This window comes from Adelges cooleyi, unplaced genomic scaffold (assembly GCF_023614345.1).
Source record: "Adelges cooleyi isolate 19-005CV unplaced genomic scaffold, UGA_ACOO_1.1 ACOO_flye_CR_arks_rails_tigmint_CR_PRNA_381, whole genome shotgun sequence".
Lineage (NCBI taxonomy): Eukaryota > Metazoa > Arthropoda > Insecta > Hemiptera > Adelgidae > Adelges > Adelges cooleyi.
The window spans coordinates 414,364-1,437,544 of record NW_026096058.1 but is presented as its reverse complement, the minus strand read 5'-3'; the positions used below and the strand labels follow the sequence as shown (position 1 = coordinate 1,437,544).

At 32.7% G+C, this 1,023,181-nt stretch overlaps 53 protein-coding genes, 1 long non-coding RNA gene, 2 other non-coding genes and 2 pseudogenes across 98 annotated transcripts; 30 read left to right on the top strand and 28 right to left on the bottom strand.

Annotated features, from left to right (window-relative positions):
* The first annotated feature begins 20,299 nt into the window (after positions 1-20,299).
* LOC126841403 (uncharacterized) lies at positions 20,300-43,951 on the top strand. The gene is made up of 3 exons (XM_050577866.1): positions 20,300-21,845; positions 33,844-33,957; positions 42,816-43,951. Exons 1-3 carry the CDS (start codon positions 20,371-20,373, stop codon positions 42,898-42,900), a joined length of 1,674 nt encoding a protein of 557 aa, XP_050433823.1. The 5' UTR covers positions 20,300-20,370; the 3' UTR covers positions 42,901-43,951.
* Positions 43,952-50,064: 6,113 nt separating this feature from the next.
* LOC126841460 (Kv channel-interacting protein 4-like) lies at positions 50,065-317,883 on the top strand. 5 transcript variants are annotated; one of them, XM_050577959.1, is made up of 9 exons: positions 50,065-50,238; positions 100,579-100,641; positions 182,084-182,141; positions 238,364-238,681; positions 310,512-310,636; positions 311,570-311,639; positions 312,802-312,872; positions 316,886-317,098; positions 317,669-317,883. In XM_050577959.1, the coding sequence occupies exons 4-9, from the start codon at positions 238,402-238,404 to the stop codon at positions 317,777-317,779; spliced, it is 870 nt and encodes a 289-aa protein (XP_050433916.1). In that variant the 5' UTR covers positions 50,065-50,238; positions 100,579-100,641; positions 182,084-182,141; positions 238,364-238,401; the 3' UTR covers positions 317,780-317,883. The 5 variants fall into 5 exon arrangements, with proteins under 5 accessions (XP_050433916.1, XP_050433913.1, XP_050433914.1 ...); XM_050577956.1 differs by having other exon boundaries at positions 50,065-50,242; XM_050577958.1 differs by lacking the exon at positions 50,065-50,238 and adding an exon at positions 50,279-50,397.
* On the top strand, positions 81,733-83,305 carry LOC126841471 (cuticle protein 7-like). Its single transcript, XM_050577972.1, has 2 exons — positions 81,733-81,872; positions 82,692-83,305. Exons 1-2 carry the CDS (start codon positions 81,861-81,863, stop codon positions 83,118-83,120), a joined length of 441 nt encoding a protein of 146 aa, XP_050433929.1. The 5' UTR covers positions 81,733-81,860; the 3' UTR covers positions 83,121-83,305.
* LOC126841444 (adhesive plaque matrix protein-like) lies at positions 87,534-94,138 on the bottom strand. Its single transcript, XM_050577932.1, has 4 exons — positions 94,016-94,138; positions 93,213-93,710; positions 88,555-88,644; positions 87,534-88,236 (listed from the first exon to the last, which is right to left on the bottom strand). The coding sequence occupies exons 1-4, from the start codon at positions 94,025-94,027 to the stop codon at positions 87,769-87,771; spliced, it is 1,068 nt and encodes a 355-aa protein (XP_050433889.1). The 5' UTR covers positions 94,028-94,138; the 3' UTR covers positions 87,534-87,768.
* Positions 97,584-99,977, bottom strand: LOC126841473 (cuticle protein 19-like). The gene is made up of 2 exons (XM_050577974.1): positions 99,883-99,977; positions 97,584-98,728 (listed from the first exon to the last, which is right to left on the bottom strand). The coding sequence occupies exons 1-2, from the start codon at positions 99,892-99,894 to the stop codon at positions 98,351-98,353; spliced, it is 390 nt and encodes a 129-aa protein (XP_050433931.1). The 5' UTR covers positions 99,895-99,977; the 3' UTR covers positions 97,584-98,350.
* Positions 102,776-104,336, bottom strand: LOC126841443 (uncharacterized). The gene is made up of 3 exons (XM_050577931.1): positions 103,854-104,336; positions 103,088-103,187; positions 102,776-102,862 (listed from the first exon to the last, which is right to left on the bottom strand). The coding sequence occupies exons 1-3, from the start codon at positions 104,144-104,146 to the stop codon at positions 102,776-102,778; spliced, it is 480 nt and encodes a 159-aa protein (XP_050433888.1). The 5' UTR covers positions 104,147-104,336.
* On the bottom strand, positions 105,975-107,689 carry LOC126841442 (EF-hand domain-containing family member C2-like). The gene is made up of 4 exons (XM_050577930.1): positions 107,567-107,689; positions 107,338-107,485; positions 107,052-107,272; positions 105,975-106,281 (listed from the first exon to the last, which is right to left on the bottom strand). Exons 1-4 carry the CDS (start codon positions 107,687-107,689, stop codon positions 105,991-105,993), a joined length of 783 nt encoding a protein of 260 aa, XP_050433887.1. The 3' UTR covers positions 105,975-105,990.
* Positions 108,881-110,861, bottom strand: LOC126841469 (cuticle protein 8-like). Its single transcript, XM_050577971.1, has 2 exons — positions 110,740-110,861; positions 108,881-109,874 (listed from the first exon to the last, which is right to left on the bottom strand). Exons 1-2 carry the CDS (start codon positions 110,749-110,751, stop codon positions 109,443-109,445), a joined length of 444 nt encoding a protein of 147 aa, XP_050433928.1. The 5' UTR covers positions 110,752-110,861; the 3' UTR covers positions 108,881-109,442.
* Positions 113,707-116,327, bottom strand: LOC126841466 (cuticle protein 7-like). The gene is made up of 2 exons (XM_050577968.1): positions 116,235-116,327; positions 113,707-114,640 (listed from the first exon to the last, which is right to left on the bottom strand). The coding sequence occupies exons 1-2, from the start codon at positions 116,253-116,255 to the stop codon at positions 114,188-114,190; spliced, it is 474 nt and encodes a 157-aa protein (XP_050433925.1). The 5' UTR covers positions 116,256-116,327; the 3' UTR covers positions 113,707-114,187.
* On the top strand, positions 117,798-126,620 carry LOC126841462 (cuticle protein 7-like). Of its 4 annotated transcripts, XM_050577963.1 has the most exons (3): positions 117,798-117,928; positions 118,010-118,179; positions 126,019-126,620. In XM_050577963.1, exons 1-3 carry the CDS (start codon positions 117,917-117,919, stop codon positions 126,311-126,313), a joined length of 477 nt encoding a protein of 158 aa, XP_050433920.1. In that variant the 5' UTR covers positions 117,798-117,916; the 3' UTR covers positions 126,314-126,620. The 4 variants fall into 4 exon arrangements, with proteins under 4 accessions (XP_050433920.1, XP_050433919.1, XP_050433922.1 ...); XM_050577962.1 differs by lacking the exon at positions 126,019-126,620 and having other exon boundaries at positions 118,010-118,690; XM_050577965.1 differs by lacking the exons at positions 117,798-117,928; positions 118,010-118,179 and adding an exon at positions 122,758-122,888 and having other exon boundaries at positions 125,879-126,620.
* Positions 120,307-121,656, bottom strand: LOC126841465 (cuticle protein 7-like). Its single transcript, XM_050577967.1, has 2 exons — positions 121,535-121,656; positions 120,307-120,991 (listed from the first exon to the last, which is right to left on the bottom strand). Exons 1-2 carry the CDS (start codon positions 121,544-121,546, stop codon positions 120,479-120,481), a joined length of 525 nt encoding a protein of 174 aa, XP_050433924.1. The 5' UTR covers positions 121,547-121,656; the 3' UTR covers positions 120,307-120,478.
* Positions 128,971-129,855, bottom strand: LOC126841468 (cuticle protein 19-like). Its single transcript, XM_050577970.1, has 2 exons — positions 129,716-129,855; positions 128,971-129,579 (listed from the first exon to the last, which is right to left on the bottom strand). Exons 1-2 carry the CDS (start codon positions 129,725-129,727, stop codon positions 129,145-129,147), a joined length of 447 nt encoding a protein of 148 aa, XP_050433927.1. The 5' UTR covers positions 129,728-129,855; the 3' UTR covers positions 128,971-129,144.
* LOC126841472 (cuticle protein 19-like) lies at positions 132,227-132,957 on the bottom strand. Its single transcript, XM_050577973.1, has 2 exons — positions 132,825-132,957; positions 132,227-132,738 (listed from the first exon to the last, which is right to left on the bottom strand). The coding sequence occupies exons 1-2, from the start codon at positions 132,834-132,836 to the stop codon at positions 132,358-132,360; spliced, it is 393 nt and encodes a 130-aa protein (XP_050433930.1). The 5' UTR covers positions 132,837-132,957; the 3' UTR covers positions 132,227-132,357.
* On the top strand, positions 139,751-141,109 carry LOC126841464 (cuticle protein 7-like). The gene is made up of 2 exons (XM_050577966.1): positions 139,751-139,880; positions 140,429-141,109. The coding sequence occupies exons 1-2, from the start codon at positions 139,869-139,871 to the stop codon at positions 140,939-140,941; spliced, it is 525 nt and encodes a 174-aa protein (XP_050433923.1). The 5' UTR covers positions 139,751-139,868; the 3' UTR covers positions 140,942-141,109.
* LOC126841441 (cuticle protein 21-like) lies at positions 142,590-150,086 on the bottom strand. Its single transcript, XM_050577929.1, has 4 exons — positions 149,948-150,086; positions 148,471-148,842; positions 143,967-143,978; positions 142,590-143,274 (listed from the first exon to the last, which is right to left on the bottom strand). The coding sequence occupies exons 1-4, from the start codon at positions 149,957-149,959 to the stop codon at positions 142,762-142,764; spliced, it is 909 nt and encodes a 302-aa protein (XP_050433886.1). The 5' UTR covers positions 149,960-150,086; the 3' UTR covers positions 142,590-142,761.
* Positions 153,560-154,740, bottom strand: LOC126841467 (cuticle protein 7-like). Its single transcript, XM_050577969.1, has 2 exons — positions 154,598-154,740; positions 153,560-154,314 (listed from the first exon to the last, which is right to left on the bottom strand). The coding sequence occupies exons 1-2, from the start codon at positions 154,607-154,609 to the stop codon at positions 153,856-153,858; spliced, it is 471 nt and encodes a 156-aa protein (XP_050433926.1). The 5' UTR covers positions 154,610-154,740; the 3' UTR covers positions 153,560-153,855.
* LOC126841461 (cuticle protein 7-like) lies at positions 160,985-165,102 on the bottom strand. The gene is made up of 2 exons (XM_050577961.1): positions 164,949-165,102; positions 160,985-162,332 (listed from the first exon to the last, which is right to left on the bottom strand). Exons 1-2 carry the CDS (start codon positions 164,958-164,960, stop codon positions 161,694-161,696), a joined length of 651 nt encoding a protein of 216 aa, XP_050433918.1. The 5' UTR covers positions 164,961-165,102; the 3' UTR covers positions 160,985-161,693.
* Positions 170,349-175,241, bottom strand: LOC126841459 (adhesive plaque matrix protein-like). Its single transcript, XM_050577954.1, has 2 exons — positions 175,126-175,241; positions 170,349-171,884 (listed from the first exon to the last, which is right to left on the bottom strand). Exons 1-2 carry the CDS (start codon positions 175,135-175,137, stop codon positions 170,556-170,558), a joined length of 1,341 nt encoding a protein of 446 aa, XP_050433911.1. The 5' UTR covers positions 175,138-175,241; the 3' UTR covers positions 170,349-170,555.
* On the bottom strand, positions 186,949-196,608 carry LOC126841440 (adhesive plaque matrix protein-like; annotated as a pseudogene).
* LOC126841439 (adhesive plaque matrix protein-like) lies at positions 211,212-222,521 on the bottom strand. Its single transcript, XM_050577928.1, is given in 5 exon segments — positions 211,212-211,817; positions 213,538-213,651; positions 218,593-218,762; positions 218,765-219,434; positions 222,407-222,521. Coding segments are annotated over 5 exon segments (1,422 nt in total). The 5' UTR covers positions 222,419-222,521; the 3' UTR covers positions 211,212-211,361.
* LOC126841475 (U12 minor spliceosomal RNA) lies at positions 241,734-241,889 on the top strand. The gene has a single exon (XR_007686179.1). It is a non-coding gene; the product is annotated as a U12 minor spliceosomal RNA (small nuclear RNA).
* Positions 317,884-321,933: 4,050 nt separating the features above from the next.
* Positions 321,934-324,281, top strand: LOC126841382 (nucleolysin TIAR). 2 transcript variants are annotated; one of them, XM_050577831.1, is made up of 2 exons: positions 321,934-322,073; positions 322,205-324,281. In XM_050577831.1, the coding sequence occupies exon 2, from the start codon at positions 322,452-322,454 to the stop codon at positions 323,619-323,621; it is 1,170 nt and encodes a 389-aa protein (XP_050433788.1). In that variant the 5' UTR covers positions 321,934-322,073; positions 322,205-322,451; the 3' UTR covers positions 323,622-324,281. The 2 variants fall into 2 exon arrangements, with proteins under 2 accessions (XP_050433788.1, XP_050433789.1); XM_050577832.1 differs by having other exon boundaries at positions 321,984-322,117.
* Positions 324,282-329,837: 5,556 nt separating this feature from the next.
* LOC126841375 (GTP-binding protein 2) lies at positions 329,838-334,543 on the top strand. The gene is made up of 8 exons (XM_050577819.1): positions 329,838-330,827; positions 330,921-331,133; positions 331,865-332,074; positions 332,557-332,898; positions 332,963-333,145; positions 333,218-333,329; positions 333,417-333,604; positions 333,688-334,543. Exons 1-8 carry the CDS (start codon positions 330,648-330,650, stop codon positions 333,961-333,963), a joined length of 1,704 nt encoding a protein of 567 aa, XP_050433776.1. The 5' UTR covers positions 329,838-330,647; the 3' UTR covers positions 333,964-334,543.
* An 8,543-nt stretch (positions 334,544-343,086) lies between these two features.
* Positions 343,087-350,830, bottom strand: LOC126841405 (uncharacterized). The gene is made up of 7 exons (XM_050577868.1): positions 350,711-350,830; positions 350,304-350,600; positions 345,429-345,680; positions 344,789-345,118; positions 344,356-344,682; positions 343,767-344,102; positions 343,087-343,449 (listed from the first exon to the last, which is right to left on the bottom strand). Exons 1-7 carry the CDS (start codon positions 350,763-350,765, stop codon positions 343,196-343,198), a joined length of 1,851 nt encoding a protein of 616 aa, XP_050433825.1. The 5' UTR covers positions 350,766-350,830; the 3' UTR covers positions 343,087-343,195.
* Positions 350,831-351,178: 348 nt separating this feature from the next.
* LOC126841396 (leishmanolysin-like peptidase) lies at positions 351,179-416,284 on the bottom strand. Its single transcript, XM_050577858.1, has 11 exons — positions 415,905-416,284; positions 395,379-395,479; positions 379,658-379,688; positions 365,811-365,893; positions 364,360-364,477; positions 363,786-364,165; positions 361,487-361,712; positions 358,390-358,710; positions 355,447-355,606; positions 354,778-354,944; positions 351,179-353,412 (listed from the first exon to the last, which is right to left on the bottom strand). The coding sequence occupies exons 1-11, from the start codon at positions 416,022-416,024 to the stop codon at positions 353,101-353,103; spliced, it is 2,019 nt and encodes a 672-aa protein (XP_050433815.1). The 5' UTR covers positions 416,025-416,284; the 3' UTR covers positions 351,179-353,100.
* A 163-nt stretch (positions 416,285-416,447) lies between these two features.
* LOC126841330 (ralA-binding protein 1) lies at positions 416,448-421,276 on the top strand. The gene is made up of 10 exons (XM_050577740.1): positions 416,448-416,660; positions 416,738-416,816; positions 417,515-417,735; positions 417,811-417,927; positions 418,326-418,470; positions 418,550-418,715; positions 418,784-419,330; positions 420,057-420,207; positions 420,671-420,746; positions 420,821-421,276. Exons 1-10 carry the CDS (start codon positions 416,579-416,581, stop codon positions 420,926-420,928), a joined length of 1,692 nt encoding a protein of 563 aa, XP_050433697.1. The 5' UTR covers positions 416,448-416,578; the 3' UTR covers positions 420,929-421,276.
* Positions 421,277-422,652: 1,376 nt separating this feature from the next.
* LOC126841331 (uncharacterized) lies at positions 422,653-429,492 on the bottom strand. The gene is made up of 7 exons (XM_050577741.1): positions 429,226-429,492; positions 428,643-428,784; positions 426,530-426,696; positions 425,342-425,450; positions 425,142-425,279; positions 424,465-424,580; positions 422,653-423,620 (listed from the first exon to the last, which is right to left on the bottom strand). Exons 1-7 carry the CDS (start codon positions 429,415-429,417, stop codon positions 423,402-423,404), a joined length of 1,083 nt encoding a protein of 360 aa, XP_050433698.1. The 5' UTR covers positions 429,418-429,492; the 3' UTR covers positions 422,653-423,401.
* A 1,145-nt stretch (positions 429,493-430,637) lies between these two features.
* Positions 430,638-439,014, top strand: LOC126841400 (WD repeat-containing protein 19). Its single transcript, XM_050577863.1, has 24 exons — positions 430,638-430,873; positions 430,942-431,096; positions 431,163-431,387; positions 431,641-431,851; positions 431,913-432,199; positions 432,264-432,507; positions 432,580-432,825; positions 433,654-433,773; positions 433,863-434,012; positions 434,083-434,230; positions 434,308-434,625; positions 434,693-434,823; positions 434,887-435,038; positions 435,116-435,317; positions 435,382-435,528; positions 435,583-435,749; positions 436,020-436,263; positions 436,342-436,494; positions 436,705-436,801; positions 437,017-437,223; positions 437,314-437,423; positions 437,523-437,702; positions 437,832-437,908; positions 438,692-439,014. Exons 1-24 carry the CDS (start codon positions 430,868-430,870, stop codon positions 438,801-438,803), a joined length of 4,089 nt encoding a protein of 1,362 aa, XP_050433820.1. The 5' UTR covers positions 430,638-430,867; the 3' UTR covers positions 438,804-439,014.
* A 1,523-nt stretch (positions 439,015-440,537) lies between these two features.
* Positions 440,538-442,698, bottom strand: LOC126841348 (uncharacterized). The gene is made up of 2 exons (XM_050577764.1): positions 441,879-442,698; positions 440,538-441,632 (listed from the first exon to the last, which is right to left on the bottom strand). Exons 1-2 carry the CDS (start codon positions 442,389-442,391, stop codon positions 440,877-440,879), a joined length of 1,269 nt encoding a protein of 422 aa, XP_050433721.1. The 5' UTR covers positions 442,392-442,698; the 3' UTR covers positions 440,538-440,876.
* A 1,908-nt stretch (positions 442,699-444,606) lies between these two features.
* LOC126841419 (uncharacterized) lies at positions 444,607-451,178 on the top strand. Of its 3 annotated transcripts, none has more exons than XM_050577892.1 (8): positions 444,607-444,783; positions 446,736-446,899; positions 447,619-447,782; positions 448,154-448,243; positions 448,420-448,548; positions 448,609-448,675; positions 449,017-449,094; positions 449,205-451,178. In XM_050577892.1, exons 2-8 carry the CDS (start codon positions 446,794-446,796, stop codon positions 449,324-449,326), a joined length of 756 nt encoding a protein of 251 aa, XP_050433849.1. In that variant the 5' UTR covers positions 444,607-444,783; positions 446,736-446,793; the 3' UTR covers positions 449,327-451,178. The 3 variants fall into 3 exon arrangements, with proteins under 3 accessions (XP_050433849.1, XP_050433850.1, XP_050433851.1); XM_050577893.1 differs by having other exon boundaries at positions 444,607-444,787; XM_050577894.1 differs by lacking the exon at positions 444,607-444,783 and adding an exon at positions 446,547-446,630.
* Positions 451,179-458,923: 7,745 nt separating this feature from the next.
* LOC126841395 (programmed cell death protein 4) lies at positions 458,924-463,152 on the top strand. Its single transcript, XM_050577857.1, has 8 exons — positions 458,924-459,549; positions 460,376-460,536; positions 460,602-460,703; positions 460,784-461,061; positions 461,126-461,348; positions 461,471-461,581; positions 461,812-461,951; positions 462,177-463,152. The coding sequence occupies exons 1-8, from the start codon at positions 459,264-459,266 to the stop codon at positions 462,232-462,234; spliced, it is 1,359 nt and encodes a 452-aa protein (XP_050433814.1). The 5' UTR covers positions 458,924-459,263; the 3' UTR covers positions 462,235-463,152.
* Positions 463,153-464,614: 1,462 nt separating this feature from the next.
* Positions 464,615-467,295, top strand: LOC126841308 (ribonucleoside-diphosphate reductase subunit M2 B-like). The gene is made up of 7 exons (XM_050577696.1): positions 464,615-464,916; positions 465,190-465,291; positions 465,368-465,550; positions 465,704-465,939; positions 466,013-466,241; positions 466,325-466,543; positions 466,623-467,295. Exons 1-7 carry the CDS (start codon positions 464,866-464,868, stop codon positions 466,782-466,784), a joined length of 1,182 nt encoding a protein of 393 aa, XP_050433653.1. The 5' UTR covers positions 464,615-464,865; the 3' UTR covers positions 466,785-467,295.
* Positions 467,296-468,341: 1,046 nt separating this feature from the next.
* On the top strand, positions 468,342-475,935 carry LOC126841353 (putative uncharacterized protein DDB_G0277255). Of its 12 annotated transcripts, XM_050577782.1 has the most exons (6): positions 468,342-468,513; positions 468,657-468,718; positions 469,536-469,691; positions 470,006-473,282; positions 473,703-473,741; positions 474,165-475,935. In XM_050577782.1, the coding sequence occupies exons 4-6, from the start codon at positions 470,132-470,134 to the stop codon at positions 475,796-475,798; spliced, it is 4,824 nt and encodes a 1,607-aa protein (XP_050433739.1). In that variant the 5' UTR covers positions 468,342-468,513; positions 468,657-468,718; positions 469,536-469,691; positions 470,006-470,131; the 3' UTR covers positions 475,799-475,935. The 12 variants fall into 12 exon arrangements, with proteins under 12 accessions (XP_050433739.1, XP_050433737.1, XP_050433732.1 ...); XM_050577780.1 differs by having other exon boundaries at positions 470,006-473,084; positions 473,703-475,935; XM_050577775.1 differs by having other exon boundaries at positions 470,006-473,084; positions 473,493-475,935.
* Positions 475,936-476,871: 936 nt separating this feature from the next.
* LOC126841355 (protein AF-10-like) lies at positions 476,872-480,878 on the bottom strand. Its single transcript, XM_050577784.1, has 2 exons — positions 480,428-480,878; positions 476,872-479,480 (listed from the first exon to the last, which is right to left on the bottom strand). Exon 2 carries the CDS (start codon positions 479,466-479,468, stop codon positions 477,579-477,581), a length of 1,890 nt encoding a protein of 629 aa, XP_050433741.1. The 5' UTR covers positions 479,469-479,480; positions 480,428-480,878; the 3' UTR covers positions 476,872-477,578.
* Positions 480,879-481,079: 201 nt separating this feature from the next.
* LOC126841356 (E3 ubiquitin-protein ligase KCMF1-like) lies at positions 481,080-487,648 on the top strand. 5 transcript variants are annotated; one of them, XM_050577789.1, is made up of 8 exons: positions 481,080-481,365; positions 483,500-483,807; positions 483,932-484,057; positions 484,627-484,736; positions 485,036-485,228; positions 485,358-485,572; positions 485,866-486,043; positions 486,804-487,648. In XM_050577789.1, exons 1-8 carry the CDS (start codon positions 481,350-481,352, stop codon positions 486,846-486,848), a joined length of 1,191 nt encoding a protein of 396 aa, XP_050433746.1. In that variant the 5' UTR covers positions 481,080-481,349; the 3' UTR covers positions 486,849-487,648. The 5 variants fall into 5 exon arrangements, with proteins under 5 accessions (XP_050433746.1, XP_050433745.1, XP_050433743.1 ...); XM_050577790.1 differs by lacking the exon at positions 486,804-487,648 and adding an exon at positions 486,106-486,225 and having other exon boundaries at positions 481,081-481,365; XM_050577788.1 differs by lacking the exon at positions 486,804-487,648 and having other exon boundaries at positions 484,627-484,721; positions 485,866-486,701.
* A 3,355-nt stretch (positions 487,649-491,003) lies between these two features.
* Positions 491,004-492,239, bottom strand: LOC126841360 (uncharacterized). 2 transcript variants are annotated; one of them, XR_007686165.1, is made up of 4 exons: positions 491,936-492,239; positions 491,590-491,607; positions 491,192-491,279; positions 491,025-491,102 (listed from the first exon to the last, which is right to left on the bottom strand). It is a non-coding gene; the product is annotated as an uncharacterized LOC126841360 (long non-coding RNA). The 2 variants fall into 2 exon arrangements; XR_007686164.1 differs by having other exon boundaries at positions 491,004-491,279.
* Positions 492,240-496,130: 3,891 nt separating this feature from the next.
* On the bottom strand, positions 496,131-498,767 carry LOC126841359 (isopentenyl-diphosphate Delta-isomerase 1). Its single transcript, XM_050577793.1, has 3 exons — positions 498,565-498,767; positions 496,588-497,040; positions 496,131-496,507 (listed from the first exon to the last, which is right to left on the bottom strand). Exons 2-3 carry the CDS (start codon positions 497,028-497,030, stop codon positions 496,234-496,236), a joined length of 717 nt encoding a protein of 238 aa, XP_050433750.1. The 5' UTR covers positions 497,031-497,040; positions 498,565-498,767; the 3' UTR covers positions 496,131-496,233.
* A 2,398-nt stretch (positions 498,768-501,165) lies between these two features.
* On the bottom strand, positions 501,166-508,745 carry LOC126841438 (cilia- and flagella-associated protein 43). Its single transcript, XM_050577926.1, has 23 exons — positions 508,497-508,745; positions 508,039-508,313; positions 507,798-507,963; positions 507,192-507,546; positions 506,987-507,100; positions 506,757-506,915; positions 506,155-506,400; positions 505,727-506,044; positions 505,391-505,659; positions 505,221-505,321; positions 505,012-505,130; positions 504,715-504,945; positions 504,509-504,654; positions 504,224-504,440; positions 503,786-503,927; positions 503,422-503,702; positions 503,049-503,350; positions 502,794-502,982; positions 502,316-502,721; positions 501,938-502,057; positions 501,614-501,865; positions 501,372-501,559; positions 501,166-501,301 (listed from the first exon to the last, which is right to left on the bottom strand). Exons 1-23 carry the CDS (start codon positions 508,619-508,621, stop codon positions 501,166-501,168), a joined length of 4,857 nt encoding a protein of 1,618 aa, XP_050433883.1. The 5' UTR covers positions 508,622-508,745.
* A 4,621-nt stretch (positions 508,746-513,366) lies between these two features.
* On the top strand, positions 513,367-536,691 carry LOC126841354 (protein unc-13 homolog 4B). The gene is made up of 18 exons (XM_050577783.1): positions 513,367-513,679; positions 527,398-527,596; positions 530,549-530,710; positions 531,359-531,537; positions 531,611-531,818; positions 531,887-532,066; positions 532,149-532,373; positions 532,446-532,567; positions 532,640-532,786; positions 532,859-532,996; positions 533,069-533,275; positions 533,356-533,743; positions 533,817-534,032; positions 534,107-534,316; positions 534,380-534,683; positions 534,762-534,885; positions 535,162-535,361; positions 535,999-536,691. Exons 1-18 carry the CDS (start codon positions 513,513-513,515, stop codon positions 536,106-536,108), a joined length of 3,486 nt encoding a protein of 1,161 aa, XP_050433740.1. The 5' UTR covers positions 513,367-513,512; the 3' UTR covers positions 536,109-536,691.
* Positions 536,692-536,698: 7 nt separating this feature from the next.
* On the bottom strand, positions 536,699-538,759 carry LOC126841358 (GDP-fucose protein O-fucosyltransferase 1). Its single transcript, XM_050577792.1, has one exon. It carries the CDS (start codon positions 538,552-538,554, stop codon positions 537,415-537,417), a length of 1,140 nt encoding a protein of 379 aa, XP_050433749.1. The 5' UTR covers positions 538,555-538,759; the 3' UTR covers positions 536,699-537,414.
* Positions 538,760-538,951: 192 nt separating this feature from the next.
* On the top strand, positions 538,952-542,457 carry LOC126841357 (stromal membrane-associated protein 1). Its single transcript, XM_050577791.1, has 9 exons — positions 538,952-539,280; positions 539,349-539,482; positions 539,556-539,723; positions 539,970-540,174; positions 540,251-540,544; positions 540,613-540,713; positions 540,791-540,925; positions 541,545-541,607; positions 541,701-542,457. Exons 1-9 carry the CDS (start codon positions 539,163-539,165, stop codon positions 541,827-541,829), a joined length of 1,347 nt encoding a protein of 448 aa, XP_050433748.1. The 5' UTR covers positions 538,952-539,162; the 3' UTR covers positions 541,830-542,457.
* A 1,539-nt stretch (positions 542,458-543,996) lies between these two features.
* LOC126841450 (RNA-binding protein fusilli) lies at positions 543,997-612,140 on the bottom strand. Of its 3 annotated transcripts, none has more exons than XM_050577940.1 (15): positions 611,573-612,138; positions 603,663-603,927; positions 585,405-585,551; positions 572,356-572,584; positions 560,497-560,586; positions 559,196-559,250; positions 552,515-552,625; positions 552,269-552,444; positions 551,944-552,038; positions 551,543-551,758; positions 550,987-551,277; positions 550,627-550,849; positions 546,353-546,615; positions 546,229-546,276; positions 543,997-546,058 (listed from the first exon to the last, which is right to left on the bottom strand). In XM_050577940.1, exons 2-15 carry the CDS (start codon positions 603,915-603,917, stop codon positions 545,957-545,959), a joined length of 2,301 nt encoding a protein of 766 aa, XP_050433897.1. In that variant the 5' UTR covers positions 603,918-603,927; positions 611,573-612,138; the 3' UTR covers positions 543,997-545,956. The 3 variants fall into 3 exon arrangements, with proteins under 3 accessions (XP_050433897.1, XP_050433898.1, XP_050433895.1); XM_050577941.1 differs by having other exon boundaries at positions 546,225-546,276; positions 611,573-612,137; XM_050577938.1 differs by lacking the exons at positions 543,997-546,058; positions 546,229-546,276; positions 546,353-546,615 and having other exon boundaries at positions 548,067-550,849; positions 611,573-612,140.
* A 14,072-nt stretch (positions 612,141-626,212) lies between these two features.
* Positions 626,213-628,822, top strand: LOC126841343 (flap endonuclease 1). The gene is made up of 8 exons (XM_050577758.1): positions 626,213-626,451; positions 626,520-626,622; positions 626,893-627,059; positions 627,373-627,482; positions 627,672-627,875; positions 627,951-628,169; positions 628,256-628,432; positions 628,604-628,822. The coding sequence occupies exons 1-8, from the start codon at positions 626,370-626,372 to the stop codon at positions 628,682-628,684; spliced, it is 1,143 nt and encodes a 380-aa protein (XP_050433715.1). The 5' UTR covers positions 626,213-626,369; the 3' UTR covers positions 628,685-628,822.
* A 1,097-nt stretch (positions 628,823-629,919) lies between these two features.
* Positions 629,920-638,537, top strand: LOC126841300 (anoctamin-1). 4 transcript variants are annotated; one of them, XM_050577675.1, is made up of 18 exons: positions 629,920-630,266; positions 630,433-630,546; positions 630,808-630,948; positions 631,014-631,268; positions 631,930-632,093; positions 632,169-632,337; positions 632,548-632,780; positions 632,846-633,003; positions 633,194-633,423; positions 633,498-633,665; positions 635,631-635,834; positions 635,916-636,013; positions 636,119-636,291; positions 636,367-636,572; positions 636,686-636,861; positions 636,987-637,092; positions 637,151-637,286; positions 637,860-638,537. In XM_050577675.1, exons 3-18 carry the CDS (start codon positions 630,808-630,810, stop codon positions 637,913-637,915), a joined length of 2,673 nt encoding a protein of 890 aa, XP_050433632.1. In that variant the 5' UTR covers positions 629,920-630,266; positions 630,433-630,546; the 3' UTR covers positions 637,916-638,537. The 4 variants fall into 4 exon arrangements, with proteins under 4 accessions (XP_050433632.1, XP_050433633.1, XP_050433634.1 ...); XM_050577676.1 differs by lacking the exon at positions 630,433-630,546 and having other exon boundaries at positions 637,860-638,536; XM_050577677.1 differs by lacking the exon at positions 629,920-630,266 and having other exon boundaries at positions 630,532-630,644.
* On the top strand, positions 634,934-635,125 carry LOC126841474 (U2 spliceosomal RNA). Its single transcript, XR_007686178.1, has one exon. It is a non-coding gene; the product is annotated as a U2 spliceosomal RNA (small nuclear RNA).
* Positions 638,538-639,148: 611 nt separating the features above from the next.
* LOC126841301 (P protein-like) lies at positions 639,149-644,420 on the top strand. 3 transcript variants are annotated; one of them, XM_050577680.1, is made up of 20 exons: positions 639,149-639,330; positions 639,554-639,615; positions 639,732-639,848; positions 639,920-640,024; positions 640,292-640,388; positions 640,606-640,681; positions 640,757-640,947; positions 641,136-641,242; positions 641,329-641,488; positions 641,557-641,628; positions 641,694-641,825; positions 641,908-642,023; positions 642,104-642,242; positions 642,323-642,458; positions 642,521-642,692; positions 642,899-642,941; positions 643,045-643,278; positions 643,347-643,605; positions 643,713-643,806; positions 643,951-644,420. In XM_050577680.1, exons 2-20 carry the CDS (start codon positions 639,578-639,580, stop codon positions 644,033-644,035), a joined length of 2,373 nt encoding a protein of 790 aa, XP_050433637.1. In that variant the 5' UTR covers positions 639,149-639,330; positions 639,554-639,577; the 3' UTR covers positions 644,036-644,420. The 3 variants fall into 3 exon arrangements, with proteins under 3 accessions (XP_050433637.1, XP_050433638.1, XP_050433636.1); XM_050577681.1 differs by lacking the exon at positions 639,149-639,330 and having other exon boundaries at positions 639,409-639,615; positions 639,732-639,842; XM_050577679.1 differs by lacking the exon at positions 639,149-639,330 and having other exon boundaries at positions 639,409-639,615.
* Positions 644,421-646,294: 1,874 nt separating this feature from the next.
* On the top strand, positions 646,295-655,172 carry LOC126841380 (F-box/LRR-repeat protein 20). 4 transcript variants are annotated; one of them, XM_050577829.1, is made up of 11 exons: positions 646,295-646,374; positions 650,356-650,481; positions 650,550-650,617; positions 650,705-650,834; positions 650,912-651,075; positions 651,163-651,320; positions 651,446-651,585; positions 651,726-651,917; positions 651,982-652,083; positions 652,158-652,370; positions 653,411-655,172. In XM_050577829.1, the coding sequence occupies exons 2-11, from the start codon at positions 650,395-650,397 to the stop codon at positions 653,516-653,518; spliced, it is 1,362 nt and encodes a 453-aa protein (XP_050433786.1). In that variant the 5' UTR covers positions 646,295-646,374; positions 650,356-650,394; the 3' UTR covers positions 653,519-655,172. The 4 variants fall into 4 exon arrangements, with proteins under 4 accessions (XP_050433786.1, XP_050433784.1, XP_050433783.1 ...); XM_050577827.1 differs by lacking the exon at positions 646,295-646,374 and adding an exon at positions 648,728-649,156; XM_050577826.1 differs by lacking the exon at positions 646,295-646,374 and adding an exon at positions 648,728-649,234.
* A 108-nt stretch (positions 655,173-655,280) lies between these two features.
* LOC126841346 (tubulin beta chain-like) lies at positions 655,281-657,402 on the top strand. The gene is made up of 4 exons (XM_050577762.1): positions 655,281-655,456; positions 655,518-655,626; positions 655,692-655,887; positions 656,144-657,402. The coding sequence occupies exons 1-4, from the start codon at positions 655,400-655,402 to the stop codon at positions 657,144-657,146; spliced, it is 1,365 nt and encodes a 454-aa protein (XP_050433719.1). The 5' UTR covers positions 655,281-655,399; the 3' UTR covers positions 657,147-657,402.
* Positions 657,403-657,766: 364 nt separating this feature from the next.
* Positions 657,767-660,275, bottom strand: LOC126841378 (zinc finger protein 813-like). 3 transcript variants are annotated; one of them, XM_050577822.1, is made up of 4 exons: positions 660,114-660,273; positions 659,759-660,035; positions 659,139-659,327; positions 657,770-659,075 (listed from the first exon to the last, which is right to left on the bottom strand). In XM_050577822.1, exons 2-4 carry the CDS (start codon positions 659,845-659,847, stop codon positions 658,142-658,144), a joined length of 1,212 nt encoding a protein of 403 aa, XP_050433779.1. In that variant the 5' UTR covers positions 659,848-660,035; positions 660,114-660,273; the 3' UTR covers positions 657,770-658,141. The 3 variants fall into 3 exon arrangements, with proteins under 3 accessions (XP_050433781.1, XP_050433779.1, XP_050433778.1); XM_050577824.1 differs by having other exon boundaries at positions 657,767-659,063; positions 659,759-660,275; XM_050577821.1 differs by having other exon boundaries at positions 659,759-660,273.
* Positions 660,237-669,301, top strand: LOC126841379 (GMP reductase 2-like). The gene is made up of 7 exons (XM_050577825.1): positions 660,237-660,366; positions 661,676-661,872; positions 662,007-662,126; positions 667,429-667,686; positions 667,777-667,965; positions 668,679-668,884; positions 668,959-669,301. Exons 2-7 carry the CDS (start codon positions 661,786-661,788, stop codon positions 669,158-669,160), a joined length of 1,062 nt encoding a protein of 353 aa, XP_050433782.1. The 5' UTR covers positions 660,237-660,366; positions 661,676-661,785; the 3' UTR covers positions 669,161-669,301.
* Positions 669,302-674,959: 5,658 nt separating this feature from the next.
* LOC126841309 (cationic amino acid transporter 2-like) lies at positions 674,960-680,388 on the top strand. The gene is made up of 14 exons (XM_050577697.1): positions 674,960-675,088; positions 675,232-675,463; positions 675,893-676,021; positions 676,097-676,252; positions 677,439-677,543; positions 677,623-677,778; positions 677,841-677,965; positions 678,042-678,139; positions 678,202-678,341; positions 678,406-678,508; positions 679,322-679,461; positions 679,646-679,809; positions 679,997-680,105; positions 680,226-680,388. The coding sequence occupies exons 1-14, from the start codon at positions 675,074-675,076 to the stop codon at positions 680,315-680,317; spliced, it is 1,764 nt and encodes a 587-aa protein (XP_050433654.1). The 5' UTR covers positions 674,960-675,073; the 3' UTR covers positions 680,318-680,388.
* A 3,723-nt stretch (positions 680,389-684,111) lies between these two features.
* On the top strand, positions 684,112-691,562 carry LOC126841296 (high affinity cationic amino acid transporter 1-like). 2 transcript variants are annotated; one of them, XM_050577667.1, is made up of 15 exons: positions 684,112-684,376; positions 688,101-688,326; positions 688,395-688,523; positions 688,762-688,917; positions 689,148-689,252; positions 689,319-689,474; positions 689,552-689,676; positions 689,744-689,841; positions 689,910-690,049; positions 690,124-690,226; positions 690,332-690,474; positions 690,591-690,757; positions 690,821-690,929; positions 691,012-691,157; positions 691,466-691,562. In XM_050577667.1, the coding sequence occupies exons 1-14, from the start codon at positions 684,353-684,355 to the stop codon at positions 691,131-691,133; spliced, it is 1,803 nt and encodes a 600-aa protein (XP_050433624.1). In that variant the 5' UTR covers positions 684,112-684,352; the 3' UTR covers positions 691,134-691,157; positions 691,466-691,562. The 2 variants fall into 2 exon arrangements, with proteins under 2 accessions (XP_050433624.1, XP_050433622.1); XM_050577665.1 differs by lacking the exon at positions 691,466-691,562 and having other exon boundaries at positions 684,113-684,376; positions 691,012-691,428.
* A 1,414-nt stretch (positions 691,563-692,976) lies between these two features.
* Positions 692,977-712,826, top strand: LOC126841295 (cationic amino acid transporter 3). Of its 2 annotated transcripts, none has more exons than XM_050577664.1 (12): positions 692,977-693,691; positions 706,512-706,746; positions 706,830-706,958; positions 707,925-708,080; positions 709,747-709,851; positions 709,931-710,086; positions 710,179-710,303; positions 710,470-710,567; positions 710,643-710,782; positions 710,880-711,155; positions 711,825-711,988; positions 712,068-712,825. In XM_050577664.1, the coding sequence occupies exons 1-12, from the start codon at positions 693,668-693,670 to the stop codon at positions 712,302-712,304; spliced, it is 1,845 nt and encodes a 614-aa protein (XP_050433621.1). In that variant the 5' UTR covers positions 692,977-693,667; the 3' UTR covers positions 712,305-712,825. The 2 variants fall into 2 exon arrangements, with proteins under 2 accessions (XP_050433621.1, XP_050433620.1); XM_050577663.1 differs by lacking the exon at positions 692,977-693,691 and adding an exon at positions 704,181-704,484 and having other exon boundaries at positions 712,068-712,826.
* Positions 712,827-755,243: 42,417 nt separating this feature from the next.
* LOC126841458 (uncharacterized) lies at positions 755,244-761,923 on the bottom strand. Its single transcript, XM_050577953.1, has 3 exons — positions 761,795-761,923; positions 755,557-755,785; positions 755,244-755,462 (listed from the first exon to the last, which is right to left on the bottom strand). Exons 1-3 carry the CDS (start codon positions 761,866-761,868, stop codon positions 755,244-755,246), a joined length of 522 nt encoding a protein of 173 aa, XP_050433910.1. The 5' UTR covers positions 761,869-761,923.
* A 106,187-nt stretch (positions 761,924-868,110) lies between these two features.
* Positions 868,111-874,743, top strand: LOC126841457 (uncharacterized; annotated as a pseudogene).
* Positions 874,744-914,459: 39,716 nt separating this feature from the next.
* On the top strand, positions 914,460-988,096 carry LOC126841456 (tRNA dimethylallyltransferase). 3 transcript variants are annotated; one of them, XM_050577952.1, is made up of 8 exons: positions 914,460-914,618; positions 955,986-956,123; positions 958,995-959,770; positions 962,586-962,727; positions 985,749-985,861; positions 986,711-986,924; positions 987,014-987,218; positions 987,347-988,096. In XM_050577952.1, exons 2-8 carry the CDS (start codon positions 956,055-956,057, stop codon positions 987,460-987,462), a joined length of 1,635 nt encoding a protein of 544 aa, XP_050433909.1. In that variant the 5' UTR covers positions 914,460-914,618; positions 955,986-956,054; the 3' UTR covers positions 987,463-988,096. The 3 variants fall into 3 exon arrangements, with proteins under 3 accessions (XP_050433909.1, XP_050433908.1, XP_050433907.1); XM_050577950.1 differs by lacking the exon at positions 914,460-914,618 and adding an exon at positions 915,569-916,560; XM_050577951.1 differs by lacking the exons at positions 914,460-914,618; positions 987,347-988,096 and adding an exon at positions 915,557-916,560 and having other exon boundaries at positions 986,711-986,928; positions 987,014-987,168.
* Positions 988,097-989,845: 1,749 nt separating this feature from the next.
* On the bottom strand, positions 989,846-995,651 carry LOC126841398 (noggin-2-like). The gene is made up of 4 exons (XM_050577860.1): positions 995,623-995,651; positions 993,913-994,199; positions 991,952-992,256; positions 989,846-990,122 (listed from the first exon to the last, which is right to left on the bottom strand). Exons 2-4 carry the CDS (start codon positions 994,153-994,155, stop codon positions 989,912-989,914), a joined length of 759 nt encoding a protein of 252 aa, XP_050433817.1. The 5' UTR covers positions 994,156-994,199; positions 995,623-995,651; the 3' UTR covers positions 989,846-989,911.
* A 5,168-nt stretch (positions 995,652-1,000,819) lies between these two features.
* LOC126841361 (noggin-2-like) lies at positions 1,000,820-1,020,112 on the top strand. Its single transcript, XM_050577794.1, has 3 exons — positions 1,000,820-1,001,208; positions 1,017,604-1,017,887; positions 1,018,741-1,020,112. Exons 2-3 carry the CDS (start codon positions 1,017,604-1,017,606, stop codon positions 1,019,222-1,019,224), a joined length of 768 nt encoding a protein of 255 aa, XP_050433751.1. The 5' UTR covers positions 1,000,820-1,001,208; the 3' UTR covers positions 1,019,225-1,020,112.
* Positions 1,020,113-1,023,181: the final 3,069 nt, after the last annotated feature.

Below are 1,023,181 nucleotides of genomic sequence, written 5' to 3'. Positions count from 1 at the left end.
TGTAATAAATAATTTATAATTTAATGGGTTTTTCATGTTTTTTATTAGTTGCAATTAATTTAAATTTATATTAATCCATCTTGTTTAAACAACAAGCAGCGTCTCAAATAGACAACTGATAGAAATTTGCCGAATTTCAGGATTTCATTGTGTCAACATTTTGATGAAATCCAATAAAAGGAGCATCAAAATTAATCGACGGTAACCTTTGTATAATGTATCGATGTATTTAAAAAAGGCTATATTATATTATTGAATCTGCAATTTTACTTTATACTACACACAAGGTAGTTTTCATAAAACATGTTGTTTCCTATCAGTCATCAAATATGTTACAGCGTGCATTGTGTTTTATTCGATTAAATTATAAAATATTTATAATATCCTATTAATATATTATGCTCTACTGGTGTAAACTTTGAGCTGTTCATAAATAGAGGTCAACAAAATACATAATATTGTATGTCTGTGCTGTGTGTGTAGTGTAAATGCCTGAAAAAAAACAACTTAAATTATAATTATATATTTGTTTTATATTTAGGAAAATTGCAATTGAATTATCGCTGTTCAAGCTTAAAATAAATGTTAATATTTTTAATTTAACAGATAATACTGCAAAACTGCTTATCGACTTATGGTCATTATTTTTGATAATTAAAAAAGGTTTGTAAAAAAAATAAGTATTAATATTCATAAGATAAGTAAGTAAATTAATAAACATTACCTAAGTATAACCAAACTTGTAAACATATAATGAATTTTAAAAATAATTTCGCTGAACTTATTACCGAATGTGTTATTTGTTAGATAGGTAATGTATAATTGGATGGTAAACAAAAATAATCAGAAATACTTAGCTGTCGGTTGTTATGTTCTTACAAAACGTGTAATAAGCCTATAAACAAATACAACACATATACATTGGAAAATTGTACATGAAAGATCAAACTTCAAAGTATTATTTATGTTTTTTGTTAGTCTGTTGATTTATTCGCATTTATTATCTCATGGTTTATAAATATCACCATCAAAGTCTAATTACAAAAATACACATACACAATGACTATAAATATAAAATTAGAAATACAAATTTTTCCTTATTTTTATGTTTTTGAAACTGTATTGACACAATGTTGATATTGGGCGATTTTTACTTATTTTACCAATTGTTTAAATAACAGCCAATTCAAAAAAAAAAAAATTATGTCAGTATTAAAGTTATGTCAAGGTAATATTAAACAATTATTTTTATAACCTTTCAGAACCCCACGAGCAAAAGTTACAATGAAAAAAATAATAGGTAGATAACATTTAATTGTGTATTATGTCAACTTAAGTCTTGGTTTTATTTGTATCAGCTAAAGTCATCATTTTTAGCAACTAATTGAAATCATAAATAAGTAACACAACATAACATTGTCGTTGATACGTTTTTAACAAAACCGATCAAGTCCTCTACTTCTTAAAAAATGTAATATATCTGAATTTTTAATAAAATTTTGCTCAATTGTAAAGAAAATGGAACGTTAAAAAAAAAAAAACTTCACCAATGAAGGCGTTAATAGTATGATAACATAATCAAAAAAATTATTTTCATTGCTATTTAAAGAATAAACAATAGCTTTAAATCGAAATTCGGCAAAAAATTGTTTGTACTGAACTTTTTAACATTTACTCGACAAAGTCCAATCTTTAAATACATATTAATAACCTATTGGGTATTAAACACCACAGTATTGGACATTTAATTTAAGCTAAAACAAATAAGATCACAGAAACTAATAATAACTATATAATAATACAGAATACTACATACCTGGCATAGTGTTCTTGGTTGACACATTGGTGATGTGAATTTGTAGGCATATACAGCATACTAAGTTTTCAATACATCAGTTTTTAAACAAATTATTTCCTCCAACGACCAATGGTATACTTGTAATGGTAACCAAGGTATGTTAGTTAATCGGACAGTAACTGTACAAAAAATAACGAAATTTATAATGTAATACCAATAAAATATAACACAGTAGTTTTTGTTTATGTCGATTTTTCACGATTAAAATTAAATTATCAACGATTCGGTCAACGACGATAAAATTATATAAATGTTATTTAATATACAAATGAAGTATATATTTTGTACATAAACCGAGTTTACTTTGGGTTTCTGACCGCTGGGCAATCATAATGTCAAAAAAGTAGGTATACGAAATCGTGATTTTTTATTTTAAATTACATTTTTCTGATCTATTGTAGAAGTAATGTGTTATGTAAGTATATCAGACTAGTTCGAAATTAAGCGAGGAATATGTTAAAACTATTTTCAACCCTTAAACATAATATTTTAGGGCACTATTAAGGGTTAATTTATCAATGTTTTCATACATTTTACTTTCTAAGCAACAGAGACTTGCTCCATACTGCACCGAAAAAAAGGACACTAGATTTTAATTAAATTTAAGATTCTATAATTAATTGCCTATACCGAAACCCTTAAGACTTAAGAAACAAAGATGGCTCTCTTTAATGTTCTTCTCGTTAGTTAACGGCTTTTGTTTTGCGACTTAGGTATTTATTATTTCCTTTAATGGTCTGTTTATACGGCAGTCATTTGCGGTTTATCAGTTTGGCATTGGAGTCTTAATAGGTATAAGGAAAACCGAAAAAGCATCAGCTACTTTTTATTCCCCCTTTGACGTTAGCCGGCAAGACGGATGTGCTTAATTCTGGTCCCATTCACATGAAAATCTTACTAAATACCTGCGGTAAAGTAAAACAGGATCTCACTTTGGGACGATGTTGTTATAACATTTAAAATTTGAATCAGTAGGTGTGTAAATGATATGAATTCAAATTGATGTAATTTTATAAGTATTACAATAACTGTACATCACAACCAGACCTACTTAAGTAGTCACATTATACCAAATTTTTAAGAGAGCATAATAACGTTAATGGACAGTTTTTAAGAAGTTTAATAAAGACAATATTTCAAAAAAATGTAGTTTTAATAAAGACAAGGGTTTGTTGACCAAAAGAGGTTTTGTTAACTACCTATTTTTATTTAAAAATGATCCGTTTTTTTTTTTTTTTGTAATTAAATACATAAAGTTTATAAAACAATTTTTTAATATTAAAACGTACTTTTTTTACATAAAAAAGGGGGAAAATCCGTTTTCGACATAATCTATGTAGTAAAGCAATCAAAGAACTCCAAGATCCTAAATCAATTCGGACCATCCTAAGTAGTCAAAAACGTATAAGGCTTTTTGATTAAAAACAAACGACAGCTTCCAACCCCAATTGTACTTACCTTTGTAAGTAGTTCTATTTTATAAAAGGATAATGTTTAACGGAATTCCGATTGTAAGGCTTGAAGCAAAATCAGATTATACATGCGGAACTGAAATAACCTGAATTGTTCAAAACTAAACGCTAGTTTAGAGGTACAAATATAATACCCTGTGTTTAAATAATATTATCATAAAAACGTTGAAAATTAAAAAAATTATTTTATTTATAAAAACTTGAAAATTTACAATTGTCAATTACATTAATTGTTATTTATTACCATCATTATTATGGCCATAAATGATCAATCGATGACAAACAAACAACCACTTATTTGATGTTTTTTTTTTTATAAGCGAGTCATATCCAGGGTTGAAACACTTTTTCGCTAAAGTTGGTCACACTGTTTTATTTCAATTTGCGCGGGAATCGACCGACGGGTTTAGATTTATGATAAAGTCAATAACACTATAATCGAATTGGTTATAACCATGATTGAAATATACAAGGTAATTGCACATATCCCCCTCGGCCCTCCTTCATCAAATATTCGAATTTCGATGATAAAAACAAATATGTCAACGCACCGGACAGCCAATAAAAATCAAATATACAAGTACACGGTTAAATATTTATAGATAGTAAAGCCACAGAGTAAAAAGAAAAGAAACTATACATTTTTTACAAGGGCTCTTATGGGACGAGATAAATGTATCATGTCCGACATCTTGAAAATTATCGAGAAATGGAGTGCTGGTAGTTGTAGGGAAATTCTCATTTTTCGGTCTTTCCGGTTAAACAGTTCACTCGACAAACGGAGAAAATGGCGACGACATTTAATAAATTAACAGTGTAGCCACGAGTCACAGAAAAATTAAAAAAAAGGAAATATCTGAGTTCTGGCATCACTGGCTTAAACTCAATATGTTTGATCCGTTTTTTTAGATAAACCCTAAGATTCCCTTCTTTTTATTCTGTGGTTAAGTATAATAAATATTAAAGTAAAATTGATATCCCATTACGCTTTCATTTTGTTTCTGAAGATATGTCAACCATAATTATTCTAATATTGTATTAAATGCGGGTAGTTGAAGCCGATTTTTTTCGTCTCCTGTAAAATTGAGAAAGATGAGATACGATTTAAGATGACAAAAAATATTAAATCGTGGTTGCTTCTTGAGCGACGTTTTCTTTTGGCAGACCCGCTGGCGCCTGGCCCGGATTGCTAAGCCGCATTTCAATAATAGTTATAATACAATGGTAAACCTGTAACCATATTTTAACGACACTCGATGCCCCAAACAATATCCTTTAATCATAATAACAATATTTGGAGCGTATAATTTTCTCGGTAACTAAAATATAATAGTGCGTGTGAGAACTTGCTGTCCGTAAGCGCGTGTGACCGTAAGAACAATAATCATGTCGAAAAATAGGAGGAAAAAGAAATGTTTTAATAATAACACCTGTGTGTGTGTGTGTAATAATATAATAAAACGACACATTATTATTGTATTGTTATGCCGAGTGATCACACCCGAACACGACGATAAATCGTTTTATTTTTTCCCCGTTTACGTATTATATCCGTTTATATTATTTTGATGTGCGGTTATAATAAAAAATATGTGTGTCAGAATTCGCCATATAAATGTATAATATGATATTACTATCTTCTGGGGCGCACAATAAGGTGACAACGTTATCACGTAGACTAGTCCGGTAGACCGTGGGAAACCGACTTGCGGTTTACCAGAGGACACAGCAATATTGTAATAATTTGTATATTCTGGTCTAAAGCAGCAATAAAACTATTCCTGTCTCTATAGATTCGTTCACATCTTGAAAACTGCTCAATAAAAACGTACCTGAATCAGTAAAATCAAAGTTATGAATTAGCCGCCATTTTACTATCCTTCTACAGTTCTACTAATTTCTCCAAGAAAAAAAAAATTAATCACATACACCGTTACAATCTTTTAATTAACATTCATGTATACTTAAAATTAGTAAACTGTTCAAGTTTGAAATACTTCAACTAAATATAAAAAATACTTGATATGAGTGATTCAAATTTAGAGCTCTTTAATAATATGTCATCTTAATCAGTACCAGGCCCGGGACACTGATAAAAATGAACATGGGGAAGATACTTATCCACAGATATATATTACAACTAGTTAGCCGACTTCCTATAATAACAGGATCGAACATTGAAGTCGGGAAAATGGCCGACTTTTCTTATCAAAGAGCCCCTTGTTTACATATTTCTAGTGTATAAAATTGAAATAACGTATTGGAAATTGAAATTTGGATATCGGAAGGCGATAATTTATTCATACATTTTATATTTTAATGTTAATGATTTCAATTTATTATACTTAAATACATTATTTGTAGTATTCATATGTTTTAATTACCAAAGTTTCTATTGTTATGTTATTTCAAATTGTATTTTTAATCGCTAAATAAATTAAAAGTTTTTTTTTTAATTTTTAATATTTTAGTTTAAAAAAAAAAATTATTCAGAAGTAAAAATTTTGGTAAATAGGTACCTAATATGCACGAGCGAAACTTTTATGAGTTTTTTACATTAAGAACCTACCTATTATATCATTATAGTAAGTCAAATGTACTGAATTAAAATTTCTTAAAACTAATTTTACTATGATAATTTCGGTGCAACCCAAATGGCTCCGGTATTCGGTACTACGCGTATATTATCAAGTCTCTTTAACTTTTCAAAAAAACTTAAATTTAAATTTAAACCTGTAACCTCCTCCTAGACTGTAGCCTACAAACCTAGGATATTTTTAGTTAGCGGAGCGAAGCGACGGCGCCGAGCGAGCGTAGCGAGCGAGTGCCAAAACACTCGGAGACCTTCCGTCCTTATCAGTTATCAATACGAATTCCGAATTTGGTAAAAGTGGTAGCAACCCCTATTAAATCTATTAAAATGTTTGAAAAAATGATGGACAATTTTTCGTTTTTATTCCATTAAAAACTCGCTGACGAGAAGGAATTTGTGTTGTAAAAAACCGGAGCCGTTTGGGAATTTACCTTTTTGTAAAACGGGAGCCGAATGGGCTACGTCCGATAATTTATAATGAAACTCTTCATTATCATTACTCATAATGTAAACAATGGGCTCTTTGATAAGAAAAGTCGGCCATTTACCTGACTTCAACATTATTTCTTAGTCGGCTATCTAGTTGTAATATATATCTGTGTACTTATCACACAAAAACGCGGCGGCCATGGTCTTAACGACGTCGCAGTGTGGAAAAACTAAAAGCAGAATATAATTTTTCATCCGATAGTCAAACGGTTATTAATTTAATGGCTAAAAATAACTGCTTTCAAAGGTTTTTTTAAAATAACTATTTTATAATTTTTAGTGATAGAGTGTCACGGTAAAGGTTCACCGTTTAGGTGTATAATTTGTGGATACTGTGCAATTGTATTTATTAACACACGCTCATAAACCGTATAATAATTAGCAATTAGTAAACTTAAAAGTTAAAACTAATTTTAACAAATATACACATAATAATAATATCATATATATAGATATACTACAAAATACAAACCGTATTATCAATATTTTGAACTAATAGTACTAAATAGATAAGAAAAGGTAAGGTAAGGTAAGGTCGTTGCAACATGGCCGTCACTTTTTTGTTTGCATTAAAAAAATATTGTACATTAAAAAAACCATAAAACTTTGGTTGACCTATAATAATATTTTGGTGTATATTGTGCTATGACTGTATTATTCTATGAAAAAACCTCCCAAATTGTTTTTACATTTTCTCATAACGTTATATTGTATGTTAATACCGTATTATAATAATATCACTTACAAACATTCATATAAGTCTCAAATCTGTTCGTGAGAAAATTTCCTTACACATTTTTGCCTACTTGGTAGTATATTTTATATTCATATTTCTGATAGTTAATATTGTATTCGGCACACTGTTCTCGGTGTGATTATGAGTTAGATAATATTTTATTACAGTGTGCTTAGAACGTGATTCGTTATATTGTGATCACATTGATCTACAACTGATATCTCTATACAACACGAAGATGTCTCATTTTAACATTATGTTTTAATGTATTTAATTAAAACATAATGTTAAAATAATTACATAACTTTATCATAATTAAAACTTATTTATAGTAGATTGTGTAACAAAAAACCTGCTGTGTAAGTACATCGTTGCTGTGTATACATTAATATTTTTGAAGATCCATTACTTTTTTTTTTATGTTTCAGTTATGTTTTTTTTAAATTTAGTATACTTAATTAGAAAAATAAAATAAGCAACGCGGTGTTTTTATTTGTTTTTCATTTATTCTCGTTGTTGTGCTGCTATTTGTGAACATAAATATCTACATATTATGTTATCTCATCCCTCAAGCACTATGTTTATAGATGAGAGTAAAAAAATAGGTACTCTTGGCCCTTGGGGCATAATATATTGCTTAGACCATCACGAGAATAAACATAGAGAAATAAATTGTAAATAATATGCAGGATTTCAAGAATTAAGTATGAAAACAAGTAATAAAATAAAAACTAATTCTTGGTAGCGACTATTTTCTTCCAATTTACAAAATTAAACGCATTTCGTATTGATAATATTCCAGAATAACGGTTAGCTTGTTTTATACGTTAAGTGGAATTTTTTAATTATAAGTAGTTTTAGCGTAAAACGTGAATTTCCATTTTATGTGAATAGCTAAAAATGATTATAAAAACTCGCAAACGGGTTATGTTTTGGTAATAATTATCTTAAGAATTACTCGCATTTCGTGATAATTTATACTGCAATGTAGTAGATATTATTTTTTTTACTGTGTAGTCTATGTATTAACGAGGGCTAAATACTATTAATAGTTTTTACAATAGTTATAATTTTAGACAGATGCAGTTTTCCGTACATTTTAATGGACATTCCGGTAACTGTAGGTCTGCTTATAAAATACTCACTCATCTATACTTTTTTAATTATATTTCATTTTTATGAGTTTAATACACATATAATATAGGTATATTATTTTATACATTAAATAATTACACCTCGTCCGGAATGTATTACATAAATCCTTAATTACTTACTTTAATCTTAATTAGCTACGGGATTTTATAACATATATATTCTAAATTGACTCCCAAACTCATAAAATGATACAAAACTGACACAATATCAATAAAAAATTGAAAATTATTTCCAGTTAATATTATAATTTTTAATATTGTTTTATTATAATAACAGCTCAGTTAAGAAAAGATAACATTGTATGCAGCTGTTAAATTCCGTGTGAATTTTTTTTGTTCATTACAAACGTGTATAATGTATATACAGGGTGCTAACAACTAATTTTTCGATGGTATACTAAAATTTTGAGAAATTGAATTATTTGAAAAATTTTTTTAAACAATAATAAATTAGTTTTTTTTTTAGTCAAAGGCTAGATTGGAAGGTTTTTGAAATTTAAACGGTAATGTATTTATTTAATTTTTTTTTTTAAATTAAGGATAATTTGCCGATTATTTTGACTGGTCGACAAGTGATAACCCGTTTTGGTTCATTACTTTTTAAGTTATTAAAGTTAAAAATATAAGATGGGAGGTGAAGTGCAGCTGAGTAATGCGTGCAAATAATAACATACCACACTCCACCCTTACTCTTGTCCTTAATGGTAAACTCTTTAAACTCGGTCAGTTTTAAAGTTAGAAAACCATTTTTTAGATAAATGTTGTTTGAAAATAACAGGCCTTTCCTTATCCAAAAAGGGGGATTTCCATTAATACAACTTTATATTTATGCGCATGCTCCAAAAATCAAAATAAAGTAGATAAAAACAAATTTTCTTTGTAATTATGTGTATATTTTTGATTCAATAAAAAAAGAAATTAAATTAAAATTGAAGTTCATCCGTTTATTCGGATTACCCGTTACCATTAACTTAACTCAACCACTTAAAAATCTTAAATACAATATAAACCTGTGTACCTGAGTAAAATGTTCTGATGAAAATTAAAAAAAAAAAAAACTCTTGACTTTGACTATAATTAACTTCAACAAACCAAAAGCAATTTAACTTTTCGTTGTTGTGTTTTATTTTTACATTTTCATCAAAAATATTTCACTTAGGTACACAGCTTTATGTTGTAATAATATTTAACGCTCATACGGTTTTTATGTGGCTTAAATAGGGGTTTTTTTTTTTGTTGTTGTTGAGAAAATCTGGATTTTCGGATTCCCATCGCCACTCCCAATACACTCCCAATATTATATGTTATTAAACCAAATGCGTTTTAATTAGTTGCGGTGATCACGAGTAGGTCGAAACATTAATCAGAACATCAGCTATCAGGTGTATGGACCTGCCATTAGATCTGTCAGACATAACGACCGCAAATTTGTTTATACCGGAGAAAGTATAATTGATTCCCGTTTGAAATATTATTCAAATTAGTCGTGTGACACTTTACCCGCGGTGTCTGGGTTGCACCCATAAGTACCGCGTTTACACGTTAAACTTTTAACATGATTTTGTATTTTGGTGATATTATTATTATCAGAGCATATCGACATTGAGCTGCTCGATTTGTGGTATAATTAGTTGGTTTACAGTGAATTTATTTACAAAAAACGCCTATATATGTATAGTTTTGTCTAGTCTATTGTTAGTGCATAGTTTTTATGTTTTTAAACATTTTCCTCCTCGAAAACTCTATAATTTAATGGGGCAATAGGGGCACGTGTACCTCCCCCCCAACTTTTTTTTTTTTTACAATTATATAATATGTGGATCGGCTCTCCTTCCTCTCACAATTCATTTTTGGATACGGTACTGCGTTCACTAATGGCTGAACAACATGCAATATTTAATTTTTTTATTATCTTATTATTACTCTATATATTATAGAGTTTAGTGTATGTGTAATTACGATTTGCGAATCTGTTGCATTTATATAGTATTTTTATTTAGTTTAAACCGACTAAAACAAATTATGCTAAACAATACATATTTAAGGTGTACCATAAAATAACTAGACGTTTAGATGTAGTAGTTGTTTATACTTAATCGTTGAAAATGAATATTAATATCCGAATAAAATATGCGTTTGTATGCACAAAATACATTTTTGTAAATCAAGTACATTTTGATAAAACACTTTTTTTTTTACAGCAAAAACATACAAATTTATGAAATAAATAGTTTATTTTTATTTAAATAGAAATTAAATTCAAAATTGGCTAACACATTATTGAAATAATATAACATTTAAATAAAAACGTCCCATTAAGGTTGAAATAAAAATAAATCATTACAACTGGATCCTAAGTGTCCATTGCCTTAAGTTGACTGGCAGACAAGCGTCGTCGATAACTGCCTTAAATAGTACTGATTTGTAGATGTAGATGCACAGTGCATTAGAATAATGTTTAACAAAAATGCTTAAAATCAATGACTCGTATAATATTTCAACTTACACATATAGTATTATAACATTTCCCAATAATAATAATTTATGTTTAATTTGACGTAAACTAGTATTATTTCAATTTCAGTGACAAACTTTGAAAGGCTATTTTTTAAGTTCAAAATTCAGAACAGTACAAATCTGCCAAAACTATGTCAATAACCTAAACGAATTAAAATATACAATGTGAACGCACAAGTCCATTTTAAAATTGCATTTCACAGAATATGGTTGTGTACAATTTATAATAATGCAAGTGTAATTTTCTATAAATGCTAAAATAACGGAAAGCAAATATTATTCGAGTCCAAAAACTATATTGCTATGGAAATGGTGTACAAAAAGGGTTTATGTCGGACTTAAAACTATGATAATAATTTTTTTTTTCTTATACAATTTAATATGTTTTTTATGACTTTGTAGAAAGTAGTGTTGATGACCTTGGCGTTAATAAATTGCGTTTAATGCTGATTTGTAACCAGCAGTACTTTGAACGATACGATAAGATTAATTTTTCTCTGATGACCCATAAATAGAAATGAGATTGATAATTTATTCAAATTATAATATTATGCTAAGGCAGAGCTTAACGTGCACTGTTTTCTTTTTACGATATCCAAAAGGAAATTGGCAGAGGTCACACGTTTGTCCTTGATTGACTAGACTTATCAATAAGTACAATAATATCCTTTAGAAAACCATTGGCGACAGCAGCTGAAGTGACCACTCTGTGAAATACTAGAGAGCAATAATAATAATAATTGATAATTCTGACAACCGCATCGATTATATATTCTCAAAATCGAAAACGTTTTAATGTAAAACACAAAAGTGAAAAAAAAAAAAAATAAAAGAACTGCTGCTGTAACGTAATGAGTTATTTATCGCTTTAATCTTATTTCTCAAATATTATAATACGAATGGCGAAAGCTGTTTTTTTAGGCATTATTTTCGCCATTCATATTATTATCTTGTACAGCTGTTGTCAACGCTTAGTGCTATTATAATTTGTGTTATAGCTGCTAGAGTCCTATAGTATCTTCAACAGCTACAAAAACGGTGATAATAGATGTACATCTTGTTTTTAAATCTTATATTTTCACTTGTATTTCCTATTATTGCTATGCGCCGAGGTCAACAGCCACATATCCACATAATGTGAATGTAAAATTTTTATATAATTTTTTGAAAAATCCACTTTGTCCAGTTTTCAGCTATTATACAATTTTTTTACTTTAGATCAGATATAACGAGCGGATCTAAAGTCAACTAGCTAGGCTGGAGTTTTCCAACACCTTTTACTTGTTTCGTGTTATAACAGTTAACCAAGTACCAGGTGCCACTGTGACTTTTATAATATTATTTCAACCCTTCATATTTGCGACACATAAATCAATATAATATGATGAATCTTTAATATCATATACCCCGTGTATTAAAGGATAATTATTAACAACATTACAATGAGAAAGTAGTGCCCAACTTTTGCTTATGTTCATATCATTCGCTGTATTGCTGGTGCGCCTATCTTGTGCACGGCCATATAATTGTATATACATTTAAACCAATATTTTCTAACTTAAACGAATTGGACAAAGCAATTTTAAATGTGTGTGTTTTTTCTGATGTCTAAGTCGTCAATGAATATAACCGTTTAACAATGGTGTGTGGTGTGTGATACAAACCATATATAATATCTATACAGCTGTACATATGTATTGCAACAAATCTAGTATGTCATCACAGGGTCAGTGAAAACCTATGTGTGTTTTTGTTAATTACTTAATAATTTTTTCTCACAATGCTAGTGACACGCCCCAACTCTTGTTGACTTTAACGCACGTTTCGTTGTACGACCAGTTCAATAACAGTCTTGGATCCGGTTCTTTTATAATTATTGTTATTGTAGAAACCTAGCGCAGACCGTAGTGTTCACCTTAAAAAAAAAAAAATAAGCATTGTACTCTAAATAATAAACCATTTTCATTTTAGTACAAAACAATTTGTAGTAGTTTTTTTTTTAGTTTTTGACAAGACACAAGAAGTGGTCATCGTCGTCAAGTGTAAGATAATTGTCACTGTCGTTGGTACAATAATTAATGCGTCACTTGGCCGTCTTGCAAATAGTAGAAACGACTGTTTTCGCCGATATTAACGACCGTCTTATCACTATTTTTGTACTTAACCGTGGTTTGACATTTATACTTACATCAATTACCGGAAGAAAGCGATTGCCATGCAAAACGAAATCAATTCAACAGTCTGGTCAAGCGGAATTCTTCAGGTAGCCGAGTTACTATACCTACTATCGGGGTCAAGTCTATACAATAATATATTATTTCCTCTCGGTCTTGGTTAAACCCTACCGTTTATAATGAAATTGTCCGAGCAATATAATAGTTATACGATGATGGTCTTTGCCAAATTTCAAGAACCGTTACGTTTTAGTACTTTTTTTTCCTGCTTAAAAAGAGTAATACATTTTATAGAATACAATATATACATAAAAAAAAGAAAAAAAAGAATGCGGATTTAAAATGTAGTTAATTCCAATTAAAAACTGTTTTTTTTTTAAATGTCGATAGGAACCTATTTATGGGTCAAAATGTCAAATACGAATCAACGTTTGGAGCGACCCCCCGCGGATTTTTTTTTGAAAATTTCACTGCATATCTGTTACTATGAATATGTAAAATAATGTTCTAACATATTTTCAGATTATTTTGGCCATGGTCATTAATAGTATTTTTTTTTACACTTCTATTTATAGAATCTACGGCCATAAAAAACCAAAATCAGTTTCTTATGTAAAATAATCTCGGCTTTCTGAAAAAAAAAAAATGCAAATACAAGAACTTCCGGGCCATGTTTTGAATATATTTTTGGTTATTTTTTCATCAATAGCCAAAATGGCATCGTCGTTTTTAAAAATTACTATCACTGTGATAAACCGGTCGCCAAACTCGCGTACCTGATAATATTATTATTATTACATTTTACTATAATTACTATTGTATTATTATCGGTAGCGATTTATTGTGCGTTGTCGTTCACGGTCAAGTGGCCAGAACCGATGCCACTGTATATTTTACATAAATGGAAAATAATAATAATAATATGTAAAACAAACAAATAAGAAAGTCTCCTCCGACATTATTTTCACGGTTTGTTTGCGCCGTATCGGCGCTCGCGCTTACCAATTTGTTTTGTACTTAATATATTGTGTATTTACATATTATATATATGTTCAAAACACACAGTGATAACAATAAAATAATATATGTAATGTAATATAATAAATATAGATATATATAATATAGTGTTCTCACCGCGGTCTTTGTGTGTGTGTGTGTGTGATTCGAACGATCGCACGTGGATATTTACATTTATATTATGTGTATACCTATACAGGTATAAAGGTATGGACAAGTATACTATATACAGCGGTTGTTAATGTATTATACTTAACGCGTGTCGGCACAGTAGAGAGAAAGTGTTTTTTTTTTTTAAATTTTTTATTTCCTTTCCATTCGTTCGCTGTGGGGCAGAAGACCATGATATTTGATTCTGTCGACTCATCCGCGACCGCCCGCACAAACCGAAGACGCCGTGCAAACTGATGATTTTAAGAAAACAATATAAATATATGTATAAATACCCACATATTTATGCCTAAATAGTAGTAAAATATGACCTGTCATATTATACTATTCATAATTAATAATATGGGCAACACATCGTGTTTTGTTTTTTGGCCAAATCAAGTTGGCCACACTGTTTTGTTTCGATTTGCGAGAAGAATCGACCGGCGGGCTCGGATTTATGATAAAGTATAAATAAGATAACGCTATAATCGAATAATTTACAATTTGGCTATAACGTTATTGAATGGTAAAGGAAACTAATTTTTTTCCTCTCCTTTAAGATTGATGTAGACAATATATTTATAATATTTCCAATGCTTACAGCGTAAGTTTTACATTTTTTTTTATATGTAAAAGTACCAAAAAAAAATAAATAATGAAACAAATTGTTTTTTTAGAAGAATAGACAATCATAGTAAAATATAAATTATAAACTGATATTATCAGATGAAAAAGAAAAAAAGTTCTATAGTAATTTTGTTTGAATAATTTATTTCAACTGTGTATTTTTTTTTTAAGGAAGTTGTAATTTTTTTTTTTTAATTTATTATTAAATAAAAATTGTGTATAAATGTTTTTTATGTAGACATTGTGGTTACAAATTAGACATTAGTCTTCACGTAATACAAACTTTAAAACTAAAAAATAATATTTAAAAATTAAATTAAAAAACGTTTTACGTGCTTATTAGGGGTTCTTACCAGTGAATATTCTAATAGAATATGAATATTGCAGAGTGATTCATCAAGGAGATAAGATACTCATTTTCTTTTAACATAATTGCTATTTTGTACATTCTCTTTTGGGAAATACTTTAGTCTATTTTGTTTTTAAAATTACTAAATACTTACCTTTCTTAGTATTTTTTAGAGCTCTATCAACGTTTAAAACTTAAATGGTATAGTATACAAAGCTTGTAATCGACCAGTCAATTTTTGTAATAAATTATTTTTAACTTAAATTGTATACGTTACCATTTTTTAAAATCAAAAGATCATAGACATTTAACGCAAATGGGAGTATAAGGAAAAAAATGATATCTAGTTGAAAATCATATTAATATATCTAGTTATTATAAGTTGGGCAAACTAATAACTGTAAAAGTATAGAAAAACAAAATTCTTATACCTTTAAAGATATCCTTGTGGTTTATAGCTAGTGAATCACTCTGTAAACTGTTTGTGTAAACTTATTTTTTTTTATCGATACATTTCTATGAATTTTTAAGATCTATGCGAAGCCTATAAACATATTAGTCAGAAAGTCCCAGTGAATATATTAGAGCGGTAAAATAGTTGGATGTAGACTATTACTATGCAAATAATAGTGATAACATCAATCGCAGGATCATAAGCGCAGCCAGAGGTCGTGCCCAAAGCTCCATTTCCAAACCGGTTATTTTGTTAAATAAATATAATAATCGTCTTGCAAACGTTCTTTTTTTTCCAAGTAAGAAATACCTTCATACTAATATGAGATGTCGGAAACCAACTTTACACGGTTAAGTGTATGTCGGCCGCATCACAGCAATAGTGTTACTAATTTATTGATCGTTAAAAGTGTTACAATTAGTCGTTCCACCGAGTAGGTTTGCAATGAACACGCGAAATCGTTTCGGTCCATTTTGCCTATTTTTTTTTCTCCGCCAATTATTCGGATAAATATAATCATCGTGTTCACCATCAGTCGGTATTTTTCACAGGTTTCGGAAAAAATATTTAATATCTTACACAAACGGTGACTTAACTCGGACATCTAGGAGTGTTAGCTTGTATGCGACGGTGAAGTAGTAAACAGTAGGACTAAAACCAGTGTGGCCACACAAGACAAAAATATAAGTCCTTATCGTTAAGCGGTTGGTACCTACTGTATAATATGATAAAATAATTTTTTAACTCTTAGCTTTAAATATTATCATTGTTTACAAAAAAATGTCATCATTGATATCTTATCACCACCACCATAATATGTTGAAAGATATTTTTTTTCTCTTCTAACTGGGCAGACTGACTTAAGTGTTTCTGCTAACATTAAAACTACTATAGCCACCCCCAAACGTACAGTACTCAATAAATATACATATATTATCATGACACCACTAATAAAATATAAATAGAATATCCGTTAAACATCTGTCCTTATCGTTTTCGTTTTCACCAGTCATTATAATATCTATAATCATAATAAATTTATAATATCCCCTATTATTTTATACAGGCATTTCATTAACTTGACGTGCCTAGTAGTAAAAGTCCTGGCTTTCAACTTTTGTACACTGACTGTAGAAAGCTATCAATGTATAATAATATGTAAATTTAATATCGAATTTCTCTAATCAACACGCACTACGTCGTCGATATTTATCATAAACTGAAATTCGATATTATTGCAACAAAGTAAAAGCAATTCCTAGCCGTCGTAGGACTCTCCCTCGCATTTGCTTATTGTGTTTCATCACAGAATGTAAACGTCCAAATAAAATAATTCTCATGTTAAACCCTACACACAGCCTTCATCGTCATAACAAGACTGTATACTAGTCCAATGAGCGTTCATGATAATTATTATTATTACTATTATTCGGTTAAACGTGTACTGTACCGGTCGTGTGTCATTTTATTTGAAGTCGGTGACTTTAATATAACATTATTATTATTATGTTTTGTCATAAAATTCCTTTCTCTTTCCATCGTACGCTTCCATATTACATTGCGTTACCTCACTACGGATCGTGCATTGAATATTATGCTCGTTATTGTTTTATCATTATCGCCTTTATTATAAAATCGCGTTACTATATATTATTATATATTTAGTGTACGGGTAATACCCCCCATACGATTAATTTCAGTTCAATCGCCGCGCCGTGTCTGTATAATAGTAATATCGTGTATTGTGTATACTGCAGAAAGACAATAAATAAAAAAATGTGAATTCTCGCAGCTCTCTTGGTTGTTCGCGTGTGCTTCGGCATTCTTCGTCTTATTATCAATATTAATTACATTACATACACGTGTTTGTGTTAAAGATTCACGTTTATTGTCTTACGAAATTCACCGGAGTTAAGTAACTTGTTATGCGTTATAATATGTTGTTTGCATATTATGTGTGATTGTTGTTTGAGTGGCAACACTGTAAAATATGTATATATATATCTGTGGTTAACGGCTCATAGTAGTGACTTATGTCAGTGTGCCCGGTAAGAAGAAAAAAAAATACCGTTCAAAATATTATGGTGGTGATAAGATATGAATGATAACATTTGTTTGTAAACAACAATAATATTTAAAGATAAGAGATAATAACTTATTTTATCCGAAGACTGTTTTCTTTTGTATGGTCGTACTAGTTTTAGCCCTTCTGTTTACTTCACCACCATTAAGCAAGTATACTATGTTAGTTTATCTGTTTGTGAGAGAGTGCGTTTAAAAATATGTATTTTGATTGTTTAATAAGAGACATAATTAGTTATAAATATAATTTATAAATTATTTTGAATTGCTCAATATTACAACGGTAGGCCTCAAATAATATTATAGGCAACTACATTATTTGAACATAAGCTTATATAATTAGATAGTTTCACGCATTAATTGATCTATACAATATAATAATATGTCAGCAATATAAACATTGTATTAGACCAGAACTACAATACACGCAATTCCTGGTTGATATTGCCAGGAAGAAGTGATTGATAATACTATAAGTCCGTATTAAGGTAGGCGGTCGTATTAAGGTTTTCACGTGGTAAGAATTATGAATGTTGCTATGGTTACAAGCATATTTCTTATATAGCACACAGAGAACAGTTTTTAACCATAAAAGAGGTAATAATTTGTACTTAGAGTCGGGCCAAGTACAGGCAGTGCATATATATATATATATATACTCTGTTATCAAGATCTTATTTATGGGATACAGCCCATAAGAAAGTCGGTTTGTGACGTTGTTTTGCTCATGAGTTGTACCGTTAAATATTACTTATAATGGCATATTAAGAAAACATTTAACATTATGAGTCCACGTGCTTTGTATATATTCATTAGTATTAGTATATCATGTTTGCCATGTTATTTTCTCATAAATATTCAAACATATATATGTATAATTTGGTCTTGTAATTATAATTACAGACGAAAGTGTATAGTTTGAATAGAAAGTAGTTTTAAAAAAGGTTTCAAGATGTAAATCTGTTTTTTTGTTTTTGTCAATGTAAATCGTTTACGATAAGACTTATATTATATATACATTTTTTTCATTACTACAAAATATTGCAATCGTTTCAAACTGTTCAAGAGATATAATAGAACATGAACAAAAAAAAATTTACAAAACTTGTTAAATAATCTGTTAATTCGGTAGCAACTCGTTTAGTTTTATAATTTATCTACAATAACCAATATAATATGCATAAGGCATTTAGTTTTTTCGATGTAATTAATGTAATCAACGATATTGTACTTACACGATAAAACATGGATGGGAACATGTTAAATTGGTATTTTTCTATTTTATAACATGTGTTTAATTTAGTTTGGAAACAGGTTTTTTTGTAGTATTGAAACGTGTAAAGTTTCTTAACCTAACCCAACTTAACTTGCTCCATGTGCAACAGGATATTGTTGAAATCCGCTAAACCGAGTCACCGGTTTTTCAACTTGAAATTTTATTTCAATACTCGAATGCTATTATTATAATAATTGTGTATTATATAAAAAAATTAATTTAATAATAGAATAATATATTGTATAAAATAATTTCTCAACGTTTTCATACTCTTATAGTGCATGGACAACGACGTGCATGGAATTTAATACGTTTATTATTTTCAATAATGTATTATGTTAAATAACATTATTATGATATAGTAAACAAAATATAGTGGCAGGAGATCAAAAAAAAAAACTTGATAAATGTAAGTTATAATTTTGTTAAACTTGTAAAAACAGAAAAGAAATTTGGTGAATAATTTTAGTTTCAACGTTCTGACTTTCGTTTGTTGTTACCAAGTGGATTACATATTATGGAGTTTGATTGATTAAGAATAAGACATTCATTTGCTCTTAAGATAATTGCAATTTTATAGTTTCTTTTTCTTTTTGGAGACACTTTAGTTTATGTTATCTTAAAGTATTTACCATTTTATCCTTTCTATTTTTTTTTTCAAAAGCTCTATCGGCTTTTCAAACTTAAACGGTTAGGTATGAACTTGTTAAATTAGGAATAATTTTCTTACAATTTTGACTGGTCGATAAACCAGTTTTAGAATAACTACATTTAAATGTATTTAAGTCAAAAATTAAGAAGAAAAACAACAACATTTGCACTGTCTTGAGAGATAATTGGGTGTGTTGTCCTTGACGAAATACCCTGTACTGTACAAATAGTGCTCAACGTTGTTGAACCTTGAACGCTAAAATAAAATCACTAAGCGTGTTTTTCGGTCGTGCGTCTCGACAGGAAAGTTGTTCATGTTATTATGGTCAACACGGGACAGTATGGTCAGCGGCGTTCGGTATTATCTTAGGCCCGCGCATTATTCTACGTCCGACTTTCCCTATCCGGCGGTCCACGCGAATCAGGTCGAGGAAAACTGTGGCCGAGGGTTTTCCGGCGTTCTCTCTTTTCTGATATTTATCAAAAACAATTGACGTCGTACGACAACCGCTCTCGCGATGATCTACTTCGCGACGGAAGAGCACGGTGACCATCGCGTCTCGCTGCCGCCACCGCCGCCGCCGCCGCCGCGGTCGCGGTAACCGCGCAGTGGCGTTTCCCCCGCCATCCGGACGGAGGCGGCACGTCTCGTTCCGGTGTGCCATCCGTCGTGTGCACCGTCGTCGCTGCATTCCGTCATCCGTCGTCGACCGGACCGGTAACAATTGTGCAGTTTTTTATAGTCTTTTTACACGCGTTCGCGACGTCATGTTCTACGAGATGCGCGACAAGAGATACGAGTCCGGGTCTTCCGGGTGTCTGGGCCGGTGTTGGGTGCTGGTGGCCATGTGCGGCCTGCTCATCACCGTGTCGTTTATCGGCATGACCCTGTGGCTGGGCATGAACAGCCGTCCGGACGTGCCGCCGGTGGCGCCTCACTACCACCAGCCGCCGCAGCCGCAGCCGCCGCCGGTGCACGCGGTGCCCAACGTCCGCCGGCACCACTACGAGACGACCACCGCCGGCACGGCCAAGGCGACGTTCCCGACGGTCGACTACGAGGCGATGCCCACGACCAGCATTAAGAACAAGAAGGGCAGGATCGAGATCGTGGAGCACGAGAAAACCGCCAAGATCGAGCCGACCACCCCCGTGGCCGCCGTCAGGACGCCGGAGCCCAAACTCGGCGACGGCGTCAATCCGATGGAAGAAGAGTCGCCGGAACCGTCGCGGAACACCAACGGCGTGCGGAAGAAGAGCGAAGTGGTCTACCCCAACTGGTCGGACCTGGAGGTCAAGGCCGAAGAGGAAATCGAAGCGCCCCAGGAGTTCCAACCGTACTACGCGAGCGAACAACCCGCGGAAGTGCACAAGTACAACAATCCGCCCATACCCGCTTTTTCGTACCTCAAAGAACACCCCGTCCGGTTGACGAGCAAGGACATCAGACCGCCGGGCACGGTCGAGGGCGAAGAGTATCCGTATTTCTACCCGCAGTTCGAAGACGTCATCACCGACGACAAGGCGGTCAACCCCGTGTTTAATTTCTTGCGGAAGAGACTGCAAGACGTGCACGACTGGTTGGCTCAGTCCGGCGGCAACCGCAGGAACCAGAGCAACCAGTGGATTCAAGTGGTGGACGCGGTCAACCAGTCGCTGTACACCAAGAACGCGACCGCGGTGCTGTCCAAGCTGCGCGAGATGTACTCCAACAACAGCGAATTGGCGGCCGACACGCCGGTGGCCAGTCTCATTTACCCGACGGCGGCCAACGACTCGGCGGCAAGCCTCGTGTCTTTCGGCCTTTTGGCCATCGACCTGTTCCTGTTGCACAACGTCCAGCAGATAGCCGTCAACGAGGACGCCGAGGCCGGACAACAGATGCTCAACGACCCCGACGTGGTGGCGTTGAACGCGCTGTTCCTGCCGCCCGACCGCGTCAAGCAGCTGCGCTCGGCCAACTCGCGCGTGCTGTCCGACGACCGTCGCGACCGCGGCAACAAAGGGTTCGTGTCCGAGCTCATGGAGTTCGTCAACGGCGGCTTGAGAGCGGTGCTGAACTTGAGCCGGGCGTACAGGAGCAGCTCGCGCGCCGCGACGGCGGCGGCGGAGGGCAAGAGCGTGGGCGACGGGCCGTCCACGAGCGGATCTTCGTTGGACTGCATTTGGACGCTCTACTGTAGAAATCTTGACAAAACCGCCAAGTTGGACGGGCCTTACGGATTTTTAGCCAAGATGAACAGGTAAGATTCAATAATCTAACTTAACCGAAGCTAATAGGGTTGTTCTATATTATGACATATGCCAGAGAAGTATTAGAAAAATGTTCGCCCCTAAGATAATAATGATATTTGCCTCATCATAAATAATGTTAAGAAAATAAAATGGTTTTTGCAGCCCTGGCAAAAAAATGACCGCCCTAAGAAAGTGCCTACGTTGTTGCTTGTCCTTATATTAGCCATAGTGTATTTTGAGACACAAAAATGTGTTTTTTTTGCCTTGTAAATTCTACTTATTGATTACAAAGAAAAACTACTTTTCCTTTTAAAAAAATCAGTTTTATGTGTTTTTTTATAGATAACTTTTCATTTTTAAGTAATTATAATTGCCGCGCAGTTGCACTGTAATAATATTACAACAGCATCTACGGCTGTAAACGAATGATGATAATAATTCAGCAATAGAAAGTACATGGAAATTAAAATATTTTTTAATGGCGTGTAAAAGTTGTCGGTGAACACTAGCGGCTATATTGGAAATACAATATTTACAAAAACACATTTCTCTAGTTATTAACATAATATATATTAAAGAATAATAATTATTAACGGTTCGATCAGCCATATATTATTTAATTAATTATTTATATTTTAATCACCGGACTGGTTTAATTTATTCTCAAAAATAAATCCGTTTTTTACGTCCAATATAAATGACTGTTTAATTGCAATGTTGTTTTTTTTCCCATTATCCGATGGCCGTGCATAACACTATAAAGCTATACTGGACATATTGTCATATCAAATATTATGTAAATAGAAATTCGATACCGCGTCGTACTTAGGCCGGCAGTCGATGAAACAAATGATGATTATAATAATTACAATGCGCCTAACGGTTTTAGGTTAGGTTTTTTTTCGCATATTCTACTTAATACGTTCTGTACAACTAGCGGTTTTCTCACGACCGATTCAACACAAACGAAGGTTATGATAACTGAAGGCGTTCAGATGTGCGCTACATCTGCTCATGAATATTTAAAAGAAATTCTCAGGTCAACGAGACACTTTCACGGAGTGTCTTGTACACAATATACAGTATTTTATACACATCAAATGTATATAATTTCATAGTTTCTCAAAACGCAACGTCTAGTCCTGGTCCGGATGATCTATACATGTCCCAACCCACCTCTGCCAAGATGTTGACCGCGCCTGTAAACATTTCTCTATTGCCCGTCTATGACAGTTTGACCGAATAATAGCGCAAAGCGACCTTTAATGGCTGCTGAAGTCCTTAGGTTGTGCACCGTTCGAGCGAATCGTGTGTGTCCTAAACCTACTGGTCTAAGAAACAATGGATTGTTGAGAAAATAACCGAATAGACAATAAGACGAACACCGGATTTGTCGGTTTTCGACGTGGAAATTATCCACGTTCATTAGTGCTGTGTGTTTTTTATCGAGTGGATTTAAAAGGTTTTGTAATAACATGTTATTGTGTTTGTTTTCGGCGTATTACCGGGGAGCTGAGGTCTTCTTATCTCTTTCTTACATAGTGTCAACGCGGTTTTCTTATTTATATTCTCGGATTCGGTCACACTCGCGGTTCGAGGGATAAGGTCGAGCCGGTTTCGATGAATGAAATTAAAATTAAAAAAAAAAAAAACCGGCTAATTAAAATCTTCCGCCATAACAACAATACAGTGACAAAATGGCTCTAAATTTGAATAATTCCACACAGCCTTAAAAACAATGGCCGTACAGTTGTTATTGAAGAGTTCGCACTTGTAGCCGAGTATGGTAATTATTTTTTAATTTGTTCAATGGCGTTCAGAGGCGATCTGAACGGGTTTCCATTTAGCCAGATAACCGGCGCAGCGTTAGTGTAATATAATATAACTGTGAGAACTAGAGTACACCATGTACATTTTTTGGTCTTCCAGAAAAATTCTGATTAAGCCCAGGAGTCGTTTGGGTATATATTCGCTTGATCAATTATGTCCGCCTCTGTTGTGTGTGTTTCATACTTGGACCTGTAGAAATGCAGGTATTTAACCGTTGAATGTACTTAATTTTCAATTGATTTGGCTCACAACGCTTTCGTCGAGTGCTGTACAAATAACAATAGCCTCGTACAAGCGTGTAACGATAATATTATATTATTGTAGTTAATGCGTTTATCCGGACCGATCATTATTATTATTTGACTAAATAACCTATTTATTTATTTATCGGTCATAATCGTTTAGTCCATTAAATCAGTAGTTCATATCAGCACACGTCCATTCATCTTTACCTACTTGCTGTTCGTCAGAGATTTATGGTAAAAGTCGACTGTGACGAATAGCTGTATAATTGCGATCGATTTAAAATAGAAGTAAAAAGTGGAAACATCAAAAACATAATATACATAATTTTCCAGTGATTTTTAATTTTTAATAGTAAACCAGTGAATCACCCCGTTAGAGGTATATAATAGGCATTCGTTTAATTGGTTTTCAATGAATTTTCCGAGTTGCCGGACTTGGGGCTGCTATTGTTTTTTTTTTTTTTTTGGAGTGGAGCTTTCGCTTGGTCAGAATGTGTGTTGATTGTTATCGAAGAGACAGCTGTACAAGACAAAAGGGTTAAACACCACCGTGTATTGTTAAGTGAATGATTACGGTCATTGGGCGGACTTCGATTTGTATAATAGTTGGCCGGAAATCCGAATGGGTCGCCGATTTTTCGTCGATTATTTTCTCATTGATTTTCCGGTTAGCAGAGTTCTACAGCAGAGCTGTTATCGGATTCACGCCGTTGCATTATAATATCCGACGTCGATAAAAGAGCATTTTTTATTCATAGACAATATACCATAGTCAACGGTAACCACCTGTAAACGCACGATGTAAACATTGCATTGATTTTGGACATTTAACAACCGATTGTCAACAAGGAATAGAAAAAAAAAAGGATTTATGCAATTATATGTACCATCTTTATTTTGGCCTTAACCTTCCAACTAACTATTATATATATATATATATATATAATTTTATTAGAATAAACCCTCGGCAGCAAAGTCATTAAATGTACATTTTACAAGAGCCATAAAAGACTGGAGATTTAGTCTACCTTCGGTCGTATTTCATTTTAATAAAATATATCTGACAAAAATGTGTTTTTCGCGAGGAATAAAAATGTATCATTAAAAAATAAGAACAAAAAATTACAAATTTTATAGGCAACACTTATTTTTTTTTAAATTTAATTATTAATAAAGCTAGTAAGTAGACAGCCGGCGTCTTATACTTGAAGGGTTTATATAATACATAGGCAGTTTTGTACATTTTAGACAATAAAATGATAAAATTATTGAACATACATAGTTAAGCTTGATGATGACGAAAACAATGCCTTCTCGCGGTACCGTATCGAAGTAGAAAAACAGTGTTTCAACATAATCGTCCGGACAGGCATCTACGTTTAAAAAAAAATTGTTAAAAGAAAATATGCACACACTACATGTACAAACATGTGGTGTGCACTTATCTAACAAGGTAATGTGATGTTACGAATCGAATGATTATCCGTGTTACATTTATGTTATGATAACCACAAACAGAGCAAATCGATTTTCAGACAACAACGGTATTGAAATACTTGTTTACAGGAACAGTTAGATTTTTTTTTTTTAGGCGTACAAGCCACTTATTAGAAAGCAACAATTTTTGCAAAGAGGATGAGTTAATTTTTGCAGTCTTGACAGTCTTGTCATTGGAAACCAATTTCAGTGTGTGCCAATGTAGTGGACAATATCATTCATTATTAGGCAGTAGGTAGTAGACATGAAAATGTTTTTAGCACTAATTACACTATCGCAATGTGGGCCTACGATTCAACGCGAACGTTTTATGAGTATTAAAAAAAAATAATAGGTATAAAACTAAATAACTGCGTTGGTCGGCATGACGTCCATGATGTCCGTTACACGCGAATATTATAATAACATCTGGAAAAAAAATAGAACAATTATTTTTTTTTTGTGTTTTTTCTTGCACGAGTGTCAATAATGAAAAAACGTGCCGCTTTTCCTAGATCTAATGATACGGTCGTGTGTGGGTCATTTTGTCTGCCGGTGATTTCTTGTGGTTATTCACCTTGCCCCATTGAACTGTCGAATCGGATGACATATTCTACACTATGCCTGTATGTTGATCATTAACGGCGAAAAGTATCAGTCTTGTCAATCGTGGAATAACTTCAAAGAAAGAAAGAAAAAATATATATATGCAATATATAAAAAAATATATAGCTTCTTTCTTTTTTTTTTTACATATATTTTTATAGCTACACAAAAAGATATACTATTCTAGTCCACGATAAGCGGCAGTATAGTCTACAGAATTAAGTCAGTGTGCGCCCAGTTAGAAGAAAAACAAAATACCGTTTAATAAATACAGTAGTGATAAGATATCAGTGATAACAATTTTTTGAAAAAACCCACATATTAACCTAGATAGCCAACCTATGCATTTAAACGTACATTCATAGAACGGCGGCCATATGCAGTGCGGGCAATGTTTACATTGTGTTATAATTGATCAGTATGCCATTGTGGTATAAGGTACACTTAGTTTAAGGCACAGACTATACGTAATCATACGATGTAAATGATAATTGACCGAATATTATCACAGATAAGAACTTTTTTATTTTTATTTAAATTTAATCTGTGATGTTATTATAAAAAATTTACCCTGGACTCTGCGGTCACACTGATTTCATTGAGTTATCTGTAGTAGCTGTGTATAAGGTCTGTTACTGTAAAGTGCGCTACTATTATTGTATTATCACAACGCAATATTTATAACATAATGTAAACATTGTCCACACTGCGTGTCTGCATATGGCCGCCAAGCTTCAGTGAAAATATTTAAATCAGCTTTCTAGGGTAATATTTATATAATTTAAAAACATATCTATGAAAAAACGGTAATATTTCAAGATAAGAGTTAAAGACTTATTTTATCATATACAACCGTACGTATAGTACCAACCGTTCAACGACGAAGACTTTTTTTTCTTTTGCACGGTCACACTGGTTTTAGTCCTTCTGTTTTCTTCATTGTCGCATCCAAGCATACTTTAACCTTTTTTTTTTTCGTTTGGAGTATTGAAAATGTTATTATTTCCAACGCGAACGCGGTCACCGTGTGAGCTGTTGTGGCAAAAAAAACGAACAATTTGATTTTCTTAGAATTTTCTTCTGGTTTTTTTATCAAACGTTTTCCCGTTTACACAGTAAATGTTTTTTTTTTTTTCTAACAAATGTTTCTCTAACGAATAATAATATTATTAGCATACCGAACGCGACGTGGCGTTTTTTTTTTTTATGATAATATATTATTTACACACGTGAGTTTTGACCGTTATGCAGCGATGGCGACGATGATGGTTAACCGGTTCGTCCTGGTGCGTTGGCGGTGATGACAGCTAGTCGTCGTTTGAATAACGAAAAAAAAAAGAAGCCTCTTCATAATATTATAAATAAGAAAACAAAAAAAAAAAAAAATAAAACAGTACATAATAACACTACACAGACAGTAACGCATTGTCAGTGGCTGCTGCTGCTGTTGTCAGTTGTTGCATGATGTTTTAAACAGAGTTACGGTGTAGGGGTTTTTGGTGTGTGTCTTTTTTTTTACTATTTGCCCAATTTGCTTGTAGCGGATCCAAATTGGATCATTATATCCACTAGCGCAAGCTATGCGTTGGGTTTGGGCGTTTAGATAACGGTACAGTCAACGAGCGAGCTCGCATATAAAATAAAAAGATTTTGGAAAAAAAATTATAATGTTAATAGACAGCCGGGTCCGTTTTGTACCTAAACATCTTGGGCATCGATTTAAATATAAAAGTCGATTCGCCCTAGTCAGAAAGAACCTAAAATATGTATTCTTATCTTTCCACTTAAATAAACTTATTCTTATCAGTTCTGTCGCCCGTGTCAAGCGTTAAACGCCCTTTTAATTTTTTTTACCTCGTTAGTGTGGTACCACTACTCAAGAGGTTGTTAGTTGGTAAGCCTGTGACAGCTAACCTAAATATATACTTAATGTTGTTAATATTCACTAGTCATATTTTGTGTATCGAGTCGTCCAGTGTATTATATATTATATTATAATTTTGGTCTAAAATAATCGACAGTTTAATGCATTATATAGGTGTTAAAATGATAAATTAAATATCAACTATTGTATAATATTATCTGTTGGCAAAGAACCACATTAGCGTTAAACGTAATCAAATTGAAAACGTAAACCAATTATTTCGCAGTTAAGGAACTTTCTTCAGATAAAAATTGTGCAATAATTATTAATAAATGGGGCTTAAGGGACTAAGGTCTGCACAAAATATGACCTAACAACATTTTTATAATTCATATATTTTCAATTGATATATGCGTTCATGTCGATATACAGGGTGAATTGACTCACTAATTATGAACCAGTCAATATTTCGCATAAAATTCAATCATATATTAAGTATTTAATTGTATAATAGTTTTGGGCACTTTGTACTAGTTCATCTATGAATACATTTATTTAACATATTTTTTTCTTACTCTTAAACTGTCTACTTTTGATATTTAAATGATAACCCTTTAATTTTTATTTGATATTTATGTTTGTCAAAAATATAATATTTCATCTTAAATACTTTTTGTATACTTGACGAGTTTTACAGGGTTTTGATGTTTATTTTTAACGGATAAGAAGTAAAATATTTTGGATTTTTTTTTAAATTTAACAACTTATTACGTTTATGGATTTGGCAAAAAAAAAATATTTGGTTATCAGTTGAAAATCAAAAATGGCCGATATTAATAAAGGGCGAGAAAAATATATGTTTAATAACAATCACAGATGCGGTAAAAGTGTTCAAAATTGTTATCAATAATTTTATTTTCAATGTACGATTGAGTCAAGAGTGTTTGTGAATCGGTTTGACGCGGTTAGTGCATGAGTATGACCCTGTCATAGATTGTTTTCAACTTAACCCGGCTCGCACACCTTATTAGGGGGGTTTTGTTTTTTTTTGCAACTCGACAAAGCAATAATTAAGCATTATATGATAATAGAGCAGGCTGTGTTGTTGTTAACTCCAAGGCCCGGCGTGTGGTGAACTCGACAACGACACCGTGTAAACTTGGTGGTCGAGGTAAGCCGAGGGGTGGCCGGAATGATTTATGGTCGTTTAAAAGACCCGTCGTGCGCAAAATAATCATATTTCCTAAAAAACGCTCACCTAACCGAACCGGACGAAAAAAAAAACCGAATGAAAAATAAACATTAAGCCGTCGTCGCCGCCGCCTTTGGACCGACTCGGTTTTCGGGAAAACACAACGCTGGCAAGTAGCCCGAGGCGTGCGATTAACAGCCATAGTGGGCAGGCGAGACCCGATGGCGGTGATCAATTTTCCCGGGGCACGGCTTAGCCAATAAAGGGGATCAACAACCGGCCAGTAATTCTATACTCACACGTATTTATAAATTAAAGGATGTTCGATAAGAGTGGTATTTTTGCTTGCTTGACTTTTCAAAAAAAAAAAAAATCCATAAGAGTTGAAATAAGATTGAAAGTCGATTCCGAGATCACCGGAAAGAGCTTGTCAAGGAGATAGAAATAGATATGAATTTAAAAGATTATTTTGAGTTTTTTTTACAATTAGAAACATTGTCAGAGTTACTCAGTTAAAACAAAAAAAAAATATGTTCAATATCTAGCAGTGATAAGATAACAATGATAACAATTTTTTTTTAAAAAAAAACGATAACATTTCAAGATAAGAGTTTTTTATATTATCAAAACAATCTGTACAATATTTATTTTACAATAAGTTTTTTTTTTTGACAAGGATATGTACATAGCTTGAATAATTAGCATGCGAGGAAGTTACCCACTGATAACACCTCAGCAGATAGAAGAGGTACAAAATTATTTTATCACATACAACCGTACGTATAGTACCAACCGCTCAACAATGAAGACTTTTTTTTTCGTTTATGTGGCCATACTGGTTATAGTCGTTTTGTTTACTTCACTACCGCAATTAGCATGCAAGTTAGCTGTTGTAGTATGTTTGTTCATCTCTTTATGTTATTACATTTAAATCAAAGTATTTCTATTAAAATTGTCTGATATCGACTACATAATAATATTAATATTAATCGCAATGGTTATAACGTCGGTTATTTTTTATTTTGTGTGGATATTTGTTTTTATAGTGTTGAATGTTAATTTTAGTTTAGATGTTCAGTGTTGATAATAATTTTTCATTTTCTCACCCGGACAAACCGGTTTTTTACAATATTGTGTTTACTGTTTCACTTGCCACCTCGAGAAAACTCATTTAAATGTATGATTATATAGTAGTATGCGCCTAGCACAAGTATACATTGGCGATTTTTATGAATATTTTTTTTTTTTTTTTTTGATAAATCATTACCACAGGCTGTGTTCTAGTTTTTAATGTTCTCACAGGTGGGATGCTTTTGCTAATGGATTAGTTAGGCCAAAAACTAATAGTGAACGTAATTCCAGCAAAAAATGTAAGAATCTATGAAAGTAGCAAATATTCGACGAATGCCTTTCTCTTAACAATAGTATGTTCAGGTACTTTAACTATTATTGGTTTAATTTGTGTCAATACAAGTAATGGAGGTATTTGATTCTCACTAAAAAAAAATTTTACGTTTACAACTGTTTGTTTAAAAAAAAAAAATAATAAACGGTGCAAAAGATTTATAGACAAATGTGTATAATGCATATTAATATCAAAATAATAATAATATTTTCTCTCTTTTATTAGAAACAATATTTTTTAAAATTTTATTGCATTTCACATGTAAGGTAAACAAATAAAATAATCGTTTTTCTCTCCAAAATGCTCACGTTAACGTTCAAACTTATTAGAACCAATTAAATGTGATTATATACAAGTGATTATAGTTTATACACTACGTCCACTAGGATATAAAATGCATATTAGGGTAATTACTCACAAATTATGCATTCCTCGAACAAGTTTGTTATTCATTCGTTAAATTTAAATACGATTATCAACTATAACTGTACTAATAATTGCTGTTGTAGTATTATTTCCAAATGGAAATTTTCCATATTATGCATGTTGATATTACGAAGAAAATTTTTTACATCAATAAATAGTTGTATTAATTATTATTAAAATAAAGATATGTATTAACGTGGAATTGCAAGTTCTGCTTACTCGAGGGGAAATTATTTTATTAATCGGATCTGTAAGACACATGCACAGCGTGTGTCTCTTAGAAAATACTGGAACTATTTCTTTGATCAATGTCTCAAACCAATTAGGTATAACTAACAATATTATAGTATTATGATAATAGAGTTCATAGACACACGCCGAAGGGGTTTTCTTGAAATAGATGTAATTAATGCATTAATATAATTTATTATCGCATTTAAAACCAACAGCCATCTTGACAGCATTACGGTGACTTGAACTTAACGACGTTGTATTTATTTCCAAGAACCTAAGTGTTAAAACGCATGTTTTAAGCGTAGGACAAATAAAAATACTCATAAACTTCATGTTAAATAATTTATTAAAATGAAAAACGATTTGACACATGGTCGTCTGTAATAAAACGTCAGGAACGCTGAATTTTGTTTGGCAGATTAAGTTCCTGTAGAGCTTTCTTAGTTTTCGCTCGATTTATTTATTATTGTAAGGTTTTCTCGTGTCGATAGTTAATTTATAAAAAAAAAAAAAACAACACAATTTTTATATCTTGTTTGAAATTTGTGTGACTTTTTAATATCTTTTTGAGAATATAATTTTGATAAATTGTACTTGTATTTTCAAAACGTTTGCCTGGCCAAATCTAGCTGACTGGCTGTCTTGTCTACAATGTTTTTTTTTTTTTTTTGTGAATATTTGAATTTTAAATATTTGACACTATAATATGATTGTTTATCGAGACTACTTTAGACCCAACGCAACAGTTATACAACTATGCCTTAGAATGTCTGTGGCAGAGAGTAAATGGGGTCAGAAAAATTTGAATTTTACCAAATTTGAGCGGTGAAATCAATGCAATCTTTATATTGTACGTTATTCTGGGCCGTACTGCATATTGTATTGATCCATTTTGATAGATGACTTGGTCCATTGTGCAAGTATATGCTGAGTGGCTAAGGTGTTGTGCATTATGTGTATGATAAAAGATTCTGTCGTTGCTGCAGGACTAATGGACCTTAGCCAAACAATGGGCAAGCGATTTTTCCAATTAGCAATATTCGTTGTCGGTTTTATCGAGAAGCAATTATTATATTTAAACATCCGATGGGTTTTGTACCTCTAATGGTGTTCTCTTATAGCATTTACACTTTGAGCATGAATGTTGGAAGCCAGAGACGTTGCTAGAATACAAGTCGATAAAAGATGTTAGATAAAAATAAACGTATATTGTATTAAATATATAATATATGTTAAAGATTTGCCATTATGTATTTCCAGACATTGTTGCTGTAAAATAAAAAATTAAATATAATATGACACCCGTGCATTGTGTGCCATCGACATAATAACATGTTTGGGTACTTAATGATTTCAACACACAGTTTTGACATGCTAAAAAAAAAATATTAATAGCTATAATAAATTATAGATAGTAGGATATAATAATTTTTTTTTTTTTTTGGCGCGTTGTCCAGTGTTGCCTTAAGTTGTATGGTATTTACATATTATTATTATTATTACTATATATTATTAGGTATAATAGTGAAGCGATATTAGAGTGTATCCGTCCGACTACTTTGTCGCCAAACCAATTGAACGTGAACACCAATTATACGGTCCTCGATCAATTATTACCCGTAGTAGGTCAATGTTATACTCACTTAGTCGGGTTGATTATGTTGATTTTTGCAATTACCCATAATTTTTAATTTCGACCCTATTATATGTTAATATACGGCCAATTGCTGCACTGAACTTGTCGGTTCACGTCATTGAACAAACAGAAAATGTTGTACTAACTCACTGGAGCCCATTAAAGCTAAGCTTAAATATTTTACATGTTTTTTGATATCCAGTCTTTAGTTTTCGCAATGTACACTTGCACTTGAGTTCTAAAGAATCTTGAGTGACGAATGATACTTAGGGAAATTAACTGTAAGAAAATTCCACGTTCCAGCTTTGGCCTTTGCCATTGCAATCTGTTGTGTTTCTCTCAAAGGGCGAACCTGCGTTGTTTGTGCAAATGGCAACGAGATTTGTTGCCATTTAACTGCAGGTTATTTTTTAAATTACCTATTCTGTTTTTTATTAGCTGTGTTTGAAAAAAAAGACCCTCAGACAATTTTCAAACACATGATTAATCCATTTATATGTTTTAATTATTTTGTCAACTAAACTAATTCAAGTCGGGTTGGTGTTTTTTTAATTTTTATTAACTTTATTTTTTTTTTTAAATAAAGAGCGCGCATATTTAATTTTTGTTTTTTTTTTGTTCTGCTCAATGCTATAGATAATTTTCGATCGACCCTATCTAGGTTAACCGTGGTAAACTTGTTGGATGGTTAATTCACATGATAACTCGTGTGCATATATTTTGTGAATTATTTTCACCGATTACCCATTTTCGGTCTGCTAGTTTTTTTTTGCGTTTCAACGTTATTCCCAATTGCGTCCGTAAAATAAAAAACCGATAAGATCCTGAAAATAAGTTTATACACACACTATATATATATGTCTAAATAGGTGGGTCGGTCATTGTAAAAGTGGTGTGAATGTTTAAAATACATACATATAATGGAGTCACATTTAGTAGAACCAATTGCAAGGAGATGATTCACTTAATATTAAATATAATAAATTATGTATTATATTGTGTTTGCTAAGACGCACTGTGCTTTTATGTTGTTTTATTAGGAGTTGCTGTGTGTGGATTTTTTTTTAATATTTTTTATTTGTTTTATTACAGCTTGGGCTTAAGACTCATGATGGGCGAGTTTCCCGTGGAACGAGCTCTGGACCATTTAATCAAAGAATCGACACAGGGATGGCGGAGATTAAACTGTGACCGTCTTTTCCCCAGGTACGTTTTTTTCATATTAAAATGTCTTCACTGTCAATATCAAATGATATGTCTTTCTCAATATGGATCACGGATAAATTTATTGATAACCGTTCTTGTAACATTGTTGACCGTTTTAACTCGTCACATAGCAGAAAAAGATCTTTCACAAGGGGCACTACTTATTGGCAAAGTATAAATTCAACACCGAGGAGCTTGTATAAATGTTTTCATTTTCGATACTGGTCATTTGCTTTGGATCTTCTAATTCCTGTTATTTGTCTTGGGATCAACACCAAAGTCTTTTTCGTGTGGAAATTGCCACAGTTAATCATTTACTTTGTTTTATTTTTTTTGCCTATGGGTCGGTGTCGCTTTGGCGCTAACCAAAACCGCGAGTAGAACGAGGTAATAGATTAAGATTACATTAAACCAGCCACTGATGCTTGTTAGTTGAGTCATTAGCTTCGAATTCGATTAACCGAGATGGGCTTTGAAAAAGTACCAAAAGTGCAAAGTACTATGCAGGTGGTGTATTTTGACAGTCGTGGGAGTAAACGAGGCAAACGGAGCTCGACTTAAGTAAATGCGATGGCGATTCACACTTTCTCTCTGCTGGTTATCGATGACCAACCGTGTTCTTGTTAGCACGGGCTCATCTATTATTATTAACCGACCCAATTCCGATGGTCACGGGGTTTGTGCACGAGTATTGTGTTTGGCCGATTTATCGTATTCGGTACACTGCGATATTGGATAATGAACCGGAATTAACGAGGCGGCTTATGATAAATAAATAAAAAATAATAATAATAATATCGCTAAAAAGGTAAACTCCGACGATACTGATGTGGTATATAATATCATAGATTGAAAAAAAAATCCAGATAGTATACACTTCATAGATTTTTGATCGGTTTAAACTCAATGCAGTTGGGCCAAATTATAGTGCAGTTTAATTACACAATAGTAAAGTAAACTGATAAGAAACACTGATAACAAGTGACCGATTGACTATGGTTAATGGTGATAACATCGGTCGCCGGACGCTGATAAGAATTAACACGGGGAAGATGCTTATCACACTAAAACGCGGCGGCCATCTTCTTAGGGCTACACCTATATCTGTAAACATAACACATAATACCAAATAGGGCGTCACTTTTTTATGACCCCATCGAAAGTGACCCTTCTGCTTTTATCTATTCTGTGATAACATTACAGGCGTTTGATAACATTTCTTTGACTTTGTATAACAGAAGGATTCATTTTTTTTAATTTGTTGGTCGCACTGACCTGAGATTATTTAAAGTTTGTTTACATTTTTCAATTTTTTTTTTTAGAGTGCACTTGTCTGGTTTTATTTAATCTTTTTGTTTTTATGATCACTTTGTCTTGGCTAGGATCTTGTAGCATGTAGTGTTCAATATTGTTCTATTCTCACAACGCAGAGAAAGCGGTTAGTAACAAGTATTATGGCGATAAGTCCATTCTTGCCAAGCACAACGCCGGATAATTATTGTTTGGCACTATAATAATATAACGATGATAATAACGATAATACTATGCTTAGTCGATTATGTCCGAAATGTGCATAATACAGAGGCAGTTGTTGCTGGTGGAATTTCCCCTAAAGAATCTTTAACCGTAACCGATCACGTTGAAAAAATAACTAGTCTAACTATTTTTCCACCGTGTACTTAATCTTTTGGAAATATAGTATTCAAAACACACATCCTACGTACTACTAACTGTAGTCAATGGGACACGTGAAAAATATATACAATATAATACAATAAATGTGTGTGTGTGTGTGTTTTATTTTTTAGCATAACACCAAACGTTTGATCAGTGTACCGTAATACAATAAAGACATACAGTTATCCGTCTTTATAATATTTAATAGCCTGTACACGACACATAAATTGTTATTTGTTATACCGGCTCGTATCAAAGAAGCAGAAATAATATTATTCAAATAATAAAAAAAATTTCAATCTAAAAACATTTTATGAAAATTGTTTATAATACAATATACATAACGCCAAATATAACCGAACGTTTGGACTGACCCCCTCCCCCATATTTTTTAAAAATTACACTGAATGTCTATGAAAAGAATGTTTTTTTCGCCATGGTCGCAAAAAGTATTTTGAGGTTCTGTATTGATACCTATTTTTAATCGTTTTTATAGTATTTTCTACTATCAAAAAAAAAATATTGGTTTTTTCGCGTAACAGAAAGTCATTAAAATTCAGTTTATAACATAAAAAATTGTTTATATCGTGTTGCCGAAAATTTGAGAATTTTTTCAGAAACCTGAAAAAAATGTTACATTTAATGTGTACCTACATTTCAAAATGGTATCTCCATAAAAACGATTAGTGAAACAATAAAAAAAGAAGTAAAAATTCATAGAAAATGCGAAAAAAAACATCACAGTATTTAAAATAGTTTAAATAATTAATAATAATACATTTTCGGTTTTTTCACCTGAATAATTTTCACCTCTTTTTTAAAAAATTTCTAAGCGTTTTTATGGAAATCCCAATTTTCAAATTTACACGCTTTATGTAAAATTTCTTCAGCTTTCTGAAAAACAACTTTTTTGATTAAAAAAGAGGGGGTTTGTCATAGTATGTTTAGTTTAGTTTTCTTTTTATTAATTGCTTTTGTAATTACTCATTATAGCACTCTTCAAATATATAAATGGCAATTTCAGTATTAGGGTTTAAAATGATCTTTAAAAAATTAATCATCAACAATTTCTTCCCGAAATCTGACTGGAAACGGTACGACGGTTTTGTGTTTCCTTTTTTTTTTTTTTAATGGATCATCGTTACTGTGTTGTCATTAAACGAACGTTGCGTGAAAAATGACTTTAAAAAAAAAAATACAAACTATGAATAATAAACTTTTGAGTTGTTTTAATATTATGTTCACGTCCAACCGACCATCACTTGAAACGCTTCCGGATTGAAAGTGAAATTACATGTTACTGTTAAATGCATTATTTTTACTGCGCTGCAATTAGAATTGCATCGTTGTGTAAAATATGTTAATTATTATTTATTAATCGACAAAATACAACTCTAGAACTTTTCCTATCCTTTCTTCCAAACTGGACGTTAAATGTTTTGTAGGCCTTTGTGGTTTATTTTCATTTCTATATATTTTTAAGTCTTCGATAAACGGTCACAAAAACACAGCTGACGCTGCAAATAAAAATTGCATATTAAAAAAAGTATTAGACATTTTTATAAATATATTTTGCCGGTCCGTCCTCGAACTTGAATACACATCAGACACAACCGTGTCGGCCGTGAGAACTGTCAGTGTTTAAACGATGGTTTTTACAACACACGGTTGTTTTTTTTTATAAATTAATAATATATACAAATAAATGGTATTCGTACGCGACAATAAAAAAATATGACACACATTCGAGTGGAAATGAATGGCATTTTTTTTTGTGAGTTTTTTAGTTGTGCGAATTTCGAGAAGATGACAAAAATATAAACAAACGGCCAAATTGTGATAATTATTATTTAAACGCGATGACTGACGAATATAGTCTTATATTGTATGTTATACTCAGAACTGGGACTAATGTGCTATTGCTATATCTCCCACACGGAATAATTATATGCATGCCGGTACACTTTCTTGGGTCATCACTTTCTTGTGCACAAATTATTGTTCAATGAATTCCGCAAGACGTTTTCAAACAAGTTTAGAATAATAGCAAAATTTCATATAAAAAAAAACCGAGTAGGTACACTGATCAAACGGGCAACGCCTACATAATATCATAAAGGCTCTCCAATTCAAAATTGCAACAACTCTTAATAAAAAGTAAAAAGAAATTTGTGACATCAACCAGTCAACATTTTTAGTAAAATATTCCAATTTTAAAATTTATTAAAATACATTTACGTTTTAGTTGATATAAAAACAATTACTTTGGAAGTGTGTTTAAAACATATTAACAACTTGTGAGTTATTGAGATCATAATAATATTAAATCCTATATGAGATATTGACTATTGATAGTGGTTCGCAGTTTTTTAATTTCGAAATCAGTATTGTGTACAGAGGATGTAAAAAATATATTATTTAAATAAATCCGGAATTTCGGACTCGAGCAAACCGAATGTAAGGAATATGTGAAGACAGTGAATTTGCCGGCAATACAAATAATGATAACCGAACACACACATTTTGTAGGTCGTCTACAGATGTGAAAAATCATGCAAACACACCGGACCAAAGGGGCAAAACTCGTTTGGGTTTATCTAGGCGACATATTATTATTATTATGTTTGTTCAATAGAAATTTATTACCGCCTTGTTCCAGTTCTGAGTGCGTCCACGGTCAAGACCACGCCGAAAGGGTATCACGTGGTTTGAACTAACTTCCAAGTAGTGGGAAACCATCTCAAGACAAACACACACACACAGATACACACAGGTCATCATATTTTATTGTCCCACACACACACATGACTAGGTGTAGGTTAGCCGCTGCTAGAAACGTTTGAAATTTTAGCACACAACACCGTTTTGGTCGAATATACTGCCAAAACAATACACGTTTACAACAGTACTGATATAATACATATACTATAGTGTATTTCCATTGTGCGTACAATTGTGTAAAATGTCAGTTTCTTGAAATAACAATAAGCCGACCGATATTGCACGCGGCCAAAAGGGGAAAGAGAAGATGTGTGTGTTTCTTGACATGGCCGAAGACACGTCATGACGATGTGGTCAAGAACAATGCGGGAGAAATGACACATTATTATTGTTATTTCTTACTTCTATAGACCGTGACTTTATATAGAAAACCGGAAAAACGTTTCCGGAAAAGCACAAAACGACGTATAATGATAATATACCGCACACACACTCGGATAGTATACTTGCACGGTGTAACCGCATTCGACCGAACTGCACAGCGATCCATGATCCATATCGTTTTAATATAATCTATTTTAAAGTGTTTTTTTAAAATTTATTATTGTTTGTAAAATTGGCTTCTTCCGTCCAATATTGAGTCCTTCTAGTTGTAGTATTTTTACAGCCAGTTTCATCAACTATTATGAACATAATGTTAGTTAACAATTCATTTAAATTTAACATCTGGTTAAATTAAGTAAGTTTTATCATAACAATATTATTATTAAATTATTCTATTTGTTAAGTTAACAAAATGTTAGTTGGGTTACCAAAGCGGTTACCTTGATTCCAACGTTCTCATTGGTTATCACGAAATAACTGATAAGTGATAAGTGATAATATTATCATTTTATAATCAAAACTCAAAAAGTAATGAATAATTCGATCTATGGCACTTTAACATGCCAATTAACTTTTTAACAAACTGATTTCGGCTGATTAACTTAACAACGTGTTAAGGTTAAAAAATCTCGACGAAACCCAATTTTCACTGACTAATATTGTTAAATACAATTAACAATAAGTTAAATCCTTAATAAATGTTGGTGAAATCGGCTGATTAAATGATTTTTTCCCAGTTAAGGCGAAAGTTTAATAATGAAATTGTTCACGAATAATCGTTAATGAATAATTTGTGAACAGCCAAACAAATTTCGATTAAAGTACATATTATATTACTCGGTAGTCATTATTTGTTGATATTCACTGTAATTGTTTATCTAGTCAATGATAAAAACGAACGAGCCTATGTTGACTTTAGAAGGTATAATTTTTATTTAAATGTATTAATTGCATTAAATTACATGATTTAGATCTTAACGTGATTAGTTTTACCCTTGATAATGCAGCAAATATTTTTAGAGCCTCTTAGATGTTTGATTTTTTTTTTTTATATATAAACCTAAGCATTATGTGCTTTAATATGATATACTAATTGAACTAGATTAAAAAAAAAATAATGCTGGATTGTCCCAAAATATACAAAAATAAAAAAGTTGCTTAAGATCAAAATCATAGTCGTTTGATAACGTTTACCCGTTGGCAGTCTGTTTGGCGTTTTTTTTTGGCGGTTCGACGAACCAGAAATAATAGCCCACCCATTATGATGATTGTATGCTTTTTTTTTATGGTAGGCATGGCAAACGTGTTTCAATCAGAGCGTTTCCTAAAAAAATCCATATGCACCGATGATCGATGGTTTACATTAGAATATACAAATTGATATATACACTTAAAACGGCGAGTTTGTCATCGGGGTCATGTTCATGTTTGGACGGATCAAGGTTATTATTTGCTGCCGGATTGAACCGCGTGTAGGACAAGTAAAAACCGAAAGGAAATAGAGCAAATCGTTTTTTACTTTCTCCACGACCGATTGATGATCATTAACGTTAGCGATGGGCTTGAGACGATTGAAAATCTTCTCCATTGTCAAGTGCACGTTACTTTATTATTTTGTCGGCCAACGCTGATGAAAGGGAACAATATTATACATACCGATTAATCTTATAGGCTGGCAAAAATCAATACACAATAATTATTCTATGCGGTCATACTCATCAGTCATTACCGTGAAACCAGTTTGGACAGATGAAAAAAACTCAATTACACACAATGTTATGTAATTACTATTGCATTATTAATTGTAATAGTTATAATTGTTATTATACTCGTCGAAGCGAATGACGTAGATTTAAAGCGGTTAATGTAGATTGTTTGAAAAAAAAACAAATTTCTCTTGCAACGTGGAAAGTAAAAGATTATTAAGTGTCCCATTGTGAACAATATCGAATTTAGATCATACCGAAGAAGAGATTACACTTTTTTTTGGAAACATTGGATAGAAGAAATTAAGTTTCTAAATATTGTGTCGCCAATATTATAATTTATAGCGTAAAGACAGTTTATGATTTCTTTAATTCAATGCTATCTTTTTTTTTAATCTTATTATATTTATCGCCTAGATGTGAAGGTACCGTTTTGAACACTATTTTGGCGGTAAAAAAATATGCTTTCGCTGTGACGGTAACTGTCAGACTTTGGCTGGTCCGATTTCAACCTAACCTAAAACAGGAATTAGACAAAAATTGAAACCGAATTTCATTTGAACGGGTATACCTTTATAAAATTCAAATCGGACCATCATCCTGAGTAGAGGAAAATATCGTCAGGCTTTTTGGGTTTAGAATGGTTTTTCCACTATCGAGACCAGAACAAAAAGCTTGTACGCTGTGCTTAAGCACTTTTTTTATTGGGTCAATAATAGAAGAAAAAAAAACAATGCAATGACCGATTGGGTAAACATCGTATCCGGAAAACCGACCAGCATAGCCCGTGGACCGGAAAGACCTGTGCTTAAAGGCCAATGTTATTAAATGCGCTATGTAATGCGTTTTGGTTTCTGCGCACTACCGTTCTCTCGTGAGACAGAATGTGTTATATGGTCGGATAAAAAGCGTTAAATTTCGGCAAATTGGTCGAGTTCGACCGTCGAGATTTATGGCGGCGGTTAAATTTCAAATCCCGTTCGAATCTGAGTTCTGTGTGATGACCCCAACTCAACAGCAAGTGTGTACAGCGTGTACCTACGATTAATAGCTTTCCTAAATTAATAACAATATTCATACCCGGTGTCACATACTTTCATTGTGCTTGTGTGTGAGGTATACGTGGCCGACATTTAAAGCTATTGCCGGGTACGATGACTTTTGACCGGTGTTTGGGCATTTCCCGTGTGGAGTTAGCCGTATATTGTTTGCCATCGGGTGTCACATCACGTGCCAATGTAGCAGTTTGTTATTTATTTATTTTTTTGTTGGAAAAGCTACTGTAAAATCCCATTTCCACCGTGTCCGAACAGCAAGTCCCAACGCTACAGTAGACACGGTGCACTTTCTGCCGCATAAACAGCAACGGTTTACGCTTTTTTAATCACCCAAACCGTTTGTTGTTTAACTATGTGACAAATTCGCGTTTGACTATATTCCAATGGTTTTGGTCACGGCCGTTTCTCGCGCTTTACATAATATTTTTTAATACATATATAACTGTTTTTTTTTTTTTTGTTGAAAAAAAATTACTATCACAAACGTCATCGCCAAAACGTTACAATTTTATAACCGTATCCATACAAGACGTTAATTGGGATATGATGCTTTGTTTGTGTTCACGAGAACCGCACGACAGACGCACTTAACATCAATGTTTTACACGTGGATGATTTAGCGGTTAATTACATTTTTCTAGACTATTTGAAGCCACCGTATTTTGTCCTAAAACGGTTCACGGAACAACACTTTAACGGAGTAATTTTATAAACTGCTAAGATATTGTCTTAGCTTATGTAGAGGGAAAGATGGGCGTTGGTATATAAATTATATTCGAGACAATCGCATTTCGGTGGTGGTCTAATGAGCTATTTACACAGTCACTGAATGTATTGATTGTTATCACCGATATACTGTGAAATGTTATTTGATAACATATTATAGTAAGACTTTCGGTACAATAATTTAATTTCAACAATGTGGTCACACTGAGTCGCGGAGGGTTGTTTGTTATCAGTAAATGTCAGAGTACACCACAGAGCAAACCGTAGAGAAACTGTGATATTTTTACATGCGCTTTTATGGGAAATCTTGAGAAACTGACAGTGCTTGTGTAGGGAATTCTTATTTTTCGTTCATTCCGGCTAATCTGTATGCTCGTCGAACGCGAAAAATGGCGACGACATTGTTGATGGCGCAGGATATTTAATAAACGAACAGTGTAGCCATGACAGAAAAAAAAAATTGAAATATCTGCGTTCTGGCATCACTGCAAAGTACACCCCATTTGGTTTTGTGATGTTTTCATACATAATGTATTTATATTAATAATATTAATTGTATTTTTTTTTTTTTTACTGTTTTCCACAGGTGTAAGGGCGAACAAGCCAAAGAAGTGGTCATCGAGACGGCGCTGGGTAACAACGCGGTCGGCGGCGACGCTGAGTCTTCGTAAGAGACTTAAGACAAGAAAAAAAAAATCACTCGACGATATTCACTTCATTCTGTTTGCATTTCATTTGGTGTGTTTTTGCCCGGCAGACGACCGGGTCGAGTCGACTTTTTTTTTTTTTAGTTAAATTATTAAAAAACACAAAAAACTCCTAGGCTCGACCCGTTGTTCCAACGGCAATACTGTTTCCGCTTATATCATTTTAAACACACACACACACACACACGGTCTGTGATAAGACAATATCGCGACGTTAACATTAAAACAACAACGCCCATCATATTATTATTATTATAACGTTATCATTTTTTTTTAGTGTCCGTCGTTGTTGGTAAATATTAGTTCCTCTAAATGAAAATTACTTGTATAAAAAATAATGTAGATAATTTTTTTTTTTTTTTTGCTAGCGACATTAAATCGTTTTTTTTTATTTTTTATTTATTTATTCTCGAGTTGCACCGAATTAGTACGGTACGACTACTAATATGATATATAGTTTTTATTTTTTTTTTTTCATCGCAAACCGTAAATTGCTTACCGTTATTGTGTTTTTGGCCGAACGACAGGGGTTTTGCTTTGCCTACACCACCGTGAAAGAACACCCGTTGATAACTTATCGAACGTGACGAGTCGATCATCCGTAATTACTCAAATTATTTACAAATAGACGGAAATTAAATTAAAAAAAAAAAACAATACAAATTATTAAATCAAACAATTCGATATATTTTATTTTTGACAATATATATCACATTTTCAACTCCAGTCCGATTCGACCGTCGGTTTTCCAACGGATTTTGTTCGGTATTTATTATTTATCTCATCAGTGCATGCAACCTTTGAAACATCTATTCAATCAGCTTAAAATCGCATTAAAACTAATAATTTGTTTACACATTTGAACCGTACGTTCTCCAATATAAAAGTATATTATTATTATTATTATTATTATTAATTGTTGTTAATGTATTTATGTGTATGTCGTAAACTATAACTCAAGATACATTTTGATATTAATTTATATGCAATATACAATATTGCCAACATTTTTATGTATCGATTGATATTTATATTAAGTATTATTATTTATTTTATCCTACAATATACAATTATTGTAACGAACCGTTTTGTTTTATTTCATTATAACGCCTAACATTTGGAAAATAACACAAGTTGATAAAATTGTATGATGTTTTTAGTAATATTATCTTTGTCGTTAAGAAAACCATCGAGATATCCAGAGAATCGTGTAAAATAACTCTAGCGGTTTTGTCGAAAAATTAGTAGCATTGTAAATAGGATTTTTCTTCAAATTATTTTCCGTTAACATTTTATCACAGATTATAAAAAACCAAAAGGTACATTCTAAAAAAAAAGTCGAAAAATGTAAACAGACTAACAATATCAGTGTGACCAAAAAAAAAATAATCCTCTATAATACAGCGTGGTCAAAGAAACTTTATCAAACATAATATGTAATACTACTAGTTATCAGTAATTCTTATCAGTTTACGTTGTTATTGTAATAAGTATGCACAAATATATATATATATATAATAAACTAGTTTGCTAACTATAGTGATAAGAACTGAAGTCGACGTCCGCCATTTTTGTGGGATTTGTGTGTGTATAAAATAATATATATATATGTGGTTCTGTGTTATCTACTTAACTTAAAATAGTTATTAACATATTTTCATGCGATAAGGTTCTAATTTCCACAAAGATGGCGTAAATAGCTTAAAATCAGATGAAAATTTACCAAGTACCCGACTAGTAGGTTTATATTATTATTCAACAATGTCCGATTCACCTCTAGATGTTAGATGGCCGATGTACTTAGCTGTTTGGAAATTTTCAGGTCATTGTACCTCATCTCGGGTCGATCATCAGCTGAATAATTTAACTGGTTCAACCGCTTTGATATGGTAACTAATTGCAATTTGTTTGCGTATAATTGACATTTTTTCCGTTGCTTTGCTATAAAAAAAAGTAGATGCCTATCAAATCCTACTGAATTCGTACGACATTGTTCATTGTTGTGTCTTAAGCGTGATACAATCATGCAATTTATATGCAAACGAAATTGAAATTGTTAATTATTTTAAAGACAATGGTTTATGCTATCGAAAGTAAAAAAATCAGTCCAGCAAAATCATAATTACATTTTTTATTAGTTATAATTCGAATTATTTAAATTCAGACAGAATCATTTTTTGTGTACCTTCTTCGTATTCGTTAAAATAACGCGGAATATGTAAAATGGAAATTTTAAAAGTATTTTTTTAGCAAATTTCCAATGTAAATTTCATGTAAAGCAGTCATTAAACAGCAATGTAATACAATTATTAATTACTACTACCGTTGTTCACTGTAACGCGTTATCATAGTAACGTTATCATATAACTCGTTATCACGTTTTCATAATAACGCGTTATCACAACGTTATCATAATAACGCGTTATCAATAATCCAGGAAATTACATTTTTAATAGCTTAATTATGCGCTACAATATTATAGCAAGTGAAACCTTCGTTAAATTAACCGTGAAACTATACTTCTATTCGATATACATAGTATACACAAATTACACTATAAAACTGTACTAGTACAGATTAGGTATTTTACGATTGTACGGATTCAAAATGAATAAGGCAAAATATAAGCCGCAAGAATAATATTTCTTAACAACTCATAAAAGTCACCAACGAGGGAAATAGAATTGATGTTCTGGCAGAGGGAATCTGAAACGCTTAGGCTTAATATCAGTAATGTTCAGGAATAAATGATGAGCGTTTAATACAGACTTACTACACATTTACCCAACCACCGCGTACAGGTGAACATGCGAACAAAGTACAAACTACAAAACCGTGAGTATAAATTATGTCGATATGTGTTACACACATATTATATAGAAATATATATATTTCTCTGGAGATATGTTAGAGGTACGAAAGGCGATATTTATTGGCTACAAGCCGGTATAGCGGTGGTTGCTAACGAGCAAACGCATTCCGGACATTTGCTAGTGTGGAAAATTCATAGCCCGAATTAACTTTACAGAAAATTTGCAGCGCATACATTACTGTTTGGCAGAGTTTAGTTACATGAACTAGTATCGAATTGACAAACGAATATTATTATGTACTTGTGTTGTGTTAAATACTACTTATAACGCATTGCGAGAATGAATGTAAATTGTCATGTTCATTCTGCTGTTATAATGTTTGTACATCTTAGTGTTGCAATTTAATACACGCAAGGTGTTAAATTGCATAACCGGTACGCCGTCAAATGTATTTTGGATATTGCCGTTTTTGACAGTGTAGACACATTTTTAAAAATTTTTGTGTTTATTTCAATTTTTGCATTTCCCTAGAAGCAAATAAAAATAACGTCCAAACAATCGTGCCGGAGCGGTTTTTTAGCCTTCAGGTTTCCTCGGCTAATTTAAAATGAGCAAAAACAATGTACATTGTGTTTTGTTTACAACTTGCGTCACTACCATTATTATACGCTGTAAGTTATGACGAATGACTTGGTTTATGTTTTCTTCGAGGGAAACGGTAATTAATTGAATAATAATAAAATAATATCCGCCGGTAAAGTGTATATAACGAACAAACTGTACAAAAATGTGTACTGTGTTAAAACCGTACAATTATACTCACAAAGGTAACACAATAAAAAGCATTTTTTCTCTGTCAATGGTAGTATAAATCACTTTTATTATGTTTCAGTCTTCTCACCGACCGTTGTAGTTAAACTAAGCTATCTTAATGTCGTTTCCTATGATGCATTACACCTTTTTTATTGTCATTATTACTTACTATAAACTACTATAAGTCTGCGTCGACAATGCGAATTCTCTTTGAGTTTGGAAGGCGTTTTCGACAGTCGTTTTTGTTTGTGTTTCTTATTTGTAGTTTGCAATTGTTTTTCTGCTCTTGTTTCATACATTGTATTTAAAACGTCAAGCTATCTTTACCATATAATATATAATATTCTATATTTTGTATATTGTTTAGGTGAACACAACATATTTTACCCGACCCTCAGAATTAGGTTTGTTTTGTTGTATTATAGTGTAATAAATCGATATCTGTTTTACAGTTTTGGGTGTTTTTTTTGTTTTATTTCAACTTCCTTTCTTATGTCAAAATCGCACTAATATTGCTTACAATATTATTTTGTTTTTGACGTTCGAAAGAGCTTATATAACAATTTGCTCCGTCTTTCGCGCTGGTAGTACACAAAACAATAATATTGGAAAAATCGAATAACTGTATAGGAATAAATGGTGGAAATACACGCCATGGAAAATATCTTAATGTTTTAGGAGAATACAGTTTTTCTTATTATTATATCAGAACCACATAGACGGCATTGTGTTTCGAAAATCCTTATAATACAAATCCACATTGTCAAATTACAATAAGGTCAGTGCGGCAAGATCAATAAAAGTATGCATATTAGACTAATTCAAAAAAAAAAAAACTTGTTCTTGTTTACCCAAAATATCTTCAATTTGGCTAAAGAAAAAAGGTCAAAATATGAACTTGATTGGATATATTCATCAAAGGTGGCTTTAAGCTATTTTGTCCATTTCATTAAAACGTTTAAAGTATCTTTTGGCTAATTTTGAAGTTACAATATTTGAAGTGGGCTAGTTGGAACAGCGGCAAAAAAACTTTCAAAAAATTATATGAGAAAAATATGTATTTTATTATTATTGGCTTGTAGACTAAATTATTTATTAACTTAAAACAACAGAATTTATTTTTAAATGCACTTTCAAGTAATCATCAATTTACCTGGTATTTTTTTTGGGTTTTTTACATGCAAATGTTGGGCTGGTTATAAGAAATTTCATGTTGCGGCCATTTTCGCGTTACATTTACTTTCATGTGATAAGAGATATGTGATAAATGAAAAGTGATAAGAGATTTATATAAGTGATAAGCGATAAGAAATAAATTATAAAGATAAGTGATAAGAGATAACATTTCCATGTTCAATGTTATACAGTGGAGTGAAAAAATAACTAGATTTTATTTTTTGCATAACATTTGATCGTTTACACATTATATTATATACTATGCGTGCATCGGAGCCCTGACGGTATAAATTTAAAACATTTTTGTTTTTATGATTGTGTCGTTAGCTATATAAGATGTATATATATGCACTTGGAATACGCTTATAATATGTAACAATTTGTAATGGCTTTTTACGTCGATACAGTTGAGTTTTTTTTTTTTTTACGGTGGTAATAATATTATTGTCGTTTGCTGTACGTTTCACATAAATCATCGAAACAACATGTTATAAAAGTTCCAACGAAACGCAAAGCTATATCCAGCCCAAGCCAAATCGGACTGCAGTTTACACGTCATTTGACGCATACACGAAACGGTTATAATAATATTATTTAGGTTATGATGTTACTTTTTTATTAACCGGCCAATATTATATAATATTGGCGAAAACACATTATTTTTCTATGGACTGAACCGAAAACGACCGGATAACATATTATCTTGATACTACAACATCCCAATTGCAAAACTAGAAAGCAATCAAACTGTTATTTGTTTTGTAAATTTGGTTAAAACGAATACGATCCAAACCTAATGTCTGAATATCCTTATTAGATTTATTAATTTATACTTTTTTAATAGATGCGAGTTTAAACCAAGTTAAATAAATTTAAGATAAAGTAATTAAATAAATATTAGTTAAATTGTAGACAAAACTGATCAAGGAATTTATTTGAGTTACTTAAGCGGTTCAATAAGGGTTATCGCTGCGCTACATTCGCATCTTATTGTATGGATGACAGATATTGTAACAAAAATATGTGTTAAAACACATATTTTTAACACAAGAATAACTTTGCCGTTTCTTAGCGACAACTGTCGAATATTCAAAGAGGACACCCAATTGAAGTGTTTCAATGGTTTGCAATCTCCAACCCTTAGCTGCTGACGGCAATCGGGTATAAATATTCATTTGGAAAAAATAATATTTTCTGTCGTTGGTAGAACTTTTGTCTGTACATCGGTTTACATATTTTATTTAAATGAAATATATTTTCTTTACCTCCGTGCATGATCATAACGTACAATCTTATACAAACCTTATTCGTAACGCCGTTGTACGCTTTAAACTTTTGAAAGGATTTTTGTTTTGAAATTACTGTAGTGCACAATGTTGTTTCTGTAGTAGGATTTATCAACATATACCATAGACCGTGGCTATTATTAAATAAACACAATTATAATATTATTTTCAATAAACCCGTTGACATAGCAACTATAAGTATTGGGTTAGTTAATCTTACATTATGTAGATATAGAATTAATATTGTACATTAGATCTAGCGTCGGTCTAATTTCCAACCCTTAATTCCTGAAACTAAAAATATTCCACCCCTTCTAGGGCAAAGGGTTTGTGATACTTATTTATGGTTTGGCAACTTTACTAGGAAACGGATTTTTGTTTTTTTTTTTTTAAAAACTTTTTTATGTAAAAAAAAAAATGGGTTTAGTATGGAAAAAATTGCAAATTTAACAAGAAACTGGCATTTTTAAATGAAATTCGGCTTCCTACACAACATAGCCAAAGAACAAAAAATATGGATTGCAAACGGCTTCTTCGGTATGAAGATAGGTACAGAGAGGAGAATCGTCAAAGGGATATGTACGGTTTTTGTTTTTTTTTTTTTTGGGTGTTTTTCACGATTAAGAAGGATAAGGGGGGATGGGGCGAACGAGTAACCGAAGTCCGTGTCAGTAAAGAGCAATAAGGGGGGGGGGGTAGGTTTTTTTTAAAACATTTTTTATATCGTGCGATCACTAAACAAAAACGATATAATATGCGGATCGAGGGATTTTCGTGCGAATTACTTACACCTACTTACGAGTGCACTTGGATTTCGCCGACGGTGTTTTTTTTTTTTTTCACGATAACACATCTGGCCCGACCGAAGCAGATACAAAGATGATGAACTTTTACATGGGAAACGTGTGGCCACACGCGCTTCGGTCCCTGTCCGCCGAGAAGAGAGAATAATAGTGCGTGGGCGATGATGGCGTGGTCGCCAGTAGCGTCACGGCGCACCACCGGGCCGGATGTTGTTGTGAATCGCGCGCGCGCTCGTCCCTTTCGTCGGTGTAGGTACGGTCAAGTGTGGCGATAGGCGTTTGTTTTTTCTGCTTGTTCGCCGGACCTTTGTTTGAATAATAATAAAAAAAAAAAAAAAAAAATTCACAATCCGCCGTTTTCTGCTTCGTTCGCGGGAAAAACCCGCTCCGGTCACGACGTCAACATAAGGAGTGGGTAAGTTTTTCGGAAAAGAAAATTAATCACCGACACGTTAGATTTGGACGTACCTAGATTTCCCGCCAAAAAAACCGCGGTCGAGCCGGCGGGACCAATGACAGCAATTACACTACCGACGAGAAGACAATAATAATAATAACGACAACAATACGGTTATTATAATTTAAAAAAAAATTTTAATAATTTTCTTAACGCTTTTATATACTTTTATGTTGGTCTCCTCGACGATACGATTTCATCCGTTTCGACGACAAACACAATTAAGACACGATTTCTAATTAGTAAATCTTAATTTTAATTACTTTACACGGTGAATTTGTTTTATAAAAAAAAAAAAAAAAATGTTCAATTGTACCGCGGGGGCCGCCGAGATTAAGATGATACCACAGGGAAAACCCATCTTTCCCTACGGGCCTATCCGCCCCTGACATAATATACTGTCGAGCTTGCACGGTGTGCATGTATTAATACAATGTAATCCGCTTAGTTTTAAATTAACTTCACTTATATTGAAAAATCCACTGGAGTGACTCGAAAGTCTTTTATAAAGTACATAATATCAGGAAGTTATCGAAAGTTATCAGCGTTTGACTTCACCTAGTTCTCAAAATGAACTTGATACCAATATAATATAACAAGTATATATTATATTGGAAAATAAGTAAAAAATTTAATTTGTTTTAAAATGTAGACATAATAAAGTGAAAGTTAAATTGTAATAATTTATGTTTTAAAACAAATTGTTTGTTCGGAAAAGGAAAGTCAGTTAGGTTAAGTTGTAGATTGAGACGGTCAAGTTTGTACATCAAAAGTTATACAAGTAAACGCCTATTAAACAATATGCTTTCGACAATCTCGTTTTCATTTATGCGAATGAATAAGTGTAATTAAATTTTATATTAGTTATTTTAGATTTGAATGGCTGTACATGCATTCCATTTTAGTTGTGTCGTGTAAGGTGTTATCGTTTGATCATAACTGATAATAACTATTGATTTTGATTTCGAAAATGTCATTTATTAAAGTAGTTCTAGTTATTTTTAATATAACAAGTTTATACAGTTTTTTTTTACAAGGAACTAGTCCAAGATATTCGACCAAAAAACCGAACTCGATATTTTTACTTAAATGTTCACATGCCTAAATGTTTTATTAATTTATAAGGACACTGCGAAGTAACCTATGTGAACTAACCGACCGAAGTAAATCTTAATGGCCGCAGACAAAACAAGTACCGCCAATTAAATTATGTATAATAATCCAGTTTTATTTATAAGATACCTATTAAAATATAATATAACGATACCTATTTAAAAATAACGATTATTAAAAAACTGTTATAAGCTAAAAATACTCCTAAAAAAATCTAAGTATAGATTTTTTTTGCATTTATTTTTAATAAAACTAAATATAACCACACAGCGACCTATACAGTTGCTTTACATTTTGCACAATAATGTAAAGCTAGTACAGCATTTTTTACACTAAAAAATTATACATTGCATCCAATGTACCAGACTGTGTAAACCCAGACTGTATACAAATCATTTTTTCCCCTCCACTGTTTAAGAAAGAATATTAATTTACAGGCCCGTTTGCGAATAATTGATCAAACAGTGCATTAATTATAACAATACGGTTCTTGCAGTGTAATTGAATTTATTTTATGTAATTAACAGTGATTGAACGGTCGGACAATATTATAATTAACAAGTGTTTGTTAAAAAAATGGAATACATTATAAATAGCGCATAGTTCTCGATTCATAAAAAGTGTTTGCACAAATTTGAGAATATTTTGTTTGATTAGAAAGGTTCGAGTATAAAAATCGTTTAAAAACCTAATTATGATTAGTTGATAATTATTGTACAACTAATGGGCCGTAACAATAATGATAATTCAAGTATAATACCTACTCAATTTAATTATTAAAGAGGTTAAACTGATTAGGTTAACATAATATATTGAGCGATAAGTTCAGGTCGCTAACATCAATAATATTTTCTACAAAAGAGATTTTTCAGTTGACAATTGAGGCGTTCAGAGACAAATTTTGTTTCCACGGCTCAGTTAAATACAGAGGTGGTCGTTAGGTAGTCATACATTTATTTTTACCGTATATTGAAATTATTTGAAAATATACCGTATATATTTTATTCAAAGTTTATTAATTTATGCTTTTAATTAAAATTCGCATTTGTCGAGTAGGTACTTTTTACACATAGACTCTGTTATTATTAATTTTTTTTATCATTTACCGGTAGGTTGGCATTAAGTGCGATATTATATAGACAAACATTATAAAAAATCATTCTCAACCGAAAAATTCTTTGTTGTGTGGCTTTTCCCTTCTATTAAATTCGATAGTTAATATTTTATCAGAAGGACTTCAGGATGTCAATGTGTCCTCATATTGACGGTAACAATTTTGGCAGATTTTCCCAAAGTTTAAGAAAAAAAAAAAAAAACAATAACCAATGAGACCTTCTCAGGGGACAACAAGAGTAAAACGGAGAGCGGTAACCGGCATAACATAAATAACAGATGGCTTGGATCAGAGGGGGTGGGGGGGGGGTCGAAACAAGTAAAATATTAAGAAGTAGCGAATAAGTATAACGAAAAGGCGAGCTGCAGTGTGACCAGAATGCCGAAATTACATTTCTCCGGTACATATTTGTAATTTGTTTCACTGCTGCAACACTGTTAAATTTACTAGTGTTGCTCGATCGTTGTTTTATATTCCGGTTATTACCAGTATACTGGTTATCGAATAAATGGTATCGGCAGTAGAAGTTAATATTATTATCATACAGGGTCTAATCAATGATAAGCTGATAACGCACATTTCTATTATCATTAAATTGAACTATTTATACATTTTTACACAGCGATAAATGACCCTGTAATTTAACTCGTGATAAAGTACCTACAAATTTAACAACAGATACAATTTAAAACATGGTTTGTGCAACAGAATTTATTTTAACTCCAGTTAAACGAGTTTATCTCTGTGCAAATATTTGGTGCAACCCGGCATTGAGTTATTACATTTGGTCCTAAACTTTAATAACTTTAAAAGTAAATGTCCAAATGTTGTTATTGACAAGTGAAAAAGTTTGGCAAATAATTTTACTTTAAGAAAGCAATTAAGTTTCAAATGTTGATAGACCTCTACAAAAATACTAAAAAAAGGTAAACATTCAGTATAATTTTATAGTATTCTAAAAATAACCGAAACAAAAATGTTTTCGCAAAAAAAAAACTATAAAATTATTATTTAATAAAAAGGAAACGAGTGTCTATATGCTGTGCACAGCGTTTAACGAGTTATATAAAAAAAAATTGTACAGAGCTCTATATGTTATTTTTACTCTATCATAGGCACTTGAGGTATACTACCACGGTGGGCTTGCAAACCGGAAGCGGAAGTTAGTTTTTATGATTTACACACCACTGTTTGGGAGTAGAGTCAAAGTCGAAAATTGTGTCTTTTTTTATTTTTGCTCCGCAAATATTATGATATAATAGTATTTGCTGTGTTCTTGTGTTGTATTTACCGGCCGGCCCTTTTGTCCAGAGAGCCCGATAAAAACTTAAAGGCGCCCTCCTGCCCCCTTGGGGGGTTGTTGTACTACCGAGTGTCGTTATTACCATTATTATTATTATTATTATTATGACCGTTTACATACGACGGCAAGGGGTCGTTTACTGTGTCGGGTTATCTTGTAATGTACGTTTTTACAGGTAGGTATTTGCAACAATGATAAAAGCACTCGGGCCAAGGCGCACTAACGACGACATCACTGAGATGTTGGCCTAAAGGCTGTCGTTTTGTTTGTTTCGCAGTAAAGTGAAAAAAAAAATTACACTTGAGCTAAGTAAGTTTTCCCCCGTTGTTTAGCGCCAAAGGTCGTTGAGATAACACAGACACAGGTATTTCATTGAACGTTCCCATTTTTCTAAATCGCTTACACCTATTTATAACATTATGAGCCGCACTTAAATTTCAAAAGAAAACATTCTCTCCAATATTGCAACCGATGATATAACTTTGTTATAAAGTAAAAAAAAAACAGCAAAATATTCTACCCGGCGCTATTGAAAGATGAAATTGTAAATCATAATTAGGTATTTTATTTCCAAAAAAAATTACCCATTGTGTTTGACTTTTATGTGTTAAAGTTTTACCAACAACATATTATTATATTCGTCTAATTAATTGCAGCGGGTCCTTAATATAATACAGTTGTGTAAGTTAATTAAAAAGTAAGCGGATCGAGTTTCTCGACTGGCGCAAATTATTATTTATTATTTATTATGTCTTTGACATTTTCTCGAGCTTTTTAACTCGAAATATTCCCAACCAACACTCATAACGAGAATCCGGGCCAAATCTTTGTGAAGTTTTCCACTTAAGTTTGTTGTCAAACTTCATTGTGTTCACACTGCTTGAAAACAACTGTCATTCTTTCACAAAGCTGAACTAAGTACTCCGGTTTTGGTATTTATTATTATTATAAAAAAAAAAACATTTTATAGGTAAGGAAGAATTTTGTTTTGTTTTTTAAATTATAATAGAAAATAAACAATCTGCACAAATAAGCACAAAATAGTGACACTTCCCAAATAGTAAATTTGAAATAATAATGTTTCGAATTAACGCTTTTTCGGTTTTGATACCGAATTTATATTAATTTTGCATTTTTTTCGGATTATCATTGGACAATAAAATATAATAAGTTAAATTACATTATATAGCTCTAATACATTATTGGTGTATAGTAGGATAAATAATTATTAAGTTGTTACACTTTGAGGCCAGTTAAAATAATAAAACCAATATTTGTATTTTACTCAACTAATTGTACGAAAATGACAGCTATTAATGAAGGGACAGAGGAAATGTTTTTTTTATTTAATGATGAGTTTTATAAAATTATTTTTATCTCGTCAACCTTTAGTGACGGATTTATTTTTTAATTAAACTGAATGAATCTGAAACAGAATGTCAAGCAAACCATATTAATTCACCGTGGCATGGCAGTTTCATTATACTAATTTACTTAACTATTAAATATATACATGGCTCGTTAATTAAAAAAGATATATTACAATGGTTTTAATCTATAATCTATATCAACTACATGGAGACTAGCGTTTTTTAAATTAAGTCTTTCATTATAATTATGTATGTTTCAATACATATACTTACAACACAAGACTTTTTGAAAACTGAAATTATTAAGACTGCAATGTATGCAAAAGGAACCCAAGAGAAAAATCAGCTGAGAGTGTCTTGAAAGTAGTCCATTGACTTTATATTTTTGCAATATTATTCTTGTCAATAACTTTGATTTTAAAATGCACCGCTATTAATATAGAAACAAAGCGGTCATATATGCAATTAAAAACGTTATACATATATCCTACACGAAAAATAGTTACTAGTAAATATTAATTAAAAACTTTATCAGGATATTATACATGATAACTTCATGCGATGGAAGCCAGTCATTTGGTTGTATATATATTTATATCTATTTTTTGAATAGTTTTTAACAATTCCGAGTAACAATCAATGACACATGGATAAACAAAAATGGACATGTTTACTGTGTTTGGCATTAAACTGATATGTTATATATATATATTAATGAAATGTCAGCTCAAGCTTTATTATTTAATGTCAGTTATGTATTATTATGTTATATCGAGAGCCCAGTATTTCTTCTAATGAAGAAACCAAAACAGCGTTAACATTTCATCTGATTGGTCACTGCAATTATTGCGGTGGTGGTCGTTAACAGCGTCAACAGTATGGTAATAAAATATTGGCAAGTCTACTGATTCGTGTACAAACGTCGAGGGGGTAATAAATAATAATATTAAAATATAGCATAACGCTGAAACATGTGCTATTATTAGCGATATTGCTGGTGTGCTGTTGTTGGCAACACTGTCAGAAACCGTTGTTTGAATGTGTGTACAAGCGTTTGTGGGAAATAAAATGATAAAAATGTCCGTTTAATTTAGGCCCAAAGAGTGGATATGGTAGTATTAACGTGGCGCAAACAGAAGGGCTAAAGTCAGTCTGCCTAGTTAAAAGAAAAAACAAATATACCCTTCAATATATCGTGATGATAACTTATCAATGATAACAGTATCTCGAAGAGAAAAACAATACTATGTCAAGATAAGGGGTAAAACCTAATGTTATCACATAGAGTACCAACCGCTCAACAATGAAGACATTTGTTTCCCCTTTCTGTGGTCATACTGGTTTTAATCCTTCTGTTTACTTCACTGTCGCGTACAAGCTGCTATCAGTTCATCACTTTATACTTTATTACTGTATGTTTAGGCCGGTTTAAGTAGTGGACGGCTAAACTAAAACCGACCAGTTATGTTATAAATACATTACACAATGTTTATATTGATAATGTTAATTACCCAATTGATATTACCCATCTAAGACGATACTGCTTGTTTACAGTGTATAAAATGTCAAATATAATATTAAAAAAAAAACTGTTTCACATTTAATGAACGTTGAAAATATTAATTCATAAAATATATTATAACAAAGATTACCAAATATGCCGGTCGAAGCCGGTTGGACTCAGAACAGCTAATATACATAATTATATATTCAGTGTGTATCATCATAAGTTTTACATGCAAATATTCTGGCTTTTAACCGCAACGCACAGGGCAATTGTGTCTTTATTAAAGGTTAACCCTTAATATATACATGGTTCCACTTGAGTCTTAACCGTTCTACACTTTGGCCATTGCAGGTAAAAATATGTGTCGGTTACAGTCTGCTTAAGTTTACTAAAATACAGCAGTTCCGGTTAAGTGCGGCCGGATTGTAAGTATTGGGGTATTTTATACATAGGTGGTTATAATTTTTAATTTATGGGTTTTCGACATTCGACGTGCACAGAGGACAAAAAATAAAACTATTCGGAATCAAGTGGACCGAAAATTTAATTTATGCCAAGCCAATGGGGTTATTTTTTTAAGTGCCATTGTCGGTTTCGTGGACAAGCGCCGTTTTAATTTTGTCAAGTATTTCCTTGTATGCAAAATCGAATTAGGATGATACGACGAGGTACTCTTGCTTAAGTCTGAATGGGAATTTTTTTATTTTATTATATTATTTAAAGGGAAATTAGGTAGGCAACATAAATTGCTCGGCCGTGTTTCGAATGTGATGTTATTACATTTTTCCTGCTGTCGAATTACCGGTGCGATCCAATGCCGACACTATAGAGTGTGTGTTTTTATTGGCTGCCAAAACTTTTTTTTTTTAAGTTGTCAAGTGTTTGTTTTCAATCAACAACTATAATATCGTACTCGATCTAGAACGATCCCACTTGGCCGGACGTTTCAGCGTTAATAGAAAATGCCCATAGACCATAATATGCTGGATTGTTGGAAGGCATAGCGCATACCTAGAATGACAGTTTGATGTAATTACAACCGCAGAGAGAAAATAAACAGTTTTATGCACTTGTGGTGGTTCATACAGAAAAACAAGTGGTTACCTTCGTGGGAAGTCTAATTTAAGGTAGGACTGCAGCCATTAGGGTAACTAGAAGGGGGGTGGGGGTTTGAGTAAGTTAAGGGGTTTGACTCCATCAACATTCTTAGTAAAACGTATAAACCTTACTCTTGGGGACTGCGCCTAAACAAGTTAAGAAGGATTTGGCACCAACCCCTCAGCACCTCAGTCCATTCGACGGAATTCATTGATGAAATATCGTTTTAAGTTTGTCAATAATTGTTGTTTTCGGTACCACCGAAACCTATAACCCCGGTAGGGTGTATTCCAGCTGTGTGTGGAGCTATAACCAAAGCTAGTATATTTTATTTTAGAACGTTGAAAAACACAAAAAAATAATCACGTCCACAATAAAAAAAAAAAAAAAAGGCCAACCGAGTGACCCGTGTTAGACCCGTATAGAGTTTATTTATTTTTGTTTTTTCGACCGCATAATTATTTTTTCGCAGATAAAAAACAGCAATTTGTTGGAACCTCCCCTCAACCCCCCCCCCCCTCCATCGCCATAAACCACCGCGGATTAATTAGAGACATACACATTCAAACGTCTGCGGACCGCGTTAAATCATTTTGCCGGTGCTTTGGTCTGGTGTAAACGTGACGGCGGCGATCAAGCCGTCAAATACCGACCTTTTTTTTTTTTTTTGGTAGCTTTCAGTAAAGTGCCTTTCGGATTGGATTTAGAGATAAAAACACTAATAATAAAAAAAATAGAGGACAAGATTTCCCAGGGAACCTCGGATGCGGTTTTGAAAATATCAACCAGAAAACATGTCTCAATTTTCAAAAAAAAAAATGTTTTTTTTTTGGAATTTTGTGTTAACAATTTATCTTAACGGTACTTACTTGTACGCAATAGAAGAGTGATAGCAAACGAATATTATCAGAGCATGACGGAGAACTGTAACTATGTTTTATCCCTATACTCGTTTTGAAAGGTATTGTTTAAATCCCTACCAAGGTATGCTGTGATAGTCCAGCATCACAGTATGACCTTTAAATTAACACTTTGCGTAAACGTCCTATGCCTAACTCCTTAATAAATTGTTGCATTGTTGTTCATTAAGAAAACAAATTGTACTGTGATTATTATAATACCATGTGAGTAATTAGTAATTACACGTTGTGTAGTGTCCAAGTCAATTGAAACGATTGTCTGGGACGGCGTTCCGAGTGGGCAACACAAGCACCATTTGACAAGGTGAAAACATAAAATCAGACTTATCACGGCGCACAATAATATGCACAATATTAATTTTACAATAATTTATAACATATGATTCGCATCAACTGCTTTGATTAGAATTTGTTTTTTGTTATTACTAGCTCAGCTCGAGCAGTTAAAAAAATTGAAATCAGAAGATACCGGATTTGTGGCTTCAAACAATCCAACCGGTGTTTATGACTAAAACACTACAAAGAGCTAACAAAATACCCATTTAGTTGAGTAAAACTAATGATAACAATTAAAGACACATTATACCGCACAGTGGGTTTTTTTTATATATATAGTGATTTCGGGTAATTAAATGCCATTAGAATTGTTTAATTTATATACAATCGGTTTCCAGAAATATGTAATTTAAAATGTCATTTTTATAATGTAATTTCGCTCTGATAACATTGAACTTCTCTACTTACATCAAGAATGGCTTACCGGGAAGCTTAAAATATATAAAGTCTCTACTTCGTGACAATTTAAGAGTTTATATTATTGATATAAAACGTTTAAATGACTTGTCTCGACATACTTGTGTGTGTAATATTTACAATATGTCTGCTGCACACTTTCAAGACAGAAAAGAGAAATTGTTCAAAACGAACTTTGTTTTTTTTTTTTTGACATTTCCAATTCTAGTTTTACCGAGAAAGTATAAGAAAAAGACACTACAAGTAATTTATAAGTTTCTGGAATTTCGTATAAAATTCAACTGCTCATTTCGGAAAAAGGTATTTCATATTTAAAAAAAAAAAAAACCACTTTGTTTTACTCCACACAACACCTGTTCGTATTTTTGACAGTTGTTTTTCTTAGTTTATATTAAAACTTTTAAAGGGAAATTATTACTTACACTACTTTCGGTTATTGTCTTTTAACGTTATTGATGTAATTGTCCCTGTTGGTTGTATTTGTTGTACAATTTGTATTTTTTTTTGATTTGTAAGTATTAAACGTTGTTCCAGTTTTAGCTGTTTGTCTGAACGTTACTATATACGAGGCAGGACAAGGCACAAGGTACCCCGGAGGTTGTTTAATGATAATTTGAAATGAAAAATCATGTAGGTTGGGTTAATGCCAACAGCACAAAATGTACAACTTGAGGTATTTCAAAAATTTCACCGAACCGAAACTTTTCTGTCTACTACTTAGACTAGTTTTATGACCATGATAATTACTGTAACATGCACTCAGCAACTGGACCATACGACTATAGTTGGTTTGTTATGTGACCTACTCTAGAGTTATGCAAATCACATGACTTCTAAGCGGCTGCGGATAGATGTTGTATTTAATCCCTTGATTTTTATCTGAAGTCTACCTTTATTTAATCAGAACGTTATCCGTACTATGGTTTTAATGCTGTTATAAGATATAATATCGTACTTATATGTTGGATATTGCGTTCTTTGATCAGTATCGAAACACAAACTGGTTTTTTATAACATTGTTGTTATTATTTTTAATTATTAATACGTATTGCTTTTTTAATTCGATCGTGGAAACAGGTTTTAACAACAATTCAGACGGCGTTGTAATGATATTTAGTACTTAAGTCACAAATTTGTAGAAAATTAATTTTTTTTTAAATAAATAATATGTTCTGTGGCTAAAGATCGTTTACTTTCGATAGGACTGAAATTCATATTGATAGTTCATATTTTGTTATAGCGATTCAAACGTTTAGTTACATTAAATTAAATTGTAAAGTCGGCAAAAAAGTTCCCATTAATGATTTTTATATATTTATTAAAGTCACAATAAAATTTATTGGTAGAGTAGTGCTGTTGGTTTTACATCAATATTGCACATAAACCCGTTTATGATTTGGTAATTGTATTTACGAAAGTAATGAAGTAACTCATTTGTTTACGAAAAGGGACAAATTCGTTCAATCAAAACTCTTACTGTTGAATCAGACTATGGTATAAAAAAAAAATACTATATTTTAGACATTTCCGGAGAACGCAAGTCAAACTATAATTTTTTTTGTTGGTTTTTTACAATAAAAAATAGACGACTTAGAGGTCGCACGAGCACAATGTTAATTGTGTAACGTCCAGCTGATAATATTATTATTATGAAGGCAGCGGATGTTGGTAGTTTTCCTGCGATAAATCCTGAATACATGAACGGGCTCGTGACCAGACATTGGCCCTTCCGTCCGGCCGACTTCCTCTGTGCAGTTTCACTACAATGCGAACTTTGTGTGTGCCATAACGCAGAACACAGAGTGTATCCAAAAATGTAAAAAAAAATGTGTAGTTTTAGGACTTGTTGTTTGGAAATTAGATTGTCGAGCAGCCTCGAGCTTTTACATTTTTCTAAACATTTTGTAGTCAAAATTGTTTTTTATTAAGTTGGCCAAATTTTCAGTATAAGAGAGGATACTATATTCACCCTTATCGCTTCTAGGTAGGAAAGTGATTTTTTTGTTTTATCAACGTTTATCGATACAAATCTTAGGGCAGTAAGAAACTAGCTCGGTTCAATCCATGTACAGTCTAAACCAGCAACAGAACAGTAAGAAAGTACCAAAGTGTGGCGAAGCGTTATGACTTATATCACAATATTATTGTACAAACTCCTTATCAATCGTGAGATTTAAATGCTAACCGACTATATAATATCATCACCGATTAGATAATTATTTATCATAGATATGTATATAATAAACTAGATTGATAAGTGTACTCGTACATGCCGCCAATAGAGACAATTGAAGCTACCATTTTCCGCCATCTTTGTGGGAATTAGAACCTTATCACATGAAAATATGTTTGTTATAAGTTAAGCTGATAACACTGAATCACAGTTATATATATCAATTATTCTGTACACACACAAATCCCACAAAAATAACGACTTCGACTTCAGTTCTTATCACTATAGTTAGCAATCTAGTTTAATATATATAATAAATATATATCTATATATCTGTGCATATTAATTACAATAAGTAAGGTAAACTGATAAGAATTACTGATAACTAGTAGTCGATAAATGATGGTTGATGGTGACTATATTACATAATATTATGTTTGACAACATTTCTTTGACCACCTGTATACCCAACAGAAGGATTAACTGACCTGAGATTATGAAAGTTTGTTTACATTTTTTGATTTTTTTTTTAAATGCACTATCTGGTTTGTTTAAATTTTAATATGTGGCAATATAGCAACGGAAATAATTTGAAGAAAAGTCTTATTTACAATGCTACTAATGTACGTATGTCTTATCACTATTATAGTTAGCACCATAGTCCCCGGGCTCTTCGGGCTTTGATATCCGCCCCCGTCGACGGCCGAGTGTAAGTATGCGTTTTTGCATATTATATTATTACTATTACACGAACAACCGTGTGTGTGTGTGTATTCATTACAAGGATAAAATATAATACCTATATTATGTGTGTGTGACGAAACGTTTTGTTAAAAAAATAAATAAATAATTTAAAAGCTCCGAGCCGAGCATAATATTATAAGGGTTTCGACATTGCAGTTTGAACACACATAACAGCCTCGGGTACAATTAGCGTATATGCCGTTAAATAATATGATATATATTACACACACACACACACACGTTCTGTACACAGGAATATCGGGTGTATTTATTTTTTCTTCATATTAACCGCACTGCCGAAACGATACGGGATTGTGACAATAATAATAATAATAATATATAAAATAGCCGCCGGCCATTGAAATATGGAGCGATACCGAGTCGGACCGGTTTTGGTTCGCGTGTGTCTTACTATCGGCGAGCGCACACGGCCGAGGTCGATGCAATATCCCATGAAAATTGCGTTACCCGTATTAAATAATAACCAGAGCGATGAAAAAAATGTATAAAAAAAAAATACCAATACAAATAAAAAATGCCCGCATTAGAACATGAATTATTATAGCGGTGTAATCTTGAAAAGATGGCTGCCGCGCTTTTGTGTGATAAGTATCTTACCCGTGTTAATTGTTATCAGCGTCCGGTGACTGATGTTATCACTATTAACCAAAGTTAATCAGCCACTTGTTATCAGTGTTTGTTATCAGTTTACATAATTATTGTGTAATTAAACTGCACTACAATTTGGCCCTACTGCATTGAGTTTTTTTTTTTTAACGGCTTCCCATATTAGTTTACTGTCAAAATAATATTGCAATTTTCTGGTTTTTATTTTCGAAAACGTTTTTCTTAAATTTTATATTACACGGTATTTTTTTTTTAAATTTTGTTTTTAGTATTTTCTAGAGCTTTATCGACTTTTAAATCTTATAAACTGTAATATATATTATATTTAATTTAATTTAGAAAAATTTACTTTTGAATAATTATTGTTAAAGTCATTTTAGTTCAACATTTAGGACAGCAGGTGGAGTACGGTTGATAAAAATAACTCCATCCTTCCTTTCATAATAAATTTCAAACTTGAATAACTTTAAAACTATTTATGGTTATCGATCAGACAAAATGCTTAACAAATTATTCTTGAATTAAAAAGTTAATATATATATATATATATATATATACGTTACCAATTGAGTTTTAAAAGTTAATTAAGCTCTAGAAAATACTTGAAAAGAAAAATTTGAATATTACAATGTAGCATAAATATACAATTTAATGTTTTCAAAAAGAAAAACTACAAAATTTCATTAATTTTAAGAGAAAACTGAACGTGTAGGTCGTTAAAAGAGTCACCTGATATAGCAGAAGGCAATCGTTTTAGTATACCTTGCCTTGTCAAAGAGACATGCAGTATCTCCAAAAATTAAGTTGTTGGGAAAATGAGTGTTTAGGTTTCTTTGTTTTTCACCTTGAAATAATAATTGTTTTCCCTAGCTTTTTTTTTCCATTCATTATTAGTCATAAATATCTTTAATATTTATGAAAGTTTTGTACTTGTCTATTCGTTAGCTGTTAATTTTGCACTTACTGTCCGTAAGAACTGATAAAAAAAATGATAACGGTTTTAGTTTGTACCTAAATATCTGATTTCTCAATAAATATTTCGGTACATGTGTACATACTGCAAAGCGGTTTTAGCTAAGATTACCAGAGGTAAGTACGCAGTATTGAATTGGCAATTCAGTTTAGGCTAAGAAAGTATACAGTATCTGAATCTCTATTGTACATTGTACCGCTTTATTCTCTAGAGCATGCTACATACTGTGTTTTTCTCTAGTATTATACAAATAATTTGGTCGATACTACATTTTATAATCACTTTTAAATGCATTCCTAAATTTAAAAAAACACTGACTCGCAGAACTCTTTCTCACAGACCATTCTAGCCAAATACACAGACCAATATAGCAATATTTATTCTTAAACAGCAATACAAATAGTAATTTTCCACCCACTCGCCTTAACCAACTGTTTGGATACTTTTGTGTAGGCGCAATCGACTCGACCGGAAATTGTGATAATTTCAAACAGTTTTTTCAGCCGATTGACAATCTTAAAGACATAATATATATATATATATAAGACCTTAATACATATATTTTATGACAGTTAAAACTATAATGAACTATTCGATTTAGTTGTAAAAAAACAAATATGACACTTTCACCGAGTTCCAAAATCGAATCTCGAGTGGAACATAATAATTATTATGTATAATTTTTAAGTTGTTACAATACCGTGTCGCAGTTTTTGGAACGTTTTATAATATATCATAGAGTAGATTTATAACATTGCCCCTAAAATATTATGATTAAAACAGCGTTGAATGTTTATATTCTAAACCAAATGGGAGGATCGCATAATATATTAACACTGAACAGTATTTAATGTGTACATTACAAAAGTGTAATTAGCGATTTTATTACTCCGAAAATGTACACGCAAGGGGTAAAATGGTGTTTTGCCAAATAACGTACACACATTTGAAACGGTTCCAAAAATATGTTCCAACGAAAAGCGAGTCCATGTGTACTTTATTTATATTATAATATATATATATATATACCGTTTTAAATATGCGACTTTTTCGCGAAATACATTTTTTTGTGGGTATATATTATATTGTAATATTATTATGTTTAACCGCACACAACCGTCACTAAGTATAGATTATTTATTGAAAACAAATCTGAGCCTTCATCGCTGAATTTTATGGACGCGGTTGTAAAAATAAAAATAACTAAAAAATACCACGACCAATTAAGTATAGAACTTTGACGAATTTGAGCGATAAAAATGCTGTATTTTTCGTGGCCACTCTTCGACGACAGTTTAAATCAAACGATCAATGTGTATCGATAATATACCTTCAGCCGATTTCACCAACATTTGAATTAGTTAGTGAAATTTAGGTTTCATCGAGATTTGTTAACCTTAACACGTTGTTAAGTTAATTAGCCGAAATCAGCTTGTTACAAAATTAATAGATCGTATTATACATTACTAGTTGAGTCTTGATTGTAAAATTATAATATTATCACTTATCAGTTATCACATTTCGTGATCAGTGATAACCAATGAGAACGTTGGAGTCGAGGTAACCGCTTTGGTAACCCAAGTAACATTTCGTCAACACAACAAATAGAATTTAATAATAATAATGTTATGGTGAAACTTACTTAATTTAACCAGATGTAAAATTTAAATGAATTGTTAACTAACATTAAGAGTGTATTTAATAATAGTCGGTGAAACCGGCTGCTTGTGTTTGAAATTGAAACGTGTCTTAGAGCCACAGTCTTAGAGCGCGTTGAATTTTTTACAGTTATAAACGCGCTCGACGGGCAGAAATACAAATTGAAAATTACACAACCGAGTAAATTATAATAACTATATTACAGTATATACTCGGTTATATTATACGGTCATGGTGTTTAATAATAATATGATACTAATAATATACGAACGAGCAGAGTACCTAGACGTTGCAGTTTTCAGTGCGAAATAGGATTTATTCGGTTCCACGACGGACAAAATAGATATAATATTATGATGAAACGGTTCGCGAGGTCGTTCATATTTTTACTGTGGTACGTCAGTCCACTGTGTGGGAGGCGCAGATAAGAGCAGTTGACCCGCACTAGACGGTTTTAATTATTTGTAAACTACCAGTAGAATTAATATTTATACGCCCGTACATGAGACGACTTTTGGTAAAATGGTTTTTTGAAAAATATCAAGAGGAGTGCAGCAGCAGCTGTTGTTGAAAACGAGTCTTTTTTTTTATATACATACAAATTTCCCCGAGTTACATTTTGAGTAGGTACTTGTACTAAACATGTATAAATATATATATATATATGTTTACAAGTCATCGTCTTAATGTTATGTTTTAATGACAAATTGCCTATACAATGCGCCTTAATAATTGCTAGTGCAAAGGCCGCTTAATGTGTAATAAATAGACAGTTTTTGATTTTTTTCTTAATGATCCACTTGATAAAATATGTCAATCTTATTTCGTGCAATTACTTATTAATGTGGTGAATTATTTCACGCTTAATCTTATTTTTGGTCAACTTATAGTTCTATTGTTTATAAACAATAAAAATTACCCCTCCCTCTTAAAAAAACGCCCAAAAAGAGTACATATTTTTCAACGAATAAGTTGCATATTTTTAGGCGATACTCTTTGGATAAAGTACCATATGCTTTGGAAAAATATATCAAAAACCCTTTTCCCCAGAATGGGTAGAAATGAATAATATTCCATGTCGCCATTTTCGCGTTACACTTTCAGATAAGAGATAAGAGAAAAAGATGAGTGATAATATATCCGCGGTTAAATGTTTTTCCAACCAACCCTACTTTTCTTTAACCTTCTGTATGCCTTTTTTGTCTTTGTTTTTTTTTCCTTTTTCCGGCAAACTCTTAGACCTGAAAACCTATACCGCGGATAAAGACCAGCTAGCGTTTTTTTTTTAAATTATTATTATAATATCATTGTCATTATGCACGGTTTGGCCGGTGTAATTATTTTCTTCTGCCAGCGGCGACCGGAGCTCGGGGCTATAGGCGACTGTCGCGGCGATGTGCTCGCTCGGCCGGTATACACGCGGTTTGCAATAATATAGACACAGTAAAGGACACAAGTGTGTGTGTGTGTGTGTGTGCACTTGTAAACGACTTTATGGACGGTAATTTTACATTTTATTTATTTATATATAAAATATATACACATATGTTTTTTTTTTGTCGGCCAACCACCAGAAGCTGGCGGGTGCGACTGCAGTGACAGAATTGGAACACCGTGTGTGTGTGTGTGTGTGTACATGTGAGTTTGTGACTTGAAAATCCGCGGATGTGTTGGACCGTGTGGGTTGTGCAATAAGTGTGTGTTTCGTAACATGCAATAACGTTATATTCATATTCATATTCATATTATTATTACTATTATTATAGGGCAAACGCGGTCTTTCGCCTTACACCTACTGCCCGACAAGGCGCGATCAGACTGCTCGGCGGCGGCGGTGGCTCCCGTCTCGGCCGCACAGCTGTATTGTATCTCCTCCTTATGTCCTGCGCCGGAAGTGAGAATCTCAAGAAATAATTGAAATAACCTTTTTTTTTTTTTTATTGACAATTATACGCACAGGGCCGGAAAACGGCATAACAACACTGGCCAAAGTAGGTGTATTTTACCGCAAATGGCTACGGATTGGGTACCTTGCAAAGCCGGAACTTTTTGGAATTCTCAAAATATGTAAATGTTCAAAATTGATATTTTTACCACTTCAAATCCCGTAGGCATTATCTATTATTATCTAATAAATACGTTCCTAGTTTTGTGTTTTTAAACCGTTATACAAGTACCTGTACAGGTAAGACAAATTCCACATTTATTGTTTTATATATAAATTATGCACTGAATTTACATAAATTCAAATTATACCTATTCAATATTTTAGAACGTAGGTACAGTTTTAACAGTGGTTAAGTAGACAACCAAAAAATTCTAGTTTTATAAAATAAATGCTCAGGCTCGACTAAAATAAATGGTTAGAAAAATATTTTGAGAAAATACATTTGTGGCCTCTTTATTAAATAAATATAAACTTTCAATTTTAAAAGTTTTCATTGGCACAAAGGCCCAATTTTACAACTTTTAAAAAACTGCTTAGGCTAAATAAAAATAAAAAATCAATATTTTATAAACTAAATCAACCCATTAAATGGTAAAAAATAAGGAAAAATGATAAAGCTTTCGTTGGAAAAAAAAAAATGTACATAGAAAAATATATTTTTTTTAATAACCGTCTCAGTTGTATATACACATACCTTTGGGTGGTCCGTTGTACACTTGTTAAAATATTATTATCGCAGACCAGTGTTAATTGGGGTTACCGGCGAAAATGAGAATAATATATTAAACGCCCACTCTAATCCGGCAATTTTCCAGTTAAAGAATAATTAGATTTTAATTTTAATTCAGCGCCTAAGTAGACAATTTACTAGACTGCATGCGTTATTATTTTTAAATGAATTTTTAAAGCGTTCCGCCTTTCGTCGTTCCGCAATAAGTGCCTTGGCGTTTTCCTCGTGCCGTCGCTGTAATTGGTTTTCAAGAACAAACTTTTTCCCCCTTCGAAAACGAAAGCTTATCACCAGACGGAACGTGATGAGAGTGACAACCGACAGCGACCTTTCAACTTGTTTCCCCGGGGATTCCCTTTTGACGGCGATGAAACAAAATATTTGCCCCGGTAGTCAAACTGTTCGGGTACTACTTAAAATTACAAATTAACCAACCAAATGGTATTCCCCTTCCGCAGTACCTTCGGATAAAAAAAAAAAATTATGTTTATTTTCTGGCAATAAAATAAATTACACATTCTGTGTGTGTAATTTGAGGAAAATTTAATGTTTACTGCAAGCGGGGTCGATTAACAAACCCTAGAAACCCACAGTATCATTACAGCTGTTGTAGGCGCATAGCACTAAACTAGTCAATCAATATATCGTTATTAATTATTATTTAAAGACAAGGAAAAAAAAAACTCCATCTATAGAGTTTCATATTATTACACCTCTGATCGGTTTAATCGTAATTTTACTAATTAATAATATGTATGAATTAATTGATTACTTATTATGGGAAAATTAAACTTTTACTACAATAATTTCATTTCTAAAACGTGGTCACACCGAGTTGAGGAGGTCTTTTGTTATCAGTAAATATAGGAAGTGCACCGTCTGGTTTTATCTGATTCGTGCTAATGATAAGATGGTCACTTGTACCCGACGTCTGCCATTTTTGTGGGATTTATGTGTTAACAAAATAATATATATATATATATATATAAATTTGTGATTCTGTGTTATCAACTTAACTTTGTAATTATTGTTATAATTATATTTTCATGTGATAAGGGGTTCTAACTCCCAAAGAAAGATGGCGGAAAATGGTAACTTCAAAATTATCTCTATTTCTACACTCAACAATCTAGCTTATTCTATTATAATATATGTATATCTTTGCTTGTACCCTTTTTGGTTTGTTGCCTTTGCCTGTCTGCGGCTGTTCACTATTAATTGACGATATCTTCTATTGGGTTACAAAAAAACTAAAAAAAAAACTGACGCGCACGTAAACACGTTTGCAGGAATCCAACGTGCGCAAAATCCATTACTATCAATAGAACAAAAAGAAAAGAAAAGAAGAAGACATTTTCAAATGGTGCGTAGCGCATAGAAATTTCACTGGAAAACAAACGTTGGCAAACGCATTTCCCCGGAGGCCGTGTGAACGTCAGCGCCCGTCCTTGTGGTACAAAACATAGGTACAACGGCTAATGTTAGTAAAAACAAGCACAACTTATATACACACAGATAGATAGAAAGTATAGGTAGGTATGCCGAATTTCTCGGTGTGGCAAATGCGGTATTTTTTTTTTGGGTGATTGATCGAGTCCCAGATACTAGTGCGCAGTACACCAGAAACTAGTTCACTAGTCAAATCTATGGAGAATTTTAATTTTTTTTTTTGGGGGGGGGGCGACATTGTACAGTTTTTTTTGTTTGTTTTGACATAATATATAATATGAGATGGCACTATGACTAATGATCTAATCCCGAGGAGATGACGGCAACGGTATTATATATTATGCTTGCAACAAACGCACGATATTATTATTGCGGTGTCGGTTGAGTGTGTTTTAAACCTTTTGAGATTTGGTAAATGGCATTGATCGACAAACCGACGATCATAAATCATCAAAATATTATTATCCGGACTCGTCGTGGTTGTAATACTAATAGGTAACACTAATATGTATAATAATATATTGATAGTACGGCAATGCACTCATCTGAGAGTTTACCTTTACACCGACTTTCGCTGTGTGTATCGATAATTGCATAACGTTGTTTTAAATGAACCAAAATTGCGCATGCCTGACCGCAACGACTCGCCTGTGTGTGTGTAGACTAGCTTTTAGATGAAAATGTCTCCTGGCTATCCAGCCAGTGTATTTCGAAACATTTATTTTATCTATATACACTAGTAATCTCGTTTGTATTAAAGTTTTACAGTAATACAGGTCAACCGAGCCTCTCGATGCATCTCGTCCATGGCTGTTTTAAATATTATATTAATTTACTTATATTATACTATTGTATTTGTCTACCATTTACCAGCGCCATCCACGTACTTGGAGTGCTGCAGTATTTCTATCGGCATCTTAAAACTGAATTAATACTATGGATGATTGTTTCAATGTAGTTGAATTCTGCACTTCGTCCATTGGTTTATCTTTCAATGTACATAAATGTGGTTCTAGGTTTTTTTCCTTCAAATATCGTGCCCCTCCCCATTGTTTTTGACTATGATATCGGCCAAACTCGACTCAAACGCGCAGTAAAAAACAACGTCTAGTGACCTAGGAATTGTTTTTGACACAAAATTAACCTTCCATTCTCATATCCATGGAAGCATTGTGTTGCAAAGCACTTAAAGTCCTTGGTTATGTTAGACGTGTTTGTGCACCTATAAAGTCTCTATGCTGTGCCTTAGTACGCTCTGATTTAAAATATGCATTGGTATTATGAGACCCACATACTATTACGTTCTTACTATTTGTTTCTTCTCAAAAATTGTCCTCGATAGCTGCCAGAAGAATTCGATCCTTGGTTTTCCTAGCAAGTCACTACTAGGTAAAATAGATTGGTAAAATAAATTGGCCGTCTCACCTAGATTATAGCAATTCTAAAGTCCCTTCTTACTTTTCACGTAAGTCTTGCCCATTCTCTGTCAGTCCCTAACAAAGATGATGCGGATTGCCAATGTTGAACCATCCTTCAAGTATCCTTAACAGTGTTTCTATATTTTATGCTTAAACTTATAATCCCATACAGTGTGACGGTGTACATGCAATGGATTCAGACAAAAATGAACGGGTATGGAGGAGTGGTGTACTAGAGTAGTGTACACGACTTTGCCATTTTCTCCATTGGGATGATGGCATTACCGGTTGTCAGTATGTTAGTAAGATGGGATGAGGGGGAGGGGTGCGGTAGAAATGGTATCGCTTGGAGCTAACGACGAGCCGTTAGAGTAGAACAAGCCGTATGGGGCCTATTGTCCACTGACAAAAAAATAAAAAAAAATGATATTAACTTATATGCGGATGAGCAAGACCCTCGCTGTACTGGCACGTACTCGGTGATGGTCGGATGGTTTATCGAGTCAAATTAATATCGCAACGCCGCCACCTTTTTTGCCTGCTACAGCCACTCTGTAGTAACGTGCAGGAACGCCTGGAAGGGCCGGGATACTTGATGAGAGCACATAAATTATGAGAAAAAGCTGCGCGAACATCCGTCGCAGACCATATTGTCCGGTTCGCAGGACCATAATATAGTCGTTTTAATTAATAAAAAAAAAAAAACGCTACGGTTTTACGCCGTGTCATCAACACCTTAGGGCCAGTGAACGCATCAAAACGGCGCTACTATAAAATCTTGGCCGCGTTGTATCATACCTAAGTATTGCGTTCATTAATTACAGATCGTGATCGAGCGATGAACGGGTAGTATAAATGAAAATTAAACGAAATAAATCTACAACGTACACGTTCTATTTGCCGGTCTCTTGTGCCTATTCAGATGTAGACATATTGTGTTTACACATCTCTAATGACTAGTGTTTATGATCAGGTCGGCCTCGGTACTCAAATCAGGACACCTGGAAATCTGCCGATGCTGGATAGCACCACCTAACCTAACATAATCTAACTCTTTTTTTATTTTTATCTAGTTACCAAAAGGGGACCGTTGATCACTTTGCTTCCCATCCAGCTAACCAGCCTAAATCCTATTAATTATGCTTTATTCTTAAGGTGCGGCATCACTTGCCGTAGGTCCTGCAACTACTTCTCTCCTGTTTTTTCTTCTGACCCCCCACAAACTCCACAAATTCCATAATTAACCTCCAGTTCTCCTTACATTCCAACATCTTGAGGCGAGGTTAACCTAACCTAACAGAGTAGGTATGCGGACAGGAGGGGAGGGAGTCTAGAAAAACGTCTCATCCCCCTCCCATTTCACCCCGGGTATTATCTTCTTCAATATAATACCACAGCAATTTTCGTTTACAACATTAATGCCAAGAATTGAAATGAATCAAGTGGTGCTTTTTATAGTTTGTGAACATTTCGATAGTGGGGTGACGAAATCCAGACGTTGTCGTGGCATATAAATTGGTATTAGTGGAAAAAAACCAAACATGAACGCCATACCGACAACGATAACAACTCAAAAATAATATGATCTTTTATAAGCCGGGTTCAAGTAAGCCGCTGGGGCTATCGGACCAATCTCGGCGGGGCAGTTTATTTTAGAGATCGGTGTCTTATTCATAGCTTCGATGCCAAACTGAGAATATATTATTTTTTTATTCAAGTTGAAATACGCAAGCGTAGTTTAAGGTTTCGCTTTGAAACAAGCCAAATGTTAAAAATTACCCTATTAGGCTAATAAAAAAAAAAAAACCCTGGACTGGCCGGAATACCTCGGTTCAACCTTGCTCTTAAGTTAAGTCTACACCGGACAGGACCAAAGTCGACTCGTGTACTTGGATATCCGTGGTGTGGTCAGTCGTGCTTCGACAAGAAACCTACACATGTGCACGTGGCACGGTTAATAGGCCAAGGAGATAAAATGTATATTATATTCTAGTGACTGATATACGATCACCCACGTCGTTGTGGAATTTTTATTTCGCGTACAATATATTATATTTTTAATAGTTCTCGTTACGTTTTTATAACTGATAATAATAACACCGCGACTGAGTTATGTTGTCGGACAAACCCATAAAACGCCATGTGTGTGTGTGTGTGTACACATTATACAATAATTATGTACACATAAATTCGTTTTAATGATAGAGCTTTTGATGATCTCGGTCGCAAAATTGTTTAGTACTTACCGACGTGCATGCAAGTTAAAAAGTTCTATAATTTTCCCATATTAAACTATTGAGCAACAATTATTACACACAACCAAACAGTTGTGCTTAATCTGTGAAAATAAACAACTGTTTAAAAAAACTGTCACTTTGTAGAGTAATATAGAGGAGCCATTTCATCAAAATATTCGACAAGGGTGGACATTTTCAGTGTAGCCACTTAAGAAGAAAAAATGTCTATGCGGTAAGGTTGTGGCGACACTACAGTTGTGTTATCATTTAATGTTACCCATCACAACGGTTTACAGATACATATATATAATAAACTAGATTGCTAAATATACATGCCGTCAATAGAGATAATTGAAGTTACCATTTTTCGCCATCTTTGGGAAATTAAGAACCTTATTACATGTTTATTACTGTTATCACTACTTATAAGTTAAGCTGATAACGCAGAATTACAAATATTTATATATATTATTTTATACACACATACATCCCACAAAAACGGCCGAACATTCTTATATATCTGTGCAACGTTTTAAGATGATATTATCTGAAATTGTACTTAACACGAGTAAATTATGGGAGCAGGTTGTCAAACAAATATTGATACGTTCAATTATTTTTTTTATGGTCAAACTTAATATTGCAATACCTTTCTTCGATTAAATGTGGAATGCAAGCGATATAGGGAAAGGTTTTTCTATAGTGTTACTCTCTAAGATAATAATATAATGCGGCTAAAAATATTATACACTATAATTGGGCCGCTATAAGTGTCTGTCTGTCTGTGGTTTTACGTGGAGCTGTGGATTTTTTTTTTTTTTTAACCCGACAATAATATTATTAATGATACAAAAAACGCACAAGAGTCACTGGTCGACTGAAAAACTGCAGTAAAACCGGATTGGTGTAATAATTTATAGTCGATGAAATGCATAAACAGTAACACAATATCGTTGCGGTGCAAGTATGAATTTTATAAAAGTAAAATAAAAACCATTACCGTTCATGTTGTTGAACTCGAGTCGTTTGTTCTGGCGTCCTTAGAGAGATACCATTGCCCGTGTTGGGCTAGGTTAGGTTTTTAAATGATCCAAAAACTCGTTTGCAGTTACAATTTGATTTTTACCTCGTATATATATATATATATATATATTATTCTTCGCTTTTGTACCTCGTGGGTGTATAATATCGTCTGGACTGATGTTAAGTGCCAAAGCGGAGAGCTACCTATGTCAGTCTTTTTTTTTCTCTTTTTTTTTTTGTCTCGTTTCGGCGTCCCGATACACTTTTGTAGCACTGCTGTAAGGCTGTAATATAACTCTCCATAAGACGTCCAATTAGATGTGTTCAAATCGAACGTTTCGCAAGGTCTTATTATATATATTGTAAAATAATAATAAAAACAAATCATTGTTACATCACTGGTGCGCCAACAACGCAGCACATTCGGGTTGGTCTACTAATTACTTTTTTTTTTTTTTTATGCCGACGATTCGGTATAAGATAAGATAAAGCCGACATTTTTTCCTCGTTATTTTTTCACATGCAACCGTCCGCCCGATTTGGTTACACCCAAAAATCGACCGCGAATCTCTTTTTTTAATTAATTGCGACCAAATACAGTAGTCGTGCAAAGCTTTCAATTCAGCCAAATTGGGTATTTCGTACAACGCTGGCCCGTAAGCCATCTTTGGAACAACAGAGATAAATTAGCTAATTTTTTTTCTATTAGTCCGTTCAATTCAAATGGATCACGTTTAGTAGATTTTTGCCATTTTATGTCCTTTACTTTGGCACACAGCCGGAAAAAACCTAACGAAAATGATTTATCTGATAAGACAAGAGAGATAAGAAATACTCGCTGTTTAACTTTGTTTTGAACTGTAGATGTTTTTTTATTGAATTCCAATAATCGTTTTTTAAAATAATTATGAATCTTAGCTAAGCCAGTGATACTCAACTCATAACTTTATTGATATTTATGGTTTTTTCTTATGAACTAGGTTGTGTATAATAATATTATGTTCGCATAACACGATATGTGGATATTATAGGAGATTGTATATTGTACAATGTGTACGCATTATCTCTAGCATTAACTTATAGTCTTCTCACGCATCATACTCACAATAAATAATAACACTAATTACCGTGTCTTCATCAACTGAAAAATGATAAATGAATAGATTCGCCATTAGGTAATACCTACAAAGTAACGTAACAACATAGTATATTGTATACATATATAGATATTACCGACCGTGTCTTGTGTAGGTGAACATGTAAGCCAAAGATTAATTGATGAGAACCATAATGATAGGAGAGATAGTTTTTTTTTTTTCAAAACCGATTTTTTCATTATAAAATATTATCCTAACAATTGTTTTTTTTTGTCTTTGACATCTTTAATGACAACACCGACTGACACATTACAATATGTTTATGTGATCAATGGCACTTCTTAATACTGTATACTTGTTTGCTTCTCTGACCATTATTGTATACAAGCGAAAAACTTCTGTAAATCGGAGCAATCATAATATTTTTTGTCTAATATAATTGCATGCGCTTATTTTTGCTAATACAAAAACAATGGTAGGTATTGAACACAAGTAGTCGACAATGGTCAAGTCCAGTCAAGTCGAGCCGTCTGCATATTATGTTATACTGTTATATAACAATCTCTTATAGGACAGTTTTATTATTATTATTATTTTTTTTTGGGCAACTGAAGTACGTGGTTGTGTTCACCCACAGCTTACAATTTATGGCGAGGGCGTTTCCCACGTCGACTTGCGAAATTTCGGGCGAAATAAAAAATTATAATAATATCGACGAAACGTGCAATCGGCCAATTGGAGTAAAAATAAAATTGGCTATAAGCAGTATACATATTTTTTTGTCCGAGTATCGTATTACTCGTGTATAAATCACATTATACTGTATATACTCCTTAAAGTATTAGAATATTGAAAGAAAAAAAAAATAATAATCGCCGGGGTTCGTTACCGTCGGCACATTATATAACATACAGGGTGATCAATCTGATTCAAACCTTCACTGAACCCTAACAGCTCTGTAGCCGTTTAATAACCAATGCCAAACGTGTGAAACAGGGTTGTCATAAAAAAGCCCGGGCTAAACCCACTCGGTGTTTTAAAAATAGATACTCGGAAAATGATCTTAATTCTGTATTAAATCAAAAAACAACATCTCTTTGGTAAGCTTTAAAAAATAAAAGTGAAATAACAAAACGTATCTGTCAAGCCAAAATAGCATTTAACAACAAGACAACTATATTTACATCAAGAAACATTAGTCTAAAAACAAGAAAAAATCTATTGAAGACATATGCATGGAGCATTGCCCTATAATAGGTGTGAGACCTGGACAATAACAATGGAATAACGAAGAATACTGGAAGCGTTTGAAATGTGGTGTTACAGGACACTAAGTTGGATAAGTTGGATGGAAAGAGTAACCAATGTAGAAGTACTGGAAAGAATATCAGAAGGAAAATTACTATGGAAAAATATAGTTAGAAAACGATACGAAAGGATAGGCCATATAATGAGACACGAAGGATTGTTAAAACTGATTATAGAAGGAAGAGTGGAAGGACAGAACCACAGGGGAAGACCAAGATTAGAATACATTCAACAGATAATAAAGGACCAAGGATGTGACTCATATGTAGAAATGAAAAGGAAAGCAGATAATAGAGAAGAATGGAAGATGGCTGCAAACCAATCTATGGATTGAAACCATAGAGAGAGAGGTAAGCTTTTATAAGTAATATTACATACTAATAATAATAATAATAATAATAATAACTATACAAGTACACAACATAAATCACTAAACTATACTGGTGACTTTTTAGTAAAAATTATAGAAAATCCATCGGGGTTTCGGGGTGTTTTGGGATTTTATTACTAAAACACACCTAAAAAAAAAAACCAGAGTGGGTTGGGTTTTTATCATTTTTGAGAACCGTTGTTGAGTAATGGTCCTTACCCGTGTGCAAAGTGTATTTTTCGATACCGGTCGGGGCGAATTATATGATAATAAAAGTAACAATTTTAAAATTTTTTTTTTTTTAACAAAAAGGGGGATAATAAAAAAACAAATAATAATAATAACATTAGACGGCCAAGTCTATGAGCGGTTTTCGTCGGGACGGTGTGCTAAGGACTGTGGCGTGCCCAAAAAAAAATGATTAATGTCCTTATATCCACCAGTGCGGTGGTACGCGAGGCTTTTACTCTGTTGGCAAAGGCTTTTTGGGGATTATCATTTTGACGTTGGCGGGTACTTAAAGCCGTCAGCGACGGTTCATTCGTTTGTGCGCGCTGTACATAACCGATTTTGACTTATGACCATCGTGGTGTTATACAGGGTGATTTTTTATTTGTATCAACATTTTGAAACTCAAATAACAACGCAAACATTTGGAAAAGGGGGTTTTTGATTACATCAAAATTTTGTGAGATTTTGAGATCACATTGTTTAAAAACACTATCAGCCGGTTTCACCGACTATTATTAAATACACTCTTTGTTAGTTAACAATTCATTTGAATTTAACATCTGGTTAATTCAAGCAAGTTTCACCATAACATTGTTATTATTAAATTATATTTGTTGAGTTATCAAAATGTTAATTGGGTTACCAAAGTGGTTACCTCGATTCCAACGTTCTCATTGGTTGTCACTAAAATGTGACTGATAAGTGATAATATTAAAGTTTTATAACTATTATATAGTATTCATTCGGTGTTTTCTATTTTTTATTGTTTATTACAATTCAAAGGTTGTGAAAAAAATTTGTAATAACTTAGAAAAAGAAACCAAAACTAGTGTAGTAAAAATGAACTTAAATTATTTTTGTTTTTTCGGAGTTACTTCACTTTTACAATGAACGAGGAGTAATATGTTATTTCTGTTTTTATTTATGGCTTATCCCGTGTATTACGGCCATTTAAACGGTTGTCAGGACTAACTTCAAGCACTCATACAATATTTAAGTCGCCGGTTGCAAAACCTTAGTATCTGTTTATTTTTCCAACATCGATGTACACTATGTACTCTGATAATAATTTTTATTAGGAATATACTGGATTTAGTAATAATAATGTCGTGTACACCATATTTGATGTGAATACGATTGAATTGAACTGTTGCGCCACTTGACATCAATCGAATCGAGTATTAGACATTATAATAATGATAACAATGTGTGTTTATACTTTTCGGCCGCTTATAGAGCTACCTACATGCAAAAGTCACAATATAATAATAATTACTATAAAAATACAACATGACACGTCGTTTCGCAAGCGGTATTCACTGCTGGCGGACAAAACGATTCCGGTCATTGTTGTGGGCCAATATAATTTATCAGCTGTTGCGGACTCGGTTATTGAGTGGTTTCGTATTGGCGGAAAAGTATAGAATCCGGTCAAAAGAGAGGATAAATCGCTTTTCCGCGTGTCGGCCAATTTACAGGGTTGCTGAGAGCCACGAACGACCGGAAAAAGATTTTCTAGATTTACAACCGTGTGCATGTTGTCAATATCACCAGGACTAGGTGTTTGTGGTCTCTCCACCAAAGTCGGAGTATTGTGTGACTCAATTGCCATGTAGCCTGGTTTCAGCTATCAGACTAAATGACCAAGTGCACATAAATAATGTGTTCATCTTATCAGACCCATTCGCGTTTGGTTTATTGTGTTTTCTTTTGATTTTTCGACGTGACGGACCTTCGGCAATAACATTAGGATCAAGGTATCCGAAACACACGTGTACATGGATTGTGTGTTTGCATTGTCGCCCTGTCAATTTTTTGGCGGCCGGTTTAGAGGTGCAGTACCTTGAGCGAGCCGGGCGTGTGTCCGCAGGACCCTCGGGGCGTACATAATAAAATACTATTGCCTGTGCTTATTTATTATCATAATTTCAGTATCCAAAAGCATGCACACGGTGTACGACGTGACGCAAACAACCTGCTGATAATGAATCGACCGTCGATATTGATAAAGATCTGACAGACCGTTTGGCAGAAACATTATTACCTGAAGGTATACGGCAGCTGCTATTGGCCGTATAACGTTACAAAATACAATATAATGTACAAACCGAGAATCTATAAACCGATATTATTGAACGCCTCCAAATACATGTGACACGTGTGGGTGACCATGCGATGTGTGGGCCAGATTCAATGGGACCGGGAATTTGTCGCCTAAAGTTCAAAAGTTCTCCTACGAGCCTTTGATTCGCTTTGGGCGCTTCAGTCCCCTTTTGTGTACCGCCGAGCACACTTACGGTAAATTAATTCTGCAAACTATATGCGTCTGTCTTGTTACTTGTTATAACGCGGTTTAGCATCGAGATTATACTCCCACGTGTATAGTGCACGTTATATATGAAATATTACACAGTCTACCGTCGGTGTGGAAGATGTTGAAATTGTGATTTATTCCAAATTTGATTTTCGGGCGGCTCGAAAAGTATTAATGAAGCCGTATTATCGCGTCGACACCGTTCCAGGCGATCCAAGTTAATCCTGCTCTGCGATTTATAATATTTAATTAATCAAACAAATTTTACACGGTCCGTTATGTATATGTGTTCATAATAAATCATACATTTCCATAGCCAATAAATTCAGCAAACAAGCCGGTATCATCACACTGTGTAGGAAGTCACTGCCGCCGCCGAGTTGGCTAAACCGGTTTGCGTTTGGACGTTTGTTTTCTTGCAAGATGTTTTATTAGTATATTTGACAATTGTCTTACAAAAAGACATAATTCAGAACTTCATCGATTCAAGTGGAACGGCTAATGTATAGTTTGGGTTTGGGGTTGGTTACCATGTGCTTAGGTTTATTTAATAAACGTACTGCTCGGTCTGGGTTAAAATAAAATTATTAACATAACATATAAAATCTCAGGTATCTTATTCTTGTTTCTTTCACTCGGGTATTGCTCGTGGGGATGAAGGATTAAAAGAATAACAACGAAAAATACACCTTATCGCAATACGGTTTTAATTTTTTTTCTTTTTTTTTATGATTATGCGCATAATAAATCGTTTATTTGACGTGCACATCACACGTGTTGTCTTATCATATTATCATGGTAGAGCTCTGAATTAGATTAAAGAACTTATAAATAATATATCTCTTAAATGTCTAAAACGTTTTCGTTTAAAAGCTTAGTGTAGCGTTTGCACTTTTAGAAATGTTTCTATGCTCAGGCTAAACCTATAAATTCATTTTAGCTTATTCATAGCTTCGTTTTAGATATATATATAATCATTGTCGGTAAATCACTTTAAGACTCTTGTTGGTAACTGGTTTTCTCGGTGTGCTTTTATATACATGCAAACCGTTTAATATCTTAATTTGTCGTCATTCGATTAGTTGCTGAGTCGGTGGTTGGAATTTTTTTTTGGAAATAACACTTGAACCATAAAAATATAAGACTGTATTCCCCTCTGGAGATGTATCAACTTCTTGATGATATTTTTAGTAGGGCGAATAAGAAAAATAGCCACAGAAAACTCGACGGGCCGTCAAAGAAAGTTAATCGTTTCATTAATCTGACTGCTTGTCTACTTATATTACAAAGTAAACTGCTGGGGTCTCTTTTGAAATGAATCAAGTAGAGAATATACCGGTGACTAAATTGAGTTTTTCGTTGGCTAATGTACTTTTAGAACAGTCACTTTACACAGCAACTAATAACCATTGGACCTAACCTCACATTATAGAGCTGTAATTGTGTTTTTGTTGTTGATAGGATTCCAGACTTTTCTCAAATGTCAACGTTTGAATTGCTTACAAAATAAAGACATATAAGTGGCTGTTTTTGTTTTGTGGGGGTAGGAGCACAAGCTGAATCGCCTTTAAACGGCCATTTCTCAAGACAATAGCGTGTGTAATCATTATGGTATTAATGGCAAACCAATTAAAAAAAAAATAAATAAACCCATACTGCTTTCTGTATGCAACACAAAACTAAAAAGAAATGTGTAACGCACAGGGTGTGGTGCGACAAGACCGAACAAGGCGTGGGATAAAAACGTTTATCCCCAGACGAGATAACAACACTATATTATTGTGTTACCACATTTGTTACAGAAACGAAACAGAAATAATCATAATAATAGTAAATATGCGCACTTCTCCTGCCCCTCAGTAACCGGTTACCAGATACCAGATACCGCAGTTGACGTCGGCGGCGATTGTTCGAAATCCTACAATAATCCTATACAATATCGTTGCCGCTGTTGTTGTTCTGGAAGGGATGATATTATTACGGTTAAACTTTTAGCCTACCTATAAATACCGTGTCGGCCACAACCGTTTTCATCAGTTCATTATTGTGCATTTTACACATCTACCACATCCATTCCAATCCAAACACACACACACAATGGCCGCCAAGGTGAGTTCAAATTATTGTTGTACTATTTTTTGCTTTTGTTTTTTCAATAACAGCTGTCGTTTTGTGTCGATTGGCTCCATAGAACGGTATCTCCCTAGTTTATAATATGTCTTATCGCTCACTTTGTTCTTCGGTTCAACTATATCGTGGCATTTGACATAAAACACAAATGGGCCTTTGCATACATATAGTTTGATCAACTAAAATATTATCAACTGTCATTATATAGGGGCACGATAAATGTCACATTCGGTCGGTTGAACTATTAGCTTAGTTATTCCAACTATGACTTTATTGTATCCGTCCTATGTAATTAATAATTATTATTTTGGTCGATCCAACTTCTTTAAACTTTCGCCATAACTCGGAAAAAGTAACTTTAGGAGTTTATCTAGAAACCCTTAATACATTTTTTCACTTGAAACTCATTCGGCATATCCAAAATTAGATACATTTTTGTCAAATATTACCTAACGTTTGCCTCGTTAATAATTAGCCCTTTCCGTCCCGTTTAACCTATCTACCGTTCTCGTTCTAAAAAAATGGCGTAGATTAGAGAGAGGGAGGGGGGCTCGAGATTCTAAAAGCCATAAAACAATCTTAAAACTTAAAATTATTCGTACATAATTTATTTGTATGTCAACAAATCTCACTAAAAATACATCTACTAAAACATGAATGTAGATATTTTGAAAAGCGCTAATTAAAAGGTTTTCAATACCTCAAGACCCTCCCCGTAATCTTGGCTAATGTTTCTTTTAAGAAAAAAAGGCGCTCTGAAGATCGACTAACTCACTGTTTGTTTTTTTTTTCTTACAGTTGATCGTGTTCGCCGCTTGCGTGGCTTCAGCGCTCGCCCAGTACCCTTACGCCGCCCCGGCTTACCCGGCCCCGGCTTACCCCAAGGCGTACGCCCCCGAACCGGCTTACCCGCCGAAACCGTACAGCTTCGAGTACAGCGTCAACGACCCGTACACTTACGACGTGAAGAGCCAGTCCGAGTACGCCGACGGCAACGGCTACGTCAAGGGCTCGTACAGCCTGGTCGAGCCCGACGGTTCCACCCGCGTGGTCGAGTACACCGCCGACGACTACAACGGATTCAACGCCGAGGTGAAGAAAATCGACGGAGGCTACAAGGCCCCGTACAGCGCCCCGGCCTACAAGCCAGCGCCGTACTCCGCCCCGGCCTACCCGGCCGCCTACCCCGCACCGGCCTACAAGCCCAGCCCGTACAAGCCATACTAAGCCGCATGACGCGTGGGTGCCATATTTTCTTCAATCTCTTTGATCTGATATTACACCGACAACAGCTGTCATCGTACGGATGTGCCTTCGTTAATATTACTGTTTTAATATATTATTTTCTATTGTATAAAAATGACTGTGCACTGTACATTACATCGTGTAAATAAAACACTCATCGTACCTTATCAACAGTGTTTTTCATTTGGTTTGTGTTATTTACCATTTATCGTTGATTTTTTAGTTTTTCCTTACCTTTTTGATCAATAGAGTGGTCCACTCAAATTAAGTGCTTCCTGGTACTTGATTTGATTTCGAGGGTTCAAAAAAATATGACTGTCTGTTTATACTTTTCAAATAATTTATACATAATCTAATGTCAAATTCTCAAAAACATTTATGATGAAACGTCTTTGTAATTTATTTATTATACTTAGCCGATTGAGGTTCAAGAGTGGGTAGCTAGTTAAGTGTATGGACATCAAATAACAATGTGAATTATTTGTGACAATTGCATGGTAATTGTATCATAAATTTTGGATTTCGGTTTCTATTCAAACGACAAATTAATACGCTGTCATTAGTTTAGTAGTGTTTAGAGTTTGTCACTTGTTTATCATGATTATATTATGTATGTTGTACCTACACAGACCAGAGCGGCCGATCGTTTTAGCTTTATTATTATTATATGGTACCAAACATAGTATTATAATAATATTACTTTATTACTATTCAGTTAAAATACTAAACGCGGAACGTGGTCAAGTATAACACCCCTACCGAACTGTCCGCAATAATAGTATTTATTTATGTTCGACATGAACGATCATGGGCTGTAATATCATAGCGCCATCGTGTATAGGCAAAAGTCTAATAAGTCGGCTCGTGAAGTTTCTGCGATAACAATACATAATATTTTATATCTACCGGACAACAATCTGTTTGCCGGCTGTACCGTTTTAGCAAATGGTAACTTTTCGCCGGTTACACTACACTGCACCCAACGGGCAACAATGATCATTAATCACTTAGTTCGACCAGTACCAGGGGTGTAGGATTTGCAATTGGACGGCACCTATAACACGGCAGCTATAAAAGCGTTCGAGAAGACCGTAGGTATATAATATGGGAATGGAAGAAAGCAAAAAAAAAAAAATAAGCTAAAACTTCCATTTATCTCTCTCGCCGGCTATTGATTAATCGACTGCCAGGTAATATTATATACCCGCCGAATCACAACGATCGTCAACCCTTTGGACTTTTCCCATTAAAAGGTCCCTGACGATATTCAAACAAGACTGTCTGGGTGTGTGTGTACTGTATTAAACGGTCGGGTGCTTCTCAATTAGCACAGCTACATTGCTTTGTTCTGTCGACTCACTGTGCCACATGAACACGGTTGTCAAAAATATAACTATGAGCACTGAGAAACAATATTGGTCTTGAGACAGGTTTCACACACATGCACCGTACAGCGTTATGCACATTTGTTTGAACGCCAAAGGCCTACAAAGTAAGGGTTAAGTATAGCTTGTCATCATATCATTATAATAAGATAGCACACAACGCGTTAATTATTATTGCTGTTATACATAATACTGTTGTGTAGCAATCGAGTGCCGCGTTTTAATTATCGAACATCTCATAAAAATATAACTTCAGGCTGTCTTGTTAAAACTAATTGCGGTTTCCAATGGGTTTTCTATGCTAATTTTTTAATTAACTTTTACTAAACACAAGAGGTCATTGCAAAACTATATGAAACGTATATAGACGCTGACGGGGGGGTCAACAGATTTTAACAGATCCCGGGATTTCCAGGTTAGTAGGTATTCCTGAACGAACTTCGGGTTAATTCTTATGGAATTATATTTGTGATTAAAAGTGTACATTTGCAAACTGATGTGGACTGATTATTGGATTTTCAAAGACTGTACATAAACATTCGGTGCACGCTCTAATGCATATTTTTTATTACATCATTCGCGATAAACACATTATATCTATCTATTATTGATCCTCCTCGAGTCGTGGGAGTCGTGATGGCCGGTTAACCGAAATGACCCGGCCGTCAAAAACAGCACATCAGCCGTAGGCACGGCGAATGGACCTTCTGACCTGTTGCTCGTCCCGTTCAAATAGACAACTCACTGATCGTTCAGTATAATATAAATACATTGTCGACAATGATTTAGGGGAAACCAAAGAATATTACAATATAGGTCATCGTTGGACTGCAATACTCGGCCACTGTCTATCTATCGAGTCGATTAAGACATTTTAATTCAATCGCACAGTGCAAATAAAATACTAATAACGTCAAAAGGCTTGCTGTCAATTAAGACGTTATCCGTGTGTGTTTACCAGAGACTAGAAGCGAGAACCGTCAATACCGCCTTAGGCCTTCGAACGGTTGTCAAATGCGGTTTACCTTTTGTCTTTTTATTATTGAAAAAATATATATATATATATTTTTGGTACTACTCTGCAGCTGTTGTTTTATAGACACGACTTCTTATTAATAGTAAAGAGACGTTTTCTAGACACTTTTCTTTTTCTCAAACAATCGTGTCAGCTGTAGTGATGCGACGACTAGATTTCAGAAGGAATAATTATTATTATAATCCCATTTATCCCATTCTGCGTGTTACCATATTTGACTGGGGAAGTTCAAATGCTTCTGAGCACGTGTACCTACATCAGAACCTAAACCGGTATAATGGCCGAAGATGGCGGCCAGCGGGGCGAACGGTCGTGCCGACATTGACCTATAATATGATACAGCGACCGTAATACAGTTTTTACTTTTTTTTTTTTTTTTATTCAATCTCTCTCTATCCACATTCCTTTTCATTAAGTGTATACACTTGTACTTTTTATTATTATTATTATTGTTTTTTACCACCCGTTTGTGGCGGGCGTTACTAACGCAGCACGCGCCAGCCGCTAAGTCTGCAGTTTTTTTTTTTATAAGGATTTCTTTGATATATGACGTTTTGATAATAGCGCTATAATACATGTGCGCTGGACGGTGAAAGAGATAATGATAATAATAGTAATATTATAATATATAGGTATATCATATAGTGAATACTGAATAGACTCGGATAGACGTTATCATAGCTGTTGACTTACGGCAAAGTTTCAACGTGATTTTATACATAAAGCGCGCGGTTAAGGTGTGCGCATGAATTGGTTCCATTATATTATTATAGTTATAATCTGATAAACTTTTGATCTAGTAGGTACAAACTAGTTGTGTTGGTTTTCATGTAGTTCTGTTAGAAAGAAAAAAAAATGTTTGTAGAGTTACATAAGGACAGATTTCTTTGGCCATTGTTACTAATTACTTTTGTTATTGGCTAGAGCTTTTGTTTTAAATATCATATTTAATACAAACTTATTGGTTGCCTATTACAAGTTTTTTTCTTTCAAGGGATTTCTCAGAATATTTGTCGTCAAATAGTGTTATGTCTAATCAATTTATATTCTTTTATCAGTTTTGCCTTTCAGTAAAATGATAAATTATAATTTTTTTTAAAACGTTATTTTTGTAATATTTTGTCAAAAAAAAACAATATCGTTTTAATAATCTACCGGAAAGTAAAATTTAAAAAATTAATATAAAAAAAAATCAATGAAAATTCTGTAAATCTATTTGTTAATTTAAAAATTAAAAAAAAACCGCATCATACACTAGTTTAATAAAACATTAACTTACACATCTGAAGTAGTGTCAATGGACGCCCCCTTCAATCAAGTCGTCCAGCGTTGTAAATAAATTAGCCCTACATTTTTCTTATTGTATATACTAATACAGATTGTAAATATTTTCAAAAAAAAAATCTATTTGTCTATATTATAAATATTTTTACTATAATAAGTATATTTTTTGTGCTTCATATATATAATTATGTACCATTTATTATTATTAAATATTATTTAAATGGGCGTTATTTTGTTGATGCTGATGTTTTTTTAAGATTAATTTTGAAAAAGACTCTGTTAGTTGTTAGGTCAGCCCAAATCATTCTATTAGTAGCACTAGATGACTTTTCCAACGTGGGTGCTGCTTACCGACTGTGTTAAAAAAGCACATTTCGTAGAAATGTTAAAAAAAACTTTAATTTTTACAAAACGTGTATCATTTTTCAACTTTGGCGGCTAAATACATACTTATCACACTGCGGCCATCTTCTTAAGGCTCTACACCACTGTAGTTTTTACCACATAATTTTTAGCTGTGTATAGATATAATACACATACCATTAAATAGGTCTTTACAAAATGGACTAGACGAATCGTCTAATTGATTATAAAATACATAAAGAGTTGATATATGTATATTAAACAGCTGTTGTCAGACTGCTAAACAGAGACTGAGGTGTGGGTTAACAAATGATTGAAGACAAAATCTGGTGTTTGGCAAATGCGTCGAGACGTTTATTTACAAAAATAAATACATGCGTTTGTGTTTCAGCTGTACAGCATCTGCAGCGGTTCAATTTGAACGGCCACGGCCTAACGATTCGAGACAATACAATATATTATAGTATTATTTAAATAACATAATACTAATATAATATATTGCAGTATAATAATAATTTAGTTTAATCATTCATAAACGGAATTGAGAGATGTCAATGTGAAATCAGTACGGTTTGTACGGGCTGGGCTTGTAGGCCGGTGCGGGGTAAGCTGGTGCCGGGTAAGCGGGTTTGTACGCCGGGGCGGCCTTGTAAGCGGGTGGTGCGCTGTACGGGGCCTTGTAGCCTCCGTCGATTTTCTTCACCTCGGCGTTGAATCCGTTGTAGTCGTCGGCGGTGTACTCGACCACGCGGGTGGAACCGTCGGGCTCGACCAGGCTGTACGAGCCCTTGACGTAGCCGTTGCCGTCGGCGTACTCGGACTGGCTCTTGACGTCGTACGTGGACGGGTCGTTGACGCTGTACTCGAAGTTGTACGGTTTCGGCGGGTAAGCCGGTTCGGGGGCGTACGCCTTGGGCGCAGGGTAAGCCGCCGGTGCAGGGTAAGCCGGGGCGGCGGCGTACGCTGGCTTGTAGGCGGGGGCGGCGTATTGGCCGAGAGCCGAAGCCACGCAAGCGGCGAAGATGATCAACTGTAATAGACATGAGTTATTTTTTATTAGACATATTGAAAAATATTATCTATTGAACTTGTGCTCTTGTTACGGCCATTTCCCTCCTTCCCCTCCCCCATGGACTAGTGTCTCTTTAAAACAAAAAATTACTGAAACGTAAGAACGCGAAATTTAACCGTCCGTAATTGGGTTTGGTGTGTTAAATTTTTTACTGCTGTTAAACGCCAACAAAAAAAAAAAACAGACAGTCGACGTTTTACATTTTAGACCACGCGAAAAACTAAAACTAGACTCGAGCCAACGAAATAATATTAAGTCATAAACGGTGTCTCTTACCTTAGCGGCCATTGCGATGGGTTTTGTTTTGCTAATGTCGTGGTACTGAACGGACTGAGACGAGTGACTGGTGATCGAGCCGACCGTCGCCTAGGTATTTATATATGCTAAAAAGTTCACAGTTCCCTGAACCCTTCCAGGCCACGCACACTCCACGGACACTTTCAAACGGTCCAAACCGGTTGTGTGATGAACATGTGTGTGTGTGTGTTAAAAAGGTACTATACGCCAATGGCCGTATCCACGGTAATGTATGGTAGCGTATCAAGGCTACGCCTTTCGGGTTAGAACTATATTCGATTTGGAACAGTGGTGTGTACGTTTACCTTGTCTTGTTCCGAGTTTGCACGTGTAAGCTGATTATTGCCGTTTAAAGTTTAAACGGTATCCGCCGACAAGTGTTCATGGCAACTTGTGTTTCTTCACATATTATTATATTTGAATACCGCCGACCAACAGCCTAGCCGGTCAACAACAGCCGCCTTTGTTGATCCTATATTTTGTTTGGTCAGCTAATCATTTTTGGCAGCCAACAGAATATTGTATAGTATTTTTTATATATGCCTTCATATATATATACATATATATATATTGTTTTGCATTCGACCTGTCGGTTAGGTTCAACGACAACAGTGTAAGGTACTTTTTAAATTTTGTTTCAAGGTAAGCTTTTCAATTTGATTTTCACGCAGTACCGTTTTATCTAATTGAAATTGGTATGATATCATAATTATTATTTAACTATGTAGGTTATACAGCGGTTTATAATAATATATTATCTTGTAGTTTAAAGGCCAGGGTGATCTGTCAGGTGCGGTAGCCAAGATCCCGTTGTACCGGCTGTATGTTATTTATTCAATTAAATTGATCATGATTAATTGCTATCGTTGCCGGACCGAATATTATTTTCTAGGCCGATGTACCATAAGACCAGTATTCAAACATAAGCTTGGAAAAAAAATAGTTTCTATATTTGTTAAATCAATTAATATTGTTTATAGACAATATTATCGTGCAAACATGTGTGTGTACAGCTTTGAGTAGAATGTATACAATCACTGTTTTAGTGTATTGGAAATTGTATGCTGTAGAAAATATAATATCCCAAAGCTAATAACATTTTTTTTTTTTAAAGTTGACTCGTAAGAAATGTAAACTTTTTAAATATTTATTTTGTTTTGTCCAATTTGCTTGTATTTTTTTCTTTAACATAAAACATACGTGTATAGAAGTATTACACGCCAAACACTAATCGGTGAAAGAGTAACAATTATTGAACGCCAAATGCCGAAACGGGCGAAGGGGCTATCAAACATTATGTAAGACTAATATGTTGCTGTACACACACACCTGTTCGAAAATTCTGCTGTTTGGTAACAGCCGAGAGCTGCAGCTGTCTTATGTTATCGTTTGTTGTCTTATCTATAAACTTCATCTCGGTTGTTATGTGTACAATATTTTCATAATACTCAACTGTTCGTGGGAATACTCGAAAATCGCGGATCGATTATTGGAAGACAACACCCCTTAGGGCACGGTGTTATGCTAAGTATAAGGCCGCTGTTTTGCCACACCGACTGTGATCTTGGACGTCCAACCTCGTCAAGTTCATGTGTGTTGTATACACGTCATTTTTCGGACCTCGGGTTGCGTTATACAATATCATATAATTACAATAATTATTAACATTAGGTGTATATGATGATTATTTCACCTAATGCCACACGTCTAGTCCTACGCCGATGGGCGGTGAACGTCCGCCTTGACCCTAAAAATCTTCTGGACAACCGATTTGTGATTTACAAGCCATCGATTAATAAAAATCAACGATTGTTATTAAATCGTGCGCAGCGCTTGAGTGTGTACAATACAGTAATATTAGTAGGCGCGAATAGCCTTAAACTGTTCATTTACATGGAGGTTACAACGATCGGGTGATTATATTATTATTAATCTTTTGTCGGTTGGTCGAAAACTACCCGCCCCCTCCCCCCACAGCCTATAAGAAATCTGTAAAATTTCAGATCCACCTAGATTAACTCTAAATACATCCTATTGTTTGCATTTGACTAATTAAAATTAAAAAAAAAGAAGGCGTTTGAAGCTGAAATATGACACTTCAAATGACACTCCTTGGATATTTTGAAGATGCTAATTTTTGAAACCGATAACTCGCTAAAATAAAATTTGATCATGAATATCTAAAAAAAAATGATTTGCAGAGTGTCTTATTTTAGCTTTAAGAATTTATCGAATTTTTAATTTAGTTTTAAATTAGAATTCGTTTAACAAAATGTTAAAAATTGTCCCATGTTGATCGAATGCAAAAACAAAGAAAAACACAAGGCTGTACTTAGAGTTAAGGACATGCCGTCTTAGAGTTTTCTTATTCCAATAGACTACCATAAATAATTGTGATTTTACTATCAATAAAATCGCGATAAGACCAAAAGAAAACAGGTTTCCGGGGTAACACGACCAAACAAAAATAAGCTACATCTTTAAGCTTCTGCCGTGCATACCTACCAAATTCGAATAGGTTCATCTAGACAACCGAACAAACATAACGAGTACAATTTAGGGGAAAATTAGATATCTCGCTATCGGAGGGCAGAATGCCAATTTGTTCTATTTTCAATTGCAGTACATAATATGACGCTGATATAAGATATGTATCATAGTGTTACAGCTTACTATTGGAATTGCAGTGGTCCAAGTCAGAGATTATAGAGAGGGTTTCGGTTAGCATTTTCAACGATTACATTGCTACAGGAATAACAGGCCATCTGGTAATGCATCTGATGTGTGTCCTATCGTCGAGTGTGCACAAATTTCAGCCCATACGGATGCGGCTATTGTAAAATCGCAAATTCTTGTTATAATATTCTCAAACACACAAATTAGGTGGGCGACGTTGCAATATGCGTTCATGTGCGTTTAGGCGGCCACACGGCTTGTGAGCTTACGCTCGGCCGAGGGACATTCATTATACCTGTTATGTGCGTTGTTATTATTACCTTTATGTTATTATACATTATGGTGGACGATAAATGCCTATCCGGTTGGGTTTTCAAGGAGGAATGCGCTCGGCGATTGGCGAATTGCATTGCACATTATTCGGTTATTTATGTGTGGTTGGAAAGTTGGACGTGAACTGATTAAGCGACACGGAGGTCATTCCGTCAAACGTACAACAACAATATAATAATAATAATATTCGATTAGACCGTGTACACTTAGGCACACGATCACGATATTTCCCTTTTTCGTCTTTGGCTATAACAATATGTATACACATAACAATATTATACTATGTTGAGCACTATCCGCCTATAATAATAATAATAATAATAATGCACGGTCGTGTCTGCAAAGTCGACAATCCGTTTTGTACCGCTTAAATGATTGTCAACGTTTTGAAAATGAAAAAAAAAAGATCATAGAAAAGCCTAAAATCTGCCCGCAACACTGGCGCCATTTTTTTGACAACCCAACTTGTACAAGGACACAAGTTGGAGACAGTTGACAAGAAGAAAAATCTAAATTGTTATTTTAAAGCAATTACATTGTTTCTCTTTTTAAATATGCATAACGCAATACATTTTAGTATGTACACAAGTACATTAGTCATTCACTTGTTTATATTTAAAAAAATACAAAAAAAAAATGATCAATTTATATAATTTTTTTTTATACCAGCATTTCTATTGAATAAAAAAATATTTTTTCTTTGCACAAAACGTGCGATTGCATTAACAACACAATCTGTTGTAACATCTGCTTTAGTAGTCACCACGTTATTTTTAATTAACATCCAAATATTCGTCTTGACTGTTAAATATTATAATATGAACTAAGGTTCGTTGAATGGTATTAGCAATAAAAAAAAAACTTAACATTAATTGTGCGCCGCAGTGAATATTTTTTTAATTATAAAACGCGAATACACTGTACGTTAAAACGATATTTCATTTCGAGTGTTGTCAAGTTGAACTAATTAAAAATCAGCTAGTGCCGTTTCAGGGTAATTTACAAACATATAAATACTTGTTAATTAACAGTATTGACCTCTTTATTGCAGCTGTTGCAACGTCTGATGCATTTCTTGTCACGACGTTCACCTCTGACAGAGTTCATATGTATTGTTTTGTACAAATATAATGTAACGCGGTTAAATTAAATAAAAAGCCGTAATCATGGAAAAAAAACTATGTTAATTGAGAAACTAAAATGGTTTATGTCAGGCTTTTTTTTTTTTACCTTTATGCCTAAGCTAAGTTTGCGATAAGCATTGACAGTGTCATGTTATTAGAAAAATAACAATAATATACATGTTATAATATTAATAATTGTACACCATTAACCGTTCCGTGTAGCCAAACGTCTTACAAGACGTGTAATCTACACGATGGCTTGAGGCACGAGGACGAGGTAAGTCAGACAGAAACAAACAAACAAAACAAATTATGATTGTGATTCGTAAAATACGTCGAGCTATATATTTACACACGTTTGACAATAATGTTGTTGGCAAAACGTACAGAACGAGATGAGGAAGAGAAATGACTTGACGGCCTGAATGCCTGGCGCGGCTGCTCGGCCAAGATACACAAGAAGGAGAAGATCACCGGCTCAAGACGTTAGACGCCTTAGTAGGCCTTGTACGGGGCTGGTTTGTAGGCCGGTGCTGGGTAAGCTGGTGCCGGGTAAGCAGCTGGTGCTGGGTAGGCTGGTGCTGGGTAAGCAGCCGGTGCTGGGTACGCGGGTTTGTACGCCGGGGCGGCCTTGTAAGCGGGTGCTGCGCTGTACGGGGCTTTGTATTCGCCGCCGACTTTCTTCACCTCGGCGTTGAATCCGTAGTTGTCGGCGGTGTACTCGACCACGCGGGTGGAACCGTCGGGCTCGACCAGGCTGTACGATCCCTTGACGTAGCCGTTGGCGTCGGCGTACTCGGACTGGCTCTTGACGTCGTACGTGGACGGGTCGTTGACGCTGTACTCGAAGCTGTACGGTTTCGGCGGGTAAGCCGGTTCGGGGGCGTACGCCTTGGGCGCAGGGTAAGCGCCGGGGAAGCGGGCGGCGGCGTACGCTGGCTTGTAGGCGGGGGCGGCGTATTGGCTGAGAGCCGAAGCCACGCAAGCGGCGAAGATGATCAACTGTAATAGACATGAGTTATTTTTTATTAGACATATTCTATTTGAAAAATATTATCTATTTGAACTTGTACTCTTATTACGCCCATTTCCCTCCTTCCCCTCCCCCATGGACTAGTGTCTCTTTAAAACAAAAAATTACTGAAACGCAAGAACGCGAAATTGGTTTAATCAACGGTTTGTTGATTGGGTTTGGTGTATTTAATTGTTTACTGCTGTTAAACGCCAAAAAAAAAAAAAAAATAGACAGTCGACGGTTAACGGCGAAATAGCACTGGAGTTGTTAAACTAAGTATCAAAAGACTTACTTTAGCGGCCATTTTTTTAAATTTTTGGTTGTTTCTGGTAGTGTATGTATGAAATGCGATAGAGCGACTGGTGATTGTAAACGATGCGTTAGCGGTATTTATATGCTGAGAACTTTGCGCCAATATTTTCTATCCATTCCAGACGATCGGCCCTACTCTCCCTCCAGACACTTTCGACAAGACTACCGAACCGGTTACAATATGTTATAATATTAATAATAATAATGCACCGCAATCGGTTTTATTCGACGGTGTAATTACCGCACAATGCAATTGAACGTATTTGACCGGCGGCGGCTAATGGGTTGGATAAAAAAAAAAAGGGGGCAACCTCGAATTTCCAGTGTCCATTTATTGTGTAAAGATCAAATTCTGTCAACGTTTTGGATAAATTAAAATTTCAATTTTTTTTTTGTTGTTGCATAACTACACGTTGCAACTTGCTTTGGGCTGTCTTCAACACTACATTGAAAAATACAAAATAAATATTGTTTCTCATATAACCGTCTTTTCTGTTTTTGTTTGGTTGATCTAAAAATGAAATACACTTAATATTGTACACGATATTACAACACTCTTGACAAAAAACGGCTGTACGAAATAAACGTTTGCCCAATCCAAAGTTATTGAATCTGTTTGTACTACTTTGTTTTACAAGCGAAGGCAAGAGTTGTGTTTTGGCTTACATTGTTTATAATAAAATATGCTTAACTACTTTTAAGGGTATTTATCTCGAGTATATTTAACAACCCTCCAATTATTAAGATAAACGCGTTTTACACAATTCAAACAAAACCGAATAAATTATTTTGCCCAAGACAATAATATTAATTAACGCATTTACATTTCTTCTCGGCTGTTTGATATCAGATGGGAAAAGTTAATTATTTTCGACGACTTAGGCTAATTGCCTAAGTACTATTGTTATGTGCTATAACCTTGCTTGTTTTAAATTAATGTATAAAAACCATGTTGCACTAAACCGTTGTTAGTATCGTTTCTTTTATTCTTTACCAATATTGGCCTTTTTATTATATTTGTTTTTTTTCCTTAAAAACCGTTTTGTTTTATCTTGTTTGTAGTTGTAAATAAAACAAATTCCCGATGCATATTATGTCACGACGGTGAACTCTGACAGATTTGTCGTATTATGGTACTTTAATAGGTTGTAAAAACACAAACATTTTAATTTAAAACAAAAACTGCGTTAACGTTAAGCAACTACTTTGGTTGGTCCAATTACAATAATCCGGTATAATATTAATTATGGGTATAGTTTTAGTATATTTTTTCAAACTGTGTTCGAAACAAATTTGATTAAAAAATATTTGTTATTTTTACATAATCGTTTTGAAAATACCGAACCGGTATTGGTGCTGTAGTTTTGTTAATATGGTCGAGCCAGGCTACGATTATTATTATATAAAACTTGCATCCCGAAGCCAAGTCCGGGTCGATTTTATTAGATAATTGCACAGCGCTGACCGTGACCTTTTATTATGCGAACAGTCACTGCAACTGCTGCATTCGTTGCGGTTCTAATGTGCTAATAGTTAAAATATTATATTGATTGTGTCTGTTTAACAGTTGTCTTATTTTAAAAATGTATGATTTTCTAAAAAAAAAAAAAATAAACGATTGTTGGCACTCGTTGGTGTAGTAAAAAAATCTCTATATTTATTGTAACCTGTTGGAATTGTGCGATAAATCATACAAGCCGCGTTATTTATGTTTATTGAAACTGACTTGAACCAAATAAACGTATAACAATAAGTAATCATTCCAACAATGAGTGTAAATAATAATAATATTATCCACTTTCATCGCAATATAAACCATAGAAAATGTGACCTTCCGTTCACTCGACCACTTGAACGGTTGCACTTAATTACTTAAAGGCGCCTAACCGAAGGAACATTGTAATTTTTTTTTGGATATTATTCCATTTACAAACTTTCATGTGCGTTTGAAAACAGCGAAATAAAGCTGACAATAATAATATTATTGTGTCATAAATATAGAATGACACAAAAGATATGGTTTGAAATTTGTGACTCGACATTATTGTTATGTCATTTGGATTAATAGGTATGTATATCATTTTTGCACTAATGGGCTACACAAGCACGGTTTGTATCCGTTGACCGTTATTGTAACATTGAGGAGATCCACATTTTATTGGAATTGAAATCAATGCCGCGCTAGGAAACGTTAATGTGTTATACTTATTATTATTATTATTTTTTTAATTGTATCAAGGACTGTCTACAACCATTTTGGAAGAACATTAACACAATTACTCTGGTAGAACCGGTTTCGACACAGCATTGCAGACTACTTGCATAAAATATATATTACACGATATTTACCGTTACAGACACACACATATATTATACACTATTATTGTAGTAAAAGTGAGACATGATATTTTCCTTTTTATGGAATTGTCCACCGTTTGTATCGGTAAATAATAATGTATTATTTATACTAGACTAGATACAGGGGTTTTATTATTTTTTTATAGATTCCTATTAATTGCTCTACCGTTTTTTATCCTAAGCAATTATTGACTGTAACATAAAAAAAATGTATTTTTGAGCTATTGGGCAAGCGACTCTTTGATAAAATTCATATTTGCCGGTTTTCAAACGTATAATATATATTATAATACCGTGTATGTAACTTCCTTAAGTCAAACGTCGTTACAACCTAGAAAAAAAGCGATAATTTGTTTAAAAAATCAGGGCAGAGAAAGTAATCTTAACAATTTGTGCTAGGTAGATGCCAATTCGGGCACCGCTCGTTTGCACTTTCGCAGATCTTAAAAACGATAACACGCATATTGCCGACGAATTTATGGGCTTAATTAAACATTTTCAAAGATCTCCAATAGTTACTTAGATGATTATATAACCGACTGAAAAATGCTACTACCACTTCTTAGTATGGATCAAAATCTTCACACTTAATAGTGTACGATACTCTATACATATATATATATATATATATATAACACAGAAACATGTACACAATAATCAATTTAAAATCAAACCGATTCAACGTGCTGTTGAAAACTATAATTACCTACCTTTCAACACCTATTACATACCTTTAATTATAGACATATCGATGCCATATTTAGGACACGGATTAAAATGTACTAAAAAATACTCCATATTGCAATTATTTTTGAAAAATGTTTTTATCATCTTAAAAAGATAAATAATGTTTTGAAATAATTTGTCTGCATAAAATAACGACAAATAGTATTATTACAGTTCCTAAAAAGTATAGGTAAGTGTGTAATTGATATTACAAAAATACAACGTTAGGTATACGAATATAGGTAGACTTATTTGCTTGTTTACATTTTTTTGTGAAAAATATAATTATACAAATATATAATATGTAAAGTAATACGTTACTGGATCTTGTTTTTAAAATAATAAATAGCAGTAATTTTAACCGAAAAAATATGTTTTTTTACCGATTCGTAAATAAGAATTAGGCATACGAGTTTTATTTTATGTTTAAAATTTAAGCAGAATTGGGTATAAAAAGCGTTTTAAAAATATTAAAACTACATTGGTACTTTCTATTTTCAAATACTGCCTACTAACATTAAACATTGATAATAACATTATTGGCTTACTTAATTATTTTGTTTGAAAAATCGATAAAAAAAATTGTCATACACTCGTTATGGATAACTAATAAAATACAATATCTTATAATTCATATATATATATATCTTACCGATATAGTTGTGTATTTTCTCTTTTCATGTAAAACGATATAACCCTATGCGGCGTTGACAAGGTTACATATACTGCTTGCGTGTATTGTAAACTAACTAATTAAAGAATCACTGTAAAAGTACTACTAGGTTATATACAACAGCTGTAATAAGTTGTACTTTGTGTATGTATTTCGGTATAATATTTGTTGCTGGCAAATATCGCTCGTAAAACCGTCACCGTTAGGTTTTTCACAAGAACGGTTTGCTTTGAAATTGTATGTATAAATTCCACCGGTAATCCGTACGGCCAATGTAATCATAATAAAACCCACAAATTTCACTATCGTTTCACTACAAGTTATCTGTGGTATTTTTTTTTAAAAATAAATTTAAGAAAACAGCCCGAAAACATATCCGTGTTACAAGTACAAGTACAAGCTATGTTAGCCGAACACGTTGAAATTACATTTAATAACGAGAAAACACATTAATTTTATTTTGTACAATATTGTATCATCGGTGTAGTAAGACCGCCGCGTTCGAGAAGGCATAGCCGACGAAAACGGCGCCAAGCCCGTCAACGAGTTGGCCTGAAATCAGTAGAACTTGTGAGGGGACGACGGCTTGGGGTACGGTTGTATGATTGGCTCGTGGCGGTATGTGGGGCCGATTTTCTTGACCTTAGCTTGGAAACCGTGGACCGGATCCGCAGTGTACTCGACCAACCGGGTGGAGCCGTCGGCTTCCACAAGACTGTACGAACCCTTGACGTTGCCGTGACCGTCGCTGGTCTCGTATTGGTTTTTGATGTCTTGGGTGTGAACGTCTTTGACGCCGTATTCGAAATGGTAGGGTTTCGGCGAGTGGTGTTCGCGGTCCTCGTGGTAGTTGTGGTTAACGCCGTCGTAGTCCGGTGGGAAAGCCGTCGAGATCCGAGTGAAAACCGCCATCAAACCGACGGCCAAAACGATCATCTGCAAAACGAATCACAAGAGTTTACCTAAGTCAGTAGTACGGTTTAGCTAAGTCAGTCTCTGCATTAGTCGGAACAAACAAAAAAAAGTATCGTTCAATTTATCTCGGAGATAGATAATACACACGAACGGTAACATAATATTGAAAAAAAAACAATAATACAATAATATTTTAAGACAAGAAGTAAATAGAAAACGTTTTATCCTATCGTCGCTTGATCAAGTTGGCCACACTGTTTGATTAAAATTTTCGCGAGGAATCGAAATGTCCAGCACAGATTATGATAAAGTAAATAAATATAACGTTATTAATGTTTATAATGTTATTGAATAGTAATTGAAAACGATTTTATTGCTCTACTTGGAAATGACAATGACATAATATGAGGTGTTGCATCTTAAGCGATGAGTACCAACCGCCAGCACAGAAGCCATTTTTTCTTTGTGTGGTCACACTGGTTTTAGTCTTTTTAGCTATTTTACTATAGCACACGGGCTATTATTTTATGTTGGTTAGTTTATATTTTTATACTATTACTCTGTATAGGAGGTACAAAATCGCCATGCCAACCTATGTATATATATATTAGATATTGTATTGATATATCTTGAATTTTGATGGTGCACACTGTTTAAAAAAAGGTTATTAAATAAAACAACAATATTTTGAAGACTGCTTTAATCAACTCACAGTTAACATAGCTGTAAAACATAGCTCTGGAACTAGAGCCGATTCGAAATGAAGTGACATGCTTTTTGAAATTTCAGCGCACTAAAATAGGAGTAGTTTTTATAGGCTGTACAGATTTTTTAAAAATTTGATTTTATTGCTTTAATATTTTCTTGAAGTCTTATTTTTTTTTTTAATTTCAAAATTGTATTTATTTTATTTAAAAAAACTCTGCGTGCATTTAGCGAAACTTAAAATGCGTTTTTATCAAATCTATGTGTACAAAAACGGCGAGACCACTGTATCTAAAAAACCACTTGGCGGATCCCAATGCTAAATACGTTTAAAGCATATTGTAGGCATGCAAATCTAGTGCTTAATCGAAGGTAGCAATATAAAGAAGAAGCATTTGAGTCATTGGAATCCATTGAGTTGTTTTTAAGGTATAGTGAAACATTATCGTTATAACCATTGCGGTACTCACCTTAGCGGCCATTGTACGTGGAATGACTTATTATATTGTACTTGATATTATGACTTGAGATTACTTTGGAATATGTTCACGAGCCGACACAAAACTGATGGCTGGAACTGACCGAATGTCAGTATTTATGTGCGGTGCTGATGGTCGGCGATCCCTCCTAAAGAGCAGCAATTGTTCACCTAGGCTTTGGGTGACCTGAAGAATATCTGATTCCGTCTGCTAATTAAATAACGAAATGTTACGAAAACCAACAATTATTACTCGTATTAATAATATACGTCTTACATGTACGTATGGCGTCACGCCGACTTGATTTGGGTTTCGCCAAGAATACACACAAAACAGTGTATAATATTGCTATTTGTGCGTTAATTTAAAAACACTACAACACTGCGTTATACTTAACACGCTCGGGTCATAATAATTGTGGCTGTTATTATTACTTAATTGATAAAGATATTCACCGATATTTCGTAGAGCTCTCGAGATAATAATAGGTACTATACACCACAACTATACTATTAGCTAACCCGATGTTGACATGGCGGTCGGTCGGCGCACATAATAATACATATAAAATTCATAATGGAATCCGTTCGGTTCCGTTTGCTAAATAAATAATAATATATACTTCTTGACGTAGGCTGTAAAAATGTAATAATATTTTTTAAACGTTTATTGTATTGCTTGTTTCAGTAATCCAGTGTATCCAGTAATCGCTTCCTTACACTGGTAATCAAATGACGTGACCTGATGTAGGTAAGTTCAACGTTTTTCTTCTACTGCGGTTTAACAACTAAGGGGTTTTTTCCCTGGCTACACTATAGTGTACACTATGGCGGTTAAACATGTTACTTTGCATGTGCCATTATTGAGCTCTTAAATTTATAGCTGGCTACAGTTAAAACAAGTGTGTTCCAAACGTTAAATTTGTCATACCTCAGCCTAGCGGCACTTGTATATCCTTCTTGTGGTACACAGAAAAAATACATAGTTAGAGCAACTAAAAGTATGCCTGACATAGAGGAACATTACATATTTTATAGTTTGAATAACTAAGTACATAGTTTGGCCAACTAGATGTTTAGTTAAAGCGACAACTTATTTAGTTGGTCCAGCTTAATATTTTTTCCATGTATCCTCTATAGTATATTAATTCGAAATGGTATTTTTGTTGTCCTGTAAAGAGAGGAAAACTGAAAAATACTGCTTCTCTCTCCTTTAACTCGGGAAATCCTCAAAACAAACAACTTTTCTAGTGCAGGCACATTTTTTTTTCGAGAAAACAGTAGGTACACATCTATCAGAGGACAACACATTTTGATGAAATGGCTTGAAAGTAACAAAGAAAATGTTTTAGTGTTTGAAAAAAATTGATAGTTAAATGCACGTGATTTCAAATTTACTTGGAAACAAAAAAACAGTAATTAAATAAATAAACATTTTCTTTTTTGTCGAACAAACGACAGACTTACTTTGCGATACCAATTTTGTTGGGTGATGAATAGTAGCTAGTAATAGCTATTATTAGTAATAGCTAGTAATAGTTTTGATAACAAAACATGTCAATAGTAAATTGATAACGAATGAAAGTGGTATCCATTAAATGGCATTTAATCAATTTTGCATAAATAGAAATTTGTATTTTGCATTTTATTTGAAATTTCCAAAATCTTCGTTTTTATTTTTACTATTAGATCATCTTTGAGTCAGAAAACTGAATACTTACAGTCTACACCAACTACATAGAACATACGTTATACAGCTCCATATAAAGGGAAAAAATGATACTTAAAAGATAACATGCGTTGAGAACCAAAATGGTATAAGCAATTTTTGTACAATTTTAATAAAGGAGCAAAATAAAAATTATATTTTCAATGACATGTCTTTTTTTCTATTGGGCGACATTTACTAGTTTTTTAAATGTTTTCTTTCAAAAATCTATATCATATTATAATAAAAACATAGAAAGTAAAAGTGTTCATTAACAAAAATATATCTTGATCTTTTCTCGTTGTTGACAAAATATTTAAAACTAGTCACTTGTATGATTATTTTGGTTCTGAAACTTGCGGATAAAACTTAAATTAATTACAGAAATATCCATTGTCCGATTTAGAAAAACAATATTATGATGTGATATTAATTTTCGTTAGAATTTTATTAACTAAAATAAGTATTTTCATGTGCACGGGGAGGATATTTTAAGCTTTTATAAAACCAATTTATTACAAGAAGACTTTGGGAAAAAAAACTGCAGCCAAAAAAAAAAAAAACCAAATAAAATCGCATCTAATTAAAAATAATAATACCTACCGTGGAAACGAGCCTACAATATTTCGACCTAGATGTTTACTGCAAGAAACATGTAAGTATAGGCCATTTTTTCAAAAAACCCATTATTTCGCCCACTGCCATAACAGATCACGGTATAGCTGTATATTAATTAGAACAAAAGTTATGTCTCAATATATCAGATGTGTTAAATTAATTACATATAATATGTACCTAAGTATAATTATGAATTAATGATAGAATTTAATGCGTTCAGGAAGCGAATGATTTAATTTGTATTCTCGCGGTTCTGATTATTATATAATAATTCGGTTATACTTACTTGAGAATGTAATATAAGAGTAGAAATTACGCATAATGAAGGAACTAAATTAGGATTTTATCGATAATTTTATCTTTAGTAGTTTTATACTTGTTTCAATGCTAATTAATTAACTATACATTTGTATTTAATTTAGGTTGTGCTTTGTGAATTGATACTGCAGTCCCAAATGTTAGTCGAGAAAAAAAATTGTGTTAGATTTTAATTTTGATATAATTTTATTTCATAAAAGATGGTAAATACAACATAATAGTAATATATATTTTGTCAGTATTAGTATGCCGGCTGAAATGAACGCATAAACTCCACCAATTCTCCGACCTTGATGTAAACTACTTCCGGTTTGACCATCAATATTTCCTGTAACGGTTTTTAGAATATTACACTTGTTTAATGTGATTGCATAAGCTAATAATTTAGTTAAATAAGAAATCGTTAAATATACATTGTAATGATATCTAGGTCAAACAAAATGTCCCTCATTAAATATGAGCCCATATTTTGATATAGAAAAAATTTTCCAAAAATATGAACTACACATTGTGTGTAAATGGTCCCACGTTAAAAAAAAAAGAAAGTTAATACTTTTGCAACTCCATGTGGCACTTCAGTTGGATATTTCATGTAGTCTATGAAGTCCAACAGTTCTTCAATTCTTACTCTCCCGTCTTCCATATTGATAAATCTGAAATAAATACAGTTTAGGCTTTTGTAAAAAATAATTTTGAAGTATCAGTGCTAGAATTTTGGGTTTTTTTGTTAACAAACATGTTTGAAAGATCTTGACAGACATAAAGATTGGAAAACACTGAATCTAGTGGCTGTTGTTTGACTACTTATTTGAGTGTCATTAATTCGTACAAAACGCAAGACGTTTGTTATTTCGGTAAAACGATCAATAACATTGTTTATTTATCTACATGACTTAGATCTAGGTACACAGAGTGCATAATATAAAACTAAATAGTGATTACTCTAACTATAGATAACATCGCCAAATCAAGTTGGTCACACTGTTTTATTTAAATTTTCGCAGGGAATCGACTAGCGGACACTATTTACAATAATAACGTAAACTGATAACATTTGCTAATTAACGATTATTGACGGTGATAACATTACAAATGATTGATAATAAGATTGATAACAGGAGGATAATTTTTTTAATTTTTTTGGTCACACTGACGCGAGAGTATGAAAGTTTTGTTGACATTTTTCGATTTGATCAGAATGCACTATCTGGTTTTATCTAATCCGTGGTTATAATAATATGCTATTGAATGGTAGGTAATTGAAAATGATTTTTTTGCTCTCCTGTCAAGTTGAGAATACAAGTTTTAGGCATAGGTACTTTTTAACGAGCGGGTTTCTGAGTTCTGGCGCCAACGGAACTCTGTTGGTTTTAAAAATGTCCAACGTTTCTGGTGCACTCAACGTGTTGCCGCCGCCGGAGTGCATGAGTCTCGTTTTCACAGAAATTTCCAATCCGTCAAAATTCCTAAAAGAAGCCCGTCGCAATTCGTTTTGGATGACACTCCGGTACAGTTGCTCCGACACTGTTTGATAGGGTTCGAATTTCTTGTACACAAACGCCAACACCACCACCGCGTGTTGGCCCAGCTCTCTCTTGAACTGGTCGTACATGAGCCGTCGAAACTCTTCTCTGGGCACGAGCGGTCGGTTTTGGAAACAATTCTCGTAGAAGGTGTCTACGTTGGACCCGTCCGAGTTGATCAAGTCGTGCAATTGGTTGTACAGCAGCGACAAGTTGCTGTGATAGAACTAGACCGGTATATTTTAGTACAGGGAGTCCCAAAAAGAATGGTGGGGTTTCAAACGGCTGTAGGATGTGAAGCATAGGACCTACAGCGCTCTGGTAGGGCTTGAATGACGCTTCGCGAACTCGATCACTTCTCCTGTGAACACGCCATCTTAACAAACTGAACAATGAAGGCTGGCGACACAAACGGAAACGCGGAGAGACATTTGTGTGGCAATCATTCAAAACTTGACAACTTCATGCAAGCCCTACCTGAGCACTGTAGGTCTAATACTTCACAACCTACAGCCGTTCGAAACCCCACCATTGTTAACCCTGCCATTATTTTTGGGACACCCTGTATATCATGCCGTCTGACACTCGCGGTCGGTCTCTTTCTCTTACCTCTTTGGGATGGCCAATCATGAACTTTAAAGTTTTCTCGCAGATGTCGGTGAGAACAAACTGGAAGTGGTCGATAAACACCGTGGCGCCTACTACAAGCTCGTTGTACGTAAACGACTTTCCGCTATCGTCAGTCGGCGAAATTGACCGTTTGGAACGGAATTCTCCTCCTGGCACGCCTGTGGGTACACAAAAGCTATACTTACAGCTTATAAAGTCCCCCACCAAGAGTTAAAATACAATCAGCAGCTGTATCATCATCCCTGTACTCAGCGACGAAGTACAGCTGCACAACGTCACAACACAGTATCAGGCCGCCAACTTAACTTCATTCTTATCACTTGAAATTTTGAATAGTTGTCAAGGAATGCATAGAGTTCAATTTGAATTACTAAAATGGTATTTTTTAAGCTTTTATTCGGCTGAAATTGTCGATACTGTACATCCGAATGTCGGTCGCTGTGTTTTGACGTTGTGCAGTTGAGTAAACAAGAAGGCGACCGACAGTGTGGCCACTTTAAATAAAAATTATTATTACGATAATGTGATAATATTACAACTGATAAGTCATATGTTTTTGTATCGAGTCGTCATGGCGGGATTATACGGGTTTAGGGTAAACATGAAGGTAAACTGCTGCTGTTGTTGTTTACCTGAATTGCGTTGTGTTATTTCGTAAATTCCGAACGTATCGTCGTAGAAAAAGTATTTAATAAGAAAATCTCTCGACTCGTTCACCGGATTGCTGGAAATCATTTTCGCTTTGAACATGAACACGAAATTGGTAGCTTCGCTTCTGAGTTTTTTCAGTATGTTTTCTCCGCGGCTCTTGATCACCGTTTCGTTTCGAATTCTTCGCAAATCGTCCTCGGCCTTTTGCTTTTGAGTTCTCGGCGGTATGATCGAAGCAAAAGATTCTGAAACGGGGAATAGCAACAATCAGCGGGGGAGTGTTGTGTGTTTGGGCGACCCAGATGTTAACTAACATCAATCGGTCCGAAAAAAATGCCACCGCTGCCAAACGCTGCATATTTATTGAACCTTTTCAAAAACGTACCCAGCCCGTAGACCGATTTATAGTATTCCTTTGTGAATTCGTCGCAGTCCGTCAACACCATAATGCGATTATAAACGTGTATCCGAGCTCCAATATAAAGGTCCGAATCGTTGTAATAGGTGGCTGCAACGTTACTGCCGCTGTGCAAAGGGTCCAGGGCAAACCATTGGTTGGTGAGGTCCGTACCCGTGCCCATAACTTTAAGTATTTGGTTTTGTTCGTCGTAACCGATGGGTTTCAGAAAAGGTCCTTGCTGCAACATACATATTACGCAACCGAATGAAAAGGGCGGTCAATGTTATACGAGTACATTGAAAATACTTTGGGTATTCGCTGTCTTTGCAGGAACATCGTCATCTTGTCGTCTTCGCCCATCTCCATTATAGCCATTGTGTCGTCCAACAAAAAGTAGTGCACTTCCATAAAGTGCAGTAGACCTTCCGCACTTTGTCTGTCGTCCCAATAGGCTTTAAACGACAACACTTTCCCTTCGAGATCGACGTCTTTGTATTTTTTCGACTTGCCAGAAGTCGTTTCTGCGTTTGATTCCAAACCGGTCTGGAAACGAAAAAAAATGATTTACATTACACAGCCGGTGTTCTGCGGTCACTGCGTTACTTGTCAAAGCTAAACTCAACATAATAGTATTGAGGAATTCGCATACGGATTGTATGATATGTCAGCCGACACAATTTCAATGCTACGTTACTTTTCCATGATAAATATATTAAAAATAACACTATAGTGCTGCACTTCAAGGTAAAACAACAGATTTTTAAATAACGATTTTTGACTGGTTTAAAGTTAATGCAGTAGGGTCAAATTACAATGCCTAAAATATTGTACACACTATTTGCAATTATTAGCGTATTATCACGGTGATACCGAAAGCAAACATGTTTACTTATTGTTTACTGATATTGTTTGCTTACCGCAAAAATGATTTTGCATTATTATAGGTACCGACATTACAAACTGCAGCTGGAAAAGCTGTTTGCTGATAAGAGCAAACATTGTATGAAACAGTATGTAAACAGTACCTTCGCGAAAATACGATTAAAAATAACGCAAACTGATAAGAAATACTGATAACAAGTAATACTTGATTGTCGATGGTGATAACATTATATATGTTTGATAAAATTATTTATTTTCATTTCTTTGGTCACACTGACCTGAGATTATTAAAGTTTGTTTATATTTTTCGATTTTTTTTTTAGAGTGCACTATTTGGTTTTATTTAATCTGCGTTATTATACTGAGTTTTGCGCTCATCAATGGTAATAATTGATTTCAATAATATTTATACGTATAAGGTGGATTTCTACTTTTGCTCTGTATTCGAAATACGGATCTCTGGGTTGGGTCTGATTTTCCGGCACGTCCAAACCCATTTTTCGCAAAACGTCTCTGGTGTAACAATCGACGCCGGTAATTCTAAACACCTTGCCGTAGAATTCTACTGTTTTTCCAATGTTGAAATCTAGCAGCTCGTAAAACCCGTTCGCTCGTCCAGGATGGGGTATCCTGTGTCTCCTTATGAGGCATCCTGCGGTCAACCACACTGTGTAATAGCTGGTGACATAACTGTCAAACTCTATAGTCTATACATACCTTGGGTCATGCCGCTGTTGGGTATGGCCGGTTCCATCACCGTGATGGTATTGTCTTCGGGGAAATAAACTATTTTGCATTTTCTGACGTTATAGTTGTATTGGCTTTCGTTGGCCGACACTTTAAAATACCCGTCAAACGTTAAGGTCTGAGCAATACACCAATTGTTAGTATACAATAATTATTATCTGTCTAAACAATTATTTTTTTATTGTAAATCGTTGTTCACCTCTTTGCCGAACACCATCCAAGCCGGTTTATTCGTCACGTCCCGACCGTTTGTCAACATCACCTGAACCATGTCCGGGTTGACGGTTCGGTCTTCTTTCTTCTCATCCAGCGGTGTGACCATAAATACATTGTTGTACACATAAAGTTTACTACCGATCCCGTATCTTTCTTTGGGCTCCTGTGTCAATAATTAACAAGGCGTAAGGTCGATTTGGACGTTTTTATCGGATTTTCACATAAACTTTTTAGGAACCTTTGTTAGCTCAATATTATCAGATGCGTTTAATGGTTCCGATATTAAAATTCAGATACATGTAATTACTGACAATTCTAATAGATAACAATAATAAATACCTTGAAATTGGAATGATAACCAGGAAGCATGGGCAATTTATAAGACATACTCGAATAGTATTATATTAATCAAAATGTTAAACGTTTAAAACATGTATTTTTTTATTGAAAATAGTGTAATGGCACTAACAGTAACGGTTTAGTAGTATATTTGATTAAGAAATACAGTTGTAAAATTAAAATAACAATATATTTTATTTATTAGTAACTGCGCAAAACATATGTTTAAAAAATATATATTTGACATAATAATGATTGTTTATGTGTATTATATTATATTGAAAATATAATAAAAAAATATAAAAATAGGAATAGTATTTGTCCGTGTTTTTGGGAGCTTTAAAGGTCTAATATTCAATTATATTTGTGTTAAAAAGATACTAAATATTTGTATTTCATTAAAAGTTTTTATGTTTCATTGTAATTATTGCAATTTACATACATTTTACAGACGTACCAAGTGGAAAAACATTACTATAGTATACTATTATACAAAACAGTAGGTTCTCTCTTTGTTTATTGCATAATAGGTCATGCGTTAATTTATTCATTAGTGCATGTGTGCACATTTAACGGACTAATAATCACTTATAAAAAAATATTTTTTTAAATAATAGTATCTTATTCGTCTCGTTTATTTATTTTTAATAATGGTTGTTCGGTCGAGAGTGATTAAAAGATAATATAGTTATTAATATTTTGCTACATTTTCACAGTCGACTGCTTTATGGTTATTATTCACCGCTTTGTGTATTATTTCATTTTTTTTTCGTAGAATATCTTATTATGATTTAATTTCTTCTGTATTACGGTTCGCTTGAGCTTAACACAAAACGACAGGAACATTTTATAAATACCATATTATTAAAAATAAATCGGCATTCGAGTTAATGTTACTGTTTTATATATATATATATTTTTTTTTTACATAATCATATTTTAAAAACGTACAAAAAAAATATATCTACTATTTGTTTAACGATGAAAAACGCGCATCATAATAATATATACAGGATGATTCATTAAAGATAAGACACTAATTTTTTCTTAGAAAAAAAAAATAATAGCAATCTTATAGTTTGTCTTTTTAAAAAAACATTTATGTTATGTACACCTTTTTTTTTCTCCTGAGCTCTATCGACTTTTAAAACCTAAACGGTAACTATAAATGGCATTTTGTTGACTATTAAAATTAAGAATAATTTGCTGAACATGTCGACTGGCTGTTAACCTGTTTTGGATAATCGCTTTTAATGTTACCAAAGTAACGTACACGTTACCGTTTGACTGTTAAAAGTCGATAGAGCTAAAATTGGCATATCGTAAAAAAAAGGTAATCTTAAGTGTCCGCAAGAAGAAAAACAACTATAAAATTGCAATTATTTTTAGAGAAAACTAGTGTGTTATTCTTGATACACTCTGTATAGTCGGAAAGAAACAAACAAAAAATACAAAAATTAAAACAAAAAACAAACATTTACACACACAACTTGAAAACATCTTAGCGAAACAAACAATGCTCAGTAATAACCGCTGTAGTACTCGGGTTTGCCGTACGGGTAAGCGGCGGTTGCGGGTTCGTGGTAAACGGCCGGTTCCTCGTGCCGGTAAGTGGGCGGCGGGATTTTCTTGACTTTGGCCTGGAACCCGTGCACGTGGTCGGCCGTGTACTCGACCAGGCGCGTGGAACCGTCCGGTTCGACCAGGCTGTACGAACCCTTGACCGTGCCGTGCCCGTCGCTGGTCTCCTGGTGGCTTTTGATGTCTTGGGTGTGCGTGTCCTTTACGGCGTACCCGAAGTGATAAGCGGCCGGCGCTTCGTCGTGATGGTCGTCGGCGTGGTGGTAAGCAACGTCTTCGGCCTGGTGGAAATCTTGGTAACTATAAGTCGGGGGATAAGCGGCGGCCAGTCTGGCGCACACGGCCAAAGCGCAGGTGGCGAAAAAAATCATCTGAAAATATCGAAAATTTCAATCATAAAGTTTAAAACGATTTTCATAAAAAAAAAAATTCAGTAATTTTGTAATAAAACTAATTTAATTTTAAACGTTTTTCAATATTAAAACGGATTTTTTTGTTTACATCAAAAAAGCAAAAGAATAATTAATCCGTTCCCAACACAAATCAGTAAAGTAGCCAAAGTAACTCTTAAGTAGTCGAAATTGTTCAGACTTTTTAGTCTTAAGACGTCAAAAAAAAACAGACCGCTTTCAATCCACTTGATAAATAAATAAGTTTTTTTATTCTCAAATTCATTAACGTCGAATCCCGGTTATCAACTCTACATTTTATATGGTAATTTTTAATGTTAAAATATGTTAAGTATTAGATTAAAAATGGACTAATATCTAACGTGTATAGTGTATACCCTGACAATTTGATTTTAAAAAGTTTCGTTTTTACTTTACATACTCAGTAATATTGAAAAAAAAATTCTAAAACAAGAGAAATTAGATAAAAATATACTTAAAATGTTATTAGGGAAGGATATGAAGAACAGTTAAAACAGTAATAAATACATTTTCTTAAGAACACTTAAAATACAGATTTTCACAAAAACTGAACATTAAAATATTATGTGTAGTATAATATGTAAATGAGATGAAAATAAATTATGTTTTAATTATACATATTAAACTGACTAAAAAAAGAAGCGATTAAATAATATGAATGCAATTTAAAGGCATTTTATAAAATGTACTGTGTTATTAATACTATGCGTTGATTTATTTTTAAGGAAAAAAAAACTATTTGTTATGTGTACAGCGAGTGGCGTCGAAATTATTAATATTAACAGTATTGTTGTTATCGACTTACCTTAGCTGCCATTTTTTCAACGTTGTTGTCTTGTACGACGGTGTCACTGTGAATCACAACAAATGCACAACTAATGCTTGTCTAAAACCTGGAAAGCTGTATTTATATCGACGCCTTACACCCTTCCAACCTATTGTTTGGTCGAGAAATTTTTCGTGAAGAAGTGGACTGCGGTTACATGAGCTAATTAATAATAAAAAAAAACACACACACACACACACAATTGCCTACCAACATAATTAACTGAACCATCGCTTTCTGTGCATATTACATCAGATGTGTTGTACACACACACACACACCGACCGTGTATTCCTCTGATTTGGTTTTACTATGGAAACTGTTCGGCGTGGACGCAATTGAGTATTGTTAATGGATTGTAACGTTTCACCAGGACTTATGATTCGGTAAAAAAAAAAAAAATAGGGCTATAATATTATTGTAGAGGTGTCCACAAAACTCATCATCATGATATATCATTCTGCCTTACCCGTTAAACACATTAATATATTGTATCTACTGTAGGTATCTTATAAGTGAACCACGTGGTGGTCTCAATCGTACAAGCGTGCACGCGTCCAACCTATTACATGTTAATGATATTAACGGATTTTTGTTAAAAGCAAGAAAAAAACTTTAAAAAAAAATCTGTAACTGTACTATAGTGTCGGTTAGAGACTGTGATTGCACAACATTTGAATACTGGATCTGGTGGCATAAGGGCCGACTGCTCGTCTCGCAAGTATAATAATATATTCAACTATTTTAAAAACACAATCTAACAGGACGATAGCTGAACGGACGTTTTCTAAAATACCTAACCGACCAAATAAAACACTCTGCCGCGTCGACTTGCGCAGTGACCGGCCTAATCAATAGCTGGACATAAAATAATTAATAGAAATCGGAAAACAAAAGTAAAAACTCGTTTCTTACAAGACAATAATAGTCCAGTAGAGTTTTAACGTGCTAGAAAAAACCTAAGCAAAACTTGCTGTTATATATATAGTTCAATAAAAAGAGTACCCTTCGCCTCAAAAAAATGTCCACATTTATTAGTAGTAGCGTATACTAGACGTTGTTGTAGGTGTAGAAACGAGGGTGAAAATATTAATTTTCAAGATCAAAACATATCCAGGGGACAGTGTATATGAACTTTCTACACGAGGGTTGCATTTAGATGATAACAGAAAACGTTCACGACATCAATTGGTTTATCGACATTTTTTGAATTTTTATGAGTAAGTTTAGAATAAATATTGAAAGTAGAATTTGGTTTAGATATGTAAATGGCACTATAATTATAGTGGATAGATAATTCAATATTGAATATATCATTCTTCAAGATATAAATTATCTTTGTCCTTCAATTTTGAAATATGGTCACATGAAATACCAGCATATTAGTATAGTATGTTTTTTCAGATTAGCCATAATACGCCTGTGTTGAGAAGTGGTTTCTAAGTTAGAAAACGATTGGTGTATTTTTCAGGTACATCATGATGGGTTTAATTCGAATAAAAAATTAAGAAGTGCACAAATCCGCCGTTGTAGAAGACCGGATAATAATATAAATACATCAAAATCACTAAAGATGCATTAAAAATGGGACAAAAGAGACAAAGTGGCACTTGTAGTTGTGCGGTGTGAGATTGGACTTAGATGTGTACGGGGAGAAGTTTAAATTGTCTTGAAGCGCAAATAACTCTCAAATGAGTCACTGTGTTGTTTCCATCGAAACACTGTAAAAATATTATACTAAACTATTGTTAAGCTTGATTATAAAACTACTTGACACACTTTTTAAATATTTTTTGTTATTATTATTATTAAAACATTTCAAGATCTAGTTTTTTCAGTGCAACAACGATAATATAATGACCATTCTTCATGAACGAACGCGGTCTTCACCGCATACACTAAATACGGAGCACGGTCACTTTCCTTTGATATAATATAATCCTTGTGTTCTCACACGCTGGCCCAAGACTACACACAACGTAACTGGCACAGATACGTACGTCTTTAATTAAATTACCTATATCTTATACACACACTCGCACATAATATGTATACATAGAAATAAAAGTTACGAATACACGAGAGTGTTGGGTAATATTTTTTTCTTAATAATATTTGTTTTGCGTTCAAGTTCAAGTGCTGTCAAACAGCTGCTGTTGTTTATGATTCATTACACAGTTGTATAATAATAATAATGCTTGTGCTTAAAAAAAACAACCGGATGGTTTCTATATTGAACGTATAGAACAAATATAGTTTAACTGTTTTTTTTTTTTTTTTACTATGTTTCTCTACTCAGAGAGTATGTTCATGCCCAATATTTCAATTATCAAAAAAACAATTCAAATTTATTTTTAAAAAAAGGCTTTTCAGTATGACAACTTGTCTAATATCGAGTTAAATTTTCAATTTGTGGATTGCTTGCTCCTACTAATATTAATCGTGCTTTGTGTAACTTTTTTAGTTGTAATTTTCACTAGCGCGAAATCATAGTACAACATAAATGTCTTGCATATGTTTTTCTTACTTTTTACTCCTGAACAACAATGTTTTTTAGACGTTAGAATCAAAATAATACGGTAATTTATTTTATCAGTTGTTTGCTCATCGCCAAAGCTCCCAATATGTTCCGATCATAATTTGTTTGAGCTTTGATGCAAAAGTCTACTTATCCGAAAACTCAGTACTGAAGCGAGTAAATAATGTGGTTTTTATAGAATACAATCGGATAGTATCTTTAAGCGTTTCTAATTTTGTCCAGCTTGTGTTGGACTAAAAATACGCTGAGAGTAACAAAATTGGTAGTGGTAGGTGGTTTTTTACTATATTCTAATACACACCATAGTATCAATTAGAAAATTTTTTTTAAAGCCTGCAAATTCTTCAAATGCAAAAAATTGTAATTATTCAAACAAATATACTTATTTAGTAATATCAACGTAGGTTTTATAATATTTTTATTAACAACGAGTTTAAAAGATTTATTAATAACAATAATTATATATATATTTATAACAACAAAATCCATGTTAAAAAAACACATAGTATTAGGCTACATAACACCAAAACAAACACCAATATGGGAGACTGCGGTCGCGGAGAGGAGTAAGAAGTGGATACGACATCTCACGAGAAATAATAAAATGTAATAGTCGGGGGAAAAACCGACGGGAAGCCAGGAAGAGTAGGACCTAGGACCTGTTGTATATAAAACAAATTATGTTAGATAATATAGGTATGGGATCATATTATAGACAATCGAAAGAAGTAGTTTTGGATAGAGAATAATGGAGAAATATTTCATCATTAGACCAATCTACGGACCGAAAAACACCAAAACAAAAGACAACCGCCGTTGGGGTGGACGAAGGGGGGACATTTTTTCATCAGATTTTCTTAATTAATTCGTTATTTTTCAAAAAGACGGTTCAGTGCGACGATCCAGGTTGGGTCTCGTATTGTCCGGGCTCGTATTGATCTTCGACCTGTCCACGGGCATCGTGAACGGGTGCAGGTTGTTCGGCAACGTCGTAGGTGGCGGGCAACCGGTGTTCGGGCGGTGCATAGGACTTGCTGACGCCCTGGATATGCTTAACTTCAGCCCGGAAACCGTGCACGTCGTCGGCCGTGTACTCGACCACTCGGGTCGAACCGTCCGCTTCCAGCAGGCTGTAAGTCCCCTTGACCGTGCCGCGTCCGTCGCTCACTTCGTTCTGGCTCTTCACGTCGCCCGTGACCGGATCGTTGACGGCGTACTCGAAGTGATAACTGTTCATCGATCCATGATCGTAGCCGCCGCCATCGTGTTCCAGGGACAGAGGGAAAGCCACGGCGAGTTTGACCAAACAAACCACGGCCGCGACCAATGTGCACTTGGATAACTGTAGAAAGAAAAAAAAAAACCAGCTGTTTTAGCCCAAAATTGTAATACGTCTTATGTGGGGTCGGTTTGCCGAAAAAACCAGTAGCCCATAAAATTCATATCTATGTTCGCGTTGTCCGGTAGACGATGATAACACTGATAATCCAGACCACGGCTGTAGCTGACGTTGAGCCACGAAAAAGCGGCTACAAGAGGCGTTACCTAGAAATATGTAAAAGTGAGATAATGCTAGCGCTCCTCGTGGAATTTATTATTTTTCACTGAGGATCCTTTTTATAATACAGCAGGTTTACCAGTGAAACATAAAAAGTTCTACGATTTATCCACAAAGGAACGCTAGCAGTGTATCGCTTTTTCACATCTTTAGATAATAATTCTTGTAGCCGCCCATCGAACATTGCGAGGTATAGGCCGGTGTGCAACTATTTATCTATAGCTGTGATCCAGAGGCAATAAAATGTTTTGAGATAGTGATAGACAAGCGATTCTTATCTACACCTATTCAAAAACATTGACGGCTATTGGTTTTTGGAAAACAACGACTTGCGGCATTTTAGGAGAAAAAGTGATATCACCTTTACAAAGTCATATCGATCGAACAGATTGAAAATTAAAAATTGAAACGCTTACATTTTTTCAAGACTTTTTGACTACGCGTATACGGCATAAAAAACATATGTCCCACTTGATTAAAAAAACAATGTCCAAACTTGTTTACTTATAAGCGATGAAGATAAAAATGTTCAGAGTATTGGAAAAATATAGTAAAAAGAAATCGTATAACCCTTTTCGAAATTTTAACACATGTCTATTTTTAACTTTGGAAAAATTTGTTTTGTTACAAATAAAATAGTTGTGAATTAACCTTTTAAAAAGTAGATCTACGGGAAAGAAATATGTCATATTATATTTCATTAAAAAAAAAAACATTACTAAAATATACAACATCTAAAATATTTACTGACTTTTATTTCATTGAGATATACATATGTGTGTACTGTATAGTATAAAGTATTTCAGAGTACAGATTTAATGATGCTATCGAAAATAATCTTATTAAAGCTTTTTTTTTTATTATTAAAACTATTTTTTAATTATTTAAAACAGGAAGAACTAATTAATCAAGAATGCTATTTCACTCGATCGTGTATCGGTGTGTATTCATAAGTAAAAGGTATATGCGAGTAGAATTTGCAGTTCCCTATTGTTCTTTTATACTTTAAGAGAAAATTAATACTTACAAATGTTTAAATATAAAAGCTGAGGTTGACAACAAGTAAAATTAATACATTTTATCACTACATCATTAATCTTTAACCAAGAGTTAATCGACTATTGGCTTAAGCTAATTAATGAGTGTTTCAATATCGCCTAAATACCTATACATAATAATTAATTAAATACGGACTTTTAACACTATTAATTATTATTATTATTTATAAATACAAAATATAATGTCTCGAAGCATTTTTAAATCATAAAAGATGATGGTTTTTTTTGGGTTGTGAAAATATATTTCAAGAAAAGATAATATTTGGCCGGGTATTAAATCGAAAAAAAAAGAAAAAAACTAAGTTGTTTATTTGACTTACCTTAAAATCCATTGTAAACATGTAAGTTATAGACCGGACGAAAAGAAAAATATTATGTGTAGCAATTTGTGTCTATGCCTAAACACGAATAAATGATGACTTCTGCAATGGAAGTTTTGATATTTATGATGTTTTTTTAAGAATCCCTACCTGAGCGATTTGCCTTCTTTTTCTTACCAAAAGAAAGGAAACCCGACCGTACACATAATTAAATAAAAAGCGAACGTGTTATCAGACGCGGAAACTGCGTCCGCAAATCCGTTCGTTTTCCATGCAACTTAATGGTCGGCTTGTCTTAGCCAGGAAACAATAGCAGATCTCAGAGTTTGATAACTCCGGTCATTTACTCGCCAACATTATACATATATGTATGCGTAGTATAATTTGTTCGAGACATTTATTGTTCTCATAACAGCTGTTGGGATTGAAGCGTGTTTTAAAATAATTATACTAATATACAAACCGACCTCATGCGGAGATTCAAAAGTTACAGTGAAACGGACCAACGGTCATGGAACATCAACTTTTTTTATGTAAAATGTTATCAAGATTTAATTTACTTCTATTAATTAACAAAGCTCATCTATTAGGTTTGCAGTCAACAAGTTACTTAATGGTTTTTTTTTAAATTAAAAAAAAATAATACCTATTCAAAGATAATCCACCAATAGCAGACAGAAAAATAAACGGTCAATAGCTAGCTAAATAGAATTATCATATGAATTTGTTTAATGATATTTACCTAAATGTGCCTATAAGACTTAAGACGTAGGTACTGATTTTAACTAAATTAAACATTTTCTGTAGTGTAAAAATAAAACTATTTAAATACGTAAGCGTCATTAAAAAAACTAATACCACATTTGTACTTGTTTTTATATTATATTTTACTAGACAGCTTAAGATTTAATAGTAGGTATTCAATCTTTATTATAACTATACATAATGACTTGTGAATTATAAGCTATATAGGGATATAGGAAAATTGCCATGTGAATATTATCATACATCACACCTCGATGCGTGTTCCAGCGGTGTATAATTAATATACAGCGTTGTATTACTAATGTATAGCATAATCAACACGAGTGCATCTTACGACTAACCTCACCACGGAAACGGTAAAAGATTATGATCTATATTAAGATAATGTTGAAAAAAAAAAATCTGCACTCCAAACAGTAATTAATTGGATGTAAGTGAGAAATCAAGTCGCTTTTTATTATGTCAATGTCATCTTCGTATAAACAGATATTACGAATGATTTATTTTTATCAATTTTTACAATATGTATATTATAACATATAAAACTTGTCAAACAATTAAAAAATCCGCATAGTGTGTACAACATGCCGTTTATATTTAATACATTGACTCATATTCGACGTGGCATTGACCGTTGCGTTGGGACGGGCGTAACTATTACAACTGCAGTACTATTATGATACATATTAAGAATTCTTTTGACCAACGTACAAACGTCAATTATTCAACATCATACCGGTTTTATTCGAGACCTAAGACACAGGGCGTGCGGGAACGCTAACGCGAGAAGGGATAAACGTATACCGCCGTCGTTGACCATAAATACAGACATTCTCTGACGAATTAGTATCAGTCTTCGATACACCAATCAAGCAACTACAACTACCAGTACGAAACTAAAGAACACATTAAAAAAAATGGCCGCTAAGGTAAACCTATACATATATTTTTTTTAAAGTTTCTTCGATAACACGTCATTATTAATCGTTGGTATTTTTTTTAAACTTTAGTTGATCATCTTCGCCGCTTGCGTGGCTTCTGCTCTCTCTCAATACGGCGCTCCCGCCTACAAGCCAGCCTACTCCGCCCCGGCTTACCCTGCACCCAAGGCTTACGCACCGGAACCCGAATACGCACCAGCACCGTACAGCTTCGAATACAGCGTAAACGACCCAAGCACCTACGACGTCAAGAGCCAATCCGAATACAGCGACGGCAAAACCGTCAAGGGATACTACAGCTTGGTCGAAGCCGACGGCACCAAGAGGATCGTCGAGTACACCGCCGACGACTACGGTTTCAACGCCGAAGTCAAGAAGGAAGGAACCCCGTCTTACAGCTCTGCCCCGGCCTACAGCAAGCCATCTTACTCCGCTCCGTCTTACTCTGCCCCGGCTTACAAAGCCGCCTACCCCGCACCAGCCCCGGCTTACCCAGCGCCGTCCGCCTACCCAGCACCGTCTTACCCATCACCCTCGTACGCCGCCCCGGCTTACAAACCAGCCCCATACAAGGCATACTAAGTGACATAATAATTCATTCACTTTCGTAAGGAAGACATTGTAAATTGTTGTGTTTGACTTCTTGTTATCTGACAAACAACAGTCAACTATGTATCATAAATTAAAAATATATTATTTAATTTAATATGTATATATTATATTGAATAAAGTTGTATTTATTTGCTCAAATTTACTCTTTTTTTATTTTTTCTAAGCAACTATCATTTATATATTTCTGTCATCAATGTGTTCCTTACAGTATATTATTGATGTTTACATATGTCATCCATATTTACTACTTATGCGACACCACGAACTCTAAACAGTAATTGTGGTGAAGTATATTAATAATATTCGGCATTCGACTTTAATAATAAGGTAGATACAAGTATACAATGGTAACGAAATTTATTGATTATTTATTATAATTATAAGTGATGACAAAACATTATTTTATTAAGTAGGTAGGTAATCTTTTTTTAAATATCATATAATGTTTAAAAACAGGTTGAAACAATCATAACACAACATATGGAAACAACCTAACATAATATTGATGTGCGTTATGATACAGGTGCAGTTTATTAATTATACATATAATCCACTAATCAACTAGAAACTATTTAATAGCAACGATTTAATAAATATGGTGGTTTATAACGCTTACTAAGGAATTGTTATATGTTATAGTGAAAGGATTATAAATCAATAATACGACAGTCAATAATGTGACAGTTAATACAATACATATTTTTAATGATATTTATTATAATATTGTCTACTTAAGATGACAAATTATATTTAACGATACTCATTTTTAGTTGTTTATGAACTTAAAATAATTTAAAGCCGTTAGATTACTAAACTTGTTAATTACGTTGTCAATTTTCAGTCGATAGTATAGAATAAAGAAGAAACACATTAGAGTAGACATTTTTGATCACACAGATAGTCAATTCATACATGACTAATAGTATTAAGACACACTTAATTATTTTAAAAGAAAAACTGTAAACTTTAAATAAGGTTTTTTAATAATTCAGATTTTAAGTAGCATTCCTATAATCTAGTTAAAGGTTACAAGCTAATACAAGCTTACAAATTTTTAAGGTCCAGTATTTTTTTAAATATAAAACAACGAATGCTAAAATGTCATCAAAATAATCTTTAATATTCTAAATAAAAATAATAAAAAAATGTAGTTAAAAATACCATAAGTAAAGTTTTAGATGGTGACTTCATTAAGCAGTGACCTACATATTTTTTTTATAAAAATACACTTATTTAAACAATAATTATACAATGCACTAAAAATAATGGCAGGTCGATAACAAGTTTTGAATAAATACTTTATAAACCATAAGCATGAAAAATTTATAGTTTTTAAATGAGCGTGGTTAAGTCGTGCAAGCGCAGTACAGCTTTAAATACCTTAACCTTTTCCACAGAGCTCTTTATTGCTTATACTTTTAAATGCTAAAAACGCAATGAGTGTAAAATTAAAACTGGATATCGACTACTGACTATAGCAAATAGTTATTAACTGCAACACACCTTTTTGCTATTAAATAATTCGAATGAGTTTGCTTAATCACAGCAATGATAGGTGGTATAATTGTCACCCACAAAATTGCCTACAGGCTTCTTATTAATAACTCCTATGATTATAACCAAGTTAAGTAATTTTTCAACTTTCTTATCGTTACTATAACTAAGAATATTTTAGTATACATCAATTATTTAAAAAAAAAATCATAAATAATTAAGAATGGGTTCCAATTTAAAAAAAAAAACAATAGCGTAAATGAGTTGTACAAATAAATAAAACTTTATTCAATATAATACAAACATATTAAATTAAATAAATATATTTATATTTTATGATACATAGTTGACTGTTGTTTGTCAGATAACAAGAAGTCAAACACAACAATTTACAATGTCTTCCTTACGAAAGTGAATGAATGATTATGTCACTTAGTATGCCTTGTATGGGGCTGGTTTGTAAGCCGGGGCGGCGTACGAGGGTGATGGGTAAGACGGTGCTGGGTAGGCGGACGGCGCTGGGTAAGCCGGGGCTGGTGCGGGGTAGGCGGCTTTGTAAGCCGGGGCAGAGTAAGACGGAGCGGAGTAAGATGGCTTGCTGTAAGCCGGGGCAGAGCTGTAAGACGGGGTACCTTCCTTCTTGACTTCAGCGTTGAAACCGTAGTCGTCGGCGGTGTATTCGACGATCCTCTTGGTGCCGTCGGCTTCGACCAAGCTGTAGTATCCCTTGACGGTTTTGCCGTCGCTGTATTCGGATTGGCTCTTGACGTCGTAGGTGCTTGGGTCGTTTACGCTGTATTCGAAGCTGTACGGGGCTGGTGCGTATTCGGGTTCCGGTGCGTAAGCCTTTGGTGCTGGGTAAGCCGGGGCGGAGTAGGCTGGCTTGTAGGCGGGAGCGCCGTATTGAGAGAGAGCAGAAGCCACGCAAGCGGCGAAGATGATCAACTGAAATAAGAAACATAATATAGGTAAAATACATTATTATTGTACGGTCTTCAATTAAGCATATGTTGTGTTAATATCCTATTTGTAATATGTGTTAGTTTTCTTGAACTTGTATGTTTTTTATGCGTATTACCCATTCGCGCCCCTCAACTAGTATCTCTTAAAAAAAAAACTCTGGCATGTAATAATGGAGAGTTATAATGCAGAAGGCATTACAGCCTTTTAAAAAAAATAAAGAAAAAAATGAGTAATTTATGCAGCAATTTTTTGGAAAATCAATATTTGTTTAGTGAAAAGCAATAGCTATATTTTGTTGAGTAGAGTGAACGTACAAGAGCATAGTGATTGAGTGTTAAGTATTTAATGACGAAAACTTAGGCCAATTTTTAATAATATAGAAATTCGTTTAAGATAAAACTTGCTTTTTCACTGGACTAATATTCTTTTACTCATTATTATTAACTATATTATAAACAATTCATATAATATTAGTTTTACACTTAACAAAATCAAAAATTTAAAAATTAACAATTTTGTTATTACCTTAGCAGCCATTTTTTTGAGTTTTGTGTTGTATATTCACCGATTGAAATGTTCACTTGGTCGTTGTATGAGATACTGATGTCCATTGAGCAGCTTGTCACCGTATTTATGGGAACTAAAGTGATTGTGATGTTATCCCTTCTTGTGCAGTAAGTAGGTGTTCCCTGTTCACGCCCTGTATGCTATACTCTCGAATTGAACCGGTAAATGTTTATTTACTTAATGGATTTAGACAATATTCAAAAAGAAATTTTACGCCCCTTTACGTCCAATGACACGCCAAATATTATGTTGAGTTAATTATATTAGTGTTATGTAAAATGACCCGCGGTGTCTATAGTATTTTGATATTGACACACTGTTTGATAATGAATTATTTAGGCAATGTATCTTAATTTTTATATTAATGTAAACGTAGGTAATATAAACGCAAAAAGGAAATAATGTAAAATCCCATCTGTGCTTATTGAGCAATAATTATTATTGCGGTTTATAAAATACAAGAAAAGTATTAACACAGGTAACAGTATATTTAATACTTTGGTTATAAAACGGAACACTATTTTATATTTATATACTATCGTAACGTCAAAGCAATCATAGTAAAAAATATGAAAAACATATTTCGGAAAACGGAATAGTTTTATTTTTGAGTAAAATTAGTTGTACAAAATGTAGTCTCCATATAACGCTTGAGATTATAAATTTGCTTTTAAGCTTTTACATATTCACCTGAATATAAATAATATGTACAATATCGGCATAAATTAAACCTGAGAAATAATTTTAAAAAAATAGATGTTGAGAATTATTTCGAATGTTTTGGTTAAAATATAAATTGATTAAATAACAAAATGAACGAATACAAAAATAAAAAAACCTTTGTAAATAATTACTTATATATACATTTTTTTTTAGAAGATAGCTTTTACTTGAAGCGAATTATCTGAATTGAAGTTTGTAATCATTTGTATACTTTTAAGTTTCTAGTTGATTAAAACCCATAATTAACATTGGTGTAACGTCCTCAGTTAAGCGTTAAAATTAGTTATAAAATGTATTGCTTCATTAGGAGAACGTCACAATTAATACATATTATGGAGTAAATTGTATACCAATACGTCATCTTAAATATTTGCTTAGTACCGGTTTTATTCAGCACCTAAAGCAACTTAAGGGCGTTAACACATATTTGCTGAGTAGATGGATTTTGCAGTCGCTATCGTGACATTTCACATAAATACAGACACTCTTTGCAGAATTTTCAACAGTCTTCGACACTCCAATCAAGAGAGTACAGCTACTAATTCAACAGTACTATCGTTTCATTATAATTAATAAAATGGCCGCTAAGGTACAGTACACAACAAATTATTACATTTCCATATAACTAAGATTTTTTTTTCAAATCGAAAAACTATACTAAATTTGCTTAAGTAAAAATGTAAAATAATGATGTACCTATCTTGTTTCTTTTCAGTTGTTCATCTTCGCCGCTTGCGTGGCTTCTGCTCTCTCTCAATACGCCGCCCCAGCCTACAAGCCAGCCCACTATGCACCGGAACAATGACAAAAGTCATTGATTTTTAAATCCAAAAAATTACATGTTTGTTATTTCTAGAGTTGCGTTTAAATTCATAAGACTCGCTTTGTAATTTGTTTCTGTGTCAGCTCGACACTAACGTTAATTAAACGAACGTTGTTCGGTAAACGTAATATAATTGGTGTAATAGTATATATCAAATATGCTATGCAAAAAACTATGATTGAATTCAGTTTTAGTTTTTTTAGTTTGCAACTGCTACTTGGATTAGAAATTTATAGGTTATATGTTTGTTGGGATCACTTGAATATGAAATATTTTATAATGTAATAATTAACGGAAACCAAAAATTACTGCTATATCTGCTCATTTTGTATAAATACAATTTGTAAAATTTAACACTAATACACGTCATTTGTTGACAAAATAAAAATATTATTAAAGCTTTTTTTTGTTGAGAAGTCTAGGTCACTTTATATCAAAAAGCTTAAATTGCACTGGTAACCTTCTTAAACACTGTGGATAAACGGACTTTTTACAAACTGACTCATAAAATAATGACAGTATTTTACCAAAATAACAATGTTTTGGCTTTAAAAAACAGGTGCTCTGAAACTAAACATAAATTGTGCAAAATTATTTCATATAGATAATTTTATGGAAACCGGTTGCAATCACTTACAAATTTATCATAATAAAGTTATAAAATTATGTTTTTATTACACTAAATTTTTGCAAAACATTTCATAATTATATTAATCGTGCAAGTCATCCGATATATGACCTATGTTGTTTTACAAAAGTTTGGATCGTACTAATCTCTATAGTCACTAAATTAGAGATAATAACACAATTTGTATTAGTATATTTAGTTAGAAAATTAACGTCCGTATAGGTGCAGAGTACAGTTTACAGCTTAGAACAGTTGAAGGCAAATAAACATAGTTAATAACAATGTGTTTTATTAAAAACACACAATAATAAAAATGAAACATTACAATTATAACCATATAATTTATACTAATTTAAAAATTAAGATATATTATATAAATAAATTTACGAACTGTTTTTAAACATAAATATCAATTTAATTATACATTTCACAAACAATTCATATAATTTTAGTTTTAGCTAGAGAAATTATATTTTTGCTTATGTTTCGACTTGAATGTGAAAAAATGTATTTTAAAATAATGAAAATAATTTAAAATAAGACGGTGTGACCATCAATTGAGGTGATCATGTGCAAGAAAACAGTCACCGGTATAACTCTTGGTCATTGAACAGTCTAGATAATGAAATAGTCAAACTATTTCTGACTTATTCCTAATAATTTAGCAAACGTTAAGTTATTATTTAGCTCTAATCTCAACCCACCAAATCATAAATCCGCTTAGTTGTTAAACTCAAAGAAAAGTGATTATAGCTTAAATCAAATGAACATTAAGAGAGTTCGAATTGATTGAATAAATTTATGTGATAGAATCACATCTGTTAATACGGGTTTTACAAGGCTCCAATTGTCTGTAGAAATATTTTCGTAAAAGGAGTTGAAGGACTCGAATAACAATTAACGAGATTAAAATACTTATCACAAGAAATTGCTTCAGCTATGTTCTTATTGTGCGTATTGTCCAAAATGTTTTTTTTTCGTACATAAATGTATTATAATAAATAGTATTTGTTGGCTGTGTATAGACATAATTCTTAAAATTTTCATATGAAATGAGAAGATGCAGCCACCACGTTGTTGTTTATACTAAAAGTGCCCTACTAAGTATGGATTTAACTATTTAAGAAAATCCTTCTGTAGTTTAACATTAAAAAATATTTTTATAGAAAATAACGGATTTCATTTAAACAGTAAAAGTGTACATGTTTTAGTATCAAAAGTTTAAAACTATAATATACTACACCAAAATATAGTGCTTGAGGTATTATGAAAACCGGCAAAGGACAATTTTATAATTTCAAATACTATATTATATTTTTGTTTATAAAATTCAGGACTTATTTAAAAAAATATTGGGTAAACAAATTAATTTGGGTCTGAAGACCTGTTAAATTGTATATGCCTCGTATTAAGTATACTCGAGGCTGTACGGTAAAATGGAACTCAAAAAAATATAATGTAGATATACAGCAGTTTTACGTTTGACTCGTGCGGGTAATACTGTATGTGTGGGTATATCTTGTGAAATCTAAATGATAAAGTGGTAGCCCGAATGAATTATTGTTTATTAATGAGTTGTCTGTCAACATACAAATATATATGTACAAACATATGCACGTTTAGGTACACAAATAGAACAAAATTAAATTTACATACACGTTTAATTATATAACAAACTGTAGCTCTAAATTTAAATACATTAATTATTATATTCGGCAGACAGCGTGACATTGACCGTAAAGGTGGATACCGTTTTAAATGTTCACAATTTCTTTGATTACATTTGCTTAGTACCGGTTTTGTTCGACTCCTAAAGCAATTAAAGGGCGTCAACACATATTGGCCCGGTAGAGGGACTATACGGTCGCTATCACATGGTTTCGCATAAATACAGACACTCTCTACGCTATTGTCATCAGTCTTTGACACTCCAATCAAGAGAGTACAACTACAAGTACAATAATACTACATTTTCATCACAACCAATAAAATGGCCGCTAAGGTACAGTACACAACAAATTATTACATTTCAATATAACTAAGATTTTTTTTTCAAATCGAAAAACTATACTAAATTTGCTTCAGTAAAAATGTAAAATAAAGATGTACCTATCTTGTTTCTTTTCAGTTGTTCATCTTCGCCGCTTGCGTGGCTTCTGCTCTCTCTCAATACGCCGCCCCAGCCTACAAGCCAGCCCACTATGCACCGGAACCCCAATACGCACCTGCACCGTACAGCTTCGAATACAGCGTAAACGACCCAAGCACATACGACGTCAAGAGCCAAGCCGAATACAGCGACGGCAAAACCGTCAAGGGATACTACAGCTTGGTCGAAGCCGACGGCACCAAGAGGATCGTCGAGTACACCGCCGACGACTACGGTTTCAACGCCGAAGTCAAGAAGGAAGGAACCCCGTCTTACAGCTCTGCCCCGGCCTACAGCAAGCCATCTTACTCTGCCCCCGCATACAAACCCGCCTACTCTGCACCAGCTCCGGCTTACCCATCACCCTCGTACGCCGCCCCGGCTTACAAACCAGCCCCATACAAACCATACTAAGTGACATAACAATTCATTCGCCTTTGCATGGAAGGTGTTGTAAACTGTTGTGTTTGACGTCTTGCTATCTGACAGACTGTAAACTTTTATGCACCCGATTCCGTTTCTCTTCATCTTACTCCACACCGACATACAAACCCGCCTACTCCGCACCAGCACCGTCGTACTAAACGCACATACTAATTGTCGTTTACTTAGTACAATCAATATATATACATTATATACTTTGTAACAGCTGTGGACGTAAATCAGTTTTGTAAATAACATCATGCTCTTGTAAATACAGTCATTTAATTCTTAAACGAAACTATATTTATTATTTGATGAGAGTGCCGTACCTACTTATTTGCAGAACCTATTAAGAATTTTATTATACTAACAGTTGTATCTCATGTACGTCTGTAAATAGGTTTCTTTAATTTGAGTCTTTCGCGAATTAGGATTTCATGAAAAGCCATACAAAAAAATAAAATTAATGATGTCTATTTTGCATAAACTAAAAAAAGAAATTAGGGTTCACTAATGTTTTTGCTAGTTGAACTACAGTACACTTTATCTGTTATTTAAATGTATATTTCAAGAATACTAATGCAAGGTCAATGTAGCCTTGTTTGATTGTATTATAATATGTTTCATTGATAAAATCACACGGTAAATATTACGACACAAAAATGCAGAGACCATCTTTTCGTTGTTACATTTGTGTTGTTGTTATTATATTTGATTTGTGTACAGATATTATAATTTATTACGAATATGGCAAACCAAAAGATGGCGGCCAAATTTTGTTTACATTGGAAGCGACTCTATTAATTACAATTTTGTCAGTTTTTAATATATTTTTACGTCTGCTATTAGGTTGTCGCTTTAAGCGAGCGCTTCTGTCTTCCGTGTGTGAATGAAATAAGAATATTCATCATATTATCATATTTGAATTTCTTTTTATTACTTTTGATTTCCATCTGACACGATATTATTGCTGCAAGGCCTGTCACACTAACAAGTATACGCTGCGCACCGAGAATAACCGCTTTATTTGACTAAACATAAGTGTGTGAATTACGTGTCATACCTACTTACACTATAACAGTGAAGATATACATAATTGTATTGTAATTTAAAAGATAGACCGCTCGAAAATCCGCCATATTATAACGGGAACATTATCAAATCATTGATATAAGTTCTATTACATCTTTAAACTTATAACAGTATACTACCATTGTATTATTACTCTTTTAATAAACTGTTTTTCAATTAATTTGTCTTATTTCCTATTAAGTAAAATAAAACCGTCATTCTATATATTTTGTAACGTTCACGTAATATGTGTTCAGTTATGATTATAGGTATTATGGATTCAGTTCAGTAAATCAAGACAAACCTCTAAATAAATAAACAAAATTGACTTTTTATTTTAGAATTAAATTATTGTATGTACAACAACGTTATATTATTAACATAAATGATTTACACCATTCATAGCTATTACAAGTGTATTATAATACATTTTTTTTATCGGTTTAAAAAAAAATATTTTTATTGATCCACGTGTACTGTATTTAGGCTTCATAAAAAGATAACCAGCGTGAATTAGCCTTATCATAGTCGTTCAATCTCTATGTTTATGTATGTACACCCATATTAAATTGATCAAATTGTGTTGGAATTTATTAATATATTAGTAATAATAGTTGATTTCAGTGAATTGTTGTGTTATTAATATTTTACATTCGAGTAATCCTGAATAAATGTATAATAAATGTATAATTTTTTCTACCAAATAACAGTTGAAAACTGATTAAATAAAACTGTATTTAACCATAGTTTTTGACACAGCATGACTACTATTATACCAATCATATTCTCGCATTTACAAAACAGATATCAATGCTAGTGTCGATCTGACATAAACAAATTAAACAACGAGTCTTGTAAATTCAAACGAAACTCTAGAAATAAAAAATATGTAGTTTTGTGGTTTTAAAAATGGAATTGCTTTATTTACAATATGTAAATGTCTAAGAAATTATTGACAATAAAGGTTGTTCATAGCTGTTATAAATGATTTATTATTTACATTAGGTAAATGACATTTGGTATGTTGGCTTGTACGCTTGGTGCGACGGGTGGGTTTGAAGTAGCCGATTAGGTTAGGTAAGTACTAATAATTACTATTAGTAAGACAGTGCGAATTAAGATGCGACTTGCTGTAGGCCGCCCCAGAGCTGTGTTATAAAAGCTTATTAGTTAAGTGGTTGGTATTAAATAGCTTCATTTGTGTATCATGTGTATAAACTTATTAAAAAATAAACTGCATTTGTATCATAACGCACAACAATATTATGTTATCTCGATATGTTTTTTTTATGTTTATTTCAATATTTTTGTAAACATTATATGTATAATTAAAAAAAAAAAATATTGGACAACGGTTAAAAAAATATTTTGTTCAATATCTTGCTACTAAACTGGGTTAGCATTGTATCTACTTCATTATTAAAATCTTACGTCAATTTGATGTACTTCACCATTATTGCTGTTGATTGTGCATGGTGTCGCATAAATGGTCCATATGGATAGCATATGCTAACATATTATCGAAATAAATATATAAATAATAGATTCTTAGAAAAATAAAAAATGAGTAGAGTAAATATGAGCAAATAAATAAAACTTTATTCAATATAATACATAAATATTAAATTAAATAAATAATTCAATTTGGTTTATAATACATATTTGACTGCAGTTGTTCGTCAGGAAACGGAGTCGGGTGCATAACAGTTTACAATACCTTCCATGCAAAGGCGAATGAATTGTTATGTCACTTAGTATGGTTTGTATGGGGCTGGTTTGTAAGCCGGGGCGGCGTACGAGGGTGATGGGTAAGCCGGAGCTGGTGCAGAGTAGGCGGGTTTGTATGCGGGGGCAGAGTAAGATGGCTTGCTGTAGGCCGGGGCAGAGCTGTAAGACGGGGTTCCTTCCTTCTTGACTTCGGCGTTGAAACCGTAGTCGTCGGCGGTGTACTCGACGATCCTCTTGGTGCCGTCGGCTTCGACCAAGCTGTAGTATCCCTTGACGGTTTTGCCGTCGCTGTATTCGGCTTGGCTCTTGACGTCGTATGTGCTTGGGTCGTTTACGCTGTATTCGAAGCTGTACGGTGCAGGTGCGTATTGGGGTTCCGGTGCATAGTGGGCTGGCTTGTAGGCGGGAGCGGCGTATTGAGAGAGAGCAGAAGCCACGCAAGCGGCGAAGATGATCAACTGAAAAAATAAAAAAACAAAAATAAATACACTATTTCTATTAGACTTTGACTGGAGCAAATTTAGTGTTATTGTTTTATTTGAAAAAAAAAAACCTTAGTTTTATTGAGCTGTAATAATTCGTTGTGCACTGTACCTTAGCGGCCATTTTATTGGTTGTGATAAATATGTAGTATTGTTGTACTTGTAGCTGTACTCTCTTGATTGGAGTGTCGAAGACTGATGATAATTCCTCAGAGATTGTCCGTATTTATGCGATAGCGACTGTATAATCCCTCTACACGGCCAATGTGTGTTAACGCCCTTTAATTGCTGCAGGAGTCCAATAAAACCGGTACTAAGCAAATGCACTCAAAGAAATAGTACACATTTTAAACGATATCCGCCTACTCGGTCAATGTCACGCTCAATGTCTACCGAATGTAACAATTAATATATCCGATATTATATTTCAAATGTCGTCAAATTTTTATATGAGTATGTAATTTACTAAAATAGATAGATGTATATTTTAAGCTAATACAGTCAAACGTAGTGAAATATTAACACGTGCAGAATTGGTTGATTATAGTTTAAAAATCACTAGCTAAGCTATGGCAATAGAAATTTCAATAAATTAACATTACATTTAATAAATAAACATTTATTTATTAAAAACAATAAATCCGTCATGAAAAAAAATATGTCTTTTCGTTTCAAATTTGATGATATTTTAAGTATACATAATTACAGTAGGCACAATTTTGTATCTTGTTAAGTATAGTTAAGAAAAGTGAAAACACTGATTTAAATGTACTCAAAATTATAACGTAGATTTAATGTAAATTCCACCTAAAGAAATAATAATTATTAATCCAAGTATTTTTTTTTTTGTAACCGGTTGGACGTTGTACTTACTTATGAAATTGACCTTGTACGTCATATGTAATAATACAAAGTCTTTTGAAATGCAATTAAAAGTAAATATATGTAGAACTCAGTCTGTATTAGTTGTCAAAAATAATTTTTAAATTTACCAATTATTGATAATAGCATTGAGACAATATATACTCAATGATAATAGTTTATTAATTCAAGTTTTAATTTTTAGCGTTGGGTAACCTTTAATAGTAATTAGTTAATTAGTTTCTATTTTGCAATAATTATCGACTATTATAATATTATACTTATAATCAGAATTTATACAATTTTAACACTTGGTCAGTTAAAGTATACTTTATTTATTCAATTATTAAAATTTTAAATGTTTTATTCTTGTTTAGCGCAACTGGAATAATACTTAAAACAAGTGCTTTTTAAGTTTTATTGCTTTTTAAAGGCACTGCAATTTATGCTTTTAATTGCTCAATCCGTTACTTAAACCACAGAATATAATTAATCTATGTATTCTGTGCTTAAACACTCATATCAATAGTAGCACTTAATTAGCACGTTGCTATTATTTTTATAATCTGCTAATTAGCTGTTTACATTTATTGTATTGAATGATAGATTCTATTAACATAATATCATATAATGACGATAACTGATGGTAGGTAATATCACTTACAGGTATCATTTAACATTTCTTATCATAATTATATATTTTCTCCTTCTGAATTAAAGAAACAAAGTCGATTAAAGAAATTATATAATCTATTCTACCTACAACCTAATATTCTACACTTTAACAGTTAACGCAGAGTTTATAGTTATAATTTTTCCAAAATATCAATGGTGCTGTTTAAATGCATATCACTGTACTTAATCTATGTGTTCTGTTAAAAATAGACATAGCAATACTGCGAGCGAGCCAGTGCTTTATTTTAATTTTGCTACATTTCGCGTTACATAATGTATTATTAATTGAGTTACAAAATCAAGTTGGTTTCTAGTTTTTAATTAGTTTACTTAAGTTATGTGCTAACACCAACCGAGCTAGTTATCTAAGTAAATTAGAACTAAGATTAATACCGAAATTCAATATGATTTGATACAATATCTTAAGAATATACCAGACAAAGTTTATTTCGTGTTTAACTATTATTAATTGACATGCATTCGCCAGTTGACTATATAATTATATATATATATATATATATAATATTATTACAATTAAAACTTCTGTAATATTTTTTCAGCAGTTTGATTTGTGAAATTTACTATTATTGACACAACATTTGTATTGCTTTCCAATATTTATGAATTTATTCAAGTATTCAGCCCTTATGATCATGTCGACCAAATTGATGTTCAGTCGTAAAGGATATAAAAGTGGATGTAGGAACATTCACGTTTTAAAATATTTACATTATTTTTTGATGTTTCAACAGTTGTAAACCCAATGGCTACGTACGCTTATCAATCGTTGCGTTATTCATATTTTAGTAAGCATATTATACTTATGTATACATAATATACCTTTTGTAAGTTGCTCTCTTTATGGTGCGCGCTGGATGACAATAAAATAAAGATACCGGGTTTTTTTTGCGGTCCACAGCTTATACAAATGCTATAAACCCACTGTGGGTAAACGACGCACTTGCCTTAGTAGTCCGGTAGTTTTACCGGCATAGTAAAAACTAACGTATCCAAACACAACGCGCATCACCTGCGGAAGTGCCCGCCGAAGATTTCCTACGGATAAACTTTTGCACTAAGAACAAGAATTTTGTTATACAAACGTGAAATGATGTGTATTTAACGTGAAATGAACATTACGATTTACAACACAGTAACATTGACAAGTAACAATTGTAATCGTGGCGTGGGTGTGGGAGGGGTGATGATATTATAATTTCAATAAGGCGAGTAGGGATCGTAAGACGGTTCTTGGTACGTGGACGGTGCCGGATAGGCCGATTTGTAAGACGGGCCGGGGCTGCTGTACAGAGGGACGCCTTCCTTCTTGACTTTGGCGTGGAAACCGCTGTGGTCGGCCGTGTACTCGACGATCCTCTTGGTGCCGTCCGGTTCGACCAAGCTGTACGAGCCTTTGACGTTGCCGTGCCCGTCGCTGTGTTCGTATTGGCTTTTGATGTCGTGGGTGTGCAGGTCGTGTACGCTGTAGTCGAAGTGGTACGGTTTCGGGCCGTGGTGTTCGGGCTCTGGCCAGTAGTCCTGCGGCGGTCCGTAGTACTCGGACAGAGCAGAAGCCACGCAAACGGCTAGCAGGATCAACTGAAATCCAATTAGGGGGAAAAAAATCATTGTATCATTTACCACCGAAGACGTTGTTGCGTTGGAAATCGTTCGAGTTAGCTTACCTTGGCGGCCATTTTCGTTTGTTGTTGCACTCGAACCACCGACAGCTGTGTGTGTATATGGATAGCTGTCCGTACGAGAGACTGATGACTGTCCGGTGGAAATTATCCGTATTTATGCGAAATTGTAGTTGTAAAACAAATTTAACTATTCTCCTACCTTATGCGTATGTGTTTGTGTGTGTAATTAAAACGTTTGTTTCTACGATTTAGTGAACTAATAAAAACCGGTCATTATACGCAATTTTTATCATCAAATGTCATGTGTTTTTTTTTTTTTTTTTTTTACATTAGGCGGACACCAATACCCCCTTATTGCGCCTTATGATGCTGAGTTTTCTCGAAAGTAGATTAATGTGTATTCGTAATTTATTTTGTAACCGTTTTTTATTGCACTACAAGTCCACTTCACTTCCCCGTGAAAATATAATTAACACCGTTAATTACGTGCACGCTGTAATTATATACAGCTACCCAGCACACTTGTTAGTCGTTCCTCATCCGATAATCACGTCCAATTTACTATAATATTCACTCTTACTTATTTGGTTAAACTCGACAAGTATATATTTAGGTAGGTAAATACGTTTATAAGATTTTTATTCGATTTTGATCTCAAAATGTATACACCGCGTGTAGTTGTTTTGAAGTTAATAAATTGTTTCCAAATACTGTTTTATTGTCAATTGATATAATATTATGTAGATCGGTTTGTACACTACAAATTATTTAAAAATTCTGAGACTAGCTCCGAGTTGGGAAGATGAAAACCCTATTAAACGGTTGTCTTTTGGTTCTTGTTCGAAAATCGCGTTGTACCGTGTTATGATCTGGCCAATTTTACTTTTAATAATTACACAATTTTGGCTTATGGTATTGTTGGTGTCCCATTAGTCATTGGTTTTATTGTAGCTAAATAATACAAGGTGATCATATTTTTATCGTTAACCACTCAATATCTCATTGGGTTTAATTAATAATGGAATTTGTTTTTTTTCATAGTGTTTTCATAATATAATGTGATCTCAATTTGTTTTTACACCACTCCCAAACTAATTATTTTTATATCAACTTTTTAAACTTAAATGGTAACGCATACGAACCCATTAACTTTTCAAATCGAGAATAATGTACTAAAAATTTTGGCTGGTCGATAACCAGTTTTGGATAACTATTTTTGAAGTTATTGAAGTTTCAAGATTAGGGCAAGAGGAAAGCACGTGGAGTGTAGTGTTATTTTTATCTATATTTAAACTCTTATAACTTTAAAAATAGTTTTTAAAAGCTGGTATCAACCAGTCAACATTTTAAGTAAAATATTCTTAATTTAAAAAGTTAATAAAATACCTATATGCGTTACCTACCGTTTAAGTTTCAAAAGTTAATATAAAAATAATTAGTTTAGAAGGGGGGTAAAAACAAAATGAGATCACATTGTATAGAAACATTATGAAGAAAAAAAATGCAGCTTCTTATTAAACCCTATGATACATTGAGTGGTGAAATTATCACCCTGTAACAGGTGAACTTGAATATTGTGTTAATTATGTTTTGGATAGCACTCGCCTCCGGTCAGGTCATCTATTAATTATAATATGTAATAGACAGTCGAATGAAGCCACCGCTGGCTATCGAGTGGCATCTGTTCTATGTGCTATATAATATTATCACGTGTAAGTAACAGTAACAAAATGATTTCGGTGTGTATACGTTCTAACTAGTGAGAACTATTTTAACAGGTTATGCCTTATGGTCAATCTATATAATGATAATATTACTATTGCTATATGTTAGAATAAAATGTTTTATTTCAATTTAAACGATACACTCGACAATATTTACATTTGACCCTAATAGGTATTACATTGCTTTGAATTTGAATTTTCAATTCTAACCGAGTACAAATAAACAAACTCTTTATAGTTTATGCGGTGTATTTAGATAATATCAAACGCAATCTAATGCAATCGCTTAGGTATTATTTTTGTCGTCAAGTTGTATGCCGTTTTCTCGATTTACATGCAAACCTCGGTTATGAATTCATAATTCATATTTTTTTAATATAAATCTGGGTCAAAATTACTTACATGCATTATAATCATACACGACTAATTAGCCTCTGCTAAATGTGTAACACTTGTCCGTATTGTGGGCAGCTGTGTTATGTAAGTGAACTTGTCATGTGCCGCGAGTACACTGTATATTATGCTTTACACTGGGTTGTTGCAAAAATTATATGGGCGTTTAAACCTATAAATCTTTTATCGATTTCTGAGGTTATTATGGTATGTATATAGATCTTTTCGAAAGTGTCTGAAACAGCACTTTGCCCGGACACTGCTAGTCACTGGTGCGTTCTCGCGTACACATATATAATAATATGTACATTGGAGTGTTTTTATTGACTTTAAATATTTCGTCGTTAATGATTTTAAAGACTACCGCAAAGCTAATCAGATTTGTTATTCAACTCGCCGGATTTGATGCGGTAAACGCGTAGAAAACAGTATAAAATTGAATGTAAATTTGTTTACTTTTGTAAACGGGTTTTTTTTCTTAAACAGTTCAATCAATTTCCTATACAATAAAATATAACATTCCGGTTGAACTTACTGCCTATAATAAAATAAACGTGGAAATAATTTAAAACCAGCTATAAAGAGTAAACCTATCTACTGCAAACCGGTTAAATGAGCAAAAAACAAAAATTTATTTTGTATTTTTTTAAAATATTTTTTTTTTAAATTAACATACATACATAATCTATATATATATATATAAATATATATATTTATTTACATTTTAAATAGACCATAAGTTAGTTATTACAACGTTTTAATAACATACCTCAAGACAAGTTAAGCAATGCGCATGGGAATTATTCAAATTCACATGCATAGTAAAGATTACACTAAACGTATTGTGTTTTAATAAATTCGCATAGGTAACTTATAATACATATTTGTATTGAATAAAAAGATAATTATAAAATACATGAAAGTTAATAATATTTCACAACGTGACATAATATGTAACAATATATATTTTACCCTAATGAATTGTCATATCGATAAATTAACATTAACATGTTATGTTAATCTTATTAACACTATATTAACTTGTTTTTTTTCTTGAATTTCGATGATTATAATGTTTTATAATTAGTTATAAAGTTATAAGTTTATAAGAGTTATGTGCAAACTTTTTATACAACCGACTGATTTGTATGTTTTGTATTTAAGTATTAATTATATTTTTTATTTTTATTTAGTATATTATACTAATTATTGTTAAAATTCTGACTGATAATATATTTTAAGATATAATAATAATTTTTAAGAAAACGGTTTAGTAACAGCTATTTTTGAATAAATATTTTTAAACGTGCTTTTAATCACTACTATATTTCTCTTGGGTGATTATATTTAAGGTAAGAAAGTCACTTGGTCACTTGCGGTTGGCGTTGGCCAACTTAATTGTAGTTATCATTCACCGTAAATTATAATCTAAATATTAAATAAACATGAATTTAATTATTATGTGTACGGTGTACCTACTAATACCTAATATAATATATGCAGTTTTTTTTTGGAAAAATTATCCTTTACAAATAATTATTGCCGTATAGAACCACGTGGTCTAGTAATAATTTAAGCATAACATTATAATGTTATATACACATACATACAAGAATTATAAAATATATAAGTGCATATAATAGCTATTTGGTAATACTGCGGAGTTATACGATACAGGTAGAAGTGAAAATCTAACCTCAAATGTAATTATATATAAAAACCAATTATAAAAAAAAAACCATAACATTCTTTTTGTAATGCCTATAAGATGAAATTATACACCGCATTCATTTTTAAAGACTTGTAACAAGATGTCGTTTGCATTAGACTTAAAGGCTTCTTAATTATTATAATAATATGTCATTTTACCTAAGTAAAAACAAATTTTATTTATCAACCACTTTGTTCTAAATCGAAATGATTTTATATTTTTGAAAAATTGCATAAAATTATTGGCTTTATAATAATTGTACAAAACAAGAGTTGTTGAAACTAAAAAAAAATAAATAAAATAATTGTATCAAATATTAACACATAAATATACATATCAAACATCAATATAACATATTTATTACAAACAAACTGGTGGCAGCACATGATGTTTTAATGACCGGCGCCACCGTGTTAATATTATATGGAAACTGACCAGCGATTTTTATTGAACCAGGTCTCATAAACGAACGAAAGAATAAAAAATAGTAAGGTTAGAATTCGAAGGAGTATATTATAAAGAGATTATATTTATATTTTGCGGGCCAATAAATCAATAGAAGTTTACATTGGCTGATAAGGCGAGGTGGCAACAAATTGGAACATATTATTATTAATTAACATAACCATCACAATGCAGAAGCTAGACTTTCGACTGTAGTTTTGCAATAATCGCCATTAAATAACCAATAAAAGCGTTTATTAATTATTATTGAAACGCAGACTGAATGAATTACTTTGACGTGAACTGCATTTATTGTGATTTATCGTACAGCCGTTTAGTGATGTCGGAACGTCTCTGTATAATATACAGGTAAAGTCGTATGCATCTAATTTATAATAATTGTCCGCACTAACATGAATATGTAATTATTTAGTGTTTACGCCCTTATTGTATCGAGTTGCAAATAAAAACCGGTCGTGGCCAAATAACACATTTCGTTTCATACTACTAGTTCATTAATTATTAGCCCCGCCTTCATACATACACACACACACGTGTATACTATTCTGCCGATAAAGAACACATTTTAAACACAATCCTATTATAGTCATGGAAATGAAATCGAATGTTACAATATTTTATAATGTCCAAAAGCCTAATAAAAAATAATATTTAAACGAATGTCAAGTAGTCGGACCGTCTGGATTTTTGAACAAATTGACCTGTCTTTGTTGATATAGCTAAATAAAAAAATTATGTATGTATAACATATGCATAAAAAGTTTGATACTTAAATAGTTTATACTCAATTCATTATAAGCTATGAATATTCGTATCTTGATACATCAACATCAATCAAACATGACATTTTCTAATTGTTTGTAAATCGCCCAATGATATTTTAACCCTTACTGTTTAGTATTGATTAATAATAAAGCATTATTAAACTTAATGTCATTCAAAACATCATACCAATTTATATATATACATAAATAAATATATATATTATATATTATGTTTTATAATACATATATATATATATGTATTATACAGTTAAATGTCCATGGTCGCTGACCAGTCTTGACTCGTTTGTTGTAAAATAGATCATTAAATCCAATTAAAAAATAACTTAAGATCAGTATACTACTACTCTTAAGTTAGCTATTAACGTCAACACCGCAAAGGCTAATGTAATCGTAAATTAACATTTTTTCAATGTCCAAATTCTGTGAAATTACCATACCTATAAGCAACTACATTTCTCAAAATGCAAATTCGCCAATACAACTTTATTCACGCTCGAGTGAACGTATATACTTTAATTTCTTCGGAAGCCGTTTAATTATTTCGGTTGGAATCCAGTTAAGTTTTCAGGCTACTGTATTCAGAGCTTATATTTATATGTTACACGTCCTGGGGCTAAAACTCGTATCTAAGTATAATCTCCCGAAACCCTTGACACGTCTGAAATGGCTTATTTTTACATTATTAGCCGTCTTATATTTCCACTTGGATCAACAGCAATCATAGCAAGTATACAAGGCATTGATATGGAAAAATTTATGTCCAAATCGATTTGCAAACCTGGACGCCTTCGTTTATGTGCTTGACTCAACAAAATATCGTTTCTTGACAAGTCGTTCATAAATCATTATTAAAATAAATGATTTTCTTTGAAAATTGTAATTTAATTGATGAATATTACTATATTGCATTTGGTATGAAGTTAGCCTTTTTCGTGTTTATAATAATTATTTATGGCTTGAAAATATTCAGCTACTTAATCGCATTCTGATATACATAACTGAAAATCAGATTTCCTTAGAACTGTTAATTATGGTTTTTAATCAATTAGAAACTTAAGAGTACACAAATGATTACAAACTCCAATTCAGATAATTTGCTTCAAGTAAAAGCAATCTTCTAAAAAAAAATGTATATATAAGTAATTATATACAAAGGTTTTTTTATTTTTGTATTCCTTCATTTGGTTATTTAATCAATTTATATTTTAACCAAAATATTCGAAATAATTCTCAACATCTATTTTTTTAAAGTTATTTCTCAGGTTTAATTTATGCCGATAAGTGACTTGTACATATTAATTATATTCAGGTGAATATGTAAAAGCTTAAAAGCAAATTTATAATCTTAAGCGTTATATGGAGACTACATTTTGTATAACTAATTTTACTCAAAAATAAAACTATTCCGTTTTTCGGAATATGTTTTTAATATTTTTTACTATGATTGCTTTGACGTTACGATAGTATATAAGATAAATATAAGATAGTGTTCCGTTTTATAACCAAAGTATTAAATATACTGTTTTATAAACCGCAATAATAATTATTGCTCAATTAGCACAGATGGGATATTACATTATTTCCTTTTTGAGTTTATATTACCTACGTTTACATTAATATAAAAATTAAGATACATTGCCTTAATAATTCATTATCAAACAGTGTGTCAATATCAAAATACTATAGACACCGCGGGTCATTTTACATAACACTAATATATTTAACTCAACATAATATTTGGCGTGGCATTGGACGTAAAGGGGCGTAAAATTAGTTTTTGAACATTGTCTAAATCCATTAGGCAAATAAACATTTACCAGTTCAATTCGAGAGCATAGCATACAGGGCGTGAACAGGGAACACCTACTTACTGCACAAGAAGGGATAACCTCACAATCACTTTAGTTCCCATAAATACGGTGACTAGCTGCTCAATGGATATCAGTATCTCATACAACGACCAAGTGAACATTTCAATCGGTGAACATACAACACAAAACTCAAAAAAATGGCCGCTAAGGTAATGGCTTATAACAATATTGTTAATATTTTAATTTTTGATTTTTTTAAGTGTTACACTAATATTATATATTTTGATTATAATATAGTTAATAATAATGAGTAAAATAATATTAGTCCAGTGAAACAGCAAGTTATATCTCAAACGAATTTCTATATTATTAAAAATTGGCTCAAGTTTTCGTCTTAAAATACTTAACACTCAATCACTACGCTCTTGTACGTTCACTCTACTCAACAAAATATAGCTATTGCTTTTCACTAAACAAATATTGATTTTCCAAAAAACTGCTGCATAAATTACTCATTTTTTCTTTATTTTTTTTAAAGGGTGTAAGACCTTCTGTATTATAACTCTCCATTATTACATGCCAGAGTTTTTTTTTTTTGAGAGATACTAGTTAAGGGGCGCGAATGGGTAATAAGCATAATAAAAAGTACAAGTTCAAAAAAACTAACACATTTTACAAATAGGATATAAACACGACATTTGCTTAATTAATTAACCGTACAAAAACAATCTATTTTATATTATATTTCCTATTTCAGTTGATCATCTTCGCCGCTTGCGTGGCTTCTGCTCTCTCTCAATACGGCGCTCCCGCCTACAAGCCAGCCTACTCCGCCCCGGCTTACCCAGCACCAAAGGCTTACGCACCGGAACCCGAATACGCACCAGCCCCGTACAGCTTCGAATACAGCGTAAACGACCCAAGCACCTACGACGTCAAGAGCCAAGCCGAATACAGCGACGGCAAAACCGTCAAGGGATACTACAGCTTGGTCGAAGCCGACGGCACCAAGAGGATCGTCGAATACACCGCTGACGACTACGGTTTCAACGCCGAAGTCAAGAAGGAAGGAACCCCGTCTTACAGCTCTGCCCCGGCTTACAGCAAGCCATCTTACTCCGCTCCGTCTTACTCTGCCCCGGCTTACAAAGCCGCCTACCCCGCACCAGCCCCGGCTTACCCAGCGCCGTCCGCCTACCCAGCACCGTCTTACCCATCACCCTCGTACGCCGCCCCGGCTTACAAACCAGCCCCATACAAGGCATACTAAGTGACATAATAATTCATTCACTTTCGTAAGGAAGACATTGTAAATTGTTGTGTTTGACTTCTTGTTATCTGACAAACAACAGTCAACTATGTATCATAAATTAAAAATATATTATTTAATTTAATATGTATATATTATATTGAATAAAGTTGTATTTATTTGCTCAAATTTACTCTTTTTTTATTTTCTCTAAGCAACTATTATTTATATATTTCTGTCATCAATGTGTTCCTTACAATATATTATTGATGTTTACATATGTCATCCATATTTACTACTTATGCGACACCACGAACTCTAAACAGTAATTGTGGTGAAGTATATTAATAATATTCGGCATTCGACTTTAATAATAAGGTAGATACAAGTATACAATGGTAACGAAATTTATTGATTATTTATTATAATGATAAGTGAAGACAAAACATTATTTTATTAAGTAGGTAGGTAATCTTTTTTTAAATATCATATAATGTTTAAAATAAAGTTGAAACAATCATAACACAAATATGGAAACAACCGTAACATAATCCACTAATCATCTAGAAACTATTTAATACCAACCATGTGACATTTAACATGATAGATATTTTATAATTAATAATATTTGTATTTAGTTGTTTAAAAATCGTTATAAACTTAAAGTAATTTAAAGTCGTTAGATTATTAAACTTGTTAACTACGTTGTCAATATTCAGTCGATAGTATAGAATAAGACACATTAAAGTATATATTTTTGATCACTCAGGTAGTCAATTCATATATGACTATTAGTATTGAAAGACACTTAATTATTTTTAAAGAGAAACTTTAAACTTTAAACCAGGCTTTTTAATAATTCAGATTTTGAGATGCATTCCTATTTTCTAGTTAAAGGTCATACAATGCGAGTTTTCAAATGTTGTATAGCCCAGTATTTTTTTTATATAAAACAATGAATGCTAAAAAAGTATCAAAAAAAATGTTAATACTCTAAATAATAATAGAAAAATTTAGTTAAAAATACCATAGAGGAAGTTTTAGATGGTTACTTCATTAAGCAGTGACCTACATATTTTTATAAAATTCACTTATTCCAACAATAATTATACAATGCACTGAAAATAATAGCAGGTCGATAACCAGTTTTCAATGAATAATTTATAAACCATAAGCATAAAAAATATATATTTTTTAAATGAGCGTGGTTAAGTCGTGCAAGTACACGACAGATTTAAATAACTTAACCTTTTCCACTACAACTCTCTGCTTATACTTTTAAATGCTAAAATCGCAATGAGTGTGGAATCAAAACTGGATATCGACTACTGACTATAGCAAATATCTATTAACTACAACGCACCTTTTTGCTATTAAATAATTCGAATGAGTTTATATCTTGTCCTACCTCAACACTGTATTATTTCAGGGTCGATCATTAAAATCTTGTCCTTAATCACAGTAATGATAGGTGGTATAATTGTCATCCACAAAATTGCCTACAGACTTCTTATTAATAACTCCTATGATTATAACCAAGTTAAGTAATTTTTCAACTTTCTTATCGTTACTATAACTAAGAATATTTTAGTATACATCAATTATTTAAAAAAAAAATCATAAATAATTAAGAATGGGTTCCAATTAAAAAAAAAAACAATAGCGTAAATGAATTGTACAAATAAATAAAACTTTATTCAATATAATACAAACATATTAAATTAAATAAATATATTTATATTTTATGATACATAGTTGACTGTTGTTTGTCAGATAACAAGAAGTCAAACACAACAATTTACAATGTCTTCCTTACGAAAGTGAATGAATTATTATGTCACTTAGTATGCCTTGTATGGGGCTGGTTTGTAAGCCGGGGCGGCGTACGAGGGTGATGGGTAAGACGGTGCTGGGTAGGCGGACGGCGCTGGGTAAGCCGGGGCTGGTGCGGGGTAGGCGGCTTTGTAAGCCGGGGCAGAGTAAGACGGAGCGGAGTAAGATGGCTTGCTGTAAGCCGGGGCAGAGCTGTAAGACGGGGTTCCTTCCTTCTTGACTTCAGCGTTGAAACCGTAGTCGTCAGCGGTGTATTCGACGATCCTCTTGGTGCCGTCGGCTTCGACCAAGCTGTAGTATCCCTTGACGGTTTTGCCGTCGCTGTATTCGGCTTGGCTCTTGACGTCGTATGTGCTTGGGTCGTTTACGCTGTATTCGAAGCTGTACGGTGCTGGTGCGTATTCGGGTTCCGGTGCGTAAGCCTTGGGTGCAGGGTAAGCCGGGGCGGAGTAGGCTGGCTTGTAGGCGGGAGCGCCGTATTGAGAGAGAGCAGAAGCCACGCAAGCGGCGAAGATGATCAACTGAAATAAGAAACATAATATAAAATAGATTGTTTTTGTACGGTTAATTAATTAATAAAAAAAACTCTGGCATGTATTAATGGAGAGTTATAATACAGAAGGTCTTACACCTTTTAAAAAAAATAAAGAAAAAATGAGTAATTTATGCAGCAATTTTTTGGAAAATAAATATTTGTTTAGTGAAAAGCAATAGCTATATTTTGTTGAGTAGAGCGAACGTACACGGGGGAAATTAGCAGTTACTGATTTATTTATATTTTTTTTTTATTTTTGTTTTATTTAGTATGTTAAGAATGAAAATTTGAACTAATTCTAATAACTATTAAAGTTTGTTTTTGATAAAAGAGTTTTTTTGGAATTACAATTTAGTTTTTGGCATATTTAGTACTATATTGTATTACGTTTTTTAACTGATAAACTACTATAGTTTTCTTTTCTCGATTTAAAATTATTTTCGGTAGAGATTACTGACTGCACTTTTGTGCTGGCCAACATTTAGAACAATACATTATAATATCAAAAAATTAACCAAGCACAAAAATTACATGAGATTAGATTTATTTATTTATGTTTACTTAGAATTTATTTGCTCATAAAAACCAGTGTTTTCTTCGCTTATTTAAAGTTAAATAACATCAATGTTAACGTATGCGCGTTGTACTAATAATAATAATGATAATATAATATCTTACCTTAGCTGCCATTTTTTATGTGAAGGTAATGAATTTTCGATTCGATCTGATGAAAACGAGAACGGTAACTGGTAACTGTTCACGGTCTCGTGATATTTATATTGAAAGCTTAGAAGGCAATTCTTTCCTCTCCAAATTATAACACGCCCTGGCATTTATTGATTGTACATGGTCCATGGACCGGTTGTATGCGCTGGACTCAGTTTTTGCAATTAAACAATTACTCCAGATAGACCTCGAGGTATTTCAAAACGCACTGAAGAATACATATTTTAACCGACCGAATAATTTTGTAAATTCGTATTTAGTCATCGTGTGTTGTCACTTTTTTTTTTTACATATTATGCGGTTTGCTACCAGACCCTATTTTTATATCGTTAAAAACTCTCTAATGATTATTATTCATTTTAAACTTACAAAACACTACACGTCTTACGAAGCTCATTATTTACCGTGTAAACATCATTTATTACGGGTTGATCAATAAACATACATGAGCAACATTATGGCTATTGATATAATTAAACGGCCCATTAACAGCATACAATAAACTCTTGAGTATAACATTGTGCAATATATTTGAATCAACATATCTATTTTTTTTTTATGTGTAGCAAGTGTTTATGTTTTATGGTGTAAAAAAAAATGTAAACAAGCTCGATCAAATGAAATTGTACATTACTCGTATAATTTGAAATTAATAGTAGTTATTTTCGTTGGCAATGGAAAAAGTATTACATATTATATATAGTACAGAACTATTAAAATAATTACCGTAAACTATATTATTATAAATATAAAATAACATTAATAACACAAACTTTAGTAATAGATACTAATTGATATTACGGAACAAAATATGTACACCATTGACTTAATTCCGATGCGAAGCTAAGGAGATATATTTTTTAGGACAATAATTGTATCTATATTATATTTGCATTGACCTTTTTATAAAAAATCTAGCATAAAATATACTTATGGCTGTAATTTATCTGTGGTTAATTATAGGCAAGACACGTGCATTCCTCATAGTATAAATTGTGTTATGTCAAGTAGATAGTAACACAACGCAAGTTATATTTATATGAAAGAAAACTTGTATGAAATACAATAACTTGTGATTCCGAAAGAGTTATAGATAATATAAACACGTCATAATCAATTATGTCAATTACAGTCTAATCGTTTTTTATTTATTATGAGATTGCATTTTCAGTATTTGGCAACGTTTTGTAACAGTTACCTTTACTATATTATAATATCAAAATTGATATAATAACCGAATTAAGTACATTTTTCATTCTGCGGTACCTGTAGATTTTCCTTTTAAGGTTTAACCCCCATTACATAACATGTATATGGACATTTAAACCTGGAAGCAACTAAGTAGAACTACACAGCCATCGGCTCCTTTTATTGCACATAATCAGTGGCGAGCTAGATTTCATTTATCTGTAACCTTCGAATACCACTTAAGGACTTATATATTATATTTAAAGACAATTTAATAGTCATCATGCTTAAAATTGTACAACCATAGGGTTTCAAAGTAGATTAAATTATAACTGTTATCCTAATCGCTTTCAAATGTGTATATCAACCGAATTCGCGGGAAGGGCTTTTTTGTAATCATATATTATGAATAATATTATTAAAAAAACATTGAAATTAATAAGAATGGTAAATTTGAAAATACCATTTCAAAAGTATGTCAATCCAACTGGAAAGCTTTATGGTGATTATTGGCATAACAATGTCAATGTGTAATTTTCCCCTTTTTGGGGGGTTTTCCCCAAAAAAATACAGATTTTTGAGAAAATTATATACTATGTTATAGCCCCAATCTAGTTCTAGCATTGTCTCTAATTTTCAAACCTTAAGCTCTAAGACTACCCTTAGAAATATAATATGTTGTCACGTCGACGGGATGGCAAGCAACAACAATGATCTGCAAGTGTATGAATTGCAGAGCCTAATGCCTTAAGAGTTATGTCATACAAACTATATGATGAAACAAATAATATCGTGATAAAAAAATTGAAATATTTTTAACAAACTTAATACGTTTCTACTTAATTAACAGTTAATTGTTAACATATATCTAATTAATCAAATTACCGGCATACATTTCCTTGTAGAGTTTGTCTACTATAGTCTATATGTATTGCATGACCATCTCGATAGTTATAATATTATTATTTGAACTAACTAACTAAGAGAAGTTATAACTTCTCTTCGTCTTATTTGAAGTGTTGTACGGAATAACTTATCTCTTTGACATAAACTCTGAATAAAACGTTTTGCAAATGCTCGTATCATCCCTTATACACTGGAAAAGAAACACATTCAAACATTTTTTTTTGTCTTTTAATAATTAATAATTAATTTTATGTTTCAGGTAAGCATAAACCGAAGTGTTATTCAAATATTTGACCGAACAATGGTATATGCGGTAACGTAAGCAAAATTTATCGTTATTTCATCGGTTTAGTAGTGCTGACAATTTTTTTTATAAAAATGTGGTCAGTCATTTTCATAACTTAGCTGCACCTGCCTTAATATTATAGGCTTAGACATATAACAAGTTGAAAATACATAATCGTCGTGTGACCTCCAGTCACTTACTTTGTAAAAAAAAAAAAAAACGTTTTTTTACATGTCGGTCTGACGCTGACCTTAGCGTGAAATTTGGCGCACCATTAAGAAAGTAATAATTATATCATATAATTCGAATTAATTGATTAAAAAAACTTGCACGCCGAGTGTATTAAGATTTACATACATGTTATGTATGACTATTTCTATATGTCTACATAGATCATTTTTTCCCAGAGTCTTTATTTTAAAGGACACAGTACACGATACACATTATTACTGAATACCAGAATTGCTAAAAGTGGACTCGACCAATCTAACCCTGGATCTAAAACCCTCCTGAATACTTCGAAACATAAAAAAAAAATATACATATATGAAATATAAATTACATTTTATGATTGAAAAATAAAAAGGTTATCTTTATACGTATATAGGTACATATTAACATGAATAATATGTTATTGGGCTGGATACAATGAATTTCGTGTCACCATTTTCGCGTTACAATATTATAAGAGATAACATAATATTCATGATTCAATGTTTTTTCGTGGAGCGTAGAAAATAACAAGGTTTTTTTATGAAATGATCTTTATCATATTAATCTTTTTTTATGTTATCTGGGCTCAACACTGTCAAAAAAACTTAGGTAAAACCTAAACAATTTGGACAGGATCTCAAGTAAATTTAGTTAACATTAACAGCCACTGTAGCTCTGTACTTTACACCACTCTTGGGTATTGCGGGAAAAAAGAGGAATGACCTCTAATAAAAAATATATAATAATAGTGTGAAGGCCGTAATGCATGCATAGCGAGTTACACTGACAAGATGATAAACGATGACGAGTACAAAACAGCTTTTCGTGCGAAAGCGTAATAATATTATTATATGTATATATATATATATATATTTGTTTTTTACCAACTTTTCTCTTATTATAATAGTAAAAATAACCAAAAAAATTACATTTATTTCATGTTTGCCAACTAACACACGAGTGTAATAATTAATTTGTATTGTTAACACAAAACTATAGTTCTGACCGACACATGCTGGAACATAACACGGTAATATAATAATACATTATAATTATTTTAGGTCAAGACGAAACTCTTATTACGCTTTAACGGCCATAAAAATAATATACCTAATTATTAGGATTTTTACTGATCGATATGATTTTTTTTTGATAGGAAAAACGTGCGTCCGTTTGGTCCGGCAAAATCAACAATGATAATAAATAATAATATTGTATATTTTACACCTCACCGGTAATTCAAGGCCGGCGAACACAATATAAAAAAAATTGTCGGGCTGGTGGATAGTGTTTTTTTTTTTGCCATCGTCACAATACAAAATAAACACACGGTCAAGTATATATTATTCGTGTAATAATAAACGTATAATGTTTTATTTAAATACGAGCAACAGATACAAAAATATTATAGAAATACAAACGACAGTAATAGTAAAATAAGCCTAAAATAATAACACAATTAATATATAGTTATTAGTTTTGAGGAGACGGGTGATCGGTTTGGTTATACCGTGTGAATACCGTGCAGCAATAGCGAGAACGCGGTGAAAATGAAACGAGGGAATTAAGATATTTTATTTTTAAGGCTACCCCAAGTGAGTGTAGAAAATCGGTGTTTCACCCCATCCAGTTTTGAATCGGTCAAACATTATTAGGTTTTTTTACCTTTTGCCATGTAACGAGTGAAGTCTAAACCTGAAAACTAATTAGATAGTGTGTGTTTCTATCCGAACTGTCATGCTAGAGTATTTCGCTATATGTTCCACAATGAGTAATTTTTTTGTTTAAATATTTTTTTTTTCTCGAATCGACTGGTATATTACATATAAAATGATCAATGAGCCTGCACGGACACAGTAATTAATAAGGCACGTACGGTTTGTAAGCAACGGGCTTGTACGCCACCGGGGCCGGGGCTGAGTAGTACGAGGGGGTGCCTTCCTTTTTGACTTCGGCGTTGAAACCGTAATCGTCGGCGGTGTATTCGACCGTCCTCTTGGTGCCGTCCGACTCCAACAGGCTGTAGTATCCCTTGACGGTCTTGCCGTCGCTGTATTCGGCCTGGCTCTTGACGTCGTAGGTGCTCGGGTCGTTCACGCTGTACTCGAAGCTGTAGGGGATCGGCGGATAGGCCGGTTCGTAAGCCTTCGGCACCGCCACTGCCACCGGTTTGTACGCCAACGGGTAGTATTGGGCGAGAGCAGAAGCCGCACAAGCGGCGAAGATGATAAAACTCTGAAAAATCAAAAAATGAAAATTATTCACACGAACAATCGTCGTTTCATCGATGAATTTCAATGGTAAAAAAAAGTTTACAGAGTGCTTTCAAAGCAACGTTTATAACAATTACGAGTCAAGCTGATAACGCAGAATCACAGATATATGTATTATATTATTTTATACCCACATATATTCTACAAGCAATCTAGTTCATTATATATTTATATATATAGCTGTGTTTCCGAGTGTTTTTAGAGATAAAACACATATAACAAAAAAAAAAAGCTGTTATAATTTAAAGTATAGGACAAGATTTCCTATGAGGGAACTTTAGATGAGCGTTTATGAAAATATGAATCAGAAAAAAAATTCCAAAGATTTAAAAAAATGTATTTTCACATTCATGTGTGGTTCCAACAAAAATCTTTCCTTTTTTAAGTATTTTATCTCTAAAATCACTTGGAAGAGTACCTTTTTCTGATTTGCGCAAACATGTCAAGATGAAGGTTTCGTTTTTAATCGCCGTCAAGGATGCTGTGAACTTACTGAACTAATAGTTCAGTCACATCACAGTTTAACCTTGAAAATTAAAATTTTTTGCAAAAAATTGTCAGCAACTAGCATTTAAATTCCGTCCCAGGCAAAACCGAACCCAACCCTGGACCAATGATTAATATGATTTTGACCTAATGAAAATAACAAGGTTTTTTTCTTTCCGGACAATGGCGTTAAATTCTGATACTTATAAGCGACCTTTGCGTTTTATACACTACACATAATAAGTGTATTGTTGGAAAAAAAACAATTATTCAATCTAGAATATCGTAACAGACTATTTATACTTCATATATGACACGCGTAAAGTGCGCTTTCCCTTTAGCCTTCAGACACACTGGATAGTAATTATTAGAAAGAATCGATACTTTTAATATGAACTACAGAAGAAAATTTAGCTGCCCAAAATCGTCTAAAGAAATTGGTTTAATATTATTGTATTGTTTGCAAATACAATTGGTTAGGTTTTTTTTAATTAAAAATCAATCAATCAAATAATATTTTATTTACAATTTAAAATCAATACAGATGTACTTTGTTGTTAGTTTAACAAAACCGTACTTACCTTAATGGACATGTTGTTCTGTTTGAAGTTTTCACTGTGTAAGTAAGTTTAAATCAAACCGTAGTGGTACTGGAACAGCAACTGACGCTTGTTGTTTCCGATACCGCTGATTTTATATCCAACGTTTAAATGTTGTTTTACCCTTTCGGACATTTATTTCTCCACAGACACAGACCGGTTATTCCATATAGAGCATTTTTGCCTCAGATACATAATAATTGTAGAAAACAAAAATAATTAAGTAATCCAATGTGTTGGTTTTTATAAGAAAAAATTCTAAAGGCGTTTACTGTTAGATTGGATTTTCTACTCGGTATTATTCAATCTTTTTTTTTTTTTTACAACCATAATAGAACTCAAAACGTGTTCTCCAGTTATTTATATTTGATATTACCCTTTCAAAACTAACTTTAAGTCACATAAAGTCTGTCATGTTTCACTGTTTTACGCAAAACAAATAGCCAAAAAAAAAAAAACTATTAACCTACCCGTTTTGTATTAGGATGATAGAAAAAGCCAATCATCCGGTCTATACACATTGAACAAAAGTTGTTGACTATTATATTTCAGTGATGTAGTAAAATTCATCCAGTTACTAGTAACTTTTATTATAAATTAGTACCAGACAACATTCTAACTACCTAAATATCTTGTAATAAAGTCTTGGTAATAGTAATAGTCTTGGCAATAAAACTAATACTATATTGATGATAAGTTATTCAAACATTTATCTTATATATATATTTTAAATTAAATAAATATTTAGACGGTTGCCATAAATTAGTAACGAAAAATTACTGATTGTTGTTTGAGTAATAATTGTGTCTGGATATTTTTCACTACTACATAGTTTGTATTATAATCTCACAGTGCTAAAGCAATTTCAACATATTTTAATTGTAATTATTATCCGATTTTAGTACGGTTTAACGTTTCGTTAACATCCAGTTACATCACCAACGACTTGTACAGTATAAATTAATCGTATTTTGCGCGTTGCAGCTTGCCAACTACAATATATAGGGTGCGATATAATTATACAGGCCTACACGTAGGTATATAATATGGTGCACCGCATTCGCCGTGCAGCACTCCCCTTAAAACGCATAACACATTCACCTAAGAAAGCAACAGCGCCCATTGACGACCGAGTTAACTTAAAACCCGCGCATATAAAGAAGGTGTACGTTGTGAAAACGGAAGTTTGATTATAGTCGACTGCATTAAGTAAACAGAACGTTACCCGATGCAAACGACATAATATTATGTTTACACCGAATTATGGTTTTTTAAAGGCATTCCCGTGTTCAGTTGCCAAAAAGAAACAAGTCAGGTACACTATAACGTATAGTGAATGGAGCAAATATGAACACGGGGCAAAATAAATACATGAGGTAAGACGGGGCAACTGGATTCCTCCATAGCCAGTGATAATTATTTAAATATAAATATTTTTGGAATATTTTATGAATTCAAGTTGATAAGCAATTAGTGATAACTGATTGATATAACATTTTTCAATTTTAGTTTCCCGACGAATTAATTTTTCAAAACTTCTACGTTGTTTTAAGGCAAGAATAATTATTAATGAACACCTTACCAACATATATATATATATATATATATATGGACTTCTGTAGTTTAATTTTGTGTAATATTTTTAATAATTGATAAATTATTCAATTGTATTGATTCAGACAATTATTAGTCTACGAGTGGCGTTATGGGACTATTGTCATGTGAGGTATAACGGGGGACTGTTCCATTTTGCCCCTTATAAATTTGATTTATTAAAATATTCTTAACGCAATTAAATTAACAGCTGTTTGTTATAATTAAATAAATATTTAATATGTAAGTTGAGAATTTTGTTGAAAAATTCAACTTGACATAAGGAGGTAAACATTAGGTGTCTCGTCTTAGCCTAAGGTTCCTCAATCTTGAGAAGTCTGCAGTGACCTCTGACCCGCGGTCGAATGAATATACTACAGCTACGATAAACGGTCTGCTGTGATAATAATAATAATTGTCCATTGTGTAAGTAGATGGCAAATGATAATACAGATATGGAGATAATATCTGTACGGTAGAGTATATGGAGATGAATGGGAATCGAACGAGCGTTATACATATACCTACTGTCGCATAGCGGCTATTAAGTAATAACGTTATACTGATATATTATAGTGATTTGTCATCGCGGTGCCGTTCACTGTTCACATTAATCCACACCTGCACTAATAAGGAAACGCGCACGCGTTACAGATTTTGGGATCGGTTGCTAAATACACACTTTGCTAATACCGAAGTGGAACGGTTTTGAATTAATTAAACACACAACATCGTTAAACTAGGTAAATGCGTTTCGTCCATCCAAACCCGATCTAATGACCCGATTAAACTAAATAGCCCGCCTATATGTTTATAAATTATAATATATTATTACATCAAATTACATACACCAGACACAAATTAATATAACAAAGCGTGAAAGATATTTGAATAATAATTATTTCATTATGATAATGCTTTAAAATAAATCAGACATATAATACAACATATCTGAATATGTAAGTGTGTTCGTATAAATCGTGCCAATACAAACTTTAAACAATTCTGATTCGGAAAAACAATCGTTTTATTTATGCGAACTATTATTTTTAGTTAATTCATAAATTGTGTACGTTAATCGCTATGGTATTTTAACAAGTTGGTTGCTAGTATTCGATTACTTATGATAACTACATACAGCTGTACGGCAGGTGATTTGAGGCAATTAAAGAGAGTCCAGCGTAAGTTTTTGCGCTTTGCTAGTTACCTACTTAAAATTCCTCGTCCACCGCACGATTATAGACCTGTAGCTAATTTACTTGGCCTACCTTCCTTGGCCGAGCGGAGACGCACTGCTGGTATTAGGTTTATTGATGGGCTGTTGAAGGGTAAAGTGGAATCGTCTGCACTTCTCACACTACTTTGCTTTAAAGTGCCTCAACGTTCATCGCGAACTAATGCTCTTTTTCACATCCCACGTGCCACCACAAATTATTTGGCAAATGATCCATTACGGCGGCTAATGTCAAATGCCAATGTGGAACCTAATTTTAATTTTAATTTTTAAGCCTAATTGTTTTTATGTAAATATGTTTAGTTTTGTTTATAGTTTATAAGTTGCTGTTCAGTTGTGTGTTTAATGTTTTCTTCATTGTACAAATATGCATGTATATATATATATATATAAAAAGGGCCCAGCCCGTATACAATAATAATATTAAATAACTGTATCACCCAAGCAGGTGAGTAGTTTTATTTAAACGAATTAAATACAAATATTAGTAACATAAAACATGTTTGGTCAAATTTGTCACCTATTTAACAGCTATTGATAAGATTCAATTTTACTTTTAATAGTACTTATCTTTTTATTGTAACACCACACGTTACACGTACTGTGTTTACCGTTTTACTATTGCAGCTTGAATATATGTATAATAGGTAATTACGCTCGGTTTACCGTCATAGTTTGTTGCATATTTTTTAAACAAGTTATATTAAAAGTCATAACATTTTTATCAACATAAAACGGGTGCATAAAATAATCATAAATCGTCCAAATTCAGTTCGGTAAATACAAAAAATTCGTATATTTACATATAGTAAATGCATACATTTGTTTTGTACAAATATATATTATGTAAAATACAAATTATGGCAACGCAGACACAAATAGCAACATTCCCACTGCGGTTCAATATGAACGCGTCGGATGCCAGAGGATGTAAACAGAAAATAGGAGAAGAGACAGACGATAGAGAGAGAGAGAGAGAGAGTAAGAGAGGGAAGAAGAAGTGAAGTTTGAGCAAAGGCGTTAGTAAACGCGCTATGGCGGCACTGTATTGACGGCTGGCCATCTAGTAAGCTGGGGCCGGGTAGGCGGACGGCGCTGGGTAAGCCGGGGCCGGTGCGGGGTAGGCGGCTTTGTATGCCGGGGCAGAGTAAGACGGAGCGGAGTAAGACGGCTTGCTGTAAGCCGGGGCAGCGCTGTAAGACGGGGTACCTTCCTTCTTGACTTCAGCGTTGAAACCGTAGTCGTCGGCGGTGTACTCGACGATCCTCTTGGTGCCGTCGGCTTCGACCAAGCTGTAGTATCCCTTGACGGTCTTGCCGTCGCTGTATTCGGCTTGGCTCTTGACGTCGTAGGTGCTTGGGTCGTTTACGCTGTATTCGAAGCTGTACGGTGCTGGTGCGTATTCGGGTTCCGGTGCGTAAGCCTTGGGTGCCGGGTAAGCCGGGGCGGAGTAGGCTGGCTTGTAGGCGGGGGCGCCGTATTGGGAGAGAGCAGAAGCCACGCAAGCGGCGAAGATGATCAACTGTAAAAAGGAACATAATATTATATAAAGTACATTGTGTTTTGATAAGATTGCCGTCGAAGCAAATTTAGCATTATAACTTTTAGTCTATTGGTTTTAGTGAACTTTTACACGTCGTGCAGAATGCATTTTAAAATGTTCAAAAAAAAAAAAATCAAACAAAACGGTAGACCACTAAATATTAGTTTAGAAGACCGTCAACGATGTAAACTAACTATAATATTTAAAACGATTTTTTCGTATTTGTCGGTAAACAAATTCAACATCGTTGTAGGTACCGTACCTTAGCGGCCATTGTCGTTGGACGTATTGATGGATGTTGTTGTGTGATAAGACGAAACACAAGAGACTGATGATCGGATGGACGGCGGCCGGTATATTTATACACACACACCTCTCGGGCTCGGGGTGTTCGACCCCTCCACCAACGGCCTTAACCGTGTGGGTGTGCAAAAAATACGAATAAGGTGTAAAAGAATACGGTCTATGGAAAAATACAATATATATATATATATATGTATTAATAAAACGTACACACACACATATGTGGAAGAAACCTTCACCCGGCAAACTGGTCCGACGCAACCACTCCCAAACAACAGGTTTGACATACGATATTCACTTTGATAAATAGGTCGAGTTGTTGCACTAAATACCCATATTATATAGGTATAATAGATATTATATTATACGACGACATGACTTGTGACTGACGGTTTTCGTCATTGACGACCGCGGCGACGATTTTTTTTTTTTGTAATCGTTTTTTAACCCCAATTATAGTTTTTTTACACAACGGGCGACGGCCGTACGGCGGTGGCTAATAGGCGCGCGCCAGAACCTCAGGCCTCGGGGGGAATAATTTTATGCTACCGATTTTTGTTTTTGAGCGGTGTAAGGTCATATCGACAACATGTCATTATTAACATAATAGTAACGTCGTATTATACGGTACATGTATATAAATATATATATATATCATAAAGAGCGAATTAGTTTATAAATTAATTAGACGGCCGTGTAGACCGAAAAATACACACTCGGCGACAGTTTGCCCGCGATGGTAATGCCGTTGGGTTTTTATCACACTAATCTAAAGTCTAGTTCTCTAAGACCGTTCAGTATTTTTTTGTCTTTTCGATAATTAAAAAAATCCATACCGTTACTTACGGTTTAACCCGAGAGAAAGTATAATATTAGTTCATAGTAATAATATTATGAATCATCGTTAATAATTGTTCGCACATCGCGATAGCATCATAATAATGATAATAGATGTTATTATCATAACAATATGCTCAAACGGGTTGACTTACATAACGGACGTGGACGTATTGTTATGGAAATTTAGCCTGACAATATTATATTCTAATTCCGCAATATCGAAATCCGTAATGCGATCAAAGAAACCTACATGGGACGCCTACTTTATTTGCTGTAATTATGTGCAATTATTTCATGCGGAAAATACATACACACGTTTAAAATACGAATGTCCGGTCCTCGTTCGGTCATTGGTACGGTTTTCGGTTAAAATGCACTGTTGTGTTGTTATAAGACAATAATATTATCCGTGCAAGTTTATTGTAGAATTTTTCGTTTTTTGACATTATTCTAATTTATTAAATTAATAAATCAAATTTGAAACCGACACTTGCCATTAGTTGCTTAAAGTTGTTTCTTGAAACCAATTACCCGCGCAAACTGTATTAAACAATTCATATCCAAATAAAAGTCAATTACTTTTGTAAATTGCAATTATTGTAAGAGATATTCAGCGTTTTATCCCTAACGAATCACCCTGTATTATATGTAAAATATAATACGTTATCTACAGTCTGCTGAGCCGTTTTTTTTCTATTCTTTTACACTGCAGTTGCCGTATTTAAATTGGTAAACACGTTTTTCAGCATCGTTCGTGTGGGATGCGACTGCAGTCTTTGACGAACGCGTTACACGCTTCAGATAAAACACATAAAAATATTATACAAAACCAAACGAGTTGCACTTAAAAAGTATAAATTTATATTCCACACCCGACTCGAGTGTAATATCAATTTGACAGAATATGTATGTACAAGAACTACAAACGAAGAAAGAATATATATATAAAAACAAAGGAAATACCCCTTTATACATTTTTGTTCTTTATTATGATCGACTATGACCGACTTTATCCTTATTATAATCTACGAATGCTAAACTAACGGGTACTAACGGGTAGTTTTAATGATTAATAATTTATGTTTAAACCGGTGTAATTATGGTTGGTAATGTGCACAAAGCGGTATTATATCATAAAATATAAACAACAAAAAACATTTTTTAACTATTCATTTATTCATTATTCACAGCATTGATTAATAATACATTATACTAATCAATGTTCATAGAGTAGCTATAATTTTTTTACAGGCTACAATTTCACATTCAATTTGTGCCCATAAAAAAAAACCTGCAATTTATCACAATTGTATGCATATATATATATATATATATATATATATTTTAATTGGTTATTATTTGTAATTAAATTCCAAAAAAACGATAATATGTACCTACTTCCCTCGTGTAGATTTTTAATGATCGAAGCGATGGCATTTGACATCAATCGTTGCCATGTATATGGTTAGTTTAAAGGGCTATATTGATATTATCTTAAAATAACAATATAACCGCAGCCTTCCTAACAGAGACGGGCAATCGTATTAAAATATTAACTATCAAAGAGTCACACAATCTGATATGTTGATATTTATCCAAATAGTAATACGCATTGCATTAATTTAATTTATGACGACATCAAAATATATCAAGATGGTGCATATACTTAGTGTTTTACATTAACGCAAGATCATTTTAGCCAATAAGGCAAAACAGTGCCGTCTTGTATTAGTGTTTTCTTTAGTCTACCATCTAGGAATTTATAAAAAGAAACTAAATAAATAGACAAACTGTTGGCTTTTAGCCGTAGAAAAACTAATAAAATCAGTTGTTGATGCGTTACAATCGTTTTCTTTTTATCTAGCACATAAGTCCAATATTGTAAGTTCTAAAAGCAAGACTGGTGGTGATTTGTGCCTGTATACAATGTTGTGAGAACAGTTTGTCGATTTCCTTGCTTGGCCATTATGCGTCCATTTTATAGACGTTATCTTTATTGTTTTTATTTGATTTTTTTTTTTATTATTCAACGAATCGTTTTATATTGCTGTTTTGTTTTATACCGTCTCTTTAACACGTGCAAATAAAAAACCTATAATCGCTCGTTTAACGAGAAATAAAAAACGGCTCCCATATAGATTTATTGAAACGCGCGTTTGCCAAGAAATACAACCGCAGAAACCGTCTAATAAAATTAGCACAGATTATACAAAACCAGGCAAACTTTAATAATCTCATATCAGTGTGACCGACAAATTCAAAAAATAATCCTTCCGTTATACAGTGTTGTCAAAGAAATTTTATCAAAACAACTGTAATGTTATCAGTTATCACTATCAACCATCGTTAAACGGCTACTTGTTATCAGTGTTTCTTATCAGTTTACGTTATTATTGTGTACAATATTTTTGGCACTATAAATTGGCCCCACTGCGTTAGGTGTAAGCCGATCAAAAATCTTAATTAATTATTTGAAAGTCTATTGTTTTACTATGAACTGGTACTATAACTGGTTTTGTTTAATCTGGGAAATTATATACTATTTTTTTCAAATTTATCATTTCCTTCGGGCCAAATGGCAATACCCACGTTTTAGCTGTTCAATTATTTCCACACTCGGACACGATCATTCGCAATGATGACTTAATCGTCACGTCTGGCAAATGTTATCGTTTAAACGGTTTCCCGGGAAACGTTAATGTGATCTTTACCTGATCTTCTCGGTATAGCGATTAACAGCAAAGCTGTTGGTCGAACGCCAATTTTTGTTCCTGTCGTCCTAATGGTAACTGGCTGTCCGTCAAACGTCATGTAGGTCTTGATCGACGCAAACCCCATTTTTTTAAAACGTTTTTCTACCAATTTCAGCAACGATTAATATTTCCTTTTGTACCTTTTATCTACCTTACGCGGTAGATGTATTTGATTTTGCCTTTGGTCCTTAATGTTCTCCTAATGCCCCAAGAGCTTTGCCAATGGCGCTTACTGGTTTGATTACATTATGTAACACTTATTCGCTTGTTCCATTTGCTGATTTCACATTTTACGGACAAACGAATGCTCTCGATTTTTTTCAACCCATCGGTTTTGCAAACACACTCTGTTTTGACAACTATTAATATTTATGTAGCGATTGCAAATAATATGAACCGCGTAGTGCAATGTATTACCTATATGAGGTACAATATTCTAATGTAGGTTTTACAAAATGAGAGAGTGGAAAAAAAATTATATAGATACATATCATTAATTTAACAGAATACATTTGTTTGAAATATTTCTAAGGAGGGCCATTACCACATTACTCTACTTCATAAAAAAAATATAGGTACTAATGTCTAATGTTAAGTGGTAGTTATACCTATATCTATTGCAAAATAGCTACTGATTATAAATATAACTTGTTTTAAAGTGACTATTATGGAAAAATATTCTCTCTTAAAAATATGTTCAATGACAGTTATTCGGTAATCATGTATATATATTCGTATACCTATTAGTAATGGGAATTAAAAAATGCGGATTTTCAAAACAAACAAAAAATGCTACTTCAGCCATTTAAAAGTATCATAAATGCAATAATATATGAAACTTAGTTATTTAAATTTATTATGTATTCAAGTAAAACGTTTTTGATGTAAACACAACGCCAAAAATATTGATTTTGAATTTATTGTCAAAGTTGAGCTTTTTTTTAATTAAATTTTCATTAAAACATTTTACTCGTGTACATAGCACTAATAATATTTAGTATTTATACGATTTTCAAGTGTCTTAAATATAGTTTTTTTTTTTTGTGAAAATCCGGATTTTCGGATTCCCGTCACTAATGCAATTGATTATAAATAATTATTTTTAGTCAACGCTAATGCCTAAATTCCAAAAAAAAACTAAATAATAAGATGTGGAAATTCGGTTTGAAGCGGGCAAAAGAGAAAAGGAGGATGCATAACATCATTACATTAACACCGTATATGTGCCCGTCTCATCCGTTCTGTGATTAAGCGATTCAACATAATATATTATAGTCGTTTATTATTGGTTATTTTATATAAATATTTACTTACACTAGAAGAATGTTGCACTCTAAGCTGATGTGCTCTCGTTGAACGTCACACAGCTCTGGAGATAAACAGATTAACGCGTCCCGTCTTTCTCTCTGTCTATAATATATTATCTATAGGTATGTAAATACACACTCGTATACCGTCCAAGTTATGTAAAACTGATTTGATTTGTACACATACCGCAAACGACGATAATAATAATAATTACATTATAATATTATCTAGTCTTAGGGCCTACGCTCTTTAAACACAATCGGACGTATTTAATATAGACCTCCATCGGGTCGAAATCTATTTATTGTATATTATATATATATATATATTTCTCTTGTCGACTTAACGTGACGGCCGCGTTCCCGCCTTAAGTAATAATAATAATATATTAATTAACCGGCCCGTCGATCATGTTGCGGGCGTAGCTGTTTTGCCAAGTTTGATAAAGTACTATATAATAGAGAAAAATATCGAACCGACCCGTTTTTCTTGTAGTGTGAATGTAATATTTGACATAATAATTAATATATAACTGCCAACAGAAATATCGAATCTGAGTCGGTCACGAAGAGTACAATATTTGTATACGTCATGTTACTATACCGGATCGGACACCTATTGTATTAATGACTGGTCGTGATTGCAAACACAAGAAATAGTTTCAACAGGTTGTCTGGTAAGCTACACGAGAGCTTTGAGCTTTTGAGAGTTGAATATGATAATACACAAGCTAGCAAATTTGGTCACCACGCCTAGTCGTCTTGGCTAAAATCTGAGTTGCTTTAATAGTATTACAAAATAAATGTACAGGGGTTACCTACAGCTACTCTGTCTGTACATTTGCTAATAAAGCATATTTCAATACCCGTTTAGGACAAGAGTAAATATTAAACATGGTAATTTTGTCGTATTTTTATTTAATGCTTTCCATTTTTTTTTTTATGAACGTCGTTATGAAAATAAGAAATGATGAATGGAAATGCGTTTACTTTTTAAAAGTAAGAATTTTCCCAACACTGTCAAGACACGTTATAATAGTATAATATTGTAACATTACCCAAATGGGTTTATCCCCGTTGGTTGTGTCGCTTCTAGGTGCGTTATGCTACACATATTATTGTTATAGTGACATAATTATTGTGATAATTATTTTTACCATTGAACCGGGCAGACCTGGCCGACGGTTAACCTTTCCCGAACAAAACGAGCACAGCACACAATGAACCGCGTTTCGTAAACGTCGCTCCAAGATGTTATTGTTATTATCTCAAGAGTTTCTTTTCAGCGAGCCCGCCCACGCTGACGGGCCTAGCTAGTGCGGTCTTGCCCAAGGTATGTGCGCCTCGACTGTTCAAGTCTTGGCCACGGTACGCTGAAATCGATCAAAAGCATTTTTGTTTTTTGCATATAAATATATACACACGTTTATTGTAAAAGCGAAAAAGTAACGAAAAAGCTATAACAATATATTATTGTAGTAATATTATGTTACAGTAATTATTAAATTTTGTACAGGATGTCCTATGAATATTATGTTAAGGCTACATTGAAAGCGGCCGGTTTCAAACCAAAAAGCCTGACAAACGATTTTAATTCTGTAAAAATATAAGAGTTCTTCGGCTACTTTACAATAGGCCATGTTGGAAACGAATTTATCTTTTTTCACTTATGCGATGTACAAAATGTAATGTCGACAAAATTGTCAAACATTAATTATAATTAATTACAAAAAAAAAAACATGATCGCCAGTAAAGAGGCCAATAAATTCTTATTTTTTTTAAGAAAATTTAAATTGGACCATCCGAAATTTCACATTTAGTTAGGTCACAAACACATAGAAAAAATTGGACAAGTCAAGGTAAATATTATGACCTCGAAACTAGTACAAATTATACAAACAAAATTTATATAAGACTTTTTACAGCTTGAAATATCGTATATATATATATTATATCATAACAACAACATTGATACGCCGTTTTAGTACTCAGATGGGCAAAAAAAAAAAAAATCTACATTTATAGAAAACAAACGATGACAGAAAATGACAAGAACAATATTATGGTAATAATAATACAATATAACTAATTAGTGTTTGGTTTTGTTTTTACACGCGGCCCGAAAGGCGCTTGGGGAGAACCTCGTGGCCTTTTCTAGTAAGCCGGGGCCGACGGGTAAGCCGGTGCCGGGGCGTAAGAAGGAGCTGGCTTGTAGGCCGGCGCGGGTTTGCTGTAAGCCGGGGCGGGCGCGTACGTGGGCGTGCCTTCCTTCTTGACGACGGCGTTGAAACCGTACTCGTCGGCGGTGTACTCGACGATCCTCTTGGTGCCGTCCGGCTCGATCAGGCTGTAGTAGCCCTTGACGTTCTTGCCGTCGCTGTACTCAGCCTGGCTCTTGACGTCGCCGGTGTGGTAGTCGTTGACGGCGTACTCGAAGCTGTACGGCTTGGCCGGGTACTCGGGTTCGTACGACTTGTACGCCGGTGCTGAGTAAGACGGTGCCGAGTACGACGGAGCCGAGTAGGCCGGAGCCGAGTACGACGGAGCCGAGTACGACGGAGCCGAGTACGACGGAGCCGAGTAGGCCGGAGCCGAGTACGACGGCGTCGAGTAGGCCGGAGCCGGGGCGTAAGACGGTGCCGGGGCGTAAGATGGCGCCGGCTTGTAGGCTGGCTTGTACGACGGCGAGTACGAGGGCGCGGCCGACGGGTAAGCGGGCGCTGATGGGTAAGACGGCACGGAGATCGGCGCGGCGTTGGCGGCTACCAACAGGCAAGCCGATACGGCGAAAAGCTGCAAACAAAGACAACATAATAATCATAATATTGAACGTGAAATATTCCTAACACAATTCGTTGTAATTGTACACATAATAATAATTATTACCGCGTTACCACCGTGCAGTCGTTAATTGAAAATTCCATATTATTAACCCGTGTGTTAATGCGAATTAATGACTGCACGTAAACGCGGGGCGGTGATGGTTAAACACAAGAAAGTGTAGTAAAGAGTGAGCGAATAATCTTGGGGAGTATTTGCATTGCGCGAGTAAATCTTACACCGTGTTGTGAATAACAACAGTAATACACGGTTTTAATTAATTATTGTTTTCACACATCTTAAAGACTAAACTTACAGCGATTCGCTTCAAGTCCAGTTAAATACCTACGCTGCGCTAAGTGTTTAATGGACTTAACATATTTTTTTTTATAATCTGCAGTCTTCAATAAAAAAGCCAATAAAAAAAAGTATGTTTAGTCGCTGACCCGAGAACGAATCCTAGTCGTTTAATGGGAATGGCAACCCGTTTTTGTCTTTTAAAACAAAACAAAAGCACTGTGTAAGACTGGATTTCTGTTTATAATCAGTTGCCGGTGAAGATCAAACACCAGTTGTTAAGATAATGTCAGTGTGTGTACAGTCTTACATAATAGACGAGGTGCGTTCACATCAGCCGGCGTCCATAATACACCTTCTGATTAACGCTTAACTGCGATTAAACGTGTTACCTTAATTTTATTTCAGGACCGTTTTTGGTCCAAGTGCAACAATCTGTAAACGCACAGTTGATTATGCTCGGACGTGGGAGAGGGACGACCTACCGGAATTATTGTTTTCGACTTAGGCGATTGTCTGTGCGGTAATACACTGTTTGGGAGGAAAATTTCTGCCATTTCTGTGCGATGTACACAATGCTAAATTCGAAATTTCGGTGGGCGACAAACGAGCAACACAAAACAGCGCACACCCGTTTTTTGATGTCATAATCGGACAAATTAATTATTTTCAAATACAAAACTAGAAATCCACTAAAGTAGTTGTACAAAATATAATATCATATACGTTTATCTATCCGAAACATAGCAATGCCATCCAAAGGAACCGAACTCATCGTGTACTATGTATATATATATATATATTATATATAATGTGAACGCATTCGGTTTGACGTTTATTAAATCCCTACAGGGTTTCCGCCGTACAAGAAACTCATCGGATCGAAAAAGACAAGACATATTATTATATACACTGTACGTTATTAAATACTTTTGCGGTTTGTTGGTTTTTTAAATGTCCGACGCCGCCAATATAATATTGTCAATAATAATAATGTGCTCGGGACAAGTTTTTTAATAAAATGTTTCTTTTTATGACAAATCCGAAGGCAATATTGCACCATCGAGTGTTAATTATATTATGTGTCAGTCGATCGAAATCTAGTTTATCGTTTTTATATCTTTAAAATAACGTCGCACGTTCGTTTTTATAAGCAACATCAAAATATATTTCCTATACCAACTCTCTCAAGTGCAAATACCGCTTGATCGCATTGAAAATATGTGCCCGACTAACGAAACGAGTTTGTGCGCTCTGTCGACCGTAAACGTTTTTAAGAGTTTAATCTAATAACATAATATAATATAATTTTGTCGGACGAACCGAGCGGAAAAAAATGAAAATTCGGATAGACAATCAATTAAAATGTGTATTTACAAACAAGAAAAAAAATACTAGCATAATTCCACTTGGATATTAATCAATAATCATTATTATTACTGAAGTATAGTTACTTAAGTATAAGTGCACAGAATAAATGTAAATACATTTATATTTTTTATACAAAAAATCGTTCAATACAAATTCACTGCTCCAACGACTTTTCTTTTGGTAAGCAAATAATTGAAGTAATGAAAACCGAAAGAGTACAAGTAACTTAATATACTTACACAATTCTACAAGAGAAGAATATATATGAAAATTGTGTTTTCAATTGTATTTGTGATGGGAATTACAAACCCAAATAGAAGAAAACTGCCACTTATTATATCCTATTGGTCGCCATTACTTCGAATAGGTGTATACAACTATTAGTGTCTAAATTATAATTTAGTTTATATCAACTAATATTAAACATAACTATATGAATTACATAATATGTCCAATATACTTGGTCAACGTTCAGTAATAAATTTAATTAATAGTTAAACTCAGCAAATATTTAATAAATGGAATTGAAAAAAATTCAAATTTTTTTTTTAATTTTACTATGTATAAGCTACAATAGTTCAACAGACGACTGTTGAATGAAGCTACTTTTGTGTTTTTTAATTCAAAATTGGGACCCTCGATTGGCCCTATCGCCGAATAAAGTTGGTTTTAAAGTACCTTAGTAGCACTCAAATTTGTTTAATTGTTCTATTAAGTAAGTGAATTCTTAGCTGTTAGTAATTCTTTATATTTATATTTTTTTATGTCACTAAATCACAGAGAAAAATGATAATTTATAAATTGTTTTAAAATTCAACATGTACTACTGTTATTATAGTTTTTTTTTTTAATTGTCTGCACCCACTTGTTGCCTTTCGGGGTGTCACTTTTCATAGGTAAAAAATAATTTCTTATACTCACTGCGAATGCCATGGTGTTATATAATGTATGTATAATATTGTGTGTTCCTCTGTTGGTTTTTTTATTGGACCGAATGAGTGCAGTACTAGATAAGTGCAGATGACAAACCGGTCCGCTGGTGTGTGCTTCGGATGGGACGTTTGTGTGTACACGATCGACGGGCACGCGGTTTTCGGTTTATATACGTTCAAAGTTGGAATGCCGGGAGGCCGCGTGGGGGGACACGGTCAACTCCCCCTCGGGGTCCGCAACACCCTTAAGGTGTGTGGAGCAAAATACAAACAACAAATGTCAATAAAAATACACACACACACACATAATTAACCCTACTCCAACGACAGCGGTGTACGTGTTTGAGAAAATGTAAACAAAAAAGTCAACGCGTCAATGGGCTTGTACAACAATAAAAAACAAAAATAATAATCATTATATATATATATGTGTAACATTATATATGTATGACTCTAGCGGTAGTATTGTTATTAATATTTTGACAACCGGGTCAAGACCGTTGGCTTGCTAAAATCGTGAGCTTTAGGGCGCACACACACATTGTAGGTCTAAGGGCAATCACTGTGTGTATTGTACTGGACATGTGATTATTGTCGTAACGGCTTGAGCACGAGACGGCCGTTATGGACACCAGTACGGTTTAGGTCTGTGATCTATATAAGATAGTTGACGATAATAATATTAAAGCGTTTAGGTTTTTGTGGACACTTTGTATGAGCCTAAAACCGTTTTTTCACCGTTAGACCAAGTGTATTACTATCAAACACTCGGCATTGTGTCATTTGTCTAAAAAATTGTTTATCTTAATAGAGGGAACAACTTTTATTCAAAAAAAAAAGAAAGAAAGAAAAAAGCGGACTGCTCGTTTACCAGGTTGTCTGTATATAGTGACACAGTTTACACCATTAGGACGTCAACGTTACAGGTTGTAAAGTTCAATTCGTGGAGATTAAAATCATAATATACTAATAAATAATAAATAGTAATAATGAAATATTAATGGTTTTGGACTTTGGGACACGTCAAATAATTGGATAAACGGTATAAAATGTATAGGAATTAAATAATAATAATTTAAAAAAAAAAAAGAGTTATGAAATACATAATAACATAATAATAAGTAACTTGACACTAATTGATAATCGCACAGAATACAAATGTATCCTTCGTTGTTTCCAAAATCATTATTCTTGAGGTTTATTAGTTCTTAAGTTTTATCATAAAAAACCTTTTATTATATCGTCACACTATTCGGATTTCGGCAAGAAATCACAAATTTATTAATTAACAAATAATTATCACTTTTTTGTGGGAAATTGTTGTCATCCTTTAAATTCTATTTATTTACTTTTTAATTTGTATGAAGCATTTTAAATACATTTTCTTCATAGAAAATGTACAAATACAAAAATTACCTGAGATAAAAAACATTGTTTAAAATTATAATTTATCATTATTATTATTATATAAAGTTACAAGAATTCGGTTCAGTAAACTCCTATAGATCTCGGGTTTAAATCATAATTTAATAATTGTAAGTATCTGTATCGCTAACATTCAATCTAGGCTAGTATATACATATTTATCAAAAGACTTAAGAGTAAAACTCTAAGACGATTGACGAATATAGTATAGTTATAACAAACTGAAAATAAAACAATTATTAAAACTTGAGTGGGGTATTGTATTTACAGACTCCGCAAGTTGTGTGAATAGTGTAAATTTAAAATTATTACCCATTTTTTTATTGTTTTTTTTTTTGGAAAGAGAATGTAATTACAACAAATTAAAAAAAAAAAAGTGTTTGACAGATTTTTTTTCATAAGCTCTCCGTTCAAACTTATTGCGGTCAGTCTGTTACTATGTCACTGACGGTCGCCTAAGAACGTTTATAGATTGAATAAATTTAATTGAATTTAATCTCTATGAATTGGTCTCGTGAACTGCCTACTTGGTCGGTTTAAATATGTGAAAAATTATCGGTCGCCGAAAGAGGTACCAGGTGAATTGTATGTTGATTTCTAACCTATTACACAATTTTTTTTTCTGGTATTATAAACTCACATACATATACTATTTTTTTTTTTTTGATACTCTAATATTGTGAACTACATAGAACCATAGAGCTGCTAGTCAATTAACACGCGGTTCCAATTAATCACACTATAGTTATGGGAAAAGTGTAATATATAAGTAAAAAGTAGACCTACAAAGGTATCATATGTGCTATTAACATTGTGTAATAGGTTATATTTTATATATAGTATAACATGGGTATGTTCTGTGCAGCTCAACCGGTAGCCCGGTCTTTCATGCGTAGTACGATGTCGATATTATTACTGTGACGAATGTGAGTCATCGGCCGCAGATCTAATCCTAAGTGGGTTAGCATAACATATTATGTTATAAATATTGCAAGTCCGTATCCCAAGCTCGTTAAATGTAAAACAAAAGATAAATTTCATTTATAAACTATTTGTAGCGTAATATACCGCTAGTATAGGTATATCTATATATGAATAATCGGCTTTCGCAGGGTTTAGCTGTTCCTTATATTGTTGTGGGTATTTTGAATAAGTAATATTATACGGTATTGTCGTTTGAATTTGACATAAACAAAAGTTTTTCCGTATCGGCTCGGTCCAAACGCATATTTCAAATATAGAATTGTTTCTTAACCTATTACATTTACATAAGCCCCGTGACTTTTTACTGTGATGTGTTTTGCGTTCAGACAAAACTACTTCTGCATTAGGACAGTCATATTCGGTACCTACACATTCTACATAATTATTTCACCTGGCTAATACATAATATAATATACATATATCATGTAGATAAGAGGAATGTTTGTAATTTAATAAATTACTGTTATCCGAGCATGATAATATGATCTCGTTAGTGGAACATGTGCCTACAGAGTGGCTGTGTTGCTAATTTAGCAATTCCCCATACACGGTTTGTATGTAAAAAAAATAATAGTGTGATGTACCCTGTTGACGTCGGCTGTTCGGTTTTAATCACAAAAAACTGTAACTGGCTCTTTTCTGGTTTACTGGTTTTTCGCCTAAACAGCCGACGATATTATTATGCTGAAATAACGATTTACGTATATTTAAATATATATTACCATGTCGACTGTTGAGAAATTGTGTGTAGGTATATTTTAAGTTCTTAGAAATTAGACTAGTCCCTCCCCCCCCGTCAAGTATAACTGTTTTAAAAGACCTAATAAACGCTCATATGGGATATGACCGACCGCGTTTGATTTGGGACTTTTTACAAATTATACTCAGACTACTTATTTGTCCATTCTTAGCCTTTAAAAAAAAAAAAAAAAATGTCAATGTTCGACGATTATTTTTAACCGATTACTATCCGACGTTTGACGCCTTCCCCTCCTCTCTCCCTCGTAATTATTTCTACCCTCTGGCTTAGCAATAACAAGTATGTAGAATACTATATTTTACATTATATATGTATATATATAGGATTTTCCCATCGCTTAAGCTGACATTGCATATCAGTGCGGTGCACAAGTATTTCATTTTTCTATTCAAATGCGTATATTTTATTTTTTGTGTGAGGGGTTTCCAAAAACCGCTGATGAAATAGTTGACCCAATTGGGTAATGTTTATACCATTAGAGGCACCTATAGTACATTTTGCCCATATCTCGTATAGTTTGTTGTCGGCTTATTGTGATGTGTCACACTCATTTGTTAAAATTTCAAACGGTTTTTTAGGAGTCGTCCGGTGGTGCACTCGACGTTATGGGAAAATATTATAATTCGATACTTGATGTTACTTGGCATTGCAATTTGCAAGTATAGGTAAGCAAAGTACAGACACATATAGATTACGGTTGTAGGTTATATGGAACTCGTTATAAATACAAGTCTGGTGCCGTTTCGTTGGCATTTTTGCACATAATTATATTATCTAAACGACTATTAACATTATTTCGAAGCAACCCGAAACGTAGATTAAATCAAAATCATAACTGAACTTAATGACGATGTGCCGAATACAGATTTGATACATATTAAATTTTTATTTCAAACAAATTCGTTTGAGTTTTAGTTTATAGTTGCAATATAAATTACTCGAGCCATGGCTTGGACATAAAATCACATTCAAGGTGAAAAAAACGCATAAAATAATCGTATATAACTATTTTTTTATGATACAAGTAATTTGGTCTTGAAATCATAGCTGTATTAGTCTCGTATAACACTTCAAGAGGAAATTGGAGTGTCATATAATTTTCACACACAAATCGACTCGGATTGAAGGAAAATAAAATTAGTCAACCTAATTCTCAGCCTTGAAAATAAAGGCGTTCACGACGTCACCGCTTGCACAATATTTATTTTTTAATATCATTAATCTAACGCAGTCGTGGTTTCGATTTACCGGTAAACGAGATTTAGGGTCAGCCAGGGTTAACGATAATGATATATACATATTTTACTAGTAAAACATATTATGTATACAAATAAGTTTAATTAATTGTTACTACTGCTCTATCATAACTATACTTTTAACCAAAATACACTAAACGTATTTTTGTACTATAACCAAATACAGATCAAGCAAAAGGTTGCCTTTGAACTGTTAAATACTAATACGGTGATGCTATTTTATGGAAAGTAATTACTATTAACCGATGTGGATTTTTGACAATAATAATAAGACTAAATACCGGTTTAGTATACTCAGTGCAATTGACTCGTAATGTTTTGTTTAAAAGCTTGTCAGTACAGAAGTCTTTTAGGTTTTTTTTTTTTTTTGTATAGTAATCACCCTACAGCGTGAGTATTACTACTTCATAAATCATACACGCATGGTCGAAACAATTGCAGAATAATATTATTATTACTATACGACTGACACAAAAACCGAGAAATTGTTATGTTATTTGAATAACAAAGCGACAAAAACCCCAATACGGATGGCCAAAAAAAAAAAAAAATATCATCATTCATCATTGCATTACATTAACTTTTAACGATCGGAAACACAATTTGTAAGCATTTTTCTGTGCTGCGGTTATTTAATACAAAAATATAATATACATATTAATGTGATAAATTATTATTTTGTGAGCACCGTATGACGTGTTAAATGTCCTCTATATTGGTTATAATTAGATATTTGTCATTATTTACCACACCCCTAATTACATTTGCTTACAATTATTATTGTTAATAAGGAAAAGTACAACCGGTTGGTCAAATATCGATTCAGTATATGTATCTTATAAAGTCCGGCGCCAATTAATAATACAAGTTTTGTACTACACGTTTGTTGCAAAATTCAGTGGTTTATTTTGAACTTGAAGATAATTACTATTTAACACGAGCAACTGAAAATTTTAAATAAATAATCTGTCTTATGAAAACTTATTAACAGGAGCTCTATTCGGTTCATAAGTATTTTTTATTTAAATATTACATTATATTTTGTACTAGTAGACGACACAAATTATTATCGTAATACAATGATTTAACAACGGCAACGTCGACATCTAACAGTTATTTGTTTTGCAATATTATCAATAAATAATAAAGTTAATAATTTATCATTACAAGATTAGTACGATGGGGTGTCGTATTCTTTCTGTGGTGGTGCACTGTAAGCAGACGCCGGTTTGCTGTAAGACGGTGCAGGTGCGCTGTATGAGGCGGCAGCTGCTGGTTTGTACGCTGATGTTTCCTTGTTGTAAGCGGGGGCTGTTTTGTAGCCACTTCCTTCTTCTTTCTTAACGTCGGCGTTGAATCCGCTCTCGTCGGCGGTGTATTCGACGGTTCTGCGGGAACCGTCGGGCTCGACCAGGGAGTAGTATCCTTTTACGTTGTAGCCGTCGCTTTCTTCCTTTTGGCTCTTGATGTCGTAAGTCTGTTCGTCGTTCACGTGGTATTCGAAGCTGTACGGTTTTGGCGGGTAAGATTCCTCGACGTAAGATTTCTGTGCTCGTTGACCCGGGTAAGACGGCTGTGCAGAGTATTGGGAAGGCGACGGGTATTTAGGTTGTTCGTAAGAAGACGACGGAGCAGCAGAGTACGATTGAGGTTTACCGTAGGCAGGGGTAGTGTACGATGGTGCTGAGTATGACGGAGTAGTGTAAGAAGGAGAAGAATAAGATTGTGGTTTGCTATAGGCAGGGGCGGAGTATGAGGATGGAGCTGAGTAGGATTGGGACTTGCCGTAAGCCGGAGCTGAGTATGATTGGGGTTTGCCGTAAGCCGGGGCGGAGTAAGAAGATGGAGCAGAGTATGAGGATGGAGCTGAGTAGGATTGCGACTTTCCGTAAGCCGGGGCGGAGTAAGAAGACGGAGCAGAGTAGGAGGAGGGAGCTGAGTAGGATTGTTGTTGTCCGTAAGCCGGAGCAGAGTATGATTGGGGCTTGCCGTAAGCCGGGGCGGAATAAGAAGACGGAGCAGAGTAAGGGGATGGAGCTGAGTAGGATTGCGACTTGCCGTAAGCCGGAGCAGAGTAAGGGGACGGAGCTGAGTAGGATTGTTGTTTTCCGTAAGCCGGAGCAGAGTATGATTGGGGCTTGCCGTAAGCCGGGGTGGAGTAAGAAGACGGAGCAGTGTAAGGGGACGGGGTGGAGTATGCAGAAGGAGCGGAGTAAGTCTGCTGTTGGCCGTAAGCCGGCGCGGAGTAGGACGGTGAAGAATAAGACGGAGCTGAGTAAGATTGAGGTTTGGGTCCGTATGACGGGGTGGAGTACGACGGAGCCGAGTACACGGCTACTGGGTACTTGGGCTGTTCGTAAGAAGGTTGAGCGGCGTAAGACGGAGACGAATACGACGGCGGTGGGTATTCCTTCTGTCCGTACGCTGGCGGTTGTGAGTCAGAGCATTCAGTTGCGGCGACGATGCTGCATTGAATGGCCAAGAAGGCGACGATCAAGAACTATAAATTAAAACAAACAACTGCGATTAGAATAATTGAAATCACGCGTTTATCGGTTGGAGCTCTTAAACGGCAAAAGCATTGCGAAACTCGACTTGACAACGTCCTGCCGACTTATAACACATATGGGTGTATAATATGGTAATTAGAATACAAATGAACGCCAAACGTACAGTGTGTGTGTGTGTATGAGAGAGAGAGACGTATGTATGTTACATTAATCTATGTATATGCACGGGCGTGTAACCAGTGTGACACAATTCACTTCTAATCATACTGTCCTAAGCTTGGAAGATGCAACCTACGGCGGAATCTTTTTTCGTCATTGCAAAGCTCGTGGAGCGACCTACTGTTATAATAATGTTGTGTACAAGAATAAAAATAAAAATATTGGAAAATGTACGCGTGTTGCACTATTAGTCGCGCTAATAACGACTTTTAATAAAAATTCAATTACAATAATAATGAGAGAGATACAATATATGGGTAATAATAAAAACGAAAGCGTTCACAGTGCATGTGCGTAGTTGACAGATGTGTATCAACCCGAACCGGTTTAAGACGTGCCGTTAGTGCGTATATCTGTCCGAGAAAAAAAAACTGTATACTTGTGTCGACTCGACGCGCGTTCTTACTTCCATAGAGGTGGTTATACAACAGCAGGCTGTGCTCTTACAGAATATATATATTATCCGTACTTAAAATTAAAAGCGGACGGTATCCTGCGTCAGACATGATGATGTGCGCCAAAAGATAAGAGTAGCGTAGAGAGCTTAGCAACTTTTCTCAGTTCTCGGTTAAGTCACTTAGAATACTTTAAGAGTTTAGAGTGTATAGGTTATAAGCTGCCTACGTCGATCGCCATGCGGTCAATCGGGTTGTGTGGTAATATTTTGTTTTGATTTTAAAACATTTAATAATAAATCAAACGCCGTATAAAATGGTGTATTAGTTTTTTTTTACGTATAGTGCCCATACATATTATGACTGTACCGCAGCTATTGTGAAAGTAGAATTATTAATACCTGAAATCGATAATAATAATTATCGTTTTGGCCTTGTTATACATGTTATACATATATATTTTTAAATTTTAATTTTCTTACAAATATTGTCCTTACATCTTAAAAGGGCTTATCGTTCGGTCACGTATTAAAATATATCCTTATATTATTAATATTATTATTTAATATTGTTATTATTTATTATTTCTATTATTATTATTGTTGTTAACACGGGTACGCTAAACGCGCATGTTTGTATTGTTAAATAAATAGGCCGTGCCCTTAACATTTTAATGTTTACTTTATTGGTGTCGTTTAATCAAATTTTATGAAAAGATTCCAATTAAACTATTATGGTCTCAGCATTGCACTATATTTGATCGCGTACCGTGTAACTATTTATATTATGTACTTGAAACGAGATCAATATGGATATTTTCTTTTAACGAGTCGAATTGGCCGTGAAGACGAACAATGGAGAAGTTAAAAATTATTGCATTTCGAGATTGTTACATCAAATTTTGTATTGTAAATAATAATTCAATAGATGTACATTTTTCTTATGTATTAATCTAAAGAGTTAATAATTTGAAAAACTTTAAATTTTACATTCTTTAGTATTGTTTAAATGTTTATTAATGATTTACGTTCTCATCAGTTGGCTTTCCGTCAACTATAGCTTAGTCTTTAGATTTAATACTGTTAAACTATGGTTAATTTTTAAGGTCAACTGCTAAGAACGACCACTAATAAAAAAGTAGTAAGCCAGCTGATACGCCAAAGAGATACCGCAGGAAAGATCAAATCAATAGCGACACATCTAATGTAAACGAAGACATCTTATCATTTAGTATATTCTTATAAATAATTATATTTATACATAACTTATGTATGGATATAACAATACACCATAATGATATGCTAAATAACATGACAGCAGCGTTTTTTTGAGTTAAGTATCTTTTCCGGGTTAATTTTAATTAGTAATGATTATTTAGGTATTATTACTTTTTCAATATATTATAATAGTATACAATATAATATATACGATATAATAACAAATTATCTAGATGTTTATTTTGTGTTCTATAGAATAAATTATCTTAAATTAAAATATATATATTTATATATTGAAGCCTTGTCTAAATTTATTATGAAAGCTGATATAGGTTGACTAACTAACATAGCATATTTTAATGTATCATACTTGTAAATATTTATACTTAAAATGATTATTAATTTAAGTAACGATTAAAAACAGGCAGGTGTGTTGTTGTTTAAAATTAGAATTTTTTTTAAAAATTGTATTCTTGTACTTAACAATGTATGAAGTATGTAAACATTTTTTTTTTCTAATTTGTGTAGTCATACTAGAGACTATATAAAATTATATTTAAACTGTGTTTGAATTAATGTTGATGGGAAAAACATTTTAACTAACTATTAATTTCATAGTTTTCAATTTAAAAAATTTCATTAATTTGGGATTTTTTGTTGTACATTTTATTATAATGCAGTATAATTTTTTTTTTAGTTTGGTTTTTTTACGACTTGTAATTCTGTAGACTTTAATTTCTTATAAAATCGTTGTGAAGAAAGAAAAATACATTTTTAAAACTAAAAACGATTAAATAAATAGTTAATTATGTTTGGCCACCACCGCCAGACTATTCTGATAAATGTTAAATTGTCAAAAGAATTTCTACAAACATTTTGAAGAAAATAACTGATTACATACTTATGTAAAAAACACAAAAAATATCTAAAAACAAAAATTTTAAATTTTAAACGATTAATTAGACATTTAAACGAATATTTTGAACGCCTCGGTTATTATGATTGGCTAATGTAATTCGCCATTGAAAAAAAGTACTAGTTACCTTTATTTTCAAAAATGTACGTCCTACGATTAATTCGAGATTTAGAACAAAGGGGTGGGGGGGGGGTGATGAAAGTCGGGCTCTAAGTGTAAATAATAATGGCTCTTACTCATTGAAAAAATTATTTAAATTAAATATAACACCTACCTAACACCTTAAGGCTTATACAAATTAACCGGTAAATTAATTGACATGGTCGAAATGTATTAAAACCCTCTTGTTTTCTTAAATATCACCTTTGCAAAACTCCCTAAGAACAGACAGCATGCAATCCCCTTGACCAACGATGGTCAAGACAACAAGAGTACAATAAAAAATAACAATCTATATGATAACGTACGAATAGGAATCACTTACTTTGGCCGCCATCGCCGACAACGATAAAATATAAATGAAAATAATAAAATTTAATAACAAAATATAAACAAATACGGATGATCTCCGATCGAACTGTCAGATTACAATAATCCGTCGGACCGCGATGCCGGTAAATTTATATGGTCAACTTAAACGCCGTGGACCCTACTCATGTAATTATTATTATTGTGATTTTGCCGCTTATGGCTAAGGTATTTTCTAAATATAATACCTACACGACACCTCTTGATACCGGTCACCCTTATAGCTGGATTGGTCGCGTAATGTGTGTAATTATCAAATGTTTGCCTCGTAAACAACGTTATGTTGTTATTATAGAGTATAGAAGCCGACTTCCATATTATAATTATAATATATTATTATCATGTGGGACCATCGTAGAGTGGCTGCTATGTGGCGCCTGGACAGGATACCGTATAGCCACCGCGCGTAACCGGAGCTCGGGGCCAGGAATTGGCCGGCCGATCGGGTTAATCGATTAGTAATAATGCTAAAATAACAGCTATCGCATAAGTAGTAGGCAATACAGTAGTAGGTAAAATATATACAAAAACAAACCGCCCAGTGTGTAATATTTTGTCAAAAAGAAATCGACGACTTTCGCCGCCCCGTATAAGCCACGGGGCTTAAATTTGCGCTTGAACCGGCCCTCCGTATAATATTATTGAAACACATGGCACTATAATACGTCTATATGTATACATATAATGATATTATGTTGTATACGGTCGTTAATAAGTTATTATATCACAATATGTTAAATTGGATTTGATATGTATTTTTTTGGACACGGCCGATTTACTCATCGCCCCCCCCCCAATCTCCCCCCCGTTCAATGTCATACGGCAAGGTTCGAAGATAATTATATAGTATATTATAGTATATATATACTATCCACTTTGGGTTCAGCTACTGTCTGTGGCGGAACACGGATAACACATTATCCCTGACAGCATAGCATTATAATATGTGTATATGTAACATTTCATTCGACGGTAAAACGTCTAGACAGCATATTATTATATATTGGAATTGCAGTTTCTTTTATTTACTGCCATTTTTTCCATTTTCAATTTTCACCATATTTTATTTATATATATATATATATATCATTATAGCTCTATGATTGATCGATATAGTTGCGGAAAATTCAGTTTAAGTTTTTTACACCTACGCGAGGGACCAAAGTTTAAATACAAACAATATATTTAATATCACCGTCCGTCGACATAATAAAATATGATCCGACGGTATTATTTTTAATAAATTACAAACAAAAATATAGTGCCAAATTTTGTTTTGAGTCGCTCAAAACTAAAACCTAGTAAGGATTAAATCATTATTTGACAACCGTATTTTGTAGTGGGTTAGTTATATACTTAATTATTATTAATTATAATTGTATACAAGTCTAGTTTACAACAAGTATTTATAAAGTTCAGTGCAGAATTTTAATAAGGTTAAGATTTAATTGGAGTTTAGGTCTTATTAAATCTTACTCGATATTTTAAATTGTAAGACATATTATTCGGAATGTATTTATAAAATAATAATCATGTACTTACACGTGTATATAATTATTACTATTATAAATTATTTAAAATCAGCATTCGGTAAATTTGATTTTAAATGTATCATTAACAATTAATGTTTGTTTGTAGTAATCTAAAATCCATAGACATAACGGTTAATACAGGTTATAGTCCACAAATAAAGACCCAATACAGCAGCATTTAGTAAATATGAGTTGTCTTCGACCAAACAAATAAGATGTAAACGTTGAAGCTCTTTAAAAATATCTCACCTGCTCTACCGGATCCTCTAAACCACCTTTTGTCCTCTCTTAACGCTTCACGACTTTAGGCGTTACCTTTACAACGTTACTACATTTACTACCTTTGGATTGACCGAAACGGGGCGTATGTTTTCTTATTTAAGTATTTTATTTTTTGTTTTTGAAAGCCCCGCAGTCTGCCACACAGAGCTGTTAAGCAACGTGGTGTTACGCTGTAATATATTATAACACACACCGTACTCGACTTCGTTGAGCAACATTATTATCGTGCCTTTGGGACATGTCTTCTGCAAGGCGGCGCCTAATGTAAAACGGGGGCGCTTAACAAGTTTTTCGCCCGAGGTTCGATACAACGTCTCGGCCGGGTCGAGTTACGCCGACGGTTTTTTGCGACAGATTTAAAAAAAGTAGAAGGCAATTTCGGTAAAAAAAAAATGAATAAATATAATTTATACTATATAATTAATCGGTGTTTCTTATTGGGAATGACCAATTTAAATTGCATTAAAAAAACATTTTCAAGGATTCCGGCGATGGCTGTAATTATCGCCCAAGTATATATTGTTCTCCCGGGAATTCGACCGTGATCTAGTTAAAATTTTAAATCATTTTTTTTTTTACTAATATATTGTAAACACATAGTTATCATACTACGCGGCAGCCGCGTACCCAAGATTTGATAGATTTATTTCATTCATATATGTATATCTTGGTATCATATTGTCACATAAAATCTAAGATTCGCTAGAACAATATATTATCATATTATTGTACAATTGCAATGGTAAATAACAATTATTGAAGGGATGAGTGGATAATGTTGTTAAGTGACATTTTTTTGTAAAATAGTTTGAATGAATAAAAGTGCAAAATATTATAACAGTTGAATGTGTGTTGAGCATACACATGAAAAACAAATGTCAAGCATTTGAATTTGTATTGACTAAAATGTTGCATAATAATAAATCACATAAAACCGTTATTGTCGATTGACGGTCATGTCTAATAAATCTGTACAGTGCAGTTGTATTATAACGTGTGAAAACTGCGTTTACGGTAAAACGCACTAATTAAATTAGAATGATTGCTGTTCGTTGAACGCTTAAGTGTTATTTATCATCACGATCACGATAGGTATAGGTTTACAGTCCATTATGTATTACATATACATTGTTCATGCCTATTAAGGTACACCTGTTCGTGTACGTGATACTTTAAAAAATAACGTTAGTTTTTTTTTAATAAAGTCATAATAGCCGATTAAGAAATTAAAAAAATTGTATTGTACGTTTTTTCTATTCCAGGTGTTTTTACCGACATAATTGTTGACAACACAAAATCATTGTCAATCTATTTTGTCCATTTTTTAAAGCCTCTGAAAAAATCTAAATAGTACCATCCAGTTGATTATGCGCTGGTCAGCTCTTGTAAAGGCAAATTGTAAAAAAACATTATTTTGGAATAATCAAAATTTGGCAAATCGCAGCGCACAAATGTAAAATGCCATCTTTTTTTTATGAGCAAAACACTATACAATTACCTAAACATTTTTTTTTAGGTAGGAAGGGGTAACGTGGAGAAGTTTAAACTTCTGTATACAAATTTAGCAATTACACCAAATTAATCCAGCCTTAAGTTTTTCTTTTTTTTAATTTAAAATTCTGAGTAGGTGAAAGAGTCTTATATAGAAGATATTTCTACGAAACCGACCAAGGCCAAGTTGTCCAATATTGGTGTACATAGTTTCAGAGTATACCTATAGATATTTATTATTAACAATAATTTTAAGTAGTTATTTATAAAATGATGAGTTATATTAGTGTTAGTTCGCTTTATGTTTGAATGGAATTTTAATTAAATTGATTAACTTGTAAGCTGTTTGATAACTTATACATCATACCAGCGCAGTGTAGAGCGGACAAACAAGTTTATATAAAAAAAATGAAACTAGTGAAGTCTATTTTTTGTTTAGTACAGAGACGAAAACTTGTTTGATACGCCGTGACAGTATGTGGTAATAATAATGTATTATATAATTATTTATTTATAGTAATTCAATTTATATATTTTTTTTTCTGGCATAATAACAAGCCAGTATTTTTTTAGCCAGAAAACATAATTTTTGTATTCTATCTATTACTTTATTTTCATAGATATTTTATGTGTATATAAATCACATTACCAGCTAAATACACAATATAAAGTAAGTATGAGGAGGCATCCGTTACCCATACCGTGGGTCTCCTGTTACTATAAGACTCCTGTTGGACGATTGAACACTTGGAAACTATAATATAATAACATATTGTTTTTGCTACGAAAAATGATTTAATACCTCCCGGTTCGGTTGTCAACGCAGAATATATTATTATTTAAAATACGGTAAAGGCGGAAAAGGCCTGATAAATATTATAAAACAACTGGGAACGGCTTACGGGCATTCTGTCTTGGTCCCTCGGGATAGACGACCAACGTCACCTCTTGGTCGTAAACAATACAAAAAAAAAAACCTTTTCCCATTTGTATTTTTACTCTCTTCCTCTCTGCGATCTGACATTTTTGAAAACGTGCAAAATTAAGTTTTCATACCGCACGTGAAATGTATTTTTAATTTTAGAGTATCGAAGTCTGTTCGATTTTTTTATTATTTTAATTTTATTTTCCTGACATTGGAAGTAGCTACTCGAGATAAAAGGGAAAATATGGCCAATATTCAATTAAAACAAAATATAGTCTCAATTAGATTTTCATCGTACTACACGTGTTATCTTCGTGCAACTTTCATCAGGGTAATTTATACTAGCTCGAAAATAGAAATCAAACATAACCTCATATTATATGCAGATAGTTGTAATTTTTATCTGAATTTCTAATTAAATATTAATCGAATATGTTTTTTTTTTAAAATTAATTCGAACAAAACGTTATTAGAATAATTTGTCTCCAGTTTGTTCAAATAAGAAAATTATTCGAATAAACAATAATAGTGTGCAAACAACAAGGAAACCGACAGAGGGATGAGCGAATCAAAACCGTCGAGGGATCTAAAAGTTCTGACTTCTGTTTGTAGTTTATACACAAAAGTTCTTACTTCAGTAGGTGCATCGACAGTGGAAAGTAACTCAAGTTAGGTAATAAAATGTAAATAAAATTTCGTACAAACTATTATATTATATTGATTAATTTTCTGTCAGGCTAAACGAAGGGACATACATAATTTACATTCAACAAGTATTATTCTTATCAAAACACAAGCCAATAGTGTCGGCTATTATAGATCTAGACTAGTCTTCTCATCAGCTAAGACATTTTTTTTTCGAGATAGTTATTTATCCAAATAATCTTTGGTCGTTAAAGTGTAACACGTAACAACTACAATATTTTAGGACACCGATAGAAAATCACGACCTTTCTATAGTTTGATCTAGAGATAACAATAAGATTCGGCCCACGGTTACAAATAATTAACGTTTATGTAACATCTGTTGTTCTTCCTCCGCAAAAAAATACATCCTATCAAATGCTGTATATATGGTTATGTGTGCACCTTATGAAAATTTCGTATTCCGATAAGAATCGTCTGTGGCCGATTACGGTAACCGCATTGTTGTTCAAATATAATACACATATTATAGTGTCGGCCGCCGTCGATGATGATACTATTTGAAAACATATTATAAAAAATATATATTATACACAGTCGATGGCGTTGAGATCAGTTTTTTTGTTCTGATCACTCCGCGTGCAGTCGTTTTTTTATTATTATATACATACATACACATCCTAACTCGGATCCCAATACACAACGCGTCCAACTCTCGATTGTTCGGTGAAAATGCATACCTATATAATATAGTTCTAACTAATCTAACCGTATTAAGATAACAATAAACCCAAGACAAATATTAAATTGCACCTTTGACACGGTTGACAAAAAGTTCTGTCCGGCGCTGTTGACTTTCACTAAACGTCTCGCGTTGGGCGTTCTATCAAAAAAAAAAAAAAAAACTTATAAATAATATAGCGTTAAATTTCAATAATAATTATTATAATATGGATGTATACATATATTGTATTGTGCACGCCATCGCGCCTCTCTGTATAATAAAGCTATCTATGGTTTCTTGTAAAGCGCGTATGGGCGATCTTGTTTTAATATAATAACACGGTAATAATTATTATAATATTTCAACGTTATACCTACATAGGTACTACTACGTGCCTATTATATATTTATAACGATAGTCGATCACTGCGGTTGTTGCCCCCCGTGTCAACCGATGCGTTATATAACGTACCCACAATTATTATTATTGCATCCGAACCGTGTAGATTTGATTTCCATAATAATATAATATTAAACCTTCGCACCACACTTGCTCCGCCCGGACCGGAATATAGTTCTGAATGGACAGGACACTCGATACTTGATGCAAACGAGCACACACACACGCCAAGACACTACTATTCTACTTATTACTTCCCAGACGCCTTATCATTATAATTTTGCAACGGGTTCTCGAGTGTCTTCGACGCCCCGGGGCTGAGATGTGCACCGGTAGGTACCTACTTGAATTACAATGTCCTCTATGCTCTGAAACTGTATCGTTGTTGTTATTACAAAACTATGGATAATAATGCAAAATTATGATAATTTTTTATTTAGCTAACAATGTGTTCAAATGTTATGGCTTAAAAACTCTGTGTATTATACAGTATAAAAACTGAAATCTGGCTTGGCCGTTGAGATATTTACTAAAACCAAAACTAATATCAACGAACCGTGTAAGACAACTCGAGTGTGCCTGAAAACGTGCTCAAGGTGTGATAAAGAAATATACACTGAATTTTAATAATCAAATAATAATTTGTATTGTTTTCTGTGTATCATACTTTGTACGTTGTCTGTTAATTGGCAAAAAAAATCAACTCAGGCGAGCCTTGGAACCAGTGGAGTCTAAGTATAATATTAGCCGGAATAATTATTGGTCTATGAGTAAAAAAGAAAACGGTGATTATTTCAATAACAGTCGTAGAAGCTATATGTATATTTATTCTCCAACGCCGAGTGCATGCTTAAGGGATTATAATATTTTATACTTGTAAAAGATTAACCAATTCAGTGTTGTACTTATTTTTCAGAGTATCAAGACTCGCCGAAGAAGTGGAAATGAGATGAACGCGGTTTTTAAGATTCCATGTAAGTGCACACTCACACACATTAATCATAGCACAAGCGTGCACATTGTGTATAATAAAATATAACATAAAGTAATAAAATACCATTATTTTTAATTCAAGTAAAACATTGCATGTTTAATATTTTACGCGTTAAAAAAAAAACCCCAGCTGCATATTTTTCCAAGTTTAATTAAACAAAGTAACAAACGAAAACTTTTCAGACTGCGCACTATTAATAATAAGCCATATTTATTCGTCCGGTTCCACCGAGTGTCGTCAAGTATTATTATAATATAAAGCCTCGAGGCAGCTGTGGAAGTTACAAACGGTCATGTGAATGTGGCTACCCAGTTAATATAGGGACATCAGTCATTGGTAGACATTGGTAACTTTAAATTGTTCTATCTCAATCTACATATGAAGGGTATAGCGAAAAAACTAGGAAAATCCTTTTTTTTTTTTTTAAATCTAAGCAACACGCGGTTAAATATAATGCTATAAAATGCTATAAAGATGTTTAAAAATGTTAAAAAATTAAAAAGTGACTTTCCCTGTACCCTTCATATTATTATATTATATTAAAAAAATGTCAAACGTACACCTAGTAGAGGCGTCTAGTTTAAGTTCACACGGTTTTTATTGTCAAAGACCGAGTCCACATTCTTACGATATGATTTTTGATCAACTAGATTTTTACCGAAATACTTTAAAATAAACTAAAATCCAAAGTGTACTAAAAGGAACCCCTCTAGTGGGATAAAAGTTGGGTCTTTAAAAGTTTGCACATCGATAAGGAAAAAAATGCACATACCATAAACCGGAAACGAGACTTCAAATTTCTCACACCGAGTTATGTCTTAAACAGATGTTCCGGTCCATTAAGGTGCCCGCAGAAATTAAACGTCACGGTCTTACATAAAAACTTGCGGATAAAAGTTTTTCAGATTGTTGTGAGGGGAGGGGGGAGATTTATTTATTTTTTCTTATGTATTTTTCATTTGTAATCTAAAGAAGTAATGCTAGCCTTCGGTTTTTTTTCTTTTGAAAGAAAGTATGAAGCAGGCGTAGTTGTATAAAATTTCTATGATAAATCAAAGTTGATTCCAACCTTCCTTCCAAAGTTGGAAAAAATGTTTATTTTTCAGTTCTGAGTGTAAGCATACATAATAATAATGTACACAGTCTTCTTAAAAAAAATACATGTATATCACCTAATGGAATAGCTCATCATAAATTATAAAAAGTACCTCTTTAGTGAGTATTTTTTTTTTTTAATCTGTTTTTTATACATATCCAATTAAATTGTTGCGGTCTCAACCCTTAAACACCGTTATACAGTACCGAGAAAAATATGATTAGAGTATTTACAACATCACGGAGTACTTTAATTAAATATTTCTGTGAATAACATTGAAAATGATATGCATAGTTTTGAAATACTGACCCAAAATCCCCCGAGCAGGATATTAAAGATTATAATAATTTATTCCAATACATATAATATTTAATGATGTAATGTTATGCGAAACCTGTAAGCGAAATGCGAATAAAAATCAAACAAGACTCGCAGTCAATTTATTATAAAGTATAACACGGTACCTCATTATTGTTATTATTATTTGTGTTATGAAAGTCAACAGAAGAACATAAATTATTTTAATAATAGTCATGACGAGAATCATCTTAAATAAATCAAGAGTAATAATTATCGCTCGCCTTAACGGGACCAATTAGGCAAACAGCATAAACTTCACACTAATGCAGTGAAATTGCCTATTTGATTCGCCGTTTGTTTGTAACTTTTGGATAAGCAAATCTTTTCTGCTTTAAAATCGAATTGATTAATTTCATTTTAAAAAATGTTTAAGAATGTTGAAATTTCAAAAATTAAAATATGCTAATGCTAAGTAATTTTCTGTTTAACGGTTTTTTTATAATATAATATATGATTTAGCATCTTACAAAAAATAAATTCCACCTTGTCTTTTTCGACTAGATTATTTGTACATAATCAAAATCGAATATATTAAAGTTACAGATGTACAGAGGGACATAAATTAATATTAAAAAAATATATATTAACATAGCCCTAAATAAGTTAGCATGATTAAACATGAGTACCATTATACAATTTGTTTAATATTGCTTACCTATATATTTTCAACAGCGCTTTAATCCAAATAGAGAAAACAATCAAAACAAGACTGATTATACATAATTATGAAAAATTTACCAGTAAGTCCAAACCGTGACAGGTTAAGAACTTGATGAGTTTATTTAAGATATGTAAACGTTGTTAAATATTCTTAAGCAATTATTCAACAATTTAATACAAGGCGATCAACTGGTCATGTTACAGTAGTTTATTTTCTTAACAAAAAACTAAAATCTATATTATTGTTATTATTATAAATTCAATTTTAATCAGAGTTAATTTTGAACGTGCTTTTTAAAAACATTATTTTATGGCCAATTAAAATCAGAACAACGCAATGCAAATAAAGTCTGGTCGTTAACCTGTTTGAATAAATACTTAAAGGTACGTTATGTTATGTTACTTTTCCCAATTCACTCCGGTAAATATTAACTCACAACCAAAGAAAATTACTTATTTTACCCCACTAAAACCTCACTTTAAAGTAACAATTTGAACTGAACACACATCTTTTGTACTTGTACAACATACTATTATGTAATAAGAATGGGTAACGTTTATTTGATGATAATAAGTATTGTTTAATATATAATTGGGAGACGGGCACAACCTAACCCTACTCTACCTTATCACATAATATATTAGCTCTTTTTCTGGGGAGATTGTTTCATCGCTTTAAATTGTTATTTATGTATCGAGATCAGTAACCGTTTACCGTGCGTTATATAACCACAACAACACATATTATAATTGTATTTGCATAAACCGTCTGTTTTAAAATGTAACTAGAACGCGTAGGCACACACACACTCGTGTTAAGCTCAAGCTATATACTATAATATAATATATCGTGTACACTAATGGAAACCTATGGTAGAATCTATTAACGCTAAGCCACCTATATAATATATGATGACCATCGAGAAAATGTTTTTTTTTTTTTAATAACAACTTAAACGCAACGACCACATTAATTTGCATTTAGTTCACATAGCGATTATATAAGTATAGTTTGATGTGTTATAATAAAAAAATTATTTTTTTGAAACATTGACATTGAGTTGGTATAAAAATGTAATGAAATGTATAATAGAATTTTGAATTTGTTTTTCAATTTTCAGCTACTCAACAATTGTACAATGATAGTATTTGAAAAGAAAACATTTAAATTACAATTGTTCGACGTCTTAATAATTAATTCATAATAACGTGGTCGTGAACTTGAGGTGTTTTTACAACAAATTTACCGAATATAGCATCGCCTAAGTCCATCCTAAGTCTAAATATTTGATATGGATTTTGTTAAATCATTCTCTTTCTCAGTCCACAGTGTACTGCTTGCTGCTTATTTACTTAATCAAAAATCCCCTCTTGAGTATTGCTTAACGACTGTATTATATTTTTTTATTTTAACGGTCATGTTACTAAATTTGATTTTGAAATAAAAAAATAAATATAATACTACTTGTCATTTATTTATTTTTAGAGTTATTTGTTTAAGTATGACCGTGACACACCTATTTTTAGTTTTTCTTTTAAAGCAATCAAATCGCAGTTGCGTGCATTAACTTTTTTTTTATTATTATTATTATTATTATTATTATTAAAACTCGGCTCGTCCCTTAACGGCACATGTCATTGAGGTTAAAACCATAACACATGCTATTACAAAAGCGTCGTTAAATAATTTCGGTCCGATATAAGACGATTGTGCAACGTCTTGTCATGTCTGAACGCATTAGGTTAATGCACTTTAATACGTTACATTATGTACACAGCTCTGTTTTCGTTTTTGAAATGATGTCATATTATTTTAATCTAACGCTCGAGTTTGGTAAATTAATATAACTATCTTCGATTAACTTAAAAAATATTTAATATCAGAATAAAAAGTTCAAAAAAAATTACAAAAATTAATTAGATGCGGGTAAGACAGTAATAATTAGTGTCGTAGTCAACAGTGGCATACAATAATATATATATAACTGTTATTGAAAGTATGTACACGCTTCAGTTCCCAAAAATATTTGAAAATATAACATCTTAATATTTAATAGTCATCCACTTACCGACTACATTAAAACATGGAATTGTGTAATAACAATTTTTGGGATATATCATTATGTACCATTTCAACAATCACTTTAAGACTACAATTTAATTCCACGATTTTATTATTCTAATCTTAGTGAGTATGAACTCTCTCTCTCTCTGTGATTTTGAAACTGCTTTCGTCGAGTGGCCTTCGTTGTGATAACAACGAGTACCTCTTGACTTGTAAGAAGTGTGTAAGGCGCTCTAATGTTAACGACCATTGACAATCTATTTTGAATTTCTTTTTCATATAAGACTGTTGTTATAAGATATGCCTACCGTAAATTCATTACTCCGTATAATTAGGTACTCTCTAGAATATGATATCTTACTAATAACTAGTACTTTAAGTGACACTCGAGGTAGGTTAAAACATAGTTAGGTTGGTCTGGTCGTGTATTGCTCAGCTTAAGTATTTATTTAAGCGGTTGAAAGTGAACATTTTCTTTTTCAGATCATAAGACTGTTGACTAATGTTACACACCGGAGAAGAGTAGGTATTTTACTTAAGATATCTGGTGGTTTTAAAAAAACAGCCGTTGGGGTTACCTTTTACAATAACGCAATACACAATATATAAGTGGTTTTGATGTTCTATGACATTTATTTACAAATGTGACGCAAACGATGACAATACAATAAGTGGTGTAGTTATTAAAAATAATATATAACAGCAATACATATATTATATTAGTATTATAAAATAAGATGTCGAGTGTACCTAAGACTTAAAACAGTCTTTGCGCGATTCAACGGTCAGCGTTGGGTCGAAGGTGTTGTTTTTTTTTTGTGTGTGTTTTTGAGATACAACATGTGATGGTTTTGTTGATTAGTACGCTGGCTTGTACGGGGCCGGGGCGGGCTTGTAGGCCGGGGCCGGGGCGGAGTAGGCGGGTGCGGGGTAACCGCCCTCCTTCTTGACCTCGGCGTTGAAACCGTTGTAGTCGTCGGCGGTGTACTCGACGGTGCGCTTGCTGCCGTCTGGTTCGACAAGGCTGTACGATCCCTTGACGTAGCCGTTGGCGTCGGCGTACTCGTTCTGGCTCTTGATGTCACCGGTGTAAGTGTCGTGGACGGCGTAGTCGAACGTGTATGGGGACGGGGCGTACGCCGGCTCGGGTGCGTACGGTTTGGGCGCCGAGTACGAAGCGGGTTTGTAGGCCGGGGCGGGCGCTGGGTAAGCTGGAGCGGACGGGTAAGCCGGTGCGGGGTACGCCGAGTACGATGGCGCCGGGTAGGCTGGTGCCGCCGGGTAAGCGGGTGCCGCCGGGTAGGCGGGTGCCGCTGGGTAAGCCGGGGCCGCCGGGTAAGACGGTTCCTTGTAGACGGCCAACGCGGTGGCCACGGCGCAAGCGAATACCATCAACTGTAACAAACACATAAATGAATTAATTGTTACTATTTTGTCTGCAAAGCGTCTTAGCTTTAAAAGCTATCGAGATAAGAATACTACATGGAGATCGACCCTTTACAAGTGTTCTCGCCCAATGTAATGTCGGTTGTCGGTGTCGTGGGCGCCGTGTACAGGTGAATAAACCGTGCACACGACCGGGATCGAATAATAAATGATTGTGTCTGTCCGAGTAAAAGTAAAACGGCTCGTAAACCGGTCCGGAGCACCCAGCAGCTTGCACCGTTGCGTGCACACACATGACAGTGTGTGCGTGCATTGAGTAATAACACCGTGCGATATAGGAACCAGTAGCGCGACACTATTGCCTGTCCGTCCGTTTCTCTCCGCCTCAACGTCACTGATAAATTGCCGCACAGCGATTCCAGACCTAAAACGGGTTCCTTGACCGGCCAGCTGTGATATCTACTGAACGCTCCATGTGTATGCAAGAGTATAAGAATATATGACAGGGGCGGTGGATACAATCTGGGGGAGGGGGTGCTGAATCTACTCCCTCGTGTGTGCATTGAAAGTGCAATGAAATACAATAGAATATTATAAAAACTTGAATTTTGTATTTTTCCAGTCCCTCCCTCTATTTTCCCGATTCCTAGATCCGCCCCCGGGCTCGGAGACTTTAACGCGAATAACATATGTTATCATTGGCGATTTATTCAGCAAACGATGTTATTTATTATATAGGTATGTACGTTTCAAATGGCAAACGTAGCTGTGTTATTTTTTTTATAATAATAATATATTAGACGACGTGTATTACTCACTTTTGCGGACATGTTGAGTGTGTTGTACTGTCTGAATGTGCTGTCTTGCGAATTGCTAAGGCTGACTGTGGTCGACTGTGGTTGAACGGATGGTCTGCCCGGGTATATATACCGCGAGGCGGCAGATCGTTGCGAGACTTGCCCCGGCCCGGGGGGGACGGCACGTAGGTATAGTGGGCAAACACAAGCGAGGGCGTGCACCCAAAGGGGTCACCGGGTCGGTAGGTTTCCCCACGGGGACCGGGGGAATCGTGTCTACCGGCCGTGTGTTCCTCTCTCTTTCGAGTCGCCATCCACCGTCTTGTGCCACCGTCAGAAATGACCGGAGTCGGCTGCAGCAGCGGCAGCTGCTGTTTGGCTGTCGCCATCTTCGCGCCGTCGGTCCGAATCTGGCCCAAGTGTCGGTTTTTTTGTGTTTGCCACGAGAAGTGTGTGTGCGGGTAGTTAGTATTGTCCGAAGGGACCGCACTGAAGGAAATAGGCAAAGAGCTAGTTAAAAAAAAAAACACAAAAAATGTCTAAATCTATTATTGTATCGTTATTATTATAGCCGACTTAAATGAACAGTTATTCTTTAATTGTCTGCAATAGTGTTTTGTTTTAATTATTTCAATAAAAAAAGGATTGAAAAAAATGAACGAAAAACGCTTAATATTATTATTGTCAGACGGTTAATAGCACAGCTGTTAATAACTGACAAATAATATTGGGGGGAAACAAATAGTTGTAAGAAGCGCTATGCTAATCTTATGAAAATACTACTACCATCATGTTAACGAATTTGAATTTATATTCTAGCAAACTTGCCTTAATTGTTATGAGTTTAGCTTTTAATAAAACTAAAAATATAGCAGGTTCTCTTATTTTTGCACGTTGTTGTTTCTAACATTTTGTAAAATTACCATATAAGCTTCTCTAAATGTTACTTTTGAAGTAATGACTTTTCACATTTTTTTAAAAAAAATGTAGTTTTACATTTTATTAAATGTAATTTCATATTTTGTAGGTATCTAATATTTGTTGATTGAATAAAAATTAAACAGTTTTATCATATGTTGTCCTATGAGTTCTTTCACTATTTATTTATTGCAATTTTACATAAAATACATAAGTATTAAATATTATTAAAGTCAAATATAAATTTACGGGTATGATTTACGCTTTTTTATTTAGAAATAACTTATTTTATTTGCACTACCAGACTCAACATTTACATAAGTATGTACTTTGAAATTTGGTACTCTTGACAAATAACAAAGTTATATTTTTTTATTAATTTTAGTTAATTTATATAGTATTCTGCTTGCGGAAGTACATAGATACAAATTAAATATATATTTACTTGTATACCCTTGTGACTTATCATAACTATATTATTATAATATTTACAAAGTATTTAAGCGTTTGGATAAAAAGAAATTACAATATCAAATCGATACAACATCAACCTACTGTTAAGAATATTATTTTTGACACGTTATATAATCAGTATGTATGTATGTATGTATTATCAGCTATTATAGCACACCTCGACAATTTTTACACAGACAGAACGATCACTTAAAGACGTATTCAAATATTTAAAATCATGACTTGTTAAGTGTTGTTTGATTTTTAATTGCAAGTTTGCGTTCAGTTACATAATAATAATATTATACATTATGTTAAACGAAGACAATTTTATATTTTGCTGTACACTCTCGACGTATGTATCCTGTATAGGTTTTCTATGGAACATTATTATAATGTACAATATATACATTATACATGTTGTGGTACAGAAAGAAATATTACTTTACAGTTGCGTGACACGCCCAGTCGGGCTGAGGTCTGTCTGACTTTTATAACATTTTAAACGGGTTGAATATTATTATATATAACTATTATTATTATTATTATAATGAAATCACGATGTGCATCACATTTACGAAAATTGCATTTAAAGTGGAATAAAACATGATTTTTTTAAAAATAATAATATACTTATTTAATTTTAAAAAACAGCCTAGTTCAATCACAAAAGAGAAATTTAACATCAAAATTCAAAAGGGCATAAGAGATTGCGATACATGATAGAAAAATTTAAATAACTCTACTTCAATGTGTTCTTATGGTGGCCGTCTTTAATATAGTTTTCAAAAATTATTAGACTTAATTTATGGATAATATTATGTTCCATTATTAAATACACAGTGCATGTTTAAAAGCTCATTTTTTAATAACACTAATATTGGCACTTGTACCATTTGGATTCTCAAAGACTAGTTCTATAATATGAGTAATTATTATTAAACAAAATTAGTATCTTTATTTTAAGAAATGTAATACAGTGATATAATCCAATGTGATTAAAATAATATATTAGGTTTCTATACCAGCTTAACAATATTTATGTGTTATAGATACCTCCTAGAAGTCATCGTATACTGGTCCATAAATTGTCACGGTCACCCCAATAATATTTTTGATAATATATAAATACGTTAAATAATTGGTATTTATTTTGTATAAAAATAATTTCTTTGATTTTGTAAATATAGAAACATAGTTATTTTAGCTAAGAGTTAGGGTTTCCTTGTATGTAAATTGGTTTTATTAAAAGTTGAAATAAAATAGTTGTTTGCATTGATATCTATTTATTGTCTAAGAAACTAAAATTTAAATAAAGTATAATAATAATAACGCTATCTAAGTATATTAATGTGTGACAAAAAATATATATCGAAGCACCTACGATAACTTTAACTATGTCATTTTTATTATTCAAACCAAACGACATTATAGACCTTGTGCAACATTGATCCAAATTTTATAAGTACCGAAATAACATTCAACAGGATAATATAAATCATATTAGTAGTTTAAGTGGAGATAATAAAATGGTTGTAATTCGAAAAACTCGATGATAATAATTATTATGTATTCTAGTTTGTTTTAGCTTCGATGCTAATTATATATATATATATATAAATACTAAAGTGCTTGAATGGAATGGCAATAGGTCGTCCATTAGGGATGTGCCCGAACCTAATTTCCCATCTATAGTAATAGTTTTATGTAGTCTTAGAGCATGTATCTTAAATAGCCAGCACGATTAAATAGATAGCATATAAAATATTAATTTTTTTAACATTAAATTATAACAAATTTAGTTTTTTAAAAGGTTGCGATTGAGTGGCCTTGAACAATATATTTCTCCTTATTGACCATCGAGGTAACCCAGCAAGATGCGATCACTGTGACTTGAGTGGTTCAAAGTTCGCCAACAGGGCGTGATTTCTTGGCAGTGGATTTTACAGCTTGACCTTGACAGGTTAACTGTTGATCTTGTGAATCATTTTACTCTCTTAAATGTCGTCGTGACTTAACATATAGGTTCATTGAAATTCGTTTGAAACTATTTAATTAGATAGAAGTTTCAAAAACATTCCACTGTGAAGTGACGACGGTAATATCATTAGACAATATTAAGCAAACGTTGTATGAAGCAATTAATTATAATTGGCTATAATATAAAATAATTTTTTTAACATACATTTTTTTTTCACACAATTTTTGTAAAGCTATACTTGTATTTTATACTGCCAAAAATCGTTACATTATGCTATACATATATATATATATATATATATATATATATAGTGAATTAGGTGTGTGTGCATAGGAGAGGCCAAGAGATCAATGAAATTGTGTAACCACGTGGGCAAGGACAAATATATAATGAATCGAAATCGATGGGAAGCGAGTATTGTGAAGCTTTTAGCCAAAGAGCTTGTCATACACCAATTAGAGTCAGCAATAGTAAAAGTGTATGGCGAGCAACGGTTAAGTTGAATGCGAGGCGTTTGGAATACTATTAAGTATATTTAAACGGGTATAATTGCAAAAAAGGAACAGTGAAAAATTCAAGATCATTAATCAAAGTCGTACCTAGTACCTACAATAATTATAATATATAATATCATATTTCAGCAATAGCAAACGTCCTGGCGAATAGCGATTAAGAAACGATTAAAAAGGTATATAATATACTAAAGAATAAAATGTATGAAGAGGGTACACAAAAAATGTATTTTATATTAAATAACAGCCAAGTAGTAGACGCACGGTAACAAAAAAAATATATATATATTATCCTATAATAGAAATGATAAAAAAAAATATGTTTAACAATAAATTATTTTCGAAATGCTTTCAGTATTGACAAAATATTTTTACACATAATAATATTCAAACATGTACATATTTAAATTTATTTATTTATAAGTTTTTATATGTTATTTTCAAAACGTCAAACAAATATTAATATGTATTATATATTTTAAAATTTCTGTTTTAAAACCGCTTAAATTTCTTATTCTATGAAATATTGTTCTTTCATTTTTTGTTTCACTATTAAAATATGATAAACACAATAAAATCATACACCTTACCACATTCTCCGTGACCTTAATGTGCCCACAACAGCTGTTAAGCCAGTGATTAAATCCTTATTTGGCAAAACAATCATTAAATGACCACGTACAATATATTATATGTAATACGGTATACATTTTATGACGGTCAATTAAATAACACTTTTTATAGCAACACCATAATACATATTTTAATAACTTGTAAATTTATCAAAAAAAAAAAACAAATTGTTTCACCAAGTCCGACTACATATATTGAATATTATACAACAACATTTGTATAAATTAACTGAAAACCAAATTTTAAGTTAACCTAACCTAATCGGACTCGAGTTGTGTTATATTGTATTATCTTATACAGCATTGCGTTACACTTTCATCCAACGCTCGGTTATTAAAATATTAAAATAAATCACCACCGCTAAACGTTTCTCTATTAAACCGTATGATCGCTAAGTATAATATATAATATGTACTGCGCGTATCTACAAACTTAGATGTATATAAAATAAAAATCACTTTAGATTTAATTCATATTCTAGAAAAACAAAAAATTAATTTAATTTTTATACTAGCCTTGCAGAATCTTTATACTGTCAATGCAGTAACGTTTGGAATAGTCATGTTTGTATGCTCAGGAAAATACATTGCTATAACTGTACCTTATAAAATATGCCTTTATCAAATTACTGGTCATTATCTCTGTGTACAAATAATAAACGTGCAAAAAAAAAAACAGTAGTCGACAATGGTTAAACGGCTACCGAATGATTTTTTGAACAATTCCAACCGTATAGTGCTGGCCAAGACCAGTTTGAAAAAAATGAGCCTCGAGGCATATAATATATTATAGTCGCCATTCTGGTTGTTCGGTCGTGTAGAAGTCGCCAAGTTAAATAACACAAACATAATACACAGCCTCCTTGAGTATTCGACATGGATTGGACCAACTACCAAAACACACCACTTAGGCATTATGCTAATACTCCAAGATCGTGTCGATAACAAAATATTATACACATGTAATAATTTAGGACGGCAAATATCGAGTGTGGTCGGTTGACAAATATCGTTTAAATTAATTGTAATCACTTGTGTAAATTAAAAAAAAAAATACAAAATATACCACAGAAAAGCTGAATACACTTTTACAAGGCGCCTCTCGATATGTTCTTAAACGGTTAAGTAAATATTTAATTACATTTTTAAATTAAGCATAATTTTCTGGCAATTTTTTTTTTTTTTAACATTATTCTACCACACTCCACCAAAGTTTACAAGATGTATTTCTGTAATTGATAAAATATGTAACCGTTAAAACATGCAATCGTTCAACCGTAGGTATGTTATTATAAGTTATTACATTTTAAATTACTTTCAAAAAGTGTACCTAATACTATCGGTGCCTTATTTATTACATCAATATAATTGAGTATAATTAGACACACCATATCGGACCAATTTTAATTATTCAACTTTACAAGTATTCGGTTCGCGTAACACGTTACTCAACACTACCGGGTGATCCACTAACATTAACAACTTGTTTTTAATTATTTCATAATAATATTTTGTCCATTTATATTATAAGTGTGCCAATTAGAGGTACCTACCTACAACGTTGCGGATATACCTATAATAGCGTCTAAAACGCGTAGTCTATAGGTACAAATTATGTGTAGGATACAAATTTAATTTTTTTAGTAGAATGTGACGTTATAAACATTATAAATTATAATTTCGAAACGATTGAAACCATTATATGCATTGGTATTTTCTACTATTAACCTGAAAACAATAAAACGATTTCATTACAATTGTACGGTTAATTTAGAAACAACTTTTTTAATATGCTTATGTTTTTGGAATGGGATTTTTTTTATCAAAACATACACAAAAGCAATATACGTCGCTGTGAACACTCCACATATTGAGTTAACTACACTCAATGTCAGTTCTACATTAGTAATAAACGTAAGAAGAACATGCAAAATAAATAAAAAACTATTTGATTTGGTCGACAAACAGAAATTTTATTTACATAAAATACAATAATTTATTTGTTTTCTAGAATTGGTTTAAATTAGTATTGTTTGTATGGCGATGGCTTGTAGGCCGGGGCGGCGTAAGAAGGCTTGTAGGCCGGGGCCGGGGTGGAGTATCCGTAGGCCGGAGCCGGGGTGGAGTATCCGTAGGCCGGAGACGACGGGTAAGCCTCAGCCGGGTAGGCTGGGGTGGTGGGGTAGGCTGGGGCGGCGGGGTAGGCCGGGGCAGCTGGGTAAGCCGGGGCGGAGTACGCTGGCTTGTAGGCGGGCTTGTAGGCCGGAGCGGAGTAAGACGGAGCCGGGTAGGCAGCCGGTGCTGGGTAAGACGGAGCCGGGTAGGCAGCCGGTGCTGGGTAAGACGGAGCCGGGTAGGCGGCCGGTGCTGGGTAAGACGGAGCCGAGTAGGCGGCCGGTGCTGGGTAAGCGGCAGGGGCCTTGTACGCTGGCTTGCTGTAGGCCGGGGCAGAGCTGTAGGATGGGGTTCCTTCCTTTTTCACTTCGGCGTTGAAACCGTTGTAGTCGTCGGCGGTGTATTCGACGATCCTCTTGGTGCCGTCGGGTTCGACCAGGCTGTAGGAGCCCTTGACGTAACCGTTACCGTCGCTGTATTCGGATTGGCTTTTCACATCGTAGGTGTATTGGTCGTTGACGCTGTATTCGAAGTTGTACGGGGCCGGTGCGCTGTATTCGGGTTCTGGCGAGTAAGATTTCGGTGCGGAGTACGATGGTTTGTAGGCGGACGGCGCGGGGTAAGCCGATGGTGCGGGGTAAGCCGATGGTGTGGGGTAAGCCGACGGCGCTGGGTAGGCCGAAGGTGCTGGGTACGCGGACGGTGCCGGGTAGGCTGGGGCTACTGGACCGGCAAGTGCGGATCCCAGCACACAGGCGAAGATGGCGATAGCCTGGAAAAACAAACAAGCGGTGTTACAAACAAACACGGTGCACAAGTTTTGAACACGTTCAAAACTTTGAAAATGTATAATATTGTTGTAATATAATGTATGTTTTGCAATGATATAAAAATGCCGGATCGACTCGATAAGACGAGGCAAGTAAAATTAATATAATTAAACGTCTTATTTTTTTTTTTTTTTTATAGCTACTCCAAGACGTTTTCCGTGCAAAAATGTATTGGTATTAAATCAAGTTCGACCGTCAGACTTCAACGCGAAATTCGAACTTATACGACTGTAAACGACCCGTTAATAAATAATGTTATCGAATAAATCGGTATTAACGCATCGGTATTAGATGTCATTTTTTTTTTTTTTTAATTTCGCACCATTATTATTATTATTTCACACACTTGAAAAAAATAAAAATTCTAAAAGTAAACGTCGCGATTATATATTTTGTTTTAACACTCAAAAACCGATATCGGAGAAAAACGCACGATGAAAGTGGTGAAGTAGGAACTCCTACTATACCAGTGAAATAGGTAATATTATATATTATATACTCATGATGGTGTACTTACTTTGAATGCCATTATAAATAAATAAATATGTTTTTTTTGGTTGTTAAGTGTGTTAAAACCGAACGTTGACTGGTGCCGTTGATTGACAACGGTCCGGTTTATATATGATTCCCAACGTCCCGTTTGCCCCCTCTCGGGGGGGCACATTGTGCGCGCATAAGCGACCGTGGCGAGGGCGTACCCACCGCCGTTTTGTATACTTAACAGAGATCGGCGGCCGATTGCGTGATCCCCGCTCGTTTGGGGGTCCCTCGAGCGAAATTTAACCGAAATGACACCACCTTGTACATTATATTATTATTAATATTATTACTATACCGTGATATTATCAGGGGCATTACATATACACACTGTTACGTCCGTGCGAACGCTTTTTCTTATTTGCACAATGGACCACCACATGAATCACAAACTGGTCTTTGGGTGTTTTTGAAACGCCGCCGCCGACGTTATGATATCGTTATTATAATTTATGATATATTTTATAACGGTTACGTTTGTAAATATATATATATATATATATATATACATATAATATATAATAAATTTAACAAAAAAAAAAAAATAGAAACCGAACCAGATCTGTGCTTGAGGTTATAGGCGAAAACATAACGATTCTAGGCCCCGGGGGGATTGGAAGGAGAGGGCACTAGCCGGTGGTTTAAGGGCGTCGAAAACGATGCTGTACACAACCCACTCGGCCGGAGACACGCGCCGGAAGAACACCGGTTTGGTTTGTTTTTCAAAAAATGTTATAACTTTTAAACAGTCTGTGTTAATGACAAATTAGATCAAACTTTGAACAAAAGTGTGTATTTTGTATAATGTGTTTAACTCTAGTTATACGACTATTTTGTACGGATTTATCTTCATAGTAAAACGTAAAAATATGTATGTAGAACACAGAATTAGGGTTGACTCGATAAACATAATCCAATAAAATCTAAATGATTTAATTTGTTTCATGTCGCTTTCGTCGCTAAAATTCGTTTGACTTACCGTTAAAGGTTAATCGGTTTACATATTAAGTTTTGTATGGTTCATATTAAGTTCAAGAAAACATTGTGTATAGTCTATGAATACGCTTAGTAAACATAATAATTAAATTTACTATCCTCGGTAAAATGTATATCGGTTGGTCTCTGCACCAATATCGTTTGACCGTCATAGTGCTTGTCTGTAATGAAAATTAAAAAACCTTTTTACGTATTATATATATATTTTAAACATCTAAGACATAATAGCAATATTTTCTACTTATATTATTGTCCACCAGCCGTCGAAAAAAGGTAAAAAAAAAATCGCTATTTTGCTAATGTTAATTTTGCGTTTCTGTCATGGCTTTGAAAACTTGTTTTCGGACGTCTACTTTGCATCCAAATACCGTATAGAAATTGATAATATGCAGAAAACACTTAAGCAACACTTGCGGTGTTATATATTATAAAATAATTAAACCACGAAAATAATTCAGAATAATAAGTACAGAGAAAAAAAATACATAGTTGGTTCAACTAATATTATGGTTAATATAGGGACACAATAAATTTATAATTGTAATTACTAAATAAATAGTTGTCCCGACTAGATATTTTTAGTTAAAGCAAACATACATTTAATGCGGTCAACTAAATATCAACCATACTTTTAGTCGGACCGATTAAGTATTTTTTCCCGTGTAATAGTTTATAATAATTATTATTTTTGTGGTTATAAGTTAATTTAAATATTTAATTATTTATTTTTATGACAAAAATATGCACATGCATAAGTGTTTATTATACTGGAATGTTAACCGGTCCAAAACAGCTTTTTTTTTTTAGGACCGTCGGTTAAACATACCGCATTATATTTTGCCTAATAAAATTATCGCATATTTTCAACATAGTAATAAATAATTTAAAAAAAAAATATTGTAACTCTGTCGAGTCACGTTCAATCAACGAGTTCGGCCGAGATGATGTACTTGCGGTTTTCTCCAGACGAATCAAACAACCATATTCCGGTCACGTTTGCCGGCCAATATAGTATTTAATATAAGAACTTGCTCGGCGTTTGTACAGGCCTATCGTTAACCTTGATAAATGATAAGTTAGACAACATTAAGAAGGGAAAAAAACGTGTATCCGTCGAAATGACCGTAAAATCATATTTTCTACACCGTGTAAATTAATAATTGCACATTGTATAATAATAATTAATACGAGAAAAACGCGGTTGTGTGTAGAAAACCCATCGACAGTACACATCATATAGTGTACATTTACAAATCGGTATTTGATCGTTTCTCGCTTAAGTAAAACAATCCACGGCGATAATTATTATTATTGCTTGTTAATGTTTCAATCGCACACCTATACGTTCTATGAGTGTATAATAATAATCAATGGCCATAATTCTGTGTTTCTACAAATGATTAATTAGCTATGAGACGAGACGTGACGACCAGGTTGACTGTAGAAAACACACTTGACCGATGTTTTACTAATTATAAGAGCACCGGTTTTTTATTTGTACTAACATTATAAAAAAAAAAAACTGACAGTAATTAAGAGTCGAGTGACGACGATATTTTAGTATTAAAAACAATGTTGTCGTTTTCAGACAAATTGTCGGACAACAATAATTCAATAAGGTGCACCGAAAACAAGCACACTAATAATGGCATCATGATGAAGCGTTTTAATCGAGTGTATAATAAAGATGTTGTGTAAGGGGGAAAAAAACACAAAACAGTCAATTACTTTTCAAGGTAGATTATCAATATTGTATAGGAAAATGGAACACATTATCAATCAGAAACTTTTTTAAGAATAATACACATTCATTTTTAGTATTACCGACTGTATTAATAATCATTTCCAAGTAAAAATATTTGTGTGGGTAAAGGTAAGCGCAGTGAATATGTATTTAACAAATAAACTTTAAAAAAATAGTTTTACTCCATCTTACACACCACGAACTTGTCTTTGAATAATTACATCATTTATTTTCTAACAGCAAAAATTACTTTGATGTTTAAGTCAGTCCAAAAACAAAAAAAAGTAATTAAACAACAATATTATTATTCAGCGTTGAAAGGAAACATATTGAAATAAATATAAATACAGAACGGGAGAACGAAATCATTCATTATATAATTTTAGTATTTGACTTTTACCAAAGGATGCATATTAAATATTATAGATTTTTAATATTATACTTTCTAATGGTTATTTATAGTACAACACATAGTATTAAAAAACAACCATAATTACTGCGTTAATTCCGTTACAATAATAACAATAATTAGTACACGACACAAATTAGCCAACAAAAGGAAGAGTGAATATACTTTGCGTATAATATTATTATAACGAACTCGTCTAATTAGTCAAACCGTTTTTATCAAAATAAATCGCTTAAATTCGGAAACAATAAATTACCTCTGTTTTTCCGACTTTTTATATTATAATATTATTATATTATCATGTCGGATATAAATTATTATCTTAATTTTACGCTCTCTTCGGTCTTCCTCTCCTCGGCACCATTACAACGTCTTACCTGACGTCAACAATATTGTTTGTTGGTAATTTATAGCAGTGAGATTTTTTTTTTTTTTGTTTAGTTAGTTTTCATACTTAAATTTGTACATTTCAATTCATTGAACGCAACGGTTTCGTAGATGATAAATTATTATTTACCAAGTTTTTAAGCATAAACATTGAAACGGTTAAAATCAATCGTCACAACGAATGTGAAAAGAAAAAAAAATAATGGAAGAAAGTAAACGCGTCTTGACTTTTTAGGTGAGGGTTCTATTTTGACGGTGTGTTTTTTTTTCTCCGTCTTAGCCATATATATATATATATGAGTGTTTTAAATTATTGAGTGGACGCACGTACTTTTTTCACGACTCGACATAACGGCAAAGGTCTTTTGACCATTCGAGTGTGTGTGTGTGTGCATATATATATATAATGTTTAGTTAGAGCAAACACATGCACGTGTATAGACAACGGTCGATTGGGGGGGGGGCGGAGTCAAAAGGCGGAAGCTCGACAAAAATAGTAAACTTGAAACTCTAGAACTACCGGTAATTCGATGTTGTTTAATCGGCCGTACGTTTGCACGATGTCGCCAAAAAACTTCCAATGTGCTTCGTTAAACTTACTGCTGTGCGTCGACCTGATGTTATTATTATTAGAATTGTTATTATTCACTTAACCGACTTGCTCGTTAGAAACGTCTCTCGAATCGTTTACTCCTCTTGGAAAACGGATGATTAATATAATATATGTGTGTCATTAGCCGATTATTTCAACGCAATAACGCCGACTTAGATAGACCGGATGTGGATAATCGAATAACGTTAACTTCAGACCATGTCAATAGGTTAAGTCCAGTCGTCGGCTACGGCTTCAAATGTTCTTGTTGCAAAAACTTTGCAGGATCATTTTCCGAATCCATCTAGTTTAATAGTTGAATATGTTTTTGTGTGCATGATTTCAATGGTGATTACTAATCACTGATCATAAGTACTCTATTAAGACTTACCGTAACGTTTGATCTCTGCGAAAATGTACATTTGAGTATCTCTTAACTGCTATGACTGTATAGGCTAGGCTGGATGGGATTAAAAATAATAGTGAAATTTTCACAATAACTGATATACTAGCTATACACAAAATCGGTAGATATGTAAAAAAATTTTAAATGCTTGCTGAAAAATAAGCTAAAAATCCAAATTTGAATGATTGGGATTTCATCGGTTTTCTCGTTTCAATATTGGTTTTAAACACATCTCGTTTGTACTACATTGTGTTTGGACATATTTTAATTAGAGTCCCACCCCTATAATCTATAGCTACTAGGCGTTTAACTTATCCCCATCCCCAAACATATCATATCCACTTGCTTATCCAAGTATCCACGAAGACAGGCCACGGCCGACCAAAAACGCAGATCACGGGCGTTTTGCAACATAACATTATTACCTATACATTGTATTGTACACCCATCGATCATAATATACGACCACTGTTAGATTGACCGGTCTAGTCTACAAATGACACAGCCGTTTTCCGTTAAGACCTCAACGCGCACTGAGGTCAGGAGTAATTAAATACGGTCAAAGCAATATCGACGGGTCAATATAGGTCCTACAATGAGTCATAAGTACACAATCATTTTCATAAGACCTATATACACAGTGCAATATATATTATATTATATTAACGCACACGGCGTTTGTCTACGGCCGCGACCATAATGACAAATAACAATTATTATTATATTACCATTGTAAGCGTTCGACGGGTTTGCCTTATCCCGCAAATCGACCGAGTCCTTGATCCTTTTATTTATTTTTTCATTAGTATTATCATTGTTATCTGAACGGTCCTTTTTAGGTATCACGATCATTGGGGCAAGTGCGACAGATTAGACGTTTTATAATAATATATTAATCGAGTCGATGCGGGTTTTTAAACAACGTTCCGCAAAGCTCTTTTTGGTATTTTATACACTATATATTATTATTATTAAGTGCCAACACGCGTTACTAAATATAAGGTTAAATAGTGTACATGCGATGTACGGCCGTGTAACAAATAAAGTATATCATCGACATACAAACCATAAACCAACAATTGTAGGTTTATTTCAATAACGACATTATTGTAAAAATATGTTGTCAATTCATTTATGTAGTATTTGTATCACTCTCGAATGATAACATGTACACCATCTCAAGTCGCATGTCTATAATAATATTGTATTATTATTTTTGTACCACATATAAGTGTATTCCACTTTTGTGTGTGATCTAATTACATTAAGTTATCAATTTGACCGAGTCAGCCGTGAAGTTAACCGGTACTCGAGCGTGTATAGGTACGTGCTTCTTATAACTACAGTAAACTTAATTATTTTATTTTATTATATTTATTATTATACGCTTGTAACCCAGAAGGAGACTACAATGTTGCCACTCAACGTTTGTATTGTATTCTAAACGAGTTATTATTATACTTTGAAATCTTCGGTTAAATAATGAATTGTAACTCTGATATAAAAGCTACTTAGCTACCGTTGGTTTTTTTACTTTTATTCGATTATAATTTATTAGACTGTAGAGCTGTATAAATATATATATCTACGGAAAGATGTTAATTCCTGGTGAAAAAATAAGTGCTAGTGATTTGCATATTTTTTTCAACCCAAGGTTTGCCGAACTATCACACTGTACACGGAACTGATGTCGACAATTATTATTATTATTATTATTGCTAATCATTGCGATAACGCGTTAAAGGAAAACTCAAAGGGTAACAATTTTATACAATGATCGGTTGTTGTTGCACGAGCCATACGGCGTAAAATCCGGGCGCGTTTCCGGTAGGTCGGTCCTTGAACTTTCCAAGACATTATAATGGTACCTAATATAATAATAATAATAATAACAGACATAAGTGATCCGGAATTGAAAAAAAAAAATGATATATAACAATAATACATTGTTCACCTACTTATGGTTACATACTTGTAGTATATATATATATATATTAATATGTATATAATAATATTTGTATCGCCATCCGTTCGCCCATTGTGCGAGCGCAACGTCCTCGGACCGGCGTATTCGATATTTTTCACTATCGCCCGATTGTCTGGGATAAAAAAATTGAATAAAAAAATGTGAACTTAGCCGGTACTGCGATTAAGGCCTACCGTGTATATTATTATAATATTATAGCTGTTATCGGCTCGTTATTTAATTAAACAATGGTCCGGTCCAGACCGAAATCCATTGTCGGTGCACCGCCGATGGTTATTGTATTTTATTGTACTTTTTTTTTTCTCCTGAACGGTCAAACACATAATATATTTTTTCCGGTGGACGAGCGAGTGTGACCGTACAGCACAAACTGTTAATGCAGCGACCGGCGAAGGACATTGACATTCTACACACACAACAGCACAGCTTTACCCTTGCTTTTCGTGGTAGGCGGCTACAAAGTCCTTATCCTCGATTCGGTAATCGCCAATTAATCGCAAAGTCCATTATCGTTACTCGTGTGGTACGCAGCCTGGGATTATAGGAATCGTTAAAATTGTCTTTTTCGGTTTTATCCAATACACATCATCCGTCGGTCGGCTGTCGTTTTCGTTTTTATTTATTATTACTAAATTTCGCACCCCCCCCCCCCACCCCGCCCCACGATGACTCCACGGCTAAACGACCTCGACCCTGACATTAGTGCACTTTTACTCTCTGACGACCACGCACGGTTACCGCACAACCGTCTACGCCTTGGCCAACCGCGGGCGCGTTTACCGGCGTACGGATCGCTTTGAAGAAAAAAAAGAACACCAAATATTAAGACTAGCAAATAATCATTATACTATTAGTAACGCGCAGAAACGGTATCATAATATTACCTGGCCTAGCAAAAAGATTGCAAAACTCATAGCGAATCGCTTTTCGCCGCTCTTACTTTTGCCCGCGAGCGATCATAAAAACAAAAACAAAAAAATTCCAAAATCACGACTTGATGTTCACGATTTTGGCCGTTTTGCCCTCGACCGGTTTGGGTTGTGTTGGCGATAAATTTTCTGTAATTGTTCCGTGCGGCAATATAAAAAATGTTTTTGCAAATTAGGTATGTTCATTGGGCCGTTTCGCAAACGCGGTTGTGACCAAAAACGTGTAAAATGATAGTATTACAAAATTTAAAATCGCTACAAACTGTGTTCGTAAAATTGAAAATAATCCGCGATCATATAGTTAAGACGTACACTGTATATGTTATATTATGTATTTCAATCAATGTTCAACCAAAAAATATTTTGATTTTTTTTCATTTAACTTGTCGACGCCGAGACAATATGAAGTAGGTAATGTATTCTGTTTAACATATTGCAATAAATTAACAATAGTAATGATTAAAAAATTCTGCGCAAAATCATCATGTTAGTCGGCTATGTTGTGTACATAAAATTTGCATTGTTATTATTATGGCAATCGACATCAGCTGTAAATATTATAATTGAGCACCCAATCGGTCTTAACGAACTTCCCCGTTGCCGGTTAAGCGATTGCGTTTGTTTAGGTTATATTATAATGTTCACAAAAATTAGGTTACTGTTACTACTAAATTGTACACACAATACAGGGTGCTGATAACTTACAGATTGCACAAATGCAATGTCTGATGTATCATGGTGATGAATAATTGCAGTTTGCTCCCAAGCTGTTTTTTTTTATATAATTGAACACATTTACCTTCCCCCCTTTGTCTTTGTTTTTGACCATAAACCAATAATTAAACATTTTTGTTTAATCAAGTTGTGTACAAAATTCACCGAGACCGCAACTTTTGTAAATAGTTGCATCTGACCGACGCGACGGGTCGGCTAAGTCTGTTTTTTGTTGTTGCTATCTAAAGTTTGAACCCTATATATATATATATATTGTATCAGAAGCCGCATTGCAGCAGTTGAACTATTACACGGTATATACACGTGTGTTCCATACATTGTTTTGCTGTTGTACGAAATAGGTTTCGTAAGTACACGGTTAACGTACTGCGCGAGCAATGAGCTAATAAAAATAAAAATAAAACAATTAATGGTGGGTCATTATGTTACATTATTAATAGTTTAATTTTACGGCCAAGTTTGTTTGCCATACGCCCTTCGTACTAAATCTGAGTTTGCGGACTGCCCAGCTTCTAAGTTATTGACTGTGCCTTAGTTAACCAATCATCAGGTATTGAACAAAAGTATTTAGAACATAATTAATGCAATTTTATGTTAGTAGTCTTGACGAGGTCGACGTGCAGCTTTCGACCGAGTGAAAAGTTCAAGATCTTTTTTTTTTTGAAAACCTATATAGTAGTGACATCCAACAAGATAATATTGTGCGCGTTGCCAAACCAAAATATAGGCGACCACGATTAATGATATTAATACATTTTGTCAGATGTGAAACACATCTGTACGCGGTTTGATATCGGGGTGGAGCAACGCTATTTAAAAAAAAAATATGTATTAATATAAATCTTCGCCATTAATCGTCCGGATCAAGAAGGTCGCACTTGTTGCGCTGCGGTGCGACCTTTATTTATCCGCAAATCGTTTTTGAACTGGAAATTGTATACATTAAAATACATACATACATTATACATATATATATATATATATATATAAGTACGATATTATATTCGGAGCTGCGATTTCGAAATAAAAAAAAAAATAAAAAATGGTTTGACCTAATCGACACGCGCAGCATGGCTCTCCATTATAATATGTTATATATTATTGTCAGTATTGCTCTTAGAAATATTTCACTCTTTTCTTTTTATAATTATTATTTTATATATGTATAATACCGTTATTATTATCGTTTTCATTAAACTTGTACTTGTAAGGCGCGACGTTCGTCCGAAGGCCGCCGGCGGTAATCGATAGGACCTATCGTGGGTGCTGAGATAGTAAAAACTTGGATCGTTGTGTAAATCATAATATTTTTACTATCGCAGCAAAGTTGGTTTACCGAAACTATAAACTTTAAACTTTGTTTTTCACAACAATTCTATGCCCACCGACCGTGTGCTGTAAAATACTATAATATGCTCGGATCGAACCGCTCTGTTAAGTTTAACGTTTTTCTGCCATTAAGACTTGTTCCTAATAATTTACTTCCGTTTTTTCCATGCACAAACTTTCTACATTGTATTTTCTTCGTATCATAACACAATTAATAACAACGTGCTCGTGTGCAAGACTCGTATCGGTTATAGTTTATTTACTCTGTATACCGTGTTAATAACATATTGCAACTACCTACAATTTTTGTATTATATATTATATTAAAGCCCCAAGCGCGAGCTACTAAATTGTGTTCAACAATAAATAGCATATTATAATTGGCTACATTCCCAACGAACGTTTATAAAGAGTGATTGGTTAACTGGTGATACAGTGACCATCTTAAAAGACGGTTAGATTTCATTAAAATTACTTTTTTCAATACTTTCATAGCTATTAGTTAGCCCAAATTTGATATTATATGGTTCAACATGGTCTTACGGTGTATATAAGGTATATATATAGACAAAGTTGAAGAAGGAGATATGTTTTTAAAAAATAAAAAAAAAGTATTACCAAATTTGATGTAGACTATTAATTTGGACTCCTAAGATTTAAAACGAGGTGAAAAGTTGCACGTAATAGGTTGCATAATATAAAATCAGAATTGTAAATTGTAAACTACATATATTATAATAAGTTGTAGATTAATAATATATTCTATAACCTAAAATAATTATTATTAGTACTGTCAAATAATTTATACATATTTGTAACTTTTGGCTTGTTTATTTTGAAACTAAACTATATATTTAATATGTATGCTATAAAACTAGATCACAGCACTACAAAAATTGATCATAATAGATTGCATAACATTGTTTTTGAATGTTTGCTTTAGAAGGTCGATATATTATTATCTAAACATAATAATATTGTGTGTAACATTTTTATAACGTTGCTGAATTATTTTTAATTCATAGTTTGTAGCTTCGTTAAGTAAACGAATGACGAACCAGTTTTTTTAATTTAAAAACAGGACTATTTTATGTGTTTTTTTATGTTCTCAGTGGGTTTTTTTTTTGGAAATTGTAAGAACGCCTAATAATTATGCAAATGCAAAAACGAGAAGTTACAATATGTAGACACATGTGACATTTCCATAGCTTTATTATGTCACTTAACTTATGTTATACTTAAAATCAAACACATCGTATTTACTTACTAATTTCGGGGTGAATGTGAATGTAAGTATGCTTTTGTGCAACTAATCAGAAATCTCAAAAATCTCCGAGATGTGTATTAATATTCCAACAATGAATTACCTCACTACTGTGCCTAAATCTATTTTTAATGCGTTTTTTTTCTATGATTAAGAATTTAACGTGCATCGTGTTAAGTAATAGTTTATAATTTGTACTAATCACCCGATTATTCTTACAATAATCACCAAAGTTTTTATTGTGAATTTGTCAGAGTAGTATTGTAAATCATTTGCAGTATACAAGCAAATGTTATATATATTGATAGAAAATAGTATGAATCCATTTTTTATATTTTGTAATTCCATACTTACCTAATTTTCTAGTTGTGGTGTCAAACATAATACATATATGACGTGTGTTTAAATAGATTTCTTATGAAAACAACTTAGTAGAATTTCGGTTGCTTTCAACATTTGTCTACTTATAATGATAACATGTCGGCGATTAAGTTGAATTTTAATTATATATAATGTTATAGAGTGTTTAAACTTTGTTATAATATTTACTTTTACATTATACACAACTAAGTACTACGGTATAAAATGCCGATTACAACATCTGTAATAGGCGATTAAAAGGTACATACAGATTTGACTTTAAAAACTATGTACCTAATATAATTCACTTTACACAACATGATGACAATTATTGCTTTCCACCGTCGGCGTTAAGGAAAATATGTGTATAAGACGTGTAAAGTTGTTGATAACGTTGATCGGTTGTCGGCTCTTGACTTGTGAAAACCTCAGTTGTGATCGCATACTAGAAATTGAAAATACACGAGGTCGCCTACAATTTCATTCACTTTGATAAATATAATATTAAGAAAACATCAATAACGTCGTTTATTAGCATATCGATAATAATATTGTACGGTCAAAAGTAGCCCAAGGTTACACAAAATGTTGTATTAACAGATGAGATATACTACCATTTGAAATCGTTAATTAACCGGCATAATAATGTAGTAATAAATCTTACACGCAGATAAAAATCTAAATACAAAAATGATTGCTTTTTTCGTTTAGGAAAATCTGCGGTGTTAATTTTTTTTTTTTTTTTCCAATTAACTTGTTAAACAAATATAAATATTTAATTTTCTTAAGTTGTTATTAATGTAAATCATTACTACAGCAAGTATATAACGCAATATCACGTTTTTTTTTATGCAACCGTTTTGTAATGTTTTTTAACTATGATACCGTTAAGTTAACAGTAAGAATAATAATCGAAGTTTTCTACAATTCACCAGACACACATCATATTTAAATCTAATAAAGAATTTTCAAGAAATTATTACCCGAAGAGTGGATAAATTGCCATCACCGTCAAGAAACAAGCGCATCTTTGCTAAAAAAAAAAAAAAGCTTTTGTTAAACTTTTACTACTTGCACTTGTTCCAAAGGATAGTTGCCGAAGAATACGGTTTATCGAATATTTTAAAGGAAATCTTTTGTTCATTAGACTAAACAAACGAATTTAATTTCTAAGAACAAAACAAGTATTATCATTATTATAATTATTCGAACGATTCGAAGACAATTGACAATTATTATATTTATAGTTTTATAAAAGTTTATAAAATATTTTAAATCAATAAATTCTATTGTTCGGTCGATATGAAATACTTTGGTATAATTGACTTTGGAATTTTCAAATTAAGTCTTATTTTTTTGTAGAACCACAATAGAGCGCTGCGTTATTTTAAACATTTTTCTGACCGGTAATTATCGAAAATAAGAATAAAAAATACCAACTTCTTTTGCCATTTCAAAAACTGTATACCTACTCAGTTATTGAACACAATGGGGGTTAGATTTTTAGTCCTTGCGTTAAACCGAACGATTTGTTGCCATTTCCGCGGTTCCTGCAAGTGTTTCTTCGCACCGACAAGGGCCTAGGATCACGGTTAGAACCTATCTAATATTATGATGTGTCATACAACAGCTTTAAGGCCGTACTTACCTTTACAACGCACTTAACACCACGTTGAGACCTGATTTTCCAGCAGCGTCTTTCGCATAGGTCATTCTGCGTAATTGGGCGTCTTTTTGTCTACCGGACGACGTACAACAATCATAATATAATATTTATCATTATCATTATTATTATCATTATTATTATTATTATCACAGCTAGCATAGGTACTCATCGGGCAGCTTACGTCAGCCAACATAATAACAATATTATTATCGCGTTCATTACAGCAGCTGTTGGACAAGATAGCGCACAAGTATATTAATTTTGTTGGCCTAATTATTTACACCGTACCAGCGCAGCTGTCTCACGTTGTTCATATGCTCGTCGTTAAGTCTGACACCCATTAAAAGTGATTATGAATTAAGTAAGCACATGTCCGAGAACAGTGTCAGAGCTTCCAGACATTTTGCGTGAAGGGGGGGGGGGAAAGGGTCAGCAAAAACATATTATATTAATTCTATTAAGCAATGACACCGTCGTTTTTTTATTAAATCGTTTCGGTATAGTAATGATCCAATGTATATTTTGTAATATTATATTACAACCGGAGTATCTTTTTTAAAGGTGAACCGAAAGTAGAACAATTATTGTTATTATTATTTTAAGACGCCGCCGGAGTCTGTCTCCTCATCGTTTTCCCATTAACTCCATTAGCTCAATAATCGCCTAGGTGGACCAGACGCTGTGCACTTAAAATTAATCACTTTATCGTCTGTGCATTTTTTACACCGATAAAAACTTAGGCCTACACTCGACCGGTTAGCTGAATCACACCAATCAAATATTTTCCATTCTAATATAAGCAACTATCGCCGGTCCCACTTCCTGATAATGCACCCGGAAGACTATGAACAAGAAAATGGCCTAGAGACATTTTACAATAATTTATTTCCAAAAAAAAAAAACAATTATCGATTTCCTAGAAACGCTATTTTCACTGTCACGTTACAATTATAATAAAACAATCGTCACACATTATGTGCATCCTAAATCCTCTTCGCCCCTTTGCAAAAACAACATATAACTATGATTTTCTCTTGTATACAATATCAACAGCCTTTACCTCCTGGGGGAGGGGGTAGGTCTGCCCAAGCAAATTTCAGTATATTTTTATAATTATTTGCTCACCGTGTAACCGTGACCCGCCATCAATCATTATTTATTAACGCCCGGCCAGGTTGTCGCAGTGATTAATATTGCACAGGACGGCAGCGGCTACAATGACATAATCCGGGCATAATTGCTGCTATGCTGTAAAGTGACCAGTGGACTGATAGGCCTCACTGTAGAGTGTGTATAATTTTGACCGTATGCAGAGCACAAGTTTATGTTGATCCCATCCCGTGTTGACTGGCAAGGTATATATTAAAGCTTTGGCATAGTTGCACATGATACTAAAGTCAGTCAATTTGTTAAATACTTATACGTTTGGTCAACGATTTTAGATGCAAACCAATGAAACCTATAGCTGTGATACGGCCAATAGTTAAAAAATTAATCAGACACACAAAAAAAGCCAGTAACGTGGGGACGTGGCAGAGGTCACGGGTCTACAGGAATCATTTATAACTGATAAAATCACTTTCAAATAAACGCTTCCATGCGCCAATCTGTAAACTGTAGAAAAACACAAAAATCGACAAAAGCATTTAAACGAAAAAATGTGCTTAAAATTCTAGTCTATAAATATTTAGTTGCCGTCGTTAGCCATGTAAGTAGAATCTAAAGAAATTATTTTTCAGATATCCACCTGTTTACTGTTGACTCACTCACACATAGCATCTTGAAAATTTAAGCAATCCACACAATATACTCAGTCCAGACACTCTTATAACTGCAGATGAGGGCGGTGTAAAGGTATATTGTATACAATGATAATATGGTATAACAAACAATATGCACACTGGTTTTATGATGATTCAATGAGATTGATTTATTTGTTTTAAAATAAATAATAAGACGGAACAATAAATTAAAAACGAAGGAGCTGCAAGAAGTGTGAAATGAACACATTATAGTTGTATAAATGTATACATATATACACCGTTGGGGACTTCTCAGTAAGCCGGTTTGTAGGCCGGTTTGTAAGCTGGCTTGTAAGCGGGCTTGTACGACGGGGCGGCGTATCCGCCTTCCTTCTTGACGACGGCGTTGAAACCGTTGTAGTCGTCGGCCGTGTACTCGACCACTCGGGTGGAACCGTCGGGCTCGACCAGGCTGTACGAGCCCTTGACGTAGCCGTTGCCGTCGCTGTACTCGGACTGGCTCTTGACGTCGTACGTGTACGGGTCGTTGACGCTGTACTCGAAGCTGTACGGGGCCGGGGCGTACGCCGGTTCCGGTGCGTACGGTTTGGGGTAGTAAGCTGGCTTGGGCGCCGAGTACGCCGGAGCTGGGTACGCCGGAGCTGGGTACGCTGGAGCTGGGTACGCCGGAGCTGGGTACGATGGGTACGCTGGGTACACCGGGGCGGCGGATACGGCGGCCAGCATGGCCGAAGCCAATACGATAACCTGTTGAAAACGACATTATCATTATTTGATATTATTTGTACATAATTATTAATACGGTATTAGTTTTTTACATTTAATACAAATTTAACAAGTAAAAACTGTTAAAACACAAAAAGAAAAACCTGATGGAGGAGAAAGAGCGCATTGGGACGGGGAGAACAAGGGGGTCTACAAGAATATTGATATGACTGAAAGTCATGAAATCACTTTGGAATAAACGTTTAGATGGCAATCTGTAGATGGGTAGTAATACAAAAATCCATAAAAACATGACAATAACGCGCTTAAATTATATTTTCAGCATTAGGGTGGATACGAGGAGGGTTACAATGCAATGAAAATATGTTTCACTTAACCGTTGACCGTCGAATCATTCATGCACAGCATTAGGCAGAAACCTAATACGGTAAAAGTATATTTTCCCCTTTTTTTTGGTTATTTGCCAACATATATCGGTAGTATTGTGTCTAAAGAATATTGTTCTATACACATTTTGAACTAATTTGACTATTTTTACAAAAGTTATATAGTGCTCCATAATTTTAAGAAGAAAACTAAGTAAATTTTTGTGGCGTTATTCGCGATTTTGAGGGGAAAATTTTTCATTTTTGGCCCACTTAAAGTACTTTTTAAGTACGATTTTGGATCTATAAAATTGCTGTACGAAGAAATCGGTTCTGCGGTTTAAACGATATCATCGAACACATCTTTATAAAAATAATACCTTCGCAGCTCCTCATCGATTTTAAAAACAAAATATCCATTTTAAAGAGTAGATTTTACTGAAAATGTTGACTGGACGATAACGGATTTTGAAAAAAAAAATACATTGAGATTTATGAACGGTGGTGAGGCGCAGGCAAATATTTTTATATTAAAACGCTACTTGCTCGAAAAGTATGTTATTTTCGAAGGGTTTAAAAAAAAAAAAAAATCTACCGAGCAAAAATGTTACAATGTCAATGCGCCAATATGTAACCCAGATTCTTGTTAATGCTGATAGTCAAGTAATAAACAAAGGGTTCACATAACTAAATATTCAATATTTATACAAATACATAACCTTCTAATAAAAAAATTAAAAAAAAATTATAATTTAAAAAACTGCAATGCCCCTGCCCAGTCCTTTGACGTAGCTTTAAAAATAATACGATTATATTGTTTTTGATTTAGAGTTGAGTAATAGATGTCGACCACTGTAGTAACCATCAGGGTTAATTTATATTCTATAAACTTAACAATAAAAGTAGGTTGAACAATTTAGTATATTTAACATTTTAAACTATTTAGTATTTATGTACACCATTATACTAATGGGAATATTAGTTAATACAAAGTTTGTCAAATTGCCCATATTCTGCTCCTCGATCAAATATAGTCACTTTTACCCTTAGATATAATTATTATTGTTCTACCAAAATGTTAAAAATTATTATGAAAAAAAAAACACTTTCTTTTTTAAACCGTATACCGAGCAGAATATATGTATATATATTTTTTTTTTTAAAGATGTTCTAAAACGACAAATAAAATATACATCTTGAAGTCGCGTATCGCTTGATAAGATTTTAAAATGAAACCACGTTTTGAAAATAATTAACGGTTAAGTCTAGTTTGACTGTATTAGTGTTATGGATTTTAAAAAAAAAAACAGCAATTTTTTTGGACAAAACCATTATATTAGTTAGTTTTCGAAGAAAAAAAAACTGTTAACACTCACTTTGGAGACCATTTTCTCGTCGTGGATTTCTGTATTTTGTGTGCAGCTGTCGTACTTAAGCGATTTACACCGGATCGGACACGATATTATAATGTATTGATCCGAATTCCGCACCTACTCGAGTATTTATACATAGTGTGATCTAGTTCTGTCCGAGATTGCGGCATTTTTCTCCCTGTTTTGCTTTGCTCGTGCACACAACATAATGTACTGCATTTCGACGTCCTGCCCGTGTGACCTACCCCGAGGCGTAACGTTTTTTTTTTTTTATAAAAAATGTTTTAGAAAAAAAAAAATGACCACTCCCTAAGGGGAGAGCCCGCCGAGTCCACAGCTGCTGCTGTCGCTGCCGGGTTAGAGTGCCAAAGTCGGCCAACGATTTTATGTAAAACACAAATATAACAATATTAACAATCGTGCACCGAGCCCGTTTGTTTTCCTCTATAGTGTTTTTTTTTTTTTTTTTTAATAATAACACGCCCTTGTTTGGTCGTTATCAAAACGATGCAGGACGCGTTGCACAACACACACACACACATATGTATATATATATATATATATATATATATAGACCTGCTATGGGCTTTAAGGTCCATGGCTGCTAAACGAACACAGTGAGTTATATGAATCTCTAAATACAGAAAGGGCACACGTCCAGATTTGAACATTTTCAAGACAAAAACCTTAATATTTCTGGAAAAAAAATGTAATTAAAAATTTCATGTTATTAATTAATAATACAGCGTTAGACATCATATACATGTTTCAACAATTATTTAATGAAAATGTATAGTGATTTGATTCATAAACGGCATAATAATATTATGTCCATGACCCTTAAGGTGCCTAGAGTCTTATAATAATTATTTAAATAATCGTAGAAATATTTCTGTAATAGGTAGATTGTACAGGGTGATTCGTTTATGATAGGACACTATTTAGTTAGTTGCAATTTTTGTAGTTTTTCTTCTTGAAAACATTTTTTTTTGTCTAAATTTACAATATTATTGTATAATTACTAAATATCTACCTTTTTTTTTAGTATTTTTCGGAGCCCTATCGAATTTTGATACCCAAAAGGTAATGTATATGTTTAACTGACTTATTCATATAAGAATAATTTACTCAAAATGGTGACTGGTGACAACCAGTTTTTAATAGTTATTAAAGTTTGGTATGTGGTATGGTTTTTATCTGCAGTTATCTCATTCTTAAAATCAAAACTTTAGTAACTTTAAAAGTACAATTTTACAAAACTGGTTATCGACCAGCCAATATTTTCAGTAAATAATCCTTATTTTAAAAAGTTATTTACATAAATACGGTGCCACATTTTTATGTTTTAAAAGTTGATTGATCTCTAGAAGAAATAAAAAAGATAACAATTTTAATACTGTGAAACAACAAAAATTAAAGTGTCTTGAAATTTCGTTCAAGAGAAATTGAGTGTCTTAACCTAAAGGATGAATCACTCTACACAATACTGTGTGGTAATAAAATACATTGTATAAGCACCAACTTTGCTTTAGTGCCGCCGATAAAATATTATGCTATTAAGCCTTACAAAAAAAATGTCGACTTTTCAATCGACTAATCAATGAAAACCCGGGTAAAAATGTATTTCAAAGCTAAACAATATCAAAGTAGTACATTACGAATATTTTATAGCAAAATATTATAGTCGGTAGACGCTTCCTCCTAGCGTTCTATACACAATGATTTAATTTAATTTTTCCAAAGCAAAAACTATACACAAAGCACGAGTTTTCTTTTGGTTTTAATAACATTTTTCACATAAATATATGTTTAACTAAACTAAGTCTTACACAACTTTTCCTCTTATTCATTATTAAAAACTTCAGAGATTCGGGCATTAAAGTTTGTCGAAAAATAAATAATAATAACGATAAACGATGTACGCGTTTATTAGTGAACAAGATGCATAATAAATTATATTATTTGGTAAATAATTTTATGGTAATGAAACTCAATAGTTATTTATCATAATAAAATAAAATAAATTTCAAAATTTAAATACACCTCTTTACACTATGCTAAGTGTTAAGCCAAACTGGTGAGAACGACCACAAGTGGAGACGCTTAGCCCAAGGTCAAAGAAAGTGAAATATTATTTTATCCATATAAAACAATTTAAAACTTGGTAAAGTTTGGCTAACACTGAAGCCATGAGATACTATTATGGAAGGAAATAGTGGTCTTAGAGTGACCACCGGTTTATTCTTCAAAGGTTGTACAACATTTGTAAAATATTTTTTATGAAAGACAAGCGCTTCGGTACAAATCTTTTTACGGTGAAAAGAATCATCAAATACCTTACATATTTTGTTTATGCCTTTGATTTTAAGTGGTGTTTTATTAACGCTTTATCAAAATATTATGTAAAATTTGCTTTCACTTTGTTTAATTATTTACTATTCGTCACTTATCGACAGACTAAATTTAGGCAAACCTTTAAATGCATTTTTGCACTAGTTTAGGAGAGACTTAAGTTTCAAAACTGCTTCCAGGAAAAGATATGAATAATTAATTTTGAATATAAAAACTAATATTTTATTAAATCATAACCATTTTTTTTAGCATTATAATATTTGATTTTTAATGTTTATAATACAAAACGGTTATAACTTATTCTTAAATTTAGCGTTTCCATTTTAACAAAATTTGTAGAGTTGCAAGTCACACAATTTAAAATATATCACTTATACCTACATATATATTAGGACAAAGGCTTCGACTGCAAGTCCTCTATTATTACAATATTATTATAAATCATATAGGACTATTATGGCGAACTTGGCCTATTTTTTATGATATAATATTTGGAGAAATTGGACGTTAATAATATTTTTATTAATCATCGTTGGTTTACTATTCGAAACTACACGAGTGGGTTGGCATTATTCGTGTGTAATGATAGAGAACGCAATAAACACTATACTAATAATTCATTTGGAATGTTCTAGCAGAGATTTTAATTAAACGTGTAGAGTATTATTCCAACGGCTGTACGTTATGTTTTGTTACGCAATCGGTTTCCATGCGAAAATTATTCAGACTTGTTCACATATATATATATATATAATTTTTTATCTCGTGAGTCGCGATGACAGACTTGTCAATAGGTTCTCCATAATATTACATATCCATTCAAGTACAGTACTGTAATAATAATAATATGTTAACTAACGCCGGTTCGGAGAGCGAGCGTGATTTATCATTAAACAAATATTAAATCTTAACCCGAGCCGAGTGCAACGCAGTTTTAATAGTAATAATAATAATAGGTACTTACTGCACGGCCATAACCGATTATTGGTTTTCGTCGCTTGCATAAAAGCGCAAAAAACCAACGAGTACCGCCAACATGGCATTACATTATAATAACGGTAATAATATAGCTGACTAGGCACAATATACGTTCAATTATGTGTGCTCGTGACCTTTGCGGGTAATTCGATTTTTTTTAACTGACCAAGATATAGCTAGTGACTAATGAATTGGTAAGGTGAGATCCCCCCAAAAAAATAAAAATAATCCTCATTACTGTGTATTAATTAGTATACACAATAGTTTAAGCTTTAAATTAAGATTTTGCCAAAAATGTCCTCTTAACAGTCTGGTAAGAAGGAAGAGAAGGGTTATAAGAGACAATTTGTTTTCCTACACACATTCTGGGTCTTTAGTAGACTCCTATGCCCCGGACGACCTTAGGACTGCCCTGACTAGTTAATAAGTTTAAGTATAAATAATCTAAGTAATTCGACCCCCCCATTTCGATAGAAAATACAACCCCTCCTCTACCCAGAATAATTGCATTTTAATGGGCATTTTGTTATGTTTGCGGACTGGACCTTGTGACCGTCCAGCATCTTTTACCGTCTTAAATAGAATACAAGCCGTGTCCGCGGATAATAACGTTATAATCTCACATCATATTATTATATAGGGATTCGCTAAGATGGTCCGTACATAAGTACATTACGAATACACCGTCTCGGATCAAGGCCGGCCGCGTTTCTCAACTATTATTGTAATGATCGAATATGCGATTACCCGCGCATTTACTAGTCGCACACTAGTTGTACCTACATATTATAATAATATATTTTATTCGTCCTCGCTCCGACTTGTCAGACGACGACGAACCGGTGACTTTCCTCGCCAAAGATGTGCACAATATTTACCCGCTATAGGTATAATACAATGTAGTATTTCACTCTGTGTTATTCTTGTTATCTACACATAAAATATTACTATACTTGTGTGCTGCGCAACAATATGCTTCCATATATTTCATTTCGTTAAAAACCGCCAGCGATCGATTTCAATTATATTTTATACCGTTGATTTATAGCCATCCGCAACGATGGTAATGACTCCATGGTGGTAGGTACACGAATGAAATACACATTATTTATTCAATTACATTGTGTTTACTCACACATTGTAATGTTTGTACGCATACATGTTATATACACAATTGTGTCATGTGAATGTTATATATATAACTCCATGATTATAGACCTGTTATACACATGCTAGACCTGAACGATTTAGTAGGAAGGCGCAAGAAATTTGGTACACGCTTTATTTGGACAAAATAAATGGCCGTCTAGGCGCTCCGAGTCTTTTAGAACGACTCAGTATCCAGGCAACGTCTAAATCCTGGTTACATGCATTTTGTTACTTGCCATTAGATAGAACTTATTTTATGAGAAATGCACCCTTGGCCAAAATCATGTGTGATTGCAATAATTATCCTGGTACTTTGCCTGTATGTGTTGATCATGTTTAATTAGATACATTTCTGTTAAATTAAAAACTTAAATATATATTTTATAAAAGTCGTTTGGCGTGTAAAAATAAGCACAACGCACGAAGTCGATTTGCAAAATATATTTTTGTATATTACATTTAAATAAATAAATAAATAACAATAATAATAAATTAGAACTGACGGTTTTGATTTTGAGCAGTCGGGGGAGAGGGGGAAGGTGGTTTGTATTGATGTGTATAATAGACGACTTAGTAAGCCGGGGCTGGGTAGGCCGGGGCGGAGTAAGACGGGGCAGAGTAAGACGGGGCGGAGTAGGACGGGGCGGGGGAGTAAGACGGGGCGGAGTGAGATTTGTACGCTGGAGCGGGGTAAGACGGGGCAGAGTATGACGGGGCCTTGTAAGACGGGGCCGAGTACGACGGGCGGAGTACGACGGAGCCTTGTAAGACGGGGCCGAGTACGACGGGGCGGAGTACGACGGAGCCTTGTAAGACGGGGCAGAGTATGACGGGGCCGAGTAGGACGGGGCAGAGTAGGACGGGGCAGAGTAGGACGGGGCCTTGTAGGCCGGTGCGGAGTAAGCCGGGGCCTTGTAGGCAGGGGCGGAGTAGGCAGGGGAGGAGTAAGACGGTGCGTATCCGGCTTCCTTCTTGACGACGGCGTTGAAACCGTAGTCGTCGGCGGTGTATTCTACGACGCGCTTGCTGCCGTCGGGTTCGACCAGGCTGTAGTAGCCCTTGACGTTCTGTCCGTCGCTGTATTCAGCCTGGCTCTTGACGTCGTAGGTGCTCGGGTCGTTGACGCTGTACTCGAAGTCGTACGGCTTGGGTGACTCGTACGATTCGTGTCCGTACGCCGCCGGTTTGTAGGCGGGTTTGTAAGACGGAGAGGCGTAAGAAGGTGCAGAGTAAGCCGGGGCAGCCGGGTAAGCGGGAGCCGCCGAGTAAGCTGGGGCAGCCGGGTAAGCGGGAGCCGCCGGGTAAGCTGGGGCAGCCGGGTAAGCGGGAGCCGCCGAGTAAGCTGGGGCAGCCGGGTAGATTGGTGCCGCTACGGGTGATCCGTAGGCGGTGGCCAAGATGGATGCGGCGACGACGACAAACTGTAAACAGAGAAAATCGCATTGTATTACACTGTTGAACACGTTTAATTTTTGTTTTTACTTAGTTTTTATTTTCTTTCGCTTAATCGATAGTAGCATTTTCAAATATAAATCTCTAAAATTAACCTCGCATTTAATTAACACGGAAAATCTTAATTCTTCATTTGGAAAATATCTTACTCGAGAACCAATTAAAATTGTTTACAATTTGAAATGTGTGACCCTTGAAAATCACTATGTTGATACTACAAAAAAAAAATTATTTTCATCAAGTCACACAGAAAAAAATACATAGTCGGTCCAACTAAACATTTGGTTAGCTCAACTAAATGCACAGTTGCTTTAAATCAAAATTTTCTTGATGACTTGCCAAAAAAAAACCCGTAACTCGAAGTATCAAAATAAAGATTTTCAAGCGTCATATTTAGCTTGAAGAATCGTTTTTCAAGTTTAAAAAATGTTATTAGTTTTCAGTTAACAATACGTATTATTAAAAATTCTCATGTAAATTCATGAGAAAGTACTTTAGGTTGAACTAGGGATCTGAAATTTTAGAAATATCTTATTTAAATAGGCTGCTATTGGATAAAAGAGTAAGCCACAGGAAAAATGAAAAAAATAATCTAATACACATAAATTTTAAACATACCAACAGTAATAGAAAGAAATTATAATAATATTACAGTTGATACGTATTAAACAACATGTTAAGCCAATGTATTTCTTGACATGGGTAAATTAATAGAAATTCGTTCACAAACTAAACAAATTAAGTTAAACAATGTCTTAAAATAAATCAAAAAGCCACAACGAAAGTTATAAGACTTTACCAATTTAGTCAATTTCAATAGAAATATTTGGTTATTGACCCAACCGAATATTTATACACTTGTGTTGTATACTAAATGTTGTTCAACTTTTTTTTTTATAAGCCACATTTGTTTTCTTTAAGCGATAAAACAGATATTTTAAAATCGGTTTGATAATTAAGGCCAAATAAGTGTTTATCGTAGAATTTTCCTTTTTTTTATTTTTTGTAGGTGTTTCAAAGTTATTACACAATATCCAATTACTAGAATTTTTGCAGGTTGTTATTGTATTTAAAAACAAACTGTCGAATGAAAGTAGACTATGTAAAACATTTAAATCTTATCTGATGTATAATTTAGGTCATTGTACTCTAGTTTTACAACCGGTAACCGGTTAGTATATTGTGGACAAGACATCTTGTCTTGTGATCAAACAAATCTTCGTACGCGCCTAAGCGAAACGGAAAAGCACATAAACCCTCCAAAGTATTATTTCAAAATGAATAACTCAAAATGAATAAGGCTAGTTTTATTTACCAAGACTCTTACATTATGTACATCAAAATCATAATTATTTAATTGAAAAATTTTAATTTTCGATCGTTTTTGTCGAGTAATTGAATGAATAACAAGAAAATACAATTACCCTGTTACCTTATGCAATATGTATTGCATAAGGTAACAGGATAATTTATGAAAAAGCGAAAACCTTTTTTTTCCCCAGAGTTAAGCATTTATAAAGTGTAATTTGAAAAGTCACTTACTTATATATTATTATATTTATATTTCAAGGTATTTTTTAGGGAAAATCGTATTAAATTTGCAACGAACCGAAAAAAAGTTAAGAGAAAAGCAAAATCAGAAATAAATTCAAAAGAAAAAATATGAAATAAAAACATTAAACTGCTCCAAATAGATTTGGACGCGGTTTAAATATATATATATATTATGTACTAAACTTTAATGGCATTGTGCTCTGAACGGGGGCGTTAAATTTCGGTGGTTGCCAAGACACAAGTGTATGGAAGCAATAAAGTAATTTGACGGTATAAATATTTAACGAGAATTCTTTTAAAAAAATGTATTATTAAAATACATATAAATAAATCTATACCAAGTTAATGCAAACAAAAAAAAAACTTATAAACTTTTAGAACCATATAGCCGACTTAAAATTTAGTTAGATTTTTCACGATTAAAAGGTTTAAAAATTATCGTTTGACTTTTTCCCCATTTAAGTTTCCCGGAGTAATATTTACCAAGAGGTGAACATTACTTGGTGAACGTCTTTAAAAGTTCAAAACTATTACAATGTCGCGTTACCTAAACAACTGTTATTATAAGAAGACGCGAGAGTAATAAATCACTGCCGGTTAAAACGCATTTTGGGACTTTCAGTGTTACTTGGACTATAATGGACCTAGAACAATAGTTCTTTGTCTTTCTCCAAATCTAAGACAACAGAGTTTACCGTGTTAACACTATTAAGATGATGTTTTTACGTCGGTGAATAGCTAACACGTTTATAGTTAATACGCAGGTTAATAAACTTTCTATTTTGTAATTCAAAAACTTTGTTTAAAAATAAAAAAATAATATATTCTAAGTACTTAGCAGTTAACACTTTGGTAGGTCTATATTTATTTTAATTCAAATATAATTAGTAAAATTTAATTACAATTTTTTTTTTATATTAGGTATTGTAAAGCCAAATTTAAGGGTTGGGGGGTGTGACATTTAACACTTAAACGGTAACGTGAGAATTTAATTTGGTCTTATTGAGTTGAGAATAATTTGCCGAAAATGTTGACCAATCAACCGGTATGGAGTCATTACTTTTGGTAGTAAGTTATTAGAGTTTGAGATTTAGGACGGTAAGTGAAGAGCGGTTGTGTAATGGGCCCAGACAAAAACAATACAACACTCCACCCTTCCTCTGGGCTTAAATTTTAAACTTTAATAAGTAACGTCCAGTTCGTTATTGTGTAAGCAATAGAGGTTTTCGTTTATGGGTGGAGAAGACGGCGGGGTTAAGACCCACCGGAACGTGGCAACCCTCCTGTATGAAAATAATTAGCGTTAGGGACTTTTTTCGTGTTTCGATTTATATGCACAGTGTTCGGCGTAATGTGTGTATAAAAAAAATAACAATTGTGTACTCACCGTGTATGCCATGTTGATTTCGGTGAACGTATGTATGAGCTTGACAATTGCAGATCAAACGTCCGTGATTGATAGTAGGGCAAAACGCGGGTGAACACATTTATATATAGCGACCGCGTCCGTTGCCCAAAGGGGGGGCTCTCTCGCTTTGGCGGTTTTTCGGCTGACCCAAGGACAAATGCCAATCGCACACGCCTCCGACTCCCCCTCGGTTTTGTATCTCCTCGGGCCGTGCAACGCGCTGGATTTTCCGTACCTATACAGTATAATGTAATATCTGACCCTGCGGTTGAGGTCGAACCGGATGCGCCAATACACAGCGAGAGAGAGAGAGAGAGATTAGATCATTTATCATTTTAGCGCTGTTTAAAACCATTTTTTTCCCCCATTTTTTTTTCTCCTCGATTTTTGTCTTTTCATGGCCAAAACACGAGAGACACACACACACACACAACGTCTACGGGGTGGATGCGCGGCTTAGGCGCTCCAGTTTCTTATAATTCTTATAGTTTCTATATATATATATTTATACCTACGTTTACTCGGCCTTGTCCGTCCCAAACGACAGACGTCTTACCCGGAGCGACACACTATCGTCAAGTACACGTACGTTTATGCGTTATACATATTATTATTATCATATTTTTTACACCGATGGTTTAAATAGTATACGGAATATACCGGTCGAAACGCCCACCCGGCAAGGTGATGCCCGGAAGATATTATTATACCTACCTAAACGGCTATCTTATGCATATTCCTTGGCTCCTTGATAATTACACCACACGTGTTATCGGCAAAATATTATTGTTTATTGGACAAACGCATTAATAATAATTAAACTCTTCATACAAAACTAAGGCCAAGTAGTTGTACAATATGCATATATCAAATCGCCATGAGTCTATTGCATGTACGGTTTTTTTTTACAATTATGTAAAGTTATTTTTAATACACAAATGCCTCCTTCGTCTCATCCCGACTATTTAGGGTTGTCCTAAACCTCAACTCGACTTGACGTAATCCTCCACATCGTCTGTTAAATATTCAACAGTGTTTTTAGTTTTAAACATAATCTATTTATAACAAACATAACCCATCGCAGACAAAAGGTCGTTCCAAAAAAAGTCGGTCAATAGTAGTTTTTCATTGACAAGAGTTATGATTTTGAAATAAATTACATAGCTCGCAGTAGTCACTGTGTTTATATAATTTTAACTTTTGGAGTGTATTATCATTAGTCCCTGTAGCAGTATTTCAGGAAAACCTAATGTAGAAACTTGTCGACTGTCAGTGTTTGGTCATCAAAAGTTCACCGAGTCAAATTAATATTGGATAAACTAGATTAGCGCTTTCTGCTGAATGCAAATTGCATTACCAGAGCCTTGAACTTTCATATTTAATTCTGTCAGCGTTCAGAGATAAATTTCCTCAGCTCAACGAAATCCAAAATCAAGTGCGTCAGACGTACATCAATCATAATGACGGTGAGTTTCAAACAAAACTGTTGAACGTTTCAAAAATATAACAGCTCAATGAACATTTATGTTTTAAAAAACATTTCATGTCTCATCTTCAATCAATAGGACGGACTAAATGTACCTACATTTGAAATACACTTTTTCAAAATGATTCGAAATTGTTTTATAAAGGAAATTAATTTTAAAGACATCTTAACGAGCCAAGCTCTTGGAACAATCGAATATGACATCAAATCGTAATAGCTGCGCGAGTAGTCAGTGTAAGTTATTTTTTATTTGATTATATTTTCACCGTAAATATCACTGCCAATTGAATTGATATTATATGCTTGCAACCATACGTGTGCCTCTTTACAACACTATATTATATGGTATAGTACGATTCAGCATTAGTATCTATCCAGAGGCTATAGCACAACATTGTTCGGTGTAACTCATTATTGTCATTTTTTTTTTTTTTTTTGTTACATAACTTAATATTAATATATATTGGAACGTTACCGCGACGGATTGATTACAACGATAATCGTTCTGACACATAAGCAGGTCTATAGTACTTTACAAAAAGTTCACACATTATGGGGTTTTAATGGTGCCCAAGTGAGTATAATACTCGACATGTAGAAAATCAACGAAAGGCGCATTAACCTGGCCCAAAACCTGTGTGCTATGTAACATTATTGTGTTATAATATGCTGTTCGGTAAAGCTAAAATGCTTGTCGGTTTATTCTTGCGGAAATTCCCAAACACAATACCGGATGAAAATTAGCAGACTACACGACCTTAAACGCATCGTGTAAAAGTGTTTTGGCTATTAAGCAAATTATAACCGACGCCAATTATTCGATTAATAATTGTCACGCAAGTAAGGCTAATAAGCGATAAGAGTATTTTGGAAACGAGACATGCTCACGCCCGGCCCAAATAAGACCCCAAGGTACGACTACAGGATTATCATTTAAAATGAGATGAGAAAAATCAACCAAACACAATTTCAATATATATATATTTCATATATCTTACTTTATTTAAATCAAACTAACAAGAACAACAAAGACAGTGGCCGCTGAACGCAGTCGCATGAATTACCCTAAAAGAATATAAAGATTATTTCTTAGCAATCTATTCTATTTGTTTTTGATAAAACACTGATCTCCGTAAAATGTGCTGAGACATATAAGAAGCGGTTGATTATAGTGAATTTCAATCGGTTACAAAAATCATACTAATTTAACTGCATTATTAAAAGAAAATATGTTCCATCATTATACGGTCGGGTTAACGAACCTATTCGTTATAGAATCGGTACTGAACTTGTTCCAAATACCAACTAGGAAACCCATTACAAAATCAGTGCACAAAGATTAACAAAAAAATATATATATTGTTCGGTTATATAAGTTTATTAACAAGTAGCAGTTTGTACATAATCCTACGTTGATTTCTTCACAAAAACACACGAACCAATTTTTTTATTGCACAAATAGTCAGAATTTCTTAAACATCCAAAAAGTTTATAACGTTATCCAATATATTTGTGCCCTAAAAATAATATTGAAGAAATAAGGTCTAAACAACAGCTGTTAAAGGTATTGTGGAAACGATCATACCTTTTTTTCTTTAAGACTTAAACGATATAATATGTATTTTCATTCAAACTTACCTATCGGTTTACTAATTAATTAATTTGTTTTAAAATTGTATTAGCATTATACATCATTTTCAATTGCATAAATTCCAATAATTATTATTAAAGGTTTTTTATACAACTTTTATTTTTTTATTTTTTTTTAAACCGTTCAGTTAATTTGAGCGTGACCATGTTTATTATAATGACATTGATTTCGAGCAACATTTTTAAAAGTTGTTATAAATCATAGCGGAAAGGTTAAACTGGAAAACAAATTAATATTTAATTGACGCGTGTGGCCACATTTTTAACGAGCTGTTATCGTCGCGTATACCTACCAAGTAGGACTTCCAATAAAATATGTAATTTAAGTCCAAATGTGTTGTATAATACGTTATAACTGAATTTCAAATAACGACCGTCGTGTTTATTTCTTAGCTCGAAGGTTGACTGTATTTGGCGATTTATGTCCATAAAATATTGCCATTGGAGTCAGCTTTGTGATATTTTTCTATTACACGAGCAAAACCGTGATTGCACGCGCATATAGCTATTGTGTGCAGCATGTCCTTCTCTTCGGCAAGATCATTGAGGGCACAAGAGTTTCCTAGTTCTTAAAGACAGCTGCCGGTTTGACCGCTGACCGCCATACTTGCCTGGCATATTTTATAATTCCACACTATATAATATTGTACACTAACAGTACGGCCGTAGGTACTTCCCGAACAACCGAGAAAAACATTGCTAATTTGTTTACACACCGGTTTAGAAGTCAATTCCGCCATTGTATTTATCAGTGAACGTTATTAGGTACATATAAACACCATTGCAATCTATACTTGGACGTATGTACACAAGAACATTGCACGAGTTGGCAATGATAAGGAAACAATTAGAAATTATATCTAAAAAAAAATAATAACAATTAAGTTATCGTGTAATGCTGTCAGCATTCACTTCACTGTAACAGTATTTTTGTATGTTTTCTTAAAATATTGTCGGTGTCAATATAATGTATTGACCACAGGCCTTCAATTGATCACCTAGGGCGGAAGGGGGAAGGCAGGTTCTCCTGTTGCAATAATTACTCACAGAAAATCTCAGGTGGTAGAAATGTACTACAAGCTGCCTTAACCACTCTGAAGGGATTCACTTGATAAACCGAAACCTAGTGATCAATATTATAATAGATCAATAAAAGTCGAATTATAGACACTAGTGTTCGGTTAAGTGAACGCGTATAGGGTCTTAAACGATTTGTTCTATTAAGTATAGTTCTATTTACTCACCGGTTCCATAACATAACATTATGCCCTTCTAATTCGGTCGTATGATCTAATATCGAAATTACAATAATTTTTGTTCGACTTAAATTATGCACAGTCATGTATGTACATAAACGTAAACTTGTCAGTCGACTTTTATTTACATATTTGTATATTAAATTAGGCAGCATAAAAAATAAAAAATACTTAAATTTACTTTCCTCGGACTACCGCAATTATTTATCTAGTTCACCTTAAATCTAATACTATGGCAATGCAAATATTAGGTAAACTTTACAAGATCATAAAAAATATAAATTATATAATAGGTACATAAAATACATATTATTATGTTTGTTTTTTGTGAATACATTTAGAACGCTTTCGTAGTAACCAGTAAATTGCGCTATGTAAAAGTGTCTGTATGAGTCATCAGCGTTATTCATTCCTAATTATTAAGCTCTAAACAAACAAGTGTACTGTCTTAGTTAAAATAAACACACATGAAATAGTTCCCCAATAATCGAATTTATCAATTACATAATATTATCTTGTTAGCTTATTATTATTACCAACTGAACCCCACTGTATGTGAATAGTATGAATTGGAGCAATAATATACTACAATATGTCTTACTCAAGTCAGTACACATAACTTTTATAAATTATAATTATATTTATTAACTGAGCTTTATAACGCTGTATAGTTTAAAAACTTAAGAAAATATTTGTTAATATTTCCTTTTTTCTTTCTTTTAGATAATAGTTTTTAAATATATTAAGAATAATAAGTTATCTCATTGATAGTTATTGATTGTATTTTTTTAATTTAACATGTTCGGGCCAGGTTTAGTGAAGTACCAGACTATTTTAGGAAAGATAATTGCATCGGTATGCGGACAAATAAATCACTGATTTTAATGTTAAAAATATATGCGTTAGTAAGTAAATCTAAAAAATGCACTATATGAATAATAGTTATGCTTGAAAAGAACTATGTATTCGATTAATCATCACGACGTGTCACTTAGACAAAATATACAAATGTACTAAATGAAATTAATCAAAGCGATATTGATAGTAATTATGCGATATTATTGACCCGAGTACATATAATATTGTGTCGGTAGAAAAACGACAAAGGTCCGGGAGACAGGGACCTCGATTAAGGATGACGCCCTATCCGAACACTGCTGTATATTATTATTATTATGTGTATACACAGGACCGAGGCAATTTCCATTCGGAAAATATAACTAATTATTTACACAAGCCTCGGTCGTTTGTCCGGGAGAAGAGAAACGTCAGCGGCGACCTAAAGAAATATTATGGACGGACTTATCGATAAAACGGTATAATAATTAATCATGTTTCTGGGGGGTCGACCGTTTTCTCAGACAAATCCAAACTCAACCCGTTTTCACCCTGTCCAGTTGGTATGACAGCGGGGAAAATACAGAAGAAGAAAAAAAGAACTACGAGCACCTACACTTTTAGAAACAAACTTTTCCGAACCATACTCGCCCGCCTGCCCGCCCGCCTACCTACTTACCTACCTGCCTCTGTGGAAATTGAATTGTTAAAAATAAAAGTGTCCGAGTGACAAGTGTTCCAAGTGTCGTACATAGCTGAGAATATAACGTAGCCATGTAAGGGTTCGAAATATTTCGATTCGCTCGGGAGCCCTTTATAGAATTTATTGCACTTACTGTTGACGGTCAGAGTTTTCTTTAGCTCAGCCATAAAGTAATTATTACTGTTAGGTTTCTGCGAAATTCCACAAGTCCGCCAAGGAATGATCTCTATCAATAATATAATAATATATGGGCAAATTAATCTTTACACCATTTTACAATATAATAAATTGTAATAAAACGTTGTTATGATTAATTTAAAATTACATTGCACGGTTAACTACTAACGACTGTTTTTTTTTTTTACACAAATTGTACTAATAATATATTCTTAATTGTGTATGTAAAAACTTCCTGGAAAGTGAATTAAGATAATAATGCATAACCTAAATGTTTAACATAAGTAGCTATTTATTTACTCACTCTAACTATAAATTTATTTTGTCCTTAAAATAAGCGTAATTATTTTAGTCGGACAAACCAAACAAATATTATCAAATTTTTATTGTAAAATTATAATAACTATCACCTTCAATACTACCAAACTATGTCTACATTATAATTCGGCAGGACATCAAGGTAGGAAATTAAGAAAACAACGACGTTTCTAAATTACACTGTTTGGCAATTAATAACATATTTTGGTGTACAAGTTTGATTAGTAGTTAATCGCTAATATTGGCGGGGGAAAAAATGCTGGTCAAAAACTTGTTTTTGCACTTGTCTTGGCGTTTCTTAAGATTACAGACTGCCGGCGAGCTTAATATTCCACATTTGTCGGTAGTAATAATAATAATACAACACCGCATAACCTATTGACCGGCAAATGTGACATGTGCGTTACATCAGCGCACGACACCCCGTGCAGACGTTGCGAAATGCATCTCCCAAGTGCACCTTCTCCTCGACAATTTGATCCACATTTAGCATCTTATTGTGTGTGTGCTCGTTGCAGCTGGGGTGTCCCATTCGTGATGATAATATTACATTATTATTGAAATGCACTCTGGCGAAGAAAGTGAATCAGTTCGAGAAAAAAAACAAACCGGTTTGCACTGTTCCCGGGGCCGAGACCGATTGCGCCGCCACCGCAAAATCTGTATCGAAATACCTATACCGAAAGTGAATCTTATTATAAAAGAGAACAGATAAGAAAATCCCACATTTGTTATACTGCCAACGTTTCTGCGGTCATGATAAACGGCTATCGCCAGCACGTCCTGTAAATAATTATGTACACTGCCGCCGTGCGAACAATGTAAATGCACTGGAAAAAATGGCATAATTAAATTTTAAAGGTTCACAAAACTTAAGTTTACATTTTTAGATATAAGGTATTGAGGAATAGGCTTGTCAACACTGTGTCCCGCAGGATTCTTGTCGGCTAAACAGTATCTGGTGTCAGTTTGTTTGAACAGGCTAGGTGTAGCCTTGAAAACAGCGATTAATATCAAAACTAACATGTCCCATTGTATCCTGCGAGTATTATATCACACTGAAGGCTTTTTCGGTCGCACATATTTTTTTTTTTTATTACTATTTTGTATCAAAACTCACATGTTCCAAGCAAGCTTTGACCTCGAAAACATAGATAACGACTGAAATCTTGAATTTTGATGACAGAACCTAGTCAGCATCTGGAAATGGACAAGTGCACGGTGGCCGAAGTGACGTTTTCTTCTTGCACCAGGCGCGACTATTACATATTATACACCTTAAGTAGTACCTACCTTATTACCTACCATAACTAGTTGATAATATGTCATTATAGTAAAACTATATATACACATCCACGCGTTTTGTCAAATATCAGGTTGGGATTAAAATAAAATGGTATTTGAAATACAACGTACAACTCGATTTATCGCTTTTTAATGGACAACGATCACATAAGACGTTAAATAATGATCTTTCTATAAGCTGTACCTAATACACTATAATAATAATATTATTATAGTAATCGCGACTACGCGCATTTGGTATAATACCACATTTAGATAATGTGATCTTATCTTGTTAACGGCGTTATATTGTTATTGTATTGCGAGAACTTTCAAAGTTGGTATAATTTAATAATTTAACATCGGTATAGACGGGCAAAAAAACCAATTGGCCAATAACTTGTGAAATATTTTATAAATAATTATATCAAAATGGGTTTGTAATCGGTTAGGTGTGTTGCAGTCGCATAACAATATTACATGACAACGGCTAGATGATTTATTATTCAAACGAAAAAAGCGTCAGGAAATAACACAACCGACACCGTTTTGATGGACATATTTTGCACTTAGGCGGCACAACGACATTAGTAATTAAAACTTTACCGTCAAACTATACAACACAGAGTGATCATTTTATCGTGAACCACTCAAATCGCATAGGGTTTAATAAAAAATTTGATTTTTTATTTCACTATGTTTTTATACAATGTGATCTTCATTTTTCCACAAATTTTTATGTTCCTACCCACCTTTACCCAAACTGATTATTTTTATATCAACTTTTGAAACTTAAATGGTAACGCATACGTTTCATAGTTTTTTTCAAATTGAGAATAATGTACTAACTACTAACAATTTTTGATCGGTCGATAACCAGTTTTGGACAACTATTTTTCAAGTTATTGAAGTTAAAAGTTTAGGGTAGACGCGCTTCCCCTCCCATCTTAACTTTTAAATTGATAAAACTTCAAAAATAGTAGCTCAAAACTATCAACAAGTCAACATTTTTAGTATATTATTCACAATTTAAAAAGATCATCAACTGAAATGTATGCGTTACTATTTAAGTTTTAAAAGCTGCTATGAAAAATTGAGATCACATTGTAAAAATCAATATAAAAAAAAAATATTTTTATTAAACCTTATGAGATATCGAGTGGTTCACGATAAAATGATCACCCTGTATTGTAATGATCTCTGGCCAAAAATAGTATCATGCCATATTGATATAATGATTTATACTGTAAAATATTGAATTCCCTTGACGTTGAATGATTATTAATTTTATTATATTGTACTTGATTTTTTTGTTAAATGTTATGTCGACTGACCAATGTAGGCGTTGAGATGAATATCAATCATTAAAATAAACAGTATCCTGGAAATATGTAATCCAATGGGGAAAATTGCCTGTATTAAAAATTCACAATATATGGACATAGAATACCTACTCGATATTTTTTAATAATAACACTTACTGCATAATGCATGACATTGTTAAATCCTGTTGTTGAACCTATTTTTCATGCCTTTGATTTACCTTAATAATATGATAAAAGCATTTTTTAATGGGCATCGGTCGGTCGGTATAGCGCTCAGGTATATTACTCATTATATTTTTCTCTTGACAAAGTTTGGCGAAAAAAAACAAATAACCGTTATTGAACGAAAGAAAACAAAAGGGTAGTCGATTGTGTGGTATTTTTCAAAGCGATGCCTTCGTTCGTTTCGAGAATCCCTATGGCCATTTATTTGCTTTAGCATGATAAACCGTAGACAATGGTGTCTACGGCAACCTTTTAATAGCGATGCTCCTTGTATAGGTAAAGGTCTCATTAATAATTCCGTTCGGACAACGCAGGCTATTTTCATCATCTCGAAATACTTTGGTCGCACAATAGAAAATTATCTTTGGCCATTGTCTCGCGGAACGTGCTCTTCCAATCTTAAGGTGTTAAAACGCAGTGCCGACGGTCTTTTAAGTCCTTAAACAGCAAATTTCATCGTTTAGAACGCTTAAGCCTCAAAAACGGTATTGTGCGAAAACGTTTTGTTATAGCACTTGAATTTTTGACAACAGTTTGGCGTTACCTACCAGAAATAACCGCTAGGGGAATACAACGAGAGCCTGCAGTGGAATTTGATCGACTTGTCCATTGATCATCCCCAATAAAAGGGGTACTAATGAATTTTAAATTAATAAAAGCACTTATGAGGATAGTTTAGACAGGAGAGTCTATAAATGGTTTGAAAGTCGAAAGTGAATGTTTCCCTAACCTAACTTAACAGCAAGAGATTCGCAGCAATGTTTACTCGACGTTTGTTTTACCTGCAGGTGTAGACCAGATGTCTGGAACGAAAAGACTTTAATGATTTTTCGAACACTTTAATAGCTAATAACTATAATTACTATAAACGGTTTGCTCTGAACATAACAACAGCTATTCACGATGGACATATTGGCTGGGCGAAAATATTGTCATTAATTGTCTATATACGCTTATTGGGCAATATGCGGTGTTAATAATCTGTCTTAGATCTTCAGACGGTCGATCGATGTCGGACCGGCCGTGGATGGCCTTAGACATAATAATATCAGCGGTCCGGTGAAAACTAAATAGGTACAGTGCACATACACGAGGAAGCCCTTGGACGGTAATATTCGCGTAATGAGTCACCGCGTTTCCTTGAACAAATTTAAAATTGAATCAAGTACTTGATAAAACCGATATGATATGAACGACGGTTACATAAACGTGTTGTCCAAAAAGCAATAAAAAAAAATTATAACACGGCCAAAGTGATAGTAATAATTATCATACGGCCGGAAGCGATAGGTACAGTAGGTACTAATCTCAATATATATTTCAATGTAATTTTCAACAAAATAATGACAAATTGTCCAATATCCGACTGCTGTTTTTCTGCATACTGCACTTTTAGACAATAACATTGGCAACCGACCCGGCGGGCAATACTATAATGCTGAACAGCAATTTAGCCAGGGGCTGTACTGCCATATCGCTCTATATAATATCACTACGGTGTACAACGAGAGTCATTGAAGTGTGCCTTTGCCACAATAATGCGGGGATGACGGGCTAAAATTATGCACAAAAGAAAAAAAAAGCAACCTTATTGACTTGTCACTATTGTTAATCGGCCGCAGCCATGTATGTGTATAATAATCTGACCTTTAAAAAAATATATACGTATTATTAATCAAAACTTAATGCGTTTATTAGTGTGTACACTGCTTGTTATTAAATTCTGATATTATATTATCCATATAATATAATACGGCTATGATAAAACAAAAATATTTTTATAACGCCTACTTGACCTAATTTGTTATGATGGCTTTGTATATATAGGTATAATAAAATATATAAATCGCTTCGTGTCGTTGAGATACACGAGGCGATAAATTTAAAAAAAAAACTAACCTTGTTTAACATATGTAGACGACCGGTCGACGTGTGCTTAATATAATATTATCAATATAATGAATGATGATAATAATTTACTAATGGAAACTCAGCAAAGGTGTAACCGCCGCTTGTTTGATGACTGTGCAATTTTGTCTAAGAAAATTTCCTTACAGTTTCCCAACAATGTTTGTATTTTATTTTATTATGTAGTACATCTTTTAATTATGAGTAAAATTGATTATTTTGTCGATTACTTTACTTCGAAAAATATAATTTACCCCATTCGCTTACAACTACCCCAGGGGACCTAACCCCATTGAACAACAGTGACTTTAACGCCACCGAGGCTTGCTCGTTATATGGTAATAAATATAACGCGGTGACTTAAGTGCATTTACTTGTCACACTCGTGCCAGGTGAGAGTTTTCAAAAAAAAAATAAACCAACTTGGAGGAGGGTAGGGGTCTCAGCAACCCTCGTGTGTTAAAATAGTATTGACGCTTGCGAAGAGAACGACCGTTAAACTGCCGTCGATGTTGTTTTTGTCACAAACTGCTTACATCGCACCGGAGAAAGTACAATTTTTTCACTTAAACAGGTAGGTGTACAACTGGGCTAATTACGGTTACAAGTAAAAGCCGGGTTCGCATATTGTAGCGTTTATGCGATTTACATGATAATACAATTATTATTAATATGCATATTTTTTTATTCAGCGACTTTGCCTCATGCTATTTCAAGCGAATCACGAACTAAACCCGACGACCCGTTATTATTACACTTTGTTCACACACAAAACACAAGAACAATAATTCACAGGTGGGCCGCTCTCGCGGTATCGATAAATTAACAAGGTAAAATTAATAAAAACTAGATTTAAAAAAATCAAACCGAGCCGTACATAATCGATTTTAGCCTAAAGTTCAAATCGAGCACACTGTATTATGTATATAGTGCTTTAGCGCTGTACGATCGGGTGTAAAGTATAGTTGCGTTGCCGCGATTGCATTTCCCATGTTTTTTTTAAAAATATTTTTCATTCTCTAAACACAATCTAATGTGACACAATGGCACAAACTGCAGTGATGATTTTGTTCATGTGCACAATGAAAAACTTATGCACCAACCGGTCGGTGGTCGGTGACCTATAAAAATGATATCATATAAGCGCGCACGCTGGTATTTAAGACATGTAAACGTGATTTATGTGCGAGATCTAGATCGTCGTCGGCGAGATAAGTTCGTGTATATTATTATGTTATATTGATCGATACTCGCTGTAGTCGCATATTATGTACACTTATATCACATACATAGTTGTTGTTCAGTTCAGGTATTAAGTCACAAAATATCACTCGTTTTCGGTCGTTAACAATTTACACACACCTTTCTTTTTTTGTTTTGTAAACATTTTACAAGATAAATAAACATGTATGTACGACCGTTTTTTTACATTTTTCTTAAAAATATGTTTTGTTTAAAAAAAAAATTATTTGATTTTCTATGGTTAAATAAATAATACATGGCAAAATCTCGGTTGGCTTTCGGGCGATTACAAAACAATAATGTCCGACTCTGAACAGATACTATTGACTTATGTATAATGCACTTCTGTCACATTATTTTTTTTTTAATTAGACATATTCGTTTGCGGTTTGTCGTTTGCTCCACATTCGACATCCTTGGGAAGACAAAAGCATAGCTCCGCACACAGATAATTGTAATTAAAAACAATAACACAATTACCGACGACGGGATTATTGAAATACCTATCGGATCGTGATCCATATAATATTAATATTGATGATAATAATATATATTATATATGTTACTGGTATGGTACGGTTCGTCCTCGATCCGGAGGTCGATCGCAAAACCGTAACGGACGGTGATTTATTTTCGTGTCAGGTTCAAAGAAAACAAAAATTTACAAAGAAAAATCCTATAAAAGCGCAGAAAAAAATAAAAATGTCAAAAATGAGCAACACTGCACTTTTATTTGTAATGCTTAACACTTGCGGCCAGTTTCTGAATGAAGCATACAACATTATTGTCAAATGTACTCACTTGTGAGTCACGTGGGTGATAGGAAGGAGATAACTCAGAAGAAAAGAAAAAAAAGGTTCAGATCCTCTTCCAAAAAAGTCAGCCAATCAAAGTAGTAGTATCTACATTGTGGCTAAGTCTGTTTTGTGCCTCATTCAGAAACTGGCCAAGTGTTGAGCAATACAAACAAAAGAGCAGTGTTGCTCATGAAAGTAGGAGTGAAGTGAGGTTATGAACTAAAGAATTAGCCGACTTGGCCACAATGTTGATATCACTACTTTGAAAGGCCGACTTTTTTGGGAGGGGGTCTACTTGGCCCTTTTTCACTGTTAAATACCTTTCTCTATATTTTCCAGAGCTCTATCAACTTTTCTAAACTCTAACAATAACGTATGTATTTATTTGACTTTTTTTTACATTAAGAATAATATTTACTAACAGATTTTACAGGTTTTTTATGAATATTTGTTAATTTATTGAAGTTTAAAGCTGTAAATCTGGAGCAAGGGTGGAGCAAGAATTTTGTCCTTAATGAATCACCCTGTATTTTATTATAGTATAATATTATATTATTTATTATCACACCAAACAGCACACCGTACACTATACGTATACTTACATATGGAGGAGATCGCAAAGATTGTGTATGTGTGTGTGTATTTCGCCTTTCACCGACTTGCCACGTCATTGTGTGACAATGAACCGGCGACGGCTGCTGCAGTTGTAGCCGGTCTCCACGGGTAAAGGGGGCACACACATACACTATATGACTTAAATGCGAGCCTCCGGCCGTTTACCAGCTGCCATATATATATATTATAATATACATAGTTCTTACTACTATGTGTACCTCAAAGTCTCACAATCATAGCTGTTGTAATATATTATATACAGCCGGCTAAAATAATAGCGCACGAGACCGAGTAAATTTCGTTTTGAAATAATAATAATAATAATGATACAAATATATGTGCTTTTTTTTTTTTAATTAATGCTTCACCGGTATCCCATGCCGATACATATACATATAGTAGCTGTCGATCGGTGATCGATGATCGTTATGATATTTACCAGCAACGCCAACATCCACGGGTGGGTGTAACCTCAGTACGATAATTAGATTGGCCCGGTTACGTCCAATGACCTAATCGAAAATATTGAAGATAATAATATAATATCAAAAAAAAAGTACTTTGAACACTAGCGACATCCCTATAACAATATAATCCGTCTTAATAAAATTGTCTTAGTTAATTTTTGACCGAGCTAATAATTTTGGCAAGGTTAAAATATTTTGTTTAAACTAGTTTAAGTTTGATGCACTCGAAAAAATTCCGTTTACAAAAATATGTTGTTTGAAATGTGACTTATGACTTGTTAATTCCCAGCCTTGAATTCCTTACAGTACCCAATTGTGTGCAGACCTGTGATGCCCATTTGATAACGTTATAGTTGTCACATTAGTCTTAATTAATTGCCCAAACGTCAAATAGATTTTTTGAAAAATACATTAAAAATATATTAGATTATAATACTAATTATGTTAAAGAACAACAGCTAATTGAATAAATCGTTAATACAAGTGTACATATGTATATTTTTTAAATAATTGTAAATTGAACTAAACAATTATTTTAATTAAAATAAAAAACATTTCATTTTGTTGACTGAAAAATATAATAATGCGCGATGAATCATCAATTTTTCCTTTACAAGTAAAACGTGTAATCAATTTTCCATTAACCAGTTATTCGACCTTACTCCCTTTTTTTTTAACATTGGAGAGTTACCTATTTTATTTACCATGTTTTTCTCCTCTGAATCTCGTTGTTGTGTAAATCTACAATAAGCGAATCGCCGTTAACCCGTTAATAACGACTTAAATATTATCTTGGTAAACAGAAATATAAGAAGCACAGTCGGAGGTAAAAATATATAGTATACCTAATCAACCAACAGAGTAGAAAAACTAATTCAAATAGAAAAATAATTGAAATAGCTATGAACTTCAATAATTATATTGTACAAGGTTCAATAATATTTTTATGTATTTTGTTTTTACTCTGTTCAATTATGCATTTTCATATTAAATATATATTTTTCTTTATTAATAATACCTTAACTGATCTAGAAAAACCCATTAGCAAAACTTGTGTGGAATACTTTTATAGTAAGTAGTCAAATAGCAAAAAAAAACAAATAAGTAATACAATTTAATTCTTAATTTAAAAACCTGAGTTAATTTTGAGTTGAAACTAATTTTCGTTGTTTTCTTTTGTGCAAATATTTTTTGAAAATTCATTTTAACAAAAGCAAACACTACAAATCGTAATTAGCTCGGACAATTTTATTGTTCGTCGGAAGAGTCCATTCAAATGAATTCATTCGCCGGAACCGATTGAAAGTCTGTAACGAAAATGGAAAAGTAAACAAAAATACTGTTCGTTAGAAACTAATTATACGGTGCAAGGACCTTTTGAAAAAAAAACAATAATTGTTAATAGTGAAAAATAAAAAAAATAAACAGCTGCAAAATTTTAAAACATAAATATACGATTTCAGTAAATAAGTCTTGGCAAAAAAAAAATTAAAGACTTTTGACACTTAAGAATATTATAATTGTTGTGCTATTGGTCAAAGGCTGATTTGGTTATAAGTACCTACCTTTGGTGGTCAATTTTTATAAAAAATATTGTATATTTTTTTCTTTTGACTACTTATTTTCCAATTTGTTTGGTTTTGCAGTTTTTAAGTGAATTTGGTCGGTTTGCTGACGTTGTGCAATGTACAGCGTTGTGGCCCACCAAAACTATGGCCGCGAGCGGCGCGACAACCGGCAGCAGGCCCAGCAACACCAGCACGGGCACTCACCGCAGCAACATCACCATCACCAGCAAAGCGGGTCTTCCGGCGGGGGCGCTGGGGGCGGCGGCGCGCCCAGCTCGTCCAGGCAACAGCCGGCGCAGCACCCGGACGGGCGGCGGCGGTCGACCAGACACCGGAACATGTCCATCACGGTTAGGTTTCTCAACTACCTGAGACGCAGATTCAACCCGGACCAAGGTGAGAATCACCCTGTATACCAGATAATAATAATCGTAGAATGCAATTTACAATTTTTTGTTTTAAAGAATAATAAAAGAAACATGTAAAAACACTGTAATTCAATTTAAAAATTGGTCACAGTTCACAACAACAATTTAAAAGACACAATAAGTTTACAGTTGAAATAACTTATCAAACAACTGTTGCTTTAACAACCGGAACTTGGAATTTACGCCGGTTGTGAATTTCCCACAGAAAAACACCACTTAGATAAAATAACGCTTAAAGCGAAGTTGGACGCTTCAAAAATGTATTTTACAACAATTTTATCCTTAAATATATGCGTTCGGGTAATAATAATATATTACGGACAAAATATAAAACTGAAGGTACCTATAAAAAAAAAAAAATACAGAAAGCCACTGCCAACGTCATAACGATCACAGTCCAGTGCGAAACGCATGTGGAAATATAGCTGTTATGCTCTTTTTTCAATATATTAAATTGCTTGTACGTATCGAATACAAAAATATTATACACTCTCAGGAAGGTAATGTATGTAATATATAATGGATTTTTTTTTACTGGTTTCATATCTTGTAATATAGGTACTAATAAATAAACTATAAACTAATAAATAAACTGTAATATACCTACTGATAAAAAAAAAGTAATTTGATTAAATGTTTGTTTTTCTTTTAAACGGACGAACAAAATAGTTAGACAAGAAATTAAACAAAACGGCAATACTGTCGAATGGTAAAACCTTTCAAGTCAAACCGTACAGGATTTTTGTACTAAAAAAAAAAAGTATTAGTCTGCCTGTACATTAACTAAGTACAATCTTGTGGAACGTTGCGGTTAGATCTAAACGGAATATTGGACCCTGATACGCGGTTGAAATCATTCGGTTGTAAATTGACTACACGGTTTTGTTGAATTTAACAAATTTTAAATAATTAATATAGTTACCGTCGCTATTAAATAATAATAATTAAATAATGATACTGATTTTGCAAAAATAGGTGTATTTCATACAAATTTTCCACAAACAAAAATTATAATGTGTAGTTATTTTTTTAAGTATTATACATACATTTTAGCTACTTTTTATTTTACAAGACGTACAAAAATATCGTTTATATACAGTAACATTTTAACGTCGTGTACGGTTTGATCGGTTTGAAGTACTATTCCATGTGATTCGAGTATATTCCCTTAGCCGTGTACACAATAATATATTATGGTGCTCTATAACCCAGTATATATAATATGCTTATGGTACCCTGGTATCGATGCACTATATAAACACACGCAGTGTACTAAGGTGTTCGGTGGACCGTCAAGGTCGTGGTTTTTTAGTTCACACCGTTTTTAATATTACATTTCGACCAAATCGGCCGTAGTAAAATAATAAAAATATATTTTTGGAATCTTAATATTATTTTAACCCGTCAAACCAATAATTCGAGGAAGTCACATAAGCAAACAGTATCCGCCATCTAGCGGTCGTTCGCCGGATACCATATATGTATATTTTGTTCATAACACCTCTTAACCCCGTTTAGTATCATAATAAGATGTTTTGTTTGTTTCAGGTAAGAAAAGCGTACGGCAACCGAAATACATAATGTACAAAGTACACAAGACTAGGTAACTGTGGTAAATATGATGAGATTATGATTATTTTTTTTCTCTGGCTTCCCACGACAGTGTAAGAATGATGATAATAATAATATTGTAATAATAATTATTAAGGACACCGTGTGAGCAGCAGCTATACATACACAATATTAGTATCAATATAGATGTATTATAATAATATATTTCAAACGTGACAAGCGTAGGAAGCGACCCATAATAGCGCTATTACTACACCACAATAAGACAGCCGTTGTGATTGTTTTGCGCAACACCGTGTGCGGTCCACCGTAGTAAGTAACGTTTGGTAAAAAAAAAAACCGATGGTAATCTACAAAAGACATTAAGTCTTAAGACACGAGTGATCACTCATTGCATTGACGTGTAATCGATACCTATCGATTCACATATTATGTATATGAATATTGTTTGCTGTAAATTCGAAACGAATAAAAAAACAGTCGCCTTCTATGCGTTTCACAGAAAAAAAAAACATAATTGGGTACTGTATTATACATTTTTTTTATAATATAAAACAACAAAGGTCCGGAAGTAGAGTATAGGTCCGGAAGTAGATGGAGGATTTGTTAACAGAGAACGAATGCAGCTATTAAAACGTCTTTAATAAAGGCGTATTGTCTCGAAGACACTTGCCGAACGTTATAATATTATATTTGCTATAATACTTACACTTTTATTTATTCGAAAAATGCCTTCCCGTTTGAGTGAAACACAATCAAAAATAAAATAATGTGAAAATGTTGCTCGAATATTTTTTTAGTTATAACTTTTTTACAAACAATTTTGGAAGTATAAAAATGTTTAAATACAGTCAATTGCAAATTTACCGGTTTGGTATTTTAATAAAATATATAATGTGTAGCAAATAATTAAAGTGAACAAATAATATTATATTGCTCAACATTAGCGCACATTAATAATTAATAATTAATAGATGAATGTAATGATTATAATACAATTCATTTGAAGTGTTCTGAAAAAAAATCATACGCTAACGTAATACGTTTATTTAAGACATAATAAAAAACATTAATTCCAAGATTGATGTTGGTGGACCAAGATTTGCCGCCGACGCGACACGACGCGGCCCGTCAGTGCGGCTCGACCACTGCAACGGCGGCGGCCGCGCAGTTGCCGCGACTCACGCTAGATGGCGGTGTCCGCACGGCCGAGTACACGTGTACTCGCTCGTCTTCTCGCGTCGGCCGTTGGCCGGAACTTTGACGTGCCTGCTTTGTCGCCGGCCAGCGAACGTTGTTCCGGGAGGACGCGAGACGTTGCGGGACGACCGCCGGACGGACAAGCGTCGCGGCACGGCCTCACTACCGGCGTACCACCAAAACGGTCGCTGCCCCGGGACGGCGGGACGCGCGCCCCTGATAAAGAACCTCAGAACAGTGTACGGATCGTGCCTTAAACTAATGAGTAAGGAAAATTTACGAGCCTTGGTGACGCTTGGCTTTTGCAGTCCATGAACTGTTACCCTATTTTTGGAGGGGTATAGGTCGTCCCCTTGAAGGACCTGCCTACTTTGCAGGTCTTTCGGGCGATAGCGATCTGCCCCAATATCGACTCGATCTAAAACCCACTACGCCGCCATATGGCGGCATGGCGGTGATCTTAATCTGACCACTAGTAATTATTCTTGGAATGGTAAAATCTATATACAAAACGGTGCATTGAAATCCCAATAATAATAATAATATTGTGTACTCTACTCACGGCTCTTCTATACAGCTATGGTTATGATAACAGCTGTCTGATTAGATAAATGGTCTAAAAAAAAAAAAAAATCATCTGACGTTATGTCGAAATAATATTACAGTTTATGCGATTTGTTATTATCAGCTAATATCAGTAAAATAAATACAAAATAAAAGTAAAATAATTAATATCTTAGCTTTATAATAATAATTGAAGTAGACCCTAATATTACATTATATTGTAAGACTATATTATTATATTTTGAAACGTATTAAGGTGCGACATCTAGGGAACGCGCCAACAGTTGATCTGGCACTGTTTTGAATACCGACAGATGGCGTTGTAGTTACCATTTTCATTGTATTTGCTATTAAACGTTTAGCAGCTATTACTTACTAAAAAATAATCAAATATAACGGTGTTATTTTTTTTTTTTAAGGGACTTCTACACTAGCATTTATTTAGGAGCGTTTTATTTAGGCAAATTTTCACTAAAACTTAACATTAAGCTACAATTGTTGGAAAGAAGGATATATTGTGGTGTTTAATTTTTATGAAATTACAGTATGTAAGTACAGAAATTAATTCCTTATGCAAATTAGACTAGCATAATATAAAATATCTATATTTCAATAAAACCGAATGATATATTGTTATATTCGAAAGTACTAGAGCTTCCAAGTACGACAATAAATCAAATTGTCGAATCTCCCAAAAAAAGATTTATTACTATTTTTTTAGTGGGGGGGGGGGGGGGGGTTTACACAGAGGCGTTTACCATCTACTTTAGGTTATTCTGTCAATCAATTGTTTTATTGTTCAATAAAAAAACCATTCGACGATATACGACCATGGCCGTATCATATCAAAAAAATACTCCCCAAATTCTTTTTGAGGGTGTCTTTTAAGTATTGGTGTGCGCTCCATTAATCACAACATAAGTCATACCCGGGTAGAAGAGTTATTATTATATCAACGTCATAATAATTAATTTTCAAAGTATAAGTGATATGGGTATTTATTAACCGTCAAAACAATTGTGTAGATTTTTTGTTTTACTCATTGTTTAGGATTTTTTTATCGACACCCAGTTTATTATTTTTTGGCCAGATACCAAAAAATCATGTAACATATCAATTCAACAAGATTTTTTCTCCTGATTTCAAATCTGAATGTATTTTTTTCGTAAGACCATTTTTTAATGAGATACGAGTTTTATATTTTAAATAATTTTAAAATTAAAAAAAAAAAAAGAGTACCGTTTATCGTACCCATAGAGCATCCCATATGTCTCATTTGAAGCTCGGTAGAACTTTCCGTGACACTCTGTATATAATATATTAGCGAACGTGCAACATTGTACATAACGACAAAGTCAAAATAAAAATATGACAACATAATCAAATGTGAAATATTATTAATGTTCGCTCAAATATCAATCGATATTATATTTCTGTGTACAAAAAAAATATATATAACTTTGTCAGAGTAAAACGTTTTCCAATTTTATAAGAAAAACAACTGGCATGTGTGTCTGAACCATGCAGTTGTGTTACTTAACATTTTCCCAAAGTCTTACTGAACTATTGAGCGTGTCAAACGAGATAAACTGCAAAAAAAAGTGTTTTTCCTGTCGGGCCAAAAAGAAAAAACAAAAGAAAACTTCTTTTCGCTCAGCTAATGGCAAACTTATCGTGAGGAGAGCTGTTGTGTTGTCCCCGAACAAGCGATACACGGTTTCTTATTAAACTGTAAGTAACCGTTAAGGTTGTGCTGACTCGAAGAAGAAACGACACACGGTCCATTTCAAAACAGTATTGTAGTAAACTACTAAAATAATAAACAAAGCAAATTGTAACACAACGTCCAATGTCCTGTTACGGAGCTTCATAAACTGTTGTAGAGTGCATTGAGTTACCAATTATGCGCACAAACTAATAAAATATGACCAAAAAAAAAAAAAAAAACCTTTTGGAAATTGGAATAAAATTAAAACTGCATCAAATAAGATGTCAAAATGTACGTGCGTTTTCTTGTTTTTTTTTTCAACACATAAACAATATCGTTTTAACACGCTCTTATTTATAATATTATAGTAGTGCAATAATTGTGTTAAGTACGACTTCTCTACAAGAGCGTTTTATATAAATCACGACTAATAATATGCGGTTCGGTTCAAATAACAAACTATTCGACCACGACCCTTAGGGACTTTTGCCGATAAATTATCATAGAAACAGCACCCAGCCATGTACTATGTATGTATTGTACACACTATTCTATTATAGTAGACGTTTGATACGGCCGCCTCGGGGTCCTAGCATATAATATATATATATAACACTATGATGATATTATATACATTTGTGTTCTCGTGTCTTTACACAATGCCAGAAATGCGGTGACCGTTGTTATCTTCCCCTCGAGTCTGGGGCCGCACGTCCGGAGAGCTTTTGTCGTTCCCGTCAAATCTTCGGGAAAGCGTTCCCGCGCGAAACCGCGGGATTACTTGGCGCGAGCAGTTTATACTTTATTCGTTAGTTATTTTTTTTAAAGAAAATGAGCTTTTACGAAGTGACAAGAATAAAACCAATAGACTATAGCGATTTCCCTTGCAGTTGTGTGCTGTGTGAGAAATCCGCATTGATCTGTTTTGGGAGAGAGGAGTAATAAAAAAAAAAAAAAAACACAGAAACTATAACAACTCGAAACGTCGGCCACGCACTTCGGGAAAAGTTCAATTTGGTCGACACCATTTATTATATATATATATATATGTCATAGCGCACAATAATACAAAAATACAAAAAAAAAAAAACAATAAAAAACATATCCAAGAGTTTCCCTCTAAAAGCCCCGACGGCACTAGCCGGGAAGTGTGCTCGACCGAGTAAGTCGATTTCCAGCAAAAATGTCTTGTTTTTCTTTTACTCGGGAAATGCCGAAATCGAAATAAAAAAAAATGATCGAAAAAGTCCATTAACGTCAAAAATTCTTATCGCCTGGGGCACCGCTCTCTTGTCTCATTCCTAAATCTGTCAATCCTGGACAATTATTGCTTAAACCTTTCAACGACCAGTTGACAGGTACGACGGATAAATTTGGTTTCGTTTTAAATTTTTTTTTATGTTTCATTTCATCCAATTGGCCAAGAAAAGGCGCAACCGATTTCAAAGCATACGTTTTGGCGTTTACACGCAAAAATGTGTGTGGCAAACATATTTCACTTTTGAGAAAACATTACAACCATTGTCACCTTTATATATTATTATTATTGATTTTTTTTTTTTAGATACTTCTTTATGATTCTAAACCTTTATGGATCAGACTTTTGGCTTACTCGTATACTACTTTAATCGGCCCGGACGTTTTCACGGTTCGTGTAATTTATTCACACACATGCATTATAAATGCTAAACGGGATATTTACCGTAGAAAAATACCTCTATAGCTTTTATATACATGTACAAAGAGTGTTAAATGCAGAGAGAGAGAGAGAGCAACCGTCGAAGAACTTTCCAAACGAGCTCGTGCTAAAGTTTGCACTGTTTGAGAAAATACACATACACACATATACCTATATATAACCGAGGCGTATTTTTTTTTTACTCGGCGTTGAACCATTAGTGAATATTTTATAAATATTTGTATTTGCTGAATATATATAAAAAAAAACTTCTCCTCGATATAGCCGCAGAAATGACGTTGCTTTTGATATTCGTTGGGATTTTTTTTTATCAAGCATCGTTTGTTATTAACACAGATTTACTATCAAACATGGACTAATATTATTGCTACTACGGTTCTTATTATTCATATCACACCGATTAAATTTATACATTTGTATAAATATCAGTCTATTTAGCTATAACAATAATGTATCGAGCATAACACGAAAACATGGTAGGTATATTTGTATATTGATTTGTTTTGCAATTATCGTTCATGGCAGCAAGCAACAATAGTAGTTTCTTCAAAAGGTTTAATCTCGGATCAATTTCGACACCTTATCTTCTCTACTGTGCCACACAATTTGATAAAACCTTTGAGAAAATTGCTTTTTCGTTTGCGCCAACTGATCCTAGTGTAGATCGTTTTATTTTATTTTTTGACACCGAGTACACATAGAATAGCATGTTCTTCAATATTGACCAATGTCTTCAAAAACCTAATTAAATTTTTTCTTTTATTGAATTTATTCGCTCAACTATAATTATTACAAACATTACCAATACTAGAAAAACAAAATCAATCGAACAATTATTGTTTTAAAAATAGGTAGTTTTTTTTTAAATAGACATTTTTTTGGTCTATTTTATGTATATTATTATACTCAAAAGGTTACACTATATTGTGTTAATACGAACAAAATATGTACATACTAAATTTAGTGTACATTTTTAGGTTAATTAACTAATTTAGTGTACATTTTTAGGTGCACACACCTATTTCATATGATATTGAATCGCTGTGACGTTACTATGTACTATTGTTCTTTAAACGTGTAATAGAACTAATTAAACACGTGATTTTTCTTTACTTTTCTCAATGTTCTTTAATTACATCAAAACCTGATTCGTTTCAAAGTTATATGCTCTCTCGTACGCATGCATGTATGTATTGCATATTATTATTTCTTTTATTTAAAAAAAGGCTTTAATTACAAAGATTATTAGCCAACATTCAGTTAGGTATTTATAACATTGTTATTTATTCATTTTAAATGATAACCAGGTAAAATAGGGTTGAGCAAGAATAAGAAAATAACCGAGCGCCGTTAATAAGTATTTTTATGACAAGGACGATTTTATTTCTCAAGTCTCAACGCTTTTGCCAAGTACCCAATGCGAGATCATTAAAAGTTTATGGTATTTTTTTTTTCTTTCTATCAAACGACATAATATTGTGTTTCTTGGCGTTCGTTCGATAGGTTTTCCCTTTTGACGTTGAAAAGTAATTTACATTTTTTTTTATCCGGCACGTCTTCCTTCCAAGTGTTTTCCCGATTTCCTGTCCTGTCCTGTTTTTTTTTTTTTTGTAATTAATTACTCAAATTAGCCACGAACCTAACTTTGGGGATACTTCTGCCGCTAATAGGCTGTTTAAAATTCGATTTACTCTCGAGTGGAGTAAGCGAAATAATTTAAATATAACGGCCCGTGCAAATATTGACCGGACGTACTTAGGATTTTTCCCCTAAGCCGCCCCTTCGCCCTCGGCCGTCCTTTTTAAGCATTATCGTACACGTCAGTAAACTAAGTATAGGGCCGTTCAATTTCCTTTTTGGGGTGTGTGTGTGTGTGTGTATTATAACCCTTTGGAATAATATTGTGTTTGGCGAGGAGAAACTGATATTTTTGAGAGCTTTTGAAGCTCTACAAGTACACACACACACACAAGTCGTGGTGTTAACAAGTACATACATATAACTCTATATGCGTTATGTGTGGGTTGGACCGATCGACGAGAAAACTTAATTGAGTAAACAGTTAAGTGACAAAGGCCACGAGTACCTATACTGTATAGATACTGTGTTGTTGTATCCTAACAATAACACAATGTATTTGAAAAAAAAAAAAATTATAAAAAAACACTTAACGTAACACACCGTGTTAAACGTTTAGAGGCAAGTCGTATAAGTAATAAGCTTGTATGACAAGAATATGGACATGCAGGTTTGATAAGAAGTCACCCATAAAAGCAACACTTGAGTACTTTCATTTATTATTAAGAACATTTTAAACAACAACAATAACACTGATGTTTTTTTATAGAAAATGTTATTCACAATATATATAAATGATAAAAAACCATCGCCTTTTTTTTCTACAAAAACCAATCCGGAAGTGTTTATTCTTACAATATAGAAATATAAATATAGGGTATAATATAACCTGTCTGCGGATGAGTTGGAGAAATGCAAATAGTTTCCGCCATCGCAGCCGGATGCTCATAGCGTTTTACCCCTATACGAACCGTCCGTTTTGGAAATCAAAATTTAAGTATACTACCGGCTCCCTCGTTCGGTAATACCGACGTGGTGTTGTTGGATGCCTAAGTACGGAAACCGGAGTCTCGAATTTCCATAAAAACGTTTTTGTTATGATCGCGTTGGTGAAACGCTTCCGGTCGAAACGGATGATTATTTCCGTTTATACATTTCCAGTCATGGTTAGTCGGTTAGGTTAGGTCAGGTTAAATCGTACAATAAAAAAATATATTTATAAAGAGAGAGCACAACTTTTATCTAAAAAATAATGAAGCGCACTGACTGTCTACCTATAGTTGACTATTATAGTGACACAGTATACCTATCAGACGTTATTGTTACAAGTACAATTCAAAAACACATAATAAAAAAGTAATAGTGTAAGTGCTAAGACACGTTAGATAGTAGCTTGGTAAAGAGTAGAAACAATTTTTTTTTTAAATATAATTAAAAGCATGTCTGTGTATTAATATGTTAAAAGTATCCTTCGCGTTATTTCTGGACATATTGTTCTTAAGTCTTCTTTTCTGAGCATATGAGTTTTATACAAGTCCAATATTATTAATTTGGAGGCGGTACCTCGCCTTAATAATAAAACATAAATTAAAAAACTCAGCACGTACATGCGTCGAACCCCTCCTTCCTCTCCTCTCCAATCGCTTGGCTTGCAATTTTTTTTTTGCAAACTTAAAAAAATATTAAATTATGCGCAGGAAAGTCTTCGGTTTCCCAAATCCGACCTTGGTTGTTCGCCTACAACTTTTAATAACACCGACCACTGTGAGGAAGTTTCACTATATAGTTTCATCCCCATATTAGTGCTAGTCTCCTCCTTAAGAACTTTGGCCAGTTACGCCTTGTTGGAAATTATGATATTACTGACGTTATTATTACCGACTGTTATGATTTTTTTTTCTCCATCCTTTCATACCGTACACCACCTCGGTATAAAGTCGTTAAAGTTTTACTTACGCCGGCCATTTAATTGATTTTAAGCTCAAAAAACAAACCCATTAAAACACTACGGTGCGCCGCCACCCGCAGACCATAATATTAAAATAACGTCCTACCTTTGGCGGTTTGGTTTGTAAACATGTCGTTTTTGTTAATTAACCCGAGTAAAAAAATTAAAAAAACCTCCTTAGCTGCCGGGCGGTCCTTATGTCTTGTTAGGGACACAAGACATAACGTCTTGTTAGTATACACGGCCCTGTGTAATTCGATTTTAATGTACAAAATTATACTATGGGCTGTGCTAACTGATTTTTCTGAATTGCCAAATCTACTTAATAAGTGTGTAATAAAATTAACTTATATTATCTATCACCTGTACGACTGGTATGACTCGTAAGACATTATAAATTATAAGACAAATCTTAATAAAATTCCATAAAAAAGAGTATTCTTAACGCAAATTAGATAGGAAAATATTGTTATTATTCACAAGACCTCCAATAGTTTACACTATAAGTTCACCAGGATACATTCTAAAAGTTATACTTAATAATTTCAATAATGATGTTAAGGTTATAATAAAAAAAAAATTATTGTGATATCTTTGCTGCTTTTACTAACGATGTAACTATAATGTAAGGATAGCTATTAACACAAGATAAGATAGTTAATGGCATTAGCACCAAATAACGTAGACAAATATTGGCACGTAATGCAAAAGATGACTTTCCAAAAATACAAGGAAAACATTATGCATGTATTTCATTCGTTCAAGAAAGTAGGTAGCGAGGATTTTAGTACATTTTGACTTACCGGTTACACAAAGCAAACGATATGAAAGGCAACTAAACCCGTTTTTGTATCATACTAACGACGTTTAAAGTGAAAAACCGTGTGTGTTATTGTGTCAAACCGTTTATTTACTTACAATGTTTTGTGTCTAAAAAAACAACTGCGAGTGTCACCACTTTTGCTAAGACGTGTAATGGAATATTGTAATGAAACGGTCTGAGATTTTCAACAACACTTCAATCCTACAGTTCCAACGAGAGTATCGTTTGATCGTTTTAATGGTTTTTTGTGTTTATCTTTTTTAAACTATTATTATTAGTTATTATACAATGCACAATATGCTGTGCTTTATTTTTCCGTGATAAAATATAAACATAACTATAACAGCTTATAAGGACAAAACGATAGTTGACAAATTTATTTTGCCCTCGAACACATTGTAAAAAAAAAAAAAAAAACAGTGATCGACAACGACAAAAACAATTACAGAGACAACTAAATCTTTAATTGAAACAGCACGAGTGTCCTTGATTTTTGATTGGAGTAGTAAATGACCAAATAACCACTCTATAGTCTATATCGTTGGTCCCCAGCGACGGGGTCTGTCAATTTAATTAACTCCGTTTACAGTGGCAACAGCCATTGTGTATTGAATTTAGTACTCGATTGTTTTGGTCGTTTCGTTTTGTAATTAACAGCTATTTTACCGACGAGATAATAGATAAAATGCCTTTGCCCACTTCTTGTCAGAAGGAACATTCGGTATGCAAAATAAGTACATAGATGCATTCGGAATACCTTTTCACGAAATATGATAAATATATATTTTATAATGCCATTTGCGCAATGTGGATGGGAGAGCCGAGATTGAATAATTATTGAATGAATGTAGTTGTGTTTTGCTGTTAAAGTCTCAAAGAGAGCGGATTCGAATAACCAAACAAAAGTCAGTTGTGTACAGCCTTTGAGCACGCCGAAACATAAATAAGGCGATAAACTATATATAAATATATACTAGGGGCCGTTGAAACATAAAACGTGTATACATGTTGCGGTTGTAGTGAAACAAAAAGACCGGAAAAACAATTAACGAACGGCGCTGTTGGCTGATAAACGAATTAGTGAGGCAAGGCGCAAGCCAAACAACAAAAAGGGTAAGTACGATTCAATTTTTGATTGCCAAAAATGTAGTTGTATAGTAAATTTAACGAGTAGGCGATATGATATAGTTGTAAACACGTGTAGGTAATACACACGAATACAGGTACTATGTTATCCTTTATGCGAAACCGAAAATATATCAAGGGAAAAGTGCGTTTGGCGTTAATTGCAAACAAACATCCGGAGTGTAAATAATATATTTTGCGTCCACAATAGGTATTTACTATAATAATTATACCCTCAAAAATCCCACGTTATTCGGTTACGTTTGACTTAGTATGGCACAGTAATAATATTGCTCAGAGCCCCGGGGATGCAAACCGGAGCACTCGTTATTCAAAGTACTTAAACGAAACGCATTAGGTAAATCAAATGCAAAGATGGTTTTCGTGTACCGTTTGCAAAAATATTATAAAAAACAGAAATATTTCGAAACTCGTTTTACAAAACAAAGCAATCCCAACGGGGTGCGATACAAATGTATTACAGAGTACAGCTATGGTACTTACTTACTTCGCTTTGTTTTCCGAATACCTGTCAGCCATTTATTATATTATTTCATGAACAAAATATAATAATAATACAGCACCAATGCAACGTTCCGTTCGTCTGAACTTGGCAGTGCGATTTGTGCGAAATTCGTTCTATCAGGCATTTTTTTTTTTCTTTCATTTAAATATTAAAAACAAACGAATTTGATTTGCATAACGATAAGCTCGTTCCGGAGACGACTTGAGCCGTGAATTTTATCGCTGAATTCAGATAAATCGAACGGAATCCTTTTTCACAATTTTCGCCACCACTTCTCGTTTATCCTAACACACGACTAATGTCTATAGAAACGACCATCACGCCGATTGTGTTAAACGACCATACGGTCGCCACGTTCTAATTAAATATAGCCGGCATAAGAGCATTTGTTAAATGTCGAATGGGTCCACCCCAGATTCACCCCCCCCCCCAACTGTAATTTTTTAACCTAGTTCGATTTTTTCCTTTACCGAGTTTTTTTTACCGTGACGGTTTCTTACTCGCTACATCCGCGGGTATAGGTTTGTGTTCGTATATTTTGTAAATTATAATAATTATTAAACTTGGCAGAGATGGGAGAGCCAGCGAGGGTGCCGAGGGTGGTGTTCGTGGTCGGTCGCCCACGGTCGGCCGTCTCCGCCGCGTTCGCCGTGGCCGTTGAACGGTACGTAGCTCGTCCAGGCAGTTTGCGCTCGCATCCCGTCGGTTGTCGCGCCTTGCCCGCTGATCCGCGCGCCAACACCCCGGGCTGATTCCGCAATCGGTCGGTTGGCATAATAGAACTCGAGAAGTTTTCTTGTGAAGTCTAAGGATTTCCTCCTCCCCCCCCCCTCTCGTTTGTTAACGGACGACCATTTGTTTAACGCTATTTATAATCGACAATGACCGACAGCCGTTACTATCATCTACAAACGCCGCCAAAGCACGTGCAAACCGTCCACTAGGTAATTTTTTTTTTTTTTTTTTCAATTTTGGTGGGCCCAAAAATGTTTTTTTGGAAAAATAATAACACGAAATTCTCAAAACGGGGTTCACGTGAAAATCATTAGAATGAAGCTCGATTGAAGTCGTAATAAGCGTGTAACGGTTTTGAAAAGTTTTAATTTTAAATTGAAAAAAACGCCACTACGATTATCACGCCATATGTTTCACGTTATAAAGTTTAAATAATATTATATTTTTCCATTGACATTGTACGATTTTAATATCCGTTTATTACTACTATAGTTAGTTTGTTACACTACTCAGTTAAGGCAAACAATTTGGTTATGTAGAATAGACAACATTCATATAAGTCACTTTGTAATCATTTATCTTGTGTCTATGTAAAAAGGACGAAATAACAATACTAATTCAGTCTTATTTTTGTATTTTATATATTTCCCCGACGCATGATTTATGGTTTAGCCGTACTTAACCGATGTCCCTTTTTATTGCGTCCGTAACATAAACGTAAGTACTAAAATGCTTAGTTCTCCAAAAGGTAAATTGATATTGACGAAACTTAAGTAGGTAATTACTTGACAAATACACATATTGTTTCAATAGTGAAAAAAACAGTTTCAATAGTCTTACAAAAACCATCATTTCAAAATGTATAAAACTAATTAAAATATCATTTAATTGTTTTGTTAATTTTATCATATGCAAAATCCATTTTCTACTTTGGTACTTAAATCGAATATAATTAAATTAAATGTAGTTGTTATTGAGTAGGTACACTTAGAGAGAAAATCTAAATAAAAAAAATTGACACTAATATTATTTTAACGGATTAAGCCAATTAAGTTAATATATAGTTTTATATCGAGTGAACAGAAAATCAACCGTTCATAAGACATATTCATGATTTTTTCTTGTAAATTAAGAACTATAAAAGACAATTTCGACGAAGAAAATAAGGTGACGTTCAAAGTCAGTTTTAAAATTTTGCTGGCAAATAACATGAATACTGTATTCAAAGGTAACTTACCCAACGGGTGGTTATTGGCATTATATTCTGAGTTAACAGAAAATATAGTGTTTTTCAAGTGTGCTTTTTTGTGCGTTTTATATCCCACGTTATTCTTACAGCGCCTTATATATAAATACATGTCCAAAAGTATAGTCTCCATAAAAGGTTTATGTACCGTACAAAGAAATTACTTAGGAACGGTAGTTCATTTTATTTCTACTTTCATGAACTTGGCGTGTAGTCCGCAGGGCGACAGTCCCAAACAAAAGATGTTTTCACCGGCCAAACCGAAATCGGTTAAAACCGCGGTGGTCTCCTAGTTTTTTATCAACTGCTACTAAAGCAGATTAATTTGCAGGGAAAATAAAAAATAAAAGAAACATTATTTTTCTTAAAACAACGCGAAGCACGAAATACCGAAATGTTAATTTTTTTCCGCAGCTAACGCATAATAAAAAAAAGGGAAGTGAAAAATCCAAATGATCGTGTAGGTTTAAAGCCAACCAAAACGTCGTTGTGTAGATCAATATAGTTCGGCTGAATATTATGTATATTCAAGCGGATCAACAATCAAAAATGTGGGGCTGGCGGTCTTGAGAAGAGGAGATCATTCACACTGTCGGCTGAAATATGATGTTTGGGAGTAAAAAGAAAGGTGAGTCTCAAAAACTATTATATTAATTATAATAAAATGCAACTGGCATGGCCAACATTTTAACCTAACATTTATTTTTTTATTTTGTTGCCAAGTTAAAATGATTATGGCGCTTAGCGTTAGGTTCAAGGTCAATTTACATTTAACTTTTCAAAGAACCGACAAAAGGATGACTTTTGCCGACTTCTCCGTTCTGTTATATAAGCTATATACTTAAAAACTTTCGTTAACTAAAACTTGAACAACTTTTTCTAAAAAAATTTAAATTATTTTTTCTAAAACTGTTTTTTCATCCAACATTTGTCCGCTGATAATAATATAATATAGTTTTTCTCGATTTTTAAGTCGAGAAGATGTTGGTTTTACAACGTGTAGTTTGTTTTATTTTCGTTTGTTCTAACCAGGAGGTCGTAATAAGCAAAATAAAAAAAAATATGAAGTAGGCAAAAAGGCGACCTGCAGTGTGACCAGAATGACGAAATAACATTTCTCTGGCACATGTTTTTTTTAATTTGTTTCACTATTATGCAACCATGTGATACAAAACATAATATGACTTATCAGTTGGTAGTATTATCATATGAAATTTGAATTTATCTATTGGTCTGTGTATAGTTGATAAGGATTTTACACCGTGCAGTGTTTAACAGCTCATAAAAAAAAGTATTGACTTTTATTTAAAGTGGTTACACTGCTGCTGGCCAGTATAGGACGGTCATACGGTACGAACCTATTACCTGGTAATAATATTTTAATTAAAAATAAAGAATGGGAAAACGGAGCAAGTCAAAAGGTTCGTCTATTGTTTTGATTATACCTAACAAATAATTAATATGAAGATGATATGAAATCATACGCATTATAAATAAGATAAAATTGCAATTTCTTATACCAAGATCTTATACAATACTTACTATTGTGTAACAACTGACCTAACTACTGGCGCTTGGCTCCGACGTTAAAGTATATTTGTTCGGTATTTAATTTTTTTAATCTTGTGGAAAATCGCCATGTTGTAAAATGTATATAACTTAATAGTTTCTCCGACGTATATAAACTAAATGTAATTACATTTAAAGATAAAATCTTTTTTTTAATATGACAACTTTGTTATCATGTTATCATCTGTTCATTTCCTTATTAGGAGTCTGCCAACTCGTGTGTTCAAAGTAATTATATTTTAATAAGTACTTTATTTTGCCCGTTAAATAAACATGACATGACATTATATTCTGGTAACACGTCCTCGTACATGGCAAGCCTAAATCAAAAATAATAATATAATGTTAGATTCTTGTTACCCATGTATGTATATGCCAATACAATTAACAGCATTAACTTAATATGACTCTGTTATGTTTACAGCATTTACAGTGTCCTATAAAGTTTAACGGGTAAGGTTAGGAGAGGATTAGGTTAATTAATCAATTATCCCAGAAGTGTATACAAGTACAATTTAGTTTATATCCAAGTATCATTTTATAACTAACTTAAACCTCATCCATAACACGCAATATAGTAGAGTCGTTTCATCAAAACATTGATACGACAAGGGTTTCTATTTTCAGTGCAGCCACTGTTGTGGTGTCACTACTTGTGTTCAATCATTTTCAATGTTACTTATCACCGTCACAGAATAAACTGAAGGGAATCTTATAATTTAACAAAAAACGATCAGACATATTGAGAAATAGTCACAGTGATGCCAGAACGGAGATATTTCGTTTTTTATTTTTTAATCTTTGCCGAAACAATGTGGAATGCAGGCGATAGGACTAGGATAGGAGGGAAGAGGGCGCCTATCCCCTTAAACCTACATGCATGTGACGCGAGTAACAAACGGTCGGTTTGGGATTAATTCCAGAAATTACCGAAGCGAGTGTTGGCTATTCGAATTCGGTGCCGACCCGCAAAAACGACTCGTTCCCCCAAAGTTGTGCTTGTGTTGTACGGTCTGGCCTCGGGGTAAAGTTTAGCCACACAAGTCATATTCATACAGCTGCCCTACGACACCGTGCTTGTACTTACTCTGTGTACTTACTAGGGCAGGCGTATAGCCTATCGGCGCGTTCAAACAACAACTTGAACTTTGGGCGCGTTCAAACACAGATAATTATATTAATTAAACTTGCCACGGTGGTTTCAAGTGAACTTAAGTCGACAACGTGCTGAAACCAAACCAAAATAGCAAACCGTTCACAGCTCTAACACTTTAATCTTTGCTAAACGCACAGTAGTACGCCTTTTGGTTTGGTCGCGTATGTTGTGCACTCGGCCGACCATTAACTTGGATTACCACTTAAACCCACCCCCTTCTATTATTACCCGGCCGTTAAGGTTAGGGTAGCTCGCCGCAAAGACGGCGATAATTATATTTCCCAACCAATAAGAACCAAAATATGATGACCGTTCGGTTTACACTTCTTGATAATCCGCTCACCCTATGCTTTTCGACCGCACCGATTAATATATATATATACCGTGTACACGCCCCTTTACACAGACTTTTGGAATTATCACAGACCATGTACGCGAAAACGGATATAGCTGAAAGATACACTGAAGATATCAGTGTAGCCGCATGAATTAGTATTACATATTTGCGCAGATATTTTACAAACTGTTATTGTACAAACTCCTTAGCAATCATAAGATGATAAAATGATAACCGACCGTATTGTCACAGATTAGGTTATTTCTTTTTATCTTAACTGTGATGTTATTATGAAATTGTCGCTCGAATCTGCGGTCACGCTGATTTCATGGCTATCCGTTTTCATAATAACGTAGTCTGTGTAATAATTGTACAGAATAGACAACTAGCATCCCCGAAAATACACGAACACTCGTTTATAACAACTGCACACAGAATCGACGGTTCGTTAGTCATTTTTTTACCGGTAAAAATGAACGTTTTGTGTGTAAATAATAATATGCTTTTAACTTGCATTATTGCCAGCACGACTGTGCGTCTTGCACTGCGTTGTGTGACAGCATACTGTCGGAGTGGGTTAAACGAAAACCGCCCTATACAATATGATTCCTTGTTTGCATAAAATATTACATCATGTTTCTTGAATTATTCTTTCCATGAAAACACGTCGGATAAATAAATAATCCGTCGTTGCTGCTGTTTCACAATTGTTGTAGAAAAGAAAGTTCTGAAAACGATTGATGTTGTTCCTACTTACATGCACACACACAAGACAAATGTTTCGAGCAAATATTTCGCGAAGAAAATAAAATATACTTGAGCAAACATAAACGCGGTAACCCCCGAAGAAGAAAAACTAAAGAAAACTGAACGATCTAAGACGATTGTCGAACGGACCACAATGATAGATGATTGGAGCTTTTTATGTCAAATGTTGGAGCCAGACATGGCTGGATAAATCCAGCTGTTGCTCGAGTCCTTTAGAATATTATACAGGACATACACATAAGGAATGGACTCGAAGCTCGGCGTTTGCTCGTGACAACTATTATCGTTGAAAGAATACTAACGCGAGTCACTAAAGTGGGTGTACTTTGGAAAATTACTATTTAGAGACCTGGAAAATGTTATTCGGCGGATGTTGCTTTTTGTTCGGTTTATGTGCCCGCACAAACATATAACAATTCAGCGGGGCTGGCTGAGAATATATTATCGTTCTGGTGGGAAACGTTTCGATGGAACTCCGTCCGCCCACCCGGGGGTACTTAAAATGACAATAAAACCGAAGGGGATACACTATAATACATAAACAGCAGCAACAGCAGCAGCGGAAATAGATCAAGGGAACTTGTTCGACAGTAAACCACCAACAATAACATTAACTCCATTCTGGAAACTAAAGTTCCCTGTAACGATTCGAATTCCACGACTTTGGCAATGGTAAAATGGGTCAATAATTACTTTATACCGTTTACAAAAATTTCCCGTTTATACCAAATTGACTTGTATAATATTGCACTAAAATATATTATTAACACAACAATAGCACTTAACCGTGAACAGTATTAGACGTGTAAAACTAGCTAAAACAATAGGGTTTTATCTGCCACCTACCTTGGGGTTTCACCGGTAATTAGTGAAATGAAAAATTACAAAGAGAGGTCGACTTTGATACAATAATCGCGGCAAGTGTTCATGAAAAAAATAAAATGCATACATTTAGATTGTTTTACTATGTGTGTAACAAGCGTTAAATACATTTTAATATTTACATGGATAATAATTAATAATATTTATAACAACAACAATCGGTTGTATGCAAATATAATAATATGTCAATGTAGCACTAAACCTCGTTAAACTAACAATGTTATTATTATTGTCAAACTCGTGTCAAAATTACATTAGGCTAGTTTTTGGCCCGAAACGCCATGCGACGGAATTAGTATAACGTCATAAACTGTTTCTCGTTTAAAATCAAATTAGCATTTCCGTTGAAACGCCATAAAGTTTTTAAATGAAATAAATTAAAAGTAATAGGTTTTTGTTTCCAGTTGAAAATATGTACATAAAAAGTACAACGAAACAATATGACCAAAAAAAAAAAACTTAATTTTTTAGTTATCGCTAATTGACACAAAATGCATTATATTTGTACAGTATTCCTATTAAATATAGACCCTCAATCCATGTATCATGGAAAAGTAACCAGGCATTTTTACTTTCCACCGAAATTGGCACACAAAATGGCCGCATCCCAGGTGAGGACATTTTTCAATCTAAGTACGCGTTCCTTAATATTATATTGAACTGAGTGCTCGGTGCCTTTTAACAAACCCAACGGAACGCGTTAAAGTCACGTTTCCTATTACAGAATCTATGTAAAGCCTCGGGGATCAACCTAGATGGCACATATTATTAAAAAATAAGTCTATTTGCCGGGAGGTCACTGTACTATTGATTGGAAATCGTGTGCATGCAATTGCATGTGTATGTATAATTGCGGTTGTCGACGGCAAACTGTCTAATAATATGTACATCATACACATCGGGCAAGATCTGTCAAAGTTCTAAACAAAAATGAAAACCGTTCGCGGATACAGCCTTTGCTTTTGTCATAGCCCAAGTATCCAGCGAAGACTTTATTTCCGCAGTCACGCCAAAGGCCGTGGAGGATGCACGTGTACCGGCTAGTTCCGGTTGTCTGATGCGCTTCCGGGCTCCCATGCCTTGTGTGTGTGTGTGTGTTTCCGTGTGGTTCGATGCGAATTTGTCGACATGGACTTAATCCTGCGTTAAAAAAATATATATAAAAGTCGAAAAAAACGTTTAAAGAGGTAGAGCCGCGATGTAGGCCCAGAGGAAGTGGCGGTATACTGGAATCTAAACGCATATTAGGCTCCTCGTTATAAAAAAAAAAAACGAGCAAAAAAAATAAATAACTGAAGAAATTTATTGAAGAAAAATAAATGAAAAATAAAAGTGCCGGCAAAATATTTTTGCCGCCTTTTTTTCACACGCCATTTGCATATAAACCCTAAAAGGGTGTACGCCTTTTACCTTACTAACACTCCGGCTTATATATATATATATATACAATAACAAGTAATAATGCAACAACGTTATATTGAAATTATCGTTCGGTTAGGTAGGACTTAGGTTACTATAACGTTTTATGTACCTACACACAAAAAAACCCTTATCCGGGTTCGTTAAACACTACCCGGAAACACTATTTCCATTTGCTCGCTTGTCTTTGTGTTCATAACTTATAATATAAGACTTTGGGGGAAAAAAATAAAAACCTGCTGTTCAAGTGGCGCATGTCATATCAACTTTTGAAACTTAAATACATTTGATTAACGTTTTAAATTGACAGTATTTTACTAAAAACGTTGACTGGTTGATAACCAGTTTTCAACAGCCGTTTCTTAAAGTTATAAGAGTTTAAAAGTTAGGAAGGGAGGGGAAGTGCGCGCTGAAAAAAATAAAACTTAACTTCACCATTCCTCCTGCCCTAAACTTGAAACTTCACACACTTAAAAAATAGTTACCCAACCTAACCTAATCAGTAAACATTTTCAGTACATTAGTCTCAATTTAAAAAGACATTTTCGACCATTTTCTCCTAACCGACGGATACAAGATAAGTGTGTGTAATATTATGTTCTACACAAACTATTAACTAATTAAACCCGACACCGGTGTGACGGCAATCTTATTTATTGGGACTTAATAATACACCGTCTAAGACGTCAGGTGTGATGCGTTAGGAACTCGACACTAATTAAACTCGTTAAAATAATAATATTATGGAAACAACAGTGGGAAAGGGATAATAATGTTTGAAATGTATATAATATAATAAAATCCGACAAGTTACGTTGTCGCCGACGACGTTAATTAAACTTGCTCGGGAAAAACTAAAACGTCGAGACTTCTACTTAATAATAATTAATTGACATACTTTGATGGGGTAAAAAAAATTACAAAAAAACTTTTACAAATTCAATAACATTGTTCTTGGCGTTTCCATAGCGACGCTTGCAAAGTATAATTTTTTTTCTTTTAATACTTACAGACTAATAATAATATCATAACATTATAATACCGTCGTCAACCAGGGGGGTGTATTTTTTAATTCGTTTTAGCTTTTTTTCTACACAGTAGAGCACCGCTGGTTTAGTTCGATATAAAATACATTTTATTGACCATATTATTATCTAAATCGATAGGCGGAGTGCCGCGCAGCAGATTTATTCCAATAGACATTAAAAATAATAATTTGAAATTTCCAGATTTTTATACCTTGTGCAAGTCGGCGTTGGCGGAAGAGCCATAAAAACTTTACCGTCTCAGACTTCGACGGGTTTATTATAGAAATTCGGCTGGCCAATTTTTTTTTAGTTTATTACCATTTTCAACGATACAATGTACAAAATCGATGGGTCCGATGCTGTTTCTCGTTTGAAGATAATATTATTACAGTGAAAGGAAGACGTGCGCGCAAATGCGTGTGCTGAGGATTTTTACCCATTTTGCCGGACGGTAAAACCAACAGATACACGATAATATATAATATATATATATATACACTGTAACATATGCCAATTATAGCTCCGGTTTTCTAGCGTCAATTTTAAAGGAATTACCTTTGCCCAGCCAAACCATCCGGAACCACTCTAGTTTTATGAAGTGTTAATTTATCCCTTGTATATATGTTTACCTACTCACAAAGTGTGTATTATATTATACAATACTGTACCTTTAATTCGGCGTTATCCATCGACGTATGGACCCCGACTGTGTACTTTTACTATGCACTTGTATATAAGTTGTACGGTAGTAAAAACTTTTCCATTCGTAAGCGCGTCCCTCGCCGAAGTCATTAATCACCATTAACGTTATATTATGCTTTCGGATTAAAATATAATAATAATAATTTCCACGAGGTGTACCTACATATATACACATAATATACATTAGCGCCCCAACCACTCGGTTCGTTTGACAGAGCCACGCATGCATTATTGTTGTATATTAATACACCCAAACACACGTCATATTGTGTTCCATACATACAATAATATTATCATATGCACGCGATAAGATATTGTATTTATATCCATGTACATAAAACCATACTAAAAAGACAACGTTTGCTCTACACACACACATAGAGCAAAAAAATGCTCAAGGGAATACACTTACCCTCGAAAAAGCAATCACTCCCGGTGAAAATAAATTCCAATTCGTTTCACATACTCGCTTAGAAAAAAAAATAATCCATAGGTTTCATTTATACACACGATAAACGTTTATTTAATTTACCTGACCGACTTACCCGAGTACATATTATTACCTTTTAAAATTAGGTCCCGTTAAATAATTTTTAATTTCCGGCTCTCTTAGTCTTACAATCGGGATTGGAGTCGTCTGGCAACGTTGGCTTATAGTGTTCTCCGTTTAACAATTAACTGCGAAACAACAAAACAGCTGTTCGATTAAATACCTTATTTCCGTTGGGTCGTGCACTGCATATAGATTTTCGACCACTTAATCGAATAACTCGAATGCCAGACGCGCGTGCTTGCCAGGATCAGTTGTTATTAATTGCCATTGGAAACTTTATAATAATGAAGAATAAAATATACAACTGTTGCAACAGTGCTGCAATACGCAGGATTCCGGTCAAAGGGCTGTATGGTCACTCCGAAGAGGGTTTCCGAAATTACAAAAAGCCGCTCTTATCACAAACGCGATTCATGTATTATTATATAAAACGTATAATGTCACTCTCCGTCTTATGCCAGAACGACTCGCGTTCCCAGTCGGGTTCAGTGACTCGTTGACCGTGATTGGAGAAGGCAGGAAGCCTGCTTATTGTAACATGTATGTAGAACTTATGGGTAGAGGGTTGGTGGCCCTTCAAGACAATAATTTGTGAGTGGGCTGAGAAGATTTTATATATTTGAAAACCGTTTTTTTTTTTTGCCAGATTAGAGGCGTACACCAAGTTATCAGCAACGGTTAGGTTAGGTTGACGCATTCAGTCCGTTCTCATTAGGGAGATAACGCGAACCAGAGATCCGATTTGGATTCATATACATATGATATGTAGGCCTTGGAGAAATGACGTACAAATGTGACGAGATAAGACTGATTTTGAAGAGACACCCGTTTGCTGTATTGTATAAATGTAATTAACCGGAATTACTCGCCGGCAACGGCAAACAGGCTGTTTGGCGAGGCAATTTGTTTGGTTGCACGGTGAAAGAAATGAAATAAATCTTAATCCGCCGGCAAAGTAGCTGCTGGCCTTTTGATTAATGACGATTTTTCGGTTGCCGCGCACACCGCCGTCGTCGATCATTGGATTGCCTTCGGAATGAAAATAACCATTTCCACTTCTCGTTGCCGCCGTCCCCTAAAATTTGAAAGAAAACATAATTTAAAAAAAAAACGGAGTAGGTATATATTAATATTATACAATATAACTCTCGAGATTGGGGTGGTTTTTTTTTTGCTTTTTTAGATTGATTAACACCGTCGAGAAACATCGTCGGGTATATTATATACTGTCGGATTCATGAAGTTTGTTTATAGTTTATTATGTAACGCTCTGTCTCGCCCTAAACAGCTACTACTCCGCGCTTGGAGCGAGCCATTTTTTATCCGCATAAAGACCAATGCCAGTCGGGCTGCTACTGTACGACAGCCACGTCAAGCCATGTCATTCGAAAGACGAAAAAACCAAATTAATGAATAAATTCGAAACGCTTTAATGACTAACCCCCCCCCCCCCCCCGTCTAGTAAAAAAACGATCTGTCAATATTTCGGTCGCCTCCGACAAGGAAAACGGTTCGACTGTCTCGGGTCTTATATATTGTACACTTATCAAATTGACAACCAGAAACAGTGTTATTGTTGTATTCGTTTCCATCGTCGGTGTTCATTATTATTAGGTTTTGTCAATCGACCATCAGCTTGTCAATCGGCTAGCGTGGGGGAGGGGTGCCAAATGTTGTGTTCGAAAAGAGAAACGGAAAGGCCGTGTTCTGCAGTGACCGTAATGGCGAACAAAGGTATATATATATATATATATAGCAGCTATCGGGAAAACCGTGTTGTTTAAGGCACGCCGGGGAGATATTCAGCGTGTCACTATCGGCTAAAGCAAATGCCACTATATACACAACGTAGGTAAAAGCCAACGGCGTGGAGGTAAAAACAAAAACCGTATCTACTTGATGACAACGGCCGGGTGATAGCAAAAGCATCGATAAAAGGATTGAGAAGAGGTTTGTATTCCGTGGTGTGAGATGATTCTTGGCAAAGGTCAAAGACCGCTGTCATAGTCGTCTAACGCGCAAAGGTCAGGTCGGACCTCGACAAAGGCGGTGCCAAGCAGATTAATTCACGAAATCGCATTCTATATACATAAAATATTCAATTATTTCACCCGGTCTCGTTTAGCGCGGAAATTATTCAAAACGGGTGCTTAGTACTATCATAATAATTTTATGTATACAGCTTTGGTCGTGATACGAACGCATAAACTGAAACATTTAACGGGTCGAGCCACGCAAACCCAGCACAGTAACCAAACACGTGCGCCTTGTTTATATGTATATATATATATATATATATATATATATGTTTGAAAAAAAAAAATAATACTACCATTTTTGTTTTCCCTAAAAAAAACTCGAAATTACCGTTTTGTGCAAAATCCGCAATGAGAATGCGAAATTTCATTTTGGAGGAAAAAAAACGGTACAGCGACAAAAAGGTTCCCAGTTATAAATTCAAACAAATCTTATTGGAATATCTCAAAGGGAATAATTTATGTAGAGTAAAATAGTCAACGCATATACACAGATAATAATATATTTAACGTCTGTGCATTTTAAACGATCATAGCCGACTTTTTATTTTAACATGGACATGTTATTGGGCTGGATACTAGCAATTTTATGTCGCCGTTTTCGTGTTACACTTTGACTTTCACATGATAACAGATAAGAGAAAAAGAGATGAGTGATAAGAGATAAGAGCTAAACACAGATATATGTATAATAAACTTGACTGCTAAGTAAGAATTAAAGTCAACGTCGGCCATTTTTGTAGGATTTATGTGTGATTCTGTGTTATCAACTTAACTTATGATTGACGATTGTTATAATCCTGTGATAAGGTTCTAATTACCACAAAGATGGCGGAAAATGGTAATATCAATTATATCTATTGGCGGCATGTACACTTAGCAATCTAGTTTGATGCTGTGATAAGGGATAAATGATAAGTGATAAGAGATAACATGTCCATAAATCAATGTTTTTCCATAGAGCGGAGAAAATAACTAGATTCTTTTTTATTGTCACAAAAACTTGACAAAAAAAATTAGGACAGAAACCAAACCGGGTACGTCTCGCACAAAATGTCCATTACTTGGGTTGACATAAAACACATTATTGTGTTCTAAAAAAATTGTATACATATATATATATACATATTCAATTTCGCGTTGAAATTAAAGAACAAAAAAAAAAGTGATGAAATGAAATTAGCCAGTCCATTGAGCTGACACGTGTTCCTTGTGAGCACGTACTACTTAGAGATTCAGCGGGTAAAGCAATTACCGTGTGACGGGATTCAGTGCAATAATATGTGGAGCTATATAGAAACCTTAAAGAGCTCGCTGGACGCTTCAAAGTCACTGCGAGAGATCCAAAGAGAGAGGCTCTCTGTTCAAGTGTTTCCGGTGAAGGATACAAACTTAACCGCATAGTGCGTTTTCAAGTACCTCAATCGAAAACTGTCAATTTGGAAAATTACTCTCACGAGTGGGTTTACAGCGGCTATTCAATAAAATCACGAGCTAAGAGATATTTAAGTCAACGGTTATAATAGCAAAGTTATTAATAATTGGGCTATGTATAGTAACGGAGGGGCCCTACTGCTTAGGTAAATATACATATAGTGAACACGAAGAAGCCGTTTACCTTTCATCTTACATCACTATAGCACAAATTAGGCATGCCCTCTTTATATTTAAATTATACTTACCAAAGTAGCCCGCCGTTTTATAATTAAAAATAGAAACAATATTACATTGTTAATACGAGAAGAGTTGTCACAACAATATCCAACAAATACTTGTATATATGAATAATGTCTTGCACAAATCTCTAAGTAGTTTTTTGAAAAAAAATTCACTGTTAATAGAAGCAAAATTATTTTAACGAGATATTATTTAGCTATGTGTGTATTTTTCTAATGAAGAAATTTACAAAAGTAAAAACTTTCTTTCAAATCAACGTCTTACAAGTGACGACAACCGGCGGTAGAGTAATTTTTCGATAAACGTAAACGTGTCATGGTTTTTTTTTTACATAGTTATCGCGATCAAAAGTTTTACATGCAAAGTTGTTTGGACAAATTGGCGACTTTCAAACGACAACACGAGAATTTTGCTGATGTGTCATCCCATCCGGCGACGTTAAAAAACCCCGCCTAAGTATAAAAGCAAAATAGTTAGGCCGGATATGAAAAAAAATGTCTTTTTTTTTTTTACTCTTCACGTCGCCTCGATATTGTGTTTTATTAGCAATAATAATAACGCCGTAAAAAAACCATATAGCCTATGTAGCCGTGTATGATGAGATTTTTTTTTATATATTTTTTTTTCAGTTTTCAACCAAATGTAATTTTTTGGCGGCGTACCAACTAATTTCTTCTAGACACGAGTTCACGGTACGCGTGTGGCATTTTTTTTTTTTGTAATATTATCACCCATGTTCTTATTGATACAGATGTCGTTTATTAACGTGGCGAATAAATTTGTATGTTTCCGCGCTGAAAACAGACCGAAAATAATATAAACATATAAATATGTATATATATATAAATGGAAAAACTAGATTCAATATGTCACGCTATGCACATATGAACAAACGGATTTATAGTGAAATTTAAAAAAAATGTAATAGGCATAATACAGTTTTTTATATTTTATATTATACTGTATTTAAAAAAAAAAAAAAAAAATTAGAAATAACTATCTTATGAAATCCGGCACAAAAAATATAATTGAGCGCCAAGATTAGATGACCTGCTTAAGTCAGGAAAACTTTAAAATAATAATAATAATTAAAAATATATATACTATATTATTATATTGTGTTGTATACTATACATTTCAAGATATCACAATGTATTAATGTTGACCTGATTATTTTTTTTTTTGTTCAAAAATATTAATAAAAATGTATCTATCTCAAGACGTTGCGGGGAAAAAAAATTAGTTTAAGGGGCCAATTAAAAACAAATTTGCTCTTCACGCATTACCCGGTCGCTGAAGGGTTTTTCTGTATTTTGAGTTGAACTAATTTAATATACAATTTAAAAATCTCCCATAGGAGAATGGGACTTTTGATTTTTTTTATCAAAAACTATGTCATATATTTTTAGTTGTAAGTCTTATAATCTTATAGGAATTGGGATCGGCGCCAAAATAGTTTACACCAATATGAAAAGTTTTGTAAGTTGCAAAAATGTGTTATCACTTATCCTTGTATGTTACAGATGGTCTGCAGAAGACATGAAATACCGTGAACCACAATTTAATTATTTAGGAGTAATTTTGCTAATTATCTTGGTCGATATAATACTGTATTCTTGTTGTGTTGTACACTTTGAATTTTGAAATATAACAATATAATATTGTTGGCCTGCTCAAAAACAGTAATAAAAATGTTTTTAGCCAGTAGGTGTAGTGTAGGTGCTTACTGGCAGACCTTGCTGCGCTGTCGTCAAAGCGTATCAAAGTGGCGGAAGAGTAGGTATGGGAAAAAATGAGAAGAAAAGCCTGGCGAAATGTTTTTTATGGCGAAACTGTTCACCTGTGTCGAAATTCGTTTTGAATCCAACTCCAAATCCAAGGGGTTTTCCGAGTATACAGTATACATGTTGGCCGGGTGTTGTACTTGTACAGCCGGTCCTATTGAATTTTGCCAAAACAATAAACTTGACCGCGGTTTCTTATAGTCACTTCGTCCAACCTCTTTACAAGTCTACGGGTCTTGTACTTGTGTCACACATTGTAAAATGTACACGTTCAACGGCAGACCCGAACAATTACATCAAACGAAAATCTACACAATATAGGGCCAATGGAGATTTAAGTTCCCTATATTATGGAACTTACACAACCGCGTGTGACTCGGACGACAAGACTCGGATCGACGGCGTTACGGATAACAATAATAATAATAATAATTTTTGGTTTTTGGAATTATTGCTGCTCGAATCGTTTCGAAACCGCCAACCTAACCGGGGCCGAGTCCATTAATCATTATGATGGCCACCGGTGTTACATACAAACCAAACGGAGCGTGACGCTCATAATGTATGCCGAAACAGCGGTGGTTTTCCACAAATAGAACGTATATATGGTTTTAAATGTACACAAGACCGGTAAATACAGTTCAGGGGGAGGGCAAAAAACCTCCCCGAAAACTCCTGTAGTATAATTAACGCCGATAAATAGCCAAGATCGCCGGGCAAACCATGATCGTCCCACTCGATACAGAGCCCTGAGGGGTCGAAAACCCCAAGACAATGTTTTAATTGGGTAGATTATATAGTAATAATAATAATAATACCTAATAGTCTGACTTGATTACTGGTTTGGCAAACAAGACGTGTGCAATAATTAGTTTGCAACAGTATAATATAATATGTTCATACTTTACGGTGGTGTTGAGCAATTACAAAATATTGTACAATGTACAACTCTATACTTGTTTCCACCGGAATAGTTTTAACTATTTTTGGATACATATTTTGGATGAATGTATTCGTATATCCGGTTGATTATTATTTGTTTAATCAAAATTAAAATAAATACATGGCAAAACAACAATTATTTTTAATTAAATCATAAAACGCGGATAGACCGATGAACCATTTACAGTAACCGACAACAATTTACAGTAAAGTTGTATTGTATGTAATATATATATATATATATATATATATAATAAATAAATAAACACTATGTATAATATGTTTTAAAAAGTACCGACATTTTTTTAGAGGTAGCTCGAAATGTATGTATTAAATTCCACAATGTAATAACGGTACAGATTAAATCAGAAGAATGTAAACAAAAATGTACCGCCATTATTTTTGTTTGACAAGATTTATAACGCATTTTATAGCTGTATTAATACAGGTACATAATTTATGTGTACAAAATATTATAATAACTCTCGCACGATGGTATTTATAATATAAGAAATCAGCGAAAAAGTTGATAAATATGTTTCCCAAATTGATTTTTATAGAGCGTGTCTAGCTGGTTAAATTCCCAATGATGTTCTGAGAAATTTAATGGCGTTTATAAACTTATTTATTTATCAAGTATCCGCTTCTGTCAGAACATTTCGACATCATTTAAAGGTATTTATTACTATTAGTCATTGAGCTTTAACTGTTATAATATAATAAAGAATTAATTTGTACAAAAAAAAATGCGAAACTTTAAACTTTTTGTCACAATAACTAATCAGTAGAATTCGTTAAAAAGTATAGTTAAAACTTTTACATAAACTAGACGAGTTTTCGGATAAAAACTTGTAAAACTAATTTTTCAACAGTACTGTAATATTATATTTTATAATTTAACGCATAAACTAATGGCGCATTACCTACTCCGGCACGTGGAAAAATCCTTTTTTTTTTTTATTTTACTCACACAATAAACGCATTAAAAACAAAACATAGTGACAAACTCTAGAGGTAATTTAACCGAGTAAAAATAATTACAAAACCATTATTTTTAACATCGAAACCGTGGTAAAAATTAAATAATATATAATAATACAACAGATGCCCGATTTCAGAAACCGTGTATATATATTTTTTTTATTTGTCATTTCACACACCTTATTTGCGCGAAAAGTGTAAAAAAAAATAAAATGTTAATCTGGTAAAAAAAAATAATGAAACCGACAGAAAACTTGGACTCTTTAAATTTTAGTTGTTTGGCTCGCCGAACCAAAGGCCGACGAAAAAGGATATTGGAACGTTTTGTTGTGCACCTATTTTTTTAATCTTCGGGTTTTTAATATATTATCTTGCACGGAAGGGCACCAAATAACGTGTTCGGGTCGAAACGGCGAAATTCACATTAAACGGACATCCGATTGTTTTTTAATTAAAATCGTGGTGACCTATATACTATTATATTTAGACTGAACCGTTGACCCGGCGGGTTCGCGCTAAACATTGTCCACATTCCGTGGGTACCAAAAACAATGCCGTTAATTTAGCGTTTTCCACTCGGCCTATATAATATACTTATGCAAAGGGGCCTTGTGCATTTAATCCCCCGGGCACGTCGAATAATCCATCCAGGAATAATAAGCGATTTTGATTACCCACCGAAAATGCTTAATAATATACACTATAGGTGGTGCTCTCCTAAGACCGAACAACAATACATATTGCATAATGATAATTATACTAATTGTTGTGTCGCGTTATACGATACACCAATGGCGAAAAATGAAATTCCGTTGAAGCCTCGGCGGCCGGTTTTAATTAAGCCATCAAGACACCAATCATCTTCCATGTTAAAAAACAAAGTATAGGTATATGTAGGTATTAAAAAAAAAACAGGACAAAAAACGTCCCCGTTTTAATGTTATGCTACGGGTTTTCCCGGCAAACATTATTCAATTAACATTATTTTTCATCGGAAACCACTGGAAACGCATCGTTAAAAAATAAAAACGGCTAAGCTAGCTGCTCTTTAAAGTTTATATACCATTCGCCGTGGTGGTAATATAGAATTTCCTCGAATTACCCGACTAATGAATGCTTAATTTATTCGAAAAGTTCACCAACACCACGAAGAGATTATAACGCTTGAAACATATTTCTATTATAAAGTACAACGGCTGCTGCGTAGGCCCAACTAACTGCATAAAAATGCATTAAAATAATATAATTTACCAACGGTTACGGTATGGTATTACTCTGAAAATTAGCGTCACATAAATTGTGACATGTATGTGAGAGTACCCACTAGTACTTACAAAATGTTATTTATTAAATTTTAACAGTAAAATATACACTTCAGCTGTTATAGTAAAAAATAATTACATTAATTAGTCGAAAAGAGAGATGATAATATATTCATCGGCATATTATGTTAAATATAAACAAGGACAGTCGCTTGATTATTTGGAAAAAAATACCAATTTTTTTTTTTTTTTGTATAATAGTTATCTCAAGTACAAAATAAAAAAGGTTTTTTTTTGCACTCATATTTTTAACAAAAAAAATATTCAAGTACAACTTAAGACGAAATAACCCTATTATATAATGAGATTTAGAATTTTAACGGGGCGTTAAAAATTAGTCAATAGTATGAGTTTACTTTTTTTGAAAAACGAATTCAAGTTAAAAGAAATAAAACGAGGAAGAAAAATAACCTAAACTATAATTGCTTATCACACGTTCATTTTTATGGTTGAGTATAGGATGCTTTTGAAAAGAGCACGTTTTGAACGCTTGTTAAAAAACTTAAAATATTCAACTCAAACTTTTAATGGTGTGAAAAAAATAAAACAGAAAAATAAGTTGATTTGGGTAAAAAATAGAGCGAGATCAACTCGGCACTCTTCGTTGAAAATGAATTGAGTTAAAAAACGGTGTTGATGTTGTTAAAAAAAAAAATATGGTCTGGCTTTGTTTTTTTTTTGTCGTCGTCGTGGCCCTACTTTTCACATGTGGTTTTTCCATTTCGGTCGAGGATATCGACTTTTGGGTTTTACCGAATTCGGCGACCAGATCAAGAGGATTACGCTTTTAGTGCTCGGACCCGAAATCCAAATAGAAAAAAAAGGTCAAGTAAAAGAAAACCGAAGAAAATGTTTTTTTTTTTTTACTTACTTCACCTCAGTTTTATATTGTGACTTATGACCCGTTGCCGGTACAAGGCATTGTTTGTTATTGTGTCGTTATGTAAATAAGTTAAATCTAAACTTTATATGTACTTAAATGGTAAATATATTATGAAACTTCGGTTTGTTTAAAATACACATTTACCCGTAATTGGCCATAGTATCTATTGTACTTTTTAAATGGTATTATTACTACCTCTTACAAATATAATACACTCAAAAAATATACTATCTTTGAAAAAAGCATACAAAAATGATTATAATAATAATGATTTATTTCGAGTTTTAATAATACAGAAAGGAATTACTGCAAATACAATTACTTTTTTCCTGTAAATACTTAGTAATAACTTACCTGACAATAGTTGAAAAACTTAATGAAGACAAGTTCATATCTTATACTTTTTGGTTACAAAGTAAATTAAAGTCACTTATACACGTTTGATTCGGACCACTTCAAATTATGTTGAAATTTCCCAAAATCGTATGAAGATTTAATTTTTAATTATTCAAAAATTGTTTTAACGTTAGAGTGGTTTATAATGAGAGATCATGTACGAATTCACACGATAACTAATAATAGTAACTGTTAAGGTTAAATATTATTAAAAAAAAAAAAAAAAAAATAGTCGTTCATATAATTTATAGTACGTTCATTAGGACGCTCATTTTATCTTAAAATAATTGCAATTTTGTAGTTTTTCTTTTTGGAGACACTGTATTTTAATTTTATTTTGTTAGACAATATTTAAAACTTTAGTATAGTAAAATAACATTAATCAAAATGTTTTTCAAATAGAAACACTACAAAATCGCATTTGAGTGCCTTATCGTTAATGAATCAACTTGTATAGACTCTAAAGGAGGGGCTTGGGCGCTTCGGTAGGCTAGTTCGCTTTAAACTAATCAAAACTCTAACTCTTGGGGTAAGAAAGGGAGAAAAGGGGGGGGGGTTAGGTGGTGAATAGCGAAATTAGAAAGCGACAAAAAGGCGCAGCAAATGATATTACTATATATATATATTATATAGAAAGCACACCAAGAACGGGGGACACTGTAATTTTCGCTTTCGTCGGTCAGGCAAAATCGATACCTGCCGGCGTCGCTTTGCTCATCCTTGTTATTTGGACACACTATACATAATATATTTATATATATATATAGGTATATAACCTGTAAATACCGTCCGTGCCAAATAAACTCAAACTCAATTCCACACCGGTTAAGTCTAGACGCACACACACGCCCTCCCGAATTTCAAGGAAAAAAAACGTTAACCTCCCCGTGCCTTAGCCCTCCCCTCTCCCCAACTAGTTCAAACGGATTACACTAATCCGGCGCGCGGGGGATCAAAAATACCGCCTAAGGTTGCCAAAAAAAAATTCACAAAGGGGGAAAAAACAATAAAGTAAACAGAACTACCGGTCAGTGTGTGCAAATGGTATATATATATATATATGTATATACAGAGTAATCATTTTATCGCGAACCGCTCAATATCTTCTCATAGGGTTGTATAAGAAATTTAGTTTTTCATATTGTTTTTATAAAAGGTGATCTAATTTTTTCTGTTTTTACACCCCCACCCAATTTAGTTTTTTTTATAGCAGCCTGTAACCTGAAAACAATTTGACACGGTCGAAATTTATTAAAACCAATTTCTTTTTTTTTTTAAATTATTATTACCTATACAAACCCCATCGATAAAAATCGCTCGCTTAACGATCCATCGCGTCTGCCAGGGGAAGTTAACACAGTGCACCGGGGCAGCGTTGTAATGTTTTTACTATGATAATATATTACATCCCCCTTACAATATAACTTCCCGTTCGACTTCCGCAGTAGTACTAATAATAATCATTGTTACTATTATTACCGTCGTCGCCGGTTTGTAATAATTAACGGTGACTCGAAAAGCCCATATTATCAAAGTGACGACCTTATTAACGTGAAACTGTCCACAACACCGCTATGGAAGTCCGCAAGGCAACGGTCGTGTCTTTTATCTCGTCCGTGACTTCTCAGAAGCATAATTATCGTGTGCACCGTACATCACAGCGCAGAGAACGTACTTATGTGCTTACCACAGTGGTTAGCTTATGGGTTAGTTACAGTTGGTAATAATACTATAGTGTTACAAGAATACATTATTACAAACATGTTATATTTTGTGTGAGGGTTTTCTCCCTTTGAAGTACACTATAGACTGTGTCACGTCAGGGTGATTATTTTTCTGTTTTTTTATTTTATGTTTTTGATAACCTACTCGGAGACCAAACGAACTCGGGCGGGTTTTTGGATTAATTTGAATAATTTAAAGGCAAATTCTCGTGTCCCAGTGCGCTTTGATGTTTTGCCCAGCACAAAGGTCTGAGGGCCGGTCGCGTACATTATAATTGGGCACCGTCAAAATATATTCACAATATATTATGCCGTTTGCAGCATTACAACATTCGGATAATTAATAACGTTATCATATGATGATGTGTACTACATTAAAACACTACCGCATCGGGTATAGCAACTCTATTACACCCGGACCCTTCAAAAGTGTCCCAAGTTGCTTGTGAATTTAGTTTGGAATAAAAAAAACCCTACTTGGGGGCTACAGCAGTTAGCTGGGTTTTTGTAAGATCTGCAATTTATGAACGAAACGAATAATAAGACAGTAGTTGCAAATGGTCTGGGCGCAAAAGAAATAAAATTGTTTGTATAATATGTACATAAGGTAATCAAACAGCGGCCAAACGATGCGTGGGCAGTTGTCCGGTGATTTATCAAGTTAGTTGGCGTATTTCGAACTAGCCGTCGACGGTTAATTACTAAAAATACCCAACACATATCATAATAAGCGGCTCGGCCGGAATGTCAGTGAATTTTCTATAAAAAAAAAAAAAACACTTCACGCCCTAGTAGTAAAATTAGAACAGTGTTTTTTTTTCTTCGAGTCATTCCATCGTTAACATGATAATTTAAAAATACAGCATGTAATAATATGTTATACCTATTCAACGTTGTGCAATTTAAAAAAAAAAGTACAGCGTATAGTTTGACCGTTCGTTTGGCGACAACAGCTGGATTAGTATACCATAATTATCTTCAACATAGTCTGATGTGTGTTTTATCTATTTATGCACTTATAAATAATTGTCACATAGAATTTAGAAATGCTATATTATATTACTTTATACCGACCTAGCTCGAATGAAATATAAGGTGATCATTTTATCGCCAACTACTAATAATATTTCATAGGGTTTATTATGAAATTTGATCTCAATTTTTTTTTTCTTTTTACCGCCCTCCAAACTTAGTTTTTTTTATAGCAACTTTTGAAATCAATTATACCCAATGTAGAATCGATTCGGCTGTAACTTTCAAAAAGATCTGGGCACGCGTTTAACGGTTCATTTGTCTTATACATTTTCTTTTTTTTTTTTCAATTTCCACCTCATCCGTCGCATTAGTTATTATTAAACGTGGCGGTAGTCACGCGATTCCAGTGTATTCAGTGTACGCCAATCAACAAGTGGTCAATCGGCACCTTCTACTCGCCACGTCGTCGGCTAACACATCTCTGCTTTTGGCCGCTGTCTATTTTTCATTTATTTTTTTACTCGTGTCCAAGGAAACCGGTCGATTTTTAATACAAAATCCATGTTCGAAATCACATAAAAAATTATTAAAAACAACAGAGAAGCGTTTTCTACATACAAGCACTCTGATGTCACAAAACGTCTACCTTGGATACACCGCAGGTGCACCTCCCACCTCACGTGTAAATATGGTTAACGTCTTATTCCAATTATATTGTGTAACATACATAAAAGTCTGTTTGAGCTCTGTTTGCCCTTAATTATTTATGTTCAAAACTCGTCCAAAGCAGACATTATTTTAATTAAAACATTTTGTTTATGTTTACAGGTAAGATCCTACAAGCTACAGTAACAACACACCGGGACGCTATCAGGTCATTTAAAATAAGTTTTATTTTAGTTTGATTAGTATAGTGTGACTTGAACGGGATTAAACGACAGTGAAGTTTACACGTGTAAGTCAGTTCGACGTCGGTCATCGCATTATCTGGTCAATCCTAGAAAGACTTAAATTTTATTTCACAATACTCGTTCTAAGGTATTAAGGGGTTTTGCTATACTGCATACATCGAAAGAGGTTTATGATAAACTTTATGAATTTTCCGAGTCTATTTAATGAAAAACAGTTGATTTATTATTCGTGTAACGTTTCCTTTTAACTCTACCCGAAGAAACTTTTAATCTTCTTTCAAGTAAAATCGAGAAATAGTTATTGAGGGGCTTGTCGAGGTAGAATAATATGTAAAGAACTCTTAATAAGTAGAGTGTGCGACGGAAAGTTTGCAAGTAGATACAAAACAAAGACATCAATATATTATACAAAGCCAAACATGCACTACCATCGTCAATCTTGACTTCGGATCTCATCTTAAACAGCGTGAATACGTGCATTTGTGATTGATTTCGTTAGCAGACCAGCTAAGTTATATATTAATAGATTGAGTATGAAAATTTCTATGACAACATAAAACAACACATATTGCTAATGTAAAAAAAAACAGTAAACTGATAAAGCTAGTCAAAAATAAAAAAAATCATTTGTTTTTCGAAAATTGATGTACATAAAAACATAAGATTTAGCCAAAATGTTTTTTTTTTAATGTATATTCAAAACGCTGAGAACTTATTTTATACTTAAGGCCGCGATAAGTAAACATCGGTAATAATAATGTACTCTGAAAAATTGTAATACATTTTTTCATAATTTTTTTATTTTTTTTTAAATTCACTTCGCAAACAATGTTCGGTTTAATCAACTCGAAATTCGCAGTGCACAGTTTTTTAATACAAATAAGTATAAGTAAAATATTAAAATAACTACATTTACTTGTATACATTTTTGGCTTTAACCAAAACCCAAATAAAAATATTAAACAATAAAACTGTCTCGCTTCGTTTTATTTTTTTTGTTTTACCATGTGAAAAGAGTCTTAACTGTTTAAACGAAAATATATTTATTTTAATGGTTGGTATAAATAATATAATATTTTTTTTAGTTAAAGAGAGAAATGTAAATTTTGGCCGAAACCCCTGTTTACCTTATCCGCGCGCCCGGATTCAGATAGATTGTTTTATTCAAAGTGATAAAGTTTCTTTAAACTTATAATATTACCGTCTCCAAAGTGGCGGTTTCTTGAGCCCCACTGTACAGCTGTTTATTTATTTATGTTGACGTTTACTTATATATTTTTAGTCTGATAAACAAAAGCCTAAAATTTCCCTAAAAAACTTTTGCTTTGAGAAAGCGACTTGAATAAAATTATCAAAAATACCATTACCGAACCTTACCTTATTTTGCAAGACTTTAGCGTTTTAAAGGAGAGACTATGAAAACCATTTGCTTCGTTATACTTAATTTCACAATATTGCAACAGATAATAGAGCTGTATAGGTTTTCGCTTGGACGAGGCGCTGAGATACTATATTTTTTTTTATTATATTACCCCTAGTGAATTTATTTTCTTCGCGTTTACCATTACCAGACTCAAAGTGTCGATCGCGTCGTTTGATCGATGAACATAATCATATAGCTGTTTAGAGCAATAGTTTTAGGGCGGCTAAAAGAGTGCCAAAAAAACAACATTGTAATATCTACCCACAACCTTGCGCTTTCTTACTCTCAGGGGGATTTTTGTTTTTACTTTTAACATACATTAGCTTCTATATGTTTGCCCCGTTATCGCTATACTTCCACTCAATCATTCGCGATTGTTTTTTATCCCCCGCAAAGGCCTAACGTTCATCTTTGCTCAGATTCGTCCGCCGCCGAGACTTAACCGTAACGTATATCATTTGTCAGGGTCCAATCTGCCCAGATCTGAGCTTAGACGGATTTCGTTTTGTGCAAACATGCAGCAGCAGAAGAAGAAAAAAAAAATATGGTATTCGGCAGACATTTTCTCTTTTGACTGCCGAGCTTTATGCGATATTGAAAATGTTGGTAATAACAAAATACAAAAGGTATATTTTGTATTTTGCACGTTCCAAATTTGCCAATAGTCAGAAAATAGGGTTTCATCAATACTGACAAGACAACTGCATATGTCGATAAATCCTTTGTTTGAGAGGTAAATCTAGTCAAAAATTGTACTGTTCGTTGTTGTGTTGACGTTTTATTAATATTATTAACATATTTTAATAAGCGATTTATCAAAATAATAATTAGGTATTCCTTGTGCGCAAAATGAACATTCAAGTACTTAAGCAGATTGGATTTGTCTGATGACAAGGTGGGTATTCTAACTTGAACAAAAACCGAACTTTCACAACTTTGCGAAAATCATAATTAATGTCACAATATTTACTGTACGGCGAGTAAATATGTAATTACTGCTAGTGTTCGCTCACGCGTTAAATTTAATTACAAAGTTGGAAAATTCATAATTTTCAAGGAAATTTTTATGCGAAATGGTATACTTTAACAATAGGAAATAACGATTCCGTTTAATTTATGACTTCTACCGTGAACTACGAAGTTTATGCTATATCATTACTAAAGTTGGATCTATAAAAAAAAAGTAATTAAATTAATCTATTTATAAGTAATTTATCCGGTTATATTCAAAGTGCAGATAAGTAGCTACAAAAACATTCAGAATGCATATTATAATTCAGATACTATTGTAAAAAGTAAAATTTTTAATATCAACTCGATAACTAAAATAGTATTCAGTTGGTATAATTTGCTTACATTAAAATTACATTGACATTCCAAGTGTTATTCCAAGCGTAAACGCCCATCTTGAAACCATTCCAATTGTGTCAGATTTATAAGCTAGGTTGTGAAAACAGTAATGACCATATTTTTACTTGAAAACTTATAACCAGTGAGATGCATTCGAAGTCTTCGCCGTCGAGAAGTCTATAAAGTTGTAATTTATCAGAAAGTATACTGGATTTTCGCTAGACTAGTCCGAGGCGTCGTTTTAGAACTAGGTTAAAAAATAAGTGTATGTTTGCCATTTATCAGACCGTTTGGTCTGCCTTTTGTCCGACACCTTGCCCCGAAAATGTCCATACCTACACCCTAATGGAGACGGTTATTAAGCGATAGCCGCAGTCGCAAAGGCGGCATACTTGTGTTTATGATTGATGGCAACGACAAAGACAGGGGGAACATTCCACGTTTGCACGTCTAAGTCGAACCGCGGGACAGCTCTTATCTCCTCGCTGATCTTCTCGCCAGAATAGATCCATAGATCCGACCGCACAGGGACGGCTGCCGTTTGTCAAACAGTAGGATCTCGAATACCCGGAAACGTGTGCCGACTATGCAAAAAGGTCTTAAGTCTTAAAACGTCGTCTCATCGCACGTCAGTCAAACGGCTTTTGGGTCGACATGTTTCATACACACGTCAATTTTCGGTTTCTATACAACCGTTATGGACCTCCCCCCCCCCCCAAAAAAAAAAAGTGCCAGGCCAGCCGAATTCTACTGAAGATTGATGGCGTTTTCGCGTTTTGCGCACTCCGTCCCAAGAACAAGGCGAAGAAATAACCCCTCCGAGTCGTCAAATAATTATTTAAAACGTCATTACCCAGACACGAATCCGAGAGAACCTATCAAAAACGTATTAACTCCACTTCCCTACTTTTAAGGTTGGAATTATTTTTATTAAATTAAGCTTAACACACCTCATTTGTTTGCGAATACCGTTAAAAAGATGTTTTTACGTTACTACCTTTAAAAACAACTTGATATGTTATTGGTCAATCGGAAAATCTGTGCGTGCGAACGCTGAACGTTACGATATATATATATAAGATTAGAGATGAGATATAAGTGATAAGAGATAAAAAATAGATGTAATGGATTACAGTTAAGAGATGGTCCAGATGGCTAAGATGGATGCAGGAGGTGAGGTAAGAGACTAAAGATAAAACATTCGATATTAGAAAGTACCAGGGTCCTATACTTGTATGGGAATTTAATGTATTTAAGAAATATTCAAAGTAGGCTTAAATGACCAATTACAGATATTATTTTATACTTCATGATCTAGTTATGAATAAATAGTTTTTCAATTTATAAATATTTTAATATTTAAGACTAATTTTTTTTATCTGCGCGCATTACTCGATCGCACTTCATATCCCGTCTTAAATTTGAAACTTAAATAACTTTAAAAATAGTTATTAGGATATATGTAGCTTATGTTATCCATAACTGTAGGTATTTAAGAGATAATGATTCAAAATTATTAATCGACTAGTCAAACTAACTACAAAATAATCACACGGTATGTTTATTAAAAACTTATAAAATTTTCACAATTTAAAAAAAAATTCCTCATGCCGAAATATGACGCTTCAAAGCAACTCTCTTGATTTTTTACGACGGAAATTGTATTTATCAAGTTACAGCTGAAACTGATACAGCTATTTCAGAGTTCATATTTTACTATTCAAGAGTCATATTTCAGCTTTGGGAATCTTTTTTTGAATTGTAACAGTTTGATTAGTTTTCCAAAATCCCCCCCCATGTTAATCAAATGCAAAAAAAAAACTCATGATCAAAGTACTCAGAGTTGAGCTAGGGATCTGAAATTGTTTGGCATTTATTACTAGTATAGACTACTATCGATTAAAAGGATAAGCCGTAGAAAAAACAAACATTCTATTATAATGTTATATTAACCTATTATGTCCCATAAACATACCCGTGTGAAACCACAAACAACCGGTAAATAAAATGTATAAGCATTGTAGAAATTTTATTTATGAACACTCGTAGAATATATACGATTTATTTATGTCTATAGGATTATAGTTTGACTGGGCAAAATGCTGTTTGTGAATAAATTTGTCTTTGAATAAACACAAGTTCAACCAACAATGGGAAAAAAAAAATGTTTATTCTTAGTCATTGTAACATTTATTATATCGGTCGATAATAATATTTATTATTTTCCAAAGCTTTCTAAAAAAAAAAAACATATTTTTAAATAAAATAAAAAAATAGTAATAATAATATTATAATGTGGTGCGGTTATCGCGAACAATCTACCCTACAGGAAATGCAAATTTAACGTTGCCTACTTCATTTTTTTTTTTTTTTTTTTATTCATGCTGTATCGTTGAATAAACAATAACCTATTCTTCTGGAATATAGTTCGGTTAACGGTGTACAACGCACACTACGGTGACACTGTCTGTCCGGCTAAAAAACAATCGACCCCGTGTAAAAATATACACTGATTGTGCGTCGAAGAGTATTGTTGGGAAATTAATAAGCGGAATCCCCTGGGAGACAGACCGCGAATATCATGCTTTTACACTTGACTGACACCGCAATGGATTTAACAACACCACTAGGAGAAAACGCCCGTAAAGGATATCGCTCTGTTTGCGTAAAACTTTCCGCTGTTGGCCGTCATCGCTGGCAATAAAAACAGTAAGTAAGTAAGTAAGTAAGTATATAATGCAATTAAACGGTCGTTGATCATAAATATTAACAGGGTTCCGGCCCGAGTGCAGTTGAAAAGTTTCAACAGATTATGACCACGCCGAATGTGCGGGGGAGTGCTTTTTGGAATTAAGTAACTGGGTCACAAGGAAACGGTATCAAAACGGCATTAACCAAATAGAGCAACTATACATTAGCTTGCAATAAACGCTGTAATCGTTGTTTAGGCAATTGGTCAACTCGAATTTTAGAGGGGGGGGGGGGAATACGAGCATTGGCCAAATCAAAAACGGTCTAGAGGTGCAAAAGATGCAAAAGAAAAATCAACTGAATTACAAATGCAAACTAGGGCAACGACAGCCGGAATAAAGAATAGTGTGACCGCAGCTGATTAATGACCGTCGGACTTGAGGTTGACAGAAAGAAATCACACGGAATACAGCGAAGACTCTGTAAACACTGGGAAACTACCTATTACTTATACGGATAAGAACATCTTAAAGTCATGCGAATAGTGTAAGCTAATTCTTCAGCGGCTTACAATTGCTTGTTTTCATGCGATGAGGTTCTAATTGCCACAAAGATGACGCAAAATGGTAACTTAAATTTTCTCTATTGGCGGCATGTACACGTGGCAATCTAGTTTACTGGTGTGATAAGAGATAAATGATAAGTGATAGGAGATAAGATATAATATGTCCACGAATCAATGTTTTTCCGTAGAGCGGAGAAAATAACTAGGCTTTTTTTAATTTGTTTCAAAAAGGTTGCTACAAAAAACGTTATTGAACCGAAAAAAAAGGTTCTGTAAAAGAAAATCACCGTGTTGTTGTAGCCACGTTTTCTCTTTGGCAAATAATGTTTTTTTTTTTTTTTTTTAATTAATTTTTTTCCCAACTTTACCGTCCTTGCCGGATGGCTACTATACACTTATTTATTCGGACGTTGTTTTTTGCATTGCATACCCATCGTGCATCGTGTGTACCTTATGTGTAGGTATTATATTATACTGATAATATCGTCTGCGGCCCACGTTCAAACCGTGTACCGACACCGCCGCCAAACGGGCGTTGTCGCCACGTGACGTCAAAGACATGGAAATTTGATTAAAAGGCAGCATTTCCTCCTTATAAAAGCAAGATTCAGCACTGATGCGCACTGTCACCGATCCGGCATGACACCCGGACTCCTCTCTACCGCAACCAACAGCTCGACAGTGCACATCTAAATATACATATATTAATAATAATAACAATAATGTTGTATCCTTATCTCGTCCTGCGTTAATATAATGACGTTATATATATATATATATATACATACAAGACCCCGAAAAGTCTTACAACACTACTACAACCACCACCACCGCCGGTTACCGCCATCAACGTCACGATATTTAAATAACGTCATAACATTTATATGCAAAGTAAATTCGTTGTTATTCGCATCTAACGCCAGTGATGGTGTTCTATAATATAATTATTTTTGACCGGACAACGAACGTACCTCGTTTGTACCGCGATGACCCTTTCAAGTGTATAGAAAAAAAAATGCGAAGCATAAAATATGAAAGAAAAAAACCGGCTTGCAATAATACATAGGTATTTTTAAAACGACAATACGATTAAACGGTGTACAGCCCTGGCTGTGAGTTAATGGGCTTTTGAGCATCGTGCCCGTGTGTACAAAAATGCATTTTTAATATAGAGAATAGCTTAAGCGCTTAACGGTTCGGACGGGCTCTGTTCAAAATGAAAACATGTCTTTAGCCGGTTAAACAAATGAATCGGCAATCCACTTACCTGGATAAAGTCTGCAACCTCTATTTCGCCATAAGGATTAGCTATTTAAAAAAAAAACCTCTGTTATATACCAATACAAACGTCTATTCTGATTTTGTCAGCGCCATTAAACCTCTTAACTGATAGTTATTGTATAACTTTTCATTTTTATTTGTAATAAAACAACAAAAAATATAAAAGTAGTATAACTAAAAAAAAACTTGTTTTGCTACTAACTTTAGGATAAGGAATTGCCAACCAGTTAACAGGGTTATGATGGTTTGAGTTTATTATATACACGTAGCTTAAATTTCATGTTGAAGTATAAATATTATACTTCCTTAGATCACTACATCATTTCGGCCATTTCCGTCTTGGAAAGTAAATCAAACAGAGTTTATCGCTATAAGAGATTTTTGATAGTAATCGAGGTCTTTTGGGTTATACATATATATATATATTATACTACACAGGTAACATGGGATTTTCAGAAACCAATTTTTTGTTAAAAAAAAAAAAATACAAATATATGTATATATATAATTATTGGGTCAGGAAAAAAACTTATAACATGGGAAATAGCCAACGTTCTTGTTATCACACACCAAAGGCTCTTCGCCTTGGCCACCATTAATCTAACTGTGGCGTATAACCCGCAACAAGACAGATGGAAGGGCATGTAAAAAATAAAATAAAAAATACTACCACTCTACGAAAAGTCAATTGGATAAAATAAAAAAAATGATAAACGATAAAATATGTGCGAACGACGAAGTTAGACTATTATCAAGTTATTTAATTTAAATAATATTGATGACGTTCATTGGTGACCTTTTTACCAAGTTTTGTTGATAACTAAATTGCTCGCGATTAAAAAAACCCATTTGCAAATTGTTCAACACTTAAATCTATTTTTTTACCCCCAAAAATATTAAAAATAAATAATTTCCAACCAAGCCTAGTAAAGAAGCCAACGAACTCATATCTTTTTTAACAGCATTAAAATCGATCCATCCTGAACTAAGTAGACAAAATTTCGTTAGGCGTTTTGGTAAACTCGTAACTCGTTTATGATTACGAAGTACTTTTTATAACAAAGCTACTAAGAAAGGTCAAATGTCAAAGATAAATAATTGAAATAAACTGTGTATTTTTGTACTGCTGTTTTTTCTTTATTAAGGAATTGATTTTGTGTTTTATTATGTCATTTTAACCAACAAAATAGCTTAAAACAGTTGAAACACAATACTTATTAAGATTTCAATGTTTATATTTCGTGTTTTTTGAACACATTAAACGGTTGACAATGCACGCAATAGCTATCAGCGACACACGTCATTTGCTCGTCTCCATTACTACACTATTGGTTTTATTTATTATTAATTAACACCGTCTGTACTGTGATTTTAGACCTAAAGGGTTGTACTGAACACCTAAAGGATAAAAAAAAAAAATGTTTATATTATCCTATAAATTTATATATTTCAAGTAAACTTATTTGGTTTTTTTGACGGATGTCTTCTAAATTGTCATATATATGGCACCTCTGTAATATATTGAAATTTGTCATGTGTTTTTATAGTAAAAAAAAAAAACGTTTATATTAAAGCTACTTGTAAACTCTGATTACAATCAATTGTAATAGCATAAGACTTTTGAGTATAAAAATATATTTTTTAATCTGTTTAGTTTGCCAATTGGACTTTTTTTCCAGAAGACGTTTTTCAATAGTTAAATTAATAACAAAAACTAAAAACTGCAAAGTTTGAAAACTAAAAATAAGTTGACACTTTTATTGTTAAATAAAAAATATGTTATTTATAGTTTAATCTGTAGCTGATGGCAAAGAGCCAGCCGGGTTATGTGAAAATAAGTGTTTCTAACCTTTATTAAACAGTAATATCGTTAGCAGTTCAAACTCCCTCGGTCTGGGCTTTATTGGTTTTCAGTTAAATAATTAAAAATTGATTTTAATCCAAACATAATAATGGTGTTAATAAATAAATAGTATTACTCAAACGTAACGTATTAATTATATTTAAACACACATGTACAAGCTTTGCTATAAAATAATTAGGTTTATCCTTACTAAACAAAAAGTGATAATCTATTATCTGTATTTTCCATCTTTATAGAGTATACCTTTTACCTTAGGTTTTTTTTTGTTACATTTCCTTCTTCAACAATAATTAAGCTAGTCGATTTACCTGTTTTATATCTTATTTGTATATACACATATATTTTGACATTTCTATCACAAGACGTCATTTCGTTTTGTATTCATTTGTTTCCATTTATCTTAGTCATATACTAATATATAGATATATATATACGAAGTCGTTATATTATACTTACCTGTTATTACATTACAGCTCGGTTTTGCGCTATTCATAAAATATATGCTTTCAGGCATTCACATAATGTATATATATGCACTGAATGAAAACGAAAAATCGTTTATTTTTCATACAATTACAAAGTTAATACAAAGTAATACACTTTAACGTTTAATAAAAACCCTATAAAACATTTTTTTTTTTTTTAATGGAGCTTCTACTCATTGTTGATTCTATAAGTAACAATAAGTGAAATAATTAATAATAATACTTTTAAATGTCTGATGATATTATTATAACCGGCACGCTTTATTAAAAATATAGGATTCGGTTTAATTAAATTATTTAAAAAATGTCTAACCTCAACATATCAGCTGAATGACAAAATGTTACAATTAAACAAAAAAACGATTAGTTATGATTAGTATTATAACATAATATAATTAAGAACAGTGAATAATCAATGTAATTAACGCTTCTGTAACAAATGGCCTTTGATGTCAAAGTTGAAGAAAGATAAATAAGACAATTTTTTTTTTAAAGTAGGTAGAATTCTTTTTGGCGGGTTGCTGTACAAATTTGATTTAGTACAAATAATATTTCTACAAAGTTGTTTCTCTGGTTGATTGATATTATAAAAAAAAAAATTGAAAGGGCAAAAACCTGTATGACAACTGTTATGGTATTTCATTGATTACCATTACACTTTGTAGGACGACGACCGTGTTGTACATTCAAAGTTCATTAGAAAATTGGATTGTTCCGTGTGTGTGTGTGTGTGTTTTTTTTTGTGCTAAATATAAGCCGATATTGACGTTATAATAAATTGGAAAATTTGCTCGAGGCAACCTAAACCGATCTAGATTGTTCGTTATATGCTGTATGCTATATGCTTCGTTATAGGAAACCGTAACCGACCACCAGGAGAACTGAGGGTGGTTACTTCGAAAATATATATAATAAAAATGATAGTAAAATAAAGATTATTTACGACCCAGGCGGGCGGTCGGTTTGGCACGGGAACATTTAATATTTCCACCGAAAATTACAATTTTAGAGGAATTTCGCGACCCTCGTCATCGACAAATCAATTGCACTTTCCCCCCAGAAGAGGTATGACCTTTTTTTTGGTTGTGGTTTTTTGAAATCTGAGTGTGACACATTGTCATTTGTGTGTGTCAAAACCAAAGTTCTGGAAACCAACGAACTTAAGCTTGATGCGATTAATTACCATTTATCGTACGGTCGTAACAGTTCATTTTCATTTTACGTACAAATCGGCTCACTCGTTCGAGTAGAGGCAAACGCATTAATAGCAACGAATTCGGTGGGCGAATGAGTTTTCAACTATAAAGATTACATTTGGTCTTGTACGCGAATTGAACGGTAAAATACCTACATTAGTATTGTACAACTGTTGTAGTAATATTATTATCAGGGATTAAATGAAACCCGATAGTGCATTTCGTGGTAAAACGATAGATTTTCAAATATAACGGTTTTTTTATTGGTTTAAACTCAATGCAGTAGTGCCAAATTATAATGCCTAAAACAGTACTATTTATAAATAATAATAACGTACACTGATAACGAGTACTGATAACAAGTAATAGATACATAGATATATTAGTATATAATAAATTAAATTGTTAATAAGTGATAAGAACGGAAGTCGGCCATTTTTGTGGAATTTATGTTTGTATAATATAATATATATATATATATATTTGATTCTGTGCTATCAGCTTATCTTGTAATTGTGATAACATTTGAAAATATATGATAAGGTTCTAATTCTCACAAAGATGACGGAAAACGGTATCTTCAATTATCTCTATTGGCGGCATGTACGCGAAGCAATCTAGTTTATCATGTATATATATATCTGTGCTTCTGGTTATTCTGAGGTGATAACATTGCAGATGTTTGATAACATTTGACCACACCGTATAACAGAAAGATTATTACTTTTTACTCACACTAACCTGAGATTGTTAAAGTTTATTTACATTTTTCGATTTTTTTTTAAGTGTGCACACTATCTGGTTTTATTTACCCTCGTGTTATTATCTGGGTTTATATAATGCGTTGACTGTCTTGGCTAAAACACTCTGCTCTGCATAAACATTGATTTTGGAGTTCATGCTGCTCCTAAACATTATACAATCGACAGGGGGAGTCATAAAGGTCGTTAAATTTGAATGCACAACATCTCGAATGGGATGTCGTTTCTAGAAAATTAAAAAATAACGCTCCGGTCGTGCGTGGGGCGAACGACAAACAAATGGGAATGGGTTTGGATTGCCTTTGCAATTATTATTATCATTATTTTATAATACCATTCGGCGCGGACGTTAGTGACACACGAGCGAACAAGTCAGATAAGTTTCCACCAGCAGAATAATATGCCCTCGTTAGATTATCATTATTGTTATTCGACGACCGTAGAAATGAGTTTATCGATCGAAACGGTGCTTCCAAAAACAAATAGTATATTGCAATGAATATATAATTTCTTATATTATTTACGTTTCTTTTTTTTTTAGTTCGTTGATAACGGATAACACGGCCGCGAGCGGTTGCAATATTAAATGTAAATCATTTTTTTTTTTGTTTTTTTTACTCTGGCGGATCGTTTTTAAATAATATTTATTGTTTCCACCTTACAACGAGCAGTTATTGTTCTTCGACCAAACCACAAATTGCAATAATTATAAAATCAATTATTTTGAATCTTAAAAACTTTTATACGACATCAATTCTACTTTGTTTTCTTATAACCTGCCAGACTTCTATCGACTTTGATAACGAGGAAATTAAAAAAAAAGTTGCATCATATGTTCCAGCCAGTAACTTTACTTTATCATTAGCATGAACAAAACAATACTCTGAAAGTTGGTTCTTTCGATTTACCAATTTTTATAAAGCTATTTTTAACGTGTTTTAATCATGTAATATTTTACAGTTAGACTTATAATTGTAATATGTTTTCTATTGTACTTAAGCCAAGAGGCCTCGGAGTGCGTAGGTATATAAAGGAGTGCCATCCGTTGGCTGTGTTCGCAGTTGTCCTGCTAAAAGCTAACATATTATTTTTCCATTTTTTCAACATTGTCCTCGACTCGATTTCACGGTTGTAGAATAAATTAACCAGACTAACAGCTAAGTATAATTTGTTTTTCTAAAGTCATCTAAGTCGTTAAACGTTAACGTGAGTTCTGCCTTTGTGCTTACCGTTTTGTTTTAGCCGTTTAACATTTCTACATTGAATCTGGTAAAAGTGGCTGTTCACCTCGTTCAGAGGTCGTTAAACGACGGTCTGTTTTGGGAATAATTGTTTTTTTTTTTCGACCGCCTTTTAATTCCGGGCAATTAATCGCGTTGGTAAAATACGGCTTTTGGCAACGTCTTATTGCAAGTATTTTTTTTTTCTCATGACGAAACCGCCACAGTATTTTACATTTCTACCCGGAAAGCGTCTCGACGGGAAAATAACAAATGTATGGAGCTTCAAAAGGGGCGGGACGTTGTGTATGGGGTCTAGTGAAGAAAACATTTGAGTACAGTTAAAAAAAAATGTAATTTTTAACTAATTTTTGAAGTGAATTTGATAGGGGAAAAAATGAAATTTATCCGTATTGTACAGCTGAAGCTATTTATGACACCGCATATCGTTTATCGGCCAACTCGGTGGAGAAATGTGTTAATTCGTGCGGGAAACCCTTATGAATGTATTATTATGATGTTTACCACCTCTGAAGGTATTGGAATTTTATGATGACACTTGGCTATTCCTTACGCACACACGGTGCAATACCGCCGCCGTCTTATAATATTGTCGGTGTCACGTTTTGCAATAACTTTGTATGTGCGACCGACATAGTTGGCGACGTCTTACGGTTATTCTACATTATTATTAATCCACAACCGCACAATCCAATTATTATTTTATTTTTTCCTAACATTAGTAGGCACGTCGCTAGAATACACAATTGTTGAAAATACATCAAAACGGCGCAAAAAACACATTTCACATTTGCATACTGAATTTATTACACTTGGCTGTGAAGGTATTACTTTTACAACGGTGGATTTTTGTGTTAAGAACAATTACACTTTGACCGTAGTCAAATTATTTCCAAGTTGCCACGTGAATCAATCAACATAGTCAACAGGTATTTGAACATGTTTTATTTGTAGCTGTACCGAAACAGATAGCGTTTATTTGAAAGTGATTTTATCAATTTCAGTTGTAATAATTAATATATTTACCGCCGGCCTCCTCTACCACCCCAATATTTTTTGTTAAAAAAGTGGACTGAATTTAATAAAAAAAAAAAACATAAATCAGGTGTTGCGTGCAATTCTGGACATACTGTATACTATGTATATTACTCATGTTTTTAGCCTAAAGTGTCTAATTTTACAAACTTTTAAGAGTACAAGTGCGCTTAGTGATTGTTTTAGATGATATATATTATTATTTCGACAAGGTTTTATTATTTTTTACCAATAGTCGACTCTAAAAGGGGTTTGTTTTTTAGTGATCCCGGTAAGCACCCACCAAAAGAAGAAGTACCGCGGTTAGTGTAATATTATAAAACGACGAATGTCCATAAACCACTATATAAGCTCCATAAGCCTCGGATTTCTGCCGGAGAGGGTTGATATGAAAAAATAAAAAACGAAACGTTATTACACCATTCGGTCGTTAACCGAGAGTGCGTCATTTTGTCTTGACAAAACCGTTAAGGGAAATATTTTACTGGCAAACATAACAGCTGTATAAACTACAATAGCTGACTGTAGTTTATCATGGACTTTTTGGGGCAGGGGGAGAGGGGAAGGGGGGATTGAGAGTCAATAGCGTGCAATGAAGGGATCGGCAATCGAACAACGGAAAATGTACATTTTAAGCTATTTTAGTGGACGCCTCGATTGTTTTCCACCGAACTTGAGACAAAATGTGTTGCACCGATTGAACAAACCGATTTGTATTCGCCACTTTATTTTTCGAGGGGTTAAAGTCAAAAGAAAACGTACAGGGCAACATACCGTCTTCGTTTTTCGTCCTTTTTTATCTTTATGTGTTTTGAATTCCGAGCGGTACAAACTCGGTACGTTTGTTGTTATTTCAAAAAAAAAACACCACGAACGGCAAACCGTCCTGTTGTTCCACCTTTGTCTTATGGTAATCCCGTCGTAATGAATCGAATCGACCCAGAAATACTAGTTAGATTGAAATAATATGTAGAATCGTAGTACACCTCGAATATAATGTAAAACTGATACAATTAGATACCTATACAACGATTTAGTGAAAGAATCCTGTGTAAAACAAAGGCAAGGTCTGATAAATGTATTTTTACCAAAACGATTGAGGTTTATTAGTTTTTACATCTCTCAAAGGGCGAATACAATATGAAGGCGAGTATGTGAGTTGAAAAATACATTTTATGATTCTTAAATTCAACCACAATGGTGTGTACATAATATATTTCAAAATAAAAATTGTTGACAAAAACCATGTTTGTAGCTATTTTCCTAACACATTAGAATACCAATAGTGTTAATATATATTAATCGGTTAAAAACTTATCAAGTATCAATGTTAAAATAAGAGTTACCCGTACTAGCGTTTATAGGTTATAGACTAATCAGAATTTCAGGCTGTTTTTTCATAATACAAGACCTGATTTTTTGCGTTTCAACGGATGATGTCGGCTTGAATTTGAAGAATTATTGTTGTTATTTTGCATCCCCAAACGCTTAGTTACAGCTGACAAACCGTTGTGCGTGTAGATATGATTAAAAGTTGGAAACCAGGTAATTTGACACGTCCTGTGTCTCAACAACCTTTTGTTCGAAAACTATCCGCACACGGGTGTAACATAATAAATAGCGTCTAGTCTCTAAACAAAGCCACGGTCAGCCATCAATCATATTCTACGTGGGCCGGGTACTGCAGCAGCAGCAGCTGTGGTCCAACGATATTATTACAACAAATCTAATAATATATTATATTAAGTGTCATAATATTATTTCAAAGAGTGGCCGACAATTAATTAGGTACAAAATATTATCCGATGACAGCTGCTGAAGACGTTGGCGCACAGCACGCACACACACTGATACTGGACAGCTTAAGCGTCATTTGATACCTATCAAACCGCGCCCCACATTATGTGTAAACACTCTTAAAGTTAAGTGAGTCAAGTGTACCGAGTTCTTTATTCAATTTATAGACACATTTGGGGGGGGGGGGGTGAGGAGCTTGAGTGTGCTTACCACCTCTAGCATTGAATTTAGCTAAATTACCTCAAAATTGTTTGCGTTCAAATAGTTAGGAGACGGAATTTTATAACATGCCCAGTGCTTAAGCCCCTCCCCCCCCCCGCTCCCCTCTTATTTTAGCGAATTGCGCCCCTGATTCAATTGTTATTCGGTTTTTTTGCTAGGTATAATGTTTTATTCAAACCACCAACACAATACCCAAATCACTGCTATAATACTCCCATTAGTAAAATGATTAACCCGGTTAAGCGTAACAATACATTTTTTTTTCAATATGACTGTTCAATTTACAATATGTACATGTATATTTCCTATTATTAAAACAACCCATTAAATATTATTTAATAGAAAACAAATTAGAGATTAAAATTTAAAATACAAGTCATTGAACCGGAATGAAGTTGAAGAGCTATTGAAAGTGGATAAAATCGTTTTTTTTTTTGGAGTAGATATAAAAATTATCAATTATAGTTGATTAATTGTGATGTTGCTTGTATTGTCTTTGTTTCAGACAAATTTCTATTGAACCAAACAGAATCATTCTTCGTTTTTAAAAATTAAAAAAAAAAAAACACATTACTCTTTATCATCATCATATTTTATATAATACCTACCATTAGCGAATCCGTTTGAAGTAAATGAAAAAAACCAATTATTTTAAAAATATTGGAACAGAAAGACTTCGTGCCAGTCTAATGTAATTGCCCAAGTAGAAAGAAAAGTTAAAATTATTTAAAACTTAAAGTAAACTGACATTGGAGGGTTTAGTACAACGTAGTTATGCAAGGGGTAAGTATGATTATTTTTTTAATTTGAAAAGAAAACAATAAGTTCAATCGAAGTCCGCACGAAAGCGATGTAAGAAAAATACAATTAATTTTTCTTCAAGTTAAAGTTTTTAAATATTGCGAAGAATAAAAACGTTTTGTATATTTTGTATTTAATTTATCAAAAAACACGACGATAGTAGTTGCAACAACTGGATTTAATTCTTTTGAAGAAATTGAAGAGAGAGAGAGTTAAGTAGGAACTTGTTTGAGCAGCAATTAATAAGACATCTCGAGAAGCTATTTGAAAATATTCAAAGACGCCATTATACAGAGCACTGTATAATATTGATATTAAAATGTTGGTTAATTGGTTAAGCTAAAAGTTAGTTTTCTAATATTTCTTTTTCAATAAACTTTTATTAAATTAATATTTACTTTTACTTAACAAAAGTTTTTATTGGATTTAACGCGATGCTTGTACAATTATTGACCTCAAGTTGCTCAAGTTGCTAATGTAAGTCCTATAATAATAATACAATTGGTTTTCTATTAGGCTATCGCTGAGCATACCAAACCTATTATGGTACATAATATTTTTTTTTAATGTACTTACTACATCATAAAGTAATAATATAATACTTCATATTCTAATTGTTTTTTTTTTTTAAATCAATTGTTTAGTAGATATAACTCCGTATACATAATTATGTACTAATATAATTGTGTTATAAAACTAACCATAAAGTAATATGATATGTCATGTTTAATACCATATCCATCATTCTTAAGTGATTACGATGTAATCTCTATAATACCTACACCTAGTACTAGTATGATATTTAGTCCTCTCAGTAAATACTTAATAATTGACAATGAAGTGTAATACATGCCCTTTATAAACGTGCTTCGGTAGGCATGATTCGCTGTGTGATTTTATTTTTTACAACCAAGAAAATCGTATCAATTTTTTTAAGAGTTTTCATATTTTTATAGCATAATACATTTTGCTTGCAAGTGTTTTAACAGTACCAGCTATTGTCTTTTATCAAAATTGGTCTCCTGCTGTTACATCTTATACTGAATTCGTACTGATTTCTTAATAACAATTTAAGTTATAATAAGGTTCCAAGAAATAATAATAATATTTATGAATTTTTAAAAGGAAAGAGATACATATCATGTATTATCTCATCACAACTAAAAATTCAAAGTATTCAACACATTAATTTGGATTTCTTTTTCTATGCCATTCCTTTTATTTATACTACTCCTTAGCCTTAAGCTTAACAATATAAATTTAATGTACGTTTAATTAAAACATTAAGAAGCATTTACTAATTTTTATTTATTTTTTTATTTCAGGTAATTATACGTTTGATGCTTCATCAAGAACACCTAAAATTGTACCAATACCAATAGATAAGTATTAAACACGTGTTTTAGTGATAATATGGAAATAATAAGTACCTACCTAAGACATACATAAGACATCATGTAGGATATATACATATATATTATAAGGATTCTATTTTTTTTGTTTCTAAATCGAATTTGTTTTATTCAAGTCTCTGGTAGTATACAAAATGGCAGGTAGGTACTATAAAGATATATGTTTACAAATAACACAAAGAGTTCGTGGAAAAACGAGCATTGATGAATAATTCTCTGAAAGGTCGTTTTGCATAGAACTTAAGAAAGCATAAAAAGTTACCGTCTTAAGAGTTTACGACTACCTAGATGTTAAGGCACCCTTCGTGAGGAAATTTTAGACCGGGCGAAGGATAATGGCTATCATTTTATTTTTTATTGAATTACCCGAGAGGTCGACACACAGTTTATCATTAGGTCAGCCGACAACTTTGACATGTGTTTGTGTTCCCATGTGCACAATTTTGAAACCATTTAGTGGAAGATTCTATTGGAAACCCATTAAAACTTAAACTACATAATTATTAAAGCTTAATGCAATATATTAAGTATATAAACTCTTTAACGCGCAAAAGTTATTTGTTTTAAACTGGTGTACTTGTGTTTTTGTCTTAATGGGATGTGAGTTATTCAGGGCAATAAAGCTTAAGCAATACTTGGCAGACTCTGTCCAATACCAATTCATTTTATTGTATTTTAATTATTTATTTGTTTGGCTGAGCTAGATAAGTGTGAAACATTTCGGCCTCGAGCTCAACAACTGTAGAAGTTATGATTATTGTTGACTCGAACATACCTTATAACTTTTGATCCTGATATGATTTCATTTGTTTTTTGATTCCAAAGCCACAGTTATTGGCCAATGATTTGGCAGCTGTTTTTATTAATATTTGTATTACTTACTGAGCGTGTCTCTCGAGCATAGTACAACATCAGATTAATCACTGGATCAGTGTCTCCGAATAGAACGGTAAAATACCTACATTAGTATTGTACAACTGTTGTAATCATATTATTATCAGAGATTAAATGAAACCCGATAGTGCATTTCGTGGTAAAACAATAGATTTTCAAATATAACGGTTTTTTTATTGGTTTAAACTCAATGCAGTAGTGCCAAATTATAATGCCTAAAACAGTACTATTTATAAATAATAATAACGTACACTGATAACGAGTACTGATAACAAGTAATAGATACACAGATATATTAGTATATAATAAATTAGATTGTTAATAAGTGATAAGAACGGAAGTCGGCACTGCCATTTTTGTGGAATTTTTGTTTGTAAAAAATAATATATATATATATATATTTATTATTCTGTGCTATCAGCTTATCTTGTGATTGTGATAACAGTTGAAAACATGTGATATGGTTTTAATTCTCACAAAGACGACAGAAAATGTAAACTTAAATTATCTCTATTGGCGGCATGTACGCGAAGCAATCTAGTTTATTATATATATATATATATATCTGTGCTTCTGGTTATTCTGAGGTAATAACATTGCAGATGTTTGACCACACCGTATAACAGAAAGATTATTACTTTTTACTCACACTGACCTGAGATTGTTAAAGTTTATTTACATTTTTCTTAAATTTGAATGCACAATATCTCGAATGGGATGTCGTTTCTAGAAAATTAAAAAATAACGCTCCGGTCGTGCGTGGGGCGAACGACAAACAAATGGAAATGGGTTTGGATTGCCTTTGCAATTATTACTATCATTATTTTATATTACCATTCGGCGTGGACGTTAGTGACACACGAACGAACCACTTCATTAGTAATGGCAATCCATATAAGGTCCACTTCTCCGGTTCTGCAAAAGCCCAGTTTTCAAATAAGCTATAACTTTATCGGTTGCGCAGTGTAATTAACTGGAAAATATTATTGGAACTTGTAGGAGCTATGTATATATAGTGTGTTGTATGAGTTTCATTTTGTGCACAGCTCAGCGGTCCGAGGCCGTATATCGACTTCCAAGACGTGCCGAGAGAAGGGAATTTCCACAGTCTGAATTCGATTGGGTTCGGCGGGATCTATACTTAATCTATCCCCGGAGAGAGCTACCAGCAATCTTCCGGCTGCTGGATTGAGCAATAAGTGTGTGGAGGGAAAGAGAGAGAGGCGAAAGAATGGGAGAGACTTTGGCACGAACGGGAAGGAAATATAGTGTGTCGTACACGGGTTTTAACGCGGTATAATAATATTGCCAGTGGAAACAATAACGGGGATAAATCAGAAAACTTTGGAAAGCCGAAATTGTTTTACTATTGACAAAAGTTTTGCGGCTTATAGATAATGAACTCGTGTATAGATATAATTTCGGATAACAATTGCGTGGAGGACCGGCGAGAACGTTTTGCCAGTGAAGAAGTTAATCCGTGAATCCGTGTATACTACATCATATTATTATGGTTTAAAACCTGGTAGGTATATGAGAAATATTGTAGTATTGTTATTCCCGCCAAAAACTTAGTTCAAACCGGCGTGCAGCAATAGACATAGGTTCTTACGGATGTTGCTCGACTCTTTTGTCTTCTTCTTCTGCTTGTCGGCAGATTAAGTATAAAGTTGCCAGCAAACGATAATGTTTTGCAAAAGTTTACACAAACAGTTATCGACAACAATTGTAAACGATTAAATCTATTCTGTGGCCGCACAAATATCAACATTATAATCAATGACCATCCCCAAAAGACCAAATGTACAGAGATTTTTTTTTTTTGGAATTTCTGCTGTTATAAAAAAGAATTTCTTTTTTTTTTACACTATTATTCAAATAACACGGTCACGACATTAAACTTAATGCGATGATATTCTTTAACCGTAGCTTTTGACCCTCGGCCTTTTATATCGAAGCTATTTTGAGTCTAACAATGAAAACAGATTTGATACCAACCGTTAAGCTCGACCATTTCCCATTTCATTGCCTCCTATTTTTTATCGCCTGCCTTATACATATTATAACAATTAATGTGAGGCCGTTTTTATCATAAATATTTTTTTCCCACCCATGTTGAATACCAGTATTAAATTATTATTTTTCAACTCCCAAAGATATTCATTGTGTTTAAACATGATAATATTTCGGTATAAGTATAGTAATAAAATTACAAACGATAATGAATTAATAATAAATAACCCGCAAAAAAAAATTGATAGTTTACTAAAATATATCTTTTTCATTTCGTTTTATTTAAATTAAACAGCCAACTAATTTAAACGGTAAATACAATTATTAAATCCCTTTAATTTAAAAAAAATAAATAAGTTGCTTACGATTCTTTTTTTTAGTGTAATGTTTTTTCAATTGGTCTCTAATGAAAACAACCCGAAAACTTTTTACTTAATTATTCTTAGGAGCAATGCAAGTTAGTAAGGGGCTTAGAAAAACATGTATAGCTGTACTTGTTGATAGTGGGGCCTTTGCTAGTTCAATTAAATATTTCCAGTTGGTTTATTTCGTAAATGGGATAATTGGGACTTCAGAACCATGCGATGGCGACTGATATGTAGTTGCTGGAAATGTCTAATTAACTAAATGGAAAACGTAACGTTACGGCAAATACAATAGGTACATGCAAATATATTATTATAATATGTCTACGGGTTGTTTCTTAATTAACAACAGAGGGGGTTGCCACTTAATTTTGGTTTAATGAAATTTACTGTAAAAAGTAAATATTATACTCAGCGGTATCAATATCTGGGTTTTGGATCAATTTTGGAATCGAAATATGTTTACCAACCATAACTAACGTTTAATCATATATTTATAAATTATAAATGAAATGAACGTAGCCAACCACTTTAAATTTTAGTTAATAGTATTTTATCAAACTTTGCATGAAGCTTAGTACGAATCCAGGTATTAATGGTAATTAAAATTTTGCAATTTGTCCAACCAATGATTTTAGTAGTGGGGTCATATTGTTTGAAAACAAATTTTTTTAACGCAGAAATATTATTCGTTGTGCTACTAAGAAATTGTGAAAATTACTCCTGCACAATGTTCTTAGAACAACGAAAATTATTCCTGGGGCTATCTTTCTCATTTGTATGGTACGTCAACTTAATTATTCTTCACTGGTGTTGTTGGTGGCAATTATTTTTTTATAATAATAATATGCTATGTATATAATATGAGTTATGAACAATGGCCAGTGGGTAAGTATTGTAGAGGGTACAAAAAAAAGCGGGTTTTAGAACGGTAAAAAATAAAGTATTATACAACGCGAGTTCAACTAACTTGATTTCGACTGCACCAGACACAGCTTTAGAAAAATGGTCATTCATCCTGATGGGTTACAGAACCTGAGTGCACAGCAAAATTAGTATTGTCAAGCGAGTAACTTATAAGATGAGTTGACAACCTCAGATCTATTCGATTTGCTCTATTGGTATACTAACCAGTAGATTACAAGGTACAGCACTCATTAAGGTATCTAATTAACTTATCATTAGTATCGCATTTAATTGAAAACTTTTGAAGTACAAATTTGCTCATCAAAATTAAACCGTTATTTCTAGACAAACATTCTTAACCATGTACACGATTGTGTAATCTATTTCTTATACAATTTTAACGATTCGGCTAAGACAAACGTAGATAGGCTCGAGCGATATGGAAAACCCACCAAGAATGTATACAGCCAAGTGCACTAATGCACCGTCCACCGATCACACCCATATTGTCCTAAACAAACAGCTATGTAGACTACACAAAGCATAAAACCGAATGTATTGCTGTTACGATTGGGTATTAAGGAAGTCAACGCGGCTCAAACGAGGCATAGGAAGTCGAGTAGTAAATTGTTTAATTTAAAGCAGACACATAACATTTTGTTACACGTGCGGTTGAATGCATTCATTTTAAAGGGGGAAAAACAATAAAATTTCACAATTAAAACAATCCAAACAAAAACAACCCTCGCGCAACCCCCTTTTTAATACAATATCTTTTTATAACAACAATTAGAGTCGTGTCGGTATTTTATGTCAGGTATGTTGTTAATATATTATTATAATATCGTTCATTGACTTGCCCAGATATTTGATATCTATTCACAGTGCTTTCCCTCTGTCCCACACCGCCGTTTGACAAGCTTCCGCCTTCTCCCTGTGGTAGATAATATAATTGATTGCCCGGGCCCAACCTTATTTTATTAATAACTATTTCCCTTCTTTAAAAAAAAAAAAAAAAAAAATAGGTGTACGATAACGCGTTGAATTAATGATACCTCGGCGGCTCGATCATTTTTCACGTGTACCTAACCGGCAAAAATGATACTGTCGTTAAAATTGAGGTGCATTTTTTTTTACTACAACGTCGTCTCCTCTATATTATATTATATTATTATAATATTATAATCTGACGGATTTATCCTAAAAAAGAAATCATTTTTATTTCATAAAACACTCAATCTGTTTAAAACAATATAACAATACCAATAATAACGTTCCCGGTAGGTATACACATACTAATAATGTTTAACGATATTTGCTAACATATTGTTTGTAAATAATTAATATAAATTTTATAAACAATTTTTACGGCCAGTTATTTATGTTTAAAGTTAGTTTGAGTTGCGGTTTCGACGGGGGGAAAAAATATAAACAGAATGCTAAAATATAACAAAATATGAATTGTAAAAAACACAAAAAAAAAAATGGCATTTTGAAGGGAAATGAAAACATCAGTCATCTCGAACGGGCTATACATAACAAAACTCATAATATTTCTCCGTAGTAAATGCGATTATATTCAAGTGGCTTCGCTGTGGACTCGGTTCTTTTCAATAAACCGTCGAGGTAGACATTTTCATAATAACACAATCCGGGGGGGGGCATGTAAATTCGCCTGTTATTTATTTACAACCATGTTTTTACCGTGAATTAACGCCAAAACGGATATGTACATCAATATTACTCTACTGTCATCGCTATCTTGTTGGCAATTGCCAACTTATGTCAATTAAAAATAATAAAAATACTAATTAATGTACTACCATTTTTTTTAAATCCTAGTGTAGAAAAACGCGCTTGTTTTTGTAATGGCGCCCCAATGAGAGGTTAAGTAAGAAGGAATTCATACTTTGATTTACTGAAAATTTACCTCTTATGTTGACACGTGACGTTTCATACCACTACTTATATTGGGCTTATTTAAAAGTCCATTTGAAAGGGGAAAAAAATACATATACTTTAAATCTTCGGAAACAAAAAGTACTACAAAATCACAACAACAACAGTCGTCCTTGTCTCGGAAAACACTCGACGAGCAAACTTAGGTATGCGTTTGTATAATAAAAAGGAAAAGTTATTCAAGTTGCGACTCGTTATTTTTTTTTTATTCAAAATAATCCAATAAACTATGAACCTTAGTAATATTATAGTGTTGCTAATGTCGTACGAACCTATCCTTAAACCCTAAGTAATATTGTTTATTTTTTTATTAAGACTGAAAACTGCTGGTATTTTTAAAGCAAGTTGTCGGTATCTATACACTCAACCGCCTTATCCTTATTCGCCTCGACAAACGGAATGGGCCGACCGTAAAATATTCTCTCCTTTTACATTTCTTTAATGAAATGTTTATTATTAAATTACAAGTATACATTTTTTTTTTCGCGGTCTTGTTGTTCATCTCTGTCTCTGTTAACGTTGAATCGCTTGTGACCATTTCAAGCCAATCAACTATAATTGTTCATTGTTTATTCATGTACAATGTGTGCACAGACAAAGGACCTTTGCCGTGTAATGATTATAATATAGTATTATGGGTATGCGTGATTTTATTTGGCGCTGTCGTTTTGGCTATCGCATTGATTAATTATCAATCGTATGACCTGTAGATAGTTACCGACGGGACTTGGAAAGCGTGGTTGAATACAATATAGGGTTTAGATTGCTAGGCACGACAAGCATGGACAGAAATCAGCAGCAGCTATGTTTGTGATTAAACTATGCGAACCAGTCGATAGGTATTTCATGAGATGCAATCATAATATACATTAAACACAAAACTATGAACGTCCCTTTTTTATATCTTGAGCTATAGTGTTTATATTTTGATTTTTAAATGGTAACAAGTAATTTCATGTCACCATTTTCGCGTTACACTTTCACTTTCAGTTAGAGATAAGAGATTAGATATAAGTGGTAAGAGACAAAATATGAGTGATAAGAGATAAATTATAATAGATGAATGACAAGAGATAACGTATCCACGGTTTAATGTTTTTCCGTGAAGTGGACAAAATAACTAGGTTTTTTTTCGACAAACACCAAAAGTAGACATTAGTTTGAGACATAAGAGTGACAAAAATAAAGCATAATATTATGTTTAATATTATTATTCATAGATGGGCACTACAAGTACACAGTTTTTAGTTTTAATACATCGTTGAATCGTATGAATTATCGACTGGTTCATATTATATAGTTTGTGAATCACTGTGTGTATATATTTTATTATACCTATATAATACTATATTGGGCGATTTCCGATCTCGTCTTGGCGGTTGTAATGAATACGGTTGTTAGTTAAACCGCCGGAATGATTTGAATATAATGTTTTAATTACACGAAATTGGCGTGGCCGAACTTTAGCACCACTTCCGGATGTCGACAGGCCGATACCACTAAATCAAATCCAACCGTTTAATTATTGCCGCATACGCTAAATTGTACATAAACGTCGACTACACAGCCAAATGTAAATACATATTATAGTTTACCGTCACCACTATTGGATAAAATAATTATTACACAGCACTAACATAATATATACGGTCTATAGAATTAATATACTTTACTCGGCAAACACCGCCAACCACTGGCATAATATGTATACAACATTTGATACGCTGCTAAATAATTATTAATATTCATAAGCGATCCAGTAAAGTGAATTGTTACTATAGTATTATGTTATATGCGAGTGGATTGCTTTTTTTATCTCGTTCCCTTGAACCGTGTGAATAGTCAGAGTTTAATACTTGAGATCTGGTGAATTTCTGATGATAAAGAATTTAAATTTAAAACGAATATGATCTATTCGACCCCGTCAATGTCATGGTAGTTATAATTAATACACAGTTAACGTAACGCAGATGATAGGCGATTGGTTTAACATATAGGAAACGATCCAAAAGTTTGGAAATAAAGTCCTTCGCTATTGTAACAATTATATGCAATATAATATTTATTTATGTCGGTATACAACATGAATAATATTATATTATATCATAATATACTCCAATCATCATAATATTATGACGACCATTTTGTATTTATTTTTTTCTCCTATGGGATAAAAACACTGCGACGACTATGTGGTACAAAAATCCTAACCGGAATATATTTTTTTTATTACACTTTGTGATTGGTAAAAATCAATTTCACGGCTATGACCAACAGCAGTAGCCGCTATAGTGACCATTAATAAACAACATGACGTTTATCGTTATTGTCGAGTCATTGCTGTAGACAGTGTCCGACCCACCCCTTCCACATTTCGGCTCTAAGTAAAGTAAGTAAATGTTCTGCGATTTAAGCTGCGTGCCCGCAGACTGATGTTGAGATTAAAAAACACTACCGGAACGGAAAGACATTAAAATTGAGTTTATAACCTAAAAAGTTGGTCGATTTTAGCTTTTTTTTTTTTATCGTCGCTGTAAATCCCACGATCGCCACCGCAAAGATATACTATTATTATTATTGTGTTTCAAACATAATTAACCTTTTGGCAATAAGCCCAGAATTCGATTATAAACAGTCGGGTCCCCGGTGTAACGCGCTGTTCTGTACAACGCATTTTCGCATATAATTTACATACAAAGCCAACCCTTTAAATTAACCAGAGCGATAAACATGCCAACTTAACGATCGTCCGTTGGGCCGTGAAAACCGGCCGATGGACTTATGAAAAGTAATTGTTTATCGTTTTGGATAGGCGGACAAAGTCACAGCCGGTGTATTATTAGTATTATTAAGTGTTAACTGTCGCATTTTTCATTTACTATAAACGTTTATTGCGTGAAATACATTTCATCATGTTAATAATTATTATCTAGTTATAACACACAGATTAACGGCCGTTAGAGTTGATTGTTAATCTTAAAAAAAGCCAGTACAGTTGGGTCGAGGAGGTCACAGCCCCACAGGTCCATATAATAATTGTAAATACTGTTAAATTTTTTGCCCAGATTTGTCGATTATATTCGCGCTAATAAATGTGTCGTGCTTAAGCGTACGTCTGAATGTTATAAATTACAAAATATCAGTCAGTTAAGAAAATGAGTTTTTGTATTATGCGTACCGACTAAAAATAAACGAAAAAGATAAAACATTTTCGGGAGAACAATTTTAATAGTATTTTGTATATGAATCGCTTAACTTGCCACGAGTAGATAAATTGTGGTTTCGCCGGCGTCTGTCTTAAGCGCGAAAAGGAAAAATACATAATTGTAGAAGGGGGAAAGGAATTCAAATCGGTTTAATTTTCAAACCGACAGTTTGTTTTCGTCGAATAAAACGGCATTTTAAATAGTTTTTCGGTTATAATTAAACAATTTGCAACTACATATCTAGCTAAAAAAAAAAACAAGCGTATTTTCAATATCTAACAAAGTCTAGTCTGACACATTGATCCACGGTCGTATTAAGTGTGGACGAAGGAAATTAATGATTTTGCTGGTAGCATTAACGGCCCTACGCCGATGAAGACGACGGTAATAGCAATTTCTACAGTACAACCGAACGCCTGTATCACTATTCTGGTGTGGATTCATAATTTTCCTCGTGGAAAAACCCACTGGCGCGTCTCTAATACGGTCAACAGTCGCCCCTAATTGAATAACTACACTCGGGCTCGACCTATTTCATACTTACATACATACATGCTATCTGTTCGTGAGTCGCATCGCGTCGGACACTGTGTGGGAAAAATTCTATTTAATTTTCCGAATTTTCAAATCCACTTGTCCGTCTGTAAATTGACATTATAATTATTAGACAACGACCAACGCTGTTAATAATATATATATTTCGTTTTAAAACAACCACAAGGAGAACTCACTGACAACGCCAAGTCAGGAGACGTATATTTGATCAAAGGCGACGGCCTAGTAATTAGAAGGGACAAGTTGTATAGATTTCTCAGTTACTTATACGTCTTACTAATGAACAGTTTCCGGGTTCCTATGGTCCTTCGCTATGACCCGTGAGTAATTATTTCAGACTATATTGCTTGCCGTTTTCCGTTCGCAGTTCATCCTAATGTGTTTCCACGCAGTTCAGACGTCTCTTAAACCGAAATGAATACAGTTCTTTTGGTTACTTTCAAAAAGAAATTTAAGTACTTTGTCTGGTATTAATGTTTTCTGTTTTTATTGCGGGGTTACACGACATCTATAAATTGTGTATAGTTAAAGTAATAGAATATTGTATCTTTTTACTTACTATTGTACTCTTAAAAGCTCATCTGTTAACTCGTATGAACATCTTTATTGTTATGTCAGCATCGTTTCGAAACTATTTTATGACTTCTTGTGTCGTGACCAGTTGAGGACACCAAAAAGCTATACAGTGCCGTTTCCGGTCCTTATTATTATACAGCGTTTATATTACATTCTTACTTCAACGATGATTGTTTTTCTGTGCGTTTAAAAGTGTTTATGTGAACTATTTAATTTTAAAAAGTATATATCTTTAATGGTTTAATTTATTTGTCTGAAAAATTCTAAACATTTTTTTCATTAAAAACATTAAACGCGATAAACAAAAACCTAGTTAATTTCTTCATTCCACGGTAAACTATTTAACCAAGGATATGTTATCTCTTATCATCTATTTTTTATCACGTGTCTCTTATCTCTTATCGCGTATATTTAACATCTGATATCCTATCTCTTATCTCTAACTGAAAGTAAAAGTGTACCTAACGCAAAAAAGGTGACATGACAATGGCGACATGCAATTTCTTGTATCCAGTCCAAAAACATTTACCACGTTAATATTTTGAAATAAAAACTCAAGACGAATTTGGAATTAGCTCGATCAGTGTCTCTCCAATGAAACATTTAATTTTCTGTTGTGTTTAAGTTATTATCCATGTTAACTTTTAGCGCAGACACTTTTCATGTGTAGTAAAATATTATGTTTTCAGCTGGCTCGCCGGCTCTCTCTAATGGAATTTTTATTGAAAATGCCCTGTTAATGCAAAAGTGCTCCTTTATTATAATGTATGATGTATGCAGGATCTAAAAGACCCGGAGGGGGTCATAAAAAATTGTTTGGGCAACAAGGACATTTATTTGATGCACACCGCAACGGGATATGTGCCATTAACCACGGTCGTATAGCAATGCGCGTTTAAAAACATGTCAACAAATAAAAAAACTCTCTTCGCTGCTTCGTTCGAACTAGGTTATTGATTTTAATTTTCGCGTTATTTCTACTTGGAATTAAATCCAAGCGCGCAGTATAAAACTCACCGATGAAATCCATGTATAACGATTGCTATAATTTTTCCATAATAATGTTAACAAAACACGTTGTCCCATTTATTGTGTCGAGTTCACATTTGTCAAGCTCAATGTTTAATATGTTGTTGCTGTTTTAATAATATCCGCGTAAGGATGGCCGTACTGTTGTGTATTTTACTCAACTCTGTGTTGACCCCTTGCGACTTGGTCCATTTTATTATCAGAGTTTTGTCCAAAATCACCGACCAAGCAATTGTCGACAATTGTTTGGAAGTTATCCAAGCGATTTCGCAGAACGTTCCTTGTGTAGCCTATATAAGTTTTTCTTCTTTAGACTTGAACGCATTTTCATTACACACAGTACAACTTTTTTCATTAACAGGTAAGCCCGTGTTAGCTAACATCCCCGTTGACTACAGCTACACCCCTACTAAAAATCCTAAACATCAAAATAAATAAAATATCCGACATAGGCCGTTGAACTGTTAGTGTAGACCGAATGGACTTTTTTTTTACTACGTCCAGTACTTCCTTCACTATAATATGTTTACTGACAACAACGCTGAAAAATTCATTTCCAAAATATGTAAGTTCGTAGAAACCGTCTAAAGGGATAACACCAAATTTACACTTTTAACCCTCACGCTGACAAATCAAGATTAAGTGTCTTTTAGAGAACTTTATGGGATTTTCCGAGAAACCATAGTGGATTCACAGGCGAACACACAAACCGAGTACGGCATTAGGTTAGTGTTTCCTTTGTTTTATGTGTCCAAAACTTTATTGCGTTATCCCGTAACGTTATTTTCGAGTTCGTGCCAGTCTTGTTTTTTCATCGAAATTAAAAAAAAAACAACAACATTATACCCTAACAAAGGGTTTCCGCTTCGTTTGTATATCATTATACTTTTAAGTCGTCGTACTGTTGCGAAATAGGCAAATTAATTCTGTCAAATTGTTGTTTAATAGCGGTAAAATCTTAAGGGGAGTCGCATTCAGTCGGTCCGAAGGCGTCTGTTGTATATATAAATCAGTTTTTCACACGGAAACTTCAATGATTTATGTGTACCGACCAAAGTGTTTGGCACGATGCGAAAGAGCGTCAAGCGATGAAGGGTCTTGCGGTCGACCGTGGGCATGGAAATGACAGCAACAATGGAGGCGGTATATAATAATAATATGTATTTTCTACCAAACAATAATACAATTGTATGGCCGAACGTTCAACGGAAATTTCTCGATAAAAATAGTTTACTTGAACTTTATCATAGCCGTCAATACAATGCACATTAGTAATTAATGTGTGCTCTCTTTTTTTTTTTACCAATTGTTTGGAGTTAGGATGTGCAAAATACATTATATCAAAATGTTAACTGCCACACGGCCTTGCCTACTGCGTTTATAATATGGAACCTTTACATTTAAAACTTGATTACATACAATTTAGAAGGGAAAATGTAAAATAATGTTTATTCGGGTAGTATTTTTTGGGCAATTTGCGAGGAACGATTATTTTAGTAATAATAGTACATGTTGAAATATTGTTAAATACAGTTATTATTTTTGTAGTTTTTTTTTCATTTTTGTTGGATAAACTTTTTTCACGGTATAAACTTTTTAACGACTTTTCAGTATTCCATATTAGCATATCTTCCTCTGAGATAGGATAAAATATGTTTGTAGGACACTAAGATGTCGTGTTTTATATTTTTTGCTAAACTAAACTTTAATGCACATTACTGCAAATAAAAATAATATATTTTAAAATTATCTCGCATAGAGTTTTATTTATCTCTTGTTTTTTTTTATTTTTAAGAAATTTGTTTTGTCGTTGTACTGTTTCGTATAAAAAAAAAATTGTTTAAGTAAGTTTACCTTTTAGGATAACCACTTCAGAGTTGAAACATAGTCAGACATAAGACGGTTTTGGACACAAATACTAAGGTTTTGCTAAGTAAGGCTTAGAGGTTAGTGTTTAAAAAAATAACATTCATATATATATTTATTGATACAACATAAACTGATTATCAATGGTGTATTCAACAACATACTTTAGAATTTGGCGTTTATGTACTTTCACTTGTCAAAGTCCAAGGATAAATGATGGTGTTGGAATTATTTCTGTGCTCCTGATAAATTTAATAAAAATACAATAATCTTTGGACTTATCTGGACCGAGAAAATCCCAAGGCGTACGATTGCCGGCATTTTGTATTTTATGCGGGTCCGATACGAATCCGACATCAATCTTAATGTATCAGTGTTGAGCGCAAAAGAAAAAACACCCTGCGGCGACAAAGCACAGTCTGCCTGCCGCCGAATAATCCTTTCCGGTATGAAAAAATAGTATATATATATAATTTATAAATACAAAGTCTCGGAAGGCAAAAACCAAAATGAGTCGCAAAAAGTCATTATAATAATTTTCGGATGTACCGTCTAACAACCGCAGCTCTAACACAACAATAATATAGTGCGCTAGTGTTTGTTGTGCACCGCTAATATTCGTCACGGGCAAAATAAGATTTATGTTCATCGTCTTAATGTAGAAAAGAAATATAAGAAGAATGGACTATGATAAAATATTATTATTATTTACGGTTCGAAAAACGTTGAATGGACCAACTCCGTGGGATAAAATAATGTTCGTTCATAACACGGCGCAATGGAATAGGCAATTTAGTAGCATAACCGCGTTGCCGGCTTATGGCGTGTGGCACACTATGTTGTATTATACTTACACTTTGGGCACTTGAACAATGTGCAATTTGCGCTTTATCAAATTAATTATTATTAACCCTGGCCATAGGCGGTACGAAAATATGGTGGGGATGACCATGATAAGATGGGCGTTTAGGTTTCTGCGGGTCCTCCTTGTGGTGTTTTGCCGCAAATTAAATAATAAGACAGTTATACTTGCTTGAATGTTGAGGTCACTGCACCTACCGGATATTCCCAACAACGCCGTGTATCCGAATTGTAATTGTTGTTATTGTCCTGCATCGCATTGTACTGTTAAATTATTCGTTTACAATATTATTATTGGACACTACACAACGACTGTAATCGAAATTGTCACGGGTTATAATATGGTTAATAGAGTGTTTACAATATTGTGTTGACAAATTGTCAAACGATTATCCAATCCAAACCAATCCGTTTATATAGCCACTATATAATAATATGTTAAAATATAATGCAAGGTGATCATTTTGTCGTGAACCACTCAATATCTCATAGGGTTTGAAAATAAATTTAATTTTAATTTTAATTTTATTTTAACCGCGGTCAAAGGTGTCGACGGTGATATAGCCGTTTGTCGATCGGCCGTCGTTTAAGGCTTAAACCGAAATTACTACATCCAACTACTTAGAAACTACCGGCTAGTTGATAAGGTTGTAAAGTACAGTTAAGTGTGGGTCATTTGTAATCCGCCGTGTGAAAATTGTACAGAGCTCGTTGTGGCGTTGCAGCAGAATTACTGGACTCAGAATTACAGGTGCACTGTATATATATATATATATACATATACAATCAATCCGTTATACCGTGAACAAGAATGAAAAATAGACCGTGCAAAGGTCATTAAGAGTAATGCCGTCGTCGATCACTTCAACCACGACCGAAAATCTATAGTCGACCCCCAAAGGCGGACAGGACCACGAAATCTATGAGATAGCGGGCCTTGTCACTATGAGGCTTTTTTTTTTTTTTTGCTAACAGATTTATCATTCAGGCTTGCCACCGGTTTATAAACATTTTTATTTCTAGTAACTAAGTGAAAAAGAGAGAATTGTTTTTTTTTTTTCGGAAACTTCTTAATTATACAAATAAATAATTATACCAGTATAGTTATATAGGTGTGTAAACCAAAATCACATTCACCCCGCAAGTATGGTAATGCAGTAAATTATTGTTTAAACGTCTAAACGACAACTTTATAGTAAGTTGTGCTTGTGGCTTGTACAATAATATTATTATACCAGATCAGTGATTAATTATTATTATTGTCGGTGACGTTCATTGGTAGATTAACAAAGGATACGGCCGTTAATTTCGGATTTCCCTTGAGTACCCGGTGGCAGGTCTCTCAGCACTTATTTTTATATTTTAAACCCTCCTATTAGTAAAACCGTAGGGGAATAGTACACACTCGTGATATCAGAATTCGCGTTTACCCACAACCACTTGTGACAAGAATGGGTAACTCTGAGTATAATATTTTTATCGCATATTAAAAATAGTATTATTATATATTCCTTTGTTCCCAAGAGAAACGTCAAATAACAAATGCGGTTAACTTGAAATTATTTTTAAGTTGGACAAAAAAACATAAGAATATGTAAATTCGGCGACGTTATTCAAATTCTAATCCATAGAACTGACATCATTAAAATAAATGTAAACACAATTGTTGTAAAACAAGAAACCTGAAAAATAAAAAAACAATAATGTAATGGAGCAAAGGAATGTTATTTCGTTTTAAATTCTAAATTATACAAATGCGTTTATTTAATTATAATAATTGTTTAATTTAAATGATTTTAAATTTAAAAAAATGTTTTAAAAAAATAATGTCTTACCCCAATTTATATTTAGCTAATACAATAATAATGTAATAACATTGACCACAATATTTGACCTTATAAAAACTATAACCAATGATTTATTAACTTAGTTTTTTGTATTATTGCTTTGTTATTTATTGTTAAAAATAATTTAAGACTCTATATTTCCAACTCATATTAAACATTTCTGTCAATTAAATCGCTTGTAAAACATATTATATTATATGGTATTATTCTAGTGGTAGTATCGATATAGGGGTATCAATTAAATATAGATAAGTAATTCAAAGGAAAAAAATATTTAGTGATTGAATTGCAATTAGTTATGTATCCTAACAAATATAATATATAATATATATTTGTGTATATTATATTTAAATTTAAATTAAATATGACTAAATCATAATTATTTTTAAATAATTGATATTTCTTTTGGACAGAAAACATTAAATGGATATATTTTTTTTGAATAGTCTATTTTAAAAAAAATATTTATACTTTTTAAAAAGTATATGAAATTTTATCAATCTATTTTAAAGGATAACAAAATAAGGGTTTATCTATTATATTATTAAATAGTCTAATGATCTTTGTTGAATTAGTATTATTTTTTACACAAAGACTATTTTAATACTTAATAATACTTAACTTATTCAATTTGGGATGAATTTAATTTGCGTGTACCTCAAACCAAGAGATATTACTGTATACACACATGTATGTATTATGAATACATAAAAATCCATTGTAGGAAATCCATGTTTTAAAATATATATAAATATATTATTTATATAACTAAACAATTATAAGCAAAACATTAACATTTTCTATTGGTTTTTTTTTTTTGTGTTACAGAAGAAGATATTGACGAGTTTAACATACACGTATCAAGGTATAGACCAGAAGAATTAACAAAACTTACTAAAATCACCAAATTCAACAAAAAAGAAATACAATTGATATATCGTGGTTTCAAGCAAGTGAGTGAAAATTGAAACATTTAAAAAAATCTAGAGTATACTTTTATAGCTCAATAATATTAATGAATAATATTTGTGATATATATATATATACATAAAGTACTAATTATTAATTTAAACATTTTTAAAAAAAATTGTTTGACTAATCAAAGCTTTTAATTAGTTTATTAATAAATATAATTTCTTTTTCGTTATTATGTGTACATTAGCCTGAATTAATAAAAGTACAATTAATTTTTAATTTTTATAAACAAACCGTTATAGTCCCGTATTTTTTCAATTATAAAATATACTTAACACAATAAAGCTAAAAATGTAATAAGAAAAAGTAAAGACAATAAGAAAGGAAAAAACTGAAAACAGAGTCATATCCAACAAAAAGATGCGTTATAGAATTTTATAATAATTTTTACGTTCTTTTCTATTTTTTTGTCTCTTTAATAATTTGATGTGCAGGTTTAAAACTGCTGTGAATACTTTAATACTAAAATAAAGCACTTATGATTTAAAATAAAAACATAACTTTCTAACTGAAAAAATTAAATTACAGTAAAAAATAAACAATACATTTTATTTCATATTTTTTAATCAAGTTTATGTAAAGTTGATTTTTTTTATTGTTAGTTCGAAAATAACTAATTAACAGTTATAGGAAACGCTACATAATGCATAAAATATACAGCTGAGTTGCTTTTTTTTTACAACATCTGTTATAAGTATTAATAAAATTCACTCACAAAAACCTAGGATTCATTGGGGAGAGAGACCATTCTATGAGAATGGAAATGGACATAGAACAGAGAGAATTTTCTGACGGAAAAACAGAAAAAAGAAAAGAAATCAACAGCATCAATGGAGTGTTTTCTTATTCTTGATATTATAAATACCAGTAAACAATGTTCAAAATGTAATTGATTGATATACTTGTTTCAGGAATGTCCTACGGGTATGGTGGACGAAGATTCATTCAAACACATTTTCTCACAATTTTTTCCTCAAGGCGGTAAGTTGACAAGTACTCTCAGTCTACAATCATATAACACATTATAATCTTTGACAGTCCATTAAATTAGCTACTGGTATAACTAAAATATTATTATTTTTAAATCAGTGGTCCCAGTAATTTACTTTTAGATATATTAAAATTGTTATAACCACATAACTAGTATTAAGTTAAATTACAAATAATACTGTTAATTGAAAAGTTTAGAAAATGCTTTGTGCCTATTTTCTTTCACCGAACAACATCCAATTGTCGTTTTAAGTATTTTCGCCAAACAATAAAATATCCAATTTCGTTACTGGCTCGGTTTACGATTATTTCTAAGCAAGGTAGTGTAGCCATACTGGCCTGATGATGAAAATAATATAGTGAACTCCAAGCTTATAAAAGCACTTTGACATTGTGGCTGAATGACCAACTGGAATGACCGCCCATACCAGTATAATATGGTTTATTATCAACTAATGGCCCCGATCCTATTGTTAGATGAATTTATTTACGGATACAGGGTAAGATTACATTACTTATTGTAAAATAAAATCCAAAACCACTAAAGTTGTTTGTTCTTGCTGTATCGGCTTTCGAAATTATCATTTAGCTTGATGCCTTAAATTTGGGTTGCAATGATATAAATATGCATCTTAATTCTGTTTATTACAAATTAATCCTAAAGATTGCATTTTTACGTTGATAGTTGTATAAGTGTGAACATTTAGCAGTTTGATGTGAGAAATTATTTGTTTGCTTTTGGCCGATTAAATTTGAACAATTAACAAATTTACAAATTATTAAATTTAATATAAAACAACTTGCCAAATGTCTCTCAGTCAACAGTTTATAAATACATAGTTTAATATAAAACAATTCCCAAGTATTTGTCTCATTTAATAATCACTATTGATAAATAATAATTATTATAGAATATTCTGGAATTTATCATTTTTATAGTCCGTTTTATCAAATAGTGTACATATTTAATAACGAGTTGCTATCGTTGTGTTATTAAAACTAACTTGAGCGTTTATTATTCAATGTATTGTTTTAAAACAGCAAATATCATTATAGTTAATTACAGTTGGTTACAGCTTATAAACAACATAACCTAACCCAAATAGAACTATGTTGACCAATTTTAATGTTACGTTTTAATTTTTTGTTACAGATGCCACTCAATATGCCCATTATGTGTTCAATACAATCAAAAGAAATCAGTCCGGAAAAATTAGCTTTGAGGTAAATATAAAAAGTTGGGATATATCATCAGGTTCAACATTAATAAAACTTTTGCACCCATAAAAAGCTATTATACAGTTAACAATTCAATTAAAACATTCATAAAAGATAACGCAATACTATACAGGAGACAACTATAATAACAGGTCTCCTGTTTATACCTACTGCGGCTTGTATAAACAGTTTTACTAACAATATTAAGCTGGCCCCCATGGTCACGAAATAAATTAAGGGCATTTGACATTAAAACTTAGCACTTTAGGTATTTTTCAATATAGCTAATGGCTATATTATATAAAAGCCGACCCTTGTTCAGTAAATAACATACTAATAGTATGGGTGTATACTTGATCTATATTGATCAATTACCTATATATATATTGTAAGAACGAAATCAAAAAGCAAAATAAACGAAAGCGATGAGAATTCTTTGATAATTTGTTGTCTTTTTGTGAGCAACTCGAATTAACAAGAACAAAAGAAAAAGACCAAGTCAAAGAAAACACAAAGTGTGCTACTTGTTGCATTCCACTGTCGGTCTTCTCCATACCGTTGGCCTAATCCTCAGTTCTACCCTCAGCGCCATTCCATTACCACCCCTTCAATCTTTATTTTCTATTACTTACACACACACAGCTGTTGTCCTGCTTGCCAGAAAATACTCGTGGGTATATGTCTGTATATTATTTTCTTACTATATTCGATCCCAGAAAAAATATATTACCGTTTCCCCCGTATACTTGTTCAATAACGATTTCACGTTTCCCATAAATAAAACACACTATAACGTTCGATTTGGCATCTTCGCCGACACAACAATATAATAGTCTATTCGTTTTCAGATATTTTTTTTCCACGACCAAAAAAAAAAAAAAACACTTCCCCAATCGTATTCACGCGCTAAATGTTCAAAATAATCGGAACTAGTGGCTTGAATAATATATTATAATGACCAAGTCCATTCTATTCGAACACAATTAAACACAATTAATTAATATTAACAATAGCGAATAAAGGGGTTTTTTTTTTTTAATTTCGCCAACCTCAACTATTGTCTCCTATTTATAACGTTAACAAGCTAAATTTAAAAACTACAATTGAAATCAATTTAAGTATTTCTGCAAATCACAGGTCGAAAACTGAATTTTAACAGCCAGATAATTCATTAAACAAGTAGAATTTTTTTATGAAGTAATTTCGGTCCAGGAATGGAAAATAACTAAACATGCCCTAGGTTCTAGAAGTGAATTCAATTTTGAAAACCGCAATTTTTACGACCCTTCTGAGAGACTATAAGCGGATAACAGATACTCGTTTTATAAGCTCTAATGTATGGATGAATAATGTATTACAAGATTATAATAAATATTGTATGTAACAAACATAAATGCTTTTTAACCTTATCCGCGAATTGGCATTGAAGCGTTTTCCTTGAAAATTAATTTATTACAACTTTTCAAGCCACGACTGAACCGTTTTCTTTGTTGGCTGTTAATATTCAAACGAGTTTATTCTTATATATAGATATTCGAATCGTATTAGGAGTTTAACAACTTCCACAGAGACACTTTTCAGGGATAAACTTCGATATAACCCGAACACATTAAATTCCTATTAAAACGGGTCTTAAACTTATTCTAAGTCCTAGTTTTCCATACTGCATATTAAAGCATTAACCGGAAACCATAAAATACATTATACGACTCGACTGCAGATCTACACATAAAAATGTTTAGGTATAAATATATATTTAGTATGTGCACACGATAAGTATGGTACACATTATATTATTATAATCAATAAGTAACCCTCGAGTACACGCGTAAGATGACTACTAAAAGTTTTAATGGGATTCGCATGTTTCCATACTATTTCGATGCGATCAAAAAAGCACGTCTTGTTGCCCGTTGTGTCTTACCATCGATTATAAAATTAGCGACGGTTTTTAAGCAAAATATAATTTTATGTTATGAGTTTCACATCAATTTTTTTTCAAAATGGCGATTTTCGTGTCATAAAATTAGTTTCGAAGTACTTCTTTTTTTTTAACATGTTTTGCTTAGATTAAAAATAAAATTGTAGTGTCTTCTGGTTTTTCCCTGTTGTACTCTTCATGTGACATAATATTTTACTTGAGTTTGAATTTTTCACATCACTCAATCCATTTTATTAGACTTTGGATTAGTATATAAAATCTAGATTCTAGACCAACGTTTAAAGATATATTAAATTGTTTTACTACAAAGTTACAACCATATAAAATACAAAAGTTTGTTGGCCACTCGAATAAGATGTTTGGTTGGAAACTAATTCAATTTGAAAAATAAAGTTTTTTCAATAATGAAACCATTGAGTGTATATTTTATATATTATACTCAATAATGAAACGTATATTGTTTACCAGAAAAAATCAAAAATCTGTTTTCAATTCCGTTGGTACCTTTTTCAGAGTTTAAATCGAATCATATCTCAAGTGAGAGATATTTTTTCATGATTTTTTTAGTCAAAAAGAATATTACTTTTAATCCCATTTAGATTACATTTTGTTTTATTATGACAATGGTGTTTGTATACTTGAAAACCAATAATTTTAAAAACAAAAATATTTAGTTGTGTTTAAATGTATTATAAAGACCATCATTTTATGCGCAGATATTTTTCAATCCGTTCAAATTTGTTTAATACTACTATCTTTGTTATCTAAGGTCCTCAAATATATGTTATAATAATATTATTGCTTATTTAATTATTTAGTTTCAACGTCCATTTTTAAAGTTGAACTCAGATAGGATTTTGAGTTAAACTTTGTTAACAACTCTAAAAATGAACACTGAAATGTGTCCAAAACGTTCATTTTTCATAATAAACAACGCCGTAAGGTGCATACCTAACACAACTGTCGAGTACAAATTATATATTATGGGATTAAGAGATATTAATGTCGGCTAATGTACTTCCAGTGTACCCATAATAGTGCTCATCCGCATAATAAATATTAACTACAGTGCGACTTCACCGTTGCTATAGAGTAATAATTTAAGGTTTTAATACCTGATGAAATCTGCGGATGTAAGAACCGACCGGTATTGTTCAATAGGTCGGTTAAATTTATATGTTTTACATTTAAATATTCAATAACGCTTTAATAAAAATTACATTTAAAACTATACTTTTATTATGAATAACTACCACCGTGTTTACCTACTCATCGACAGCCACGTTTATCAGAAATCAATTATACAATTTATACATACAATACTAGTGAATAATACTGTATTAAAGAAACTATTTAGATTGATGATAAAGCATACCCTATTTTTTAAATAGTACCCCCGTAATGCTTACGTTAAAAACACCCTAGGAAGTAGTATAATTTTTTATCCAGTGGAAAAAATATTAGTTTTTTTTTAAACCTCATCAAGTCTTATCGTACCGAGTCAGTCCGGGAGTGTGTAGCCAGAGTAGTTAATTTTTTTTTCTTGACTTGTTTTCACAAGGATAAGTTACTGTAGGGAAATATCGGATAAAAAAACTCGGCGTTTTATATTATGTTTGCTTACACAAGAAACGTATAAAACTACAGCCGAGCACAGACTATACTGATTTTGCAAAGAAGACTTTAACCGCGCATATACCTATCCAGACTTATATTTTATATACACCTTAAAATAATACATGTGTCGTTCATTGTGAATTATCTCTTTGTAATTGAATTTTTTGCCTCGATGTGACAGGCAAACAAATAAAATATACATATATGTATATTTTATAAATTTGGAGTTACACCACTTTTGCAATGAACAACCCACATAATTATATTAATATGTTTTGTCAACTTTTATCATTTATACTTTATGAAAATATGTTATTGACAATCGACCATAACGGTTTAATAAACTATATAATTATTCAAAAATCCTCGAAAGAAACGATACCATTTTACATAATATTATCGTATAGCATTATTGATCATACATAAAGTACAGTTTTTTTTAAACATTTTTTTTTTTTAGGATTTCTTAGCGATACTGTCCAAAGTGTCCCGGGGTAGTGTACAAGAGAAACTGCATTGGATATTCGGATTGTACGACCTCAACAAGGACGGAGTGATCACGAAAAAGGAAATGCAAGACGTTGTGCATTCCATTTACAGCATGTTAGGCAGACACACGGATCCGCATACAGACGATCAGTCGGCCAAAGATCATGTCGATCGGATATTTCACGTAAGTCAACACTTTCATTGGCCGTTCACCCAATGACTTGGCCAATTAAATACACTTTGAGTGGTGTATGGCTTTTGAGGTGGTCAACAACGACGCAGTGACAGATACCGAATTGAAAACAACCACTCGTTCGTCATTTTCAGAAAATTCAATCATTTTCATTGGCAATTATTTCAAAAACGGAGTTGTCAGAAAGTCTGTGTTTTTTAATTTCGGTTCTAATCATAAAAATAAAATACTGTTTTCGACAGTAGGTATACATAAATATTAAAAAATCGTTTTTTCATCCGATCAAAACCGTGCGTTATTAAAACGGATTATACAACAAAAAAAAAAAAATATATATATATATAACCATATGCACGTATTCCAAAAAAAGAATGACCACTGACAGTTAACTGACACCCCCCTTTGTGTATCCCCTACCCCTCCCCCGGCTATCCCGTGTGCGTCGTTGTCAGACTCTATACACAATGTACCTTGTTGTACTACATATTTTATATTATTTTAATTTGATTTAATATATTTATTATTTTTTTTTTTTTGTTCCGGTGTGTCACACACTTACAGTTAATCGACAAAAACAACGACGGCAACGTGACCCTGGACGAAATGGTCGCCTGGTGTAGCCGAGACGAGGGTATTCTCAAGTCGTTGGACACGTTGAATACGGTTTTGTGAAACGAGCCTCGCTCGCCCAAAATGCGCGTGGGGGGCACGCGTACCCGGGCGAGCCTGTTCAATTGGTGAAATGTCAGAATTCGCACATTTTTAAGTAAATAAAATTTAAAAAAAAACAGCGAGAGTGAGAAAAACCTATTTTCCGAAAATTCTCTCAGGCGGAGTTGGACCGGAAACAATCGGATAATCTTGTCACCGTCTCGATAATTGGTCATTACAAGATTAAAAAAAAAAAAAAAACGACATTGCCAATTATTTCCCCCAAGCCTGTTGTACCTACTGTGTAGCTGCTGAATTCAAGATCCAAAGTTACGGTTTAGTTATAAGTACCTACCCAAGTCAAGTCGGCGACTCGGAGGCGTCTTCGAAATACAGTAATACAATTACAGTAATTGATAGCTCGTGCCAATTTCTAATTGAAAAGTTTGTCGAAATAATTATAAAAAAAAAAAAATGTACTATTTGTTGGTTATGTAAAATATTGTATACGGACTTTTCAACATATTTGAAATTTTAACCGTTCATTTGTTATGTAAATATAGTATAATATCATTATTTAATAAAAAAATTGTTACAGGGTAATAAAATAGTACTCTTACTCTATATTATATTGCTATATAAAATGTAAAACGCAATTAATATATAATTATATCATTGGTAAAAAATATATTGTTATGCGATCGCCTCGACCAGAATAATCACCTAATTTTTAATTTTTTTTTTTTTTTAACAAAAACCTATTAAATACAAAACTAAACAATTTATTTGTTGTATGTTAATTGTTGAAAACAGCTGACCATAAAAATTCGGTTTAAAATTGTAAGTACTCTACGTTAGTAATATTTAGTTGTTCTTAACGTTACATTGGTGTACATTATAAAAATATCATACTTGAATACCTACTTCAATCTTAGAGTTCCTTTTTTTATATTTCTCAATGCTATGCTGTGTGTTACCTACTTATAATTGTTTCAAATCTGTCCGTTGTTATTGTAGACTAACTAATTTTAGTAAAATGTATAGATCTTCGTGAAATACACCAAAATTAAGCTTTTTAGATTAATAGAGTTTTTGCGGTGTTTACGGCCATATCTAATTAATTTTATCCAATTTCAACAGTGATGTCTTATAATATTATAGTACACCCGATTTTCAACCAGCTGTTATACTTGTCGTGTTATTAATATTATAAACATTAACGTTAATACCGAATAATTCACTTAATACTCCAATAATAATCACTACCATAAATAATAATTACCTAAAATAACCATCTAAAGGACAGCTTATGAAACTTTCCAATATATTTTGGGAGATTACTTTCAACATTGCGACGTTTTAATAGGGTACGCTATTATTTATTTTTTTGCTTTGCCATTAAATTCCACCTTTTATAACGAAATTCGATTTAATGTAGATAAAAAAAATATATATAGCAAATGTTCGCCAAGTCGTTTGTGATATAAACACAACAAAATAATTAATCAATCTACCAACAATTTAGATAACATTATTGTAACAAATTCCTATTGTTGATATAACTTTTATTTTGTAAAAATAACACTGAGCACATAAAAAACGAAATAAAAGCTATTGTTTCAAAGATAAATTGAAATAAACACTAACAGGCATTGTTATTATTATTATTTTTTATTCAAACCTACGTTTTCTTCTCCATATTTTGCTGTTTATTCATTTATATCGACAACTGAAATCATTGTTAACACAGATATAGCTTTGATGACTATTAATCAACACCGCATTAACCATTCCATACGACATCATAATAAAAATTAAGTATTATAAGACTTTATATTTTGAAAAAAAAAGAAAAAATATATAACATTTGTGTATTTTGGTCTCGTTTCTACTTTTTTCTATACATCTATACCTATTACTTATACATAGAATAATTAAAGTACTATAATTATTATAGTTATATATTATATGACCAACAAAATTAGACAATTTTTACAAGCTATGTTTGTTAACCACGAAACCCTATTTTAAATATTCAATGATTTAATGATTTTAAACAAAAAATATTAAACCAATATGCCAACGTGGCATGTACAGCCTAAAAAATATACACTTACATAGATGTTACATACTTACATATTAAAGTTATTGATGCAGTGAGATTTGTCTAACCCAAGATACTTAAAAAAAAACGTCCACTATTGATATAGGTTTAAAAAAAAAATAGAGATTAAGCTGTCAAAATTGTTTGTTTATAATATTTCTGTATTCATTATACACATGAAACATGGAATTATATTTGTTGATTAATTATAATTTGTACTATATTATAACTGTAAATAAATATTTATACGCTTGTATTATATAAATTACTTCCATAGACATTAATCGTTACTTAAGTTTTTCCTTTAAAACTTATTAGGCGTTAAAGAATTGATCGAGGTATACACATACCACGAGTATGCCTTGCTAATAATATAATGTGATGTATACTATTGTTCCATTATAAAAATATACATTGTTGTACCTACATTTTGGTTGTAAATAAATATTCTTTCGTTATATTTATTTGTCTGATTTTGTGTAAGTATTTTTGTTTGTTATAATATAATATGTATGGTTCTAAACTATATTTTGAAACCTTTGTTCCAAAATGCCTCTATGTTTTTCATTATCCAGTTCAACATAAAACCTAGCCGCGTTGGAGAAAATTTAAAGCCAGATTCAATTATTACATTTATAGATTTCACGCAGCGAAAAAAAATACACTTACATAAGTTGGATTTTTGTACCAAAGAAAGGCCAAATTGTGTAGTACAGTGTAAAAACAAGCATGAAAACATATTTTTACTGTCAAAACTGATGTAAGAAAATAATGTGAAATGAATAAACTTTTTTATGAGTACAAAAAAAATTAACGCTGCTAAAAAACCCGTTTTGTAGGCAATTTATTTGGCAACAGTTGGCAAAAACAATATTTTTCTAAGAACCCAAATCTGATCATTGATTTTTTTCCCAAAGTTAATAACAAAAAAAAAAAAACTACTGTCGAAAATTTAGTAATAAATACAATTTAACATGAATTTCAACAGCAACAATTGACGATATAAATAAATATCTGTGCGAACTAATAATAATAATATAGCTACCTAATGATATTTTAATCATTTTTTTTCTTATTGAGATTATATTATAATATAATAGTTATTATTGGAGTGTCGATAAAAACGTTTAAACAAATATTCGAAATAGGTATGTAAAATAGTTGTTAACGACTCTATATAGATAAAAAATAATGTTGGTATTTAGCATTGATTTTAAAATAATATTATACAGATAAACAGTGTCATACACGAGAACGGCGACCGATTTTATGCAGGATGACAAAGGTTCCCTCGTCGGCACAGTTTACGGACGGGCTGATGGTAAACCCAAACCGCTTATCTGTACATTTTATCATCAATAGTAATGAATAATTGAATAACCAAATGCCGATTCAGTAGGCATGTAATAAACGTGTAGTCGGTTTTTATGGTCTATGCATGTATCAGCACAAACACCGGGGCGAGTGAGACAATAATAATATGTACCTAACACAGGTAATTAGAATGCTGTTTTAATTTTCTTTTAACATTAATATTATTAAATTTTAACGATTTAAACTCAAAAACCAACCTACCGAGTTATTATTTCGGCTAAGACACACACAGTCCACGACAGCAGCAGATAAGTGTAATAGGTACTTACTCACATAATATTGTTATTGCCATACTAACGGTTTCGGCGGCGGGGCGAGAGCGGGAGGGGGGAACGACGGTTCATCCACTAGAATGAGAACACATAATGCGTTGCGTTCGTCACCGGTGACCGGTGACCGATTAACGGCGGCCGCGCGGTCTACTTCGGCGGCGCGCGCAACGCCATCTGTGCGCGGGCGGCGGCCATGGCGAGCGGTGTGCCGGTGTCCCGGTACGGACAGTGCTGCCACGGCCGCCGGGTCCGTTTGTCCCGCGGCCGCCGGGATATTGTGGAATTTTCCGAAAATTTTCCAGCGTACCGGTCGGAAGAGCGTGGAAAACCGGGCCGGGGGGGTCCGGGAACGTGTGGCCCGACGCCGGGAACGAGTAAAACGCCCGACGGCCGCCCGGCAAACGTGTGCGTGGCGGATGCGTCGCGCCGAGTTTTGCCGGCACTGTAAAAAGTGGTGATACGAACAATTTTTTTTAACCTTTCATTATTTACGTGAACTTTTTTCGCCGTTTATACGTACATAATATTGTCTCTCTCCCGAGTAAAATGGTGTATTCAAACAGGCGTAAGTAACTTGTATTTTTTTTATTCAATAATTGATATAACACGGTAAGCAACACGCGCCGACCGCTTCGCCGGCGTCCGACAACAATACACACGTACCTAAACATTGCATTTTGGTTTTGTCTAAAACAGATAAAACGATACGCCCGTCCATTGTTTGTTACCGCTCGGGACCAGTCGTCTGTTCAGCACCGTCAACGACCGCTAACAGCCAGTGAGTAAACAAACAGTAATTACGTTTGCTATATACCTAATATTCAAGAAAACCCGTATTGTCTTGTTATTGTTCTAAATAACGAATATATTATTTACGTATATTTATATATTTATATAATATATATTTATTATTATTATAAAATAATAAACGCAACAGCGCGATATGAGTGACGAGAGCAATCCTCGTACGCTGTACGTTGGCAACTTGGACCCGTCCGTCACCGAAGACCTACTATGTGCCCTATTCACAAATATCGGTCCGGTCAACGCCTGCAAGGTAATTCGCGAGCCCGGCAGCGACCCGTACGCGTTCCTGGAGTTTGACACTCACACAGGAGCGGCGACGGCGTTGGCCGCGATGAACGGACGTTTGTTTCTGGATAAAGAAATGAAAGTCAACTGGGCCACTACACCCGGCAACCAGCCCAAGCTTGACACGAGCAACCATTATCACATATTCGTCGGTGATCTGAGCCCTGAAATCGAAACGCACACGTTAAAAGAAGCGTTTGCTCCATTTGGAGAGATTTCCAATTGTCGTATAGTGCGCGACCCGCAGACGTTGAAGTCGAAGGGATACGCTTTTGTTTCTTTTGTCAAAAAGTCTGACGCCGAAAACGCTATTAACTCCATGAACGGCCAATGGTTAGGCAGTAGAAGTATCAGAACGAATTGGTCTACCAGAAAACCCCCGCCACCCCGAGCCCCCAACAAGTACAGTGGCTACAGAGCTGTAACGTTCGACGATGTTTACAATCAGTCGAGCCCGACCAATTGCACAGTGTACTGTGGAGGCATTGTTGAAGGCTTGACAGAAGAGCTTGTAGAACAAGTATTTTCTCGTTTTGGCACCATTGTAGAAATAAGAGCATTCCGAGATAAAGGGTACGCTTTCATCAAGTTCTCTACTAAAGAAGCAGCGACGACCGCTATCGAGGCTGTGCACAACACGGAAATCAACGGACATCCGGTCAAGTGTTTCTGGGGGAAAGAATCGGGAGACCCGAACAGCGCTGCCAATTTAGCCGCGCAAGCTGCGGCCGGAGCAGAAAACACTGGTCAGTATCCGTATAATATGGCTTACAACCAAGGTATGAACAGCTACTGGTACCCGTACGCACAAATGCAAGGACAATACGTGCAAAGCATGGCAGGCGGCAATTATGGAGGTGCCGCTGCTTACAGCCAGTATGCCGGATACCCGTATCAGATGGGTAACGCGACCGCTTTTCAAATGGGTAATGGAGCTGGACAACCTACCAACGGGCAGCAGATGTCTACACCTGCCAATATGCCGGCCGGAGTTTACTCGATGCAGTATCCAAGTCAGTGACGACCGATAAAATAGATTTCTTAAAGTGTTGAAATCTTGATCGTTTTCTCATTTGTGCTCTGTGTATATACTTATAAAAAAAAAAAAACATATAAATTAATAAAATATTAGAAAGCAAATGTATGAAAATAAACATTATAAATTTAATTTAACCTTCTGTTCCATTATTTATAGCACGTGGCCCCAATGTAAGTTTACAATTGGTTTATTATAATTTTTTTTTATACATACAATTTTGTTCCCTCAATCTTTAATAATTATATATACATTATTATATAATATGCTAGATTAGGTTATTGCAATGCATTGTTAATTCCATCTAGTATAATAAAACAGTATGACATTATATTAATAAGTTGTTAGGCGTACTTTAATAAAATATTTTTAGATGTTATTTCTACTATAAGGTTGTAAAAACACAGAGAACTGAGTAAGTTCACCCTCATCAGTTAACTCATCTGCGAATTTTATGTAATTATAATGTGCTCTATTTACTAAATATTATTCATTTATTTGTTATGTTTTATTTTTTCATAATACTTATTTAAAAATAACTTAATTTATGTTTACCTAATGTTTAATCGGGGAATTGAATGTTTGAGCTAAACATAAAATATGTTGTTGAATTAATAATTTGTGTAATATACAATTAATCACAAAGGGGAAGTATTCAAATTCAATACTTTATTATGTGTTTATACTTTGTGTAATTTGTGAACTGAACTGGTACAAATAATAATGCTCCAAGGAAAATATTATTCTGTAAACAAATAAACAAAAAATGTGACTTTCTAAATCAATTGAAATAAAAAATAATTTTTTACACTACTAGAATCATGAGTATAATTATCTGTGTATTATTGAAACATTTTATTAGGTGTCTGAATTTATTTATATAGTTAAATTGCATTTGTAATATATACTGTAAACCTCCGAGGGCTGGATCGTTTGATTAAAATTGTTTACTGTGTATTATATTGTATGATTAATTTTAATACACTATACAAAATATAATATCATGTTCAGATAATTTTCAATATGCTCTTAATTTTTTTTTTTTAAATAAACATAATATTCTTATGTAAGATTATGTTTGTTCTAGACCTGTTTAAGTCGGTTGGTTTATGCTTACATTGTATAACAGAAGAAAACTGTAGCTCAACGATTAATGCAGTTTTTTCTTTTAATACGAGCCCTCGTGTAATATTTTACTTATAAAATTGTTCAAACTAAGATGTATTTACTATACCTAATCATCTTAATTCCTTCAAAACAAAACATTGTTTAGGCTCGGTATAACATGCATTCGGCTCACCATTTATTTTTTTTTTTTTTTCCAATTATAAATTATCGACATTAGTAATGTCTGATGTAACAAGGGAGACATAATATTAGGTTACATATTTTGGTATATTTGGAATGATTCAACCGTATTCATTTCAGTAAGAAATTCAAGCACAATATATTATTATTTACAAGGTACGGATATATATTTTTATAAATACATTTTGGTTGTTTCTTTTTTCAAACACATTTTATACTTTTTATCGCTTCTAAGTAAATCAAGTTAAATAAAGAAGTGTCCCTCACCTACCGTTCTTACAAATTATATCATATTACGTTATGTAACAAATTATGTGTTTATTGTTATGTAATAACAATTAGTGATAATATCAAAAATAAGTTCACACTATAATTTTTTAACACAACTGAGCTGGTCATTTTATCGAAGTAAAAATTAATTTAACAATCTATAAAATTATGCTATCATTTTTAATTATAACGAACGGTAATTTTAATACTTATTGTTAGTTGTAATTAATAATTTAAGACTTTTTTTAATATAAGTGTGTATATATATATATAACAATAATATTATTGTCAATATCTATTGTGCTATTTAATTTTCGGGGAAATATGCATTAACTATAACTTAATTTGTTATGATTTAAACATATAACTCCAATTAGATACCTATTATCGAACTGGTACCCAATAAAAGCATAACATAAAGATAGGTATTAACTTTGTATTCTGTACATTATCAAGTTCTTAATACAAATTTAAAAGAGTATTGGTGATTACAAATTAATATTGATCCCATAATGTACAATATAGTATAATAAAATTTCTCTATACTTGTATGCAGTTAACGTTAGTAGTATGGAAAATGGAAATTATTTATTAATCATACTTGTTACCTTTGGAAAACTAGTAATTACCTGATCACATGTTTACATTATGTATACAATGTGTTTGTTTGCGGTATGATTAATCGAGTAAATGAATTCCATAAAAATTATTATGTATTTAATGTCGATGCTACAATGAAATTTTAATTGTTTTTATTTTTATTTATTTTTTTACTTTTAGTAAGGTTTAACATGAATCATAGTATATGCCTATTAATTATCTACTCTTAACTAAGCTGTTTCGTCATACATTTTTTTATTCATGATTCAATTCAAATTAATTTTTAGCATCATCATAACTCCGAATGATTTGAAATAGTGACGGACAATATTTATAACAATAATTATTATTTATTATTTTAAAATATAGAAGAAAAAAAAAATTAAATAACAATCTCAGAAAACATTAAATTGTAAATAGTTACGTTAACACATGTATCAGTGTACTTAAAATGCAAAATTGTACGACAGTAATGATAAAGCGTAAGCCGATACTAGGTAAACTTATAGTTGTTGAAATATTTTTGGTTACTTAATTGAGGTCGTTAAGTTGTACTTCTGTGTACATTTTCAATTAAACGTAAGTGTTTTCCGTACAACTTTTTATTATAAATAGTTGGTATTGTATGATGTTATGTAATATATACTGTACGTGTAGTTATAGCAAACAGGTCATGCGCTAACTAGGTACATATTTTTTTTTTTATAACATTAATACAATAAACTTGAAAAAGTTGCAAAAACAAACCATGAATATATGTATATATTAATTAATAAAACATAATAATATAGTATAAATATTTATAAATTAAAAACATTTTTTTAATTAAAATTTAGTACACATTATATGATATTATTTAGAATGAAATGTCTTGTATATGAACAAGATACGTACAACAGTTAATAACTAAGCAGGTGGCCGACAAATTAATGTATAAAACAGCTCAACTGAGAAAAGTCACAAACGTTTTAAATGCCATCGTAAAGAAAAACCTGTAAAAAATAAGAAACTGTGTTAACGTCTAAAAAAAATAGGTATCGTTAATTTGTGCTTGATAGCGATGGGAAAGTATGAGATAAAAGGGGAACTGAAAAATGAATATGCAAGGAAAAATCTAATAGAAATTACACTATATTTAAATATTATTATTTGATTAATTGTAAACTCGAGGAATGTAAACAATTTAAGAGGTACACCTCGTTGTATACACTTTAATTTACTATGTATGATGTGTGATCACGGGGAAGGAAAGTGGTACTTGCCCCCCCCCCCTTTTATACAAATAAATAATATCAATTTTGGTTAACCATCCTAGGAAATTACCAGATGGGCATTTACTTTTTAAATTCTAAACGATACTTATAAATTATATCACCTGTGAATATGAGATATGTATCCTAATGGTAGACACTAGTGAACAATGTAGGTATGTACCTATCGATTAAATCGTGTTGGGTACATATTCAGATTTCAAAGTAATAAAGTTCAATTTAATTTTGAACTATTATTTATTATTAGCCATCTTTGTCGTACCTATGTTCTCTAAGGAGGTATACTTAGATGAGACGGGAAAAACGCTGAGCATTAAAATTCTGGAATTTATTATGATTCATTATGATTACTAATTAGAATTGTTCGTCGATTACTACTACTGGACCCGTGTGCTTAATCACATAATAGATATATGACATTATAATATATATAATTTGTTAAAATATTTCAATTTGTGGTCATACTAGCTGTCAGGGTTGGCTACATTTAAGCGTGGTTAATAGCTGTTGTTTCCTGTAAGGTCCATATTATTGTTTTAACTTAAAACAATTGTCGTTGCAGACTATATTATAATTAACGTTTGAAAATACAGACATAGTGGGTATACATTTTTTTCCCTAGTGTTTTTATAAAATGCAATAGTCTGCATTTTCTACTTTTTTGAAAGGACTGCTAACCTTTCGTGTAGAAAATGTAAACCAAAAAAAAAACCATTAGTGTACCTATGACGTGTAACAATAGATAGTGAAGATGGACGGGGGACATTCGCATATCGGGCTTGGCGCAAGGTAAAAATTGCTTAAAAATATTATGTTGTTTGATGGAGAAATTAGATAAAACGGCCATGCTCGACCTTCACAAAATCTTATCAGCTCTGAAGCCAAAAATCAACCAAAACTTGGGTGTATAGTCATTAAGTACATTTTATACATAGAGCGTTTCACAAAAATACATATGACAAATTAAATAACTTTTGTTTTAGTGAACATTTTTAAGATTTTTTTTAACACATTATTCTCTTCTTCATCTTAATTAATACTCATTTGAGCTATAAACACTACGTTTGTTATTGCTCTTAACCGTTTTAATTTTTTAAATAATTTTTTTTTTTTAATTTAATTTAAGAATATTTTTACATGCGCGCATTACTCTACCACACTTCACCTCCCGTCTTGAATTTAACCTTTTACTAACTTAATAAGTAATTATCCAAAACTGGTTATCGACCAGTCAAAATGCTCGGCAAATTATTCGTAATAATATGACTGTCTTAAATGAAAAAAAAAATTGTATAAAGTAAAACAGTCAAGAGCAATAAATACCTACTGTGGTTTTTACGGGATAATAAAGTGAGTGGTGCTTCACATTTTAATCTAAGATCTTTTTTTCTTAAATTTTAGTATAAGTTTTTTGTTCTATTGTTAACTGCATAATAAAATATGTTGTATACAGGTCGTACGTCCTCTATCTTTGCAACACACTCTTAGCTTTATGGGGTTTATTATTTTATATCCTATAACGGCCATGGCGCATTACCACTTTTTTATAAGATCATTTTCGATAAATGCTAGTTAAAGATAACGCAAAACCGTGCGTAAGTCTAATATTTATTGTACTTAAACCGCACCGTGAGTTATCAGTGTCAGTGGAAACAATGACTTTTGACTACATTTGGTGCTTAAAGTCGCTCGGGTTGGAATTCCCAAGGTTAAATTCCAGTCAAGAATAGGGTTTTTTGTATAAAGAAAGCGCGAGGAAAATTAGGGAGGGAGGGGGGGTTCTCTCGAAAAGAGTAGTTTTTTTAAAGGAGGGTAAGCTATTTTAAATATTCTTCCTCTGCCCCTCTCCAGCTCATCCCCCCCTAAAAAAAATAGTTATATTATAGTTAATAGTTTTAATTTTAGCTATCCATTAGTTATTGCAACTATTGTTGCAATTTTATATTTTACTTACATAATATCATTATTATCCATTACACTCTTTTATAGGTAGGTGTGTGCGCTCAGGCCACAGCAAAACAAGTTCACTGGCGTAGACGCTATAGGACTGTTAGGGTGACGACATGTCGCCGTTTCTATAGTAATTTTTCAAGAACATAATACATTAAATATTTTTTTAAGTGACCATCAATACCGGAAAACATCAAATACAAACAGGTAAAATAATTTAATGTTTAAACCCAGTAAAATTAAATACAGCCCCGTGGATTCGTAATGTAGGTACGTTTTTTTGGAGACAAAGCGGAATTAGGTAAATAATTATTGCACAACGTGTGTTAATTGACATACACAACCGAGCTGTAATTATTCCTATAATTTGTTCTTTTTTAATTTCGATTTTTTTTTAAAAACTGAGTACGTAGGCAACTGTCAATCATAATATCGGCCAGTAGCATAATATTAATCTGTTATAGAAAAAAACCTTTAAACATGTCGCCATCATTAACGCTTGGAAATAATATTACAGTATATTTTTGGGCTAGCCCACAGCCATGTACAAACGGTGTACCTATCTGTGTGTTTACTGCTTACATTTACATATAGAGATAAAAATTACAAACATTTCACTGACAAATATCTACTATAATACTCACTATACAGTTTAGCTACGCGCAACACTTATAATATTATTATGTAGTAATATAATTATAACGCTTCCCCCCCCCCCCACCCGTTTGACCGTGAGTTAAGTAACCCAGTTTTTGACTATATATATATCCACATAGGTATTTAATATTGTTCGTGTGTATTGGCATCCGCGTTACAAAAGATTTCATAATCTTACAAAACTCAAAAAAAAAAATCCCCTTTCACTATGATATATATTATATATTATACAAGTACAGCGGCGGCAGCAACAGTCGTGCTGGGCCATAGCACAATAACATGTGATACCACTATAATATTATACTACTTAGAATTTAAACGGCGGCAATCGAACGTAGCTGGTATATCGTACCTACGGTTTTTTGTTAGTTTTAGTAATTATCATTAAACGTTTTTTTATTGGCGACGGCTTGCGGTATTATATTATGTGAAAACGCCAAATCGTTTGACCTTGACGACAAACAATTTTTTAAAAAAAAAACTTCAGCTGCGCTTTGGCTGGCGTCCCGTCCCCGGCGACTTATCGATTTCCGTGACCGTGATACCGTTTTGCAGTCTGATTAGTGATAACCAGATACCGCCGACGCTGTAACATAATATAATATGACCTCTCGGCGGTTATTGTGTTTTGTTGTTAAAAAACACACAAACAAAAGCCCATTGCCGTTGCGTGTAATCGCACTCGGTTAGCAGTTTCACGAATTGTGCAAAAAAACGTCAGCCGCCGTCAGCGTTGGCTCGGCGCGCTTGCTCTGCGACGATGGCACTGTGTCAAAGCAGCAGCTGCTGCCAATGATATTGTCATAATAATAATTGTAATAAAACCAAATAACCGAAAACAACAACTACAACAGCAGCAGCGAACTATGGTAGGTACACCGTCGTGCGGCTAAAGTCGAAAAGTGTACCCATATTAGAGCAGGCCTGGAAGACAACCCGGACGCGGTACGCAACAATGGATTCGTTTCTGGACCTGTTCGATCCGGGCTCGAGCGCGCTGGCCAGCTGCGACATATGGCCGGAGGACGATGCGTTCGCCACGCAACTGCCGCCGGAGCCGCAGATGGGCAACGTAGAGTACAAGCTCAAGCTGACGAATCCGTCGAAATTGCGTTTCGAACATCTAGTTACACAGGTAATAGTACTAGGATTTTCGATCGAGTCGTGTATTAATCAATAACGATTTTGTCTTCTCCCGAGTTGTTATAACTTATGTATTGTACTCTAGATGAAATGGAGGCTCAGAGAAGGTCACGGTGAGGCCATCTATGAAATCGGAGTCGAAGACACGGGCATGTTAACTGGCCTGTCGGTCGACGACATGCAGTCTAGTCTGTTAACACTCGACCAGATGGCTAACAGACTCGGAGCCACTACGTCCGTGTTACGCGAAAGAGAAGTCGGCAAAGACAAAATGGTAGCCGAAGTTTTAGTCAGAAAGGTTTGTTTTCAAACGTGTAACTTTTATAATAAAGTTTTGATAACTAACATAAAAAAAATATTAATTCAGAACTTCTTAAAAATGTTCAGTATATTACGGTTTTTTTAATTTTTACTTTGTTACATAATGTTTAAAAACTAGATAGATTTCATACTTTTTTTTAACTAAATAAAGTACAATGTAAATGTCAGATTAAATTTAACAAATAAATAGCTAAGTTGTCAAAATTAAGTGTATTTTAGGTACAAATTACATTATTACCATTTTATTATTAAGAATTTATTTCTATATATTTTTTACCAAAAAAAAAAATTACTTTTGTAAATTTTTTTATATTTATGTGTATACACTACATGAAGGTCAAGTTTAAAGTCAAGTCATCAGAAATAAACAAAGGAAATTATTTGCTTAGTCGACTAATGTCAAACTGAAATTGTTATACGAGTAGGTAGCAATAACAGCTGATATCGAGTAAAAGAGTCGTGTATAAACGATAAACACATAATCATATTACATCATCTAAACAATTTTCACTTCATGATGATATGATAGTAATTGATTAATTTTGTAATTTAAGCTTACAGCGGTTAATTAATAATTTTCACTTACTAGTTTCACACCATTTTTAAAAAAAAATGTATATCATTTGTTTTACTGAAATCATTAAATAATAATTATAAAACATGTTAGAGTTTTTAAAATATTAATATTGATTTTTTTTTTTTTTTAAGGTACCAGATGATCAGGAATGTATAGAAGTAATGGTTGCCGTGTTGGGCGGAGCGGACGCTGGAAAATCAACGCTGCTTGGCGTTTTGGCTCATGGAGAGTTTGATAATGGACGAGGTAGCGCACGGTTAAATGTTCTTAGACATTTACACGAACTTCGATCTGGTCGAACGTCTTCAATATCACATGAAATATTAGGATTTGACATCGAAGTATGTTACTGTTGTTATAATTTTATACAGTATGAAAGTAAAAATTGCTACTCTTATTCAGTGAATGATAAATTGTGATACTACAATTTTAGTAATGGTAATAGCTAATAATGTAATAATATGATTCCATGGTTCGAAATAGATTATTTAAAATAAGTAAAAGTAGAGAAATATAATATTAAAATGGTATTAGCTTTATCGGAATTAAGAATAGGCCTTCGGAAACACAATTGACCCTATTTTTTTTAGAGCTGTCAATTTTCTATAATCAGAAATGTTGTACAAATAAAGTTGTTTAAAAACAATGCTAAAAAAAATCTAAAATAGGGAAAATTCAAATTTTTTGAAAGTATTGATTTTTAAAAACATTTCCAAAATAGGTTTTTGTAAGTGTCTATAATATGAGTTCATATTTAAGTTACCTTTTTATTGTGTTGATAACAATAGCGTTATTTACTGACATGTTCAATATTTATTTCCAGGGTGAAGTTATTAACTATCAGAAAGCGCGTACCGCCGAAGAAATACGTGATCGCTCGTCAAAGCTTGTCACGTTTCTTGATCTGGCAGGGCACAAGAAATATTTGAAAACCACAGTTGCCGGCCTCAGCGGCTATTGTCCACACCAAGTCATGCTAGTCGTCAGTAGTCCCGCCGTGTCTTCTTCTAGCGCTACTCCTTTGGACATGACCAAAGAACATATGGATTTAGCCCTGGCGCTAAGGCTGCCGTTCTGCATTGTCGTCACCAAAACAGACATTACGCCGGCAGATAACACGTTAAGTTGGCTAGAGTCTATATTGAAGTCTGTCGGTAGCCGTAAAGTAAGCGTTTTTTTTAAAATTTTTATTAAATTATGATATAATAATAAATCTTGTTCGTCAATAGGTTCCTTTGGTAGTCCAAACAGATGATGACGTCATCACGGCTAACGCAGCTCAGCAAACGCAAAACGTCGTACCAATATTCACAGTGTCCAGCGTGACCGGCAAAGGTCTGGATTTGTTAACTAGGTTTTTGTACGTTCTACCGCCGAGTATTAGCATCAAAGAAAAAGAACGTTTGGAACAGGTCACAATTTTTATAACACGGTTCTGAGAATAAAATGACATATTTTTACTAATATTTTAATTGTCGGTGTAGGAGTGTTGTCAGTTTCAAATTGACGAAATTTTCAAAGTGCCCGACATCGGCACTATTGTCGGGGGCGTTCTCACACAGGGAGTTATTAATATTGGTACAGAACTAGTCGTAGGTATTTAGAACAAATTTTTATTTATGACACGCTTGTTTTGTAATTTTGTTTTAAATTTAACCATTTTCATCCGATTTAATTGCAAAGGTCCGTTCAACAATGGAAAATTTGCACCCGTCACTGTACAATCGATCCACAGAAATAAAGCGCCTTGTAGAGTAGTCAAGGCTACTCAGAGTGCATCGCTAAGTCTGGAACAGTCCGTGCCTGGCTTGCGCAATGGAATGGTGCTATTAGGATCGGGCGTAAATCATCAAGCGTGCATGTTTTTCCAAGTAATATTTATTACACAACTGTTTGTTGCAATTTTTTCAAACTAATAATTATTTGTTTTGTTAATTTAATGTTTTTTGTGTAGGCCAGAATCGTTGTACTGTACCACGCCACGTCCATTCACAACGGTTTCCAGACGACAGTTCACATAGGAAATATAAGGCAAACCGCCGCCATCGTAGCGATCATGGAGTGCGACAAACGGGGAATGCACACCAACGACACTGCGTCGGTAATATTCAAATTCGCTCGCCATCCGGAATACGTTACTGAAGGGATGAGGCTGTTGTTCCGAGAAGGACAAACCAAAGGCATTGGCAGAGTCACCCAAGTGTTTGCCGTACAAGTGGAAGCGGCATAAACTAGAAATTTTATTTTTAAAATTGAACGATATAAATTTTATAGTGTAACGTTTAAAAAAGTATGGTTGTTACTTTATTTTGGCTGTTAAAGTTGTGGCCAGGTTTTACGGGGGCGCATTATTTGTCGAACACGGCTAAATTTGATTTCAACTGTATAATATGACTTGTTAGTTATTGTAAAAGTGCTAAGTACAATGTATAAAATTAAAGGAAAATTGAACATTAACATAAATAATACAGTCTTATACTTTAGTGAACCAAAACGATACTCGTTGTATACTTTTAAAAAATGGAGAAGAAATCACGTGTCAAATGATTTGCATTTGTCATTTTTGTAGTTTTATTTCTAATCAAACTATTTGTTAGGTAGTTAAGTTTGATTCGAAAATTTGCAACATTAAGTACAGTTCTAAAACCAGACCAAACTCCAGTACCAAATTTCAGTTCAGTTCAATTTTACTTCAAACAGTTTGTTACGTCACTGTTTCTAAAAATTAAAACATAATATGCAAGACATGAAGGTGTTTTTTTTAACTTACTTTGGTAATACTTACCAACATAATGTACTTACCAACCTGGGCATTTTTTATTTAAATAAATAATTATATAAAAAAGTAATGTATCATTTAAAACAAATATATGTGTAGAGCATCAAATAATTTATATTTTGAAATAAACATTTATTCACTGCATCAAATACATTTTAAGTGGTAATTATTTTTAATTGTTTGTTTTTTATAGTTTTAAATCACGAACTATGATTATCTAGATACTAACTAGTATCTAGTTTGTGTTTTAAATAATATTTTATTTAGACACATTTTTATTTGACTATCAAATAACCTGATAAACTTATTTGATTTTATTATTTTAGTCATTTTTTTTTCTTCTAAAAACATTACTTAAAAGTTTACATAAAAATATATTTAAACAATTTTTTATTCGTTATTTAAATTCATTTAACAAAAAATATATTATTTTTATAATATGAAATTACTTAAATAATGCCCAGGTTTACTTTGTAATTTTATTTAACAATTTAAAATAGAGACCTTGAACTCAAATATTTGTTTAAGTACAAATCCTACATTGATACTAACGTGTGCAAAAAATTATGTCGTATATTGCGTAATATGTTGGAATTTATTCCAGCCAAACCTTTAATTTCGATTTTTATACGATTTTAAACGAATTATTTAAATTATGTTTTAGGCATTAATAATTTTTTTAAGAAAAATGTTTATTTGATTGTTTTAAATATTTTGTTATTTATATTGGCTATTTTTAAATTATTACGTAAAATTATTGTTTTAAGATAATAAATAATAGATAAATTGACGGACGAGGGGAAGGGAATCACTGCGTCAAAATAAAAATTATAAACTATATACCGGATCTGAGGCCCACAAATTTCTGGCTACGTTACTTGATATTGGAGATTATGAACTCAAACAATATGTCCTATAATAAATATGTATCGTCTGCACCATAAATGGTGATCAACTGGTGTATGATTAAAATATATTTCAGATAAACGAATTTGACTAGAGATTATTAAGTTGATTATGTGTTATATGGCTACAGTGAACTACCTTTTAGTCTAATTTTCAGACCATAAGTTTCTGAATACGCTCAAAAAAATTATATACTAAGCTGAACTTTTTTTTGTTTTACAGGCGTCATTTTAAGACCTTATAGTTGGAAATTAGTCAGAAGGTAGGACTCATGTTTATCTATAATGTATCGAATAGAGGAAAAAATCAGGACTAAAATTATTTTTTAATTTGCCGAAAAAATGGGTTTTTGGCCGATTTTGTGAAGTACGTTATAACTTCGAAAAAAAATTATCAATTTAAGTCAATGTTTTTATAGACACCTATTAAAGTGACCTTATTTAGTTTTTGTGCGTTTTTAGTTTATTTAATTTTAATTTTTTTTAACGAAGATTTTTTTGGCCGGGTAACCGCTGATCTAATTTTTTCATGTAGGTAGTTGTTTATAAAGATTAAAAAATCTATAGACAAAATTCGTTTATAAAAACAAATTTAATTCAATTATTTATCTACAATGTGGCGATGTACAAAAGTCTTAATGAAGTCTTCATAACATTTTCAAGGCATCGATCGTGGCGCGATTTCGAAAATAATTTTTAAATTCTTATACTTTATAGTAGTAAGTGTAATCTTTTCTGCGTCAAAACACTGAAATTATCAATTTTCTAAAAACTATTTTAAAGTTGTGCCACGATCAGTGCCTTGAAATTTTTCGAAACTTAAATCAGAGTATTCTTAGGAACAGTACGTTTAATGTAGAATCAGCTGTTTTCGACCAAAACTACGCAGGTGTAGAGGCGCCTTAACTTAAAAACTTGAAAAATGTGTGATGCCAACAGTTATTTGCCTTTTGTCTACATTATAAAACGATACAAATCGTATCGTCGGCTTTTGTACAACACAGCAATTCTAACTAAAATTAAAATGTTAGATGCATACATGAAAAAACAGATTAAAATATTAGGGTCGTTATTTATGTAGGTATAGGTAAAAACCACTTTCAAATAAACACACTTTGACGCGTATTTGTAGACATAATATTAATTTCCAATAATGAGCTTAAAATAGTATTTTTAAGTATTAGGGTGGATACGATTAGGGTTGAACGTCTGTCTATAATATTTTACAAAATAATGAATATTCCATTGAAATATGGTACTAATTTTATTATTTACAAATAAGTAATAAAACGTCGTAATTTTAAGTTGAAAAATATGTACATTTTTTGGACGTTACTCCTCGATTTTGATGGTAAAGGGATGAACTGTACCTAGACATATGTAAACTGAAGAAATCGGTTCAGCGAGTTAAAAGATATCGTGGGTCTAGACAAAAAAATAAAATCCACATCAAAACTAGTAAACTTAAGTTTTGTATCAATAATCAATTAATAAATAGGAAAGGTAGTATGGTGATTATTGATATATTCTAATTAATTTGTATGTAAGATAGTAAGTATTAGTTAAAATTATTTTTAACAACATATTTCATATAATAATGTATATATATATATATATATATATATATATGGGGCATTCTGAGTCAAACCACGCGGTCATCGGCCTGACCTCCTTGAATTTTGTTGAAATTTTTATCACTATTTTTTGCCCCAAAAATAGAGGTTTTTTAAGTTATTTTTTAAAAAAAATAAATTTCGACCAGTTTTAAATTTTTATCATAAAATCAGAGACTCAAACTAAATCTTTTCGTCTAATAACAGGAGTGGGCCGAGATTTATTTCTATTTTTTTTAATAAAGACATTTTTTTCTTTCAAGATCTGAAAAAAAATTAATTTCAGTTTTATTTAAAAAAAATATAACATGTCTTGATAAATTATGATTTTTTGCATATTTTGGGAGTAAAAGGGGCGAAAATGTTCCTTACGAATAAAATTAAAAATAATACAGGGGCGTAGTGTGGACGTAGTGTGCCACGCGGCATCTGAGGTTAAGCTGTGTCCCTTACTGCTTGATCCAGGATGGGTGCCCACCCGGAAAATTTTTCATTATTAAAAAAAAAATAATCTCGGCCCACTCCCGTTATTAGACGAATAGATTTGATTTAAGTTTCTGATTTTATGATAAAAATATCAGGAATCCTATGGTCGAAACCTATTTTTTTTGAAAATTAACTAAAAAAACCTCTATTTTTGGGGCAAAAATTAGTGATAAAAATTTCAAAAAAATAAGTCTTATATTAAACCAAAAGAAGTTTAAAAAAATAATGTTAAAAAAATTTGAGGTCAGGCCGATGATTTGACTCAGAATGCCCCATATATATATAACTTGTTTTCTGTAAAATAAGTGGTTTTTTAAAACGTATTAGGTTTTGTCGTATTATTTATGTTATGCTTAGAAATTTTGATATTACGGTTTTACAGAAGTAATATTTTTCCAACATAAAATATCAATTCACGAAAATTATGTTTAGTTAATAAACAAACTTGAAAAAGTTATCAGTGGTAATTTTTGTAAATATTATGGTGCGGATCATAAAAACATATAATTAATATGTTAATAAATAATATTAATTATTAATTAGTAGGTATTGGTTTCTCAATGATGTACTTAATTTTAGTTATTCATTTTGTATCTGTGTACACATTAACTACCAACTTAGAATTTTACAGTAGCATTGTTTACCAATGTAAATTAAAATACCTAAATATGATAAAGAATTCCACAGCCAAATTCAACACGATAGGGTATTTCTATTAAATTAAGTGAATTGTAACAAAACATTTTAAAATATATTTTTTTCTTGTAGATAATACGCTTTTGTACATAATACGATGCGTATAACCGTGTTTTTTTGTTTCTTTATTTGTTCTTGACAATTGACTATATATCTAGTAGTACTTTATACCTACTTAAAAACACTTTAACACAAGTAAAGTCTATTGTAAATGGGGTGAACTTCTATGTTCCTCTTTTTATGACAGTAAACTGTTTTTTTTTTTAGCAAGTTGAAACATAAAACTTTGTTTTTTTTTAAATAACAGAAAAGTTCAGCAATGGTGGGAATATTAAAATAAATGTTAAGATGCATTATATTTGGTATTCATTTTATTACTGTAATCATGTTTTTTTTTGTTAAAACAAAAAACAAATTTGCCGTATTGACTATTACACATGTGGTTAACCTAACCGTACCAGGCAAAGGCCAAAGCATTAAGGTTAAATCATGAGCATAAAGAATATAAATAGTAAATAATCAAAATTAATTATTGTATTGTATATTTATATTTGTTATAACTCATAATGTTAAACAATTGACTCTATTTACCGCATTTTATAATAAAGAATTTTAAAAAATAGGAGGAAGCAGAAGTAAAAATAAATTGTTGGAATAGATTAGACGATAAAATACAAATTTACTTATTCGGTGAATATTCTTTTTATTGGTAGATAGGTATATGTAATAGACATAATATAATATAATTTATATGATAGGCAACAAAATATATGTTATTTGAAATACATTGTTATAAGAAAAATCTGAAGGTTGAAACGCGATTATGATAAACAAAGATAAACATTTTACAATATACACATATTAGTAAGCATATGAATTTTGAGAATGTGACACGGATCTTGGATACCGCAGTTTTGTTTGTAAATTTAACTGTCGTTAGGGGGGGGGGGGGTTAGTTCTTAGCTAAATAATTGTGATTTTAAAATATCAAACTGTTTTATGTAAAATAATCGGTTATAAAATTTTTTAATTATAATAGTTAAACATTTTCAGCATTAATTTAGTCATTTGAAAAACGAATGATAAAATTACATATTGAATTATACTATTATGGTTGTGGTGCTGGTGGTGCTGGTGGTGGGGTGGGGGTGGTGGTAGTTGTGCGGGTGGGGGTAGTGGTGGTGGTTGTCTTGGATTTTGTCGTGTTCTGGAAATTACTGAAGCTAGTTGTACTGAAAAATCAAAAAAAAATTATTTTAGTATTTTATTTTATCCTAGTGCATCACGTCTAAATTATTTTGATCCAAAACCATTTAATTTTCTTATAGCCACATGTAATAACCTTAAAATAATATTATAACTGGATATGCAAAATTATACAATATGTTCATGAACATGGCAAACGTATTCTTATTTTCCACAATTTAAGGCATTTGTAGCATTTTATTTATACTTTAAGCTTTATTGTAAATAATTTTAAAACTGCTAGTAAATTTGCAAAGCCTATAAACCGATATTATCAATTAACTTACTACATCCGCTTGTATCTGAAATATTGACAAAAAAAATTACTTTAATGTTTCTTTTTATCCTTATGTATAAATTATATTTTTTAATTTTAATAAAAAACCTTTTATTACTATAGCCACATGTATTATTCTCAAAATAATATTGTAGCTGGATATACAAAATTATAAAATATGTTTATGAACTTGGCAAACGTATTCTTATTTTCCACAGTTTAAGGCATTTGTAGAATTTTATACACATTTTAAGCTTTATTGAAAACAATTGACAACTTCTAGTATATATTTTGTAAAGCACATGATATACTGATATTATCCATTAACTTACCAACTCCCGGGTGACCTAAAATATTGAAAAAAAAAAATTACTTAAATTTTTTTTTATCCTAAATTATATATTTTAAATTTTAATCCAAAAGCGTTTAGTTTTATTACAGCCATATACATGTTTCACGTATAAGTTATATATAAAATAGATGTCTAGATGTCTTATAATTTATACGTACCTATCTTTAGTAATAGATATGATAATAACTAACATGGTTGTTATAATCAGAATTACACTTTTGAAATTCATATTGTTAAAAAATATCTTAAAAATGTACTTAGTAATATCTTAGTATCTGAGCGCACGGCAGTGCTCCGGCCAAGTTCTAGCAATGCCAGTGTATCTTTACACGAACCAATTCACCCGGTATTTCTAACTCTCATATCTCTGCTACTCCTTAAGATGGGCTTTTAAAATTTGAAACCTAAACTAAGCTTAAATAGTTTAGGACACTGTCTAAAATTGCGGCCTTAATATTTAGCCGTTTTAAAATGGGAGAATTTCAAAATTTGCTTTTTTGTTACTGACTCACTCGTCATCAAAATTATAAGACACTTCCCGTATAGGTAGAAACGCGAACAAAGGTGGGTCTTATAGTGTAAGCAAAGGGAAAAAATCTGAAAATTGCAATTTTCTCAAAATTTATGCGTTAGGTGGGCATTGATGACCTTCGCCGCGCTACAGCCGGTTCAGGGCGCTGTTGATGTACAAACGATGATATTGGCTACTTGTATGAATATAGCTTAATTCTAGCTTCACTAATTTATTAATTGAATTACACTATATTAATTATGACTAATTTAATAATTACTATCGTGGTTTATTAATAAATGATTAATAGTGGCTACTTGTATAGATTCTAACTTCACTACAAATCTACAAATGATATGAATACACATATGTACATACATATGAATGTATATATGTCTACGTAGTTGTAAAAACAAGAGAAAATCTACGACGTACAATATACATTGAAAGCCTCGTAAAAAAAAAACCTCGCCCACGATACCGAAGCCTGCAAAAAGGAATGATATCCCCAACAAAAACCTGACGGTGAAAAAAGGCCAAGGCCCGAGTTACAGACCTCTCCCAAAAATGTCAGCCATGACAAAAAAGTTTGTTGTCATATTAAAAATATATTATTCATATTAAAATCTTGCAATTATTATAAAAAAAACTTTTTTTTAATTACAAAAATAGAGTACATTTTTTTTTTTACATTTGTATACTAATTGTTTTTTATGTACCTGTATACGCCGACATTATAATGAAAAATACGGATATTGCAATCAAAATAGTTTTAAATTTCATTTTTTTTAAGAAATTACACTCAACTAGTATCTTAAAATGTACGAATTTTGAAATGCAAAATGAAAATTGAACTTTTTGATTTCAAGTTAAAGTCAAACTCCAAAAATGTTAAATACTAGAGCAACAGTGCAATTGCTTACCTTATATATACGGAGATATGTGCTGCACAAAATTGTATATCTCATTTGGTAGGTGAAGGGAGTGTACATTGTTTATTGTTAATATATTATTATTGTGTATGCAGTATGTGTTTTACATTTTGTGTACTATTGTTATAAATATGGTTATAAATGTTTAATAAAACGTATTTAAAACCACAAAATTAATACAGCCAAACTATACCGTTTTTATAGCAACTTATTTATTTAAGTATCACATCAAAATGAATAATATATTATGAGTAATGTTAAGTTTTTCACTCTAGCGGTGTAAAATATGTAGGTCACTCCGTAACAGTTAGATTACAAGTATACAACTCAATCAGTATTATAAAGGACTAGGAATGATTATTAAATACAATGGCCGAAATAAATCAATTTTTGATATTGCCGTGTTTTTTATATATATTTAAGTATACACACGTAGGTTAAAAAACATGTTTTTGTGCTTTGTTATTGGTTTTTATATAAAATGTGTATTCGCTAAAATATTTGTAAAAATATGGTATTACTCGCGATTGAACTAAAACGTTCAATAACGTAAATAATTAAACAAGATATGGCCAAAAAACTTGTTTTCCATAAAAAATAAAAATAAATAACTGCGCCTCAATAAGCTTTTTTTTTTGTCCCCAATATTATGTATCGGTAGGTAAGTCGATAAAATGACAAAACATTATACGAATTTATCGAATTGTATTTTTTAGTTTTTGTATGTACGTACAGATAATTTTTTCGAATACATAAGTAACAAAAATCCGTGTTGTTTATATCCCTTCATTTTGTTTGACGTTGTACAAATATCTAAAAATGGAATACTTCTTTAGCAGCCGAAAAAAATATACTAGGGGTTATTGACTTGAGATTAAAATTATAAGTTTGTTTTGAAAAAGTTGTCAACTTCTGATTTATTATAACCTTTGTATTTTTATTATGAAAATTTATATCAATAAAATTACACACGAAAACAAAATAAAATTTACAATTTTCTACATTTTTTTTTTTTAGTATTTTTTTTAACTGTTGTCATATTTTGTTTTTCTTTTAACTTTTAATATTATGTACATCTTAAAGTTATTTTTCGTTGTTATAATAATTCTAAGTATATAATAAATTAGGATAATAGTATTTATAATAGATTAAGTTAGGTTCAGTTAATATAATAAGTTGTTTAAATAGTATTGTATAAAAATAAAAATTAGAAATTAGCAATCAAATTGTTATTAATCTTTTTCTTCGTCTGATTTTATTATTTAAAATAACGTTTTATACAAAAACATACTCAATTTAGTCTACTAATAGGTGATTTTTCGGAGTCTTGGAAGTATATAGGGGTTGTGCTTTAGGTAATGTATGTGCGTACTATTGAAAATTAAAAAAAATGCCTTTTTATACTAAAAAAGACACACTGGACTATTGCGGCCTGGTAAATTATTGATCAATAAATGTTGTATTTTATCATTGAATAATAACACACAGCTGTTTACAGCCGTGAGGCGAGCTGGTCAGATTTATTGTTACCGGGGTAATAATAAATATTAACGCATATAACAAAACCGTAATGGTATTTTGTACAATGTTGTATAAACTTTTGAGCGAAAACGTGAAAAATTTGTATCGGGTATCGTGTAATACATAATATAATAAAAAACGGCCGTCATATCCGTCGAGGAACGGATCCGTGTTTCTTAATTGGACCGTTTGGTGTTCGAATAACGCGACCCGGCGGCAACCGTCTGCTGCTTATTCTGCGGTTACCCTTCTCTGCCGCCTCGAGCAGTTCGAGTTTTTCGATTTTTTTCCTCGTCTTGGCCGACGGGCTGGTGATCAAGTGGTTAGCAAAAAATAACGACATCACTGATATCAGCGTACCGCAAAATACAATACCGATAATCTGCACCATGGTGAACCCTGTTGGGCATCCGGTCACAAAAAATGCATTATACTTAGTACAAGTCATATATATAATGTCCCGATAGCACCAGTATTCCACCGAGGATACACTTGCCACTACATATCCCAAACAGGAGATGTCCTCGCTCACTCCATACGCAAAACTATGATTCCGCTGAGACTGTTGTTAGTATCGAAGAAACAACACTACTCTTGTGGATTCCTTCCAGACTTCCTACACAGTGCCAGCATGTACTTTCACAATTTACACTTCTGTAAGTGTCCTCTTGGAACCTTGGTGCTATTTAGTGGGCGGTTTTAGTGTGGAAAGTCACCTTCGGGTTTTCTGAGTGTCAACGCTATGCTGACTTCTTCGGATCCGGACGAGTCAAGGATCTTGACGGCGCACGTCCAGTTTCCGTAATCGGACTCGTCCACGCCGTCAATGGTCAGTCCACAGTGGCCCGCCATCAAGCCCTGGCCTGAGTATGCGTATCGCCACGGTCTGCCGGCCGCGGTGGTGGATCGCTCGTCCACCGCGAAACCAACGAGCTGCGGCGTCAAGAAGCGGCAATACGCGATAGGCTGCCGCTCAACCGAGTAACATCCTAGCGTCACGTCGGCGCCTTCCGTTGCGTATAGTTCCGTCTGGTAGGCCGTGATTACCGACTCTGGAACAGTTTTGTCCGGCATTAGCGTGGTTTGTGAATAGCTACGTGCACGGACTGCGCTTGGTATAAGGAGTTATTAGGGAATTTTCGCACAACGTTTAGTGATGTATGGTATCGGCGTTAGCGGAGAACGCTATTATTCTTTAACACGTAGGCGTATATTGGAAAATGGACGTTAGCGTTTTATTAGCTAAGAGATACCATACATAGTTGTACGTTATACAAAAACTCCCTAATGAATTAATTTGTTTACCGGTTACGGTGACGTTGACCGACCCATATACTTCTAGTCTGTCGTTCCGCAATCCTAGGGCGCACAGCCAGGAGCCGGTATCGTACACAGACGCCTCCCAGACGGTGACGTAACACTGGCCGAACGAAAGGCCTTCGCCAACGTAACGATAACGACCGCGGTCGTGGTCGTTGGGCGGCGCGGTCACTGGGACGGCCGTGCCGTTAGGATGCCGCAACCAACAGTAGTCGAGCTCGGCCGGGACAGCGCACTCGACGGTAAACGCGTTGCCCCTGGGCACAGTTAATGGCTTTTTGATGGCGACGGCGAGCGCTGCGTTATTTTTATCTAGAAATATTAACGGCACATAGGTAAGGTTTAATAATAATCAGTCGTTACCCATGATCGTTTTTAAACGGCGGGATATTATTATTTCAATGTTCCGGTTTCTCACCCGTCGCTCGGTCGGTGGTCTTCACAGTTACAAATCCTCCGTAAACCCTATCGGTCATCGAGTTCATGCATTTCCAACGTCCCACTTCCACCGGCAAAACCGGCTTCGGGAACGAAACGCCGCAGTCTCCGTGGTCGGTGCCGTAGTAAGCGTATCTGGCCGTACCTCGGCCGTAGGCCAGCGACAGCGTTTCCGCGTCTTCCGGCAGGGACAACTTGCAGAACAGCGACCGGTTGCCGGCGGACGCACCACCGCCGGCACCTCGCACGTTGCAGAACACCCGCACTTCGGCAGGCGTGTCGTTCCAACCGACGTCCACGACAGCTCCCTCTGCGAACATGACACGTTGAACAATACAATCGATCAATTATATTAACTCTTCACTGCAATCTGCATGTAAGTGCAGATATATTGCAATCATTTGTTGATCATGGTTAATAGTAATTTTGTTATATGTCGGAAAAATAATTACTGAACTATAGATTTCCAAAACGATTTTTATCGATAGAATGCAGTAAACACATAAAAACGGCATATATATATATTTGTATTACAATATTAATCATTGCTAACTTTTTCATGAAAATAAAAAAATTCATGCAGTGAAGGAGTCGATTATTATTACTAATGTTGCGTTCACCTCGGTACGCTTGTAACTGCACCGAATACTGAACTTCGGCGGCCGACTCGGCCGTTACCGACCAGCACGTCCACGTGTTCACATGGTGAGATCCGACGGACTTGACTCGTTCCGTGCATTGGCCAAAGTGACGGGATACGTCGCCCGAAGGACTGGACATGCGGCAATGCAAAGCCGATGGAGGGCCACACGTTACGTTCTGCGCCGTACCGACCGGCACCTTCAAAACGATCTCTTTCGGCCATTTTTTGGCTAAAAAAACAAAACATTTTTTACAATAAATACGAAAATAATATAGGTACGCCTATCGCATAATGTGTGTACTTACAAATCTATATTATGTACACACATACATAGCGGCATGATTAACATAGGGGAAGATATGGAGATATATGTACCCCAAAGACATTTTCTCATGCATCATTGTTTGTACAATATATGTCTACAAAATAGTTATTGAAAGTTTCAGCACCATCAGCAAGCGATCATAGCCACATGCTGAAGGTTAAGCTGATAAAATTCTTAACTCACAGCTCTTACAAACTATCTACTCAAACATGCGTATACTCCTAAAAATATTATGTACGAGTATAATACCAGTTTCTATAATATACAACAACTATTGAACGTCAAGAGAACAATTTCACAAAAAAAAATGGACACTATACATTTTCAATAAGTTAATAAAAATGTGTTTTATCATTTAAGTATCGAATTTTTCCTTTGCTTTCCTTTTGGGAAAACCATAAGATCATTAATATGTCTTATAGAAGGCCATAAAACATAAAACTGATTTATAGATGTCCCGGGTGTAATATACACTGAAACTAACAAGGAATTTTGTCCATGAATACGGATGATTTTCAACTGATAAATTCATACTTTACATGAGACCATTATTTAGATGGACGACAGTGTTGGCTACTATAAAAACAAAAAGGTTAATGTCAACTATTATACATAAACTATTATATTACTATTAGTATTATGTATAAAAATATCCTTTTTTTTTGCTATTTAATTATTTTACTGTTTCTTCTCAAAAACTATTAATAATAACCGTTGGTCCATTTTAACTAATAAGCTTTTTACATTTTCAACGAGAAGTACTTAACGGCGTCTTCAGCGGGCTCTGATTTAATAGCATTTTCGAATTTTGCAGGGTCCGGAATTTCTAAAAATATAATATTTAATAATAATTAATATGGTAAAATATACAGCTCGAAATAAGCAAAAACAATTACTATTAAAGTATTTGTACGAATACTATGTCGTTTGCAAATCGTGTGTGCGATAGTTAATATTATTATCATTTTGCACGGTTTTTTTCACGGGCAACCCAAACGGCTCTCACGTTGTCGACCGTCGCGAATCACTAGAAGATTTAGACAATAAAAAAATCGTTTATACAATTTAATACACGGTATAAGTACCGCGACTCGTAAAATCTTTTTTTTTTTTGAGACTATTCAAAGGATACAAGCGTGCGTGTAGGTATACATTACACAACCAGTGTAAAAGTGCACCGCAGTGCGAGTTGGGGTGTATCATACCTCGTTATCGTTTGATCCCAGGCCAATGTATTACATTATCATAAAGGTTTTTTATGAGCCAAACAAACAAATATATATATATATATTTAAATCTGTGCGCACGCACCATCATCGTTCGAGACGTTCAAAAATAGGAAGAGCGAGTCAGACCGCCGAGGCCAAGATCATAAATAATGTTCCGCGACCAGCCTGTATAATATATCGATGGTGACACGGCAAAGGGGTCTAAGCGACATATTTCATAGGTTTCAGGATAGCCACTAAACGTTTTTTTGTGATTTTACTATTTTTTTTTTTTTTTATTTATATTACATAGATGAAAACGTTAAAAAATTGTTTACAACATTTTCAGTTATCTATTAAATTACGAAAAATACAATATTTAACCGTTTTCTAACCAATAGCATAAGCCTGGTTGCTTAAACCCAAAGTGTCGCTTAGACCCTTTTGCCGTGTCACATGTGATATAATATATACAGGGTGATTTTCTAAAGTCGTTCGCTCGATATCTTAGCTAATATTTCACAAACGTTCGTGTTTTTAAGCCTCTCTCGAGTAAATATTGAATCTTAAATGGTAACGTACGTACTTAATTGACTTTTTAGATTAACAATAATTTACTAAACATTTTTACTGGTCGAGAAACCCCCTGCGAGATTCATTCCCACATTTTCTTATAATATTTCCTTATTTTTAACGATATTGCGGTTGTCCTAATTATCTTAATGTAGTATTCATTCAACCCTTCATTTGACTGTGGTCCGTGCAATTAAAACGGACCGATTCTATTTTCTACAAAAATTATTGGCGAACGCCCAAAACGTCCAATTTGTCATCTTTTAATACACTAAAATGGGCAAATTATAAATAAACTTTAAGAGCCTATAGTATTTATAGATAAAAATGTATTACCTTTTATGTATTTAAAAATGCATAATAATAAGTTTTATAATTAATAACGAATGTAAAATTATTAAATAAGATCGTTAAACAAACAATAATTATTTGCAATTAAATAAAGAATTATAAAAAATGATGAGGATTTTTTCTCAAAATGAGTGCCAAATTCTACTTTAGACGACGATCAATAGCGATAACAGAAAGTCTGAGAAAGTCTATATCTTGAGGCAGAGAAGACTGTGTATTTTTAAATTGCAATCTCCTCTAATTACCTTTTGGGTTCACCAAAAACGAAATCCTCCTCCTTCTCCTCTGAAATGGATGACTGTAACATTTTTTATGTAAGTAGGTACTATTTGTTTTTAAAACTTTTGGAAATCTGTTTACATAAGAAGTCAAAACATAGTGCCGAGTTATATTTGTATACAAAAACATATTATTGTTGTCATCGTGTGTCCCTCCCATTCCCTCTTTGCCTTGCGGCCATGGCCCGATTGTCATGACCTCGTCTCACACAGCCAACGACAACAGCCGCACAACTTTATCCAACAATAATATTATTCTTATTTCCATTGTTGAGTATAATAATGCGAGGAATAGAACATTTTTGCTAAGCTTGGGATGCAACCCAACCTAACCGCGGGTATTGCTGTTATTAATGAACTTACATATTATTAAAAATACCGAAATGACCGTTGACGATCGTTAATATTTTTGAGAAAAACAAACTTATAAACAAGTATACGACTGTGCTTCGACGCTTTGTCGGACCGTAAGAATAAAAAAAAAAAAAAATAATAAAATCACACTGTTTGGCGTACACGAATTTCGACATCCAACGCCGAAAGCTTTTTACCAGCGAGTGGGAGTGAATTCTCACAGAAAGCAAAGGGATGAAAAAAAAAAACCATCCCTTTGGCACACCGTGTAATAGTTACCAGACCAAATCCTATTGATCAGAATTTATCCCGTACAATTACTATGTCTAGACTATATAATGTATTATAATCTATATAGTCTGTTAAAATGTACGCTAAGCTGAGGGCTTATGGACATTTTCCTTAGCATTAACATTTCGAGCGGTGTCATCGAAGCCAGGTTGGAATTCAAGTCGGCCGCATAGGCCGTCACAGAAATTGGAAACGCAACAGCAGCGTCGAGACTGAATAAAAATGAAAAATTAACCACCGGATATGTGCTTAAAACTAAAAAAAAAAAAAGGGGATCGTTGGACAATCATTCGATTCGAACAAATTAAAATGGTGATTAAACAACGTTGTTTTGCAGACTAATTTATAATATAAAATTGTCAAGAAAAACTTTGATCTCGATGGATTACTTTTGCTCAGTAGTTTAGTCATTAGTTTGTGACGGATGAAAGCAAAGTACAAGCTTTACAGCACGTTGATTGAGTTTCATTTTTTTTCCAGGCACAACGTTTTTTTTTTTTTTATGCTTTAATTATTTTCAGACAGCGCATCGTTCTGTTGCTGGATTTAATAGGCTTTTCAATTCCGACCGTATCAGCCAACAAGTCATTTCTCAAATAATTTAGTCAAAACTGACCGCAGCGTTAATTTGTTATGGTCCAAACGAATAAAATATAGTTTTTTTAAAAAAAAATAAACTGTGCCAAATCGTTAGCACATGACTTACTCAAAAACAAATTCTACTCATACGAGAAATTAAATAACGAGAAAAAACACAAGAATATAGGTTGCAGTTGTAAAATAACCAAAACAAATCTTTTATCAGGGTGAAAAGGTATATAAGTGTCCCAGTCCGGCCACATAAACTACTTTGTAAGGCTACTTTGATAAAGGGAATTATGTCCAAAATCGAATTTAAAGCTAAAATTGAATTGCGTGTAATTATAAGTATAGTACTTAGAACTTTTTATTGGTAATTCACTAACGATGTTTTTCTAAAAAAACAGTCATTCGCCTTTTAAGTACATAGCACTAAAAAATTGAATAGAAAAAAGTTTCTTGGTATTTTGAAAAGAAGAAAACTTAAATAGCGTGCACTCTCGAAGAGATTTTTTGCAAGTCAATATTTATGTTTAAAAATTGTTTTTTTTTTTTTGTAATTTATTGGCAAGTTTAAACCAAAAACTTATCATGAAAGTCAAAAAAACTTTTAAGGGGGACATATAATGATACGAATCTTAATCTTTCTGCATAATCATCGAAATAATAATTTCTCTAAAAGTGTCAAAATAAAATGAAAACGTACAGAAATGTCTTTAGGAATGTCAGGGGTTGGAACCTTTTTAGGGGTTGGAACATTTTAGGGGGGAAATAATGTGAGATCGACGAAATATTTTTTTTTTAAGGGAGAGAGCGGAATGTCAACTATTATACCCTTATTTATTAGTCATCACTCTTAAGACCAAGAAAGATCATATAAGTGGGAGTATTACCGATGCACGTGACTTCGTTGGTGGACTGTTCCCGTCGGCCGTCCACGGCGATCGCCTTGAGCGTCCAGTTGCCGGTGCCGGGCTTGACCAAGTTGTCGGCCCGCAGGCCGCACTGTCCCGACGCGTAACCGTCGCCCACGTACACGAGGCCGGTCCGGGCTCCAGCCGAGGCCGTCAGGGTGGCCTCTGTGCCGTCGGGCAACACCGCCGAACAACGGGCCAACGGTCCCAGTCGGGTCTGCCACTTCAGGTACAGCGTGTCGCCGTCGGTCAGCAACACGGATCGGCCGCATAAAACTGATCACAGTACAATAACATATCAATAACAACAATATTATAAGCGTAAAAGCCAACCGCGATTTAACAATAACGACAATATTCGTAATACCATTGATGTTATTTATTACCTTGGACGGAAAAGGTGGACAACAGAAATACGGCGAGCGCGGCCGTACGGTCCATTTGTCGCGAAACTGTAAGCGCGCACTACGGCCAGCGGCTGTAAACGTGGACACCCAACACTGGTGTCCCGCCGCCGCCGCTGCCGCCGTCGTCCCACCGGCCGAGTGGGAGATTAAGGTTTTTATATTTAGAACTTGTCTAGTCGATTAACGTTTGTCATATTTTTTTTGGCACAGGCCGTCGATAGCGAGCCGAGTTTTTGCAGCGTGTCAAAAACGGCGAAAATATTTTCAAAAAGAAAAAAAAAACACAGACAACAATTGTTTATATATATATATATATAGGAACAACGAAACGTGTATATTTTGTTTTCATGCATTTTACATGTACAAAGGTAAACACCTACTTAGGTAAAACACTACAATATGTAAATTGTAATAATAATAATAATGTTATACATAGTAATGACAATGATATAAGTAGTGTAGAGAGAGAGAGAAAAAGAGAGGGAAGAAAAATGAGTATAAACTTAAAGTATTTTTATATAGTGTAAGATAAGAATATAAAAGTATGTATGTACTAAAAGCGTAAAAACTTTTGCTTAAGTACACTGTGACAATACAAAGACAAAGCATATAATAATAATTAATATTATACGAATATTTTAAAAGTGCACATATAATATTATAGTATATAACACGAGATTCGCAACTAATAAAATAAGAAAAAAAAAACAATTAAATACAAAATAATCTTACAATATTCTACTTAATATGGATAATACATCAAAATATAATGTTATATAATGTTTTCTACGGGTAACTGTATACAAAACGATAGTAATAATACATAAACTATAGTTGTTTCAAGTATTATAAATTATATTATATTACAATATAAAGCGAAAAAATGCATTTATTTTGTCTTAAAACGGAATAAATTTTCGAGTTGATGGTTTTTGTTTTATAACCGTTGCCTTGGGCGTAATTTGCCTGGAATGTTTAATTAGACAAATAGCGCATAACGCGCAAAGATAAAAAACAGAAAAAATGTTTACAAGCTTAACTCGATTAGCTGGTGTTTTTTTTTTTTAATTCCGAAACACCGCAAAACCGACGTTACACAACAAACGGAATACATCCGCATAAAGTTTTTGGTTCCAAATTTTGTTTATTAATAGGAAAAATTTAAGGTTACAATAATAATAGTTTTGTAATAAAAATCTAATGAAATCGGATGGTCGAAAAATGCAATGGTCGCGATTTGGGTGTAAATATTAAAAAACAAACAACAACCCAATATTGTGCACTGCCCTCGATTAACGCTCTAATACTCAAACCACAAATACACACACAAAAGTATACAATAAAATATACAGTTATATAAAATTATCTAAACGCTAGTGACGAATAATATATTGTTATTAAGATTAAATAATTATCGTATGATAATATACTATATTTACTAAATTTATCACTCGATAATTTACAAGACATAAATTATGTAAACATAATGAGCAAGTAAAAAAAAAAAAAAATGGTTTCTAATGGAATCGTTAAGCTATCACAGAAAATATAATATGCGGGGGCGCCAAAGTAATAATACAATAAGTATCGTCAAATGTAATAAAACAATCATGAAGCGTGTCGATTAAGTAATTTGAAAAAAATCTTGGAAAGACTGAAATTACCAAAAGCATGCTCGCGACATCGATTGGACTTTTTAACTAATTGTAGACAATCGGGTGGTTTTTTTTTTATAATTTTATAAACTGTACAAATTAATGATTAATGCGTTTTTTCTCGAATTATTTAACACAATCGTCAATTGTTGACAAACCGAATTGTTCAACTTTACAGCACATAATATAATATTTATTATCAATGATTTGTCGGTTTAATTAAAAAAAAAAAAAAATTGTACAATTATTATGATTGTCAATGAGTTTTATTTTTCGACCAGAGGTCTCGTTCTTAGGGTTAATTTTTTTTTTCAATAAAAAAAAAAATGATTTACTGTTTGAAAAATTACCAGCCGGACGCGGCCTGTGACAAACCAATTTTTAAGCATTTTTATTTTGACTACTAACACACTTGGCGGAGGAAAATCATCGTTTGGAAAATCATATCTAAAAATACACAGGGGCACGTTTACGCGCTTTGCAAAAAGAGGAGGGGAGGTGCTCCTCCCCCTCCCCCCGTCCGGACCCGGCGCTTCCGTTCAGCCCGAGAACGGAACGGACGGGAATGCCACATACACACTACACACTCAGCAGGAGCAACTGAACTCGACGTGGGACGAATTGTAATTAGTTACATAACAAAACATACACAATAGGTACAATAATAACAATAAAAATAAAACAATAATTATTAGAGAGACGCTATACTGGAGTTCACGTGGTAACCGTGGTGGAGATCAGCGGAAGAAGCATTGCGACAGCGGAGGCCAGGGCGACGACGGTGAGCGCGGTGGCACGCACGACGGCCGCGCCGCCGCAAGCCAACTGGTCGCGGTGGTACGAGACGGTCAGCGGCACGTCGGACGGTGGCTTGCACCTGTCGCCCGGCACGGTGAACCTGGTCTCGTCGCACAATTCTTCGCAAGCCGGACACACGATCACGCCTTTGTGCAGCCAACCGTTGGCCACCAACCGCACGGTGAGCTCCTGCCCGGGAAAGTAGCAAGTGAACGTGTGGTTGGACACCTGAGAACAAGCACGTAAAATAATACATTTAACGTTTTGTACAAAATCGCATTAAACAAATGTTTACGATTATTACTAAGAGGACGCCACTCTGACCATTTATTAAGGAGTTGTGTGTAGGCAATTTTTTTTTACACAATCTTAAAGCAAAGGTTAAACTGCGATGTGTAATTATTAGTTCACTACTAATTAGAACTCTTTTTTTGGCAGTTGAATTATTTTTCGGACTATTACAGCATCCTTGATAGAGATTTTAAAAAAATTGTTTCAGAAATAACTGTCTCCGCTTTCTCGATACAGCTCTACCAAAAGTTGTTTGACAGGAGAGTTACTTATGTCGTCTGAAAATTAATAACTTTATCTGTGTCGCCTCGACGAGATTTTTATAGTAACTCAATTGTTAAAGCCAAAATTAGTACTTAAAAAAAATCTCCCTTTTATACAGTAATCTTTAGAATGTATCCTTGAATACATCCTCGAGTGTATAACAAATATTTTAAATACAAAAGCAAATACTTTCCATTCAAAGGAAATGTTTTTTTTAAATTGTTTGCTAATGTTTAGGAATTTCAGAGTAAAAATAACTATAATATATTTTGTCAAATACAAAAAAATCAATCGCAATTTTATTATTGCACTTGTTTTGTGATGTGTTGAATTATTTCTGACATTTTCTGAAATAACCATGTTGTTTATATGTTAAAAATAAAATACTAAGATTTAGTCAAGCCTGGTAAAAAAAAATCAGCTTCGCGTTGCCTTAATCTTAAGCTGTTTTTAAATTATAAAATATTTTGAAGTGTTCTTTCATAAAATCTCCTACTATTCAACCAAAAGTCCAAAATTTGACAGTAAAAAGAAAATATTGTTGTCAAAGGTTTCAAAGGAAGTAATTTAGCGTGAGAAATATTGTCCGTTTCGCAAAACGTTTCCCGGTCTTTTGTGTGCTTTCTGCAAAACAAAAGATTAACGTAGAAGAGTAACTGGATTTGCTTTAACTTACCACGGTTAGATCTGAATAATTGAAAGTTTTCCGCATAAAAATAAATTACTAATTTGATTCTAGTAAAACCACCGCTATGCGAGTAAGGTTACGAATAATTTGATTTAGGAAAAATATAAAACAGAATACAAATGTTTAAGTAAAAAAAAGTTAGCGCAGTGGGGGGTTTGGGGCAAAGTGGGGGTTCTCCTTTTTGGAACCAGATTCTACTTGTGACAATACCTAAATAATATACCACACAAGTGTAAAAGTAATTTTAAAGTTTTTGACAATCGATGTGTTAACTTTTAGGGTGTTTTTCTCGACGAGGCAAAGCTAAAAAACGTCTTGGCATTCAGCAAAAAGGTTTCCAACACACTTACGACTATGTGAAGTCTTCCGTTTTGACAGGTATATTCGTAACAACCCGAGCCCCAGTGTTGCCATTGTCTGACCTGTTTACACGTCTGTTCCTCCCACATCTGGTTGGTGTGGTCAAAGCACTTGGAGTTGTCACCGTACACTTCCAACGCAAAGTTTTTGTCGGGGTCTGCAAACATAAACATTTATGTATAATATTACATATATTTTACACGCATAAATTTAAATATTTACTTATAATTTCAAATCATTTTTTTTTATATTTATTTATGTACGTTTCTATTTTCCTTCCGAGCCCCGTGTAAAAAACCAAATAAAAAGACCCTTGATTTATATACCGCGTGACTGTGTTATTTTAACACGCTCTACGCCGGGTTTTTCTTAAAATTATTGTAATTCTGTAGGTTTTCTTTTAAAAAAAAAAATATTTTTGTTTATGCTATACTGTAAATATTAGACAGTACTGCCACTTTTATCTTGTTTATTGTTTTCTAGGGCTTAATAAACTTTTAAAACTTAAACGGTAACATATCATATGTTTAATTACATTTTTAAATTAAGAGAAACTCGCTACAAAATGTTTTGAATAAATATAAACAAAAATCATCTCCAGTATCGTCCAATGTTGAAAACCTTAGGGGCGTCTATGAGTTAACGGTATGGATACTTACGAGGGTTGTTTTCTGGATACTGACAATGAGAGCCCCTGATGACGACGCTCTTGGACCGCCAAATGAACTCTTGTATGTACGGACAATAGTCGGCCAAACTAACTGAACCGCCGTAATACGCTTCCCGGCCCGGAGTAACGTGTGGTATGGAGTCGAAATTCTTAAACAAATCGTCAAGAAAACTAGTTAGCCAACTATAAATATATATTATATTATAATAATAAAGCGCAGTATACAATTTTTATAAATAATAATTTGTTTTTGTAAATTAGCCCCAAATTGCCATGTCACAATGTTTTAACAGGCGTCTAGTATAGGCAATAAGTTAGGCTTTCGAGTAGCACAAATTGTATTATTACTACAGAAACGGCGAATGGATACTCATACTTTTATTATAAATCGAATCATTTCAGACGAGAAGCAATCATATTTTTTTTTTTTACTTTTGTTTTTTATTATACTTAAAAATATAGTACACTACAGTATTACAGTGTACAATTAAGGAATTTTCAATATTCATCGTTTGCTTTCAAATCATAATTATCGACTTATGCATAAAACGTTTTGAATTTGATTATATATTGCACTTATAATTAAAACAAATTATTCAAAAATATTCATGATCAAAAAAAACAAGTAGTTGCAATATAATAGAAATTATACAATACAAATGGTTTGAACAACCTTTATAGCAATCCCAACGCATTCAGATGAGTATAAGAGGTTACATTTCCAGTCGAAGGATTTTAAAATTAATTCTTGTAAAACTAAATTTATTTAAAATAAGAAAAACGGAATTTGAATTGTCTCCACCCGTAAAAGCTTTGTAGTTTTATTGAATATATAAACGTCACAAGTACAAAGAAAAGTGAGACAGAGTATAATTTTTATCAAACGAACGTCGAGCGTTAATTAATGGTTTTTTTTTTACGACCAAGTAATTGTATAGTTTTAACCGATGGCATTTGTGCACAACTTAAAAGCCCATTGAAATGAAAAATAAAATAATCAATAATCTTTCAAATTAAAAAAATAAATTATGGCGAAGAACGCTATTTTGCAATCGCCCGTCTGATTTTTAAAATAAAATTGATTTGAAATATTAGTGTGATAAATGATAAAAGAACAATTTCAATGCGAACGAAAATATAAATAAAAATATATTTGTATATTAGTTTCGATACGAAGTTGAGAAGATGTATTTTTTTTTTACTTAAACACATCTGAAAAAAAAAACGTTCAACACTGAAAGCGGCAGTTTCCGTTAAAAAAAACACTTTCCATTAAAATTAATTGTTTTGAAAGTTCTTTCAACGCTCACCACTCGATTCGCCATCGTTGGGTGAACAAATAATTAATAATAATCGATTAAAAACAACAATCAATACAGTGCGGTAACTATGAGATATTTAATTAAATCCGTATAAGTATTTTATGAACCCTTTACAGGAGAACGCCCACGTGGGACTTGCCGAAAATCATTTTACGTCATACGAAATAAAAATACATCATTGTAAATTTCAACCAAAAACAACCCGAATAAATACAATAGTAATAAGTTGTATACTTAATCTATTATAGATTCGTTTTGATTTGTTTGTTTTGGATGTTTATATACGACGTTCGATAGTGTGGGAGAGCGATGTTTTATTTTTGATTTTAAATTTATACAAAAACAAGGGGTTAGGTTAGGTTAACATAGGTTTTCGTATATTATACATAATGTTTTTTTATTGTCATTAAACGCTACCTAGTCCAATCAAATGGCGTTGAAAAAGGGCTTAAAGTGGAACTTTCTAGTGGAATTGTTTGTAATGGCTTACTTGGTGGTTATTTGGAGTTGACCAACAAAATTTTCCACGGCAAATATGAAAAATCATCAAAAAACGATAGAAATGTTGTTGGTTTTTGGCTAATTACTTAAAAAGTAAAATCTTTGCGCAAAAGGTAGCTCTACACAAAAATAAAGAACAGAAAATTACCTACAATTTATGTTCTTATAATGTTTTTGAAAAAACGCCAAAAATCAGCAATTTTTGGGAAAATAGCGAAAACACAATTTTTACCGCTCTTCCGTTCATAACAACAGAAGTGAAATATTTAGGTATTTATGAATATAATTTTAAAAAATCATCAAAAGTACCACTTTTAAATATACCTATTTACATAATTTTTTTAGCAAAAAAAATCTCATTTTATATTGAATACTACCATTTGACTGGACTAACACTCAAAATGAAGAGTCGCGACGTGACGTCGAAAATACTAAAACAAAATTTAAAACAAAACTAAAACAAAACTATTTTACTTTCCCGATTGGTTTTTCGGCGAGACTAGAACATAATTTACATATTTTTCTTTTGTCTTCTTCTCCCAGCTAATTGAGTAAAGTTTAGATTTTTAATATTCTTTCTTTTTTTTAAAGCTGGATTTTACACTAACTTTGTCAGTATCAATTTCAATTACGTCAGACGCGTCTCTTCTTATTTGGCGTTTCCCTTAACATTAATTTCCATTATCTTTATTTTCTCCGACAGTCTTTCATCACTCATCCGTATCCTGTCCTTATAAACTTGGCCAAAAGACCTCTCCTCTTTCTCTCTCTCAATCTTTCTCTAGGATAGGCACCAACCACAGACTAGTATAATTAACTATTTTCTCCGCTCTACGGAAAAAACATTGATAGTCACGGATATGTTATTTCTTATCACTTCTCTATCGTTTATCGCGTGAACGTGTAACGCAAAAATGGCGACATGAAATTTTATATTGTATCCAGCCCAATAACATCATACCCATATTGTTATAGTATAAACACTGATTCTGTGCCTAATTATGTCATGTAAGCAAGATGAACGTAACCCTGCTGTGGGAATCGTTATTAATTCATGGACATCATCGTTCAGATACTACTCGATGTAACAGTGGATTATCATTATTTACCTGGTAGAAATTCGGTAACGGCTGCACGTGTTCGACTAGATTGCAAAGGGCAACCGAGCTCCGGTCGTCGGTGCACTCGGTCTCCAGAGGGTCTCTCTTCACTTTGTTGCAAAACGGATGAATGGACTGTCCTTTGGCGCGTTTCATGTCCATCCAATGTTTGCAGCTTTTCGTCACAAAGTCACAACCTAAGTTCTTGCCCCAACTCAGGTCCTGAGCCAGCGAGTAGTTGGCTCTGTACCAGCCGGTGTCCTCCATCAGCGCCAGGGTCAGTCGCGAGTACACCGGATTCTGGGTGTGAGTTCCGGTCATGGCTTCGTTCTGTATTACAGGGAGAAAGACAAAAAAAAAAAGATTAAAATTGATTTGTTTAGCTATTTTATTAGCTCAGCTCAACATAGGCACACCTTGTTAGATTTTTTTCTTTTAATTTTGTGGTACAGGTAGATCGAAGAAGTGGACAGACGTGTGTGGAATGAATAAAGAAATGACAATGGATAGAATTTTGAGAAAAGAACTTTGTCGAAGAAAGATTTGGCCCGTCCGACCTCATTTGTACAGCGAAGAAGAACTCCTCAAAAAATAAAAAAAAAACGGATCCACGTGACCATGATTTTTCACATAAAACATGTAGAAGTTTATCATAAGTCTTTTGAAAGAGAAACTTTGGAATAAAGTTAAAACTATAAACTTAAGCCTATCAACGACGTCACCCGAATAAAATAATTCTGAAATATCAAACCAGCTGTGACCATGAATGAGTTTTGTAACGGACCGAATACCAATTTAATTTAAAAACTATTCTTTTATTTTTATTTTAACATTTTTATCTGTTTCTCTAAAATAAAGTTCCTTTAAATTATTTTAAGTAGTTTTACTGATATCATTCTGTGATTACTATACAATAAATGTTCCACAACAGGAGATTTGTGCACAAATTTTTTTTAATGTTTCTTTAAGTTATTAAAATTGGTATTTTCTACAAAAGAAATTTTGGAATAATCTTTGATTGCACATACATCATTAACTGAGTTACTTTTTAAAACAAATTAATTGTTCTAAGAAAAATAAAATATTGAATCCATTGAAAAACGTTATCAATAACCTCTTTGATAGTTTGATAAGAAAATGAGCAACCCAAAGTCGATTTATAAATCTACCTTAGAACAATCAACACGGGAAAAAATTCAATGGTACACCAAGCTGTACAATAAAAAAAATCAAACTTTCATCATTTTGGAGAGCTTGTTTCATATAAAAACTCGTGTAATTTCAGTAACTAGTCTGCCTTCTGATGTTATTAATTTTGTGGTGCTAATTAATACAAAATTTGATAACAAGTCGTCCAAGCAAGTTGACTGAACTATTAATTCTAAAATACTGTACTCTGTGTTAGCAGTGTCAATTATGATATGATTTATTCTATGCACTGTGCTAAATAATTCTCGTGACAGACAAATATAAATCATGATTTGGCGAAAAACAACCAACACGTAATCCTTTAATAAATAAACTATAAAGGGCCGTTATGTCCTCTGAATGTATTTCTAACGAGGAGGGATATAATATGCATTGTTTATTGGTTACAATTAGTCAATGTCAGTGTTTATATTTCATTAGTAAAACAAAATTAGTGCAACAACTCGATTAATTATTTGGAATTTACAATCATTTGGTACTTGTTCACCGATAAGTGGTAAAATAACGACGGCAAATCGGATTTAATCATTAATTATTTCCGTTATAACAACAATGCTATCATACACAATACACACATTATTGTAAGCGTTCTACGTACAAATTGTTAGAAATTGGAATTTATTACCTAAGTCAACAAAATGTTGAAAATAAACAATTTGCTGCATATAAAGAACGATGGAAAAAGCCAGCACGGTGGAGATGGACAGGTCACAAATCTAATGGAATTATTATTACTACAAGTGATTAAAAAGTTGACTAAAAGTGATTAAAAAATGTGTTGTACAAACTATTCAATAACAAATCAGTTTATAGATAATAAGTCGTGTTTATAATGGTGTTTTTTAATTTTTTAAGTTTTTCTTAATTAAAAAATATAAAACTGCAGAATTAATTAATTTTGTATTAAAATTTTTTTTTTAAGTTGAGAATTAGCTATTAAACATTTTAATAATCGATTGGAATATGTATAAAATGTTAAGAAAAATTAAAAACCGAAGTACCTTTTATGTATGATTTGTAATCTACAAACTTGCTACGCGAAGAAAACGGTCCAGCGGTTTAACGTTATCGTGATTTCAGACACAAAAATTAAAAAAAAAAAAAACATATCATTATAAAAACAAACTTCTTAGCTCTGCACCATATTTAATATACACGTTTTTGTAAAATAGCCTAACAGTATTTTAGTTATTGTCAATGAGTAAGCGATGAGTAAAAATTATAAAAAAGGAATTTTATTTGTATACGTTAATGGTTAAGTAAATACCAACCAGCTCACGACTTAGTTAGATACTGCAAAAACTAATTTTAAAGTAATTAAAGCGATTCCCCTTAGGTATTTTTAATGTTAAGCGACGTTTGATTAATACCAGTAAAATGCTGTCTCGCAAATTACAAAAGTCTAGGAAGTTTTGAACACCTCAGTTTCAAATTGAATTTTATCGAAGCAGAGTATGTGAAGGGATTACTAAAAAGTAACATAATCAGCAATACAATCAGACGATATCTCCCGAGAATGAAAAATAAAACCTATAAAAGTTCAAGTACCTGTAGTTTATACAGAGAAAGTTTTTCATTAGTTTCTAGAAGAGGTAGTATTTTACTGGAATGGGTACAGCTAAATTACATTTCCAATGCACAATAAAAAATAACCGTTATAAACATTAACAATACGACACCTTCTAGTGTTTTTATTAAATATTTAATAAGGAACTTAAGTTTTTTTAGTCGTTTGTTGCACTTATCCATTATTATTTATTATGTTAGCCAGAAAATCAAGTGATTTGTCGATAAATACAATTTTTTTTTAAATATAATTTTTAAAAACAAGTCACTGAAAGTTAATATATTTGCTCATACACAGTGAATTAGATTAAAATTAATTATAAATAAATACCTCGAATATTCTTTTTTCCCAATGAGTCAACGCGGTGCCGTCTTCTCCTTGGTCTTCCAACTCGGCACCTTCCAAGTACGAACAGTTGAAGTGTCTTCTTACTTCTTCTACCACTCTTGGCGTGACCATCATTTGCACTTCTTTGTCAACCACACCGCCATGCACGGTCCAGTTGCGCCTCACTACCGTCTTGATTACTTTGTCGCTCCACTGTCTTGCTTGAAGTCTGCCAAACAAATACGGATTGATAGATTAATTATAAATTATAATATGTCACTGTTCAAATGATGCACGTCATCATACGTTGGCGACCCCTAGACTTATTTGCAATTTATTAGGAAACTATACAAATACATTGAAGAACATACATACTCTTGAAAGACCCTCGTGGCTAAACCCGATGAATAACATAGAATATGAATGCCAAAGTTTGTACGGTTGAAATTTAATGGCCCTGGACGCTGTTAAATAACCGTGGCTGATTTTGAGAAACCACGATGGTGTGCGCGGTATTCAAGGATATGTTTAAGACACGGTTACGGTTATTTAAACTATAAACGGTAAAATTCCGGTTCAAACAACGTTTGGCAAAAACGAATAGCTTGAACTTTTATTTTATCGCACATTTCCGACGTTTCCCATTATCCAAAGTCTCTAGTTTTTAAATTATGTATTTATCGTATCGAAGAAAAGGGCGGGTAGATACAAACAAGGCAATAATAATTTGTCATAGCCATACGAATAAATAAAATTATAATTGTCATGAAAATTGGCAATTGTAATACTCTTGAGATTGGTTTCTCCTTATAGTTTGTTGCATTTATAAATTAAATATATATTATAGATATAATATAATATAGCAAAAGTGTATTGGGTCAAAACATGTAAATTTTACACGAGAAAAAAAATTATTTGCAAGTTTTGCAACATTTTTTTTTAAAAAATACCTTTTACGTAAACTTTTTAAGTTAGTAATTTCGAAAAACAACTTTTGAATGGGGGAATTAAAGGAAAAACAAGTAGGTGTCAATAAATGATTATTATTCAAGGCGGATATTATTACAAATAATATTTTGGCAAATCACTTTTAAAAATATTACTAACACTAAAAAGAAAGTTTAAAATTAGTATAAAGTAAGTATAAAATTGTTTTTGTAATTATTTGTATAATTACTAAGATCATCAGCCCGTGAAACGAATGAATAGTACGCATGATTTTTAAAACAATAAAATGTAGTACTTTCTTATAATTAAAAAAAATATAATCTACTTTTTTTTTTAATCTTTATTTATTTAACGAAATGCAAATAACTTTCGGAAGTTCTCTATATCAATACCTTAGAGCTGTATTACAAATTTAAAAAAAAATGATTTTGTATCACTTACAATACAAATATTAATTGCATAAAAAAGTAGGTATATGTGTCATATTATTCTAAATTGAAATTTAACTTATTACAAGTTTATAAAACAAAACAAGTTAAAAGGAATTTTTGAAGAAAAAAACCAAAAATCGTACATATTCATTTGCATTTTTGAAAATTGAAAGTAGCACAGACATGATGAGGTTATAGACATATTTCATTTTGAATATTACTTGAAAACAAATACTTTAAAAGAAACGCATTGATATTATCAAAAATACGTTGTTTACCCAACTACGCTTCGGATATTTTAGAATCTAAGTATAGTGAGTACACTATTTTTTCATATGGCAACCGCAGGTATCGTGAAAAAATATATATATTTCTATGGGCGTATTATTTTATTTTACGTATCGTGACCGTGGCCGCTTTTCGTTTTGAGTTTATTCGAGTGAAGAACTTTTAATATATCCTATATCATTGTTTTTACTTAAGTCGTGTGGGTCTATCTGAAAGCCTTGACGCACCTATTGTTTACAGGCTCGTGCGTCCCGGCAAACTCGGTGGCTAATACTCCTGACAATACTGTGAAAGGATTTTGTGCTCATTGTAAAGCTTTGTAACTTAACCTCATATAATATTAATATACAAATGGACATTTTTTTTTATTATTAACTATTTGATTTATGTATTAATTCAAAAACCTACTATAAATTTAAAAATGTCGGCAGTCCAATTTTGAACGCAAATTTTTTTTTAACCATGTAATCGTTGCGTATTTCATAGCCATCAGACTAGCAATACACACACACACAATATAACATTAAAAAAGGCCGAGTCCGATCCCGCTCAAGAGTGATCATATTATTGGACTTGTGCCGTGTTGCAACTTGCACTCATATTATTAGTAAATAGATAAGGCGATGGACAGTTACTTTTCGTTGAGTCTGGGCTTGCCGTTGTCTTCTCTGGGCGTGAGCGGGAAACCGTTGGCGTCGCGGTAGAACGCGAACAGGCTAACGGAAAATCCGAGGGCGTGCAATATCTCGTGCTTGACCGTGGACAGGAGCACTTCCAGTTCCTGCGGCTTTGTGCTAATGCTTTCGGGACAGAGGTTAGCGTGGCCGGCAATGGGACGGTCCAGCGACGACTCCTGTTGACAGTGGGCAGCGTAGGCGACCGTCAGTCCTTTGTGACACCTTTCCGTCTCCATGGCGCTCACGTAGAACACAAAGTCGGCCCCTTCGATGCCCACGCCCGACTGGGAAGTGCCCGTTCCGCAGTCCATACCGGACGCGTTGCAAGTCTTGCAGGCCTACGGAAAGCAATGACCAATAACCATAATATTATTACATGTATATATCAACGTGTCCCATAACGCCATTTACCGATTGCAGTGTTTAAATATATTATTATTTACACGTATTCGGGATAGTGCGGTCAATCATTTAAGTAACACAAACGATATATGTAATTGTATACTTTGTAAGTACTCGAAAATCATCATACCTCCAAGTGTTCTTCGGGGACTTGAACTTCGCCGCACATCGTCCGATCCTCGCATGCATTTTTGCAATAAGGATGCGGATCGCCTTTCCGGTAAAACACTTGGTTGTTAACACATTTCCTGCAAGCAAACACATTCGGAAAATTATTTTATTAGTAAATTTAAATCGTCAAATCATAGAAACGAGTTTTCACGTATCACTATGGTTTACTACGCTATTACTCTTTTAGTTTCGTTTTACTAATAAAATAATAATAGTAGCTATTTCATTATATTGTTCTATTTAGTATTTACAACGAATTTAATTGCCATATAAATCTTGTTTCTAATTAAAACTAATAAAAGAAGCTTTTAAAAGTTTTAATGGTTTACACAAAGGGGTTAGCTTTGGATGCATACCGACAAACTCGCTTGTTAATTTCTCGGCTTGAGAATTAGAGACTTGTATTATAGCGCTTTACTTTTAGTTTACGTTTTTATCCTTTGTATAATAATAATAATAATAATATATATATAATATATATATATATATATATATAGATAATTATAATTTTAAAAACTGTCAACGCACGCAGTTGGAATATTTAAAAAATACTTTTAAATTAAAAATTCATAGGTTTGACGTCACTTAACGTCAAGTCTCAATTTACTCTAAAGTTAAAAGAAAACATTATTTTAAGGGGAAAGGTAATTAAATTTAAATATTGACAGAGATTTTTTCAAGTTTCATGTCATTTTTTTCCCGTACACCCGTCTTTAATTTTTTTTAATAGAAAACGCTAAAAGTAGGATTTATGAGTTCCCGATAATCGTAATAGGTACATTCATTCAGAAATCCGAATATATTAACTTTTAATCTAAATAAAAACAACCTATAATTATAGGTTATATATTATTATATATTAACTCCATGACCGTTTTGATATTTATTCATAAATAATTGTATGAGCTCAGTAGTCCTTCAAAATCCTCGTGAACAACAATATCGGCTGCAATACTGATTATGGATATTACTGCCTGGATTAACTGAAAAGTTATTATTGTGATTTTTTTTACGACAAAATATCAAAAAATAAAAACGATAGAACAATAGTAGTTAGTAATTATCGTACCATAATAATATTATAGTAATTATTGAAGAAGTATATAGTTGTTGGCCTATAAACAGCCTACGCGCATTGTCTTTACATTTTAATCAATATAAACAATCTGATTTTCTATTACACAAGGTGTACAACAAACCTGATGTCGGTGCATTATGGTGCAAATGCTTAATCTGTTTGCGTAACCGTTACAATTACCATTCCTACCTACTAGAGATATTATTGAGTATACTTTTTGTCGTTAGTAGAGCTATGCGGTGATGTCATATTAAAATATGTGTAAGTAATATATATATAAGTGACTTTTTATCGTGTGCCAGTCAATATATCAATGTAACAAGAAAACTTACCTGTTTAAGCGAATGACATTTTCGGTTTTTCGTACCATCAGCGCCTGTTCCCAAAACCGCACAGCTTCCGGCAAAATTGTATTCTGAAAAAAAAAACAAATTATTTAATCGATACCCAACTAATTACTACAGGCGAACACCTTACGATTAATAGAGCACGTATTGGTCGGTCCCTAACAACGACATATTATGCTATTATTATACTATAATCCATTGGACAACAGTAGGTATTATTCGTCTTGTTTTATTATATTTAAACGGTCAACACTTTCTAATGTCCTACGGTTAGACGAGACACGTGTTACGCACGTTTAGAAAACCGTTATTACTCATATTATATTATCATGATCGCATGAGTTTATCCCACGTTTTTATCGTACAAGCGTTGGCTGCATGTGCTGTTAAATGTTAAATAGCAATAAGAGTAATATGGGATTGATAAATTTAGCATTTGAAAATTGTACTTGCAAAGAGCTTGTGTATGTGCCCGTCACGGTCTATGCGTTTTGGAAACGTTAAAAAAGACATAAACACAAACGCAGGAATTCGATTGTCGAAAGCTTGTGACTTGTGACAATCATTTTGACTCGACGTTTTTTCCTCGAGTATGCTCGGGGAGAAACCTGTGCAATATTTATTTAGCTTTAATCCGCAGCTGGGAATGTATTAATTTTACAACGTTGCGTTTACCTTAGGTATGTATGTATTATAATAGTAACGAGTGAGCAATTTGAAATTAAAATCATAAATAAACAGGAATTTGTTCGATTACGTTAACAATGGCTCATAACGCAGATTATGTGTAATTATGCATTTCATTTACATTCCTATCGACTATATTTATTTTATGAGGTTTATGTAAACTATATTAACATATATATTATAAATATGCAACGCATAATAATGATCGCCTAACTACTATACACGGTTTCAGCTATTTTTTTACCTTTCCTTTTTTGATTTGAAAATAGGATGTCAGTTTATGAGAACTACTTTAAATGAATCGGTGACCGAGTGGGTTAATGAGATCGTTGGTTTAAACATTGATCATAATAGCCTGAGTACAAAAAATAAAAAGGTGACAGAAGATATTGGATTATTTTTCTCATAATTTCAATGTCCTGGATACATCAAAATTATTGCAATGTATTAACTTTTTGTTGTAAATAATATTTTGTTATGTGAAAACAGTCTATGACTACGAGTATGTAGTTTCGACAAACTAAACCATAGGTGAGATTGAACTGTTTTTGAAAATTTAATAGGCCCTCAAAATGTATAAAAAAACATGATATGATATGTACAAGAACTACATTCTATTACAAAAGCAACTATTGAATACTATTCTATTACTAAAGAAATAAAAAATTTATAAGTTCTCACATACATGTGGTAAGATAACGTTAATAATTATTGATGATTATAAATAAGTAAAATTCATTCAAAAAACCTGCAAATATTTCCTTTTAAAGTTATATTATGTTCGTCTTTTGACGTCGTCGGAAAGTCGTTTCTTCAGTGAATATAACAAAGGATATTAAATAAAATTACTTATACATATAGTGATAAAATAGATGTACTTATATATTAGAACAAACATCACTTTCACTAAGTCCTATACTAATAGTAATCCGAGGCTTTTTATTAACGGCGGAAGTTGAAAATCCAGAAAGCCAGTACAAATATTGGTTTATCGTTCAATATCGCGTTAGTAAAGAATAATAGAGTTCTGATTTCATTAGAGATTATTACGGCAGCAAAGAATTGCTCTTATTTGAAATCAGACGAGCTCACTAAAATCGCCTACTCTAGTATATTATTCTTGATAGGTTAGACCATACGCATGCAAGTCATGCAAGACGAAGAAAAAAAGGCTTTTAACAGACATTTGTTTCATAATCAACATGCTTATTTTGTATCCTCAAGCCAAGGATGGACAATAATAATAATAACAACAAATAAAGCATTATTTTGAATAGGTTTTACAAATTATTTATAATTTTCGTTTTAAGTAGGTTAAAGTTAATAACTAAAAATGTATTTAAATGCATTTTTATTTTATGAACAAAAAAATGTATATACAATTATTAGTATTGGTACTTTATTGAAATAAAAATTAAATTTGATTTACTATTTGCGTTTTTATTAAAATTAGAGTTTCGAATTTGACATTATATAAAATAGTGTCAAAAACTTTTATTTTGCTACTAGTACCTTTATAATATAATAATAATAATATGACTGGCTATTATGTTTTACCATCATATGTTGCATATTAATCAACGGTCGTGACGACGGCCGTTGTTTTGTTGTAACCATCAACTTGTCTTAATTTTACAGTGTATTTGTTTTTGTGTCTATCAAATTTAAATTGTTTATGTAATATTTTTCTTGTTTTCTATTTCCCTTGTAAATTAATAATTATCAAAAATCATGTCTCCAAAAGCAGTGTCTTTTGCGTACAATGTACTTAAAGATGGACTTTCAATTGGAATATATAGTCTTAGACTCTATCGCGGATACCAAGCCCGAAGCGAATATTGAAATAGCCAATGTCAACTTCAAACCTACCTACCAAGCCAGCGGAGACGTTGCCGTCCAACCCGTGGATTTTTTTCTTATTGTTTTTGGTATTACGCTCATGTTGGTTGTATCCATTATTTTTTATATTCTTCTGTCATAGTTACTTTTGTATACTTCCTTTTGATTGTTACTCTTTATTGCCTTTTTATTGCTCGGAAATTTTTCAAGCCAATATTGTTTAATATTGTATGTTTATTGATGATTGTTTATTATTTGACGTATTTCGCTATTTTTATGTATGTAATTGCTATTACTTGTCACATTATTATTTTTATCACTTTAGTTTGTCTTAATTATTGCATTTTGATTTCTTATTGTATACTTTTGTTTCCCATAACGCTTTTGTCGGCCGCCAACAACTAGACTTTCTGGCCAGGCTCGTGAGGTTAAAGGCCATCTCTATGAGCTTGAGAAGAAAACCAGTTTACTCAAACATATTCAACGATAATGGATTTCATTATTTGGAGTTTTAACATACCCATTTACTGTAATTATTTATTTGATTCATCTTAATATTATTGTTATACCTTTCTTATTAATAATTTTGTATAATTATACTATCATGTTTCTTATTTGTTTATTGTTTTGAAGTCGTTACCATATTATTCTGTGTAAATAAAAATTATTTTTCATGATAAATAAATGTTCCATAATTGTGGGGCGACAACGTAAAACGTACTATTGGTATTTTTGTCAAAATCCTGTTTTATATCGATCTTTAAGCGATAAGAAGTGCGACGAGCCGATTGGAGTTAAAAAATTAAGCTAAAACGCACAATTTCTTATTAAAAAACAATGTTAAAATTCTCTTTTGTTACAAAACGTATTTTTGGCAAAATATAAATGTTTGAAAACTAACTATTTACTCTTTGAATTAAAACATACTGTTTGTTATGGATTTCGATAAGGAAAAATATTAGTCAAAACTTACTATCATTACATCAATTTTTATTAACTTAATTGATTGCAAAACGTAGTTTTTCCAAAACAAATATCTTATATTTTAATTTACTGTTATATACTTTATTAAATTATATGGTTTAAGTATAAAGCGGTCTACAAAGCGATTAATCACACAAAAGCAAAAAATCAAGCCAATACAACAAGTATGTGTGTCAGAGTTTAATGTAAGACTAGTACGGATATTTCTCCCAAATGTACGCACTGAATAAGATAATTAGAAAATTAGTTAATCACAGCATAAATCACTATTTGGATTAATTTGGTTTTCTCGTTTACAAAAAGCAAGACGCACGCAAACAATAGTAATTCTCATGAATTCCGGTTGTTCCATTCAACAACTAAAATTGGCGTAATTCAAAGTAATATTTATTCGAATACCGTTTTAGTATTCTAGATATTATATTGTATAGTTCTAATTATGTGAATGTATAGTTCAATCATTAATAGTTAAATTAGAAAAAAAACCGTTAAATAAATAAAAAAATCGCCTTTTATTGTTTTCTATAATATACAAGAACTAAAATTATAAAACACATACTACTGGTATTTTTAGGAAGCACTTTTATGATAATAAAAGACGTGTAATACATTTTTTTCTGTTTTAAAACGAGAATGTATACTTGAAGTCTTCGATGCTAAATTTCTACACCATTCCATAAATAAAGCGGAAATATTACACAGTTAAAGAATAAAACATTGTTTATACACTGCACTATTTTTATTTTATTTAACATAAGGATACCACCAAGAAGTAATATTACTATACTTAATTTTAATTAACTAATTGTTAATTTTTATAAATAATAAAAGTACAAATAACATGTAGCATGAAAATTGTTATTTTAACAACAAATGAAACTTCAATTAGAAAATATAATTTGTATTGTCAAGTTGAAAAGCGTAATATAATTATCATTTGTCGTTGTTTGTTATTTACGAACCGAAAAACGAGTACTTAAATGGAAGTATAATTCCAACCTTTCATGAAAAAAAAAATTAAAATTCATGACTTTTACTTTTATTATTAAATTGTTTTTTAAGTCGGTCGGTCGGATAACTTCACGTAACGCTATAAACCAAACGAGTCTCTTTACCGCTTGTTTGTATTTGTTATTATTTTTTAAATAACTAAAGATTCAAATTTATGTACCAAGTAAAAATATTAAATACAGCTCATAAAATATAAAATAATACGTCCAAAAAAAATTGTAATTACGAATTTCCAAAAGTAAAAATGTAACTTTTTAAGCTCTTATTGAGGGTATTATCTATTTTAGAGTAAATTTAAAAATCAATGCTAATAGTAACGTAATGACTAAAACGTTGATTTTTAAATTATCAATTTATTTAAATAGGATTACTGTCTATGCTATAATTAGATATTTACGTTTTTAAAATTCTGATGTGATCTGGAAAGACAATTTTTTTTTTTTAATATAAAACAAAAGTTACTCAGCTGTATATTATGGTAAACTTGAAGTTTTTATAATAAAACAAGAAAAACACCTTTTTTATTTAATTTGCGAATTTGAATACTCCCACTTGAAAATTAGACGACAAAACATGTACTGAGTGGTGAGTTCGGACTAAGAAGTTTTTACAGATTTCGCTTCTTTTTAATTAGTTTTATATTGGCCAAAAAGTGTACATAAAATATAAGACAAACCACTAAATAGGTACAAGGTTAAGCAATAATCAGTCTGATGATTAGTCTGACTCGATGAAAAATCTATTAAGTAACTATAATAACACAAATTATTTGCCGCTTTTAATAAATTGGTGATGTATAATATAGTTTAACGATAATTTTTCTTCAGGAATTTTCAACTGCGGATACACCTGACGAGGGATTATATCAGTTTTAACGGCTATGGTTAATTGAGCAACCCGTTGTTTACTTTAAGTTACCATTAAGGCGCATTAAAACCTACGATAAACGTGTTAATTTATTCTCAACAGCTTTGCGTCGAATCTAAAAATGTTTCTCAGAAAAAACGAGCGGTTCGTTTAAAACTGCCCAATAAAATAACAACCAATATTATAGACATATTAATAAAAACGTCGTTTTCTTCGAAATATTAATTTTAAAACGTAAATTTCCTTACACATATGTAAACACGTTTAGCAAGACAATTAAATATTTATACAAAATAATATTGTGTTCATTTAGTTATTTGACAGTGTTAATTTTGATTTCACCGAACAAGAATATTATAATATAACCTGTCAAGTAAACAAAATATGAAATACACAGTAAAGCGGAAATTAGTTTTAAAGGGGCGAACGTTAACTGGAAATACTGTAATAATTTAATACCAAAGAAAAATTCTTATTGAGTTAAATTCACAATAATTGGCAAAATTCGTGTAAATAATAAAAAAATCCAAAAAGCCAATTAAGATTTAGAGTGTAATTTATAATTTTAAAAATCCACTACAGTGGGGACGGGAAGGTCACAAGTCTACAGGAATTTTTAAAACTGAAAGTGATAATATCCCCTTTATATAAACACTTCGGTTAGGTTAGGTTGAGAAACCAGGACAGTCCAAACCAAGGCCCGAGCACAGGATAAACCATCACAGTAAGAACTAAAAAGTATTATACATATGTATGTGAGTAGTAATAGTAGTACTGATTGAGTAAGTAAGGTAGGTCCAGTATTAACAGTATTTTTTTAAATTTTTTTGTAAAAAAACCTAACCGGGTCTCTTAATTTAAAATTGATTCAACTTGGAGACATAACGTCGCGCTCGTCATAAATATTTTAGATAAAATTTCCCAACGGATTTTTGTGCGACCATAATAATATATTTATTAGATACTATTTAAGTTCATATCTAATCTCTGTGTGCGCTCCGTGTAGGTGGAAACGAGCCGAAGTGACCGCACGTGACTTGATTCCCACCAAGACTGTAAGGCGACGACTCAACGTGATAATTATTTTTCATTGTGTAATAGGTAACATAATATACTATTTGGCTTGGTCGCCAAAAAAGGAACTCTTGAAAAATAACCACCACCGCCGGTCGTGAGGACTTTCATTTTTTTAAACTGGCAGGCGGTAGGTACTATAGGTACACTTTAGCTGTCGATCGACTCCATCGAATTGTGTGTAAACTGAATCCCTATTGCTTTGTTTTGAGTAAGTTGAGTCCCAACTAAAAACAGGTACGTAGTGAGTTGAGTGCCGATTAAAAATTATGATTTATTTCTTTCACTTTCCATAACTTCCGTTTTTATACACAGTAGCAATAACAACCCTACAACATGCGGAGTTCCACTAAAATTCTAAATACAACTCGGACATAGTATAATATTTAAAGTGCAGTTTTTTTCAGTAAATGGACTTTACGGCTGTAATATAATACAATACTGTTTTTGTACATCTTTAATACCTTTTATCAGAGACTAGAGTAATAATGAATGTGTTGAAATTACACACATACGCGATTTATGCAAAGCGACGACAGTGAGCGTTGCGCAATCAGAATAGGTACAAGTGTGCAGACACATTATAATAAATATTATTCAAACTAGAATCGGATCCGTCGTGATCCACTTACGTGATACGGCTTGAAATATTGTTCAGGACCGGTTTGTGCCGACCACGGGCATGTATTATACCTACGCTTATACTGTTATACATAATAATAATAATAATATTGCTGTTCACTCTGTTGTTACAGACCGAGAGGAGTAGCACACTTCCGGATACGGCGCATGCACGACGGAAACAACAATCGCGCGAGAGTTTACATCGAAAGTTGAAAGCGGTTAGATGGAAGTGCGCAGAGTCAACAAAAGTTAACAATTAATTAATTCGGTTGTAACTGTAGACAAAAATATATTATGTATTAAGCTTGGTTAGAGGTGACGTAGCAAACTTGATGCTAACAATTTCGATTTGAACCGCAAAACGGCCTTATGCGGACTCTTAAAATAAAAGTGTTATTATTTACACTATTTACACAACTCGCGGTTACTCCCACTTGAGTAGTTTGATTGGTCTACCAACGTTTCGGAATACTTGCACATTCCATCTTCAAGTTTGTCAGTCTACAGGAAACCACGGTACGACCAACATCGAACAGCAGCCCTGAAGATGGAATGTGCAAGTATTCCGAAACGTTGACAGACGAGTCAAACTACTCAAGTGGAAGTAACCGCAAGTTGTGTAAATAGTCTAAATACAATATCCCGCTAAAGTTTTAATCATTTATTATTACTGCTACGTTCTTAAAATCAAAGTTCTGTAAAAAAGTTTTCTCAAAATTATTTACGCAGAAAAATTGTTTGTATATAAGTTATAATTCTTAATGTGTTTCAAGTTCTAGTTGGAATGTATAATTGGTGGTATAGGAACAGACCATATCATTTTGAAACGTTATTAAAAAACTATGGTGTCTAATATTGATTGTTTTTTTACAGAATTATTATGTTATTCTACAAGGTGGCACAAAAAGAACGCATGTTTTTCAAACAAATGTAACCTATTTATTTTTTATAAAAAAAAACGTACACCAAAAAATAATTTATAACAAACATAGTTTTGAATAGTACAATGGTTTTTAATTTCGAGAGATTATGTCGGAGAGGTGTCGCCCTTGTTACATGTGGAACTTTTTTTCGAATTTCTGAATTGCTCTCAGCAACATCTCTTGTGGCACAGCTGCGTTTCCGTCACGAATAGCAACTTTTAAAATCGTACGCGATATCAGATAGACTTTCGACTTGAGGTAACCTCGCATTAATTTAATATTTTTGTTAACAAACTAGTCGATTAATGCAAATTTCTGGCAATAGTTTTTGGTCTAATCCCACTTAATGTCAGACGATTATTATTGTGTATAGCCACGAGCTCCATGGGGACAACATCCTTTACTTAAACCCGTTCCTGGGATTAACAAATGAATCCCTGGCCCTGTTAGGTCATTATATCCGACTGTGATTTTCAAAAATCAAATCCTCTTGGTCAGACTGCGCTTTGCGCATTCAACCGTATTCAATTTTAATCCTATTTATGTAAATCACACTATTGTTGTGGTATATTATAGTGTCGCATTACCATTCAGATTTACATATGTATCACCGATATGGCAGCTTGGCCGATCAGAAAAAAATACAACAATTCCCGAATTACTAGTTATATACAAAATATAGTAGTTTATAGTATTATAGCGGTATTATGTTGGATTGACACCCGTGATTAATTATAGCCATAAGGCTATTGTAAATTGTTATTAGCAGAATTATCACTATCGCAAACAGATGTATTTTATATTTCAACTTTACAGCAAAGTCCTATTACGGATCACATTTAGCGAACGCCATATTCTTGTAAAGTATTACGAATTTATTACAAAGAAATATAAGAAGTAGATAAAACAAAAAAAGTCTTTATAAATACTTTATAAGTTTCCATTTAGGTTATCAGCGTAAATTCGCTAACCTTTACAGTTTACCTTCGCGTTTCACTAATAATAAAGCGAGGTTTAACTCGGGATTCATATTAAAGTCTAGAAAATGGAAATTTTTCTTTTTAAACATACATAATTAATGCAAAACTCGTAATTTTGTTGAGCCAAGAAATTGTTTTTTTTATTTTTTATCGAGAAGAATATACAAACTGTATAATTTAAAGCATAATAAGTACGTGTTATAATATAATACACTAGCACTGGGATATATTTGATAAAAAAGTCGCCCATTAGTGACACTGAAAAAAAACTATAATCATTTTCAACATTATTTTAAATGTGATCTACTATAATTTTATATTCGAGATGCCAAAATGACGTGGAACTAAGGAAGAATAGTTTATTGCATCATTTCCATGAAAAAACAAACTTCAACCCATAATAAATATTAATGGCTTCCATTAATTCGAACTTGCGTTTTACAAAGTTGGATTTATATTTTATTGTTCGGATTTCCAACTAAGGGAAATGGCGCCGTATTTTGCATGTCATGGTGACGAAGAATTAAGAAATATTTCTAAAATAATTGTTATCTTAAATTAACGTTGTAAAACCTGCAGATCTGAGTTCCCACATGTAAGTACGCCATCCACTTCAAGATTCTGACACTCAGATAGAATGTTTTTACAACGGCTTATGAACGGTAACTTTAATTTTGAAGCTTACGTGAAAGTTTTTTAATTGGTAAAAAATAGATCAATCCGGGAACGATTCAGATGAAAAGCTATTTAGAATAATTTTATTCATTACTTAGTTTGATTTTATTTATTACTTTATTTTTATATATTGATTTGTATATAATATTGTTAGCGAATAAAAAAAATATCAATTTTTTGTCAAATAATCTTTTAATTGTTATATTATATTTTGAAATATGCACAACTTTGTGCGTAATTCATACAATGTAGATACAGTTAGTATACATGCACGTGAACAAAAAATCGCCACGTATGAAAAATAATTAAGTAATAACACTATAAAATATAATATATTTTTAAGTTTGAAGAAATCGCAAGGTAGGTAAAGATTTTACGGATTGTACTTATAATTATAATTAAGGTCCGAAAGCTGTTGAAAATCTGTCAAACCGTAACGTATAATTGATACAATTTTGTAATAAAAACGAGAAAAACGTGTAATTTTTGTTTTCGCTTTAACGCCGATGTGTGTGTCGATCGTGACCACACCAGGTCAAAAGGGTCTGCACGGCTGGACACACATACACATGCCGGCGAAAGGACTTAATACTTAATATGTACTTCTACATTGACTACATACAACTGGCAACGAGGCGCGTGCCTGAAAAAATACTAAGTTGTGTTTCGCTTGTACTTATAACATTTTTTGTCAAATACTCTAAAATTCATAACAACGCAGTATATGATGCATACAGAAGATAACAAAAGCATAACCATACATTCTCACATAGGATGATGACACAGGTCACCATATTTGAGTTTCCAAAAGAAAATTGTTTAATAATAACTAGATTCGTTGTTACACCAAAACCAACCAATTCACCTGTAGTTCTTTTACAAGAATAATAAGAATAATTATTTCATGTAATACTTTTTTTGTAAGACTCCTCCTTCCCTCCAATGTGAATAGTAATGGAGGAATTTAAAACAACGTTAAGGACATAAAGGGAACACATATTTAAAGCGAAGCGATCATATTTTCATCTGATAAAGCTAGCGAAACTTATCCCGTAAAACGTGACAAGACGGTCTTTGTGGTGATTAGGGTGACCTTTTGACTATTAATAAGGGATGAACGTAGTTCAAGTAATCTAATGCCATTATCGTTACAATTCGAATGACTGCCAGTATGACATGAATTGCGATTAATTTTAAGTGTTGGCTAACCAAACGCTCGTGTATTGAACATTTCAGAGTACCTTCTTATAATAATTTCCGAGAGTACATATACATACATGCAAGATGCACACAGATTCAAAATCTGACCATAATTAAAATTATCAAATAAAATACTATTGTAATAATTTAATTGCAAAATATGTTTTTTTAAGTTAACATGATTGTTTTTATTATTTCCGCGTTACAAATTAAATCAGTTCCGGTGTTTGATTTGGTAGCGCTATGAATTTTATCGTGACTAATTCTCTCTCAAAAAAAAGTGACGATGCCGAATTGTCTCAAAAAAAAAAAATGAATTATACGGTTTAAATGAAGATTCTCAAATAAATCATCTGGGATAACCCCGCTAGTATAGTTGGATTACGGGGTACCATGGACGTTTTTTATTCGCTTTCATTTTGAAATGATAAATATACTTGGATTACAAAATCCATAAGTACTTGAAGAGTTCAAGAGAAAAAAGTGACAACTGATAAAACTGAAAAATTAATTCAGAAAAAATTAAACTAACAAAAAAATCATTATTTTTTATAACGTCTTAGAAGATATAATATTATAACTTTATATTTTTATAAAAGTATAGCACAACGAATATATAAAAAAATAACATTATTATTATACTAACACTTTTTAACCAAAAAGTACGTTTTTCCAAAACGATTGGTACAATAAAAAAAAATGTACATTTTAAGGTCTCCAATATTAATTAGACTTGATATATTTTGATCAGTTTGTTTTGTAACACCTCTTTATACCTACTATGCCATATATTTATAATAAAAACAATTAAAATATTAAATTGGATTTAGAGCAAAAACACAGTATGTCATATAACGTGTCAGTTTTAAGGATTCGACGTAATGGTTTTTCATTAAACCGAAAGTATTCCTACATAATTAATCTTAAGAAAACCGTTTAATTTTCTTTTGTAAACCGTTGACACTTGCAAAACAGGGTAGACATTCTTAAGACATATTGTAAAACACAGAAGTCAGTGTTTGTTTTATTGTTTTAACTTTTCTAACGTGTTTTAAAGTTTAAGAATATGTTTATTATTGTTCAACATTAAAAAAAAACGCGAAATATATTCACAAAAGTGATATGGAAAGAGCTCACATTCTATTTCATCATTTTTTATTATGACAAGTGCAAAATCATTGAGGGATAAACGAAAAGGTTGAGAATAAAGTCCGTTGTGCCATAAGTTTGGGAACATTTGAAATGTGAAAGAGTGACGGAAGGGGAGAGAGTACCAAAATCAGGTAGGTATGGCATGTTGTTAAAATGAAAGAAATGTATTTACGTCAAGCATCAGTTCATAGAAAGGGTCTGATTCCCATTCACCCTGTTCAATATAGTTGATTGATCATAGTTTTATGGCGGATGCAAAAAAAAATATCTTGGGGTAGAATATAATAGAAAAAAAAATGTTACCATGAAACTCAGTGGAAACGGTCAGTTATATATTTTTTCTGCTAGATAATTTTATGAAATGAGTAGTTTCTTGATATCGTTTTTTAGACCATTTTGACATATTTTGCTACCCATTATTACAGTATGAATTATGTATTTAATGATATTCCACAGTGAGTCGCGATGGAAATTTTATGTTAAAGAATCGTTGTGAAAACAAAACAAGCTCACATTCAAGCTAAAATGCCTACACTACAACGTTTATTCTAATAAAACGAAACACAATAGCTTTCCACGCGACGTTTTTAAGTTCGGAAATAGGAAACGCTACTCTTAGAATAAATCCATTTTAAAATTAAATTACCGTGTCAGAACAAAAGCGGTTGTAAGCTTCTTTACAATGCAAATGCAGTCGTGCCATGTCTGTAATAGCGACAACATCCACCGTTCGGCATATTGCTTTCTTCTGTTGTTCTACAACTACTCATCTCAAAACTGGATTTTTTATCTTCGCTAAATACACGAGGTCAATATTCCTCTTTAAATTATAATACAGTTTTACCATTGTGAGAATAATACAATTTGTTAAACGTTACTGTCATCGTCTTTTATTTCAGGCGACACTGTACATTTCCTAAACCGGTAAATGTGTGAAATCAGTTTCGGCAGCAATGAATAATTTGTAATAATCATTGACTGTAGCTTCTGGTTATTTTGTGGACATACTAGTAAACGTACTAACTCTAACTTTCCTAATAATATTACATTCAATCCTAAAAAAGGCACAAACATTACAACTAATCGATACGAACCAATCTCAATTCCTGTCGAAAACGAACCTATGTCTACCGACGTACCACAACATCAAGTAAACAGTAACACGAACATTTTCTATATGATCTCCTATTCATAATAAGTCTGATATTAAGTATACTATTTTTTGTAATAAACTAAAACAAATTATTAATGAAACTGGCTTTGAATGCAAAAGCTTCACGAATGTTCTAAAATTAAACACGTTCAGTCCAGCGTCCTATCGAGCTGTAATTCAATTTCTCAAAGACAACAAAGATTCATTTAACCTGTCATAATCATCACCTGTTATCACCATCGATCGCAGTCGACTCTCGTTAAATTAGAGTGAACAACGTAACGGTGTTTCGGCTGTACGACTTCCACCTCATGTCAATTATTGTCATTGTCATTATTATATAACCTTATTGTTATAAAAAAATACTTATTGTTAAAAAAAACATATTGTAAATACTCATAAATAAACGTCAATTAATAAATCAAATTTGGAAGGCATGTCTGTAGTAGCAGGCTTGATTTCTTTTGTTAGTAAAAATATGGTCAAATAAAAAAACAATTGTACCGAGTCGAATTTTGATCAAGGCCTGAAAATTGTAATTAAACTTAAATAGTTCCATGTACTACATTGAATTAGTGTCAAGATTTTACTGTAATCCCAACACGAATATCGAATATCATTACAAAAATGTTCGGTTTGAGATAAGAAAAATAATTAACTTACGTTTATCAGCTGGAACTTTTCTTCAGTAAGTCTGCAAAATAAATAAGACAATTAATTACTAATGTAATTTACAACAATACAAATTAAATCCAACGTTTAGTATAAGCGTACGCCTTTATTATTCAAGTCATATACATGTAACTAAATACAGAAGCAAGGATAAATAATTATAAACTCGGAACAATTATAACATCTCGGCGGAACTCAATTATGAGCAACTAAACGGATTAAAACAATTATAACCGTTCACTATTCTAAGGAAGTATAGCATTGCATTTAAAACTTTGTTAACACATTCTCCATTATTATACGCTTTACGAGAGTCGATATCATCTTAAATATTTATAATAAGTAGAGCACTTTAATGGAAATGCCCCTCGAGTGGACTTAAAATAAGAATTCAAATCCACTGCTGTTTTATACAAAATATGTAGATAATACTACAGCTTGTATAGTGTCATCATTTTATACAAGGAATGAGTTGTAAAGAACACGAAATATAATAATGTTGCTTAAGCTGAGAACAAAGGGAAGACAAATATTTTACCTTAATTTTTATTGGCCTACGCTAAACCATTATATCCCCAGTATACCCAATAAAACAAACCCGGTTGATTTATCAAAATAATTATCGATATAGTTAATTAACATTGTTGATTTCACAGTATCCCAAACCCATTTGGATGCATGATGTATTATGTATTTTTTTTTTATATTATATAACTTACATAAAAAATACAAATATTATTAGGTAGTTCATAAAAAGAATTAGCTAAATAAATCAATGTTTTACACAGTATGCTCACACTACCAGTACAGGTCGATTTCACCTACTCGTCTGCTTCAATGGAAAAAAAACCACACCGATCGTATTTTACAAGTCAAACGCGTATGATATATGTTACCAATTTCTATTAGTTTCTGTTACCACATTGAAAAAACAAAACAAGCAGAAAATCAAATAGCTGCGGTGAGCGAGCATCGTCGTCTCGTTGAATTATTAAAAACCCATATCGATTTCTATAACGTCAACATGATAATATTGACTTACAATTTGCAAATAACCTAATTTCATTTCATTTTACGCACGATAAGGTACGATAACGTTATTAAAATTATTTTATTCTATTGTTCGAGATCGAAAAAAATAAGACCAAACTATAAATAATTATAATCTCGTTTCAGAAATCGATTCGTGTCCGTGTGGATTTGACCGCTGCCTTCCGCCGTTTAATTGGACACATCCTCATTGTTCCGTCGATTGGCCTACAAAACTATATTAAATATATACACCCGGCAAAATTCCAAAATTTAAATAATAGTTAATTTTCGTTAATTCCCACTGTCGGCTCAGTGATTTTCTTATTACAATGTATAATTCGTTATTATTAACTTTAAGGCTGTTTAATAGAGTTAACGAAAAGGGACTCTTGTACGGAATGTAATTAACGCGCCTATCGCATTCCTAAGAAGAGACGACGCGACCAGACCGAAATCCTTTGACCAGAAGGTAAAAAATAAAATTAATAAACGTCCACAAAGTCTAAGATAATCTCGTAAATCATTGCAACCCGTAATTTAGTACTCTGTAATTGGACTTAGTAACCCGACTTCCAGATAACAGCAGTAATACTGTTGTACATTGTTTACTGTTAAAACCTGAATGAAGGTCTAATCGGTTTAAAACAGATTTTTGATAAAAAAATCGCCTAAATCTTCTATAGTCACGTATTAACATGACAAGGGAAATCCATAATGATGTTAACAACAACAACACAATTGTTTAGCTGTTTTTATAAATCAATATTTTTCAGAAGATGAAGTTTTCTGAGGTAATGAACACTTAAAATCTCAGTAATAGAACATCAAATTTTACACTAATTTTGTAAGATTTATCTAACTTTTCCCTGAACATTGAAACGGTACTGATTTGCTCAAAAAAACAATTAACGTTCAACAAGTTCGCTTAGCCTACCTGATAATTAATTCAAGTCACCCATATTATATACATATACTCTATACGGGTCAAAAGTCAACACATATTGTTTTATTCATATAAAAACAGCTTAAGTAGATTTTAATAGCGCGTGTAGTCATTAAGCGTGTTGTATACTGTAGTTTCAATGGGTACTTTTACTTTGATCAATGATTAAGACATTGTTGGCACTATCTGGCCAAACATTAGTTGCGTAAGCTTTATTAAGCGAAACCATTTAAACGAATATACAGCCTCGGCCGACTGTGCATAAACCACTGTATGTAGACGGGTCTTCTGACAGCACAGTTCACAACTATAGATCCGAACAAAGTATCTAATTACAGTACCAATTGTAATATATTGTGTATGAATAAAACGCGGGAGTGCGTTTGCGACGTTTTTAGCTTTCCGAATAGACACGTTTATCCTTCGAGTTAATTAACGAACCGCGTACTTATACTATCCAAGTATAGGAACCCGCAATGAGATTTTTACTGAACGATGACATTGCACAAAATTCGTTTGCCCGCCGGCATAGGTATTGGTCGGATGTGTGACGTGACGCGAGAAAAATCCCACAGCTAGGACTCGCGTTTCCGCATTGGGCTTTTTGACCGAGCAAATTTTCTACCGCACTAGTCATCCACTAGTAGTCAACTAATAAATTCATAAAATGCCCCTAATAAATATCGTTTACACTTTTACATCATTCATTATTTCTAATTAAATTTTAAAAACGTCACCGGACATACTGTATGCTGTATTTTGATTTATTTAAATTAACTATACGCATGCACTGGAGATGCGTTCACATGTTTTGTGAACAATTTTACTTTAACTGTAAAGTCTGTCAAACTTTAAACCCCATGAAATACTTTTTTTTTATTAATTTTTTTTTTTGATATATATAAACACTAATACCAATTTTGTAATCGTCATTAAATAGGTAATGAGTATTTTGAATATTTAAAAATACGTTTAGCAAACACTGTTTAAAAATGAAATCCGCATTAATATCCAAAGCAAAGGAAACGTAATTTGCTAATAAGACGTGCAAAAGGTTTCACTATTGTTTGATTCGATGGAATAACGTGCTGATCTCGCATATGCCAACATCTAGTGACATTTACCAATAGTCATAATACTATATAATGAATAAATGCGGGAGCATGACTAAAGACAAAATAAAAGCACATAAAAGCTAGACTATGAGATGCAGTACAAACAAAAACACACTATACGCGCTTTATTTATTTAAAAAACAAAACGTTATGATTATAATATGACTTTGATTTTTCAATTAATAATCTTCAACGTCCGGTCAGAACAATACAAATCTGTCCTTTTTTATTTAAAGAATCTAATTCATTCGTTAATAGCGGTACGATGAATACTCTTGAGTTTATAATGCGAATCAAAGTGTCTCTAGATGGTTAATCAAATAAAATGATTTTACTGATGAATTGCACTCAGCCTAAACCGGACGTCAGCCTCCAGGCAAACGCCATTATTGTTGCGTACAATGTCTGTATAAAATGCAGACCATTCTATGCATTAAATAGCACTACTCGATAAGGGAAAAGGGCTGTCTATGTTTAACTTACCTACAACAGTAAATCACTGCTCTGTATACAATATTCCCGGAATTACCATTACTTCGTCTATAGTATAAAGTAAACTAAATTCAAGGCAAATCACATTTCGAAAGACTTTTCACGGGACTTTAATTTATGTATCTAAACAATAGCGCGTACGGAGAAATAAGGAATAGTGATAGGCTGTAAGAGATTCGGAACGCAGACATAATTTTCAAGTAAAAACGCAAAATAATAGTATCTGACACATCGTACAATATTGTTTTCCGGTCGGATTCATAGTTATTTTAACGTTACATCACATTTAATATTACTTATAATAATTTATTTTGTGACACTTTGAAACGCATTTAATAGGTATCATGTCGGTAGACACGAACTAAAAAGTGAAATTTAACAGCGGTTTCCCTATTATTGTTAACATTGCCGGTAATTAAAAATCTGGGATTCATAACGAAATTCTCACGAAACAAATACATAACAATTAATTTATCGCCAAATCGAAAATCATCGATCAAAATATAGTTACATCACGTTTAAGCTAAAACTATCGAGGAAGTACAAGAGACTGAATGATTATTATACGACAATAGTATATTACTATACTTTGTTCATTTACTAAATTTAAAAATCGCTAAATTTCGTAGCAATAATAGTTTAAAAAAGTAAAATAATGTTTACACCCTTCTTTACGATCCAAATGTTTCTTGTTTTTATAATAGTTATACATTTTTTTTCAAAAGACAAATTATTATTTTCTGAAAATAACCTTAAAGTTAATCCATAAACTCGAGTTAATTTTAACAAAAAAGTATTTAATTAAATTTAAAAGTTAAAATAAACTATACTTTTAGTAACCTGTAACCTAACCGTCTGATATTATCTAAAAGCAATTTAACGATATCTTCGCCAGACCATACACACACAAACTTAATATTATATCTCATCAATACACATAGAACTTTTAATATAATAATAAATACATACACACTCAGACAGAAGTGATTTTAAACTTTAATATTATACAAGTAATCCAATGAACGTAATTGCAGTTCTGTAGTTTTTCTTTTTGTTAATGTTTGTTTATGTTATTTTGCAATATTGTAAAATAACAAAGCATTTATCTATTTTTCGTATTTTCGAGAGCTCTATACATTTTTTAAACTCGAATAGTAACCTACATATTTAATTAACTTTATAAACTGAAAATAATTTGGTGAAAATGTTGACTAGTCGATAACCAGTTTTGAATATTAACTTTTAAATTTCTTAAAGTCAACAATTTAGAACGGAAAATGGAGTGCAATCGAGTAATGCAAGAAAAAAAATTGAATATTGTAAATAAATATTCAAAATCAAAAAACTACAAATAATTGTAATTAATTTCAGAAAAAAATAGTGTTCTACGTTTTACGTATTATATTTACGTACACTCATAAGTACAACCCGATTTTAAAAGTAACCAAATTTTCAATAAAGGCCCGACACAGTACATTTTTTTTTTATTATGCATTACCCAATAAAACCTATAATTTTTAGTCTTTCGTTTTTTATTAAATAAAATTAATTTCAAACCGCTCAAATTCAATACTAAGAATGTATATACAATCAATCTGAAATTATATACAAATCGTTTAACTACACATCATTTCTACTCACTATAGGTACTAGGTAGGTGTTATTATTTTTGTTCCAATTCACTTGAAACTCATAAAGTGTAACGTGTTAGTAGGTACTGATATTTAACGAAGCCCGTCGAGCATGAAATAATGTTTAGTCTCTATAGATCAGATACGTTCAATTCAATTATTTCTATTCACAAGTTGAGTGCAATCGTTACTTCAATCGGTAGCGTTGTCGCGAAAGTCGCTTTAAATGTTGAACGCGTACCCTCCTATCTATATGGTGTATTATGATTATCATTAGCATTGTACAAAACGATGACAATACGATTTTACATGTAACGATATAAATTAATTATAATCATCATCCAGCAGCGGCTTTGGAGCCTTCTGTTTTGCGATAGATGGGTTCGCCGACAAAAGCAACGCGATTAATTGGATTCGTTGCTATTATAGTAGGTATAATACCTATAGTAAGTAATGTATTATACATTTGCCGACTGACTTGACGGCTAACCCTTATAACTCTTTTTTTTTTTACACATATATATCCGCTTTCAACCACCAGACGCACAAGTCGGCTAATCGACAAAACGAAATCTATCTCTATATAACTAACAGCCTCCATATTATGTATATGTTAAAGAATGAAACTGTTCTTTTTTTATCAATAGTCGTCCGGGTTCGTTAGAATCGCATTGTCGACGGTCGCGTATAGCAAATATAATAATATATATTATAATATTATAATAATAACATCTCTCGGCACTGTAGATACGACTGCGCCGTGGGAGGGGTGCAAAGATTTGATTTTAATTCACCGGTCAAAACTCAAAAGAACCGCTGGCAAAAGGTCACTTGGCTAATGGTGTCTGAGAAAGACGGACGTGGAGATAGTAGGTGAATATAATAATAGTATAATAAAGTGTACAATGTCTATATACAAGAGACTATAAAAAAAAACTCGTTCTTTTAATGTGTGCGTTACGATGTGATCAATTTTGAGTCTGACTGGTTTGGCCGCGGCTCACACACACACAAAACCGAGACGTGCCATTTGGCTTAACAATGTTTTCTTCTTTCCGACCTAACTTCGTTTCCTATTACTGCATGTCCCCCACGTAGAAAAGTTTAAACCATAATTCCACCACGCCACGTGTAATTTGTTAAACACATTACTTATAGGTATATAAATAGACGGTGTTTATGTTGTAAGTACCGACTACCGTATTATCATATATTGTTCGATGGAAAAGCGGCCACAAGTGAACATCTTAACAGTATGCTTGTAAATAAAAGTGAACAACCGTTAATGAAATCTGAAAACCGCGATACGTGTCGTGGAACAGATAAAAAACAATTAAGAACAAAGCGTTTGTACATAAAATGATTGAATAATAACATTTATACAACATTCAATCTTGTAAATATATATATATATATATATTAAATAATAATACTAGTATAGATTATCGATAATTATCGCTTAATTAACATACCTGTCAAGTGCAAATAAAAATAAAATTAATTAAAATGTTTAAATTATATAATTTGCCCTTTTCTAGCTAAAAAAAATATTACATTAGACGATTTACGTAACTTAAACAATTTAAAAAGTAAATATAAATTAATCACGTCGTAGGGAAACTAAATTGTTTTTTTTTCATTCTACCTTTTTTTAAATGTTTTCCGTGCTTTGTACCAGTCTTTTTTTTAATTACTTTATCCTATTACCATAACGAATATGTGTAACTCAGTTTGAAAACAAAAGTGATATTATAATGACGCTTACGCGCAAATACGGAGAGCTACTCGACTGTCACAGGGTTTCAACATAATTGTATATTGCTATAATAATTAAATCAAATAAATGAGCTATTTTGTTTTTTGCACGATTTTCATGAAAAAAACATTACAATATTACGTTTATTAATGCCATATAAATGCACGAAAACCCCAGGAAAAAAAATGTAAACAAAAAAATTATTATTATTCCACTAACCGAAAACTCGACGGGTGTTTTATTTTTTTTTTTTTGTTCCATACACATGTCAAGTAAACATTTAAGTCGCGGAACTTGGGTTCAGAAAAAATATTCATATTTTGTACAGTTATACATGCTAATTCAAACCTAACATAATTCCATAAAATTGTTTCAATTCTTAACGTATTAAAAAAGCACGGTAAAATGTATAGCCTAAATGACGAAAAAATTAATTTGATAAAAAAAACCTTTAAGATCTCCAAGCCCGCGAAAAGTAATAATAGTATACATAATCAATTATATACAATATTAAATTAATCGACCAAACAGTATAATTTTGAGGATTGGGGAGTTTTGTATTCAAATACCTCAGTAGAACTATTGATAGTAGAGCTCTCAATACAAGTAAAGTAAGATAAGATCTGGATGAACGACATATTTTCTTAGATGGGTTTATTGAAAAATAAACAAATAAAAAGTATCTTACCCTACCTAGCGAATTCCTACTATTTCTACATTTTATGTACTTATGTTGTTACAAGACTCGTGGCGTCCATGTAAATAAAACACAATAAAAGTTTAAATTGTTTAGCAATAAAACAAAATAATATTACAATGGAGTGAATTTTAGGTATAAGCAACCATTTCTTAATCGCGCGAACGTTCGATAAGACGCGTATAGTTTATTTTTGCTGAACAACTAATTAAAACTTTTCCGGTATTATTATTTTTTACATTAACGGATTACAATAGACAATGGATCGTGGGAGGTACATACTAAATTGTACACTCGATTGCCCACGTGGCCAGAACTGCAGTGAGTAGTGACGACCGATGATAATAATACACGGAGAAAGTCAATAATATACAGGAAAAAAACACTACCGTTGTTTACCCTTATTTGGCCATTATTGCATATAGTGGTCCACGATAATAATATTAATACACATAATATATTTTATTTTTACAATTTACAAACACAATAAACGTAAAAGTAACGTAAACCGCATTAACACATAGCTGCAATGACGTAAAACCAGATTACAATAGACAGAAAAACTGCACTGCCGAGATGAAGGCATTGTATCAGTTCTCTAGACGGTATTCGAGTTAAACGTGTCCCACAGATATGATCGACGATTTCGATCATTTAACCCACAGACATTATACAATTAATCAATGATCTCGTACCGAACAAAGTAACAATACCTTTCCAAACAGAAGATGTTTTATATAAATCAATGACACGATAATGAAATATATTGTGACAAAATATAATAAAAAAGAAGGCAGCACAGTGGGGCAAGGGCATAGTGAGAACGAGGAGGTCACAGTTCTTCAAGATTTATTATATAATCTACTCTGACTGAATTATTATAAAACTAACTTCGATGCAAAATAATTGTAGATGTTATTATAAAATATAAAAATAATTATATAGAAATATACAATGAACATGTTTAAAATAGTTTTAGTTGATATTTTGGGGTTTTCTAAAAAAAAAAAAAATGTAACTTTAAATTTTTTCAAAGAATATTATTTTTAAAAAAATCGTTATTTTATTAATTTTTCTCGAGATATTTTTTTTTAAGTAACTTAAACACAACATCTAAAAAGTTAATAAATAATATTAAACTTAATAATTCATATCATGTAAGCAGTACCTACGCGAACAAAGGATTTTAAGATACGTGGAAGGTGAACAAAACGTCGAAAGTTTTAAGTAAAAACTCGATAATAATTAAATAATTTCCATTATTTTATTTAAAAAGGTTTGACGAGGAAAAAACATTTTGTGTGAGCACTACTTTAAAATATTCTACACAGCAATTCTATACAGAGTTTGAATTAACTTGTTCAGATCAATTTGTATACATCGCAGTACCCGGAAAACGGAGTTAAGAGAACAATTCGTTTAAACTCTTAAGTTTCAATTGCACTCCACGACACTAGGTAATTGTAATTAAGTGGGGTTCAATCGCGACTGAATAAATTTACATACACATTCGTACCTGTTAATTTAAAAATTGATTTTTAATTTCAGTCGGTATCTAAGCAGCTAAGATAATACCGAGTTGTTACGTTTGTTGAACGATTTGATTTTTTTATTCAAAAGACCTCACACAATTATTTGCGGTTGAATAGAAAGAAAACATATAAAGCGCGCACGTTCTGTTTCGCAAATACCGCCCGCCATCGTCGCTACATAATAGATAACAAGAACAAATGTGCCACGGTCGTCGTCTTAAGTCATATTATAGGCAGAGGATATCGAGGAAAACAATGGCCGTTCGGTGAAAGCATCTGAAGGGTATGAAACGAACCTTTTCCAACAAGAATTAATGTCGTTTACATCGTTTGGATGCGGTCGAATTGCGTGTAGCGTTTATGTGGTCGTCGGTCGTGACCGTTTTGGCTTCACCCTTTTGCGATATTCGTGTTCTTTTTTTTTTTCTTAGAGACATAAGAATTCAAATTAGATCACGCTGAACATACGAGAAGGGCAGACACGGTGGACGCTTATTATACAGATAAAGCACACCCGGTTAGGACATATTATAAATGATCATTTAACGCGTTAAACGTGATCAATTAGCGCTTTCGAGGATCGAGCTTGTAAGTTGTAAAACTAGTTATTTCCGCTTATAAAAAAAAAAAAAAAGATACGACCATATTTACAAACTCCAGTTACTGTCACCGAGAATAGAAAAAATATTAATATGTATTAGAAACCCCCCCCCTCCCCTTAAGTTAAGAATTTACATTTTTTTTTTTATAAGCACATAGGCCCAGGGGCTGTATTTTGTTGTTATTTCTCCCCTACAAATGGATTATCGTCTTTAGTTGAATTGGTCATTTCAAAAACGACATAAGTCACCGATTTTTCAAAAATTACTTTTTGTCAAATTTGATAATTATATACTTAGTTACGCATACTGTGAGAAAACTAAATTTGTCAGACTCATATTTAAAACAAATGTTGAGTACAAGAAATTAGAATCGCTGCAAAACTAGTTATAAAGTTTTTTGTAGCTAGTATAAAATTTCAAAGATATATTATTCATTACAGCGCATATTTAAGCATTTTTAATTGCTACGTATTCCTATCCTTATCAATAAGTAAGATCAGAACAGTTGCAACATGGTATTGTATAACAGCTAAGAAAATATACGATTAGTTTTGTTTTATCCACGCGATAATCTTAATTGTAAGTTAAATCCATGTCGGTTGTTCGAATATTCTCGGCCTTATGTTCAGATGATAATCACGACTTAAGACTAGGTGTAACATATTTTACCATAGATAAACCGTAAAACAAATACAAGTTTCCGCTTCTAAATTAAAACGTTTTATGTACAATATACGCGCGCCCGTTTATTGTAGTTGAAATCAATTTACAACGGCCAGGGAGGATTATTTTTTATGTACATCTGCTTTTAGTACACCACGGTTATGTTGTAGAGCGACAATATCTAATTTGATGCTCAACACAAAAGAATGTCGCAGAACAACGCGCCGAAAAATATATAATTATTATGACAAGGGGTCATAAGTTCGAAATCACTTTGTTCGAATAGAAAGTGTACAAACAAAATCCGGGCTAAGTATTGGTTGCGATAATGTAGCAGTGTGTGACAAGTAGTGTTCACATTATATCGCACTTAATAACTGGTCTTTCTCTTTAAAATCGAAAACAAATAAAAATAAATGTATACATATTTACACTTTTTTCGATTTTAAATTACGGCACATTAAACTTTAAAAAAAAAATATAAATATATACATTACAGACTTGTGAGAAATATTCTATTTAGGTATAACAATTGAGTATCAATATAGAGTGAAAAACCAAGAAACACCCGTTTTCCTAGAGAAGGGATAAATCATTTTTTTTGTAGCCGTAGTTTTTGAACGTAAGGTGTAAAATATATTTGACTGTAGAATTAGATCTAGTATATGAACCAACGAAATACCAACTTTTTTATAAATCCCTTTTTATTTTACGAGGGAAAACTCGAAAAAAAATTAACTCATTAATGCATAAATAAACTTGAGTGTTTATAAAGGTTTTAAGTCGAAAACACCGACTTTCCAGGAAGAATATCTTTAGATTTATAAATTTATTATAAATCCATTTTTCATATTTAATAATAGATTTCTTTTATTATGTTAAAAAAATGCTAAAAAGTCCAATACGTTAAGAATTTATAAGACTTTGTGCACTTCATCACAAATCGATTAACTAAAAAAAATCAATTAAATATTTTCGATTTTTTACACTACAGGATTTTATGTTAAATTAAACACAGAACACTATTTTACAGAGCACTGATGATGATGAAATTGTTTTTTATGAAAATGTTATTTATACAGTAATTAAAAATGTATTTCAAAAAACCGTTTATTAGTGTTATTTAAATAAAAAAATGTCCATGTAGGCTTTAACCTTTCGAACAGACATTAACTATAGGTTCGAACTTTTGACACGCTCCCAATAATTGTCGACGTTTTTCATAATTGTTATTAAACAGGTTGGCTATATGTAACCGTTATTGGGTTTACATCGTTGACATATGGAAACGTTAGTAATAGCGTTCAGTTCTTGACTCTTAATTGTTTTAGGTATATCCACATAACAGTAACGGTAAAGAACCCGAATCTAAACCCGAGGTTGAGAAGGATCAATACATAGTAGATACGTGCAAAGCATACCTTTGCTATTCACAAATAAACACAGCAAGTATATTAATGCTAGTATTAATCGAATACATCCCGTATGCGACTATTCTAGTGATGTCGAGAAGGCAACTTCAAAGCCGAAGTTCGTGCCACGACTAAGCAAAACTAAATTTAACGGTCAGTAACCACCGTAATGCATTTCATCAATTCCCTGTACCTCCCACTTTGATTCGCCACTGAGATAAACCATAAGTTTTTCGGAAAGTGTTCGTTAATTATGTACACTATTATAGTACCTAATTAATAAAAAAACCTAGCCACCTAACGCAGATCCTAATGGTGAGTGTGGAAAAATATAAATATTAAGTCATTTACTGTAGTGCGCAATGCTGCTGTGAGAAGGGACATGAAATGCTCTGTCGATTAAAATTGCAGATTTAGTTTGCAGGAAGAAAAGAAATTAAAATTAACAACCACTGTCGGCACGCAACAGTTGTGAATAATTCTACTAAACAATTTTTTGCCAGAGAATTTACACGCATCAGCACACAAAAAAAATATATGTTTATTTACAACAAACTATAACCATCACATGACCAGCCTATTAATGTGTATAACAGTTATAACATAATACCAACGATTTATGTTTAGATTTTTGTCGGCTCGGTTCTATAATAATAATAATGCAACCTGTTCTATTATTATTATAATAAACATTTTATTCAAACAAACCGCACAAATCGCCTGACTTCCGCGTGTTAAGTGATCCTTAGAGTTGTGAAAAATAACAAATTATAAATCGTATTGGCTTGATAGAGTATGGGCTGTTGTATTTCTATGCACGTCGATTGATTTCTCCGTAACTGTTGGAACATTATGATTTAGGTACGTTACCTACAACGTGCTGGCATCGGTTGAAATTCGCACCCCCTTTGTGCCTAATTCTAACGTGTCATTTCCTACTGGAACACGTCAATCCCTAAAATTATAACTGGTGTTGTTGTTATTGAAAAGTTGTAAAGTATATTGTTTGGACACGTGTCAAACGTGTACTGGATTGTGTTTACCAAAAAAAAAAACAAAAACTCGACTCGCGTTACTCAAAATAATTGATTTTGGATGTATAATCGTTTTTTGAAGACTTGTGGTAAAACAACAAGAGAAACCAACGCACGAGAATATACTACCGAAATTCCTTTGGAACATAATTTTTACAAACCGTTTACTCGGTATTCGAGTTCAATCGAAACGTTTCGTAAGAAGAGAAAAGGTGGTCACCGTGAGTCTTCCTAGTGTGTTCATGATCTCCCAACGAACCCTGCTCATCTCCTCGTTGCTCTTAGAAAAAAACCATTACTCTATAACATTATCATTCTAGACTGTTTTTCAGAACGTCATACCGGGTGATTATTAGAACGCCCTACATTAGTTTACTCCTAAAATAATTGCAATTTTATTTATGTCTTAGTAAAATAATAGACGATATTAAAATTTTTATCTTTTTTAGTATTTGCTAAAGCTTTATCAACTTTTGTAACCTAAATGATAACATATATATATTTAACTGAATTTATAAATTATGAATAATCTACTGAAAATGTTGACTGATCAACTTTTGAATAAATATTTTTAAGGTTATTTAAGTTTAAAATTAAGGACGGGAGGTGGAGTGCGGTTGGGTAATGCGTGCGGATAAAAATATCTCTACTCTCCACCATTCCTAAAATTTAAACTTTAATAACTTTAAAAATATTTATTCAAAACTGGTTATCGACCAGTCAAATTGTTCAGAGAATTATTCTTAATTTTAAAAGTTATTAAAATGTATACATACATTTAAGTTTCAAAAGTCCTAGAAAATACTAAAAAAGATAAAAGTTTGAATATTGTAACAGCATAAATAAAAAAGAAGAATTACAAAATATAAATTATTTCGAAAGAAAACTTTTGTAGAGCGTTAAAAGAATCACCCGGTATAGACCACTGCATAGTGAATAGATTTATAATATTATTATCATTATCGAGGTACACTTTTCATCACGGTTCCAACGACGTTATGTTATATACCGTAAATTGATTGCGTTTAACATGGTAGGTATATACTTCGGTGACACTGTAAAACTGACACTCTATAATAGAACGTTGCATATTATTATGCGCCGCACAAATGATTGAAGGAGGACAATGTTCACAAAAATCATCTCAATGTATTGCTGCAACGCGCTCTTTTTAGAGAAAAAAAAATTATAATAATAACAAAAGCGAAACTACACACGCAATAGCATCACACGTGACCGAAAAATTATGATTATTTAAAATTAATTTGTCCGTGCGATACCGCTTACGACATCACGACGTTAAATTATGATTAACCGAAATTAGATCATTGAAATATTAGACAACAGACGAACGACAGGTAAGTGGATAAAATATTAGATTACTAAGCACAGCGTACTTGTATAACACAACTTTAAATAACATGATAATATGTAGCTAAAATGTATGCAATATCTCTTGATTTGCACGCGCACAATCCCCTTCTACCATCTCCGGTCAATACTCCCGATAATCGTCTTCCGTTTCCCAGAGCTAACGTGAACAGACAATTCCCAACAATAAACCCAGACAAACATGTTTGCTCTGTTATAGCGTGGAATATTTTCCGTTGGTTTCCAATCGACGTCGTTAAATGTGAACAACAGAACTGTACTTAAACTATAGTTTTCGAAATTAATACCGACAACGCTTGCTTGTTTCAATAAATTAACGTCGAAAATAAAAAACAGAATACTATAATTAAAAACCACAAGCCCTACTACCCGAGATATCGGCGCAACTAGAAGTAAGGGAGTTAGAGAAGTTCAAATCATTCACTCTAAAAAAATTTGAGCACTTAGCCATAGCCTCCAAGCAACGTTATGCATTTTTACCGAATTTCAGAGGGAGCTTTAAGAATTTTCATATGGTCTGAACACGGGGCTACCCTTCACTATACTTAAGCCAATGCGAGCCAGGGTTAGGATTTTACAAATAAAGCCTGAGGGTAACACAGTAATTCATTTAGAAAAAACTTAGCAACTTATAGTTATATTAAATAATAAAGAAATTGATGTATAAAACACTTAACCATAAAAGTTTTTACGCTTAGGTATTTTAAATATTAATTTCTTTATTACACAGTAATTCATCAACTATGCAACATACGAAGATCCGCTATTCAGTTTTACGGGAACTCGCCGTGAGGAATTACAATATTATCGTGTCAAAGTTTAATCAACTATGATCTTCCATTAGATTTACAAAAATTACACCGTCCGCCACGACGGGTAGCCGCAGATGACATTTGAACATTTCTTGAGGATATCCTTGTGCAATTAATTTGTTTTCATTCACTGACAAATCCGATCACGCCGCGCCGGGCTGATAAAATCGTTCCGGCTGTCCAAATAAAATAATGTATTATGATGGATAGTCGGCGGTAAAGCCCGGGCGGTGTGTCACGATAGCGACTCGGCGGTCGTCATGCAAATACATACAATCAGGTATAGTCAATTAAATAAACAAACGTCACGACCGGCGCAATATTAATATTATAATATAGCAACCGTGTGGCGTGTGGGTAATCCGTCTCTGTATACTAGTTGAGAAATCGTTGTGATTGCCTCTTCAGGAGCGTGTGACAGCGTAATAACAACAAACAGACATAACCTAAAGCGGAATTATAAATTTTAAAAAACGCTCTCATTTGTGACTGGCGTGCGATAATACATGCAACGATTTTTGACCCGTCGAAGGATGACTTTAATAACTAGTTACTTTATTATTGTTACACGATTGTCATAATATAATATAAACACACACCTGTACACGCTCTCGTCGTAGTAGAGAAGAATGCGGAGAGGCTGATTGACGCTTCTCTTTCTCATTATGTGCGCCGGTTCGATGTGCACTCCGTGGATGACCTGCAAAAATAAAGACAAATTTAATAATCTGTTAAGAATAAAACATATTTTACAACACGATTCTAAATTGTGATGTATTATGTGTAACGCCGAACGACTGCCATGCATGCACAACATACACGAAACGAAGGTGCATATCGTGAATTCGTTAAATACATATCGTAATGCACGTACAATAGCCGAAACGGATTTAAGTTGCGTCACGGCAAACACCAAGTTCGTTTAGTCAACGCAGTAATAACATACACAATCACTACACGCTTCTCGCCGTTTTGTTAATTGGCAATGTGTGTCTGAAGTTAAGGGTGTGAAAAAAATGTCTTAAGATTTTGATTAGTTGTGCGGGTAAAAAGGTAAAAGTAATCTGTTAAAATGATTGATTGGATTTTACTAAGGAAAAAGTTACACTTTTCGTTTCCTCTAAAGAGGATGCTACGATTCCCTGGAAAATTTTTTCTTCTAATTTTGAGATAGGAGCAAGGCCATAATATTTATTCTTATCAATTGTAGAAAAACTTGGCATTCTGTATTTTTTCCAAAACCGGAACCGAGGTAACCGGTATTGGCTCGATGGACGACTATGATGCAGCGGGTCCTACGCGCACTTCGATTCGGGAAATAAGATGTCTTCAAAGTGCACTATTTTATGTATATACACGTGTATTCTCATTGTCGTAGAATTCATGGCCGCGTTCAACGCCACCAAGTTAAAATGAAATCGAAAAAATACACAATAGCCGATGATAACGATGATGAATAATGAAATTATTTGTATGAAAATCTGTTCAAATTCTTTTTAATGAAAATGTCATTTCCTCCGGAGAACCACGAAAATATTTTCCAAAACAGTCGATTCCGTTAACTTTATATGCGAACACGTCGGCCGTGCAAAATTATATGATTTTAACATTATTCACACCTGCACACACACGTGACAATTAATTCTGGTTATATTTTTATGAAAACTCGCCGAATGGCGTAACCCGTTTTTCCTATTATGAGGGATGAGAATATTGATGTATTACGCAACGGCTCAGAATACAAAAGAACAATACCGTTGTATAATGACTCCGTAATGAAAACGAGCGAAAAAAAATTGTTACCCGGCCGGATCATTTTTCGATTTTTTCATACCCATTTGTTCTAAACCGGAATCGCTTAAAAACGTTGTCAAGGTAGATTGATCACAAGCCTGGCGAGGAAATAAAAATAAAAAAAAGGACTCATATAGTTTTATTAAAATATATTCAGCTGAATATTAGGTATAACTGAATCTGACACATTCGATTTCCACTATACAGCCATGGTTAACGCACAACTTTCGAAAAAAAAAGTTAGGATTTCCGGTATCAAAAACTGTTTTTTAACGCATCGAAATTCAAAAGCGAACGATAAGATAGTAGTCAATGCTAAAATAAAATAATAACTGTTCTAGAGGACAAAAAAAAAACAAATCAGGAAATAAAAATCACAGCAGTTTGACGAACACTGGTCTGCGTCGAGTTTTTAAGTTATTAACGATTAAAAAAAACAAAGCTAATTAATTTTCTCGTCCGTACACCGTCCACAGTCAATTTCGCCATATTACTATAATATAGTAGTCGGATTCGCTTAAGAACCATTTTTTTTTCAATGACCAATATTTCACTTTCGTTTGCGCGACATGAGCAAGGAAGTTTTTTTTTTAATCAGTTAATATTTCACTTGTTTATGAAATCTTTCTAAGCACCTATTCATTTTATATAAAAAAATACATATTGCCGCAGTTTTCATTACATGAAGCCAATATGTCGGTTAATTATACCAATATAATATAAATGTGATGTGAAATGCAAATGTGCGTGTAATCGGATTTCGTGCGTTTCGGGTTTTCCCCAGTGACCGTCAATCCGCAATAGCTCACACTTTCATTATAAAAATTATATTTTTCCCTAATCTCGATTATCCAATTACAACACCCATATCGCCTATTAGACATGCAATATTTTTTAAATAACACCAAACGTTAATAGACAGCCGGAAAGTTCTAAGGTCGGCGAAAGGCTAAATATTGACCAGTCTCCCACGGTTTTTTTTAAGCTACGGTGTGAGTGATACGGCCGTACGGGGAAAGTTAAACAAAATAATAGTCCTAAGCCGAGAAGTATACAGAGATTATGAAAAATCAAACTCGGTTATAAAATTACCATTAAACATAGTTGCTAGTTGGATATTATAATCCATCTTATCTAACAAACTTAATTAAAAACTGTGCAAACAATTTTAAAAACTTATTCTAAATATAAAGTTAATTTTTTTGTTTTCGCGAATACGTTCAAATTTTAACGTATAGTTTTATTTTAATATTACATAAACCTATGGCTTCATTAGAAAAACGGGTCAAATTTCGATTCCCTGCTGATATATTGAAATTTGTATAAACTGGACACATACTATGTTTAAGTAGTGTTTATTATGAAGAAATACACACACAGGCCATGTCTAAATAAAACATGTTTATGCTATTATTGATATTTATACCGATTTAAAACAAAACTACAAATTAAATCAGATTGACTCCCATTGGAAATAATCGTGAAAACTTTATTGGCTTATAAAAAACACATTACTCAGAAACTTTTCGTAGCAAAATCGCGGTACTTTTCCACATTGGAAAACAAATGACAGTGCACAGCGTTACTTTACTCTGAAGTGTTTTTTTTTTTCAATCTGTCGCGACGGACGTACATTATTGTTTGAGTGCACGACCAGTCTTCACTATCAGTAGCACACGGGAAATTAATAAGAACAGGAAATGACTTGAAAGAACATAAATGTTGTCCTATTTCATCTCAAAACTTCGACTGGGCGCATAACGATGTAAAATGTATTTTTAAAATAGCATGAAGAACAAATAGCTAGGTTTCTATTCAACTCGAAAAAGATAATGACGGCCTAAGTATTTTGATGCTGCGCGATAAAAAAAAAATACGGGACTATTATGGGAGAAATACACGATGTGAGCATAGAATTTTTAGCGTTAAAAATATAAAATAGCCTATAAATAATAATGAGTACCAGCTATTACCAGAAGTAGTAAAAAACGCCTACCCGAATAGTGCTATTCCTAATTGAACAATTTATGAACTACCATTTTCGTACATAAAAATTACGTATTGTTCGACCTTTTACGAAGTCAGGATATCATAAATGGCAGACGACGAGCACTTTCCAACCGATAAAATAGGTCTGGATCAAACATAATTACTGACCCCAACGCACCTGTTACCCGACGAATTTACACGACACTACACGGCCCATAACATAGTATGATACATACGGTATAATATTATGTTGTACATACATTCGATGGAAGATAAAAATCGCTTTACCGACGCTGTTAAAGTCGTTCGGGGTTAAGTCGGTTAAATAACTATACCGACACTTTCATAAACCCCGAGAAAGTATAAAACGACATAATATGTATAATAGGGTGTTTTATTTATGGTATTCAATCAGTATAGGACGACCGGGTCTGAGCCTAGGTGAAAAAATTAATTTTACTCGTACATTTAAAAAAAAAAATTAGTAAAACTGATAAATTGATAAAAACAATTTTTTTTTATATCAAATGAAAAGTACATTTTCGATGGAACACGTTCAAGACCGATTAGGGGCGGTGATGATCCCACCCTTGGGCCATGTAGTGAATTGTTTTATAAGTTATGAATACACAACTTCAAAATTTATAATAAAACATTGTTTCCGTATACTTATTATGGCTTTAGTTTAGGTTCTTAATTCCCCTCCGTCCGGGTTAAAAACAGCATTACACATGTTGTAGTGACAACTAGATCCCGGACTTATGCATTTGAATGTTTTCTATTAAATTTAAACATGCACGCCAAAACAGATATTTGAATTATGTAACAAAAAAATTAACAATTGATAAAAGTTTTATGTTTTTGGGGGAATTATCAACTTTTTAATAACATATTTATTTTGTAAATAAATATAACATGTTACAAAGAAAAAAATGCATAGAAACACGATTCAATAACATAAGGCTGCTACCATAGGTTAATTAATATACCCTCGTGTTTAATCGATGCTAGTACTAATCGCATTTGTAAAGATTTGTTTGGGGCAATATTGGACATTTTTTTTATATTTTTGGAAAATGTTAAGGTATTTTCATACTTTTTTCAAAAAAATATATGTTTGTAGGCCCTCGAAGGTTTCGAACCTAAATGGTTGACTTACAAGCTACACATTTTTCTATTGTGTAATTAATTGTACTAAAAAGCACAATCAAATTCGCGACAAAAACATAAGTTTTTATTGTTATTTTTTTGTCAGTGCGACCATCCGATTTGAAGGTCGATTTGTGACTGCTCTGGAGTGTTTGTGCCTAATGACAATAATTGCGTCACCGGTCGTTTGTAGTTAGTACATTAAAACCCGTTACGCGGAGATTCATCACGTACGGATCGACCTGGCTGTGTTGCAAGACCGTAGGCCGTCGCCAAGACACGAATATTATTGTTCGTTTCTTTAATAATTCTTTCCTTTAAGGTATGGTCAGCGGCTACTCGTACCAGACGTAACGGAAACCGTCTATTTCATTGAGAAATTATAAGGTACACGACAAATATTGCGCAGACACTCCCACGAGACGGCCGAAAATAATATTCGATATCGTGATGTGCATTTACGAATTCAGCTGGTGTTCTAATATAAGTCGTGTAAAAAATATTAACAACTACGAATAAAAAAAGTCTGCAAAGGTGGGCGAGGCATGGTGTGGGGACGGAAAGGTCACAAATGTATTTGGGAAAGTGATAAGAGCACTTTAAAAAAAACGATTCGATGCGAAACTGTGAAGATAATAACTTTTCATTTCAAATGTATAGACAATACAAATCGTGTTTATTGTAATGTGATTTCAATGTCTTAATTAAAATATATTGTTTATACAAAAATTAAAATTTTACAGAAAGGTAATTTTTAAGTTTTTCCATTACATTTGTCAACAGTACTTCTTTAAACTTTTTATCGGTTGAAAAATAAACTATTTTATTAACTCCGTTTCTATGTAGGTATTTTTTATTGTTTTATTAATTGCCATCTTTAAAACGGTTACCAAACTATTGTTTTAGTACAAGTGGTTTTAGAAAAAACGTTTTCCTAGGAAGTAGCCCTGGCAGTCTGTTAAAAATAGTAACTACCAATAAAGATTCTTCATTACAACAAATATGCACTATAGTTTTGATGATAAATTAAAATTATTTGAGTTAAACTCAGGTCCAGATATTTATCAGACAAATGTTTTTTTTTATCTGGATCCTCATAAGAGTTTTTTACTTTTTACTAAGTCATTATCAACGATATACTTTTTTTTAAATAAATACACTAACCAATTGTTATTTTTTATTACAAGAAATCCACTCTTCGCGTTGTAAACATAACGCGGATAACAAGAGTAAAATTAAGCAAACTGATGAAATTTCTCTTGAACACATTTTGCAAAACAGATGGCAAAAGTGCATGGTCTTCGATCCACTGCCACGTTGTAGTGTTAAGTGTCAAGTTCTCAAAAATAACAAACTCCCAAGGAATGACCAAGCGTATTTTGAACGAGTTTTTGTATTATTATAGTCTCTGGGATATTATAACACTAGCCCATAAAATTAATGAGAGTCTAACGAAACCTATAAAAACAAGCGAATGCTCTGTTTGCTGTACCTACATTAATAGTCACTGTGTGCCGTAGTAGAAGTTTTACAATGTAACTACTCAGCGTTACGAACGTTATTATCTTTGTCCATCGTGCAAGTCTGGCGAAAAATGTTCCATCAATCTTTTGGTCAAATAGCACGTCCGAGTAATGATGTTATATTCTATAGTTTGTAAAAAAACACTCGTCACATGAAATTTTCTTTGAGAAACAAATCAATAATATTTTTTTATCTAACAATTCATAAATAATTAGCGCTATAAAGCATACAAGTATGAGATTAACCATACACAGCTTGATATTCATGAACTTTCAGTAAAGATAGACTATTTTTTATGTTTAACGTCTGCATAATATTCCTTATAAATTGGAGCTCAGGTAGTTTATTCGATTTGGTGAGCTGGATTGTAGGCTAGATGCCAACCTAAAGCAAGTGGCGCACACAAGAGAGAGGCGATTACTTTTAGCATAAATGCGTTGAAATGAAATTTAGGACCAACTCGTGCTGTAAACGTAAAGTAAAAATCAAAACATTTTTGCTTTAACGCTAAAATAATTTATAATAATAACAACTACAGTCTACAAAGAAATCCAATTTATAGACAACAAAGAAAATTGTATTTTTTACAATAGGCCAAATAGAATAAAACGTCCAACGCAGAACTTTTTTTACTAATAAATCATTTTTTATTAGATAATTCTTATAATATAATGCGAGCAATAATTACATTTACATATATTTGCAATTTTATACAGCGCTAACTATCCGTGTGGAAATTAATTTTCAAATACATATAGTATTTTTTGTACATAGGCTTGAAATAAATACAACACATATGAAAAATAAATTTTCAGTTTTTTAACCGAGCAAAGTTCGGTGTCTCTGGTAATTGGTATTATAAGAGTATATGCTGTTTATATTATATTATAGCTAACGTCTATAGTTAAATTAAAAAAGTTCTATACATGACTTGAAAATATAAGATAAACATTTGTGCTTATTGTGTCAAAAAGTAAAGCGTCCAGGAATGATGAAATAAAATAATGAATAAGTTTCTCTCCGAAGCAGCGGAGGCATTATAAAAAAAAATAATAATAACCTAGATACATTTCAATATGATTACCATGACTGCCCCGTGCATACACGAATACTTGTGGTATCACTTTTTCAAGAATCCACGTTCGTTTATTCGGTGCTTTTGTTGTCCAGAAAATGCATTGTTAAGAATTCGTTATACGTGTATGACGTGCACACACTTTTCATTACCAAACTCGTTGTCGTCCATAGAATTTCTATTTATTTTATTCCCAAATCATCTTTACTAAATTCCCTCCATATGATACATGAAAATTAACAACACAAATATCAAGACCGTATCATAATAAATTACATAATAAACTATTACACTGAATATTAATTACGAGCGTCTGCACGATTAACGAACCATTACTATGAAGTCTATTCGGATGTAACTAAAACTATAGCAACAATTATATGCTATAGACATTGAATTCAGAAAGATTATATCACAAATTACGAACAAGACATATTTTTTACATACACATATTATATAGGTTACATTATAACTTAAAAAACAATGGTGTAAGTCGCAGACAGAACAAAAAATGATGTAGTGTTATTCGGTACTTCTTTAAGAATACGGGAATTGGTCCTGGTCGCCAAGAACAATGCACATCCGGAAATAACAAATCTGTTATTCCATGGAAAAAAACAATGTACGACGTTACGTTATGTTTGGGTAATGGATTTGAGAGATGCATTTTAAAATGAACAATGGCGTTTACAAATCACGGTCTTGTAATTCTAGAAAGAAAGCACGACAATTATTAACGATAGTGCTATAAAAAAGACGTCTAATCAACACGGTAGCACTTATCATTATTTTAAACGTTATTTTCACCACACCGATCTTGTGGGTGTCATCTGTACAAAGGGTAAACCAGACCTAAGATCTTGATTTTATTCACTAGGTCCTGCTCGTAAACCACCCCGTGAGTTTCTTCTATGGACATGCACCGATGGAGAATCGTCACAACTATTCTAAACAGCAATAAAATAAATGCAAACCGCAATTTCAATAGCACTATTTAGTATTTACACCGGCTAATAAGTGACACCCTATTAGAACACTGCATTGATCTCTACAATTGGCATTAATGATAAAAATCGCCCATAGCGTACAATGCTTGTACGTTTTCACCTAATTGTTACAAACATAATTATACAAATATCTAGAGTCAACTACTAGAAAACGGCAGCGCAGCGTGAACTAAATGGTATAAGTACACGGCTGTTAACTAAAGTGATGTGACTTTCAAAAATCCGGATTCTCAAAAAAGATTGCTTTAAAAAGTGGGTGGGGGAATTGTTGAATATTGTTAAATCATTTTGTACGATACTATTGTATAAAAACAAACAATTTAAAAGAAAAAACTGAACGAATAATTGTTGAAATCAACAACCCTTGCATCTGAAAGCGATTTTTCTTCTTTTTAACGAGTTTTCTAATAATTAAATTTTGTATTATTAGCTATGGATAGGCTTACAAAAATTCAAGTTTTCGCAAAAACCAGTATTTTAGCCGTATAAAAGTTTTATTAATATTCTTTTGAAATTACTTTTGTAGAACTCATCTAAGCTTAAAACATTTTCTGAAAGATATGATTAAAAATTCAAAACTGAATGAACAGTCTATAAAATTCGAAAACTTTAAATAATTAAAATTTTTCCGTTCATTATTGTTTGTAACAATACTCTGTCTCTTCTTCTTCTTTATCTTCTCCTTACACTCCTAACTACATGGGGTCGGCCACCCTAGTCCTACACCTCCATAGACAACTATCTAACTATTTTGACAACTATTTATTAATATTACATTTTTTCAAGACTTAAAAATGGTTACATTTATTATTTTATTGTTAATCTGGATTTTGAGTGCCCATCCCCTACTATAAATCTCTGTTTTTTAAAATGTATCAAAAAGCTACTATGTCCATTTTCAAATTTTTAGAAACAAAATTTATAAAATGTTTACAAACCCGGTTTATGTTTTACAACATTAACGTTTCACGATAATTATTCCAACTTGTTGGTCTTAAATTAAAAAAAAGCAAAGAGTATGTAATGCTCTTATACATTATTTTTAAAATCTCTACGCGATAAAATAAATATTATACTAATAAATTATAACATTAGTTAAACCGTTGTGGTATTATTTACACTCTTAAACCCAGCCTTGGGTGAATTTGTAACGGTCCCCGAGAATGTGACCTATACTATAATGGGGGTGTTAAGTATTTATTATCCCAAATGTGTACATAATATAGTGATAGAAATGTATAATAAACAAATCTAGTGTAACAAATCAACAATACCGTGATGAAATAGCATAATATTAAGTACACTATGGATTATAATAATAACTTTGAATGCGCCGATAAATACGGAAACGTTTTGAGCAGGTAAATCGGCAGCGGTGTTGAAATTTTTTTTTTTTTTTGAAAAACAATTAAGCCCAAAAGCTGTTGAGCGCATTAACTACGGATATCTCGTGCGTGTTTGTGCATGACAATTTTGTCTATTGTTAAATATTATATACCTTTATGAATGATAATAATATTAATAATATGTATAATATACATATTATAATAGACATGAGACCTGCGCATTGTCTTGTCCGATCCAAAAAAACAACGACCATATAAATTTGATAACAATGACTGTTTATATATTGAAGTAAAAGCGCGACAAATAATTATTATTTATTTCATGGTATCTGCCCATGTAAGCGTCCCACGAAGCGAAATGTTGTGTCAATATATGTGCTATGTTTAAAGATTTTCATACTATATTTTCCCATAAGTTCCTCATGTTATGTCGTTTTTTTTTTATTGAACAACAAACTACACCACATAACAGTGGTAGTAGTAAGTCCCAATAGTTTGGTGTTTTTTTAAAACGAATATTAAGGCCCATACATTTTTTTATGGTGCTCTTCGAAACCAATTTACTGACGTTCCAGACAATTGAATTTCGCACATCGAACGATGTCATGGAAATGTTCAATGCGCCAACGTAAAAATGACATTGATCATTACAGCCAATACCTATTTATAGTTATTTTAATGCTACATGGTGACTATCAGGTCTCAACAAACCGTTTTTGAATAATTGCAAATTCAAAAGTGCAATACGTTTTTTATAACTGAAATATGTCAAATAATTACAACTTTTTTATTGTTTAACGCAAACTACCACTATTTGTATCTGTACCTACGATATCTTCTAAACCGCTGAACCGTTTTTCTTTATTTCAATTTTTCAAGCAAATTTTTAGAGATTTAGATCTGAAAATTAGACCAAAGGTAGATCTAAAATGGAACTATAACATATACAATTTCCTCAAAAATCTGTAGTCGAATTTTTCTTTGATAAGGAAAAACCAAAATAGGAAAAAATTGCACTTTAACCGTCGTCAGTTTTTAAGTTACTATGTGTGAGTCAATCAAAAGTCAACAGGTAATGAAAATATTTTTATTATATTGTTATTTACGGTGACTATGGCAATACATCTTAATAGTCAGACGATCAGTCCTATTCGTATACACCCTAATATAAAAAATCAGACTGTACTGCAGTACCCAAAAGTTTTAAAAAAATATTAGAAAACATTAAATGTTGAGTCATGTATAAGAGCATTTGTAATGTATATTATTTATAGTAATTATTTTAAGTAATCATTAATCAAACAATTTTGCAATACGAACCAAAACATTAACAAGAATTTTATTACGGATATTCACATTTATATTTTATAAAAATGTTAGATAATTGTTTAGTGAAACAAATAAAAACAAATAGTTTTAATAGTAAAAAAATTGTTTATTTTAAATTGTATCCTACTGTAACACTACGGTATTAAAATCTGACATGCTTTAGGGCCGGAACGAGTTGGAAGTTATGACGGTTTTTTTTATAATATGTGTCAAACGCCGTTCACGTAGTTTTATTATTATTTATAAATGGCGCCAGTGTAACTACTCGCTGAAAAACATTTAACGATATTAATTTTTTTGTGCATTTAGTTTTAAGATTCTCCTTAACGCACACAAGCAAAGCATAGTGCAAACGAGCTTCGCCAAACTTATTTACCTTTGTGAGTTGCAAATCAATTTTAATACAATTTTCACAGTATTACATAATACAGTAAATGAAAAGTGAAACCTAATTCCTTCCAAAACGGAATCAAATCATGATCATATAAAAATTAATTGAATTGCTAGTAAATTTCTTCTCGACTTCGCAAGCTAGGTAATAGCTGGGTCAAAGTTAGGCAATTGAAAAAACAATTTCAATAACTTTTACTTTTATTCAGAAATCTTAGCTTAATGACCAAAACTATTTCAATATTTTACAAGTTAACCTATTGATTATGTTGCTGTGAGGCGTGTTAGAAAAAAACAAAATATTTTTTTTAGCGACCTCTTCAAGTTGAAATTATATGAATATAATATGAAAGTTCTTTTTGCAATACAAGTGAACGTATAAAATTGCCGTCCAATGTCGAATTACATCATTCATTATAGATATAATATTTATTAGCACACCATGTTGCATACACGTTTTGCTTGATTAAATAATTTGTTATATTCCTAAAAACATAACAGTCTACAAATTAATTGTTTTAACACCTCCTTAGGTGTTTGCAGCTATAGAAATATACTTCTAACACCTAATACTAAATTCGGATCTTAAAATAGAAAAAACGCATAACTCATTTTAGTTTCAAAAATAAAAATTGAAATTTCGTTTATTTGTTAGAAGTAAAGAAACTTTAAATTTCTGAACACTCATAATGGAAGGTCATTTTTTTATCTGTTAGATAAATGAGCTGATTTATGACATCGGTCTCATTGTCAAAGTTACAGTGCAACCACACTCATTCAATAAAACATAATATATAAATCACACTACTCGAGGTGGAACTTACAGTAGCCACCTGCCGGGGCTTTGCGCCGGACAGACAAAAGCCTTCGGTTAAATTATAATTATTATTATTATTTCGATTGTTTTTTTTAACAATTCCGTTTGCGTACTGTTTTTATATAGGATAAGACCGCAGACGTGAATAACGGGTCAAAAAGTCACATTGTGGAGACCATGAAAACGAAATGTATCGTTATAACGTCTTAAAGTGAGCACAACTCGAAGGCCGCACAGATACCGATCATTGTTAATATTGTTATCGGATAACAATATTGTCGGTGCATCGATGTATGTAATTTTAACACAAAAAGCAATCGGGGTCAGTGCCAACAGATTGTCGTTGTTATTATTTCGGACACCGTCTAAAACCAAGTACGCATGTACGCCTGTTTAATATAATTACATAAAGGTTATGTAATTATGTTTTGCAAAAACAAAAACGTTCCGGGAATACTTAACTGCATCGAGTGCCGTTAAGTTCAGACGTTTGCCAAGTAATAACAACCAGAGCGGCGTTTATACATTTTAATTAATTTCGTCATAAAACACACGTGATTTTTCCCATCGCGCTCATTCGTTTTTTTTTTTTAAATAACGATATCGCGGTATAAGACTTTCACCGAAAATATATTATATTGTATTTTATTATTATTATAATATAGGTATCTTCCCACACGGGCTATCGATGCAGAGACCAATACACGACTGTGGCACGACAACAGAAAAATGGAATGTCGATGTTAAAAAATAATGGCTGTGTATCTCGGCAGCCTATACAGCTTCGACCTTGTGGAGTTCGCTACAATGCAATAACCATCACGACGTGAAACTAAGAAGCAATGATCTTGTTTTCATTTTACCGCCGTCATGCAATCGATAAAATCATAGCGAAGTATTTGACATTTGTTTTAATCCCCATATGGATAGTAGGGGAGTCTCGAGGGAATATAGTTATGATAAAACAGAAATGATATAAAAAGCCGAGGAAATAAAACAAAACGTAAATTGCCAAAACTTCCTCAAACCCGAATTCTTCTTTTACTAGAAAATAAATATCAAGGTCTAAAAGTTTAGAACAAGTTTGACTGATAAACAGTAATAAAAACCCGTAATAGGAAACTGTAGTATACAATCTCGTATATGGTATGCACAAAGGCTCGTTTTTCTTCTTTCAGACCACAGTGTTTGTATTTATCAAATTTAATAATATTTTATGTGAAGCCACACACGGCCGCCGTTCATAGTTTATTTTGGATTGAATTAATATAACCGTTTACACGTTGAAAGGATCGCGTGAGACAAACGGTCATTGTCCATATATGTGTATAGGGAGTACAAATATGATGTCCAATCTAGCCGAAACCGGATGTCTTGTACTCGCAACGAACCACACGACAATAATACATACATTTTAAAGCACGGTTCTCATAACGAGACAATTGATTGTGAACTTATATAGGCACTGCGGCAGTTGCACAACCGGCAGAGAGAAGTGGTGGGATTTTGCAGACCGAGAGTCTTATGGGCTATCGCGGTGGCGATTTTTTTTTTTTTTTACTGGTTCAGCTTTTACTTTCCATAAACACTCACTAGCACACGTCGTCGATAGGTTATTTAATAGGGTATATAGTCTAGCAACGGTTTATACTGTATATATATTTATACACACACAGGAGGTTCCTTATTAAATCTACCCGAGGCCATCACGACCGACCACGGAAATACGAGTGCAACGCCCAACCGACTAGAGCGCATAAACTGTTATTATAATACAATAAATATAAATATCCATACGATATGCAACAAGATCATTGTTAGAGAGTAGTAACAGCGCAGGACTAGTCAACTAATTAAAAACATAAAAAACGAAAAAATAATAATGATAATCAGTCGAAATAAATTATTTAATAATTTTTATAACCAGTCTAACCGACCAAGGTCGACAAATAACCGACACGTATAGTTCATATAGAAAGTATATTGTATACAAAACAAATACAACAACAAAAAAAGTTAAAGAAAACTATTAATTTCTTAGCTTTGCGTCGATGCTAAAATGAACAACACACGATAAAAAAAAATACTTTTACTTGCGTTTTAATCGATTCGTGTGATTTACTTTATTAAAAAAAAGTAATTGAAATTTTCAAGTATAAAATATATTAAACAATAAAATGATTCGAGAATTATATTTAATTAATATAAAAAACAATAATAATTATCTATTATGCAATGCTATGATTTAATATGTTTGCAGTTCGCAAACCGTTTAATTGACGTCGCTTTAATATTTTAACTCAAATTACCTACATTTTTGTTTTTAATGTATTATTATTAAAACTATGTATAGAGACCTGGAACAGGTTTTATTTGAATAAATTAAAAAACGTTACTGAGGCCTAACCAAAGAAAGAAACGAAATAAGTAGGTATACAAATCGGGTTAATATTGATTACTTCTCGTACGCATACAGTTAAACAGAATATTAATTATAGCAACTACTTTAATGGTAAGAAATATAATAAACTATCTCTTACGACGAGCATAAACAAGCTAAAAACGTTTCAAAACACATAAACAAAAAAAATTTTAAATATACCTATTTTTTTTAAATTATTGTCAACTGATAAACGTTGATAATACTTGGGGAAACGACAGATCAGGTAGGACAATGTACGAGGCGCAAACAATATACACAAAGTATCCTTTAGGATATAACTATTGGGTATTTAAATTTAAAAAACAAGTTCGCGTTTTATGATTGACTTTTTATACTAATAAAAAACGTTATAACAAGTTTGTACATAAGAAAATGTACACCGTACACGATTTATTCGTGATCAAATTTTCGATTGAGTAATTTTCAACGCATCTCTCATGATCTTAAAGATTCGAATGAGTTGCTTCATAGGATAATAATTATACACGTATCTACCAAACGATTGTAAAGATGTTTGATTTTCTAAATACGTGAAATCAACTCTCATGTGACATTAAAACTCGTATTTCTGGAGGTCATTTCTAATATTATTTACTTATAATGTATTTACTAGTATTCCTGTACGTCCAAATCGATTTACTAAATTTACCTCAGAGAATTTTAGCTATGTTAAATGTATTGGAAAGGGTTATTTATTGAGGGCCAAAAGGTATGTTATATTTTACATACATTTTAAATGAGACAGCTAATTTACCTACGTGTATTGAGGCACGAATTAAAATACACTAAAAATATTTAAAAATCTGTTTATGACTTACAATTTTGTATAATAGTAATATCATAACTAATGAAATAGACTATAACAATAATTCTAAAAAAGATATTGTTAGACAAAAAATTGTTTTTCAAAACAATTTACAATGAGTAAAAATAGAATTATTACTTAAGATAGAAAAATAATTTGACGTCACTAAAAATTCAATTATAACATGTAAAATAATTCACGACATTATCTAAAAATGAACTAACTAGCGGAAATAGTAAAAAAAAATACACAACTAAGCTGTACATTTTTTGCAACAGATAATTAATTTACACATTTTAAATAGAAATTTCGTCTCACTCATCACTCCGCATAAGTTAATGGAAAAAACCTATTTATTCAAATCCGTGCCTAAGTTATCGAGAAATTTATAAAAACAAAAATACTTTTGTAGTAAACATTATTTGAAGCATATATTGAAAGGAATTTCAAAGCTTATAATGTTTTTTAATGGTGGTCGACTAAAATCTGATTTTTTATAGTTTCAGAAAATGAATTAGATACATGATAAAAAAAATTACAGATGCTTGTGTTTCAAACATAAATTAAAAATCGGCTTTTTAATCTTTAATTTGTATGTAGACATTAAAAAAAAAATTATTTTAAAATTTCTTCAAGGTAGACAGTTTGAACATTTTTACTCTCCTTTTCTTTTAAATAAAAATTGTAATCAAATTTAATTAAAAATATTGTAAGTCCACAAAGTGCAACGCTGAAAAAATAAATAATTAAAATGATTACAATTTGTAGAAATTAATTAAGTTATTTTCTTTTAATTTAAACTTGAGTTTGAAATGTTCAACAATTTTTTTTAAATTTGAATATGTATCCAAAAAGTATTGTAAGAATTTGGCTAGTTAAAACTTTAATTCCACGGAATTTGAATGTGTTAATTTTAAAATAGAAAAATAAAAATCAATCAATATTATCGTATAGCTATTTTTACTATTATGATTTACTACAATATATTGGTCTATTGATACGTACCTACCTATTCGTTTTCGAACAATATAAAGAGAAGTATTTTTTCTTGTAAAAAAAAAATCGCTAATAATAAAATGGATACATTTAAAGGAATGTCAAAATTGGAAAAAAATGTTAACAATTGCAAGAAAAACAGCCGTATCTCATACGACTTAGTCCTGTAGATTGACAGATGGAGATTGAAGACGAAACATTCAATCACTCCAAAAAACTGAACACAATAGGCGGGCCACCTACGTATTTACAAATCAACGGGTTTTTCTAGTATTTCCAATTTTTATTTTTTACTTTAGCCGCTTCCATTTAACTCTAACCACCTTTAATTAGTTACGGTATCATAAATACATGACGAGTGACTAGTGGCTACACAACAAAAGTATTGCTATTATGACGTTAGGTACATCAAAGCATCAAACAACAAGTTTTTTCGACAGAGCAGATTTCCTAAAGTATGATTCCGACACACAACACTGGATGTTATCTGATATTATCCTCGTAAAATGGTAATAATCATATATCATGTTCAAGCAGTAAATTGAATAACAACTGTCGAGACATTTTACGCTTCGAGAGAACCGTTTTTTTCTATTAAAACGCCTATTATTCCTTAGACTGTTTTTTTTTCTGTGTAAAGCGACATATTTATGAATCGTTTTCTTTTATTATTTATGATATGTATTATTATTAAGAATAAAATAATTACGACGGATGGGACAAGACTCGTGGCGAGATTAAACGTCATAAAACATATTTTAACAAAAAAATGTAGGTAAAGCAACATTTTCAAATTACTTTTTGGTCTCGACTAAAAATTATTTTTAAGCTCTAACGGTTATTAGATTCAACGGGCGTCAAGATAAACGAGCGATTTCTTCCATCCTGTAGCTTTTTTCCAATATCGATTATGATTAGGTACCTATTCCGGTCCTTGTGACAATTATTAATTATATTGTTATTATTGTAAACGACCAAGAATCGCCTACTTATTTTAATATGGAAACCCGAAATTCCGGTAGAAAGTGTGCTGCAACGACGGAGGCGATGAGTCGGTTTTTTACTGAAATATTCGAAACACATTCGTTTCACGCGCACCGCAGAGACTGCAGTTTGAGCAATAATTTATACTTATATATTAAGATATTTTTTATTTTCGCGGAAACGAGTCTGACTAGTATGGAAACAGCCTGACCCAACTCTTGACCGTCGCACATCCGATGGAAAAGATAAACGATGCAAATTGACCCCGATTTCGGTTTCGGTTTGGTAACGATATTCGATAATTACACAATGATTATCCTGTTAACCTTGGTATGAAAATCTATTAATTGCACAGCCATACGTTATTACACTATCTGCTGGAATTCGTTGGTGGTTAAAAAATAAAAACATAACAGACTCGAATAATTTAAAATCTGTTATCGTGAATAACAATGATGAATTATTTCAACAAACAAAAAACCTTCAATAAATAACAACTTCCGGACATTAACTGTCCTCAAACAAACCATCGAAGTCACAGATTGCACATATTATTTGAACAACAATTGTTGAGGAGATTTTATTACAAAATAGTTCTCTTAGTTTATGAAAGGGTTTAAAATAAAGACTTATCAATGTAATATGTGTAAAATACGAACTTAAAAAAAAAAAAATTATCTACTACCTCGTACGAACAAACGTTTACAAAATTCAATTGAAACATTTTGTATTAAATAAAAAGACTTGGGTCTATACGTTTCGACTTCGAATGTCTTAGCTCTTCGGTTTTCGACGAGATACCGGTGCATCTAACTAATGAGAGCCAACATAATGAATTGCATGTAAATAATACTAGAAAACACATAAATTTATAAAAAATTTCCAAAAAAATAAATAAGTGTAAAATAATTTTTTTTTAAGAGATTGGTAAACATTTTGAGATAACAAATAAAATAATTCTACACGACTTCGTAAGACATTTACACTACTAGCATCAAAATTAATAATACATAATAGCCATAAAATAACTTACAGTATAATACTTATGATATTATTATTATATTATTATTATATATTATTATTAGTAGTAGTAGTAGTAGTATAACATATAATTACAAATAATAAAGTGCAATTCGTAATTACTAATGTAATTACACAGTTACATATATTTTATCAAGCCGATAAAAGGTTAACACCACTTTAAAAATTTAATAAGTAAAACGTTTTTAAAATAGCATTACAACATAATATAAAATAATTTATACCTACTAAAAACTAAAAAACTCGATATATTTTTATCAACTAGACATTTTATTCCGTACAAGTTTGGTGGTTTGTAAATAGTGTTTATTCCCAGTTGACGCAGGTTAAATTTATTTTAGAATAATGATTTCAATCAGCCTAATTTTAAGTTGTTGAATTTTGGAATAAACCATCAATATTTTGACATAGAATTTACAATTTTTGTCTACTATTGTTCAGAAATTTTACGATTTTTTTTAAGATTTCAATCACTAAATTATACCTTTGTTATTACAAGGTATTAAATATGTGTTATCATATATTTTAACGATTAACATGACAAATAACGAATAAACGTGCATGAAATAAATTAAAATATAATATTTGAACATCATGTGTTGATGATGAACTTTAATCTTCGTTACACGAAAAAAAAATGAGGTAACAAAAACAAAATAGTTTATTGTTTTAGTCGACTGTTATAAGACGACGAACAATTTAGATAGGTATTATTACAAAACAATTTGTATAAAATAATCCAAAAATTAATTACTTATCGTCGGTGTCGCTGGGTCAAATAAACACACAACATGGTATGTTAAAAAAAACAAATCATGATTTATCGAAAACCGTTAAGTGAGTCAAGGAAGCGATAATCGATTGTTAAAAAGAGTATTTTAGCTTGAAGCGATTATGCAAATTTCAATCGTTAATAAATAAAACTCTTTTTTAATAGTGGACGATACAACGATAGGTATAACATTACACAGTGAGAGTGATTTGAGAGATAGACATACCAATTTTGAGTAGTTCAAAACTATTACTAAGTATTATATGACCAAGTAGCTAGAGTAAAAATTTCTCTAGAAACTCATATTATCGGCCTAGCCAGAAGCAAATAAGTAATATTTATATACATTTTTTTTTGTGTACCTAATTAAAACAAACGCATTACCTACTCTCTTGCTCTTGTTCATTAAAATCAGTTAGAGTTTAAAATTTCGATTATTTTTCCAGATAGCAAAATGTAGAATTAGTACTACCTATAAAAAAATCGTGAAAACGTTACAAAAACTACAACTTTTTTTGTGCTTTATGTAAACTTTTAAATTACAACATTTAGAGATTTATTACATACATATTAGATAAACATACAATTATATTAATAGTTAATAAATATGAAATATTTATTAACTTGTTTTTATTAATAAACAATACTAAAAACAAAAAATTCGAATTTTTTTTAATTTTTATGATTTGTTTTTTAGATTGGTCCTAAACAAATTGTTTTCGAAAAAAATCGACAAATTTCAGTACGATACATATAGTGGAATACATAATTTTATGAAAATCCTGATTTTCAGTATCCCACTCGAAACTCCTAAAGTTAAGTACTTGGGCCACAACCGACCTGGGCATTATTTAAATACAAATAATTATTTTAAATTAAAATAAAAAACAAATAAGAATTACAAATTTAATTTGTATTCAAACAGTACTGCAAATAATAGTTTGAAACTTAAATTTAGACCAATTAAAAAAACAAATAAAAAGTAATTTCTTATTATTTTTCAATTTTAACTAAATCGATTTTCTATTAAATAAAAACTTAAATATTAAATAATTTTTTAAGAAAATGATGCGCTAAATAAAAATGTATTTTAAAAAACTTTATTTTCAAATATTTACTTGTTATTTAAATTTAAAAAAAACCACTTTTGGGTCATAGTCACGTTAATAGGGATCAACAACCCTGTTCCAGTACCCAAAATATATGTATACCAAAATAATAGCGATCCTAACACTTACACTTTCTTTTGTTCAGAAAGATTTGTTTTTACTTTTTTTGCTCAAAATATATAGTTGAACATTTCTTTAGTTTAGGATTAACTTGCGATACATCAATAGTAAAAATTGTAGTTTTTCGGTTCTTACAAGACACAATAGACGGGTTTTTTTTCATTACTTAGGAATTAATTATACTCGAGTCATACCTATTTACCAAGCGTTTATAATATCATAATATACTTGAGATTAATCTGTGTCATTTCATAATGAAGTCGATACGATTTTCGATTACACCTAACCCACTAAATGTCACATCCAAAGGCAATATCCAAAGGACTTGAGACCTATTCGAAACTTACACCGGTGCACCGATGATTCACAATTGGTCAGTCCAATAGCGATATGATATGCGTTACTCATATAATACAACAATGTATGATGACTCACCTCGTCGGGTCTGGGGTGCAAGTGATTGCAATGCCTTTGGACGAAAATGCCTGCGGTCAGTTCGACGGCCAACACCAAAAGAGCCGCGCATACGGTTTTCCATTTTACTTTGACCGGCATGTTGATAATTGTAACGTTCGACACAATTGTTATCTACGACGGGCCACACTCATTTATTTTTCAAAATAAAATCAAAAAACCTTACAAGACGTGCAAGTACTTGGGAAATATCTATTATACTACTATTATTATTATACTTAAATGAAAATATAACGATTGCACGTCGACACGGCACACCGGATGGCGGATGTGAACGGGCGATACAGCTCACACCGGAGACACCTGATAAGACACTGAACCTGTGCTGTGCGTCGTGTGCGTGCCATCGATACCAGATGGACGCCGGACCTTGTTGTGTACGCCGCGCCGCTTGGTAGGGAGTGAAGTGCGGGACGAAATTCTCCCACTCCACCACGGTGTCACGTGCGGAACCTAGAGCCGGTGGCCGCGCGGTCCAACATTGATAATATAAATTATTGTTATCACCCGTCTAGGAGACCGTGATCATTATTGTTGATGATTTAATAGTTGATTTTGTTGCTGATAACATATTTTCATCGAAATAAACAAGTTTCTAAACGTTTTCGAACGCCAATCCTTTTGAGAGGAAGGCTATGGACTTTGACAGTCCCGACGTGGAAAAAGATTTCCCCGGTCTGTACGCGTCTTCTGACATTGGTCTCAAGGACAGCGACGGTAAGTCGAGATTTTGATTACGAGACGCGGCCATTATGTCGTATTAAGCTAACAACTTATCATTCTGTGGTTTGCAGGCAAACGCAAAGATAAGAAGGACCGCGGCTACGCAGCGTTGGAAGGAGAGAGTTCGCCGGAGGAAGAACCCGACGCCAAGTAAGTCTTTCCTTGATTGTAACAGTTAAAGGAGCGCCCAAGGAGATCAGAAAGCATCTTCCCGGTGTGTCGACCGATTGTTGGACCTAGGGCTGATTTAGTTTTATTGCCTGTCAGCGGCCTGAAGCTGTATTGTGAATCGGTACTAAACATATGGTATAAATTTACTATACTTGCACACTTTTGTTTTTGCTATATTTCTTTTACGAAACGATATGTTGATTATGAAGCTCTAACCAACTACCATTAATTATAAAAAAACTATAGTGTTTAATTTTGATACAAATTTGGAAAAAAATCACTTAACAATGCTCTATTTACTGAGATTTTCACAAGCTTACAAAAAAAAAAAAAATTAGACTGATAGATGAAATATCCAAGACTAGATTCAAATACTGCGTGAAAAATCAATATCTTTTTTTCCTTGTTATAGTGTTTTAATGTCTATCTTTTAAAACTTTATATTATTGGAAAAATAATTTAGTGGCACTTATTGAAATTTCCAAAAAAACAAATGATTTATTTTTAAATTTCTCATTTAGTAATGATAAACTATGGGCTGGACTTACCATATTTTCTTAGGCCGATTTAATTGACAGTGTGCCACTCAATGGAGATCGGCTAACATAATTATTGATAAACAAAGATATTTATATTGTATGCCTCACTAAGAAAGTTTTATATATTATTTTGTTTAGAAGCCCGTCAAAAATTAAAAAAATTAAACCATTTAAATTTCCATCAAAAAAAGAGAAACATGAAAAACTTAAAGACAGAGACTCAAAGGATGTACAGAAAGAAAAGAAAAAAGATGAAGTAAAAGGAAAAAAGAAAGATAAATCTAAAGTAAAAATAAAAGACAAAAAGAAACAGAAAAATGTCGATGGAAAAGATATTATCGATATCGGAACCTTATACGGTGATTTGAAATATGTAGTAAATAAAAATGTACAAAGCATAAACATACAATTTTCATTTTAATATTTATTTGTAGAGAATCAACCGATTTTTGGAGTTCCATTAGAAATATCATTTGAGCGAAATCCATGCCATGATGATATTCACTTGCCATTGATTCTGCGGAATTGCATTGACTATGTACAAATAAATGGTAATATATAAAAAAAAAAACAAGTATACATGTGTATTAGGGTGGTTCTTAAATTGTTTTTTTTTTTAATTCCTGATTGGATAGCTATCAACCAGCTGCAATTGTCAAAAAACAATTTCTCTAATTTTTTCAGATTTTTATTTCATTCCCAGTTTACACGTCAAATATATGTATAGTGTATACAGCGCTGACTGTTGCAGAGTGATAGTATTCATTTGTTGTGCAGGGAGACTAAGGGAATGAAATAAAAATCTGAACAAAATTAGAGAAGTATTTTTTCAATATTTGGAGCCAAATGATAGCCATCCAACGTCATGTCACATTTAAGGACCACCCTAAAGTATATAAATAAATTTTTTTTTTATTCAAATTATTAATATGGAATCTGTATGTACTAGGTTTGTGTACTGATGGTGTGTATAAAGTACCGGGAGTTAAGTCTAAAGTTCAAAATTTAAAAGTTCAATACAATAAACGTCAACCTGTTAATTTGTCAGAATACGATCTAGCTGTAGTGACTAGTTTACTTAAACAGTATTTAAGGTGAATATTTCTTTTGTTGATTTCTATAATTTATAAAATAAATAAAACAATTTACTTAAAAAATGCATTTCATATTTAGAGAATTACCTGATCCAATCCTAACGTCAAGTCTTTTATCAAAATTCGAAGATTCCGCTGAAACTAAAAATGTAGAAACTACTAAATTATTGATTGATGAACTTCCCCTGTGTAATAAACACACTCTTATATGGTTAATAGTTCATTTCACTAATATTGTTGAGAACGTAAGTGCTCGTTCTGTAATAATAAAACATAGTCTTTTCCACAACAATACTATATTTTTAATTTTCAGGAAAAGTATACTAAGATGAACACTATAAATTTCGGCAGCGTTCTTTGTCCGGTGCTTCAAATGTCTCAAACTTTATTTACGTTTTTTGTTACTAAAAAAAACGAACTTTTTCCTGACGCAGTGTTGGGCAAGTACGTACCACCGTTGAGATGTGCTAGTCCGTACCTACCGTCTAGCAAACACGAAATATCAGTTGAATTGAAAAAACAAGAATCATTGCTCGGATACATTCATCGAGAAATGAATGCCGGTTTTGTGTGCAAAACCAAAGAGGAGGAATTGTGGGATGTTCAGAGAATCATTACACAGTTGAAAAGAAAGCTGAAAGTTTTAGAAAAAGACATTAATAAAGCTAAGAAGAAAGAACAACTATCGACAGAAATCGGAAAGTACGAAGAAGTGGGTACTCAAACGGCGTTGGATAGGCAATGTTCTGATATAAGTACATCAGGTCAAGCCGAAATTACTTCTATTGCTAGCGATACAATGAACACGTCTAACAACGATGAGTCGCTAGTCGATGAAGAAATACAAACCATAAGTTCGGGTAATCATATGTTCATAGGATATATATCTACTTCTTCTTCTTAACAGCTTAACGGTCCATTAAGGACCTGCGCTGCCACTAGTAAGCCTCTCCATTTTTCTCTGTCCAAAGTCCAGTCTGTCGCGTTTCAAATCTGTCCATCTCATATCCTTTTTCTACAGTGTCTTTCCATCTTATTCTTAGTCTACCAAGTGGTCATTTATTATTTATTTTTCCTATTAGAACATTCTTTAGTACATCTCTTGTCATTACACATTTCTACTAATTTTACATATGTTTGTGGGATTCCAAAATGTGTCGTAACTTTCCATAATTCACGCTGTCATAAGCTTGTTTATAGTCAACAAATACCATGTGCAGTTCCTTATCGAGCTCATAATATCTCATGATTGTTTGTCTTAAGGTAAATATGTGGTCGACGGTGGATTTTCTCTTTATAAAGCCACATTGATATCTTCCTACGATTTCCTCTTCGTACGTTGTTATTCATTCCAAAAGGAACACCAACAATAGCTTATAACATGTATCCATTAAGGAAATTCCTCCATAGTTTTTTGGGTCTAATGTTCCCCTATTTTAAATATCATACATGTACTCATAATTTATCCTAGGATAGAGTACACAATTCCTGTTTTGAGTACATGCATGCATAACAAAATTAATTTAAACAGTTCTACCGTGCGATTGAAAAAAAAAATGTATAAACTATTTTTTTTATTTTTTTAGATAGTGATGGTGATGAATTAATTCTACTATATGAATCTGAAGAACTAATGTCTCTCATTGCGAACCTAAAGGATAGTATAATTCAAGAGAAATGCGAAATCAGTAAACTCAGTGAGAAGTTAATGTCTGCTGGAAAGTTTGTCAATGTTAGGTTAGTATTAATGGGTTTTTAGAATAGATACACAAAAAACTTCTTAGTAAAAAAAAAATATACAACATAAAAATGTCACAAGACTTATTGATTTTTTACATTGTTATAAACAATTTCCGTATTATATTATTAATTTTTTTATTATTGAATTTTGGTATGTTTTATATTTTAACGTTGTCTGCCTAACATAATGCTGATCATAAATATAAAAATTAAACAAAATTATGACTTACTATCAACATCTTAATAAAGACACGTTGATGCTTCTAAGGCAGACGGACAACTATTGGGCTTAAATTCCTAATAATTGTTAGCCACATTGAAAATTTTATACAATTATACAAAAAAATTGTTTTAATTATTCTAATTATTTCTAAGACTGTACATATTTTTTTACCGAGCCCTCCTACATTTACCTGTAATTCATTGGTATATTAAATTATTAACTCTTCTATTTTAATAGGGACTACTTCATGCAACCTTTAAACGAAGCGACAGTGTCAAACCAAAACTTGTTGAACGAGTATAAAAAGTTAGAAGTAAGACTTGGGTTTTGATACAAATTGATAATTATATATTCTATGTGCATATTAATCAATAATTGTTTTTTTAGTTACAGAAATTGAATTTACTAAAAAGCATAGTAGAAGAACGAGAAGCTATATTGGGTTTAAAAATACAAATAAAACTAGCTCAACGAAATCAGATGGCAGCCACATAATGTGCATAGTTGAATTTCAATCAAAATTTGTACTTTTATTCATGTTAGCAACAAAAGCAAAGACTATAAGTGCATAGTAGCTACTTAAGTACAACTACTATATGGCTTTTAGTGATATGAAAGGATATTTAGATGGTTGCAATCCAAGGAATATTCTTGTTTTTTACTGTAATTAACGTAGAATATTATGTTTGTAAAAGTATTTTTCTTTTATAAAAAGCGTTTATCCAATAATTATAAATACCATCAATATTGATTACGGAATTGTGTATGTTCCCATAATGGTGTTTATAACCTTAAACTAAATAATTTGATTGAATTAACTTTTATTTATATATTTAAGTATAAGTAGCATAGTAACATTATTATAACAACCTATTTATTTAAAACATCATCATTGCATTATTTATTGTTACGATCTTCAGTTTAGCATTTGTGAATTATAGCTTATATCATAAAATTAGTTTAGTTACATATTTATTTGTTTACTAAATTTACATGTTAATTTATTATTTTTCTCATACCATAGATTAAATGTACTATTTAATCTATGCTCATACCAATCAATGAAACTTATGTGAGAATTCAAAATTATTGTGATAAGACAAATATTTTTGTTTATTCTAATTTACATATCTTAAGATTAACTATTTTATCATTATTATTATTATAATTTCTATTATTATTATTAATTGAGAATGTATAGATACTTGTTGTTTATATGAAAACTGAACTATTTATAACTAACAAATGTGTGTAATGTATACAAATTACTAAAAGTTATTATCCGTAGAAATAATCTGACCAAAAATTTGTGAAATAAATAAATTATAAATGTGTTAAAGTCAATGATTGAAATATAACGTAGATAGTTTTCGGAAGTATCCATGATTTATTTTGTAGACTCATTGCAAAGTGACTATAGTCTATACTGTATAGTCACGACAGCCCAACAATGACTATTGCTCTGAAAATAGACTTTGCAACGAGTCCAAAACGTCGGCTAATAACTGAAGACATCCGAAAATTATTCCTATAATAAGCAAGTTATTATTTTTGTTAATATTTCTTATTCATCTGTAAATAATAGACACAAAAACAAAATTTTGGCTTCGTTTCTTATTTAATAGTTACAGACCTAAACGAGAAACCCTTAATAATATTAATATTAATTTGTAATTTTTTACAAATTGTATTTTATTAATTAAACTTAAACAATAAATATATCTTTTGAAAAACATTTATCAAAATCCGATCATTCCCTATGTCGTCTTAATTCCTTTAAAGCGAACCTGGGCATTTTATTTAGATAAGAAACAAAATTAATTATTTGAAAATAATGAGCTATTTAAAATGCATTTCTAATTAACGTATCAAATTTTTTTTTTTAATTCCTCATTCATTTCAAATTATTTGGAATAATTGATCATTTGTAATTATAAATAATATTTTAATTAAATATATTTTTATCCAAAATGTTATTAAGAGGAAATTGAAAATTTGTTGTTTAAGTATATTTTTAATTGTTCAAATTTTTTCAAAAAAATTGTATTATTATTTAAAGTTGATTTAAATTAGTCCAGATCTACCTTAGGCGTTTTTACCACTAAAATTCTACCCTAAAAGTTAGGTTAGCTTATTTAAATTAACCTAAAAATAAGTAGACATATTCGTAACTGGTTAAAATATATTTATATTTTATTTATTATCAAATATTGCCTAAATACATTTTTGGGACTCTTAACACATAAATATAACAATAGTGTAAACTTATTATAGTACATTGACAACAATAAGCTGTTTGACGTGGAAGAAGAAGCCACCGAAAAAAAAAACTTTTCTAGTTTATTTAAGTCATTCATTTTCATTTTATAAATTATATAATACTAGCACTCTCAAAAAATGTTACCGGTGCTTTTAAACTTTCATTAAAAACGTATTAACTCACTCCAATGGCTAATCTGTGGAAATAGTGTCGGACCTCACGGCAAAAAAAAAATTAATGAAAAAATAATATATATTAAAAATTCAACTCTTCACCCAAAGCCTTAACAGATCGATAGACACTGATATAACCTACTCAATTTATGGTTTTTTTTTTTTATCAAATAGGTATTAAAAAAAATAATAATTTGCAGGTATATTATATTATAATCTATGTTATTTCAACGTTTATATTGTATTATGCATAACATCATTATGCTGGTGCACGTTGTAATAATAATAAATAACAACGTATGTTTTGAACAACACACATTGAAAATGAGATCGATCACAAAATATAATATAATACAATTATATTATTTTTTTTTTTTTTTTACACACGTTCATACATTTTTTTCTTGAATTACAAAAAAAACGTAAATTATAAATATAGTAGTCGTGTTTAGTGTCATGGTCCGCATGGCAACAACACCGCAGCAATAAAATATGAGTAAGTATTGATTATAATTCATTACACGCGGTGTTTTCTTTAGACAATAATTGAATGTCTGTCACTTCTTCTCTTCGGCGAATAAGTGTCTCTTGTTTCGACGGTGGAGTTCATGGCGGAATAATCGATGGGAAAGAATTCGGCCGTTGGTCCACATTTGCCAAAAAGCCATTGCCCCGATCCATTAGGTTTGGTTCCCAGCAACCAGTTGGCAAAACACAGTCCCCAGCAATCATGGTCTAAAGGGAAATCGCCATTCTGTAAAAGTCCATAAAAAAATGTATACAACGTTGATAAGAAAATAACACACATAAACATGTTCTCGCCGGGAAAAAAGGTTGTACTCGAGAGCCAAAACATAATAAGTGTAAATCTGGACATGAATATTTCTGGCAATGGATTAGCACACCTAGCCGCATTTAAGATATCCAAAAAGTTATTCAATTCGTCTACACAACTGAAATTTCAAACCTAACCTGTATTCTGTTTACGCTTTATTGCCTCGTATGGTGTATATTCTGTGTTAGTGATCTATTAACTTATAATACCTATTGTAAAAAGTATTTTTCATTATTGCATCTATGTAATTTAAATGTAATGTAACCATGCGAGTTGTGACCCAACACATGATGTGATAAATAAGTGCAAAACGATTATGAGGCGTTGAAATAATATGCGATAATTAGAATTGTGGATTTTATTACAATTTTTTTTCGTCAAAACAATATGATTAGTAATAATTGATTACTGTCGGTCGGCTACGTCATAAGTTATAGTAGATAACAAATTTGAAAGGAATAAAAAAATACTAAAAAATTGTAATTGTGTCCACGAATTGTCCGGCAAATAAATGTTGATTCTTTCACCTTTATTTTGGTCTATGTGTATACAAATTTGGTTAAATAAAACTTTATTCGTTCCACAAAAGGATAAACCACGTGCAAAGAGAGTACATACGCAAAATAACAGACAATATGGTAAAGGTTAATTTAGATTTACTGGGTTTATAGTCTCATAGAAATAGATTATAATATTAATAGAATATTATACTATATTAGAAATTCATCAGTTAGTACAATAATTAATATTAAATGCAACTCACTGAAGTTAGTGATTTGTATAGAGTGTCGATAACGGTTTCCTTGGCTTCTTCGCAGTTCGACTCCAAAAATGTACAAAAAAACCTTCGTAAATTATCTTTTTCGATTATACCATTACCTATGTGAATATAGAAACAAAATCATTCGTTAAGTCTGCTCGATAGGTGATATTATGTCATTTTTAATTGCAGTTAACACCCAGACTTTACACTGTTAAATACAACATTGCAAAATATCTTGGGGAGTATAGGCATATTACTACTGCTAGGAACCACTTGACTGAGTAGTAATATCGTTTTTTTGAAAGAGAAACCCCCACAAAAATAATTTATTTTATTATTACCATTACCCATAACGGAACTTACCAAATTTAAAAATTCAACCACAATTTTTTTTTTAATTTTAAATATGTTCTCATAAATATGGTATTCAGAGGATGGAAAGTTTATGAATTCCGTGCATGGATTATGCAAAAGGATTAACACGAAGCTCAAACGCATATAGTGAAACATTTAAAAGCACATTACCGCGTCATACATTTTGAATGGGGCAAAAGGTTAACTTTAGACAGCGTGTTGTAATTGCACGGGACCCTCGGGCTCACATGACCCAGATCGACGGCCATACCACTAGATTGTTACTATTTGCTTCAATTATTCAACAGGGTGCAACAACTCACCGGAATCTAACGATTTGAACAGTATGTTTTGCAAATACTTGAGCCACAGAGGTAGTGTTGATGTTCCTGTACAACGGTTCAAGGTACTTTGCCACGTTTTCAACCAGTCCTCCGTCGACAGACTGACGAAAGCGACGTCTGCGCTAAACAAAATTCCAGTATAAATGTCTTATGGATAAAGTGCGGCCATACAAACTGACTTTGGCCCTCTTCGCAGGGAAAAAATACTCGAACCAACTCTTCCAAAACTTGTTTTAAAATTATGTATTCATCGCTGCTTGGCGACCAATCTGCAAACCGCCTCAGCTTCTACACAATCAATAGTTATTATAACATTAGCCCATTCAATAGTAATAGTAATTTTTATATTATTCACTACTATTATACTGTGACATCACCTAACTAACAGTAGCGCAACTAGCTAATAATTTGGGCAAGTTAGACATGGGAGCCTCCGAGGAACAGTACGCCTGGGTTAACTAATATAGTATAGAACTTTTAGGTAACCTAAGTATAAATTATAAATAATTAGCTTGATCTTAACTAGGCATCTACTTATAGAGCAAAGCTAGATATTGAAAGTCTCCACGTTTTTCAAGATTATTAAAATTTAGGGTTCTGAAGTTCTAGTTGCGCCTCTGATGTTTAATCCACGTTTTAAAATAAACTAAATACTTCGTAAATTGTAATAGTGCCTTAAAATAATAATAACTTTCAACTAGTACGACTAACTGAGGTGACACCAAGGAATAGAGCATATTATAGAAAGACAATTTTTTTAAACTTAAAATCGTCAACAACCTGGAATTTTAGTTTAACTGTTTTAAATTCATATTTTGTTAATAAAATTGTGTAACGACGTTGTTTTTAAAAAAAGAAAAAATCAACAATTTTTGTTTACTTCTATAAATTAATTCGACATATTTATTTACAACCGGCCCACCTAACCTTCTTTAGTGTAATAAATCTTATTTATAGTGTAGAAAGGTTAGGTTAATTATTTTGGTTATCTAACAAATGATATTTAATCGATTTTTTTTTAATGGTATTGAAATTGTTTAGCTTAATTTCCGTTCCACAATTGTTGAACTTGCTCCATTATTTTATTTAACATCTAGTCTCTAAATGCATGTTTTATTTCAACAATAGAGGTGATATAGAAAAAGCAAAGATTTAGAGATTATAAAAAAACATTAGACGTGATGCAATAACAGCTATAAGTGTGTATAAATATAAAACAATGTAGATACTGTGTACAAACTATAGCTGAACGTAATGTAGGTGTACAGCTGTAATACTGTAGCGTGAGAATAAAATGAAATATGCAATAACGAAGAAAACATATTTGGTTTTTTTTAAATTTCTAGTGAATATATTTTATTTTATACCTCGACGAACTGGTGAAAATCGTGTTCGAATACGAACCCGTCACAATCTCCATCTAAATAATACTTGAAAAAATGCAATAACTTATCCTCCTGTATAGGAGACAATTCAAATACGGGATCCACCGTTTTCGATTGACCCCTGTCCGCACAACGCTTGACCCAAGTAGCTGTAACCAATAGTTATGGGTGTTTTACATAATCATGTACTTAACATTATGTGAGTAGGTATATAAACGTAAGTAAGTAAGTATTCATTTTGTAAATGTTAAGAATTACGATTGTTGTCTATTTAAAATAAGTTCTCAAGGCCTAACCACTCCTCTTTCTGACTTCCTTCCAGGTTCAAATAAAACTATATTTCAAGCTTGGCAGCACAAATGGTCCTCCCTACCTCCTAACTTTTCCACTTGGCATCGCTCAATCTGCCCTATCATCCCTCGCAGGCCTTGGTTTCATGGCCTCAATCTCACACGTAAAGAAATTTCTTCCTTTTCCCGTTTAACATTTGGACACAACCTTCTTCCCGCTTTCTCTTTTCTCATCTCTTTGACTCCTCTCCTCATTGTACCTTGCATGATTTACCAGCCATTTGTGATTTTTCTCATTTCCTTTTTCATCGTCCCACTCTCTCTCCCCATAGAGATATCCTTTTTAACCTCCTATCCTCTTTGGGTATTAATGACCCTAACTCCTATAACATTCTTAACTCTCGCTCTGTTCCTATCATCCAATCTATACTCAAATTCATCCTTGATGCTGGGTTTCATATCTAATTGTAAGTAAAGCTATTTTAACAATGTGTAATTTTTGTATACATATTTTTTTTCCATTATTATTTTAGTTTGTATATACTATCTTTAATCTGTGTAATTATTGAGCTGTTAAATTTATAATAAAGGCTATTAAAAAATAAAAAAATAAAAAATAAGTTTATCCTAGGCCACTTGATATGATTGGATGCTCTGAAAATGTATACGATTTCGGACAGGGGCAAATACAAGAGGAAGGGGTATGGGGACTGAAGCCCCTCTCTTATACATGCTTAAATTGTATGCATAAAAAGTGTATTTTTTTGTTAATTTTTTTATAATATAATATATTAGAATAATTTTTTTTTCCTATATAGGTAAACTTTTACTCTATAATTATTACTTATATATGTGTTTGAAGTGAATTTTATTTCTAGCCCCCCTACCCTTTTCATTTCTAGATCTGCCCCTGATTTTGGATGTACATATGGAGATAAATAGTTATGATAAGTACATTTAAATAGCAAAATCAACTTCTTAGTTATACATTTAAAATTGTATTCCATATATATTTTAATTATTTTATGAGTACTTAACGTTTTTGTGTGACGTGTGTACCAAGTATAAAATATTATTGTAATTTCATCATACTTGGTCATTCATCCATGTATCTATCACTTGTAGATAATTAATTATTTTGTGTTAAAATCCATCAATGTGTTAAAGTAATATCTAATAAAGTCAAAATTTGTAGTTAGAAATAATGAACGATTTGATTTTTATTTATTTAAATCTCGAACAGAATTGATCACAATTTGGACCATATTACCAGTCAGGCCACGGTAATGATAATAATTAAATTTACTTAGATAACCACAAAATTGTTCAAATTAGATGTAGAATAAATCTAGAAAATTTGAGACACATACAAAATATGATTGAAAATTATTGAGTCGATTTCAAGTGTCAATCCACCTCTATAGGAATGATAGTTGTATTGAACTGACAATATTGACATTTTCATACTGACCTGTATGACTGGCCAAGTAATAAATGTAGCAGTAAGCTAACGCGTATTAACTTTGCTTGTTTTAAAGTACCAAGATAAATTGTAGCCAGTACTATGATAAATGAACGAGCAAACCAATGGTCGAAGGCTCTTATTGGTTATGTTAAGACTGAGTGTTGGTGTAAAGCAGACATTTCTGATGGGATGTTATCTACAGACTAATGTAGACAAATGACCAGTAATAATAACATAATATAGCACACACAAAAAAAAAAGATTTGGTTCATATTTTAAATTAGTTATTTAATATATATCGACAAATACTTTTTTCAAAATAAACAGCCAACAAACGTACCAAACACGTGTACTTCCAACGTTGGAGACGTGTACTCGCACTCTGATTTTTGTTCATCAGCTTGAGGAACAGCTGCAGCATTCTTCCATGACATTGTTCTTCGTAACAGTTGCTTTGTTCGATCTTTGGTTCTATCACATGCCTTCAGCATAATGTAAATCATAAACAAATTTTAATTTGTATTTATTAACACAACAGTGAGGATTCCTTATTGGTAGTTATTTTTACATATCTACATGTTCCCTTTGAAATAATCCAAAGTATACATAAAAATAATCACTCAATTAACACATAGCGCCAGAAAAGCTTAACCCACAAATTCATTATTTCAAGAAGTAGCGTATTTACAGGGGAGTGATTAGTGTGGTATATCACCCCTAGAGTCTTAAATTTATAAATATATTATCAATAATCTATTTGTTAAAAATGGATAAAAAATTAATTTTGTCGACGACTAAACAAACCGTAACCAGTAAACAGACTGTATGCTATGCTTAAAGCAAAAAACATGGTTGAAATTTTTCAGTCCGGCCGCGAGGTCAAGACTTCCACAAAGATGAGAGGGGGGGGGGAGCTGACTTACCTGTTTCCATGTGGAAGTGAATTTGACCGCGCCATGTACGTTCTGCGGGTCGCTACTCGCGCAAGTGCTTTGCGTCTTCGGCTTGTCCGTCACCACCGTGGCCACTTCCGGTAAACTTCTCAAGCTGTGTGACCGGACGTGCTTGCCGTTGACCGGGGTCTGTGCTTTCTTGTTGCCGCCGCTGGCGGCCATGCCCGCCCTCTGGCAAAAACACAGGAATCCTGTGACGGGATAAGCCTGGTAACGCCAGGCGACCGACTCGACCGACGCCTCGAAAGTGTACTGCAACGTTTTTTTCACTTAAGCGCGCTCTGAACCTACACAAAGTCAATATATACATAGTGCCCATGTAATTGTACTTACATAATAATGTATACTAGTGTGTGTGTAAGTGTTTGTGTATAACGCACGCAGCGGAAGAACAAAATAATTTAATCGTTGGTTAGCTGCGGAGGGCAGGGGGGAGTGACTGTATAGAAAAGGTGCATGATAAAGAAAGGCGCAGTATTATTCAAATTTGGATGTTTTTTATTTTATTTTTATTTCCACTGACATGCAATGTCGTTTACACGCGATCGGCAGGTACGGACAACTAACATTATCGCAGTGCATAATAATATACATGTTGTGCCCTGGCCTAGTATACCTTGCAGTAGTTGGTACAGGTGTGGCAGTAATAATATACATTAACAACAATCAACAAACATCAATAAAGTTAATAATATTTTACGAAAATAGAAAATTTAGAATATTATGCAGAACAACTAGAATAGTTTAGTCAGAGCTTCTGATGTAAATGTGTGTTATTAAATAATTATTATCAATTGAACATTATAAATTAGAACTTAGAAGTGTTATTAATTTTGTCACAAACTACATAAATTTTCCACAAATTATTATGTTTCTAGCCTCCTCTCAATCTAGTTTTTTTGATAGCAACTTTTAAAACTTAAATGTTAACGTATATATTTTTTTAAATGTTTGATTGGTCAAAAACTGGTTATCGACCAGTCAAAAATGTTAGTAATTTAATTTCGCAAGATGGCATTGAAGATATGAGTAAGATGGATGATTGCCTTCTTAGGCAGCTCTTTAAGGATGCGTGGGCTGATCAGATCTTGATAACGGAATTGGACGCAACAAGTACAATAACAATAACTTGTTGTAAAGGTTATAATTTTAATTAAGGGTTTCGTTCAAAATATTAGGGTTGCCTAAATAATATAAGGCGTAGTCCAAGTATAGATACCGGTTGGGGTCATGCGAACTACTGAAAAATTTAATTTTCCATAGGAGTTACTAACTAATGGGTGGGGTATAGTTGCCTAGTGACCGGTGTTCATAACTTCTGATAACATAAAGACTGATAAAGACAATACCTTATACCATTGCAAAATAAAAAAACATTTCAAAATATTAACGAATGTCGAATAGGTACATATTATTATTAACGTTAAACTTCTAATTTAAAATTTAAATATACTCCTTCATTCACCCCACACAAATTATTTAAAGGGTAAAATAACTATTAAAATTTTATATCTAACAAAACATGACGTACATTTTAAATTATTTAAAACTAACAATCGGTTATCAACTATCAGCAAAATAATGAACTAAATGGAAACCAACGGGGAAGAAAATGAACGTGAGTACAATTTTATTTCTATTTGAAAATAATCAATCATATTATCATACCTATATAATCATTTGTAGAAATTGTTGAAACTCGATTGTCCCCGGGGCACCGGTCAATTACGTGTAGCATGGCAAAAAGGCAGCGGTACATATCTAGCAATAGCTGGCGCCGATCAATTTGTCGGTATTTACAATCGTTATGGCAAATTGATTGAGAAAATCAAAATCACCGGGTAAAATTTAAATTTGTTATTGGTAAATAAGTAATTTTTTTTCTTATTATTTCTCTTGTTTTATAGATATTGCATTGACTTGGCCTGGGACCGAGATGGTGACTTATTAGGCATCATATGTGACGGTTTGACCTCGATCATTTTATGGGAGGCCAATTCCTCTAAAACCGAACAAATAAATCCTGTTTTCAATGATAGTTTAACATGTATACTATGGTCAAAAGTTAGTCAAACAGTCGCAGTGACATCGTCCAAAGGAAATTTAATTATATACGATTATACAACTACAAAGTAGGACACTTGTCATATTTTACTAGATACTTTTTAGATTGAATCTATAGTTTTTGTTTTACTAGTTTTAAATATCCAATATTTAAGAGAGTAATAGGGTGGTAATAGTAACTACCAATTAAAAAAAATTGTACTAAAAAAAGGTGTGTCTGGGCAGGCAATGTGTCAGATTTATACCCAAGCACAAAAAATTGAAATGTTCGAAAAATAAAATTATAAAAAATAATGATTTGATGTTAAATATTTTTTTAAGACGAATACCTGTACTTGGCAAGCACTCCAAAAGCATAACATGTGGACAATGGAATCGGAACAATATATTAGCTCTAGGCTCTAAAGATCAGACTGTATCTATAAACAATATTGAAGGAGATACATTAAAAATCATAACGCTCAGAGGCGAACCATCTAATATTAGATTTTCTACAATGAAATCTGATCGAAAAAAACAATCGGAAGAAACTGTAAGTGACGTTTGTTTGTTAATAATGTTTAAATTGTTATTTATTTGATTGGTTGATTTAGGTGAGTGTTTTGGTTAGTAATAAAACATTATATCTCATCGATCTTCAAGATACTGACAACCCGTTCGAGTTAGCATTTAATATAAAATACGGATCAATCATAACTTACCATTGGTACGGGGATGGCTACATTTTAATCGGTTTCAGCGAAGGTTATTTAATTTCAATATCAACACATCCAAAAGAAGTAGGCAAAGAACTTTTCCAAGTACGAAATCATAAAGACATGTTGTCTGATGTGGGTCTATCTAAAATTGCTGGAAAAGTTGCCACCTGTGGCGAGTATACGTATGTATCAATGGTGCAAAATAGACTGCATTCTCAATAATAATAATTAATTTCCAATTTTTAGCATCAAAGTACATGAAATTGGCAAATTGCAAGAAACAACTGCTGTTTTAAGTGTAGAAGAGACTAGTGTACTGGACCATGTCACATGGAGTGAAGATGGACGACTGTTGGCTGCAACAACGTCCGATGGTTGTGTTCATCTCTACTTGGGTGCTTTACCTATGTTGTCGGCGTCATTTAATAATTGCGTGGCATTTTTAACGTCGTTAAATAAAATTACCATTCACTATTCTTATCCGGACAAAGTAAGATTTTCGTGTACTACAAACTATGAAAAAAAAACCAAGTAAATGATCGTCACCTTTCTAATATTATAGAACCAACCGACAGATATAATTTCCGTAATGGCTGAAATGGAACCTACTATCTTGGGCATTGGACCATTTAATTTAGCAGTTGGTATGAACAATACTGTTTGGTATTACCAAATAAATACAAATGAACCTAACAAGTTGTCGACTACATTAATCGGTGATCAAGAATATTTGAAAAGCGTTAAAAGTATATGCTTGAATGCGGAATTTGTATCTGTTCTTTTCGAAGGAAGGCTTCAACTTCACACGGTAATTGGATATTTACTAGTTATAGCATTAAAGCTATACATTTTTAATTTAGAATTACAATTTTTTTTATGGTTTATATTTTATTATGTATGCCAAATACGTAAGACGCATATTGTTTAGCACTCAATGGCACTGGTTCAACACTCTGTATAGTCCGTGACACGAAAAATTGCGGGTGGCCGCCGTCTTATTCCGGGGCTTACCCAGTCTGTAAACAGTGGTTCTCATTTTACAGCGACCATCTGCCGCAGCGCGTGCAGCTGTACAGTGAATAATACTTATAGTGCGCTATTGTACAACTTCAAATTTTTTCATCCCCCCGTTTTACTTTGTGACCATGCTTTCTTTGAAAAATTATTTTGAAAATATTTGAAAAAGCGTGGCAATTGATTTGGTAGCAACTATTGGGAAAAATCCGGTTAGCGTGTGGTGGTCATCCGCCACTTTTCGTGTTGCGGTGTATAGCGAATGGTTCCATTTTCTGTGTTATAAACCATCTAGTTTAAAGGAGCCGACAAATCCCTCCTGATTTATATAGGTATTCCGTATTACACAAGGCTTTTAACTGACATATTTATAATTTAGGTTATTTAAAATGACTGTTGGATGTTCTTTAGCAACAAATCATTCATTCATTGAACTATTTAATAAATTTAAAAAATTGCAATAAAAACCAAGAAACATTAAAACCTTTTGGTATTTTAAAGTGTTTTCGGTTCAAAGTGTTGGTATTATTTATGAATTAAAAATCTATTAACAAATATTCTGAAATACATTTATTATAAACTGGTTGGATTATTTGTTTGAATTTAGTAACTTTATTTTCAGATTGATTCTGTGGTATCTAAAGAAGTCAACGATAACGTATCCAAAATATTTCCAATGGAAAAGAGTAAAATCATTAATAATCATTATTTAACTAGTGATTTTCTTATCTATAGCACCGATGTAAGTCATTGACATTTTGTGTAATATTATAATTAATAGTTGTTATACTTTAAAAGAACATTATAATATTAAAAATAAAATCATTTTAGACAGGTATCATCTACTATTTTTATCTGGAAGATTGGACTGAATGTTTTACTTACAAACACGAGTGCGGCATTGTGAAATTATTTCCAAACCCAGATGGGATAAAGTGTCTGATTATTGATGCCAAAAACGAAGCATACTTATATAACCCTGTGAGTTTTATATATATTATTGTTATTATTATTACTAATATGAATCTATAACTGACACAAACTTATTTAGGTATTTGAAGAGATGTTACCTATAAAAGACTTTCCAACATCAATTACTTCTGTTTTCTGGGAATGTTGGCCATCGGAAAATTATGTATTTGTTGGCTGTGGCGACAAATGTGCTTTTACTTTTATATATTTAAGGGAATCTATTAATGGTACTACCAAAATAATTATGTTTTTTCCGTGATAATTAATTATTGATTTTTTTTTTTTTTTTTGTGCACACTACTAGGTAGTGTAGTACGTTATATTGGTTCCACTAAATTGCCTGACAGACAGATACCGCTCTTCTTATACCATGGTGAACTTACCTTAGAAACTTCCACTGGTAAATTAAACACCATTACGCTGTCTACACACACAGCGTTGTTATTGCGACCGGCAGCTGCTACGCTTAGTCATCCGACCGAACGACTGGAACAGGATTTAGACAAACAATTAGCGTTGATGCGTTATAAAGATGCATGGAAGACTTGTCAACTATTAAACAAAAAGGAATATTGGGAGAAACTGGGAATGAGCTGTTTAGAAAATTTTGATCTAGAAACTGGTATGACTTAGGCTTGAACTTTGTGTGCTTGCTTATTGTCCTAGTATATTAATGTTAACGTTTACAGCTATTCGAGTGTACACTGTTTGTGGTGATGTTTCCATGGTCTGGTCCTTGGAACTCATAAAAGATATAGAAGACAAACATCTGTTTGCCGGTCATGTGGCAATGTACTTGAAAGAATTTGACAAAGCTCAAGTAAATAAATATAAAAATGATTACGTTGACATTGTTAATTTTAGCTTTTAATTTATAATCTAGAAATTATTTTTGGATTCATCAAATCCAATACAAGCATTAAAAATGCGTCAAGATTTATTGCAATGGGACTTGGCTTTGGACTTGGCGAAAATATTGGCACCCGAAAGATTGCCTTTTATATCTTGTAAATATGGTCAACAGCTCGAGTTAATGTGAGTACACGTTACTTGTGAAACGATATTGCTTCACAGTGTAACTACTCCCGTTTTTATTTACTTGCATTTTACAGAGGTAAAGCTTCTGAAGCAATGCAGCAATATGAAGAAGGCCTCAATGCTGGAAAGGACAGTAACCAATTAATACTTTGCCGTGAAGGCATGGCTAGATGTTTAATTAAGTGTGGAAACGCGAACAAGGGTATTAGTTTAGCTTTGCAAGTCGAATCTAAGAAATTACTTAACGAATGCGCTGAAATATTGGAAAATGTTAAGGTTTAAAAAATAAATAATTTACTTAGCGTTTTTAAAAAGTATATTTAGCTTATTATACTTTCAGAGACTAAGCGATGCGGCTGAACTATACGAACGTATTGAAAACTGGGATCGAGCCGCTTCTTGTTATATTCGATTAAAGAATTGGGCAAAAGTCGGTGAATACGCTAACCGAATTACTTCTAACAAAATTCACGCTCAATATGCTAAAGTAAAGTTTATTGTGATATTAATTTCAAAATAATCTAATATTTACTCGAAACAGGCGATGGAAGCAATGGGAAATTACAAACAAGCGTATTTTGGATACACTGCGGCTCAAGATTACAACAATGCTATTCGTATAGATTTGGATAAACTAGATGATCCTCAAGATGCCATTAGAGTCGTTCATGAACATCACAGTACTGAAGGGTCTAAAATGATTGCCAGGTAATTTTTACAGAGTTGGCAATTATTTTGTTTTTATTTAAACCGCCCGACCATGCCATGTTTATTTGCGTATGTGTAAACCCTATAAAATGGATTATATTTTTGGTTAACTACCAAATATTTGCTAGGCTTTAATAAAAAAAAAACCAATAGGTTTATTTGGGTTTGGGTTTTTTTACCATCTCTGAATTTTCATTTTCAATTAATTTTAGCTTGGATGCAAAGCTAAAAGTATTAATTGTTTGTTTAAAATAATTTTTTTGTTTTTAGATATTTTCAAAAAAACAATGAAGTCTTGTTAGCTATTCGCTTTTTGACAATGTCCCATTGTTTTACTGACGCATTTAGATTGGCTTGCGACCATGGTCACTTGGAATTATACGGAGATGTATTGATTGACGAAGATGAACAAGTATCAATTCCTGAATTTATCAGCCTTGCCAAATACTATGAAACCCAAAACGAACCAGCATTAGCTGGCAAATACTATTACCATGCTAAAAATTATCAAAAAGTTTGTAAAATTATAGTTTTTTTGTAATTTAATGAGTTCAATATATTGCTTATTATTTATTTAATTTATATACTTTAGGCGCTTAATTATTTGCTTGAAGCGAGTAAAAAGAATTCTGAAAATGACGATATATTATTATTGGCCATAGAAGTTGTTGCTGCCGCTAAGGATAATATGATGGATGAGCAACTAATACAATTATTGTTAGGTGATATCGATGGATACCCAAAAGTATGTGACTTATTTATGTATTATAAGTTTTGTTATTATTAAGCTTTGCAAAATCTAAAATATATTGGGTTGTGAGAATTATTGCTTGATCGGATTCGGGTTGAGGTCGATAACCCTCAAAGTAACCAACAAATCCTGAAAATATTTGTTTTGCCTTAAGGCAAAATTAATTTTCAAAAAAACTATTATTATTTGTTATTAATTTTTTAGAATCCAAAGTTTTTATTTAAACTGCATATGGCCAGAAGACGATACCACGATGCTGCCAAAGTTGCCATAATATTAGCTAACAACGAACAAGTTAAAGGTTACTTTAATAATTTACAATTATAACAGTTTTTTTCTTTTTAAAAAGAGCTTTAAAGTTAAGAAATTGGTTACATAATAGTAGTGGTGTAGTCACAGAATATACTATTACAACTGCACCTCATCAGACCAAACCTACAATTATTTAATTTATTATTAATTTATTTATACAGTAGAATGTATTTTTGTTAAATAATATATTATATATTTGAACAGGTAACTATAGACAAGCGCACGACGTGCTGTATAGTACTGTTTGTGAATTGCGTAATAATCAACTGAAAGTAAGCAATGAGATGATGGCCAATTTAGCTCTACTTCATTCTTACATTCTAGTTAGAATTCATGTAAGACTAGATAATCATGACAAAGCCGCAACACTACTGATTAGAGTATCCGAAAATATAGATAAATTTCCATCACGTAAGACTTTAAAATATTTAACTTGTTACTATTATTGTTGTCGACACAATAAACAGTTTAATAAATAAATTTCAAACAAAATGATTATAGACGCTGTTCAAATACTAACGTCGACCGTCATTGAATGTTATCGATCAAACATGAAAGAAGACGCTTTTAAATTTGCGACCATTTTAATGAAATCAAATTATAGAAATCAGGTTATTTACAGTATATATATAGAGTTCTTCAAAAAAATAATTTTAAAAATGTACCATTTTGTAGACATTAACAAGTAACAATATATGTTGTTGTTTTAGATTGACGAGAAGTATAAAAAAAAAATTGAAAGCGTTATTAGAAAATCCCCTAGAGGAGCTCTCCAATCAGATATGGATACAATTAGTGTACAACCATGTCCATACTGTGGAATCGACTTAGCCATGACAAGTTTAATGTGTACCAATTGTAAAAGTACAATACCTTTTTGTATAGCATCGGTAAGCAAAAAACAAATAATAACGTGTAATTTAAAAGTTTCTGAACAGTGAATTTAAAAAATAAACAGATACTAATAACTTGAGTTAGGGTAGAATGTTTTTTAAATCTTTTTATAATTTTTCTTTTAGGGGTGGCATATTACTAAAGAAAACTTGACAATTTGTCCAAACTGTCAATTCCCTGCTATATACAGTGAATTTGTCAGGTAAGTAATTGGAAATGTTAAAATAAAAGAATTTAAGTCTATACTCAATATATTTTCTCAACAAACAATTTAGCACGATTTATGTTATCGCAAATCCACCTATTAGGTTTTTCCAAAGTAATTAAGAATAAAGTTGTGAGAGATATTCATATTTTACTGTCTTACTAAAAAAACAATTAATTTTATTTCTATAATAAAATATGTTTATCTCAATTGAACAATCATTTTACACTAAAAATAAAAAATAATTAAAAAAATTTCTGTTGAATAAAAATGATTGTCCAATTCAGAAAAATATCATTCATTTTAGAAAAAGAAAACTTTTTTTTATTAAGAGAATCAAATGTGCGTTTTAATTTTAAATCCACAATTTTGACTTATCTGCATCTGACCAAAGCTGAAGAAATATTACATTTAGTATACATACCCTGTCCAAAAAGTTTGCGAAATGATGCCATCATTTTTTTATTTTCGATAAATCAGCTAAATAAATTGCATCTCCTTCAAAATACTCTCCTCTTGTTGTATTGCACTTGTTCCAACATCATCGACACAGCATGTGAAGAGCATAGCTTCTTAGAAGACTTCTTGTGATGTCTTGAGCAATGAAATCAGAGCTGGGACAACTGCATTGCAACAAATTAATGGTATTTTGAAGAAAATGAAATGAAATTAGCATGATTTATCTAAAATAAAAAAAATTATGGCATAGTTGCGTACTTTTTGGACAGATTTTAAATTTTATGTAAAAGTAAATACCATTTATCCATGTTATTATTCTAGGTTACTGGAATCTGGTGAAAACTGTCCAATGTGTTCCAATCCAGTTAAAGTGAATTACCTACAAACGATAGAAGATCCCAGATCACTTTTATTTGCCGATGATAACGAATAGACTAAATTATTTTTAATTTTTACTGCACAACAAATCTTTTCTGTAAGAATGTGTTATTTATTTTTATACATAATATGCCATTACTACATAAGATCTCTTGCACTTATTCTTTACTCAATTTTTGGAAATCCTATCAATTTTTAATTTTGTTTAATTTACAATTAAGATGTATTTAAGCAATTTAAATGTTAGCATTCATGTAATTTTAGTTATGGATAAAAAATAATATAGTTGGCACTTCGTGAAGCAATTGTAACTTAATAAATTAACTGCATGAATTTTTATATATTTATAGTTTTATAAAACTTAAGTCACCTTAACTTTAGTCATTTCAGAGGAAAAGTATGACTTCAAAAATTAAATTTTTTGACAGTATTAGGCATTGAACTTATTCAACTATCCAAGTTTAAAATCGATTTTAATATAAAACAAATTAAATCTTAATAATAAAAATATTTTTTTAATTATTATTGTATACGTATATAATAAGTTCATTATAAAACAAAATGACAAACAATTTTAATTCCAAAAATAGAAATTTTTAAGATTTGAAAAGTTTTACAACATATAAAAATGAATTACCATTCAAATTTAATAACAACAAAAAAAAATCTATATTTAAATTTTTCACACCAACAAAAAATATAAACTTATGAACAAAACATGGTAAAAAGCGTATTTTGTGTTACCTTCAATTTAAACTGTGGAAATTAATTTTGATATTTAAAATTATTATTGCACATATAAATTATACAAAAATAATTATTTATTACCTCAACATATTGTTTTTTTTAATTTACATTTAAAAACGACAAAAACAATTTTTTTAACAACACTAGATGTAATAAAGTTTTTAATAAATATTACATAAATGAAAAAAATAAAATATTTTTAGAAAACAAATCTATAGTAGATACTTGATATGTTTACTCAACATATTGATAGTTATACATTTAGAAAAATGTAAAAAAAAAAATTACCCATTAGTAACATTTTTAACAATGTTACTCAAAATTAATTATTTTCCTTTTGGTTTAAAATATTTTTTATTTTTGCATAATTAAAACACTAATACACTTATATAAAATAAAAAGGGTAAATGCTTAAGACTCATAACTCTCATAAAGTTATTAGTTTTCAATTTATAAAACAAATAACTAAAAAAAAATTAGTTTTTTAAATGATAAAAATTTTAAAAACAAATTTGCCTACTTGAACACTCACATTTTATCAATTGAGGAACTGTAAGTCAATATAGTATGATTTTAGTAACTTATAAAGTCTATGAATAAATTTGTTATTGATTAATTTATTAATATAGAATGCATTACCTACATGAAACTAATAGAAGCACATATTACAATTTTTCTTGGTACTTCTTTTTATACATAAAAAATAATTCGTTTATAGGTTTTCATTTTTTTTTAAACATCCAAAATGAATATCTAAAACTATGGAAGACCTTCAAATGTGTAAAACAAGGCCATCAATTTAAACTTTATTATTAACGTTACGCACCTTGAAAATATTTTTAATTTTTGGAATTAAATATTTTTTAGTAAATTAATGAACTAACATTACTGCAAAAGTTTTTATTTTAGATAAATTAAAAAAAATATAATTATTTTATTAAACTAATGTAATTATTATTTTAAATTTGAATTGGTTTAATCAAGTTAAAAAATAATAGTAATAAACAAGTATAATATAAAATATATTATTATTTACAAAGACTTTGGCAAAATGTGTTTTTATAAAACGCGCAGCATAACTTTAATTATATTTTATTGCAACACGCTAACATGTTTATAAATGGACTAGTATAATATTTCATTATGTCTAGTAAAATATGAACCAAACTAGTAACAAGAAATATGTCTGTTTAATATGCATTATAGACGTTTTTTTTCTGTCCATACAAGCTAATACAGTGGTGTAGGTTTTAGTGAATATACTGTGTGTACCCACTTTTCTGAGTACATGATTCTCGTTACAACTACATGCAAAGTGGCAGTTGGGTTATACACAGCATACGCCTTTGCTTCGACTACACCACTGTTATACAATAATAATTTATGAATGCTTGGCTCTCAAAAGAGTGTAAAAGTATTTTGAAAAACTGTCTCTAACATATTGTGAATCAGTATCACAGTTATTGAAATGCGGAACAACCGTGGTGTTAGGACCCCACACGATTGGCGCCATGTCGGCCTTGATAACTGCTTCCATGTTGCTATCAATATAATGGAAACTTTCACGCTTGAAGAAATTATGTAAGTAACAACATGCCTTGACGATGGTCTGTACTTTTTTTGCTTCTAGGTTGACAGGGGTCTGTAGAACCCCAAACCTCCAAGCCATAATTGCCAGTGTCTTGGCTGCCCGCTGGTTTGCTCTGACTAGTTGACGATTATATAACTTGTTGGCTTCGCCTCCTTTTTCATTCACTGCTCTATAAGGTACCATGAAATTCTCCTGTAACTTAAAAGAGTCATCGCCCACAAACACATAAGGTAACTGATTAGGATCTGTGCGACATGGTAATGTTGCAGAACATATTTTGCGTTCTAGTATTCGATTTGGTGGGTTGGTTTCAGATAAATGTCCACTGGGACATGTATCTGCCAAAAGAAACTCGTAGTTAGCATCTACCATGGCTGATAACAATACACTAGGTCGACGTCGTTCATTCAGGTAATCAGAGTCTGCTTTAGAAACTTTTCGCAGTTCAATGTGACGAGCACAAGCAGCACCGAGACATGATGGAAATCTTGTAGTGCGTTCAAAAGTCATCGACACACGCAACCATTCTTCTTCACTTTGGGGGCACTGTAGGAAAATACCACAAAATATATATTAAGTATGGCTAATTAATTAGTTATTAAGTAAAAAATATTTGGTACCTATTAAAAGATTTCAATTTCCTATTCAAATAATGTATTATTTAATTATTAAAAATTTAAATCCCTAGGAAATTCAACCAAAAAGAAACATTTAAACACAGTGCAGTAACTAAAAACTATAAATTCACTTATGTACCAAATACCTAATATATTGATTTTGAATCATATCTACCTTAATATAATCTGCAAGTGCTTCAATAATACATTCACAAGTTTCTACAATAATTTTGGCCAACATTTGTGGTGATATGTGAGTATCAATTTTAATTTCTTGCAACGTTGAACTGGTGGCCAGGAATCTAAGCGTTGCAGTTAGTCGTCTGGCAGAACTTATCTTTTGTCCATTTTTAGCGTTTGTCATAAACGGGTGCAACTTAAACAACAGCTTGTGGAATGTCTGTCGGTCCACGCGCAATCTCCGGCCACGATCTTCTTTTCCCAGCCAGTCGAGCTCCTTTTCCAGTAACGCATCCCTTGTATGACCATCACGCTGGCCAACATGTAATTTTTGTTCCATCGACTGGATAGACGGCTGTGATGAGTATGATGACGAGCTACATTCAGATAACTCTTGTCTACACTTGATTAATATTAGAACAAGAATTGCAGCTAATACAGTTGGGTCACACCAACCGTTGTTAGTGGCCGTTTCGAGAAGATTCAAAAGCTCGGTAGCAGTTACCATGTCATTATTGGGCTAAAGAGCAGTTGATATACTATCATAAATATGTACCAGCACTCTGTTGAGTTTAAAACATTTTAATTCACTAACAAATATAATAATATGTGTATCATTCAGTAGCACACTATAACAAGAATAAAACAATACTTTAAAATCAACTGTATAAATATTACATAAATGTATATGTATATGTATATATATTTATAAGTACACTATATATAAGCATATACAAAATTATACTTATTGGGAAATTATAAAAATAACAAAAATTATTTGTCGAAAATTGTTATTCCAAGCATATTATTTCATAAAATAAAATAGTAAATACCGAATTACTGATAAAGTTTATTCGGTTATCAAGCATGATTCAACATATTCACAGTGTAGGTCTTTATAACATAAAAAAAAGTATTGTTTTATTATAATTTATAGCATGAAGAGTGAGGACCCTTAGTTAGGGAGTAATCAGTCAAGAATTTCGAAATAGAAAATATCGTACACTTAATATTATATAGTAGGTATTATACGGTTATATTACATTATTAATTATTATACGACAAAGTGATTAGGTTAGATGAAATATGAAAGTTGGGAAGGTGTGTTTGTCAAATGAATTAGAGAAAAACCGAAGGGTTGAATTTTTTTTACCTTGATTGTTAAAAAGTACCTTCGATAGACGATTTTTAATCTATATGATAAGACAGACTTAAATGAAACCTGTTTAGTCGCTAAAAACTATCTTGAATCTAAACCTCCCACCCTCCCAAAAAACATTTTGTAAGACCAATCTAATCTTCTCATGTAATATCATTTTGATATTTAATATCATTTTAATACCTTTTTAGTTCTTACAACCCTGAAGCTGTTAAGTTTTGAAAACTGCTTAAAATATTGTAACGGTTACATTTTACTTTAGATTAACCAATTTAACTTTAGAATAATTATGTACCAATACATCATTATGAGTTAGATTCAGTCTAGTGTTTTTAAATGCTTCTGAAAATATTGAAAAAGTTAATCATAGACATTTTTGGCACTATTACATTATACTAAACTGTATTTTCAAGGAACTCAAGTTTTCAGAGAAGTGGAGCTGGAATGGTCTGAGTGAATACTAAGTGTCGTCGTTTATCCCAAAAAAATCCTGTTTAAAAATTTCAATTTCATTATTTTATACCTAAATTCAGATAAGAAAACTCCGGACTCCCTGTTTCATTAAAAATACTGCATTATGAGCATGGTATTATATTATTATGTGATTAAAACCATAAAAAACCTTCCATGTTTATGTTATTATCAGATTTAAAAAAACTCTTCTATGTGCCAGTAAAATATAATTTGTACAAATGAGTAGTTTTGTCGAAACTATACTCATATTATTTTCTTACGTTGTTATTGGTATTATGTTTATAAACAAAAAACTACACAGTTTATAATAATTTGCAAAAATTTTAACTCTTACCTAAGTAAATCAATAACTAAGATAACTGATAAGATATATTTTTTGGACGATATTTTATACAAGCAGCCCAATAATTGACCAATTGAATTTTGAAAAAATCATTATTTTATTGATATAATAACTTATTCTAAGAGAAAAGAACAACCAAAAAAGCCGGATTTTTTTGTTTAGCTTCAATGCGAAACTGAGTATTTTTTTTTTATGGTTTACTGCAATACAAACGGTTACGGGTATTTCTTATAGTTATTAAGTGTTATTAGTTATTATGTTATACTTACTTACAATTTATAAATTCTTATGCTAATAATAGTAATAATTTTCAACGATGCGAAAAACAAGAGGGACCTCTAATCAGTAAAGCTTTTTAAGAGAAAATGCCAAAAGATACGCAAAGTATTACTGTTCGCAAACTTCAAAGTGCAATAATTAAGTAATTTTTTTTTTTTTGCTATAAATATGTACCTGGTCTCAAATTGTTCAAAAATCAACCAAGATTCAGAAAATGCTACTAACTTAATTTTAAAAAATGTCGCTTTTCAATTTTCGCATCACAACGGGTATTATTATTATTATTATTATTGGTTTTATGAAAAATAATAATTTGTGTATGTGTAATTATTGCATATATGGACACACTGCAGACGTTATAATATACTACCTTTAGGAAAATCAAGAAAACCCACCCACACATTTAACCGTACTTAAAGGGCTGAAGTGGAAAATCGATTTTCATGGTGGCGCCAGCTGATAATTCCATATTATGGTTATCACCGTGTAGTATTATACTATTGCAAAAACTAGAACAATTATTAAAAATCGTACAACGTATATTATATTATTCAAATATACCTACTTTCATTAGTAGTGTTTATAGTAACACATTAATTGTTTTTTACAAGGCAAAGGCGGTGTATCATTTTTCAATAATCCAAGGTAAGTAAGTATACCAATATAAGTAGTACCACTACCAATGATTCCTATGTAGTACAAAGTGCAACAAACTGTTTATTGTTCATATCGTAAATCGTAATTATTATAAGTAATACATGTATAAATATATCAGTCCTGTATGATTTATTGTACAATTGTATAGACACTTAAAAACTACAAATAGATTTATGTAAAATAAGTTTAACTGCAATAAGGTATTATAGTATTACAAATGTAGATGGACCTATATTATATTGATCACGTATTACTTTTTATACTGATTATAAGTGACTAACTAAAGCTAGTTATACTATCAAACATAGGCAAGTACCATTCCAGCCAATTAGTCAATTATGAAAATATGATAAAAATGAAATAAATATTAATTTATTTCATCACTATTATTTGCTTATATTTATAAAAAGTATATACAAATGTATTGATTAATATGATTATTACTGTTTAAAAATGTATACGCGCAAGGAAATGGAGATACGAATGGAACGAGGGGTCAAGGGATTAATATATTATTTTCTTTTAATATTAGAACATAGGGGTTCTAACCCCGGAATCCGGATACGTATATTAACATAAAAGTGTTAAAACAAAATCATACACCTGATACATATCACCTATGTTGCTCATTCAATAAAATTAAAAAAAAAACAATTCATTGACCTTTTGTCTTTTTAGCACAGTAGGTTTACCTATATACAGAGTGAACAATATAATGTAGGTCACTAAATTGAATTTAAAATTATATATTTATTATTTTCTGTTTTTTTTACAAAAATGTTATTTAAAACTACATTTTTTTGTTAATTATTCGGATTAAAATGTAGAAATTGAGTTTTCCAACATCAAATAGTGCCACTTGATAATGAATAATTATTACTTGAAAAATTATTAGAAAATCCATCTAAATCTAATGTAATATAAAAAAAAAAATTAGTCATTCCGGACAGTATTGCCATTTTTAAAATGGTTATTTTCATTGTAATAAATCAACAAGTTTGTTTTTCGTTTATTTCCTTAACGAATTCGACTACAAAATTATAGCTTTAATAATACAATAATTACTCTAAAATGCTACTCTATATATTTTTAATATAAATAGTACACGTTAAGTATTGGCTCGTTTTTTTTTTAACGTTTATAGAGTTTACTTAGATAGTTTTATCGATTTCTCTTAGCGTTTTTATTATAAATACACCGACGTAAAGCTCGTTAAAAAATAAACTTCATTTGCGTCGATTACGGAAGTTTACACAAAAAACGCAGATCACTTGACGTGTGAATGTGATGATAGAGACTAAAACCAGAGGTATCTCTGCCAACGTTGAAATTTTATTATAAACATAACGAATATATTCGAGTGGTGTGTGTATGTGTTGGATTCACTTAACAGACACACGTTATGCTAAGAAGAGCGATTTTTAAGGACACTTAAGTGTATAGGTATATGTGTATAGGTAGGTATATAGGAAAATACACAAATAATATATTATGTAATTTACGTGCTAAATGTTTTATTAGTTTTTACATTTAAATAATGCCGACCGATTCGAACGTGTGTTTTTCTCGACATCAACTGTACGCGTTTAAAACGGTACTTAACCAATCCACCTACAAAGATACCTATGTTTTACCTATGCTTGTATGTTAATTGTTATCTTATCAAACGCATTAGTTTAATATTAATTTTACAAGTGTGTGTGTCACCAGGCGTGTTATCATTAAAATTTGCAAACCTTTCAAAGCAGCGTCCACACTGCCGGGCAAAACATTTAGCGCGAGTTAAACTTAAAAACCCAAGTAATACTGACAAACGTTTGCGAACGTTTTGCGCGGTAATGTAGACCCGGCTTAATATAAAATAATATGTATAACAAAAAAAAATATGTATGTATAAATTTATACTTATGTAATTTATTTATAATATATACTGTGGTCAGATAACGCCAGCCGTCGCCGCTCTTGTATTCGCGTATGTAATGCGGCTGCTCGTCGGCAATGCCTCATGTATCGACGGCCAGGGAGAACAGTCACAGCGATAGTCGTCTTAAGTTGTTCAACGGTCTATTCCGATGGAAGAAAACGGAAAAAGAAAAACAAAAAGGTACCCAACGGTCAACACAGACTTGTACAATATACTCAGAATTTTGTTTAGTATGCATAGAACTATTAGACTGTGTGGTAACTGGTACCGAACTATCATATTTTGTTACCGACTACATATTTGAACCGCTAGGGTTTGTTGTACAAAGATTTGACAAATGAAACATATTTTGTTCTAGTGAATATTTTTAAGATTTTTGTTTAAAATTAATTTATACTCAATTGCGCTTTAAACATCACCAAATGTAAAACAGTTAGTGCAATTAAAAACATGGTGTTTGTAGCGCAAATGAGTATAAATTAATTTTAAACAAAAATCTTAAAAATATTCACTAGAGCAAAAGTTATTTCATTTGTCAAATCTTTGTGGGACACGCTGTATGTTTAACATATTACTGTATCTTCGGTGCTTAGTCGAATGGTGTTAAGTGAAAAACATCGACTTTCAAGAAGAATATCTAAATAAATAAATCATCAATTCTTGTAAATACATATATTTTTTTCAAGTAAGTCAACTTATCGTTTTCAGTTTTTATGGTAGAAGTATTTAATAAAAAAAAATACTTATATGATTTTCGTGTACTTACTCATTTTGATTTGCTAAACAAATTACTTGATTTTTTGGAAAAAATTCGACTCGACTAATTTTGACCAAACACCGAAAATACATATACAATATACACCTACCTATATACGAGCAACGTGCTTATACTATTGCAGCCAGGCAACTGAGCAAAAGTGAAGTGTGCATTGCCACGAAAATGTCGGTAAAAACGAGAAACTCGTGCCCGGCGTCTCCAGCTCTGTCCATACCCAGGTCCAAAGACGTTTTCCAGGACATGGAGGCGTTGCGGATTTCCAGGCACGACAATCCCTACTTACAGGTGAATAACACACGATAATTTATTTTTTATTTGTTACCATGGAAATAAGACCTTTAGCTGTAAGCTGGACATATTTACGGTGCGCTGTTTTTAAAAGTAATTCCAGTTTGATTAGATTGACTCTAGTTTTAGAGGTGAAACTTATTGTATACATACAATTACGGCTAACACATTCAGTAATTAACATTTTCAAATAATTTTTTAAAAAATAGTGTAATTTTATATAATTTATCTATAGTTGTCTTCACGTATAGTTCTCTGATAATCGGACTTCTTGTTTCAAAAATATAAATAAATACTCAGAAGTCAACATTTTCTAATTCAACAATGAATACGCACATAACCGTTAAACCACAATTTTTTTTTTTCAGAAAAAAATTTTAGCTAGTAGAGAAAGCTTGTTGGACGATAATAGTATTGATCATGTATCAGTAGCCGATGACATCGACATTATGGCTCAGGTAACAATTTTTTTTTTTTTTAAATATCGCGAGTGGAATTGATTATGACCTTGTGTATATTTTTATGACACATAAGTTAGATCAAAATAAAAAAAAAAATTCATGCAATATCTTTACAGATATAAATGCACTCGCATATTAAACGATATTTTAATTTATCATTTGTTATTTTCAAGGAATATTTGGCCGATATGGCTCCAGGTGCTCTGGTTGAACTTCATCAGCATATGGTGAGGAGCCCTCCTCCGACCACGTGGCCACGTATACCTGCTATACTAAAAAACAATGAAAAAGATCAAGTTCAAGTAGTAAACATTAAAATAAACATGTGTACTTTCCTACTAAACATTGTTGCTATTTTTCAGGATCCTTTTGCAGATAGGTGTTTAAGTCCTCACGGTGTTCGGTCACTCTACCATAGTCCCTGTTCAAGTAAGTCAATATTTTGTATTATTGTTATTTATCTTGCACCATCTCACATGTACATTATACCGTAATAACTAATAATTTTAATCAAAGTTTAACTTAAAACTTGCCTACAAAATACGAGTATAGATATTTGTTTTTTAGTTTAATAAAAAAATGTAATGTTGACATCGTCTACTATACTAGCTAATAGACGTTTTTATTTGGAAAGCATGCTAATGCTCTTAAAAAAAAATGTAAAAATCTCCCCTCTAAAAAATAGTGGCCTCTCTAAATGTTGGATTGGTCATAATTCAACAAAAATTATTTATACAGAAATGTTAGACCTAACGGATTTTTTTTTCCAGGCGGTTCTTCGAGTTGTGTTGTCTCGCCACGTTACAACCACCAAACTCGGTGCAGCCGATCGGCAAGTGAATCTCGAGGTAAACTTTAAAGTTCAACGGTTAATACTTAAGTCAATTATCTTTGAAATACCATTTGTATAATATAATGTTGTGTGACCGATACAATGAACGTTGGGTCTGATGTGTAGACCGAGAAAGGGGCAGCATAAGTTCACTGTTCAACCCGTCGTCGTTGCTGTCTTTGACCGACATGAGCCGTTTCCATCATCATAGTCGTACTGCCACCGAAGAAAATCAAAAACTCGTTTAAAAAATATAATTTATGTTCTCCATAAGGTGTAAGGTGTATATTATATTAATTATTAATTACCGATTAGGGGTTGTGCTCACAGGCCACTAAGTCTTATACCGTATACGATCCAGTCTATCTGGAAAATTTCTATTTCCTAACCGGCAATTTAGCCTATTATAAGAACCACTGTATTACATTGTGTGTTTTACGTTTTTATTCACTCACAAATTTTATGGATTTCCAAAAAAAATGTTTTTATAAGTATTTCAGACATTTTTAATTAAATATACTTTACCCAATTTTTCCTAAAAAAAATTACGGGCTTTTCGGAAAATATATTTTTTAGCAAATTTTGAACCTTGACTTAAATAATATAAGTATATATATTTTTTTTAATTGCCTAAGAGCATTTTTATTTAAACGATTAAAAATCTTTATAAATATAAATCAAAGAAGTATTAATACATACATACGAGTAAGATATATATATATATATATATACAAAACGTGTGTGGTTCTACTTCCAGTGAAAGTAGTCCCATTAACTAAATAATATAATAATATTATGATGGACGACTAAACGTATTTCAACTAATTGAGGAGCTCCCGTGAAAAATCACCAAGTCCAAAATCCCTTTTTTTTTGTTTTTCTACAGACCTGCAAGTAAAACGCAACGCCTTAGAGCTGGTGTCATCAAGAGGCCTTGCAAGGAACTAATCTAAAAAACGTACGGACATGGCGTTTTATTAAGCCATTGGCGTTGCATTTTACTATAGGTCTATTAAAAAACAAAAACAAATAATTTTAGACTTAAATGCTTTTCCACCGGAGCTCCTCGATTGTTCAGCTAATTTTTATTTTACAGAGTGTATCATTTAAAGTTATAAACAGGAACAAACATTAATCATATCCACTCAAAATTTGTTCAGTAATTGAATAGTAATATTGTTGAAATTATATTTGTCGTTACTTGTTTCTCTAACACGTCAAAGTGTACGAACAATATGCATTTATTGGCTGGTACTGAACACTTAGAGATCACTTAGAGATAGTCTTTTATTATAAAAAATATCGTGCACGTGTTAGGACTGACGTCAGAAATCGCGTAAGTATAATCCACATCTTCCAGGTGTTTTATTCATTATGCTGTAAATAGTTTTCAGTGAATAGCTATTTTAAGTTTTCGACCGTCACTCGATAATCGATATTCAATCTCGGTCTCGCTAATGATTCGCATTTCGCACATGGAAAAAAACATTGGTAAAACAATACCCAGAACCTTTTATTTACGAAAATAACATAAATCGGTTGCCTATTTTATGTTGTAATAATATTTTGTTGAAAATAAAATATTAATTATGTTGTTATTTTTGTTTTAAATTTGCAATTACCTACACAATACAAGACTTAACGCATATAATAAATCGTGCATAGACTTCCAAATGTAACTTTGCGACAAAATCAAATTTCATGACGACACAAATTTTAACTGTTAAATCGTTGAGAAATTGCCAACTAAATTTTTTTTTAACATTGGGAAGTTAAAATGTATAGATAACCTAGAACTAGAACGCATTATATTCGGCTTAGCATTGGTCGATGGAAACAATGCAGATGTTAAAATAACTTTGAAGTGTTTTTATGAAATAGCTATTAAGAAATACAAAATATTATGAAACAACTATTGTAAATTATGTTAGCAAAACACATTTAACAGCTGGTTGTTTAATTTTTGAATTAATTAACGTTATTACTTATTAAAAACGTATATTCTATTTAAAAAAAGGTACTTAGATTATTTTCTATAATAAATGAAACTGATCAAATAAAAATAAACACAATATTTTGTTTAGTAGATAATCGTTTTATGTTTTGTATTGTATTATGTTCAATGTTCAATGTTTAAAACGTTTATTGTTTTTAAATTTGTTATATCAATTTTAAATATTAATTTGTTTTACTGTTTTAAATTACTATTATGTTAACTCGATACCTAAGTTAGAGTTTTATTAATTAAAAATATAAGCTTCGTTTTCCTTAAGACTGCTGACAATGTATTAGATAAACCTATTGCAAATACCATACACCATTATTTAATTATTTACAAATATATTATAACTTATATTATAAAACTAAATGATATCTAAATTCAATTTTTTTTTTATTAATATATATTCTATATATTATTTTTTCTTTTGGCTTTGGCAACTATTAGGCTATTAACTGTTGGTTGATTCTTACTTTAAAAAAAATGTTGTTAATATTACTTTGGAGTTATAAAATGTAAAAACTTTTTAAAAAAAACTAACATAACTACACTGAATTTTTATTAGAAACATATGCAAAATTGTAATGACCGCATCGTCCAAAAGTAATATATTATTAATTATTATATATATTTGTTAATCCTCATTTGTGTAAGTATCTAGACGTTTAGCAAAATTATTGTTGTGATATATAGGTATATATAATATTGTTTTATTATAAAAACTTAATGTAATGCGTGTTAATACCATTCGTAAAACAATGTACGCAATGTATAAAAAAACACCAAATTATAACTTACAAAAAACTTGTATAAATCATTTTAAATATTTAAAAAAAAAAACCATTGAATCTGCTTATTATTTATTATTGATTTGTTAATTTGGTTCTGCTTGTGATTTTACGTTACCGTTGTTTTCAATTTACTGTTTTATAGTATAAATGTGTTTATTGTATAAACTATGTTATTTGTTGTCCATTTTAATTTAAAAATGTATTATACATTTAGGTATGTTTGTTTATTGTGTTATATATTTGATAATCTGTACATTTCTATTTAATAATCGTTTCTTAGTTAAACAAAATGTAATTGTTTTTTTATTTGCTAATACGCCAAATAAAGCCAAAAAATTAGAGAAAAAAAAAGAGTAAAGAATTCGATGGCGATTGGATTTTATTTTGTCGGAAATTTTTCATTTATCTCCTGAACTTAGATGTCTGAAATTTAAACAGTTCATGTGGGTGTGTGAACTGAAATGTTGTAAAGGTTAGATTGAAAATTGTGTTACCAATTACGACCACGTGGATTAACTAGATTTTATTAATTATGACTATTTTTTATGTTATCAGTCAACTTACCTTATACTTTTTGATCTAATAAATTATTATTTTTTGTTATGCTAGCATCATATTTCAAAAAACCAATTCTATATTAATAATTTCTATTATTTTCTTTAATAACCAATTTTAGAAAATCATTAATTATTTTGTGTACACATTGAGTATTATTCTGAAAAATGTAAATTTTATTTGGGTAAATGAATTTAAAAATTGTAAAAGAGAATTTTTTTTAATAATCGCGATGCCAATTTTATAAAAATTCATCGAAATAGATTCGATTTTTAGAAAACATTGCGCTACTGATTTGGCAGCAACTTTTTTGAAGTTTTTTAAATAAAAAAGGCTGATTTAAAAAAAAATAATAATTTAAATTAATAGATTTATCCTTAGTCTATTTCCGGACCAAAATCATGCCAAAAAAAAGTGTATTAAAAAAAAGTTTCCACTCTTTCATCTTGTACTAAATCTAAAAAAAATTCTTTACAAATTTTGATTTAGTTTGGACTATTTAAGAAAATATAATTTTGCGCCGTGTAATATTAAGTTGAAAAATATGTACCTACAAATTTCAGAGATGAACTACATTTTGGTGAACTTTCTAAATTTTTGCTCCGTTAAAGTATTTTTCGTGAACGATTTCTGATCTAAAGACTTGGTACATGAATAAATTGGTTTAGCAGTTTGAAATATATTTATAATTACCAATAAATTATTGTCGCTGCGTTCTGTTGATTCAAATGGTGTAAACGTTCGATTTTTAATAACTGCCACAGAATAACGTTATTGAGAAACTGTGTTGAATAACAATAAAAATTATTTTAACAAATTTTAACTAACAATTTGGTCCACAGATAGAAACATTATTTGAATGAAGACAATTAATATTTATTAATTATTAATACCTATAGTATTTGCCATTATGTCGTTACTTAGTAGCTTTGAACAACAGTATTATTACTATATAAATTGTATATTGTACGATACCATTTTTGATTCTTATTAAGCACCCAACTCCCCCCCCCCCCCAAAAAAAAAGCGTCCTAATAGATTATAAGTTAACCAGGGTAGGTAACATACAATTAAAACTTACAATAATAGCGTGTCATCGTAATATTTTATCCAAAAACAGTTTAGTAATATTAAATAATCAAAAACAAATTCCACGCGATTAAATTGCTGTACTTATGAATGATAAAAACTTGATTATCAACTATAATTGCAGCTTTTATAAGTACTAACTAATATGGTTTCGTATTTTTAATAAATTCTTTGGAATACTCAAGATAAATTGTATACCGTAAATAATTTGTTACAATTAAAAAAAATAAAATATGTAAACTAGTAAAACCGTTACAAAGTTTACATCTACTTCTACACATATAAATTCGCCTATAATAAATATTTATATAAAAAGGTAAAAACACTAGACAAAAATACTTTCAACCGCCTGCACAGTTCAAAAGCAAAATAACAACACAAACAAGTATTTGTAGGTAACCTAAAAAAACAAATTTTAAATATTGAGAAAAAATATTGTCATACATTTAAATATATAATATATAAAACGAGTGGAGGATAAGGCCAAGGATAATGAAGATTTATATTTATATAAATAAAAAAGTGAATATGTATATATGTATATATATATAAATGTATATAACTGAAATAAAATTGTTATTTGTAATTTAAACAACATTTATCCATAGTAGTTAAAAAAGACTTACCAAAGGAACTTAGTATTACCTAATAATCTTAAAAAAAAAAAAAATTGTATGAATAAATAATTTTTTCCAGCTTAGTGCCACTTCTGATTTTACAATAGTTAATAATAAATAATAATAATAATCATTTTTACAGCAAATCTTACAGTCGTAATTTAATCGATGGTCAAATTCAAAATACTTTGGTAAGTTTACCTCGGGTTACAATTTATAATCATTAATTAATTTTGATTTTTTTAATAGTTTCATATTTATTATTTGTAAATTGACATACAAATTTAGTTTACAATAGACAATAGTTTGTAATGAACTGTAGGGTTTAAAACAAGTACTATCTTATACAGCGGAAAAATGTAGTTAAGCCAATTAAGACACAAAACTGACAAGATAGGTTTGATCCAATGTAATTTAATTAATAAACTTTTAACACAGACAATAACTTCTCTGGTTAACAAGATAAACAATAATTGAATATTTACTGATTCCTTAGGGTTATATACTTATATACTAAAAAGAGTACAAACTAAGCATTTCTTAATAGTTGTGGAAAACAAGTATCAACGTCATATAACAAAAATTGTTAAATGCTTAAATACTAAATAAGATATAATACTAATTAAGTATTATATCTTAATTATAAGTTGCCCAAAATATTAGTAAGCATAAAACATGCTCCACGTGCCATGGTCATTACAATATCTGAAAGAGACCTGACCATTACAGTTTACACCCACCCCCCCCCCCCCCCCCGATAAAATGAAAAACATAAGAGAACAAAGTAAACAGTGTTTTTCGTACTGACAAATAGCTGAGAACAGACGAATTTATTGTTTTGTACATTTAATATACATATATTTAATAGTATTATTTCTGTTCTAGACGTTATTGTAATATAATGTACTATAATACGTATATAATGTGGTTAGAAATATGTGTTAAATTAATTACTTTATCATAATACGTATTTCCTACAAGTATATTTTTTTCGTCGTCGGTCATAGCATGTGCATAAAAAACATGTTAAATAAAAAAAAATTACACCCATTCGTTCGTATCATAATTATTAATAGTTTGTCAACAGCTGCAATAAAAAATGTTTTTTTTTATTATTGTTCCATTCCCAATCATAGAAATCATATTTATTTATTATCGTAAAATAGTGTTGAAACGCTCTGTACGATAACCGAATACATAATTCCTACTGTACATTTTGCTACATTATAAACATGTCATTGTGAGGTTATTTTATATTTTATTTTACATTCAATCTCTTCCTTAATATGCTCAGACAGTAATAACATTTCAAAAATATCGTTAAGAAGCATAGGTTAAGATTACTGTACTTACAAAATATAATATTGTTTTTGTGCTGTTTTGGGGGTTGAACATCATGGTTTCAAAGTCGTTAAATAAACAAAAATATTATTTACCCTTTCCTCTAAATGTGTTTAAATATTTCTGTTTATTTTCATTTTTTTTTTGGCTGAAGTCACGTGGCTGTAGTTTTTGGGCTTCATAACTGATAATTGAATCGATAGTAAATGGAGATGTATAAAAAATACATTTTTGGTATCCTGAAATTTATTATGTAACAAAAACAAAAGATAGATTATAATATTTTTATTTTATGGCTCATAAATACATTTTTTGTATGGAATTCGTTTTTAATGGCGTAAACAATAACGCCAAGTAAATATTGACGGAATCGCTAAAATCCGTTGTTAAAAATTGAAGGCAAAAAACTTTTGGAAAATAAAGTATTCAAAACACCTGTTGTCTGTAACCCCTCCACTGTAAAGAAACCCAAGGGCGCCCACAGGGGGGGCAAGGGACAACTCCCCCATGGCGTCTAAAAACTTCCAATTAGCTAGTGAGTGTAAAAATGTATATAATATAAAATACATAGACAATTTGTTTATAATAATATTTTTTTTTGAAAATACGCATTAATAATAATGTTTTTGTTTTTAATGAAAATTAACGCGGTTAGCGCCCTTGAATAAACCACTAAACCCATTCCATTGCCTGTGTAGTTACTAGTTTATACAGTTTGTTATTCGGTGGAGTAAATAAAAATAAATTCGATTTAAGGAATTATGCTAAGGAAGTATTTTAATGCTGTTTTCTAAACCAATTTGATATCCTTCTTGCTACCATAATGTAAAACAATTTTTTTGGTATTTTTCCCAACATTTTATATTTGTAATTTAAAATTTGTGAACAGCCGCTTCACTACATTAATTCTGAATGCAATAGACAAATCGAATATGTATTTTGCCATTTTACTTTTAAGGTAACCCTTTATACCTTATAACTACCCTTTTAAATAATTTATTTAATTTAAGCAAGTATTTTAAGGGGACTTTAGAAATAATCGTAAAAACGAGGTTAGTTTCTCTCGTCGTTTTTATAGAAAATTTAAATTTTACTTTAAATACAAGCATTTGAATATGTAAAAAACGTCAGAATTAAAATATTAAGTGTGAATGTAGGGTAAATAATAAAAAAAAAGCCGACGAGAGATAGTTCTAGATAGTTCTCATTATTTTAAAGATGTAAAAAAAATTGTCTACGATTATTATTTAGCCAATAATAAAGAATATGCGTAGCTATGCATAGATGAAAAAAAAAATTTTCATTTGCTGCCAAGAATGCTGTGAAAGTCCGAAAAATAAATTAAGTACCAAAAAAGTGTTCTATTACTGAACTAGTAATTACAAATCAGTTTTACTGTTAAATTAAGTTTTTGTTAAAAAAGTGCCTATTCCTAACTGCTTAATAAATGGCGGTAAGACGTGCTCTTAATAATTTACAACAATGATTTTATTTTAAAAATATTTTGCTTAAACAGTTAAAAATTATAAATTATGTATAAAATGTCTGTAACATGATATTGGGAAAACATATTGTATTCTCATAGTCAAATTGTTTTTTTTTGCAGCAGCAGCAGCAGTAGCATAAAGATATAGTATAGTCATATTATGGTATTATAACAGTCGTTGCTACAATACGGTGTGCTGCCGGTAAAATGATAACGATAGTGTTCATAAATATTAACATGGACCGTTTTATAATGTTTTGTGTGTTACCCATGTTATTTTTCATAGGAAGAAACTGCCGGCCGGTCGGTCGACTTACACCGGCCAAAACGTACAGCGGAGATGGCGGTTTCAAGGTTAAAATCGTACACAACCACTCGTGTACTGTTTTTTTGACGATGCGGGACTAGCCGGCATATTATATTATACGGTATATACATATTGTTGTTGTTGTCTACACTCTACACAAGATACCAACGCGAAACCATAGACCTGTTACTTTGTATTTATAGACCTAATGATCGAGACAAATTTAATATTGTCTGGGTCTATGCTAGCCGCTAGGGAGTAGGGTGCTGGATGTGTGTGTGCGCGCGATGAAACGAAGACAATATGTATACATTTAAAGAAAAAACTGAAACTAGCCGTTTTGTGAAATTAATAAAAACACCTTATCCTCGAGGAAAAAATAAATATAATGTCACGACCATAGTAAACATGAATATTCGATTTGTTTGGGGTCTTCTGTTTGTAGAACTATAGCTGTTATTATTCCATAAAAAATGATACAAAAACGTGATTTTTTTGTTTAATATTTCTATTGATATTTGATCGTAATACATGGAAGCGAGTAAGAAAGGTAATTTTAAATAGCCGTTCAAATTGCTGTTACAAAAGGTTGTCGAGCCAGCTTGAAAGGTATTTATGTAGACAACACAATACCATGTTATTCCTATGTGAAATAACTATCGTGTTAAAATACTAATAAGTAGAGTATAGAAAAAGTATTTATAGTTTTAATGAAAAACTAACTATAAAATGTTATTGCTCAAATGTTAATTCGGTATAACAATAATAAATTAAATAATATTAAAATGTGTAACAATTCGAAAGCGTTAAAAAAATATTACCATTCAACCGCAGTATGAGTTAATACATTTTATTTTTAATCTTGCAGTTTAGAACAGTATTAAAATCTAATACTTGGTAAAATTCGACTTATTTAAAAAATAAAAATTGGTTAAAACTGCCCAACTAATAATTACCACACTAGGGGACCAATACAATTATTGAACGACAAAAATAAGACAATAGTCCATTATTGAGTAAAAACATACAATGACAAAATGTGTGTTCAGTATTTGAAATATTCCTACTTCCTAGTTTATTTTAAATATTATTAGTTGGATAAAAAATATATAAATCGCGTTATTAACAAACAAATATGAAATATAGGTTAGGTTAGGTTAAATACGTATTAATATATGTATTGTATACAATGAATAACAAATTATTAAAAAAATATATTTTTTTATGAAGGCTATACATTTTAAATAAAAAAATAACTACAAAAAACGCTTGTCGTTTCAATTTAAACAGTAATATTTAAAAAGTTGCGTTAATATTATCAACTTGCACTGAAATATTGTTGCCATCTGGCCGCGCATCGAAAAGTGGAGGCGAGGGGTGGATTAGCAGTAGCCGGTGGGTGCCGTTGGGGTGGTTATTGTAGGGGTGGAAGAGGGCTGCCGGCCTCCGGGATAGAAATTTCTAGAACGCAATTGAAATCGCGGCAGCGGGCAGTTAGTTGGAACCTCCTTGTTCCAGCGCACCGGCATGGAGCACCGCGCTGACCTTGATATTTATTATTGTTTACATCGCCGCTCAGCTGTGGCCAATCGCAGCGGCCCGTCGGCTTACTGCGCAGTTTGTCTGGAAGCGGTTTTGCGTATCGAGCATATTGAAAAAATATAGTAACGCATTCGGCGTATTACACCTCTCCCGTCACGTATACCGTCATCGCTGCACCTAACCAAAATCGTTTGAAACACTTACAGAGTTGCCATTGTCGATTGCAATATATGTACTATAGACAATTATAATATTTCAATTCCATTGGATTCGTTTTGCGCACGCTCTGGCCCGACAATCTAGTCAAAACCCGCCGTTGTCCGGGACATCGTCGTTGCCGCATAACCCGCTGGAAGTAATTACCGTTTGCCGGACACCGTGTGTGTTGTGCGTGCGAGCGCGTGCTGCGTCAAAGCTCTTCACAGCAACCGGCACCAGCAGTTCGAAGCCGGCACGCAATGGCCGAAGTAGACGACGCGGTGATCGACGTTGTGGCGTCCGAGGTGATCAACGGGTGCACCATCACCGGCGACAGCGATTATTCGGACAAGACCGGCGACGTCTCGTCGGTGGAACTGCGCGTCAAGCGCAAAGCCAAGAGACTGGCCAAGTCTCTATCCCGGGACAGCGGCATCGTCAACGGTCACGGGGGCACGGCCACCGTGGTGCAGTTGAAAAGGCGCTGGAAGAACAACAGGAAGTCTCGAAACGGTTTCAACAAAGCCCGTGGAGACGCCAAGAAAGGTAAGAAACGCAACTCGACAACGCTTGGTCACTTTGGTGCCGCATTTTCGCTCAGATAAAACAACACTAGTTTTTTAAACCGTTTATGTGATTTTTGCATTTGGTTCTTTCTCGGTAAAGTCGTTTCTTCCACATAACACTTTTTTTTAATTTTTAATGTAAACATTAAATATAGCTTGGTATTTTACACAACAAATCTAAATGTAGTTCATACTTTACCCATATATAAATGTGAAATGGACATAATAAATGTATGCATGTTAAAAAATTAATAGAAATCTTAATTAGATTAATAAGAAATATATCTTGATTGTTACATGATATTTAATACATTTTATACCTTATTTGAGTTCAGTATTTTAGAACAAACGCATACTCGGCAATTTCGTAATGTTCGTCATATGTAGAACTGTTTTTGTTTGATTTCAATTAACTTGGCTCTTTTGATTAAATTATATTCTTGATCAATATACTCACCTATTCACCTTTAAAAGATAATTTCCTATTTTCGTAATAATCGTAAAACTGAATTGATTTTAGTTGATCATAATTTTATTTAAAAGTAGTTGAATAGTATTATATTATAATATAATATTTTGTGTACTGATATTAACATTTTAATATATAAACAGTCCTGTTAACCATTTTATCCATGCAATCCGTCGTTGTTGTGTAATGTTATTATTATATTATATTCTGTCAGATAAATAATAAACTATTTATAACTTTTATCTCTGATTGCAACATTCATGTATTACAAAATATGAATTACAAGTATATGTTATATTCATTGGCATTTAAGAAATAATTTTATCTTGTGATTTAGGTGGTGCTGGAGGTAAAGGCGTTTGGGGAAAATTGGGCGAAGAAAGTGATATCGATCCTGCTATTGACGTTAAGGACCCTAACTATGATAGCGATTTATTGGATGATGACAATATCGTTCTACGTGAAATAACACCGGAGGCTTCTGATGAAGAACTCAAGGTAACTTTTTCAGTATCTACTTTTAGATGTTTTACAAATGTTTTCAAATTGTTTTGAAATTACAGAATTCTATTACCTTCAATATTCTTGAATATTATGAACACGGTGATACTGAAGAAGCTGCAATGGTGTTGAGCGAGCTTAACATTATAAGCAAATGGCATTTGGTAAGTCAAATGTGAACAAATTTATGAGATAATATAAATGCCGAGATATCTTAATAAATAATATTGATAATTTTTGCTAGATCACTCAAGTTGCCATTGAAGTAGCACTTGAGCATAAACCGTCGCAAAGGGAGATGACATCCATATTGATATCTGATCTATATGGACGTCTGATCAAGCAAAAAGAAATCGCCCAAGGTTTTGACGTAATACTGTCCAACCTTCCTGATCTCATTCTCGACACACCGGATGCTCCAATTGTCGTTGGCTGTTTTATAGCCAGGGCTATAGCAGACGATTGTCTTCCTCCAAAGATTATAGATTTTTTCAAAGAGAAAAACTATAGTGATCTGGCAAAGTAATTTTATTTTAAATTTGAATGTAACGAATTTGAATACTTAAATTGTTTTTTTTTCTCTTAGTCAAGCGTTGATTAAGGCTTATAACTTGCTAAATATTAAACACGGATTAACTAGACTGGATAACGTGTGGGGCGTTGGCGGTAGTCTTAGACCAGTGCAGTACCTCGTAAGGCAAATGAATATGCTGTTAGACGAGTATTTGTGTTCTGGCGATCTTCAAGAAGCTATCAGATGTATTCTAGAGTTGGAAGTACCGCATTTCCATCACGAACTTGTGTACGAGGTAACTCGACTTTTATTATTGCATACGAGTGGAATTGCCCAATTCCAAATACAGATTTTAGACATAATTTCCTTCCGCCCTGTCTCTTTGTTTCACATTCGTGTTTTTTCATTATCTTTTAGGCTGTTGTTGATGTAATCGAGGCTATGAATGCTCATACGGAAGTAGCCATGTGCAAGTTGCTGAAGGCATTGTATGATGCAATCATTATAACTCCGGAAATGATGAACCAGGTATGAAACTGAATACAAAATATTTATGGTCTGTATTTTAATGCCTACTATCTTTAGCTATATGACACTCTAGTTAGTCGATAACAAAAAAATGAATATACAAAGTAAAGTTTTAAGAGTTTTAATGACTTAAATAGATTATTTGTACATCTCTAATATGAAAATGTGTTAAGTTTGATATTGCTAACACAAAAGCCAATAAAAACATCTAAAATAATATTTTATCACAGGGCTTTGACAGAGTGTTTGACGTTCTCGATGATGTAACTATTGATGTGCCATTAGCGCCGGCTGTTCTTGAACGCTTTTTGGACAAGTGTGTCAATGCTGGCTTTTTACCTAAAGAGATAATTCAAAAGATACCAACAAGGTATGATGATAATTTTATCCTTCAATTTTATAGTAGAGTTGGCAAAGAATTGAATAAAAAAAACCCAACGTTTTAGCTCGGCAAATGTAATTGATATGTACCAAATATTTGGGTTTAAGTATATTCAAAAGAACTATTGAGTTGAGATTTTTTTTAAAGAAACGGGGTATTGCCAACTCTGTTAGTGCCTAGTAGAAACTTAAATCATTTTGTTTTATTTTGCAGAACGTCTCGCAAGAGATATGTGTCTGAAGGTGACGGCGGTCGTCTCAAGGAAGCATAAAACACAAAATATAACATCCTAAAAGCATTGTACCCTTCTGCAATTTCTTTTTCTTGAGTACAGTATTTTTTTTCAACAAATTCTATTTTTTTTTTTTACTCGTTCAACATTTGTTTATTATTATTATAATAATTTATTTTCTAGTATTAATAATTTATAGATTTTTTATTAAGTTGTGTAATGAGTTCAATCTAACATTGATCATGTTAAGTCCATTAATATGTTGCGGAAATACAATAAAACGTACTAGAAATTCTTTAAATAAAAGATTAACTAAATATTAAGATTTAATATCTAGTTTATTTTTCACTATACTAACATGGGAAAATATTTTGTAGTAATTATATAATAATAATAATAATATTTGACGTTTTATTATGTATACTGTACTCGTTGCTTAATACATTCTAGTGAATGAATTAGATTGTTTAACTATTGTAGGGTAAAATTGCTTATCAAACAAAAATATTTTATTGCAAAATGCGTATTGGCTTTGTAAAGTAGTGATTTTTTCAACTACTTTTGTTTAATGTAAATTTTTATGAAATTTTAAAATTTACTATTGTATTCACAATAAGTGTTTTCTAACTAGAACAAGAGAAAATTGTCGGTAACATTTGTAATGAAATATTATATTCTGTTAGTACAAAATTTTGTAATTGTCATCGTAAGCAATAAAAGATGCCTTTGTTTTTTCCTATTAAAAAATAATTTAATATTTTTGAAATGGTTCACGTTTAACATTTAGTTTAACAACAACTATATTTACCTCATTTATTTTGTAGTAATTTTGTGAAAACCATATTTCCATGTTACTAAATTGCAAATTGTGAAAAATGTTTTATGTTATAAAAATTTTATTTCTTATTTTTTCTGATATTTCTATGTTTTCTCAACATAAAAATTATTGGTTTAATATTTTTTTGTTTTTTTCTTTAAGTTGTTATTCTTTTGTACCTCTAATGATTATTGCATTGACCATGCATAAATAGAATGATGAATACTAAAAAATTATAATTGAATAATTAACGACGGGATTAAAGATGACATTTCCTATGGTTCTTATAAAAACCATACTGGTGAGATTTATATAAAAGGACGTGTTCTAGAAACCTGTTAAAAATTTTTGTTTAATCCTCAAAATATAACAACAAAAAGTGTGTCTCAATCCGACTGTTGTCCAAAAGTCCTAAGTTGTGTTTGTAAAAAAAAAAACCTACTGAAGATCAGCAGGTTAACAATTTTTAAAAGTAATAGATAACATAATGATAATAGAACTAACATATTCATCCTTGAGATGTTTCTTCATAGCAAGAATAAATCTAGCATGCTGTCAATTGCTAAACTTATTGTTAGTTATTTCACTTTTGTGGTTTATTTAAGAAAATAAAGGAACATTTTTTTTTAGTGTGGTTCGTAATGTGTATTTATTTTCAATCTAACTTTCTAACTGTAGTATTGGATACATAATTCGTTTGAAATGTGTTTTTTAAAAATAAAAATTGCAACGAACTTCCATTTAAATGCTGAAAATAATCAGTATTTGGTCTTTCGAGGGGTAAAGGCTAATTTATCTCGGAAACGCCAATATATGTATTATTATATTGGAAATACGATAATAAATTTATTAAGTTGTAAAGTACCTATGGACGATTTTTTAAAACAAGTTAATCATCTAACATTTCAGTAAAAAAAAATCTACATTGTTATTCTGAATCGACGCAGTTGTTTAAGCCATTATTGTAGAAAGATAAGTCGAGAGTGATGCGTTTTGTTGTTATGAACTGAGCGATTTTAGCGTAGAAATACACCTATACAATTATAATAACCGACCTAACCTTTACAGCAGAATTATTGAGACTGTATATTTTGACACGGCCGAGTTTGAAGTTATTTGGATTCGACTTTTAGGAAATTGTAAAATGTATACACAGAACAGGTTAAATCTACCTTTTAACTGTTAATTAGCTCTTAGTGTACTGCTTAAATTGATTAGTTGCTAAAAAAAACACATCTTCCTAAACACGTTTTACACGCAATATCTGGCGGCGGAGGGGTCCGAATAGTCGGGGAGAAGTACATAATAATAATAATTATTTAGCTCACGGTAGATTAATCAATTGTGTGATTACAGCAGTTTCGTTTGTCATTACAATTTATATCGTTGACCGTACTGCGCAATAAAAAGGGAAAAATTAAAATGACGCCGGTACGGTTAGCCGTGGCATCCCCAAAACGTTTTTTGTCCACTGTGATTGGCTGTAATGGCAGTTGTGAACGCTATCATTGGTCGGGCCGGCGAACAGCTGACGGTTGTAAACAAACTGATAAAAGGCAGGTGAGATAGTGTGCGACTTTCCCGCGCTTAAACGTTGGTGTTCTTTGTATTTGGCTACGTTACGAACCTATAAATTATGTTATTCGACTGTGAGCTGACGGAGTAACTGTGTGTGTGTGTGTGTTTTTTTATGTAGTGTTGTCATTTGTATTTTGTTTCGGCATTAACCGTTTTGACTCCAGGAGAAAATAGATCAAGAATAATCTCCAAACCGTTTTATAATATTGTCTTGTTTTTCTGCTCAACCGTCAAGTACCTTCTTATTCCCGCGTTCTACCGCACAAGTATCAATCATGAATGCTGCTGTCAACAAAGAAAATGTTAATGGCTCGCTTCAAAGTCAGGTAATTTCAGATCAAGTTTTTATACATACTATAGTTTTCTTATTATAAAGTTTAAAATCGATGTGCTTTTCGTTTGCTCCATCGTCTTCGAAATTAAGAACACATTAATGGGTATATGTTAAAAATCACATTTTAGCAATAAGTAAAATACGGTAAATTATTTATCCGTTTGTTTGAAAAATATATTATCATTTTGTTGGAACAAAGTGAACGTCATATTTGGTTGGGGAATGTATATTAAGTTGTACTTATAATTTTATTTGTATTTTGCAGCACTCTATACTCAAAGGAAAAATAGTAAAACCGCCTACACAAGTATTGAATGAAGTCCACCAAAATGTATTGTCCCAACTGAAATCTCATGAAAATGGCCAGGTAATGTGTACATGACCGTGTTTTTACCATTTCCTAATGTTAATAAAAAAAATTATAACTTATTATTTTTGTGTAGGTTTTTGATTACTTGGAGTCGTTGGCTAAGTACAGAGTTAATTTTGATAGTACAATTGAGCCCTTGCTGAAAGAAAATCCGAGACGATTTGTCATATTTCCCATTATATATGATGATATTTGGGCAATGTATAAAAAACAGGAAGCTTCTTTTTGGAATGTCGAAGAAGTCAATTTAAAAAATGTATTTTATTTTACATTTTGTTCTTATTTTTTTTTCGGCTTTATTTAAGTTACTTTACCACCAAAATTATTTCCCCTTGTTTCTCTTTGTTCTATCTTCTTGGGATAGAATTATAAATTACATAATATTTATATTACACCATTTTTTATATAGGATCTGGACGATTGGGTTCAATTAACTGATGATGAACGCCATTTTATTTCTCATGTATTAGCATTCTTTGCTGCTTCTGATGGTATTGTAAATGAAAATCTGGTCGAGAGATTTTCTCAAGAGGTTCAAATTACTGAAGCCAGATGCTTTTATGGGTTCCAAATAATGATGGAGAATATTCATTCAGAAATGTATAGTCTCTTAATTGATACTTACATTAAAGATCCAAAACAAAAGTAAAACTATATATAATGGTTTTTATTTATAATTAATTTACTAATGATAAAACTATAAACTTACTTTGTTTAGAGACTTTTTGTTCAATGCTATTGAAACTTTACCTTGCGTAAAAAAGAAGGCTGACTGGGCCCTAAAATGGATTTGTGATAAGAAAGCAACATTTGGAGAACGACTAGTTGCATTTGCCGCCGTAGAAGGAATATTTTTTTCTGGAAGTTTTGCAGCAGTGTTTTGGTTAAAAAAGAGAGGATTAATGCCCGGTTTAACATTTAGCAATGAATTAATTTCTAGGGACGAGGTAAATACTCTATATATATTATGTCTTTATTAGTTCCTTTTAAATTATTTTTGTTTAAAAAAACCTATATCTATGTGTTTTAGGGCTTACACACAGATTTTGCTTGTCTATTATTTAAACACTTAACCCAGAAACCACCTCAAGATATTATTATTCACATCATTCGAGAGGCTGTCGGTATTGAACAAGACTTTTTGACAAATGCTTTACCGGTTAAGATGGTTGGCATGAACTGTGAAAAAATGGCAACATACATTGAATTTGTGGCTGATAGATTATTGGTAGAATTGGGATGTCCTAAGGTTATAAATTGATTTAGTTCTCATTGTGTACATTTTTTATTTAATAACAATTTTTAAATTAATTTTCATGATTTTTTAGATCTTCAAATCGTCAAATCCATTCCCGTTTATGGACTTAATATCTCAACAAGGAAAAACCAACTTCTTTGAAAAGAGAGTCGGTGATTATCAAAAAGCATCGGTCGCAATTCCTGATATTCCTAACATAACTACTATGAATATTACAAATGAAGACTTTTAAATTCCTTATATTATGTTGAACTTAACAAGACAATTACCATAAAAATCGAGTTTTATGAGATGTAAATTGCTATTTGGAAAACCATTAAGCATATAAAAATGTATATTATAGAAACAAAGAATTTTATATTGTAGTTGTGATTAGTTTTATGATTTTTTTTTTTTGAAAAATCGCACAATGCATTTGACTATTATATGTTTATATAGAACATTAATTATACGTACAAGTTGTTTTAACAACTAAATTAATATCACGGTAGTATTCTTGGTAATTACAAACATATTTATTTTTTTTTAGTTTTGCATAACTCGTTATCTTATTGATGTATAGTTTTAATGACAACATGATGATAACCAATAGTTCCAAAATATGTATTAAGAATATAGTATACTCGTATAATTACTTTCTAATTTAAAATGATAAACCATTTAGAAAAGGTGTCTACAAGGATTTTTGTGGTGTACAAACGGAGATTGATAAATAAAAGTTAGTAATTTTTGTAGTTGTGTTATTTCATTGATCTTTTTTTATTTTTTTTATAGTCAAAATTATGACCAACTGTATAAGTATGTCAAAAACTTGTGTAATGTATTTTTTACAATATGTTTGCTGATTTTCTCTCATAATAAATATATGATCGCCTGAAATACTGGCAGCCATTTTGCTGATATCGCAAGTTGCTGATTTACCTGTTAATTTTATTTTGTCATAGCTAAATTAATATTCCCAATACGATTTATGAATAATAATTGAGTTATTAACTTGATCCACGTTCACTGTAACCATGGTTGTTATTTGGATTCGAATACTTGGTTTTTGAATATTCGAATAATTATAAAATTATATACATTTCTAATTGGATTGTAATTCCAGATAGATTTCAAAATATTTTCAGGCCTATTCTACCCATCCCGGACTGATCTAGTCTAATAATATAAATGTAACTGTCTGGATTGACCTGAACTTAGTAGAACTGAGTTAAAACTATTTTTTGAAACATCAAATCGAGTTGGGTAATATTTTTTATTGTTACGCTATCTTAAATCTCTAGTTTTGCCTGATTTTTTTTTATCTATTTGGTTCAGATCATGTGAAAATTAGACTTGTATTATAGAATTTATAAATTCAAGAGGACGTCATAACCCAATTTGTTAACGTTAAACCATACCTACGCAGAATACGTTTTACTCGCTCCATGATGATTTAGAGCAAAAATATCTATAACAAAAACGAAAGATGACAAGACTTTTATTGCATCATTTTTGAACATAATTTCATTTCAATTTTCCTCTTTCCTCTTTAAGTTCTATTAAGGATTCTGATTTCTGGCTTTATTGTGGTTAATTATGTTTCGGATAGTAATAACTTAATACTATTTATTATTGCCATAATGGCTACACTGGGCTTCGGCATCAACCATCATAACCATTTTAACGACGGTCATAACCATAGTGGTAACTTGAACAATATATATCATCAACCGATGACCGAACAACAACAAAATTGTTGAATTCAAAATGTTTGTCCGTTAAGGCTTATCACTAAACATGTTATAGAGGGAAAAATAGTAATACAATGCAACGCCAATAAAATTATTTTAATTGATGCGCCGTGTAAAATTTATTGTGTTTACTATTCCATTTAATTTTACTTTTTAGTGTCACAAAACTGATTGCCATTACAGAAATATAATAATATAGGAGCCGGATGAGTGTTCTTGTTTATGGAAGTGAGTTAAAGAAAGTTAACAATATAATCTACCAATAATAACATTTTATTTATTTAAAAAGTAGTTTTTTTTTCTTTATACGCTTGGTTTTCTAATTATTATATTAATATAATGTTTAATGAATAATTTGTTGGTTATTCCAGTTAATTTAAGATCTGAAGCATGGAAGTCGAAGATGACACATCTAACATGTCTGATGATTTAAGTAAGTACACGCCTACTTATTAATAATTAGGTATTTTTCTTGCACTTACATTTTAGTGAGTTTATATTAACTTGAATAACATGACAAGTTTAATGTAAACAGGTTATTAATTGAAATGTTGTGAATTAAAATATGGAAAAAGCATAAGCTCTGGCTAATAATACTATTAAATAAATACCTACCATAACAAATTGTTTTTTTTTTTTAAATATTTTATTTAAAATATAAGTATTTTTGTTTGTAGGTTATTGATGATGCATTTCACTTAAAAAAATAATAACTATACTATAAGATTCGTAGGTTTAAAGAAACAATCATGTCTATTTTTTAATTCTTTAGATTACTTCAATTATGATGATATTGATGACATTATTTTAAAAGACAATAATGACAATATTACTGTTACAAACTGTCAAAATGACCACAATTAGAATAGTATTTATCTTAAATTTTTTTATCAACGTTAATTTTTTGTTATTCGTTTTTGCAAGCCTATAGCCAAAAATCTAAACAACCTTTTGCATCATGCTAATTATTTAAGGAGGAAATTTTAATACAATTTTTTTTTTAAAGGAAATTAAGTGTAATTAGAAAATTGTGTAGGTGTACATTTTTTGACAAGTTGATGTTTGTTGAGATAAAAGCAAAAAACCTATTCTTCTCATATTGAGCAGAGTAAGCATACACTTAAACAATGATGAATTTTAGTTTGGTAATAAGTACCCTAAAAAGAACAGCTGAATATAATAAACAATTACTTATCTAACATATTATGATTTGTCATTTTAATAGTGATTTATGTATTTACTGTTTTTAGATCATCAAGTTTTGCAGGAAGCTGGTGAGAATAAAAAATTTAATGCAGAATCGTCGGTAGGAAGATTTACGAAGGATTCTTTAACTGCAAAATCGAGTGATTCTTCAATCACTACTAATATGTTGATGGATACTGATAGCTCGATTGACACTATCGGTAAGTCTAATGGTTTTGTTAATTTTATTTGTTTAAATAGATAGTGGTAAAACGTAAAAAATTACTTCATGTTTATAAACAAATTTTATTTAACAGCGGTTGTCATGATGAATTATATTTAGGTAAATTTCATTCAAAAAGTTGAATGGTAAATACTTGGGTTTATTTATGAGTAAAACAAAAATATTGCGATTTTATGGTAGAGTAAACAGTTGAAAATAATAAACAACTACTTATCTAATCTATATGCCTGTATCTAACATCTATTATTTTTTTGAAATTTGAATAGTGATTAATATGTTCATTGTTTTTAGATCATCAAGTTTTGCAGGAAGCTGGTAATAATAAAACATTTAATGCAGAATGGTCGGTAGAAAGGCTCTACGTTGGAATCTTTAACTACAAAATCAAACAATTCTTCAATCACTACCAATGTATTGATGGAATGCTGTGGAAATCCATCAGACACACTTGCTGGTAAAGAACAATTTATGGTTGTTGGGAATATTACAAAAACTGACTTAAATGAATCAAGTTTTCAACTAGATGACACTAGACATCAATCAATCCTTAAAACTACAGCTTTTCAAAAAAAATTTAAACTGTCATCTCATAACTTTAGCAATATGTTTGATAATATTTTTGATGATGACAGCCAAATGGAAATGACACAAAATAGCACAAGTATAAAACCATTTCATAAACGTAAGCGTTTGCTACCACCAAGCGATAATAATGACTTCAGTATTTCGAGCAAATGTGACACTACTGGACAAGATAGTTTAGAGCTTAGTATCGCTTCTCCTCGGTTGCGCTTCTCTCATAGAAATAAAAATAATAGTAAGGCCGACATGTTAAATTATAGTATGTCCTCTGTAGAAAATGGCTCTGCTAATGACGATCGGGAAGTTAGTGTCGAGCAAAGAAATAAAAACCTTCATTCAGATTTCAAAAAACCCATTGATATATCGTCACTGGTCGTTGATATCAATACAAATGATAATTCCAGTGTTTTAGACAAAACTAACTTGAGTACTACTCAAACGATCACTGATAACTCAAACAAAGTATCTGATTCAAGTTTAAATAACACTACTAGTGGTACATCTGATATGGAATTAAACTCTGAAAAGACAATGTTTAATAATTCTTTAGTGTCTAATATTAATCAAATTTCGATGTGTAGTTCTATAGATATTCCTAGCCTGAATCATACATACGATATTCAAGATAATTGCAATTCAACTCGTATCAACTCGCTACACGTATCCAAGAGCAACAAAACAATGAACATAAACTCTCAAGAAACACTGAATAATGAAACTTATGTTTTAGAAAATACTAATAATAAATCTATACATAATACTGAAAAATCAATTTCCGATTCATCTGTAACAAGCAAAAAAAATGTTCTATCTGACACTTACACTGTTGAAAATAATAAAAATGAAACTTATAGTGTTCCGAAGTCTGAAGACAAATCTTCCAATAACTCAACAAAAATGTTGCATGATATGTCTAACATTTATGACCAGCCAAAATTGTCCGAACGGAAACCAAATTTTATCCGAAAACTCCAATTAGGCACCGAAGTCATGGATTATAATATTGAGAGTACCGATGTTGATAATAGAAATAATACTATGTGTGATAGCGTAAATGAAACAGGACACCAATCAAGAAAGTTTAAGCCAAAGAAAAACCTCCGTAACGCATATTCTGCTGCTTTCGATAACATTATTAATAAAACGCAAGATGACAATGATCAAACTATGAACGAAAGTGTTAAAATGTCTGAATCGTTAAGTGGTCAGCAACAATTATCCGATTCGATTCTGATAACTTCTGTCAATAAAAGTATGGTAAATGATGTAACAAATTCATCCTTCATAAAAGATTCTAATGTACTATTGGATGCAGCTATTGAAAAAGAAATAACAATACCGGAAAGTTCTATTTTGTTGAATTACAATATCAAAGGTCATAGTAGTTTACGCAAATCATCAAGTAAATTTAACTTCAGTAGAGTAAAGGATAAAGACTTGACCAGTACACTAAATTTCTCAAATGTATCTTCTAACTCACCGAAGAGGTTAACTAGCAAATTTGATTTTATTAGTAAAAAAAATAGTACTCTGGTAATAGAAGAAGCACAAGACAATGACATTTTTACAATTTCAGTACATTCTGCATCAGACCTAATGTCTAACACAAGTAATAACGAGACAAAATTAAATACTCATAATTTAACTGCCGTCCAGAGTAATGAAAGTCTTATGAATGGCTTATCGCAAACACCAGCTCATCGTTTTACTAACAAACATAATATAGAACCACAGTCTGAAGTATTCAACAATTTGATTGACGATAGCTTACCGTGTGACGTTTCTCAAGATATGTCTAAGCGTATGAAGTTTAATCGGAAAGAGGTGTTAGACAGTAACTCGTTTATGTTTGATGGAATAATTACTGACAGTGAAGAAACCAAATCGGTATTGCAAAATGAACCAATTATAAAACAAGATTCACCAGTAGATGAAACTGCAATGGCTGAATCTAATATTTGTGATACTAGCAGAAATAGAAGTAAATCTTGTATGGAAACCGAGGAGAATAGCGAATCTCAGTATCAGTTGTCTTCGCCTGGTTTGTCTCAGACACCTAAAAATCGTTTTGTTAATAAACCTAGTATTGGCCAACAGTCGGGAGTATTTAGTAATTTGATCGATGACAGTTTAGATAGTAACGATTTAACTCAAGATATGTCTAAACATATCAAATTTAATCGTAGAAATGTGCCAGATAATTCATTTATGTTTGATGGGATAATTACTAATAGTCAGGAGTCGAATACCACAAAATCAGCATCTTTAATTGAATCAAATTCTATACATGAAAAGAGTGACTCTTATGCATGTGAAACTGATGAACATTTTTCAAATGAAAGTACATCTGGCAAAGAAGCAAGGGATTGTTTTGAAAACCAATGTCCAATGTCTTTAGCTAATTTATCAGAAACAATGAATACGAGTAGTAAATTCCCAGAGCCAAAAAATACAACTATTAACGATGGAGAAGTATCTCAAAGAGTTCGAAAAAAAAGATCATTGTCAAAGAGTTTTTCAGAGGAAAATAAAACAATAACTAATGATAAATCTGATAATGATGTATTACATTTGATGAATAATACATCCACGTTTCCTTTTGACGGGCCTAAAGATGTTTCTTTTGGAAGTGATCAATCAATTAGAAATGATGTAACAGGTATTTCATTAGATTATGAGTACTCAGTGACCAGTCGGAAACAGAGATCTGCTTCCAAAAGTTTTTCAAAAATACACCACAGGAGTATGTCTCGTGTATCTAATAGAACTATACTTAATAAGACTGAACCTGATATGCTCAGTTTGAATAACACTTCAATGTTTTCTACAGATAGTTCTAATACAAATTCAGATACAAATGTTTCTGTAAATGATAGCGCTTCGGTGACTAGCCGTAAAACCAGATCGGCTTCCAGAAGTTTTACTAAAGATAACAATATTACTATGTCTGGTGTATCTAATAAAACTATAAATAATAAGAGTGAACCTGATATGCTCAGTTTGAATATCTCTTCAATGTTGTCTACAAATAATTCCAATATAAATTCAGATACAAATAATGTAACAAATGTTTCTGTAAATGATAGCGCTTCGGTGACTGGCCGTAAAACAAGATCGGCTTCCAGAAGTTTTACTAAAGATAACAATATTACTATGTCTGGTGTATCTAATAAAACTATAAATAATAAGAGTGAACCTGATATGCTCAGTTTGAATAACACTTCAATGTTGTCTACAAATAATTCTAATATAAATTCAGATACAAATAATGTAACAAATGTTTCTGTAAATGATGGCGCTTCGGTGACTGGCCGTAAAACCAGATCGGCTTCCAGAAGTTTTACTAAAGATAACAATATTACTATGTCTGGTGTATCTAATAAAACTATAAATAATAAGACTGAACCTGATATGCTCAGTTTGAATAACACTTCAATGTTGTCTACAAATAATTCTAATATAAATTCAGATACAAATAATGTAACAAATGTTTCTGTAAATGATGGCGCTTCGGTGACTGGCCGTAAATCCAGATCGGCTTCCAGAAGTTTTACTAAAGATAACAATATTACTATGTCTGGTGTATCTAATAAAACTATAAATAATAAGAGTGAACCTGATATGCTCAGTTTGAATAACACTTCAATGTTGTCTACAAATAATTCCAATATAAATTCAGATACAAATAATGTAACAAATGTTTCTGTAAATGATAGTGCTTCGGTGACTAGTCGTAAAACCATATCGGCTTCCAGAAGTTTTACTAAAGATAACAATATTACTATGTCTCATGTATCTAATAATACTGCAAATCATAACAAGTCTGAATATGATTTACTTACTTTAAATAACACTTCAATGTTGTCTATGGATAGTTCTAAATCTTTGACAAATAAAAGATCTATTCCAGCTGATGTTGATGAAGATAAAGACATATCACCTAGTATTGGAAAAACAAGATCATCATCCAAAAGTTTTTCAGAGGAAATTAATATTTCACCTATGTCCAATAAAACAATAACCAATGATCGATCGGAATATGAATTATTGAATTCAATAGTAAATGAAAAGTCAACTGGTTCAAATGTAACTCAAGACCTTTCTCTTAAGAATAACCAGTCTTTAAATTTGACAACTAATAACACTATTGTTTCGAAAAGATTAAGTAGAAAAAATCGATCTGTTAATTCAATTTTAAATAAAAACAGTTTACCTACTAATACCCGAGACGTTGCCTCTGATGATAATTTATCTGCAAGTAAAGATTTTACTAGATCAACAGTTGAAGCTCAGAGTAAATCATTTTCACAAACGGTTGAAACTTTAAATCCAATAAACACATCACTTGGAGGTGCCGATCTTGGGTCTACATCATCGCCTTTAAGTTCAAAAAGATTTTCAACCAAAAAAAACCTAAGAACTCCAGATAGTATATTTTCAAATTCAAGTAAAAGGCAATCGAAATCTTTAACAGTTCAAAGTAATTCTGTTCGTTTGACTAGGTCATTATCAAAAAAAATTAAAAATCAAGCAACAATTTCATATTTGTCAAATATTTCATTAAACAATGTTTCGGGTAATATTAAATCAAGAAAAAATTTGACACAAAATAGTTCTTTTCGCAAATCTACTAGACGTACTAATGCTGAAAATGAGTTAGGGCCGTTTATAACAACATCAGTTTCGGTATCAGAAAAAGAAATGAGAACAGCAAGAAATACATCGTTAAATGGCAGTGTTCATTCCCAATCTGATGACTCCATGTTATGGGCAACAATAACTGATGATGATACGAGTAACATTTCTTGTGCATCTAATGTAAATGGTACTCCGGTAAATGTTAATAAAACCATTGCAGAACATATAAATAACGCCATTGGACTTATGTCGGCAAGGAAACGTTCTTCTGTGCATCCAGCAGTTTTTGAACTGGAAGATCTGTTGACTAGATCGTTCAGAAGAGTTTCATCTAACGGTAGTCCTTCAATTCTGACTAGAGCATTAGGTAGGAACTTCTCGAATGATTCATTATGCTCGTCTATGACGCTCTCTGATAGTATTGACCAGCAAACATGTGTCGAAGATAACGTAACAATGCATTTTAAATCTTTGTATAACAAAGAACCGTGGATTACAAAACGGCTGTATAATTTTCTGGTAAGCAAACTGGAGCCGAAATATAATATTTACTCAATGAAACATGCTGAGAAGTTTGTCAAATATTTAGCATCTGTACTGAAAGAAGTACGAAAAGAAAATGTAGATTTGCAATTGTATACAAACATGTTGAGATATCATATGGCTAGGTATGGAATGATCATAGATACAGCCGATTATATCGGATTTTTGTGTGATTATATACCAAAGCTAGAGTTTGATAAATTATTACCTGGTTGGGATCTTGCAACATCAGAAGTTAAATTCGATCCATATAAAACGCATGTGCCTCTTATGGAAGATAAGGACTTTTTGAACGAAGTCTTCAAACACCTTAACTGTTAATATCAAACTTTTGCTAATGCTTTACAGTACTATGTGAAGTTTGTTACTTGTTTAAATGATTATTAATTATATTTTTTTAAATAATTTTTTAGTTTTTATTATAATAATTATGATATACTGTTTTTATTTTTAACTAAATTTTTAATAAGATACAATTGTTCAGTTGATATAAATCAGAATTAAATTATGTAATAGTGATTTATTGAAAATAAAATACTGATATTGTCCTCATTTTTTGTTTGGTATAATTAATTATATATATTATATAATGTAAAATATGTTACTGGACTTAAAAATATAACTTATGGTGAATTTTTGTGTGTAACATGAAAACTTTTAACCAATTATGTTTGGAACAAGATTTAGTATAGTAGAATTGATATTAGAATAATTTGGAAACAAATAGTTTTATTGAAATATGATTTTTTTAGTTTTTCCAAAAATACAGTTTTTATGAACAAAAAAGAGGTTATAATTAATGTTACAGTATTAATATAAATATGGCCTTATGATTATCATTTCCTTTTTTTACTAATGGTGTAAGTTTTCCCTGTTGAGTTTTAAAAGTAATTTCTACACAAATGTAACAAAACTTGTCAGGGTCATTTTTACACTTTCTTGACATTATTCAAGAATCACTTAACTCGACAAACATAAAACAAAAACTTTGCTGGAAACAAAATATCTTGAATCAAAAAAGTTTTAAATCTTGATTTTATAAAATAAAAACTGATTTAATTTCATAAAAATTGTGTGTGTATCAACAGTTTTTAATTATTTCAACTAACGCAAATACTACTTTGGTCATATTACTCGAGTTATACGCAGTTTTGACAGCATTATTTATCTGTAATAATACATGTTGAAAACTATACTGGAAATTTCAAAAATCAAATGTTTTGCACTTCTAGTAGCTAGTTACTGTAAGTAAATGTGGCAAGTTACGACCCATTGTAAGATCTAGAAACAATGAATAAAAAAAAAAATCACATGTAGTTATGAACAATTTATTATTATAAATATTGATTAAAAGAATCATATAAGACATACCAATATATAAAAAAAAAGTGTTTGGTACAAGTTTAAAAAATGTATTCAATGATAAAATGGATTTAAATATTAATAATATAATTTACCTTAAAACTATTACACTAAATTAAATGAACACAATTATTTCTTCTTACAATCTTAATCATAATTGTAATTATATATTAAAGCAAATATGTACTTCAATTTCAAAAATTAAATTCGATTCATGTAAGTCGCAAGTGCCTCTATGGAAGATAGGATATTTTTTATTAAATTTTAAAAAACCTTAATTATTATAAAACCCATTTATTTATTTAACATAAAAAAAATATTATTATTTCATTATTATCATATTGAAGTATACTCTATGATCTATATTTTTTTTACTCTTCTCAAGTTAAGAAACATACTTCATAGAAAACGCATTACTTTTGTACGCGCTTGTGCAGACAAACAGCGTACATGCATTTTGGTTTCTGAAAAGTACGATTCTCAAGTTGAATTGAGTAAAAAGACCAAACAATTATTATATTTTATAAGTTAATTATTATTACGAGATACTGTTTTATATTTTAAGTAAAATTTTAATGAGATACAATTGTTCAGTTGACAGAAATCAGGATAAGATTATGTAATAGTGATATATTTAAAAAAAATACTTAATAGTTGTAATTACAAACTAAAACATATACTTCAACATATAATCGGTCATTGTCAATATACACTCTGTACACAGACATTTAATGTTGTCTCAGCTGTGTTTGGGTAAACTCTCCATGCCTGTTTGGTGTCTTGAAGTAGAAATATTTTGCAAGTCTTGCATACTGGTTTGATACAGAGGACTCGACAATGACATTTGATTTCTGCTGTGTTGTTCCCATGAATCATGACCACCTCTGACGATTACTTGTGATGGGGCCGAAACATTAGGAGAATAACGATGTTGTTGCTGGTGTCTAGACGAGTGTGTTGCTAAACTTTGATGATATCTATGTTGCTGCTGCATTATCTGATTGTCCATTGATGGCAAATAGTTTGACCTAGGTGGCATTGTCGTTTCAATGTGACTGGAAGATGTAGCAACTGGATTTGTTCTGTTTTGAGGGATCAATGGAATCGCAAGTCGGGCATTAACTGCTAATAAATGATCACGACGTCTGGTAAAAGTAGCTAGTTCTTTTTCTAACCCAATATTTTCATTTTTGAGTTGATACAAACATGAAAGCAAAGATGCCACATCAAAATGTTGGGCCTGTTCCATTAACAATGAACCTCCTTGCTCCCATTGACGTTCAAGTAAATCTTCAAGACTTTGTGCACTGCTTCCAATCCCATTGGTAAACCATTCTGAACTTGAAGAATTTGACTGAAAAGTCTCTGTTGGTTTGTGGCGATTTAAGTGAGGGCCTGTTAATGTCTGCCTTGCTACTGGTCCATTAATTTCACTAAATTGATTATGTGTTTGAATTTCTTCATTCAATGTGTCAGTCATTTGTTGAGCCATAGTAGAATTAGGATTTAAAGAGTTCCCCAACATGTGTGGAGCATCAGCAATGGGCTCAAAAAACTTTTGGTCAGACGTTGCTTTAACAACATTGGGAGTAGACTGAGTGCTAATAACATTGGTAATACTTGGTTCTTTAATCCAAGTATTTGTCAATGTGACGGCAGGCAAATTTGAGTTGATATTTGACAAATTAGGTTCTTCGATTATTTTTAAAGTATCAGAGGCATCATTATTTATGTTAACTTCCATTGAGCTATTAGTATTTTCACATTTTATTGTTTTGTCCGATTTTGTTTCATCAGTATACTGTTTAATACTACCAACAGATACATTCTCTGTTTTACTTTGATACTGGCGATTTGATACAGTTTGCTGGTTCGGATGACCATTAATACTTGGAGGTTTCTCTTTGGAATCATCGTAATTTCCATACTTCCTTTTCGATTTTATTTGTCCATCACTATCTACATTCGATGTTAATTTTTCTTGAGAAAACTCATCTAAAGTTATTTCTGAAGCATTTTGAGGACGATACGGAGCAATGTGTTTTATTTTTATATTGTTGCTCTTCTTCAGTTTGGAATAATGGTGTTTACAATAACCGACATATTGAACATTGCGGCCATAATTACCAGCTTCTTCACATAACAATCCTACGTTCTGTGCACATGTCACATGGAATCCTAACTTACAACCACTCTTTTTACAAGTCATGCAAGCTCCATAGCTAGAAACTTTAGGTTCTCTATTCTTTTCTTCACAGATGTAGCAAACTTTTTTGTATCTATCGACTGGTATTTCATTCAATTTGATCGGTTCCATAGTATCAACATCCAAAAATGTTACTTCGGGAATGAACAAGGCACATACAACGTGGGCCCAATGTCCGCTTTCTGTGGGTTTTAGGGCACCATCTTTTGATGGGCAAAGCTCACATATCACTTTGGCTCCAGGATTTTTTTTAATAGCCACACATTTACTACAGTACCATGATCCTTTTGGAACTACACGAATGCCATAACATGCTTTATGTACAGCAACATTGCAGTTTCGGCCATCACAATACACCAACGGATTACCATCGTAAGCTTTGTCTTCACTACAAACACTACAATTGCCAAGCATTTCTTTCATTTTTTTTCTACCCTGAAAAAGTATAAAAATAAGAGGTATTTATGCTTGTTAATTATATTTTATACATTATGTTTGTAAAAAAATCAGGGTTTTATAAAATACAGTGTGAAGAAAGTGATAAATGTTATGTAGATTAGACAAAACAAAGTATTAGGGTTAGGTTTAAAGAACACATTAGGAACATAAAAAAACCTAGAATCATACAAATCTCCTGTAGTGGAACATTTATTGAATACTAATAATAGCATAAAATGAGTTAAATGACTTAAAAAATGGAAATAATTCTAAAGAACTTAATAATAAAACATTTTGAAAAATGTAAAAATTTGTTAAACTGGAACTTGAGACCATTACAAAATATTTGATTAAAATTAATTTAAAAAAAAAACATGTTAACAGTGATCATTTACTGTATGACTACGCTGTATAGAAGGTGTTTGCCTGGAATTGGTCTCGGGCTGCCGAAATATATATACGGTATAGAGTATTATTTGTATAGTTAAGGGTGTTGAAATAAATAATTTATATTGTATTCTTCATAGAATTGTAAATTTGCATTATTATTGTTAAAAGGAGAAAAACTTGTTCTTGATAACTTGTCTTGATAAGCATAATATTATAACGTGATCAATATTAACCAATGAACAAATTTTCTTTTTAATACAATTTTATTTCCAACTAAATAAGCTGAGTATGTGAGAAAGGGAGCGGTTAACGTTGGTATTGAAGTATTATAGAATTCAAACCCGATAACTCTAGTACCGAGTTCGTTGGCTTGAATTACACTCTCACAAACATTGATTAAGTATAAAATGGTTTTAGTTAAAACAAAGGTTAGAATTTAACCAAAGTAACACGTAAAAATAATAAAAACTAACCAGTTTTGTAAAAAATAATTTAATGTTTACAAAAAATGTTTTACCTGGAAAAATGTTCAAAATACGCAGCTGAAAACTTACCGTGTTATAGATTAACCAAACGTGTCCAACGGGTTAGGTGAATACTTGTGGGTATATAATACAAATTGAAAGCACCGAGTCCTGTTAAATTATAATCAAATCATTATTAACAATAAGAGTTGCGTCAACGACTAGCGATTGAACATAGTTTAGTATAAACTATAAATAACACGTTTGACGCTATTAAGTAATGATATTAATTTAATTTAACGAATATAACTGGAACCGTAGTGTAAAATAAAAACATGAGATCGATTGTTAGACCGCGAAGTACGGTCAACCCTAAACAATAATTTTCAAAAACTCCAGTTCGACGACAGCGGACAGACGCCGAACTTAGGTAAACACTTAACACTTAAACAGATTATTGATTGAACACTTATATAATCTCATAACCTGCTGGCTACTATTACTACTACAGCAGTACGGTTTACCTATAGTGTAGAGCTGGTACCTATGCTGGTGAGGTATTCTAATGTGGTATGTTAGCAAAACTGATTTGTTATCAGGAGGATATTCAAAACGATTTTATGATAACCAACTGCATACCTCATACTCGGTATATGGTGTATGATGATAACACATGGTTTTGTAGTTTCTTCCATGCACAATCGGTGGCCATCCCGTAATCGGCTGTTGTGAAGTTGCATAAAATGGGGATAAAGAAAAAAAAAACAATATCATTGGTCGTCTCGTTTAATTTTAATTTATTTAATTTTTTTTTTCATAATTAATTTAAGTTGATAATTGTTTTGATCGGCGTACGCTGTTATTTATGCAACTAGTGAACTCCGGCCGAACCGTTGTAACTCGTAAAGGAAATAAAATCGTATTGAAACGTGAGCTTTGCAGCCGATTCATCTTTGTTAATGAACAGCATACATCGTAAAACGACGGAGGTGATTGAGACGAAACTCGTGAAATGTCACGTCATGAAGGTAACCCTCACAAAGATGGTCTCATCTTAAAATTTCCTTTTTCTCAGTCACGGCCATTTGATATATAACATGTGTACTTAAAATGTATTCCTGCGCGAACACAAGTCGTGTAGGGTGATCTACCTTGTTGGTTCGCAACCTGCTTTGATCCAGTCTCGGCCAGTGATAGTGCACTTGCGATCTGTTACTAGTTGCGAGTTCTACGATAATTTATTAATTCTTTATGAACTGTTAAACGAAAAATTATTTTTATTCTATACCCCCGATTGTAATTTACATGAAAAAAAACCGTCATTTTGTATAGACACTATGAATATGATAGCACAAATACAATTTTTATTCTATCTTTTTATTGCATTTTCCCTCGATGGTACTGATAATTTAAAAAAACATACTGCTATTTCATCAACTATTACCTTTACGATTATGTATCTGAATGTGAATAACGTCGGAATGTTTTAGAAATAGATAAACAAAACTGTATGTTAAGATGTAAAAGGGAATTTTGATATTTAAGAGACCACTTAATGTATAAAAATCCACATGATCCAACATAATTCATGTTTCATTTATCGTCATGTTAGTTTTAAAACCATCTAATTCAGTTTTTGCCGAAAATTAATTAGGTGTACCCTACCTATTGTATTTTTTTGTGGCCAATCAAATAATCACCATGCCTTGGCGATGGACCACTGAAAATGGGAGAAAAACCAACACAAACACAAAATATTTACTAATGAAATAAATCAGTTTTTTGTGCCTCCTGTAATGTTGAAAATGGAGTTAGAACTCGCATGATGATATGTTATTTTATTTAACATTTACCTATAATATGTTGAGAAGATAAGATTTAAAGGGGTGGTTTTGACACGTTGAAAGAAGGGAGGAATTCGCAACATATATAAGAGATTGTAGATAGAAGTAAACGTGGGTAGATTATGTTATAAATAAACACATGTTTGTTTGGAATAGATAATGAAATAATGTAGGATAAACCTAATTAAACTCACTTGTAGGGGATAAGGCGTAGAGAGAAAGTTAAATAAAGTTCTCTGAAGAGTGAGATATTTAGTTATAATATTGAAATATCCCAAAATAATTTTTAGTATCTAAAACTATATTGTTCATTGGGTTACTTGTTATTAGTTAAATTACAGACAAATTTTGATTCTGATGTTTTCTAAAAAATTGTGCTTGAAAATAACATACTACAAATGTAGTTATGAATTTTTGTCATGTCCTCATAAACTTAATATTAGGGGTTTAAATTAGTATAAATTGACAGAATTAAAATTATTAAAAAAAAATTATTTATTTATGTCAACGCAGTGTATTTGTGAAAGAGGTTTTTAAGTTGATAACCTTTAAGTGTACATTTTCATTGGTTTTAAAGTAAAAAAAAATATCTTATCATATTAAAATTGAATAATTAAATAATTGTTATTGGATTATATTAAAAATGTTTGTACTAACATTGTATAATTTATATAATGTTTAACTATACAATGTTTATTAAATCTATTTTTGTAAATATTTTACTAATTAAAAAATAAACTATTATTCCCAATGTTCAATTTTAATTGTCTTGGGTGCACCATAAGTCACACATAAAGTATAGGTTGATAAACTATAACATAATGACTGCCTAAATTACAATGATAACCACCTAATCTAAAATTTATATTGTATAAATTATTTTATGCAAAAAAATATAATTATCTTTAATTGGCCTAATTATTTTAAGGAGGGATTTGTTCTGCTATTTGTGGAAAAAATATGTTAAACTGTTTCAGACGTTAGGTATTAGATAGTGTGTGTGTTATTAAACTAAAATGAAAATTCAGACTTGATGTCAATACTAGTTAGGGTTTTTATTTTATGTAAAAGTGCAGACAGAGAAGTTATGAGTTATGTAATTATACTTACTAATTATTCCTTGATGATTAATTACCTTGATAGGTACTTGATTATACTTTGATGGTTTTAGCAATTTCAGAAACTATAATAAGTATGCATATGTTTATTAATCATTTTTATACTTAAACACATAATGATTTATTTGATAACAAATCTTACTAAGTGCTTATAAGTTTAGTATGTAATAATTGTAAACGTTTTGCTTTGTATTTTGCAGGAGTGAGCTGCGATGCTTGTATGAGAGGCAACTTCAAAGGACGTCGTTTTAAGTGTTTAAAATGTTATGACTATGATTTATGTGCTAACTGTTTTGAAGCGGGTGCAACTACACCACGCCATTCTGTCGATCATCCTATGCAGTGTATTTTAACACGTGCTGATTTTGAGCTGTATTATGGTGGTGAGTCATTGGCGTCTGATCAGCCTCAAGCATTCACGTGTCCATTTTGTGGACGCATGGGTCTTACTGAACAAGTGCTTACTGAGCACGTTAGTGCTGAGCATCCAGATTCAACAACAGAAGTTGTTAGTATAAATTCAATTAGTTAATTTCTATTATGATAAAAATATTTTGTGTTGGTATAATAAAAATAATATTGTAACATTATTATTAAGTAATTCTTACTATGATTATTAATTTTTTTTTTAGGTTTGTCCAGTTTGTGCTGCCCATCCTGGAGGTGATCCGAATTTGTTAACCGATGATTTTTCTGTACATTTACAAATGCAACACCGAGCAAGTCCAAGTGTTCCAAGAGATTTAATTTCATTTTTAATATCCTTTTACACGCTAAATACTTTATTTTTAAAGACTACATTATTTTTTAAATTATTTTCAACTGCTTAATTTAATATACAAATGTTATATTTGTTTTAAGTATTGGTGGGTGTTATTTTTGATAAATTAAAATGTTTTGGATTAAGAATACAATTGGCTGCGATTCTATCTGGAGAATGGGTGTATGTTTGGGAAAAACAGTAATTCAGTTTTTTTATTGCTATAACTTTATTAATAAAAAAAAATTAATTAAAAAAAAATCCTTGCTTACATTGATAAGTTATCAATGATAACTGTGTTATTATATTATGAAAATAAATAAATTGTTAATCTTCATTAATATCAGAAAAGAGTCTTGTGACAATGGCGTTTGATAACTTTGAATGGGTAGGGGGAAGAATGTAGGTAAAAATTAAATTATTTTACATGTACATGACACATAAGTTAATGCATACTCATTGCAGACTTGCATCTGCAATGAATACATTTTCTAAAAGCTAAATTATTACTAACTATTAATTTATAAAATATACAATTATAATGTGTCTTTAACTTAGAACTCGTACGATGAACCAACAGTAGCTAGACATTCAGTTAGGCGCATACCACAATCATCGCGTGGCATGGGAAGTACAAGGGTTCGAAGAGCAATCAATTTCAGGTACCGGGCTACAAAGTACGGACAATTTAACTATATTTTATTTATACAAACGTAGTCTGATGGATTGAAATTTGTTGATAAAAGTAACGTCGTTAGTAATGTTTCTGCGGTTGCCATAGATATTTTTTATTTTGTTACTTATAATCATTCTTCTCAATAAAATATTTAGCAAAACTAAGCATTTTTTTATGCTAAATTGATTAAAAATTTGAAATTTAAAGTTAACTGTAATTTTTTTTTTTTGCTATAATTTTATTTTAAATGCAATATTTTATTTTAAATATTAATTATAAAAATAAAAAAATGAATTACAGTGGTGGAGTAAGAGAAGGTTCAGATCCAATAGCAGAACTTCTATCACAGTTAAGTGGAGTTCGAAGAGCTCAATCTAATAGCGTGCCTGGGTCTTCAGGAAGCAGTTCTCAAGGAGGTCATTCTGCTAACAATGTATCATCACAGTTACAACAGCTGCAGATGCAGCTGCAACTTGAAAGACAACAAGTCAGGGTATTGTAATATAGTTAAAAAAAAAAAAAAACAATGAAAAAACAAAAATAAGATAGTTTTTTTTTTTTACAAGTTTGTTTTATTTATTTATAACAGTTTCTTATAAAGTGATAATTGTATTTTTATTAGGCAGCAAGACAGCAATTAGAACGTTTACCTCGTCGTCAAGGTCATACTTCATCTGCCGCTGCTGCTGCATCTTTGGCTAATAATAACATTGTTGGTTCGGGAGTACCGACACAAGCAGCTGGTACTTCTTCAAATCTACTCAACATCCAAGTAGTAGACTCAAACTCTAATCAAAATCAGTCTACCCGTAATAGCTCATCACAGTTTTTAATTAAGTAAGTACTGTTATTATGCAGTGAAATTGTTTGAGCCATTCCTTATAACTAGTTAAGTTTTAATTTGGGGCGACATGGCCAATGCGGCAAAGTTTTTACACTGAAGTTGTTGTTTGAAACTGAGTCGCTGAAGAAATAACCACCCCTCTGGTACGGAATGTAACGGAAAACTATTACACTATTACTACTATACAACTAAATTGATGATTTATATTTTACCAAAATGAAACCATCTATTGGTTATAAAAAAAAATATCAGGGAATATTTTTCAACAACGTTTATCTGTATATAGGTACATTGATGCTCCTCTTACCGAACCAGAACAACAAAAGTTGGATGTGGACCGTGCAGATCGCAGTTTCTTTATGCAAGAATTATTATTATCTATGTTAACGCCAAACGATAGTGCCCCAACATCGATACACACCAAAAAAGATCAAACGTCTTCACCCACCTCGGCTCAACCTCAGGTACCACAACAAGTTTTAGCTAGGTCAATTGTACCAGATGCTAAACATCGACAAACTAATAGTAGACCATCACCACCGCCTCCTTCACACCAGCAGCAGCAACAGCAACAGTTTATGGGCGTGTCTCACAGATTTGCTTCGCCTCCAAGTCGCAATAGGCAGTCTTTAATGCAATCGCAAATACCGCAGCCAGCAGCTAGTGTTCGAAAACAACCCAAAGTCACTGATATCCCGCCCTCGCACTAAATGCACTGGAATTTCTTGGTTGTTGCACAACAAACTCGATATGAAACGTCTAGTCGTGTACTGATGTTACAACACTTATTTTGATATTAAAGTAATGTATTTAGATTGGTTTTTCTAGATTTCAGTTTAGTCATAAATATATATATATAATTAAAAGAAACAATAATAATGGTAATAAATTAATAACAAAACCACTATTTTTCGTATGTAAAATTATATATGTGTATAATATATAAATAATAATACATACTATATATATATATATTTATATATTATCTTTTTTGTGTACTGATAAATTTATTACTGGTGTTTATATAATTTAACATTGAGTTATCGCCTTATTTGTTTACTAATCGCTTGAATACATATGTTTGGAGTTTCAAACGCGATATTATCTATTGTGATATTGGAATTTATCATTGAATTTTGTTAAGAACAAAATAATAAAAAGTTGAGGTTTTTAGAAAATAATTATGTATGTATGCTATATCTGTTGTTAAATTTTTTGTTTTAGGAATTGGTACTAATATTCAGTTGTTTTTTATGTTTCAATTATTAATTAACCGACGTCTCTAAATTAAATATCATCATTGCTTTATCTGATACTCGTAAACAGATACACATTATTATGCTTGTCAATTAATAATTTAAATAAATAAACTAATAAAACTACTGAATATATTTCAATAGAAAATAATATAAAGATTGTTTGGTAATTTTTAAATTACTTTAACCAACTATTATTAGTAAAATTATAATGTTTTTGTTTGTTTTTGTATTTTCTTCTAAAATATGTATATATAATTTATAAAATAATACCTTATATTTTAGTTTTTGGAATTACGTTTTTTGTTACGTTAATTGGCTAATACTCATATTTTACTTATAACATTGAAAGTAAAACACACTTTTTATTTAATATTCTAATTTATAAATATGCCAATGCCAACATATTATTTGTATAAAAATATTAGTAGTACATGTAATAAAGTATTATCAACTTTTGACTAGTGAAAATAAAAAAGAAGTATCACCATTTTATTAAGATATTATATTATCTGTTATTAATGGACAACTACAACATACTATACACATGTAATATTATAGCAGTTGTTTATCATGGTCAATGAAATATGAGAAGTGGAGTCGAAAGCATAATATCTGAATTTTTGTTGTGATATAAAGTTATCATTAATTTTTCAGACTTTATATCCGTAATATTTTTTATGTTTACTTTTTAATAGCTTAAATATTATTATCATGTTTACTCAATACTCAATTGTAATGTGTATATAATTATGTATAGAAAAAACTGAAGACAAAAATAAACAAATTAAACAGTTTTATGATTTGTTAAAATTTTTATTCTGTATTTACGATACTGTTCCATTTCTTGAATAATATAACGTCTTTATTTAGTGGCAATAGTAATCTTATAATCATGTTTATTTTAATTTACTAATAAGTTATAACCTTAACAAGCTTAATGAAAAAATAAAACTATATTTTAACTTTTTAAGACTTACTTATTTTCGATTTGAAAATAGTCTTAATATTTTGTGATAACATTTTTTTTTTAAGCAAGTTATCAGTGATATCAGTTGTAATGGGCTGTAACCTATTACAAACAATTTTTATGGTAAAATATTAAGTGGACGCCACACCGGTTATTTCTAAGGAGTAGAGTATAGGCAATTTTTCGAAAAATCTTAATTTGGAGTTTGAACTATATTGCATACTTATTAATACAGTAATGAGGGTACTTTGTTGATTGCTATTTTTTTTTTTGTCAGACTATCACAGTCACTTCTATAGGATAAATTAAAATTTTTTCCCTTCAAAACTGCTTTGCGCAAATTAATTTTTCTCAGGCTTCAAATATAGTTAAGGGAAGAAATTCATACATATCATTTATGACAAAATTATCTGTGTTCCATCATCCGTATTTTTTCGATATACCTAATATAACTAACGCTGTATCATTTTTAAAAAAGTCATTTCTTAATTAATTAATTATTCATTAACTGGTTGAAATATTAAAAAAGGCCTACACAGGGTCAAATGTGGGGGTCATTTCACTAAAATTACATTTTTTTCCATATCTTCCAAAATGTATTTAGTAATCTATTCAGCAATTATTAAATACCTTTAATAGGTCTAAAAAGTAAAGAAATAAAAAAAAACTTTATTAAAAACATGCTTTTCTAAAAAAAAAATAGTAAAAAGAGAACTAAAAAGTAAAAAATAATTTTATTACAAGAACAATTTACCAATCAATTGTAGCATATTTTATTAAAAATGTCAATTACTTTGAAGACAACGGAAAATTAACTGCAATTGTATATAATGTTAAACATCTTTGATTGTTGATTAAAAAGAAAAACGTGGGCCCTGTTCAACAAAGTCCAAATTCATTGAGTTAAGTATTATGAAGTGTTTATTTCACACACAAATATTGAACCAGATTTAAATTACAAAAGAATTTACAATATAAAACATTATCTGGTAAATTTATTAGGGACTTTGTTAAAGAGGGCCTGTTTAACAAAGTCCCTAAAATATCCTGTAGTCCTGTAAAATATGATTACAGGATATTGTATTGTCATCCGAGATGATTGTCTATGCCAAGGTTTCAGCCCTCTACGACATTGGGTTAAATTAATTTTGTAAGATTTGAAAAATACCCGTACAAACGTACGTACGTGTTAGCGAGTTAAAGAAAGGCACGTAAAAATTTAAATGATTTCTTATTACTACAAAAAATGTTGAAAGGAAACGAGTAATAATTGTATGTGATATTCTGATACCAAGCTTAACTGAGTTTGAGCTTTTGAAATTAAATTTATTAAGAACATATTGAAGTTATCTTAGGCCTCTTGGGACTATATAAACAGTTCGGGTCTGAAATAATATTATTTTATATAGACTTATCTTAACTTTGACATGTTTTTAATTGAGTTTTATTTGGCAATATCAAAATTAGTTGAGCCTAAGTCATCAGAACGTTACACATCTGTTTTTTTTTAATACGGTGTATTTGTACATGAGTAATCTACATATTTTTCTAATTTAATACGAAAACACGTCATTGTTTGAACAATACACGTGCAAGATATTTTTCTGCTTATGTACTAAAACTTAAAATGTACTTAGACTAAGAGGATTATTGCCCCTCGGAATTTTCAATCTCAATTCACTCCAAACGTGTTCCATCAATACGCCGAATTGACATTATCATGTTGCAGTATATTATCTTCAAGGGAAAGAATAAATACGACACTTGTTTTTCTATCTTGTACTTACTACTATTAAAGTCTATTTTAAATTTACTTTGAGTTCTTAAGTTACAAGAATTACTACACATAACTTGATTAATGTAAGCAAACAAAATCCACCTTGGCCAGAGTCCTCCGCTCTCCATGCCTGTGTAATTATTATTATTTACAATACCTATTACCGCTCTATTTCGTTGCGATTTTTAATAATACCTAATAACAAATGTACGCACCTCTGTAATATTTAAGCTAATTATTAATTTAAAACAAAATGTAAACATTGAAATTAGCTTTAAAAATACTACAACAAGAAAAACTTTGTAAGAAAATTTGTTTTAAAAGTATAAGTTTTTGAATTTGGTATTATAAAACATTAAACTATATAACCTTGTAGTTGATAAGGTTATTTAGTCAGAAGGTAGAGCTCATGTTTATTAATAACATATTTAACAGGGGAAAAAATCACCACTACAATTTTTTTTTAATTGCCAAAAAAATGTGTTTTTTGAGAATTTTGTGAATTTTAATACAAGCACGTTATAGCTTCGAAAAAATGTATCAATTCAAGTCAATAATTTTATAGATACCTATTTAAAGTGATCTTATTTAGTTATTTTAATTTTAATTTATTTTAATAAACATTTTATTTTTGGCGGTTAGTCCACTAATCTGATTTTTTCATGTAGAATGTTAAGAAATCAGATCTTACTTGAAAAAAACTTTGTTAGGTAAAAAATGTAAGCATTTCACCCCTTTCCCATTTCAAAATCGAAAACTTTTAAACTTAAAATTACGGTGAGCTATAACTTTTCATTAATAATAGTTTAATTAGTTGGGCTAAAGCCTAAGTCTGACTAAATAGACTGAAGGTACATTTAGAGTAGAACTTAACAATAAACATATACACAATAACAATACATAAACCACTTAAATATGTACATACTCCCTTCGCCTACAAAATAAGACAAACATATCTCTACATATAATGTAAGCAATTGTACTGTTGATCTAGTATAGTATTCAAATTCTTTGTAGTTTAATAATAATACCTACTTGAAAAAATGAATTTGAAAAGTATAATTTTTTTTGTAGCCTCCATACTTTGCATAATGATGTCAACGTATGCGGGTAAAGAACCAGGTCCAGAAGGTATAAAAAAACGTTTTGTTTATTACACATGTGGTTAACTTAACCTAATCAGGCAAAGCATCAAGGTTAAATCAAGAGCATAAAGAATATAAATAGTAAATAATCAAAATTAATTATATATTGTATATTTATATTTGTTATAACTTATAAAGTTAAACAATTGACACTGTTTACCGCATTTCCATAGACATTTTATTATAAAGAATTACAAATAAGAGGAGGAAGCAGAAGTAAAAACAAATTGTTGGAAAAGATTAGACAATAAAACACAAATTTATTTATTCGGTGATTATTCTTTTTATTAGTAGAGAGGTGTATAAGACATAATATAATTTATATGATAGGTAACAAAATATATGTTATTTGGAATAAATTGTTATTAGAAAAATCTGAAGGTCGAAACATAATTATGATAAACATTCAGCATTAATTCAGTCATTTGAAAAACCAAATGATAAAATTACATATTGAATTATACTTTTATGGTGGTGGTGCTGCTGGTGGTGGTGGTGGTGGTGGTGGATTTTGTGGTTGTCCTACTTTAGGTCCTAGTGTTACTTCGTGTACTGAAAAATCAAAAAAGAATTATTTAAATGTTTTATTTTATTCTAGTGCATCACGTCTAAATTATTTATATTTATTTTGATACAAAACCATTTAATTTTCTTATAGCCACATGTAATATTCTTAAAATAATATTATAACTAGATATGCAAAATTATACAATATGTTTATGAACATGGCAAACGTATTCTTATTTTCCACAATTTAAGGCATTTGTAGCATTTTATTTATACTTCAAGCTTTATTGAAAATAAGTTTAAAACTGCTAGTAAATTTGTAAAGCACATTAACAGATATTATCCATTAACTTACGAACTGGCCTCGGTGCACCTGAAAAATTAAAAAAAAAAAATGTATTAAATACATTTTTTTTTATCCTTGCGTATAAACTATATATTTTAATTTAATCTAAAATCGTTTAATTTTATTATAGGCACATGTAATATTCTTAATATAATATTATAACTGGATATACAAAATTATACAATACAAGTTTATGAACTTGGCAAACGTATTCTTATTTTCGAAAATTTAAGGCATTTGTAGCATTTTATACACATTTTAAGCTTTATTGAAAACATATATAAAACTGCTAGTATATTTGTAAAGTACAAAAAAAAAAATTAAAAAAATTATATACTAAAAATGTTTTTTATACCTTCTGGAGCTGTTACACTCGACATCATTATGAATAATATGGTGGCTATAATACAAATTATGCTTTTCAAATTCATTTTTACAAGCAGTTATTATTATTAAACTACAAAGAAGTTGAATACTATACGAGAGCAACAGTACAATTGCTTACATTATATGTAGAGATATGTTTGTCTTATTTTGTAGGCGAAGTGAGTATGTACATATTTAAGTGGTTTATGTATTGTTATTGTGTATGTGTTTATTGTTTGTTAAATATGTTTGGCCGAATGAAGTATGGGCTGCATAAAGTTAAAAAATACTTGTCTTATTTGGTTAAAAAAAAAAAATAAAAACCCAAACAACCATTGAGAAACTTACATATTTTTATAACCTTGCACATATTATAAGTATTATATATTTTTTGGCTTCCACAGCTTCTGGACGCTTTATCGGACACACTATTGGAATAGAAAATAAACCAACTTGGTTTCTTGACCCAAGCCAGAGAAATATTTTTAATAATTTCCAAGTCGGAGTACTTCTCATTTGATTAAAACGTCCATTAACCCGGCAAAACGAGACAACAGTAATACGGAGAGGGTAGTTTTAATTGTTCTTAAATCTCAATGATTGATTCCTCGAGCGTTCTGGTAATAGCCTTAGGATAGTTTTGAGGAACCCGTCGATGGCATTGTGTGCGTCGAATATTTGAAAAGGATATTTCGCTTATTGAAAAGGCATTGTCCGTTTCTGGGAAGCTTTACTTTTAATTTATTGAACTCTACGCTGTATACATACACGCGAGCAAACATCTTTTCGCTTCTGAGCTCGTTTGAGAATTCCCATCAACCGCTACGGGAATGGAACTTTTACAATATTTATGATGAAGGTTAACAATATACCAAATAGAATTGTACTTAGACGTTTATTCGCGTCTAAGCATATGACTGTTTTGTGGAAATCTTGTTCCAAAGGAAGGTTAGATTATATCCCTAGTTATAAAAAAAAAAAAAAATACAGATTGTATAACATTTCGATTCATACCTGAAGATATAACATAATCATAAATTATTAACATAATCATAAATCATTGTCGAAAATATGCATAAAATTGTATTGTTAGTATTAGGGTAGATACGATTATGGTTGGTCGTCTGTGTATAAAAATGTGTTGCTGTTGATACACATTTATCGTAAATCAACTTAATGAAAATATTTGTTGGATACCTGTTGATTTGTTGAGCCACTCACACAAAAAAACGTAGAAATAGACTACGGTCGAGTGTAGTTTTCTTTTTGTTTGGGGGTGGGGGGGAGGGTTGTTCTTTAATAAAAAAAATGTTTGACTATAGATCTACCTTAGGTTTAATTTTCAAACCTCAAGCCCTAAAACTTCACCTAAAAAGCATAATAAAAAAAAAGTTGCCACTCCTTCTAAGGGAAAGGGTTTATGATATGTGTTTGGTTAGCGTGAGAAGTAAACTTCTTAAATTTGTCATCCAATATAGAACCTTTCACGGACGATTTCTGATCTATAGGATTGCAACATGGAGAAACCGGTTCAGTGGTTAAAAAGATATATTCTACATTTACCTTCGATGTATTATAAAGGTATTATTATTCTAGTTAAAATTTCTGTTCTGTAATAACCAAAATTGTGTTTACATTAAGAGAAGGGTTGTATTTTATAAATACTATTTCTTTAGTTTTACTATTTTTATTTTATGCAAATTTAGTTGCTTTAGGCAATAGGCTGTTATATGATGACCACGTCATCATATAACATTCAAACATTTGAATAGGTACCTAGACAAGACGGCAAACAAATACTTAAAAAAATACACTTGTTTTCGACAATAACAAGTTCAGTTAAGAAACTTTTTGAACAGCTGTGGCCTAGATGTATACTATTTTTAATAAAATAATAACGTACAAAAAACAACTGAATATATTACTTTGAAATATACATATATTTTAAACTAAGCGATAAGCTTATACGAAAAAACCAAAATGTGTTTTTCACACCCGTAATATAAAAAAATCAGTACATATGGGTCGGGGAATAGGTGGGACGGAGAGTAGAAAAAACTAAAAATATTGATGTTACAATTATTATGGCAAACACCCATAAATGTCTAATAATCATTAATATCTTATGTATTCAACTTGTATTTTTGGTTAAAATATCTTTATTAAATAATGTTGTTTCACCACTTATAATTACATGCAGACAGAGGTAGAAATGAAAAATAGAGGGCTAGAAAAAAAAATCACTTTAAATATACATGATAAGCAATAGCCACATAGTTACAATGTTTACATTGTCAAAACAATACATATCCGAATATATTATACTAAAAAATACGTATTCATAAAAATACAGTTTTATTTTACACAATTTAAGTACGTAAGAGAAGTGTTTTAGATCCCATAACCCCCCGTCTTTAATCGTTTACTTACAATTAAGTTGAAATTAAAATTTTTGGTAAATTAATATTTGTGTTGAACAAAACCCATCTATACGTTACCGTACATAAAATACCATAATTTTCGCAATGACTGTTGCAAATTGCAATGTAAACAAATGAATAATACATGTCGGTGTTATACAACATAAATTTTAACATAATATGAGCAGCCATATTTTACATTAACATCTTTGATAAATAAAGATAATTAAAAAAACAAGTGCTTTTGATCGTGCATTATGTGATATAAGATAATAAGGGAATCTGAACGTATAAACACAATGACGATAAATGTATTAAACTAGGATATTATAGTATAAGTTATCCAGTAATATACAAAATATGAATAATAATTATTTTTATAATATAACTAATAGTACAAAAAATACTAACTCGAGGCCAATGTTTAACTAACAGACAAATAAAAATATTTAAATGTCCATGTAAATGGATAGGAGGGACTTTAAAATTATTTGTGTATAAGACCAGCTTACAACGAACTCTGCATGCAATGTTGATTTTAGAAAATCCACTCTCTAGGTGATTAGGCATGAAATTACACAATAACAATACTTTCTATGGAGTATAGATAGTAAATAATCAAAATAAATTAAATGTTCATATTTGTAAATTTATTATAACTTATAAAGTTAACTCGGAAGTAAAAATTAATAGTTTGAATAGATTATCTAATCTATAAAATACAATTTTACTTATTCAGTGAATATTATTTTTATTGAGAAAAGGTATATGTTATGGACATATTATAATATGTTTGATGGATAACAAAATGTGTTTTTTGGAATAAATTGTTATTAGAAAAATCTAAAGGTTCAAACACAGTTATGATAAACAAATGAAGATGAAAATTGTACAATTTACATTTAAATATAACAAATTAGTTAGCATCTTCATTTTCAGAATGTGACACGAATCTTGGATATTGTAGTTTAGTTGGTTTAGATTTAATTTGTTGTTTACCGAAAACAAGTTGTTTTTTGAAACATATTCTGTTTTATTAACATATTAAAATAACTAAATACATTTTTAAATTTTAATTGTAAAATGGAATAACTTTTTACCTTTTAAAAGGAATTCTATAACTATATACTGGATCTGGGAACCACTAATTTCTGTCTACGTTACTAAGAATACTAAGAATTGTTTATATTTTATGAATTTAAACAATAAATCCTATAAAAGATATACATTGTCTGTACCATTTATTGTAATCAACTAATGTATGATTAAAATATTATTCAGATAAACGATGAATGTGGATTTATTCACACATAGCGACTTGGAAATTTCATCCGTAAAAGTCTAAATTTCTCCAATTTTTTTTGTAGTTTTTCCTTAGTAGAAAAAAATTGACTAGAGATTATTAAGGCGATATGTGTTATATGGTTACAGTGAACTACTACTTACTGTACTAACGAGAAAAATTTAATTTCCCATGTTAACTATATGCAAAAATAGATTTACAAAGAAGTACTTTTTAAGACTAAAGTTAAGCAAGAGATCTGAAAATTTTATGGAATTCTTTTTTGAATAGGTTGCTATTGATTCGAGGGTAAGTAAAAACAAACGTTTTTAGTAAAAACACAAACGTGGCGGGCTTTGTGAGTAAAAAAAGAATGTGTGAGAATTGTAAGAATGTAGATAACATTTATTTAAATATTTATAACAAATTAAATATAATTAATAATATAATTGTAAATATATAAAAAAATTAAAACAATGTCATTATTTTATATAAAGAACATAGTTAAAATTGTCTTGATTATGTAGCTCTTATGTTTTAGGTGAGTATATTACCATTGATTATAAATATTGATAACCAATGATATTACTTATAATTAATAATATTTTTATGGTCCATAACTTTTTCAAGAGATTTTAGGTTTTCCCACCAATTGGTCAGTTCATTTTGTACAATTAAATTAAACCAAGGCGTAATGGGATACTTTAAATTGTTCAAAAAATTAAAAATTTTGGTTTTGGGCACGTATAGGGTTGTTTTTACCTCATCTGGGTTAGGGTCTAATGTCACATCTTTTTGCATAAGAAATATATAGTCAATTTCGTGTTCGCCCCAAGTTCCATCGCCTTCCGACATGTATCTACGTAGAAATATAGCAAATAAAAATTATTAAAATAAAATTCCTGAGCAAATTACATTCATTATAATATGCAAATTTACCTTATTCTCGTAATGTATTGTAAGTCATCAGGTTTACATTGGTTTTTGGGAATACCTAATTCAAATGACAGTCGTCGACAGGCTGCAGCTTTGGCACCATTTAATGTATCGCGCTCATTTTCAATTTCATACAAAGGATGGCTGCAACATGAGTTAGTGAAATGATCAGGGAATGTAATTTTTGTCGATGAGCGTTGCTGCAGCAAAAGTTCTTCCCGAGTGTTGAAAAGGAAAACACTGAATGCTCGATGCAAAGGAATATGACCGTTAACTAGTCGATGACAATCTCTTTTGCTGGCACTACCACACTCGTGATCATTTTCATCAACTAGAATACAGCGTTCTTCAAGTGCGGCTTCTTGTACAGGATTTAATGGTTTGGCAACAGTAGCTAAATACCGCCGTAGAGGTAAAAGTCCAAACAATTTTACTAGTGGTTTCATTTTTTTGAACCTGTAAAATAAAAATAAAATAATAATTAGATGCTAAACTGAATGATTTAAACTCGAATGGAAAAAACTACTAAGAACATACATTACTAAATGAAAGTTGAAACACAAATGATAAAGTTAAATAAAAAATAATTTATTTTAAGTTGTGACGTACATAAATGCATGCATTTATATTTATATTTTGAAAATAAACATAGTATTTTCTATTATATACTTCAATAATGATATTCAATTATTCAGAAATCTCAAACAAAAGTATTTTTTTTTGTTACACAAAACCATTTTTAACGCCAAGAATGTGTTATTTATCATTTACATTACAATGATAGAAGTCATAACATGACTATTATGAACCATAAACTTTAACTGTATATAATAATTAAAAATATGTATAATTATTAGCAGAATCATACATTTACTTTAAAAAAATCTAGTTCCGTGAAACCTGCCTATAAGGGATACTCACGAGACCATCAAAAGTGTCCGTTGTAGACAGGGTTAACGTCTTAATAAGATGGAACTTATTAAGTTTGAATAAAAATATATTTTTGTTATTTCATCATCAATATTTTTACTAAATTAAAATAGCATTTTAACATTATGACTGATGTTTAATATTAACTAATTAATTCAAAATATTCATGCTATTTTTTTTTTTTTTGAGATTACTTATGTTTATTAACTATAAAGCGTGACAATGTTGGAGTAAGGGTAGATATTTAATAAATAATAATAATAACTTAAAATTTCACACAATATTATAAAATGTTAAAATGATGTGAAGATGCTGAGACTAAATGACTAAATTCTAAACTCCAAGAGCTGCTCTCAAGGGCTCTTATAAAATCAAATGGAGGGAGAAGCTTTATTTGTATGCCATAGGGCATATTTCGATTGACTGATCTTTTATTAAAGCTAAAACTTTTGCCTATAATTCTATATTGTTTTGAATGATGGATGTTTTGCTAAACATCTGTCCATCTGTGACGTGTTTCTAACGTCAGTAATATAATAAAAGTATTCATAATTATTATTACTATATTAGCAATAAAAATCTTACTTTAATAAAGTATTATGAAATTAATATAGGTAATAGAGTATACAATAATTATATAACAACATTAATAACATAATAACTTATTATCACCTATAATGATTTAACCTTAAATGAACTATTAAGAAATTTATAGATAAGCATTTCATAAATACTTTACAGCTCACAATTCATATGTATATTAGGTATATATATTTTTGATATTTATACACACTGTTAAAATAGCAATAAATAATTATATTGTTATAATTCCTCCTAGAATTGTAAGTATGCATTATTATTGGTAAAAGGAGAAGAACATTTTGTCAATGTAATCAATCAAAGTAATTTTTAATGTTATACGTTATGGTTAATTTTTTTAATCTTACATAATATTTAACAAATATGATTACTTGAATCATAATTGTTGGTTGTTAATTAGATTACAATTTGTCCAACAATACAGGTGGAAAGTCTGTTAGTGATGTTTACCTGGATGAAAATATATGGTCAACTATTGGTACTCAAAAGTGTTCGCAACTAATTGTCACTGAGATATAAATATAAATATTCAAAAAAAATTTGATATTTTAATTTTACTGTAATATCAGTTAATAATTCACTGAAAAGTGAAATCTCACGTGAAGTGTGAACTGAAGCGAACAGCAAACTGAAGCTAGCTGAAAGTAACTGATGAGTGATGAGTAATATCATCAAAATGTGATAATAAAAATACCTGATAAGAAACTGGTCGTTGGGAAAAAGTGTACAATGGATAAAATGGTCATTGGTATCGTACCTGTGCAATTTGAAAAAAGGATCACTACTTTTTGTTCCACAAACTTTTTATTCCATGAGACATTTGTTTCAAAAACATTATTTTCCAAGATTATGGCTTGTTCCAATGGACATATTTTGTTCCAATCACATTTTTTTTTCGCCAAACAGTTATGCCAACGAACGTTTTGTCTAAATTGTAATTATTGTTCCAATTAATCAAAAAATCAAAAAAATTGTCTGAACATTTATTTTCACTCATTATTTAATGTTTATTTTATTATATATATTTTTTTTTTTGAGCTGCTGTTGATGTAGCTTGAACTAAATAAGACATTTATTAATATTGACTATTTTGATTTTTTTATGTGGTGGGATTTCAAACATTGGGCATTTTTAAAACATAAAAATAAAATATTAATTACAAATCATTTTTATTGAAACTAAGTTTTCATTTAAAGAAATGATTAATATTTTAAAAATTATTTATAAGTATGACAAAGAAAATATATTGTTACCATAACGGGTACATAATACATAAACACTGTTTTTGTTGTATTTATTACACTAGCAATTCTTTAAAATAAAAAGTGTCTTCTATATTATAATTATGTCTAATTAACGTACAATTTATTTTGAATTATTAAAATTGTATCTAACTTCTAAAAACTATTTGCAGGACGTTTTACAAATAAAACTTCGTTATTAGATATTAAACTGTCGCGTTTAATACACGTAGAAAATACCGGTTAAAAAAAAATGATAAATCAATGTTCGAATGAACACGAATAATTTTAATCAGTATTTATAGACATCCAACTAACATTTAAATTATATTTAAAAATTCTGTATTGTACAAAATCCATACGTTTTGTATTATTTAGAAAAAACAAAAATACATTTAACATTAAAATGTTTGAATTTAAAACTAAACATAAAAACTAAAATTTACAATGTATTATTATTTTAATTTAGCTCAGCTTGTGGCAAGGTAAATGAGTTGATAGTTTATAATATAGCCTATATGGTGCTATATGCTTTAATAGTTTAACTGATAGTTTATCAAAACCAGCCGAGGTTTTATTTTTGAAATTGCTTGTTATTTTAAGAAAATGTTCTTTCTATATTTTTAAGAAAAGTTGATTAAAATAAAAATTTGAAACCTTGTCATCGTTATGCGAATACTTCTTCCATAATACCTAAGAAAAATTAGTTAAAACTATTTTGTATGTTTAAAGGGACTTCCTGAGAGTTAATTATTTGACCATTATTTTCGATATTGAATACACGAAAGTCACATTATTTAAGTTATTTGTAGTTCCTGTTAATTTTTTTTTAACATACAAGTGAAATTTGGGTTAGTAATTGTATTAGAAAATTTTGATTGATAGAAAATTTTTCTTGCTCTTAGAATTGACGTAAAATTATTGCGATATTTATTATAACAAGCACGTTATTTAAGAGGGCGTCGCACCGGCGATTTTCAGTGGTAAAAACATGTTTAAGCAGACTGAAAATAACTCGCTTAATTTTGGTTTTAGAGTAAAAGCATCCATTATAAAATTAAAAGAAAACAATATTCCGGAGGGCAAGATGGTGCGTTTTTTAAAAAAAAATTATTTTTTTGAAAAGTTACAGTCGTTTAAAAATGTTAAAATAGTCGATATTTCTAAACTTTGTATTGAGCGTTATACTTAGAATAATGAAAAAAGCGCACCGTCTTGCCCTCCAAAATATTGTTTTCTTTTAATTTTATAATGTGTGTTTTTACTCTAAAACCAAAATTAAGCGAGTTATTTTCAGTCTGCTTAAACATTTAGAGATGAAAAAACATTTTTAAATCGCTTTCAAGGATGCTGTGATAGTCCGAAAAATAAATTAACTACCAAAATAGAGTCTTAGTTATTGAACTAATAGTTACACATCACAGTTTAACCTTTAAATTAAGATTTTGTGAAAAATTGCCTTTACTTTACTTCTTAAAAATAGGCGGTGCGACGCCCTCCTAAGTTTTTAAGTAATTTAAGTACAATAATCGTTTCTGTAAAAAAAAGACATTTTTTTATGTTTAATAGTATAATATATAACCCCTATATACTTTCAAGACTCCGAAAAAACATTTATTAGTAGACTAAATTGAGTATGTTTTTGTATAAAAAGTTATTTTAAATAATAATATTGATAAAGAAAAAGATAAATAACAATACAACCGATTTATAATCCATGATGCTAGGTTTGTATGATTAAGTATGCGTAATAATATTTATCATACATTTTATTATTAATCAATATTCATAAGTCATAGCTTTGGATACATTAAAATTTAAGATTGAATAAAGTGGGGAAAGTTTTCAAAAGTAATAATTCCAATTCTGTGTGCAATACTACAATTTCTTTGTGTAATTCTTGTATTTTAGACATCATTTTCGTCCGTTTAACTATACTTTTCATCCTAAAATTCAAACGTCATAAAAAATATTTAAAAAAAAGTTTTATAATATTGCTATAAGCTTGAATTTAACCTTGCGTCGTTGGCGGACTTCAGTTTATCATTAAAATTGTGACTAATTTTCTTTTTTAATTCTAATAATAGCGCGTTCATTTGACTTATTCTTTCTTCTATAACAGCGTTATCCTTTTTAACGACTTTTATTTTAGCATTTATTTTTTGAACATTACTAATGATTCCGTCGATTTGCTTTTTGTAAGTCTAAATAAAATATAATTTCAGAAAGATCATAACACGACAAATAAATTCCGTTACCATTTTCATTCCAGCTATTTGCTTTTCAACTTTTTGTTGAGCGTGTTCAGCAATGTCTACTCCCTTTGCTTTAAACTTGAGGTAGTGCAATATATTGCCGGTAGTTTTCAAAGCCTTAATTATATGAAGCCGGTGTTCGCACAATTTTATCTTGACGTTTTTTAATATAACGTGGTCCCATTCCAGCTTAGTGCATTTACGTTTGTATTTGAGTAAGTTAGTCAACATGTGTACCTTTCGTTTGCCCAGTTCCTAAAACATTAGGTACAGATTATGTTGTAATTACAATATTCTATTTAATAATTGAATAGTTTTTTTATTTACTTTGACAGCGTTATTTATTGTTTCTATTTCATCAAAGTCTACTAATGCCGTATTATCGAAATCATTTAAGTGTCCAGTCAATTCAACTTCAATAAAACTATTTTTCGTTACGAATTGAATCTAACAACAAAAATGGAATTATTCAATTATGTGTAGGTTTTATATTTTACAAATTACAACAAGACTTAAATCACTGTTGCCTGTCAGTGTATCAATCAAATAATTAAACAAATTCAGTGGAGCAAACTGTATAATTTTCATATAAATGTCCAAATAAGTTTATGTTAACTACAATACTCCGGCCCACCAGAGAAGAAACCAGCGCAATAACTAAAACGCGTTACTTGTCTCGTGGACCGGATTAAAAAATAATCTCACTTGCGGATTTTGTTCATAAAGGTTTCTATCGTCTTCTAGATCTAATATAGTTGCTTTAAGTTTATCGATCGTATATGTCTTATCTTCTTTATCTCGCTCTAAACACACAAGTAAATTAGCTTTGTCTGATGCGTCCAATTGAAACGTTTTGATTTTAAACTCCGATTCAATTTTCATCCGTCTAAGGTTGCAAACTTTATGCCACGTGTCTTTGTCCATGTTCAGCTTATAGTCTTCCACATACTTGTAGTCGTCATATGCTCTAAGCGTGTCCAAATACTGAACGAATTCCGACGATAACATGTCTATAAGTTTGCTGTTGTTCGGGGTCATTATAGCGTTTATAAATTGATAACCGATCAAAGGCGAATAAGTTGTATTAGCTTGCAGTATCTTTGGTCGTCGGCTAAAAATCAAATACTTGTTAGTGTCGTCTTTATGACAACATGCAATTCTTAGTGATAATTATATGGCATACTTGTAAGCAACTAACGCTTGTTCGTATATCAGTTTCGACGGAAACTCTGATTTAAAACGCTTTTTAAGGACGTTGTCTTTATGTTTCAACGTTTCAATAGTGTTCAGCAACGAGCTTTGCATCGCATCGGTTTTCATAATTCTTCTGCTCGTTTCGTCGATCATTTTGATAACGTTTTCCTGGTCGTTCCTAATAATAATAAAAACAAAACTCAATAATTATTATGAATTTTATCATTTTTTTTTTGGTACAAACTTGTATCGTTCGATTTGTTCAATGTGATGTATGTCCTCGCTTAGCATCTTTCTGAGTCTGCTTATTTTCAGTTGCTCTTGTTTTATAGCCGACTCGTATTTCAGTTTAGTCTTAAACAGTTCGAACACGCGACTATCAAACGTTTCGATGCTCTCTTGCATTTTTTGGATCAACTTGGTCTGTTCGTCTTGCAGTAAATTTCTGTACTTTGCTCTTTCTTCGTCCCACGCCACCACGGCCTTCTCGTATTCGTTCACGGCACGGATATCTTCTTCGACGTATTCCTCTGGTTCCTTTGTCAACTACGAACATGGCAAGAAAACTTTTAAATATCCTAGTGTCATGCTGAAAAATTAGCAACGGGACAGCATACCATGCATTTTGGCTTCGGCACGTCTTTCTTCAACTCATCTTCCCAACGTTTTTCTAACACTCCGTCCATCATCTCCATTATGGCCAGTTGCCTAAAATTGTCGGCGGCCAACAGTCGTCTGATACGTTCTTCTTCTGCCAACTCGGCGTCAATCAACATCTGTTGACTTGGAGAAATGTATGGCAATGCCGAAACCTCGTAGTCCTCGACAGTTACAAGCCGATCGGTGCGTTCACGTTGACGCCATTTGTAATCCTTGGGAGGCTCTCCGGTAGGCTCGACTAAATTAGAAAACAAACGATCCGTGAGAAATGAAGATCTAATTCGTTTTTAGTAAAGACATTCAACAAAACACATTTAGTACATTTGCAAGCCAATCGGAGTTCGTCGTTTATTACCCACAGCCGTTCGTTACTTTTTTCCAGATAATCTAATTGAAGTTGTTTTGCTTCGAAAGTGTCATCGAATAGTTTATTGAATTGGCGTTTTAACTTGTTGATGACGTGCTACACAATACAATAAAACAATTTTAAGATATTTCAGGTGTTGCTAACAGGTATAACTAATTATAAGATTAGTCAGCTGTTTTTATCGAGTAACAAAACCTAACAGTAGGTAATCCTCAATAATCATTCGTTACATCTTGATATAAGTGATTTGTAGAGTGATTGGGCAATTATTATATATAATTGGGAGACTCAGTAAGTAAATAAAGTTAATGGGTAGTAAAAGCTCAAACTTATTATAAAGCTGTGTGATGTTTTTATATCTGTATTTTTAATTTATGATATCAGATAAATGCCTCTAGTAAAATAATTTCATCTTCAGCCTTCTCCAAATCGTAGTATCCGTGTTGAGTGTTCAGCGGTTCAGAGACGTCGACAAACCGATGACTAATAGATCCTAATAACACAATATCATTGGAGTCTTTAGATACTTTGATACTATGATGTTCGGAAAGTGATTGTTCTTCTAACGCAAACTCCAGATTAGTGGTTAATTTATCAGAATATTTGCTCCTGAAAAATACCGCAATTTTACAATGTGCATAGCAAGCAAGCATAATAATAATAAATAGTGTTTATACTTTAAAGACCGAAAATTGGACGAGTTTTGTCTATGATATCCGCTTTCATTAGCTCGTTTGTTTATTATGAAATTGGCCTTTTCGACTATTTTCTGATCTTCGGCACTAATCGAATAGTTCTTTACTCGGTAAATTTTTTCCAAACACTGCGTTTCACAGAAAATAGTTATTTTTCCATTCATGTCGGAACTGTTAACTATTCTCACTTGTATAGATCTAGGTTTGACGACAAACGAATCCCAGAATTGCTCTAAAATTGCATCTCTCTCGGTTTTGAACTGAACAATATCGTCGAGTACATTTATTTGGTATTTTTCTCGTTCTATTACGGATTGTTCTAGGAACATTTTTCTGTATTCTTCGTTTAGATCGAATTCTTCTATGGTTAATTTCTCATCCTCCGGCCCGTTAATGTTGTTTTCTAACAACTTTGACAGCTATAAAAAAAACACAAATAATATATAAATTTGACGCGCCTCGATTAATCGCATTTGCTGTTATACTTCTATTTTAATGGTTTCAAATTCTTGTTTTATTAAATTTATCGTCTTTTTGTGCACTATTTTACTAGTTTCCAATTGATTTTGTTTATTTATCATATCCCATGTCATTCGATTTGGATCTTAACGAATAAATTAAAACCAAGTTTACTGTTAGGTCACTAGAGAGTAAAATAACATTATAGTATGGCTTTCAAAACAGAATAACTTACTATCATCGGTTACTTCGTTACCGATGCCAACAGTTTTTTTGTTGTCCACGTTAATCGGTGTGTCTACAAGATGGCGTACCCTGCCGTGTGTACAGCCTTCTCTAAAATCAATGTAAATAAATTAAAATCAACACTTTAAGGACTCTAGCGTCATGTGATATTATAATTACATAAAACTAATACACAACACGTCCCCATTTTTAGTTAGCACCAGCATGTTTCGAGCGCTGGCATCGACTTCGACGGTTTTCAATCCGCCAGTTTGCCAATCGCTACATGATGCCCTGACAATTTTGATCCATTGACCGTTGTCATCAAAATCATACAGATTGTATGTGCCATCCCAGCTATAAGTGACGCAGTGCTTTTTCCACACGGACAAGTGGACGTCGTTTAGGTCGTGATCCAACGGTAAAATTTCTTCCTCCAGTATTTTCCACTTAAGTAAAATATCACACAAGTAATACACTATATTAACTGTTTGTCTTGGGTTATTATCGGCTTACCTTGATCACGTTTATAATCATCAAATGTATGTGCTTCCCAAGGTATGCGGTGAAGGCAATCCGCAGTAAATTAGGTGTCTTTAGCGGTGGCCAATTTGAAACTGATGTTAAGTAATTTTCATTATTTTTCAATTGAAAGACACTTTTGAATTCAGAATTATATATTACAACGTTGTTCCCGGCGATTTTATCGTCATCTTTTGTCTTATATAACACCACTATATATGGTGTTTTATCGTTAGTCACTGTTTCTATATCGATAACTTGTTTATTTAAGTGAAATTCTTTAATTACAGTACAGCTTTGACCCAAAATTACCTAACAGAACACAATATATTCTGTTTTATTAGATAATAAATTATGTGTTAACAGCGGATATTGTTATTTTTAATTTAAATTAAATGTATTTATTAAATTTTAGTCGTTACTTGAATATGAAAAAACCAGCCTGTAGAGTAAACTACTGCTATGCAATTTTGACCATTGGGGAAAAATTTAATAGCAGATAGCTCTTCATCGCATAACACCATTTTTGCAATAAGGTTTAAACTGTCGTCTGTAGAATCGGCATTTCTTAATTCTATTTTACCATTATTAAACGTGACGGCGACATAATGATAAAGTGGATTGGCGTTTATACTCGTTGAATGGCTGTCCAAATCGATTTCAGCTATCTATTAAGCATAATGTAAGCAACAACTGTAGTACTACTTATACATATAGTGTAATATCTCTTGAGGCTTAGGGTAGAATATGCTTACAGTAGCTCATGCTTATTGTAAGATGCGATTAAAAGGAGATAGCAGAATAAAGCAATACCCCCTGAATATTGACTATTGGCCATTTCATTAGAGGAAATAATGACAATCAAAAGATTCATTGATGGCAGTTTGTAGATCTATCAACTTCGACGAGGAAAGCAAAGGGAAGATTATCTCATTAGCTTTATGTAAATGCGAAGAAGCATAAACGAGTAGAATTTCGCAGCGGCAAGGCGCATCCTTTAGAAAAGAAAAAGTATATTACTTACTAAATTTCCTGTAGATGTATCCCAAATTCTCATTACATCAAATTCGTTAATGGTAGTAAAAGTTTGGTCGGTTGGTTTGACGAAAGTAAACATCCGAATTTTTGATCCGCAATTTTTCAACACTTTTTGGGTCTTTTGCGTTACCTCAATTAAAGTGCCCTAATCAAAGTGAAATAACTAAATGTATCACAAATGACTGTATTGAGTTATCCGTTTGAATTACGTAATACCCTGTTCGACCAGCAGTGAACTTCGTTTTCTCTGGCTAAAATACTTTCATATATGCTATTGGTTGTAACCGTCCACATTTTGGCGAAACTACCGTTTTGAACTTCTCTGAACCTCTAAAATTGTAAAAATGGTATAGTTTTTTTAGGAGGGTTTTCATATATATAAATATATATATATCCTGAAAATATTTTCTTAAAAACTCACAGTAAGACCGGTTGGATTGTACACGACGAACCCTTTGAAAAATGAACTCAGCAGAGGTTGAAAATTCTCGTTGCTATCACCGTGATATTCGACGCAAATTTCCGGGTCTGTAGCGCCTCCGCCGTCCGGTCGAACGCGGTAAACGTTCATGGAACCGTCGCAAAACAAGAACCATCCACTAGTTGTCCAACAGCTTGTCAACACGTCCGTGTCGTCCGACGGTAAACGAACAACCGCCTTATCAGCGTACACAGTTTTAGAGCTGATCATTAACGTCCACAGTTGAAGATTGCATCGTACTTGTCCACGTTCAGTTTGGTTGAGGTATACGTTATGGCAGGACATCGTAATGAGACTGCACGAAGTATGAAAATGTTATTTTCTCTATCCCCGAAGAAACCACAAGTTTATCAAGAAATTTAAAAGTTACACTGGTACACACATCATGTAGAACAAAAGTATGATTTGGTTTGGATAATAAATACGTACTAAATTTGAAGACTGATGTACACGATTCTTTGATCAAAAAACTCACCAGGTACTCGCACAGGTTTTCAGTGATAAAATGCTAGTAAAATAGACTTGAGCCGAGCGATATGAACTTACCCCAAAGTCTGATTTGGCTGGACGCACCCGGTATTGATGGAGAAGAGTTTCTCTCTGGATCTCCAAGCCCATATGACTAGATCGAACAGCGGGTAATCCAGCAATCCGATAATATAAGTAGTTTTCAGAAACAACAAAGCTTTGTAGGCAACGAGAACGTCTTCGTCTATGCGATAATACAATCATAGGAACTAGTAGTGTATAAAAAATGTAATGCAGTGTTTACATCTAGACCACTTACCTTCGAGGGTAGACAAAACTTTCATGTCTGGATACCTGAACACGATTACTTTGCGCATAGGGGGCTTGTCGGCCACAGCCACGACATCAACGTCTTCGGAACAGCAGTCCAAGCATCCTATACTATTTATAGGTAAACCGTTCTTAACGCCTACCGTCACCAATTCTTGTTTGTGAGTTTTCAAATCGTAAAACATAAACGTTTTACCAATAGTCATCACAAATACATCTTTAGACACAAACTTGAGTTCAGTAATGTTTACCGGCTTAACGAAACTGGAAAAAATGCGCAAAATCAAGAAAACGATAAACTGAATTGACTATCTTTAATTTAATTCTGTGCACTGTATCAACGTGTGAATTTATATTGTAAAAAGTTCTATGCGCTAAGTCACATAAAAGATTTTTAAAATTAACATTTTTTTTTTAAGTCTTAAGATAAGATGAAACGATATGTACCTTGTCGAAAAACAAGTTCCAAAAGTACATCCATATTCAACTTCGTCTTCTTCAATATACTCTCCCTCCTCCAGAATTTCCTCGCCTTCTAATTCCATGGTGACACTGTCTTTAAAGCTGGACATTTCTTGGATGAATAAATTTAACGATCCGCGTGTAATAAAAGAGAAGTCAACTTACGAATAAGACAAATATACTGTACAACGGGAACTTACTATCTATATTATATATCTCCACTGGTTTCCCTTAGTGACGAATCTAACAAAAGTATTTATTGGCTTTATTCCGTGGTTACATTAAACCAACAACAAAACTAGATTACCTAATGTTCACCGATATATATATAACGTATTTATTAAACTTATAATATGAATCGTTTATTTATGAAACGTGGTAAGTCACAATTTTTTGGAAAATTACTTTTTTTAATTAATATGTTCTATAGACGGAACGTTTACTTTCGAAAGGAGTCAAAAGTTCCTATTAATGATTTATATATTTTTATAAACATTTGTTTAAGTCATAATAAAATATATTAGTAAAGTAGTTTTGGTTTACATCACTCTATTGCGCATAATCTCGTTTATGATTTAGTAGTTTTATTTATGAAAAGAGTTAAGTAACTCATTTTTTTATGAATAGGATCGAATTCGTTAATTTAAACTCTTACTGATGGTAAAAAAATAAATTTGAAAAATTGGTATTTACAAATTTAAAAAAGTATTGTGCATAAGAATTAAAAATATTTTTTGTAATTTTTTCCAAGTAAAATTGTATGTGAAAAACAGTTATTTATAATTTTCCAAAATTTCGATTTTTTGGACTAAAACTCTTTCATAAATAAACGATTAATATTTCATATAACGTACACATGTACAACAGTAAATCTAATATTTTATGCTTTTGTTGAAAGAACAATTCGTGATTTCATTGTTTTGTTATGGTCGTACATAAAACTAGGCTATTGTTTGCTTTGTCCATTATAATATCATCATGTATTAGTTTTCACGAAGCGATACCGACACCTAATTGTTGTGCAGGATACCGTTTATTCGTAGTTTTGGTTTTCACTGTCAGCTTATAAAGTGTTAGCGATATTAATTTATTAAAAAACCGTTAAATTTCACTGTTTATTTATCATGCATATCTACACTTTAAACGTTGCACAGCGATTGTTTTTCCTTAAAAAACATTTAAATCATTCCATAAAATATAAAAACAAATTTACTAGGTCACTACTATAATTTACGATGCATACTAAATAATGCATTTTCTGAAGAAACTATTTACAGCATATAAGCTGACAACGTGCCACTATTTACCATTAGAAAAACTTATTATAATATATTTGTGCTAAAACAAGTTTCCGGGTTTATTACCCTATAATTTCGTAAATTGTGGAACAACAAAAAAAAACCTATAATTAAGCGCGTTAATTCATATTTTATAGATTGGAAAAGATTAATTTCAGTGAAACACAGTTGAAGGTTAAAGTGAAGCATTTTTTATTTCAACTTGACCATAGTACTCCAATGTACTATTGATTTGTTATAATAAAATAAGTAAAAAAATTACCAATAGGCCGAATAATTGATTAAATTTGTCGTTTCTTTCAAAGCTATCTTGTATTATTTTTACGGTTATTAGAATTTCCTTCAATATAATGAAAATTTGACATATTTTAATTATTGTCTGAATTATGTATAAGCATAATGTTAGTTATTCTATTACAATATTCATAATATATTAATGAGTTCATCAACTATGACAGTTTACTCTTAAAAAAGTCATACTTTACAATAATATAAACACTATTTTGTTATAAAAAATGTACATTAATTGCGCATTACATTATAATACACAACGTGGCTATAACATGTAATTTCGTAATTACAATTATGGGCGTATTTGTGTGTTGTTCGTAAAAATGCTAGTTTTTTGTATCTTTAAGGACTTGGTCGTATCGTCCAAACCATTTTTAATTCCACAGACATTGTTTGCGGTCTTCTCTGTACGATTCTTAATTAGTGTAGACTTTTAACCAATCTTTACTTTGTTTATAAAAAATAATAATATAAGTGTGCGCTAATTATAATAAGTTACCTATTATTATATGTGTCATAACAAAAACTTATTACGTTTTAAAATGCAAAGAAACTGTCTAATAGCTAAATCCAAACCAATTACAGTATACTGTATAAACCAGCACAGTAAGAAAGTATTATACGTGATTAGTAGACAGTAGTAGTAGTAGTAAGTAAGGGAGGTTCAATATTCACAGATAAAAATACCAATATCGATACTAATATAATGAACACATTTTCATTACCTGGTGGCTGTTGGTTGACTCACAAATAACAACCTGAAAATTGACTACGACTATAATGTAATTTCCCTTTTTTATTCGTATTTTCTTGATTAAAAAAAAATTTGTTACAGATTTTTGATAAAAATTGTATATATTTTAGTTCCATTCTAGATCTACTTTCGGTCTAATTTTCAGACTTAAACCTCTAAAACGTTGGTTGAAAAAGTAAAATAAAGAAACATTAATGTAATAAAGAAATAAAAGGATTAAATATTTAAATATTTAATTTATTTTTACATATAAATTTTTTTAACGTTTTTTCTACGTCATTTTTTTTTGATTTCTGGTACCTAAATGTTTTATAGAATAAATAAAAATTGTATATTAAAATTATTTGTGAATTGTTTGATAACCTGTCAAAAAAAAAAAAACTTATTTGTTTATAAAAAAGTATTTATTTTTATCAACATTTTCAAGTTTTATTCTATTATGATATGACAAGTGGCAACTGCTTAAAAATGTCATTAGGAAAGTATATTTTACAGTGTAACAACTTTGCAAAGACCATATTTTCTAAACAAGTTTGGCATAATATTTAGTTGTAATAAATTCATTAACCCCTTCATAACCAACATAATGGAAGGAAGAATCAATGGACGCAAAGGAAGAGGAAGACCGAGGAGACATTAATAGGAGAGGTGATTGGAATGGCTGGATGCAACGGGTATTCACATATGAAGACTCTAGCATTAAAGAGAGAAGAGTGGAAGTCTATTTTTTCGCTATGACAAGGCTTAGCCTTTAGGAAAAAAGAAGAAGAAATTCATTATATTCAAGTTATAGTTTGGCCCGTTTACAATCTACATTTGTTTATTGTCATCATGTTAGCCAGAATGTCATGCTTGCTGCTCTGGTTGTTTCGATGACCGTAAACTGTATATTAACTATAATTTATAGTAATTACTGGGTTAGGTTGTTCATCAGTTTGATTGCGCCGTAGTTTTTAAGGGTGTTGTTCCGTGCTAGTCATCGATGAATCCGTACAATATCATAACAATTATAATATAATTTTCCGAGATTTCTCTTTGTTGTTTCATTTTTTTTTTTCCACGCTCGGCCGATCTACTTGCACCAAATCGTATGGCCCCCTCGCATTTCGCATGCACGCATAATATACGGGCGTGTGCTGACAGGAACTACGGTGGACTAGACCGCGGTGTTATCGAAACGACCGTGTGTGACTCATCCAGCTGTATTGTATATTTTTCCAGCCACAGGACGCGGTCATCGTACGATTCTCTCGAAGGGGAACCGATTGTGTTTCCACACCGTCAACGGGCAACGCAACTCTGGCGTCGGCGTACCTACTTTGTTTTACTTATACTAAACCCGTGGTTGGAGCGCGAGGATCAACAAGGCCATTTCGTGGTCGGCGGCCCGTGACCGTTCTTAACACGGACACCAAGTAGGAAAACAAAGAAAATCCTTTCGATACACGAGTGAGAAAGATTCTCGTCCGATTGGGAGTAGATACTAGCGTTAAATCCACTTATTCCGTCTTACCTAACCTGCAGCTGGTGCTGCGTACTGCTCTGCTGTTATTGTCATTGGGAGATGGTAAACTAAAGAAAAAAAAAAAACTAAAAAATTGTGGTGCCGATTCCGTAAAATAAATAGCTATCATAAATTATCAATAAAGTTGCTATCAAACCGAAATACATGTTGTCATCAAGATGGACATGACTTGGGAAATGTTAGTACCATAACGAGCAATCACGGTTTTACAAATAATATTATTATGCAAATGTATTTAAAGCAGGGGTTGGGACTCAGCTAAAAAGAAAATCTATCCTCTAAGAAAATGATACTCTTAATGTATCTAATATTGAAAATCGATTTTGCTTCGATGCGAAGCTGTTAAGGTTTGATTTTACCATGACATGTTTTAATTTTGTGTCTTGGCCTACGATACATTTTAACCACCCGACTGATTTCTTCATTTAGCAAGTCTGTAGATCAGGAATCGTACCCGAAAAGTACTTTTGTGCATTTTGTGAGGCCAAATATCGAAGAAGTTTATCAGTTCTACCCATTTAAAATTGAGAAAATTACTCTAAGAATTTACATACTTTTCAACTTGAAAATAAGGTACGCTATACATTTCTGAGATTACTTCTAAATAATACGCGTGAAATATTGTTTATAGATATCACAACCTATTTACAGTGAAAATCCGAGAAAGAACGCTTTCCCTCAGAAGGGGTGGTCAATCTTTTTTTTTTTTTCATAGTATTTGAATCTAGAGTGAAAATTTAACTGGAGCTATAACAATAACTATTGAATGCTTGTGACCTACCCTATTAAATAATTGTTGGTATTGACATTAAGAATAAATATTCTTATAAACATTTGCACTCGTGTTATACATTAAACGCAGGGGATTATAAACATGTACAGTGCAGACGCGAGAGAGCGCTAATGTCGACGAACGGTTCAGGACTATGTAGCACGTGCAAAAGGAATCGCTGCCACCGGTACGACACATGCCGGTGGGATATCGGTCGTGTCCTAGTGTCCTCCGTTTGTTATTTGTTACAATTACTGGAAGGTTTTTTTTTCCGAAGAAAACAGTTCTGGTATATACGATATGATGCGTCTTAATTATTGTTAAACGGCCGACACATCGAGTGACCAAAGTGCGCGCGACAATGGCAGAAGTGATACATCCTCTGCAAGAGAACAACTGCAGGAAAAAAATGAAGACCACCAAACAAAAGGCAATTAAATTCGGTCGTAGTTTGGCGAGCAAAAAAGCGTTGCTCACCAAAGCCATCGTAGATAGATGGCATAAAAGAAGAGTGCGCAAAATCAAACCGTAAGTACCTGTAGTGGCGATCCTCGACCCTTAATTATTACCCTGGTAACAGGATACATAAGCAGTGATTTATCTGGTATACAAATAATATTAAGTATATTTTGTACTCCAATCTTTTTAATTTTCGTTTCATAAATATAAAAACATAAGGACATATCATTGTATTTGTGGGGGAAAACAGTGTAAATAGAAAAATAGTGGGGAATATAGGGCTCGATAACTATATTAAAACGTTACTATGACGAACATATCCATTGTGTCTACCAAACAAAGAGTACCGCATTTTTTTTAAATCGATATTTTTGTCTAAAAATATAGTTAATTAATATTGTAACGCTAATGACAATACGGAATTACTGGAACATAAACGATTTCATTATAATATTCTTACAAGACTGAGAAAAATTCTATCCCGTACATTTTAGATTGTGGTTTCCTACAACAGTCAACACTACCCAGTATTTGTTTGCTTTTCGAATACTTCTGGGAAGGATTTCAGTGTCAGTCTCAGAAAAAAACATTTACCGTTCTTACCGTTTCTACACAATTATTATCTTTATTTATACAGAACAAAATATTTGTCAAAGATCAACTTGTTTCTATTAATTTTTATTTTTATTTAAATATACATCCTAATTATATATTATATCAATAATCATCTACAATCATTTGTTTGCTTTTCATAGAGAAACAATTTTTAGTAGGTGTATCGTTATCATATCCCTCCTTAACGAACACTCATATTATGTTTTTAACGTTAAAGTATATCTACGTTTACCCCATAAAATTAGCGACCACCTGAATTTTCAATGATTCAATTATAATATATCGTATAGCAACACAAGTAACTGTGAACTCATAGTATAAAATATATTATGTGTTATGTAAAATAAAAAATAATTAATTTATATTGTATTCAAATGCGGTACCTTGCAGTAGCTAGCACGGATCGTGCTGCACGGTGCGGTACCTGCACGTGCGTACCTGGGGCTGACCGTTGTAATAGCAGTTGTGCAGGTGTGTCTCAGCCCTTATGTACCTTTGGTCGGTTGTAATACATATTATTGCATTTTAACACGAGCACACAATGTACCTGCGATAGAACTGAGATAAATAATTGAGATTGTGTGGAATTGAAGTAGGTAGACTTATTACTGGTCACAATATTACGAATGATCTATCTTTTATCCGTATTACTACATGTATATTGTGTATTGTATAGAAAACGCAACTGCATTGTTGTTCGCAGACAACGACCGCTGGTTATCTAAATGCATAATTAACAAGTCGTTTGCAACGTAGTAGGTAGTTGGTCAAGTACAGTAATAGTGAGAACCGTTGTATAATAAACGTAGTCTTGTTCGAATAACGGTAAAATGGTACCTAATAAATAGTAATAATAATGTTTTTTTTTTTATGTAGGCTCCTAGCCGCAACCCATAGTAATATATTATAAATGCGCTTATTAATTTAACATCCCCATAAAAATTATTGAAATAGATCGACTTTTAAAATAATACCAAAAGGATTTTTATAGTATACAATTTAAATAGAACAATTATTGGTTAAATTTGTAAGCAATTATTTTCCACAAAGTAAAACAGTTTTAGAAATAAATACAAAGAATACTCTGTCTTATAATGATAATTTATTTGATTATAGACAATAATTTACTGGTTTTGAAAAACCAGTATAATGCTAAAAAAATTGAACATGATTCGACCGATTATTTTATTCACTCTGTTTCGTTTTCAAAATAATACACTCGCCAAATTTTGTATTAGATATTTCTTTTAGAAATGTTATAGTTATATTATAGTGAAAAAAAAATAGGCTGAGGAACACTTTTAAATATATTTGTAGCCCCCTTCAAATTGTTTTAACATATTAATTGTGAAAAAGGTTTTTTATATAAAAAAAAATGTTAAATTAAAATGTTTTTTGTCCGCTAAGGAAATTGTTTACCTTTACTTATGTTGGATAATATAATATTGTAGTGAATTCTGGCTATGATCAGGTACGATGACTGTAAACAAATGAGGCAAATACAGTTTTCTTTTATAGAAATAAACAACAAAATTTGTATAAATTGGATTAATTTAAGTAGATAGAAAGTATAAGCCATTATTCGAGTACATACTTAAACCTCATTTAAATTATTATACATATATTATGTAATAAATGCTTGTTGTTTTTGGTAAAGTGTAGTGATTATTCATTAAAACTATTTATTCTTTTGAGCACATTACAATATTGTAAATGCTCATGGACCTGTAATCTGTTGAGATTTCCAGTTTATATCTGTAATTACCATTGGACAAATGTTTCCTGTCTTGTCAACACAACTATTATTATAATGTACATTAAGAAATTATTTGAACACTAACATTTTTTTAATCTATATTGCTCGGAAATTGTGCCTTGTTCTTATTTACGTGTAGACGTGTACATAATACTTACCTAATACATCATAATAAACACTAAAAAATATTGTTCAAGACTAAGATGTCTAACGGATAACAAAATAAAAAAGTGACATAATCTTCCGAATTACCAAAATAAAACCCATTTGCCGGATTTGTTCCATAAATTCAACACAGTAGTTAGCAATCTGTGGTCGAGGCTGCCTATTTGTATAGACCTTGGTAGTAGTATATGAAACACTTTTGGAAAAACATTTTAATATGGTTTTGTGGATAACAACTCTAACCGTCTAAGGTGTTGCCTGTTGGTTTTTACTGTGCTTACTGTTGTATCGTTGTATTGTATTGATCAGAAACTAGAAAAGGAGATAATATGTTTCATCAGTCTATCTAATTTAATATTTTATATCGAAGCTAAATGGGCTTTTATTTCTTTGTTTGTTTACTTTGACGGTTGACCTGAATGTACATACTATATGTGTAAGTTCTTAAAGATCTTCCCAGAAACTAATCCAATGTAATATTTTAGGATTTTCTAACGAACTGTCAGCAGGACTCGTAATATGTTTAACAATTAATAATAAAACTTAAAATATGAGCTTATTTATTCAATTATAATCATCTAGATTATTATAATAACTATATTTTCAATATTTTAGTTTTATTTCAAATACATAAATTTAATGATTATACTGATTTGGTTCGTATTTAACGTGTATAATTTAATTTATGTTTGTTGTTATTTTTTTAGATAATAATTATTGTAGAAGGCTCTTTCGAATAAAATATTTTGTTCGGTAATTTCAATCCCAAACCTAATAAACTCAAAATCTTAGCCGGTAAATACGTTTATTGTATTCTTGTGAGATTATTTATATTTTGAATAACTTGTTTGACAAATAAAATATATGTATTTTTAATACATTTTCAATGAAAACTTCATAGTTAATTTTAAATATAGGTAATAATATACTTAAAAACAAGACTAAGTAACTACATAGTATAAAAATACGCCTGTAACACCGCAACACATTAGACACTAATGTGTACTACCCATTGATTTCTTAAACTGTATAATTCAAGGCGATCCTTTCTTTAGTTTACACTATCTGATATCGCTGGTTAATTATTAGTAAACTCGTTGCAAGAATACCAATCGTACTTCCTTTTGTTTTTATACAAAAAATGTAGTTTGCATCCAATTTTTATGAAGCTAAATTTACTTTTTGAGTTATGATGGTTTAAAAATGTATTCATTCTTTATTCAAGTTGATTATCAATTAAAACGTTGTTACATTCGCGTTTTTCCAATTTCCAACTTTATAAGATATTTAAAATGTTTTAATGTTCTTACTGAGCCTTTGAGAAGCAAGACGAAATAATGTTTTATTTAAAAAGACAAACGAATCGATTACAACGCTGTTGTTACTTAGCATTAAAGCGCCACTCTAGTCTATATAAATCTAGAATTTTAAATTTTAATTTAATTAATTTCAAATCTATTATTTTTTTTTAAACAAAAATATATGTTTGATAAAAAAGAAAAACGTTAAAAAATGTATCATCGGTCATAAAACATAGGTATGAAATTGGTTTTTAAAAATTGTTTATAGATTAAAAGTTAATTTGTAAATAGTATATTGACTTGAACAACTTTTACAATACATACAATTTGAACATTGGTTTAATTATTTAAAATATATAATATAGTAGCGAGGTGCTTAAAGTGCTTAAAGGAAGAGATAGGGATATTTAGCAAACCCCTCCGTTAGAAATGTAAAATAAATAATACCCAACTAGCTTAAAATTATTAGAAATAATTTCATCCTTCCTAAGTGCACTATTTTATAACTTGAAGCGTCGTTTTTTATAAGTATACCACTAGAAAATAAAATTACTTTTTAGTCAGATTCTTACAAGATTAACTCGCTAAAAAAACTATTCATCTCGCACTGAAGCGAACTACACAGTTGGTGGGTTGGGTACTGACGGTCGGTAACTGGTGTGCAACCATACTATTATTTGCATTATCCTTCAAAATCATTCAAGGCCGTTTATTTTTTTAGCAAGCCTAAAAATAAAAATGAGATGACAAATTACTTGCTAAAATAACAATTGTATCAGTGCGTGAAAATCTAATCTAAACAAAAAAAATTGAGGCATTTACTATGCGTATAAAAAAACAATTCAATATTCGTCCCTAATGACCGTCCTTTATAATAGTACATATTATATTTGGTTAGTGTAAAAAAGACAATAAAAAACACTCACGATAGTCATATTTTCTTTTAAACAAAAAAGCAAGTGTGAAATTATTATTCGTACAACTGTTTTTCTAGATGCTCAAAAGTCTAATCACTCAAAGTTCACCTCTCTCCAAATTTTAACAAATTGTTTTTTATTTGTAATATACTTATTCAAAACTAACTTGATCAGTATTTATTTTAGGTGTAACGTATTTATATAATATTATGAAAATTTTAAAATTGAACAATTTTGCGTTACTTTATGGTCCAAAAGTTAATCCAGGTTCGAACCAGTGTTTTTTTAAGAGTTTCCCAACCTTACTATCACCGTTTTCTTTATTTTAATGATTGTATTTTTGGTCTTAAGGTATACAATTAGACTAAATCTATCATTTAACTTTTCTGTATTTTATTTTATCTAAACTCTAATAATGTTGTGTTAACTTATTAATGTTCATTGATAAGTTCTATCCTTTTAGGCACCTACTTAATATTTATAATTGAAACTCTGTTGAGAATTTAGTTAATGTTATAACTCACTCAGCGTCATTGTTTGGATAGAATTTTAGTGTTTGATGTATTTTTCCTAAAATCTCCATAACCTTGTCCTTGACTTTAATCTAAGAACTGATGTTTATTTTTGTACAAGAATACATCAAGCGGGTTCATTAATTTTCATATAAACAACATTTTATATTCTATAAACCAGTTTTATTAAGATGGTAATAAAAACAACTTTTCCAATCTTTAATTTAGCTATATTACTTAGTATTTATATAAGATACATTAAAACATGTGTATGTATACATATATATTGTGTATAATGTATATTTTGTATATATTTATTAATATTTATGTATTTTAACTTCGTTAAAATATTTAATAATCACTCAATTTATGTAAAATTGTAGTACATATATTTAATTGTTTTAATTACTTCCTACTCAATGAATCCGTGTGAAAAAGGATTATTGTTTATTATGATATGACATTATAAAGTTAAAAACAAAAAGCCTTTATACGACTCAAGTTCTTAGGTATCAACCCATAATTAAACTTTTAAAAAAAATGTGTTTTTATTCGATTAGTTTATCCATAAAGGCATACGTTCGTTAGATTAAATAACGTAGTTAGACTTGATCGTTATCAACACATTTAACCTGTATGGTGTTTTACAAACTCGCCAAGGATAAATAACTAATAATTAGTATGCACCCAGTATTCATTAGGTTTCCATATAGTTTTACCATAAGTATAAGTAAATAATTAATAATTGGGTATTACAATTGTAAATAAGCTATTACAATAAATCTTCAAGGCCGTTAATCAATTTTTCAAATAAACAATTTTTTCATTGTTTATGGTTAGGTTAGGTAAAAAAATAAAAACTGCAAAAAAAACATCGTTAAACATTTTAATTATAAACATTTGTATTTTTCTATTGAAATATATATTTAAACTATATACTGAATTAATGAAACAACAATAAAGAACACGTATTATACACACAAATACTTATTTTCTTTGTTTTTTCTATCTATTATCTTCTTTTAATTCCGTAATAAAATGAATTATAAAATATATTAATAATAAATAATAACCAAATTAATTTCATAATAAAATTAAATTTATAGAACACTTAACAAATATAGACAAATCAAATAGACAAATATATTTTGTCATCTATTTGTTATATATTTTTGTTTGTCAATATTTGTTAAGAGTTCTATAAATTTAATTTTATTATGGAATAAATATGTTTATTATTGATTATAACTTTCAGCTTCGTTATTTTTACATTTTGATTTCGTTTTCAATTCGTTTGCGTCTCGACAAAATTGTGATTGTTCGTGACTTAATTATATATTTATCATTGCAAGAATACATTTTTCGCACTGCCTTACGGAATAAAGATTCACTGTTGTCTGGCCATTGTGCTAACTGCTATGTGCCACATACACTATCATTTAGTTGTTATTGTTACTAATATTTACTTTTAATATTATAGTCCTGGAGGTCAACCCCACTCGAAGGAATATGGTTTTTTTTTTAGATTTACTTTCCACCGGTGAATCGTCCGGCAACCGGTTTTGTTTGGTTATTTTAGGCAAGCCGGCGCGATTCGCAATGATCCATAGAATACTAGCACGCTTAGTTTACTTGGCTACGACAGTCGCGTTATAACGTTTGTTTAGACCGATTGGCTCCACTCGTCTGATTATTCGTTGCTCGGTTATGCTTGGTTTTGTTCTTATAAGTTTTGAGGTGTAGTTTAGGAATAGACATTAGACGGTGCTCGACAAAAGCAGCAAACATGGGCGACGAAGAATCCATGTGGAAAGGATTTTACGACCGGATACAGCGGAAGTTTAGCCAACAGAGTACTAATGACATTAGGTAATAGCAACTTTCTATATAATATTATTTCCCCTTATAGTGTAGATATATGAAATTATTTTTTTACATGGTTCAGACATTTCGTGGGATATTACGTTATAGTTGTAGCACAGAATAGATGAAAGCAGAAGGTTCACTTTCTAAACGAATATCTAAATAATGCCCAACTATTGGTATAGTGGTGTAGCTTTAAGAAGATCTCTGCCGCTTTTTTGTGTGATAAGCATCACCCCTGTGTTTATTTTTATCGGTGCCCAGGGCCTGGTTGTAGTTAAGTTTCCTTTTTTAACAAAATTATACTAAATAATGTTAATAAGTAAAGAATTCTGAATTTCGTAAGATTTGGAATACCCTAAAATTAAATTAAATTAATAAAATTGACTTTCAAATGAAATTTGACTTCTAGTGTAACGACCTACTAACATTATACTGAAAACAGAGTTTGACATTATTTAGATATTTTTTTATCGAAATAATTATTTAAATATTTTTTTTATTCGAATGACCGTCGAATGATTTTGTTCATTTGAATAAATCATCTTAGATTCGGTCGAATACAGCAAATATTCGAATAAATTATTTATTATTAATTATTTAAATAAAAAATGCTCAACTTTTCTGCCACAGTGATACAAGAAATTGCATTACAATTTTTTTATAGTTGTAATTTTTTTTTAGACTTTTACATAAAAGTAATTTATTTTTAATTCACATACATAAAAATCCCTTTTAAAATAAACATTTTGTCATTGACTTGTTATTTTCAAATAGTAACTTATAATATATTGTTTAATTTATTTATTAATACAAAAATATTCAAATAAAAATAATGTCTGCAGTTAATACGCTGGGTATCAAACCACTTTTTCAATGTTATAAGTTTTCCTAAATGTAGACAGGCCATGAAGTACGTTAAATACTATATCTCTATTTGTGCGCATCACTTAACCCGCGCTACACTTCATAATATAATTAATTTATATTGATTTTGACTAAAAAAAAAATAATTATTCAAAACTGGTTATCGACCAGTCATGGTTTTTTATTAGAACAGTCTTCTGCCAATACAATATTTTTATAAATAGAGATTGTGACATCGTTGAAAATCAAGAGTTTATGTAGTCGAAAAGGAGGATTATTAATGGAAAAAACTATTATAAGAATTCAGTTACATTATGTCAGAAAATTTACAATAATCATCACGCACAGTTGCCAATTATAAAAATTTACTTTTAATTGAATTTAAACATTTTTTTTCAAACACAGTGCCAGGTGTTCCAAAAAAATTGAATAGCTTATCGCAAAATAGATTTCGGATATTAATTGAGCTTACGTGTGTATTTTAATTTCTCATTTGATTGAGAAAACATGACAATAATACAGCATCAAAAAAATATCAGTAAATATTACTTGCATTATGTATGTTTTGCTACATTCGAATTACAGATACAAGATAGCGTCTAGTGAGATCATCGGATTGTTTGTCCCCACGTACTGACGATTTTCTTTGTATTCCTAAATTGGTGTTCTCATAATATTGTAGACGACCCAGAAGGTCGAAATAGCTTTTTACTTTTTAGTTGATATTTATTTACTTCAACTAAAATTAAATTAACAAAAATCGTTTAAGCTAAAGTTAAAAATATAATATTATATAATATTGTATAATAGCGTAAACGTAACAAGTAAGGAACAATAATTATGAACAGCAATATTCTTAATCATTAACATTGATAATTTTAATTTGAATGCTTTGCAATTTTGCCTTTTAAATAAACGTATCGAATTAAAACGATAATGTTTGACTGTTATTAGCAAACCGTCGTAATGACTTGCTTATAGTTATAAAAGTTAATTATTCTACACATACGGTTATGTTGTTTTTTTAATAAGAATGTGCGAATTATCTATAAAATATGATGTCCCTTGATGACGTTCCTCGCACCGCATTGATTTGTATAAACTAAAAAATTATATCTCGTGCGGTGTCTGAGAATGTGCGGACGGCTTGTGGTAACTTATAGTGTACCAACGTCTAATGCCTGGTCTAAAGCAATTGTTGTGCTCATAATTTTTTGGAACGCCGCCAAGTCTTCAGTAGTATAAATTTATCAATCTCTTTCAATTTGTGGATTCCCTCGTTAATACCTGTGATACTTTTATCGCGTTACATACGGTGACGAGCACTTACATTGTTGATGGTCCATGATCCTAAAATGCGCAAACGGTCGTGTATCAGGCGAACCGTGTCAAGGTTGTTGCGAATCTGTTTGAGACAATCCTAATTTCAGTCCAGGCCATTGCACGTAGATTGTACGACACGAAGGACTCGAAACTTTCAAGTAACCAATTTAACATTGTCAGCCAGACTAGAGTGGTAAACCATTTCACTCATAGCGTGGGACCTACGCCGTAGGTAGTATAAAACGTAAGGAAGGAAACTCGACTCGCATTTGACCGGTTTTTGTTAACTTTTTTTTTTTTCCGTGTATGGTTGAGTCGGCTGTATTCTATAATATGTTCTACCAATCATTCTGAAATGTAGTCATTATGTTAGGTGAGACATCACTGAATTTAATAACTAAATTCATGCCGCGATGCGCATTATGTTGATCATTATAACACTTGAATTTAAACGTTTAAATCTATTGAACCAATTACGGTCAATAATAAATGTGTAAGGAACCAATAAATGTCTAAAGACAGAGTTTTATTTAACGTAAGAGTCTAAATTATTTGGGAATAATTTATTTTTCAATTTTAAGATACTCTTAGCTTATTGTTTAAAATAACTTTTAAAATGCCAATAAAATTGTTTTATACAAATGTATTCGAATAACATTCAAAAATAATTTTCCCATCTCTGGTTGAAAATAATATTAGGTCGCACTTTGTTCCCGCCTTCACTTTAAAATGTTAATAACCCTAAAACAAATTATCCAAAACTGGTTAAGTTCAGTAAATCACTTTTTGTTTTAGAACTTGTATAGAATATATATGTTACTAAACAGTTATATAATTTAAAAAGCCCTAAAGTAAAATGTTTCCGAAAAGAAGCGCTAAAATCATTAATGAACTGATCACCATTATAATGTTTATCAGTGTTTAGTAATAATTAATAATTATTATTTAATGGGTTGTCTATGACTGTTATAGTCGAACAAGTGTAAACAAATTTAGCATTTACCTTAATATTATATTCGAGTACTTAGTTCCTTTGCGTTATCATAAGACTATTCCACCATTATTAGGCTCTGACTTTCGGTTTTAAATAACTCTGACCCGTGACAAAGTGACTAATACAATTTTAAGTGATGTAATTATGCATGCGCAATGCGTTCATTGGGCAGTGCACACGTTATTGCTTTGTATTTTCAGTTGTGGTATATTTTATTATTTGTATTTATGAACTGTGTTCTTTAGCCTTGGATAAACGAAGCAACCACTGATCAAGTTTAAATTCGTTTATGACATTAGCTGTACTGGTAACAATAACGGGGGGAAATAAAAAGTAACATTTTCAACATTTTTTCCTATTTAGGGGTAAAAAAAAACGGAGGAGGTGATATTTTACTGTATGGGTCAAAATGCCTGGAACGTTTAGAGGGACCCTCCCATTGATTTTTTTTTTAATTACACTGCATGTCTCATATGACAAAAAAAGTGCTCTATTTTTTTTTTTTTGCCTGGTCGTTTGTTTTCCTAAGCGTTTTTATGGAGACCCGTAAAAACGTTCGTTCGTGTTTGGCGTTTTGACTCATATACACTAATTTGTAAGATTTTTAGAATATACCTATTCCGTCCACTCCTTGTGTTCCTAATGTGTGACGTGGCTGTTGACTGAATTAAAGTACCTACTCATTATATACCTATTGGTATTTTTTAATCCTAAGCACTTATTCAATGATTCATTATTAATTATCTGGCTCGGAATTATTATGAACAATTTAAAATTCATTTAAAAGTGAGCGTGATTCATTAAAAAAAAACCCAGTGACAAAAGTTCAAAATTAAAGCGGTGCAATCGGAGTGACAACTGATATGGAGGAAATAATATGCACGTATTGATGAATTCATGGCTATCGTTTAATTATAGAGACATACGACATATCTACTAATTATTGATAAAATAAAAATTAAGTTAACACGACTCAACCTTCAAGTAAAAGTGTTGGCATATTTTATTAGTAGTTTTTTTTTAGTAAATTAGTTTTGTATTTTTTCAATGTTTACATCTATTTCCCAAGGCTATTGAGTGGAAAATAATAATTAACAGTCATTATGTATAAGTACAGATATTTTAGTTTCAATAAAGCGTACATAATATTTTTCATATATATTTCAATCGTATAATTATTAATTGTTGTGGATATCGAAGGATCAATTATTAATTAATAAAGTATTTGATTAGTGTGAGCACAATTTACACGACTGCATTTAAATTAAAAACATTAATGTTTAATTTTTCTTTGTGAGATGTAGGGGTAATGGTACGGTCAAGACTACAAAAGAGTTTATTGCTAAAAGTTTAATTTTTATTACTTATTTGAATAAAATATTTTAATTTGTATTTAAAAATGTACTTAAATGTTTGCAAGTATAACGTGTGTATAATTTGTAATCCAAGATAACCAATGACGTATTCTTGATTAGTTATTGCGTTCATATATTTTATAGATAGCATATAGTACATTCGGTACATTAATTTTCATAACATAAACTAAGAATAAAACAAGTAATTAGTACTGTAATTTATTTAATATTCATTCGGCAATATTATACCATATCGACTATAATTAAAGCCTAAAAATATATCAGTAAAGGATAACCAGTTTTCCAATTCAGGCGATAATATTTAGATTACATTCAGTAATTAAAAACATCACAATAACAATGAAAATATACAGTATAATATTTATCTAGTAGGAAACTATCAAAGTTTATTTGTGTGTATTAACTTTTAAATGTTTTAAAATAAAAAAAGTGACTGTATTATAGTTATGTGGTCAATAATTAATTATTTTATTTATTCGTATGAATTTATATTCGTATGGCGTATTTGACCGGGAGGACTATAGCTAACTTATGCCAGTTCGGTCGCCTGAGGGCGCATGGCATTTCATGGTAATTAATGTATTAAATAAAAAAACTTCGATAATTCTTATTATCAAAGAAAAATGTTTGTACATAAACATGAAACATGCCAGCTGGCGATGATTGCACTTGAAAGGAAATGATTTATTATTATACATCTAACGCGCCGCATACCGCGCCGAATCTAAGACCTGATTATATTTCTGCGAAAAATCATATAGAATCAATTATTTTATATTATTAAAAATGATGTGGTAGTTAACAGTATAATTATTTGAACTATTGTAACTTGCAGACTAAAGTCCTCCTTTATTTATATATAATATTGTACTGTTTTTTATTTTCCTACGGCCTAACCTTTTAATCAATAGTAGCTTAACTCTACTAGCTAAACTCTCTAGGTACTTTCTTATGATTTTTTTTTCATGGGAAATTTATGTTTTTATTAAAAAAAATTCTATCTTAAAAATTAATACATTTTTTCTACTTGTAAAAAGGTTCTAAAGCTAAAAATATGACACTTGATAATCCTTCTTCTGATATTTTGTATTAAAGTTTAAATTTTTAATCAAAATAAATATGTCCCATGTTTAATCAAAAGGGGTTAGATGCTATCCGGAATAGTATACAATTTCATACGAAAATTACATATTTGGATCTATATATTTACTGTTTATAGGTGGCAGAATATAAATTTAAAAGCAATGCTTGCTTTTGACAAAATAAACGTTAAAATCGTGATTAAATAAATAAGCATGATCGTTATACTGAGAAATTTTTCTATCTTTACGCATTTGCACGCGTTTTGTCCCTGTCATAGAAGATGTTTTAATTATTAATGATCAATTAACACGGTAAAATACTTCTTTTTCCAAGTCTGGGGCAATTTTCCTGTGCAGTATTATCTAGCAATCATGCTGGTTTATTTATTTTTTTATTTAGTCATGGACAATACTACAAGGCGCGGTAGTATCGTTATCGGTTATTCGATTTATAAAAGCAAATACAAAAGCAGGGACTGGTTTTCTTGATAATATAGCCTATAGGATAAGGTAAATGTGAATGCGTGTGCAATCTAAGACAATATTATGTTAGTCGTCGAATATTAATTTTGATGACTAAAAAACATTAATATGTAGGTTCTAAACAAGGAGTAAACATTTGAAATGGAACAATGCCTCTTAAGCTTGGTATTTTTTTTTTTTTTTTTAACAATTATTTTTTAAAGTATATCATTTACTAATGGAGAATGGACATTAGTCATTACTGAGCTACGGCCGATACAAGTTACAACTATACTGGAGAAGTAGCAGTTCGATTTACGGTTACCTATGAAAATGACAAATATATCCACCAATAATATTTGAAAATCTGGTGCAAGCATACAATATCACAATACTATACCTACTACACGTAACATAACCAAATCGACCCTTGGCCGACAGCCCTCCTTTTGTTCCTAGTCTAGGCCCACGCTTGTTCCCCATTCGCGGCTTTAGCCCTCTTTTTGCACTATTTTAACGGTATTATTATTATTTTTTTGTTTTTATCCTTACAGTGCCGAACAACTCGATGGTGGGTTTTTCGAACGGTATGGTTCGGGCCTCAAAGAAAACGTCGCCGAACAGACGGCTTCTATCGATGAAGAAGACAAATTGGCTACTCTGGACGAGAATGAGTTAGCCAAGATTTTTGAAGACACACTGCAAACGGTTCCGTCGTACAAAGAATTCCTGTCTTCGGTAATGGAGCTTAATGTGAGTTATCCTATGTATACCTACAAAGTACTTTCAAGTTTGATTAAGTACAGTACACGTTTTGTACAATCATATGGCTCACAACACGAGGAGGCAGGAGATAAGTGTTATTTTTCTGCGGCCTTAAATGATAGAAAAAGTTTGATATTCTGCTGCGTTAGCATTGTATAGCCGTATTATAATTGTTTTTTTTTTTTTTGTAATTGCTCAATAATGTTTCAATTATTATTTGCTCTACTTTGACCTCAGTACATCCCCTTTTGTACTTACTTTGCATCTAAACGATTTCACAAGGAAAAAAAATTGGTTCCGAGAATAAGCTGTGTTAAATCATCATATAGAAAATGTATGCAACATAATGGTATTTACTATTTATCAGTATTTCTATTGAAGCCCGGAATATCGTTTTGCACGAACAGCTAACTCGGGCTTCTCGTGTGGTATTTGAATTTCGATTTCTGGCACAATTAAGCGCCAACAAATAATTCTACGAAAACTACCGACGATGAGAATCGATCATACAGTATAAATACGTGTGTTATGACTTATGACGGTGGGATGGTTAAGGAAAATGTCTGAATAACAGTCGGATAAAAATTTGGGTCGTTTCCAATTTATAAAAAATATAGAACGATTTTACAAGGTCAATGTAAATAGCACGTTTAAATCTTGATACGTATACACCTGCATACGAGTTAGCTAATAATAATACCTATAGAAATTATATGTATTTGATTTTTTTGCTTTACTGTTTTTTGTAGAATGCCAACAAAAAAAAAATCGTCGGCTATATGCAATAAACAATGGTCTCGTTAACAACGCCTAATGAGTGCTAACTATGTTGATTTCCCTCCTCTTAAAAGTCGCTTTGAATCTTTTGCCAACTTTCATATTCGACCAGTATAGAATGTAATAAATAATAACACTTGAACAGGTACACCCTAATAAAAAAAAACGGGAGTCAATCGATTTGAATGAATTGATTTATCGAGCAAAGTCAACAAAATCACATGTAAAAACATAAGTATAGTATTTTTGTATCAAAAATACAATGAAATATTTCACACGTCATTTCGGCTACGAAGCGGATGGTACAAGATATTGGTTTCCCAATAATGATGTTTTTTAATTTTTAATTTTATAAATTTATGTTGTTAAAACTATAATACTATATTTTATAAAATATACAATGCCATTTTTTTATTTTAAACAATAATTTATTTTTTGAATACCCTATTGTTAAAACTTGATAAATTTATATTATTAATTTTACAAATTATAACATTAATTTTTGATAACAATATTAAAGGAGGCAAAAGTAAATTGAAGGCCCCGGTGCAATAACCAGTTACGTCAATTTTTCAAAATTGTTCAGGAAACATAAAAAACTATCTATAAAATTGGTAAATAAACCAAAAATTAAAAATATGGTGTTATTCTTTTTGTAAGAATAAGATACATCAATTAAACCCATTTCCTTTGGTTTACATTTTATATTTATGATAATATTTATAAAAACTAAAAAACTATGATATTTATATTTTCAATGGTTACAATAACCAGTTACGCCCAATTTAGTTTTTGGACATAACTGGTTATTGCAGCCAACTAATTAACACAATATTTTATTGTAGTAAATAAGTCATCTATTTTAGTATGTATATTAGTATGTACGTTAAATAATAATCATATTATTTTTTAATTAAATAGTTAACTAGAGATTAAGTCATTGGAATAACATAAATCACCAATTAGGTTATTTAATACAACGTCCCTTAATGCATCAACAAAATAAAGTTTAAAGTTTAAAGTTGTTGGGAGCAACAACCAGTTACGTCCGGACGTATTCGGTTGTTGCACCAATCGAAAGAGATTTTTTTTCTCAATATTTCTTTATCAAAACACAATTTTGAAAAAATGTGGACATACCTGGTTATTCAACCGGGGCCTTCAATTAGGGTGACCCAAAAAAACATATTTTTTTCGTCAATAAATCTTAGTAAACTATTCAATATTTTTGGAATCTGACGATTTTGTTAGAATTCTAATAAGTTACTCTTTCGTTTGATATAGTAATATATTATAAGCTCGTATAATAGTTTCATAGTAATTTTAATACATAAATATACATTTTTTTGTATTACTTTTTATTATACCACTGATAGTTTTGTGAGTGGATAATTAGTGGGTCGTGAAAACATTCAGTTAGGCTATATTTTGTTGGTATGGTCGTTTTAATTTATTATTAATTAAACTGACGACATTTTAACAATAAGTGTTGGCCGTTTGTTTTTTGCCAATTCAATCCAACCAAACGACCTTTGAGCAGATTTGGGCGTTCGAATAAAATTGTGTCTGAAAAAAAAAATTCAAACGTTGCTATCGTGTTCTATTTCGAATAAAATATGTATTAAAATAATTTTAATTACAATATCGTCGGTAATTTAACACCCCCACTTTTTTAAGTGAAAACGAGCCCCCGACTGTTGTTTGTTGTCTTGTCGGTAGTCGAGTAAGACAAAACAAAACAAAAATACCAAACACCCGGTTAACGCAAATACTGTACGGGGGCGGGGTGTGGTTTAGATAGATCACGGTTTGGCACAAAAGCGGATCGTACACAGAAATAGCGCATTTGGCTAGTACGGCACGCGCGTCCGATTTATCTTTAGAAGTGCCATTTTCTCCCAGCGTTGAACACAGTGTTTCTCGATACCATCCCGGCGGGCACAATCTCTGGTGTGTCGCGAAATCGTTGACCGTCTAAACGCGCCAGTCATGCCCGGCAACTTCAAAGAGAGGCTTTTCAATTTTAGGGGTGTCAAAAAGGAAGAAATGCAGAGGAGAAGTGAAATGCGCATGCAGTCCATGACTGTTGGTGCACACCGACAAAAATATTATACTTGCGCACAACACAAGAGACGCCGTTTTTATCGATACGTGTGTTTGCAGATGGACGAACTGTACGAAGAAGTGTTGTACGAAATCGTCCACAGTTTGGGAGCCGAAAAGAATTTTTTCCAGCTAGACGCTCTGGTCGAGTTTGCCCGGGAAGCGTTCAAAATCGAACAGGACGTCCATGACGCTATTTACCGGACGGTCAAAAAGAAAGAAGTGAGTTGTCATTTTCAAGTTCATAACCGTACCATTAAACCCCTTAGGCAGGGCCAATACCTAACTGCTTTAGAATACAGTTTTTACATATTTAATATATTATTTTAAAGCATTTAGATTAGGAGATGATTACAATCTTAATATCCTTTTAAAATAACGAATTCCGCTTTTTGGCCCTTTAGGTTGAATTAGAAAATTTAAATGTGTATGCAGATATTGGCAATTTATTCATATATTGTCCACGTTTTATTGTATGGACACAGCACTTGTGTGCTTTAAGGTATCGATATTATATCTAAAGTTTCTCCATTATATTTATAAAAGAACTCTTAAGAGGACTTTTTACACTGAATTTTCTATCATTAAAACATGGTTGCTAGCTCCGTGATGATTGTAGAGCAAAAATACTTAAAACTAAAATGAAAGATGACAAGATTTTAAATAAACTCGTTCTAAAAATTCCTTTTCAACACTGGGATTTTTTAAGTTAGTCGTATCTATTATTCGATCAAAATATTGTCTGTACCTCATTTTTTTATTAATTGATCATAACAGTTATAAAAACAATTTTGTTATACATATTCATTATAAACAGTTATCTAAATAATAAATAATAATTAACATTTACTACACCGTTAACTTTTAAAGGCCCCCAACATAATGTTAAACATTGAAATCGTCGAGGGCAAAGACATCAAGCCTAAAGACGCCAATGGGTTTAGCGACCCCTTTTGCACGCTGTTTTTGTCGTCTTTGCCTCAACACAAATACAACACATCCGTGAAGACCCAAACACTGCGGCCCGTTTGGGAAGAACATTTCTCTTTGTAAGTGTACACAGAACAAGGACGGGGGTTGTATAGTTTCCTACGTAGACTAAACCCAGTATGTATGCTTCAGGCCGGTCAATAATGGTTTAGCTGACGATATCCTGTGTGTGGAAGTCTGGGATTTCGATCCAGCCGAAACGGTCAAAGAGAAAGTCACCAAAGTAGGCGACATCAAAGGGTTTAAGGGAATGAGGAGGTTCATGAAAGAAATAGCAGTCACGGCCACAAACGGCAAACATGATAATGAAATCATCGGCGGAACAATGGTACCGCTAAAGGTAAAATTTGAATTCTTCCTCTCCACCTTTTAAAACTTCTATTTCATAATGTTTTTATATGTGTGCAGACGGTGCCGTCTCGTGGACAGATAGCTTGGTACAACTTGGAGAAAAAAGGCAAAGCCAAACCGCAGGGTAATCTGCTGTTGAAATTATCGTTCGGCAGCGAAAAAGACAAACAAGTTGCTGCCCAAGAGCATAGACACCTACTGAAAGTGTTGTTGGCTCACCAAATAAACGTCCAACAGGTCAGTTAGCCGTTATTGCTTGCATATTCCGTGTTCGTAGTTTGTTCTACTTCAAGTTTTCATACTAAATTTTCATCCACAGCCTGAATCGTATTCGTGGGAAGGAGATTTCTTACCGGAATCCAAATTGATCATTCAACAACACGTGACGCAAGGTAATATTTCACCCGTAGACGAATGCTTGAGCCAATGGATCGAATACGTTAACACCCAAGTGTTAAGTCCGGTCATCAGTTTCAAAGTATTTTCAGACATACTTGAGAAGCTGGTGAAACCCATAACGACCGGAAAGATTTGTGACGAAGAGGTAAGCACAGTTAACAGTTGGTCAAATGACAATATTGGCGATGCAGATAATAATAACTTTTTTATATTTCAGTTAAAAATGTTTTGGCAATCCGCTAAAAAGCTACTGCCACTCTGCTATACAAATATCAGAATGATAAGGAAGACCTCACCGGAAGACGAACGCTATAGAGTACAATTAGAATCGAATTTAAAGTAAGTATATAAGTAATTAAGTAATAATAATTTATATATACAATGGTGCTGCAACTCTTCGTTTGTTGTTAGCGTTTTGCGACATCTCTACTCGTTTGAACAGCCTCAAGACCTCGATCTATTTCCTTTGGACATGTACGGTTGGCTGTTGCCCTGCGAACACACTAGAGATATAAAGACAGCTTTGCATGACGCCGTCGTCCAAGGAGCGATAGACTGGTGAGTTCTCGAGAAAATGATAAATTTAACGTGACGGTTTACGTGAACAGTTTATTTCCCCTCAATCCTTAGGTACATACACATACTAGAACACAATAAACCCACAGACTTCACCGAAGAAGGACAGATGAAACTCCAAATAAAAATCATCCAATACTTAAAATCAGACTTGCAAAAAGCTTTAGAATTCTATAACAAAATATTTATCAAGTAAGACATATTTTGTTATCCACCAAAAGACTAGTCTCATCTGATCTTTGAATGGTTTTTTTTACCCCCGAGGAAAATGCAATTTCTATATGCCAACGCTCTTTTTTCCATCTACGAGAATAAGATAACCGAAATGTGTGAACCATTCATCACGCGCATCTGCATGAACATGAAGCCCATTTGTTTCGAAGAAAATGGACGGTTCGAAGTGGACAAAGATCCGCTAGCAATGGGTACTTCGCTGTTCGAACTCTACATGAGCATTCAGACATTTTCAGAGTAATCCATTTTGTAATCAGTTTGCTGGTGCCTTCTTAAAACTAAACACGATTTGTTTTTTTTTTTTTTTTTGTTTACAGCCTCGGTAAATCCACCTGCGAAATAGATCCCGAGACCAGTCACATATTCAAATATCACCTGTGGTTCCAGCAGGGCGTGGCCCGATGGTTGGACATAGCAGCGTACAAGGCGATGCAACGTATCGAAAGGGCTGTCGACCTGGACAAACTAGTAAAAATGGACACATCCGTGGAGTACAGCTCTTCGGCCGTCGACACCCTAGCCATATACTATCAGATCAAAGTGTTCTGGCAACAGTTGGCCTGGCCGGACGTCGAAGGATCATATTCGTTCGTGGCGAAAATAATTGACGATATCTGCCGGTGTTCCGTGTATTATTCGGACAAGATGGGCTTTAAAGTGAACCGGTACGGAGGCGACAAGAAGAGATTCGAAGTCTCCAAAGAGGTAAGTTGAGAACTTAACCGAACAACGAAATCCACCGGCTTATCGTATTCACTTTATTCGTTTGGTCGCGCAGTGGTGTTTGGCTGTCAACAACATAGATTACGTGAAACAGTCAATTAGGCCGTTTGTCAGCGATTTGGGTTTAACTAAACTCATGGACAGCCTGGCCAACTACAAAAGCGAGATTTCGGCCGAGCATTGCAAAAAGACCCTGGAGCTAGTCGTCGACAACGCCATCGACACGGTCAACAATAAAATCATTGATCTTTTGCAAACTGTAGTGAATAAAGTATGACAGCGCAAGACGGTCGTATGGGAGTTATGTAGGGGGAATAATCATTTTTAATGTACCGATGTGTTTAGATGGCTCCGGAAATGAACAAATTCTTAACCGAAGGCGGGGAAACGATAAACACCCACAACAATCACTTGGACAACCTGATCCAATACCTGGACGAAAACCTGTGCACGCTCAGCAACGAGCTCAACGAGGAAAACTTTCAACGTATTTTGGATATCATCGTCGAACAGCTGGCGAACATCATGCACAAACTTATCCAAAACAGTTTAGACGTAAACAAAACGAATGGCCGATGGTTACATTATTGTTACCTTCTAATGATTGTGTTTTTGTAGAAAAAGAAGCCACCTTCGTACTTTAAAAATTTGAGCGACAGTTTTCACATGTTGTTCGGGTTCCTGCGCAGCGGTGACGAGACCGAAAAGAGCGAGACCATAGAGTCCCTAGAGGCTCTGCTCAGACTTCACACCCTCGAAACCGTAGAACTAATACACGAGTATCATCTAGAACGTCATGACGAGCAACAGCAACTCGAAGAAGCCGACCAGGGAGTTTTGGCGGTCAAATTGTTATTCGTCAACGACAACCTGAACGTCGAAGTACTCAACGCCAACAACATAAGAGCCATGGACTCTAACGGTATGCGACTGTAGTTCATTATGATGGCGAATGCGTCGCAATAGTATAATTATACACATAACGTTTCCCCTCGTACAGGTTACAGCGATCCGTTTGTCAAAGTCCGGCTGTTGCCCAAGTACAAATTCGAAAACGTTATCAAGCCCACGACCGCAGTCCAAAAGAAAACTCTGTTTCCGTTATTCGACGAATCATTCAAAATGTATGCACCGATTTTACTTTAATCACGTTCCATCCAGAGTTGGCATAAAACGTAAACCACCAAAAATCGGGCAGGGTTTTTCTTCTTCTTTAAATGCAGAAAATTTAACCAAATTCACTATGGGTTTTATTAGCGGTTTATATATACCCAAAACAACCTAACTTTGTCGGTTTTTTGCCAACTCTGGTGCTACCTGTAGGTAATATATATATATATATATATATTGTAAATGGCTGATTGGGATTTAGTTAATTTTTTTTTTATTTCCCCTTTTAGACCATTGACTCGCGAACAACGCACCGCGGAAGACGGCCTGATCTTGTTCGTGTTGAAAGATCAAGATTTCATGGGAATGACGGCCGAATTCATATCCGAGACATTCGTACATTTCAAAGACATCCCGTCCACACCTTTGGAGAACGACACTGGCAACGCGCCGCAAATGAGGTTAAAATTGACCGTGCCCAAATCGTTAGGTAAGTCGAGTTCGACACATGACACGAGTCTCTTATGTTTATCAACTTTTTGGTTGAATCTTACCACACTTGTTCATATTGAAAATAAGCTACTTTCTATCTAAGAATATGCGACACGTGGATTTCATGAGATGCTCTACGATAGTTGTCATTTGGAAGTTTATATCCGGGAGACCAGAGATTTCATCATAAATATGTACAATAGATTATCTTGTCGTGTAGGAAAGCGGGAAATTAGCATTTTATATGAAATAGAACCTGATATTTCTACCTGAAAGGTTATACTAAAAGTTTTTATTTCATATAAAATGCTAATTTCTCTCTTCCAAATGTAAGGAACTATCGTAAGGTCTATCATCTCATTAAATTCAAGAGTTGCATATTCTTAGATATAAATAAAAATAGTTGTCGCTGTTCGAGAAATTAGCATTTTATATGAAATAGAACCTGATATTTCTATCTGATTACATCAGAGGGTTTTATTTCATATAAAATGCTAATTTCTCTCTTCCAAATGTCAACTATCGTAAGGTCTATCATCTCATTAATATTCAAGTATATATTACTTATATTCTTAGATTCAAGTATATAAACAGTTGTAATGCTGTTCAATTAATTTGTACAATATTTGTAATAGATTCAGAAATCGTTAAAGTACTCGAAACTAGGACAACAGACAAGATGGCCAAAGACTTCTTAAAACGTCTCAAAGTGAAAATCTCATCAAACGCGCCGCCGAAAAAATGACTACGGCGTCTCTATGGACGAATTAAACGCAATACGTCCACTCTGACAGGAAAGCTAAAAAGATATCCTTATTGAATTTTACTCATAAAGTTTTATTGTTTTTATTATTTTCATACATGACGGACACAACAAATCAAAACAACTAAGACTGACCAAGTAATAAAACAAATTATGTTTTGAGAAATTCATACACTATTGTGTGTTTCTATAATAAGTTTAAACTCCAACACATGTAATGCATTGTACTAATGCTTTAAAATGTGTGCTGTACTAGAACTTCTTAGGACTAAGCAAGCCATCAATGTATACTAACTTTTCTAATTTATATAAGTTGTATTCTGTTGGGTTGTACAAAATATTTTATGTACGCCTTCGGTTATCGTGTAAGAGTAAAATATGTCATATTATAAATGCACGTATGCATTTATATATTATGTTATATATTAGTATATTAGTCTACAAATCAAACAATGATTTAAAATGAACTACAATTTTGATTATTTTATAACAATAAATTGAACAAACATTTTTACATTGTAAACAAGTATATATATTTTTTTTATAAATAGATCATACAAAAGCATTCCATACAAGTCTTAGTTTTTTATAAACAATTTACCAGATAAGCTCTATTTATACAATGAAATCTGCAGAAATTATGCATAGAAGAATTAAATAAAAATAATGAAAAACAATAATTGTTTTTCAGGTTTATCAGACTTACCTTTTCATTTATTTGTTTGTTAGACTCAATAATTAAAGAATTATCACAAATACTTTGCAGGTACTAGGTCTGCCAATAAACAGCAATCGAACAAAAAAAGAATGATTGAGCTATTAAAAATATTTGAAAGAAACCTAGTTTCAGTTTTCACCACTAATAATAAAAATTATATAAGCAAATACTACAAGTCTTACAAATCTGTCGGCATTCCGTAGTAACTCGTTTTTGATTTTAGATTTATTTACAAGTAAAAATATAGAAAATTATTGTATTAATGCAAGTCTCTTTTAAATTATAATAAGACAAGTTCACAGAATCACATCAAAGCTAAAATAATAATATATCTATGGAATATCACATTGCATACATATAAAATGAAATCTTAAATTTAATACAATGCTAATAATACAAAAAAAAAAATCTTTGAAAAATATAAAGTAAAAGATTTGGAAAGTAAAGAAATGATTACTTAATAATAATAATAATCGATTAAAAACTAACTTATTATAATGGAAGTAATCGATTTTTTGTACCAAGTTAGAAATACTTTTTTTCATACTATTTAAAGTTAAAACATTTGTCTTAAAGTTCATCTCTGATAATATGATTGCTTTTCTGGTAAGTAGGAAATGCCCAAAACTCACTTGGAAGATCTTTTGTATCTCTTTCACGTTTTACAAAGGCACTGAATGATGACACACAATTTCCGATAAAATAATCAGCTCGACCTAACACAGCTAGATCTACATGCGGACTCTCTTTATTGTATTTTATAATCTTTATATTAAAACTACTTAGTGCTTGAGATAACTCTGGAATCAAATGATTATTATCTGATGATACATAAACTGCACTTATGTCTTCAAGATGCTTCCTTATTAATCTTTTCAGCTGTCTTACAATGGTTTCAAAAGTTGGAAAACACAATTGTTCTGTTGCTTTACCATATTCATTTCGGTAGCCCAAACACTGAGGCGCAGAAAACAATAAGTTGTTTTTTGTGATATGTTCACAAGCTCGTGTCCAATCGATACCATTACGTAAATGTATACCAACAAATTTTCCAGGTTTGATTCTCTCGTTAATAAATTGTTTTGCCAAACTGTCGATTTCAAAATTCCATTTTAAATATTTGTGAAGTTGCACGTTTTCTTTTTGTATCGGGAAACTGGCTGGAGCACCGACGAATGCCAAGACAGGCCAACTTGTTGGTGGATATTTTTCATTCCATTGTGCAGCCATATTATGATGATGCACGTCATAGTTCAATGGTGCATAAAATTCTGAAAATTGGAAATCAACTGAGTAGGTATCCCAAAATGATTCAAATGGATTGCCGGACTTAGCGTTACATCCTTCTTTTTCACCACGCTGCATGTAACAGAAAGATGTACGGTTTTCGGGAGGCCATAAACTCTCTGCGATATCAGTCATAAAATCGTTCATCAGTTGAACTTTGTGAAACTCCATTAGATATGTCACATTGAAGTACTTGTCAAATGGCACTTGCAAGGACTTTGGTCGTCCATACTGGTATTCGATCCAATGTGGTAACAAAAGTGTACGGTCTAGCACTTTAGCAAAACCTAAGGCACCCAAAAAGTGATCAGCCTGGTTGCCGAAACGACCCATACACGGGCAATAAGCAATATAACCTTTGGGGTCTTGGGCACTTGTGAAACACAACAGAAGCGTAGAAAAATATAGGAACCGGTTTAACATAATTCAGTATTCACTCACAAACGACTAGACAAAGTCAACCTGATATCGCAACTCGTTGTTTTTTTTAAATTAAATAATACGGACTGACTAGGAAATAAAGACAAAACAATTGTTAGCACCCGTCCCTGTAACTTTTGTAAACACTATAATAATATTTTGTTTACAACTACCGATTAGAGTCCGTACGTCGTTATCACGTGACAATAAATGGTACGTGATAACAAAATCCATCCCATAGATATGATACCAAGTACCATTATTAAAAAAACAACGGTAGTCATTCACACCAACGTTGCGTGACTATACAAAATAGAAACGTGTGCTATTTTGATTACGTTGGCCACCATGATAAGTTCAATGGCCAAATCCCGAATGTGATAAAACATGTAGCTACAATATGCTAATAAGTAATATGTATCAAAAGAAAAATAAATTTAACAATCTACGATAATAAAAGAATGAATCATAATTTATGGCATCTTTAATTTGCCAATGATTTCTTAAATAGTTTTTTGTTAATTCGTTTTTTTTGGTATCGCTTGTACCCCATAAGGAATATAATAATATTCCTATTATTTAGTTCTCTTGTAATCGTCATAGTGTGCGGTATGACTTCTAAAACAGAAAAAGACAAACAAAAGCAATTGCAGGACAGATGCCAGACCTTATTGAACCAAATGCTAAAAGATGACGATAACAAATATTGTGTGGACTGCGATTCTAAAGGTATAATCTTATTACTCTACAAAATAAAGGTCAAGGGTCTTTTCAACATTTTGTTTTTTAATTGCCAGGACCAAGATGGGCGTCTTGGAATTTGGGCATCTTCTTGTGCATTAGGTGCGCCGGGATTCATCGGAATCTCGGTGTGCACATCAGCAAAGTACGTTCTGTAAATTTGGACTCTTGGACACCTGAGCAAGTGGCTGTAAGCATCCTGAAATATGTTGTTTTTGTCTTACATGTAAATGAACGATTAAGCTAACAGTATTTTATCGCAGAACTTGCAACAAATGGGAAACAGTCGTGCTCGAGCAGTATATGAAGCAAATCTACCAGATAATTTTAGACGTCCACAAACTGATTCTGCCTTAGAAGCTTTCATTAGGTCGAAGTATGAACACAAAAAATACATTGCCAAGGAATGGGTACAACCGCCGATACCCAAAGTAAACACAGTCAATCATTGCCTATTTAACTTATAAATTATTAATTTCATGGTAATTTTCTTAAGAGGTTTTTATAAAACCAATTAAATAATTTCATTACTTTTATAAAATATATTAAATTTTAAAACTTCTAAGAAGCAAATACTAAAAATTTGTTTAAATAAAAAGTCGAATGTATTAATTATTTAAAAAATATTAACATTTCAAATATTAACTTATATGTATATGTTATTTAAAATGTTCAAGGTTAACTGGGATAAAGATTTAGAAGAAGAGGCTGAAAAGTTAAAGAAAAAGAAGCGTGAACCAAAACCCGGGTCAATTATACGCAATGTGCCTTCTATTGTAGCGAATCCACTGCCTAAACCGGCTTCGTTAAGTCCAAAATTAGCATCAGTAAAAAAACCAATATCATCAGATTTAAATAATTCTACCGATCTTCTTGGCTTAGGTAATTTAGTTTGCATTGTATTATGATAATCAAAATATATCAAATAATTAACATTGAAATTCGGATCATTACTTAGATACACCGACAAAAGATTCAAATCCAACACTTATAGATACTTCATTCACATCGACTGGATCTGATTCGACAGATCCATTTAGCAGTTTTCTAAGTGCGTCTGTGTCATCCACCACAACGGCATCTCCACCTGTACAACAATCTGCGGATTTAGCAGTTAAACGTTCAACGGAGGAAGATAATTTCTTCAACCAACCAACAGCAACTACTAATAAAAACAAGCTTACAACAGACTCTATTTTAGCGCTTTATGGGAAATCACAACCGAGCAGTATGGCTGCTAGCCAATTTAAAAGTATGTTAACATTTTAAGTGTATACATATTTTACTACAATTGTAATGTGAAAATTTTGTATGCTTTAGGTCAAAGTAACGGTTTTGTTCCTCAACCACAACCATTTCCCAACGCTTTCAACAACAATAGCTTTCAGAACATGCAATCAATGCAGTTAACTAATAATATTGTAAAAACAATTTTAATAATATTAATAACTAGCTTTATTTGTCGTCAACGGATCCATTTTTTATTTATTGTTTATAGGGAGGTGCTGTAAATTTGCTATCTAATAACGCAATTGATTTTAATAATATTCCAACATCTACCAATGCTAACTTTGCATCAAATCCATTTTACAATATGGCCTCCAAAAATCCTTCGTCTCAATTTCTTAATAACGTAAGTATTTTAATAACATATTTTACAGAGCTAACCTATAAATATAATATTTTGAATATAAACATTTTAAAAGAACAATTATAGGGATCATCAAAAAGAATTTTTGAATTATCTATATTGTTACTCTTCTTAAATATTTGTGGGTGGGGAGGGAATGTGTTAGCAGTATTGTGATACATCTATGTGCAATATTGTAATTTTTTCAACACTTACCTTTATTTTGGTTGTTAAATTTAAAATTTTATTATGTATTTGTTTATTGAATAGTATGATTTGTCTTTTGGCAACCCACGCGGTGGACGTCTCACTCTTACTAAAATTTGTTTCTCTCTATTAATTTTAATTTTAAACATTTCAATTTTCACGTTTTTAAATAGTAATACTTAAATAAATTAAAATATTTTATTTTGTTATTTACATCGGGAAAAAGATTTGAAAAGTTGTTATTGTATCGGAGAACCATTTGATACTAGACATTTCTGTCTGCATTAAATATTTATTAAAAAAGCCACTTGGTAGTAACATGAAATTTTAATAGGTATCCCAGTAAATGAGTAATAGTTTATACATTGTGCATGCCTCCATTAGAATCCAGTAGTGACATAATTATAATTTTTAGGACAACCCTATAGATCAAAATAGCCAATTTTCTATGTTTGAACAGTCTAACAACTTTGCTAATGTAAGTACATTTGTCAATATAAAAATACGTGATATGAATCAACTGTTGGATTTAAGTATTGTTCTATTTAAATTTAATATGACTTCTTCACAGTTGCCGCAACAAATGAACTTAATGAACTTGGGACGTCCTGCAACAGTGCCAGCAAACACAAATGGTTTTACAGATCTCAACTCTCAACCCCAAAAAGGCCATACACTTTCACCCAACTTATGGCAATGATTACGTTTACAACAATAATAGAAGGCCATTTACTAATATGATGTGGTTGAAAGAAAGTGTATTCATTATTTATTACTTAACTTTGGATTTCATAAAAAAATGGTGATAAAATTATTTCGAGATACACTTCAGATAATTGTGTTAATAATATAATACATTTTTGTGTGATTTCCTATTTTTAAAATTATAATATATGCTTTGCCTCTATACTTACTACCAACGGAACCGTCCTCTTTATGGCATTTCGGCATGTATAGACATTTAAACGTTTAAGAATTAGAGTAAGCTTAATTCAATTATTATGTTATTGTAGAGTCCAAATGTACTTTAAAATTTGTATACATTATTTTAGTGTCTATAATTTCAACTTGTGACTAGCTCAATACAAGAAGTCATAACTTGACAATAACATCACGTCTTTTTAACTGTATTATTCTTATGTCATTATTGTTTTTGGCAAAATTTCTTTGCATATTTAAAAGGCTCTCCAAATGTCTTAAAACCATTCCAAAGGTATTCAAGTACGTTGTCAAATGTATTTATATTTATTTTTTTCCTTAGTCAATACTCGTTTACAGTGATAAAGTATTTAATTATTGTGCAATTATTATCAACAAAAAAAAAAAATTATAATATATTACATGGAATTATTATTTTGTTTATTCTTATGAAATTTGTCATTAAAGAAACAAGTTAAATAATGATTTTTGTGTTGCATCTGTTAGTTATTCCCTAAAACCTGGTCCTTCTTTTAAAGTAGAATTACAATGGTCAATGGTGTGCCATAATTCAGCTAGTTTGTAATTAAATATAAAAAATCTTTAGACTTATAATTAAGCGTTTAAGTTTGTATTATTTGAATTTTTTTGTAGATTACACAGAGCAGTTTTATTAAGTCCCCTGCCTTATTACCTACAAGAGATATAGGTTTTTAAATAACGATACCTTACAAATAATCAGTTGACAAAATGTTTCTAGGCGTAATTATAGAACAACTCTGAAAAACATAAATGGTTTTGTCACCTAACAGTTAAAATTTATTTTTAATAATAAAATAAAATAAAAACTATTTTTAATTTTTATTTGAAATTAATTTGTATGTTTAAATGCATTTATATTGATTGTTTAAAATAAAAATAATTTATAATTTCAAAGAATTTTTTTTTTTTACATTAAATATAATTAAAATTGGATAACTAAAAAAAATATTAAAATGTATTAAAATAACACCCAGGTATTAGGTAAAGAATAAATAACTTAACAAACATTTTAAGTTTTGAAAAAAATTGTGTATACTGAATAACAAATTGGTTGAATCATTTTTAATACATCAATATTATGTTTACTACAATTATATATAATTTTAAACAATGCTAATTCAAATGAAATATTATATTGTAGAAGTTCTGGTATTATATAATCCATTACGAGTACAAATTCTATAGGTAGGTAAAATCGTAACAGTTATTGTAATACATATTACTGCAATAGTGTATAATTACTTAGTATACATTATTATAAATATATAACTAAAAGTAAAATTGTATTATTTTGTTTTTATACATACTAATAATTGACTAAAAGAGGGACTGAGGTCAACAATACGAAAAGACTTTTCCTATCAAATAAAGTATATGTAATATATATTTACATATATATGTATTCATAAAATGGGCTGTGAGGATAAATGATACCCAGTAGTTAATATTTTCAAATTTTTCAGTATCGATAAGTTATTTTTCCACAACTCGATTCGTTCGTCCCGAAATCATCACTCAAGTGGTGTGTAACTAGCTTATTTTTTTTATGAAAATTTGACTTAAGTAATTTTTCCCTACAGCCCGTCTTATATAACCTCAACTAAATAAGTAGAATTCATTATTACAATTATAATATAAGGAAATACATTTTTTATTATTACTATTTTTTAAATATATCTTTGTTATTCACTAAAAACACAGTTTTACAATAAACAAAACAAAACTAAGGCATTAATCTAATGTACAATTAATTAACAACCTAAAAAAGCCTTTCTTTTTTGTATTCAACGATTACTATTATATTGCACAACACTTTACTAGAGTAGCAGGGTTTCGTCACTGAAATAAAAAATGAACACTACAGTTAATAATTTGAGTATGGATAATTATTGTACTGTGCTGCTATCAGTATGAAGCGTTTTTTTTTTTTTTTGGTACTTTTATAGTTTTAATTATATTATGTACATACTATAGTTTACAAAGGTTTACGTATTTGCAAAGTGCTTGATATAATAATCGTGAATTAAAAAAACATATTACTACTGTTTTATTTAATGTCATTTTACTACCGTCTAAAATTAAATACAATAATAATAATAAACAGTCCAACACTACTACAAAGCCATAAAGAAAAGTGTACCTATTTTGCATTAATAAAACAGAGAACACTACTACATTAATTCTTTGGGGACGATGGAGCTCTCTGAATTTTCTAGAGTACGCTTAAGAAATACAATAAAGAAAAGAAAATAACATAAACACATATTAAACATGATTAAAATACACAGATAAAAGTTTAAAAAACATCAACAGCATATAAGCATACAATTTTTAGATCATCAAAACATCTATTTGGTTAAAAAAGTTTTTTTTAATTTTCATCAGTTAAATTTCCTCGGTTATTGGCAAATAAGGCGTCATGTTTTTTTTCATATAAATGTTATTTTTATATATATTTAAAAAATTTGGAATGTATTAGTCCCATATTATAATATTATAAAGTATATAGTCTAACTTCAGATCTAAACAGATACAAATAAATCAAATGAATAATTATACATCAATTGGAAAAGCTACATATTATTACATAGCCAATTAATATATCTGTTGGTAATTTGATCGATTAATTAGAGTTGGACATCCGCTATATATCCCTCTTGCCAAAATAAAAAACCGAGTCATAACTATAATAAAAACAAACGTTATACATATAGATACATGTACTAATATATGTGTGTATGTATATCTATATATATATATACTTTTTATAATTTTTTTATTTGAGATCTACTTGAAAAAAAATCATCATAAAATTGCACAAAATATGTCTAACATATTAAAACCTAACATTATTACTATATTTTGTTTTTTTGTTACACTTTGTTAAACTAAAATCAATTTTAGAGATCGAAAACTGAACGCTATAAATTTAAATAAAAATACATTTTTTTTAACTAACATACAGATGTTTGCTTAGCACCGTTTAATAATCTTTGACAAAACATAAATATTAAATTTTTTTTATTTAAAATTGGGTAGTTAACGCGAAACGGTAATAATAATAAATTAATCTCACTACGTTCTACAAATAAAAAAACAAAATTATATTAATAATTATAACAAACTAATTTGGGCATAATAAAAGTACGACTAATATTATAATGCAAAAAATAATGCGAGGGGCTACGCAAGTCGAAAATGGTGTACAAAATGCACTACAAAAGAATATAGTTAAGTTAATAATGATATTATTGATAGAAAACTACTTTTATGTGCGTCAAGTTAATAACTCATCAAAATATACAAGACTTTTGTCGGTCGCTGAGTAAAATTTAAAATCCACTGCTATTGTTAGATAAAACAATTAAATATAAAGAATAAACCAAAATTTTGTAAGCTATATAATAAAATTAAAAAAAAAACAATGGTATATTTATATATTTTATGTGAAAATAAGTCAAATTCATAAAATGAAAAGAAATACTAAATTGGTAAAAATAAATGAATCACGTTGAGATTATTTTTGAAATAATTCACAAATATCAGTAATTATTATTACTACAAATCATAAAAATTTATATATACAAACATACAAAATAATAAACAGTTATATTTATTAATCGGTACATCGGTTCTATTACAACACGTGTACCCGTATTATATTTATGTACATTTATTGTATGGAAGACAACCATGATATTTGTTGGATTAGCTATCTTTCTATCTAGAAAAGTTTGACACTACTATTAATTTTTAACGTCAATATTATTGTAAATATAATTTGTATTTTTTTGTTTTTTTTTTTTTTTTTTTATAGGGGAAGAGGTATTGTAGACATATTTTAAGTACACGGGCCCTAAGTTGTACTCATGACTTTATTTTCGATGAGGCGTTAAACAACGAATCGAAGTGACGGCATGGCTGGCAGATTCGGGTGTTAAGCCGCAGCCGAGTGCATTCCCATCGGACCTAAAATTTATAATAAAATACAAAAACGATTAAGCACCGTTATTTCACGCTCATGGGATAGTCATCAACAAAAAAATGAAAAATGGCAATGGGGCACAGAAACAGTAATATTATATAGTGACATATTTAAAATTGTTTTTAGATATTTTGTATAACACAAACATACCTACGCTCATAGCACAAAACTGAGGATTTTGTTGCAGGTAATCGATGTTCCACTGTAAAACATAAACAAAATATTTTAACAAAATTTTAAACGGTTTGCATATTATGCTATGGAATTAAGCAATTTACCTCCGACATAGAATGTATGAGGTTACACATGTCCATTGGTGGTGGAGGTGCCAGAGGTGGTGGCGTACCCTGCATGATGAGTAGCGCAGGCTGGTGGTGAGGTGGAGATATCGGTGGTGACGGATACGGCCAGTACAGTATGGGAGGGTAGGGGGCGCCCATCGTTGGCGGTGGTTGGTGTCCGATCAAGGGCGGTGGCCCTGTAAAGGGAGAGAAGTTTGAGGTCGGCTGCGGGAAAGGCGGAGACGTCAACAGTGGTCCACCTGTAAACATATTTTTGGTTAGCAGTGTTAAAAATAACAAAAATGGCGAATTCCTATATTTATGAAACTCAACGGGAATGTGATTGAAGCGTGGAAATGGTTTTGTTTTCAGGATGATGGTCATATTATAATATAATATTATGTGTTACGTATAAGCGAAAGGATGTGAATTAAGCGGTTATATGTATAAATATGTATAAAATAAAATATGTAAATAAGTCTTAACGAACTCACCAGAAAGATTTTTTAACACCACCAATCACCAGCAACCAATATATTTTTTTTTGCTTTTTACGCCCCGTGCTCTAACAAATGTATTTACCAAACGTGAACACCGAAGTTATAATCTAATTATTGATTGAATTATAATAACAATAAAAGTAATAATGATAAAAAAAAAAGCCACCATACCTAATAATCAAATAAAAAACAATAAAAAAATAAATATTAAAGCAATCGACGGTGGTCTAGTCAGATCTGCACTGGGTCCGTTGGTTGCCAAGGTAGATAGATACTAGACAATTCCATTAGAAAGCAGTTTTTGTTAAATATAAAATAAAAATATATGTATATATATATACCATATACATATATATTTTGTATTGTCGATGAATCGATTCACAAAATCATTATTACCGTGTGTAGAAAAAAAAACTCACTTGTTAACTTTGGAAAGCTGTTAACACCTCATCCAAACCAGTGTAATATAAGTATACAACATAGTATTATATAATATATAGATTGTAAACCGCAATGACCAAGGGTAGTTTATCGCACACCAATAATAATGGGGGCTTCCATCCCCATTTCACAATCTACACCACAACAGGCTTGGTTTTTTGTCTGTACAATCTCATTTACCCAAATACCCGTTTTTATTGGTGGCAAACTCTACACTATATAATTGACTGGCACCTTTTTAAAAATAAAGAAATCTACATGCATGTATAATATTATGATTTTTGGCAGTAGAACAAATAGAGGAGGCAGCACCAACCAAATGTCGACGTTATATTAATATCGTTAGCAAAGATACCGTGAGTTAAACATTATAATCAATTACAATTTATTTTAACTAGTGGATAATTATAATTAATAACAATAAAATATATTTATATATATATTTTTATTAATGTATATACGACACACACTAAAAAGCCATAGGACAGAAGCAGCGATTTGATGGTCGCACATGACTTCTCTGTCTGCCTCCCGTTTTCTTCAAGTCGGAACAACGACGTATAAACTAAATTATTATTAATAATAATAAATGTAGTAAAAGCAGAAAAAAAACATACGATTTCAACACCAACTATTTCCATTCGGCAAATATTTCAATATATTTTTTGATATTTATATATATAAAAAAATAAAATTGTCTATTATTATTATTAATTAATGAATTATGCATACACACCAAAAAAAAAAAAAAAAAACAATCGATCAATTACATGAGATTTGTACACAATGTCAATTAGTTTGTCAATTTTCACTTTCTAGGTACAGCGTTTTTTATTATTTTATTTAAATCTATTAACATCTAATGATTATGAGCAGCACAAAATCGCAAGTTTCCGCTACCGTAAATTTATTTCTATTTGTTAAAACGTTCATATATATATATATAAATTGTATATACGAGCGTATATAGCTATATATTATGATTCACTATAATATATGATCGTCCCCGGAAAATGTTAAAAAAAAAAAAAACTTTTTACACCGCTCTTCTGTTCAATTGTCGACACCGCCACGACATTGATTTTATAATAACAAATTTTATAAAAATTATTATTAATATGTATTATTGTAAAATCAATATAAGAGCACAGTTCGGATCTAATACAGATAGTGGCTAGACAGTCGGTCTGTGTTTTGACAATGCTCAAAAATATGGTATTATGCGCGCTGTATTGTCTCGACACATGGGCATATAGTTTTATTTAAATAGATAATCGTTTTAATTAGTATAGGTGAACACTTGAACAGAACAACGTGAAACGCGCTAACGATAATAAATTTTACTATGTAATAATAATCATGCATAAAAAAAAAAAACACCAAGCTATTGTTATCCCCAGAACCATATTCGTTTTTTTTTTTTTACCATACAGATGAATTTGGTATTATAATATTAACATACGGTGGTAATAGTGTATGTATATGTTTTGTATAAAGTAACTATTTTAGTAGTTTTGTTTCAATCACCACACGCGTGATTCAACCACATGAAAGCTTCAAATATTATAAATTATCTAAGCGCAAAAACAACAATCCCAATACATGTATTTATGAAACAGATATTAATATTTAAAAATAAAAAAAAAAGAAGAAATAAATTTATCAATAGCGAAAGCTTGAGACTTTTAAACAGTACGTGTAAAATTGGTGTTAATGTTTTATAAAATATAAAAATATATATTTATTATTAAAACTATAATAATTATTTAACTAATTAACTTAAAAAAAAAAGTCTAAACGTCTAAATATTTCTAAGTAGCTAACAGAAAAAATATGTTAATACATATAATATATATATAATTGTTTATATAAAATAACCTAACAATATTACATTTATTATATATCTAACAAGAAGGCCGAATTTAAGTTAAACGTCAGTTTGGCCTAAAGCGTTTTTATTCGAAAAACAAATTTAAAAAAAAATAAACATTAACAGGGCCTATAAAACTATTAGGGGGCGAAAAACGAAAAAAAAATTAAAAATGAATAACAAGACTATATAAAATGGAATGGTATTTTATAGGTCAAAAGTTTTGTCGAAGGCACAATAAAGTCGTTTTATGATCTATAAGTTATAACGAATCATATACAACACGCGTCACCAATTTCTACGTGGGCATTCAAACGAGAGAAAACATTTAAGTACATAATGTTATTAGTAATAAAAAAAAACTAGTCTTAAATACTATAAAATATTAATTAAGCTAAAAACAAAGTTTAAAAAAATAGTTAATGAGTATTTTACAAATTCGAACAATACCCTGTAAAATAATAAGCTCAAAATGCTTTAAGTACGATTTGTGCAGTCGGTAAATTATAGTATTTCAAATTAAAATAATATAATAATATTATATTATAATAAACCCAGAGGACGGATATTGTTATTTTTAAAAATAAAAAATAAATAAAACAAATTGTTTGTGTACCATTTACCACTCTAACCATGTACCCAGTAGTAGTTATAAGCTCTCTAATTATCAAACTAACAGCAAAAACTAACAGTAGGTATTACGAAAAAGGGAACAGGGCTGCGCAGTGGGAATCGGAATGTGGATTAAATGGTATAAAACTGGGCGGGATGTTGCAAGTAAGGGGCGGCCATGGCTGCGGCTGCGGCGGCGGCGGCTGCTGCGTTAGGCGCCTGCGTCAGTTGGAACGGCGAATGGGAAGGCGGAAATTGACGCTTGTTGGAGGCATCGGGGCTGCCCGGAAACGCCTGTTGCCAAGACCGTTTCTGGGTGGAATTTATCGATTGCGGCAAAACGAACTGTCCGCCCGGCGCCGATACAGGCACGAAAGGCTTAGGCGCCATGTTGGGCGGGAACCGCGGCATGTTGAAGTACATATACGGCGCCGCAGCGCTTTTGCCCATGTAATTCTGTGCGGTACTGTCCAACAGCTGATGGGTAGCAGCAGCATTCGGAGACAACAGGGCCTGGAGGTTGGCCTGCTGACCCATGCTGCCGTTCATGTCGTGTTGTTGTTTAGTCAACAAGGCCAAGTTGATCAGTTGGTTGTGTTGGGCCAACTGATACAACCATGACTCTTGCTGCTGTTGTTGTTGTTGTTGTTGTTGTTGCTGTTGTTGTTGCTGTTGCTGCTGTTGTTGCTGTTGGGCAGCCGCCACAGCCGCGCGTTGCAAGGCCAAGGATTGGGCTATGTTTTGCGCGTAAACGGACATGGGATCCCAAGCGGGCATTAGGGTGGGTACCGGAGTACCCGGATTGGACACCTGGCCGGCGTTTATTAGAGGTTGTGCAGGTAACATACCGGGTGGCGACAACAGAGCTTTAGCGGCCACTGGGGACAAAGCTCCGGTAGCTGCACTGCCGCCAGTTAACACCAAGTGCATGTCTTCGCCCGAGCACTGGAACACCTCGATATATCGTTGTTTTTTCCCAAACGACATATAGTTGTGGTGTTTCGCCATGGCAGCTTGGGCCGCACTGCCTTCATTATTCATTTGAATAAATGCTTCGCCGGACGCGTGGCCCTGAAAACGTGATTGAATAAAATATAGTAGTTTTGGTTTTAAACATTTTGGGCGGCCGAGAGATGAAGAAACTTAATGTGAAGAACTGTAATTATTATTATCAAAATACTAGTAAACAATAAACCGGCGGCACTAACCACAGAGTTGTACACCATGTGCACGCCTTGGAACACGATGTTTTTGGAGTGTTCGCCGAGGAATTCTAGAATGTGTTCTACGTTGGCTTCGTATGGTAGCCCGCGCAGTCGTATACAGTCCTTCCTTGTCCCGCTGGTGATGACGTGCTGTGGCAAGGGCAATAGAGGTACGTGGCCGAGCAAGGCGGTAGGAGAGTTGTTCACGCCGGCCGTTGTCGTCACCGGTGTGTTTATGTTTCCGTTGTCACTGGCCGTCGATCGCACGGTCGTGTCCATCGCACGATTTAACACCTGTGAAGTGCAAGTGTCAAAAATTGTACGACAAAATACGCAATCGGCCAACAACTAAAGCTGTGACGCAAAGAGCGTCATCGAAACAGAAAAGCTCGGCTTTTAAAACTAGTCCGTTGCTGCGTTTAACGGTTTCCCTACGAAAACAAACAATTTAAGCGCGTACCTATCCTCCCTCCTCCTCCTCCTCCCCATTGTTAATCGCGTTAACCATTACCGGACAATAATAAAATATAATCTTGTGCATCTTACATATTAGACTCACCTGTTGTACTTCGGCCGTAGTGCTACGGAATAGCTCTATATACCTAGTGCCGATGAGGTCCCTGTGCTTGCTAAGAGCTTTTGGAGCATCGTCTTCGTCGGCGAACAAAACGAAAGCGTCGCCTGTTGCACGACCGTCGGGCTTTTTGACGAACAGAACGCCGTCTTCGCCGTCCATTACCGAACAGGTCTGTTCGCCGCTCTCGAAGAAGGCAATCTGATCACAAGAGAAACGAAACAAAGCCCGTTTAGTTTTTTTTTTTTTTTAGTTATTGGCCGCAAAATGATGCGAGAATATTGTAGCGAATAAATGAAAAAACAATGCAAATCCACTGGTTTGGCATAAACAAAGAAGCACCATCGGTTAAAACGGTTAAGGCACAGTTTTGAATGTATACTCACGACGTCTTTGGCCGTACAGTCGTAAGGCAATCCCCTCATACGCACTATCACTTGGGCGCCTTTGGTGAGGAAAGCTTGAGCCTCGCTGCTGTTACCTGTAGAAAAGCACATTCACAAACATGGTATACTCAGCGTGTGTGATGGGTCAACTCTGACACGGCTGACCCGGCCAATTTGTCTTGTTACACGACTCTATTTTGAGTCTCTTCATACTCGGAGTTAATGGGTTATAGGTTATTGCTAAACGTGCGATAATATTACTGAATAACAAGTTAGCTACACTTTTGGCCGAGTCATCAATGTTGCCGATACCCTATTATCTTACCTCCAGCGACATTTATAAAGTCTTCGCCGTTGGCCTTGTACACCTCGATGTACCGACTGCCGATGTGGTGCTTGTGCCTCTTCATGGCCATATCTCTTTGTTCTTGATTTACAAAACGGACCACTGCTTCACCGTTTCGCCGACCATGCGCGCTCAGACACAGTGCGACTCCACCCCTTTACACATGAAAATACTCCGTTAAGAATCTGAGCCGACGCGAAATTGTGGCAAAAAAACCACACTTACTTGGCGATGTTGAGTCCACGGAAGAACTTGGCAATGTCCTGATCGGAGGATTGCCACGGCAAACCTCTGGCTCTGACCACACAGTTGTTGTCTACCTCTTCATTCTTCCAGCTGTTGACACAACATCAAATTAAAACCCATTAACCAATGATGACAATCAACAAACTCGACAATAATCTACACCGAGCATTCAACACAATTATTATACTTATGATATTGGCTTTTTGCCAATATCATTGTCCAAGGGTGTTTATTATACCGCCGAAATTTAGTTTGAACGTTTAGAACACAATTAGAAACTCACAATATGTTCCTGTAAGTTTTCCGTACGTTTTTATTTATTTCTAATAAAACACAGATATAAACGGATAAGCATAATATCTTTACTTTGACCAAGTCGCTGGAGATAATGTCAAATGCGTGGGCTCGGTATTTAACGATTTCCCACGATCACATCGACGAATAATGTTGTTTTGCACGTAAGACAAGAACCGTTGTTTAAAAGAAACTCCATACCCACCACGAATTCCCTAAAGACTGAAGTCGGCCAAAGGCTTATTTAAAAAAAAAAAAAGTTAAACGAATACGTAACAGAAACAACATTACAAAAATGGCGGTGGTCCTACCCAAGAAAAAAATAGTATTTTGATAGGAAATATGAAGTATTGTTTTTAACGGTTTAAAAATATAGGCATAATAAATGTACAAAAACATGTTGTTTCTACTTCTAACAGTATACGTTCCTAAAAGTACTCAGAATTAAGTTTTGAAAAAAAACCATTTGAATTCTTTGTAATATTTACAAGGGGTGGTGGGGCTCAATTTTATAATTAATAATCTCTATGTGAAAAATTACAATTTCAATTCAAGTATATTAATGATTTTAACTATTTTCAAATACTTTTATAGAACGTCGTAATGTTATTCTTACAATATGATTACATACTGTAAAAACATTTATAAAATATAAATATTATACATTTTCTGTCTGGAAAGTACATTGATTTTCAACACAATCATCGGTTGTTACTCAATACAGTCAATACTGTTTTGCTTTAGACTGTAGAAGTTATTACTATTTGTAAAATACTTGCGTAATTCTATCTAACATTGTTTTTAGGACGATTAATCGATTAGATTATGATGTTTTTATTATATTATATGATGTACGGTCAAAGTGGTAAACCGTTGGGCCATGTTGGGAATATAACATCAAAAAACCGTCCGCTTCAACACGAGCTAAGCAAAAAAGGCAGTAAACTCCAATTTTTTACAACGGTTTCGAAGGGTTAATTAAAAGAAGTCTCGTAAGATTTAATTCAATCTAAGTAATAAAAACCGATGTCTAAAATCTAAATGCCCACGACAGATCAAACGAGGGCGGCTTATGTGATTGGGAATTTTTAAGGATGACTCGAGTGTCGAGCCGAGGATGGTATAGTAGGGAAAAAAATCAGGGAAACGATACACGGCTGTTTTTTTTTTTTTTTTTAACCATCATTATCTATCCGTGAGCGTGTGTATTATTTATTATGAGCTCAAGTCAACGTTATTATAATACAAGTTAACTGTGTGTGTGTGTGTGTAACAGCCACACGCGCGCACGTTCGGATAGAATTAATTTTCGGCATGGGAAAAATATCGAATAATAAAAAAAAACTAAAGAACATACTGTAAAAAAAAATGTGTGATAATAACAATATATATATATATATATAATGGTAACCTGTGTGCTGTTGGCCAACCACGCCGTCGCCGCAGTCGAAATTAGTGCTACCTATAATGTGTAACTTAGCACACATACACACACACCTCCTATACAGCTAAATGCACACACATTATATAAACGGAGGTTTCAAAAAAAAAACCAACCGACTTACAGCTGATAACAATAACGCGCATTAACGGTGTGTGTGTGTGTGTGTATGTACACAGTCGGCCTCTATAGTCTATGGGACGTACGTATGTATATGGTGTACAATAAGGCGGCGACTGCTGTTCTACGGATGGGCGAAGGAGCATTAACCGTTAAACAGTCAAGTTAAAAAAATACACAAAGGAGTACTGATAAATAAAATAAGGATCAATAACAAAAGGCGCTCGCAAAAAAAAAAAAAAAAAGCAAGCGTAGGTATGTTTAAATTTTTCGAGTTTTACCTCGGCCGTAAAAATCCCAGACTAGGTCATCAATATAATATTAATTTGATGATAATTTTGTGAACCCCTGAATGTTTACACTAAAAAAAACAACGATTGGTTAATTATTATTATTTTTTTTTATTTATTGAGATTCTGTACATTACGATTTATCTGAACAATTACATAAAATTAAATAACAAAATTGGTTAATTATTATTTCTCAAATTTTAAGCGTCCATGAAGTTCCAGAGTCGAGATGGCGTATCATTTAATAGTTCTACAACCCCAAGATGTATATGTATGTATTTAGTTTTTTTACATGGCGGGTATTGAAATGTAATATACTAATATCACTTAAAAAAAAACGAAATCATTCTTAACTTAAACTTTCAACAAAGAGGTTTAAAAAATTGAAGTTTAATAAATAAGCACTTATGGGCTACAAAAATAAAAAAAATCATTCCGGTTGTTTTTAAAATAAAAAAATAGTATTTACACTTGCCTAATTTATTTACAAATATCCCACTTGACTCTACCAGACATGACCACCCCACACTAGGTGTAAACATTATACCTAAAATTAAATTTATGGCGGGAGGGGGGCTAAGAAGTGATAATTCCAACGACCTGTGGCGATATAATATAATCAGGCTTTATATTATTTATGATAGTAAACAGATTCTGTTTACACTTTAATATGAAGTGAGAAAATCATTGTAAAGTGGACAACCCTTTGTACCGGGAGTCAAGACAAGTCCAAGTCTCAAAAAAATCTAAAAAAAATTGTCAAAAACGATTTAGTCATATACTTGCACAAGACAAAATATATATCCAAGCCTCCCTCCTATTTGTAGATTGTTAAAATACAACTATAAGTGGTCACATTGAATACAATGTGGCCACTTAGGTAATAACATGGTAGCTACGTAAAATTATCGTTGATTTTGGTTGGTTTTAAAATCGCCCAACCGAAAAAATTATTTGTCGTTTGTGAAATTTTCGAAAAATTTCTTTTAGCTGGTTTTGAAACTGACGCCTTGCTTTTTTTAATGATCCTCGCCAAAACACGCCATACAAATCACAATTTAGTAAATTTTATTCGGTGTCGCTGCTGCTGTAGTAACAATGAACTATTATCGGGACACGACCTACCGTAACAAGCATTGTTGTCCATACGGTAAACGAGTAACGTAATACCACAATAGTAGGGATTGAGTAACCATACAGACTTTGAGAATAAATCGGTGTGACTTTCGTTTTCGACCGGCGAGCCAACACATACATAATATTATGGTGATCAAAGTGTCGCCGCCGACAAAATCTTTTCTGGGCGTTTTTAGCAAAAAAAAAAATCGTTTGGATTTCAGTCTTTAAAAAATTTCTCCAGACGTATTATAATATAATATGTGTTTGTACAAAAATGAAAGATTATACAAACATATAATAAAATATATATTCATATGGATTACAGATTCCTCTTTGCAACGTCGAAGAATGATTAGGACAAATTTAGCTTCACATAAAGTTGTATTCTTTTCTTTTTAACCTGATACATACCCAGACGTGTGATAACTGAAAACACCCTTATGCAAGGTGGCGCTTGGTTAATAATATATGTGTGTAGTTACTTGTTCTCGCATTGGCAAGTACAAATAATAACACATATCATCACAAAACCGATTCCAGAATCCTTCTCCTCTAGTCCCATGACGATCGAGATTCGAGTCCAGGGTCGTCATATTTAAATTTTCTTCAGTCAGTGACAGAATACAAAAAAAAAAAAAACGAGAACAAAATATATACACATACATAACATTATATTATTATAAATATAACGTGTATTATGTTCCGAACACGGTAAATATGTATGAACCGTGACATATGCGACGGATAAATGCTCGATCAGTCATGAAATATGTAACAGCCGTAGACGAAGACGCCGTCTTTCGAGATAAGATCCATAATAATATAAATAAAAAATATTACATATTTTAAAATACCAATAAGGCGAACAAAAAAAAAAACCCCTATAGGTAATCTACAGGCAACTACAGTCTGACGGTATAATATTGATATTTCGACGGACAATATTAGCAAAAGAAAAAACATTATCGGTTGCTGCCGTTTACATTTTCCCATCGTCGACCGGCTGGGCATTGATGAAATCGTTTGAAGTATTTTTATCTAATTTTTATACATCATTACTATTATTAATATTTTATTCGGCATTCTGTCAGATGAAAACCATTTTATGATAACACCACACAAACCACGATAACCCCGGGGCATCATAATATAGCATCTTAAGGTATACAAATATAAATTAGCAATTAGTTCTCTTGTTATAAAACCAATCAAAATGTTTTTTTTTTGGAGGAAAACTACTAAAAATAAGTGTAGCCTAATAAAAAACTAGTGTAAATAAAATGCAACCATAATCAGTCAACTAGTAATTGAAAAAATAATAATAATACATAAGAGTATGATAAATATGTTTTAAAATAATAAAAAATTTGATAATAAATAAATAAATTACCCATGTTTTGTTTTTGGTTTTGGACGGTTTTTCTTACAGTATTTTTTTAAATAAAATAACATATTTAAAATAAGTCTTATGTAAATTACCCTGAATTTGACAATTCCATTCTTAGCTATAAGTGAAAAAGTTTTCAGATAGGATCATAGATAAATTCAGAACACCAAATACAATAATTACACGATTATGAAAATGTTGAGTTTTGTAATTTTATGTATTTACACGTTTTTGTTGAAATTCGTTTAGAGACCAGAATTTTTTTACATTAACCCACACAACAAAACAATATAAATTACATCCATTAGTTTGGCGCACTGCACTGGTTCAAACGCCGGTTTTTTTTTGGGACAGAAAAATAATTTTCGACGACCTATTTGTGGGCGGTTGTGTTAATGTGTGTGTGGCTTGTGTATAATATGTTACACATAATAACTATATGTACATAAGTATAATAATAATAATAATTATTATTATTATTATTACAGCAACTTGTCACAATAATATTCAGGAACACGTTTGTTTGTGCCGCCCAAGTAGTACACGCGAACAGCAGCACGCGCTTGTTTGCTCAGCAGGCACCATATTATAATATACACATTTATAAGTGTATATACATATATAAATACATAATGTCCATATGTATATCAGTAATGAGAACCGTCGGCCTATTGTTTGTGGAATATCATATAGAGTAGTAGACTGAACGTACCGGAAAGATATTATTTCAAACAACGACATTATTATAGTAAGGGTGAAAAAAAAAAGTGTTTCTGTAGCTCATCACAAAATATTATAATAATAACAATTTATACACGATTGTGTATGTAAGCAAACTATGTAAAATAATTGTTATTAATTGTATTATTACAAGCCCCTAACGGGAAGAAGTTTGTCAAAAACAGAAAAGGATAATATGCGTCTGTCGAAAGGTCATTGGATGGTAATTCATGTGTCTAGTGTGGCATTTGGGATTTACTTATAGGCGTCAGATACCTAACCTCTCAACGGCTTGTTAGTTTTTTAAGGACCACCGCCATAGCTTCCAAGACCCACAACACGTGTATATTTAATATTATTATTATAATTGATGTTCTTACATTGGCGTGGAGACAAACAAAATCTTTTTTATTCAGAACATTTTTCGAAATTAGTAATACAAATATTAGTTGGCCTCTACTTTTAATTAATTGAAATTTCAAGTCAATATTATTCTTTATTATTAGCATAATTCATGCATGCACATATTTAGAATTGAAATTAAATAGAGTTCATGTTTGCTGTGACCTCAACGCGGCGATAACGTGTCAATATAGTCAAAGGGGAAAACAGTAGGTACACCTGCAATCATCAACCGAGGATCGAATGGAGAATTGTTTTTTAAATGGTAATCATTAAAAAATCTTAATATCGCAACTTAATTAAAAAAAAAACAATGATATTTCTATGCAACAGCCTGTGTTACGGAACGAGAAAGACGCTGAAACACATAAATAGAATGTATTATTTGTATACATTATAATTATTGTTTTCTAAGTTAAACGGTCTGAACTAAATCCATGCACGCCTTTCGAAGTACACCGCGTGAGGACTAATAATAATGTCATCAAGTGCTATTACATTTAAAGTGCTCAAACATAAAAAAAAAACCGTAATTTTTTAATTAAAAAAGCTTTAAAAAACACATATTTTTATGGCAAAACATTAAACGATCTAGCATATAAAATGGATATTGTATGTTACTTGAGTAAACATTATTTTTTTTACTTTCTTACTTAAACCAATAATTATGTTGTAAATTTATATATTCACACATTGAGTAAACAAGGCCTAATGAACACATTTTAGCATACTATAACAATTACGTTTAAAACATGATTTCTCGAAACGCGTACCAGTGTCGGAAAATGGCGTTTTTCCGATACCGGCACACAACAAATGTGTAACACGTATCTTAAAGGCGGTAAATATAAATGTAATAAATTGTAACAATTGTGTTTTTTACTTACCAAATGCCAGGTTCTAATTTTAGTTGGACGGTCTCGGGCGAGTTGAACGTATGTCCTGAAACACGTGAAGTATGGAGTTATTCTCAACAACAAATGGCAATGACGGTGGACAAAAAAAAAGAAAACTGCCCAACTTTATTGTTATTAGATCTTCTTTCTTTTTTCACTATCTTAGCACACACGACCGACCAATAACGACCGGTTTCCCACAATGCACCAGAAGAAAATAACAATAAATAATAATCAAATATACAACTCTCTGGTGTCACCGACCTGTGGCGTTGGTGATGGCGGAGCCAAAGCGACACACCAGCAAAAACTATTGCGAAAGACAACAATAAAAATGCGGCGATGAGCGAATATTGTTTACCGAAATTCGCTGAACGTCGCACTTCCTGCGCTCGCATCGAGTAACGGCAAAATAAATAAAAATAAAAAAATAGTAATAATAATTGACGGAATCGGAATAAAAAATTTAAATAAGAAAAAAAAAAATGTCTATGCGCGTCATTTAGAGGGGAAAAAATTACTCAACGACACATATTGAATTACACGCAGCAACAGGCGCGCGCTTACGGTGCGACCGGAGAGACAATTCGAAAATTTCGATGACTCCGTCAGAAAACAATAATATATATCATAATGCGGTTTAAATAATAATTCCAGGACCCGGTCAGCTAAACCAAGGGGAGAGAGAGAGAGAGAGAGAAAATTGCTGACATAGTAAAATAACAAAACCCTACGCACAAAGGCTGAACGGCTCTCTCTCGTCTTGACACTCGCACGAGTCTTCCGGAAGACCTACGGTGTCGTGCAATACTCGGAACACCATTGGGACGTGAAGGAATAATAAAAATAAATATAAATAAAAGTCTCAAAAAAACAATTTCTTTGAGGGGACGACGGAAAGAACGAAATAAATGCATACAAGAACAAAACATTGCACACAAATTAACACTGAAACACGATATTACTTTCCAAAGTTATGAACCTTAAGTGACTTCTTAACTTGTTCAGTCAGGCGTACATGTTTTTTGAAAATAGGTTGAGTAATTATTTAAGTTTGTCTTTGTAACCGTTCGAAAACAATTTAAATACTTGTATGAACATCAAATATCAAGTCAATGTTAATGATACGGATAACTTCACAAAAATAATGACTCGATGGATGGTCGTCAAAGAAGCCAACTACAACTAACTATCAATAAAGCATCCACTAGTAGTTACTGTGAACTAATCAAATATATATATATTGGTGTTCACAACAACCGTTTTGACCGGCGTTTTCCGTTGCGACTTACCGTCGTTGATGAGCCTCTGTACGATGTTTACCATGTCTTTGACTTCGGCCACGTAAAACTGAGAGTCGACTTCGTGGGTCATGTCGAGATCTATTACACGCGGCGAGTGAAGGAAAAATGAAAAAAAAAAAAAATATGTCGCTTACAGGCTCTACCTATGCATAATACACCGTCGACATCGTTGTAATAGTACACGGTAGACGATTAGGTATCAGTGTATAATATTAGCATAATACACGGAGACCAGTGGGGTAGTAACCTACTACCTAGTGGATCGTTAAAGCCGACGAGCGCAGCTGCATCGATATGATACGCATGTAATTTATTATCGTTTTCGAACCGTTTAGGCCGATGAAATAATAATAAAAATTCAATTTATTTATATCGAATTGTATGACGACGAAGTGGCAGAGTTGGTTTTATCGCAGTCCTTTAACGTTTCAATCGGTTGTGAATTTGCCTTGTTCTCGGCTCGTTCCGATTACAATCGGTAGCACGTTATCGTTAAAAACATAAAAATTATACAAGTATATATATATATATAAAAAAAAAACATTACATAATAAAATTATCGTTATTATAAAATATTTAATGCTATTGGTTTTTATTATTTTTTTTTTTTTCGCTAGCAGTTACTTCAAACGCGTTAATTTTTTTATTTGCAATAATAACGCGCTTAACGATTAACGGACACGGCCTGTTGTTGACAAAACCTTCACTTGCATATGAGCAGCGCCATGTTAAAAGATGTTAACATGGATAATACACTGTAGTAAATCGTTTTGAAAACATCAAATAACAATAATTATTATATTTTACACTACCGGTGTTAATATATTTCCAAAGAAAAAGTTGTTTTAATTTAAAAAGAAAATAAAATTACAAAGATAATACTCAAAGTGAGTACAAAAGTGCAGTATAAATTAATAAAAGAGAACATAGGCGCGTTGTGATTATATTGCAACCACCTCCAAGAAATAACTTCAGTTATGACTTGCGATGCTCTGCTTCAATATACAGTTTTGTTACTTAAACGCGGTAGGTATTTATTTAGGAAAAATCTATGTTTGCCGTAAACAACTTCTATAGATATACATCACGTATCTAAAAAGTTATAAGTATATAAATATATTTTGTAATATTTCTATTATGTTATTTTATCGTAGACATACATGCGTTCCGTATCGCATTTTTTTATGACTAATCCACTCACGACGTTAATAGTAAATAATAATTATTATTATTGTTATATTATTATTATGAACTATTAAATTGCACATTGTCATCGCTGACCTTTTCCAGATAGTTTCCTTCGAGTAAACGAACAGAAAAAAAAAATGTATTTAAATGATTAAAAAGTAAGAGGCAGCGCGCGCCGGTCGAACTATGGTATCGTCGACAATATTCTAATCGTTAATCCACTTCAATATACATAATTTAGTGCTACAAACACATTGAAAAATTATTATAATGTCTTCAATATATATTGCTCGCCGCGATGACAACGGAATCTAATTATAAAAAGTAATAATCAGTACCGTGCACATATCCTTCAGTCCTAACTAACAGTCCTACTCCTTCAGTCATCGTTATTATTTAAGTAGTGTTCCTTTATTTTAAGCAATTTTAAGAAACTTGCTCTATTTACCTATCCTTACTTAACAAAGCTTTGATGATAATAATAATAGTAATAACAATAACAATACAGATGAACCTAAACGGCAAACTAATTTTTTTTTTTTAATGTTTTGCCGAAGATTAGTGAGAAACTTTGGGCGATACTACTTAGTATTTTTTGGTTTGTACGAACATTTTATGCTACGCGTTGTACTAGAATAGGTACTAACGATTTTAAGCTAGTATTAAACATTTAACTAAAGAATTTCGCTATGGTTTATATAGAAATTATTTATTATAACATATTATTTTTATAATAGTTAAACAACATGATATAAAACACAGAGGGTTAAAAATATAAATTTGTGAAAAAAGTCAAGTTGTATAAAAACTCTATGAAATATTACAATTATTAGACTACCAATTAAACCCTACGAGATATTGAGTGTTATTCAACACATTTTCAATGGAATAATTTTAAAAGATATTTTATCACCGGTAGGTATTATAATACCCGTATAGAATGTAAAAATTCTACATTCGATTCCACAGCGGTTGTGTGTAAACAGAAAAAAAAGAACAACCGCGTAGGTGTCCCACGAATCAACGTCTGTGTGTGTTTTTCGTACTACACAGCGTTTAGTGCATGCACTACAACAATGTTAATACATGCATTAATTTTACATCTGATAATATAAAGCATAATATTACAGTGTCGTCCCAGACGCGGCTATGACGACGGTATTGTTACAAGTGCGTTTTGAAGAAGAAAAAAATCAGAACAGAAGGTCGGACAAATTTAACAAACAAAATTACTTCGTACAATTTATCAACACTTCTCGCTCTTTATTTTTTCCCCCGATAATTATTCACAACGTTTGTCATATCGGAAGTACGTCTCAAGTCTAAAATAAGCGCAACGCAAGTTTAGGAAACCGATTATCTCGCAGCACGGCCGCCTCTGCTCTGATCATCTTGAATAGATTTATAATATGACAGCATATTATTATAATACACGGTGTAGAACAGAAAATCGCGTTTGCTCGTCTGCTAAATCGACCTTGTTTCCGCCAAAAATAGTATTATTATTATTGTTAGTTATATTTTTAAATCGCATTGTGCACACACGAAAAATCTAACACCACTCTGATTTGAATATCAAACTAAAAAAAAACATGCGATGCCAGAGTTCAGAGATACATCAGGGTCAGGGACGTATTTCTAAGAATACTATTGACAACAAACTGTGGAGATAAATAACGTGCAGTAGAGGATGATCAATATTGAAAATCCGAATAGTTCCTCCAATGGTGTTTGGGAAAACGTCTGAACCTTATCGGTCGGACGGTGTTGTCGTCGCCGGTAGACGCAGGTACTATATTATATTTTTACTATCTATATTCTATTACTATGAATAAGGTCCTCGTATTATTTTGTCGCCGACGTTATCGCCATCCGTATGTACACAAGTAAAAAATACTACTACTACAACTACTACTACTATACTACTTTTAGTTGGTTCGTGACAACGTTTCACATAATATTATAATGTTATTATAACAACTAATTTTAATGCTCAGCGATGGTATTAAAAAAAAAAAACATTTAATGGTTATTTGCAAACGACAATAAATATAAGGGTTGTATTCTCTAGGTTAAACTATAATAATTATGCTTTAAGTATAACAATTGGTGCAACAAACGGTCGGTAAAATATACCATACACCGGAGCGTAACACCACCTTACTTGGGCATCAATTAAATAATGATACAACTAATTTTACTTGAATACATTTCGGCTATTTTGAAAAAAGATAATGGCACGCCGTAATTTTTAAGTTTAAAAATATGTAAATTTTTAACGTTTTTCGATTTCAAGGTTCGGTGGCGATTATTTTTTTATTTTTGACTCAATACAATACCTGTTGGGTACGATTTTTGATCTATAGACATACTATACGAGAAATCGGTGCAGCGATTTAGTAGTTATCGTGTAAGTCCAGACACAAAAAAAAACACACCATTGTAAGAACAATATATTTTTAGGGTCTCATCAAAGGATGTACAGGTGTCCCTTAGAAGATTTGACCTATTCGAATGGATATTAGAACTTAGAAGTACAAAGTTTAGATTCTAGCGGGACACCATGTATAGCTCAATTAAAATTCCAGAAATTAAAAATACCGTAAAACGTCGTACAAATATGTTTTTACTAAGTAAATAAACTTTACTACTACACGTGATTTTTTTTTCTCAAAACATTATAAATATTACACTAGTAATATTTTCCATCGAAACCTCGACGAATAAATAAACATTTAGAAAATGATTATCTATTTATATTGATGTGCTGGTACAATATTAAACATCTAGGGCGGACGACCAAAGGAGTACAAGACGATATTATTAAAATGAGAGAAATGCAATTGCCACGAGAATAGCGTTACAATACATGGAACATAATATTAATCTTATACAAATGTATATTGTTATCGTAGTAATCGATTAAAAAAAAAAAAACAACAATTAGTAATTTCTTGGCCAGAACAAGTCGTTATCTCCGGGCACCGGCGGATAACAAGACAACAGGAATAAAATATAATATTATGTTGGCTGCCGCCGTTTAACAAACGCAACCGTAGAGAAGATAACGAGAAAAAACACACTGTACATCACACGAAATAACACATAAAAGTATTAATAATGCGCTCATGTACTAATAAATAACAAGATAGGGACAACCTCTTTCAAAGTCCAAAGACCGCGTGCGTTCAATGCGCCGTGCGAAAAAGTAAATTATTATAATAATATACCTAATACCTCAAATGTATCACAACAACAAATAGGACAATATTAAAACATTTAACACCAAACTAGGAAAGATCCGTCTCTTGAAAACAAATACCGTTGAACGTCACCTACACCACAACAAGTAAACAATAACAATATGATTGAAAGATCTATATTTTTATACTATTGTGAGAGAAACAACACAATATTGTATTAGGCCATTTACTAATATATTTTGGAAAAAAAAATTTATATATAAATATATATTTAGTTATTACTAAATCAGTGACTTCAACAACAATACCCGATCTCCGTGAAAAAAAAAACACGCAAAGACTGGTCAATTAAAAGTTTTGGTTTTTTTTCCTGAAAGTAAACTATGTAACGCAAGTCTTTTTTTTACAATTATTAAGCTATTCAGTTGTGTTATTGTATTACATACTAGACCCCAAAAGCGAATCGTCCGACCACCACACTAGACATTTTTACTAAGGTTTCTCTCCCAGTTTGTATTTTTTTTTCCGAAAAAATAATATCGCAGCAATAATTTTTTCGAGGTATAGCGTTGACGACTAGCCATTAAAACCCGTATGGAATGTCGACTACATTATTATTATGTTATAATTGCTAAAACCCAACCGCCACCTTACCTTCAACACATACACAATATGCGCAAGCTGGCTCGGTGTTAGCTTCACTTTTAAAATGCGATAGGTAAACGGCAATAATAGTAGTAGTAGCAGTAGTAATAATAATAATAACAATAATAATAATAATAATAACAATAACAATAATATTAACGACGTAATAAACGGCACGCACGTCACCGGTAAACTTTTAAAAATCACATTAACATTAACCGTCACAGCCGTTATGTAGCCGTTACAGACATCAAAGGTTACCTGACTAACCTGCACACACAAACGACGATTGGAACAGGTAAGTAATTATTATAATACACGGTTTATGGGAAAAAAACACCACAGACTTACGTGGAAAAGATTCCAAAGACGAACGTCGTCGGTGACACTTAAGCAGCCCCCGGGGAGTCCACGACGATTATTATTATAACAGTGTTAATATCGTTTACCCGCGAAGCAATTAAGACATTTAAACAGACAAGACAGAGGAAACTGCACGGCGACGGTCGTTAGCGAGCACTACTAATAGTATAACGAGAAACGGATTTTCAATCGTTATACTGTACCTAGGTAGTAATAATTAAATCGGAATACCGTTTGAATGCAATACAATTATGTGAAACTTGACCGTTTACCCTGGGCAAACATGTACGGTCTACAACAGCGTTAATAATTATTACTGTGAAAATGGATATTATATCAGCGGTTCAAACGTTCAACGGAAACCATAGACACAAATATCATCGAATACAACAATGAGCCACTATAAGGTTTTATCTGTTAAAATAGTAATTAAGTACTTATAGTACAGTACATATATAATTATTATTATTATGTTTGTATTAAAAGCGTATTAACGATTAGATTTTAACTCGAGTGCGACGGGCCTACGCGGATCGGTTACAAGGCCTAAAAAAAATCATAAATAATAATTTATATACACGTCGGAGATGATATTTTCAAGTACTCGTGTTTGTCGTCGACAATACAATAGAACCGCGGTGGCGGCAAAGGGGCAAAAAAAAAAACAAAATAGCCCTGGTAGTACTTACTTGTATACTGCAAAGGCGGGGTGAGAGAGCTTCGAACGGGTTCGATCGATTGCGATTGAAAACAAATTTCTAAAATAAAATATAATATAATCCAAAATATACCGAAGACTCGACACCAGACACGACAGAGTCAAGTTCGCGACTGCCGACTGATCACTGATTAGGAGGACTTCAAAGAAATCGGTTATCTACAAGTCCCTTGGCCGACCACCTGTGGCGCTCTCTGCAACGGGTTCTAGCTTATCGCCACCACGACGGTGCACTTCGGCCGGATTCGGCACTAATCGGTTTTCGAACCTCGTCCAACGTCGCCACGCCATTTTGCCCGTCGACAAGCACCACGACACCTTTTTATTCCTTTTTTTTTTTTTTTTGTGTGTGTGTTATTTACATAAAAACAATATTAAAAATATATGTTAATAGTCACGAAAACACGGACCGTTTTACTCTGTACACGACTCTGGTATCGACAGCTATAGAGCCCGGTCGTATATAACAACGTGCTTACACACTATTGTTTCCCCTTATATATTAATACGGTTAAAGACAAGCGCATAATTATAATAATACTGTGAATATTCATAGGCTATTTCGTCGTGGGCTTCACGAGTTCTGTGTTAGGTTAGGTTGTATACGATACGATAATATATTTAAAAAAAAAAAAAGGCTAATCCACTTAGACTAGTTTATTAAATCGATAAAACCGCGGTTAATATGCATATTACGGTTCGGGTACTTAAAACATTTTAAATAATTATTCTCCGGATGTATATTTATGTGCTGATAGGGTGGCAATTAGAGGCACAACAGAGGGCAAAACCGGCCCTCACATTGTTTCAAATGTATTTCTATCAATTCCCCGTTATAAAACTAAGAGCAAAGGTCAGTTTTAAAATAGATACGGTTTAAATAAATATCGTTACTGATAAAGTAGTTGGACATTTTTTTGGAAACCTAGGAAAACAAATTCAACCCCATCCCTTAAATGAATTCACACTCCGCCCGTTTAAATCTCTTGTCACTTCAAGCTAAGTTCGCCACCGAGACAACTAGGTCATTAATTGTTATTTGCTCATTTATTAAAAACCACGGTGATCGGCACTGATGTGTCTACTGCAACCTACCTGGTAATGTTTTTATTTTATTTAACATTTCCAAGATGCAATACGTTTTTAAGATTGACAGGGAATCGGTGTAATTTGAACGCTACACCACTCAGCACCACATTATCTTCTTACCGCTACTACCTACCGACCGTTGACAGCGTATTCGAATCCACTTAGCTCAGCGTCTTTTCTGAAATTCTGACCTCATCGACCACGGCACATTTATTTTTGGTTTCCGGCATGGCGAGTAATTACTATTGAAGAAAAAAAAACGGGACGCGAAGTCGATAAAATGCGATTAAACCCGCAATTATTACATTATTTTGTGATAGGACACAAAATTCACATAGACAGTACACATTAACACAAGTCGGTAGTGTAAATTAAGTATTGAAAACGAACGATTAGCACGGTGTAATATTCTCAAAGGCCAGTATTTGATTATAATTATTATATAAACTGGGAATGGCCGGCACGGCGTGGTGTACCCAAGCCGCGGGTAGAATGATAACGCACAATAATCTCAGATTAGATTTATTACTATTTTAATATTTAGAGACAACGCTGGTTGTATTGGCCGAAGAAACATAACACCTAGGTCCTAGATTACTAACAATATAGATTCCTTCTGGACTAAGCCGATAAACGCCAAACGTTGGGGAAAAGAAGAAAAAAAGGATCGTTAAGACGTTTTATCTTTCTCCGTATCTTTCAACGGCCATTATTCGATAATCTCTATGACCCTTAATCGTTCATTAAGATCGAAGAACTTGATTAAAATACAAACATGCGATACAGTTTAATAGCGTTTACATTACGTAAGTTATTTCTATATCTAAGATGGAACTTTTTTTTATAGATGCACACTGTAAATGGTTGGTTGAATAATCAATTTATCTAATAAAAAATTTTACATTTTTTTTATAAGCAATGCAATCCCAAACTGCATACCGTAACATAGTCGTTTAACTAACTTTGTATTGAGCGCTCTAAAACAGTTTTTGTGACATAACAGTACGATCTTAAGCCCGCCATATTTAATGTTATTTTTTTTCAAATTATTAAAATAATATTACGTAAGGTTTAATTATAAATTTGATTTGCCATCAGTTAACATAAATAAATTTGAATTCAATTTTATAATGAGCCAGTTAAAAACTAACAATAATAAACGTAAGTCTGTTTGCCAGAACAATAATATGGAATTACAAGTCTTTATTACAAATAAAAAACAGCTGCACTATTTGCACTACAGCTATAACGAAAACAAATTATTTATCAACAAATAAGTAACATAATCAAAATCAATTACCTCTCTCAATCCTATAATGGAATACTATTATCAATTATATTGTAAGGTCAAATAGGGTAACTGAAATGGACTAATAGGGCAAATGTAGTTGGATTTTTTTATTTGAAAAAAAACGCATTAAATTTTGCCATAACTGTAGCTGAAGCATTGTTTTAGATGACCTTACTTTAGTATTCAAAAAATTGTATTAATTAATCATTTTTTTACTTTTAAAATAACATAACAGTGATTTTGTAGAAGTTATATATTTTGTATCGCTGTTTACCTTACAAAGGTTTTCAATACCTTTGTCTGATGTCGAATAGATGGCTTATAAAGATAAATATAACGCATGGTGTAAAATGTTGGATAACGTTAACTCAAAATGCTGAAGCTGCTCAGTTTCCCAGAATTATGTTATGACGTCCGACCATTATTATGAATAACATATCCACGTGACACCGCTTGTCAAAGTAGTTACAAACAAAAAAAAAATGGTATAGAATATCATTTTGTTTAAAACCCCCGTGGTTTTCGACTAGACAAATGTTTGAAATTCGATTATTGCAACCCCCCGTGGCTTGTAAAATTCAATATTAAAAAAATTCTATGAAAAATAAAGTTCTTTGCAAAAAAAAAAATATATTTTTGTATATTCTTTAATATTTTATATATATCTTTAAAAATAAAGATTGCAATAGCTACAGAAGATTTGGGAATTCTACAATTGACCCAATTTTATTCAAAAATAGCGGTCAACTCGAGGAAATCCAAAATTGTCAAAAGGTTTCAACGTTAACGCGCTATTTGCAGTAAAGTTTATGTTTTCATAATAAAATAATAGTTGACCCGTGCGAACATTTCATTGGATAGAAAACAAAATTACACACAAGAACACTAATCCCCTGAGATCAGATATTATGTAAAGAACAGCGTTATTAAGTAACCAAAACAATACACAAAAACAACCGGCTCAGACGTGCATACGATTGCTTTAACTTCGATTTTTGGACAGCTAATACAACGTGCAAATGTAAAACTCATAGGCGCACCTTGCGGGGAACTAGATCTTTAAGACGACCCCAAATTTATAGATCTTGATTAAGCACACAAAGCGAGAAAAAAGGGGTATTACAAAATAAAAAACCTTTTTGAAATAAGTATATAGAAGTATCAAAATTAACTGTTCTAATGTCAGTGAAACAAAGGTTGTACACTTACACACTGTCAAAATATGCCATTAGAAATGAAAATGAACAAACGCAAAAATAATGTATAATTTAACACGATTAAAGTTAAATACACTGGCGGAATTTATTATTATTAAATAACTGAAATTTGGAAAACGGAAAAATGTTATTTTAATTTCACTACCAACTCAAATCGAGAATTGTCAACACAATAGTTAAAAATCAAAATAAAATAACTTAATGCAACTAAGTTGACCACAGCCCTAATACAACAATTAGGAGTGATTCTTGTTGTTCTGTTAGAATGTGATGTGTGCAAATAGTTATTAAATAACCGAATGATAATTCGAGTATATTATTATAATAGTTTCAAAAACGACCGAATAATATTATGTGCATGGACTGTAAAAGAGCGAAACACGAGAGTGAGCGCCTGATTTGAGAGTTGATGCTCCGCGTGACACCTACACACAAATGATTATTAATTTGCCTATACTTAACGGGGCAACGTGTTGTGTTTTAATATAATATACCATTTTATAATTAATTACATAAACGACGACTTGATCGCCTATTTTGGTCGGGCCTTTATTATAGAAGTAAAAATTTATCATTGAGGATTGCATGCGGTCTGTTTCTATGTAATTTTCATTTAAACAATTTTAGTATCTTGTAATTAAATAAATTAAATTTGGAATTTTTTCAATACTAAAACCCAAAGTTTTTACATAAAAAAATAAATACATTAAAAATCCGTTTTCTACATAACCTGTTGCCAAAGAATTCGTTTACGAAATTATTGAAATCGGACCATTCGTCCTAAGTAGTCGACGTTTTGTCTGGCTTTTTGGTCTAATATTTGGGTTTTGAATCTTTTAAAAATAACCAGGAGAAAAATTTAAAGTACCGACAAGTGTAAAATTGTAAATTTTTCTCCCTTAATTGGTTGTACATATATGTTGGGTAATGACAAATCGCTATAAGAACACTGTGTATTGATGACTTCTAATTGACCCAATAATTTAAGTCAATAAAAGCAACAAAAACTACGATTTACAACACAGGCTTACGATTGTTTTCCTTCGCAGCACGACAAACGAAATAAACGATTACTATTGTTTGATTTGGGCATAGATGTATACCTTGACAAAAGTATGATAATAATCGAACCCACAGGAAGTTTATAATAGCGGCATCATTTCTCCAGAGATATATTATAGTTGTTTAGTAAAGAAAGCTGAAAAGAAAACAGAATAATAGTTACAAAACGTTAAGCCAATAGGCACGACTAATCCGAAATCCATAAGCAATTTATCCTATGTGTTTTACTTTTACTTTATTATTGAAAAAACGAATTTAATACTTATACGATTTTTAAGTGACTAAATTAAATGGTTTTATTTTTCTGTGTTATTAAATTCTATCTAAACAAACGGAGGAGGACGGAGGGCTGTCGGATTAACGGAAAACAATAATTTATAAATATCGCAATCATGTTTAACAGTTAAAAAAAACTAGTAAAAAAGCGTGCAACAAATAAATATCGTTTGCTTAAGACTACAGTGGAAATGTGCACAAGTCGCGTTTTTTTATCGACTTGGGAGTTCAGTGCAATTTTGCAATACAGCTGTAGTTTTATTATATTCTTTGGATAATTAATGAATAAAGGTTTCCGTCAAGCAACGACTAATAAAGTGTAGAGTTTTTACTAGCTGGACTCGATTTGTCATTTACTCAACAACAGGCGCCGCGGGTATATTTTATTATCGAAATATTACAGTGTCGTTTTCTGTAGCGCGAAAACCGGAAATTGAAATCTAAACTGAAACGGGTAAAACTTGTTTTCGATTAACTTGAAAATATCACATTCAGTAATCAGGGTCTAACGTCACTCACGAGTGTGTCTCGTACATAATATCAGCTATATAATATAATAAGCGCGGCGCGCGGCTCCAACGACAATAATAACTATTACGAATTTAATTATATTCAATATTATTTTTATAATATATTACCCGAGGGTAATAAAAAAAATGTATTTTTAACAAATATATACACAGACTTATTATGGAAGTACTATAGCCGGCGACGGTGGTGTACGCCGAGTGCTTAAACGGCTACAAAACAAGATGATAATAATATATTGGAAATGATCGCGCATTAAAAGGATACAGTTCACTAGATCTTGAATTGAGTTGAACGACTGCTCTTGGGGAGCGTTGTAGAAATTCGACACATCTTTCCGGAGGTCGTGGAACACGTTGTAGTATTCGGGTAGTTCAATGTCTTTGATGGAAGCTTCGCGGTGCAAACACTGTCGGATGGGTAGCTGTCCGTCGGTCACCAGCCGGAACATGGGCGCCTGTGGTTCGACGTTCAACGACTTGACGTACGCGTCGAACTGAAAACGAATGAAAATATCCGTTATTAAAAAACTCATAATATAATACAAATATCATCAGTCAGTAGTACTGACTCGGCACACACAAACATAATAGTATACGGTAGTCCTTTTTATTTGCAACGAGGGAGAACAACTGATCGGAAACCTCCCAAAACCAACATTTATTCCACCCGAACCCCTTCTTCTTGTTAGCAATGTTGTATGATTACATTTACTGTACAATACAATTCAAATACGACGGATAGAACATACAACGCAATCGCTAAAAAAGTTCTATTTAATAAACCGTAAAGAAAATACATATTTTTATTAATATAATACATAGAACCGTTTAACCTTTTGGATATCTCAAAACTTATAAACGTCAGATGGCTACCTAATAGACAAAATAACAAATCTAACACACAGTAATATCAAATACGAATAGTTAACATTATCTCAAAACAATTTGGTAACCTACTAAATTTTTTTTTTTTTTTTGGGAGTTTTTGGTCATTGTCTCTTTATAATAATATAGTCTTTAATATAGATAGTTGTTACAAATAAATAATCTTTAAAGTCGAGCCAAGAACGATTGATAACAAATATGTATTAAAAGTACATGAGCAGCATAATTTGGTATATTTAAAATCGTATTCGAAACTGACAAAACTATAACGTTGTTCAAATAATTAACAAAACTGCCAATTAATTGAAAAGATTTTTTAATATAATAGTATGTATTGCATATATTATTAAGTAAGAAAGTATGTACCTTTTCCTTCATAATCTACATAATATCATATTCAACCGCACCAACCTAATATTCAGGAAATAGTTTTTTTTTTTTTTTTACAAAACCAGGTATTATAAACGCAAAAACTAGTAGTTTGTGTATAGTGTGTACATACATATATATTATTTAGTATTGCGAAAATAAATCAAGTGATTACAGATTGTGCGGCAACAAGTAAGAACGCGGCTCACCACTCAGACTAGATCATGATCGTTGCAGCAGCAGGTCTAACCCGACGATCGACTTTTAGCAAGTATTTTTTTTTTTTTATGAAACGTCGTTTTAATCCGTACACGTCGACTGGAGACTCATGGCATAGTCAGGCTGTGTTGCTGATACCGAATTCCAACAGGATTGCTTATTAAAACTCACTAATATAGTATTTTATTGCAAAACATAAGGTTAAAATTAATAAAAAAACATTGATTTTATAATACACAGATAAACAGTGCTATATATAGCGCGCGTTCTCTTAACAAAAACTATTGTGAAATACGAATTAAAATAAAACTCGTTATTTTTAACACACGCTTATTTTTGGGTCAAGTAAATTAGTAAGTTCCAAAAAAAAAACTTCCGTTAAAGTCAAATGCTCGTTATAACAACATATTATAAAAACAACGTTGCTGTAGATTGTTAATTTGTTTTCGGATAAATGATTTTTTACTATCATAACTGTTTACTTTTATTTCTGTATTCTTTTTTTTTTTTTTTAATGCAGCTGCTACCGGCAAATGTTGCGAATGTCAAAGGTGTGAACGAGGTGGCTTTACGTTGTTTTTTTTTTTTTTGGCCGAGTTTGCTCTCAACACCCGTCGGCGGGTAATGATGTCGAAATGGTCGATTTCTGTTAATGACTTCCGGTCGACTTTGATTGACACCGCGGCGACAGCGCCGGCAAACCGATAAATTGCGCACGAACAATAAAACAATAAAAAAAAAAAAAAACCCAAGGAGGAAATATCGAAGAAAGGAACGGGTCCACGACGGCAGCAGCAACAGCCAACAACAATACAATAATAACAGCAACGTGACAAGTCGAGTGAGAACCCCCCCACCCCGCGCTCGCCGATGTGCCAGAAGAGTGTAAGTACATTGGGTGTTTTTTTTTTTTTTAAAGTTTTTTTAGCGTGGCTCGTGATCGGTCGGTCGTCCTACTCTTGAATGGGCGAGAAAGACGTCCGTCGGCGGCCAATGAACCGCAATCGGTTGTATACTGTTTTCGTGAAAAAGAGCCTAAGGAAATGTTATCGGACAGCAAAAATACCGTCAATTCGCCCACCCGATCCCACGGTTTTTTTTTTTTTAATTTTTTGAAAATCTCCACACAAATCGTTATGGAAAACGCCCTATTTTTTTAAACCAGTCGACCACGACCGTCGCTAGATTTTTTTATTGGCGAAGACGCATTTGGTGGCACTCCGTTCAATAATAATAAAAAAAAGTCCTGTGGTGTACAACGCGGTAAGCTAATTAAAAAAAAAAAAAAAACAGAAAACAACAACATTGTAAATATACCTATATTTACAATGTTGTAAATATAATGTTGTAGCTTTTAGGTATTGTTCTAAATAATAACAACTTGTATGAAAAGCTCAGTGAAACCTTTATTTGAATACCCGTCCAGACTTTTGAATAATATATTATTTATTTGAAAAAAAAACTAAGTTATCATTGCAAATTAAAAAAACAAAACCATTTTTAGGTCAAGTCAGGAACCAATGAACAACTTCGTCCAGGACGCAGCGGCGTAATGTATCAGGGTGTCTCGAGTGTTGCGCACTTCATGCAAGGCAAGTATGTATCATCAAATATTTTTAAGGTGTCCTTTTGATACACTAAAAATATCCTAAGATCAAGTAGCAGAGCACAGTAGGGTAGGTAAGTGTTAGGTCGGTTTCTTCGACAAAGGACTGGAACGATTGGGAAAAAACCAGCAAAACATGATTGTTCAAAATATGAAGATAACAAATTTGTTTTACGATTGTTTGAAAAATAAGTCGTTATTTTTCAATGTTACTCTTATGGACCTTCTGTAAATTGTCGAGGTTTGTTTTTAGAAAGCAATATCGGTATAATTATTTGAGTCAAACGAAAAGAGAATCTTATTTGATAACAATAATAATATCAAAATTATAATTCCCTGCAGTTAGGTAAGTTCACCATGCAGTCGGTGCGTTGTACTGACACACTGTTGGAGTCGTGTGTAGACCATAAATGGTGAAAACGTACCGGCCGCCAGCAGGTCTGTCACCAGGTGTGAGAGGCGCATATTTGCAATTTGTTTTATATTAAACTTATTTATTATATTATATATATATAAATACCAACTACTCGTATACGGTATACATCCGTCGACAATGCACCATCGCCGGTGCATTGTCGTAGAAGGCATACAGCAACGATATAATCTGTCAAATGCCTAAGAGTGGCGTAGAACAACAAACGCATATTAAAAAAAAAATCTACAACAACAATATGAGCGTAAAACGCCTTGACCGAATTTGTTCACCTTTAGCACTAGAACAATTTTAACGTTACGGAATTTGGCTTAGTATAGACGAACACGCGATATCTGAATTTGATTATACCGGGTGGTTCGAATGTGCGAGATCAAAGCGTTTATCTACAAGCAGTTGTCCATGGAACAGTTACAATTCGATTGTACCCAAACTACTGACGTGACCCCGCCGCAATGGCTGTATAACTCATGCAGCGCTTAAAAAACTATGCCTATATAATATTTTCCTCGAATGTTTCAATCATTAACAATTATCATTATTATTTCGTGATACTTAAAGATAATACAGATAATGATCTAAGGTAATAATAAGAATAAGTTAATAATCTGTAAGATTCCTAAAAATCTAGCGCCACTAATTTGTTGACCCGAATTGCGCTATGTCAATGATATTTAATTTGAATATTTTAAATTAAATAAATTGTAATAAAAAGGATTAAGTTTAAATTTAAAAATGAAAAAGAATAATGAATATTATGTATTTATCGACAATATAAAACCACACCTGAAAAGATGTGTGAAAAGTAAAAATGTATTACTGGCAATTGTTTAAAATAATGTAAGGGTTAAAAAAAACTAGGCTGAGCGCCCTCCAATGCTCCTCAAATTACGTGTATAAAATTACTGAAACATTTGTGTTACTTAACTAATTTTATTTGCAGCTATAAACATTATGTACAAAGATTTTGTAAGTTGTTTAATTTTTCCATGAAATATTATTAAAATATATTATTGCTGTATGGAAATACACGAGGGTGTTAAAAGTGGTGTAAGCCACATTGGTCTTAATTATAGAAAAACAAGGTTTATTAAAAAATTGTATTGTGCTGCCATTTGGTGGTAGGCTAGCGGTTATGAGTTACTGCTTAAGTTTTTTACTTTTCCTTTCAATAATTATTATTATTTGGCATGTTTTCCCTCATATATTATTTGCCATGTTTTATCGCGGTTTCGCAAAGACCGCTGACATCAAAGGTGTGTTTTCCAAAACGTAGGGCAGCTTTTTTTTTTAAACAATAATGATCCACAGAGTATTGCAACTACTTCCGGATGTACCTGTATATTTTTATTTACTCTGGTAAATATATAGACGCCGGTCAAAACAACGCAGACGCGACGCCATACTTGGTCGCCATATAGTAAGACAAAAATGTGTGGGTTTGTTTATGTGCGTAGGAAACAGAATATGAATACCGTATAAAATCTAAATAATCGTATTCTGTTGTTTAATAACGGAAACCAATTTTGACGGGTCAAAAGACTAAACAAAAAAAAAAAAACACTAGGCCCGCGACGAATGGAAATTATTATTTTGGCGTGCCGTGTTGTACATTTCCTTTTTGTTTTGCACCCCGTAAGACATTCCATGTATAGGCTCTATAGCCAGTCGGAGGTGAATAGTTTAATATAACGTCCGTTATAAGTGTAGTAAGGTTATTTAGCATGCGCTCAACACACAGACTGTGGCCACTGGCAACCACTAAGCGACAACCGAATTAAGAATTCATCTCACCGCAAACGCGCGAATCGTAAAAATGGTACAATGACCTTATATATATATATATATAGATATATTGTAGTGCACATCGGCAACGGTTGAAATCTTCTTCAAGATACCGTCTTGTTGTCATACATGCCGAATAAATCACCAAAAGAGAGAACCGAAAAGGCAATGTGACGTACATCATGTTTTCCCGGCCTTCAAGGACGCGTAGCCCATTGGGAGTAGTCTCTCCCAACACGTTTGGTGAGACCAAATCAATAATAACTCTGCAGAGTAGTCGTTGCACACGGTCATCGTCGTGATGATGCTACTGATTTTTTTTTTCCATCTTTCGATTTATCAATAGCTCTTGACAGTTAACATATATTATAATCTAGGTACTAACTCGCATTCTAGCGCGTTTCTAGCAGTAATAATAATAATTATCACACGCAATCTATACAGCACCGTCGTCAAGAGCAGCACTGTTTCCCATGTAATAAAATAACAACTCGGAGAATAAACCTAATCATTGTGACCTCTCGAAGAGCAGGCGTTTAATTTTTATAGCTAACATGTATATTTTATTACACCGCTAATGATGAGCACAACAAGACGAGGTGGTAAAATGAAATTATACATAATAATAACACAACACAGTGTAAATGTAGTATAGAAGACAAATTGCGACTGAATATTACATTCTAGTCCTTTCCAAGTTCCAAAAGATATATATATAAAACGTACAAAAGGCAACCCAGACTAATGAGATATGATCATCATTATGATTGATTCGAATCCATAAAACTGGTTTTTTTTTAATTGACCAGTTTTTCATAAGATAATTAAAAATAATCAACAAAATCCTTATTAACAAAATCCTCTTAAACCCACCCAAATAAATAACCAGAGCATTAATTGAACCATCTGTTAAATTTATCATATTTTATTTTTTTATATATGTCCTGCTTTAACACCAATTTGTGCATTATTATATTTTATTACACTAAAATCAAATGGATAACGGTCAGTTCCAATTTATCGAGTATGCAACGACTTATTCCAATTATAATTTTATAGCTGTCTATACAACTATAACAGGTTAAACGGTTCGATATTATTGCAAGGCGAGAATAAAGAGATTAAACGTGGCACTTTAAAAAATAACACTCTACTATCATAATAATAGCACAACTCCATTGTATACTATCACGCTAATATATATTATCATTCTTAGGTATGGCGCGGCGACGTAGGCAGGACATGCGATTAATGCGATCTGGAAATTGTAAAAAAAAAAAAAACTCTTGTAGAAGTGTTTGAACTCGACCTTAAGCATTTGCATTCAGTTTAACGTCCAATCGTAGAACACAAAGTTAATTTAAAAAGAAAAATGTTTATTTTTTAAAACCGTGTCGTTTAATTTAAAATCGCATATTCGACTGATGTCGACACTCTCATTGCGTGTAGGTCATAAGAGTATATCCAGAACTACTTGTTATGTCTACTTACTATACACCTAAAATCGTGTACATCAAGTTGTAATAATGTATTGGTTTACTGATTCGCTCTTATGGGTTAGCCGGTGTAACCTGTGTAACGTGGGGACAAGTGACAATTAACAACAAGTCGCGGAGACAGGTTCGAGAGAATTAGGGGGGAAGGGAGACCAGAGACGAATGAGGTAATCAATATTCACTCATGCCTTGGATGTCTTATTATTTCCTACCATAACATGTTAATGATATATTTGCTACTACAGTAATTATTATTGTAAAAAAAAAAATGAAATAATCTACTTGGAAAGTTGTACGTACTAACTGGATTGAAATTTGTCAGTCTGGTTGAAAAAAAACACCAATAATCTAAACGAAAGAAGCGAAGCGATGAGGTAACCCTTTCTTTTGACTACCCTACACCTATACTATAACACCACCTACCTATAAAATATTTAAAGTCGCGACCGACAAAGGACATAGTGTTGCTTTATCGCCTTTATTTACCTTATCGCCTAATAAAAAGCCACCTGTGTTTACTCTTAGTTTAGAACCAGCCTGCTTAATATATTCTATTTATCATGCACTATGCCTATAAATGCACGGACAAGATATCTAATTCTCACCCTCGATGAATACCGAAAACTCGTTGACGGTTATTAGCCCGTGACTGAGTTGTTCCCACATTTGGATTGTGCAGAACGAAACGAGTGAATTATATATTATATGGAAATCGTTTTCCCCTCTTCCCGACCGATTAGTGACCGGCACAGGATGTGTAGTTTGACCCGAACAGGTGATTATGTTAATCATATTCACTTGATAAATAATAATTGCATTAAATAGGGATGAAATCGGAGTGGAAAAGAATAGTTTTTTTTTTATTCTCAGGACGCGTTAATTAGTATTAAAAAAAACGGCGTGCAAACCGAAAATCTAGTCTATAGGTACTTTAAATACACGTGTTGTGTGTAGAGATATTTTCAAAAGCGATTTCTGGCTGCGATAAAACTCTAAGCTAGCTGAAAATACAATAATAATAATGATTGTTCACACGAAAGTCTTCTCTACGCTGCACGGAACGTGTTAAGATATCATTATTCCAGTTGTTAATTAATCGTCAACGCAGAGTCGATGAAAGAAATTTCGAAACGATTCTTTGGGCATGACACAGTGTCGTCGGCGATTAAAAAATTACAATACCGTGTTATTACGTCGAGTGTGGAGAATTATTTAAAAAAAAGACCCCACGGTTTCCAATGAGATTACATTGTGATTATTTTATGAGAAGAGGTGAGCTTACAGTGAAATTTTGAATATTATTTTTATGTAGGTTTCGAAAATTAGTATGTAAAATGTTTATGATTTTTTTCAAAAATCATACCAATAATAATATTCACTAATTTTGCCCATAAGGACAATAGAGTGCACAAAGAGTAGTACATACAGCGTGATCAAACGTTTAACCAAAATAAATAAATGTTTACACTGAAACACTTGCCTAGTTTAGAATTTAGAACCTAGCGGCTAGCCAACCTATATTCTCAAGGATTTTAGGACAACATATCTATTGACATGACCAACCTTTATGAGATATATTCCGCATTACACGAGACTCGGACTTATTAACTATATTACCATAATGTATAATAATTACAATAAAGCAGTTACTAGATTGGCAAGAATAATAAACACATTATACTACTATTACAGCCACTATTATAAGCGGGATAGGACAGGACCGGTTAATATAATAATTGACTGGAATGATAAAACAGCAGCAAACATCATAATGTGAAAAATATATTAGACCCACGACTACCAATGTCTGTGCACAGTGGCGCCATTACGAATATTATACAAATGTAAATTGTCTTAACGCGGTAAGCACCCTGTATAGATTTTATTACCTCCGAACCCGTCAAATAATCTATTAAAACGAATCCGTTAATACTGGTTTTGACGCTTGTCAAACTGTCCTGATCACTAAGTAAACGTGTTGGCTGCGTTTTTTTTATTGATCATTCTGATGTGACCTGAGACCAAAAGTAATATTTTGTTGGATCCTTTCAATGTGATCCAACAAAATATTACTTTAGGCGCCCAGCTAATTCTATTTGGATTTATTAAACGAAACACAAAACCACTCGCTCTTCTAAGGCTTCTCGATTAATGCTAGCAATAAGCCATTCGAATTGTCCAAGGTCTGCAAAGTATGTACAGCAGTACACTATATCCGTAACACTTTCTTACGGATGATTTTATTGAAAATGTAATTTTTCAAGAATCGCACCATCTTAATAGCAACTGTGTGCGCAGTATAGTAATGACGTACGATTTTGTATTCAGCGTAGTAACTACCTATGACTAATGTCTAACCCAGTTTCATCACTTAAATATAATACGAGTAATGAGCTTCTCCTAGGTTCCGAATTCTGACTAGTATAGTGATTCGACAAAAATCAAACTAATATATTTCATTAAAATAATACAGGTACGAAGCGTTTCACAAACATGCCAAGTAATATAATTTCCAATTTAAGAGTAATTATACTTGTAGCAGTAACGAGGCATAGTGAGGACAGAGCATATTAGAATCGGGGAGGTCACAGGTTTTCAGGAATTATTATATCTTATTTTCTAATTTCCCCCTTTTATGGTTTTATTTGACAAAAAAAAAATTGAATACAGATTTTCAAGAGAATCGTTTATGGTATAGCCTCATTGTACATTTACCTATAACAATCTAATATTTATACTTTAAGTCCTAAAACTACACTCGAAAATTAAAGACAACAAAACTTCCCGAGTAATTATTATCATTGAATACGTCACCAGCACAATTTAATTGCAGCCAAAACAACACATGAAACTTACATTGACATTTTATAAACGTTGCAAATTACACAAATAATGATATGTTTACAAAAAAAGGCAAACTAATTATAAATACAGTAATTATTATAAAAAAAAGCTAGTAAGAAAAACCTAGAAATAATTCATAGATACGGCGAAAAGTTCTGTCAAGGTTTCGAATCGTTAGTTACTTCCGGAATTATTATGTAGTTCTTAAAATTTAATGATAATTACTGTTTATAACGTTTTCGATTTACATATTATTATATTTACCGAATGCCATGTCACATGTGCACCGCTAGTGCTTAGTACCTCGACCGGCAACCTAACCGCAGCTCATAAGGGAGCACAAAAGATGTGAAAAAAAGAAGATCAGTCGTCAGACCGATTTGTCTATCACACGAATTTTCTGCAAATTATTTATGTATTGAGAATAATAACGGAGTGATTTTTTAATTTTGTCTCGTCTCGCTTCGTAACGGAACATTGTCGACCGTAAACAATGCTTATAAAACACACAAAACACCGTCTCGGAGGAGGAGGGCCTCTTGACGACAACTGGAACAAAATCGCTAAACTGTACTCTCTTCGTTTTTATTGGGCACATTGTTCATCCGGTACACCGTCATGCCGTCCGTTTTGCCACTCAAACGTTATGCACGGTGTGTTTGGTACGGGGTTAAAAGACCGCCGGAGAAAAATAAGTAAGAAAATCGATAATTTGTCTCGGCAAACACCTTACAGTGGCTTCGGGGTAAACCCACCGGAACCGTCGTGGCCAACGATGATAATGATGAAGATTAGGCACAGGAATTCCGAGAGAAAGAAAGAGAGAGAGAAGAAGACATTATGCCTAAATGTCAATAGTAAAAAAAAAATAAAAAAATAACATCAGTTAGGTTGAACTGTGGGAAAAACACGGGAATCGGTCAGAACTTGTACAGTCTACTCAACATATATATATATATATATTTTTTTTTTTTCTTAATCGAATAAGACGATTTTCGACCCAAACGTGACGGACGATGGCGAATCGTCGACCGCATTTTTTTTTTTTTTAGTATTATTAGCGAATCCGTAGAATTGATTTCTTCGAAAACGGCACGTTTGTACGCGAGACATTGATTGAAGTTCGACTGGCAAAGATTTACATGTAAATCTTTGTAGCCGTAATCAGATTTAACCGACCGTCCACAAAATATAAAATAAAACACAAATCCTAAATAAATAATAAAAAAAAAGAAACCGTTTTGTATGCAAATATTATTACACCCAGAATTGAGAATTATTGGACTGTTTAATAGAATTTCCGAGTGTGAGATTTGCAACGGGTGGCTGTGGTCCACTGCTTGGGACTCTGGAAGATAAAATAATAATGATCTTTGATTATCACTCGGTCAGAGGGCGTTTGTGGTCGTACCCAAGGGCGATGCGTCCTAGATAAGTAAAGCGAATGGCACACGGCGAACACGACCACGGTGATTTCTACTCTCAGCGGTTTGCGACATCGGCTATTCTCGTTATTGCGGGATATTAAACACACACACTAAACATCATTATGGAGTTAAATTACTTTTGCCCAAAACATCCCAGGCGAGAGACGACATTCAAAGTGCCAATTCGTATACACCGCACGCAGTATAGGATCGTGGTATTATGCATTGATTGCACGCGCAGTTCGTTCGAGTGTACAGTGTTGTACAGGGTGCCCGGTAACGTTATAAATTATTTAGGTATATATTCTCGAGATGGAGTAGAATCGAAAACTTGTCTTACTGACTCGAATCATCTAAATGCCAGCGCCAGCCAAGTTATCGTTTATGTAACAGTGAAAAACATTCCTAAAAAAATATATCAAATAACCCAAGGACTTTCCGGTTATGAAATCTATCAATGAAATTAACGGTTTTTTTGAGGTCACCAAATCTAGCGGTAAACTTGAGTATGACGTCGAATCAGCACCCGTTAGTACACTTAAATGACGTAGTTCGGAAAAGTGACATGCGAGTTTTCGATTTCACTCAACCTACGTGTCAGGGGCCGTAGGGAAAATGCAAAATTGTGATAATAATAACGCATCATTCTTTCAGTAACAGTTAGCCAGCGTGTCAGTAATAATGCTAATTTTGTGGAGTAGCTTGTGGACGACCACAAAAAACGATCATGTGTGTACAGCGATGGAGACTCTGTTTAGTCGATCAACACGCCGACGAAACCAGTTTTTCCTATCTGGACACACATACACACATGGGATTGAGAACATTTGTAATAAAAGTGTTGTGGTCATATTCTTCAATATATACTTTCGACTACGGTTACAAAAAACGAACCAGTTGATACCGACGGACACGCACAAAAGCTCTCCCGTCGTCCTCTTCAGTAGTTGGTACATCCAAAGCCCACCAAGATAAAGTATAGCACTAAGATTTGGATATCACACAGTGCATTTCTCAGGAGCAATAAGCCGATAATAACGCCGAGGATCGTAATGATATTATTATACCGACGGCGTTTAATTCCAAAGAGAGCAACTAACATGAATAATAAGTAAAAAGTTCCAAAAAACTGCAAGTGTTGAAGAGTTTACGATTCGGACTCGTCGCCTCGCCTTCGCTCATCATCGAGACATTATTATGGCCTATACCAAGAGAGAGAGTTTAATGAAATCGTACGATCTGAATCCGCATGGGCTTCGTTTCGTTAGTGATAAACCCCCCGACGTTTAAATCTGATTCCTGGCACTCGCCAAATACTGTATTGTATTATTGTTATTATTATTATCATACGGGTCTGCACATCCGGGTGCTACAAAAAAAGACCTTGCCGGACGCGGTTGAGCGTAAAAAACCGTATCTGTAACGCCTCCGCCCCCGCATCCATTTAGCGCCTCCTCCTCCGTTCGCCAGCAGTTGCCTTGCTGCTGTTTTACACGCCCTGTGGCCCTGCTGCTCGTCATAGGCGCAGGTGTACGTGCAGGAAACACATTTAACACAGGCCGCGGTGTGTACTTTACACGGTGCTGATACCTGTTGCGGAACATGCGGGGTTGAACACCCTGTACACGCGATCGGTCACCCGTGGAGTCACGAAAAACTCCGTATTCGTTTACCCAGTTAGTAAGTTAGTAAGCACACAATAACTATGCGTTTTAGAAAATCCAAATCGTAGGCAATCGGTTTGGCGCCTTGCCTAGAACATATAATACCATACAACGTGTATTGTGTCATAATAATATTATGTATTAATACAGAACTCGTTCGGGATATACCTACGCCGGGGCTGGTAATTATACAATAGCTGCAGTTGTACCCTTGTGTGTTGTTCAACACAATATATTATAATATAAACATGCGCATAGTGATAAACATAAATAAAAAGTATTAATATCGGCGGCGCAGCTCGTTCGTACAAGCGCAGACGATCAGTGTCACGCCCGAGACCTTGCAAAAGGGTCAAAAGGCGCGGTTGCATCGGAAACGGACGACGGGTTATATCTAATAAAAATATATTACACTATCGGTCAGTCGATCGAAATAAATAAAAAATGCTAAATTTATCATTTCTACCTTTCTTAATATTCGATTTAAAATATTTTGTTTGTTGTCGACCTCGATGAGCTGAGGCCCATTTTCATTTAGAAGGTTTATGTTGCTGTTAAATATGTATTACAAAAACAATTGACTCACCTTTTCGATGGCGTCTTGCAGGGGGATACCGGACGTCTTGACCATCTTCTCGGTGATGCCAATGTCCGAGGTGACTTGGTCAGACAGCGTGTTCTCGTTCTGGTCGACTTCGGTCGGTTTCACCAAATACTGTTGGATGCCAACTATCTGTGAATAAAACAAATAAAATAAGTAAACATATACCTAGCCAAAAGAAAAAATTGGCTCGTTTTTTCAATTGAAGAATGGGGTTTACCCATTCGGACGCGACCAGTGAAGTTTCTGGAAGATAACATAATATTTACATTTTCCCACAATAGAACAAACGCACGACGACAAGACTGTTACGCGGTGGACACGGCCTATACTTAACTCCTTAATAAATATATGGTTTGGCGTCCTCTTAACCTGCCGAAATACTTGTCTTACGAGTTGTGGTACCGCGACGGAGAAAAATTCCACTTGAACTCGGTCACATAATGTCGACACCGGTCTGGCATTACATAACCCGTTTACAATATAGCATGTATAAAAGGGACGCGTTCAGATACACTCATATGATTTAGGTCCAATTCTGTGTATACGGTATGGATTGAATAATATTAAATCACTCTGTGTCGTGGTCGATGCGCAGTGGTATCGGTAGTAGTTTCCTTTAAACGATTATGATAGATTAGAAAATCGAAAAAAAAAACATCAAACGGAGAAAATTTAATTCAATTTGTCAATAATAGAATTTGCTAACTCGATCATTCACTGTTAAAAACAACCAATACGGATAACCTATATCATTCTGTCAAACCAGTGTGAAATGAATGGCCCACATGACACATCAATTATTATTATCGTTACATAACGGCGAGATGTTTAATATATAAATATAACTTATTAGTCCCTATATTTGTACCTAAATGAGAAACAGTACGCCGCTTACGCCTTACACGAATGATGAAGTAAAAAAACGAAATGTAGTAACAACAGCTAGTCAAGAATTTGCCTATTATACATCGCAAATTAGTCTCTCGACATACAAACTTGATAATAGCTCCATCAACGACATTAAAATTCCATAATCAATCATATTAAATTATCACTTTGTTTTACGAAATGTGAGTGTGTGACAAACGAAGGAGGACTTAATGTTTTTAATGGCAAATGTGATTAACAACATTCACACGTTCAAAATATTATACGCTTGTACTATCTTATTGAGCTCAGATAATTTATCAGATAGGTCAGAAGCTACTCCAGTATTTTGAGAATAGGCGGTTTAAAATTTAAATATATAGTATTTTTTCATGATTTATCATTGGCCTACACATGACATGATCTTTTATTCTCCTCCATCACCTCTCCTTCTACTAATTTAAGGATGTTCCGAATATTAAGTAGGGTACTACACAATTCAGAGTTTATACACTTACAACAGATTAAAATCGCAATTTTTTTTACCACTCGATCATATAGACCGCAAAATACACACCGTAATACACTTGTATGTAAACAGTCGTTGTCATTAGAAATTGATAAAACACAATTATTTTAATAATTATCAATATAGGACGTATGGTAACTAGGCTATACATAGAAACTTAGGTATAATTTTTTTAAATTTTAATCTCTGCAATAGGAGAGGGAAGGGGACAGAGACACATCCCGTTGTTTGGACACACCGAGACATATTTTCAAATGTATTGAAAGAATTCATATAATTCACCGATTGAAATCGACCTTTAACCGGCAAAGAGGAGACGCACGCAAATGCGTTGGGCCTGAATGATTCTGCGCGAGGACAAACCTTTGTGTCCACGAAATGTATGTTAAGCGATAGGAACATTACACGTTGAGCCAATATATTATAGGGAAAAAAACATGCATCGGATGTGCTCCAGTACGCACGAAGGACACCACCAGTGTATATAATATAATAGTGCGACGGGGAAGACAAACGCAAAGGAGAGGGGAGGATAGAACCATGTAGAACTTTTGATGATCAAACTATAAAAAGCGATCCGAATCTCCAAGCGAGCGTGTCGGAAAAATAATTATTGTAAGGAGCAAAAAATACACAATCCGACGCCGCTGCTTTTGTGTGCCGCGGTGGTATACAAGGTATCATCATATTATAATGGTACAGCGGCTTCGGTGGGGAGGTTACGCCGGCTATGGTAGTAGTGGTTGTGTGCGTCGTTGCATACAGTGTGTCTGGTGAGGAGGTGCAATGTCATCGCTCTGGGCCTGCCGAAAGAAGAGGTCGTTCGCCCCCGCAACCAGCGCTGCCGCCATGAGCGAAACGGGCTGTCGCGGATGGATCCAAACAACACAGACGTTTCGGATCACATGCTATATGCACCGCAGGACTACACATAATATATATATATATATATATATATATATATATATATATATATATATATATATATACATACATATAGAGTAAATGACTACAATAGAAGACGGTCGTGGCGTAGGCGAATAATACTATGTATATATATATACATATAATATATTATATATATATATGATATTATATCCACATTGTAATATACAAAAACCCGTGCGTGACGGTACTTAAAATTAAATTTAAGTGAAAAAATTACACAACCGTCTAACTAACTAGTAACTACTACCGCCGCAGCAGCTTTAATATATATATATATATACATATATATATATACTACAATAATGTATCATAAAGTATTTAAACGCACTCAAAAGCAATTAGCAAAATACCAGTGTTAATAAACGCACAATACAAACGCTCACGCGCACATTTTTTTTACATATTCATTCGGATAAACGAACCGTATATGTGTGTTCTTAATGGACGCACGAAACACACGAACGCTCGTGTTGACTTTTCGATTTAAGACACACTACACAGATTTATGGGGATTCTTAATGTTTTTTTTTTTTTTTTTTTTTTTAAGAACTCGACTAACACATAAGAAGAGGCAAACAACCGGTATCAGCGCTAAGCGGCCATCGGGTTAAGCGAAAAGCACAAGCCGAATACACATTGGAGTAATTATTATATACCTTAAGATGCGTCTAAACTAGATTTTGTTTTCTCATAGTCATTGCCTTTGGGCGACAATCAAAATTACATTTCTTAAACAACTAATGCACAAAAAAGTCAACACCGGCGAGCGAAAGTATAGTACAGCTATTGTTGATGACGGACACTAACTCCTGTAACTTGATATACGTGCTACTCGTTAGCTTAACTTAAACACCATCTAGTCGACCTGTACTTAAACTAATCTTGCCTGATATATTGACACTATAGTGAAGAAGTCAGATTAAGTATAAGCGGGAAAGTAGGGAAAGTGAGAATTTCAAGGTTTAAGATGCCAAGGACTGAGTGTCTAAAAATAGTGGTTATATATTTCCTATTATAATATAAAAAAAAACATTGCACTAAAATGTGTATATTTATACATCCAATATGTATTATATACATAAAGTCATTAATAATAGATATTAAAGTAAAACTGCTATTGTCGTAGATGACTTAGAGGTCTAAAAATGATAGCTTCTATTTTATCTTTATGGCCTACAGAAATTATTTTATATATTTCAGAATATTATGCTTTAAACGAAGCGGCAATTAATTGGCGATGATTCTGAAGAGTACAGTCGAAAACTAGAGAAGCTCCGAGCTGTTTAAATTTAAGAACTGCTTAGAAGTTGAGTTGAAAGAAAAAACAAATAGCAAACGCTAAAGAAAAATCACCCGACAATGTTTTTTATTCGCGTGTTTCTTGAGCTGCCATACACAAAGAGCTCATACTTTATAATGTTGTTTTTTTAATTTGCATACGTCATACGTTTTTAGTAAAAAATTATTTTTCAAGGCGTTAAACGAATTACAGACTAGAGCTCACATAAATGGTGGTATAATAGCGTATACAAAAATTTAATACTCATATAATATTTTGATGTCGCACTTTGTAGATGAAAAATCTGACTAAATGAGCTTATATAGGGGTATAGGTGTTATGTATAACTTAAATTGATAACAACTAGCTCCCCCGGCACAAGCTTTACTTTTAGGGGGTGCTGCGATATTGTAATCTAATTATTAAAATTGTGTATATTTTGTATTATATTGTTGCAATAAAGTTAATTATTTTTATTATTATTACTATAATAAATGAGATGACGTTAGTTTAAACAAAATACCAGTCATTGTAATTATAATATAGTATTTTTATTATGACCCAAATGGCCAAATGTTTAGAGCACATTAATGTCGTTGTTGCGATAATTGTATTTTCTTTAATGAGATTTTTAGATTCACGTGTTTGAATCAGGGAAAACCTGATTACTATATGACCAATAATAACACTAAGCCCAAAGACAATTATCTCATTTAGCCAGTATTTAAAAAAAATGTTTTTTGATTAATGGCGAATGTTATTTTTTTCCTGTTTGAGAAATAAATGCTTTACCGAAATCTTGATACGGTAGCTAAGTTTTGTACAATTTAACTTTGATCATAGTATTGTAACTGAAGTTATAAGTGGTGTTTGTCAATTTAACATTTGTTCGCCTTTTAACGATGAACACACTTTATATCTGAATTGTGCACTGTCTATTGTACAGTGTACACATTCATATCGCGATGGCGCCAACGGACGTGTGATATAAAGACAAGAAGACACTCTGAGACTTATAAATATGACAGAGACTTAATGTTTAGGATCATTTCGGGTTCGTGGGGTTGTCAAATCGTATAGCTAATCGCTTCGCAAAGACTTTGGGTAATAAGACGACAGTAGGCAAAACATTGAAAAAGGGAGAACACAAAATTTGTTTTAAAAAATCCCCGTGAACCGAAAATAATATAGTTGGGAAAATATGTTTTAGTAAATAATTTATGCGGTCCACCTCCTGGTACGTTCGGTGTGTGCGATCACGGTCACGGTAATTATTTCCAAAATAAAGTCGACCTATTTGTTTTAGGTAGAAAAATGACTAGTGTTTTTACACATTTCAAACCCTTGGAAAACACAATGACTACCACGGTGCCCGCGCTGCGTTATGTACAAGAATAATGTTAACCATTAAATAATTATAATAAGTCGTAGCTCGATGCTGAGCCGCATAAGCGTTCCGTATAATTAATGTCTATGCGTTTAAAATATCATACAATAATCCCTTAAACGTCAAACATTAACAAAACCCATATTCGGTCAGGTTAGGTTACAATGCAGACAGTTCGCATACGCCCGTTAAATTATTCCTATCAGAAAATTATAATTGTTCACCGGTTAGGTTCACTGTGTATCAGATAGAAAACGTCTTAAAAGTTCCGCGTTGAACATAATATTCCACTTATAAAGCTAACAAAAAGTGTACAACAAAACGCATTGGCCGTTTAAAGCGCAGCACTTTTCAAATAAATTAAACACAGCAATAATAATGTATGAAATATGCGTCCTTGGATTGAATGGAAAAACAATGCGACGAGGTTGATCCATTAAGTTTGACGCCTTAAGTAATAAATTAGTGAGCGTTGAAACTATGTGTGAAAAATAACAAACGCTTTGCATTCTCCAAAGACTAAAACACAAATATTCATAAGCTAATAATAATATTAATTGGGAATCGGCCAATAACTATAAAATATTATTTCAAACATTAATTTATCGCTATTTATTTTTATCTAACCTAATTTATATTTATAGATGATTCTGTTGTCTTTATTTCGGTTTACATAATTTGTTTATCTGTAAATTTGGAATTATTTATAATGACATATTATGTCTTGCTAGTCACAAGCTTTTGTGCGAGTCATCAAACATAATATTATAATACTGTGTTAATATCATTTCTCAAATTAATTTCGTTGATAAAATTTACAAAAGAGAAATCGACGTCCATCTGCCGCAGACGTTTTTATAAAGAAAAAGGATAGTAATAATCTATTCACACGTTGAGCACCCCTTGGTAAAAGACCGGTTTCCGTCTGGACCCGTCCCTTTTTCTTCGGATTCCAACTGGTGTGACGCGGACACAAACACTATAGAAGATCCTTGCACCCTCGCAGGATATGATAAAGGATATAAAATCCTTTTTGTATACGTTTGCGGTCAGAATATAATAAGATAAGTCTTACACGAAATGGGATGAACTATAAGGATAGAGCGTGAAACAAATAAGTTTTCTCACTTAAAAATAAAATGTTCAAAACTAAAATGTATCTTAATAGACAGGGCTGGAATGTTTCAGATGTTCAACATGTTTTTAATATAAATAGATGCTTGTAAAATGGATACGAAACGTCAGCTAACTTTTAACAACATGGATACATCCAACCAATAGTTCAGTCCATAAGTTTCAATACACTCATAATTTATTGAGACTAAGGGGCATACGTAAGCTGCGCCCGAGTTTTTATCAAGTAGAAAAAGGTTACATGTAAACTGTGCCCAGCTTCTAATCATCGGTATGAAATGCAAATACCGCCCGAATCAATAAAATCACAAAAATATTAATATTTTAGGGTTGCTACCATTTTTACCAAATTGCATAAATTACCAATGTCTATGCTGTTTGGCCTCAGATAAACTAAAGATACACGGATGTCGCTTTCATCTAACACAATCGTGGAATAGAAACATAAAAAAAAATGGCTTGAGTATTGACTATAAAAATAAGAACAGTGATATTAAAAGGGTGTTAGTTCATGCTACGGTATACTATTTTTAAGCCCAGAAAGTTTATCTGAGTATTTTGTAAATTATTTAATGACATCTAAGCCCGACGATGAAAGAGTGACACGATTTGCGGATTATTTATAGATGTATATATAAGTGAAGAGCTCAGTATCCACCTGAAATATGGGCTCAAGCTTCAGCAGAGCCAACTTTAACCACCAATGCATGCGAGTCTTTCCATTCCACTTTAATTCTAGCTTTTATACAACTCATCCAAATATTTTTATGCTTATAGAAAAGCTAAAAGAAATTCAAATAGAAATATACATTAAATTAAATAATTTAAATGAACCTTTTTAATTTTAAAGTTCTAAAACAAAACAAGAACATGCAAAATTACAAAGTTTTCATTGCAGTTTACAAATCACCTTTTTCCACTTGATAAGAACGCGGGCGCAGTTTACAATGGCCGGAGACTAAGAAGTCTAAGGAGTTTCCTTTGAATGCAATCTCGGTTCTCCGGAATCAACATATTGCTAATTGTTTGCTGCACATCAAGTATAATTTTCGAACCCGTAGAGTATTATAATATTATGTTTATTTTATTACAAGAATTTTAAGAGATTGTAAGAATTTTATTACATGATACATCGTTTGTCGCTAACGACAAACGCCTTGAAAGGACGCTATTTTTATAACGAACTCGAGCTACATATCCATAAAAAATATGATTAAATTTCCTGTTCGGTCAGAACAGTTTATAACGTTTACCTTCAAAATCATATTCAATGTCTATACAGTAGATAAACAATGAGCTCTTGTAAAATGCAGAATGCTACAGATAATATTACCGTCAGATATTATTCATACTCTATTGTTTATACCGGCAGTGTCGTAAAACTTCAATACCGAAACCCGGTAGCTTGCTTTATAGTCAAAGCTTAGTCATTCGTCGTGAAAACTCCCAAAGTTGGATAATTAAAAAATTGAGACGTAATCATATTTACAAATCATATTTGCCACCCTATCATTATAATATAATTTTTTTAGATTTCAATCAAAAACCTATTAAAAAAAGGTACTACCTCTATGTTGTCTACCCATAAATACAATGTTTTGTTGAAGTAGGATTACCAATAACATTTTCATCGGATCACTTTATAAATCATATAGTATTGTAGTCATGAGTGTTTATTTAGCGTTTAGGTTGTGCTGTATAACATCACAAGACATTTAAACAGCGTAACTACCGATTATATTTATGTAATATTAGAAGTGTTGGTTTAGTAGTCATTTATTTCACACGTGGCTTATATTATTTCCAAAACGAAAACTATCGTAGTAGTGCCGATATTGGGATGAGGCACCGACAACGGTGCCAGTAGGTTAAGTACACGTTGAGTTAATGATTAGGCCTAATCCTTCAAAAAAACAAATACGTCCAACGATTATAAAATTATAATAATAATATGTTCTCATCAAAATCGCATTATACGAACAGTCACTTAATATATATACCGCACAGAACACACACACACACACACTTCATATAGAAGATTTCTTTTTGACTAATGTCTTCATTAGGTGCCGGGCATATGTTGAAATCGTTGAATCCGCGGACTATTCATCATCCGGTCTTATAAATAGAGTAAGTATATGGCGTAAACTTAAAATCGAAACCAGAAGTCCATTCTTGTGTTATAAATAATTGTACGAAAATACAATGTATAATTTATTGACAAGAGGGAAGCGGTGGGGGCAAATCGTGGCCGATCATCTCAGCCGTCCTGCTTGCCCACTATTCATGCTTAATGACTCGCTGTATTCACGCAGGTCGCACAGGTTATCCTTGACTCGTCCCCAAGACGATTAATGTAACTACCACAAACAGCTACTGTGTGTACTTAGGGCTCTGAAGACACATATTTAGGGCCACGTAAGGTATATATTTACACACTTGACGATTGTGTGCGAGTTTTGGCCTTCGCCATTTTGACCGAATCATTCTCCCGCATATTATAACCGAGTTGTTTGTTTTTCGGGTTGTGCACGGCAATACTATTACAATTTAATTCGACCGCACGTTTTCTTTTAACAAAGATCGACGGAGATTGTCTAAAAAAAAAAAAGAGGTTCAAAGATGATTTACCCATCACTGCGCATTTTGCAATTAGCGCCCAACCGAAGAAGAAAAACTAGAAAATTGAAATTATTTTAAGAAAAAAATGAGTCTTATCTTAATGATTGCAGTTCATCAAAACCAGACGGAACGGACGATTGATTAAGAGAAACGAGGATAGGTTAATAAGGAAATCATAATATGCATATCACAGTACACGCACGTTATAGATGTATTTTCTACAGATCGGTCGTGCACGCATTCGTTTTCTACACTCTAACGTAGTATTGATGTATAATATAATATTATAATGTAGTGTGCTCTGATATAGCCATCCACTTTTTACGCTGTGGGAATTTCCGGAAACACTTTTGTTCCGCGGCCATCTAGTTCCCTTGACGCGACACAAAAGAAGTAGTACCTCGGCGAGGAGAAGGCGTTTTTCGCCGCGCACAAGAAAAAAAAAATAACCAAGAAAACAAGCATATAATGTACGATGGAGAAATAGAATACTAGCGACGCACAGAGAGAGAGAGAGAGAAGCGAAGGGGCTCTTCGTCAAGCCGTGAATGCAACAGTGTTTTCCTCTCACCACCGTCCTCCCCCGCTGCCGGTAACCATAAATACCGACACAACCGCTACCAGAAGCCCCGGTCACGGTTAGTGGTCACACTATATATAAATATATATATATGTACATATAATATTCTACTCCTTATGTTGCGGGAACTTCTTGCGTATAGCACAAACGCGTGTCGTAGACGACCTTCGATTGAGAACCCCGATTTTTATTTAATTTTTTTTATAGTAACAAAACTTGAATTAGAAAAAATAAATGAATGAAAAGAAACGCGTATCTGAAATTAAAAAAATCAGTAACAAAAATTATTATTATCCGAAATAAAAAAATAATGTAGTACAACAAAACAATGAAAGTTTTTTGAAGAAAAAGTCTATGAATATTCTGTTAAAATCACAAAAATATTATCCCGTTTTGAAGTATAAAAGTCATGATGTCGGACTTTCGTGGTCGCATTATATTTCGGAATTGAATCCAACCGAATTTTACACTTGCTCTCAAACTAAAAAAATATTAGATGCATAATATTTAAGATATACCTGTCGGTATGATAATATTTTTGTGTGAATACACATCTTAATCATAATACCTACATTAAAAAAATAGCTGTCGCATCGAAACTGATAAAATTGAAAGCTTCTTCTTCAGTTATACTACCTTTTGGAAATTCAGCGGGCAAAGGCGTATTTCCCATTAGGCAGAGTAGGCAGCTGCCTAAGGCGGCAAATTTTGCATTGTTTTTAATGTTATATTTAATTTGTTACCAAAAAGAAATTCGGTATTTTTTATAATTACGAAAAATACTCATAAGGAATAAACTATAAATAATAGTCTTTATATTATTTGAATTATTAAATATTATTGTAAACAAATTCTATTTTTACAACAAAAATACATAATTAACTACTATATTTTATAACTTATTTCATAATACTACTAATTATTATACAACTTTGACGGACATCCATTGTCCAAAAAAAAATATTAATTAAAATAATAAGAAAAATGTATTGTTATATCGATGTGCATAAACATTTTTTTTAAATTTAATTATAAATTTTTTAATTTTACCGGGAATATTTTCTATCTCTTTGTATGGTAATTCAATTTTAATATATTGTATTATAATTGTGAGAGCAGGGAAGCAAAAATGTTAAAATAATATACAGATATGTAACATTGAGGAGTGTGGGCTCGTTTCAGAATCTCGCAAATGTCTGGCGCCATTTATGGAAATTATTATTTAAATTTATTAGTTTAATATTTATTTCGTTCACATGTATTCGTGTGAACAAATTCAAAATCTCATTAAACTAATTTTTTTATAATTTAATTTAATTACTTATTTCACGACGATGTATTCACAAGTCCCGCTAATTAGACATCTACAAAGTACTTAAACTAAGTATAAATATATAACTTGGTTAATCTAATAGGTATCTCTAAATAATAAAAATATTTATCATTAAACAGCGCTGTATAGTTAACTATACAGCGCTTGTATAATGTAAAATTAGTTTAAAAGTAGAATCATCGATGGAATTAAAACCAGTCCAAAAGGAGAACAAGGTTTTCGTCGTATCAGTCCAGTAAAGCTTGTTTGATCTTGTCTTTTACAGACAAGAACAAAATATAAATATCCAACGTTTTTATATATTATAATAATAATAATAATAATACGGTATACACGGTTAGGTTATAAGGATTTAACCTTATAACTAAAGGTTGAAAAACCAAATTAAACTAATTAACGGTCAAGATATTATGTATCGTAGATATGTATCTTATTTATTTTTTTATTCTCATTAACATACAGGTAAGCCCTTCTCTACCGATAAAAATGACAGCGGCTCTTATTAAGTATTTACTTATCCTGCTAGTTAATACTTCTCTTTATTGCAAATTAGAATTGCTCATTAATTATTATTTATATTAAAATCGATGGCAAAACACTGCGATTACAGCAGCAGAGCTATTTATTTATTTTGCATTAAAACATTACCACAAAATTTAACCAAGTATATTACTCGAATGGTTTTAAATTATTATTACACGTTGTTTTCGATAGATGTTTATTATAAATTAAAGTACAGTATTTGTATAGTTTAAGTAAACCGCAAAAGTTAGTGCTAATATTAGTACAACGCAAACTTTAACATAAACAACCATTTAAACTTGATTTGCTTACACAGGTTTTATTGTAGCTGAATTTTTTTGCCTTTGTAAATAGCCTTAGACTATAGCTATTAGGTATTTATATGAATAGCAATAACTATTTATCCACATTATAAATAACGTACTTAACGCAGCTAAAAATATACTTTAGAAGTGAGAGATTTAAATAAATTTAAAAAAAGTATTTCCCATTGGCTTGGCACTCCAATTGATACTTAAATAAATTCAAATTTAGGTACTATCTACAACTCTTCAATATGCATTTAGCACTTAGCACACACATTTCATTGACTTTTCGACTTGTCTCTAATTCGTAGTTACGCTAATTCTTAAAAGGTCTGTTTGAAATTAGGTAAACTTATATTATACTTAGCGGCAAATGTATTAGACAGTTTTAAACCATGTGTAGCAGCTCTACGAGGGTTATGATATAATATCATGTACCTACTTGTGCCATTCACTCTTGCACCACAACTAATCATCATAAAGTCCACTGTAGAGTCAACAATATTGCAAATATTTTATTTGCGCGCAATCGTAAAAATGCTATTAAAACACAACGGAAAGGCATAAGCGATTAGTGATACTATATTGAGAGTATTGATGATCGTGAAACATTAATCTATGGAATGTCCTCGAGTTTTTAACAATAATTGTCTATATTTATATTGTATTCAATTAACAATGCTATAATACTTTAATATCTATTGGAATCAATCTAACAATGGCCTTTCTCGTTAAAAGGACTAGGTGCAAAGTGTTTATATACGATTAGAGGCAAGTATGTGCAATGACAGCAGTTAAACAAACGATTAGGGAAAACCGTAGAAGAAAATGCGGTAGTTAGTAATTAATCATTATTCAGGTGCACCGGCATAAGTTTTATAATCACGGGTAGGGATGACCACGAATGCGGATGTTTTGAAATTAAAAATGACAAATTTCTATTTGTCCAGTACGGGTAGAGCAGAGGTAATGGCTGTACAGCATACCTTTTACATTCAACCTATAGATTTTGACAATTATAATGGAATACATAAAAAAAAATGTGTAATGACTATTAAAAACGATACAATTATGTTTTGTCATAATCCCAAATGGTAGTAGTAAGGAGAAATAGGTATGTTACTATTTTAATAATAATTCCTATCCTTCAAAAAAGTTAAAGGGTCAGATTTAAAAAAAAAATAGACTTGGGGCCGCCATTTGTATGTCTTTAGCGCAGGCAGAGATCTTGAATATTTAAACGATTAATTAATAGGTTTTTTTTTTAGAATACGGTCAACCGATCTTGAAGCTTGGGTATCGCCATTGAGCCTTTATGACTTACATATAACACATCAATAGACTTCTACAGCAACGCGGACAGGAGAACCCGTTACGATCAGACGACGGATAGGAAGACAAGATGCAAGTTTTTTATTTTTCATTTTCGTTCCATCACTTCGTCGGTCACACGCGGCTATTGTGCTATAGTCGTTGTTGGTGTTGTGGAAAAAAAAACAGAATTATATACACATATATATACCTTATACATACAAAAAAGGAAAGGCGGTGTTCACCGTTCCGAATCCAATTATTACGCTATGCGCTCTGCGCTGTCGGCCGGTATACCACGAACGCGCAATTATAAATCCGGAGTGGAACACACAACGGACGAAACAGCTTGCGCTAAAAATGCAACGTAAAGCAATATAAAGAGGAAAATTGTGTATAAGAAAAAAAAAAGCGACCGAGCAATTATTTTACTAGATATATAGACCTATGTGATTTGTCTGCGTGTCCAGAGGAAGACTATAGCGTGATGAGGAGGTCCCTAGAGAACCGCTAGACCGTAGAGAAAAACGCCGGGGAAAAAACCGTCTGAATCCTTAGTCCTGAAAGCATATCATATATATGAATATATCCTGCATAGTATACCTGGTATACCTAGTTATATATAAACGCACAACAAGTGCGACATAAGCGGTACTGTTTTAATAGGCCCCACTGTGCGGTCATAACGCGTATCGTTGAGCAATTATCGTTATTTTTTTTCCATTGCTGCCAACAATTTTGATCCCTTCAGCGCTGCATTATTATTTTTACGATTCACTAAGACTCAGTGAGTGTACTTGACTTTTGAATATAGCGTAACAGCTCCGGGAATCAATTAAATATCCAAGAATAAGGTATCCTCTAACGGAAACGGCTAACTGTTATTGGCAGAATTGGCCAATGATTCACAACAAACATTTGAAATGCCAACTTATTAAAAGATAAATGATTTAAAAATATTTGTTGACAAGAAAATTACATTTTTGCTGCATCTGTTGTCTAAATTTTAAATATTTTTTATTAAAAGTTTACAGTTTTCTCTACAATGTAAAAAAGGCAATTGTATTAGCTTTATAATATTATGTTTGCAAAATATATGTGATTGAAACGTTATACAATTTAAAAAAAACTCAAAATGTATGGTTTTAAAAACAATTTTTTAATAAAGACCAACTAGTAAAAGTTTAGTTTTAGAAAAAAAATAAAAAATGTTTAAATTTGTTAGTTAAACATTCTTGAATTTTCGTCTTAGTGTTTATATAGATACAATTGACCAAGACTCTAGGAAATAATTATAATTATTAAGTGACGTACAGCCTATATATATCATAAGGTCAAGTAAGATAGATAATTTAAAACAAATAAGGCAAACTAGAGTGCATTTTTTTTTCATAGAAATAATTAAATCCTTTTATGTGTTAACGCATCTTATAATTCAAAGTTTTCAATTAATAAGAAAAATTATTGTTATTTTTATAAAAAAAAAATGCATTTACATTAGCCCTCCTTGGGCTAATGTATAAATAGGTATACCTATTTATCCTACATGACCCCAGGTGTACTAGTCGGTTATTTTTAATAAATACAAGTTTTTGGTAGACAAACAACACAAGTCGAATAGCACTTACGTCTTACACGATTTGCAAACGCAGATATTATAATATACGTGCGATACATATTAAATGATGCATGTGTGTGTGTGTGTGTGTGTACATATGATAATGTTCAGAGTCCTTGAACTGGTACCTCACAGAGGTAACCTTGAACTCATCGCGTGCGACCCACGATTGTAGTGTGTACTTAATTTTCTGTTTGAAAAGACTAATCGCATTACCAAGGAAACGAGGGGAAGGGAGTTGGTTATTGTATTGGCTTTTTTAAACTTTTGGTTTTGTGTTTGTAACACATATTCCGGTTGCAGAATGCGAAGATAGATATTAAAATAAACGTTTTCTTGGTATTAATAACAAAATATCAAACATAAAAGTCTAGTAATCAAGTATCAATATCGAACGTAATTGATGTATTATTTTCTTCCCGACATAAAAGTAGATAACTTTTTTTTATCCTACACGAAAACGCTCGAAAAACGATTGTCGCGTGTCAGATTTACTAGATTTTTTTTATGGATTTTCAGTGGAAATTTATGCCGCGATAAACGATAAACGTCCATGGTAGGTTAGGTTTGGATGTAATAACAATAATTTTCCAAATGTCGAAGGACGACTCGTCATATTATTACTGCATCTATAATACACTATGCAGCCTCTAATAATAATATACAATATTATGTTCACAAAATCCCCAAACAAATGCACAGAATAAATATCATATTGTTATATAGTTGCTAGAATGCAGAAATAAAATATATACTACCCATGGTACGAAATAAAATGTAAAAACGTTATTAAAATGATTTTACCTGGGCGTACCAACATCTCACAATATTTTCCAGTTATAAATTTCATACTTTACAAGTGCGGAGTTTTTCACTGACCTGCGTTAGACTAAAGTCAGATTAGCCCCTCCCCCTGTGCGGGATATAATTCCTAGACCCACTCCTGCCTGCAAAATCGACTGCAGACAATTACATATACATGTACGATACGTTATGTTGCTTAATATAATACTTAAGACCCGGTTTTTTTTTACATAATACTATAGCGGGTTTTGATTGAAATAAATAAATCATATTAAATATTAATGCACATATAGGAATGACTCGCAAACAAAATATTATTATCATAACTTTTTTTTTATTTTTGCCGTGTGTACCCCAGAACCTCTATAATAATAATAATAATATAAGTATACCTATACCTACAGGTATCTTTACACTACCGTGAACACACATACGTGATCGCCCGGCTGTGACTAATTGCCGGACCGTTTCCGAATCCTGCGCCATGTGACCGTAGTAGTTTTTATTTTGTTTTTACTTAAAAAAAATCGTTTTTATATATTATTATGTGTTATTATATCGCGTGTGGTGGCTGTTACAAAATAATAAATAATATTATCATTAAAATTGTGTTGGCATGCGTACGGAAGAAGAACGGATTTCAGCGATGCGATAAGAGTATTTTTGTTTTTTTGTTTTTTCAAGTTTATGCCTCTTAGTAACTTCGGTATGTTGCAAGTCGCGGCCACGGGCAAACGTCGAGGCTAGAATTGGGCGGGATAAGTTTGGAGAGAGCGCAGGGTCGCGGGCGGAGGCGTTCGTCCATTTTGACTTGTCCCTCGCCCACCGCCTACCACGGTAACGACGCTCGATCAGCAAAAAAACATATATGCCTACAATGCAACGTACTTAAATTTAAAAAAAAAACTCAACGTTATATTGTATATGGCGGTACAAAACAGAGACGGCGACTAATTTCCATTGGAACAGTTACGACAGAATCAAAAATTAATGATAATCCGTAAAACAAATACGAACAAAAAAAAAAAATTGTGTCATTGGTCAATTTTATCAACCACTTGTTTGTTTTGGTCCCAATTAATTAATTAAGTCTTGGGCGCGACACATTACATGATTAATAACAAATAAACACCATCGTCTTTTGATTTTTAAAAGCAAGGGCGTGAAACGTCGTGCGCATAACCCGGTAGTTTACATACGTTTGAAATGCAATTCTGTTAGCAACTAACACAGTTAGATCATCGACGTACATGTTGTGTATTAAAATGATACTGTTCGTCGACGTATTATACTGCGAAACGAACTCGCAGCAAATTGAAATACACGAACTTTTCTTCTAGATCTCGGCCGAGGAAGATATCAATTTTTTGAACCCCTGCTGCTGTAAGAACCAGCTACTACCGCGCAAGCAACTATAAATACAAAGGCACCTCTGACGTCATAAATTGCACAGACCTTTTTCAGAACACAGACAATGACAAAACGCCTTTTCGGTTGCAACACCGTCGTTGTTCGATTATATTTACGACCCTCCGGACGCGCCGTAACGTACAGGTAGAGTGTAGACACATATTATAAAATATTATACTATACAACATACAGAGGTTTCCCTCACGGAGCAAACTCAATGACGAGGGCGAAAAAACGAAAGTCTACACACATATTATACCATACACGTACACATTTTGGAACATGAAAAAGGGTTAAATTGTATGAATTCGGTAGGACCTAATCTATGATCAGTATAATAGTGTATTATGTGTTATCTCAATTGTTATATCCAAAAAGGCCCAGCCCGTATAATCTATAAATAAATAAATAAATAATACCGGGTGATTGGTTAACTGTGGCCCATTCAATAACCTAAAAGATATTAGACTTTTTTGAATTTTCTTTTTATACTTTAATATTTGTTAATTAGGACAAATTTAGTATACTTAAAGTTCTAGAATATAATGCTGAAGGGCCCATTTTCGTTAGAATTTGTTTTTTTATCGTGACTATTTTTATTTAGGTAGGTATATTGTATTATATTATGGATAAAATGTAATTTACCTAAAATATGGTCTACAATAAGAGATAATTTGATTTTGGCTGCATACTTAAGGCCGAGTACGCTCTCGTATTGGGTACATTTATAATTGGTAAATTGTATTCGGTAATAATTACAGTTTTGTCTTGGACGAACGCGCAAGTTGATCAAACCGACCATCGAACCGCTTATTTTTGTGGTCAAACAATAAAACGTTGACAGCATCAGATCAGCAGACCTAATAGTGGCAATCTTCGGTTCGCAGCACACGTCTGTCTAACCGACCGAAGAGTTCTCCGACTTTTATAAGACATATATAAATAACATTATCACGAGCGTTGCCGCAATTGCCGACAACGTTTTATACTCATTTCTTAGGTCTTGCGTCTTCTACGGAACGGAACCGGTTGCGAGGCTAATATACAAAACGAACGTGGCGTGCGTGCGCGCCGTGTGTATCATAATATTACCGTCCTAATGATATTGTGCATCGCGGACGTAATAAAGGGTAATTACCGTTCTCGTCCGCTTATCGAGGGAAATTAAAATCGAACGTTGCAGAGAAAAACATAAGAGGCGGACAGAGGGAGAAACAGAGAGTGGATAACAGATCGGCACTGAAATTATTATACGCCGCGATATTATTAATTTCATTATACAACGGAATCGACGGCAGGCAAGGACGTTCTAAAAATACTACTAAAATTACACACCACGGTCGAACGAATGTCGGACAAACGCGAAATCGATTAAACATATTATTTTCGAGTTGCAAAACCGCTACAAAAAGTCGACTTACAAAAATTGTAAGTAACAGGTATTACAATTTAGTTGTTACCTGATACCTCCTCCTCCCCCCCCCCCATTGCAAACGTCTTCAGGGTAAATTATTCAAAAGGTGTCTATTTTGTGAACTCCAGTTAAACGTATGTCTACATTGCGTTTTTGAAATATTAAATTTTATCTTACCTGGTTGGTGGCCATGTCTATGACGACGTAGATGAGAAGGACAATCTCGTGTTCGTCGGACCCGAGCAGGTTGCCCTGGTGGCCGGCGGTGGCCACGTACAAGGCACATAGGTACGGTTGGGTCACTCGCATCGCAGTGGCCGCCGTGCTGTTCTTCCGGAGGGTGTCGCTGCAGTCCTGTTGTGGTTGCTCCACCTCCTCTACCTCCCCCGTCGTCCTAATATCACAGTCCGTCGGCGGTACGTTGGATGTCATTCCCCATCACCTGTGTACAAAAAATAAAAATAAAAAAAACAGTTAAATAATGGAAAATTCCAATCTTGAGCACAAACGCGTTAATAAGTTTAAGGTGACAGTGCGGCCATCGCTGCCTCTTCAAATTTTCATATCACATATTTGTTAATTTACATATAACGGTAAATTAAGTCCAAATGCCATATTGTACGTGTTGAAAATAATATATTTTAGAGTAAAATATTGTATCGTAATATAACAATACAGTGTAACCCCCTCCCCTGTATACACTGACGCGAGGATTTGACATATTTATTCAAATTTCTATGTAAGTCTGTCAAGAACTAGTGCGACCGTCACAGTACATCTTCAGATCGAATGAGGCGAATGTGTAATATTTATGAAGTATTGTCTTATCGGTTAATATATAGTTTAAAACATTCAATTAAACTTCAAAATTGTTGATTATTTAATATAAGAAACGAATTTACATTGATTCCATTTGCTTAGAAATACCTACTCCGTTTGATCGCATTATTCTTTTGGAGAAAATACAGACTTTGCCATGAGGTAACGGAATCGATGGGTAAAATATTTGTTATGTATATATATAATAATATAGTAATAAAAGACATCTAATATCCATTTACCTATAACTCAAGAAGTCGTTAACAAGCCCGAAATGCATTGTTAAGAAAAATTGTGCATAGTAAACGTGGGTAAAAACTTAAGTCATTAATTATAATAAATAGTTTGATATTTTTTTTAACTAACATCTTGAATGAGTATATTCTTTACAGTTATGAAGTTCGACCGGCGGCAATAACTAATATAAATTATGTTAATAAAACGAATTTTCACGACCTTGGCAATGTTTACACTGAAGTTCCAGGTTATGGTATAGGTAATAAAATGTAATGGGGACACGTCACTTTTGCCCAGGGCCGTCGTCTTGGTGTGCAATATCGCATTACATGTTATAATATTGTGTTTTTGGACAGGAGACACGTGACAAAAATCGTTTGATGTATCGGACACCCGTTTCTGAATAATCCACGAAGAAAACCCATTTGAATTCGATAAAATCTGACAGAATAATATTAAACAATTTTGTAATTGAAACGAATTTATACTGAGGTAATTTTTTTTTATATTCATTGTTTTGTTCTTTTGTCATACCTACTCTATCGATGATACGATTTCTCTTTTTTTTTCTCGAGGAAAAAAAACGTCACACCAAAAAGACTAAACGTACACCGTATATACAACTAATAAAGTGAAGGGTATTGACGCGCGTATGCTATAATACAATAAAACAGCCTTCTGCCTTAAACAATATACCTAGAATCTTTCATGTTGAACTGTAAACTTTTCATTAAAAAGAAATAGAACGTATTAAATAATATTTTCAACTACAACTTTTACCCAGCTCAATTGATTACTTGCCCAAAATTGGATTGTTTTACTCAGGTAATAAGAGTATGAGTGCCTAGTTTAAGAGGCAAATGCCATGATTCTTGATTATTTTGCATAGTGTTCAATGGTGATAATATAGATATTCCGTATTGCTTGAATTTAAATATTTTATCTGCATTGTTTGGATCTTTACGAAGAAGTATGGGTCAGTAGGTCAAACAATCGAATATTATTTTCAGATGTATTTCTATCGCAGCAGCAATTTTAGTTTTCAAGTATGTACAGGTACATCCATATGGTATGAGAAAATATGGCAACTCTTGTGTTAAACCAACTCATTTGCACACTCCTAGTAGTAACATACCACGCAATGACTTCAGACATTTCTTCAAGTTATCCTGATATTTGAAACAAGTGCTTACGACTACGGTTGGTTACTTCCTCGACTGTAGTGCAATGATATAGCAGCCAATAATGCATCCAACCGTTTTCATGGCAATTTTTCTCGTGTACGCGACACAAGTGTTCCGTAACCAAAGGAAATTCTCTGACAGTCACTAATTGTCGTCGAACGGGTACTTTTGAGATTTTAACGAGGTGCGCGGTTATTAGCGCAAAGGATCGTAACCCGGTCATAGACCAACGACGACAATTATTATTATATAGACCAAAACCAACAGATACGTTCAGGTTCGGATAAAAAAAAAAAATATATATATATATATATGTATATTAATGAGACCGCGGCTGAGTAGGCTTTCACAGTCACCGCAATGGCGATCCGAAGTGGTGATGGCCGGAAACCGTTGCACGGCCGATGAACCTGTGGAAAATAATTTTTTTCCCGGAACAGGTGGCCGTACAGAAACAATATGATTTTGTATCGATACTCAGGGTAGGCGTGGGGCGGGGGGGGGGGGGGGGGTGCAGCGAGGAAGAGGCGAACAGGGTTTGATACACGCGACACGGTCGGAAGGACGTTGATAAAATATATGAACGGTTTCGAGTGGTAAACTTTTGTGTGGTATATTTTGTACTTGGGCCGACAGTTTGTGTGACGAATTGGAGCAAAAACGACGACCGCTCGTCAAACGCCCGTTCAACTTAACCGAAACACTACTGGCCTAGATGAAAACATCTTGTGACCCGGACGCCTTGAGGAGAGACCGTCGCGGGTTATACGCCAAACCACAGACAAAAATATGTATTCTGTGGCCAAACTAACTAGAGTTGTTTTTTTATATTATTTTTTTAGTATTACATAATAATAAAATAATACCACATTGCAGTTTTGACGACCTCGGTGAGAATTCGTTTGAAAAAACCAGATCGAAACACAAGCATGCCTGGTCGCGACGTACGAATAAACGCCATACCTAATTAGTATGTATATATAGATAGGTACACAATAATGTTATAATAATACATTGGTATCAGTCTCGAACGCATTATCACATGTACGATCGGTACGATACGCACGTCACATACATTGTAATTTTACGGACAACAATAAACAACCCAGGACTATTACAGCGTTATCTAGTGAAAAAAAATCTTATACTTTTGTTTTGTCGGTCGGTACAGAGTAATGTAATAACGTTAATATACGAGCTGTGATTATTTAAAATCTGCAGACAGGATGTCGAGAGCATAGTATAATAATATGTACAGTATAGTTGAATAGTTCTGCCGGCCAACGAAATATATACCTAACATTATTATGACCTAGGCATAACATAATATCATCAGTATCCCATTCCCCATATGGTGCTCCGGCTAAAACAAAAATAGTCGAAAAATCGATACACAACCAAAACAAAAACCGTTACCACGATTTGGTGGACTTTTCAAGTACACCCGGATCAACAAAATAAACAAATCCCTAGGACAAGTCGTCGCGGTGGACCGGACGCGATTTCGAGAGAAAAATTAAAAAAAAAAAAAAACGTGTCCATGTAAAAAAAACCAATCGCCGCGTCTTAAACCAGTTATTCGTGTTACTCGTTTCTCTCTCGGTGTACACACATTATAGTTGTATACTATAATATGGACGCTCTTTCACCGTAACGAATAGTAAGTATCGTACCTGCATTCGTATCAGTAAGTAAAAACAACAGTAGTAAGTAGTCGGACTTTGTGGTCGCCCACTCAAAGGACAAACCGGCAAAAATATTTTAATAAGATGCGACGTACAATAATAATAATAATTACTAGGTACATCCCCATTTTGCGAGTAGGAAAATTACATTTCCGGTTGGGAAATGGCCGCGGTACAACTTCTTGAGGTCCTCGTGCAATCATCATTAGATATAACATTGTATTATATTACTTAAACACACCGGGGGCACCGCCTTCGACGACGAATGACACACATCACAGCGAATAATAATATAATACCGTACACGACATAATAATCATTACTGTTATTATAGTATCGTACACGGTAGACACACGGACCTCTGTCGAAATTTCCACTAAAAAATAAAATCCCACAACTTGTAAGTACACAATATATATATACAGGTATAATGAATCCGCTTGAGTCGCTTTAGAATAGGGCACCAGTGGAAGCCAAACGCCGCACGGTATGTGGTGTTATGTAATCCCTTCACCTTTAGCCCGTCTATCGTCGCTACCCGTTTGAAGGGTCTCCGAGTTTAATTTGAGTGGTCAATACAATACTGAACTTAACGTTTGGTATAATTTGTCGCTGTCGTCGGTTAGTGTGATGGAAATAGAAAAAAATTAACTGACTAATTTTTCAAAGAACTAATTTTTTCTCCAATTTCAAGAAAGTTGAGCTATTAAATCAATTATTCACACACAGAAATGGACTTGTCTTTATGGAAAATGTATTTCATAATTATCCTATCAGTATTCGAGATTATATCAAAATAAAGGAGAAAAATTAATAAATTATCACCGAAATATCAAAATAATTTGGTAATTATTTTTTTTCGCTTTTCTAGATATAATTTACCCATTCATCGTGATCTATTTCAAAAGAAAAAATCAACACATGTGTATGCCATATTTTTAGCAGTGGCGTAACTAGACTTAGGGAGAGGCTCTAAAGTCAATATAAATAAGGACGCCGAATTTAAACAGTCCTAAATTAAATGGAACGTTTTCAGCTTCCCGTTTCACCCCTCTTGCCTATCCCCTCTCTCCCCTAATTACTATTCATCTTCGCCTTATCCCATATAAACGAGGTCAACCTAAATTTTTATTCGTCACATTGTCTTCATTTGCTCCAGACATCTCTAAATCACATCCCTCATTGAAATAATTAGACGGGGGCTAGGGTAAAATTCCTTCTTAACTTCTATAGGCTCTTAAAAAATGTCAGCAATAAATTTGGCGTAGCCCTAATAACGGTTTTATATTTTACCGAAATTCTAAGGGAGCTTTTTTCATCCACCCTCATCTTTTTTGATCTACCTCTATACATTTAAATCATTTTACATTGATCTCCGTCTAACTTGTTTTATTTTTTATTCATCATGTCCAAACGTCTCAAACTGACTTTTCTCATTTTTTTCTGCTATTGGCATAACACCAAAACTGTTTCTTATATACTCAATCTTAATTCCATCTAACCTATTCACTCCACACGTCCATCTCGCCATTCTCATTTCAGTCACTTCCATTGTCCTTTCATCTTTCTCATTCAGCGCACAACAATCACTTCCAAATATCATTGCTAGCCTCCCTACCATTTTATTAGGTTTTCCTTTCACTCTAATGTCACACAACGTCCCCGTTGCCTCATTCCACCTCAATTAACATTATTCTATTTACATCTTCTTCAAATTCAGTGTCCATTATAGTCTTGCATAATTTATCATCAATTACTATAAATTCTACCAATATAATAGCAATACTATTTATTAATTATCCCATTGCTACTTTATTTCAAACAATTAATAGTTATAAACGCTTTTTTTAGCACTTTGTAAGAGTAGAGCTCAAGTATATTATTTACGTTTTGGTCAATGAAGTAGCACAGAAATATATTAGTTGCATCAGTGACTCTGAGAGAGGCTGAGCCAGTTTTAGGGGAGAGGGTATTGCGCATTAAGGTTTAAGACGGATATTTGAGGCCATCCCGTGAAGATTTTCTTAATCTAAGCGACAAGTACAGGAGGAAGGTGGGAGCGAGTTATCAAAAATACCTTTACCGAGACACCATTGGGAATGTCAACTGCTGTCGTCTTACGGCTATGCATCACGAAGCATACTCCATTAAAAATTATTATTGTTCAGGAAAATTGTTTAAAAAGAAACGTGCGGTGTCGTTCGGTCAACGACAAAAACATTTGAAATTTGTGCGAAGTCAGCTGGTCTTATTATAGATGTATAGTATAGGCTAACTGGCAGGATAGAAGAGGGCTACCAAAACTGTGCAAAACCTATTGACTAGTTAACTCATTTTCAGGATACAAAAAAAACAATTATCTATACAGGGTTGCATTAACTTTCACTGAAATATGATATTGAATCAATAGACATTAAGTGCGGTTCATCACTTTTGGTTCATCACATTTTAACAATTCATAAACTTTATAACATTTTCATGCAATTCTACGTCAAGGTTCAATGTTCTAAAGTCTTTTGGACACCCATAAAAAATATTATTATTTAAGTACTGTATATTTTACGAGTTTTACAAATTGATTATTTTAAAGGGCCATTAAAATGTAAAGAACAAACCACGGGTCTCTACTCTATTTGATGTAAGAAGACACCGTTAATCATATAAAGATTCATTAAAACTTAACGCAACTTGGCATAAATCAACCACTCTATGCACGAGAGTGGTTGATTTGATTGTAGTTGGAACTGATTTTTTTTTTTGTATACTATACAATAATACTGAAGTAATAGTTTTTTAACAAAATCAACTTAAATTAATTAATGAAAGTATTAAATAAATAATCTTAAATCATAAATTCTTAAAAACAAAATGTAAAATATTATTTTAGAATCCGAAAAAATAAAAACACAAATATTCGCGTCATCTCATTATTGAAACGCCAATATTACTACAACCACATAAAATGTATAACATTTGCATTTTACAAGTATTACTTACAAGGAAGCTGAGCGGCAATTTATAGTTGAATAATCGCCATAAAGGTTAGTCAAGTTATAAATGACATAATTTATGGATAACATATTGACTCCCTAATAGCCAATAGATAGCAATTACTTTTTTTGCGTTAGGGCGACAATAAGTTTGCTCTTTACATGCATATGATAAGTACAAAGCTTTATATACCTACACCAGCTCCGCTCTGGTCTGGTCGGTCGACAGTGCGTACAATCTGTTTGTCGGCTGACGCGACGTACCTAATTGTTTACCAGCCGTTTAACAGGCTAATTAACGTTTGTTGTATGTGATAAGTGTTAATTCGGGCCGGTGATACTATGGTTCGACTTTCACAATGTTTACGACCACTATGGCGACGACGATCGTAATCCGCGGTGTTATGTGCGTTTTCTAATTAGAAAATATTATATCTTGTGAAATCCAAACCAAATGTAGCGTAAAACTGCTTGAAACCGGCAACAAACGAACCGATGCGCGTATTTACGCACTGAAAACCTCTGGTGTAAACATTCGACGTTTTGTCCGAACCGTGTAGTAATGGTAAAAAATATTTTAAGGTTTAATTGCGGGAACGAGACTGAAAAAAAACGCCGAACCGGAAACTCGATATAATACTCGACTTCACCACCAGACGCCAGGTATCATTGATAAATAATATTATTATTATTATTATTATCGTTTACACTATCAATAGAACCGTTCTCGACTGCTCTGTTTACCGGCTGTCTAACAGTTACACTACGGCTAGCGAAAACATTACATTACATATTATTATATTTTTGTGTTTTGTTGTAAATAAGTGATAAGACAAATCTAATTTTAGACGATATTTTAACGGGGTTAATTGATTTTTTTTTTTTGTTATTTCGACGGGGGTTGTCGATGAAATTTGTATTTGTATGTTTTACAACCGCAGTGCGATCGACCATTGTTTTTGGTGCTGGGAACGTTAAAAATTCTTGTCGATACATCCACGTTGATTGCGCGGGGGCGAGCGAGAGGGAAAACAACAACTGACAGGGACACGATATAATATACCTGTTGCTATCGTCGGTGGTAAATTTTTCATAAAAAAAAAAAACCATCGCACGCGTGTGCAACACAATATTTATGATAATAATTGTTGTTTGTTATCGTTTATACTCACCGTTTACCCCTTTTTTTTTTCGTATCCGTTATCCGCCGGGTTGTCCCTCGTCCAAAACAGGATAAAATTTGCTTCTGGATTTACACACGGATAACGCGATCGCGACGTAAGAAAACTAATAAAACGATAATACAATTGATTATTCTGAAGCGAACTTTTTTTTTCCTTATTCTTTTGACGGAGATCTATTTATTTATTTTTTTTTATCTAATAACGATCCTGCGCGGCCACGGCGGACGGTGCGGTTTCGTGTGTACAGGAATTCGACGGATTCCTTCGGCGGACAGGCGCGTTTTCCACGAGCATACACCACACACGGTTTAATTTTTTTTTCCCCGAAATTTTTCTACTACTTACTAGACGTATTGTTTAGGTACGACGGATACCCAAAAAAAAAAAAATATATATTTAAAAAATAACCCGACTCGCGTGAAGCTTGTGTGTGAGTGTGTGTGAATGTGTGCAAGTATATGTGTGCGTGTACCGTGTGCGAACCGAACGTGCGCGCACACCGGAGAGACCGAACGTTGACGAGTGTCGTCGGCGCTCGGTTGCGTTGTAACTTGTAACCAACCGGCCCCGAGGTAGGTAGATAGGTAGGCAGGTAGGTAGGACGGAGGCAGGTAAGCATACGATAATGTACAGTATAGATATATTCTAGATATTGTACGCCACACGGGCGGCGGCCATGGAGTAGGATATACAGTGTGTACGCCACAGGTAAAACGGTGCGCGGCGGCGACGGCGGGGGGGGGGGGCAACCAGGTGATACGGCCAGGTGAACCAGGTATTTCGGTGCGCGCTAGCGCTACGCGTATTACGGCGGCGACCCCCACCAGAGAAACCGGCTTTCGCCGCCGCCCCGCCGCTCCCCTCCACAGTCGAAGCGGCCGTCTTTCCCCGCCCGCCGCCGCCGCCGCCTAACACCGTTCTTTTTACGTATTTTGCCCGGTTACCGCGGTATCCCCACCGCCGCTACCTCCGCGGTATATCGTCTTTCCTCTAGTTTGCCCGTGGATCTTCTTCGCGGGTGCCGCCGCCGCCGCCGCCACGGGCCACGACGCTTCGCCGAGAGCTGGTAGCCGGTAGGGACGTATAAGCGACCTTCGCCGTTGCCCCAACGTCACACATATGACCGTAATATGGTAAAATAATACCATATAATATAATATCTATTAATGTGGCTGCTGGTCTATAAAATAATTTCAATGTATACAATGCTATGTACTATGATTATCGCCGACGATGAGCGCATCGGTTTTTTGGATACGGCTGCTCTAGTGGTGAACATCGCGTATAATAATGTAGTACTGTCTTATTATAAACGCTGCCCGACCTGATCGATCGGTTATCCGGTTAGTGAAAAATTATCAAAAAAAAAAAAACCTTCCGAGTGGATCTAACACGGGGAGTCAGTTTTGTCACTCGCGTTACATGTTTATTGAGGTCAATTTATTGAGTATAACATATATCTAGGACAAAACGCCAAAACGAACAAACTATTGAAGCACCCCCCCCATCCGCAGAACTTTTTTTGAAACTTACCCTGCATGTCTGTTACAATAAAAGAAATGTTCTTAGATTTTTTTTCGATTATTTTGGCCGTATAAAGTGTTTTTAGATTTTTTTTTTACTCTTCTTTTTTATCGTTTTTTTAGAGTACCTTCAGCCATAAAAAATAATAAAATAGATTAAAAATCCGGTTTTTTATGTAAAATAATCTCAACTTTATGAAAAAAGTATTAATTTTTTTTCGAGTAGGAGAAAAACATTAAAATTGAGTTTATAATCTATAAAGTTGGTTTTTCGTGTTGCCTAAAATTTTAGACTGTCTAATATTTTTTTTCGTAAACAGAAAATTTTACATAAAATGTGTATATTTCAAACTGGTTTCTCCAAAAAATCGCTTAGGAAAACAAAAGAAAGTCGATTGACCACGATTTCACGAAGTGTTATCCGACTGGTTCAAAATTTGCTTCCAATAAAATCTTTTAGCTTCATACAAAGCGAAGTATTTGTTATCAAATGTATTTTAACGTTAATAAATAAACTAACAGAAAATAGTATTAATTACAACAACACTACATTGCGGCCTTCAAACTAGTGCAGGTTTTAATTATGTAATACCAAATTTATAATTCTAATTTCTATAGTAAACAAACATTTTTTTTTCTATAATAATTATACACTTCTACGAGTATTAAAATAATACTTGTATACAACTAACTAGAACAGATAGTTTCTAAAATTAAGGTCAGTAATATATAAAAAAAAATGTAGATTGCTTCAGACTTCTGGTTAGTACAGTATCTAGTATCAAGAACTAGTGTTCTGTCTTTTATTGAGAGACCTCGATGCGAAAGCGGTAGTAAACATTCTCAACTAGAAGTATATATTTTGAAGACAAAACAAATGTACAAGTTTAATACAATACAGTAAACATTGAATTAAACGTTAAATAGTTTAATACCTATATTATATAATGTTGATATTTATTGAATTTATCACACAGCTTGTACTACGTTCTATTTAATTTTAACCATGTCTTTGTATAGTATATTAATAATTAATAACTAATACACTAAAATATATTTAAGTACCCGTTATTAAGTAAATAATGTGTTGTACTCAGCTCGATGGCCCGGCGTTGTAGTACTATTATAATAATATGGTAATGTTTTATCAATACTTAAGTACACAAACTTGGTAGTACAATAGTGCACATCAGCACATCGTACGTAGGTTATATAATTTCGTGTAATGAATTTGCTAGGTTCTACATATAGAAAGCATAAAATCCCAATTACATTCTCGTAGCAGTCGAATTTAAAACGGTGTATCATATAATAGGCATACGGACTGTCGTGAAAACAGTAGTTTTTAGGTCAAAAACTACTGGAACCGAAAGAAATGAACCGTGTGGTTTTTTTCATTAGGTTATGCCAATATACATTGGCTATGTAAGTTAATTGTACATAGAACAGACCCATACAGCACCGGTGGATCCGATAAAAACCCTATTTGTTGCGCGTTATTGTTTTATCTTATAAGTTTGACTTAGTTTTCATTAATTTACACCCACACAGTATAAAATCTGTTAGCTTGTTAAATGACAATATTTTGGATTGACAATCTAGAACAACCGTGTTGTATACGTCATACTCATTGAATAATATTGTGTTTGAATTTTTATTATCGGCGAAGACGTCGGTGTAGTGAACGTCCCTAAGAAATTCGACTTTACCTTTAAATCTTACTTTTCAACCGTTGAGTATAGACAACTATTTTCAAGTATTAAATTTTGAGCAAAAATAATTTGTGCATACTTATTGGGATAGTAGTGAGGATATAATTACTGGAAGTAATTATTTTTCTTAGATTATCACAGCCTTCGTTAAAAATTATTTTCCTCTCGCTTTCCTAATGCAGCTTCAATGAGCACCTGAAAAGGTATTGTTTTTTATTTTTGTACATAGACAAAATATCGAACCATTTTTGTGGGCCTAACTTAGACCTTTGGCCCTGTACATTTAAGTCCTTCACCTCATGACGCCCGTTTCACCACGACAAGTAATGTAATTTTGTAATTTCTTAGGTATCATCAATCATCATTAATTATTATAACTTATATATTATAGGTACCTAACAAATGTGTAATATTTTTTTTTTTAATAATTTGATTAATTGAACACAAATTATATCAATAATCATTTTTAGCTTTGATGGGGAACTGAGAAGGTATTGGTTTTACAATTATGTGTTTTTTTTCGACGCTGAACCTGTTTCTTCATACAAAAAGTCTATAAATCAGAAATCATACATGAACGGTACTTTATAGAGCTAAAAGTAAAAATAATCCACCCTTTTCCCTTCATAATTGTAAAAACACCCGAAAAAATTTACATATTTTACAACTTAAATTGCGGCGCGCTATATATTTTTTTTTGGAAATGTCAAATTAGTTCCAAACTTGTATGGGATATTTTTTAGATATATTATTATCGATGTACTTTATCAAACCGTTAACAAATTTGGGTTTATAATGCGAGTGGGAACTATAAATGTCTTACGAGTTCGAAAACGGTCCTCTCGTTTTGCGTAGATGTTAATCATATTCTTTAAAACTAAAAAATATGTGTTTTGCCAATTAACAAAAGTGTATCCTTCTTTTTATAAACAGTTCCAAACAACAACAAAAAGTGTAGGAGAATATTATACTATTATTTTTTTATATAGATTTTAATTTTCCAAGATAAAAAATAAAAATAATAAAAACTGTTTATTTAAATTAAAAAAAAAAAATAGAATTTCAATAACGTGAAAAAGAATACTTCTTGAGATCACGTTTAAGCCTACTTTCGCAGATGCATGTCGAACTCAATTTAACGAAACACATATCTATTTAGGTCTTGGTTACTTTTTTTATGTACTTTTAACGACCATATAAAAAAAAAATTGTTAACGTGGATAATGCTTTCGAGTTCCATTAAAATTTTTGGACGGTGACGATAATACACTATGCATATCATGTTATACCGTTTTGATAATAATATGTTCTATAGCATCGCCTTTGAATACCACAAGTGGATGGCACTAAGTAAAAACTATTGGAATATTTACTTTACTTTGCGCCTGAAAGTCTACAAAAACTTAAATTTACCAATTGGCGCCGTTCGTTTATTTCTAGCTAACATAATATTATAACAGAGTATCAGATGTTCTTTATTTACTATATATGTATCGGTCACTCATTATAGCTGTAGATCATAAGTAATAGGTACAAGAACGTTTTACGTTACACCCCGGTGGAAATGGGAAATTTTCAAGTAGTCATCAAACTTAAAGGCCGTCGCTCATTTATCTATTACACGCGGTTTCAAGTGGGCTTAGGTGAATTGCAATATAACTGTACTTGCAGCGGCTCGCCGATATAATAGTATAATAGCTATGAACTACAGGAGATTTTTTTTTTATCGCTTCGAAATTCTATTGTGCGATTTGTTCTCCAGACGCGTAACATAATAACCAAATAAATCTGCGGACACACACACACACACATGTATTCCACCTGTATATAAGTAGAATACAAGATGATGCTGTTATATTCTCTAACGCCTCGGCCTTTTTTTTATTTTTTTTTTATTGTACTTACACTATAGTCGTCGGTCGCGCGCCAGCGGATAAGTGCCGGGTCCGGGCTAGAAAACAATTATTATAATGTTATAATATATTATTATTATATACCGATAATTGGTCACCCCTTAACGCGATTGCAAGCGTGTGTGACAAAATTATATCGTCATTATTATTATTATTATTATTATTTGTCAATGAATAGAATAATGAAAAAACGACGTTCGCAATACTTTTATATATGTGTATACATTAATTGTACTATATTATATTATGATTCTTATTTTTCTCACTCCAGGGCCGTTTCACAACGGTATGGATGTGCTCGGGCTGCGTCTGTTATCTGATGGCACGACAACAACGACGCTAGTGCATCTCTATACACAGTAGGTATACTTGTATAAGTATAGGCCACAATCGAACAACAACAATAATGCATATATTATTAAGATGCACTGCATAGTACTATCGGGTTTCGTTTATTGCTAAAATGATAGATGAAAAACAATAATAAATTATAGTTTTGAAAAAATATGTATGTCATCGAAACGAAAATACTTGAAATAAATTCGTTATTTATAAAAAAAAAAATAATACTAATAGAAATGTGCTAATTTTTTTTACATTGAAAACTACTATAAAATAATAAATACTTAATTAAATTTACTTTCTTAATTCTTAATTAATGTAGTTTTGTACTTTTTCCCCGTATCTAGGAAATATTTTATAATTTTTTAATTGCCGAGTAAGACATTTTATAAATTTCACTATAGTTTCCTAAAAAAATTAATGGCTTTTGTAATATGATTCAATCTCAGAAATAAGTATTGTTCAAAATTTTAAATAATAAAAAGTATACTTGAAACTTTGGCCTAAAATGTTTGTCGCTTTTTTTATTTATTTGTAATTATTGTTTACAGAACCCCAAAAAATAAAACTGTATGGAGTAGGTATAAAACATTGATAAACATGTTATATGATGATTTGCATATGGTGTCGTTCGTATTTTAAAGTATGAATAATTAATAAATTTAATTAGAGCGGTTTTTTTCTGCGTTTAAATTTAATATTCATAGCAGTGTCATTACCTTGAGTAATATATTTTTTTTAAAGTTCTCACGCAAACAATTAAAAGAAAAATTGCATGCACAATGACGAATTAGAAATGCGTAGGAAACTTATAAATTATGAAATTCAGAATTTATATGCAAATATGTATTTTATTATGTAGGATTATAAAAAAAAATAATATAATTAATTGTGTTATGGAATTGGAACTATGTGGCGTCACGTCGTGGCCTAACAACAGTATTTGTGTACTTTTTTTTCTAAGTCAGGTTAATCGTTAACCCACCCATGCAAATGCCTAGTATACCTAATTAATTTTCTGATATTAAGTAGCTCAACCAGACGTTTAATATTTATCTAATTATCTATAGGCTTTAACCGCTTCCTGAATATACTGGTTACATATACTTCGGAGTTAGTTTTATACATATAACTTACAAGTTACATGGATAATGGGTGATGCGTGTACTCATGCTATAAACATTAAAATATATAAGTCCCCGAGCGAGCGTATCCACTTAGGTGAAAAAAATTTAATTTATCTAATCATATAAAACTTAAGACTAATTATGACTTACGAAATCCAAATCCAGCTAAAAATTCTAGTAAGAAAATCCTTCAGTCTTTCCAGTCAATAAGTTTTCGCTTCATTACTTATGCCCCATGGTATGTGAGCAACCTAACTTTACAAAACGGTCTAAAAATGTCAACAGTACCTACAATCACTATAACCCACTAATATTAAAATGATCATCCCTTACTCATCCTGATAACCCACCACGTCGCTTTAAACGAAAATGGCCCAGTGATCTTCTCGACACAATAAGAAAATCCACACCACATAAAACATCAAAATTCCATACTTATGAACGTTGCGTCACTGAACGCTCCTACTTCATTTAAGTCGCCAAGCCTTGTATACTTATTTGAATTATTGTACACATAATACAGATTATAAGTATGCGATAGTATAAAAAAAAAAAAGTATCCGAGTGCCTACAACCTTGCTTCCATAGCGGAAGCAAAGCTCCACCCTCAAGGGTTATAGTTGGCCACGAGGTATAATGGGGTTTACTGTACTTACATTGCGCATGTGCTTATGGTTGATATGCTTTCCAGGGTTTATTCTCAATGGCCGTATCCGTCGGTTTGGCGCTTGTCCAACGGCAGCACAGGGTCGGGAGTTCGAACTTATCAATTAATTATTGACCGCACAATATACGACCAATTTTAAATCATCAACTCCACCGATTCCCGTTTACAACTTTAGTTCAATATGGAAAATTAAAAAAAAAAAACATGACAAATATTTTTAGTTTTAATACAAATTGTCCATAATACGACGTTGCGTTGTGCCTTTCCGGTATATACATTATTTTATGGTCTATGGATTAGTGTGTTGGACTAGGATATAGATTAAACTTACATAGATATCCGATTTTGGCAACCATGTATCAACCACGGTCTTGTTAATGGTGATATCAACTTAACCTACATTATCAACCGGATTGTTAAAAAAATGATACGTTCATTCTATGGCTAGACTGAAATTAATTTTATAGTAGTTTTTTATTGAAGTTGTAATTTTGTGTTTTAAGTGGTTAGCGTTTCAGTGTGTAATCATTTATGTTCAACTACTACCTACTAGATTTATATGAGTATATAACGTTTTCGTTTTTAACTATAATTCATAAAACGTGTTTTCGTATTGTACTTATTAAATTTAAGTGCAAAAATCAGCAGGGTCTCAAAAAAAAAGGAATGGAAACTAAACAATTAATTTACTGAATTTGTTTCGAGTTTATAGCATTATCCTAATTCATAATGTACCTACGCAGTATAGAAAATCCATTTTATATTTATATATAGCTGCATTGCACATATAGTAGGTATAGCATTTATAATGAATTGCGTTATACATTAACAAAGTACCTAAAATAGTTTAAGTTCGTAAATAGTTTAATTCAATAATAATTAAACGACCCATGTAGGCATAGTGTAGTAATTGTAGGCAATTGCCGACTTTTGTTTTAAAAAAAAAATTTAAAAAATACAATTACTCACAAACAACATTATGGCTGTACATAATATGTATGTACACTTACAACGTAACATTGTCACTTATAACTGTGGTCAGTACTGTACACTGTCAATATCCTCCAATAATCACTAATCAGTTATTCGCTTGGGCTCGTTACCAAATATGTGTATGGATTTCCTAATAATACACAACAAAATGTTACTGCAGTACGGGTAAACCGGTATACAGGAACATATTGTTTTTGACCGTATTAATTTTATTGAAGGTCTTTCATGCATTTTCTTGTGATTTTCTCCGGGTACACAGTTTTTTTTTTTTGCTTTGCGTAAAACACAAAATCGGGCACACGCATTAACAGAAATAAAGAATAGGACTCGGCCGCACACTCGTTACCTATGTCCTTCGATTAGATATATATATGTTTATGTTGTATCGGTATTATTATAATACATGGAGTCGCTAAATTCACTACAGAAATAAAACAGATATACTGGCCCTACGGGTTTGTAATTTTTGATATTAAAATATATTTAACCATGTCATGAGACATATAAACCGACTCCATGCTCGTTAAAACGGCCGTTTTAATGAATCACTAATCAGGTTACTTGCTGGGTACCTAATGCAAACGTGTTACCTTTCATATATACACTTGTGAGTTGTGATATTTATGTATACCTACACGAGTGTGTATTAAACTAAATTGTATAAATCTTAGGTTAAAACAAGTAAATAATGTCAATGTACTTGGCTGCTACATAACTGCTTCAGTGTACAATAATATATTATAATATTATGCACAGCCTATAGTAATAATAATGATCTATCGCGTTTAGACCCAAACCCAATCACTACCTTTTAAATCGTAATAATTAAATAGAAATGTTGTTTTGTCAAATGGCAATTGCTAAATTAAAACTACATTAGTTGTGAAATAGGTGCTAAATTTTTAGTTTATTATTTTTGAATTTATTCTTGATTTATTTTAGCAGCATTTTAGGCCTTTTAAACCCTTAAATTATTTTTGTTTTTTTTTTTACTTTCCGTAATTTTGTTAATCATTTTTTTCTTCTAAACCGTGTTTATATTTCGTTGCCTGGGTCAAGAGTGGTAACAACTATTTGCATTGTTACAATATCATGTCATAAAATTGAGCTATATTAAATTTTAATTTTATAACATGTTAATGTGTTATACACAGGGCCATACTTAGGGGAGGTGCATGTCTAAGGGGCGGCAAAATATTTAAGTGAAATTAATTTTAAAAAAGCAATGAAAAAAAAAATAAACGCATTACACACTGATAGACTAAATGCACTGGCAATTCTAAACATTGAATCACAACTAACTCCTAGAATTTAAGATTTCGCAAATAATCAAGTAAGATAAATGTTATATTTTTTAGTATTGTATTTTATCATGTTAATTTGTTGTATAAAAAAAACTTTTAATTTCTTTTAATTATTTAACGGTTTTCATTTATTAACTGTTAGATTTTAATATTGAAATACATATTACGAACATTGAAAATATTAAAGAATCTGGATCATGGATGAAATAAGTGGTAATACTGGTAATTGGGGGGGGGGGGGTATAAATTATATGCCTTAACTATATGCATTAATTATATAAAAATTTAAATACGGCCCTGGTTACACAATTAAACCAAACATAAAAAATTGTATTTACTTTAACAATTGTCAAACCATTCTCTAATGACTAATATGGATTTAATAACCAAATAAATAACTACAGTATAACAGTATAGAAATAATTATTTCATAAATACAAATATTTATTTTAAAGTTTTTTTTATCTAATGTAGATACTATTATGTAACATCAATAAACATTTTTTTTTTTTAGAACTCTTACCCCTTAACTAATTTTTAGTTTCCCGCTTTACCACTGTTTGATTTGATTAACTTTGTTGTATTTACATTAAATTAAAATTATTGTTATCTGTCAATACATTTTTGTGTGTCGGGTGCCGTTTGACCGGGACAGGTGCATAATAAAATGTTCACACAGTTTTCCTCAATTGTTAATTAAAAATATGAGAATCAACTCGACCCATATTAAATATAATATATCATTTTGAATACAATGGTCAATAGCTACACATTGCTATAACCATAATAATGATGTATTATTAATAAAAAATATCATGATTTATGCATAAATAAATTATGAGTGTGAATTGAGAATGATTATATACTAATTGTTAATGCGTAATTAATTTTTTTTTTTAAATATGCATACAATGTAAGCGTGTATAATTCTCACCAAGTGTAATTATCTGCGTAGAGTAGACTATAAAAAATTTAAGAAAGCTACCCCCCGACTAAAGTAAAACAATAGTTTTAATAGTGTGAATACTCAGCTCTTAGATAATAAATTTTCTTCTATTTTGAAACTAGCAACCAGCTCAATTTTTTTTATTTTCTTTAAAAAACGTGAGTATGTTAAATTTTCACAGAATTGAACGATATGAACATGTGCCACAAAGCCTTCGAAATACCAATATTATTGTCAAAAGATGTTAAAATCAATGATTTAAATTCAAATATTTGTTATATAACATTGTAAATGTTTAGAATATCAAAAGTGTCGAGAAGTATTTTCCTAATTGTATCCTTTCAATAAAATTCTAATAAAAGAAATTATTAGTTCAAATCAGTTGAAATATGCACGTTTTTAAAGATAATTCAAAAATCGAGGGGGGTGCCAGTTTTAAAATATAAAAAAAACCGAAATTTGAACCAACCCATTTAATACTCGCTAAAAGAGTTACTTAATTTAAATTTTGAAATTGAAATGTTTATCGAATAAAAGTACTTTAACTAGTAAAATAAAAATGGTATCAAGATAATATTTTAATGCGCTATTAGCTTGTCGTTAATTATATTAGCAAATGAGTAATAATTTAAAATTGATCTAATTCAAATTTTTTTCAAAACTAAAATCGGAGTATTTTTAGGTAAGTTCTGTTCGAAGTAGAAACGTATGTTTTTTTACAAAAATAGATCCTGCATGCGTTATAAAAAAATTAAATATCAAAATAGATTTTTTTTTACTATGGTAACATGTAAGTTTAAACATTTTAGCTTAATGTTAAGTTTTAGTAAATAATTGCCTATACAATGCGCCTTAATAAATGCTAGTGTAGAGGCCCTTTAACTGAAAGTTTATTATCATTGTTAACATGTTTTATGACCATGTAGTGGTAATTGGTATTTTAATTAACTAATTATATTAATATTAAGTGCAAAATCAATTGTAAACTTTAAATTCAACGAGTTTTATTGTTTATACCTACGGTTTTAGTAATGGATAATAATTTATTTTATTATTGCGGGTAAATTGAAATGGGACAACAATGCATGAGAACATAAACCCGCGTGTTAATTAATTTCAAATACTTATTGTACTTTTAAATCGTAGGTACCTACTTTCATTATTTCTATAGGTTATAGGCATTACTCATTAGACAATTAGTAGAGAAAAAAAAACCATGCGCTAGCAACAGTGAAATACAGTTTTTATAATATTCAAGTATAATATAATTTTATAAAAAAAAAAAAAATTGAGTTATGTATTGAAACTATGCGTTTTCAAAAACATATCCATGTTAAAGTGTTTAGTAAAGACATTGATTATAAATAGTTACTTATAATCAATGGCAAAGGTAATAATTTTTGGCCAACATTTAATTTAGGGCTAAATTAGATTGTATTTATATTTTATTGGTAAATTATTGAAATTATTTTATTAGTAGTTCATTTTATTTATCACACTATCACAGCCCTTATTTTTGACATATAATCTTAATTTAATCAATAGTAGGTATTTATTTTATAAAATGTTTGGTAGTCACTTATTCGACTTTTTTTTTAGTGGATGTCGCCAAAACTTTTTTTTTCGCATTTTATAGTTACACACTTTAGAGAGAGAGGTCCAGTTTACCAGACCTTATGTACAAAAAATACCCTCAACATTTTAAATAAAAACAAAAGGAATCATGTCAAAAAGGTAAATAAATACCTAATTATTATTTAAAATTTTGGCACGTCAGTTTTGCTTGAAAATATCTTTGTACAGCATGATGGTCGACTTCTGGCGTTCTAAATGCTTATATTGATACAGTCACTCGCAATTCTATATAATAATAGTTTTATAGCAACTTATATATAACGCGAATATGAATATTTAAAGAGTCTATTGTAATTTCAATTATCATATTTTGTTCGTTTGAAATTTTTAACCCATAGTGTAATCTGACATAATGACCTTCGTATTTGTTAAAAAATACTCTGCTATTTTAATAAGGGTTACTATTTGCATATGCACAGAGTCAAATGTTCAACCTCATTTCCTCTCTAACAGTCAATTCATAAAATATTAATGCATACAATTTACAACGGCAGTCTAAAGCTACTGTACTAGTAAGGTACCTACTTGAATAAATATTTACATTTATTCCCTAAACTTTTTATGCTGTTTACTTTTAAATTTCCTGTACACGTCTCTTATACAATATTTACTCGCATATAGTGCAAACACCTTTGTCTAAGAAATGTATTAATATATTAAGTGATTTAAAACAAAACTATAATTAGAAAAACAAATACAGTTATCAATATAGACAATATATATATATATATATATATCCGCGTCCAATCTCATTTAATTACCTAAATATTAATCGGTAACAATTATTATGTAAACGATAATTATTAAAAACTGGTCATTTATACTTAAAAAAATGCTAAGAAGAAACGCGTTCCAAAAACAACAGATGCCAAATGTTCACAAGAACAGTATTTGAAACGGGTTATTTTTGTATGAACAAGATACAATTGACCAAGTTACAAATTCAGTTGTGTCTGAGATTTGTAAATAATTTTGGTTGCTATAGAGGGGGCACTAATTTTGAAAAATTGAATTACTATTTACTATTTTCCTGAAAATAATTTGTCACCGTCCACATCTATGTCGTGGATTTTTACATTGTTCTATATTACAAATCTACAGTAATAATAATAATATATTTTTTTCTTAGTATATAAATATACTAAGAAAAAAATATTGATGTGTGATTTTTTTTAACGTCTCGTCTTTCGATAAAATATTGTTACGTAAGTCGTAAATAAATCTATGCTAAAATTTAATATTAAGCTCCAATTAAAGAGGCCTCACTTCAATTACAAAACTTTTTTAATCGTCGAATAGCAACGACCATCTATTTATATATATTTTTGATAATTATTTTTTTTAAAAATGGATTCACGTAACAAATTATTGAATAGGTACATAACAAAGGACGTTACGTTTTATAATATTATGTAGGGATGTACATAAGTTAATAAAATATTATTCAAAATATCCAATTTGTCGCTGTTTTCCTTATTGTATAACAATGCAAAATTATAATATAATATAACTTAAAAAAGATTGCCAGAACAGATTAGAGTGGAAATTACTATTATATTTAAAATTAAAATTTGTATTAACTATATTAATGTGTTTGTTGTTATGGAACAATGAAAATAAATTTAAAATTTCACAATTATTCCGAACGATTCGGCATTTTGTAAATAACGTTTAAAGAAATAATTCTGCAAACAATAGAATATAAAATTTGAACCTTTGCAATTTTGGATTTTAACATTTTTGTTTTTATTATTTTTTGAATATTATCAAAGGATAACCAGAAGAGAAACTAAACAAATTACACGTGATATATGAGCCTATTATAATGGGCTCAGTAAAACAAAAAAAAAGAGAAATTTCATAGGAAAATCGAAAAACTATCACAGTAATTGAAATAGTTGAAACAATTATGCGTAAAACTAAGATAATTTTTCGCTTTTTTGACTTTTCTACGAAATTTCACTTTTTTATTTAATTACACATTTTTTGTAAAATAATTATCTCAGCTTTCTGAAAAAATATTAGAAAAATTCTCAAATTTTGGGCAACACGGAAAAACCAACTTTTCAGAATATAAACTCAATTTTAATGACTTTCTTTTATACGAATATAGAAACCAATATTTTGTTTCGGAAATCTGAGATTATTTTACATAAGAAACTGATTTTTAATCTTTTTTTTTTTTGTCCGAAGATACTATTTAAATTTAAATAATGATAAAAACTGAAGTTTCCAAAAAAAAATCAAGAATACTTTTTACTATGGCCAAAAAATAATCCAAACAAATTTGATGATGAAAAACATTTTTGTCATCGTAATAGAATATAGTATGCAGTGTAATTTTCATTAAGTATACTTAATCAATGCATATTAACATAACCACAAAATTATTATTCTTTCTTCCATGGGCCAGTACTTTTTTCCCGCGTAAATTATCATCGTGCTCAAGGCGTTTGTGTTCAAAGATAAAGAAGGAAAAAAACTAAGTAGCGTTTATAGCAAACTGCAAAGTAGCAAATTGTTCTGCGACCTGTGTTTAGGTCTTAGGCTGGTGTTTTAACTGTTCCGCTCTATTACCAGCGTCAAAACATTAAAAGTTTTTAAAAAATAATTTAACATTGTCATGGGAATTACAGGACTAGCTAAACTCATAGCGGACGTGGCTCCGAACGCTATAAGAGAAAATGAAATCAAAAACCATTTTGGTAAGAAATAAAATCCGTTTATTTGAATTTTAGCTATCAATTGGCATTTTATCGTCACGGTTTTTTAGGTAGAAAAATTGCTATTGACGCTTCCATGAGTCTTTATCAGTTCTTAATAGCAGTACGCAGTGAGGGAGCACAATTAACTTCTGTCGATGGAGAAACCACCAGGTAAATTATGACACACCTAATTATACATTTTGTTCTTGGAAATTAAAATATCTATCTCAGACATTGTGTGATCACTCACTATTTCTAGCTCCTTTGACTAGTGAGGAAACGTCAATTTAATAGGAGCTTTGTCGTCCTTCTTTCGCAGAGTCACGACTTGTTGTTTACCAAATGTTTAGAAATCGCTTTGGAAGAGGCAGTGGTGATGGTCCTAAATAAGCCTCTATGATCATTATGTGACTGCTAACATAACTCTTTTTTGTTTTTTAGTCATTTAATGGGAACATTCTATCGTACTATAAGACTAATAGAGAATGGCATCAAGCCAGTATATGTATTTGACGGAAAACCACCTCAAATGAAGTCATCTGAACTTGAAAAGCGTACTGAACGGCGAGAAGAAGCTCAGAAAGCTCTAGAAAAAGCAGAAGAAGCAGGTAACATTACTTCTTTATGTATTATACCAACTATAAACTGAAAGATAGTACAAATGCAATATTACATTTTTCTGACTTAAAAGTTTGGAGAAACGGTAACTTGTTTAAAGTTCATCCTAAGTGTTTATGGAGGCTCTATTAAATTACTCAATCACAGTTACAGTATAATAGCAAATTTTGAAAACATAATGAACTCAATAGTACTCGGTAAATTTTTTTGTTTATAAATAAGTCTGATTTACGTTATCAAATGCATTTTATTGTAATTATAACATTATATATTTTTATTATAATTTTCTATTTATTTATTTAGGTGATACTACTGAAATTGATAAATTCAGTAAAAGATTAGTAAAAGTGACATCGGTCCATACCAAAGAATGCAAAGATCTATTGAAACTTATGGGCGTACCTTTTATTGAAGTAAATCATTTTAATAATAATAACCTACCTTTTTTATTTACTTGATACTTTAATTGCACATTAATAATATCCAATAATTATATTTTTGGATATTAACATCTAATATCAATAGCGTAAAAACCAATTGTTAAATGCGTTTTGACCAGAGTTAATATCTATTTTCTAATTAACTTGTTCACAAATGATTAGGCTCCGTGTGAAGCAGAAGCCCAATGTGCTGCAATGGTCAAAGCAGGAAAAGTGTATGCTACTGCAACGGAGGACATGGATGCTCTGACTTTTGGTTCCCCGGTGTTGTTACGGCATTTAACATTTAGTGAAGCGAGAAAAATGCCAATTCAAGAATTCCAGTATGATTCTGTATTAGAAGGAATGGGGATGACCAGAAATGAAGTATGTTCATTAATGTATTTTTATTTATATTTACTTTTAACTTGTTAGTTATTCGTTTTTTTTTTTTTTTTTTAGTTCATTGATTTATGTATACTGTTAGGATGCGATTATTGCAATAGCATTAAAGGCGTTGGACCTAAAAGAGCTATAGAATTAATGAGACAATATAAGTCGCTGGAAAATATACTGGAAAACCTCGATCAAAAAAAATATCAAGTGCCTGAAGATTGGCCTTTCAAAGAAGCTAGGCGATTATTCATAGAGCCCGAAGTTGCTGATCCAGAAACGATCGAGGTGAGCGCTTAAGTTTATTGGATTTTTTTGTTTCTCATTCTTATAAGAATAATTCCATTTTAAAATTAATTATTACGTTGTTTTAGTTGAAGTGGACCGATCCAGACGAAGACGGTCTAGTCGCCTATTTGTGTGGAGACCGTGCTTTTAGTGAAGATCGTGTAAGGAATGGAGCAAAGAAATTAATTAAAGCTCGATCTGGCACAACTCAGGGTAGATTGGATTCATTTTTTACATTTTCTACAACACCTAATAAACGCAAGGTAAATTCAAAAAAAAAAAATTGTTTATTACGTTAGAAAACATAAATAAAAAAACTATTCATACGCTCATGTCAAATTTTACTTGGTTGGTATTAAACATTTTAACTTTAAGTATATGTATTATTAGTATTGTTAAAATAATAACTTATTCAAAACGGTTTTTTTTTTTAGATGGAACAAGCTAAAGCAGCGGCAGATGCTAATAAAAAATCTAAAAAAGGAAATACTGGTAAACGTGGTCGTCCAAAGTAGATAATAAAATAGAATAAAATTATAGTTTATTTAAATGAAATGTACAAAATAATTATTTTTTTTACTATTATTTTGTTATTAATTTTAAAGCTTGATTGCTCTAAAGACTTAACTATAGAAATGTTCAAAATTGAATTTATGTAATAACTTTTTTTCTTTAATATATTATGTACTTTTTCTAATGGAGCATTTATTTTTGTTCTACCTCTTGGCTAATATTATTAATTTCTTGTTTTACGGGACTTGAATCGAACATAATGTGTTTTAGACGTTTATAGTTTATATTTTTAAGTAACATTTATTTGGGTAGTACATTATGTACTGTAACAGCTGTGTAAAAAATAATTTTCATTATATTTCTATCTAAAACTTATGAAATTAGTTACTTACTTGCTTATAAACTTAAAAATGTGATAAAACTATGAGAGATCATATTAGTGTAATAAGAAAATGTGAAATGTACATTACTCTCTTTTAGTGATCAAAAATATATATTTTTGATTAATCAAAAATATATAACTGAAAAGCCTTTAAGTGGTAAATACTTAAGCTAAAGTGGTGGATATTTTTAAAAATTTAGAGAATTCTAAATAATAAATGTGCTTTTTGTCAATAATACGATTTTTAAGTAGTTAAGGCCTAAAAAAAAGATTTGACTGAACAAAATGCAATTAAACAATGTACATAAACCGAAAAAGTTTATATTGATTACAGTATAGTATTTGAATGTTACAACCGCAATTTAATATTTTTTTACCTTAGGTGCAAAGCGGAGAAGATATTGTTTTTATATTTTAATTACGATTTTTTTATTAGCTGCTGGACTGATTTCTATTCTCTTCGTGTAGCAAAGGTTAGGATCAGAAATCGTACCCAAAAGATGAAATACTTCACTATATCATTTGCACGTTTATTGTCTAAAAAAGCCAACATATTTTTCGCATCAAAGCGTTTATTTAAAAGTGATTGTACCATATTCATTTATAATAATTCCTGAAGACCTGTGACCTCCCCGGTGCCCATTATGCCTTGACCCATAGATTTATAATAATAGTTCTAAAGTCTGTGCTAGATCGGTTTTTTAATCGGTCCCATCACGGCCTCCATTTTTCGTTACCGATAATTATGACCAGTTGTCTACAAGATGTTCCTAACCAACAAAAGATTGATCAGCTGTTGTAAGATGATCGTTCTATTATCTATAATTTAGCTCATGGTTCAGTGATAACATTGCAATTTGCATTTCACCTGACTTTTAGGCTTGATCTGTTAGAGTTTGGAATTTGTACCTCTTCAGAAGTACATTCTACTTTTAGTGTAGTTGTTGTTAACTTAAGTTTTCGTTAGTGTCAAGGGATTTTTCCAGTACCGAAATCCTACTTTAATTTTTTTTTTTTTATTATTGTGAATGTTTTTTTTAAAGATAATTTTTGCTTAAATATTTGTTTCGTGATGATGCAGCTATTTTTAAAATGTATCCCACGCAAATAACTTTAGCAAATTGTATTATTTTACATAAAATACAGTCTTGTTATTAGATTGTTGTGGTAATTAACTTCGAGGAAATACAGAATCAGAAAAAGTATGTACCTTCGACATGCACTTTTTACATACGGTTATAAGCCGTTAAAGTTATTTCATCAATATTTTTAACCAAGTTGCTGTCCTTGACACTGGTTTTGTTTTGTTTTCGTGTGTGTTTGTGTGAATGTAGGATTTTGCTTATACTATATTGTATGTTATGTTAGATGCACGCTGGAGGGGATTTGTCTTGACCCTTTATTTTATAATATTCAGTGTGTGATTGCACGGTGTGCTAATCTAATGTTACCACAATTTAATCCAACTATAGTTTTAAGCATGTAAGTAGTGTTCAATTTTTTACAAGTTTTTACTAATACCATGACAAATACATAATTACATATTTTATATACTTAGTTCAATTTAATACTTGAAATAGGTATGTATAATAATTTGCACATTTATGGTTTAAGTTCAATTTTTGATTTTTGCAATTTGATACGAAAATTATAATTTTAGCTTACAAAGTTTTCCTGTTTTTGTTTTTGCTATTATAAGTAATTTAAATTTAAATTATGGCTCTGTACTATAAATTATTATAGATGAGTGAATCTGAAGACGAAACTGAATCGATGGAGACTACAAGGATGTATAAGGACGACTTAGAGTTGTCCCGTTTTTCACTATACCTCAGCTCGCAAGACCTTATAAATGAATCTCCACATTATAACCAAAACTCTAGGGTATACGTTTTATGATTTGCGTACACTTCATTTAAAAGTTTATTAACTTAATAAATTTGTTATAGTTGAGTGTTACTTTTGACTCATTACCCGGAGAAGCATCAGTCGATTTTGTTCTGGTTACTTCTTCCAAAGCCCGAACGCCAGTTGATATAAACGGGTGGAACCGAAGGTCTGCATTTGAAGAGCGCATGAAGGAACAAGGTTTACTTCTTGAAGAAGATATTGTTGGTGGGTTGACATTTGTCAAAGTGCATGCTCCTGTTCCTGTCTTGCGTAGATATTGTGAAATTTTGAAATTGCGTATGCCTATGAAAGAGGTAACTAGTTGATTTTGCTATCGTAAACATTTCTATTAGCGATATTCCATTATTTTAATAAATAATTTTGGTTTGTCAATAATTTAATACTCCAGTACTTGAAGGGTGTTCTATTAAGAACGCGGGCTTAAAAAATGTATTAACTCGTTTAATTTTCTACAAAAAAGATTATATTTTATATTTTTACATTTAGTATACTTTCCGATTTAATTACAAAATACTACATCTGCAATATGTCCTCCTCCGTCTTAGTCTACACAAATTAATTGATTAAATGAAAACCGATGAAGAGATGTGTCATTAAGTGATCGCTAACTTCACAGACAGAATTAATTTGTGTAAAGTAAAAGGAGGAAGACATAATACAGATGTAGTATTTCATAAATAAATCGGAACATATACTGAATGTAAAAATATAAAGTATAATCTTTTTCGTAAAAAATTAAACGAGTTATTAAATTTTTTAAACCGGTGTTCTTTATGGGACATCTTCTGCATAGACCATTGGCTATATATTATAGTATTGCATGTATTTTTAATGTAGTAAAAAATAATAGGTTGTTGTAATTTTCGTTACCCTAAATATTCCATTATATGCCCTAATAATTTTATTGTCATTACCTGTTTATACGTGTTTGAATTACTTGTTTGTTTGTATTAGTGCCCATTGTCGGAAAATATTCCCGAAGGAGGGTTTGATATATTTGAAAAAATTAAACTAATATTAGGAAAAATTGTAAGAGTTTTTATTACTATCGATCCTGGGAAAATGACTCCGTCAAAGTACATTTTAGCAGCCGAGTATTCCCGTGACAAAAGCTATTTGTAAGCGTTTTGCGTACATTATTTAAACAACACTTTTTTTAGTGTCTCAATCTTTACTTTTTTTTATTTTTTTAGATTTAACGAGGATGATCCAAATTTTTTTTCAGCAGAAGTAAGAACTCTAGTTATAGATTTCATCTTGAATAGAATGAGTTGGGGAAAGGATCAATCTGATATTAATTGTGTTGGAATTCAATGTCTGTTGGACGAAGGTGTTTATAAAGCTGCTTATCCATTACATGATGTAAGTTTGATTTTTTTTCTTTTATCTTTAATGAAAATTTTTGTTTGTGGGACAATTAATCGTATTGTTGTACACTGTTGTAAACCGTCCAGTGAAAAGAAGCCGCCATTTCCTACTAAATTGGTGGACTATCGATTTGTCTCGTGTAGAAACAATTTATTAAATGTTAAGTTTTGTATAGTAGTAAAACACATTTTTTTTTTTTTGCAGGGCGAACATACTACTGAAAATACTCTACGACATGAATTGTACGTCGAGTGGGCTTTGATGAGCAAATGGATTCGTAGACAACCGATCGATCAAATTAAAGAATATTTAGGCGTAAAATATGCTTTTTATTTTACATGGCTGGGATTCTATACACACCTGTTGATCCCAGCTGCCATTTTGGGACTAATAGTATTCTTTTATGGTATTTTTACTTTCCCAAAAGACTCATTCAGGTATACTTATAAAACCATCACTTGATTCTGTCACAATGAACAACAAATGTCATTATTTAATTTAGTGCTGACATTTGTAATGCAAATGACGTTGTAATGTGTCCTTTATGCGATCGTACATGTGATTATTGGGAACTATCGAACACTTGTTTTTATGCAAGACTTACACATTTATTCGACAACGATTTGACTGTAATATTCGCTTTTCTTATGTCTATATGGGGTAAGTCAATGTAAGAATGTCTACATACAAAAATGTCAAAAATGATTTTGTTGAAAACAATTTACATCTAAACAAAATCCAATATTTTTTTTTCGCTATTGTCACTGGTGTAGTTGTGTAGTGTACACAGCGTATGTCGCTTACCCTTATGACTACACCACTAGTTATTATTATTTCTTTTTTTTTACAGCAACTTTATTCCTGGAGTTATGGAAAAGATACTCGGCAACCATAACACATCGTTGGGGGTTTACTGGGTTTTCTTTAGAAGCTGAACATCCAAGGCCTCAGTATCTAGCACGTCTGTCTGGAACAAAACATTCAAAGGTGAATGTAATTACTGGAAATATCGAACCAACTGTACCTTTGTGGAAAAAAATTCCTGCCATGTTATTTAGCATTTCTATTCTCTTACTTTTAGTAAGTGGTTTTTTTTTTTTTTTTCTTACTTTTAAAAAAACGTTGGTTTATTTTTCTTTCTCCCCCGATTATAGATTATGGTCGCGGTTGCTGCAGTGTTTGGAATTGTTCTATATAGGATGTCTGTCTTGGCCTCTTTGAGTCTCACTAATCAATCGGATTGGATGAATTCTTACAGCAACATACTCATCCCGACTACAGCGGCTATCATTAACTTAGTCTGCATTCAGTTATTGAACTTTGTACGTATTATTTAAAGTATAACCATCATCATCCCAAGCAGCAAAAAATAAGAACATATTTAAAATGTTGTCAATCAGTTTTATAACATTTACAAAAAGTTTTTATTCAGCGTTTTAAAAATGTTGTTAAAATATTGTCATGTAAGTGGAAATATTTTCATAATGTTTAAAAACCAATTTGTTAATAACATTATTAAGAGATTTTATCAGTAACTCTGTTACGTATACTAGAGGCCAAGAGAACTTGTCGTTGGTGTTTTTTGAGCGGCACAGGCATGCGGCGTTAGACCACGTTTATTTCCATGCGCGTTAGGGACTACTAGGTTTCTGATAGGAAGCAAATTTTATTCTATAATAAACAGTCATGAGTTTTGTCCGTTGCCTGGGAACGGTCGATTGCTGCATATTTATTTCACAGAGATATTATTTAAATACAAAAGTACAAATTTTAAATGCATTATTAAAGCTTACTATTCTAATTTAGTTACCATTTTGTCTTGCCAAAGTGATTTGTCGTAAGATATTATTTCGACTTCAGCCCAATTGTCAGTGTAAATTACAAAACAACAATGCAATTGCCTTGAATTTGATAATAATAATAATGGTCTCTTTTTAATTCTAAGCGCTGCAAATTCAAAATTTGACAAAACGCTATCTATAAAAAAATGTATTAAGTAATTAATACTTTTGTTTATTTTAGTTAATTATTTAATTTCAATATCTAAAAAAATATTTTACATGTAAACATAATCCCCTCCCCCTCCTGGCGCCGCCACTGAACACATAACAGAAATTATGAAAATAAAAAGCGATTATTTTTAATTTAGTTACTATGGTAGATTAGGTTTTAGTAGTCAAGAACGAGTCATACTATTGTAATTTGTCAGTTTCAACACATCTACAAATATTTTGGAAATTGAAAGAATTTATTTATTTTAAAAAAATACGCCGTAAAGTTTTGTAAATTATTTTGGATTTTGACTTTTTCAAAGTAATTTTGAAGATAAATAAGTCACCATATACATAAAGGTAGCACATTCTTATGGTTGTAAAGTGTAGCAATAGAAATTGCCGCTGTACACGAATGCATGGCCCAGTTTTATGCGACTGCTGGTAGATTTACCAAATCATTTTGAAACTTAATATTTATAAGAAATTAGAGAACATTAATCAAATTTTGAGTTTTTGGACGGTATTCTCGATTTTCATTCTAGGTTTCTTTTGTGCGATAGTTTTTTCATAAAAGAACATTGTTGGTTGTTTAACTTATCGCTTATCGGATATTTTTAGCTTAGATCAAGTGTAGTATCTGTTCTTATCAGCGTAACATCTTATACATCTCACATTGTGGGGTTCAAATGTTAAATTAATTTTTTAAGTTGTTGGAGATTTGGGGCTTGCTCCTACTCCATTGCGGGTTGACCTGGTATTGCAGTACCATCGGGATCAGCCCATATTAAACGTCTAATGATTATTTAAAGGTTTAAAGTTAAGCATAAGATTGAAGGTACAGACTTAGCAGGAAACTAGGTCACCTAACCGGGATGGGTTAAAATTCATTATTTTAAAAATATTGTATAATAGAAATAATATCAGTTTTTTTTTACATGGGCGATTTTTGAAAACTGAGTTATCATAATATGTTGAACTTACAGTTTTTCGAAAGCTTATTAAAAATGTTAATTTATCAAAAATCGCCCAAGTAAAAACTTAGATAAAGTCTTTAATTATGTATAGAATATGTACTTTTACACTCAGTTCCTCAGAAAATTGTCTTGACTAAGACATGTTTAACCCGCCAACCCACTTTTTTGATATGTATATTAGAATTCTGGACTAAAACTTTTTTTTAATATTTTGTAAATGTTAAAATATGTATTAATAACATTTTGAAAATATTTTTATTGTTTGCTGTCTGGGATCAAACGAATTATCATTTTTATATATTTATCATTTTTTTCAAAGGTTTACGATAAAGTTGCTATTTATTTGACTGAAATGGAACTATTACGCACACAAACGGAGTTTGATGAATCGTTAACAATTAAAATTTATCTCTTCCAGTTTGTCAATTACTATACTTCTATTATTTATATAGCATTTTTAAAAGGCAAACATGTAGGTTATCCGGCCAAGTATAAACGTATATTCAATTTAAGGCAAGAAGAAGTAAGTCGCACTATAATTTCTGGGTTAGGCCTGCCGTTTTATTTAAAATTAGTATACATGATGTCTGTAAAAATATTATAGTGCAGTCCAGGCGGATGTCTTATGGAACTTAGCATTCAGTTGTTCATCATTATGGTCGGACAACAAGCAGTGAACACTATTGTTGAAATGATAATCCCGTATGTAGCTTTTAATTAATTATTAAATTTATCAAATATCTAAGTTAAATTTAATTAGTGAGTATTTGTTGTGAAGTATATCATACGGAAATCATATGTTTGCAGAGTGGGTTTAAATTGGTTCAATTCACGCACTGAAGCTACTGGTCAGCTTGATGCTCAAAAATCATCGTCCGAAGAAAAAGATTTAGCGATGTCTGTTAAAAAACCGTGGATTGAAGATTATAAACTTTTAGACTGGGGTCCAAGAGGGCTTTTCCCTGAATATCTGGAAATGGGTAAATTAAATTATCTGTTCATTTTAGGCAAGTCGAATTCGTACCTTTGTCTTTAAATTTGTATTTTTTTTACAGTGATGCAATACGGTTTTGTTACGTTATTTGTAACCGCGTTTCCACTGGGACCATTTTTCGCTTTACTAAATAACGTTTTCGAAATGAGATTGGATGCCAAAAAGTTCTTGCGTTACTACCGCAGACCAATACCTCACAGGATTCCCAATATCGGTGTATGGTATCGCGTATTAGATATTATAGGAAAACTGGCAGTTATCACAAACGTAAGAATAGTATTTGTGTACATAATAAAAAGCCTATTACCACACATTAGATAACATTATCTGTGCTATTTCTATGTTTTGTAACTCATTTTTTTTTTTTTAATTCAATTTAGGCTTTTATTATTGCGTTTTCATCAAATTATATTCCTCGTTTGGTTTATATACTTATGAAAAGCGAAGATGGTACAGATCAAGGATTTTTGAATAGTACTTTAGCGTACTTTGACACTAAAGACTTTGAAGACGGAGTTGCTCCCTTAGGGACATCATACAATGTCACCCACTGCCGGTTAGTTTTGTTTTTTAAATTTGTGTATTGTATTTGTAAGTAGATTTATTATTAACAGGTAAAATATAAACTCGACATTTGAATTAATTTAATTAAATTGTGATTTTATATTTTTTAACTTGTAGTTATAAAGATTATCGAAACCCACCCTGGTCACCCGAGAAGTACGAAAGGCCTACGTTTTATTATGAAGTACTCGTGGCACGTCTCACGTTCATTGTTATCTTCCAGGTACGAGTTATAATTATTTAGTTGTGAAACGTTGTACATATAATTCTATAATTTCCAGAACATTGTATCGTTGGTAAAAGTAGCTGTTCAGTGGTTGATACCTGACGTGCCGACCACACTAAGCGATAGAATCAAACGAGAATCGTACCTAACAACGCAGATGATTATCAAGCAAGAAGCAAAAAAAGCAGCAGGCATTAAAGAAAAACTTATGTAACAGCAGAGGGACACACATCACATTATTAATTTATTATTTTATTTTACAGTACACTAATTGCTGTTTATTTATATTTTATTATAACTAAGTTTTATAATAATTTTATCTAATTTATTATTTGAAAAGTTCGGACCACTATTATTTTTTTGTTATTATTATCAATTTTTTTTTTATTAAAATATATTATATTGTATGTTATACAATCGCTATTATTATTATGATTATTTGCAAACAATATAACCCTTTAACTCTTAATGCAGTGGTGTAATCGTCTTAGGGTATACACTGCGTGTACTGACTTCCCTCTTATCTAAGTATGTTTGTATTTTATTGAACACGGAAATTTGAGTACTCTATTCATATCTGCACAGCTTTCGTTACGAGTACAAAAGTGGGAAGCTAGAACGCACAGCTACACCCTACGACTACACCACTGCCGTTATGTTGATTTTTTTTTACTCAATCGTGTGTGTGTGTGTGTTCGCTCAACAAATATATATATTTTACTTTATTGGTTTAATTATAATTTTTATTATGTTATATATTACAGAAATCGAACATAACACTGGTATGTTACATGATGATGATGAACCAAAAAGCTTTTAAGACTTGATATTGCGACTAGTAATATTGTGTAGGTATAAATATTGAGGAGAAAAAGACAAATTTCTTCTAACCTATTTTAAACTTTAAATCAATACATTGTACTTTTATATTGTATCCTACTTATCATTTGTTTCGGGTACAATTAATGATTGCCATTTGTTTTGTTGATGACATTTTTTTATTTTTTTGTCTGTATTCGCATCAAATGTAATTTTTTACCTTTATTTTTGTACGTCAATATTTATCTTTGTGACCAAAGAATCTCTCTTTTTTTTATGTATAAATAAATAATATTATTAAACAGACATCCATGATAACTATTAAAACTGCCATAAAATGCATTTTAGCCATTAATACTGTATTTTTATTCTGCTGGTCAGAGAACAATTGTTGCAATTTCAACATGATTACTTACATAGTTTATATTGTTATAAATATATATAGTCATTTATTATAAACAATTGAATCTGTAATAACTAAGATTAACTATTGTATAATATGTTATTATAAAACAGACTGTTAATGTTATTATTTTTTTGTTATGGTGAATATTGTGATTGTAGTATAAGGTTTTTACCAATTTCGGTGCTTCTCAAATCTCTTACTGACATTTGTGATTGTTTTTTACTAATTGTGTACTTAATAATATTATGTTTACTGGTTTACATGCATTATTTTATGTTAAATTATACTCTATAATTAATATATTAAAATATACATGATTGTGTTAAAATGTAAAACAATGTACTTTCTATTATTATATAAACGGGTCGAAATGTGTTTCAGTCAATATTAACGTTTTTAGCTTTGACCGAATTAATATTATTTACCATGAAAATAGTATTTTCGTCTTAACGGTTAAGAAAAACAATTTAAAAACACATTTGTATTACCGAGTTACCAGGTCAAAAATGTTTGGTTGCAATTATTTTGTAAAAAAAAAATGACTGTTCAAATTATTATTGGTATGTGTAAATTGGTTATCTATTTAGATAATTCAATTATTTTAAGAGGATAAATCGTATTATTTTGATTGTATGCAAAAATGTAAATTGTTAAAATTGAGGCTAATTGTTGCAATTAAAATTTTTATTACAACTGACAATGTCACTAAGACAGGATTATTTTATAATCGTTGCACACTGTCTTGGCACAACGTAGGAGATATAATATACATAATAAATAATATATACAGTCAGTAATTTAAGCATAATCTTGAAATAAAATACCGCTTTGATATAAAATTCGTACATTTGGCGGTGCTTATTAATCGTTGTTGGAATATTTTCGTGTTAAAAGCGAAACGTATTAAATCGTCTCTGTAATTATTGTTTTGACATCTGTTCAAACAAGAATAGAAAATATGCGTTTTTATCATTGGGGAAGACCATTGACGTGGGCTAAACGCCACACCGGTATGAAAACAAGCAATAAATAACAGACCTAGATATATAAAATTATAATAATATTAATAATATCAATTTCTAAAAAAAAAAAAAAAAAATGGTCACTACTTATCGGGTCTTCGCCTTACCTTAATCCTCCCAATTAATACCGTTCGCCTAAATAAATTATCCATTCTACTGTGTTGTATTATACCAAATTGGACGTTGTAAGTGCGATTTTTTTTATGCCTAGCTCGCTTACACCAAAGTGTCAGCAATGAGTGAACAACAATACCTGAACATCAGCCCAACCGAGTGAGTAAATATTTGCGTTAACACGTTTAACTCCACCGCCGTTTATATATGTATTTATATTTGTTTTGTGTGGTATTTTTTTTTTTTGCATATGTGTGTAATTATTTTTGCAAAAGGAACTGTCGGTTGTCGCCGAGGACAGTGCGCGCATGGAGGCATTTGCCAGATCAGATCAAAAACGATTCAACTTTTCGAAATTTGAAACTACGGATCGAAAACATTCCCGAGTTGGTGTACTTATCGTTTGATCAGTTTGTGTACACCCGTGTGTGTTTCGTTAAACCGTCATGTTTGTGTATTCAAGGTTTGACGATCCATCGGCTGGTCCGTCATCTAGTATGATGACTCCGGACGAATTCGAACCGCCCCCGACTCCAAACCGATTGGTAGTTCCCAAATCATCGGCACAGTATGTAAAAAAAAAAACAATGACTTAAGTTAATCTAACAAATTTTGATGTTTCATCATAGAACAATAGTCTCACACTAGCTGGCCGAATCTCGAATAGGGTAACAAACATTGGTAAATGTTACGACGACATACGCATCAAGTGCTTGTCAAAATACTGACATTATAGATAGTTCAAGTTGCAGCTCGGGATTCGGCTCATTAGTGTGGACGAGACTATATATTTATACAGTATTGCTGATTTTAATAACATACATAAATTCTATAGTAAGGGATCAACGGAAACGTTAATGAAGTCAAAGAAAAAATCTAATCGAGAATATTTCATCAGAATCGGACTGTTGTGCATATGGGTTTTCTGTACGGTAAGTTTTAAACACTCGCAAAGTCTATATTGACTGTTACTGAAAAAAGGCTTAAGCGTCTTTACAAAATAATCTTTTCGGTAATATTTGAGGCCAAAAAAAATTATTCTATATCAATTGTCTATTTATATTACTTACTTTACTATACAATTTATATTCTAAACAATTTTTTTCGGATTTAGGTTTAATTTATTTGTTATTGAATCATATGTTATAGCTAATATTGATGGCAAAACAAGAAAGAAAAGCTGACGACGTTCATCAAGTGACATTGACTCCAAATCAAACAAAAAGTAGTTTTATTCAAGATACTATGAACAATCGTACAATTTTTGTTTAATTACAAATGTTTTATCATACCTTTTTAGCTCAAGTGATATTTAAAAACTATATGCCTGACACAAGTAAAATTCAAATAGTACTGGCCGGAGCGTTTGTTCCCCAGTATTATAGATACCTAGCAACACATTTTTTTAACATATGGGTTGAGTTTGAAACGGACGAAGATTATATGAACGCCAAAAGATTGGGTTTGAAAGACGAAGAGATCCAACGTAGGGTAAATAGTTTTTGTGTATTAGTAGTGTTTTTGGAGTCAACTTCTGTGTTAAGGCACCAAACTTAGTACTAGTGGAATCAAGATTGATTCCCACACACAGCAAAACATAAATGATAGGTGTGTGTGGAGGGGGGAGGTAGAAGACAGTAAAAATGAATATAAAATCAAAAAAATGCTTCATGTTACAGAACATAACTGAAATTTGGTCAGTGCCGATAGTATGCGAGTCTTTGGTCGAGATTGTTCCAGAAATGCATCACAACAAGATATTCATGTTGGACCATTTGTCTACCAAGTAATATATTGCTTAGTTAAATATTTTGAAAAATAAAATGTTTTTTAAGAATTAAAAATTTGATTTGAATTTGAAAATGTTTTCAGTCGTACTCTTCGAGGCACCACTAGACTATGTATGAACACCACCTTGAGCACAAATTTTCCTGTAGCGTTAGCGTATGATTTATTTCCAATCAATACAGATTACGGTATCATTTTCGCCGCTCTCGTATTAATTGGTCTCTACATACTCATTATTTCAGAAGTATGTACATAAATTTATGTAACTATATTCTTCGAATTATTTTTAAATGTATAAAAAATGGGTTGCAGGTTGTACATAAAGCAATTGCTGCAATTCTTGCCGCTACTATGTCAATCGCCATCCTTGCCCTTATGAATGAGGTAATTGTATATTTCTTATTCATCAATAGTTGATAAAATTAATTTGATAAACATTATATTTGCAGAGACCAACAAAAGATGAGTTATCTTCTTGGGTAGACATTGAAACGCTACTTCTTTTGTTTTGTATGATGGTCATTGTTGGTATTTTATCTGAAACTGGCATTTTTGATTACTTGGCCATTACAGCATATAAGGTATGAAAAAAAAGGATTTAAGTTACATACTCTAATCTGTGTAATTTTGATTTTACTTATTTTATTTGTTTTTAATATTTAGAGGACCAAGGGTCAAATTTGGCCACTAATTAACACGTTATGTTTGTTTACCGCGATTGTGTCATCTATACTAGACAATGTCACTACTGTTCTTTTAATGACTCCGATTACGATTCGGTAAATTCCAAAGCTTATCAAACTAATTGCATTTTTTAGCTCCTAAAACTCATTAAATTTACAATTCTTTTAAATATTAGGTTATGTGAAGTTATGCAAATGAATCCAGTGCCTACTCTTATGTGCATAATATTTTACGCCAACATGGGAGGTGCTCTGACACTAATCGGCGATCCTCCAAACGTAATAATTGGCACTAATCGAGATGTTATTGCAAGCGTAAGCAATTGTGTTCAAATAACCAACTTTAAAATTTATTGAGTTTTAAGACTAATTTAATTTAAAACAATTTTTTAAAGGGTATTACATTTACAAAATTTTCATTGCATATGGGTGCTGGTATGGCGATTATATTTTTAACTGTAAATCTGCATCTAAGGTTTATATTTCGTAATATGCGAGACTTAAAATTTACCGAACCATCAAACGTAACAGGTAAATAGAAGTTTTTTTATCATACTTTTTTTGTTAAAATTTAACAAATCATTTTTTTTAAGAATTGAGACAAGAGTTAGCTATTTGGCAAAAAGCAGCATCTTCCTTGTCGTCGTATTCAAAAGAAGAAGGCGTTGTCAGAGATAAGTTGTTAAGGAAATGTAAACTGATATTTACAAAACTTAAAGATACTCTCAAGGGATTTAAAGTTGACGTTATACCAATTGTTGAAAAGTATGTAGCAAAGATGTAACAAAATAAAAATAATAATACTTTTTAAAAACTGAATATGTTTAGATGTTTTTGAATCCATACATTTCTTCTGCTAAATTTGGATGTATTTTTTTAAAATATGTATCCCAAAATAACACATGAAAAATATTTAAAGTAATAGTTTGTAAAAATGTAATTTTAAACTGACGTGTATGGACATTTTTCAGACATCAAACATTTGACGAGTCTGTTAAAGAATTTTTGCATAAAGTAAGAAATTACAAGCTATCGATACATTTTTTTTTTCATTTTTTGACCATTGGTTAATTATTATAGCGATAAAAAATATGTTTGTTGTTATTTTTTGTTTTAGGGAAGCACCTTAGATAAAAGCCTGTTGTACAAATGTGGCGCCACGTTAGCATTTGTCATCACCTTGTTCTGTCTCCATTCTATTCCCGAACTCAATCTCAGTCTAGGATGGATAGCGTTACTGGGAACTTTGTTTTTACTTATACTTGCTGATCACGTAGACATTGAATGCGTGTTAGGACGTATCGAATGGGCAACTTTATGTTTTTTTGCAGCATTGTTCATTCTGATCGGAGTAATTATTTTCTTTAATTACAATATCACTATTGTTATTTTTGATTTTACATATATTTTGGATTCCAGGCCTTGTCAGAGTTGGGTTTGATTGAATGGGTCGGAAAGCAGACCGAAATAGTAATCATGTCCGTGGCTAAGGAATATCGTTTGTCTATGGCCATTATTTTAGTTCTATGGGTTTCCGCCATAGTGTCTTCGTTTGTCGACAATATTCCACTGACTACAATGATGATAAAAGTAATTACGTCACTGTCGCAAAATGATGAACTAGAATTACCGTTGCAACCTTTAGTGTTCGCTTTAGCATTTGGTGGCTGCCTCGGAGGTAAAGGCTAAAATATAAATTATAATATAAGTGTATTTTTTTTTTTGCTTTATTGCAAAGTTATATCTGTGCTTTTTTTTAACACAATTTTTTAATTCTATTATTAGGAAATGGTACCGTTATTGCTGCCTCGTGTAATATGGTGTGTGCTGGAGTAGCTGAGCAACACGGTTACCGAATGTCATTTATGCAGTTTTTCAAGTAAATATAACCTTTGTGTTTGTAATACATTTTGTATGATTTGAAATTATTCTCGGGTTATATATGTATATATATATATATATACATTTAACTTAAAATGCAGCAGTGTGCTTTACATAATTTTAAATTGTGACAAATTTTTAGAGTTGGATATCCTGTTATGTTGGGCAGCGTCATAGTGGCAACGGTATATTTACTTGTTATTCACGTGACATTTGGATTTGTATGATAGCTTGTTTTATGGTTTTGCTGTATCTTTAGTGGTATAAAGTTTCTGTAAATAAGTAACATCAAGATGATCTTCAGTTTTGTGCAGTGTTATTTGATTTTTTTTTTAAATCATGTGTTATCATGTTTATTTTATTTCATTATTATTTTCTTTTGTCAAGAAAAAAAAATTATATTTTTAAAGTATTACCCAATTATTTGTTATTCAATATGGTTTAATTTTGTGTTACTACATTTTTTATGTTAGAATAAATAAAATCAATTATTTTTCCTTAACCAAAGCTATATTGTAATGTATACCTAACCTATTCATTTTTTCATAATCATATCAACTATTGTCAGCATTCTGTTATAATCAACCACTTTTACTTTTGAAAGTTTATAAAAATAATTAACCTTTTACAATCTTAGTATATGATTATCCTAATGTGGTTGTATGGCTTCTTGGTGAAATAAAAAAAAAATAATGGATATTATTTTTATTAATTAGTTGTTTAATTTTAAATTAAGACTGCATAATAAGAAATTGTGAACCTTATACCAGCTAAGAAATATATATTATTTTTAAATTGATTTATATAATACTTTCACTTTATATAGTCCTACTAAACATTAAGGATTTATGTTAGAATAAATGTGTTTTAAATGTATTTTTTATTTGTGTTGTTATACAATTTTTAAGATTATTTGAATGTTATAATAAACTATAATGGTTCTTTATAATTATTAACGATTAATTATACCTACGAATAAAAATAAAAATTGATTTTGTTCGTTAACTGGAAGCCAAGCATTGTGATTGATAAAAGTAACACAACGGTAATCTAAATTATTCGAGTAGTATTATTATTATTACATAAAAAAAATTCTATATTTATGTTAATATTGGCAATTGATGCTTTTTCCAAAGACTTGAACTTTTGTTATGAATACAAAAATTAGAGCTGAGGAAATAGAAAAGAGACAATGAAGAAACGAAAATGATCATCTACAAAGAAAAGATGTAGGTATAGTGGAAATATGATTCGTAATTTTCTCTTCTGTGAACTGTTGTAAAAGTTACTCATATCCTTTTGGTTTTCATCGCTTTCTGTATTGGATGTATCGCCAGTAAATAAAACATGAAGGTTGTTAATTATGCTGTAGAAAAACATATTACCCACAATTGGTTTGCTTTTATCGAGACGTTTCCATTTTAGGCCGGATTTTTGGACTACAGTCATAATATGTACAGTTAATGCGCGCCAATACATTTTTCGGCTTGTGGCCAACATCAAAACTATTATAATTTTATACATCTATATATATATATATTTACCTACCTAGTACAGAAAGTATGGACGAGAGCCGAGCATTTGATTAAAATTAAATACGGTATTGTGTTTTGAAATTTATTCGAAAATGTATATTTTTTATTGACCGCCATTAGTTTTGCATCGCACCAGCTCTATTTTCATAATGCAGCTGTACCAACCTACGCCCATATAATTTGTTGCGTGCATTGTGCAGCTTAAAGTTGTTATTTTATATATTTTGTGTTAAATTCCCCTAGTTGTGTAATTACTGCGTATTCGCTCATTCGCACTATCCTAACTCACGTGTGTGAATGTATTCAAGGTTCTTGGTTTTTTTCTGTTTGTGTTTTTCCGCCTGCGGAATAAGTAACAAAAGGAAATTAAATTTTCTCACGGTGTCATTGTATTGCAGATGGATAATGTAGCTATTGTACATATAAAAGTATAAACTTGTTATAGGTCTATTATAATAATATTTAATTGCGTTGAACTCGCGGCCGTAATAAGGTCGAGATTAACGATTCTTGTTTTTTTTTTCTTTTCTATAGTTTTTTTAAGAAAAAAAAACGTTATTTACCGGTTTTCTTATTTTAATTTATAAAATTTGGTAGGTATAATGTAAATTATGTTACCGTTAGTGGCATTGTTCAATGGCGGGACAAAGCCGGGCAAGCTTTTCGTTCAATGTGGCATAGGTGTAATTATTTTATAGGTTAACTATGAATATTAAATTTTCAATCACGACTTACAAGTTTGGCATAGCTATAGGGCAGAGTAAAATTTAAACTGCCGCTTGTAAATACCATATTATTACTATTACTATATTATTACACTTCAACTCGAAAGTCTACTCTTCACAATTGTATTATAGTTTTTTGTTTGTTCGAAAATTAGCTCTTATAAAGTAATTATTTTATAAGTACTTGCGTTTATGTATTGAATTGCTGATGAAACGCGCAGTAATATTCAATACTGTTGTTCTAGTTGTTTCTAATTTCAAAAGATTGTACATTTTGTGAATACCTACAATTTTATCAACTGTCATGTGAGTATTTAGCGAATAATATAGGCAAGACTGTGACGTTCAGATCATATTACTACACAGAAAGGATAGGTAAATAATACTGTAATTTAAAATCACATGGTGTACTAAGTAAAATCATTTAGCTTTACACATTTTTTCTCATTGTAAAATTGTTGTGTACCAATGCTTTGTACGCATATGTCCAATAATAATTGTAACAATAAAGCACAACAATTAAATATTTAGATTTTATTCGCTGGATATAGCGTTGTATCGATGTGCTCTTAGAAATCTGAATCGGCCTCTAAATGAATTCCATAAAAGCTATAAATCTCGAGCCCCAGACGATATTATTAAATGTAAAATTTTCTATGCCATCTTTATGGAGGTGCCTGTTTTACACAGAAAGTTACATAATATTATTTCTGATACCGGAGGCCGGAGAGGTTGCTAGGTTGTTCGATCGTTTGTGGTTTGAAAAACGAGTGATTTTAAATAATACATTTATAAATGATAATAACATGTAATATTGTGATCGGTAAACTAATTAGGTAAACCGTAGGAGGGTCGACGTCTCAGTTTTGCCCACTCGGTTTTTTTATTTAACTGCGCAGTTTTATTTTGAGTACTTCAGCTACTTACCGATCCATATTAAAGCCACGCGCGGTTCCTGAGAATGTTTTTGAAGTGTTATAACTTATATACTTACTTCGATTTATAAATAAGTCTTATACCGACAATATTTTCGTTTTGATCATACTTTTGACGCGTGCCCGTGAAAAGCGTGTACAGTTTGGTAGTAAAATGATATTTATAAGCGCAATTAGGGGTATTAGCAACCCCGATTTTTAAATTAGTACCCTCTAATATTTTTCGCATTTATCATCCTTGTTCAAAAAAACCATTAACTTTGTTAATTAAAATTCAAATACCTGGAAAATGCGGAGCTTAAGAACCCTTGGTTTTTTAATCGAAATTGCGCCTATGGATATTATTTTGATTAATGCGCGCTCGTTGAAAATAATATTATTTCAGTAACGTCGGTCAAAGTTGGGCAATAACGGATTTTCAGGATTATAAATCCAAGTTACAGAACATTGGAAATTTATACATGAATAATAAAACCCCTATATAAAGTATTATGGCCGGAAAATGGTAGATTTTCAAAACTATGAAAATCCAGATTTTGCTCAACTGCCACTGTTGATGGACACACTTACACACATAGCAACCTGGAAATTGACTATGGTAAAAGTGTGATTTTCCCGTTTTTGGGGGTTTTCCTTAATAAAAAAAAAGTTTAACTACAGATTTTTTCAGAAAATTGTATATGTTATAGGTCTATTCTAGATCTACCTTAGGTCTAATTTTCAGACCTAAATCTCTAAAACTTTGCTTGAAACAATGAAATAAAGAAAAAAATATCTATTCCTTCTAGAGGAAAAAGTATATATTCTTTGGTTTATCATAATTGTTATTTTACAATATGAGAGGACGTTACTTCGACGAAGTTACGTATTGAGCTCTTCTTAGAGAAGTTTTGTGTTATTTACACGAGCCAGTTAGTTATATTATGTCTTATACACCTGTTCATAACCACAGTCCACAACCCCCTAGAATTCGTGGCCATTGCTTCGTTTATTCTTATTATGTCATTAACCTCTTTCTTTCGAAGTATACTGAAAACGCTTTTAAGTATAGCGTTTTGATAAATGTGAAGTAAAGCCTTTATTTGTTGTCCATTCATAACCTTTTTGACAGGTTAGGTTAGGTTGGCTATTACACGTATTATGGCTATACTAAATAATATAAGAACTGTTAAGTATATGTTTGCTGTTAATTGTCTTTAAGCTCTGCACGTGTACACGCGCGCAGTTCACGAGCCGTCAGCATTAGTGACGCAGTAAAAGAATTCGCAAAGTTTCCATTCGCCCGCCCGCCCGCCTTGGAAGTCGCGCGTCGATTGTGATCTTCACCGTGTGTTAGTCGCACGTGACGGCGTAAAGCGCGGCGGCCGTGAACTGTAGGCTAGGCGTCGTGCCTAACGACGGCCGCGAGGTGGGAGTAGGACAGAAGATGGGTAAAAAGCTTGCGATAAAGCTGCGGTGTTTTTGTTTAGGTGTCGTGGCGGTGGTGGTGAAGTGTGTACCTAACAATAATAAACGCGGCGGCGGAGCGTGAATATCAGCTGATGCGGCCATATCAGCTGACTGCTTCGAAGTACGATTCCCTCCCCCTACCCGATGGCCATCGTAGATCCTAGCCTAGTACTTGGCGGCGGCGGCGGGGTTGTAGCGTAATATTATTATCGTCTCGTACATGTGTATATATATATATATATGTATATATTATTATATTTTATTTATTGTGTGTTATCGTGATTCAGTCGAGCGCTGCTGTGGCCGGCAGTGGCGGACGGTGGTGGTGCCATTTGAGCGCGCTGTTACGTCGTGTTTGTTGTTATCCGCCTCCTTTGTTTCGACCGTGTACGCTTGTGTGTAAATATTTTTGTTGTTGCGCTGGTATGACGAGCCGTGACTACTGCTATAATAACGACGGCCACCGGACGACGACAGCGGCAGGCCTAGCAGCAACAACAGCAGCGGCTAGTCTGGCCGTGGTGGAAAAAGAGTGGTACGGCGCCGTGACGGCGTAAGGCCTAGACCCGGACAATGGTTTTTGTTGCGTTGTACCAAAGCGTGGACCCTCAAGTCGTCGTCTCCAACCGCCGACGTTGTACCGTCGACAGTCGCGCGGTCCGTCCGAATTCGTCGTATTGCCGCCAACTGCAATAATAATATTTGTAATTAATTAATTATTAACAATAATTTAAGTAGTACGATAATAATATGCTACCGTTTACTTTGGGGTGAATGTCAAGGCAAGTATACTTACTTAGTTTGCATACAAAATACAAAATTAATACGGTATCAATGAACTCTCTCCCTACCATCGTACAACGCTTTGTTTACTTCAAATTTTACAAAGACATGTAATATTCTTAATATTGTGCTATAGGTACCTACCACATGTAGGTACCACGATTATTAGTTTTTCATTTAACACCTAACTGAACTTTTCTACTTACCTAATAAAAGTAATTAGACTAATATTTTAAGTAAGTGATTAAGAAGTGTTTTCCATTGGTTTTCTTTTACAATTAAGAGATGAGATGCTCGACTCGACAGCTGATATTATAAGCTTTTCGATCATTGAAAACTTTGTATTTCTGCATTCTTTTCAAATATTAATTTACAACAAACTAGTATAATACTTAAAAACAGTATTCTTATTGTTTTATTCAAATTGTATTTGTACAGTATATTGTACCGTTTACAATATAATATGTGTTGTTAAAGGAAAAAATTATCAGCTAATGGAATTTTCAAATACCTACTCGTATTTATAAAACCTTTATTGTGTGATATAAGGTCATTATCGTTCAGAATTAAATTACCTACACCTTGTCTGGCTGCAGTGACATGCTATTAATTAGATACTATTTATTCTTTATTGATCTACTAGGTATTTCAAACTGTGCTTTAAAAATGTTTATAGGTATCGAGTCTTTTTACAAACCGTCGGGACTATTATTATTTACTTTTTGGCTAAGTTTAATTTTAATTCTTATATTCTCGGAGATGGCCAGACATTATATTTGATTCGGTAAATACAATTAATCGATACTATATTTTTAAATTTAATTACGCGCATTGAAGCATTGCGCAAAATAAACTACACTCGTGTTTATCAATAACAAACTATGAACCTCTGATCTCTTATAATCCTATCACATTACAATATATTGATTAGGTGATAAATAATGTTGTCTAAAATTTTAATTTGTGTTTGGATAAAATATGTTATTTATAAACTGTATACATATATCTATTATGATACTAGTTAGCTATGTATTATATTTTTAAAACTTTGCAAATTAAAAACTGTTTTTTTAAAGCAACGGAATTTGTTTGAATACTAAGTTCTAATTTATGTTTGTAGGTATTCAATGCAAATTTATGCCTGAACTTAAATGTGACCATGGAAACACTTATAAGAGAGGTGCCTTCTAATACGCATCATCACAATCATTCGACCGTTTCGAATATGAAACATAGTTATGTACAGGTAAAGTATTACGATTCATTTTAGTAACAAAAGAGGTAATTTTTTTTATTATTATTATTTTGTTACAGTTAACCAAAACGTTTTTGGACGAAGATGCTCAAATAAATAAAAAATTACCAAAAGAACTTTTATTACGGTAAGATAAAAATAGATTTTATTTCCATTTAGTAGAGAAATAAATATAATTAACAGTATTAATTAAGATCTGTGTTTATGGTTTTAGAATATTTTCATACCTAGATGTCGTATCACTATGTCGATGCGCTCAAGTATCTCGAGGATGGAATGTACTGGCCTTGGACGGAAGCAATTGGCAAAAAATCGATCTGTTCGATTTCCAGACTGATGTTGAGGTAAATATTGTTCAAATGCTTATAATAATATTATACCTAAGTATGATATGATTTATAATCATGGTGATCATTTTCAGGGCCCAGTAATAGAAAACATTTCATGTAGATGTGGTGGTTTTCTGCGACAAATTAGTCTGCGCGGATGTCAGTCTGTCGGTGATGGTTCTCTGAAAACTCTTGCTCAGTATTGTAATCACATTGAATACATAAACCTTAATGGTTGTAAGAGGATTACTGATAGGTAATAGGGTAATTGAGTAGTAACCATATAATCTTGTTTCAAATTTTGTAGTATTACATTAATAAATTGGATAAAATCTTTTTTCAGCACTAGTCAATCTTTAAGTCAGTATTGTAAAAAGCTGCTGTCAATAGACATTGGCTCTTGTTCTAAAGTGACCGATTTGTCTTTGAAGGCTATTTCCGACGGTTGCCCAAACTTGACTCATGTCAATTTATCGTGGTGTGAAGGAATTACTGAAAATGGTAATTTTGATTCTAAGAGTTAGCAAATTAAGGTAAAACCCAAAAAAAACTGGGTTTTTGCCAACTACGATTTCAACCGTTGTTTTCTATCTTATGCAATATCATTTTTACTGTCCCGTTCACAGGCGTAGAAGCATTGGCACACGGCTGTCCTAAACTCAAGTCCTTCATATCCAAAGGATGTGCAAGAATGACGACACGAGCAATTAGTTGTTTGGCAGAGCATTGTGCGCAGCTAGAAGTAATCAATCTACATGGCTGCAATGTAAGTACATATTGAATCGTCACTGTCGGTAGCTGGGCGTGAGTTGCCGTAAGTCAGAGGAAACGATTAGAAAAATTAGAAATTGTCTCTTATAATGTTTGGCCACTAGTCACAGTCAGTTAATTTTGATTATATTACAGAGTATTGAAGACGAATCTGTGATAAAGTTGGCCAACAACTGTAATAACTTAAAATATTTGTGCTTGGCTAATTGTTCCTTACTGACTGATAATTGCCTCGTGGCTCTAGCTCAACAATGCGATCAGTTAAATACTCTTGAAGTTGCGGGCTGTTCACAGTTTACCGACACCGGGTTTCAAGCTCTTTCCAAAGTAATTATTGGTCAAACAATAAACGTGTCGTTATGATTTCATATTTATTGTATAACTTTTCTAGACTTGTCATCTTATGGAAAAAATGGATCTGGAAGAATGTGTCTTGATAACAGATTCGACTCTAGTGCATCTGGCAATAGGGTGTCCACGTCTAGAATATTTGGTGAGCTCAAATACGTCATGCTGTGTAAATGCTAACGAGTCGTGTTTAATGGTCAATTATTTTAATGTTACCAGAGTTTATCCCATTGTGAACTGATCACCGACGAGGGCATCAGACATCTGGGTACGTCTACATGTGCATCAGAACACTTGGCTGTACTAGAATTGGACAACTGTCCGTTAATCACTGACGCGTCTCTCGAGCATCTCATTAACTGTCATAACTTACAAAGGATAGAGTTGTACGATTGCCAACTCATCACACGGACAGGAATAAGACGACTTCGAGTAAGTGAATATTGTGAAATTTGTGTGTACCTATAAGAAATAAACTACAGATGTATGCCACTGATTTCGGATGGTTTTTATAAATGCATTAATTGTCAAAGTTATGAGGTCCGATTTATGGCAGGGTTTGAGCTTGAAACTATGAAGTTCGCTATAAAGCGAATCAAATAGAAGCCAATAACAAAATATATAGGTAGTATAAAAATGAAAATAAAAATGAATGTCTGTTTGTTTGTTTTGTCCTTTATGCATTAGTACACCATTCATCCGATCGCCATGAAACTTTGGGGTGTTGTTGAGTCCACTCCCGCCAACCAAACTGGCATAGTACTTTTCGAAAATTCCACCCTTAAGGATGACCTCAAACACAAACTTAGTACTTTAAATACGAAATATTTTCCGTTGCTAATCCAAAATAAACACTTGGTTTGTAACCATGGTAACCACGGTACTCAAGCGAATGGTAGGTGATGATTAAAGGAACAGGCCTATTCTATGTACCACAATTCTGGGCAAGCTTTTAACTGTTGGAACGGGATCTGGAACTGAGAGGGCTGGGACCCTTGAGTAAGAGAAGGACATAATAACCGAAAAAAGTCACAAAAACGCAGTCACGCTGTTATCTGATAAGGGATGGGGGTGGGAATGGGGGAATGGGAATTATTTTACTCAGCCCTGCCAAACTAATCCTCGGGCAACGCCGGGTCCGGACAGCTTGTACTTAATAAAAAGAAATAATGTTACTAACCAAACACATTACATGCTAATATCAATAACAAATGAATGAAACTATTAAAAAAAAAAAAACTAAAAGGATCTAAAATTTCCTAAAATATTCCCTGTTCAGTGGCATTTTATTCAATAATATTAGTATAAAATCCTTCAGCATTTGAAGATGTGTTGAAAAAAATTTATCAATGGCTTAAAATTTTGTTACGTTAAACACTAAATTTTTCCCAAATTTAAAAGTCCTGTTTTAAATCATCAGTTTACTAAAATTATTTTTAATAATGCATACATTTTTATATTGTTTGGTTTAGACACATTTGCCCAACATAAAAGTACACGCGTATTTTGCGCCCGTGACACCGCCGCCATCCACAGGCAACAGCCGTCAGCGCTATTGTCGATGTTGTGCTATATTGTGAGCCTGGCTTGAAGGCTGGCCGTGCGTGTTACGTACGTGTACCGCCTGCCTGCAGTCTTTGGCCAGCGTCTCGCAATACATTTGCCCGCCATGCATAAAGATGTGATTTCTTATTTACAAATATTATTTTATTTTTTAACTTTTTTATTTAAGTATAGTTTTGAATAAATATATATATATTGTAATGAAGTAATTTTAAGTTTTGTATAGGTGTTTATTATAGAGAAAATACATATTATATATTTATTTATATTTATACACTTATGATGTGATTAACCAAAGTTATATTATTCTGATATTTTCGTTTTTTAATTTTAATCGTGTTATATAATTATAACAAAGTATCCTTAAACCCAGTCACTCGTTGAAATTTTATTATTTTATTTTATGACGTCGTATGAGCTTTGTAGCTGTTTTGTTTTTAAACTTTTAATTTTTTTTTTGTCTAAAAATGAATTACCAAAATCTTAATGCAAAGACTTCATCTTTGGTTAATCTCATTGTGTATTTTTAAGTATATTATTACAATATTAATCATCTTGTTATCTACTATTTTCAAATTGTGTTCCTTTTCGACAATACAAATTATAATGTATACCCATTGATCCAAGTATTGTTGTACCACCTCGTCCTTAGCAATAATTCAAACTATTTCTCGTTGAATCAAATAATATGTTGATGTTTATTCAAATAGTTTATCTTACTGTTTTTGCTATTTTTTTAATTTACTTATTTCCTTCTCAGTGTGATGTTTATCGAACAATAATGTTTCCTCTTAGTGTTATATTATTATTATTATTATGATTTTAGGTAAATTAATAAAACAATTTATTTCGCGTTAATTAAAATGGTGTCTGGCTTGATACGACAAATTATTGTGTGCGTCCTCTTAAGACTGTTGGTGAATAGGCGTAGATCGGTTAGAAAACATGTAAGCTTACGATTCTCAAAAATGCTTGTGTTAATATATGTTTAGTAGAGCTTAGGATTTTTGCTTTACGAGTTTTTATTATGTACGTTTTGCACATAATATTAGTTCATTTGTTTAACATATTTTATTCAGTCTGATCAGTTTACACATTTCATGATAGGTATTGTTTGAATTTCATCGTAGTGAATTATTATTATTATTATTATATTTTTTTTTAACTTTCATTGTGTACAATACACTGTAGTATATCGTATGTGTAATGTTTATTTTATATTTACTGATATTCGCCATAAGTCTGTAGTTAAGTCAACATTTATGTTTTTGTCTAATTAACCCTCAGACAAAATTTGATTTTTCATAACGGTATAATTTACAATATGTTGTACATATTGCAAATACAAAATTAACAAAAATATTTTTGACATTTTCTTGCAGTAAATTGCAAGTTTTTTTTTAAACTTACCATATTTTTGTACTTTTATTATGACATTATTATTATTATAAAAAACAAATTATACATATGTATGTATATAGAGGATGCCTCACAACGTTTTGACAAATTATACAAATGTCAAAACAGCGCGAGATGCTCCGTATACAACAGACCGACCATATTTTGCACAATTTCTGTGGAAATCTAATCGTACATAATATATAGTGTATAAAAACTGTGATTTATTTTTTGCTTGATAATTTTATGAATAAAATGAATTTAATGATTTAACATATTATGTGTAATTTTTATTCATTCTAAGAAAAACGGACACAAATTTGAAAATATTTTTTTAAGTATTATTGACACAGGCTAATGTGTTCAGCATCCATGGTTACTTTTATTATAGCTATTATTAATTTAGAAAAAAACAAACTGATAGTGATTTAGAATCTAAATTTTAGATAATTAGTGTTTGCATTAGAAAATTGGCTCCAGTTTCAATTTTTACCGCCAACATGAAAGAAATAATACAACTGCAAATAGGACAATGCGGAAATCAAATAGGAAACAATGTAAGTGCAGTGAAGTTACAGTGAAGAATATTTTGTTTTTGCAAATCGGTATATTATTTAGTTTTGGAAAACCATATCGGACGAGCATGGTGTTAACAGTTTGGGTCAGGTGTATGGATCGTCCGATGTGCAGTTGGATCGAATAAACGTTTACTACAGGGAGACGCCGAGTAAAACCATAGTAGTCGCATTTTAATAGATATATATATATATATTAAAATTTATGTTTTTTTAGGCAAGACATATGTACCCAGGGCAATGCTCATGGATTTGGAACCGGGAACGTTGGACTCGGTTGGTGGTGGATGTTGCAAGAGTATGTTTCGTCAGGAGAATTTCATTTGTGGAGTGACCGGAGCCGGAAACAATTGGGCCAAAGGGTACCAAGCTGGCGGAGTAGAGATGTTTAATCGCATTCTGAATACGATAAGGTGGACTGTGTTTGATGTGTACTTTTTTTATAAGCATTGTTAATGTTATAAGCAGTGGCGGTGCTGGAGATTTTTTATGAGTGGAGTAAATATTTTCCCAATAGGACATTTATTTTAAAATTCTCCTATGACAGGTAAGGGAAAACCAAATTTGAGTTATATATAATTTGAAATTACGTGTTTGTTAAGAATAACAAAGTGTTAATTTTGGTTGGATCTTTGAACTTATCTGGATTGGATTTCATATGATTCATAGACTCGAGGCTGAAAACTGTGATACTCTGCAAGGAATTCAAGTGGCGCACTCGTTAGGTGGAGGCACTGGGTCAGGTTTGGGTTCGCGTTTAATGCAAGGAATCCGCCAACTCTACCCGAAGCAATTGGTGTGTACGTTCAGCGTAGCGCCGTCACCGAAAGTGTCCGACACTATAGTGGAACCGTATAACGCCCTGCTTGCTATGGACAGGTTGATCCAGGATGCTCACATTGTGCATCTCATGGACAATAGTGCACTGTTCGACTCGTGCGTTGGACCGTTGAACTTGCCAACACCCACCTATGGTGACCTCAACCACCTGGTGTCGCAGACCATGTCAGGCGTGACGACGGGATTTAGGTTTGCGGGACTAGGGCGGCAGCAGCAGGTCAACGACGATATGAAAACGCTCACCACCAACCTGGTGCCGTTCCCAGAATTGCATTTTTTCACGTCTGGTTTGGCGCCACTCACGTACAGGACGCAGACCGTTTCGGCGGGTTTCCCTCCATGCGGTGTGCGCGACATAGTTGCGAGGTTAGCCGACGTCAAAAACCTGTCGGTGTCCTACGACGAAAGCCGTTACTTGACTGCCGCTGTAGTGTTCCGCGGCGACCGTGAACTGTGTCCTGATGAAATTGCCAAACACGTGCGCTGCGGAAATCTAGCCGAGTTTGTCGACTGGATACCGGACAACTTGAAAACGGCTGTTTACCCGGGTGTTCCGTCTCATGGTCTAAAGACTAGCGGCACGATAATGGCCAACAGTACGGCCGTTAAGGGAGTGTTCCAAAGGATCTTGGCCCAGTACTCGCTCATGATGAACCGAAGAGCGTTTTTACACTTGTACGCTGAACAAGGATTGGAAGTCAGCGATTTCCAACAGGCTGAAGAACATGTGCAGACACTCATAGCTGACTACTTGGAGTATGAGAACATGAACCATCAAGAAACAGCCAAGAACAGTTTTCATAATGATACTAAATTGATCAAACATAATTAAACAATTGTGAAAGATTTTATTTGACAATTTTTGAAAATAAAACATTTGAAATGCAAACTAGAATTAGAAATTGGTGACAAGTGCTTAGTGCAAGTCATATCTCGGTCGTGTCCTCAAACTAAAGTAAAACAAATTTATGAGATTTAAAAATTAAGTAATACTAAAAATTAAAAATTACATTACGGTTGTAGTTTGTTATGGTTACTTCTCACATCATAAGATTAAAATATATCGATGGAATACAGAAATTGATAGGAATAGCAAATAAATTTAACAATGTTTTTCGAGTGTGTTATCTAAATATAAAAAAAAACAGGCACTTTTTTCTTCTTCTATATATTATGTATTAAATGTATTTTGTTTTTTCATCATATATATCTATTTAAGTAATAAAAAAAATACAGGGCAAAAAATGTTAATAAATATTAAGTTATTTAAAAATATTACTTAAATAATTATTACCGAAATAAATATTAAGGGTAACTTACAAGATCATAATGAGGTGTATAATTATTAAGTAAATACTGAAGTTTAAAATATAATATAAACTATAGATTAATTGATAAAAACTAGAGCTAAATCCTAATAGATAATCTATTAATATATTACTTATACTAATAATAATTTAGCTCGATGTACAATTTAAATCCCAAATTTTACCAATATATAGATAAGTTTATATAAGATTATTAATTTTAAAGAATAATAATGTATTATTCTAATATAACCAAAAAAGGGTTTAAGGAAATAAAGTAGTCTGCAATTTTTCAAGGAACATAGACAATTAATTTACCTATTTAAAAATAATGTACAACAATAATTATTATGATAATTTGAAAGTCTTGTCATAACACCAAGATCAATAAGTAACAAGCTACATAGCTGCTCAAGATAGTACAAGCAAGTAACTTAACACCTTAACATACTGAGAGAAATTATAGCGTAAATTTGATTACAATTTATGTTTGTTCTCATAAAATTGAATTGGTTTAACTTTATCCTAACTGAACAATGCAATTATGGGTTTTCTTGTGGTACTTAAAGTGGCTGGAGCTGGTGAATGTTTTGTAGCAAATTTCGCATTTGAATGGTCTTTGGCCAGTATGAGTGCGGTAATGGACTACTAAACCACCTGAGCTTGAAAACAATTTATCACAAACATCGCATTTCAAAGTTTTTTTTTCACCAGTGTTCATGTGCGATTTTTGATGATATTTGAAATGGCTAGAGCTAGTGAATGATTTAAAACAAATCTCGCACTTAAACGGCCTGTCGCCAGTGTGCATCCTGTAGTGGACTGCCAATCCGCCGGAACTGGAGAACAGTTTGTTGCATACGTCACATTTTAACGTTTTCTTTGCGCTCACTCCCAAATGAGATTTTTGGTGGTACTTGCAGTGGCTGGAACTGGTAAAAGTTTTAAAACACAATTCACATTTAAATGGCCGATCACCGGTATGTGACCGATAGTGAACAGTTAGGCCGCCTGTGCTGGAAAACAGCTTATTGCATACATCACATTTCAGCGGTTTGGAGTCTTGCATAAAGTGCTGAGTTCTTTGGTGGTACAATATACCGTTGGCACAGGAATACTCTTTATTGCAAACTTGACATTTGAATGGTTTGTCTCCAGAGTGAACTCGCATGTGATAATTGTAGTGGCTCGAGTTGGAAAAAGACTTGCAACATGTATCACATTTAAACGGTTTATTGCCAGTATGGGTTCTATAGTGCACTGTTAATCCACCAGAACTGGTAAAACATTTTTTACATACATCACATTTAAAAGGCTTTGGTTTGGAATCTTCGCTTTTCTTATATTCCATTTCATCTAAACGCTTATTGTTATTTCGTTCTTTGTCGGCTTCTACCTTGGGAGTAATAAAATGGCTACCCAATAACGTTCCGTGACCGCTACTAAAATCAAAACTGTTTAAAAGTCATGTTAACATCTACATAAAATAATAACATTTTTTTAAAATTATTACTTACTGAGATGGTCGGAACAAATCGTTCCTACTAAATCTAAAGCCCATATTGTTAGAAATTGTTGTTTGACCAACTTCTATTTCGTTTTCAAGCAAGCTGTTATTGAATATCTCTCTGTCAAATCTAATCATCAACCGGCCATCCGAATTAAATTCATAAGCACTCCCTGGTATACCAAATGGAGGCATGTTACTAGAAAAAAAAAATATATATACTTTTCATTTTGTTATTAATATTATGTTATATTTAAAGTTAACGGAATTTAAAAATAAATTTAGTGAAATCAATTTTTAAAATAACACATAATATTTCAAATTAAATCTTAATTAATGATGTTTATAAGAAGTATTTAAATTTTAAGTACTTTTTAAAGTATTAACATTTAAACTGTTTTAATCACTTTGTATGAACAGTAGTTACAATAATTAAACTATTAAAAACAATCATTGGTATTATTTTAATAGTACATCAGACATTGTAAATTCATTTTGATTATGATAACGACAATGATAGTGGATGCAGTTTTTTTCTTCACATTAAGTAAGTCCATTAAATAGACATTTACTAAGATTTAAACAGTAATTATTGTCATATTATGTAATAGTTAGTTCTTATTAGTTCACCTTAGATTTGCCATAGTCGGAACCCGTTCTACTGGCAGGTTGTGTTTGACATTTTCTAGAACGCTGTGTTGGCTTTGAGATCGGTCCATTTGAGCAATGAATGTGCTGTGTGGGCCGATCAATGAAGTCTCATTACACAGTTAACTTTTATGTATCGTAAATGGAATCGGTAACCGACACACCGTAGTGTTATAAGTATGAAGTATTTAACATGAAAATAGTATAATTGTTACAACATAATAATTGTCGTTGCATGATTGATATAACGTAAACTAGACTATGCGAATAAAATATAATAAAAAGATAAAATTAATTTAAGAATAATTGAGCTTCTTATTTTTTGATTTAACATTACCTATACATTATCCTTGCAGGTATTTATCAAGAGTAAGCGTTTCAGAGACAGGTTCACAAAATATCATAATAAAATATAAACAATAATACACCGACTCGGAAGGATTGTGGTGATAAAAACATTGGAACAAAAAGTGTGGTTGTTAGTGTTACGAGACCGCAGCAGCTACAACCATAAACATAATCTGCTGATAACGTTGTAAAATCTAATCTGGAAAATATCAAGCAGTCAAAAATCGAAGTACTCAATACTCGTAAGTATACTTTAGAATTGTTATTTTTACCATTAATATTAAATTGTATTAACCGCACAATGAACCATTACGATTTATTATAATATGTATTGTCACTTGTGAAGACAGATTAATAACTTTAGTGACCGACAGATGTCTGCACTGTCGGTGATACTCTTAAACTTTTATTTTAACCAACGATAATAAGTATAATATAATACACATTATACACCTACGATCTTCACTGTTGTCGAAAAACTTTTTCGTTTGTACTTGGCAGTTGGTAGTGATATTATTTTCATATTAACAATTACTATACTTTTTTCATGACACAAAGTTATCCATACTTTGTGATCTATACAATAGATATTCATTAAAATCCCACTTGGGGATTAATCGTAATGTGGTCGAGGGGATTATTGGTTTGTAGAAATTAGGAACCTGAAAAACATACAACACAAAAATATTTTTAAAAGAATCCAAATGACGAGTAATTACTTGAAAGTTTATTTCCTTATCAAAATTGACAATCACATTTGATAACACATCACTGATTTGAGATTTCAGATTTGTAGAAACTAGAAATTGTTTTGCGTTTCCTAAAAAAAGTTGCCTCTAATGGCAATAGATCAAATTTGGACATTTTTATTTAAATAACCAATACAAGTTTGAAAATAATGAGTTATTTGAAGTAAAAAATGTATTTAGCGCATCAAAAACTTTTTAATTTACCGTTTCAAAACATATTTTATTTAAATACATTTTTTGTTTGACAGTTTCGAGTATATAACTAAATATTTATTTGATCTGGTCACTGACAGACTAACAATTATATTATCATTAAATTCAATTCAGTTCAATGTCACTTTTAATAATTGTTGCTACATGTTAATTTTTAAAAATATGTAACAGCCTCACGGTTAGGTTGGGTCCGTCCGTTTTATGTGTTTTTGATTGTTTTTTTAAACTATTATTAGTTATAGTCGGCTTGAAAATTAGGTTGATGTATTAAAGGTACAGTTTTAATTAATTTTTGTAAATTTTTTTTTTATATTATGTCGAATATTCAACAATGCGTTGTAGTTTGTACCGTTAGGTTAGGTTAGCTTATTGATTATCGTCGATGAAATACTGCATTCAAAAATGCATTACCTGGTCGTGCATTGTGTGCGATTTGAGAGACATTGTTGTAAGTGGTGGGAGTGAGTACCACAGAACGTTTCTGATACACATAGTGTAGTTAGCCGTTGTTGTGTGTGCGTTTTTTTTTTAATGTGGGAAAAGCATCGAGGATAGAATGTTATCTCATTGAAAATAATTTCATTGCCAGCCAGTTTGTCGCGACTCGTGGCTCAGTAACTGCTCGGCGGTCCGACGGTGTGTTTGCAAAATCAAAAAACTTTTCATCCTATCCGGAGAGCCAAAAAAAAAAAAAAAAAAATGCCAAACATCATCAACGAAGTCAAGTTGGACTTCAAAGACGTGCTACTCAGGCCCAAGAGGAGCACCCTCAAAACCCGGGCCGAAGTGAGTTCTTTTTTCCACTTAAACCGCTTAAAAAAAAAAAAACCTATTAATATTGAAATTTTTTTTATCCGCAAAATACTTAATATTGTGTAATATTGTTGTACTTATTTTTTTCGTCTTGTTTGCCCTATTAGGTGGATCTTTACCGGCACATAACTTTTCGCAATTCAAAACGTTCTTACCAAGGTATCCCGTTGATGGCGGCCAACATGGACACAGTGGGAACTTTTGAAATGGCCGCCGCATTGGGAAAGGTAAGACTCACAATTTTATGTTTAATTTCGTTGGCGTAACGTCAGCTGGTAGTAATCTTATGCTATAACAGCAGCTCCCAAAATCGAATCTTAAAATATTGAAAAAAAGGCGATTTTTTTAATTTTTCTGGATACGAATTTCAGTAAAAATAACTCGTATGAAATACAATTTTACATTAAATATATTCTAATATACCGATTATGTACACATTGCACGGCACGTACCTATTTAGCATCGATTACCGAGCTAATTTAATGTTTCTGTGTCACGGAAACTTCACTTGGTGCCTTTGACCCATTTACTTTTCGCGGCATTGAAAGATATGAGTAAATGACAGGAGCCATGATATTCTCAACCTCTTAAAGCGAGTAAAAATAGATTAAGGGGGAATGATAGTTTTCCTGGCAACCACACAAAACATAAATATTGCAAATATCAACGATTTAGTTTTAGAATTCCAAAATAATCATTAAATTTCGTTCCTTAAACATTATTGCAGATCAATTGCAAATCTGCACAATAATCATTACCCACGGTCGATCTGATATTATTTATCTGAGGTGTTTTAAAACATTTGGATATTATACTTGTATCCGTTTAGTTACACTTGTATCTACTGATATTTGTTTTAAATTCGTCTGATGCCTTTTGTTGTCAATGGTCGTTCCATCACATTTACAATAATTATATACAGTTACGTCAGTTAATAATTACCGACAGAAGCCGTTTACGATTATTACTCATCCATAAACGCTTGTAATATGCATACATCAGCCATATTTTCTGACCATAATAATGTGAACCCACATTTTTCGATAATAGTATTTAAATGCTCATTATCTTGGTGTCAAATGTATCAAACTATAGTTAATACAGTTAACGCTTTATTATATATAATAAAGCGCAGCTGTTCGTGTACAGTATTCAAACGATCTATAAAGCGATCGACCTCGATAATAATACCTGGAGTTTGGAAATAAAAATTTTGCCTCTGGAGTGTTTAGCCAATAAAATATATACGTTAGAAACAGCCAACAGGTAATATTTTAGGGTGGCCGACTCCAAATAATTAGGATGAAGGCGAATGAAAAGAAGAGAAATCAAGTAATACTTATAAAATTCTCAAAAATGAACCCTTGGCAGTTTCTTTATAATAATCAGCATACGTTGTCTCGGGACAACGTCGAAACACAAATATATTGTTAGTAATGTCTAGTGTAAATTTTACTTTTTAATTTAATGGTTCGTGTTTATGATATTTTTCGATAGATACTGTCCAATTATTACTAGAATATTGTTGTCATTAAAACCAGACGTTAGTACTTAATGTTGAGTTTAAAAGTTAATTTCCTTGTATACAGCGTGGTTTTTTTTTTAAAGTGAGCCACTCAACATCTCATAGGGTTTAATTAGTAATTACATTTTTTTCCCGTAATGTTTTTTATAAAATGTGACATTACTAACAATACATTCGACGTTGTCCCTAGACAACGTATGCTGAGTATTATAAAGAAACTGCCAAGGGTTCGTTTTTGGGAATTTTATAAATATTACCTGTTTTCTCTTCTTTTTATTCGCCTTCATCCTAATTATTTGGAGTCGGCCACCCTGAAATATTACCTGTTGGCTGTTTTCTAACGTATATATTTTATTGGCTAAACACTCCAGGGGCAAAATTTTTATTTTCAAACCCCAAGTATCAATATCGAGGTCGATCGCTTTACAGTGTACACGAACAGCTGCGCTTTATTATATATATGTATATTAAACTATAGTTAGTAAACTGTACAGGATCATTAAACACAAATCAAATCTATCATTTTACCTTAAGCAAACAAAAACCCTGAACCCTCTAGCCATAACCGTCTGTAGAAAATGTGTTTTAATTTATTTGATATTGTTACATTAATACAATTTCTATCGACTGGAGATAGAACATTTGACACCTCGATAATGAGCATTTAAATACTATTTAATATGTATGAACATTTTCAAAACTTCTTCAAAATTTTGAGAAACTATTATTATTATTATTATTATCACTGATTTATGGAGTTAATTTTGTTTAAGATGTTGTCTTTATAGTATAATAATCATACAATGACGTTGAATCTATAACGAAAATGCAGTCGCGCCAAATTGTCGCCGCCAATCCTTACATTGAGTATTCCTGTAGTTAAAACTTAATTAAATCCTATTTCGCTCTGATTTAGAACGGAACTTTCTTTGTAATAGCATTTGAATGATGCAACTTTTAGCAAAATGGTTATTATGTTTAAAAAAGAAACTATATTTGGCGCCGGTCTCTCATGTGTGACCTTCCACTTTATCGTCGACCTACACTAAAATCGAACATCATTTTATAATATTATTACTAAAAACAAAAGTTATGTATGAATAAAACTTAAGTACTTAATTATTAAAAGTATTTTTCTCGTGTAATAGAAAGCGCCGAGATCTACCTATTTTATCATTCGTCGTTTTTTTTTATGTTATAAAAACTGCGTTCAGTAATATAATATCGTTATATTATTGTCAATTTGTGCAATACATTAAAGTAAAATTAAAATTAAAAATTATTATTTTGATAAAATAGCTTTTACATTTTGCTCCAATTTATTTACAGATAAACCCATTTGACCTGTCCCTATTCCAATATGACTGTAGAATGTAGATTATTCTAATTTTTTACATTAAAAAATAAGTACTTACACAATAACATATTTTGACTAGATATAGAATATTCTAGTTGACTGTAATACATATTATTCGATTGTGATGAATCTGTAAGTCCGTAGGTCAATTTCATTATACGAGTAGCACATTTAACCGGTACCGAATCTTAATACCATTCAAACACTTTCAATAGTTAGAAAATATAGCAGTTGGTGTTGTAGTTTACAAATAAGAAATCTTTATCTTGCAAGGAAATCCAGAAAAAGAAAATCTGCATACTGCCCCTTTTTAATAATGGATGGTTGGTAGAGGATTTATTAGGAGGTAAAATCCAAGATTTATATAAGAATGAGGATATAGATTATACAAACATAATTATATATTATACAATATATCATTTTTAATACGAGTATATTATAATTATCCTAGTATATTATAATCTGAGGTAAAAATGTTCGTTGTGAATGATGTCAACTGCAAACAAATATTACAGCACGAACTACCGACTCTTATTCGGTCTTAAAATACATAGAATAAACAAATTGAAAACCAATATTTTTATGTTATATATATATATATTAAACATGAGTTTAAAGACTAAAAATCAAAATGCTTATTTTAACTCTTATAGATTCTTTGAACTAATAATGAAACAACAATCCCGCCATCATGTGATCGATCAAAATGCCCTTTGCGCGCACCACGTGTATACTGTTAGCTTTGTTTGTGTAGTTTTGTTACCGACAAACGTTCTATTTATTTACATGCAAACTTTGTTTTTTTATTATTATTATTATTTCCGGTTACAGTGTAAGTGGTAGCGGCTGCTCGTCACGTGTTCCACGCTCACAAAATATTTTCTGCTGTCTGATATAGAACAACCGATAAAGCCCAAAGGCAATCTTTGTAGAGCCTTATCCAGTTATTCAGTTTTTCCCCTCTAATAATGATTATTTATTAAATACTTTTACTAGAATCTGTGAATTGTGCGAAAAATCACTGATCAGTAACAGTTATTGGTGCATACAAATTGTAGCATGAACTTTAAAGTTTTGATAATATTATAGCAATTCATTTTGAACGCATTATATAAGAAACGAATTGCGTTGTATAGCCACTGAATGAACTAACAGCATTTCAAACCTATTGGTTGATAATTTTCCATAGGGTTTCGAAACGATTCTAAATTTTAGGTTTTAAGTAGAAAAACGTTTTTTGAATTTATCGTGCTTAGGCAGATACGTATTTAAATTTTTGACATCTTGGAGCAGTGTTCTTTTTAGCGCCCTTACTTAAGAACAACTGTGAACTGAGGTATGGGATGGTTTTTAAAAAAAATCATTTTTACCCATGTTTTCTTGTATTTCTGTTTTTTTTTTGTTTAAACTAATACTCGCATCATATTTTGCTGATCACCTCGTGCCTGATAGATTTTCTGATTGAGCTAAATTTATTTTCGGTATTTTCTATCTATAAGTACAATCACTGAAAAATATATCGATATTTTGAAGCAGATTAAAAAGTTCAGAGGGACATTTCTAAAACAGTCTACAGCACACTTTCCATTTTAATTTAGACAGCGTATTGAACATTCAACATGGTACAAAATTTGTAGCTAAAGGACAAACTTGTTTTATGCGAGCTTATAATCCAGAATAAATACCAGACATAACCAGATTTTGATTCAAGGAAAGAAATCTAGATAATAAACTTCGAAGAACGGCTATCGCTTATCCATAGAAATCGTTTAAGGCCTCGGTTATCATTTTGTGAGGAACTATTACAGCTAATGATATCAACAATATAAATAGTAAATATTTACTATTAGTCATTCTACAATTATTATTGAGAAATGTGAACTACGAACCACAACAGTACAACACGACGTGTAACTGATAATTATTTACATTTATAAATTATAGATTATCCGTTATTAATGTTACTGCTATTTTACAATGTTTTATTGTTATATAATAATTACTACATTTTAAAGCCCTCTTGAAATAGGGTCTAACCTAGCCCGGGTTTTTTTGTCTAGGTTTCGTACTTCTAGTATGGGTTTTATTTTCGCACTGGATTTATGGTGTGTATATATATATATATTATTACATAATTGTGACAAACTTGTTAACATTCTAACTATGATCATAGCGTTTAGAAATAGAATTTTGAAAATCAAAGTCCTGTAGGGCCCTGAAAGAAGCCTCTCTTTTTCGAACATAAAACGAATTATTGTGTCCGACTACCTACTTTAAGAGGTGTGAGAGTTTTTTTCACATGACATGTTCTTAATCATGTAAATCATGTAAAATCTTAATCTTGTCATCAAGTTTTTCTCGCGTTTTTCCTGTGTCCTGGCAAGGAATCTGATAATAATTATTCCTTACTTGAATTTTTTGTGTTGCCTATACTTAATATACTCTCTCTCTCTCTGAATGTTAATATAGTACTTTACTTAAATGTAACAATGTAATTAATGTGTTGTTAATGATTTTATTGTTGTTCATTACACGGAGGGCTCCCCAAAATACGCCACTGATTGTTGTACCTACGTCGTAAATTAATTTGATGTAATTATTTTTATTTAACAGTTAAATTGCAAATATATTTTGTCTTGTTTTATAGCACGGAGTTTTCACAACGGTGCACAAGTATTATGACGCAGACGAATGGGTCGAGTTTGCTACCAAAAACCCAGATGCGTTGCCGCACGTTGCGGTTAGCTGCGGTATAAGCGACGCTGATTTTCAGAAGCTGGAAAAAATTTTGGCCGTGGTTCCAGGTGTTACGTTCATTTGCCTAGACGTGGCCAACGGTTATACACAGCAGTTCATCGACATAGTACGAAAAACCCGTAACGCATATCCACAGCACACAATCATCGTGAGTGCATATAATAATTACAGAAAACAACTGATGAATGATGCATATTATGATTTTATAAATGGGTATGTATAACTGTTTTGTTACCAGGCTGGTAATGTGGTTACCGGTGAAATGGTCGAAGAGCTGATCTTGTCTGGCGCCGACATCATTAAAGTCGGCATTGGTCCCGGGTCTGTGTGCACTACTCGTATCAAGACCGGCGTGGGGTATCCTCAGTTAAGTGCGGTTCTCGAGTGTGCCGATGCTGCCCACGGTCTTCAAGGACACATCATATCTGTATGTATACTATGCTGATTTTGAGCATAATTGTATAATCACTGTTTGATTTGTGAAAAAAATATTTGGAGTACTCTAGTATTCTATAAAAAAAAAAAAGAGTATACTCTGCAGTCATCTATACTATTAATGTTTATCATAAGTCTTAACGTAGAGTGCTACTTTCCCGCATTCTCTTAGTGTTATATTCCAGTTAACTATTGGATAGATACTATGAAATAACTTTTTAGCTAAAATCTTGTATTCATTATCAGTTCTCTTCAGCAAAATACAAATAAAACTTCTAAAAATGTATTTATCAAACAAATTTTAGTACTTTTAATTCGTTGAAGTCCTTAATACGCCACGCAATGAGGCGGACAATTAAAGGATCAATATAAAGCAATGTGTCGACTTCTATTCTCTTTATAAAACCTAATATTTCCAAGGCTTTTCCACAAATAGAATTGATATTATGTAGATTTAGAATTGAGACGACAACTAAATATAAAACCCCTAGGTCTGTTACAGAATAGCCAGAAGGGCGAATTTTATAACATTAATTTTGATAAGATGTTTTTTAAATTGTTATCCATAAAGGAATTAATAATACTCTACCTAGTGCTATCCAGTTTATAAGGTAGATTAAGGACAAATGATCGAATGATATCTATTTAACTAACGATATTTTCTATTAATAATTAATTAAATGTTTTTTTCCTCTCAAAAAATAGGACGGCGGTTGTGTTTGTCCTGGCGATGTGGCCAAAGCATTTGGCGCCGGTGCTGATTTTGTAATGCTTGGTGGAATGTTGGCTGGACACGATGAGAGTGGAGGAGAACTGACTATCAAGCCTGACGGTACAAAGTGCAAGTTGTTTTATGGCATGAGCTCGCTAACGGCAATGAAAAAACACGCTGGCGGCAAAGCAGAATATAGGTATGTTTTTTTTTAGTAAAACGATAAAAACATTTTTTGAAAAATTGTTTTTCTTATGACAATTATTTTTTTAGAGCGGCCGAAGGCAAAGCCGTGGAAGTCCCATACAGGGGCGATGTCAATAACACTATTCTTGACATACTTGGCGGTCTTCGATCGGCTTGCACGTACACGGGTGCCCACAAACTCAAAGAACTACCGAGACGTGCCACGTTTATCAGATGTACGCAACAAGTCAATGCGGTTTACTCTACAAATACTGCATCGAAAGAATAATGGAACCTTATTTGTTATATAGGTTATAAAACGCACTTATATATTTTTTCTAAGCGACTTTGATCGAATACAAGACTGCTCTGTCAAATTCATTTTTAGTATACATACAATTATTATTTTTAGCAATAATGTTTTATTATATATTACGGTTTTACTCATTAAGTAACGCGTGTCGATGCATCTGGTGCTAAAAAACAAAAACTGTTTCAGTAGATTACGTTGGTGTTTTAAATATTAATTTTTATAAATCCTTACAGATGCTGAATTGTTCAATGAAAATGTCAACATTTGTTTGTTTTATATTTTAAAAATAACATGGTAGCGCTTACTTAAAATCGGTCAAGATATATCTACTTCGAAAATGAATTGTACCGCTTTATTATGTTATGTTAGATTTGAACTGTGATGTGTAAACTTTATGTTTATTTATTTTAGTACATTTTAATTATATAGTAATTTTATTGAAAAAGAGTGTCTCACTTTGAATTATCATTTATCTGCCTCTTTCAAAGTTTAGTGCAAAACATTAGACAGGAACGACACATTGCAGATTAAACTCAGTTGTGTTTTACATAGTTTTTTTTATAAAATATATGATTTTTAATTTTTCTAATTCTCAATTTTATAACACAATTATAAGTTTGAAAATGGAATTATTACATATTTAATATAAACAGAGTGATTTAAATTTTACTTTTATCTTTTTTTTATTTACAAAATAATTAGTTTAGGAAAAAAAATTTCTAAGTATTAAATTTATTACATTAATAAAGTAAGAATATTAACCTACTTAAAAGTAATAAAACCGATCTTTGTGACTATGTATTTTACCTACAATTGAACACGTGTAATGCCCTCTTAGTAAGCGTAATTTTAGATAATAACTCATGATGTATTTATTCAAACTGTTTATCGATCAAAAATTGTAGTATTCTGATTTTAATAGTATTAATACAAACTATTAAAATTAGAATACTACAATTCTGCTTTTAATTGTTTGTATAACAATACAAAATATTTATTTATAACGTGTAGGTAATGCATTTTAAAATTGTTCTAATCAAGTGACAATTATTAGAATAATTTTTAAACTTTATATGAAAAATATTACAGTTTAAAAATATTATTTGCCTATTTTAGATAATTGGCCTGGGAGTGTCTATTAAATGGACTTAATAATTGGCTGAAATTCAATTATTATTCGGTTATTTATTAAGGAGCCTCTACAAGCATTTATTAGGGCACATTGTATAGGAATTTTTTAACTAAAATTTAACATTTGTAAACTCGTAAAAAGGAAAGAGGTATCTATTGTTTTTAGAACATTTCAATTTTTTCATTGTTTTTTAATTTTGATAAAACATATTTTGAATTCTTCATAACATAATATGCAAGGTATCAATTGTGGCACAATTTAAAAAAAAATTTTAGTTTGGTAATTAATAATTTTTATGAGAAAAATTGCAATTTTTAAAGTTTTTTTATGATTTGTTTCTAAATTTCTAGCTTTAGCTAGAAATCTAGATTTTTTTTTTATTAGGTTTTACAACTTGAACATTTTTTTTTTCGGATAATATACAAAATGTTATGTGACATATCTTTTGTAACCCAGTCACGTTTACTCTTCTCAAGATTATCCCGCTAAGTGCTATACCCGTAAAAACCACCCAACCCACCTTGGTAGTCATCAGACAACGTCCACACCAAGCCTTGCATACACACACCTATGTTCATTTTGAAAACTTCTTTATTTTGTTCAACTTATTACATTGTGTTGTCTTAGTTTATAATTATTAAAGTTATTTCTATTAGCTTTTCAAAGTTAATTTCTGTATTGCCTTATCCTGATTCGACTCAAGATCAACGGACGGCTGTTTCCACATTGACTACTCAACCTCAACCTTTTCACCGCAAGATGCCTTCAATTCAGTTGTAAGCATATTTGTTTTTTGTTTGTACTTAGGTAACCTCTTTGTTTTTTTTTTTGGGAGGAGGGGTGTTTCGTGTGTAGGTACAATCTTAACGCACTGGTAATTAAACCTTTATTGGTTTAATTTAACTTTTTTTACACTAAGTTGTATTATCATTACCTTTTACATTTCATTGGAAATAAACAATCAAACAAATGTTCACAATTTTGTTTTAGTAGTAAATTATCAAGTTTTGATTGTATTCGATTGTACTTTGGTTATTTTTATCGACAAAAAATACTTCTGGCGAGTTTGATTTTTTAACGTTTGCTAATGTACTTTTGGACTAACACTGAATAATAATTCGCGCACCTTTTGGTTGATACGTAGTAAGACCAATTTTTTTCTATGACCTATAAACTAACTAATAAACTTGTTTTATAGGAGCTTCGTGATTATCGACTTCGAATTTATGAATTTGAATCCTGAAAAAAAGGCACTAATGTCCGGAGCCATATCCAATTCGTTGGACAGATACGAGATAGGCAGTTCATCTAACGGAGCATCCTATAGTTATTAATAAGAGGGGGTTTACCTGACAAACTGAAAGATTACCCTAGATTCGTTGACGAGTGTAAACGAATTTTCGGTCAAACCCTTCACTCTACTAACACCAAACTATATCTCATATTTTCTCACAATTTTATGACAGTTTACATCTACCACTCAATAACTTAAACCCCGAATACATACAGTCTTACATTACGGACAGGGGGCTAGCTCCTTGTGTTGTATTGTGGAGTGGGTATACCGATAAAAGGATACTGACACAACTGGCGTTGACCAAATTTATCACTTCGATCGGATCGTTAGGAAACTTAAATACAAACAGTTGTGTATAGAACTAACACCAACGTTAACATAAATATATCATATATTATGTCTTATCATATTTGCTTTGGTAAAATTGTGTAGACCATTGAATTCTTCTCATTGTACAACTTGGGAAGGAATCGTTCGTAGGAACGCTTTATTGGATGTAGTAGGATTTAAACCCGAATTACGACAATTTTCTAAACGTTCTATTACCAGTACATACATAGCACACGTATTATACAATGTATGCGACGTTCTTTTCTCTGATATTAATTTTGGTCACGTAGAGACTATACATAGCGTGCTATAACGGAACATCATCAATTCGATGTGATAGATAAACAAAAAAAAAAAAATTATTTAATCAGGGATGACTTCTTTACAAACTTTAGCCAAAAATCTTAAAGATAATACTTACGAACTCTCTATGAAATTAGATTAGAATAATCAGAATTATTTTAATAATAATAATTAGAATAATTTTTACTGACTTGTACTGAAATCTAAATCACTAAGACCCGTATACAAGGTGTAGGATTAGTAAATATACTCATTAATTATTGTAAAGCGCAGTCAAGATGTGCTGATACCCAACATTATTAACGAAAATCTTGAGTACCTATGTAGATTATATTCCACAGACTAACATTAACAACACTAACTATATTGGTAAATTAAGCTTTTTAAATGTTAATACATTTTTGTCTGATCATGTAATAACTAACCGACTTAACGATATTAAAAAGATATCTGATCCTTTGTTAAGTATATACGATGAGTTAAATCAGAAAGACTTACAAGACAATGTAACGGTGAACACTCGCCGACACAACATGTTATTATATACAATTATTAGTACAATAATATTTGTAGAATGTATTTTGTAACGACCTATGTAACAAAACGCTTATCATTCATTAAATTTTCGTTCTGAGATTGTTACGTTATAGGCCAACCGTCAACGACGAAGCTGAACAATCACTTACCACATTGGATCATGTCATTCCCCAGACCTTTTATTGTTCTTATGTATATTATTGTGTCCGACTAATTAACTATTCATTGCGTTGTAAGATTAGTATTAAGTTAATTTAATTATAGTATTGACTAACTTTTGTAGTTAACTTTCTGTTCTGCCTTACCTCTCTCCCATCCTGAAAGGCTGCGGCATTACAGCGTAATATTCTAATCAGGATATATTAACACCTAATATTATTAATGTAAATAACATTTGTCACATATATATTATATATGTTACTAACATTAATTATACGGATAAGTTAAGTTTTTTAAATGTCAATAAATCGATAGTGGACAATGTAATGACTAACAAACTAAACAAATTAAAAAAGGTATCAGAACCATTGTTAAATAGGTACTAATTATTGTACCTAATTGACTTAACCATAGAAAATTGCAAGAGAATGTAATTGTTATTATAAATACTTATAGACATAACATGTTGTTATATATAATCTGTACAATAATAATTGTATTCTGTTTTATATACTTTGCGGCGACTCGTGTTGCAAAAATTTTACCGTGTGACCTAAAGTTTCGTATTAAGTCCGTTACTAGGTCAATCGCTAACGACAAAGCTGGGCATCCACTGTCTTCTTGGGAACCTGTCGTCCCCAATGAGGAAGACCTTCATTCCGACCAGCGCCAATAGCCTTGCGTACGCCTACGTTCATTTCCGACACCACTTTTGTTCATTGTCTTAGTTTATAGTTGTTAATGTTATTTCTATAAACTTTTCACAGTTAATTTCTGTACTGCCATATCCTGTGTTTCGACCGTCCAACGGCTCTACGCTTCATTTGTTAGGGTTCCTTGACAATGACACGTTATCTAAAGAATAAACTAGCGATTCACAATAGTATTACATAATATGAGGGTGACTTCATCGTTCAATACTAATGATTGATTAATCTGGTTTTTGCTTAATCTAAAATTATTATAAATGCAATAATAATAAAATCTATTGCAAAATCATAGCCTTTGTACGGAAATGATTGTTTACAATTATCACAATAGACCAGCAACAGACATTGCAATTATTTTTTGTACCTTATCAAATTTCATATTATGTTTCAACACAAAGACCGTAGTTAAAGAAAACCTTATGCGTTTTATTTTTATTGAAACTCTTGTAAAGCTTCTAAGGCTTTATTGTTCTAGGCCATTTGGTTCTCCAGAAGAAATTATTAATGGCATTTTATAATAAAATTATATAATGTACTATATAGAAAAAAACAGAAATAAATTATAACTTGCCGGAAAATGATTCTTAGTAAATAAAAGAAGACCTTAGAGTGTATGTCGTTACACTCGGCTGAAGTGAATACTCCTTACACTAATTATTTTAACTGAAGGACGTAGAACTTAGAAGAGTGAAAGGGAGAGATGGGAGACACGGAGGAGTGTCTTATATATAATTGAAACCCTGGTGTTAATATAATAATATTCATAAATACATTCCTAAGAAGGTGTTGTTTTTACAATCATGTGATTTTATCTTATATTATTTTTTGTTCTTTGATGGCCCAAAAATTTAAATTCGTCGTGAAGTTTACTTGAGACCGGGTTGAAGAAAAAAACGTTTGTAAACGTTATAAAATATATAATCAAATTTGGATGAGGCTGGACAATTCGAAATTGACAAAAGTGAAAAAACCGATCTCATCTAAACTTGCACACCAGCGATGTCACTCATGCATTGTCTGCAAAAATATCAATTATTTAAAGGGGTTTTTTGCAAAAAAAAGTAGATGATGATTTATTAAGGCGGCACCTTTATAAATACTAAACGGTAGCGCCTTTCTAGTATTTGCGCCCTAAGCAATTTTATATGCGGCCTTAACCGCAATCGGACTCGGTACGCACTCGTATAAATATTGTTTATTTTCTTCTAAAAACCAGTTTTATTGAGTAGCAATTAAATAATTTCAAGGCCATACAATCAATTGTCTATCGATTGCACGTGAATGTGGTTACTATCATTCAACGTATCCTAATGAACGGGTGTTTAAAGTAGTGTTCGTTTCAGTTACACCAAAAAAAAAAAAAAGTTGAAATACATTTTAATTGAATTTGTTTTATAGTTTTGTATAAATACACGCAAATAATGACTGAGAATAATGTAATGTATTAATAATAAATTTAATATTTATAAAGTTATTTTATTATTAAATTCATCAACAATCATTTAAACTGCAACGATATTGTTTTTAAATTATCATGCGAATAATTGAAAATTAGTAATTTATTTTTATATTTTTTCAGAAAATACGACTTAAAGATGCGCTGATGAGGAAGAAAATTTATTTGGACGGCGAAGAGGCGAGCAATGGAAAACTTAAAAGAACATTAAATTTGTTTGATTTAATATTTTTGGCCACTGGCGGTACATTGGGATCAGGAGTGTACGTATTGGCTGGAGTTGTGGCTAAAACATTTGCTGGACCCGCTGTAATATTATCATTTATTTTAGCTGCTATAGTTTCATCATTTGCAGGTAAGCACTATGTACAGTAATACTTCTTTTATTGTGGAGTGAAATCAAATAAGTGGTAGATACTCAACACAGAATGTGAGGAATATTAAAAGGCCTTTAATAAAAATAAAAAATTGTAAATAATTGTATGATCAATAACTATATTGGTTTCCTACCAAAAACATAACGATTTTATAAACATTTGTGAAATTTAGTTTAAAGTAATTCTGAGTGAAATATTATTAAAATATATCAATGCTGTGTCGGATATGGTATTATAACAACACCAAAGCGGTTTTTTTAGTAGCATACATACTAATTACTATGTCGATGGACAAAATTATAAATAATTATATTCTCGTGTCCTAAAATACACTTTAATTTGTTTTCTTTTAAATTTGTCTGAACAATTAAAAATAATAACAACTTAACGGTTATAATATGTTTTAGGTCTTTGTTACGCCGAGTTCGCCGGTCGAGTACCCAAAGCCGGGTCTGCGTACATTTATACATATGTAGCTGTGGGAGAATTTCCCGCTTTTATAATCGGTTGGAACTTAATAATAGAACACATTATAGGCGAGTAAAAGAATAATTAAAAACATATTGCAAACGCCGTTGAAATGTTTATACAGCGATTTTGTAATTTTACAGGGGTCGCGTCCATTGGCAAGGCTACAAGTAATTATTTCGACTCGCTACTTGGATATCCACAAAAAAAATTCATGCTGGAACACTTACCAATACACGTCAGTTTTTTGGGAGAATATCCGGATGTCGCGTCGTTTATATTCATAATGATGTTAACGAGTACAGTTATTTTATTAATTTTATTTAAAACGGAAATTAGCTAGTAGGGAGTTTTATAAAATGTACCAACGTAGCTACTGGTGGGCATCTTCGGATTACATTTGAACTTTAAAACACTTAATTAATAATTTCAGATTAATAATTATAATATATGGTTAACAAGGACAACATATATATATATATATATATTATTATAGACAGACGATCAACCCTAGTGCCTAATGGTAAACAATTATTGTCGGCCAATAACATAAAATAATAAGATGCCTTTTATTAATAAAAAATGTTTTTAAGACCCAAGACGTATAAATTACTCTTTCTAAAATTGTTTCGATAGCAGTAGCAAAAAAAAATGATCATCATACCAGTTATTTCAATGCTCAATAACCTGCACGTTTTTACATTAAAAGTCCATATTTATTTTTCTTTAAGTATTAAACTAAACGTTTTTAATAATAACACCCATATTTCAATCAATATATTTAAAAAAACTCTTTCTGGATCCACTGTGCCACGTGCCCAAATCGTTATCGCACCGCGCCCGGAAAATAAATAAGGTGGGGGCATCTTCGGATTGTATTTAACTTTAAAACACTTAATAACGTAAAATTCAATGTATAATATATAGATACACGTAACATCTATGGATTATTCAAATAATTATGTTTTTGAAACTTTAGTATTATATTAGTTCATGGTGATGATAAGTATAATAGATAATCTGAATTTATAGGTATGATGCTATAATGGTCACAAACCATTGAATGACATGCTATCATTCTGGTATTAAAATAATTTATTGACCACTTAAAACGCAACACTTGAATATTTTAAAGAACCGATAACGTTTTATGTCGAAGAACTTTTGCGTTCATAAAAAAAGGCTTTGCACTGTTCAAGGTTTGATTATAGCGAGAATTTGAAATAAGATATAGATATATATATATATGATATACATAGATAGCATAATATAATGATTTTACTCTGAAGACAATAATATGTACATATTTGATTTTATTTCGCGCTCTTGTAATTGTTTAAAAAAATTAAAATGTACACATAATTATAAATGTTTACTAAAAACGTACTGTTGTGATTAACATATGGGAAGAAATATTTTTTTTTTTCAGTAAAACCCAACATTAAATGTTGAAATTGACCCTAATGAGTAGCAATATTGTTACAGTGGTGGTAGCGTGGGGTGTTCGCGAATCAGCTTTGGCCAACAATATCCTGACGTCGTTAAATTTGCTGGTCATATTTACAGTTGTCGCCACAGGATGTTATTTTGGTATTGATGATGAACAACATTTGATTAATGATCTCTATGTATTGTACGAGGGTAATTTGCGAAACTCTTAACGTTTAAGCTGACCTATCCAACTGGAATGTTAAAAAGAGCGACATCCCTCCCGGCGTGAACGGCGGAGAAGGCGGATTCTTTCCCTTTGGATGGCCAGGAGTAATCGCCGGATCGGCCAAATGCTTTTATGGATTTATCGGTTTCGATACTATAGCAACAACCGGTGTGCACTGTCATGTTGCAATAGTTTTGTATGTCAATTATTTATTGTGATCTTTTCTTAAGGTGACGAAACGAAAAACCCAAAGAGAAATATCCCGTTGGCGCTCATTATTTCTCTGATAAGCATCACCACGGTGTACGTTTCAGTAGCTATTGTCATGACTCTGATGTGGCCGTACTACGACCAAGTATGATTTAATTTTGACTTGTTTTTGTTTTTTTTTTATTATTTTGATGACGCAAAATCCTTTTGATTCGATTCAGGACTCTAGTGCACCGTTGCCTATAATTTATGACCATTTGGGAATGCCCTTAATAAAATATTTCATTTCAGGAGGAGCAATATTCGCTTTGACTACCACGTGAGTTTTAATTAATATTGTACCGATTCATTGTCTTAATGTTTTTTTTTTTTTTTTAAAAGATTAATAGGTGCGATATTTCCATTGCCCAGAATTCTGTATGCCATGTCTTCCGACGGCTTACTATTCAAAATTCTGTCAAAAGTCAACAAAACTACCAAAACGCCTTTTATATCTTCAGTCATATGCGGAATTTTATCTGGTAGCTCCACTAATTCAACTTTATAACGAAAAAAACAATTTCAAATACGAATGTGAAATTTCAGGTTTCCTAGCGATCATATTCAATTTGGAGCAGCTCATCGATATGGCGTCCATTGGTACTTTTCAAGCTTACACAATTGTTTGTATATGTGTGCTCATGTTAAGGTATACCATACATGTTATTTCCTATACGAGTTAAATATTGCTTAAAAAATGGACATGATATAAATGTGCAAGCGTAAGAACTAAAATGTATTGAATTTATTTTATATAGCTTATATTTAGGTAGCATTGTGTTTATTGCTAGACAAGTAATTTTTTGTACACATCATACAATTTAACTTATTGTTTGTGTTTCTTCTTCGCTTGTCGGTCAGCTTCGAGTTTGCTAATTTTCAAAGCCATCTCACTGCTATAAGTGACTTTGATGATAGTTTCGTTTGGCGACGAGAAAAACATACACTACTCTTCTCATTCTCCCTCGCTTTTTAACAGGTTTAGGTTCTTTCATGTTCTAACTAAAAACATTATTGATCGGTTTTAATTCTTCTACGCCTCATTTTCGGATATTCCTATCAGATAAGTTCTCGGTAGAAAAACTGTCTATTGTCCTTGTCTATGCATGTCTTTGTTAACTCGATTCCTTTTTTTTACAATATTATATTTTTTACCATCGGCCTATCGGTGTTTCTATTTTTGCGAACAGAATGCACAAATTAGTTTTTGGTTTATAGTATCAACATTTTCTATTCTGTATCTCGTTATGAAAAAAATATCTCATTCACTAAAATTAAATGAAAAGTTTTTTTGTTATTCGTGATTTGAGCAATTTTTTTTTTTTTTTGTAATAAAATATTTTTCAAGTCTCGAGATTACAAATATCATTAAAACTAATACATTATGACGTATGTGTAAACTAATAATACCAATAAATTAGTATTATGTTAAGTATACCTAATTGCTTTGAAATCGTTCTAGGTATAAAGATAATAGTGAATCTAAGGAACCAATAAATATTAACTGGCGTAATGCTCTTAAGTTATGTTGTAATTTATCGAATGTAAAAGTTCCGAATTCGTATACCCAATATTTTGCAAGAGCATTTATATTTATTTTTGGTAAGTAAATACATACCATTCAATATATATATATATATATATATGTATATTATTTGTATTCATACAAATTATGCGTTCAATAGAGTTATAACTTATAGAAAACGTTTTTCGGTTAATATTCAATTAACAATTTATATATTAATATAATGTAAAAAAAATGAATTATTTGTTTTTCTTGTTTCAGTATGTGCAACATGCATTTTATCTTTTAGTTTGATGAATTTGGACACGTATCAAAGCATCAGATATATTTTAGTCGCAACAAGCCTAATTTCAGCTATAGTATTATTATTAACGTTACTACTGTTTAGTAGACTACCTAAAGTAACTGAAAGTATATACTTTAAGGTTTGTATTAGTATATTATACATACTATTATGGTTTTATAGCTTTTAAAACAATATTATCTAGAAGGTCACCTAAAAACCCGAGTGTAATTAAATTGGCTATTTTTTCGCCTTAAATTCACTATCACTGTCACGAAACTAAATAACATAATACATTATATATAAAAGGAATTTTATAATATTTTTAGGTACCTTGTGTTCCACTTATACCGTGCTTGAGTATATTTTTGAATATTTATTTAATGATGGTGTTGGACTACAAGACTTGGATACGATTCTTTGTATGGATAGCTTTAGGTGAGTAACACTACCAAATTTAAATATTATAAAAACGAACTACACCCACAAATTGCTAACGAAAAAACTGATTTATTTAATAGATAATAAAAGCTAATCAGTGTATTGTGCATTTTCCAGGATTACTAATATACTCGTTTTATGGAATTAATCACAGCTTGGAAGCAATTAAAAGGAAAGAACTGAACGAAAATAGGCAAACTAAACTGTGATCACTGTTGTCTTGTATATATGTATATACTACTAAAATATAAATATAAATAAGATAATAATTTTTACCAAATTTTTATGCTAATCATTTGGATTGACAAATTGTATTTTTTCATCGCTGATAAAACATTATAACTAACGATTAACGAGTAATTGCGCCAAAACACGCCCATAAAAATTACATTTCATTTTTTTACCATGTAATGATTATATAAACATTTTTGAAGAAAACAGACAGCCAAAATAAACACCTAGACATTGAAGGGTATAGTTTTAGAAGGTTGCATGTATTCAAATACTAGGACTCAAAAGTTTTAAGTAAACACATCAAGATGGTACATAAGATGGTACTTAAGTATCCAATATGACTATAACAGGTCCTCAACGAAGAGATCTTTGAAGTAATATGTACATTTTTTCATAAAATTAACATATTAAAAAAATTATAAAAACTTTAAATGTTGTTAAAAAATAACCATTGATGTTGAAGCCTTTGGCCCTTTATAATAAATAAAAAAAAATGTTAAATTTAATTTCATGGAGTGGCCAATGGTTGATATTTATTATACATACAGATTTAAAATTAATCCCATCTAGTGTCTTTTTTTATTATTATTTCACAAATATATGTTGTTTTCAAATGTCGCTGATGTTAAGGGAATTGAAAGCGATCTGTTTTTTACCAAAAAACCTGTCAAAATACTTAGGATGGTCCGATTTCAATTCTATAAGTTTTTGGGCTACTTTACCAGGTTATGAAGGAAACGGATTTTTGGTTTTTATGTAAACAATGTGTTTTTTAATTAATTTAATTACAAGAAATTGAATTTTTTCAATTAAAATCGGTTTCCTGCATAACCTAATAAAGTATGTCAAAGACCTCAAATCACTTTACATAAGTTAAATCGTTCTAAAATACCACCAAATTTACTCATTGAAAAAATTGTACAAGTTAAAAATAATACTTTGAAACTTTTACAAATTAATTTGTTAATAAATTGACATGGTCAAAATGCATTTAAACCAATTTTTTTCTTAATTATTGCCTATATAAAACCCCTTTAAAACCCGTCCGCTTTCAGTCCTCTCGATAAAGAATAATATATGTAGATAATATTTAATAATTAGATAACATAATCAGCATGAAATGCTTTTTCTTTAAAAAATGTTTTTGTGATAAAAAGGGTAACTTAACCTAACCTAAATGTGTTATAAAAACAAACTGTTTTAGGTAATCGTAGTGGCCGACTATACCTTCATATAACTCCACAAAACGTTTGCAAAGAGTTGGCCGATTTCACATAGCATAGTGTTACTGATATATTTTAAATAGTAGTTCACAAATAAAATGATTTATACAGTTTTAATGTAGTGTTAATTTGTATTTAACATCTGTTACATAACTATTTTAATATAGGTACTACATCATCTAGCCTTAACACGATGAAACGACTGTAGCAACTATTATTGCGTTATCATTTGTCTTAAATAATTTCTTAAAACATTATGACAAACATTAAAACACGATGCATAGTGTGCGTTCATCCGGCTTATAACAACAATATAATCGTGATAGGTGCACATAATAAAGATTTGGTAATTGTTGGTATTATTATTTTGGTGAATGATAAGTGTCTCATTATGTGTCCGTCGGTAGCGACTGTGTTATTAATTAATATCATTGCTGATAAATCTATTAACGATATTTTGAAAAAGAATATAACAAAAAAAAATAATAATAGTAATAATGAATCGTAATCGCAGAATCTCAACTGTGCAAATTTAACATGTGATTATCAAGAGATTGTCCTTATCACACATTAAGTAACGGTCGTCCATCATTGGGCAACGAAACGAGAAGACAATGTGGTTGCTTAACAAACGAGCATGGTAGAAAAAACCTAAATTTCGCCATTATATTTTCTAAATCATCCGTAAATTGTGCGACTGATTATCGGCTATTGTATTGACTTATACACAATATAAAAATAAACACTGATACTGCTTGTGTCTTAAACCGTAAATTATACTTTGTATGCGCTTAACAAGCATACCCACTGACCAGCGTGCACCTATTTTATTGGACGTTGGAGGTCACCTTTTAAACGTGGCAGTTTTTGAATTTCGTACCTAGATAATACTCGAAAACATTGATCTAGCTACCTAGGCAACCTTTGCTCAGATAATTTTATGATTTGCAGTTGTTCGCTGTCAAAATCAATGTGTTGGCTATTAAATAATTTTTAAGACTGTGAATTGGAAGACAGGCATTAAAAACGTTGCCAAGCCAAATTTTACATGAATTGGATTTAACAAAATTATGTAAAAACTTTCTTTTGATTTTGTTCCCAGCTTTGAATTGCAAAATTGTTCACATTTTTACAGTTTGACCAATCTTATAAGCTGCTATTTGTATATATGTCTACCTTGTCCTTATCCACCTTATCCTTGTCTTTGACATTTTAAACCGCCATTGTATTAAAATTGTTTTGAATCAATTTTTTTTTTTAATTTAAATATATATTCCTGTTTAAATTGTATTTGTTTTGCCAAATTTAGTCAATTCATTAAAATTAAACAAATGTTTTACAAGACCATATAAATTATATGATATAACCACGTTTACTTGGAAACAAACTTATAAATCCATGACCGACTTCAAATTTTTTTTTTTATTATTAACGAATATATCGAAAAAGAACATTATTTATTTACTCTAAATTAACATAATGGTAAATTCGACTTCACAAAATATAATATTGCACTGTATATAAATTTAATTCTCGTTAACATTGACCTGAAAAACGTAATGAAAATATTTTTATTCCGTAAATATTGTTACGGGAATAGTGTTTTAATTTTTAAATTTATTAAATGGTATTTTATTACAACTGTGACCTTTTTGGAGTTTATTTTAAATATTCAAAACTTTAAAAAATGTGAAAGGTCTGATATTAGGCATTTAGTATTTTTTAATTATTTTAAAAAAAAGTAAAACTTTTGTGATATTATCTTAAAAGAATTGTTACTATTGGACCATGTATTAAAATTTTGGAAAACTACTTTTCTATCCATAATCAAAATTATAATTTGCTAAAACGTTATATTATTAAATAATGAACAATGGAAAAATACAAATTAAACATGTTGAAATTCTGTGTACAACCAGTATGCTATTATCGCTTAATCCAAATTATTGTTCATTTTTAAAGATCTTTAAAAAATATGGATTTTTGTACAATAATGATGTGTTAAAAATAATGGCTGGTCGATAACCAGTTTTAAATTATTCATTTCTAATTCACAGGCGGTTATATAGCTCATTTATATAGTGTTTACTATGTAAGCTTTCGACCTTGATCCTAAAGACTAACTATTTGTGTGTTGGCCCAGTCTTGATTTGTTGGCCTTCCACCGTTGATTCGACCCTGCTTATAGCTATGTTTTAGTTTCAAAATATCAGCAAAACCGAAACGATTCAAAGCACATCAATACACCAAGTGTCCGAGGCTGTGGCGTTTTTATCACCGAACAATTCCAACAATTACCGTTGACTTGTTTTCACGCAGGTTAGTCGTGTAAGTATATTAACCAAATCGAATACCGTTCACACAATGTTATTATATTCGGTTGTTTCTCCTATTCGCCGACAACATGGTCACTTATCCACAGACATCAGATGGTTGTATAATAGCTGTGTCCTCCTACCGACGGATTATTATGGTCTATAGCTGCTGCATTGAATATTTTAATGTTTTTGCAACTGAATCCGGCACTCTCGCAATAACATGACATATATTGTCATGCAAGACGTCAGTCGCTGTTGAACGTCTTCGGTTGTAATACTATGTTTGCTTACTTTTTACAACCAAAAACATTGATAACCGTTTTTATTGTTCATAAATAATATTATATTGCCTACAATTAGCGACTTTGACACTCAGTCGCAATGTGGGTCTGAAATTTTTATCCACAGTTCGATCCAAACAAACATTCTAGTTCACAGTGTCACTATAATTACAACCGGACAAAATATTATGGAAACCCCTTGGTGGAAATCCGTAAGTAACTAAAACATTGCGAATACATTACAATATACCTAATATATTTTCATTAGGTAAAATATTTTCTTAAAATAATGTGAATTGTTGTAATGTCTAAAATTACATATATTATAATAAAATTAAAATAATAATAAACTAAGAAAATACCATTACACACGTTCATTATGTTGGTGGTAAAATAAGTAATTTCTATAGAGGCCTCTACACTATAATTGATGAAGGCGCACTGTATAGGCAATTTTTCACTAAAACTTAACATTAAGCTAAAATTTTTAAACGTACATATTACCATAGAAAAGAAGATTATATTTTGATAATTCATTTTTTTTCCAATTTTTAAAACGCATATAGGGTCTATTTTTGTACAACAACATATGTTTTTTACTTCGAAACTAAAAAATACTCCGACTTAAGTTTTGAAAAAACAATTTCTAAGTATCGATCGTGGCACAATTTAAAAAATATTTTTAGCTTATTATTTATTTCAACGTAAAATACTGCAGTTATTAACTTTTTTAAACTAAACAATTAATTAACACACAATAATTTTAGAATTATGCTACGATTGATGTCTTGAATATGTTAAGAATACTTTAAATATTTTTCAACTTAAATAGGAGTATACTTAGGAACAGTAGAACCATATTATTTTTGAAAAAATCAAAATACACTTACATCATATGCCATTTTCCTAATAAATAAACATCACACCATTGTAGTACTAGCTTTGAATAGAAATTCATCGACAATTTACCATACCGAATAATAAATGGGTTTGGACCGTCTTGACCGAGTATTGTTTTTTTATAAAATGAATGCCGTTGTTCCAACATAATCCTAATCCATCATTTTAAAAGTCAAATAATTAATTTTATGGAAGTATAATAATAATGAAAGTATAATAGTGTTGACTAAATTTTTATGTCATTCAAATGCGTTATTGCCTTAAGAAATAATATGTGGGTCCTGAACCAAAGATGTATCTATGAATCACAAACCGTTCACTGAAGTTACTTTATACGTCTAAAAGTTGAAGAAGTTTACACCTTTCCTTTCAATATCGAAAACTTCTCAATATTTTCATATTTTTCAAGCAATCGAGTAAAAGCCGAATTTTCTAACGATATGCTTTAAAATATGTCTACCGTAGTACAAACTGCTCTCGAAGAACGAACAACAAATTATTATTTCTTTGCCGTAGAAGGGATGTATTGAGCTGTTTCTATTTCTAGAATCTATTTCTTCTCTGGTGTGGGATTTTTGGATTTTAGGTTTAAAAAATAGACTGAGAAAAGATGTTGTGTGTAATACATGTTTAATTTTTCAAATAATCTGTACATAGTCAATTTTCGAATATCACGATCGGCTTTTAAGGAAAATATTTTTGTCATTTATAGTTATAATTTATTTTATGAATGATTTTTACAGACACTTTTATTATTTAAAATTGTACTTCATACAGGTTTGTATGGCGTATGCCTGATATTGTAGGTTAAATTAGTGCTTTTTTAATTTATTAACCGTGAATTCTGCGAAAAGCGCTAAAACATGAGAAGAATATTCACAGCTTTTAACTAACATTACAAGAATTTCATACCATTGTTTAAAAAGGATATTATGCAGATATCCAATATATTTGTTGATTAGTTTTTTTGTTCAATGAATTCTCACAAAGTTATAACGTATGACTTTTGAGTTTAGAACTGTTAATACCAATATTAGTTGGTATCTTGTGACAATGCACTGAACGTAAGACTTCATAGGAATGTCATATTTAAAAATCTATAATACAAAAAGATATAATAATATAAAGAAGTATAAATATGGGTAAAAACGGACGAATTTTTGTAGTACCAAAAAAACACAAAAAAAGAGGTGAAAATTCATAGAAAAGCCGTAAAAAGGACCACAGTAATCAAAATAGTTAAAATAATTATGTGTAAAAATAAGATAATTTCCCGTTTTTTCGACTTTTCTATGATTTTAAACTCTTTGTTTTGTTTTTCTAAGCGTTTTTTATGAAGAACCCAATTTAAAATTTGCAAATTTGATATTACATTTTCTCAACTTTCTAAAAAAGAAAAATAAACGTTTTAAATTTTGGGCAACACAAAAAACACCGACTTTTTATATAATAAATTCAATTATTATAATAACTTTCTGTTACTCGAAGAAAATATAAATATTTTTTCAGAAAGCTGAGATTATATTAGATAAGAAACTGATTTTTAACATATATTTTTTTTATGTTTGAAGATACTAGAAAAAAACAATAATAACAAAAAAAGAGTAAAGAAAAAAACTAAAAACACTTTGTATTATAATTATGACCAAAATAATCGAAAAAAAAATTTTAGAACATTGTTTTTATCGTAACAGATATGCAGGGTAAGTTTCAAAAAGTTCCTGGGGGGGGGGGGTGCTCCAATAGATTGTTCGTATTTGGCATAAATTGTATTAACAATGATATACAAGTGCCAAGATAATATTATTAAGGCGTTGAAACTCGAAATAGTGGAAGGATAACAATAGTAATAGACTTATAATAGCTATAACTCATCTAGAAATGTTGATATGTCATCTGAATGTGCAGATGGTAACTGCGATCGGCTGTTAGGTTTTTGTTAGCTCTGGTGTTGGTGTATGTTTGGTTGGAGGAAACGGCGTTTTGTCATTACTCATTAATGATGAATCATCAACAGAAATGGATGTTGTATTAGAAGTAATGTAAAATGATGTAGTCTTTTCGGATACTATCTGGGTTTTGTAAGCTAAACATAACGCGCGATTTACCGTTGTGAATTTTGGATTTAAAGTGTTTTTGTCTTCTAATCTTTTTTCTTAATCTATCATAAGTACGATATGCATAAACAGTAGATTCTCGTCACTCTGCAGTCTAATGTTCAGCTCTTGGATCTTATCTATTTATGGCCTCATGTCTCATGCTTGCAACAGAAATGTAGTAAAATGTAGATGCAATAAACAAGTGCATGTGACACTATTGGGTTTTTTACTTCAAAGTGGTCATAATATGCACGTGATTCGTTTACGAGGGTAAAGTTTCAATAAAGCTGTCGATTGAGAAACCTTTATGTTTTTATTGCATTTTCAACAAGTGTGTGTGTGTGTGTATTGAAGAAATATAAAAAAAATATTTGCCTACTTTCTTTTAGTTATACTGTTGGTCATAAACCATAGATACCCTAGCACAAAGATAAGTACAATCTAAATATAAAGATCTATTACACTCTACTTTATTTCGTACTTATGACTGTACTTATTACTACTTTATGACTGGAATAACACTAAGTTTAAATATTTTATATTGTACCTAAATATAATGTGCAGACTGTGCAGATATTAAAAAATACGTCAACTTAAAGTACATTTATTGACTTTCGGGATTACAGGCTTATAAAGTATCCCACTCATCCCATATAAAACAATATGACATATGATTAACTCTTCTTCTACCTAGCCTCTTTTCCCATTGAAGTCAGCCACCCTAGACTCGGTATCTTACATCGTCTACACGTCATACTTGTTGGCCTTCTTCTACCTTGTTTACTTTTGCATTTATTTTTATTACCGCTATTACTTCTCCGTTTCTTCTTTAATTTTCACTGTCATACCACCTACCGCTTAACACTTTATCCGGTTATACGTAGCTGGATTTTAGCATTTATTTTCATCGTACGAATATTATTGTTAATATGTGTAGAAAAAAAAATTGACATGGGCGCTAACAAGAAAGAAAACCGATGAAGAAGAACAAGGAGTTGATAAGTTAAAACGTGTGTTGACTTTCGTTGATCTCACCGCACTTAGTACCGGCGCCACTTTAGGATGTGGTGTGTATGTGCTAGCTGGTGCTGTGGCTAAATCGATTGCTGGGCCAGCTGTTGTATTATCTTTCGCCATTGCTGCAGTTGTTTCTGCATTTTCTGGTGATCACTATAAGCAAGGTTTTAAGGTAAATCGTCAACATTTAATATAATTACAATTATTCTCATAGGACTCTGTTATGCTGAGTTTGCCGGCCGAGTTCCCAAAGCCGGAAGTGCATATATCTACAGTTATGTGGCTGTCGGTGAATTTACCGCATTTGTCATCGGTTGGAATTTATTGATTGAACATCTTATAGGTAAAACTAAAACCAGTTTTTTGTCCATATTATACTTATTACTGTTTAAATTCCTATGACATTTGCACGCTGTCATAATTTACTTTAAAATTAAGTTTTGAAAATATTTAATATTGACAAGTGTACCGTTATTTTTCAAATGCAAAGTAACCTCAATATTATGTTTCAGTTTTTATATTAAAAAAAAATTAATTTATTATCGCTTTTAGTAAATTGATCATGCCTGTTTCATAATTAGGTGCTGCGGCTGTGGCCAAATCAATGAGTAACTATGTTGATTCTTTGCTGGGTAGCCCACAACAGAAATATATGACAGAACACTTTCCAATCCATGTAAGCTTTTTGGCCAGTTACCCTGACGCTGCGTCCTTTGTAGTCATTATGACTATTACATGTAAGAAAACAAATTTAATTTACATAAAAACGTATTACAACTTGCATTCTTATTTAATTGCTGATAAAAAATACTATAAATTATATTATGAAGTGATGAAAACCGAAAATGTACAGGTGACAATTTTTTGATCAAAAGACATGTGGTAGTGAATACTTATTTTTGGTTCATGATTTCTAATCATATAAAAAAATTTGAATAACGATAATAAAAATGTAGTTTTTTTCTAGTGCTAGTAGCTTGGGGAGTCAGAGAATCGACATCTACAAATAATATATTTACAATACTCAATTTGTCCACTGTGACTGTTGTAATCGTAACAGGATTTCTAAAAGGTAACGACACTAGTGAAATAATGGAGTTTCACTTTCACACATTAAATGTTTTATTCTAATATTTAGCGAACTACTCAAATTGGGCAATTCCAAAAAGCGAAATTCCTTCAAATATGGACGGAGGCGAAGGCGGATTTTTACCATTTGGTTGGGCCGGAGTAGCCGCAGGAGCTGCAAAATGTTTTTATGGCTTTATTGGATTTGATTCCATTGCTACTACTGGTACTTGTTGATACTACTTATTGTCTCATACAATTGCTTTGTTACAAAACTGTAAATCACAATTTTTGTGTATCCAGGCGAAGAAACTAAAAATCCGAAAAGAGACATTCCTTTAGCAATAATAGCCTCGCTCTTCATTAGTACAATAGCTTACTGTGGTGTGGCAACAGTCTTGACGTTGATGTGGCCATACTACGATCAAGTAAGAGTTTCCTTCTTTAAAACTGGAATTTCAATGCTAAATAAACGCATCCGTTAAATTGTTTCAGGATGAAAATGCACCACTTCCACAACTTTACCAAAATTTGGAAATGCCCACCGTGAAGTTTATAGTGTCAACAGGTGCAATTTTTGCATTATGCACAAGGTAAACTTTTAAGCCAACCGTTCTTAAATCTATTTTTATTTTAATACTAATAATTGTATGGTTTCTAGCCTGTTGGGTTGCATATTTCCGATACCTCGAATTTTGTACTCAATGTCTGACGATGGTTTGTTATTTAAGTTTCTATCAAAAATCAATTCCACTACTAAAACTCCGTTAATATCGACGTTGTTGTGTGGAGCATTTTCCGGTAAAATTATAAGTCTATAAGTATTTTTAAAATACAAATTAAAATGAACTGGGGTTTACTCTGACTTTTTTTAGGTAGTTTAGCTGTATTTTTCAACCTTGCGCAGCTCATTGACATGGCGTCAATAGGAACCCTTCAAGCCTACACTATTGTATCTATCTGTGTACTAGTTCTTCGGTTAGTTCCTCAAATCATGCATCTACGAATAGCTTAATGTTTAGTATTGTTACTTATAATTTTAGTAAAATATGATGTCATATCAGATTTTCTTGATTATTTCAGGTATAGTGACAATAAGCCACTAAATGAAAAATGTATTGTAAAATCCAACAAAAATCAAACTCACAAATGGTTTAACTTGTCGAATACCAAAACACCCAATTCGGATACTCAATACGTGTCAAGAGCATTAATATTAATTTTTAGTAAGTAATGTTTATGATGGTTTACGAATTACACATGTTTAACTTGTGTACTTTTTATCGATAGTAAAACAAATACGTCATATTAATTTTATGGCATTACATTTTTTGTTTTGCAGGTTTGGCCTCTGTTGTTTTCGGTGTTAGTCTTGCAAACGTGGAAAGACATCATGATACTAGCAGATCAACGCTTCTAACATTGTGCTACATTTCATTTTTCATAATGGTAGTTACGACTTACATGTTGTTTAGATTACCACAAGCCGAAGAAAATCTCTCGTTTAAGGTAAAATACATTGTTTGATATAAAATTCTAATTTTGAATTTTAATTTTTGTTTTTCTACACAGGTTCCATTCGTTCCAATCATACCTTGCTTGAGTGTAATATTAAATGTGTACTTGATGATGGAATTGGATTACAAAACGTGGATACGGTTCATCGTATGGCTCCTATGTGGTTAGATACAGTATATTGATGATAGCCTCAACCGGTATATTGTCTACATGTAGTGGCGAAATTAAAATCAATTTTTTTTCAGGTTTAATGATATACTTGTTTTACGGAATTAACCATAGTTTAGAAGGTAAGAAGCAAACGAAAACCGATGAAAACAAGTCAAATATTTCTGTACAATCGATTGTAATGAGCTGTCCTTCTTAACCAAAATCAGCTCAGCTATAATAAGTATATATGACAGTACACAATTAAAATCATTTTATTAATATTAGGTATTATTAATTATTGTTATTTTGTAAGTTTTAATTTCATAATGAAATTCTTCATTATACATGTTGTTTTTGTTTTGTTTATAATAAATTATTTAACGATTATGCAATCAACAATGAACTTGCCAAGTATTATTTAAATGACCCGTTAACTGACTTTGTATAATAGTAAATGATGAGTATGTTAATAATACCTAATCCTCACAGCATAAATTATTCCCTAAAATAACTCCTATTTTATTCTAAATGCTTCATGAATTTTATTAGGAACTCCATAGGATCACAAATAGGACATATTATATAATACAGTCCGCAGCAGATATGTTGACACAAGTTATACTGCTTATGATATTATAAAATTATGTAACTAGTCTACAATTAAAAAAAATATTTTTAATAAATTATATATTATAAACTGTATCAACTTTGTACCAACATATTATTAAAGCTTATCTTACTAAATATGTTTTCTATGTGCATCTACATACCCTTTATTGTATTTTAATGCAATTTCAGGCCGAGCTTTATAAATTGATGGTCTTAAAGAAATGATTCTCTTGTTTTTTCGTTTTGCGGTATCTTAGTACTTGTTCTAAAGCATTTGAAAAAATTTATTTAAGTGGTACAACTGCACTATTAGGCGTGGAGGTATAATGTATAACCTTTGGCAGTTAATTTTTTATACAAAGCCAGTGTGCTTAGGCAACGAAATTCAATAAGCTATGATATTATTTACCTCCAGAAACTACTTTGTTACAGTAAACGATTCAATTATCGTTATAATGACCAGTAATCTTTATATTATAAATTTATCTTTAATAATTTGTTTTAAAAACAACTCGGTTAAATATTAATTATACTTAAAAAAACATTTAGTATATACAATTAACGTTTTAACGTAAAGTAAGTTAATAATAATTATCTCATTTAACAACAACTGTCGAAATAAAATTACTATGTGAAATAAGGTATGTATATTTAAAAATATGTTTATAATTTATAATATAACAGAAATAAATAATTATACATTTAGTTATTTGTATATTCACAGAAGGTTAAGTCAAGGTAAACTGCTTTTCTTTTCTTTTAATAATGTTCAAATGTTTTATTTTAGAATAATTTTGTTCTCAGTTATATTATTGTATATCTAATGGTTTAAAGTTAAGAATTATGTTTAGTCAGGTACACATAATTTTAGCATCCCCTAAAATGTAGGTATAGTTGTGCCTATGCAGTTAGTACACATAAGAGAAAGATATAGTAGTAACGTACTAAGCTTTAAACATTTGGAAAACTTTCAGTTACATTAAAATCTACTATCATCTTATACGTGTTGAACAAAAATATTCTTATTCTTACTTTCGTTGGCTGTAATTATTAATAAACTCGTTTGTCTAAATCTTAAAATATATTTTTAAACATGGCCCTAAATTTTTAGTGGGGCTTGTTAAGCAATGCTTATTTTGCTATCCGGCCCTGTCAGTGTACACATCACAAGCGGTGGTTTATCAAACGCCAAGGCAAACTTAACCGGATTATCGAATACGCCGGTAAGCTGTGTAATTATAGTATACATTATTATATATATTTTTTTTTTTTTTTGGTCTGAAAACGACGTCTTGTGTTATTTTCGCTTTGACAGCCGACAATGGACGGTCGTCGCACTGACCCTTATAATAATAATAATATAAGTAGTTAACGGCATGCATTGCTGTCGCTCACCTGGAGCGCTAGACGGTGTACGGGGAGTGTAAAATATAAACGACACGCGCCTCGTGTACAGAGCTTATTCCGTATCGGTCCGATTAGCGCGTTCACGCATAGAAAACTTTTTGAGCAAATAAACGCTGAAAAATACAAATAAATAAACAGTATACAATAAAGATTTTTTCGAAACTAAAGGTTAGGTTACACAACACAGCGGCGCCTAATACGGATCGTACGGTCACAAACGTTTTGTTCGCGTTAACGTTTTTTTTTATTATTATTATTTAGTTCAGTATTATTATCGTTAGGTACCGCCGTCGAGTATTTTTTTTTTTTTGATATAAAACCAACAAAATAAAAAAAACCGTCGAATCAAAACAAAATCGGCTGCATGAACCAGCTGAGCGTCTTGTTGCTCGAAGTTCTCCTCTCGCTGTGGATGTTCAAGTTCTTTCACAACAAAGGCTGCAGCAGCGTGCGTTTCCCGGCCGGCGGCACGTTCCAAGGATAACGCGACAGTCGATTATTAATTGTTTTATCCTATAAAATTCTTTAAATTTCTATTCGGCCACCAAACCAACCAACCAACCAACCAACCACCAGCAACAGCTGCAGCTGTTGTACCGCCGGCCTATATATTATACAACGTCTGGAACGTCTTGATCTATTTCCGTTGTCGGTCACGTGATAACCGTAACGTCTCGATCTGCCGTCCCCTGGCGGTGTAGATCTTCTGTGCAAAATCCGACCGATCTAAGAGAAATGGACGGATCGTGGTGGAATTCGGTAAGTGATGGCCAATTTTTCCTATTTTGCTTTTTACCCGTTTTTTTTTTTTTTGCTAACACCGCCCCTCCCTCTCCGCCGTTCCTCCCTTATCTCGGCGGCAACGTTTACGGTGGATTCCGTCCACGTCGGTTATGCAATTATTGCCTCTGTGTCGATAGCTTCTTGAAACGGTCCAAAGCAAACCCACAATACACAATATGTATTATCATTATCTAATCGCTGGCATTCGAAATCAAGTGGCCTTTCTTAGATAGACAGACTGTTAAAATATGTCTGGTTAACGAATAATATTATCTATTATTATACACAAGTGTGCAATTCGTCGTTTGAGCACATCGCGAAAGGTGTATTGTCAATAAATACACATAACATTATAGTTTGTACCGTACTTTTAAAAGGTCTTAAAACCGGCGAGACAGTCATTTTAGCCGGTTGTCACAAGCTGCTGACATACCCATTTATTTTTTCATGGAATGTCCTAATTTAGCGGATCTCTACTAAAAGTCGGATGTATAAAATATAAAATTGGCATTCAACTATTCGACAATAATGAATAGTTGTGCACTCCGGCGAGGAAAAAGTTAAAAATAATTGTTCTCCGCAAGATTTATAGGTGCTGTTTGAAAAATAAATTCGATATTATTTGTCTGTAAAGTGTGTTGCAGCTCTATTTAGTAATTTGAACTGTGGGCTTTACCAGTGACCCACTTGTGTACTTAAAAAAAAAATGTTACATAACAGTTTAGGAAAACGTATTTTTTCTCTATAATAAAGTGCACACCCACATAAAGTCAGCAGAAATGGCTTATTAGGGAAATAACAAAATATAGGTGTGCTTATTTATTCAATTAATTGTCCATGTGTAATACATCTCAAAGGTTTTATACTTTAGACAAACACAATTTTGTGTAAGTGGAAAAATTACTTTATGCGGTATTCCCTAGATTTCATTTCCTTATAATGTACAAAACCTAACCAAGGACTTCTTACGCAGATGAGCGGTTTTCCTCTTAACAAATTTAATTAATTTCGCCACTCATATATAAAACGCAGACTAGCAAATTAAAAACGTTCTGTAAGAATTCAATTGTATTATGCATGCATTTACATCTAATCAAACGGTATTCATAAATGGCATATAATATTTTCGCCGTCAATAGAGCAATCTCAAGTATAGTCAAGTCCTACGCTGGCAATACTGTTTACGTGGGTTCAGATAGATTAGCTGATAGTTTCTTAGGGTGCCTGCTGCCTAGTTTCAATATGGTTTTCACGAGAATGACGTTGTAGTCTTGTAAAAAAATTGTATCTGTTCAATAACTCCTTAACTTAGATAAATTAAGTAATTCAAAATGAACAAATAAATGTTATTAACTATTAAGCTTATTATTTTTAGTCTACGATTTTTGATATGTATTGGTGGACATTTTCAAAATGTTCTTGTAGTAACTGGACTTGAGACATTCTGTGTTTAATAATACAATAATTGATCTATTTGGAAATGTAGACATACCTAATAAATCATTTTATTATATTCATGTATTACATAGTTTTGGCCATTAAGTTTAATTTTAAAATAGTATTTGTAATCTATTTGCCATCGACATTGAGCGCTTGGGAAGTTCATGTCCTTCTAAAGCTAACAAAAAATGCCAGCAACCAATAAGACATAGTCTTCAAGTAACGTTTAGTTTTTACAGAAATTTATGCTTTGCACACTGAACAACTATAATTGTACACATAATATTATTATTCTAGTTATACATTCACCTATAACTTATAAGTATTGTGTAACACAAGCTTAGTGAAAAAAAAGAAACATGAATGTGACAGTTCTTTTAAAAAAAAATATATATGTAATATACTTATGCACATCTCAATGCACTCTGTTTTATCTAGTGAAAACTCGTTTGCGTACAAGATCAAAATATGTTTGCCGATTGTAGGATAATTCCTTTGCGCACATTGTTATCTTATATTTATTATTTCGGGTTAGGTTAGGTCTACACAATTGACTGGGGTTTCCGTTTTCTGCCTAAATGACTCACGACCGTTATCATCATATTTGTTTTCCGCTATGTCTGTTAACGGTATTACTGACTTCAGTAAAACTTAAAAGTTTAGCTCACAAATTGTCCAAACACTAATCAGTAAAGTACTGCCAACTTTTCCGGCATTGTAAAAGTTCAAATGTGTTTTGAGTACTGTTCCATTGTTTGGTGTTCCTGGCAATAATTTTTAATGGATAAGCTGACATTTTTTAGGATTGCTAAAGCTTTTATTTAAACCACAGTTAGTTAATAGGGGTTTTTTAATGAGGCGGCTATAGGTGCATTCGGATGGTTGTCTGAAGTTTAGACTTGTCGCATAAGCGTTTATTAACATAATGATACCTAATAATTAAATAATGTCATATTTTGTTGCATAAAAGTCATTCCTCGCGAATACAAAACAACGGTTATCTATTTTCTTTTGTTAATGTTTCATCATTTAGTTGTAAAAGATAAATGAAAATATTTATAGTCAATAAGCACTTATCTACAATACATCATTTAGGCGAATGTAACAATTAATGACATGCAATTTGTATCGTTAACTACTTAACAACACTCGTTGCATGTTCATTTAAACCTTTTATTACTAATGAAACTATTGCAATTTTTTTTTAACTTGACTTGTCTTATTGAAATGATGTCTGTCAGACAGTGAACATACAATTTTATTATACTTAAATATTTTTGTAACAAGCTTAAAATGTTAGTTTTATAGAAACAAAAACAATGCTATTTATGAAGAAATTTACCTAATTTTGGAGATCACTTTTTAACCTGATGGCTGTGGCCATAGTGGTATAGCGTATAAATAGTAATAACTTCTAAGACCTAAGTAAATATAAGTATAGCGTGTATTTACTTATTTGTATATTTATTTAACAGGAAATTATATTAACCCTGAGTCCACAATATGGACTACCCTAACCGTTGGTGTAAATTGGTATTTGTGTTATTTAAGCAACTATGGTATTGTTAGGAATGAAACTAAAAATCAGAATTTAAAAAAAAAATAATTGTCCAGCCATATAAAATTCGTATTAATATTCATTTTAGACTTAATATATTTTTATAGTTATGTATATTAAAATAAAACAATTTAAAAATTGACAATTGTACATTTTCTTTCAAACATAATCACTATTTATTAAAATTAATTTTTAAAAACGGATACCGGTGCTAGATTACAAATTTAAATAAATAAATTTGTATAGTACCTATTTAAATGTGAGTACTCATAATTCGATTTCCGCTTCCCATGCCATTAAATGCAATTTAAAGATCGAAGGGCGTTATTGAGTCTAAATTAACCTTGAATGGTAATTTGAACTAATATCAGGTTTATAAGCTAATAAGTACAGTTGTTTGATGTATTACTTACACATAGTATATCATTTATTTTATTATATATGTATATAAATAGTATAAAAAAAATCAAATGTTTTTTTAAAAATTACATTGTAAACTAAATTATATTTTTGACTACCAAACAAGTTATTATTTTTGTGTTTTTATAAATAAAGTCTAATAGAAAAAGTATTTTTTAATAATATTTTTTTAATTTATACTTATTTTTTTATAATAAGTATAAATTAAAAAATTAATTTTTTGCGAAACATTTAAATTAAATAGTTTATTTTTTTTTTGGATAAAAGTCACGTTTAAGACAATTTTAATAATAATATAATATATTATGAAATTATTAAAATGTAATCCCACGCTCGTCATAGAATTAATTTATTTTTTAGTCTATTATGTTGTTAAATAATTTGACAAAATATACAGGCAACCCTGGTGCTTAAATGGTTTTATTTGGTATATTTCTTGGCGTTTTGGTGAATGCGTCTTCACCGGCACATGCACTATAGTTTTTAGCTACAACTTAACAAGTACAATTTTAATTGAGCTGGATAATTGGCATACACTGTCAATTTTTAGATATGGTTTTACCCGTACGTTTAACCATGTACAATGTTGATTGAATTGAGTAAATGTACATAACGCAGTAGTGGCTAGGTACTCGTGTATGATGGTAATTTTACAAAAACAAGTAATTATTATTATTTTTTTACGTGTTTTTAATAAAAAATAATATAATAAACCAATTAAAAGTAATTATAGTATTTTTCCAAACAATTTGTTCTACAATCATCTTTGTTGTAGCGTCGCCAGACACTTATATTGGGTAATCTTTTAACAAGTACGTCGTACAGTTGCTATCTGAGCACTTTTTGCTTTAATTTTAAGTTTCAACTAACACTCGTGATCACGGTATAGACCACCCAACTCTGAATCATAAACGATTTTGATAGTGCTCTAAAATCCATGCTTCAAGAAAAGATCATTATGATAACTCCGAACTGGCACAATACATGTATTAATATTGCAAATACTAATCAGTTATTGAGTATTGTATACATCAGTTATAGAGTATTGAATACTTAATACTATAGTCTATATTATTGCAATTATTAGGTAAACAAAATATAGTAAAGCTACCGTCGTCAATTACAACTGTGTTTCAATATCGTTTATGACTTGTGCGCCAATTATAAACATATTATGAAAAGGCTGGAAAATGAAAAAAACCTATCGAGCTGTGGCTATTTTTAGACGCGCGTTTTTAGTGATTATAGGTAATTTCTAATATAATCGTTAGTAGACCAGTAGCAGTTATATCAAACCAAACTTAAGAAGTGGCTATAATTATTGGCAAGTTAATTCTAGTATACCAGGAAAATATTTCCACCAATTAAATCCTATGTTCATGTACAACCAGTTATACACCTTCAAATGATAATTGTACAATTTAATATATTACTCTGGCGGTACTTTGACAGTCGAAAACTAGTCTAAGGAACTTAGAATTTAATCGTTTTGATAATTTTTAAACTAAAAATAAAAATCATACATTGAATAATTAGGATGACGTACGTTGAGCGCATAGTTTAGAATATTAGACGTTGACAAGGTGGGCCAGGGTCAGTCCGTTAGGCGCCAAACATTTTTAAACATTTTTTTTTTTTAATGCTATCATACTCTTGCCAAACGTGTAACATTATTACCGCTGTGATATAAATAATGTTTCGAATTTAGTTCGATGGTAAGTTTATGACTAGTGTATATTTATCAGTAAACATAGGAATTAAACAATTTTAAGTCAATTTAAATACAATCGCATACTACGCCTACAAATGTACATGTAATATACGAGTAGGTATATACTAAAAAAAAATAATAATAAATACAACCGTTAATTGCAATATACCATATAATACATATAGCTGTACATCCTATACAATACATGTTGACATAAGTATAGGTATTATGCGAAATTGATTTTGTAAATCAAGAAAACAAAACAGACCTTGTGCCAGGCGCGATTTTGCAAGCAAACATGCCTCTTTAATTTTCAATGCATCCGTATCAAACCTAAGTATACCTACTTACAATGCTACAATTCCATTTTAGTAAATAAAAAAAAGTCGTGGCAATCCATACGATTGGACTTCACGCTTCATTCGTTTATACACTATATGCCGCCCTATGTGTATTAATCCAAGGTTTTATAAAAATAAACATACCTACTTCTGCAAATGAAACGCACACGCCAATATAATTACCGTTGCTTTATTTTCATGATTATCTGCATTTGATGAACTATTATTGTTTGACAAACCGGTACATTGAACTTCCATCAATACTGAATTTATGTCGTTATTGTGGTAATGAGTTGGTGGCCAGTATTGTATACGAATCGTCAACGATAACCTGTAATTAGCTCTGTTTTATATAAACATTACATTTATGTTTGTCAATAATGATTAATGTGTGGTGTACAATCAAGCTGTTCGCTTTGAGGATTTCCATTTTTATATCATGTTATTACAAAGAGTCCAACCATATTTTTTGTTCAACACAATTAGAGCGCTCTTTTTCCAACTACATTCACCTCACTTGTCAATAGTTTTAAATTTCATTCATTTTTTTTTTTTTTTTTACATTTAAAACAACCGTGAAACGTTAATCAAACACAGATAATCATTTAAAGTGTCGTTTGCATTCAAGGTTGAAAGTTATGTATGTTCAGACTCAAACACTTTAAAACATTATTAAATATCGCAAAAAGAGGGGAAGCAGTCTAGTAAACTTCTACACTCCCGATAGCGCTATAAGTGATTATAAGCTGTTATAACTTGATAATTATAAACTTTTAATCTGCCGCAGACACTGATTTTTTGTTAAAAAAACATAATATAAAAAATGTTCCGAGATATGTTAATTAGTTTGATAGACGTCTAAAAACTCCCAAAATATTTTTTAGGGTATATTATAATACAAATTGTACATTTATAATTTTATAGATGTCGCACAATTTTTTTTTATCATGTTTGATTTGTTTTTAATTATTTATTATGATACTCGTCTGGTTTAGAATTACAAATTTTTTATAATACTATTTTCAGCAAAATAAAAGTATTAACCGAATTTCTATACATAGTTAAATAACCATACTACATCTCTAAGACTTTTCTTACTGGTGTGACCTATATGATGGGTTTAACTAAATATTAGGATGACTTTACCATAAATCAAAACTTCCATGAAATTTATGGACTTTTCGTTGTATTGTTCAATGATGAATTATTGTGGTGTAAATACCACATTTTACACAATCAATTTAAAGTCAATGCCAACATGAAATACATTTGTTTTTTTTATATATATATACTTTTACATAGCTAGTTGGTCTTAAAATTGTTTTCGATCAAAACGAATGTGTATAATGCGTTAATTTCAAATATGTTAATTTAAAATATGAATAATTCTTCTATGAAATTCTGTTCTTCACTATTTTTGTTAATAAAAAAATAATAAACCGGTCATGGTTGTATGATTGTATTTTTTTTTTCAAGTGGACGTGATTCTAATAATTATTATGAACTCACAGATCGTTTACTTAATATTTTTCTTTGCCAACACAAATTATGGGAATTTCTGTTACATCCAAAATAATCAGACCGGACGTTAAGAAATAAATAATATCACTAAATGATTACCGATTTTGGTTAAGTATTAGCAAATCACAATTTTAATAAGAATAAAATAAAACATAATAATAATGTATAATTAAATGTAAATTGGCAAATGTTAATTACTATCAATGTACAACTTATATCATTTGTTATGGTTTTGAAAATTAACATAATTATAGTTTATAACCGTTGGTAATTTATCATTTAACATTACCTTGTTATAATAAAGGTCAGCGTTTAAAAATACATAAGAGTTGCATTTGTTTATAAATTATCTGTTTACATAGTTATCGTTTAAAGTTTTTTATAATTATAAAAAAAAACTGAACAATTGTATTTAATAGGTACTACGTTTTGTTGCAAATGAAAACGAAAATAAAAGTGTATAATATTTTATACCAAGCCCAAGTACGTTTTAACGTTAATTTCGGGTCCGCTTAATGTATTGAGGACATAATGATAATAACGTTTATAAATGTGGAAATAGTACATGGCCGTGTTACCTACCTATTTAATCACACTTCGAAGTCTGTGTATTCCAAGAAAGCTATTTGCTGATGATACTATTATATGTATTTATGTATAATGTAAAATCATAACGATTGCGCCATGCTTTCCATTCAGAAGATTACTACAACATAGCAGTCGTAGAAAATAGAATTATTGCAGTGTCGTTAATATAATATCATAGTATTAATAGTGGTCTAGAAATAATCTGCCAGGACTGTGGTTCTTTAAAAATATTCTACACGTGTAAGCTGGTTCGTCGGCAAAAATTATAATAATATTATCAACCGGCTTTTGGCATCAAAGCCATAGACGTTAACTGGGCTGTGATTGTGTAAACGATTCGTCTAGACTAGACACAGTGACACAATATTTGTTATGACCTGCTTGGGTGCGATAATATTGTTAATTTCACCGACCAAAGTCGCTGGATGTGGTTAAAATTCTAATGAAATAATACTCCAAGTAGGTAGATAGATACTTCCTAAAACGATTAAAACTATATTACTTGTACTGTATTATAATATCAGTTTACAGTCTGTTTGCTTTTTACAATATCGGTTATTTTTTCTCGGATTAATAATGTAATCATTTTCGTGACGTTTAACAACCGTTTGTTTTTCTTTTTACAAAAAACAAAATTGATAATATTTTCGTGGATGTAAATATTTCCGTTTTATCGGAGTTAACAATTTTTTTTTTAAATTCTCACTCGAGCGTGAAGTACTCAGAATTGTTCATCGATTGACCACCACATTAATATGATAATAATTCCAAAGGCTTTTAACATAGTAGTGGAGTTGTATGTGTGTGTGTGTGTGAGACACATCCATAACGGGCGCCTGTGTTTCTCGACCTAAAATATAAAACGCGAGCTTATTACAAGTTTTTGTTTTTATGTTTTTCGAAGCTATGAAAGCTACCTAAAAGGGCACAACCCTCTGTATCTCGGCCAAATCAATATTATACACACTGGCACAACTCAACACAATTAAGTATTAACGGTCAACAGCTGTCGATAGTCGCGATCATCGACACAAAAAAAAAAACACTGTTATGCGTGTGTCAACAGCTAAAGAATATTATAGACTATGGTCGTTGGTCACCGACCCCTGTCGGCTGACCTGCAATTGTACTACCTAGTTGTCGACTGATATTTAACCACAAGAATTATTTCACTATAAGTACTAATTACCTATTTCCAGGTTATATATATATAATCAACTAGATTGCTAACTAGTGATAAGAATGGAAGTCGACGTCCGCAATTTTTGTGGGATTTATGCGTGTATAGAATAATATTATATATTTTTGTGTTTCTGTATTATCAATTTAACTTGTAGTTGTGATAAACATATTTTCATGTGATAAGGTTCTCAATTCCCACAAAGATGCCGGAAAATGGTAACTTCAATTGTCTCTATTGGCGGCATGTACACTTGACAATCTAGTTTATTATATAACTAGTTATATCTGTGCTTGTATAAATTACTTATGCAGGCTGATTAAAGAACAGTTAGTACGATTTAGCTTGTACAATAATATTGTAGAATATCTGCACAATAATGTATACTAATTCATGCGGTTACACTGATATCTTCGCCAGTATCTAATCTGTCCTTTTAAACATTTTCTTTGTTTTCGACCGAGTGAACTATCAGCTGTTATCGTATATTATGTGAAAAAAAACCAAAAATCCCATAATAACCGTCTGATTTCAACAGAAAGAAATATATATTTATTACAATCAATATTATAAACCAATTAAAAACATTTTGTACGTTATGTTAAAACTATTTTATTATTTTACTCGAATCAAATGGGTTTTAAAGAAGTTTGTGACTAATAGTTTTTAAATAAACTATTTATAGTACTCGTGTAAAAATAAATAATAAAATAAGTTATGTGATAATTATAATTGCCAAATAAAAATGCACTAAAGATAATCTATAAGTGGTAAATTTAAAACCCAGACTATTTAAGTACACTCAACACACTCGACACTTTTGATGGACTTCTGTAAGTCGGCTTAGTTACTCGTTCTCAAGTCCTACGGGCATGTTTTTTACATGTTTGAGAAATGATAAAACAAATTTGATTTCAAACTAATATAACTCTTTTCTACTCCGAAAATCGGGCGAAATTTCGACCTACACAAATAGAAAAGTGTTAATTATTATTATATATTTTGTTTTGCGACCGATTGATTTTGCAGTTATTTCAATCACTAAACGTCTAAGGTTTATAATAAAATAGTAACAAAGTGTGCGATGAGCGACAAGGGTATCATTTGTTTAGCAAATTGCTTGGCGCTTCACACTCGTAGTACATTGGCGCTGTCTATGGTTTTTTTTCGTCTAATTAATTGGCAGACCAATTATCAATTAAGAATTAATAAAATGCATTTGGAATTTTTTAATTTTGGCGAACGGATTTCTTTTTTTTTTTTTGCCGCTCGACAATAAAGTTAATTAAATTCAATGTAATTGCATTGGCGGCAATCTAACAGCGGCCGACGGCGTGTCGTGATTAATAATAATATATTATAATCAGCTATACAACGATATTTGATAACAGCAATGATAAACAGTTAAATGAAACATGGTAAATTAGTTTGTCTCCGGACGTTATTCCAACGCAATCGATGTGCTACCGAGACAAATCTGCGTTCAAGGACAACGTGCACGTGATAAGACAATAATTATCATTTTTACTTTTTTTAATAGTAAACACGAGAGTTTACGTGGAGCAATGTGATAATAATAATGAATAACTTATCGACCAGCGATTACGTTATTATTACAAATCGGTCGATAGCACGTGATTAAAACTGATTTTTTTAAGGAAAATTTCATAATATCAGCCGACCGGCAGACCGCAGTAGTAGTTCACATCCGACCCGAATCCGACGTCAACACACACTAAGGTTACCAGCGGGTTTTCTTGCTGTATCGCGCACAAGTGTTGTTATTTTCTTACAAAACCACAATTAGATTTGTATTGTTATCGAAAAAAAAAAAACAATGCTAAAAATAACATCATGTGTCTTTCAATAGGGAAACGCCGCCATCCGTTTCCCTACTCTGCCCCGTGTCGTTGCAATAATAATTATCATTCCAAACAAGCTCTGAAAAGTTAACACACCGACCACAGATCGATCATGCCTGCCAACTACGGATCTTGTACCATATCGGAGGTAAATAATAGACTCTCCATTAACAGCCACAATACCTGATATTTTAGGTACCTATGTATACTACATATGCGTTTGTTGTTGTTGAGTTTACAAGCTCTTAAGATTTAACGAGCAACGCCGGTATATAACCTTGTTACGATTTTCTAGGAAACATCATTATAATAATTAAAAATTGCTACCGTCGTAAAACCACATAACTGTTGACTTTATATAGGAAAATTACAAAATTAAATGTTTGAAGTCTGTCAGACAGCGATAAAAAAACCTAACAAATATATTTTCAAAACATTCCTAAACATTTTTCACAATATATTTTTCGCCTGTGGCCGAGTGTCGTACCGGCCACGGTGTTAATAACTTAATAAACAGTACATAATATTATATGTGTGTAAGTGTGACTAGCTGAGAAAGTCTTGTAAGTTATACTTAAAAATATATTTTATTTTAGTACGAATGATCGGCTAAAAGAGTTGTTAAAAAAAAAAAATCGCTAATGATATTATTTATTATTAATTTAAGGGGACCGTAGTATAACTAGATTATTGCAAACAAAGATTGATAATGCTTTTATGTTATCTGAAAAATATGTTATTTAATGATTATATTCTACTAGTAAGGTAGGTATCACGTGACTTGTTAGCTCTAAGACTATATACTAGATTATAGTATACCTACCTGTTCACGATATTAAGAGGACGCCACCATACGTATGTTATTTTAAGTGTAAAACTAGGTTATTTATTAAGCTGCTAGGTTTTAAAAAAAATATTGCCTTAATCGAACCGCTTGATAAGTCCACTGTCGAATAGTTTAACAAGCGTGACGTCAATCTTAAATAATAATGATTAAATTCGACAGGTATCCGTTGTAGTTTCTTGAGCATGTTAATTCTGATAAAACATTCTCTAAGCATATACTTAACAAGTTTATCAAGTTTGGCAATAGATAGCGAATAAATTTAAATTTATAATTATTAAGTAACTCAAAAAAAGTTATCAATATTAATATAGGCATTATATTTTATGTTTATGAAAATATTGAAAACGTTAAATGTGTTAAAGCTTTTCAGGGTTTTAATAATTAAATAGATTATTATGTTATTTTATAACATTTAAGTTGTAACGCCGATAATTATTTTACTTTTTAACTAATAGGTTTGTAGTTTCTAGTATTTATTCGAATGACTCATATTAGGAACTGAAATCGTAAAATAAAAATAAAAATGTAAGTTTGATCTAATTAAAAATGTTAAAAATCGAATTTATTTTAATATAGTAAACACATTATTATTAGATTATGTTATATTTTTAATTAAAACTTAGTTTCCACTGACTACTCACTAGATAGTATTACTTTAATATGAATTTATTCGGTACTTCAACGTGACATGAAAATGCTCTTTCGTGGTTGCAGACTCGACTGAAAAACTTTTTTAAAAATACTTCTCAAAATAATAAAAACAATTTAAAAAAATTCTTTTCACCGTAACAGGCATGCAGTGTAATTTTCAAAAAAAAATCGGAGGGTTCATTCAAACGCTGGTTCATATTTAGCGTTTTGGCCCATATATATATATATATATATATATAATACAGGGTCTAATAAGAAATAAATACATTTTTTTTCATGTTGTTTTTATACAATGTGATTTTAATTTTTCACATTTGTTTTTGTTTTTACCCCCTCCCAACTTAATTCTTATGATAGCAACTTTTGAAACTTAAATGACAACGCAATTAATTAACTTTTTTAATTTAGAATAATGTACTAACAATTTTTACTGGTTTATAATTATTAGTTTTGGACAACTATTTTTAAAGTTATAAGTGTTTAAAAGTTATGATCGGAGGGAAAGTGCTGTTGGGAAATGCGCGCGGATAAAAATAATACTACACTCCACCTTTCCTCCCGTCTTGAAACTTCAATGTTCAGCAAAATGATCAGCGCTAATCCTTTTAAACGGGCAACCGCATTGTCGCCTCTGTGTACCGAAATGTGTGCTAATCGTTTGTACATGGTAATTTCAGAAAGAGAGCTTGGTACAAGTAATATCCAGGCGGAAAAGTGACGATGGGGACCAGCTCATGACGGGCAACGACAAACTGGCCCGCGTGCTCAATCTGATGGACCTGACCGCTCTGGGCGTGGGCTCTACCCTGGGCGTTGGCGTGTACGTGCTGGCGGGTGCCGTGGCCAAGCTGGACGCTGGTCCGGCGGTGGTCTTGTCGTTTATCATGGCCGCTGTGGCGTCTGCGTTCGCGGGTAGGTACATTATTCAGAAACGGTTATCTGGTTGTAAGTTTGTCTGGGTCCGTCTAATTCGGTAAGACGCGTTTTATTTTTAGGCCTATGTTACGCCGAGTTTGCGGCTCGGGTGCCAAAAGCCGGGTCGGCCTATGTGTACAGTTATGTAGGCGTCGGCGAATTCGTCGCGTTCGTCATCGGTTGGAATCTGATACTCGAGTACATAATCGGTGAGTAGTCTTTATTTTGATTTTTTGAATGCACTTTGTTATTAGCCGCTGAAAACGTTTACAGACAGGCCAGACTACTATAATTATGTAATAATAATAGTCAATTACCAATTAGGGCCCGGACTGAACGAGTCTCGCCAAATTTGTTTTTAATTCGGATGCGTTTGAGATCTACATAATTAATTTGCTGTGTGTACATATATTAGTATATACTGTCTTCGTGATGTCCATAATGACTTCATAGCGTGAATAAATAAACATAAACTAAAGAATGTCCGAAAAGAAAAATTACAAAATTGCAATAATCTAAAAATATATCAATGTCTTACGTTAAAGAAATCACGCTGTACAATAGTATACATTGATTATAGATCTAGGTAATGGTAAAAAAATATTAATTTTTTAATTTTTTCTAAGGGACCACAATATCATGTTAACGATCTATTGGAAGATGCTATTAAAAAAAAACCAAATTTTAATTATAAAACATGAAGTTTAATAAAAAAACACCCAACTATAGTTAGGCTTAAGAAATAAATATTGATCAATTGATAAACCAGTCACTATAGATTTATCGTTTAGTTTCATAGATAGCATAACATATAAGTAATTTATACTAATATTACTATTTACGAACAAAAATTATACTTAAATGATAATATTTTAACATACAAAACGTTGCACAAGTACATAGTACGTTTTTTTTTTAACAAAGAAGAGCGATTTAAGTAATTTAAGCATTAAGACGAGCATTACTCTCACGTGTATTTAAACTGATTGCAGATTAAATAAATTCTTTATAAGTAAACACCAGATTAGATTCGTTAGTTTCGATGCAAGACATTTTATCGCTGACATACCAAAACATTAAACATAGTAGCCTAATTTCCCTTATAATTACTTATGATAAAAAAACGAATGAATCAATATAACCGTTTATTCTATTTTTTTTTTTTTTTTTTGAAGGCACGGCAAGCGTGGCGAAGGGCCTAAGTAATTACGTAGACGCACTAATAGGATACCAAATGAAAAATGCAATGATCAACTTGTTTCCAATTAATATCAGCTTTATGGCACCATATCCAGACTTTTTGGCATTCAGTATTGTTCTACTACTGTCAAGTAAGTATTTGAATTCTAACGGTCTTTGTTTCAAAATATATTATGTTTATTTATAATATATTATTATATTCTCTTTTTTTTTTTTTTTTTTTATTAAAATAAAACAATATTTACAACCTGTATACAATAAAACAATAGGTAAAAGAGCTGAAATAGAAACTAGACAAGACGACGTGAAAAAAGGGAGCGTCCATTAACACTACTTCCAATTAGGAATTTAAATTTTCAGTTTAAGGGATTAGTACTTTTTCATATATTTTTTTTAAATTGTATGTTAAGTGGCGTGGCCAGTTCCGTTTTAGTCGGCGAGGAGGATTTTCGGGAATTGTGAGAGAAGCTAGCTTATATATAAGAGGATTAGAGTGGTTGAGAGCGTTTGTATGGAATTTTTTATAGTGGTAGGAAGCAAGGGATGTTAGCATTGGTATGTTGAGGTCATTGTGTAGGGTTCGGTTACTTACATACCAGGGGGCGTTTGTGATGAGACGTAGGCTTATTGATTGAAAAGATTGAAGGATGTTTAAATTAGAGATTTTAGTAGTTCCCCAGACTTGAATACCGTAGGTCGTTGCTGGACGTAAGAGTTGTTTGTAAATTAATATTTTGTTATTTAGCGAAGTTTTTGATTTAAGGAGATGTCTAAGCTTGTGAAGTGTAAGGTTTAGCGATTTTCTTTTGGTCTTAATATGGGTTGCCCAAGTAAGACTCTTATCCAGGTGAACACCTAGGTATTTCACAGAGTCATCTATGGGAAGAGCTTGATTATTTAGGAAGAGAGGGGGTATGTTTTTAGGTCTAAGAGTGAAGGTTATGTGGGTGGATTTAGTTTCATTAATTTTTATTCTCCATATGTTGTACCACTCTTGAAGTTTTAGCAGGTGTTCTTGGAGGTTTTCAGTTGCAGAGAGAATGTCAGAGCTAGAAGAGGTAATTGCCGTGTCATCGGCAAAAGTGGCTAGGTTAGTATAGTTGGATTGTGGTAGGTCAGCTGTATAAAGATTATATAGGGTCGGAGCTAAAATACTGCCTTGGGGTACGCCAGCTCCTATAGGGTGGGTATTGGAGAGTTCATCTACGCATCTTACCACGAAAGTTCGATTTGTGAGAAAGGATTTCAAAGTGAGAAATAGAGGGGATGGAAGAAAGAGAAGTTTAAACAAGAGTCCATCGTGCCAGACACGGTCAAAAGCCTGAGCGACATCAAGGAACACTCCTGAGCAAAATTGTTTTTGTTCAAGGGATGTGGATATATTATCAACTAGTCTGTGTATTTGATGTATCGCAGAGTGCTTAATTCTAAAGCCAAATTGGGCGTTGGGATGATTTTTTTTCCATTGATTAATGGATTTAGTCTTCTTAAAATTATTTTTTCCAGGGTTTTAGAGAAAGTAGGGAGCAGACTAATAGGACAACAGTGTCCAACAATCTTTTCACTATGATATCCAAACTTCAGTTCAAAAATTGTTCGTCGATTTAGCATTCAAACATAATTATAAAATAATATTAATGTGACTTATTATGCTCCAGAAAGAGATATAGACAAATTTTATTTTGCAACTCGTAGACAATATGGATTTTAAAGCAAATTAAAGTTTATGTATTTTGTTGTAGGTTTAATATTTTTTACAATTAACGAGATACTTATGTTAATATTTTTGTGTTACAGTTTTATTAGCATGGGGTGTTCGTGAGTCTACAATCATCAACAACATTTTTACCGTAGTTAATTTGTTGACAGTGGGCACCGTCGTTGTTACAGGTTTATTCAAAAGTAAGTTGTAAACTGTCGGTCCGATTATGAACTTAAAATACTTATTATCTCCCAACGTATTGATTTTGTTCGCCAACAGTTAACGTTTATAACTGGAATATCCCTAAGCAAAATATTCCAAAAGGAGTGAAAGGCGGGGAAGGCGGATTTATGCCTTTCGGTTGGGCTGGTGTTACCGCAGGTGCCGCCAAATGTTTCTACGGCTTCATCGGTTTCGATACCGTTGCCACCACAGGTCAGTTTTTATTTGTTTAACACAACAATACAATAATGCCTACCCGATAAACACACCGAATTTTATAATTTGAATTTTTGTTCTCCCTTTAGGCGAAGAAGCGAAGAAACCAAAACGTGACATTCCATTAGCCATTGTTCTATCGTTGTCAATCATTACATTAGCCTACTGTTGCGTTAGTACGGTATTAACTCTGATGTGGCCGTATTATGATCAGGTAATATGAAACAATGTTGGCAGATTCACGTACTTATCCAATTTTCAAGCTACGTCTGTACTTTATTGATCTGAATTTGGATGGATAGTTTGCATGTTTTAAAACCATTAGCTTCTATTAGGTTTTTATAAAAAATAAACGTTTCCTTCTGGTTGTTTTTTAATAGGATCCCGACGCACCTTTCCCTTATGTGTACGACCACGTCGGTTGGCCAACTGTCAAATGGATTGTGTCAATTGGCGCTATATTTGCTTTGTGCACGAGGTAAGCAAACTTATAATACTTCAACACTTCCGTGGTCGTACATAAATCGAATATTGTCTTATACGGTTTTCACAGTTTAATAGGTACCATGTTTCCTTTGCCGAGAATTTTGTACGCCATGTCTTGCGACGGTTTGTTATTCAACATGTTCTCGGATATCCATCCGAAATCCCAAACGCCTCTGTTGGCCACCATCTTGTCTGGTATTTTAGCCGGTAAATATATTCATGTATAAAACGCCAGCAAGTTGAATGCGATTTAATTATTACATTGGAGGTTTGAAATAAGACATTTTTTTTTTTATAATTGCAGGTATCATGGCGGCGGTGTTCAATCTCGAACAATTGATAGATATGATGTCTATTGGGACTCTGTTGGCGTACACCATAGTATGTATTTGTGTGCTGATCCTGCGGTATAAGGAGAGCACGTCCGTCGATTTCGTTATCCCAGCAGAAAATGACAAAGGTAGCGACCGACCGGTTGTGTCGGTCGTGAAAGTTTTAGTCAAGTTCTTTAATTTTTCCAACACTAAGTACCCAAACGAAGAGACGGAATACATATCCACGGCGAACACGCTGTGTTACAGTAGGTACCAATTGTGTAATTGTACTTAGAGATTTACAAATTTGTAAGACCATTCATTTTACACCTTTATCGTAGAGTGAAAAGCCGAGTAAAACAATATTATATTTTTTGTGTGACCTACCCTAACTCCTCTAACCCTGACCCGGTGGTAGATTTTTAAACAGCCAACTTAGGTAAGTATACGGGTGGCAGATGTGCCTCGTTCTGTGTCCCCCTGGTCGGAAGTAAGACAACTACCATAGGAAAACAGACTTTAACTTCAGGCCAAGTAACAGACATTTTGATTATTATACGGCTGTTTTGATATGTACGTATAATGTTATTTATGAGTAGTAAATACACGGGTTTTATTTGTTGGCAACGGTGTGTATTATTTTAATTAAATTTCGGTATTTACTTAGCTCTCATAATATAATATCACATAATTTACTGGCGACCGGTCAGAAAGTAGATACTATGTTTTGAAATGCACAGCTAGTTTATACATGTACCCTGCAGGGAGGTTACACAAAAATAACAAATTATTTAGGAGAGTGGTGGTAGACAACAAACAAAAAAATAGATTATACAGAAAAAATGTTCGAATAAAAATCTCTATTTACATTTTTATTATTCTGCACTTATTGTTAATGACGTTGCTGTGTGTTAACTTGTTGTGTTATTGTGTAGTCGCCGTTTCAACGCTATTTTGTTTCTCCGTCGTACAACAAGAAGAATCAAAACATAGCAATAACTTGTTTCGGTACACAAGTATGTTCTTGGGCGGTTGGCTTTTACTGATCATGCTATCGCTGTCCAGACAACCACAGTCGAAAAAAGAACTTTCGTTTAAAGTATGTAGTAGAGTTGACGAATATTGTGTTTCCCGAGTCTGGTAGCTTATAATATTGTATACCTATTCGTGTTCCACAGGTGCCTCTAGTTCCTCTAATTCCGTGCGTGAGCATCGTCTTAAACGTTTATCTGATGATGAAGTTGGACGTTCAGACGTGGGTGCGTTTCGGCATTTGGCTGTTCCTAGGTCTAGTCATTTATGTGTTTTACAGTCTGGACCACAGTGTCGAAGGACTTAAACAGAGACGAGAATTTAATAACAAAAAGGCTGCTCGTCCGGCGGACAGTCGGATTGTAATTACAGAGAAAATGTAATATTTTTTTCAACCTTTCTTCTTTTATTCTTTAAACGTCAAAAAAATGATTTCGAGAGTCAGAACATTCCATATTTCATTTTACGAATGACACAGCGAAATATTCTCGAACATTTATGCTCAACAGTATTACGTTTTGCTCCCTAAACTTCTAATGGGAATGTATATTTTTTGAAAAATATATGTTATTAATTATTAGTTTTTGCATATTGCAAAACCTGACGTTTGTGTTTCCGAGAGTAATGCCATACAAACGTGCTGGGTGTTCTTATTATTGACTAAATTACCTTTTTACATATATATATATATAGATATTTATTTCGCCTTACTTTTTCTATTTTGTGATATTTTGTCTTCATTTTACTTAATATAATGTGTCATTTTATTTATTTTATTATTATAATAATTATGTACTAGTTTTATAATTAGTGAGAACAAGAAAGTCGTGTATTATTTTGTTTTTATATAATGATGATATAACTTTCTCGAACCGTAAAATCTTTACAGACATTTTAACTATAGAAACGATACTTTTTAATAAATCAATTCTCTAATATAGCTATTATTGGTTGTTCATTTTTTTTTTTATAAAATACTTTTATATTGTTTACGTTTCCAGCTTGCGATGCTATATTAAATATTACACGGTAATATTTAGTTTTACATTAGTAAAAGATACACAATAAAAAAATGAACATTATCAAACATGAAAATTAGAACTTATACCAACTAAAATGTACAGTTTTAATATTTAAATTTAATGTACTTTCTTAATAAATCCCTTACCAAATATTTTCAGACTTACAATATTTTTGTAGATTCTATAAGGCTTAGAAATTAAAAAAAATGTGCATGTAAACCGGCAATAGCATTGAATATGTCTATTTTATCGGGCCAAAAACTGACTACTTCTATATTTATTTCTTACTTTGCAAGGTTTTGACTGTACTGGTTTGAAGCGTTTGTTGAAACGAATTACTTTATCACTTTCGGTTAAAATAATTCATGTAGACCACATGTGATCTCGCCGTCCCCACTATGTCCCACTGTACTGTTTTTTTTTTTTTTTTTTAATGTTAGGACATCTACTATGTGAAAAATATAATATGAAAATTACGTTTGAATCCTTCGAAACAATAAGAAAGTACACGTACAGATAAAACTAAAGCATGTCACTTTAATCGTTTTACAAACCACCGTGAAATCAGCCGGACTCGTCTTCGTCCGTGTCAGACTGTATCATTATGGACTGCTCTGAAAAATTAACCGCCACCGGCGAACGAGTCGAAGGCGCCTCTGCGGTTTCTTCTTTCATGACCTGCTCGACGTTTTCTTCGACAAACTCGACGTACGTCCCTAACATGTCGTTGTCATCGCTGTTGAGTTCCGGACACACTACCGGTGGCATAGGCCGTGCTTCGAGGAAGCACGGGTCTCTAGACTCGGCCGTCGGTTTCTGGCCGTCTTCCTCCAAGCACGGTTGCTTGTACACTTCTGCTTCCATCATTATCCGCGCCTCCGTCACTTCACTAAGAGCGTCGGTGAACTCGCAGATTTTCTCCTTTAGCCACGACCACCCAAAGGACATTAGTATCACAACATTGCAGAGGGGGGGGGGGAGCGTCAAATTAAGTATATAGAAGTATTAACAGTTGTTGTACTGTTACAAACTCTAGGAACGTAAATGAATGCAATATTATACCAATTTATATTTCAAAACATTAACCACGAGTACTACTAATATTAAATAATAATGTATCTTATATAAATCATACACGGATACGGAAGTAAACGATAATGGTCCAAAAAGTGTAGACGAACTAGAACAATAATTAGGTATTAGGGTCATCTTTAACTGACGAAAAAACTAACATTTCTTTCAATTTTGAATATTGAAGAAAAATTACTCAAATCCATTAATCGGTCAGATATTATACAAATAATTGTCATTATAAAATCAAGGAAAAATAGCTTTTAAAATATTAACTTATAACACATATGTGTTTCCTTGCATTTTTTTTATACTATTATGTATGTATTTTGATGATCTATTGTTGTTTATAATAGCAATTGATAAGTGTAATTTTAGAATTAAACCTATAAATATTTTATTCCCCTAAAATTATTTTGAGACATCTGAACTTGGGCAAGTACAAATGGGAAACACACCTGGCAAGCGTCTGTCACTTTTTCCAGCTGGTCGAAAAACGTATTAATGGTCGACACCATGAGCAACGTGCGAGCCCGGTAACCGTCCAGCTCCGCGGCCGAAGCGATGATCGCGTCCCGTACTTCTTTCTCGTTTTCGTACGTCCCATAATAGTCGTCCAGAGCGTAAACGGACGTCTGGGCCATGGCCAAAATGACTTGTTTGGACGCGGCCGGTTTTTTCGGCCTGGTCGCGTCCCGAAGCTGCCGCAACCGGGCCCACCGCGTCACGCTTACCGGTGCATTGTTGTTCGACTCGGCCGGGTCCAGTACCAAGACGATAAGCGATACGGTGACCACCACAGCGCTAAGTATCAAAAATATTTCCAAAATCATATTTTTTAAAAAAAATAAATGTGTTTGCACGTTTTTTAGAATGAAGTTCTTTTTTTTGTTAAAACGACAATCGTTTGCCTAGTTTCTATCAGAGTAGTTTATTCGTTATGAATTTTGTAGCCAACCAATTTTTATTGTAATATTATAATATAATTTGCCGTCGATATTGATGATTAATCATTTCCATATTTTAATGGTTATCAAAATGGGCGATAGCTATTTTGAACAGGCAAACCAGCGGTAGTGCGGCTGAGCGCATTCATCAAACAAGCATATTAAATATCATAGTGAAATAAACAATAAACTTTAGCAAAATCGAGAAAAATAAATAATAACAATACATGATACAGTTTAATACATTTTTTTTACTAGAATGATCAAAATATACCGGATGATTCTTTCAACGCTCTACACTAGCTTACTAAAAGTTTCAAAAGCTGAAGAAAATACTAAAAAAAGATAAAAATTTAAATATTTTCTCATATAGTAATATATAGCATAATCAAAAATACTTTTAAAAAAAAACCCACTACAAGTTTGTAATTATTTCAAGAGTAAACTAGTGTAGGGCGTTAAAAGAATCACCCGGTATAAACAAATTATCCAAAGTATGTAATCACTGTCTTGTTAAGTGTCGTCAGCTCTTCTTCGCGTTGACATAATCATTTAGTTTTTTTTTTTTTTTTAATGTGGTAATTGGGGCCATAGTTATTATTGAGCTTAGAAACCGGTATCGGTCAAAAGCGACCAAAAAGCTTAAACGAAAAAAAAATGCTCTACTCTTGATAAAAAGACATGGTAGGTATTTATACGGGTTTTTTTGAAAACAAATTTTGAAAATTTTTTCCAAGTTGATAACCGTTTGCGCCATCTATGTACGCAAGGCCTCAAATAGTTTTGTTGGAAATCCAGTAGAGTGCGCCACGTTAATGTACAATGTGACAATAATACTGTAGAAATAATAACAGTTATAATTTCTAAATTCAATTTTAATAAAAAAAATTGTTTTTGTTAAAATTAAGTATTTATTGACTTTAAAATTAATATGTTTATTAACAGCAGTCTAGGTTAGTTTTAACCTAGATTTAAGAGATTTAATTTGTCTTGTAAAATAACGACATCGTCTTTGATGAATATGTCTTAAATTTCGAATAGTACCTCTGGTTACTGTCACGGAGAGACGTGCATACATTTGATTTGTTTGTCAATATTGTTTTGATCTATTTAACTGTTAATGTTTGGACAATCACACCGCAGTCATGTTTTGTGGGTAGATAATGAAAACACAGTTTTCCTGGGTTGCAAGTGCGACAAGTACAAACAATAGAAACACAATAATTGTATCCCCTATAACATTACACTAACGTTAATGTATTCAAAATGACAGCGTTATAAAGATATTGAATACATACACCTACTTAAGAACTTATTACGTAAACCGTAACAGTGCTGTAAATGTACGACGTGTAATTACATGTACAGTTTATTACATTATATTATAATGATATAATATACTAAACAATTTTGGAACGAAGAAAAAATCTCTATGACTTCACAGGTGAATAAAAAAATGTATAAATAATTAAGAGAACATTTTTATAAGTTTAGGGTTTTCATGTCAAAAAAATGCGGTCAGAATTACTACTTAGATTTGTAAACAATATAATATTATTTAAGTACCCAAATACAAAGAGTATTATAAAAAAATATTGTATATTGTAGTGTTATTAATATTTAATAGTACCTATTAATATTAATATTATTTTAATTACTTTTTTTTTTTATTATTATGAAATTTTGCGTTAACAATTTATTTTGACAATTATATATATGTATATTTGTATATATATTTATAAATATACAGACAGCTCGAGAACGTATTTACAAGAGATACAAAAACAAAAAATAATAAATAATAGATTAATTACTTATATGGCTTAAAAAATGATCACCGGGGTTCGTCATCATACATTATAAAACAGTACCTAACTAATATGGTACACAAATGAGAAACATAGTATGTTTAATGTAATGTAATCAAACTTTAAGATTTTAAAAGTCTTGCTTTAAATGTTTTTGCCCAACGCTGTAAAGTAGGTATAAACAGTATTGTATAATGAATAAGTTAAGAACTATCACCATTATTCTTGTCAACAGAGTTCAATCGTTGAATTTTTAATTTTTTTATAGGAAATTAAAACAAATCACATAATTTATATACAAACAGACAAATAGTTGTTGAAACGTCCGTTTTGTTTGGGGAAATTACAGAACTTATACAAGTATATTTTGTACAATATTTTTCACGATAATCATTAAAAAAGAATATTAAATTTATGGGCAACTAACCTAACCTTATACTTATTATAATAATTATGAAATCTATAGTTGGGATGTCTAGTAAAAATTGTACATACAAAGAAAATAACAACAATATTTTTCAAGAAAGATTAAGTTGTCTACTGAATTAAGGACCGCCTATGGAACTTTAAATTTTACAGTAAAAAACCTACAGTTTAATATTATTGAAATTTATAACGCTTTATGGATTTTATTTTATTTTTCGGGGTATACAACATAAGACAGAGTTAGTTAATGGATTTACGTAGTATTTACCTATTTTTTTTTTTTAGTTATAAAAAAACCATTATTCATTGTCGTCCCTACAGCCAATAGCGGTTGAACGGATGAATTCGAGCAGGATTGCTGCTAGGACTTTAGGATTTATTTTCATACGGGGAAAAAAAAAATGTAAATTACTGATAACAATTTTACTTGTATACTTTTTTTAATGTTTTACACAACAAGGGATGCCTATTATTGTTATTGTAAAAGAAAACCTTCCGACCACCGAGCCGGCTAGTGTCGAAATGTACACATCACAGAAACTAGTTCTTACTTGTTCATCATCGTGTAACCGTGTATTGTACGACGTTACGAAAAGCAAGTACGGTTTATAAAATATATATTGTGTGTGTATACAAAAAAAAAAAAAAATATGCTATGCAAAATCCACCACTGTGGCGCTACACCATCGGTGGGGGTTGGACACAGTGTACTTACGCAATTGTTGCTATAAAAATGTTCACAACGCGTTTTTAATACCATAAGTTCCCATAGTAGCTTATCGCCATTGCCAGCACCACTATCGTTGCGTTGATAATATAGTAATAATAATTATAATAATAATAACAACATGATAATGTAACGACACACAATAACCTGTACCGCGCGAAGGGATGAAGAAAAAAAACTTTACCAACCATGTACACTATTCACGCATATAATATCATATTGTTACTATTTTTGTTTATACCGTTGTTCTGTACTCTTCAAAGGGCACTCGAGAATGACCACTTTACTCGAGTTGAAGACAAACGAAGTTATTCATGATAGTTTCCTAAAGATTAAAAGATATCGAATATAATTTGAATATATATATATACGTATGTATAAATTATAATTTATAATACATATTTAGCGGACGGGTGTACTGATGTTAAATTTGAGCAATGAAGGGAGAATACTGAATAGATAGACAGAAGGGTGGATTTACATCACAGTATTACCGAATGTAAGATTCGAGCGGTTTCTGCGATCAACAGAGATGCTTTCCAAAGAAATTGATTCAGCTGCGGCGTTGCTTGATAAATCTTTGGAAAACGGCGAAAACAAAAATAGTCTCAAGAGAAGTGGTTTGATAAGTTCTTTACATTATTTTTTTCACTATACTTTTTTCATAAACATTTTATACCATAACACTTTAGACGAGTGCTCTCCTGGCACGTGTCCACCTGCGTTCTACCTTCTTAAATACGGCCTTGTGTCAAACGTCATATTCATTTTACACAAATAATATGACACGGTACAGACAGAGTAGAATTTCTTAACAAACAGTTAAAACCCTGGTGTACAGTATGTTCAAAATTAAATACTCATGCATACATAAGAACTGTACAATTAACTATAAAGTAATAACCGCATTGCCAACAATAATGTCCTAAAGACGTTTAAGGACTAACAGAGATGTCTATTGTATCAGCGATTGCAAACATCAAAGATAGAAATGAATCTATGGTGTTGGGTACATTTCAAGTTATTATAATGTGTTAAATTAACTATTTAACGATTTTTTATTCAATCGTCCATTTATTGGATTATTAGTCTTATTACTCATTTATTAATTTTTGTCTTAAAGAATCTATGTTTACCTGTGTTACTATTATTACCATCAATGTTAAAAGAAAAATTGTGTTATGTACTATTGTATTGATCTAGTATGCTGTGTCTTATATGGCAACCTATGTTTTAGGCAGCCCGCTTGATTTTTTTAAATAAAGTTGCTTCTCTCTCTAATTAGTAAATAGCTATTTACTTAACCGTTTATTTATTTTTTTTAAGAATAAATACATTACTATCCTCGTATGAGTATATGAGTATACTAGTTCAAAATCAGTAGTGACTGTTCAATTTAACTGAGCTGATTGAAAATTTAATTGACCTTCAGTTTATATTTTAATCAATAATATTATACATTAACTTAACGAAGTTAGTATACATGATTAACTTGCCAGCCTTGCAGTACTATTGCACTACAGATTACTTAACATACAGTGTATGAATCCCTGGGAAAATTAATTTGATGAAAATGTACAAAATTAAAATTAAAATGTTTTACCACTATTTTTACTCACAATAATAATGTATTGTAAGATTGTAAACTCACTGTTTTGTCTCATGACTAGGTCTCACCTGTAAGTGCAGTCTAATACATTGTTGATAGTGATTTTTCTTTTATCCTATGAGAAATTGGACGTGTGTGTGGATTCGGATTTTTGTCGACGTCTTACAAGGAACTAGACATTTACGTTCGCGTCTACAATGTGTACAATATAATAAATAAGATATTCCACATTAAATGGCAATTCTAGTTTCTGTACAATATGCGAGATTAGATTAGGTTTGGCTGTCCGCCCAGTGCGTCATCGGCAAGGCAAAGTACTGGCGGCGGCCAACGGGAACTTTTGCTCGTAAATCGATAGTATTATTATTAATGGTATACCTAGTTTGCGGCAAGCAGAGAGAAAAAAACTGGATCCATAAAGATTTTAAGGCGCTAGACGATATTGCCCGCGGCGAAGCTCTGCAGAGGGTCTACAAGGTCGTAGACATAAACCCAATAAAGGCCTCACGGCGGTGTCTGTGAATGTCAAACGGCGAGCAACTTTTTGTTTTTGCCAAAAACAATCTTTTTTCCAACCCTTTTTATTATATTACAAGTCATAACACTCATTTTCTTAACGTGCTTAACGTCACGACCATCAAAAGTTTAAGTCAAAATGTGTCTCTTGTTGATTCAAAATGTTAACTGAAAATACAATATTTAGACTCTTCTTAGAACAAAGGCCCAATTTGGCTTTTTTGGTGTAATGCGTTTTTTCTTGTAAACATTTTTTATTTTTAATATTTGATATTGTGGTAGAATATTGGCCCAGTATACTGGAACGGTATTGGTATTAAGAAAACATAATTTTATTTTACTAGAATAAGGGTCTAATAAGTGTTATTTTATAAACCAGAGTACAACTGTGCTTAAAAAAGTCTTACAAAGTAAAATATTTTACTGATAACTACTTTTAAGTGTTGTAATATTCTCAAAGTTAATATTGTTATCCATTTGACATAACAGGAGAAAATGGAGATAAAATAAAAATAAAAATTAATCAACTTCAACAAAAAAAGTTTTGAATGAAAGTAATAAAGTACAACTAATATAGATAAAGAGCACATGGAACAAAACATAGTCGTTAACTGTTTTAAAAAAAGGAAAATTTCCTTAACATAATTTAGTAAAAAAAAAATGTAGAGCTACAGTTTTTTTTTTAAAGTGATATTATATATTTATATCAGTTTCTTTGTTATTTTGTAAAATTGTCAAATCAATAATATTTTGACAATTGTATAATAGTAAAAAATATGAACATTTTTTAATACCTTTTGGCAAATAAAACCAAAAAAAAATTGTAAATTTACAAATGTTATCATAATATTTAGTGACTTCCAAACATCAGTTGTAATACCTTTTATGAATTTAAATATTTTTTTGCAAAAAAGGCATATTTTGAATTCAAGAGAATATATTTATGAAAATTTTGTATTTTTTGGATATTTTACTAAGATTTTTAATGAATATTACAAGAATATTTTCAACTTATTAAGAGAATATCAACGTTTTATTTTAGTTATTTAAAGATAATATTTCAGGCTCTAATTATATAACCAGCCGCAAAACTGGACCCATTTTTAAATTGGCAAAAACAAAGGTTTTGTCGGTACACGTTGTATCTACATAATTTCAAAAGCTTAACAGATGATTGTGCGTGTACTAAATTTACAATAATATATTGTTTCCTAGGTAGTATGAATGATCTAGACACGGATGACTCATTCGAGGTCGAGAGAGACCGTCTATAGTCTCCATAAATGTTAATTAATATAATATTATATACACTTATTGCATATGCAATAAGCGGCGGGCAAAGTTGTGAACAGCAAAACCTAATAAAACGCCTACGCTACCCGCTGCCTTATGTTTATATAATATGTATGTATACAATAATAGTTATGAATTGTATGAGAATTGGTAAAATTAAATAAAACAAAAAAACATAGTTATCGTTTAACACCAAGAGCTATGGCTAGCAATATATATACAGGGTAAACGTTACTGCATTACAGGAGCCAATGATAGTCAATAATTGTTACACCAAGCAAACGAGGGCTTGTCTGTGTATTAATATTAAATCTGTGTGCAAATCGATTTGGCTTACTTACAGAGTACTTGCATGATTGGTGTGTTAGTGTGCAATAGTAATATATTATACTCTTTTCCAAACCACCTTCGAGGTAGAGTATCAGGCTCGTTTTTTTTTTTGGCGTGGTTTCCCCTCTTGGAACAGTTTTGCCAACAAACCAAACGTTTCACTTTCACGTCCGATTTGTCGCTCAAAACGTTTAAGAAGGCCTAGTCCACGACTGTGAAAATACATATTTTAATTAAATGTTAAATATTTTATGTTTTATGTTAATATTTTAATTAAATTAAAAATGTTGTACCTACCTATTTGTTGCAGTGTCGATCCGAAACGGAAATACATTTATGGCATATAAGAAATTGCAAAGCGGTTGCATGCCGACAAAGAAAATATCGCCAAAATAATTAACTGCCGATTGAACTTGACAAGTATAGCTTTTAATTCACCATGACTATGTTCTGTTCGTCCCTACCTGTTTTCGTTGCTCGGCCTTGGCTGTTGTTTCTCTTATGGTAAGTTTTTACATTTTAATTTCTACTCCATTCTATTTTTACCACCATATCCAGTTAGACGAGATCGTGAATTATAAAGTTTAATAACTTCTTCGTTGAAAGTTCAGAATAAAATCGACTTCTTCTTCTTTAGAGGCCACCATTGAGACTAATCGTTGCAAAACGTTTAAAACATTAAAATATTTCAACTTTAAATTATATTACTATAGTTATTGTTTAGTTGTATAATATATTGTTATACATTTTTTAAATACTTACTGTATATATTTTCAATTTTGAGCTTGTCCGTATATATAAAAAATAATTATAAATATAAATAAATAAAACAAACTTCCATCCACCCCTCTATGTCCTGTGTGCTATTTCAATTAGAATGGTCTATCCCTAACGGTGTTAATTCGTTCTTGCTTATGTGGATCCAGCCTCTTTGTATTCGGCCTTCCTAATAATTTTCTCTCCATGACAGCTGGCTTTTTCTTATCGTCTTAGCCACATTTCACGTTATTACTGGTCTTGCTACCACTCTGTATAACCGTTTTTCGATTTCTTCCATAACAATTTCGATCCCATTAATCTCGAGAGTGATTTATGTTGGCCCCTAGATACTTAAAATCGTTTACTTCTGCTGTTTGACGTTTATATGAATAAAATTGACTTGAATAAAAATTATCAACTCCAGATATATTGTAATGACATCAAATGTTTTCATTGTTTTCGAGCCTTGACCGTCTAATTTAATTTTCTTTAACCGAGACACTTAGCTCGTCAAGCTACCTAATTTAAAGTAACTTAAAAATAGTGTTGTTCTTATTTTCAAAATTATAGGTATATATATTTTCTAAATTCCATGTATTGCCCTTACCTTATAACATTACATTTTTTTACCATTACACACTTTAGAAGTTTTCAGTCTGAGCAAGTTGTCTGAACGTTTACCAGTCATGGCTGATGGTAAATTATTTTTCATCAACTTAAGTATACTAAATTGACTTTCGTTAGATGCAGAAGAATTTTCTTGATCAAGGATACAAAGTTCACAAGTTCCTACCTCTGGAAACTGATAACTGTTGTATTAGTCAATATGCTTTATGCTTAAACATAAATTTACTTTGGTCAAGTCTGGGTTATCTGTTGCTGGAAACCACTAATTTTCTATGTTCCCTAACACAGTTAAAATATTTTTAAGAGTTATATTTTGGTTAATATAATTTGACTTGTGTGGTAGACACACACTATATCTACTAACGAATCAAATATTTAATACATTTTACAATTGGCATAGGCAGCTGTTGTGTACAATTACATTATTAGAATTTTTACAACACGATGCCACAAATGGGTTCAATCCGTGTTGTTGAATTTTGACCTTTATTCCGCCATGCTTGTAACTTTCGTTTGTAAGTCTGTAGTCGTTATTAAAATCATTGCCACGTTCCAATATTGCTACTCAATTTAAACCGTTTGTGTTTTGCAAGTTTTTGCACCAGAAAAAAACATTTAGGTGAACAAATTTCAAATTTGGTTCACATTGAACACGTTACACACGACGGTTTTAAATCAAACAAAACGCCGTCTAATAGCTGATAACATAAGATGTGACAGAACAGAACAATTATTCAAAAACCCTGTTGTGGAAAACTGCAAATACCTTTTGTGTGTCCAGCCCAAAAACATAATATAGTCATGGTAAAAAGTTACAAAGCTAATTATTGAAAATGATTTGTGCCAAAATATTTGGTTTGTATACACTTACCGGCCTATGGAGTCCGTACTTACCATACTTGAATATAATTGCAATCGGCGTACAATTTGAACTTGATAAGTACAGTTTTCCACATTAAGACGTTGCCCGTGTCTTCTGTCAACCAATGTCTTACAACGCACCCTCGCACGGCCACATGCACTAATAACTTGGCCAATAAAACAAGTCCATGTCAAAAATGAACAAAGTTTAAATTAAAACAGCAGTTTTACTTACTTTCTACGCTCCACGCAAAAACATTGAATCGTGACAATATTGTCTTTGACAAACAGAACAGTTATATGTATAAAATATATCAAATTTGAAGACAAGTATTTGTGTGTATTGAGCGTCACCACGTAGCAACAGTGTCCCGTCGTGGAAACCTGCGAATCAGCCCAAAAACATATAATGTCATGGTAAAAAGTTACAAGGAGTATTTAAGAAAAAAAAATTATTTAAATTATATTCTCCTATCGGTAACCCGGCTGTTTGATTCGTTTGATGTCTATGTATACAATTTTGACTTACCGTCTTCAATATAGGAACAATACATTTATCAACTTCGGATAAACTCTGAATGCATGCACTCAGTTCTTCCTCAGAGAAGCAAAGTAAGCCAGTCTGGTGCCGGACGGACTTGTGGAGAAAATGCATAATATCAGTAAATAGTTACTCGCTGAACTAATATACTTAAGCGTCATAGATGGGGGGCTAGGGGGGTTAAGTTCCCCTAATAGCTCAAAGACTACATTAAAAACGTACCGTATTCAATATAAATTTAGTTCAGAAACCTATAGTAATATATTGTCTAATTTGAGTTCTTACGATTTAGAAAGTACAAGAAAAGTGCATGTATCTGACCGCAGATTCAACATTATGTAATATATTGTTTAATAAGACAATTATTTTGTGAACTAATTAAGATAATTAGCGGAGCGCTAGTAGCCAACCTGTGAACGATATTGTTTTAATTAAGTAGGCTAAGAAGACGTCACACACCCGTTATTTTCTTCAAAAAACCCGCCTTGCGCGGAATAATTTTACAAAAGCTATAATCAAAACTAAGAAACCAAATTTTTACATAATATAGACAATAAAATTGTCTGTGTTCTACCATTGCTCTTTTTTTAATATTTCTACCAGTTAATGAATAATTAATTAATTAAGAAAGGACTTTTTTAACAAATGATATAGCGTTGGTTGTATTAGGTATATCGAAAAAATACGGATGATGGAACACAGATAATTTTGTCATAAATAATATGCATGAATTTCTTTCCTTAACTATATATGAAGCCTGAGAAAAATTAATTCGCGCAAAGCAGTTTTGAAGGGAAACAATTTTAATTTATCCTATAGAAATGACTGTGATAGTCTGACAAAAAAAAAATGGCTATCAATAAAGTATCCTAATTATGTATTAATAAGTGTGCATTAGAGTTCAAACTCTAAATTAAGATTTTTCGAAAAATTGCCTATACTTTACTCCTTAAAAATGGCCGGTGTGGCGTCTTCTTAAAGAGAATGATTAATGCAAGTCAACAAAATATGTATGATTTAATTCTATAATTATATTGTATAGATTACAAAAAAATGATTGAGTTCTGATGAAGTTAAATAGTAGTTTAACATACTTCTTATAAGAAAAAAAACACCAGTTTGAAATGTGATGAACTATCAAGTTTTTTATTATATTATTAAGAAGCACCCTATATTTTTAGATTTTCTAATTACTAATTTGTCTCGCTTATAAACTATAATTAATACCTACATATAGCTTAGAAGTTTTCGCTTCTTTTAAAACAAATTACAATAAACCGTCTGCGGTATCCTTTTTTTAAAAGAGCTGTAAATTAATATGGGACAACGAACAGTATTAAAAAGTACAATTTATTTTGGACGCTTTAGACGTTGAGGGAAAATGTTAAATTAAAAATTCTACGTTGTCATGTTAATTTAATTGTGTAATAACTTTGGCTTTAAATTAAATTTTGTTAAAAACAAATTGCCCGTGGCACGTGGACCGTAATAAATAAAGGTCCCGCGGCCGAATACAAGTAGGTAGGTATATAAAGATTTTATACATTATGTATTAAGAAGCTGGACCACTACGGTCATACAAAGGCCTTTACGGCTGTGTGATTCGGAGGTAATGGCACATTGCAAATAGGCATATTGTTGTTAAATGTTTTACGGGTACGATTTTATTTGTTGATACGGACATTGAAGAAATTAAATAGCTGTAAGTAAATAAAAGTAAATATTTGTATGCCATCAATAGGAGGTAGTAGTATGTTTATAATATGAAAATATACAACAAATAATAATTGTCTTCGACTGCGTTCCGGTTATTCGAAGGTGTCTACTAACAATTGAGTTCGTCCAGTGTCTAATAAAGAACCCAACTTAACGACTGTAATCGATTTGTGGGGGTTGAAGTACAAACAGAGGCGAGTTGAAAGACAGACGATGTAAGTACACTGTATTTGCACTACTTTGTTCTTATAATTTTATGTATCATTATTATTTATTTACTATATTACACTGCATAATATAAATTTGCAGTTTAAGCATAACTTAAAGGTTTAATATTTAAAATAAAGTAACTGCATTAGTAACTGCAACCTTAAGAGAACTTAATAAGGATTCTGAGATTTGGTAAACATTTTTGGGAATATAAAATTTACTCAAAGTATCATGATGCTTAAGTAATAGTAAACTAAATCAATTCAAGTTGGTAAACACGATTTTAAAAATATGTAATTACGACCTTTTTTTATAAAATATGGTCATAATTTATTGAACTTACAATATTTAGTTTTTCTTCGACGCTTTAAGATTCGTTGGGAATGCCAGCTCAAATTATAGTACTCAAGTATTTTTTATATTAGGGTTGACTAATTACACAATTTACCAGACACAAGGTACATTTAATTGTCGTAGCCGTTTACAAGTTACATAAATATGTAATCGCAACATAGGTATTTGTATTTGTCAACATTGAATTAGTTTTCTTAACAAAGTAAAAGTTCTTGATGAATGCATACACTTATACTTGTAATCGGTATTATAATATTAGGAAATATGACGAGCAACTTAACCGTGGTTTTGCCGACGTGTTGGATATTGCTGTTACGATTTCTATATAGACCTAGGCTCGCCTTGGTCTGAAGTTGTCGTTGGGGTTCCGAGACGGGTACACACGTTGAGTAGTACAAGCAGGGGAGAACGACCGAACGGGGGAGACGGTTGGCTACACACAATGAAAACCCCAAAAGACGTCGGGGTCGATGGGTGTGAAGGGTGGTTGTTGGAAAAAATCTGGGCCGACGGTGTCACGGACAATAAAAATAAAAATGCACATTATAATATATGTATAGGTGTGCTTATAGTCTACTGCGACGACTGCGGCAAAACCGAGACGGCCGGGTCGGCACTCTCACCTGGCACCGCGGTCTTTTATTATTATATTCGCAAAAACCATCTGCTTCTTTTTATTCCTCCGTTTCTACTTACAAAGTTTTTTTATTTTTATTTTTCCTCCGTCTTTTATATTTGTTATTATTTATTTCACCTTCGCCGCGGTCGCTTGTGCCCGGTGTCCTCGCGCAATATCCGCGCCGGGCGCAAGAGGGACCGGGCCATTGTGTGTGTATACCGGCACTCCGTAACCTGTATACGTACTATTATATGGGCGCGACCATCTGCCTAATAATATTGTTGTTATATATATTTATTATTATTATTACGTGTGATACGAGCCAAAGATTTAAGACGGGCGCGAGCCACGGGCCCGTAAAACGTCAAATAAATCCGCGTCTCTTAAGGCCGAGCACGAGCTTGTCTTGTCTCACCCTCCCCCGGGCCCGGCGACAATGCCCCCCCCTACCGCCACACCGTCAGTGTTGCGCCCCCGAATCGTCTTAGCCGACATTCATATTATATCATATGTGAAGTAAATTAAATGCCGCCTTTATAACACCATTAGAACGCCGTGTTTGCGTGTAAGCGTGTCCCATAACGTTTTCTTTTAAACGACAAAAGAAAACCCAATCCTCGACCGGTGACTTAACGAAAATCCAATACACACATTATGCTATTATATATACCGCTGTCTCCTCTGCCGCCGCCGCCGACCTTCTCAATGGGCGGTGACTCGTCCGAAGTCATAAAGTTACACACGTTTTGACAACATTACCGTTGTGTGTTGCCCATCGGCTGTCGACAAAGATGCTCCGAATTAATGGACATCCGAACGACCGTTTTGACTTAATAACTTGAAAAATCGTTCTCTGGGGAATTTTTTTTTTGTCACACCACACCTCGAGAAGGTGTAAATAGCAATAACATAATAGTGTTATTATTATAAATGAGACGTGATGACATATCGAGTTTCTTGGTCCATCAAAGGGGTCTCAGTGCGCGCAGTAAAACGGTTTAATTAAAATGTTCGCATATATTATACCGAATTAATGTATTGCAATGCGTTCAAATTCAATTACATACCATAATATATTCTACAAGTCAATTTGGTGTTTTCGCCAGCCTTTGAACGAACAATTCCATTTTGTGTACTAATGTAATTTCATAAAAATTATCAACCTTTTTTGGCGGAGAGTCAAATGTATTTTAATTATTGTGCGGTTGCCTGTTAAGTGCTTTTTGTTTCTTACCTTGAATATAATTACATTTACATAAGAGAACGGAGAAATTAAAGAAGATTGCGGGAAGTGTGGTTGGGTGAGGTGGACACATGGGACGGGGATGACAGAATTTTCTACAACCTTATTACTAAAAACAGAGATCAAAAGAAAATGCATAACATAGTTAAGTGATATTAAATATTTAATTTTACTCTTGGTAGCTTTTATACTTATGTTAATTTGTGAATTACTTATGCATTTATTTATTTGACAAGGCATAGATTATGTAAGCGATTAAATTAATCATAATGAATTAATTTCATAATTTATTTTAGTATGAAAAAATTAGGTACCTAATCTGTTAAAGCGACCTATAAAAGTGTTCATTTGTTAGACCATTATTATTATGTTGAATTTACCCAAGTCTCTGGCGGCAACGATCGTTAGGAGGAGTCAGCTATTCGAATAACCGTCACTGAGAACTTTACATTGTATAAACTGCAAGGGGATAAACATGGGCATTGGAAAGATTCAGAAACCCCAAACCAAAAGGCACCAGGTGCAAGTCTCTTTTTCATAATCACAATTTATTTTTAAGAAGGGAGCTACAACAGAATGGAATCAAAAACTGTATCAAAACTATTGAAAACAATAATCGAAAAGAAAAACTAATGAATTTTATAAGTAAAAGATCGTTTAGGGTCTCATGACTTCTAAGACAATTCATTGGATTGGACTGGCAGTCTTGGTCTAATCGCTATAAGAAACTTACTACTGTGTTAATCGAAAAATATATGTGCTAAACAATACATTATAGAATATTTATTTTTGTCTGCAATTTTGTTTAAAAGGTTTTGAAAAATATCTTCGAACTAATGTTTTTTTCAAAACCGATGTTTTTTTTTTTTTTAATATAAATTACCCTAAGCATATTGTCGTAAGTTACGGTGTTTTCAACCGTTTGACCGTGTACTTATCTTGGTAAAAATAATTTCCCTCCCTCAAGTACTTGAAACCAACGTTATTGAAAAATGTTACGGCGTAAGCCGCTTTATGACTTCAATATTCGTTTCGTTCTTTTAAGAATTTCGTATTGGCCAATATATTTTGTTATCGAGCACCTTTTAATAAGTATATTTACTCCGAACCGAGTAGGTATTATACCATTTAAGTGTTATACACTTTATGCACACACAATACAACTTTGTTGGGCTTTATTTCTTTTTTAACGACTTAAGTGACTTCCAAAACCCCCCAATTAAAAATTGCTATAAATATTTATTATTGACAAATAAAAAAACTCCATTGAGCATCGTTTAAATCCTTACACAATTGCGCCAAACAGGTACACTGACTTTTATAACATTTTTGTTACCGTTTGAAAAAGATGTTTGTGAAATATAAAAAATAAATTAAAAATAAATAGCAATAATAATCGGGTAAACGTCACCTGTCTCCAAAGTGCGTACATGATCAATAGAATTGGAATAATCAAGCACACACTTCACCCGTCCTATTAAACAAGTTGAACGCTTCGCGGTTTTAAAGGAGGAAAGTTTTTTTTAAATTCTATTTTATCGCAGAAGTACACATAAGTAGGTACTTTTTGTATAATTAGCCGGCATTACAACTGAACATAAAACCTACAAACCGTTTTGGCAGCAGTCAGCAACCGAAAAGTGTCAGTTTTTTGTTTCTTGGAAACTACTCCTTCATGTGAGGCATGAAACTGTAGATATTTTCATTTAAAAAAAAATATATATATATGCCAATTTTTTGCGACAATCGAGTACTGTTCCAGACGAGTGGGATTATCTTGTGTGACTAACTACACACCTACGCCTTGACGATTATTTCGTGTGATAGCTGTTAATAATAATAACGCTTACTGCTATTAAAACGTCAGCGTAAACGACCGGAACCGAGTATAGTATATAAACACTATTTTCTTAAATAAACAAATAATTAACCAAACAAAAAGACTAATTAGTTATGTAATAATTGTTTTGAATTTACTAAAATAAAACTTTTGCAGTCACACCCGCACGTAAAATGTAATACGTTTCGAAATTTAGAAATAAAAATCATTTTGAGACTGTATTATAGAAGTTGACAAAGAACAGACAAGATTTTTTATCCCTACCTGATATCATAGCCTTTATCAGCTGATTTTTTCCCCCACTTCTCCCAATTAGTCTTGATAAATTTCCCTACAACATCCATATCAGAGTCTAGAGCGGAAGAAAATACGTTTATAGCGTGTGAGCTGTTGTAGTCGGTCACGATGATTGGCCGCCACATCACAAACGGTTCATTCATATATTATGCGTGTATGTGGTCGCTTGTAGCCATAGCTATGCATATTGACGTTATTATTATTGCCATGGGACACGCCATTGACATTGTTGTATTGTAATCGCGTCGATTTGTTAGCGGATTTCCTGTCTGTTGTCCAAGACGTCGTCGCTTCGGGAAGATAAGTCCCGGGGCATGTAACTCGACGGTCTCGTTTGAACATCTTAATAATAAATACACCACACGCGTACCTATAGATGTTTAAAAATATATTATTTAGACCATCTGGTCCTGGTGATGATGATAATTATACGTGATGTTAATTATTCGACTTGAATACAATATTTGTCAAGGACGGGCGCGACAGATAGCAATGAAAAAGTTGCTCCGAGTGAAAAAATTCGGATTTTCCATCTGACCAAATACGTGGTAAGACGCCCAAGGACGAACGCATATACTTAAAAGTATGCCTAATATACCATCTACGCGTCCGCCTCTCATGTGTCGCGCTTAAATATGGAAAAACTATCGTTGGTCACATTCTTTTTGTCGGTTTACAAAGAATTGTTTTTTTTTTTCAAATCAGGTAGGTAGGATATTAAAAGTTTTTCAAAACTGTAGTCCGGTTTTTTTTTAAGCGGCATATATCATGTCGATCGGTCCAGTATAATTTATTGCAAACTTAATTGTATAATATAATGTATCAAGCTGTAAAATGAATAGCTATAAAAAAAACCAACACAGCATAAGAGAACACCCAAGGATCTTATTGTCCCCAGTCACACAAGCTCGCACCACAACGTTTGCCATTCGACTATTTTCAAAAATAGTGACAGCCTTGTTTAAGTTAATATATTCTTTAGTGAGTATATATATATTAATATATATATATATATATATATATAATTAATGAATAATAAATACTAAAGAATTTAAACGTATTTTGAATTCAGTTAATAATTCAAAAAACGTTAACATCCACCAGAGGTCTTAATTTCGAGTAAAACATTTAAAAATTATTAAAGTTTTTAAACCTAAATCTTAAATTTCATTAATACCACTTTATAAAATTGTTGTTTTTCATACAATTAAACATATGATGTCTACGTACTAAATGTCTTTAAAATATTTGTTTTACAGCAATAATAACAAATTGAGTACTTACGACAGTAGTATGTTACTCAAAATAATTCAAATATAAATTCTAGTATTATTTTTTAGAACTTATAAGGGTGGATAGTATAGTTATGGATATTTGACATTTTCATATTGGATTTTAGTTAAATTGAGTTTTAAATAATAAACATTTAAAAGTGTCATCAATGGGTGGCTTCTTTTCTCAAGTATTCATGTGATTTTATTATTTTAGCTAATACTCTTATTGTACCTATTTGAAACATATGTGTCTATGTGTAATAAAGGAAAAAATATATATATATATATATATCAAGCGATTTTGGGATACACGATAAATTATTTCTTTTAGTCTTAAAATATAATTATAGAATTACTTTGATATTATTTTAAAGGAATTTTAAATTATTTAATATATATTCATACTTAGGTTTTAACAGAAAATATTTTATATATAATTTGTTTTAAATAGTTGCAATATAAAGTGTATATAATACAGACAAAATTGTATGTAATATCTGGTCTAGGACAGGGGATGAAGGATTGAGTTACACCATGGATAGACTTAGCTTTACGAACGGCACTAGCTCTGGGCACGCTGTAAAATAGTACAATTGCTATTTATTAAGCCGTATACAATAGTCTGACTACAATTGGGATAGAATTGCATTAGCCGAAAACATTTTGTCAATTGAATAAGAAAAGAACAAACGTCCAATAAATTCCCGGAAGAAATAATTATGAGCAATATCGTTTTGCAAAAAAAAATTATATTCTCACGGCTTTTGTGCAAGTACTATATACAATATGTATCAAGTACATTCTTATATTTGATTTTGCATTGTTGTCCGAGTCTAAGATAAAAGAAACAGCGCAGCAACAGTGGACATTTATGAAGAACAAAATACTCCAAGACATGGTAAAGGCCGTTTTGAAATTGTTGTGAAAGTTGTCAGAAGATTAATGCTTTGTTTTAAATGTATCCAAATACTATATTAACAATCAGCGCTCTTTTCACAGCGCGTTAAATTTTTTCATTTTTATAACGCTGGTGAGAAAATGACCGTGAAAATTGTGGGGCCATTGTACCTATTCAAAAACCACAATGTAAAAGCTATAAAATGCATTACTCTGGAGGAGGTATAAGCCCAGCAGTTACTACAAGCGCCTCCCGGGGCATTACAATGTGTACAAAATATGGAAATTAAATTATATTTGTTCCGGACAAGGGTTAACACTTTACTCACTTACACGGTTTTATCTAAATACATTTCAACAGGGAAAGTGAAAAAAGTTATTTAATTAATCTTAAACAGCATATCGTTCTACTGTAGGTTGAACCTTGACGATTAAATGCTATATAATTTTCCATTCGTTCGCAGGAACAATATTTGTTTTTCTAATGCAATATCAATCCGGAAAATCGGTTTGACAAAAAATACAACGCGATAATGTAGGAATGTACTTGTTTAATTTGTCAAGTTTATTTCATGTCCCTTCTGGTAAACGATTTAACCCCTATACGGTCTGCAAACTTTATATATATATATGTATACTCACTACTTTACATGAGTTCATTCATAGCTAACATGAATCACAAACAGAGTGACGAATGACTTTGGTCATTAACAACCGATTTAGATAGCAAAAATAGATTGCATGTAATAAAAATATAGTACGTTTTTATTTACAACTTACACATTATCGATGACGTCATTTTGTTTTTTGTATGTTAAATATAATTTGAATTTTGATATATATTGAAAGAATATATACAACGCTGATCGCAGTAAAGCGTACACGGTATTTCGTTTCAATAGGAAAAATTTGATAATTTATATAAAAAAAAAAAAAACTTGTCAAATTTTGTATGATTTATGTGTTATTAAAATTTAAATGAAATAAGATAGTTTAGAAAATGATTAAATCCGACGTAATTAAGTATCCATTTGATTGTAAAGTAACGCAAAGACGGTGACAAATTACCTTAATAGACATTATCGATGTAGCTGTTCAAAAAATCTTCAACCAACTTAAATTAGTATAATTTTTAAGAAGTAATTAGTAAAAATAAGATAAATTTATATATATATATATATATATATATATATATATATATATATATATGTTTACTCTTGTAGCAAATTTTACTTTGTAGTTTAAATATAATAGTAAACGTTGTTTGTTAAAAAAAACATTCTAAACCTTCACAAATGCACTAGAAAGTAGAAATATACTAGTTTTATTTTATTTTTCTGTTCGTCTGAATATTTGTACTTTTCTATTGACCTTTTAAATGTTTTAACTATAAAATTTTTAGTATCTTGGTTGACTCTACCAATCTGTATGTAACATAATAACAAAATAGCAGCTGAATGTATACATATCTCATACAAGGAACACACCTGTCGCTAACATTAAAATCAAACGTGTTGGTTGACCTCGAGACCATCCTGTATCATATTATATAAGTGTATAAAAATTAAGACTAGTAAAACAATTAAGAGCAAACGCTATGACAATGATCTTAAAATATGTAAATGAAGCTCGGCGAAACTTATTTTATAAACTTATAGCGCTGTTCCAACGAGTGTAATTTGTGACACGTTAATTATACACAGGGCATATTTTTATCCTATCATATGGTAGTCACTATTTTTACGGCACTTAAAATACCCCGAAGGAGGTCGAATTTAGAAGTAATGGTAACAACTAGGAAATAAGAAAGAAGGCATATGTAATATATTAATTTTATTTATAATCTATACACTCCACGTTAGTAGCCATTACCCCGTCACCGTGTCTTACTCTTCGAGTACCAAACCCTTCATAAACTTCGCCACTCTTTAATAATACTTCCAAATTTAACCTACTGATAGCCGACTGGTCTCTATTAACTACTTACTCATCCACCTATCTAGCAAACGTAACTCCCCTGTCTTTTCTTCTTTCTGATTATGATCATTTTATTTCCGTAAATATTGAAGCAGCTAATAATTTAGCTCATCTAGAAAAAAAACCAACAATTTTTACACGGGAGAACTTTTTCTACACAGAGGCTGTCCAGGAACTCGTGTTAAGTACATTTCATCTGGACCTGTTACTGACCTCTTATCTTATCGACGCATTCGGTCCACTACTATTCGCACTCTCAAACTGACAAAAAAGAATGCTTATTGACTTCATCGACATCCAATTTAACAACGGCTATGCGCTTCGATTTTCTAACGATAAAAATATAATAACCTATGTTATTCACTCACTCTTTCATATCCCTCCTTATTCTGAAATTGTATACCCGGCCACTTATTTATGTATTGCATTTTTACAAACCCAAATTTAGCAATAACCTTATCTCGCACTACATCTCTTCGTGTTTCTGACTCACATCTGATTTTTATCGATGGTTCATCTTCCGACTTCTTTATGATAACCGCTATAATATTATTGTTTGTTGCTATCCGATAAGTGGCCTTCTAACAGGTCACTTCTTCTTGAGACACACCTTCCCCGGCCCGCAATTAACACCCAGTGCTACTAGTCGGTCCGCTGTCGTATGGGATCTCTTCGGGGCGAACCACTAAAGCCAAGGAACACCGGTTTGTTGCCATGAGCGACAGAATGGAAAATTTTAATCTAAAGCTACAAGAACGATTGTGTATGTGACATTGTGAATGTTTTAAAATTTAAGAAAAATGAAAGGGTCGATATTTAAATTCCATTTAGTGCCATTATTTTAATCCATTATTTTCATTGTAATTATCGATCAACTTGTTTGACGGCTGTAAATATATTCGTATTGGGCGCTTGCCCATTTAAAATAAATAAATTAATTAATTAAACAACTGCTGCCTTTGTTTGTTATTCTGTTTACTATGCCATTATATAAGACCTAGTGCTGCTCTTCGCGTACTTCCTTTCATTTGTTCATTTTTTAAATGAAAAATCCAAAACGTGTATGAGCAAGACCTTTAGCATCAATAAATCTATTATTATTATGAAGTCAGGTGTAACTTAAATGTCAAAACAAAATCTATACAATTGTTCTGAACAGACGACCAATTGGGCACGAGAAAAAAAAATACATAGTTGAAACTATTCTAAATAATTTATTCTATTCTAGTTTTCCAAAACAAAAATTTAAGTTTTAATTTAGGCCTTTACTGTCATGACCCTCTCTTATTATAAAGTAAGGTTCAGGTTATGAGACCTTACACATTTCTAGAATAGTAGGTCTATTCTATGCTAGTTAACCTTATGCATCATAGATAGGTAAGTACTATAAAATAAATTTCACGAATTTTACTCAATAATATTAAATTAGTTTACTCCTCGAGACTAGACATAATATATTTTTATAGTTTTGCTAATGAATATTATATTGCACACATTGTATTAATTGTATTAATTATGTGTAAAGTAATTTGTACACAATATATTTCCATAATAAAAAAATCCATTATGTTAATAAGACATCATAATATAAACATTTATAAATAAATAAATTAGAAAGTTTTAATTAAAATACCTAACAAACATAATGCCTTTTCTTGTTTCACATTTAGCTAACCCTAATAATAATATTATTCAGTCGCCAGCCTGTGACTTCACTCAAACCCTTGATGTTTTTTATTTCCACGTGCATGTGAATATTTAAATTATCCTTGTCGGGTTTTTTTATTTTAAGTACTCTTTACTCAAAGTAATCGTTAAACGGTTCATCTGAAGATTGTTAGTGTGTTGAAACTTCCTGTTGTTCACCCAATTCATTGCGAGGGGGGCCTTTGGTAGGCGAGTTGCTACAACATCAAAATAGATCATACACGTGTTTCATTCAAAGGGGTAACTAAACGGGACTAATCCCTTCAGTGCTGATTTGAGCCCTCCGATTCGGTCCTGACAATTTTTTGTTACAAGTACCACCTTACCTTATTAGTTAATAAGTAATTCGGTAAATATAATTTACAATGTTCATAAATATATACATGAACTTAGTCATTATAGTAAATTGTAGTCAACAAATTAATAATAGGTACTCAGAATAGTTTTTAAACTTTTAATTTTACATTTGTATGAGTATAATAGTAAATTGTGTTAAAATTATTGCGTTTTTCATTATTATGACAACGAGAAACCACAATATTTGAAAAAATGATCCAGATATTAATAAGAAACATTTTTTTTTTGTAGTGCTTAAGCAATTATTCAAAGCTCAACCATAGATTTTAAAAGGTAAATAGGTTAATAGCGTTTAATAGGCTAATAGACATACGACAATAGTGTGTAATAATGTGTATATAATATATATGTTTGTTGAACTAACCATCTAATAATTATTATTTTAAAGGATAACAGTTAATTTCGCGACAAGAAATTATAGGCCAACACAATTTCTTAATTAAAATCAAAATCCGACAGGAGGAAGGGGTTATCCCTTGTCTTCCTATCCGGACACGCCGCTGGGGTAAATGTGCATGTTAAATGAAAAGATTATACTTCGATTTGTTATTTTGATGATTTTTTGTAATATGTGTGTAAAAACATGCAATTAAAATTTAAAACTATAAATATTGACTATATTTCCATGAAAAAAAATTGCATTTACCCCATAACCCATTATTATTGTTTACTATCGTCCCACCTGACTATGTAATTTGTTGTACAGTATTTATATTATTTAATTATTATTATATATTAATTTTTTATTGTATTTTTTTTTTTGTACAGTACATACACACACGAGGTAGGCGTGAACCAAAAGGGTGCCAGATGACGTTTATTTAGATAATTATCGAAGCGGCCGTCGCTTCTTCGCGTTTTCTTAAACACTCGTGTTCGAGGTCGATGATCGAACAATTGTTTTTTTTTTTTTAAATATAAAGATAATAACGAAACACACGCATGTATACTGGTCCACCTGTCTTCGTTTGGCGTTTTTTTTTTTAGAGGTCCGGAGGCGACCTGACCTGGCCGACTGCCGTTCTCGCATCCGTTGTATAGGTCGGTGTTATTATTATTATTATTATACCTACCCTACAAAATATACGCCACTCATTTGTACTTACCATACTAACACACTCATACATAATAATAGACACCATATGGATACTTCGTACGAGTTCGTGATGTTAATAATATAATCCTTTAGCGGTGGCGGTGGCGGCTTTTCCTCTCGCAGTCATTATCCTTAAACTCTCGCTGCTAAGATGATTTTATATATATATTTCTATATAGGTATACTAAATAATAATATTAGTCACTACTATTTACTACTACTACAGATGTGGAGGGCGGGCGAGTTCTCGCCGTGTACACTATGTATATAAGTTATACTATATCCGAGCAACAGGTGTCCGGTGGCATCCGGCGGCAACAATCATTAAAACACACACACATACAAAATGCAATATTGTTTTTTTTTTTGTAAGGGTACCCTTAATACACGGTATACTATACGTTAAAAAAAAAAAATTAATGTCACTGGACATCTTGATTATCTAGACCCGAATATTATAATCGTTGTCTACTTAAAATTATCAGATTTTCTATTCTTGCGCGTATTTCAATTGCATGTTACGCGGGCCAGAAAGTGGTAATTAATTGGACGCAAACACCAATAGTTATTATTCTCGCTGAAAAAAAAATTATTTAAGTACATTATAGTAGTATACAATTAACAGGATTAGAAATAGTTGATGTAATAATGTGATCGACGTACCCCGTCCAAGTACATTATAATATTATCTCAATTCCAAATTGGTGTCACATTTTTGTAAACTAATTATAAATTAGTTGGAAAAAAATTAATCGTACGATGAGATGTGCAAAGAACCGTCAGGTGTTTATTGTGAGATAAGTGGATTTTAGTTGGACAAAGGGGTAAGTTCTGAAGGAGTTAGGACAGACAACAGATGTTGTGAAGCCGGTCAGGCTCAAATGTATAAAAATGGATGACCAACATTAATTCAGAATATTGGTATAAAAATAAAGAAGGATAATTAAAATTGTAAACATTTTCTTTTTGAGAAACTTGAAACAAAATGTAACTACATATTATGCCCTATTCGTTTACAATTCTTCACAGTCCACTTCAACCTTATACAAACATTTATAAATTTTAAATAAAATACAAAAATAGATTACTGAATTAAAGCCTATTAAAACAAATACTGATAACGCCGGATTTAAACATTTTAATTTGTTGTTAATCAACCAGTCAACATTATTAATGGGCTATTGATTATTTAAGAAGTTAATTAAATATTTTGACTAACTTATGAAACTTTTGAAAATAAAACTAACAAAATTGTAAACAATTGGTAATTTTAAAATTGTAATGTTTAGTTTAAATTTATAATTTGTACACTAGAAACTTAACATCTTTACAACAAGCAATGAAACTGTATATGTTTTTCCAAAAATGCAATTATATTATATTTATGTATAAGTGTTGAATATATATATATATATATTTATGGTTATAAAAATATGTTTAAAGCGAAAACTTTAATGGCTAATGGCTAATGTACTCGACTGAGGGTACTCTTTGTTCAGAACTGTTCGCAGAAAAAAATAAACCGATATAATAGCTTCTTTAAAAAGTATTTCTTAAATTATGACTATGTACATAATGTTGTTGCAGTCGTTAAAAAAAAGTGATAGTTTATCTATTATCGTTTACAATTCATACGTCATACCTAAGCTATTCTAATTACATGGTGACTGGTGTAACACATCATTTTTTTTTAAACGTCGATAATAATTTATTGGATGGTACTATCTCCTTACGACCAAACTGCATGGCCTCTCTCAACATTGACCTCAACACCCCATTGCCTTTATAGGTGTCATACCTGTCACATGGCAAAGGACGAGGGGTTGGGGTAACTCATTTTATTTTTAATTCTTGATTCTTCTAGTAAGTATAGTAAATAATATTGTAAATAATTATACATATATCATCCATAGGCCTGTATGCACACATACATACATAATATTTTATATGACACAATTTTTTTATTTCGCAGTAAAACTCATAATTGATGGTAAATTATTTTTAAATTTCCTTCAATTAAGATTTTCACTAGTCTTTTGTTTAATATGGTGAAAAATTGATGAAGCTTGTTTTTTTTTTTTAGAAAACTTTGCATGCGTATAAGATTTAACCTTAATTCTAGACCTTGATCCCTATACAGTATAGTAATGTTATGCGATTCATAGAGTAGATAAGACTTATTGATATTTGAAATAATTTTTTATACCGAATAACAAATTCGATTTTTTTAACAGCCATAAACTAGTTAAGAAGACTGATTACTCTAATAAATCTAATACGGATATGTATAGCTTTTTTTAATTGACATTCATTACACTGTGTCTTAATGAATAAAATAGCACATTCAAATGTATCGCTTGAAAGAAAAATCATAAAATTTGTTTGCACTTAGTATACTTACATAACATAAACAACTGGAACAAGTGCAAAAAAATGTATTATTTTTTTCAAGCAATAAAATTGAATGTGCTTTGATATTCATTAAGACACTTTTATTTTCAATAAGCTCTAAGCATAATCGAGTTTATGAATTAAAAATGTATAAAATCACTTATTAAACCTCTTAATATTGTCACTATGTCGTTGGGTTATTTCACAAAAATTAAATAAAAATCGATATACCAATATAAAATGTTTAAAAGAAATGTGTAGGTACACGTGCATTGTAAGTGCATCCAAAATAATTTGCTTACTTTAAAATATAATGTCATTAACTCCTAATGCAACCAACAGCCCCCGTAAAGTACAAGAAACAATATCATAGTATTATTACAACAATTTTGTTGTAATTATTTTTTTGCAGTTGTATGCAGGTGGTCAGTTAAGTGCTGACATTGCCGAGTCCAATTTCAGAGACTTTGCACGTCCAGTGTAACTGCACTGTGTAATTACACCCGTGACATTACATTTTCTGAAATTACAGAAAAAAAACGTTACAAACATAAGCCGGTAAAAATGACCAAAACCGAAATTATTAGCATTTTTTGTTAACATAATAGGTATACCACAATATACTACTACTATGATAATATTTTAACTGCATATTATTCGTGGATCCACAAATATGTATTGATTGGACCGGCCATGTAATACGTTAAAATAGAAATAATCTGAGTTTTTTTAATATATATATACAATTATTTGTCTGGCCGTATAATGTCGTAACCTCTTATGACGTCATCATAGTTTAAAATTAATAATTTAAAATAATTACAGATACTATTTCATTTCTGACACAGACGCCTACTATTTGCAAATAGTTTGTGCGTCAATTGCATTAATACTTATTAATTAGGGTTGTCAGCTATATTTTTGTAACTTGTTAAAGGATATTATGCAAATTTGCTATCGACATTAACTATGAAAATTATCCCACCAAAAACGTGTTTTTACATTGTAGACAATGTATGATTTCTCGTTCAACATGTTTAATAAAATAATAATTAATGGTGTGTCTTCATTTTGTTCGAGCGGGGGGGGGGGGAAATCTAGATGTATGGCATTTCTTTTATTCCAAGACGGGTTTACCAGTCGTGTGACCTATGGCAGATTTATTATAGTAATATTATAATATTATAAAAATATACCTAATACAATTTAAATATTTGTATACATTTTTTTTTTTCTTTTTAATGACCACCCATAAATTATACAACTAGATTCGTGTCATGGCTTCTTAGCTATAGTAGGCACAAAGATGATTGTCTTCCGAATTTTTTTACCAGCTTCTTGTGCGTACGAACGGCGAAAGAACACACGGAAGACACTTGTCAGCGGTGGCAGGATTTGCACGCACACAAGACGGCGTATATCAGAAAGGATCTATACTCGCGTGAAATCTCCCTTCGAGGCACGATAATCTCGTTATTATGCTAACATCAACAGGTTTTTTTTTTGTCTCCTTAATGTTTTTGTCTCGACTACCGCCGTTATGGCCGCCGCAGTCGCCGACAAAGCAGAAACTGCGGTCTTCGAAAACCCAACGTCTTGCGTTCGTTTATTGGTGAAATATAACCAGAGACTGTGTTAAGGCGATTCAATAAACACAAAAAAAAAAAAAAATAGAGACACACAAAGAAGGAGAGAGAGAGAGAGAGCTTTTGGTTTTTTTTAATGACCGGTCATTACGACGGTGTAGGGTTACACACAAACGCGCTAAATTAATTCATAGATTTTTTTTAATGTTGACCCACCGCCCCCGGCTCCAGTCAGGTTGTTTCTTATGGTTTTGGTTTTTATAATGTCGTTTTTACGACAGCGCTTAACCAAACAGGGTTATGAAATTTCAAAAAAAAAAAAAAATACTCTCCAGTTGAGAGCGGATTCTGTTTTCTAATTTAAGAGGTTTTTTTTTACGATTGACGAACAATAAAAATAGGGTAATGAAGAAATAAAATCATAATACTCATTTTAGGCTTACCCGGCTGTGGATTAAAACTAACGAGCATCGTTGGGTTTTTATCTGTGTGATAGATTTTGTTTTATTTCTTTCATCGTCGCTGTTTTTTTTTTAATGTTGTCGAAATTAGGTTATTACCATATCTATATATTATGTATAGTCACAGAGTCGAGTCTTTTCAATCGGTTAACGGTTATTAACCATACATCGGTCACCGTCTGTCGATAATCTTCAAAACCCACAAGATTGAATCGTTCGGTTTTTTCAAAATTTGGTAGAAAAATTATAATACAAACTTCAAAATGTTAACAAAAAATACATGGAATGTTTGTTCAAAAACGAGTGCGTCTTTACCACTTTCAAAACTGACCTAAATTTTGTTTAAGGACATCCGTTACTACCTTTTTGTTTTTTTATATATATCTATAGTGTACCAGTTCAAAAAGAAAAAAAAACCAACTATTATCTGATTTTCAAACAATAAATCTATTTATTTTGTTGACCTTTTTTAGGCCCAAATGTCATGTTTATCGATTGCTTTGAAAAGCTATATTAAACCTAATTTGTGATAACATTGATAAAGGTAGTATTGGTTTTAACTAAATATTTTTAAATTCTAGTTTGAAAGTGTTAAATTATTAATATTTCTCCCATATTAAAAACTTATACTAGAAATTATTGTTTTAACGTTGGTCCACTTGCTAATTCATAGACATTAATAAATAAACGCGGATGTCCTAAAGATTATAAGTTAACGGTATTGAGGTATTTGTTAGGAAAAAAAAACCCAATATAATTAAGCTGTAGTAGACGACAGTATCTAAATCCAATCACCGTTAATTTATTTAAAAGAAACAATGTTTAACCTTTAGAGGGCAAAAGTATACCTACATTAATATTTGTCAACAATAAAATATATTTAATAAAGGCCTCTTTTCAAATTGTTTATTAAAATAACTAAATAATAAAAATTAAATTTTCTTATCGCGGTATTTGTCACCTAATCAAAATTGTTAAACCTGAATTATATATTATGTTACATACTACTGATATCTTATGAAGCTGCATGTTAAATTCTGAATGACCACTGTTGATAATATTTCATTATCGATGGGTATAGTCGAAAAAATACGTCGTCATGAATTTATCACTAACTTAACGACCCGCCTTTGACCTTAAGTGCGTGCTATGTGTAAAATGCCATAAAAAAGTCATTGATCTCAGAGTATGCACAATCATTGCGAATAAGTCGATTATATGAATCATCGGTGACATTATATATTAATATTAGATGGTTTTCTAAGCGTGTTAAATTTGGGGAGAAATCATTCTAACTGAATTAAGCGAACGGGCGCGATTTTGTGGCTGTCTTTAGTTTCATACAGGAACCTAAGAAATGGTAAAAGTCTAAAATATATTTTAGCTCAGGTGAACTGAGTCAGGTCTCAGTCCACTGATCTTTACCGAAAAGATGAATGTCAAATTTTAAACTGTTTATACATATAAAATATGTTCAGGGTTTGTTTTTAGATTATTGCAATAAGAGAGGTAATTTTTCTTCTGATCATTTCGCCTATTTTTAAATACAGTTTAACGTTGAGAACAGTTAGTATTAAAAGTTTGAAACACATTATTTAGAAAAAAAAACATACATTTTGTTAAAAAACTAATGTTGTGATGTAAAAACAAATTATTTTGGAACCAGGTGCACCTACACTTGGCTTTAAAGTCAATTCCAAACTGGAATACTCTAACATGTGGAATAGGTAAGTTTTTTCTATGCAAAATAACACCTTCTAATCACATTCTAACTGGACTTAGCTGTTGACGATACGGTGGTATGGACCGTGCGCTGTGTGGCCAATGACACTAATTGCGAACGCATCAACCGACCGGTGTATGTTACACAATTATAATCCAAGTGTGCGTCCGTATTCGTGTAGGTTATAACTTATATTATAGGTTTACCTACCGCCATTGGAACGGCACGCGAGCAGCAGCCTGTATAATATATGGCAACAGAACAATATCTCAAGCGGTAGGTAACTAACCGGAAGCTTTGGTAAACTGTACGTACACACTGTACAGCGTTAACCAACATATAATGATGGTCAGGGCTCGGATAACACAGCTAAACCGTCGCTGGCGGTAAAGTAGGTATACCGACGACGTCTTTTGATACATGATTGATCGGGTCCGTGTGTATCCAGTTTTTTTTTTTTTTACAACCGCCACCGGACTCTATACTAGGGCCTTAGGGAAAGGACCAGCGCGACCTTCTTAGGATATATAGTTTTTCGATGCTAATCGTACGGGGCCAAAGGCGACTAATTTGCCCGAATCGAGGTTGTCCGATAGATTAACGCAAAAATGCAAAACAACAACAGCCGCGCAGTGGTCAAAGATATTTTATCATTTTTTTTTTTTCAAATCCCTTTCACCCCACCCCGCCCTCGTCGACGTCGAGTATACTAGTTTTTTTTTTTTACAGTTGTGTGTATACCGTGTGTACACAGTGACCATTTTCGGAGGACCGCATTCCGCAGACGGTAAAGCAGCAACAGCAGCAGCAAGCACTATGACGTGACCGGGATAGTAGAAAAACAAAGAACTGGCAAAAAAAAAAAAAATGTAGAATTTTTTAACCTTCATTACTGGAATTTGATAAGGAATCCGAAAAATGCCGAACGCCGGCCTCGAGAAGACGAACTGCAGATGACTAATAGAACAAAATGTAAGCATGCCGGCTAGTATGTTTGATTTTTCGACTGGCGAAGATCATATTTTAAGTATACCAATAATTCGTATCGATAAATCCAGTTTTTCCGGAGGTCTTGGCGCACTTTCCACTTTCTTCCTGTAAAAAAAAATTGACCTTATCCAAAACAGCAAAGGCTCGCGATTTTATCAAACGAAAAATATCGGTTAACCACGTATATCGATTTAACGACCGACGGGCGTTCGCTGGCCCGTTACTTGATACTTAATCAAACTAACTTGAGAAACTTTAATGAACGGAGTGCCAAAAACAGTGGCAAACGCCATTTATAGACTATTAGTCAATTAGTGGTTAAACACGTCATTATTTTGAACTTTCATTGTTGAACAACGTACAAAGTTGCACTTACCCTGAAATCATGTTAAACAAATTCCGGTTCGCTGTTGGTAAATCCACTCAGCGTTTCAATTATTAATGATATTGCAACTTTCTGTACTTACGCTGTAGTATAACACCCTAATTTTTTCTAGTAATATTACATCTAATGAAATCTATTAGAGTAAAAAAAAAAAACTGGGATCTGTCTGGTTTCACTCTTGACCTCTCTTGAGTCCGCGATTACCCTAAATCAATGTCTGTGCTACCGCCCTAATAAATCGTTTCTTTAAAAAAAAAAGAAAAATGTAAATGTATAATCCTAAATCTTTTGCGTTTATAAAAAAATATTTACAAGGTTATTGAACGTTGTTAAAATTAAAAATATATTAAAATCCCACTCACTCAACCTTGGAATTAAAAGTAAATTATGTGTAATCCAAAATATTTCACTGTATATTATTTTTTACACTTAGCTGAACGTCATAAGAAAAATAATATCATTTATTTTTGTATACATACAGAACCGAGCTATTCAAATTTAAATATAACGTACTTATTTTTATTTTATTTTCAGACACCAGTGTTTAGTTTGTAAGTATCTAGGAACTATATTACATAATATACTTATAATAGTGTCCAAATTTGATAGATTTTAAGTTTTAACAGTTAACTTTGTTAAGATGGTGCTAAAAATAATGTATAATATTTTTTTTATTCGTCTAACTATACTGATTATACTATTATTACACTTTTTAGTTTTTAATTTGAGTAAAACTAAAAACCGTACACGTTAAGCGTTATTCTACCCAGGGGAAAGCCCAATGCGTCGTTTTAAGCGTCTTTAATCCTCTTAAATGCAATTATCAACACCCCTTCATTGGACATTGACAAACGACGTTTTTCCCTTTTATTTGGTTCTTTGAACTCGGGGCTTCCCTATCATTTTCATTACTCTTAACATCTTCCAGTTATTGCATTCATCCATCTTTCCTTCGTTCAGCGCGCATCTAACTTGCACCATCACAATATCTACTGCTCTCAATGAACGCAACTCTATCTGCCATAGCAATAATATAGTTTCAAAATTTGTTTTAATATTATTTCATTTACAAGTGATAATACCTAATAATAAATTTAATGTCTCGATATTATTGAAATTCTCAACATATCAGAGGCCAACAAAGTTATGGAACATTTTTATATAAGTATAATTTAATAAATGTTATAATAAAGCCTAAACAAATAATTTCAATAAATAAGCACTGCTAAAATAAAAGTTCTATTTAGAATTTAAAATTGACAAAAAAGTAAAGTTAAAGTTCATTTAATTGTAAAATTATTTTGGACATTTTTCAAATAAGAGGACTTATTTTAAGAGTTTTTATAGAAGAAAAAAAAAAAGAAAAAAATCTACTAAGACTTGAATTTTTACGTTTAAACACAAAACTCAACCAGAACTTTTTTTATAATAAAAAAAGTCTACAATTTCTTTTTAAATTAAAACTTAAATTCAGTCCATGCAAAATTGTACATTATTTTTTTGACAGTAAATCCAATGTTAGTTGAAACACAAACGTTTCAATAAGATTTTGTACATACTGAAATCATATATATTTATAAATAATTTTAACTTCGACGCAGACCTTAGAAGCTATTTTTTTTACAATGATGTGTGTTTTAGTGTCTGACTACGATATCTGCTGTATCTGTTGATATGAACATGTCTTATGACTGTCGACAAATCTTCACGTGTATTAAATCTTAGATTGATGTCACCAATAAATTATAAAAAAATAAAATATTATTGTCGCCTTTTTATTTATTTAGATTTTATCATCTATATTTACGCGAGTACATTGAAGGGTTTTCTTCAAAATGATTTTTTATCACATTTAGTTACAATAAGTCCCGAAGACATGCAGCCTAACCTAACCTTTTCCTAGTTCACATTTTTCAACGTTATTTTAGTATTTTGAATATGTACTGAAATCAATACGACTTTTTATTTTGTTACCATACTTAAAAATGTTCTCATTTTACTATTCGATTGCGGTATTACACCTGGCATTATGTCACTTTGAGATTGGATAAAATGTATTTTATATCGTTCTAATTATTCGATCGATTTGAATATATATATATTATAAAAGAGTTAGACAATTGTTTTCCAATTTTGATTGAATGGAAATTTTCACAAAAACCCCCAGTCGATATCAACGGGAAAAACGTCTAAGACGTCTGAACGCGTCGTAAGACAAACGGTTCTTAATCATTTCAACATGGGATCGCGTGAGCGCCTCGACAGACATGCAACGAATGATTGGCATGTTCAGACACCGGTTGTCCATGTGCGATACCGTTCGGACAATGTTAATAGTCCAATTATATGAAAAACAAGTCTGCCGAGATTATAAATCGTGTACAAGTAATTCAATAGTAATATCTTAAGCAAAATAAATCGCCACCGGTGATGATTAATTATTATTCCACCGTCGGCGTGTTATTTCGACACGTCTAGTCCGCCGCACGATGGACCGGTTCTTTCCGCGGTTACCACACACACACACACACACACAAGACGGTATAGTTTCCCTTTCGTTTCTTTGTGTCTACTGTCTATACACTTAGACATGTTTGTGTACATGTTATAATGATTGTCGTCGGTTACCGGTTCGGAATTTGGCACCGACGGAAGCAAGCAGGGCCGCGCCCCGAAGGAGAAAACTGAAAATGTCGTCACTGCCCGCCCCTTCTTTTCATACACCGCAAACCCCTTTGCATTGGCAAAGGCACGGTGTAGAGATAATATGTATATTATATGTATGTATAGTTCTCTGACCGTCTAGACGGATCGATATTATTTTGTGTGTGTGTGTGTGTGTGTGTACACGTACGGAGTGGTGCGCCGAGGGGTGTTTTCATCCCCCTTGTTTTATTCGTTATCACGTGGGCCAACAAGTCTGGGGAGAGGAATCGAAAGCTGAAAACCCTAGGAGCGAGATTGCCGGGACGAAACTCTTAACTGTTAAGATATTACTGTTAAATTTGGGGAGTACCTTTAATTGCCTAGTATAGTTACTGTTAAATTACACGTTGTCGCGAGAACATCCTTGTTAATTGAGAGATTTATATCTACGGGCATCCGCTACCCATTCAAATTTATAAATGTCTCGAAGAAATACCATACTAAGATGTGGTAACATGTAATATGCTACACGTACATTAGTCACTTAGGTGTACTACTTATTATGCCATTAGGGAATTGTTGTTTTGGATATTGATAGTCAAAGTACCATAATTGTTCAGTTCATAAATCAGTATCATCAATAAAATGAAACCGTCGAATGGACGTACACGCAATGATTATAACATATAATACATACAGTCAATAAACCTATTATACTAAATTATTGTGCACAATCTATAAGGGCAAGGTATAATTGCTTTATATTTCACCAAATACTTCTGCCAAAACTTTGTAAATTTAAGTGGAATATGAACAGCAACACATATTTTTGTCTAAATTAATAAGTCGTGTAGATTATTATTTCTATGTAAAAAATTAATTAAATGAAAATCTAACTATTTTAAAAATGTTTTGGGTTGTTGGCGATCACAACACACACAAGCCAACCGTTGAAACTCTACTACTCCTATCTCCATTAACTGAATAAAAGGGTTGATCAGCATGAGCACATTAATCTAAGCCCGTACAGTCGTTTATACTTGGGCGTATAGTGTAACACCGCACAATGTACAAAATGTTCTTTTTTAACTTTGATACGAAACAGATAAGGTATATTTTTAGAATGATGAACTTTAATTTTTTAATTAAATATCTTATAGCCCTACTCATTTCTAGGAATGTTTAGGGTGTTCTTTGAGATTTTGAAAGGGGAAGGGAGTACATTTTTAAAATATGTAGCCTTTTTAAGTATTTTTCTGGTATGACTTCTGATCTATAGACATGTTATACAAACAAATCGCTTAAGAGTGGGTTAGGGTTAGGTTTTCCGTTTTACCGTGGGTCCCAATACAAAAATAAAAAAAACACATCATACATTTCGAATAATAAATAAATAAATCGTTGTAAACACTTAACACAATGCATTCTCTAACAAACACAATTTAAATAATACCAAACAAGCTGACAATATTGAAAATATTTATCAATTTGCGTATAAACCCAAAATATGATAAAATACATCTTTTAATTCTGATTTTTCTTAATATAATTAGACTTTGTCTAACTCGTCTAGCTATTTTTCGGACCTTTCAGTAAAACTGCATGAACTTTCGGGTCTTATAACATAATTATCTAGATAACTGAAATTTGATTCAACGCTATGTACATATTCATTTTCCAATACCTCTTATCCGTTATCACATTATTAAAACGAAAAAATAATGAGGCTTGAAGGTCATAACGTCATATTGTTCAGTATACATACGGGTCGTTTATTGTAATAATGATACTCAATAAACTCAAAATGTTAAAATATACATATTTTTGTTTAATGGAGTCAAATTTAGTCATATTTTTCATTATAAAAGAGAAGCAACTCCAATAAATACAAAAATAGAAAACACTAAATGAATACTTGTACCTATTGTTTTTAATACACATTAATTTACAAAAAACTCGTCATTTCAAAATTCAATTACAAGGAGATAATTCAATTTTACAATAAACGACATATATATATATATATATGAACATATATATTTCATATTTCATATATATATATATATATATATATATATATATATATGAAATAATACAGTGAAGTCGCTAGAACACTTTAATGCATTTTTAAAACTATTCTAACTGTTCATTTATTATTATTCACGCACTATGCATTGCGCGTACAAAATTATTAAAAAAATGTTACATAAAAACTATAAATACAATTATCTAACCTGGGTTGTGTACAGAGTCTGGTTTAGAATTTTTGATGCCCCGGCCAAAAGACAAAAATCAGCCTATTATTATTGTAATATAAATAAAAATTAAAAGGATTAAATTTAGTAGATGGGCCCCTGATCCGCATGGGCGCTGGACAAATACCCATAATGTCCTTGCGTAAATAAGGCCCTGGTTGTGTACATTCATATAAAAAAATGGTTAAAAAATACAATGAACATTTTGTTGGAATTCAAATATTAATCAACTTACCCGGGTTCATTGCATTCAAAACACATAAATTATGATCTTCAAATATATTGAATCAGTTTAACTACCTATGCTGTACGGCCTTTATAAAAAAAAAAACAAATATCTTCTAAGATATTGACTGGGTCATAGTTAATCAATCACTCAGTACTCCGGTCCACCAGAGAAGGACCTGCGCAGAAACCTAAACGCGGCTGCGCGTTAGACCATACGAAAACTGGTTTAGATAGAATTACATTTTTCAGTTTTGTTTTTAAAAAATGAAGTAACTAAAAATAATTTTTAAAATTGTGTCACCATCGATGCTTTGTAGATAGTACAAAAAATTCAAAACGTTTTTTTTTTTTTTGCAAAACTTAAATCGGTGTATTCTTAAGAACGCATACTGTTCGAAGGAGAAACATATTATTATGTCATTGTACAAAAATAGAGCCTGTATGCGTTACGCAAAGTCTTTGTCGTGTCAATATAAGTTATATAAGTTTACAAATTATAGTCAAGTTTTATTGAAAATTGCCTATACAATGCGCCTGTTAATAAATGTTTCTGCAGAGGCACCTTAACGGAATGTCCAAGGCGGGACCGGAAACGATGATTAATTATTTTTGGATTCAAGAAACGTTTTTGGGTGTGCGGCGGTGGAGAAGAAAACCGGACCGAACAAAAGTAAACACTGTCATATTTTTGTTGCTAATTTAATATGTATACATATATATTATATATTACATATATTTATATGTTAGTAGGTACGTCAAAGCGCGCGCAAACACACAAAGACGCGGAAACAAAGAAGAGTACAACGTTCCCGCCAAAAAAAAGCCAACGAATTGACTCACTCGGTAAAAAATGATAATGAAGTTTGAACGTTTGACACTTACTTTTTTCTCCCGCCAAAATCACCGGCTATGACCACCGCCGTATACACGTGATGTCTTAGGTTCGTAGGACCGTAGGCTCGTCTCGGAGGACAATACCGTGTACATTAACCACTTTTATTATTATTATTTTGGATGGCTGATGAGAAAAAAAGTCGCGGGCACACGTGTACACGAAACACAACCCAAGGTCGGGTACGGCGATGGCAGCACACGAGTTCAAGGCTCAATACTTATGTGCTGGATATGTGTGTCGTCACAACGGCAACAACCGCGACCTCGTTTCGACACGGTATTCTATATTATTATTGTGTTTCATCCGTGTTATGAGCGATATCAATCAATTAATATTTGATTGAAAACAAAAATAAAATCCGTTTATACTTGTAATCAATTATTGTATGTATCTGCCAGTACTCAGGCTCGAAAAAAAAAACCCCCATAGATTTACCATTAAACATGTCCAATGATTGGTTATTTGTAAGGCATTCTTAGATAGGTTAGTTTAAACACGTTTAAGAGCAGTTATAAACGTATAAAAAAATGATAAAAATCTAGTGCCATAAGACGTGGTTTCTAAAAACTTTTCAAAAATCAACCTTATCAAAATTTGCATAAAATTCTTTCTGGAACTTAATTTGGTATACTTTCCCGTCGAAACAGCTCAGTTGATAATTCCACAGAAAAGTGTATCTGTGTTGTCAAAAAATGTCTACTTGACTCCTTCAAAAACAAGCGGTGTGGGGTCCTCTTAATTACTATTTACTTATATTTTGGAAAACGGTACAATAACATAAAGAGTACATACAAGTTCTAAAAGAAAAATATTCGACTTTAAATCTGGCATGTGAATTATTATTGCCAAAGTCTTATCCAGATAGCTTTAACGGATTCGACTCTGTATCCTGCTATTATTTTCCACCAAATTTTTTTTTCTTAAAATTTAGATTTGAATACATGGAATAATTGAAAAAAAAATTAAGGTTTTTGTACTTAACATTTAATTTTTAAACCGTTTAAATTTGAATAGATCAATTAATAAATTACACTGCACAATTATATACACACTGCCGTGTACTGGATGATGATGATGATGATAAATGATGATTATTCTTATTATTATGTAAAATACACAAGAAGCAATGTTATTGTTTTTTGTAATTGCGACTGGTAAAGCACGAGCATCGCAAGGACATCAACGTGTCGGTCACTTTGTCAGAGTCGTCGCATCTTACTAAGTGGGCTTGCCATTACGTCATTATAGGGAAGGACAGCAATATTGAATATGTACATAATTTCAAACGTTTTTTTTTTCGGACGTCTGAACATTTTATAACGCATTTGAATATTATAGAACAATGTTTTTGTTCACTTTAAAACTTTCCAATTGCAGACGGATGGTTCTAAATCTACATATTGTACTGATTTTCTTTAGTATAAAGTATATACTTGTACACATAGTAACAAGTTTTTTCAATTAAACTGGCCAAACGGACGACTCAATAGAGTATCAAAGAAACATCTGAGCAACTGAGCAGTTTTAGTGTAAAGGTACATGTAAAGCGGTTATAATTTAATCTAAATTTGTATACAAGCGATTTTCTATACAACATGTTTATGCAAAATTAAAAACCTAACAACAGTGATTTATAATCACTTTTAAAAATGAATAAAAATTTAGATAAAAACCTAGGGTTAAAAAGGTACATCTCTTAAGACTTGTTTTTTTTAATAAAAATACAGCATCGTTTTAAGTGTTGGAAAAAATATTAAGTTAGGTACAATACTGAATTCCCTTTGTTATGTTAATCTATGAGTAACGAGTATACTTACTATAACTTCATATCAATTTTATTGAAAAACTGTTTATCTTTGCTTAGCTGGCGTAGCTTCCTTCTATGTTTGAAATTTAACGTAATAAGAGTAAACGGTTTTTAAAGATAATGTTTGCTTTTTATCACTTTTTATACATAGGCATATAAGTATATGTTAAATATTAAAAGTATGATCCAGGAAATCCATTATCGGGCAATAAAAATTAGTTATGTTTCTCAAATCTTCATTTTAAAAACAATGCATTTTTGATTGACGCAAAAAGTAAATTCTTTTGTTGTCGTTTTTTATTTTTTAAATATTTTTGCTGGCAATTTTAAAATCCTTTGAGACGTGCAATCTAATACTTTGACCGTCTTTTTCTTTAAACATTTGATTGGTTGTAATGAATCCTGGAAGAACATGTGTTAAAATAAATAAAAATACCAATTATGAATAGCCTCGCATTATTTTACCGTCAAATTGTTACTAAGTTGTTTTAATTGTTTTCGAATAGCAGACTTTTTTTCCAATCCGATCACTTTGACCCTCTTCTTGACGATAGCTGTTGTGTGATTTTCATTAACACTACAATATGAATCGCTCATTATTCACAAATTATTTCTAAAATTTGATATTCAAATGTTATTAAAAAGATTATACAATATGACGTTTTATTGGTTTTTTATTATTATGGTTTAGTTGCCAAGTAAGAATGACAGCTGATAAAATATAATTTCCTAATATAATTTTTGCCAAATTATATTTGTAAGACTAGAAAAATTAATGTTCTTTGAATTAAATTAGTTTAATTTTGCGAAATTATGTTTAATCAATAGCTTGAATTTAAAGCAGTTGATGTAAAACTGTCCAATATAATTTTTAAACACTATTTGACTGGCCTAACTATACATTTTTTAGTTGGAGTGACAAATTAAATAGCTCGGCCATCTGAATGCTTAGTTAAAGCAACTATACATTTGTGTTTCCTGGATACGTCCACTTCTAAGGGTTGAACTATTAGTTAAATCATTTTCAGGTCTATCCATGTTGTCAAATGATAATATTGTCATGGCGTGACAATATAAATAAATGCGAAAATGATCAAACTAACTTAACATTTAATTGGCCTAACTATTTATTTATTTTAACCAAGTATACATTTTTTTGTGTCCCTGTTTGAACTATAATATTTTCGCATAATGGTTAATTATAAACCAAGTTAGTATTACAATACCTACGTTCATGATTTGCAAACGAATTGCAATAACGAAAAATATATATATCTAAGTCAGCCATGTTGGTATATATATATTAATCTCTATCAGGGAGGTAAAGATCTCTCCTCCAGATTCATCTCAGATTCCGATTTGTCAGCACCGACGTAAAACTGTTGAGAACCGTTCAGTCGTGTAAATTTGTACTTTTTTTGTCTTATTAGTACATACAAATTGCAGTTGTATTTTTTGTACGCATCATAAAATTCGAATTTAATCTTACAAAGTGTTTTGCACGCAAACAAAAAAATTATAATATTTAACGCTGATGTTTGTTTTAATAAAAAGTTGCACGTTTGCAATTTTTTATGTATTCGTACAACTAAGACGGGGAAAATGATTACTCAAAATAATACATTTAATTACAAATTACTCAAGCAAACTTAACACTGTTTACCTTTACATACAATATATAGAAACCGTTTGTTTCTTACGATTTGTAAACCATGTACAGCAATAATGGAAACAAAATAAGTCAGTCGGTGTCGCGTTTTTAACTTGTATTTATATATTATGTAATTAATGGGGAAAAAACATGCACACAAGGTTTAATAACCGAAGGCGCCTATTTGGTCGGCCACACGCGCTTCCACCAACCCTTTGCCGTGTCGCTATCAGAGTCCTGTTGTGACGTGGCAGCAGCGTTAGAAGAAGAGTCTGTGTGGCGCATGGGAAGCGTCCAACGTTTCCAAATACTGTCATTGGCCGCTTCCGCGTTTGCATCCGGAACGCTTGGAATCTCAGCGGGCGCCTTAGTAGACCTCATGCGGTTCTTAACGCTCTTCTAAACAAACATTGTATGTGGGTGGAAAACATTGGGTCCAATGCGATTAACTACTAGTTGTATGACGTGTTTCCAAGTTGGACGAAGGACTTACGAACAATTTTGTAACTTTAGACGGATTTGTAGAATCTTGAGCGCTTTCCGCCGCACTGTTTCTACCAGTTCTGTCCGCGGTACTCGAACCGGCCAACTTGGTATGATTCCAGTTGCTCGACAGTTTCCTGTTTAAAGCGTGCGCAAGCGTGTTGGACGTCAACGAATGGCCCGGATCGTTCATTTCGATGTCGAGTACCTGAGTGTCATTCTCGTCGGTAACGTCCATCCTGCAAGTTAAATATCATCACACAAAAAACAATAAACAAATTGCGAACAGGGCCGTCTAGCATAACACAGAGGAATCCTAATTAAGTATATTCCGATGCAGAAATAACAAACTGCCATCGCCCATTTCATTCAATTGCATTTCAGTCCAAAAACCATGTCTATAGTATAGTAAGCACGAGGCACTCGGCCCCAAATGTGTCTCAGAGTACTTCCGGTATCTGGCCACCGTCCATTTTCCTTTGGGCGTTCTTTTGAATAAAAATGACCCGAATACCGTCTAGACAACTTTACTATTTTAAGCGCGGCGTATGAAATACTGGCGCGAATTCTAGTCCGGCGCCATTTCCTCAGCCTCCCAACACTCTTTAAATACACTTAGAACCGAAATAGATTTTGAAACAACTATTTCTTACGTCCTTGTGAACATAGGCGAAACGATAATTGTCACTTGCTGTCTATTCGGTGATCCGAACCACCTTTGTGTGCATTAAAATAAACGTCAATGTTTTCTTTGTGAAAAAGCACCTATACAATATGACAATCTTCGAGAAAATATCATACATGAACAACTTTATTTTGAAAAAACAAACAGACAGAGTTGCCTTGCGACACAGTTTATCGATCAATACCACGTACATAGTTAACAGAAATTAATTTTAAAAACAATAAAACAGAATGAAATAAAATGTTATATTTTATAAAATAAAATAAAACATAAAAATTTACAATTAAAGACAATTATAGTTATTATTATAGATATTCGATTGGAAATGTCATCGTAAATCGTATAGGCGGGATTTTCATCTTAAGATATCGAGTTAGAGGCGGCATAGATTTAATTCCATTGTAACATACAAGAGAGGTACCGCAGCACAGTGGCTAGAATCCGAAAAAGGCGATGAAAAATCGATTTTTCAAAATGGCCTAAAGAGACCTAAATTGTTTATTAGTTATTAACTAGTTAAGTACCGTAGTATATAAAATTACCCAGTTTTAATTTATAATATTTTTTTTTTTTGCTACTCTAACTGCTGGGTTAAACGTTTTAATTAAATTAAATTTAATTAGTTATATTTTTATTATTTTAATAAAATTAACTTAAATAAGTTAATTTTATTAGTTTAATAATGCATAGTAAAGATATAAAATCTACTTGAACCCTAAACCATAAAAATTATACACTTCTTGCGTACACGTGTTACGACAACGATGTTGTCATCTTCAGCGCTAACAACAGACTAATGTATGTTTAAATTATTTATAAATCACAAAATCCTTTCGCCTAAGTCACTTTTAATGCTAATATACCCCAAAAACATATAATTTGATATTTTTTTATGTTTTTTAATCAAAAGTTTAGAATTATATTGTTTTTGATCGCTTTTTTTGGATTCTAGACCATTGAGGGTGGTGCTTGCTGTTTGAGGAAAATTTAGTTTTGGTACATAGCTAGTAGAGAATTACAAAGTCGATAAAATAGTTAAAGAATAAGTCGGTGTTGAACTTATACAAAATAAATTATGTTTTGTGTATTCCTTTAAATTCGATACAGTGAACTACATATTAATGTAACCCTTCGGTCCTTTTTGTTTGGTGGTTTTTTCGACAGTCACGTCGTACGTGTCGACTGTCGACTTATGGTCATTATTTGACCGATCAAGTATAAAACGGACGTTCTCTATAATATATACCTACTTCCCGTACAAGTATATAGACTATTCACAATTATCTCCATGATGTAACTAGATAATATTTGTATGCAACGAATAATCGCTCGACTATCGTTTATAGTACAACAAAGCAACGATTGCACGACCTTGACAAAAATCGAATAGATCTATTCCATGTCTAGTCGGTTCTTGTTTTTTTTTTTATGCTTGGAAAATTAACAGTCTAATCGATGTACACTTCTGCTTTGGCATGATATGACAGCGTTGGAGGGACACTGTACAACAATATTAGATACAGAGCATAGCTGTTGTAATTTGATTGCCATTAGAACTATGGTCAATGTTGTAGTAACATGTCACTATGTCATAAATGCAATATTATATACCAAGGGCGTGGAAATCGAAACTTAATAATTATCATCATCGTCTAAAGTAAGAAATGGGAGCAAATAAAAGAGTTATTCCAATAATTTTAGTAACAGTACTTTACTATAAATCGGTTAAAATGTTATTGTGTTATTTGTTGTTTCAGGTTATTCTCATAGACATATTAACAAAGGCGGATCTAATTTATCGGCGCCCTTTGACTAACAAATTACAAGCGCCCCTACAAATGTCAGAAATCCGACAATGCATGTACACACAACAACAGTTACGTTTCATTTGTTATTGTTCCAGCAAAACGCTCCGACCTGCTAATAAAAAATATTTACAATAGGTATTTAGTTTTGCTCTAGTGATTTTAATTATGACAAACTCAAAACTTAACTCGGATAGATTAATTGCAATAAGAACAGGCCAAGCACAAATGACGTTCACCACTCAAACGTGGAAAAAAAGAGTTAAACGTTAGAAGAAGTCCAAAATGATCGTTTCTACAATAAACGTTTGAAAATTTCACAATTTTTTTAAGTTTCCAAAAAAGAATCAATTTTTTCCTGGCCATAAGTTATCTCTTTCTTTATAAAAAAAATGTGTAACCTGTTGATTTTTGTAGATAATAAAATATTTAGTATTTTTTAATTAGTAGACACATAAATACAAAACTAAATTATCACTAGGTGCTTTTTGCGCGATCAGTGATTTGTATGTTTGTAATATTGTTGAAATGTACATTTTACAATTATTAAACAAATTTGACTTGATCCTTTTTGTTTTTTACTGCAAATAGTTGCACTTTGACATTATCTGACGGTCTAACGGGCCGTAGTATTTTTCTGGCGTACTATCGAAAAGCACAATTTTGGACTTGACCGCGTCGTACATGAACGGGAAGGGGGGGAGGGGGTCGATAAGCATAAGTTCCACTCCTTATGTTGTGTGACGGTCGTTTCAGAGCGTTATTCCGCAGTAGTCTCGTTCGATTAGACATATTCGATTATAATTGTTTGATAATAAAAAAAAAACAACACGTGTCCCGTGTCTAGACGCATATAATTATATAAGCGGTTGCTAAAACGCAAAAGTTTTTTTTTTAATTTTTTTATTATCCCGACGTCCCCCTCTCCGGATCCGGTGCTCACACGCTTACACGTCGGTCGTCTATGTTATATTATAACGTCTAATATGATGTGTCCAAGGAACTTTAGAGGTACGCACACACGCACGCACACGCACAGGGCAAGTGCGTCTGAAAAAAAAATCGGTAACAATATGAACGAATAATAAATGATAAAAATATGCGTGTGAGAACGAAGGTCTTTGGATGTCGGACGACCGTGAACCTCTCCGGCCGGTGTCCTTAAAAGTGTGCGTGCGCCGTGTAGACATACATATACAACAGTATAGTGGCACGGCTTTCATTGTCAAGTTCACGTTAAATAATACCCGCGGCGTAGCGCCTGTGCGAATTAGTCGTTGTAAAAGAAACAACAACAAACAACAGCTAAGCATACCGAAGTAAACATCTTAACTGTATAATATACCGGCAACATAACACTGCAGGCGTGGGCGGCCTACCGTGGTCTCTTGGGGTGCGGGTAGTGCTTTCAAAAAAAAAACAAAAATTCCCTCATTGTGCTGCTGTTTCCTAACTGTGCCCCGACAAACCCACTTAAAAGGCTTTTAAAATTTGTTTTTATTCAGATACGGCTTCCGCGGCTATATGTCATTACAGCTAGCCGCACAAATAAAATTATTTTTACTAGTACTAAATTAATAATTTCTTAACTATGTACAATAATATGTCATGTTACCTGTATTTTTGTGTATAATTGACGGCCAATACTACTGGTACGCAGTCTAGTAAAACCACGTTTAAGACTTCAGTACCCGTTTAACAATTTAGGTATACGATTAAGCTAAATTAAACAATAACAAGTTGATACATTAAGCATGCATATTTAATAAGTTAAGCCGTAATATTATGTTTCCTGATTGAATATCGAGAAATACACATTTTTTTAAACAAAATTATAACGAAAATTTTACTTAGCAACCCTTTAATCAACCGATATCGATTATCGATACATGTCATCAAGTTCTTATATCTACTATCTTGATACCATCTATCTTGTAAATATATTTAGTTGTATATGTATCAATAAGGAGTGTCCTCTGAATATGTGCAATCTTTCTATCAAATTATATATTATTGATTTTGATACTTTCGAGTATGTATTATAAATTACAGTTTATTAGGCTCATTGGTTGGGAAATAAAAAAAAAATGTGAAAATAAAATACATTATTTTATATATACTACTAAAAAGAAATATATATATATATATATATATCAACCAAGGGCATTTTTATTTAAAGTTTAAGCGATTAACAGTCTTTAAAAATGCATATCAAAGAGAATATACACAGTTTCTAAGTAAATATACGTAATATACAAAACATGTGTGAGGTTCTAATCCAATCATAGTAGCCCCGTTCTTAATCTAATTAGACTAAGTCGAATGTCTATAAATATATACAAATTACAATCTAATTTCATTGGGTAAACGCATTATAACCATATAACATTTTTCTATGATTAAAAACTGTTCATTTATTTTGCATTACCCTATTTTTATCCAATTATACCCAACTGACTCTAAAATATAACTGATCTTGCATTATAGTACACATTACATTTTAATATATATTACAACTTTGAATTGTCTCTCTATTTAATTTTAAATAACCATTCTGAAATAATATTAAATAAATTTAACCAAATAAAAACATAGTCGTCTAAATTTTAATAATTTATTTCTTATAGAAAACAACTGCGGAAAATGCGCACAGTTTTAATTTGTTAATCCGAATTAAGCCAACCGTGTGTTTATAAATTTACATTAGTTGCTTCCCATGTTTATAATTCACATATTATACAAGCATGATGTACATTTCTATACTTGCATGTATTTTTTTTATACTTAGAAGTCATATTTTATTAAAATGCATAATACATAAACAGCATAATTATTGAAGGAAATGTGAAAGCTTTATTCACATAGGTAATTGTTATAGGAATCATTAAATATGTAACAAAAACCTAAAATTTCAACTGCAAAACTTTACATATAATTACAATTTACACTGAAACGAGTAAACAATCAAATTATATCCTATATTTTAATTTATACGGCTAAACTAATTAATGTTACAATCTGGATAATTGTATTCGAGACTTTAGACCTGGTTGGCGCCAAGTGCGTGACCGGAAAATTTCCCGTGCCGTGGTTCAATTTGCAACAATTCAGCGTGGGTTCGATAAACAATATATGTATACAACAATTAATTTTAATAAACCAGTTAAACGCAATATATAGCTATATTCATCGGATTACGAGTCATTAAAAACAATTAATGGTAGATATAAGTTACACTAATTAGAACTGTCAAGAAAATTGTTGTCACCTAAAAAATCTAGTACTAGTATTCGTCGTGTAAAATCACTTATCTGAATGTTAGTACTGTCGCCAGTAACCTGCTCCTTGCACAATAATACATAATAATTAAGTGATTAATTTAAGTATTGTTTAATTAATTAAGTATTGTTAAAATGACACCCCAGGTTTTTCTAGATTTTATCTAACAACAATAAACAAATGTAATTACAATTTTAAAATAGTTGACCGTTTAAACCACTTGAGGTAAAGTCGTTAACTATATATATTATAACTATTACATATACTTTTATCTCCTACAACTATAATGAAAATGTATTAAAACATGAGTAATTTTTAATTTGTTATCAGTGATAGTAAATTATGCTGTTCGACAACTGTTATGAAAGTAAAATACTCGATTATAGTTCATGACATTTTGATATAAAATGAAAATTCTTGTCAATACAAACAATCGTAAAGTGTCTCGGAAGTAAAATGAAAATTTCACTCATAATTACACGTAGCCGGTCACGGTAAATTCATCGACTTGCCCGGCCTTGACCTTGAGTGTCTTAAAATTGTTTTCTAGCATGACCCAGATTGGATTGCGTGTCTCGTTTGATCATTTCTAAATTCACTCTACCACTCTCCCGCCGCACAATCTACACATAAGGGCCAGTACAAAGTTCAACCGTCGAAAATATTAATCAAAAGCGGATTTATTTTCACACATGGGTGAATATAAATCATTCGGCTCAAGTTCACGCTCGGTATATTGTATTGTATCGTTAAATCGTATTATTCATACATATGTACGTCATATTATACACTGACAAACGCACGAATTCAGCGAGAGCGAGTAAGACGGTACGTGACCGAAACGTACAACAAATTATAGTAAGGCTCGACGGCGACAGATGAAAAAAGTAAAAAAAAAAAAAAAAAGTAAAGACGGGGGCGGTTAAAAGACACTCTTCTTGGTGGTAAAACGTATGCGCGTCATTAAAAGCCCTCCTCGTCGCCGTGGCGTTTACGACGGTGTCGGCTATTTCTAGTCGTCGGTTGCTGACATTAATTTCATTCCATGCACTCATTATATTCTGTAACACAACATCGCCATCGGCAGTGACACTTTTCTCCATCTCTCTCCACCTCTCTCTCTCTCTCTCTCTCTCCGACCCCATATCTGTCCACCCCTCCCCTCCCCTAACCCGAGGCGAGTCGGCTTTAAAAATACCAAACGTAAAAGCCAATATATTCCCGACCACACGTCCGTGTCGTTGACCTCCTCCTCCTCCTCCTCATCCTCTGCAAAGTTATACATACACCTAAAATATGCGCCGTATATGTACAAGTTTTAGGGGCATGTACACAGTGTACACTAAAAGTCTAAATTTATATATATATATATATTATTATAGTCAAACCATGGGAAAACATAAAAAGGTATCCACGGTAGTAAAGCGTGGCCATCCAAAGTCTAAGCTTTAGTTTAAGATATAGAAGTTTAATAACACAGACCAGGAAGGAGGCCTCTCTGCTCGAGTGACTTCTCGAGGGTCACCACCAGTCGCCGCAAAAAGTTTCCACACGCTCAGCTACAGCAGCTGCAACTTATTGTAGTTATTAGCCATTAGTTGTAATGTAGCATAGCTAACAATAGTAACAGTCTTCAATAACTTTGTATTTGATTTGTTTTTACCTGTTTATTTATATTTTTTACTGTGGTAACTCATAACACACGTCTTACAGTATAATATCTTTACAAAGAACTCGAAACCGTTAGTCACACATCACCAAATATGTATATTGAACAAAAGAAATAATTTAATTTTCCTTTACAACTCGTGTCTCGTTGAACAAAATATTATTATCATAATATAAATGATAATTTGAAAAAGGCATTATGTTCACAAGAACCGTACTTCAAAAGTCTATGTAAGTACAGCAATGCCCAGAAGTGAGTAAGAAAGGTAATTTTGAATTTTCCATTACAAAGAACTGCCAGGACAGCTCAATCATATTATGATTTATCTAATATTGGAAATTTAATGAACTTGTATTTGTTCTTTTTTATGTCATCACAACTGACAATACAAACACACGCCGAACTGTACACAATTCTCTTACATAGATGGTTTAAGTTTAATAATAGTTTCAGAGTTTCTTGGAATAGGGTAAGGTATAAACGTTGTTGTCTGCGCTGATATTCTCTAAAATCACACAGCTTATAGTGTTACAAAATACAATCATCAGAGTCAAACGGTAACGTAGAAAAGATATTGTTAAATTTTATTAAAATTAATAGTAATTTCCATTGTTATGAAATTCACAAGCAGGGATCTTAACAAGTTTAAGCAACAAGTACCGATTCCATAGCACATGTGCATCATGATAATATTACCTGTTGGGGTATATAATATTATAAAATATAGGAAATAACACATTTAGACATTTATTTATTTATTTATTTTTGAACCTATTAAAAAGAAAATATTATATATTATTTCTATATTTCTTTTAAACGAACAAAACGAATGTCACATTATATTATTATCAACTCATTGACTAGTACAGAAATATAATTCCATTAATATTGGTTATCTTCAGTATGTGTGTGTGTTTTGAAGTGTCACAGAAAATATTTTCGTCTAGTGCTATTTTGAAAGGGAGGGGGGATGAATTGAAGACCCGGCAATTATGCCTAATCATAAAAAAAAAAACCTCAGTCTTATGTATTTAGATAACAATGGCCATAAAAACTGGCCTCCGTTGCCGAAAAACAAGGTTAACCTCATTTCATAGTATGGTTTTATACATAACATTATCCTTGGAAATATATTATAGCCCCATTGTAATTTTTAGTTATCGCCGATGTAAAATTGATTTTTTTTCTCATTCTTCTTTCTTCTTGTTTTTTTTTTTTTACAACAAATGACCGGTGTGTGTGTGTCTCATTGTGAGTAAAAAAGTAAAAACGGCTTATAACCACTAAAGCTATAGGGGACGCGATGCCGTAGCGGCGGAGGTAGCAACGACATTTTCACATTATGTGTATACTTATCACTTTATTATTATAGTACACAATAATAATAAGAGGGAAAACACTATAACGGGTTAATTGTTATTGTATTATATCATTTTGAAATGGCGCTTTCACGACAGGCACGCGTCATCGTCTGCTCGAGGGAGGAAAGAAACAACAACAAAAAGAAAAGGAATTTTTTTTTTTAATTTACACAGGTATTATGCTTAAGTATGTAGGTAATAATATTTTATACATATATAAATTGATTGAAAATACGGTTTGTTTGTCAACCGAACATTTGGAATGTATAGTATTATACATACACACAAATAGGATAAACCAAAATAGTAGTGGGCGGACTAATAATACATGCAAATGTCCTTCAACGATGAGTAAATATATTATAATTTATAAATACCGAATTAATCAATATTACAAACATGTTTCTACGTTAACGTTAATTCCCAACGACTAAAACAATACATTAGAAAACATATCAAAAGAAGAAGAGGTTCAAGACTAAGTTTAAAAAACTAAAATTCAACAGGGGAAAATGTCCAACAATCTTCTAACAGTGTTACTATGGTAGCTTATGTATGTAGATTATATTGCGATGAAGGAATATTAAGTATTAACCCGGTCGTATAAGTTTTCTTTTGATCACACCGCTCCCTTTGCCGAACCTAAATATTGGAAAATACTAAAAAAGTTATCTTGACCGCATAATATAATGTTTATTATGCATAACTGCGTTGACCCGGCCCGACTAGAACAAAAAAATGTTAGGCTACTTTGCAAGAATAATAAAAAGTTTTAAATGTTTTTTTTTTACAAACGTGAAAACACTATACAATAACTTGCCTTTTATTACGTATTTTTTTTTTTTTAGGATTGAAATGAAATATTATAATTATTATATAGTATAGAGCCGATCCCATTTCGTAAAAAATCGAATTTATTGTTATCGTTTTCTCGTGCCGTTAAGACCGTGGGCGGCACGCTTTTTGAGTCTCGACAAACTACATTAACAGCTGCAGACGTAAAGGATATGTATAATATTATATTTTGAAAAAAAAAGTTTTAGTACTGTTCCAAAAATCAGCGGGATACACGATTATTGTCGTCAAAAAATCATACTTTCTAAACGAATAAGCGCGATAAATCTTTTAGCCAAACTCTTGGGTCCATGCCGATTAGTGACAAATAAAAATTAACTGTTACTGACATATTATTATAGGTCGCGGACCACCAACGAGTTGGTCGTTGTTTGCTTTGCTGCTTATCAAACCTTTTAGTTGGCAAAAAAAACTTTTATAAACGAAAAAACATTAGCATATTTCAGCAGCTATCTTTTTTATCACTAATCAGCTCAATGCCCAGAACCTGTTTCCTGCTACCTATGAAGCCGGCGTTGAACATTGCATAAGAGAGAAATGAGAATAAAAATATGTGTATAATGATGTTGGACTAGGTTAGAAATAAGTTAGATGTAGATTTAGTTTGGAGTTGAGAGAGACTGATTGAAATGATTTAGCCATGTTGAAATAAACAAAGGAATATAGATGAAAGATAAAAAAATACACGGAGGTGTGTGTAGTATAATACAGAGAAATGTGGAGAGTAATGATTCCTCTCAATGAATGGAATAAAACATGATAGAGAAGAGGAAACAGTCATAAAATGTCTTTATTATTTTACTGTTTATTGCAAACGGTTCTAAGTATGTACCTAATGCCCTACATGTTTTGCAAATAAAAATAAATTTTTTAACTGTTCGAAGCAAGGTCGTACTCAGAATGTAGACTTCTAGGCTGAATCTGTGGTGCGAGCACTTCTGGCCGGAACACCCTCATTAAAACTCTCCGTCGGAAATGATTAACTACAAGTATAGTACTTTAGAGTAATTATCTAACAAAAAAATATATAAAAAAAACCGGTTAATTTTAATATAGGTAAAGTAGCATTTAGGTAAGCATTTAAAAGAAAATGGACTGATGAAAATGAAGAATGAAGAAAATTGAAAATCTACAAGGTATTCAACGATGTTCTCAATTATGTGAAAATCGGTTTTTCAGATTTAAATATAATTGATAACATATTGTAATTTTAAGTAAACGTACACGTGTCAGGCGAATGCAAGATAAAAACAAAAGAATTTAACAAAAAACCTAATTCTATAAATAAATAAAACCACTCATTAAAACTAGATGGTCCAATTAATATGGTAGCTTATACAATATTGAATAAAATAACAATGTTATACCTGTTTTAATGACGTCTGATATTTTCTTTATTTTGACATCTGCCGTCTCGTGAATCGTAAACAAAATATAAGATAAATACAGGTAACGTAAAAGTGACTCACTTTTCAAACAACCTTAATTTCTTAATTAAAAAAAAAAAGTTTAAGTTTAAAAATACCCTATAAAACCAATACCTTCTCTGCTACGCATCGAAGTTAAAATAATAATAGTGTTGTGACGACTTATAAAGTAAAAATAAGTTGGGTTATGTATTAGGACTTAATTCTTAGAATTTTATATATAAAGGAAATTGCAAAGTATCACCAAACCTATGTATGCTTTAATTAGTCAAGTGTACATGAATGGAGTCATAGTTGTATTCTTGATGCCTACTAAAAAGATGAATGAAGATGATCATTAGCGTTACAAGGAAAGAGTAGCATTTCACGGGCGCTCTGTCGCCAGTGCGGTGGCAATAACTTGCTTGTTTTGTAGAAACGCTCCAAACATATTATAATACTTGAGCTGCCGTCTGCCACGATGGGTACATGACGGGATGACTAATCGACGTATCTAGACAATCAAAGATAAAAGCTAAGGAACATTAACTGCTGTCTCTGCCTGTCCCCTGCCATATTTAGTTTGTGCCAGGATTGTATTGTTAACCAGATTGCAGATTCAGACGTTACAAGTGTCAAAAAGAAGCCCGGTGACGTCTAAATCCACGGATAATAAGCACTGAGCTTAGAAACTAGGAGTTTAGCAAATGGCAAAAAGAGTTAAGGCAAAGATGAATGGCGAAGGGGGAATGGGCGCCGTGTGGTATAGTTATTGGATGTTAAACATAGGTCAATGAATTCCTCGTCTAAGCGGAGGACAGGAGAAACGAGTGTGGGTAACAGCCATCGTAGGAATTTGATATGTAATGAGAACATGGTTATTGAAACTTTGTCCCAGAGTGTCCTAATCTGGCCAACATGTTCCGAAAGAACCTAATGTCGCGCCCCATTCATTAAGGAGTCCAGGATAGGCAATTAAAACTACATTTTTGCAATATCTTAATATTTAGAGCTAAAATTATTTTGTATATGAATGGAAACATTTTTATTGGTAATTATTTTCATTAAAAAAAAAAGAAGAACAGCACTTCGTTTTTACAAACAGCTTTCACGAAAACCAAAATAGAAAACAAATTCTTGACTTTTCGAAAAGAAGTCAACTTTAACAGTGTCCTATCAAAGATATGTTTTTATTATTTTTAAATTTATTTGAAATATATGTTTAACAGAGCGATTGATTCGTCGAGCACCAACGGATTTGTGACTCCCACTTGCGTAAACCAAACCAGACTCAAAATGACTGTTTTAATAGTATGTGTAATTCATATTTTTGACCATATTCTACGGTTTTGCAGAGATGTTTATAAAAGAAATAGGCTCTGCGAAAAGGTTTAAAATATTATCGTGCAGACAGACATAAAAATAAACCACATCGTTTTAAAACCTACTATACTATTGGCTAATATTTTCGCATCGTAAATGAAAATGTTTTAATCGATTCGCGAATATTAACAGGTCGTTGAGCCACATCGACATTTTTTTATCATTCAAAAAAAAATAAGTACACGTGCAGCCGAAATTAAATTTACGATAACTGAGGTCGTTAAGTTTTAGCCGTCTTAAGTACGTTTTATTTATTAGATTATAAACATAAGTGTAATAAGTAAACACAAATTCGGTAAATTACAGTTATCAAAAATAATAGAAAAATGTAATCAGTATTGACATGAATTCTTAGTTGGATGACAAGTAATTTATGATCTATAATACAAAAAAATGTGCACGTTTTGGCAACTATACGTAATAAAACTCACTAAAATCGTCACTTGCAGTTACGAAGCCCGTTAGGGGAAATCAAAAATATTATGTGTTCGACCTCTACAGATGTCAAGGCTCATTCAGTCAAACGATATTGTCCTGTACAAAAAACTACTTCTCGTTTGGATTTTTTTTTATTGGAACTATTTTTTTTTTACTTCTGTTGCATATGTTGTGTATGCGGTGTAAATATTGAGGCACTTGTGCATAATTTGTACCCCATTGTTGTACTCTATGATTTATACAGTTTTTTTTTTACCCAATACTAACGCGTGGGTGTTATATTATTAGGAGGAGGTAAACACGGTGTAAAAACAGACTGTAACATGAAATTAAATTACAAATAGCACATGGCCCACAGACAAATGCTCTGGTTCAACGACCCCGCAAGAACTGTCGGCCAACTAAAACATGCCTGGTTACCCCAAAACGGGGTTAGCTATCAATGTTGTAGGTGGAACTCCACTGGTAGTAGTTAATACCTATTAGGCATTGGGCAGTTCTCTAGAGCTACTAGGCGAGCTAAGAAACAATTTGACTAAATTGAAACAACTGATAAAATTTTTTTACATTATTAGTTTACATGAAAATACTGAAAAACTATTAATTTGTGGCCCGAGAACAAAAAACTTCTACGTTAAGGTATTAAATGATCAAGAGTCGAATTTAACCTAACCGTGTGCTATTTAAAAGTTCTCCGTGTGTTTAATGCATCTATAATAGCATAGACCTGAGTGTTTTAAGCTGATCGATGGGCGAAGTTGTACCTTCGAACAGCTACTGCTATTGCGGTGTACAATTGTTGTACAGCAACGGAGCCCGTGTCTGTTATCAGCTGCCGCATAAGGTTCACCCACACCTGATAATAGCAGCTCGTGCAACCGGATGGTAGTTGAACGGTGGGCAATAGAATATGTCTGAATATTTGGCGAATCAAGGTCGGTCGATCGGTTTTTTTTTTTGGCAGATAACACATGACCAGAGATAACGTGGTCGAGAGGGGAAATTGCACACACAGACACAACGTTGGTCGTTTAAGCTGATAACAGAGAGGAAACGGCGAAACCGCCGCTAAATACACTCACGATAGGAAATATTTAGGTTCACGGTCAATACAAGAACAGCTAGCTGTTACCACCATCAATTCGAGTGTAATAAAACAATTATTTACACAAATTAGTTGTGTTCTTGTCAACCAGTCAACGACAATTAATGCGCTTTTTGGCAAAAATTACTTATAGTCAACCGCGGTTATCGTATTGCCAATAATAATAATAACGTTACAATGTAATAACTCTTATGATAATGTATGATTTGTATATATATATATATATTATTTATGTATATCTGTCTATAATATGTATGTGGTGATTTCGAAAAATAATAACATCAAAATATCTCATTTGATTGAAATTGTGTAGAAAATATAATAACGTCGGTCTCTCGTGAAAGTGCACAACATAAATTATCATATCATGTATAATAATATATCATTGGAACGAGCGTAGTTGTTATTGTTTTGGATTACATTCGTATTGTAATTTATTGTACTAAAATATACGAAAATTAAAACGAATGTGATCCTTATCGTTGTTTTGCCAAGGTTATACTTGTACATTTTCAATTTCTAACAATTTAGTATTCATTTTGAACAGTCCGAGTTGGCCAAGTTACTCAACGCACTGTAACCGGCTACAGGGTACATATTTTTATAGCTGTAATATAGGAAAACGGTAGAAGTTCCAAGTTGACAATTAACTCCACGTACTAGTTCACAAGTCACACAGCTTTGATGTGTGCAACTCTAGACCTTGTAAGAATCCCTAATAGGTTATAAACAACTAAAAAGTTAGGTGTATTTTACAGTAATTTTTTTTTTAGTTTTTGTTATTCGGTAAAACGTATCATAAAAAATAAACGAAAAAAATTTAATCTCGTTTTATTTAATACAATAGTTGTGTAAAATTATTAGGCTCGCAATTATCCAAATATAATTTACCGTTTTAAAAATCTGTTGTTTATTTAATTCATATGTACGTACAACGAACATGTTGGGTTACACTGATTATATAGATGGCAAAATAATGTTTTTTTTAATAACGTTCAGTAAGATAATAAATATAGAAGTTAATTTTCAAAACGTTATGTTCGCGAATCGTGATTACTTTAATGTTATTGTTAAAGACTATGACACGCGATTCGTGACGCATTAATACGTTTAATCTTCACAACCGTGCAATTTGCATCTAATCGGATGAAATTGGTTTTGTACCATTATAATATTAGCACCGTGCCAATAGCAGGTATGAATCATCGGCAAGACAATTTTCGCGTTGACCGTGTTGCTGAAATTAAAAAAAAACATTTTAATATACTTTGTGCACGCCGCGACGCCCAATCGGTTTAGCAAGGAAAACAATATTAAAAAATTGTTTCGGCCAATGTATACATTTTCACTTCACCTTACACCTATACAGGGTGTTTTTTTTTATAGTAGTCCACTCAATGTCTCACCGGGTTTAAATTCGTTTTTTTGTATATTTGTTATTAACTTTTTTAATTAAGAATATTTTACTAAACATCAAAATGTTTAGTTGACTGGTTGTTAACCATTTTTGAAGTAAAAGAGTTTAAAAGTTAGGACAGAAGGGGAAGTGAGGGAGCGAAGTGCGCGCAGATAAAAATAATACTACACTCCACTTTTCCTCCTGCCCTAAACTTGAAACTTCAATAACTTCAAAAATAGTTATCCGAAATACTGGTTATAGACCAGTCAAAATGTTTAGTACATTATTCTAAATTTAATAAGCTAATGAAATGTATGCGTTGCCATTTGAGTTGATATAAAAATAATTAGTTTGGGAGGGGGGTAGGAACATAAAAATTTGTGGAAAAATGAGATCACATTATATGAAAAAAATTTCAATTATTAATTAAACCCAGTGAGATATTGAGTGGCCTATGATAAAAAAAAAATCACCCTGTATATATTAAATGACGACGAACGTCAAAAAATATAACGAGTATACCATAGTTGGGTTATAACTAAAACCACTAACACCAACTAGAGCCATTGACGCGGGTCTAGGATTTTTTCTATTTGATTGTTGATTTCAATAAAATATTTTAATTTAGTAATTTATAAACATTCAAATAAGTAATCGTGTTTTACTATATACCAAAACGATGAATATTTATACTTTTTAATTAAATCCCTATATTGTAAGCAAATACAACAAAGCATGGAATGTCTCCTCGACTCACACCCTCTAAATCTGAACCGGACAAAAATCATGAACTAACTGTAGTTGGCTAGATTAGACTACCGACTACCAAGTATTGGGATATTTCTAAACTACTGTCTGGCAGTTTAACTTATTAAAAACATAACAGATGCTAGTATTACACGTTTAATATCCAAACGTTTTAGAGTAGGTACTTAGATGAATAATAATATCATTAAGTCGGTGGGGGCCATACCAGCTATGGCAAAACGACAAATGGCGTTATTCTAAACCTAACACACCTAATGTAAAATATTGAGTGTTAGTGTGATCATTTGTCATTTTGGACATTTTTTCACGTTGATGTGTCAAATCGCAGAGTGTGTTACAAAGTCGCCAAACGATGGGGTTACTAAACAAAAAGTCAATGACAAACCCACCTCGTGTGACAAATTGGCATTCCCTCATCATTAATTTTCCAACCACTGTGACGTCCCATGCCAGTGTGAAACATATGAGCAAAAAAATATACTATACAAACAACCCCAAACATCAAAAAGTCCTATCCCAAAACCACTGTACTGACAATAACATAACCCTCCCCCCCCCAGTGTCTAATATTGTATTTGTTAAATTTTTCGATCGACACCGCCCAGTAATAATACATTATAATATATAATAATATACACAGAACCTGAAAAATCTAAACCTCTTGTCGGCTTTGACAAGTAAGCTTTAACTGAGATTAGCTTACAAATGCCATTTTTTTTTTATATGTTGCCATAACGAAAGTAATTGGATTTTCCCACTATTATTTACTGGTTTATCGTATGACATTACATTATACTTAGTAGAGTGATTTTTCACAATTAGAGTTACACAATTATTGGTTTGACACGTTAAACGTATGTTGATAACGTATATTATCATAGGACTGGAGGGGAACACTAATATTTTAATGGCAGGACGACGGTTGGCAACAAAATAGCGATATCTATTGGTTATATTATTTTCTTTTGTGGAATACATGTGTATAAAATGTATTTGGCTTCAAGTACACATGGATACAACAGATAGTTCTATTTTGTTTCTACAAGAGCATTTAGGCACAAATGGACAGTTCCCTGTTTTCATTGATTTTAAACAGATAATCACAAGAACGGCGACCGATTTAATAAGATACTAGCTGACTGGATCGTTGGAAGAGAAACGGAAGTTACGGTATTTTTGAACTAAGATTTTATACGGATTAGATTAGATTCTCGTCATCAACTGAGTTATACCCTCTTCATAGTTTATACACAGACGGATGGTAAACCTAACTTAACCGGAACTTGAACGCAACTTTACTCAGACCTCACTACTTGTCCTACCACATGCGAGGTTTATCCGTACAATTTGTCTATAATACTGTTGCTATACGTGTTGTGTACTTAATGTTGATGATGGTTAATCGAGTCTTCCGGAAGTGGCAAACAAACAAACTCGAATGGTTTAACCCAAATAAACTCTACTATGATAATATTCTTAAAATAAGTGACTTGGCTAAATCTATCCTGACCAAGCTTAACGAAAATCCCAACAATAATGAAATCCTAGTGTCACGGCTGACCACTACCGGGGAGTTGACTAGCGTCTAACTAATTAACAGCGGTCAGTGTTAGCCTCAAACCACTTTACAAAGACCCAAAGAGGGTAGCCACATACATTATAAATTATAGTTTACATTTGCATATTTTTATGTGGCCTTCGAATAATGAATTTTATAAATTTGAAGAATTAAAATTACCATCTACCTTGAGTGACTATAATACATTTGTATCAGTTTAATACTTATTTACTAAAATGTTGCGCCAAACTTCTTAATATACTTACAATATGAATAGTCTATACTACGTATTATATTCTTCTATTTTTTTTAATTGGGTTTTTTGATCTCCAATCAACGCAACCAAAAGTGCTGTCCATACATAGATTTTCGTTTCTAATGCCTCTTTCACCAAATAAAAAAACGCGTGTTGGGTAGGCAACCTTGTAAGACGTGACATGTTCGAAAATAGACAGCAGATTTTTATTTACAAAACAATTAAATTGGATTTGTTTTTTGAGCTTTAATATTACTATTATATTTATTTCATTTGTTTATGTAGTATAATTTGTTTTTCTCGTTTTAATTGGTGTGCGAACCACCAGACGCTGGCGCGTCAGTGTTATAATTTTATTCTGTTATATTTCCCGAAACAGCGTTTATTAGCCTCTTCAAATTACAATTATTATTATACACAAATCTAATTAATACATAAACCGGAGATTATGTAACGCGAGAAATTCTACTTGTACCCGCGCCGATTAAAATTTAAATGTCTTCAAAACAAGTTTTCAATCTGGACATCTCGGGGTCACAGGCTTGCCTGAAAGGAATCGCTGGGTGGTAGTAATCCAAATTTTGAAAGTGACTTTAATAACTGTCGATATAATACAGCGTTTAATAAGGTCGTACGCGATTTGTCGGTAACTCGGTTTTGACTTCTAAAACTAATATTACTAATAGTCAACGCAGGAGAATTACTAGATTTTTCAAAATATATACACCAGTATGCGGTTTTATGTAAAACATCTTTTCAACACTGTGCAGCATAAATAAGTCACATTACTCGTTGTGCGCATACGATTAACTATTGGGAGATCGAATTGTGATATTTAACCGTACGACGGCAAGGCACATAAATTACCAAACCGAAGAGATTTATTGTTTTTATTTTTGACAAAAAAAAAAAACCACTAGCAAAAAAAAAAAAATAATCCACTAATTTACTTTTAAGGTTTCTCTTAAGGACTGTGTTTTTTTTTTTTTTTTTTTTAATCTGTAAAAGTCACACTCGACCGTGTGAATGTCTTCATTATGTATTCGAATATAGTGTACACATTTACATTGTACCGATAAAACTCTTGGCGATATTTTTTTATGCTCGGCCGCCACCCACAGCCGTTGTACCTGAGATGGCACTAAAGTCTAAGCCCGTGTACGCTGTAATAACGTTATAATGATACAGTGTGTCAATGGCTGTTTTATTATATTGTAATGTGTGGCCGAGTTGTTCCAGCACACATATTATTGTGTTGTCGAACACACACTGTCTGGCGTATAGGTACGTCGTATATAATTACCAACCGCACAACACTAAGTATAAAGTTTTGAGTCTAGCCAAGGCGACCTATACCGTTTCCTGCGGTTTCGCAGACGGTATAATTACACGTTAGAACGGATTAATATTAGTGGTTATAATAAGATATTAATTTTGGGTTTACAACGACCGCGTTGGACAGAGAACTGCAAAATGAAAACATTCGAAATCGCCGGCCCTTGACCCCCCTCGATGACTTAAGGCACGAATAACGAAAACGACGAACACGCGAAACTCATCCGCCCAAATTTGCGTTTTGAACACGCTCGAAACGCGTTTTTTTGTACTTCATTCTTTTGTCTATTATTTTAATACTGACAAATTTTGCCGCAAATTAGAGGGTTCGAGGATTGCCCAATATTACCCGCCGGCTAGTACACGAAACTAAGTAATTTGTCGTTACGCTTTTAAGTCTGTAGCCCAACCCCCTACGTTGGCCGAGTGCGATAAGCCGCCAGTGTTTGTTGTACCACGGCACAATCACAGATAAGATAAAACCACAATAACTATAAGTATGGAAACAGATAGCTCATTCGGCCTAAAACAAAGGAATTTTTTTAAAAAGACTGATTAGGGTCTGTTATCAATCGTACGATTTTAATGATATCTGACTAGATTATGACACAAATTCGATCATTTCTTTTATCCCATCTGTAATATTATTAGGATATTATTATGCTCGAATCTTATGCGGTCACACTGATTTAATTTTAAGTCATGAGACACATCATGGTTTTTGTTTACATGCCGGGTGAGGTATCTGTTTTCGTGTATTCTGTGGTAAAACAATAGACTGTCAAATAACGATTTTTGATTTTGGTTTACTCTCAATGCAGTAGGGCCAAATTACACTGCCGAAAATATTGTACACGCTATTACTTTAATAACGTGTAAACTGATCAGAAATACTTGTTGATCGTGATAACTTTACAGATGATTGATAATATAGAAAAAAACAGACTGGAAAATATTCTAAAAAAAATAAGCAACATCAGTTAGTAAACCTAACTTATTTAATAGAGATCTATTCGATGCTAATCTCAAAAATAATTTGAATTTTTTATTAATTTTAAAATTATCCAAACACAAAGTTTTTCACTACAAAACTTTCTTTTTGAGAATTCGATAAATCGTTTTTTTTTGTTCTTTTTAGATCCAATATTTTATTACACAAAAAAATCAACTACTTTCCTAATTTGAGTTCGTTAAAAATAGTTTACTCTTTTTAATAACTAAAAACAATATGCATCAATAAAACTAAAAACATCTGTGAACCCAATTGACAATATTGAATTTCATTTCATTATAATTACTTTAAGTTGTTTGTAATCGCATGAAAAAAATAAAATATTGGAAAACTGTATTGTGATTGGATGTTTTCTAATAATTTAAGTAAGATATTTTTACAAAGTAAAATGTTTGATATCTCATTGACTTGACAAGCTACCTATATGATATGATTTAATTTAGTAAGTTTTACATTATACTCATACCGGTATGTAAATACTTGATTAATATACAGTATACTTGATAATACTCTATTAAATCAACAATAATTTTAATAATATATTTTACCATTCTGCGTTATGTGAATATTTTTATTATATTAATTTATTGAATATAAATAATTTTGTTATTTATCTAAAAATTATTTGAACCCAACAGCGTTGGTTAGTTGGGTGGGTGTTGGGTCAGGTTAGGTAAAAAAAAAATAAAAATAAAGGACATAGTATACTGGCGGGTTGCTATATAAGTAAGCAGTAATAATAATAAAAAAAAACTGTATAAATGAGTACAAGAACGTTATTATAGGCAACGGTTTCTTTTGAGGATCTGGACATATTTGTCGGCTATTACTTAGAGATAACTATCTCCTTTCGTTCGCACTTACTCTATATTATCAGATTTCGGTACATTCGAACAACCGATATACCTAGTCAGGTAAAAAAAAGGAAAAACTCATAAAAACCCTGTTCCTTTTACTACAAAAACACACTGTTATTAAATCTGTCGATAACAAAGGATAACAATGAAAAGAATTCACCGATGTATTAAAAGATAATATCTTAAGGGTAAGTATTGTAGCTTCAAGACGGTCCACGAGAAACGCGTGCAGTGCGCAAACGCTAAGGACGGCCTAAGGAAGAGTAAGCTTAACTGTACTTGAATTTGTCCGTTATTTGCCCCCCCCCCCAACCCCACTCTCTTCCCAAACATTATAATTTGACCAGTCAGACCGACAACCCGGCTAAGCACGTCGCGACAATAATGTGAAGGGCAACTCTTCGGCACGTGTGACCATGCCGTGAAAACAAGCGCCACCGGAGTGTACAGGGTACCAAGGCTAATGAGGCTAACTTAATTAACGCAAGAAAAAGTTAGGACGGGAGGGTAAGCGAGGGAGGGGATAAAAATAATACCTCACTCCACCTTTCCTCCTGTCCTAAAGTTGAAACTTCAATAACTTCAAAAATCGTTATCCAAAACTGGTTATCGACCAGTCAAAATGTTTAGTACATTATTGTCAATTTAATAAGTTAATGCAATGTATGCATTACCATTTGTGTTGATATAAAAATAATTAGTTTGGGAGTGGGGTAGGAACATAAAAATTTGTGGAAAAATAAGATCACATTATATGAAAAAAAATTTTCAGTTATTAATTAAACCCAGTGAGATATTGAGAGGCCTATGATAAAAAAAAATCACCCTGTATATATTAAATGACGACGAACATCAAAAAATATAACCAGTATACCATAGTTGGGTTATAACTAAAACCACTAACACCAACTAGAGCCATTGAACCCAGTGAGATATCGAATGATAACGATTTTTCTCGTTGTGAAAATCCGGTCGACTTGCACTTTGTAGGCAGCGGTGAAGTGTTTATTTGAATGTTAATAAAATGTGTGCAACACCCTGTACGTACACTGTAGATAGACGTGCGACTGAAATGCCGTACGTGGACACAAAACTAAACAAAAAAATATTATTTAAAATATGTAGACGGTGTGGTAGTCGATGATAGGTTGAACAAAAAAAAAATCATAATGATAATCGCATTCTTTATAATATTATGTATATTATATTATTATGGTGTGTGCAGTGGCGGCGGCGGTGACATAATGCGGGGTCGTGGGAAACGGGCACAGGAAATAGACCCGCGCACGGGTATCGGTCGCAAAAATTTAATTGTTGTAAAACATCCTTTTTTTTATCCTTACTTGTCCCTCCCATTTTCCTTGAACGCCACTTGTCTGTACGCATCTATTATAATATATTTTATTCGTCGTTGTTGTCGTGGCCGGCGTACACGGAATGCAAATAAACACATTACACATATTAATGTAATATAATAATAATGTATATGTTGCAATATAATAAATTTATATTATTTACCCACCACCTTTCGTCGCACTCTCAAATATTGTTCTGCACAAGAAATGTAATAAGAATCGACAAATGACTAATGAAAACACAAAAGAGGTGCATTCATAAACCGCGAAAATACTAATATTGTGTGTATTATGTTGTTTAAATATTTAAAAAATAACTCCCACGAATAGATAACAAAAGTCATGAATATTATATTACGTCTAAAAATACAGTTATTAGCTACTTGCAGTAAAAATAATATGACTTGTGGCGTAACTAACAACGAACTTAATACTTAACGAAGTAATACTTTATGGAACCTTTCATTTGCTAGGGCCCACGAGGATCAAAATCCCTGGGAGCCAAGTAATACAGATATGACGGTTATAAGTTTGCATTGAATAACCGATTATCAATCGCCTTATGGGTTAAAACACAATACATTTAAACTTAAAAAAAAAATAGTACAGTATACTCAAGTACACCTGACTTAACCCGCCGCTTTAGTTGCACTATGATTAACCGGGAATAATTATTTTGGTTTACTTTTGTCCTACTGTAACCCTGATATTCTTGAGTTGATATTAACTTCTCGTTGAAAACTCATTAAAAATATGTTTTCATCAAGTAGGTGTAGTATATATTATTATTATTATTATTATTATTATGTGTTTTGACGAGCCTGAACAAAAGACCAAAATCAAAGAGATTACTCGTCGGGAAAATATCGAACGAACAGTATGGAAACCTTATTGGAATGTGTTTGGCGAAAAGTAAAAATATAAGAATATAAACTTGTGTAGACAATCGACTTAATTAAAACGACGTTGGTTGTGAATACAATTCGCAGGAACTGGTCTGTAGGAGGCCCACTTGAATAGCTGGTATTATAATAAAACACGGTTGAATTGTTGAATAAGTGCTATATGCGAATAAACCATGGCAAAGCATGCGATTTTGAACATTATTTGAAAAATACAACACACGACACCTGTTGTGCCTGCCCAAAGCCCATTTCAAATCAGAGTGTTTACTTTAAATATTAGTTTTCCGTCTAAATCGAATTAAGCTATTATCGCCACCGCTAAGTGAACTTAGTTAGGTCGGACCCCTTTAAACGTCTTTCACGCTCTACCGGTGTTCAACCACACAATTATTATCACTTTATCCCCTGATCCATCATACTCAATTTTCTTCTGAAGCGTTTATGAAAACGGTTCTTTATGTACCAAAGAAACGCAGACCGAGCTACCGAGACCCTAATAGATGCCTTAATTTTGTTCTCCATTCTTCGACGCTACCGTACATTTATTGCGGTTAGACGGGGGCGCCTCTTTTCACTGTTTATCATTGTATCATCCTTCTTTCCTTGCTCCTGTCTAGTAGCGCAGTATATTAAACACAATAGTATGTGTGTGTGTGTGTTAATCGTTCCATATGCAATTTTAGAAACCCTCGACGATGCGGTTAACCCGAAAAATTAGAAAAAAAACTGAACCAATACTAAACAACATAATCATATGTTATTGCGGACCTGTTCAATGATCAGAGACAGTACTACGGTTTTGAACGTATTAGTATTTCAAAAAATCAGACGTGTCAATCCAATTACTATATTACAGGCTGCAGTGATTGTCAATCTAAAAGTATATCCTAAATACAGTATTACGGTAAATGGTTTAACGCGGTATTTTGGTATTAACTCTTTTGCAAATAATTTTAATCACAACACACATGCCATTTTGTGTTCATTGTAGTCATTCAACATTGTTGGTCAGACTGAGACATATATTTACATAATTGCCAAATTATGAGAACAATTTCAGTGTAAAAATGGTGGAGGGCTAAGCACCAATTAGAATTAGCCACCCTCCCCTTCTTCAAATTATGCCTACAAATAACAAAAAAAAAAACACTTATCCGTAAAATGAAAATATAGGTACTGATTTTAAATAAATTATCAAATAATAAATAGGGTTGCTTTTTGAAAAGTTTATATAAGTCACTCCAAAAAGATACCACTGTGTTACATACATCATTTTGTAATACTGCAATGTACAACAATTATTGTTCTGTCCATTTCATCTACCTAGTAATGAAATCATTATATCCCACACGGCAATAATATGTGTTGTAATATTAAAAACAATTTGATATATTATTTGTAAAATTATGTTCTATCGTTATACTATAACAATAGTTTTGACGATATTTTATATATTTCCTAAGTATAGAATTTAAAAATCATACATGACATATTTTTAAAATATTCAGGTTTTGGGGAAATCACTAAATTAACTGTAACCGGTTACAAGTTACAAGTTACACGATGTAAGTAGTTAACAAGCTCGTTGAATTATTGAGTTGTAAAATGTTTTACAGTTGTTTACTCATTTAATAGTAACATAATCCTAAAAAAAAAAATCTTAAATTGTAGAATTTACATATTAATTGAAAATAATATCCGCCAAACCTCAACACTCGGAAAAAAATGACTGTCTAACAGCTGCCAATATATAGCTAGATACGTTATGACGAGTGTCAACTATGAATAAATTGTTGAATAAATTATACATTGTAAATCAGCGACCAGGCCATAATTTAACTTGCTGTTCGGATGTGATAAGAATTTGGGAGTTATTTGTTTTTTCCTTTTACATAATATACTGTAAGGGTGGTTTTTGAAATTCCGCATCGTACCTGTGTAAACATTATACGCCATTTTTTTTCCTCCAAATCCGGCGTGTGAAAGGTATTTTTTTTTTTTTTTTGATTAAGCGTTCGGGCTTGAATAGGATTTCGTTGAATTTCGATCCGTTCACACATTGTACCGAAAAATCGTTATTACTGGGATATCGCGGTGCATATAGGTACGTTTATTGAATTACCATCGATGCCGCGTCCGCCCACGCCGTGCACACCGTGGTTATCAAGGGCAGAGGAAGGGATCCTCCCGTATGGATATACTCGGGTATGAAAGAAAAAGAAGAAAAAAAAAATAGTGCTCCGGGCAAAAATCGAGAGTGCATCGCACCTGCGCCAAAATTGTTTTGCAAAACCCCGTTTATACCTGTTGGGTTGGAAAAGAGCAAAAAAAAAAAAAAAGGTGAGATTTATATATGTAACAATAACACAGGTAGGTACTAGGTATACACGCAAGGTAAACAATGTGTGCGGCGGCGGCACACGGTTTTGCAAGTGAGAAAGTTTCAATAAAAACGGTACGGGTCAATTTCTTCGGCATAATTATTATTATTATTATCGTCATGTGAAACCTTTACCGTGGGATTGCACCCCGTTTACATGATATGCAAGTATAACAACGCTATTGTCAATGTGCGTGGGTACAGGTGTTCGTAGAAGAGAAAAAAGAAACAATCAAGACACTCACTGTGTGTGTGTGTGTGTGTGTGTAATTGGAATTCATAACCGTTTTCCACAATGGAAAAATGTATAATATTATATTTTATACAGAACAGATGAAGACCGATCGGACTGACCCGGCGCACACGTTAGATCACTGTGCTACTCGTAATGCGTGTTATTACATTTTAATATACTGACTTGTCAGGAAAAACAAGACCCTTGAAAAATACCGAAATGTCATCAGATAAACGTTATCGCGGTGTGTGAAGTAAATACATCAAGTGCGTGTATGTTGCCTTTGGCACAGCGGTTGACACGGTGGTTAGCCTCGGCTGATTTGTTAAATCAGCCGACGTGATCAAATATTGTGCATACCTAAGAGTGGACTACTAATTTTCATTGTTCGTGAAATATCCGAGAAATCATAATGGTTTCAACATATTAAATTCATCGCACAAATTTCGAAACCTAGTCCTTTGCAAAAACTTGTCACGACAAAAATGAAATCGTGTATTGTATTCTAATGAAACATAAATAGACAAAACATGGAATACATTAATAGGGTTAACATCAATTTCGCTAAACAACCAGAATAGGTGCAAACGAATGGCCAAGAAGGCTTTTGACGATTTAGGAGCAAACAAATCACAAACCCAATCAAAATCAGTTGAATTGCAAAGTCGGACTAACATGTTTACCATTACAAAATTTATAATAAACCTTAGTGGTTATTTTTTTGTGGATAGAGCAGAATAATTGAAAGAATCCAACTAGAGAATAAGTAAGTCTACTTGCATTAGTAGAGCTGTTTATTCGTTGATAATAAAAAGACCTTTGAAGGAAATCGATTATAGAGAACCTTTGTAATTGTTTAGAGAGCGGATTGAGTAAAGAAGACAAGTTGACGAGGACAAGCAAGGATGTATAGAAATCAATATTGGGAAATAATCAGCATAATACATGAAAGGAAAATTAATTTGTGTAGTAACTATATAGGGACTATACGATTGGGAATAATTATATAAGACAGAATAGATAAAGTTAAGTTAAACATGTTAACCAAACAGAAAGAAATGAAAATAGTAAAATGGTGATGGTGTAGAGACATCCGGTGTTGATGTAAGAACAAAACAACCAAACAAGTAGATGGACAATAGATAAAAAGAAACGGTGATGTGCGTGTAGTGAATAAAAGAGAAGCATAATTGCACATTTGTGAAGAGCCGTTTTTCGGAAATTATATAATTTCGAATTTGGGAATATTATAGTCCATTAAACACTCTTCAGCAGTTATTGGCGAGGAAGACTTTTTTTTATTATTCAAAATACAATAGAAAAAAATCACCGCTCCAATGGCCGTATTTTATAATATTCCAAATGATAAGTTTTTGTTTATTGTATGTTAATGGGGATATAATTTTGTATATTATGACGATTTCATTTGTTTAATTTTTTCTATACACGACAACGGATCTACGATGACTAGTGAGTTTGCATATGTGTTCATTTAGGTAAAATATAATAATATATTATGATGGCGTAGGTATAAATATATTAGTAATAATAGTGGATTTCACGCGTTGATTTTCATTTTTTCCCCCCAAAAAACATCTGCCACAACCGTAACGTCCATAATGTCTGTTGGTGGTAGCCACTATATTAGAAATCACGGAAAGTACTGTTTTTCTGACTGAACATAGCAATGGCAGCTGGGAGGGAGGAGGAGGGGGCACTGTCCTAGTACAGTGGACTAAGTCATTTTTCGAAATGTCGATGACATACAAATATACACGAAAAACAGGAAACGACGGCCAAAATGCGTTCAAGATGTATAATGACTTTACTTCTTCAGCCTTAAGCAATTACGAGGAAACCTGTATTTTTAGAACTAGCGAAAACATGCAAAACAAGTGTGCCGAATCGTCTAGTCCTAAATAGTCTTAACACCAATGACTGACTTATCATTTGTGCTCACCGTAAACGGCCCGAGCAAATTAAAATCAGTGTCATTTTTCAACAAACCAATTTAGCACAATAACAAATATCTATGAGGGTGTTAAAACTTCCATGGATTCAACTATTATTTTTTACACTTCAGAACTATCAATGTTGTCATACAGCTGACGTTTCGGACCTGTCTTAAACGATTCGTGTAATACCTGTGCCGTTAGTGTAACGACAAATCCTTGTTAATACCCAAAAATCGTTAACACTATGATATTCATTAAAACGAGAAATATTTTACACTAATCAATTAAATGTTTAAATTTGTAAATGGCTATTAGTAACATTAAAAACTACTAATGCGTTAGTTACAATACAACAATATTTTATTTCTTCATCATTAAATATTTTATTGATTAATTGTATATTTCGTCAACTCAACTGCGAATTTTATTGGATTTACCGAAGGATTTCATTGAGTGTATAGATCCCAGTAAATATAACTTGTTAGAGGTGTACAATTAAATGTCCCTAGGCCGTTTCAACACCTGTATAGGAAGGCTGTTATTACAGCTAAAAAAAAAACAGCAATAATACCACCAATAAGATAAAAAAAAAATACATTCAGTAATAACTGTAATTATTATATCCGACTACTGTCTAACAACAAAATAAACGTACTCGGTCGCAAAGATAAAGAAGGATTGATTTATGGGGATTGGGAGCAGGATATTTTTTTTTTTTGAGAACCGATAACCAGGGTAGAATTGTCACATTATTATCCAAAGTGGTTGACGGATTATCAACTGTGGTACAGACTTGACGAAAAATTCCTTCTTCGTCTATATCTAAACGCAATTTATTTCACGTGAAAATCAACGTGACCGAATGAAAAACTGTCTCACTTTTACGTAGACACTCATCTGGTAACACTTTTTCGGCTGCTCTGTATACATAATATATTATAATACTGGCACACACAAACGAACGGTGCGGTAATTCGAGTCTCTGAGACCGGGGTTTAATTTTAATTCCGGATGTGTCAGGAACTGCGGCCAAGGACGGAGGAGGGGGTGGGATAGACTTGTCGGTAGGTGCCTTATTTTGCAATAGGTTGTGTTCAAGTGTGACTTTGTTTGCAAACCGAACTCCCAGAATCCGTATAGCGCATAAAATCTGTTATATATTATCGTAAGGGCGGCGAATTGGCTATCTCTCAAAAATAACTCAAGTGCACTATGCCGCAGGCCGCTGTTTGTTATAATAATTATTATTTGTCCAGTTTTTTTTTTTTTTTTTGTGTGTTTTTGTTACTTAATGGTTGTATTTTGTGTTCTTACACACAACAAACAACACCCTCTGGCGTTGTCGGCGTGCCAAAAACATGTCTCGTTCTTATTTCAACGGCGAATCCGTACGCACATAAGCAACTTATGCATGAGTATGCAACCAAGTCGTTGTTCCGTGACAGTTATATGGCCCTAAATGTATTTTATTTACTTCCGGCCAAGACAAATGTTAGTCGCAATAAAACGCGACAAAAACCGATTTATATGCATCCGATAGTTATTATGTGTTAACAAACGTCGTCTACAATGTACATTGTCTTACCTTAGAGCAACAGTGGTATTTAGAAAGCGAAGTAGCGAACTATTTTGCAGGCTTCGGTCGGTAATAATAAACTGATAAAGCACACACAATTAACAACAGCCGCCGAACAACAAGCCGTCAGCTGTTGCATTCATACAATGTCTTTGGAATAGAAAAAGAAAACACAATATTAAATATCCCATATTATTAACTCGGTTAGGCAAATCGGCTGTATGTCATCCAAACTGAACCAACTAAAGCCGAGACGAATCCGGTCCTATACAATAGTCTAAACGTTTTGAATCTATTTCTATAGTCCCTGGCGTGCACGGTACTTTTATAGTTCTCAATATTGTGCAAGAAATTAAAACTTTATTGTTTTATCCGTGTGTGTATTTTTATCACTACTAAATATGAGCACTGGACCTTTTCCGTTGAAGGTAGTTTGGTAACGCTCAATGAATGATAAAATACACTGTAACGGTTTTCTGAAGATGATAATGGAGAAACCCAAGAGGATGATACCCGCTCGGCTGTGTACAAGCGGTGGTTGTTTAACGTATATTTTGCAGGTGAACAAGTAAACGATGATACTTACGGTGCAGGGTATAACATACAGGTACACGTGTGGGTGTATAATATGTTTACCTTGAGAATATAAACTGAAAAGAAAAACAGTTATGGTACCCACAGCTAAGGTCGCGGTGTGTGTAAAAAAATTTATATAAACAACAATGTGAACAATATAATATGAATAGAAAGAGAATTATCGTTCATTAGGTTCAAATTTATAATATGTGTATGCATACCTATTTACTAAAAAACAACAAAATTCCCACGATATTGAGCAATATAACAAGTTTGTCTTCTTCTCCTTCTTATTATTATAATAGTCCGGAAGCCCTGTATCTTTTGTGATGTATGGATGTATCCAGACGTTATAGGCGTGTGTATATGAACTCTATGTACAACAAGACCAAAGGGTTGCGCAATTGTTATACAAGTTTGAAATCCGTTCGGTCGGAGAGTTCTGTTTTATGACACTTCACGTGACATGTGTGTCAGCGGTAAGGTTTACGCCCAGAACTAAATCTCAAGCAACGCCCGTCTTGGGAATCTAAGGGTATTTTTCCGTCCGATAGGTTTGTTTACATCATATTATCAGGACTGTAAATATATAGTGTATACTATCCGAGTACAGAAACAATTCTCATTGGAAAATTTCAGGAAAACAGTATAGAGCACAATTTGTTAACTTGGAAACAGAATTCAGTCAAACGCAGCTAACGTTTTACCAACTTTATCGGTAATTTCCATCTGATCTTAATTGGGAATTTGGTCGTACCTAAATGTATTCTCATTCTTTAAAATTGTATTGGGGTAAATAATTCTTCTATTATTGACACACTACACGTGGCCGTGCTATTTAAGGTATTTGACATTTATCCTGTCCACTTATCATGTTGACGATAAATCGATGCTTTCTTTTGTAGTCAGCTTTCTTTTAAATTAAAGTAAGAAGGAATTTTCGCCTGCAATTAGTATTGTTTCCAATGTAAAATTTTGGATGAAAAATTCGTTTGGAGAAGTTTTTATTCACACTAAGACATTAACACTAACACATCGAAATGTGCCCTGATGAAATTTGTTATTCCGTTCACATTCGTATCCCCAAGGACTATATTTTGATCAATTGAACATATTTTCATATGAACTATCAATATGTCCCTACCATAGTCTAAAATATCCAAAAGTCGTGGGGCATTTAGATTTCCAGAGGGAGGTTTAATTTCAGGATCACAAAGCCACCCTGAGGCATTTATATATATATATATATATATATATATATCAATATATAACAGGAAGATGGAAGATTGATACAGTTGATACACAAACAGTACAGTTGAAACACTCAAACAAATGTGTCTAATTATTATCAGCCGAACGTCTTGTAAATTGGCGGTTCGGTTCATTGTGATTATTGAATTAAGCCGACGCCGGATCTGAATAGTTTCTGTCGCACACGTGGCACGCGTTTATATGCAAATTGTGTGACCATCGCGCGAAATCAAACAAGGTCGGATAACGCCATGCTACACGGTAACGAGCGATACGTGACCGCAAGTCCCACGGTGTGTTTAATATAAATATAAATACAACAATACATTGTACCGTTCCGAGGAGGTCGTAATAAATTATACACTATGCCAAGAAACTCCTCGGTTAGTGGCGGGCAAAACGCAGGAGGAGAATCTCTCGGCAGGAGACTCTATGGCCGCAGTCAATCAATTGAATATGTATATATATAAATATACATACCGGGTCTGAAATAACACTGTATATACGACACGGGGTAGCCGGCAAAGGGTTCGGCGGCGGACGAGTCCCGGCAATTAACGCCGAAGATTGAAAACGGGTTACAGTGTATACAATTGGGGTACACAGCCGGGATTTCCCGAAGTAAGAGGTGGGGAGGCGGGAGGGAAGGATAATAAGAGGCGAAAGACCTGTGAACGAAGTGCCCGCGAGCGCTGAAAACACCTGTTGCAAAGGACATGTATAATAATAATAACAATAATCGTCTAACGCGGCTCGTCTTGTGAGTCGAAGAAGAGGCCTGTGCACAACGTTATGACGTTGTTATCATATCGCGTGTGCGGTATTTTTTTTTTACCAAAGTATTCCTATATAGATATAAATAGTGTAGTGTTTTTTAGGATGTATAATATATGTTATACCGTTTTGGAGTTTATATAACCGCGTAGAGAAACTCCTAAGCTTCTACAGGTTTTTTTTTTGTGTATTCCAGCTAGACTATCCGTAATAGAGCCACATGCAATTATAACGTTTTACAAAAAAAAAATTTATAATAAAATAATACGTACCTATTATGTAAATTTACAATAAAAAAAAAAGAATAGTAGTATAACGATCGAAATCGAGTGGAATGTATTTAATTTTTTGTTTCAACAGCAGCTCCCAAGTCGTTTAACGAGTTCAAGAGGATCAAACATACCACTTGTTAGTTGCAAATTTGCATTAATTATAATTATGTATATGATAATAATTTTATTTAATTTCATAGTTTCCCACGACCTTTTTTTACGGGTATTCATTTTTTTTTATCGTATAATATGTAAATAAAAGTTACCATAGTAAACTGAATACTATTTTTCTCCAATTCTAAACGGTCTTATAATGACTACTGAGTCTTATATACTGGTTGCTTTTAATTTTTGAAGCTCTGCGTGCAAGCACATTCGAAGGGTACCAACAGGGAAAAAACAGACATATCACTTTATAAAAATGGCCATTTTGTTATTTTTAAAAAATTTGTTTTGATACGAAACGAATCAGTTCTATATTTTTAAGAATTAATAAAATCAAACATTTTATAGTTTTTAAGTATTTTTTTAAATATTTTTGAACATTTTATACCATCATTTAAACGTGTTTTTCTTGGATTAAAAAAAAAGCGAGTTTCCTGGTTTGTTCCCTGTACCCTTCATACCCTTAACAACGTTATTAAGTAATTATTATTAGTTAATAACCTTCCGTCGCAATAAACCGGACAGAGCAAGAATTTCTTAATTAGACTATTCGTTTAATACTTCGCTGTAATGTTTTCTACGAACAAAGTATAATAATTCAATAACGGAACTACAATACGAACCGGAATGAATTGAAACTTTAAGGCACAATTCATAATCGCTCGGTGGATTGGCTACCATATCATATAATTTTTAAGGAATGAAGAATAGGACGTCATTTAATACAACTTGACATGAAGTTAAATTAGTACTGCTCATGGATTAACAAAACAAAGGTTAAGACGGTAATTAATGTACTAGTAAGTGAGTTATAAATTGAGATTGATCATTGCCTAAGCATGTTTTATAGAAAATCGCCCAGATTAACAGTTTGATAAGGATCTTTCATGTTGTACTGATGAGGTGCATGTCTAATACCCTAAAAGTCACTTAGACTCCATTGAGACCCACGTTTTAATGCATTTTATTTTAATTTTAGCCAAAACTGGGTAACTTTACTACTTATTCCGTACAACTTTTTTTTAAAAGATGTGCTCCACGTTACCCAACTTATACAATCCTTTAAACGAGTTTTTCCATAAATATAACAGCAAAATAACCAACAATTTTCAATATGTTGTATTTTAACAATATCATAAGAGGAAGTGATACCTCTATTTATTAATGAGTTATGTACCTATAGGCAATGTTTTGGCATATATTAATTTAACGCTTAAACTGTAATGTGTAACTATTAGTTTGGTAATTAGGACTCTTTTTTTTTTTTTTTGTGGTTGATTTTTATTTTTTGGACTATCACAGCATCGTTAGGAAGTATTTTTTTTTTTTTTTACTAATTATCCTCCCATCTTTTCTGAACACTGTAATTTAGTTACTTAAGCAAATTAACTTGCCCGGCACACGGTTGGACACCGTCCGAGTACAATGACAAAGTGCAATGGGTTAAGTGGGCAAAAAAACAACAAAGAAATGGTTTGACCGCGACACAACCTCGGTTCGACGGTGTAGTCGGTAATAGATAATAATATTATATTTGTCAATACGGCAAATTTATTCTAAACATTTTCGGCAAAACCGAATACCTAATTTCGGCGACAAAACGAATACACAGACTTTCGAAATCGATTGGGTAACCGATACACAGGCATAGATTAGAATAGAAATTACACCGTGTATCGACAGCATATTATATGATACAAAGCGCTTAATAAACGACCTGACGGCTAGATGTAATGGACACACGTTATTTTTTGACGGCAAAAACCACCCGGCCCAAATCACCTGGCCTAAGTTTTGTTGGCCAGAGATTTAAGAGAAAAAAAAATTAATAACAAAAATGTTGACCGTTGGACACACGCGCCGAACGAGGTCATCGATGCCGCCGAGACGATGAGTATCTTCTTATGGTTACCGTCTTGGGCACCATATCCCGGTGCCGCCTAATGTACAAGCATCTTAAACGTCATCGCGTGTACATAGCAAAACCAGGGCAGGTGTGCACGGCCTTGTATAAATATATACATGTACATATTATTATCATTACCGATATTATCATTAAATTGTCGGCGAACGTGTGTTTATATGTTTTTTTCCCCTCTCGGGCTGTCATTATTATTATATTTTTTTTTATTACCGGGCACGAGTCTACCCGGCTACCATACTACTGTCGCTCGTTAATGGTCATCTCTGGTCTTTGCCGTGCACGTGCCACCGTCGCCGCCGCCACCACCACCACCACCGCCTCCGACGAAGAAGAATAAGAAGGAGGCCGAGACAAGACAAGACCGAAGGGCTAAACGTACAAGCGCGAGCCAAGACGCAGACGAGGAGGATAAAGAAGCAGCAGGACTATATTATAGGAGGTGGAAACGTCATCGTTGTCGGCGGGAGCAGGTGTAAACGCGGGCATAGCGCCAGGTGGTCGACCACCTTGCGCCCGTTCTTCATTGTGGACTAAATATATACCTATATACATTTTTTTTTTCATCTTCTTACCTTCCTTAAGATTTACACATGAGAACTTACATATATATATATCGTTATGGCATTGTGTATGTGTGTGTCTGTGTGTAAGACGAAACTTGGATCCCGTACCTGCAGTGGAAATAATGTATATACATAAAACGCCACCGCCCATTGATATAATACTCTGCCGCTATAATATCGTGTAGGGTAGTATAATATACAATAAAATATGTAATATTGAATTTAGAAAACGATACCGCGCCAAAAAAAAACGAGGCTTACTCCGAAAATATGTCAAACGACGTTGTACCGTATATATATACATTATAATAATACTGTATTAGATGTCACATTAAAAAAAAATGGAATAAAAAATTGTGTCCGTATTACAACTTAGTAACACCTCCCCCCCAGAAAAAAAATCACCCAAACACGCCTCCTACCGTTATGACAAACCCAGACTGGGCGTTATCTATATATTTTTTTTTTTTTGCAAACCGGTAAATCAAATTTGGTTTCGGTTGGCAATTTTTGTACACACAAAATCCTACGCTGAAATCATAAAAACATAAATTATATGACATTTTTAGTTTTTTTTTTTTTGTAAAAACTCAATGAGTATTCTGTTTGGCTTTTATTTTTTTTTTAACAATGATACTACTTTAAATACAATACATATTATCTACACAGCGCCTTGGATTTAAGATTGCCGCTGATTTCACATTTCGTAAGAAACATTCCATAAGAGAGAGAAAGCACCCAAGTCAAACTCCTTGATTTTTAAATTGAATGCTAATATTATATTTATAAGTTTTTAAAAAAACCTTTTTAATTTTTACAAGATAAGCAATGTGTATGACAAGCCATCCAGCAATATCTTTAAATCATATTCAATCATATTTATTTTTAAAAAAACTATATTATTTTATAAACACTAACAATGTATTTTTGCATAATGAATATTTAGAAAATATTTGCATACCTCATCACAGCATTGTAGGAGTAACCCATTTTACTTAAAACCTTAGATGAGCCATATTACATTGTATCCTGAATGTACACAGATGTAAGCTATTTAATTTTCTACATTCAAATTAAGTCTGATAAACATTATAAACATGTCATTGAACCGTGTTTCCACTGGTACGGATACAATGTATGATAATTTTTTTATCGCAGCGTCGTTTTGGGTGTAAAAATTCGCAAAAAAAACTGTGCGAAGCGTAGTGACCTACATTTAGACTGAAAAAGGTTTCGACCTGAGTACTGTTACAGTGTATAATAATTATTGTAATACACAATAACGTCTGCGTTTAAGTTCCAACAATACATATATTTTGAACTTTCATATAGTTCAAACAATTATATACTATGTATTTGTTATGCTGAGACGAATAGCTACTGTACGGCTTGAGTGCAAAAGATCTTGATTACAAAAAAAAAAAAAAACAATTAATGCCATTTGGCAAAAAAGTCTTTATGGTAAAGCAGAAAATCAAATTATAATAATTGAAAAAAATAATCAATTCCAAGCAACACCATAGGAATCATATGAGTTCTCTGCTGGGACATGAACTCAGGTAAAGTTTTCATTGAAGTAAAATATAATTTTAAAACAAAATTTCTTATCAGAATAATTATTCTAGTAACGACCTAACACAACTTGCAACTTTTACACGGGTAGTTGAAAATTATTATTCGATTGACAATGTTGTTATTGTTGAACGATTCAGATTGGTCGGTTTTTTATTTTTTACTGGACTTAAATTATCACCATTCCGGCAAAAGACGGGTTTTACGGGAAAAGTTATTATCGAGACGAATGCAGTTTCAATTTTTCATTGTTCTCCGTCGTGTACAGCTGGTGGGTAGCGATACTGGCGAGGTGGTATTAAATTTGAATACCAAAAAAGCATTATCCAACGAAATGCGATTTACCGTTATCACTGGATCACATATAATTTTTATTTTATAGCATTCTGTGTGTTGTATACCTATACAGAATGCGGCGCGTACCTACACTAGGTGAGTAATAATTTTGTGAACATTTTTGTCATGTCATTGTGCAAAGCAGTGTGTACACACACACACACATACACATAGATACATACATACACTGACAGGCAACATTATTATTCAATGAGGCCCAGTTAAGGCATTTTGAGTATAGAACAAAAAAAAAAGATGAGCTTTGATATAGCGGTTTACCCCGGGGTGAGCACAAACACAATGTAAGCGTACATAGTACGTACTGGGTCGTTTTAAAATTAATCATGATATCCTGGAAACAATCAGGTCTTACTAAAGTAAAACAAATATTAAAACAAAAGGAACGCTAAACGTCTGGTTCGTTCTAGTGAATTTTTTCCAACTTTTGACCCAGCAAAACAATATCTCAGCGTACAAATTCGGATCCATATAAAGATGATATATTGCTTGAAAAAAGGCTATTATTTTAAAACCAAATACGACTCAGCTTCATATAAAAGACGTTACCTTTAATATATTACGTTACCAATAACAGAGTTCATAGAATAATAATTAATCATATAATATTGATTGCCTACATATATTTTGAAACATTCCATAAGGTATCCCATTGGTATACACATACATAGAAGAGACCTAAGTTTGCGTCCGTGCCTTTAAATCGTCGGCACCATTACATTGTAGTATACTTAACCATGCGATCCACGTAGACTAGCTAGCGCAATTAACAAACCGACACGGTTACATTATTTTGTCGCTTTTTGCCGTTTACATTATTTTAACAATAAATTATGACACGCGCTATAGGCATATACACGATCTGTTTGATCTAAGATAAGATATTAAGACGTATTACTTACATAGGGCTCCCACTGACATCCACACATCCATACCCTGGCAAAATAAGTACAGCTCAGGCTACAATACAATATCGGCTAACCCCAACAACCGTGAATAAGCATAAACGTTTAATATTCAACTTTGTACATCAAGTCACATTTTTCAGGGTCATCTTCCGCGTTGTCCTGCGCGCCTTGGTCAGTTTTAATCACATCATCCTTTTATCCCGTCGCCCCCGGGGTAGTAAACTGCCTTCATGCATGAGCAGTTGATGACAAGGGTATAGCGTTTTATTGGTAACTCTCGACAGCTTAGGTAAAACATAAAAAATATGAAACAACTTAAATTTGTGTGGGTTAGCATTATAAGTTATCCAAAAAAAAAAAATCCATCCAATATAATATGTTGCTGTGTCCAATTTTACTGCTTTGGTCCTTGAACGAACAAAACAATTTCAAATAATTTACAACATACATTATTTATAACGGCAAATAGTTCAGAATATTATTTTGAACAGCTTTAACCCTTCACTGAACTACATCTTAGGATTATACGAAATAGCTATACTTGGGTTTAAATTCTGATTTAGCCAAGTTACTAAAATATAATCATCAAACTTTTAATAAACAAGAAAAGAAAATAGTTTTTCCTGTCAAATTAAGAAATTGTCATTGTATTAAAATTTAACAACATTCACCAAAGTATCTATTGTCGCAATAACCGAAATTTGTATTCTTTTAATGTTATTACAAATGGAGTTTTCCTATTTAACAAAAAAAAAATTATAAATTATAGCGACATTAACAATATATGGATGTTCATCTTTACAGTATAGACTATAGCCTATTGTTTACAATTGAATAAAAAAAAATGTGAACCGAGTTTCAAACAATACTGCTTGAACTGACTAATTGTAAAAGTAAAACGGCAAACCAAAAAAACACTAAAATAATGAAAATTACTTATTTATAGTACCCGAGACTTTTTGTCAACAAAGGATTTCTCCTTTAGTTAATCCTCTTTTAAATTATGGTTTCATTTAAATTATGAAGTTTTCAAATGTATTAACTATAATTTACCTATTATCGGGTATAAGTATTTTTTTTTTTTTAGGAAAACTCATTGTTGTTTTTTCTAGTTGAATAATTGTATGATTCACATATTCTATTCCGAGTGCGGTAAACTATAACAATATAATATACATCACTTACAATAACTGTACATGGTGTTTGCTTTGTAAGTACTGCGGCGTGACGTCTGTCCATAGATAACACATAAATATATTTTCTGTCTGACTTATGTAACAGGAACATATATTAAGTTCGATTCTATTGTTCCATTTTTTTTTTTTTTATTTAATAGACGACCGCCAAAATTCACCTACTTGTAAATAATATTCAATTGTTCTGGACATGTGTTCACACTATGTATATTTACATAACAAAACGTAACACCAAAAAATTACACAGTAATTAGTTAACGTGTACGACTGCTAATATTGCAATAGAAATTAGTTAGAACATATTATCTAGTGTACGTTTCAATATAACACCGTGGAACATCATATACTGACAGCGTGAGATAATAATTGAATTCTCTGTAATATTTCAGTCCGTCCGTCTGTAGGAAAAGAACATCAGAAATAGAAAATGTCGCCCAAATGCTTAAACGTGCGTTCTCGAGGGAACATTGGGATAACAGTTTTTTGACATCCCTTAACCCTCGGGCCCAAGAGGGTAGACCTCGGTGGCAAGGGAATTGGTGTTCGGGTGCAACAAGAAGCTTATAAAAAGTGTACCTGCCCGACTCATCGGCGATTCTTTGTGTCTCTAAAAAGAGCTCTGACGACGTCACAATGTATTACAACGACTATTAATAATAATAACTGACATGAGGTCGTGTCAGCGGATACGCGGTCATGAAAGTTCCGGGAGACCTTCTCTTTTACGTTAATAATAATTACTCTCCAAAGTCGACGAACGCTTAGGATTGAGTCAGGCCAAAAATAGACAAATTAAATAAGCACTGGCCGGGTTAGGTCCACGGTCCAGGTCCTCGAGCCGAATACAATCTTATTTAGTGATTAATTAAACTTAAGCGAGGTTTATAATAGATTCGCCTCGTGTTTGGTCGTTCCACCCGCATTTAACTACAATACAGCGATTATTGTTGAGTCGAGTGTAGCAGGCGTGGATCTAGGTAAAACACAATACCTAACTTAACCGGACACGTTACCGTGTACAGTTTTATTTCGGCCGAAAGAAAACGAGAAAACCAATTTAAAAATCAGTTCGAATTATTTACCAACACGTTTTGTTCTGAGCGACAACCGTGATGCCAGGGGGACTACGACATCTCTTAAAATGCACCCCTTCAATACTTACACTGGACTGTGAGTACACTCAACGCTCGAATCCAACTCAATTCCACGTTTCGAATAATTTTCAGTTTCATGCAGATACAATAATATACTAATAATAAATGACATTGTTGGTTCGACAACCAAAGTATTGAGCGATTTAATTTAACTATAATTATACATTTTTAAAAATCAAGTAATTATGGTAATTGAAATGACAAAAAAAATTATATTGATAACCTAAGAGTTTATTGAGAATAGAAAAAAAAACCAATATGTTACACACTAAAAGCGAAAAGATAGCTACTTGTCTTAGCTTTAGTATAAGATATATTATACAGATAGAGGCTATACAGGCTGTGTGTTACATCTTATGGACGCTTAATTTTCTCTTAAACTATAAGAGATAGAAAGTGTAGTATTTAAAGAACCTTTTTTTGAAGTTGGTACTTGGTAAAACTCTTAACATCATATTATCAGGATCACAGTCCTCTCTCCGTTACTATACTGGATGGTCAAGTTGGAAACTAATAAGATGTGGAAAATCGAAACAGCATAATATCATTACAGTTATTCAGGTGGACAGTGTTTTCCCAGGTTCAATAACTAATAAGTACGGTATAAATAGGTACGTGCAAACCATTTTCGATGGGCTGTCACGATTAAAAAATTATACTTAACGGCCAAATTAACGTTAAAAGGAAGCGTCGGTGTAATTTATTAATGTGCTTGTTGGGAATTCAACCGACGCGGATGCTTTTTTTTTTTTTTAATTTTTGCTTCTGCTCACAGTCGGTCCACAGAGAGACGGATCACAGCCACCGCATACCGCCGTCGAATCTCATAGGGTTATCTAGTCTCTCTCTGTAATGTGATTTATGGGTCAACAAAAAAAAAAAAAGAAGAAGATGAAGAAGAAATTATTTGAATCAAGTTTCAGCGACTATTAACGTCTAGACGATGTAAAATATGTCGGCCTACTACGGCGCAACGACCTTGTGCGTGGGTCTAACCACATTTACATAAAATAAGTGATATAATATAATAATTACACAAGGTCTCTCGTGCAATTTTTATACATCATCGTCATCATCATCATCTTCATCGTAATAATATATACAAAAATAACAATTGAATGTGAAATAATTAATAAATTAAACGGGCGTCGAGCGCATAATTACAGTTACGGCGCGAAACATGTGTTTAATTTAATAATAATAGTGATAGGTATTACAGCTTACCATAAATAAATTAAATTAAAAAAAAAAAAAATCGTTTGTGTGCGTCTCGGCTACACAAATGTGTGTTTTCGCAATGAACACTGCCTTGTTGCCGATCACGAGGACGTGCGTGTAGCCACATTAAACGGTTGTGTGTTTGTCACAGCCCATAGGAAACGGTAAAAAACGAAATTAATAATAAAAAAATAAAAGTCCGTTTTTTATTTTCTATAGCCTGAAATTATACGGTGGCCCCGGTGGTAATAACTGTGTGTGTGTGTGTGTGTGTGTGTGCATCGATCGGACAGTCGGTCAACATTTTTTTCGTTTGGGTAAGGTCAGTGTAAAAAATAAACTTACATGCGTTGTCGTGTGTCGCTCGAGGAAATTATAGACCTGTGTCCGTCGGTCAATGGCTTTTTTTTTTTTTTTTTCTATAGGTCGCCGCCCACTCTAGGCCGCTGGTCGTAGACCATCATAATATTATTATACTATCGTAAATCTCTTGCGAGTCGACTTTCAACACACACGGTAGTTTCCGGTTAGAGACATGCCGAGTAACCGGTAAATCGGTCCGCAGTCTATCGCGAACATTAGGTCGATAATAATACTTTTCATGAGCTTTAAGAATGTACAGAGGAAAAACAACAACGTGTTACACGCTATAACCGTGAGAAGATAGGATAGCTATTTGTCTGAGTTTTAATATAAGATATAGATCGAATTTCATACCTATGTTGTAAGAATGATTTGCCAAAAAAACTGTGTGTTACATCTTATAAACGCTTAATTTTGTAATATTTCCATTTGTAACCCAAGATGGTAAAAATTTAAGATAATTATGGGATTGGTTTAAGATAATAAAAAAATAATAAAAATATACTAAAAAATTAAAATTAAAATATAGTAATATCCAGGTTATAAATAGGTAATATAGAATTTCCAGGTTTGTTACAGAAATGTCACATGAGACTATAAAGCGTTTAACTATATGATATAGAAAGTTGTTTTTAAGCAAATCTATGGCAAGATTAGAAAGATCTTGTCAAGTAGATACAAAATAAGAATAGAGAAAATTATTTGTTTTTTACAATCCAAAAGAATTGACAATTTTAGCTAAATTTTAGCTAGGCAAGATGGCATATCTTGGCAAATAGAGTGCAGTGAAGAGTTACAGAACTATATCTGAACTGTAGCTGTACATCATAACAACACTCTTTTTACCCCAAACTTTCATTAGGACATTAGGTCAACAATATATTTTATACTTAATTCATGTACTTAGGTTTTTATTATTTTTTCAGTTTTCATTACCGATTTGCTCTAACATTAGCACTTCGAATTGCTGCATACTAAAAAAAAATTGTTTAATGATGTCGGTGATAACTAATCAAACCTTGTGATTAAGTGACCAACTACAAATTTATACACTCATATTACACTTTTTAATCTTATATGTATTTTTCTTCAGTAAGCGTCCCTAAATCGCACTAGTTTGCTGACCTCAGTTACATTCTTTTCAGATTGGGTTCAACATTTTCATTTTCAAACTTGCAATAATAATAATACAACTAAAGAACATAATATTATATTCGCAATTTACACTCTCCAATACTAATTCTATACTAGTTTGTCTAGCTTTCTTTTTAAAGGAAACATTACTTTTGGTCCATAAATGAAACTATACAACACGTCAAAATAAAAACAAGTTTTTTACAGAATTTTGAATTTAAAAAAAATATGTTAATGGTTTCTAAATAAATTAAATTCTGCACAAACTTCAAATTGGCCCTAATCTCATCTAAATCCAGACGTCTTCTTCACTAAAGGCTTTTACTTTTTTATTGTCTTTTTGCAACTGAGTTATTTAAATTGCATTCAGTCATTTCCGACACAATAAACATAATGTTGCGCAGGGTTTATACGTTTAATTAAAAAAGCAACAATAAAAAAAAATTATATATATATAGGTACAATATGAAGTACGTACCCCGGTTAATATAATTTTAGTGAAGACAATTAAATATAGAAATTGGGGTGAATATAGGGAAGCTACAGACATTTCTCGTTCTTGTCATGTTTTAGAATTTATTTGACTAAAAAATAGTTCGCCTAACGTGAAAAACAAAACTTATATTACAAAATATATTACATACTAAATCCAAAATGTTGTTTTCTATCAATGTATCTACATAACGTTGAGTTATTGTAACTATATTCTAATCCGTAGAATATTTATAGTTCTATATTTGCTTTAAATACAGAAAAATATTTTTATAAAATAATAAATTATATTGTACTTATTTTAATACATTCATAAGACACATTCAAATCTGTCCCCTTTAGATTCAAATGTACCCCATAACCGGGGTAGATTTAAAGAAAAATAAATATTTATTTAAAAATTGATAGATTATAAATTATTCGATTGGTAAGATTGGAAATAGTATTAATATAATGTGTACAAACCTTTAAACTACATTTTGGGACTCTCAAACTTGAAATTTTCCAAAAAATAAAATTTAAAAAACTAATGATATTATTTTCTTTTAATTCCACCCCTAATGTTCAAATATTAACATTATAACAATACTATACACATGCTTGTGTGCGGTAACTATGAAAACAAAAAGCTTCAGTGGTAAGGTCATGTTATTAACAAACACTCTGCGCTATTTTTATGTACTGAACATTTTTAAGAATCCGTCTTTGATTCAGCGATTTTTTACCTTTGCAGGTGACTTTTGGACAGCACTTAGCGTTTATATATATATATATAAAGTATACATGTGTGCATAACGAATCCTACCGACCGCTCAAAGCTAGGCTGTAGGAGATGTACTTACAACGGTTTTTTAGCCCGAAGTCGGTGGATGATTGCCAAAATTGTATATGTCGTTGATCTTGTGTAGGTTTTTAAAAAAAATGTATTTATTTATATACTTATATGTATACATATGCTCAGGTCTACTTCTGTCATACACCATCGGCCATGTGGGATAAGATCAAATAATTTCTCAGAGAAAACGCTTTTCCGGAAATGAATACAATATTTTGCGCCAAAGAATACTAACAATCGAATTGGCTTTTTTCCCTTAAAAATGATTGCTTATGTTTGTGTGTTTAGCGACGGTATTGTTTTTACAGGAAACGCATGTACTATAATTAGTATAAGAATAATATTATAAGTACGTGAAAATAAAAATAAATTAAATTTTTTATATAAAAAAAACCCGACAAAAATGACCTACGGTTTTATTATACAGTGCGCTAATAATAATGATGATTAAATTACAAGATGCAATAATGATTATTATCGTAATGGGATCTTCCTCTTCGTGTATGGTCGCCGCCCACTTGAGTGGGTTACACGGTTGAAACAAACTACTGTTTTGTTATTCAGCCAACAGCTACGATTTACAGTTTAACTTAATAATATTATGTTAGGTCTGTAACACTGAAGTGTCCTTGGGCTTTGAGCGTACCTTTAAAGACAGGTATAGTTCATAAAGATGACCATAACGCACCTTATTGCTGACAAGTGTATTCGGCTAAGTGAAAACTAGCCCGTCTAGTTTTCTTTTACCAGATTAATATATTATGTTCTCAATGAACTAGAGGTTCTATACAATATATTATAATTCACCGTTCGGGCATAAGTTATACTTTTGCGTCCCAATTTAAGACTACAAATAACTAAACATTGCAAAAAAATTTAAAAATTCCTTACTGAGATGTTGACGAGTTTTGGAAACATTATTTTAAGTGAATGTTATTTTTAGTTGCTGCAGTTATGAGTTATAACTTAATTGGATATAATTACAATTTTAAATAAATGTATTATGAAAAATAAAATGTATGTATCTTTACCAGTACATGTGTTTATGTTAATATTGTACTTGCGGCGGCCGAGTCATGGAAATAAACATAATTTTAAAACGGATAGTTTAACAAGCAGTGTATAATCTCACTTTATTAAAAACTCGTCTGCAAATGTATTCACTGTCAACGGAGACTTATAGGGAAGTAAAAAATTAATAAAATATGTAAAATTAATCATCATATATCATACAGGCTGTCGTCAACTCTCGTTACTTATACAGGGTGATAATTTTATAGTGAACAACACACCTAGCCTAACCTATCACATTGGGTTTAATTAATAACTGAAGTTATTGAAGTTTCAAATTTAAGGCAGGAGGAAAAGTGAAGTGTAGTATTACTTTTATCTGCTCGCACTTACCCTATCCTGTCCTAACTTTTAAACTCTCATAACTAATGCTAAATTACATATGCATTTATTGGACTTTATGATTGGCAACCGCAGAAGTCACGATAAACCATCAAAGGAGTTCATGGCTAACCGTCGTCTGCCCCCCCCCCTTTTACACCTGAGGCCATCGCGACAATATTCACTTATACAGACATAATATAGTGTAGGACCACCAAATGTCTGCAATAGACTTGCCGCATATTATGACGATCATACGGTAGACAAATAACAATATATTATAATATAAACAATGTATTGAATGCTAACACACCGTGTAAATGCAACAATTACAGGGTGGTGGTGAAAGCGGGAAACGACTCATGGTATATGGGGGTACCGGTCGGCCGGTTAAGTCACGTCGCACACATGTTTGGCCTGAGCACCTAGCTCGAGCCACATAGGACATAATAAGTACTTTTGTTTTTTTTTTTTCATTTCTGTACACACAACAACTAGACACAATTACACCGTGTTTGCCTATTACAAACACAACGGCGTGCGTTTTCATTTTGTCACACCACCCCCACGGTCCACCGGGTTCGGTTTAAGTACATAAATTTGGCATCTGCGACCCGTCGTCGATAAATTATCATAATAATAATATTGTGGCCGACAATTCACCAGACGTTCGGTTCACGACGTTAGCTATAACAGGACAAGTAATTAATGTTTCTTTTTTTTTCCTTCACTATTGGTAGCTGTTGTATTATGCGTTACACGGTGTGATCAATAGCGGCGACAAATTACCGATGAACTGCTGTGTGTGTAAACAGAACAAACCCCGACATATTCGGTCTGGTAAATATTATGTGTAGTTTGTGTGAGTGCACGCGCCGAAGACATCCCAATACGCGTTTACAAGAAATAGTAATTGTAATTATTTAGCGATTATCTTGTTTTCTAACCGTAGGATAACGCGGGATACAGTCTCAGAATAGATGTAAACAGATTAAGGGTCACGCGACCAAAAATAATAATATCCATAGCAACAACGTTATAGTGGTCTAGTCTTAAGAAGATGGCCGCCGCGTTTTTGTGCGTTAAGTATCTTTCCAGTGTTAATATCAATATATCATTAAAAAAAAAACCATCCAGAATGGAGATATCTTTATTATACACATATTGGTACCTATTAAACTTAGCACAACTGCACGTGAAAGAAATGTGGTCTAATATGTTTTGCTTAGATATGTTTAAAATTAAATTTAAGCACAACTATTGTACAAGATATAAACAAGCAAATATGCATATTGACTATTGAACCATTAAATGTAGAACTGAATTCGGAAAACGAAATCCTTTCTAGTGTTAGTATTAAATTGGCAATTGGCAATTAGATTTAGATTTGGTTTGTTTACAAGCTTTAAATTGTGTAACAAAAAACTATCGATAAAAAAATTAAATTTTAAGTTACTAATATTTATTGTTAAATTTGATACTTTATTTGAAAATCTCTAATACTTTTTTTTATTATATACTTTTTAGCATAAGAAAAAACTCCTGTCTCCGCAACAAGTTTATTAGCTTCACGGAGACGATTATTATAGTTATATTAAAATTTAAGTAAAAAATTATAGTGCAAACGACTATTTATGATGTAAGTAGGTATAGCGGTCGCACACCGCGTGATGTAACCGCTTTTAGACTTGAATTTTTATTTTTACCGTTAAAACCAACGTACCTAATTGTAAAGTCGGGTTTCGCCTCGAAGCGTTGCCATTAAGTAACACAGAAGGGAAAAAGAAGGTTTAAACTAAAAATAAACGCGCCTTAGCCGATTTCGACACTATTCCTTCCTTGTACGACTTGAGACGAATTAATTGCTTCAAGTTTAAAACACGGGTGAATGAATGGGGAAAAAAATACAGCTTGTACATGTAAATAGGGTCGACACGACTGAGACTAATTGATCCATACCGAGAAAACAGTTCAGACGCGACATAACGTTTGGATATCCATATTGGGACTTTTATTTGTAGTTAAGATAACCCGCTTTGCCCAAAAGTGCACAATGGAAGAAGCCGGTGTTCCTTTCGGTAATATTATTATTATTATTATGATTATCTGGGCTGCATGAACAACAATCGTCACCTTTCTACAGTTCCAAAGGGAACTTGGATGCGAGCCAAACGAGCTGCCCCTGTCTCGAAACTCTATAACGGTACACAGCAAAAGATAGGACGGATAGCCGGTGACGGTTCGCATCGTTTTTTGTGTGGATAATTATATTGCCGAAAAACAAACGACCAAGACCTGAGAACAATGGTCCCATTACAATATCAGACACACAAGACTCCTTTGTGTTTTGCTCTCCTCCTCGAAAATCGCATTCAAATGACAAATACTTACATTATGCATTATGCAAGCATCGCACAGTCGGAATACTATATTGTGTACACACACACACATTTGGATCCGATCCAACATTTATATTTTATTTGTACCGTAGTCGCCGCCGCCGTTCAGAGTTTCAAAAAACCCCAATAACGAACGCTGTTCACATTTTGGATGGGTGACCGGACATGCTACCCTTACAGCATTAGTGTTATGAAGCCTTACCACACACGTTCGATCATCTCCTTCCGTTTTTCATTTTGCCGGTTTCTAACGCTTACTCAGCCGTGACCACCGTCCACATACGTATAATAGATTACTATTATAGGATTATAACAATACACACACACACATTATGATCATCACAAGCCGTCTACGGCGTTTTTTTGGAAATTATGAGTTTTATATTTTTCCTGTGCAGACTAGACTGCACGTCTACCGTCGTTCTTAAACGGTGCGGTTAAAAGCCATAAGTAAAATACTATTGCAAACTTGACCGCAACTCGCTACATAATATCTTGAGACTGTTAAATAATTTAATGTAAAAAAACATTAATGTTCTCTTATTGTTTAGTCGGAGACAACCAGAAAACGGCAGGCGAGGTAATCTACTAAAGAAATGAAAAAATTATATACAAATTAATCTCCAATAAATGCATTTCTATGATATGAAAAAAAAATACTTGCAAATTTAAATAGAAAAATTACTATTAAGATAAATTACAAGTTCTAACAGAGGTTTTTTTTTATTTTACGTTTGATTTGACGGTTGTACGTGCACATAAATGCTGATTACTAAAATCAACCCTTAACAACTTCAAGCGGAATTAAAACTATTGTAGAATGATTCTCCTCCTTGGTTCCCTCAAAAATATGCTTTGCACTTGTCACTTGACCTATAGCATATGAAGATAAAGAGGGTTATTATAATGATATTATAACACAAATGTCATGTGAGCAACCAAACGTGAATGACGACAAGACTTCTTAGTAATTTTAACAATTATACACAAAGCAGAGTTTATCGATATATGAATTAAAATATATTGTTGTGTATCACAAAACACACACAATTGAAACGAGTCGGACCGTGTCGGTTACGTTTTACACCCAACGTTATCGCGATCCGAGCACTTCCGGTATTATCCCCATTACAATATAATTAGTAAAATTGAATTGCCCGTAATCTTGCGGTGCTTAAAAATAATTATTTTGTGTAATAAAATTTTGTTTTTAAACGGCCTTACCCTTGACATCGAGTCAATTAACTTAATTTACTAAATGACCTGAACTGGCGACAGATTCGATAATTTTTGGGGCGACAAATATAATTTGCTGCCTGTAGACTGAAGCGATCGCCACCGCGGTCTTAGTTCATGATTACCAGTTCAGATAGACCAATGTTGTTTTGTCCATCAATATATAGACAATTGCACAGGTAGACCTCCTAGCCAGGAAGTAGGTGCCTAACATGCGACATACTGACAACACTACTTAGTGTACATTGTGTTATTCACACTTTGAAAGAATAATGGTCTAAGAGTGAGTGTTTAAAAAATTAAAAGGGTTCCACACAATCGTCGTTTCTCCCCCATCTCCGCGCACTTAACAGTAGTACTTGCTTCCAGACTGCTTCCGATGTGTCACTTTGAAGTCCTACTATAAAATATATATATATATTAAGTGGAAACGCTGTTCATATAATAATATATAGTATTATAATATATGTTGTGCGGCCTTTTACATGCGGGCGATCGAGTACACTTGTACTTGGGTGACCGGAGAGACATAACAAGTACTTATTAGATTATAGTAATTCGGTATTGGTTCGAACACAAGTGGGGGTAAAAAACATTTTTTTTTTTTACAGTCCGGTCGACTTTTTAACGTGAAAGTCGGTTATCAGTTATTTTTTTACCGGGGGAAAAAACGTTTAAACAGTGTACCGTTTTACGAGGCACTCGTTATACCGGAAGCGATTATAATATAATGTAGCCACTGATGTTTATGACAAAAGAGCTAATTTTTTTTTATTTTAAACTTTAACACGAGTCGACACAGTTAATTTTTTTTTTTTATACATTTTTGTTGTTTGTAATATATGTACCTAGTTCTGTTCACGATACTTGTACTCGCCACCGATGAGTGCTATATAACAATAAAGCATAAACCGTTTGTCATTTTAATATTGTTTGTATACGTGCATAATAAAGTAATATGTTAACAAAAGAAACATCAATATAATAATTGAATATATAATTGTCCATTGTGACAAATTCCATTGGTAGGTGGCCAACGGTAAATAATGGACAATTAACTAGGATCTAGATTGCTATAACTACTGTCTACTCCGTTGTTAGAGTACCGGGGGCATATTTCCATTTTCCAACCCCTTTGGTTTGTTTATTAATCCCTTTGAAATGTTTAACGTTGGTGTTTAAAAAACAAGCACTTTGTTTAATTAAAACATCCACTTATTTCTTCGGCCCATCTCTAAAACCCTCTAAATTATTTACTCCTTCTCGTTTTACTATTTCATTTCTTTTACCACATTATAAAACACATTGCTAAACCAACGTACACACTCATTGCTAATCCTATCCAATTTGTGGTAGCTCACACTAGCTTAATTTAAAGCTAAATTATAGTTGTTAACATTGCTATGACTATTGGCTAAATTATGCTTAAATATTATAAGCCAATGTGGTGAGAACGTCCATTATAGTCGCTCAGCGCAATAACATTGTCACGTATGTAAATTTCTTCGATTTGTCTTATCCTGATTTTGTGATGTTACCACGTGAGTTTAAACCCAGACACCAAAAAAAAATTGTGCCCGTTTTGACTCCCCGTAGAATGCCCCCCCCCCTTCCTTTTGGCGTCTAAACATTGTACAGGTTTTTTTTCAAAAGTTCCGAAACTGTTTCAATGACTTGTGCGCTTGACTTCCGTTGACGCATACTTCAGAATAATTCGCTAACCTCGACTTTTAGGTAGATCATAACTTATCGAGGTGTTAGCTGTAATAATAATTGCTTGGGGTTTTTTTTTGTTTACGAAATGCATATTACCTGTAGTTAAGGGTGAGGTATGACGTGCAGTGCGATTTGCACACTATGTGTCTGCCGAGTTGGTGTGATGCGGTTTTTTTAACGTGTGAGAATGATTTTTTTATTATGTTGTGCACGCGGCTTGGGGAATATTGAAAAAAAAAACATATAATAATAATAATAATAACAACAAGGCTATATTATGGCGGTGCATGAATTGAAACAGGGCCTATAACAAACGGCGGCGGCGACTGCACTTTAATATATATATATATACACATATTGTTGTACTTAACCTGTCGAGTTCATCGTACGGCGGCGGCGGCGGCGATAACTTATTTCTCAAGCAATAAAAAACGTTGAGTTTTACCGCAATTTTTTTTACGACCACTACGGGTGTTAATGACAAAAATATAACGTAACCATACATAATAATAATAATAATATATAAATTTAAAAAATATAATAACATATAATAACGAATAAATGATTACGGCACGTTTTTGTCTTTAAATACAAACGCAGCACGTCGACGACAATAATAATAATAATAATTATTATTATTATTAGTGTTATTCTATACAATATAACATACACGTGTGTGTCAGAGACGGTAATGAGACCTCGATATACATAAAAATTCATAATATACTTAAAAGGTACGTCTCGCGTACGGTACTATATACGTCTGCTGCTGCAGGTCGGTATAATTCATTGCTTGTGTATAATAATAATAATATAATATTACATTTGCAGACGTCTGAGGAATTCTGCGGTATTGTGGTCTGAAAAATCCCAGTGGAAAAGAAAAATTTCTACGTCGCAAGAAAAACATATTATACTTTCTCAAAACATCCGCTCACACAAATTCCGGATACCAAATTAAAATACATTATTAAGAACATGGGAATTTTTAAGTTGATTCACAACTTTATTATTGTTTCCACAAGTTATTACACAATTTATATGATAAATATACATAATATTATTATAATATATTGCATTAATATCATGTTAGGATCGAGAAAAAATTTGTAAATGTCACTTATATAAAAAACGTGTTTAGTATATCAAGTATTTATTACATTAAACTTATCTTAGTTTTCAGTAAAACCTAATTTATTTATACAGTTAAGTAGACTAGATACAATTTTGTTGTCATTTTTTGTGATATTAAATGAAGTGGGATAGTTAAAGATGAGAAAACAATAACTCTCACATTAAATCTCAAACATTTTACTAGCTAATAACTACGAATTGCAAAAAAAAAACGCGATAAAATGATATGTATTACCTACATCTCCCTTTAGTACCTATTAAGTTATAAGTCATAAAAGTGTTGAAGTAAAAAATTGTAAAAAAAAACAGTTGGGAGGCAATGAAAGCATTTTTTTTTTCAATACCTATTGTTTATCATTTTAGTAACAACATTTTTAATGAAAATATAATTTATTTTAAATTATTTCAACCTTTTTACTTAGTTTTAGTTTTTTATTTAGTTTATAGTTTGTTAAGTTAAAATATAGTTATTCAAGATTTTCTAGATTTTATGGAATAATAGCGACTCTACTTATGATAAAAAAAATGTATTATTTATAAATATTTTTCAGAATAACAGCGTTACAAGAAGTATTTCTAGTTTTTCCATCAAAACAATTTTCTTGAACAGCAACGTGTTATTTATTTCATGGAAGTATTACTTCTAAAATTTATCAAATTTTTAAAGAAAAACGGTAAACAATTTAATTGTATAAAAATATGTTTTTGTCCGTAATATGTATAAAAACTGCATACAACTTTAAACCGAAAACTTGAGTTTTTTTTTCTTAATAATTATAACTGCACAAAGTTGGATTTTATTTATAAATAACATGACTCAAAGAAGTTTTAACAATAGTGACTGCCCAACGTGAGCTTTCCGGTTGTTTTTGAATTCTGATCGAGGAGACCGTGCCAAGGATTTGTTCCGGATGTAATGTGGACATGTGTAGGTATAGAAAAAGGTAAGAAAAAGTGTATTTCGCAACGGACAAACCGCATACTGGAAGGAGCCCTATGCACGTGCATCTTGCGTTGGGCGATTCTGACGACCACGGAGAAGGTTTTATAGGTATATAGGTAATTTCGGAAGGTATGTATCATGCATGGGTATATATAATACGGCGTTGTGGAATAATATAGGTACACGGACTTAGCATGACGGGGTGGAAGAGAGCAGAAACCCAAAAACCATTAAGCGGGTCGGACATGCGCAGGTGGAGACATGGTAGGTATATAATATTATACTTCTCATTGTTCGGAAGTCGTGTATTGTATTCGAGTTATACACACACACACACACACAGTACACACTATATATTATACAACATGAGTTTCGACCTCGCAGGCCCAATGGATGTCCACTCTTCTTGTAATATATTATACATATGTCATTTGTATTTCTTATTCCTATGGCCCGGTCCACGCACACGCGGGCGGTAACTATTGGATGCATAACGCAGAGTGTAGGTACCTTTATTAATAGTTTTTCTTTTTAGGGGGATTTTTTTTTTTTTGCTTTGCCAAATCTCGCGTCTTGCCGTCTGCAGCGCACCCCAGCCAGGACTTGGGTCGCGCGCCCATTGCAATCCGTGTAAATACAAATCGACACCGACCGCGAGGCTTCCGCCACCGATATAGGCCACAATATAATAAAATATCTGGAGGTATGTTATTAATGTGTGTACAAGATTACAACACCGTATAATAACACGAGGATGTTCGCTCTGTGTGACGTCACACCTTGTATATGCGACCATTGTGCAAAGAATACGATCGCACGCTCAGAAGCCACGGTGGTATATTAAGGTAGGCAAAGTAGTTCAATCGCGCCATTACATAAGAAGAATATCAAACGGTGAAGAATTCCAAGACTTACCGCCGTCGCGTCACCCTCCTCTCAAACATAATGCCTGACAATGAACAGCGATACAACCAGTAAGCGAATTCTGCTCCTTAGGAAGCTCGACAACAGGTGACAATAAAGCTACAAAAGAAAGAAGAAGCCGAGCATTGCACTAGCAAAACGAGCTTTCGAGAAAAAAAGAACAATGTCATACCAATAAAACTGGAGGAGATACACGCTGGATAGCACATAAGACGAATGAAGCAGCGCTGGACGAAGTTAATGAGAGAAGAACAATGATGAATGCAATAATGAAAAGGAAAATAAGACCAATTGGACATAATATGTTAAGACACATCACCATCATCATGGAAGGGAAATAAACGACAAAAGAACCAGAGGAAGACCGCGCAAATCCTTTTTCGAAGAAATCTTCCATCGGATGGGTTTTACCTCTTACGGACAGCTCAAGAAGACAGCAAGTGGCAGACATGAATGACTACAACGACAAGGCTTGACCTCCAGAAGCTGATGAATGATGATGATGATGAATACGGAATAGATTCCCTGAACTGGGTTCGTGTACACTGTGTACAATGATCAGAGTTAATGCCAATCAATTGACCTGGACATTCAATTCACCAGATACCAAATAATACATGAATATGCAATATGCAAAACAAAACATATTTCTGACCTGTGCGTGCAGAGTCTATATTTTTTTTTCTTTCTGTCTGTAGGGCCCAGTAAAGATCATCACAAAATATGTATGCTGTATTGAATATAGATTATAGAGCTTTGTAACTTGGTATCATCACATTGTTTTGTCTCCAGTGTTTGGTAACAACAGAGTTAACACAGAGATATAATAAACTCTATAGCCGATGCACGGATGTTCGTAAACGCACGTACTATATTAAATTTTATATGACTGAGCAAACCTTGAAAAATTATAATAATTCATACGTTCCTTTGACTAGCTATGTTATAATGATGTTCTAATTATATGAATAAATAGTCCACCCGTGATTTAAAAAAATTATTATATTCATAAAAACGTTGTTGTAATTAAATTTAATCTTCTTTAAACGGTTTCCTTTGAAAAATTATAAAAAAAAAGTTGTTAGTTGTCCTAGTTGTTATCACCTCGTCAGGGTATAAAATATATATGTATATTGGCCGTTATTGGTTGTTTACGACAAAAATATAATTTTATTATTCTAAATTTATTCTTTTTTGTAGAACTAGAAAAACATTAAATTAATAGATATGCGTATGTTGTATACCGCATGAGTGTCTAGTTAACTGAAATGTCGTGCATAACGAGCGCACATTCACCTTTACAATGCTAAAATAAAGGACAAGGTTTTTTTTTTATACGATATACTTACCTACCAAATTTAATTATATGTCTTGCAGAATTTTTTACGAGCCCGTCCACCTGCGGGTCTATGATGATGGCAATAATAATATACTTGGTCACCGCTACTACTATAAAACGCGATTCAAGACAAATTTATAACGAGTAATTTTTTTATACCTTGTTAGTAGTTAAGTTTTTTTTTTGGAAATATTTTTAGACTGTTGTCTGAAACTATGTATACTTATCTACGTCACAAATATCAATAAATAGTATAAAGCATAGATCAACGTTGTGGTCTTTATTATGAGTATATTTATATTCAAATAACTGATGTTATTATTTTTTTTTTGCCATAATAATAAGACTTTACAGATGGTCGACTTGACATATTATGCGTGTGACCAATATGCCGCCAGACATTTATCCAGCTCTAGCCGACACTGATTTAGGAGGCGTGAATTTTTTGTTACAGTTTTAGACAAAAAAAAAAAACAATTCTTATTGTGTAAACCGTTGAGTGTACAAAAATAGGGACCTATATAATAAAATATAGCCGAATGTTTTGAAAAATTGTGGGTGACGGCGTTATAGCTCGACAAAATTGTATAGGGACGAAAGGCCATATACATTTTTTTCTCCTTCAGAAATCCCCAAAAAGGGGTGAATTTCGGTGTACACATGGGATGGAAGGACAAAGGTTGTTTCACACGCCCCTCGGCGCGGCGTTAAGGCCAACGACATCGAATACATTGTGTATTAACGGCACACGCACACACAAAAAAAGGACAAACTATATTATAGGAGAAAGTATGTGGTCCTTGAATAATTCTGTTTTGGAATCCTTAACTGGTGGGGGGGGGGGGTGTGTGTGTACCTATGTACATTATCTTAACCTCCGCCGTCTAAGATATTCTGTCCTGCTGCTAGCCACCGACTTGGTGGCTCATCGCATTCGACTTGGGCGTTCACACAATAGTCGACGATCAGCGGGCGCGCACTTATTAAAATCGAAAAACACAAAACGTCTAAGCGTAATTCGATTTCCGAACCGTAAGCACCGCTTTATATGTATCACACGGGTTCAGGTAATAAGTCACCGGCTTGATCAATTGTACACAATAATATTAATATGCAGCTTTTTTCTTGAACTCCGGGTGGTCTCCCCATATTACATAGACACACGCTCTCGCACGGACAGAGTGTTATAATTTATGTATAAATAAATAATAATACACAGTTTATGTGTGAACAAGGATGATATACTTAGGTGCGTATAAGAGATGTAAATGTATGTGTAATATAAAAACGCGATGACCCAAACTACTTTTCCAAGCACACCATTGTAATAAGGCGATTGCTGGAGGGTATTGTTTTTGACAAATATATGTAGGTACTCGTGTTCTCTGTTTGTACACGAGACCTGGTGCAACTTTGTGTGTTTGTGTTAGTGATCACAATTTTGGACGGGAGGTGTTTCCTCGACAAGTTCAAACTTTACTTACTTATCTTTTTGTGCATACCAAGTGCACACATAGTCGAAACTGCAATCCTTACTAACACTCGTTGAATACAAATCATTGATGATGCGTTTTAAACATACCCGAGGCGATGAATATACACTTGTACGAGTATTTTGTAAACTTATTTTAACTAAATAAGTACAAGCCACCCTCTACAGCAGTCGTCCGACCACCGTTCCACGCCACTCGACTCGAGTGGTCCTCAAACATGGTAATGGGCATATTTCATAATGCTTTTGCGACCACCGCAGTCATAATTTAATCGCACTATACATAAATAATAATTAACCCAATTGTGTGACGTTAAAAAATTAAGTGGACTAAAGCGCATTGTTTGCACGCAACGACATAATATATCCAGAGCAAGAGGTGTAGGATATGGTTTCAAAAAAAAAAAAAAAAAGCAATAAAATCTAAACGAGCCATTCTTTTAACAATGGTTATCTGAGCTATTAAAATCCACGTTTCTCATACTTACAATACGAAAAAATGGCGCCAAGTTAACTACGGAAACGTGTCGTAAATCAGTTTGGCTCTTTTTTTAACACACATACACACACAAATACATGTTTAGGCTAATTCAACGACAGGAAATAATAATAATAATAACAATATCACAACGGTAATTATTATTTAGATGTGCCATAAAAGTCAACGATTATTACATTCAATTTTTTCTCCCGACAAACTAATCAGCCATTCACAAATGAATTTCAATTCTTAAGTAACCGATAACGCGTCAATAACTTTTCTTATTAGTTTCAACACAGACCTGAAACCGACATTTGTTTTACAATGTCTTTATTTTTATGTGTCTAGACTCAAGACCCACACATGTAACCGCTGGACCGATTTTTTCATACTGAGGTACACTCTTAGTTCAAAAAGAGCGTATCAAAGTTGTTTTATAAGACAACAAAGTTTTCTTTTTTGGACGATTTTTTTTGAATATTATGTTTTCCAATAGGATACGTTGAAATTCGATAAAAAATATCACAAGTAGGTGTAGTATCTAATAATATTAATATTTGATGTTTTAAAAATAAATAGTGTATAAATAATATTAAATGGATATCCCGTCCATAAAATGATGTAAACATATCTTTCAGCGATTGACCTATTTTAAAACATTCAAATTAGTTATCATATCGCTTGTAAATATTATAATATTATCCACACTTCTCTAATATATTTTAATAATATTTTTTTATTGAATAATTTTTATATTTTTTAATAACTGTCACAATGTGTTTATACCGTGTTTTGTCAGAACGCCAAAATATACATCTCTAATATTTTGTGATAATATTTTTTTATTGAAAAATCTTGATATTTTGTAATAACTGTCACAATATGTTTATACCGTGTTTTGTCAGAACGTATATCAGTAAGAATTACTGAATATTATAATATTTTCCATTAAATATCAACAAAATTGTTTATGTCCCCCGGCCTCGTTGGTCTTGCAAATTATTATTTATTTATTTTGTTAAACAAAGTGTAACATAACCGACGTAACAATTATTATATTGGTTGTGGAAAAATGTTTATTTCAAAATATTATATCATTACAGTAACTCAATGGTGGCGGACAAATAAGGGGCGAGGCAGGGTGAAAATGACAAATACGGATATAAATCATAAAACAAAAATAGGCAAATACACACTGTAATATTTAAGTACACATTGAAGGATAATGCGAATTACGTGACCGGGCATTGGGCGGCAACATCCCGGTCGGTCTGCACACATAATGGCTTAAGTGTACAATATATATTACATGCAATGCACTACCGGTGCACATAATTTAAGGACGCGTGCCTTAAGGCCGGACCCGCAACAGCGGTTGATCCATATAAACAAACCGTTAACGTGTCACCGCGGCCAAAATAATTATTACACACCGCCTCGGAGACGGTAAAAACGGCATTTTTACAGAATGAAAAGAAACGGTCGCGTCCACGGCAAAAGACATACCTATTATAATGTGTAGAAAGAGATCACTGGCGTTGTACAGATAGGGCCGCGCGAAGCTATCGAATTCGTCTTGTACAACAATAATATAATATTGTGTGCCTATAAACGCACACGCGGAAGACATTACTGTAATAATAATAACGTGGGGTGAGACGACGGTTATGGGCAATAATTTAGGGGCTGTAAAGTACACATATTATAACCGTATCGATTATTATTATTATTGGAACGACATAATGTCTACACCCCAAAAAAATATGTTCTCCGCCGGGGTCGTTGGAAAGCCGTCGCTCTGTATTATAGAGCGATTGTATGTATGTGCTGGAATATGTAAAAAAAAAAAAATATATATATATATACATTATATATAAATCAAATGCCTAGGTACCATGTACATGTCGGACCGAAACTGTAGCAATAAGAATTATAGACTGTACCTATAAGGTTACAATTTAATTTGACTTGAGAGTGATTTATTAAGATAAATCTCAAGTTATTAATTCACTTTTTGAAATCACACCGGGAATAAGTAACTTATGAAAAGCAAAATCGGTTTGATTTTGACCTAGACACGTCCGTTAGTAAAGGGTTAAAACTAGCTTTTTCTTTAATTATTATTGTCTTATTTTGTTTATTGTTGAAGTAAGGTTTTGGAATTATGAAAGTATTATAAACCGTGTCGTATTTTTTTTTTTGACATCTAATAGCTTCACTTTTATGTTAACTGTCCTAAAATTTACTTTTTCTGACCTTAGTTACTCTTGTAATAACTTATTTAAATATTACAGTGTCCAAAAAAACCGATGATGTACACATCTTTTATTTTTTTTTTATGCAACCAAAATTTTAACTCTGTACAGGCAAAACGGGACAATTCATAGCTGACCAAGTACCAACAACGATGAAGAAAAATTGTGAAAAAAGTTTGAAATAGACGCCATAATAGTTGAATACTAAGTAACTCTTTATTACTGTAAAAGTACGTAAAAGTTTTATTTTGAAATTACAATTTTGACAAAATTTGCCTAACAAACCCCTAAGTAAATTTAAAAAATTGGCAGGGTGTCGCCCTTTTGTATTTTTTGGGATATTGTTTACTTCCAAACAAACGTTTAACAAGAATCCAAAATCCTAAACCATTTTATACAAATTTTTAAGATGTAACGCATCAAAACTCAAAACAGAGTGTTTTCTCAAGACACGCGTAACCTTTTTTTTTGTTTTATGAAATTTGAATGAACCTACTTTTTACAATACTTGTTAAACCACTTTTACATTGAACGACCCATGCATAGTATTTGCAAAATGGTTTTAAAAAAATCTACTGTTACCTAATAAATATTAATTGAATCATTTCAATTACCTAATTATAAAATTATAATTGTTGTTCTTAAAAAAACTCACAGTTGTACGTGTAATTTTGACATATTTTAAAATTTTTTTATCAAACTAACCAATTAAAAATTAGCATCGAGCATCGTAATAAAAAAAAACTGAGCATTACGTAATATTTTGTACTAATTCAACGAAATTATTATAGTTAATTACAGTTTTGGATTTTTAGTTGGTCAACATCTACACAGACTAGTTTTTCTCACCACACGATTTTTTTTTTTAATTTAACTTTATTTACCAAAAATGTGTGTTGTTCCATGTGTACCTACACTTTGGCGAAAACATGTTTTTCTTATATTTAGTAAGTATAAAGACCTAGTATTATTCGTCAGTGTGTGTGTGTGTATGTTTTGAATGGGCGTCGCTGTGTGTTAAATAAAAATTCCCACCGCCCAAAACCGATGAAAAACGTTGCTCTGTGTGTACACACACACATACATATTTTATCGTTCGGTACTGTGTTATAATAATACAACATTATAGTACTGCAATATCTGATATATTATTATATTGTCCATTGTCACACTGATTTTAAAACCGTCGTCACATAACAACATTATGCGGGTCATTCGATATTATTAATAATAAAAATAAGGCAATAATATAACGGCACTTACATGAGGGTGGTGGGCACGCGCCGAAAAACTTGCCAGCGCCCCCATGACCGTTTTCGATTAGGCCGTCGCCTCTATTATATAAAGTCCGCCATGGTCAGGATTAATTCGTCATTAATATTCAGCGTATTACTGTTGCTCTGTGTGGTACGGCTTGTTCGCAAAAAGATAAAAAACCAGGGCCAAAATTCAATTAAAATAAGTAAGTAGAACCGATAGGAAATTGCAAGTACCTATGGCCTGTGATGAGTTGCAAGCAAAGGACACAGACAAATGTTACTATTCTATAAACAGCGTTATCAATTATCCAAAACAAAAAAAAAACACAACTTTGACTTGAACAGTACACAACAGTGGGTGGAAACCACATGAAAAAAGGCCAAAAGTAGGCACATATTTTCTCAAAAATATTTTTACTGCATTTGTCTGGTTTTATAAATGCTAATTTTACCAATACCATTATACTATTGTTTGCGGTTAAAAATACAGATTATTAAATTTGAGGTCTGTACGACCTGACGGGGTGATACGTGTTAGACACTGGATTTCTCTGAAAATAACTGCTAGTTTTTTTGTTCTGGAGACAGATTTTACAGAATTTAAATTTAAAATGTTTATAATAGTAGAATGTTTTATTATTGTTTTTCATGCTGTTAAAAATCGTTTTTTGTGATAACACTTTTTTTAGTAAGTTGTCAAGTTTAACAGTTTTTCAGAGCTAACGCAGCCTCTCCAAGTGTTGGTCCAAGATCGTACAGTCAACTGTCGAAGTTCTATTTCTGTTTAATAAACTAAGAACTAACTATATTCTATTTGAATTTTCGGTAATGCTGTACTATGAAGACTTGTTTTGTTTTCGGAAAAGCTGTATTCATAACGACTGGTTTATAATAGCCCAATACAAACACATAGGAACAAATACGTGATAGTTGACTAGATAGTTCGACTAAAATTATGGTAAATAGACGGACACAATAAAATATGTACAGTTGGAATAATTAAATAATGAGTTGCTTTATTACAACTGTTTATTAGTTATTCCAACTATAAATGTACTGTGTCCCTATTTATTTACCATATATTTTATTTGATCCTACTAGTATTTTTTCCCTGTATACGATATAATTTATCGTCAAGTCTAAATTTTCTACTAAATAGTTGCCTATACTTTTAACCCTTGACCAAATATATGCTAAATTTGTGTTTCATTTATTACACAATTACACACATTATCTTTTGCAAATCAACGGTAAAAAGAATCACCGACCAAAATGTTTAAACAATTTTTTCAATGGAAACGTATCGCGGCAATATCGTTATTATAATTATTTAATATTATTTGTATTACAATACTAGTACAATATGTTTCATAGTGGGTACGTATACATCACACCTGGTTGAGGGGTCCGTGGGAAAATGACGACTGCCGCGGTGAGGAGGAGAGAGAGCTTTGTTGGTTATTATTTTGAGTTAACAAAGGACCGAGAACCTAACCGGCAGCAACAGCAGCAACTAGGCGACAATATTGTATGATATTATCATGCGGGCGTCGCCTCGATGGCCGGATTGCCCACCCCTTGTTTTCTGGTAAACAGCTCATCCCTTTTAGGCTTTTTATTTCACAGTCGACACACACACACGCTTAGATCATTTTTCTTTACCTACCTATTTAAATCATTTACATACGAGCATTAATAATAATAGCGTGTAATCTCATAATTACGAGACCGTGAACGCGCTCGGTTAAGGTTGGCAACAAGTGTCGTGTACCGCCAACAAGAGAGCTGCGCAGGTAAAGACGAACCAACGTTATTATTCTTAGCCGAACGTCGGTGCGGAAGGTCCAAAAAGTAAAAACGTCTTTGATGATGTTATTTTTTTCTTACATGCCTACCGCAAACGTCGCGGCTCAACTTGAATCTATAGGAAACTATTTTCGACCCGACCATTTTTAAAAACACCCATACAGTGTGATTACAGTGTGTATACATATTATACCGCAGCAGAGACTTTGCTTGCTGCCTCCCGCCAACGTCGGCGATGTATTTTTCGAAATCTCGTTCAAACCTCAGCTACATATTATATTTTACACATTTATTAATTATAAATGTACATGTACAGGTAATTTGTATTTGTAAATCAACCCGTTCGCGTGGATTAAGGCGAAGAAGAAACTTTACTTAATTATAATCTAACCTAACAACATTAATTATTCTGCTAGTTGCGCAAACATGTTTTATCTTATTACAAAAATAAGTACGCGTGCTTCACCATTTCAAAAAATATAAAATAATTAAACTAAAAAAATAAATAGTTTTTTACAAAGTTGTTGCGACTTGCTTATAAATTAAGTATTTTTTTTTTTTTTTAATGACTTCCACAACAAACTACAAAGTGTGTCTGATCGAATAAAACTACTTACCAAAAAATACTAATCTTTGTAACTTAACCACACGCTTTTCCAAACGACTATGACTTATTTCACCATCAGCTATTGGGTAACAAACCACGGTTAGACAGATAGGATTATATTATAACGATACCGACACCCGGGGGACCTGAGGGAAAATGTTAGTGCCCGTGACCACTTCCCGTGTATTATTATTATTAACGAAACGATAATGTGTTATTTTCCCTTTTAATAAAACCACTGCGGTTTTGCCGATCACGTATAAACATCCGACAACTCCCCCGGGGCTCCTTGGAGGGATTCAAAATGTCCTGTACAATATACACATAAAATATCCAATATTCAATAAGTAGCTAACGTTAGCATGTCGTCACAGACGCTTGTCGATAATTAATCTATATACTTCTTTCAAATATATATATATTATATATACGCTGTTTTTTTTAAATCTAAATTGCTATTGTTGCACCAATGTTTTTTCGCATCAATGCTGACCTAGCTCGAGAGATGTGTGCTGCTCTGCACGGCCGGTATAGATGCAATCCTTGTAGCTAGCCTTTTGTTAAAAAAAAAAATAATAATAATAATAGTTTTGCACATGTGTGTGTGTAAAAGGAGCGGCATATCCAGGAAACCTACCGAATATAATATACAATATAAATGTCAGTTTAATAAATCTTATCGGCGCAATACAAAATACTTGCCACCCTCGGACCGGCCATTTTTGACCCATAGAAATTGTACCGGCGATTTTCGGAGAATAAATTCTTTTCCACTATTCAAAGTCCGATTTCGATAGCAATTACTATTATTATTATTGTCTTAAGTCATTCCTCCCCCCATTCAATACAAAATTAGATCTATTCAATGGACAATGTTGACAAACACGAATTGAAATAATTTTAACAATAACGATTGTGTCCAATTGAAATGTAAACAAAAAAAAAAAAAAAATTTATGTTGTTTGTTATTTTTTTGTTTTATGTTTTACAGATGGATGGTGAACGTGAACCGGGTGTCTCCCCAGCTAGTAACACTAACCTTGTTTTTAGATAATTGACAATTATTATTGTTTGACCGAACTTCAAATTAGACAATTTGTATTGTTCAAATTTAATTATAAAAGTAAATAGGGCTGTAGGTGAGTTTCGGCCCGAGGTGTTGTTTACAACGTCGGAGACCGGTGAATTGCGGCCCGGCAGTTTTCGATGGACGTATGTGTTGCGGCTCGTGCAACCTTTTTTATCTTGAAACTTAATTTTTTAAAGAGATCCACTCAATATCTTATAGAATTGAAATAGTTTAACTACATATTTTCACCAGACGCGACGTCCCCCCCCCCCAACATTTGGGCACAGTTTACTGCCAGCTACAACCGTACCACAAACAGCTGTGAAAGTTTACATTCAAAATTAAACGGTTCGTTCTATACTAGCCATCCAAATATCTACGACTTCGTTGATGTGCTACTTGAAATTCAATCCGAAAAAGAGATTGGTATTTATTTATTTTTTTAATTATTATGGTTAAACGTACCTGAAATTGAGTAGGACTTCAGGTACCCGTTATAATTGTTAAACGTCTAAGCGTCGAAATTACTGTGGGAAGTCAGTCGGTACGAGCCAACCGTGTAATATTTAAACAGGGCTCGTGCCTTAGCCATGATGACATATACCTACTATACCTATACCCATTTTGTATTTGTACAGAAGACATAATTTCCTTCTTTTTTTCTTTTTAATCGTTTGGAGAGGATTTTTTTCCTAGACGCCGACGCGACGGCGGCGAGACAGTGCAAATAGTAAAACAGTGTTTAAACAGCGGTCACAGTAAATCAAATTATACAATTAATAATGAAATATTATACGGTGTAGATAGGTATATACATAATATACATTATATTTAATATTTTTATCAATGTGTGCAATATGACGTAATACAGACGCCGTCCGTTTCCTTCATTCAATCTATATATTGAAAATGTATATTAATTGAATGAAGGAAACGGGCGGCGTCTGTTTTTATCAGTAACCGAAAAACGACGACAAAGTGAATGATTATCATAGTCACTATGACATTCCCCATTGATCCGAAAAACGGTGTACTTACGACACGCCGGCACTTATCTAATCTAATTATTTGTCTATCGATAATAATATTAATAGTAATGCTCTTGTCGAAATAATTTTTTTTTCCCCCAGCCAACTCATATATAATATATATTAAGGTATAATTTCACAATCTAGGCACGTTTACAGTGCCTTACACGTTCAAGTGTGTGCCGTACTCCTACTCGTCTTATGTGATATAATAATAGCAAGAAGACCCGAAGTTTCGTATCAGTGAAACTTTTGCCGGCTGGTGTCAAATTCGAGCAACAGGTCGTAAATATTGATAAAGCGATACAAAAAAAATAAACCTGTAGATTTATTTGGTAGTTTTCTTTTCTTTTTTTCGTTGTTGCTCATACGGTTGTCAGCACGTTAACCGGTTGTTGCGATAATAATTAGACGTATATAGTATTTTATCTTTTTTTGGTCGTCTATCAGCAGCGTGTCTCGTACAATTAAAAATAGCGAATTCCAGTAAATGAGTTATGACATTCGCCTTCAATACATAATTATATTATTATTATTATTAATTATTTTATAAGCAAAACGGCTATTAAAATATATTAAACTATATGAATAAATATATTTTTTTCCATTCCACATCGGTCGTTTCTTAATTAATAATTAAAAAAAACCCCAAAAATAGGGTACGATTTTGTGCGGTCCAAAACTAGTATATAACCAGTTTTAACGTGACAATATTCAACAAATGTATTACACAAACCAGGAATTGAAATAATTCGATGAATATCCTCGATGGACATTAATTGATATAAATATATTTAAGTATAAAAAATACACTGCATATTTTTAATACGTTTCAAAATTTTAGCACTTAATTGACGTCTAGTATAATTTATTTTTAAACTAGCAATAATTGGCTAAGTTACACAATATGATGCTAATTTTTTAATCTGCTTAAAAGTCAAACAAAGAAGTCTTACGCATTCGTTTAATGCAATTAACTTATTTTAATTACTCTATCAATGGCAGCGATGGCACTTAATGGCCGATAAGCTGAGGAAGAAGAAGAAGAAGAAGAATTACTCTATCATAATAAGGTGAAGATCTTGTTCTTGTGTTTTCATCTAATGGTGATCTAAGCTAAACCAAGAATCAAGATTGGTTTTTGGCGGATAGTCCAATAAACAAAGCAACGCAAAATTATCCACCTATATAAAAAAACAAAACTGTTGTTCTCCTAAAACCGGAATAATGGCGGCGTCCAAGAAGATAATATAAGTCGCAATTAATGTCGACGGTAAATTTCGACAACAAATTGTGCGAGTTAATGTTATGGAAAACATATGTATTTTATGCGAATGTGTAAAAAAAACCATAAAATCACTTCCCAGTATGCCACGCGAGACAAATGTGGTATACGGTTTCTTTAGAACCGTTAATGTGTCGACTAAGAGAAATTTAGCAGTCTCAAACATTTGTTTTTATTGTATATATATATATATATATATATATCTGTATATATAAAGAATATATACATATGTGTTTTTACATTTTCAAAAAAATTTCATTCCAATTAGCGTAAACCCTTTCCCACGATGATTTTTCACATTCTTTTGGCATCGCTAAAAAAAATAATAATAATAAAATCCTTTAATAATAATAAAGTCTTCATGCTCGTCTGGTCCTCGAGAGTTGTGTGTGTTAATAATTTATGTTCCACGTGCGTTCCACATTCTCAGCAGTATAATATTAAGATGATTCGCCGGCCGTGTATATAATATAATATAGTGGTGGATTTTTTTTTATTTCAGCTAAACTTTAACGGCCCCACACTACACGTGTCACGATACCTTGTCGCTAGACCGCTGTCCTGTTAGGCAAGTTTCCTTGGCCTAAGTACACTGCCACGATGTCACACATTGCCGAGGATCGGCCCGGTTTTTTTTTTATTAACGTTGTAGCACATTCTAATGATAATATGATTCGTCGTCGGATGAGCAAAATAAGAGTAGCAAAGTTGATCTTCAGATCAACAGATCTGAATGATGTTTTTGTACCAGAAAAGAAAAAACCTGTGACAGAGTTGTTAGTGCGACTCTCTCTGAGTGTGGTGTTGGCTCAGCGTGTGAAATACCCAAAGTTTAACCTATAAAATATATTACAATATTGTTACTTATTCACGGCTAACCGTGTGTTTGCGGGGGCGGTAAAAAAACATATAAAATATTATCTCCAGTCTAAACATTTTCTTATCCGCTACCCGGCGGCGTAAGTATATTATAATATGTACAAAAAAAAATATATATATATATATATATATGTAATAACTAATAAGCCAATCGTCGTTTTTATGGGATTTAAGTATACACACATGAGTAAGACCGAATGGGCAAACTGAAATCGATCCGACGACCGCCCGAGCAGGCTTATCTGTGCAAACACTTCATTATAATATGGTTAATATTATAATTTATATTATACCGAATAATATTAATATGGTTTCAACATCTGAAATGGGTACCACATTTTGAAAATGTGGTAATACGTACCGGGAAATGATTTTTTTGTATACTCAAAAAATTACGAAATATTTATTTTTCGATATCAATAGCATTGGAATACTATATTTAGTAATAGTACAATCTATATTGACATAAGGTCTAATTTGGTGTAGGGGTCTACTTACAAAAATGCCTTGGAACTACTTAATGTAGTACCTACAGAGAATTCTAATTATAGGATTATGTTAAAACATTTTTAATGAAAATAATTATTGCACAGATCGTTTATTCAAAATGCTTAAAAGTTTTACTCTTGAACAGTTGTATAGAAAACTGTCGATTATGGAAATATACAAAAAATGAAAAAAATTTCTAATGCCAAAATAGTAAAAAAAAAAAAACAAGTAATACTATTTATGCAATTTTATTACTAACCAAATACTACGTTGTTGATTTGAATGTTATTGTGCATAGAGGAATAAAACTATTTTTATAACTTACCTTAAAATATAGAAAACTATTTAATACAAATTAAGATTTAAATATAAAATCAAGAAAGTGAAACAACTTTAATTCAACGTTAACCGCCCATCAAAAATCCCAGGAACGAAAGGGTTATAAAGAGGGGGGGGGCAGGTGTCGTGCAATAATAATATAACTATAAGATGTATATTGTATGTATATAATACGTTAAAGTAATTATGTTGTTATATATTGTTATTTTTGATTCCAATATATAAATAAAGTTATGTAAAGAAATACCCTATCCGTAAGCGGTCGAGACACATAACACGGTTTGGATAAGACGGTATACACACCAACGTGTAGACATACTATTTACAACGCTTATGACATTGTACATATTTTAACAATCACGGATATACAATGTTATTATTATTTTATATACATATATATTATATATATATATATATATATATATTGTATGTCTGCGGTTTGCACCTGGTACGAATGCGATATTACTATAGACTAGACTAATCTGCTTTCAAACTGGCGTTTATATTAATATATTATTATACACACAACAAGTCACACGCGTTATCATAGGAATGACATTGCTATTGGGATCGAAGACACGTGTGCGCTGTAAGTTACGTTTAAGATGTCGAACACGGTAACGTGATTGTAATACGAAAATACGAATTTACTATAATGTATACTATATTTTTTTTCGTTTTTTCATTGACACGGTTTTATTTTATATTGTAATATATATATTTATTTAGAATTTTTTTTTTTTGTTGGTCGGTCGGTTTACTCGTCGACGTTATAAGTAGAATCCCTAATGCCCTTACACGGTGTCGTAATTGACATATAATATTATTATTGTATGTACATACTTATATACGTGCCTTGTTTAAAACAGGACTTTTAAAAGGTGACCAAAAAATGATTTTGGTTTTTTTATTCTCTATTAGATTCGCTTAAAACCATTCTTACGTTTTCCGATCGAATTAAAAACAGGTTTTCAAAAATGTTTTAATAAACCCTGTTAATTTTGTTCTATTTTTGTTAATAACTGCCTAGTGCCCTATCTGCCTAACTATTTTTGTAGAAATATGATAATCAACACCGACAAAACATAGTCAAAAATAAAATTGTATTATATTTAAACCTGGGTTTTATCGAGTATAAAAATTGCCGTTGGAAATAGTATTAAATAAAATATAGTAAATGTAATATAGTCGCTTAATTTTTTTTTTTTAACAATTACATATTTATCGACTATAGTAACTTAATCCAATCTAAGTTCTAACCTAACTGCATGTATCTTAATCACCAATATTATATTGATATGTAGATTTATTAATTCATATTTTAATTACTAATTCGTAGCATACATTCAGACATTAACATTAAAAAAAAAACAATAATAAATTATAAAATAAAATATACTCGTAAACATAATCGAGTGATGTTAATAACTCAGTCAATAACTCAGTTCCAACTATCAAATATAGAAATCCTAATACTAAAATGAGAAAAACAATTTTCCTAATTTTTTTTTTTTTTTTTTAATTTCGTTGCAAAACGGTTTTTCAATAATTAAAAAAAAATGTTTTTTCCTTCTCAAAATAAAATAAAATTATGAAGTAATTTTAGTTAATACTGAACTAAAATTTTGTTTTTGTGCTGCAGAATACTATACAATATCGGTTTTTATTTCAGTTTTGAACATTTTCCTAAAAAACCTGTTAATTTAAAACCCGGGTAAAAAATACTAAATACTTTTTTTTGGAAATCACTTTTTTCGCATACATAACTTCACTTTCTTGTATAATTTGGTCTTAGAGTCTTTCATTGAATCCATCCTTAGTTGTTTTAGAGATCATAAATTTGAAAAGTTCTAACACATGAAATAAGAGCAAAAAATATCATTTTTCCACAACTTTTCGTTCAAATTAATATAACAATAATTTGGTATAAATGTTTTTCTTACAAAATTAGCAAAGGAAACATATTTTTTTTTTTTTGAATTTTATAATACATTGGATGATAATATCTTTCATCAAGAACTCAAGAAAATGTAATTAAAAATTATTATTGATTATTTCTACTTAAAAATTGTATTTTAAATTCACCTTATTCATTTACACATTGTCCTACCTGACATATTACAACTACTAGTATCTAACGTGCTTTTCTTTTGATATTGCAAGCATTAGACCGTAAAACGAAATTGTTTGAATCAAGAATAATAAAAATAGTTTCATCGTCAAAATATTCAGATAAAAATATTTTTGCAAATTTTTGGACGGCTATATTAGGTTTTTCTCGCGAAGAAAAATTAAAGCCCAACGTATAGTTTCTCTTGCAATAGTTGAACCGTAAAAATGGATAAGCTGTTTTTTTTGCTATGAAGTAACACGATATCCGTCTGGCCTCCACGCGGTAGCTATAACCAAATTGTTGCAACTGATTACCTCTAGTAACTATAGGTCGTATACTGCGATCAAACGACTTAAACGGCTAAACAAAGAACACAAAATGTCTATTACGCATGGTCTATCATAATTTATGATGGAGTTATGATAATAGTCACCAAAAAAAAAAAACCTGATTTTAGTATCTAACACGACCTTAGAGCTTATTTCACTCGTTACAGTCTGTCGGACCCGTTTCATTAGAATTTTATTTTTTCATGCTGTTCTAAAACAACCTCAGCAGCAGACAGCTGCTGCATACAAGTATTAGACAAAATAATTAGGTTACCATTATTTATAGGTATTTATGTATCTTTATAGACATTTTTATACGATTTTCGGTTCAACATCAATGAAGCAGCCTACATTAACTCCAGGCTTGCATACGAAACAGGTCAATATACAGATTCATTGTGCACAGCTAAGGTATTATTGAACCGATTTCTTCATGTAACTAACGTCACTAACGAGTAACGTTGATTGGTCGCAAGGATAGGAAATCACAAGGAGTTCACACGCCAACTCTCCTATAATTGAGTGATAATTGATGAGAAAGCCGTTGTTCTATAATAATGAAAATAACATGGTTATTTTACATATCGCCTTACATAATGTCAGTGGAACGTATCGACCCAATGCACACATTTCAGGAGAGGCAAATTTCAATATTTTACTCACGTTTGTATATAAAATTGGTTTTAGGGTCAGCATATTTTTTATTTTAGTTTCAATTCTAATGGAAAATTACCACACAGTTACCGTACAATTTTTTTCCAATTAACCCAAAATTCTATTATAAATGAATTTGGTAATTATTAATTATGGAGATACGTTTCTTGTAATATTCTCCCGGCGTCCTAGGAGTAAAATACAACGATAATAATTTTTAGTCGATATACACGTTTCTAAGGCGACGAATATATTAATAATATACAGATAAAAAAAAAATAATGCTCTGGAGGGGTCCATCACACAGTTATAGTGTGTTGTGAATGGAACGATATTGGGTTCACGTCCAAAGACCAAACGGCAGCACCGTCTTACGTAGTATATACCGGCGCACATGGGCCAGTAAAAAAACATACACATATACATATATAATATACATAATATTATATATTTATCATGTTTAACACCGTATGAATTATTAACGCTTGCAACGTGTGGTGTCTGCAAGTGGACGTGCAAGAGGAATAAAGTTTTATCTCGAGTTCGGGGAGTGAATGAAAAATGACCGGGACACGTTGTAGGGGTTTATTTTTTTATTTTCGGAGGCACTTGGTGTGTGTAGCCCAGAAATAGAAAACCGTTAACCCCGCGACGATTGCTGTTGTATTGTAGGCGTGGGGATTGCAATTGCGCCGTACATGTGTCGAGAAACGCTCGCACACACACCCAACATAAAGCTCGAGGCTTTATAAACTTTGTCCAGTTAATAGTAGTATACCTAAAGTTAGTGTTACCTAAAGCTACCAAAATTGCACAATACAGTATATAACGCGGTGTTTAGTCATGCCACGCGCGGTTCGAGTCAGCCCAATACCGCAACATTATATTTAGAATTTGAATTTTTTAAACGTTTTTTTAAAACTTTTTTACGCTTAAGAAAAATATTTAAATACACATCGGCAAAATTTCGTCTAGTTATTTTAATAGTCTTTTATTATTTTAGTTAATTTAATTAGTCTATAAGATCTTAATTAAAAAAAAATTAATAAGTTAATTTTTTTAATCTATATATGATTAATTCTATTTTTATTATTCCTATTTCTACTTTTTTTTTTTAATTCTTCAGTGTTCTTCAGTGTCAGGAATTTACCGAGAGAGAACTTTACTTCTATATTTCTTTGTACTCTATACTTCGGGAGTTTCGATGAAAGTTGTTAAATGTTGTTTCATATTATGTATTTTTTGACCACTTAAGTTCATAAAGTAATTTTGTACGACTTTCATATAAATGCGGTGTCTTAACATTTTTGAGCGCTCCAGGAGAGAAATTTTGAAAAATACCCCACTATTGGTAACCATAATGGTGCATTCACTTGACCTGTTAACTTATTCAGACTAAAATAACTAAGCTAGTCCAATACTCGAAGTTCAATTTGAAATACTAGTCACAAGTATTTCGTAACGTATACTATAGTAGCTCATCATAGTCCATAGCGCATTATTTTAACCAAAATGAATTTAGTATCTACTCCATTCTAAAATAAAAAAATATTTATTTTAATGTTTAAACCGTTGTAAATTAAAGAAAACTCAATTAATTAGAAGTTTTGATGTTTTAATTTTGCAAATGTTCATGTGATTTATAGCTGTTATACAGCAAAGGCGGATCTTCAAGTTTATGCGTTTTGGCTACGTTTCATAATGAACGGTGGCCCTGAACGAGAACTTTGACTTGCGTTGAAATGTTGAATACTTTTATATATGTATAGTATTTAATTCAAGGTCACTGCCAAAAAAACTACAAGATAATATCATTATTATTATTACCAACTGCGTAACGTCATGTGCACACGAACGTTAACCTGTTCTCGCCAAAGCTCATAAATATAGATTTACACTCGACCGTTAAACTTTTTGGGTGTCTTATTGAAATTATTTGCATATAACCATCAATAACTCGGCCATACTTACAATTGGTAAGCTAATATTGAAAAATATAGTCAACAAACCCGAAAAGACCCTAAGATAGACCTAAGCTAGACATAATATCATATTATAAAGACATATTGGCGGAGAAAAAAATTAAAATAGCCTTTTTCTTATCTTAAAAAAAAAAAAGACTGCGTCATACACCATTAATACCGAGGTGATCTATCTATGTATTTAATTATATTTTGTGATCACACCCACAATGCAAATCTAGTAGATTGATGTGTTGTTGTTTTAACATTTCTTATACACCATTACACACGAATCAAGCTATACGTTTAGGAACTTAACGGAAAATATCCGTTCCTCGTTACTTTTTTTTTACCACTATTAAGCAAAACGGTTTTTTTCTTTATAAATGACATTTTTTTTTTTTAACGGTTTACACCATATAAAACCATCCTCCATCTGATCACCCATTTGCTCCATTCATCTGCAAGTTGATAGTTATTTTAATGATTGAATATGTATGTTTATGTAATGATATACTATATTTGTTAATTCGTATGGTCGAATCTAGTAAAAAAAAAAACCGTTATATTATTGTAAGTATAAAACTTTATAATTTTATTTTTTACACTATTATTTGACAATTACGAGGGATGCAAGTCAAAACAGCTGTGTTGTGCTGTTAACTTTTTGCTATTAACATTAAACAAATATTATTGATAAAAGCGAGTTACAGGACAAATATTCCTGTAAGATATAAAAACTAGATAAGTAGCACATTTTAGTGCTACCAGGACCCGGGACACTGATAAAAATTAACCCTGGAAAGATACTTATCACGCAAAAACGCGGCGGTCATCTTGTTAAGACTACACCACTATAATTAACAGCTAAAAATATATACATTATTAATTTTAGTCGTGTACAGATATAACACATAACACATAATAGGTCTTTACAAAAATGGTCGTCACTTGTTTTACTTATATTGGAAGTGACGACCCTTTTGCTTTTATCCATTCTACGGTGCTACTCATTAGACTATAATTTATGTTGAAGATTAGAGCAGAGCAAAGGGATCGTGGTTTGGAGATTACTATCAATTTATGTGCAGGCAGAGTAGGTATAATACGAACTTGGATGCTAAATTGGAGCGCACCACTTGCTCCGATTTCAATTAATCGGCCAATCGACCTGCAGAGCTCGACGTTTTCTTATCATCAAGAACGCGTGCATCGGTTTCTGACAAGCCACGACGATGATGCCATCCATGCCAATCTTATCCGATTGCCTGTCGGCAAAGACGCCGGTCGGTCTTGTCGTTGCGTCACGTCCGTTTCCGGGAACTGTTAGTATACAGTCTCCGGAATCTTCTCGCTATCTCGTTCGCGTACAAGTTTTGCACAATCCAACACAGATCAGCAAGATGTAATATTATGGTAGCAGGCAGCAGCAGCAGCAACAGCATCGCAGCAGATGTCTCAAGGGCGCGACCATATGCGTGTGTGTACCGTGGAAAACAACGACGGCGCATTCCGCGCTGGCGAATTCCGGTTTTCGCCTTATCAAAGGGGGAGTAAAAACAAAAAGAATAAAAGAACTCGGCCGTCTGGGGGCCGTTAACCCAAAGTTAAATGTGTGTGTGTGTGTGTGTCTATACTTGAATAAAATAACCTAGCGTAATATTGTAAGGCGCGGATAATACAAATATATGATGTACCCAGCCTTATTAATTGCACGGCTCATAAAACCCATTGCTGCGGTCTAGCGACCCCCTACCCCTCCCCAATTTTACCAACTTAAGTTTTTTGAGAAACTCTTTATAGTACTAAAAAGTGTGCCGCCCATTTGCACTAATTTCAGACCCATCGGGTGGCGCCAATATTTTTCATCACACGGACACGTGTGACTTAAATGAACACTCTGGGTAATTTGCACGGCGTACGCGTTTAGCGATATTCGTTAATTAACGTTTTCCCGTGGAATATGTAATAAAAAAAAAAAAACGATAAGAATTCGACCCTGAACACACTCTTGTACGTTGTAGGTACACTTATATGTTATTTATGAATCGCCGGGTTTAACGAGTAGATTATATATTTGTTGTGCAAAAAAAAATGTAAAAAACGGGTCTCCCAAAGTCTTACAGTGTGTGTGTGAAAAAACCGGTCGAAAGACGTCTTGAGAGCAGATGAGACCGGTTATATAACGCGAAACGACGACGACGGTGGTGGACCGAACGGATTGAAAAATATTTATTTTGGAATTAGCATTTTCGGCGTTAAGTATACGGCCGGGGCGGCGACTTAAAGGTAATTGAACGTTTAAAAACTAGTAAAAAAATTTAAAAAACCGGCCTAGGTCGCCACCAGCAGACGGTACAGTGTGTGCCACCGAAAACGAGTCTCTAGGCCAAACGTTACGCAGTTTGGAGATCTACCAAAAGAAATAAAAAAATAATAAAAAATCTTAATTTCCACACTGAATATATAATAATAAAAATAATATATATATATATATATATATATATATATATATATTATATATACGGACGGTGTCGACCGATTTAAAAAAAAAAACATTTATACTCACACGCAGTGTCCGCCAAAAAAAAAAAAAAAATACTTATGAATAATATTCCGCACGTTCCGCCTGAGTAACCACCGAATCCACTTGATTGTTGTGAGCTAAACGTCATAATAATATGCTGCCATTCATAAACGTGGTGCCATTCAAAAAATGACCACAGCAAAAAAAAAAAATATATAAAAATTACAATCTCTTTCTGACTTACATACTGTATAATGTACCTATATGTATAGGCACTACGGATTCTTACGTTTTAGTTAATTTGTTCTACGTTCTTCCCAAATCAATTATTGCGCTAATTAAGTAGCTTATTAATTTTTGGAAGTTCTTAAAGAATTATTCAAAACTGGGTGTAGACTTGTTGGACATTTCAATGAATTATTCTCAATTTGAAAAAAATTAAATCACCCCGCATAGTAATGGGTAACACAGGATGGGGTAGGATTAAGTGGTGTATCTGATTCTAACATTCTAAATAATATTGTGCCAATTCTGTACAATATGTCTGCTGTTGGCGTGCGTTCTACAGTAAATTATGTAAGTAATAGTATGTACTATAACCGAGCAAGTCATATTCACTTTTAAAACATCAATGCCAGGTCATTATAATAGACCGTATAAGTTAATAATCGTTGCAAATTAGCAAAATAATTATGATAATTATTTTTTTCGAGGGGATATCGATATTGTTGCGAGCATCTTAATAATGCCGTGTGGACATTGAATTCCGTTGTCTGGTCAAGCCAACTCCTGCTGCGGTAGGCCGTTTATATTAATCGAATAGAGACTTGTCAATTACAAGTTTAACCTAACCGTAGTATATATTAGGACATTACAAAATACACTGTTCTTGCCCATAGACCACCCCGCTCTATCTCTTCCGATCAACGCTGTTTTGTGTTTCTTTTTTTTAATTCAACGTCAGAGTTTTTTTGTTAAAGCTTGTGATGATAGCCTATCACTGTAGCACAACAGAACTCTGTATGGACAGCCTATTCCGTTAAACATATAATATACTACAAGTCCCTATTATATATTATACTGGTTTTGAATGTTAAAGCAATTTTTTTTTTTTAGAGGCCAGGAGTTGTATATCAGTGTGCGTACAAAAACAAAAGCAAACCATAATGATTTCTTTTTTTTTGGCACTAGATGCCGGATTTTCACGTATGTGAAACAAAAGCGAATATTATATATGTATATATGATTATATTTTGGGAATAAATTAGAACCATCGTCGCCAGCCGTTCGTTCATTCATTCATTGTTGTATTTGTGTTTCGCATTTATACCGTGATAACCGATGAATAATAAATAAGTAGACTGTGAATATGTCATATGATGAAATACGATAGCTTCAAAGTCCTTTGAACACACACACACACACCACACACATAATCTCCTCATTTCGGTCATTCAACATTCCATTCGGTCAGAAGGTTGAGAAATGGCCTGTTGCCGCCGCCGCCATTTATTATTCATCGGATTGCTTTGCCGTTTTTTTTTCTATTCTTATTGTTTTCTATTATTATTGTCGTTGTATAGTAGTTTACGTGTAGTCGTTTCGACGGAATGATAAAACAACTGGCACACACGATATTTTTTTTGTTAAGCTTTTACTTCATATAATTTACTATATAGATACATAAATATGTCTCGTTCGAAAAACCATTGAAAACGCAAAAATTTTCAAAAATATTTTTACTGAAATTCAACATAGACCCGGTATGAATGATTCGGTGTCAAATGAAATGTATTTAAATATTCAAGTTATAGTTATGTGCTTACATGTATATAAAATTGTACAGATAACTACAACAATAATCGTTTGTCTTATATTTTAGTACATAGATTGTCTTGAATTGAAATGAAAAACATTTCAACTCGGTCCAGATATTTGGACACTGTTATGAGAATAACGTCACAGGCCCCAAGCTGCATTTGGACTCGTAACAACTTTAATTACTGTGACCGAGTTATAATATTTACAAGTATGCCCAACCCGGCTTCGAAGTAACTGATGTAACTGATGAAGTATTATGATGACTAAAAAACCAAACAAGGCGATATACTTGACAAAGGCGCCGAATTGGTTATATAAATCATTAATCCGATCGTATCTCAAACGTAAGGATTATAATATGGTAAATTTGTTTGTGGTTCCATTTAATTAAATACTACAGAAAATTAGTCGAGAGGATTTTAAAACGTTCGAATTATGTTGACGCGTTTTCGTCATCGACGACGGGCCTTGACTTACTGAGAATTAACTTAATCAACCAATTAAACCGTCCAATATGTGTATAAGTACCAGCCTAATTAAAATATTTGAACACGATTAAATGGAATAATTGCTGATATTCAGCAAAATTACAAATACACTTTATTTTTTACCGCTCGGCCTGCGCCTTTTAGATCCGTTTTGTTTGCAAAATAATATAATATCATCATAATCCAATTGATGTAACGCATCGACTATGAAAATCAGTCATATTTTATCAAAACACAACAGAGAGAAATCCAAATTGTTAAACTTAACAATTATATTTCCAACTCTTACAACGCGTTTGAGTAGATATTTTTGTAGATGTTTGCATTTTTTTAAAAAATTGTTTCAGCTTATAAAAGTAAATTACATTTATACAAAATTGTATGGATAGTGGAATCTTACTTAATTTGTTCAATATTTCATATAAGTCTGCTTGAAGTGTGCTCTTAAGAAATGTACTAAATAATATTACCATAAAAAATTAGCATCTGACAATTTGCCACTAAACACCTCATCGCTTGTAACATGCGTTTTACTACAGTACAAAATACATACTATATGTAGGTACATACTATGTCCAGTTGAATAGGTTTTCAAGTATGTTCATATTTAAGTGCATTCATAACTAGTTTGTCTACAACAAGCATACAATGTGTATTTTTTTTTCTACTACATTCTGTAGTTTAATATCTATGAATATTATATCAATAATTGTTTTTTTTTTGTGTGTACACCATAAAACCATATGAAATATGTTCTATGTAAATGCAGATCGAGATAGGTAACCAGTTTATATTATGATATTTTTTTCGTGTGTATTCTCACTAAGTCTTTCGACAATTCCACGGTTAGCTATCGCCCAAACGTTTAGAAAAATTAGATACACTAAAATATTCCATGTAAAGACTCTCATTGAAATCACTAAGGCCACCTTGTCACTTAATTATTTTAAATTACTTGTTAGAAATGACAGTTTTGCATATCATTTACATTTACTTACAACGCTATGGACAGTAATTACTAAACAAGCAAGCGTAGTTACGTGTGGAGGGGATAATGTCTCTTATAGTCTTATAGAATGACCCCAAAAAATATAAAAAATATTCTTATCGGTAAGTAATAGGTCCTGAGCTAAGCACGGGACAACCGCACTTTATAATCAACTAGTTAAATAGTTTTCATAGAAGTGTAAACATATTTTTACTGACTAAAAAATGTGATACATTCAATATCATAGGTACCTATCGATATCTGTTTGCTAAAAATAATGGCTTTGGTAATTTCTTACAAATTACTTCATACGGACCAAGGTGCTCGGGTTACGTTGACTACAACTCTTCTTTTCTGGCTTCCTATGTAGGAAAATGTTAAATATTCATGACCGCCGCTCTTCACGACATCAACACAATATTATAATATAATGTGAACAAAATTAAATACAAGAACATTTTCGGAACGGGATAGGTGTGATGTAGGCATTTTGACAATTTGTTTAAAGGGATTAAACAACTATTAAACGTTCAATGATTGTAATAAATGATAGTAGATGCGGTTAGAACTGCGATTCAATGTTCTCCTTTGCCCACAAGGTAATTTATTGGATAAATTATAAAATATTCTGCAGTGGAAAATAAAAAACAAGTGCAATATTTTTTAATTAAATTAAATTTATAGTATTTAGGACATGTTATTAAAAAAAAAAACATTTACGGTTATTAATATTCGATTTCTCGCCAAAATATTATGTAAAAAATAATTGTTGTGAAATTATCATGTTTAAATATAGAGTATTATACTGTTGTGTGGGTAGGAGATCTCTTCCTCGACAAACGGTTCCAACTCGGACGTCGTGATTGCTTTTTTTTCCTTACTGTGCGACGGCCCGTAACCCCTTAATTCTTTAAAGGTAAATGATGATACATAATATACATGTATTGTTGTCCGTAAGATAATTAAACCGAAACGTATATATATATATATATATATATTATAGAGTACCAAACTAAATCGTTTATACATTTAATTAGTTTTTATGACGTCCGCCGACCGGACTGTGTGTAATTGAATATCATTATTTCACATTTAATTTTATTCCCGTGTTCGATTCCTCTACACACATACATATATAACAGTGCGCCGCGCCGTTGCCTGTTATTAATATTTAATTTCCAAATTATATAAGCTTGTTTCTTTGATACTTATTATACCATAAATATACACAGCACAAGAGGTAGGTGCATCCAGGCGTGTTGTAAAAAAAAAAGCCAACCGTCAATTATCAATTATTCGAATTATTGTTATAATTACCACGTATACATCCCTAACCATCATATTATGATGTTCACGATAAGGGAGGCCTTTTTCTAATTTTTACTAAATCAATAATTGGCATCCGGATAAAAAATATTTTTAAAAAAACCCGTTAATTGATTTGCCCGGATCGTTATCGCCCCGCGTTCTATCCTAATTAAAAAAAAAATAGTAATAATAATAAACATTTTTATTTGTCCGCTACTTTTTTATTATTTTTTTTTTTTTAATGGCCGTCTGGATAGGGGAAATCAATCTGTCGATTAGACACGATGAGCTCAGCATCTTTGAAACGCGATCACGGTTGTTTTTAAAAGTATTTCTTAATCATTTCAATAACGGAAACACAATATACAATCAACTTGAAATTAAAGCACTTTTTTTAATATTAATTATGTTTTTTGTAGCTCACAAACATACTGATAGAGCTACAAGAAAAACTGGAAATTTACACGGGTAGCTCAATTACCAGTAAAGTAGATAGGCAATTGACTAACTGGTGGCTAACAAGTGGTTAACACGGGCTAACTGGATGGCCGAGACAGCTTGTCCCTTGTATGGTGTCCTCTTAATCGAACCCTAGTATCCCTTAAACCATTAGAACATAATTGTCCTGATCATAATTTCTAGCCCCCGTGTTTTTTTTCTATAATATTGTGTACATTTTTTACAAGTCCAACAATACACCATTGAGTTGTTTTAGTACTATTTGCCTAACCAAACCTTAATACTCCAGTCAAAGCTCTCAAGTTATCTCACGCACACAATATTTCATTGTATAATAAAATAAAATTATTAGCCAAATGTATGCATTTATATAAATTGTGCAATCTATTCGTTATCGCATATGTTTACATATGCGATTTTTACAATACTTTACTATTTTTATTTAATTAAGTAATTTAATAATTATGTTTATGCGATTATTTTATTTTGCTATTTTTTGTATGAATGTATATATACATATATTTGTACCTTAGGTTATGACAAGCCAACCTTATATTTATTAATTTTTGGCAAATGAACATTAAAAGTTTTTAATTTCCAGGAGAGTGCATTAGTTTAATTGTTTATATGCGAAACTTTTTAAGTACTATGATATCATATATATTTTTTTATATAGAATTGGTAATGTAAAAGAACAGCTATATATAATACAATGAGTATTCAGAGTTAATATATAGATAGCTAACACAATTTCACGAACGAATTATTGTCTGTGAAATGATTGTTTTAGTTAAAAAACATAAAGTTTCAAATCAAATCTGTATTTTGTTTTCCTTCCCTTATACATTTCTTATATTGTATTTCTTTGTAGAAAATTAATAATGTTTTACCGTAATTAGGTAATATCTATTATCGAATAAGTAAGTAATAACTGTACATAATAATAATATAATATATTTGGGTCATTCCATGCCAAATCACCTGATGTGAGTGCGAGTGGATTTTCTAAATGCCTCAAACTTATATATACTATACAGATAATCTATAAAATCGAAAAAGTGAAGGAAAATTTTTTTTAATTCCGTAAATGTATTTTTAAGTAGAATTGTATGTCTGGTGTGGTCACCTCAGCTGTCACTCGGCGACTGAGGTTAAGCTATTGTGCTACTGTACACCTTTAACTTATGTACATTTTTTTTTTAATTTTTCCCCTACATTACAGAGCAAACACATACAAATGTCATACACACACAAGTTTTTTTATTTATCCGTCATTGACTACTTGTGTACATAATTAATCTCGATTACTTGAATACGAAATGATCGAATGAAAAGATTTGGGATCTACACAATGGCCTTGTTCCGTTCGGTCTGTTTAATGTTTATACTGCAAACAGCTGCTGTCGGGCAAGACACACTACCGACGATAATCCGGATTTAGGAGCCCATTGCGGTTGGATACATTGAATTTAACGCTACAAACGATTTTTATACATAATAATATGTTACACCGAGAAATATTAAAAAACTGCGTGGATTTCCAAATGTGTGCTTGCAAAATTATACCCTAAAAAAAAATCACACTGCAGTGACGCTGAATCGATTTGGATAATGTTTACACAGTCGACAGGTAAGTTTTGGCCCAAACAAACCGACGATTTTTAAAAGCAATGCATATTAGTGTCGCGGACTCAAAGTTATTGTAATTATCCGACAAAAGATGATACATAACAAGCCATGGCTGTGTTGTTAGAAAGACAATTAGCGTAACTTCTTCATAACTTGTTACAAGACAGTCCTGATTATAAAATAATCACATTTGCCCTAGTAATTTTTTTTTTTTTTTTGCTACCTGTAAAATGGTTTTAATTGTAAATTTTACTGGCGATTTTTATTCTAAAGCTATACATATGGATTAGTTGTTACTGTCTAGGCCTCATACGGTGTTTAATTAATTAGGTACTATAATCCTTTCCGGTATGACCACAACCGCTTCCGATTCATCCCGTCGTTAGTCTTCTTCGTTGTTGGTATTTTTCTCCCCCACTGCCCATAAATATAGTTGCTTTAACTAAACTGTAAAACTGTTTTGTCAGAGCTAAAGCATGGATTAAGTAATTAAAAAAAAAAATGTCTTAAAATTGTCACAAAAAATGTGGAAAACAATTCAAATGTTAAAACTTATTAAACTTCAGCTTAAAAGCAAAAATACAAAGATTAGCTTTTCAGGTTAATGAATTTTAAAAGAGATTATAAATTATAAAACCTTTAATTTTTATATATAAAATGTACAGTTTCTGTTATCCTTAAATATATTTTACCCACGGCCTTTTCACAATATATAAAGCACATAACATACCCCAGCAGGTGGCATTTAAAATATATAGGTACAGCAAACTGTCAAGCAGGGCACGATTTAGAATTTTTGAGGCCCCGGACAAAAGAAAAAAATGGGCTTATTATTATAAATTGTAAATTAAATTAAAGGGATTAAATCTAGTAGGTGGACCCCTGATCCGTATGGACCCTAGACAAATACTGAAATACCCATAATGTACTTGTGTAAATAAAGCTCTGCTGTGAGCTGTCAAGCTAAAGTTACTTATTAATATACCTTGTTGGACAGAGCAGAGTATCTAATTTAAAGTTGTACGAATAATTTACAAGACTGTCCTGTTTTTGTATCGGTTTTAAACTTGGCCCTCCCATTGTTGTGTCCCACTTTGTTATAAGGATTGTAAATATCAAAATCGAAAATCGAAAATCGTCTGAATATAATATCAACATTGACAGCCATCGCATATATTGTTGTATGTACAACTGCGGTGGCAACCGTTTTGATTGAGTGGTGGAGGCGAAGAAGGTGGACGTTTGATCTCTTGTGTATGTGTTGAAGAACTGACATTTCCTGTCCCTGACCGTGGGCCTTTTTTATACATATAAAAGAGTGAGAGAGAGAGAGAATGTGTGTATGCCGTTAACCGAAGAGTTACGGGATACAGATCGTTAATAGAATTTTTTTTTATAGTTTTTTACAGACCTCCCGAGTAAACATGTTGAAGTCAAGTTGTGTGTGTGTGTAAAAAAAACATTGTCCCGCACGCGGTTTGAACGGTGTTAAAATAAAATAAAAAAGTTTTGCGGCTGGACCTGGGGAAAAAACGTGGCGTTAACCGCGTCTTGTGCGAATAACGTTCTGGCATTCATCAGATATTTTTTTTTTCAAAAATATTCGCAGCGTTTATTACTGTTGCGAGATAATAAAAAAAAAGTTCAAATAAAACGACATGTGTTTATTGTACAACACAAACATATTATCATCGTGTGTCGCATGATCTAGAAATATCCAAACAGTCGGATCCGTCCACCGGATGGAACATCATAACGTGCCGTTATGATTTTTTTAATAAACCTTTGAATCGCATAGGTCGAATATAAGAATATACATAAGAAAAAACAACTTGGCGCGTTCTCATCGAGGGAAAATCAATTAAATTCCGGCCGTGTCAAATGGGTATAAATATGTGTTTGAACACATGGCTCGTCGTCTATTCATACTACCAGTGACATTTTGCAACGACGGTTATGACGTTGTTAGGTTATTTTTTTATTCCGAAAAGCGTACTCTCTAAGTAGGTCGAAATGCCAACGGCCGAAATCCTTTTCCGCCAAAAAAAATTATTATCGCAATTAGTCTATGAATTGCCTTCAGTCGATACTGAATCAGTGGATTGAAATGTTTATAATACAGGAATTAATTTTCAGGCAAAATAAACAAACTCGTGTACAAGATTTGAGTATAATAGTTTAAGAAATGTATACTAAAAAAAAAAAAAAAAATTCTAAAAATGTGTCAATGAACGACGATAATTTTTGAGTAAAAACTTCACACGACTTCTAAAAAAAACAATAACAATTAACACAGTGCTTTATAATAATATCTATTAAAACCAATCATGTACCAATGTTCAGCAAAGTTCAGATGTGTTTCAAATGTTAAGTTTAAAATATTTCTTTTTAATATTTCACAGATATTTGGTCAGCCAAAAGTTCTTGCCTAGAAATAATATTGTTTGAATATTATTATAAAATTCTTCAAAAATATTTTAATATCATATTGAAGATTATTGATTTTTTTTTTCTTGCCGTCCGGGTAATAATTATGAGTTCAATTCTCAGATACCGAGCAAACTTGTTCTTAGGCAACTCATATTCAATTGTAATTTCAATTTTGGCGAAAACGGCCATGCCCATGCCAACATATATAACGTATAGGCGATAGTAGGCCCCGGGGAAAAGTATATAATGATAGCGGTAGATCTGCTGCCACCGTATGTATACATGAGTACTACTCTAATTATTGCCATAAGACTTGGTCGCGTTGTTCAATTAGAACCTGAGAACGGATCGACAAAGTAGGTATACAATAACAATAATAGTCAATACTAATAACCATAATAATAGACTGCAAAACTACATAATATGGTTAGTCCGGTTTTCGGCTTCTTTGTGCTCGGCTCCCTGTGATCCTTCAGAGAGCCGCCTTGACTACTTCTTAGGGTTATACCAAAAAAAAAAAAAAAAACGGAATCGCGTGCTAACTTGGTTTGTGGCCGACCGGTGGTGCACCTCATCCAGTTATTATAATTATATTAGTGCGTTTGGATCACTATTGTTGTTATTGAATAAGAAGACAGTACATACACTGTGGGCCGAACGGCACGAACCTTTGGCCAACATCTTCCTATCTACCCTTCACCCCCCCCCCCCCAAGGGTGCACGTCAATTTTGACAGACAATAATCATAATACGGTATTTTAACGTTACTGGATGGTTTTTTTACCAACTACTATTATTGGCGTCGCGGTAAACAACAAAGTGATTTTATTTAGGGACGGTAAAGGGAGGCCGGAGGGGGTTAGTCGATCGATTATACCGAACGACCAATAATGCCCAGCGAGAGAGACACTCGAAGGGCAGTAGTTAAAGCGAGGAGACAGCTATTGTGCGAATATTGTGTTTTAAGTATCCCGGAGACGTTTTACACAGCCTTCTATTGCGGATGAATACATTATGGAATCCAAGATCCGAATTCTTCGATGAGAATTGCCAGTAGTCATAGACCGGCTTATATGTACCCACCGACTTGTGTGTACACTATCTGATTACACGCATAATAACAAATATTAAACAGATTCGCAGGTGGTAATATAAAAAAAGAAAAAAATTCTTGGGCATTTCGTACTAGGCGAACAAAAAAAAAAAAAACAATATAAAATAACGGCACCGTAAAAATAAAAAAAAAAGTAAGAGAATGGTCCGGTTCGTCTGATCCAACTCCGACATTCCATATTATTATTACCGCTTGCTCATACAGGCTGACCGATTTAAATGATAACCACACTGCAATTATAGATATATTTAAAACAAATATTTCATTGAAAAATCATACATTTAATATAATTATTATATATGATATATTTTCAAAACATCAAACTAATACTAGGGTGATCCATTAAAGATAAGACACTCGATATTTCTTGAAATAATTGCAATTTTGTAGTGTTTCTTTTTAAAAAAACATTTTTGTTGGTATTTTCCAGAGCCTTATCAACTTTTGATACTTAAACGGTACCGTATAAATGTAATTAACTGTTTAAACTAAGAATAATTTTTCTGAAAATGTTGACCGGTCGATGACCAGTTTCGGATAGTTACTTTTAAAGTAAATCAGTTAAAAACTGGTTATCGACCAGTCAACATTTTCAGCAAATTAATCTTAATTTAAATAGAAAAATAATTAAACATAAACGGTTCCATTTGTATTTTGAAAATGCATAAAGCTCTAAAAGAACAAAAAAGATAAAAAGGATAAAAATTTGAATATTGTAAAACAACATATTAAACCGAAATGTATCCCAAAAAAAAAAATCACAATTATTTGAAAATAAAACGAGCGTCTTATCCTTAAGGGTGATTTACACCTTTGCATTAGATAATTTACTTTAATTAATAGCGTTATTACTTTTACCGGTTTATTGCAATTATTTTCTGACACACAAAACGAGTGGTTCACTTTAGTAGTTGATCACTCTGTACTCAAATCCGACTCGGCGGTGGTCGAGTTCAAAGCGTTTATAGAGAAATCATCATAAAATTAAACGTTTTATAGCAAAAAACTCTCATTGTCGTGTCTACAATAAGGGACACGTTGGTACTTATAATAATCTCTGGTGTGTTAATTCGCCTATTACCGGTGTCCGACCGAGCGCGTTACAAATGGGATTACTTCCGTTTGACCGGCCAAATCGTCATCGTTTCCTGTGTGTGTGTGTGTGTATACAATATTTATACATATTGTACAAAACCAAATCTCATAATATAATTTTCCGTACACAAGCACACACACACGCTCAGTTATTATTCGGTGGTAATCGTATTAAACCGTGAAATTATTGTGGTGACACGGACGCGGTGAAACGAAGTACGCGCGCACCTTCGTCGGATCGGTATATACCTAATTTTTGCGGTGTGCCAACCTGAGTACAAGTAATCTTTATTCGGTGGCGTTTTCAATTTAGAACTAGCTCCGTGGTCGGGGGGGGGGGGGGGTGAGCCCTAACGATAGAACATCGCGTGGAGTTTAACCCTCGTCAACATTGTTACATATTATTGTGTTCTCACACTCGAGTAAACGCACAGGGCCAGCACTAGGATACGTACATAATAATATATGTATATTGTATATACATATATTATATATATATATAAAGTACCCAAGAGTGGGACTCTTGGGTAAGAACCGGACAAGTTCCACAGTATTATAGCGTATGCCGTGAGAATATTATAGTTTTGCACCGCCAAAAGAGAAGTCTCAAATTAATTACCTATAAACCTGTCGGGCAATTAATTAATTTTTGGGCCACCTTTTGTATGTATACTTAACACGGTGCAGACTTTTAGATTTGAATCTATTTTTTTTTTTTTTTTAATACAGGTATTAAACACCGTGAACGATACAATTATCGAGAATTACAATAATTAACCGGAACCATAATATTTTTCTTGGTCGCCAATTATTATACATTTAAATAGATACAACAAACTACCATGACACTATTGATTTTTTATTAGAAACATATTTCTCTCTCTATATTATATATATATAAATATGTATTTAATTCGTTTATAATAATAATAGTCTCTGTAATATATAAATATAATTTAGTTTTTCGCGCACATAAAATAACACACAATTTGCCCATTAATGTCTTTGTTGAAAACATGGCCGATGGTTATAACTATATAACGCGTTAAAGGCTTCGCATAATTTGTGCATGTAGAGGTACCTGTATAATATTTTTTATTGGATATTTTATCGAATCGATAATAATCATTAAATATTATAATACAATATCAATATTAGGTCCGGGCAACAACACAATGATTTGTTTTTTATATAATATACAACACCTGCAACGAAAGAAAACCGTTAAAAAACGTCCAATAACACATATTTGTACTGTACGAAGGCAACCACTTAAACGGTTTACCAAATTCGTTTATTATTTTTGTATAAGTGTAAATTTGTATAAGTGTTTCTAATATCTTAAATAAATTACAAAAAATATAACTACTTTATTTTCATTTATGTAAAAATAAATAAAGTAAATGGATTTTTGAATTATTTTACTACACACATTAGTCATAACTATTGTGAGTCCGAGATGGTTTTTGGCGAGTTTAAGACAAGTCGATCAAAGTACGGACAGACTTCAAGGTGGCGGTAGTGGTAATCGTCATGACTCATGACCAATAGTTAATATAACAAGTCATTAACGCCTTAAAGTTCACAAGATAATTAAAGAATATACCTAATGATTCACACGTAATTTACTTCCAAATTTGGAAGTTCATATTGTAGCTACTAGGTAGAGAGCTCAAAATTGAATTATCGTTATGTCTTGAAACTCTTATGATTTTCAAAAACCTAATTTTTTGGTCATAATTTACTAGATTAATTTTTTGTGTTATAACTATTATTATTATCATCTAAATTATTCATGTAATAGCCTAAAGTAGTCCGTAGTGTTTATTAAGCTGTAGTTATATGGTAAGTTATTTTTTTGGTTATCTAGCTCGTACAATTTTACTATGAAAGCAGCAGCTAAGAAAATGCTAAGTAAAAAAAGAACTAAACTTAAAATATTAAAAGACTACAAATTTAGTTTCCAAAAAAACTTGTTAATGATATCTGTCGATGGAACTGTACAACAAAAGCACGCTAAGAGCTTTTCTTAAGGTGATAAATTATTAGAAAATGTTTTGGATCATCATCATGAAGCTCCATCGGATTATATATTAAATAGACAAATACCCAAACTTTTTTTTTACTTATAATAGTTATTTATTGCATACACAATACCCACAATGATTAAATTATTCTAAAACAATGTACAATTTGATAGTATGTAGATTGCTAGTGCGTATGTACACTATACTGCTTACCTGGTTTAAAAGGGACTCGTTGGGAGGTAATTTGGATATCCTTATGAGACACAACTCTAATGAAAAATAATGAATACCTAGTATGGACAACGAACGAAAACCTTCTTTCGGTCAAATTAGATCTTCTAAACCTTTCCGACCAGTATACTTTTCGACCAAAACTGACAACATCCGTTTCGGGTTTCGGCCACTTCCTTTAAAAACTAAACCAATAATAAAATTTTTGGAAACCGACATGTAAACAACAATGTTCTAATTTATATTTAACTTGATTTTTTTGTGCTGGCAGCATCGGCTACAAGGCTTTTCGCCTTGTTATACGTTGCAACATAAAATTATAGTCAAATATCGAAAATCTTTTTTTTTAGACAACATAAACGGACAAATACTAATGTAAAACAATTAACTTTTTTTTTTTTTTTTAATGAGGTTAATTACATTATAATAATTGTGTATGTCTGACAATAACGCCCCGGATCTCAGGTACACTGGCGCTTCGACGTTATCCGTTTATCTCAAGATCGAACATGCACGTCTGGTGTATGCATATTGCACACATTATGCTTAGATTATAATACACAATACAACGATAACTGGCCTCGGGCAATGTACCGCGTTACCGTCGTTTTGTGGATAATATTACCATCAATTACCATGATATAATATTATCGCCGTACGTTACATACATATGATTATTATGAGTGGGATAGCGCCAATTCTGCATTATTCTGGATGATAGTTAAATGCAACTTGCATGTACATAAAACAATCTGCACGAACTTTAGCCGCCCCGTTTCCTGTGCCCAAGGTCGGACTGTGTACATTAATTAGTCATTAATTAACACGTCTACGGACACACTTTATCCGCTTTTTAATTGGTATTAACCCGCGCCGGTTAACCATTATCTAGTACACTTAGCCGGTTCAAACATAATTATCTAATCTCCAGTGCAATCTATATCAGTGGCGCTCGGCGATTCGGCAATTGTTTTTAATTTCACATACAATACCTACTTTGGTAGCATAATTTGTGCGAATAGTTTATATATGCTAATGGATGAAACCCAGCGGTTTTCTTTTTTATGTAAGTCTGCAAGCAGTAACAATATAGAATTGTATATTATCTGTGTTGAATCCATACTTAGCGTTGCATCGATAAATACCGAGTACATCAATCCACTCTATTAAATCCCACAATCGGCAACAGAAGCATAACATGAGTTTTCCCTAAACCAGTGCACATAATGTAGAAAATTGGATCAAAGCACTAATCGGTGTGCTTAAATTGTATTAACATTTGTTCTTTCTTATTGACACTCGTGGTGGACTAAAAGATCTAGTACAATTATTAAAAGCGGCGAGTTTATTTTGCACGGTATTTATATTTTTTTGCAAATTATATTAAAGTCGAGTAGTTGAATTGCATATTTTTTATTGATTTCGACGTGTTCAACAGTCTGAATTACTTCTATTAAATTACTATGGTTCCTTTATGCTGTTCCTTGATTTTTAATACGTTTTTTTTTATAAGCCAGGGTTGTATATTTGCTCAAAGCGTTCACTCTGACGAATCGTTATTGAACGAAAGCAAAGCTCGGAAATCAATTGGGTAGGATGGACATTTACTGCCGAGTGCTAATAACGATTTCACCGAAGGAGGAGTAGGGAGTTGTTGTTCGTCTATTGAAGTTTATGTAAACAGCTCAAAAGTGCCATCGTCATATTCATCACACGCGTATACTAGTATAGTATATTATTATTATGGATTCGACGTGAGCCAATATTGTACATATATAATAATTTTATAGTGACCGATGTGAAATGGTCGTCATATGCGGTGGTCGCGATACACATAATGTATACACACAAGATTTGACCTTTTTTGTGATCCCGCGATGCCGGATGGAAATGTATCGGGTTCTTTGTGAGTGGGGGGGGGAGGGAATAACATGTTTTGTCCTGGCGGGAGACTCGGGAAGGCAAATAGATGGGAAAAAAATTCGAAAAAAAAAAAATGACACGGGGAAAGGGAAAAAGAGAACAAAATGACGACGATCAACCCTCGTTAGTATTTTCTTCAGACGAACGACCGTAACGAATGCGTTCGGTACGGAACTGAGATTGTAATATGTTGGAATCGGTACACACACACGCAGAGTAATAAGATTACACTATTTAAGAGCAGTGTCTGTCCGAGAAAAGTGGGTAAGGAAAGGAACAAAAAAAAAAAATAACTCACAAACGACTCGTTTAAATGAAGTGTATAATATTTTATTTTTCAATTGTACCGATGAGATATATGATTATTATTAGTATTATTTTTTTTATCAGTGAAGTCAGTAAAAGTCGCGAAACGGGCGACTCCTTAGAAAAGAGCCATCCGTCCTGTGTATAGTCACCGTTTCTGATTTTCTAAACAAGTCTTGTGCGTTGAAAGGTTGGTTTTTTTTTTGCGTTTACAACCAATTTGAATCTACTCTCACGCAAGTAGTAATAATGGTCGTAATGAGATTTATAACCGTGGAAAACTCTTGGAGAGTGTATGTTTCAAACGAGAATCGATTCATACAATGGGAATCGTTTCTACGACGTTTGGAATACTGTGTATAATATTTTCAATCACATAATATGGGTTAATGCGGAGTTATAGACTCAAGAGTGTAGTGGGGATTTTCCAAAAGATGTACACAATTTTCTAGCGTTAAAAAATGACTACGGTGAGGTTAAGTTACAGTCTAGATTGGAGACGGTAACATAAATCCAAAATATATTTCCAATCCATGATATTGTCTTAAACCACCATGGACCGCGTTAAGCGCATTCGGCGCAGCTATGTTTAGATTGGGAAAATGGTGGAAAACGTTGCCAAGGGCGCTGTGATATGATGTGATAAAAAAATTAATTAGTCAAGAACAATTGTCAAGGCTTAACTAAAAAAAAAATGCTTAATTGCATTAGCTTTGTATTACAATTTTGCAAAAAACATGCTCGTGTACTTCATTCTTAACGAACAAAGGGGGTTAGAACGTCCACTTAACATTGGATATGTATATGTATAAAATTTGATGACTTTAAGGCCTAGGCCACTTGGAAACTACTGCGCTAACGCATTTACTAAAGCCATATTCTCCGGGTTTGGATAATGAAATAGAATTTAAATCAATAGGCAGGACGGGGATTATTAATGACTGCAGCATGGGAAATCTCACAAATTTGAAAATCATCTATAATGCCGGTCGCACGTGTAACCCGTACCGCCGGCTTCTCCGGTGCGAATCATCGTTTGTTGTACAGGTTCAGTCGGATATAGGGACGAGGACGATTTACATATATAAGACACATCATATACCGCGTGTGAGTGTGTTATGATAATAATAATAATAATAATAATAAAGAAACGAAACTAAATACCTACACGGCAACGATAGATCCAAATGTATACAGAATAATAATATAATAAAGCCTACCACTTCTATGAGTCCTTATGCTAATCTGCCGCCACCACCGACGAGGTTAATACCAGTCGAAAAGCCAAAGGTGAAACCCCCGACGGCGTTTCCATTGTTCTGTTCATGTCTACACACACACACACACACACACACACACACACACTTACAAATGTACAGTATTTTATACATGCGCTGTGTCACGGTCTCTTCCGATCCGGTTTACGGGCTGCCCAAATAAGAAGAAAAATGATGCCAATTTTTTTTTTTTTTTTTTTTACCATAATATAATATACTTTCTAATAGGTGTTCTTCTTGTTGTTGTTCTTTGTTTGTGTGTTTATTATAATATATTTGCCGTTTGAGACAGCAAACAGTTTGTGCGGGGTCGTCGCAAAACAAAAACCACACACACACACACCGCGACGATTTTAAGTGTTTGCCCCGGAGAAAGTGGATAAACCGTATTGCAGACGCCCGGTCGGGTGCGGGTGGAGCGGTGCCAAGACATTATTATACACTCGCCGCCGTCCATTCGAGCAACCCGTAAATCGTATAACCTAACCGACACTCAATTATGTGTGTAAGCACTCTTGCGCCGGGACCATAACAATATGTGTATCGTGAACAATATAACAATACAATATACATCCAATGTGTATTCTCCTCCGATGAGTAGAAGAATGTGTAGAAAGATAAAGACCTCTGCCTGTACTTATTCGCGCGGTACAAACTATCAAAACCGCGCGCACACACCAAAAGCTCTCTTTTGGTATATTAATGGAGTTTGCCCACAGTATTATTAAGCGATTGGATTTTAGTAAGCCTTGCCGCACCAATCGCTTCCCGGTTTGGATAGTTTTTTTATGTAGCTGGTGCGGGGTCCAATAAAAAAGTCGTTAAAGGTTCAAATTGTGAATGGTTCGTGTCGAACGATCGGTATAATAATAATAATTGTATTTTTGCCCCTCGGCCATGTCGCCGTACACACTAGTGCTGTGAAATTTTCCATTTGTAATGCCTTTTGACAGGGTTATCGAGTGTGCCCAGGTGTCTGGGCTCCAAACACTTTAAGAGGCCCGCCGGGGTGTGCAGGTGCGTCTTGCGCGGTGACACCAAACATGATTCCCGTGTCTCGAAAAAAAAACAAATTAGCCCGGCCATAATCATGTAGGTATAAAATGCAAGAGCAAAAAACTACACAAACAATATAATCACTCAGCGCATTTGATCGGAGAAGATACGTTTTTTGGAGACCTTAAGCGTTTTTTTTTTTACCTTAGTCCGAGTGGCGAGTAGCCATTGTCGGGAATCTATCCAAATGAAGAGAAGTGCCAGGATAATAGATGTCCTGAGAAATAGACCGGCCAAGATCAAGTGGACAAATTACTGGTAAACGGGAGAAGTCCAATTATCAAACAATTAGCAAACAAATGTCAGCCCTCGGGGAGTCGTTATTTTTGAAAAATATAAACGTATTGGTTTCAACGATCTCGCTAATTTTGACATTTACGGTTTGTTTTTAATCTTTTTGGGCGTTTAATGTTCGGCGGGCACAACCTACCAGTTGTCGTGTATAGGTACACCCCTCGTGTACAATAATACACCCTTGCCGGTTTCCGTTATTCAATGGTTTTCATAGTGGGGGGGGGGGGTAAGGTACATGTGTATATAATATAGAACGGGGAGAAAAATAATGCAATTAAGGGTGTTGAATTTGTGATATACACGCTTCAGGGACCTAGTCTGCGGCCAACCGCAGTCTGTGTGTGTGTGTGTGTATATCATATTATAGTCAAAGCGAAGAACACTGTAATTTAACTCGGAAGTGCACCGTCGGCAGACCTAAAAGGAATATACCTTTTCAAAACGATACTGCTAATCCAAATAGATCCATACCCGTGGTTTCGCATCAACAAATGGCCATCCATAAAAACCACGGCCGTCTTAAACGTTCACTTTGGCAATTTACAACAATTAAACACCAGACTTAAGATATATGTTTTAGTCAACTCTTGCGGTAATGTGTTATCGTCCAAGTTTCAATCTCCAAAAAACGAACTCCGCGAAATTGATAATACCATTAAAAATAAAACAGAAAAAATTACTTCTAAGCTCATAAGTACAAAAGGTTTGTTCACAACATACATTTGAAATTACTTAAAAATAAAAGTTCTAGACAATTTTATCTCTATTCTAAGGGATTTTTTTCTCAGGAGCCAATATTCCAAATATCACACATTATTCTGTGACTCGCATGATTCATGATGAACCTCAGGGTTGGCCGATTGCATTGCGACTAGCCTCGCGTGACTCTAAATCCGAATCCTGAGCTACGGTTGCGTTTAGTTAATATATAGCTCATTAAAAAACGTAATCCCATAAAGTGATCCACATATTTTTAACGGCAGTTATTAAAATAACCATCAAAAATAAATATTACATGTTTTATTTTATACCTTAAGAATACTAATGAGTTCCTCGCACCACTGATAAGTATTCATTTACAAATTAATTACAACTTTCGGTATGTGGTGGTTCCAATGCAATGTAAAAGGGTTATGCCCACAGTTTTTTCAGCAGATCTGATAAACAGGCTAACGTCCGGCCCGGTGACTTGGCGTGACCACTATAAGAATATTTATTCCATAAACGGACGGCCGAGTTGGGCTAAAAATTAAGACACTAAAAATAGTCGGTTACTTGTGTTGTTCGTGTAACATTAGCGTTACGACATCATAATATTATAACTATTATTATCCAACTCGGTGATAAAAAAAAAATAATAATAATAATATTTAGATTATGCGATTATAAAAGCACATATTTAATTATTTTAACGTCCTATCCGGTATTGTGTGTAATCCGACCCACCGGCACACGAGAAAAAAGCTTTCAGCGAAAAAGGAATAATAATTGTTAGAACAAGCACAGAATAAATGAAATTATCGGGAAGAGGGGAAGAATAGTAATATAGTTTTAGAGAGAGAGAGAGAGAGAGAGGAGGACAAAAGCGCAAAAAGCAGCGGGTCGCCACCACCGTTGCTTTCATTAGCCACCAGCAGCGGTGAGCGGGGGACCCCCTTAACGATATATCCTTGAAGATAGTTCAATAATACTGTACACAACGATATTTTAAATTAAAAAATAATAATAATTGTATACATAATTGTAACGATACAAAGTTTGTTCGCCATGAACGGGTAATGGAAACAAAAACCAAAAAAAAAAAAATTAAGATTTTTCACCTATCCGATTTCCGCGTCTTTAGATCCACGTCCGGCTAATGTCCAAAGGTTCAAAGAGGATCTATGGGTCGACAGTTTGATGGGACGGTGGATAGGTATGCGTCACATAATATTATATACCATACCTACTAGTATTGTATATCTATAAATGTCAATTACCTAGAGCCTCGACAATAGTTATTTTTATATTTTTGACCGTGAACGCGTTCCAGTGATCCATTCAACAATACTGCAGCAGCGGTCGGGGTACACATACTTACATACATTATATTATATATTATACATAATATTATTATTACATCTACTATATGTGAAGCAGCACATATTATCCGCGTCGTGGCGCCTCTGTCGGTTTTGTGAAAGTCTCTTGCCAGTCTGCCCGTGTACGCTTTGTCCTCGTCGTCTACACAACTATTTTCCTTTATTATAATATTATGTTGGTGATAATAGGAAACCGATTATTTGTCGGAAAACCTGTACGGTCCGCCGTACACATTACATGTACAACATTGGTCGGTATCATAATGTACATATTGTATAGGTACAATATTACTATATATTGATACAATTGCTTCGACGATTAAATTGGAGCTCGAGTGATTTTTTACCCGCTTACAATTTCCATCTAGGCTAGAAATCGAAGTTCCAGCTGATAATTGCAGATTTAATGAGCTCTCGTGAAGGCCCGTGTCAATATTGAGAATCCTCCTTAAACTGAAAATTGCCCTCTATTATAGTTTATACCAATTGTATAGTTTTAAATTTGTTTTAGCAACCACAACAGAGCAACGACCACAAGATTTAGAGTTATACAAATATATAATTAAATTAAGTGTAATATATTAATTATGATGATGTATATTTTTATGTATATATCAAACGATTGCTTGTGATTAGAATATCACTTTGTGATTGTCACGAAGTGACATATTATGTATGCAAAAATGATAAATTTGAACTACTGAACAAATGACCTGGTTTAGACAATGAATTTTCGGTGTCTGGCATATGCCTTAAATTTAGACAATAATAAGTAGGTTTTCCATATGGACGTTCTGTACAACACATGCCAATTATTCGAAAAAAGACTCCGGTTAAAATCATTCAGCGCATTTGACTTGTAACATACATGTTTTACAAAGTTATTTCTCGTTAAAATAAAAATCTATTCGATGTAGAAAAAGCTTTTGTCAAATGATTTGTTTTTTTTTTATATATAATTTGTGTATAATTTATTATATTAGTATTGGCAATTAAGTGAATTATACCAAACCGAAGCTATCTGGTCGGGGTCGGACATAAACGCACAGCACAGCGCCTGAGACCTCAGAGAAAATGCCAAGGCCAGTGGCACTAACAAAATACAATTTAAAAACATCTTGTCATATTTTATAATATAATTAGTATAATAAATGGTAATTATATTACTATTTGTTATTTGAATAGACATTTTTTTATTGTATAACCCATTATATCATGGGCGCTTTATAAGTTAATTTATAGATTTTTGTACGAATGTCCTGAATCAAAAATCCTATAAATGTAGTACTTCATCATTTTGACGCCATGTTCCACGCTGAGAGGAAACCTAACCAGTAACCCCTCCAAGTAAACCTAAGTAAATGTTGTTCGATTGCTATCAAAAGTCGTTTTTTTTCATTCTCTAGTATCTGCACAAGTGTGATGTAACTCGCTGTCAATTTGTGAAATTAAGTATACAATTAAGTATATCTAATACACATTGAAACTTGATTTTTTTTAACTTTAAATAAAAAAGCCATAATTTTTAATGTAGTTTTTCACAACACATTAATTTCAAGTTTAAAATGTTGGCTATACTGCTTATGTTTCAAATACATACAAAGGTCCTTGGTAGATTCATTAGACAGACAAACAAATGCTTTACGGATATACGGCGTTAGAGTACTTTTACACTACAGTGTGACGTGCGTATAATATATTGAAGAAGCTAAACCTGTCTATTTAGTTGCTATCGTCACTGATAATGCGCACAGAAATCTACAGTCGTTACTTTAATACCGATATATCCGGCTAATTGTTGAATAACTTTAAATACCACAATAGAATATAACAAGTAAACTATTTTTATTCTTAATTATTTTTCACAAATACCGTTTCATTTTAATGTAAGAAAATTTAACAAATTATATTTGGAAAAAGTTTAAATGTGGTTAATCATTAATGTGCGCGTTATCAAAGATTAACCTTGTCGTTTCTTGTTCTATGCAAACATAAGTCGTTGATCGCTAGGTTGGTGTCTCAAAATCACAGCTCAATAATTGGGGTTCAGTTGTATTTCTACTAATGTGACATAAAGTGGTAAATTCTAAAAATCTCCCCCACCCAAAAAAAAAGAATAAATTTTCATGTTAATTTTATTTTAAATTTGTTTGTATTTTATTTTTTTAAATATTTAATTGGCAAATTACAATTGCACAGGAGGGAAATTATGTTCAGTGATAGGAGTTTATCGACTTTTTATAGGTTTTCATAATTTTACCGCCAAAAGGATATTTTATTCGTTTATTGATCTGATTTTTCTTAAGTTGTAATTATACACTTTTCTGAATATTGTAAATGCAATACCTAGCGTTCCCAAAAAGAAAATTCATCTTAATGTATTTTTCCATTTAGAGTCAAATGAGACCACACCCAGGTCGGCACGACTATCCATTCTTAAGATAATATGGAGGTATTTCCGCTTTTTGGTATATTTTCCCCGCTGCGGTTCTTTGTTCGCCGCTAAACAGTGGTACACCCGGTTTGCGCGTTTAAAAATGTATATAATTTATATATATGTTGTGTTTATTTTTTTTACATATATATCATTAATTAAACTGTCGTTAATTCAAAACACTACCAAGTCTACCAGCAGCTGTCAATATCCCCTCTACCGCTACCTTTGTGTGAATTTTATTACTCATTTTAAATTGAGACCTTATCCGCCGTTTTAATCTCGGTTGTCCGTTTAATTGCTTATTCATTTTCACGCGGTGCGTGGCACATCGATAAATGTATATTACTATTAATATACACATAATAATAATAATAATATAATAAGTGCATGTATAAATAAAATGCACGCGTCCAATTACATACAAGTCGTAAATAAAACGAGTTAATACATAAAAAAAAAAAATGCAAATTGTCCGACATGTTTTAAAGGGTGTCCAATATTGTTTGCTGATTTTTATTATACAGCAACGAGGCGGCCGACAGATCACAGAGAGGAAATTATTATAATTTTATATATGCGAAGGTAAAATCCATTCTCTCTTTGACTAACGTTAGATTAGGTCAAGATTGTCTTTCAATCAATAATCTCTTACACTTCAATATCTAATGGTGCTGAAGTATCAAACGCCAACTATTATAATAACCCGTTAATTGTATCATCAGTCGGTTAGACAACCCGGCAATAGTGATCCTTAAGGAGTTATAGAGCGTAAGTATAGGTAGCAGTGGTGTACGCGAGAAACGTTTCCACTGAAGTCTCGAAGCTTTTATGGCAATTAGTCTGAGAAACGCTCTTTAGCAACAATTTATATGCTTAACAATCGAAATTGCAATATTCTCTTCGACAGTCTCGAGTCGACTTGAAGCACCATTTAGTCGCATCAGTGTGACAGCGTTCTAACAACATAGCTTGAATATTAGACCCAGCTAAAAGATTTACTGTAAAAAATATACTAAAAATCCGTAAAACACCTTCAACGAGTATTTCTAGGAGTCTCGATTTCTCTGAAATGTCTAGTTGAGGCACTGAGTGGCCGCACTTCTCACCGCAGTCGTCATACCCTCTTTGTTAAATCTCTCCTATTGAGTCTATCCTGTTACAGAATACATTTGACAAGTAGTCGGAATTCATTACTCTATTGAATTTTTTATTTTATTCGATAGCAATAATGAAACCCGTTTGTTTATCTACTTCCGTTCATTAGGTTAATACACGGTTCAACGATTATATTACATTGAGCAGTTTATTATTTTCTAAACGGAAATAAAATGCGAACCCCTTACACTACAAAGGCATACTATCGAGTACCGGCGCGAGTATAATAATATAGAAATGTGAAAAAATGTCAGTTTCCAATTGTGGTACAGCACCCCCGACTACCCTCTAATAGCAGTCTACCACCACATCCTTAATCAGCATCTCGGTGTCGTATCATTAGAAAGCCTATAAACAATGGGGTTCGAACAATACAAGTTGAGACGCCTACACCCTTATTTATCGCCTGGGGGGGGAGGGGAGGGAGTGGTTGTGTGTTAATAAAACCGCACCGTCTAAGTGGCCGTACCGTTATAGCGGAAAACTGTTGGCAGTAGTTCCTCCCTCTGTCGAATTACACCAGGGTGAACGAAATTTTTTTTAATTTGACCCCAGTGTCAAACTGCATAATATCTAACAATTAAAATTCATTTATCAATAACATATGTACGACTAATGAAATGACAGCGGTAAGTGACAAAATCACACAATCATTTATTTCAAATATTTGATGAAAGAACTAAAATTGGCGGTAATCCTGTATCACATATTTTAGTGGAATAAATTTTATGCAACACCGTGTACAGGGTTTATCGCATATTTCACAGTTCAAAAAGCCGGATAAGTTAAACTTTACAATATAATATACTTTTAGGTTCTTGATGATGTACGCATAGAAAATCAATATAGGTACGATATGGAGCGTTTAACAACATGCGCTTGACAATGACATGTGCAAACACTTGAACGTGAAAAACAAAAAGACAAAATAAATACTAGGTTTTGTATTTTGCAATCTAACGAAAAATTGTATTTTCTCCCAGAAACGCCACAGATTGGGCCCATCCGTTTGTTAATATAATATACTTTATAAAGCCGGCTTGTTGGTTTCATTGTATACCGTGACAAGTATTTTTTTTTTTTTGCAAGGGAAATGTACAACTTACGTTTGAGTTTTTTTCCTATAAAAAAAAAAAAAGTTTCGTGGATTTAGTCTAACCCTGTACACCGTGATGGCAAAATGAACGCAAGTGTACAATTACCATATAAGTACAACAGGTGGCATCCGAATAACAAACCGTTAGTCGGTCAAACGCAGAACACTTTTTTTTATTTAAACACAAATTTAACCCACAACCGTCCGTTTTAGATCCAACTACTATAATAATTGAACACTGTGTGAATGTAATGCGAGTAAATCTATCTGGTTATTGTTTACAAATGTTTTGATTTGGAAACAACCAGGAAAGGCCAAACGTGCAATTGCACAGTGTCAAGAAATGGATTGAAATATTATTATTTTTCACAGCAATGTACACGTTAATGTTATTATAATAATTATTAACACCTGATTTTGACAAATTTAACAAAAAAAAAATTATTATTTTTAATTAATTAATTAGTCACAATATAGTATTATTAATGTCAATCAAAGGGATAGTTTAACAATAATTTTTTTTTGTCATTTATATTAAAAAAAAAACCACCTATAATTGACCTGAAAACATCAACATAGTCGGAGTGACAGCAATATTCTTATAGTTTGGCACGCTTACGCATAATTAATTAAACATCTTAAAAAAAAAAAAATAACCGTAAAATAATAATTATTTTTCAAATTTGTACTTTCTTTTCTGCGTAAAACCGTTTTTTGTCGTTTTACCTGTTCTTCTTTTTACAGTCCAATGAACTAGAAATTATTTTTTTATTATAATATTATCGAATATTACACAACGACTGGGTATTAACGGAAAATTTAGATTATTTCTAGGTAAATACAAGTTGTCTTTTTTTTAGGTACAAGTAGCTACGTACGGACATAGTTGACCTGACGCGACAGACGTTTTCATTAAGGTCCTCCAACATAATGTAACAATATTGTGAATCTGTTTTCTCGTCCTATACCTGCAGTTGCTAGACGATCGTATAGAAATATAATATATACCCTAAGTTGATTATATGAATAAAATTGGTCGTATTTTAAAGTAAAAACGAGAAATCTTTATAAACATGTATGTATTTTTTTCGGAAATCTCTCATACGATTACGTCACACATGAAAAAAAATTGGTCGTATAAATTATTTTACATATTATACTCTGTTGTAAAAAAAACTTGTATTATTTTTAACGTTGCAACTGAAATTTATTATTTACAACACCACTTTTGTAATCGCCCTAAACCAAGTCGATTAACTTTTTTTTATAATTAATTACCCGCATAAAATATATATATAATAGTAAATATGACGAATCTAAAAACATATTTTAAAACTCGAATTATAAAAATTAGTATATATTATGTTTTGTTCTATTTATAAGCAATTATAAAAATACTGCATCTTTTTAGACATACTAAACATTTTTTTTTTTTTACTGATCTCTTTTTTCCGGTGGAAAATTCAATGTATTTTTTCAACGTAAGTTCAAATAGAGAAACGGTTGATTCGACGTGGAAAGTTGGACTTGGGACTTTCTTGCCGTTAACGAGCAACGGCGGTGCTCATAATAATATAACACCTCGATCGATTCGTATATTGTGGAATTTGGATATTTTTCAAAGGTAGACAAAAATATCATTACCATTGTATTGTACTGTGTCGACCGATGGTGTTATTATAAACTATATTGTCGGTTATCGTAAAGGAAAAAAAACGTAAAGCCGGACATTTATATACGTACACGGTATCTTATCTATTGGAAATAATAATTACGTACCGCACAGGTAAAGTGGCGGCGAACATATGGGGAAACCCGACTGGCTTTTTTTTTTTTTTTGAATGACATCCGCGTCGAAGATAATACCTCTATACTCATCGTCGTGCACGCTCACGTTATAGAATTGTGTCGTTTTTTTTTTATTATTATTTCTATAAATGCTTTGATAGTATAATAGTATATGATAATATTATACGGATAGTATACGGAGTGGAAGCCAAACCACGCCCGCACTCTCCGGATATGATGGTGGAGGGAGGGGAGGGTAACGATCGGTCGGAGAGGGTGTATTTCGATCCTCTACTTACACAAGTACACACAAAAATAATAACATTAAAAACGACTCGTGTCAAATATTGTACAGCGACGACAGTGTTATTGACGGCCTTGGCGATAATAAACCATCCCGTGTTTTGGTATGGGCGCGCGTGCGGCGTGTATAATATTTTTACACTGCAAGCCTACTCGTTTAGGTAGAAAATTCCAAAAGCTCAAATTAGCCCGTCCGACGCTGTACCGTTTAGAATAATTGAAAAAGTACATACTTTTTCGAGATTCGCGCGAACACCAATTTGTGCAAAAATGTATTCTTGTAATGGTGTGATAATAATATTTTGATTTGCATCTTGGTCGACTGAAAATACATAATCACAGAAAAAAATTCAGTTAGTCCAGTTACAATAATTATGTACACCGAGTAGGTATGATTTACTGAAATACATATTGTTCGACAGCCACAAGTGTTGTTCGATATATTCTGTGGGGATAAACAAAAAAAAATTGCCAACTTTGGCCGTGCACTTGGTTTATTTCCGCTTTGGATCTCTATAGTTTTCTAATATATATTATATTGCACTCGATTTGCCGCCAAACGGTTGTACACCTCTCTATTCGTATTCCATTCATTCATTTATCATCATCATGACGCTCTATATAATATATTATTGTTTTTGGGGCCGCGTAAAAAGAACGGTTTTTTTTCTTCCTTCCATCTTTGATGACTTGCACGCAATACGTAGGTACAGCAAGTAAGGTCCCTAGTAAGGCTTATTATATATATATAAATATAACTACCATGAATTTCACCCTTCGACGTCGACCGTAGGTTGTTGTCGCTGTTGGTTTTTTTCTTTTCTTTTTAATTTGTATTCCGTGTACGTAATGAATTAGCGTTTTTTTCAATTACTCTCCGTCGGCTCACACGAAAGTGCCGTCAAGGGTGGAAATTTCAAGGGCGCAATGATAATAATTCACCCCCCCCCCCATTTCTGTCCGCGTGCGCGCAAAAACTAGATTGTCGGTTTGGACTTTTTTTTTTGGAAAAATCGCATCGTTTTCACAAGAACTATTGTGTACCTACCAATTTTGTGGTGACTGTCCAAGTGTTTCATCAGCCACATAACAATATGAATGCATACGTTGTATAGAAGTGCGCGTGTGAGTGTACGAAGAAATCTTAGCGGCCCAAGGACAAGAATAATAATTTATAATAGATAATATTAGCAGGTCGCCGAAAACGGGTCGGACCGTTATGATTTTTTTTTTGTTATTCTGTAAGATACGCGTTTCTTATAAAGGGACCACCCAATGGAAGCGGTAGAAAAAAAGGTTTTTTTTTGGGTCGTACACGTGCAAGACATTCGGAGCCCGAGACTATTGGTAGTTTTACACAATATATTTTAATATTAAAAATTACTGTATAATGTTCGCCCCCGCGGTACACAAATCGGTATTTATATCATTTAATAATTACCATCCCATTGTCGGTCGTTATGCAAGCAAAGAAGTGCGTTGATTTTATTAAAAAAAAAATTACATCCAACTGACCATTTTCTATGCATGCATTATTATTATTATTATTATTATTATTATAAGCACACCGTTTTGTACGCTACAATTCAACTGCCAAACAGTATTGTTGCTAACAAAAAGTCTTGTTTAAAACGTTTTAGTGTATACTCATTGAATATGAATACATGTATAAAAATTACCCCTTAGTCCCCTTGTTACTACACTGTGTGTGGTGTAGTTAAAACTTAAAACTGACAAACTGAAAAATGTGCCCAAGGGTTAGTGCCTAAGTAAATATCTAATTAAATAATCAGCCCGAATTGGTAAGTATTTACAATTTTTACATAATAAATTTGTTTAAAATTAAAATAATACATTTTTTACATGTTTGAAACATAATTTTTAAATTATTATTATCATATTATTCGTACACATTTCACATGAACTTTTCCGAGTAAAATATTCTTCCCAATTAGAAGATATTATTATTTTTTTCGTTATCACTATACGATCTGCGATACAAACGACTTGCCGAGTGTCATAAATTTGCCGTTGCGGCGTTTGTATTGTAAAGTACAATAGGTATAAAAATATAAAGCATCGTCCACACTAGCCAACAACAACCGTGTTAGTACCCTGAACTGTACACAACGTTGTTGAAATTATAAAACCTTTGATGTGTACGTTGCAGTTCGAGGTGTTCGGTTTGCCGGCCAAGGCTTCGTTTGTTATTAATGGACCTGCAAGTATTTTACTTTTGGCATGTTTATAGTTTTTTAATGAAAAAAAAAATCATTAAAATCTATTGAATTTTGACAGATTGAAAACAACAATAAAAACTAAAAAAAGTGGCAAACACTACAACAATAAGATTCACTGTATATGATATTGTATAGTTTTAATATTATACTTTTTTTATTTTATTTAAAGACAGTTAACGAGGGAGTTTCTTTGTACAAAAAAAAGTAATAATAATAATAATAATAACAAACTGGAAAGAACGGTCATCGGCCGTTGGGTTGTTATTAATTTATAGCAAACCGTTTAAGTATAATATGAAATATAATATTGTCAATAATATGGTCCCTGTGGTATATTTATATACTTGATATTTTATCTGTACAATAGTATATTATACAACCGTTGGCTTGCCAAACGGATCCGTTTATTTTCAATTTTTCACCATACAAACCCCTTCGAGTATGACACCATAACTGTCAAATATTGTTTTCATAATAATATAATATATCTAACATTTTTTTATTTTACTTTAAAATGTCAAAATATATTTTTTATTACACCGCACTAGGACACTTGAACGTGTTCCATCTAAACGACCAACATCATAATATTATTACACAGCCTTTTCATGTTATTATGGCGACCTTGAAAACACATTTATTTACCAAATTAATTGTCGCCGTCTTCGGCCTACGTCCCATCCCTTTGCCGAAATTAAACCTCTGCAAATGGTTCGAGTAAATACAAGTAGTATATATATGATGTACATTTAATGTTATTTCCAAAATCGAATTGGGTAATCGGCCGACACGGTATGAGGAAAAACGGTCAAACATTTTCTGTGCGATTTTTAATTTTTTTTTTTTTAATCGTTTGCTTAAGTCCATGCACGCATTTTTAGCGTTAACGCAATTACACACACACACACAAGAACATATTATAACACACCTATAATAACTACAAACGAAAACGTAAGTAAATAAACAAATTATAAAGGGAAAAAAAACGGTGACGAAATTGCATGAGTAATGTCAAGGTTAAGTGCACATCTGCCAAATAATGTGGGAACGTCAAAAACTTTTCTCGGAACGCCGACAGACAGTCGCCACCGAATCCGATTTCAATAATTCCACATTGCATGATATTGCAATAGAACAATTTTCATGACTAAAGAAAAATTTGCAAAAATTTTCATTACCAACAACAACCTACCAAAAAAAAAAAAAAAACACCTATAATTCAAAGTGAAAAACATATTTTATACATGACATTCTTGGCGATCAAATTCGCCTACAGGAAAATATTACTACAACAAACAATAATGCGCATAGGAAAAATCACACATTAAACCGTTTTCAAAATGATTTTTGTTAAAACTCAGGGGCGGATACAAGGGGGAGGGGCTATGGTGCTGAAGCCTCTCCCCCGCTTGTATGTACTTGAATTGTACGCGTCAAAAGTGGATTTCCAATTGAAGTCGCTCGACATTGCCATAGCCCACTGCCAAAAGTCAACAACAAAGTGGAATGTTTTTTAAAAGAAAATACGTGTTGTCTGGACAGTTTGAAATTTCGAGCAACGAAAACGTTTAAGAATATTGTAAAGCCTACGTCGGTGGTTTGAGCTAAGTGGCAAAACGGTAATTAAAAAAATATCACCCAACTCGTGCAATAAAAATACAAGGCAAATCAACCGACCGTCCGTGCCCTATTATGGAACGACAAAACTTATGGCCTCAACGAGTACCATAAAACTAGGTCTAATTGGAATGATTTATGGCCTGTAGTAAACTAAACATTTTTAACAATTTCACCTATACCTTTTTAAATCAAGAGGATAACTTAAATCATAAAAAATATACTATCCGGTGGTCTGGTTTTTTTTTTTTTTTTTTTTAATTTTGGTCGAATTGACTAAAATAGTTGCTATATGCATTACGATTATTCGCATCTCGAGGGAGGTCGTCTGATTATTGAAATCGTCCGCCCCCCCCCCTCCCTCCCTCAGTCCTCCCCACGGGATACATTGAAACTAATTATGTGCCGGTTCCGTTGCTGCTAACCGTTAATTATTATTGTTTTGACGATGACCAGAGTGAAACCAAAGTCATACACACAAACGACACACAATTACAGCTATTATTATTTAATGTAGAACATGAGGGTACGCGCTTAAGGTAGCTGGCACTTCGTCCAGCGGGTTGAACATGTGAAAACAGTATGCGTGCAATTAACGCGGGCCTTTGTTGAAGTAAATGAACTGGAAGTCAAACTGCCAAAGTGTCACACATTCCGTCGGTTGTTATGTAGGACTACTTAAGCGGGTGACTGCGCGAGGTAAACTTCCTGTACACCATTACAATATAGTAATATTGTGTAACGGTTAAAACGTCATAATATAATTACTAGTGAATCGTCGGTTGGAGTGACAGGATTAGTATTAGTATTTAACGTTAGTTTTCTGATGCGATCCGTTTAAGTTGCAAACTATTTGCAAGTAGTAAAGTCATAGTGTAATACTGCATTTTGTGTTGTTGCTCATGGGAAACAACATAATATTATTATAAGATCAAGGGGCAAGTTTTTAAAGTTATTCAATAGGAATTTTTCAAGTTTAAAATATAATATTCTTTTGTTGCAACCATCTAATACAAAATATCTGAGGAAAATATGTCTCAAAATTAATTATGCGTCAATATTTACTTTAATCGACAAGGTAATAGTTGCTTTTTTTAAATTTTTGTCAAGATGGTAAAATTTGTGTTTTTATTTTTGTTCGAACAAGAGAAAAGGATTGTTTCAACAACAAAAAATAATTTACTGTTTTTTAAATTAAAAACAGTTTATTTAAATTTCTCACATTCATACCTCGTTTTCAATTAATATTTATAACCGCCCACTAGTAAATCTTAATTTTTTAAATTATAAATGTGCATAAGCTTGCTTGCCTCGCTAGGTAGTCGAAAAGCGAGCACTTAAATCTAAAAACCAAAACAATAGAAGCCTATTTATTACTGGTATCTATTATTTGTCAAAATAGTTTAGATGTTTATGGAAAACTGTAAAATTAAATAGAAATACATTACAATACCTTTTTGGCGTTGCCAAAACATTTTCGTTGTATTTGTCAAAGAGCTTATTGGTAGAACTCTAATGAACATTAGACTTGGCCAACAAAGTCACTACTTTTTTTCAGTCTATAGAAAATCTCTATAATCTCGGATTCTACATAGGTGTGCTAATATTATTAATAATTTATAATCGACATTGCTTCTTCCTGTTTACGGGCCACGGCCCGCACGGACGAGAGGATGTTCGGCTGGTTCTGAGAATAACCACCGCGGTTCTGGTGATTAATCGAATATATATATATAAAAAAAAAAAAACAACAACCGACCCCGGTCCACGACGAGAACTTGGATAAGGGATGACAAAAAAACAACCTTGTCGGCATTACCGCAGTGAAATAAAATATAGTCGATGGACGACAATCGATATGCGTGTGGTGGCGACGCGGCGATTAAAAATGATCTCGAGTGCTCTTCCCGTACCCGAATTCCCAGTATAGGGTCGTTGGAGTATTTTATACATACATACATTGTATAGTTATACCAGTAGTGGATGTCGGGTCGTCCCTATTGTACCGACCCCGCGCAGGAAGGCTATGTGTGTGTGTGTGTGTGTGAATTTTTGAAACGTCATTATCAGATCACAAAACGTCGGCGGTCGAGTATTGGTAAATAACATATTCATAGAGTACACGCCCATTTTTGAAACTATACTTTGAAAAAAAAATTTTCTCGAGACACATCATGGATTCGAGTACTGTTTGTACTTGATAACTACCTGGTAATTGATCAGTCAAAATTGTTTGTTGTCCAACAGTTAAAAATTAGTTGATTATGTTTCAGTCATATTCACGTTTTCACACTACGTTTTGTCTCGGCTAAGTCGGACGAGTAAAATTTAATTAATTTTCATCAATTAGGCGGACTAGGTACTTACAATATGGCCGAAAATAAATTATTTTCGTTAATTACCTACATCACACGGATTTAATAATAATAATAAATCATAAAAATAAACCAACAACCGTGTGTTTTAGAAACAACGCTTTTTTTTTTTATTCTGAGTAAAACAACAATTAGATTAACATTTTTTTTTTTGTTAACAACTATCTCTTTGTGCTTGAATTTAGGTACTTACTAAGAATTTGTACTACAAAAATTGTAATTTATCTAAAAAATAAATATATTAATAGCACGAGTCAGACAGTTAAAACCGTATTGTGGGCAATCGCATCTTATATATACCGGCGTCGTCTTAATTTGCGACATCTTTTTTGAAAATAAAACAATATAACTATAGAGGCCGCATTGTGTGGACCCTAAAATTTGTTTATAATAATATACAAATAATTCATATTATTATACATTATATGTATATATTTATTAAGTGCACCGGATGAATATTTTAGCATAGCTTTTATTGTTTTTGGTTCCGCCGCCTTTTTATAGTTTTATTATTATTGTTGCCATTAAAAACCTTATATACGGTTCCGCCGAGCACAAGTAAGCACACCGGTCAACTAGAAATTAAACAAAATTCGATTTTGAGGGTTCTTTTTTTTTTTTTGGTCGGCAATAACCACACACGCTTAAAATAACGACCGGTCTTAGGTAAACGAGCTCGAGGTTTTCCTGTGCGGCCGATCGTTTGTTTTGTATAGAATTAATGGCCCCATACAATTATTGTATACTTATAATACAATAATAATTATTTACAAGTAGTATTTCCTTAAAAAATTTAGAGTACAAAACGCATTTAATTTAAATTATGAACTTCTATGCAGGGCCAGAGGATTACGGTCATAATCTGAGGGGGGAGGCTATAGACTGTTGGCAAGGCCTTTAAACCCAAACAATTGTTTTGTGTAATATTCAAATTTAGTAATTTTTAGCTAACGTCGAAAGTTGACTTATTTTAATATAATATTATATTGATATAAGAGGTCTGTGTCGCCTGATGTGCATATTATGTATTTTAAAAACGATCTATTATATTATGTTAAGCGGATAAAATCGTTTTGTTCTGATCTACAACTTTTTATTCTGCTTGTTATTATTATTACTGTGGAAAAACCAACGGAGAGTGTACGGTGACTAGCACGGCGGCGTTGTCAAGGAAACCGTCGAAGGGGTTGTGGAAGCTATTTCAAAACGGGCGACCTTGAATCGCTTTCATGGTCGTTTCCACAGCCTTGTTACAAAACCGTGTTGTGTGTGTCCATCCCCCGCCTTCTAACATTGGTTGCCGGATATTTCCCATTTGGTATTGTTATTATTATTATTATACAACAAAATAATCTCTCTCACACATACATACACACACACACAGGAGATAACGGTCTGTCGCAGATAACGTGGCATAATATTTAAATGCAATCGTTTTGGCCACGACAAACCGGATATCCTATCCCGTATCGGTCGTTTGAAATCAAATTGTCCCTTATATAATAATATTGTATGGGATGGCATCAATTAAAAGGTTATAGGTGGTAGACGTCTCGTTAAACCGTCATTGCCGGAACGCTTGTGGATACTTACCGATATTTGCGCCGTCTGTTATTTCCATAATATGATATTATCAAATATATATATATATATAAATTTTCCAACGACCAACGTGGCCGACTCTACACTTGTCGTAGACACAGGCTTTGACACGTTCGGCCGTTTTATCTATACAGCGATAACACGGACAGAGATGGTCTACATTCCGACGGTTACTTCCGATAGTAGTTAACGAAATCGTTAATAAATATAAATATAGTTTCCTTCGACATTACACGTTTGTTGGGCGCGATTGAAAAATCAATCAATCGTTTACCAATAATAATAATATTATTGATTATAATTATCTTAAACGCCGCCATATCCAATCCCCGGCGATGACATATTATGATGATGATAATTGCAAACCGGTAATACTTCTGTGACTTGTGAACGTCACAGACTAGTACTCGCAAAATATAATAATAAAAATAAAATATCATACAAGGAAACCCACAAACGATGGCGGGTAGGCAACCCATTTACACCGTTGCGTTTATCTGCCGCCACTTGTACATAAACTACACATTATTATTATTATATTTTTTTACTACTCGGTTGGTACGCTTTGGTTATGTGTGTTACAAGACCGTATTATTTATAATATCGAAAGACACACCGTCAATTCGTTATCGTCGTTGTGTGACTACAATAAAATAATATTGGGAGGACGTCGTCGTATCTACCCAAAGCGTGAGTGTCTTGTTCTTTTTTTACTATTTTTATATAAAGATGCCAATTCATTTTTGTAGTAGAAAAAAAAAAATAACCGTCTGTTTGTTTTTTCAGTTGTTGTTATTTACAAATATTTAACATCGGTTTGGCTTTTGGTTTTGAAAAAAATGAAAATAATTTCCACCGAGAGAAAGACCAAACAACAAACGGTATTATTTATAAAAAAAAAAAAAAAAAAACAAAAACAAAAACCAACAATGAATTTCGAGAAACGCGGAAAACGGCGGCGGGTTTGGGCGGCAACGTGAGCCGCCGGGCTTTTGGCGTTCCCGCCGAATACTCGCCGGCGTTTCCCGCGCGCGCGATGCACCGCACGCCCCGCCGCCGCCGCCGCCGCCGTCTGCGAGTAATATATAACAATTTCTTACGGCCGAGAGCGGCGGCCCGGCTCTGCAGACGGATAGTCCGCGGTGGCGGTATTCCGGCGGTGATGACGGTGGGGGAACACACACACACACACACCCGGGCGCGCCACGCCGAACAGCCCGTGCGGCGGAATACAACGCGCCGTGGAACCGGTAGGGGGGAGAGGTCGCACGGCGGAGGTGTACACCGTCGGCAGACGGACGGGACGAGGCGTGGAGGTACGCCGGCCGGCTTTTTTCACCGGTGGCGGCGGCGTCGGCGGCGGCGGTCGGGGGCACAAGTGCGTGCGGGAGCGAGCGAGTGTGCGTGTGTGTGTGTGACTGTGGCCGACACCTCGCCGCCCCGCATCAGTCCTTTTATGGAAACCGTCTGGTACGCACGTCTTTTGCCCGCGCGCCGTACACGCACACACATGCATTTACAGTCTTATCCGTGCCGGCGCCAGCAGTGAACGTGTTCGCCTTAAAGCTACCGCGGAACACACCGTTTGATAAAATAGTTTGTTCTTATTACACATCCGTTGTTCCGCCGTTTCGGTTTCTAGTAAAAAGGTTTTTTTTTTTTTTTTTTAATCATATAAATAGTACGTTACTATTTTTCGCTACCTGTCGATTTTTATAGTATATCTATTATATATTGTATACGTTATTTTTTTTAACGCGCCAAATCGCTAAAAAAAAAAAAAAATTATAAAAATATATATAAATATATGTTAAAAGTTCGACATTGCGCTCGGTCGTAGCTTATATTAAATACAACAATATTATCGGATTGTAACACGGCGAAAAAAAAGTGTTTTCATCCGAGTGCTCGACGACAACCGTTGGGATTACGCGCACCAAAGTCACGTTGCCGGGTAAGTACTCCAGGAGTGAATAGGATAATGTAATTTTACTCATTTCGAACGGCATGTGCCTCACGTTTCTATTTGAAAACGTGGCGCGCGCGTTGGGCGTATACCGGCCGGCCGGCGTCGGCGTTGCGCCGGCGCTCTGGCGGCCTCCCTTCACTTTCGCGCGCGCCTCCAGTTATCGAACTTTTTTTCCCCTCCCGCCTCCGCTATGGCGATACCGGTCTCCCGCGTTTGGAATTTCCTCGGGAGGCCCGTACGTTATTCCTAGGGCACTTGCTTGCGTAGCCTCGCGTTACCACTTCGGCCGCCGTTGCTAATCTCGTCTGTTCGTTGCAGGTGCCGCCAATATGGTGAACCCGAGCACGGATATAATCGTCAACCAGATGACCAGCCTGGCCATGGACATCGCCCTGGACTACGTGTTGCCGGCGTCCCCGATGAGTGACGTTTGCAAGAGCGACCTGCTCGACATGCAGCGCGAAGTGGCCGACGCCGTCAACAGCGTCAACGGCCTGCTGGGCGGCGGCCTCGGTTGCTGCGGCCGTCCTCCCGCGGACTTCTGCAAGAAGAACAGTTACATAGGAGCGGCGGGCTGCGAATCGTGCGACGTGTGCCTGGTCCGTCAGGCCCGCCAGGTGGACAACAAGTCCGCCGGTAGCGCGTGCGGGAGCAGTACCGCGTCCGTCGGGACGGCAGAGACCACCATGGACATCAGTTGGTGCCAGTTCGACGGGTGCGAATTCGACACCGCCGACAACAGTTACCTGGACATATGCGATTGGATATTCTACGCGGACCGTTACGCGCTGACGGACGAGAACCGCGAGAAAGTGCAAAAAGCTTTCCAGATGGTGCCGCCCGGCGAAGTGACCGGCTACGTGGCGCCTCCGCCCACGCCCGCGTCTTCCCGGCCCGGGTCTACTGTCACCACGGCAGCGTCCATCAAGTCCGAACCGGACGACGACTATTTGTGGAGCAGCGACCACCACTTGCTGCAGCCGATCATACTGAAAGCCGAACCGGACGCCGACATACTCCAGATCACCGAACTCGACCACAGTTACCTACAGACGGGCGCTTCCTCCATGACCCCATCTTCGGCGGCCTCATCGCCGGCCAAACATCACCATCACCACCACAATATGGAATTGTTGGGTGTAGTCACGCCACCGCCGTCCCGGTCGCAATCGTCCGGTAAGTGATTTTTTTTATATTATTAATAATAGGGGTTTTTTTTCGACGATGTCTCCACCGAATTTATATTTTGTTCTCTATGACTTACTATATTTCTCCTTTGTTATCACACCGATGTGGTGTATATTATAATAATTAATAATAGAAAGTTCTATCTTTCGTCGTTGGCCCGGTTAATCTCTCGTCGGCCGTCTATCTATGGGTTTGGGAGTAACATTGCGCAATTTGCCGGTACACGCGAGAATTGATGCGCGCGCACAAGCCGGTACCGATCGCGGGACGAAGGAGGGGACACCGTGGCCGCCCGGCGGAGGCGGCGGCAGAAACGCGGGAAACGTTGGCCTAGTTCAAGGTCCTCCGCCGTCGCGCTAGACGGTTTTTTTTTCCGTTCATCACTGGCGCGCGGCGGCCGAGGTGATCTTCTCTCTCTCTCTCTTTTTTATACCGGATGTGATGGGAATATTCGCACGACCTTTCCACGGACGCATACATTAATTTCCCTACCTTTCACTTTTATATAATTTCATTATCATCAACGAGCGCCGCCATTTATACATTTTTCTAACGTGTTCGCCTTTATTGTTTTTGTATTGCTTTTATTTGGCATCGAAAAAGATGTTTATTTTTTATTTTGTTATGATACAAAACGTGTACCATTTATTGTTATTGATTTTTTTCCCTCTAAATATAACGCGCCATCCTGAGTTTTGTCTCACGCAAACAGAAAATGGCGGTCTTAACGTTTTTGGAAACATATTATATATAAACATACGTGTTAATAAAGTTTTATCTCCCGCCACGAGTTGAAAATAAAATAAAAAATGAAACCTACACGAAACACGATAGTATATTATATTGTTCTATTTTTGGCGGTAAACTAAAGGTATACCGTGTGTACACACACAAAAGCCATCGGCTGCGTATACTACATAATATTATTTTGTTTGTTATTATTTTTGTTTATATTTCATTTGAAAATAATATTATTTCGCTCGTCCGTCGGAATTCTTGGAATTTTTCAGCCATGTTTTTCGATCGTGGACCATAACTTGGTTGTAGGAAAAACTAAACGACGATGTTCCGATATTTCTGCAGTCTTCTTTTAATTGGGGAAATTGCCATTTTTTATTAAAATTTTATTTACAACGCACAGTGTAGAGTTTTGTCGGCTTTTTTTTTTTTTTTTTGAATGACATTGTTAGTGTAACTGGACTTATCTCTGTGCGCGCGAGGAAGTGAAATTCCCGGTCACTCGTTGATAATAGAAACGTGTATTTATACGTATTCTCGGTGTGACCGGGAATTCCCATAATCGTATAAACGTATATTTTAATGTTGTGATATCGGGCCGGGGGGAAAGGGTGGCAGTGGTAGTGGACCGTGTGTATAGTAGGTAGTACAATATAGTATTTATTGGGCGCGCTGCGGAGAGTGGAAGCCGCCAATCGATATACGGCGGCGCGACAAGAGTCCTCTATACGGTCGGCGTATTGCCCTTGAACCCTAACGCGGGCCCCTCGCGGTAGGCGACCGACGTGCGTGCGTGAGTGCGTTTTTCCGCCGCCGCCGCCGCCGTCGTAGAGGAGATTTTCCGTGCGCGCGCGAAAACCACCGTCGTGTGTCCGCCTCAATGGCCCCTCGCCGCACGGCGCGGCGGCTAGAGGCCCGCGTTGGCGGGAAACGCGGGCTGAGCGCGCCGGCGACCCTGACGTCACGGCCGCCTATCGATCCGCCCGGCGGACGTCGTATACATATATAAAATAATGTATAATATAATAATATTATTATGTGTATAGTAACGTCGTCGCCGTCGCGCGTATCGTAATATTTTCAAGTTCGTCGACCCGCCCTTGAACGCGCGCCGTCCGCGATACTACACCTCCTTTGACGTCGGCGTCGCCACCCACCCCCGCGGTCGGCCAAACTCTTCTTCAACTAATTTTGTATGTTTTTTTTTTCCCTTGCAGAAGAAGAAGAAATCGACGTGGTCAACGACAGTTGGGACACGCCCGACACGCCGAGAAAAGGCGCCACCATGGCCGACATAATGAAACGCGGCATCGTCAAAAAGCGCGACCCTCCGGTGACCAAGTGGAAGAACACGGTCAAGAGAAAACACAAGATGCCGACGACGACGACGACACGACGGTCGCGGTCGCGGCCGCGGCGTCGTACCCGATGCCGCCGCCGCCGCCGAAGAAGGTGTGCGGCGGTCTGTCGCTGTTGGACAGGTACAAGAAAGACACCAACTGGAAGGACAACACGCCGGTGTCGTCGCCCGTCCGCGTGGACGACGCGATCAAAACAGAACCGTTCGGCGACGACGTGATGTTGAAAACCGAACCGCTGACCGACGACGACGAGGACTACGACGTGGACGCCGCGTTCGAGCACCTGATGAAAAACGAACCGGAAGACATATTCGACGACGACTTTGACGATTACGACGACGAGAACGACGCCGACTGGGAGAAGATGATGAGGGCCGGCAACGGCGGCGGCAATGGCAAAGCGAAACCTTCGTCCAACCGCGGCTCGTGCAGTTCGTCGTCTTCGTCGTCGCCAACGCCGACCAACAGCGGCCGCAAGAAAAAGAAGAAGAAGAAAGGCGGCACCAAGTCTGGCGGCGGCGGCGGCAACAAGCACCACCACCATCATAATCATCATCATCAGTCGTCGTCGGCCGGCAAAAAGGTCAAGTACGACGGCAACAGCAGCAGCGGCAGCAGCAGCGGCGGTTACAGTTACAAGACCAAGCTGATGGACCCGGTCAAGCGGGCGCTGCACAACGACCTGGAGAAGTCGAGACGGGTGGAGACCAGCATGCTGTTCATGAACCTCAGCGAACAGGTGTCCTTCCTGGACGACAACCGCAAGATCCCGTCCAAGCTGAGCATACTGCGAGGCGCCAAACGGGAGTGCGACCTCATGATGTTGGACGAGAGGAGGCTGCTGTCCGAGAAGCACGTCATGCAACAGAAACAGCGGATGCTCAGGGACAGGCTGTTCGAGCTGAGGCGCGAGCAATACCACCGGCGGTACGGTAAGTAAGGGCCAGCAGTGAAATAAATCATTTTTTAACATTTAAAAAAATCTGATTTCGAAACCATTATTGCTCATACAACAATATATATATTATAATATATATTTTAATCGATAATTGATTGCACGTTAAAATAGATACGTGTTTCTAACGGTTTTCTTTTTCCATTGTTTTTTATATATATATATGATGATTATATAAAATGCAAATTTATTTTTTATATTTAAAAAACCGGAAAAAAAACAAATAGGATTTTTTTATTTTAAGTCCGCTCTTCATATTTTTACTATCCCCGGTCGCGTGTTATGATGTCTAATAATAATAATTGTACTTAACAAACAAAAACAAGTACATAATAATGATTATTATTATTCAAATATAATATGTGTATAAACCTTAACCGAAACATAATTTATTATTATAATAATATATGATATCTTTTGCAATTTTATCACAACCGAGAAAAGCACGAAGTGTATTTTTTAATCGAGACGATGTTCCTATTGTACAGTTTTTTCGTTTTTAAGTATAATAATAATAATAATATATTATAACGTTTTAGTTTTATAGAAATGATAAAATTATTTTAATGTTACCCATATAAATTAGATTCGTCGAAAAATACCTTATTTTTTAGTGTGTATGTAAAGCAGCGAGTTTGATATTGTAGTTTTACAATTTTTGAAGAATAAAAATTATTATTATTATTAATTATTAATAACTTTAATACGACGCTTACCGTGCTGCTCCCGCCCCTATACCACCCCTATCCCACTTTTTTTAATGCACAGTACAAAATAGATTAAGATCTTCGAGAAAAAAGCGATAGACTTTCCCTCATCCTTTAAGTGGGCATGATAACATGTATACGATATTAAATTATATAATATTTTATAGTATATCCATTTATTTGTTTGTTTTTTTTTTTTTTTGTTACGTTTTACCTGATTTCGTTGCATTTCCAAGTTGTGTTTGCGCATTTTCCTTCATTATTATTATTATTATTATTATTTATTACCTTATTACTTTATTATTATTATTTTTATTATTATATGATTATTACTTTTATTTTTTGGTTTTTCAAGTTTTTTTACATTTTTTTTTTTTTTGTTCACTTAAAGGCACCTTATTTGAAACGCACTAATGATGGAAAAACTAATATTTTTTTTTAAATATAATTTTTAAAAAACCAACCAAGCTTCTTAAATAATATTAATTATTAGAAGAAAAAAAAACAACACATTTCTCGTTAAAAACGGCGCTTATTTATAAATATGAAATATTATGTGTGTGTATATAAATATATATATATATATAAAGTAAATATTTTTTAAATGTATTTTTAAATTTTAACACAAAACAATTGGTAAAAAGCTTTTTTGTATTTTTAAGTAGTCGTTTAAGTATTTGATAATTATAATATACATATATATTTGTATGTTTTCTTAAATTTCTTAAAAGAAAAAAATGTATGAACGTTTGAACTTTTTTTAATTGTCGGATAGCAATTATTATTATTATTTTAATTTTTTTGTAATAATATTATACCAGAGGATGTAACAGGAGTGTTCATTAATGTTAGACTTTTATTTTTTGTTTAGAAAAAAAAAGAAATGGGACGTTAATTTTTCCTTAGAAAAAAAAATACAATTTTTCTCCTACGATACAAATGTGATAAGTGCTGATATTTTTTTAAGATTTCGTATTTAGTTATTAGGCGCATCAAGTTATCTTTCGATTATTTTTTTTTCAACAACACGTTTCTGCCGCAAACAAAATTTGTTTAAAAAAAAAAGGACTTCCCAACGTGACACAATTGAAAAAAAAATATATAAGTTTTTTTTACTCTAGTCTCGAGTGCCATCTAAGAAAAAAAAAAGAAAAAGTCCCAATACTACTAAACAATACTTGATAACATCATCTCAAAAACGCATGAAATAATTTTTGATTTGTTATATTTTTCAATTTTGTTTTGCACAACAACTAACACACTACCGCGGAGAAATAAATAGTGAGACTTAATTTTTTTTTTGTAATTAAGGCTGAACGTGGTTGTTAACCAAAAAAAAACTTGCATACATTTTTTTATTCGACAAAATTTAATCGGATCGTAACAATTTTTTTAATAATAATTTTAAATTTATATTTAATTAATCATATTGTACAATTTCGTAAAAAAATTATCTAAGCCATAAGTTTAATATAATATATTTATATATTAATTATGATATAACGATTATAATATTATATTTAATAATAATAATAATATCGAAACATAAGTTTTTTTTTTTAACATTGAAATATATATATATATTTTTTTTATGTACAGTCTGTGGCGTTAGCCTAGAAGTTGTTAGACTTGCTTTTATCTGTTATTTTTAAGTTTTGTTTTTTTTTTTTATTATTATTATTTACTTGGTAACGAGCTACGATTTTTCTTTTTATTACAATTATTATAACTATTATTATTAAATTTACATTTGTGAGAAAAAAAAAACCCTCAAGTTTATATACAAGGAAACCCATAATACCTCTTTTGTCAGTTTTGTAATAAATGATTACAAATAACAAATCATAGCACATAATCTTTTTTTTTTTTTTAACTATTTATGTAATCTATTTAAAGTGACGATATTTGATATTTTAGAGTCTATGTTTTGTATTTTATTCATACTTATATTAGATAAAAAACACAAAAAGTAAAAAAAAAAATTAAAAACATAAATTTGGCAATTTGTTTTGTTATGATGGAAAATTTAAGCTAGAATGAAAAAAAATGGCGTACAGCAAAAAAAAAAAATTGGCATTTTTTATTTTTCTGTGTGTGTGTGTGACTTTCCTCTGTCAAATGGTGTATTGTATTTCTGGTACAGCTCATGGCTGTCAATTAAAGCTGAAATACTCTTTGTTTTAATTATTCTTTTCGAAGAAGAGTATAGAGTATAATACTGTAATAATACTTGAAAAATAAAAGTTACATGTTCGATATTAATATGGATGAATAATAAACATAATAAATTGTACAAAATACAACTTTAAGATTACTGGTTAACGCGTGTGCATATCAAACACGCTGTACATAGTGCGTTGGTTAAAAGATGATGACTATTATGTGGAGGTAGGAGGCAGAGACCGGATTTCAAGTGGAGGAGGAGGAGGAGGAGTCGGCGACCAGGTTCAAGGTTGTGTAACTTGTACATACCGCCGACGATGGTTGTCCGTGCGGCGGTGGACGTCGTCGACGGAATTCCGATCGGTGGTCCGCCGTCGTCCTGGGCTAGCGCCAAATGCGTAAAGTTGAAACACGACACCGGCGGCGGCGGCCGAACGAGCCGCTCCTGCTCTGACGCGCGCGCGCGCGCTCTCGAGCGACCGGCTTCTCTGCTCTATGCGTCGTTCGCGTCACTCTTCCACGTTGGCCGCCACTCGACTCTCATCCGGTGCCCGCCAATAATTAAAGCGTGTACGGATAAGACCGTCTATTTTCATTATCGTTTAATTCTTAGTTACTTCTATTTGATAAGCTAAGTTATTTCAATTTTATTACACTAAACGAACAAAATATTTAAATAGATTTACAAAAGTAATATAATATTTTATCATTACTTGTGTGTCGACTACAATATTTACACTGGAAAAATTAAAAAACACTTAAGTTCAAATGAACAGATGAAATGTTAACAATACATGTGTAATGTATATTTTGTTAAATTCAGACGGATGTTTACAGATAGTAACAAGCTACTAAAAGTAAAAAAATATGTTTAGGCAACGGTATAATAAATATTATATGGCTAAAAAAAATGGTATAATGCTATCAGATTTTTGAGAAATTACAGGCCAACGTGAAAAGGTTCACTTAAATTAATAAAAATAATTTCAAATGTTGTTGTGCGGTGTTCAAGCGGACTTCTGCTGGCAAAGATAAGTAAAGGTGTACAGCAAAAAAAAAAGTATGTCCCGCCACACTTGAAGTACTTATAAAATATTATTTTCAAATGAAGTCTAAGATCGGGAAAAAAAACGACTGAATAGACTAAATTACTAATGATGTTTGCGGCTAAACTTAAAGCTGTAGACGTGATTTCTGGGTAAAAATATAAAAAAAAAAAATCATTAACGGTGTTTTTTGTAATACACAACAATGTATAATACCTTTTTTTTATGAAGTGTACTGTATATATTTTAAAACTTGGGTAAAAAGTTGAAATCAGCACTCAGTAGTTTACCTTGGACCTTTTTAAGAGATGAAAACAATTCTGCACAGTTAACTATATTATCACCTTTTCGACACGATAAAAAATACCCTGCTCGATTTACTATTGACCTAATTATTTAGCCTCAATTTACAAAATATATTAATCTTTTAATATAAACATGTTTAAACTAACGCTATACTTAACACTAATAATAAGGTTTTTAGAATCCCAAACCTCCGCCCATGGCCATAATCTCTACACTGGAACGGTGATTTTTATTCACACATGTTCGTATTACATACAAATAATTCTAAGGCCCCCCCCCCCGGGCCTGGGGGAGGGCACCAGAAGTGTTGTTTTTTTTGGTCATTAGGCCAAAATGGTTATTCGAACACACATATCTCGTTGGCTATTAACAAATAATAATTGTTATTATAATTAACGACAGTCGGTCGTCGGTTGCGGCTCAAGTCGGTTTTGTGTACCTAAATATACATATTATTATATCTATACAGATTAGTATCAACCAGGCTTTATCACCACCTTGACTCTTCGGCGGCGGCGGCGGTGGTTTAATTAACGCAGAGTACGGCCAATGGGAAAAAAATGGGCTGTGTACACACAAACCGTGTTTAGGCTATATTATATAATTTTTTTATTTATACATATATGTAGTAACACATAGATGGAGGGCAGGCGCTTTTAATCCGTAACATGTGCACGGTAGTGAAAAGTGAAAGAAAGATAAAAAAAACAACACCGGGGAATAATTAGTGTGTACAGCGTTCTCAGTGGTCAAGACTCGAGTAGCAGTAGTAGTCGGTTAGGTACACCTAATAGTATCGATGTTGCTGTGCATTATAATACATACCTATACACCTATGAGGTCTGATAGTTGTGAGGTGCACGTAAGTACGCGAGATGGGGTATTAATGGTGCGCATCCAAAACAACAACAACATCATCATCATCATAATGGTCGACCTACATTTATGTACATGTATATATATGATTATTATTATGCAACAATACTATTATTATACCGCCGCCGAGGAGGAGTCGATTAACTCGGTTAGGCTATCAAGAAAGTATCTTCGGATATCACGTGACACTTGTTCGGAGGTGATTATATATAATGAAAACAATAACTTCCCTAAATAGAAAAAAAACAGGACCAGTCCGTATAAATAAAACGGCTATACACTACCGGAGGCGATATTATTATTAAAAACGGGTTAAAAAAAATAATACTACATTATCCGGCCGTTACAAAATTACACGGCGTACGATATTTGGACTTCTAGTCTTACATCTCGTATACAAGATAACTACCGCACGTCCCGGTGAAGCTGACCGATCAAAAAAAAAAAAAAAAAAAATACTATAATATATATTATTTTTTCAACGGTCGTTTGTATATTTTAAGCCACCCGAGCACTCGAGTCGCATTCACCCCCCCCCCCTATGTTTTAAGGTTAATAATTAAATAATATTACCGTTGATAGGATCGACAATTGTCTCAAAACAAACGGAGTACACGCTAAGCTTAGGTACTTGGACTGTAAATACTATTATTTTTTTAAATTCGACGGTTACGTTGTATTAGTCGTTTGTGGAATATATTTGTATATTATGTTACATTGTCAACATAGTGACCTCTTTGATTTAACTTAGTACCCCGTGTATGTAGCGTCACCGATCGGTGCAATCGAAATTGGTAAATTGTTTTCCGCTTATCCTTTTCTAAAACCTAATTAAGACGTGTTGGCTACGCTGTGGCGGTACAACCAAAATAGGTGGATAAATGGCCTTAAGGTAACTGACCTGGGATGCATCACATTCCCCTATAATAGGACTAGACGCGGTCCGACCTGGCATTTCTAATCTGCTGCTGTCGGCTGGAACTTTTGTTCTGCGACACACGTCAGACGTTTAAATGATCTTAAAGTCACCAGACTTGGCCGGCACACGTCAACCGCGATTAGGTTCGAGCAGACGGTCACCTAGGTCCCCTGGGAGTATGATACGATAACCCAAGCCGACCTCGTCTGACCTGACCTAACGTGACCCGTGTAATTCGGTTGTGGGTCTGTCGAGAAAACTACGACCGGGGACACTAATACAATTATTTATGAACCGAGTAACCGTAATAATAAATGATGTGTATAAGAATAATATTATTATTTACAAGACGTACCGGGAAATCCGGCGGCGGCGGCGGTTGTACAATATATTGTGATGTTCATAGTAATTCATAATTAACACGACGCAGCAACGTACTCTATTTATAATAGAAAATAATTGACAACAAATCGCGGACTCCGCCGCAGATGTGTGCGGTCAAAATATATTATAACGAGGCGATAACGGCAACCAGAACGCGTCGGTCGTTCAGTGTGTTAAGAAGTATATTGTCATGTTGTTGGAGAGTAAAAAAAGACAAACGCGATAATCGGTTGGAAAATACATACTACGCGATGCCCGTTTATATAACAACAACGAGAGACAACGCTTATGATGTATAGAGGAATGTTGTCTAAATAAACTGGCACCGAATAGCTATAGATTACAAATTTTTCCTGTCTGTGCACATTTGCCACAGTCCCGGAAGACGATGATGTTATTATAGAGAGAAATTAGCATTATAATTTGCAAATAAACCATAGACAAAATCAAACTATTAACAAATAAACTATTAACAAATGTAATTAGTTATCAAAAACTGTCTCTTACATTACTCTCGGGAGTGTATTTTATTTTTATTTAGCACAGGACTTGTAGTCTACGGTGCAGAGTCTGGGCAAATCTTGTACACCAAAATACAAATTCAATTTTAGAACACCAGTGTCGTTGTTGCACAACGGACCGAGACGGCTTTTGAACTTTTGGATTTTCCAACGTAAAGGAGGAGCACAAAGTAAATAGTAATTATTATTAGGGCAGGGGGAAAAATCCCTTTGTCGCGCGACCGAGACAAAAGCAATCGTGCACAGAGTACACACGCCTGTATACGTGACTTAGGAACGGGGATCAAAAAAAAGAAAGTTCATTATTATTATTTTTTTTTTTTAGCTAAAACGCCACACAGGAATGTCTGTGTGGCTTTTTTTATGTGTACACAGATGTATATGTATATATTTATAAATTGGGAATGGTCCCGCCGCCGTTTAATATTGTATACCAGTCGTGGTTTTGGAAAAACGGTCACATAGTCGGTCGGTCTGTCAAAAATATTTGCCTTCATTACATTTTTTATGGACAATTCAATTTAATATTCGCGCAGACCCGTTTATGTGCGGCAAATTCCATTTTTAGAGCTGCGTCGCCTCAATAATGCAAGTTCGTGTCTCGTCTGGAGGTCGTCGGCGCCGTCACGAATGGCATGCAGACGGTTAAATGGGAAATGGCGGGAAAAAAGCTCTGCAAAGGTGCAAAAAATAAAAAAAAACTACAATTCTGACGAAAATACAATATATTATATTTTGTAAGTTGTCCTCGAACAAAATGTTTGAAATACAACAGCTGCATTACGTTAGTCGGGTGATTCTATTTTAACGCGCAGTATTATCTTATACATTTTTAATGGACATGGGTATTTCCAACATGTCACATTTGCAAATTTGGCGCAGAAAGTTGCTGTTGATGATCTAATATCCACCACTGACCTAACCAAATGTTCATGGAAATCGCAATAAAAATATACAATACATTGATGTATAAGAAAAAAAGCTCAAAAATTCTTCAAGAAAATATGTCGTATTAAACACTTCTGTGAGCCCATTGTAGATGGAATGCAACATATGTTTATTATTACATAATTTTATTTTGTTAGCAAAACAAAATACATTTAATTCAGGTGGCGCCTCGTAGTCGTTATAGAAATAAGATTTGCGAAATAAGGCCAATACATTTTCAGGATGAGCCATTTTTGTATTGTCCACATGTCATACTTATCTGTGTTCAGTGTTGTTGAAACGCAGCTTGTAGAATTAATAAACGGCGTGCCGCACAAACTATTCATTATCGTTTGTCAGAGTCATTAAGCAAATAAAACCTGCACTAGCATCGATAAAATACCTCGGCAAGTATAGATAAAAACAAATAATCCAGTAGGGGAAAAATGATAAATCATTATTACCGTTGCTGAATAACCGAAATTCCAATTTCTTTTTGAAAAATCACTATTAGGCTACGTGGCTGAGTAGTAGTATACCAGTAGTAGATGCCAGTAATAATGAACAGTGACAGTAATAATTGTTAGTCGGTAATTTTAGTGGCCAGCAAAGGGTGAGTTTTTTTTATTTTCACATTAAAAATCTTAGTTAATCTCGACAAAACACTTATAACATTGTCAAGTCGACTGACTTGCTGGGGTTTTCATCATCGTGATAATTATTGTAAAGAACTTATTCGCGGGGAGGCCGAGTCGATGCGTTACTCTTGTCGATTGCTTTGAGTTGGTCATAACGTGTTAAGTTCGGCCTAAGTGCATATTGCTCCAAAAGCCAAAAAAACCGACAAACGGCGGCTCGGTCGCGCCGTTATGCAAAATCATACATGCACTACACTCTGCTACTGTACTGTATTCATAATGTTATTCATTCAATTGGTGTATAGGTCATGATAGATAAAAAAAAAAAAAAAATTACAAACATGTTGACCTCTTGCTGCGATACCGCGGACTTCAGTGCCAAGGCCAGATAGAATAATTTTAAACGCGTTATTATTATTCGTTTGTTAATTAATTTGAAAATAATAAAGTACATTGTAACGCGATTACCATTTGGTGTTATGGATTGATCATGGTAATTATTATAGTAATTACATTGTTGTACAAAGTGTTAAAGTCTAAGAATTTATTGTCTTTTTTTTTTTTTTTTTTACAGTGGTTTCTTCTTGGTACACAGTAACAACGTTGCGTGGCAAAGCTGCGAATCGTACATTGTTGTTGTTGATGTACAATTGGGGTTGTTTAATAATAAAAAACGAAATTTGCTAGGCTCACTCGGTTAGGTTTTTTTTTTTTTACGTTACTGTTGGAATTCGGTAAAAACCAGAAAAATCTGCTGACGAACGGGTTTTTTTTTCATTACTATTATTTAAACCGTTGGTCGCGTCACTGTCTGTTCCCGTTTTTGAAACATTACGGATGATTAAGTGTGGTAGAAAAAACAAGAGTATCGTATTTTTTTGAGAAAATCGTCGTCAGGTGGGGTCGTAACAGCTCCATCTGGGACCAACATGCTCGTTGGTCTATGAATCTCATGCAAAGGGATAACGGCATGTGCGTATATAAGGTCGGCGTTTGTAAAGTGATAAAATATAATAAGAGTTTTCTTATTTGTTCTAATGACCGAGCAATGATTTATCTCGAGCCCAACGTTCGGTTATTGTAAAAATAAACTCCATTAAATTAAATACTTGCTTCGTCGAAGTCGACGATTCTACAACAATAGAAATACCAAAACAATAAAAACTTTAGTCCATATACATTATGTATACCATATGGACGGCTAGGTAGCACCGTGAGTTTGAAAAATTGAATCATTCGTCAAGTTTTTTAATATCGATTAAATATGAATTAAAAAAAAAATAATAATAATTTATAAGGTATTTTTTTTTTTTTTTTGGCTGCGCTATATGGGTAATATTCAAGGTGAAGCACCATCTCATAACTAGAACGGAGGTGTTTAAGCGTTGAAAAAAAACTATTAAGTCCCCTCACACCGTAATTGAGACAATTTCGAGGGTGTTTTTTTCAAACTAGAGGAGCTTGGCACACCAAAGCCTCCCCTCCCCCTCAAATTGCGTCTATAAAGCTATACAGCGATTGGTGGCAGTCATAGTGGGCTTGAGAATAAGCGAACTGAACTAAAACGGATTATTTAGCTATTAAAATGTATAATATATGGTATTATTGTTTTTTGACGTACATAATTCATACATTTTATCAATAACATGTAAAATATATTTTATCACGCACGTGTTGTGTCATTACTTAAGAAATTAAAAATAAGATTTTTTTTCTTCTTTTTGATCTCGAGGATAAAGATCTTAAATTACTTCCAAGTTGAATTTGTATATTTTACATTTTCAGTTGTTATAATTTTCTTTTTCTTTTGGATCTCAAGGATAAAGATCTCAAATCGGTTTTAAAAAGCCATTGCATACTTTATACTTTATTGATATAATAAAATTTAAACATGACTTTTTTAAAAATTGTGCTAACTATCTGTTAATGTGTAAATGTTATTTTGATACCTAACTATGTATTACATTATTGAAGTTCAATAATGGGTCTCTCTACAGTATTATTTTTTTTTGAGGGTCATATATGGGCCTCGTGATAACAGGGAAAACAATAATTTTTTGGTAAGTGACATTGTGTGGCCACGAGACCCATTTTTGAGTCTCACTCCTAATTGGTTAAAAAATATACTTAGGCCAATCTGTAAACCATTTTAATAGTATGTACAAAATTTCAATTCGTTTGAGCCAATTTTTTTTTAGTCAATCATGTCAAAACCCTCTTAAGGGTATAGAAACGTGAGACCTAAGTGTTGTGGGTCTCATGGCGCTCAACGTAATAGTTAGATCCTGTTGTACTCGAATAGCAAGTGAAGTAAATAAAGTAGAGAAATTTAAGTTGTCCCCTGGTTAGGTTAGTGTCATTGATATATTTACTACTTAGGTTTAACACCGTCGTCCGTCCTAGACGCGACCGCTTTTTTTTTTATCGCCCGCCTCCGTCCTAAAACCAAAATAAATGTTTAAAAAAAATATACACAACTACTTAATAGTTTTCAGTGACGGCCAAAATAGCGCCTAGGTTAACCGGCGACGACGACAGCGTGCGGCCGTTCAACTTGGCGCACGTGTTGCTGCTTAAGCTGTGCCAAGGTATCATCAAGCTCTTACTTAGCCATTTGTGTGTGACCATTCACGCCATCGTATCATCATTATAATACAGTCAGTTTAGACAACCTAATAATAATGATAATAACCGTTTGTGTGTTTGATGATGATAATAATATATGCTCGGAGAAGAAATAATAATTGTCAAAAATAAGCCGCTCGCCGCCACGGTCATAATCGTTTTTTTTTTTTTTTTTTTTTGAAATGCTAGTTTAATATTCTAACATGTGCACAGACACACACTACATTATAATAATATAACACAATATACATGATAATCGTGTCTAATTTTACTTTTTTTAAGTTCTTTTTCTCGGAACGCATCTAGGCGTTTTACACGTTTTAGCCGAGAGCCTATTTACATTTCAATTCTTATATACTCTACATTTTTCAGGTCTTACACGCATACCGCATTAAACCGTTGAACATGATATATATATTGAACATAAAATTCCAAATTGAAACAATCGGTGAATGTTCAAGAATAGGTATAAAAGAAAAAGAAGAATACATAACTTCTTAGTGAAATAATAATTGAAGAGTGAATTTGTCAAACGTTCTAAGTGCCAAAGTATAAAAATTGAACTTAATAATTTTATTTGTATTTCACGCGTTACGGGAAACAATTTTTCACATTTGTCAAGCGAGGAATAGTTGTTTATAAAAAAAACAATCATATTTAACACTTAAAAATATGCTTAAGTGTTTCCGGTAATGTAAAAGTAAAAAAAGTAAAATAAAGTTCAATTTTTTTGCTTTGGCACTTAAAACGTTTGACAAATTCACTCTTCAATTCGTCTAATTCAGCTTTGTGCTGTTGGCCAAGTAAGTTTGTGAAAATTCAAAGTTGCAAAGTTTGTCGGGAGGAATGTCCAGGAAATCAAGAACATATTGTCAAGGTATCAAAGAAATCCAACTTATTTGAATGTTGAAACATTGGCAGTTATAGTCTTAGGATAGGCGCCATTTGAGAAATGGATGTTGTTTGATTGTCAGTAGTAGATTTTTTTTTAATATATAGTTAAACGACCACTGGATCAAGGCGATTAGGTTGTTAATGCCTAGTAAAAAACAGTTTTTTTTATACATATATAATCGTGTCATGCACCATTACTATTAGTGCTATCCAATTAATTGCGGATTAAAAGAAAATACATAAAAATAACAATTTTTTTCTTATAGATTTATTACCGTACCAGTTTTCCGATGTCGGTTAATATATTTTAATAGTTATGCCTATCCTCCATAGTGTATAATATTATTAGGTTGTACAAAGTACCATGTACAATATCATAATAGCAGCCATGCGCCGCACGTTTATCATGTGTCTGGATTTAGCACACGGTTTTTCATTGCTTATTAATTAATATTTAACCCAGTTTCGGTGGTAGGTAAAAACCGTCCTAGAAATATTTTACTGTAAAACAAATCCGCACGGTTGACAACGTGTGTAACTCGTATAACAGCCCTCACCGGTCAGGTTATAACGGCGTCATATAAGACGAGGAAAACCGCCATAATAATAATAAAATACAATAATATTATTATGTCTACTAGTATTAGGCCTAAACTAGAACTAAAAGAAAACAGGACTTGATGGCGTTTTACATATTATCATAATTAGTTGTTATTAACAGCTATTACACACGCACACACTATCTCTCTCCTCTCTCTCTCTAGTGTCTTTAGAATATTGTGCCGATTGTGTTTTGTGAAAATTACAAAAATAATTCTGAAAAAAAAACGTGACTTCTTTGAAAGTGTGTGTTTGACGTTATCCACATGTGTTTTCAGTCGAAAATAATATATTGTACAAATTGGACCCATCCGTCGACAAAAAAAAACAGCCGATTTTACAAAAAACTATACGATTAGTAGCCGGGCGATTATGATGGTAATAATAATAATACAACTGATAAGAACACGGTGTTGCGTTTCTGTTGTCTTTTAAGGCATATTATTATTGTTGTTATGACAGGAGACGGGAGCAACGTTAATATTATTGTGGAGAAAATGCTCAATAGTATTATTGTGCTCTCACTGCCAAGACCCGTGTCGAATGGCGATCATTTTGCCGGTTACCGGCTCAAGGGCAGAAGAACACCACAATATAACGTCGTGTAATCATATTATGAATAAAAATCGAATTATTCGGTGGAAGTAAAAAAAAAAAAATGTAAATAATTTATTATAAATCGCAAATCGACTGTTGTCCCCGACAACGATATATATTTTATGAGATGTGTTCACGGTTGGCCGTCTTCAGTGTCACGGCGTGTTAATACGTTTTACTCGGTTCGGTGGGTGGTACAAAATAAAACTACCCGAAAAAAAAAAAATATTAAGATTTTTGTCTTAAACATTTGTTAGGTACACCACCCCGACAGCAGTGCTGTTTAGACGGGGTGGATAAACAACCACGGCCGGCGAGGCAGACCCGTGAGTGACGTGACTGCCAATTTTTACAACAGAGTGGTACAATTATGAATGAAAAAAGAGGGGGGGGGGAGCAATGCAATTGACCGTTTGACAACGCTTTGAAGAGACCGTAGACCACCGTTTAGGTGGGCCGTATTGGTGTGGATATAAATATACCGTTTTTACTTGTAAAAATTACGTTAATTTTCTTCAAATATAAATATATTTTTTACAAGATTGGCCACACGTTTAGTTATTAGATTTTAGGTAGGTATGATTATTTCCCTACTCTGTCGTCACAGGACACAGCATCGATTTCAAGTAAACACCAATATGGGGGGGGGGGGGTTAATATTGGTAATATTAAAAAGTCACTCAAAGTTTAAGCGTGTCACGGTAGAAGTTAATATCAGTAGGCGTGGGGGTGGAAAGTGCTAGCAATAATGCAGCTCCCACTTTGTCTTGGCCATTTCTAAGGAGAAAGTATAGGCAATTTTTCGATAAAATCTTAATTTAGAGCTTTAACGTACACTTATAAATACAGTAAATGAGAGTATTTTATTGATTGCAATTTTTTTTTTTTTTGTCAAACAGTCATTTCTATAGGATAAAATCACAACTTCTCCCCGTCAATATGCTACGCCAGTATTGACACTATATTTACCAAATGTTCACAATGTACATTCACATAGAAGAACTTTATCAACCACTTTAACGCTACCCCGGATCAGCCACTGTGTTGGAAGTTGGAAGTACACGAATGGAACAAGTGGCGTTTTTGTGTTTTCGAGGGGTCAGTGCACCCGCCGGTAATGAAGGTACCGAGGACGACGGTAATAATATGTAAAGTACATTGTTGTTGTTGTTTCTTACAGTGTGTATGTCGAGTCTACTGGATCACGAGGTCACGAGATCACTGAGATGATCAACGATCACACAATGAACGATCAACGATGATGATTGTTATTATGATGGTCAGAGTGCCGCACTATAATAATAATTTATCAATGTTTTGCGGTGACGGTGGTGTAGATACACACACACACACACGTGCACTATTCACCGGTCTAATAATATTATTATTGTGTGTATACAACAATATTGTACTATTGGAATAAACGCATGTTAATTGTGGGTTGCCCGGTTCGTCGGGTCCATTGTCGTTTGTACTTGATTTCTTAACGTTTCAATATACCAACGTTGTTACCTGTTCGTCGGTATCATTGTAGGTTTACCTACAACACCGTTTTGTCGGTTCGGTTTTTATGAAAAAAAAAAAAAATTCAAAATGTTTGACGTGTGCGGCCTACAAAAGTATAGTTACCGGTTTATTTTAACGCGTACCTACACTCTGTGTAATATTATAGGCTACATAATAGTATAGGCTACAGCCCACAACGCCACACGGTCGGCAAGCAAGTTGAACCGCTGTTGGATACACAATTTCGAAAAAAAAAATTGTGCGCGTTAAGTAAACAACGTCGAAAGGGCGTAATCCGAAACCTACTCAGAAGTAGATTTCAAAAAAACGCAAAACAATCGACGGTTAGTAAGCTCTAAAATGTCGCCGTCTCTAAACATATATGTATATATATATATATATTATTATATAGAAGTGTGTAATGTGTATACTTGGTGTCAAATAACGCAACTGCGTAAGTTCTGTGGCTTTCGACCTCGAGTCACATTGAAAGCATACAACAATAATTTGATGACGTCGTTCAGGCTTAATATAGACTCCTCGGCCGGTCGACAATAATATTGTATTATAAACAATTTTATTATAAGTAACGCCGAGCACTTATATGAGACGGCGACGTGAAGTTTTCATATAATATAAGTGTAAAGAAGTCCCACCTCTCGTCTAATTCCGGGTTTCAGCCTAAATCAATCTTGTGTCTTATTGACAAGTCTCATTTGCAAGTTTCAAAGGTCAAGCAACAACTTAGTCGAAAACTAACCGAGACACAGGTCGCGGTTGTGTGTGGGTCAGGTCGATAGTGTTTCAATGGAATCTACCCGAGAGTGTAAGAGACTATCATAGAGAGACTGGTTCTGATGAGTTCTATATTGAGGTACCATCAAAGTGTTTTACGCCCCGACGTGCGTTGGACTTGAACACAAGTATAGATTGTGCATTTGAAAATATTGCGCATAAAATAACACCTATAATAATAATAATAATAACAAGTGCATAACCCATTATTCACTGGTGGTCCGGAAATCGTGCATGCGTGTGACGTCCAAAGGTGTGTGTGTGTGTGTGTGAGTATAAAAATGCAATACATCTATTTTATTGCGACCAATGGCCATCTCGCACACGGCAATGAATGAATTATACACAAGTATAATGACACCGGATTTAATACTTACAAAAAAAAAAATCAAAAATATGCTGCGTTTCCGGTATTCGAATGTAATATCGGCGTTAATCGCGCATATTGTTGGTAGGTACAATGTATAATGTGTATATAATTTTATGTTTATTGCAACGTCGGAAATATTTGTGCATTGTGTACGACGATGATACAGCAGGATGTTAATGCTATATGCACGCTGTATGTATACATTTCAATAATAATTGTATTATGTGTACCTGAAGTGCATCGAAAACACCGGCGGCGGCGCGCAAAAATTTAATTTCGCTTTCAAGGTTCATAATATTATTATTATTATTATGCACGAGTGTTGTCGACCCCGGTGCAGTTGCACCGGCGGATCCGGTCGCCAGACGGGTAAAAGGAAAGAAGTAAAAAAAAAAAAAAAAATAAGAAGGAGAATCTCGCGGTACGGAGAAAAACAAATTCACATGCAACATATTATTCATGAATAATATACTATTATGATGACGACACAAGTTCCATCCGAAAACGGTTGAAAGTCTTTTTTTTTAAATTAATTACTCTGTTAGCGCAGCTAGAGTGTGTGTGCAATTAAAGAAGACCATAAGTAAAATCAAAGACAAAAGTGCACTTTAGCGGGTTTTTTTTCTAATTTATACTTCATATTATAATTTATTGGTAAAATAAGATTGACATAGACAATAATAATGTGCAGTACCAAGACCACCGTACATGGTCGGAGGACAGATATTTCTCGCGTTATTTAATATTTGTCTAAGTTAACCCTCCCCACCCCTATATATATATATATATGTCTCAGCCGTTGATGAATGTCCCTGAAAATTATCTTAGAAAAAAAAAATAGTTGTAAGCTACACTATATTATTATGTAAAATAATCGAATATGAAATCAAACGAAACGTTTAAAATGTAGCTAACAAAAAACGGTGTGGTACGGAATACATTTTCTGTAAAAGCTTAAAACACATACATTTTAAACTGTTTACATTTGTACGGTAAATAGAATAATGACAAACGACAATTTAATTAAAAAAAAAAAAAAAAAAAAAACTATTATGGCGCCAGTTGACACTGAATGGCGCCAAACCAGATACTGCCATGACAGCCGTTAAAATTTGCAAAGATATTTTTCTTAAACCGATTGAACTCGGTTAAAACTTGCCCAATAATTTCGGATAAAACAATATACGTTTTTAGCGCGCAAAAAGTAGAAAAATAAATTAAACGGTACACAAACATAATGTATTAAGTATTCGTAATATAATTATTTACATTGTTTTTCTATTTTTTATTTATTTTAATAATACTAAGAAAACGATATTTGTCTATAGTAAAGAATTACTCCGCACTAAATATGATTTACTACAAAAGTGTGAAAAGCACATTTATATTTCAACACTACACCGAAATGTGTAGCTAAAAAAAGAAGTTAATCAAGATTTATCGTGCTTAGGGTATCGTTTTACATCATCTCACACGAACAATATCACTGGTGGCAATATTTTACAACTAACGCAAACTTATCAAAATTAAGACCCGGCTTTCTTATCTTAACAACCGTGTGAATCATGATTAGCAATTAGATACAACACAACACGAATCCGACCATTTTTCGGAACCAAACGCATTACAGTTTACACATAAATTATATCTCATTAACAATAAATTAAATGGCAATTGCACGCTATTGACCGCTTTTTCGGTTTTTTTTAATCTGTGAAATATTGTGCTCTGATTTTCTTATACTGTGAAGTGAGTATAGGAAAAGTACCGCCAACCAAATGGGGGGAGGGGGGGGGGGGTACAAGTGAAATTTGTTGCAAGTTTTACAATAAATTTCATCGAGAGATATTGAAGAAAATTAACAAAAACATTATTGAAAATATAACTTTTATCACTTCTACCTGATAATTCTTATTAGACACCATTTCAAACCTCTAATGAATTTCGGTTTAAGCGTACTAAGGGGTTACCTATTTCGGCACTTGGTTGGCACCAGTTCTTGGGTATAAGGAACTTTCCTTTATTGTTAATTATTGTTGAGCGAAGAAGGAATGCCAATTGTCCATTAGCCTAAAAAGGACCATTCATATAGGTTACGGTTCGCAATAGCAGCCGTTCTTCCGCTTAACTTTCAAGTATTAAATTTCAAGTATTATACTATGACACATCTTATAAGTCAAGGAAACTACTATATTTCAGATGAAGCGGTGTGTGTTATCTTATCAACCGAAACCGCACTACTGTTAACGTTTTTTCAAGTATTTCTTTTTTAAGTGGCAATTCACTAAATCGCCGTGACTAATAATGAAAGCTTAAAGAATTTGGCACTTTAATCAATGAAGGTCGTATTGTATTGGTGACATTGAACCGTAGGTATATATTAACCGTGTATGATGTCATTGACTCACTCGCTGAATGTAAATACCATTCGGACTGACACTGTTGCTTGTGATTGTCCATATTAATATATTATTATTAATATTCCCAATACATTTTAATGGTCAATTATATGATAGTTTAGTGTGAATTTCATAAAATGTTACCTGTGCATCGTAACGGCCAGTGGAATTTCAAAAGTTATCATTATCTCTCCTGTTGTGGTTCTTCGTTATTTTGCATAGGGATGGCTAGCAAAAATTTAAGGGTGGAAGGGCGGATTTTTATCAACCACAGTTAGTCTTCAGCCGACATTTCCAAGTATACAATTTTTCATAAATTGTTGTCAAATATTGCCTACCATTGTCCCTTAATAAATAATAGCCCTTTCCGTTTCCCCTATATAGAATTTCATTAAAAACTCAAATAACTATAATAATATATATTGTACGCTTGTATGAAAATAAAACATTGATTAGTAGAGGAAAATAATTATATTATTGCCATTTTGCATAACACGGGTAATATTAATACTTACACCTGTGTATACGCTGTAACTGTTAAAGTATTATATAGTTTTTTTTTTTTAAATAATGCCGCAATGTAACACACACTACACGTGCCACGAATAACCCACAAGTAATGAATTTATGAAAAAAACAAAGTATTAACGAAAAAGAAAAGTGTCACGTATCATTGAAAATTACCGTCATGCATACACGAGAAAAAAAATTGATTTTAAAAACAAATAAACAGTCACCGTGATCACGGCAGGAGCATGGATATTTAAATTTCTACTTTCCCTCCAAAAAAAAAGAAACAACCCAAATATAACGTGGCACATAAAATTTTTGCCGGTCATTTTGAATAATTGCCGTGTACACGAATTTTAATATGTCACTTTGAAAATACTTCCTAAGTAGCACTATATGAATATAATAATAATTACAAATGAATTATTATTTTCAAAACCCCAAACAAACGTTACACTTAACATACCTATTTTCCACGTAAACGTCAATTAAACAACAGCAAAAAAATATTTTTCAATACATCTCAATATTATTGATATGTGGGAACTCATAATATGTTAACATGCCTTGGGACGTTAAGGGGCTGTGACCTCTAACCCTCCCCTCGTTTGCAGGGTAGGTTAGAACGCATATAGCATAGAATGGCCAAATTAAATTTGCACACAAGCCCCCCCCCCTGCAAAAAATCAAAGCCCGTCGCGCTATTTATTTGTGAATAAATTCACATAAAGTTTTTGATTTTCTTATTGTACGGTTTCAACTGGTCTCAGTAATGTCAACAGCGTTTAACACGCTGTGTTTTTTAATGCCTCTGTGTAGTAATAATTAGTCGTGTATTTTATAATCATGTTAATGAAAAAAAAAAACCAGTACAGTGGGGTAGGGGCATAGTGGGAACGGAGAGTTCACAGGTCTACAGATTTTATTATTACTGAAAGTGATAAAATAACTTTTAAATAAACGCTTCGATGCGAATCTGTGGATAGTATGTTCAAACCAGTTATAGCGGTTTAGAAGATGTCGTGGGACCAGCAATAATGTACTTAAAATTAAATGTTTAGTCTCGTGCAGGGTGGATACGATAAGGGTTGATCGTCTGTCTATAAAAATGTACCGTCATAGTTACCCATGTATCGTAATTAACAATATAACACAAATATTTTCATTACCCGTTGACTGTTGATTCACTCGCACATGACAACCTAGAAACTGACTACGGCCAAAGTGTAAATTTACCCTATTTTCGGTGTTTTTTTTAAAAACGCATCATTGTAAAAACAATACCTTCTCAGCTCCGCACCAAATCTCTTTTGGCCGTAACGGTATTTTTTTTTTTTGTGTACCAAGTGACATTTTTTTTTTTTTTGTTAGAACATTTTTGTGCACCAGGAAAACCACCATAGCTTATGATATTATTATATTATTAGCTTCGTACTATTTAAACGGTGACCTGAGTAAAAGTTGTTTCGCTATCGTCACAGACGTGTTTATCTGGAGTATTCCGTTTACGGCTTGCCTTGTATACACCATAGTAACGGTAATTAATGATAATAATATAAGTGCACAAGTCTGTTGGGTCAGTACAAGTAGGCAGCCGTGTTTTCTATTTCTAAGTTTCGGATTCGACCTGGCCATCGAACACTGCGAATGCGATTTTTCGAAGAGTATACCTACCAGTTAAATCGTATGTCTTAAGTTACACACTGTACGTCGTTTTACGTTTCTTCGAATTTGTTTCGATAAAAATATATGTATGTATATATATATATAAATATATACCTAATTATGCGCTTTACAAACGAAACAGGAAACTGTTTTCCGGTTAGGTCTTGCGACATGGGCAGTAATTGTTTTATTTCACCGATACGGCGTTAAAATTGTACTTAACGTACTCTTGTACAATTATTTTTCAGTAGTAAATAGTCATGTTTTAGTACCAATTTATTTCTCTAGAGATTATCTTTTAGCTAGAAATTTAGAAACGAGGTTTTAATTAAAACGGGAAAAAGCTGCAAGACTAAAAATACCACTGGACTGTTAGGACTGATACTGTATAGACAATAATATATCAGTTAGGGTCAAACGGTAAGCGAATTGGGCATATGGAAGTACAATATATTAAATATTTTAATTGACAGTTTTGTATTAAATGGTTTTATGCTTACAAACTTGTGCTTACGTTTGTTTAGAGTCGACAATTGTTTTTTTTTAAATAATTATCTCCTGAGTTTAAGATAAAAATCTTTGAAAATTATTTAAATGGTTACTCGCGTTGGTGCTAATTAAAACAAGATCGATGCGTTGAAACTACTAATGATTGGTCGATAACCAGTTTAAAGAACTAAATTTGGTCAGCAATAATGAATTATGTAAAAATACCTTCTCGGTTTCGCGTCAGAGCTAATATTTATAATAAAATGATTGAAAAATTTAAATCATTAAGGCAATAATAATTGCCTTTAATCGAAATAAGCGTCTGGTGTCGAGACCTATAACTAGATAAGCATAATGTTATAGATTGTATGTACAAACTCAATCATGCTTCGGTACAGTGTACTTATTAATTCTAGATTGATTTAGAACAATAGAAGCAAATGGCCCCTAATATTGAATTTGAAAATTGCGTTTCCAGTAAATCGTTTCCGTTTACACACCTAAGCCAAGTTTTTAATAAGTCGCCAAACCAAACAAATGGGGGAGGAACGTTTTTTTTTTAGTATAATCTTTGGACTTGAGCTCTGAAAATTAGATCAAAGGTAAATCTAAATGTAATTAGTTATTTAAAAATAATTTTAGAATTGTGCCACGACCAACTTGTAAAATATTATGTTGTGCACAGTTCAAACATTCTGTTAGTAGAAAGTAGAAACCAGAAACATAAGGTTTTTTTGTACACAAATAGATTGTATACGTTTTACAAATAAAATATCAAAATAGATACCTCTTGTATTGTCATACGAGTTACAATTTTTTACTGTAATATTATATTCATTACATTTTTAACTACAATATATGGGAACAACGGCATTAAATTATTATTGACCCTAATCGTATCCGCTCTAGTACTCGAAGTATAATTTTTAAAAAACTTAATTGGGAGTTACGGTTTAGCATCGAAAACTACATTATAATGATTACACTGTAGTTTATATCATACCACAAGATAGTTAAATATGAACCTGTTCGGCAAGTATATGGTGTCTTAGATTTACGGTTTAAATTATTGTAAACATTTAATAGGTATGCAATGTACGCATTTATATTTAGTAAAAACTCTGTACTTTGCCTATCAGAAAAAATACATTTTTTATTAGTGCTAAAGATGTTAAAATATTAGGGAGGCAATAGAAATGTTAAAAAATAAGAATAGTTAACCAGACGTTTTGCTCAAGTTTCCTTTTTAACCTTAGAGTATCAGTTTTTGTAATATTTATGTTTTAAACAGCTCTGATAAAGATTAATAATGTGACACTACATGTATAATAGTTTGAGATCATTGGCCGTATTATAATATAGTTTGTGGAATCGACGGGTTGAATTATTGTAATCCAATACAGTGTATAATCAGCAAATATCCGGTCATTTATAAACGGAAATCCAGTTTTTCAACTTAGGCCTACCGTGGCGGTCACTAAGTATAGATTGATGTATTGACAAACATTTTAAAGTGTGGTTCAATGTTCATTCAGATAACCAAAAAAAAAAACAGCGTTTTTAATGTAACCCGAACGGGTCCGATATTAGAACAGGTTTATGAAAATGTCAATTTGTAAAATTTTGAAATTCACATTTATATAAATCTATTCAAAACAGTCCATAACGTGTTTGGCGTTATGGACTGTACGGGTTTTAGGGCTACAGGTTTTTGGCAATTGACTAGGAAGCGATCAAATAACGTGTGAAGCCGATTTTTAAATTATAATTCTAAAATCATGACACGTCATAGCTTTTTTACAATATCTGCGTGTAACAGTTACATTGTTACTTTATGGAGGTGCCAAAAAGTGGGCCTAAAAGCTAGATATAGGTCTGGTCGATCAGAAATCCTACATTGTTGGTACCCGGAGTGGGTGAAATTCCACTCTGGAAATATTCATTAAACCACCCCTTAAAGGATTTGATGTCTTATATACTTCTTCCTGTATGGGATTCTCTGTCCCGAATAGCATTTGACTGGGAATAAAATTTCAATAATTTACAAATTAAACACTGCTAACAGTTAACTATTACCATCGTTATGGTTTGTTGATACATGTTGTCAATTTAATATCAATTGAGTTGGGCCCTAGTAAATTTTGGTGGCCGGTGGGTATATTATATTACCCATCATGGTTCGGACAAGGTATACAAATAATAATAATAATAATTCTTGAAGATCGATTTCTTGAACGTTGTACATCTTTAAAACGAGACCATTACAATTCTTGAATAAATATAACGTTTATTAGTTAGGTTTTAGATCCGGACTGTCTACTACAGATGCATTAATATCATTTTCTTATTTTGTTAATACAAATTTGGATAATTATAAAAAAAAGTGTTTGGTATATTCTTAATTTAAAGAAACCTTTTGATTCAGTCGGTCATAAAATTTAATATAAATAAAAATGTAAATGTAATTAAATATTTAGGCATGAAAAACCGAAAATCTTCTTGTAAAAAATTTTAACTCGATTAATTTAAATAATATTAATTTGTTTTGTTTTCATATACTTAATTTCATGAAAATCCTATGTAATCATATGTACTACGTTTATAATGCGCATTAGCGACTGTATTTACACGTGGTAATAAGCTGTACTAGCACATATTCTTAATACTTCGATTAATAATTACTTAATATATAGTATAACGCTATTTTATTTTATTTGTTGTAAGATCACCCACCCCAAGCTTTGGCTTTCCAAGCTTCGCTTTTTGGAGGGGTAAGTAATCGCATACACGTATACAATTTTCCTTTATTTCAATATTAAAACTTTTTTTTTTAGCACGACGATACAATAAATAAATACTCTATTCTAAAGTGTCTGAAACCGAAAAAGGGTAACGTCGCCGTTGCGGCGACAAGCAATAAGGATGATAATAATAATCTTCGGCAAGGCGCCATCTCTAGTTCTAGACAACTACAGTAAATTACTGCCTACTGCCGGCCGAGCAAATCAAATAAATATGTTAATTTGTGCATAAAAAGGAGTATAGCTGTTATAACACAACGATAATGAAGGGTGTGTGTATTTGCGTTGGACGCTTTTCAAATGTAAAATAAAAAATTTATCGAGCGCGAATTCGTCTCGGACTTGTGCAAAGTGCAATCGGCCAAAGTACCATTAGGTAGGTATAAAGAATATAAAAACGCATTCGCTCAAGTGGTGGTTTGGCAGCTCAAGGTAAATACATCAAAGTGAAAATTTTTTTTAAAAAAATGATGTGCACTTCGCTCAACTTGTCATGTTCCATGAAGAAGAAAATGTGCATTGGTACTCTCAACGTACTTACCTATCGTCCTAACCTAATCTCGCAGTGCTTATTCCGATTGTTGAGAAGAGATCTCCTCCAATTGAGGTTTTTTTTACTTAGATCTGAACCGAGTTCAGTCAGTAGACGGTTTTCCCATACAAATGGTAGTATTATTTTTTCACAATTTCTACTGGAATTAACATTTTAGCTTCATAACGAACCTGTGTATTGTGTAAAAATCATATTAAAATATATCTTAAATAAAACATTAGGTAGTATAGTACATTCAAAGTAGCAAATCATTTTGTCAGACGATTACTTACTAACTACAGTTATCTTTAGTGTTTTGCATTGGTAAGAAAGTAATAATATTATTATTGTTAATTATTTATTGCTTATGTCGAGTTTTTAGAGTAAACAATAGCATTTTATAAAATATACGTTAGATCATCGCTATTATAAGATGATCTTATTCTCTTTAAAACTGCATAATGCATTCTCGTTAATTTCTAAGAGAATAAAATAATAATAATAATGTTAATTACTTAAGATATTTATTATTATAATAATATTATGCATGTATATGGACGGGTTTTTAATGCTGATGCACGACTTCTTGGTATTTACCATTGGAATTAAGACATGTATCGGCTTTAAAATGCACATAAACAACAATATTATGTGTTATTAATAACATTAATATAATTATTTCAAAGTAGCGTTTTAATCAGTTCCTCTTAAGCGGTGATTTTTTTTTTATCACTATAAAACCGTAATAATTTTCAATAAATCACTTCCTCGTACGTAAATACCTACATATTATAATATTATGCTGAAAATCTAAAAAAAATCGTATCATACAGCTACATTACTTACTTACTCGGCCAAAGCAATAACGTAGTAAGTAGGTACAATGTTATATTGTTAATCGGTACAAACTGACACGGTCTGGTGGAAAAATAAAACTGTATTGTAGTTGTAACTATTACATTAGGCACGATTGATGGCATATGTTGGTGTAAATTGCACGTGAACAAATATAGTATTTTGCAATTGCAACGCACAATACATATGTTGATGAAAAATGTGTAGCTCTGCAGATTTTTAAACTATTATCAGTTCCTGGTTGCGCATAATAATTATTATTGTTATGTAGAACTGTAACGGAAGTATGTTTTAGTTTAAGTGCAGGACAAGTAATAGGTAATCAATGAAAGTGCACTGAACTTGCCGTTGCACCAATTCTTATAAATTACTGCGAAACAACAACGTTGCACATATTTTTTTTTTATTGTACTCGAGAAAACCTTAACGCTATATAGAAATTGTGGGAATCGACAGTAATTAAATACAAAAATGAATTATTTATAGATATATAATAATATTCTAACGCGTTGGTCGTTACAAAGAAATCTACAAGGCAAAACAGATAGGGAAAAAATGAAATATGTATAATTTTATTATACTGGTAGGTGGTATTGAGTGCATATTATAATTCAGGATAAGGGCGGTAGCTTTTTATGAAATGACCAGATTATATTCTGAGCTCATTACATTGGTTTTGAGAACATGCTATGAACATAATATTTGTGGCTGTTTTACAGATCGTCGTTTGTTTGAAAATACACATTTTGGTTCTTCGTGCGCTCGCAGTTGGCAAGTCATGGTTGGGTTAGGTCAAGAGTGTTAAATTGCGTTTTAGGAATGTCATGGTAGCTCGCGAATAAAACTGGTATCTCTGTGTATAATATAATATGATCATTTATAGTAAAAATGTTAAACGCGCGAGTTCTAAGCTAACTAATATTTTAGATAATTCAAGAGAAATAAAAAAGCAATAATAAATAACAAGACTAGTACAATGTAACAGGTATTATCAATAAAAAAAACGTAATTTGTAAAGGTGTTTATTAGTCAAAAAGAAAAATCATGTTGATTACATTTTGTATGAAAATCGAATCGTTCGTTAATTGTCGATAACCGGATGTGAACTCTTATTTCCAAACTTATCACCTGACCGCTGACAGTAAAAATAATATCTATGAAATTATAGATAAACGGTCAACCGTCTCCTATCAGTAGCTTATGGATGACCTTAATTAAAGGTGTAAAATCAATCAACAACAAAAATGTTTTATCTAGATCAATCGTACAAATTATTGTAAAAAAATAATTTGTATTTAACGCAGATAACATTCGCTAAGCATATTATAAGATGTTGTTACAATACATATTTCGTTTGTAACGCTACAATAATTGTTTTTTTTTTTTTTTAGCAATTCTATAAAAGAAGTTGAAAAACACTGAACGTAAAATGTTTATGATCTTATTATCTTTTGTGTTTAAAAATTGATAACAGTATTCTGTTTAATTATCGATGGCATACCGTGCACAGTACTTGTTAATAAGTCACAAAGTTGAAATTGTTCAGGAGAGCAAATCAATTTTTTATCTTTTAATACGATTGTACTAAAGAGTTTTCACTGTAAACGTAAATATCACAACAAATATAAATTTACGATTTAAAGAACTCTTATAAAAAATAAAGCACATTCAATTTTTACTATCTGTTGCTATGGAAAAGTGTATTTTGGAAAAAACTGGACTTATAGCAAGTGTGCACCAAGTCATCGTTACGATGTGTGTCAACATGTATGCAGCTGTTGTTCAATATTACTTGTAAAAAATTGTGCCAAAAAACTGCACATAATAGTTGTGTAGATTTAAAAAAACGGTTTGTAATAATGGAGTTGATAAATTGGAATTTATCACATCTTTTACCAGCGAAGTATTATTTTTTCAATTAAATAAGCTGCTTGCGAAACAGTGAAACTTCTATACATAAAAAATGTTAACTGATCCTTCAATGTACAAATTAAATTGAGTTATTGTTCTGTAAAATATAAACACCTATATATTCATGTTTACAAAGGATAGAACGATTATTAGATGTCAAACAAATCTCCGCCTACTCGCACAGAACTCTGTTAATCGCTAACGAATTGTTATGGAAAAAAAAACATAATAGTTTATAGAAAATTGATTTAGGGTTCCAACAGTATAGTTTTTGGCTTCGGTGTTTTGGTATTTTAGCTGTAAAAAAAAATATATATAATATATATAGAACATTTTTTTAATATTGATCAAATGAATTACAATTATACACTTATTGATTTTACAGTGAACTAACCAGTTGTTTTTTTGATGGGCGTCGCCCATTGCATTTGCATTGAAATAAAATAGTGCACAAATTATAATTATACCTGAACGTTTGTGTAAATATAAATCGAGTTCAGAGCTGTGGCGGTTAATGAACTTACCAAATTAAAAAAAAAACGTGCATTCGTCTGTCTTGATTTTGGCATACGTTAGCAGCAATAATATGGTTCGGATTTAATGGCGGGATGCGGTCCGAAAGTGTTCAGTGAAATATTTACCTACACCAAAGATTGTGTTTTTTTAATGAAAACTTAAAATCGGTGATTGTCACAAACAAAATTTATTTTTACGCAGTGAATACCGCGCCAAAAAAAAAAAATACACAAAATAGTGTAATATCAATATATATATATATATAATACTTAATAATAATAATTGTATCAATATGTTTACATTATAATTATTGTAAGTATAACAATAATAATATTATAAAACAAAATAATGTTATCCGCCATTATTGGAGAAAAAACGTAGCTAGAAAATATTTTTTTTCTATATTTTGGGAAATGGTGTTTTGGCGTGCCGGCTGTGTATAGTCAATAAAATAAAAGTTAACATGACGTACTATACTGTTATGGTAATGTATGTAACAAACCGACCTTTGCCGAATGTATTGATTCAGAAGACCAGACCCTATCGACCGAGTCGATTCAAATGCAATAACATTACAGTGTATAATATTCACAATACACCGACTGTATATGTTTTGTACTTCAACAGCAGCTCTTTGGTATATTTTACTACTACATATTTTGTATAGTTTGCTTAACGTTTCTGGTAAAAATTCTAGACTTCCCGCCGAAATCATAGATTTATAACTCTAGTTTAATGTTTTTTTTTTCACACAAGACCACTACACCACTTGTAGATAGATAATAATAAATAAGTATAGGTACTTGCAGTATTTTTGTGTTCTCTGCAAGGGATACAGGCAGCACGATCCGGTGACATTCCGGGTCAAAGCCCTCGCCGGGAACGGCTGGCGTTATTTTTTGAAAAAAAAAAAACGGGGTTCAAAATTTTGGGGTAAAACAAAAATTTGAATAGCCCAGACGCAGCGGCTGCTGTTCGAAAACTAGGGGAGTAGTTATTGCGATTTTTAAACGAGATCCGTTGGTTTACATATTGGTATAGGTAAACCAACAAGGCATTTATGTTATTTATACATGCTATTCATCGAATGAATCATCATTGTGTTGTGTTGCCTAAATGGACACGTTGATAATTCGCGCCAATTCTAAACGGGCCGCCATAATATTGTATTATGTTTAGTTTTAAAAGCCGTTATTTATTAGGTAAAAAATAAGCCATGATTATTTAAACTGCGGTTTGTGTAAATATAATAAATGCGGTATAGATCATATTTTGGTGTGTAGTTCCATCCTACGTTATATTATTATATACCTGTATATACGGTGTGTGTACAGTGCGACGACGACAACATCCAATTACAGTTTTCACGGATCATATTTTACATTAGGTATATATGAAAACACGGTGCATTTGTATACTTATAATACATTTAGTATAAGATGATGTACAGCATGCTGGTTGTCGCGAAAATAAGGACAACCCGTACTACACTTGGGTCGACCTACCGCGCTAAAACCGACAGGTCTGAAATTATTGTGATGAATTTTGTGTGTGTGTGTGGAATATAAATATGTCTTATATTATATGCGTTTCCATTGAAAACAACCGATACTTGCTCGATTATAATCCACCGGTTAGATATATGGAGGTAGGTAAAATCTTGTCTTTGTAGTAGAGCGATTCGGCGGGTCTCGGTCGGCTCGCGGGGAGGTTGTGTATCCGGCCACCCTCTTTGTGTTAAGGGAAAGAAGAAAAAAAAAAAACGGCCGTCTACCTGATGGAACAAAATCCGAGTATTTTTTTGTCCGCTAGTTTAGGTACACGCTCTATATATCTATACCTGCTAATAATAATATGTACAATGTGTATAACATTTTTAGGCGTTCACCGAAAATATTTTCACAACGTCCCATCTTTTTTTTTTTTTACCATCGGGTTTACTTAAAAAAACAAATACATGAATGAGTAACGGCTTATATGGTTTACTATATAGTAAGCACACACGCAAAGTACATAATACGTGCACGCGTCAAGGACACTAGATTGCAAATTTAACTTGTTAATGGCCGGCCAAGTGATTAATTATATTATAATAATTATTTACACTATGTACGCATAGTACAATGGTAATATGGTATTTACGGTCCATGATAACGGGTCAGGGAATTTTCCCGGTTTGTTTTAAACGCGCTTTCGATCCTCAAACGACGGGGAATTAATATTGCAAAATAATTATTCGAATCTCGCAGCGCAGTCAAAAGTACTACTATTGGATGTGCGTGGACAAATTTATAACTACTATGTATGCAACAGAAAAAAAAAATACTCACACACACACACATACACCCACAGATAACAAAATATCATCCGTTCAAGGACACCAATCGTCTATTATTATTTGTCTAAACTTGTCAATTTGTTTTGAACTTTATTTATTGTACTATCTGAATTGGACACAAGATAGAGATAAACGCGCGTTTACATATTTATACATTTATATGTCCACGGTTAAAATACTGCTCGAATACTTTTTTCACATAATATAATTTATAATATATTTAGGAAATACTAAAATATCAAATAGACATTTATTGTTAAAATGTTATTTTAATGGGTATAATTTAATGTATATTTATTTCTTGTCCAATAAAATATTTTTTTTACTTCATCCAAGAAAAAATATTTTAATACATGCAACATTAAATGAATAAAACAAAATTAAAATTAAAAAAACCTTGTTTTTTTTTTGCATTTCACAAACAAGACTTTTTCGGTCGTCGTCTGCTTGCAATAAACCTATTATAAAATTTACTGATGCGAAATATTCGAATTACATTTTTTTTTTTCAGTTTTCAAACGTTTTTTGTACTAACTTTGTTTGCCGGTTTTAATAACGTAATCGAAAGTTAAAGTCCAATAGCAAGTCTTCCTCTTTCCAACAAACCAATTGCTTTTGTAATCTAAACTATCCACTTGGTGTGAAAGTTTTTCCAGTGTGTTTTTCATCACCAAATTAGCTATGATTCATCGAAAAAAAGGTACAAGTTAAAAATGAAGCTAATTGACATTTATTAACTGATTGCTTATCGGTTCACAAGTACACCAAGTATGGCATTAAACGGTACCTACCGAAAGAAGTCAATATAATGTCCAAAGAAGTATTACAGGTAACTCAACCGAATTATTATATCTATTATATTTTTTATACTCATTGACATCAAATCTATTGCGTGCCATTTCAACAGCGAAACTTGGCGCTGGTTCAACTAACTATCCGTCAAGAGTTAAATGGTAGCGCGGTTTTATTTGTAAATACTCGAAGGGCCCGACTTGGAAACATTGAACACAAGAATTGCTCGTTTAATACAATAAAATGGTTGTTTCCCCTCTACTCTCGTTACTTGTGCCAGACTATATGTCGGTTTAAATAATAATAAATAAGAAAAGTTTTCCGAGACCTAACACAGACACACACACTGAAAACGTTAAACTTAGTTAACCGCTTTTCGCTCCAACGGCAAAATTCAGTTGCGAAATTTTACACAAGTAATTTGTTTTTTTTTTTTTTTTAATTAATTTTTTCAAGTAATGTATTTTTTTTTTTGTAATAATCGTGTGCGCGTATTAAAAAAAAGTGTTCTTTATCTTTCATGTGAAAATACATATTGTGGGAACACCGAATCGAAATGACAAGCAAAAACCGTTCTGGGAATCACGGATAAGCCTCATCAGATAGCGCACGTTTATCAAACGAAGTGTCTGTCTCCGTATTATTGTGCGGGGGCGCCAAAAGGTGACAGAATTCATTGCTTGTCTATGTACGGCACAAGTAAAAAGAAACCGCCACAACAGAATTAGTGTTGCCTCGTCTCCGTATAAGTTTTGCAGAGTATTTTTTTTTTTTTTTTTAATTCCTTCATAAGTTTGATTATGTCGTCTGTGCGTTTCGTTTTTGTTGCAAAGAATAATTTTGATTTTTTGCATTTTTCCGTTTCTCCAACACCTTATTTGGATAGGTGATCAATACGCCAAAGTTACCAGCAACAGTGAAATATTTTGTTGACAATATTATCTGTGACAATTAGTTACAATGAAGCTTTTGCACACCTACCATTCTACAAGCGCCTCCTGAGTTTTTTAATTTTGACCTTGGACCAAGTAAAATTTGTTTTTTTATTCCAACCCATACTTAAACTAAAACCACGTGTTATTATACATATATATTAGCTGAATTATGTAACATTTTACATGTCCATATTCTATCTAAACGTTTGCGGTCACCGGCATTAGTTTACCATCAGTATTTTTTTTTTCTTATGGGAAATTTGTATTTTTTGCTTACAGTGTAACGCTTATCTTTTTAATTAGACATACATCGGTTGAAAAGATGGATTATTTCCATTAGACATAATATTATATCATCTAATGCTATGTCAATTAATGCTATAGTAGGTACACAACGGTTGTGATTACCTGTAAATTCGCGGAATTCGGTATAAGACTTGGAATAACAGATGTTACCACTAAACTCAATATTATATGGAGCGCGTGTTGCCTATAGTCGGCTGCCATTTTGTGAACAGTTATTGTTTTGTCCGTGATATTTATATTGTATTTTCTATGATTTATCAAATATATGAAGGAGTTATCATCGCCTAACCTAACATTTTAATATGTACAATCACGGAAGGGTAACGGTGCATTTTTACTTTCTATGAAACGGGTACACAAAATGGTTGCCTCCCAGGTCGGGACATTTTTCAATCTGAGCACGCGTTCCATACAATATATTGAGTTCAGTGCCCTGGAGAATGTAAATATATATATATATATATACATGTTATGTTAGTATGAAAATCGTGAACGCGTTTGGTTTTGCCGTATCGGGTGAACTTGGGACGAGAACGGATGTTAACAAGTTACAAGAGCCGTTGGCCAAGTCCGTATCGGCTGTTCTTTCGGTAATCGAAACGAAGACGTACAGTACACGAAGAAAAAACCGCGTCCGAGTATAAATATAGAGGGCAGCAGATCTAAAAAAAGATAGAAAACATTCCAGGCGTGTCGAAATCGGAATCGACCACGGCAGCCTGGGCGAGATCCAAAAAATCCCATTGTAAAGCGGTCACTAACAATGCGTGATGATGGCGCACACGGCGGACAAGGACAAAACGCAGTAAAGGGCGCGCCCTTTAGGAGCTTTTCCTCCCGGGCTTTACCCGTAGGCAAATATGTTAGATTAGGTTAGGTACCATTTGTTTGTGGTCGAGGGTATGTTCTTAATTGGTATCGTTATTTCATTACTAAACTGTAATACACTACCGCAATAATTATTGTTGCTCGGGTTATTTCTACACTCTTACTGTTCTACTGACCGTATCAAGGTTGGTGTTGGGTATTGGACGTAGGAGAGATGCAGAAAAAGAAAAATAACTGAAACGAGAATCCTGAGACGGACGTGTTAAAGATTCGTGTATTTATTTATAATAATCCAAGCTGCTTATGTTTTTTTTATTCACTTCCGGGTAACCTCTACAAAACGACACCTACAGTTAGGTTAGGTTATCAAACAACAGGTGTATATTTTAAAAATGTTTTTCTTTTTCTTCTTTCTTGTCCGGCAAAACATTATTGTATTCTAATTTTTATTAGCTGTTGCTGTTTTTAAGATATTGATTAAGATTAAGACTGTATACATACTAGACATATCAGACCTAGAACATAATAATATTATGGCTTGACAATTAATTGTTTCAATTATTACAAATTGCGTTAACTGGCAAGTCCAAAAGAAATGTTCACTAATTTGTAATTCAAATATAATTCAATTTATGTTTACTAATGTTTACTAATTCGGGGGTTATCCCTTTACGTTGCCATTTTATTTCTGAAGATAACATTTCAATGTGCAATAACTTTACAACTTCAAAACATTACTGTCTTAACAGACCTGTTGGAAAAAAAACTGCTAATAATCTGTAATTATTTTTCTGTAAAATACAGGAAATACTTATTATTTCCCCCCTACTTTAATGTCATAATATTTTGTTGTGGTTATAACAAACAATGTATGTACATTCTGGTTTAGGTAACGTTTTCAATTCCTTATTTTTAAAAAGTGTATACCACACGACGTGTAGTGTCGTTATATCAACGTTTTTTAGTTACGCTGTGTCAACTTAATAATAATATTATACTGTTTTGTTTTTGGAAGTTTTCAAAAAAAAAAAATGGTCTCAAACCGGCCAAGAGTGGTTGGGACAACGTGCGGCACATCAAACCTTTTTACACGAGCGCACAATAATAAATAATACATATTATTAGTAATATTACACTGACCGTGCGTGTGTAAAATGATAAGATATCTGGTCAAGTGGTTGTAGTTCATAAACCATATTTTAGTCAATGAAAACTATATAACAACACGGCGGTGGCGATGCGATGGTCTTCTATCAAGAACCCGTTGTGGTAGCATATATTATGTATAAATATTATGATAATAGTTCTAAGAAATGATTTTTATTATTTAATATATCTATTAACGCGAAATGTGAATAATGCAAAACAAAAAAAATAATGAAGCGCCCAAGAGTCGACGCTTAGTCGGAATCGGTCATAAAATAATACAAAAAAAAACAATAAAAATCGAAAATAATTTTCAAAACGGATATTTCCCAAAATCGATTTCTTAGCTTACACACAAAACTATACGTACGAGACAGTTTTTATGAGTGTGAAGGAAACCAATTTAAAATAATAAGATAGGTCCATTTTGGGCGCCCGCAAGATCCATAGACCACATTATTATTATTGTAAATTATATTAAAAATATGCATACACTTTAGTATGGTCGAACTAAGGTCAATCTGTCAATGGTTCACACATTGGTGGGAATCACATTATTGGCTACGTCGACGATAGTCTTTTCTAAGTCAAACATCCGAGTAATTAAACGAAAAATATCTGAAATGTCATATAATATTCGAATTGCTATTTTGATAGATAAATAAAATTTTAAGTGTTAATAAGTCACCACAAAAGCATGATTTCACTAACGTAATATTTATGCTTACATTTTTGTTTATATACAGATTTACAGTAACGGATCATCATCTTGCAAAACTACCAAACACGATAGTGATAAATCAATTTCCTTGGTCAATTTTTTGGTGGAGGGAGAGACAGGGGGGATTTTATGTAACAAAGCTAAAGAGTAATAGCTCAACCTAGCATCACTCTTGATTATTGGAATTGTTTAAATTATAAGTAAAAAAAAAAAAAATGAATTTTTCTCAATGCAAGTGAGTTTAATTTCCCGTTATAGTTGACATAAAGATGCGACCCAAATCAAATATTGTTTTGTCCGTTTGTCGGTTTCATCAAACTTTTAATAGCCTCACCGCAATATCACGGAAATATTACTTTCAATCTATTTTAAAACTATAACATACGAGATAGACGATTTTCACCAGTAAGCAGTAACTAGTAATACGTTTATATTTTTTAAATTGATTTTCATTGATTTATGAAGTGGAAACCCGGTAGTAAAGAACCTGTCAGATAAATATTACTGATTTGAATTATGTATCAAGATTATAAAATTATGCGATTAATAAATAATTACCGATTTAATTGAGAAAAACAGTTTTTTTGTAGTCAATATCGCATCGGTTTCCGTTTTTTTACTTTAAATGTTTGAAAGTTCCATTTGAAGTCTCAATGCTATTTGTAATAAATGACACAATATTATTGTTAATTTATTTTTGTTAAGCCTGTCCTTTTTTATTTATAACTTAGTCGTTAGTGTGAGTTATGGCAAAACAAGTTTTTAAAATTACTAAATAATATTTTTAAAAAAAACTACAGAACCTAAAAATCAAGCATGTATATTGTATACATAACACCTAAATATATTACTTATCCTCCCTCCTCGTTTTGGAGTTTGGAATAAAAATAAAAAATAAATAGTTTTTGGAATTACTTGTGTAATTTGAACTAATTGAGTATATTTTACAGACTATACTAAATATAACGTAATATGAATGTCTTGAGAACAACATGGTGGTAAAAAACTGTCATTTTGTGACTTATGCTAGTAAATAGGTTTTTCGAGATCAAAATATGAGAACTAAGTATTACTTTTTCCCGTACATATTCTATTCAGTTATTTCTGGTTTCAAAATTTGTTTTGATTTGGTTTATACCAACTGTTTGCAGTTAATAACAAAAACATAAGGTTAAAAAATAAAACAAAATTCTAACACTTCATATAAATTAAAGTTTGAAAATCTGAGATTAATGCAGACGTTAGGAAGTCTTGTTTTTCAAAATCACTCAACTAGTCGCCAATCATTTTCGAGTAAGGTAAGTTATTGTGCAAACAAAGCCCATTTAAAAGGGTAAGTTCCAAATTATTGGTTGCATTGATTTATGTTTTGATGAATGAAACGTCAAAACTATTTTAATGACAATAATATTTAATCAACCGTATAGTAATGGTCAAACATTATTGTGGCGGTAGAATACTAATTACATAATTGCCGTTCTATGGACGCTAGACAAAAATATTTAAAAAATGTTTGTCATCCAATTTAACAACACATTTAATCGCGTTTTTATATTTATTAAATTATAACAATTTAGTTAAAACAGTCGGCGATTTTATGAAAAGTTCTAACCTCAATACTGCTAAAACTATTACTACATGTAAAAGACACCATCCGAACGTTAGATGGGGTAGATTACAAATATAAGATAATATTTACAATATGCGCCCCATAAACTGTAAAAATATTGATAAGAAATGGGTGTATTGTTAAACTATGTACAAATTGACAAGAATATGTTATGAGTATTGATAAGCGTTATCAGTGGACTGATAAGGATGGACTACCGTCCAATACGTATGTACATACTACTATTAGGTATAATACATAAATCTTCAAGGCAGAAGTAAAAAAATCCGAATTTAGGTCATCGATGATAGTGTTGAATAATTATTATCACTTCCTCGTAGCGCCACCGGCTAAGATTGTTGTACAAAATAAAGGTGCGATGGTAAAGTCGAAAAGGCGCATCAGCCTACGCGACTAGTGTTGTTAGTAATCATTAGTCTTTAGCTGATCTAGAAAATCAACCTATATTTGAATTTAAAACATAGCTGTAAACAATTGAATAGAAAACGATGCTGCCGACTGCGCGTGTAACAATGATTAGTTCTATCGACGTCAAGAGATAAGACGTTATTTCGTTTGCTCGCTGTGAATCTTCTTCGCGTTTTATATTGTATAATAATTGAATATAACTCAATTGCAGTAAATGTGTATCGGTTGTGAAATAGCTACATACACATAACGTGTGCGAGAGAGCCTTAAATGTGACAAGGACGAACGAATTAGTAGAGTGGTATATAATTGAAACGTTTCTGATAACGACAAAAATAACAGCAATGATATTTTGATGATTGGTAAGGATATCAAAATATTATAATATATAGGTGACAACTGACACGCCGATGGATATGGTGTGCTTAAATAAGGGCGGCCTGCGGTACAGCGCCAGCGGTACATAGCTACAATATTAATCACTACACGAGTGCATTGTGTACTTAGGTGTTCGTTTCAAATGCATTTAAAATTCCCAACAACGTTGTAGACTATTCTTGGTGCCTATTACGTTAATAGTTAACACTAAAAAAAAAAAAAAAAACGTTTAGCCGCAGTAAACACAATACAAATATGTTATCATAATAGTACATTGTTACAGAAGTGCCAGATAGTTTTCCATTATTGTTTAAACTACAGCATGTACCTCTAGCTACATTACTCCCTAAAAATGAAAATAATTACATATTTCCATAAATTACATTATTAAAACATCTTGAATGTTTAACTTTCGACAGAACCGTCACTTTTTTTTATAATAATACTAAAACTTTTTGTACACAACTTCTTTTGATAGTTTTCAGAATTTTACAACTAGAAAAGTTTTCAAGTAAGTAACATAATAATAAGTATACCGTCTACCACCAATTGGCTGTTTACTGATACTTGATGTTTTTTTTTTTTTAATTTCTTAACCGCTAATCTCATTAAGGACGCATGTACGTGTTTTAATTTATGATTAAAACTAATTGATCCATTGGGTCTTAAAAAAATATTTGTTTATCTGAAGTATATTTTTGATTTAGCAACAGGAAATCGTTAGGATTTCTTAAAGTTAGACATTGTTAATTGAACCGATGAACAAATTTAATAAAAAAATAAGTAGATTGAAATAGGACAACATGCAGGTTAAACGTGCACGATATTTAATCGGTTTATAATCACTACTATGTTGTATATGCGTAAGAAAACATTTTCTAAATGACTATTAGATCACTACTGCCAGATAACATTCAATTTTACTATCACTTTATTAGTCTGACGAGTACAATGTACGTTGAATGATATTAATTATTATTATTATAAAAGTCCTGCGCATTACAATGTTATACCTATCTTAAAGTGATTGCAATTTGGTACCTGTTCTTTTTGGGGACACTTTATTTTGTGTTACTTTACAATATTCCAATTTTTATTTATTTAATTTTTGTCAAAGCTCCGTTAACTTTTAAAACTCAAACGGTTACGCGTATATATTCAATTAACTTTTTTGATGAAAAATAATTTGCCTATCATTCTGACTGGTCGATAACCAGTTTTGGATAATTACTTAAGTTTAAAAGTAATAATCCAAAACTAATTATACATATTCAACCCCTGGTTTAGGATTTGAAATCATTTTCAATTTTATTCGGGTTTTAGTTTTAACCAAGCTCCGTGTACAACACTTTTTGACTCCTCGGTTTTTTGACATTTGATAAACCGATGACTCCAAATTATGTCTTGGTTACAATATTTAGACGGGTCACATACCATAACTCACGAAAAAGACAGATAATCTATGTATGTATGCTGTATATAATTGCTTAATATATTTAACAATCATCAAACATCTATAGTTATTGTAAATTTTAAGTAAAATGATATAGTTGAAGCGACCATATTATAAAATATGTCCAACTATATTTTTTTCGAATTAATTTTTTTTGCGTGCTTTATATTTCAGAGATAAAACATGATAGATCACGCCTGTCTTACAAAAAAAAAAATGTACATCAAATAATTTTTGTTAAAAAAAAAGGATGGCCATAGTTCTTTATCACTGCATGACTTTTACCTTTTAAGGTTATCAGTTTTGTACAAATTTAAAAAACCTTTCAGGTTTTGGTTATAAAATTTCTTATCTGAAGATATAATCATTGTAGTGTAACCTGCAATTTGCAAGTCATAAAATAATAAATGAAAGTAACTGGGAAATGGGAACAAAATAAATAATAAAGTTTAATAAGTTTAAATTGCTTAAAGTTTTTAATTGGGTAATTTAAGTTTGGAGATCTTTTTAGAAAATAATTTTAATGGTTTGTATGTATTATAATGCTTATAAAATAAATTCCAAATAGAAAAAATAATTGAATATGTTTAATGGAATTCTTGAGAGACTTGGCTTGTACTGTGCATTGTATAATATTTATTTTAATTTTATTTGTAGTGGTTATTTAATTTTTAATTACCCTAGCTAGTATGTGTGTGTGTGTACCTAATTTTATGAATATATTACATGTGCCCATAAGCACATTAATAAATACACTCAACACGGTGTAAAATTAGTTAATTAAGCTCATAAGGGTAATAACCATTGCATCGCAGTCAGCACATCACATCACTGTCCTAACAGTTATGTTTACATTCTTCCAACCGAGGGAGGTAAACGCAATGTAGCCGAACTAATACGAATAATAACATTACACTATACAACGTGTAATACATGATAACATAAAAAAAAACATTGAACTCGAATTTAAAAGGTGTTTCTAATAATGATTTCGGTTTGAAATCCAAAGTATGAACACTCAGGTCACCGAAAATGATTATGAACTTGATCAACTATAGTCATTATTAAACTTCGTTAAGACTGCGTAAATTAACATATTGTAGGTGTGGACTCTAAGCTGTTGTTGTAAGACAATAAAAACACACACTTGAACATTATTGGTACGCATGATCTTAATTTGAGTTTTTAATTTCTGTGTTTGTAAACATTGTTGTTACAGTAAACGTGATATGTTTTTACATAGCTATACTTAATGTGCGCTCACGTACCGCATGAAAGGTCTAAATTCATTAAATAAACACAACGGTAAATGTTTCTACCAAAGCTTCCTTTAACGTCTGCCATTATGTTTTCATTAAGTCACTAAACTGAGCGCACGAAAATTAATTCAATAAGAACGTCGCAAAAGCCCATTAATTGTATGTATATGCGAACACCAATAAATCATTATAAAAAATCATTACAATAATACATATAAAAAACAGACAATAAAAATTATGTGAGTTGCTATGAATTACTGTTTGTATTGCACTTATTTAGAAAAAAAAAAATAGATGCGATCACGGATGTTGTTTGCAGCGTAAATAATTCACAATAAAATTATTATTTTGATTATATTATGTGAAACGTCGAACACGTTTCAAACGGTAATGCTTTTGATTCCAACAATGTGACCTTGGTATAAAAACGTCAAAAGTTAAAGCGTAAATCATAATTTTTAAAAATAAAATACCTTCCGGCATCCATTCATTTTTTTTATTTAATAACAATTAAAAAGCGGCATTTGTAGGACTGTCAAGCTGATATGAATGCGTGTGCTGATGCCTAAAATCTGGAACAACCTTAAACGACATCATAGTGTATAAGCTATAACTGAAGTCCTTAAAAAATACTTGTGGCCTAGAGGTGAATTAATAAGAGCACATTTTTGACGGAGTGTTCCATAATACGGATGATTTGACTAGAACTATTAAGTCAAAAAGTATATTTTTACAAATTTGTTTCATCCCTGTGGTATTGATATCGATTGAAGAAAAATTGCTAATATCAAATAGCTTTACTGGCAGTAACGGCAGTGTCAGGCCGGAATTTATTATTTCATTTAGTACTGCTATAATAATAATTATTATACTGTTATCTATGGCTGTGATTCAAGTGGACCAAAACAACATGTTAAGTAGTACTCAAATGGAGCTCAGGATTGAGTATTATTAAAGAATAAATAAGCACAATAATAATTTATCGAGCAAGTGTACTAGGAAACAGTTATCGTCGCTTGTAGTTTGCACAGTGACTTACTTACTATAAGTAAGTTATACCTAGTAGTCACGATTCATGAGATTTATGTCGTCAACTGTCGACACCGCACCGTTAGGAATCTAAGCTTTGTGTAATAATGAATTTGTATTTTTTTCTTCTGCACAGAAAAGAGAATTTTATTAGAGGCAAACACTGTTTCAACAAGCAGTTAAGAAGTATTAACAGTCCAATCCAAATTTAACACATATTTTTATGCCTATTAACAGTGAAATTGTTGAGAAAAAATATAGTATTCCTCCCCCCCCCCCTTAAAAAATTAGTATAAAATTTATAATAATTAGTAATATTTTATATTTTGTTGTTATGCACCATTTTATAAAAAAAATATACAAATACTTGCTAATTTAATTAATTCTCCGTTAATTCGGCCTTGGACGTTATTTTTTATAAATAAATAACATTTATAAATCCAGTATCAGTAGTATAATTTCTTGCATTACAAAAAAAACATGCAATTAATTAGTATTATGCAGATATTAATTTGCTAATGGCTACTTTGCATTTAAGTCCAGATAGAGATTTTATGTTATTTATTCATAGTATACTAAAAAAATAATAAGCGGTTTTGTTATTTAAATTTATTACCTTTTCAGTTTTCCTACGGACATTGACCATTGTACAAGTACGTATTATATTTCCATTAGCAAAAATCGTTGTATTTATTTTTCTTAGGTTTTAACGTTCGGATTTTTAAATATTTAAATTAACTTAAACAACTAATAAACCTCTGTATCGCTCAATGACTAATACAACTGGTTGTTCTTCATTTTCTTTAATTATTTTCTAGTGTTTTAGCTTCGATTCGGAGCTTTGAAGGTACCTATTGTTTTTTACAATGATGTGTTCTTATTTTCTTTTGTGGGATCAACTTTTACTTTAACTGATTTCTACATACAGCAAGTCTATAAGTCAGTAATCGAACCTCTAAAAGGTATGAATTTTGTTGAGTCAAACATTTTTAATAATTCACCCCTTCCCCTTTAAAATCGAGAAAAAAAACCCTAAAAAATTACATATTTTTCATCATAAAAAAACAGCTATAACTTTTGTAATAATAGTACAAATAGTTTCAAATTTGTATGAAACATCATTTAAAAAAGGTACTATCTATAAAGTTGAAAAAAGTATCAACATTTTTTATTTATTTATATTTTTCGAGCGAAGTGTCAAGACTCAAGGTCTGAAATGTAGATCTGTAGTGGGGCTATAATTTACAAGATTTATTTAAAAACCTGTTGTCAATCTAATTTGTTTTATTAAGGAAAACACCAAAAATAAAGGAGACTGAAACACTTTGGTCGTAGTAAATTTCTAGGTTTCCTAATTACTATAAATGGGAAACAACGGCAACAAATTATTATTGTTGACCGATCAGATTAAGCCTAACCGTGTATCCACCCTAATACTCAAAATAATATAATTTTCAGCTCTATATTGTCACAACATAGCTTTTTCGATACTTGAAATTGGTATCTCTACAATCTACAAAACCTTACCGAAGCTTTTTTTTTTAGTGTGACCTTTATCGCTTTAAGTTTTAATAATTCCTGAAGACCTGTGATCTCTTTCGTACCAAGATAATCCGTCTCCGCTATGTCCCGAGTATTTTTTAATTAGATGATATATAAATTGTAATCACGGTTGATGGATAACGTCAACCGTTAAAATTTAATTAGCATTAAAAAGTTCAACGTGTTTTTAATCATTAAATTGGTGCTCATAAACTTTTTAATTATAAATTAATTTTTTACTCTTTTACTTGTTTGTAAGCGAACATTTTAATTAATTTTATCGATCAGTATATATATATATATATATATATCTTAAGAGATGTTAATTTTTTTTTTAATTTTAACTGTGTTGATATTTATTTTTTATTCTACAAAGCGTGATTATTATAATGAAAGCGAGACTGCAAGAATAATAATTATTTTTCTACGAATTAAATCTTCCGTCGGCAACATGTTACTTGTGTCCCCTATTACGATTTTGTGACTCGCGAACATATTAGATAGCGGATGACCATCCGAAAGTCGTGTCAGTCCGCCTATGCAAAAAGGACAATATCGTAATGTTTGTAAATGTTTATGAAGTTTGTATTATAAGCAGTAATGTTATACATGTATACATAATTTACATTATGATATTGCTCTTTTTACACAAATTTTTACAACTATTAAAAGCTCATCCTAAAATGTTTTTCCGAGGAATCGAATAAGTATGGCTAGGCAATTCTGTCGACTCGGATGACCTAAGGATTAAACTCATTCTGAAAAAAAAAAAAAACAATAGGGAAAAGTAATTGCACAACATTTTGCAATTATGTCGCCAGTCACAATTAGAGACAGCAGTAGTCGAGGAAAATATCGTCGCATCGATGCGTTGCACGATATTTACCGGGCACGCACGGTAGTCGTACGGTAATATTGTACAAGCCGGAACGCACACAATGTTGTAAGTTTATGGCGGCGGCGGCGGCGGTCAGCACGGTTGCCAACGTTGTCTCGTCGTTTTTGGTAACCGCACCGGTGGTGGTGGTGGTATCAGCTGCCTTCGCCGCCGCCGCCGCGCAACGTGATAAAGACGCACGCACACACACAACATTGTGATCGCGTTTTTGAGGTTATGTTATGTTTTGGAAGAGGGTTTTTGAATTTTTCAAACTCAACTGCGTAGTGCCGAAATTTCCGTATGGCCACCGTCGGGGCCTTTGCCGTCGCGAAAGTGTTTCTTACCCACCACGAATGGATACGTTTTTCAAGGATCGTCTGTTATTCGTCGTGGCCGGATGCACAGGAACGGGAAAGACAAAGTTAGGCGTGCGCCTGGCCAAGGCACTCGACGGCGAAGTCGTGTCAGCTGATTCGATTCAAGTAAGTTTTTCACAATTGTTTTCATCATCATAAATTTACATACACACTTGCATATTTCCCAAGCGAAACAAAAACCGAACGTACGAATTCAAACAATAATAACAATATTCCAATAATATCGTGATAGTGTGTGCGCTACGGCACGATATTATTCTTATCAGACCCGTGTGAACTCTGTGGCCGCATATCGGTTATTTATTTTTTATTTGAATAATAATTATAGGTGTATCCGCCGGGCCGGTCGTTTGTTGTACAATTATTGTAAATCTATACATTATCATTGTACGCACTATTACTTTCTATAAAGTCTATGTCACTTGCGCAGCTGTTATCTATGGTGTCGTTTATTCATTTTACTTTGATTTGATTTTCGTTTGCGCTTTCATTGATAACGGCCAATGATGAATAACAACACTAAAGTAGATTAAACATACATAGATGTACCACGGCATGTACTTTTTTGGCGACCTAAATATTGGTTGCGTCCATTTCGTTATCATAACGATTTCCGTATTTCATATGCCCGTAGACCATCTATATTGTAATATATTTGACCTACGACACGATTCACACAATAAGAAGGCGTATTGATTAAATGCAATGACTCATAATGATTGCCATATTGGAGCAATCGATAATAAAAACACGTTTTTTTTTTTAATTAACCGAAACTAATAGTCTTGTTTGCTTTGCTCGTTATTCTATTTATATAGAAAAAGATATTATGTCGTCGGTGTTTGAAAGATAATCGTCTCAGAAATTATTATTCTCGAACTGGTTAGGTTATTCAGTTTATGTGTGGTGTATTTGAAATAAAAAAAACCTCTATTAAACACAATTAGCCTGAGAATTATGTAAATTGGCCAACCCCAACTAAATGAATATTGTAGGTAAATATAAAGTTAATGTAGGTAGGTGCGAGATAAAATAAAACAAATCCATAAAATAATCTTTCCTTTTTTACCCACAATTTAAAATTAATAATTATTACTCAGTTTCCCAAGTAATACAAAAGTTACTTAATTACTACAGTCAAGTGTTATTTATGCATGTAATGAAAAAAGACCTACTATTTACTGATCGTTAAAACAAGATTTAGTAGATATTAATACTTGTTCTTATTATTAATTGATTAATGAATTCTTTTAGTTATCGGTCATTTGATCGGTTAGCTTCAATGCCTTTCTATCGCGACTTAATTCCTTTGAATCTCGGTATTTATTTTTCTCCGTCTTTTTAGCATCTGTGGTAAGCACTTAAATATTGGTCTACTTCTTCTAACCCTGCTAGGTTAGGTAAGTTAGCCTAAGTCTAATAATTATTTTATCATGACAAATATATAGTCACTATATCTGATCCCGTGGTTAGCTTTATTTAGGTAATAAGGGGATTGAAAGCGAGCAGTTTTTGAGGAGTTTTATATAGGCAATATTTAAGAAAAAAGTGGTTTTAATAAATTTCAATAATAAAACGTAATATCTTTACAAAAAAATCATTTTCTATAAAAACCTAGTAAAGTAGCCAAAGAACTCGTTTATCTTTAAAGGATTGAGTCGGGCCATCCTAAGTAGTAAAAACTGTTTAAGGATTTTAGGTCTAAAACATCAAGAATCATACCACCTCCATCCCCTTAATAACTATGTTTTGCCATTACTTAATTTATTCAGACGAAAATAGATGATTTAATATTTTATAGTTTCATAGTCAATGGTAATCTTCAATAAAATATAATAAATTTCGACCCACACCCACAAAACTTATCTACAAAATTATGCTGGCTTGATAACACTCTAATTCGACAAAAAATATTTTTATTAAACCGAATGAAATACATATTCTGCAAATAATTACGAAACGTTTAAATATTATTGGAAAACTAATAAAATAATGAAAAATTAAAGAATTGAATGTGTAATGTGTTGAGTTAGGTAGATATGTTAAAAATAAAAATGGTAATTGGTAGTTTTTATTGTAATTTATTTTTTATACTGAATTTTGGGCAATAGCATTAACATTTTTATATATATTGTTATATTATGTTACTGTCAAAGATATTTCAGTTAATATTAAGAAGACTTAATAAATAAAAGCTGACATTTTTGGTCAATGAACAAAATAATTTAATTTATTGATATTGCTGTGTGTTTTTATGCTATTTTTAACATTATTAACAATAGCTAGTCTTATCTTATCATAGCATAACCTGAACCATCAATGACGGGATATCCACTGATCATATTTTATTACAGTTCGATTTGATGGCCGATATAATAATGGCCTACCAAACTTTTTTTAAATTCAAGACTATAGTGTATTTATACTAAGCAGTTATTTTTAAGTAATAATTTATGTTCAAGTAGAAAATATTTTCCTTAAGGGTAGTTTTAGAGTAAACATTTTAAAAGTTAAATGTTAACCTACATATTTGATATAACAGAATTTGTATGTTAGAATATGTTTATAGATTTTAGTATTTTTTTTTAACACTTATTTTTTAAATAAATATTGAACAACATAGAACCACTATATTAATTGCTTTGTATAAAATAATTGTTTTGGGATAATTACTGGTATGTTGTAGCCGGGAAGCGTACAATATTACCAGTGTTATTATAGTTAATTGATAGTGGACGATTTATTTAAAGATAAAGCAATTGGGTAAAGCAATTGTTGGTTTTAAACGAGTTTCTGCCGGAAATTATATTAAACTATTTTATATCTAGTATGATTTATAGTATAATGAAATTATTGGCTTTACATGAATACTGGAAACGTTAACATAAACCAATGTACGATAGTGAATGAGTCTTATTTAAAAGAAAACAGATAAGAACATGCTATTGCTGAAATACCGATTATTTTTGTATTCACCTTATGATGAACATTTCCAATTCATTCACACGCCTTATACTAATTATTGTACAATGTTTTTGCATGGTCAGCAAAAAGTAGGTTCAAAGTCATCGATTCTATCAACGTATAGTTTTCAATAATTAAAAAGCGGAAATCAAATGTTTTTTTCCTTACGGTTTTAATCGGGGCAATAACGTTCATAAGAACTTATTAGCATTATTATGACGTATGTTCACTTGGATGTTTCTTATAATGAGGAGGCAATGACTTGGATGTAATATTTTTTATGTCTAATCTAAATTGTAACGTCTAGTGGTTTTTAAAAGTAAAATGTTCCAGTATTCTACTGTGGCTCACTTATTATATTAGCAAATTTATATTTATTTTTAGCTTCGATGCGTTTTAGTTTTGTTGGATATTTTCTATTATAATATAAGTAATAGTAATGGTTATATTACAATTATGTGCATTTTGTTTTGCATCGGTGAACTGGTTTTCAATAGATTCGCGTGGTACAAAACCTCTTTAGTTTTTAGACTGGACAAGGCCCTTGTCACAAGGATGTGATTAAAGTAGAGGCCAAAGGGTTAGGCAGGATTAGAAGCAGTTTCCCACTGGGTCGATTGTTTTAGTAGGTCGTTTATAGATGCTAGGTAAAAACTATAATAAATATACTAAATTTGGAATAATAGTTTTGGAAAATGTCTGTTGAATCACTTTTTTTAACTTAGTAATTATCACAGACAGTTGAACAAATTGAACAAATTGTCCATAAGTCATAACTATACTTTTACTATTCTTTATTTTCTAAAAAACATCTATTTTTTTAAAAATTTTAAATTAAATGAACTTGTCATATTGGTAGATTGTTAAGTCTTTAGCCAACCCTTGCGAAGTATAACTGATTTTACCTCATACATTTAGTCTGTTAGGTAAAATAACTAAAAAAAATACATAGGGTAATTCGATTTAACGTTTTAAGGCACTCATTTTCTCGGAAAATAATGATAATTTTATAGTTTTTCTTTGTAAAAACATTAAATTTTATATAACACGCTACTAAATTTGTATTTTTTTTAATAATCTCCAGAACGCTATTCAATTTTAAAAATTAGAATAATTCGACGAAAATTACGACTGCTCGACCAATTTTAAACAATTACTTTTAAAGTTTGCTGGCTTAAAAAAAAAATCATGATTTTGTGCAAGTTACAAACGGTCGTTCTTTGTAAAAGTGGTTAACTCTAAACTTTTACAGTATACATATTTTTGCTTAATGGAGTCACATTTGGTAAAAAAGTTTCGTTATTTCAAAATTCAATTACCATGAGTTAATTCACTTTTACAATGAACGACCCAGATAATGAAAGATTTGACTAAATGTGTCTCAATTAAACAAACATTTGAATATTTAAGAATTTTAAAAAAATTGGAATTCACACCACATTTACAATGAACGACCAAAATGTGAAAATGTACCAAAGTTAAATTTTGTACGGTACGTTTATATTTTTGACGTTTAAAAAACATGCATGTATTTCTCCAGCGACGAGGTAGAACCATTTAGACGTAATGAGTGTATGAACGTGTGTGTGTCAGTGTATAACAAAAATAAAACATATGTGCTGTGTTTGTTCGTGATTGTGCTGACCATATGACGGTAGTGTAACATGCATGTACAGACTTAAGCATTGACACATGTTTGACGGTTAAATTCTCGACAGCGAGTTGGGATTATTTTTCATATTCGTAATGACACTTAGGCGTTTGTAAATATATATAATATATATACACATTTTTATACATTTTACATTACACGTTTCATGTCTCTATATAACTTTTACGGTGGCTTGTAAAAAAAAAAACAGTAATGGGACACAAAAAAAACTTGTCCAACGTTTCATTTTTTACATAATGGCAAGTACCTAATCAAAATAAGAACTAGCAGATAGATTGCTATTAAGTAATTTATTTTTAATTTACTTGTTATATAATCGGTTGTAATGTTAAAAATTTAAGAGAACATTTTTTTATGCCTAAGATTAACGACTGAACGGTCCAAAAGATTTTTGAAGAAAAACCAACGGCCGTTTAATTAAGATATGGTTGTCGTTTTTTGTATGTATTTTTTGTCTACCTAATTATTATTATTTTTTATTTTACAATTTATTGTGACTTAAATAAAATCATACCAAATGCGTTCTATATGGACATAATTGTTCGCATCATTAAAAGTTGTTAATATCCTGTATCTAAGTTTGTCAATCGTTTGCTTTTAGTTTATTTTTAATTTTTTTTTATTTAGATGTGTTCAATGTGAACTCCGGGCTATTTACAAGTCTTCGAAACTCGTGTCTTGTCTACAGTTTTTAAATTGACAAAGACGCAAATCGTTTAACTGATCTTTGAGTGCCATCACAAACGTCCTTCTTATTATTCGTACGTTATAATCATATTATTAATAATTTTTAATTTGTATAAATCACAAGGTTAGGCAAGTTAAATATATTATCTTAAAATACTATACTTTTACTTTAGTGACGTATATTATATTTTGCGAGCCAAAATCGTTTTGGTTAATTGGCCGGTCAAAGTCGAATTTGTCTTAAAAAATAATAGCCTTTAAAATAATGAATGATAACATATATATAACGATTGTTCGTTTAAAAATTCAATTAAATGTTGGTGTAACAGTATAAATTAATATTTATTTATTGATAAATATTATCATTAAAATAACACAATTTCTTTGTATAGTAATTTTGTATTTTATTAGGTTAAAGTTTCATTTTTAAGTTATAAATTGTCTTCGTTAGTTATTATTTTCCTAATGTATTTACTTAAGTTAATAATTGGAAAAATAATTACATCCCATCTTACACGCCAAAATTTGTCTTAAACTTTAAAATGGTATATACATATGTGTGTGATAATGGAAAAATTAATTAGTTATTAAGTTAATATAGATTTCAGACAGTTTATCGTTAAACTTATAATAATTAAAAATAACTTCGAAATTTTGTTTTGTAATGATATCAAGTGATACAGGGTTTCAGTACTAGAGCAGATATTTTACAACACATTCATCGTCATGTCATGTTGTTGCCACACACACACACACATTAAGATTTTTATAGCCTCCTGATCACCCCTAAGATGTTTTTTTTTTCAAAAGTCATAAAACGTGTTAGTCACCACCAGATGTAGTAACCATGACATCACGTGCCTTTATTTTTATGAAAGCCTTTCTACAACCCTCCAACACTATGACTTAAGTATAGTGTTTTTATTAATTGCCACAAAAAAAAAAACCTTGAAAAATCAATAAAATGGTCACAATGAATGAAACTTTTTTTACTAACCTTACATAACCCATATCTCTGTGTTGAACGATATTACATTTGACGGTTCATATATTATGAATGAGTTAAAATATCATTATTTGCTGTCTTGCAATTGCAAGTCACAACAATTTATTGATATAAGAGTTTGTATACTTTTGTGAGGATACAATACATGATTATACCGAATGTGCGGCCGGTACCGAGTTATTTCAATCGATTAAGCGGCGGCTTATTATTTTATGCAAATATAATATTTTACACTGGCATTATTTTATTGTAAAACCCAATTATTTCTTATTTATTAGCAATAATACAATATCGGCGTCCTTTGCCCTCCGCGTTCGTCGTTCCCTTTGCAAAAATATTCACCGGTTCCTCTGTGCATTATTCTTTCACAAAATTTACCACGCTCCATATGATCCCTCGTGATTTATTTGTCGAAGAAATAATAGCCTTTAGTCCTGGCGTACATATTATTATTATTATAGTTAGCGTAGAAAAAAAAAATACCTTCAAATACCTAAGAAATATCGCCTGCCGGTTTTCGGCGTTTCTATTGAGTGTGTGTGTGTGTGGCTAGCTGTGTGCAGTCGAGGCTGTATTGAGAGAAACCGGTTTTTCGCCCGTTGTTATAACGAGGGCTCAATTCCTTTATTATCAACACACACAATAATATTTTTCTAAAGTAAGCCTCGAGCGTACATAACATTTTATTAGACGCTGCAAAATGCTGCTAGTGTTTTCCGAACTCCTTATTTTTTTTTCACTCACAATTTGCCAATATACTCAATTTTAATAAAGCGTTCGTTTTCAGTACACATAGTGTTATTAACGTCGTCTATACGTATCGACATGTATTTTTGACCGACTCCCGTGGAGTAATTTACCAAGTGTGAAAAATAATATCAACTAAATATAATAAGTCTCGCAACGTTTGTTTTGGTGGAGGCAGTGAGATCATTCCGTTAAGTGCTATTGGATGTTTTTTTCAAAAAAAAACTACCCTTTCGTGCTCGTCCGTCGAAAAATTCCCAATACTCGAAAATAATAATTAATTTAGGTATTTTTTTAGTACCTATTCAGCTGTACTGTTGTTGGTAGTATTCCTGGCTTATTGTACTTATAACTATTCAGCTTCTATTTTTAAAATCTACCACGAATTATTATCAATATTGATATAAAACGCTTTCTAATTGCCTTCTTCATCTTAATTATGACATTAATTGTAATAAAATTAAAAAAAAAAACGAAATATCTAATAAAAACTCAATGAAAACAACATTTATAAATACAATTTTTTTTTAACCAAGGTTTATTAAATTATTAAGATGTTCATACGATGTGATTTAATGTGGTTGGTTATATAATATGATAGATGTGGTTGATTTTATTAGTAGAGTCCAATTTATATTTTTAAATTGCTGTTTTGAAATACAGTGACGTCTACGAATATATTTTTTCTTAGAGCATTTACCTATATTTTTTTTTTTAAACAACAATTTTGCAATGCATTCAAATTATGTTAAGTACATAAAAAAATCAGCTGACATCGCACACTGTTGGAGTTCAACAACTGCGCAAACATTTTCAATTTTTTCCGGGCAACAATCCAACAACAATAATAACATTAGTACCTATAATGATTGTTAAAGATTATTGACAAAAATCATAATAATACACGTATATCGTAATTATGGTGGCTGTCTGTATTGTTTTGGTCGTCAAAAGCTGTTGACCGACCACAATTAAAAGTAGCTTGGGCAACGTTACTCATTAATACTTAATATGCCTGCCAACTGTTGGATGAATTTTAAATATTTTATGTCCGGGATAATGGAAACTATTTAAGTGATTATTGAGATTGACACTATTTGAATGAAATAGTAACATAATTAGTGCACTCCAACTTTTGGCTGTCAACGTTTTACGATACTCGTGATACATTCTAAATTCTGTTAATGTCATAAACTAATGGCATAGTATTCACAAATTACAAAAATATAAAAACATAGCTTATTTAAGTGTTGTTGTTAGTTTCAACGTCTTTATTAGACTTCAATTTTGCCTATATTCCACTATAAGTAGGTATTATTGTAGTTGTAATTATTAGAATTCCAAATTGTATTAATGTATGTTGTATGTCTATTTTGTCTTATCTCACCAATTATTACGAAACGTATAGGTGATTTTTAGAATTTGGCTGAAGTACAACCAAAATTCATAATCGATTGTTTGGAGTATAACATGATTATGTTGGTCGTTAATTTTTCATAATACATAATTATGATATTAAAAATCAGTAAAAGTTCTTGGAATACACAGCGTGTTCTATAAGGTTAACAGGTATAATATTCATTCTTAAGTGTGTTCATTTTTGTACTTATCAATAATTATTAGTTCAATGAAACTAATGACTTTCATGGTGAATTCTTGCTGCTCAAACGGAATTTATCGGCTCGATTCTAATAAATAATAATAATGCTATAAACTGCTGGGTTCATTTGGCTCGGGATGACGAAATTAAATAAAACAGAACAATTTCTATGCGCTCAGATGATTATATCCACAATGTAGGACAATTTATTGTGGTTAATTTACCCTCATATCTTGGTCAATGTTAAGTTGAGTCAATATTTTTAGTTAATAATTTAAAATGGGAACCATTTTATCTAGAAAACTATTTTTTTTAATTACTTTTAATTTACTAATATTCATAAATATCCGCAGAATTTGTTTACCTCATTGAAAAGTATTTAACAATTATTTTCTACTTGCTTTTGCGAAAATAGTTAATTTAATAATAAAAAAAGTCATTTGTTTATTACTATTTTTTTTGGAATTAGGTTTTAGTATATTTAATATATTAATAAATTAGGTGTATAATGAGTGAGTCAAGCAATGTTATTATTGTGATCTATAACGTGTTCCGTTTGATTTGTTTATAGGCTTATTATATTTTTTATTAACTAAATTGCAGTATTGTGTCAATTTGTCTTATCTAAAATTGTGTCCATTGTTGAGAAAATTGTATGATGTAAAATAAATAATAAATAAATAAACGAGATAAATTTCTATCAAGTGTATATTGAACTTCGACGGGCGTTAATGCCAAAAAGTTTCAGTAGCTCCTCGGAGACTTATTTAGATAGAAGAGCCAAATATGTACGCGAATCAGCTTTTAGTGTACCAGACGCATTAAAAAGAATTATTCATGTTCGTTTAGGTCCTAGGGGAATAATTTACCTGAACCGTCCGTTGCTCGGAATGATATAACTGACTACAAAACATGTTCGGTTATTTTTACTAGACATCGTCTGGAGGTTTATATATTACATAATATTATGGTTTTTATTACAACAAACTTACTATAACGTTGCACAGTGTTCAAAAATAAAAAAAACCGGGACAAAATATATACTGATTAAAATTTAGTTTACAACATAACCAAAAAAGTTATACTACCCGTTATACTTCTCCGATCGAAGAATTCAAATTTGATATTAGTTTTGTAATCAGAGGGATTTATTTGTAGTATATAGATATTATATAAAGAACGTCTTTAAGGTAAATCCGAAAACATTTTGTTCCTGGTCTGACCTTTTTTTGGTAAACCAAGTAACTAGCAACATAAAACTGTTTAAAACAATTAAAGTTTTTCTATTTTACCGATAATGCACTTTTGGTGTAAGACTGTCATAACTCAAGAAAAATAGTTTTGATGAAATGCAATTTTAAGATTGAAACCACCGTGTATTCAAATGATTAATTTCAATACTTTGCAATTATTTGTTACCCGATACTTGTTTTTAAAATTTTAAGCTACTTAGTTAAATCTCAACCAGACACCAGAAATTACAAAGAGTTTAAGGCGATTTAACAATAGGTTTTCATAAAAAACAAACTACCACATTACTTTTTGTGGCGATTTACCATTTCAAACCTAATATTTTGCCATAATAAGAAATGTGGCAGTTTTGTTTATCTTGTTAAATTAATTTAATTCTTCAACAACAAACGTGGCAGTTTATTATTTTTTCACAGATGTCATCCCGTTAAGAATTATTATGTTAAAACGCCTCAAATCGAAAAGAGGCAGTCTTGGTTTTGTTATGCTTAACTATAAAAAATATCTAACTACGCAGTATCTTAAAATGTGGCAGTGTAATTTTTTTTTAACCGCAAAAATGAAGAAATTCAATACCGGCGTGCTGGTAGAACATTTTGCATTTACAAATTATAGCAATAGACCTGTAAAAAAACTTAAATTTTGAGTAGTAGCAGTCTTGTTGTACCAAGTGTGCAACGTTAGCAAATATTAGCAGCTAAAAATGATATGAAACTATTCTATGGGCCTTAATCTATATATAAGCTGAGACTTTTTTTCCTGAGAGGCTAGATTATTATAGCACATTTTTTAAACACAGCGAGTTAAAAAAAAACATTTTTTGTAATAAAAAAATAACAATATTAACATTAAATATTGTAAATTTTACATGTAATTGTAGCCCTTAAAACGTACTTTTATCCCGTGTACTCATTAATAATTTATTTTAACTTAAAATTTCATTGTTATGTTGTTAACACATAAGAAAGTATGGCAGAATTTTAATGGATATAAAAACTTAATCATTTATTGTATTTGAAGCTTAATAAAACTGGCAAAAAATGTATGAAATTTTAAAATCCCATACGAATAACTCGACTATGTATGGTAGAACTAAATCCAATAATCAAAATTGTATTTTGGCTTGGTTTGTTGATAAATCCGAACACTGTGCGTCGCCCACGTGTAATTAATGTGATAAAAATGACGCCTGTAAATTGTTGATTGTTATTGCGAAATTTTAGGACATCATCCAAGGCTTTAGTTTGGTCTATAACCACTCGTTAATACTTCCGCTAATATTTTATAGTACTAGAAAAAAAAACGTCCTCGTCTCGAGTGTCTAACGATTTTATCAAAGTCTCGCCGATTAGAGCTTGGCGCCGGTTAAAAAAAAATTGTTTAAATTGTTATGTGTCTTCCGAGACGTTGCTAATCTATCAGTGGCGATAACGGCATGCGGTGTATTGTGCGTACGCATTCGAAATTTCCGCCCGGCCATTATCTTATTTAACCCGTTTGTTTGTATTTACAAAAGTTTTAAAAGGCACTCGAATGGTCTTTTTTTTTATCGTGCGACGTTTATGTAGTAGACATATGGATATAGTAGATATAGTAGACCTGGCCGTGGACCTGGAGTTTGTTCGACGCCCCATTTTCTCGACCAGATCCTTTTTGTTTTTCCATTTTATACACACAAAATATAATATAATATATTACTCGTATAAACTCCAAGGTCGAACCGAGTGAGCAAGCAATTTATACGACCGTCCATTTAAAGGGGGAAAAAAAAAGTCGCCGCCGCCAATGTGTAAGATGGCTGTAAAAATCGGGAAATATATGTTGTTGGAAAAATTGAACTTTGCGAAGCCTTTTGAGTACACCCGGTACGACGGGTGATTTATAGAGAGGAGGTGACGGGGTTTTCAAGGAAGGTAGGTGTGGGGGATGTGCATTTTAGAGTGTCATTCTAAAAAAATATCGTTTTATAATGTTACACGCGTCGTTTCAATCAAAATCGCCGACGCCGACTGTGTCGTCGGCCTTCCCTTATTATTTTATTACCACCACTCCGTCTCTGGTATTTACGACCGTCGTTTAACCTAAGTACTGGTCGTTTAGTTTCGTAGAGAACGGAGGAATTGGAGGGGAAAGTTTTCGGTCAATGGCGACAGGATGCTGTCGCATCAGTTCTGTATCTAAAGAACAAGTATAATATAGGCAAGGGAGAACAGAAAGTGGAATTTCATACTTAAATGTTTTTTTTTGTTTGCAATTGATTTGTCGGTCTTTAAGTGGTTAACATTAAAATATTTTAAACCCTATGGATCTAAAAATAATTGAACTAATTCACAATATAATATTAATTTTGCGATATAGTTTAAACATTAATTCGTATTTAACTAATCTATTTTTTGTTGTAGTTAACTTAATCTTAGTCTTAACATATGCTCTAGATTGACCTAATAACAATGTAGTCTTATTTAAAATCAAAATACAAATTTGGCGTGTTACAAAGATAACAATTTGTCTTCAATTTAACTTGACTCAATTCGTTGACAATTTTAACTAATATATTTACTTTAGTCAAAACCGATATCTCGCTCTGTATTTCTACATACCTATGGTAAAACGGTTGTCCTTAGTTTAGTCCAGTAATTAAATCTTGCATAGAAACCCCATAACTTTTTACGATTAGTTAATTTAATTTCTTTATTTTATATAGGAATTAATTTATAATTTTCCACTATTTATTTAATTTTTACTTAATAATTGCCATATTATTATGTGTATGTATTATGAAGTATGCTGTGTCACCGCTGTCATCCATATGAAATAATAAAATGCCATAAGGCATAACGTAAGCGTATATAAAAATGTTCAAAATTAGCTTGTGTGTGGGGGACTTGCTGACTTGGTTTAGTGGTCGACTCTCCGTACCTATAATGTGTGATGTATATTCGTACAAGGCACTACTGCAGTTGGAGACGGCCAATTTATAGCTTATTGATTTTCTGAGAAAATCGTAAAACGTGCCTAAGTATTTAAAGTTAACGCGATAGTATAAATTGTGTACATTTAAGTGTCGTGTGTCCGAAGTTAAAAACAATAATGGGGTTCAATGATTCATATTGTGTTAACTCGGAAAATTACCCGTAGAAAATATTTTGATTACAATAAAGGAAGTACAATTTTTTTACCGTAGTAAATTGCCTGGATAGTTAGGCTTTTATTGCTTTGATGACTTGTGAAACATTAAACATTTTTTCCAATTTCATTATAAATAAAAAGGATGTTATCGTTTTAATTTTTGCAAAATATGTATCTCGATTGACCATAGAATGTTATTCATAGTTCATTCACTTCGATGATGTACACTTTAATTCGTATATTTTGTAATAATTGTTAGTCATACTTGTGTTAATAACGTTTCAACGATGACCTATGTAAAACTACCAACACATCAGTATTGCGAAATGACTCATTGAAAGCTTTTAGTTGTTTGGAAGAGTTGTATAATAGGCATGGCAATAAAAGTAAACAATGCGTATAAAGCACACAGTTGACAGTAATGCTGCAATGTGTTTAAATGACATTTTCAGGTTGAAACTGTCAATGTTCTACTATTAAGTTCTATATTTATATTAATATACGTTGTTGTTATTAGAATAAGCAAAATATTCCTTTTAACCAAAATTATAAAAAAAAAAAAAATTTCAAGTAAAATTAGGCTTTTTTTTAGTTAGTGAACTTTGATGAACAAAAAACAAGTGCATGATAATCCACTGATTAAATACGGGAATGCAGGCAATGCAACTGCATTGGGGCCTTTCAAGCTTTAACGTTTTGTATAATATATATTAATAAATATATTATATCAAAATATCATACTATTTTAGAATATAATATATATACCTCGGGCAAGTGTATTAATTAAATTTTAATTAATTCATTAAATGAATTATTAATTTATTTATAATTTAAATATTAATATAATATTTAAAATGGGTTAATGCATTTCAAGTCAGCGAGAACCAATATTTATACAAAATCGTACGAATGGTGTTTTATTCAGGTCGCAGTATAGATTGACAAACATTAATCTGTTTTTATATTGGTTATGATTTTAAATAATTGATTTCCTGCATTTAAATTACCTAGTTATATTTTTTTAATTATTTTTCAGAGAACTATTATCAATATAATAATACTAGTTATAAACGGATAAAGTAGATTCTACATTATCAATTAAATTTCAAATTGATTGCATATTTAGTGCGTAAATTGATGATAGCTGAATGGGTTTAGCTGCAATAAAAAAAAAACGCTTAGGTATTAGATAATGCTTAAAAAGCTTTAGCGGATCAGTCCTTCAAATGTTTTTTCGTTCGTAGCCCTGATCTACATAGGCAGTGTGAACTTATCAAATAACACGAACATAACTTAGATAAGCATTTTTTTTTTGCAGATGCTCAACTCTGAATTCAACTCATTACGTGAATTGATCTTTAATATGTATGTTCTGACGTTAATGACGTTAAGTAATTCTTTATCTGACCGTTTTAATTGAAGCTATTTGTTTATTTGAATATCACTGTGTAATGATAATGTATATTTAATCTGTGTAAGGGTCATACGTTTGTAACATAATTAATTTTGAATTAAAATTTTAAAATATATAATATTATAACCAATGTTGTCGATGTTGTTTTTAATGGATGATTAGTTTGATTTAGCTTACACAAACATTGCATTAGCATTCCGTCGACCACGGTTCCTTAGTGAAAAAATTTAAAATGTAATTTCAAGGAAATCGTTTCAATGGCGGTTGGTTTTATGCTAACTTGTCGGCAACACCCAAATCGTCAAGTTAAAAAGCTCTTTCTCTTTCTCTCTAAACCATTCCAAGCTGCGTTTTTTACCCATGGTAGCTTTATAAGTCTACATTATCTGGACTTTAAGCCACTAGCTGTGGTAGTAAATACAATTTTGATTTTTTCTGATAATTTAAATAATTATGTAGGTTCAATTGTATTTGTCGCTTTTGCAAATTATAAGTAAATTATCATTTTTCTAAATTGTATTTACTGTTTTTTTAACTGACCGAAATTTAAACATTAATTTTTTAAAAAAATAGTCATTTGGCTTAGAACTTTATTTTTATAAAAAATAAGAATAATAAAAAAACGTAAAAGTTGGAGATTTTATGACAATTTTTTTTTAATTTTGCCCTTTTATCTATGAATGAACGAAACTTCTTATCTAAGACCTAAGTATAAAAAATCGGACTAAAGAATCGATAACTAAATGTTTAATAAAAAATAATCACGAAATGATTATTGGCGCCTTATTGAAGTTTTTTTTCTTTATGATAAGTGCGTTCTTGACATAGTTCTAGGTCTATATAACATGTTACATATTTGCCACGTACAATATAGTGCCCAATTTAATGTTAAATAATACCATAGTAGGTACTATAGAACATAAGACTATGGAAGGAATAAGTTTAAAAAAAATCCTATCTATTCATTAAGGCATAATCATATAACATTTTAGATTATCGCTATTGGTATTATATCTTTATTAATTACAAATTTTATAGAAAAAATAATATAGTGTGTAACTACTGTCTAGTTAAGAAGCATCAGTATAAATTCATGAATAAATGAATAAACCTCAGCCAACGTAAAATATTTTATTCAAACTGTTTTTTTTAGAATACCTAGCCTATTTCTTTCAGGCTAGTTTAATGTTATTATTACTTGATGTATATTTATGTGTATAATTTTATATTATTTTTAAAAATATTTTTTTTTTTGACTTACCCCTAATCGATATTAGCCTATTCAAACAAGATTAAAAACAATGATATTCGAGTGTCATATTTTAGCTTTACAAATATTTGTTCTAAATTAAACTATGTTGATTAGTTTCCAAGATAAAATTTATTTTGAAAAATTAATTTCTATGATATAATGAAAAATTAAAATTTTCTGTTATAATCAAAAGCAAAAAAAAAAAGTCATGAGGAAATTCTTAGAGTTGAGCTAGGGATCTGAAATTTTAGGGATTTTGGAAATGACTTTCATGATAATTGTTATTGAGTACAATTAAGAATTTACTACAGCGCAATATCAAATGTATTATTGTACAAAACAAGGTTAAGAAAAAAATATATTTTATAGAAATGTACAATGTACTTTGTTTAAATTTAAATATATTATGCATTTAGCCCAGAATGATTCCAATATCATAGTTAACTTTATTTGTTTTTATAAATGGCTTTCATTATCCAATTTATCGGACAGTTAATATTTATAAATTACAAACATCATAATAATGCATGCAAACGATATAGAACCAACCGAATGATTTTAACACTATCATTGCACGGTTTAGTTTCAAAAAAAAAAAAATGTGTTACTATTACAACATAAAAAACAAGTATTGTGTCATGTTAATTTTTGCGATACGTTAGCTAGTGTAGGCTTAATACAAGACGTAAAGCGTAAGTTTATCTCGATACGGCAATAGTACTTGATTTTCGGTAGTGTGGAACGCAAATTCGGTTTATGTGTGTGTGTGTGTTTGCCAGAAAATAAATCTACTGTAGAAACTACAGTGTGGGTATAATGATAAATATTGCCATCGTTTTAATGCACTGCGCAATTGTCGAACATAAACTGTGTTTTATAGTAATAATAATCATAATATTATTGGTGTATATGTATATGTTTTTGGCGGCATTGTCTGCATAATATTATTTTGTTGTTTGCACCCCATGAAGAAAGTACGCGCTCAACGGCTATGGATACGTTATACTATACTTCACATTATAAAAAAAAAGAAAATCTATTATGACATGTACATATGTATATATATGCATTTATACATTTCCGTTTTTATTGTGAATTTAAATGTAAATAATATACTTAAAATGTGCTGCGTTTCACTGGTTTCTTAATATTTATGGGCTGCGTAAACTGGTGACATATCGTTTGCGTTAAAAAAAAAAAAATATATATATATATATATATATACATGGCGCGGTAGTCTAGTGGAACAATAAATGTGCCATTGTTTTATGACACAGTCGGTCCAGAGTTCAAAGAGAGGATCGTTAAAATATGCGTATGCGGTTCTAAGTATTCTGTGATTTTTGCAATAATATGATGATGTAGTAGAGGGTTACAAGTGATTTGATTTAATATCGTATGCATAATATTATGCTGGTGGGTACAATGTTTAGCAACATAAACAAAAATCATTGCATCGTTGATTTTTTACTAAGAAATCGTTGTCGGCAATACCGTAGAAGTATTGAACCACATACACTCTGGCGACTGTGTCGATACTGTATGAGCTCCAAGAAATTTTGTCTTGCTCACGTTACTTAGTCGAGTAGCCGGAGTAAAAAAGTTTCGAGCAGTTTTCGGACGACATCTATATAGCTTTAATGGGCATGTTGTCTGTTGTAGACTTCCAAATCTTTTTTGATTGTATTAACGGCCCCTCGTTTAGTTAAGCCAAAAGTCAAAACAAGTTTTACCGTTTTGTCTGTTATGAACGTTTTTATTTAAATGTGAAAATATGGATTCATTTCTAGCTATGATAATAGTAGTCTATAATATATCTATTATAAACTACTGATAATGGTTAATAATAATAGATTATTTTGTACAACAAGGCGATATTTTGATCGTTTTATGAATCACGATACTGTTTATTTTTGTATACTACTATCAGTCTTCTAATTTCCCTGTTCGTTACTCATATTTTTTTACTATCTACTGAACATGTATAATGTGTATCTATTATATCTATAGTATTACGTCATATAGGTATCTCGGTGAAATACATTTAAAAGTTATATTACATTAATATCAGTTACCACACAGATAAATCATTTTTTTTTCATAGTAATTAACATTTTCTTTTTGAATGAAAATAGGCCATGACTACAATGGCTATTGACCGCATTGGAGTGTTACAAACACAAAGTAGATCGGATTTCATACTTATGCGGTATAATATAATATTCATGTATAATGAATAATGATATATGAATTTGAAAAATATTTTATGAACGCTTAATTTAAATTTTTCTTTTAAATTTTAAGAGATAGAAAGTGAGATTCTAATCACGTTAGAAAAAACATGTCAAAAAGATACAAAGTATTTAAAAAAAAAAATATTTAAGAGGACGCTACCCAAGACAAGAATGTGAGGGCGGTATTTACAGTAACCCTATACAACTTTTTACAGTGGATAGAAAAGAACTTTATCTACAGGGTAGCGTTTTTAGTTTTTTGAGAACTTAGCACAATCAAAATTTTTCATTCGAGAAGATTTCTTTTTTTTTCTTTTTTCATTCGCTTATAAAAAGTTATCAAGTACGAGTATATAGATATAAAATAAAAACCAAAAATGCTATCATATAGATAAAGTCCTTCTCTATACATTGTGAACATTTAGTAACTACTGTTAATACTGGCCACACATACTTGTCCTGCGCAAAGCAGTTTTGATGGGGAAAAAATTGTAGTAATTTATCCTATAGAAATGACTGTGATAAACTGACAAAAAAATGACAATAAAGTATACTCATTACTGTAATAATCAGACGTATACACTATAGTTCAAACTCTAAATTAAGATATTGTAAAAAATTGCCTATACTTTACTTATTATTAAATAATGTCGTTTTCCTATGCCTCCGGACTACTGGGGCCGGTGGTCGATAACAAATGTCGGTGAATTTGTAAAATATGTTGATTGTATATATGTAATATGTATATTTTTTCGTCGACCGGAAGTTTCCCGAAGAGACGACGGTCTCGCGTTTTTAATTAAAATCGTTTTATTGTCTTTATTAGCGCGGCGCACATTGAAATTAACAACCTGGTAGTAGTTAAAATAAAATATAAAAGCGAATCGTGTGCGCGCACCAACAGTATATTATGTATATGAGACATACAGTCAGTAACCGATATTAGCCTTGTACTCTAAGGTTATATTCGCGAACATGTACATATATATGTAGCACGATCACCTGTATTCGGGGGCCCTGGGGCTGATGTATGTAAATTAAACGTTTTTCTTTTGTGGCAATTCGCGTTTCATATACCTAATCGATACCTATACTTTTTGCCACTAGAACACACATTTGGTCGATAACTATTTTTTTTTCCACCGTTGTTTGTTGTATTTGCGTTACAAAATGATTTTCGGTTTTTTTTTTATCTACATTCATCCTAGCACGACCGGCGTCGTTCGTATGCGGTATCCGGTGCATTCCAATACCAAATTCGGATTACGACGATTCCGGGTACGCATATACCTAGGCCTTAGAGGTATCTTGTCTCGTTTAGAATGGCTGTAAGCAACAGTCGGTGCGCGGACTATTTCTCTGATGAAACGTCGACGGTTAGTTCATTATCTTCTCGTGATGGAACGCGGACGAAAAAAGCAAAATCCAAAACGGTTTTGTTTGTCATTCGGCTGATTAAGAAATCCACTGTTGGATGGTGTGTATGATCTCCACCTGAAACGTTCCTATTGTATTTGTACTTTTTGTTTGTGTTAAATATATACACAGACGCCGCCGTCAAACAAAGTTAAAGTACCCTTTTGTTACCCAGAAAAATTCTTCAAATAAGTAATTGTATTATTTGTTTATTTTCGTTGTTTACTCCAGGCGCGGTAACAGTGATCGCACCTTTTAGCCCTTAGTCTACCCTTTACAAACATATCAGATAATCCGATCATTTGCATGATGATACTAAATGGTTTTAAATTAGTTCATTTTTGACGTTGTGCATTACTAGGTGAAAACGATTTTTCCTAAAATAATAAGATAAAGTCTGGAAAATTAACATTTCAAATGTAACGTACAAAATACCTATACCACGGCAATGAATATGACGTTATAATACATACCCCATATTTATTAAGGAGTTCGATGTAGGCAATTTTTTCAAAATCTTAATTTTAAGCTTAAACTGTAGTGTGTAATTTTCAGTTGCGAAATTAGGATTCTTTTTTTGGTACCGAGTTAATTTTTTTTTTTCGAGCTATCGCAGCTTCCTTGACATTCTCAGAATGCGTTTTACATGGTCCATGATGGGCTTAGACAGAGGTTTGGAGCAAAATCGTATCCTTTTTAAATATGTTCACCATTTAGTTTGTTACTTGATGTTGAAAAAATAAAAAAATTTTAATAGTGATTAGTTTTTTTTTTCTTTATGTATATGACTCAACGTTTAAAAATACATATTTCGATCGATCCTTGGGCGTGTAATGACTGAATTACGAATACTTATAAATAGACATATAGTTATGTAATAGTTAATAAAAAAAAAAGTGACAATTTTTGTATTTATTTATTATATAGAAGGAAATGTAAAAAAAAAAAAAAAACTTATAAAAGCTTGTTCTAGTAACTAGTTATTATTAACCGAGTGTCTAGCACAGTGTACACAGTGTCTCGTTATCTATGTATTTGAATATTATATAAAACCGATATCGTTTCTTTCGTGTCGTGTCGCGTTATTCTGTTGAACATTAAAAAAAAAAAACATGTTCCAACACAATGAAATTATAATTGGGGACACCCCCATCGTCTTCCCCTGGCTCTGGTGACGACCTCTGCGTTGAAAATTGACCGTGTATAAGGGCATCCGTTTGGCCCTGATCTCACGGGTGCGCGCGCGTCAACCAAAGCGACTGCTTTACATATAATTATTACTACGACCACGGCGACCTATATGGTTTAATTCGACGTTTTATTTTATAATGTAATGATGCCACAACGGTTCAACAGATCAACGGACTTTAAAAACAAAAAAAAAAAATAACTTACGCATCGATGGGCCTTGAGACGCTTAAGGTGATGAATTACAAAGTGCGGCGCCTTAGCTGTTACGTATGCGAGTGTACGCTGTAGCACATAACATTATCATCATGACCGTCATCGTTGTTGGACTACTTACAGGGGTGTTGTATTTATTGTCTTGGATCGTTGGTCGTCACAGCCGCCTTTGGCGTGCCCGTCACTGCAAATGCTTCGTTCGTGTGTGTGTGTGTGTTAGCACAAATTAATTTTGCTTTTGTTAACCATTATTTCTCGTCACTTATTTCCTGAGGACTGTGTAAAAGTTTAAAAACAATAGTATCATAAAAAAAAACCCTTATGATTGCCTAAAAGCGTCGGGGATTAACTCACTTCTAGGCAACACCTCAACCGGTTGTTTTTGTTTTAACAATGTGGGATGATATTTAAAAATTGGTTTTATTACCCAACAATTATTAGAAAAATTAACTATAAAGAGTTTAGGACACAGAATAACTATAAATTGCAATAAATAATAACCTCTACATGTTTAGTTAATTTTATTAACAATAAACACCATAGACCTCATAAGACCTATTCTAACGTTTACAAGTGTTAAAAGTTTTTTTTTGTATCCAAACATATTAGAACTTTTTTTTGTACTATGATAACTATTAAAACACGACTTATTAAAAAAAAGCCCCTCTCTCTGTTAAAGCTACATTACCGTAGCTGCTCTATCTTCATGTCCTCCATATCACTGTCATGTAGCTTATAAGAGTACTAAAACGTTTAAGTAATACTATTACTACGGGTTTCTCTTATAATATGGTATACAAATCAAACTACAAAGTACTAGAAATAATACAACTATAAAATAAATTCTCACTAACTTATATATTATATAAGCTTTAAAACATACAATCGGATGCCATATGAAAAAAAAACATACAATGTATATTAAGGTACATATAATTAACCGACGTATAATATGTTAATATCAAATTGGTGTTTTAGATTTATGTTAATCAATTCTTTAAGATTTAAACGTGTATTTGCATAACTTCTTCTTTAATGGAGTTTATTCGAAATATTTTTACTAATGTAACTATTATCGATGGCGATTAAATTAAATTACTATCTGTTGTATACTTTATAGTTGAAACGTATACTTGCCACAGACTATGCCATTTACTTCTGTTATTAAACAAGCGTGGAACGTCGCAGAAAAAAAAATACATAGTGAGTCAAACTAAAATTACGGTTAATAGTAGAGGGACACAATACATTTCTAGTTGGAATAACTAAATGAATAGTTGAGCCAACACATTTTTTGTTAAAGCAACTATACATTTAGTTCGGTCAATTAAATGTTTAGTTGGGTCAACTATGTGTTTAGTTAGACCAACTAAGTATTTTTTCCCCTGGTCTATATTTTATCATTGAGCTGTTTTTATTGACTGCAATTATATTAGTTATTTACAAAGTAAACCATAACTACAAAAAAAAAAAAAATGTTTGACTCGGTAATTTTACTTCTAAGAATATGGTTGAGACATATTTTTTTAGTTGATCGATCAGACTATAGTTCTAAATAAAGGTTAATGGGTAGTAAATACTAAATTACTGTAGGAGGCCGCCTACGCTTTATAATATGCGCCCTAGGCACGTTCTAAAGTCCATATAAATATAGTTGCCCGTGCCTGGTTCCGACACTTACGTCTTAATCCAAGTGAACCGATGATATAAAAGGGTAGAGAAATGGATGTGTGTGTGTAACGTCGTCTATTGTACTTATTTTCCATGTCGTAAAACGGCAAACGATCTAGTCTTGTTTTCTTTGTTAGAATTTTAACATAAAAGATCTGATATGTTTGTTACTGGATGCAGTAAACAGTCAGGGTCGGCCTGGCACCCAAAGGGTCCCGGATTCTAAATCTCTTAAGGGGCTCCCATAAAAATGTCCTCAAAAATACACTCAGATTTAAAAAAAATATATTAAGATTCAAACAAAAAATTAACAATAATATATCAGGGTGATCCAATTTGGAAAACAAATATTTATTGATGGTTCAACTACAAACAAAAGAGCCATCATATTTCCCAATAAAGGCTAATAAAAAAAAAAAATTAAAAAACTACAAACAAGATTGGTGAAATAATCGGTATAGTAATTTTTATGAATAAGTTAAAAATGTCATAGATCAAACGAAGAATAATAATTTTTTTATTAAAAAGTGTCAAGACTGACTATAACTTGAAAAGTAAGTATGATAATCAATTTCCGTTTGCGCCTTTTTTTAAACATAAAAAATACAAATTAGGAAGGAAAACATTTTTAAAAAGTCAAAATTCACGAAGATATTGCAAAATAAGTAAACGAAGTTTTTGATTATAATTTCAAAAGTAAGTCTGACCGACCAATCTGACTTTACCATCGTCATCAGCGTAAAAAAGCACATATTTTGAAAAAATACATGTATAATATGTTTAAATCAAGCCTATTAATGTTTCTAAAATAATTTGTCAATTTTATCTATATACTGACAATGTTTCATCTTTCGGAATTTCAAGGGATAACATAGATTGAACTTTTGGTTCCTGTTGTTTGTTTGGTCAGGCCGACTCTAAGTAAACTGTTATATTGTGGGTACATTGAATTGGACATTTTTCTATCTATGACGTTATAGTTTATCGTGCGGCGGCCGCCCCTTGGCGTTTTTTTTTATTTTCAACACAATTTTAAACGAGTTAATATACTTTCACAGTGTTCGTCTGTCGAACACTTTGTATGTATATACAATACATTATATTATTATTTTATTTAAAAAAATGCAGTCTGTGAATGGAGGAGACTCATGCAAAAGTCACCGTCGGTTTACACATTTGTCGCCGTATAAGTAGCTGTAATAAATTAGGCGCACAAAAACTTGTCCAACCTATAAATTATTTCACATAAAGTATGTTTGTCCGTATATATGTATATAAGTCTTTGTGTTAGGTCTCCCGACCTTGTTGCGGATACTCGTTTTGTGCGAAGAAATAATAATCCGTTTTCATTGTGGAACGTCTCAGAATTCGATGTAGCATACTTTACAGATGACTCAAAAACGCGTTTATCATTAAAAGAAACCTGCAATAATGTATCGTATCGGCCAATAAAACATTTCGAAAATCCAATTTCGAACGTTTTAAGAATTTTCTAGTTCTGGTACACAAATTTCCGTGGACACCACTTCAGTAGACATTTTTTTAAACAGAAACATGCATCCTAACAACACATTACTCACTCTTCAGTATTTAATTAACTACAGCTATAACATTGTTTTTCCTTCTTGTAAGCTTTGCCTACACCTTGACGACTCGACTAGTTCTCGGTGGCTTAGGGTTGCCGGCACTTATAGGAAAACTTAAAATCATATTTCTGCAGCTTGGGTGTGGACAAAACTTTTTTTATTGTTCAGTTTACGACAATGAAATTGAAGTTTAAGGCATTCGAGTCAACAGCCTATAAAATTTAACGTTTTATATACTAAAAAAAAAATTCTCTATTAATAATATTATCAAACTAAAATAAAACGGCACGGGAAGTAGTGTGCTAAATATTTGTGTTTGTCTTTTTATGTACAGATTTTTTTTTTACTTAAGATTAGTTGGCGCCTAGCACTAATATTGATGTTGAACACAGCGCGTGAATCCTTATTGCCCCATCAAAAACGACTGTTGCCAATATCGCTCGTTTTATAATTGATTTCGTTTACTCCTTCCAGCCTTTGCGTGTAGCCATCTGCCGCCACCGGAAGTCAGACAGACTTAATAGTTCTAAATTAATAGTCGTTCACGTTGAGAGAGAATGGTTTGTGTAGACTGTGGATAATTATTATTATTTCACTGAAATGACGTAACTTTTTTGGCCGATGGCTCTTCGACTACCTTAACGTAGGTCAAGTAATTGGTTTTTTTTCCCAGCCAACTGTGATGTTTTATGTGCCCGTATAATTTTACAGCAGTTTCTTGCATTTTGTGTATAGTTTTTTTTGTGAAAAATCATTCATTTTTGATCCATAAAAACAATAAAATATATATTGAAACCTTGTGGGCACTAACAAGTTGTTCACGCACGCGACACATTGCGCGGTCGTTAAAAAACCGATTTTACGACTATCATTCGTATGTTTTTATTATGTATATATAATATCTGTACAACATCTATTTGTAAATGCACGTTAAAAAAAAAACTGTTCAGAAACAATTGGGTTCTGTTTTTTTCCCCCGAATACCGCCTTTCATCTTCCTGAATTTGTTTTATTTTTTTGTTAACATTTTGTTATCATTAGGCCGTTGACTTCACGTCGCCACAATGGATTGGTTATACTATATTGTATATTTAATCTATATTCGCAAAAATACCGGCATCGAGTCCTAACCTCGGTTTACTGATTTTCTATATAATATTATGCTAAGAGTATACCGTAAAATGTATGTAGGTGGGTCAGTTACCGGATTCATACCTGATGAAGTACACATAATATACCAATTTATCTTTTATAAATGTCAAATGTTGGAGACCCAATTATTACTGTATTCTTAATCGGGAAACGGTTCATTTTACCGTATAATTGTTTTACGTTTGTATTTGTTTACAGTTGAATTTTAATTATATTTAAATTATGCCAGTCTATAAGATTTGGAAACATCTGTAATTACCACACACACATTTTCAATTAATTCAACCGCCATGGTTGTTATATAATAATTGTTTAATTCCCGCTATTGGTATAACGTTTACTGTACTTGTTGTACTTTTATGTTTTCTTTATTGTTATGGATTTTCAATGGATAAAAATGAAATCAAAATTATGTTATAAAGCAGGTTTAAGTGAACAAATGACACGTAAAAATATCATTTGGTGCTGACAGAGCTCTGCAAACGTGGCGTTAAATATAATTACATAATTTAGTAGTTTTATTTTTGCCTAAAATGTGTGTATATTATAGTATCTATAGATTAGCATAAAACGAATATAATAGACTGACGGATAACAACTCGTCTCTGAAAACAACTAAAAATAATAATAATTTAAAAAAAAATTGTAAACATAATATATTCTATCTAATCGACGTAGTTTTCTTTTTATCTTTGATAGGCGTGCCAACACGTACGTCATGAAAATTCAATATTTATTACACTAATTGTTTTCAGAATGTTCAATCGTGTAATGATTGTTTCAATTTTGAATGTTTTAAATAAAATATTCATTATGTTTTATGATTAAAATTAGATAAAAAAAAGGGGGGGGGGTAAAAGAAGAGGCTATATTTGGATAGACTACCTCTAGTTTTGAATGAATACTTTTTTAGCTATTAGCATTTAAAGTAATTGATACACGGAAAGGAAACAGTTGAGTAGTGAGTAAGAATAAAAAAAAACATGGCAGTACATTTGCCCCCAATGCCCCCGTATACCTGTAAACACTAATAACTGAAAATTTTGATTGAAAACTGTTCATAGATTTCAATATTGAATATTATGTTGATTAGTAACCTTTCACGGTTTTGCCACTCGGCTAAATTAATTAAAAAAATCGTTTGATACCGCTTTGAAATAAATTGATTGATGCTAATAAAATTCTTATGGATATTTTATTAGTTGTGTTTATTTTTATTTCGATTTAAGTACACTTAAAGATTATTGTAATGATATTCGTCGATTTTTGATAATAAATTATTATAATGTCGTTAACGCAAATTTGTTAGAATGGCTTTTGGTAAAAAAAATTTGTGTTCTGTATATATTATGTTTTTTAAAAATGACCACCTTCAGAAAATAAAAGATTCTAATAATTATTAGCGATTTTGATTTTATGCAATGTTGTGTACATTTTTTTTACTAATTAAATGAATACTTATTTATTTACCGAAATCTTAACAGCGAATGTAACCGTGTTACTATGAGTTGATTAATTAGCATTAAAAAAACACCACTTATAAAAATATTAATAAAATAATCAAGTTAGGTATTTCTAATGTACCTACCTACATGTTTTTTTTATTGAGAGTAGTTTTCTAAAATAAATTGTATGTGACTTGTTAGTACTATAGTTTTCCTTATGTCTTAACAACACACGCTCTGAGAAAAACTAATGTGACTAAGCGTTGATAATTTTACTTCCTTAATTAGGTGTTTTTTATAACTTGTTTTCGTATTTGACAGTTCTAATTTTTTTATTTTAGTTTTCTTATAAATTGTGCCTAATATGTAAATGACGTATAATATAGTTATTTCGGGTTTACTTTTTCTTTTTTTTGTATTTAAATAACTGGTGACGTTAATCGTTGATGAACATTTATTTAAACGACTGTAGAATTAACCACTGCGTATCTCTTTGGATCAGTAACCTCCTGAAGTATGCGGCTCTATGCTTACATACCCGCTGGAGTCAAAATACATCAAGGACACCGGTTTTTTTTTTTTTGGCCAACACTAGCAGCTATGATAAAAATGTTCATTTTTGGCTTGTGTTCTCGATTACATAAATTAATTTGGTTTTTTTTTTTATACTATCACGGTCTTTAAATATAATTTTTTAAACACGAGTTAATGGGCGTAATTTTCCATAGAATAGTATAGAGCCGTCGTCCGTCCGGAAAATAGGGATAGGCCACTTATTAATATGTGATAGAATGAAATTTTTGGTTTCACTCCAATTGGCCGGTTATTTGTTAGCTCTCCATGTCGTCGTCGGTCGGTCGGTCGGTCGGTCGGTTAAAATTAAAACTACCGCATAGTTGTATTCTCTCCGTTTTGTAATCAATGAAACCTGTTGACATTTTTAAAGGTTCCATAAACGGCCATTGTTGTTGTTATATTTTTATTACAGGAACGAATAGATTGGAAGCAATAAAAATATGAATAAAGACAAAGTTCTTTATGTGGATAATTTTTTTTCTATTTGATTGTTTTGCCAGTGTGAAAAGCAAAAGCGTACCGTCGACAACGGCTGAAGTTTATGACCCGAATCGATGGCTAACCTACTAACTCTGTGCAGTCGTAAAAGCGACGTTTTTCCCCTTTGAAAACAATTATACTTGATATCTTAGACACTTCCCCGTGTGTCTTGTGTTTGTTCATTCACATTACGGTGGATGCATAGATGTAAAGAAATAACCAATGGCAATAAATCACGACCTTATTTTTCCCAAGATGGTTCTCGGAGATAGTGGTTTTCGTCACATGTTTCCCGAAATTGATAGCACTACCCCGCAACCGGTTACACGACGACCCCCGTGTACGGGCCATGCACATTAATCATCATCCGGCAAACCTTGCAATGGTAGTACACTAATAAGTATATAACGTTATGGGTACCTATGAGATAGCACGGATAAACATATTAATTTACAATACAAGATGATAATATATTGTACACATTTATGCAAAACGTTGTCTATTTTTATTATGAAGACAGATCTAGTGATAATCGAAAAATATTAAGTGTTTAACAACGTTTTGTTCTTCTAAAATGTTTTTATGCGGATGCTTCTTAAACATCAGTTGTCCGACGACAACAAAAAACTCTGTTTCGGCTCGATGGATAGCAATTAACGACGGGAGCACATTAAACCAGTAAAACCCAATGACGTCGAACTAATACGGTTGGTTTTTCATAATCATAAGACGGCCCAATGAGGAGTTTTTAAGGTCCGAGCGACCATGCGTACCGACGGTAACGAACCTCATTCAGATACTTTACAGTTTACACAGTAGTAACCTAACCTAGCCTAACCTTCGTGTAGTAGTGAAGTAACCCATGGGCGCAGATAATATTGTTATGCCTTAAGATCGTTGCCGGCCGACAATAAACGAGCACCGAACACCTGGACACGCCGACACTTGTGGCCGATTCTGTGAAAGAACCTGGATCCTTTTAAATAGCGTTTTGTAGAGGAAACCCGCTGGCACGGAAAGTCCTATTGAACGGAATAAAAAAAAAAAAAAAAAAATGACAATATATATTCGATTAAACATTATTATTCTCTCTAGTCGGGCAATAAATCTGTGAGATAATGCCGTACCACACCCCCTGGCCCACCCCTCGATCTCTTTACCGTGTATTTGATTTCTATACGCGTTGTAAATTGTGTAAATTATAACAATTGTCTGAGGTGGTCCGAGCGTATCAATACCTATGTCATTAGCGTACATAGGGTACACGTGGAATTCCTCTATCGGTCAAAAACCAGTTTTAACCGCTAAGTTCAAACTGATCAAAACGGCTCATATCAGATTTTGCACATTTTATTATTAGAGCATCTCGGAATATTTGCAAGCAAAAAAGGTTGCCATTTTATATCTAACATCAAAAAATTATTTGGAAAACAAAAATTAGATTCTGATGTTTAGGCAATAAAAAAATTCTATGATAATAATTTGGTTTGTGCCTTTCTCCTGGAGTATTCCAACAACACCCGTTAGCGTTTCATATAAATCACAATTTTTTTTTAATCCGTTTGAAGTGATAACTTTCCAGTTTAACAAGCACTAAAAATTAAAAAACAGTTACAAAAATCAAAAAACTGGATTTCATTTTTTAACGATCGTTTCTATTTGAAATTTTTTTTAATTTTAAAATAGTTAAAATATTAAATATATTAATTGTTAATAAGCATCTCCATTTATTTTGGACGGCCAAAAAAAGCTCTGATGAAAATTTGTAGATGGTAAACAAAAGAATTTGATATCTTTAAAAATCACTAAAAAATTAATATTGACTTCTAGTGTGTATAGGTTCAACCCCGTTTTAAGATGTTTTTATTTAAAGAATATCACAATTATTAAATTTTTTTCAAATATTTGTTTGGGATTTCTTCGGTTTAAATTTTACATTATTGATTATCATTTACTAGAACATTAATGTTGTACAATTTAAAGTTCGATATGTAATTGATGATGTATTCTTCTCGATTTCATTCAGGTTGGAGTGTAGTTTTTTTAACCTTTGTCTTATAAAACTCTGTAAGAGATAACTGTAGAGCAATTTGCAACACTATTGAAATGTTTTGTATTTATAAATTTAGCTGAATCGGACGGTTTTGGCGTAGTGGCCTATTCTAAAGAGGCAAGGACGATGATGTTATGGCGATAACCTTAAATCTGCCGTGTAATATTATTATAGCACATTTACTTAAGTTTTTTTTAAAACCCAAATTTAGATAACCGGTGAAGTTCTGGACATTAGGGGAGTTAAAGGACCAAGCCGGCTGAAGTGAGTAGGTCTCTTGGCGCTGTCCTATAGAGGAGTAGACACACGGCGAACAGCTTATACGCCGGTCGAGCACTTAACTAGACGCGCGGTATAATATTATAATACACGACTAAATAATTCCGTCTGCGGTTAATGACCTTGGCCAATTGTCTGAGATAATAAGTGTTTCAAGGACCAGCGGGCGTATTTGAGAACCCCTACGCGGGTGGTTATTCCAATTAGGTAAAAAAAAAAACGAAACTAAAAAAACTGGGCCGACCGGTCGCGAACGGTGTGCAAGGGACGAAAGAGTGAGGGGGGGGAGGGGATTAACTTGTAGACCGACGGGTGGGGGGGGGGTACGGCGCTATATGCAAAATTGAATGAGATTCCCTCTCGTCCCCGTCCCTCCCCTCGTTGCCCGTGAGGTTGGGTTTGTGTATCCGCGTGCTGCGCCGAGTGCGACCGGTTACCGTCGGCCGGCGTCGTGACCTGTCGTCCGGAGACATTGCCAAAAAGGCGCCGCGGGGGTGTCGCGCGGGGCACGTGGAAGGGGATCGCTGCCGCATTCCTTTGTACGGCGATCCAGTTATCGCAGACTTCCCCCTCCCCCGTCCTCTTTCTTCCTTCCTTCTCCTCCGGCAAGTCGTGTATCCTGTGCACGGAGAGCCGCTCCTCGTTGGCCGTTCACATAACACAACGGTGTTGGCGACGGACTCGTGGGGCAGGGGAAATTCGTTCAAACGTTTATTATACTTCCAACTGACCGACCGCAGTTCTAGAGAACAATAAGAGCGCAACGGCGAGGCATGTGTATAATAATAAACCATGGCATATTATGAGGCTCAGACGTTTTATGTCCAAGTGGCCGACAAAATAAACCAACGAGAAACGCAATAATTTGTACTTAAGTCGGGGGGGTTTCTCGGAAGTATTTTCAATATACACTGTAGCGATATTATGTTATTACTTTCGGAGAGATAGTATACATTTCGTTTGGAACGGAGCTCTTGTAGCTTGGCTTATCCCGTACCAACGCTGCTATATATATATATATATATACTTGACCGCTTTTGAATTAATTGGTTTGTCGTCCATAAACCGCCGATCGGCTAACTTGCCGAAATGACGATCTCAATAATATTGCTGAGGTCGTTTCGAACATAAAACGTTTATAGACCACAGTTGCAGTGTACTGGTAAATTGTACACGAACCCGTGTTTAATACCAGAGCATATCAATGGGTTTATATACATTGTTAGCTATACCACTATATTGTGTGGTATTGTATGGTGCAGAAGAGGATAAGTGAGAATTGTGATTTTTTTAGTTAAGAAAAGTTGGTCGCTTTTCCATACTCCTTCTCAAACGGGTAATTAATGTGTATCTGTGCTTAAATCACAGTTCAACATAAGTTAAACGCAAATTAGTTATTCATTCGTTTAAATGCACTTGTTTAGCCAAAATTAAATTATTTTTGAATTATAGACAACCCTAATTTTTAGTGTTCCTTGAAGAATCTGTTCCCGTCGTTATTCATAAGTTAAGAATATTCTCATTGTCGTCTATTCGTTATAATAATGTAAAACGGTGATTTTTAAGGAAACGTCTTTACTTTGCGGTCGGTAAACGTTCCTGTAGTAAGCGATAGGTGTATACTATATATTTATGAATAGAATTTTTAAAAGATATTCATGTGGCCAGTGCTATCATATTTTTTTTTTTTTTTGCATAATTTGCGAATGTATTTTTAGCTCATTATTGCAAACTTCAATGTGATTACTCAGCAAGTGGCATCGACGTTAATATAGTACTTTTAAATGGAAATTATTTTTTTGCCACGATATTCATTCCAATTATCTATCCACGATTCGGTAATTATTATAATGTGAAGTCATCAATATTTAGAAATCTATGTACCCAACTATATATATTCTACACTTTAACACATTACACTACAGTAAGGCTACTCTATAGAGTCTACATTCGACTTTTGGATGTTCATTTGATCCGACTTTGGTAGAAATTCAAAATGGCATTGTTTTGTTTAATTATAAAAATCGTATACTCGAATGAATGTTATCTATCTCCATTTACTATGTTGCCTGTTCTATCTGAAAACGTCGGGATTCGCGACACCCGTGGAGATATTTTGTCCACCTAAGAAAACGTACTTTGCACATTCCTAGCCCGAAGGCAAAAATATTAAAGGTGTCGCGATAATAGCAATATCGGTCGTTATCTCGCAAATCTATTGTTTTTTTCTATATAAAATAGAATATAATTATTCCAGGAACGGAACAATACAGCTGTGGCACCGCAAAAATCTATGGCGGTCGTTGTTTGTGTATATTGACATCACCTCTTCTGTACTTGAACCTCGTATACGAAATAATTAAGGAGTTCAACCGTTATACTCTGTTACGCACTTTGTCTGACTGACATTGCTTGTATTATTATTATCAATTTCTAAAATATTCACATGGCGTCTGTGGTGTCTTTCATATTTGTACTGAACTTTCAATATTGCATAGATTAGATCTAAAAAGGTTTCCAATAAAATATTAAACGCTGAATAATGGCTTTATAAATGTACAAGTTAAAAAACTATTTCAAGGGGTAGTTTTAGAGGGGAGTACCTAACCATTTATGAGTATAGTATTTATTTAGTTTTATTAGATTATCTAAAGTTTTAGTTTTAAAAGAGCCTTTCGCACTCTTAGATACCATAAATCTTGAATCCTAACTGATAATAATTTCTTCGCTTCTTAAAATAAAGTAGGAAACTTAATTTGAAAATGTAGGCTTTAAAAGTATTAACATAAACCATGTTGTGGGTTATGTAAAGTTATCGTTTATAACTAATTGGTGGCTGTTTTTAAACTTTTGTATTAAAACCGATAGGTAACTCGATAATGACTTGTACCATTTTTGAGATTACTTCATATTGCTGTATAGTTCACTTTAATAATGATGCGATAAAAATGACTGGTCGACAATCAGTTTTGAGTGAGTATTTTTTTGATTTATAAGCATTATAAGGAAAATATAGGTGAGGGGTGAAGTGCGGTTGAGTAGTCCGTGTGAAAAAAAAATTACAGTCTACTTTACTTCTCGCCTATACTTTTAAAGGCTAATAACTCGAGTAATACTTTATCGAACACGACCTTTACATTTTTTTTTCATGATTATCTATTTGAAGTTAGGTACTAGGTTTTTTTTTTCACTGATCTTTGGACATTGGTCACTAATAAATTTTATTAAATACTGGCCGTTATGTAATTAGGCAACCTTAGCTGTTAAATTGCATAACTACAATTTAAGCTTATTGCCTTGCCGTTTGGATGTATTTTTTGGAGTTGCGTCATAGTGTATGTTTTATGGCCGGACGACGATAACGGCTAAATAGCAAGTGTTATATTATTATTATTATTATCATATATTTTTATATGTACTTAAATCTATCGTTATCGAACGGTTGTGGTGACCATTGTACCGTCGTCCGCCTAATTAGTATCTCTTGTATAACCAACCCGGTACCCGTGGAACGGTGGTGTCTCATTAAAAATTTGTTAATTTAAACAGATGATATTAATATGCTGTTTTTTTCGAAAGGGGTTCGGCAAATCGGAGAATACCGTCGTTTCGATTGACCGGTTCGAAAGCAGACAACAATATAATATACACGATTGTCCAGCATACGTGAGGTGCATTATTTTTTGTTCGTGGCTCCTTCGAGTAATAATAATTGTTATAAGTGTGGGCCAGTCCAAGCCAAGCTTGTAATATCCAAGTCCGGGGTGGCGACCAACAGACCGTATAGAAATAATGTTACCCACGCACGTGTGCGCGCTCTCCTGGCTCTTAATAGCAGCAGCAGCAGCACACAAGAAGACCCGGCTGTAAACCGGCGGCTTATTAAATCATAATAAAAAATAACTCGTTGTACTCCAGTACATATAGTATGTGTAATATCTCAGCGGAAGATCAACATCATTAAAAAAAAAATTGCCAATACTAGCGGTGGAATGCGTTGCAATTTATTATTACCTCTCCCCTCGGCAACAACGTTGTGTCTTGTCGATGACGTTCACAATATTTAGCCTCAAGTCATGTATGTACCGATGTATGCTAGATACTAAATTTAACCGCTACACAAATTATAAGATGACCGAAAAAGTCACGAATTACTTTCTTTATTATTATTATTATTTTTTAGTAACTCTATAAATATAAACGCCAATATTCGTGTGCTCGCGCTTTATTTCCCCACATCAAGTCGGTGAACACATCAAAACCAATTTATACTAGTCAAAAAATATGTATAATATTATATTATATATTATATACATACTATATTTAAACATTAACAACAGGATTAGAACTGTACTCTCCCGTGTACTGCTAAATTCAACTTTACCAGTGGTGGTGGTGTGGAGTCCATTGAAGACATTTTAAAAATAATTTAATCAGTTTTAAAAATAAATTATTAGTTATGATTCGCCTTTGAAAATGTATCCAACTTTGTCACTAAAAAATTAAAAGATATGCTATAAAATTCTTCTTCTAAAAGGTACAGGAAGTTTGGAAACTTCTTAAAGACCTGTGACTCGGGGTGGACTGAACGATTGGCCAACAAAGGATAGTAATTAGTACAAAAATTTGTTTCCGACATAACTTAGTAAATTTGCCAAAGAACACTCATCCCTTTTTACAGAATTGAAATCGGACCAATCTAAGTAGTCGAAATTTTGTCAGGGTTTTTGGTTGAAAATGTCAAAAAAAAAATAGACCGCTTTCAATCCCGTTTTATAATTTTATTTCGACTGACAGTTTTATTATTAACACAGTGACAAGACTCGAGAACTTTCCTATGGAAATGTCTCGAACCTACTATAATTGTCTTTTTTAATAAACGAAGAACTTTAACGTCTCGATTTTGATCTTTACTGTTATGGTCCACCACTTATACTAGAGTAAAGTTACCGCGTAACTTAAGAGAAGCCACTCCGTTAATTTTTAAGAAGTAAAGTATAGGAAATTTTTTACAAAATCTTAATTTAGAATTTGAACTATAGTGTAAACGTCTTATTAATACAGTGATGACTGATGATGAGGATATGTTATTGATTGCCATTTTCTTTTGTCAGACTACCACAGTCATTTCTATAGGATAAATTACCACAACATTTGTTTCCCATCAAAACTGCTTTGCGCGGGACAAGTATGTGAGGCCAGTATCAACAGTAGGTTTACCAAATGTTCACAATGTATAGAGAAATACTTTATCTATGGAGATTTATTTTTTTTTTTCAATATCTTTATTTAATATTTTTTTATAAACAAAAAAAAAAAAAAATTAATTTTGAAAAATGTGGTCGACCTGCCAAATCCGGCTTCACACACCTCCGTGACTTAAGAGGACGCCACACTGGCCATTGCTAAGGAGTAAAGTATAGGCAATTTTTCGAAAAATCTTAATTTAGAGTTTGAACTATAATGTATACGAATTAATACTGTATTGAGGGTACTTTGTTGATTGCCATGTTTTGTGTCAGACTATCACAGTCATTTCTATAGGATAAAATACAATGTTTTTGCCATCAAAACTGCTTTGCGTGGATTATTATTTCTCAGGCTTCATATATAGTTAAGGAAAGAAATTTATACATATTATTTATGACAAAATTATCCGTGTTCCATCATCTTTATTTTTTCGATATACCTAATACAACCAACGCTATATTACCATTTTTAAAAAAGTCCTTTTTTAATTAAATTAATTAATTCATTAACTGGTTGAAATATTGAAAAAAGAGCGATGGTAGAACACGGACAATGTTGTTGTCTATATTATGTAAAAATTTGGATTCTCAGTTTCGGTTACAGCTTTTGTAAAATTATTAATCCGCGCAAGGCGTGTCTTCTGAAGAAAATAACGGGTGTGTGGACGTCCTCTTAACTGATCACATTTACCCATTTCCCTGGAAATCCCTAAGACAGTGAGCCTTTTCTTACCCCAGTCCGCCCGCGACGTCCTCGACCCCCCCTACCCCCACTTTCTCCCTACCGTGGTGCTGGTCATATTGTTTTTGTCGTTTTCTGCCCGGTTTAAAAATGCAAATGAACCGGCGACGGCCACGGTTAGTGTGGCGCACGGTGTATAATATTATGTTTTGTGTACATTATGACGTGTAGCGTTTCGGTGTCACCTGGTGGTACTCGGAAAGAAAACCGCCGCAGTCTCGCCTTCCCCTTTTACTTGCCACTTGTGAAAACGGAAAGACGGTCGCCCGATCGTTTCATTGTTGTACAATACATATATATATATATATTATGAAGTTTGTGTGTGTGTGTGTGTGTGTTGTTAAGTCAACCATTGGGTTTCGCTCACGAGTCACGGCCTTAACCCTCGTATATACTTGGTCGTCTCGGCCGTGGTCGCGCAATATCGTCTACCGTCTAGGCCCGTGGCCGTGGATGTTGGGAAATCACCGTTGCGAAACGGTACTATATAACACAAGTACATATGCATTATAATAACACAACACATCAGCCCCGTCGCCGCATCTCACTCTCACTCTCTCGGTGTTAGTAGGTATTAGGTCTTGGGGAGGGAGGTTTGTTTGTCTCTGGTTCGATCTTGTTTTGTTCTTGTACACAACATATTATTGTATATTATCATACACAGCGTGTGCACAAAACGGATTGCAAATAATAATAATAATAATAATACCAAATAAAAAAACCAACACCCCGTAATAATAATTGCGTTACACTAGGCCGTCGCCGCCGCTACCGTGTCCGACATGCTGTGTGTGGATGGGAGAATCGCCCCACCCCTCTCCCATCATAATTCGAGGTCGGCGGAGAACGAAAATTATATAGCGCTGCTTTAACCCGTTACCGAGTTTGCGTTTGTAAATAAACAAATTTGGCCTTATGGTAGTAGTTTATGATAATCATTTCAACTCGACAATGAGCTTCTTCCGAACGGTTTCGGTATCGATTTTTTGGTGTACGGAGGAGGGGCGAGGCACTTGTACCCATTGGCCGTGTTGTACATTTCTAAAATCGCAAGTACAGTGACACAAAGAATAAGATTACACCAGGGTCGGACTGCCGAGCCCAACGGTCTCGACTGTTGTGTGTGCTCTGTGAACAATGGCTATGATAATATACATGTATACATCATTTATGAGCTTAATGTTAACTAATCGGGCCTTGGGTATATTAGCTAGTGTCGCACATATATTATTATAGCCACACATTAAAATAGTTTAGGAATAATTCTTAAAATGTAATATGTACTTTTATTGTATTTAATGATGACTGTTGACATCGCAAAGCGACAATGGCTGGCGCGCTTTTGAGGAGAGCTAAAACTTTTTTGTTAAAAACAGTGCTAGATATGATTTCGTTAATTAGTCTTTCAAAAAGTATGATGTTATATAAAATAAAGTAAAATTATACAACTCGGTTGTGATGCCAGTGACTTGTGGACATGAACTTTTGGCGTTTCTCTAATTTTTTTCAATTAATTTAAGACCAATTTACCTTTAATGCTTTTAAAAAATTGTCTTTTTAACACTTATTCGATATTGTGTGTACATAATACTATACATACCTCCGTGCACATCTTGGGTTAACGTTGAAGTTTGATAAGGACTACAAGTCCAAACATAATATTGTATATTAAACTATAGCCGTGTTGCGGTGAGCCCAATATTTTCCTCTGTGATGCGATTGATGTACCTTTCCCTCGTTTTCCTTCTCGATCGGTTTGTCTCCTTTTGATAATAATATGAATAAGGCAAGATAGATGTACGTTCGTTCTTCGAATTCTCTCTGTACAACCGTCACCATCGGTTCACTCTTCTCAGTTGTGCATTTATTTCTCATTGTTAATGATATTATTATTATTATGACATGATCATGGTCGTAGAGACGAGTGGTAAAAGCGTATAGAAAAACCTTTAACACGATTTCAGGTTATTTTAATTGAGTGTTTACGGAACGCCGGCTAGGCGCAACTCATTCTGAGAATTTTCTAACAAGAACACATTTAAAGACGGTATGAAAATATATCACATTATTATATACTATCCGTGTCTTCTTTTTATAATCTGGCGTTACATTAGTATTTTATTTTACGACTCTTCTTCAATATACTATGGTATTGTCCGCTCTCATGTGGTGAACGACTCATTATTTATCTACCTACAATAATGTTGTACACACGGTGTAGGTACCACATCAAAGCCATAATATATTATTATTATTATTTTTTTATGCTATTGTCGAAAACGCTAAAATTGTTTTCTACAAACCAAAGCTGCGCCAGCGATTCGTCGATGTGTGTAACTTGGAAATCACGGATTTTTTTTTTTTACTTTATTACTTTACTTACTGTCCAGTTTTGCGCTCCAGCCTTTAGTTGAACGTATTTTCATCACTAGAAAAATTGTTTATAATATGGTGACTTGAATATTGCTTATTTCAAATAAGTTTTAAGCTTCGATATTGGTCTTGATACTGTGATAACACGAATGTTATGAATATACAGTGTTTTTTAATCGCTAGCCGCTCAACATCTCACAGTGTTTAATTGGTAATTTAATTGTTGTTTTTAAACAATGTTATCTTAATATCTCTCAAATTGTTCTGTTTTTAACGCCCTCCCAAACCAATTATTTTTATATCAACTTTTAAAACGTTAAACGGTTACGTTTATATTTTATTGACTTTTTAAATTAAGAATGTTTTACTTAAAAATGTTGACCGGTTGAAGTTCAAAAGTCAGGACGGGAGGGGAAGGGGGCGTGCAGATAAAAATAATACTACACTCCACTCGGTGCCCTCCTGCCCTAAGCTTTTGAAACTTTAAAAATAGTTATCCAAAACTAGTTAAAGTCCCAATTGTTAATTAAAAACCCATTGAGATTTATTCTGACTGGCTCTAACTAAAAAAATTATCTTGTATATATATATATATTTTTTTTTTTTTGACAAGAGAAGCATACACCCTTTTTATAGAATAACCTACCCCATTCGGCGATGACTTGGCGTGGCTGTGCGTGCGCAAAAATGGAAGGGCATCGTCGCGCTATGGGGTGTGCACAAAATACAGTAGGCATAAAACTCGCAGCGATCACTGTCTGTAGCGAGCAACAAGTCTCTCACGAGCCAGACAGACACCGACCTACCTCCCCTCGCCCTTCGGTGTGCTCCAGACGGATCAATAAAGGACATTATGCGCCGCCGGCAAACAACCCCTACGACCGACCCCCGGTTTGCTGCGCTGGTGCAATGCTACATAAACCTCTCCTCGTAGTAGAATGTATTTTATTTCCGCTCGACGAAGGGGATGAAGAGATAACCCCCCCCCCTTCCCCCTCTCCCTCCCCGGTTGTGTTTTAAGGCCGGTTTGTCGTTAACACAGCCAGACAATGGGTATTAGAGGGGAAAAAAAATCATCTCGTAACATCTTGTTAATACCGATTGATTATTATAATAATTAACGCGGGTCAAAATTCTGTTGTGCGTAGGTGTACAGAAACCTGGACGTGGCCACCAATAAGGCGACCCAAGAAGAGACTCAGGGCGTACCTCACCACATGATGGGCACGGTAGACTGGGACACAGAATTCAACGTTCACGAGTACAGGAAACAAGCGCTGAAAATCGTATCCTTTTCCTAAACGGTATAAAATAAAATGTGTGGTGTATTTTTTTAAAACGATTATTAAATATATTTATTTTTTTTTTAACACTGGACCGGAGCAATCGCCACCGACGAGTGTGTACGCTTCTCGAAAATAAAACAAACTGTCGCTTCGGGTCGCCGGCCCCTTATTAAGAAGCTCTTGTTCTTTCTTATATTTATATTATAATGTATAATATAATCAACGACAGCGCGGGTCGGCGGCCCTAATGAAGTTCTTTTGTGCGCTCCTCGAAAGTGTCGTCACGGTTCACGGTTTCGTTTATATCGGTTAAACCCAATTCGAAACGTTTTCTTAAGAAGATCTCCACGTTTGTCTCGCCTCTAATACTACCGGTGTGTGTGTGTGTGTGTGTGTGGACCGTAGAGAGCTTTTGCCAGTATTAAAAAACAAATACAGACCTAACGAAGAAGTGCGCCGTAGACGAGACCGACAGTGTATTGGTGCAGTGCAGTGGTCCCGAGGCGACGTTATAGCACAGCAAAAAAAAAAAAAAAAAAACCATATAAAGGGTGCAATATTAAACTTTTAGTCTACACGTGGGGATGGGGGTTAGGTATTGGAAACGTCAAGAGCACTCCTCCTGCCGGCGGCTGTATCTAATTTCTGTTTCCAACGACTCGGCTAAAAGGTTTTAGCGAAACAATGGAGATTTCACGGTATCGGCGCATCAGTATTATTATTATCTTTAAAACCAATTTTCCATTTCATCGACTATAGTGGTCGAATACAACGCGTGTATAAGCAGATTTGTCGGCAGACAGCTTTGTTAGGTTTTTTAGTAGAATAATTGATTTTGTTTTTTCGACGAAAATGTTTTACTAGTTTACTACCGTTGAGAAATAATTGCAATTTTCTAGCGTTTATTTTTGTGAACAAATTTTCGTTTGTGCTATATTATATTGCTATACAGTATTCAAACATGTTTACCGACTTAAATATGGTAAAGTACATATATATATATATATATTTTTTAAGAATAATTTGCTGACCACTCGGCGGCGGCGGCGGCGGCGGTGTGACGGCCGTTTGTAGAAACAAGTTATCGGGCCTTTGCGGTCGGGGGACTAATAATTATATTCCAGGGCACGGCTAAGGGTTGACGAACATGCGGGGAGGGTCCGGAGGGAGGTGGTCCACACGGTCGAATCGATCATTGCCAAAATCGGTTTGACAAATCGGTAAGAGGAGAGAACGTAATACGTGAATGTGTCAAATACAATTGTAATCCGAAACGGTGTGTGTGTGTGTGGACTGGCTAGGAGGGCTAGAGGTTTGCACCTGCTAGTGTAGAAAATCGTATAAGGAAACCGAAAAACCGCGTCTTGGCATTCAGGAGAGATGCACACGTTTGTTTGTCGATACTTGACTAATGTGTGTTACGTTTAACCGAGAACAACACAAGGATGGTGGGGGGGGGTGGTGGTACGCGAGGGGGGATTGTTTTGTAATTAGCCGTGCAAACATAGACGACCGTGACGCAACAATCGGGTGTAATGTCTCGGGCCAAAGCAAATTATTATATCCCTCGTTCGGTAGAAAAAAAAAAAATAGTCGGTTTATCGCCAAAACCTGAATTTCTGGCGGCGTCTCGTTGAGATTTAACTAAGTAGGTAACACGTGTTACAGTTGACAAAAATTTCATATCGGTTTTCAACAGATTAATTATGTTTACAACACATCCTCCTCTTCCGACCGCAGTGCAAGCGCCTGTGTGTTCAGCGTTTTTAAACTAGGGGTACAAAAGCGTCCTTGACTTCTTATATATGTGTGCGGAGTGGCTCGTTTCCAATACGACGTTGCGCAAGTGCGTTTATTGTGTTTAGTCCGTGTCGCTCTCGTTAAACAAGGCCGTTGATAAAAAAAAAAACTACGGCCAAGTTCGGGTTTCCCTTCCTCCCCTTGTTCTTTTGTCCTGCGCTTAATAATACAGTTATTACTGTATTCGGACGGGTCTGAGTCACGGGGGCAACCCGCTAAGCCTGCACGCCCGGACCACGGTCACGTGCACGTGCCACCCCTTAGACAATCGTAAACGCCTGTAGAGAGGGGTTGGAAAAGTTTATGGCCGGGAGGCCCTGACAAAGGTGAAATGCGTTTTCCAACTACGTGCGACTGACTTGGGTTCTTTGTTGACACGTGGTGGCGACGAATTGCGCATTTCGAACCGTGGTTGGAACCGACCCGAGGTCCGCGGGTAAGACAAAGGAATCATAATCGTAGTGTGTGAGTGAGCGTGTGTACAAAGGTGTGAAGTGATATAGTTTTGTCGAAACAGTTTTTAGTTTGAATAGTTCATCAATTAGGGTTTGAATATGAGCCAAAGTGTTCGAATGAATTACACAATTTATCAAAATATATTAAATTAACAGTCTCGGTTGTGTGTCGAGCGTTGTACGAGAATACATTATATCGACTAAAATGTTGCTAAAATGTTTAAAATATGGTTTTGAAATTGTCAGTTAACGCCTTTGTCATCCCACTCACCCCGAAAACTGTGTATTTTTGCCAATCGGAGAACCCTAATGACAGTACTGGAATGAAAAATTAGCCATCTGACTGAATAATGTACCGTTATTTTGGGTCAAGTTTTAGTTTCGGCATTTATTTCAACTTGAATCTAAAACAACCGTGGACTTGGTAAAACGCATTGTGGTGCGTAACTGAAAAACAAATTTTAAATCGCCGACAAAGATGCAATTACATATTAGAGTTTAAATTAACATTTTGCAAACATTTATCTACGCCTAACTACTTAAACACATAGGGCGCATCACGTCCTCATCGTCACACCATTGTTGTTTGTTTGCCTTGACTTTGCCTGTACGTCAGATCCGTGACATTTACTCCAGAGGAAAAGTGCCTATCGTGGTCGGAGGCACTTACTATTACATCGAATCGATCATATACAACAATCTGGTGTGGTCGAAAACTGACGACGAAGTGGACGAAACTTTGGACGACCCGTCGGCGGCGGAGGCCACAGACTTGTCGTTGGACGCGTTTCGCCAGTACCGCATGTTCCGGCACAGCAACGACGCCGTGACGGCCGTGGACACCGCGGACGCCGCTCGACACTTGTATCGGGAGACGTTGGCCGAGACGGCTCGCTTCGTCAAGCACACGGTGTCCAAGCTGTCGCACAAACAGCGCCGGAATACGTTTGCGGACGCCGCCGACGGTCCGGTGTCCAAAAGCGGCGGCGTACCGCCGGTCGAGCGCGAGCTGTCCGCTCTGTACTCGCACGGAGTGCGGTGCTTGGACGCCTTGACGGCGGCCATACGCGACGGCCTGTCCGCGGACACCGTACGATTCGACGTGCTGGCTGCCGACGGCGATGGCCGCTTTTCGTGCGCTGACGTCCAGCGCCGACTCGAGTCGCTGATGGCCCTGGCGGAAAAGCACGAAGAAGCCGTGAAAAACGCACTGTACAAAATGCATCGCGAACTGGAAATGCGGGCCCAACGCGTCATGTTGGCACTTTTGGCCGACCAAGAAAAAACCGTGGTCGACCTACTGTCGCCTGAAATGCTGAAGGCCCACGCTCTTTACTTTGACCCCGTTACCGCCAACACGCTTCATCCACACAATGTTCGCAAAGTTTTCAGGTCAGTTGCTTTATTATGTTTTACCATTTAACATTTAGAATTTACAAATTGAATCCGTAAATGAACTGTAAATCTCTTGTGATTTATTGTATAAGAAAATAAACCGTCCGGTTCTTAAAACTTCCAATGCATCCTATTATCGCATTAATTTGCTTTGGATAATAAAACTTAGAAATTGATTCATTATAATGGACTTTAAAATAATGTTTATCCAATTTTTTTATTTTTATAACACAAAGCGGGTTAATTATATATTAACTATGCGGGTGTGCTGCGACTTATATAGAAACATGGCTTTCGAAAGAAATCCTTTGGAGGGTAGTAGTGGGTGGTGTGAATCCAATTGACGTTGGCTGCGACTTCCAAACATTTGTGTTGGTATAGCATTTAATTCACTAAGATGTTATTGATGGTTTCATTTTCTATGAGACATTGACAATGAAAAACAAACAAAATTCTGTTAATTGTCTCGCGTTTCATTGACTTTCAACTGAAACGATAATGTTTTTCCATAGTTTGGTAGTCTAGCAAACTATTAAGATGTCATTATCAGGACAAAACTCGGGTTTGGGTTATTTTGTCAACTTCGATAGCTTTTAGGGACTGCTTTTGTTTTATCACCATAATAAATGTATTAATGTATTTCAGTGGGTATGTAAATCATGTATAGGCTAATAGTTTATCTCTTTTCCACTCTGCTTGTATCCTATTAGTCATTTGTGTTGAGCGGTCTATTTTATGATATTTTCTACTATTATTATTGTCCGTTAAAAACGGCACATTAGCTATATTATGCTTCATTATGTAACGAGGGCAAAAATCATTTTAAATGTTTAACAATTAGCCGGAACCTATAGAAAACCAATAAAAAATAGACTGTAGTGACGGTCATAAAAAAAATTGTTATTTTTCGATAATAAAACGACACCGACAAGTGCTCGTTGTTAACGTTTCGGCGGCAGTGGCGATCTCGTTAGAAGATTTCCTATTTAATACTTCCGCCGGACATGCTTTGAGGATTTGCCATCCGTTAGTTTATGGGGTTACCAATATAGCAATTATATAAGAGATAAAGCTGATGAAATAACCAAATGTGTACACAACTATCAGCTGGGACAAAGTATGGTATAATATATTAATTGTATTTAACCGTTACAATTCAGTAAAAAAAAGTCATTAATATATTGTGCTAGGGTGGTTTTACAGATAACCAGACAATAAGGTTAAACTGTTGGGATTGTTAACGTTTTCTTCTCTAAATCCGCTCATAGTCATAACCTTGTCCACCGTGATTGAACCTGAAACCAAGTATCTTAGACCGTATAGTCTCGTGGTACAGTTCATATGTGTAGTTATGTATCATGTACAATTCCTGTGTGTATTTTAGTTGGTTTTAATACAGTGGCGTGCACAGAGATATGTGTCGATAACCTTTCATAAAACTCACCTGTTTACACAAAAAACTATTTTCCCATCAGAGTATTTATCTTCTCGTTTTTTTTTTCGGCCCTACACTGTTTGTTTTTATATAGTTATGCGTTGTTGTTTTGTCATCAGCGCACCTAAAACACTAACCGATATTTGTTTGCTGGCGTTGTTATTGTGTTTCGTACGCCGAAGATCATTGACAAGACTGTGCGGCAGTGTTGTGTTCTGTATACAAATTCCATACAGCCGCGATAATATTATAATATTCGTAGTAATCCTGAGAAGATCGACGGGGGTAGCAGATGGTCGCGGCCTATACTACTCAAGATAGAGATGAACCCACACACGCATGCCGCGATATTTATCTCGGCCTACGCCCTCGAAACCGTTAAAACACTCATGCACTACTAATATGATATTTCACGCCATTTTCTAAGAGAGTGCCCTGACATCCGTTTTCACCGCTTTGCTTCTTCTGGACAATCGCCCAAAGTGATGAACTCGCCATGGACATTGTTCGATTCGGGTTAATGTTTCTTTCCTCGTTGTTTTGCCCATCGGTCGGTACCCTATATTATGATAAAACAAGTTTTTACCCCTTATCTTGAAATATTATTGATACTGTTATCGTTGATATTATCATCTATCACAACCGTATATCGAACGGTATTTTTTTATTTTTCTTCCAACCACAGATGTATACTATTTAATAAACTAGATTGCCAAGTGTACATGCCCCGCCAATAGAGATAATCCGCCATCTTTGTGGGAATTAGAACCGATCGCACGATTAAAACAGCTGTTATCACTGATAGTATAGAACCACAGACATACTTATATATTATTATTCTATACATACATAAATCCCACAAAAATGGCCGACGTCCACTTCCACTTTCTTATCACTAGTCAGCAATGGAGTTTATTATGTAGATATCTCTACTATGTGCTTCTAACTAGGCAGACCTACTTTGGTCCTGGTCCGAGATTTGTCATCTTGGAATCGCTATCATTTCACCGACACGGTTGTAATTTATTATACGGCAGCTATACCGACGTCGTTGGTAGGATAAGAAAAGATTCTCACGAATGCCGTAGCTGCGCCCGGCCATATTATACAGGAGGAGTGGCGCGGTTCAGATAAAAAAAAATCATATGTGTAGGTACATCATGTGTTGTGGTACCATATATATTTTCACTGGTTATCTAATTTGTGTGAAGTCACGCGATGTGCTGCGTCATTCGTGTGCTATGGCCGTCGTTATCTCTCTTCCCGAGTCACCTGACCCCCAGACCGACAGCTGATAACAGACATATGTGCGGGGCGACTGATAACGAAACATTCTCACAAAATGGTATTCACGTGCTTTAAACGTCTTATTTCCAGGTGCATACAGATTCACTTGATGCGAGGCCGGAGACAGAGCGAACTGCTGAAAGAGCAGAGGACCCGAGTGAACGGATCCGACGTACCGGTGGTCGCCTTGAGGTTCCGTGAGGTGCACATGATGTGGCTGACGTCCGACATGGTATGGAGACGATTTTTATGTACACCCTGTTAAAAAAAAACACCCCTAGCGCGTTGGTGTTAACGAGCCCTAAGTATGTACAAACACGTGCACGATAAAAGGCCAACAACCAAAACGGTCAAAGAACGAACCCTAAAAAAAAAAAAAAAAACTATAAAATATTGACCTTTTTAACGGCTCTGCTATTAACGGATTTTTTGTTGGGTAGTAAAAAAAAAAAAAGTAACTTAAGCTTCGCTAAAACGGGAAAAAACGTTTGGGGCAATTCTCCGAGGCAATTCTTAGATAATCCAACTAGGCACGACTGTTAATTATATTAGTCTGTTGGTCTTAACTCGAAAAAAGGATATTGAACTTAAAAGGTACGTTTTTGTTTCGTGGGTAAAATGGAAAAAGTAACAATTATTATCAATTTTGGGTTGAGAATATTTTGTTTAGGCCAATGCTTGTTTTGATCATATATTTGTGTTTAATTTTACCATTAATGTTATGTAAAGTTCATTGGGTTAATTATGTATCACATTACAACTTGACAACATTGTGTAATAATAAGTATTATATAGTTTGTAAGTTACTCGAACGTTATTGAATAACATTTACAATTACATACCTGATATCAGTTTTTTTTAATTAATGATTTTAGTTGTTGATGGTTCATGTTTAGGTTTGACTTTGTTTGCCGACAACGTTTGAAGGTTTCATTTTCAAATCAACCGGATTAGATCATATTTTTGCTATCGTTAAGCTATTCATAAATTAGAGGACATTATGTTTCCTTATTTAAATTAATCGCTATTTGTTTAACATTATGTGCCTGGGCCCTGGAAATGATTTAAATACAAATTGAAAAAATTAAAACTTGACGAGTAAATTTCAAATGATTTATTTAAATAAGTAATAATCGAATTCAATACGAATAATTCAAATAATAAATGTATGTGTGTGCTTATACATATTCATTTTTTTTCAACTAATTTTAGAATCACTTGACGATTAAAAGGCGCATATCGATTGATCAGTAACCATCCCAAACAAATCATTAAGTAGCGACAAATTATTGGTAACTAACTCAACGGGTATTTTTAGACTTTGACTAGACAGTGCCGTTTTTGATTACTGTCAATATTCCGTTTTGGGGTTTCAGGATTTCTTTCTTAGGTACAAAGCCCACATGTGTTGCTTGAAAAAAAAAATATTGTAATAGATGATAATAATTATTGTATTGGCGGTGATAAAGGACGTTTGATAAGAGACTGCTGTTGCTTCTCCGGTCTGTGAATATCAAATTTTATCAGTAAAACCGTTTTGCCGCGAGCACAGTGTGATTGTTGTTTTGGGAAACCGATATAATTTATTATTTTTTTTCATGAAAGTAAGAGTGTAATAAATGCCGACAACGGTAAACACACATAAACGCGTGCCCTGTGTTACAGCTACATTAATGCACAGGTACACACACACACACACACATAACATTATATTATAGCGTACACACAACACAGGTAATAATAGGTCCGGGGTACCGACGGGTATTATTATTATTATGATGATGTGTGTTTGAAAACACTTTTCGCTATTAACCAAAACGTTTTTTTTTTTTATACAACGCTGCTATTACACGGCCGGCACCTACTCATCGCGGTTTAATTGGCCAGTCTAATTTCTAGCTAGACACCTATGTACATATTATATATACATGTATAAATGGATTATTATTGGAATCTTCAATGCCGTTGTCCGTTTCTGCAAAAATATGTGCAAATTACACCGTTCTCGTTTCGTGTGCGGATCGGTTGATAACGTTGAAATTTTAATGTATAAAAATAATTATGCTCTATTTCTGTCCATTAATCTATTTATGTTACTTTAGACGGTGCGTCGTCGTTAATCGCCGTTCGACTAATGTGTTTCGTATTTAATTATATTGTATTTGGGCAAATGCCGAGTTAAGTTTAAAGACCTTACTACGGGGATACACAGCAGCGATGCTTATTGTATTTAAACGGGGAAGAAGTTTGCCAAAAAAAAAAAATTACAATAGTATTTTTTTTTTTTTGCGCATAGTTAAACCGTAGTCGATTTAGTCTATATTGTAAATTCCACACGGTTGACGGTCGTGGGAGTTTGAACTGGGCGGGAAAATATTAGTATGTTATCTAAACGTCGCAATAATATGCGCTAATAGTTCTTAACACATTTTTACATTACATTGCGTAGGTAATTTATTTTATTACAATGAATATAAACTTTTTAGAATTCTTTTTATATAAAAAAAAAAAAATAGAATCTAGGTATTTTATCCGCTCTACGTGAAAACATTGAATCATGGATACGTTTTCTCTTATCACTTATCGCTTATCATTTTTCTCCACAGATATGCATAATAGGCTGGATTGCTAGTGATAATTATGAAAGTCGACGTCCGCCATTTTTGTGGGATTTATGTATGTATAATAATATAATAACTGTGATTCTGTGTTATCAACTTAATAAGGTTCTAATTCCCACAAAGATGGCGGAAAAATATAGTAACTTCAATTATCTATATTGGCGGCATGTACACTTGTCAATATAGTTGATTGTATATGTATGTACCTGTGTTTATCTCTTATCACGTGAAAGTGTAACTCGAACATCGCCGATATGAAATTTCTTGTATCCAGCCAATTGCATTAATATGCAACGCATATCCATGATTAAAAAAAACATCGTGGCCCACTTCGGCTTAACAAACCCAAAATTTTGGTTTGTCGCGTTAACCCCCCCCCCCCCCTCCCAAATAAACCACCGGACTGACCTAACAAATTTGGTATTTTTAGTTGCCTGATTTTTTTTTTGCGTCGGTGCACGTGTGCCGCGTGTGTCAACCAAACACGTTATAACGACATTTAAATTATTGTACAATTATTATTATTATTCATTTTATAACACTGTTACGGTCGACGATGATAATGATGATATTAAAATTTTGGCTTTATTAATTTCGTGTTCCTATACCGTCGTGGCCACAACCAACAGCAAAAAAAAAAACACAGACGGAAGCGGCGTACGTGCCATAACGGTGGAGGCCGGGGCCAAAAAAAAAAACTCCCGCTCCTTCTCCTCGTCGCCCTCCCCTTTCCCGCCGTCGGTGTTGTATATATTATTATTAATATACATATATATATATATATATAACTATAGTAGATCCGATATGACCGGCCTTGACGCTGGCCGAAATAAAAATCGCCGGACAGACCGACGCCCTTGTACCGGCATGTTCAACCGTGTGCAGAAGGCGGAGACCGGATCAAGGGCACGACATTGGTTTTGCCCGCTATTTTTCCACGGTCCCCAACTACACTACTATTATTGTTGTTCTTACAATCCGACCGAAATATTCAATTATTATTACTGTCAATCGTATTGTATTAGTATATTTTATTTCACTCTCGGCGGTTTCGCTCTCTCGTAATAGTTCTCGGCGTGTACTACTTATTTTATTCTCGATTTTTTTTTTTTTTTTGTAAATACCAATACAAAAATACTATACCGTATTATACCTACCGCGTTTTCTGTACAACAGCTCTACCGTAGGCGCCGCTCGGTTTCCCTTTCGTGCGCCGCCGTAGCGTCGTCGTTCACTTTCGGTTTCGCGCTCGTTTCTTATACTATTATTATTATTATTATATCATCCCGTATAGTAGCTGTTACATTATTATTATTATTATTGTCTACTATTATTATCATACACAACATACACGTCCCCAGTCTCGTCGAAGAAGAAAAGGAAAATACAAGTATTTTACCCCCACCCCCATTCCTCCGTCTCTCCTCTATTCTGGTCCCGGATTGCTGTTTGTTTTTTAAAAAAATTCGGGAGTCGGGGGGGGGGGGTTGTTCCGTTATTAAGTCAACCGAGTACAGAGCAGTTGCAAAATGTGTACACCCGCATACCCGTTTGCAGTGGAGAATAGCTAATGTGTAAAAATCGAAGTTGTCGGTATGACTAAGTCGATTGTCCCAACTCGATAAATGTCTCCATAAAAGCCCGAGAAAGTGTTATAAAATACATACTTGCTAAACGATAAATAAACAACGACCTTGATGTATACAAATTTCAAAAAACAATCTGACATTCTGTTGAAACCTAAAAATTGTACATATATTATAATTAAACAAAGCGTTTTATACAAGTCGTATAAAATGTGTGTTTCAACAACTTAAACTAAAACGTAATTATTTTATTGTGTTAACTGTAGTTGCGTTATTTGCTTATATTATTATAACAATAACAATAATAATAATAATTTATGACTAATTACAATTCATACTATTACATATTACACCTATTTGTATCGGTATGTATTTTCACTGGCTTCTCAGCTCTTGAGGGTTTTCTACACTAGTATTCATATTAAGGCGCATCGTTTAGGCAAATTTTGAATAAAACAACATTTGAGTTAACATTTTTAAACTCCTACATTATTAACACAGTAAAGCAAGGCGTCTATTTTGAGATGTCATACTTTTTCAAATTGTATGACGCATACAGAGACCATATTTTTTTTTTACCAAACCGTGTTTTTGATTTAAGCTAAGTTCTCAAAAAATAATACTAACGATGTCTGGTTTTGAAAAAAACATTTGAATTCTTCTCCGTTTTAAAGCATCGCTCGGTACATGAATTTAAAATGACATTAAGTGAACACTAATTATTTCTATTTGGAAAATTGTAATTTTTAAGGCTTTTCGTTAATTTTAATTAATAACACCATAAACGAAATTTAAATAATGTACTTCGACCGATGCAACAAGCAATTGTTGATAAGTCTTCAGTGTGTTCTCGCATCGTGCCCGTTAATCTATTTTGATTAATTAGGAGGTTACACAAGTCACAACATTGTACGAGTAGTATTTATACAATCGGGTTACCTTGCGGATTGCTTACTTGTATTTTTTAAACTATTTTGTTTTATAATTATTACTTGAATGATTGAATAATACTCGACTTCTTTATTTCCTTGCAGATTTTTCAATTTTTTTTTTCGCAATAACTTATTTTTTAACCCACAGACAGTTTTAATCCCCCCCCCTCCCTGTTAAATACGCTATTATTTCGATGGTAGTCTAAGATGCATAATTATTATTTCAGACAGACGTTTTTATGATGATAATTGTTTGCATAGACCTCAAGTCTTATTCACTACTACTGTATACACTAGATAGAATACCAGACACTCAAGGTGAAACGATGGTGACATACTTAGGCGTGTGCGTTTCGACGTCGTGTAATTGATTTAGACTCGAGCAAATAAGAATTTTGTGAACTTCTTGGAAAAGTCACTGTTCAACGGGCATTAAACCGCAGTAGGTATACAGGTGATTTTCTTCAATACCGATTGGTCCGTTTAACTAAGACACTCGTTTGTCGTTCTTATCGTTTCCTCGGGAATCTCTTTGGAAAATATTTTGATTTATGCTAGTCACAGTGTACTCAAATACATTTTTTTTCAAAATCAATCTTAACGATATCTTAGCTAGGTTTCCCGCGTCATAACCCAGATAGGGTTATACATTTTTTATTTTTTGGTAGTTCAAGATATTTGATAATAATAGCATTGGTTGGTTACTAATGTTTTCTGTAGTAGTTCGCCTTAGAATTCGCAGCATACCATTGTTGTACACACGCTTGATAAGTAACAGCGCACGCTATTGAATTTTTAATTGTTCGGCTGTCATAAAAAAATACATAATATATTGTATACAAATTATCCATTCATCCGGCAGCGTTTTTCGCGTGTGTGTGTACTTAGATAAAACCGGTTTATTTCGGCTAATATATTATAAGTATTTCCTGCGGGTTTCACACGGTGGTTCACTGTAGACGATTTGACTTTGGCCCCTTTCCTATGAGGTGTATTTTTTTTTTCTGTGATCTGAATAATGTTATGAAGTGTTTTGTAACATTATGATTATTGTATTTGCCGTGCACACTAGTGTTGTACAAAAAGCGTTTGCCAGATGCAGGAAATAGCTGATATTATTTTAGTGTAACTCCAACGAACGACGTTGTGCTGCATGTACACACTTAGCGCTGCGGGAGATATTCTGCGAATATTTTAATACTTACATGAATGACCCCTAGTAGGTATTAAAAAAAAATTACTCACCGAAATAATACAACTTTAAACTGATTAGGTTAGGCCACCAACAGTGGCGTCGTGTGGGTGTGCAGCGTGTGAAATCAATAGCGAACGAAAACGTGATGAATGTATAATTTACGAATTATTAACAATTATTATCAGCGTGTCCTTACTTGGCGGGTTGTGCTTAAGACGTCGGGTGCCGCCTTACCTATGGACTTTATTGCTGACCGATGCGGATCGAAATCCCAATGTGATGTGTTGTAGGTACGTTTTTGTAGTGTAAATATTATTATTATCATGTGAACCGCCGTGTAGGCCGTTAGTTAATTTTCAACCTCGATAAGTTTTTTTTTATTGTTATTGTAATGATACGGCTGGTATTTTTTAATATAAAAAAAAATATATATATATATAATGTGACATTATGGCAATGTGTTGTGGTGTTTTATGATAATTATCATCCGCACAAAACACACTGACATAGTTCCGAATGGCTTAAATAAAAACAACGTACGGAAATAAAATATTCACCGTGTCGTTTTGATAATTATTTTAGTAAATTTTTTGTCAATTATAATAAAAAGTGTTGTGATTGCATAATGATTTTCTTGTTTATCACAACTCACTTGGGTTTTTTATAAGTTCAACAAAGGTTTTGTTTTAGTACAGATACTTACCGGGTATACCCAACAAAATTCATATTTCAGGTAAGATACCAAATATTTGCTGGGTTTAAACCACCAGGTATTGGCCAGGTTTGCCAGGTATTTTCCGAATTAAACCGTAAACTATCCAAAAATTTTCCGATCCCTGTTTACTGGTAGGGTTAAGCAATGTGACTATGGATTTGAGCTTTTACTTGGTTTAGTCAATCCCAATTCGTTTCCTACGTCTCTTAACACCCACCAGACCTCCTATTCATGACAGTCCGTAGAACGAATAAATTACTTGCCTTGTACGCATTCCTTTAATGACTGAACCTATCGTCATCATCATCATCCACCTGTTTTTCCATTTCATTCTCGACTCTAGCGTAGCTCTCTGCTCGCCCACGCCTTTTTTTAATCATTTCTCATTCCAACGTCGTCCCGGCTTCTCCTCTACCTTCTTATCCGTCTTGTACACGCTTGCGCCGAACATTATCTTTTTTAACGCCCTACGCTAGTTTACTGTTTTGCGTTTGCTTTCCTATTATGATGTATTTAGACATAAATAAAACGCGGAGAACGATGACCGTTTTACGATGCCGTTTGGGAGCGAATAAAGCACCTTTATGAAATTTAAACGACCATGTCTGATGTCCTGTGCTGTGTACAATGGTATTGCGTGTCCCAGTCGCAGCCGACACATTGTCGTTATTGCAATTCGATACTTGGGGATACATACCCGCAATATACTTTATGTAATAAACTCAGTACTTGGGAGTGTAGTTTATATAAATGTATATAATATATATATATACATACTGCGGGGTAGGCGTGGATCCCGACCAGCAGACGTTCGATAATTTTATTCCTTTGCACAAATGTATTTATTATTATTATCATACGGACAACGACTTTTATTGCTTTTTTATAGCTCACATGTACACATAAACGAAGGCTTTTAAAACCGCGCTTCTAAATTACACATGCGGTATGTATCACATCGATATTGCTAAAATATTACAACGAACTTTAATAGATATAAACTCCATAGAAACTTTTCCAGAAAAGTTGTTCGACTTATCAACCCCCCAGTTGGTTTTGTCTTGCCCCACAGGGTGAATTACACACAAGTACGTTTGTCGGATTATTATTTTAGTAGCAGACTACCGTGAGAAGTTCTAGGAGAATAAAAATTGCCCCAAAAACGATGATGCGCGCCACTCGTCTGTGTACAGTCTATAAATGAGCGCACATATTCTGACCGGGGGACCACGGCGTCGCATGTTTTGAACCTCTTAGACGGAATACTTATAGTATAATATGTGTATTTTAAGTATATTGTCCATTCGTAGACGTTGCTACACCACGTGCTCCTCTCTGATCCGACGCGCCTACGCGTTTGGCGATTTTCCAGCGTTACAACGACCGGCAAAAAAACTTCTTCCGAATCGTCCGTCGCCGTCTACAGGAAATGCCCTTTGAGTTCAACCACAAATTTTCCGCTTTACTGCCACCAATGTCGATACAATCTCTGTCCGTATAGGTATTAATCTTCTGTAACAGCAACAACAACAGCTGTCGTTTACAAAGGAACAGACTATACAAATAATTCGATCATGTTATATTGTGGTGAAGAACATAAACCAAAATAAAAATATTGCTTGCCGCAATTAAATGACAGTACCTCCTCAAAGGATGGGTGCTACAAAAAAAAAAATTAGATCATGGAAAAACGAATAGACGGTTTAAAAATTTGTCGGTTTTGGCTTTTCTCGAATATTCTATTCCGAAACTATTTTTGTTCTTTGAATAATTCTCGATGAAATAATAATACATTATTATACAACACACATTGGCCTCGGGGAATGCAAACCGTGATGCCGGCTTGGTAAAATCAGTATAGAGCACCCTTAATATTATACTGGCTGGTCACGATTGGTCGATTGGACAAGGTCCAACGCTTTATGACTAACGAATGGCAATCGTGGCTGACCGACACAACAGAGATTCCTCGGTTTAACGAGCCGGGCAATTTATGTTGTGTCGGTGTAATGCTTTTGAAAGCTCTCGTGCAATAAATATGAGCTAAGGTTTTCGCCCTGCGAAGAATTTACTGGTGTGAACGTTCGCGCGGCATTGACCATGCTAATAGACGGTTATTATGATGAGTGAATTTGCACAAGTTAAGTGCTTGTAAGTATATATGTATATGTACACATTATATTTGACTCTCGTCTCTTCTAGGATATGACTAATGAGTGTAATAATGTCTCTTTTAGGAGAAAACACTATAACGAGCAAATAAGATTAAACAATGTAAAACGGTGTCCGAATCGTCGCTATATAATTGTCCATAGCGGTCAGTAGGCCAGAATGGTATCTATTATTATATGATGGTTCAACGTGTTACTGGCTGATAAAATGTAGCTAAAAATATTGAACAGTTTCAAATAAGCTTTAATTATCATCATTAGTCTTATTTCTAAACGTTCATCGTAAGAGTTGGCGAAAATTTGAGGTTGTTTTTTCGGTTTTATATTTATTTTTTAAAAATAATTTTATCGAATCGAGTCTATAGTTTAAACAATATAAGTGGATGGGTATAACTATTTGAGTAATTTACATGTATCCAAATTCACCAGTAATAATAAGTACTATATTTTATCCAAGTGTATGACCGTCATTTATATTTTAATTTTTGATCATTTTTCGCGCTTTTTTTTAAATAAAATTCATATTACTTATTCACTTTTTACTTAAATGTTCATGTATGAGTATGAAATAATAAGAGTTTATACTTAATAGATTGTTGTATAGACAAAATACGTTTGTTATTGACTGAAAGTGGTAAAAAACACTTTTAATTAAAGAGTTTAAAAACCATTAGGCTGGATCGAAATCGTCCCTACTGGTTTTTAATATCAAAAAACTTTCTAAATAAAGAGTAATGTAAAAGTATTTTTTTATAATATTATGCTGATCGTTATTGATATCAGTAACTCAATATTTAAACTGGTTCTATGATTGTGTTTTGGACTACGAAAAAAGCGTTAGCGCGCTTTACATACATCACCATATAATTTGGATATACCTGATTGATTTTTGACTTAAGTAATTCACCTGTCTGGCAAATACAAAGATAAACGGATTCGTTTATAAATTGGCTTGCCGGTGTTTAGACTTTAGATTAACGAAAAGCTTTGAAAAACTATTTTAGAACATTTAAACACTGTACATTTTTGATAACATCACTTGCGTAGTTTTCATGATAATAATACAATGTATATAGTATTTCCTTATTAGAACCTGCTCATTACTTTGTTGTTGAAATTATCGATTGTAACGTTTAAAGGTGAACATAGTTTTTAATTTGTTAAAATAGCACAAGTGGTCGTACAAAGATAATGGAAACAATGTGTGCAATTAACCTTTCACCTAATTCTAATATTAAAATTAGTGGATAAGACAAGATTCGTGTTTTCTGCGTGCGTTAAATTAAAATTAAATGTTGTGTTATTCCTTCTTGAAACATTTGATAAAACTAATATTGAACAAGGAAAACAAGATAATAGGATTAGTCACGAACGTTGCAAGCAATTCTGCAGGACTTGTTCGGCGATTGGAGTTTTTGACTAAGTATAATACTTATTTGTTTGTCGTTTTGTAAAACTGAGAAGCTGCAAAGGAAAACGGGCTGTATAGAGTGTACCGTGCGTCTGTTTAGTTCATATCGAAACCATTAAAGTGTGTAAATTAATTATTAGCTCTAAATTCCAGCGCGCATACTTAGTAGGCACCGGTTTTCTACCGCCCATACATATTATAATTATAAGTAAGTACATAATAATAATATTGGCAAAACCACATTGTTTCAACGTGAAACATTCATAATTGTGTAGTATATAAAATTAAGATATTATTATTCAAATGCCTTTTTTGATAGAAGGAAATCGTTTTTGTTGATCTGAGTAAAATGTTTAGATAGGTCAACGGAAGTTAACTATAGACTTATTAAAATTATTTATAAATTTGACAATTTTTATGATAAAGCCAACAATGTCCATAACTGCCGTTAACTCCCCCATCTTACCTCATATTTCCTTAGATTTAGAATCTTCTAGTGCCGCTGTCATTTTCAACAATTACAATTTTGTATATTTTTTTTTAACCCGGGTAAAGTATAATGTTTAAGATTATTTTTTTTCTTAAAGTGTCGTGTGACATCAGTTTTTATCTGTTATAATCGACCTAAGACGACTTACTTGAATAATATACAATAGTATGTATTTATCCATATTGTAATCTATACCGCGTTGGGAAATTATATTTACTCTTGGTTATATGATTTTTATTTTATTTTTTTTTTTCGAGTTTACGATGTTAGTCGGTTTTTCTTTCTTTTGTAGGTACAATATAATAATATGCTTTGTTCTCTTCTTGAACGTGAACTTTATAACGTTTATCGGTGTGCGTTCAAGTCAAATCGACATTCCTTACCATAAAATCAATATACCTAGTCTATCCACGCGTGTGTGTGTGTGTGTAAAGTTATTAAAAAAAAAAAAAAAAAACCCAGTGTGGTACATTTACCTCCCCTCCCCCCAATCCAACTTTCAAACCAGTTCTGCGTTTACTGATTACTGTCAACCGGTTTTCTCGCCGTGAACCCCATCACTGGCAGTGGCGGCGGCGGCTACACACATAAGCAATGTGTGTGTGTGTGTGTGTGTGTGTGTACTTACAAATGTTCTCATGGAATTACGATGAGAAGAAGTATCTCGGTTGAATATCGTTAGAGGTCTTAATTTGTAATATCCGCGCGCCGTATGGGAATTGGATAACAATATTTGTCATATCTTTTCACCTTGACGAATAAGGCGATAAATATTTTTGTCTCCTGTGTCTCTCTCCTTACCTTAGTAGCTCTTTATCACTACTCGGCGGACACGTCACGCCTATGTATATTATAATAACTACAACAATGTGTGCTTACGTCACGACCGCAGCAGCTCCGGCGAACATTGTGTGTGGTTTTTTTTTTTATTATTATTTTTCTTTCAGAGCCGATGTGGATCAGAAAATATGACATTATATATATATATATATATGTGTGTAATATGTATGATTTGTAATCGGTTTTCGGCGGCCGACCTTCGCCGACGGCGCCGCAGATCTTGTAATTTTTTTATTTTTTTTTTTTGTAATTTATTGACTTTTGTGCGACGAGAAGAGAGCTGCTCGAAAAGTTCGAATCGGGATTGAATCGCGCCAGTGTGTTTGTTGTCTGTTGGTGAACAACCTTCGAGCCGGAAAAAGAATAATTTTCGGATAACGTTGCCAAAACGCCCGAGACCCACACGTCGTTCATTGTGTCTGCGTTGAAACCGAGTAGTCCTGTTTGGAAATTGATACTTGTGTCTAAAAATAGTGTCCGTTCCGTTTGAAGAATAACGTTAAACAACACTTATATTAAAAACATAGTATTATTACCTACCTGCCCTACGTCTACTCTCGTTTTCCCGCGTTCGGGTAAAATTGTCGTTCCCAAGCGGCGGACAACCGGATAGTATTTTAACCGGTTTTTCAATAATAATTATTGTTCCGTTTTTGTACGGTCAACAACGACAACTGATTATCAAGACGATACATCAACTTGCGACTGTGTTATAGTTCTGTGTACACAATATTCGTTTCGACCATTTGATTAATAATTAAATCATACTGGGGTGATCAACTTTTAACTACTTGTTAGGTCGTCCGGACCAGTTGTTCCAGATAACATCAATGGTCTAAATGACTCAATACTCGTGGTAGAATATATTTATTTTTATATTAATTCCAGAAGTTTTCACACACATACAGTGATACACACGATTGTCAACTATAGAGTGACAGTAATTGAACACTTGTGAGCGTATCTGACTTCTCGTGTTTATCCTCTTCCTAATTAGGCCTACTGGATGTACGGATGCGTTTATGAATGTCACTGAATAGTATAATAATAGGATATAGTAGTGATTCAAATATTATAGCCTAAAATGTATTGAAAAATGGTTTAGGGGTTGGTGGTGGCTTAGTATTTTAGACTCGACGCCATTGCAGCTACAGGTGCTTAAGTTACTCAAATGAAATTTATAACTAAAAACATAAGTTACAAGTGTAAGTCGTAACCTGATTAAGTATATACTAGTACCATAGGGTTTGGGTGTATTTAATTATTATAACAATTAAATTACAAGGACAATATTTGACAAAAACAAAAAATGTTTTTTAATAAATTTCGCCAATGTAAATTTATTTCTAGATTATTAGATGTAAGGTATAATATAGTAACGTACGCAATTTTTTTCTATGAGTTATTGGTGGTAAACAAAGAAAACAGAGTACAGGGAAATATCCTCTGTGGGTATTAGAAAAACTTGTTGGATAAAAAGAACATTTAGGGGTAGGAGTAGGCCTGAAGTCTCTGCGATCACCGAGTCATTATCATCAGCAACCGAACCAGTTTTGTTCTACTCTATTGCCAAGTATAGAACATTACTCGACAGCAGCAGCAGCAGCTGCTAAGCGTGTAATTTTGGAGGATTTAATAACGTTTTGGCATAAGACCCGCGTTACCGCAACGGCAGCGATGGTAGTACATTAGGCTCTCCGGAAAGTGTACATATTTGTATTATTATAATAGTTGTGTGTGTAAAAATAAAACGCTGGGTCCACTCGTGTAGAGGAAACGAATGTGTGTGTTTGTAACTAACGAGTTGGAGTGTATTTCGAAATAATTATATCGGGTACTCAAGACGTGTGAATATAGTAGTGTACATATAAGTTTTCGAGGAATAAATGAATAAATAAAAATTGTTTCCAGACGGGTTTTTGCAGGACGAACAAAAAAAAAAAATCGGTGACATCACAAGATCCAGCGTACTAGAGATATATATTTTTTATACATTAAACGTTAAGTCATCATTCGTACTATCAGGACCAAAAAAAAAAAAAATTGCGCTTAGTATAATAATGTGGGAACTGCAAGAACGCGCCGGCCGAGTGCGACGACCCGCAAGGCACTTTTTTTTTTGCATATAATACGGTATTTCGAGATTGTCCGAACGATTGTGTTCGTTTCATTATCTTGTGTACTTTGAAACCGAATTTTTTCGTTTTGCATGTATTATAATTTATAATGATGACCGATAGCGTTTGAAAGCGCTCATGTGTGCAATAATTATAATTTCGCAGCCATCTGCGATGAGTGTCAACAACCACAATGGTGTGAATTTCTATGAAGGACCTTTAAAAGTTCTTTTATAGGTAAACCCTATGCGCTTAATCAAAAACAAACAAAAAAAAAATGTAAAAAATTGTCTTTTTTTAAGAAATTAAAAAATGGATGTCAAAACCGCTTGGCTTCGGAGAATCACCCAAACACAAGTCCAATAAACGTTTCCTGCATTCCGTAGGCGTTTTTAATCCAAGCCCCAATCAAATCGTCTTTGTTTGGTTCAGTTGTATAATGACCGTTTAATAGTGACCGAACGGTCCAGACTGCCGCCAACATCCGCTTATCGTTTTTATTGTATTTGCCAATTATTGTCTTGATAATAATTCGTTAAACGGTCGGCCGTTCGATTTGGGTTGGAATTAACTTATTGTTGTTCAGAAACTATGATTTTTTTTTGCAAAATATTTTGAACTTTTTTTTTTAAAAACATTTTTTGGCTACTTTTATTGGGCGTGGGAAAATGCGCACGACTTGCGTTATTACATTAGCCTTTTTGGTATAATTATATTAATATACGCACGACTGTGATAATTGATAAGTTGTTGTAAATCTGCGGAGACAAAGAAGTCGCCAAAATGAAAATATTAACTAGATAAAAAAATATAAACTATCAAATCAACGGCGTCGTCCCTCCTCTATGTTGACCTTGACTGCGCCGGAGAAAAGGATATTTTATTAAACGCGATGCAGATGGCAAACCGGAAACGTTAACCACGGTGACGTATGAAATGTCCATTCGCCACACATGTGTGGATTTTTTTATGTACAAGTATTATTCATGAGTCGCGTATCAAGTTTTAGTCAACGGCGAAGAGAACAAAAAAAAAACCAAAAAAAAAAAGGTCAGGAAGAGATTTTAATTTTTTTTCCGTTCAGCAGTTTGAAAACGTTCTAAAGATGAGTGCCAAATTTAAGTCTTTGTATATTGCTTTGGAAAACCCGGAGTTATTCATATTATATGTACCTATTAAAGCTAGACGTGCTTTGCGCTCATTTTCGGTGACCGTTTCTCGGTTTAACGAATGCGAAAGTACAACAATGCATGTCGTCGTGTCTGGATTTTGGAAAAACTACCGCCGAGTTTTCTTTTTATAACCGTCAGCAAGGCAGTAGACGTGCGCGGTTTTCGTGTATAATAACTATGTTATGTTATAATAGGTATTTAAATTTTGTCGCTGGTACACGTCATAACACAGGTGATCGGCGGCGGGGGCGATTTCCGGTTCGTTTGGTTTTCCAGGAAAGAAAATATATGTATATATACAACGAAGAGCAGCACAGTCGGCCCCCACGTAACCGGAAACCGCCGTCGTCGTTGACGCCGCCGCCGCCGTATATAAGCTTTGTCGGTCGTGTAAAGCATAATATAGACTTTGGTTCTCCCTAGGCATGCCCTCCCTCCCCCGGCTTGTCCTCCCCTCGTCGCCGTTTCTATAGTGCGGCCAACAACCGTTGTATATAAAGTGCAATCGCTGCCGGCCGTGTATTGTTAATGACCCGAGAGATTCATTCATGTGCTCCTCCCGCGCAAAAATAGCAGCAGACAGCGCCACCGCTTTATCCGTCGTCCCACGTTCCTGTTATTACTGTGTTGTTGTTGTTCGCCATTGGATTTAGGCCGTTTGTATGGGCTTTAGTTGTTGAACTTACTTTGTGTGTTAAGCAAACGCACACGCACGCCATGTGGCCAAAACGCCTCGTGTGCTCTCATTTAGTTAGTTTTACTATATTTTGTCATTCGCCCCAACCATCAGAAGTGTATGTGGCTTAGTGATTTTCATTTTTTTTTTTTTTTTTTTAACTATTTTGGTTTGGCCGTTGATTATGATTATTAATTAACTCTACTAACGGAATGTGCGCTGTTAATTAGCGGCTCAAGAATTGTGATTGGCAATCCGCAAGAACGTTCTTGCATCCATTTCTCCAATACTTAGCTTGAGAGTGTATTTTGTGTGTGCTTCCCAATACAAATACAACAGTCGCTGCGTTACACGTGTTCGTACCTAAGTAATAATTAACAATATAATTTTAATTAGCCGGTTGAAGCCGGAAAATGTATGATAAAATAATGATTATACAACAAGCGCCAAAACACGGCTGTTCTTACAATTCAAAACAGTCTTGATAAACAACTGACGATTGGCTGTAATAAAGCTTAGCTCGCAAACTTTATAGACTGCAGTCCTCGGTGCGTCCCAGAATAATTGAATAATGAACTGATATAATAAAATATGTATTGTCTGCTTTTCAGCTCTCTTCCGAACGCTGAATAAACTGGAGGTTCGGTTACTTAAATTGAATTAACTCCGGCGCAGTGTATTTTCTTGACAAATTCGTTTATACCCTTAGACGGCAAGAAGAAAACATGTAGTTTCTACGTTGTCTGTTGTCAAAGACAATTCAGCCGGAGACGTTGTTCGCCGACAACATAAATAAATTATTTGGTATTTTGGCCGATCATAAAAAGCTCTTACGTTATCAAAGAACCTTCTTGTAATAGTAGATCCGCACACGCTCGAGTTCCAAAACAAATTTTAGTTCAGGTTTTTCTTTTTTCTAAAATAAATTAATCAATCTCTTGTCGAGAATAAGTGAATCGATGACCATATATTTTAAAGTCTGTAGAGAAAATACCTTCAGAATTAATAACTTTAGAACCAATGAACATTTTTTTTTTTATTAATTTAAAGGTCATCGTGAGTGATTAATTTTTCTATTAAAAAAAAAATGTATGATGATTCTAAAATCAAAAACAGATCTAAGGCCTGAAAATCGACACAAAACGTATTTGTTTTTAAATTAACTTATGTTAACATAGTTGGTATAAATTATTAACTTGTCCAGCCTTGACATTTTTAAGATTTCAACTTCTTGTCAAATGATCAGTTGACGACTGACGGTTAATATAAAATATTATAAATACAATATTTGTTTAGAGTATTTTAACGAATATTTCTGGTATAATTTTTCATACTTTGAGAAAATATTATTGACACATTTGTGTTAATATAATATTTGATTTTTTACCAAAAATATCATTAAAAAGTAGGAACTTTAACCGTATTAAAATATTATAATTGTTTAATGCAATCACATTGTGCATGTTAACATACAATCATATTATATATTTTTAAAAATACATGTTTAACTTTAAAAGAACGGTCAGTGCAACTAGTATTGATTAACTAGAGTAATCCGGTATTATTCATGAAGTATTTGAGAAATTGTATGGGCAAATAATTATAGCTTGTTATTTGAACTAGTTGTTTATTTATGTTATCGACGGACTTGTACCCAAACCGGTATATATTTAGATATTATTTTAGATTGGATAAACGTTCCCATTTCAATCGGCATAAACATCATTGGTCTATTGAGTATTAATTAAAAAAATTGTTACCGCTTGTGTAATTATTATTGTTGTATCTCAACATTTTTACTTCATCTCGATTCGTCCGTACGGTAAGAACCGTTAATTATAAGTAGACAGAAACAAAAATGTGTTTTGACTTTTGTGTATTTCATATTGAATCTACCTAAGCTGAAAATCTATTAAATTTGTCTTTACTATTCGGTTAGTCGGTCGTCTGGACGGAAAGTAATCTGCTCGTACACTTAATCTGATTTAGTGGCAATCGTGCGCCGCCGGATACTTAAAATTATTCCTGGCTGGCACTCAACTTTTTACTTTGTATTTCCTAAAGCAATTTATATTTGTAAACGCGAAAACGCCCGGATTGATATTTTATCTGAGAACAACATTTTTATACTCTTTCGAATTCCGACTTAGCCTGTAACGTGTACAATAGACGGTCATCCATTGTGTGCCATTTTATCATCGTCCAATCCACAGACCTGAACTCTGTATAAACAGTGCATTTATTACACTAGTATAATATCCTGAAATGTTTTCACCTGATGTCCGTCTTACGATCATCTTAATATTATAATAACGTACCTAGTTGTGACAGTGAACTGTCGTTTTTATCTTAAAAGCGACTTTATCTCGTCTTGTCGTGTACACCTTACAATCCAAAAGGGGGTTTCAGTTTTACGGTGTAGGTACCTTTTTTAGTATTTTCTAGAGTTTTATCAGTTTTTGCAACTTAAATAATAACGTACCTATATATTTTATTAACGTTTTAAATAAGAAATAATTTTCTGAAAATTTCGATTGTTAGTTTTGAGTAAATAGTTTTAAAGTTATTGAAATTTAGGACGGCAGGAAGAGTGGAGCGTAGAGTTATTTATACCTGGTCATATTATTCAACCAAAAAAGTTCAATAACTTTAAAAGTAATAATTATCCTAAAGTGGTTATCGATCAGTGAAAATTGTCAGTAAATCATTCTTAATTTAAAATGTCAATTAAATATATATATAATATATAAGTTAGTATCTAAGTTTCTTAATTAAAAGGTCGGTACATATTAAAAGTGTAGTGGCACTTACGGTTCCATTTTGTGCATAAGGTTCTTGGAAACGTCACCCTAGTTGCCGACGTTTACGGACAATGGGGTACCTAAACCGGCGTGTTTCCCTGTAAGTCGTGGGCGTTGACCGTCTCCGGCGATGACTCATCCACGACGTCCGCCGTTTGTTCATATCAAGACTTTCACCGAGGTCGTTATCATTGCGCCATACCCTCTCCTCCCTTTGCTACCGTAACTTTGCTCTAACGGGTCTTGCAGACTCCTTGAACGCCGCATCGTAAACCCTTTTAATGTATCCTTGCCGGCGGCAAACGTTTTTTATCGTTTGCATAAAAAAAATAATCAAATCAAAAAACACAGACCCCCGTCGTGGTGTGCAATGTGCATAATGTAATACCGGTTTGGTCGTCATCAGCTGAGCTGAGGTTTGTTAAAGCGGCACGTGCCACTCCATAATAGATTTTAATAGTTTATCTTTTTTTTTTTTACTTAAATTTTTACTAAAAAGTGATCTATAGTTTTGTGATTTATGTTGTGTACTTGTATAATTATTATTTTTATGCAATATTACTTATGAAACTTACCAGATAAGAATAAAAGTACCAAAGAGATGTTAGTTTTTAATTAAATACAGCCCTTTTCCAAGTACCTATTTTTTTTAAAAATTTTATTGGGATTTTAATTGAAAAACAGACCAGAGTTTTTTTAAACTTCAGCCCGGGCTTTTTTGGGCTGGGCTTTTTTATGCCAACCCTGATTTGTTTACATTGGAAAGTCCACATTTCTAAAGGAAACCGAAGAAAACAGCGTTAACATCTCTCGATTTCTGCACAAAATAAATTTCTAGAAACCCCTGTCGTTTTTGTGCTGTTTCAGGCAGCCTAAGATTTTGTACTTTGAAAAATTAGTGAGTCAAAACATGGGTTATTATGGGCAGTAGTAATGGAGTAAATTAATTCACGATTAAAATGTATAAGCATTTAATATGTGTTGATAGTTATTTATATTTGATCCAATTAGATATGATATGATAAAAACTAATACTAGTTTACGCGTTTAAAGGAAAACTAGGTACAAAACGATGAACTTATTATATGAAAATTAATTTGCTTTTCACGCACGCGTTTAGTAGAATATTTTTGGAAATAATTTTTAATATAAAAATTTTTTTCTGTGTAAAAATAAAATCCGGACGTTAACACGTCGTCGACTTACAAGTTTACACATTTTGTAAAAACAATATATTATTACACCGTCGAGAGATTAATTTCTTTGGTATTTTTATCTCGGTTAAACGGTTTTGCTTGGACTTGGACTGCAAGCGTGCAAGCGTTGGTCTCTTTTACTCTGCTGTGTGTCTACCGCTGAAGTGTCTTTTGCCTTGCAACCATAAAAGTGTGGCTTTGCCGGGGTTATTGTTGCGAATTCTATGGTCGTTGAACCGGGTAAGCGGTAACGGCATGATGTCGATAAGTGCAAGCGAAATTCGTGTGTGTGTGTATAATATAATATATTATTATGAGCTGTACAGCGCCAACGTGAACCGTGTACCGCACGTCTGCTAAAGCAATAAAACCGAGAGGAATTTTTTCGGCTAAGGTTTTTTTATATATATATATATATACAGGGTGGCCCACGAAGATTTGACAAATCAAATAACTTTCGTTCTAATGAATATTTTTAAGATTTTTTTTTTTTTTTTAATAATTTATTCTCATTTACGCTATAAGCACCACGGTTTTTATTGCACTAGCTGTTTTAATTTTTTTAAATAATTTTTTTTTTGTCACGTTTTTGTTTTTATTTTCAAGATAGCCATTTTATTTAGAATACTTTTTAAAAAAGAATTAGTGAACACAAATTGTATTTTTATTCATACATTAAAAAGTTATACTCATTCGAAATTGATGAAAATTTGAAAATTTCTCTCCGCGTTTATTGTGTCGGTCATTTAAACGTGTTATTAAATCACAATTGTTCAGCTTTTCATTTTACCAAAGCTTTTTTTTTATGATTAAACGGGTACCTACAATATAAAAATGATTGATATTGGACTAACCACACTCGTGTAGACGTATTTTGCAGGGAGTTTATAGACTTAGAACACAGAATATATATATTGTTAAAATTGCAACGTGTACACTTCTGGCGGTCATTAAATCACGCTCTACACGGACCGGCCGGAATCCCAAAATATTATTGTATCTCTTCACTCAGACAAAATGCGAAACCACGACCCGACGGCTCTTCATGATACATTGTCTTACTGGAATCGCGCATTGTCAGTATACGGTGCACGCAGTCGCTCAATGTTAGAAAATAACTTCTTAAGCGCAACACAACGTCCCCCTACCCCCTTTATTTCTAGAGGGTAATGCCATTTGTTAGGCGTTGTGCGTTAAACAGTCCACGGTAGTAGTTCATAGGTTTGCAGAATAACCAAAAAGAAAAGAGACGCTTTTCAAGAACTACATGGATAGGTGGTTCTTATGGGGGATAGATTGCTAATTAGTATTTATATATTTTCTGTTGTCGTCCGGAATAATTGATGAATTTAGCGAATTACAAGAATTTTATCAATTCTATATTGGCAATGGATTGAAACGAATGCTTTTGAACTTTAACCGTGGATTTTTTTTTTTACTTTGCTTTAAACTGTCATTGTCTGACAACGTCTCTCGTGTCGGTGGACCACCGTCGTCCCAAGAGGAAGTCTGATGAGTAATACGTTCCTTCACGTTTTGTATACCTACTTCGTGACTATATATATATATATATATAGTTTTGTTAGACGTTTAATACAAGTTGATATTCGTATGCAATATATTATGTACCGTAAAACAGTCGTCCCCACCGGCGCTGCCATATGGTTGGACGGCCGTACCATCAGTAATAATTAGTATCGCCCAAAAGCTGTGTCGAATTTCCACTAGTACAAAAAAAAAAAATTGCTAAACACTGTTTCAACGATTCAAACTAAATTTCAACATGTGAGTCCCACATTAAACGCTAACAAATTGTTTTAGTATAGTTTGGCGATTTAGAAATTAATCCTACATAACACTTTACATTATCCGTCGTCGTTTTTAACTTTTAAGTTTATAATACTGTTCAAAAAACGCATTATATTTTTGGTAATATCAAGAAAACCGACTTGTGAATTGTTTTCAGCCGATTTTTCGATTTGGTGATCTGTGAAAATCTGATGATATAATAATATAGTGTAGGTAACAAATTATGCATTGACAAAGGGAAATTGTCTTATGCACACTGGCGCCCTGTCCTACAACAATGAACGGTTGCTAGTTGCCACACGTTCCGCATAGTACTTGTATTGTGTTCCCAGGAAACGTGACATACTATATTCTGATTGAAAAAAAAAATGTCTCTAAATATAGTAGTAGTATATGGAAAATAACATACACAGTATGCTTTTGCACAAATACATAACACTAAAGTTCTCCAAACTTTAAAATGCTATTTTTTTTTTCCATTAGCAAATAGAGTAATTTTAAAATATTGCTCCCTAACCAGAACTTGGCCAATAAAAGTAGCCATGGAGAGTGCACCAAGAGAGAGAGAGTACACGTGCAACCATGAAATCTTTTAATATTTATTAAATTAATATTTAGTAAAACAAAATCAAGTATTCATTTAGTGTTTTCTATTTTTTAATTTATTGGAGTTGCTTCACTTTTAATGATGAAAAATATGCGACTAAATGTAACTCCATCGAGCAAAAATATGTATACTTAAAAAAAATTGTAGTTACACCACTTTTTCATGGAACGAACCATATTGTAGGTTTGGTCACACGAAATGTCAACCTCTCCCCTATAAAAATCAGCAAAAACACATTAAAAAATTCGCCCATAAACTTTCCGAAAAACAGTCGAAGAAATAATTAGGTACTTAATAATTACTTTAAGATAATATATGCCCTAACGGCGGTCTGCTGTGAAAAACCAAAACATTTCCTGTCCAACCTTCTTAACGACAGCCAAGACCAACATTTCATCTTATCATCTCAATAATAATTTATGATAGATAGTTATTCTGCAAAAATAAAAATTGTAGGTCTTTCATTTGTCTGTTTGTGTGTAATTTCTTCTATGTACAAGTCGTTTTACTGTTGTCTCGGACCATATCCCACAAGTGTAAAAGAGATTGTCACACAGAGAAAGCACGCGCTCCGTTTTTGAACTGTATTTATGTTTTTTTTAACGGATTATCAGTTATCTATGTGTGTATGTATGGGTTGGCAAACGGTTGATTATCCGTGAAAGTATGTGTGCTCCAGATGAATAATATAAACGCGCTAGCCGGGCTTTGATTATTATTTCTAGGCAGGTTTATAATAACCATTAAAGTGTGCACATTGTAGAAAACAGTATAATATTATTGATAACTGGTTCGATGACTGCTCGGCCGGTGTCATGTGTCTGTGTACTTTTTATCGATCCGTAATCGTTTTTTATTGAAACCTGTATAATCTATATAGGTTATTAATATTTATATATATTTTTTCCTCGCAGGACGTTTTGGGCAAGCGATTGGACGAACGAACCGACCAAATGATCGACAGAGGACTGATCCGGGAACTGTGTGAATTCAAAAAAGACTTATCCCGTACAAGGGGCGTGTCAGAGTAAGGAATTAAAATATATTATATTGTACACGGCCACAGATGGATTTCTTAATTCCGCCATTATTATGCGGTTATGATGTCGCTATTTATGTTAATTATCTGTATTTTAAAAATTACAACAAAAAAAAAAACGTTTAACCGGTGGTACAAACCCTTCCAGATATACTACCCCGAAGGTAACGCAACCCCCCCAACCTTGTTGTGGTTTCCCTCGAGGACTTACGGTCCAAGTGATTTGTTAACAAAAATGATCAATATTACCGCGTGCGTGAGGAGAACCCATAATAACGACGATAAACGTGTATTAATCATGTGTAACAATAATAATTGTGGATTTAATTTGATATAGGTGGTATACCTATTCAACGCAAAAGTAGGTTATTTCATTAATTAGTCTTACATACAATAACATGTTTATTCGGTAACGTCGGTAATACAAACAAAACGTTATGGTGTGAAAATAAATTAACAATTTATTTCATGCGTTGTACCGTTGTTAAAAGTATTTTTTAATAAACGTTTTCATTTCCTTTGAGTCGTCGGTTTCGTTCGAACACCTTATTAAGTCATTCCTCGCCTTTGACACTGGCTTTGATTAACTTTAAAGGATCCTAGTATAACATTTTAAAAGAGTATTACGTAGTGTAAATTGAGCGTATCAAGTTTATACCGTATACGACGGTTTCCAAGTACTCAGGCCCGTTCAATTGAATAATTTCAATTTTCGATGCTCTTTTGTGAAATCCAAATTCTGAGGGTTGCTTTCTTCATGCCCGTTGTTTTACCATTGTCGTTCGGATAACTTCAATATGTACAAATATAATAATGAAATCTGTTTTGAATGTTTAGCTTCAACGTGGATTTTACCAAAGGAATTTTTCAATGCATCGGACTGAAACAGTTTCAACAATACTTGGAGTTGCCGGAAGAAAACCGCGATACGCAAGAAGGCCGTAAAGCCCTGGAAGACGCTGTGCTAGCCATGAAGCTGGTTACGAAAAACTACGCAAGACGTCAGACGCGATGGATTAACAACCGTTTTCTGCACGCCAGCGACAAACAGGTAGGTAGGCGTTTTAATAACACTTACTGTTTTCCGTTTCTTTTTAAAACATACAATTAATATTGTTTTTACTTTGTACCGCGTTTTAGGCTACATCCATCTACAAGTTGGACTGTACCGATCTTAGAAACTGGGATCGACTAAGCGAACAGGCTGTCCACTTAGCCAATGTGGTAGTTGGCCGCAAACCGAGACTGGACGATACGCTCAAGCCGATGGTCGTGGACAAACAGCCAGCCGTCGCACCAGTCTTCGGCAATTTCCGTTGCGAGGAATGCGATCGATTATTTTGTAGTGAGTTAAAACTGTATAAGTCTATCGATTGAGTTCTACAAACGCTCACATTATGACAATGTTTAAAATCATTTTAAAACTGTTATGTGTACGGCTTGGTTTAATTTGATTTTATCAAATCGTTTTAGACGATGTACAGTACAATATTCACAAGACGTCGAGGAAACACCAAAGAGTGTCGTTGAAGAGAAAACGAAGGTCACAAGATAGTGGATCGACCGAATCAAAACACAAGAATAGCTAAATTACGATATGCAAACTACCGTGTTTATAGTGATACCTTTGTTCCTAAATGTCTTGATCAAATACGTCTTGTCGAACGATACCGAAACGTTTTGATATAGACCAGCCTATGTATTTATTTTAGTTAGGCACATTAAAATATTAAGCATTTTGTAACAATTGTATTTTTTCAAATTCTGCATTTTGTTTGTAAAGAACTTGTCAGTCCTTGTTTTAAGTTTTACCTGTGACCTAATGTGTTTCTATTTTTATCTTATTTATAATTTTAATTCACTTTGAAATTTGTTATTAAATGTGTATTCTTAGTATGAAGAACGAGACTGATTATGATATTTACAGTGAATAAATGCATGCAGGGAAATCTATTCAACGTAAGCCGCTAAATTTATTAAAAAAATAATTACAACTTTGTAGTTTTCCTTTTGGAAAAAAAAATGTTTTTTATTTATGTTATTTTACAATGTTAAAAATTTACCCTAAATGAGCGCTGTCAACTTTTGAAATTTAAACCATGACTTTATGTAACAAGAATTATTTGCCGATAATGCTGATGTGTCGGTACCCAGTTTTGAATAATTACTTGTAAAAAGTTCATGAAATATAAACGTTACCGTTTGTGTGTTATGTTAAATGGATCACCCTGTATTTTTTTTTGAACTATTTTCGTGCCTTAATAATTTTGATGACGTACTATCAACCAGTTATTGTAAGAGTTTATTTCTTACGACACCGTTACAAAAATTGCAATAGATGTCAAATTTAATATATATGTATATATATATTTATTACCGAGATTAAATTATTATGTTATGTCTAGTACTAGAGATTGGTACCTAATTAACATTGTCTTTTTAATTGCACATTGAATATTAATTCACACTACAAAAGTAAAAAATATGAAAATTTTATCATTTTACCAAGTTGGGCTCTATTTATTTTGACACACGATTAAAAAATTTGATAAGTCGAGGTTAATTTGTAATGGCGGCCAATTAATAAATTACTATTTAAATGTTAGTGCATAAAAAAAAAAAGACTGGCTTAGTGTGGACTATTGTTTAAAACGTCGTGTAATATTAGTATCATTGTTTTATGCTATTTTTTTCAAAAATAGTTAAGTCTTTAAAACAAAATGTTTTCCTTAGAACGCTTCTTCCTTTTGTTTTATTTTTTCGTTTATTTGTTAAACAACGGCATACTTTTGTTAATTGAAATTTACGTAAATCCGGAAGCGTGTCCGAGTTTAAAATAGTTTGATTAAAAACTTTAATTTTTAAAGTTCAACCCTTTAAATTTATTTACTTATTGTATACTCTCGTTGCATTGGTGTGTGTTACCTCATTACTTTTCCTAATCATTTGATTTTCGCATAGCTTTTAAATTTCCTACAATTATAATATATTGCTTATGATAAAAAGATGAAAAAAATTCTAATTGGTCAATTACATTGCTGTACATTGAAATAAGCAATTAAAGAGTAAATGTTGTATTTTAATTAATAATTACAATCGATGTCATTTCGATGGTATTGCAAAAAAAGAATAATATTATATCTTAAACCGATTTCTGACCCAAAATAATTCAAACCTAATAATAAGAAACTTGCAAATCATAAACATAAGGTACTTAACTAGATTAAAATATAATGATGTATTTCCCACTTGACCAACAAATATCCCAAAATATAACAAATTTTAACGGATTTTTTTTATGCGTAAAAAAATTGTTTTTTAACATTTAGAAATTTTCAAATTTAATTGATTTAATTACACGAAACAGAATTTTTTAAATGCAAATGCATGGTCTTACGTGACCCTTTAAAGTAGTCAAAGAACTAGAATGTCTTTACAAAATTCAAACCTGGTCCTGTGATATTATGAAGTAGGTGTAATTTTGTCATGCCTTTAGGTTTAAGATAAACCAAAACGGCTTTTACCCAATAGAAAACATTGTAAAAATTTAAAAACTGCAACGAAGCTAAAATCATACCTCGAAGCTACACCGCAAAAAAGTTATACTTAGTGATACAAAACATAATTTTTCAAAATTTACTGCCGCCAATTGTGTGCTGCGATCTAGCGGACAGATTTTGTACTAAGTTTTTTTATAATTTGAACACTAGAGGCTAGCTGGTGCTCTGCTGGGTTTTAAACAATACAAACAATAAAAGTTAAGTAACTAATATTACTATAAATAGGCGACCATGTTCTGGATTAACATAAGCAATAGGATTCAATCGAGTAGATGACACTATCAAGTTCTAACAATACAAGTATGAAGTCGGATACAAGTAACAGTGGCCAGTGGCCCTATAGTTCAACAATTTATGGGTACACCCGCTTGTCCCAAATACATACATGCATGGCAACTATATTAAACGCCACTATTATTAATAATATAATTAATAATATTATGTACAAACATTTTACAGATACATAAAAAAAATGATTTTAATCGTTCAATTTTCTACACGAACACGTGCAATCTTCAGTAACCGGATAAGGAACTTTTATCCACAAACATCTGTACTTCTTCCGGATTTTCTTTTTGGCATTTTTGAGCTTGGACTTCTTCCCGTTTTCTGTTGTTTCTTCAATCGCCGAAACCGTTGTCGATGATTTTCTCAGTTGCTTTCTCTTTTTGTTTTTTCTGTTTTTCAACCTGCACAGACATCAATGTACATTATAAATTATATCTAACATTTTTTTTATGCCAACAAAATAATCAGTCTTATATCATTTCGGCCTCATCCATATTTTAAGATTGATAAAAAAACTATTGATCATAAAATCAACTGTAGCAGTACACATTAAATGGTTTTCTAAATATTTATGTAGGCATTCTCCCCCTCCTCATAACTTTTATAAAAGATAATTCTGAAACAGTAAATAAAAATCTACAAAATTGAAATGTATTATGTATAACTATTTGCTCGGATGACTCGTGACCACAATTAAAAATTAACTACATTGAAAAGTTGCTATACAATCATCATCCAACAGGTTTGGGGATCCGGGCTATGATGCTAATAAAATAATCCACCCTTGTTTGTACCACTTTTGTTAGTTTGCTAATTTCTCTGAGTACGGTTTTCAGTAGGCATATTAACTAGACCCCCTCTCTCAAAAATTGATCTAGGGACCTCATTGGGTTTATTAAACTGCACAGGGTAATCCCACGCTTAACATCTACCTGACGCGAGTCTTAGTGTAAATAGTATTTTGTAACGTTTAAGAATTAAATTTTCTTATTTAGAGGACAATAAAGGGAATTTATACGACAATGTTTGTTTTTGAAAACATCAAACTAGGTTTCCTATGAACGTTGACTGGTTTTTCCTATTCTCAGTGTAGTAACTAGTATCGTCAACGTCAAGTATAACATACTGTAATAATTATAATTAAAGAAGCCACACGAATGCGCAGTAGGTTTTAAACATTTAAATTTAAACAACAAATAATTAGGTACTTCAAAATACATTTACATTTACACAAATTTAAAAATAAAAATGTGTTTAAATAAATTGTATCAACTAAGTATCTGGACTATTTATTTGTACATCAATTATTTGAAATCGTGTCCAGAGGAAACATAGGGATGTAAAGTTTAAAACTTAACCACTTCCTCTTAGAAAACGAGGAAACCATAAAACAACTTTTTTATTTTATTTATTTAATATTAACTTATTTTATCTAATTTTAGTCGATAAATAAAAATAAATATATAAAAAAAATAAATAAAAATCAAATTATATGAAAAATATTTTGGGTAATGCAAGTTTACAGTTTGAAAATATTTGTCAATGAAGGATTTTTCAGAGACCTAAAAAAATTGACACGAGCAACATGTAAAAGTAAAATATAGTTTTTTCTTTTAACAGTAGAAAGTACATATTTTTTAGTACGCTTTTAAAAGTGGTCCGGTTTAAGTTTTTAATTAACATTTGAGTTTTTCATAACAACGTACAAGGTATCGATTTTTTAAATTTATTTTTAGTTAATTATTAATTTCTTCGTGAAAATTGACAATTTTTACAGTTTTTCAATGATTTTTACAATAATATAAAAAATGTACTTTGATCGATAAGCTTGCTAAGATGTTTTAGATATTTTAGTGTAACTATGTGTTTAAACTTTAAAAATTTCGATATCAAATTTAGAGGGTCTATTATTTTGCGTTATCGCTTATAATTGATGTTTTAAAGAGTTTGGTAATGGCAATATTTAAGAAAAAAGGGGTTTTAATACATTTCGACCATGAAAATTAATTTACCGATTAATTTGTGTAAGCTTCAAGGTATTATTTTTAATTTAAATAATTTTTTCTGGGAGTGAAAGCCATTTTGGTTTATTCAAAGCCAGACAAACTTTCGACTAAATAAGATGGTCTAATTTCAATTCTGTGAAGAGGTTCTTGTTGTTTGGCTAATTTTCTATGTTATTTAGGAATCAAGTGTCATTGATAATATCACTTAGGGTTCGAATACTCACCAGCAATGCCATCTTAACAGGTTCAGCACCCTTATGGACGACGGGATGCAAGACATGCCGGGCGGCCAGCTACAGCTCATGGTCTCCGAACGGCCACACCGACCCTTCTTGATCCATCTGGGCCAAAACGACTTGCCCAAGTCCGTCCAGACATATTCGACGGGACACGAACCCCTACGCACCAGCCAATTGCGCATCAGTTCTTGATACTGGACCGGAAGCTGTTCGGGCAGTTGAATAGCATCCGGTGTGGGTGGTGCGGACATGTCGAAATCGAATATGGCCGAAGTAGAATTTTCCTGTGCCTATGCGATAGAATATATAACGTCTTATGAAAATTATATCTTAAGTCAATCATACGGTATTATACACAGTACAAACATTAATAATATATGTGTACCTAATCAAGACAAAACGGAAGAACGCAATTGTTTTATTTAGTGTAATGATTTTTTCAGTCGATAGGTAAACTCCTAATTGCAAAACAACAAATGAGTAACATGAATTTTAACGACAGACGACCGTAATTTTCTTTACGTACATTACACGCGTGGATAGATAATAAAATATATTTAGTATCTTTAAATCTTTGACAAGAAGCTAAAACGGATGTATTATTTTACATTGGCTGTAAGTTGAAAAATCCGAGTCGTGTTCACGTGGGCGCTCCCTACGCAAAACACTATCTATATAGATTTGATTTCCGTTTCTCTGTGTAAAAGTAAAACAAGTTATGTTTTTATAGAAAAAAAAAATAATAATAACATCGCACTTACATAATTGTGCTAGTATTCAAATTGAATGTTATTGCAGATAATGATTTCAGAAGATTATTTTTATTTTTAGGAGTCTGGGGCACTGAGATGATTTTGAATGGGATTTTGTGTCATTAAGAACCACATTTTACCTCTGTTGGCTCGTTGGAAAAAAATACTCAATTTTTGGACGATTTGCCGGTGCGTGGTAAAGTTAGCACCTTCACGTGTGTTTCTGGTATAACTTTATATAAGGCCCCTAACAAAATCTAGCAAATTCTTAGCAAAAGTTCAGTATGACTTTTATAGTCCTAGCATAATGTGCCGTTGCCAACTTGATCCATATCAATATCTTTCATATGCATTTTGAAATTAACAATTTTTTTTTAAATTGTTTTTCAATTGTATTGAATAATATAATATAAATTAATATTTATAATTTGACAATAAATTAGCAACGTTTTTAGAATGCCATTTTTCAATCTCTGAACTCCTTGGACAAAACCCGTTTTGAACATATATTTCTAATACAAAACAATTGTTTTGACAAAATTTCAATTTTGATTTTTTGTATATTATTTTTTCTAAATGTTATAAATTGAATAATTATACATGAAATATGTACACAATATCAAACAAATATTTTACTTATAATTAGTGGCAAAGAACATGAACAGAAACCATATACTATGTTCTTATTCCGAACAGAGTATAGTAGACATTTATTATTATTTTACGTTTATCACTAAGACTTTGTCTCACTTAAATTTATGACACTATGGCCATAGGCGCAACTAGACATATATTTTAGGGGTGCTAAAATTATATACACCAGACTAAACATCATTTTTACCTTCAACCCATTAGATATAAAATAAAATGTTTATAAACAAAATTATTTTAAAATAAAAAATTTAAACAGAGTTTGTGCATTATTAAAATTGTATGCGTACAAATCAAGGATTGGGGCTTCAATTTTTGGAGGGTGCTAAAGTGTCCCTAGTTGCGCCTATGACTATGGCGCCCACTATGTAATATTCCACCTACAACATTTGGAAAATATTTCTACATCTCATTCATTGCCGCGTGGGATATTATAATTTACCATGACGGTATATTTGATGAGCATTTTAAAACACACAAAGCTTAACTTTTAACCGTCAAATGAGTATAATATTATGTGCACAATAATAATAATATATTTACCGTTATCATGGTGGATTTGCTCATCCACATGTCGTCGTAGTCGGATCCGATGAGTCGGTCTAGCTTATCGATTTTCATGTCTCGGTTTTTCGGATATCTAGGAGCCGTGTGGAACCACAAGCTGAAGGCGGTGGTCTTGGGAGCCGGTGTCGCCGTGTTGGCCGGTGAAACCGCAACGTTCAACCAGGTCAGTCCGGTCAAGACGATGTGATTTACCGAAAACGATGTGCTCGAGTATCGCATGACGTCTACGCGGGTGGTTTCCAAACAGTCTCGGCACCTTTATCCTTTTACACAACATTAAGGTATTAAACAAAAAAAACGCATCTCCAATAATAATATGTAATAAAACAGTCGTTACGATTATCACCGACACTGTTCTTAACGTGGAGCGGCGCGAGGTCAACGTGCGTTTAAAGTACTACTCGTGGCTGGAAATTGTTATGCAAATGGGGGGGTGCGCGCTTATGTTGTAGAATATTATTATGTGAATAGACCCCGACGAGATGCCGGTGTGGCCTAGCCGAGGTGACCGGTGGGGGTGGAGCAAAGGTTAAAAGGAAGAAGAAGAAGATTAAAAACACTAAGGAATGCGGGTTAACATAGCCGCCGCCGCCGCCGCCGCCGCCGCCGCTGCCTTCGCTGTCGTGGACACGTCGGTACACAGTTTAGAAATACCGACCCCAAAAACCGAATAATGGCCTGTAAGTATGTGCGCGTGAAATATTGTATTATTATTATGAGATAACACCTCGTCGAAAAGGTATTTACATTAAAAAAAAAAATGTTATTTCGCCGTTAAATTCTCTCTCGATAACACCTATGACGAATTTTGCAGACTACCAGACGCCGCCGTCGATATGAATCCATCTTAGTTTTAGTACAACATAAGTCAGCAGCTCGTTCACTTCTTATCGGGAAAACCGTGTAACCGGAAATCGTCGGTAAGTAATTACGCAAAAAAGCATTTTCAAAAGTCTTAGCCGCTTTCTACGCTTCAGAAAGTATAACACCTCATCCATCAATCGTTGCCCGCCGCCGTCGGTCTAAGTATGTTTTACTTGCCTAAAAATAGTGAAAATTAAAGGGTTTTTTTTTTTTTAAGTCACCACTGACAAACGGCGACGTCTGTGCGATTAATGGTGAAAAATATGCGTTTTACAACTGGACGGCCGCTCAAGGAATGTTAATAATCTTAAAATAAAAACCACAAAGCCGGCATTATAAGTGAATAAAAATTGGTCTGGACTCGTTTTACTACATACAATGGCCGTTTATATAATTTCGTCTTTTATACACGCTATCGTCCGTATCGTTTTCCGCATCTGGCGAATTCTTTGGAAGAAAACCAAGATTCTTATTTTTTTTACTTTTGGTTTGTTGTAAATTATTTTATGTAAATCGATATCGACAAACGGCGGTGAACCGCACATTGTATACATTATAATGTACAGGACAATAATCCGGTAAAATATCAATAATGATAAAAAAAAAAAAACCCATAACGTTTACTCGATCCCTTCTGAACAGCGAACATTATAAACTTAAACTCGAATAATATCCTATTGTAATTAGGATGAATATTTTGCTTTTCCCAAAAGCGTCTAAAGCCGATCACCACACCGGCGGCAGCCACTACTCGACGGAAGCGTATAAGAAAATGTAAAAAAATAAATAGGCAAACAATAATAGTATTTGTGTATCACCTACCTGCGGTAGTGTAGGTCTTGTCCAGCGCAGGTTAAAGTAAAACTGTCCACCGTCTGAGACAGATCGACGGCCTTCCAAAAACGTCTTAAAATTCCCCACCTAAGATCCCCGGTCCCTTTCGGTGACATATCCGTCGCCGTCGACCCTCGAATAGGTTAGGTAGTACACGATAATGTTGTTTAGGTTATAGGACACGAAACGTTCTACACGGTGTGTGTGTAAAGCGCAACGGTAAATAAAAACAACATAATATTACTATTTTAGCAATATATATATATATACTATATTGTACTCCCAGCACGTGCTGTAGACGGTTGACTGATGCATCACAAGTCGGCCGAGTTCTTTATATTTTGTCAAATGTCACGTTTTCGGAATGTCGTTTGCGTGTTAAATAGCCAGGAACGGATACAAGGAGGGTTGTACTTCAATCGTACGCATTAAAAGTGAATTTTTATGTTTATTTTTTTTTTTATAATATAAAGACTTTAACATCAGTTCCGTCTTTACCCAAAGGGCGCGTTAGGTACGAGCCCAGGGCTCACGGCCTGATGGGGGCCCCGAATTTACATCTTGACGTTTTTTTTCTTTCTTAAAAAGCCCCCAAACTCTGTGTGCCCCTGCATAGCATAAGACATATATTAAAACAAACCCTTCGACTGCTTTACTTTTTACTGTTATTTAATTTTTATAAGAAAATTCTATCTATATTTTCAAAAAATTCTTATCTCGTTTACGGGTTGAGGTGAACATTTTTTAAAAATCAACTTTTTTTATTTGTACTTCTATAAGTGTACACCAAATATCAAAAAATGTAATAATCAAAAGTCAAATTGGATTCTAGGGTCATCAATACCCTTCATTGAGATTATTTCTTATTTGCCATACTGGGTTTTATTTTAGAAAAACACATAGATAAATAATTGTAAAGGACTTAGGTCCACATAAACGCGTGGATTGCCAGAGTCAATACAGTCTACGGAAAAGTATTTCGCACCTTCTATTATACTACATTAGTGGTACAACTTACTTCAGATATATTATTTGTGACGAATTTGTATAGATTTGAAGAAAAAAAATGTATTTGTTTTGTCTTAGGATGTGCCTGGACACTTTCGGCACACTCTGTAACTCCGCCTATGGTATTTGAGAATTGAGATCAATTATGGGACTGAAGGAAAATATTAAAGAAGACAATTAGAATGAAGTATAGTTGGATAAAGCGAAAAAGTCCTAGTGTTTGGTCAGGCGAAAAGAAAAAAAATGTAAAAGAAAAAGAAAATGTTATAAAATTAGTAAGGGCATGTATGGTAGTGAGTGTTGGGCATTGAGTAAAAGATGAAAAAAAAACAAAGTAATATAATTAGAGGTGGTTGTCTCTTCTCTAGTTAGGAAGTTATGCTATAGCAAGGAAAATGTAAGAAGATCCAGAGGGCTTGACATGTTGAACGAAAGAAGGACAATCCAAATATAATAAGGGTGATATAAACATGGGCCGTAACTCCGTACACAAGAATTGAATCACTTTACTTCTTTAGATGGACTACTCGATGGCCAACATTTTGGTCCATCCATTACCGTTTGGCATACAAGTTAAAAATATCTTAAGTGTAGCGTTGAGCTTTTTAATTCTTAGAACAGTGGACAACGATCAAACTCGTCCGGTGTCAACTATGTGACATACATTTAGCAACACTTACCGAAATTTACCTGTCACATAGTTAAAAGAAAAGTTAGGTATCTTTTCGCTGACCCGCAACACTTCTCAGAACGCTTCTTTTTGTCTTTTTCGTGGACGTCGTCCGGACCCTTACCGACGATGGCTTCGCGGATGATGATGATGATGATGATAATAATATGAATTGTGTTACCCATTACAATGAAATACACATAATTGTCCGCGGTGGCGCATTGCAGCACACAAACGCATTCCGATCAGGACACATCGCGCGCCGGCACTTTTTAATCGAATACATATATATAGATATACATACCGTTGTCTGTATTGTACTTGGACCAGGACGTCGTGCATGTCCCGGAATAAATAATAAAATACTTTAGGTATAATATAATAATATGGTCGACGCCTCGTGTAAAGGTACACAACACGTTCTCCGGATTAAAAATAAACAACCCGTCCGGCCTTTATAGTGTTAAGCCGGAAATTGGTCTGACCCGGGTGGTTGGTGCGCGCACACTACAAAGCGTTAACCCCTCCCCGCGGGTGGCTCCTAATTCTTCGTCTCCTGTCTCTTATTAGCACAAACACCACCCAGAGATAAACAGCTACACAGGCGCCCTAACGTAAGCTTACTGCCTTTTATGTACTCTCATATACAAGCTATAATATTCTGTTTATATCGCCGTTTGGGATGAGGGCATACAATAAAATATGAGTGATTGTGATTTCTGTGTAAATGGTAATATAATTGGTATTTTATTCGTCGACACGGTTGCCAATCCGTAAAGGTATTTTTATGCTCTGGTTATATTTAAATCAGTTATAATATAGTGGTTAAGCTTGAAAGGAATACAGCGAAACTCGATGTCAACTACAGCAATAAGATTACTCACCTTTGATCTAATGAATGTACAACTGTGAGTGAAGTTCACTTGATTCCTGATTGACCTGGTCTGTTTTTTGTCTTATTTTTAATTTATCACTGGTCTTTATCACTACCCATCTTTGCTTTTACTGCAGCTTCCGAAGAACTAACCTGGACCAAACTCGTCCATGTCAGGTGCTAATTCTCAATGAACACAATTCACTGTCTGCTTTTAGCCTAAACCCATACGAATGAGATAGATTTCATCCTTTATCATTTCTCAATCACAACTCCTACATGTTATCTTAATTTATAATACAGCCACTCACTTCTTTTTTGGTCAACTTCTAACTTCTAAATCCCTTTAAACGAATCTACTATGCCCGTTTTGTCAACAAGTCACCTTTGGCACGACTTCCAAGCTACTTCTTAACACTCATTTCTAATTTCATCTAAGGTATTCACTCCACTCACCCATTCTGAACTTGTTCTCATTTTACCTACTGTAATATTCCTTTGATCTCTCTTATTCAATGTCCAACGGCCAACACTCACTTCTGCACCTATATATTGTTATGTCTCCTGCAACGAATTTCTTTAACACTCTAACAAACTTTTACTCGTGTCTATTAAAGCTACGCAATTCCCAAATAGTAGACGTCATAGGGTTTCGCCCTGAACGTATATTGTAAAAATAAGGGTTCAATGTTGACACAAAGGCCATCTGGCTTCTGTCTTGTGTGTTGCATGACAAATACCCAACACGGAACACCTCTTTGGACTTGGCTTTGCATATGGGAAAATCGCCTACAGTTTATTTATTCCGACTATTTGGAAATTCATATTGAGCGTTAAAACTGAAAAGAAAGTCAATATATTTTACGTCTAACTATTTCCATAAGTGATACACGTACTGTTTTATATGTAATGCAATATAGTGTGTACATTAAAAGTGTGTGTGTGCGGCATGAGTAGGTATTAAACCGTGTACACGCGCCCTTCGCGACTTCCTGTAATTTTTAATTGGCGGGAAAACAAAAACCTAGTCGTACAATTTCCATGTTCATTTCGCTGCAAATCATTTTATTTAATGTTAAAAAGTTGACCGCCCAAACCTACGTGTTTAAATCCCACGCAATAATATATCGAAAAGAAAATAATTTACCAATGAATTTTTAAAATAGCTCATATAAATATTATACTATAAACACAAGAGTGTGATCCTGGTAGAACCACTATAATATGATATATGATAAAACCATTTTAGGTACATTTCTAAGGATTCATTTACTTAGATTATAACATGCGTGTAGGTATGGCTACCGTTCATTGTAAAAAATACTGTATAAACGGGAAATTGAATGATTTGTTTTCCTTAATTAAAAACGTTACCATGGAATAAGTAGGGGGTACTTGTAGATATTAACTCGTTGAAAACTCTTATGGGTTTATAAGAGTCGCGTAGATATTTGTAGGATACTTATATTTAATGTTCCTAGTGGGTTTCTGTGCTCCCACTGATCTTACGCACACAGACTCCAATATATTTATTTACATATGTCTCTGGTTAAGAGACATAGACGTGTTGCACAATTATCAGCACAGAAAGTGATTATGCAATTGTTCGTTTCTTAAAATTAAACGACACACCACATCACATAAAGATTAAAGAATGACTGCTGTTTAATGTATTGTCATGTATTGTCAAGTGCGTACAAGAGTTAAATCAGAGCAAGAAAAAAATAGAAATTCGATGGCTTGAAAATAAGTAGGTCTAAAACAATAATGTTTTATTTAAATATAATATAATATATTTATTATCTTATTTTTTTAATTGGAATTCGACCAAAAAAAAAAAAAAATGTAACAATAGCAACGTATGAAATATGTACACAAAAATAAAAATTACCGAATATTAAAAAATGTATCTAATAAAAATAAATATCTCGAATGGTCACATATAAGGATACTAGCGTGCTTTCCTCTTTCCTATCTGCCTTTCAATCCAATTGTCGGCTATTGAAACGTTCTAATAGAAGTACTTAAAAATAACTAGGTAAATTCAGGAGCCCGTAATTTGTAACGCTGCACTGTCCTCCTATTCCTTAAGTCCTAATAACTCCAAAAATAATGTTTGATTACTGAATATCCATAAAATAATATTTAAGTTTATTTGAATTACAAAAATTGAAAAATGTCGATAGTACATATTATATTATGGCGATATTGTAATCGGGAAACCTGCATTTTTTCGGTATAAAACAGAGTGTAAAAGCTCGCGTCCGGTTGAAATAATCGTATGTTATCGTGTAGGAACCGCGTTTCCGGTTGTCTGTGAATTTTTTATTTTTGGTGGGCCCCCCTCCGAGGGCGATTTAACGGTTACATATTATTCAGATTAACCGGGACCCGGTCGTGCTCATCTGCCACAGGTAGGTGTCATAGGTGTCGTTAATGTCGGCGGAGGCGCCTGCCGACATTGCGGCTTTCCGACGGGGGGGCACCGGCGCGGCCGGGGCGGAGTCCCGTGGACGCGGGGGCGGACGGACCGAACGACCGGTGCCGACCGCGGACGAGCCACCGGCCGAGCGCCTGGCGCCAGACAACGGGCTGCGGGCCCCGGGCGGACGCCGGGCACACGGTAACGGACAACGTTCAAGCGCGTCACGCGGTCGGTCACACTCCGTTTAAGCCGTACGTCACGCGAGCTTTTTCATCAGTTTGATAAGTTCGGTAAAAGTTCGAAATTCCAAGTACACGCGTTTTTCGTCTTTAAGTTTTGTTTTATTCCGCGATCCAGTCGAAAACATCTCCGGAAAATTTTTTTAAATTTATTTAAAATTTTTGTAATCTCTTATAAATTATAGTCGTCGGGCCAGTTCGTTTTTCCCGCCAAACGTGTCGGTTGTATTTTCATATCATTCGCTGCCGACTTCTATTTCTATTATTTGGCGATTTATTATTTTTTTTTTCAATTTTTGTTCGTGATTTAACGGACCATGTGCCCTGGAAAAAGCTGCTTGAACGATCGACGATAAAGGTACCTTTCATTACACGCGATTTCTTTTGTTTTGGTGACATTCCAGTTTAGCTTTGTGAATAAAACCCGTTAGAACTTTACACCCAATCGAGCTGTATACATATGATGGGCACAGGGGAAGAAGGGTAGTAGTCCATGTACGAAAATGTTAGGGTATATCAAAAACAAAGTTCGTGAATCCCTCTCTCTCTTACATAAGAACAAAAAATAATCACATTAAGTGCTATTCTACTAAAAAATGTATTTATTTAAACAATCTATTGATATAAATAAAATAATTAATGGCATATATTGAAAAAAACTATTTGAAAAAAAATGTTTTCATAAATGGACTACTACCCTTCTTCCTTTGTGCCTTTCATATGTGTAGGTACTTTAAACTAGCAGTAAATGAACATTAAAGTGACAAAATAAAGTGTATATTACTCAGTTTTTACACGTATGATGCTGGTTGTCTGATGTCTGATTGTTAGTTTGGTTAAATTGTTAATATTTCATAAATAGTGTAAATACGAAGTCATGTCTGTGTCGTATTAATCGTTATACATAATAAATATGTGTGGTCATGGCCTTCGAAATAAAAGGGCCTCACAAACTAATTATTTTTCAAGGCGGGAACGGGGGCGGTAAATTATTGGGAGCCCCATAATTTTCGTCTTGAGATTTATAAATTTATATAATATGTATGTAATATTATATCTCCTTTTCTCTCTTGTAGTTATACAAGTTCGCCGTCAGTTTTGTTTCATGCGGTAAATTACTCTTATTTGTCTGTGACATGAGTCATGACAGCTGCCAACTTAATTGGTTAGTACCATAGGGTGAGGCCTCAAATATACAACTTAACGTCGCTAAGTGCCAAGTTATCACCATACTACCCTATGGTTAATTATGTCATCAAAAGGGCCACTGGATCTTGGCTTCCGTTTATCAATCAATTCTAGTCCTTTCTTCATATTGAAGAAATTTGCTATACAGCACTTCAAACTCTTGGACTGTCCGTGAATATAAACTGTCAGTGTCTTTGAAAATTCTCCACTGTGCCTTTGTCAGACCTCTACTGTAATATGGGACGGTTTTTAGGACCCATACAGCTTTGGTGACTCTCTAATGATAGAATGGGCGCAGAGAAAAGGTTTACGGTATACTTCGTTTGCTCTTAAAGTCCCTTTCACGAATACACACCTGTCAGCCATTTGTTGGACTTACCTAGCCTTGCCGATCGTAGGAAGGTATCTGGTGATCACTTTCTTTTTAATTTAATATCCTTCCTTGCTCGCTGAGATTAACTTCAAAGTTCCCTCCCGTATGACCAGAAACGTTGCTCCATGTTTTCATTCCTCTCAACCTACAATTTTCTTCACATTTCACCTCTAAACCACCTCATACATCTAGCCATTGTGAAACCGTCTTAATACCACTGTTAATTCTGATATTATTCATTTTTCTTCCAATATTATTTTATGCGTTACCTAGTCATTTGTATTATGTTTATAAATCTATTATTATTATTATGCACACAACTTGTATTTTGGACTTTTTTGTACGTTTAGTTAACAAATAAAATTTTAAAAAATAACATATTTATATTTTGTTTATTTCAAATATATTCGAGTAAATTAACAATCTGCAAGAATATATATTTTTAGAGCCAATGGCGTTGGTTAATAAAATATATGGACTGGTTATCTTAAACCTAAGCCAAATTATCCGTCGGTTACAAACCCATCGATTTACTTTGAGTCTGTTCTGACGTTCGGCCATAACTTATTATTATTATAACATTACCATTTGGTAAGACACCATAAGACTACAATTTATTTGATTGTTTACTTCGAATGTATTTGAATTTGTTTTTTATTTATAATATTTCGCCTACGTTTAACCAATTCATGTTAATGTTTTTATGGCCAATGTGCATTATTATTGTCTGTGCACAACTCACAAGCCAATGCCGTATCTTACTCACGGTTACGATTGTACTACTACATTATTGAACACTTGACTTTTTTATTTATAGTGATAAAATATGTGTTGTACACGTTTAGGTACTAAAGTACTTAATTATTAAGTTCGACAAAACGGGGGCCAAGTATCGGTTTTTTTTCTACATTCAATCATATTGTTTATTAATAATAATATATTTTAATATTGATCGGTTTTTATCGGTCGTCGTGAGAATTTTATAAAGGAAAATCGCGTACCACGTCTCTGGCGCAGGTGCTCGGCAACAATAATGAAATAATAAATAAATAATAACGTATAATGATACTGTCGTTGCCCCCAAGAGCCGAAGACAATTTTAACGGCAAACACACCACAACAATGGCACGTTTCGGAGGTCGGCGAGAATACACGCATTCCATGCATATACCAGTATGCTCTTGTTCAAATACACTGCGATTATGATGTATATATACATTTTTTTTTTTTTAATATAAAGCGTTTATAGGTCAAAGCCGGGCTGGGTACGGTGTGAAGAATTTTGGGCTGAAAAGGACCGGACGTGACTCAAAGTCGCGCTTCTTACTATCATAATAAGAAGCGCGCAAATACCTAGTTTTATAATTTTGGCAACGCTGATATTGCCGGTTAGTGCACTAACCCGAACCCCACGATTTTTGGGTTCAAACCTCTGGTCGTTAAATTATATTTTGAAATAAGTATGGAATAATGTGCTGCGATGAAATCGATTAATTAATTATTCAAACTCTAACGCTGGTTTCGGCCTTATTTCATATTATAATTACCCTTGGACCGTACATAGAGACGGGGAAGTCTAAGACGGTTCGAGACACTTACTCTGGCGTTAGGTACGGATGTATAAGATTCCGAACCATAACACCCACACACTATTACGTGACCGCGTTTAATGGGGACCAATTTGTCGGTCGGCAACCAGGTAATTTCGGGTAATCCAAAGCCTCGGCGGTACGGTCACGTTTTAATGTTTTTTTTTTTTTATATTGTAATGCTTATGTATAATTTCGCCTCGGCTGTCTTTTACCGGAGAAAAAAAAATGGCCAGGACATAAGGTGCCAGCTAGTCTTAACCATAATAATATTTTTATATGCAATACAGAGTAGTCGAGGGGGCTAGTCCGACCGGGCAAAACTATCAACGGGAATTATCGTTTTTTTATTTTTATTTTTTAAATATTGTTTTTTTTTTACTATTGTCGTCTTTGTGTCACCCATAAAGTACGGAAAGGTAAGGAGGCTTACTTGAGTTTTCAGAACGTACGATTACTGTAAGAACGAGGGACAAAAGGCGCCGCCAACATCGACGGGCAAATCGCTTAAGACCGTAATACACATATTATATTTGTTCAATTTTTACACACATAATTCAATAGATGTGGTCGTCTGTTGTAAAATATAATCAACTCCAATAAATGCAAAAATTAATAAAAATAGATAACACCGAATGAATACTTGTACTTGTTTTCCTACATGTTAATTTACAAAAAGCTCGTTATTTCAAAATTAAATTACAAGGAGATAATTCACTTTTACAATGAACGACACATATTTAATTAAAAAGGCAAAGGGGTATTTTTAAGTATACCCTTTGAATATCAAAAAAAGCTAATATACAATTTGAAATCCATCCGTTTGTAAAATTGGGACTATTTACATGATGATTTTTATCAACGAGCTTCCAAACGATTTTTCCGGAACACTCGAAAGTAACAATTGTATGGAGTAAAATTTTAAAAGGCGACCGGGTTTAGAGTTGCGTTATAGGAAATTAATTAACAATTTATAGCAATAAAAGTATGAAAGTTTTGAACATATTTTCAAATAATTTGTTAATATTTTGTTTTAATATTATAAAAAATATCTTATCATATATTTAATGGATAAGTAGAACATTGGTAATATTTTCATAACACTTAACAGTGTATTTTATAAATAATATTTATGAAATATTTAACCATCTGACAAAGTAAGATTTAAAAATGTTAACCAACTTTTGGAAAACATACAATTTGTTTTGCTTTATGACGTTCGTGAAGTTGTAAAAACATCTATTGGGCGCTAAACAAATAATAATATTTATAAAATACTTTTGTCATTGTGTTCAGCTTGAATATACCTACCGCATTTACATAGACAATTTCTATAAATTCTACACTTTTTTGTAATTACTCGTAAATGTAATATTGTTTAAAAATTTAAATAAACCTAAATAAAAGTATAAATATTTCTAAAAAAAATCGCATACGGTTCGTAAAAGTTTCACGTCGAACTACAACCTTACATAAAACAGAATAATAAATAATTGTTCTTGTAGGAAAATAAAATAATAATAACATTTGTGTCGATGAAATATGGTAATGAAAAAATAGACAATTAACGACCACGTTGGCATTACAAAGGTATGCGCCGCATTATCATTGTGGGATTCCTTTAATTCTCAATCGTTCTGTAAGGTACACGTTTTCCAATTTACCGATTTCTGACCACAGACGCGGTCATGAACGGCTAATCTGAAATGAGCGCCATAACTCATAAATCACCCACGGCCGACATGATTTGAAAATTATCATTATTATGTCTCCTCCGACACCTGTATACATAGACAGGGGGACCGTGTACACACTAATAATAATTGTATTATGCATTTCTACGGCTCGGTGAAGCTAAAAGAGTTGAAAAAAAAAACCATCGGTTTGCATTCCATTATTATTATTATTACCATACACAGCTATCTAAGAGAATAACTCGGAAATAGGTTTTATTTATAATAAATAAATATATATATATAAATATAAATATTCAGGCCCGTATTTAAGTGAGGACTCGGAAGGGCAGTTGCCCTTAGCGGCTTTAATAGAAATGGGTTTGAGGACGGCCACATTTTGAAATGATAAAAAATGTAAAAATTTATTAGTAGCTCATTTTACCCAATGAGTTAGAAATAATATGTTTATTTCCAGAGCTTAATAATTATTAAAACAATTGAAACCCCTACAAAAACATAATTTAAATGAGTAAATTTATTAAAGGAAAAAAATATGGAAGCTATTTTCCATATGTGTATTTTGTATTTATATTCCATAATATGCTCTCCGCTATTTGCTACTTACAAATGCAATTTATAAAATAAGATACTTATTTACAATGTATTTCGAGTGGTTTTAAGCATTTGTTCACATCTAAATGATTTTTCATGTTTTTATCAATATTTAATGAACTTATCCAAAAAACGTCTGTAAACCGCTTTTCTGAACTAAATACTAGCTACACATGAAGTGTGATTTGAAGACCTGTAGGCTTATCAGTTACTATTTTTTTTAAACAACTAACATATAATAATTTACAATTCAAATATGTTTAATGTTTTTATATTATATTTGCACTACTGCCTATAAGGTAAAAACGTTGTACCGGCAGAAGCAGTTCTTATACATATAATAAAGAATGATAATTAAAAAATAGAATACGAGACAAAATATTGCTGGTAACATAAGCATTGTAAATTATAAGAATAGAATTTTCGCTTACTATAGATACAATTAAAATTTAATACGAGTATAACGAATGATAAAGTACTATAAAATAAATCAGTTATTTGAATAAATAATCACTTGAACACTTATCTATCAGATGAAATTAAAAATTTTTTCCAGACATATTAAGAAAGATACATGAGTGGTAGTCGAATGGAAGTTTAGTGATATAATTATCAATAACTCAGAACACTAAAATAATACTTTTATAATTGACCACCTTATATACTGTGCTGGTTTCTAAAATAACAAAGGAATATTATTTTTATCGCCCAAATGTAAAATTCAATATTAACGGTTGTTGGGTAGACAGTAAGTGAGAAATTTCGGTGTCGAAAACTTATAGTTTTCCTTTATGTGTTAAACAGTTAGAACAAATTAGTGACCGAAATTAGTGTGTTGTTCGTGTGTCTTGTGATTTGAGCTACAACGACCAATGTCAGTGTAGCGCAGAAAATAAAGAAACAATTATTGTGTACTCTCAACAACCAATTTTTATTTTTTTTGGAGGGGGGGGGATTGAAATTGTATGTTGTCACTGGCGTCAATTTTTGTAAATACGGGCCTGTATATATTATTTTATTGAATAGACAGTTGCGATAATTATAATATTAGTGTTGTCCGTGACAATGTCTTGGGGTTAGCCAGCCGATTGATACCGTTCCAAAAATTGATCATTCCCCTAAGCGCGTCATTCGGTTGGAACCGCGTCCTTAATAGAGTTAATAATAGAGATTGGCCAATTGTTCCTGGCAGTGCTTAACACGACTATGTGTACACTTCATCCGGTCCGCCTTGATTGATATTGACGTGTGAATCCTAATTGACGGGCCGTCCGATTTTTAACAGCTTTATTAATAATAATATCCGGCGCGCCGGAGGTCCTAATGACAAAACACTAAAACTATTAGGAACCCAACATTATTGTTTTGACGAATATTTTCTCCAAAAATAACGCTGACTGTTAACGCTATTATTAAAAAAATAGAACAATTAGTTCATATTTTTTTTTCACGACCATAAAACAGTGCCTAATGCAGAACATGCGCCAAAGGGTTGTCCGTTTCGATTGTTTGTTAATTTTTTTTTCTACACCGTAAACCTGCGCTGTAAATGACATTTATTATTATTATTATTGTGGTGTATCAATCAACCGAATTGGTCAGCGTTATTCTTCTTTCGGTAAAAAAAAAAAAAAAATAATAAACCTATACAGTTTTTTGAAAATTCAAATAATCGTTTTACGCGCATAGGCATAATTATTGATATTTCAGTAGGATGGACATAATTTAAATAATAAGTTGGAAGAAAAAACAAAAAAAAAACTGCTTACAAATAATTATAATCACTAGTATTATGAGAAAAAAAATCGACCTGATTTATTCGTATTTTCTTAAAAAATAACACAAACGGATATAATGGAAATGCTGACAGCAAAACAAAAACCTTCATAACAAATTTTGTGGATTCATGTTTGAAAGACGATTCCCTTATCAACAGAAACAATTCCGAAATCCCGCAACAATATAAAATATTATTGCTTATGTGTCTTGATTCGTATTCTTTCGGTGTCTTACTAATAAGAAAATCCATTGTTATTCGGACGTTGATCTTGTTGGCAACAAGGCTTGTTGTTATATTAGAAGTGTGTAAAAAAATCGGTGCGTTTAACGACTAACTTGAATTTTGCATGCGGTTTATCATAATGAACGTACTCCCAAAATGTGATTTTCAATTTGTAGTGCATACAAAAATTGACCGGCATATGTGTAGAATGGGGGGCAAGGGGTCTGTGCCCCCCTTAGATTTTCCTTTAACCTCCCCCATGGAAATACATGCATCTTCTACTTTCATAATGCCCAGAAAGTTTTTCTTTTCTTCCTTTTTGGCATAAATAATGGTAGTACGCTTATAAATAAAATAAAATGATACAACCAATCTTTGATAACAAATCAGACTTGCGACAATAGCTAGACAGAGCCCATAACACATAGGCCAGAAAGAAAATTAGGTGCAGTATTGTAGCATTAATAATGGCTACCTAACCCTTGGTTCGCCCGTTCATTATTTATGATGATTGGTGCTGATTAATGGCTAACGCAACGAGTAGTCGGTACTAGACCATTACTGCATTTTAGTAGACAATTCTGGTTGGGCTATTGAGTTTTATTTTCTACTTTTAATTAGCTATATAGGTATATAGGTAACTAAATAATATGTAAGCGGTTGGGATGCAGGATTTTACCAAAAGTATGTATTAATAGTGTTAGTACATTGGTAATATGTATTCATCGTGGTCATCATAATTCACTACAACGTGTAATGTGGTCGACGGTCGCCATCGACCGACACCGAAAATTTATCGATACAATATAATAATTATAATAGTATATTATTATTTGTGGCCAATTTATCAATTTATACAACGACGACCGCCTTCGCCATTCTTTGGCGCGAACTTTAAACAACAAGTATCGGTAGACCATCGCCGTACGTTTTTTTCTTGAGCTCATAAAATAACAGCGGCTATTGTAACGACGTGTCGGACCGGCGTTGGCTGTGAGTTTTTTTTCCAACGGCAATAAAATTCGAATTAAAAAATGCGTACAGACCGCGCGAGCGAACTCGGGTTAATATTACAATAATAAAAAATCACGTCAACGTTGGTTTTTAAAAAAATGTATATAATATTATTATTATTATTATTATTCCGTTGGGTGTACGCACTATGCGCGCCGGTGCCCATGTACACTCCACGTCCATTCATGACTTCCCACGGAGGCCTCGGGGTCGTTTTCATTCATACCGGTCGCGCGCGCAGCCACACATATAGGTAGGTACACGTTATTGTATGAGATATTATTGAACGCGTGGGTGTCCCGTATTACCTACGTTTAAACCTAACCGTAGTAGGTACATCAATGTGTGTATGTGTAAATTAATAGTATAGAAAATTAAAACAGAAAATAAAAAAAAACTCATAAATTAGTGTCTAGAAAATTGCGTTCGAAAACTGATGTTTTCCATCAGTGACCAATGCACGTTTGTGTTGGTGATTTTTTTTTTGCGCAATTTCTCATGTAGAGGGCCGTCAAGCCGTTTTGGGGTACCGCACACATTTGCACATCATTAACTTTTTTGAATAATTGATTGAAGAATGAAAAAATATCCACAAAATAATTACAATAAGTAAACATTTATAAGTGACAACATTCTCGGTAAACTTTTCCGTAGACATGCTATATATGAAGGAATCGGCCCAACCGTAATAAAAGATATCGCGGGTTCAGGCACAACAATTAAAAAATAAAAACACATGATTGCAGTAACATTCGTTTTTCAGCTCCGTATCGAAGCTTTAGGTATACAATAGATGATTTATTATAATGATACGCTCTTTTTTCTGAAACTAATAATACATTTAGTTTAAACTTTACATCGCTAAATCAACCTTGGCGATGATTAGGGGCCCGGGATTGGGAAAGTTAAATCCTTATTCAAATATTGAATTTCTCTCTAAAAAAATAAAAGGTGCTTTTGCAGCCCAAATTGTACAAATCACGACCGTTTTTTTTTTGGGGGGGACTTTTTAAATATTGTGCAAACCCGTTAATGGTAATAATTGCTGTTGTTGTTTACCTTAACAAACAAGTCCATAAGTACGTGTGAGCGTTTGGGCACATGTCCAAAAAATCTTGCAGTGCATACATGGCGCCACCGGTAATCGGCGAAGACTTCAATTGCATTAAAATTCAACCGATTTGATGTATTATTTTTAAACGACCACTCGTAAACGTTAAAATAATAATATACGATTTTGGCATGTGTTTTAAAAAAAAAAATTGTATTTGCGGTCTAACCTTTCTTTAACTGTTTTAACCTTTCTTTGAAAAAAATTTAAAACACAACGGTCGGTTGTTGTCTCCTCGGCGACAAAAACGGACAATACTCTGCGTCGGACTTTAAGAAAACGAATACCAGACAGTCATACTTTATAATTCTTAGATTTTGTTTGGAATAATTACAAAAAAAAAAACAAGGAAAATCAAGTTACACGCAGTTCAACATTGTTTGTACGCATCCGTTTTAACAAATGAATCATGATTAAATTTGTTTATTTTTGGTGATACGTTAAAACGTGTTAACCTTGAGTATTGCTTAAAATGTCCTACTTTAAAAATCATAAAATGTCCATATTGAAAATACAAAAAAAAAACAGTAGTAATTGGATGTAACATAACGGAAGGCTGGCGTGTTATTTTTGCATCTATGCTTCTTTTTAATGGTCGTCGATAAAACTAAGTAGTGCTGCGGAAAAATCTGTACATTTCCACTGTGCATTATATGAAACAGAACATACAAACCGTATAATATAATTTATGTGTCGAACACAGAACAATTATTGTTATTATAACATGGTGCCCAGTGCCCACCAATGATTACAACCAATGTATAGGATAAAAGGGATACTGCAACCGAATAAGCGTCAGTGCAAGCATTTCCCAATGTAATAATATTTAATTTTAATGAAAGTTTTGTACAAAAATAAATGCATTACCTTGTTAAATATTGGCGGTGTGCATAGGACCGGATAAACCAATGGGCACTGTAGTTGGTAAAAAGCCTGGACTGATGACATGAACAAAATATTTGTTGTACCTATTACACGGGAAAAAAATGTATACTTGGATCGACAAAAATTATGGTTTATATGAGGACACAATACATTTCTATTTGGAATAACTAAATAAATAGTTTGGCCAGCTAAACGTTAAGTTAAAGCGACCATACAATTAATTTGGCCAGCTATACGTTTAGTTAAGGCAAATGCGACTATGTATTTAGTTATTTCAATTTCTAACTACACATTTATTGTGTTCGTATAATAACCATTATTTTAGTTGATCCAACTATGCATATTACAAGATGTATAATTAATATATTTTATTTTTTTAATAAGATAAATAGCTGTTAATTGCTATACAAAAATATTGAATTGTTTATATTACAAAAAAATATATATATTTATATAAAACAAAGGATATATTATTGATATAATTAACCATATTATGATGTAAAAATCGCCTCAATGAACCCAATGGAAATTTTATATTTTGCGTTGTATAATAAATTGTCACTGTTGGGCAGACATCCTTAAAAAAAAAATAATAATTGGTCCTATGACGCAGTTTTAGACTTTAAGGCATCCCACACGGTGTTAAATATTTTGGATTCAAGTATAATTTTGGGTGTTATGCGCAATTGAATTATGCTATAAATTGTTCGTTTGATTTTCCTGTTACTCGTTCCCCCGATAACTTATATTTTAATGTATTATATTATTATTATTGTTTGGTATTATTTTTAGTGTGTGTGTGTGTTTTATTCAAATCCACGAGGCGCATTCCACACCGAGCCGAGATACAATCGGTATTTTCCCAGGTATAAGACCAGACCGTGGTATTAAATACATGTACACAAAGAGTCGTGTACCCCTTTTTCATTATTTTCTTCTTCCTCGCCGATCAGTTGTATTTGTCGATTGCGGCAGGGGAGGCGCATGTCTCCGTGTCTTTATACACAAGAATAGTAATATATATGGTGCGGCGCTTTTTATACACGGGCTTAATCGATTATAATCGTTTATCCTATATCCGGTCTTGAGGTATATATATATATATATATATATATGTCATATTATTGTGTGTGCTGTGAGCGCGAACATGTGTCGCTTGAAATTAGCAAAAACTAAAACTGTGAAAGCTAAGCAATTGATCAATGAAATAGACTAAAGTAAAAAATAATATATTATGATTAGATGATTGGACTGGCCAATAGAAGATCAGACGTGCGATAACGCGTGTTATTTTTTTAATATTTACATTTTTTTTTTTTATAAATAATCGAATTCATTATCATAAAAATACACTTTTAATGCTTACAATTTAAGTACATAAGGGATAACCTTTAGTACCCATAGCCCCCCCCCCCATGTATCCGCCCCTGTTTTTTTAAACATATTATTAAAGTAAGTAGTATTAAATAGTATTAAACTATCTAAATTTGTATACTAATTTTCGAAAACCGTCCACCAAAGATGAAATATCATACACACGTAAATAATATACAAATTAAATGTTTACCGATGATACGCCATGGTTTTTGTTACAAATTATTTTCAAATGCTGTTTAATTGTTTTTTTTGATTAGATAAATATTGTATTAAATAATACTTGAATAATAATATAATACTTGAAACACAAAATATTTTATTAGCTTTCCTAAATAATGAGCTAGTTTTTGTTAAAATTATGAACATTTGATTGAAAATAAACTTGTCGAATTCGTAAAAGATACCAAAAATAAAAAAAATAACCAGTTAAAAAAAAACGGTTTCTATTACAACAATACAGTGAGGTGTAACAATTAAAAACCAACATCTAATGACGTTTACATATTAATATTATTGTGGCATAGTGTCTGGGCTGCCTGGATTCTGGCTTGCAAAAGCAATGACTGTAGTATCCGCAGACCGGACGTCTAGAAGTGATATAAAAAAAACAAACTGGATTCATAAAAAAAAGTAATAAAAGAGGTATAGGCCTACGATATATTTTGTATACAATAGTATGTACTCGGTTGTTATTATTCACCTATCATGCATTTAGTAAATATAAATATATATATTGTCGATAAGGGGCACCACCATCCTACGAAACAGCCCATATTCGTACACTACGCCCATGCTGACTGGAATGTAAATTTAAGATCTAAAAAGGGTGGGATGACGTTTGTTACTTGTTATTACTTTTATTTTTTTTTTTTTTTACTTTCGTCTCGCTTTTTCGATATTATTTTGCGTCCCTTTGTAGTATAATACTATACAGACCCTTTTTTCTTGATTAGTATAATACTAATTACATTTTTCCTTCATCGCAGGTTCAGCTTTATATTTTTGTTTGCCTAAAATCCGTAGGAGCGCTTATTTATTGAAAATTAATAACAACTGTATACGTGAAAAACTGTGTGAAGTTCATATAATTAGTTCCTTTTTACTTCTAGCACATCCCCGACTAGGATTGATCAGTTTTTGAATTAGCGTAGTTGTGTTGTTTGTAGTTGATAATTAAATACATTGTTTTATAGTAATTTGTAATCAATTTGTCTTATGGGATAATAATATAGTTGATTAAACAATTGTTTTGTGTATTTTTTTTTTTTTTTGGCAGAGCTGTCTTTTAGATTTTTTTAAAATTGCCTATACGCTAGCCCCTTAAAAGTGATTTGTGGAGCTTTAAAAATATATGCAAGGTACATCGGTTGGCAATTGCCGCCCTTTAAGTAGGTAAACAAGAAGAAGAACACAACAAGTTGATGCATTGCTTAAATTATTATTTACTTATTATCACCCCAAATGGCAACTGTTGTGATAGAAAACTTAGAACTTAATGGACAAATTATGATCATAATCTACAACTTTGTCGAGGATATGAGCCGAAATATGGAATTTTTTTCAGTATATCAAAGTGCTAGAGAGGGTAGTTTTGATTAGTATTTATACTTGGGACAGTTACTTTTACACGCTTCAACAGATTTAAAGCATTTTAAAACCGCTTCGAGTTGAGACATATTTTAAGACATAGATCCTTCGTGTGGCCGTCTTAATCCAACAGAGTGCAATACCCGCCTTTGGATTAAAACCTGGTCAGCAAAAATGTTGATAAGGTTTGATGGTAGTTAACTAGAAGGGGGGCGGGCGAGCAGGAATCTAGTTAAGTAGGGATCTAGGTCGAGGGTGAATTACAACGAAAATGACTAACTCTCCTTTGTAAAAATGTTCTGTTTTCCTAACTCCATCACCTCCTCCTGTTTTTCTTGAAACCCACGTTAAAACACGTCGCCGGCGGCTGCCATTCAATCAGTTGCGGACACCGGATGTGCGGGTGTCACCGCCGCCAGTAAACGCCTACCACCGAGCACCGACGGGACGTGTCCGGTCCGGGCGGCGGCGGCGGCCGCGGCCGCGGTCCAATTAAACCGTTCACGCCGATTACCTGGGCCTCCCCCCGTGAAATCGTTTGTCACGCGCACCACAATGCCCGGGTAACCTCATGCGTTATTCGCCGTCGTCACGACTGCGGTAACTCGACCGGATCGAAGCGCGAGAAGAAGAAAAAAAAATTGTATTTTTAATACACATAAACCTTGAACGAGTAGTAGTAGTGACTCGCGCGTCGCCGAAGACGACGGTTTTTCATCGTGAACTTGGTGGGAACGGGTGTATTCATTCCCTCTCTATGTCTCTCTCTCTCTCTCTCTCTTTGACGTTTTTACATCCGAAGAAGAACAATTATACTTCTCCGCGGTCTGCGTGGCGTTTAAAAACTCCCCGCGGTGGAATGTGTTAATCTATTGCGGCGGCCGCATATTATTTAAGAAGAGGTGTCGGCGTCGGCGGTGGCGGCGGCTTCCCTGTCGGTAAAAACGGTCGACATTCTTCTCATTGTCGTCTACGCTCGCCGGCTGGCTGCACAAACACGTGTATACATATCGAGGGTGCAACGCGCCGCCTTCGTACACCAGCAATAAACTAAAGCGGCGCGATGGTGCATGCGTATATTATTGTTGGTTGTTGTTGTTGTTAGATCGCGGCGGTGGCATTCCACGGGCCGAATTATTCCACCGGGGCCTTTGTCACTGTGGAATTTGTCAATGGGCCTCGATGCCCAACGCAACGCGACCCCGGTGCACGGGGCCCACTTATCGACCGCACCGTTTTCCGTTTTACGGTCGCTGCACCGTTGTTGGGACATCTGTTCGGATCAATTAGTGTGTGATCATATTATCGTCTATCGGGCTCCGATAGGTATAAGCTAATCAGTGGTCATGGGACAATAAAAATCCGGATTTTAACAATGAAAAAGTTTATATTAGCCATTTAAAAGTCCTATAGACATCTAAGTAAAACGTTAGTATTTAATAAAAATATTAGGAAAAAAACAAATTGCTTATGGATGTTGAATAAAAAACAATCATTCGTTCAAAAATTACTTTGGCTTGCTCGCTACTTATATGTTAAGACATTATCCATGTACTTTTCATAAGAAACCCATATAGCTGTGACATTATTTGTTTTATAATTACAGCATAAAGTCGCGCATTAGGAGGGGGAGGCAAAGATCCTTCCTGATCATTGTAATATAGGTACTGTACTGTTCTACCGCTATAAATAAGATCTTTGCACAAACTTAAAGTGGAAGTAGTCGGTCGTATACAATTTTACTTATATTTTATGAATTTTGAACGTTATATACTAGCATTGGTTTTAAAAACAATGATATATTATAGACTATACCGAGAAATTGAATAATATACATAAGCCCCGGCTAACAATCATTAAGCGCACTCGATTGTTATATTATTATATGTGTATAAATTATAAGCGTGTAATGAACACACACTGTTAACAACGGATAAAGCGTTTGGACCTCATTTTTTTTGTGCGTAGCCCTTCTATTGTCCAAATTATTTCAGTAATTATTTAACAATAGTCCATATACGTTGTAGGTACAAGTTACAATAGATATAGTCACCATATAATGTGTACAAAAGGTATAACCGTTACATTAAATGTTTCTGCGAAACACATTCATTTTTCCTTGCTTACCAAACTCCCATTAATCGACTTCTTAAGCGCGGTAGTAGAATACTCTTTCAAATTGGAAGTTCCAAGTGATAATAAGTCCTAGCGTTCTGTATTAATTCTGGTGGGTTTAGTAAGTGTTTTAAATAAAATTGTACAAAAGAACAAACTGAAAATGATATTTTTCAAAGTGTTCCTATAAGTCCCCGTTAACGGTTTGGTGAATCTTTACACAAGTATTATTATTATTATAATTATTGCGTACGACTTTATTTGACCGGAAGTAGGTTTTTAAAAAAAAACCTACTTTAGTCTCCTATGAAGAGGATTGTAGATGATCTTCTCTCAGATAGAGACCACCCGTGGCCGAGTGTCGAACCGGCGTCACTGAGCGCTAATGACACGAGTCACCTTATGCGACTTTCTGAAATTTCTTTCGATAGTACAAAAAAAAACAAAAAAAACAATGTATAATTTATATCCACGTCATCGTTGCGTGCTATCGAGACGTTTATCACAACCTTAAATGGCTTTTTGTGTGGACACTGATTCCGCGGCCACTCGATCCGACCCCCCAATATACCCGATGGTGTCGCGTTTCAAAAGAAAAAAGTCATTCCGGGGGAAAATAGAGAATATTATCATATTATTTCTTATGTCCGAGGCTACTGAGGAGGGGGAAGCGGGGGGGGGGGGGTGCACGCACGCGGACTAATGTTGATCGGTCGGTCCGAGGCCGATCTTTTGTCGGCATAGAGATTTCCCAAAATGATTTTGGTCTTCGGATGATTGACGTCGAATCCGAAACCGACTGCGGTGTGTGGCCGACGGAACGAATTACTGTTACGGATCGCCGCGCCGTCGAGGTGTTAATGTGCCGGCAAAGAATCCAGTTGGGTTTCTTTTTTGGAATTTTTTCCTCTTCTCTACACATTATAATAATAGCATGTGTCGCGTTACAGGTGTAAATTTTTTTTTTTTTTTTTTTTGTATAAGCATGCGCGTGGTTTAAACGTGCGGAAAACCGACCCAAACGCACGCGACCGACGCCTTCCTTTCGACGGCCACGCAGGCTTGTTCAGAATTTTAGCTAAAGCCGTTTCAATAACGAGTGACTTTTTTTTTGGTTTTCTATTAAAAAAAAAAATAAGCTTTTGGAGTTTATTGTATAAAATTAATCTTATTCAAGATTATCTTATTAAATAATAACGGTGGATTTTTTTTTTTTTTTTTTAGATGACTGTCAAATGGTGGTCCGTGCTGGTCGCGCTGGCGTGTTGTTCGATCCGCCGCACCATGTGTGCCACCGCCGTCCGGCTAGTGGACCTGCGGCCGGTGCCATCCAACGATCCAGGGGCCGTGCCAGACCTCATCGAAATGCCCAACCCGGCGTTGGATCCCAGACCGTCCGACCTGAACGTCACCGCGTTGCTGGCCAAACTGGGCGCCAAGTTCGATCCGGACTACATGAGCGTCGTCACACCTGAGCAACTATTTCCCGTCGCAGACATTCCCTTCAGGTTAGTTACAACAATAGGTGGTAATACGTCTTAATGTAGACTGCCAAACGTTTTGCAACCAAAATACCTCAATAGGAAATCGCATGCAATGTAATAATGTATGTTGACAATATGCTGATCGGGAAATTTGAAATAAAAGATAATTATTATTTTAATAAGATAATATGATAAGTATTATTTTTGTGGTTAAGAGTTTATTTAAATATTTTATTTCTTTAACTCTTAGTATGAACTATATAGCCTTAAATACCATATGACATGTTAATATTATATATTAGAACATTAAGGCGGCGCTTTGTATTTTTATGGTTTTATACCAATGTATATATTTCAAATTTAATCGTGACCGAAATATAGTGTACCAAAATCCTCAGAAGAAACGACGCTATTTTATATATTATAATATTAGCAGATATAACCCACACTAAATATTATTTATATATTTCATTTTTTTTTTTTTTTATAAATGTAGCATTTTAATGAAAATATCTTGCGGTTTCTTGATTTACTGATCTTCCAACGTTTCGGAATACTTGCATATTCCATTTTCAGAGTAAAATGTCAAATGACCACGGTCGGTGCCACTCCTAATCTTTGATTCCAATGTAAAAAAAATAAGGCTATGTTAGGTCTCTCCTAGTTCTTGGAGATTATTAATAAAAAAAGGTCGGGCAATGTTAGCCAGCTTGTTTTCTTAAAAAGTAGTTTTTTAAGGGGATAGTTTCTTTTGAGGGGTTTCTACATCAGACATACTAAACAATAAACATTGCTAGATATTTTTAAAAAATACTGCGATTATTTAACGATAACAATTATAATATATTAACGTGTGTGCCTATTTGCGTTTGCACAGGAGGAATCGTCGTGGGCGATTGGTGCCAACGGGCAGAATGCCGGCCGAGATCAGAGACTTGGACACCAAGTACTTTTCGCTGCCCGACGGTCGGCGGTTGAGGACCAAGATATCGAGCCAACTGCGCCGGAAAATCCAACAGTACCTGTGGGGCCGGACCATGTGCCCGGTGCAGCGGCGGTGGAAGGACCTGGGACAACGGTTTTGGCCGCGGTACCTCCTAGAGGGCCATTGTCCCAAGGGCGAATCGTCGTGCTCGATACCGTCAGGCATGTACTGCCGGGCCACCGGCAACCGGTACAAGACGCTGTTGCGGTGGCACTGCCGGAGCGCCGGGCCTTCGACGTTGCTGCAGCAGTACAACACTTTGCCGGGCACCAAAAATCCGGGTGTCGTCAATCCCGTAAAGGTGTGCCAGTGGATCAAAGTGGAGTATCCCGTGGTTACCGAATGCGGTTGTGGTTGTGCCGACTCCGATCAATAGTCAACCCGTACTTTTTACAACCTCCCTATTTTTTTTTTTTGATATACAAGTCAAACTGTCGACTTGTTGCACACTACTAGTCTTAATATTATGTACGAACACATTATTATTTTTATTTTATATTATTTCGACCAATTAGATTGTTAAGGTTTGCCGGACGGCCGAAAATCATATTTGTTCATATCCAAAACGAACACCGTTATGTTAAATTGAAAACGAACAGTCTTATGAGTTTTGATACTATTTGATGGTTTTTGATTGTTTGACCGCAGTACACTTTATGATAGTGCGTGGCTGTCTCGTTGATAGAGTAATTAATAATTTCCGTTTATGTATTATAATATTATCTGTATTCTTGTGCAGAGACGGACTGGAAACTTCACAGGGTCTTAGAATAAATGTTAATCAAACACCCGTATATCGCGGGTGAAATTCCATAATATACCGGTTTCTAAAATACTTTTATTATTTAGTTAGATTTTTAAGAACCTAGCTAAAAATATCTGTCCGTCTCTCATCTCGCAAGAAACACATACAGAACTGAATAGTTTTTTTTTTCTTTTTACCAAATTTGAAAACAATTTTGGTAACTGTCAATCGTTTTGTTTCGACTTTCTTCGTAATTTTATATTTTAGGTTTTAATCACTCAAATGTCGTATTGTGAATCATTTTTGTTTATCAAACCCCAAGTTAATATACCAATTTTTTGTGTAATTAATTTTTTTTTTGTATTTATATAACAATTATATAATAATCGTAATTTATCTATTTTATACAAAACATTATTTTTACGTCCCAGTAGATTTATATATTATTTATTATTGTGTTTGTAAATTATTTTCCACTATGTACATAATAAAACATTATTATATATATATATATATAATAAGATCACACATATTATGATAAGATCAAACAAAACGTTTATTATTCTAAATTATTTTAATGCTGTGTCGATGAAAAAAATTGCCAGACGCAACCGTTATATATTATATATTACAATAATATATATAGTTAGTACCGCAGGAGACCGAGCGGTATTCGGTTAAAGAAAATGATTTAATACATCATAAATTATCTTAAAAAGCAACGTAAGACTTAAGTAACGCAAGTCAATTTATCAATACCTGTGATCCATTTAACACCAGTTTTTTCGGAAAATATTTACAATTTTTTGCCAAAGTACAGTTTGCACTGTACTGATATATTATACTGTACTTGTTCAAACTATGTTAGTTTAGTTTCTAAGTATAATTATATTATCGTATAGGTAATATTATAAAATTAACAAATATTTCCTTTTTTAGTATTTTCTAGAACGCTGTTAACTTATGAAACCTAAATAAGAACATCAATTGACTTCTTAAAATAAGAATAATTTTTTGAAAATATTCGCTGCTCGATAACCAGTTTTTAATTAATTATTTTTAAAACTATTTAAGTTTAAACGGCGATCCCAAACAGAGTAAGTAGACCTATCGGCGGTTGCCGATTGTGCGAGCATGTGCTCCCGATCGAATTAAAATACCTACCTAATGTTTAAGACGTTTGGGCGTTCCTGAGTGTTTTTTGTTAATAATTCCACTCATTCGAAGGCGAGTCCGGATTATAGAGTTCTTTTTACCCTTTGGGACCCGCCGATTCTTCTTGTAAGACTACCGCGACACACAATCGAATTTAAGTATGAAAAAGAGTAAAAACACAGCTAAGCGTGACACCTACACGATCCGACGCCCTCACGTTAAACCCGGACGCGGATGCTTTAATAGTTATTTATTATAATAGGTGAAAAAAGCGTGGGCCGACGGCCGGGATTTTATATAGATTATTTTAATTAATATATAGTGTATACATATTATAATAATATATTCCTGAAAGCGTGGTCTTTTTTATAGAAAAAAAGTCCAAAAAAAAATTCGGTAGATAACATCGAAGGATCGGCGGCAGCAGCTGAAGGAAAAAACCTAACCGTGTACGCGACGCCAGTGTGTGTTTTATGTAAAAAAAAATATTATTATGTATATTATTAATCATACCACCGAGACTAGACCTATACCGGCTGTATTAAAAATAATTAAATTGACGTTTCGACTGTTGGTGTGTATTACAAAAAAAAAAAAAACGACAAACGATTTTGTAAATAGAAGAAAAAAATGAACACAGCATTATTTAGCGTCCAATTAAATAGTAGCCCGATCGTCGGTCTCGTCTAAACGGCGCCTGTATAAAATATACACTCCATATTATTATCATCATTATATTATTATATTGTATACAACAGGGCCACACGTGTTCTTATGATAGAAACACTATGTCTATAACATAAAACACGATATCAATCAGCTACCGAGCCCCAAAAAAAAATTGCGTTAATGTATCGATCGTTTTGATTAATTACTAATTTTGTTATTGTCAAAAAAAATTATCAAATGTTTTTACTGCCATATATTAAAATACATATAATTTGGATGTTGTTTCGTTGTTCAATTTTTGTGAATTTTAATTTTTTTCTACGCCTGCAAGTTAAACAAATTAAAGAAATCGATTTTCAAAGGAACAACTAGCCGAGTTCAACTCTGATTTGAGAATGCATATTGTAATTAACGCACATCGAAGTTAAATCACAGCTAGCTATATCTTATAGACTATAGTTTAATGTAAAAATCCAGCTCGGTAGGAAATTAACTGTTTCCTCAGATTCGTATTAAAGGGTTTCTCAAGAGTTATTCTGTTACTTAAAGTCATGAATCGTTATAACTTATAACGATTACAGACCAGTAACTTTTTTGGAGCGGACGGTTTTTAAGGAGTTTTACATAGGCAATATTTATGAGAAAATTTGTTTTAAACATTTTCGACCATATGCGGATGAATCAACAAATGCATTTCACAAAGAATGTATGTGAAAAAAAATTAATTGTAATATTAATTATGATTGTTTCTAATCTACAAACTGCGAACTTGAAAATATGTGAGTAGGTTTTTGACATAAAACCAAGAACTAAACAACATGTTCTTTTGCTATGACTTACTCTAAAATCTTAATCTGTGGTCTATACTAGTTGCACAATTAAAATCGTACCTTACACGTTTTTATATTTTTAAATTGTGCATCTAAAAATTATGTCCTAACATTAATCAACAGTCGTATTCAATTCGCCTAAACAATTTTAAGAGTTTCTTCAGTGTCACATAATTGTTATTTAGTAAATAATATTAAAATTTAAACATAGATGTGTCTCAAGAGTTAGCTTTAATCATTATGATTTATAAAATTATTAGGTTTAAATGGAAAAATCTCGATTACTTTAGACCTTGTAACTCGTAATATTCGTCTTAAACAATACTAGTAAAAATGTGTGGTTATACGAATTTTGACAATAACGTCTTATCTAGCGCCAATTGAGTTGGCTTTGTCGCCCCATTCGACGACATAAAAGTTACTTTTACGGAATTCGGTTGGAATATTTTCTCGTCCGAGTGTATAGAAAAAAACGAGAAAAGTATTAACAATGCACAACGCTGTTTTTTATGGCGCCAGCCTACTACTATTCTATTTCAATGGTATTCTAAATATCCGTTAACGGCTAAAACGGCGTCACAATATTCTGTTTTGTTATTTTACAGTTGAAATAAAAAATAAAAATCTGCAAGAGTCTTAATTGTTTTTCATAGCTGTCGTGTATTATTTAAATTGCTTAGGAAATCAGGACACTTTTGTCATGGAATACCCAAACACAACCCTATAGCATGCTCGAAAAGGTTGTGCTTTTCCTCACTTAACTAAATGAAGCCTATTGGCAGGCTTTTCTCTTTCTAATCACTGTCATTGTGTTCTTACACAGCAACAAGTTAAACTATAAGTATTCTTTAAAAAAAAACATGATGACCTGGTCTAATTTTAATGTAATACATACCATAGATAACCATTGCTAGTAAGATATTCTTGTGATGAC

Bases quoted from the DNA above. Each gene is read 5' to 3' on its own strand.
- LOC126841456 (XM_050577950.1), top strand. From the start codon at position 916,318: ATGTTTTGGAAGAGGGTTTTTGAATTTTTCAAACTCAACTGCGTAGTG. The intron at 916,561-955,985 runs GTAAGTTTTTCA...TGTTGTGCGTAG, and splicing joins TGTCAGCTGATTCGATTCAA to GTGTACAGAAACCTGGACGT. The intron at 987,219-987,346 runs GTGAGTTAAAAC...AAATCGTTTTAG, and splicing joins ATGCGATCGATTATTTTGTA to ACGATGTACAGTACAATATT.
- LOC126841444 (XM_050577932.1), bottom strand. The intron at 88,645-93,212 runs GCCTACTAAGGC...ATAAATACCTAG, and splicing joins ACAAACCAGCCCCGTACAAG to GCGACGGTCGGCTCGATCAC. The intron at 88,237-88,554 runs GTAAGAGACACC...TGTCTATTACAG, and splicing joins CCATCGCAATGGCCGCTAAG to TTGATCATCTTCGCCGCTTG.
- LOC126841403 (XM_050577866.1), top strand. From the start codon at position 20,371: ATGTTCTACGAGATGCGCGACAAGAGATACGAGTCCGGGTCTTCCGGG. The intron at 21,846-33,843 runs GTAAGATTCAAT...GTTTTATTACAG, and splicing joins TTTTTAGCCAAGATGAACAG to CTTGGGCTTAAGACTCATGA. The intron at 33,958-42,815 runs GTACGTTTTTTT...TGTTTTCCACAG, and splicing joins TGTGACCGTCTTTTCCCCAG to GTGTAAGGGCGAACAAGCCA.
- LOC126841450 (XM_050577938.1), bottom strand. From the start codon at position 603,917: ATGACATCCAACGTACCGCCGACGGACTGTGATATTAGGACGACGGGG. The intron at 559,251-560,496 runs GTAAGTCGCAAC...CACGTGTTTCAG, and splicing joins ACAGAGGCTCATCAACGACG to GACATACGTTCAACTCGCCC. The intron at 552,626-559,195 runs GTAAGTAAAAAA...TTGTGTCAACAG, and splicing joins AAATTAGAACCTGGCATTTG to CTGGAAGAATGAAGAGGTAG.
- LOC126841380 (XM_050577829.1), top strand. From the start codon at position 650,395: ATGGAAACACTTATAAGAGAGGTGCCTTCTAATACGCATCATCACAAT. The intron at 650,618-650,704 runs GTAAGATAAAAA...TTATGGTTTTAG, and splicing joins CCAAAAGAACTTTTATTACG to AATATTTTCATACCTAGATG. The intron at 651,076-651,162 runs GTAATAGGGTAA...ATCTTTTTTCAG, and splicing joins TGTAAGAGGATTACTGATAG to CACTAGTCAATCTTTAAGTC.
- LOC126841395 (XM_050577857.1), top strand. From the start codon at position 459,264: ATGGCCGAAGTAGACGACGCGGTGATCGACGTTGTGGCGTCCGAGGTG. The intron at 461,062-461,125 runs GTAATTTTATTT...TTTTTCTCTTAG, and splicing joins AACTATAGTGATCTGGCAAA to TCAAGCGTTGATTAAGGCTT. The intron at 461,349-461,470 runs GTAACTCGACTT...ATTATCTTTTAG, and splicing joins ATCACGAACTTGTGTACGAG to GCTGTTGTTGATGTAATCGA.
- LOC126841438 (XM_050577926.1), bottom strand. From the start codon at position 508,621: ATGTCCAGCTTTAAAGACAGTGTCACCATGGAATTAGAAGGCGAGGAA. The intron at 505,322-505,390 runs GTAATTATAATA...CATTGATTTTAG, and splicing joins GTGTTGTGTATTAGTTTTAT to AGAAGGCTGTACACACGGCA. The intron at 504,441-504,508 runs GTATAAACACTA...GGTATTTTTCAG, and splicing joins TCCAATTTTCGGTCTTTAAA to GAGCAAATATTCTGATAAAT.
- LOC126841396 (XM_050577858.1), bottom strand. From the start codon at position 416,024: ATGCCGGTCAAAGTAAAATGGAAAACCGTATGCGCGGCTCTTTTGGTG. The intron at 395,480-415,904 runs GTGAGTCATCAT...TTATTTTTGCAG, and splicing joins TGCACCCCAGACCCGACGAG to GTCATCCACGGAGTGCACAT. The intron at 355,607-358,389 runs GTAAATAATGAT...GATTTGTTTAAG, and splicing joins CGTTACCGAATTTCTACCAG to AATTTCGACTCCATACCACA.
- LOC126841361 (XM_050577794.1), top strand. From the start codon at position 1,017,604: ATGACTGTCAAATGGTGGTCCGTGCTGGTCGCGCTGGCGTGTTGTTCG. The intron at 1,017,888-1,018,740 runs GTTAGTTACAAC...GCGTTTGCACAG, and splicing joins GTCGCAGACATTCCCTTCAG to GAGGAATCGTCGTGGGCGAT.
- LOC126841300 (XM_050577675.1), top strand. From the start codon at position 630,808: ATGAGTGAATCTGAAGACGAAACTGAATCGATGGAGACTACAAGGATG. The intron at 636,573-636,685 runs GTAAGAATAGTA...AATTCAATTTAG, and splicing joins AACTGGCAGTTATCACAAAC to GCTTTTATTATTGCGTTTTC. The intron at 637,093-637,150 runs GTACGAGTTATA...TATAATTTCCAG, and splicing joins CGTTCATTGTTATCTTCCAG to AACATTGTATCGTTGGTAAA.
- LOC126841398 (XM_050577860.1), bottom strand. From the start codon at position 994,155: ATGCGATACTCGAGCACATCGTTTTCGGTAAATCACATCGTCTTGACC. The intron at 992,257-993,912 runs GTAAATATATTA...TCTATCGCATAG, and splicing joins GCAAATCCACCATGATAACG to GCACAGGAAAATTCTACTTC. The intron at 990,123-991,951 runs GTGAGTATTCGA...ATGTCTGTGCAG, and splicing joins CTGTTAAGATGGCATTGCTG to GTTGAAAAACAGAAAAAACA.
- LOC126841346 (XM_050577762.1), top strand. From the start codon at position 655,400: ATGAAAGAAATAATACAACTGCAAATAGGACAATGCGGAAATCAAATA. The intron at 655,457-655,517 runs GTAAGTGCAGTG...TATATTATTTAG, and splicing joins GAAATCAAATAGGAAACAAT to TTTTGGAAAACCATATCGGA. The intron at 655,627-655,691 runs GTAAAACCATAG...ATGTTTTTTTAG, and splicing joins TTACTACAGGGAGACGCCGA to GCAAGACATATGTACCCAGG.
- LOC126841309 (XM_050577697.1), top strand. The intron at 677,779-677,840 runs GTGTGCACTGTC...TCTTTTCTTAAG, and splicing joins CGATACTATAGCAACAACCG to GTGACGAAACGAAAAACCCA. The intron at 679,462-679,645 runs GTAAGTAAATAC...TTCTTGTTTCAG, and splicing joins AGCATTTATATTTATTTTTG to TATGTGCAACATGCATTTTA.
- LOC126841382 (XM_050577831.1), top strand. From the start codon at position 322,452: ATGAGTGACGAGAGCAATCCTCGTACGCTGTACGTTGGCAACTTGGAC.
- LOC126841357 (XM_050577791.1), top strand. From the start codon at position 539,163: ATGACTTCTAAAACAGAAAAAGACAAACAAAAGCAATTGCAGGACAGA. The intron at 539,483-539,555 runs GTAAGCATCCTG...ATTTTATCGCAG, and splicing joins GGACACCTGAGCAAGTGGCT to AACTTGCAACAAATGGGAAA. The intron at 540,545-540,612 runs GTATGTTAACAT...TGTATGCTTTAG, and splicing joins GGCTGCTAGCCAATTTAAAA to GTCAAAGTAACGGTTTTGTT.
- LOC126841295 (XM_050577663.1), top strand. From the start codon at position 704,449: ATGCCTGCCAACTACGGATCTTGTACCATATCGGAG. The intron at 706,959-707,924 runs GTGAGTAGTCTT...TTTTTTTTGAAG, and splicing joins GATACTCGAGTACATAATCG to GCACGGCAAGCGTGGCGAAG. The intron at 710,304-710,469 runs GTAATATGAAAC...GTTTTTTAATAG, and splicing joins TGTGGCCGTATTATGATCAG to GATCCCGACGCACCTTTCCC.
- LOC126841308 (XM_050577696.1), top strand. From the start codon at position 464,866: ATGAATGCTGCTGTCAACAAAGAAAATGTTAATGGCTCGCTTCAAAGT. The intron at 464,917-465,189 runs GTAATTTCAGAT...TGTATTTTGCAG, and splicing joins ATGGCTCGCTTCAAAGTCAG to CACTCTATACTCAAAGGAAA. The intron at 466,242-466,324 runs GTAAATACTCTA...TATGTGTTTTAG, and splicing joins AATTAATTTCTAGGGACGAG to GGCTTACACACAGATTTTGC.
- LOC126841343 (XM_050577758.1), top strand. From the start codon at position 626,370: ATGGGAATTACAGGACTAGCTAAACTCATAGCGGACGTGGCTCCGAAC. The intron at 628,170-628,255 runs GTGAGCGCTTAA...ACGTTGTTTTAG, and splicing joins CTGATCCAGAAACGATCGAG to TTGAAGTGGACCGATCCAGA. The intron at 628,433-628,603 runs GTAAATTCAAAA...TTTTTTTTTTAG, and splicing joins CAACACCTAATAAACGCAAG to ATGGAACAAGCTAAAGCAGC.
- LOC126841356 (XM_050577785.1), top strand. The intron at 484,058-484,626 runs ATATCCTTTTAC...TAGAACTCGTAC, and splicing joins GAGATTTAATTTCATTTTTA to GATGAACCAACAGTAGCTAG. The intron at 485,229-485,357 runs GTATTGTAATAT...TATTTTTATTAG, and splicing joins TTGAAAGACAACAAGTCAGG to GCAGCAAGACAGCAATTAGA.
- LOC126841458 (XM_050577953.1), bottom strand. From the start codon at position 761,868: ATGCTAGAAAACAATTTTAAGACACTCAAGGTCAAGGCCGGGCAAGTC. The intron at 755,786-761,794 runs GTAATTATGAGT...TTTAACTTGCAG, and splicing joins TTTACCGTGACCGGCTACGT to GATGGACGTTACCGACGAGA. The intron at 755,463-755,556 runs GTAAGTCCTTCG...ATGTTTGTTTAG, and splicing joins CTAAAGTTACAAAATTGTTC to AAGAGCGTTAAGAACCGCAT.
- LOC126841359 (XM_050577793.1), bottom strand. From the start codon at position 497,030: ATGAAACCACTAGTAAAATTGTTTGGACTTTTACCTCTACGGCGGTAT. The intron at 496,508-496,587 runs GTAAATTTGCAT...ATTTCTACGTAG, and splicing joins CAATACATTACGAGAATAAG to ATACATGTCGGAAGGCGATG.
- LOC126841375 (XM_050577819.1), top strand. From the start codon at position 330,648: ATGGATTCGTTTCTGGACCTGTTCGATCCGGGCTCGAGCGCGCTGGCC. The intron at 333,146-333,217 runs GTCACAATTTTT...TTGTCGGTGTAG, and splicing joins AAAAAGAACGTTTGGAACAG to GAGTGTTGTCAGTTTCAAAT. The intron at 333,330-333,416 runs GTATTTAGAACA...TTAATTGCAAAG, and splicing joins TGGTACAGAACTAGTCGTAG to GTCCGTTCAACAATGGAAAA.
- LOC126841330 (XM_050577740.1), top strand. From the start codon at position 416,579: ATGGACTTTGACAGTCCCGACGTGGAAAAAGATTTCCCCGGTCTGTAC. The intron at 419,331-420,056 runs GTAATCATATGT...TTATTTTTTTAG, and splicing joins AATACAAACCATAAGTTCGG to ATAGTGATGGTGATGAATTA. The intron at 420,208-420,670 runs GTTAGTATTAAT...CTATTTTAATAG, and splicing joins GGAAAGTTTGTCAATGTTAG to GGACTACTTCATGCAACCTT.
- LOC126841466 (XM_050577968.1), bottom strand. From the start codon at position 116,255: ATGTTTACAATGGATTTTAAG. The intron at 114,641-116,234 runs GTAAGTCAAATA...TTCTTTCTACAG, and splicing joins TGTTTACAATGGATTTTAAG to TTATCCAAGTGCACATTGGT.
- LOC126841379 (XM_050577825.1), top strand. From the start codon at position 661,786: ATGCCAAACATCATCAACGAAGTCAAGTTGGACTTCAAAGACGTGCTA. The intron at 662,127-667,428 runs GTAAGACTCACA...CTTGTTTTATAG, and splicing joins TGGCCGCCGCATTGGGAAAG to CACGGAGTTTTCACAACGGT. The intron at 668,885-668,958 runs GTATGTTTTTTT...TTATTTTTTTAG, and splicing joins GGCGGCAAAGCAGAATATAG to AGCGGCCGAAGGCAAAGCCG.
- LOC126841354 (XM_050577783.1), top strand. From the start codon at position 513,513: ATGGCAGAAGTGATACATCCTCTGCAAGAGAACAACTGCAGGAAAAAA. The intron at 531,538-531,610 runs GTAAGTGTACAC...TGTATGCTTCAG, and splicing joins TGGGAAGAACATTTCTCTTT to GCCGGTCAATAATGGTTTAG. The intron at 532,374-532,445 runs GTAAGCACAGTT...TTTATATTTCAG, and splicing joins GAAAGATTTGTGACGAAGAG to TTAAAAATGTTTTGGCAATC.
- LOC126841443 (XM_050577931.1), bottom strand. From the start codon at position 104,146: ATGTACGACCAGTTCAAGAGAGAGCTGGGCCAACACGCGGTGGTGGTG. The intron at 103,188-103,853 runs GTACCTATGCCT...TATTTATTTCAG, and splicing joins AGAAACCCGCTCGTTAAAAA to ATTTATCAATATGGAAGACG. The intron at 102,863-103,087 runs GTATTAACTTTC...AAACCGTTACAG, and splicing joins TGCCACATGGAGTTGCAAAA to GAAATATTGATGGTCAAACC.
- LOC126841405 (XM_050577868.1), bottom strand. From the start codon at position 350,765: ATGGACCGTACGGCCGCGCTCGCCGTATTTCTGTTGTCCACCTTTTCC. The intron at 350,601-350,710 runs GTAATAAATAAC...TACTGTGATCAG, and splicing joins GTCCACCTTTTCCGTCCAAG to TTTTATGCGGCCGATCCGTG. The intron at 343,450-343,766 runs GTGACTTTCCAC...GATGCCCAACAG, and splicing joins GACACTCAGAAAACCCGAAG to GGTTCACCATGGTGCAGATT.
- LOC126841442 (XM_050577930.1), bottom strand. From the start codon at position 107,689: ATGGTCACACCGCTGGATGAGAAGAAAGAAGACCGAACCGTCAACCCG. The intron at 107,486-107,566 runs GTGAACAACGAT...TGTATTGCTCAG, and splicing joins GGATGGTGTTCGGCAAAGAG to ACCTTAACGTTTGACGGGTA. The intron at 106,282-107,051 runs GTAGAAATCCAC...TTTCGTTTCCAG, and splicing joins ATTTCGAATACAGAGCAAAA to ACCGGTTTGGAATCAAACGC.
- LOC126841400 (XM_050577863.1), top strand. The intron at 435,039-435,115 runs GTGAGTACACGT...TGCATTTTACAG, and splicing joins GGTCAACAGCTCGAGTTAAT to AGGTAAAGCTTCTGAAGCAA. The intron at 435,318-435,381 runs GTTTAAAAAATA...TTATACTTTCAG, and splicing joins AAATATTGGAAAATGTTAAG to AGACTAAGCGATGCGGCTGA.
- LOC126841331 (XM_050577741.1), bottom strand. From the start codon at position 429,417: ATGGCCGCCAGCGGCGGCAACAAGAAAGCACAGACCCCGGTCAACGGC. The intron at 428,785-429,225 runs GTAAGTCAGCTC...ATTATGCTGAAG, and splicing joins TCACTTCCACATGGAAACAG to GCATGTGATAGAACCAAAGA. The intron at 425,280-425,341 runs GTCAGTTTGTAT...TGTTTAGCGCAG, and splicing joins TCCCTGCGAAGAGGGCCAAA to ACGTCGCTTTCGTCAGTCTG.
- LOC126841378 (XM_050577821.1), bottom strand. From the start codon at position 659,847: ATGGACCGATCTCAAAGCCAACACAGCGTTCTAGAAAATGTCAAACAC. The intron at 659,328-659,758 runs GTGAACTAATAA...TTTTTTTTCTAG, and splicing joins CCGACTATGGCAAATCTAAG to TAACATGCCTCCATTTGGTA. The intron at 659,076-659,138 runs GTAAGTAATAAT...ACTTTTAAACAG, and splicing joins GATTTGTTCCGACCATCTCA to TTTTGATTTTAGTAGCGGTC.
- LOC126841419 (XM_050577892.1), top strand. From the start codon at position 446,794: ATGCCTCATGTATCGACGGCCAGGGAGAACAGTCACAGCGATAGTCGT. The intron at 448,244-448,419 runs GTAACAATTTTT...GTTATTTTCAAG, and splicing joins ACATCGACATTATGGCTCAG to GAATATTTGGCCGATATGGC. The intron at 448,676-449,016 runs GTAAGTCAATAT...TTTTTTTTCCAG, and splicing joins CTACCATAGTCCCTGTTCAA to GCGGTTCTTCGAGTTGTGTT.
- LOC126841348 (XM_050577764.1), bottom strand. From the start codon at position 442,391: ATGGTAACTGCTACCGAGCTTTTGAATCTTCTCGAAACGGCCACTAAC. The intron at 441,633-441,878 runs GTAGATATGATT...ATTTTCCTACAG, and splicing joins CACTTGCAGATTATATTAAG to TGCCCCCAAAGTGAAGAAGA.
- LOC126841296 (XM_050577667.1), top strand. From the start codon at position 684,353: ATGGAAACCCCTTGGTGGAAATCC. The intron at 688,327-688,394 runs GTGATCACTATA...TTATTCTCATAG, and splicing joins AGTTGTTTCTGCATTTTCTG to GACTCTGTTATGCTGAGTTT. The intron at 690,758-690,820 runs GTAAAATACATT...TTTTCTACACAG, and splicing joins AAGAAAATCTCTCGTTTAAG to GTTCCATTCGTTCCAATCAT.
- LOC126841460 (XM_050577959.1), top strand. From the start codon at position 238,402: ATGTACAGCGTTGTGGCCCACCAAAACTATGGCCGCGAGCGGCGCGAC. The intron at 311,640-312,801 runs GTAAGTTGACAA...TTTTTGTTACAG, and splicing joins ACAATTTTTTCCTCAAGGCG to ATGCCACTCAATATGCCCAT. The intron at 312,873-316,885 runs GTAAATATAAAA...TTTTTTTTTTAG, and splicing joins CCGGAAAAATTAGCTTTGAG to GATTTCTTAGCGATACTGTC.
- LOC126841355 (XM_050577784.1), bottom strand. From the start codon at position 479,468: ATGAAAGAAATGCTTGGCAATTGTAGTGTTTGTAGTGAAGACAAAGCT.
- LOC126841358 (XM_050577792.1), bottom strand. From the start codon at position 538,554: ATGTTAAACCGGTTCCTATATTTTTCTACGCTTCTGTTGTGTTTCACA.
- LOC126841301 (XM_050577680.1), top strand. From the start codon at position 639,578: ATGAGTGAACAACAATACCTGAACATCAGCCCAACCGA. The intron at 640,682-640,756 runs GTAGTTTTATTC...ATACCTTTTTAG, and splicing joins GACTCCAAATCAAACAAAAA to CTCAAGTGATATTTAAAAAC. The intron at 642,942-643,044 runs GTAAGAAATTAC...TTTTTGTTTTAG, and splicing joins TTAAAGAATTTTTGCATAAA to GGAAGCACCTTAGATAAAAG.
- LOC126841353 (XM_050577772.1), top strand. From the start codon at position 470,132: ATGGAATGCTGTGGAAATCCATCAGACACACTTGCTGGTAAAGAACAA.